The sequence below is a fragment of the Astyanax mexicanus genome, chromosome 24, assembly GCF_023375975.1.
Source record: "Astyanax mexicanus isolate ESR-SI-001 chromosome 24, AstMex3_surface, whole genome shotgun sequence".
NCBI lineage: Eukaryota > Metazoa > Chordata > Actinopteri > Characiformes > Acestrorhamphidae > Astyanax > Astyanax mexicanus.
This window is the reverse complement of record NC_064431.1, coordinates 8912870-10066302: the sequence shown is the minus strand read 5'-3', so window position 1 is coordinate 10066302 and position 1153433 is coordinate 8912870. Positions and strand designations below refer to the sequence as shown.

Here is a 1153433-nt window from a genome sequence, read left to right as displayed (position 1 = left end):
CGCTTGCAGAAGCTTTTTACCTTTAATTTTTCAATCTTTTATTTTCTGGCTGATGTTTTTGAATTGTGATGGACGAGTTTCAGCCTAATGTCCGGTCCTGAAAAATACTCTTATACTTAGTCTTGCTGTGAACACAACCTCTGACCTTTAGCCCCAGCTTCACATAAATCTTAGCTGTTTCAGCGACTTGGGCTGGAGATCAGCTCCATGCTGAGGGTCAGATTGTCACCCCTCTGTCATATAATACGATAAATGAATGGTAAATCTCACACGGACCAAGAAGTGCTGCTCTTCTAGTACATTAAAAGCTTTATTTTAAAACAATTTATGCTGGCGGTATCATGTTAGGGAGGGACAAATCCACCTATTTCTAAAATGGTGGATAAATTGTTTCTAAATTGGTTCCTACACCAATTAGCAATTTAGCACCTTTATGTAGAGCAACAATTTTATTTCTCACATCCTCAGCGTTTTTTGCCATGAGGTGCCATGTTAAATATCCAGTGGCCAGTATGAGATAACTGTCCCCAAAACACCAAGTTTAAAAGTTGCTGTACAACTGTACAAATAGTTGCTGTACTAGTGTATTAAATGTTCACCTTAATCTGAAAAAGGAGACAGCACAACACTGAAAGATTGGAGTGTTGGAAGCTTCATATAATTTATATTCACCATCTTTTACAGAAGAGGAGTTGCATCTGTTGTTGAAGGAGAAAGTAAAAAAAAACTTCCTTCTGAGATTCTTTTTGTTTAGCTATGAAAATTAAGAATAAATAAAATTAACTTATGACTAGATGTTAAGTCCTGCAACACCTAGTGCATGCTGGAGTCATATGCTGCTGATAGTGCAAGTTTTCTTTTAGTTAAAATCAGACGCACTCACACATCCATAACCATTTAGCAAACATTTAGCAGACTTTTTTTTGAAGAATATATTGTTGTGTAAAGACTGATGGATAATTTTATACATAAAAGACTACTCCACATAATTTAAACTGAATTTTAGGAGTGCACCCCTTTGTGATATTTTATGGCTCTGCACCTGTATCTGGGCTGGTACAGCGTGAGGTGAGTTGTCTCTGTGTAACTGTGGCAAATTATCCTGTATTTTTCTAACCCTGCACTGAACCCCCTCCTCCTGCACATATCCGCAGCTCTCCGTAACTCCATGACCTGCTGCCGACTCCACAAGCCTCTCCCAGCTTCTCCAAACCGGCAATGAAAAACAGTATCCAGCAGAGGCTCCTATTTCCCCGAGCCAAGCACATTCCCTCAGGGTTTTTCCCGTCTGCAGCATGTGGGTCAAATCCCGATCACAAGGCGATGTGCTGTCGTAATCGCTAAAGAAGGTGTTTGCGGTTTTCTACGATTCAGCTGAATATTTATGAGGCATGTCTGGCAGCCAGAGATGGGACATCTCATGTCTTCTGGTTTGATTTCGAGTTGTTTCGACTCGCACAGCAAGACACTTTCTTTAAACAAAAGCCAACTTAGTGCTCATGCTCTGAGTGCCTTCTGATTTACACACCAGGCATAACCCATGAGGAATGACAGCATGCAAAAAAGTCCCATCCATCCATGCACACAATATCAGACTTCCACTGATATTCAGTTCAGATTAATTATTTATATTTATTAAATCCAATTAGAATTATTCCAGTATTAAGAGTTTAGGGCCCTATCGTACACCATGCGCAAGGCGTGTAGCCTGGCACCTTGCCATCGAACACCCCGTCAACAGTCCATTTTTACGCCTTGCGCACACGTCCTTAAAATAGCAATGGATTTTTGGATTGGATTATCTTGGCGGCGGAAACGCGACGTTGCGCGATTGATCCTGTGAAAGGACGTCAGTCACGCACCCAAAACTGAATCAGATCACCCTGCGCCCTGCGCTCCAAAATACCCCATACAATCACTTCTTCACCACAGAACAATACACCTCACCCAGAGCCTTCAGCAATTAACTATAAAAATAAAATATATTTAAAAATCTGCACAGTAACTATAAATTATTATTAGTTATATTTATTTCTGTCAGTTATAAGGATTTATATTTATGTTTAGTACACAGACCAAATAACTGTAACTTAATATAGCAGACACGGGCATTCTGCTGTTTAAGAATTTCAACAGATGCTTATTCTCACTCAAATACTGGAGTTTTAGAAATGAAAAATTAAAAGAGAAAATAACTTTAAATTTTATTTAACTTTTATAATTTACTATTATTTAACTGAAATTCACTTTTATATCTGAAAAAATAAAGCACATTGTCACCCTGGTGTGTGAGCCTTCGTTTCTTATCATATATTAATTTATTAATTAAAATCTCGTCCAGCGCTTTAAAATGTCATCAGGCGCAAAGTAGAGCTTGGCGCAGCGTGCGCGGCAGTGCGCGCAGAATAACCTCTGTCTTCTAAAAAAAAAAAAACGTTTTAATAAATAAGGTCTGACAAGTGTAGTAAACAAATGTACTGATAATTACTCACAAGAAATCAGGCAAAATGCGCTGCGCCTATCTCTCTCTCCCTCACTCTCTCTCTCTCTCTCTCTCTCTCTCTCCCTCACTCTCTCTTTCGCAGGGAGGAGCTGAATTCAGCGCGAGGCTACAAATAATATAAAACTCAGTTCAGTTAAATAAAAATAAGTAAGGACCTGTAAGTTCATTAAATATTGTCAAATATAAAGTATAGGTTGAGGTTTTGGTGAGCTGTTTTCATGATTTGAAACTGAAACTAACTGAAACTGAAACTTTTATTATTCTGCAGAAAGCCTGTGATTGTTTTAAATTGTTTTAAAAGTTTTTTAATGAGTTTATATTTTATATTATTTATTTTTTTAAACATTTACATTTTTTATCCTTAATTAATATATATATATATATATATATATATATATATATATATATATATATATATATATATATATATATATATATATATATATATATATATTTTTTTTTTTCCCCCATGATTCCCATGTTCTTAGATTATGAATATGAATTGGATAATCTCTTATTCTTAATATTTCTTTTTTTACTTTCACTGCTATTATTATTATTATCTTCATAATGATATTTATGATATTTTTCAAATGTCCTATTTTTACCTTTTTACGTATATATTTTCTTCGTCTATAGTAAATGTCAGTTTTTATTTCTATTTTTTTTTATTCCCTTTTAAACTGTAAATTCTCAGCGGCATTGTAAATGAGAGTCTCCCTCCAGTGTAAATAATCGATTGCTTTAATATTCAGTGTTGCAAACCCAGTTTTACATAAACAATGTAAAACAGAATAAAGAATAAAATAACTTTACTCTTCACTTAAATAAGCTGCTGGTTTATCTTCACAGCATGACGCCGCAGTTTCCCATGCACTCTTGAAATAGGAATGAACAGAAGTCAGCGCGCAGCTGTGTCTTAAAGGGGATGGATACAGACACACTGATTGGTTTATTTCATTCGAATTAAAATATAAGAATTAAAACACGCCCTTTGCGCCGTTGGAGCTGCACAAGGCGTATTTTCCGCACCTTGTAGGTTATGATGTACCTTAGGGTCATGTTGGTTGATTTTCTAAGACAGAACACAGCAGGATTAGCCAGCAGATTTCATCTGTAAATCAGCTTTGCAACATCAGTTGTAAATTTGATTTGATTTGATCTGTACCTGCTGTCCAAGGTGAGTCAGCAGATGAGGGAGATGTAATTACTTTGAAATAATGCATTTTTGTATTTCTATAACAGTTAAGCATAGACTAGCCTGTTTGTGTTTTGCTATTCAGTACACAGTGTTGGGAGTTTTTTCAGTAAGGAGTAATCTAACTAATTGTGAGAGGGAAATAATTTGTATATTTAGTTCATTATAAGTCAGTGTTTATTTTAGAGTTTAAAAATAGTAGTTAAAATATTAAAGTTAAAATGTGAGGTTATACAATGTAAAACTGTAAAAAATAATTCCTGTAGCATAATATTACAACTGTGATGTTTAGTTCCTAAGGCCAGACTTTCCAGGGCGGACTAATTAAGGGACACACACACACACACACACACACACACACACACACACACACACACACACACACACACACACACACACACACCCTCAGAGCGAGACCTGCAGACACACACGGAGAGAAAGGGAGAAAAAGAGTGTTAGCTGGCTGTTGCTAATGTTACTGTCCAGAGCCGTACGGTGTGAAATAAACACAGTTCTTCTTCAACTTTGTAACCCGACCATTTTTCCACACCTCAGAAAAAGAGACTTGGAGTTATCAGGAATAACACACAAACTTTGAGGGTTACAGACTGGTGGCAGCGTTGTTTTTTTTTTCCCCTAACCGCTCGGAGTTTCTCGAATTTTTCACACAGCCGAGGCATTACTAAGACGGCAGATTGCCCTCAGCGTCACAGAGCTAATCAGTGAGTCAACTAGTGGGCTGGCAGCCGCGTGTATTCACTGCTACGACGATACTGGCAAGTTTCTGCTCTTTTGTCTAAGTTGGACAGTGCTAAGCTAAGCTAAGCTAGCTAGTGGATGAATATGTCGGATTCTGATGGAAGAGATGATTCTCCCGCTGATTCAGTTAATGAGGCTGGCGGGCATGATGCGTACCCAGCTGAACAAGCTACTACCACGAGGGTCATTCACTATAAAGTTGAACTTCCTCCCTGTTTTCATGGTGATGGTAAAGATAAAGAAAGGTTTTCTCTGTGGAAAGCCAGACTGGAACTTGCTGTTAAAGCCTGCACAAGTGCACAGACCCAGAATTTAGCCACAATTCTCCCCACACGACTCAGTGGCGATGCTTTGGCTTACTGGCTGTCCTTACCACCATCTGTACAACAGAACCATGAACAGAGCACTGCAAGGCTCAGTGATGTTTCTGAAAGAAAACAGTTTTTGCTCCATTTTCAAACTTCTGTGAATGCCCAAAGAGCCCTTAGAAGTTTATGCAGCTAAAATCACACGTCTTGTACTAGAAGCTTTTCCTAACTATGGGGAGCCTGCTATTGCCATGGAATGTTTTCAACGCTTTGTTGCTGGTCTAGACCCAGTTCTCCAAGTTCTCTAAGTGTCATGAACATGGTGCCACAACTATTGATGAAGCTCTTTCTATTGCATGCAAGCTGGAACGTGCAGATGAGGCCCTGAGATTAGCTGCCCCTTTCAGTGCTCAGACAGTATCTACTTTCAGATCCCCAGTAGAGACCACCACAGCAATGGTGTCTACAAAACAGGGTACAACCCCGGAATTAGTGCAGGTGGTCAAAGAACTGTCAACTGAGCTGAAGGCTCTCAGGCTTGAAGCAACAATGCGAACGTTCTGCCTGTCGCAGCCCTCCACCAACACATGTTCATGGAAACAGGCACTATTCACCTGATTGGTCTAAGCGGGGCAGAAGTTCAGACAAGCATCGCTACTCTCCCCATTCATCCCCAGAACGCTCTGGCTACTTTCATTATCAGGACCATGCACCACATGGGCCACAGCAACCACAACATTCACCAACCCCTCCATCCTCTCCTCTCCGCACCCACCACCCCTCTCGAGAGTATGGACATGCCCAGCGTTCCCCTACTGACATGGCGAAGCTTCAGCCCAGGTTCCACATACCCTGCCCGTCATGAATCTTCCTCCCCTGCCTACACTCCAAGCCGCAGTGCCACCTCTTGGGACAGACGTCGACCTCGCAGGGAGCATGATCATCATGTCAGTTTTAGAGATGAGGACACTTTCCATCAGGGAAACGGCTGGTAGTAGATACTGAGGGCCAAGTATCTGCTTCACTGGCACACAGTGGCCCACAACCTCCCTCCTTTAGTGCCACACATGGTAAACCTATGTCATATGTGTTTCCCATTCTTGAAGACACAGCTGTTAAAGTTTTTGTGGACACAGCCTCTGAGATTTCCATAAAAAGTGAAGCCTTGAAATTGTCAGTGCCTTCTCTTAGACAAAAACCCATACAAAAGTCTTTCATCCTGGCAAAGTCAGTAACAGGTGATTGTTTGGACACTCTAGGCACATTATCAGTCACCATTAGGATGGGGGAGGAGTGTTTTACTCATGATGTCCAGGTTGTAAGAAATGCAACACGGTCAGTAATCCTGGGCTGGGATTTTCTACAAAAGCATCATGCCGTAATTGATTTAAGAGAGCAACATCTTAAGCTTTGGAACGGGACAGTTCCCCTGTTATGCTGTTCACAGACTGCTCCACTTAAATGTAGTGCGGTCTCATTAGCACCAGTAACAGTGCCTGCCATGTCCCAAATGAATGCTTTTGCTAAAATTCAGTTAGCTACCGGTGATCCCGAGCACATGTCCACTTACACTGGTGTCTTAGAACCTGAACCTTTTAGTCTACCAGGTCTCTTAGTGGCACGTACATTGACACCTGTTAAAAGTGGTGTCATTAGTGTGCGCGTGATGAACCCCACGCATGACGACTGTCATGTACCCAGAGATACCAAAATAGGGGAATTTCATTCTTTACTGCAGCAAACCGGAGAAGAGTACTGCATAGCAGAGACCACAGTAGCAGAAATCCAAACTGAGACACTGTCACAGCCACTTCCCAAAGTTAACCTTGACAATTCAGCACTTGATCCTGAACAGCAGCAACATTTGGAGTCCTTGCTCCTTAAATACTCTGATGTTTTCAGTGCTCATGAGCATGCTTATGCTCAGCCCATAAAACAGAGAGCTTACCGGACTTCTCACAACATGCGAGCTGAACTAGACAAACAAGTCCAACAGCTCCTGGATGGAGACATCATTGAGGAAAGCTGAAGCCCATGGTCCTATCCTGTTGTGTTAGTCAAGAAAAAAGATGGGAGCTACAGATTCTGCATCGATTTTCGCAAACTCAATGCTGTCACTGTTAAAGATTCATATCCCTTGCCACGTCCTACAGATGCTTTGGACAGCTTGTCAGGTTCTTGTTGGTTTAGTACCATGGACCTAGCCAGCGGCTATTGGCAGTTTGAGCTAGAGCCACAGGACAGAGAGAAAACGCCATTACAAATGCCCCCCGCAACTTTTCAACGTTTGATGGAGTTGGTGCTGCGTGGCCTGCATTGGAAAGAATGCCTAATTTACCTTGATGATGTCTTATTCTTTAGCCGGACCTTCTCACAACACCTGTCCAGCCTTGAAGAGGTCTTGTGTCGTGTCCGTTCTGCGGGGCTTAAGCTGAAAGCCAGCAAATGTCATTTTGCATACAGCCAGGTCACATGGCTGGGACACACGGTTTCCAGCCAAGGGCTCCAACCAGATGCAAAGAACCTGGACAAAGTTTGTGATTGGCCCACACCCCAAACTACCACAGAGGTGAGAGCATTTGTGGGGTTGTGCTCCTATTATAGACGCTTTATCAGAAATTTCTCAGTTATTGCTGCACCCCTTCACGCTCTCACACAAAAGGGTGCTCTGTTTAGCTGGACTTTGGCTTGTGAGGATGCTTTCCAATCCCTAAAGCATGCTCTCACTAACCCTCCCATTACTGCCCACCCTGTCTTTTCTCAGCCATTTTTACTGTACACTGATGCTTCACAGCACTGCATAGGCTCAGTCCTTGCTCAAGTTCAAGAGCAGAAAGAGCGAGTTATAGCTTATGCGAGTCATACCCTGACACCCTCACAGGAAAAATGGTCCACGTATGATCGCGAGCTCTGGGCAATTGTTTGGTCTGTGAGACATTTTAAACACTCCTGGCGGGAACCACTTTCACAATTGTGACAGACCATAAGCCGCTGTTGAGTCTCCAGAAAGCAGCTGTGGAAAGTGATCCAACTGGTAGACGGGGTCGTTGGATACTGGAACTTGGTGTATGACTTCACAATCACTCACAAAGAAGGCAAGAAACATACCAACGCTGATGCCATGTCCAGGCGGCCCAGTTCTCAGATGGTAACTAAAGCGGTCCAGTGTGTTTTAACCACCCCTGCTGCTGGAGAAAGGTTGACACCTAGAGGTGACAAGGAGGTTGACAAGCCCATTCCTGACAGCTTCCCAACTTTGTCCATTGATCCAAATGAGATGCGTAAACGCCAGGAGGCAGATGATTCACTTGGCACGGTGAGAGCTTGGATGGAGGTAGGCCGACGCCGGCCACAGTTAGGCTCTTTAAAGGGTCTGTCTCCTGCTGTGAGGAAACATGAATTTCCCAAACTGTCTCTGCGGAATGGGATACTATGTAGAAAATACAAATCCTCACCACACACGTTGACTGTGTATCAGGTTGTCCTTCCTGAGGTGCTTATACATACTGCATTGAAAGCTCTGCATGGTAATGAGTTTAGTGGACATTTGGGAGCAGACCGTACCCTTCAGAGAGCAAGACGAATCTGCTATTGGCCATATATGTCCCATGACATTCACAAATTTTGCTTAGAATGTCTCCCCTGCCAATCACGCAGTTCTCCGACTCCACAAGAGCGAGCCCCTTTGCAGTCTATTAATGCCACTCGTCCCTTTCAAAGAATTGCTGCGGACATCACCAAGCTGCCCATTACATCAAGGGGGCATCGATATGTGTTAGTCATCATAGACTATTTCACTCGTTATGTCAATCACTTTCCCCTGAAAGACCAACGTGCCGTTACTGTGGCTCAATGTATTTTTGAGGAATACATCCACCAGCATGGCATTCCTGAAGCCATTCACACAGATCAGGGCAGACAATTTGACTCAGATTTGATGAAACAACTGTGCAGCATGCTAAGGATTGAAAAAACCCGCACCTCACCTTATCATGCACAGTCAGATGGCATGGTTGAGAGACTGAATAGGAAACTAAAGGACCAATTAGCTAAATACATGTCGCAGAGTGGGGGCGAATGGGCCTGTTTTTTGTCACAGTTTGAACTTGCTTACAACTCCAGTGTACATTCAAGCACAGGGTTTTCTCCCTTCTTCCTGGCCCATGGAAGAGAGCCACACCTCCCTGTTGACATTTTGCTACATTGTGACCCAGCACTGACATCTCCCACACCTGGTACCCCAGCTGCTTATGCAAAGGACCTCACTACTCGCTTGTCACAAGCCCTTGGAGCTGCTGCGCAGAACTCTGCTGCAGCCAAACAACATCAGAAACTCCAGTATGACAAAAAGACTGTGTTCCATCCTCACAAGGCTGGAGATCTTGTCTGGCTTGATGATCCAGCTCAGCGTCAGAACAAGCTAGCTCCTACATGGAAAGGACCATTTGTCATTCTAAAACGGATGGACAGAGATGGAAGCTTAGGTGTCACATATGAGATTACAGATTCCAAAGACAAGCATTCTAGACGGTGGGTGGTACACCACAATCATCTCAAAGCTCACAAAGGAACGCTTCAGAAAGAGCCAGTCCAAAGCCAAGAACCTGCAGTTTCAACAAAATGACGGAATGCAGCCTGGCCTACGACAATCCAACCTTACTGCTTTATCAGGAGCTCTTCCCTTTTGTCCTCCTGCCCGCATATTTGTGCCTCCTCGGCCAGAGGTGCACACTGTACCTGCCAGTGTGGGTAGCCCCACTTCTTCTGGTCCTGTCCTTAGGACTGAACCCCAACCTAGTACTTTCACAGAGCATGGGCCATCTTCCAGCCCTGCATCCCCCTTCCCAGCTACCCCTGCTCCCCAGAACACGCAGTGGCCGCATAGTGAGACCCCCTGCCAAATTCAAGAACTTTGTGTTGTGATTTACATGTTTAAGTTAACAGTGGACTTTGCCTTAACTACACTGATTTCTTGTTGTTTGTGTTGAGTATTATGTTGATCAGTGTTACTGTTAGTATATAATATGCTGACATTACATGTTGAAATGTGGACATTTCTTTTTGAAGAAGGGGACGTATGTGAGAGGGAAATAATTTATTAATAATTAAAAATAGTAGTTAAAATATTAAAGTTAAAATGTGAGGTTATACAATGTAAAACTGTTAAAATAATTCCTGTAGCATAATATTACAACTGTGATGTTTAGTTCCTAAGGCCAGACTTTCCAGGGGGGACTAATTAAGGGACACACCCCCACACACACACACACACACACACCCTCAGAGCGAGACCTGCAGACACACACGGAGGGAGAGGGAGAAAAAGAGTGTTAGCTGGCTGTTGCTAATGTTACTGTCCAGAGCCGTACGGTGTGAAATAAACACAGTTCTTCTTCAACTTTGTAACCCGACCATTTTTCCACCCCTCAGAAAAAGAGACTTGGAGTTATCAGGAATAACACACAAACTTTGAGGGTTACATTACCATTTCCGACACCCCGTTATTGCACGTTACTTTAGCAGCTGAATTAACTTTTTTTTAACTTCGCGCATACAGATAAAGGGCCCTATCGTACACCCCGCAAGGCATAGTGTGGTGCGTTGCCATCGTACACCCTGTCAACAGTCTATTTTTACGCCTTGCGCATGAATCCCTAAAAATAGCGTTGAACTTTTGGAATATATTAACGCCGATGGACGTGGTGGTCAGGTAAATTCAGGTAAATTTCTGGCGTGTTTCTATCTTGGCGGTGGAAAAAAGCTTTGCGCGATTGATCACCCTGCGCCCCAAAATACCCCATACCATCACAGAAAAATAAACCTCACCCAAAGCCTTCAGCAATCAAATATAAAAATAAAATATACTTAAAAATCTGCACATTAACTATAAATTATTATAAGTTATATTTATTTCTGTCAGTTATAAGGATTGATATTTGTTTAGTACACAGACTAAGTAACTGTAGCTTAATATAGTAGATTTTGCTGTTTAAGAATTTCAACAGATGCTTATTCTCACTCAAATGCTGGAGTTTTTGAAATAGAAAATTAAAAGAGAAAAGAACTTTGACTAAACATAAATTTATTTTATTTAACTTTGCTATTATTTAACTGAATTTCACTTTCATAAAAATAAAGCACATTGTCGGCATCTGGTGCTGTCCATCAATTATATAAAACTTAAAACATTTGAAATACACAGAAATATAAAGCTATAGGTTAGCATTCGTTTCTTATCACCAGGGCAATTTTATTAAAATATTAAATATATTAATTAATTAATTAAAATCTCGTCCAGCGCTCTAAAATGTCGCAGGCATGCAAAGTGCTTGGCGCAGGGTGCGCGCGGCATTGCGTGCAAAATAACATCTCTATTAAATAAATAAGGTAAGTGTAGTTAAATTCATGTTATTAAATTCACTAAAGCCAACAACTGATAATTAATCAAGAGAAATCAGACAAAATGTGCTGCGCCGGGCAGGTTGAGTTTTTGGTGAGCTGTTTTCATGATTTGAAACTGAAACTTTCATTATACTGCGCAGAAAGCCTGTGATTGTTTTAAATGAGTTTTTTAACGGATTGTTGTTTTTGTCCATTCTTTTGTTTTGTTTATATATACATTTTTCCTTTGAGTGTGGTTTGGTTTGTTTAATTTTTATTCCCAGACACGTATTTGGTTTTTCAGTCTTAGTAATTTTCTTTGGTCGTGTGGATTTTTTCGTTTCTTATTTTTTTTATAATAATAGTAATTAAATAATTTATTTTCTTTTGTTCATTTTTTAAGGGGAAAGTAACACAATAGTTAACTAGTAACTTTTTTGGAGAAGTAACTAGTAACTATAACTAATTACTTTTTCAAAGTAACATGCCCAACACTGTCATTACAAGATAACACTAACCTATGGTAGCTTTACAGAAATATGATTGCAGGATAGAAAACCAGACAAAATATTAAACATATAATACAGAACCTCCAGTGGAGCAGAGGCAAGTAAAACTCCCTCAGAGCTGAAAGAGGAGGAAGAAACCTTAGGGAGGAATCAAAACCAAGATGTTCCTTTATATTATCACATCCTCCTCTGATCAGAAAACTTAAAAATGAATGTTAAAGTCATTACACATCCACATGAGTCATATATATTTAGGTGAATATATCCAGCCACTCCAGCAGTGGAAGCAGTTATAAGCAGTTATATTCCTAGTTAGAGTTCATATAAACTTTGATGTAATCGGTAGTGGACTAGTCTCCGAAGCAAGTGGCAAAAACTGGTCTGAAGACCTGATCTGTGGTGGGTGACGGGGAGGACCGGTGTGCAGTCAGTAACATTGAGTCAGAAAGATGGAATTAATTTTGATCGTATTTATGTAGAACAGACAATATGCTAGATCAGAATCTATGGGAACACCAACATTTTAGCTGCTGAACCAGGGGTGACAGAGAAGTCGGCCAGATTTAACATCAAGTCTGATCATTTATTTCTAGCAGCTTTGGTTCCTAATAGGAGAACTTCTGTTTTATCACTATTTAATAGGAGAAAGTTGTGAGACATCCACAATTTCACATCTTTTACACAATCCTCGATTTTCTTAATTCTCAATCTGTCATCAGGTTTGGCTGATATGTTTTCTAATAACTCTGCCCAGTGGGAGCATATATAATGTAAATACTAACGGCCCTATGATAGAGCTATGTGGAATTCCATATCTTACGGTAGTATAAATGGAAGGCATATCATTTATACTTACAAACAGATAATGATGTGTTAAGTATGATTTTAACCATGATAAGGCAGTTCCAGTTACACCGACCAGATTCTCTAATCTTTCTAAATGGATAGTAGCAGATCATTTGTTATCTTAACAAAAGCTGTCTCAGTGATATGATGAATCCAGAGTGGAATTTTTCATAGATATGTTAATGAAAAATTCCACTCTGGATTCATCATATCACTGAGACAGCTTTTGTTAAGATAACAAATGATCTGCTACTATCCATTTAGAAAGATTAGAGAATCTGGTCGGTGCAAAAAATCCACACGACCAAAGAAAATAAGAGCAAAATTTCTAAAATCTTAGAAATAAACGGTAAGTTTGTAATAGGTCTGTAGTTAGACAGTACACTAGGATCAAGATTTGGTTTCTTGATTAGAGGTTTAATTACTGCTATTTTAAATGCTTTGGGAACATGCCCTATGTGGAGTTTACTATGATTAACAGAAGTCATATAAACAATAGACATTACTTGAGTAAAAAGAGATATAATATGAGCTTTTTAAGATATAATGTTGGTGGTTTCAGTATTTGGATGAGCACATTACATTCATTTATACATAAAAACTCCCTGCATCTTAGAATAATTTCTTATTTGCATTGTTCCAACATATGATAACATCTGATTCAGAGAGACTCTGGTGTAAATGCGTCTCCAGACTCTCACGACCTTCCTGCTGGACCTCGGCCCAAATTGCTGCTCTTACTCAGAACGTTCTAAGCCTCCAGACTCTTGATGAAAGAACTTTAAATACCTGGATTGGTTTATCCATTCAGCTGTTTAGTGTCATGACTCCATTTCTCCTAAATAATTCTTATTCATGTCTCAACTTGTCTGTCTTTTGCTTGGAATAGGTTTCTAGAATTAAAGTGTGCATCATCTTCCACTGAAACAGTTGAGTAGGGGTTTAGTATTTGAAAATAATCTTTCTGATTTAGATTTTAGATAATAGCAGTTACTTATTATTATTTTATTTGTCATTTCACATGCCTCAAGTGTGGGGGTTGGGTGCAAGAGAAACAACAAAAAAAATCCTTTAAAATACTACCCTTACTTTACCCATACCTTTAGATTAATATAAATGAACCTACAACGCTTATGACAGGAAATTTGTTTTTTATACTTTGTGCAATTATTACAAATCATACCATATATACCATCCAACCCCTACTCTTCTTAAAGAAAGGAACGAGGTCACATTTTGATATAATATTCATGGTTCACTAAATAGGTAACAGGATGTTCTGGTCCTGATGCAGCTCAGCAGCACCTGACCATTACAACGCCACTATCAATTTTCTAGTTTATTAAGATGATCTTAGTTTAAAGAACATTGTGAGGTTTTCCCCAGAGAAGCAATGGATTAAAAAAAACATAGATTCCTCTTTCTAGAACAAACTGTCCCAGAACATCTAGTATTTACTTTCTTCTTAGTTTCCGGATTTTTTGCTCCATATTTGTGTTTATCCCGTTCTTTTATGTTGTTTTTGAAACTAGCGAGCAACTAGTAAGCAAAAAAAAGGGAATCGTGTGCGCGCTGAAGAAAATGTTGCTCCCAAGATTAATTTTTCTCCTCTCGGGTGCTTTTTTCCTTGCGTGCTGTGTGAATTACCTGCAGCAACAGTTTGTGCTCGACTGAGTGTTTTGCGCTCGAGTTTTGAAAGGGGTTATTTTGACAGTTTGGGGGCAGAGCCGGGGTCACTTCCCTCAGCAAACACTGTTGGCTGATATCTCCAGGGTTCGTATATATATATATATATATAAATCATGTTACAAATATGGGATCATTTTTACTGAGCATACAGCTTATATAAACTAAAAATTATATTACTACTTTACTGGCTGTTTAGTTAGATAAGGAACCTAGTTAATTAATATGCTTATGACGTATATTTGTGCGTTCCCTTCTCCATTCCCACGTGCTTTGTGGGCGTGGATGCAGTGATGTCAGACCTGCTCTGTCTTCCCGGCTTCAGAGCTTAGAGCGACCGGAGCTGTTCGCCCAGAGAGCCAGACAGCAGACCGAGCAGGTCGCTCTGGGCACTAAACCCGGGCAGACAGAACCAGCGTGCGAGGAAAAAAAGCACCCGAGAGGAGAAAAATGAAGCTCGAGAGCAACATTCACTTCAGCATGCACACGATTCACTTTTTTTTTGCTGGCTAGTTTCACATTTGTTAATAAAGAATAAAATAACTTTACTTTTCTCACGTTAAACTTATTTAAGTAAAGAGTAAAGTTATTTTATTCTTTATTCTGTTCATTGTTTATGTAAAAACTGGGTTTGCAACACTGAATATTAAAGCAATCGATTATTTACACTGGATAGGGACGCTCATTTACAATGCCGCTGAGCATTTACAGTTTAAAAGGGATTAAAAATATGAAAAAAAAATAGAAATAAAAACTGACATTTACTATAGACGAATAAAATATATACGTAAAAAAGGAGAAATAGGACATTTTAAAAAGATCATAAAAATTGACATGAAAAGTAACAAATTTGTATCTTATGAAGAAAATAATAATAATAGCATTGAAAGTAAAGTAAAATGATAAGAATGATAAGAAATTATTAAATTTATATCAATAAACTAAGAACATGGGAATCATGAGAAATATATTTGATTAATACAGTTGATTATTAAAATAATTTAAATAATTAAAATGATTAAAAAAATAAATAATATAAAATATAAACTCATTAAAAACTCATTTAAAACAATCACAGGCTTTCTGCAGAATAATAAAAGTTTCAGTTTCAAATCATGAAAACAGCTCACCAGAACCTCAACCTATCCTTAATATTTGACAATATTTGATGAACTTACAAGGGCCTTACTTATTTTTATTTAACTGAACTGAGTTTTATATTATTTGTAGCCTGGCGCTGAATTCAGCTCCACCCTGCGAAAGAGAGAGAGAGAGAGAGAGAGAGAGAGGGAGAGAGAGAGAGAGAGAGAGAGAGAGGCGCAGCGCATTTTGCCTGATTTCTCGTGATTAATTATCAGTACATTTGTTGGCTTTAGTGAGTTTAACAACATGAATTTTACTACACTTGTCCGACTTTACTTATTAAAACGTTTTTTTTTTAGAAGACAGAGGTTATTCTGCGCCAAGCTCTGCTTTGCGTGTCTGATGATTTTAAAGCGCTGGACGAGATTTTAATTAATAAATTAATATATTGAATATTTTAATAAATTTGCCCTGGTGATAAGAAACTAATGCTAGCGTATAGCTTTATATTTCTGTGTATTTCAAATGTTTTAAGTTTTATATAATTGACGGGCAGCACCACTCGCCAGGGTGATAATGTCTCTTTATTTTTCAGATTTAAAAGTGAAATTCAGTTAAATAATAGCAAAGTTAAATAAAATAAATTTATGTTCAGTCAAAGTTATTTTCTCTTTTAATTTTTCATTTCTAAAACTCCAGTATTTGAGTGAGAATAAGCATCTGTTGAAATTCTTAAACAGCAGAATGCCCGTGTCTGCTATATTAAGTTACAGTTATTTAGTCTGTGTACTAAACATAAATATAAATCCTTATAACTGACAGAAATAAATATAACTAATAATAATGTAAAGTTAATGTGCAGATTTTGGAAAGTATATTTTATCTTTATAGTTAATTGCTGAAGGCTCTGGGTGAGGTTTATTTTACTGTGGTAAGGAAGTGATAGTATGGGGTATTTTGGAGCGCAGTGTGATCGTGATTCAGTTCTGGCTGCGCGGCTGACTGTTGATTTTAGACGTGGTTAGCCAAGATAGAAACATGCTAGAAATTTACCTGAACACACGTCTTTTCCAGACCACCACGCCCATCGGCGTTAATGTATTCCAAAAGTCCAACGCTATTTTAAGGACGCGTGCGCAAGTCGTAAAAATAGACTGTTGACAGGGTGTACGATGGCAACGCTACACGCCTTGCGCAGGGTGTACGATAGGGTCCTAAGTGTTTGTGACAGTGAAGTGAGGGCCAGTTGGGCGGGTCAGGCCCAGGCTGCAAATTTGCCTTATCCTCTATTCACTGGACTGTTCACTTCCCAGCAGGACTGCGCGCACACACACACACTTTTCTTAAGACAGTCGGTGGAACCCCATTGTACACACTGTATGCCCCATATCATAATATAGTAAGTATGTAAATGTAGTGATATGTGTAATATGTATTATACACGCATTATACACTAATCTCTAGAGAGTAGAATACCCACTTAAAGTGGGTTACAAAACGAATGGATTCAAACAGAGCAATTGAGCAAATTTTATAAACATCTGATCATTTTTATATTGAAATACTTTCCTTGTTTTCTTAATACAGAACAGTGTGAATGGTTTTAATACTGAAGACATAATTTTGTACGTTTTTTAAGCTCCAGTTAAAAACCTTTTAAACCTTTTACTCTGCCTGTGTCTCCAGCATCAGCAAACCAATCAGCACACAGCAGCAGTAATGCTAGCATCTTCACGGCATAGAATTGGTTTAGTATAAAAAAAAAATGGGGTTCTATCTATCTTGGCTTTAGTGAAATGCTATATTTGCATGTATAATAATAATTTATTAAATTATTAATTATTAAATTATTACTTGTGGCATTTATGTCTAGTTTGTGTTTTATTTATTTCTATTTGTGTTTGCAATGTGGAAAAATATGTTGTTAATTTAAAAATGAAACCAATTGGTCATTCATTATTTAAATTTTCTTATTTTATGAAATCTTTCATTTTATGTTTTCATATGTTTTCAGTAGAGTACTCGATTACTAAAATAATTGATAGCTGCAGCTGCAGACAAGCACATCCATATTTAATGCAGGAGACCCTGTACACATATTACTACAGTGTTCTTTAGCTTGTTAGTGGAAATGGCATAAAACAGGTAGAATATCATTGTAATGTTTAAAGATTTTTAGAAAATCACATTTTATGCAATTTATGCAGAAATACAGAAAGCTGCAGATGATGTGTGGAATGCAGCACTGTTTATCAGCATCTGTTAGTTCAGGTATTAGATTTGTCTATTAGCATTTTCCTTCAAGCATGTTTAGCATGTTTAGCATGTTTAGCTGTCCATTGATGTTGCTTCACAGTTGCTTTACATTGTCTGGCTTCAACCTCCACGCAGCCCATTTTAGTTCAATTAATACATTTGAAAAAGATACAAATATATATAGTTTCCCATATTTATTTCATTAATTTATTTCATTTTCTTATAAAGTCAAAAAAATGATAAAAATGTATAAAAAACCCACATAGACTTCGAGCTCATGTTTGGAACCAACTGCAGATCTGTCACTTTTGTTGAGAGACAACCACCCAATCTGGCAACACCGCAGCACAAAATGAATCAGGGACACCCACACCCTTTTAGTTTTACACACCCAAATCTATCAGAATATAAAAAATGTTCTTGAAACTGCATTTTTATCAAATGATCAATTTACAGTGACATTAGCTTTCTAATAAAACGGGCAGAGGAAGATACAGCGGCGTGAGACAGCTTTCTTAAGACCAGTCCATGCACACACACACTCACACACAGGTCAAAGCTGTCCCAAAGCCTGTCCTGCTGCAGTCCGAACTAAAGCAACATTTTCTGCACTTCATGTTCTTCACCATTTTCCAAATCCTTTTTTATGCTCCGTTCAGTGTCTTTACAGAAGGACAGTCGACTCGTCTGATTCAGGAACTGTCTGTTCTCACCAGTCAGGAGCGAAACACCGACGTGAAATCCCCCGTCTTCATTATCACAGAGAAACTCCTCCACCCCGGCTCGGCTCTTATGTTCGTCCCTTAAACGTGTTCATACATGTGTAGGTTCCCGAGAACCTGTGGATTTCTGCTAAAGCACTCTGCGGTAAGATGCTGTTTAAAAAGACAATCGTAGAAAAAAATTACAAATAGAAAAGAACACAATAAACTGGTGTTTGCTTGATTTCTATCAATTTGTTTTTATTAAAATATGAGAAAAAGTAAAGTTTGCAATTCTGTAGTTTTAAATGAGAAATATTGCAAGTATTGTTGCCAAAATAATTAATTATTGTTTATGAAAATAATATAATATAATAGAATTTAATAGAATTTGTATAAAAATGAAAGTAAATAAATGTACTACAGCAATTATTACAGTAATTGCTACACATGAACCTAATATTACCAAGCCTAAAGCTAAGTGTTGGTTTGTGAGTCACAATCTAAGAATCTAAGCATGGAAGGTGATTTATAACTGATCATCTAATATCAGTGTAAATAAATAGCGGGGTCAGCGAACGCTGAGGATCATAGTGCACAGATAGTTCAGATTAGCTCAAGAACAGCAGAGAGTGAAGAGACTTGTGGAACTCATGGGTTTTTTATGACTAAGCAGTAGAGCTGGGCGATTAATCGATTAATTCGAATTTACAGTTAAGGGCGATGTGTTTTTATGAAAATCGCCACCACCAATGCTCCTCTGTGGGCTCCCATACTTCAGAGTGATCTTAGCCCCTCCCCTCTCTCCCACGCGCACCCCTGCTCCTCCCTTTGTCCCTCCCGCGCGCACCCCCCCCCCTGCACTACAGTTTATGATTTGTTTCATATTGATGAGAAAAGATCCTCTAATTTTATAGAACACTGGCACTTATTTAAAAGCTTTGTTTTGCAAATTAAGCCCAATAAGGAAAGGTCTTTACTTAATAGCATATTAAATTGTACTTGTTTTCTATTTTGTAAGTTTTATCAAAAACGGCACCATTTTATGTCTTTCTATTTGTTTTTTGAGGGTGGGTTTATTTATTTATTTATTTAAGTATGAGGGTGCATTGTGTCAGTACCTAAACTATGTTGGAGAAAGCTTTCAAAAAGTTACTGTATGTTCTCACTGTTTACAATTGTTATTTTTTACTTGTTTCTGGTTGCACTTTAACCAGACAGGGGACATTTAAGTAAAAACTAAATAAATAAAACTAGTTTTTACCCATTTCTTTATCATCTTTAATTAGAGTTTTACAAGGGGAAAAAGTTTTTTTTTTTTAAATCGAAGATCTACTAAGCAGCTTAATTTAAGCCTCACAGCACCAAACACAGTGAAGGCCAGTGGATACTTTTAGAAATATAGTGTTTGTTATTTCTGGCATTTCCTGTATTCTAATGAAGTGCTTTCATACCTTTTGAGGAAAACCAGTGCATGCATGCTCCATGGAAGGTAGACGAAGGCTGTGTTGGTCCGAACTGCATCCACCGTTCTCTGTGCAACCACTTCTGGCCTGAGGGGTGGGAAGAGTTTGGGAAACCTGGGATACACCAAACAAATAATGGGTGTCAATGCTGCACTTTTGCTTATTACAGATTGTATTTTTCTGTTAAATATCTACAATACTGACATTATTTTAACGTATTACACTACAGTTAAACATTTTGGAATAATTTTTGTATCACAAAAAACATTTATTTTCAGCTTTTGGACCATTCTGATTGGTCCATTTATTGTAAAATGCTTACAGAATTGTCAGTATAGTTTGGTGTTGATGTGTAAACAACAGAAATACATGTTGTAAGCAGGGAGGCACTAAATATTTGCAGTTTGCTTGCATAACAGCGAAACCCAGTTGAGGCCTGCAGCATTATATACTTTAATCCGGCTGTTAGCATTACACCTCACACTACCAAGTTCTATCATGCAAAAGCATATATATTAGGGTTAAGCATTTTCCTTTCGTGTTGTCATCAATAGCGGAGGCTACAGTTACGCTCTCCCCACAGTTTATACTCCATCAGGATTAAACTGTTTAACTCCTGATAAGCTGAAAATCTAAATTTTACTAGCAAATTAATAAAATCAGAGAGAAACTAACCTGGTCAACTCATACACCACAGTTCAGTTTAAATTAAAATTAAAGGGTAATTAAACCCACAGATTTTAGCTGACTCCTCCCATTTAAATTTAAAAAGGGTAAAAAATGGGAGGGATACTGGGTGATGTATGGGTTTAGAGGCAGGACAGGAAGGAGGGCTGACTGGCTGAGCTGCAGCAGCAGTGTGGACATTACCGTGGGTGCTATTATTGGTTGATTGATTTGTATATGCATACCAGGAAAACATTAACCTCGTCTATAACACAGTTTAACCTGGTATGTTTTCATTACTTCAGAAGAACAAATTTCAGCAATTAAAATATGGTTTAGGGTTTAGTGCCTCTTTAAAACAGTGATTAAAATGTTTGGTGTTTAGTAATAAAATCAATACATTTGAGTTTGTAATTGCCTTTTTTTGAAAATCAAGATGAAAATGCAATTTATGTAAATTTATGCAATAAAGAAAAATGTGGCAAAATAAATGAACATCTGTGTAAAACCTTCAGTCAAATTTTTCTATTAATTTTGGTGCATCCCTAGTTGCAAGACATCCTACAGAGCAGGATATAGCATCTTACCTCACTCTCATGCCCTGGAACATCTCAGTGTTGGTGTGAAATGGGAGCACGGTGGTGCAGCCAACACCAGGGCAGTCCAGCAGGCCAAGGGTCAGGCTTTCCATAAAGGCCAGAGATGAAGCTTTTGAGGTGCAGTAGTCTATAGCACCAGGTATTGGTGACAGAGACAGGATGGAGTTCACGCAGACCATGTGACCCTTCTGTAGTTCCAGCATACGAGGTAAGAATGCTTTTGTAGTCTGGAGAAGAAAAGAGAAACACAGTGAACAGCGCATCTACTGCAGCCATCTGAAGAGCAGACGGGGGTAATCGTTCTGTGGAGAAATCGCTGCGACGCAGCCGCGGTTTTTATTTTTCACTCAGACGTCTCAGTTCTCAGAAAAGTCCAGATGCCACAGACTTTCAGCGCTTGCCATTCGTTGTGATGTTTCAAGTGCTTTAAAAGAAAGTCTGCAATTTGGAATTTCCCTAATATTTTTTCCCTGAAAATTACACCTAAGGGTTTGGTCCAGTGTCAGATTCATCAACCTGTTACTCCCTTCCCTCATCACCATTTCTCATCTGTTTCTCATCTGTACTCGGGGCAGCATCGCTGAAAAAGCGTGAAGCTGAAGCCCCAAAGAGTTGAATCAGAACGTTCGACCACAGCAAAAAGATTTAAGGGGAGGACAGACTGTGAAAGGCTTGGGAACTCCAAGTGATCGTGTAGTCCTTGAGCAAGCCAGAGGCTGAGCCGATGCGAGCTGGTGAGTTGCTGTGTATAAATTGGGGGCTAGTGTTGTTACATCTAGGATGGTAGGAACTGCCAGAACAACCACCGCATGAAGAGCGGAATTAGGTAAAGTGGAAAGGGGGTTGAGTGTTGCGGAAAGAAGGGAGGCACATGACCTGTGCAGAGTATGAATGCAGTTAGACACAAAATGAGAAGAGGTGCGGATTGAGAGCGTGAGGCTCTCTTTTAAGGTCTCTGGTGACCGGAGAATATGTGGTGGTTGAAAAGGGTGAGGAGATCTGAGTAGCAGTTGAGAGAGAAATAAGGCAGAGCGGTAAACTAGAGAAGGAAGAACGGGTAAGAAGTGCTGGAGAGATGAGGAAGGCAGTGTGGAGGTGTAAGGAAAGAAAGGTAGGGAATGAATTAAGTGAGGTGTTTTAAGGCACTGCCAGCCTATTCAGATATGGGAGTGTACTGGAATAACAGAGGGTGAGGTCCTTGGAGTCGGAAATCAGTTGAAGTGGAAAGATGGTGTTGAACGACTTAAATTGTGGGTTTACAGTGTAGGAATGGTAAATTGCATTAGCACTGTATCGTGTATTATTTAATTACACTTACTACTAAAAACAACATATTTTGACTATTGATTACAGAATATTTTTTGTGAATTTGTTTTATTTTGTATATATTTTTTATGAGCAGAAACACAGTGCAGTTTTCATTCTCCATTTTTTATGACTGTATGATATTGCATTATGGTATTTTAAGTGTTCGGTGGCCAAAAATTATAAAATGTAAAGCCTTTTTTTTGCACCTCCTAATAAGTGAACTATTACTGGGGCACTTGACTATATTGTCTATATTCCAGATGTATGTAAATAGTTTCTCCACTCACAATATTGCATTTAACACTAAATTAATACATGAATAAGTAAATTAATAAATACATTAAGAAATAGACAAACTAATGAATAAGTTTATGAAAATATTATAGTCATGCTAAAATAACCAACTAATAATTACATGAGATTTCACAGTGTACTCAGATGTAAATATGCATTCCTTTACCACTTACCCAAAACTGTCCCATTGTATTTACATGCTGAGATTTCAGGAGGGCATCATCTTCACTGTCCATCAAACTCTTCCCATGAACCACTGCTGCATTATTGACCAAGATGGTGACATCGCCAACCTGCCAAGATAAGGAAAATAAAGGACATCACTTAGACCTTTGTGTTTCATATTAGAGGGTTTCCAACCCACTTTTATGGTTGGAGCTCAATTTCAAAGGAGAGTCTGTCAGAGAGTCTGTACACTTTTATCTTTAGCTCTAGTGAAGAGTAATCTTCTTCCAAGCTGTGTGAGTTAAGATAGCAGGCAAGTTATGAGGAGTCACATATCACAGCAGTGATATGGAAATAACACTTTTCTTAAAGTTAATAGAGCTGAGAGGCTAATGAAGTTAACTAATAATGGAAGGGAATAATAAATAAAATAGCATCCCATAGCAAACTGTGCTGTGTTGTAAAGCAAATTTAAATGTACTAGTTTATCTAGCAAAATGCATGGGGGGCAATGTTGATTATAAAAATAGATAAAAGTATGTCATTTAGACCCCAGTTACTAGCTTTGATTATCAGGATTATACCTGAATAAGCCAATCTACATTAAAGTGAAATGAATGTGTAAATGTACCAAAGTACATTTTCAACAGATACATATCTAACCCACCTCAGGAGTGGTCTAAGATACAGTGGTGTGAAAAAGTGTTTATGTCTTAAATATTAATATGTCTAATTTTTTTGCATGTTTGACCCTCATAAATGTTTCATCAATATTAAATATTAGTCAAAGAAAACACAAGTAAACACAAAGTGCAGTTTTAAATGAAGATTTTGTTATTAGGGAACCCAATTGGCCCTGTGCGAAAAAAGGTTGGGCCGTCCTTATCAGCAACAACTGCAATGAAGCGTTTATGGTAAAGGAGCTTTGTTGCTCTTCTTTACAGAATTGATGTAATTCCACCATATTGGAGGGTAGAAGGCATGAAATGAAATGGGGTAATTTTAGTTCTCTCCTGGGATAATAGCTTTTTGTGAATTATAGCTCCCACTGTGGCTCGCTGGAGTCCCAAAACTTTAGAAATGGCTTTTTAACCTTTTTCAGACTGATTTTCTATGGTATGGCTGACTGTCTATTGTAAAATTATATTTTTTTAGTTGAATAAAGCTACATCAGAGTAAAATAAATGTAAATAAATCTAGGGTTGTAAGAGATATAATTGACATATGTTCATTACAGTAAGCTGCCATCAGTTCACTGCCTTGAAGCTGAGCAGGCGTCTCTGACTCTGCTCATATCTAAATTGATGAGATCCGAAAATGTTTTTTTTGTGTCAGATGATCCAATAATATTTAAAGACATACCTTTTCTCGTACCACCTTGGCTTGCTTGTACACTTCCTCTCTGTTGGCCACATCGCAAACAAAGTAGTGGCACTCAGTCCCCATGTGGTTTATCTCCTCACACGCCTCTTTCAGACACTTCTCAGTGCGTCCCCAGAGGATCAGCTGATTGGAAACAAAAACATACGTTTAAGGTCAAAATGAGTCAGAAACACAATAAGGTGTGTCTTAGTTAAAATAGCGTACTATCAATTGCAAAACTTACTATAAATGCAGGAAAGCTACTAGAGCAAAAATATATTCAGGATTAGCAAGATCATCAGGTATTTTGACCTACTAGTATTCAGGAGACAATCAGATTGCATCCAATTATTTAATACCTAAATTCTAAATGCTGTAGATTTTGAGTTAACTAAGAGAAGAAAATAGGATCTGTTTGGTTATAAACACTCTGCCAGTTAAAATAGTTCCATTGCTGCTCTGTTTGCAGTTGCTCTGTTTGGCTTGTAAGCTGCATCGTTGCTAGGTTAACTGTATGTGGGCGGAGTAATACATGAAGAGCTTCGGTTACAGTGCATTGCTGACAACTGTACTCATAGAACGCCTCTCAGCCAATCACATTTCAGGGTCAGAACTAACTCTGGTATAATATCTTGTAATTAGTCCCTCTGTTGCTATTTTTTTAAGATATATTGAAAAAAAATTACAAATTCTCTTTTTTTCTTGGTGACCTGAAATGTAGGTGCCTACTGATGGAAGAAAAGGCAATGAGGCCTTTTCTGCAGGTCACACAAACTTCAAGGAGGGATTAGGAGAGATGAGTGTGTGAGTGGGTTGGTCGGTACAGGAACACAGGGAGCAGTGATTGGGCAATTAGATCTGTCAGTCTGTGGGGTCAGGAAAAGGTAATGTAATAAGGGATGAAGATGCCGTGTATTCATCTCCTGTCTCTCTCTCTCTCACTCTCTTTCTATATCTCTCTCTCTCTCACACACACACACACACACACACACACACACATTCTTGGTGTTATTACACGGCCTGATGAGCATATGGGTCCAGCCATTTTCTGCTCCAGGACCCTGAAAGCACTATTTAAATGTGTGAGTCTGACAGAGAGAGATGAATAGACAGTCTTTACCACCAATCATCATATATTCATAAATATTTTAATTCCTACACTTAAAGTAACCACTAAACAGTACATAATTTAAATAATGTCAGCAAAATTAGGGTCTTTATGGGGAATGCCATGTCTCAGTCTTGTATTTATCAAATTATATACAAATTGTTAAAACTGTATGCTGATCAGTCCCTTCAATTATTATATTAACAAATCCTGATGAAAAGATTATAGTACGATATTATTGATAATATAATGGAAAATAACACCACCCATTTAAACAAAAAATATATATATATATAAACGAAGACTCTTAAGACCCTTAATCATAGTACTAATAATAAAGTAAAAGAGACATTTTTTCGGTATTTGTATTGGTATTGGCAGTTTTATATCAGTTTTATATTGGAATCGGGTCAGAGCTATCACTAGTCATGATTCACTGTCTGGCCTGGCAAGCATCATCTTCTGAACTAAATCTATAGGTGTCAAATCAAATTTCCAAATCTATATTTTACTTAACTAAAATCAAAAAGAAGACTAAATACAAAGATATTATATTACCTGACAATCAAATTAGATTTGTGCAAAACAATTAATGAAACACAAAAAAATCTATTAAACGAACATAAAATTTTGTCATAATAGCTCAATAATTTAAGTTATTAATTACCTTTACTCAAAAAATTGAGGCAACAAATTATTCAGCCTACACCTCTCTGACAACCTAAATGTTGGGCTGGTTTAAGCTTCTGAAGAGTGGGTTTTACACAGACTTTGGGCTGGATACTTTAACTAAACTTGGCAACCCAGAGGGTAAGAAAACATTCAGTCCTTTATCTCAGCCAATATGTTTCTAGTGTCCTAAGCTCTGAATGCTTGACTTAATATTTGCTATTTTAATTTTCTAAATCCATTCAGTGATTATCTTTTATTCCAGCACAGCAGGGCTGCAGCATAATGCCCTCCAGCGTTTGCTTTACAGATGAGACGCTGACAGGTGTGCGTCAGCTCCCTAAGATTGGATTGTCCTGGATAAATCTAACAGGTATATTTGCATGCTTGCTGCTTTATTTGCATGGCTATTGAGGCAATTACTGGAAAGGTCTAGATTGATCTTATAATGGGATTTCACAACAAACTTGATATTTTCTTTAGAGAGCAGACCTCACAAGGTGACTTACGACACAATACGCTCTGTGTGATTAATCGCAGGGCTTTATCACACATGTCTTTACAGTAAGTAACGGCTGACTGCACTGAATTAGCATACAGTAGGGCAATATAACAAGCAGTGGGCTACAATTAATCACATCATATAGGGACACTGCTATACCACTCTTAAGACTTATAAATAAAAAGAGTGTTAAATTAGTGGAGTTTGTAGTTTGTAGAGCATTTTCTTTCAACACTAAAACAACAATGAACTTGCTATAACTAATAACTGAATTACTGTTACCATAGTGACAATAAAATAATGTAATTTTTATTAATTGTTTTACACTTTCATAGCGCTCAAAACCAAACCACCAATCTCGCACCAGTGGCTAGTTTGCCTTTCAAGTGTCAAGAGTTTTTACTAAACTGGACAAATCTGCATTTACCTACAGAGCAGCAGCAAGCTGGACTTATTTAGAGTAATCAACTCTACAAAAACTTAATTTACAGGTGTCCCACAACTTTAAACTTTGTTTTACTGCTTACTAGATTCACTTTTATATGTTTCTCTGTAAAATGCTCAGTTGCATTTTACCCTGAGTACAAGTACAGGTTGATTAATTAATAAATAATTTAGCATTTGTATTTACACTACCTGGATTTAAGTAAGTAAATGATGTGGGGTTGATGCTGCAGTTGGTCTGCAGGTCTAGGTTCAGCAACAGTATGTGCTGAAAGAAAGAGGTCAGCTGTCTACCTGAATATACTGAATATAGACCAGGTTGTTCCATCAAAGGGTTTTTTCTTCCCTGATGGCACGGCCATATTCCAGGGGAAGCATGAGATTATAATTTTCACACATGCATTGGCCACCTGGACAGAAGGCTTTGTGCAGAGGTCAGACTCTACCATCATCAATGCTGCTGCAAGATCTTGGGGAAAAATTAATGCAACACTGGATTTAAATAAATCTTGTAACATTGCAGAATCTAACTGAAACAATGCCACAGTGAGTATGTGCCACAATTAAAGCTAAAGGCGGTCCGATCAAATATTAAGTGACCTTTTTTTTTGGCCAGGCAGTGCATAACACAGAATTTTAGTTATTTTAGCAAAAAAAAAGAAATCATTTACATCTCAGAACTGAATCAGCCATAAAGTAAAAACCTTAAAGTGTAGTTAGGTGAATGATGTTATACTTTCATAGCATCTTTCTAGACATTCAATGATACTTTACAATCACGTTTTACACACAACCACTTATACTATGCACTTATCCACACTCACTGGTGAGAAGTGGCAGCCAATCACACACGGGAGCCAATCACACATGGCAGCCAATCACACACTGAAAACAACCATCCATAGCTATTTTATTAAACGTGAGGAGACGAAACTCAGAGATGTGCATCCGGACGGAAATAATTCAGATAATAGATGAAGTAGATCATTCAGTCTGTTATTTTAATAGAGGACGTCTGAGAAAAACACATACATGATCGTTACGGACCGGAATAAAATCACAGAGGATAAAAACACAACATAAAAGAGAAAATTACCTCAGAACCCCCGAGATAGGGCTTTTCTGAAAACCCTGATTAGTCAATTAATCATTACATTAATTGGCTGATTACTTGACAAATAATGTATTTGATTAGGACAGCCTTAAATGACAGTTAACAGTAGGAGTTCAATGCTTTATGTATTGTGTGTGTGTGTGTGTGTGTGTGTGTGTGTGAGTGCAGGAGGCATTCGCCTGCCGCTGTCTAATTAGTGTGGAGACAGTGGGGTCAGCCAAAGGGCACCGCCCAGCTGGGAGCTGTATACACCCTGTGACCCTCCCCCTGCACTCTCACACACACACACACACACAAAGTAAAAGTGTAATTTACATAAGGCTCACTTCCTTAACACCTAACTACCAACTACAGCTTCGGCACCTCAAAGCCGTCATTCAGCCTGAGGGAAAGACCAGGGTCATATATTAACAGATTATTGTACCTTAGGTTTCATTTTCCACAATGTTTGATGATTTTTGCCTTTAATGGTATTTCCAATTGAATTTCTATTTTTTAGAAATTCACCAAATAAAAAAAATACTTGGTAAAACACCAAACACCAGTGTAACGGTTTCAAGGTTTATAAATGTAATTAGTTTTGCCACTTTTTCTCAATTTATTGAACCCTGAACATCTAAGCAGACATACCAACAAATACAACTTATTATTGAGAGAGTGCCATCTTGTTTTGTACATGATAAAATATCTACCTTGTATTTGTTTAGCTATTTACTGTATTTAATTTAACTGTAATAATTTGTTTTTTTTTATATTTATGCTGCACTTTATTTTTGTGGTATTTTTTTATTGTAATATTATTATTTTCCACAATAAGTTACTGGACTGCCTTTCAAATCACAAGAGTTGTCAGCTTGTAGCTACAGAGCACCAGCAAGCTGGAGTTTATTACTTTAATTAAAACTACAAAAGCTTCATGTGTCACAGAAACATTTTAAACTTAGTTTTTATTTTAATTTTACTAGTTTCACTTTTATGTGTTTTTTTATGTATAATGCTCAGCAGCATTGTTAATGAGGGCCACCCTAAATGTACAAATAAAGGTTTACTGACACCACATTAAAACAAGTGAAAAGAGTTGTTTCTAGAACTCAAAACCACTTTTGTCTTTGTTTGCATAAGACAGAATCTTTTATCATGATCTGAAACTGCTGAATATTTACTGCCAAAAAATGTAAACAGATCCTTTACACTTCAGATCTGAATTAGATGTAACATTACAACTTTAAAGTGGAGTAAGGCTAATAGATGAATTAAGCTACACTTATATAGCAGCTTTCTACACACTCAATGACACTTTATAATCATGTTTTATACACAACCACACTCTAGTACTCTTGGTAAAACTCTTGGTAACTTACTGTTTATGAAATAGACTGAATGTATAAGTCCTAAAAGTTGCTTTTTCTGCCCTTATAGGAAGAACTATTTATGCCTCCTTACTATTCTAATAATTCAGAATCGTTTTGTTCATAATGATGCTGTAAGGAAAAACAATACCCCTATTTTGCATTCATCAATATCAGATACTTTATAAAAAACTGTCAATTTGTATGGTAAATAATATACTAATCAGCCATAACATTAACACCGCCTGCCTAAATTTGACATTCCAGAAATAATTCACAGTTATTGGCTCAGATCCTTATATCTGCCAGTTTTTCAATTTAACTATGATATATCCAACACACCTGTAAAACATCTTCTTCAATCCTGACCATTTTCTTTTCCAAACCATTGTTATATACACAAAAAATATAAATTTTTAAGTCAAGTAAGAAAGGAAGTTAACTTGTTTCATTAAAATGTGTAAAAGTGTTATTTGAACTGGTGCATTAACAGAAAATAAAGGATTTTACCTTTTTTAAAAAAGTTTTTTTTTAACAGAAGACATTCACAATTTTTTTAACAACTTGCTCACAAATATTGAAATTAAACTTTAATTCGTACACATAAAAGGTTGGAATGGGTGCTTTGGAAAAAGATCTAAACAGCTGTCTATTAAAGTATTAATGAAGTCTTAACAACATGTTAAAAACAAGCTAAGTGTCCCCAAATTTATTATGAAGCCTGGGTTTTAAACTCTGCAGGATTTTGGTCAATTATGCTGTATTTAAATAAGTAATAAGCTCTATAAGTAAATGTTTGTTGACATTGACAACTTTTAATAGTCATAGTATTGTAAAAAATTACAGACCCAATATACTGTATCTTAATAACCAAAGGAAAATTAAAAACATAATCTCTATCTACTGTATCTTTTCAACAATTTTAACACATTACCCTGTACATATATATATATATATATATATATATATATATATATATATATATATATATATATATATATATATATATATATATATCAGCATATAAATTGACTGATGCCGTAATAATGCATGTAATTTGCTACAGATCGGTTGTGGTATTCTTTTATATTGAGCTACTGAGCATACAGACTCCACCTGGAACCATAGGGTGGTACTTCCAGGTCTTCTCTGCATTCTGTAGCACATTTATGGTTCATTTATGGTCAACCTCCTTAGAATTTCTTAAGAATGGGCTCATTGTGAAGCTAACAAATGCAGGTGTTGCTCCTAAAGCCTTCACACCTTGACAATGAACAGCAATGGGGTGCTGAGAGACACGCTGGCTTCCTTTGTCGAATTGCTGCAAAGAGTGAAGTCAATGTGTCTAAGGCTATGTTCACATTATAAGGCTGAAATGATTCAAATCTGATTTTTACTCAATGTGGCTTAGATCAGATTTTTCATGGCTGTATAAACTTGCCAAATCCGTTTTTTTCTAATCAGATCCGAGTCACTTTCATATGTGGTCCTAAATCAGATACATATCCAATCCATGGACATGCGACATGAATGTGAACGTTCAAATCTATGAGTCGTCTATATAATATGAGTTTTTTTGTTGTTGGTGAAGAAGAAGATGTTTATACAGGAATAAATGTGTGCATGTGAGGAGTTTCAGGGACAGATTCTTTCACATAACACACAGGTACAGATCACTTACATTTGTGAATGTGAACCAGCAAGACTCTGAGGGACTGTATATACTTTGTTTATATTTACAGTTAACCTTACTTAACTTCTGAACTTTAGGACTCCTGCCAGCATATAATGACTGAGTGCAATGATAAGATTCTACAGCAATGATTGAACCCTGCCATTCATTCTGTTGTTTGGGTGAGGATTCATTTATGACTACAACACTCTGATAACATCCAAAAGTTAGTTTGACTTTCAATCTGAGGCACTGTTGCCAGACGGCATTAATACAAAACGCTGTGAAATATTAATTCAGAGACTTTACGTACAAAGTAAATAAAGAATCTGAATATAGACTCTGTAAAAAATGTATTTTCTGAGATCTGTTTTTAGAAATGTCCTACTCGCATTGATGGGTATCATCATTAGGCCGATAACTGCAGAAAAAGCCGGGGGATGTTAGAGGGACAGACAAAATGAATAAATGTGTTCCAACTCTACAGCATCTCTAGTCTGAAGCACATGATGCTGTGAGCTCGGGGTGTGCCGTATTATATCCAGCAAAATGATACTGTCATAATATTTCATACAATAAAAAACAATATCATGATAACAGAGATATTCTGTCTTAAAGTTATTTTGTATTTGTTCTGCTACCATTTATTGTGAATTCACGCACATTACTTATAGTTTACATTGTTTATTTTGTTACGTTATTATAACAAAATCTGTGTCTGTATGTTACTGTCGTTACTAAGTAGACAAAATTTACACATTGGGTTTGTTTCTACTGTAATACTATATGAAACTAATATTTTTTGTTGCAGTAGTATGTTCATAAAATTAATATACAATATGTTTTAAATCGTCAAGAAATACTGTGATATTATTTTAGGGCCATATTGCCATCCTCTATAGTTAGCAGTTCCTTCCAATGGGGTAATAAATAGAGTGTTTAATATGCTCATCTTAAGTATATTGCTTCAATTTAAAACATCTTGATACTGATGACTTCAGTACCAAAAAGGAAGCCAAACATAATAACTTACAGCCACTAAGATGATAAAGCAGATGACAGCCAAAAAAACATTCATAAACTTTCGACCACATAATAACTAAATCTTCTATAGTGCATGATAAAGTAATACTCCTGTGTAAATGAACCTGATCTCTATCTGCAGTTTACCACTGACAATCATTTTCAAGTGCTGACGTCTTGGCTTCTATTATAAGTTTGTTTTGAGTCAATGTTCAAGAAAATTGCTTTTCATGGTAATTCTTCATGTTTCATACAGCAGATAGAGATTAGATAGAAATATGCTGAGATATTTCTTTAAGACAAACAATGCCATCTACACAAAACAAAATCTACACAAAACATGAAATCTGCAGTGTTTCTATTACAGTAAATAATCTGGCAGCAAACATCCGGTTTTATTTGTGTCCCCTATGCTTGAACCACCACAGTAATTAGAACTGGGGTTACATTGCAGTGTTGTAGTAATTTCTGTAGCCAGATTTGTTTGACAAAAATGTCATCTTATTTAAGATCTTCTGACTTCTTGATTTGTGCACAACCTCAGGTAGTTCCAAAAAGAGTACGAAGAAGATGGGAATTCAGCGGATCATACAGTCAAATTTAGAAATTGAAAGTGTAAAGGCTTCTGTTCAAAACATTCAGCTTATAGTTTAAAGCTGAAACTGTTTATATATGTATATGTATATATTTGTAATGAAGAACCTGTCTGTGGTTATGCAATATACTTAATGTAGCACAAAAAAACATCTTGTATCTTGTATTACCTATAATTTTCTGTCACTTTTCTGAAATGTGCAGACTCTCGTTTACAAATACACAATAGCAGGCTAGACAAAGTCCAACCATCAAAGATATCTATCAGAACTTCAACACTTACCTAAGCATTATATATGAACCTTAAAACCTTTATTTGCAAAAAATGAGAAAAATATGCTGAGCTTTCAGACCTCAAATAATGAAAAAAAAAGATAAAACAGTTTTAAGAGTTCAGAAATCAATATTTGGTGGAATAACCCTGGTTTTTAATCACAGTTTTAATGCATCTTGGCATGTTCTTCTGCACCAGTCTTACACACTGCTTTTGAATAACTTTCTGCCTTTATTTCTGGTGCAAAAATTCAAGCAGTTCAGCTTGGTTGGATGGCTTGTGGTCATCCATCTTACTCTTGATCATATTTCAAAGCTTTTGAATTTGGTAAAATCAAAGAAACTTATAATTTTAAAGTTTGAGTCTCATTTTTTTCTGTATGTTATGTATGCTGTATGCTAAATGCATGTGAATATTTGTGTCCTTTAACCTACAACCAGAAACGGTTTAAAATAAAACTTTTTGGTACCACTTTAAAATAAGACTACCTTTATAAAGGATTAATAAATGGTTAACAATTAGTGTATTAATGGTTACTAATTAGGTTGTGAATGCTTTAAAAGTCATTAATAATGTGGCTGTGTGTTCACTATTTGGCAAACAACAGGTCTACATACATTTCTGTGTATGTAATATAACAGATTATTAATGATTTTTAAGGCATTTATAACCTAATTAGTAACCATTAAACTAAATAAACTAAACCATTTATGAACCCTTTATAAAGGTAGTTTTATTTTAAAGTGGTACCAACTTTTTAAACCCTCTATAGATAAACAAGTAACCACCATATGCCTGCCAATACACTAGCGTAGTAACAATTTGAAGTCAGAAATATGTATGTGAACATTAGGGGGTGTAAAAAAATAACCTAGTTAGTTTTACAAGGTTATCCTGTCTTACCAGCTTATATCAACTTTTTATGCGATTTTAAGTAGCTTCCCAAGTGGTTTAAATGTCCTTAATTTCACAGCCAGAAACAGGTCAAAATAAAACCTTTTAAACCAATATTAGTAGGTAAGTTAGCTGTTAAAAGAAATAAATAGGTTATATGGGTTGACAGCCTTGTTTTTTTTTTTACCTTCTTAGCTCCAGACTGGGAAAACTCTTTAGCTAGGTGGCGACCGATGCCCCGTCCCCCCCCGGTGATCAGCACCACGTCGCCGCTCAGGTCTCTCCTCCTGCCGGGCAGCAGGAGCCGCACGCCCGCCCGCAGTGTGTGGTAAAGGAGCTGGAGGGGTAAGAGCAGGACGCAGCCCAGCGTCCTCAAATCCATTTTAGCCGCGGACAGAACTCTAATATCCGGCTCAGTTCACCCGGATTCACCGCGTTTCTCTGTTTTCTGAATAAATTAACCCGGAGCTCCAGCAGCAGCAGCGCTCTCTCTCATCGGGTCCCACGCGCTGATGTTTTCGCTCCCCCGCCGTTAGTAACCGGTAGAGGATCTTCAGGCATGTTTATGGCGCTTCTTCTTTATTTTTTTAAAAAAAGCTGGACTCTTAAAACCCGTGTCTGAGAGTCTCTGGGTGAAGTTAAAGATCCGCACGGCGAAAGAGCGAGAATCTGGAGCCTGTCATGCCAGCTGAGCGCGGGGAAACGCGGGGCTGACGGACCCGGACTCCGCTTCTGAGTGGAGCTTTAAAGTGCCCATAAATCCTGACTGACAGTTTCTCTCCACTCTGTGTTTAGTGAGGAGTTGTTTTCGACTGCCCTCTGTCCCCTCCCCGCGCGCGCGCGCACGCACACACAAACACACATACACACACACACACACACACACACACACACTCAAGTGTCAACGTGACTGAAGGCCAGCCATGGCTCACACAGATTCTGCAAACCGGTTTTGCAAGAAAAGCGTTTCTGTTTGTCTTGTTTCCACTATTTTCTGTTGTGATATTAGTTCAATATTACTGCAATGTTCCCAAAAACCTTCTGAAATAAGGTCAAAAAAGTGTTTGGCTGTATCCCAGTTGCAGACTACAGAGGCAGTGGTTCTCAAGCTGTGATACATGTACCACTCACTGGTGGTGAGTGAAGGGTGGCAGGGTGGTGCACCACCAAATAAAAGTTTTCATTTAAAATAAAATGTTTTTTAAAAATCTCTGGGTCTTTTAGTTTAGTTTCATTGAAGACAATGACATATTGTCACGATCAAGGCTAAGTTCACATTACCAACAATTCTTGAATGTAGGTCTTCTGAGAGCTCTTTTGTGTGAGACATGATTCACATCAAGCAATGCTCCTTCAGCAAACTCAAAACTGGTGTGTGTTTTTTTATAGGGCAGGGCAGCTTTAACTAACATATCCAATCTCATCACATTCTGGCTCCAATTAGCTCTTAGAAAAGTCATTAGCCTAGGGGTTCACATACTGTTTCTCCCCTCACTGTCAATGTTAACATGCTGTGTTAAAAAAAAACATGCGGGCGCCGAGTGGTCCAGCGGTCTAAAGCGCTGCCACTATGAGCAGGAGGTCACAGGGTCAAACCCTAGCTCATGCAGCTTTTCCATCAAGCTGCCAATGCTCAGAGGGAGCAAAATTGGCCCTGCTCTCTCCGAGTGGGTAGATGGCGCTCTCTCCCCATATCACTCCTAAGGTGATGTCTGCAGCACAGGGCATCTGTGAGCTGATGTACTGGAACTGAGACGCTGCGCTGTCCTTTAAGCACGCTGGCAGCAGCGCGAAAAGAAACGGTGGCTGACATGTATCGGAGGAAGTATGTGTTAGTCTTCACCCTCCTGGTGTGTTGGGGCATCACTAGTGATAGGGTGAATCCTAATGAGTGGGTTGGGTAATTGGCCGTGTAAATTGGGGAGAAAATGGAAATTATAAATTATAAAAATTTAAGTTGTGACTTAAATGAAGATCAGAACACCATTTAATGACCAATTTATGCAGAAATCCAAGCAATCCCAAGGGGTTTACATACTTTTTCTTGCAACTGTATAATATTATTACAGTATAATGCCCACAATAATAATGATATCACGATAATGTAATTCTGCGATACTTAAAACTGTATATTGCAAGACTATTTTCTAAAAATTTTCACAGCATCTGTTTTACAGAAAAGAATAAAATACCTATGAGCAAAAAAAAAAAAAAAAGACAATATATTGTCCCACCCTTAATTCAGACGTAATAGTGCTGTAAACAGAGACTTTTCCCCCAAAGCCTTTAGCCACTGTTATGTAAACTCCAAAAAAACAGGCCTGGGTGAAAGAACAATGTCCCCTGGCCACTGCAAGCCCAGAACACGAAGACCTTTGTAAACACCTCTTAAACCCCCACTGTAAATCCAGGAGTCAGCCATGGAGATTCCAGGCTGTGATTTTTGGCCCCAGCCTCAGATTTTACTGGGAAAAGCTGAATGGAGAACTGCTCAAACTGGAATGGGCCTAAAAGCAGCTTCACAATGCCTGCTTTGTGCAAGCTTGAGCTTCTTAGTAATGGCCCAGAACATCGCTGGGAAGGCTAAATGGTTGTCTAGCTTTGGAAAATGTGTTGCAGTGAAATGTGCTTTAACTGCTGAGCTGCTGCCGTAACCTCATTTGCAGAAAAGAAGCAAAGTGGAAAGTTAAAAGCCCCTATAGCTGTTTAAAAGATTGAAATACTGCATGGTACTAACAGATGCGATTATATTGAATTTTTTCTTGTACATTGTGTTTCTTACAGAATGCAGTATGACAAATTATCTTCATTAAAGCTGTTGTTTTTCATCAGTCAGGGTGTTACTGCCATCTAAAGATCAACAGTGAAAGTTCAGATGGTTCATTATAGGAAGTAAGGTCTAGCAAATACTCAGGAGCAAGCCTGTGTACAGCTTCATACCTTAACAGGATTTAAAAAAAATATTTCTGTCTTTCTCCCTTCTCTGGTCTCTACTGCGCAGACTCGGATTTCAGGATCACCAACATGGCAAAAGATTTAGATTTCTTTTTCACTGAATAAATGGGAACGGCGACAGGGCGTCCGACATCTTTTTTTACAGTCTCTGGTACGTTATATTACAATCTATAACTTTACATGTGTGCATATGTTATGTTTCTGGAAGGGATCATCAATGCTTATTTTTCCCACTAGGACAAGGTCATTTGGGGGAGTGTTCATACTGGTATTACGAAAAGGCACTAGATAACAAGATAACATTGTTCCTGCACTAAAAGGAGGAAGGGCATGTGAAAGTTGCTTAGTTCTTCACTCAGAGCTCCATAAAGACAGCATGGAGATTGGTACTGCGATTTTGATCATTGGTTTTGCTGCACTGGCCTTCATCTTGCTGTTAATTGGTTTGGTGTATTCTGAAGTAATGAACTCTGAGATTCCTCCTGGAATTGCTAATAGTGGAAAACTACACACTGTGCACGGATTTCTTGTAGGAATAGCAGTTTTGGTAAGTGTTTATATTACTTTTGTAAGCTGTAATTAATTTATGCATTACCAAAATGCCTAAATGTTGCTGTAGATTCCTATTGTATTATAGAAAAAGGAATGGAAATGTATGTGCATATTCATTATTTATGTGTAATATATATTATATGTCAGTAACACATTTAAATGGAAAATGTCTGTAGACCTATGATAAATATATAAATATAGGCTTAAAAATTATGTATTATGTATTAAACATTCATGCATTCATGTTTACCTGGCCTAGACTGTATTTTTGTATACTAAAGGGTAAGTTATCTAGTAACTTGTTGCCTGGTACAAAGTCCACGTAAACTGATGTGTGTTCTTACACAAACTGTTAAAGCACCTGAATAACCAACCTGTTTTCAGTATTTAATGCAATTTCCTAAAAGCACAGTGGCCTCCATAATCCTTAAATGGAAAAGTTTGGGACGATCATAACTCTTCCTAGACTTGGACGTCCAGCCAAACTGAGCAATGAACGCTTCCATACTCCTGCGATACTCCTAAATATATAAAACCTATGTAGAAGTATAAAGACTTTTTAAAATAAATTTAAACACCATTTGACCAGTGGTAGGATGGTCCCTCCTTATATGTGGGTCTTGGTCCTCCCAAGGTTTCTTCATTCTACAGCTCTGAGGGAGTTATTTTATTTGATTTGAATCGTGGGAGAAGAGCCTTGGTGAGGGAGCTAAAGAAGAGCTCAAAGATCACTGGGGCTGAGCTCCACAGATGCAGTAGGGAGAAGAGAGAAAGTTCCAAAAAGTCAACTATCACTGCAGCCCTCCACCAGTCCGGGCTTTATGGTGGATGAAAAAAAGATTCTTCTTGGTGTTAGTTCTAAGCGGTATGTGTGAAAAATTGCTCATCACCTGGCCATTACCTGCCCAATACAATCTTACCAGTGAAACACGATGGTGGCAGCATCATGCTATGGGAGGGGTTTTAGCTGCAGGCAGGGCCGGAGTGGGCCTCTTTTTTAGCCCGGGGGGTTTCATGCACGAATAAATGAAACAGCAGCTAGCTGTTACAGTGCCTTTTTATTGCATATAAGTTCAAGTATATGTTGGTAAGTTAACAGAACACTCTTCACTTACACATGTTTCATTCAGATTTAAATCAGATAAAGATGTAAAAAATGTAATTTTATGAATTAATATTACTTAGAAGCCTTTACAAAATGAATTGAAAACACTTAAAATAATTTAATTGAACATGTAATGGTCAAAATATAATGTTTTACGCGCTTTTCAGATTTTTTATTTTAATTTGTTTATTTTCAGATGCATAAAATTACCTCCAGCAGTCAGCTCCTCTCTCTCTGTGTTGGGTAACAAGCCCCTACCTCACCTCTCTGCCTGCAGAACTCGCCACCTGATTGGTCGACAGAGTCGGTCGACACAAATTTGATCAGATGAGACTTTAAGATTTCCGTCCATATAAATTATATACGGGTAGCTTAAATGGAAGTTGTGTTACAGCGGATTAAAATAGATATTCATTTTTTTATGACTCAGATTTCTTCAAGCACTGTTTGGATATAAATGTGGATTACTGGTTTGGTGGATCTGCTGGTTTGTGGAACGGTGTTTGAGGCAGGAGTGTGAGGTGAGCGCAGGGTGGGGGCTGAGAGCCTGTTTTTAAAGCTGCGCTAAAAAAGTATAAGCACTAATTCAGGAACCGTACATCCTACAGTAAAAAGGTTCCATAATCCGGAGGTTTAGGAGGTTTAAATGATGCATACCATGAAATGCAAATATGGAAATTATGAATAATTCAAATAAACATGGCATATTTTGCCCTAAATGTTTATTTTCTGAAAGGATATACAGCTAAATAGGCTAAATATTCTAAGATTCTTAGCTTTAAAATGGCATATTGGGTGTCTATAATTATTAATAAACACAGCCAGATATTAATTATGACATATTTCTGGGCGTGTTAATAGGTTAATGATGTGTATTGGGCTTTACAAAATAAACTACGCTAAGTCGTCATTGCAAACGTTGCGCAATAGCTGACAATTTAAGATTATTTCCATATCTCTGTTTACTGGCTGCAGCTGAAGTCTGTCCTGCTCACATTTGGCAGCTTCTTCTTCCACCTTCTTTCTTTTTTTTAATCTAGCCTTTTCGGCTCCACCTGGCCTCTTTTTACCCTCCATCACAGCTGACTGACGCTTCGTGCTATTCTGTTGCTATATTTAATTTTATCGCTCCAGAACAGACCACTCATGGGTGCAACCAACTCAAACATTTGGGAGAGGAGAATTCCCTCAGATGGTTGAACCCATCTAATCTACTGCAAAGTAGGGTCTGTGCTGTCAGATGAATAGAGAATACATACGTAGTTGAATGGAAATAAATGCAAGAATAAGAATAGATAATCGACAGATAAATGTCAAAATTATTTTTTCCATTCAACCGGCACAAACTGGAGATTGACATGAGCCAGCCCATCGGGAATCCTCCCGAATCTCCCGATTAGTCACTTGAGGCCTGTGAGACACCGCCACCACTATGGCAAAATCTGCGCACTGTATGATCTAACTGTAACACGAGCATTATTATCGTCAGGTTAGAAATGTAGATAACTGATTATCATCACTGCAACCCTGTAACAAGAGCGGAATGCTCCTTTCCCTCCAAGCTTCTTGTCCTAGTGCGCATAAAAATCGTTCGCTCGAATTACAGAAATCGCTGCTCAAATGCCAGAAATCATGAGCACTAATTAAAGAAATAGTGAGCACAAACTGCTATATCGTTCACTCAATGTATTATTTTTTTTATCAACGGCCCCTCCCGGGCTCCGTAAATCTGAGATATCCTTAAATGTTAAAACATTCTTGATATATTGCAGCTTCCAGTTATTTCACAATTGGATAGGGATCTTCTTCATGCCCTCATAGAATTGAATGAACTTCACAAAGCTATAAAGGACCTCCAGAAGGGTAAATCACCAGGTTTAGATGGGTTGCTGCCTGAATTATACCTTGATCTTTGGGATTTGGTAGGAACATTTATACTAAACTCCTTTAATTTTGCTATTGAGCCTGGAAGCTTTCACAGAGATCAGAAAACGGCACTAATATCCCTCTTGTTGAAAAAAGGAAAGGACCCATTACAGTGTTCAAGTTACAGGCCCATATCTCTCATTTAGTGATGTTAAATCATTTGCTATGGTTCTCTCTCTATGCTTAGAAACTGTAATACCTGTAATAACTGTAAAACTGTAATTAATAATAAACTTAATTAGCGAAGACCAAACTGTGTTTATAAAGGGACATCTAGCCTCAGACAATATCCAGAGATTATTTCCTTGAATTGAGCTATATGGGCTGCCCTTGAGCGCTTTGGTTTTGGTGCAGTGTTCATATCAATGCTCCAAACACTGTATAATTCGCCTATGGCATCTTTATTAACTAACAATATAATATCCTCTGCATTTCAGCTAGAGTGTGACTAGACAAAGAGTTTCCCCCTATCTATTCTGCCTGTTCTTTAGAACCTTTAGCACAAGCCATTCAACAGCCCTCAATATATGCTAGAAATATTTATGGTCACAGCAACTTTATTTCACTTCATGCCGATGACATTGTGTTATATTTAGATCATTTGGACACTTCTATTCAACTTGCAATGAAGATATTTGATACTTTCAATAGTATGTCAGGATATAAGATCAATTGGTCTAAATCAGTTTTAATGCCATTAAATAAATTATGCCAAAATGTTTCTATCCCCTCAATAAATCCGGTTAAGGAATCATTTACCTACCTTGGCATTGATATCTGTCCTGACATCTATAAATCAGCCAGGGAAAATTATGTAGGTATGCTAGGTATACCTACATAATTGCTAGGTACATACATGCTAGGTATAATCTAGAAAGGTGGAATGGTGTCAAAGTTTCCTTGCAAGGAAATAAATGCGACAATTAAGATGAATGTTTTGCCCCGGCTAAACTTCCTGTTCTTTATGCTACCACTCCCACCTTCTTTGCAGAGATCGACTCAATGGTTTTACACTTTTATGGAACAATAAACAACCTAGAATCAGGCTAGCAACATTATAGCTGCCCAAATCCTTGGGTGCTTTAGCTGGATGTGTTGCTAGGATGTATCATAGTTTAAGAAGCCTCTACAGCCCCCCTATCTATTACTACATTATGTGACAAGGAACTTGCCACCTAAGGTTATACACCAGAATGGCACACTATCTGGTCCAATCTTAGCTTAACATAAAAAAATGTAACACATCAGCTTATTTACTTTAAGCTTATTCATAGAGCCTACCTTACTCCTTACAGAAGGTTTAAAATGAAAATTCAAACTAATTATTACTGACACACGCACCTCAGCGAGTTCACACGCCACACATGGTATTTCTCACGCTTGCCAATCCATCGGCTGCATATTATAATGTACTCTCGTTCAGCCAATCTGAATATAGATCGCTCTGTTGTTAGGCAGACCTGTAAGGCGCAAAGAACTGTCCGATTCAAAAGTTCTGAAACACACGTCGGTGAACAACTGAAGGAGAACGGCGCGCACCCACCACCACCATTTGAACACATCTCCTATTTATCTCTATCTGTGAAGATGATTGCACCCATAGAGATGGTCATTTATGCTCCTTTTTTGCATTCACTCTTTATGCCTGTCTGCTGCTCTCCATCACCTTGTTGTTTAAATTTTGTATGAAAATGTAAATTCTTGATTTACAAAAAAACACACTCTTACAATCTTATCTCAACTGGAACATTATTTACCACTTAATGCTGGGAGAAGTCATTAGCACAGATGTTCACTTGCTTTTCTAGCCTGCACTGTAATTGTAGATATATACACACCTTCTCATTTAGTGTTCCCCACATTGTAAATGAATACTGAAGTCATCCAGACTATGAAGAAACACACAAGCAATTATGTATTGTATTTTGGATGCCCTGCTCTTCTAAAGTTTTTTTTTTTACTTAGTTGAGTTGTTTTTTTTTTCTTGATGTGGCCCAGATCTTTTTTTTTTTTTCAAATCAGATTTGAGTCACTTTCATATGCTGTCTTAAATCAGAAATGTATCAGATCCATGGACATGCAACATTAATGTAAACGGTCAAATCAGAGTTCATGTGTTCATGCTACGTGCTTCTCTCTCATACCCACACATCTCTTGGTGCAAAAGCAAGCCGCCTGTACTTTTTTCACCTCCTCGACCCGAGCTGTTCTCTCTCCACTCCAGCAAAAGATGCTCCACATATGAACTGCTAACGCATCCATTTCCCTTTATAAAGCTACAAGTCGTCTCTCAAATATGCATATGAAGTGTTTCAGGGACAGATTTGTTCACATTACACACAGATAAAGGTCACTTACATTTGTGAATGTGAACCGTCAAGATCCCACCTGAAAAATTTGATTTGAACGATGTGGCTTGAAGACTTCTAAACTTGAAGACTTCTTTCTAAGAAAATGCCAAGATGTGCAGATGTTGGTTTAACACTTACTAAATTCTCCTATATGTTCAGAAAACTTTAAATAATGAAATGTGTGTCAAAGCTTTTGACTGGTACTGTATCTCTAAGTAAAAGGAATTAATAATTACATGTAGTATTGGTATCTAAAACTTATTATTTTTAATGTAAACACTGTTGTGTATATTTCTACCTGGGATTAGGTTAATTAATTTAAATAATGAATGCTTTTTTGTCCATTTCCTATTATCAAACTTAATTGCTTTCATAATGTAGTGTTGGAATTATGATATATCCTGTACAGATATGGTTATATGTGATTTGAAAAGAAGCCTTTGTATTTTGAATAAACTTCTACGGCCTGGTAGGAATACTATAAACTCTAGATCACAGCTATAGTGGATACAGAAAAGTATATTCAGACCCCTTTAAAATTTCATTTTCACTCTTTGTTTCATTGCAGCCACTTGCTAAAATAAAAAACATTTTATTTATCATTAAAGTACACTCAGCACCCCATCTTGACAGAAAAAAAAGCTTTTTTTTGCAAATGAAATATCACATGGTCTTATTTAGACCCTTTAAATACTAGAGTACAAGCACATTTTTAAACTAGTACAGACATGAGCCTTCATGGGAATGATGCAACAAGTTTTTCACAAGATCCCTGACCTAAACCCAACTTAGCAAAGAGTTTTTTCTGAAGCCACTCCTTTGTTATTTTAGCTGAGTGCTTAGGGTCATTGTCTTGTGAACCTTCAGCCCAGTCTTTAGCAGATTAAATGTTTTTTTTAATATTTTCTATTACAATTACAATTACATTTTTCAGTAATGTTCCTTATCAAACATGAAAGCTTTTTATGTAATGACTAAATAGAAATCCTCGAGATTTAGTGGTGTAATGCTAGGCAAACAATTAGCAAAAATCCTGGCCTGTTAATCTACATAAAAGTATAAAATTGCAAAACTTTCAAAACATGAACTACATCTCACATCATCTTTTGTGCACATTAATTAGATCAGTTTGATAAAGGAGAGATCACTTGAAGTAGAGAAATGTCACGTCTGGTGCTGTAGGCGCTTCTGTTCCTTCCACACTGAGCTCCAACGGAGGTTTTCAGTCTAACAACTACACTACCCAAAACGCACCACCCGCTGACATCACACACACACCCACTCACGTGACACCTCACCTGCTTCCTCCAGGAGGCCTGGAGTATTGATTACCTACCCTATTTAAGGACACTGCGTGCACACACCTGTCACGTATTGCCTGGTTTCTACCACTTTACAAAGCGTTATTATTCTGTGATTGTTTCCCGTGAATGACCTTGCTTTTTGTTCTCGACTTCACTGTGGATTATCTCGTGTATTACCTCCCGACTCTGATATGGTCTTAGCCTACAGGTATCTGTTTGCTGGCGTTATATGCTTTCTGTTTTGACTAACCCTGGACCCTGTGGATTTTTAATAAAATCTCAAAACTGTTTCCGTGAGTGTCTGTATTCCGTCCCCATCATGACAAGAAAGCTCAATTAAGTAGAAACATCCACTAGATCAAGTTTTTAGTTTGGACAAATCTGAATCTGAAAAACTACAAATAAATGCTTTTTTATATATATAAAAAAAATACACTTAAGTCTAGTTTGCTTCTAAAAAGAAATGTTGAACAGGGCTGGACAATATGGCAAAATGTAGTTATTGTATTGTGGTGGATATGTTTTCGATAGCTGGTTAGAAAGGCAGGTCTCTGAATCAAAACACACAGATCAAACCCACACTGCAGCTTAAGTCAGTTAGCTTAATTTTGGAATTGGCTAGATAGGGAGTCCAGGTTTAAGAAAAAATAAACTATATATATATATATATATATATATATATATATATATATACACTGCTCAAAAAATAAAGGGAACACTCAAATAACACATCCTAGATCTGAATGAATGAAATATTCTCATTGAATACTTTGTTCTGTATGTTCGCTGTATGTAAGTTGAATGTGCTGACAACAAAATCACACAAAAATCATCAATGGAAATAAAATTTATTAACCAATGGAGGCCTGGATTTGGAGCCACACACAAAATTAAAGTGAAAAAACACACTACAGGCTGATCCAACTTTAATGTAATGTCCTTAAAACAAGTCAAAATGAGGCTCAGTATTGTGTGTGGCCTCCACGTGCCTGTATGACCTCCCTACAATACCTGGGCATGCTCCTGATGAGGTGGCGGATGGTCTCCTGAGGGATCTCCTCCCAGACCTGGACTAAAGCATCCGCCAACTTCTGGACAGTCTGTGGTGCAACGTGACGTTGGTGGATGGAGCGAGACATGATGTCCCAAATGTGCTCAATTGGATTCAGGTCTGGGGAACGGGCGGGCCAGTCCATAGCTTCAATGCCTTCATCTTGCAGGAACTGCTGACACACTCCAGCCACATGAGGTCTAGCATTGTCCTGCATTAGGAGGAACCCAGGGCCAACCGCACCAGCATATGGTCTCACAAGGGGTCTGAGGATCTCATCTCGGTACCTAATGGCAGTCAGGCTACCTCTGGTGAGCACATGGAGGGCTGTGCGGCCCTCCAAAGAAATGCTACCCCACACCATTACTGACCCACTGCCAAACCGGTCATGCTGAAGGATGTTGCAGGCAGCAGACCGCTCTCCACGGCGTCTCCAGACTCTGTCACGTCTGTCATGTGCTCAGTGTGAACCTGCTTTCATCTGTGAAGAGCACAAGGTGCCAGTGGCGAATTTGCCAATCCTGGTGTTCTCTGGCAAATGCCAAGCGTCCTGCACGGTGTTGGGCTGTGAGCACAACCCCCATCTGTGGACGTCGGGCCCTCATACCATCCTCATGGAGTCGGTTTCTAACCGTTCTAACCTGCTGCTCGGTTGTTGCCGTCCTACGGCCTCACGTCTCCTGGTGTACTGGCCTGTCTCCTGGTAGCGCCTCCAGCCTCTAGACACTATGCTGACAGACACAGCAAACCTTCTTGCCACAGCTCGCATTGATGTGCCATCCTGGATGAGCTGCACTACCTGAGCCACTTGTGTGGGTTGTAGAGTCCGTCTCATGCTACCACGAGTGTGAAAGAACCACCAACATTCAAAACTGACCAAAACATCAGCCAGACAGCATAGGTTCTGAGACGTGGTCTGTGGTCCCCACCTGCAGAACCACTCCTTTATTGAGTGTGTCTTGCTAATTGCCAATAATTTCCACCTGTTGTCTATTCTATTTGCACAACAGCAGGTGAAATTGATTGTCAATCAGTGTTGCTTCCTAAGTGGACAGTTTAATTACACAGAAGTTTGATTTACTTGGAGTTATATTGTGTTATTTGAGTGTTCCCTTTATTTTTTTGAGCAGTGTATATATATATATATATATATATATATATATATATATATATATATATATATATATATATATATATATATATATATATATATAATGTTCAACTTGCCCTGATGTGCCTGATCATTTAATTTTCAAATTGTGTTTATTAATTTGGGATTGCAGGACTGTGATCTATAATGAACGAAAATTAATTTAGCTAACTAGTTAGCTAGAAGCTGGATGTAGTGAATAGCCAGAATTTAGTACAACACTGTATGTTGGTAGTTTAAAGCAGTTTTTAAACCCTGGACACTGCCCTAAAATCCAACTGATTAGCTAAAAAAAAAACAGTCCTTTACTGAGTTTACCTGTTATCCCTTAGCCCCCTATGGAGCCTATCTTCATGTTTCTCCAGCAGTTTATTAGACACATCATACCACCACTTACTTTATTAAGTGCATTTATAGCAGAGAAAGCTCTAGAATATGCAGTATAATACAATGCTGTAATCTGACTTCTGTTCATTTGTAGTTCACAGAAAGACCACATGTCCTGACAAAAATCTCTATGAAACGAAAAGTTACTTTCTTTTACATAAAAGGACACCATTGTAAGAAGTGCACTTAGAAGTATTTTTTAAGAGTGAAGAAAATGTAAATATACAACATATATTGTTATATTATTTTAAATATTAGGTGATAATTGATCAATTTTAATAATATTAATATAAACATATTTTTTTCTATGTAAATGTAATGTGGAGTAACATAGAGTAACTTAGGTTGTTAAGTCACCTTTACTTGCATGTAACTAATAATAAACAGAATACAGAAAATAATGATTTTTTGTGATTAAAAGCCCGCTCCTATGCTCTTGTGTGTGTGTGTGTGTGTGTGCCAGCAATGAAGTAGCTAATTACATTCATTAGAATGAATGTCCACAAAATTAATATATAGCGAGTGTTTTATGTAAACATTATATATTTACAACAATTTTGGGGGGTTATATTACACCAGCCAACTAGTCCAGTGTTTTAATGTTTTGTGTGGGCTGATTAACTTACCTTTTTCCTCAGCTGCTCTGGCAGGCATCTTTTTCCTTGCTGGTCTTGGAGGGGCCATTTTATGATGCATTAGCAGCAGCAATCTAATGTAAACATGCAGGAACATTTACTCTTATTTCAGGGAGTGGGCTACACTTGAGCAAAATCAAACAAGTTCCAGACTCAAACACTGCAGCTTCTCTCCTCCACCGTCAGCGCGCGCACACACACACACACAAGCGTGCCCGCGCGCGGCTCTGCTCGCAAAAACCGAGGAAATAATGCGTTGCCTCAACAGCCAATCAAATCCGTCCGTGCTTATCTAATCAGTGGAAAGCACCGGGAAATTCAAAAAAAAAAAAAAAGTCCTCCACTAAAGGCCTCGGCATACTTCATGCGGAGACGACGTTCGCGTGGCTCTAGCGAACAATGTGACGTAATTGCAGAGAAAACGAACAGGCGCGGACGTCGCACAGGGGCTTCGTTCGCCGTGTCGTGCACATGGAAGCTGGGCGAACTCCACGGCCGAAGACACAACGCGACAAAGGCTGTGATTGGTCGTTAAAAAAGAGGTGTGCCAAGAAAACAAACATGGACGATTTTGAAGAAATCTTCTAGGGTATGTTTATACACCTTGTGTATTTCACATGTTGCCATACCGGAGCTTGTTTAGACAGAGCGCGATGGTTTTCCGGTAGTCATAAAACTAAGCGTTACTAACGTAACAGCACCACCTGCAGTTGTGGAGCATGCGAGACAGGCAAAGCGAAGCCACAGAAAGTATGCCAGCTCGAAAGCACGCGAAAGCTCGCTTGACTTTGTGCAATGCTCACGAAATTTGTTTCGCTGGAAGTATGCCGAGGCCTTAAGGCGCGCGGATCGTCAGAAAAAAGCGAAAATAACAGAGTTAACGCGGATAATGCTGATATACTTTAAAGTACAGCATACGATGGTTTGTTTAATTCACTGTTTTAAAAACGGTAAAGGAAACAGAAGATTAATTAATTGGTTGTGTAAGTAAGGACTGCTGTACAGAGATCCGCCCTGCTCCTGCTCCTGCTGTGGGAGGAAGATGAAGCTTCAGCACACTGCAGATCAGACGGGCTTAAACGGTAAGGTCTTTCATACACTATCACAATTACACATTACAGCATTCTACACAAAATACTGCTTTTAGAATTGCAAGATGTCTTCTTCTTTTTTTACTGGTTAAACTATGCTATAACATAGTTAATATATTGACTGAATGAAAGTGTATAAATTTAAAGTTACAAAGTTATAAAGGTACAGCGTATTATTATTATTATTATTATTATTATTATTATTATATTGTTTTATTATTACATTTTTATGGGAACAAAAAAAGGCAACAACAGTCACATTTTCCATGAACAATGCACTTTATTAAATGGCTCTAACTTTCTAACTACTAAAGATTTCCACCATAAAAGTAAATCTGCTAATGTCAAAATATAACGAATAAAATTATAAAATTGTCTATTTCCTGAACTTCATTTTAAAATCAACATTTTCCTGAATACAAATCAAACAGGTCATGTCCTCCAAACCTTTAGTTTTATTAGTTATATTTGTCTAGTTTTTTTGTCTATTTTTAAACCTGCAGAATTTGGGTTGATTCCTGTTACTGATTTGGAATTATTAAGTTGAGTAAAGAGAAAACAACATTTTCAGAATATTTTCAACATTTTCAGAATATAAATAACTTATTTTACTACAGAAATCACCTACACCTTTAGCCCATATACGGGACAAGACACTAAAGCCATGTTCTTGCATAAAGTTTAATGTCTAAAGCAAAATTCTCTTTCTCCAATAGAAAAACCTGACAGCAATCTGGACAAAAATATAAAATACAGAAAAGAGCGAATATTAATATAAATGAGAATGGGTGTGCAAACCTATATGTATATAGAGCTCTGGAATAAAATTAAAAATGAATTTAATAATAAAATAAATTTTCTGAATCAGTTTCAGAGTAAAATGAACATTGTTGTTTTATTGTTGTTTTATTCTATAAACTACAGACAACATTTCTCCCAAATTCCAAATAAAAATATTGTCATTTAGAGCATTTATTTACAGAAAATGAGAAATGGCTGAGATAAAAAAAAAAAGATGCAGAGTTTTCAGACCTCAAATAATGCAAAGAAAACAAGTTAATATTCATAAAGTTTTAAGAGTTCAGAAATCAATATTTGGTGGAATAACCCTTACTTTTAATTACAGTTTTTATACATCTTAGCATGTTCTCCTCCACCAGTCTTACACACTGCTTTTGGATAACTTTATGCCACTCCTGCTGCAAAAAATCAAGCAATTGATTATATTCCATAGGTTTTCATTTTCTTTCTCTTATTTATTTCCAGAGCTGTATATAGTACCAGTCAAACGTTTGGACACACATTCTCATTAATGTTTGTTCTTTATTTGAACGATTTACTGCGTTTTAGATTAATATCAAACACGTTTGCAGGTAGTTATTAGACAAAAAAGTGTTTGGTTTTCACAAATGCCTGATATAAAAACTCAACCCAAGTGGTTTGGTATTAATTGGAGCTTAGATTGTGTGAGTGAGTAGAACTAAATGAAAAAAATTACATTTTCAGGACTTTCAGAAAACAAAGCATGGTTCAGCATTATTTATTTGTAATATATATTTTTCAGGTGTATGTGGAAATGTATTATATGAAGCACTATCAACAAACGTGTATTTTCTGTTGTATGTTCATAAATAAGGCGCAACATATTTTAAGCGACAATAGTAAGAAACATGTAATTCAGCATGTATCGCTGCTGGGAGCGATTTTTTAAGAATTAAAAAAAGCATTTTCTTTTAAAGTCAAACGAGTGCTAGATGTTAATCTACACAGATTTCTCTCCTGAATTTTTTTTTTTAAACGTAGGTTCTAACATTTACTAGCACTAAGCGCTACTAACGACTGCTGAGTGTTTCAGTAGGCCGGGCCGATATTAGTTACCAGATCGTCTCATGTAGCCTGTTTTAAAACAGCAATGACGCACCTTTGCACAGCGAAAAAACTAGCGCTACAGTTAGCTAAAGCTAATACTTCTCCTTTATAAACTCCTTTGTAACGCTGTACACCACTTGAGTTTACTGATCCTTAATACCTGACAGGTAAAATTCATGAATAATTGTGCATTATTGTCCAAAAACAAAATTATTTTTTTGCATCATCTCTAACTTCTCTTTTACTTTGTGTTACAGGTGTTGGACAAGTGGGCGGTGTATTGTCTCCAATGATAAGATGGCCTCTTCAAGCAGGGATGCTGAATTTTTATTCATGCCTGATGAATTCATGAGCTTTTTTTAAGTTTTTGCTGTAGGGAAATAGAGGTTCATTGGAAATGTTTTATTTTATCATGATAATTTTATTGTTAAAACATTGGATAAACATTTCTAATGTGTTCTGTGTGTTTGTGATTGTGTACTTTCATAAAGTGATCTATTAGGTAGTGACTGTTAAATTACTATTTAGGATACTATAATCCAACGCAGATCTGTCAGAGTAAGTGTTGCACTTTAAAATGAGTGGACAGTTCCTGTGTAGTTATTGTGTAAGTACTGTGTAAGTACATTACTGTTACATATGATATATGTGTACCAAACCTAAATACATTTATTCGAAAATAAGTATTTTAAAGAATGCATAATAAAAACACAAATATGGCAGAAACAGTTCCTTCATATGGAACAGAAAAATAGAAAAAATGACAGTGATGCACCCATAATGATACAATTTGAAGTCTGCTGCTAGGGGGAGTAAAGAAACTATATACAACAAAAACACCGACCGCACAGACATGAACTCTATAGGTCTGTAAAAAACAAAAACAACTGTGGGGATATAAAAATATGACAATATAAGCAGAGGTTACAATAGGTGTTGCATTTAAATAATGGAGGTAGAATTACAGCATATTGGAAAAAAACGTGATTGAAAGTTGTCTGTTTTGCCATTGAAACCTATGGGGATGGGTGGGGTTACAAATCTTTCTGCAACTGAACAGCAGGGGGCGCACGACCTGTGGTGGCTTCACTTTTGAGAGACGATGCTCTCTCTAGCTATATACAGTCTATGGTTGCGGAAAAGAGAAGAAAAAGTTGTAGACCCATCGCAATCATTTTCTTCATGACCGGACTGAAGCTCTTTCTTTTTGCAGTTGTTGCTGGACTGAAATCAGGGAAAAACAGCAGCATATTTTGCGCATGCTTTATTGGATATACCTTTCGAGCTCCGTTTTCTGCAAACTCACATAAATGTTGCAAAACCCATGAGTCAGAACCGAGTCCATAGCCTCCCGAACCGCTGCAGCTACAGCAGAATCCAGTGTAGCTTGTTGCTCTTTAAGGGTTAGCCCCATAGACTGTGTCTAGCTGGACAGAGCATCGTTTCTCAAAAGTGAAGTCGGGTGCCCCCTGCTGTTCGGTTGCAGAAAGCTGTGTAACCCCACCCATCCCCATAGGTTTCAATGGCAAAACAGACAACTCTCAATCACGTTTTTTCCAATATACTGTAATTCTACCTCCATTATTTAAATGCAACAGCTAGTGTAACCTCTGCTTATATTGTCAATTTTTTATATTCCCACAGAATTAGTTGTTTAAAATGTTATTCAGCTCTATTCAAAAAGGTGTGGTTATTGTAAAAGGGCTGGGTTGCACCTAGCCGGGGTGGGACCAATGACTTTATAGGTGGCACCAATAACACACGTCAGCTCCGCTCTGTGGAGGCAGCCCACAGGGGTGGGTTTATTCAAATGAGTAGGCTGGTCTCAACTGCGCAGACTCGAGTTTCAGGTTCGCCAACATGGCGCAAGATTTTGGCTTTTGACATTTTCATTGAATGAATGGGAACAGCCTCTGGGCTAGTCTAATGCCGTTAGCAATGGAGGCGTCTAGCTCCTCTTTGGAGATAGAAGATTCTTTAATTTTTATTTTTATTGGCAAGTGTTCAACTTCTCTTTACCGAGCCTTCATGTGGTATGACATATTGTCAGGATGGATAAAAAAATAATGGGTTTGTGAGCAGAGCTAAAAACTTTGCATGCATCGCCGCCGAGAGGTCACATGGTCGGTAAGAGTGAGTTTTGTTGGCAGGCTTCAGGCTGATGATGCAGCTTAAGGCCCTTTTAACTGAAAATCTCTGCTTTTAAGGTGGAATAAAACATTCAAATTAGAATCCAGGTGTAGTTTAATGTGAACTAAAAGCTTTGTACTTTGGTGTCTGCAGTAGTGACTAATTAGTTGCTCAAATAAATAGTAATGCATATAAACTCAAATATGTATACAGCGAATGAACACAGTACAGGCCAAAAGTTTGGACACACCTTCTCATTCAATGCGTTTTCTTTATTTTCATGACTATTTACATTGTAGATTCTCACTGAAGACATCAAAACTATGAATGAACACGTGGAGTTTTGTACTTAACAAAAAAAGGTGAAATAACTGAAAATATATGTTATATTATAGTTCCTTCCAAAATAGCTTCCAAAATGATTACTGTTTTGTACACTCTTGGCATTCTCTTGAAGAGCTACAAGAGGTGGTCACCTCAGAAATCGCAAGTTAACAGCAGCTCAGATCAGAGACCAGTTGAATGCCATACAGAGTTCTAGCAGCAGACCCATCTCTAGAACAACTGCTAAGAGGAGACTGCACAAATCAGGCCTTCATGGTCAAATAGCTGCTTGGAAATCACTGCTAAGGAGAGGCAACAAGCAGACGAGATTTGTTTGGGACAAGAATCACAAGGAATGTGGAAATCTGAGCTTTGGTCTGATGAATCCAAATTTGAGATCTTTGGTTCCAACCGCCATGTCTTTGTGAGACACAGAAAAGATAAACAGATGGATTCCACATGCCTGGTTCCCACTGGAACGGAGGAGGAGCTGTGATGGTGTTTTGCTGGTGACACTGTTGGGGATTTATTCAAAATTGAAGGCACACTGAACCAGCATGGCTACCACAGCATCCTGCAGCGACATGCAATCCCATCTGGTTTGCATTTAGTTGGACAATTATTTATTTTTCAACAAGACAACGACCCCAAACACACCTCCAGGCTGTGTAAGGGCTACTTGACCAAGAAGGAGAGTGATGGAGTGCTGCGGCAGATGACCTGGCCTCCACAGTCACCGGACCTGAACCCAGTCGAGATGGTTTGGGGTGAACTGGACCACAGAGTGAAGGCATAGGGGCCAACAAGTGCTAAACACCTCTGGGAACTCCTTCAAGACTGTTGGAAATCCATTTCAGATGACCACCTCTTGAAGCTCATGTGTGCAAAGCAGTAATCAGAGCAAAGAGTGGCTATTTTGAAGATACTAGAATATAAAGTATGTTTTCAGTTATTTCACCTTTTTTTGTTAAGTACAAAACTCCACGTTTTCATTCATAGTTTTGATGCCTTCAGTGAGAATCTACAATGTAATTAGTCATGAAAATAAAGAAAACACATTAAATGAGAAATGTTTGGCCTGTACTGTGCATTGATGTATAACACTGAAATTTAAAAAAAATTCAAGTCTGGTGAAACATCAGTTCACTGTGAAGTCAAAGCATCTTTTATGCCCCCCCAATCTCAGGTAAGAAAACATCAAAGAAAAGAAGCTTAAATTCTAAAGTTAGACATCTAGTATTTTTTACCTTCTGTCAATATTGTTACTGTTAGCCCTAATGTTAACTATTTGTGCTTCCAGTGTGGAAAGATAGCGGCGCGCAGGCTTCTCACACTCCTAGCGAACACCCTGTTTTGAGCTGTTTTTATGTTGGTTCTGAATCCAACTTCACACCCCCACGTGCAAGTTATAGCAGAACCGAACTTTTTAGGATTAAGGACAGTTTGGACAATATCAGCAACCATGGACAACAATATCAGGCTTATGCATCTATAAAAAAATGGTTGTGCACAAACTGCGTGTTGGGCCACTGCTCCGAAGCAACAAAACAACTGACTGTCGCCAGTGTCGCCCTCATTATCTGCCTCATGAGTTTTCGGCGGTGTTCATGATTGCTGTTTATGACAACATCTGCTCGCTTCAGAACAAGCATCTAAAGAACTCCCTGCCCAGAACATACCAACACGAGGTAATAACATGCTGGACCGTGTTTACATTAACGTGAGGAATGTATACAGAGCCTTCCCCTGCCCCATCCTGCTGGTCCCTGCATACCACCCCCGCTGCGACGCTCCAAACCTACACAGAAGACCATTACTGTGTGGCCCAGAACCGGCGACACTGTGCTGCAGGACTGCTTCGGCTGCACTGACTGGCAGGTCTTCAGGGAGGCTGCTGAGTGTAAGGGGGAGCTGGATCTGGAGAAATACACATCTGCTGTTGTCGGGTACATTAGCAAGTGCGTGTAGGATGTCACTTCCACGAAGACTTACCAGAACCAGAAGCCCTGGCTGAATGCAGGTGCGTTCTCTGCTGAAAGCCAGGGATGTTGACTTCAGGTCCGGTGACTCAGATGAACTCAGGAGGGCTAAAAGAGAGCTGACTGCAGGAGTTAAGAGGGCAAAAGCTGCATATGCTCAGAAAATCCAGGGACACTTTTCCTCCTAGGATCCACAGAGCATGTGAAATGGCATCAAGTGCATCACGGTCTAAAAATCCAATGTTGCACAAAGCTCCAAAGACCCATCCCTGCCTGAGGCTCTCAACAAGTTCGACGCCCGCTTTAAGAATCCTGACCTCCCCCCCCCCAGCACCAGACTCCCACACTCACCAGGAGAGGAGCCCCTCAGTGTGACACCAGCAGAAGTAATTAGGACGCAGAGGAGGATTAACCCCCGGAAAGCTGCTGGCCCGGACAACATCCCCGGACGGGTGCTAAGAGACTGCGCTGACCAGCTAACACACTTTAAATACCAAAATGAAATCAGGCTATATACTTTAATTATCATCATTTTAATTGTATTGATTGCAGACCTTAGAAATAACTGTCAAATTAACTTAAAGTCAAAAAAGCAACAGTTTTTTTTATTTTGTTTTATTTTCACAAGCCAACCCTCACTTTTACTCCTCCCTCAACCAGTCACTGAGACAAACCAGCCTGCCTACATTCTCAGGGCGTAGTGTACAGTGTAATCTGCATTAGTACATTACACTGGTGTGCACTAGTGCATGTTTGTATGTTAGCATTGCTCTGTAGTTCACCTGTAAATGCAGGATTGCAGACACGGTTGCTGTTGTCTGTCGCGCAACACAGTCACTAGATTCTAAATATCTGTTTTGCTGTTTCTGTTTTTAGGGCCAAATCCTGGCGCGTCTGGGTCTCTGTAGTTCGGTAGGTTTTACTCGATGGTGTAGGGAACGTGCTGTCGGCAAACCTCAGCCGATCTCTCCTGGTCTTCGTATTAAAGACATGATGTTCGGCGGTGTGCCTGTGAGAGTGTATGAGCCCACAGCTCCCTCAGACCAGAAGAGGAGAGGAATGATGTATTTTCACGGAGGAGGATGGATGATGGGCAGTATAAGTAAGACCCAGAAACAGAAGCTTGTGTTGGTCTGAATTAAAAATTAAAGACTCTAAAAAGTTTTTAAGAGGAATAGTAATATGTGATTTAAAATTAAGATTTTTTTCTGATTTTAGATATGTATGATGACGTTTGCCAACACATTGCAAACGAGAGCAACATCACAGTCGTGTCTGTTGGGTAAGAATAAAACTAATTTTCACAGTATGAAAAAATGGTACTTTTTTACCATATCAATTAAAAATATAAATGAAATATAAATGAATTAAAGAAAATGAAAGAAAAGCAAGATATCCACATTGCTCTACACTTAATACAAAAAAAAATGTGTAAGAATTCAGACTATAAATGCACAGTATTGAAAAAAAAATGACATTGTGATGGTTTGTAGTTCTTTGATATATGTTTCTGTATTAAAACAGAATTTTCGCTAGTTTCACCCAAAATCAATCATCTTGAAAGTCATACTATTAATAATGCATTAATAAGTGGAGTAAAAATAATAGATGATAGATAGATAATAGATAATGCCTCTAAGCTCTGCTTTTGTTTTGTATCAAGCTGAGAAAAAGTTATTTATATATACAATTGCATATCCTACGGTTTGACTATAATGATGACAATGCTTAAATCATATGTTGTGTTGACCTAATTCAGACCCGTTGCTATGACATTTATGTTTAGCTCTGGAAGCATTTCTCAGGATCATCTTTGAAATGTTTCTACACAGTGATTGGAGACCACCTGTGGTAAATTTAGTTGATTGGACATGATATGAAAAGACAAGCCCCTGTCTAGAAAATAATTTTATTTTTATTATTTTTTAGCATTTTCCAGATCTGTGCCTCCACACAATCTGTGTCACATTCAGATTTAATTTAAATAATTTAGAAGCTCTAGTAATATTTACTTTATTTTACCTCCCCATGTAAAACTAATCCCATCTGAACAGGGTTTAACTCAACCACAGAGTTATAACATAAGTAAAAAAAGAGAAAAAAAATAGATTATCTCCAAATACTCCACTTACAGCACATGCAGGTCATGTCAAAATAAAAGTCGTACACACAAAAAAAGACAGTGTCAAAATAACACAAAATACTTAAAACTGAGAGCTAAATTGCTACTTCCTTTTTGCTTTTTGACTAATGACTAATCTAATATGTGACTCAAAAAATTGTTTGATGCACCAATTCCAAAATCTGGTTTTATATTTTATAGCTCCTTAAAAAGTATTATAGAAATGTGCATTAAACTGATTTATGTCATATTTCCTGACAGTTACAGACTTGCTCCTGAGCACAGGTTCCCTGCTCACCTGGACGACTGTGAGGCCGCCACCCTGCACTTCTTCTCAGTGGCAGAGGCTGAGTTTGGGGTGGATCCTCACAGGGTGGTGCTGGGTGGAGACAGCGCTGGGGGAAACCTGTCAGCAGCTCTCAGCCAGAGACTGGCGAAAAAACGGACTGGAGACGTGCCATCCCCTCTCGCTCTGGTCCTCATCTACCCCGCCCTGCAAATGGCAGATTTTACCCTGCCGTCCTACCTGCAGAACCAATCTGTGCCCCTGCTGTATCGGGACAAGGCTGCCTACTACTTCCTCCAGTATCTGAATGGAGACATGTCTGTGTGCCAGGAGGTTCTGGCAGGGAGGCACGTTCCAGCCGAGCTAAAGGCCCACTACAGCAAGTGGCTCGACCCGGCTAATCTACCTCCTGAATTCAGAGAGAGAAGCTACCAAAAACCTGAGGTGAGAACTAGCAAATTCAGTTCTTCAATTCTTTGGGTGGGGATGCTGATTTTTAAAGCCAGAGCTAATAATACTAGCTAAAATTGATGCATGAAGTAAATAAATAAAAATGTTGCATGTGTCTACAACAGAAAACGACACATTATAGGGTTTCCTACAGTGTATATTTATGAAATGAATCATTTATAAAATACATGCAGAAGGGTATCAGGATAAGTCTGTGTTAGGAAATATTAGCTGATTCTAAAAAGTTAGTATCTTGCTTAACAGCGATCTGCTATTACTACAAGTTAAACAACAAAAGGGTTACAAGCCAGTAGCACTGAGCAACAAATCACCACAGAGTAGCAAACTTACCATGTTACAGTTTAAAGTTTAAACTGGATGATTTTATATATCCTTGACATCTCTGAATGAATTTCTCCAAACAGTCTGCTGCTTTTATATGACTCAAAGAGCCAATCAGAAATAAGCAAAGAAATATCTTCATGTTGCACAGCAAAATATGTTTTCATGATTGGTTCAGAGATTGTTGTAAAGATATAAAGATATAAATTTAAAATATAGTCATTGCTCGCATTGCTTTTAGGGGCCAAAAAAAAATGTGGGGGCAAAGAAATATTTGGGGGTGGTTAAAAATGAACTGACCTAAACAATAAAGATTTAATATGATAAATGGGGTCCAACAACAGAACCTTGGGGACGTGTCCCCCATCCCTAACTTACCATCAGTGTATAGTATTTTCAAATAGGTTCCCATTCCCATTGTGCTAAGGCCACAAAGACACATCCACAAGACATCAAACATTTTTATTTTTAATTTGTGTTCTATTTAAATATACTTGAAACAAAGTTTTATATCCTCAATTTAGTTGAGTTATACTGACTTTAAAAAGTAAACTCTAAGTTGAAATTGTAAACTGCTGGCAACTTAAATGACAAAAGTAATATGTCTATTGGTTCCTAGCATCATTTATTTTCACCATAAGTGTGTAGTCTTGTTGACCAGGGCTAACGGGCTATTTTTTGCTAGGCTTTTTTTACCTTTACTTGACTGATTAAATCAATCTGTTAAAAGCAGGAGGACACAGCTCATGATGGTGAAGTATACCATGTCATCAAAGATGGACTACAGTCAGAATTCTCTCCTTTGTTGGCTGAGGATGATGTTCTTCGTCTCACCCCGTCCACCTTTATCCTGACCTGTGAGTACGACGTGCTGAGAGACGATGGGATCCTGTTCCACAAGAGGCTTAAGGACCTTGGCGTGGACGTCACCTGGCACCACGTCTCTGACGGCTTCCATGGCATAGTTAGCTTCTTCAACATGGGCTGGCTGACTTTTCCTGCTGGAAAGAGGGCAATGAATCAGATTGTGAGCTACATAAAGACACTCTGAACACAAGCACTACTGTGAATAATGAGTAAACTTAGGTGCAGTTCACTCAGGTGTGAACCAAAGCAACCACACCTGAGACCACATTTACTCAGTCCCAAATCAAATGGTTTTGTTCGTGGAGAACATGATCAGAACTTGATCTGACCCGACTGTCCAATATACTGCTCATGATTGAGTTAAACGGCTCTTCAGGTGCACTTGCTGCTCACACCAACACAATAATATTCACCGACACGACTGCATGGAGCCTCACACAAAAATCACCAAATAATCTCTGTCTGTTCTGTGCATCTCTTTAAAAACAAATTCTTTGAAAAGCAAAGCAGCTCATTTTATTCAGTGTCAAAACTGCTTTACACTGTACAAATATACTAGTGCATAGGTCGGCAATAGGCGGCCCGCGGGCCAGATGCGGCCCGCAAGCAAGAAACATCTGGCCCGTGAGGTTGAACTATAATGAAAAAAAAAATCGGACTGTCCGTCTCAAAAATGCTCTTTATTTAGAAACTTAATTTTCCAAAACAGAAAAATTTATTAAAGATTTTTTGATAGAGCCACGGGCTGTTAGATAACTGCTTGCTTCTTTATTCTGTTATTTTTTTATTTAACAAACAGGTATATCATTAATAGCGCCCCCAATGGTCAGTCCACAGATTTCACCCACATCAGCCCACTTGAATGTCTGCTTGTCATTTTAAGAGCACCCCCCCCCACCCCCCGCCAAGTGCTTGTGGCCCACCATGTAATGGCTTGGAAAAAATCTGGCCCGTGGCCAAACTTAATTGCCGACCCCTGTACTAGTGCATCTACAGTGATCTATTTTAAGCATTTAATTATTTTGTTGTTGATGATTACGTCTTACAGCCAATGAACACCCAAAATTAGTGTCTCAGACAATGTTTATATTTGGCAGTGTGGGCAGTGTGCCAAGTCCTGCTGGAAAATTAAATACCCATATTCTAAACATTTACTGATAGTCAGTGATGGTTTGGAGAGCAGTTCTAGAATACGTCATTTGGGATTTAACTTGGGATATGTTTTATAACCTAACCCTGCGGTAAACTTTTCCACAGCTGGCTGTCTGGTGAGTATCTTGGTGTTTACGATGCTGTTTCTTCACTAGTGTTCTCTACTAACCACTGAGGCCTTCACAGAATAGCTGTATTTATACTGAGACTAAATTACACACAGCTGGACTCTAAAGTGACTTCTGAAGGTGGTTGACTGCACTGGATTTTATTTAAGGAGTCTAAGAGTAAAGAGGACTGAATACTTTTGCATTTCATACTTTTTAAATTTATTTTATTACAATTTTGAAAAACATGTATCATTTTCATTCCCCTTCATAAATATGTGCTGGTCTGTTGGTGGTTGTAAGGTAACAAAAAGTGAAAAAGTTCAAGGGGTATGAATACTTTTGCAAGCCACAATATGTATTGGCTGCATGGACTATTCCCTTGTTAGTCCATTATCAATTAAGCAAGTAATTGATGCTGATTCCAAAATGGTATTTGCTACAAAATGAACACAGGTGAATGGAAAATTACTGGCGAACAAACGGGGAGACGAGAAACTCATGGAAAACAGGGCAAGGGCGTGACACCTAAGTGAAAAACACTCGCTAGAAAGTAGGTGTATCAGTATCTCATTCTACTATAAAGAGAAGATTCCATGAGAGCAAATACAGAGGATTCATTACAAGCTGCAGATCATTAATAGAAAAAACATCTAAAGAAGCAGCACAGTTCTGGAACAGCGATATTTGGACAGGTGGATATTTTGAACCTTCTAAAACAGTTTCATATTTTTTCACGACTTCAGGATTTGCCTTAGTTGTTTAACAAATGATAAGCTACTCCCTGCATTGCATAAGGCAGAGGTGTCCAAACTATTTGTGGCCCGTTTCCTTTTTTGGGGTGGTCTGCGGATTATTTTTGAAATAAAATGAAAGTTGTCCCACTATTATGCAGGTGTCTAAAAACGCTCCTTATCTCCTTTCCTTCCTTCGTTATGCCTACATTCAGAGTTGCCAAATTGGGCTTCTTTAAAAATCCAGATGCAGGTGAAAATTCAGGGGTGGCTGGGTGCATTTTTTGGGCTACTCTTAAAAATTACAGCGGCCGCCAAAAACAAAAAAAAAAGTCACAAAAAAAAAATGTCCAAATCACTAAAGGTTAAAAAAGAGGAAAAGTCAGTTTATTGATAATTGTGTTGCTAATAAATGTTCTTTGACTGGGATATAACATTTTTATAAAAAGAACTAATAAAACACTGATTTAGTGTTAAAACACTATATTTATAGAGTATAGTTTAGAATCACCATGTTAAATTTTAAACTGCTCACTTTCACTGGTTAGATATTATAGAGATTTAAACCTGAAATGGTACTTTCTTTCTCTAAAGGACTGGAAACTTAAAAAGAATAAAAAATACTTATTTTATAACTTATTTTGCAGTAAAGAAGGTGTTTTTGTATATTTGTGAGCCCTGCTGATCAAAGAGCCTGTTTTTAAAGCTGCGGTAAAAAGTATAAGCACTCTTTCAGCTCTAATTCAGGAACCGTACATGCTACAGTAAAAAGGTTCCGTAAAAAGGTTTAGGCGACTTGAATGATGTACAACATGTCCGCATTGGATCAAATATAATACGTACAAAAAACGCAACTATGGAAATTATGAATCATAATTCAAATAAACAAGGCATATTTCGCCCTAAATGTTTATTTTCTGTAAGGATATACAGCTAAATAGGCTAAATATTCTAAGATTCTAAGCTTTAAAATGGTCAGATGAATAGAGAATGCATACGTAGTTGAATGGAAATGAATGCAAGAATAAGAATAGATAAGGGACAGATAAGTGTCAAAATTATTTTTCCCGTCCAACCGGCCCAAACTGGAGATTGACATGAGCCAGCCCATCGGGAATCCTCCCGAATCTCCTGATTAGTCACTCGAGGCCTAACTCCAAAGAAAACAGAAAATGGACAGCAAATGCAGAAAATTTTAGAGGGAAGTGTGTGTAATACGTCAGGAATCAGTTGCTGTAATGAAGGAGTATAATATTAAGAGACATGAAATAAAACATAAATTTGAAAAATCTTAGTTTACACAACACTGTCAAAATAGATAAAGATAGTAACTCTGTGATAAATAAAAAAGTAGTAACTAAATGCTTGTAAAAAAAAAATATATATATATATATATTATAGTATGTAGTACATTTCATAATTTGTTTCATTACAGTGTTTTACAGCGTCTGTGACCTGTGACTGCTTATATATTTCTCCTTCTGGCCCCCAACAAGAAAAGTTTGGACACCCCTGGCTTAGAGTAAAACTAGATTAACTTGTTGCTTACTTATCCAATAGGAGGCTCTTATCTATTTACTTTAAATCCAGGTGGAGACTTTTATTGGCCAGGCAGTGTATTTGCACATTATATTACAATCTATAACTTTACATGTGTGCATATGTTATGTTTCTGGAAGGGATCATCAATGCTTATTTTTCCCACTAGGACAAGGTCATTTGGGGGAGTGTTCATACTGGTATTACGAAAAGGCACTAGATAACAAGATAACATTGTTCCTGCACTAAAAGGAGGAAGGGCATGTGAAAGTTGCTTAGTTCTTCACTCAGAGCTCCATAAAGACAGCATGGAGATTGGTACTGCGATTTTGATCATTGGTTTTGCTGCACTGGCTGCCGCCTTCATCTTGCTGTTAATTGGTTTGGTGTATTCTGAAGTAATGAACTCTGAGATTCCTCCTGGAATTGCTAATAGTGGAAAACTACACACTGTGCACGGATGTCTTGTAGGAATAGCAGTTTTGGTAAGTGTTTATATTACTTTTGTAAGCTGTATTAATTTATGCATTACCAAAATGCCTAAATGTTGCTGTAGATTCCTATTGTATTATAGAAAAAGGAATGGAAATGTATGTGCATTACATATTCATTATTTATGTGCAATATATATTATATGTCAGTAACGCATTTAAATGCACATTCTAAGTGCACAGAAAATGCCTTATGACAAATATATAAATATACGCTCAAAATAATTAACATTCATCAACATTTATGCATTAAAGTTTACCTGTCCTGGACTGTATTCTAAAGGGAAGTTATCTAGTTACTTATCTGGTAAGTTGCTTGGTACAAAGTCCAGGTAAACTGACGTCTGACCTTACACAAACCATTAATGCACCTGAATAACCAACCTGTATTCCGTATTTACTGCTATATTTTTTACACAATTGCTGAACACATTTAAGTTCTGATTGAAAGGTTGTAATATTTTGAAATATAGTATTTTGCTCTCTAAAGGACTCATCCATACAAACATCCTCTAACCTATTGTACTCTAAAAGCCCCCGGAGTCTAATGTAATGTAATGTAGTTAGATATGTATTTTAAATGTTTTTTTGGTTTACTACAGAGTGTTATAGCAGTACATTTTAAAAATCTCATTCATTATTCTCAGAGATACATTTAGCTGTGATCCAGAGTCCCTCATGGGCGGCAGAAAAAGAAACACTGTGTTTACAAGTTGAATAAATATTATGAAAAGTTGTATATATATATTAATACTACATTGTGTTTTATTTTGGAACATTTATCCTGTGTTATTGAGTATTTAATAGTGTACAGCTGTTGCATATATAAACATACCCCACAGAAGTGGATAAATGGACACACCTCATATTCTGTTTTTTTTTTTTTTTCATTTCAAAATGTTCTGCAATGGACATGGTCATCTAAACTAAAAAAAAAAAAAGTTTCAGAACAGCACAAGTTAACAGCTTCCTAGATAAGAGCCCAACTGAATTGGTTGGTTGGTTAAACACTTAAATTACATTACATTACATTACATTACATTTGGCAGACGAATTTTGTCCAAAGCGACTTACACTAGTGAAGTACAAAAATAATAGAAGGTAAAAACATCTTTAGATAGGGCCTTAAGGAGGTCAAAGGGAAATAATGGGATAGAGGAGTGAAGGAGTGGAAGAAGGAAATGCGGTTAGAAGTAGTTAGTGTGTTAGAGGTGTTAGGAGAGTAAGTGCTCTTTGAAGAGCTCTGTCTTCAGGAGTTTATTAAAGGTCACCTTCCGTCGTTTTTTCTTTCATTTTAAAATGTCTAGTTGTGGTCTCTAGTATGAATGAATGACATGTGAGCCGTTTTTGTAAAAAAAAAGTGCTCAGGTGTCTCTGTATAGCTCTTTTTTAATGGACTGTTTTAGGGGTGTGTCCAAAATGACCGGATTCCAGCTTTGCTCATGAATATTCATACATGCAAACAGCATGCAAATATCTCTCCTCTGATTGGCTAGGAGCACTGCGACGCCCCTCCACCGCTCTGCCGCTCACTGCCTCCCACCTCCTAACTGATGAGCGGTGATGTTGCGTCGCTTCAGCTCCGCCTCTGGGAGTTTCTCGAGCCAAGGTGGGCTGGTCTGTGAGTTTCTGCCTACGTAGGCAGAAAGATAATTCAAAATTCACCCGTTTTTCGGAGGGGGGGAGGGGGGATTTCTTTGCTTAGCTCCTGCAGACAATGGGGGCTGCAAAACAGTTTAATGTGCAGGTGTACACATTCAACTCGGAGAGACCTACTGTATTCCACAAAAAACAAGAAAAATCGGATTTTCGCGGAAGGTGAGCTTTAAAGATAGTGAGAGATTCTCCTGATCTGGTAGTGGAAGGTAGTTTGTTCCACCATTGGGGAACTCTGTATGAGAACAGTCTGGATTGCTTTGTGTGAATGTTTGTTTGGTAAAGCGAGGCGACGTTCATTGGAGGAGCGCAGCGGCCGGGAGGTAGCGTAAGCCTTCAGGAGTGATCAGTGCAGGTAGGAAGGAGCTGTTCTGTATCACCTTGTAGGCGATTGTAAGAGCTTTGAATTTGATACGAGCAGCAACTGGCAGCCAATGGAGCTCAATGAGCAGTAGGGTGACATGTGCCTGTTTTGGCTGGTTAAAGACCTGACGTGAATACTTACTTACTACACAATGTAGAAAAAAAAACACTCAATAAGAAGGTGTGTCTAAACTTCTGACTGGTACTGTTTATTGATATATATTGAAGTGAACTCTTTTGAATTACCTGGGATTCTACATTGATTGCTAATAAAATCTGGTTTTGTCACAATCATAGACAAACACAATCTAACAAAACAGTTATTCTATTTTTGAGCACATTAAGCACACAATTACAGTTCAGACTAGAAAAGCAAGTGAACCTCTGTGCTAATGACTCCTCTTAGCATTAACTGGTAAATAATGTTTCAGTTGAGATAAGATGAGATAAGTGACTAAGGTTTTTTGAACTGAATGTCTTTGGCTTTTAAGGTGGAACAGGTCATTCATATAAACATCCAAATTACATAAACGGAAATCTATAAAACTTATAAAGCACCTGCACTTCCACTACAGGCACAGTGTAATCTTTCAAACTGGAAGGGAAAACTGTGGCTGTAGTGTTGAGAAATTTGTATTCCATACAGTGTCTAGAAACAATATTGCCCCCTTACATACACATCTTTTGTGTGAGAGAAAGGTAATCTCAGTAAATACAATAGCATTTTTTAAATCATCATTTCATTTATTAAGGGGAAAAATCTATTCAAACCTGCCTGACCCTGTGTGAAAAAGGTATAAAGTAGAGACTGTAAAAATATGTCGGACGCTCTATCGCTGTTCCCATTCATTCAGTGAAAATGAAGCCAAAATCTTCCACCATTTTGGCGATCCTGAAACCCGAGTCTGCGCAGTAGAGACCAGAGGAGGGAGAAAGACTGTGGAGAGACAGCCTACTCATTTAAATAACCCCGCCCCTGAGGGCTGCCTCCATAGAGCTCACACAGTCTATGGTCCCGCCCATACAGTCATTGGTCCCACCCCGGCTAGGTGTAACCCAGCCCTTTTACAATAACCACACCTTTTTGAATAGAGCTGAATAACGTTTTAAAGAACAAATTCTGTGGGGATATAAAAAAAAAAATATTAGCAGAGGTTACACTAAATGTTGCATTTAAATAATGGAGGTAGAATTACAGTATATTAGAAAAAAAACGTGATCTTTGTCTGTTGTCTGGTTTGCCATTGAAACCTACGGGGATGGGTGGGGTTACACATTTCTGCAACCGAAAAGCAGGGGGGGGCTGTGGTGGCTTCACTTTTGAAAGGCGATGCTCTGTCCAGCATTACACAGTCTATGGTATAAATTAACCATGATTATCACGTTTTGGAAAGTTTGATTTCACTAGCTACATCCAGGCCTGGTTACTGCCAGACCTGTAGAATTAGAATCCATTTAAATTGACAACATGAAGCAGATAAAATAACTCAAATAACACATTATTATACCCTGATCTGAAGAAACTCAACGGATGAGTAATTTATCAGTCATCTGTCAGTCTGAAAAAAGTCCCTCCAGCAGACCACAGTGAGAGCTGATATTCACTAATGGAGGTAAACACTGGTGAACCTTCTCAGTAGTGACCCAGCACAACATTCAAAGGACTTTAGACCTCATTTGCAGTTAAGGCCAGTTTTAAGGATCAATAATAAGAAAGAGACTGGGTGAAAATGTTCTCTATAGGAGAGTTTTAATGTAAAAAAATATTATGTGCGTTGATGAGACAAAAGTGGAACTTTTTGGAACGTGTATGTCACGTTACATCTGGCATAAAAAAGCATTTCAGAAAAAGGACATCATAAGGTAATTAAAACATAGTGGTGGTAGTGTGATGGTCTGAGGCTGCTTTGCTGCTTCAGGGTCTGGACACTGGACACAAATGAAACCATAAATCCTTCATGCTCAAACACCATCTAATGTGTCGGAATTAAAACAACTCTGTAAAAGAGAGTGGAACGAAATTCCTCCACAGAGATGTGAAAGACTCATTGCCATTTATTACCAAAGCTTAATTACAGTTGTTGCTGCCAAGAGTGGCACAACCATTTATTAGATTTAACGGCAATTACTTTTTACACTATTTAAAAACTGCATTTTATATTTATTCAGGTTATGTTTGTTTAATATTAAAATGTCTTTATTAATCTGAAACGATCATACTTACACTAAAAAGTGTAAGTATGATAAAGCAAAAAGAAATCTGTAGGGGGCAAATACCTTTTTGAAGGTTCTGGCCTGCACTGAGTAAATGATATGCATTGTGCTCAATAAAAGACATATGCAGTACAACTGTGAGTATTATAAGTATTATACAGTTGTTCAGTAGCACAGGAATTTTTCACTATATAGTGCGTTAGCCAATGATAAATAGCGCATATCTTTGTGACAGGGAGTGATTTAGAACGCAGCTACAGACCCCCCTCAGCTGCAGAACAGCCACTCCCAAACAGAGGTTGCGATTTTCATTTGCTGTGAGTCTCTGTGTAATGACCAATGAGAAGTGCAGCCTCTGTTTAGGGAGGGCAGCGTTGCATTGGTTTCTCTGTCTGAAACTAATCACCGGGCTTAATAATTAACCTTAAAAAGATAAATATGGACTATAGATATAGACTACTTTTGCCCCCTAAAAAAGTGGACAATGATATGGTATGTTGTGATTCAAGGTTACATTCTTTATGAATGTTTTGCTACAAATCAGCCGGTTATATTGTAAGGTATGTTTCTGTATTGTGTAAATATAAATTTATGCTCCATGTGCCCCCTCCAAAGGTCTCTGCACGGCCCTGTCAAGTGATAAAAAAAAAAGCTAATTAACTACAAGTTATTTGATAAATTAATCTAAATTAATCACATTTATCACTTTTTACTTAGTTAAACTGCAGAATTTAAATGAATTTTAGCTGTTAAGTGAATGAATAAAAAAATAACTGAAATAGAGTTAAAATTCCACATCGCTTTATTTCAGCCGTTTACCATACCAGCATTATAACCTAAATGAAACAAAATACATGAACAGTCTTTTCCACTTCCAAACTACCTCTAACACACTTTAAATAAAACATACCGTCACTGTGGTTTCTGACACCTAAATACACTGGCTGTATTTGGAATGGCATACTACATACTAATCGCGTACTAAATCTGCCTAAAGCTAGTATGCAGTAAGCAATATGTGACCAAACTGAGGATCTGTAGTGCACTACAGGTACCCGGATGGTGTACTACTCTGCTCCGATTTCGCAGTGTGCATGGAGAGATATCTTCGCGGTGTACTGCATCCCAACATGCATTGCGACTGGCTTCTCCGGCTCGCTTCAGAAAAAACAAGATGGTGGCGAGTGCCAGAGATTTTTAAATTATGGAAATAAATATATTTTTTAATTAAGGGAATTATTTTGGAAAGTATTGGCTCACCGCTGTCGAGCCCCTCCGCTGCAGCGGCCAAGCGCTTTCCGCGGCCGGGGGTTCTCGGCAGCGGTGAGCCATTACTTTCCTTGATGTAGTAAATAATACCCTCAGTTTTAATAAATTATTCTATTATTTTAATAAATAATTCCCTCAGTGTTAATAAATGATTCTGTTACTTTAATAAATAATTCCCTCAGTGTTAATAAATTATTCTGTTATTTTAATTAATAATTCCCTCAGTGTTAATAAATTATTCTGTTACTTTAATAAATAATTCCCTCATTTTTAATAAATTATCCTGTTACTTTAATAAATAATTCCCTCATTTTTAATAAATTATCCTGTTACTTTAATTAATAATTACCTCAGTTTTAATAAATTATTCTGTTACTTTAATAAATAATTCCCTAATTTTAATAAATTATTCTGTTACTTTAATTAATAATTCCCTCAGTTTTAATAAATTATTCTGTTACTTTAATTAATAATTCCCTCAGTTTTAATAAATTATTCTGTTACTTTAATTAATAATTCCCTCAGTTTTAATAAATTATTCTGTTACTTTAATTAATAATTCCCTCAGTTTTAATAAATTATTCTGTTACTTTAATTAATAATTCCCTCAGTTTTAATAAATTGTTCTCTTTATTTAATAAATCATTCCAATAAATCGTTCTGTTATTTTAATTAATAATTCTCTCAGTTTTAATAAATTATTCTGTTACTTTAATAAATAATTCCATAATTTTTAATAAATTATTCTGTTACTTTAATTAATAATTCCCTCAGTTTTAATAAATTGTTCTCTTTATTTAATAAATCATTCCAATAAATCGTTCTGTTATTTTAATTAATAATTCTCTCAATTTTAATAAATTATTATGTTACTTTAATAAATAATTTCCTCAGTTTTAATAAATCGTTCTCTTTATTTAATAAATAATTCCAATAAATCGTTCTGTTAAATTAATAAATAGTTACCTTTGTGTAATAAATCGTTCTGTTGATTTAATAAATAATTCCCTGAGTTTTAATTATTTTTTTTAAAAAAGGGAATTATTTGAATACAAATTAATAAAATTGTTTCACTTGTATTGAGATTGTGTAAATATGAATGAGAGTTTGTTAAATGTTTTCTTCTTGTTGGTACTGAAAATAGTAATCTACTAAAATAAAATCTCTAAAATAAAAGCAGCAATTCTCATTAGTTTTAATAATGAAAAGCTAGGACATTTTTTATGTTCTTTCTGTTTACATCTCACTTTAAGGAATTCAGAGCACTACAGAGCACTGACTGGTGTGTCACAGCCCGTGTAGGGTACTACAATCAAAAGTGTTGCAGTACTGAATACTGCATACTGGGAGTGTGCAGTATGCAGTACATACTAGTGCAGTATGCAGTACGCAGTATAGTAGTATGCCATTCCGAATACAGCCACTGGCTGCGTCCAGAAACCCCAAAAGTGTCTCCTTTTTCCTACCGATCCTCCTCCTCTCCTCCGTGACCCGGAAACTGATTTCGTGACGCCATCTTGCCGCCTGTCCGAATACCGTAGGAGACGAAAGAAGCCGCTTAAAATTCTCCTGTAGTAGGCTTCCATTGAAGGATACATCAGTGTATCCTACTCCGGAAGACTTTTAAGGATTTTCCAATGACATCACTGCATCCACGCCCACAGAGCACGCGAAAAGCAGTGCGAGGAGCAGGCAACGCCCTAATATACGTCATAAACATAATATACGTTCCTTATCTAATTATACAGCCAGTAAAGCACTAATATATGTTTTTGTTTAGATAAGCTGTATGCTCAGTAAAACTTTATTAATGTTCCCATATTTGTAACATGATATATATATATATATATATATATATATATATATATATATATATATATATATATATATATATACCTATATATATATATATATATACCTATATATATACATATACCTATATATATATATATATATCTCACTGGCCAGAGATGCGGCCAAAATGCCTGGGAGTAAGCAGGATTTTATTGGAATATCTGAATATTTAGCTGTGTGACAGTAATGTTCCATTGATGCTGTTTCATCTAATATTTTTTCACTTCAACATGTATGCAAAATATAATATGTATTATTATATTTATTATTTATTAAGATTTGTTATTTGTTTTATTACATTCAATGAAATCATATTTTACTATTAAAATAATTTAATATTTACATATGCAACCTTCATCAATGGCTAATCAGGCTGCACTTTGAAGCTTGATCTCTAGAATTTGGAATTGTGTTTATTGATCTCTCGTTTTTATTTTTGTATGTGGAGCTTTATTCAGAAGCTGTGATTGGCTGGGCAGGATCCGGCATGTGCTAAAAGTGAGCGTTGTGATTGGCTCAGTTCATCGGTAGTCAACATCCTATCTAAAAGGGATCAGCTGTCCCATTTCCCCAATTACAGCTCCTTCCCTCCATTCCTCCTCCTCCTCTCCTCTCCTCGATTCCTCCACCTTCTTCCGGGGTAGGAGAGGAGGAGTAGGAAAGGAGGAGTAGGAGAGGAGGAGTAGCAAAAGTTTCTGGACGCAGCCACTGTCTCTAGCAACACCCAGGCCTGATTATTGCCACACCTGTTCTCAATCAAGACATCACTTAAATAAGACCTGCCTGACAAAGTAAAGTCCACCAAAAGATCCTTAAAAGCTACACAGCATGCAAGATTTATAGAAATTCAGAAACAATTGAGAAAGAAGGTAATTGAGATGTATCAGTCTGGAAAGGCTTATAAAGTCATAAAAGGCTGCCCAAAATTACAGTAAGAGAGCAGAAACAACTCATCCAAGAGGTCACAAAAGACCCCACAACAACATCCAAAGAACCTCAGTTATGGTCAGTGTTTATGCCTCCACCATTAGAAAGAGACTGGGCAAAAATGGCCTACATGGCCGAGTTCCTAGACAAAAATCACTGCTGAGCAAAAAGAACCCACCCAAGATGGCGGCGCGTTAACATGCAGCGGCCGCTCCGGGTCCGTTAAATGGTGCTTTTGTGTTACTATTTGTCGTTTTTTCAGTTTATTTCCTGCAAATATGTGCATCGGAACACCCGTGCACATGTTCTACCACCGCCAGACCCTGCTACAGTGGAGAAACCAGCCAGAAAACACGCTACCGGACGAGGTTCTGCAGACGCTGCTTGAGCTTAGCCTGCTAAGAGACCCAGGCCGCCAGCCCGCGGTGTTTCCTGACGCCGGAGCCCAGCGGAAGTGCCATCGCAAGCGGTGCGAGCGTAAGCGCGGAAAGAGAGCTGGGATCCGCGCGAGGCTAAAGGCTAGTCCTAGCCGGCCGGCTATACCATCGCTCTTTCTTGCAAACGTCTGTTCCCTTGACAATAAACTGGACTACATCCGACTCCAGCGAACTACCCAGCGTGAGTTCAGAGACTGCTGTGTTTTGGTTTTTGTGGAATCGTGGCTTAACGACAACATTCCGGACAGCGCCATTCAGCTAGCCGGGCTAACCGCGTTCAGAGCCGATAGAAGCGCGGCTCTATCCGGGAAGACACGCGATGGAGGCGTGTGTGTTTACATCAACACGGAATGGTGTAACAACGCTGTGACTGTCGCCAAACACTGCTCTCCGCTGGTGGAGTTCCTGATAGTCAAGTGCAGACCTTTTTATTTAGTACGGGAGTTCTCCACCGTGCTAATAGCTGCTGTCTACATCCCACCCAGTGCTAGCATTGGTGCTAATGCTAAAGAGGCTCTGTGTGAACTCTATCGGACTATCAGCGATCTGCAAAACAAACACCCAGACGGACTGTTTATTATCGCCGGAGATTTCAACCACGCAAATCTCAAGTCAGTGCTCCCTAAATTCACCAACATGTGAACTTTGCAACGAGAGGAGCGAGCGCGTTGGATCTTGTTTACACAAACATCCCCAGTGCGTACCGGGCGGAGCCCCGCCCCCACCTCGCTTTCTCGGATCACATGTGTGTTTTGCTGACACCAACATACACACCACTAATCAGACGCTCCAGACCAGTTCAGAAGCAGGTGAAAACCTGGCCGGCAGGCTCCATCTCTGCCCTTCAGGACTGTTTTGAGTGCACTGCATGGGACATGTTTAGGGAGGCTGCTACTGAAGGCGATTCTGTTGATTTGGAGGAGTATGCAGCATCAGTCACTGGCTACATCAGCAAGTGTATTGATGATGTCACTGTCTCCAAGACCATCACCACATGCCCAAACCAGAAGCCTTGGATGACTGCTGAGGTACGTGCGCTGCTGAGGACCCGCGACTCCGCCTTCAGAGTTGGTGACAAGGTGGCCCTGAGGAAAGCGAGAGCCGACCTGTCAAGAGCTATCAGAGTGGCAAAGCGCGCACACGCCCAGAGAATCCACAGCCACTTCAAGGACACGGGTGACGCGCGGCGCATGTGGCAGGGCATCCAGGCAATCACCAACTACAGGACAATGCCACCGTGCTGTGAACGTGATGCCTCCCTCCCTTATGCCCTAAACAACTTTTATGCACGGTTTGAGGCACAAAACAACACAATGGCGAGAAAGACCATGCCCAAGCCGGACGAGCAGGTGTTGTGCCTGACTGCAGTGGATGTGAGGAACACTCTGCGCAGAGTCAACCCACAAAAAGCTGCAGGATCAGACAACATCCCCGGCAGAGTGCTCAGGGAGTGCGCAGACCAGCTGGCAGATGTTCTCACGGACATCTTCAACATCTCCCTGTGCAGCGCCACTGTCCCAACGTGCCTCAAGTCCACCACCATCGTCCCTGTGCCGAAGAAGTCCACAGTGTCCTGCCTCAATGACTACCGTCCCGTTGCACTTACACCCATCATCATGAAGTGCTTCGAGAGGCTAGTCATGAGGAACATCAAGACACAACTGCCCTCTTCACTGGATCCCCTGCAGTTTGCGTATCGTCCCAATCGCTCCATGGACGATGCCATCACCACCACCCTTCATCTCTCCCTCACCCACCTGGAGAAGAAGGACACTTACGTCAGAATGCTGTTTATAGACTTCATTTCAGCATTCAACACCATCATCCCACAGAACCTCACCAGGAAGCTAAGCTCGCTCGGCCTCAACACCCCCCTCTGCAACTGGATCCTGGACTTTCTGACAGGGAGACCACAGTCAGTCCGGTTCGGGGGCAGCACCATCACACTGAACACGGGGGCCCCCCAGGACAGTGTCCTGAGTCCTCTGCTGTTCACCCTGCTGACTCATGACTGTGCTGCAAAACACAGTTCTAACAGCTTTATCAAGTTCGCCGATGATACAACCGTGCTGGGTCTCATCACCAAAGGCGACGAGTCAGCATACAGAGAGGAGGTGCAGCGGCTGACAGACTGGTGTACAGTCAACAACCTTCACCTGAATGTGGACAAGACAAAGGAAATGGTTGTTGACTTCAGGAGAGCACAACACACCCACTCTCCACTCAACATCGACGGGTCCGCTGTGGAGATTGTTAAGAGCACCAAGTTCCTTGGTGTCCACTTAGCAGATAACCTCACCTGGACCCTGAACACCAGCTCTACAGCCAAGAAAGCCCAGCAGCGTCTCTACTTCCTCCGGAAGCTGAGAAAGGCCCGTCTCCCTCCACCCATCCTCACACTCTTCTATAGAGGGACCATTGAGGGCATCCTAAGCAGCTGCATCACTGCCTGGTTTGGGACCTGCACCGTCTCTGACCGCAAGACCCTCCAGCGTATTGTGAGGACAGCTGAGAGGATCATCGGCGTCTCTCTCCCCTCCATCACGGACATTTACACCACCCGCAGCATCCGCAAAGCAACCAGCATTGTGAATGACCCCACTCATCCCTCACACGAACTGTTCTCCCTCCTGCCTTCGGGAAGAAGGTACCGCAGCATCCGGTCCAGCACGACCAGGTTCTGCAACAGCTTCTACCCCCAAGCCATCAGACTCCTTAACTGCAGAGACTGAACTGATGGTTTTTCTGTACATGCACACACACTCTTACCCCACTTACCCCAGAAAATGGAAAGCACTAAAAACCCTACTACCTCACTGGACTCTATTGCACACTGTGTAATAGAGTAATTACTACCTCACCTGGTCTTTTTTGCACACTGCAAAATTTGCACACTGTCTTGTTATTTATTATTCTTTGTCTGTATGGTGTTGTATTGTCTGTCTGCACTTTTGTACTGTTGCACTATTGTTCTGTCTACACTGTGTTTATGTGCACCATGGTCCTTGGAGGAACGTTGTTTCGTTTCACTGTGTACTCTGTATATAGCTGAAATGACAATAAAAACCACTTTGACTTTGACTTGACTTTGAAAAGAACATTAAAGCTAGTCTCAGTTTTTCCAGAAAACATCTTGATGATCCTCAAGACTTTTGGGAAAACATTCTGTGGACCAATTAGACAAAAGTTAAACTATTTGAAGGTGTGTGTCCCAGTACACCTAAAGAAACTGCATTCCTGAATTACAACAATTCTGTAAAGATGGGTGAGTCAAAATTCCTCCACAGACTCATTGCAAGTTACTGCAAATACTTGGTTGCAGTTGTAGCTGATAAGGGTGGCCCGTCCAGCTATTAGGTTTAGGGGGCAATCACTTTTTTACACAGGGCCCAGGTTTGGATTTTCTCCCTTAGCATTTTGTGTTCACCTGTGTTGTCTTTGACTAATATTTAAATTGGTTTGATGTTCCAAAACATTTAAGTGTGACAAACATACAAGAAATCAGGAAATCAGGAAGGGGGCAAACAATTTTTCACACCACTGTAAATTGAAACATGTTTACCTCACTTCTTACTCCTCCCTCCCAGTTACTGAGAAAAAACAGCGTGCCAAATGCAGTCACAGTTGCTGCTGCTGTCAGTGTCATGCAATGCATAGTCACATCTGTGATTAATAATACTACTTAATAATGCTTCCCTAGTAGTTAAAAAATCTGTTGTGCTGTTTCTGTTTTTAGGGCCAAATCCTGGCGCGTCTGGGTCTCTGTAGTGAGGTGGGATTTTCACGATGGTTTACGGAACTTGTTATCGGCAAGCCTCAGCTGATCTCTCCTGGTCTTCGTATTAAAGACATGACATTCGGCGGTGTGCCTGTGAGAGTGTATGAGCCCACAGCTCCCTCAGACCAGAAGAGGAGAGGAATGATGTATTTTCACGGTGGAGGATGGATATTGGGCAGTATAAGTAAGACCCAGAAACAGAAGCTTGTGTTGATCTGAATGAATAATAATAAGAATCTAAAAAGTGGTTAAGAGTAATAGTAATAAGTGATACTTTTTTTCTGAATTTAGATATGCATGATAATATTTGCCGGCAGATTGCAAAAGAGAGCAACACCACAGTTGCATCAGTTGGGTAAGAATAAAAGTTATGTTCATGGAATAATAAAATATTAAAAATACAGTATCTCACAAAACTGAATACATATCCTCCCATTTTTGTAAATATTTTATTAAATATTTTCATGGGACAACACAGAAGATATGACACTTTGATACAAGTTAAGTAGTCAGTTTACAGCTTGTACAACAGTGTAAATTAGCTGTGCTCACAAAATAACTGAACACACAACCAGTAATGTCTAAACTGCTGGCAACAAAAATTTTACCCTATTGGCCATTTTTCCTCTCTGGTGTCATGTGATTTGTTAATGTCACAAGGCTGTTAAATTGACTGTTTTGGGTACAATTATCTCATAGTGGCCACTGGATATTCAACAAGGCAACTTTTGGCAAAGAACTCTTTGAGGATGTGAGCAACAGCAGTCTTCTTTTGGCCTAGGCCATCTTTGTGGAGAGTAACAATTCTAAACACCCTGAAATACAGCAAGAACATACAGCAGTTTTCCAGGATGGGTTCCACTCAAAACAGGCCTCCCTCTCCGAGGTTGACTAAAGAAGTAAAGAGTCCACATGTTTAGGGTAATACCTAGAGGTTGGTGTAAAAACATACTGTGGTCTAACGAGACCAAGATAAACTTGTTTGGCTCAGATAGTGTCTAACATGTTTGGCTCCATTCTGGTGAGGATTACCAAGACTACTGCCCCTTGTCTATAGTCAAGCATGGTGGTGATAGCATCGTGGTCTGGGGCTGTATGAGTGTTTCTGGCAGTGGGGAGCTGAATTCCAAAATGTACTGACATTCTGAAGCAGAGCAGAATCCTCTCCCTTCAGAAACTCGGTCACATGGCTGTTTGCCAAATGTTGAACAAGAACATATATACACATGCAAAAATGGATTAATACACACACATAGTAACAAACGTGATTTTACGCTTACGAAGGAAACATCACTCTTGATTCCACACAAGGACAAGGAAGTCAGATGCCTATAGGTCTTTAAGTTCTTAAATCATTAGGTCAGAAACTGGTCTTCTTTCCCCACGATGTGACTGGAGCTCCAGCACTACATGCTGTCTTACTTCCTGACTTGATGTAATTCTATGTGGGACATCTGCTTTTCAGGCCTACCTCCTTATTTTCTTCTAAATATCTTATATAGATAAAGATAAGTACCAAAACTGCGAACTTTTCTCCCAACTCCTCACTTTTGTTGCCATTGGTTTAGACATTAATAACTGTGTTGAGTTATTTTGAGGGCACAGCAAATTTACACAAATAAAAGATGTACACTTCACAGCTGTTCCCCATCATTCTACACTTAATACTCCACAATAAAAAAAGTTAAAAACTAATTTTAGATATGTTTGCAAGTGTGTTAAATGGACTTTTTACATTGTGTTTTTACATCTTAATAGCTTCTAAGAGTGCATTCTAAAAATATGCATTAAACTGATATATGTCATATTTCCTGACAGTTACAGACTTGCTCCTGAGCACAGGTTCCCTGCTCACCTGGACGACTGCGAGGCCGCCACCCTGCACTTCTTCTCAGTGGCAGAGGCTGAGTTTGGGGTGGATCCTCACAGGGTGGTGCTGGGTGGAGACAGCGCTGGGGGAAACCTGTCAGCAGCTCTCAGCCAGAGACTGGCGAAAAAACGGACTGGAGACGTGCCATCCCCTCTCGCTCTGGTCCTCATCTACCCCGCCCTGCAAATGGCAGATTTTACCCTGCCATCCTACCTGCAGAACCAATCTGTGCCCCTGCTGTATCGGGCAAGGATGGTCTTCTACTATTTGCATTACCTTAATGGAGACGTGTCTGTGTGCCAGGACGTTCTGGCAGGGAGGCACATTCCAGCCGAGCTAAAGGCCCACTACAGCAAGTGGCTCGACCCGGCTAATCTACCTCCTGAATTCAGAGAGAGAAGCTACCAAAAACACGAGGTGAGAACTAGCAAATTCAGTTCTTACAGTAAAATATTCAATAAAAACGCAAAAGACTGTGTAAAGAAATGGGAAACAATCATATAACCAACAAGCTTCAAGAAACGAAAAGAAGAAGTAAAATATTGATAAATAAATAATAATAAAAGAAAAGTGAGTTCAGTCTATCATTTTGTTTACACAAGGAGTACATATTTCCTATTGCCTACAGTAGTTCCTCAATGGATAATAAAAGCCAAACTAAAAATCAATGCACTTTTGTATTGTCCCTGGGCGTAGTAATCCTGGGAGTAGTAAAAAAAAATTATAGGGTGAAAAATAAGAAAAAAATCCCCTTTACTTTCATACCTGGCCTCCTAAGCAGACAGCTGTTCTTTAGTGGTGGCTAGCGGTGCTGAAGCGTGAGAATCCTCCGGTTAGCCGCAATGCTAGGGTTAGAAGCAAGCACTTTCTAGACAAAGACGCTTCAACACCCGTCCCTTTCGCGTCACAGGTTCGCTGGTTCTAGACCACAAAGATTGTGGGGCCAGAACAGAACCGGCTTTTCTGGCAAAGAACCTGTGATTTTGCAGTGGAAACGCAAAGAAGCGTTTGGGCACCTACCACCAGCACCGGCACTAGAAAAAGCACCTTATGTGGAGGAGAGGGTTTTTGAGTATGGAGCATTAGTCGTTTGCCGGACAAATAAGATGAAGTCCAAGGCATTTTTCCTCCGTTTTAAAATTTCCTCTGACCAGCTGGGATTTATGGACCATTCCGACTGGGGGTACTATGAAAGCAGCAGCTGTGAGCCGCAGGTAACGAGCCAAAAGACGTGCCCACCCAGCAGAGCAGCGAGAGGTACCAAAAGTCTAGATAAGCTTACATTTAAAAGATTACATAGCTAGCATTCGCTACGTATCTAGCTATCTTACCATAGCTAGCATTAGCTATTTAGCTAGCTATCTTAACAAAGCTAGTGTTAGCTACTTAGCTAGCTAAGTTAGTTTGCTAAATAGCTAATGCTAGACATGTTAAGATAGCTAGCCAATGCTAACTAACCAGATGACGCTAACTAGATGAAGCCTAGCTACCCAACAAGCCTTCTAACTTCCAAACTGAAAGGTTAATCAACCAAACAGTGCATGGGTGTTTCAATATCCACTTAAATCATGTACGTTTCATTCAGTCTTAATGAACTCTGGACTTTACATGCTAAATAGCTAAATGTATTTAAGCAAGCTAGTTAACTGGATGGCAGTACCTGCTGTTGACAGGCTGCAGGGTTTTTGCATGGACCTCCCGTAGAGAGAGCAGGTACACCTCCAAAATGTCTCGCTCTTATAAAAGCATCTGAAAAGTTCTGCTCATGGTCCACGTTAGCCTCCTGACAGCAAATCCACTCAGTTGCAGTCAGCACGGCAGTGCAGTGACCGCTTCTGCACCAGGTAAAGTTGGTGTAACCGACCCTCTCCACCCTCAACTGCTGGTTGTTCATCTGTATAAATAGCCGTTTGTCTGTCTCGTCTCCTCACCTGCTCAAAAGGGTTAATAAGCCACTGTGTTTCTAGAAACCTGATCAAAACCAGTGTTGGGCACGTTACTTTGAAACAGTAGTTAGCTATAGTTACTCCTCCAAAAAAGTAACTGAGTTACTAACTGAGTTACTCCACTATAAAAGTAACTAGTTACCAGTAAAAGTAACTACTGCATTACTATTGCGTTACATTCATTGCATACGTTCAAAAAGTTCATTGAGTGGCTAAAGTAACGTGCAGTAATGGGGTATCGAAAACGCCATTACTTCCATCACTGATCAAATCCCTGTTCAGCTTCGTCTTCATCCATAATCCTGACAAACAACAAGCTTTTCTCCTTAACCGTGACCGCTAGCTATGTACCTGGGCTCTTCAACCAACCAACCTTGTGATGTCACCAGTGCTGGGTAGTAACAAACATAAATATATTTTAAATTAGTGTGTAAACATTTTATATAAAAAATCCCCCTCCAAATAAATTCCATTATATTTAATCCGTTAGATAACTTGTAAAAACTGAAATGTTTCATGTCTACTTTAATAAACTCCTGAAGATAGAGCTCTTCAAAGAGCACTTACTCTCCTAACACCTCTAACTAACTACCTTCCACTACCAGATCAGGAGCGTCTCTCACTATCTTTAATAAACTCCTGAAGACAGAGCTCTTCAAAGAGCACTTACTCCCCTAACACCTCTAACTACAGTGCCCTCCATAATTATTGGCACCCCTGGTTAAGATGTGTTCTTTAGCTTCTCATAAATTGAGTTTTGTTCAAAATAATATAGGACCACGATGGGAAAAAAGAGTAAAATACAACCTTTAACTCAAGTGAATTTATTCAGTAGGAAAAAAATCCCACATTAAGAAATAATTATTTAACATCAAATCATGTGTGCCACAATTATTAACACCCCTGATGTTAATATTTTGTACAACCCCCTTTTGCCAACAAAACAGCACCTAATCTTCTCCTGTAATGTTTCACAAGATGGGAGAATACAGAAAGAGGGATCTTTGACCATTCCTCTTTGCACATTCTCTCTAAATCATCCAACGACCTGGGTCCTCTCCTCTGCACTCTCCTCTTCAGCTCACCCCACAGATTTTCAATGGGGTTGAGGTCTGGGGACTGAGATGGCCATGGGAGGAGCTTGATTCTGTGTGCGGTGAACCATTTCTGTGTAGATTTGGCCACATGTTTAGGGTCATTATCTTGCTGAAAGACCCAGTGACGACCCATCTTCAGCTTTCGGGCAGAAGCCACCAGATTTTGTTTTAAAATGTCCTGGTATTTTAGAGCATTCATGATGCCATGCACCCTAACAAGGTTCCCAGGGCCTTTAGAAGAGAAACAGGCCCACAGCATCACTGATCCCCCCCCCCCCCCCCCCGTATTTCACAGTGGGCATGAGGTGCTTTTCTGCATACTCAGCTCTTGTGTTACGCCAGACCCACTTAGAGCATTTGTTGCCAAAAGCTCTATCTTTGTTTCATCTGACCAAAGCACACGGTCCCAGTTGAAGTCCCAGTACCGCTTAGCAAACTCCAAACGTTTGCGTTTATGATTGTGAGTGAGAAATGGTTTCTTCCGTGCATGCCTCCCAAACAGCTTGTTGGCATGTAGATAGCGCCTGATGGTTGTTTTGGAGACTTTGTGACCACAAGAAGCTACCATTTGTTGCAATTCTGTAACAGTGAGCTTTGGAGAACTTTTTATTTCTCTTATCATCCTCCTCACTGTGCGTGGTGGCAAAATAAACTTGCGTCCTCGTCCAGGCTTGTTTACCACTGTTCCAGTTGTTTTAAACTTCTTAATAATTCCTCTGACAGTAGATATGGACAGGTGTAGGCGAGTAGCGATTTTCTTGTAGCCATTGCCTGACTTGTGAAGGTCAACACACATCTGCCTCACTTGAATGGTATGTTCCTTTGTCTTTCCCATGTTGAAGATAAATGGCCTCTGTGTCACGTCATATTTATACCCCAGGGAAACAGGAAGTTGTGAATTACTAATTAAATGTTCCTACATACTCTGATCAACTTCGTAAACTACTGTAGAAGTGACAGAAATACTTTTATTAAATTTATTTCCTAAGAATTGTTAGGGGTGCCAATAATTGTGGAACAGGTGATTTTATGAAGAATAATTATTTCTTAGTCAGGGATTTTATTTCCCCCTTAAAATTTACTTGAGTTAAAGGATGGACTTTACTTTTTTTCCCATCGTGGTCCTATATTATTTTGAACAAAACTCAATTTATGAGAAGCTAAAGAACACATCTTAACCAGGGGTGCCAATAATTATGGAGGGCACTGTAACTACCTTCCACTACCAGATCAGGAGCGATCAGTAGTTTTAATAAACTACTGAAGACTCTTCAAAGACCACTTACTCTCTTAACTAACTACTTCTAACCTCATTTCCTTCTTCCCCTCCTTTTCTCCTCTATCCCACTATTTCCTTTTGATCTCATTTAGGCCCTGTCTAAAATTTTTTTTTTTTTTTTTTCCATGAAATTCTATTACTATGTACTTCATTATTGTAAGTCGCTTTGGACAAAAGCTTCTGCCAAATGTAATGTAATCATAATGGGTGTGTTGACAAAACTACAAATTGATGATGAGTTAGGTATGAACCTAAATCATCATCAATTTGTAGTTTTGTCAACTAGTACATTCCCATTGTGCTAAGACTAAAAAGATACGTCCAGAGGACATCAAAGATTGAAAGACATGCACACTTTTTATTTTAAAGTTGTGTACTACTTAAATGTACAAAATTTTATAAACTCTATTTAGTTTCATTATACTGACTTTAAGTAGCATAGAAAGCTTACTTATTTACAATGTTACCTTAATAATAACAACTTAATTAATGTTAACTATCGGTTCCTGGTGTCATTTGTTTGCATAATGGGTTTGTCTCCATCTCACCATTAGTGTGTAGATCTTGTCGACAAGGGCTTAGGTATTCGGCTATTACACGAAAAGGCAAGTGTATATATATTTTTTATACAAAATTACATGAGATAAATCATTAGGATATCATGAAATAAGTAATGTTCACCAATGTTATTTGAGGTAGTGATGTTACCAATTACAATTTCACCCCACATAATTTATGCTGCTGCTGCAAGAGTCATGAAAAAAAGCTCAAGAATCAAAGTAGTTACATCAGAGTTGGCATGTTCATATCTGTAAGTGAAAACATTCTGTTATTAAATTACCCTTGTCTCTGCATGTTTGTAGTAGGAAACAGGCCTTGCATGAAGTCTTTTCTGTGTTTAAATCATTTCACTTATTCAGTTTCTGAATATTCTGTACATCCCTACTTTACACTAGAATGAAAATATTGTTAGGCTACTTTTACCATTATTTGACTGATTAAATCAATCTGTTAAAAGCAGGAGGACACAGCTCATGATGGTGAAGTATACCATGTCATCAAAGACGGACTACAGTCAGAATTCTCTCCTTTGTTGGCTGAGGATGATGTTCTTCGTCTCACCCCGTCCACCTTCATCCTGACCTGTGAGTACGACGTGCTGAGAGACGATGGGATCCTGTTCCACAAGAGGCTTAAGGACCTTGGCGTGGACGTCACCTGGCACCACGTCTCTGACGGCTTTCATGGCATAGTTAGCTTCTTCAACATGGGCTGGCTGACTTTTCCTGCTGGAAAGAGGGCAATGGATCAGATTGTGAGCTACATAAAGACACTCTGAACACAAGCACTACTCCATCTCAGCTCTAATTCAGTTTTTATTAATAAGTTTTTGACAACTTTGTTTTTTTTTTGTCTGAACTTGTGTCTATTGGAGAGACACCACTTGTGTCAAATAAAGAGGGAATTGGGCTTCTGTCTATCCATTCATGCTCTGAACATGTTGTGTATGGGTACAGATGTGAGGAGGGTGCAGTTGAAGGGAGGCTCTTTGGATACATCTTGTTGCATGCCTACATTCATACCTAAACATTACCTAAGAGGACCATCCCTGAGGTAGAGATCATTCTTAGCTCAGGAAGCTGACAAAGGCACATTTTACAAGCTAGTGTCCAGAGGGTAAACGCATGCTTACACGTATACACGGAACCAAAATCAATATTAGAATCTAGGGTCTTACACTGCAAACACACACTCAGGGTTTTTTTTTAAACTCTAGTTCATTTGAGCAGGTGTGTAAATAGTAGGGATGCAACGAACGGTACAGTGTGGCCACGGTTTGTATCGCGGTTCTTGGGCCACAGTATCGGTTCGGTTTCGATATATATATTAATATTATCTAGCTCCAACATGCAGTACATTTTTAGCCCTTTCTATTTTAAAATCAACAAGGTGCTCCTACTCACACTTGCAGAGCCAATATTAAATAGAAAAAGGCACAGATTAATTTAAATCACAACATCTATTATAAAAAAGAAACACTTATTCTTACCATTAATCAAAAACAGGCAACTGATATCACACTGTGCTTTTTCTGCTGACTGTGTTTTTACCTTGTTAAATAAACTCCCAAACAGCGGATTTATAAGCTGAAGGCGCCTCTTAAAATTTCCTGTTCTCCGTTTTGCGTTCACTCTCATGATCACGCAGCTGAGACAGTTTTGTTTAATTATCCCTTAAATCCAGTGTTGCCAACTCTTCAGTTAGGAAAATAGCTATTGGCTGTCCTAAAAGTCGCTAGAAGTCGCTAAATGACGTAATCGCCTAATTTGCACAATACATGTTTTTGAAGCTGTAAAGGATTAGGGTTGTGGGAGAGAAAAAAGTGAGTAAAAAACACCATAAATGTGTTAGAAATGTTACAAATGAACAACTTCTGTTGCTTTTTAAATAGGAGGTCACTTTTTTTACAGTAACTTCATTTTTACGTGAATTACATAAATTTGTTTTTTTGCCATGTTCTTAAATGTTATTATAAGAGCAGCAGTTAGCCGGAACTGTTAGTCTACGTTTTTTTGTTTTGTTTTTTTTTTTGTTTAGTTTGTTTGTTTTATTTTATTTTTTCACGTTTTCTGAAGTTTTCTTTATTTTTAAACCTATCATAGACAAATTGTTCAATGGTTCAATAGATAATTAGCTTTGTTTTATTTATTTTTAGCTTTGTATTTAGCTTTTTTTATTTTACTTAATATTTTTTACGTTTTCTTAAGTTTTCTTTATTTTTAAACCTATGTGACCTCAACAACTTAAGTACCAATAAATATAGACTACGCCACTCTCTAATTATAAAGGGTGAGAGAGCCCTATTTAACTATTTATAGTAATTGCAATTTTCCCCACAAAGGTTTAATGTAAAATGATCACACAGCTGTTTGAATACAATAACAGTTTATTTAATAAATTATCAAAAGAGTATCAAGTGTACATTTGAACATTACCATTTTGATACAGACTCTATAGTAGGAGTCAAACAATAAAAACAGGTTTCATAGGTGGTAGCAATAGCCCCTAGCCCAATATACACAATATCACTGCAATCAATGTGCCATTTGACTTAAACCCAAACACCAGATATCTATTTTCCACTTCAAAATATCAAAAGTAAAAAAGGTTTTAAGTCACCCAAATACCACACACAAATGGGCCTAGAATTAAGCTAAGCCACCCACCCAAACAACCACAGTTTGAACTCGGCTGAATAGACTGAATAGAGGGGTCAATATAGAATAAAATATAAAGAAGTATTAAACATAGTTTACAAAATATTATGTAGAATTTATTATAAAATACAAAAGTAGAAAAATAATTTAAGGGAATAGCCCACCTAACAAACAGGCAATGCCCAAAAGTTATAAGTACCTTATATCAATAAAATATACTCCAAATATTAAAAGAGGTCTAAATAGATAGTTGTAAATATTAAACTGTACTCAACTAACTAAAAAGGATCATTAATAGCCCATTAGCATTACAAGGAGCAGAACCTTCTGGTATAAGACCAAGATACCCTTTAGAGTCTGAAATGTCAAAGAAAATAAAATAAAAGCATAAACAGATATGGGAAAAACAGTGGCTACACCATATGGTTGTCTCCAGACATTCCTCCTTGTAGTTTGCTCAGTAATTATGTCTGCAAATGCCTCTACACGCTCTTCCACTGGCCTCGGTCTCCTTAAATAACTGTAACTCAACTCCTCTCTCCAATATTACTGGCAGTATAGGCAGAACAAACTCCCAGCACTGCATCCAGCGTTTCTCCTGCGTGCACACAGTCGCACACACACACACACACCACGAACGAGGGAAAGTCGGCAAATCCAGACTACCTCAGCAGCTCCAGACTAACTTGGCGTCCTGAGCACGCTTCTCAAAAATGCCGGCCCACTACGGGTCTCGAGGGAGCTCAATATGTTCGCGTTGGTTTATTATTCTGCGCTGGTGCCACCAACTGGGTCCTAATGCCCCTCGTCTGCACTGGGATTGTCCTACAGCCTACATCCACCCCCACTTAAAAGGTCGCCGTCCCGGCGGCAAACTATTCTAATGCCATGGTCTAAAATAGGCTTGAATATTATCTATAGGCAGGTGAACTGTAGCCCCAACCTGTTCGTCTCCCTGAGCAGCAGAAGTCCTTGGTAGACGGTGAGGGTTAGAATGAAGTCCGGCCGTTGTTCGGCCCATGCGACGGAGGGAGCCGACAGTGGCTGGGGGAACACATGATGGGGTCCGATCCTCTCTTGGAGGGGAACTGTGGTTTTCTCTTGGTTCTCTGGGTTCTGGACATGATGCTGAGGGCTGTACAGTCACAGTTTCAGTTCTTGGCTCTGGATCACGAGTGGCCACTACCACTACTGGACCGCTCCATTCATCATCATCATCATCATCATCATAGTCATCCTGAGTGTGGGTCACGCTGCCGGGGGAAGGGGTCAGTTCCTTACCTTCACCTGGGATCACCTGGGACACTGGCCCTGGAGCCACTCGTAGTTCTGTCCGATGGAGATTGTGTCTCTTTCCGTCACCCTCGACAGGTGTAATGGTGTACACCCTACATCATCTAGGCACTTGACTATCACGTACTTTTTAGCATCCCAAACATCTTGTATTTTATGCCGGCCCAAGACATACATACATACATACATACATACAGAGAGAGACCACCTGAAACTATGGATTTCTTTGATTTTACCAAAATGAAAACCTCTGGAATGGATGACCACAAGCCATCAAACAAAGCTGAACTGCTTGAATTTTGTGCACAAGGAGTGGCATAAAGTTATCCAAAAGCAGTGTGTAAGACTGGTGGAGGAGGTCGTTATATTACCAGATTAAAGTAGTTATTTTACCAGAATAAAGTCGAACACCAGATTAAAGTCGTAATATTAAAGTCGTTATAAAATTAAAGTCTTAATATTAACAGGTTAAAGTCGTTATGTTACCAGATTGAACTCGTTATATCTGGCTACATTAGGTTTACTTAATAATTATAATAATAATAAGAAGAACACGAAGAAGAAGAAGAGAAAGAAGAAAAATGCATATATTTATTTATTTAATTGAATTATATATATTTTTAATCCTGAATCAATCCCTTCATCCAGTTTACAGGCCTAAATCCACATCCACTACACATGCTTGATCTGGCTGCAATCATTACTTATATCTTGATTAATGTATTCAGGACTGAAAACAACTCAAAGAAATGTCATCTTAAAACGAACTTCATAAGTATAACAGACCCACGATTGGCACTCAAGGAAAGCTGCATTGAAAAAATGAGGCAGTTTTTAAGTTAATATCCAATGCAAGAAACGGTAACGCTTTATAATACAGCCTGCGTTTTAGAGGGTAAGTAAATAAAGGTTTCATTCCAGTCATACCCAAGGGACTTATTATTCTAATATATTTTTTTAGTTTGAATAAGAAGATAATGCTGAGATTTCAAAGGAAATTTATTTGGTAATACACAGAAAACACAAGGTTTTATTTTAAGGATAATGGTGGATAGGTTTCCATCTTCAGTCCTTTTCTGCTCGACTCTTCTCACCGTTGTTGCCTTTGTCTTGCTCCTGGAGTCCTGGTGCACACCTTGTCCTGTAAAGCTGCTTTTTATAACCCCTGTTCTAAAAAGAACTTTAAACCCACACTTCATCCGAGTTCTACTGTTCTTACTCTGTAAGTATACAGTACTTACTCTGTAAATACTCAGAAACAACAGAGAGTGGCTGTATTATGTAGTGTGCAGTGTTCTACAGTACTTACTCTGTAAGTATACAGTACTTACTCAGAAACAACAGAGTGGCTGTATTATGTAGTGTGCAGTGTTCTACAGTTCTTATTCTGTAAGTACATACCACCAACAATACATAACATTAAACTTATTTATTTATTTAAATTATTGATTATACGTTTCTTTTAGGTAAAATGCTTTATTTTTTGTTCTTCTTGATCTTCTTCTTCTTGTCCTTTTCCTTTTTTTCTTCTATCAGAGAGTAGAATACGGAATCTTCTGCCCCTCTCCATCCTGCTTTTGTCCATAAGAAAAAAAAAATAAAATGAATAAGTTTACTTTTTAGATGCAATTACATGTATCATTAATTTCAAATCATGACACACAAGTTTTTAGCCTTTAGCAAATACTCATTGTGCATTTATATATATATATATATAAAATATTCCTGATGATTGAAAACTAGTAAAACTAATCCATCCCACCAATCTTTACTGCACAGAGTTACCATTTGTTACCTGTCAAATATCAAACAATTACAAAATGTAACAGAATACAGTAAATGACTGTCAGCCAGATTTATAAACATACAGTTGGAAGTTTACATACACTCATGGACACAAATGTCATGAAAATGTTAGATTTACACATGAGTGATCACAAAAAATTAGTTTTGTCACTGGATCAGAAATAGTTTAATTAATCACCTGGCCAATAGGAAAGTTATAATAGCATCATGCTGTTTGGCAGTTTTTTGGCAATAGATCAGATACATTGAAAAAGGTAAATGAAGAGAGTAGGAAAGTTTAGAATTCTGCGGCTGAACCTAAAACTATCAGCAACAGTACTGAAGACTTTACATAATTGGATGTTTCACAAAGACAATGAGTCAAAATGCACAGCAAAGGAAGCTGTGGAATAAACAAGGCAACTTTTTGAAAACACTCTGGCCTCAAACACACAGGAAACGTGTATTGTGCTTAAAAGTTGTATCTGTGCAAGGAAACCAACGAATTTACCGACATCTACTACTTCAGCCAAGAATGATCAAAACTGCAACCACGCAGACACACGCAGTAGGGCTGCCACGATTAGTCGACTAGTCACGATTATGTTGACTATTAAAATAGTCGACGACTAATTTAATAGTCGATTAGTCGTTTTTTTTTTCTTTGTTTTTCTCTCCAAACTGCTGCGACTGCCTTTCTGTCCTGGACGCACATGCGCAGTAGTGGAAACCGGGGTAGGTAGTGGACGACATCTCAGGACATTATACAGACAGGCTCTGGTTTCATGGCTACCCCACTACAGAACTCAAAAGTGTGGGATCACCAAGAAAATAAAAGTGAAACGCGTGCAATGCAATATCTGCAATGAAGAACTTGCCTTCCTCGGCAGCACAACCGCGATGCACGAGCACCTGAAAAGGAGGCATGTTGTGGCTGATTAAATGACGAAGAAGCTAAATTGCTATTTAGCTGCTAAAATTAGCGTAAACAGAGCGTTAACTTAACTTACTCATCTTGATAGCTTTAAAACAGAGGTCACTAATAGGCGGACCGCGATCCGGATCCGGACCCAGACGTTGTCACAAATGCCGTCCCAAACCGATAAACTACAGAGAAGGATTTCATTCTGACAGTGGCTTCTGTTTTCAGTGCTTTTCGGTGCAGTAAACTCACAGATCAGTCATGTGTGGTGTAAAATCACCAAACGCTCTCCTCTGCCAATCAGATCTGTGCAGACCGCTGCCCTGTGTACGGTAATGTACACAATATCTGGACAGAGAGGCATTTTTTATTAATATACTTTTTTTTCATAATAGTTCAAACAACCTCACGGTTGAGATGTTTCATAAATGCCAGTGCCTTATCCTTATTTTACACAGTTGTTTACACTTTATGCTAAACAGTAAAATAATTGTCTGTTGCAACAAGCTGCATATTTCATTAAAGGTTTAATGAACTATGATTTTAATTGTTTTTATTTTTAGTTAGCATATAGCTGAAATCTAATGTTGGTTGTATAATAGCAGCTGCATTCTATTGTGATAAACTGTGTTTTATATTCAATTAACGTATGATCCGATTAGTCGACTAATCATAAAAAATAATCGGTGATTAGTCGACTATAAAAATAATCGTTTGTGGCAGCCCTAACACGCAGAGGTATAAACTTATATATGTATATATTGCGTCTTGTCTCTTGAACCCAATATTGTGAGATAAGTGTCTTGTCACACCTTTTGTGAGCAGTGAACACTGCACATACACATTCAGTGTGAAACAGCTTAGCATGGAGCAGCAGCAAAGATGCATTAGTTAACAGCTGTAGTAAGTATATGGCTAATATATCAGATTAATCTGACCACAAACAAACTGCTCCAGACCACAGGGCACCTAAAGAGGACTTATATGACTTATGTGATTAGGAAGGTGTTGATAATGTTATGCTTGATATGTGTATTTCTGCAACTGAAAGTGAGAGAGAATTTAAATGATTCAAACAATCATTTACACATGCACACGGACACACACACCTGAAGGACCTGCAGCCATGTCAGGAACAGATGTTAATTTGTCCACATGTTCCTTCAAAAATGTGCATTCATCATGTAGGAATTTGATTTCCACCTTTAGCTTTGCCACACCCCTAATGTATGTATTAAATTTGCTTTAGTTTAATAAATAGTTTCATTTATAATTAAATATAAATTATACAGATGCAGTTAGTCACATTTAAGGGGGAGGGAGGATCACTGTTTCTAAAGTGCCTGGATGATGGTACAAAAATATATACAGTGCCTCAAATAGGGCTGTGCAACAAGATGATATATTTGTTAAGACAATAAAAAAATGTCTATTGTTTAGTATTAAGGTCTATCATCTATATTGTTGCAAAATACAACTTATTTTTTGTTGCTAATATGGCTAATATGTAAGCACACCACACTGGGTACTTGGAAAATTTGCAACATCAGCTCCACAAGTGCATAGGACTGATATAAAACTGATAAAAAAACTCATGATGTTGTCTCTTTTGGTGTTCATCTCTTTAAGTTGGGTGCTTAATTTCATTTCAGTTGAAAAGAGAAAGTGAAAAGCATGTTATTATTTTTGTTATTAAAATTTGATATTGAGTTTCTCAATAAAATAAAATATAAACACACTTTTACGTGTAATTAAATATGTAAAAAGAAATTGTAAAAAATGTAAAAAGTCTTGTGGTTAGTTTATAAGATGAAATGGCTGAATTTATAGACAATGTCTAATATTTTCTTATATATAGTTATCAACATATGAACTCGCCCTACATCAGGATAGAAATGTCTGATTAAATTGCAAGGCCCTACCTCCGAGTAGTATTCAACCCCCTACAGCACATGTGTCAAACACAAGGCCCGCGGGCCAAATGTGGCCCGCCACGTCTTTTTATGTGGCCCGCGAGAGCTTGTAAGATCTTAGTGTCTATAATAAATAAGTCAGAAGCGTTCTTTGACCAAAAAATACATTTCCCACAATGCTTGTCGATTGTATTACCCGCAAAGTTACGGCTTACTGCCACTACACGGCAGTGTAGTCATTGATGTGGAAACCCTGTCGGAGGGAAGGTGTAACTTCGCGGGTGGAATTGAGACATATAAATGTTTATCCCATAATGTCCAGAAAAAGAGAAGTTGATGCAGACGGACGGCTGTGCTTCAAGGCGAAAGACCGGTATGCCTTTTGTGTTACGAAGAGTGTTACTGACCAAAATAAACGCTTTTTAGGAGAGATATAAGTTCTGTGTAAACATTTATAAGACAATAGCTGACAAAATCTGTTTTAATGACGTTAATAAACATCACTGTGACAGCGCTAGTCGCAGTTTCACCGCAGCAAAGTACGAGGACGTGAATCACTTATCTAACCAGCCTTTACTGATTTCTGCCCTCAATAACCCTTTCAATAACCTCCAATAGCCTTTAATAGTCTTCAGTAGCCTTCAACAGTCTAACCTTGCAGCCGTGGTGTGTCCACTAAACTCCGTAGTTATAAACATCCTGAGGTTAGCAGCGCGATAACTGACCTGTTTATAATGTAATCCCAGCAGTGACTCATGCTCTAAACGGCTGCTGTTAGCTGATTGGGCTGAAAGATGAACTGTAGAGAGCTGTATTATTCGGTTACAAAAATCTTTATTTCATACACAGAAGAACTTAAAAATTTTAAAAACGCTCCAGACTGGCTGAGCTGAGCCCTGAAGCCCGTGGCTGGGCTGTAGCTCTGACTCAGTAAACACTGCGGACTTGTGGTGCTGCTGCTGCAGCTCCCACTAGTGGTTGGATGAGGAACTGCTAAATCTGAGGAAATGCTATGTTCTTAACAGCTCACAATTTTTGATTTTATATTTATTAAGCCTTATTTCAGTTAATAATTTCAAAGTTAATATAACTTGATGTCATTTCTATTCACTTGAATATTTTGGTTCTTGATTGATGGAGTTTTTGGATTTCATGACATGACAAATTAAAAGGATTTATGTTAATAGAGCAACAAGCAAACATTTTTTCCATGCAACTGTAATATTTGATTGAATAAATAATATATTGAGAGTTATTTAACATTAAGGAGTAATTACATTCATTTACATATTACATTTGGTTACATTTTATTACATTTATAAGTTACATCTGGCCCTCGGAGGACAGCCAATATGCCAATGTGGCCCTCGGCCAAAATGAGTTTGACACCCCTGCCCTACAGATTGCTGTGCTTGGATTAAATTTCAGCATTTGCCAACTCTTCTGACTATAAAAGCCCCTCCTTAAACAAAAAAACAGCACTCATGCATGGTAAGCATGGAAAACACTTGTCACAGATAAAACCTTGGAGGGTCACAAGGCTGGCAAGGGCTATAAAACCCTTTCAATGAGTTGGGCCTTCATGTCTTTACTGTCGGGAGCATCATCCAGAAGTGGAAGGATTTCGGAGTCCTTTAAAACTAAAAAATCTAAATGTTATCCAATACCACCAAGACAGTCTTAAAGAACACATTCCATATTATTAATGACATTAGTAACAAAGAATATTACTGTATCATTTTGGAGTAATTGGATAACAAACTTACAACAAAAATCTATTAGGTTGTGCGTAAACCACTTTTTGGAGCCTTTTAAAACCAGTAAATCAAATTGTTATCCAATGCCAACAAGACTGTCTTGAAGAACACATTCAATACTATTAATGACATGAGTAACAAAGGATATTACTGTATCATTTTGGAGTAATTGGATACCAAACACAGAAAAAATGTCTATTTGGTTGTGTATAAACCAGATTTTGGAGTCGTATAATACCGGTTATTTAAATTGTTATCCAATGCCACCAAGACAGCCTAACAGAACACACATTTTACAGTAATATCACTTGTTACTCATGTCATGGAATGTGTTCTTCAAGACTGTCCTGGCGCCATAGAATAACAATTTGATTTGCTGGTATTATAGGAAATGTGGTTTATGCAAAAGCGAAAAGACACTTTTTTTAACTTTGGTATCCAATTACTCCAAAATGATACAGTAATATCCTTTGTTACTCATGTCATTAATAGTATGGAATGTGTTCTTTAAGACTGTCTAAGTGTCATTGGAAAACAATTTGATTTGCTGGTTTTATAGGACTCCGAATTTGGGTTTATTCACAACCTAATAGACACTTTTCCTAAGTTTGGTATCCAATTACTCCAATATGATACAGTGATATTCTTTGTTACTCATATCATTATTAATATGGAATATGTTCTTCAAGATAGTCTTTGTGACATTGAATAACAATTTGATTTGCTGGTTTTATAGGACTCCGAAATCTGGTTTATGCACAACCGAATAGACATTTTTCCTAAGTTGGGTATCCAATTACTCCAAAATGATACAGTAATATCACTTGTTACTCATGTCATTAATAGTATGGAAGGAGTTCTTCAAGACAGTCTTAGTGTCATTGGATAACAATTTGATTTGCTGGTTTTATAGGACTCCAAAATGTGGTTTAAGTACAACCTAATAGACATTTTCCCTAAGGTTTGGTATCCAATTACTCCAAAATAATACAGTAATATCCTTTATTACTCATGTCATTATTAGTATGTAATATCTTCTTCAAGACTGTCTTGGTGCCATAGGATAACAATTTGATTTGCTGGTATTATAGGACTTTGAAATGTGGCTTATGCAAAAGGGATTAGACATTTTGACAAGTTTGGTATCAAATTACTCCAAAATGATACAGTAATATCACTTCAAACATATATCTGGGATATATGAGAAATATGAAGAATTTAATGCTGTGATATGATATTAATTTGATTTGCTTATTTAATAGCTCTTTTTCCAAAACGTTACACTGTTCTACAGATAAGCAGTGGTCTTTCTGGTGTATATTTGTGGATTAGACCTCGTTAAATCATGTTTATTTAGGTGTAAAACTAGTTTCTGTTCCATTTTAAGTCTCTGCACGAGAAGCGCCAGTCTCTGCTCCTCCGGGTGCGCTGTGCACGCGGCTACCGTAAAACCCGGTTTAGACGCGCATTCCAGTTTTCGGTGTAGATAGCGCGACCGAGCGTTTTCTAAGTGCAGATGGCGTGACCGCGGTATAATTTCAGTAAGTAACGCTTTACTGATCTCAATGATAGATAGTTAACCTAAACTGATTTTACCTTTTTCCTTTCCTGTCTCCTTTCTTCACGGCTGCTGGCTCCCTCGCTTTGTGCCACTCAGTTTTCCAAAGAACTCCTGCGGTCCTGACGTCATTTCCTGCTGCATTCACTGCAGTTAGGCATCAGAGATTTACTTTCGAAAATGTCAAATTGGCCATAATATATTTTCTTTTAATCTCTTAAGCTCCAAGCCTATTTTTACAATTTTCCGCCTGAAATTACATACTCACATTTGAAGGCTTATCACTCCAATATTAAATAATTCAGAGTCAATTCTATGAATTAATATTACTTAGAAGCCTTTACACAATTCATTTAAGACACTTTAATTATTCATTTGAACATGTAATGGCCAAAATATGGTAAAAAACAGAAAAATCTTTAGGCGCTTTTCAGATTTTCTATTTGATTTTTTTATTTTCAGACATAAAATAAACTATTTATATGGAAGAAGGGTTTTGACAGCTCCACATTTTGCTATAATGTGTTTACAATCATCATATAAAATAATAAACTGCTACCTTTTACTGGTTAAATATTATTGTGATTTGAACCAGTAATGGTCTTTTCTTTCTCCAAAGGACTGGAAACTTTATAATAACATGACCTGGTGTAACCCCGCAGGGAAAAACAAGCATATTTTAACACTGGACACCTGCTGTAAAGCCTCTTTTAGCTCTAATTCAGGAACGGAGCATAGTTTCGGAATCCAGAGAGGCAGACGGTTCGAATGGTGTATAACATGTCCGCATCAAATATGGACGTACGAAAAACGGAAATATGAAAATTATGATTTCATATTATCATAACCAAGGCATATTTCACCCTAAATGTTTATTTTCTGAAAGAAGATACAGCTAAATAGGCTAGATAACTGAAAAGCAGAGATTCTAAGCTTTAAATGGTATATTGGGTGTCTATATTGAACCTATAGCTATTCATAAACACAGCCAGATATTAAATATCATATCAATATCAATATCAATCCAAGCACGTCTGTTTTTTTTTTTTATCAGTTTTATATCAGTCCTATGCACTTGTGGAGCTGATGTTGCAAATTTTCCAAGTACCCAGTGTGGTGTGCTTACATATTAGCCTTGGTGCAGCCATGTTCCTGACATGGCTGCAGGTCCTTCAGGTGTGTGTGTCCGTGTGCATGTGTAAATGATTGTTTGAATCATTTAAATTCTCTCTCACTTTCAGTTTCAGCCGCAGAATTCTAAACTTTCCTACTCTCTTCATTTACCTTTTTCAATGTATCTGATCTATTGCCAAAAAAACTGCCAAACAACATGATGCTATTATAACTTTCCTATTGGCCAGGTGATTAATTAAACTATTTCTGATCCAGTGACAAAACTAATTTTTTGTGATCACTCGTGTAAATCTGTATTTGCAAACATTTTCATGACATTTGTGTCCATGAGTGTATGTAAACTTCCAACTGTATGTTTATAAATCTGGCTGAAAGTCATTTACTGTATTCTGTTACATTTTGTAATTGTTTGATATTTGACAGGTAACAAATGATAACTCTATGCAGTAAAGATTGGGGGGGATGGATTAGTTTTACTAGTTTTCAATCATCAGGAATATTTTATATATATATATATATATATATATATATATATATATATATATATATATATATATATATATATATATATATATATAAATGCACAATGATAATACCTCCACTCTCTGTTGTTTCTGAGTACTTACAGAGTAAGTACTGTATACTTACAGAATAAGAACTGTAGAACACTGCACACTACATAATACAGCCACTCTCTGTTGTTTCTGAGTACTTACTGAGTACTTACAGAGTAAGTACTGTAGAACACTGCACACTACATAATACAGCCACTCTCTGTTGTTTCTGAGTATTTACAGAGTAAGTACTGTATACTTACAGAGTAAGAACAGTAGAACTCGGATGAAGTGTGGGTTTAAAGTTCTTTTTAGAACAGGGGTTATAAAAAGCAGCTTTACAGGACAAGGTGTGCACCAGGACTCCAGGAGCAAGAGAAAGGCAACAACGGTGAGAAGAGTCGAGCAGAAAAGGACTGAAGATGGAAACCTATCCACCATTATCCTTAAAATAAAACCTTGTGTTTTCTGTGTATTACCAAATAAATTTCCTTTGAAATCTCAGCATTATCTTCTTATTCAAACTAAAAAAATATATTAGAATAATAAGTCCCTTGGGTATGACTGGAATGAAACCTTTATAACTATCATGAACAAAATGTTTAAATAACACACACACACACACACACACAAACACACACACACACACATATATATATATATATATATATATATATATATATATATATATATATATATATATATATATATATATATATTTGTACCTACATTTAAGTACGAGGAGAACCCCATAAGTATTTAGAATAAACTGATAAATACAGAAAAGTTATACCATATGTTTTGGTAAAGTACAAGGTAAGTGTCAGAAAGTTACCCAGTTGTTACTCTCTGGTTCTTTCTGTGTTCTTTAGTTATACTTACAGTTAAGTACCTGTAGGACCCGGTAAGTATGTTGAATGTTCCCTGGTTCATACAGAGAACTTACACCGTAAGTAAAGGGTACTTACCCTCTAAAACGCGGGCTGTATTATAAAGCATTACCCAAGAAACGAAAAAAGATATTACTGATAAATATCAAAGCGGAGGATAATGGACCGACAAACGCACGCACGCACACACACACACACACACACACACACACACCGATGGGAATATTTAAGCATCTACAATTCACCTGACGGCATGTGTTTGGACTGAAGTTTGGATTAACAGGCTCGGCCAGGTGGGGCTGGATTTTTTGGGACAGCTAATTCAGCGCTACATTACTCTTTTAATAAATACATAAGTAAATTGCAAGCACTAAATTTAATTAATTCAATTCCTATTAGGATTGCGGTTGGGAGCAGCAGAAATGTGTATGTGGCGGACAGCCACATTTTTTTTAAGAATAACCCAAAAACGCCATCATAGGTAAAAGGCTTGTAAAATAAGAATTATTTAAATTACAAACATAACACACATGCAAGTGTCAGGTATTTTTTTTATTATATTACATTTTGTGTTTATATTATTATTAATAATAATAATAAGAAGAAGAAGAAGAAGAAGAAGAAGAGAAAGAGAAAGAAGAAGAGAAAGAGAAAGAAGAAGAATGCATATATTTATTTATTTAATTGAATTGTATATATATATATATATATATATATATATATATATATATATATATATATATATATATATATATATATATATATATTAAATCCTGAATCAATCCCTTCATCCAGTTTACAGGCCTTAATCCACATCCACTACAATATTCTTGATCTGGCTGCAATCATTACTTATATCTTGATTAATGTATTCAGGACTGAGAACGACTCAAAGAACTTGTGATCATTCATCTTACTCTTGATTATATTCCAGAGGTTTTCAATTTAGCAAAATCAAAGAAACTCATAATTCATAAATCCAGGTGTATATATATATATGTGTGTGTGTGTGTGTATATATAAATAATTAATTTATAAGCTTATTAATACAATGCAGTTGAGGTTATTGCATTTTAAGTGCAATTCTGACACGAATTCAGCGTTTCTTTCTTTAAATACAAATCCACACACACTGTTTTTCTGTTTAGAGATTGGGTGATATTAAACTAGTGCACTGGAGCTATTGCTTTTCATTCTGGGACATTTTCCTCACATCCGTGTTTAAAAGCAATCTCGTGAGTATTACATTTAAAGGAGGCACTCATGTTTAAAGTACCTTATGGTGAAAAGCAATACAGCTGTGCCTTGATTACATTTTAAGGTGTATTTTATAAATTCTGGCACTAATTCAGCGTTTGGTTTTGAAAATGCAAATAAGTGTGTATTGTTTTTCAATAAAGAGATCAAGTGCAATGAAATGTAATGTAATAGTAGTTTTGCATTTAATTTTGGCACTTATTCTGCATGTTAGTGAGGAAAAGCAACGCATTTTGTTGATTGTTTTTACTTTTTTCCACCATAGTGTTTGCTTTTCAATTTGGCACTAATTCCTCTCCATAATTTCAGTCAATTTATCATATAGCAATACAAACACAGTGATATTTGAGAACTAAAATTAAGGATTTACCATATTTTTCGTACTATAAAAGGTGCACTTAAAATCCTTAAATTTTCCCAAAAATCTTAAATGCGTCTTATAATCCGGTGCTCCTTATCAGAGGCGGTTCTTTAATTAGGCAAACCTAGGCATTTGCCTAAGGCCTCGACCAAATCTGTCCTCCATAGGGGTCCCCAAATCTGACCATCCCAGTTAATTTGTTACTTATGTAAAGTAAAGTATAAACATATTTCTATTAAAAAAAAACAGAAATATCAGTAGAATACCAAATTAATGTCTAAATACTAATTGTCCAAACACACATACCCCCCCTCCGTTGCTTGCATTGAACTAGTCCATAATATGATGACGTAGCAATGTGCCACACGACCTGACTTCAAACCAAAACAGAACTCTACGCGACTAGAGTGACAGCTGTCACAGTGAAAATGAAGCAGAGTTATGAAAGTGGTTCTGCTAAACGAAAGAAATGGGCAGAAAGCAAAATAATCGCAGATGCTCTGCCAAAATTCACCTCCTATTTTACACCTTCTGGACCGATCAGTGTTTTTAAGGGCAGATTTCGATCGTCTTTCACCACGATCGGCCGATCGCCGATACCGATATTGGGCAGGGCCAAATGCCACATTAATGCCACACAGGTGCCAGGCAAACCTGGTACAGATTCCCCTAATTACATCCACGCCAAAGCAAACACTGGTAATTTACGCTGCTAGTAAATAAACACGAGTGTTACTGACCAAAATAAACGCTTTTTAGGAGAGATATAAGTTCTGTGTAAATATTTATAAGACAATACCTGACAAAATCTGTTTTAATGACATTAATAAACATCACTGTGACAGCGCTAGTCGCAGTTTCACCGCAGCAAAAGACGAGGACGTGAATCACTTATCTAACCACTTATCTAACCTTTACTGATTTCTGCCCCCAATAACTCTTTCAATAACCTCCAATAGCCTTTAATAGTCTTCAGTCTTGGGCTGTAGCTCTGTAAAGACAGCGGGGCTTGTGCTGCTGCAGCTCCGACTAGTGGTTGGATGAGGAACTGCAGCTTCCTGTAAGCAAGCAGTTTCACCGGTTTTACCAGTTTCATCCACACACAGCTCTGAAAAAATGCTTAACCCTAAACTCCTGAATCAGATCGGCTAAAATCAGAAGAATATCTGCCGATCGCCGTTACCGCATTTTGGCTGAAAATCGGCTGATACCGATACACTGCCGATCGATCGTTACATCTCTAGTTATTTGGTTTATGTGTGTGTTTCAAGAGTGAGGGCCCCTTGTTTATATTTTGCCTAGGGCCCCAAAATGGCTAGATCCTCCCCTGCTCCTTATGTATGCATTCTACCATTTAGGTATTAGCCAGTCAGGAAGGAGCAGTAAAGCCACTGCACTGAAGTACAGCGTTATACAGGATTTTCTGTGAAGTTTCTCCAGCACTGAGGCTGGAGCAGTATTAGCTTTAGTCGCTAATCGTGCTTGCTATTTCCCTGTTCAGTGTCATGGTGGGGCACAGAATACAGACACTCGCGGAACCAGTTAAGGATTTTATTAAAAACCCACAGGGTACAGAGAATGCGATTAGCAGTAGCAACAAAACACCAGTAAAGGTATACCTGGAAACGGAGAGCTTAACAGGATAGTGAGGCAGTCCAGTGGTCATACACGAAGCAAGCAGTATCAGAGGCAATCCAAAAACAGAAACGATAAACAATCCAATAGTCATACACGAGGCAGGCAGTATCAAAGGTGATCCGAAAAAACACAAACGATAAACAGTCCAAGGTGATACACGAAAAATCCACAGCGAAGGCAAAGGCAAAAATCGGTAGTCAGAAAACAAAAGCAAGGTCATACACAGAAAAATAATCACAGAAAATAACGCTTTGTAATGTCGGACGAACCTAGGCAATACGCGGCGCCGAAGGGCGTCTGAGCAGTGCTTATATACTGTGGCTAATACTCAGGGCTAACCGGCCGGGGCAGGTGAGGTGTCACGTGATCAGCAGTGTGTGTGTTGTCAGCGGGTGGTGCATTCTGGGTATTGTAGTTGTTGGGCTGACAACCTCCGTTGGAGACCAGTGTGGAAGGACAGGAAGTGCCTACAGCACCAGACGTGACATTCAGAGGGGACGTAAGTGCTTTACGCACCCAAATAAACAGTTTTCAGGAGAGTAATCTGTGTGGATTAACATCCAGCGCTCGTCTGACTTTCAAAGACAGTCTTTCCTTATAATAGTTTTGTTTATTTAGCTCAGCTTTACTTAACTTATAATCCGGTGCGCCTTATAGTGCGAAAAAATATGGTACAAAATGTGTGCAATAATTATTTAAACAAAGTTAGGCAGGTGCATAAATCATGATCTAGGGGAAGGACAGAAAAAGTTATCTCAAAGATTTCAGCTGAAGTTTCCACTGGAAGGAACATAATGAGGTAATAAAAGCAGAGGAAGGACACCCATTTGCTGCACATCTGCTTGCAGGGTAGGTTCTCTGAAATGTCCCTGATCTTCTTACCTCAAGCAGAACCCCTGGTTTCACTTGCAATTAGGCCTGTTGTGATATTTACATTATTGGCTTATTGTACGATAAATAAACATAGACAATAATGCTGTTGTATTTATTTATGAACAGGCACACTGTTCTCTGCTTTGAGAGCGCAAGAGGCCTACGCTTTGCACATGCACACAACACACGTGCGCGCGCACACACACACCCTTTGTGTTTTTTTGCATGTATTTGTTTTTAAGCAGGGAATTTTAAACAGATGCAGAGGGACAATGATCCCTCACTCACACAAACACTAAAAACTTAAAAACTTAATGACCTATAGGCATCTGACTTCTTCTGAATTATTCCCCATGAACGAGGAATTCCCAGTAAGTGCGGGTCATCAGTTTGCACTGATTAAGTCCCTGCCATTTGTACACACCGCCCGTCGCTACTACCGATTGGATGGTTATGTGAGGTCCTCGGGGCTCCTTCACGGGGCCTTGGTGCTGTGCTAAAAAGTCGATTGAACTTGATCATCTAGAGGAATTAAAAGTCGTAACAAAGTTGCCGTAGGTGAACCCGCAGAAGGATCATTACTGGGACTAAGGGTTGGTAGTGCCTCCCAGTAGGTACGACTACCTTTTCCACAAACTTTATTCAAGCCACGGCCCGACGTTGGGAACTACAGGGATTCCCTTGGGCCTTATTGACTTGATCAAACGGTGTCCTTAGAACAAAAATGTTGTGGCGTCTGTGTGTGTGTGTGTGTGTGTGCCAGCTTTTAGCGTGCCTGTGGGGGTGGGGTATGGTAATCCGGGGCCAGCGGGGCATTATGGGGGTATGTTTTGGGTGGGTTAAGGGGACCTACCATCTTTGTGTTGGATAGCTGGGTTGGTGGCCTCAGGGCTGTTTGAGCTGTGGTGGCAGTTGGGTTTCGCTTTCCTAGCCTTGTTAAAGGCTATAAGTGAGTGGCAAGCCTGTTAATAAAGAGCTGTTGAGTACTTGAAATGAGTCTCACGAGTCCTCCTTCCTCTTCCACGCCACATTTGGTGTCAGAAGCGGCCCTGCTGGATGATATAGAGCTGCTGGCAGGGGAAATCGAACGGCTAAAGAAGATAACGGTGGACCAGCGGACGAGGGGCAAGACTCACCAGCGGAGTGGACCCAGACCGGACGGCGCCAGCAGGCTGTCCGATGGTCGAGCCCGCGGAACGGATGGCGCGAGGACGGCGGCGCTGGATAATTTCCTGCGCGCCCTAGAGCCAGACGAGCTGCGCAAACACGTGAGACTGGCCGGCCCAAAGACCCTAGAGGCCGCGGTGGAGGTGGCTGAGCGGTCCGAACTCATCCTGTCCAGCCATCCGGAACCGTGGGGGGTGTCGCCCGGAGCCCATGATCCGCCGAGATGGAGGCGGAGCTGGCCTGAGGCGCAACTGGAGTGCTGGCATTGCGGGGGGCGTGGCCACAAGCGAGTGCAGTGCGGCCGGCCGGGAAACGGAGCCGGGACCACCAAGTGAGGGTTACGGTGGCCCCAGGGATTCTAGGCTTACCCTCGGAACCTGATCACGGAGCTGTCGGACCCGGCGGCTATTTTCTGAAGTGCACGCTGAATGGAGTGACGGTGGACGCGCTGGTGGACACGGGCTCGTCAGTCTCGCTGATAAAGCCTGAGCTCGCGAGGGGTGTGGCAGGCGAGTTTGTGGTGGACTACAGCTGGCGCATCGCGCTCTCCTCAGTCACCGGAGATCCTATCGCTCTCCTGGGATTAACGGAGCTGACAATTGATGTTGGCAAGGGCCCCTTTCAGCAGGAGTTCTGGGTTGGGCACATCAATGATCCGTGCATTCTGGGCAAGGACCTGCTCGCACGCGTTGGAGCCGTCATTGATTGTGCACGGGGCTCGGTTCTGGTGACTGGACTCCCCGTAGAGGAACATGACGAGTGCGGGGTAAGTGAGCCGTTGGGGGGGATGCGTGTGATTCGGTGCACGTTATGTTCGAGGGTCCGTTAGATGCGGGGTTAATTATCGATCCGATAGAAGAGATGCTGGAGCGCAGTTGTGTGGGCTTATCAGAGCACCAACAACTGCGCTTACGCGACCTGATTGACCGTTTTCGCGCTAGCTTCGCTGTGTCTGAGCGTGAGTGTACTAGAGCTAGCCTGGCGTTTCATTCTATAAACACTGGTGACGCCCAGCCCATCAGGCTGAGACCGCACCATCTGGCATTAGCGAAACGCGTAACGGCTGAGCAGTTAGTCCGTGATATGGCGAGTGCGGGCGTTATTGAGCCTTCGAGCAGCCCGTGGTCGGCCCCGGTGGTCCTTGCAAAAAAGAAGGACGGGAACTGCCGTTTTTGCGTTGATTATCGCCAACTTAACACCGTCACGAAGCTCGACTCTTATCCGCTTCCCAGGATCGACGATACGCTAGATCAGCTATCGGGCTCAGCCTGGTTCAGCTCGCTAGATTTGAGGAGCGGGTATTGGCAGGTGCCCCTAGCTGAAGGGGATAGGGAGAAAACCGCTTTCTCGCTCGGCTCGGCTCTATGGCATTTCACGGTGCTCCCGTTTGGGTTGTGTAACTTGCCGGCTACTTTCGAGCGTCTTATGGAGCGCGTGTTAAGCGGGATCCCGCGTTCGTGCTGCGTTGTTTACCTGGATGACGTCATGGCGCACGGGACCGACTTCGACTCCGCGCTCTCTCACCTCGAGGTGGTGCTCGGCGCGATTCAGGCGGATAACCTGAAGCTCAACCCGGCAAAGTGTAACCTGCTGAGGCAGCACGTGAATTTTCTGGGCCATGTAGTGAGCGGTGCTGGTGTGGAAACTGACCCTAAAAAGACGGAGGCTGTCCGTGACTGGCCTGTCCCACGTAACGCGAAAATGGTTCGTAGTTTCGTGGGGCTCGCATCATATTACAGGCGGTTTATCAGGGGGTTCGCGGACGTGGCGGCGCCGCTTCACAATTTAACTAGACCGGGTGTGACATTCCGCTGGTCTGACGAGGCAGAGCGAGCGTTCGAGGAGCTAAAAAGTCGTCTATGCAATGCTCCAGTTCTAGCGTATCCGAATATGTCGGAGAGTTTCATTGTGGATACTGATGCGAGCGACCGTGGCCTCGGAGCGGTCCTGTCACAGGTTCAGGATGGCTCAGAGCGCGTGATAGCGTACTATAGCCGTCGCCTGGACAAGGCGGAGCGTGACTATTGCGTAACGCGCCGGGAGCTACTCGCGGTGGTCGAGAGCCTTAAGCAATTCCGACCGTATGTGTATGGGGTCCCATTTCTGCTGCGCACCGACCACGCCTCGCTACAGTGGCTCATGCGTTTCCGCGAGCCCGAGGGCCAGCTTGCGCGCTGGATATCTAGACTCCAGGAGTTTAGCTTCGAGGTTGTGCACCGACCGGGCCGTAGCCATGGTAACACAGACGCTTTGTCTCGCCGGCCGTGTGCGGCCATTGACTGTAAGCATTGCGCTCGTGCGGAGGAGAAATCCGCTGAGACTGCTCGTTGCGCTGCAGTCTCAGCGGATGTGGCCAGCAGTGCAGCGGTGGCCCAGGTGTCCGTAGAACAGATCCGAGATGCGCAACGGGCGGATCGCGACTTAATGTGGGCATGTGCGCAAACACGTGAGACTGGCCGGCCCAAAGACCCTGGAGGCCGCGGTGGAGGTGGCTGAGCGGTCCGAACTCATCCTGTCCAGCCATCCGGAACCGTGGGGGGCGTCGCCCGGAGCCCATGATCCACCGAGATGGAGGCGGAGCTGGCCTGAGGCGCAACTGGAGTGCTGGCATTGCGGGGGGCGTGGCCACAAGTGAGCGCAGTGCGGCCGGCCGGGAAACGGAGCCGGGACCACCAAGTGAGGGTTACGGTGGCCCCAGGGATTCTAGGCTTACCCTCGGAACCTGATCAGGGAGCTGTCGGACCCGGCGGCTATATTCTGAAGTGCACGCTGAATGGAGTGACTGTGGACGCGCTGGTGGACACGGGCTCGTCAGTCTCGCTGATAAAGCCTGAGCTCGCGAGGGGTGTGGCAGGCGAGTTTGTGGTGGACTACAGCTGGCGCATCGCGCTCTCCTCAGTCACCAGAGATCCTATCGCTCTCCTGGGATTAACGGAGCTGACAATTGATGTTGGCAAGGGCCCCTTTCAGCAGGAGTTCTGGGTTGGGCACATCAATGATCCGTGCATTCTGGGCAAGGACCTGCTCGCACGCGTTGGAGCCGTCATTGATTGTGCACGGGGCTCGGTTCTGGTGACTGGACTCCCCGTAGAGGAACATGACGAGTGCGGGGTAAGTGAGCCGTTGGGGGGGGATGCGTGTGATTCGGTGCACGTTATGTTCGAGGGTCCGTTAGATGCGGGGTTAATTATCGATCCGATAGAAGAGATGCTGGAGCGCAGTTGTGTGGGCTTATCAGAGCACCAACAACTGCGCTTACGCGACCTGATTGACCGTTTTCGCGCTAGCTTTGCTGTGTCTGAGCGTGAGTGTACTAGGGCTAGCCTGGCGTTTCATTCTATAAACACTGGTGACGCCCAGCCCATCAGGCTGAGACCGCACCGTCTGGCATTAGCGAAACACGTAACGGCTGAGCAGTTAGTCCGTGATATGGCGAGTGCGGGCGTTATTGAGCCTTCGAGCAGCCCGTGGTCAGCCCCGGTGGTCCTTGCAAAAAAGAAGGACGGGAACTGGCGTTTTTGCGTTGATTATCGCCGACTTAACGCCGTCACGAAGCTCGACTCTTATCCGCTTCCCAGGATCGACGATACGCTAGATCAGCTATCGGGCTCAGCCTGGTTCAGCTCGCTAGATTTGAGGAGCGGGTATTGGCAGGTGCCCCTAGCTGAAGGGGATAGGGAGAAAACCGCTTTCTCGCTCGGCTCGGCTCTATGGCATTTCACGGTGCTCCCGTTTGGGTTGTGTAACTCGCCGGCTACTTTCGACCGTCTTATGGAGCGCGTGTTAAGCGGGATCCCGCGTTCGTGCTGCGTTGTTTACCTGGATGACGTCATGGCGCACGGGACCGACTTCGACTCCGCGCTCTCTCACCTCGAGGTGGTGCTCGGTGCGATTCAGGCGGCTAACCTGAAGCTCAACCCGTCAAAGTGTAACCTGCTGAGGCAGCACGTGAATTTTCTGGGCCATGTAGTGAGCGGTGCTGGTGTGGAAACCGACCCTAAAAAGACGGAGGCTGTCCGTGACTGGCCTGTCCCACGTAACGCGAAAATGGTTCGTAGTTTCGTGGGGCTCGCATCGTATTACAGGCGGTTTATCAGGGGGTTCGCGGACGTGGCGGCGCCGCTTCACAATTTAACTAGACCGGGTGTGACATTCCGCTGGTCTGACGAGGCAGAGCGAGCGTTCGAGGAGCTAAAAAGCCGTCTATGCAATGCTCCAGTTCTAGCGTATCCGAGAGTTTCATTGTGGATACTGATGCGAGCGACCGTGGCCTCGGAGCGGTCCTGTCACGGGTTCAGGATGGCTCAGAGCACGTGATAGCGTACTATAGCCGCCGCCTGGACAAGGCGGAGCGTGACTATTGCGTAACGCGCCGGGAGCTACTCGCGGTGGTCGAGAGCCTTAAGCATTTCCGACCGTATGTGTATGGGGTCCCATTTCTGCTGCGCACCGACCACGCCTCGCTACAGTGGCTCATGCGTTTCCGCGAGCCCGAGGGCCAGCTTGCGCGCTGGATATCTAGACTCCAGGAGTTTAGCTTCGAGGTTGTGCACCGACCGGGCCGTAGCCATGGTAACGCGGACGCTTTGTCTCGCCGGCCGTGTGCGGCCATTGACTGTAAGCATTGCGCTCGTGCAGAGGAGAAATCCGCTGAGACTGCTCGTTGCGCTGCAGTCTCAGCGGATGTGGCCGGCAGTGTAGCGGTGGCCCAGGTGTCCGTAGAACAGATCCGAGATGCGCAACGGGCGGATCGCGACTTAATGTGGGCAGTACAAGCGCTTGAGGCGAATGTCGCGCCGTTGTGGGAGGAGGTGGTGCCGTTGGGTCCGGTCGCTAAAGCGCTGCGCTCCAACTGGGCTAGCTTTAGCTTATCTGATGGCGTGCTGTGTCATACCTGGGAGGATCCGGCGAATGGGCGGCGCGTGTTTCAGGTGGTGATACCGCGGGCATTTAGGGATTCGGTCCTACGGGGAGTCCATGGGTTGCCTGGGGCTGGGCACTTTGGCGTTACCAAAACCCTGAAGCGCCTGAGACAACGCTTCTATTGGCCTGGGTGCAGGGCTGATGTGGAGCTCTTCGTGCACTGCTGTGACGTGTGCGCCGCCAAGAAAGGCCCCGCGAGGGCGGCCCGCGCCCCACTTCACCCCTATCAGTGCGGCGGCCCGATGGAGCGGGTGGCCGTGGATGTGTTGGGCCCCTTCCCGGTGACGGACTCTGGGAACTGCTATGTCTTAGTGGCGATGGACTATTTTACGAAGTGGCTGGAGGCCTACGCGGTGCCGGACCAAGGGGCGGTCACTACTGCGGATGTCCTGGTGCGGGAGTTCTTCTGCAGATTTGGGGTTCCGGAGGAGCTGCATAGCGACCAGGGGAGGAACTTCGAGTCGGAGGTCATGGCGGAGGTCTGCCGCATCTTGGGCATACATAAGACCAGGACGATGCCCCTTCATCCGCAGAGTGACGGGCTGGTGGAGCGGTTTAACTGCACGCTGGCAGCGCAGTTGGCCATGGTGTCGAGCAAAGGCCAGCGTGACTGGGACAAACATCTACCGCTTGTGCTGCTGGCCTGCCGCTCGGCCGTGCAGGAGACGACAGGGTTCACGCCGGCCCTGCTTATGTTTGGTCGCGAGCTGAGGACGCCGGTGGCTCTGGCTTTCGGGGCGCCTCCTGATGGGGGCGAGCACGCTACGGACGCGCCCTCTTTCGTTTCGCATCTTCTGTCCTCACTGGATTTAGCGAACGGGCTCGCGCGCTCGAACCAGTCTGCTGCCGGACGGAAGCAGAAATGCGCGTATGATACGCGCTGCTTTGGTGAGCCTTTATCTGTGGGGGCGAGGGTTTGGCTGTACAACCCTCAGCGTAAAAAGGGACTGTGCCCGAAGCTTCAGTCGACATGGGTGGGTCCGTGCTCGGTGCTGTCCAGGATGGGGGAGGTGGTGTACAGGATCCGGTGGGGCAGGCGCAGAATGATTGTGCACCGGGACAGGCTGGCCCCATATAGGCCGAAACTGCTGGACACTGGGGACGGCGGTGCAGAACCTGCCGGCCCTGCACCTGAGCCTGATCAGAACTCTAACTCTGTGGAACCACTGGCGGGTGGCGCTTTGCCCGGCCCCTCCAGGCTGCCGCGGGTGAGGAGGCCGCCCGCCCGTCTTCAGGACTTTGTGTGTGACTGATTGTAAAAAAAAAAAAAAAAAAAAAAGTTTTGTTGTTCAGGGGGTTCTTGTTGGGTTTGTGGGGTCGCCGGGACGGCTGACCCTTAAGGGGGGGGCTATGTGGTGTAGCGGCTCAGTGGTTTAATACCTGGTGCTAATTGAGATGTTGAAATATTTTTTTAATTGGGCGCCAGTTATTAAATTAATTTAATTAGATTAATTAATTAATTAATTAATTAATTAATTAATCAAATTAATTAATAACACAAGACATCTCAGGGTGTGGTTTCTACAGGTGACAGAAATTTTCATAACCAAGTTATCCAGAAAAACACACTGAAATGACAGGTTTTGTAAAATAAAAGTATTTATTAAATCACACAGATATGAGTAAATAATTCATTAAAAAGTCATAAATGTAGCCATTAGCTATCAAATCATAGTGTAGAATGATAAATGAGAAATAAAAGAACAAACACGTTATAATGCTGATATGAAAGGAATAAAGATTAATATAACTATTAAGTGAGTATTTCTAAATAAGGGTCTAAGGCATTTTGAGTCTACGAAACCAATTCTTATTTCCAACCAAGCCACTCAAAATGAGTCATCTATACTAAAGACGCTCTATTAAAGACCCGACCAAACCATGACCAACAGACACCATCTGCCGAAAGATTAAACCCAGCTCTGCCTTACTCTGAGTTGTTGAAATGGGCCTTGGTGACGTCCGCCTGGGTTGGTCGTCTGCTGCTTCACCCCGAAAAAGGATCACGTGAGCCTGTCTGCAGGGTGGGTGGACTTCCTGTGTCAGCACGGAGCCCCAGTAGAACCCACAGGGAAATCCCTTCGCTCTCAGGTGGCTTGCTGGTGGCCTCCGGACCGCAGGTTTCTGGGTTGGATCTGGCGGATCTCCTTTTCAGCTGTACTTTAGCTAAACTTAGATGGAATAATGCTTGGCTTCGTAGATTGTAAAATAACCTTAGATATTTTAACTAGGATAGCTAATATTAATATACTTGAAGATTAAATGCACTAGTCTAAGAAAACTAACTTAAGATGACTAAACTAACGGTCTATCCTTTCTCCATCTCTGGCTCCCTAACCTCTCTCCTCTAACTGTTTTCCTCAACTCATCTTCTCCAACTCCTTCTCTTCAACTCCAAACTGAACTGGCAACTCTAAACTGTGTCTGCCCAGTTTACTATTAGACTCTGTGGCCTGTTTGGCCCTTGAGCTCCGATTGGCTCTGTGGCCCAAGTGTCTGTGTTTTGATTGGTCTAGGAGCAATTTCAAACTTTGGTGGGGATTCACAAAGGGCCATAAAACCCCCCCTCGCTCACATGGTCAGCATGCTTCAGAATTTTTCTAATAGATCAAACCAAAAGAAAACTCAATTAAACAGTGGATCAAAATACATTTTTCAGCATATCAGTTTGTGATGATAAATTCAGGAAACACAATCTAACAATTGAATCACAATAAATGTAATATATATATATTGCCCACAAACAGTTTTGTAATACTCAAGATAATCTTAGAAATACAATGATGGATGGTACTCTGTCAGAAAGAGATCAAGAGTCATGTTATTATTTAAACCCAATTAAATCACTTAAAAGATAATACATGGTTAAACCACTGATAACCAAATAAAGCTAAATTATCAAATGCTAATTAAACCTTGTTGATTCAGACTTGAATGTGTAGGAGAATTCAATCAGGACACATCCAAACACATATACCATATACCAGACACATATACCATTATCTAGTAAACATTCTATAAAACACCTTTTTTATATAGTCAATATATATGTATTTTAAGCAAAATCTTCTCAGTGAGAAATTCCTCCCCTTTGCTGAGTGTTTAGATAAGCGGTTGGCGTCGGAATTTACGATGGTGGGGGAGTAAAGATCTTTCTGCACCCCACAGAATTTGAGCCTGCAATGTTGAAAATGGAATCCCAAGCTTAGACCATTTCTGTCAACTTATTTCTTAGTGCTTTGCAGAAATAACTAGGCACAAACCCCTAAATTGGTACAACATTTGGTGAATTAACAATTTCCAAGGCATTAATTAAGTTTTGACACTCTCTTAAGTCCGCAGTCCCGTCCTAGTGATGCAAATGTTGCAAATGTGTTGCAAATGTTCCAAATGTTTACATTAACTCCGAGGTTTATGACTTGGAGGAATGTAAACAGAATTTTACCCTAAACTCGCATTTAGGGCTCTCGGGCGAGGTTGAGTGAAGAAATAGTCAGTAAATGTCATTTTGAAATTTAAGGTTGTTTGAAAAAAAAGATTACTCCAAGGTTTTTTTAGAGTGTTCTGGGTTCGAAGTTTCCTTATAGGCCGTAAAGTGGGGGTAGTGTGTGTTTGTGTCCAAGCAATGAAGAAATCCTCTGGTTAATCCACTACATTCCCCCCCCATCGATCGATGGGCCACTGGACGTTGGGTCATCGGTCGATGTCAACGTGGATTTCTGTAGACAGAGCACGTTAGGGTACATCTTTCATGCAATTGGTGTCTTGTTGGTCATGCTTTCTTAAGACAATCTACTACAAGGTCGCTGACAGAGTTTTTGGTCTAATGGATATACAATTTCTCTTTTGAGGTATCTATCAGTTTGTTTGTTTTTTGTAGCTATTGGCTTTTGGTTCTGAATAAAATAGTTAATTTAATGTGATAGTGTGGCAACAAGCATAGGAAAGGGTCACAAATAGTTTGCTAGCTATTTGTTCCTTTATAACTTTATCAAGACAACCTACCCATAAGGTATGCTTCAATAATTAGCCACTACTTAGTCAACAATTGAGAACAATATAGCGGAGCAAACGTAGTCAGAAGGGAAACAAAATATGTTTTGGGCACCTGAAGAGAGGAGAAAGAAAAGAAAAAAAAAAAAAAAAATTGGCACCCCCCCTCTCCACGTATTTATTATACTGCTATGCTAATGGTTTGAAATGTTGATTCAAACACTAGGTTTAACAAAATATCCAATTTGTTGTGAGTTATGCTACTTGGATAGGTGAGTTCCAGACAGTGAATGTGTGGTACGTTCTCAATTTAACAATTGCGTCAGGCCAGAAAATGGTGGACAATGAACACTCAGTGTGTCTAAGTATTTGGCCCAGTATTATGATTTAACCTAGGGCATTATTGGTCCCGACTTGTCCCATGGGGCTTTTGCATAGTTTAATTGGGTTACAGTGAACTTGTTTGAGAATCAGTTTAATAAAACACTGACGATGCGGGATTTGGTTCCAGATGCGAGGCAGTTTGTCTGCCCCTGCATGAGGACCAAACCAATGAGACCTGAGCTCGCGAATTGTTTTGCCAGTGCTGTGCTGGGACCTCACCAGTAGCTTGTCAGCAGTGTAGCACAATGGTTGGTATCCAAGCGTGCTTTTTCCCAGTTTTGGGTGTTTCCGCAGTTCACCGCTAGAACGGTGAGATATACCAACACCTGAGAAAGTGTGGTTCAGCGAAAAAGTTGTGGCCTGAGCCATTTCAATAGGGTCTGGGGGACGTCCCCTCCATCTGGCAAATGCACCTGCCACAGTGATGAGATGTTTGTTCCTTCGAACAAATTTCATGAGTCTTTCGACCCAATCCATTTGTGGAATTGGCCATATACCCCACAGATCTTCTGAAGATTGGGGCTGAAAACACACTAGCCTTTTTCCAACAAGTGGCAGATATGTCAATTGTGGGAATGCTTGGTGTGTTTCCCCCATCATTTTGTGGTCCACCCATGGGTGATCGAGGGCCTGGGCTAGGCTCTCCCCCCCATGGCTCTGAGGCACCACGAATGAAGATGAAGCGTGTGTATCTGGGGCATAAACAAACAGGCCCTTGAGCATCCTGAAAGACGCACAGTAAGTGGCAAGTGGATCAAGGTGAAATGCCAGTGTTCTGAAAGAAGTGTTGTCACATGCATCAATTGTCATGTTAACTTTCCATTTGATTTGAGCATTCTGAAAAGCACATCCATCTGTGTAGATAGTGGGAATGTTTTTACATTCATAAGAATCCAAGGGACTGTGTTTGTCTGGAACCACTGGTGCAGGAACAAGAAGAGAACAATCCTTTTGGTGCACGAACAGAGGATCACAGTTAGTCCGTGGCAAGGAACCTGCAGGTGTTCTGTGAACAGCTGACTTGTCAGCCCATGGAACAAAGATTTCACCGTTGACCGTTGTGTTAAGAGTGAATGACTTTCCAGCTTTTGGGTTGTACTCATCTACAGCCGTAGAGGGAGTCAATGCCCATGAACAGGTGTTTTGTTTTAGAATCATGGTAGGGGATTCTGAGGATGGTGGTTTCAGAACCCTGACAGTGAGCTTCTCATTGATTCCCGTGGAATTTGAAGGTTCAATGAGCTTGTGTGGCTCAATGTTGCTAGCAACATGATAGCATTGAACTCTATCCTGTGCCTTAGGACAGGGCAGGGGTTCGCAAACCTGTGCCCAGATTCTACGATGCTGAAAGTCAATCAATGGTTTGAACCGGTCAAGGAGGTCTTTGCCAAAGAGCAATGGGACGTTCTCCAATGGAGAAATGTGAATTGGATGGGTGAGGCTCATTGGACCGATGGCAACGTGCACCAGGGCTGCAGAATGCAGAGTGATACCAGTGTGCGAATATGGTTGAAGGTGAAGAGCACACTTTTTCAGAGGTATCTCTTTGTTGTTTCGGCGGGCTGTCGCCCTCACCTGGTCAAAAAGTGAATTTGACATTAAAGAAATGTCTGACCCCGTGTCCAAAAGAGCATCATACCCGAACACATCTTCCAGCCAGGTGGCTAGGTAGAATTTTGGTGTTGAACCTTTCTTGGTTAAGAAACCCAAGAATTGTTTAGGTGGTGGATCCTCCAGGCTGAGGGAAGGAGCTTCCTCAGTGTGGTTGTCTTCAGCGTCTGGCTGTACAACCAAGGCTGCATTGGAGTGGATGGATTTCGCACCCCCCCAAGCAGGTTGATCTGGAGCATGGACAATTGGCAAGAATTCAGATTCAGCATTGTCCTGCTTGCGTATTTCGTTACGAAATTGTCTGAGCAGACTGCCGTCTTTAGTGCTCAGGTTAGTTGGATATGTCTCATGCTTGTGCCCTTTAGGTGGACACCAACGTTTGTGGTGCTTTGGGCTCCTTCTCCTGAGCGGAGATTGAAGTTTGCTGGAGCTCTGTGCTCGAGCATGGTGCTGTGAGTGTTTGCCATTCCAACTGCGTTTTATCCTACCTTTCTTTCGATAGGAGGGCTTTTGGTCACTTTGCTTGGCCCAATGTAGGGACGAGCGACGCCAAGAGTGGAACACTCTCTGGTTTTTGTGGTTTAACTGGGTCTTAGGTGGCATCGGAGCCTTGTGTGCCCCTTTTTGCTTGACGTGGGAGGACTGCTCATTAATTATCAGGATGTCATTTGACTCTGATTTTTTATTAATGTTTTGTTGGAACTTAGCAAATCCTCTGAGAGCCAAATCACGCAGCTGCCGGCTTGTTAGCGTACGAGGGCAGGCTGCGACTCCAAAAGAGCGACTGGTGGAGGGATGGAGGTTTCTCACGAACAATGTTTTGAAAACTTCCTCTTCCTCCATTCCAGGCTCATTTCTATAGCCGAAATAAGCTAGCCTGAGGCGGTGATAGTACTGTAGGGGTGTTTCCTGGCGACTCTGCTTAATTGCAAGAGCTGCAGCAAGGCCGGTTTGAACAAGGTGGTTGGAGAACTCATTCTCCAAAGCCTTGCAAAGAGCAGGATAATCTCTCTTAACCTGGGGTGGTTGGCGCTCAATGAAACGTCCAACTTCCCGACTAGAGGACACCTTAATGAGGTAGATTTTATCATTTACCGTGGCCTTGGGGAAACGGCGTAAGAAGAAGTCAATGTCGCGAAGATACTGGTGGACATCATTAGAACCGTCCGGTTCTGGTTCAAAGCGTGGGATGTTACGCGCAATTTTGTCCAAATCTCTATCAGAGGGTGCTTGAGGATGCACAGAGGTCCCATGTGGCTGGGAACGCTGAGTGAACCTTGGTTCTACTGGCGCTTCAGCACCTTTAAGGGAGACTAGAGGGATTGTATTTGTGGATGGTTGTTGCCTAGGATCCGGAACCCCAGGGGTTCCTGATTTACCAGCTGGATTGATGGGGGAGTCTCCCTCCATCATCAGCTCAAATGTTAACTCTGTTTGGTCTCGAGTTAATTTGACTGCATTGTTAGCATGTGCTAATTCAGTTTGTAGCTCAACCTGTCTTGCAATAGCATGTTTTAGTTTTTCCTGTGACTGAGCTGCAAGTTGGGTAGCTATGTTGGCTTCCTTTTGAAGCAGCTGCACTTCGGTTTTTAGGTCTCTTTGGTTCATTTCAGACTGTACAGTTTTGTTCTCTAGGTCTGCAACTCTATCATTTAAAGTCACAATCTCTGCTTGGAGATTTTGAATGGTTTTGGAGGAAGCAGCAAGTTGATCCTGTGACAACAGCAGTTGTTTCCACAGTATTAGGGAAATCGGATCCACTTGTTGCTTGCCCTCAAGGATTTTAGATACACACTCATTGAGGCTTTTGGCAATTAGTGCATGGAGACCCCCACTGTCCATTTGTTGGACTGGGATGGTAAGTCCTGGGGGTAGACCAGCTGTAAGCTCTAAAAGAGCTTTTTCGGTGGCACACATTTTGATTTACGTAAAGCACGTGGAATCAAACAATTTTGATGACAAACAAGTTTATTTTATGTTCGAATCAATTAGCATTGTGCCTTTTCTAAGAAGAAAATCTGTTAAAAGTGGGCGACCTAAGGTTACAATTAGTAGATTAATTTTAAAAGAATAGTTAGATTTGTTGTCAGTGATGCTAGTGAACAGTTTAATAACTGTAGGGCACTATACACAATGTCTAAATCTAAATATGGGTATAGTTATTAACTATGTACAGGATGGGAGAATTTAACTATGTATTAAGCACAGGTGTGCTGGGTATATGGTTGAGTAACTGATAACTGGATAGGTTTTTTTTTTTTTTTTTTTTTAATGGTTAATTAATTAATTAATTTCAATCAGTTATTAATAATTGATCTTAATCGATCAATAATTAAGCTTAATTTATTTGAAGATGGTTGAATTAAATTGAAAATAATTAATTAACAAAAATTTAATTAACTTTACTTAATCAAATTGATTAAAATGACCAGTTAATTATTTTATGTTGTGATTAGTTACTCAATGGAGATAGCTATTTAGCTTGGTTCAATGTAACATAAAGAGTAATGTTTGAGAGAGCAGACCTGAAACTTAAATTTAACTATTTAATATTAACCGATTAAATGAATGCAGTTATTTGTTTACTTATTTACAAACCATTTAACCCCACCACAATGCAAATTCCCTTTATTAACTTAACAAAAAGTTTGTTTGAAATTGGCACCCTCTGGCGACAGAAACTCTAAATGCGCTCTACAGGATGATAGCAATTACACAAGTACAACACCAGGTGGCGACACAGCTATATGGCTAAGTGGCTCCCTCTGGTGGTCAAACAAATGAAATGCACCTTTCTGCACTGTATGCAGTTAACCAAATCAAACACCAGATGGCGATGTGGCAGTGTACCCCCCCTAGTGGTGAGGGGTAGTAAAACACCCTTTGAGTTTGAGTGTAAATAGTCAGGCTGTCCACCAGATGGTGGCAGAGGCCGACTGGTGGGAGTGGTCACGCCCACTGATGATGCCACGTTAAGGACCGCCCCTTGGGTCTGGGACCTGGTCAGCAGATTTGACTGACTCAGTCGACTGTGAATAGCAGAGGAGAAGGGCACGGCTGTCCGAAAGTTTAACACAGCAGCAACACACTTCACAAGATGAGCAAAGAGGATTTACATCCTGGCGTGGTTAGTTTAATCACGCACACAATAAACTTCCTGCCACTCAGGGTGGTGTTACGTAAAAGTTAGCTACTCTTTTACGCACGTGGAAGTGTCCAGTACTGCAGGATTTTACGGATTTCGCGCAAAAACCGGCAGTTTTAACTGGAGCGCGGAGTCGATGAGCCGGAGATCCGCGACTCAGGGCTGCGCGAAGGCCTTAGATCAACACTGGCAAAATATGTCTATTTTACCGGAAACAGTTCGAACTTTATGTAAGTACACACGTATATACACGTATATACACCCGGGTTTAAGGTTGCCCACACACGGCGGTGTGTCAACCAAGCTTATTTTACAAATAAGAGTAATGTTTTCAAGAGCGCTCGCATACCACACACATAACTGTACACGTTATACAGACAAACAGGGCACACACAGCGGGGGACTGGTCAGTCCTGAATTGTAAACAAAAACACGTGTAGAACATGTGCGTGTGTTTCTAACACGCTGGGTTTATGCAGTTAACTCCAACTAGGCCAGCTAGCCAGCAGCTAACGCATTTAATAATAACAACAAAATACACTTTATTCTGCAACTTACAGCGCTATTTTCTGGAACTGGTTATGAAATGTGTATATATTCTGGTCTCGCGGCGGAGAACCAATAAGAATATAATCCTGCCCCACGTTGGCGAGCCAATTATGTAGCGGCTCAGTGGTTTAATACCTGGTGCTAATTGAGATGTTGAAATATTTTTTTAATTGGGCGCCAGTTATTAAATTAATTTAATTAGATTAATTAATTAATTAATTAATTAATTAATTAATTAATCAAATTAATTAATAACACAAGACATCTCAGGGTGTGGTTTCTACAGGTGACAGAAATTTTCATAACCAAGTTATCCAGAAAAACACACTGAAATGACAGGTTTTGTAAAATAAAAGTATTTATTAAATCACACAGATATGAGTAAATAATTCATTAAAAAGTCATAAATGTAGCCATTAGCTATCAAATCATAGTGTAGAATGATAAATGAGAAATAAAAGAACAAACACGTTATAATGCTGATATGAAAGGAATAAAGATTAATATAACTATTAAGTGAGTATTTCTAAATAAGGGTCTAAGGCATTTTGAGTCTACGAAACCAATTCTTATTTCCAACCAAGCCACTCAAAATGAGTCATCTATACTAAAGACGCTCTATTAAAGACCCGACCAAACCATGACCAACAGACACCATCTGCCGAAAGATTAAACCCAGCTCTGCCTTACTCTGAGTTGTTGAAATGGGCCTTGGTGACGTCCGCCTGGGTTGGTCGTCTGCTGCTTCACCCCGAAAAAGGATCACGTGAGCCTGTCTGCAGGGTGGGTGGACTTCCTGTGTCAGCACGGAGCCCCAGTAGAACCCACAGGGAAATCCCTTCGCTCTCAGGTGGCTTGCTGGTGGCCTCCGGACCGCAGGTTTCTGGGTTGGATCTGGCGGATCTCCTTTTCAGCTGTACTTTAGCTAAACTTAGATGGAATAATGCTTGGCTTCGTAGATTGTAAAATAACCTTAGATATTTTAACTAGGATAGCTAATATTAATATACTTGAAGATTAAATGCACTAGTCTAAGAAAACTAACTTAAGATGACTAAACTAACGGTCTATCCTTTCTCCATCTCTGGCTCCCTAACCTCTCTCCTCTAACTGTTTTCCTCAACTCATCTTCTCCAACTCCTTCTCTTCAACTCCAAACTGAACTGGCAACTCTAAACTGTGTCTGCCCAGTTTACTATTAGACTCTGTGGCCTGTTTGGCCCTTGAGCTCCGATTGGCTCTGTGGCCCAAGTGTCTGTGTTTTGATTGGTCTAGGAGCAATTTCAAACTTTGGTGGGGATTCACAAAGGGCCATAAAACCCCCCCTCGCTCACATGGTCAGCATGCTTCAGAATTTTTCTAATAGATCAAACCAAAAGAAAACTCAATTAAACAGTGGATCAAAATACATTTTTCAGCATATCAGTTTGTGATGATAAATTCAGGAAACACAATCTAACAATTGAATCACAATAAATGTAATATATATATATTGCCCACAAACAGTTTTGTAATACTCAAGATAATCTTAGAAATACAATGATGGATGGTACTCTGTCAGAAAGAGATCAAGAGTCATGTTATTATTTAAACCCAATTAAATCACTTAAAAGATAATACATGGTTAAACCACTGATAACCAAATAAAGCTAAATTATCAAATGCTAATTAAACCTTGTTGATTCAGACTTGAATGTGTAGGAGAATTCAATCAGGACACATCCAAACACATATACCATATACCAGACACATATACCATTATCTAGTAAACATTCTATAAAACACCTTTTTTATATAGTCAATATATATGTATTTTAAGCAAAATCTTCTCAGTGAGAAATTCCTCCCCTTTGCTGAGTGTTTAGATAAGCGGTTGGCGTCGGAATTTACGATGGTGGGGGAGTAAAGATCTTTCTGCACCCCACAGAATTTGAGCCTGCAATGTTGAAAATGGAATCCCAAGCTTAGACCATTTCTGTCAACTTATTTCTTAGTGCTTTGCAGAAATAACTAGGCACAAACCCCTAAATTGGTACAACATTTGGTGAATTAACAATTTCCAAGGCATTAATTAAGTTTTGACACTCTCTTAAGTCCGCAGTCCCGTCCTAGTGATGCAAATGTTGCAAATGTGTTGCAAATGTTCCAAATGTTTACATTAACTCCGAGGTTTATGACTTGGAGGAATGTAAACAGAATTTTACCCTAAACTCGCATTTAGGGCTCTCGGGCGAGGTTGAGTGAAGAAATAGTCAGTAAATGTCATTTTGAAATTTAAGGTTGTTTGAAAAAAAAGATTACTCCAAGGTTTTTTTAGAGTGTTCTGGGTTCGAAGTTTCCTTATAGGCCGTAAAGTGGGGGTAGTGTGTGTTTGTGTCCAAGCAATGAAGAAATCCTCTGGTTAATCCACTACAGTGGCGTCTGTGTGTGTGTGTGTGCCAGCTTTTAGCGTGCCTGTGGGGGCGGGGTATGGTAATCCGGGGCCAGCGGGGCATTATGGGGGTATGTTTTGGGTGGGTTAAGGGGACCTACCATCTTTGTGTTGGATAGCTGGGTTGGTGGCCTCAGGGCTGTTTGAGCTGTGGTTGCAGTTGGGTTTCGCTCTCCTAGCCTTGTTAAAGGCTATAAGTGAGTGGCAAGCCTGTTAATAAAGAGCTGTTGAGTACTTGCAATGAGTCTCACGAGTCCTCCTTCCTCTTCCACGCCACAATGTTTTACGGCCAAAGGGAGACGGGTACCTGGCCCCCGAGTCTGTCTCCGGGTTCTCCCGGAGGCGGCTCGGCGGCGCGGTTTGATGACCCCGAGTTCGCTTCGGCGTTCCGGGGCGCCCGTACCCGCGGCTGCAGTAAAACATTATGTCAACCATCACTTTGTCCGTGGGTTACATGGCTTTGAAACACAAAAACCATAAAAGAGTACAACTCTTAGCGGTTTATCACTTGGCTTGTGCGTCGATGAAGAAAGCAGCCAGCTGCGAGAACTAAAGTGAATTGCAGGACACATTGATCATCGACACTTTGAACACACATTGCGGCCCCGGGTCAATCCCGAGGCCACGCCTGTCTGAGGGTCGCTATTCCAATCTATCTGACCTTTTCATTCGTCACCCTCTTCCCTCCGGGGAAGAGTAAGAGAAGGGCGAGGGGACTGCGGCTGGAGGTTCGCAGGTGCCCACCCCGTGGCGCCTTCGTCCTCCTAAAAGCAGATTCGGTCAGGTTTCCGTCTCGTTCGGGATTAGATAAAAGCCGCTCGACGTTCTGATCACGGGGGGAAACTTTGTTCGCCCTCTCGCCTTCGTCTCCGTTGCCCAGCGATAGGTCTCAGAGGCTGTTCTGGCGAGGGAGCGGTGGTGGGGGTCCGTGGAGAGATGCCCTGGCGATGACAGCCCTTCGAGCACGACCTCAGATCAGACGGGACGACCCGCTGAATTTAAGCATATTACACGGCGCAATGAAGGTAAAGACCGACGCACGCCGCCGAGGTGGGATCCCCCCACGGGTCGCGGGGGCACACCACCGGCACGTCTCTCCCGCTCCGTTGGGGAGGTGGAGCTAGAGCGTACGCGATGGTACCCGAAAGATGGTGAACTATGTCTGGGCAGGGGAAGCCAGGGGAAACTCTGGTGGAGGCCCGCAGCGGTCCTGACGTGCAAGGTAGGACGGGGTACGGGCGGGCCACGGAGCAGCGGACACGACTCTGAAAGGGACGTTTGGGTGCTAACCCGGATTGTATCCAAAAAACAACGGCTGCCCAAATCACAGCAGAATTCAATGTGCAACTCAACTCTCCTGTTTACACCAGAACTGTCCGTCAGTAGAATTAATTATTGTGGTCTAAAACTAGGATTTTCGGTTTCATTGTCCAACCCCTGTACATGCACACACTATGGACTATGTATCCATATAACAAAACAGTTATCGTGACAGGCCTACTTGCAATAAACAACACCATTGAACAAAAGCAAATTCTTGGATATGAAAGGATCCTTTTTATCTATGGAGGTGTCTATAGAACAGAGAAAGGGTGTTCAGCTTTCAACAGAGGGCCAGAACACCAGTCCCATATGGCTCACGCTCAGGCAGGGCAAGCAAACAGCTTTACTACCAGAACTGCAGAAAGGAGAGAAGGTGGCTCCTTCCACTCTTTACCACCTTCTAGAGGAAAAGCTGCTGGATCCCATTCACTCCAAACAGTGGGGTCTGGTCAATGAGAGAGAAAAGGGTTAAAGGCATTTCAAGCTGCAAGAAAGGTTGTCAGTTCAGGAGTCTGGTCTGTGGCTGTCAGCTTTAGGGGTGCTGGATGCATCTCCAGATGATCTAGTGCGGTTCTCAGCTCAGCTGGAAATCAAGTGTCCCTACAGAGTGCGAGACATGACAATTGAAGAGGCTGTCAAAACCAAAGGTTTAATATTCAGAAGGACGGTGGAATCTGGCAGCTTCAACAAAACCATGCATACTGGCACCAAGTGCAAAAGCAGTTGCATCTAATACAGGGGGACGTGTTACTTTGTAGTATAGACAACAAAAGACACTGTAATAACTGAAGTACAATGCATTATTTAGGCCATTATGCTTCCAGAAGAATGTCAGAAGAAGCCATTTGCTTTTAAGAAGAAAGTCTTGTAAAATTGTAAATATCACAATCAGTTCAGTTGATCACCCTAGGGATTGATTCACTTTGTTCTCTACAAAAAAAAGCCTTACGTTTTTAAGCAGTTCTGTTGTCATTTTGTAGATAAATGTAGAGTTCTGTGTCTAAGCAGCATTTGTCTATGGGGAAAATTAAAAAATTATCACATTCTATGTTAAATAAATATGTTTATGACCCTACACGTTTTATTCTGTGTACAAATTATTACCTGAACATCACTGGATTCACTGAATTCTGAGTTTTTTTAAGAGTTTTAATAAGAATAATGCTATTTGTAAGTTATATGCTACAGCGCATTGACCTGACATCACAGCACAGCGGCTCAGAAAAAATAACACCAGTAAACTCGTATCACGTCTTAAATGATTATCCTTCTTCACAGATGAACATAAAACTGTTACAATAAATTAAAACCACTTTCAGTCTGGTCGTGTTGAGCAGTATATCCTGTGTTAGAGCTGGGCTTTGACGTCAGTTTAGTGCGTTGTAGCATTTAGCTTACAGATAGCATTTTTTTTATTACGACTCTTAAACAATCTCACAATTCAGAAAATCCAGTGATATTTAGGTGGAAAATGCACACAGAATAAAATGTTTAAGGTTCTTAACACTTTTTAACATTTCTTTACCATTTATTTAAATGTAATATTTCTTTAGATAAGTTTCTAACAAGCCCATTTAGAAATTCAGCTTAGACACAGAACTACAAGGACTACAGAATGACACACAACTGCAGTGGTCTATTGGTTAATATTTTAATAGGCTGGGTGCTAAAGGGCACGCCTCTCTCCTCCTCCTTTGACTTGGAGCTCAAAGGCACACCTTTCTCCAGAATAATATGAAGACTAGATATGTTGTTTGTAATTAAAATAGTGATGTGCTATCTTTAATGCATGCAACATTTGAATCTGTAGTTTAATCAAATTAAATACTATATTTTTTCTGCCTTTTAGGTGAACTAAAAAGGAAAACTGAGGATTATGCAATCCAGTCTGTGAAGTTGATGACCAGTGTTGGGCACATTACTTTGAAAAAGTAATTAGTTATAGTTACTAGTTACTTCTCCAAAAAAGTAACCGAGTTACTAACAGAGTTACTTCACTATAAAAGTAACTAGTTACCAGTAAAAGTAACTATTGCGTTGCTTGCCCCTTAAAAAATAAACAAAAGAAAATAAATTATGTAATTACTATTATTATTAGAAAAATAAGAAACAAAAACTCCACATGACCAAAGAAAATTACTAAGACTTGTAATACTGGAAAAAAACGGAAAAACCAAATACGCGTCTGGGGATAAAAATTAAACAAACCAAACCACACTCAAAGGAAAAATGTATATATAAACAAAACAAAAAAATGGACAAAAACAACAATCCGTTAAAAAACTCATTTAAAACAATCACAGGCTTTCTGCGCAGTATAATGAAAGTTTCAGTTTCAAATCATGAAAACAGCTCACCAAAAACTCAACCTATCCTTAATATTTGACAATATTTGATTAACTTACAGGTCCTTACTTATTTTTATTTAACTGAACTGAGTTTTATTTATAGGCTCGCGCTGAATTCAGCTCCGCGCTGCGAAAGAGAGAGAGAGAGAGAGGGAGAGAGAGAGAGAGGGAGAGGCGCAGCACATTTTGTCTGATTTCTCTTGATAAAGTATCAGTTGTAGGCTTTAGTGAATTTAATAACATGAATTTTATTATACTTGACCGACCTTATTAAATAAAACATTTTTTTTTTTAGAAGAGACATGTTATTCTGCGCCAAGCACCACTTTGCATGCCTGCAACATTTCAGAGCGCTGGACGAGATTGTAATTAATGAATTAATATATTTAATATGTTAAAAATTGCCCTGGTGATAAGAAACGAATGCTACCATATAGCTTTATATTTCTGTGTATTTCAAATGTTTTAAGTTTTATATAATTGACGGAGAGAACCAGATGCTGACAATGTGCTTTATTTTTATAAAAGTGAAATTAACATCATGTACTCGTCACGTCTGACGTCAGCCTTGACGGGTGAGAGCACGCTGGCATCCCTCTGTTTGACTGCCGCTTCTCCCCGCGTCTCTTGTCTTTGCCTGTTTTTTTTTTTTTTTTTTTTTCTGTTTCTGTTTCACCCTGAGCTCTCGGCTCTAGTGAGCGGCTGAGCGCGACTGTTTCACCCCGGACTCTCGGATCTACTCGCCGGCCCAGTGAGCAACTGAGCGCGGCTGTTTCACCCCGGACTCTCGGCTCTACACGCCGGCCCAGTGAGCGACTGAGCGCGGCTGTTTCACCCCAGACTCTCGGATCTACACGCCGGCCCAGTGAGCGACGGAGCGCGGCTGTTTCACCCTGGACTCTCGGATCTACTCGCCGGCCCAGTGAGTGACTGAGTGCGGCTGTTTCACCCCGGACTCTCGGCTCTACATGCCGGCCCAGTGAGTGACTGAGCTCGGCTGTTTCACCCCGGACTCTCGGATCTACTCGCCGGCCCAGTGAGTGACTGAGCGCGGCTGTTTCACCCCGGACTCTCGGCTCTACATGCCGGCCCAGTGAGCGACTGAGCGCGGCTGTTTCACCCCGGACTCTCGGATCTACTCGCCGGCCCAGTGAGTGACTGAGCGCGGCTGTTTCACCCCGGACTCTCGGCTCTACACGCCGGCCCAGTGAGCGACTGAGCGCGGCTGTTACTACACGCCGGCCCAGTGAGCGACTGAGCGCGGCTGTTTCATTCCGGACTCTCGGCTCTACACGCTGGCCCAGTGAGCGACTGAGCGCGGCTGTTTCACACCGGACTCTCGGCTCTACACGCCGGCCCAGTGAGCGACTGAGCGCGGCTGTTTTACCCTGGAATCTCGACCCTACACGCCGGCCCAATGAGCGACTGAGAGCGGCTGTTTTACCCCTGACTCTCGGCTCTGCGCGCCGGCCCATCACCCGGACTCTAGGCTCTACACGCCGGCCCAGTGAGCGACCGAGCGCGGCTGTCTTCACCTCGGACATTGCGCTGACCCAGTGTGTGACTGAGAGCGGCTGTTTTACCCCGGACTCTCGGCTCTTCACGTCGGCTCAGTGAAGCTACTGAGCGCGGCTGTTCTTACCCCGGTCTCACGCCCAGTCAGTAAGTGACCGTTCACTACATACCCAGCAATGTTGCCTTTATTTATGTGGGCTCTGCTATCTTGGGCTCCAGCTCTCCCTGGCCCTCTTTTCACTCAATGTTTCACTGAGACTTGCTATAGTCTGCAGTCCTTTTCCTATTCTCCCACTGATTTACGTAAATTTAATAACTCCTACCACTTATCAAAAGCTGTTTCTGTGACTGCCTGTAAAGCTGGCATACTACCTCACCGTCGATATGTCCATCGGGGCTCGAGACGGCATCGTAACAGAACTCTCCACTATTCTGCTGGGACTAACATTTGCTCATTCTGGACTACCTCTCGCCCAGTACAACAAGCTGTGTCTTGTGCTGCTAACCCGTTTAACTTAAGCACTTTACCTTCTGCTAACAATGGTACTGTTGTTGCACTGCTTAATGTTCGCTCCCTTTCTAACAAAGCACCTGTGCTCCAGGAGTCTATATTAGACAACTCTATCGATATACTTTTCATAACCGAAACCTGGCAACAAACTGGTGATTATTATTCTCTGAATCAGGCTACCCCCCCTAACTATAAGTACATCTGTAAACCTCGTTCCTCTGGTAGAGGCGGTGGTCTTGCAGTTATTTTTAACAACAAGATCACTGTTACTGAAGTAAGCATTACATCTGCTAATTCTTTTGAATGTCTCACTATTAAATTACCTGGCTCTGTCACTGCAATACTAGTCTATCGTCCACCCAAACCTAATCCATTATTCCTGCCCGAGCTGTCTGAACTGCTCACTCTTGCTGGCACAATTTCTGCCCGCTTGTTGCTGGTCGGTGACTTTAATATCCATGTTTCAACCCATGACTGCAAAGCTGCTTCTGATTTTCTGTCTGTCCTCGAGTGCTTCTCTTTTACACAACATGTACACTTTCCCACACATGACAAAGGTCTGTACCTCCTCGCTGCCTGTTCTCAACCCTCACTCTCTATTGTTTCCACTTTCTGATCATAAACTTATCCTGTTTACTGTCCCTTTGATCATCCCCCGCCGCTCCACCAAAAAATGTATCTCTTTCCGTAAGACTCAGTCTATTGATCCTTCTTTTCTTAATCAATCTATTTCTTCCATCTTTCCTGTTACCTCTGCCCCTCTCCTGAATCACATGCACTGCTGCTAAATTCTGCCCTTAATGAATCCCTGAATACACTAGCCCCCCTGAAAACGAAAATGGTGACCTTTCTACCTACTCCCCCTGGTATACTGCAGATCTACGTAGCATGAAACAGGTTGGTTGTCAGCTAGAACGTCTCTACAAAAAAACAAAACTTACTGTTCACGCGAATGTATATAAGCAACATCTGTCTGCATATAGAGATGCTGTTAGTGTTGCTAAGACAACCTACTTTTCTGACCTCATTAACAGTCAGCATAGAAGAATCTCTCGGCACCTTTTCTTAACAGTTGATAAGCTATTTAAAAGTCCAGACAGCACTCTTGTACCCTCTCCAGCCCTCTGTAACACTTTCCTACACTTCTTTGACTCCAAAATAGCAAATATTCATAGATCCCTGATCTCTGCTTCTTCTGGACCCCCCTCTCACTCCTCTCATACTACCAACCTCTCTCATTTTAACATTTCTTCCGCCTCTCTTGCTGCCTTTAACAGTATTGACTCTTCCTTTATCACTAACATTATAATGTCTTCTAAGACCACAACCTGTGCTCTAGATCCACTCCCCACCAACTTAACTAAAGCCTGCTTACCTGCCTTGCTCCCCCACCTCACTGTTCTCATCAATCAATCACTTCTCCTTGGCCAGGTTCCATCTGCTTACAAAATGGCTGCAGTCACTCCTATACTAAAGAAACCTGGTCTCGACCCTTCTGACCTCAACAACTATCGCCCTATTTCCAATCTCCCCTTCCTGTCTAAACTCCTTGAAAGAACTGTGGCCTGCCAATTGCAAAATTATCTTGAATCACAAAACTTATTTGAACCCTTTCAATCTGGTTTCCGACCCTTCCACAGTACCGAAACGGCATTGGTCAAGGTTATTAACGATTTACTGGTAGCTGCTGATGCTGGTGCTCTCAACATTATTTTGCTACTAGATTTAAGTGCTGCATTTGACACAATTAACCACTCTATCCTTCTATCTCGACTCTGTGAACTTGGCATTGTTGGCACTGCCCTGGACTGGTTCTCATCTTACCAAACTGACAGAAAACAATTTATTTCATTGGCTGGCTATTCCTCCTATACCTCTGTGATTAAACACGGAGTACCACAAGGATCAGTCCTTGGACCTCTCCTCTTCATCATCTATATTCTTCCTCTTGGGCCTCTGTTGCGTCACTTTAACCTAGACTTCCACTGTTATGCGGACGACACCCAAATTTATCTTAGCACTAGTTCTATCAATAACCCATCCACTACTCATTTAGAAAGCTGTCTCTCTGCGATCCAGAACTGGATGAAGGATAATTTTCTCATGCTAAACAGTAATAAGACCGAGCTCATCCTAATCAGCACTAAGGCAGTCCTCAATCAAACTCCTACTCTCTCTCTCAACTTTGGTGGTACAGTAATTTCTCCCTCTACCCAAGTGCGAAATTTGGGCGTTCTTCTAGATTCCACTCTCTCTTTTACAACTCACATCAACTCTGTGGTGAAAACTGCATTCTTTCATCTGCACAGAATAGCTAAAATTCGACGATCCCTTACTCAGTCCACTGCTGAAATCCTCCTTCATGCTTTCATTTCCAGCAGACTAGATTACTGTAACTCCTTGCTCGCTGGCATTAGTTCTTCCTCTATCCATAAACTCCAGATGGTACAAAACGCAGCTGCCCGTTTACTCACTCACACTCGCACCCATGAACACATTACACCTGTTCTCCAAAATTTTCACTGGCTCCCTGTTAAATACAGGATTCAATTCAAGATTCTCTTACTTTCCTATAAGGCATTAAATAATCTTGCACCTCCCTATCTGTCAAACCTCCTTCTTCCTTACAGACCATCTCGAACCCTTAGGTCTGCTACTGCTGGACTTCTTAAAGTCCCAGCCTCTAAACTCTGTGGCTTTGGTGATCGGGCTTTTTCCAGACTTGCTCCTCAACTATGGAATTCTCTCCCATCTGCGGTCAAACAATCCTCCTCTCTTTCCTTGTTCAAATCTACACTCAAGACCCACCTCTTTTCTCTTGCCTACGGCCTTCCCTCTGTTAAATGTACTATACCACTTATCCCTGCTGTCTGTTCTCATACTATGTTGATTGTCTGTCACCACTTGTTGTGTAATGTTTCTATTTGTTTTCACAAATGACTGTAAGCGCCTTTTTAGAAAAGCGCTATATAAAAATAAAGTATTATTATTATTATTATTATTAATAATAGCGAAGTTAAATAAAATAAATGTATGTTTAGTCAAAGTTCTTTTCTCTTTTAATTTTCCATTTCAAAAACTCCAGCATTTGAGTGAGAATAAGCATCTGTTGAAATTCTTAAACAGCAGAATGCCTGTCTGCTATATTAAGCTACACTTATTTAGTCTGTGTACTAAACATAAATATAAATCCTTATAACTGACAGAAATAAATACTAATAATTACTTTTATAATAATAATAATAATAATAATAATAATAATTTATAGTTAATGTGCAGATTTTTAAGTATATTTTATTTTTATATTTGATTGCTGAAGGCTTTGGGTGAGGTTTATTTTTCTGTGATGGTATGGGGTATTTTGGGGCGCAGGGTGATCAATCTCGCAAAGCTTTTTATCCACCGCCAAGATAGAAACACGCCAGAAATTTACCTGAACACACATAATTTCCAGACCACCACGTCCATCGGCGTTAATATATTCCAAAAGTCCAACGCTATTTTTAGGGACTCGTGCGCAAGGCGTAAAAATAGACTGTTGACACGATGGCAATGTGCCACGCTACACGCCTTGCGCGGGTGTACGATAGGGCCCTTTATCTGTATGCGCAAAGTTAAAAAAAAAGTTAATTCAGCTGCTAAAGTAAGGTGCAGTAATGGGGTGTCGGAAATAGTAACGGCGTTATAGTTACAGTCAGAGTAATTAGTTAGATTAGATTCTTACTGAAAAAAGTAACATTTCAACGCCGTTACTCCCAATACTGTTGATGACTGCAAATAGTTTATGATGCTGGCAAAACTAAGTGGAAAACCAGGAATAGAATATGAACCTTTCCACAGGGCTTTATTTGCACCTCCAGCACCAGCTGAATAAATGAGAATCCATTTTATTCCATGAAAGACAAGGGACTGTTTGGAAATGCATTCTGTGTCTTCAAGTAAAGGAATGTGTCTAGTATATCTATTATTCTATGAAGGTTATGGATATTCCTAAAGATATGTACATTTTGTCTGTGTACACTGGAAAAAAGGAAGTTTAGTGCTGCTTTGGTCAAACCAGAGTAAGTTTTGATAAGGTGACTGGCAATTATCTTTGCAAAGGCATTAAAAAAGCATGGTTGCCTCCACATCTATTTATCAATTGGTTGGTTGTATCTAGAGCATGGAAGTCTATTAAAAGAGGAAGGACAAAGTGGCAGTGATAAATCCAGTCTAAAAGATGGTGTGAAATGTGTAGATGACCAAGTTGACTTCAGAGTGGAACTCAGAAGTATTTGTACGATTAGAGAATCCACGCTGTTGAGGTCAGCGGCAAAACAAAACCCAACAGCATCTCTCTCTCTTTCTCTCTCTCTCTCTCTCTCTCTCTCTCTCTACTGCTCCACGCTTCCCTCCGGGTTCGCTCTTTTGTGTGTGTGTGTTAGGGTGTTAGTGTTATGCCCAGTTTATACTTCTGCGTCGAACCTATGCCGTAGCCTACGCAGAGTGTGCTACGCAGTGGAGCAAGTTTATACTTCAGCTTGCACGTATTAGCGGCTCTGCAGTTTAAACTGCAAACGTGTGAATGTGTGAAAGGGGACGTGAGGCCAGGCGGACCAATAACAGCTGCGGCTGTTTCCAAAGAGGTGTGTGTCAAGTTACGGCATAGGGTATGCAGCAATGCGTAGGCTACTGCGTAGGTTTGATGCCAAAGTATAAATTGGGCTTAATGTGTGTGTGTTAGGGTGTGTGTTAGTGTGTATGTGTGTTTGTTAGGGTGTGTGTGATAGGTTTACAAGAGGTGTGGTAGTGCTGTCTGCTCACTCTCCGCTTCCCTCCCAGTTACACAACTACCTTAGTTTATTTATCTTTCTGTTTAGTTTTGGGAGTCTCTTGTTGTCTCTCTCCCCGTGCACATAAGTAGGCCCAAAAGTAGTTTATTTGTTAGAAGGATAAAATGACAAATTTGAAATCAAACATGAATTATACATGTATAAACCCCATTGTTCTTTCTAAAGAAAACAAAAAGCAGAAAGAGATGCATGTAGAGTGTAGAGACTGTACGGGGGCTTGTGAGGGACAGAGATTCTCTGTGATATTATTTCCTCTGGAGCAGTAAGTATGTAATTCATTCATTATGCCAGTATTCCTTCACAATCTTTTATTCTAAAATAATATCTTTATAAAAGTTACAATATAATATGGGTCATATTCCATTTGGAGTGGGAAACCATGCCACAAAGGTTGGAGGGCTAAAAAAAAAAGTCAAAACTATTAGGGACAATTCCAGTCAGTACATACATTTTTACAGTTACCTAAGATTAAAATCACATTTTCCTTATGATTTAATTTTCCTTTTTTCAAAAAAAATTTCAAAGGTGCTTTACATATGTAAAATAGCTCGTCACATAAACCAAAGTTTAACTTTTGAGATTTCATAAAACCGATCCAGATTTACTATATGCATGATTAACATCATACTACATTAAAAAAATATGTATTTTATTTTTTAAATATTTTTGTCACAAAGATTTTGGTCACTGTTGTTATCAGGACTCTTATATTATATTTTATCATATATATTGTTAGCTTTGTTAAACTGCTTCCCAGGGTCACAGGTGATGAAAGAATAAGCATCTTAAGGCATGAAAAGGTCCATACATGCTTATTTTATTTGATTAATTTGACGATAATTATCTTTATCAGGTAGCACATAACTTCTGTGTGTCCCTGGTGTTATGTGCTTTAATTGTTAAAAAAAATATTTTCTATCAAATATATTGCCATATGTCTTTTATTGAATTGATTTTAAGTAGGTACACATGGTCTCTTGACTGCCAACGAGGCAGGCTTTTTAAATTATCAGGAAAAGACTGCAGATGGGTAACCCAGGTCCAGAAGGTAAAAATCCAACCCAGGGTTTTGTATCTGCAGCAGAGCTGCCAAGGCAGTTGGTACAAAACCCTGGGTTGGATTTTTACTTTCTGGACCTGGGTTACCCACCTCTAGGAAAAAACGCAAGAGTGGCACTATGCTAAAACTCGCACCTGCTGTTTTTGCACATTTTTTTTTTTGTTTATTCAAAGTTTTTTTATTTGCCCAGCACTGTTAAAAAGCTTTACCTCAAGAGTAAATGTTCTTTTTTTTTCATTAAAATGATTAAAAAGTTATTTGTCTCAGTTTCATTATTGACCCAATCAAGTTGGACAGCAAGCAAACTCTACAGACAGGTGATACATTTTGAATCATAAAACTTTTTATTTAATTTCTTCTTCTTCTGCAATTATCAAACACAATTCTGATTGTGTTCACATAAACATAATATCATCTTTTGCAGTGTAAAAAAAAAACAAATCAATAATTTTGAGATTATATATGTCAGCTCACCCCCAAATTTGACATATTACAGTAACTGCTAAATTAAATGAATAGGTTAACATGTGGTAAAGAACGTTTGTATTTTAATTGTGTGAAAATGACACCAATACATCCATAAAAAATAGTTTTGTGATATATTGAATGTCGCTGAATCGCAGTTTTGAGATATCACTGTTATCATTCATTTACAACAGCTGAAAGGTGCTGGACAATCTTAAAAATGGTCCTTGAAAAGTGCTTGAAAAGGTGTGTGAACCCTGAATCATTCATTCATATATCAGTAGTTAAATATTCATGTTTATTGGACAAAAATAATGATAATAATGATAATTTAAATATTTTTTAAATAATATAGAAAGATGCCTTTAAGTATAAAGAAAGCGCGCTTTATTTTTGTTATTTTCAGTGCTTGTGTATAAACATACTTTGGCAACATGTTAAGTTAAATGGAATTCCTTTATCACATTCGGCCACCTTGTAATTTCAATTAAAACTGATGACAAAATAAATTCTTCAAGATGGGGTAACAAATTGACCAAAACGTTGCATTGTATGTTAAAATATATTAACATCTATTTACAATTGATATTGAAATAAGTGGAGTTGTCAATAAACATTTTAAAGTTGTTTGTTTCTGGGACAAATTAAATTGATTTTTTTTAATGATCCACTCGAATTCCCACTCCAAATGGAGAATGACACATATGTTGTAAAATTTAAGAACTTATCTCACATTTAAGATTCAATAACATGCCAGTCATTTTATAATACTCTTTTCACTGCATCAGCTGTACATGTAACAGAATCAACATTTCTTTGTTAAAAAAGAAACTCCTTGTTGTCAGGATTTTTTCACAATCGTTACAGAATGTTAATGTTTATATTAATATTATTAATTATTTGATTTCTGGCATTAAAATACATTCTTTTCTTTTTTTGAGAGTTTATATATTGATATTTGTAATATATTATATTGTGTATATTAAGAGTTATTCACCAAAAAACAGCACCCTTTACATGCAGCCACAGCTCCTCCCAGTGGCCAGCAATCCCCAACACAAAAGAGCTATCATCTTCGGAGTTTTAGGCTGCGTCCAGAAACTTTTGCTACTCCTCCACTCCTACTCCTCCTTTCCTACTCCTCTCCTACCCGGAAGAAGGTGGAGGAATCGAGGAGAGGAGAGGAGGAGGAGGAATGGAGGGAAGGAGTTGTAATTGAGAAAATGGGACAGCTGATCCCTTTTAGATAAGATGTTGACTACCGATGAACTGAGCCAATCACAATGCTCACTTTCAGCACATGCCGGATACTGCCCAGCCAATCACAGCTTCTGGATAAAGCTCCACATACAAAAATAAAAACGAGAGATCAATAAACACAATTCCAAATTCTAGAGTTATCATGTTACAAATATGGGATCATTAATATAGTTTTACTGAGCATACAGCTTATCTAAACAAAAAATTATATTAGCGCTTTACTGGCTGTATAATTAGATAAGGAACCTAGTTAATTAATATGTTTATGACGTATATTTGGGCGTTGCCTGCTCCATTTTTGCGTGGTCTGTGGGCGTGGATGCAGTGATGTCATTGGAAAATCCTTAAAAGTCTTCCGGAGTAGGATGCACTGATGTACCCTCCGTTGGAAGCCTACTACAGGTGAATTTTAAGCGGCTTCTTTCGTCTCCTACGGTATTCGGACAGGCAGCAAGATGGGGAAATGGGAGAGCTGATCCCTTTTAGGGCGTTTTCACACCAGCACTGTTTGGTCCGGTTAAAACGAACTCTGGTCCGTTTGTAACTTTAGTGCGGTTCGATTGAGCAGGTGTGAAACCAGTAATCGCACTCGGGTGCGGATCAAAAGAACCGGACCGAGACCAGCTAGAGGAGGTGGTCTCGGTCCGGTACCAAACGAACTCTGGAGCGGTTCGCTTTGGTGAGAACGTGATCCGGTCTCGATCCGACCCAGCTATTAAATATAGTCCATTTATTTGAGCTAAACGGCTAATAAGACGCAGTCTAAACTGATATATTAGCCAGATAACGCTAATTACCACAGCTAAGAACAAACGCTGTGTCCATGCGCGCGCCGTCTGCGCTGCATTCACAGCTCACAGCCGCGTGACTCTGTTTACTATGTTTACATCTGCGCTGCACATATAAACGCTATGTTTAAAAGCGCAACGTTTCAGCGTTCAGTGTAAAAACATGTGCGCTGGAACACAGAATCTTCTCGCTATATTTACTTTTTTTGTATATGTATATTTACTTCCATGCCAGACCACTCTCTGACCAATCACAGGACACAGCCTCCTTGCGTGTTTATTGGTGCGCATTTTGGTGCGTTTACATTTATGCCTGTGTGAAACCAGACTAAACAGAGGGAGAAAACGCTCCAAGTTAACAAACTCATCAACTGATTCAGACCAGAGAAACGAACTACAGGTGTGAAAATGCCTTTAGATAGGATGTTGACTACCCATGAACTGAGCCAATCACAACGCTCACTTTCAGCACATGCCGGATACTGCTCAGCCAATCACAGCTTCTGGATAGAGCTCTGCATACAAAAATAAAAACGAGAGATCAAACACAATTCCAAATATTAGGCATCAAGTTTCAAAGTACAGCCTGATTAGCCATTGAAGAAGGCTGCATATGTAAATATTCAATTATTTTAATAGTAAAATATGATTTCATTGAATGTAATAAACATAACTATCACACAGCTAAATATTCAGATATTCCATTAAAATCCTGTTTACTCCCAGGCATTTTGGCCACATTTCTCTGGCCAGTATATATCTGGCCGACTTCTCCGTCACACCTGGTTCAACAGCTAAAAATCATGAAGTTATCATAGATTCAGATCTAGCATTCGATAAACACATATCTAATGTTACTAGAACAGCTTTTCTACACCGCCAGGCTAAGAAATGCCCTATCACTGCATGACGCAGAAAAAAATTGTCCATTGCCTTCATTACCTCAAGGCTAGATTATTGTAATGCGCTACTGTCAGGATGTTTCTGCGGTAACTTAAATAAACTTCAGCTAGTTCAAAATGCCAGGGTCCTTACTAAAAGTAGAAGATTTGACCATATTAGTCCAGTCCTATCAGCACTGCACTGGCTTCCAGTCAAATTCCGCATAGACTATAATATTCTCCTGTTTACGTATAAAGCCCTACACGGGCTCGCTCCTGAGTATTTACGAGACCTCATCTCCTATTATCAACCACCGCGATTACTTAGATCTCAGGGGGCTGGTTTCTTAGTAGTTCCTAAAATTCAGAGGAGCTCTGCAGGAGGAAGAGCTTTCTCTTATAAAGCGCCTCAACTCTGGAATAATCTCCCCAAATATGTTCGGGACACAGTCTCAATCTTTAAGTCTAGACCGAAAACGTACTTGTTTAGTTTAGCTTTTGGTAACTAATTTTTTTTTTTTCCTTTAGATAAGGCTGCAGATCCAGGGGTTCATGGACAGAGGGAATTGTGGTAAACTGAGATGCTGGTGCTGTTGTTCTCCCACTGCACGCGGTCTCTCAGGTTTGTGGACGGTGGACCATGTTTCCTGAACCATCTGTTGATTTAAGGATACATGAACAGCTTAGAGATACTGAGGATTGGTCTCTCTCATCTGTAGTTGTAGCTCAGAATCTCATACGGTCATATGGGGATATGTTGCAGGTTTACACTGACGGATCTAAATGTCCCTCACTGGAGGCTACTGCAGCTGCAGTGTTTATCCCGGAGTTTCAGGTGTCCTTTGGTAGAAGACTATCGGATGATCTATCAGTGTTTACGACTGAACTTATGGCAATTTTATTGGCACTGCAATGGGCTGAGGAGGTCTGCCCTATGCGTCTGGTAATTTGCTTAGATTCTTTGTCTGCTCTCCAGAGTATTCAAACCAGTAGGTCTTCTTGTAGACCTGATTTATTATTGGAATGGTTTCAGACACTGTTTCGGCTCCAAATGCAGCAAATCTGTGTGAATTTTCTGTGGGTCCCAGCTCATGGAGTGGAAGGGAACGACATAATGGATTTGGTGGCCAAGCAGTGTTTGAAGCAGCAAATGTATGATATTGACGTCCCTCTGAGTAAAACAGAGGTTAAAGCTTTAATTAAGACTGGGAGCAAAGTTTTAAGGGTAGACATCCAGTCTGGCATTGGAACAGAATCGGGTGGGGGGTTCGGCCGAAGGGCCGAAGTAGTGATTGCCCGAATGCGGATAGGCCACACTATGCTGAACTCTTCTTTACAACTTATTCAAAAGCATGACACAGGCATGTGCAGATACTGTGCACACAGGGAGACTCCTGAGCATGTGCTGTTGCATTGTTTTAAATATTCTGTGCAGAGAAAGCAGTTGTTTAAGGCACTTACATTGAAGGGGTACACTGATTTTCTTTGAAGGGTTTGCTTTGCTATGGGTTGGGCATGGGGTTGGTACATAAACAAGTTCTGTTGTTTTTGAAAGATATTCGGTTGTTTAATTTAATCTAAATCCTTTATTTATTTATTTTATTATTTATTTATAATTATTATTTTGATTTTTTTATTATTTATGTTTTCTTTTCCTGTTTTAATTGTTGTTCACTATGCCGAAGTCTCCCTTCACACTACAGCTCCGTAGGTGGTGGTAATGTGCCTGTGGTTGGTACGTCATCCGCCTTTATTACGAAAGAAGAAGAAGATCCACTTTAGGGGTGCATGAAAGCATATTACAATATTCTTACAAGAAAAGATACTGCATTGTTTTTGTAGTATTTAACATTATGTAAAAAGTATATTTCAATGTTTTGACACCCTCCCCCAACTATTGTTTTTAGATGGAACAAGTGACTAATAAAACCCACAATAATAATAATAATAATAATAATAATAATAATAATAATAATAATAATAATAATAATACCTTATTTTTATATAGCGCTTTTTAAAACCCAAAGACGCTTACAATTATTGGTACAAAGATACAGATATACAATACACAGACAATACAGGTACAACATTTACAGTGGAGCTCCAACTCAACAGTACTATAGTATGTGAAATCAAACATAATGTTAAGCAGAAGAGAGACCATAAGCAAGAGAGAATAGATGAGTTTTAAGATTTGATTTAAATATGGGAAGAGTGGGAGATAGCTTAACTGCAGTTGGAAGAGAATTCCATAGTCGGGGAGCGATCCTGGAGAAAGCCCGATCACCGAAACTATGACGATTGGATGACGGGACATTTAGAAGCCCAGCAGTAGAGGATCTGAGAGAGCGGGAAGGTTTGTAGGGATGAAGAAGGTCAGAGAGATAGGGAGGTGCCAGGTTATTTAAGGCTTTATAGGTAAGTAGGAGAATCTTAAAGTGAATTCGGTGTTTAACAGGAAGCCAGTGAAGATCTTGAAGAACAGGTGTGATGTGATCGTGAGTGCGAGTGTAGATGAGCAATCGAGCAGCAGAGTTTTTAATCATTTATGGACAGAAGAAGAGGTAATGCCAGCCAATAGGGCGTTGCAGTAGTCTACCCTGCTGGAGATGAATGCATGAATGAGGAGCTCAGCAGCTGATTGAGAGAGGGACCGTCTAATCTTAGCTATGTTACGCAGATGGAAGAAGGCTGTTTTTACAATAGTGCTTACATGTGCTGTGAATGAAAGAGTGGAGTCGAGGACGACACCCAAATTTCGAACCAGTGCAGATGGTGAGAGCTGTATGTCACCAATTTTGAGGGAGAGAGGGGGAGTGTGGTTAAGGACCGACTTAGTGCCAATTTTGAGACAAGTAATTTACTTTGCTACATTAAAAAACTCCCCGTTACTGAGTAAAAAGTAAAATGCTGGGAAAAAACAATTGTCTGAATAAAAAAAAAAAAAGTTGGATGCTCGCTCGTGGAATAACGAGGCAATAACGTCCTCATGCAATACAAAATGTGCCCCACCGGACAGAGCTGTCAGCTTTCAATACTTCCACAACAAACCTGTGAAAGCATTTGGTGGTAAGTTATATGTGGATTCTAAATTCACTGGTTAGCTGTGGATTTACTTTCAAAAGACCAGTAATCTTCGTTCATATGCAGCTACACAGATTATACTTATTTATCTTCTGTATTTAGTAAAATATACAGCACAATAATCCCTTTATTAAAAATTGTAAAACCTAAGCAAATTCTTTAACAGAAATCTGCCTTCAGGGTTTTCTGAAAAACAGTAAAGGTTAATGGAGACAAAAGATATTTGTTATCCTGTATGTTAATTAATCGACTAATGTGTATTAAAGCCTAAATTGATAGTATAGTAAATTCACTGAACGCTGTATGAAATGTGTCTGTCGGCGTGATGTTAACAGGCGATTGAGGCGAATATAATCTAAATACCTTAGCTAATGATCATGGATTACATAGATCCCTTAGACATTAAACAACGTTAAACTAAACTGGAGACATATCAAACTGCCTAGATTAGCTAACTAGATGCGCTACGAAAGGATCATAGAAACCTATGCCACTTGTTCTTGAAAATGTTTTATGGGGTGGTCTGAGCAAATACTGCCTTAAAGTAATTATTATGTGGAATCATTAAAAATGATTTAATTTATGATTGTTGTGCTTTTTTACATCAAATAATTAAAAGTAACTATGTAACTTTTACTCAAAGTACATTTTAAATTTAGTATATTTTTCTTTTACTCAAGTAGATTTGTATATGAGTACTTTTACTTTTACTTGAATAGAATTTTAGCAAAGTAAAGGTACTTACTTAATTACAATTTTTCAGTACTTTTTCCACCTCTGGAAATGAGTGAGTAAAAGTCATTTTTTTTGCAAATTATGTTACTATTAAATGTTCTTGACTGAAATATAAAACTGTTATTTGCTTCAAACACGTTTGCTTCAAACGTGTGACAGACATATATATTGGGCTGTTTAAGCTTCTGAATGGCGGGTTTTAGACTGACTTTGGGCGGTATATTTTTGTTGGACCTGGCAACCCTGATCTCTGCATCTGCTCTCCCCCAACTGTGCGAGCCTAGAGACGCCCTGATGACGACAGAGCTTAATCCCCATTGGTTAGAAGATCCGCGGACACCTATTACTTGTGACTCTTTTTTATTATAAAATATATATCTCCTCTAAAACACCTAAAAATCAAATTTTTACACTATCATATCTAGTAACAATGTTTATTTTCATGCAGTATTTAAAATATTTATTTGTTCATAATCAGCATTTTATAATATAATAACTCAACTGGTATACGTTTTTACCGTTTTCAAAAGCGTTCTGAACTGCTCTTATTAATTGTCTTTAAAAGCACTACATAACTATTACACTGAGATCTAATTTCCTGCCCTTCTATTATGTTCTTTTGTGGAATGCACTAAACAATTAAAGCAGTGTAAATGAGCATGATGCTGTATTTATTTTCAAGAAAAAAGAACAGAAAAGCTGGTCTGCAAATAATAAAACAATGTTCTAAAGCTGATTGTGTTATGTGTGATTCATCTTCAGTGTCTGAAAATGTACTTTTCTGAGCTGAAGAATAGACTTTTGAATAATTCACAATTTAATCCTATTATTCATTTAGTGCTACACAATACATCTCTAACATGCCAGTGTGTTTTGTGAATACTTATAACATTTTTTAAATCTAAATCTTATTTATTTATTTATTTTTATTCATTTATTTAATAACAATCATGTCATCTCTGTTTTCCTTATAAACTTTTTTTTCACACCAGAAGTAAACAAACAGCGCATTCATCGCGAGATCCGCCACTGTTCACGTGGGATGCAGGTGGAGACTGTCCCACCTGACTTCTCCGCTTCTCCACCCCCCCCAATCTGCACGCGCCTGCTCTCGTTGACCAGCAGGGCGAGGCGCAGCCGTATCTCGAACAAGCCTTATACCTCACTGTCTGAGACGAAAGCTGTGTGACCTGTTCAGTTCCTCTCTGAATCCGCCATGGAGATAGGAGCTGCTGGAACTCTGGCCGCTGGTTTCTCTGTATTTGCTGGGATCTTCGGCTTGCTGTATTTGGGTCTGGTGTATTTCGAGGCGAGAAGAGCGGAGATTCCTCCTGGAGTTTCAAATCGAAAGAAACTATGCGCTCTGCATTATTCTATCGTGGGAATGGAAGTTGGGGTAAGTGTGCGAGTTTCACTTGTAGATTTGTGTTCATGTATGTGTTTTTCATATGCTGTAGATCCCCTGCACTGAAAAATCAGCATGTGCTGTTTTATAAACGTACTGCCAATAATGGTACCTATCCAAAAACGTAGGCTTACAAAGTTTAAAGCTTGTAAAGGGAAAATTATATTTTAAACGGTTGCTCGATACAAAGTCCATGTATGCTGAAATTCCGTTTTTATTGTTGTGCAAATGTGAACCCATATGAAATATTTCGTTGTATAGAAGTCCCTTTAAAAGTATTGAAACTGAGTCAGATCGTTTTATTCCTGCTATAAACAGAAAACATTTGGGTATAGCATTAAAAAGAATAATATAATACAAAACATGATTAATATTTAAATTTTTATTTCCAGGTATTTGGGTCAATGAACTGACGCCTACATTTTGTGTTCAACTACTTATTTTTTTTTTTATTAAAAAAAAGGTTTAAAATCATAAGTTGTCATAGACATGTAGTTCCTCTCCCACATTTGTACTTACTTTAATTTATTAAAAATAATTAGTTTATCAGAAAGTTTTGGCTATTTAAAGTGTCAAAATATCATGTGCTACCGGACCGTCCCACCATGACTACTGTTTGAAAACTTCTTTTGAAATTACTCCTAACTATTTTTTTTTGCCATTTTTGGCATGCTTTTCAACATGTTTTTTTGTCCTGTACAATGCAAAGCATTTGTAATTTTATTTCCATTTTAATATACAAGCAAAGTGTGTCTTATAATCACTATTTTGTAGAATGTCATGTGGTGCAACCATCAAGAAACTAATACTTTGGGAACTTTATGTTAAAACCAACTTAAATATAGGAAGTTGCATCATTTACCAGTTTACCAAGGACCCATGGAAGTGGCAAGCAAGTTTGTAACTCTCTCTCAAAAAAAAAAAATTAACAGCTGGTATGTAGTTGCCACATTTGGATATCATGTGGTATGACCTCAAAAAAATTGTGATTAAGTTATTTCTACAAACTTATTTTTTTATTATAAATTTCATAGTGACATTGGTGGCTAATTCTCTGCCTGTAAATTCTGACTAAACTTAAAAATACGATGTGGTCCGAATGTCATATGATGCGACCATTGCAGAGTGTTTTCCATGATAGATATGGGCTAGATTGTCAGACTAAATTTTTGTGCTTTTATTTTCAGCTGATAACATGTATACATAAAGTACTATATTTAAGGTTTTTTTTTTTTTAATATTTTAATGCAATTTTTCTGATATTTAAAAAAATTACAGATGTTTAATCTTTGTAAGATATAATTATAAAAAAAAAAAAAACTTTTACGTATTTTTTTTTACAACTGTTAATCTATTTTACCAGATGCTGCTGTCAAGCAAAGTGAAAATTAAGCTCTAAATTCTAAACCTGCAGCAACTTGTATGAGATGCTGGCCAAAAAATCAGGTTCAACTATTTTTTGCCATTGAGAGCGTTCAGAAATATGACGTAATGATTTCAGGCAAATTAACAACTATTAGGGGCACCTTAAAATTCACCAGGTTTTGTCTTCAGAGGCAGCACAAATTAGTTATAGGAATGTTTCATGCTTCTTCAAGCATGCAGAAATAAAGACCATGCCTATGTTACAAGTAGGACTGCAATGATTAGTTGATATAATCAACAATTTCGATTATTTAAATTTGTCGACTACAAATTTCATTGTTGACTAATCGTTAATTTGCATTTATTGTAATGGAGGTGGGACGAATAAGTCAAGTTTCTGTAATGATCCATTTCTACTGCAGTACAGATTCATACTAACATTACTGGCTTTCAGTAGACTAGACTTACATTACTTAACAAGTGTATTTAAAACTCATCCAGTTCAAAAACAGCAATGTTTAGCTCCGTTCAAATACAGCTACACAGATAATATAATCTTCTGTATTTAGTAAAATATCCAGCATATAACAGACTCTCTATCTGTTAAAAACTGAAAACATAAAGTAATCGCTGTATACACAGTGTATAAAACAGAGGATACTTCTGCCCTCAGGGTTTTCTAACAGAAACAGTGAGGGTTGGGAAAAAAACGGAAAGTGCTGCTTTTCTGTGTGTTTATATACTAACCCCTCACTCGTGCTGAAGTTAACCTTAATTTACACAAAAGTGGATTAACACGGCTAACGTGCGTTACCCATTAGTTTATTAGAATGTTAAAAGCAGTGAATGCACCTTAGCTTAATGATGACAGATTGCACAGATCCCTTTTACACCGTAAACATCGCTAACTCTGAACCGGCGTGATATCAGACAAGCTAACCTAACTTGCAGCAAACAGAGCAGCGTTACCTGCCTTCAGAAATCTGAACAAGCTCACCTCTCTAAATATCTTGGGGACGAGACGCATGCCACATATTTAAAGGGATAGTTCGGTATTTTTGACATGAGTCTGTATGGCATCATCATAACCAGTGTCGTGCATCCACACTGACTTACCCCCCACAGCGTCCTGTGAGCCGAGTTCTTGTCCAGTTTAGGTCAAAGCGAAAGTAGTCCGGCATGTTTGCTGGGGTCAGGAAAATAACTCCTTTTTCTTCCCAAAGCAGTACGTGTTCAAAAGAGTGATTTATTTACATCACAAAAAACTAACCCTGCAAAAGTCACGCCTCGTAAATCACTTGGGTCCTACTTTCTCTCATTTCGTATCAGTGCGCGTCATTCTGACAGCGAGCTGCGCACGCGTCAACTTGTTCTGTGTTTTGGCAGTGCTTAGCAGCTGTGTTCAGACTAGCAACGCAAACGAGCTAACTTTAGGGAGAAGTCTATTGGCTTTTATAAGCTTTGTAAACACACATATATATATAGCTAGATGTGTGTGTGTGTGTGTTAAAATGGTGCGGACTTGTGACTATCCAGGCTGTAGCAACAAAGATGTGGCTGATTCTCCGCAGAGTTTTCATCGTTTTCCTGTGACTGATGTTGACGCGTGCGCAGCTCGCTGTCAGAATGACGCGCACTGATACGAAATGAGAGAAAGTAGGACCCAAGTGATTTACGAGGCGTGACTTTTGCAGGGTTAGTTTTTTGTGATGTAAATAAATCACTCTTTTGAACACGTACTGCTTTGGGAAGAAAAAGGAGTTATTTTCCTGACCCCAGCAAACATGCCGGACTACTTTCGCTTTGACCTAAACTGGACAAGAACTCGGCTCACAGGACGCTGTGGGGGGTAAGTCAGTGTGGATGCACGACACTGGTTATGATGATGCCATACAGACTCATGTCAAAAATACCGAACTATCCCTTTAAGAGGTGAGTTTTCCCTGGTAGCGCAGATAAACTTATCCTAGAAATGATGTTTATTCAGTAAATGGGAGAGAAGTAGCCACTGTATGGATCAGCTGTGTGAGGTTCAGAGTGAGGGGGTGGGGGTTGGGGGTTGTTCTGGGCTGAGCATGCAGTTCAGTGCGGACATTTTTTTTTAATACCTGGGGTTAGCACCACATGCCTCACTTTCCAGATACTTATCAGCAGTGAGAGTAAACTTTAATAAAATTACTTTAGAAGCATAAATACAGTGGTGTGAAAAAGTGTTTGCCCCCTTCCTGATTCCTTGCATGTTTGTCACACTTAAATGTTTCGGAACATCAAACCAATTTAAATATTAATCAAAGACAACACAGGTAAACACAAAATGCTATTTTTAAATGGTGTTTATTATTAAAGGAGAAAAAAATCCAAACCTACATGGCCCTGTGTGAAAAAGTGATTGCCTCCTAAACCTAATAGCTGGTTGGGCCACCCTTAGCAGCTACAACTGCAACCAAGCGTTTGCAGTAACTTGCAATGAGTCTTTACAGAATTGTTGTAATTCAGCCACATTGGGGATCATCAAGATGTGTTGAGACGAGCTTTAATGTTCTTTTTGCTCAGCAGTGTTTTTTGTCTAGGAACTCTGCTATGTAGGCCATTTTGCCCAGTCTCTTTCTAATGGTAGAGGCATGAACACTGACCATAACTGAGGCAAGTGAGGCCTGCAGTTCTTTGGATGTTGTTGTGGGGTCTTTTGTGACCTCTTGGATGAGTCGTCGCTGCGCTCTTGTGGTAATTTTGGGCGGCCGGCCACTCCTGGGAAGGTTCACCACTGTTCCATGTCGTCGCCATTTGTGGACAATGGCTCTCACTGTGGTTGTGTGATTCCCAAAGCTTTGGAAATGGCTTAAAAACCCTTTCCAGACTGATAGATCTCAATTACCTTCTTTCTCAATTGTTTCTGAATTTCTTTGGATCTCGCATGCTGTGTTGCTTTAAAGGATCTTTTGGTGTACTTCACTTTGTCAGGCAGGTCCTATTTAAGTGATCTGTTTATTGAGAACAGGTGTGGCAAAAATCAGGCCTGTCAGAAACCTCAGTGAGGGTTTGTTTTTACAAGCGGGCAATCACTTTTTCACACAGGATCATGTAGGTTTGGATTTTTTTCTCCCTTAACAATAAACACCATTTAAAAAATATCATTTTGTGTTTGTCTTTGACTGACTAATATTTAAGTTGGTTTGATGTTCAGAAATATTTAAGTGTGACAAACATGCAAAAAATCAGGAAGTGGTGTAAACACTTTTTCACACTACTGTAAATGATAATAAACAAAAAAAATACTATATAGTTCTATTCAAAATAACATTACATGTAAACATGGTTAAGAACATTTAATTCTAGAATTGAATAAACCAAGTCATAATATTTGCTGCACTGATATCACATCAACCCTTATGTACTACACATATTACATGGTGATAAAATTGCATTTACATTTGTGTTCATGACAAATCTTTTGACATTTTAATTGAATCTGGTTTAAATCAGGTCACCGAGTTGTCCAGCGGGTGCTGCCACTATAATCAGGCATTTGCCAGTTTGAATCCCAGTCATGTGTGTTAGACTTTATCCTCCGGCATCACTAGTGATAGGGGAAGTCTTAATGAGTTGGTTGGGTAACTGGCCGTGTAAATTGGGAAGAAGGGGGGGGGAAAAATAAATTCTGGTTTAATTCTCTTTTTATGGAATTTGTTTATTGGACTCTTTAAATAGTTTTTTAATGAGAAGATACTTCATGTCATTTGGAGCAACCACTTATGTGGTGCAACCAATAATAACAGTAACTGTATTAAATTGAAAAATAAAATATAAATTTTCTGTTGCTGAAATTTTAACTATTTATACTGTATGCTTAAGTTAATGATATTTTAGAAACATTTTAACAGTTTTAAAGGATTTACAGGAACAGGTACCTAATTAACTACATTAAAGACAGTGATTGTGACACTGTAGAACAAAATTTAGATAATAATTTACAAAAACTAAAAAATAATGCAAATACTTTATTTCTAGACACTTTATATTAGTGGGAATTTGTAAAATAAAAATAAAGTATATTAAGGAATTGTATTAATTTTAACATAAATCACAGTCGCACCACATGACATTTTGTAATTTGCAATTCTTCTAAATAAAAATACACTAAAATCGCTCAATCCAAAAATTTTATATTAGTTTGTGTTCACAACATTTTATATTTTTGAACAACTGCAACAGATATTTATAACAGAGATTTTTTAAATTGGCATGTTGAAAATCCTTATGTCATTGACCCTGATACACAGGTCAAAACTTACTCAAACATTTTGTATGTCAATTTAAATTTAAATTGTGCAACCAAACGTATCGAGATGGAGCAAGATAATGAACCAGGCTGCAGTAAAAGCCTGGAAGAGCATCACAAAAAAAGAATGCAAAAGTTTAGTGATGTCAGTGAGTCACAGATGTGATGCATTTATTGCAAGCAAATGATTTGCAACTACAAATTTGTATTCACTTAAATCTATTTTATGCTTATCTGTTTTAATATTTTTGCTCACAAGAAAAATATGTGGGTTCAGAAAAAGGTGGTATCTTATGAACTATCCCAGATCCAGATGTAAATACCTGGAAATAAAGCTGAAATGTTGATCTTTTGTCTCATATTCATTTTTTAAATAATGTGTTCATATGAATTAAATGAGTGTATTGAAGTAAAAAACACTATTTATGTGCAAATTGGTGTTATCATTTTAAGAAACAATATGTACTAAATAAGCAAGCATGTAAAATATCTGCCGCAATCCAATTTCAAAAGTAGTGTTTCCTACACCTTCAAAAGATAACCGTTGGACTAAGTCTCGGTTTCAGCAGTGAAGAGGAAAATATAGATCTAAGAGGTCTAAGAGGTGAATAACTGCAGTAATAAAGACTACTTATATATCAGTGGTGTGCAGTGAGGCCCTTCTAACCCTTCAGAGAAGGGGTGAAAATAAGTGCATGTAAATAATTACCTAATTTTATCAGGAATATATATATCAAAGCTATTGTAAGTGTAAGAATTTATTTTATAAATTAGCTAAAATAAAAAACAGCAACTAATTCAAAGCGTAAGTCTGTGTTTTTCAGTTGCTACAAGACTCTTATCTGACTGACAGCGGTTTTAACCAATCAAAGCTTTTTAAAATGGCTTCTGCCCCCACGTGACTGCCTGCCCCTTCTCCTGATTTTGAGAAGGGTTTAGTAATGAATCTATTAGCAAAGTCGAAGCAAGTCTAACCAATCAGATTCATGATTTTCACTCCGGGGGGGCGGGGCCATGGCTGTCTAACCCACTATATTCACTGCACGCCACTGTATATATATATATATATAACTGTATGTATGTATGTATATATATATATATATATATATATATATATATATATATATATATATATATATATAAAACTGTATATATATAACACCTCTATATATATAGAGGTGTTCTAAAACTTCTGACAGGCGTCTAAGAACTGATTTTTTTTTTTTTTTTTAGGTATTATTATTAAAGTTCTGTTAACTTTGTTTTCAAATCTGTTTCAGTGCCAAATATTGGAGCATCTTGGTGTGTGCAGTCAGTTGACGGTATTTCGCCTTCTGGCAAACTATATGAACCACAAAACACCAGTGGCCCCGCCTGGTCTTCGTATTAAAGACATGACGTTCGGCGGTGTGCCCGTGAGAGTGTATGAGCCTACAGCTCCCTCAGACCAGAAGAGGAGGGGAATGATGTATTTTCACGGAGGAGGATGGGTGCTGGGAAATATCAGTAAGACACTCAGAAACAGAAGTTTGTGTTGATATAAATAATAATAGTAGTCTAATGTGTAATTTACGAGTGATACTACTAATGCTGCATTTCTGTATTTAGCAATGTACGATGAAGTTTGCAAACACATTGCAAAAGAGAGTGACACCACAATCGTGTCTGTTGGGTAAGATTTTTATATATATTTCATAGGTTTATTATATTTGTATTGTGTAATGTACACATTTTTGGAATAAACAATTCCAGTTCATGTTACATTTCTTACAATAAATTATAGTATAACTACTTAACATAATTAGCGGTGGGCATCGCATGATACAATATTATCACAATATGTTTCCCCTGGAAGCAATGATATCAGGATACTGTGATTCTGCGATCTTAATATATTGCAAAAAAGTTCTCAAAAATGTTTATTTCTGTATATCGTCCTGCACATAAAAGCTTTTCGAATGACAGCAATGCAAAAGCACTTTAACAGATAAGTAAACCACTAAACGTGTGTGAGCTAGGAAACTCGCATACACAAAAGTGCATTCATGGATGTGTAGTAGTCGTGGGCGATATGTATCGTTTGCGAAATTATCGTGAATGTTGATTTGACGATGTGTAATTTTGTAATATCGAGTTTTTTTTGTTTTTTTTTAAATCGCCAAAAATTTATAAACTGCATCGTATTTTAAGGCTGTTATTTATATATTTATACATATACATAATGTAAGTAAAAACAACTGATTAACTAAACTCAGAGTGCGTTGTGTATAAAGTAGAGACCTGCACCTGCTGGACCCAATGCGTAGTAGTGCAGCGCAGGGCAAATTTTGAAAGCTCATTGCGGGCGGGTGAGGCAGACGGAAAGTCTCGGAAAGCTAACCTTAGCTGCTCTTCCTTTCGTTGTGCTGGTTCTGGTTAAGCTGGTGCTTTGCCAGTCGTTACATTGTTGTTTGTTTATTTCTTTGTTTCTGGGTGATTTATTGTATTTGGTGTCATCGTCCAGACGCAGTTTATTTACTTTATTATTTACTTATTTATTGTTTTCCTACTTTTGTGTGACGTTTTTATTTTTCATCTTTTGCAATTCGTTAGATTATAGTTTCGTTAGTATTTTGGGTTTAGTTTAGTTTGTTTGTTTTCTAATTTTATTTGTTTTTGCGATTTATTATTCATTTATTTTCCTTAAAGAGAGGGCCTTGGCCTGTGTCTTGTGTCTTGGCCTGCAGGCCCTGTTTGCTTTTAGTTGTGTTTGCTTTCAGTTGTGTTTGCTTTATTGTGGCGTTTATTTGTTTGGGTCTGTAGGTGGGTTTTGTTTAGTTACTTCTTTTTTTTAGTTCTAATTGTTTACTTTTTAGTTTGTTTTGTGTAAGAATTTATTTGTTATTTTGGTTAAATATTTCTGTTTATTTGAATATTTTGTCATTGCATCTAGCTTAGTGATGTGTTCAGCTAAGTACATCACTTTTAATTCCTCAAGCCAATGACAAGAACTGCCTTGAGCAGTAACGCGAATGTCGGAATCATGCGGGAATTGCGGGCGGGAGTGGGACTGAAAATCATATTTTTTTGCGGGAGCAGGACTGGAAATGCTGTCCCGCGCAGGTCTCTAGTATTAACACGCCCTGTCCCGCCGGCGGGCCAGAAAAATATCATAATTCATATCTGGCTGTGTTTGAGTAAGTATAGGCTCAATATAGACACCCAATATGCCATTTTAAAGCTAAGAATCTCTACTTTTCAGTCACATTTAGCTGTATTTCGTTTTAGAGCTGAAAGCGTGCGCTAGACGGTCCGGTTTGTGATAAAAACACGCTCTTTGATCCGCCCGGGGTACCTGCAGAACACCCCCCACACCCAAACAGAGCGAATCAGCACCTACCTGAGAGCACTGGCTTCAGAATCCACCCAACCATCAGAAAATCCATCAATCCAGTCCCCAATAATCCCCATTTATGTCTGAGAAGCGCTCTTATAAATCTGACGCAGATTAAAACTATTGGAAACTCCAGCGCTGTGTTCTGAGACTTTCCCTTTGTTCTGGAGCGATCAAACTGCGCATGCGTGTTTCCATGGTAGTTGGGCAGACTGAGAGCCCCCCTCTGCCCCCCTACATTCTGTCAGCCAATCAGGTGGCGAGTTATGTGGGACAGAGGTGAAGCCCGCTCTGAAACCGGACACTCTGAGAGCGCTCCCCCCTCCCTCTGGAAAATCTGCTCCAGCGGGTCTATTCTATAGGGAGAGAACAGGCTGAGAGACCTTCTTTATTGCGAAATAAGTTATAAAATTAATAGTTTTTATTCTTCTAAAGTTTCCAGTCCTTTTCAGAAAGAATGGACCATCCCAGGTTCAGATCTCTATCATATCTAGGGAGCAGTTTATAATTTTACATGGTGATTTTAAAACTTCTAATAGCAGAATATAGAGCTACTAAAACACTTCATCCACATCATTTTATGGATCTAAAAATAAAAAATAGAAATAGAAAATCTGAAAAGCGCCTAAAAATTTCCTGTTTTTTACCATATTTTGAACCTTACATGTTCAATTGAATACTTTTTTTAGAATAGTTTTGTATTTTTTGGAAAATATCGTCAAAATATCGTTATCGCAAAAATTCCAAAAAATATCGAGATATTTTTTTTTGCCCATATCGCCCACCCCTAATGTGTAGGTCTGTCACGATAATTACGTTGTCAACTTATTAACTATAAATATTACCCGCTGCATGAATTTGTGTGTATTTTAGTTCCAATGTTGCTTTTAGCCACTTGCACTGTACTTGCGAGCAGGCTCCACACACACACGCACGCACATTCATACATACTACAGTTTTACTGCTGCTGTAGTCTTTCACACTGTTTATGCAGGCATTACACAGGCATATGTTACTTCTGTTCCAACACCGGACAAGCTAAAACTTAAAATTTGGCATCAAAGCAAAAGCTGCTATTTTAAAGAATATAGAACATAGTATAAAGAACATCCACAGCCTCATCAGGAGCAGCCCAGGCATTGTAGGTAGGTCATACAGGCACGTGAAGCCACACCCACTACTGAGCCTCATTTTAACTTGTCTTGAGGAATTTCCACTGAAGTTGGATCAGCTTGTCATTTGATTTTTCACTTTGATTTTGAGTACGATCCAAATCCAGCTGGGTTGTATGTGTACATTTAACAAATCAGAAAAAAATTGCTTCAACCAAAATAGCCTAGCCTATCTGGCTACATCATAGCGCACTGACGTAGTCCGGCAACGGAGGCTGATTGTGTTCAGCTCTGCAGTGAAATGGCGGCAGTAAACACGCCTGATCCTGACATATTCTGTAAATAATACATATCAAAATGCCACAAAAATGATATCACTGTTATTGAAACATTTATCGCGATAAATTCCGATATCCAATAAAAAAAAAATGTTAAACTCCTAACTCTCACTTTATTTCCTGACAGTTACAGACTTGCTCCTGAGCACAGGTTCCCTGCTCACCTGGACGACTGTGAGGCCGCCACCCTGCACTTCTTTTCAGTGGCAGAGGCTGAGTTTGGGGTGGATCCTCACAGGGTGGTGCTGGGTGGAGACAGCGCTGGGGGAAACCTGTCAGCAGCTCTCAGCCAGAGACTGGCGAAAAAACGGACTGGAGACGTGCCATCCCCTCTCGCTCTGGTCCTCATCTACCCTGCCCTCCAAATGGCAGATTTTACCCTGCCGTCCTACCTGCAGAACCAATCTGTGCCCCTGCTGTATCGGGACAAGGCTGCCTACTATATCCTCCAGTATCTGAATGGAGACATGTCTGTGTGCCAGGAGGTTCTGGCAGGGAGGCACGTTCCAGCCGAGCTAAAGGCCCACTACAGCAAGTGGCTCGACCCGGCTAATCTACCTCCTGAATTCAGAGAGAGAAGCTACCAAAAACCTGAGGTAAGCTCTAAATAACTGATGAGTGAGTCTTAGATTTTTTTTTTCCCCCAGAATTTCGATTTAAATAGATTTTTCCCCCTATTAATAATCAAACTACAGATAATGAAATAGTTAAAAACAAGTTTTTAATTATTTTGATTTTTACTTAAATTTTCCCCTTGTGGCCACAACCAGAATATAAAAAAATTACAATATAAGCAGAGGTTACACTAGTTAAGCCAGAGACTGTAAAAAAAGATGGATGCCGTGTTGCCATTTCCATTCATTTAATGAAAATGAAGCCAAAATCTTCCGCCGCTGGAGGGAGGGGCTCAGCTCACTCAGAACTACGGGATTCCACAGGGGAGCGTAGGTGGTGGAAATTAAAACCCAGAGAAAAACGATTTTCATCAAAATACATCGTCCTTGACTGTAAAATTTGAATGTATCGATAAAATCGATTAATCGCCAAGCTCTAGTGAGTTGGGTAACTGGCTGTGCAAAATTGGGGAGAAAATAGGAAAAATAAAATTATATATATATATATATATATATATATAACACTGTCTAACTACATTTGATCACAGTGTAATTAATCTAGTTTAATTGAATGAAGTGCATCATCACATTTTGAATAAAATCTGTATTTTTAATAAAAAATAATATTTAACTAGTATTTACGAACCATTTGGCCTGCCCTACATTATTGTGATTGTAAGATGGTTTAAGGCTAGTGATACAAGAATAAAATAGCATGTTTTTGCAAAAACAATTTTCTGTTTATTATTTTAAACAAATTCCCACATTGTAACTGGAACAAAAGTATCCTAATTTTACAAAACAAATACAATTTAAATTTAAATTAGTTTTTTTTTTAATTAGATAAATTAATAAAAAAAAAATTTAGGTGGGCACTTAGGCCTGTCACGATAAAAAATATTCAGTACAATATATTGTCCCAGAAATTATTGCGATAAACGATAATATTGTCATTTTAAAGCGTCACTATAGAAAATGCTTTTTCCTGCCTCTAGGCACCCAAAGGTGCTTTAAGACAATGTGCCACACTAATATTATACTAGCATAATACTATTACACCATTTTACAGTTAAACTAACTTATATTATTAAGAGCTGACATTGGGCTCCCAATATAAAAATATTTTAATATTCTAAATAACTAAAACAACACCCACCCTCGGTTCTGAAAAACTGCACTAAATATTAAAACGGACCCTTTGTACTGTTCTGCCCCAACACCTTGCCAGGGTCAACAGCAAGTTAACTCCTCTTCAACAATCCACACCAGATGACAGTTTCTAATTAACTCTTCATGGTCGTTAAGGTAGGGTAAAACTAGGAAACAAATACAATCCATTCAGAATGTAACTTAACAGAGTGGTAGAAAAACTAGGTTAGTTTAGTCAGAGTGTAAAGTCTTGTACTAAACTTTATATCTATGTCATACATAAGCATCTAATAAAATATAACCCACCGACGATGCCTTCAAAGCAACCTTGATGCCCAGGAAGAAATAAACGAGTAACTTTAGCCTCAGCAAGCAAGAGTAGAGCACCCTGCACTATTTTCTTGTAGAACTAATGTCCACTTAATATGACATCAACATCAAACAATAAAACACTGCCAAAATTGATCAGTAGATGGTGGCAGAGGACTGCAAATAACTATACAACACTAAAAAACTGGAGCAACACAATAAACAGAACACTCCCTGCCTGAGTTTCACTTCCTTTTTTTTCTCTTTACCCTATCAAGGGCATACTTAGTTATCTGGGGAAATGAGCAAGACCAGTTCATTCACAGGCCTGCGAAGCAACTTAGTCCCGTCCCTTTTTGCAAGTCTCAGTTGGACTTTGCGTACCCATCTATCCTTGCTGGGGTACACTTCTGTGATGATGCCAAGAGGCCAGTCGCTCCTTGGCATTGATTGTGCTTGAGAAGAACAACACTTCCTTCTTTGAGATTCGGTTGGTCAGATGAACACTTCCTGCGAGGTTGTAGTGTAGCCAGATACTGCTTTCGCCACCTGTAACAAAATGTGTTAGACAGGCTTTGAACTCTGCGCCACTGCTGCTTGTATTAGTCCTTATGGCCAAATTCTTCAGACGGAAGTGGACAAGGTCCTACCTTTTGAGTTAGCAGTGAGGCAGGTGTGAGGATGAAGGGATCTGTAGGGTCGGTGGACACGGGCACAAGTGGCGATTATTGACAATGGCCGGGACCTTGGCTTAGAAGGTTTCCTTTGAGTTTGCGACAAATTATCCAATCAAAGATCACCCTGTTGACACATCTCTTGCCACCTAATAGCCAGTAACCAGCAGATCTCACGGCTCCCTCAGTAAAGTGGCGCCCTTGGTTGTGTTTTTTCATGAAAGTGGCGAACAAAGAGGGTGGCTACATGGTGACGTCCAGGCAAGATCAAAGGTGTCTTCTCATTGGGCTCTAAGTCAGCAGCTGCAAGACGTCCCCCGACTCTAAGCAGACCGCCTTGGTCAAGAAAAAGGATCCAAGGACCAGAGTGGACTGCTCTTTGGAATGCCTGTGTTAGACAAGAAGCCGTCTAGTTCTTTCTCAAAGGCTTTGTGCTGGACTGTTCTAATGATGACTGCTGCACTCTGATTAAGAACCAATGTAGCCCAAGGCTCCTTTGCACTGGTAAACTATCAGAAGCCAAGTCAAGGTCCTTTAGGTCAGTGGCACGATCTTCACTGGGAAAGGCCTTCATGACCTCTTTACTGTTCAAAGCCAACTTGTGCGGTTTGAGATTGGATGAGGCCAGCATGCTTTGAGTCCGTTTAAGCAGACATATCACTTGTTCTGCTGTGGGGAGGGATTTTAATTTGTCGTCCACATAAAAGTCTCTGCTGCGTGTCTTCTCCATACTCATTCTGGCCTTCCTGTGCTGCACGTCTAAGACCGTAGATAGCCACAGCCAGAGAGGGGCTATTTCCAAACAAAAGGACATTTCATGTGATATTCTGCAATCTCCTATTATCTCTGTCTCCTTCAATCTCTCTGCATTATCTCTAAACCAAAGGAACCTGAGAAAGTTGTGGTCCTCAGGTTTGACCTTGAAACAGTGGAACATTTGTTGTATATCGACCGAGAAGGCGATTTGTTCTTCTCGTTTTCGTTTTTCCGCCTGTTCTTGGGCTCCCTATCTCCTTATAAAGGCGGATTTTCATGGCTGTGTCCCAATTTAATAACTGGAGCAGTGGGACCGCAACCCTGACAACAACAATAAATCCTTCTCAGTTTGTCGGTTTGGGTCCCCTATTAGTGACCCCTGCTCTAAGGGCTTTTCCCTAAATCCTCTGCAGAACAGCTACTGAGCTCTGACCCTCTAACTTTAGCCATGGCCTGTTATGACTAGGCTGCTCATTGTTGAGTGCTGCCAGCGTAAAGCCAGGATAATTACGCATTCTCTCCTTTTGGCACACAAAATTCACGAAGAAGCTGAATGGGGGATAAGGAGCCATATATTGTTCCTTATAAAATTAACAAAAAAGTTGAAACCTTGCTGAGCCATTTTTCCTGAAGGTAGAATGGCAGTTTCTGCACAATAGGGTTAACTCCCCGGGGCGTATCTAGATAGCTAAGGCCAAACAGGTCCCCTTCAGCTTTAGCAGCTTGTATTTTTACATCAGTAAGTCCCCCAGTTCTCTTAGTTTACGCCTATCTTTGTTCTGTACCCTAGGGAAGCTGTCCAGCCTTTTAATCTCCTAACATGCCTTGGCCCGCCGGCAGGCCAGAAAAATGTAGTATTTAATATCTGGCTGTGTAGGTTCAATATAGACACCCAATATGCCATTTTAAAGCTTAGAATCTCTGCTTTTCGGTTATCTAGCCGATTTATCTGTATCTCCTTTCAGGAAATTAACATTTAGGGCGAAATATGCCTTGCTTATGATAATTATGAATCATAATTTTCATATTTGCGATTTTCGTACGTCCATATTTGATCAAATGTGGACATGTTATACACTATTCAAACCGCCTGCCCCTCCGGATTACGGAACTGCGGCCCTTTTTACTGTAGGATGTACGGTTCCTGAATTTGAGCCAAAAAAAAAACCTTGAGCGCTTAGCCCACACTTTTACCTTCACAATGCCTCCAAACTTAAGTAAATCCATCAATCCAGTCGCTAGGAATGCTCATTTTTATCCCACCAGTGCCTGAAATAATTTGAGGCAGGAAAAAAAAATTTACATTTTAACGCTTTATTAAAAGCGTATTATTGGCCGCTCCACCAAGTCCTGCCTATCTCCTGACAGAGCAAAGCCTATTGGACATAACAATATGTAAATGAGCTCTGTCAGCCAACCAGGTGCTGAGTTCTGCCAGCTGAAATGGAAGGTGGGGGCTGGTCGGCCACAGACTCTGACTGCCAGAGAGTTCCCACTGGGCAGGCAGAGCTCTATTCAAGAGACACCGCGATTTTCTGTTTCTATAGGAGGAAAACATACAAAAACACCCTCTTTACTGCAAAATGAGTTAGAAAAGTGGTAGTTTTTATTCTTATAAAGTTTCCAGTCCTTTGTAGAAAGAAAGGACCATACCAGGTTCAGAGCTCTACAGTATGAATCCAGGAAATGGGAGCAGTTTATAATTTTATATGATGATTGTAACTATAATTATAGCAAAATGTAGAGCTGCCTAAACAATTCTTCCATGTAAATAGTTCATTTTATATGTCTGAAAAATAAAAATAGAAAATCTGAAAAGCGCCTAAAAGATTTCCTGTTTTTTTTTTTTACCATATTTTGGCCATTACATGTTCAATTGAATAATTAAACTGTATTTAATGAATTGTGTAAAGGCTTCTAAGTAATATTAATTCATAAAATTGCCTGTGAATTATTAAATAATGGAGTGAAAGGCCTTCAAATGTGAGTATGTAATTTCAGGCAGAAATTGGTAAAAATAGGCTTGGAGCTTAAGATGTTAAACAAGGAGCTTTCGATGATCTCTCGTGCGCCATAGTACTCGTGAAGCCAATCCCATACTGCCCTGAGTCCATATTCTGGATGCTTTACATGAACAGTTCTTATGCGCCTAGCTTGTTCAGAGTCTTTGCCTAACCATTTCACAAGAAGGTCCAGCTGCTTGCTAGCCGATAAGTTAAGGTCTCTGATAGAGTTTGTGAAGGATGCTCTTCAAGCTCTAAAGCATTCGGGCGGTCATTAAACTGCACAAGCCCAGTTGAGATAAGCTCCCGACGGGCCATGAATCTGACAAAGTTTGACATTCAGATGCACTTTCTATGTGTGCGGATGGTGTACATTCTACTACTCGCTCAACATAGACTCTGGTGTGTACTTTCGAGTCGCCAGTAGGCACATCAATGTCACTGATATCCTGCTTAAATTCATGTTGCGCTGCTGCCTCTAAGACATCTGCTTTGGCTGCTGTAGCTGCTGCTCGTTTTTCAAGGCAAACTTTTTCAAGGTGAAGTCCAATTGCTTGTTTTAATTTCAGTTTGTTCTCTTTTGCAGCGAATGCTGCTTCAGTTTTTGCAGCCTCTGCTTCTGCCTGTGCTTGAGCAGCAGTTATTTTGCTAGCTGAGGAGCTTGAAGACCTCTTAGATGAACAAGACACCTTATGGATTCTGTGGTTGAAGCCTTTTCTGACATTTCTCAACATTGACTTTTGCTGTGCATACTTGAGAAGATAATCCTGTGCAGTGGTTCTGATGTCCTAATGTCCACTTAATATGACCTCATCAACTAGTTTCTTAAACAATAAAACACTACCAAAATTGGTCAGTAGATGACGGCAGAGGATTGCAAATAACTATACAACACTAAAAAACAGGAGCAATACATTAAACAGAACACCCCTATTCAAAAACTAAAGGAACAACAAATAGATTAAAGTAACATTTACATTAATTATTTTAATTAACTCTGAACACATGGGCACTTGCAGATTCCTTTTTCTGTTCATACATGTATATGCTGTAAAACACACATTAGCCATAGGCCAGAGCTCTTGCTATAAATGTATTTTTTAATGTAACTGTTAGACAAATTCTGAGCAAGAAACACCAGCATGTTTACCGTTTGGGGCTTAAGGCAGGATCTCTCTGGGGGAACAATTTTATTTTCAATATTCAGCTGGATGAATTGGGCTGGATGGTTCTGCTTTAAATAAGATCTCAGGTTAGTAGTATTGGCAGCTTTTGTTTCCACTGTTGTGAAACCTTGTAAACATACCGGCTGATTCGCATTGATGGAAAGCCAAAATGGATTGCGGTTTTAAAACTTACTCAAAGGTTATCTAAAGCTGTTTAGTTTTTTAGAAAGTCCAATTAGCCCTTGAATATGTTCGCTAGCTAACACACCTCCACACACATACTCCTTGCTGTGTGTGCGCGTGTGCATGTGAGTGTGTAGCGGCACCGTCACTGCTCAATCTCCCTGCTGCATGAACTCTGCATGCACTACAGTTTCTTACCAGTAGATGTCGCTGTCTGACAGATCCGGCGAGAGAGCAGCGGGACTCAGTGTTGCCAACTTAGCGACTTTGTCGCTATATTTAGCGACTTTTCAGACCCTCTAGCGACTTTTTTTGTAAAAAATCTAGCGAGTTTTTGTGGTGTTATTGGAGACATTTGGTGACTCTAAGATGAACACGTGCTCTTCAGTTACTGTCCTCCGCGCTGCAGCGGGCGCTGCCGTGAGCCCCGCCCCACACCACTCACAGTGCAGTCTGACTGTAAGAGCACACACACACCGCTCCACCAATACACTAAATGAATCGCGCGTGCCCACAGCCGCCGCTGACTGACCCCGCTCTGTATTTACAGATCAGAAGTATAAATATTAATGTGTCTTCAGTGTGACACGAACAGAAATTCCTTAATTTAACACACTGTCTCAGTCATTCACTCACCTCATTCACCACATAGCCTGTCACTCACCTCCTCCACAGTGTCTGCCTCTTTATAAAAAGCTAAATATCTATTGAACCATTGAACAATTTGTCTGATAGGTTTAAAAATAAAGAAAACTTAAGAAAACGTAAAAAATAAAAATAAAATAAAACAAAGCTTAATACAAAGCTAAATAAAATAAAACAAAGCTAAATATCTATTGAACCATTGAACAATTTGTCTACGATAGGTTAAAAAATAAAGAAAACTTAAGAAATACTTAAAAAATAAAAATAAAATAAAACAAAAAACGTAGACTAACAGTTCCGGCTAACTGCTGCTCTTATAATAACATTTAAGAACATGGCAAAAAACTTATTTATGTAATTCACGTAAAAATGAAGTTACTGTAAAAAAGTGACCTCCTATTTAAAAAACAAAAGTTGTTCATTTGTAACATTTCTAACACATTTATGGTGTTTTTTACTCACTTTTTTCTCTCCCACAACCCTAATCCTTTACAGCTTCAAAAACATGTATTATGCAAATTAGGCGATGACGTCATTTAGCGACTTCCAGCGACTTTTAGGAAAGCCAATAGCTATTTTCCTTACTGAGGAGTTGGCAACACTGGCGGGACTCGCTCTCTCATGTAAACAAATCCACACGGACACATGCGGCTGTTATCGACGTCGGCAAAATTATCGTACGATAATTCGATAACATTGTTATTGCGACAGGCCTATGGGCACTTTCTGCGAAGAATAATAATTTAAAAAATTGAGGTCAGCTAAATTTATTGAGGTCATGTACAGTACTGGTCAAAGGTTTTAGAAAATTGCAGTAAACTGTCAGAGCCTTTAATAAAAAACTAAACAATTGTAGGATTGTAAAAATAAACAAAACCTGAAAAAATGTTTAAAAAAACACAACAATTAATTGTTTAACAGCTTACAGCTGGTAAGTAGCAGCGGAAATAAATTAAGATTTGGAATTAGATTTTTAAAAGCCAATTTACAGTACATTTTTCTGTAGTAGACCAGTGCTGGAACAAACTAATGCACATTTCATCCATCTGATATGAAACTATTAAAATAGTTTAGTGTTCTGAACTCACTTTAATAGACCACTGAAGTCGTGCGTCATTCTGTAGTCCTTGTACGGCTTCCATGTCTAAGCGTTTTTTTCCCTATGAGAAAAATGAATGGGCTTTTCAAAAACCCGCCTCTATCACATTTTGTGGTAAATAAATCTGTTCAGACCCCCGTATTATTATGTGTGCATTTTACTCCTGAACATCAAAGGATCCCCTGAGTTACTAGATCATTTAAGAGTTGTAATGAGAAAAATTCTAACTTTAAGCTCTAATGCTACAGCGGAGTAAACTGACCTCCCAGCTTAGCTGCAGAGGTCAGCTGGAGACTCTTTTCGGAGCAACACCAGCAAACTCTGGCCGTAACTATACAGCGTATTAAACACAGCTGAGCCAACTAATGAACTAACTGCGCTTGCTGAGAAGAGCTGAGAGTGTAACAGCCTAAAATCACTAAAACAGGACAGTGATACTCCAGAATCAGCTATAACAAGCTTTAACATTTACCCTCTTTATTATGCAGTAAAATAAATTGGTGTTTCTGGTTTGCTGTCGCCTCAGTGAGGGCAGGTAGCTGGTTGATTAGTTAGTTGTTAGCAGTGATGGTATAGTTACTTTGAAAAAGTAATCCGATTACTCCTTTAAAAAGTAACTTAGTTACTTTATGGATTACTTGATTTTAAAAGTAACTAAGTTACTTTACAAGTTACTTTATTAGTTACTTTCAGCAGCTGCAGACACCACCTCCCGCCGCCTTAACATAAACATTATAACCAGTTTTGCCATTATTCCCTTTATTGGAAAATGCATTTTTAACAGCAACAATTTATCTCTAAGTTGAACGATTTCCTAAAAAAATACGTTTTTTTTATCAAAATAAAAAAATTAACATAAAATATGGTCTTTCTTGATTTTACTAAACATAAATACTTGTTTTTATAACAAATATATAAAATAAAGAAAGTCTTTCTTGACCTGACATATTTAACACTGTAAAACTGAACATTGAACTTGTTGTTCTCTGCAGGGCAGCAAGGAGTGGTTTTATAAAACAGAACTGTGTATATGGTCTAGACCAGGGATCACATATTTGCAGACTGGGGTCCGGGTCCGGACCCAGACGTTGTCCAATACGGACCCATACCGGACCCAACTACTGAGAAGGATTTAATTCTGACAGTGTTCATTTAAAGCACCGGAACTTTTCTTGTCTTTACGGTATACGCGCAGTGAACTTCCAATCACGTGTGGTGTAAAATCTTTAAATGCTCTCCTCTGCCAATCAAATTTGTGGCAGACCGCTGCCCTGGCTAGTGAATTGGGACTCGGCCGCAAAAAAAAACGCTTTAATAAAGAGAACTGGCGAAAAACGAAAACGGGCGGAAACTAAAGACACGCCGAGCGCGAGAGAGAGAGACTCGTGTGATTGGGGAAGAGCGGAGGGGGAATGGGTAAGGGAGCGGTGTGTGTGTGTGTGTGTGTGTGTGTTTGTGGAGGAGATGAGGTGGAGAGAGAGAGAGAGAGAGAGTAACGCACAGTGACTTAAATAAGTAACTTTAATCTGATTACTGGATTGGAAATAGTAACGCGTTAGATTACTCGTTACTGAAAAAAAGGGTCAGATTAGAGTAACACGTTACTAAGTAAGTTGTTAGTTGATTATTTGGATCCGGTGTTGTAATTAGTATAATCTAATGACCGTAATTAACTACTAAACCTGCAGGGAAGCGCTGCCGAACTGAGAACCATTTTCTCTTATTATCTGCCTTTTAAAGCTCTAACACAGACTACACTGCTCAACATCACACTGCTCAACATCACACTGCTCAACAAGAGTTTTCATCTGTTTAAATACTTTAATGATCATCTGTGAAGCAGAATAATAATCCAAAACATGATCTGACCGAAGTTCACTGTTATGCAGAATCCAGCCCGGGGTCATTTCCAGCCACTTTGCTGTGGTGTCAGTTAAGCATTAGCTTAAAGTTAGCATTTTTCTAATTACTACCCTTAAAAGATCTTGAAATTCAAAGGATCCAGTGATAATGAAATGTACACAGAATAAAACATACAGGGTTATGAACATATTTATTTACCACAGAATGTGATAGAGGGAAGTTTTTGGAAAGCCCTTTTAAATTCCCCATTCACTGGAAACGCTTAGAAACGGAACCACAAATATGGGCATAAACAACATGGCACAGACTACAAAATGAAGACACGACTTCAGTGGTCTATTCCAAAGTACACTTTAAAAAATGCCCAGTTTAAAAAAGGAAATGGAATCTCTTTTACAGTTAATTTAAACAAACACTGGCTAAAATACTGACAAAAAATGAGCAACAATAGTATCCTACCTCAGTCAGTGAGATTACAAAGTAATTATCATTAGCCAAACTAAGCTAAAGTAGCCAGTTTGTGCTAGCTAACATTAGCATTATCTAGCACAGAGCTGGCTGTGTGAGTAGCTGCGTTAGCATTAGCCAAACTGAGCTAAAGTAGCCGGTTAGCGTTAGCTAGCACAGAGCTGGCTGTGTGAGTAGCTGAGTTAGCATTAGCCAAACTAAGCTATAGTAGCCGGTTAGCGTTAGCTAGCACAGAGTTGACCGTGTGAGTAACTGAGTTAGCATTAGCCAAACTGAGCTGAAGTAGCCAGTTAACCATAGCTAGCACAGAGCTGGCTGTGTGAGTAGCTGAGTTAGCGTTAGCCAAACTGAGCTCAATTAGTTGGTTAGCATTATATAGCATAGAGCTGGCTTCGTGTGAGTAGCTGAGTTATATACCATATACCATATTTGCACTACTGTTATATACTACTTATACGGTCATTCCATCTCAATCACCATCAATATTGCACTATTGTCTTCTGTCTTACGTATGTTTATTTTGTCTTGTTGTATTGTACATATAGTGTCTCCCACTCTTTTATATTATATATCTATATCTTTTTTTACTTATATTTATATATCTATTTCTCCCCCACACTACTGCACCTTGTTTTTGTCTCATGTATGTCTATTGTGTCCCTGCTGTATTGTACCCATAGTGTATCCCATTCTCTTTTATTATATCTATTATCTGTACTTGCTATAAAATTGGGAAGGAGAGTAACGTAATTTAAATTCTCTGTATGTCCTGTACATATGCAGTATTGACAATAAAACTACTTGACTTGACTTGACTTGAGTTGACATTAGTCGAGCTGAGCTAAAGTAGACGTTTAGCGTTAGCTAGAATCGAGCTGGTTGTGTGACGAGCTGAGTTAACGTAAGTCAAACTAAGCTGAAGTAGCTGGTTATCATTAGCTAGCACTGAGCTAGCTGTGTGTGGTACAGATACACATGTAGACAAAATTGATGGTAACCCTCAGTTAATGAAAGAAATGGTCACAGAAATAACTTGAATCTGACAAAAGTAATAATAAATAAAAAATCTATGAAAATGAACAAATGAGAATCTGACATTGATTCTGAATCGAGTTTAACAGATTTATTTTAAAAAGTAAACTTATGACAGAAATGATGGTACCCCTGAAAATAATGTGACCAAACTAAATAGTTCATGCTAGCTGGCTGCTAGGAGTGGCCATGAGTAACATTTACCGTTACTCGTTTTGGACAAAACGAAACAAAAACTGATTGCAGTTCATGTTGGCATGTGTAGCATGACTGCATTAGCCAGCATAGCCCAGATCACTTGAGTTAACCTTGCTAGCTAGTTATCTCAGGTCGGTCTGTCTTCTTATCTCAGCTGCACACAGACCACTGATTTAAATGCAAACACTTGAGTTTTTAAATCAATTGAAATGCCCATCTCTGGTAAGCTAATCTGTGATAAAATACCTAAATACCTTTTTAAAGTAGCTTAGCTAGTTAACGTGTTCAGGAGAAAAGTAGCAGCTCAGCGTCTTTCTTACTGTTTTTTAGAACTGGATGTCTTCTTCATTTGACAAACTCCTTGTCAATATTTACTCTCATTTTATTCTGTCTTTGGTTGTTGAGCTTTTGATGAACGGCTTGACTTTTTAGGCTGTGTAGCAGCTAAGATTTGGTCTGAACCAGCCCACTTGCTAGCCTTTATGGCTGCTGCTCTGCTCTTGTGTTTTTAAACCTGGCTACCTCGGCGTGGAAACAGTGTTTGGGAATGAGCAGCTGGTATAGTCAGAGGCCAGACCCACACAGATTTCCATGACATACCACCCAGTTCTAAGAGGAAAATACTGGCTGATGCTCTTCCGACAAGAGATGACGATGCTTGGGCTTTGCATTTTTCCTAAATATCCAATGACACATCCTGATCATTTTATTATTTGCTACTGAAAATATAATCCTTATTGGTCCCTTTAAACATGTACATTTCAAATGAATTTTAGCTGAGGAGTGAATTAATTAATCAATGGCATAGAGTTAAAATTCCACGTATCTTTATTTCAGATGATTACCATACTAGCATCTTTAGAACAAAATTATAACCTGAATGGAACAAAATACATTGGGTGGATTAGAACAGCTGACTGACAATGCTAACTGTGTTGCAATGTAATTTTTTATTTAACCTTTAAATTAACCAGGCATTAATATATTCTTACATACAATAACAGCTTGACATTAATTATTTAGTATTAAATAATATACTAGAATGATGTTATTGTGACGCACCATTAGAGTAAGTTCTGTCCTTTGATTTTATATCTGTAGCGACTAATATGATTTATTTACTCCTGTTGTTTTTTTGCTAAAAGCAGGTAGTTACAACCCCCGACACAGAAGTATACCAAATCATCAAAGACGGACTACAGCCGGAATTCTCTCCTTTGTTGGCTGAGGATGAGGATCTCCGCCTCACGCCGTCCACCTTCATCCTGACCTGTGAGTACGACGTGCTGAGAGACGATGGGATCCTGTTCCAGAAGAGGCTTAAGGACCTTGGCGTGGATGTCACCTGGCACCACGTCTCTGACTGCTTTCATGGAGCACTCAGCTTTTTCAACAACAGCATATTGAACTTTTCAGCTGGTGATAAGGCAATGGGAAACATCGTAAACTACATTAAGAGTGTCTGAAGTGATTTTATTTTTTTTGTATTATACATGACATTGAGAAAACTATTATATACATCTGAAAAAATATTTCTAAATTAGTAATGAACATTTTTATGCATTTTATAATGCAAAATAACCTTACTGTATATCCTTCCTAAAAATCTGTACATTTATTTGTTTGTTTTTATCAATTTTCATTATGTGATGCGTCTGCATCTACTGACAGCATGGATTTATCCAGAGCGAAAGCTGCACCTAAAATGAATTTCCCGCCTGCAACTTAATTGAATACAGAGAATTCACAGACGAGTAAGGTCTGCATCTATCAGCCTGGTCAATATTTATAGTACATACTTTATATATTACTCAGCTCACATGTGCTGGCATTACTATCGTCATTTACATCTTCCAAAATCACCACCAGACCACCGCACTCGCAGCAATGGGCAAACATAGCCCACGCGTTTAGTAAACCACGACCATGCTGGAAGGGTTAAGCCGTACAGAAGAGACACCTTCGCTTTTCGTCTCTGCAGGGACTGCTTATTTACCACTCACTGCTTATTTTGCCAATAAAACGGATACTTACACTAAGATTATTAATAATAATTATAAGGATAATCAGCAGATTAATACAAAATAAAGCTTATCTGAAAACACAGATTAAAAAGGACTCCTCCACAAACCAACTACAGTACTAAAAACCTGCTTCTACAATTATAATAATAATCTTAAGATAAAATGTGAATATTTTATTTCTTATACTTTTGATGTGAAAAGATCTTTTCATGATTATGCTTACATAATTTTACTGAAAATTTTAAGTGCAGGTGCTTCACTTTAAATAGATTACTTTTACTTACAAACTCTATAGAGTTTATATGTCAATACCGCAGGAATGTGTCTCAACATCAGCTGCCTCACAGCCTGTTTTTCGGATCTCACTAACTGTTAATATATATATAATAATACAATATTTTAATAAGAACAACAGTAATCCAGCTAGAGCTTAGATTGGGCAAGAAATCCAGCCTGACTCTGCCCGCCCTCATAAACTGTAATTAAGATCGCAGATCTTATTTAAACTCCATATTTTTAGTAAGTAATGTTACAGCAATAAAACTGAGCTTTTACTTAAATTCACAAATAGTTGGAAAGAATGAAATCTGTATTAATGATGTTAATAAACAGTAAGCGCTTATCAGTTTCACCGCAGCGAGGGAGGAGGACGTGAATCACTTATCTACCCTGCCTGTACTGATTTCTTCCCCCAATAACACTTTCAATAACCTCCAATAGCCTTTAATAGTCTGCAGTAGCCTTTAACCTGGCGGCCGTGTCCACTAAACTCTGTAGTTATAAACGTAGTTATAAAGGTGAAAAACTGAAAAACGCTCCAGACTGGCTGAGCTTAGCCCTGTAGCCCGTGGCTGGGCTGTAGCACTGAGTGGTTAGAGAAGACAGCAGGGCTCATGCTGCTGCTGCAGCTCCGCCTAGTGGTTGGATGAGGAACTGCAGCTTTCTGTGATTGAGAAGTTTCACCGGTAATCCACACACAGCTCTGATAAACTGCTTAACCCTAAACTACTGAATCGGATCAGCTAAAATCAGTGGAATATCGTCTGATCGCAGATACCGTATTTTGGTTGAAAATCGGCCGATGCTGATACACTGCCGATCGATCGTCCTATCTCTAAATTATAGAATATTTGACTATAATATTTTAGCACTTTTGTTTGTTGTTATTGCTAAATGCAATTGCAGCAGTTTCAATGTATACGAAGTTGCCATTTGCTTCTTTTTTTGTTGTAAAACAAACCCGCATTGTGACGAAAAAAAAAAAAAAAAAAAAAAAAAAAGGTAAGAACCGACAACAGAAAAAGTGGCCAAAAAAATAAAACTGATTTCATAGGTGCCACATTAGCATCAGCATCAGATTTCTGAAGAAAGTTCTGCTCTGGTGTCTGCACTCTGTTGCAAAGCACCAATGTTTCCTGATTCTGAGATTGTTCAGCATATTCCAGGATAAGATTGGCTCATCAAATAGGATGCATTTTTTATTTGTACAAAACTACGAAAACCAAACAGCTGGACCTTCATGCTTCCTTATTGGAAATATAGCTGGGTTGCAGTTTAAGTAAGTAATAAGTGATCAAGTTCCTTAACTATCTTTTTTCAGCAGAGTTTGACTATGTGCTGTACAAGTATTTGTTGAATAGAGTTTTGGTTTAGTAGACTTGTAAATATTATGAAATATTAATGATTAGCTTTATATCAAACAAGATCCTCTTACATCTTACAGTCTATTTAACAAGATTTGTGATGAACAAACCACTTTATTTAAGCTAGGATTTTGAATTAATATGCCATATAAAGAAATGGGCAATTACTGGGTAAAGTCAGTCTAAAAATCTGAGTCTTCTTAAATTTCTCCCTGAGTGGTACTGAAAAAGTCTTACATTTAACTTCTTACTAATGATAAAATTACTCCAGAAATCCTCCCTTTAAACTTTAAAAAGACATCTTAAAAAATCTCATTGTAAGATGAATCTATAAAAAATTAATAAAGACCTTTAATAAATTCAGTCTGCTCCTCATGTTTGGCATTCCAAAACTTTGGATAAGCATTATGTGTCTTTTTGTAAAAAAAAAAAAAAAAAAACATTAAAACTTTTGAAGTGATGTTTATTTAATGAAGGTTTTGTTGGTCAACTAGGTTCTTGGGGGTCTTATTTACCCTGTATACTCTTAACTATTTATTTAACAACAGTTTTGGAAAGTCTTGTTTTTTCCCTTTTGAATTCCCCTGACATCATCATCAATAGAAGGAAGGGTCTGATTGCAGTGCTATTCAGAAAGAAGATCCCCTGCAGCTTCAATATCCTCACACAGGCCCTGCAGATTGTACAGTAGAGGTGGAGTTACGATTGTGTTCAACAGCAGCACATGTTTTTTAGTCAGGGATGGGTTTGGTGAAACTGTTGCCCATGGCATAGTATCTGGGTCTTCAAGCTTTTCAGACAACAGCAATATGAGGACGAGCACTGTCCTGTTGTAATAGTGCCACTCTGCTTTTGTCTTGGAGACGTCCAATTAATCAGTGTGCAGAGCACTGTGGTCGGTGCCTAGATAAACAGTTTGTTGTCACATGTCCAGAAGGCCTGAAATAGGTTTTAATTTTGTATGATTCCAGATCCCTATTGATCTTCATTCCACTCACTTTGACAAACCAAAGTTAGTTTATTAAAGTTCTGCAGCCTACTCTACCTTTTCTAAACACACACTGGTTCCTGAAGCACTGTTCCTACATCAAAAATGCTCATCCACACTGAGATGGACTGGGATCAAAAAATGGCCATGTACCTTTTCCCCAAATAGGCCAACCAACTCTCTTGGAGGGAAAGGAAGGGGGGCATAATGTTGATTTTATCTACAATATGTGATTTGAATATAGAAAAATCTTTCACATTGTGCACTGGCATATGCATTGTGTTAAAATGCAAACTTTTGGTAAAATTGGGTTTTCATTAAATTATTTTGTAACATGCTGTCTGTCATATCTAAAAATATTTCACCAAAATATGCTTGATTAGTTTTTTTTAGTGTGATTCTATTTGGAATTCTATTTTTAAAACCCAACTTTGCTTAATCACAGCATCTGATACAGACAAGAAGAAAGCAAACAGATTCGAAAAGAGCTTGAAATGGGGTTCCAAATGGTCAAATTTCTCCATGTGGGCTTTCCCCTAGATACAGGTGAGGCCTCATTAAAGTGCAAGTTGCTTTTTATTATGCTGCGTTAAGAGATCCTTCACTGTGTGTTTTCTGCATCCATGGCAACAGGACTCGTCCTCTTTCCCCAGTGGATGGGCCACAATGGCCATATCATTTTTCAACTCTTATCCCGCTGTGGGAGCTTTAACAACCAGTTGAATGTAGGACCACGGACGTCCTGTACGAGCGACAGCAGCGAGCAGCATGCAGAAGAAGGACGTGGGTTTTAACAAATGGACCCAGCCGGGCTGGAGGATAGAGCCCAGGTATTCCAACAGAGTTCTGATTGGCAACTGGGTGGAGGAGAAGCTGCAGGTATTATTATAAACATAAGCTTACACTGTTCTGGCCAACACATAATAAACCTCTATAATATAAATACTGATTACTGTTAATCTAAAGAAGTCTAGTTTGAATTTTGCTATACATACAAATCACAGTTTTAGTACTAGACTTGTGTTGGGTTAGGGTTCCTTCCAAAGCCTTGCATTCACAACTTAACCCTTCGATGTTCTGCTCAACTTTTTGGTAGAGCACATTTAAGTTAGTATAACTAATAGGTAAAGGGTGTTGAACTGAACTCAACCTGTTCGTACCATCTGTGACAATCAGCTATAATACAGTACCAGTCAAAAGTGTAGACGCACCTTCTCATTTATATATATATATTTTTTTTTTTTCCTGCACAATTTCCTAAATGAATACTAAGTTCATCCAGACTATGGAATCATGTAGTAAGTAAAAGTGTTAAACCAACTTCAGAATGTAAACAGTCTTAAGAATGTAGGTGGCTCTTATCTGGGGTGCTGTTTTTTACCTAGTTGAGTAGTTCTTGGTATAATATGGATTAGAATATTAATCAAATAGGCCTATTCGCTGTATACCAACTCTACCTCTTCAAAACTTTACACCTGATGCCCTGTTAATTGAAAACCATTCCAGGTGACACCTACTCCTAAAGACTGAGAAAATGTCTCTCTCTCTCTCTCTCTCTCTCATATATATATACAGGTGCTGGTCAACAAATTAGAATAATTTGAAATAGTGCAATAATGAAAATTCTTTGAATGCATTTTTTGTGCAGAAAGCAAATCAGGTGTTCACCGCACCTGTCCTACTCGTTAGACTAATCACAGAACTAAAAAAATTTGCTTTCCAAAAGGCCAATTTAGGCCATTTAACTGTGACACTGTTGTTTTATTGAATTAGAATAATGGAGAAACCGTTTCATTGAATTAGAATAATTTTTATTATAATTACAATCATCACTTTCTCAGTATTTTGTGGCTGCCCCCTTGGCTTGTATGACTGCCTGAAGTCTCCGCGGCATCGATTTGACCAGCTTGTCGCAAGTTTCCGCACTCACAGCTTCCCAGGCAGTGGCGATGTTCTGCTTCAGTTGGTCCAGCGTAGTAGGCTTTCTGTCGCGAATTTTCCGCTTGACGATGGCCCAAAGGTTTTCAATGACATTGAGGTCAGGCAAGTTGGCCGGCCATGCCAAAACTTCAAGCTGTTTTTTAGTGAACCAATCTTTGGTCGACTTTGCCGCATGAGCCGGTGCAAGATCCTGTTGAAATATTAAGTCTTCTTCGCCGAACTGTTCCTCAACGGTCGGAATCAGGAACGTTTCCAGAACATCTTGATATACGGCAGCATTGACAGTCTCCTTGAGGAAGCAGAGTTTCCCTACACCTCGAGCGGACATGCATCCCCAGACCATAACGCTCTGGGGAAACTTGACGGATCGTTTCACGCACTCGTGGTTGTAGGTTTCGCCACCACGACGCCAGACACGAGGACCTTGGTCACCGAAGGAGATGCAGAAGCGTGATTCGTCACTGAAGACCACTTTCTTCAGCCGTTTCTCCATTTGTTTCTTGTTCAGCATCGGTTTTACTGCTGGAACGCGAGATTTGAAGCCGAGTTCGCGCAGACGATGGTAAGTGGTTGATCTGGAGACGTCAGCGCCGGTCTGCTTGTTTCACAAGTCGGTGAGCTCGGAAGTGGACTTGAACCGGTTGCTGACTGCGATCTTTCTTAGCTGCTTGTTGTCGCGAGCAGAAGTTTTTCGGACGCCGGAACAGTTGGTGCGCTTGCTGCAGTTTTTCTTGAGAGCTTTGCACACGGAAGACTGGCTGATGCCGAGCTGCTCAGCAATTTTAGTTTGGGTCAAGCCTTGTTGGCGAAGGGCTTGAATTTGAGCCACTATTCCGGTTGAGAGGTCGCGCTGCTTACCCATGATTGATTTTGCAACTTAGAAATTCTACTCAACCCTGACTTTATACTGCACAGTGAACACTCTTCACAGAAAACAAAAATTCGAGCATTTATTCTAATTCAATGAAACGGTTTCTCCATTATTCTAATTCAATAAAACAACAGTGTCACAGTTAAATGGCCTAAATGGGCCTTTTGGAAAGCTCAGCTGAGCAAATTTTTTTTCCAGGTAACGAGTTCTGTGATTAGTCTAACGAGTAAGACAGGTGCGGTGAACACCTGATTTGCTTTCTGCACAAAAAATGCATTCAAAAATTTCATGATTGCACTATTTCAAATTATTCTAATTCGTTGACCAGCACCTGTATATACAGTGAGTCCAAGAAGTATTTGATCCCTTGCTGATTTTCTTCGTTGGCCCACTAATAAAGACATGATCATTCTATACTTTTAATGGTAGATGTATTCTTACATGGAGAGACAGAATATTAAAAAGAAAATCCAGAAAAGAAATCTAAGGAATATATATTAATTGATTTGTATTTCATGGAGTGAAATAAGTATTTGATCCCTTAGTATTCATTAGCAGTTCTGGCTTTTACAGACCAGTTAGACACTCCCAATCAACTTGTTACCTGACCTGAAGCCACCTGTTCTCACTAATCACTTGTGTGAAAAACACCTGTCCACAGAATCAGACAGATCACACAGATTTCAAGTCTCCAACATGGGTAAAACCAAAGAGCTGTCACAGGACCTCAGAGTCAGAATTGTTGACCTTCACAAAGCTGGAAAGGGCTACAAAAAGATTAGTAAGGTGTTGGATGTGAAAGTAACAACTATTGGTGCAATTATCAGAAAGTTTAAAGAGTATAACATGACAATCAACAGACCTCGACCCGGTGCTCCAAAGAAGATTTCGCCTCGTGGGGTGGCAATGATGCTGAGAACGGTCGGAAATTGTCCTGCAACCACTCGGCAGGAGTTAGCAAATGACCTGAAGGCAGCTGGGACCACAGTTTGCAAGGAAACAATTGGCAACACTTTGCGCAACAATGGATTCACATCCTGCAGTGCCCGAAAGGTACCCCTGCTGAAGAGAGCACATGTGGAGGCGCGCCTCAAGTATGCCAATGATCATTTGAAAGATGAACCAAGTTATTGGGAGAAGGTTTTGTGGTCAGACGAGACCAAAATTGAACTTTTTGGCCTCAACTCCACCCGCCATGTGTGGAGGAAGAAAAATGCTGCCTATGACCCCAAGAACACTGTGCCCACCGTCAAGCATGGAGGTGGAAGCATAATGTTTTGGGGGTGTTTCTCTGCCAAGGGTACAGGGCTACTTCACCGCATCACTGGGAAGATGGATGGAGCCATGTACCGCACAATCCTGAGGGACAACCTCCTCCCCTCTGCCAGGGATCTGAAAATGGGCCGTGGTTGGGTCTTCCAACATGATAACGACCCTAAACATACAGCAAAGGCAACAAAGGATTGGCTCAAGAAAAATCACATTAAGGTCATGGAGTGGCCCAGCCAGTCGCCAGACCTCAATCCGATCGAAAATCTATGGAGGGAGCTGAAGGTCAGAGTTGCCAAGCGACAGCCCACCAACCTTCATGATTTAGAGAGGATCTGCAAAGAAGAGTGGGCCAAAATTCCCCCTGGTGTGTGTGCTAAACTTGTGGTTAACTACAACAAACGTCTCACCGCTGTGCTTGCAAACAAAGGCTTTGCCACTAAGTATTGAGTGTGTTTGGCAAGAGGGATCAAATACTTATTTTCCTCATTGAAATACAAATTAATTAAAATATATTCTTTAAAATTATATTCTGGATTTTTGTCTTGATATTCTGTCTCTCCATGTTAGAATATATCTACTATTAAAAGTGCAGAAGGATAGTGTCTTTATTAGTGGGCCAACGAAGAAAATCAGCAAGGGATCAAATACTTCTTGGACTCACTGTATATAGGACCAAAGAATGATGCACTCGATCTTATCTGGCAGATCTTACAACTATCTCTGAAAATTAGTCTACACTTCCGTGTAAATATACGGACTAGCTTCTGAGCCTTACCTGCCTCTGCTCACCTGATCAAGCTACCTGAGTCCTCGATCACAATGTTAACCGGCATGACCCACATCTGGTCCGTGCTTCTGTGGCTTCTCCAGGCATTCGTTTACCAAGCCGCGACAGGCTTGTTTCAGTGCTCGCTGATGAACTCCTCCAGCGCCGGTTACTGCCCCGCCAGAGATACATCCACCGCGGATCTCGCCGCAACTTCCACGAGGACTCATCGAAAGCAATAAAATCCGTCTGGTCCACTTCTCGCCGTCCACCACGCAACTTCAGCCGGGCTGTTGACCAGTGTTCTAGCCTGCTTAACTTCGGTCTTCTCAACATTCGCTCACTCACAAGCAAGGGACATCTCATCCAGGATCTCCTCATCGACTGTAAGCTTGACTTTCTCTGTTTAACCGAGACCTGGCAACAACCCAATGACTTTGTACAACTTAATGAATGCACTCCTCTGGGGTTTGTTTACATCTGCCAGCCTCTGTTCCTACCTACTCCTCTTTTGAATCAACAGTGTGTAAATTGTCTGGACATATTCCCACCATCATTACAACCGTTTATCATTCCCCAAAACAAAGCAACCACTTTCTCAATGACTTTGCTGCTCTGCTTACTCATCTCTCCACCCTCTCACCAAATAATATAGTGCTGGGAGATTTCAATATTCATATGGACAATATCAATAATCCTCTTACCAAAGACTTTACATCTTGTGTTAACAGTTTTGGATTCCAGCAGCATACAGATGTCCCCACTCACGCTAAAGGTCATATTTTGGACTTGATTTGCTGCTCTGGTGTCTCACCTTCTGACCTGATCAGTCTCCCTCTCTCCAAAATCTATTTACCTCCTCACAAACACTCACAACTCAACTACCCTTGAAGAGCTTGTATCACACTACAATACTGGACTCCACCACATTCTCAACTCCAATGCGCCACTAAAAACCAGGTCTGAAAACCAAAGGACGGCAACTTGAGCGGCTCTGTAAATAAACTGGCCTAACTATTCACAAGGACATTTACAAAAACCATATGCTACACTATAAGGACTGCATCACTGTATCTAAATTCAACTACTACACTAGCATAATCTGTTCTAGCGAAGGTAACAAGTCAAGTCAAGAATATCACCCAAGCCTCGGACTCCTGCCATCTCAGCTCTGCTCAACTGCCTTCTGTAACTCCCTCATGTCATTTTTCAATAAAAAGATTCTGAACATCCATAAACATCTCACTTCACAACCTACACTTGGCATATCTCCTGAATTTTCCCCTCCTGTCCACTCTTTTTCTTCGTTTAAGCTTCCCTCAAATTCAGAAATTTCAGATCTCATCTGTAAATCTAAACCATCCACCTGTCAGCTGGACACTCTCCCTACAGTCCTGGTCAAAGCATGCCTTCCTTCCTGGCTCCCTCTAATCTCTGCCATTATCCATTCTTCTCTCTCCACTGGAACTGTTCCTGCATCATTTAAAACCGCTGCAATAACCCAAATTTTAAAAAAAATCTGGTGCTGACCCCACAAATTTTAATAACCTCTGGTCAATTTCTGATCTACCCTTTGTCTCAAAAATCCTTGAGAAGGATTTAGTAGCAGCTCAACTACATACTTATCTGTCTTGCAATAACCTGTATGAACAGTTCCAATCTGGATTTCGCCCTCTCCACAGTACAGAAACCGCACTCATAAAAATCACTAATGACCTCCTTATGGCAGCTGATTCTGGTTTACTCTCCATCCTCATCCTTCTTGACCTTAGTGCAGAATTTGACTTCAGGTGTGCCCCAGGGCTCTGTCATTTATCTCCTTCCCCTTGGTAATATCTTTCGAAAATAAAACATCCATTTCCACTGTTACACGGATGACACCCAGCTCTACCTTGCCACCAAACCCACCTCCAATCTTCCACCCTCCTACATTACTGACTGTTTGGCTAAAATAAAATTATGGTTTAATTCAAATCTACTAAAACTAAACAGTGATAAAATCAATTCTATCCAAAACCGACAGTTTGTATATTAACATTCACAATTGCTCCGTTTCCTCTCCCCACAGGTAAAGAGTCTGGGTGTCATCCTGGACAGTGCTCTTCCATTTTAATCACGCATCAACATCATCACTGGGTCTGCCTACTTCCACCTTCGCAATATAAACTGACTTTGCCTTTCTCTTACTCATGCTACTGCCATTCTTGTACACAGCCTTGTTACTTCTTGATTAGACTATTGCAACTCTCTTCTCTTTGGTCTCACCAATCTCTCCATAAGATTTAATTGGTCCAGAATTCAGCTGCCCGTATCATCAGTAGAACCCCCACCTTCCACCACATCACTCCTGTTCTCCAACAGCTTCACTGGCTCCTGGTCAGGTTCCGCATCAATTACAAAATCCTTCTGCTCACCTTTAAAGCCATTCACAATCTTTCTCCACCATATCTCTCTAATCTTCTTCAGGTTGTAACTCCATCTCGCTCCCTTCGATCATCTTCCTCCATCCACCTGACTGTCCCCATCGCTCGCCTCACCACCATGGGGAGCAGAGCCTTTAGCCGCTCTAGAACTCTTTACCACCTCATATAAGACCAATTAAATTAAAGCTTGCCTATTCCGTCTGATAATTTCTTGCATTTTCTCATTTTTAACCAGTTTTTAATATTGTGTACTTTGTATGTTTTATTTGCACTTTGTAAGGTGTCCTTGAGTGACAGAAAGGCGCCTAAAATAAAAAGTATTATTATTCGTATTATAAAAATCTACTTGAGTAAAAGTAAAAAGGTACTTAATTTAAAATGTACTTTGAGTAAAAGTTACATAGTTACTTTTTAAATATTTGATGTAAAAAAGTAAAACAAATCATAAATTAAATCATTTTTAATGAACTAATATTCCACATGATAACTTGGACCTTTCAGGCAGTATTTGTTCAGACCACCCCATAAAATATTTTCAAAAACAAGTGGTATAGGTTTCTATGTTTCTTTTTTTCTTTACTGTTAAAAAGTTATGGTCATATAGGTGACTTTAAACCGCATTTTTATAGTTTTACAGTTCATTATTATTTTTTAACGTCTTCTTTGCTTTAACTGATTTTTTTCATGTTTTTGAAACATTTAAGCAGATTGTTTAATGTTCCCAATAAAAACTTAAGAATTATCATTAAAAACATGAAATCATACAAAAAAAATATTTGGTTGGCGCATATCGATGGGCAGCATAACTCGACAGAACACCGGCTCCCCCGCACAGACCCCAGACTACACAGCTGATTCACACAGCATCTCTCTCACTAACCGTAATAAACACTGCTGAGAAAAGTTTAGCTGCACTGCCATGGAGAAGAAAACAGCACAAACTGTGTGATAAAATGAGCGGAACATAAACACAGGGAACATTTATGAGGCATTTCTCTCCCCACCAAGACTTTCAGAAAGGTAAACTCAGTTTGTGCACGCAGGTTAAGCACGTAATGTAGCACAGCTCCGTTAGCAAGATTAGCTAGCTAACTAACTTGTTAGCTGACCTAGGCAGTTTGATATGTCAGTTTAGTTTAGCGTTGTTTAATGTCTAATAGGATCTATGTAATCCATGATCATTAGCTAAGGTATTTAGGTTATATTCGCCTCAATCGTCTGTTAACATTGCGGCGACAGACGCATTTCAGTTAAGTTTTTGTGAATTTAATATACTATTAATTTAGGCATTAATACACATTAGTTAATTAATTAACATACAGGATAACAAACACCTTTCGTCTCCATTAACCTTCACTGTTTTCAGACAACATTTAAGGAAGAATTCTGTCAAAGAATTTGCTTAGGTTGTACAATTTTTAATAAAGGGATTATTGTGCTGAATATTTTACTAAATACAGAAGATATATAAGTATAATCTGTGTAGCTGCATATGAGCGGAGATTACTGGTCTTTTGAAAGTAAATCCACAGCTAACCAGTGAGTTTAAAATATACATATAACGTTTTTTTACTCAGGAACGGGGAGTTTTCCAATGTAGTGAAGTAAATTACTTGTGTCAAAATGAACTTGAGTAAAAGTAAAATTTAAAAAAACTACTTTAAAAATTACAAATTAATCACAAAATCTACTTAAATACAGTAACGTGAGTAAATGTAATTCGTTACTTTCCACTTTCCATATATATATATTCTAATTGTAACTTAAAACCTACCTACCTACCTAACCTACCTACCTACCTACCTACCTACCGACAAAACAATCAACAAACAGAACAAAGAAAATTAACTCTTAACCCTTTAGTTCAGTCTATTAAGTTTGATTGGCGTACTGTACAGGAGGAACAAGTTCAGTTTTTAGCTGTTAATGTAGAACCCCTGAAAAAGGGGGAGAGAAACATCAGCCCACACAGAGAAGTGGTTTCCTCACTCTTGTATTGAACTGAATGAATTACAACATTTACAAGTAATTAATTATTTTACAATTTACAATTAGAACCATTTCGGGTAATAATTACTCCATTTTATGCACACACATGAATTGAACACTTGCTTGCATTGACCACACTGTGTATTCCATGGGAGCTAATACAGTACAGCTAGCGATCTAGCTAGCTAGCTCCCAGCTAGTCTCCACCAGTGTTGGGAAGGTTACTTTTAAAATGTAATCCCTTACAGATTACTGATTACATCACTCAAAATGTAATTTGTAACGTAATCAGTTACGTTACTTCAAGTGAGTAACGTAATCTGATTACTTTGGATTACTTTAAATATTGTCATTTTTTTAAGCCTGAATGAATGTAGCAACCACATATTGCATATTATTATTTTATTTTTCTTTCCAGTTAACAATAGATAAACAAATAAAACAGCCTTTTCAATCACTCTATAAAAATACTTATGAAACCATTTCATCAAACAATTTTATGAAACACTTCTATAAACTGATGATAAAACCATTTAAAACCAAACAATGTAACAACAACTGTAAGCTATCTATTTGCAGGTTTGCCACCAGTGTTAATTTTGACAACAAATTTTGAGTCTTGTGACGAAAATAGTATTTAGTTTTAGTCACAATTTAGTCATCTGAAATGTTTTTAGTTTTAGTCGACTTAATGTCATAAGAATATAGTCTACTAAAATTACAGTAAATTTAGTCGACTAAAATGTAAAGGGTGTAAATGTAAATGATTTTTCATCAGTTTCCTTGAATTATTAACTCTACACGTATACAAAATGAAACGTTTAATAACCAATTGAGTAATATTGTTAATGTTTGAAAGTGAAATATATTTATATATGATTTAATGTATATTATTATTATTATTGTAGGTGTGTGACTATACATATGTTACATTTAAGATTTTGCTCTAGAAATCAGGTCATAAAACATCTGAATAGTTAAATTAAAGTTTAAACAGAGCTGTAGATGCAAAAACAACTTTTAAAGGATCTAGTTTTATCTCCAGCACATCTACTGGAGCTACAGTCTATAAATGAGATCAAAACAAACATTCACACACTGTCCTGTAGAGATGCTCTCAGGATGTACTGAGAGACGTCATGAGTTAAAGTGAGAAACTGATGAGAAAGTGCTGTAAGGAACTTTACACAGACTTTTGGGTTCATAGATTCACTTATTTTATTGTTTTATTTTCGTTATATTATTGAGTTTCTTTCTGACCTGCTGCTGCTTTAACACTAGCTATATCTTTCCCACTGTGAGACTAAACAGATGATCTGATCTTAATGAGTGAGTTCTGTATCAGTTCTGTGTTTTAGTGCACTGCCGAGTTAAACACCCCATCAGCTCATGAAATAACATCAGCATTATCATCACATTATCTTGTTTTTCGCGACGTCAAAGGAGAAATATATCGACTCTCCCCTCTCTCTCTTCCTGCTGAACACTGTCGAGTTAACTTCCAGTCGAGCTCCGTAACGACAGGTTAATTCCCGGGTTTGTAACTGAGCGCGCGGCGCCTCCGCTAAAGTAGCAGTGATTGGATCTCTTCCTAACTGGTCCCTACCTTTCACAGAACTAAATCAGTTATGATTGGATTTCGTCCCTGCCAAACATTTTCGTCTCATTTTTATTCGTTGACCAAAATGTCAGTTAATTTCGTCTCGTCGTGTGTGCGGAGCCGCTGTCTGCCCCTCCTCTCTCTGTGTGTGTGTGCAGCGAGACGGGAGGAGGGGCAGACAGTTCCCTGTCATATCAGAGCGATTTCACACCAAAATGTTATTTGCGTTTTGTCGGTGTTGGATTGGAAGAGCAAAAATAGGAAAGTACCGCAATGTAACCCTTTTATTTTAGCAGAGTAACTGTAATCTGATTACCACTTACTGAAGCAGTAACTGTAACGGATTACAGTTACTCATAATTTGTAATCTGATTACGTAACGCCGTTACATGTAATCCGTTACTTCCCAACACTGGTCTCCACTGATCAAAAAACACACTAAATAACCATAAAAACAATGTAAGAACAGCAAAACAATCAAATAAACTCATTAACTATACATTTTTGTTCTAAAAAACGTGTTTTTATCAGTTTTTTACCTGAAAAAGGGGGAGAGAAACATCAGCCCACACAGAGAAGTGGTTTCCTCACTCTTGTATTGAACTGAATGAGGGCTAACAATGCGGGTGCTCCCCCTACTGGACGGTTCTGACAATTGTTTACAGTTTGAGTTTAGATATTTAGAACTAATTCAGATTAACGTTTACAGAGCTTTTAGATTAAAACTAACCATAAATTACATTAATGAATACTGACAAAAATATATTATTTTTCAGTACATTAACAACAATGTATAACAACAACAACAAAAAAAATCTTTCACAATAAAAGTCTAAAAAAAAGAAATCAAATATTCAGATTACATGTCTCAAACAATTATTAAATTAACTTTTTCTACTTAATTATTTAAACTATTATTAAATGAATTTCTTCTTTTTAATTGTTTGTAGTATTTTCAACCTACTACACACTACCCTACAAAAATAGATGTCGTCCCGACATCTTCTTTTAAACTTAAAATACAAATCAAGGGGGGGATATTTATTTTTAAACAAACAAGATAAATCAAAACAAATAAAACACGGGTAACGCAAAACAACAAGACTTGGGATAACAAACTAAGAAACACAGACTAAGAAACTAGGAAACATACGGGCAGCAAGGATACATACAGACTAAGGATCTCGGATACAGGATACTAAATATACAGGATGCAAAATACAAAAGACTCGACACTGAACATTCAAACAGAGGGGCTTAAATACAGGAGGGGAGTGAGAAACACCTGGGCTGGGATGACGAGGGGGCGGGGTTACAAACAGGACACAGGTGAGAACACTAATAGCTAGGGCAGGGCTGGGGCGGAGCTATGGTGGAGACAAAAACAACAACACAAGCACATGGCTGGGAACACTTGACAGGAAAACAGAGGGGCAGGAGCACAAGAGACCAAACGAGGGAGAAACAGAAGACAGACACGGGCTAAACTGTAACATAACCCCCCTTCAACGGCGCCACTGCCAGGGGCGCCGAGAGAGAGAGGGAACAGAGGAAGGGAACATAGACGGGACTAACGACCGAACAGGGGCTGAGACTGGACATGAGACTGGACACGAAACGGGGACAGGACCTGGAATGGAGACGGGACAGGGGACGGAGACTGGGACTGGACAGGGGACAGGACACAGGGCTGGACAGTAGACGGAGACTGGACGAAAGACTGGACAGGGGGCTGAGACTGAACAAACGACCGAGCAGAGGGCTGAGACTGGACAGGGGACACAGACTGGACATGGGGCAAGGACTGGACAAACGACTGGACAGGGGACCGAACAGGAGACGGAGACTGGGCAGCAGACCGAACAGAAGACGGGGACTGGACAAAACTGGACAGGGGAACTGGGACAAATACATGGACAGGGACGGACAAGAACATGGTGATGGGGACAGGAACAGAAACAGAGACTGAGATGGGTACAGGGACACAAACTGAGACAGGGACCAAAACAGGGAGAGACACGGGAACAAACAAAACTTGGGGATGCCCAGGACTGGCTAAAGTCTGTGGGGTAGTTAGAGGGGCCAGCCTGGGCACAGTTCTTGGGCAGAGGTCCGGGGGCCTTGGGGCGGGCCTAGGAGCCCGTGACCTGGGAGCAGGCCTGGGGATATGCCTGGGGGCATACAAAGTTCTGGAAGTGGGCACAGGGTCAGAGGCGGCCGGAGCCGCGGGCACAGGGTCAGAGGCGGCCGGAGCCGCGGGCACAGGGTCAGAGGCGGCCGGAGCCGCGGGCACAGGGTCAGAGGCGGCCGGAGCCGCGGGCACAGGGTCAGAGGCGGCCGGAGCCGCGGGAGCTGCTGGAGCTGGAGCTGGAGCTGGAGCTGGAGCTGGGGCAGCAGGTGCTGGAGCTGGAGCTGGGGCAGCAGGTGCTGGAGCTGGAGCTGGGGCAGCAGGTGCTGGAGCTGGAGCTGGGGCAGCAGGTGCTGGAGCTGGAGCTGGGGCAGCAGGTGCTGGAGCTGGAGCTGAGGCAGCAGGTGCTGGAGCTGGAGCTGGGGCAGCAGGTGCTGGAGCTGGAGCTGGGGCAGCAGGTGCTGGAGCTGGAGCTGGGGCAGCAGGTGCTGGAGCTGGAGCTGAGGCAGCAGGTGCTGGAGCTGGAGCTGAGGCAGCAGGTGCTGGAGCTGGAGCTGAGGCAGCAGGTGCTGGAGCTGAGGCTGGAGCTGGAGCAGCAGAAGCTGCTGGTGCTTGAGCTGGAGCTGAGGCTGGAGCGGCGGGTGCTGCTGGTGCTTGAGCTGGAGCTGAGGCTGGAGCGGCGGGTGCTGCTGGTGCTTGAGCTGGAGCTGAGGCTGGAGCGGCGGGTGCAGCTTGAGCAGGCGCGGCGGGTGCAGCTTGAGCAGGCGCGGCGGGTGCAGCTTGAGCAGGCGCGGCGGGTGCAGCTTGAGCAGGTGCGGCGGGTGCAGCTTGAGCAGGCGCGGCGGGTGCAGCTTGAGCAGGCGCGGCGGGTGCAGCTTGAGCAGGCGCGGCGGGTGCAGCTTGAGCAGGCGCGGCGGGTGCAGCTTGAGCAGGCGCGGCGGGTGCAGCTTGAGCAGGCGCGGCGGGTCTAGGAGCTCGTGACCTGGGAGTAGGCACAGGAGCAGAGGCTGGACCCCCAGGCACAAGAACTGGGGTAACAGCGGGCACAGAGTCAGAGGCGGCCGGAGCCGCGGGAACTGGGTCAGAGGCGGCCGGGGCCGCGGGAACTGGGTCAGAGGCGGCCGGGGCCGCGGGAACTGGGTCAGAGGCGGCCGGGGCCGCGGGAACTGGGTCAGAGGCGGCCGGAGCCGCGGGCACAGAGTCAGAGGCGGCCGGAGCCGCGGGCAGCGCTGAAGCAGAGGCGGCCGGAGCCGCGGGCAGCGCTGATGCAGAGGCGGCCGGAGCCGCGGGCAGCGCTGAAGCAGAGGCGGCCGGAGCCGCGGGCAGCGCTGAAACAGAGGCGGTGGGTCCTGCTGGCGTGGGCGCGGCAGGCACCGCTGACGTGGAGGCGGCTGCCACCGCGGGCTTGGAGGCGGCTGGCACCGCTGGCGAAGAAGCCGCTTCAGCGGGAGCTGAGAGTGCGGCTGCCGCCAAGATCCGGACAGGAGCTGCAGATTCAGCAGTGGGCGTGGTTGTCAACACCGGACCGGAGCTTGCTTCCGGAGCCGGAGTCGAAGATCTGGAAGCCAGCCGGGCTGGTGAGCTGGAAGCCGGTCGGGCTAGAGTGCTGGAAGTCGGCCGCACTGGAGAGCTGGAAGCCGGCCGCGCTGGAGTGCTGGAAGTCGGCCGCGCTGCAGAGCTGGAAGCCGGCCGCGCTGGAGAGCTGGAAGCCGGCCGCGCTGGAGTGCTGGAAGTCGGCCGCGCTGGAGAGCTGGAAGCCGGCCGAGCTGGAGAGTGCGGTGGAGCTAACATGCTAGTTAGCTTAGCTGGAGCTGGGCCGACACTCTCCACCCCGCGGAGAGGCGCCGGGAGCGGTTCATCCCCCCGAATTAGCTCCGCGAGGAACCGGAGATACTCCAGGTCCGCCTTCCTCGTGGCATTCCACTTTGCTACGTCCATATCTAGGTCGAGTCTTATGTTACACGGGAGACGGAGGGATGGAGGAGGACGTAAGTGCAAAGATATTTATTTTTAAACAAACAAGATAAATCAAAACAAATAAAACACGGGTAACGCAAAACAACAAGACTTGGGATAACAAACTAAGAAACACAGACTAAGAAACTAGGAAACATACGGGCAGCAAGGATACATACAGACTAAGGATCTCGGATACAGGATACTAAATATACAGGATGCAAAATACAAAAGACTCGACACTGAACATTCAAACAGAGGGGCTTAAATACAGGAGGGGAGTGAGAAACACCTGGGCTGGGATGACGAGGGGGCGGGGTTACAAACAGGACACAGGTGAGAACACTAATAGCTAGGGCAGGGCTGGGGCGGAGCTATGGTGGAGACAAAAACAACAACACAAGCACATGGCTGGGAACACTTGACAGGAAAACAGAGGGGCAGGAGCACAAGAGACCAAATGAGGGAGAAACAGAAGACAGACACGGGCTAAACTGTAACAAAAACAGTCCATACTCAGAAAAATGTTTGTGTGCATGTGTGATGTAACACAGTTCTTGCTTAGAAAAATGCTTGATTGCAGATGAGCAATGTGAAACAGTCCAGGCTCAACCTGAAAATCAGTTTAGGTGTATAACCAAGAGTCCACCTTAATAGTCCATCAACATGCAACAATTATCAAGAGTCTATATTCACTGTTTATTGCCAACCACAGTCATTTAATGTGCTTATCATGAACTGTCTATATGCACACTGCTTTTAAGGCAATTTGAGAGTGGTGTTTTGCTGAGAGTTTGACTAATAAAATGTCCTTAGCTCTCTAAACAGTCCATGTGTCCCTTTCTGAGCAATCCCTTGCTGAGAACTGTCCTTAGGGGTTAGGCTTATCTGAAACTAGTTCCTTTAGTCCAATTCCTAAGCTGTTAATTCAAGGGGTACAGATTTGTGTGTATGTATACTGAGGGATACACATCCAGGGGGGGCTGACTTGTACACCACTGTAGCTCCTTGGGGTGTATTGGTAAGGTGAACAATTTGCAATCTTGACATGTTGACAAGCAGGAGTTCCTGGCACATCATGTGTGAAACGCCTTGGTGGTCTTCTGTCTCTTTTAGTCAGCTTTAAGCTCTCTCCATGTTGTGTGGTTTCACTGTTTAGGCCACTCGTTGCAGGAAGTGGGTCACAGACAGACAGTTCTGCTTCTTCATTTATTACTTTAAGGGTTGTGTTTGGATCACGACCCAGTAACTGCTGTCCATGGTATGATGATTCCTGCTCTGTTGTGGGTTGGTGCTGAGGCAACTCCAGCTGTGCTGTTTGATCAGCTATCACCTCTGGCTGAGGTTCAAGATCTTCAACCCCTTTCTGCTGTTCGACGAAGTGACTTATTGAACTGAGTATTGCACCTTTCAGTTTTCTGGTTTAGTTGCAAGGTTTCAGTGAATGGTAACGGGTAGTACTCATCCTCACTATCACTCTCTTCTATTGTCTCTGTTGAAGTCACCCTTTCCACATTCTTTTTCTTTGGTACAGATTTGTTTTTGGGAGTTAGGCTTGGTTTTGGGTCCTGTTCAAAAGGTAAGTGTTCACACGGCATAAGGAGGTTGCGATGAAGTACTCTGGATCTCCCCTTGCCTTGTTCAGGTTTTACTTCATAGATGGGCACATCCTCTCCACTCTGTTGAATGACAACATGAACCCCTTCTTCCCAGTAACTTCTGAGCTTGCCTGGGCCTCCGCGTGGAGTCAGGTTCTTTACTAGCACTCTGTCCCCCGGTTTCAGTTCTGTGCACCTTAATTTTGCATCATAATTTCTTTTGTTCCTCTTTTAACATTTTTTGATGTTTTCCTTTACAATTTCATATGCCTCTTGCATACCTTGTTTCCATTGCTCTGCATACTGGATCGAATTGTTGGCCCTGTTGTCAGTCATCAATCCAAAGAGTGCATCGACGGGGAGTCTTGGAGATCTTCCGAATAAAAGGAAAAAAGGAGAAAAACCCAGTGGTTTCACATTTGGTGCAGTTATATGCATAGATTAGTTTGTTGAGTGACTCCTTCCAGTTAGACTTCTGTGACTCAGTCAAAGTTCTCAACATTTGCAGCAGTGTACGATTTAGCCTCTCCACTTGGCCATTTCCTTCAGGGTGGTAAGGGCTTGATCTAGACCCTGCAGTGCCACTGTACTTTCTCAGTTGTGTGAAAAGCTGGTTCTCAAACTCTCCACCCTGATCATGGTGGATACGGGCAGGAAATCCAAACCTCATGGCAAAGTCATTAAAGAGGCGATCAGCCACAGTTTTTCCAGACTTGGATGTTGTCGCATAAGCTTGGGCAAATCTAGTAAAATTATTCACAATCAGGAGAATTTATTCATATCCACCCTTGCATTTTTCGAGGTGCAGAAAATCTATAGAGTTCAAAAGGTTTGGTTGTGATGATACTTTTGAGAGGGGCTCTTGTTTCTCTGCTGGTTTTTTTTGTTTGAGGCAAGTACATGTTCTGAGGACATAATGCTCAATATCCCTTTGCATATGAGGCCAGAAAAATCTGTCTCTCACCAAGCTTAATGTGCGGTCAAGTCCTTGATGTCCCATGTCATTGTGCAACATCTGAAGGGCCATATGTCTGAATTTTTCAGGTAATACCAGCTGTGTTCTCTGTCCAGTTTTACGGTAAAGAATGCCATCTTCATTTAATACAAGCTTATCCCAGTCCCTCACCAGACATTTAATTGAGGAGTTTACTGGGTGTCGTTGTTGGGGAAGAGGTTTTGTTCCTGAACGAATATACACAATGACTGGCCATATGTCAGTGTCTTCTGTCTGTGCTTGTTGGATCTCTGTCTTTGACAGGGGTGTGATGGAAGAAACACCAGGATTTTCCTCTGGTGTACTCTGAGGGGACACTGCCATAGACCATGGTATTTCAGGGCCGAGCTGTGCTTCAACAGCTTGCACTGTTGCATTCACTGAATCTGAAGATAATTCTTCAGTGCATTCTTGCATCACTGTTGCAATGTCAACTGGCATCCTGGAGAGGGAATCAGCATCAATGTTTTCTTTCCCTGGCCGATATCTAATTGTAAAATGAAAGTCTGCTAACTCAGCGACCCATCAGCTACCAGTGGCATTGAGCTTGGCTGATGACAGAACATAGGTAACAGGATTGTTGTCACTGAATACAGTAAATGTTGGGGCATAATAGAGGTAATCTCTAAATTTTTCAGTGACTGCCCACTTTAGAGCAAGAAATTCCAGTTTTCCACTATGCAAGTGGTAATTCTTCTCTGCTCCAGTCAACGTTCTTGAGCCATAGGCAATTACCCTTAGCTTACCATCCTGCTTCTGGTAGAGCACGGCTCCCAACCCTGCATTAGAAGCATCAGTGTGTAGAACAAAAGGTTGAGAGAAATCAGGGAAACCTAGGATGGGTGGCAGGACCAGGCAATCAATTAACTTCTCCAGTATATGTTGATGCTCATTGGTCCAAGTGATGGGCTGCTGAGAGGGCACACCTCGGTTGTTTAAGTTTCTTTTCTCTCTGTTGCCTCTCGGATTCTGGTTTAAGTCATTGTCTGGTGCCCTTTTCAACAAGTTATACAAAGGGTTAGCGATACGTGAAAAATCCTTAATACATTGGCGATAATCTTTCAGAGCTGTGACAGCCATGGTGTCTGCAGGATCCATGCGACTTCCTTCAGCTGATACAATTCTTCCTAGGTATCGCACCTCACCTTTAAATAACTCACATTTTTTGGGTTTAAGCTTTACTCAATTACTGCTTAAACGCTGAAGCACTTTTCGCATGGCATCCACATGTTCATCAAATGTTTTTGTGAAAATCAGGACATCATCGAGGTATGGCACACAAATCTCATCTGTAAGGCCCTCAAGACATGTTTCCATACAACGTTGGAATGCAGAAGGTCCGTTAGTGAGCCCAAAAGGGACCCGTACCCACTCATATAACCCCCACGGTGTAACAAACGCGGTGAGGTGCCTGCTGTCTTTTGCCATGAATCCCTGATGGTATGCTTTACCTTGATCCAGAAGGGAGAACCAAGCATTACCACCCAGCCCATCCAAAATATCTTGCACCCTTGGAATCGGCTGCCGATCAGGCACTGTCTTCCTGTTGAGATCTCGGTAATTAATACAAAGACGTATGGTTCCGTCTTTCTTTCTCACACACACAATTGGAGAAGCATAAGATGACCTAGATTTTTCTACCCAGCCCTGTGCGATCAAGTCATGCAGATAGTCTTTCATTTCTTGATATAGGGGTTTTGGAACTGAGATGTAAGTATGTGCCACCGGCTCTTGATCTGTAAGTGTTATGCTTAGCTGAAGGTTTCTGATACAGCCAATGTCATTATCAGATTGAGAGAATGAATGACACTCCTCCCGTAACATCTGCTTTACAATTTGCTGTTGGTTTGCATCCAAATGACTTACATCAACTGGGGGATCCCAGGTGTCACTTGTACATTCTCCATTCATGTCTCCAGCTTGAGGTTGGACTGCAGCAACATTGGCTGTGTTTTCTTGTACAGTAATAGGAAATACAGACTTTACCGACTGTACAGTGCCAAGAATGGTTTTACCGTCCAAAATGATGTCATGCTCAGTTCCATTTTGCACAACAACAGTAATGTATGAGCGGGAACCCCTGTGAAGTGTTAGTAAGGTCTCTGACATCTCAAGACCATCAGGCCACTGCAGAGTAACATCTGGTTCAAAGAGTAAAGTCACATCCTCTTTAACTGAGGGCATCCGTACGTGACATTCGATTTGTCGGATTGACTTCCTGGGTACTGTCACTTTTTCTTTTGTCGTCTTTACACAGTACATATTGGAATCTTCACTGTTGATCAAGTTGATAAAAGCATGCACTTTTGCAACTTGGGAATGCTGCTCGGACAGTGTCATACAATGGTTCTCTGTCCCTTCTCTTGGTTCTTTGTTGTTCATTGCTTAACAATCTGTTCAATAACATTGAACCCAATGATTGGATGAGATAAATGGCTACCTTGCATGATGAGGACAGGAATGTTAATTTCAGTTGCACTGGAACCATGTGAGGCTAATCTGAAAGTGATCTCAACCCATCCTACATATGGCAGATTTGAGCCATTAGCTGTTACCAACTTAAGTGCATCAGGTGCTTCTATTACCTCAGTCACATTTCTTAGAGCTACTTCTGGAATATACATTTCCTTCCAGTGTTCATCAATAATACATACTTGAGAGCCTGTGTCCCACAATGCCTCATTTTTATGTCCTTGTAAATAACATTCCACCAGACACTGTCTACCTACTAAGGAAGTCACAGAGGAATGCTGATTGACACGACACTGGGCCACTTGGACCTCGACAGTTGGATCAGGCTGGTAATAATAATAATAATACATTTTATTTGTAGTGCACTTTACATTTGGACACACATCTCAAAGTGCTACATAGTAAAAAGCAAAGTAAAAAAACACTATAAAACCACCAATTAATTAAGAATGGTAAGTTCTTCTAAAAAGAAAGGTTTTTAGTCCTTTGTTAAAGCTATCTATTGACTGAGGAGCTCTCAACTAGTCAGGTAGCGCATTCCACAAGCGAGGTGCGGCAGAGCAAAAAGCCCTATCCCCCATGGTACTGAGCTTAGTTCTGGGGAGGAGGAGACGGTTTGAATTTGCAGAGCGAAGGGATCGTGATGAGGTTTGCGGTGTGAGAAGTTCTTTCAGGTATGGAGGAGCATTGCCATGTATGCACTGGTAGGCAAGGAGGGAGACCTTGTATTCGATTCTGACAGAGACAGGAAGCCAGTGAAGTGATTGAAGAACAGGTGTAATATGTTCAGGTTTCCGTACTCTCTTCAGGATTCGAGCAGCACTGTTCTGAATATACTGTAGTCTCTGAAGGCTCTTGTTTGGGAGCCCAATAAAAAGTGCATTGCAGTAATCCAGTCTTGAAGAAACAAATGCGTGAACCAGCTTTTCAGCGTCTGACACAGTGAGGGTAGGGCGGAGTTTGGCAATGTTTCTAAGATGATAAAAAGAAATCTTACAGAGGTGTTTGATATGGGATTCAAAGTTTAGTTGTTGGTCTAATTTTATGCCAAGATTGGTAACTGTCGTGGTGAGTGGTGTGACCTGATACTGTAACACTGGCTATGGGAGATGACTGGATCTGATGTGGCGTGCCAATCAACATCACTTCCGTTTTTGCACCGTTCAGCTGAAGAAAGTTGCTTTCCATCCACGCTTTTATCTCATCCAAGCAGTCAGCAAGTATTGAAGTGGACGAAGATGGGAATGAAGCAGCAGTGCAGGAGGACGTTGTGTCAATTCGAATGTAGAGTTGAATATCGTCAGCATAGCAGTGAAATGGTATTCCATGTTGATTAATAATTTGACCAAGGGGAAGCATGTATAAAGTAAAGAGGATGGGCCCCAGTACTGACCCCTGGGGAACCCCATAGGTCACTGCATATGACTGAGACTTTGCCGATCCAATAGAAATGTACTCAGCTCTGCCAGTGAGATAGGACTGAAACCAAGCAAAAGCGGCATCTGTGAGTCCGATGTGTTTTAACCGGTCGAGAAGTATACCATGGTCAATTGTGTCAAAAGCCGCTGACAGATCGAGGAGAATGAGCAGGGAAGGAGAGCCAGAATCAGCTGTCATCAGAAGGTCGTTGGTGACTCTAACGAGAGCCATTACTGTACTGTGAGCCGGACGAAACCCAGACTGGAATTTTTCGAAGAGGTTATTGTATTTAAGGTGGTCCTGAAGATGAGTAGCAACAACTTTTTCCAATACCTTGGATAGAAAAGGAAGATTGGATATAGGCCTATAATTTGAAAGAACATCAGGATCCAGAGTTGTTTTTTTAAGAAGTGGTCTGATTATGGCAGTTTTTAATGAGACTGGTACATGGCCAGCTTGTAGAGACTGATTTATTACTTTTGTAATCATAGGACCTATGGCAGGGATGGGTGCTTTTACTAAGGCTGTTGGAAAAGGGTCCAGAGCACATGTGGAGGATCTCATCTTTCTGATGATGTCTTCAACCTTTTGTTGCGTGACTTCAGGGAAGCACTTTAGAGGCTTGGAGACCTTTAACTGTGTATTTGAAGTCTGCATGGGTGGATTTGTGTTGCCAGTTAGGTTAGTACGTATTAAGTCTGTTTTAGTCTTGAAAGTGGCCATGAAATCATTACAGCGCTCTTCATTAATTCCATTTAATGAAGGAACCCGTGGTTTGAGGAGATGATTTATAGTAGAGAAAAGCTGCTTAGAGTTTCCCATACTGTTGTTTATGATGCCTGAATAGAACTGTGAGCGAGCCTCTCTGATGGACCTCGAGTATGTCCTTTGGTGTTCCCGGTAAGCCACTCTATGGACAGTGAGGCCGGAAATCTTGCAGCGCCGTTCAAGGACACGCCCAGCTGTCTTCATTTTCCGTAGTGCTTGGGTAAACCAAGGAGCGGAACGGGAGAAAGTAACTGTTCTTATTTTCATAGGGGCATGAAGATCCAAGATGCTGCTCAATGATTTATTATAAAAGTCCACTGCATCACTGACTGATGCAAAACTTACAGGGCAGCCTAAACAAAGGAGATGCTGTAAGTCATCTGTCAAGGTAACTGAGTTGATGTTTTTCAGATTTCTAAAGCAGATTTCACGTTTGGGTCTGATGAGGGGTGATGCAGATGTCAGTTCCAGGGAGATGGCCTTATGATCAGACACACCCAAATCATAGGCAGACAAACTACTTACAGGGGCAGAGTCAGTAATCACCAGATCAAGGGTGTGCCCTTTGGTATGTGTCGGTACATCAGCTAATTGTGTGAGGTTAAAACAGTCCAGTACTTGCAGAAATTCAGATGCTAAGCGACAGGAGGGGGTATCAACATGAATGTTAAAATCCCCCAGCATTAAAATCTTTGTAGATGAAGTGCACAAGGTTGACAGAAGGCTGTACATATCCGAGATAAAGGACGATTTAAGTTTGGGTGGCCGATAGATGAGCGATATTGTCACAGAAGAAGGAAATTTGAGTCTAAAGGCCAATCCTTCGAAAGAAGACAGCTCAGGTAGGGGTAATGGAGATAGATCCAGATCGTTGTGATAGATCACAGCCGGACCGCCACCACGACCAGTATTGCGGGGTTTCTGAAAATAGCAGTAGCCTGAAGGACAGGTTTCATTTAAAACAGAAAAAACCTCAGGTTGATGCCAGGTTTCAGTAATACACATTAAATCCAGAGACTTGTCCAAGATATGGTCATGAATAAGGCAGGATTTGTTTGTTAATGATTGTGCATTAAGCAGCTCTACTTTAAGGTTTCATGGGGCTCTGGATCTCTGTATTGGTTGAAGAAGGTTAAAATCCACTCTGCGTTTTCTATCCTGCTCAGCAGGTAGCGTTGTCCGGTTAAAATCCACTCCGCGTTTTCTATCCTGCTCAGCAGATAGCGTTATCCGGTTAAAATCCACTCCGCGTTTTCTATCCTGCTCAGCAGATAGCGTTGTCATGGAGACTGTAATGGTTCTAGTCTGAGAAGCAGCAGTGCTCTGATGACGTACTTGCGATGCGACAGCTCGCGCAGCTGACCAGAAGGATGGAATAGCTTCTTCAGTCCGTGAGTAAACAAACTTTCTTTTAGATGCCCTGTGGATGTAGCGAGGCTGCCGAAGTAGTCCAAGTTCTTTAATAACTGGCATACACGCTGGAATAGTGCGATTGTTGAGTTTCATCAGCTGGTTGACAGAGTAATTCCGCATTGTGTCGCTACTAAGGAGCCTCGCCGTCAGCTGTGTATGTACAGTTGCGGAAATAAAATCCAGAATGTAAAATAATAATAAAAATGACGGTCACCAGAAGCGTGGTGTTATTAACCTCGCATTAATTAGATGAGTACAGCTCATCTAATTTAATTTAACTTGTACTAAGGTAAAACAATAAAACTAAATCCATAGGAAGTGTGGAGAAGCGGCGACCAGTACACGCCAGCGTCCTCTCCCTCTCCCTCTGATGTCTGTCTCCACAGTAATGTATGAGCGGGAACCCCTGTGAAGTGTTAGTAAGGTCTCTGACATCTCAAGACCATCAGGCCACTGCAGAGTAACATCTGGTTCAAAGAGTAAAGTCACATCCTCTTTAACTGAGGGCATCCGTACGTGACATTCGATTTGTCGGATTGACTTCCTGGGTACTGTCACTTTTTCTTTTGTCGTCTTTACACAGTACATATTGGAATCTTCACTGTTGATCAAGTTGATAAAAGCATGCACTTTGCTTTTCTTTAAACTTGGGAATGCTGCTCGGACAGTGTCATACAATGGTTCTCTGTCCCTTCTCTTGGTTCTTTGTTGTTCATTGCTTAACAATCTGTTCAATAACACTGAACCCAATGATTGGATGAGATAAATGGCTACCTTGCATGACGAGGACAGGAATGTTAATTTCAGTTGCACTGGAACCATGTGAGGCTAATCTGAAAGTGATCTCAACCCATCCTACATATGGCAGATTTGAGCCATTAGCTGTTACCAACTTAAGTGCATCAGGTGCTTCTATTACCTCAGTCACATTTCTTAAAGCTACTTCTGGAATATACATTTCCTTCCAGTGTTCATCAATAATACATACTTGAGAGCCTGTGTCCCACAATGCCTCATTTTTATGTCCTTGTAAATAACATTCCACCAGACACTGTCTACCTACTAAGGAAGTCACAGAGGAATGCTGATTGACACGACACTGGGCCACTTGGACCTCGACAGTTGGATCAGGCTGGTATGTCTCTTTACACCTTTTTCGGTGCTGGCTCCAATGATCTAGCTGACATTTCTTTGAACAGTAATAGACAGTTTTACATTTTGAACATCTGGCAGTTGTTTTCTCCATACCACAGCTACCACACTGGTGGGACCCTTCAACATCAGTTACTCCCTGTCCCGTGGCAGCAACCAGTTTTCGTTTAAAGGTGCCTCTCGCCGTGGTTTAGTACCTTTGGCTCTACAACCGGCCAGGAAATGCTCACTGCTTCCACAGTAATAACAATGAGAACATGCTCTTCTGCTTTTCTTTGCTGACAGTGGAAGCACTGTCTTGCCCGTACAGGGCGGGGGGGTCGAGGCAAGTTTGGAAAATGCCCCTGTACTACATAGGGTGTTGGTTGGACTGTGTACTGGGAGTGGGTTCCACAAGGCTGTGGTGATGCTGTGGGTTGTTGCTGAACCATAAATGGCTGCTGCTGAAATGCCGGAAACTGAGTACGGCTGTAATGCAGAACACTGGTGGCATTGCACTGCATAGGGTGGAGAAATTGGGTTCTGCCTCTGACTCTCAGGACAAAGAGATACACTGCTATCAGCAGTCTGACCTTGCTTCCACAAATATGGGTTTTGTTTGATGTTTGACCTTTGCTGCTGTTCATGTTTTGTTATACCTGAACGAGACTGATCATATCCTACAATGCCCCATTCTGGTGACTGCTGGTATATCTTGGGTGGACCCTGTGGAAACTGTGGCACGGTGGCTACTTCAATGTTTTTACTTGAGACTGCAAAACAATTCTGAGGTGCAGGCACAGGTAGCTGTATTGTCTCTCTAATTTGTGCAATGTCTTCACTTAGACTCTTCAGTTGAGACCAAATGTCTGATTTCTGTTTATCTTGTCTTTTATTTTCAGACGGATGTTCTTCTTGTTGTGCACTACTGACACTAGCTGTGCGATCACTGCCACATGATTTCCGTTTGATTTGTTTTTCTGTCTTGTTGGCACAAGCTATATTTAATCTTTCAAGAAGCACTTCCTCTGTGACATTAGGGTCTGAGAGATATGGCTGAAGATCATGCTGGACATGATCACTTTGTAACCCAGTGAGGACAGTATGAAGGAACATGCTTTGAACCAAGGCTGGATCGTATTTTAGTCCAGACTCTGCTTCTTGAGAGGCAAACAGAATTTTCTGCCTCAGGTCAAGTGTACGAATTAGGAAGCTTTGTGGCGACTCTTTACTGCGCTGAGCTTCTGCAGTGAGCTGCTTATATAACTCAGTTGCCCCTTTTTCTTGATAGTGAGATCGAAGAATTCGTCTTAGGGTGGGTAATGTCAAGTCTGTCTTTCCCTCCAAATAACTACGTAACTGTAGCCCTGGTGTTATTGCTCTGATGACCGCATCAATAATCTCTTGGTCTGAATAGCCCTTGTTGAGACCAGTTTCAATCTGACAAGCAAGGCTGGAGAATGACAATCTATCTTTCTGGCCAAGTTCACCGATTTGACCAGATATCTTAAAGTCTTTCTGCCACGTGGCCTGAAGGGGTCGCCTTTGTCCAAGAAATTGAGAGCTGACATAATTAATTTCAGCACTATTCATTGCATTCTGTGTTCTTGGGGTACTGTGGTTAAAGCTTGGAAGTGCAGCAGTTTCAATCTGTTCCTGATTTAATGACTGCTGGATTGGACTCTCTTTTTCAAAAGTTTCACTTTTTGCTGGCTCTCCTTCCACTACATTCATAAAAGAAGCAGCAACCAGTACATCCAACTTGTCCTTAATAATAAGGAATTCAGCCATGCCACCATCTTCTAGATGCTCTAGTTCCTCTCTTTCCAGATAATTACTGACCAGAGATATGAGAAAAAGACGTGTTTTGCTTGCTAAGTTTTCACTTGGAATTGAAAGAGAGCTAATGAGTTCCACAAGTTTTTCTTTGGACAGTGTGCACACTTTTTCAGCAATTTCCTCTTGAATCGCTACAACTGCATCCATATTTACAGTCCAGGTGAGCAGTATTATGGAGACTGGATTTTTTTTCAGAGCTGACAGGACTCTCTTGCCTCTAGCACACCATGTACCTCAAGGACATGTGACGCTCCGTCAGCTTCCTACTTTACCTCCACCTCAGTCAACTATTCACGCTGCTTGAATGAATATAAAATGGATATGTGGCTCAGAAGACCGCTGCCTGACATGGAATTGACCCTCCTGACACACATCCCAGCGCTGCCTCCAAAATGTAGAACCCCTGAAAAATGGGGAGAGAAACATCAGCCCACACAGAGAAGTGGTTTCCTCACTCTTGTATTGAACTGAATGAATTACAACATTTACAAGTAATTAATTAATTTACAATTTATAATTAGAACCATTTCGGGCAATAATTACTCCATTTTATGCACACACATGAATTGAACACTTGCTGCATTGACCACACTGTGTATTCCATGGGAGCTAGCTAGCTAGCTCCCAGCTAGTCTCCACTGATCAAAAACCACACTAAATAACCATAAAAACAATGTAAGAACAGCAAAACAAGCAAATAAACTCATTAACTATACATTTTTGTTCTAAAAAACGTGTTTTTATCATTTTTTTACCTGAAAAAGGGGGAGAGAAACATCAGCCCACACAGAGAAGTGGTTTCCTCACTAACAGTGCGGGTGCTCCCCCTACTGGACGGTTCTGACAATTATTTACAGTTTGAGTTTAGATATTTAGAACTAATTCAGATTAACGTTTACAGAGCTTTTAGATTAAAACTAACCATAAATTACATTAATGAATACTGACAAAAATATATTATTTTCCAGTACATTAACAACAATGTATAACAACAACAAAAAAATCTCTTTTCACAATAAAAGTCTTAAAAAAAAGAAATCAAATATTCAGATTACATGTCTTAAACAATTATTAAATGAACTTTTTCTACTTAATTATTTAAACTATTATTAAATGAATTTCTTCTTTTCAATTGTTTGTAGTATTTTCAACCTACTACATTAACAGGAAAAATATCCATGACTTGGCATGGCTTCATCTGGTGTACACTTACAAAGGCTCCAGTGTATGATGCACACACTGTTGTAACATGAAGAAAACTAATTAAAAAATTAAAAACCTGAGCTGTTTTACAGGTTGAGAAAGTACAAAATATGTAAGTTAATGTCCATTAATGTTTCATGAAATATTAGTAGTAATTCACAACTACAGAGCCATGTGCTCCACAACAATTACAAAATGAAAACAGGCTAATAGCTGTAGGCTAGCTCTGACCTAGGAACAGTCCATTTACAAAACTCCACACAGGTCACTTTTAAAGATCCCATACTGTATTTTTCACACTATAAGACACACTTAAAATCCTATAATTTTTTTTTTAATTGTGAGTGTAGTGGCACTCTGTTTCTTGTTACTCCTTTTGTACCACTTTTTGCTGTCAGTCTACCAACCAGTATTTAAAAAACGTGAGAGAGTCCGAATCTTCTTTTCAAAAGTTTACTCATAAAAAACAAAGACAAACATTAGACTGGACTCATATAGCTCGGTCAAAAACTGTGTTGCTTCCACCGTCTCTAACAGCAATACGGCTACTAACTACATGCAGTGGAAATGACGTGTACTGACGGAAGCCAATAAAATAGCAGAAACTTTCTTTAAAAATTTACATTACTGAATTATGCATTTTATAAAATACAATAATTATAAATGCCTAGTAAACAACTTTCAACATATTTTAACATTTTTAACTAAATTATTCTTTAAATAAAATAACTCTTATTTGGCTCTTACATTACCTGGCCCCTAATTGGTTAGGCTGAAGGACTAAGCAATTACCCACTTAAACATTAAGAGCCAAACAATTTAAACTTCAAGTGTCCATAAAGATCAACTTGTCTTCCTTTATCAGTCTTCTAATGTGGCTTCTTTCATCAGGCACAGTTTAGTCACAGGCCTTTCTAAAGTACTGGTCTTGGTTCTCTTTAGTTTTACTCTCCGCACTATTCCACTGGAGTCTGGCAAAGTTTCAACTATCTTCCCCATGATCCAGGAGTTACGAGGGGAAGAACTGTCCACTAATAGCACAACATCACCAATCATGAAGTTTCTTCTGGGTTTTAGCCATTTCTGTCGCTCCTGAAGTAGTGGAAGATAGTGTCCATCTAGACCAGAACAGATCTGCAAGATATTGGACTTGCTTCCATCTTCTTCTTGCGTATGTGTCCTCTTTACAGAAGATACCTGGAGGTATGATTGGCTGAGACTTCAGAAGCAATAAGTGATTGGGAGTTAAAGGCTCAATGTCGTTTGCATCATCTGAGACACTTGTGAGTGGCCTGCCATTGATGATACTTTCGATTTCACACATTATTGTATGAAGACAGTCATCGTTCACTGTTTGCTCCTTTACTAGGGAATTTAGGTTTCTTTGCACAGTGCGGATTTGTCTTTCCCAAACCCCACCTTGATGGGAGGCGGCTGGGCTGTTAAATACCCACTTTATTCCCTTTGGATGCAAGGCTCTTTCGATTTTTTTCACTATCCAACTGTTGGATAGCTTCCCTTAGCTCTCTTTCAGCTGCTACAAAATTTGTGCCATTGTCTGACCTCATGGTGGTGACTTGGCCTCTCCTACATATAAATCGGCGAATTGCGTTAATGCAGGAGTCTGTGTCTAAGCTGTCGGCAACTTCGATGTGCACGGCTCGAAGACACATCTTTTCACTACACTTCGTCCCTGTTTAACCTCAAACGGGCCAAAGTAATCAACGCCAGTGTTTGTGAAAGGTGGTTGGTCTGTTTGTGAAAGGTGGGCGATCTTCAGGTAGGTTTGCCATCTTTTGCTCACCAGTCCTTCCCGTAAACCTACGGCACACAGTGCATTTATTGATAATCTTTCTGATTGCAGAATTGGCTTGTGGAATCCAATATTTGCATCTCAGTTGTGCCAACATGTAACTGCGTCCACTGTGGCCTGTTCTTTGATGTATGTCTCTACAAATCAAAGTAGCAACTTTGCTGTGCTTGGAAAGAATTGCTGGATGTTTAGCATTTTCTGGCATAGCAGATTTGTTAAGCCTTCCACCAACCCTTAAAGTGCCATCTTGAATAATCGGATCCAGTTTAAACAGCACACTTTTGCGACTGAGGTGTGTGCCCTTTTGTAGGACTCTGATTTCCTCTCCAAAATGCTGTCTTTGACTGAACTGTATTATTTCTGATTCAGCAATGTCTATATCCTCCAATGTAAGTCGTTTCTGTCCTGTTGTAGCTTTATACTTCTTCATATGTTGTTCTAACTGTAATCTTTGCTTTCCAGGGTCTTGTTCCGCTTGTTTGATTGTTTTTAATGCCTCTTTACATTCTTCCTTCTGTTTCCACAAAGCATCCTTTACGTTTATAATCCAAGCTACTGACCGTTTAAGCTTATGCCAATTTGAGTAATAGCTGATCAGCTGGTTCATTGGTTCCATCTTTTCTTTAACTTCAATGGTATAAACAGCGGCTGAGTTCTTGACCTCTGGGTCGTTGTCAAGGCTTTCCTTCCATTGCTCAGGCTGTTCCGGCCAATCATTTTCATTTAGAAGAAAATCAGGTCCACTTATCCATGTTCCTCCTTGCACCAAGCTCTTGGCCTTCAGGCCTCTGGTAGCTTGATCTGCAGGACACTACAGTGTCACTGTTGATGTATCTGAGCACCGTAGTGCTGTCTGTCCAGAAGACAGATTGTTGCAGTGGAACTCTTGATGCAACATCTTGTCAACCCTCACTGCAACAACTGCTGCTGTCAATTCAAGTCTAAGGATAGTGACTCGTTTAAGTGGAGCCACTCTTGACTTCCCCATTAGGAAAGCACAGTGTTTTTTGCCTTGTTCATTCTCCAGCAGTAGAAATGACACAGTGCCATATGCAGTTTCAGAGGCATCTGAGAAATGATGTAACTGCGCTGCTGTAGTGCATCCAAACATGGGGGGTTTTAAACATCTGCTCACATGAAAGTTGGTGAGGTGAATAACATCTTCCATCCATCTCTTCCAATTTTCAGCATGCTTTCCATCAATGTTCTCATCCCATCCAAGTTGTTCTTTACAGAGATCCTTTAACAAAAGTTTGGCCCGCAAGATGACCGGAGCCAGAAAACCAAGAGGATCGTAGATGAAATTTACAATTGATAAAATGCCTCGTCTGGTCATTGGTTTGTCTTGCAGCTTCATACTGTAGGTGAAAGTATCAACTTCTGTGTCCCACTGTACACCAAGTGTTTTCTCAACCGTCAGAATATCATGTCGTAAATCCAGGTCTTTCACTTCAATGGCTCTGTGCTCTTCTGGGATTGACAGTAACACCTTTCTGCTATTACTCATCCACTTTGTTAAGGTGAACCCTCCACTGCTGCACAAAGCTTGAAGATCATTGACTAAGGTCACTGCATCATCGTCTGTAGCCGAACTTTTCAGAAAATCGTCTACATAAACATTGCGTAAGACTGTCTGAACAGCATCAGGAGATGCAACATCTCTGTAATCTTCTGCAGTTCTTCTCAGTGCATATGAAGCTACACTTGGTGAAGAAGTGGCTCCGAAGAGGTGCACTGTCATCCGGAACTCCTTAGTGGGCTCATCCAAATTGCCGTTGGGCCACCATAGAAAACGGAGTTGGTCTGCATCATGTTCTGGCACCTTTACTTGGTAGAACATTTGACTCGACGTCTGCCATTACTGCCACAGGCTCCTCACGAAATCTCAAAAGGACACCAACTAAGGTGTTGGTCAGGTCAGGCCCCTGTAGCAACTCACTATTCAGACTTCTATCCTGGAATGAGGATGTGCAGTCAAATACCACTCGCAACTTTTGTTTCTTTGGGTGATAGACGCCATGGTGTGGAATGTAAAACACCCTGTTGTCATCTCTGTTCAACTGATGTGTTGGAACCTGTACAGCATAGCCCTTGTCTATAATGGTTTCCATGAAACACTTGTAGTCTTCTTGAGCAATCATGCTGTACGCTGTTCCGCCACACAACGGTTATTAGGCATTTGCAGCTTCTCATTCCTAAGTGGCAATCCAATGCTATAATGTCCATTCTCAAAGGTTGTCGTCTTCTCCATGAACTGCATAAATTGTTTGTCTTCATGAGACATCTCGTCCTTATCATCAAAGTTGCGCTCTGAAAAATCAGTATTGTAGTGCTGGACCAACAACTTCTCAATCTCCATCAAAGAGATTCTATTGACTGAAAAATGTTGCATCTCATTCTCTGTGTCATTTAGCTCTTTCCTTACAGGTCCATTTACAACCCATCCAATAGCTGTCTTCATTGCATAAGGACCTCCAGCTTGCCCATTGATGATGCGCCAGGGCTCCATTGCTCTTAAACAGTTCACTCCAATAAGCAGTCCTATATCAGCTTCTATCTCTGGCAAGCTCACCTCACGAAGGTAATGCCACTTCTGGATATCTGACTGTTTGGGTATGTTCCCTGCATGAACAGGTATGCTGCTATGAGTGAACACCTTGGGTAACTCAATATACATGGTGTCTTCCAGCCCACACACTTCCAGGTCTGACATTCATTGGCTTTTGCTCTCCTGGTTTATCTTGGCCCATGGTGCTAAGAAATATCCTTGTGGGTTTTCCTTTCACGTTCAATTTCCTTTGCAGGTCTTCCGTGTAAAATGTTGCTGTACTTCCCGGGTCCAGAAAAGCATATGTTTCTATATGCTTGTCACTATTCTTTGACTTGATTTTTATTGGTACTATTGACAGCACACATTCAGCATCTCTGGCCCCCGTAAGGCCACAGGAATGGGAACTTCAGTACAGGACACTTCTTTACCTTGAGCACCATCTTTCTTTTTTTGGCAAGACAGAACATTCATCTTTTACTTTGTGCAGGATGTCAGGGTGCTTTAATGCACATTCTTTACATTCTAATTTTCTTTTGCAGAATTTGCTGAGATGACAAAGAATCAGGCATCTAAAACATAATCCCTTTGGCTTCAGAAATTCCACTCGTTCTTTATATGGTTGTTCTTTAATCTTGCTGCATGAAGCAAGAGTGTGAAACTGCTGGCAGTACAGACATGGTTTGTCAAAGGCATTCACAGTTTTACTCATGTTAGCAGGCTTGACCATTGTTTCTTGGGGTACTTTGCTTTCAGCAGCAACATTGGTTGCAAAACTGCTTCCACGAACCTCTTTCCTTGTTGGCTGTGGCTTTAACCTTTGGTCCATCTTTCCAGCTGTGGTTGGGCGGCTGTCAGTAATGTTACCAAAAAGGGGATCCATAGTCATCTTTGCTTGGCGGTCTATGAATTTCACCAAATCAGCAAACCTAGCTCTTCAACCTCTTTGCTCTTTAAGCTCGAAAGCTTCTGCGCGCCAACGTTCCCTCATTTTGTACGGCAGTTTGGATATCACTATTCGTAAATTGGTTGGATTATCCATCTCCTCCAAAAATTCTATGTCCTCCATGGAATTACGACATCCAATCAAAAACATAGCGTAAGCATTTAATGCTCTTCCATCGTCTGACTTCACTTGCGACCATTTGAGTGCTTTATCAATGTATGCGCTAGCAATACGAAGCTCATCCCCATAATGTTTGTGAAGTAGCCTCTTTGCCTCAGAATAGCCTTTGCCAGGTTCCATGTGAGCGCAGCTGCGAACTAGTTCTTGAGGCTCACTTTCTGTGTACTGCTCCAAAAAGTACAATTTATCTTGATCATTGTCTGTCCTCTGCTCAATAGCATGCTCGAATGACCTTATAAAGGATTTGTATTGGAGCGCATCACCTTTGAACACAGATATGTCCTTTGTTGGTAGCTGAGAAAGCTGCTGTTGCTTTACAAGTAGCTCAGTATTTACATTCTGCCTTTGCATGACTGTTAAAATGTCATCACCTCTTTCAGTCTGAGCTCTAGGACCTTGGTTGGAATTTTGCTGAAGTTGTTGTGGTCTTTGTGAGTGCTGAGCTTGTACTGGTACATGGAGATTCACATTAGCTTGCTGTGGTAGCATCATGCCAACTCTTTCCTTCTTCACTCTTTCACTTAGTGATTTCTGCACTGACGCATAACTACTCGAACCGTCTTCAGACTTCTCATACTGTTTAAGCACTTGTAGCTTTGCTTGGCTTTCGGCTAATGCAGTCTCCAGCTCTAACTCTTCCTTTTTAGCTTTAATTCTAGCTGCTTCACACTCAAGCTGCTGCTGAATCCTAGCTGCGTCATATTTTTTCTTAAATGCTGCTGCACGTTCCATTAGAGCTGCGTGTTCTGCTTGCCGTCTAACAAGTGTGGATGATACACGTGACGTGCCACTTACATGAGATCCACTTGGGTGATCCCTTGCTTTCCGGACCCCTATCTGTGAAACACTATCACTTGGTAGCACAGCCTCTTTTTGATCTTCTATCACCTTATGTCCTTCTAGCTGCACGGGTTCTTTCTTTGTGGCTCCATGCTCACCTGCCACCCATCTTTTGGTTGTTTTCATAAAGTCCTTGATTACTGCCATTTTTGGTTCAAACCAATTATCCTGGTCAAGGATTTTATCATCTTCAGACAACAGATTGCCAACTTCACTGTTGAGACTTTTGAACTTGTTTAGAGACTGTGCAAAATCACTTTCCATCATATATTTCACATTTGTTACATTTTGGGCTTCACACATCATTGCCTCTATCTCCTTCATTTGGCTTGTTAGAGTTCCAAAAGTTCGCCTTCTTAGTGCTATGAGCCTTTGCAATCTCTCCTCTAAACCCTTCTCAGTTAGCCTTCTCTGCTCTACTCTATCCTCGCCAAATCCATTTTCATCTTCATCAGCCATCTTACTAACCGTGGAGGTAATTCTCTCATTGTATGCACAAAGTTTAAAGCACTTACTTCAAAGTTGCCTGTCTTACTGAACCGAGCGCAAACATCTGTAAATTCGCAAACCTCCGCGTTGACCGAATCCAATTTTGCTATGCACGTGCGTTATCACAGCAGAGAGATTCAGCGCGCTGCCTCGGCCACGCGGTTAGCTTTTTACTTTCACTTTCGTCCGGACTCCAGGTTCTCTTCATGCATATAAAGCGCGTCTTTTCTCCACAAAGCTCAAAGATAAAGTTGGCTTTTTGTTACCTTTTCTTGGAGAATGTTTCAGAGAAGTACCCGTTTCCTTTTTAACTTCGTTTGGCGAGCTGCTCACCACTTGCCATCTAAGTCGCGTTAGCCAGGCAATCCAGCACAAGGCTCCGTTTTAGCGAGTTTTTTGACTAATGTAGTGGCACTCCGTTTCTTGTTACTCCTTTTGTACCACTTTTTGCTGTCAGTCTACCAACCAGTATTTGAAAAACCTGAGAGAGTCTGAATCTTTTTTTTTTAAAGTTTACTCATAAAAAACAAAGACAAACATTAGACTGGACTCATATAGCTCGGTCAAAAAACTGTGTTGCTTCCACCGTCTCTAACAGCAATCTGGCTACTAACTACATGCAGTGGAAATGACGTGTACTGACGGAAGCCAATAAAATAGCAGAAACGTTACTGAATTATGCATTTTATAAAATACAATAATTATAAATGCCTAGTAAACAACTTTCAACATATTTTAACATTTTTAACTAAATTATTCTTTAAATAAAATAACTCTTATTTGGCTCTTACAGTGAGTGTGACTAATCCGGTGTGCCTTGCTTATGCATTCTACCAGTCTGGTTGTTTATTTCTTTGGCAGTATTAGTATTAAGTGCAGTAAGCACTACCTCTTTCACCATTCAGAAGTGAGTATTATTGGCCTGTAGCCTGCTGCGTAACCCGGCTAGCACTGCTGAATTAGCTTTGGCTGCTAACCACACTAAGCGCTAGCTCTTTTACTGTTCAGAGGTAAGTACCACTACCTGTAGCCTGCTGCTAACCTCGACTAGCAATGGTGGAGCAGCATTAGCATTAACTGCTAACCGCACTAATTGTTAACTCTTTCGCCATTCAGAGGTGAGTGTATCACAGTGTAGACTGCTGCTAACCCCAGCTAACACTGTTGGAGCAGAATTCAGAGGCGAGTATAGCTTAGTTTTACAGGTTTCGCCACCTGAGATCTGCTGAATAAGAAGGAAAACATGGCGACACCCCTGTTTCTTTCTAGAGTCACTTAATGCGCCTTATAATCCATTGCCTTATGTATGAAAATAGACCAGAAAATAAACGTTTTAACAGCAATGTTATAACACAACAAAGGTTTTTACATTTATTTACCCATAGGTAACACTTTAAATGAATTCACTCACATGCACCTACAGTTAAATGCAGCTTTAATTCACCAAAACCAGCTTGTTTTAACAGGGCAATTGGCCAACCTCTCTGGGTACTGGACTGAATAACACTTGTAGTTATTGTAGTTAACACTTTCTACTAGATTTACACTTGGTTTACACTTTCTACTAGATTTTGGAGCATTGCTGTGAGGATTTGATTGAATTTAGTGACAAATGCATTCATGTCAGGATGTTGCATGATCACCAATCCACCCCATCCCCAACTTCCCAACTCAAAGACAAAGATCCAATATGTATTTTTTTTTTCAGTAGTAAATGATAAAATGATCAAGATTTATTATTAGATATTAAGGAAATATGCTTAGTTAAAGCACTGGAAGCTCTTGTCAGCAGGGATTCGATCAGTATGTTCCTATTTTAAGTGTGCAGTCCGTCCTGGGTATCTGTGTTTGGAGGTGGTGTCTCTTAGGCGGTGCAGAACCGGGCTGATGTGGGGTTCTTATTGCCGAGCCTGTCCGACATGGTGGTCGTTCATGCGTCGCGAGAGTTCTCTGCCTCTAAACTTTATGTAGATTCAGCCTATTGAATTTGGCAACCTGAGGTAGCATAGTATCTGGGAAGAGGTATACAATATGTAAATGACAACAAGCTTAAAATAAGTAAAAATGGGTACTGCCCCCTACTCCCAATGTTGTAGAAGGATGTTGTTAGCTAGCACTGGATCACATTACTTACCTTAAAAACTTGATTGTTTAATTATCTAGTGAGCCCTTTAACCCACTTTCCTACATGATATTACATGCCTATATATTGATTAATCAGTGGTCAGTCGTCAGTTAGAACACAGCCTCAGGAATGAGCTGCTTTATTTACACACGCTAACTCATTGGCTTCACGGCTGAATTTTACAACAGCTTGGAAAATTAATCTGGTGCAGGATTTATTCTATTGCATCACTGCTGCTTTACCTAGTACTCATGTAAACAGCAGTAAACATAATTCCTGCTTAATGATATATTGGTATTACAGAGAACATTTAAATATTGTTTTTTAGTTACAAATAAATGTATAAATAATTTGTATTAAGTATGTTTTTCACATGACCTATTCAAAATCAAAATAACTTTATTTGTACCCGGCGACTACTGGGGAAGTTATGATAAATGATAATCTTAGGCTGGCTAGGATGAAAATTAAACAGTGAATAATGCTTCAACAACGAACAAATAAACATTACATCCATTACAAATAACATAAAACCCCCAAATAACCACAACAAAAGAAAGAGGGTGGCTGTTGAGCATGCTGGGAGCAGCATTGTTTGTTTTACTTAGGGCAAAATAATTTTAAGGTATAACCCACAAACCCAAAACATTTTTTTACTAAAATGTTTAAAGCTGACATTACTTAATAAAAAGGTTGCAGAAATAATTAATTTTCCAAGCTGTTGTAAAATTCAGCCGTGAAGCCAATGAGTAAGCTTTTTTTTAAATTATAACCCACTACAAATAATAAGTCTGAGTTGTCAACCAGACCTGGTACATCAGACTAGCGGCTTTAGTGACGCCAGCTATTGGGCTTGGAGCTGACTCCCAGCGAGCTAGCTCAGACAAATGAGCCATTTGATCGTCTAAAACCGACAGTTACAGCTAGCTAGCTATTTGAGAAATTCAGCAACATTTATTGTATATCTCCTAACTAGTTAAATATACCTACCTGTAACATTAAATAGCCATTACAGAGCCATTACAGGAACTCAAGATCTATTTATTATTCCACCATGTAGAACCCTCGCTGGTACTATAATTTATTCACATGCACCCAGATCAAGACAATTATTTACAGGAAATCTATTGAATATCATGTAGCTGTTGGTATGTTTTTACTCTGAAAAGTAAAATTGAATTTTATCTGGTCACGGTGGGGATACATTGTAACAAGTGAGGGGTTAAGGTCTGGACTCTGTGGTGAACAATCCACAATTCCAGCCCCATGAATCCTGACACTGTCATCTTGGAATATGGCCGTATCATCAGGGAAGAAAAAATCCATTGATGGAATAACCTGGTCTATATTCAGTATATTCAGGTAGTCAGCTGACCTCATTCTTTCAGCACATACTGTTGCTGAATCTAGACCTGCAGACCAACTGCAGCATCAACCCCACTACATTTACTTACTTAAATCCAGGTGATAACTCTTTTTTTGGCCAGGCAGTGTAGATCCAGATACTCTATTTGGACACAAAATGCATGTTAATGCCTGGAGTGAACAGACCCTTTAAGCCAAGTCTGATGCCTTAAGTCTCAGGTATGGTAAATTTGTATGTTTATAATTTTAACAATGGCATCTGTTCAGTATTGGTTATCGACAGAAAAAAAGTTTGTGTATCATATCGGTTTTAGAACTGAAAAGACAGGTCAGTACATTCCTATTTTCTATATTCTTTTTAAAGATCTTATGAATATATTTAACAGTCTCTGTGTGTTTTTATTGTACTTTTATTCTGGAACAAGACATTTTACAGTGTTTCAGTTTGTATGTCAATTTGTATGCTTATTTACACTGGCTCAGCATTCTCTACTGAGGTGTAGCTGCTGCTGCAAATTTACTGTTATTTCCATCTCCAGGGTATGAGAGTTTTACATGGCTAGAGTCCAAATAGTGGGAGATTTCTTAAGGCTGAGCTCAGATCTGTGCAAAAGTCATTACAACCACCCAGTTCAGCCTGATTAGCAGAGTAACATTTGACTGGTACTACTGCCTGTTCCTTCAGCAGAGAGAATGAGAGAGAGAGATAGAGAGTGTGAGAGAAATAAAATAAGAGATAGCATGAGAGTGAGAAATAGAATGTTCTTTTTTTTCAGAGTGATGTTAATTTTTCACAATTCTCTTTTTCTGTTTGTGTGTTATAACTTACCTTTTATCTGTCACAATGTAAAAAAGAAGTCCCTTTCACTAGAAATGCCTGGCCAACAGCAGGGGCGGATCTAGCCATTTTGGGGCCCTAGGCAAAATATAATCAAGGGGCCCTCATTCTTAAAACACACACATAAACCAAATAACTAGAGATGGAACGATCGATCGGCAGTAGGGCTGCAGCTATCGATTATTTTTGTAATCGGGTACTCTACTGAAAAATCGATTCGATTAATCGAGTAATCTGATAAAACATTTTTTTGGTTAAAGAGCAATTAAAAAGGCATTTCACTTAATAATGAATGACCAATTGGTTTCCTTGTTTAGATAAGTTATATTTTTAAATTCACAACATACATTTCCAAATTGCAAATACAAATAAATAAAACACAATAAATAAATAAATACCACAAGTAAAAAATACATTTAATTGCATTACTTTCAAATTAGGAAATTTTTTGTGAATATCAAATATAGGGTATAAAGCTCTCAGTTTTTAAATTAAATAAACGATTACTCGAGGCACAGAAAATTAATCGATCAATTTTGTGAATCGATTTACTTGAGTAATCGTTTCACCCCTAATCGGCAGTGTATCGGTATCGGCCGATTTTGAGGCAAAATATGATATCGGCGATCGGCAGATATTCTTCTGATTTTAGTCGAACTGATTCAGGAGTTTAGGGTTAAGCATTTTTTCAGAGCTGTGTGTGGATGAAACTGGTGAAACCGGTGAAACTGCTCGCTTACAGGAAGCTGCAGTTCCTCATCCAACCACTAGTCGGTGCTGCAGCAGCACAAGCCCCACTGCCTTTACTCAGTCAGAGCTACAGCCCAGCCATGGGCTACAGGGATCAGCTGAGCCAGTCTGGAGCGTTTTTTACAGTTCGGCGTTTTCACACCAGCACTACTTGGTATGGTTAAAACAAACTCTGGTCCGTTTGTAACTTTAGTGCGGTTCGATTGAGCAGGTGTAAAAACGGTAATCGCACTCTGGTGCAGTACCAAACTAACTCTGGAGCGGTTCGCTTGTGGTGAGAACGTGATCCGGTCTCGATCGGATCCAGCTATTAAATATAAGACATATATTTGAGCTAAACTGCTGATAAAGCAAGCACAGTTTAAACTGATATATTAGCCAGAGAACACTAATTAGCACAGCTGTGAACAAACACTGTGTCCATGCACGCGCCGTCTGCGCTGCATTCACTGCTCACAGCCGCGTGACTGTTTATTATGTATAAATCTGCGCTGCACGTAGAAACACTGTGTTTGAAGGTGCAGCGTTTCAGCGTTCAGTGTTAAAGCACAGATATTTGCGCTGGAACACAAAATCTTCTCGCTGTATTTACTTTTTTCGTATATTTATATTTAACGTACTCCCGTGTCAGACAGCTCTGACCAATCAGAGGACACAGGTTGCTCGCGTGGTTTATTGATGCGCATTTTGGTGCTTTTACATTTATGCCTATGTGAAACCAGACCGAACAGAGCGAGAAAATGCTCCAAGTAAACAAACTCATTAACTGATTCGGAACAGAGAAACGAACTACAGGTGTGAAAACGCAAAGTTCATCTGTGTAGGAAATAAAGGTTTTAACCCCACACAGATAATACAGCTCTCTACACTTCATCTTTCAGCCCAAGCAGATAACAGCAGCAGTTTAGAGCAGCCGTCACGGAGTCACTGCTCGGATTACATTATAAACAGGTCAGTTAGCGCGCTGCTAACCTCATGATGTTTATAACTACGGAGTTTAGTGGACACAGCCACGGCTGCAAGGTTAGACTGTTGAAGGCTGCTGAAGACTATTAAAGGCTATTGGAGGTTATTGAAAGGGTTATTGGGGGCAGAAATCAGTAAAGGCTGGTTAGATAAGTGATTCACGTCCTAGTCCTTTGCTGTGGTGAAACTGCGACTAGCGTTGTCACAGTGATGTTTATTAACGTCATTAAAACAGATTTTGTCAGGTATTGTCTTATAAATATTTACACAACTTATTTCTCTTCTAAAAATCGTTTATTTTGGTCAATAACACATGTTTATTTACTAGCAGCGTAAAATACCAGTGTTTGCTTTGGAGTGGATGTAATTAGGGGATTGGCCCCGCCCAATATCGGCATCGGCGATCGGGGTGAAAGACAACCGGCAATCGGAATCGGCCCCAAAAACACTGATCGGTCCAGGAGATGTAAAAAAAGGAGGTCAGTGGTCAGTAGTCGCGTAGTCGCATAGAGTTCTGTTTTGGTTTGAAGTCACGTCGTGTGGCACATTGCTACATCATCATATTATGGACTAGTATTATGGACTAATGCAAGCAATGGAGGGGGGGTATGTGTGTTTGGGCAATTAGTATTTAGACATTAATTTGGTATTCTACTGATATTTCTGTTGTTTTTTCTTTACTTTACATAAGTAACAAATTAACATTGGTTTTGGTGTATTTACTGTAGCTGGGATGGTCAGATTTGGGGGCCCCTATGGAGGACAGATTTGGTCGAGGCTCTAGGCAAATGCCTAGGTTTGCCTAATTAAAGAACCGTCTCTGGCCAACAGTGTCCTGTGGGCCGAGTCCTGTGGGTGGTGTCCTTTGAGGACCTGTGAAGGACTAGAGGATGACCAACACAAACTGTGCAGCAACAGATTCAGAGCTTTTGTGTCTGACTTTACTGATCCACTCGTACCATCAGCACAACATACACTAACTCCTCATACACCACCACCATGCTAATCAGTGCTAATCACTGCAGTGCTGAGAATAACGACCCACCACACAAACACTAATAATACCTGTTTTGTGGGGGATTCTACTGTGGGGTTTTGAGCATTGAAGAACAGGGTAATTTGTTATTATTGAACAGTTTATAATTATCCAACTACAAAGTGTAAAATGGAGATACGATGATAATATAATACATTAATTTCTTGAGTATATAAGCTAGTTTTTTGTGTTTGTGTTTCAGTTCACACGGGAGTGTAATACAGCGACCAGCACCTATCGTCTGGACTTCAGGCCTCAGCTGGGACACAGGCCAGATGTGATCATGAGGCGGCATGCACTGCGCAGATCTGAGGTCTGGACTACATGACAAACTACCTCACCTCTCTTAACACCAGAGACGTAGTTTTAGTTTCAAAAATTGTCCATCAGAAGTATTTGATGTAAAATCACATAATTTCTGATCTGGCCATTCAGACAGAGGCACATTGCCGCATATCTCTGTGTTGTGGCGCTGCACAGTGATTCTGCATAATCAGCGGAAACAAGGCGGAGTCTGACTTCAGATGCATGTGACTTCACATGTGCTAGTCTACATCTTCCTAGTGTTGGGTAGTTGGGTACTAGTGACACAGGGAGTTTGTATGTATGGGGACTGGGTAATTGGCCTTTCATATGTGGGAAAGAATGGGGTACAATTAGAAATAAATTATATATATAAAAAAGTGGATGTCTGATTGACTGATAATGCAGCCTTTTCTCTTAAATGTATTTTGACATTAATTTGCCTTTATACCTTAAATGGTGTAGGGACATGGTTGTCTCCAGTCGCAACTTTCAGTGGAACTTCTCAGAGCATCATAATACATCATAAAGCAGACATTCATTCATTCACACTGGCAGGCAACAAGTATTTTATGTCGCCTCAGGTTTATCACGTTTTAATGTGTTCGTGGCCACTTACCAGCATTATTTTATACATGCATATATTCACTCTGTTGCCAAAAGTTTGCTTGTCTGCATGCACTCATATGAACTGAGTGACGAAAGAACAGGACCTCCGGTAATGGCGGCGAGCTAGAGAGACGCTGCTTTTTGGGCTCTTCACCAAGAATTATTTTACTCCCCTAAAAAGCCGTATAACGACAACAAATTGCTTACACAGGCACCTAAAAGCAAGATCAACTATGTTAGGCACAAGAAAGGGCAAAACTAAACCGGACAATCCATCTAACAAGCCTACAAAAACCTCGCCCAGTGGCAAACTCGATGCTAGCCCCGAACTAGCAGCTTCTTCAGCGGAGGATAGCGAGAGGATGGACGTAACAGACTATGGCCGAAGGGATAACCAAAACCAAGATGTGGTGCTAGAGGCCATTACTGGTCTTAAGACTGAAAGCTTGGCGCGTCACAGGGAAGTTATTGAAGGCATAGCACATATCAGAGCGGATTTGGATGTTATTAAAAGCAGAATGACCACAGCTGAACAACGCATAGGAGACACGGAGGACGTAACAGCACAGCTAACAGCAACGGTGTCTGAGCTGGAAGCTAAAGTAAAGCAACTTACTGAAAAGAATGTCGACCTTGAGAATCGCTCACGCCGTTCTAATCTTCGAATCATTGGGCTGGAGGAAAAGGCGGAGGGCGCTGACGCTGAATCCTTTCTGGAGAGCTGGCTCACCGAAGTCCTGGGTCCAGAGAACTTTCCCCACCCGTTGCGGATCGAGCGCGCTCACCGCATCGCGGTTGCTCCACCAGCTGGCTCTTCAGGTGAGCAGAGACGGAGACCAACCACTGAACGCCCTAGACCACTGATCGCGAAATTCCTGAACTTTAAAGATAAAGTTCGTGTGATGGACGTGGCACGAAAGAAGAAGGCGATTATGTACAACAACCGGCAGGTGAAGTTTTTCTCAGACTTTTCAGCCGACGTGCAGCGCCAACGGAACGCCTACTATGCAGTGAAACAGAAACTATTCTCCATGGGAATAAAGTATGGTCTTCAGTATCCTGCTAAGCTCCGGGTGACATATGCGGGCAAAGATGTTGTCTTCCAGACGCCCGGGGAAGTGGATAAGTTCCTTCACCGCATTAATGACGAATCTAATTTAGAGTCAGGGTGATTTATTGCTGTAGGTGTAGTTGTAAGCCGGCAAGAGAGAAGCAATAGAAAAGACTAATTTGCCATAAGTGGCAAATTTGATTTGAGAGGGGTTTATAAGTCAAAAGGTAAAGAAAAAGGGCTAATCTAGTTGAGCATAATGTTATTCTCCTGTCTCTTATGCTAAAGGGTGCCGCTAATTAAAATGGTAGGATTGCATTACGTAACCTATTTGTTTCTGGAAATGTTTAAAGATTAACCTTACATATGGTATAGGCTGTATTCTAATTTAAAATTGTTATTTGCTCCATTATAAAGGGGGGTATTATTAATTTATTTGAGTATACAGAGTCCAAAGGTGGTCAATTTAACTTTTGATTTACTTTTGCTCCTATTTAGGGGCTAGTGGAAGGCGGATTTACTTAGCTTAGACTGTAAAGTAGGCAGTCGGTAGGTGGATGTCACCGGTTCAACATTTTGCATGTTCTAGCAAAATGTTTTTGGTGAGGTTTTTTTTTGTGTGGGTTTTTAGTATTTCAACGGTATTGTCAATTTTTTTTATTTTTTTTTTCTCTCTTTTCTCTCTTTTCGTGTTTCCCTCTTCTCAGTCTCCCCTCATATTACCCAATTATACAATACAGTTCTTGCTCTTTATTAATGTTCCTCGTAGCACCCCCTAATGGCAGATAACCAGATATGCAAACTAACGTCATGGAACATAAGAGGCTTGGGTAGTTTGGTGAAAATAAAACAGGTAATGACTAGACTAAAGCACTTGGGCTCTAGAATTGTATTTCTACAGGAAACACACTTGGTCTCCACTGAAATCATCAGAATACGTAGAAGATGGCAGGGGCAAGTGTTTGCGGCTAACTTTTCCTCTCATGCTAGAGGAGTAGCTATCTTAATTCACAGATCTATTCCAATTCAGGTAATCTCAACTATTATGGACCCGGGGGGCAGATATATTATTTTACAGTGTAGTCTATTTGGAAATGATCTTAATCTAGTTAATGTATATGGGCCTAATAAGGATGATCCTGATTTTTACAAGAATATTTTTCTAACGATTTCAACCTTACGGGGGGAAGTTATAATGGGGGGTGATTTCAACTGTGTTCTGAGACCTAATATAGACCAAGAGGGCGGTCAGGACTCCTCTCATAGCCATACAAGAAAGGTAATTCATCACTTCATCGCAGAGTTGGGGCTGTGTGACGTATTTAGGAAACATAATCCAGATAAGAGAGAGTTCTCGTGCCATTCTACTACATATAATACCTATTCCAGACTAGATTATTTTCTCATTTCTAACTCCGCACTATTTAAAATCCAGAGATGTTACTATAATGGTATAATAATATCTGATCATGCTGCAGTATCTTTAGATTATAAGGTTTATAAAGAATACAGTGGTCCTCCCATATGTAGATTTGATAACAAATGGCTCCAAGATCCGGAATTTGTACAGTTCCTTAAGGTAAATATAGATTTGTTTTTCGAGCTTAATAAAAATGAAACATCATCGCTAACCAGATGGGATGCCTTTAAGGCATACATCAGAGGACAAATAATAAGCTATACCAAATTTAAATCTAAAGAATCTAAAAAGAAGCTGTTAGAAATCGAAAAAGAAATTAAAACACTAGAAGAGAAAATTGCAAATAATAAGACACCTACTGTAGAGCAAAGATTAACCACACTTAGAGCCCAGTATAATGAAATATCAGTAAATAAGGCCCTAAATAATCTAAATAAATTAAAACAACAATTCTATGACCAGGGGGAAAAGGCAGGCAAGTTACTTGCCTGGCGTATTAAAACTCTACAGAATGAGAGATCAATACATGAGATAGAACAATCAAATGGAACAATGACCTCAGACCCCAAAGAAATTAATGAAACATTTCAGAAATTTTATGAAACACTTTACAAATCTGATTTCTCAGCGGATACAACATCTTTAAATGGTTTTCTTGATGCCCTAAACTTCCCAATTCTTTCCCAAGAAGACATGGAAATTCTGGAGAGACCATTTGAGTTAGAGGAACTTCATAGTGCCCTTATGTTTATGCAAAGTGGGAAAGCCGCTGGCCCAGACGGGCTGCCAATTGAACTATATAAGATCTTTAAAGATATGCTGATACCCCACTTATTCAATATGCTTGAAGAAGCCTTCAGAATAGATTCTTTACCACCCTCTTTCTCTACAGCTCTTATCTCGACAATATTGAAACCGGGCAAGCCACCTACTAAGTGTGAATCCTACCGACCCATATCCCTCCTAAACTCGGATATGAAAATAGTTGCTAAAGTCATTGCACGGAGATTGGAGAAACTTCTACCTAGTCTGATTCACGAAGATCAAAATGGATTTGTAGTAGGTAGACAAGCTTTTCACAATCTTAGGAGAGTCTTGAATATTATTAATATAGAAGAGGGATGTCCTGATGCGGCCCTACTCTCCCTGGACTGTGAGAAGGCCTTTGATAGGCTGGAATGGCCATATCTATTTGATATACTTCCTAGATTTGGCTTGGGACAGAATATTATCAAATGGGTGAAATTATTATACAATAGACCCACTGCAGCAGTATTGACAAACTCTATAACGTCCAAGCCATTTATACTTACCAGAGGAACACGACAGGGATGTCCGTTGTCACCCCTTTTGTTTGTAATGTCCATAGAACCATTGGCCCTAACAATTAGATCACACCCTTTGATACGGGGAGTAACAATAGGAAGCTGTGAACACAGAATAAGCCTTTTCGCAGATGACATCATACTCTTTTTAAAAAATTTGACACAATCTCTTCCTGCCTTTTTCAACGTAATAGCCACCTTTGGGAAGATATCCGGTTATAAAGTCAACAAAACCAAGTCTAATATTATGTTCCTAAATGACAAAGAAAGAATAAACCCAACAGTGGGGCATGAATTTCATAACGCATCCAGGGGTTTTAAGTACCTGGGTATACAGGTTACTCCCAAAATACATGATATCGTCCCAGGAAATTATAATTTAATTCTATCTGCTACCAGTAACATGCTGAAGAGATGGTCAGATCTCCCCATATCTTTAATTGGCCGAGTTAACATAGTTAAAATGAATATTCTCCCAAAATTCTTGTATCTTTTTCAATCCATCCCACTTAGTCCCCCACCCACTTTATTTTCCAAATTGAAGGAACTAATAACTAATTTTATTTGGAATAACAGGCGCCCAAGGATTAGGATGTCCCTACTTTATCTGCCATATGATAGAGGGGGCTTACAAGTGCCAAATTTTCTATGGTACTATTGGGCAGCTCAGATCAAGGCAATTATGCACTGGTTCTCTAATGAACCTAAAAATTCATGGGTTGAGATAGAAAGTTGTACTACTTCCCCCTTGCCATTAAAATTATATTTATTCTCGGATTCATTTAAAAACCTGTGTAAAAAGACACACAACCCTTTTGTTAAAAACTCCATTAAAGTCTGGCACAAAGTGCAGACACATTTAGGCATTGACTCAGATTTATCAGGGTTTACCCCAATTTGGGGAAACCACCGATTTCCAGTAGGGGAAAAAGATCCAGGGTTTAAATTATGGGCAACGAAAGGTATCAGCAAAATTAGAGACATGTACAGTGAAAATAATGTGTTGTATAGCTTTGAGGAAATACAGGGTGCTTACAATATACCCAGGACTCATTTCTTTAAGTATTTACAAATTAGGAGTTATATTATGAAAAAATATAAACATCAGCTAAACAAACCACCATTATCCAGTCTTGAAGAGGTTATACTAAATCATATGCACAGTCGTGGTCAAGTTTCTGTTTCTTATAGCTTAATTCTGGAAAACTCCAATGAATCTTCAACTGACAAGAGAATGAAATGGTCCAGTGATATGGGCACAGAAATTTCTGAGGATGATTGGAAAATGCTGTGTCACACAGCACAGACTCAAACTATCAATACCAGATTTAAACTTATACAGTATAAATGGATCATGCGTACATATATGACCCCATCCCTTTTGCACCGCTTCAATAATAATAACCCTGACCTTTGCAATAAGTGTGGTTTAGAGGAGGGTACATTATATCACTGTTTGTGGACCTGCCCTAAAATTAGGGAATTTTGGGAAAAGGTAATTGACCGAGTCTCTGACATTAGCTCCACCAGATTGCCCCTTTGTCCTAAGTTGTTCATTCTTGGACTTGTCCCATCAGACTTAAGACTGTCTAATGCAGAAAAAAAAATGGTATATATGTGCTCATTACAAGCTAAATACTGTATTGCTACCTCGTGGAAAGCTATGGAGGCACCTTCTGTCAATGTGTGGTTCAAGAGCCTTTCCAACACTCTGGCCTTGGAAAAATTGACTTATGCTAAAAAGGGGAAGCTACGGAGTTTCTACAAAATATGGGAACAATTTATAGACTTTTTGGAAAGCCAGCAAGATGTACAAGATGCATAGGATGTATAATTTTTTAACTTTTTGATGGAACTATAAGAGGGAGGGAGGGGAGTTTGGATGGGTTTTTTTTTTTTTTCTCTTTAAGGATGTTTTGTTTTTGTTTTCTTTTTCTAATTAAAAATCTATTTTCCCTTGCATGTTGTTAACCATATGTATATATGATCTATGTTGTAAAAGATGGAAAATTTAATAAATAAAGTTCTATAAATAAATAAATATGAACTGAGTGACATTCCATTCTTAATCCATAGGGTTTAATATGATGTCGGCTCAACCTTTAAAGCTATAACAGCTTCAATCCTTCAACCCTGAAGTTTGGAGGTCTATAGTAATGGACTCTTTTACCCTAACAGAGTGAGCTGCTGTCATTCCCAGTCTCTTCCACTGTGTTATAATATCACTGACAGTTGACTGTGGAATATTTAGTAGAGGAAATTTCATAACTGGACTAGTTTGCATGCCTAGGTTCTTGGTTTTATAAACCTGTGGCCATTAAAAGGGGATTGAAACCTGAATTCAGTGGTTTTGGATGGGTAACCCAATAGCAATACAATGTGCATCATATTCAGTCCCCATCATCATCATCCCCATCACCTTCATGCTGTAGACTGAGAACATTTTGGTTTGACATTAAAAGCTGTATATGAGACAAATAAATCAACATTTATTTTTTATTTTCAGGTATTTACATCTGCATCTGCTACACAGTTCAGAAGATAGCACCTCCTGGCTGAACCCACCCATTTTTCTTGTGAGCAAATAAATAAATAAAATAAATAAATGAAAGTGAATAAGACTTAATGTTTAGTTGCAAAAATTTCGCTTGCAGTAACTGCAGCATGTCTGTGACCCACTAATAACACGAAACTTCTGCTCAGTTTTGTGTCATTATTGTGATGCATGATGAAAGATCTCCCAATTAGATTGGTTGAATAGAAACAATGGTAGACTTCTGTTCACTTTACATAAAACAACGATTAATGAGCCCGTCCCAGATTAAGCCATGCAAGCTTAAGCCATGACACTACCGCCACTGTGTTTTACAGATGAGCTGGTATGTTTGAGTTCAAGAGCGGATTATTACTTTAGCCCTTCCATTTCATTGTTAAAGGTTAATCTTTGTCTAATCAGTCCATATTCAGCCCATTGCTTTTGCTCTGTACTTTCTTTGTAAATCCCAGTCTGGCTTTTCTATTCTTCTTGTTAATAGTGGTTTTCATCTTCTGATGAAGCCTCCGTACTTGTGTTCATGAAGTCTTCAGTGAACAGTAGATTGTGATACCTTCACTCCTGCCCTCTGGAGGTTGTTGCTGATGTCACTAACAGTTTGTTCAGGATTTTTCTTTACAGCACTCACAATCTTTCTCTCATTAAATGCTGTAGTTTTCATTGGTCTACCTGTTCATCACCTGTTATTTAGTACTAGACTTTTTTTCTTCAGGACATTCCAAACTGTTGTTCTAGCTATGAACAATATTTGTGCAATGGCTCTGATTGATTTTCCATCTTCTCTCAGACATTAACATTAACTTCTTTATAATTTTTTTTTTTTTTTTTTTTTTTTTGCCCGCCACCACCCCCCCTCTTCGGAGGACCAATTTTACTTTATTGTTTATTAAAAGTTTATACAAAGTTTTAGGTAGTGTGAGCATTGTGACAAGAAGACAAGAAAAAAAGAAAAAAAATGGAATCAAAAATAAAAACTAAATTAAGAAAAAAGTGGGGAGTAGTGGGGAAAAAAAAGGGGGGGAGGATGAGGAAGAGAAAAAAAAATGTAGTAATAATAATAATAATAATAATAATAATAATAATAATAATTATTATTGAAGCAAACAAAACAATTTGTAAACCATAAGAGAAACAGGAGAGGGAAAGAGAGAGAAGAAAAAAAAATCTAAATATTTACAGAAAAGAAAGAATAGAGAAATAGATAATGAAGATATATACACATACATATATATATTTTTTTCCCTTGTTTGATGTTATGTGGGATTAGATAGAGAGAAGAGAAAATAGTTAGAGAGAGAGAGAGAGAGATAGTAGAGAGATAGTATCTGCCCTGTGTGTGTGATTGTGTGTGTGAGAGGGTACAGGAACATTCGGCTATAGGTTTTAGATTTACGGGATGGTTATTGTTCAAAATGGCTGTGTTAGTGGTGTATGAGTGATCTGTGTGTGTTAGTGGTGTATGAGTGATCTGTGTGTGAGAGCTGATGAAGTCACTGATGTAAAAGGTTGTTTAGTCCTGTCCATGTGTTCATGTGTTCTTGAGTTCTGTTTTTAGTAGATGCTGATATTTGTTCCATTTCTATATGTTCTTTGAGTGAGTTTTCCCAGTGATTGATTGTGATGTTTCCTCTTGATTTCCAGTTTGTTAGGATGTTTTTTTTGGCGATGGTTAGCGCCACCAAAAGTGCCCTGGTTTCCTCCTGGTTTAGATTTGTGTTTGAAGTGTCTCCTAGCAGACAGAGTGATGGGGATGGGGGGGTGGGCTGTTTCAATAGTGGCGTTAGGTGGTTTACAATCAATTGCCAGAAGTGTTTGACAGGTGGACAGTACCATAGAGAGTGCATGTAATTGTCTGCGGTGTTTAATGAACAGTGTGTACAGATTTCAGAGTCTACTAATCCCATTTTATGTAGTTTTTATCTAGTGTAGTGAACTCTGTGGATAATTTTATATTGTATAAGGTGGAGGTTAGTATTGTTAGTCATGCTAAATGTGTTTTTAAGAATGTTAGTCCAGAAATCAGCAGTGAGAGTAATTAGGAGATCTTCTTCCCATTTCGTTGTTGGTACAGAGATTGTTTGATCTAACTGAGATAAAAACCTGTAAATTTTAGATAGGGTTTTGTTTGATGGGGATATATTGAGAAATTCTGAGAATGGTGGAGATAATTCTAGCGTTACTTTATTCTTAATTCTTGAGTTTAGTACTGATCTAAGTTGTAGGTATTCTAGAAATTGATTGCTCTCAATGCCGTATTTCTGTTTTAGGTGTGCCATTGTTGCCAGGTTATTGTTCATAAGGATGTGATCTAAGTGTGTAATACCTTTTTCTTTCCATTTGTGTAATTTTGATGTTTTGTTAGTGGCAGGGAAGTCAGGGTTGTGCCATATGGGTGAGTATTTGGTGGGTGTGAGTGGGGTGTTAGTGCTCTTGTGCAGCTTCCACCAAGCTGTAAGAGTTGATGCTATCATTGGGTTTTTGAAACAGGGGTGGCGTTTGTGTTGTGCTGATAAATGGTAAGTCTGAGATTTGTATTTCATTACTCATTGCTTGTTCTATCTCTTTCCATGTTTCATCTGTATGATTTGGTTTTATCCATTTAATTATATACTGTAATTGATTTGCAGAGAAGTATTGTTGAAAATTAGGTGCTTCAAGTCCTCCCTGAGTTCTATGTTTTTGTAATGTTGTTAACTTAATTCTAGGTGATTTGTTTTTCCAGTAAAATTTGGAGATGATTGAGTCTAAAGTTCTGAACCAGGTAGGTGGGGGTTGGATGGGGATCATTGAGAAGAGGTAGTTTATTTTTGGTAAAACTGTCATTTTGATAGTGGATATTCTGCCAGAAAGGGATAGTGGGAGGTTCATCCAGCGTTGGAGGTCATTATTTACAGTTGTGAGTAGTGGACTGAAGTTAAGTGTGTGGAGCTCGGATAGCTTGGTGGAAACTTTGATGCCTAGGTATGTGATGTGTTGCGTGCACATAGGGATAGGTAGAGACTGAGTTACTGTATCTGATAGGTTCATATTAAATGGTAGAATGGTGGATTTGGTCCAGTTAATGGAGTAATCTGAAATTTTGGTGAATTTTTCAATTATTTGTATAGTTTGAGGAATTGAAGAGAGTGGGTTTTGTAGGAACAATAGAATATCGTCTGCATACAGGCTGATTTTGTGTTCTGTGGTGTTGGTCCGGATCCCTCTGATATTTGGGCTTTGTCGTAAAGCTGCTGCTAGTGGTTCTATGAAAATTGAGAATAGGAGGGGGGAGAGGGGGCATCCTTGCCTGGTACCTCTGTGCAAAGTGAAATTCTGTGATATTAGTCCATTAGTATTGACTGTGGCCTTGGGTGAAGTGTAAAGTGTTTTAATCCAGTCGATAAATGATTCTCCGAAACCTAATTTATGTAAAGTAGTGAAGAGGAATTTCCAATTGACTTTATCAAAGGCTTTCTCTGCGTCTAATGTAACTATTGCTGTCTCTAGCTGATGTAGTGTTGTGTGGTGTATCAGATTAAGTAGTCTGCGCATGTTGGTAGTGGAGTGTCTTCCTTTAATGAAGCCGGTCTGATCAGGATGTATAAGTGATGGGATAACTTTTTCCAATCTGGTGGCTAGGGCCTTACTTATGATCTTTGTGTCTGTGTTGATGAGTGATAGTGGGCGGTAACTGGAGGGTAAGGTGGGGTCTTTATTAGCTTTGAGATGAAGTGAAATTGTTGCCGTATTCATTTCTGTTGATAATCTCTTTTTGTGTTTTATTTCCGTGATCAATCTACTGAATATTGGAGAGAGTATTGTCCAGAAGTGTTTATAGAATTCAGTGGGAAAGCCATCTGGTCCAGGTGCTTTATTATTAGACATTTGACAGAGTGCATTATGGAGTTCTTTTGATGTTAACGGTTTTTCTAATATGCTTTTTTGTTCTTCAGTTAATTTTGGTAGCTTTATGTTATTGAGAAAATTGTGGATATCTGCAAGGTCTGTTTCATGGTCTGATGAGTATAGAGATTTATAGAAGTTTCTAAATATTTGATTTATTTCTTCTGGTGTTTGTCTAATTTTTCCGACCTCGTCTTTGATTGCTGGGATTTTTGTTTTTTCTTTATTGTGTTTTACTTGGTTAGCTAAGAATTTTCCAGACTTGTTATTGTGTTCAAAATGTTCATACCTGAGTTGTTGTATTAGAAACTGAGTCTTCTTGTTTATGAGTTCATTATATTGTGATTTACATTCACTCAGCTCCTTCTTATTTTTTTCTGTTGGGTTTTTTATTATTTCATTAGATAGTTCCTTAATTTTCCGTTGTAGGTTGGTCTCGTTTTTTGTATCTTTCTTTTTCTTGTAAGCGGAGTATGAGATGATTTTGCCTCGTAATACAGCTTTCCCAGTTTCCCATAGTAGAGTCGGGGGGGTTTCTGGAGAGTCATTTATTTTCAGGAAGGATGCCCACTCTTTTCTGATATAACTATCAAATTCTGTATCCGTTAGTAAAGATGTATTGAGTCGCCATCTGAAGGTTTTATATGTTGGGTTTATATTCCATGTAAGTGATATCGGGGCATGGTCGCTGATTATTATAGGGTGATATGTTATATCTGAGATGTTAGATACGATAGAATTGCTGGTTAGGAAGAAGTCAATGCGGGAGTGAGAGTGGTGAACTGGTGAGTGAAAAGAGAATTCTTTGGATGCTGGGTTTTTGAGGCGCCAACCATCACTGAGCCCTAGGTCTGCCATGTATTGTTTAATGGTGTCTGAGGATTGCCATTGACGTGTGTTGTGTGTACTGGTAAGTCTATCTAAGTCTGGGTTGATTACTGTATTGAAGTCACCTCCAATTATGATTGTGGAATCAGAGATGTTGGATATCTGGTTGAAGAGCTTATGGAAAAAAGATGGGTCATCAGTATTTGGTCCGTATATGCTTGCAATTGTTAAGGGGGTGTTACTGATGTTAATGTCTATTATAATATATCTTCCTTCTGGGTCTGATAGTGTGGTGTTATGTGTGTAGGGGATTTTTTTATGTATAAGAATGGATACGCCTCTTTGTTTAGAATTATAGTAGGCTGAGAATACATGATTATAGTGTAGTGATTTTAGTTTGTGATGATTTGTTTCAGATAGATGAGTTTCTTGTAGTAGACAGATATCTGCTTTCAGTGTAGTGAGATGGTGTAATACCTTTGTCTGTTTACTCTGTGTGCCTATACCACGAATGTTCCAGGTTACAAACTTGAGTGAAGACATGTTATGAAGCCTTGATTTTTAGTGTTTATCAATGGTATGGTTTGTTCGTGTAGTGTGTTGTGCTGTGTATATGGGCAGAGATACATCTGTGAGATCTGGGGTATATGATAGTAGCAAGAGAGAGGTTGATAATGAGAAAAAATACAGGAACGGTTAAATAGAGTTGAAGGCAGATAGAGGAGAGAGAGAAAAAAAAGAAGGGAAATAAAAACAGGAACATTGAAAGGAAAAATGTGGCTTGGTGAGATATACATGCTAAGAAAGGGAGACGTTTGGTGCATTGAATAATTCCTAATTATGTCCTATGTTTTTTAGTTTGGATTTTGTGTTTGTATGGATGGTTGTACTTGTGGGTGTGGGTGTATTAGAGAGAGAGAGAGAGAGAGAGAGAGAGAGATAGCAAGAGAGAGAGGGGATCGCAAGGAATGATCTATAGTAGAGATTAAATATGAGAGCGCGCATGACATAGATCGCGTGCCCAGAGGAGACGCGGGAGCGAGTAAGAGAGGTAAATGTGAGATGGTTTAGAAGCTCATACATTTTGTGGTGGAGGAGAAACTGAGATGAATATAATAATAAACATGGTACGTTACATACGATGGACACGCGCGCGAGAGAGATAGATAGAGAAAGAGAGAGAGGGGCATGCGCGTTTATAAACAGAGAGAGAGAGAGAGAGAGAGGGAGTCATGCGCGTTTATAAACACAAAGAGAGAGAGAGAGAGTACTAGCCCATTATAGCTCGTATATTCTAGAAAAGCCACGGAGTTATGTTTTCATCGCGGAACAACTGCCCATCAACATACAGCTTATCAACAGATATTACAGCTTTTTTCCGTCCTTTATAAGTTCTTTTCTGACGGAGAAAAGTTTCCTCCGCCTGTCCTGAATTTCGCGAGGGAACTGGTCATTAATCCCGAGGTCAGTTCCTCTGAGTTTATGGAGCTAAATTAGTGCCAAAACTACGCAAATAAAGAAAACGTATTCTGTAAATATGATACTACTTGCAAACAAACACAACGCGTTTTACACATACAAAACTCGACTCTCTATCACACACGGTGTGTTTTACAAACACAAAACCTGATGGTTGTAAATATATATGTAAACTTCAAATAAATACACAGCTGTTTTCTAATACATTGCTCTTTACAAACAAATATAACACGTTTTACAAATGCAAAAAGTAATAAATAAAACAAGTAAAACATTATTTTCAAACATTACCGTGTCATGACTCACGAACACGCACAGCCCATTTGTAAATCACGTGACTTTTGGCACAGTTTTAGCAGAGTCGCAAACTCCTGTTGAGATTTTCTCACAAATACACCCAACCCTCGTACAAATGCATCGCCCCAGAACAGCAGGTGGCGCTGTGGGACACTTTACGAGAGGTGGCTGCACAGCAAAGCAAGCTCTCCTATCCAGCGCTCCCCAGAGCATTAATTTACACTTATTAAGGTGTTTAATACACCTTTAATAATCACAACTCTACCATTTTATACCCGATTTACACACGGTTTGGTTTGTTACAAACAGCAGAGATGTAATTATGATATAGGACGCTGTTACACATCACAAATATGAGCTTTCATGCTGAAATACTTTGTATTATGCTCTTTAAAAAAGAAAGAAAAAAATATTAATTGATGTTTAAATTCTAATATAGATAGATAGATAGATAGATAGATAGATAGATAGATAGATAGATAGATAGATAGATAGATAGATAGATAGATAGATCTGGACAAAAGGAAAGACCACCTAAAAATGGTAAAAAAAAAAAACATTGATTTTACCAAATTGAAAACCTCTGAAAACTAATCTACAATTCTTTGCATTATTTGAGGTCCAATAGCTTTGCATCTTTTTTTTTATTGCAGCCATTTCTCATTTTCCTTAAATAAATGCTGCAAATTTACTGACAATATGCTGAAATACTTTGTATTATGCTCTATCTATCTATCTATCTATCTATCTATCTATCTATCTATCTATCTATCTATCTATCTATCTATCTATCTATCTATCTATCTATCTATCTATCTATCTATCTATCTATCTATCTATCTATCTATATAATTTAAACACCAATTAATATTTTTTTCTTTCTTTTTTAAAGAGCATAATACAAAGTATTTCAGCATGAAAGCTCATATTTGTGATGTGTAACAGCGTCCTATATCATAATTACATCTCTGCTGTTTGTAACAAACCAAACCGTGTGTAAATCGGGTATAAAATGGTAGAGTTGTGATTATTAAAGGTGTATTAAACACCTTAATAAGTGTAAATTAATGCTCTGGGGAGCGCTGGATAGGAGAGCTTGCTTTGCTGTGCAGCCACCTCTCGTAAAGTGTCCCACAGCGCCACCTGCTGTTCTGGGGCGATGCATTTGTACGAGGGTTGGGTGTATTTGTGAGAAAATCTCAACACGAGTTTGCGACTCTGCTAAAACTTTGCCAAAAGTCACGTGATTTACAAATGGGCTGTGCGTGTTCGTGAGTCATGACACGGTAATGTTTGAAAATAATGTTTTACTTGTTTTATTTATTACTTTTTGCATTTGTAAAACATGTTATATTTGTTTGTAAAGAGCAATGTATTAGAAAACAGCTGTGTATTTATTTGAAGTTTACATATATATTTACAACCATCAGGTTTTGTGTTTGTAAAACACACCGTGTGTGTTAGAGAGTCGAGTTTTGTATTTGTAAAACGCGTTGTGTTTGTTTGCAAGTAGTATCATATTTACAGAATACGTTTTCTTTATTTGCGTAGTTTTGGCACTAATTTAGCTCCATAGGAGTTCCCTTCCTCTGCTCATAATGAGCACTTTATGTTTATAATGTTCAACTTTAGCCACTATAGGTCGCGGACGTTTGTTGGGTGTTTTTTTTCCTAAGCGGTGTGCACGGTGGAATGAGATGGATGAGGCGAGGTCCGGGGTGATGTGAAGTTTGGTGATCATGAAATCCTTGAGGAGATCTTCGGGGTTTTCGTGTGACTGCTCGGGGATTCCAGAAAAAACAATATTGTCTCTCATGCTTCTTGCTTGTAAGTCCAGGATTGTTTCTTTCATGTGTTTGTTGTCGGTCAGAACAGATGATAGCTGGGTTGTGAGCTGAGTGACGGAGTGCTGCAGTGTTTTGTTTTCTTTAGTGAGTGTTATGATTTGTTCTTGGCTGAATTCCAGGCTTTCACGGAGTGATTGGAATTCTTTGTGAAGCAATTCTACTAGTGAGATTCTGGCGTCAAGTGCAGAGAGTTTGTTGTTGATAGAGAGAAGGATAGAACTGACCTCAGTGCAGCAGGGTGGTGTTGAAGGTGGGTCCTCGGTGTCTCCAGGTGAGCTGGGTGGTCGTGGTCGTTTGCCGGTGGGGTTTTGGAGCTGTTTACCTTTAGATTTGTCTTCTTTTTTGTCCTTGTTCATGATGACAACCTTATTGTAGTAGTGGTCGATGAAGTCTTCGAGTGATTCCAGGGCGCTGAATGGCGTTGAATGAGTAATTCCAGGTGAGAATATAGTTTGTTTGGTGGATGGTCTAGCAGCAGGCCGCCGCCATCTTAGTTCTTGCACCGCGTCTTGCGAGAGAGTGCGTCAGTGCGTCATGCGTCCTTTCTTTATAATTTAATAGCAGCAACACATTCCTGTTTGATGGGGAATTCTACCAGCTTAACTGGCTCTTCTTTTCCAGATTCGATTATTGGTGCCATAAATGTTTTCTATGGGTGAACGGATTGGACTGCAGGCAGGCCATTTCTATAAAATAATGGGTTTGTGACAAATGCAGTTTGCATATGTCAGCAAAATAATGCCAAACCACAAACATGAAATTGTAAAAGCTCTTCTAATTAACCTCTGATGTTGTGAATATGAACTTTTATGTAGATTTTCAAAATGTTTTAAAAAGGCCATATAGATATTGAAAACTTATCTAAAAAAATACCTTATTTCAATAATCATGGATATATTAATTTCCTTCTTAGTTGTATATGGGCTCCACCCATGAGGTCCATGCACTGCGCATAGGGCAACAACAAATCATAAATTAATTTTTATTAATTAATATATATAAATTATTATTCCTCATAAAACAAGTGGCATAGGTTTCTATGATCCATTTTTTTTTCTTTACAGTTAAAAAGTTATGGTCATATAGGTGACTATAAACTGTATTTTTATAGTTTTACAGTTCATTATTATTTTTTAACTTGCCATTGCTATGATTTAACTGCTATTTACATTACGTTTGTTTTAACATTCAAGTAGATTGTTTAATGTTTCAAATAAAAACGTAAAGAATTATTATTAAAAACATGAAACATAAAAAATACTGTTGGTCAGCCCCATTTTGTCGGCGCCGACACATTGCGTGCGTCGGATCCGAATTTCAGTGTCGCGAGAGACAAAGGTCTGAGTAGTGTGACACAATCAAAGAGCAGTAATTTGACGTGAGCAATGCTGTTGGAGCGTCCGACGGAAAGACTAGCATGTTAGATTTTTTTGTATTTTATTGCCTAGTTTGACATGCTCCGCGACGTGCTCCCTGACTCTGACCAATAGGAAGACAGAGCGTTCTGTGGCGCACAGATGTAAACATGAGAAAAGAAAGCAGGATGGTGCTCCTGAAGTTCGCTGGACCAGAGAAACAGAAGAATAATCTAATAATCGTCTAATAATTCATGCATGAGATATTCTGTTTACAGGCACTGAGACCTAAGTAGCTCTTTACCATACCTTAAGTTCTCTCTGGAGTACAAAAAGCATGCCATGTCCATTTGGGTCACATAGGAACCCAGGAATGAGCCCACAGTCGCTTCCCCCCCCTTTTTTAGTTTTTTTTCAGCACAAAAGCGCTTCCATCATGCAAAGGGCTTCTGAAGCCATGATTCTCAAACTCTGTGCTTCTCCCCCGCGGTGACCTACGAACTCACGCGAGGACGCGGACAGTCCCCCGAGAACGACGAAAAACACAGTGAACATTGTGAGGGATGTCGTGTAGTATGAGCTTGGCATAACAAAAGGCAGCTCCGTTAACTTGTTAGCTAATCTAGGCAATGTCTCCAGTTTAGTTTAACGTTGTTTAATGTTTAATGCCGGAATTAGACTACACGATTTTAGCTCGATTTTGACCCGATTTTGTCGGCACTGACAAATTGTGTGCGTCAAATCCGAATTTCAGGGTCAGCAAAAGACAAAGGTCCGTGTAGTGTGACACAGTCAAAGAGCAGTAATTTGACGTGAGAGTTGCCGTCGGAGCGTCCGACGGAAAGACTAGAATGTTAGAATTTTTTATTTTAACGCCTAGTTTGACACGCTGCTCCGCCACATTCTCCCTGACTCTGACCAAGGAATAGGAAGACAGAGCGTTCTGTGCTTCTTACCCACAATGACCTATGAACTCACTCGAGGACGCGGACAATGATGTACTTGAGTAAAAGTAAAATTACCTATTTTAAAAACTACTTTAAAAATGACAAAATACTCATAAAATCTACTCAATTACAGTAACGTGAGTAAATGTAATTCATTACTTTCCTCCTCTGAAGAGAAGCTGCTTGTGCTTTTTGTACAGAAACTGAAAATGGAACAGAAACAAGTTTACAGCTCAATAAACATAATCTAACCAGGTATAATCAACAAATATACACCACAAACAATCTATCTGTATAGCAGTTAAACATTTTAAAAATGCAGACCTTTCTCTTATTAAAAATAAAATACACCTGTTTTCAGGTTAAATCCACTATATTTTCAACGTTACCACTGTATAGACCACATTTTAAAGTTTTATTAAAAAATAAAATCAAAGTGTTATCAAATGAAACCAGCCTATTTGGTTATATATACACCTGAATTTATACTCATAAAAGATAAGAACATCAAAGGATTATAAGATGACACCACTGTAGTCTTAAAGAACACTTGTAATATTATTCATTATATATGTTTCATGTAATAATACTGTAAGAATTTGAATTAATGGGATGGCAAATGTAGGACAATTGCATATTTAGTTGTAAATAGACCCTATAAGTCCTATATAATATGAAAACCCATTCATCAATATCTCATTCTCATGTATTTAATATACAGTATATGTCATATTTCGATGATAATTGTTATATGATAATTGTTGATGCAGCTGTAGTAAGGAATACTGAAATAAATAAAATATATAAAAATATTTGATTTGAGTCCACTGTCAATATTATTTTTAATAAAAATATACCTGTCTCACAGCACTGGCGTCATTTCAACCAAAATGCCTGCTTTCACTTTAAACAGGTTCTGGTGAAAGATTGTTCAGGTTGTTTCCATGGAAATGTAAAGTGACATCAGAGCACATGTTGGACATGGAAGCCACTTAATTTTCCACTCACAACTGTTAAAAAAACGAGGTAAATATTGATTGATCAGCAAATATATTTCCAAACATGCTGTAGTTCCATTGTTGTTTTGAAAAAGATCACAAATTTAATATGAAAAGCATTATTTTTATCATCCATTTTTATAAAAAAAAGTAGAAATGTCATTTCCACCACAGTAATTTCCACTACACTTCCCTCTGTGGTGAAAATGACTGCATGTGGTGGAAATGACATTTCAGATTATAGATATGAGTGATATAGATTGTTTTAACTAAATAAATTCCTTTAATAGGCCCTATACTTTTACTGTATTCAATATATACGTTATACCTTTACAATGTACTTTAATAATTTTATTTTATCTGTTTTTTAAATTGGCACACACACACACACACACACACACAGTTGTCTATGACAATACAGTTACTATATAGTTCTTCGCATTTTCAAGTTTAGTGTTCATTAAAGAGAGACTCTCTATTGACTCTTAAAAAAGTTTTAGGGTTGTTTACCACAAGTACTGTTACAGTTCTGTGAGAGTTTGAAGATTTTGCCAAAAAGTCAGAATTTAGATGTTGGCTTATTGCAACACTAACGTAAACAGGTGTGGTTGGTTTTCATATGGTAAATTAAATTGAATAATTTGTTTTTTCTAATAATATATCTACATTTTCTCTATGTGTTTAGTCATTGTCATTTCAACAACACCTTGTCATTTCCATCAATGCACATATTTTTCACAAAATTTCCAAAAATTAGTCAGCTCATATTAAAATCATATTTACATTTATTGTCGACAAAACAATAACAAAAACAATATATTTATTATTTAAAAGCACATACCCAAAGTAATACTGCATTTCACACTTTGAAAAATGTACAGCATTTGATCCTTAGGACAGTTAATTTAGGTCATTCAGAAATGAAATATTGTTGTAAATATTAACTGGTACAAATAGTTAAGCTAATGGTTCTAGAAAATTCTAGGATGTTTAAATTATTGCACTGTTTATTTATATGTGTTAAATGAAATGTGGTGGAAATGACAGATAAAATGTAAAAACAATTAGTCTTGTAAATTTAGTTTGAAATCTAATGGATCTCAATACTACAATAGTTATTTAAACATATGAAGCTGTGTGAGTTGAATTTGTATAATGTTTTTTTTCACTCAACTTCACAAGGCCAAAGGTGCACATAATCTAAGAATCACCCTTATCCGTTGAATAAATGACCAGTATTAAAACGTGGATCTGGCACAGCTGTGGCCTTATTTAACACAACCTCAAATGCGATGTTCTGTTTAAACACTGGAAAGCATTGTAAAATGATTAACTTATTATTAGGTTACTTGTCTGTTAATGTGATAAAGTAAAAAGACTAGTTTTAAATTAAGTTTTTAAAATAAAACCAGTTCTTATTTAACTCTTTTCTGATTTTGACAACAGAAAGCTCTTTGGTTTGTTATGTTTGCAGGGTTTACCCCCTCACCAGCTTATGTACCATCACAGCACGCCCACCGCTCACTACCTGGTCTCTCTTTATGACGAGTCATATGGCCGCCAGCACACCTCCGACCTCCCCACCCTCCGCACCTGGCACTCCGACAAACTGGGCTGGATCCCAGAGAGATCTGATCATCCAGTACAGGGTAAGATGGGGCAGAGACATTATGTTACAGTTTGGAATTTGTAATGGTAGATGGGTGTTTCTCTACTGGTTTAAGGACGGTAGAGTAGAGTCCACTGTGAAACAGAAAGTCTCCCAGTCTCTGAATCTACTATCTTGTAAACCAATAGAAAAACAGGTAGAATCCACAGTTCTTGTTGAGAAACAGATAGAATCTGGCCGCTTCGCCTCTGGGAAGGGAGGTGAGCTTGTAGTGGGGCTCCAGTGTTTGGAAACTGGACTACTGTAGCACATTTGTTCTTATTTAGCAACTATTGTTTCTTTAAAGAAGAAATCCAGTCTGAAATAGACTTGGGTCTAATGAAACATGATAACGAGGAAACTTTTATTATGTAGCCCGCCTCCGTTTTCCCCCAGCCTTTCCAAATACAGTGCTTTTAGACGATTCTCCCATCAGGATTACTATGCTAGTGATAGGGAAATAGCATTGCCCATGCTAAGAATTTGTCTATTTCTACAACATTAACAAACTCCAACTTCTATTGGAAGAATTTAAAACAAGAAAACGTTGAAAGTGCAAATTTGCTAAATTAATTGAAATATTAATGCATGAATATTAAAGAGATATTTTCACAAATTAATGTGACACTCACTGTTCTTAACATTTAAGTTCGTGACACTTAATGTTCAACTTTCCTGTCTAATTATTCCCACTCATCAGTCAAATTATAATGACTTAATTTCAAGATGTCAACACCTGGAGAGCTACCTGATGGTATTGTATGTATAAAAAGTGTTTTTAATAAACTACCTGTTTACTTTCTAGTTCTTAGCCTCGTTGTAAATATCAGGGCTTTAAGAATTCTACCAATGAAGCGTGCAGCTACTTTCCGTTTCCGTGATTTGTTTGCTATCCAATCAAGTCAAAATTTGAATTACATAGCGCTTATTACAATTGACATCGCAAAGCAGCTTTACAGCTTTATGTGAACGCAGGACAGAAAATTAGACAAAACAAACAACACAGCACACCCAGTAAGCAACGGAGGCGAGAAAAAACTCTGGAGGAGAAAGAAATCTTGAAAGGACAAGGCTCACATGTGCACGATCTCTACCTAAAAGACTAGGCTTGCCCTCAAACTGTAGCCAGTTATCTAGGAAGCCCACATGATTTTCTGCACACCACTTAGTAGGGGCACGAGATCTCGCGAGATTAATTGTGACAATATTTCTCGTCAAGCTTTAACCTGTCTCGCGGGAAAAAAATAGTTTAGTGTGGACTTTTTAAGCGGTGAGAGATTCTGTCAACAACAAATTGTACTTTTATTAAGTTTTCTTAGGTTCTAAACTGTCTCACTCCTTAACCCCCCTTTTTCCCTATACACTCCTAACCTTTTGCCCCTCACCCTTATCTCTCACATCTCTCCTTTGTTTAACATAAGTTGATAGAGACACCCCCAATGATGACACCCCCCACATACTCCTCCATAAACCCTTACCCTTTCTCCCCCTGCTGTGTTCAAAGCAGTTTCTCCTGTATGTAAAGTCCTGCTAAAATTTCTTAGTAGCTCAGTCTAGTAGAGTCTCGCTCAGTTCAGTCAAACTCAGTCTAGTTCAGTCACAGACAGTAACAGACAGACAAGTCATATGGACTAGTCAGGCGGACACAGAGGGAGCAACGACCAACTAAGCTGTGCCCGTGTAGATTTTCTGTCTGCACGAGAATAAACTCAAGTCATCTCTCAAGCTGTCTCCTGATTCCTGATTCTGACTCCTGATTCCTGAAAGCCGAATTTCTAACAGCGGGATCTGGCAACACAGCAGGAGTGCAACTACTTTCTGTTTGTGGTGTATGCAAACGCAGTATCAGCGCCCCCGGGGGATGGGGTGGGGGGTTGTAGGAGATATGGTCTGTCATTACTAGCCCACCGCGCTGCATAGGCTGCATACCCACTTTTTAAGTTGTATGTCTGTTACCGTTTATTGTTTCCACTGGAGCCAAAATGCAGCCAGAGTGACCAACAAGACACAAACCATATGTAAATACTGTAAGTAAATCCTACACGTGACTGTTTCATAGGCAGTTGTACTAATCCCATAGCTCTGTACTGTATTTAAAAAAAATTCTGTCTCTGGTTGCACTTCAAGCATAGTCTTAATATGACTGGTTATGGTTATGAAAAGTTAAATTACAAGAGATTTAAGAGGAAAAAAACACAAACCATAGGGCTAATATGACTGGTTGTGGTTTGCACTTATTGTTTGCACAATATAAGACCAAGAAAGTTTTATTTTTATTTTTTATTCTTATTCTTATTTCTGTCAATATTGATAAAATCAATATTTGAGAGAAACCAGTCTGTTAAGTTTGCGTTATATCATTTTGTCAAACAAAACTGTAGTTTTCAAGCCATTTTAAATTTTTGAGGTTATCTTTAAATTTTTATTTTTAAATCTCGTCTCGTCTCGTTCTCGTGAAACCCAGTTTCGTGTCTCTTCTCGTCTCGTGATATTAGTGTCTCGTCACACCCCTACCACTTAGATATGTATTCTGTTGTCTATTACTTAATAAACTCCGATATGCAGCTCTAACTCTGAACTCTTAACTCCACCTCCTACACCAAGCTGCTAACAAGCTTACACTTTTACCACTGTGTTTATGAATACTGGACATGCCCCTTAGCTAGCATTGTAAGTCTGCTGGGAGCATCAGCTAAAAGCTTTGTACTTTGAATGCTGGGAGTGAACGGTGGGCTATTCAACAAAAGATCATACGTGTTATCACGTTTTACTAAACCCCTAGAATATTTCATACTGGATTTCTCCTTTCATATCCGATGACACATTCTGATGATTGTATGAGTTAGTACAGAAAATATAATACATATTGGTTCCTCAAGAATAAGCCTGCGGTTGAAGAAGTTGTTTCAAATACACAGTGGTATGAAAAGGTTTTGGCACCCCTAATTTTCATGATTTTCCTTTCATAAATCACTGGTTGTTCAGATCAGCTGAATAGTCATAGTCAACCCACAGACCAGCTCCAAAGATCTACAACATCATCTTGCTGCAGATGGAGTCACTGTGCATTGTTCAACAATTTGTTGCACTTTGCACAAGGAGAGGCTGTATTAGAGAGTAATGAAGAAGCCTTGAATCGCTAGAGGTTAGCTAAAGCAGATTTGGACAAGTCAGCTTCATTTTGGAATAAGGTTCTATGGAATGATGAATCTAAAATGGAGTTATTTGGAGAGTGGTATGCATGGCGGAAAAAGAACACCGCATTCCAAGATTTGCTACACTTGCTCCTGAAATTTGGTGGTGGTTCCATCATGCTGTGGGGCTGTGTGGCCAGTGTAGCCACTGGAAATCTTGTTAAAGTAGAGGGTCTCGTGGATTTCAGTCAATTTCAGCAGATTCTTATGAACAATGTTCAAGAATCAGTGAGAAAGTTGAGCCCGGGGCTGGATACTTCATGTTTTGTAAAGGAGAAAATATATTTAACAGATGCCAGACTCTCAGTAAAAGCTATAGGAATGTTGGGGTGCCCACATTTATGCACCTGCCTATTTTTGTTTAAAGAATTATTGCACACTTTCTGTAAATCCTATGAACTTCATTTCACTTCTCAAACATCACTGTGTTTGTCTGCTATATGATATATTTAACTGAAATTGCTAATCTGAACAACCAATGATTTATAAAGGAAAATCTGGAAAATTATCAGCGGTGCCCAAACTTTTTTAATACCACTGTATTATGTAGTATAACTTTGTTATTGTTATTTATCACATGAATATTAGATGTTTAGCTGTTGCAATATCAGTAGTGTATCACAAGTAGCAGTAGCTAAAAGTTAGTGGAGAGAATGTTCCAAATCTGTCAGTGGGGTAATTAATGAATGCAGTGCAAAACAGCTGAGTCCTTCTCTCTACACCTCTCTCTCTCTTTCTCTCTCACACACACAGGCCCTCCGACAAACTACGGTCTGCTGGAGTCATTGCAGGCACAAGGGCAGCAGCAGCAGGGTGTGCTGCCCATGCTGAGTGTGTATAAAGCTGCATATCCTCTGCACCCCACAAGCGCTTTCTGTCAGCCTCGCCATGCCAGAGCACCACGCCTCATCTCCAGCAACAAGAAAAACTTGGAGCTGAAGGACAAGCCTGCAAACACAGCCAGTCTGCTGCCACCACTGCAGTGTGTGTGACCCTGCTGCACAATACACAGGCCCTGTGAGGCTTTACAGAACCTCCACATCCAGCAAATGTTCTGTATAATGAGATAGAAAGTGAAAGAACTTGAAATGGTAAAGTTCTTTACCAATTAAAGGCTGAATATAAAAATTCCACATCATTTAAAGATTATTAAGAGCAATTTGACACCACTAAGTAAGACTTTTGCAAAATGTTGCTTTTTTGTGTTGCCAGAACATACATTTAGCTTTTTAGTATTCAATGCAATATATTGAGTTCGGGTTAGTCAGAAAAGTGTGTTCAGACAGCGCTTGTATTTTTTATGTCATCAAAACTTGATAAAACAACAAATAAAAAGTAAAAGAAGAAATACACAATCATATAAAAGATCTTACAACAGGGAATATATTTAAGTGTCAGCTACAGACCAGCAGATTTATTTTTAGATTTAATACCAATTCAAAGTTTGAGTTAAAAAAGCTACACATTATAAAAATATTTTATACCAGTTAAACATTAATGTTTGAAGAAGCGTCACAGAAGGACAATCTGGGAGTTGGTTTAGGTTGGTCTAAGCTGGTATATTTTGGTCAAGGTGGTTTAAAAGCTGGTCATCTATGCAAATACAGTACCAGTCAGAAGTTTGTAATTAAATGTTTCCCATTATTTCTTTCCTAACTTAAATGATTTTCTACATCATAGATTAGTATTAAAGACATGAATTATGTAGTTAACCAAAGATGTTTGTCCTCCACAATCCCCTGACCAAAACCCAACTGAGATGGTGATTTGAGGTGATTTGGGATGAGCTGGAGCTTCACGGCAGGAAGGAAAAGCAGCAACTATTGTTCAGCACCTCTTGAAACTCCTACAAGATGCTGAGAAAACTATTCCAGGTGACTCTCCCTCATGAAGAAACTGAGATTAAAATACCAAGAGTGTGCAGATCTGTCCTCAAAGAGAAATGAGATACTTAGGAGAATAAAATTTGTAAAACATATTCTGGTTTATTAAACACTTGTTTACAGAATAATTCTGTATAGCTTTAATGTTTTCAATATGAAATTTACAATTGAACAAGAACAGATGTTTTCTTTTTATTTTACTGGTACTGTACATATAGCCTATGCTAATAAATTAACTTGCGACCAAGATGATCGACAAGCGTGACCTGTCAAATCAATGTGAGCTTGTTTAAAGGTCACCTTCCGCGAAAATCCGATTTTTCTTGTTTTTTGTGGAATACAGTAGGTCTCTCCGAGTTGAATGTGTACATCTGCACATTAAACTGTTTTGCAGCCCCCATTGTCTGCAGGAGCTAAGCAAAGAAATCCCCCCTCCCCCCCTCCGAAAAACGGGTGAATTTTGAATTATCTTTCTGCCTACGTAGGCAGAAACTCACAGACCAGCCCACCTTGGCTCGAGAAACTCCCAGAGGCGGAGCTGAAGCGACGCAACATCACCGCTCATCAGTTAGGAGGTGGGAGGCAGTGAGCGGCAGAGCGGTGGAGGGGCGTCGCAGTGCTCCTAGCCAATCAGAGGAGAGATATTTGCATGCTGTTTGCATGTATGAATATTCATGAGCAAAGCTGGAATCCGGTCATTTTGGACACACCCCTAAAACAGTCCATTAAAAAAGAGCTATACAGAGACACCTGAGCACTTTTTTTTTACAAAAACGGCTCACATGTCATTCATTCATACTAGAGACCACAACTAGACATTTTAAAATGAAAGAAAAAACGACGGAAGGTGACCTTTAAAAACATAGTTGCAGGTGCAGTGTTTTTGGATATTTTACAGTGGTGCCCAAAAAGATTTTAAATGTTCTGTAAATGTCCTTTAAATTAGCTGACAAATAGAGGCAGGATATATATACATATATACAGCTGAGAGAAAGAACGAGAGAAAGAGTAAACAATAAACCTGAACTATTGGAACTATACATGAGCTTTGTACGAAATGGTTCACTCAGTAACTAATTCATTATTCACTAAAAATGACCAAACAACAGACTAATGTTTCTGCTGCTCTAAGAACACCACCACACTGAATTATGGTCATTAAATGTGTTCTGATAGACAAACACAGTCTGCTTAAACTAATACCACACAAAAGAATATATGTTTGCATGGTTATATTGAACACAACATGTTTCCATTCACAATGAACCCCTAGACTAATGACTTTTCTAAGAGCTAAGTGGAGCCAGGATGTGATGAGATTGGATGTGTTGGTTAAAGCTGCCCTGCCCTATAAAAAAACACACCTGGATGTTCCACAGCAGTACTGGCTAAATATACTGTGGACAGATGAAGCCAATATTGACTTGTTTGTAAGGAACAAAAAAGGCTATGTGTGGAGAAAACAGGCACAGCACACCATCATCAAAACCTCATCCCAACTGTGAAACATGGTGGAGAGGGCATCATAGTTTGGGGCTGCCTCAGGGCCTCGACGGATTGCGGTCATCAACGGAAAAATGAAGTCCCAAGTTTACCAACTGTTGCTGTGGCATGACCACAAGAGAGCGATTCACAACAGATATCTCAAGATTATTGCTGAACTGGAACAGTTTGGTGAAGAGGAATGATCCAAAATTCCTCCTGATCGTTGTGCAGTTCTGATCTGCAACTACAGGAAACGTTTGGTTGAGGTTACTGACCAATTTATGCAGAAATCCAAATAATCCCAAAGGGTTCACATACTTTTTCTTGCAACTGTGGATGTTTCAAAACCTGCACAACATTAAAAGGCTCTATGTCAAGTAAATGTTTTACAAATATTTATTTTACTTTTAATTTATTTAATTTTACTAATATTTATAATAATATATACTCAAGTATTTACCAGTAATTGCAATTACTGTTGGTCGGCGCATGCGCAGTGCCGTAAAGAAGCATCGATGGGTAGCATAACTCGACAGAACACCGGCTCCCCAGAGCACAGCTGATTCACACAGTGTCTCTCCCGCTAACCATAATAAACACTGTTGGGAAAAGTTCAGCTGTGCTGCCTGTGGCATTTCTCTCACCACCAAGACTTTCAGAAAGGTAAACTCAGTTTGTGGACGCAGGTTAAGCACGTAACGTAGCACAGCTCCGTTAACTTGTTAGCTAATCTAGGCAGTTTGATATGTCTCGAGTTTAGTTTAGCGTTGTTGCCTCAATCGCCTGTTAACATCATGCCGACAAACACAATTCATTCAGCTTTAGGTTAATTTAATATACTATTAATTTAGGCATTAATACACGTTATTCGATTAATTAACATACAGGATAACAAACACCTTTCGTCTCCATTACCCTTCACTGTTTTTCAGAAAACCCTGAAGGCATGATTCGGTTAAAGAATTTGCTTAGGTTGTACAATTTTTAATAAAGGGATTATTGTGCTGGATATTTCACTAAATACAGGAGATATATAAGTATAATCTGTGTAGCTGCATATGAGCGGAGATTACTGGTCTTTATAAAGTAAATCCACAGCTAACCAGTGAGTTTAGAATCCACATATAACTTACCACCAAATGCTTTTGCAGGTTTGATGTGGAAGTTTTGAAAGCTGACAGCTCTGTCCGGTGGGGCACATTTTGTATTGCATGAGGACGTTATTGCCTCGTGATTTCACTCGCGAGCATCCCTGCACCGGCGCATCCGTGCCAACTTTTTATTTATTTAGACAATTGTTTTTTCCCCAGCAATTTATTTTTTTACTCAGTAACGGGGAGTTTTCCAATGTAGCGAAGTAAATTACTTGTCAAAATGTACTTAAATAAAATTACCTATTTTAAAAACTACATTAAAAATTACAAATTACTCATAAAATCTACTCAATTTGTGAGTAAATGTAATTCGTTACTTTCCACCTCTGGCTTTGAGAATGTAAGCATAAACAAGGGTGATGCAGCTAAAGTCTCATACTCTTGCAGCTCTAAATAAAAAGGTAAAGGTAATTAATTGTATTAGTTGTATATGATGCTGGATAAGAGTGAAATAAATACAGGTAAATATCGTAATGGATTTATGTTTGTATTCATTCATTATGAATTGGAATTACTGTACTACCTTAAACCACTGGCATTTTGTTTAATGAATATTAAAACCTTAACACCATTAAGCTTTAGAATTTCTGCTTAACTAATAAATAACTTAACTAATAACTAATTAAGAGTTATGTACTCATATATGGAAGTAGATAAGTGTGATTCCACATCAACGTTCCATTTCTGCATTCTTTTCATTTTGTTATGCCCTGCAGTGTTCAACAATTATTTTCTTGTATTATCTGCTGTTTCATACAGGAGCACATTGTAGTTCTACTGTATAATCACAGACTGTAGTTCTGTATCTGTTTCTCTGTGTTATCCTCCTTTCACCCTGTTCTTCAATGATCAGGACCCCACAGGAGAGAAAACCACCACAGAGCAGCTATTATTATTTGGGCAGTGCACTGCACTGATTAGCATGGTGGTGGTATATAAGGTGTTTGTTGGGCTGGTACAAGCGGAGCAGATACTTAAATACTTTAAACCCTACTATCTATACTTCTACCTAAGAAATGAATGTGGGGTCCTGAGCATTAAAAAGGGAGAAAGGAGGATAATAATAAAGTATGTAGAGAAACAGATACAGAACTTCAACATATAGTGTTTGTTTATATATGTTTATACTTATTTGCATGCACATATAATACATACCGTTATATGTATATATATATTTGTGTGTGAAATAGAGATAGACAGGGGGAGAGAAATTGAATTGGCTCTATTTGCTGAGCCGTGCTTATCAATTTAGCCAATAACGACCTGCAAATTCTATTTCTCGCACACATTTGGCGTGGATATAATTTGCTTCATTACCATCCCAGAATAGCCTTGCCGAGGCATAAACTGTTCAATTTTAAAAACGTTGCGGAGGACTTACTCATTCATGGCAGTGCTGAGGGGGGTGGTGGGTTGGTGGGGGATTCTAAAGGGACCTGTCCAACTCCCATTCCATTATGTGTTTAATTACAGTGAATCAAAGTGTTTAATTACTAAAAATTAAGAATGCTTATTTTTGATGGTCAACCATCTGTGTCACAGTGATCCTGCAATGCAGCTACAGCCCTCGATCACTTAGTGTTTGTCAATCATACAGCAGAAACAACCGTGAGCATTTGTGTGTGTCATGGTCCCCCTGTTCATTTTTCAGTCCCTGTTATTGTCCACTTGATGGTGCTATAGCTACAGATCATAGATGTGGAATCAGGCTGTCACAGTGCAATGTCATTCACTATTATTTCATCTGTGCTCACTTTGATTGTTCTTGTGATGGCTTGATCACATGGATTCATTTGTAAGACACATTGTATTGCAGCCTTTATTGATTCATTAGAGCACTCTGTTGCGCTGATTTCATGCAGCCCTTAAAAAAAAAAGCCCGTAAAAGATCTGCTTTCACCAAATATAACTTTCATGTTTTCATCTAAAGAGGCAGTGTGAATGCACACATTTTCTTACAAGTACTGACTGATAAATACAGTCTTGCACAGTCTCAAACCACAAAATAGACAAGGCTTTTGCTTATACATTTATTGTATATACATACTACTATACTATTTTGTATTATTTACAATTAACTTACAGAACATGATCAATTAACTTATGAAATCCCAGCATATATGTGAAGTTATGACTTATATTAGATTTAGAGGTAAAACTATACAGTACAAACTTACAAACTCTTACATTATGGTGTGCTCATTTTACAGACAGTATTGGCTTTCAACAAAAGGACATGGGTGAAGATAATTTATTATCCAGAATTAATGGGTGCCAATTCCCAAACAAGAGTAAAATCAAGCATGCCATGCATATTTTTATCCAACCTTCATAAATTCTAGAAATGACAAGGATTTGAGTTATTCATTACAGCAACTCCAGTAATTGCAGCATTGCCCTGCTCTACATATCGATTGGCTGACGTTTTGCTTATAGAGTTCCAGGGCAGTATATTTGAGCAAAACACTTAAAGCCAGAACACTCAAGCATTAACTAGATTTAGGAGTTTACTTAGACTCAAGAGTGAACGGAAAACCCTAATAACAAGCAGCTCTCATTGGAGCCGCAAATTTATCGAGCAGAGAGTGCACAATGAATCTGATCTAGCTTTACAATTACTGGCTTTAATAGCCTTGATATTTCACTTCTACTGCCACTGATTAAGACGACTATGCATTCCAGCAACATATCAAAGGGCTTAATCTGGTCTTCAGCAATGAACATTGAGTGTTCTCTCTTACCACTCTCACCAGTCTTTCGCTCACGTGAGCTGACCTTGCTCATACACTGGTTTGAATAGTGCTTTTATCTGGCAGAGCGAGGACAAAAGGGAACAGAATGCCCTTGGCGGCCGAAAGAACCTTTAAATCTTCGGCCACGAAGCCTGGCGATATCTCGTCTGCTAAGAATCTCATGGTAAACTGTCGACTGACGCAGTAGATAACGTCGTCCATGGCGATGCACTGAAAGGCAGGGCAGTGAGGCATTCGCTTGGAGCAGCACTCGTACCAAAGCCTGGCCACAGCATGGTATCGATACACGCTGATGCCCATGGTGGGGCTCACGTCAAACCGGTAAAGAAAGTTCCGCACCGCCACCATTTCTGTAGTCCTCTCTTTGCTTCCCACTATCAAACTCTGCCTCCATACATCAGTCTTGGGGTTGTAGCGTAACAGCGTGTACTTCAACGTACCTCCCGAGACAAACAACTCCCCATTGCAAGCTGTGGCTCGATGGGCAACTGCAAAAGTCTCATTGGGCAGTGGTGCGACAAAGCTCCATCTGTTGCTCCTGGGGTCATATCGCTCAACTGTTGACAGACACTCCCCTCCAATGGCATAGACATGGTCCTGGAGAGTAACAAGCTTACAGTGAGGCCTGGCCTCGTTCATCGGACAGATTTCACTCCAAATGGATGTAATGGGATTATAACAAAAGACCTTCCTCGAAGGCACTGCTAGACTGTTTCCTTGAAAGCCTACAGCAACAAACAGGTAGTTGTCCATGGTGCACATGGCACAGCCTCTAGATAGGACTTCCTGAGGGATTTGGCACTGATAATGCCAGGTGTCTTTGTAGTCATCATAGTAATATAGTCCACTAGATGCTTTTTTGGCTTCGGACATTGTAGACTGGGATGGAAGTCTACTCCACTCTGGAGACTCCATGTCAGCCACCATCAAGCATCTTCTGCCTCTCATTCGCTGCCTCTGAATCTGATCTCGCTCACCTGCTTTGAGTCTACCATACAGGGCTGGATCTCGCAGGACCTGAAAGTAATTGTCGGACATTACTTTGAGAGCAGACTTCTGGAGAGTACTGTGTCCGTATTTCTTGGCCAGGATCAGAGCTTCTAGGCAGTTGCCCAAATCAAGCTTTCCTTTTAGACTCTCTAATTCTGAACATCCCACATTTTCCTGAGGAGGAAAGTTGAGAAACTTGGCCCCAGCAACTGTTTGTACTTGGGTGCCTGGTTCTTTAAAAGATGCTCTATTGATGTGTTGCATTTCTTTATTATTTGAGTCAGAATAGTTTTGCAACATTTCACTAGGAACTGTCGGTGAGTGACTGCAAGGTGTTGAAGTCACTGGAGGAGGAAATGGGATCTGCAGTTCAGAGTCTACTGCAGCAGCTAGGTAACTGTCCTTGCGAATTAGTCCTTGTCTAAGAAGTTTTATTGGCTCAGATTTCATTGGAGACAGAGGCTCCCCATCTGAATCGTGAGATAATTCCAGATCTCTGATTATTAAAGCAGAAGGGAGGGGGCTTGGACTTCGGGGTTTATCCATGATACCAGACAGTTCGGACAGCTTTGAATCAAACAAGTTGCCAGTTTCATATGGTCCAAAAGTTGGGCTTAGAGAGTGAGTGGGGCTCAAATCTGAAATAGAATGCGAGGATGTCTCGACATAATAATCGTAAATCTTTCCACGTACTCCAGTATTCTGGTTACCTGTTCCCTCCAGCACCAGGTCAGCATTCTCCATTTTGATCTCTGCCTTGGATTGGAAACTGGAGAAGTTGCCCAAATGACCCAAGTCCTGCCTGAGCTCTCTGCCAACCTCAATGCCACCATCCACTTTCCTTAGCAGGCATGGTGAACGACGCCCTGTTGAACTGTTGTTCACTGTTGTTGAGGATTTGCCAGCTTCGTCTGGTAGAAGTAAAGTTAATTCTGATTTGCAGTCTTTTGACTCACTTGTTTCTTTAACAGCATCCTGGCAAAAATCCTGGATGTCACTTCTTACAGATGTAGAATATTGCATGGTTTTAAATGCAAAGACTTCAGATTTAGACTCTTCATTTTCACAGGGATGTGCTGCATCACTTTCCTCGGGTTTAAAAATGTCTTTTACCAAATCCACAGAGGATTGCCTAGACTGGCTCTCTCCATTAGCCTCCTCTTTCGCAGTTTTCTTCTGGGGTTGTAACACCGTTTTGCAGTTGCTGCAGGTTTCAGCGCCTGTCTGAGTGCCCCTAGGCAGGGGGGTTCTGCCGATGGTCTGAGTTTGGCCTTGAGCCCTTGAGCTGTAGAATCTGTAAGCCCAGGAGATGAGCAGAATCGCAGCCACAGACAGAGTCAGCTTGCCCAGGAGCTGCATGTCAAAGCGCACTCCCAGCAAGTCCGCTATTGGCATTTCTGGTCTAGCAGGTTTGATGGTCAGCTGGCGATTGGGTGTTTACTCAGGGTGCTTTCTCTAGTACACCCCGGGCAGCGGAGTCGCTGATGAGGACAGCAGCAAAATGACAGCTCTCTTTCTCTTTTCACAAAGGGACTGAGAACCTGATACCTGCAGGAATTTGCATGCTGCACACCGTGAGGGCGGGACTTGGGTATTGTTCCACCTGGTACACACCATTGCTGTTGTAAAACCCACAGCTTATAGATTAGACTGAATTGTCTGTGTGTTTACTTTTCTAGCAGGAGGGAGAGAGAGTGTCTTGTAGTGAATAAATACATTCTTTTTTTACTTTTAGGAAATGGCATGAAAAATGCTACTAAAGACTACTAAAGTTAAGTGCAAATTAGCCTTCATTCCCCTCATAGTTTGCACACTACAGCATGTGATGTGAACCATAAGGAAAGTAGGACTGTGAAACAAAGAGGGTCATTGATATGGGTTATATTCCATTTGTAGATAGGTCTGTGATGAAATATTAAAGCAAATAACATGCCCTAGTTATTACAAGCATGTGGCTACATTGGAACATTAAGGGTGGGGATGGCTGATAATAAACATTAAGTACATACGAGAGCTGAAGGACCAGGATACAGCTGTTTGCACAGCCAAAACATGGCCAAGTTAATTTGCAGTACAAGAGATGAATCAGAAATTACGTAATGTACAGTGTTTACATGGTTCATTATCAGAATACTGTGCCTTTTAGTGTCACATAACTTGAGAAACCAAATGACTTGGTGTTTTACCATCTTCAGAATACACAGAACTCCATGTTCTCCAGCTCAACCCATCTGTATTTACAGTATGCATGTATAACAAAATGCATTATTTAGCTACTTTCAAGAATCTTTCAACTTTCCCCCTACATTAAAGAAAACTAAATAGCAAAGGTATTTATTTAAAATGATGGTGAACATACTATTTTGTGTGTAATAACATGTTCATTTAGAGTAAATGTTGTAAAATGTAGTGTTAGACAGTGTTTAAATGAAATGTAAGCAATTATACTGCAACATGAAAGGCACATTTCCATATTAATACTCACCCACAATCATTTAAACACTGTCTAACATGGTTGCTGCACTGTTCTTACACTCGGTCCAAAAGCAGCCAAATCTTAAAACCTTAAAGCGTTCAGCAGCATTGCAGACTCTCAGTGACCCTGCTGAACTCTGTCAGTGAGACAGTTGAACGTTGTCCCTTTTTTTGGACTAAGATACTCTTTAGCTACTTGATAGCTCTCCACAGTCACCTGAACCAGCAGGATTTGTTGTAAATAATTTACACTGGTTTTACACAGGACCGCTCCTTCAACCCTGCTCCTCTCATGTGTCCACTGGGCGTTTCGGCATCAAGCATCAGGTAAACAATAGGCTGGTTATTGTGTGCGCATGGCGGGCCCTGTAGTTTATATACACCATCAAAATATGATACCAACACTAGGTGATATTACATCATTATTAATCTTTAACACTTCTATCAAACACTTTACACAATTTAACATTTAGAGACATGCCAAAAGTCAAGGAAAAGTAAAAAGTTTCACATCTCATCCCGTGGGTGCCTAAGAATGCTTCTGCACAAGATCTGTTGCTTATACCAGTGAATTGTAATAATTATTTTTAAGTATTCTACTGTATATAAACAAGAGGGAAATCACTGCTTTTAACAGAAACTGATAAAATATTATAAAACTATATCATTAAATCACTAGATCTTCAACCCAGAGGGGTTTCTCCATTAACTCTATACTTTAATAAGGTTTCCAAAACAGTATTTCACAGTACTTTATGTAATAATATGTCACACGTTGTTGTTCAACACTTCTGCTTCGATTAATATGCTTTAAATATTATACACTTACCACAGGTAAATGGATCATACGGATCTACTACACCATTTACAGTACATGGACAAAAGTATTGAGACACCTGCTCATTAACTAACTGTTTTGTTGTCTCTAATCTGGTGCATTTGCATTAGCATTAAGTGACCAGAGCGATAGTGTGATTTCAGTAGAGCTGATTGTATCATTTTCCACAATATTTAAAATATGTAAAATCTTCACCTCACACAAACATCCAGTATTAGATTTTAGTTTGCATTCGAGTGTCCTACATTTATTTATTTACATATTAGCTTGCAAGTTATCAAAATTATAGGAACTTTAACGTTATAATATTCATCTGCAGATCTATTAGTATACATACTTTGGCCCACTCCCATTTCACCCTTTGGCCCTACCCTTCTGTCTACATTCCAAGGGGTAGGGTGTTCTGATTCTTGTTAAATTGGAGGGAGAGGGGGAAGTGTTTGGGCTACATGATCCTTTAAACCGAGGCACACTCCAAACAGAGGGCTATTATAATCACTGGCAAGATGGTGGCACAAGCAACCAAAGAAACCCACAAATTTGAGTATTGTTCTTGTTAAACACATGATTGAATGTGTAGTTTAAATGTTCATTTTCTTCATAACATGCATTGCTTGTGGCTCATCTTAGTAGCTAGCTAGGTTGTTGACTTTCCCATTCCATCTTAAATGGTGCGACATATGGCAGAGGCTGCAGCATTTAAGGTGGAATAGAAAAATAAAATAAAAGCCATTAAAAGTTAATTTCAGTTCCTCATTACAGAGGAATTAAAAATGGACCATAATAATTAATTGCTGCAAAACTGGCCCCCTTTCAGGAAGACATGCGATGCCCTAAAGTTAATTAGTTAACCAGCAGCTAGGTTACTAATCTTTAGCGCTCCACTGCTATAGCTACAGTATGTGAACCCTTTGAGATTACTTGGATTTCTGCATAAATCGGTTATTAAATGTGTTCTGATCTTCATCTAAGTCACAACAATAGACAAACACAATCTGCTTAAACTAATACCACACAAAAATATATGTTTGCATGGTTTTGTTGAACACAACATGTCAATATTCACAGTGCAGGGTGGGAAATTATGTGAACCCCTCGGCTAATGACTCTTCCAAGAACTAATTGGAGCCAGAATGTGATGAGATTGGATGTGTTGGTTAAAGCTACCCAGCCCTATAAAAACACACACCAATTTAGAGTTTCTGTTCTTAAGAAGCATTGGTTGATGTGAATCATGCCTCGCACAAAGGAGCTCTCAGAGGAACTACGCTCAAGAACTGTTGACTTGCATGAAGCTGGAAAGTGTTACAAAAGTATCTCTAAAAGCCTTGATGTTCATGTGTCCATGGTAAGACACACGCTCTGCCTAGGCGTGGTCGTCCTGTAAAGATGACTGCAAGAGCACAGCGCAGAATGATGAATGAGGTGATGAAGAATCCTAGAGTGTCAGATAAAGACTTACAGAAATCTCTGACACATGCTAACACTTTTGTTGACAAATCTACAATAAGAAAAACATTAAACAAGAATGGAGTTTATGAGAGGACACCACGGAGGAAGCCACTGCTGTCCACATTACTGCACATTTGAAGTTTGCAAATGAGCATCTAGATGTTCCACAGCACTGCTGGCTAAATGTACTGAGGACAAATGAAACCAAAAATGAGTTGTTTGGAAGGAAAACACAACACTATGTGTGGACAAAAAAGTCACAGCACACCATCATCAAAACCTCATCCCAACTGTAAAATATAGTGGTGGGGCATCATGGTTTGGGGCTGTTTTGCTGCCTCAGGGCCTGGACGGATCTCTGTCATCAACTGAAAAATGAATACCCAAGTTAACCAAGACATTTTGCAGGAAAACTTAAGACCAAGTGTCCGCCAACTGAAGCTAAACAGAGGATGGATGATGCAAGAGGAATGATCCAAAGTTCCTCTGCAACTACAGGAAACGTTTGGTTGATGTTTTTGCTGCCAAAGGTCAACCTGTTAATAAATCCAAAGGTTCACATAAAAGGTACTTTTTTCCCCCCTCACTGTGATTTTTTTACATGTTGTGTTCAATAAAACCTTGCAAACATATTTTTTGTGTGGTATTAGTTTAAGCAGACTGTGTTTATCTATTGTTGTGACTTAGATGAAGATCAGAACACATTTAATGACCAATTTATGCAGAAATCCAAGTAACCGCAAAGGGTTCACATACTTTTTCTTGCAACTCCATTGTATTGGGTGCTTGAAAGATTGTCCCAACCCTTAGCGGAAGGGTTTTACTTGAAAACAAGGGGATTGAGACTTTTTCTCTTTTTAAAATTAGTGCACTAAGTGAGAAGCAGCTCTAATGAACTAATAAATACTAATGAATTAATTGATTAGGATTCGGGTATTTCTTTTATAAACATATGTGGTTCAACTGTACTGTTGTACTGACATATTACTGGTACTGTATGAGGAAATCTGTATGATTATGAAATATGATACGCAAAAGTGTTCAGCTCTTTTACTCTGAGACCCCTAAATAAAATCCAGTGCATTAAATCGCCTACAGAAGTTTTGTAACTAGTTAATAGAGTCTGTGAATTAATAGAGTCTTAGAATTAATTCACCTGTTCTGTGAAGGCCTCAGTGGTTTGTTAGAGAACACTAGTGAACAAACAGCATCATGAAGACCAAGGAACTCACCAGGCAGAGACAAAGTTGTGGAGAAGTAAGAAAGAGAAGAAAAAGCACGTTCTAAAAACATATCCCCACTAGCACTGTTTAATTTATCATCGAAAAATAAAGAACGTGTTCTACAACTGAAAACCTACCAAGACATGGCCGTCCACCCAAACTGACAAAGAGCAAAGAGAGAACTGGTCAAAGAAGCAACAAAGAGGCCCATGGTCACTATGGAGGAGCTGCAAAAATCCACAGCTCAAGTGGGAAAATCTGTCCACAGGATAAATGTAAGTTGTGCACTCCACAAATCTGGCCCTTATGGAACAGTGGAAAGAAGAAAGCTTTGTTGAAAGAAAGACATAAGAAGTGCTGTTTACAGTTTACCACAAGCCATGTAGGGGACATAGCAATCATTTTTGTTCCATTTCACAAATATGTGCTATTTTGTGTTGGTCTATTACTTAAAATCTCAATAAAGTACATTAAGTCATTAATACATTATTAATGTAAAAAAGTTTAAGGGGAATGAATACTTGTGCAAGCAATTGTAAGGGCATCCCCAAACCATCTGCTAAGGTAACACTTTATGATCAATTTATATACTGCTATTTTTTTTCTAAATTGCAAGAGCCCAAGACCTCTTTAATTCACAATAAAGAATAACACCTTTCATAATGAAAAGAAACATAACAATAATTCTTCTTTAATAAACTGGTTACGAAGAAATCTATATGCAATAGATTTTTATTTATGTCTATCTGAATATGTTTTTGTTTTCGAATAAACACATTGCGGATCATTTATCCTCCTCTGCTGTGTATTGTACCTATTGTAATTGATGTAATTGGTGGCCTGATCCTCCTGAGGCTGTGGATGAAAACACATGAAAACATATTCCTTTTTTTGCTTCAATGTGATCATTCTGTTAACAAACTAATGGCGTGAATGTTATTCAGGCAGAATGATTAAGCCATTAAACCTCGATTTTGAGCACTTTTTGATGCTTTCGTTTCAAAGGTTGCTTCTGTGAATATTAATGGAGACGTGAAGAGACCTGAACATACAGCAGGGGCTCTTCAAACCAGCAAGTACACTATATTTCCAAACATATTCACTCTAACATTCAAATAATTAAATTCAGGTTCCAGTCACTTGGCCACAGGTGTAAAAAAGCAGCACCTAGTCATGCAGACTCTTCTACAAACGTTAGTGAAAGAATGGGTCACTTTCAGGAACTCCAGCATGGTACTGTGACAGGATGCAGCTCCTGTACAACACATCCAGTCCAGCCAACTGTCAGTGATATTATAACAGTGTAAGGAACTGGGAACGACAGCAACTTGCCCTGCCACTTGCTAATGCTGCTTTAGCAGTGGTAGCTGGGGTTAGCAGCAGGCCACAGGCCGATAATAAACTCTGAAAGCGAAACAGGTAGCAATCAGCGGTTAATGCATAGACTGTATATAGCTGGACAGAGCATCGTCTCTTAAAAGTGAAGCCACCACAGGTCGGGCGCCCCCTGCTGTTCGGCTGCAGAAAGCTGTGTAACTCCACCCATCCCCATAGGTTTCAATGGCAAAACAGACAACTTTCAATCACGTTTTTTTCTAATATACTGTAATTCTACCTCCATTATTTAAATGCAACAGCTAGTGTAACCTCTGTTTATATTGTTAAATTTTTATATCCCCACAGAATTCGGTTTTTAAAACTTTATTCGGCTCTATTCAAAAAAGGTGTGGTTATGGTAAAAGGGCTGCTTATGGGCGGGACCAATAACAGACCGTCAGCTCCGCCCCGCTCTGCAGTCTGTGACCGCGAGGCAGCCCTCAGGGGCGGGGTATTTAAATGAGTAGGCGTCTCTCCACAGCCTTTCTCCCTCCTCTGGTCTCTACTGCGCAGACTCTGGTCTCTGAATGGCTTCATTTTCATTGAATGAATGGGAACAGCGACACGGCGTCCATCTTTATATACAGTCTCGGTGCAAGAGAAGTAAACTGAAACTCCTGTATAACGCTGTACTTCAGCGAAGTGACTTTACTGCTCCTTACAAGCTGACTAGTTGAATTCATACGTAAGGTGCAAAAGATCGGCATACTGTCGATTTTTGGGAAAATTAAAGGATTTTTTGTGCACCTTATAGTGCAGAAATATGGTATTATTAATATAGTTTAGGACTAAATGGCTCTGATTTCTTTTTGCCAGAATAATTTCATTTCATGGGAAAAATATTTTAGTTTAGAGGTCTGTCATTTTGCAGTTCTTAGCCAGTAACAGTCATAATTTACAGTGAAGAAAATTGTAACTTACTCTTACGACTTACAACAATATGGCCAGACAAGCAACTATTATATAAAAAATAATTAATAACGAATATAATAAATAAAGGATAAAATAACCAAGGAAGATTGCCCTGGTGACTACACTCTGAATTTATATTAGTGAGAGAGACACGCTCACAATGCAAAAAAATACTAAGATGCAGTAAATAAAATAGTAAAATGTGAATCAGTATTTAAGTTAAATCATTTATTAAAAGACTTTGTATGGAAAGTAATTTTGCAATGTTCCTCTGCAAATGCTCAGTGAAGAACCTGTATTTGTATTGAATATGGTTATAGAAGAATTTCATGCAAAAAAATTCAGTGTTCAAAGTTCAAAGTTGAAGCGTACTGGGACAACAGCACCTCAGTCATAAAGTAGAAAACTAACAGAGCTGGGTCAGCGGATGCTGAGGAGAATAGTGCACAGAGCAACCAACATTACTACAGACTCAATACATCACTACACACCTCCAAACTTTATGTAGCTTCAGAGTTCATCACTACAAAACCTCCAAACTTCATGTAGCTTCAGAGTTCATCACTACACACCTCCAAACTTTATGTAGCTTCAGAGTTCATCACTACACACCTCCAAACTTTATGTAGCTTCAGAGGTCATCACTACACACCTCCAAACTTCATGTAGCTTCAGAGTTCATCACTACACACCTCCAAACTTCATGTAGCTTTATAGTTCATCACTACACACCTCCAAACTTCATGTAGCTTTATAGTTCATCACTACACACCTCCAAACTTCATGTAGCTTTATAGTTAATCACTACACACCTCCAAACTACATGTAGCTTCAGAGTCCATCACTACACACCTCTAAACGTTATGTAGCTTCAGAGTTCATCACTACACACCTCCAAACTTCATGTAGCTTCAGAGTTCATCACTACACACCTCCACACTTCATGTAGCTTCAGAGATCATCACTACACACCTCCAAACTTCATGTAGCTTCAGAGTTCATCACTACACACCTCCAAACTTCATGTAGATTTATACTGAATGTTTTCTGATTGTCAAACAAACTTTACAAAGAAAATCTGAGTAAATATAAAAAGCATTTTTTAAATGATAATTTTTTTTTATTAAAGAAAAAAACATATCCAAACCAATCTAGCCCTGTGTGAAAAGTGAGTCTTTTATATCTCTGTGGAGAAATTGTTTTAATTCAGACACATTGGTGGGTTTTCCAGCATAAACGTCCTGTTTAAGATCATTCACAGCAACTTAATCAGACTTTGACTAGGCCACTCTAAAACCTTCATTTTTTTTTTTTTTTTTTAAGCCAGTCAGAGGTGGGCTTGCTTGTGTGCTTTGGATCATTGTCCTGCAGCAGAACCCAAGTACTCGTGAGCTTGAGGTCACAAACAGATGGTCAGATATTTTCCTTCAGGATTGTTTGGTAAACAGCAGAATTCCTGGTTTCCAGACCCTGAAGCAGCAAAGCAGCTCCAGACCATCACACTACCCCCACCATGTTTTACGTTCAGTATGATGTGCTTTTTCTGAAAATATTTGTTAGGTTTACACCAGAAGTTCCACTTTTGTCACGTCAGTCCAAAGTATATTTCTCCAATTTTCTGTGGATCATCAAGATGTTTTTTTGGCAAATGTAAAATGGTGTGTTTTTGGTCAGCAGTGTTTTTTGCTTTGGAAGAAGACTTTGACTAGTCTCTTTCTTATTATTGAATTATTAACACTGACCTTAACTGAGGCAAGTGAGACCTGAAGATCTTTAAATTCTTCTCTGGGTTCTTGTGACCTCCTGGATGAGTTGTCCAGGGCCTTGGCCCCTGGCATGTTGTCAGACAGGTTCTATTAAAGGGATTTCTTGATTCTACAGGTCTGGCAGTAATCAGTCCTTGTTCTGGTTAGCAGTGAAATTGAATTTAGTTTTCCAAAAAGTGTGATTAATCGCAGTTAATTCATGGAATGGAAACACTTTTTCAAAAATGTCTAGATTGGTTTAGATAATAAATAAAAACATATTTTATATATATTTATATATTTACTGAGGTTATATTTGCCTGATATTAAAGTTTGTTAGATAGTCTGAAAAATGTAAGTATGACAAAAATGCAAAAACAAAAGAAATTTGTAAACTTGTATTTGGATGAAACAAACGCTACAGAGAAAGAAAGTAAAAAAATGAAAATAAAAATGACAAAATGATAACTAAAAAACCCTGTGTTGATAATGTTCTTAAAGCTACCTGAACTCATCAGCATGAGAGAAACGAAGGAAGGTGAAAACACAATCCAAATAGGATGGGGACTATCTTCCCTATTGTACTAAGCCCATAAAATCTCCTCTTCTACCTAGGCTTCAGTTCTAATCCTTTAATACACGGTGTGTCTGGAATAGCTTAAATTGCAATTCTCCAGAATGAGAAAAAAATAAATAACTAAACACAAGCGTGGGGATTAGTTTGCACAGGGGCAGTTTGGTAAACGGTCGAGTGGCAGAGGACAAACTCATGCAACAGCACAAAAGGGTTAAACAGGGCTGTCAACAGACGACACTTTCCTAATGACGTGTGAGCAGCAGGGTTTACAGAGTAAGGCCGAGCAGAAGAGGGTGTGAAGTCGGTCCAGCTCTCATCTTTTTGAACCTTTACTGTGGAATTATTGGAGAAGGCTGGCGCTCTGAAGCCTGACACCAAGGCTCACTTCAAATACCTGACCTGAGAGGGGATGGGCAAAACGTGCACCGTGCCAAACGCTGGATTTGTATGACAGACATCCCACCCTTTAAAAACTCATTTTAGTGAGGGAGCATTAAGGGTATTTGCAGGGTATCTGCAGGTGTGAGGAAATAAAATGTAATAAGTAAGATTCATTTAACTCAGATTCTAATTTAAATTTAAATTAAATGAGATGATTACAATGACTTCACCCAGTGATTACACATTACATTATATGGCTCATGTATACAAAATCATAGCTTAAACAATCTGGTTTGTTCCTCATCTTCAATCATTAATATTATATAATAAGGCTCTCATTCCTTCACTTACGGTGAACACAAAACAGTCATACCTTGCCAGGTTCACATTGGCTTCTTGCAAAACATGCTTTCTGCTGATTTGAATGAAGAGTTTTTGTGATGTAATGAGAGCCATGCTATTTACATAACCTCTTATTCAACCTAGAGCAGTTCAGCCCCACACACGAAGCCTGAAGACAATGACAGGATCTCTTATGCCAGGTTCACACTACACGATTTTAGCTCAGTTTTTTAGTCGCAGCTTTTCGTTGTTCGCTGACAAAAACTCTGCTCAAAGGGAAACTGGGGATCTCTCAGTACTCACTCAGTCGTGCAGTGTGAACTCCGAGCTGTTGCTGACGAGCCACAAACGCCTGGCAAATATTTGTCATGCTGAATATCTGACCCAGTCGGTGACTGGGAGTTAGCAGCTGTGGCTACCCAAAGCCAATGGGATCTCGCAGAAAGAGAACAACGGGTTCAAAACACATCTCCTGCTTTACCAGAGCTGTTTATGGAGCCTGAGCACTTTCTCTCTCTGTTATATCACTGTTAAACACTAGAGGGAGCCCTTAAGTGAGTCTTCTATAAATGGGGGTAAGAGTACATATTTCAGTATAAAAATGATCAGATCAACTCTAATTTTGCTCAGTTGCTACATATGAACCTATTCATGTTAGACTCATTGCAAGTGAGTACTCTCCTCTATAAAGATTCTCTGGCATGGCATCGCTAGTGCTGGTGTGTTTAGTTCTGGCATGTTCTCGTGATAAACGTGTTTCTGGTGAAGTGAGTCTGTGGTTTCCCACAGCGAGAAATAGTGTAATTTGTGACAGCGTGTTGTTGATCAGTCATGTAATGTGAAAGTCTCAACAACAAGGACTTGCGATTACAGCAAAACCAGTTGTGTAGAATAGACTCGAGTCTGCACTCACACTGGGCACATTTTTACAGTCCTTTTTACTCAAATATATTTGTTCATAAGTTTATAACATTTGATTTAATGTTTTTACATTAGAAACTTTAATTTATACATAATTTGGGAATACATTATCATATGTTTCACACTATAAGGTGCATTATCAATAAACGTCTATTGTTTGGTCCATTTTCATACACAAGACGCACTGGATTATTAGGCGCATTATGCGACTCTAGTAAGGAACAGAGGTGTTGCCATGTTTCCTTCTAATTAATCAGGTCTTGCCATTAAGTAAACAAAACTGCAATTCTTAAAAAAAAAACTTCTTTTATAGTCAAATGCTGGATGTCAATCTACTAAACCTGCATGCAGCAGCATTAGCATTAGCAGCTAACCGCTAGCAGTAGCAGTAGCTACTGTTGCCAGACAGTGCTACACTGAGGAACCCTGATTGTTCCGGTAAGCCAGGGTGATATTTTCTTGCGGTTCGTCCCATGTAACTTGTTTTAATACTGTAAACACGCAGACTACAGTCTGATATACTCCCCTCTGAACGGCTAAAGAGCTAGAGCTTAGCTCATTTAGCGGGTAATGCTAATACTGCTCCAGCAGTGCTAGCCGGAGTTAGCAGCAGGCTACAGGGTGAAGCATAGGCTGCATAACCTCTTTTTGCGCCACTGACAGAACAGACACCTGCTCAATAATCTGAATTTAATTCAGCTGTAATAACACCTTATACAGAACCAGTCAAAAGTATTTTATACACTGTCTGGCCAATAAAAAGTCTCCACCTGGATTTAAGTAAGTAAATGATGTGGGGTTTCTGCTGCAGTTGGTCTGCAGGTCTAGATTCAGCAACAGTATGTGCTGAAAGAATGAGGTCAGATGACTACCTGAATATACTGAATATAGACCAGGTTATTACATCAATGGATTTTTCTTCCCTGAAGACACGAGCATATTCCAAGATGACAATTAATTCATGGGGCTGGAATTGTGAAAGAGTGATTCAGGGAGCATGAGATCGTTTTTTTACACATGGATTGTTCACCACAGAGTTCAGAGCTGAACCTCATTGAGAATATTTGGTATGTGCTGGAGAAGACTTTGTGCAGCGGTCAGACTCTACCATCATTAATGCTGCAGTGTGGGGAGAGGGAGAGAGCAGCAGGAACATAGAATTGGCAAAATATCTCTCTCCAAGGCTGGCCTAGGAAGCCTTGAAGATATTGTCTTAGTCTTTGTAATAAATAATTGTATTACACTTAAGGCAATGTCTGCTGTGTCTTCTTCCTCAACTCCAAGCATCTTCACAGCAAAGATACAGCAATAAATGACAATGACAATAAAAAATATAGCCGCAAGCTATATTTGCCAAGGCTGAGCTTGATAGCTTGCATGGTTCTAGAGCAGGGGTGTCAAACTCATTTTGGCCGAGGGCCACATTGGCATATTGGCTGTCCTCCGAGGGCCAGATGTAACTTATAAATATAAGAAAATTTAACCAAATGTAATATATGTAAATGAATGTAATTACTCCTTAATGTTAAATAACTCTCAATATATTATTTATTCAATCAAATATTACAGTTGCATGGAAAAAATGTTTGCTTGTTGCTCTATTAACATAAATCCTGTTATGAAATCCAAAAACTCCATCAATCAAGAACCAAACTATACAAGTGAATAGAAATGACATAAAATACAAGTTATATTAACTTTGATCAAAACGTTTGATACTGAAAAGAGGCTTAATTAATATAAAATCAAAAATTGTGAGCTGTGACAGATTTAGCATTTCCTCATCCAACCACTAGTGGGAGCTGCAGCAGCACAAGCCCACAGTCTTTACTGAGTCAGAGCTACAGCCCAGCCACGGGCTACAGGACTCAGCTGAGCCAGTCTGGAGCGTTTTTAAAATTTTAAGTTCTTCTGTGTATGAAATAAAATAACCCCACTAACCGGATAATACAGCTCTCTACAGTTCATATTTCAGCCCAAGCAGCTAACAGCAGCAGTTTAGGGCAGCCATCCCGGAGTCACTGCTCGGATTACATTATAAACAGGTCAGTTAGCGCGCTGCTAACCTCAGGATGTTTATAACTACAGAGTTTAGAACACACCACGGCTGCAAGGTTAGACTGTTGAAGGCTACTGGAGACTATTAAAGGCTATTGGAGGTTATTGAAAGGGTTATTGGGGGCAGAAATCAGTAAAGGCTGGTTAGATAAGTGATTCACCTCCTCGTCCTTTGCTGAGGTGAAACTGCGACTAGCGATGTCACAGTGATGTTTATTAACCTCATTAAAACAGATTTTATCAGCTATTGTCTTATAAATATTTACACATAATTTATATCTCTTCTAAAAAGCGTTTATTTTGGTCAGTAACACAAAATGCATACCGGTCTTTCGCCTTGAAGCACAGCCGTCCGTCTGCATCAACTTGTCTTTTTCTGGATATTATGGGATAAACATGTCTTAATTCCACCCGCGAAGTTACACCTTCCCTCCGGCAGGGTTTCCACATCAATGACTACGTAACTTTGCGGGTAATACAATCGACAAGCATTGTGGGAAATGTATTTTTTGGTCAAAGAACGCTTCTGACCTATTTATTATAGACACTAAGATTTTACAAGCTCTCGCGGGCCACATAAAAAGACGTGGCGGGCCACATTTGGCCCGCGGGCCTTGTGTTTGACACATGTGTTCTAGAGAAACAGCTATGTAACATTGGCTCCGCCCCCTGTGGTGTATGTCTACTTAAACTGACGGGGTATCTGAGAATCATGTTAAGAACAAAGGACTGAAGTGGTATTAATCTCAGCTTAAGCATTCAAAAGTTGTAAGTGTTAGAAGACACTTTGCTGCACCATGGTAGAACTAATTTGCATATGGCGGCCATATTGTTTAATAAATTTCAAGATTTTTAAAATAATTATTGAGGGGTATGCTCTGAACAGTTTGACACCAAACATGTCATGATTGGTCAAGGAGCCAAGGACAAGTTCTCAAAAGTAGTTTTTGCATGTTATGCAAATTTGCAAAAAAACTTAAGTGGGTGGAACATAAACAAGAATGACCAAGGTGGCTGACCAGCATGACCAAGAAGGATAAATATGTTCAAACAGCAAGACAAGCAAGATTAAATAAAGTCAGCAGAGCTTTAATTTAGAATTATTAACCTGTAGCTGTTTCACCAAATGACCACCAGAGCGCAGCAAGAGACCACATATAACATGCTGGAAATCTATAAGTCTATCAGTAAGAGACAAATGTTACTATCAGTGAATTTCTATTTATTGCACAGAGAAAAAAATTGGCTCAAAATTGGTACTCAAGATCAAGTGGTCTGTATATATATGTATGTAAATTTGTGTGCTGATAGGGTCAAAGGTTCCTGTCTTCTGTCCATTTAGGTTTGAAAAAAACGATAATTCAGGCTTGCGGCCTGCAAAATCGCTGTAAATTTCCAGCCGTTGTAGAGGGAAAACATGTCCGATTTAGCTGAAAATTTGCAGTCAAGATCAGATTATCAGTCTATATATGTGTATAAATTTGCTTATTGATAGGGTCAAAGGTTCCTGTCTTCCATCCATTTAGGTTTGAAAATAGTGATAAATAGATTAAATTGAAAATAGTTAATTTGTCACTGTAGAGCCTACTGAAGACTTTGGCTCATTGTTAGCAGATGTGCTTAAAATGTCATTGTTAATTAGTGGGTTTATCAGTTTTGACATGTTTAAAACTTTAACAGAGTTTTGGCCAAATAACTCTGAAAAGGCTTTCACGTACATGTTTGATCAAGGTTTATGGGCCACAAATAGTTAAAGGTCAAGATTTTTTCGATAATTATTTACCTACAGGGTCTCAAGATTGCATCAAGACCAAATTTGTTTTGATTGGTTGAATATCCAGGGACTAGTTTGAAAAGTGCAATTTTTACTCTACTGGCCACTGATGCAAAACAATGCATTTTTAGTAAAGACATGTAATGACAAATTTGTAGATGCTACAGCAAAGTATACAAATCAAAAAGAATGACATGCCTAGGCCTCTTGTACCTTTAGATATAACTGATTTTCTGCTATAGCACCCCCAAGAGGAAAATCAATGCCATATTTTAATAGAAGGCCCTCATATACATGTAGGCTATAAGTATTGTCCTGATTGGTCATTATTTAGCCTGTCAAAAGCTTGCTGGAAACTGATTGGCTAGTAACGATCGCAAAAATTTACATATCAATTTTTCCTTCTGTGTAATATTAGGACATAGGCTACAGATGATACATGCCAAACGAGAGCTTGATACCTTGTACGGTTCCTGAGAAACAGATTTTTAGCTTTGACTCCGCCCCCTGGGGGCATATGTCTACACAGATTGACAGGCTACCTCAGAATCATGTTAGGATCAAAGATCTAAAGTGGCATTAGTGTCGTTTTAAGCGTTCAAAAGTTACTGCTGTTAGAGTAAATTTTGGTGTGCCACGGTAAGACTTATTTGCATATGGCGGCCATATTGTTCACAAATTTCAAGATTTTTTTGATAATTATTGAGGTTGGGACTCTGCTGAGTTGTTTGACACCAAAAATGTCAGGATTGGTCAAAAACCACAGACTAGTTCGCAAAAGTAGGTTTTGCATTTTATTCTAAATAGCAAAAAATCTAAGTAGGCGGAGCTTGATTTGCCATAAACCAAGGAATCATATAACGAAAGAATTTTTCGTCTAGCTATCAGGGCGTGGGAGACCTTTGCGCGTTGACCTTCGCCATAGCGCCCCCTTGAGGCCGATCAGGCTCATCTTTTGAATCTGAGTAGCGGTGAGAAGTACTACCATATGACCAAGTCTCAGCCCTGTAGGCCTTACGGTTTCTTCTGCCCAATTGCTTTTATGGCAGAAAAAGAATAAGAACTATAATCAGAACAACTACAATAGGGTTTCTAGCACTACGTGCTCGAACCCCGTATAACTCCTGTTAATGGCACTCATTCCTGTTACTGGAAATTAATTATGTTACTGGTACTCATTCCTGTTACTTTTTAGTTAGTTTTGAGTAACAGAAATGAAAGTAACAGAAATTAGTTTTTAGCATAAATTTAGCAGAAACTTGAAAAACAGATAAATGCTGGCTATGAGCACATTCTAGTCATTTTCCCAAAATATGTATTTTAAAAATAAACAAATAAGATCAAAGAATTAATTTAGATGGAATTTGGACTAACACAACAATGCAAAAAAAAAATACACCTTTAATAATTATATTTAATGGTAAAGTTTATAGTTTATAGTACAAATGCTATTTTTTCAGTGTTCTAAGTAGTTTTTATTAAACGTTTTTAATTACATATATTACTTATGCAATTAGGTGAATGTTCAAGACACTATGCTTCATAAAAATGTATTTTAAAGTTATTTTGTGTGCACATTTCTACATTTAATTTCCTGGGGGCAGAAAGGGAACCCATTCCGTGGAATATGCCAGGTACAAATGAAGAAATGAGTAACAGCTGAAGAGTATCTTTGACATTTACCATGTAATTTAATGACATTTCAAACCTTCTATAACTTTAGGCTCTATGGGTTTTCTTCTGACTCCTGTCTGACAGTTTTGAGCTGCTGCCGTGCTGAAAATGCAGGCCTGCATAAAGTCAGTTGTACACATAGTACTGTCCAACTTGTCCAATCTGTAGACATGATTCCAAGCTGTTTGAATAATCAAAATACCCTATAATTCTTTTGTGACCAACTAGTAACTGGTACCACTAATAATGATACCCCGGACAAAGGGCTGGATGATATGTCAAATATGTATATCATTATATATTTCTTAATTTCAGCTGATATGATACAATTCTAATACCGATCTGCACAGAGTTTCTGACACTCACCATCAGTGAGCAGTAATTACCACCAGGCTACCTTAGGTAAACTTTAAATAATATATTATGATTAACCCCCTGGTCTCTATATTGTAAACTGTAAGAAAAAACATAATTTTCTGAGCTGCAGTAAATCTTACTTTATTAAAATCAAAAAGAAGGGTAAATACAAATCTATTTCATGAACCTAAAATCAAAGTGGAATTATTGTGCAAAGCAAATTTATTATGAATTAGATTTATGACGGAAGGCCAAAAATGTTCTACTGTGCGGCGACATCTGCAATAATATACCTTTATTAAAGAGTCAATTTAACAGGATTATTAAAAAACTCTCTGTAATGAAATGTATAGTTGGGTCAGTATTCATTAAGCACTGATAATATCCTCGCCATCAGGGAGGAGACTGCGCAGTCTCCGGGCTAGGACCAGCACACTGAGAGACAGCTCCATCCATCAGGCTGTGAGGATGCTGAACTCTCTCAGCCTGCTCTACTCCCCCATCCTGAACTTTTAATCCTCTATATGTCCTATACATATGCAGTATTGACAATAAAAACTACTTGACTTGATATGCATAAACCACCTGGAAAATATTTTGATAAAACTTAGTGTTAAATCAGTTAACACAATATACACAGTATACACATATCTGGATGTTCAACCCTTAGAAAGCTGGACTCACTTTTTAGGTAGTGACACAATTGTGAATGATTTGGTGATGAGCTAGTTTAACATATCTTGCTAAACTAAATCCCAAAGGGTTTGATTTGTGGGCCTATGGCCCTGACGGTAACTACAATAGCATTGTCATAATGGGAAGCAAAGGTCAATTCCCCGTCGAGAGAACAGGACAAGAACCATAAATCCATATACCAGCATAAGCACACACAGCCATGTCGAGTTGATCATCTCCATTTTTTAATACAGGTGATATGAAACAAATGCAACAACCCTGTTTACACTCAGCTTCCTTTGAGGGAGGAAAGGAGGAAAAGGAGGAGGAGGAGGAGGAAAAGGGGGCAGGGAGTATGGTTGCTAACATGATCCTAGCAGTAACTGTTAGGAGAGAGTTACATACTGTACACAATGCAGGTCACTGAATATATTATGCGATGAGAAAAAGAAGGGTAGAAACAGGTGGGCGAGTGGTGAGGAGCAGCCGCCGAGCGGATGGAAGGAGAGAAATAATCGTCAAACGTCACATGCACCACGACCTCGAGAGAAAGGCAGACGTACACCATGGAGAGGGATGAGGTTTTGCTTTCTTGTCTTTCGTGTTCGAAAACCCGCTACACAGATGACACAAGTGCGGAACATATGAAATCAGAAATGGGGATCTGGTAATCTATCGTAGTATACCGATTTCACTGTTCTTCGAAAGCCTTGGTGAGGTTTCTTGTTGATGGTTACTGGGGATGACCAAATATAAGCAATAAAGCCATAAATGCTATCCAGCGTAACCCAGTATTTCCTTCCCTTAGACCCCCTATAACCCCGTTATATCTCTGAATTTGATTCTTTTTTATATACTTCTCATTATTTACAGGGATGTACACAAAAATACATTTAAAAAGAGGGCTTTTTTTCGTTACTCTTCAAAGATAATGTTCCACCAGTTCACACAACTTTTTTTCTTTTTTTTTCAGAATCAAGTGTTTTTTTTTCCAGTACATTCCAGTCTTGAGCCATTCAAGAAAAATAAAAACAAAATGAAAAAGAAATAACTGTGTGCTAAAACCACAAAAAAATGGTGTCAAAAAGAGGGGGGTGTCTTCAGTTTTGTGGTTTTGTGCTAGAGTACAGGGTTGTGGTGTTGGTTGTTGTTGAGTGGGCCAGCACTGGTAGAGCAGCACTTACTAGTTATTGTTTTTTCATTTTTCATTTGTCTTTCATGTGTCCATAACAATGTCCACTACAAAACTTGCAAGAGTTTGAGAAACTCAACAAAAGCGCAGGCTCCTTTCCGTTTGATTCGTCCTGATCACAGAACTATCCTCCACTGATGGGTAAGCGAGAGGTGAAGCGAGAAAACAAAGAAAAACTAAAACTAAAAGGACGACTCAATGCGTGAGGCGAGGGTACAGACGTAAGGTGGTGCTTCTTACGCTCATTCTTCTGATTCTTCGCTTATATTACGTGAGTTCTTTGCTTTCTGTCGTTCTTATCACTGATATTATTTTTATATTCATCATAATCACTTTCATCTTCCATAAAAAAAGAGAGGGAAAGAGTAAGAGAGAGAGGGAACGCAGTGCTCCCTCCCCTCAGGTGAGGATGCCGATGTCCGTTGAACGACGGACAACGAGTGGGTCTGTCCACAATCTGTCCGAGTGTGTGGGTCATGTGTGAAAAGTGTGTGTGCTTGGTCGTCTCTTTTTTTATTCCTCCCCCCCTTCGCGGATGCTCACGTCAGTTCGGCGGTCACTGTGAGGACGAGCGGCAGCAACGTCAGTCTGAGCGTGTGTAAACCCAGGGATCCACCTGCAAAAAAAACAAAACAAATAAACACACAATTAAAAAATGTATACAGTGGTATGCAATAGTTAGGAAACTGAAATCTATTACTGCTAATAATAAAGTGAGTAGAATTAATGTGTTCTGCATTTAAAGCAATGTAAGTGTATTACATTTGGATAACAGCACCAGGCAAAAGTTTCAGCACTCCAAGACATTTGAACTCTCGGAGCAACTATGCTGAGGTTTAGTTCTACACTGTAAATCCACAGTTAGTTTAAATTGAATCAACTTATTGAATAATGAAGTTTAGTCTGTTGCCATTGACTACTTCAATGGCTGCTTCTATTGGCTTTTGGCACAATGTATTTGCACACAAAGTTTTTGACACTCACCCTCAGTGTGTAGAGATTTCCCCCAGGCAAATTTAAGTAAACCTCAGGTAGATCATATAAAATAATTAACAGTTTCAATGTTTTAAGAGCAAGCATAATTTTCTGAGCAGCAGTAACTCTGGGATGGCTGTGTCGTGTATTGTTCACTCTAAAGAACATATCACGTAACAATCAGAGCTTTTCAGCTGGAGTTGAACAGTTTAAAATCCTGATGAAGTCCTGCTTAGTCTTGAACTTAATTATTTATGTATTTAGGAATGCGCAGTAGCCTGATTACAACACAATCTTAAACTTCTTAACCCTGCTATTTATGCTTCAGCATTAAAAGGTCTATAGTCTCGCTAGTTTGGAACATGCCATCAGCTTGTGACTATTAGGTAAGAGATTGATGAGAGAGAAGGGAACCTAATAAGAGTCATGAATGAGGAAAAACACAGTTAAAGAGAGGATACAGGGTGGTGCAAGGGTGTGAAGACTTGACACAGGACAGGTGGGGACGAGGCACATTCCACCTCACGTTCAGATGTTTATCTGTTATTCCATAACATAATTTATACTATGGCCTTTAGTTACACAGATGCCACCTGGAAAATACCCTCAGATCCAATTTTGCAGTGCATCCAAACATTCATCTCCCAGCACAGATCGTTCCCATGGCACTGCAGCGCCGAATAAGCTGCATCAATAAAGCTGAATAACCCCCTACCTTCAGATGCTTGGCCCCCCTATAAACAGAGTTCATCCCATAGTCTGAGAAAACAAAGGCAGTTTACTTAATTCCACAGAAAGAGCTCAGAGTAAATACGAGGACATGGAAAAGGCCTCTGTTTCTGCATGGCTGCTTCTCTGACACTCTAACAAGGAAGACAAGTAAGGCAATGACCAAGCAGCTTGGTAGATCTGCAGATACTGCACTATAATTGCCTAATGTGCTGTAAAGGGATTCTGAGTGAGCTGTACACTAACGCCAAGTGACCACAGGCACAACTCATACCATATTACACAATTCCAAATAAACACACAAAAGATGAGGCCTGCATTTATGTTTTGCAGCATTAAATCAAAAATCAGCAGAAAAAAATACTATAGCAACCAATCTAGCCCTGTGTGAAAAAGTGTTTCACACAGGGCTTTACCGGTAACTGACAACGAGTCTTTCACATTCAGATCCATTCTTCTTTACAGATTTTTTTTTATTCAGTAATTCATATTGGAGGATTTTTGAGCAATTACCTCCTGTTTAAGATAAGCCACAGCATCTCAATCAGACTTTGACTAGTCCACTCCGAAACTGTATTTTTTTTCTAAAGCCAGTTAGAGGTGAACTTGTTTGTGTGCTTTGCATCATTGTCCTGCTGCAGAACCCAAGTACGCCTGAGCTTGAGGTCACAAACAGATGGTCAGATATTCTTCTTCAGGATTGTTTGGTAAACAGCAGAATTTCTGGTTTCATCTATTACAGAAAGCTGTCCAGACCTTAAAGTAACAAAGCAGCCCCAGATCATCACACTACCCCCACACTACATTTAGTATGATTTCCTTTTTGCAGGCACACACAGCTTCCAAAAAGTTCCACTTTTGTCACATCAGTCCAAAGAATATTTGCCCAACGTTCTGTGGATCATCAAGATGTTTGTTGGTAAATGTGAGACGGACCTTTGTGTTCTTTTTGGTCAGCAGCGTTTTTTATCTTGGAACTCTCCCCTGGAGACCATTTTCAACCAGTCTCTATCTTATTATTGAATTATTAACACATTCTTCAAAAATACTGTAGTTGTAGTTACTGATCTCACTTTCCAGATGTGTAAGATAAAGATCAGGTTTATTTTTTTGGAGAAATTCTTTAAGAGGTTAAATCCGGTTAAAGCTCATGTGAGTAAATTGTGTTTCTTAGTCTGCAGGCCACACACAGACACACACGCACGCATGCACGCACGCACGCATACACACACACACACACACTCTCTCTCTATTTTCCTCTCACGATACTGACCTCCTGGGGCCTTGTTCTACAAGCCATTTGACTTGCATACGAGGGGACTGGAGACTGAACACTCAGGCTGACCTCATTCTGTCCCTGCATATGCACACCTGCTCACTGCTGCAATTTACATACCCAAATTTGCATCCGTAGGTATCAGAGAACAGAGGGAGGGGGTTAAAGAGAGCGAGAGAGAGAGAGAGAGGTTAACACAGAGGGGGTTTAAAACATTTCTGACAACCAGACAGGAAGAAAAAGAAGAAAAAAATAAAAACAACAGGGAAAAAAGAGAGAGAAAGAAAATTAAAAAAGGAAAGCGTTTCTTCCAAATCCCTGTCTAGCATTTCACAGTTCTTCATCTTTTTATCTGATTCTCTATGGCAACAGATAAACTTGCTGTTTGGCTTTGTGGTTACATAAACAACTGACTATATTTTAACTGTTCGTATACCTTCTCACGTGCTACTCATGCTACTACAGGCTTCCACTAGAGGCCTCCACTTGCCACAGTGGCTGTAAAACACATCATACGCATTTTTTTCTTAAGATGTGCACAACCAATAGAACACTGAAGCAATATTGTTATTTTGTAGTGTTGCCATGTTGTTTATGCCCATATTTGGTGTTCCGTGTCTAAACTGAATTTCTCAATAGGCAGAAAGAATAGGCTTAAATACATATGTTCAAGACCCTATAATTTTATTCTGTGTGTACATTTTTCTCCTGAACATCACTGGATTCACTGAATTATGAGATTTTTTTAGAGTCATAATAATAATGCTAAATATGAGCTAATGATACTGTGCACTGAATTGATGGCAACACAATCAGTAACTCTAGTAAGGCTATAGCGGCTGTATTATGGCGGCTATCATATTATTATGGATGTAAATCTGCCCAAATTTCTCTCCTGACAACATGTTTTTTTGGGTGAGCTTACTTACTGTTTATTTACAGTAAGCTTAGATTTCCAGATTTCCACTAAGGCCAGCCATAATCAGTGTTGGGAAGGTTACTTTTAAAATGTAATCCCTTACAGATTACTGATTACATCACTCAAAATGTAATTTGTAACGTAATCAGTTACATTACTTCAAGTGAGTAACGTAATCTGATTACTTTGGATTACTTTAAATATTGTCATTTTTTTAAGCCTGAATGAATGTAACAAATAGATAAACAAATAAAACCGCCTTTTTAATCACTCTATAAAAATACTTATGAAACCATTTCATCAAACAATTTTATAAAACACTTCTATAAATTGATGATAAAACCATTTAAAACCAAACAATGTAACAACAACTGTAAGCTATCTATTTGCAGGTTTGCCTCCAGTGTAATTTTGACAACAAATTGTGATTTAGTCTTAGTCATAGTCTTGTGACGAAAATAGTATTTAGTTTTAGTCACAATTTAGTCATCTGAAATGTTTTTAGTTTTAGTCGACTTAATGTCATAAGAATATAGTCTAAAATTACAGTAAATTTAGTCGACTAAAATGTAAAGGGTGTAAATGTAAATGCTTTTTCATCAGTTCCCTTGAATTATTAACTCTACATGTATACAAAATGAAACGTTTAATAACCAATTGAGTAATATTGTTAATGTTTGAAAGTGAAATATATTTATATATGATTTAATGTATATTATTATTATTATTACTATTATTATTGTAGGTGTGTGACTATACATATTTTACATTTAAAAATTTGCTCTAGAAATCAGGTCATAAAACATCTGAATAGTTAAATTATAGTTTGAACAGAGCTGTAGATGCAAAAACTTTTAAAGGATCTAGTTTTATCCAGCACTAACCCAGCACACCTACTGGAGCTACAGTCTATAAATGAACACACATTCACACACTGTCCTGTAGAGATGCTCTCAGGATGTACAGAGAGACTTCATGAGTTAAAGTGAGAAACTTATGAGAAAGTGCTGTAAGGAACTTTACACAGACTTTTGGGTTCATATATTCACTTATTTTATTGTTTTATTTTCGTTATATTATTGAGTTCCTTTCTGACCTGCTGCTGTTTTAACACTAGCTTTATCTTTCCCACTGTGAGACTAAACAGATGATCTGATCTTAATGAGTTAGGGTTCTGTATCAGTTCTGTGTTTTAGTGCACTGCTGAGTTAAACACATCAGCTCATGAAATAACATCAGTATTAAAACGCGGATCTCTGCATGGAGATCTGTGTTACTCTGGTCTGCAGAAGCTGAAAGATTAGTGGTGTTTTTACCGGAGATGGAGTCGCTCCACGCGGTTTACACGTTATCTTGTTTTTCGCGACGTCAAAAGAGAAATATATCGCCTCTCCCCTCTCTCTCTCTCTCTCTCCCTCTCTCTCTCTCTCTCTCTCTCTCTCCCTGCTGAACTCTGTCGAGTTAACTTCCAGTCGAGCTCCGTATCGACAGTTTAATTCCGCGCGGCGCTGCTGCAGGAGAGGCGGGTACTCCACCTTCGCTAAAGTAGCAGTGATTGGATCTCTTCCTAACTGGTCCCTACCTTTCACAGACCTAAATCAGTCTGATTGGATTTCGTCCCTGCCAAACATTTTCGTCTCGTTTTTATTCGTTGACCAAAATGTCAGTTAATTTCGTCTCGTTGTGTGAGCGTGGAGCCGCTGTGAGCCGCTGTCCCTCCTCCCTGTGTGTGTGTGCAGCGAGACGGGAGGAGGGGCAGACAGTTCCCTGTCATATCAGAGCGATTTCACCGCAAAATGTTATTTGCGTTTTGTCAGTGTTGGATTGGAAGAGCAAAAATAGGAAAGTACAGCAATGTAATCCATTTATTTTAGCAGAGTAACTGTAATCTGATTACCACTTACTGAAGCAGTAACTGTAACGGATTACAGTTACTTATAATTTGTAATCTGATTACGTAACGCCGTTACATGTAATCCGTTACTTCCCAACACTGGCCATAATGCAGCTAACCGCTAGCACTACTTAGCGCCTCCCGACAGTACTACACTAAGGAACCCTGAGTGTTCTGGTAAGCCATGGCGATATTAGTTAGCAGATTGCTAGCTAGCAGTCCCACATAGCTTGTTTTAACCCTGTAAACACGCAGGCTACAGGCCGATATACTCAACCGCTAGCGTGGTTAGCGATTCATGTTAATGCTGCTCCAGCAGTGCTAGCCACTGCTGTCATTATGCTTCTTCTTATGCTTTCTTTCTCTTCCTGTCTGTTGTTTCTTCTCTTTGTCCTCTCTGGCTGTTGTTTTGTGCTACCTCTCTGTTTAACACCTCCTTCTTTTCTCTGGTAACTATGGATGTTTTTGAAATTGAGTATTTGAGTATTACTTTTCGAGCTTATAAAAGGCAGATAATTAGGGAAAGTAAGGATTAGCTGCTCAGTGGTTTTCAGTCCTGGTTCCGGTGTAGCGCTTTCTCATGGGCTTTATTGTTTATACTAATTACAGCACACCTAATTAACTAACTGACCAGCCCTCGATGAGGGGAGCTGAGTGTGTACCAGCAGGAAAAAAATGAAACAAGCAGGACAGTGTTACATGTAGCAATACAACTCTTCTAAAAAAAAGTATTTACAAAGAATGTGATAGAGATTAAGAATTTTTGAAAAGCCCATTCATTCTGCCCATTGAGAAATTCTAATTCTGTTTAGAATAGAGTTTAGATCCAGAGCTGAGATTTAAGGTGGCGGGACTCTCCTCTGCCAACCAGATCTGTGCAGGTGTGTGTGCAGGTGTGTGTGCAGGTATGCAGTGAGAAGTTGCAGTCGGAGAATAAAGCGAGAAAGGCTAAATCAGATGGTGCGCAAGAGATTAAAATACCATATTTATAAAACATACTACAGTAATAACATTAAAGAAAATAAAACTGCTGTTTTTAAACAAAGCTGATATTCTGGCCAAGTTCAGCAAAATTTCATATATTGTACGATTTGTCATTTATATAATTATCATGACAGGCAGGCCTAAATCTAACATAAATAAAACCAAATAGAATAAATATAGCATTTTGAAACAAAGTTGACATACAGATTAATATTAATAGACTCGATAATGTAAATTATTCCATTAAATTAATTCCATTTATTGTATGATAAGTCAATAATGTAATTATTGTGACAGGCTTATTTAAAACAATAAATACTGTTGAAATAAACTCACAGTATTTGTAATTTGTTTTGTTTTTCAGTTGTTGATAAAACCCTGACATAACTACTATAGGCTTCTTCAGTATACAGGATACAGCACTGAATCATAAAACAAGTTATAAATGATGATGGTTTGGACCATGGCCTGATATAATTTTCACTAACTGAACCGTACTGAATTCTAATTAAATACCCCTGTACTACAGAATAACACATGGTTTGGTGGTCTGGGCACCAAGCGTTGTTCAATGAAAAACATGTATCTCCAAAACAGCAACTTTTCAGGCGACAGATAAATATTTTTAACTTTGAATGGAAGTGTAAATGCAGTTTATTTCAGGTCATTTCAGATTTTTTTTTATTGGTCCATTCATCAAGGAATTTTTAAAGAAACAGTTGTGTAGTAAACCAAAAATAAATGGAAATACTTGTTTTTTATTGGACAAACAACAATGTGCAAAACATAGACAATGTCAGATATACTGGTAACACTTTATTATACTGTTCCATAGTTAATAGGTAACTAAGCAGGAACTAAGCAGTAACTAACTAATAGTGCTGCATTAACACCTAAATCTCTTCTATTAACTACCAGGAAGTACTGAGTAAATACTCAGTAGATAGTACTGAACTAATGATTATAGTAGTACACTATTAACTCCATAATAATTACTGAGACTTACATATCACCTGGAGAACTACTTACTCATTTTAAAATAAATATTCATTAATTACTGCTCAAATCAACATTAACTGCTCAGCTGAAAACCTGTACATGCCACCTGGGAACTATGTACTTAAAAAAAAATTAAATTATTCGATGGTGATATTAAAGTCTTATTTAAATGAAGCAAGTGACAACATGTGTAGTAGTAGTAACCTTAATTACCTTATTATCATCATAATCTTCCAAATATTAGCAGCATTAGTACAATACTACAGTGTGTAGTAGTCTGCTTAACCCCTGTTTTTGGGAGAAAAAAATATGGCACTGCGTGTGACACAATCCCTGAGACCCGTCAGTGAGGGCAGCCCTGTTCTTAGTCAGAACGTAGACAGCGTGACTCTCAGTACGCAAGCAACATGCCGAAGCGCAAGTGTATGTTTACCAGCGATTTACAACATAGTTTTCCCGCTTTCAAATGGGAAGCCTTGTGCACAGTGTGCACAGTGTTCATGTGCCTCATTGTTAAGGGATTGCTGGCTGAAAATCACAGAGAAGGACTTGAAGAATTTCTTAATTTATTTTTTCCAATAGCTGATTGTTAATTAGTTAGTTTGTTAATTTATTTTTTTCCAATAGTCTACAGAACAGATAATATTTTGTTCATTACTGAGGCTAACTGAGTATCATATGTTCTTTGGAGTTGAGAGTTATTGTTATAACTTTTGTTGTTAAGTGAGGGATGTTTAGATACAATATTTCTTTCATTGTGCTATTCATTCATTACAGGAAATGTTAACTTAATCCTTTTGAATGAATGCATATTGAATAAAATTATCATTTGTTATTGGAATTTTTGTTGTTGACTTTTACTGAAAAGCATTTTTAATAAACCAACTGTAAATATCATGTTATTGTAGGATTACGTGGGCCTATGTTAAGTGAGTGCATGCCACAGTATATGTGTGCCCCCCAACATGTGTGTTAGCTAGGTTATATGTGTGTTAGTTAGCTAGGTTAAATATGTTTTAGTTAGCTAGGTTAAATGTGTGTTAGTTAGCTAGGTTAAATGTGTGTTAGTTAGCTAGGTCAAATGTGTGTTAGTTAGCTAGGTTATATGTGTGTTAGTTAGCTAGGTTAAATATGTTTTAGTTAGCTAGGTTAAATGTGTGTTAGTTAGCTAGGTTAAATGTGTGTTAGTTAGCTAGGTCAAATGTGTGTTAGTTAGCTAGGTTAAATATGTGTGTGTTAGCTAGGTCAAATGTGTGTTAGTTAGCTAGGTCAAATGTGTGTTAGTTAGCTAGGTTATATGGGTGTTAGTTAGCTAGGTTAAATGTGTGTTAGTTGACTAGGTCAAATGTGTGTTAGTTAGCTAGGTCAAATGTGTGTTAGTTAGCTAGGTCAAATGTGTGTTAGTTAGCTAGGTTATATGGGTGTGTGTTAGCTAGGTTATATGTGTGTTAGTTGACTAGGTCAAATGTGTGTTAGTTAGCTTGGTTATATGTGTGTGTGTTAGCTAGGTTATATGTGTGTTAGTTAGCTAGGTCAAATGTGTGTTAGTTAGCTAGGTCAAATGTGTGTTAGTTAGCTAGGTTAAATGTGTGTTAGTTAGCTAGGTCAAATGTGTGTTAGTTAGCTAGGTTAAATGTGTGTTAGTTAGCTAGGTCAAATGTGTGTTAGTTAGCTAGGTTAAATGTGTGTTAGTTAAATAGGTCAAATGTGTGTTAGTTAGCTAGGTCAAATGTGTGTTAGTTAGCTAGGTTATATGGGTGTGTGTTAGTTAGCTAGGTTTTATGGGTGTGTGTTGATTAGCTAGGTTAGATGTGTGTTAGTTAGCTAGGTGTTATGGGTGTGTGTGTGTTAGTTAGCTAGGTTATATATGTGTTAGTTAGCTTGGTTAAATATGTGTGTGTGAGTTAGATAGGTTAAAGGTGTGTTAGTTAGCTAGGTTAAATGTGTGTGTGTTAGTTAATAAGTTCACTAAAGGATGTACTGACTATCTTAGGGCTGAATCATAGACTGTGTATAGCTGGACAGAGCATCGTCTCTTAAAAGTGACACCACCACAGGTCGGGCGCCCCCTGCTGTTCGGCTGCAGAAAGCCGTGTAACTCCACCCATCCCCATAGGTTTCAATGGCAAAACAGACAACTTTCGAACACGTTTTTTTTCTAATATACTGTAATTCTACCTCCATTATTTAAATGCAGCAGCTATAGTGTAACCTCTGCTTATATTGTCAAATTTTTATATCCCCACAGAATTCGGTTTTTAAAACGTTATTCAGCTCTATTAAAAAAAGGTGTGGTTATGGTAAAAGGGCTGCTTATGGGCGGGACCAATAACAGACCGTCAGCTCCGCTCCGCCCCGCTCTGCAGCCTGTGACCGCGAGGCAGCCCTCAGGGGCGGGGTTATGTAAATAAGTAGGCTGCTCTCCACAGTCTTTCTCCCTCCTCTGGTCTCTACTGCGCAGAATCAGGTGGCAGGATCGCCAACATGGCGGAAGATTTTGGCTTCATTTTCATTGAATGAATGGGAACGGAGACACGGCGTCCATCTTTTTTACAGTCTCTGGGCTGAATATACAACACTACACAGTGCATTTGCCACTGTTAGCACTGTTAGTTAACTAGTGTAAAACCAACAATGACACTGTGAAGTTTTTAAAATTCAGTTTTAATCTAACACTAACACTGTTAATATAACACTGGCAAATGTGCTGTGCAGGTAAAACACATGAACTGCATGACTGTTCAAATGTCTTTTTGTTATTATTACTTACTCTTACAATAACTCTTTAGTAATTAGTATTTAGTTACCATGTTTCTCACTTTATAATACTGTGACATGATCTGCAGTAACTCCTCAGTAATTAGTAATTAGTTACCATGTTTCTCACTTTATAATACTGTGACATGATCTGCAGTAACTCATCAGTAATTAGTAATTAGTTACCATGTTTCTCACTTTATAATACTGTGACATGATCTGCAGTAATTCTTAAAGAAGAACAAAGTAACTCTTCAGTTATAAGTAATGGGTTATCATGTGGTACACACTGTAGTATGTTGCTAATATTTGGAAGACACAGAGAATAAAAATGTAACTAAGGTTGCTACTACTATTACAAATGGTGTCACTGGCTTCATTCAAATAGGACTTTAATATCACCACTGATCGAATAATTGTTTTTGTACTCTGATTTAGATCTATAGTTCCCCAGGTGGCATATAAGGGTTTTCAGCTGAGCACTTAATGTGGATTTGAGCAGTAATTGATGAATATTTGCTATAAAGGAGATATAATTAGTAAGTAGTTCTCCGCGAGTCTCAGTAATTATTGTGGAGTTAAGAGTGAACTACTATAATCATTAGTTCAGTACTATCTACTGAGTATTTACTCAGTACTTCCTGGTAATTAATATAAGAGATTTAGGTGTTAATGCAGCACTATTAGTTAGTTACTGCTTAGTTCCTGCTTAGTTACCTATTAACTATGGAACAGTATAATAAAGTGTTACTGATATATTTATACCTTAAGAAATTAATGAAGTATGCACAAACCAGCCATAATCCAACAGGGTTTCATTGAGGTTCCTGTGCTGCTTTGATAACAGATTTCAAAATTATATAAAATCATATGATGGGGAAGACATGCAACAGCTCATAGTTTTATCTGCGTACTTTGGTTCAGATCATTGGTTCAGTTCAGATTAATTGTGTGTTTGTTTGTTAGTAATGTAGTGGCTGGAAGGCTGTTCCCTCAATAAAAGTGGACTATTTAGTTTATTACGAAGCTCCAGAAACACGTGGATGAATAAATAAATTAAGACATTTGATCACCATCGGCCTGCACCAGTAGCATATACACAACATTATCCAACAAGGGTTTCCTGTTTGTAGCTTGTGGAAGTAAGGAGGCAGGGCAGCCATGGGCCATTACCCACAGCACCACGCCCACCACCCTGACGCCGCTCTGCGGGGATTGATTAGGCAGACGTGCCCAGGGAAGTGGGTGTGAGTCATTTAAAGGGGACATGAAACATATCAGTTTGTACAAGTTTTCTAAGGGATTAAATATAATGGAATTTATTTGGGGGGGAATTTTTATATAAAATGTTTACACACTAAATTATAATATATTTATGTTTGCAACGTTTGAGCTAGGGCGCCGCCATGTTGCCCGTGCAGCGCTGGTGACGTCACGAGGTTGGTTGGTTTAAGGCCCCAGGCATATAGCTAGAGGAAAAGAGCTTATTGTTTGTGGAGATTATGGATGAAGATGAAGCTGAACTAGGCTAACATGGAGCATTTACTCAGAGATCTTTCCTGCAGAAACCTGAGCAGAACTTTTCAGATGCTTTTCTGAGAGCAAGGGGTTTTGGGAGTGTTTATTCTCTCTCTACGTGGAGCCGTGCAGAACCCTGCAGCGCGACCACAGCAGGTACTGCCATCCCGTTAACTAGCTAGTTTATATACATTTAGCTATTTAACATGTAAAGTCCATTAAGACTGAATGAAATGAACTTGATTTAAGTGGATATTGAAACACCAAGGCGCTGTTTGGTTGATAAACCGTTCAGTTTAGAAGTTAGAAGGCTTACTGGGTACTTAGCTTCATATAGTTAGTGTTAGCTAGTTAGCTATAGTAAGATAGCTAGCTAAGTAGCTAACGCTAGCTATGTTCTCTTTAAATTGTCATTTTATCTAGACTTTCTGTAACGGTACCTCTCGCTGCTCTGCTGGGTGAGCGTGTTGTTTGGCTGGTTCCGTGCGGCTCACAGCTGCCGCTCTCATAGTAACGTTACCCTCAGTCGGACGGTCTGTACATCTCAGCTGATCAGAGGAAAAATAAAAAACGGAGGAAAAAAGCCTCGGACTGCAGCTTATTTATCCGGCGCTAATGCTCCTGACTCAAACCCCTCTCCTTCATATAGTCCTGGTCTAGAAAGTGCTCGCCACTAACCCCTAGCATTGCAGCTAACCGGAGGATTCTCACGCTTCAGCGCTGCGAGCCCCCGCTGAAGGTATGAAAGTGAAAGTAAATATTTCTCATTCCTCACCCTATTAAATTTCACTACTCCCAGTATTACTACACACAGGGACAATACAAAAGTCCCCCCCCCCCCCCCCCCCGCTCTGCATTGAGTTTTGGTTTGGATTTTATTATCTATTGAGGAGCTAAATTACGGTATTCTCATAGATTATAGTAGTGAGGCGTGCAAGAACCAACTTCGTGACGTCACTTTCAGCGCTGGGACAAGATGGCGCTGCCCTTACTTAAAAAAATGACATTTAGATTGCTTATAATTTTAATTCCGCTTCACTGACAACTGTTAAATTTATAAAATTTGTTAGAGTGAAAATACATCTTGTGAATTATACTAAATACTTAAAGTGTTTCATGTCCCCTTTAAGCCCTTTGTTGGTTTTATTTCCTGCTTGTTGACTGCCAGACAGTAGCCACGCCCCTTGGCCAGAAGGATGCATTACAAGCTATATACAAATGGGCCAATTTTGAGTGACAAGACTACAATTGTAATATGATTATGTAATAGGTGTATAGGTGTGGCAATCAAATAGACTCTAGAACCGAGTTAAATGATCTCTTCTGGGAGTTATCCCATCACAAGTAAGAGTTAATTTTAACATGATCTCCTTCACAGAGTTAACACAATTGAAACAACTTGGGAAAATGTATCCAGCACAGACCCACTGCATTGAGGTTCAGTTCTCAACCAGGATGAAGTCACACTTTGTACTAAAGAAAATGGTAACTTGCTCTTATGGTGTAAAACACTGTGGGAAGTCAGTCAACATTCATACAAACTATAACTGAATTTGTAGCCCTGGTGGGCAAGTGCAACGGGGACACACCCATTATGCAAATCAATTACTGTATTTTCTGCACTATAATGCGCACTAAAAATCCTTTATTTTCTCAAAAATTGTTAGTGTGCCCTATAATTTAGTGCCTTATGTATGAATTTTACCATTTAGGTACTAAGGAGCAGTAAAGACACTCTGCTGAAGTACAGCTTTATACAAGAGTTTCAGTGAAGTTCTCTAGCAGTATTAGTATGATCGGCTAACTGCGCTAAGCACTAGCTTTTTGGTCGTTCAGAGGTGAGTATTACTGGCCTGTAGCTTGCTGCTAACCCTGGCTAGCACTGCTGAAGCAGCATTAGCATTGGTCGCTAACCACAGTGATAGCTCTTTTGCTGTTTAAAGACAAGTATAATATATAAGACTGTAGCCTGTGTGTTTACTGTGTTAAAACAAGCTACGTAGAACAAACTGCTAGCTAATATTGCCCTGGGTTACCAGAACACTCAGGGTTCCTCAGTGTAGCTCTGTCGGTTGCCATAAGCCGCTAACCACAAGTGGTTAGCCGCTAACGTTAATGCTCCAGCTTTAGTGTATAAAAAATAAATGGAAGCACATTACTCATCCAAATAAATAGTTTTCAGCAGAGAAATCTGTGTAGGTTAACATCCAGGGCTCATTTGACTTGTCTGACGGATCTAAGAATTAATTACTTTACTTAACTTAGCTTAGCTTTACATGTCTCGCCACTGGGTGCACATTATGTATGAAAACAGACCAGAAAATAGAGGTTCATTGATAATGTGCCTAATAATCTGGTGTGCCTTATAGTGCGGAAAATATGATATGCCAGGAGCCAGACTTTTTGAAATTTAGAAAATTGAATTGTGAAATTCTAAGCTCTATTAAATCAGGCAAGAACTACAATCCTCAAAACCTTAAATCCACATTATCCAATTGCAGAAATGTACTTTAACATCTGTTAATTGCTCAAAGCATCAGCCAATGATAATACGGGAATAGATCCTGCAAAAATGATACCGTGCTGTTCTGCCCTGGAACAATATATGACCACATCAAGCCTCATTGTAATTGCAATCCATAACCCACCTGATGTTATTAACTTCAGACTTATAGAGTACTTTCCCATTGTGTATATAGCTGCATGCATGCGCAGCCCTGACCTAAAGAAACACTAGAAATAATACTGACAGTAAATCCAATTTAGAATTCATAAAATGTGCTGGGAGAAGCACATGCTACAGCGATGCTACAGTGATGAGACGCAGGTGGCTCTCTTGTCATTTCAAATGTGTCAAATATCCTCCTCAAACGGAGATTCTTCCCCTACCCACCATCCCCAAACCCCTTCTCAGTCAACAGTCTGGAGGTGTCCATACTTACTGTTTTGATTCTGTGTGTTTTTCATCATGCTTGGGTTTTCTGCAGGACAGAGAGAAGGAGAGAGAGGGGCAATGTGTTAGAGGCTAATAATACAGAGCTGTCATGAATTGGTAGGCTGTTACATAACAACGACACATTCTGTCACTAACAAATACATGGAGGAAGCTGGAAACTTTTCTTGAGCTATAGGCTAAAAAAGTTCACGTGTAGTTTTACTCATCATATAACCTCATTTACCTCACACAGGAAGTGTATGAACAGACTGTGAGCTGTGAATTTTGTATTTGCTGACAAAGAACGGAGGACAATTTTACTTTTTTACGGTTTGTCCAATGACAGTACAGTGACCTTCAATTTGAAAAAAGCTTTAAACAGTATATACAGTGGCAAGAAAAGCGGCAATAATTCAATCTTAGTGTCACCTGTCCACAAGACATTTTTCCAGCACCACTGTGGAGCATCAATATGCTCTTTTGCAAACTTTATGCATGCAGCAAAGTCTCTGTTGTGATCTTGGGGTCATTTTGACCACAGTCCCAAATCACCTTCACTTGTTCATTTTTGCCTTACTGTAGACTGGTGAATGTTTAATGTATTTGATAATCACTTTGTAAACCTTTCCAAGTTCATGTAAAGTTCACTAATTTGATCATAGATCTTCTGAAAGCGCTCCTTGACATGGCATAGCTCACTAACATGTATCCATCTGCAGGGCAAAAAAAATGTTTGAGTGTTTTTGAGTCTAATTAGCTCTAGTCTACACCTCCAAACTAGCATGACTCCATGTATGCTAACACTAACATTAACTCTAGCTTAGTACTAGCTTTTTTGAGGTTATTAACACATTTTTAGCACTATTATGTTTTTAAGCTTGTTCTCACTGAAGAAGAGAATGATGAATGATGAATTGTTTTTCTGTCATTAATGTAGACACCTTATATTAGTTAATACTTTTGATTTGAATGAAGAGCAGATCACATTTTAAGAATAATTATTGCAGAAAAATATGAAATTCAAAAGGATGATCTAGGTTACCATTATATATCAATTATAAATTATTCAATGAGAGGTTACTAAGGACGTCCTGCAATAACCCATGCCATGCAACTTGAATATTTTAACACAGTTCCAGCAGTTTTTATTGTAGGCATGGAGTGTTGACCACCTGAATCTGGCATGACACCATTGCAGTCTTTGGTAACACTGACGTGGTGTTAGAGGAGGTCATCGAAATGCTTTGTTGCATGCAGTCCAGTGTCATGCAGCCGCTCGCCAATAGTGGTGGAACTAACAGGATGACTCATGAAGGGAAATATTTCACTTGGATTCACTAGGATTGTACCAACACAACAGCACATGTTCAAATGGAAAGTATGTGCAATGGGACGTTAATAAACCCTGTATGAATGTAATCTCATAAACTGGCACTCAAATCAAACTTTCTTAGTGTGATAATTTTGTAGATTACTACTTCATTTGGTACAAGAATTTAAAATGTTATACAGTGAAATAAACAGAAACTCAAATTAGGCCATCCTACAGTCTGAATTTATTTAATATTTTATCTATACACTCTAAATGAAACTTTGCTGGCAAATATTTGAGAGAACTGTGCAGATTTTTTTGCAGAACTGCCCCTAATAAGCTGCACCTTTTGCCCTCTGAACACTATGCCTATGCCTGCTACGCTCACAACATTACCCGAGAGTCATCTTCCACATCATTACTCTCTCCACCTATTCTACAGTGGATGTCAATTACTGAGGCCTAAAGCTATGGGATCCTTCCTCTCTCACTCCTAATCTCTGTTCTGTATTAGAGCCGCTGATGTCTAATGAAGGGGCTGAGCGCAGAGGCTCGCTCTCAGTCATCCAGCTAAGCATCGTCACCGTTTCATTCCAGGGCCGGCGGAAAAGTCCAAAGCTTCTCCATCAGCTTCAGCCCCAGACACAGACTGATGGCCTACAACCTGCAGGGGGGCAGCGGGTGCCACGGGGCGCAGCGGGCCCTTAAATGGACATTAATGCTTCTTTTCTTTTCCGCCGAATCTGTCCCCTCAGACGGCACCTTCCTCAAAATGTCACTTCCAGCCAAATGGCTCCTCCCACAGCCCTCAACCTCTCCCCACCTTTCTTGGCCTTCCCGGAGATTTGTAAATTTTCCGGAGATCTTAATGAGGAGATGGCAGGGGGGCGATCAGTCAAGTGATGGACTGCCTGTCTGCTCTTCCATTACAGATCTGGAGCGGGTAGAGGAAGAGAATGAAGGCAGGTGTTTTTATTTTTTTTCCTGAATGAAGCTTTGGCGCCTGACTGGCGGTGCTGAGTATCTTTTTTACATTAGAAATCCACTTTGTGTGCCATATATAGAAACAGCGATGGTGTGGTGGTTGTTTGTGTGCCTGAAACAGATTGTTCAGAGAGGAAAGGAAGAGCAGAAATAGAGAATGTATACTCATCTTTAAAAAATAGATACAAAAATAGCTGCTCTCAGTAGGAAGTGTCAGATTGCAGTGCTATTAGTAAGAAAAATAAAGGTTACCAGGAACAATATATGACTAAACAATCTATATGTGAGCTGTCAACCACGCACCACACAGCCTGATTTAGGGCGTCAGTGTCTTTGCTATCACAGCGACGGGAAAAGACCAATCAGCGACCAATCTGGCGAATTACTGTTTTAATGGCACAGCTACTTTGAGGTGTCCAAAGCTTCTTAGTAGAGAAAACTGGCCTGCTCCTTCACACTGTGAAGATAGGGCCTCTAGACTGGTAGGGTCTTTTGGTTAACTTTTGTTATATTTATTGAGCTACACATAAAGAAGTAGCGTATAATGCATGTATAACAACACGCACCATACCAGACATTTCAGCATGGAGTTGTACAGGTTCCTAGTGGAGTCCTGTTATAATCAATAAAATGCAGTTTGATTGTGCGGTAGGGGTGGCTGGAGTGTTTACAGTGTGTCCAATAGCATCCCACAGTTTTTCAATCAGGGATATGCCTGGCGATGCAGCTGGCCATGGCATGGTATCTTTATAGTGTCTTTAATGCAAGTACTTGAGACGACCTAATACCATTCAAACTATTACAGTCTAGCATGACTACCCACAATGTGTCACTCCTGTCAGTTGATTTAAAGCAGACATATTATGCATAACTTTTTCACATGCTTTTGAATTTCCAGTTGGGTCTCAATTGCACCTATAATCACTCCAAGCGTGTCAGAAATCGCATGCTTCTTTGAGCCATTTAGATGAATCCCTTATTGTGACATCACAACAAGGAAACCTGCATAGAACCTCCTTGGCACCACTCTTCACCTGTCAACCCCCATTAGAGCCAAATCCGCTAGATTAGTTGAAAAAACGCCAATACTCTCTGCTGGTTGAGAATCTCAGACAGTACACAGCAGGATTAGCCAGCAGACTTTGTCTAAGGGAGGAATCTTTACCTACTGTTATTCGCAAGTCTGCAGGTGAGGGACATGAGTTTTGTGATTTCATTTGCAGTTAAGCATGAACTAGCTTGTTTGCGTTTTGCCATTTAGCACACACTAATGCGTGGTAAGCACTCAGCATATTGGCTACATGACGTGACCAGCAACAGCTAATTTGCGTAAAGGTTACATAGCTCTTAAACAGCTCACTCTGAAAGGGATGAAACTGGAAAGAATAGAGCCTGTGAGATCTCTTTATATGAAAGTGATTTGTGCAAAGAACCTGATGAACATGTTTTTTTCTAACTGTAAAAAGGGTAGAATATGTCTCCTACCACTATAGACATCCATATATTTTATAATACTCAAAGTTCAAAGAAGAATATTGCCCCAGGCAGAAAGATCTGCCAAAGCAACAGAGTTGGGGAATACATAAACAAATTGCAGAACATTTTTGCATAAACTGAAAACTTTCATATTTATCCATAAAAAAGTTTTGGAAATAGAAAGCTCCCCAGCACTCGGGAGCTCTGGAGAACTAACTGGACCATTCTTCTTTACAAAACATCTCCAGTTCAGTCAGGTTTGATGGTTTTTGTGAACTTGGACAGCCCACTTTAAGTGGATTTTCCTTAATATTCAGGGGGACTGAGATGATCATTCCAGAACGTTGTACTTGTTCCTCTGCATGAACGCTTTAGTAGATTTTGAGCAGAGTTTAGTGTTTAGGGTTGTTGTCTTGTTGAAGTATCCAACCTTGGCGCAACCTTGGCACAACCCCACAGCATAATGAAACCATCACCACATTTTACTGTGGGGAGCGGTAAAGTTTTTGTCTTAACATGCTTTTTTCGCCACGCATACCGTCCTCCAAATAAATAAAGTTTCTTCAGTCTACAGAACTTTGTCCCAAAACGGAGCTGGCTTGTTCAAATGTTCTTTAGAATACCTCAAGCGACTCTGTTTGTGACGTGTACACACAAAAGGCACTGAACCAGACATACAGTTACCCCATCTAAGATGATCAATCAATCAATAAATCAATCAATCAATCAATCAATCAATCAATCAATCAATCAATCAATCAATCAATCGACCTTTATTTTCATTCGGTAAACACATTGAGGGTAGCCCAAATTTTCAACGTAGCTGAGCTTACATAGAGTTAAAGGGATTGAAACTTAAATTTAATTGATAATAACAAGCAAACAATGTAACATTTAATTAAGAAAAATAAAATAATTTAAAATAAAAGGATATGCAAACAGGCTAAAATGTAGAGCAATACAACAAAGAGATAAATACGTAGAATAACAAAATAGAAACACAGTAAAAAAAACAAATTAAAGGACTAAAATAACCACAATTATAAAAATGTAAATGATGGAACTAAAATAATAATAATAATAATAATAATAATAATAATAATAATAATAATAATAATAATAATAATAATAATAATAATAATAATTATTATTATTATTATTATTATGTAGGTCTTTGGAGCTGGTCTGTGGGTTGACTATGACTTCTCTCACCATCCTTCTCCTCTGATTATCTTTTTCTTGTTCTGCCACTTCACGTGTTAACTAAAACTGTGCCTGTGGTCTTCCATTTCATCACTATGCTCCTCATAGTGGAAACTGACAGCTGAAATCCTTCCTCTAAACCATGATGGTGAACAGTCTTTGTTTTTTTAGGTTATTTGAGAGTTGTGTTTTGAGGCTCCCATGTTGTCACACTTCAGAGAAGATACAAAGAGGAAAAAAACTTGCAATTGGTCACCTTTACCCTTTCTTATAATTTGATTTACCTGTGATAGCAGTAACTGTAATACATTTTAAAAAATCCAATTTCTGTGGCTAATATATCAACTATTAATGTAATAGCATAAAGTATGCTTAAGTACAGTTAAGAAGGAGCCTGCGACATATACATGACATACATACACTACTGAGAACTAATTCACTTTGAGATAAATCATGACTACACCACATTACATTCTGTAATTTGTAAGAATGAATAGAAAACCTAAAATCTAAATTTTATAATATAATATATTTAATATTATGTCCAGAGACTTTGCCAGTCTCCAACATATATATTTTAAACAACCTTTAAACCAACCTGCAACATTCTGCATACAAACATATGTCATTCAGTTACAGTATAGGGCTAATATACTGTAATTGCATGGCAAGTTGTCAGAGACACTTTGACACAGTCACCTAACCAACATCCACAATTTGACTCTGTCCCATTTCCTAACAGAGCATTTTGAAAAGTCATCCACTTGTTGCACTTGTTGACTTGATTTCGTTTACAGAACAAACATTTTCATCCATTACTAGTCTGAGATTTGTTTAGCTGCGAGACCATATGGTATGCTGTTAACTTGTGTTTTTTTATTATCCTTATCCTGAATTTATCCTGTGCAACAGGGTATCATTTTGTCTTTCTTTTCTGGGCGGTCCTGATGAGTGCCTGTTTCATCATAACGGTTTTGATGGTTTTTGTGTGGCTGCACTGGATGATAAATTTCAAAACTCTAACATTTTCTTTGGATTGAGTAGTTGCCATAATATACTTGCCATAATATGAATTAGAATACTACTGAAATAGAGCTATTCACTGTTTACCAACTCTACCTCTTTACAACTTTACAAATGATGCTCTCAAACACATTAAGAGATAAACTCAGCACAGCACGAGTTCAGCACAGCTGTTAACTGAAAGCCATTCCAGGTGACTCTACCTCATAAAACTGACTGAGAAAATCTAGCTAAAGATGTGCAAAACTGTCATCTACTTTCAGGTGCTACTTTGAAGAATCTAAAATATAAAACATTTTCTGATTTGTTTAACACTTTGTTTTCTAAATAAATCCATCTTTTTCTTTCTTTATAGTTTGGATGACTTTAGTATTACTCGAGTATGAAGAACAATTAAAAAATAATGAAAAAAAAAAGAATTTAAGGTGTCCCAACTTTTGACTAGTACTGTATGTACTATATACTAATGGATATTTGAGTATACTCAATTTTACATTTTTAACCTTTAACCTATGCTACATATTTCATATTTACACCAGTAAGTATTAGTAACAAGTACACAATTAGAACAAACCCTGTCAGTGTGCCTGAATTGGCAGTGTCTAAGAACCAGACATGTATAAAGCACTAGAGACCCAGACTTGAGTAAAAGTACCAGTGCTTTATCAAAAAAGTGACTTGAGCAGAAGTTGAAGTGTTCTTTAAGCTCCACATTCCACAAGTGGAAGTACTAAAATATTTAAGATTTTTTGTACTTAAGTGTTGCAGTAGTTTATTGTAAAATGTAGTACTGAAGTACTGAAAGTAAAATTACAGTAATGTGTTCTGTAGTTATTATAGAAAGCAGTGGAATGTTTTTAGAGCAAAAAGCAGAATGGGAGCAGTGTGCTTCTACTTTGGTCCCTCAAAGGTTTCCATGGCCCTGGGAGTGGCACAGCGAATGTGTTTGGTGTTAAAGGAGACTGTCAGACATGTACATATTGAGGGATGAACTCACCAAAGACGATGAGGCGTGTGTGCGTGTCGGTGGAGCCCAGAGGATTCTGGGCCGTGCAGCGGTACATGGAACCGTTAAGGTCAGCCGGGACTCGCTCCAAAACCAGCTCCTTCCCTTCTCTCTCTGTACTGCCGTCCAGCAGCCTACCTCCCACTCGCGTCCAGGTGAAGAGGGGCTCAGGGAACACCTCATTCTGTAGGAAACAGTGTGTGTGTGTGTGTGTGTGTGTGTGTCAAAGAGAGACAAAGAGTCAGAAGAGTACAAGAGAGCCAGCTTCAGTCTGCAGCCAAACGCTTCCTGAATGCAGAAACACTTTAGAGATAAAAAGCGCCTTGAGGGATGGAGACGTCCCATATTATCAATAATACAAAGCTGTATTTTACCACACTTTGGTAACTTAACAGTATGAATAAATCAGTTGTTTAATGCTGTTTTTCTTCCCTGGGTATTTTCTCTAAAGATTAGACATACAGTCAGCACAGCATTTCCTCCACCCCCATCCCCAACCCCAACCCCCCACCCCAACACTTAACTGAACCTTTACCTAAGATTAAATCAATAATCCAGACATTCTCCTGTACAGAAAACAAGACAGAGTCTGCTTAGTGTAACACAGTGCCTTTGCTGAGTCCTCTGCCCCAAACACTTTCAACTAACATTTTTATATTTATGTTTAAATTCACACAAACGATTCAACTCAAATCAATTCAAATCAGGTCACTAGCAAACATGTAAAGAGAAAGTTTCCACTGATATGGCCTAAAATCAACTTTGATCTTTATTTAAAGTAAAAATGAATTATTAAGTGTTGTCTAGGCTGATATTGGTCTAAATGTTTGAATGATTTGGATGTAAACATTTATTTTATTCTGATCTTGCAAAAGAATAATAGCATCCAGAGACAGCAACAGTTAGGCTCTCCAAGATTTCCAATCTAGATTGCCCAAGATTGCCATCTCTCTGGAATTAAACAAAAAGTATATTTATCACAATAAAACCATTAAAAAAACACTTTAGATACACTATATTGCCAAAAGTATTTACAAGCATGTAAACGTGGGTCAATTTCCCTTCTTAACCCACAAGATTTTATTTCTAAAGTTGGGAGCATGAAATTGTCCGAAATCTCTTTGTGTGCTGAAGCTAGCTGAACTAAGAGTCCAAACCCAACTCCTGAAAAACAAGCACACACCATAATCTCCCCTAAAACAAACTTTACATTTGTCACAATGCAGTCAGACAGAATCATTCTCCTGGCAACCACCAAACTCAGAATAATCCATCTGACTGCATCTGACACTTTGCATTGCGTTTAGTGATGTAAGGTTTAAATGGAGCTGATCGACCATGGAAACACATCCCATGAGTCTCTACTCTCTGCTGTTCTTGATCTAATCTGAAGCTACATGACGTTTGGAGGTGTGTAGTGATTAACTCTGAAGGTACATGAAGTTTGGAGGTGTGTAGTGATGAACTCTAAAGCTACATGGAGTTTGGAGGTGTGTAGTGATGACCTCTGAAGCTACATGAAGTTTGGAGGTGTGTAGTGATGACCTCTGAAGCTACATGAAGTTTGGAGGTGTGTAGTGATGAACTCTAAAGCTACATGGAGTTTGGAGGTGTGTAGTGATGACCTCTGAAGCTACATGAAGTTTGGAGGTGTGTAGTGATGACCTCTGAAGCTACATGAAGTTTGGAGGTGTGTAGTGATGACCTCTGAAGCTACATGAAGTTTGGAGGTGTGTACTGATGATGAACTCTAAAGCTACATGAAGTTTGGAGGTGTGTAGTGATGAACTCTGAAGCTACATGAAGTTTGGAGGTGTGTAGTGATGATCTCTGAAGCTACATGAAGTTTGGAGGTGTGTAGTGATGAACTCTGAAGCTACATGAAGTTTGGAGGTGTGTAGTGATGAACTCTGAAGCTACATGAAGTTTGGAGGTGTGTAGTGATGTAGTGACTGCAGAAAGTTGCAGAAAACTCTGTGCACTACACTGTAAAAAATGATTTTTTGACTTTGTAAATTTCTTTGTAATTGTTTGTTGTCAAATACATTTGTAAATTTCAGTCTAAATGCCAAAGTAAAATGTACAAAGTTTTTGTAATTCTTTCTTTTTGTGAGAAGCAAAACTGAAAAACATATATTTGCATATTGGGTGTGGCCTCTCCCTTACTTACCATCTTTGTGTTGTCTGTTGCCCAAAGCTACCTTATCCTAGTCGTACAGTGATTGTAATATACGTGTTGATTGGCAGGGCTCAGTGCTGTAGAGCTGTAAGAGCACATTAACTTTATTCTGTGTTCCTAGTGATCACAGTATGCTGACTTTGAGCTACAGAGTTCACTCTTTACCGAGTTTACTCCTATACTGCTCCAGTATTATACTGTCAGCATTGGCAGTTAAATGATAATATACTAAATATGTTGAGAATACCTATGGTTAACTTAAAATGAAGTTATGTGAATAAATAAATAAATTATTTGACTAAACATTTTTAAAAGGACAAATTAAACACTTAAGTTGTTTTAGCTCAGTACTATTTAATACTATTTAGTAAACCATAAAAGGCATGGGAGAATGTGACGCTGCACTGTTGTAGTAAAATCTCCTAAGATACACTAAGTAAAATCTAATTAAATATTGAATTGTTACAAAGTAACATTTACTGAAAAAATTGTAGTTAAATACACTTAGAATTATGAGTGAATATAACTTGAATATATGCTCTTAAATTTACTTGCTGTTTTTACGTGTAAAAGGTTTCCTAACTTTTTTTAAGTAAATCATACTCCAATTTTTTTTCATTGTATGCTCCTCAACATCCACTGACCCCGCTCTGTTATTTTACACTGACGGAGCACAGAGTAGCTGTTGTTCCCAGTCTCTTCCACTGTGTTATAATATCACTGACAGTTGGCTGTGGAATATTTAGAAGTGAGTTGTGAAATTTCATGACTGGACTTGTTGTATCCTATCACTGTACCACACTGGAATTCACTCTGCAGTCTGCATGTCTAGGTGTTTGCTTTTATCCACCTGTGGCCATGGAAGTGTTTGGAACCTGAGTTGATTGGGATTGGAAGGAATATACTTTTGGTAATATAGTGTATACCTTTATATAAACTGCAAATTTACCAGTAAAACAGAGTACCTATTGAATTTTTTGTCCAGTTTTAAAATTGTTAAAAAATACTTCATGATTCATGTGCTGTAACATCCTTCTAAACTGTTGTTGTGAAGTCATTCTACTCAAATTAAACACTATAAAATATGTCTTATAGTGGATCAGAATAGTTGTATGCTAATATATGACCAAACATGTTTGAAAAAATATAATGTTCCAGCAACTTCAATGTGGTAAAATAAATTAAAGTCATTTTTTATCAAAAAGAAAGAGGATTTTTGCTTGTTTACACATCTAAAGAATGAGCTTAAAGTAAACTAGACTACAATAAAACCTCACAATTCATGTGGTTCTGCCCTGTGTTTTAGAGCATGTCATCTATTGTGTGCATGTAAACACAGTTATCAAAAACAACATAAGGGTTTTAGTGCCAAGCAAAGGGGTCCATGAAAGGGCTGAGGGTTATTCAATTACAGGAAAATCACAACAAAACACATGGGCAAAGAATATTCAGCTTTTATTATATGCATTTTACAGGGAAGGTTTGTAAAGCATTGCATGTGACTGGAAGCCGGATTATAAAACCAACATATGTGGACTGTACAACACTATACACTATTAATCTTTTATTTATAAGAAAGCACCTAATACCTTTACTATACCTTATATATTGAATTTATAGTGTTCTACCTAACACTATATAGGGGTATAGGTACAAATTCCAGTTTGGACACCCTTTTTTTGTCTGTCTTTCATTCCATGTAAAAAATAAAAAACTATATTAAATGTGGCCAGGGCAAACATGTGGGCTGTTTGTACTTTAGCTCTTCAGTGAGTATGCTGGTCATCAAGGTTTAAAACTTTTTCACCTTTTTTCAAATTTTTGTTATAAAGGACAGAGTTTCTGTGCATTAGTAGTTGATAAAGGATCAAAAACATCCACATACATCTGCTTTCATGTGTGCTGAGGGTCACAGTAATAAGTCATTTTTGCTCTTTCGCATGGACTGCATGACGCAACCAACCAACATTACATTAACAGTCCTCTTGCAGCCTTTAAATCATGAATTAATGAAAGGGTATATACACTACCGCTCAAAAGTTAGGGATCACTTGCAAATTTCCCTCTTTTCAGAGAAAAACACATTTTTATGCAATTTACAATCAACTTTGTATATTTTACAATTCATTTGAATGTAGCAGATGATTTTCAAATAATGAAAATGTTTGACTTAAAACTTATTTTTATATAGAGGCCTATTTTGCATATAGTTCTATTATCAGTAATTCTTAGTCCTTTACCTCATTCTTATAAATGTTATTAGGCTTATTGATGGTTAGTTAATTATGTTACATAGCTGATTTTACAGCCATGAGCATAAAGTCAGTCTATTGTAATTTTAGGAAAGAAATGATACTCAAAGCCAGATATTGCAAAAAACTGAAAAACTTAAAAAATCTTACTATGCTGTTACTAGGGATGCAACGATACAGTGTGGCCACGGTTCGGTTCGTATCGCGGTTCTTGGCCACCGGTATCGGTTCGGTTTCGATATATTATTATTATCTAATACACACTCCTAACTCACACTTGCAGAGCCAATATTAAAGAATAAAAAGATTAATACAAATCATAACATTTATTATAAAAAAGGAACACTTATTCTTACTATTAATCAAAAACAGGCAACTGATATCACTCTGTGCTTTATCTGCTGACTGTCTTTTTTCTTGTTTATCAAACTTAACACTGAGGCAAAAATGGTCCCAAACAGCTGATTTATAAGCTGACGGTGCCTCTTCAAATTTCATTGGTGTTGCGCTATTAAGGGAGACACTATGTAGTTCACTAAGTAGTGGTGAAACAGGAGTGAATTCGGACACTACCTCATCATTATCATGCACCAGCACCAGAGAGAGGGTTGAGCCGTGTTTAAAAAAACTCCACAAACACACGAGTCCTGAATTAAAGTCAGCAAAGCTCTAAGCTGATCATGGATTCATTAATCTCACTGATTGTTAAATTTACGTTGTTTAAAAGATAATCCAAAAATTCATGAACTAACTTACCTGGAGAAAACCTGAAATTAACAGCGCACATCGGCTCACAATGTTGCCAGATTGGGTGGTTTCATGTGAAATGTCGAGTTGTGTCTGAAATTGTCTGGAGGAAACCCTGTGCTTTGATGGGTGGAAGTGTTACCAAGTGTTAGAGTTTGGAAATTGAACATCTAAAAAGACAGAGCTTTCAGTCCTGCTGATAGAAATTTGAATAAGCTGTGTTTATGTTCATCATTATATGAGTTTTTTTCTTTCATTGCTTGCAAACTTTTATTTGGTTCAATGCACAAAACACATAATACAAACATGACGATAAATGCATTCACAGTTAAATATATATATATATATTTTTTGTAATTTGGTGATATTTAAGATATTTAAGGTATTTTATTTAAGATCATGTTGGAATAAACCCTGTAATGTTGTTGATATGATAAACATCAGCTGTTTGGGTGGTTTTCTCAGTATTTTGGCGGATTTAAAACACGTTTAACGCAGTGAATTGTTTTTTCTGAATCCCACTGTAACAATATGTCAACCCTGATGGCTCGCTGTCCGCTCCGTTTGTATGGCTGTCTGTTGCTTATTAGCGAGACACATTAAGCTTGCTTAGTAAGCAGCGATGTTTACTATAAATCATGATGGGAGTTTATAGTGCCCTCAAAATCCCGTTCGAATTCCCCCTTATGATTTGGAGAAAAATGGCCACAGTACTCAATAGTGCCCTAAATAGTAAATAGGGAGCCATTTCAGTCACAGCCCTGTACTCCGTTTTGCGTTCACTCACCATGATCACGCAGCTGAGAAAGTTTTATTTAACACTTAAATCTTCAGCATCTTCCTTCAGAGCCTGATTTGCTGCTGGGAAATTCAGAAAAAGTCTGATTGGTTCTTGCATGGTTGTGGAGAGACACGCCAAGATGTAATACATAAAAACCTATCAGCTATAAAATATAATATACTTAAAAATCTGCACAGTAACTATAAATTATTAGTAGTAATATTTATTTCTGACAGTTTGACAGGATTTATATTTATGGTCAGTACACAGACTTAATAAGTGTAGCTTAATATAGCAGATATAGACATTCTGCTGTTTGAGAATTTTAACAGATGCTTATTCTCACTTAAATGCTGGAGTTTTAGAAACAAACAATTAAAAGAAAAAAGAACTTTGACTGAACATAAATTTATTTTATTTAACTTTGCTATTATTTAACTGAAATTCACTTTTATTTATATCTGGAAAAGCAAGCATGGTGTCACCCTGGACTGGTGCTGCCCGTCAATTATATAAAACTTAAAACCTTTGATACACAGAAATATAAAGCTATATGTTAGCGTATGTTTCTTATCACCAGGGCAAATTTATTAAAATATAAAATATATTAATTTATTTATTAAAATTTCCTCCAGCATTCTAAAATGCCGCAGGCACGCTTAGCGGAGCTTGGCAGCATGCGGAATTGCGTGCGGAATTGCCTTTGTTATCTTAAAGAAAAATCGTTTTAATAAATAACGCCGGATCAAGTGGAGCTTAAACAACAAACCATGACATAAAACTCAATATAAACATCATTTAACCACGAGAGAACTCAGGCAAAATGCGCTGCGCCTCTCTCTCTCTCTCTCTCTCTCTCTCTTTTGTAGCGCGGAGCTGAATTCAGAGCGACGCTACAAATAATATAAAACTCAGTTCAGTTAAATAAAAATAAGATGAGTGCGGAAAAGTTAATTAAATATTATCAAATATAAATAATAGGTTGAGGTTTTGGTGAACTATTTTCATGTTTTGAAACTGAAACTAACTGAAACTTTTATTATTATCAGGCTTTTTATTCAGAAAGCCTGTGATCATTTTAAATTAGTTTTATTTAATGAGTTTATATTTTTTATTACTTAGGTTTTTATTCATTTTATTTATTTTTGTTATTTTATTTATCAAAAAAGTTTATATAAATAATTATATTATATGTTTTTTTTTCCCATGATTCCCATGTTCTTAGTTTATTCATTTAATAATTTCTTATTATTCTTATCATTTTTCTTTATTTTCACTACTATTATTTTTTCTTCATAAGATATAAATTCTTTACTTTTTATGTGACAATAAATGGAACCCTTCGAACACCAGTGTCAGCATTAACGGTGAAGACGTGACTTCAGGAACACAGTCATCCCAAACTGTGAGCGGTACTGTATATATTCCAATATATCTAAAGAGGAGTGTTCTCTTCACGTATGTTGGAGTAATTTTCACAGATTGAAAGGGAGAACTGACAGCAGCAGAAGCTTTGATAAGAACAAGCTGCTTGTGTTCTATAAGTGATAAGTGACTGGCTAGCGTCATCCATCTGGCTCAACAGACTCGTCTGGCCAGGCCGTATGACCTTAGATAATGACAGATAAAAGCACGGCTCAACTACACATCTACGGACTTCCACATTCACACCCTGACAGCGGTGAAATGAGTTTGTGCTTGCTGGTGGCATCAGGTCAGATAAAAAAAAGAGAAACTGAGTGGAAAGGCTTGATGGAAGCCTTTCTGTCACATATCCCCTTTGGCTCTCACACTGAATGAATTAGAAAATGAAGATAAGTGAAAAAAACTAATCTTTCAGAGATAGGTGGACTATCATACTGAAAACTGTCAGTACTATATTCAATCAGAAAAAGGTGACACAGTGTGAAGAGATGCACCACTATGGAATTTCTGCCGACACACAATTAGCAACAAATGTTGTTTGTTCTTACAACCAAGACCAGGCAGCTGGTGGGGGTAACTAAAGTAAGTAAAGCTAAGCTAAGTAAACAAAACCGTAATTCTTAAAAAAAAGTCAATTGAGCACTGAATGTTAATCTACACAGATTTCTCTCCTAAAAACTGTTTATTTGGGTGAGTAAAGCAGTTCCATTTAATTACAGTAAGCTTAGAATTGCGAATTTCTGCAGCACAAAGACTGGAGCATTAGCATTAGCAGCTAATCACTAGCAGTTAGTGGTCAATGCTGCCCGACAGCGCTACACTGAGGAACCCAAAGTGTTCCACTAACCAAGAGTGCCTGCAGCTAGCGGTTCTTACCACATAGCTTTTTTTAACACAGTAAACACGCAGGCTACAGTACGATATACTTACCTCTGAACGGTAAAAGAGCTAGTGGATAATGCTAATGCTGCTCCAGCGGTGCTAGCCAGGTTTAGCAGCAGGCTACAGGCCAATAATACTCCCCTCTAAATGGCAAAAGAGCTAGCGCTTAGCGCTGTTAGCGGTTAATGCTAATGTGCTCCAGCAGTGCTAGCCGGGGTTAGCAGCAGGCTACAGGCTGATAATACTCACCTCTAAACAGTGAAAAAGTGAGTGCATAGCCATTTAGCGGGTAATGCTAATCCACTCCAGCAGTGCTAGTCGGGGTTAGCAGCAGGCTACAGTCCGATATACTCACCTCTGAATGGCAAAAGAGCTAGAGCTTAGCTTGGGTAACGACTGAGGCTAATACTGCTCCAGTCTCAGTGCTGGAGAACTAAACTAAAACTCCTGTATAACGCTGTACTTCAGTGGAGTGACTTTACTGGTAAAATTCATACATAAGGAGTCCCAGATTATAAGGTGCAATTATACATTAAAGCATTTTAAGTGCGCCTTATAGTGCGAAAAATACGGTAACCTGTTTCTATTCCATTGGCGGTACTTTGATGCAAGGACTAGACAAGCTCTGTGTGCACTGGTTGGAGGTATCTGTCTTAAATCGTTGTTAATGCTCACTGTCTATTTATCACAAATGTGTATTTATCACTATTTATACATATATGCATTTGTTTTATCACTATTCACATAGAGACACTCTGTGTGAAATATCAAACATTGGCATCAACCCAGAATTCCAATAATGGTGCATCCCATATTTAGCAAAAATACATCTTCCTGTTCATATACTGTGCCAGTGTGGTGGTCTTTTAGAAGAAAAATAAATAAATTAACCAAAGGGGATACAGATTTTTTTTATCCAATTATGAAGTAGCAGGGAGATATAAACTGCATGTGTTATCAGTAATCTTATCTACATATGAAACCCAGGGCCGTGATCCAGTAAAGAATAAAGGAGGAATCTTTTCTTATGAATGTCTATTTATTTTGCTTAATGCAAATTCAGCTGTGTTCACTTTGTCTGGGTGTACCAATCAAGCCTGTTTATAGTGACCATTCTTACCATTATTTAAAGGAGCACTTCAAGCATACACATACACAGTCATCGTCTGATCAGATGAGCGGGATGCAAAACCATGAATCTGTCAGATCTACAAACCGAGCCCCCACCGGTCGTCTGCTGCCAAAGATCAGTGCTTCAGCTGTAATAATAGAGCAACAACAATAAGTAATCGTCTAATAAAACTGAATTGCCTGATCATTTCGCTGAATCATGGCCGTGTAAATCTATTTTAAAGGCGATGGTGCATCAGTCCCCTAAACTCCACCTGAATGGCCTCAGCTAGACGGGCCTCTGAGTCACTCTCATCACAAAGATGCGAGCAGGACCAAAGCCACTATTCTATTATTTTCTCTGGGGCTGGAGGAGTCAATTTTAGCAGAATAATCAGATTGACCATTTTGATAGAAGACTACAACAAGCTTGACAATCAGCCTAAACATATATTGGATATGATCGATACAGACTAGTTTAGATGCTATTATCTAGCAAATCTAGACACAAATTATCCAGGCAAGAAATTACTGATTAAAAATCCAAACAGTCTACTAAGGATGTCCTGCTGATTTAAATGCTGTATTATTATTTAGAATAAAAAAATATGTGGATGTCCAAATTTTTTAATGCACTTTTGCTTACAGTAAAACTATTTTGAAAGTTACTTCACTGTAGCCAGACATTCTTAACAAAGTAACATGAAGTTCTTCTTTCAAGTTAATGCTTCCCTGTTTTTGATGCTGTATCTTTTCTATTTATTGCTGGATCCATTCACAGATTTCCTGTTTGGAAAGTCAGGAGTGCTTGGCGAGAGAGATAGCGGCACTGCACACAGTAGTAAAGCAATGGTATTTTGCAGTTTATTATGACTTTTTTGTATTAATGTCTCATTAAATCAGTCCTACACACAGTACTCTCCACCTGTCCAATGTTTCATGATGTATGGGTAATGCTACCAGTAACCTGGAACACTGCTACATAAAAAAAGTATATATTTTGACTGGATTAATTAAAATGTTTTAAAATAGTATACACTGAATGGTACACTAACTATACTACTTCAAACTTGGGTGTGATGTAATTCTGAGCTCCGACATCCAAGGAAAATGGAATACTGTATTTATGTAGTCTGCCTCATCAGGCTGAAGGCCTCAGCATACTTCAAGTAGAGACAACGTTCACCTGGCTTTGACAAATAATATAACAGGAAAGAAATGCGGAGAAAACAAACATCTGCAGACATCGCACAGGGACTTTGCCTGCCACGTCGCACACAAGGAAGCCAAAGGCACTAAGCGACAATTCCTGGTCATAAGCCTAGATGACTGGCAGTTTTTATACTGAGGAAAGTTCACCAGCCGGTAAACTTGTAAAGGGACGTTTGACTATTAAAACTATTTATTTAGCATGAAGCATGCATGAAGAATGATTAGTGGACTTTTCTCAAAAATCTGACTTTATCAGCAAAGAAGATCATTATTCAGGGACGGCCCTGGTTGTTGAAGTTAAGGAGCTATAGGAGGTCTGACAGATCCACAGGGTAGGTACAGGTTTATTGCCCTTTCTGTAAGAATGGCCACTATAGAATCCACAGACTTAACTGCACACACAAGCTGCCAGCTCCTTATATTCAGAACTGAACGTGGGCCCGGTTTCGTAACCCCCATGCACTTACCCCTGGAGATCCTACCTGGAATCCTTGGACGGTGATGCGCACCGTGTCCCCTACCTTTGCCCGTGCTGGGGTCATCAGGAGCTTGGGGCCCTTTGGAGCCGCTGTAAACAAAACGAAAAAGAGAGAAAAAGAACAGATTATTATCTGTGCATCGACAGGCAATGTAAAACACATCCTAGCAAGCAAATTGTCTCATTTTAAAAGCAATACATCTTATTTTTTTCCTTTTTCATAATCATTTTTGTCTTAGTAAGCATTATAAGTATACAATTATTCTGATTATTTTAGGAACAACAACCTTAACAACCAGCCTTTACCTTATTTAAAAAAAATATAGCACAATATTAGCACAAAAATGTCACCAGTCAAGTTCTGATTCTGATTCTTGTGTCCAAATCTTATTTCAAAGATTTTGAAATTTGAGCTTATTTTAAAAAAAAATACTACAAAAAATTAGCCAACCCCATTTTACTTAATATAAGCGTATAGGTTGAAGTCAGCTAAAATAGGCAATTTTTTGTGAAGAACTTATAAGACCTTCCAATAAGCTGTGTATGAGATCTAATGATATTTACATGAATTTACATGGATCTCTTAAATACGTATTTGAATACAAATGTGAAAAAGTATATTTGTTTAGAAATTATGGGAGTTGAGTTAGAGTATCATTTGGTTGACACAATGTTCAGTTAAGTGGGCCAGTACCTAAAATCACTATTTCCCAAAAATCTTTAAATGAAAGTTCAAAATATTGTCAAGAAACATTTTATTGGTTGATACAGTTATCTATAATTGTTTTATCATTCTTACATGGAAAAAAAAACAAAATGACAAGTGAAATTTTCCTTTTCTTGTGATACGTTTTTATTTCTGACCAAGCATTGTAAATGTAAGATTATTTTGCAAAATATTCAGTCTTACTTAGGATTTTTACCTTATTACAAGAATTTTAAACTGGAAATAAGCAAAAAAAAATGCAGTTTTATTCTTAATATAAGCATAAACATCTCAATTTATATACTGTATATTTTGCCAATGTTTGCCAATACATTTTTTGTGCATTGTATTAGTGATAAGTGAAACTGTTGTCCTCACCTACTATAACCACAGACCAATCACAAGTTTGGTTACATGTAAAGTTGTGTTGTTACAACAATGCAAGAGCACTTATTATGACTGGCTGAAAAAAAATGTAAGAGCTATGATGCTATGATTTTATCTGGCCCATTTTAAATTACTTAACCCTACGCCTTAATGTTTAAATGTTTTGTGTAGTTTTTGTAAATTGATTTTTTTTGCAGTGAGCTCAAAGTTTGAAGGCCCAACAAGTATTATCAATTAAGGTCACGGTCGTGGACATCGAGGTCATTGCTCGAGACCCTGGGGATTCCTACTAGCTTTCATCTGAGGAGCTGAAGAGGATTTATTCCCCGAGAGAGACAAGGAACTAAATTGGGTAGATACTCATTACTGGAGGAGAAACAGAGCGTGTGAGGCAGAGTGTGGAGGTAGTGAGATAAGAGACACTCTGAGAACTAATTCCCTTGTCTTGTACGGACGGAAGCCCCCAGATGGGTTTAATTTGGTCCCTGAGAGAGGCTGGGTGTGGAGAGAGAGAAGAAATACACACACATTTACACTGACACACACACACACACACAGAAAACACAGAGTCATATCGTGACCTTCCGAGGCAGCGAGTGATTTCTCCTGCGTACACAGAGGGGAGATAAGTCTCAGGTTGTGCTTGGGTCATGAAAGCGAGAAGCTCCGCCGGCTCCGAGCGGAAAACTCCCACCGCTCGCAGGGTTTTATGGGGAAGGAGATTGAATGTTATTGAGGGGTTCCAATTGGCACTGCTTTAACTGGTTCTGCATCGTTTGCTATGATCACCAATTTCCAACTCGCCGCCACATCAAGTCTCACAAAAACAAGGTTTGTGGACCATATGCTAGCAGTACTACAACATTCCAAGCTGATAAGACTGGTAAGCAGGAATTGGCTTGAAGCTATTTAAAAAAATATCCTACTGTGGGTAGAATTCTAATATTGTTCCCTTAAAATGCCAATTATGGCTGATATAGCAGCTTTTTGACTGCTAGTCATATAATAGTGTTATGTCACTGCTAGTCACATAATAGCATATGCTTCCTCTGAATTACATGGAGCCAGTTACCTCTGATTTTTCAACTGCCACTAATGCAACATAATATAAAGTAATATAGCTGCTATTGGCTGCTGGTCACAGTGAAGATACCAACATCAGGTCTGGAACCTAATGTTTATTCTACCACACAATGTTGCCAGTGCTAAAAGAGTGAAGGTCTCTGAATTACAAGAACCTAGACATTTCTGAGTCTGGTTGTTTTGCACTTGATGCTCCGCAGCATCCTGCCTGAGGGGAGCAGGACAAAAAGTGTTATCTCAACTGTTATCTCTACTGAGTGTTTGAAGAGGGTAGGAAAAAAAATAACTCTTTCCATCATCAATCAAACAGAGTAAACAGCCAATATAGACTCCCCCACCTCTCAATTGTGTACGTCCTTTTCAATCCCCACCAAGTACCTGGGGTCTCCCTAGCACATAATGCTACCAGTGCTAAGAAGGCTAAGGCTAGCATGTGCTTCCTGTGAAACACATGAAGCCACCTACCACACCATCCACAGCATTACGCCCTCATTATGGCTTATATATCAGCATTTTAGCTGCTAGTCAGAGTGAAGCTAATTTAACTTGAGTGAGTTATATTAGATTCACACCCAGTACCTAAGTCTCCCCTAGCACACAATGCTAGCAGTGCTAAGAAGGTGAAGACCATCACAGGATTTGAACTGCCAATAATAATTGACAGACAGACAGATCACTATTAACCCCAGAGGGAAATCAGCAAGCAGCTGCAATCAGCTGCCACTAGTTCATTTTAGCCAGTTACCAGCACCTAGGACTCCCATACCAGCCATCACAGAATTTTAATTGCCAATAATGATAGATGGACAGACAGACTGACAGGGAAATTTGCAAGCTGCTGCAACCAGGTGTCAATTATACAATGCAAACTTTCCATTAGTATGACACCATAATGAAACACAATCTAAAATATTCTACTGTGGGTGTTCTTTTTCCTTTTTAAAATACTAACTATGGCAAATGCAACATAATTTTGGCTTCTGAATCATAAGAAACTAGCCATCACAACATTTGAATTGTCAATATTGATTAATACAGACAGACAGATAAATCACTTCATTAGTACTAGTACAATGCCATTATAATGAAGCAGTATTAAAATGATTTTACTGTGGGCCTTTTTTGAGTCTTGTTATGGCAAATATAGCTTTTTTGGTTGCTAGTCACAGTGGAGATAATCCAACTGAGTGGAAACAGTGACTAATCACTCTTTTCATCATTCATCAAATAGCGTACATTGCCAACGTCTTTAAAAACTAACTTTACATAAAGATCAAACACTTTGAATTGCCAATAATGATAGATGGACAGACAGACAGACACACAGGTAATTTTCAAGCTGCTGCAATTAGCTGCCACTACTACAGTGCAATCTTGAAACTAGTACTGCGTCATTCTAATATACTCTAAATATCTACTGCAGGCCTTTTTTTTCTTTTTCAAGTCCTCGTTAAGGTTAATCTAGCTTCTTTGGCTGCTAGTCACAGTGGAGATAATCCAACTGTTGAAGAATGCTGGAAACAACGCCTAATCACTCTTTCCTCCATCAATCAAGTGGCGTTCACGTCCGCCCAAGCTAATGAGGCATCTTCCGGTTTTAGTCAGTTTAACGATTACACCCCACTGGTGCCTAATGGATTATGATTTCCATCCTCACATCTGTAATGGCTCCTGAGAATGTGTCTTTCACACATAAATCAAGTCCCAGGCAAGACATCACCTCATCACATGAAAATACGTAGAAGCCACTTTAGAGCGTCCGTCCTTTTCTTTCTCATTACAGAAATGGGGTCCGTTATTAGTCGCGGACACACTCGGCGAGAGAGATTTTGAGAGACGATACACGAGAGAGATTAAGAGCTTGTCCAGACATGAATCATGAGTTGATGACTCCATCGATTTCCTCCTGTGAGAAAACTGTTGAGAAACACAGGCGGGGCGGTGATATGGCCAGCTGATCCTGATGAAAGGAACAGCCACTCAGAAACTAACCCTGGCCTTTTCCCCTCCAGTATCAAGTGTTCAAATTAAGGAGATCAATAATCTGAATCGCCTATCCTGAGCCCCGGCGCTGAAGGTGAAAGTGAGCCGGTAGCTTGTGATATTTACGCACTCTCTGCAGTAAAGCCCACAGCTCTGCCAGCCCAGGCCATCTGTGGCCATATATTCCATACTGGTGTTTCTGAGTGCTGCAGGTGGGGACGGAGAGCGACATGGAGGAACTGGCTGTAACAGATGAGGTGACGTGATGCTTGGGAATGGCCGGGCTGCTGTCCAGCAGGAACAGTTGGCAGCTCGCGTCATCACCTTTGATTACGACAACACATTCTGCCACAGATCTGCCAGGCAAGGGGAGGGGAGTGCCACAGCCCAGGGTTAATAATAGTTCATATACGTGGTGAGCAGATACAAAAATGTTTCTGATCTCTGAATTGACCCATATAATATCTATTTGAATTAACATGCAAACAAAAAGGCCAAATCGTATGTTTTCACTCAAGATTATGACAATTCTTCCTGAAGGTTTTTGGAGACCAAATTTAATGATAAATGATGGAAGGAGTGCCCCTATCACTAGCATTATAAGCCTGTTGGGAGCATAGGCTAAAATCGCTGTATTTCAGAATGCTGGGGCTGAAGAGAGGTGGGCTATTCAACAAAAGTTCTTGTTATCATGTTTCACTACAATTCACACCAGATTTCTCCTTTAAATCCTGTTTAGGGAATCAACCTATAGTGTGGATTTTGATGGTGTAGCTGTTTTAAATACGTTTTAAATATTACAAATGATTGCAAATGTTTGACCGGTAGAGCAGAAACGAGCAGGAAGCTTGACTGTAAGCCTCCCTGATGAACACAGCTGGCCAATCTCTCTGTCCTTATTTGATCCTGTTCACTCGACCAACTGTGCCCCGGCCTAATCCCCCTCACAGTACCTATCAGAACATACTGTCAGAGTGGATTACAGCGGCCCAATGTGAAAGGGATTGTCTAATTTATGTGAATGGTCGTGAGGATGAATATTTGTTAAAGAAAGAAAGGAAGCAGCTTAAACTTCTGGGTAACAAAAAAAATCATCCACAGGATTTTGGGCTTTTGCACAGAAACACATTCTCCTACTTCAATCAGCCTTAACATTAAAACCACCTGTGTAATAGTATGTATCAAGACCCTCCACAAGAAACAGCAAACGAGAGCATTTTTAGCATTTTTTATTACTAGAGCAACTCTTTTAAGGGACTCAATCAGATGAGCTAACCTTGGCCCCCCACATGCACTCTTACACTTTACACTCCTGCTTCCAACACATCAACTTCATGAACTGACAGATTACTTGTGCCTAACATGTACGACCACAGTAAATAAATGTAACTAAAAAAGAATGCAATAATTTATAAATCTTATAGAGTAACTTTTTGTGAAATGGGAAAACTTTATTTGAAGGGGATTCTTAATGCATTCATAAGCACTGACTAATGTATTAATAAGCAATATTTGAATATTTATTAACAGCATTAAGTGCCTCTGTATGAAATAAATTTGATTGTATTGATAACATTATTGAGTGTTGAATTTTTTTAAACTTTATATATGTTCAAAACAATAATTTCTTGTCTACTGAATTGTGCTTAATGAAGGTGTTATAAAACAACACTTCTCAAAATCATTCATATAGCTCATCTCATGTATCATGTAACAACCAAAGCTAGTCATAAGAAGGGGTGGGAATATATATCATATAGTTTTTATTTACGACACATTATTGACATGCAGCATCAATTTTTTAAAACTCCCTAACCCTCTAACTACAATGCGACTCACTGCTTCATTACTCCAAGTGGGTGCACTAATTAAATCTTGTTGGAATCCTGTTGGTGGAGAAGTTAGCTGGAGCGCTTAGCTATACTGGCTACTCTGGGAGCAAAGTACAGTACAGTGCCAGAGTTCACTACCAGAGCAACCAGCACCAACATGTACAATCCCCATACTGTTCTAAAACTGCAAAATAAGCAAAAACAAGCACAGAGAGGCAGTCTACCAGCAGAGCAAGTGCTTGAAGCTCTGCTGGTAGACTGCCTCTCTGTGCTCCACTGTGTTTTCTGAGCCTATGGAGGTGCAAGCGTGGAGTGAGAACACACTAAACTGATAGCTAACCATAATCCTTCTGTGTGTGTGTTAAAGAGACATGAGCAAGCTAAGCTACACACTTCGTTGTACATTGCTCTACACTGGGTATGAAATTCTGTGAAACTGACACCAATAAATCTATAATTTGTTTTAGCATATTTATTGGAATTTTATCCTCTTCAGTAACACAGATGCCATAAAGTATTGTAATTAGAATTGTCTTGTGAAACATTAAGTATCACAGAATCACAGTATAGTGATATCATCATTATCCTGGGCAACATATTGTAATATCATATCATGAGATGCCCTGTGATTTACACCCCTAGTTATGAATTCCCAAATATTCCTTTATAAATGCAGTATTCTATTTCATTAAAAAACAATAACTTATTTAAAACTTTATGCAGCAATGCACCTAAAAAACATCAAAAAGGCAACGAAATTAAGTGGTACTAATAAAAACTCGTTCAAAGGCAAAGATGGACAGAGGTGCACAACTATTTATAAAATTCATAAAATGTTCCTCAATATAACATTGTGAAAATGTTGCATTTCTCGCCATCTACAGCCCATAATATCACCAAAAAACTTTGAGAATCTGGATAAATCCCTGTGTTTAAGGGACAAGGTTATCGGTCAGTACTGGATGCTGGGGATCTTTGGTCCCTCGGGTGGAAAGGTTACGCTCAAAAACAAGGGATAGGGGTACAAAAAAAAAGAGAGGTGAAATTGTTCTGAACATTGTGATATAAAACATGTAGGTATTATGTTGTATAAAAGTGCTTTTAATGTTGAATTTATTAAGATATTAATAATCGAGAAAATGCCCTCTGATGCTCTGAGCACTGATGATATCCATGATATGCTTATTATTGTATACTGTCGATTAGGTAAGAAAATATATCACGATACAATCAAATATTGTCATATTAGCCAGCTCTAGTGTTCACACACGCGCACACTCCCTCACATGCACCGACACACTTCCGTCTTCGGCAGAACATCTGTGTCCTTATTATCAGTGTTGTGACGGAGGAGTGTGTGTAGGCAGAGATCATCGCTCTGTTCGGGCCGAGAGATTAGAACTGAGATTTTTTTCGCTGAATCAGAAACACCTTGCCTCCGTGCAAAATCCTCTCTGCTGAGCTGGGGTTTAATTATGGAAAGGCACCGGCTGGATGGGCTGCGTGTTTCGGATTTGACTGACAGCCAGCTAGTCCGGGGCTTAAAGTCAGTGGTGCGCCGAGGTGGAGGGGAAGCTCAGACCCAGCCGCCTCCATTTGAGGAGCTGAACAGGCCGTGGTGCTGAACGGGCCGCAGAGCGTGAACGTTTAGCACATGTTCTACAACACTAGACCAGTCTGGGTCTGACTGCAGCTCACGTGAAAATAAAAAAAAAAACATGCAGGATTTATTACTCATACGCATCGGTGTGACTCGCTGTTTCATTTTCTGAGCAAACACACACAAACCAATCACAAGTACTATTGTAAGTGCTGAGATAACAGCACGAGTGAAGAAGTAAGACGGAGTGAGAGAGTGAATACAGCAGTTTTCTCAGGCTCTGCAAACCATCACTGACCATCAGTAAATTTAGCATTTTATTTGTAAATCAAGGGAGCAGAGTCTGGATGAAGAGTGGAGACCCTACTGGAAAAAACAGCTCATACCAGCTGATTTTACTTTTTACAGCTAAATGTATACATGTTTGAATAAAATGGACATTGTTATTCTATAAACTACTGACAAAATTGATCCCTAATTCCAAATAGAAATATTGTCATTTACATAAGTTATTTACAGAACAATGTAGTTAAAAATGCATGAAAACTGTTATTAAATATCAGGGTTATTCCACCAAATACTGATTTCTTAACTTGTTGAGTTAAAACTTTAGTGTTGTTGTTTCTAAATAAATATGAACTTTCTGATTCTTCTGATCTGAAAGCTCTACATGTTTTTTTGGTATTTTGGTAATTTTTCATTTTTTTTAAACAAATACTGTACATGACAATATTTTTATTTGGAATTTGGGAGAAATTTTATCAGTAGTTTATAGAATAAAATAGCAATGTTCATTTTACTCAAACATATTCAAACGTATAGCTGTAAATAGTAAAATCAGAAAAACTGATCATTTTGACATAGCCTCTTTTTCCAGAGCTGTATATATATATATATATATATATATATATATATATATATATATATATATATATATATATATATATATATATTAGGGTTAGTAACAATAACAGTTCCTGAAAAAAAAACTAATATATATGTATATAAGGGTTTTTAAGGAACATTTATTATTACTTATTGTATTAAAATAAATAATTATTATTATGTGTAAGTATATGCAATTTTTTATGTGTCGCTTACAGAAAAACATTAGAGACATTAAACTTCTTCCAGCCACTGACCAGCTGCTCTAACTGGCCTACCATCTAACCTAGCTGGTCTTCCAGCCACTGACCAGCTGCTCTAACTGGCCTACCATCTAACCTAGCTGGTCTTCCAGCCTTGACCAGCTGCTCTAACTGGTCAACCAGCTGACCTTGCTGGTCTTTCAGCCTCAACCAGCTCCTCTAACTGGTCATCCAGCTGGCCTAACTGGTCATCCAGTTGACCTAGCTGGTCTTCCAGCCACTGACCAGCTGACCTAACTAGTCTACCATCTAACCTAGCTGGTCTTCCACCCACTGACCAGCTGCCCTAACTGGTCAACCAGCTGACCTTGCTGGTCTTTCATCCTCGACCAGCTCCTCTAACTGGTCATCCAGCTGGCCTAACTGGTCATCCAGTTGACCTATCTGGTCTTCCAGCCACTGACTAGCTGACCTAACTGGTCTACCATCTAACCTAGCTGGTCTTCCACCCACTGACCAGCTGACCTAACTGGTCTACCAACTGATCAATCTGGTCTTCCAGCCTCGACCAGCTGCTCTAACTGGTCTACCATCTAACCTAGCTGGTCTTCCACCCACTGACCAGCTGACCTAACTGGTCTACCCAGTGATCTAGCTGGTCTTCCAGCCTTGACCAGCTGCTCTAACTGGCCTACCAGCTAACCTAGCTGGTCTTCCAGCCTTGACCTGCTGCTCTAACTGGTCAACCAGCTGACCTAACTTGTCGTCCAATTGACCTAGCTGGTCTTCCAGCCACTGACCAGCTGACCTAACTGGTCTACCAACTAATCTAGCTGGTCTTCCAACCTGGACCAGCTGCTTTAACTGGTCTACCATCTAACCTAGCTGGTCCTCCAGCCTCGACCAGCTGCTTTAACTGGTCAACCAGCTGACCTAGCTGGTCTTCCAGCCACTGACCAGCTGACTTAACTGGTCTACCAACTAATCTAGCTGGTCTTAGAATAGAATTGCCTTTATTGTCACATGGTCAACCAGCAAAATTAGCCATCAACCCATCCATACAATAACATACAAGGGGGAAACAGGACAGGATAGGAAGACAGGGTAAGCCGCAGCGTGTGCACGCGCCGCCACGTCTTCCAGCCTCGACCAGCTGCTTTAACTGGTCTACCATCTAACCTAGCTGGTCTTCCAGCCACTGACCAGCTGACCTAACTGGTCTACCAGCTCTAACCAGCTTGTCCAAGATGGTCAACAAGCTAAACCAGCTACATACCAGCTTGACCATCTTAGAATCCAAGGTGGTATGAGCTGGGTTTTCCAGCAGGGGAGACACACAGTCCAAGCTGCTTGAGGTCTAGTGTGAAGTTTCGGTCAATCTGTGATGGTTTGGAGAGACATTGCATCTGCTGGTGTTGATCCACTGTGTTCCATCAAGTCCAAAGTCTGTTAGATTGGTTTAATCACATTTACATTACATCACATGCTACGTTTACATTACAAGTCACACAGTCAAATCAGATTTTTGCTCAGATCAGATTTGGCTATAATGACAGTTCACATTCACAAGTGTCAGTGACCTGTATTTGTGTGTAATGTGAAAGACTCTGTCGTAGCTTTATAAATGGACATGGATGAGTTAGCAGCTCATATGTGGAGCATCTTTAGCTGGAGTGGAGAGTAAACAGCTGGTCTGAAGTTAATGCTCAGGTCGAGGAGATAAAAAAAAAGGTCAGGTGGTTTGCTTTTGCTGTTTTTGCAGCTATAGCTGCACAGCTGCACCAAGAGATGTGTGGAGACGAGAGGGAAGCACGTAGCGCATGCGTAAAAGCAAAAAGATGAATGAATTCCGATTTAACTGTCGCTATGTACTATATGTATCTTATGGAAGCCCAACTAAGTCATAATTATGAGATAGAAAGTCATAATTATGAGTAATCATAATTATGAGAATTATCTTATAAATATCTCATAATTATGACTTACTATCTCATAATTATGACTTACTATCCCATAATTATGACTTTTCTATCTCATAATTATGACTTAGTTGAGGACGTTTTTTTTTCTTCAGGTGGCGGAAATGGGCTTCCATAGTATCTTATTTAGGACCACATATGAAAAAATCAGAACTGAGCCACAATGAACATAAAATCATACTTGAATCACGTCAGCCTGGTAATGTGAACGTAGCCTTTTTTACCTTCATAATCTTTCACATGATTTTTGATTTTTTACCATTCTTTTTGAGTTTTGCATTTACCATTCCACCTTAAATTCTCCAAATTTATCATTACACCTTAAATGCTCCTAATTCATCTTTAAACCTTAAACGATGTTAATTTACCATTACAGCACAAATGCTGTATTTCTTTAGGCACATTAAACTTCTTCAGCGTCTGATGGAACAGAACTTCTAAATAAGAATCCAGGTTTAGTTTTATGAAGACTGTTCGTAATTTTTGCACAACATAAACAGAAATGTATGAAACTTACAAAGCACTTAAACATCCACTACAGGCCCGAGTGTGTGCCCTTTTAAGGTGGCAGGAAAACATGAACATGAAGTTAACATCTTAGCAGTGAGGAATTTGCTCATACTGTATAAGTTGTTCTACAGTAAACTCAAATACTCATGCAGAGAGTATTTACACTGATGTATAACCTTAAAGTATCTTTTTGAAACACAACCATTCACAATTAATGAGGCATTATGTTATTTATTTTTACATTTTGTGTACAGGCTGTATTAACAGGTCAATCCTGACTGTTCCAGTTCAGTGCCATGCATAGACAAATCTGCAGCAAGAATTTTAAGGATAACTTTTTTTTCTTCACATATTTTTTTATTAAAATGTTTAATGACATTCTAATCATAACCAAATATTTCATCTTCTTCTTACAAAGCTGCACTTTCTACAAAATGTCTCTGCATGTTTCAATGTGCTACAAAAGTGAGAAGTGAAAGGAATTGACTACAACTGCAGCCAAACAATGGATTTTGTTCATCAATTGTTCTTAAGAATAAATCTCTTCTTAATGCCTCCTTTTACACAGTTTTCACAAAGATTCTGACTGACAATCACCATTTTTGTGGCTGGGATTTGTTCAATTTAGAAGAACAATGGAACCCATTGTTATAAGAGCAGGGCTTTCAGGAACACACGTAGAAATGTGGGAAAATTGTTAGATAATATTGTTGGACGAGACTCAAGATCATATTGCGGATATACAAATGAAAAGTGGAGAGATCTAACAAACAAACTATCAAATTGGATTGGGGCATTCTTGAAAAAAAGCCTTTAATCATTAACTTCCAAAATATGTACTGATACATAGCTCTGACAAACAATAAAAGATCACTTAAAAAAAAATATATATATTTTTTATTTTACCAAATTGAAAACCTCTGGAATATTATCAAGAGGAAGATGGATGATCACAAGATGTCACAGGAGTGGCATAAAGTTATCCAAAAGCAGTGTGTAAGACTGGTGGAGGAGAACATGCCAAGATGTATGGAAACTTTTTTTTTTTGCATTATTTGAGGTCTGAAGTTCTGCATATTTTTTGTTATTTCAGCCATTTCTCATTTTCTGCAAATAAATGCTCTGAATGACAATATTTTTATTTGGAATTTGGGAGAAATGTTGTCTGTAGTTTATAGAATAAAACTGATTCAGAAACTGAAGTGGTCTCTTAATTTTTTCCAGAGTTGTGTATTCAAAGCTGATATACTTTTGCGAGTTGTTACTATGCCGATAGGATGGTGGTACAAAAGAAGGCAGAGCTTGTAATTCATAGAGAGATTTGAGTTGCATTTAGGTAGCCTCTACTTGAGCCAATAGGCTGGTTGAAAATGAAAAATGACAGATTAGTAGACTGAGAGAGGGATGGGCTTCAAAAATGCTCCTTGTCCAAAAACACTGTTATTTAGAAATGAAGGTTAATTTAAATTTAAACCTGAAAGTTTGTCATGGATTTACTTCTACTTAAAAAGAGAGAAATAATAGGAATGTATCAAAGTGTTTGAAAATAATAAAAGTTTAATATGATGTCGGCCCACCCTGTGCAGCTATAACAGCCTAAACTCTTTTAGGAAGGTTTTTCACATGAATTTGAAGTGTGTTTACAGGATGTTTTGACTATTTTTACAGAAGTGCATTTGTAAGTTCGGACAAGAAGGCTTAGTTTGCAGTCTCCACTCTAAATCATCCCAAAGGTGTTCTATCAGGTTGAGGTCAGGACTCAAGCCAGTTAAGTTCTTCCAGACCAAAACATTCTAACACTAACACTTTTGGCAAAATAATTTTAATTGATGGATATTCAGTGTATCACTATGTCAACTGGGAACATTGTAGGTTTAAATATATATTTTCTGTAACTGAATGGAAGTGCAACTATTTTCAATATTACTTGGGGTAAAAAAATATATATATATGCAGTTTACAGTTCAAAAGACCAATTAATCATGTATTTTCCACCCCTGCAAATCACCTATTAACTTCCCTTCTTCCTTAATTTCCACTCCTCTGTTTACCATTGTTGGTCATCATACTGTATCTCTACTTCAGTATTAATAATTAGTAAAAATAGTTACATTGTTAAGGCCCTGTGGTATTTATACAGGCTTACAGTGTTATCCTGAGTCAATACAGATACTGCAGTCTACATGTAAATACAAAGGGTGAACTCATGACCAAAATGCAAATTAAATTCTCTCCTTCTTCCTCTCTCTCTCTCTCTCTCTCTCTCTCTCTTTCTCTCTCAGCATTTCACACTCTCTCACTCACTTATGTACACACACACACACACACAGCATGACACAACATTAGTGTCACTCCAGGATGTGTGTTAGTCAGGAAACGTTTCCAGATGCTTTGAATTTTAAGTGTGTTCCAATTAAAATCAACAAATGTGCATTTTCTGTTCTGTATTCTCCAGGTAATAACAGTGAAATGTCGAAGGCAGGGCGCTCCATCCATTTCTGTAAAGAACACGGCTACTGGTAAATTAGTATCTGACGGTTAGTGAGCCGCCGTTTCTAGGCCTACACTCCTGTGAGTTGATTTTTTTTTCCCTCTAGCAGACGCCGTGTAGGAGCACGCCTTTCACAGCAGCTCCTGATCTGCCGCTTTGCCCTCTCGGGGCAGACTCGAATCAGTGTGGCCTTGTTTCACTATGGGTGACATTTTCATGTGTTATTTTGCATTGCACTCGGCAGGAACTGTGGGAATTCGTCTGTTAGAGAGCAGTAGGAGGCCAATGCAACCCAAAATTCTGCATCTCTGAGAGAGGGGTTAACACAGAAGCAGCAGCTGATATGTCACTCAGCAGGGGACTCGACTGTGCCATTTTCCACCAGCTAAGCTCTTCTGGAGATACTTGAGGAAAATCCATGGTCTTATCCATTTACACTGTGCTTAACATCTCCATGCTTCTTGCTGAGTTTATAGTAAACATTACTCCATACCTTACCCAGCATTATACAGTAAAAAGACGTTGAAAATAGTCTTGAAAATTAGACCAGTTTAAAGAATTATTTTTAATACAGAAATTTTGGCCTGATGAAAAGTATGTACATTATCTGCACTCAATACTTGAGACTTCTTTTGCATAAATTACTGCATTAAAGCAGGGGGGCATGGAGGCAATCAGCCTGAGGATTTGCTGAAGTGTTATGGAAGCCCAGGTTGCTTCGACAGCAGCTTTCAGCTCATCTGCATTGTTGGCTCTGGTGTCTCATATCTTATTTCTTGACAATATCTTATAGATTCTCTATGGGGTTGGTGTTAAAAGCAGGCTTTGGTACTTTGGCAGTGTGGGCTGTGTAGCCAAGTCCTGCTGGAAAATGAAATCTGCATCTCCATAAAGCTCATCAGCAGAGGGAATCATGATCTGTAAAAAAATCCTGGTAGACACTGTGCTGCTGTGCTGACATTGGACTTGATATAACAAAGTGTACCAACACCAGCAGATCACATGGTTCCCAAAACTATCACCATCTTGGACCTCAAGCAGCCTGTACACTCTTGATTTACAAATGAAATGCAGAACTTACTACCATGTGAAAGCAGGACTTTGGAGCACTGAGCAGCAGTCCAGTCCTTTTTCTCCTTGGTGCTTCTGACTTTGTCTCTGGGTCATGAGTGGATTGACACAAAGAATGTCACAGTTGTAGCTCATGCCTAAACTAAACTTCAGCCATGTGATGTCTACAACGATCACACAGTCGAACATTTGTAGAAGAACAGGATAGCACTGTGAGGCTCTGTGAGAATCCATGTTCTTCTATTCTGCCTGACCAGGCATGAAATGCACAGACGGAGTGAGAGGATTTTTCAGGAAAGAATGGAAAGATCTGTGTCAGAGAGAGAGAGAGAGAGGGAGAGAGAGCACTGCAGGTTACCTGTATGGACCCCGGCTCCCTGCATCTTGCTCGCTCTCTGTCACTAAGTGAGAGGAACGTCTGTTTAGCGTGTCCTGCATCGTGTTGTCGGGGCTGATAGAGGGAGGGTTGATGGAGGGAGGGCTGATAGAGGGAGGGCTTGTTTGGCCTTTGAAGTGATAATGGTGTCTGCTGGAGGCCATCTTTGTTTTAGCATTAGCAAATGTCTCAGGCTCTGATCTCCCAAAAAAATAAGGCTTGTTGGTAACCTACTTCACTCAGTCACTCACTCACTCACTCAGTCACTCACTCACTCAGTCACTCACTCAGTCACTCAGTCAGTCACTCACTCACTCACTCACTCACTCACTCACTCAGTCACTCACTCACTCACTCAATCACTCACTCAGTCACTCACTCACTCACTCACTCACTCACTCACTCAGTCACTCACTCACTCACTCACTCAGTCAGTCACTCACTCAGTCACTCACTCACTCACTCAGTCAGTCACTCACTCAGTCAGTCAGTCACTCAGTCACTCACTCACTCAGTCAGTCACTCACTCACTCAGTCAGTCACTCACTCAGTCACTCACTCAGTCAGTCACTCACTCAGTCAGTCAGTCACTCAGTCACTCACTCACTCAGTCAGTCACTCACTCACTCAGTCAGTCACTCACTCAGTCACTCACTCACTCACTCAGTCACTCACTCACTCACTCACTCACTCACTCACTCACTCACTCACTCACTCACTCACTCAGTCACTCAGTCACTCAGTCACTCAGTCACTCACTCAGTCAGTCAGTCACTCAGTCACTCAGTCACTCACTCACTCACTCAATCACTCACTCAGTCACTCACTCACTCACTCACTCACTCACTCACTCAGTCAGTCACTCACTCAGTCACTCACTCACTCACTCAGTCAGTCACTCACTCAGTCAGTCAGTCACTCAGTCACTCACTCACTCAGTCAGTCACTCACTCACTCAGTCAGTCACTCACTCAGTCACTCACTCAGTCAGTCAGTCACTCAGTCACTCACTCACTCAGTCAGTCACTCACTCACTCAGTCAGTCACTCACTCACTCAGTCAGTCACTCACTCAGTCACTCACTCACTCACTCACTCAGTCACTCACTCACTCACTCAGTCACTCAGTCACTCACTCACTCAGTCACTCACTCAGTCAGTCAGTCACTCAGTCACTCAGTCACTCACTCACTCACTCACTCAATCACTCACTCAGTCACTCACTCACTCACTCACTCACTCAGTCACTCAGTCACTCACTCAGTCAGTCACTCAGTCACTCACTCAGTCACTCACTCACTCAGTCACTCACTCAGTCACTCACTCACTCAGTCAGTCACTCACTCACTGACATCAGAACAGTCATGTTTTTTGCTTACAAGAAATGCAAACATTTACAGAACAGTTTCACTAATTAGAACTGCAAAGCAAAATTCAATGCTAATATTTTATCCAATGTAGAGCATTAACATGGTACAGTGTCTATAAGGCTACGTTCAGACTGGAGGTGTGCCCTCTTTGTTGTATCATACACTATATAGCTTGACAGCAATATTGTAAATTAAAAAAGCAGTATTGAAAGCAGTCTGTTTTTACTGGCCAGTTTTAAGGGTATTTTTTGTATTGTTTTTCAAGTTTGCAGTTTATAAGCATGCACTGAATATTCTGCACTTGGACATTTTTACATTAAATTATTTTTTTATGTTACATTATTTATTTTGTTACATTATTATTTAATTAAAAAATTAGACTTGTGGTGCATTTTGGTCATTAAAAATAGTTAAAAACACAAAAACAATTAAAACATAACTTAACCCAATTCCTCTAGCAACACCCAGACCTCATTACTGCCACACCTGTTAAATAGAACCTGCCTGACAAAGTAAAGTATGAATAAGAAAGAAAGTAATTGAGAAGGTCTGGAAAAGGTTATAAAGCCATTTCTAAAGTTTTAGAACTCCAGCGAACCACAGTGAAAGCTATTATCCATAAAAAGCTATTTTCACAGGAAAGGCCGGCCAAACAAAATTACCCCAAGAGCACAGCGACAACTCATCCAAGAGTTCACAAAAGACCCCACAACAACATCCAAAGAACTGAAGGAGTGAAGGCTCATCTCAATTTTGCCAGAAAACATTTTGATAATCCCCAAGACTTTTGAGAAAATCCTGTTGAACTTTTTGGAAGGCGTGTGTCCTATTACATTTGGCGTAAAAATAACTTTGCATTTCAGAAAAAGAACAATATACCTACAGTAAAACATGGTAGTGTGATGGTCTGGAGCTGTTTTGCTGCTTTAGGAGCTGGAAGATTGCTTTAACGGAATAAAAACGGAATCATGAACTTCGCTGTCTACCAAAAAATCCTGAAGGAAAATATCCAGTCATCTGTTTGTGACCTCAAGCTGAAACGAACTTGGGTTCTGCGGCAGGACAATGATCCAAAACACACCAGCAAGTCCACCTCTGAATTGCTGCAGAAAACAAAATGAAGACTTTGGAGTGGCCTAGTCAAAGTCCTGACCTGAATCCTATTGAGATGCTGTGGCATGACCTTAAAAAGGCGGAATGTTGGAAAACCTTCCAATGTGGCGGAATTACAACAATTCTGCAAAGAAGAGTGCAACAAAATTCCCCCACAGCGCTGTGAAAGACTTATTGCAAGTTAGCGTCAGTGCTTGATTGCAGTTGTTGCTGCTAGGCGTGTTTACTTGTGTTGTCTTTGACTAATATTTAAATCAGTTTGATGATCTGAAACATGTGAGAGTGAAAAATAAGAAATCATGAAGCAACTTTTTGCCTAATTTAGAAAAAAGGACCCACCTGTGTCTAATGTGTGTCTAATTTCCATACATGCTAATCCGATCTCATCACTTACAAACAACAGTTCAGACAATCATCTCACCAGATCTAATTTGAGAAACAGATCTGAACTGCCTGCAGTCTGAACACAGTCTAGGTGAGTCAGTGCATCAGATTCACAGTTTCTTGGTAGAAACCACTTGACAACTTCAGTGTGGTTTACAACAAAGCTATTTCTAAGGCCATCGTGTGCTTCAGTTCTCACTCTAATTCAGGTTGACTTTTTCAATAATGGGTGTAAGTTAACTCAATCTAGCGCACAGACAGTGCAATGAATTGGCCTGTCAGTCACCAGAGAATTTCTGCATCCCGCGTTAGACCTCGCAATCTGCTCGCCTGTAACACAATTAAGCAACAAATGGAAATCAGAGCTGTTCTAAACGCAGCTGTCAGAGGGCGATGTAAAGAGCTGCAGAGATGATGGGAGGAAGGAGGTGGAGGACAGGCAGGAAAATAAAAGTAGCTCCAAGGATAAACCCTTCTCTCTGCTGTATCTAAAGCCTGATCAGGTAAAATAAATTAAAAACAGCGTTTAGAGTTAATATACTCAGATTGTATAGTAGGAGGCTTCGAGGAATTTGACAGGATACCATTTGGTGTATTATTTAGTACAAGCTCTTTAATTTAACACACACCAGTCTATTGCCAATTCACATTACTTGTGCCAAGTGGTTCCAAATGTATAAGATATTTTACATTACCATAGTTATAATAATACCATAATAATAGCTTTGCTGAGAATTCTGTTAGGAACGTGATGGGAAGGTATAACAGCAACAACAACAAAAGAAAACAGTATTTGGCATAATTAAAAAAATATTGTTAATATCTTAAAATGAGGATATCCTAAGGCAGGTGTATTGTAATAAATGAATCTAGATTTGATTTAGAGTTAATTAGGTAAGCTTAAACTCCAGTAGAGTTTATCTGAACTCCAGTAAAAATCCACAGGGGTGTGACCAGCCACAGTGACGTCATAAAAACATAATGACTTTTTCTCCCCTTTACACAATTGTTTTGAATTGTTTACATAAAATATGTCACAATGATGAAAGATGACAATAAACAAATGTATCTGTCACATCAAAGTGTAAAAGCACACCCTGTTCACTCCATCACTTCTGATTAAGATTATGGAAACACGCAGACTGTTGCCATATGCTGCACAAACTGGTTGTCAATCAAATTTCTAAATGCTGGTATATAATAAAAAATTGTATTGTGTATTATGTATTGTGGTGAATCAGGCAGACTACAGTCTGTAGCTCTATATTCCACATTCAGCAACCTGGAAAAAAGAAAACATGCATGCAGCTGAACACGCATGTGTGTGTGTGTGTGTGTGTGAAAGAGAGAGAGAGAGAAACAGAGAGAGAGACTAAATTTTTGCAAAAAAGTAATCTACCTTCTGAAGCAAGCAATGCTGTGATTTGTCAATAAATCCAACTGCTAATGCGTCTCTGTAAAAATTGTTTATGTGATTAATTTGGTTAAATTTAATTTTTCTAATTAGTAATAGCAATAATATATAGGAGAATTCTAAAAGGAAATATCAAGACATCTGTCAATTAACTGAATCTCAAAAGAAGGTTGGTGACCCCAAGCACACAAACGGTTTAAAAAGGAATAAAGTTAACGATTTGGAATATTGTCTGACCTTAATCCAATGGAAATGTTGTGGAAGAGTCTATGCGAGCAGTTAATGTGAGGAAACCCACCAACATCCCAAAGTTGAAGCTGTTCTGTTTGGAAGAATGGGCTAAAATTCGTCTAAGCCGGAGTGCAGGACTGATAAACAGGTACGGAAAATGTTTAGTTGCAGTTATTGCTGCAAAAAGGGGAAATAACGGGATAATGAAAGTATAGGGTTCACATACTTTTACCACTCACAAATATGTAATAATAGATAATTTTCCTCAATAAATAATTTGGTTCTCTTTAATTGGGTTCTCTTTATCTACTATTAGGAAAATCTGGTGATGTTTTAGGTCATATGTATGCCACTTTCAAGCACCACTGCATGTGTATAAAACATAATTTCAAAGAATCGCCTACTTACCCAAAGTAACCTCAGTCTGCATAGGCATGGAAAGGGCTGGGTGTTTGACCTCGCAGCTGAACAGGGCGTCATTGTCCAGCTGGGGGTTGAGGGTCCAGGTGAGCTTGGCCTGGACCAGGACGGAGCCGTCGCTCTGGGGAATGTGTGTGTTGCTGAAAAAGTAGAGCGGGTCGGTGCTCTGCACCCAACGCGGGAACTCTCGGCTCACCACTGTCTCTGGGATTGCCTCTGTGGCCGGGCTGGGCTCCAAGCGCGGCTGCCTGGCGGTGTAGCTCCTCTTCGGGCTCTCGGTGTATAGTCGGCCTGGCCGGCCATCCGGACCCAGCAGGGAGAGGGACTTCTGCAGCTTGGTGTCATCCAGGTCCCTGCTGATGAGGGGTCTGGCCCCACGAACACCGGCTGAACCCCCGCCCTCATCACCCACCGTGGGTGAAATGTAGGAGATCACTTCTATCAATTCCCCGTCCCGCTTAAAATACACCTGCAACAGATCAACACAGAGACAGAGAAGAGGGAGTTAGCACTGCAGCTACAGCTAAAGCATCCTACTGAGATTCCAGCCTTTCACATTACAGGGTTGCAGTGGCACACATCCAGTCTCTAAACATTTAACGTGCCATTTATTTAACAGTTAATGGAAAGGCCCATAAAGGGAAATAAGGGGAATTTAAAACGTAGGCCAACGCTAATGTTTATGACCACAGGAATGTGTTGGCAAAGGCTAATCATTATAGCTAATTTCCCTAGATGGACCATCGTGGTCTTCTTAAATTAAATGCTGTGGTCATGTTCTAAGTATGCCATTAATTCCCTGTAGTCGTCATCTACAATGACTAAACCCAGGCACAAATCAAGTGCAATGATTTTAAAGATTAGCAATGCAATTCTCTTATATGGGCTACATACCAAAGTCTATACTGTAGTTATGATAGCACTGGTTTTCTATGAAGGCTTATTACTCAGTAGCCTAGTCGCCACACATAAAACAAGAAAATTTGACCATTTCATACCAAATTTAGTAGAAAGCTCCCCAACTCTGGAATAACTTTCCCCAAAATATTTTGGACTCAAACTTGCTTGTTTAGTTGAGCTTTTGAAAATGAATGTTTCCTTTAGATACGACTGTAGATTCAGGGGTTCTTGGACATAGGGAATTGTGGTAAACTGAGACAATGGTGCTGTTATCCACTGTAACCCACAGCACGGTCACTCAGGTTTGTGGACGGTGGATTGTGTGGATGCCAATGTTTCTGGGTGCCTCCGTGTCTATGTTACCTTCTGACTCTGTCCCTTTTGTTAAGCTGTTATTGACGGGAGTTACTGACTGCCCACCTCTCTGGCCTGTCACTGCCGGATGTTCGACCCTCAACTCCTCATGTCACCTGCCCATATTCACAAGCACCAATGCTTTTTAAATAATGCAGACCGTTTAAACAATCCAGACTCTTGACTGGGTGTAAAATAGCACCAAGAGACACACTACCTAAAAATAGCCTCAGCCGAATAATTCACTTGATGCCTTTAGTGGCAAGACCCAGTGTCTAATCAGAACACACAAAAACATGTTCTGTCACAGTTCAGTTTTCATTATTTAGTATGGCAAAATGTCCATATACTTCATTGAAACCTTAAAATTACACATGGAGTTTTTAGTTTTCTTAGTAGATTTCTGTTGTGGAAAAACGCTTTGACTCCAAAACAAGGATATTTATATTTTTTATATTTATAATGACCTATTGATTCCCTGATTATTATTCCAGCCACTAAAGCTGGCTCATCAAGAATGTTAATAATGTTTTTAATCAAGTAATTGGCTTTAATTGAGTAATTTCGACAGCCCTAAAGCATATATTACTGTGGCCTCATCAAATATTGCAAATAGCTCATAAAATGTGCTGTGTATGCTGTGTAAACAGAGTACGCTGTGCCTCATTTCAGGCCACACTAATGACAGTAATGGGTTACTTATAAACATCGATGTGGAACAACAACAAGAAATGTATGCAAACAAAAGTCAGAATGAAGTATTAATACTAGTAGCTGCAGCAATCTATCTAAATTACATTCACTCTGACTGGAATATCTAAAGACAGAAATCTGGGCCACAGCTAGGCCTGATCTGTGCAGTGCTGTCATTAAGCCACAGCTGAGACATGTGCTGTGTGTTTTGTATTGTAGTGCTCTGCAGACAGAGCACATTAATATTACACAGGCTTTTACTGTGTTCTGTTTTTGTATTACATGTTCTGAGTGGTAAATAATTTGACAGAGAATTAATGCCCCACCTGCACGATTCTGTATATATATATAAAAAAAGGTTTATATTTGATTTTGTGTCCTGTGTACACAAAAACACTATTTCCAATCATGAAAAAACAGCCATGTATGTGTTATACAGCAGTGCCATTATTACAAGCTATAACATGAACCTTGAGTGTTTTTTACCACAATTCCGCTATCACTGTTTATTTAAATATTTTGAGTTAAAGTGGACGAGAAAAATACAATCTGTTTGGTTATAAACACTAAGCGAGTTAAAATAGTTCCATGTGATGGAGTAATACACGGAGAGCTTTGGTTACAGTGCATTACCAGCTGATAATGACACTCATAAAAAGCCTCTCAGCCATTCATATTGCATGGCCAGAACTAACTGTGGTATAATTAAATACGAATCAGTTTAAATATGGTTCTTTTATAAATACACTGCTGAAAAGTTTTAAAACACCCCTATATTTTGATGACTCATTCATGACCCGGACCTAAAAGCTGTTTTTGTTTTTTTATCTTATTAACAACTTTATTACTGCACTTCACCTGTCAGACATCTAAATATTCTCTTCACTGCTGAAACTCAGACTTAGTTCAATGTTAAGCTGAGCTAAAGCATAAAGCTGTTGCCATGTGGGTCAGCCAGACGTGACTCTTCCTGCACCAGTTTTCTCCAGTGTCCAAGAGTCATTTGAAGGTGTAGGAAACAGTATGATGAAAGTGTGAATGTAGTGTGTGTAAGTATAAGTGTAAATGCTCCAGTAGAGAGTGAAGCATTTCTCTTTTTTCAATGCTCAGTTTATTTCCATTTCTACAGATCAGCTGTAAGCCGCTGTAAGGTTTACTTTCAGGCCATTTCAGGTTATTCACTGGAGCTAAAGAGCTTAAATGGCAAAAATCAACATAAAAAAATGAATGTTCTAAAACTGTGCCTTTTCGTCCATATAAATATAAAAAAGACTCTAGATTTTCTAATTCTTTTGACTATGGTGACTGTGCTCTGTTTCAGTGGCACATTTAGATTTTCTAAAATTACTACAATGACCCTGATATTTTACCAGGACAGAGTGGACAGCTTAAGCTGTACCTCAGCTTAATATTGTGAACAATATGAGAAGTATGAAGTGAAATTAATATTACTAATTGCTGAACATGCAGCAGCAAGTCTCTTCAGTGCCTTTTAAAATAAAATAAAACATTGTGAAAGTTGTGATTTCACTCATGATAAAGATTACTTTTTAAAAGGGACAAGGTTATCCCATGATGAGTGGGTATGCAGGGATTTCTTGAACATGTAAAAGTAATGTTTACAGTATTTTCATTATGTTCTTCACTCTCACATAAAGAGATTTCACCAGATCCATTCTTGCCAGTTTTAGTCCCTTTCATCTGTTTAACACATTAGTGTTAACTTGTGCTAAATGGCAAAACACAAACAAGCTAGTTCATGCTTAACTGCAAATAAAATAAAAAAACTCATCTTCCTCATCTGCTGGCTAGCTCCGGACAGTAGATTAAGATCCCTCCCTCAGACGAGGTCTGCTTCCTATACTGCTGTGTACTGTCTGAGGTTCTTAATCAGCAGGATGTTTCTTCAACTGATCTAAGGGGTGGGGGTTGATGGGTGAGGGTTGGTGCCATAATGGTTTTATGCAGGTTTTTTTTTATTGTGATGTCACAATAAGGGTTTAAAAATTCTCAAACTTCTCTCAAAATTCTTAGACAATATCTACTCTGCTGATTCATTTTTTACTGTATAAATGTGGCCTCACACTGCAAAACTAAAGGAAAAATAACTTTTTCCTAGTCAATCTGTCTGTAGGTTTAGGGGCATATGGACATTCTAAATTCATTTTGCAAAAGATCAAAAGGTCATTACACAATACATCACATCTCCCCGGCACTGCGCCTCTTTCTTCAAAGAGCCGGATCGTTTGCAATCAACCAATCACTAATATGCATAAGAATATGCATATAAAAGGGCTTATGAATAAACATTTTGACTGTATTTTGACTTTTTATTGCTTTACCAACTATACAATAACTTTTCCTTGTTTATTCTTTGAACCAATCACAGCAGTGCAGGCTAGAACCCAGCTGTTCACTGCATGTTGCCATGATGGTGTCACTGACTGTAGACCTCTCCATGGAAATTCTCGAAAAACGTACATATAGCTTGGGTTAAATTTGTTAAACAGATAACTTTAGCACATCTGGTGCACAATACTGAAAACTTCTGCATAAATCAATGAGCACCAAGCTAACAAAAACTACAGCAACATGAAGCTTCAGGTCCTCTGGGGAGCCTCCACCATAAATAAATAAATAAACTTATAAATAATTTATAAAAATCCAAAGATGAGAGTGAGAATAAGTGTTTCACATTATAAAGCTGGAACCATACAGCAGGTCACTTACGCTCGTTCTCTATGGGTTATCTAGACATGCAGGAGCTGTTCCCAAACCATCTGTTTAGTAGAGCAGAACACCCTGCTGTAGGGCTGTCATGATTAATCCATTTCTTTACTACACAATTACTGAAAGGTAAAAACTAGCATAAAAAATAATAGATAAAAAAACAAAATTTTGGAAAAAATTACAAAAATTACAAAAAGTCGAAATGAAAAACATTTCTAAAGCCACGAAAGAGTTTGTCAAATTAACAATAAGAAATTGAGCTGTAAGTGCCTCCAGCGCATCTGGCAATACAGTAAGTTTACTCTTATTTTTGATAAACTAAATGTAACCTTTACACCTAACCTTTCCCACTATCCTATACTCAATGAGCCACAGGATAACCTGGGTCAATTTTTGAGGGCCAGACCAACATACTGATCTCTATTTGGTACAATCAGGCAATGACTAAACACTGATATCATTATTTAACCCTTTCACACCTTAATTATGTTCCAGTGATAAAAACTTTAAGAATGCTATTTTCTGTCTGCAATGCACATAAAAATGAGACTCTAATGTCCTAATATAAACTAAACAAAAATATTTCATTGTTTTTTTTTATGTCCATTGCACTGGAAGCCTGTGATTTTTTTTTTTTATTTGATGCAGACCTATTTATTTCAAAAAACATCCAAACAATAGCTCTTACTTTGCCTCAATGGCTCTAGTAATGTTTTTTTCAGTGCATTGGGTGGGACTAAGCAACTGTTTTTAAATTAAATTTAAAAAAGCCAACTTACTGTTCTTCTTAATCTTCTTATTCTTCTTACTCTATTTGCAAAAGTTAATCACTATCTTTTTCCACAGCTTTTGACGTAGAAACACACACTTTTGCAGAATCGTCGGCCCAATTAGGTTGCTTGTGCTTTTTGGAGCGATACAGTGCACGTTTTTCGCAGAGTGGACATTTTTATGCTTGGACATTTCTCCATAGGAATCCATTCAATTGTGAGCATAAACTTTTGTTAAGAATTTTATACGGCTCTACAATTCAGTTTTTAGCTAGAACCATTAAAATTGGTTTGCTCATATAACTTTTTTACAAAGTTTCAAATGGTATGCTGCTTCAACCAATCCGATTTACGTAAAATTATCATACAAATTTTCCCCATAGGAATAAATGGGTGGCCTAACATTCTATCCCACACACCAGCTCAGTCTGCACACGGAACCCCTTCTGTCTGTCGCTCCTCAGTGCTGTATCTGTATGGAGGAGCTGCTGGATAAAACAGCTATTGGGTAAAGGCTTTGAGCACCCCACACACACCGCACAACAGTGGCAACCACCACATATCACATTGCAACCATCTTAGCAACTGCCTAGAAACACCTTAGTAACCACTTTCAACAGCTCAGCCCAACCTTAACAAGCACATGGAATTCTGCAGCAACAACTTAACAACCACTTGGTAAACGATAGCAACAGCACAGCACCCACTTAGCAGCAACCAGGGATCCCATAGCAACCATGTATCCAAAGGTTACTGAACACTGCTCTATCAGTAATGGCATTCCACTATTTCAACAAAAGTTTTAGGAATTTAGCCTTTAAATAAAATTTTGGACAGTCCTCTACTAGCCAAAGTAATGACATTCCACCATTTAGCCAAAAGTTTTTAGGCTTTAGCGTTTAACCAAAATTGTTTGGACACTGCTCTATTAGCCAAAGTTTAGCCAAAAGTTTTTGGACACTGCTATATCATACAAAACTATTAACATTGCACTGTTGTAGACAAAACATTTTGGACTTTAGCATTTAGCCAAAAGTCCAAACAATAGCAACCAATCTTCACACTCTTCAGACAGAAAAAGCTTACCAACTATTTTAACTTTTCAACATTACAAGTGCTATTTTCCAAACTAACTTAAAAATTGCTCATGAATGTTCCCTTTGTAGTTGTATTATTAACTTTTTATTGGCTGATTCATTGTCTATTCGAAGGACCAATATGTCTCATTTTGAAAAATGTAATGTAATGTAATGGTCACAACGTCTGAAAGGGCTAATCAACATTCATATTCTTACTATTCACATTTAATACAGTGATAAGTATATAGCCATTGTCTAATTACCTCATTTGCTGTTTTCAATCCTTTTTTTTTTTGTTCAGTAAGAGAAATCTAGTCTGTTTTGAGCTTAAACCAGTGCAGTAAAGTCCAGTCCAGTTTCTGAGGTGGATAAGTAAAGAGCTGGTTATAGAAGACAAAGGATTGGATGTGGTCTGTGGGTCATATGATGCCCAGCTCAGGGGTATAGCTTGTATATAAAGCATATAGTTATTCTCTTATCAGTCAGGATAGTTGGAAACAACTGGCCCTTCGGATGGTAAGATCACAACACAACATTTAAAAAGTTGCTTTACACATTCTGAAATACTAAACCCAAAGCTCTGAAAAATAGCCATGCCCCACTCTATTAGAACTGTCTGGTGCATTTTCACTCCCAGATATGTAGTGGAAGTTGTTAGGGTGGTGAAGGGTTACATTTTTAAAGCTGAAATCTCGCAATTGCTTAACATTTTTTTTAAACATTTGAATTGAAACATAACTAATAAATAAACAATAAATATTTGATTGTGCAAGATATATTGGAAATATATATCTGTAAATTCTATTTTAAAAAAGAAATTTGAAATTGCTTATCTGAGTGATTTAGTTCAAGAAATTTACTGAGTTTCTTGTATCATTTTATCAGATTCCACATGTAACAATTATTATTATTATTAAGAATCTTTATGTAAATATCTAAAATCCCTGCCTTCAAGCTAATTATAGAATAAATATTATTAAACATACGTACTCAAAAGTTTGGACACTCTGGTCACACATTGTCATTTGATTTTGTTTTTAAATCCAAACTAAGTGGCACTACTTTCTAAATGAATCATAAAAGTGTGCGCTAAAAAAAAAGATTTTTGTTATAAGATATTTGTTGTTTGTCACGCTGCACAGTTAATCTATTTAAGATTTATCTAGAAATTATTTATGATAATTAAGTCAATAGACTTGAAAATCTTCACTATGTGCTTGTTTGATATGAAATAGTGAACTTCAGGGTATGTTTTGATTATTACATCAAATGTTATCATTATCCCATCATCTTTTTACATAACTTCACCATTTTAACAGATGGTTTGATTTTTGAACTGAGAATCTGTTTGCATAGGTAGTGGAATTCATTCTTCCCTACGCGTGTTCAATACTGCCGATGCTACTGGAAGAAACAACCTCACAGCAAGATACATCCACCCCCATGCTTCACAGACGGCATGATGTTCTTTTCATTAATGCAGCTCTTTTTTCTACAAGTGTTCTTTTCTAAGAGTGGCCAGATCAGTTCTATTTTGACTTCATCTTGATGATGTGTAGTATACTTCATGTTATGTTCTGTGGCAAGCTCATACTACTGGAATGATGCACTACCTTCTTGAATCAGCTAAATGTTCAGACAGGTTCTTGGCGGTCATGTAGAGGTTTAGATTTACCTGTCAATAGGTCTCTTTGAGTTTTCTCGGTCTTCCAGCTCTACTCTTGACCTCTTCTAAACAGGCATTTCTTAATAACAGTCAGCACGGTAAAAAGCTCAAGCTGAAAATAGCCTTCTGCTGCCTTGTGGGCATCGACTGCTTTCGTTTTCAGATCTTCTGACAGCTGCTAGGAGGAGTCGGTTAGTGAGTGTTTGTACGAGGTTTGAAGATTCAGAGAATGTTTTAGCTTTTCCAATATTTCAGATTCTGAAAATAAATAGGAATGCGCTCTAAGGTGAACAATTTCACATTTTATGTATAATAGAGTTGAGATAGAGGAGAGGTCTACTAAGTGAGGGTGAAATTCCAACTTCTGTACCACAAACTACACAGACAAAGCCTGTAAATTTAGCTCAATTTAAGTACCCATGTTGATAGAGCAGTACATTTACACTGCTGATAGAGAACGCTCTGTAATTGCAAACAGATTCAGCTGAACATCAGTACAGTGCTGTCTATTGATCAGGTCCCCGTTCCAAACACATCATCTTAAATGGTTGGAAGAGTGTTCAGTGTGATGCCTGAGTTACCATTCAATGTCAACCTACAGTATAAAAAAAAACATATATTAATAACCAATATGCCACCATGCAATATTCCTAACTAAACTAAGCCTTGTTATTTGTGTAATCAACCTTTAATCAATTAATAATTTGATTCACATCTTTAATTCAATAAACACATACACTATATTACTAAAAGTATCCGCTCACCTGCATTGTGTTTTGTGATTTAAGGCTTGAATGGATTTAAGCTGCTCTGCCATGTAAACCTATTCCATGAGTCTCTCTACACTCTACTGTTGTTGATCTAATCTGAAGCTACATGAAGTTTGGAGGTGTGTAGTGATGTAGTGACTGAGTTATAATACTGAGTTATAATATCACTAAGTCTGCATGACTTAGTGTTGATTTTATACACGTGGCTATGAAAATGACTGGAACCTGAGTTCAGTGATTTGGATGGATAAGTAAATACTTTTGTCAATATAGTGTTTTATAATGTCACCACGTCTTTAAAACACTGCTTGGCTTGAAAATTACTTATTCCTAAATGGCACAGAAAAAAATTGTACAAGGCTTTATTAAGGCAAAACTACTGCTAAGCACTACTGTCATATTGTTCCAGCAGTAACCAGAATAAACTTTACAATCCAGAATGATGCAGCCAGGGTCTTTAATATAACTAGAAAATTAATATTTGCATTGCATTGGCTTCCAATTAAATTCCATTTTGATTAAATAATTCCACACTGCAAAAACAGGTTTTAGCAGGTTAAATCCTCCTAAATCTAGTTTAAATATCAAATATCTACTTAAAGTGTCGTTCCATTGGCAGACAATTTTCTAAATAAAATTATGGTAACACTTTATTTTAAGGTACACAAATTAGGCACTTATTAATGTCTTTTTATTTGCTTAATAAAGCCTTAATTAGACATTTATAAATGATTTATTCACTACTTATTAGTCTTTATTCTGTGTAAGGGTTATTGGTGCTTAATTAGTGGTCTGTTATGTGGAAATGATTAATAATGGCTGTGTTAGTTCTTATAGTGCACTATAAACAGTTATGTTAGCACCCAGTTAAGCAGGTTATTAAGCATTAACTATTAGCCAAATCCTACATGTTATTAGTATATAATTGGTCGCAATTTGATCTATGTGAGTTTGGTAAGGTTATAGCTGTGCTGGAGTTTATTGAGTTAATCAGGGTTTAATAAGTCACTAATAGAGCAAGAAGTGTACCATATTCTAAAGTGAGGTTCTGTTCATCACTAATTACACCCTAAAAAGAACTGACTAAATATTTTATCAATCTATCCCCCTCACGATGTACTTAATAAGGGTTTAATAAGTCACTAATAGAGCAAGAAGTGTACCATATTCTAAAGTGAGGTTTTGTTCATCACTAATTAGACACTAAAAAGAACTGAATAAATATTTTATCAATCAATCCCCCTCACGATGTACTTAATAAGGGTTTAATAAGTCACTAATAGACCAAGAAGTGTACCATATTCTAAAGTAAGGTTCTGTTCATCCCCAATTACACACTAAAAAGCGCAAAATAAACATTTAATAAGTCAATCTCCATCACAATTTAGCTAACAAGTGCTTAATAAGTCACTTATACACCCAGAAGTGTACCATATTCTAAAGTGAGGTTCTGTTCATCACTAATTAGACACAACTGTGTGTTTGACTTCCCATTTACATAAGTTGAATGTCAAAAATGCAGTTGTCCTAATGAAATAACAGAAAACACATTTTAGCACATTTATTCTCTTTTGAATTCAAGCAGTTTTATTTTCTATTGGTTTAAGACTCTCAACTGTTAAATTTAAAATGTAGATTGACTGACTGACTGGTCGAATGTGCAGATACCAATATAGCTAAAATAATACCTGTAACAGCAATGGCAACATATGAACATGACTTATCAATTATTATGTACCACTTATTCTCACATATTTTGCAATGTACTATATATTGTACTTTATATTTTGAACAATACACTTCACTATGCATTCAAGAATATATTTTAATATATTACTATCAATAATACACATACCATCTATTACCACACATATCACAATTTATTTTATTATATATTTAACAATACACTTCACTATAAATTCAAGAATATATACTACGATATACTACTATATGTATAATACAAAAACAGATAAAGGTATGCTTAAAGTTCAGAAAAACATCAACATTAAAGAGTTCCATCAGTAGCACTCGTGCCGTCCCACTGGCTGTAGCTTGTGCTTTTGCAGTCTTCCAACAATGGGCTAAGACAGTGATGGTGCCTTCCTTCCCCAGTTTCACCTTATAACAAAGGAAGAAAATGATAAATAAACAAACAATGACCACCAGCAACACAATGCTACTTAGTTACAAGTGGGTCCAAATACTCTTAGATTAAAAACAAGTTTCAGTATTCGGAACCCACCCCTAACAAGCCTAATTTAAAGGTGAACTGTGATAGTTTAATAATGTACAGCTAAATCCTTAATACAAAATAAATTAGCATAGCTATTTCATGGGATAAAGTGAGATAGCTAGATTAGCTAATTAAAACATATCTCAAAGCTAATTTAGCTAGCTAACTAGTTAACTTAAAGCTAAGTTAGCTAGTTATAACTTATAAATTAAAGCTAGGTTAGCTAGTAATAAATCCAAAATTAAAGATAGACTAGATAGTGAAATTAAAGCTAGTTTAGCTAGTTAAATTAAAGTTAGGTTAGATAGTTAAATTAAAGCTTGGTTAGCTAGTTAAATTAAAGTTAGGTTAGCTAGTTAAATTAAAGCTTGGTTAGCTAGTTTAATTAAAGCTTGCTTAGCTAGTTAAATTAAAGCTAGGTTAGCTAGTTAAATTAAAGTTAGTTTAGCTAGTTAAAACAAAGCTAAGCTAGCTAGTTAACTTAAAGCTAGGTTAGCTGGTAGCTAGGTTGGCTGGTTAAACTAAAGATAAAGTAGCTAGTTAACTTAAAGCTAGGTTATCTAGTTAAACTAAAGCTAAGGTAGCTAACGTTAGTTATAACTCATAACTTAAATTGTGTAGACTAAGCAGTTTAGCAAGAAGGTACACCTCACTATAATTTTTAAACTGCTTAAAAAAAACTTAGCCTTATTATCAGCATGGCGATTCTTTAAACTGTGTTATGATGAGCTACTGTTTAAATTAAGGACTCACCTTGCCAGATAACTTTAGAAGGACTGCGGGGAGGTTTCTGTTGGGTCAGAGTCAGTTATCCAGCTGGTTGACACAGTGCTCACTGCATTGGTCCCTCCGTCCAAGCAACGAGCGCAAACCATAACCTGTATATTTCATTCGATTCATTCAATCTGAGAGACAATTTTAGCGTCTTTTCTCCGAACATCATCCAAAGCATAGTCCCGCCCTATCGCTGTAACTGCTGATACTTGTTTGTCTAAATCTTCTGCTCTTGCAGTCCAATCACAGAACGCTTTTCCCCAGAGTTGCCAGGTTCGCGGTTATCCTGCCAAATTTGGCTTGTCTGAAAACCACAGGTACAATCTTCAAACTGAAAATGTAACAATTATGATTTAAGGAGAGGGAGGGTATTTTCAGCAGGTTACAACTGAGACACAGCACATTTACAGGAACTGTTGTATGTGGTGATTCACTCACACTGACCATAGCTAATGCTTTTTTTTCTTGCAATTATTTAAAATGATTTTAAAAATGTAATACGTTATTAGCAATATAATAAAAATCAAATATAATATAATATAATATAATATAATATAATATAATATAATAATATTTGTGTGCCCTTATACACAAAATTAATGATAAAATCACAAAGTAAAATTAATAGACTGTATAAGTGTAATACACCTAAATATAAGATTTTGGGCTAGGTCTGTGTAATGTATGTAGCATTTGGGCAAAAAAAAAATGTAATAACTTATCAATCTTTGTTACATTAAAATGTTTAATATGCAAACAATATGACCGCTTTATTTAAGTAATTGTAGATGATGTAAATGTAAATGTATTTTGTTTATTGGGTCTGTAACTGTGGACCTTTACTGGCACATTCAGGATGTATTTTAAACCATGGTACGCTTTTGTCTCTTTTGTGAAATGCTTAACTAAGAAAGACACTAATAAATACAAAAAAAGCATTTGGTCTAAAAAAATATTGCAGTTTAGAGATTTTGTCTTTATTGTGGTATGTTTTTATATTTACCAATATATAGACATAAATGGTCCATGCATTAATTGTCATATATTAAACAATATATGTCCTTTTTTCCATATATGAAAACTTATTATTTAATATATTGCACTATATTTTCCAATATATTGCCATTTATTATGTTTCGTAAGGGATATTAGTTACATAGCACCAGAAAGTAAACAAATATACCAAATAATTCCTAAATATACTAAATTGTTCCAAATATAACAAATTATCCCAAATATTCTAAATTATTCCTAAATATATAGAATTATTAAGATATATCAAATTATTCCCAAGAATACAAGCCGTTTATTCTGAACTAATTAAGAACTAATACATGGCTTTGTTAAGCAAATAATAAGACATTAATAAGCACCTAATTTGTGTTCCGTAAAATAAAGTGTTACCAAAATTATATATATAGAATACAAGCAAGATGATTCATATATATACATGCACCAACTGAGTATCTGTGAGACCTCATCTCCTATTATGAACAAAGCTTCAATTCTGGAATAACCTTCCCACAAATGTTCGGGACTCACAGTCTAGACCTAAAACTTACTTGTTTAGTTTAGTTTTTAAATAAATGTTTGTTTGTTTCTCCTTAAAAAGGGTTTTTGTAGTAAACTGAGATGCTGGTACTGTCCTCCCTCACAATGCACACAATCAGTCAGGTTTGTGGACGGTGGAGTGGGTGGATGCCAGTGTTTTTGGGTTCCCTTATGTCTATGTTACCCTCTGGCTCTTTCCCTTTAGTTAGGCCGTTATAGTTAAATTTACCAGAGATGTTAGCTGTTTGAAATTCTTTGTTTTCCATAAATCCAATCACACTAATCCAAACAGTAATTTAATCTACAGTATTTACTGTAAATTTATTTAAGTAAAGACTGCCCATCTGCTCTGTGCACCGGCCTGACACTAATGAAAGTTCAAGGCTTTCGTTACCTGCCATAGACCAGCTGCCCACCATCCAGCTTATGCCAGGAGATCCAGGAGTCAATAGACAGAGGGTAGTTGTGGTAAACTGAGATGCTGATTGTCCAGCCAGCTGCATGTGATCACTCAGGTATGCTGATGGTGGAGTGGGTGTATGTCAGTGTTTTGTATGTGCCTTTTTGTCTATGTTACCTTCTGGCTACCACCTTACATCCAGCTGCTTTCACCTGCCTTGGACTAGCTGCCAACCATCCGCTACCAATTATATTAAAGTTTACATAGACAAGAAGTATTCATTTTAAAAACTACTGCTATTCATATTATTAGTACTGTATTATTCAGACTATAAGGCACACCAGAACTAATGCTGGGTTACTAGAACACTCAGGGTTCCTCAGCGCTTATTGTTACAACATTATTCTTACCACCGCTATTACGATTATATCAGTATCAAGTCTTATGTGATGTACAGTGATTTTTAACCAGTACTTTATAACTAGTAGTCTGACAGGAGTCAGAAGTCTTGGTTCCTGGTGTAAGAACCAACCAAGGAGATTTGGATGCAAACGCAGGCAGGCTTTATTAATCCAAAACGCAAGGCAAAAAAATTGTAATCCAAAAGTACAGGCAGTAGTTCAAAAGCAGGAATAAATCACTAGGCAAAATCGTAGTCAAAAAAACAGGCAAGGATCAAAAAAACAGATATAACAAACACAGACGTAAACGCTCGATAAGACACTAGAGTGGCAATATCTCGCAACTAGACTCAGTAAATGTCCCAGTATAAATAGTCTCAGTAATAAGCTGATGTCCCACAGGTGTGAGGGAGGGGCGGAGTCAGCTTATTAGTACTCCGGCGAGGCTGATCCTAAAGGTGCAGGTGTGACACCTGGCAAGTTTTCTTCCTTTACCTCTAAGAGTTTTTCTTGTGACTTTCATACTGGGTTGCTCAATTGCGGTCTTATATTTTAATGATTTTTTGTATTGTATTGGTTCTTATTCTTATTAGTCTTATTACTAGATGTTTGTAAAGCTGATTTGTGACGTCAGTTGCAAAATAAAAGTTGCTGTAAACATACATTTGATTGAATTTAATTTAATCATAGTCCTACAGCAGTGTCCAGTTACGCAGCACTGTTTGTGAAATTCGGCAGCATATGGGCTGAGGAATTGCTCAGCGCAGCGTGTGCCATTTTAACTATCGCTGCTCCATTATCACCGCCCAACAACTCAGCCTCTCGCTGAGCTAAACGCTAAACCAACTCCAGAGCTCCAGCCCAGCTCCAGCAATGACAGCCATCATAGTCAGACGCTGGGCACAGCGGGCATCGCCGCAGAAAAGTAACACCAGCCACTTATGGCATATGGACCGAAACGAGTTGTGAATACGGAGGATCCTTTTAAACTGACGTTAAGCCTGGGCTCTCGTCTCCGGGAGGAATCGGCGAGAACAGCGGCAACAATAAATAAATAGGAGCATTTTTATTTTTTATTTTTATATCTTTTTCATATCTTTTTTTATATCTGTTTCAGTGCATTTCTCTCTGAGCCGGCTGGATTTCACATCTTGCACCGAACGTTCTCAGCCAGCGTGTGGAGCTGTAGATCCTTCACTCCCAATGCTGCAGAGTCTAAACACAGCCATGGCCGTGCTGGTGCTGCAAACAATCCACAGAACGCCTATTCATAGTGATGCAAATCACACAGATTACTATCACTCGAGCAGCTTCCCTCCCTCTATCTTTCTAGATGCCACAGACGCGTACAGGAACCAACAGTTACCGACTCAAACATATAAATATATATTGCTTTCAAGGTTGCAGCACAAAAGTGTAGATGTTTTCACAGTGCTGTCTATTCTGAGCTCATTTTTACCTCCTCCCATTTATTACACCTCGTCCTCTTTGCAAGAAATCAAGCCGACGTCATACCTGTCAAGTTTTAGATTTAAAAATAAGGGATATTTTCCTCTGTACGCTTAAAGCCGTCCCACCAGCCCAACGAAGGTTCAGTATCCCTTACATTTTAAGACAGGTTTACAAAAAATCTAAAATAACCACATGTGAACCACTTACACACTACAATTAGATTATCAGAATCTGAACATGTTGTGGACATTCCTACATATGTCATTCTTTTAATACAGCCAAATAAAAAAATCCTTTTCTTTTTTTAAAAATTTCAAAAACTTTTTTGTAATAAATGCACTCTTTTATATGATATATTTTTTATTTATTTAATGGATTTAAAATTGAACAAATGTTGCACAAATTTTGCAAAATGACTGTTGGTGACCTAAACATAGTATCATGAGCTTTTACTAAAAGGACATGGACCAGATATGTTCCATCAGTAAAAATTAGTCCTAAGGGGCCAACACAATAATTTTTAATTAATACTTCTTTCTTTTGATCACTCCACCCCTGATCAGTTCAGTTAATTTCGGTCCTCTCCACATTTCTAGTTAAACTGAGTCACAAGCTGTAATTTTTTTATTTTAAAAGGTTTAATCTGTGTGTTTTATCTCAGAGACGAGTATTCTTATTATCAGAAAAATCTCATCACAGTTTACATGATTAGCCTACCCTTACCTTTCTTTAAGAAAAATCGCTGAATATCCATATATGTTTTAACATCAGCTGCTCCGACTAGCTGCCTGAACTCATAGCGACGGGGGGCTTCCCCACACTGACCCTCCTTTGCAAGCTGATTGGCTGTTTCTCCTAAAAGGCGGGACTTTCTCATTGAACCGGCTCCACGATTGGTTAAGAGAAACAGAGCGGTCAGTGCCCTGTCTCCTTAATAATATATATTTTTTTATTTTAATATAATACGGGAAATTTACGGGAAAATACTAATACGGGAGGACGGCGGGAAAGAGGAGTAAAATACGGTAGTTTCCCGGCCAAAACGGGAGACTTGACAGGTATGGCCGACGTTGAGATAGCAAAGGCTCCTTTTTTGTGTGTGTGTGCGTGTGTGTATGTGTGTATTTAAACACGTACTCTGAATAATGGCTTTTTTGGATACACATGTGAAGCACAAAATAATCCCTTTACATGGGGTGTAGAAAGATTATTTCTGTTTTCACATGCCCCAGTGTGCTTCATACATAAAGAACAATTACAAAATAATAAACAGAAAAACAAACAACAAATAATGTTAAACTAAACTATAATAGCAGTTATTGTACAACAGCCAAATCCTGCATTGAAATACTGTTAAAAACCAATATAAAAAAGTGCTTTAACCAACTATTTGGATAAGGTGCAACCAAAAATCTGAATACATCTAAATGACTTTAATTACAAACATGACATTTCAGCCTAAGCTTTAAGGCCTTTGCTAAATTTACCATACATTAAGCAGCACTCCACTAAAAGCTCGTCCAAATTAAGAGCAGGTGTGGTCCAATAATTGGGATGAGCGAAGAAGGGATGAAAAAAAACATATGAATGACATGCTCTGTGATTAATTCATCTAAATTAATCACATTCGACATTTTATTTTGCTAAGAAAGTATTTTAAACTGAACAATTTAAATGATTTTTAGTTGAGGAGTGAATGAATAAATTAATGAATTAATGAATGAAGAACTGGAATAGAGTTAAAATTCCACATCTCTTTATTTCAGATGTTTGCCATACCAGACCAAAAAACAAAATCGGGCTACATACGATAATTAGCCTCATTTCAATTCTACTGATCACAGACCATAGAAATAATCGTCAAATTCCCAGTTTTACAACTTTGTTTTATTTGCCACGAGGGAACCCATTTACCTCACTTCTTATGGTATAGATACACATGCTCTTAACTACACATTTGTGTACACATGATGGCTGCCTGGCGTATCCTTTGTCTCTATGGAGTGTTGGTTGGGTACATGTTTCAGAATTTAATATGATGCGAATAAGGTGCATTATACACAGAACCGCTAGGGTTTCAGTGCAGCACTCAGCAGCATCAAAGTGACGGACAGTGTTGAGGAGAAACTGTATGATGTATTTCATTTCAACAGCTGGTGAGAGATCAGCATTGTTTTGAACGTTGATGTGGAAACACGTTGCTGCCCTCTAGTGGAAACCTCCACCAACATGTCGAGCACAGAGGCAAGAATTTAAGCAACACAGCCGGTCATCTACTCGAACGTATGGCCAAACAGCAAGTGTATTTTCTAGCCTTAACCTGCCTGTGCACATTCTCAGGACAGAGTGTATGCTGTGGTCTAAAGCCAAGATATTTCATGTTTTATCTGCTCATTTAACACTTTATAATGTTGCCATTTCTTCAAACAACACTTACACAGTTTGGTGCTGGGAATACTTAGATATAAAGTGGTTATTGCATGTGGTATTTTGTCTCATTCTCCCTGCAAACACATCTTAAAGTATAGAACAGTACTGGAGTAAACTTTGTTTTTGTTTAACATCAGACAAATATAACCTTAAAAAAAAACACTTTTTAAACAATACATTTATTTATTAAAGAAAACATTTTTATTAAAAAATATGAACACCAATCTAGCCCTGTGTGAAAAAGTGTTTGCCCCTAAATCTAATAACTTGGTTGTGCCAACCTTAGCAGCAACAACTGAAATCAAGCTTTACTGATTACTGGCAAGTCTTTACAGGATTCTTTTAATTCAGCCACACTGGAGGATTTTCTCCAGCATGAACCTCCTGTTTAAGATCATCCACACCATCTCAATCAGACTTTGACTAGGACACTCCAAAACCTGAGAAGGTTCAGCAGTGTTCAATGTTGTCTTTATTTGGGAATAATAGCATTTAACTGGAGTCCCAAAGCCTATAAGTAATGACTTTTCTTGATTTCTTAAATCTACAGATCTGGTAGTAATCAGGGATCAGCAGTAATGTGGCTAGTAGTGAACTTTAACTCAGCATTTCAACAAGTGTGATTAATCCCTGTTTTTTTTTTTTTTTTTTACAAAGGGCTAGATTAATTTGGATAGTTTTTTCCCCTTTTTAATAAATAAAATCATCATTTAAAAAGTTTTTTTAATATATTTACTCAGGTTATATATGTCTGGTATTAAAGGTTGTTTGAAAATCTGAAAAATGTAAGTATGACAAAAATAGCATAATCAAAAGAAATCTGTAAAGGGGCAAATACTTTCTTATGCCACTGTATGCTTTTATACCAAATCATAATTATAATCACCTGTGTAAATCACAACACTATTTATGTTTTATGTTTTTGACTCATTACTAGCCCTAAATTGACTGCATCACAGCTTTGTTAAGAATGTGTAGCAGGTCTGAAATGCAGGAATGGATGTATATTAATAAATCAAATGAAGTTGAAACATAAAATACAAATATTGCTTGGGTTCATACTGTCTCACTGTTCCCATTTTTTAAGTAAACATAATCAATTAGCGCAACGTCAACACAGCTTCATATTAACTTTTAATGTTAATGTGCAACATTAACATTAATTGACAGATTTAATGTGTTTCGAGAATAACCGCTGCATTGCTTTTCCTGTTGCAGCCAGGCACAGTGAGACAAGTGTAATGAGCCTTCTTAGATCTTCTCAGCTATTATTGTAGAGGTTGAGCTGTCACCCCATGTGCCATTCACTCTATAGCAGTACTGAAGCGCTCACGCAGCAGCGACCTGCCCAAGGCTGATGTCTTAGTTAAGAGAGTGATTGCAACTAGGCAGCAGGGCCTACACATCAACCTGACTGAGACTGGAACAAATGCAAATATATACAGTACTAGTCAAACGTTTGAACATGGTTACATATACTCAAGGTTTTTCTTCATTTAATTTTAATTTTAAACATATTTAAGGACCAATATGTACTATATTTTGTGTACTAACTCACTAAATGATCAGGATATGTGACCAGATATTAAGCACTGGCATATCTTAACAGCATTGGCATGGAGCAGATATCTGTGTTGTAGTCTCTGATTCCACCCACTCCCCAGTTATTTCCACATACCGGACTGCCAGATTTGGAACACAATAGAAAGCAGAGTGAGAGTAAGAATACCAGAGATGGAGTTAAATGTGAGTGACTGATGGCAACAGTTTTGATAGATGGAGAAAACTCAGATCCCAGAAGGACTACAAGACTGATTCCGAGCTGGCTATTTTTCTCCTGAAGTTAGGCACTAAGCTTCAGATATGGTTAACTAACCTTAACGTTAACGTATTGCAACTAACCTTAACGTATTGAACTAGGCAGCAGAGCCTACACATCAACCTGACACTGAGAGACTGGAAAAAATGCAAACATATACAATAATAGTCACATGTTTACTTATACTTAATGTTTTTCCACATTTTAGACTAATATTAAACGTGTGAAAGAGCCAATATGTTCTATATTGTGTACAGTAGCTCATTAAATGATCAGGATATGTGACCAGATATTAAGTACTGGCATCTCTTGACAGCAGAGCTTCAGCCAGTAGGTTCTTCTCTGAATTGTCTATTACAGAGCAGAGATTTGTTTGTGTTATTGACTCTGATCCTGCCCACTTCCAATTCTCTAGTCCTATTTTCACACATGTAACGAGACCTCACTGATCCGCAGTCCAGTTTCATACTTTACCATGAACCCGCAGCAGCTTCAGCCTCAGTGAACAAATATTTAGCTGCTGCTTTGAATGAACAGTTGTTTGTTTGGAGATATTGTTTTGTAGAAATGCAGGATAGCGAGACAGTTACTAGTAATGTGAGTAAAGCCATGTGCTAAGGGCTAAAAGTACCGTATTTTTCGGACTATAAGGCGCACCGTATTATAAGACGCACTATCAAAGAACGCCTATTTTCTGCTATTTTTCCATACATAGGGCGCATCGCATTATAAGGCGCGTTAAGTGACACTAGAAAGGGTGCCTATATCAAAGTGAACAGGGGTGGCGCCATGTTTCCCTTCCCCCACCGGGGGTGGTCGCTTGCCAGTGGAGCGTCTCAGTATACAAATCTAGCTATTTCAAAGTCAAACGAGTGCTGGATATTAATCTACACAGATTCCTCTCCTGAAAACTGTTTATTTGGGTGAGTAACGTGCTTCAGTTTATTTACAGTAAGCTTAGATTTACAGATGTCCACTAAGGCTTGCTGCACCAGCGTTAGCATAGCTATCCGCTAGCACGCTAGCTAGTCACCTAAACTAGTAAAGTTAACCCAAACTTAAACGACAGCGTTACACTGAGTAATCCTGCGTGTTCTGGTAAGACAGTGAGATATTAGCTAGCGATTCGTCCCCCGTAGCTTGTTTTAACACGGTAAACAAGCAGATTACAGGCTGATAAAACTCACCTCTGAGAGAGTTAGCGCTTAGCATCTAGCTAATGCTAGCCAGGCAAAGCAGCACAGACTTACAGGCCGATAACTCACCTCTGAACGGTGAACGCTTAGCGATTAGCATCTAACTCTAATAATACTGCTCCAGCAGTATTAAAAGTGCTAAATTTAGAAAATACTGATCTCTGAACAGTGAAAAAGCTAGCTAGCTAAGCGGTTAGCATCTAGCTAATGCTATTGCTGCTCCAGCCTCGGAGCGGCACGGCTCTGCACAGAGTGTGTGTTTACTGCTCCTTACACCTGACGGGTAAAATTTAGATAATACTGATCTCTGAACAGTGAATAAGCTAGCTAATGCTATTTGCTGCTCCAGCCTCGGAGCTGCACGGCTCTGGACTCTGTGTAGCACTGAAACTCTGTATAACGCTGCACGGAGTGTGTGTTTACTGCTCCTTACAACCTGACGAGTAAAATTTAGATAATACTGATCTCAGTGAATAAGCTAGCTAGCTTAGCGGTTAGCATCTAGCTAATGCTATTGCTGCTCAGCCTCGGAGCTGCACGGCTCTGGACTCTGTATAGCACTGAAACTCTCTATAACGCTGCACGGAGTGTGTGTTTACTGCTCCTTACAACCTGACGAGTAAAATCCATACAAAAGGCGCACCGTATTATAAGACGCACTGTCAATTTTTGTGAAAATTAAAAGTTTTTAAGTGCGCCTTATAGTCCGAAAAATACGGTACTCTGTATTAGACAGTTTAACTAGCGCTTGCCAAGTATTTTTCACGTGAATGTGTTTATCCTAATGAAGCTCCATTTCCAACCAGTAACTGAGTAACCTGTTGAAATTGGCTTTTGTTTTGGATAAAATGTTGTTTGTTTGGAGATATTTTAGTCTGGAAATACTGAAAAGTAGCAAAGTAAACCAGTGCTCTGAAGAGATACAGATGGTATATAATAACCTAATTAAGCACTTATAGAGACATCACATGAAGGAAGCACTTGTTCATGCAGGTATTATAGTGAAGTAGCTCATGAAGGACATTACTGTCTTAGTGGAAAATGTTGGATTTCACAGCCAGTTGGAATTATTTTGAGCCCAGGGGTAATCTGTTATAAATAAATAGCTTTGGAATGCATTTAGATCCAGTGTATTTGTACTTTTGCTCATATAATAAGATGTATTGTGTGGTATAATTCAGTCTTGTGATCAGGGTTGCCAGGTCCAACAAAAATATTCAGTCAAAATCTGCCCTTTAGAAGATTAAACTAGCCCAAAATATATGTCTCACACAGCAAAACAAGTTTGAGTTTTATAAGGGATTTATTATCAGTATTGCTATTTACGGATTACGGACTGGATTTTTAAACAAGCCCAATTTGGTGGGAAAACTGCAAACCTGGAAACTCTGCGTGTGATTCAACCTTCAGCACAACACCTACAATAACAGTGAAAAAAACAACAACAAAAAAAAAATTAGCTTTTTTATCGGACTTTGTATCAGTATCATTTTATTAATATCAGATGGTAACAATTTGGATCAGCCCATCTATAGACTACAGTACATGACCAAAACCTTGATGGCTATGTCCCCTCTTTTGAGTGGTACTGTGGTGGCCCTGGTGGTATTTTGAAAGTATACCTAGCTGAAAAACTCCACACGACTTTCCATTAGGCCTTTACTGAAGCCTTTGTTTTTTATCAGAGCCCCCACCAGAACAATGAATGGCACATACAAAGCGATGTAGGGCCACAAACAAATGAAACGACACAATAGCAACGGAAAGCAGCATGTTTTGTGCGTGAATGGCCACTAATGAAAGCACCTGCATGTTGCGTGTTGCCAGCTGCCCAATTTTTCAAGCAGCTAGCTCATTTAGCCGTGCTAGCTCATTTAACCGCGCAACAATAGGCTCTGCTTATTTAGACCGCCATTCCCCTGCCCCTCCACCCCTTCCTCCCACCTTCCTACCCAACAGGAGCAGCACCGTCATTTCTATGGTGACGGCATAGGAGCCAGAGTTTTGAGAGCCCACGCTTCCTTAATCACAGCCGTTATTAGCCTTCATTATCTGACTTCCTCTTAATCAGTGCCAGCTTGTGCCGGGGACGACTTCAATGGCCCGACATGAGATCGACCGCTGGCTTTTCACAAGTACTTTCAGGGGACAGGAAGTGAAGGCTGCACGGTCAGTGCAGTGTACAGGTTTCTCTCAGTGCCGAGTGCAGCTAGATGTTGCTTAATTTGTAGAAGGGCTATAGTACATTTGTGTTGCGATGAATTCTGGAGCATTGTTTCTGATGAAGACACTAAAAAGTGGGTAAAGAAAAGCCCAAAAGAAGCTTTTACACAGATCTGAAAGCAGTTATTGGGCCCTATCGTACACCCCGCCTTGCGCAATAGCAATGGACTTTTGGAGTATATAAACGCTGATGGGTGATCTGGAAATTACGTGTGTTCAGGTAAATTTCTGCCGTGTTTCTATCTTGGCTGCGGAAAAAAGCATTGCGCGACTGATCCAGTGAAACCACGTCTAAAATCAGCAGTCAGCCGCGCAGCCAGAGCTGAATCATGATCACCACTAAAAATCACTTTTATTATTATTTTTTTATATCTGAAAAATAAAGCTGTTGTCACCCTGGCATCTGGTGCTGCCCGTCAATTATATAAAACTTAAAACATTTAAAATACACAGAAATGAAAATTTATTAAAATATTAAATATATTAATTCACTAACTAAAATCTCGTCCAGCGCTCTAAAATACCACAGGCACGCGTAGCGAAGCTTGGCAGCATGCGGCATTGCGTGCGGAATTACCTTAAAAAAACGTTTTAATAAATAAGGTCGGATCAAGTGTAGTAAAATTCATGTTATTAAACTTACTATAGCCACATATTTACTGATGTTTAATCAAAAGAAATCAGGCAAAATGCGCTGCGCTCCCCCCCACCCCTCTCTCTCTCCCTCTTTCTCACAGTGCAGAGCTGAATTCAGCACGAGGCTATAAATAATATAATACTCAGTTTAGTTAAAGAAAGATGATGGAGGACCTGTAAAGTTAATCAAATATTGTCAAATATAAAAAAATAGGTTGAGGTTTTGGTTAGCTGTTTCAATGATTTAAAACTGAAACTTTAATTATTAAAAAAGCCTGTGATTTTTTTAAATGAGTTTTTTAAATGAGTTTATATTTTATATTATATATTGTCTTATTTATTTAATTTATTTGCATTATTTTATTGATAAAATTAGTTTATATATATATATATATATATATATATATATATATATATATATATATATATATACGTATATTATAATATGTGCGAAAGTATATTTATATATACTTTCACTACTATTATTTTTTTCTTCATAAGATATATATTCTTTACTTTTTAGGTGTCAATTTTTATGATCTTTTTAAAATGTCGTATTTTTCCTTTTTTACGTATATATTTTATTCGTCTATAGTAAATGTCAGTTTTTATAAAAAAAAAAAAATATATATATATATATATATATATATATATATATTTGTAATCCCTTTTAAACTGTAAATGCTCAGCAGCATTGTAAATGAGGGTCCCTAGCCAGTGTAAATTATGGTTGATTGCTTAATTAATATTCAGTGTTGCAAACCCAGTTTTACATAAACAATGAACAGAATAAAGAATAAAATAAACTTTACTCTTCCCTTAAATGAGCTGCTGGTTTATCTTCACAGCATGATGGCACAGTTTCCTACGCACTCTTAAAATAGAAATGAACAGAAGTCAGAGCGCACTCTTAAAGGGAATGACTACTGATACACTGATTGGTCTATTTTAAGTTATGCTTAAAACACATCCTTGAATAATTAAGAGAACACGCCCTTTGTGCCGTTGGAGCTGCGCAAGGCGTATTTTTCGTGTTCTCACAATACCAAAGACAAAGGACACGCCCCTAAATCCAGTGGCGCAAAGCGCAATTAACTAGTGCGCCATAGATCGTTAAAATAGGGCCCATAGAGTGTTGAAAGTAACAAAGCTTTCTTAAAGTGGTGGGGGCTCAGTAGTTAGAGCACCAGGCTATAGATGACACAGTTGTGGGTTTAGCAAGCTACCACTGTTGGGCCCTTGAGCAAGGCTGCCCACCAATAGGGACACTTGTGCTAACTATACCACTGTGTGTGTATGTGTGTTGGCGTGTGACCATTAGCGTGAATTAGTGTGAATGTTTAGTGCATGGATGGGTTCATCTGTGTTCAGAACAAATAGTAAATATAGTAAATATATATAGTACTATATATACTATATATATATATATATATATATATATACATATATATATATATATATATATGTATATATATATATTATATATATATATATACATATATATATATATATATATGTATATATATATATATATATATATATATATATATATATATATATATATATAAATTTCTTGTTTATTCGGAGCCTAAACAATATTAAAACCTACTATAAATGTAATGTACCGAAAACTGTAAACTGACATGCCATGTCATGAACAGGAACTAGTAGCATGTCCCATGACTTTTTTTTTTTTTTCGCTTTTTCCCATGAAAGTTCCCTCTGTCCACTGTGAATGGTAATGATAACCTTCTACAACAAACTCCTGGTGCACTCGTGACATCAGAACTTTTTATGTGCTTTTGAATTTCCACTTGGGTCTCGACTGCTCCTATAAAGACTCCAAGCACGAAAACTAATCCATCTGTTTTCTGTGAATCAGCTGAAAGAGTTTAGTTTCAGGAATCATATGCTTATATATGCTATAAGCTGTTTATTGTGACATCACAAACAGAAAACCTGCATACCTGCCAACCTCCACCAGAGCCCCACCCACTAGTAGGCCTGTCACGATAACAACATTTTCAGGACGATCTATTGCCCCAGAAATTATTGCGATAAACGATAATATTGTCGTTTTAAAGGGGCACTATAGAAAAAGCTTTTTTTCTGCTTCTGTGCTACCAAAAGAGCTTTAATACACAGTAATAATATACTAACATAATAATACTTTTACACCATTTTATAGTTAAACTAACTTTGTATTATGAAGAGCAGATGTTGGGCTTCCAATATAAAAATATTTTAATACCCTAAATAAATAAAAAAAGTACAACCACCTTGGGACTAATAAAGTAACAACTAACAGATTAAAGTAACTTTTACATTAATTCAACTGTTTTTTAACTCTGGACATAACACAAAGGCACGTGCAGATCATTTTTTTATCATACATGTACAGGAGTTGGACAATGAAACTGAAACACCTGGTTTTAGACCACAATACTTTATTGTGGTGACAGACAGTTCTGGTGGAAACAGGAGAGTTGAGGTGCACACTGAATTCTGCCGTGATTTGGGCAGCCGTGGTTTTATGTTTTTTGGATACAATCCGGGCACCCGAACATCCCTTTCAGACAGATTCCTCTTACAGCGTCCACAGTTAATCCTGTTGGATGTGGTTGGTCCTTCTTGGTGGTATGCTGACATTACCCTGGATACTGTGGCTCTTGATACATCACAAAGACTTGCTGTCTTGGTCAAAGATGCACCAGCAAGACGTGCATCAACAATTTGTCCTCTTTTGAACAAATTGTACGTCACCCATAATGTTGTGTGCATTGCAATATTTTGAGCAAAACTGTGCTCTTACCCTGCTAATTGAACCTTCACACTCTGCTCTTACTGGTGCAATGTGCAATTATTGAAGATTGGCCACCAGGCTGCTCCAATTTAGCCATGAAACCTCCCACACTAAAATAACAGGTGTTTCAGTTTCATTGTCCAACCCCTGTATATGCTGTAAAACACAAATTAGCTCAAAAACACAAGTGTCCATATGGTCAAAGACACAGCAGGCCAGAGCTCTTGCTATAAATGTAACTGTGAGACAGATTCCAAGCAAGGAACACCAACATGTTCACCGTGTGGGGATGGAGGCAGGACTTCTCTGGGGGTACAATATTTATATTCAATATTCTGCTCAGAATTTGGGCTGGATGTTTGTGGTTTAAATGAGATCTCAGGTTAGTGGCTTTTGTTGCCACTGTTTCGAAACAAAGTCAACATTCGCGGCTCATGATGGTTCTCCTAGCTTATTTAGCTTAAAGCCAAAACACTCTGCATTAAAACAGACTACTGGACTACTCTAAACCTACTAAACCTTCTCTAAAGCTGTTTAGTTTTGAGAAAGCCCTATTAGCCTCGAATACGTTCACAAGCTAACACATCTCCACACACACACATTCTCTGCTGTGTGCGTGTGTGTGGAGGCACCGTCACTCGTGAAGCTCCGCCAGCACTACACTGATTTCATAACCGATAGATGGCGCTGTCTGACAGTTGCTTTGAGAGCCGGTGAGAGCAGCACAGCTCTGAAACTCGCGTGGATTTGTTCTCATGTAAACAAACCCATGCGTAAACACAATGGCTAATATCGACATTGGCAAAAATGATTTTAAAAATTATCGTATGATAAGTTGCGACAGGCTTACCCACTAGATCATATAAAGAACATGTCCCAAACACTATTGAAAATGATCAAACAGTTTTGATGATCAAACTATTGAACCCTATTGAGAATTAGCTACTGAACACTGTCGGAAGTTATATGTGCAGCACTGAAAAAGAAAGTACAATATTTTTGGAAAAACCCAGTTCTGACATTCCCTTTGTTTAAAATGTAAAGCAAGATAAAAAGAAAAGAATGATTTGCCTTCTGTCAGATAACACAACTTAACAGAAAGGGGCAGAAAGAGCAATCCTGTATTATAAATTGGGTGCAGTGCACTGTGTGTATATGATGTACTACTCTGAGCCCCAAGCTACACACAATGGCTGTCACAAATTGATTTCAAGAAGGTGGTGAAATTATAAAGCCATGGCATTGATTTTCTTTGAGCTGCTATTGAAAGACTCTCCAACAGAAAGACTGGGGAGGAAAAGTGTGAAAAAAGAGAAATGCAGCAGATAATTTAGAAATAAGCTGTAAGGCAACGACTCTGACAAAGCCTAAATAAGATACTTCAAAAAATGCATGGAGCAAATCATTTGAAGTTCAGGGTTATGGAATTCAGGGTGATACATTGCTCTTGGATCTTAGGTTTACTGTAGAAGAACAATGACATTCCTGAGAGAGATTCATTAAAAGTGTCCAAATAAAAGAAAGAATACAGACAGCATATGGGCTTCAGCACACTTACTGCAATCAGATCACACTATATACACTGTTTCTATGGACCGCTAAAGTTATCCTGCCCGAACACCAAAAGACTATTTTTAAATGTACCGAAGGCACTGCACATGGTGGAATATTTCACTGAGTTACTTTAATGTTACCACTTCAATTCTCCCCAGCTGCTGACTCGGGACCAGAGCTGCAGATCAGTCTGAAGATAAAAGAAACAGTGCGGCCCGGAGACCCTGGAGAACGCCGCAGTGGGTGATCCATCTCTGAACGTTCTCCAGATCTGTTTACTAGGTCTTGATTTAGTCATACAGTAGAGTACTAGACGACTTTGGCTGCATTCGTCAGAAAAGCCTCCACGGGGCTGTTACAAGTTCCGAGTCAACAAACTATTTCCAAAGATGCATTAATTTTAGAGCAGTGTTTTGTAGAGCTTGTAAGGCCATATTAGAGACTCGCAGACGAGGCTCGCAGGCAGAGTTTCAAATTAGATCTAATATAATTTGGACTGGACTCTTTCCCCCCATCTTTTTATATTGCTTTAGCAGAAGAAGAAAAAAGAAAGCAAAAAAAAAAAAACAAAAAGAAAAATATTTGTATAAACCCCTGCAAAGATGCACAATCAAGTCCTGAGCTTCAGTGGCTTTATTTTTACCTAACAGATGTAGAGTTTGGGGATATTGTCATGCGGACCAGACGTGACGGGTCATGCGGATACAACATACCAGAGTGAAAAAGGTAAACCGAGATCATACACGGGTAATCCAGAAAGTAAAAGAGCTAGGCAAAAAGAGAAATCTAAATACCGTATTTTTTACACTATGAGGTGCACCGCATTATAAGGCGCATTATCATTAAAACATGGTGTCGCCATGTTTTCCTTTAAAATTCAGCAGGCTAAGCTAAGTTGAGTAAACAAACTGTAATTAAAAGGAGATAGACAAGTCTGAGTGCTGCATATTAATCTACACAGATTTCTCTCCTGAAACCTGTTTATTTGGATGAGTAAAGCTTTTCTGTTTATTTACAGTAAGCTTAGATTTCCAGATTTTCCACTAAAGCTGGAGCAGCTAGTGATTAGCGGCTAATGGCACCCGAAAGAGCTGCACTGAGGAACCCTGAGTGTTCTGGGAAGACAGGGTGATATTAGCTAATGGTTTGTCCCATGTAGCTTGTTTTAACATTGTAAACGCACAAGCTACAGGCCGACATACTCACCTCTGAATAATAGTATTATAATAGTACTCACCTCTGATAATAGTCACCTTTGAATGGCCAAAGAGCTAGCGCTTAGTGCAGTTAGCGGCTAATGCTAATGCTGCTCCAGCAGTGCTAGCTGGGGTTAGCAGCAGGCTATGGGCCGATAATAATCCCCTTTGAATTGCCAAAGAGCTAGCGCTTCATTCAGTTAGCGACTAATGCTAATGCTGCTCCAGCAGTGCTAGCTGGGGTTAGCAGCAGGCTATAGGCCGATAATAATCACCTTTGAATTGCCAAAGAGCTAGCACTTTGTTCAGTTAGCGGCTAATGCTAATGCTGCTCCAGCAGTGCTAGCTGGGGTTAGCAGGAGGCTACAGGCTGATAACAATCACCTATGGATGGCCAAAAAGCTAGCGCTTAACGCAGTTAGAATCTAATGCTAATCCTGCTGAAGAATGAAACTGAAACTCCTGTGTAAAACTGTACTTTAGCGGAGTGGTTTTACTGCTTCTTACAACCTTTACCTGGTAAAATTCACACATAAGGAGCACACTGTCATTGTTTTGGAAAATTAAATGATTTTAAGTGCGCCTTACAGTGCGAAAAATACGGTACACAAAAGTCAGCAACGAATAAACAAAGGATACAGAGGGCAAGGTAAGAGAGTAGTCAAAAAACACAAAAACGGGTAAAAAAAAACATTAAAGAAGAGCTAGTATACTAGATTCAGTACTTGGCGAGGAGTTAATAAAACAATAGGGCATTTTTACAAACATAGAGAAGGTGAGGGCAATTAGAAGCTGGGAGAGCGTGAATGCTGTAGCGTCATGTGATCAGCAGAGTCCGGAAGGTCTGTTGTGAGTGCATGCTGGGAGTTGGAGTCTTTAATGTGTGAGTCATACAGTGCTGTGCAAATATTTTAGGCACCTGAACACAATATTTAAAAGCATTTCTCTCAGCAAAACACAGTTTAAATAGCTTTTGTCTAAACCCACCTACTTTATTGTGAGAAAAATAGTTTTTCTGCAGGGGGGTACTCCCTTCAGTCCCCTTCTTTGCAGGTATAATATAAGCTCTCTAGAGTTTAAGTTTGGAGATTGACTTGGCCTGTCTGAAACCTTCCACTTCATACTGATAAAAAACTCCTTTATAGTTTTGGCTGTGTGTTTTTTGGTCATTATCTTGCTGCGTGAAAAGGAAACTCCCAATCAATATGGTTGCATCTGTCTTTTCTTTTCATTCACAGAAAAACCACAGTGGTACCTTTACTCCTGCCCTCTGGAGGTTGTAGCTGATGTCACTAACTGTTGTTTTAGGGTCTTTCTTTACAGAACTCACAATGTTTGTCATCAACTGCAGTGGATTTTCTTGGTCTACCTGTTCAACATCTGTTACTTAGTACACCAGTGACGACTTTCTTCTTCAGGACATTTTAAATGGTTGAGTGTGGACATGCAGCACTATTTGTTGTTTAAATAGGCAGTGTATCAGAACACACCTGGGCAACAGCACACAACAGACAGTCCAATACTTGTTCCAATAACTTTTGCTCGCAAGAAAAAATGGTGAGATCAGACAGCAAGCGTTATCTTCTAAACCGTGTATCAGATCCAGGTGTAAATAAAAGCTGAAATGGTCATTTTTATCATATTTTAATTTCTAAGTGTCTTAACCCAAATGTTTTCAGTCTACAGCAGAAATAATAATTCCCTGTTTCACTACTTTTGGAGGAAAATGTGGGAGTGCAGGGTAAGGGCTAGAGATAATACTAGTTTCTTTTTAAAGTGTGTTACATTATATTATATTATATTATATTATATTATATTATATTATATTATATTATATTATATTATATTATATTATACCATGAAATATTGTGCCATATCACCACCCCTAATTATCACATCAGGGTACTGCTTTTTTGCTGTTTTTAGCTAAAGAAAAATTTACACTTTTCTCATTTCCCATTATATTTCTACTAGAAATAGATTATATCTGTCCAGTATCATTTATTTTACTTTAATCCTGGATATATGGAGATATTTGGAGTGCATTATTAGTATCATCACATTCTGGATAATTGACTTATGTAATGAATCTAATCAATTTTTTTTTTTTTAATATGTCAGTTAGGGGTGTGGCATATCATATTGTTTGCAGTAATAAAATACAATTTAAATTTTGTTGCAGTAGTGTATTCTTAAATATATATTGTTTTTAATTAAGTGTTTTGTCATATCGCCAAGAGTATCGTTATCTTGAAAATACCATGAAATATTGTGATATAATTTTAGGGTCATATCACCCACCCCTACTGTACATCACATTTTTACAGCATGGAAATGTACAGATTCCTGCATCAGATTTAAACCCTGGTGCTGTTGTTGTCCTACAAAGCTAAAAACCTACCATCTCCTTCCTACCAAATATGAACAGCCTTATCTCTGCATGCGTGACTGTTTTATCTAGGCATCAAATATTGTGTATTGTGTATCACTATTGACTCGAGTCTGGCAGAACTTACTGTAGCTCAAAGCTATCTTTTCATTAAAGATATTTTCTAGGGAAAAACAAAGCACTCTGGATGAAAGCATCTGCTGAAAACTATAAATGTAAATGTATGAGAGTCCAAAGCATGGCTACACTTTAAACAGTGTATGGCAGCAAGAACAGAAAGAATCATCATAATTCAGCTCTTATATTGTCACATAAAGTCATATGAAAAAGTTTGGGCACCCCTATTAATCTTCATAATTTTTAACTAAATATTTGGGTGTTTGCAGCAGCCATTTCAGTTTGATATATCTAATAACTGATGGACACAGTAATATTTCAGGATTGAAATGAGTGATGCGAAAGATGCCATTTCAGCAAGCACGCCACAAACAGAGTCGCCTGAGGTATGCAAAAGCAGAAATGCAGAAATGGCTTCTTTCGCATCACTCTCCCATACAGCTTCTCCTTGTGCAAAGTGTGCTGTATTGTTGACCGATGCACAGTGACACCATCTGCAGCAAGATGATGCTGCAGCTCTTTGGAGGTGGTCTGTGGATTGTCCTTGACTGTTCTCACCATTCTTCTTCTCTGCCTTTCTGATATTTTTCTTGTCCTGCCACTTCTGGGCTTAACAAGAACTGTACCTGTGGTCTTCTATTTCCTTACTATGTTCCTCACAGTGGAAACTGACAGGTTAAATCTCTGAGACAACTTTTTGTCTCCTTCCCCTGAACAACTATGTTGAACAATCTTTGTTTTTAGATCATTTGAGAGTTGTTTTGATGAGCCCATGATGCCACTCTTCAGAGAAGATTCAAATAGGAGTGCACTTGCAATTGGCCACCTTAAATACCTTTTCTCATGATTGGATACACCTGGCTATGAAGTTTAAAGCTCAATGAGGTTACCAAACCAATTTTGTGCTTCAGTAAAAAGTAGTTAGGAGTATTCAAATCAATAAAATGATAAGGGTGCCCATACTTTTGCACCGGTCAAATTTTGGTTTAATGCATATTGCACATTTTCTCCACAATAAACCTCATTTCAATCCTGAAATATTACTGTGTCCATCAGTTATTAGATATATCAAACTGAAATGGCTGTTGCAAACACCCAAATATTTAGAACTAAAAATGATTAAGATTAATAGGGGTGCCCAAACTTTTTTATATGACTGTATATATGTAATAAAATGAATGGAATTTGATATAGTCAAACTAATTTACCATAAGTTACAATTCTGTTTTCCAGTGTTTTGTTTTTAACAATATCGGGGCCATCTTTGTTTATTTGTGTTAAAATCACAGTGATATGAGTAATAGATGTATTGGATAAGTTGGGAGTAATTTCTCTGGGAGGTATTTTTAAAATAACATGCAGTACTGGTCTGTAACAAACGAGGAGCAGATGTGGAAGCAGAGGAGACGGGAGGCGGACTTATATGCGGGTAAGAACAAATGATTTAATAAATAACAAATAAACAAACAGGGGAATAACGAATATAAATATGTACATAAACAAACAAACAGGGAGTAACGTAAAACAGATAATAACGAAACAGGGCTAGGGATATATACAGGGAAAAATACGTGAATATGTACAAAACAAAGAAATAACGTGACTTAGAAATAAACGTAAATAATATACAAAATAAACAATGAAACAAACAGGAAACAAACGTGACTAGAAATAACGTGAATGACAATAAAGAGCGAGTAAATAAGAAACGTGAAGAAAGCAATAACACACTGGGAAAAGCAGAAACACAGGGGAACAGAGCGAGGCCGTGACATGGTCACAAGTTTTTTTGGAACACCGCTATTGTTTAGTAGTCCAGTAGCAGTCCTGTACGGCCCAGAGAAGCAGCTTTTCTATTTTACTAATAACTTTATTCTATCTTATCAATAACTTTATTAATGCACTTCACCTGCAGATCCCCAATTCTTCTTTTTTTACTGCTGAGACTTTAGGTGTACTCACACTAGACAATTTGTGCACAGTTACCTCCCAAAGCACTGCTAGATTGAGTATTGTGATCGTTCTGAACCACGGCACGGCACGCTAAACCTTCACTGGGACTCGAGCACGGTACAAATGCAGTGTGAAGGCGATCTGTGCCTGAGCACAGAACAATATGATGTCAGTGATGCGCCATTCCTGTGAACAAACATGGTGGTGTTGTGCCAAATTCTATGTATGTAACTTTTGGCGCGTGTTTCTAAATAAAGCTAATTAACTCCACTTTATCAAAAAGACGCACTCCCGAGAGAGGGTGCTTTACATGGCGGGAGTGTTGAATTCAGTGTAACACCAGCAAGCCCACTGAGCAGTGATGTAAGTGTGCTCAGGCACGGATTGTTTAAATGCATTGTCAGTGCAGGCCAGTGGGAGAGTGGGGAGGGGGGCAGAACTGTGTTCCAGCATGATTCAACCAAACCATGCTTAGTGTGAGTACATCCTTAGTTCAATGTTAAGCTGAGCTAAAGAGACTGCCATGTGGGTCAGCCAGACCTCTTTTAAACACTACTCACTGCTCTCTGGCTTCATCTGTATTTTCTAAAAAAATAAATAAATGTAATAGTTACAGAGTCTCTGTATTTCTGTGTCTTTTTCTAGTTATTATAATGAAAGTGTGAATGTGCTGTGTGTAATAGTGCAAATGCTGCAGTATGCTGTAAGCATACTCATAATGATGTTTATATGGCTATTTTATTGCCGATATGCTGTGATGATTAACTGAGAATATTAACTAATAAATTAACTAATAATATTAAGAATACACTATTCAAGAATACACTACTGCAACAAAATTTTAATTTGATTTTATAATTGCATACGATTTACATCACACCCCTAACTGAGATATTAAAAAATACAAGAATTTTATCAGATTTGTAACACAAGTCAATAATCCAGAAAGTCATGATACTAATAATAGTGCACTCCAAATATCTTCATATATCCAGGATTAAAATAACCAAACGATACTGGACAGATATAATCTGTCTCTAGTAGATATAAAATGGGAAATGAGGACAGTGTGAATTTTTCTTTTGCTAAAAACAGTAAAAAAGTAGAACCCTGATGTGATAATTAGGGATGGGTGATATGGCACCATATTTTTAGGGTATAATATCGTTGACGATATAAAAAAATGTTGGCGATATTATCGCAGACGATACGATATGGCACACCCCTACAGGGAACCAATGTAGAGCTCCCTTCATTTAGTCCTAGTCAGAACCCTAGCGCCGGAATTGTGGACCTACAGCCGAGCCATTTCCCTCTGAATAAGACATGTAAATAGCACATTACAATAATTAAAGCGCGACAATAAAATCATAAATAATCTTCTGGTGTTTTTCAGATTTTAGCAATATTCCTCAATTGAAATTAAGGCAGTACAAGCTATAGATGGATGGATGGATACTTTATTAATCCCAGAGGGAAATTCTGGAGATGCATTGAGAAATTTAGCTCAGGATCAAAAATTATACCAAGGTTTCTAGGAGTTTCTAGGAGTGTGCCAAGGACAGAGCCCTGTGAAATATTAAACTCTTCTGAGATATCGCTATAGTAACAAAAAACGTCCTTCTACTCAAATATATATATATAAAAACAACTATGGCAACTATACCAACTATGTGGACCTGCATTCCCTACAATCCAGTCCGCTTGGGTCCTTTGAGTTGGAGTATTGTTTGCACATTATATCTAACCATCCAAAATCAGTCCTAGACCTCAAACGCTCATCACAGTCATGTTCCAACATCACAAAAAATAGGAACTTGTTAAAGCAAAGAATGGTACAGGTTCCATATTGCTTTAGTAAGGAAGATGTGCTATCAATCATAATGTAATGAATCTATCAATAATTCAGCTTAATATTAATTTAAATTATATATTGCCATCAAAACTACCATACTTATAGCATATGTAACAGTTTCAGCAAGTTAGTTTCAAATGCAGGCTTCAATGCAGTGCACCATTTTTAGCTTCAGCAGAATAAAAAAATCTCCTCTGTTCTTCTACTTTTCTAAAATTCACCCTGTATAAAATACCCAAGCCAATATTAGTATGTTTAATGAAGCATTAAATTAAAGATCTGTTGAATGAAGCATTGCAAAAGTTGCAGTGAAAAAGCCTTGACCTCGTTATCACTATAAAAACACACCCAAATCACGACCAGCTCCTGTATTTAAATATCAGTGCAAGAACATATTACAAAAAGATGGAAAAAGATTTGGGTTCGAAGAACATGACTATGCATTCAACAATAACTACTTACAAACTGCAGCTTCATAGATTTTAAACAGAATAAGATTCCATTATTTTAATGTGTTTTAAACTATATATTGCTCTGTTCATTTTGTTAATTTATGAAAAAACTCCAACACCATAATAAAAAACATTACAAAATCATCATAAACAGTTGGGACAGTATGGGAAATGCAGAGTTTCTTATAATTTCTTTAAAATAAGATTTTATGTTTTGGTAATATACAGTACCAGTCAAAATCCTGATGAGAGCCAGTTTCATCCTAACATTTTTGATGGTTGTTGTGATTGTATTTGAGGATACTTTCAAAGTTCTTTAAATGTTTTGAATTGACTGGCCTTCATTTCTTTTAGTATTTTAGTTTCTTTATTAGTTGAGTATTTCTTCTCATAATATGTATTAGAATATTACTCAAATAGAACTATTCACTGTATACCTGTAACTCTACCTCTTCGCAACTTTACAACTGATGCTCTCAAACACATTAAGAGACAAACCATTTAAGTAATTAACTCTTGATGAGTTCAGCACAGCTGTTAACTGAAAGCCTGGATTCCAGGTGACCTCATAAAGGTGACTGAGAAAATGCAGCCAAGATGTGCAAAACTGTCATCTAAACAAGAGCTGCTATTTGGAAGAATCTGAAATATAAAACATATTTTGATTTGTTTAACACTTTTTCTTTGCTAAATAATTCATTTTTTTATAGTTTGGATAAATTTAGTATAATTTACATTACAGAACATTTTACAATGATAAAAAACACTGAATTTAAGGTTTTTAAACTTTTGAGTAGTAATGTTCATCCATTCCTGTATTTTAGTCCTGCTATACATTCCAAAAAAAAGTTGGTATGGTAAAGCATTTGCCAATTTGTAATGTATACACTCCTTCCAAGGACAAAAATTGTATATTTTAGATATTACAGACTTTCGTTTTCGTACTTGTCAATTTATGTATAAGCCTTATGGACTGATATGAAATTGATTTTTTCCACTCTAGCAGTTTAACATTACCTTGACATGCTAGACTCTCCGAGCAGATCCCTTGAAAGAGACATAACAGCTCTGCTATGTAGCATCGGGAAAAAGACCACCATATCACCAGCTGTGACCAAATAGCTGCTGATACTAGGGTTTAAAATACTTCTGGAGAAGTTGAAGTATCAACTCAAGCTTTTTACTCAAGTAAAAGTGTAAAAGTACTGGTTTCAAAACTATTTAAAGTATAAAAGTAAAAGTAATGAAAGAAGAAAAAAATAAAGCTATTAAGAACAAAAGCTTAGGCCACACCCACAGAGCCCTACAGTGCACTACACCCCCCCTCCCCAAAACACATTGTCTAAAAGCCATAATAACTGTTAATGTTGATAAATATAATTTGAGATGCACTAGACTGTTCCCACTACATACGTCTGCTATGTTCTTGCTGGAGTGTGACGTGTGCAGGTGTGATGGATCACAGTATAAACCAATAGGGTGTCGGAATGGTATATGTGTCCTTAATCTATTGGTTATTTTCACCAACAGTATTACACATACAGCTCTGGAAAAAATTAAGAGACCACTTCAGTTTCTGAATCAGTTTCTCTGATTTAGCTATTTATAGGTTTATGTTTGACTAAAATGAACATTGTTGCTTTATTTTATAAACGACTGACAACATTTCACCCAAATTCCAAATAAAAATATTGTCATTTAGAGCATTTATCTGCAGAAAATGAAACATGGCTGAAATAAGAAAAAAGAGGCAAAGCTTTCAGACCTCAAATAATTCAAAAGAAACAAGTTCATATTCATAAAGTTTTAAGTTCAGAAATCAATATTTGAATAATCCTGGTTTTTAATCACAGTTTTCATGCATCATAGCATGTTCTCAATTTGGTAAAATCAAAGAAAGTTATAATTTTTAAGTGGTCTTTTTTAAGTGATTTTTAGAAGCTGTATATGGCACTTTAGGTTTCTATCTTGTAGACTGTTTAATTAAATTAAAGATCTGTTGAATAAAGAGGCACTGAAAAAGCCATGATCTCGTTATCACTATAAAAACACCCAAATCATGAATGTCAACTTCTGTTTTTAAATATTTGTGCAAAGAAATCATGAAAAGCCCCAGATTCACCACTGCTTCTTCTTTCTGCTGGCCTGCCCCAGTAACGACGCTCTACCTGGGAGTTTGATGACGAGGGTAAAGTAGAGGATGATGAAGCTCAGAGCCGCGTCACGTCTGAATGAGCGAGCGGTGGTGGGGCGGCTGATAATGAGTGCAGAAATGTGGTGGCGTCTCCCCAGGCGCCGGCTCCGCACTCCCGGGACGAGGGCTAGCGCGAGTTAGCCTAGCGGCTGGCCGAGCGAGCCCGCAGGCAGGGTGGCGGAAATCATTTTCACCTCGTGCTCCTCTCGCGCTGGGCACTTAATTGCTGGAGATGGAAGCAGGATAGATCCGGAATATATTATCATGCACCCATGGAGCGTGATTAATGGCCTACTGGAGTTTAGCAACCGCGGCTAAATCTCAACTCCAGTGGTATTTTGTAGGGTTCATGGCTTCTGTTCTGAACCGTGCGGGCTACAAAAAACTCCAGAATTAAAGGAGAGGACATTGAGCAGCAGGGTCTCCAGGGAAGCAATCTTCATTAGTATCCTATGCTATTATATATGGCTAAAAATGGAACTGCAAGGTTGATCAAGGCTAGCATTAATGCTGTTTGTGGTGTGTGTGTGTGCTGACGCAAAAACAGTTGTTTTCTTTCATTTCTCTTGACTGACTAAGCCTATGATTTGGTGTGTGAATGTAGTTTAGGTCAGTAAGAGAAATCGCCTCTTCTAGTTCAGTTTGTAGGAACATGCATTCAGTGTTCAGACTTACCGACGGGGCAGGTTTGCCTCCTTTGGCAGTGCAGACTAGAGTGAAGTTCTGGGCCTGGTATCGGCTGAACGGCGCAGGCGTGTTCTCCGCTACCACAGAGATGTTGTTTGGTGGGGCTGAAAGAAAAGAAAATGGCAGTCATGAGCACACGGGGGGGAAGGGGATGGAGAGATAAGGCGCTGATGAGAAGCGCAGACTGTTGCACAGTTCAACACATATCAGCATGGGGGCCATTAATAATGCTTTTTTACAGGCTCCCTTCATACGGCCTGCGCCTCTGTCTGTCGATCAAGCGCTCACTCATCAGCCCGCGCCCTCACATGTTAGCTTTTCCCTCTCCCTCACTTTGGTCTGCGAAAACACTTGTTGAAATCCTGCATCTCTGATGCCGTTTCATGTGCAGGAGGCGCGAGGAGAATTCAGGCGGTTGAGAAATCCAGGACACGTCGGCAGCAGCTCTGTTCTGTCATACAGAGCCTGGTTTCACACGCATGAACAGAAAGAACCGGACTCAGAGACGGATATGGTTTCTGCAGAACATGAATACGTACACAACAATGACTTCTCAGCAGCTGCCACTAAGCATCTCCAAATACCATCTCCTCTTCTATTAACAGACAAAAACATGATGCTTTGTGATGTATAGATTTAAAGTGACAGTCTGTAAGTGTTGGAGATTTAGAGACCTCTCTGATGAGAATGTGAAATTCCAACAATTCCAACAAACAAAAAAATATATATTAAGCATTGCAGGGATGGTCGATCCAATGTTTTGTCCATTCCACACTCTACTACAACTCTACAACAATATGGGGAATTTTGGAGTTTAGAGACCTCTCTGGTGAAAACGTATAATTGCACAGAGCATGTGGAAGGGTAATTTTGTTTTAGGTAAATGTAAATAAATCCCTGTGTGACATTCTGTTTGTGATATTGTTTTGGTTATTTTGTTAATTTATTTTTGCATCTAACAAACCTATCAGATCACAGAGTTTTTAAAATTAATACACTAGATGGTTTAGTGATGGTCTGCTCAGTACATTGAGGCCATTCTTTAAAATGTGTTGTCCACTACCTAATTAAGACAGAGCGCTGCTTTAAATTAAAGATTTAAACCCCCTAATTATTGCTGACTTCACCTTCAGCTCAAATTTGAAAAAGATTAAAAAATAGGAGGGGTAGTTTTTGAACTGCTGCTGAGCATCACAGTGCGCTCGGAGGAAAGCGCAGTGACTTGGTTCTGATACATCAGCTCACAGATGCCCTGTGCTGATAAACATCACCCTTCAGAGTAATGTGGTGAGAGAGCGCCATCTACCCACCCAGAGAGAGCAAAGTCAATTGTGCTCTCTCAGGGCTCCAACAGCTGATGACAAGCTACATGAAGTGAAAGAGTATTTTAAAATTTTAATTTAAATAAATAGTTTTTTTATTTATATTGTTTTGATAATTCAGGGATGAAATACGAATACAGCCATCAAAATGTAGAAAGCAATTACATCCTGTTCTAGGGATGTTCATACCAGGAAAATACCATTAATTAATATACTTTGTCCTCTTCAAACTGAGGAATACTACTGGTTGCTGGCTGTTTTAAAGTGACAGTTTTGGGATTTGGGAATTTAGAGACCTCTCTGGTTAAATTTCTGTGTTTTTGAGAATTTATATTGTTTTGTTTGTTTAGTTTATACCTCAATTAGTGTCAAAATGTAGAGAGCAATAACATTTAACAAACCTACCAGACCATGTTTTAGTTTTAGTTTTTTAGAAAGAATACATTATAGGTCGCAGGGATAGCAGAACACTGATACCATTAATTAGAATATACTGTCTCCACCCAACTCAGAAATGCTACTGCTTTTAATTTAACAGAACACATTTAGGAACTGCTGCTTTAAAGGTCAGAATCCATGCCTTCCACACAGTTTCTCCTCTATAAGTTACGATGGGGTAATTAAGCAATACTGGACTGAAGTGTATAAGAAGATTAAGGGTAAGGGCAAGGTGTTTTAGATCATATACACCACAGGGGAGGCAGTAGAACAACAGTGAGCCGGTGTGGTCTACACCGAGTGTGACCTTTCACTATGCTTAGAGAAAAAGCAGCAACATAGTAAGACAACACGTCGCTCCCAGGAGTGCTGTTACCACTTTCTGCATTCTAATACGGTCCCGCACAGCTGTTTTAAATCATAAAATAGGGCCGGCCACCCTGGTGAGCGCGAGACGAAGCTTGTTAAAGATGAAGTGTGAAGGCTCGTGCATATAATATCCACAGCCCACAGCACAGCACAGCGCAGGGAAAAAAAAAGAAACATCCCATAACAGCTCTGAGAGAAATGCAGGAAGAGGAGAAGATGAATTCCCCAGCAACAGATACTTCACATGCGAGTGATGCAACACCCTAAAACAAGCGCACATCTGTTCATGGATCTATTCAAGTCCAATTTATTATCTTACTTACTTAAAGTACTTAAAGCATCAGTTTGGGGGAAAATTTAACATCTCACCACCATGATAATTTTCCAGTTATCCCAAATGCTGCTGATCTTCCAAAACTTGCTCTAGCATTCGAATTTCTGTAATCTCTATTTTTATTCCATAGGGTTTAATATGATGTCACCCCACCGTTTACAGCTATAAAAGCTTAAACTCTTCTGGGAAGGCTTTCCCCAATGTTAGAAGTGTGTTTATACATATAATTTTATTTTGAGCTGCTGCTGATTCAGTATTGACGAATAGCATCACAGCATGCTTGGAGGAAAGCGCAGCGATTCGGTTCTGATACATCAGCTCACAGACGCCTTGTGCTGATCAACATCACCCTTGATTGAGTGATGAGGAGAAAGAGCGCCATCTACCCTCCCAGACAGAGCAAGGTCAATTGTGCTCTTTCAGGGCTCCAGCAGCCGATGGCGAACTACATGAACAGGATTTGAAACAGCAATCAAGAGTGTGTTTATGGGAATTTTTGACCATCCTTCCAGAAGTGCATTTGTAAGGTCAGACACTGACATTGGACAAGAAGCTCTAGCTCACAGTCTCTACTCTAATTCATCTCAAAGGTGTTCAGGTTGAGGTCAGGCAGGACTCTGTGCAGACCAGTCAAGTTCTTCCACACTCCCGCAAAGTTGAGAACATAAAATTGTCCAAAATCTCATTAAGCGTTTCTTTTATTGGAAATAAGGGACCAAAGAGCCCAGCTCCTGAAAAACAACCCTATACCATAATCCACCCTCCACCAAACTTTACAGAGGGGAGACATTGTAAAAATAGTTAACAGAACACTGTTTTCTTCTTGTAATTATTTGATTAAAAACGAGCAGTGGTGGAGGAGAGGCGGGTGTTTGATGGTCTGAGAGCTTTTGTTTCCTCTGCACCTAATTTCATATTGATGGAGGACGTATGGAGGGAAATTAACATTAGAACGCACTATTAACTGTCTAAGAGAGAGAGCATCTGCTTACTTTAGAGATATAGTGTGATATGCCATCACAGGTGTCAGTGGTTATTTATAATTTGATTTTGTGCACATTGATCATGCAAAGTGGTGTAGTGGTCTAGTTAAGGTTGAAGAATATGGGTGTTATTTATTGCATTAAATATTTCCTAATTTCAGTCATAACTCTAATTGTTTATCAATACAAACAAAATAAAAGCAATAGAATGCCCAGAAATAATGCATGTACCTAAAAAAAAAACCCTGCACCATACATAACACACTTGGCACAATAAAATTATTTCCCTGGCAATCACCAAGACTCATCTAGATGGAGATGCATGATTGGTTACTCCAGAGAGCATGCTTTACTCCACTGCATCCAAAGTTTTGCATTGCTCTTGGTGATAACTTTAGGCAAAATACTTTATCAACATGAAACTAATTTTCCTGCAGACCTTTGCAACATATTCTAAATAATTAATACAACAATATAAGAAACTATGAATAATAAAACAGTGAATGTCAGGAGTGATGTATGAACCCATAAAAGAGGAAGTGGGAAAAGACTTTTCTATTTTCTATTTCTAGGGATGTTCTGATACGATCCACTGTTGCAGATGTTTCAGGAATTTTAGAACAGATCCGATTCATTTGTGCTCTCTGGCATCCTCTAGGTGATGTTAAAAGTGAGAAGCTTCTCACAAGTTTAAAGTCTGCAGTGTAGAAGTATTTTATACTAACAACTTAACCCAATACCAGTGTTTTTTGTGCTCTTTCTGTATTTAAACCACTTTTCTTAAAACGTTTGTCTAGTTTATGTACAGCCTCCAAAACCAAACAGTTTGATTGTACTCATGTAATGACTTAAATATGCTCTTCCATTACAGCCAGTATTTATTCTTAATGACTCTTAAATAACTTGTTAAATTTGTTTCATTTCTGAATTATTTAAAGCTTCAAGTTTAAATATGGACGACATTGTGTTTTGCCAACATTTAAAGACATTTTATTTATAAAAAGAGATTTAATTAAGTGTTAATAAAAATAAATGTGTTACTTGAGACATTCCAATAAATAACCAAACACAGATCATTTCTCTATTTTGGGAGAGATCAGAGTTGTTCTTTCTGGAATTTAACTATACATTAAAAAACCAAAATGGGATTTATTTAGACTTTTATTTTCATAAAGAACTGAGTCTTCAAAAAATGGTCAAAATGTTGAAATTTGGTCATTTGTTGGGCAACCTCAATTAATGCTTACTATTTAATTTATATAATAATAAAATAATTAAATTATAATGAAGATACCGAGCATCCCAGCCTCCACTACCAGACTCTGCAACAGCTTCTTCCACCAGACAGTCAGACTCCTCAACACACAGAGGCAGAGTTGAACCTCCACCACCACACACCCAACACACTCACACAGAACTGAACAAAGACTGTACTTCACACACACACACACACACACACACACACACTCACACTCAACACACAGAGACTTAAATGTCTCTATCCATATCAGTAATATTTGCTGATTGATTCTATAAGAACTATAAACTCTCTACCTCAGTGACTGCTGTGATCATGAATGTTCTATATGTTACAGTATGTTACACATCTCTGCACCTTATCCTCACTAAAACATTTTATTATACCATATCGGTACTGCACGGTTCTGTCTGTTAAATTGTCTAATCTTTTGTAGTTACTGTATTTATTGTACTGTTATAGTTTTATGTTGCATTATTGTTACACTTCTGCACATTATGTTTGTCTATTGAATTGCTTTTCCATGTTGCACCATCATTCTGGAGAAATGTAATTTTGTTACACTGTGTACCTGTACTCAGATGTAATGACAATAAAAGCCTCTTGTCATTACATATATACTTTGGCCTTGTAGCTCCAGTGCAAAATTATAGGATCAATCTTTAGGTACCAGATATTATTGGCTACATTAAGGGTCTGGTTGTTTAGAATAAAATAATGTGCACTTCTCCAAACTGTTACTTTAAGCTTAATTCCAATGGGAAAAGCAGCACAGAATCAGTCAGGGAATGAATCTTCAGAAATAATATGACGGCAAAACAGTGTGTGGTGAGTTCATTAGTTGCTTGCATTTTTTTTTGTGCTATCTCGTCTCATGGCGTTCGCGAGTTGATGCACCATCAAGGGTGGCCGGCGAATATTCCATCGATTGCATTATCACTTGAAAGACGTCCTGAGATTTCCCTTTCACACCCAGCTGAGTGAAATACAGCCGCCCGCTGCCTGGGCTGGCCCCGTTTCAGCTTCAGGAATGATGAAGGGATGAGAAACGGTGTGTGAAATCGAGGGATGGGGTTAAAAGCGAGCTGTGCAGAAGCAGTCTCCGTGAAATCTGATCGATAATGCTCACAGGAACTAGAGGGAAGAAAGCTACATTGTAAAAATAGTGAAGATATTCTTTTTATCATGTGTCGCAATTGCACGTGAAACTGTTTGGTGTTTTTAAACCAAAACGGCACAGCAATTATTTGATTAAAAATGAGCAGTGGTGGAGGAGGGGCGGGTGTTTGATGGTCTGAGAGCTTTTGTTTCCTCTGCACTTAATTGCATATTGATGGAGGACGTATGGAGGGAAATTAACATTAGAATGCACTATTAACTGTCTAAGAGAGAGAGCATCTGCTCAAATTAGAGATATAGTGTGATATGCCATCACAGATGTCAGTGGCTTGGTTTTGCAATGTGCTTTTGTGCTTAAAATCACTGTCAGAAACACATTCAGATGGCAGAGTGTTCTAGCTGCAGGATATGGCTGATGTTTATTACAATATATACTTTTTTTTAAATATTTCAATCATATTTCAAATTTAGATATCAATATGCTTAATATAAAAGCCACAGAATGCCCAGAACAATTGCCTTTACACACACTTCTGAATAAGAAACAGGCAGTGATTTCTGGAAGTGTTACCGAGCCCATGCAGTGATTTCCAGTCCAGACTATTTTTAATGCTCTGCCACCTGAGGGCCTGAAGATCACCAGCATCCAGTACTGACCATCAGCCTTTTCCCATAAACACAGAAATTTCTCCACATTCTCCTCACGGCAGCCAATCACACACAGAGTACTCTCAAACGAAAACAACCATCCACCTGGAAGACTGCATTGAGCACGACGTTAACCAAAAACAGAGGATTCACTATATACCAACTGTACCTATTCAAACTTTACAACTGATGCTATCAAACACTTTAAGAGGCTCTTTTTGAAGCTGCTTGTAGATCATTTGGTTAAATTATTATTTTGATTGGTTATCACCACCCTGTGTGTGTTCACTCGTTTTGTCACGGCTGGTGGAGGGAAAAATAAATACAGCAGTTGTGAAGTGCGGATTAAACAAGTAACCTGTGGTTATTTTCTAAGACTAGAGTGTTCCCTGCCTCATAAACTCAGAAGACCAAGTTTCTACACTGCTGTTTATAAGTATCACTTAATGTGTTGCTGATATCAAGTGCTAAATTAGCAATTCTCTTCATTAAATGATAAACGTTTCACTTTTAACATCTGATATGTATTGTATATCGACTATATATATTATTTATGTCCTATTGTAAATAAAATATGCATGTATCATCCATTACAATCACACACTGCACAAAAAGCAGCACTAGCTATTGGCAGTCCATTTAGTGTAATATGTGAGTTGAACTTTCTGCCCATTACACTGCCCTTAACCATCATTTCTGCCGCATTGCTAACCTCGTCACAGGTGGAGGGCTGGCGGTGCAGATGCGGTTTGTTGGCAGAACACACTCTGCAGTCTGAAAGCCCTGCAGTCTCACGTACTGCAGCTAAGCGTGACTACAGCGCCTACTATCAACAACAGTTCCACAGTTTCGTACTAGTGAAAGTGAGAGAGAGAGTGAGTGGTGAGAAGTTGGTTGATAGTGCTGCTTATTTTCTCTCTGGACAGAATATAAAAATACATGAATAAAAGAGATGCAGGTCTTGAACAATCTGTTGCTAATTACAATCGCATAATAGACACAATAATATTAAGCAAATTGCTTGATTGACCCAATTAATTCTTGCATTGACGACAAACACTTACTCAATTCTGAGGCTGACCTTTAAAAAAAACAAAAACAAACAAAAGAGAAAAGAGGGCGGGGGGCTGCAGCCTATCCCAGCCGGTATCAGGTGGAAGGCAGTATACACCCTTGACAAGCCGCCAATCCAGTAAAAGTGCTACAGTTATAGAGTTCATCATCAGCTATATCTATTTGCATGCCTTTAAATCAGTCCTACATACAGTAAAGTCTGACTTCTATCTGTGGACGTGATTCCATGATGTCTGGATGTGCAAAAAAAAAAAAAAAAACAAATAGCTCATTCTATTTACTGCTATCTCTAACAATGCTTACCCGCGACAACGCAAACAGTGATAACCTGGTAGATAGAAGTTGAGTAGACAATCCCTTTACATGCAGCAAAAAGTGATCCACTGCTAATAACTTTGATGTGACTTTGTTCTTGGCAGTGGTAAATGCCTGCTGTCCTGATATCACAGATATTAATTCCATTATGGGCTAAAAATTGATCTCTGAACACTCCCTTCCTTATGGAGTGCGTAAGGTGAGACTGCTAGGTTACAGTGATGACAAATTTAGTCTTATTAAGAATATAATACTCCTGAGCATTATGTTCTCTGGAAAGGAAAAGCCATGATTGCCGTTATCTTCTCGGTTAATTTCATCCGGCCCCACCGGAGCCGTAGCGTGTAGCTTAACGGACCTCTATCAGTTTTAGAAGTGTTTCACAGCTCAAATAAAAGAAGATTTCACTGAAGTCTTTCAAAGAGAATCTCCATGTCCTCGGTTTAAGTGAGAGATGGTTCATCTTTTGTGCCAAATAATATTTTATTTTAACTTGGGACATTTTCCTGTGTCTTGTACTTTACTGGTTTATACACACATTACCAGTCACAAGTTTGGACACACCTTCTCATTCAATGTTTTGACGAATTATTTATTTTCCTACATTATAAATCAATACTGAAGTCATCCAGACTGTGAAGGAACACATAATGAATCATGTAGAAACTTAAAAGTGTTAAACAATATACTCTGTGAAGCTTTTAGTTGCTCTTATCTGTTAACTCACGGTATCTGAGGCTGGTAACTCTGATCAACTTAACCTGTACAACAGAGGTAACTCTTGCTTTTCTTTCTGTGGAGAGAAAGTTTCATCATTTCGTTTTTGATGTTCTTTGTGACAGCATTTGAGGATAAGTTGTTAGTTGAGTAGTTGCTTCTCATAATATAGATTAGATCATTACTCAAATAGAGCTATTCACTGTATACCTGTAACTCTATCTCTTCACAACTTTACAACTGATGCTCTCAAACACATTAAGAGACAAGAAATTAATGTAATTAACTCTTGATAAGTTCAGCACAGCTGTTAACTGAAAGCCTGAATTCCAGGTGATTCTACCTCATAAAGTTGACTGACAAAATCCAGCCAAGATGTGCAAAACTGTCATCTAAGCAAGAAGTGCCTCTTTAAATAATCTTATAGACAAATAATAATCTGGTTTGTTTAGTAAATACTTTCAAATGTGTTTCTTCTAAGTCTAGATGACTTTAAAATTAATCTACAATGCAGAACATTTTAAAACAATGAGAAACCACTACATTTAAGGTGTCCAATGGGACACATTATAATAACACCATCCTTGTTTGTTTAGGCCCACTGATTATATAGTTCCTCATAGTTCTACAATTACAGGCTGTAGTTCTGTTTCCCTCCATACTTCATTATTATCCTCCATTCACCCTGTTCTTCAACGCTTATTCTGCTGGTATGAGCGGATCAGATTTTTCCCACCTTAACCAAACATGCTCCTAATGCAGCTTATTGGTGTTGCTTATTGATGTACTTTTGCCAGATTAAAATATTAAAATTAAAATGTTTTCATCATACAAGCCCTTTACAGCAGAATTTGCTTTGTTTAAGAGATGAAGTAGACATCAACAAGGACATGAAAAAGCCAAAGACATCAAAATAATCCTTGATAAGTTGAAATACTGAATTGTGAATTGATTAAAACCTAAAGCTTCCATGTCTGGAACACAAGAATACCTTGGTTAATCCTTTTAAGAATAAAGGCTGTAGCTAGATGTGACATCATTTAAGCCTTTCTTGCTGCTTTCTGTTTCACTCACAAGGTTAGTTGCACCTTTTATCAAAGTCTGAGCTCTGACATAGAAAGCACACCAAGCGAGACAGATGCACAGCCATGTCGTCAATTCACGGTTCAGGATCTTTCAGTGTAGCATCCTCCATTCTTTCTGTTCTTCCAGCATAGAAAATTGAATTACAGTGTGCCAATGACCTCAACCAAACCTCTGCAATAATGCAATGAGGGGTTTCTCACAGTTGCTACACTCTGGTTAAAGAATAACATGCTGCTGCAAATTAAAGGTAGCATTATAACAAACATTTCCGGACATTTTACTTGCATTTATTTTTTATTTAGAGATACAGTTGGGCATAGACACAAACTAGTTCTGTGTGGCATCCTGCAGAATATTTGCTTACAGATGTTGTAGCTAGGCCTATAAACCCTGCTGTTTATAGGAGTGTTACAACCTGGCAGAGACATTCCTGGGAAAGTCAGTCCTTGCTTTGTGTGTGTGTGAGCATTATCCTGCTGAAAAAATGACAGTTGGAAGTCCTGCAGTGAATGGCAAAATACATGTGGCCGCTGGATGTCCTGCATATATCTCTAAGCTTTAAGTGTGCCTCATATCACTGCTAGGGCTGACTGACTGTTGTATATAATGGCTTGCCAATCCTTTACAGCATCAGTTGTGTGAGGGGCAGTGGAAATCTAATAAAATATTGGAAATCTAAGCTAAGCCCAAATAAACAGATTTCAGGAGATAAATATGTTAAATATTAATATCCAGTGCTCATTCGACTTTTAAAAATGTATTTATTTATTTATGTTTTTTAAGAATTACAGTGTGGTTTACCTCCCCAGCGCTTGCCCCCAGCTTCCCCATTAGAAGGGAAACATGGTGACATCCTTGTTCCTTACTATTTCATTTTATAACTAATGTGTTTATTGTTGGTGGTTGTTGAAATTACCTTTCATGCTGGGGGAGGTGGCATAGTCATGATTGGCTAACAGTTGCGCACTGCAGGTAGTGTGGACCAATGCACAACTTAATATAAGAATACTTTAATAATGTTCTATTTTTAGCTCTTTCAGCTGCCCACACACAAAGCATCCCTCCGGGAATTGTCCCAGTACTCTTTATGACCAATCCATCCCTGGTTGTGCAGCACAACAGAGGGGCTGCTGTCTGTAAATGTGCTCCTATAGAGAGGACAGAGTGAATGGAGTGGATGTATTTGATGAAGGTGAAGAAGTAATTTCTAGCCCAGAATGAGGAACTACAACTCGTCTTTTATCTTCCTGTCATTTTACTCTTTTGCTGCTTCCCCTTTCCTGGTTTCCTTTAGATTTAAAGCCCTGCCTGCAGGAGTAAAAACTGACCAGAACCTTCCTGCCTGATAGAGGACATTTAAAACCAGATACAAAACCTCTAGCTCTTTATGCTACCTGTATGACTAGGCTTCATCCGCCATCCTTTAAGACATGTGTAGTGAGTCGCTTGCTTTCTTCAAAAGACCCATCTCTTTCAAGAGCACTCATGAGAAAAGTAATAAAATGTCTTCTCTCTGCATCATTTCTGTTGTATGTAGCCCTCTGGTATGGTTTATTTCTGTTTCTGGGTATCAGCTCTCACTTTTGCTTCTGGCAGTATCCTATTATAGCTCAGGGTTTATTTGGACTCTAGCATATTCACACTAGCTAAGAATATTGTATTAAATGAAAATAAACTATGTTTGTAAGTCACTTTGTAGAAATGTGTCTGCTAAGTGGAATTAATCTACATCTTAGTGTAGTTAGGTTAACTCTAAGCTCATGCGAGGTGCACTACATACTGCAAATCCTGTAGGGGGCAGTGTAGCGCTCATCATCACACTGATGGAAAGCTCTGAGGAGCAGCTATATAATGTGTCCTTGCCGCCACACAGCAACAAATATGCTAATCAGTGCAGCCAGCGAGAAATCAGTATAGTTTGAAAGGTGATGTGGAAATTACTAATCCCTGACCACAGACTGCTTTGAGAACCTCGGACAGTACTTAGCAGGATTAGGCAGCAGACTTCGTCTGAGGGAGGGATCTGTACCTACTGTCCGTGTCAAGTCTGCAGATGAGGGAGATGTAAAAACATTCAAATAATTTTGTTTGAGTTTTGTGCTTCTATCACCGTCAAGCAGGAACCGGTTTGTTTGTGTTTTGCCATTCAGCATAGGCTAACACTAACACGTGGAAAACGCTCAGTGTTAACATAACGTGGTCAGCAACAGCTTATTTGTGTAAAAGTGACAATGCCCTCAAATGGCTCATTCTAAAAGGGACTGAATCTGGTAAGAATAGAAGTGGTAACATGTCTTTATGTGAGAGAGATTTTGTGCAAAAAACTTCATGAACATGTTTTGTATAGCCCATAGACATTTTCTAACTTGTGTAAAGAGAGTATGTGAATATGTCACCTTTACGGCTTACAGTTACACAGCACAAAAAATAGCATTGTTGTACATTCCACTTATTTTGTAATATTTCCTATATTGGCATAATTATATTAGGTATAAACTACCCAACTTCCAATTACCTTGACTGTGCCAGCCCCCTGCAGCTTTTTCCATAATTTCTAATAAATTGGCCAGTATGTGTGCATGAATAGTATGTCAGCATTCTGATTTATTGTTGCCATTTATAGTAATGAGTAACCAATTATGCTGAAAAACATGGAAACATACTGAGCATTATCCAGCCTACTTTCATAGACACACACACACACGCACGCACACACACACAAAAGGAGAAAAAAAAATCTATTTCCATATTCCTTATCTCTCGCACACTTAGCTCATCCTCGCATTACTTCACAGACTACAGCACTTGCAAAGCAATCCAATAAAAGGTCTTTAGCCAGCTGGAGGGCTTTAACACAAAAAGGAAATTCCACTACAGCTCTCCTCCAGTGCTTGACCACATTATGCATAAAAAAGGAAAAGATGAAGAAAAATATTCATGTTAAGTGCTCGCACTAAATGTAGCACTACAGTCTATTTAAAGCAGCAGCTTGTAGAAGTTCAGGCCTGAACGAGCCGGTCCTGGAACCCCTCCGTCCAGTTCAAACGAGCCAGCCATTTATATCCTCCAGAGAGTCTGCAGAGCACAGCAGAGCAGCTCCTCCTAATACAGACAAAGCGTTTCAGGAAGCCACGCCCTTCACAGGGGAAAGCACTGCCCAGTTTAAATATAAGTGAACGGGAAATTGTTGCTCACTCTTTAAACAGCTTTAAAATATTCATAAACTGTGATTATGAATATTTCTATGCTGATGGGTGTGGTGGTATTGAAAAGAGGGGAGTTCAGGCAAATTTCTGGCGTATTGCTATCTTTGCAAAGGAAAACACAGGTACACCACTGACTGAATACAAACTAGACAGATGTCAACAGTCAGACATTTATTGCTATCCTGGCAGTGAATTATTAACACGGACGCTTCCCCAACATGTGTACATCCCTGCTTGTTAAACACACATGGACACTGCACCACTAAAATAGCAATGCGCCACAGTCAGAGCGCACATGGCTCTTAAAGAGAATGCCAAGTAACAAGTTGATTGATTTATTGAATGTTACGCCCAAAACACACCGTGATTAATTAAGAGAATTAGTAGCCACAGCAAGTGTGTCGTATACTAAAAGTTTGGAAAAGTATGGAAACTTTTTTATGTAGGCTTGTGGAATGTTGAAGATCTTGGTACATATATTATATTTAGCTGCACTGGATAAAAAAAGTTAATCCAACATAATAATGATAGTTTATTCGACTAAAACACTGTATAATAAAAAACAACCTAAAACAATTTTAGAGTATATACAAGCTGCTGCCTTCTTCCTCTTCCTTCCCTCTTTTTCCCCTGTGCCGTGGCCTGAAGCGACACCACCAGTATCTCTTAAAAAAACACCTGCAAATGGATTTCTACTCCTCCTCGCCTCCATAGAGAAACGGCCTTGTGTCCCCCTGAGGCGCATCTCCCTCGCTTTGTAATTAATGGGATTTAAATGACCCCCGGAGACACCATGGGACCCCTTCTCCTTTGCCAGGTCTGTAACTGAGCTCTCGAGGGCTCACTGGGAAAGCTGGAGGTCACAGGGGTCGACCCCGGCTGCCTTTCAACCAAAAGTAATTTACTGATAACTTTTTTTTTTATTTTAATGAAATATTCAAATCGCCCTAATTTTAATTAGAAGCTGGAGTCTTCTGAATCCTGAAACTAATCATTTCCAAATTTCTATGGGTCCTTTGACATTTAGCTCGTCCTGGCACCGAAAAAGCTGAAATGCTGTCTGTGAAAAGACTTCATCAGGCGATCGAGGTGTTTATCAACAGTTTTTAATAAGATGAAAATGAGAATAATGACAATCAGACAAAACCAGCGATGCGATCAAGCCAAAAATAACCTGCTTTAATTCGATTCATGCGCTCGCCATTAAGGCCAACTAAGCCCATCTCTATACCATATAAACTGACAAATAAGCTTCAGTGAAAGCTATATATTCTCCAGTGTAGAGTATACATGATGGTATAATCTGTGTTACACACACATTGGGCCCTATCGAAGCACGCCTCCTTAAAATAGCGTTGGACATTTGGAATATATTAACGCTGATGGGCGTGGTGGTCTGGTGTGTTCAGGTAAATTTCTGGCGTGTTTCTATCTCGGTGGCGGAAAAAAGCATTGAGCGACTGATCCGATGAAACCACGTCTAAAATCAACAGTCAGCCGCGCAGCCAGAACTGGATCATGATCACCACGAGCACTGCGCTCCCCATTCACTATACCACACACCATCACTTCTTTACCACCTTTACCTTTAGCAAAAAACACCTGGCCCACAGCCTTCAGCAATCAACTATACAAAATATACTTAAAAAATGCACAGTAACTATACATTATTATTAGCTATATTTATTTCTGACAGTAATAAAGATTTATGTTCATTACACAGACTAAATAACTGTAACTTAATATAGCAGATATAGACATTCTGCTGTTTGAGAATTTTAACAGATGCTTATTCTCACTCAAATGCTGGAGTTTTAGAAATAAAAATATTAAAAGAGAAAAGAACTTTGACTAAACATAAATTTATTTTACTTTACTTTGCTATTATTTAACTGAAATTCACATTTATTATAATTTTGGTAACACTTTATTTTGAGGAACACAAATTAGCCGCTTTTTAATGTCTTATTATTTGCTTAAGAAAAGCGTTAATTAGACATTTGTAACTGATTTATTCTCTACTTATTAGGCTTATATATAAGTGTTATTGGTGCTTAATTAGGGGTCTGTGACTGATTAAATGTTTATTCAGCTCTTTTTCTCAATTTTCCCAAAAATTGTTAGTGCATCTTATATGATATTTATCATTGATTTTTTAAATTTAATTAATTGGGTTAACTGAGTTAATTGCGCACAATATAAGGGCAAAATGTATTTGGATGTCAAGGGCCTATTTTAGTGGTGTATAGGCGAGACATTACCCATGCTCCGTGCAGCTTGATTTAGGGTGCGTCTGTGTGTCTTTGCTGTCGTAATGGCAGGAAAAGTACACCTTGTGTGGCTCAAAACACGTAAAAGGCATGTACTCGTTCTCTTAATTAATTAGGAGTGTATTTTGGGCATAACATTAAACAAACAAATCTTATGTAAAAAACAGTCAGGTATTAAGGAGCAGTAAAGACACTCTGCTGAAGAACAGCTTTATACAGCAGTTTCAGTAAAATTTCTTCAGCACCAAGGCTGGAGTAGCATTAGAATTAATTAATTGCAGTTAATTACAGAATAGTGTTGTGCTTAATCTTATTTATTTTATTTTAATTGATTAACACCACTAGGTATTATCTTATGTTATTGGTTATACTTTACATTAGTGGTCAAAATTGACAGTATTTATGACAATATTAAACATTTTTATTAATTAGTTGAGTAAATAGTTAAGTAAATGTCTCAACTAATTATTAACAAAAAAAAATAATTGGTCGGGGATAGGGCAGATTACAATGGAAGTTGGGATCAAACTTGTTGTCGTAATTAATTGCATTAAAAAAAACAGTAACGTTACTGATTTCAAAATAATCGCATGCTTTTATGTTGACAGCCCTAAAAAAATAGCGTAAGTCAGCTTTGGTTAAAATATACAGCTCAAAAAAGGCAATTACTGTATCTGCCAGAAATAAGAAATAAGACACTTTCAGTCAAAACTAATACAAATGGTAACACTTTATTTTAAGCAGCACAAATTAGGTGCCTATTAATGTCTTATTATTTGCTTAATAAAGCCTTAATTAGACATTTGTAAATGATTTATTCATTACTTATTAGGTTTTATTCTGTGTAAATGTTATTGGTGCTTAATTAGGGGTCTGTTATTGATTAAATATTTATTCAGTGCATTTTAGTGTGTAAATTAGTGATGAACAGAGCCTCACTTTAGAATATGGTACACTTTTTGTTCTATTAGTGACTTATTAAGCCTTTATTAACTCAATAAACTCCAGCACAGCCATCATCATAACCTTGCCAAACTCACGTAAATCAAACTGCTGCCAATTATATACTAATAACATGTAGAATTAGCTAATAGTTGATCTTAATAATCTGCTTAACAGGGTGCTGACACAACTGTTTATTGTGCACTATAAGAACTATTACAGCCATTATTAATCATTTCCACATAACAGACCACTAATTAAGCACCAATAACCCTTACACAGTAAAGCCTAGTAAGTAGTGAATAAGTAATTTACAAATGTCTAATTAAGGCTTTATTAAGCAAATAATAAGACATGAATAAGCGCCTAATTTGTGTTCCTTAAAATAAAGTGTTACCATATATATTTTTTTTATATCTGAAAAATATAGCACATTGTCACCCTGGCGTGTGGTGCTGCCCATCAATTATATAAAAATGAGAACATTTGAAATACACAGAAAAATAAAGCTATAGGTTAGCATTCATTTCTTATCACCAGGGCAAATTTATTAAAATATTGGTACCACTTTAAAATAAGACTACCTTTATAAAGGTTTTATAAATGTTATATACAATTAGTTTATTAATTGTTACTTATTAGGCTGTAAATGCCTTAAAAATCATTAATAATCAGTTATAACACATACGTAGAAATGTACATAGACCTGTTGTTTGCCAAATAGTGAACCCACAGCCATTAAAATGGTTGCCCTTTCTATGTATGTGTTATAACTGATTATTAATGATATTTAAGGCATTTACAACCTAATTAGTAACCATTAATAAACTAATTGTAAATCGTTTATAAACCCTTTATAAAGGTAGTCTTATTTTAAAGTGGTACCAAAATATTAAATATGAATTCAATAATTGAAATCTCGTCCAGCGCTCTAAAATGCCGCAGGCACGCGTAGCGAAGCTTGGCAGCATGCGGCATTGTGTGCGGAATTACCTCTGTCTTCTAAAAAAAAAAACGTTTTAATAAATAATGTCTTATCAAGTGTAGCAAAATCCATGGTATTAAACTTACTATAGCCACATATTTACTGATATTTAAAAACACTCTTCAATAATTAAGAGAACACGCCCTTTGCGCTGTTGGAGCTGCTATTTTTTGTGCTCTCACGATACCAAAGACACAGGACACGCCCCTAAATCCAGCTGCACAAAGCGCAATTACCTAGTGCGCTATAGATCGCTAAAATAGGGCCCATTATTTTTATATATACATAGAATTTCATTTCTTTAATGTAAAGCTGGCAGCCTTTTTCAAGCATCTTTTCCCATGGCAACTGACCAAGGTCAGTCCTTTAAGAAGCATCCAAGACAGTGGACTGTAGGTTTTGATTGGAGGTGTGCTGGTGGCCTTCCTGTCGGTGTCATTCGGAGTTCAATTCCAGCACAATATACTGGGGCTTGTTTTTCTCCACCACCAACCAAACAAAACTGTACCGACTGAAGAAGTGGCATCGATGTCTGCGCTGGTGGCATGAACAGGGCAAGAACACCACGGGTAAACAGACCTCTCTCTGTGGCATCTAGCCAAGTTACATTCATACACACAGTACACTATATTACTTATGTATTGGTTGTATTGTACTTAAAGTGAATGTAGCCTGAAGTGTACAAACTGTTTAGTATCTAGAATTTTCCACAGCTGTAGCTACAAGTCTTGCAAATTGCATGTGCTTCACAAAGACTATACATATATATATACCTTAGTGATCTTACATTTTATGGGAGCTCAGTTTTGCCCTAGGTGACATATTTTTGAGTGATCCGCAAATCATCAATTTTTGATTATAGATCCTCTGAAAGCTCTTTCTGGTGTGGCATGGCTTACATTCTTTTGCAGATCTAGTCCAAACCTCCAACCCTCTAATAAACAACAGGCACCCAACTCTTGGTACAAGCAGTGGTCATCTCACGCCTCGACTACTGCAATGCCCTGCTAACTGGCCTCCCGGCCTGTGTAGTAAAACCACTCCAGATGATCCAGAATGCAGCAGCACATCTGGTCTTCAACCAGCCAAAACCAACGGGCACATCACCCTACTGCTCATTGAGTTCTATTGGTTACCAGTTGCTGCTCGTATCAAATTCAAAGCTCTTACAATCGCCTACAAGGTGATACAGAACAGCTCCTTCCTACCTGCACTGATCACTCCTGAAGGCTTACGCTACCTCCCGGCCGCTGCGCTCCTCCAATGAACGTCGCCTCGCTTTACCAAACAAACATTCACACAAAGCAATCCAGACTGTTCTCATACAGAGTTCCCTAATGGTGGAACAAACTACCTTCCACTACCAGATCAGGAGAATCTCTCACTATCTTTAAGAAACTCCTGAAGACAGAGCTCTTTAAATAGCACTTACTCTCCTAACACCTCTAACACACTAACTACTCTAACCTTTCCTTCTTCCCCTCCTTCACTCCTCTATCCCATTATTTCCCTTTGACCTCCTTCAGGCCCTATCTAAAGATGTTTTTTCCTTCAACTTCTATTACTTTTATACTTCACCATTGTAAGTCGCTTTGGACAAAAGCGTCTGCTAAACGTAATGTAATGTAATGTAATCGGCATTTTTGAAATCAGTAACAAGGGTCCATATACTTTTTCCACTAGCACTCTGTTTTTAAGTTTTTATAGTTGACATGAATGATCATATACTGTATCGTTATTATTTTAAGCACATTCTATTTGTCAATAACCTTGATTAATAACTACATTAATAACACAGTACTGTACTTTTACTTTCAGTACTTCAGTAGTACAGTTTAGTGTAAACTACTGCAATACTTAAGTACAAAAAAAATGTTCAATATTTTAATACTTCCAGTTAAGTGTGGAGCTTAAATAACACTTCAAATTCTATTCAAAGTACTTTTTTGATTGAGCACTTATACTCAAGTCTGGATCCCTAGTACTTTATACATGTCTGGCTCTGAAACAACCCCACACCACACTGCACATTTTAAAAGTACATTTGCTGATGCTCAGTGCAATTACACATCCACACACCAAAAGTGTAGAAAATATATAAATATCGCAATATATTGTTTTGTTACGATAGTATCGTATGGTATTGACGTGTGAGGTCAAATATGATGTTTGGTATTAAAGTAGCTGCTCTAAACTCTTTGAAACTTGCACCCCCCCACCCCCCCCCAATTTAACTTTCTAAAGGTACTGCTTCATTGCTTCATTACTTCATTACACATGATGGCGCTATAATCAAATGAACAGAGTAAACCTGCAGTGAAAAATATTGGCTGTGAAATTCTGTGAAACTGACATGAATAAATCCATAATTGCTGATGTTTCCTTATTCAGAAGTATTTTATCCTCTTCAGTAACATAGATGTTGTGAAGTATCGTATTGTCTTGTGGTATACAGAGTATCGCAGAATCTGAGTATCATGATATCATCATCATCGTGGAAAAAGTATTGTCATATCATATTGTGAGGTGCCCTGTGATTCCCAACCTGACTGTCACTTTAGCTAACACTGTGTATTTTAGGAATAGGACAGTTTCCCCCCTCACACTTTAGTCTTCATAAGATTCATTTTCGAGACTTTAAATTCAACTTGTCTGTATCTCAGACGCTTAGGGCTTACTTGATGATTTTTAGCTTGTGCTTAAAACTTGCTTATACTTGCAAACTGATGACTTGTTGACACCTCTGGCACCCATTATGTGAGCATGATTTCCCAAAATATAAAATATAGAGTGCAGTTGCAGAGTGCAACTGCTGAAATGTGGAGCCTTGGTGTTTTTCCATCCTCGCTGCTGTACACTGTGAGAGTCCCTCGATACCACTTGTCAACATCTATTAGGGCCAAGTAACAGCTAAAGGACTCCCTTGTTAACAAAATATTTCTCCAGCTTATGCATGTAAGCAAGAAATTTGCACCTGAAAATGTATCTGAACCGCCCTCGGAGACTCTACATCCTCCACAACAGTCCCACAGGAGACGGGGTCCTAGCCAGAGAAGTGACACGGCAGCCAAGCTAAAAATCTATGCGGCTGTGGGAAGGTGCTGATTTGGACGAAGCGACGGAAACTCAGTCAGCGAAGCCCAATCAGAGACTTGGCCTCCTCTTCAGGGCGAGAAAAGAGAGCTGTTGAGATGAAGGATGGCAGAAGCCTGAGGGATCCGAATCGGGCCTTTGAAAGGGTCCTTCCAGGATGAGTGGCGCCACCAGATAAAAGCAGCCCCACTGCTTTTTAATCACTTTGCCCATTGTGTTTATACCATTAGCATTTGCCCCACGCCCCTTTCAGTTGCATTCATTATTACCGGGCTGTCAGCTCTTATCAGCGCTCGTCTCCACCCTTTTCTGTGGAAGAAGGAAGAAGAGAGAGCATGACACTCCATATATAAGACTACAAGTGTGTAGGTATGTGAGAGACAGACAATGGCTGGATTTCTCTTCAGAGACACAATGACTGCCAGGTGATGGGGGGACTGATGGAGTATGACAAAAAGCTGCCGTCATGCTCCACTTTTACACTCACAGAAGACATTAATCATACCAAAGCCCAAAGTTCAGCTGAGCAATGACCATGACCATTCCCATTTCTGATTTGGACCTCTACCTCTTGTTTTATGGGTGTCACTTATCCCCTTGGGACTGAGTTACAAGGTGAAGTGTTAAAATTCCCCTTAAAATTTGACAACCCTTTAAAAATCTGATACATCTTCAAAATAAATAATGAATACAAAACAACAGTGCCTCCTCACTGCTGGACTACAGTTCAATTTAGATCATCACACAGTATGTCTTCAAATTCCTGCAACTCTAATTCCTCAGAGATAGAGTGCTAAACTTCTTAATCTTGTTCAAGTTTTATACCATTCCACCTTAAATGGGACATATTCTACCATTCGTTACGCAAGTTAGAATAGGTCGATGGGCTATACAAAACATGTTCATAAAGTTATTTGCACAAAATCTCTCACAAAGAGATCTCACCAGCTCATTTACATCTTCCTCATCTGATGACTTGACAGATAGAAGGTACAGATTCCTTGCTCAGAGGAAGTCTGCTGCCTTCTCTTGCTGTGTACTCTCTAAAGTTCTCAAAAAAGATGACAGATCTTTATCTGATCTAGTGGGAGGGGTTTTGGTGGGTTTGACAGGTGAGTGGTGGAGCCAGGGTGGTTCTATGCAGGTTTCCTTATTGTGATTTAACTATAAGGGAGCATCCAAATGGCTCATAGAAGCATTTGATTCCTGACACCAAACTTTTTTAGCTGATTTAAAGAAAATGGATTGATGGCTTTTTTTGTAAATTGGGGTATTATAGGGGCAGAAGAGACCCGAGTGGAATTACAACATAATGCAAAAAGTAAGTTTTGCATAATATATTCCCTTTATTTATGCAGCAGCCTCAGTTATCGCTGCTGAACTGTTTATGGTTGAATACTGTTTAAGCAGAATTTAGCTTGCAAAATACTGAGGCGTACTACTAGCAATGTTTTATGTTTTTATCATTATAAAGGCCATAAAACTATGTTAAAATTAAGCTATGTTAAATTAAGACAATAGTGTAATTAAGACAAGTGCAATAATTAAAGTGGAGTCAGCTAAAATTGGCCAATTTTTGGTGAATGACTTATAAGACTGAAGAATTTAGAGAAATTTAGAAATTCCATTCTGAGCTACAACATAATGTTTAGCTAAAATGCAACAGTAACTAAAATGACTATTCTCCAAAAATTAACTTTTGAAATTCCAACCTTTTAATTTGAAAGATCGGGTCAGAACATTGTTTGGAAACATTTTTGTTAGCAGTTTGTTGGTAAGCTTACTTACAGGACAGCGAAATGTAAATTGTGTAAGTATGTTAGAGGTGCTAGGAGAGTAAGTGCTCTTTGAAGAGCTCTGTCTTCAGGAGTTTATTAAAGATAGTGAGGGACGCTCCTGATCTGGCAGTGGAAGGTAGTTAGTTAGAGGTGTTAAGAGAGTAAGAGCTCTTTGAAGAGCTCTGTCTTCAGGAGTTTATTAAAGATAGTGAGAGACGCTCCTGATCTGGTAGTGGAAGGTAGTTAGTTAGAGGTGTTAGGAGAGTAAGAACTCTTTGAAGAGCTCTGTCTTCAGTAGTTTATTAAAGATAGTGAGGGACACTCCTGATCTGGTAGTGGAAGGTAGTTAGTTAGAGGTGTTAGGAGAGTAAGTGCTCTTTATAGAGCTCAGTCTTCAGGAGTTTATTAAAGATAGTGAGAGATTCTCCTGATCTGGTAGTAGAAGGTAGTTAGTTAGAGGTGTTAGGAGAGTAAGTGCTCTTTGAAGAGCTCAGTCTTCAGGAGTTTAATAAATATAGTGAGGGATTCTCTTGATCTGGTAGTGGAAGGTAGTTTGTTCCACCATTAGGGAACTCTGTAAGAGAACAGTCTGGATTGCTTTGTGTGAATGTTCGGTAAAATGAGATTCAACGATTCCAGTCAAATTTTAAAGACGTTGGAGGCCTTTTGTAAATCACAGGGTTTGATCGCTGTATTCGCTTAATTAAAGGAATATAGAGAGAGCAAAAACAGCTTCAAAAAATGCAGAGCTCTCTTTGCTCATGGATTCACTGTTGCTTCACCCAGTGCTGGAAAGTTGTCAAACACATCCCACCTCAGATACACACTCTGTTCAGTGAGTAGCGCCTCATAGGGGTTGGACCTCTTCTAGAGATGTAAGACATCAAGGCTGGGAGCTATTGTTATTCAAATGCCACGTTAAACAGATAACTCTCGCAGCGGAGAGGCGAAATTTTTCCCTCCGACTTTCCTTTCATTCAGAAAGCGATAGAGAGGAAGCAGCCTCCTCCTCCTTCTCCTCTTCCTCCCATTCACCCGGGAATGCTTTTCTGAACTGAACTTAAGCTCAGCTGCTGGAAGAAATAAAAAATAAAATAAAGAAACCTCTCATGTCTCTGCTCCCATATGATATGCAATGAGATATGTCACGGCTGCATACAGCTTTAGCTTTAGCTGCCACTCTGCTTCCTCTGGAGCTCTCAGTGGAGTGGGAAAAAAGAGAGCGGCCTCGAGACTCTAATGAAGACGAGCAGGACATGAGAGGAGGATTTTCGGGGAAGAAGCGACAGAGCGAGACGGACAAAAGGAAAGGATTTTCGCAGAAGAAAAAAAAACACAAAAGGAAAGCCCAAGGAAAGAAGTGGCAGATGGGTGCCCAGTGTCCTGCGCAGCTTCTGTAATGCTACCCTGGCACCCACGGGCCATGAGAGTCGCCGCTTACCCAACAGGAAGCCCAAAACGCAATCTGCTCCGATTTCGCCTACCCCACCCTTCCTGGCGGGCAGTGCAGTAATTTACAGAAACCGAGCTTTCTGCCGCTTTTAGGGCTCCCGGGTGACTGAGGTGTCACAGACAAAGTGCTTGATCACTGTGGTTGTACAATCTGCTCTAGATGCTATTCTTTAATATATATATATATATATATATATATATATATATATTATATATAACATCTAATTTACTGACCGGAGGCTGTAAATGGAGCCATAAACTTATACGAGTCCGAGGAGAGCCGTCTGACCCACGGGGCATTCATCATTCAACCCCCAGCACCGCCACACGCTGCCACCTGAGCCATGCTAGCAATCCCCCCTGGCAACATTACAGAGAAGTCTACATCACACGCACCAGCTGACAGACGCCAGCGCCAAGCCCGAAAAGTCATCATGTATGCTCAGCCTCAGAAAGGCAGCCCAACTGAACTGCGCCATATTTCACAGCCCAGTGCCAAAAGGCTTGGTGTGGCCCACACATATTTCAGACAGATGGAGAGCGAGGGCTTCTCTGAAAGGCCTGAAAACTACCACAAAGTCTCATTTATCTACACAGGGTGACACAGCCAACTCAAACCAACAGGTAATGACAGTACAAAGACTATGAGAGCTAAATCCAGTCATCTGTACTACACAGAAAAACTGGCAGATGAATTCAACACTCTCCTGGATAAGATTAGGGATTTTAGAGTTAATTAAACACAGAACGGAGTCACATATTAACTCATCTGTGTTAACAAATTTTAAATCCACAGGCAGAAAAATTCTCTTTTTGCATGTTTTTGTATTTTCACTGTCCACTTCGACTGCCCCTATAAACACTCCAAGCGCAAAAAAAAAAAATCCATCTGTTTTCTGTGAATCAGCTGAAAGAGTTTGGTGTCAGGAATCATATGCTTTTAAGAGCTGTTTGTATGGAACCTGCATAAAACCACCCTGGCACCCCCTTCACACATCAACCCCCACCAGAGCCCCCCCCACTAGATAAGTTGAAGAAATGCCATTTCGGTCTGCTGGTTGAGAACCTCGACAGACTTCTTCTGAACGAAGTCTGCAGATTAGAGAGATGTACGTACTTTATACGTTTTTTGCTTCTATTGTAGTTAGGCACAAATTAGCTTGTTTGTGTTTTTTCATTTAGCACAAGCTAACACTTCCCAGTTGTAAACACTCAATATAAACATTGGGTGTGGACAGCAACAGTTTATTTGCATAAAAGTAACAAAACCTTTAATGGCTCATTCTGAAAGGGACTGAATCTGGCAAGAATCGAGCTGGTGAGATCTCTTTATGTGAGAGTGACTGAACAAGATCATGTTTTGTTATATAGCCCATAGACCTATTCTAACTGGTAAGAATATGTCCCCTTTAAAATAAGACTCATTGTTTTTAGAGTGTTAATGTTCTAATTATTTTATCTATATTTCATTCCTACAAACTACAAAACAGTAACAGAATAAGTTAAATCAAAAAGTAGGTACTGTATTTTTCACACTATAAGGTGCACTTAATGTATGAATTTAAACAGATTGTAAGGAGCAGTAAAGGCACTCCACTGAAGAGCAGTGTTACACAGGAGTTTCAGTTTAGTTCTCTAGTACTGAGATTAGCGTTAGCCTCTATCTGTGCTAGGTGCTAGCTTTTTTGTCATTTAGAGGTGAGTATTATTGGCCTGTAGCCTGCTGCTAACCCCTGCTTGCACTGCTGAAGCAGCATTAGCATTAGCCGCTAACCGTGCTAAGTTAGCTCTTTCGCCGTTCAGAGGTGAGTATATCGGACTGTAGTCTGTGTGTTTACCTTGTTAAAAGAAGCTACGTTGGACAAACCTCTAGCTAATATTGCTCTGGCTTACCGAAACACTCAGTGTTCCTCAGTGTAGCGCTGTTGGGTGGCATTTACTAGCTCTAACCATGGCTAGTGGTTAGCTGCTAATGCTAATGCTGCTGCATCCAGCCTAAGTGGATATCGGAAAATCTAAGCCCACTTTGAAAAAAGAGAAGCACTTTATTTACCCAAATATTTATTTTTTAAATTAGAGTTTTGTTTACTTAGCTTAGCTTTACATTAGTTACCCCACCACCCCAAAAGAAAAACATGGCAACACCCCTGTTCCTTACTAGTGTCGCATAATGCACCTTATAATCTGGTGCGCCTTATAGCACGAAAAATACGGCACAGTAAATTAGCATTAGACGTCATATATAAATATCCATGAATTACCTTATCCTTAAACATTAACATTAACATCTTCTTCTGTCCTTAAAGTTACAACTTTTGAATCTAGTGCGCTGCAGATAATAATCCACTCAGTGCTGGAAAACCATCATACATCATTGTAAAAACGGCCACGTATCTCCAAAATGTGTACAGCACAATTAGAGCCGTGGGCACGGTGCAGCCGTCAGGCGAGGCAACGTCTTCATGTTAATTACGTCTTTGAAAAATATCTTACCTTGCCCCTCTCCTCATTACTTGAGTGTATTTGAGGCAGACCTGGTTGTGAGCATGCCGACCTAGCGGGGGACTTAATTAGCATGGCTCTTGGAAGACAGGCATGGGGCGCGGTTTGTTCTGCTTTTTGTGCGAGGAGCGAGGCTTGGTGAAGTCTGAATAATGCCAGGGTGGGTGGTCAGCGTTCTGCTGCGTGCCAATCTGAAGGCTGCATCTCTGCAGGTACTTTTGGCAGCCGAGCTGAGAGGACGTGCCAAAGCAACCTCTGAGAGGCTGAACGCGTACCAGCAGCTCCATGCCCACTCGCTCCATTTACAACACGCCCAGTACACAGCCCATGCAATATTCAAGCGTTAATATAACACTGTTTAATTCATCATCAGCTTCCTCTGTAGCGCTTGACTTTGGATAACGGCGCCAGCATGTGTTATGCAGCGAGCTCCGCTCATAGCTCCACTTAATTCACCCACTGAAAATACAGTATTCTTCTGGAACTTTCAGACCGTTCTTCGGCTGCGGTTTGCCCTCTGATTATGCAGCTGGAGGAGCCGGAGCGTTCTGGGGGAAACCTGTGCGCCGTGTTGCGTTGCAAATGAGTTGTAAGCAAAATAAAAAAAGTGCAGAAAGGATTTTTTCTTTGGATAAAGTCAGGGCAACTTTTTTCATCTTCTGAGGTAACTTTCAGACTTTACTCTATTTAGTGTTAAAAGTTCTAAGCTCATTACAAGCTATTCTTAGTGAGTTTCTGCTCAGCGACCTCCTCCGCCTAGATTTGTTCGTTACTAATTCCTACCCTAAGGTTAGGATTCCCCATAGCATGACGTATCTCAGCTGAGGAAGGCCGGAGGGCTTAATACTCTCCCTCTACGAGTCCACTTACTATTTTCTACAGCTCATTTTGCTGTGTTCTATTTCTCAGTTCGCCACATGTAGGCATACAGTGCTGTAGAAAAAATAAAATATTTGGCTTTCTATTGCGATTAACAACCGCATTTTAATATCAGATAAAGAAAACCTGCATAAATATAAAAAAAAAAAAAACGTTTTTAAGAGACAATTTAATTTATTAAAGGAACAAAATCAATTCAAACTAACTGGACCCTATGTAAAAAGTATATGCACCCTTAAGCCAATAACTAAACCTAATAACCCTTAGTTGGCAACAAGGTAATGAGGAGAAATTTTGGCCCACATTTCTTTACAAAATCTTTTTAATTTGGCGACACTGGAGGATTTTCCAGCATGAACAGCCTGTTTAAGATCATGCCATTCTGAGGTTGACCTGGCGGTGTGCTTCAGATCATTGTCCTGCTGCAGAACCCAAGTAAACCTAAGCTTAAGGTCATGAACTAATAAACAAATATTCTCCTACAGTTTCTGGTAGAGAGTTGAATTCACGGTTCTGTAAATTACAGGAACTTGTCCAGCAAAGCAGCCCAAGACCATCACACTACCACCACCATGTTTCATGTTCAGTATGATTTTTTTATCTGAAATGATATGTTAGTTTCACTCCAGATGTAACGAGACACATACATTCCAAAAATCGAGGATCGAGGATTGTGTAGAAGATGTAAAATCATGGATGTCGCACAACTTCCTCCTATTAAATAGTGATAAAACAGAAGTTCTCCTATTAGGCCCCAAAGCTGCTAGAAATAAATTATCAGACTTAATGCTAAATCTGGCTGACTTCTCAGCCACCCCTGGTTCAGCAGCTAAAAACCTTGGAGTTATCATAGATTCAGATCTAGCATTCGATAAACACATATCTAATGTTACTAGAACAGCTTTTCTACACCTCCGTAATATTGCCAAGCTAAGAAATGCCCTATCACTGCATGACGCAGAAAAATTAGTACATGCCTTTATTACCTCAAGGCTAGATTATTGTAATGCGCTACTGTCTGGATGTTCCGGCAGTAACTTAAATAAACTTCAGCTAGTTCAAAATGCTGCAGCCAGGGTCCTTACTTAAACTAGAAAATTTGACCATATTAGTCCAGTACTATCAGCACTGCACTGGCTTCCAGTCAAATTCCGCATAGACTATAAAATTCTCCTGTTAACATATAAAGCCCTGCATGGGCTCGCTCCTGAGTATTTACAAGACCTCATTTCCTGTTATGAACCACCGCGATTACTCAGATCTCAGGGTGCTGGTTTATTAGTAGTTCCTAAAATTCAGAGGAGCTCTGCAGGAGGAAGAGCTTTCTCTTATAAAGCGCCTCAACTCTGGAATAATCTCCCCGAATATGTTCGGGACTCAGACACAGTCTCAATCTTTAAGTCTAGACTGAAAACTTACTTGTTTAGTTTAGCTTTTGGTAATTAATGTTTTTCCCTTTAGATAAGGCTGCAGATTCAGGGGTTCATGGACAGAGGAAATTGTGGTAAACTGAGATGCTGGTGCTGTTGTTCTCCCACTGCACACGGTCACTCAGGTTTGTGGACGGTGGAGTGGGTGGATGCCAGTGTTTCAGGGAGCCTCCATGTCTATGTTACCTTCTGGCTCTCTGCCTTTAGTTAGGCTGTTTTATTCAGTTCTGCCGGAGTCATTTGCCACACTCTGATAATGTTTTAATATTCTCAGTTTTGCATAAATCCAGTCAAAACTAATTCCATCTCTCTGCTTTCCTCCGAGTTACTGACTGCCCACCTGTCTGACCCGATACTGATGTTGGACCCTCAGGCTCTCGCGTCTCCTGTCCGGCCAGACTGATGGAAGTTTCTGAAGTCAGCTCTTCTCCACCACCACCACAGATCAGCTGCTCATCTTCCATCTCACTCTCCACTACAGATTACATCCAAGCCATTAGTGGCGCTATTATACTCCTGAATATATAAAACCTATATGGATGTATAAAAGACTTTTTAAATTTTAATTTAAAAGCCGTTTGACCAGTGGTAGGATGGTCCCCCCTTTAATGTGAGTCTTGGTCCTCCCAAGGTTTCTTCCTCCTCCTGCAGCTCTGAGGGAGTTTTTCCTTGCCTCCGCGCTCACTGGGGGTTCTGTATTCTGTATTTTCTATGTGTAATGTTTTGCCTGATTCTTTGTCCTGTAATCATGTTTCTGTAAAGCTGCTTTGTGCCAACACCTGTTGTAAAAAGCGCTATACAAATAAATTTGATTTGATTTGATTTGATATACCTTTCCCAGCCAACAGAATATTTTCTCAAAGTCCTGGGTAAAGATGTTTGTTGGCAAAAGTTGTTCTTTTTGGTGTGTTTTTACCTTGGAACTCTGATCTTTACAGATCTTAACTGAGAGTTTTTTAGATGTTGCTCTGGGTTCTTTTGGGACCTCTTGGATGAGTTGTCCATGCCTTTTTGGAATAATTTTGGTAGGCTGGTCACTCCTGGGAAGGTTCACCAGTGTTCCATGTTTTATATATTTGTGAATAATAGCTTTTGCGGTTCACTGGAGTCCCAAAGCTTCTATCTATCTATCAGTGGCAGATGCTGGTCTTTCAAGGAGGGGAAGCTCAATTTTGGCCTACATCTTAACATATGTAGTTTTATTTATACGTAAATTCTACTCTCCCTGAGATTTCTTTTTGGAAACAAAAGGCATTATTTTCAAGTTTTCACTACACAACAAAAAGGTACCCATTCTTTACATTGAACAATTACATAAAATAAAAGGCTATGACATGAATAAACATAAAATGATCAGTAAAAAAAAAACATTACGCAAAATCTTTAAAGTTGGTAAAGGAAAAATGCAGGTAAATTTATTTCCTTTTTGGACAGTTTTAATTTCCTTAAATAATCCCTTTATTCATTTAAATTATTTAAATTATTTTTAATAATAACACAATACTTACTACTGACCCCTGTTCATTTATGTCCTGAGATGGTTTCATCAAGAGGAATGGCCATCAGTACATTTTATTTGTTACAGCACTTCCAGTCAGCCAGCTCACTTTATCATACCATACAGCTGAGAATACCTGTTACTTTTCCACACCTTTTACACCAAATTAATCTGAGCAGTTGATCTGCCCTGCTGTTTAACTCTTAAGTTTTTCTTCGTAAGGAAGACTATCAAATGGATTTTTACACTAAAAGATCGCTGATTCGCTCATTTCGCTGTCAATCAAAAAGGGACTCCGTCTCAGACAGATCATCCAATCATCACGCAGAAGCTGAGCGTCCGCACCGAGGCCAGCCCACTGCCCCATAGACCCCCAGAGACGCTGAGCGTCCGATGGGAAGAAAAAGATCGGCATTTATCCAATGACTCGTCTCGTTTCGCCTCGCGCTTTGCTCCGCTATTGAAGTCTGTGCACTGTTTAAAGCAGCGCTGTGAAGCTGCGGGAATGAGTGAGAGGAAAGCCGCGGCGTTACCAGTGATCAGACGCTGATTCTGAACTAAGTTCAGCGCGTTGTAGCGCATATTTAATCAGGGACATATACACACAACAGTATATATTTAATCACTTATTTTTTTACATTTTAGGGGAAGCTGAGCTTCCCTTGCAGTCTTAGAGCAATCGTCACTTATATATATATATATATATATATATATATATATAGTACCTTCTACGAATGGAGAGCAGCTGGGTCTGTGGTTGAAGGGGCTAAAAACATCCACTCAAATGTAGTGGGAAGGGTTAGGTGTGCTAGTGAGTTTAACCCACAACACTCAAACCCCTGCTTCAGAGCTCGTAGATTAGCTATGAAGTAGCATCTTCACCAACAGCCACACAGCACCCATGGGTTCTGTTTCACCAGAGCTTCAAAACCACGTTTCCACATATGACCTAGGCTCAAGTAGTTTCAAACAATCATGCAGTTTGAGTTTGTCTTTGGTCTTGTTTTCAGGAGACAGGGGGTCATAGGTTAAAATCTCAGCAAATCCACACTGTGTTCCATGGTCAGGACTAGCCATGTAGGGGAACATATAATGAGGTCTTTAAATGCATATGGAAAAAAGAAAAGGAGTAAACATAAAATTAAAAAAGATATTTATATTAGCTATTTCAGTTTAGAGCCATTATAACAGATGTGTGTTGCAGATGCCTCTGATGGTTTGCTAGTGTTTTAGGGACATGCTGCATGTTGTGACAAGACAAATTAACAGACTTGAAGAACAGGTGGAATTAAAATTGATTAAAGCTAAATTCAGACTAACATGTTCCACTGTTACAAGCCCACCGTTAGGACCATACTGCCTAGGGATTAATCATACCACTTACAGTACACAGTGTTTCCTTCAAATTATCATGCAAAATAAGAACCATTCATTTGTCAGCATAAGGGTTCCATACTACATATTTTTAAACAGCTTAAATATGTAAATTAAATAATTGGGAATTTTTAGTGGGTTGAAGTTCTTTCCTGCCCTTGCAGAACTTTTCTGAGACAACTTTAAACAACATTTCCCCCAAAAAAGTAGTTTTTATTTAGCGTTGCTATTTATATTGTTTAAACATTTAAATTGCTCAAATCTATAAGTGAGGGAATTTGTCACTTTCAATTTACCACTAAACTATTTTCCATACAATGTGTTCTGCTTCCATCTAATCTGTAACTGTTGTCATGGGACACTTTGTCTAAAAGATGTAATTTATTGTTCAACTAGCACAGTCCACCATACAGTACAATTCTACACACACCTGAGGGTTTTTTTTATTATTATTATTTTAAAATGTTCTGCATTGTAAATTAATTCTAAGGTCATCCAAACTGTTATTTAGTATTCAAAAAAGTGTTAAACAAACCAGAATATGTTTTATATTTTATGACAGTTTTACACATCTTGGCTGGATTTTTTCACTCAGCTTTATGATGTAGAGTCACCTGGAATTCAGACTTTCAGTTAACAGCTGTGCTGACCTCAAGAGTTTCTTGAATTTCTTGTGTTTGAGAGCATCAGCTGTAAAGTAGGTAGAGTTGGTATACAGTGAATAGCTCTATTTGAGTAATGTTCTAATCCATATTATGGTAAGAACTAGGCAACTAAGCAAAGAAGAAATACTTTAAGAAATTAAAGTCAGCCAATCTGAAACATTTTAACTTTGAAAGTATCCTCAAGTGCAGTCACAAAGGCCATCAAAAACAGTATGACTAAACTGGCTCTCATTAGGGCCGCCACAGGAAAGAGTTACGTCTTTTGCACAGAATAAGTTCCCAGCCTCAGAAACCGCAAGTTAATAAGTGTTTACATCTAGCGTTTCCTCCTCGGTTTGGTTTGTTTTCACACAGGCAAAAACCTTAACGCACCAAAATATGTCATCAGCAACAAACCATGCCCGCACACTGTCTCCTTTGATTGGTTAGAGCTGTCTTGTACGGGAGCAAATAGTAAATACAGCAATACGTTTCTGTGTTTCAGACCAGCACATACAGTTGTGCACTGACGAGTTCTGAAGTACATGGTATATAAATTGCTCTGCTGTTAGTTTTGAATTGCCTCTGGAAAACTGGATACAGCACCAGCACAAGTACTGTTCACCAAGAGCTTCACGGGCTCCACAAGCAACGCCAAGTACCGGCTGGACCAGTACAAACCACACTGCTACTGGACTCAGAAACGTGCTTTTCTGGCAGAATGATAAATCACACCTCATCATCTGCCAGTGCCTGATCTCACTAATGCACTTGTATCTCAGTGGAAGTGAATCCCTGCAGCCATGTTGCAAAATCTTCACTACAAACTACAACTATTAACTGTGCCCTCCAAAGTTAAATATGACCCTGTGTGTGGACTCAAATCAACTTCAGAAAAATGAAAATTATATGACACTTTGTCACAGAAATTATAATAGTGATAGTGAAACAAAGGATGATAATTAATTTGGTGCCTTTTAAATACATTTATTTCTCCTTTTTATTCAATTTTCTCCCCAATTTACAAGGTCAATTGCCCAACCCACTCATTAGGACTCCCCCTATTACTAGTGATGCCCCAACACCAGGAGGGTAAAGACTAGCACATGCCTCCTCCGATACATGCAAAGCCAGACTCGGCCTCTTTTCCAACTGCTGCTAATGCAGCATTGAATAGCATCACAGCTCGATGAGGAAAGCGCAGCGACTTAGTTCTGATACATCAGCTCACAGACGCCTTGTGCTCATCTCCTTAGGACTGATGAGGGAAATAAGCACCAACTTCACTCCGAGAGAGAACAAGGCCAATTGTGCTCTCTTAGAGTTTGGTAGCTAAAGGCAAGCTAAATCAACGGGATTCGAATCAGCGATCTCCCGATAATAAACACATGTTCTGCTAAATAACAGGCAGACATTGGAATTGGATAGTAAAAATGTTTAAACATCATTAATAAAACATAAACAAACAAAAATATGGAAAATGGTTACAGGAACAACTAGGTTCCTGTTATAATATAATGCTTGATCACTGTATACACCTAATGTACAGTAAATGATTACAGGTGTGGTCTGATTAGACAGTGCTTTCTACACTGCCCAGTAAAAATGTGAAAAAAAGAAGATTGATAGACATGCCTTTAAAGTGAATCTGCCACAGGATGGTTGTTTTGTCAAACTGCCCATCATTTAGTCATTTAGTCAGTCACCTCTCTTCATTTGCAGTGGTCATTAACAAGAAACCTGGACTAGTAATTTTAGTCGTTAGCGCCAACCTTTTAGCAGCCACCTCATGGTGAGCTCTCCAATCCTGCTTGTGCTGTGTAGTGGTACACTGCCCCAGCTGTTGGTGTGATCACATTCGACAGTCCATCACCCCTAGTAGTGATACGAGGAACACTAACAGCTCAGTGATATAAGCAGGACATCTTACAGAGACATTCCTCTTGTTACACTTTCAGGTGGAATTTTTCAGCAGGATAATGCTCACCAACACACAGCATAGGTTTCCTAGGAATGTCTCCCAACAGATTGCAACAAGATACGTTCAGATTAGGGGTGAAACGATTACTTTGAGTAATTCGAGTTACTCGATTAAAAAAAAATTATAGATTAATTTTCTATGCCCTGAGGAATCGTTTAATTAATTGTAAAACACAGAGCACGGAATTTAGAGCAGACTTTTAATGTGAAACAGAGCACTTAGCGTTACGTCACACACGTACAGGAAGCAGGTGGAGGAGGTGGACTACTTTTGGAGCAAAGAAACCAGCTGAATTTTACTTATAACAAATCAATAAGATTAACAATAATGTACCTTAATAACAGAACGACAGCGCTGTGGATTGCTTATTATTATTAATACTGTCTAATGTGTGTGGTTAGTTTATTACAACAGAGACAAGTTCTAGACTTAATACAGTCTTTAGGTAATCAGTAAACTCAGCGCTGTGGAATTTATAAATAAACAGTGATGGGAGTAACGCCATTGGAATAAACAGCGTTACTAACGCCGTTACTTTTTTTCAGTAACGAGTAATCTAACTAAACACTCTGACTGTAACTATAACGCCGTTACCATTCCCACACCCCGTTACTGCACGTTACTTTAGCCACTCAATGAACTTTTTTTTTAACTTCGCGCATACAGACAAAGGCGCACGTGTGTGTGTGTGTGTCTGTGAGAGTCACAAGGGAGAGGAGGATGAGACCAGGGTTTCTCCAGGGGTCCGCAGGCTCATCATCATCAGCGATCTCAAACTCGCGGCCAGCAGAGCGATATTTCGTGGCCCGCGACTTGAAATTAAATTTTAGTGTTAGTGCGGAGCACCCGCAAGAAAGACGCACCCTCTCCCCGTCCACCAGCACAGCGCATCCTATTCATTTAAATAGAGAGAGCCGCTGCATGAGCGCAGCCCCGCCCTCCGACAAAAAAGTTCCGCTGTGTGTAAGAGACGAGCCTCAAAAACACACAGACCAGCTGCCTTTCAACCACGGAGGAGAAGCTGAAAACGAATTTATAGAACTATAGATCACATTGAGGTTGATAAAAAATCTTACGTTTGACTGCAACGCAGTAGTAACGCAATAGTTACTTTTACTGGTAACTAGTTACTTTTATAGTGGAGTAACTCCGTTAGTTTAGTCTTAGTTATGTCAATTAATTCGATCTGAGTAGTGTAAAACGTAAATAAACAACAAGAAATAACACATTTTAATACTTTTGTTGTCACAATTATTCCACAGGTCTTGAAGTATTTTGTAGAACATCTTTTGTCCAAGAAGAAGAATTCACTGTCTCGGTGGGAAAAGAATGCAGCATGTTTATCCAACACTGGCAGAACTGGCAATGTCTCTGCTTTTAAAAAGCTAAGATGCACAACATAAAGCCAATGTTTATGCCTTTATTATTGGTCAATGCCCTATATTTAATACTTACAAGAAATCCTAAATTAAAATAATTTAACCTAATTTATTAAATGATTAATTATTAAATTATTAGTTGCGGTATTTATGTCTAGTTTGTGTTTTATTTATTTCTATTTGTGTTTGCAATGTGGAAATGTATGTTGTGAATTTAAAAATTAAACCAATTGGTCATTCATTATTAAGTGAAATGTCTTGTTTTCTCTTGTGTATTTTTAATTACTTTTTAGGCAAGCAAATATGTTTTATTCGATTACTCGATTAGATTTTTTCAGTAGAGTGCTCGATTACTAAAATAATTGATAGCTGCAGCCCTAGTCCAGATTGGTCAGTAGCAGCTGGGATGGCAGCTTCAGCAACCTGCAATTGTAGAGCAGGATCTACAGGCCCAGCTGTGGTCAATATCTGTGGGTAAACGTGCTGCAGGATGCCATAAGGAACCTGTGCACCTCCATACCCAACCGTGTCTTAACCTTTTATTCATATCTTAGTCCTGTGACAGTCATCATACTGAATTTTATCAATACCACCCACTTACAATGGTGTTAAGTATTAGTACATTTTAGTAACAACCTTGAATATAAATATTAGTATTAATCTCAAATATTTGTAAAGTATTAGTAGCCACACTTACAATAAGACTTGGTTTTCTGAAGGAGTTAATAAACATTATTAATAAGGTTATGGACACTTTAAAATGATTAATAATCAGTCATAAATATTCAATAAAAACAGAAAGGGTAATAATGACCTGTTATTCACCAAATAGTGATCCTATATTCATTTATAGTGTCAAACCTCTATCTGGGTACTTTCTGGGTACTTACCTCATTTCTTTCATTCAGCATTTTTTACCTGGAATAATTATTAAATGAGGAATAAAAAAATGTTGTCCTTTCACATATATAATGACTAAACTGATATTCTAAATAATTTACTTTGAAATGTTCTGCATTTTAGTTGACATCTTTATGATTGTAGCAGGTAGTGATATAACAGTAATGTTTTAACTGGTTATTGACGATTTTTAAAGCATTTATAACCCATTTATTGACCATTAATTTAATAAATTCCTTTATAAACTATTTACAAACCCTTTATAATGATAGTCTTTGTCACGTTTTTGTCCTGTTCTGTGTCTTTCCTGGTCTATCTCTGTGTTTATTTGTAACTCCGCCCCCTAGTTACCCTGTCTCAGGTGTTTCCTGTTTCTTGTTTACTTCCGTATTTATAACTTCTTTGTTTCTGTGTTCCCCTGACGGTTCTTGTGCATTTTAGGTGTGTAAGGTCATAGGTCTTTCTTTGTTTTCAGTCTGAATGTATTTTGTGTTTATTCTAGTTTCCCTGTCTGTTTTTTTATCAAGTTTTGTGTTTATTTTGGTTAACTTCTGTTATTAAATTACTTTCATTTGTGTCCGCCTCCTCATATCCCTTGCTGCTTCTGACAGTTTATTATAACTTGGTACCTTATTAGTATTAATAAAAAACTGCATTTATTAAAACATGTTAAAACATACAAACCATGCAGTACAGCGGTTCATAACTTAAAGCCATGTACCACACATGATCAAACCAAACGTTAAAGTACCACCTACTGGGGCTACTGTAAGGAAAAAAAAGATTTGTGCGACTGATCCGGTGAAAGGACGTCTAAATTCAACAGACAGTCACGCAGCCAAGATCTCGATCACCATGCGCACTGCGCTCCCCATTCACTATACCACACACCATCACGTTTTTACAACCATTACCTTTAGCAAAAAACATCCAGAGGCCCAGAGCATTCAGCAATCAACTATAAAAATTAAATATACTTAAAAATCTGCACAGTAACTATAAATTATTATTAGTTATATTTATTTTTGTCAGTTATAAGGATTTATATTTATGTTTAGTACACAGACTAAATAACTATAGCTTAATATAGAAGATATAGACATTAGGCTGTTTGAGAAATTTAACAGATGCTTATTATTATACACTCTTAAGATAGTATTGAACAGAAGTGAACGCGCACCTGCGTCTTAAAGGGAATGAATACTGACACACTGATTGGTTTATTTCACGTTACACAGGACACGCCCCTAAATCCAGCTGTGCAAAGGGAAATTACCTAGTGCACTATAAATCGCTAAAATAGGATTGCAAAATCATGGAGTTCCACAGGGTTCGATTAAAGGGCCTATGAAACTGTAAAGAACTGAAGTGTAAGCTTACAATATTTTTGTGCATGCATTAAATATTCTGCATTTATCTGGTGTACCATCAGTACTACACATACCACAGTTTTAGAATCACCGCTGTAGTACATTAAAGTTTACTGTATATAAACAGGAAAAGAAAATGACTGAATGTGGGCTGTACATGTTGGGGAGTATGTCTGTGCTAAGCTAATTTGTTGGAATTCGCAGCTTTAAGCCCTTTGAGTTCACAGGGCGTCCCATGGTGTCTCTGTGATCAGTCATATGGAACTCACTGAGCACTGGGGAGTATCTGAGAGCAGCCCGGCAAAAAACATCATCATAAAGCAGTAGAGAAAGTATCCCTAACAGCACTGCCGCGCATCGTTAGCACAACACTTTCAGAATAAACTCAGGGTCACCGACGGGTTCAAATAATCACCACCACCCTGTCAGGATGCTGCCGTCTATACAACACTGCTTCTGAGCTCGCTCTGCGGGATCCACTGAAGCTGCTCTGCAGTAAATTTGTACAGAGCTCAGTAGAGTTAACGAAAAAACAACTCAAGTAAAAGTACTGTTACTTCAAAATAATACTTACTTAGTAATAATTATTTAAGTATCACATACAAGCACCGAATCAAACATTCTCAAAATACTGTTTCTCTAACTAATTATAATAAAATAATCAAATGTAAAGTAGCTTTTTAAAACACCAAATTAGGACTCATTTTTATGCTATAATAATAAATTAAAAGGTAAAGGTAATAAAGGTCCAGTTTTTAGGCTGATAGAGAACACATGATATAACTGCTGGTTTTAGCCTGGAGTGAAAACCTCCAACCTCAGCCTACACTTCTACCAGTCTAGTCCCACACCGTTACTACGTCTGAAACTAATGATTATTTTGGTAGTCGACTAACCTGGTGATTATTTTTTTCAGATTAGTCGATTAGTCAATGTTTTTTTCTGCTATGTTCTCCATCTTTGAAAATGACAGAAACAGCTGAACATGAGATTTAAAAGGCATTTGAATGTCTGGATGCTGTTTAAACATGGAAAATACTGATATTTAGTGAGTAAATATGTAATCTGTTGTGTTTGGGCACTTTTGGAGAAACAGACTAAGTTGCATGTAAACTATGTGAGTGAGCCATGTACCCATCTCCCATTACGCTTCTGTCCCCAGCACTTTGTATAAAGCGGTACTGTTATAAATGAACGATTAGCCCACTTTGGTGTTCAGCCCACTTTCCTTATTCTACATTGATACTGCGGCATTAGCATGCTAGGTACTGGCCTCTTTCCATGTTGCTACCTGTCTCATTCTACATTGAGCATTAGCGCGCTGGCTACCAGCCTCATCCAACAATGCTACTGGCCTCTATCCTACACTGCTACCTCTGTGTTAGCACTCTAGATATCAGCCTCATCCCACATTGCTATCGCCATGTTAGCATGCTGGCTACCAGGCTCAGCCCACAACGCAACTAGCCACATTCTACACCATCCTCTCTCCATGTTGCTATATGTCCTATTTTACATTGATACTGCTGGCTACCAGCCTTATCCAACAATGCTACTGGCCTCCATCCTACACTACTACCACTGTGTTAGCACTCTGGATACCAGCCTCATCCCACCTTGCTATCGTAGTGTTAGCACACTGGCTACCAGGCTCAGGCCACATTGCTACCAGCCTCATCGTAAATTGTTACTGTTTTGTTAGCACAATGGCTACCAGTCTATCCCACATTGCATTGCATTATTACATTAATCTAATTGCATTTAAAGTTAAACAGACTGCTGATAAAGTCCCTAAAAAAGGAGCTGTGGGTGAGCAGCAGATAATAAACTTGATGGGTTTTAATTAGGGCAACTACCTCATTACTGATCGGACAAGAGAAAGTCCAGCTGGACTCTGATACTCTTTAAAATGTAATTATTAATAATTCATTACTCATTATTCCATCAGTGGGTCAACATCCTTTCTGTTACGCTCCATTACCATAAACATTAAAAGAAAACTCACATTTATTTGCATATATTGAAAGGAAACAAGGAAAACTTATGCAAACATGAAAACCTCAAGTGACAGTCATAGTCAAAAATGGCTCCAACCTCAATTAAGTGTACAAAGCTATTCTAAGCTCGAGCAGCTAACATCTGACATCAGAGTGCTTATTTATGGCTGTACTTTCTGTACTGTTAGTGTTAATTATGCAAATAGATACATTATCTCTTGGGTACCGCTGAGCTATTCATAGAAAACACTTGCTAAGCGGCTAATAAATATGAAATGTACACTCGTCATGTGCTTTTATTAGAAACCTCTTTATGCAGAGAGACCGCTGATCTGTGATCTGCTGTGTTAGACACTCTAGCGCTTTATTAGTGGTAAATTTGTGTTAGCCATTTCCACCACAGAGACTGCCGGTGAGAACCTATTCTCTCCATAATAGGGAAATTAAAGGACCAATGTGTATTTTATTTTCTGTACTAAAAAGAGCAGAATGTGTCACCAGATAACAGGAAAACAAGTCAATTCAAGTCAAAGCACTGGCATCTCTTGACAGCAGAGCTTTAGCCAGTATGTTCTTCTCCTTTGAATTGTTTGTTACAAAGTGGAAATCTGTGTTTTAGCCTTTGATCCAACCCACTGCCAATTATCCTGTCCACTGACCATTTCCACTCCTTGTACTGTCAGGTATGGAACACAACAGCTGGCAAACATGGCAAGCTGCAGCCTCTGCATCCTTCTAAGAAGCACCGCAAACAGAGAAGGAGTAAAATACAAGTAAATATTGTCAATGAAAGATGTAGTCAAATAAGAGCCCAGAAGGACTACAAGATACATGCTGAGCTGCTTAGTTAATTTTATCCTGAAGAGGTTAGCACTGAGCTTAAGCTAAACCACAAGTAAAGATGTTATCTGTGATGGAATCTGTGATGTTGAAGCATACTAGAACATAGATAAAATCATGGAATTCAGGAATAAAAGGGGAATCCAGATAAAAAACATGGGATATGCACAGAAAAACAAATTAGAAATTATAATTAGAAAACATATAACCAAATCTACTTGTTTCTGTACAAAAGAGTAGCTTTGAGCAGCTAAAAGCAAACTAAATTAAAGATGTAGAGTTGCACTGATAAACATTTCACAATTCTAAAAACATCTCGGTTATTTTTAGATTTTAAAAGTTGATACAAATTAGTTGCACCCCTTGGAATTTGTTTTTAATTAAAGATCATTGGTATTGTTATATCCTTGCCTTGTCGTTTCCCATCTGTGCCCACGTTGCCCTTCGTGTTTGTTTAACTTTTCCCACATGGTCCTGTGTTTACCTCCGTGTCTCCTCCCCAGTCCCGTGTTCCTCCACATAGCTCCGCCCCCTCGTTACCTGTCCCCAGGTGTTTCCTGTTTGGTCTGTGTGTTAAAACAGTCCCTTTGTCCCAGTGTCGGTTCTTATACATGTTTACATCTGTTAGGTTGTTGGTTTTCTTTTCAGTGTATTCCTTGTTTCTAGGTTTTGGATTTTTTCTCTTTCTTTCTGGTTCAGAGAAACATATACAGATGGGTCTAGAAACAAAAAGGGGGTCATAATGTTATGCTCCATCAGTGTATATAAGGCTGGTGACTCTCACAAAGTGGCCAGTGATTGAAAGTACAAGGTGGTGGTGTATAATGATGAGTTTTACAGTAGTGGTCATCACTCAGGCGGCCGCATGGTTCAATAACAGATCCCAGCTAAAACGTTTTGAAGGCACATCCCTCTCTGTGAATATCACGCCAACCGTGTAACTAATTGTCGGAGGGTCTGGATGCGGCGCAGGTGCATCCTCCTCAGAGGTTTGGCAGGTGCTGAGTATCATTTAGCCCTGTTAAAAGTGTTGTGACAGTCTTGCACTAAGCACATTATACAAGTTGTCTGTTTATAGCCAAACACAGCTGAGGCAGGGTTGCCAGGGTGGCCGCGTTTACCCGTCGGCAACAAGCAGTTCAGAAACTAAGGCGTTCACTTTGGAAATTAAGAATGAAAATATTAGTGCAATGTAGAGCTTGACACTTCACACAAAATGCATATTATACAATTTTTGACAAGGCTAACTTCATAAAGCATTTATTAATGGTTGAAATTAGGTACCATTACAACCAGTTACTGTATTTTTCCACTATAAGGCGCACCGGATTATAAGGCGCATTTTAAGTGGCACTTGTTAGGAACAGGGGTGTCGCCATGTTTTTTCTTCTAATTCGGGCTTGTCTTGCCTCTTGGGGCAAGTGAGACCTGTAAGGCTAAGCTAAGTTAAGCTGGAACATTAGCAGCTAAACGCTAATGTGGCCAAAATCCACACGGCAGTATAACTCTGAGGAACCCTGAGTGTTCTGGCAAACCAGGGCGACATTAGCTAGTGGCTAGTGGATTGTTCCAAGTAGCTTGTTTTAACACAGTAAACATGCAGGTAACAGTCCAATAATACTCACCTATATCCAATAATACTCAGGTAAAGCTAATACTGCTGAAGAAATGAAACTGAAACTGCTGTATAATGTTGGATTCAGCAGAGTGTCTTTACTGCTCCTTACAACCTGACCAGTAAAATTCATAAATAAGGCGCACCAGATTAAAAACTGATGATTTTTGGGAAAATTCTAATAGTTCAAGTATGCATTTTAGTGTGAGAAATACGGTCATCATACAACCACAAAGTATATGTCTTTATATTTGGCATATCTGTATCTGATCCTCTTGTAACGGCATAACACACACTAACACCTCATACACCACCACCATGCTAATCAGTGTCACTTATATGCCAATAAAAGCCACTCTAAAAAACAGGGTGAAAGAAGGATGATAATAAAGTATATAATTATACACATAAAACACATTATTATACACAGAAAAACTGTGCCACAGTGGTGCTTCATTTCAGTGACACTGTGTGCTTTTGTTAAGAATATGAATTTTTTAACCAATGACTGAACATCCCTCCACATATGTTTGGGCAGCATGGCTTAGGGGTTAGTTGCTGGGTCATAAAAGCCCATTGCATGAGTCTCTCTACACTCTATTGTTCTTGAGCTAATCTACATGAAGTTTGGTGGTCTGCAGTGATGCACTCTGCAGAAAGTTGCTGACCTCTGTGTGCGCTTCGTATTAGTCACTCTAGCTCTTCATTAGTGGTCAGTTTACAGATGTCATTTTGATCACATGGGTGAAGTTGATCTTTTGGTGGTAAGCCTATTCTTACCTTATGAGGGACATTAAAAGACCTGTATGTATTGTATTTTCTCTACTAACTCATACAATGTGCCATGAGATCATGCTAAGTTTAAGGACTGGCATCTCTTGGCAGCAGAGCTTCAGTCAGTTCTTCTTTGAATTGTCTGTTACAAACTGGAAATCTGTTTGTGTACCCATTTTACAGATGCAGACAGATCGGAGGCCAGAAGGACTACAAGACAGATGTTGAGGTGGTTAGCTCATTTTCTCCTGAAGAGGTAAGCACTGGGCTTCAGGTAAACTTAGCTAATCCTAGCTAGGTCATTTGTCACAACCACTATTAGGGTTATTATTGAAATTTGTGAAGTAAAAGGAACTGCTGTGCCTGATTTACACAAACCAGCAGAACAAAATGCTTCCACTTTGTTATAATAGCACTGACAGTTGACAGTGGAATATTTAATATTGAAGACATTCCTGACTAGACTTGTTGCACTGGTGGACTCTCACAAAAATTGGACTGGCCAAGAATGTGTGTAGTGTGAAATTGTGAGGAAAACAAATGCAACTTTTATTCATTTACCCTTCTCTAGGCATAAACTTGACAAAAATGAGATAATCACATTATTATTTATCCTTAAATAACAATTCCCTTGAATAATATTTACACAGTGCCACTGTATGTAAACAGCAAACAATGCTGAAAAATATATAAAAAAAGTGATTTGTAACTGTGGTTTATCTGCTAAAACCTGACATATTTTTAATGATCATTAGTCGTTTTTTTATTTGCTGTTTAAACTGCAGTGTTTATTACCTCATTTGACTGCAGTGTAATTAGACTAGCTGTGTCCGGCTCAAAAATACACCCATCATTATCAGCGGAGGGTCTAGCTATCACGTGTCGAGTGTGAGGTGCAGAGTGAAGGTGTAGAAAACTAATGAACTGGGAGGCTGATTAATTGTGAGTGCGAATCATGACGTGTTATCGGGCGAAAGCGTGACATTTTTGATCTCGCCGTGAGCGACAAGCCATCGATTAAGAGTGGTGGAGGTGTAGCAGGAGAGCTTCTGTATTAGCTTTGATGGGTCAGAGAAAGCCATTAATCTACTGAGTAATTACCTGTCATGAACAGATAAGCTCTTTCTTAACAATAATTCATGAAGCGCTTTCTGAGCCTGGCTAAAAGGCAGAGCCGGGTCATTCAGCATTACTGCGGAGCCACTACCCTTTCCAGCCCTCAGCTTAAAAACATACTCATCAATTAACAGAGTGCTGACTCCAAAGAGGAGGGTTTCCTGCACTGTACGCAGGGCTGGGCGAGATGACTAAACAAACATATTGCGATAATTATAAAGGGAAATAGCCACAAAAAACATGTTATGATAAAAATTTAAACAAGAAACGTATAAAGTTCAGTATTGACTCATAATCCTATTGTAGTTATCTGTCGCTAGTAACTGAATAGTTTAGAGTGACAGTCCAGCATCATTAACAGCACCATGGTTGCTTAGGTAACTAGAAAACGGTCCAGGGATCTACCAGACCACTTTCTTTGAATATATGTGGCTTTGAAAGAATGGTTACTGAAGCACATTGATGACATTTATTATTGTATTTTCTCTTTTCCCTCTCACAAACACTATTACTTTTAACGTAACGTTTTTTTTTCCAATATAAGGTGCACCTAAAATCCTTTAATTTTCCCCAAAATCACCAGTGTACCTTGTAATCTGATGCGCCTTATGTATGAATTTTACCAGTCAGGCTGTAATGGCCAGTAAAGCCACTCTGCTGAAGTTATAAAGAAGTTTCAGTGAAGTTTCTCCAGTACCAAGGCTGGAGCAGCATTAGCATTAGCCGCTAACTGCATATCAGAGTATGTGGGACAAATCTGCAGGGCTCAGGGTTCCTCAGTGTAGTGCTGTCGGGTGGCATTAACTAGTTGTAAGTGCTGCTAACTGCGGCTAGCGCTGCTACTAACTGCACTGTTAAAATACTGGAATCCTAAGCTTACTGTAAATAAATGGAAGTGCTTTACTCACCCAAATAAACAAGTTTCAGGAGAGAAATCTGACTTTATCAAGAATTGCAGTTTTGTTTACTTAAGCAAAGACTTCAGAGTTACTTTTACTTTTGGTTTATACTAAAATATGGATTCAATCTATGGATTCAACTAACTCTCACTCTCTTACACTTTCTCCTCTCTGAGATATTCTCACTCTCTCACACACACACACGTCTGACATGATTTCTCTTCTATGTGCTTAATACACTCATTTATGTTACAATGTTACAATTATGTTACAACTACTATTTAAAAGTAGAATTCAGGTGGTACTTAAACCTGGGTTAATACAGGACGATCAGATTTTTCAGGACGAAAAGATCCATTCAAAAAATAAATCAATAAGTAAAATAGCATTGCGTTGATGATTTAATTTTACATTTAAATATTCATTATAAAGCATTTCTGTGTTAAAACAGAAAAATAAGATTTATCGCAATTAATCACAGTAAAATTGTGCAATTTTTTTATTGATATATTGGAAGCACTAACGATACACATACAAATTCACCCCTTCTTTATTGTAATGTAACATAACGAAGCGGACCCTGGACGTACAGTAGACGTCAGAAAGCGTGCGGAGAAGCCCACTATAGTGTTATTGTAATGTAACATAACGAAGCGGACCCTGGACGTACAGTAGACGTCAGAAAGCGTGCGGAGAAGCCCACTATAGTGACAGAAATAGCCTGGCTATTATTGTAAGGCAGGTAAAGTGTCTGATTGCATTTTCCAGCCGCTCCGTCACGGTGGTGTTCTCACTCGTGAGAGAGCGCATGCTCTCGGGCAAAGTCACATTCAACAGGCCCTGCCGAGCCACAGAGTCTTCATTATATTGAACAAGGTATCATTTATAGAGGCGAGTCATTCCGTCCAGAGCCAATCTGACAAACATATTGACTCTGACACACTGGAGGCTGCGGGTATTCTTTGGTGCGCCTGACTCCATTAGGTTTTAATTTAATTCCAGCGCTGCTGCAGCTCAGCAAACTTTACTCCACTGGCCGGGGAGAAGCTCGGACTGGGGGAGAAGCTGAGCTGCTGGCTGTGAAGCAGCCTGGAATCACTGGCTGTTATTTAACATTAGGGTGATGGAAAAGCAGGAGTTCCTTTGGGGCACTGGCTCCCGATTAGGGGCTTAATGTGAAACACGATAAATTAAGATCCAAAATTATTTCCAGAACTTGATTTGGCTGCACTAATTTTCTCCAGTATAAGAAGTAGTATAATATAAGCATTGACTCTGGACCTCTACCTCAATCTACACCATCTACTAGTCTACTAGTATCTACTAGTTCACTCTACCTCAGTCCTCTTCTTTGATCTACCTCACTTAACCTCACTCTATACTTCGCTCTAGTACGCTCTTCCCTCTCTTTATACATTACTCTACCATATTGTACTCCCCCTCACACCTCATTTTTACCTCATACTAGCTCACTCCACGCCACTGTACCTTTCTTTACCTCACTCAACTTCACGCCAACTTGCCCCATCTCGCTCTACATTGCTCCATCTCTCTCTACCTCACACTAAAACCTCGCTACACTATGCTCTACAGTGCTCTGCATAACTCTACCTCGCACTGCCCTCAGTTCACACCTCCCTCTACCTCTGTCTACTCTATTCTGCTTCCTCACTTTACCTCACTCTACTTCTCTCTACCTCCCTCTAGCTTGTGCTACCTCACTTTGCCTCACTCTACCTCATCTCTCTACATCAGCCTACCTCACACTAGCTCTACCACACTGTACCTCGCTCTACCTTACTGGACCTCACTCCACTTCAATTCAACGTGTTCCACTTCACGCTGTACCATCCTCCAACTCATACCATCACCCAGCCATGCGTCTCACACCATCACCCAGCCCTACCTCAGTCTACTTCACTCTGTACCATCCTCCATCTCACACCATCACCCAGCCCTACCTCAGTCCACTTCACTCTGTACCATCCTCCATCTCACACCATCACCCAGCCCTGCCTCAGTCCACTTCACTCTGTACCATCCTCCATCTCACACCATCACCCAGCCCTACCTCAGTCCACTTCACTCTGTACCATCCTCCATCTCACACCATCACCCAGCCCTGCCTCAGTCCAGCCCTACCTCAGTCCACTTCACTCTGTACCATCCTCCATCTCACACCATCACCCAGCCCTACCTCAGTCCACTTCACTCTGTACCATCCTCCATCTCACACCATCACCCAGCCCTACCTCAGTCCACTTCACTCTGTACCATCCTCCATCTCACACCATCACCCAGCCCTACCTCAGTCCACTTCACTCTGTACCATCCTCCATCTCACACCATCACCCAGCCCTGCCTCAGTCCACTTCACTCTGTACCATCCTCCAACTCACACCATCACCCAGCCCTGCCTCAGTCCACTTCACTCTTCCATGTTCTACCTAACTATACCTTGCAAAACCTCACAGTACCTCACAATGCCTGTGCTATAACTCTCTCTACCTTGAGCTACCTAAATTTGCCTTGCTCTCCCTCATTGATCTACCTCACATTAGCTCACTCAGCCCACTGTTCCTTACTGGACTTCGTTCCACTTCACACCAACTTGCTCTACCTCGTTCTAAACCATACTCCTCTTTACACCACCTGGCTCTACCTCACTGTACCTTGCACTGGCTCTAATCTACTGCATCCTACCTTGCTTCATCTTACCTTCGTCTACCTTGTTCTGCCTCCAGCCATGTGACTCTGTACAATCTCATGTAACCTATATAGCTCCCCTTGTTGCTGCATGTAGGTAATGCAGTTTGAATGTCCTATTATCCAAGGTGTTATCACAGCTCTTTCGATGTATTCGTGAAAATACAATAACAATAAATGTATGCTTTATCAAACAGCCCTACTAAGTATTAAGAAAGGGCATATAATTCAAGATCCAAATGATATGTGTAAGATAGAAAAAAACTGTGTGTGGATATGTACAAAAAATGAGATATTACTGGATATAATATACCAGATCTATACCACTCATGGCTGTGGAATCACAGAGGTTGAACTGGCAATCTCCCGATGGTAGAGCCAGTGCACCCTGCTAATTATTGACGTGCTTAATAATTACTCAGCTAATTAACTGGACCTCTCTGAGTGGAACTGGGTGTGCTATACCAGAAAAACTTAAATGGGAAGGCGGGGATACTTCAGGACACTGCTTTAGGGGATAATGAGATTTGTTTCCTCAGAGAAAGAAACATTGGCTGTCTGGATATAGCAGCATGCATATGCAGTGCTATCTATGGAGGGTTTTATTCATTCTGGCTTCTAATCTCCACCTACTTCATATGTAAGGGTGGGTCATTCTTTCTGCCTCATATGTCCCCATTCTTTCTCTTTGTTGCTTTTTTTTGTTGTTGCATTTTTGTAATGCACCAGTGAAAGCAACAAAGGGTTGGGCCACGTGGGAAAGCACGAGGCCCAATTCTGGCAAAGGAATTAGATGCTTCTAGTCCCTCAGGTGAGCTAGGTGACACGACTGGCAGCGATAAATAAAAACAAGTGGGTATATAATACGTTCTCGAGGGGGGCCATTACAATCCTGCCTCTCCCCACGGTGGCGCTGGTACATGGCTTTTCCATTTAGCTAATTAAAGAATGCCATTCTGGCAGACAAGAGCGCATTTCTCACCAGCTAACCTGATGGATTTGTGGGGTGGAGGGTTGCCAAATCCATTGTGAATTCCTCTTAAACGTAATTTTGGGAGAGCTGACAGAGTGAGAGAAATGCATTCGTCCCATACATACAGATGTCACTCAACCGGTCCTAAACCCCTCATACATTTGTTTTAATGTTGTCTGTCACTCCTTTTTACATTTTCAGGACAAATACTATATGTTTAGAATGTAAAAATGAAAAACGCAGAAAATCTACCTGTGAAGTGCAACAAAATGACTTTATTTTCATTAAAAAGGGCCATACTTATTTGGGTTAAGCTTAGTAAGAACAGGAATCACAGGGCATCTGGCTATGTAATAATACAATATGTTTTCCATGGTAACAATCGTATCACGTTTTCTGATTCTGCAATACAATTTCCTTTTAATACTTCACGGCAAAATACTCCAAAATAAGCAAATACCAGGAATTATAGGTGTTAGTTTCACAGACTTGATAAACTTATATTCTTCACTTGATTAGGGTGAGGAGCCTGAGGGAGATTACAGCACCTATATTACAATATGGATATATAGATATTTAATGCTATAAAGTGATAATATATTGCAAAGGAAAGTGATATGATAAGTTGTGAAAAGTTTGAAGAGTTAACATATGTAAAAAGCAATAATATTTTTTGAGAGGATAACAGTGCTTTAATATCATTTCCTTTCAAAACATGTACCTGCAAACCACCCAGGATCCAATCAAAACTTGAAACCTTGTTTATCAGTACTTTCTAAATTCAATAGTTCTTTTTGCATCTTTTAGAACACAGTGTTTGTTGGATCTGTAGGTTAATTTTTATTTTTTAAAACATCCACCCAAATCTTGTACACATATGCTCTCAACTCTGCCCTTGGGTGGTCTACTTTCCCACCAAATATTCTAACACGAACTAACCTATGCCCCCACACCCCCCACCCTGTTCTCACAGAAAATAGGCTGGAGCCAGGAACTACTGGTGGTTTCACAGATTTTAGGTGATGCTTTATTGAATCTTTCTAGGGTGAAGCTCAAGGTAAAAAACTTAATATTTTAGCTTTGATTGCAGCACACATTCACTGTGGCATTGTTTCAATAAGCTTCTGCAGTGTTGCATTAAGATCTTGCAGCATTGATGATGGTAGAGTATAAATTCTGCACAAAGTCTTCTCCAGCACATCCCAAAGATTCTCAATGAGGTTAAGGTCTGGACTCTGTGGTGAACTCTCTCAATCAATGTGTGAAAATGATGATCTCACGCTCCCTGAATCACTCTTTCACAATTTCAGCTCCATGAATCCTGGTATTGTTATCTTGGAAAATGGCCGTGTCATCAGGGAAGAAAAAATCCATTGATGGAATAACCTGGTCTATATTCAGTATATTCAGGTAGTCAGCTGACCTCATTCTTCCAGCACATACTGTTGCTGAACCTAGACCTGCAGACCAACTGCAGCAGCAACCCAAGATCTTTTACTTTTATTAGTTAAATGCAGGTGGTAAGGCAGTGTATAAGTATTTAAAAAGCAGCTATTTTTTTAGCTTAGCATTTTGTTAGTTTGCTGTTTTTACCAAGTCCCATTCATTAGCTACAATTTCTCTATCACAGAACACTATCACTGCTGGGAACATTAAAAGCTAGAGCTTAAGAATTTGTAACATTTGTAACAGCATCACACTGCACAAAATGCTATGGACAGAAAAACAGTGAAAGAGGCAAAGGGTTAATCTCAACTTGGTCTGTGTCTCCAAAAGTGCCCAAACACAACACACTGCCGACTGCTCGCTCTGGAACGTCTAAAGGATGGCGATCATACCATTAGAAACTGACATAGTAACTGAACTGGCAATCTCCTGATGATAGGCCCAATGCCTTATTTATTATATTTTTATTATATTATATGTTCATATCCTACTGATCTTGATTAAAAAACATTTTTTTTTTATTTCTCGAGTATGTGAACATGTACAAGTCAGAGCTCTAAATAAAATACATAAACAGTTCACCCACTGTGAATGCAACCGGCTACGAACCACCGTGTCCTTCACATCTCAATTTCAGAGCAGCCTTCGAAGGTTAGAGTGTGTCATGCATCATTTACCATCCGGACGAAGCTCTCTCTCTCTCTTTTTCTCCCTCAGACAAAAGCTTCGACCTTGCTTAGCCACGGCGCGAAATGAACTTTCAGAGAAGAAGCTGTTTGGCAAAGATTCAGCAGGATTTAATGTTTGCTTTGAGCTCGAACATGCAGGAGAGTCAACACAGGAGGCACCCAATAACACCAAGCGTGACGCCTGTAATAAAACACATTCAGGTTACAGGGCTTAGTGTTAACTCAAATATTTCCCTCAGACTTAACCTTTCTGACTTCAGGGTTTATATCTTCGCAGTTCAATGAAAAAAAATCTTGTTTTTTGTCAATTTTTGATTTACTACATCATTGGAACACACAAACTGCCCCCTTTTTGATGAATGAAACAATAGAAACTATCCAAAATGTACATTGACTGCCACTCAAAGTGAAAAAGGTTTCATCTTTCTCCTGTAAATGTGCTGTGCACTAAGGGACCCTGTGGTGCTGCCTAAGCTTTTGTCCTTAATGGTATTTTTCCCCTTACTTTACTTTTACTTTTATACTTTAAGTAGTTTTGAAACCAGTACTTGAATTGATACTTCAGCTTCTATAGAAGTATTTTAAACCCTAGTATCTATACATATTTTTCACACCTTCAGACAAAAGAGACAAAATCAGACAAGAATCAGACAAAACACTGAACATACAACACAAGAACCCCCAGTGAGCAACGGAGGCAAGGAAAAACTCCCTCAGAACTGGAGGAGGAAGAAACCCTAGGGGGAACTAAGACTCATATGTACAGTGGCAGTGGTACAGTTTTTACTTATTTTGTATCTAAATTGTGCATTTACACAAAATAGTCTAAGTCCATTGAGCTGGACTTCATGAAAGAGTGGACAGAAAAAAAATACAGACCAAAATAGGAAGGCTCATTTTGTGTTTGCCAAAAGGGATGTGGGAGACTTCCCAAATGTACGGAGGAAGGTGCTCTGGTCAGATGGGACCAAAATTAAACTTTATGGCCACCAAGAAAAACACTATGTCTGACACAAAACCAACACATCTCATCACCCCAAAAACACCATCAAGCTGTGGGGATGTTTTTCAGCAGCAAGGACTGTTAAACATGTTTGGGTCTATCAGTGATTTGAGACTGGGACAGAGATTTACCTTTTAAAAGGAAAATGACCCATAGCATACTGCTAAAGCAACACTTTAATGGTTTAAGGGGAGATGTGTACAGGGGAATGGCACTAGTCAAAGCCCAGACCTTAATCCAATTGGAAATCTGTGGTCAGACTTAAAGAATTCTGTATACATATATTGACTGATGATTGATGAAGATTGATGTGTATATAAGGAGCTGGAACAGTTTTTTTTTCTTGAGAAATGGGCAAAAGTCCCAGTGGAAAGATGTGGCAAGCTCACAGAGAATTATCCAAAGTGACTTGCAGCTGTAATGGCTGTAACATGTGTCTCTACAAAGTACTGATTTTAGGGGGATAAATGATTATGCACATTGAAGTTTTCTGTTATTGTGTCCTATTTGTTGTTCGCTTCACAACAGAAAATATCAAATGTTCAAAGTTGTAGGCATGGTCTGTAAAGGAAATGATGCAAACCCTGAAACAATCCACTTTAAGTCCAGATTGTGAGGCAACAAAACATGAAAAATGCCAAGGGGGGTGAAAACTTTTGCAAGCCACTGTATGCTTATTATATTAAGCAAAAAAATCTGCCAATGGGGAAAGCAATTCTTTCTTAAAATAAGCTAAAATCAAAACAGGTAAAAATCCCTGATTTTTTCACACAATATATAAAATAATCTTACACAATGTAACTTGGTAGGAGGAGGAGGACAAAAATATTTTTAGAGAGAGAAAAAAAAGATTTATTGTCGTAAAATTAGATGCGTTTCTCTTGTTGAGATTTTAGAGTATTTTTGGCAGTGCATTTATAAAAATTTAAAGGGCTGAAATAATGCCTGTGTTACATTGTTTAGAAACTCTGTAATATGAACGCAGCTTTATGTTTCCTGAACAGACTAGAGAAGAGAAGACTTGTATAAAGTTTAATGTGCATGTGTGCAGAACTCCAGTCAGGCAGACTCGTTGTTCTTATGGATTTTTTCCCGCTGACTTTCTGAAGTTGTGAGCGAGAGAAAGTCTGTATCAGGAGCTTCCAACATTTCCACTGATTTGCCTCATCACACAGAGAGCAAAGGAGAGGTGGGAATATGAGTTCGCTGAGCTACAATCACAGGCTCTCTGGGGAGGAGCTCCTCCTCTATCAGCACTTCAGGGCCCCGCGGAGAGAGGAACCCGGCCAATGATGAAGGCCCGTGGGGAAGAGGAGGAGGAACCGGGCCCAAACCCCACCGGGGGAACAGGGGCCCAGGCACACTGCCCAAGATAAAAGTGTGAACATTGGAAAGGAAGTCTGCGGAGTGCATTGTCATGAAAAGCCTCTTCCTCACACACACATACACACACACACACTGAGTTCCAAGGTTATATCTCAAGGTGAGTGCTTCTTTTAAGATCTTGCTGTTTGAAGACGGGGGACTTGCGAGATTATTAAAAGACGGTACTCATGAATAACTTGCAATTTGGTGAAGGTCGCAGCACTAAAGCATGTTTGTTCATGAGTGTGTGAAGTCCTGCATTAACACTGTCCTGCTCTGTCTTACTTTACTACAGAGACAGGCCTTTCAGTTGGAGTTTGTTTGGTAAAATACAGCAATGTTGACTGTAGAATAAAGTTTTATATAATGTCGTCATCTTTATCCTTCAATTAGTTTAAAAAAAAACAAACAAACAAAAAACTTTTTAAAGATGATGAATTTAACATGTTAAACATTAATATAGCAGCAAACAGTTAACTACTCTGTCTTTGGCTGCATATTAGTCCCACCTTATGGAAACATAGGGGCCCTCCCAAAGAGACACAAAAGATTGCATGATGAGATGACAAGATGAGAGAAGAATGAAACTTTATGGTGAAAGTTTCTGTCCAAATACTACTCGATTCCTAAATGCATTGCGATATGAATGAAACGATTTTCTAGCACCCGGACTGTTATCTGCTGTGCACATATAGAGGAGCTGAAAATCCAACCAGCACCCTACCTAATGGAGGAACTTTGGCTTCTATGAAATTGAAGAGAAAATGGACGTTGACAAGAGACATACAATATTCTGTAAGCTGTATAAAACTAAACTAAAATCACAGAAAGCTAAAGTCACAGAGTAACGGTCTTAGTTTCTTAGTGTTTAAAAATAAATAGGTCAGAAGCGTGGTTTGACCAAAAACTACCCACAATGCATGTCGATTGTGTTACGTGCGAAGTTACGGCTTACCACCATTACATGGCAGTGTAGTCACTGATGTGGAAATGCTATCGTAATTTTTGCAGCTTTGTCATCAAGCTGCCAGCGCTCAGAGGGCGATAAATTGGCCCTGCTTCCTCCCCACATCACTAAAGTGATGTATGCAGCACAGGGCGTCTGTGAGCTGATGTATTTGAACCGAGTCGCTGCGCTTTCCTCCAAGCGCGCTGGCTGCTTGCCAATGCTGCATCAGCTGCAGCTCGAAAAGAAGTGGTGGCTGACTTTACATGTATAGGAGGAAGCATGTGTTAGTCTTCACCTGTCATCACTGGGGCATCACTAGTGATAGGGGGAGTCCTAATGAGTGGGTTGGATAATTGGCTGTGCTAAATTGGGGAGAAAATGCAAATAATTTGAAATAAATGTTTATTGTAATCAAAGAATCTCATTTATTTGATGCAAGACTGTTGCAGTTAATTTTTTTTATGTGACACATGCTCTTAGCAGCTCACAATTTATGATTTTATACTAATTTAGCCTCTTTTCAGTATGTCAAAGATTTGATCAAAGTTAAAATGATAACTTGTGTTAAATGTTATTTTGTATTCACTTTAATAATCTTTGATTGCAGATGTTTGTGTATTTCATAACATGACAAATGAAAAGGATTTATGTTATAACCGAGCAACAAACAAACATATTTGTCCATGCACCTGTAATGTTTGTTATTGAATAAGTAATATATTCAGAGTTATTTAACATTAAGGAGTAGTTACAATCATTTTATATTAAATTTGGTTACATTTTGTTACATGTATAAGTTACATCTGGCCCTTTAAGGACAGCCATTATGCCGATGTGGCCCTCGATGAAAATGAGTTTGATACCCCTGGTTTAGAGGTAACAGATAGCCAAGTCAAATCAAATCAAATCAAATTTATTTGTATAGCGCTTTTTACAACAGGTGTTGGCACAAAGCAGCTTTACAGAAACATGATTACAGGACAAAGAATCAGGCAAAACATTAAACATAGAAAATACATAATACAGAACCCCCAGTGAGCGCGGAGGCAAGGAAAAACTCCCTCAGAGCTGCAGGAGGAGGAAGAAACCTTGGGAGGACCAAGACTCACATTAAAGGGGGGACCATCCTACCACTGGTCAAATGGCTTTTAAATTCATTTAAAAAAGTCTTTCATACTCACCCTGTAGAAATCCTGTATGGAAGAAAGAGATGCACCAAGATGCATTAATAATCTTTTATAATCGTATTAAATCAAAAGGTGCCTAAAGATTCACAGCCCTAATGTTGATAAAAACACAGGTCAGAAGTTTGACAATTTGGAGCAGAATACCTGCAATGCTCCTGATGCTAACAGGAACACAACCAGTATCTGCAGGTTTGTGACAATGCTAACAGGCAGGCTTAACATGGTCAGAGTGTTTTAGCTGCAATGCTAACAGGCAGGCTTTGCAGGGTTGGAGTGTGTTAACTGCAATGCTAACAGGTGGGCTTAGCAGGGTTGGAGTGTGTTAGCTGCAATGCTAACAGGCAGGCTTAACAGGGTTAAGTGCATTAGCTGCAATGCTAACAGATAGGCTTAGCAGAGTTGGAGTGTGTTAACTGCAACGCTATCAGGCAGGCTCTATTCTAACCAGTTTTAGTCTCTTTCAGAATGAGCCGTTAAGGGCCCTGTCACTTTTATGCAAATACGCTGTTGCTGACCACAATGCTTTTACAACATGTTAGTGTAGGACCACATATGAAAGTGACTCAAATCAGATTTGAAAAAATCATATTTGGCACGTTCACACAGCCATGAAAAAATCAGATCTGAAACACAATGAGCAAAAAAACAGATTTGTGTCACTTCAGCCTGTTAATGTGAACGTAGCCCATGTTATCTGCCACACTCTGACCACGCCCCCCCCCCCCCCCCCCCCCACAGCAGTCTCTCCCTCCCCCATAGAGATATTAACGAGGGGCCGGCGTTTCAGTAGTACCACTCCAATAAACAGTTCCAGATCTCATGCAGAGAGAATAATGGCGGATCCTCGACAGGCGCGGCACACTCAGTCCTAATCTGCTAAACAATCGCTCAGCATGGGAGAGGAAAAGCAGCGGGCCGATCCTCCGGACGCACTACATTTAAAGTGAGAAGTTAAGTGAACACTTTGCTCGCCAGGCACAAATGACTGAGTAGCCTGACGCTGCCAGCACAGCTCAGTGTTGTGCTAAGCCGTGCTGACTGGGCTGTGGACGGCGGGCCAAAAGGCCGGGGTGTTTGCTGTGCAATACGGACTTCTGGGATTTATCTTTTCTCCACTGCCAACTGGATCCAACACTGAAGTAACGAGACAGCTGAAGATTTCTGCTCACAGACTCTCTACCAACTCTTTCAGCTGCAAAAAGTCAAAACTAAAACACAGAGCTTTTCTCTTCACAAGAACAAAAGGCCAGATAAATCGGATCTGCCAATATGTCTTTATTAACTGAATCACTGAAAGAGAACGAATACTCAGTAGGTGTATTAATCAGAGCAGGTAAAGAATACAGATTACAGATAGGGATGCACTGATACCACTTCTTCCCTCCTAATGCCAATACTAATGCTGACAAACCTTCTCGATAGGTGCCTGTAAAATCTAAATAAATAAATATATCTGTAGATTTATCAATATAGATTATATATCTTTCTAGATACTTAGAGCATTCAAAATTGTATAGGTTTTATGTCTGCTAAAGGCAATCCACCTATTTCTTTTTTTTTTCTAATAATGCTGTATGGCCACCTGTGGTAAAACCTCAGACACCCTTAGTTTATCATATCATTTGATTCTATGCGATTCAGCCAATTTTAATAGGTTTCCAAGATGTAGCAACTTTTACTAATTTACACAATCAGTGGATGAAGAGATTTTTACTATAATATAAAGTTTACTTTTTATTAATAAAGGCTATAAGGCTATAAATATTGCATAGTTGTTTATTCTTTTTATTAAGTTTTATTGAGATTTATTGTCTGCATGTTTAGTCTGCATTTTAATCAAATCTCTCTCTAAAATTTAGTCTCAATATCAGTCTGTACAATTTGTGGCTGTTAAAATGTTAACTGTATTATTACTGTATTTTTGCACTTTTAGGCACACTGGATTATGAGGCACACTCTCAATAAATCTCTATTTTCTGGTCTATTTTCATACACAAGATGCACCGGATTATAAAACGCATTATTTTTAAATTCAAGCGGACGCTGGATGTTTATCTACACAGTTTTCTCTCCTGAAAGCTGTTATTAGGATGAGTGAAGCACTTCTGTTTATCTACAGTAAGCTTAGATTTCCAGATTTTCACTAAGGTTAGCTAGACAGCTGGTAACCCAGGGCGATATTAGCTAGCGGTTAGTCCCACATAGCTTGATTTAACACGGTAAACAAGCAGACTACAGTCTGATATACTCACCTCTGAACAGCAAAAGAGCTAACTAGCGCTTAGCATTGTTAGCGGGTAATGCTAATGCTGCTCCAGTAGTGCTTGCCAGGGTTGGCAGCAGGCTACAGTTTGACATACTCTCCTTTGAACGGCTTCAGCAGAGTGGCACACCTCCCAACTTCATGTAACTTCAGAGTTCATCACTACACACCTACAAACTTCGTGTAGCTTCAGAGTTCATCACTACACAACACTACACTTTAAGTTTTTAAAACAAACAACAGTGGAAACACAATGTATTGTGGTCAGTATAATATGTATTACAGACCATTTTGACAGAAATACAAGCTGTATTCACTGGACTAAAGACAAAAAACACCTTCCAGACTGTTCTCAGCTACAAGTCCAAAAGCTGTCAGGATTTCTCATTTGTACAGAGATGAAGTGCACTTTGTGATGTAGCATTAATGCAGTAAAGTACATTAAGATCTGAGAGCAACATATGCTGCCTTCAGGAGCTCCTCTTTTACATGGAAGCCATTAAGTTTTTCAACAAGACAATGCAAAACCACAAAAAAATTTTAGCTCTGGAAGAAGACAGTATGTGTTCTTTACAGCCGTCCTGTATAGAGTGGGAATCACAAGGCTCTATATATCACAAAACAATCCTTTATGATACTTCAGAGCATCAGAGCATTTCTGAAGGAGATAAAATACTCCTAAATAAGCAAATATCTGGAAATATGGATTTACTTCTGTCAGATTCATAAAAATTAACAATCTATACTCTTCACCACAGGTTTACCATATTCACTTGATTAGTGCCACCATGTGGAGTAATAAAGCAGTAACTTTAATAAGTCAGTCTTAGAGAGTTTAGAGGGCCTGTGTTTTAATAAAATACTAATATTTGATGCCATGTAATGATATATAATGATTTGATACAGCTGAAAAGATATGATATATCACAATATCAATATTTTGTCCCATCCTAGACGTTACTTTTCTACAATAGGGATTGTTAAACAAAATATAAATCACTATATAATCAAAGGTGTGAAAAGTACTTCATATTTCTTACTTAGGTAGAAGAATAGATACTAGGGTTTAAAATACTTTTGTAGAAGTTGAAGTATCAACTCAAGCTTTTTACTCAAGTAAAAGTATAAAAGTACTGGTTTCAAAACTACTTAAAGTATATAAAAGTAAAAGTAATGTGAGAGGGAAAAAAATGCCATTAAGTACAAAAGCTTAGTCCGAACCACATAGTGCACCCCCCCCCCAACCTCCCCAAAACACAGATTTTAAAAGCCATAAGGACTGTTATATTAATGTAATGTTAAAATGTTAATATTGTTAAATTTGGGATGCACTAGGCTCCCATTTTCAGTTGTATTGAACATGAATGTATTTTAGTAGAATGTAAATATATTAACGGTAGAGGTTAGTTAGACGTTTGTCTGGAGTTCTCTTGAGTCTCTGCACGGATCATCTTCATGCTAGGCTACATATGTCTGCTATGTTCTTGCTGGAGTGTGGGGGGCGTGACGTGTGCCGATGTGATGGATGATATAAACCAATTGTATACGTTTACACTTCTCATCCAACCACACTTAAAATCACTCTATCCCGATGGACAGAAAATTTCATTACTTGACAACTCTATATAATGCAGATTGAGAGTATATGTACTAAAATAACAGTACTAATACTTCACTTTCAAGAGTTAAAGAGGATTAATGGATGAGGTGCCAAACCGGCAATATGTTGCTAACTCCTCTTTCAGTCTGTGTTCGTGACCTTTGCTGGTTCAGGCTTGTTGAAAGGTGAACTGAGTTCACTGGGCATGAGGAAAGCAGAGTACTCAAACAACAGGCAGAATTCATGACTTACAGCTTTCACACCCAATTACCTTCAGGTCGGAGCTGCTAATTAAGAATTTAAAAAGCCTGCATGGAGAAGTGTAATGTGTTTTCCTTAGTGCAATGCGTTTTTTGCTCAGGGAGGCACGATACTGCAGTCAAAAGCACTCTTCCTCCTGTGAAATAAATAGACTTTATTTATTTATTCCTCCGATTCTGAACTTATTTTTTTAATTCTTCGTACCTTAAATTACTTCCTTGAGAAACGTGCTGTTTTTGAATGCATCTGGCACTGTTTTCTTCTCAAAATTAGGCTGACACTTTGTGACATGTTAAATAAAATCTGAAAGTTTATGGACCATTAAGGATTATACTTTCTGTAGTAACTCATAATATGATCAGGATGCGTCATTAGGAAACATGCTGAGTTAAAGAACTGTCAGCTTTTGTCAGCAGAGCTTGTGTTGGGGCTATGTGTGGGGTACCTCACAAATATCTGTACATGAACCTGCCCACCAACCAGACAACAGCAGGGAAACAGTGTGTTTCAGCTGTGGAAACAGGTGAGCTAGCTAATATTTTCCTGCTGAACAGGTAATCATTGAGCTTCAGTAAGGTTTGCTAATCATAGCTGGGTAATGTAGCACCACCACTAGCAGAGACAGGAATTTTGGACGCTGAAACACACACACACAAACACACAGACACACACGCACACACACACACACACACACACACACACACACACACACACACACACACACACACACACACACACACACACACACATATTTACTTCTCAGCTATAGAGTAAGACTCGTCTTAGTTTGCCACTGCGTATCCATCTGGCAATCCGCGTGAACTAAGCATCTGGGAAGGAAAGCCTATAGGGCAGAAAATTTTATCCAGTGTTTGGAAATTTGACTTCATTAGCCAATTCAAACACTCACTCGGATTTATTACTGATTGTTCCTTTTTTTATTTAAAATAAATATACACACTGATCAGGCATAACATTATGACCTTGTTTCTACACCTGTAACCCCACAGTTTGCGGCCTACAGGACACTGTTGTTGGGCTATGGTAATAAAGAAGTATTTAGAGAAACAGATACAGAACTACAGTCGGCAATTAAAGAACTACACAATTAAAGAACAAACTCCTATAAGTTTAAATTGATGTGTAAATAAAAAGGTGTTCACACTGTGAGGCTAAGGGCACAAACCTGCCTACGCTGTGTTCTGCATTTACTTTGTCTATGTTTAACCCATAGACGGCCTTTAAATTAAACATCATGAAGGTTTCTGTGCGAAACTGAACATATTAATCATGTTCTTTGACGTCGCTCTTGAAGTCCTGATGTGACCTGATGGTCTGGTGCGTTCTGCCGAGTTGATGAGCTCCTTCACTGACAGAAAGCAGGCCCAGGTGGCTTCAGTTTGGAGAGGGGTGACAGGTTCACGCCATCACGCAGTAATTGTATAAATTATGAAGAGCACTGTTTGACTATTTAAAGAGGTTTCAAATCAGCACATGCCAGGCAGTGGCACTTTAAAGCCCGTAATAAAAAAGAAAATAAAGAACTGGAGAGGAGAATAAAAGAAATAAGCATTTTTCCGCTTCTTAAACGAGACAGACGCTGGCAGTGAAGAGCTGGGGTGGAAATCCTTGAGGAAGTTGGTGGTTGTTTATTTCCCCTCAATAATCACCCCCGGGTTTCTTTCTCAGACAGCCATTTAATAATTCATTCCTCTTTCTTTTATCATGTTTCTATTTTGTCTCTTCTACGCAGCTTTTGACAAAACGCCTTAAGAGATGCTCTACAACAGTCTTCCTTTGTTTAAGACGAGACCATCAGCAGGAGGTCAAACCTTGGAAATATAAGGGAGGGTTTCGTGTCAACAAAAGATCTCTCGTGTTGCGATACTCCAGACAAAACTCTACATAAAACAGCATGTAGAGGTTGGATCTGAGTGATAGGTGAAACGAGGGACGCATCTATACATTTATACATTGTACGAATACATGCATTTTATACTCGCTGATACTGATAACAACACCTACTTAGAATGAAGTAATCAGGAGCGTTATGTAATAGTGTAGTTATTAGTGTAAAGTAATGCAATGCAAAAATGTGTTAATTTTGAGTTTTGTTGTGAGAGTATATCAAAATATTTTTCACTTTTCCAAACAAGCATATTTAAAGGAAATTAAGAAATCATGCTCATAAAAAAATAGAGATTAGTTTTATTCTAAGGACGTATGCTAACATTATCATCAGAGAACAAACAGGAAGTAAATATAAGGAGTGGGGTCTGAGTGAGCAGCTTTCTAAACAAGTTTTACTTTTTACCTGTGTTTTCCCAAAAGTTCTGGGGGTCATCAAGACATTTTCTGGCAAAATTGAGAAGAGCTTTAATGTTCTATTTGCTCAGTCTCTGTTGTATGGTGGAGTCATGAAGCTGACCTTAACTGAGAAAATTGAGGTCAGGAGTTCTTTGCATGTTGTTGTAAGGACTTTTCTGACCTCTTGGATGAATTATTGCTGCGCTCTTGGGGTAATTTTTTGGATAATGGCTTTCACTGTGGTTCCCTTAAGTTCCTAAACTTTGAAAAATGTTCTTATAATCTTTTCACTAAACACTTTCACACAGGGCCATGCAGGTTTGTTTGTTTTTCTCCATTAATAATGAAAACCTTCATTTAAAAACTGCATTTTGTGTTTACTTGTGTTGTCTTTCACTAATATTAACTTTTTTGTCTGACATGTAACAAACAAAAAAAATCAAACAATTTGAAAATAAACAAAAATGTTTATTTTCAAATTGAATTTTGTCATTTCTATTTAAAGGTTACTCTGTATAAACAGGGTACTATCGCTTTAAAGAATGAATTTAAGAAACTACATGACAAAAGCTGGGAGCTCACTATCAGTGATTTAGTGCACATGTGTCAGATGCTAAACCTGGCGGCTAAAAATCTTCCTTTCCAAGTGTTCCTCTCCATTTAACGCACCTGAGCTCATCAGCTCATTAGCAAAGCCTCTGTGATTTGACTACAGGTGGAAAGCACTAATCTCTGCAGCTTGAAGCCCATGCATTTTCATAATTAATCCTATATTTTCACATTGCACATTTTGAATGTGTAACTATGGAAAAATGAACAAAATATGCATGTGTGTGCACACAAAAAATGTTCGTGTGATGCCAAAAATGTGAGCCAGAAATGTCACGTGTTGAACCGGAGATTTCACATTTGGTTCAGAACCAACACAGCACCCCACTTTGGGACGTATTGGGACACTTTTTCATTCAAGGTAGCTTTGAGGGAATCACTACACACTGATGGTGAGCGAAAACTTGGGGACACACCATGTGTTTCTTTCACAATAGTCTGGAAAGCTGATCCGTTTGACCACAATCTAACCACAAAATCATCATTATCATGGGTGTCATGAGAGGGCCTCTGATATAATATTATAACAAACATAATATAACTTAAGCAAAATAATATAAAAAATCCATCAATATAACACACAAGCAGTGAATCAGTGAATGTGTTTACATACAAGAAAACCAGATACATTTATCAAATGATTTTTGACATCTTTCATAATGTTTTATTGATGAATATATTTGCTGTTTGGGTAAAATCATTAAACAATTTTGCTCACCTATGTCATATTAAAAATTGACTCTACAAGAGAAAATTTAGGACTGATGAGTTGAATATTGAGAAATCTCTAAATTTGTATTTTATTAATTTATGTATTGCTGGGATATTTCCATCATTTAAATACATTCTATAAAAGAAAACATCAATTCAAATTTTTGATACATTTTTAGATTATATCGTTTTACAACTAAAAATAACATAATCAAAGTTGTTAAGAGTATTCACATTTATTTCTCAAGTAGAAATATAGGTATTAGAGTTTAAATCCTGTAGAAGTTGAAGTATCAACTCAAGCTTTTTACTCCAGTATAAAGTATAAAAGTAAAAGTAATGTAAGGGATAAAAATGGCATTAATTACAAATGAACCACAGTGTTCTACACCCGCTCCCCCCTTAAAAGTTATCAAAGTTTCTAAAAGCCTTCTGAAAGAGTTCTCTTGAGTCTCTGCACGGATCATCTTCATACTAGGCTACATATGTCTGGTATGTTCTTGCTGGAGTGTGGGGGGGCAGGTGTGATGGATCACAGTATAAACCAATAAGGAGTCGGAATGGTATATGTTTCTACTTCTCTACATCCAATCACAATCAGATTCACTCTGATCACTCTGGATGGAGAGATTTATCGATAGGTTTTTTTTTTAATGATGGGAAAATGTAATTAAAATTCCATTTAAACCATGCATAAGCAGCTAAACCAATATGTGTATCCTTAATCAATGAATTAAATTAAATTACATCATCTGCAAACAGTTTTAAATATTTATATAATAGACAAGTCATTAATATAATTAAGAAATAATAATGTCCCAGAATAGAACCCTGTGGAACACCACTAAGCAATTTAGCTTTACTAGAACAGCACAATATTCTGTATTCATTGGCTTTACTATGTACAACTTTCCAATGGGGTAAAGTTATGAAGATTTCAAAATAAATTAGAATAGCTATTAGATAATAATATAATGCTAGCAGCACAATTACCCAATGGATCTGAATAATGAAAGCTCTGACAAAAGGAGCAGTGGAAGGAAAAGACTTGGTAATTATGGTTTGACAAGTGTGAAATGGTGCCGTGTGATGAGTGTGATGAGTGTGAGATGGCAGTAATATACTTCATGCTGTGTAGTGCCCATAGTATTGTCAGTCATAGACCTAGCGTTTACTACACAGGCCGAGGGGCTACGCGCTCCAGTGGTCTTCAGTGGAGATGAGGTGTGAAAAAACATGTGGATTCAGGATAATGAGATTCACGGCGAGGTGAGACCATGATAAAGGGGACGCTCTCAGGGTCCAGGGTAACCTTCAGCTACACATAACGCCCACTCAGGAGCGTACATGATGGATCTGGTGTATATATTGTCCTCAAGACCACCTTCCCAAGCTCCCGGTGCCAGTGACCGTGCCGGGACGACGCCTGTGCCCGGCCTCGAAAAACACACGCGCGCGTGCACGCGCGCACGCACACACTTCACAACCATCCATCAAGCCAGAGTTTCCCATACACTAGTTTATCGCCACACTCTAAGCATGGATAGGTTGATTTAACTTAAAAATTTGATGCAATTTTTTAATTAATTAGACTTCAAATTTTAAGTTATTAAGACTAAATTGTATGTTGTGTTATACTCCCCGAGCCCAGGGTCAGTGTAAACAAATTGAACACCTGTAAACAGGGTGAAAAGGATGAGACATGAGGAAACGTTCAGGTTTAGGTAAGGTATAGGTTTACATAGGATCTCTGGTGGATTTTGCATTTTACAGAGACTCTAAGACTAGGTCAGTGGCTGAACTGCACTTAGCAGGGCATTACACATGTTGTAAAGTAACATAGCAAAGACTGTTATAAGTTAAAAAATGTATTTATTTAAAAACTTTCTAACTGTTTTCCATCTTGCTGCCTCCTGGTGATGCAGTGCTGTTAGCCAATCAGAGGCGATATGTTTGCATGTATGAATATTTATGAGCGGAAGCCGAAATCCTATATATATATATAGTCAAGTACAAAAGTAATAGAAGTTAAAGGTAAAACATTTTTAGATAGGAGAGTAGGTGCTCTTTGAAGAGCTCTGTCTTTAGAAGTTTCTTAAAGACAGCGAGAGATTCTCCTGATCTGGTAGTGGGTAGTTTGTTCCACCATTGGGGAACTCTGTATATATAGTGTGTATATATATATGTTTTTTTAACCTTGTAAACATGCAGGATATAGTTATAGAAAGAGCTAGTGCTGCAGTTAGCTAATGCTAAGACTGCTCTAGCTTCAGTGCTGGAGAACTAAACTGAAACTCCTGTATTACTCTGTACTTCAGCAGAGTGACTTTACTGCTACTTACAACCTGACTGGTAGAATTTATACATAAGACTTCACCGGATCAAAAGGAGCACTGACTATTTTGGGGACTATTTTGGGGACTAATTATGGAGTAAGGGTGTGGGTGAGTTGGTGAATTGGGGTGAGATTTTAGGATTTTTTTTGATGCTATGCAGCTAAATAAACACACATCCCTTAATTAACTTAACTTGTGTCCTGTACTGTAAACACCTCTCCTTGCTTCTGTCCTTCAGTTTCCTCAGGAGCGTCTTCTCCATTACCTCATTGCTCTCTAGTGCAAAGGTTAAAACAAAGGATTTCCAGCTTTACGTGACGAGACACACAAACACGGCTCAGAACGTTCTTCACTGTGATAAACTACACGTCTCGCCGCCTGTTTTTTACAGCCTGGTGATAAAACATCGGAGGTCAGTGGGACAACACGCTCGAACATTTCCTAAAAAGGACGAAGCATTTAACAAAGTGGAGCTTCCTCTGAATACACAAGCACAAATGGAACAGACTGCGAAGAAGGCAAAGAAATGGAGCATATTATGAATATATGTGTGTATCTTTTTTCTTTTGTAATAATTTATTTCATTTTTCAGCATTCATAATTTCAATGGCACAATGACTTTACACAAGAAAATAATTATTTGGTGATGTTAAAAATTTCACTACAGGGGATTCACTATTGGTTCATTCACTTTTGTCTATGACTTTACTTTTATCTACAAGGAGGAGCAGCTAGATGTTTAAAAACTTCAGCAGCTCTGCTGTGTCTGATCCACATGTCCAGCACAACACAACACACACTAACACTTCATACACCACCATCAAAACAATCAGTGCTAATCACTGCAGTGCTGAGAATAAATGACCCACCACCTAAAGACTACCAATTACCAAACAGCTGAACTATACATGATCAGGTGTAATATCTTGTATCTTTTATGGAACAGATATGAATATATATATATCAATATTTATATAAAAACATTAGGGTTTCACATCATTTCGAAACTGAACATTAATAAACAAGAGCTTATAGGTTAAAAATAACATAAACCATTTAAAACATTTTTTACTGCTAACTTATTTGCATATTCGTAAGAGTCTTACTTAGAATGATCAGTCTCAGGAACTATGGTATTTTATACTTGAAATCTTAAAAAATTAAATACAAAATGTTATATGCAGCAGTTATTATGTAGCTAATAAGTAAACAAGCTCTGACCTAATTTACTTTTTACTGACTAACAAAATAATATATATTTTTTTATGCAGCACTTTATATAATGTTCTATTTAAGAACATCTTCATATTTAAAGCAGTGTTGTTTAATTAATGTGAATGTTAACTTAGAAACATCTAACTGACGTAGAATTCATATTTCACATGTTTAATACATTGTGTTTTAAGCACCTAACTCAGAAGAAGAATTTTACAGAATGAGTGTCCTCTAAATCCCGGCTTATTAAATGAAATCTGCAATTTAATACCTAATTGTGAAGAAAAGGGATGATGAATGTTTGTGATTCTGCAGAGGTTTTTTGGCTATTGGTTGTGATGTCAGACACTAAATACGCTTATATAATATGCAGTTATGAAACCGGGATGGAGTTATGTAATGTGTAAAGTTTGAGAGAAAGATAAACCCGTACTTTTGACTGCACGTCTTTGTGAGAGACCTTGTCCTGCACCCCGCGTTTACTTTATCTTCCCGTTCTTTTGTTCACTCACTGCTGTTTGCACATCCAGCTGAGCAGGCAGGTGGTGAGCTCGCCCATCACGCCTGAAACCGAATCCACCCAGGACTGAGAGCCGATGTGGCTCAGATATCTGTCCAAATCTTTATCTCACCGCTCCTGCGTTCAGCGTTCAGAGTCATAGAGAGTGATGGCCTGTGCTCCCAGTGCTAACTCTATAGGAAACACACTGACACCTGCTACAGAACTCTGTTTACTCATCTTAACTCTTATTAGTAATACGGGTCAATAGATACCATTTATTTCTAACTGAGTGAGAGTATTTGTGTGTTTGTATTGGCTCATAAGTACTGGAATAATCACTGGGACAGACACATGACACACCAGCAGCATCTCACCATCTCACTATATGGCACACAGTCTTGACTCAAGCCTAAACCATCACGTACAGAATGTAAATTAAATGTGCATGCAACCTATTACATAACTATGTACAATTATGTAAATATAATGCTGCAATCAGTATAACATATTGGATTAATCACGATTAATCACACTTCTCACTCTTAAAACTTACAGGTGCATCTTGTATCATTCAGTTCTAAATGTGAAACTCATATATTATATACATGTATAAAATGTATATCACAAAGTGATCTGTTTTAGGCGTTTATTTATTTTATTGTTGATGATTATGACAGCCAAGAAAAAACTAAAAATCAGTGCCTCAAATAATTAGATTATTATATAAGACCAAAAGGTACTTTTGAAAAAATTCTCAAAAATCTCAATAAAAGTTGTCAGCAGAGGGAAAGGTGTAGTGATTTCATTTTTTTTTCTGGAAAACACTGCACTGACTTGATAATAAAACACAGTGGATCAACACCAGCAGATGACATGTCTCTCCAAACCATCACTGATTGAGGAAACTTCACACTAGACCTCAAGCAGCTTGGACTGTGTGTCTCTCCACTCTTCCTCCAGACTCTGGTGCCTTTTTTTTGTGAATAAAATTTAAAATTTACTGATGATCAGTGATGGTTTGGAGAGACATGTCATCTGCATCTAGATTATAAAGAAACACATAAGGAATCATGTAGTAACATAAAGGTGTTAAATAAACCAAAATATTCTGTGAAGAAGCATTTAATTACTCTTATCTAGGGAGCTGTTAACATGTGTTTTCGAGGCTGGTAACTTGGATGAACTTATCCTGTACAACAGAGGGAACTTTTGCTCTTCCTTTCCTGGGGTGGTCCTGATGAGAGCAAGTTTCGTCATAATGTAATGATGTAATATAATTTTTCAGATTGACTGAACTTGTCTTAAAGTATTTTTCTTTATTTAGTTAAGCTGTTATTTAGCTGACTGAGAAAATCTACACAAGAGGTGCTACTTTGAAGAATCTAAAATATAAAACATATTCTGTTTTTTAACACTTTTCTGTTTACTAAATAATTCCATATGTTAATTTTACTTTTAGTTTGGATGACTTTAGTTTTAATCTACAATGCAGAAATTTAAAACAATAAAGCATCTGTCCAAACTTTTGCTGTATTGTGTGTGTGTGTTTTATATCACTAAATAATAATACTGCTAATACTGCACCAGACTTTGTAAACTTGGTCACATCATTGATTTGCGCAAAAAAACAGGTACATTTTTTTAAATTAATCTTATGCTTTAACAGCACACAGTAACTCTTGCCTCTTAAGGGCTAAATATGTGCTGCATGCAAAACTACCTTGCTGCATGTACTAATAATGTGTATTTAACTTCATCATCAACAGCAGTGCAGCAGACATTACATTACCATGCATCTAAGCAGCTTCTGCCCAAAGGGGTTAAATCACTCAAGCAAATGATTAGCCCCATTAATTGACCCGGCCTTGGATTTCCACTGCAAAGCTTTCTGGGCCGTCGCTGAAAAGTCCACATCAGTATGACTTCCACATCAGCCTGATTGAGAATAGATGAAACACAATCAGAACTCAACTCCATCTCCTTCTCATGATTTATAAAAAAAAATCAAAAATGAAAAATCAAGCAGCACTAGACGCCTCTGCTCTGGAAACGACTTGGGTTTTACTAGCTGGGAGTAAATTATGCCAGTTCCTCTTATCGTCTGCTGTGGGAATAAGTTAGCAATATGGTGCTAAGTACATCTCGAGAGCTTTTCACCCAGCTGCCCACTTCCACTTCTGTCCAGACTCAACCTCTGCATGTCTAGACGCTGTCTAATTTCGGCATTTAGCCTCATCTGCATACAGACTTTTTTTTGGATCATTTCATTTCGCTCACTCTCAGCTCCCCAAACACCAGCTGGGGTAACCTTTCATTCCAGTCAGATAGAGCAGGGTAGCCCTGCTGATTTCTACATGAGGGTTTCTTCGGTCATACTCAAGTCTAGTCTTTATTGCAGACTGGGTTTCTTTTTCCAGTCAATACATCATGTTTTATTTAAGCCTGGACAAAATGGAAGACATGATCCACCATCGAGTGCCAATTTTTAGTGCAAAACAATAGTTTTATTGATTCCAGTTTCAATTTTTTTCTGGTGATGAACAATCAATCACAAAGTAACATACACTCCTATCCAAAGGTATTGGAACACTGAGACCAATCCTTTAATTTCTGCTGGAGACTGAAAAGACTTAGGTTTAACATTTTAAAAGATGAACATTTTTAGCTTTTATTGCCAGGTATTTACATGTAGACCTGATACAGTTAATGACAAACTCAAATGTTTTTAGTCTACAGCAGAAATAAAAGCATTGGCCCCACTGTTCCAATACCTTTGGAGAGGACTATATGCCCTTTAGTTAGGTCAGCACAGTCAATTAAAGTTAACGCTATTTTTCTAATAACATATAATACAATAAGCTACATTTAAAAACACCCGGATAAAAAGGTTGAAATTTAAATTGGGCAGGCTTAATAAATCCTTATTCCCTACATAAGACACACCGGATTATAAGGCGCATTGTAATTGACAATAGTAAGGAACAAGGGTGTTGCCCTGTTTTCTTTCCAATGAGGAAGCTGGGGGGAGTGCCTAAGTAAATAAAACTGTAATTAAAAACATTTTAAATGAGTCAAACGAGTGCTGGATGTTAATATACACAGACTTCTCTCCTGAAAACTGTTTATTAGGGTGAGTAAAGCACTTCCATTTATCTACATTGACTTTGATTGACTTTGAAAGAAAACATTTTTTTTTTTAGGAACTACAGTTTTGTTAAATTAGGTGACCCCTCACAGCGGTGAGACCTGCTGAACTAGAAGGAAAACATGACAACAGCCTTTTCCACTTGTATGAAGTATGCATTCTTCCTATCGCCTTATATTCTGGTGCGCTTTACGTATGAAAATATACCAGAAGATATTCATTGGTTGCAGCCCGAGTGTTAGTATTGAACATTAAAGCCACAAATACAAAAGTTAAAAAACTCACTATTATGATAAAACAATAATTCTGTACCTCAGTTTACACTGTAGACATGCTAATGTGCTACACTAACGTATGAAGCATGAAGGGCTTCTTCCTGCAGACTATCAATGGGTGCAGGTCAGTTTCGCTGGCAGAACGTAGAATAAAAAGTGACACTTTAGAGACAATCTGCTTGAGGAGAAGTATGAACTCTACTATTGTTGAGAATACTCAGTTAAAATAAAGACAATTGTTAAAGTACTTCCAGGTTATATATTTTTTTGCTGGCTAAGGGTTTTATTGTGTAACCTTCTGACGGGATTACACTCACACTGACCATTTTATTACAAAAAATAGAAAATATCCTGAAGCTCCAGCTGGCTTGAGTACAGTGCGGCGCATCTGTTTGCTGTTCTCTAGCCCAGTTTCTGACCGTAGAGCCAACCCTGCCTAGATATTTTGGGTGGTAGACCACTGTCAATTTAACAGGGACAATGTCATATTTACCAAATGGCAGCAAAGCATTGGGCCTATACTGTGCTACTGTCAATAGCCTGTTTACAGCCTGTACTTATAAACGAATGCTGATAAAGAGGCAAGTGAGTGAATGTACAGTAAGCAGAAGTACCATATTTTCTACACTGTAAGGCACACCTAAAATTATTTATTTCCAAAAATTGTCAGTTTTCCTTATAAACCGGTGCTCCTTATGTATGAATTCTATCATTCAGCTATTAAGGAGCAGTAAAGCCACTCCGCTGAAGTACAGCGTTATACAGGAGTTTCAGTTTAGTTCTCCAGCACAGAGACTGGAGCAGTATTAGCATTAACCGCTAACCCAGCTATGTGCTAGCTGTTTTGCCGTTCAGAGGTGAGTTTTATCAGACTGCAGCCTGTTGCTAACCTAGGCTAACATTAGCATTAGCTGCTAACAGGGACAATATATTTGCCTCTCAGCCCTTTCAGTATTGAACAGTAGTCTGCTTGTTTGCCATGTTAAAACAAGCTGCGTTTTGTGAACAGCTAGCTATCTTCACCCTGACTTTCTGAAACACTCAGGGTTCCTCAGTGTAGCACTGTCGGGCGGCATTAGCCACTAACAACTAGCGCTAGTGCTTAGTGGCTAATGCTAATGCCCTAGTGCAGGAGAAATGTGGTAATCTAAGATTACTGTAAATAAACTCACCTCGTTAATAATTTTCCAGGAGAAAAATCTGTGTAGATTAACTGTCACCGGGGAAAGGACGCACACCAAATGACAAAAGAAACTTTTTCGGGTATTTTATTCTGATGTAAATTTTACTCAAAACAATAAAAATAAAATTAATACACTGGAAAAACCCTAACTAAGAACACAGTACAGTATTTGGTAGTGGCACTCGATTTACTCAGCTTTACTCAACAATATTTGAGCATTTCTTTAAGAGAACTTGGATAAACAGCTTCTCTTATTTCATTAGGATGGCTCTGGGTGGATCCTAAAATGGAGCACCACCATACACTGCAGCTTGAGCCTCCTTCTCTACCATGCTCTTAGCTCCTCCCTTTCCTCTCTCAGGGTGACAACACTTCTGATTGTGTTTCTTAAAGTTACAGACACACATTTTAAAGGTGTATTCTCAATTCACCACCTGGCTACATAACATTCAGTGCTCGTTTGAATTTTAAAGAAAATTACAGAAAATAGAGAATTACAATTTTTTTTTTTACTTAGCTTAGCTTTACTTAACTTAGGTAAGTTAAATAATGTATATGGTTAGGTTCAGGTTAAGAGCTTAATTGAGAAGTGAAGTGAACAGGAGCAGTAACTGTTAGAGCTAAAAATAATAACTAAATGAATGTATGCATGCATGCGAGTGCTGCTATATAAATACAGACATTCAAATAATGAAATAATTGCGTAAGTAAAGGAAAGAATCATTTACATACAGTAATGAGTGTACAGTAATCAGCGTGTTTGCAGTAGCAGTTGTGTGGGATGCTCGTGGGCATTGGGCTGAAACCGTGTGGGATGTGTATCCTGTGGGTAGAAGGGGGTTTTGAATTGGCTGGTTTGGGCTCTAATGTGCTGGATGCTTCTGCCAGACCCTGAAGGGGGAGTTTGTGGTGGTGTTGGGTTCTGAATTATTGCGTTAGGTTTTATTGAACTGAAGCTTGAGGTTAATCTAGTCAAGAGGATACAAACAGGTCTATGTTGTGGTGATACCATAGCAAACTGTGATATAAACCCCCTTTAGTGGAGCTATAATCAAATTTAACAATCGCAAAATAACCTGTCAGCCCATCTATATTCAATATACAGCAGAATAAAATAACATCCCTCCTGAGCCATCGTACAACACACAGGACACAAACACAGGGCCTCTGTTTACTGGACCACACAGGACACAAACACAGACTATACACAATGCTTTTAAACAACAAAACCACAACACAACAGTGTAGAATACCCATCCAATTCTGCCTTTTGAAATAATCAAAATAATGGGTGTGTCCCTCAAACCCTCACTCACCATCAGTGTGTAGTCTTGCCCACTTGGGTATTCAGTTAATATTTACAAAATTTATTTTTATGATGGTTAGTTTTCTAATATACATAATCTAATCATTTCTTATTCACAGAAGGTTAGCTTGTGTTTTGTGTTACAGGAAGTACAAAAGTAGTAGTACAGAAAGTACAGAAAGTAAAAGTAAAGTAAATGCTCTTATGGCCTACAATATTGTGACCAAGCAGTCAACCATTATATAAAATATAACTGAAGACACAAAGGAAAGAATCCCAGGTGGGCAAAACTACACACTAGGCTTAAAAATCAACAGCAAAAACAATACAATAAATTGTTACTTTCTCACAAAAACCTTGTATCTCCTTTTTCTGCATATCCATTTTTGAATGTTTGGTACAATTTGAATTTATCACCTGTCCATTACAGTGTGTCCAAATTTCATGATCAATATATCCATAAAAAGCACCCAATTGCTTGGAAGAAATTTTTACTTTGACTTTTATTAAAAATTAAGATTTTTACTCCTATTACAAAGCTCCCATTTTTAGTTTTTGCCCGATAGGAGCAAAATATGCCCGACAACATGAAAAATGCAGTGATCTAGTCATTTAAAGAGAGCAGTATGATACCTGCTATCTACAATAGGCTAATAACATTATCTAATAATAATACTATAATCATCTCACTTTGAAACCCTAATGGCCAATCAGCTCTGGCACTATGGGCCCCCAACCCATCAGCTCCAGTGCTGTAGGCCCCTGACCAATCAGCTCTGGTGCTGCTTGGCCATACACATGTAACACCAGAGCCGATTAGACATAGGTGCATGACACCAGAGGAAATTCATCAGGAACCTCAATTGTGGCAAACAAATTCTGGTGGTACAGAGCCCAGAGTAGAGAAACCAAAAAAACTGATCACCAAAGTTTTGGACTGTAGCAGGAAACCAGAAAGGGACTTGAACCCAACCTCCCATTGCTGATGCCACCCACCAAACCACTGTGCTGCCCCAAATAATAATCCGTAGTAGCAGTCATAGTAGGAGGAAGAGTGGTAGTAGCAGCAGTAGTAGTAGGGTTAGCAGTAGAAATAGTTGTAGTAATAGGTTTAGTAGTATGATTAATAGTAGTAGCAGCAGTTGTAGTAGTGGTAGTAGGATTAGTAGTAGTATTAGTGGTGAAAGTAGTAGTAAGTGTAGTATTAGTGGTGGCACTACGATTAGTATGAGCAGAAGTAGTATTAGTAGTAGTGGTGCTTGTAGGATAAGTATGAGAAGTAATAATAGAAGGAGTAGTAGTGGTGGTAGTAGGATTAGTGGTAGGAGTAGTAAAAGGATTAGTAGAGGTTGTAGTAGGATTAATAGTAGAAGTAGTAGTTGGAGTAGTAGTGGTAGTAGTAAGATTAGTGGTAGGGTTAGTAGGAGAAGTTGCAGTGGTGGGAGTAGGATTAGTGGTAGGGTTAGTAGGAGCATTAGAATTAGTAGTAGTAGGAGTAGTAGTAGTGGTAGTAGGATTAGTAGGAGGATTAGTAGGATTAGTGGTATGGTTAGTAGGAGTAGTAGTAGTGGCGTTAGTAGGACTAGTAGGAGTTGTAGTGGTAGTGATAGTAGTAGGATTAGTAGGACTAGTAGTAGTGGTGGTAGTAGGATTAGTGGTAGGGTTAGTAGGAGTAGTAGTAATGGTGATAGGATTAGTGGTAGGGTTATTAGGAGTAGTAGTGGTGGTGATAGGATTAGTGGTAGGGTTTGTAGAAGTAGTAGTAGTGGTGGTAGTATAAGTAGTAGTAGCAGTGGAAAGAGGACAATGAGTAGGAGTAGTAGTGATAGTAGTAGGATTAGTAGGACTAGTAGTAGCAGTAGTGGTGGTGGTAGGATTAGTGGTAGGGTTAGTAGGAGTAGTAGTAGTGGTGGTGGTAGGATTAGTGGTAGGGTTAGTAGGAGTAGTAGTAGTGGTGGTGATAGGATTAGTGGTAGGGTTAGTAGAAGTAATAGTAGCGGTGGTAGTATGAGTAGTAGTAGTGGAACGAGGAGTAGGAGTAGTGGTGATAGTAGTAGGATTAGTAGGACTAATAGTAGGAGTAGTGGTGGTAGTAGGATTAGTGGTAGGGTTAGTACAATTAGTATGAGCAGTAGGATTAGTAGGAGTAGTAGTGGTGGAAATAGGATTAGTGGTAGAGGTAGTAGGAATAGTATGAGTAGTAGTGGTGGTAGTAGTGGTGGTAGTAGGATTAGTGGTATGGGTAATAGGAACAGTATGAGTAGTAGTTGTAGGAGTACTAGTGGTGTTAGTAGCATATAGTAGTTGTATTATTTGTAGTAATTGCATTAGGAGTAGTAGTAGTAGCATTAGCAGTAGTAGTAAGAGGATTAGTATAGAAGGAGTAGTAGTAGTAGGATTAGTTGTAATACTAGTAAGTGTAGAATGGTTAGTAGGAGGAGGAGGAGGATTAGCAGGATTAGTAGTAGTAGTAGGCAGTACTAGTTGAACTAGCATTAGGATGATTCACAGGAGAAGTAGTAGAGAGGGTGGTATTAGTAATAGAATAGTAGAATAGTAGGATGAGCAGGAAAATAGCTTTAGTAGTAGTAATAAAATTAGAAGGAGTAGTAGTAGGATTATGGGGAGAAGAATGAGTAGTAGAAATAGTATTAGTGAAGTAGTATTAGGGGTAGGAGAATTATCAGGAGTAGTAGATATTGGATTAGATTGAGGAAGATTAGCAGGGTTAGTGGCAGGAGTAGTAGTAATAGGATTAGCAGTAGTAGTAGTGGTATTAGTAGTAGTAAAAGGATTAAGTGGAATAGTAGAAACAGGAGTAGAAGGGGTGGTTGCAGGAGTAGTAGTAGGAGCAGGAGTGGGAGAAGTAGGATTAGAGGAGAAGTAGTAAGAGGGTGATTAATAGACAGTAATAGTATTTGGCAGGAGTAGTAGTAGGAGTAGTTGGATTAGCAGGAGTAGCAGCAATAGTAGGATTAACATGAGTAGTAGAAGGATTAGCAGAAGTAATAGTAGAAGTAGGAGGAGGATAGTTAAGAGGAGAAGTAGTAGTAGCAGTAGTAGTAGTAGCATTAGTATTAGTAGTAGCAGTAGTAGTAGCATTAGTATTAGTATTAGTAGTAGTAGTAGTAGTGAAGGGATGTATAAAGGGTGTTAATTTATTGATTATTTATTTATTCACTGTGTATTATTTATTGTCAGGAGATCACAGGTAAATAACTGTCTTATTTTCTGCAATATTATTGCTGATATTGATAAACACGGGGTCATTATCAGAGAGTGTGATCATGTGGATGGTATATCAGTCTGGCCTGAGTCTGTGCACCATATGGGCACCAAATGGTGACATTTTAAGCCAGGCTACTTCACTTTGTCATCTGTGCCATCTCAGCCTGTTCTGCTTCTTAGCCAATACTGTTTTTGTTGTTGTGTTTTGCAACAGTTTGAAGCACACAGAGCACATAGAGAACACAGGTTTAAAAGAAGGAGACCCATTTCCTACCTTGTAAATAAACAAATGCACTATATTGCCAAAAGTATCTGCTGACCTGCATTGGGTTTCAATGATTCCATAAAGTTCTCTGTGCTCTACGGTTCTTAATCTTATCTTAAGTTATGTAAAGTTTGGAGGTCTGGGACGAATGTATACTCTGTTATTTTACACTGACGGAGCACAGAGTCGCTGTCGTTCCCAGTCTCTTCCACTGTGTTATAATATCACTGACAGTTGGCTGTGGAATATTTAGTAGTGAGGTGAGAAGTCACGGTACCACAGTGCTGGAGTTCACTGAGCTCCTGAGAGAGACGCATTCTTTCACTAGTGTTTGTAGAAGCGTCTGCATGACTATGTGCTTGGTTTTATACACCTCTGGCCATGAAAGTGATTAGAACATTAAACTGGAGTTAAATTATTTGGATGTGTGAGCAAAACATTTTGTCAATCTAGTTTAAATAATAAAAAACAGTCCACTTAGAAAGTTGGACTTCAATGCAATGCAAAAACAAAAGTTCACGACAGGGGTGAAGGAGAGTGGCAAGGGCTTCTCCAGCGAGAAATTGAAGTAATTCGGCCTTCAAAAAGTGAATAATTGGCAAGGATTGGCTTAAATGATAATTCTTATTTATGAAGGCCTTTAAAATTTAAAACATTCTTGGTACACGGCTTTCTATTAATTAACTTTTTCACTCATTTTCATTCTCTCGCCACCGAGCTTTCTCCTCCCCACACCACCTCCCCATTCTCCACCCGGTGAACTTGGCACACTAATAGGTTATGAATAATTCTGTTTCAGCTTAGATGGCAATTAGCCACTATGCTAGAGGCCATTCTTCATCCTCAGTGCGGGAATGGGGGATTTTAAGAGCCGACTGAGCGCAACCTCACACACACACACACACACACACACCCACACACATGAACCTCCTGAATGATTAGGGGGTAGATTGGGCAAACGCACGTCCATTGATAAAGTGCATTAGCATCAATGAAAAATACACTCCTGCTAGCAACATAATTCATTCATGTAGGGGTGGCCCATGTTCCTGGTGCAGCGTTCCCCTTCTGTTCATTCTCCCCCCAGAGTTTTACAAACTTAAACCTGGGACCAGACAGTAGGGCTGTGAATCTTTGGGAATCCCACAACTCAATTCAGAATCGATTCTTGGAGTCATGATTAGATTTTTTTCAGATTCTTTCAAATCAGTTGGAGTCAAAGATGACATGGTTTACTACTGCTGAGTTTAGAAGGTAGATTACTTTTTATTTATGCTGAAATTTGTTTTAAATTTCTCTCTTATGTGCATGTTCGTGCAAAGAATCATGTAGTAAACTAAAAGTGTTAAACAAACCAGAATACTCTGAAGCAATTAGGTGCTCTCATCTAGTGTGCTGTTAACTTATTCTAGTGGTTGATAAACTTATTGTGTGTAAGAGAGGGAACTCTTGCTTCTCCTTTCCAGGGGCGGCCCTAATGAGAGCCATAAAACTGTCTGAGAAAATTCAGGCAAGATGTGCAAAACTGTCATCTAAGCAAGAGGTGCTACTCTGAAGAATTTCAAATATAAAACCTATTCTGGTTTAACACTTTTTTGTTTACTAAATAATTTTGTATGTTTTTCTTTATCGTTTGGATGACTTAATATCAATCTACAATCCAGAAATAATAATAATAATAATAATAATAATAATAAAAATAAAAAAACATAATTTAAAGTGTGTCTAAACTGTGTGTACTGTTAATTTAATACAATAAAATGACTACTAGAAATATTCCAAAACATTTTTTATTTAAAAGTTAAGGCTTTTCCCGTCCTTGTTCTGTGGTGTTTCAGGACAGTGACATCATACTTTTAAAGGCTCGGCTTTTACAGGATAAAGAGAGTGAAAAATGGTTATGCAAAAATATATCTGATTCTTATTGGTACATAAACCCACACAAATGTTATAAGTGAACAAAAAACTTATATAAAAGGAAAATTAGGCCATATGAGCTTTAAAGTTTAAATGCAGAGTGAGTAGAAAACTCCTGGAAACTTTTAGCAGCGGAATCAGAAAGAAGATTAGTTTCCATTATTGATTTCTCAGTTCAGAAACAGCCAGATAAAAACAGAGGAATTTTTTTTCCGGGGCAGATCCTACATTTGTGAGTACGGGCTATGCAGCACTGGTGAAGAGGGAGCTGACGAGCTCAATAGGTAATACATATTTCACAACTAAAAGTCAAACCGTGTCTAGTTAACTGACACAGAGGCCTACAGATTCCTACTGTGAACGTATATGGTATAAGTTTGGTATATGTTTAAATAAAATAAACATTGTGGTTTTATTCTATAAACTATGGACACCATGTTTCCCAAAATGTCATTTACAGCATTTATTTGCAGAAAATGAGAAATGGCTGAAACAACAAAAAAAGAAGCAGAGCTTTTAGACCTCAAATAATGCAAAGAAAACACGTTTATATTCATAAAGAGTCCAGAAATTAATATTTGGTGGAATAATCCTGGTTTTTAATTACAATTTTCATGGATCTTGGCATGTTCTCCTCCACTAGTCTTACACACTGCTTTTAGATAACAAAAATTCAAGCAGTTCAGCTTGGTTTGATGGCTTGGGAAACTCATTATTTTAAGTGGTCAATATTCAATTCAATCACAACATATAATAAATACATTATAGTATAAAACCACACAATCATTTTTATAAAATCTAAGTTTCAAAACAATTAACTTTTTTATCAAATTAGAACTGTAGGATCTAATCACAGAGTACAACACTACTAACTAGTGGGTGGGGCTTAAACACAACACAAAATGAACCATTGTCTGACAATATCCAAACCATCACTGACCATTAGTAAATTTTACATTTCATTTGTAAACCAAGGGATCAGAGTCTGGATGAAGAGTGGAGAGACACACAGTCCAAGCTGCTCGAGGTCTAGTGTGAAGTTTCCACCAATCAGTGATGGTTTGGAGAGACATGTCATCTGCTGTTGTTGATCCACTGTGTTTTATTATCAAGTCTAAAGTCAGTGCAGTTTTGTTTTCCCCTAAACTCTTACAGCACTTCATGCTTCCCTCTGCTGACAACTTATATAGAGATGCTGATTTCATTTTCCAGCAGGACTTGGCACCCTGGGTTTTTCATTAGCTATGATCCATACATAAATTATCAACAATAAAAAAATAAATGCTTAAAAAAGATCACTCTGTGTGTAAAACATCTATATATGAATACATGGTTATACATGGTTATATCATACTGTGATGGATTTTATATCATATTGACAATGTGCTTTATTAATAATATCAAGGATGTCATCAGTGCTTAAAGAACTCTGACCCAACTGTACATTGTGTTTTTTACAGAGTGTAACAAATTCTGTTTAATTACTTGATGTGCTGCAAAAATGTGATAGAAATCACTATACTCTGCATGAATGTAGTTGAAAAGCAGAATATAAAAATCTGCCACTGCTGATGCATTTTGTCTGCGAGTCAAAACACAGTAAATACTGTGTATTGTGAAAAAAAGTCTTGTAAAATATTGTGATATATTATTTTTACCATATCACCCAGCTCTATCAGTGTGTGATTACTTGCACCAAGGGTGGTGGTTTTATATTGTTTATATTGATCAGATTATTGATCAGAATTATATCATATTCACCAAAATTAAGAACTATATTGTGATATAAATTTTGGCCACATCAAGCTATCTGTTCTATTACACCATTTTTCCACACTGATTTTGAGAGAGAAATGGGACACTAAAGAAACACAATCATATTTAGCATATGGATATACTAAACATTTTTACCATTGTATTACATTTGTTTAAAGACACAACTTCACAGCCACCGAACTGCACTTATGCCTTCAGGGCAGTTCCCCAAGCTCTAATCCACAGCCATACTGACCCAGTTCTATTCACTCTCATAGAGCTGTGTACCGGTATTTGTAATTTTCAGCCACAATACACAATGGCGATTGGTCAATAATTCTCAATTCTCAAACAGTTCATATTCGAGAGTGTAGGTTTAAGCAGTGTTGTGTGACTCACTGGCCACAGAAAACTGCAGTTCCTTGTTCAGCTGCTAGATGGAACTCCAGAGCTGTAGCATAGCTGCAGAAACTTAGCATTATTACGACTGAAGGTTCAGCTCAGCCCAGAGTAGTTGTTTTTTTTACAGTTTCTGCAGCTCATATTTGTAGAGTGTGTAAAACTTGTGGAGAAAAGAGAATAAAGGCTTTTAACCCCACTAAGCAGATACTATTGCTCTCAACAGCCCATACTGTGAGTAGCAGAACTAACAAACACCACTAACTACACAAACTGGATACTACGCTGGATAAGCAGCTCTTTTCAGGTGGGTTTCTACTTGAAGCTCCACAGTGTTGTATCTACAGGGTATTCACAGACTCATTTGGAGTTTCACAGTGTTTTAATGTGTTTAAGGTTAAAAAAAATTACATTTCATGTTAAGAGGCAATAATAGCATGTTAAACCCACAAGTCCCCTCATCTTATTTTTGCACTATTGGCACCCAAAGTTGCCAGGAAAGTTTAAAGTGACTCTGCCCTCGCTCAGTTTTTGCGATTGGTCATTCAACATTAAAGGATTTTTTCAGATCAGCAATCAGTTATCGCCCCCAAAACACACATCAGTCCATCTCTACTCACCACCACGTAGATGTAGAGTCAGGGACAGTGCTCAAAGAACACAGGTAGGTATGAGTGTCAAATAGAGTGAAAGGCGGTAAGTAAACACAGTGTTAAAAAACTCCAGCAGCACTGCTGTATCTGACCCACTCGTACAAACAGCACATAACACACTAACACCCCATAATACACACTAACACCCCATACCAACACAGTGATAATCAGTGTTACTGCAGTGCTAAAAACTGGAGTAATAGCGGCTCATATCTATCTGTTTCAGCCTTTTTAACAGTAACAGTAGAGTAATAACCACATTAATAATAATACTAATGCTGAGATGCTGAAAGCGCACCATGATTTTGAGTGTGTGTGTGTGTTTCTGTGAGTATATGTGTCTGTGGATGTACGTGTGTGTCTGTGTGTGTGTGTGATCAAGAGACCCCCCCACTCCCCAACTCCCTGCAGCACAACACAAACACTGGCATGAAAAGGAAGTAGAACCGAAGACACCAATACTCAACACACACACACACACACACACACACACACACACACACACACACACACACACACACACACACACACACCCCTGCTTGTTCAAAAGCCCTTATCACACTCAGGCAGCCCCCCTAATGGCGTTCTTACTGAGTAAATGTCATTATACACACACACACACACACTTGCTTGCTCCTTCATATTACTAATCACTGCCAGAAGATGAAGCACTTCCACCAGCAGTACGACAGAGAATGGTTGAAAGCTCATGACACACAGTGCTTACGCCCAAAAATACAGCGCCAGAAGTACCAGCTAGCACCATGAACCGCAGCTCATAACGATTTCATTACGTCCATAACAGGCCTCATTTCACCCCTCCGTCATTTCATCCCCCCCTCTCTCCTTTCAAAGAAAGAATAATAGACTGATCTCTTCTGCTGATGCAGGACATCCGAACCGCCGAGCTAATCAGCGCACACAGCTAATAGCCCAGAGTGAAAAACACAGAAATACAGAAAAAAAATCAATCAGTGCCTGAACTGCAGAACACATTTCTGATAGGTGGACCCAGACTTCAGGAGTTCACTGCACAGTTATAAAATTATTAAATTCAAATTAACCCAAAAAGTTCACTTTTACTGCACTGATTACGGCACATGTAGAGGCAGTGAGATAGAATGGTTAAGAATACAGTGACATGTGGCAAATGAGATGATGCCAAAAGTTCGGAGATAGTATATAAATTATAATCATGAAGTATAAGGCTCGGGAGTGCCCACAGTTAACGTAAACGGTCAGTTTCATGGGACATGAAACATGACATGCTACAAATACAGGCAAAGAATATAGAAGGGCTCCAGATTAACTTTTTTCTCTGTATATCCACTGTATATCCATAAACAGACTATATGCTAAGCCATAGGTCGGCAGTAGGCGGCCTGCAAGCGTGAAACATCTGGCCCGTGAGGTTGTTTGAACTGTAATAAACAATAATAAAAAATTAAATAAATAAAACGCTTCTCTGGTGAACTTTAGTTTACGCGCCTCCACTGTCTCTCTGTCGCGCTCGGCGTGACTTTAGCTTTCACCCGTTCTTGTTTTTTCACCCGTTTTCGGGCTCCCTCTCTCTTTATAAGACTACTAGCCAGGGCAGCAGTAGTGTATTGGACCGCAATCCTGATGACTAGGGTTCGGTCCCTGCGTGAGGAGCAGAGTGTTTATTTATTTATTTTTTTCTTTCTTCCTTGGTTACCTGCTTTATTTTCCAGAAACATATTTTTTTGTGTCCCGCCACGTAATGGCTTGGAAAATATCTGGCCAAAACTAATTGCCGACCCCTGTGCTGAGCATTAGTAAACTCCTAGTCTTCTTTCAAACAGCAGGTTGTCTCCACAACTTATCATAACCGTTTTTACTACACATAAATCCTCCAATATACCACCAATGCTAATGCTGCTGCACTCAGCCTTAGTGGAAATCTGGAAATCTAAGGTTACCATAAATAAACAGAAGTGCTTTACGCACCCAAATAAACAGTTTTCAGGAGAGAAAACTGTGTAGATAAACATTCAGTGCTCGTTTTTTATTTTTTTTTATTTTTATTATTACAGTTTTGTTAACTTATCTTAGCTTTACCTAATTTAGGTAACCTACCCCTCCACCATCACTCAGTGGCGAGACCTGCTGAATTAAAGGGAGAACTTGGCGACACCCCTGTTTTACTAGTGTTGCATAAAGTGTCTTATAATCTAGTGTGCCTTATGTATGAAAATAGACCAGAGCATAGACATTTTTGACAGTGTGCCTAATAATCTGGTGCACCTTAAAGTGCATAAAATATGGTACTTCACTGTATAGCCTTATTCACAAGATCTACAGGTGTGGGTGCTCCCAGGCTGTCCCCTGATGGGCTTCAGGATCAGTTTACATACTGCTATCCCATGACTTTTGCCATGTCAGCATGTGTGTAAGACAAATACAAGAGAAGTACATTTATCTTGTTAGGACTCATACTGTTACTAAACATAAGTTCAAATAAGAAAAAAACAAATCAAATAAATCTAGTAATTATGTATCTCCAATAAAACTGCCATAAGACACTTTCCTGCCAGGATAGAAATCATACATTAAGCCATCACTCATACATTTAACTTTCTAACTCCTTTATTTCTTTATTTTTTCAGTTTTTGTACATTTGGAAACAGCACTCATTCGATTGTGTCACACTCTGCCCTGGTGCCAAACCAGCCTGATCTACACTGTAAATACTGCACTAGACAGTATGATCAGATCAATATTTTTGATGCAGCAGCTACATTTTATTACAAGATTTCTCTTGATTGAATAATAATCAAATTACAGTGAAGGAATATTAAAGTGAAATATAAACAGGGCCCAAGTTACATTAAGCATCTCTCTGTTTTAATAAAAACACAAATCATTCCAATAATAGTCTATAGAGAATAGATTTAATAGGATTTAATACAGTGAAAGTTTTTGGTCGTTTTTGATCAGAAATGTATTCTGTAGTCCATAAATCATCAGCCAGCTGTAACTGTATACTCACACATGACCGTGAGAAAGACATTCCCTGATGCCAGCACCACCTTCTCCCGGGTGGCGCGGTCATAGATGCCCACGTGGCACTCGTAGGGCCCGTTATCTGAGATCCGCACCTCAGGGAGCCTGGAAAACACGAACAGAAACAAGAGATAAATAAAAGCACCTTTTATTCTTCGTAACTGCTGACATTGATCTTCCATTATCTGTTCTTAATTAGTCCCAGTCTGAGTATTGATCAGTCCGAGTCTGCAATTTCACTTCCACTGATACTGTACCTCAGGAGACTGCGCTGTACAGAAATGACTGTACATGACAGCTGTGTTCTTTACTCGCACCCTGACTACCTGAGTCAGGTGAAGATGAAAGCCTGCTTTTAATTGTTTGGGTCTAGTAAGAATGAATCGATTCTGTTTTATTAAGTTTTATTTTATTTGTAAGACACGTTGTACAGCAGACGGTCCCAAAGCAGCTCTTCAGAATGTACAGTATGAGCTTTGGTACTCATACTGTGTACATAGGCAGGTCAATAGTGTGTTTACACATAAACTCACCAGGATCTACAATACAGTTTCAAAAACTAGACCAAAAATATGAAAACAGATTTCTATGTTTTATATTAAGCAAAAAATCTGCCAAAGGGAAAGCTAAATCTCAAAATTCTCGAAGACTTCAAGTGAAAGTTCCTGGAAAAATCATTGTTCCTAGAATAAGCAAACTATTTTATTTATTTACAGAATACTTAGTAAGACAAATATTTATATTAGAAAAAAAATATATATATATATATATATATATATTGCATAAAATCAGATCATTTCACTTGCTAATATTTTATTGTAAAGGGATGTTCTGCTACTACTAGTACTACTACTACTACTACTACTACTACTACTTCTACTACTACCCTTACTGTATTATATATGGAAACCTTTGCGATCCCAAGTCAACTTTACAATGCACTGTAGCATTTTCCATTCCACCTTAAATGTGGCAGCAGTTACAATCAGAGTAAAATAAATTTTGCTGAGTGTTTTTGCAGAGTGTAAATGTTTACATTTTACCTATACTGTTCTTGTTTTATGGACATGAATAATAATAATAATAATAATAATAATAATAATAATAATAATAATAATAATAATAATAATAATAATAATAATTATTATTATTATTATTATTATTATTATTATTATTATTATTTTAACTGGAATATTGGGTTAATTCTTCATGACAACACTATTATGTTTAATAATACTATCTTTCACATCTGAACAAAACCTTTAATTAGAGCTGAAATATTTCTAAATAAATTAGAGTTGAATTGATTCTGTAAATCAGAGGTGATATCTGGCCCCATGAAGAACTTTTATAGGTGATAGAAAATAGAACATATTGATCTATGGTACATATAGAACACTGGGGCTGAAACAGAACACTGTGGACAGTTTTTACATGTTAGATATATAACTTATCGGATATAGGGTACTGTAAATACAGAACATAATGAAAACATGTTAATAGATACAGAACATGTTAATATATGTTAACATGTAAATATATACAGAATACAGAACACTGTAGCAGACCCTCACAGGACAGTAGGTACAGAACACGACGAGGTAAGAAATTCATAACGAGTGTAGGGCAGGAGAATCATTTCCAGAGACAGATTAAAGGAGGTCATACTGGGGTTGGCAGAGGCTCGTTACAAATAGTGACAGAAATTGGAGAAGGATGTGATGGCAGTTCATTTCATTAATTATGAAAACATCTGGGCACAACACAGACATCTCTGATGCCCCCTATCTGTATCTGTATCCACTGCTGTGAGAAAACTGCTCAGTTTTGGGTCTGGGCTTCTCCTAGATATTTTTTTGTCATTTACGTTTAAAACGTTTTGGTTTAATCTTTTTGAAATTCATTATTAAATCTTGAGGATTTGCGATTTAAAATGCATATGTTTATGTTTCTGACATTATTCCTTATGATTAAGAGACAGTGTTTATGACACTGTAAAGGTTTACACAGTGTACCAACAGTGAGCAATGAGTCCAATGTCCAGACAATTAATGTGAATGTTCATTTAGTGATCTAATGGCCTCAGGAGCAAAAGCCAGTCTCCTTCAGACAGTCTGACATCTTTAGCAATGGTACCGACAGCCATGAGGCAACAGTTAAAAAGCTAAATAAAGAGCATGTGAAGGATGGTAGAATGGTAGAAAATCCTTATTGTTTGTTTGTTCAAATCAAATACAATCAAATATCTGAGTGGACATTTTTTACATAAAAATGTAAAAAAAAAAAGTAAAACAAAAAATAAAACACCCTTCTTAATAAAAAAGTGGTTCAACAAGAATAAAATATTGCACATGTTCTGTGTCCCTCTTAAATGTTATTCTGCTATTTGACATATTTAACTAAAATTGCTAATCCGGAACATTCATTGATTTATGAAGGAAATCAGGGGTACCCAAACTTCATAACACTGTATACCCTGAAATATCATGATATGATAATGGCCAAACCATCCAAGCCTAGTACACCATGACCCTGACCTAGAATATGTATCTTAGAAGATTAATAGATTGATGAATGAATAGAAGGATGGATGAACTGTGCTATATACAGTATATACAGTACAAATAATAAAAACAAGTGATGGTGATCAATCTTTTGAAGTACCATCTTGTATATCTGCCAATACGTTCCCTTCATCCTTTTTTCCTCCTCTCTTTTCATCCCTTTCTCCTGTCCACAGTCTGCCAGTGACGACATAAGCGAGATACACTCGTCTGGCACGCTTTTCTCCGTTTTTCCTCAGCCCTGCCTCTTCTTCCTCTCCGTTTTGTTTCTCTCGTCAGAAAGCAGCCTGGCTCCGGTCTGATCTGACGGCGCTCGCTTTGCATTCGCTGCCGTCCGACAAAAGTCCTGCTGCTTTTAACCCTTTTAAACAAGCAGAAAACAGCTCGATTGACGAGACTCATTCATATTGAATGAGGCCGGTGCGCTCGTCTCTCTCTTTTTCTTTCACTCTCTCACAGCACTGCTTTCATGCTGAAAACCCCCTGTTGCTTTCTGTTCCGCAACAGACACACACACACACACACACACAGTCATCGGCGTGCATCTTTAGCTAACTCACTTTTGCCTGATGCTAAACGGCGCTGTCAGGCTTAATTGCGGTGTATTACGCCGCCGCGACAGTGGCAACAATGCGAGGAATAGAAATAGATCCACTGCGGGGTTTCACTTTGCAGATGCCTACAATTTCAGCCTCTGCTAATGATAGTTTGTTGTTTTTCTCTCTCTTTCGTTCACGGGGCTGTTTGACACGCGGCGATTATGATGGTTTGATGAGGGCCTTGGCACCAGCAGGCGGTTTCGCTGGCATTGCCCTCTCGCCGCTCTCAAAGAGCGCCTTGGCTCCTCTCTCGCTCTCTGGTTGAGTCGTTCTGCCTCGCCCATGTGAATCCCGTCCAGCATGCTTTCATCTCTCTCTCTTTCTCTCTTTTCCTTTCTCTACCTTATGTGGTATCCTCTCTGTCTGTCCGCAAATTTGTCAAGCTCTCTCATTTTCTCTTTATTTCATATGCACTGGGAAAATTTCCAATCGCTTCAATTTAAATTATGATTATTTTCTATAAATTAAGCTCCTGCTTTTATTTTGCCAAAAAAGACCAGCGTTCCTGCTGTTTCTGGCAAGGAGCAGCCTGAGTGCTGAATGCACTGTGTTTGGCTGGTACTTGTCTTTTTAGGTACACAGCAAATGGTAGTTTGACTGATTCTCATTGGCAAACATGCAGTTTACAAACTCCTTGGTAAAGGGGACGTATTCTATAGAAAACATGTTCATGAAGGTATTTGCATAAAATCATTTTCACATTAAGATATCTCACCAGCTCTAATCTTACCAGTCCCTTTCAGTCCCTTTCAGAATGAGCCATTCTGGACTCTGTTACTTTTTGGCAGTTTAGCTGTTGCTGGCCATGCCCTGTGTACATTGCGCCTTTATCACACAGTGTTAGTGCTAAATGGCAAAACATGAAAAAGCTAGTTCATGCTTAACTGTGATAAAAGCACAAAACAATTTATTTGTACTTACAAATAATCTAGTTATATAAGTACTTACGTCTCCCTCATCCGTTGACTTGCCAGGGACAGTAGGTACAGATCCCTTAGTCAAATAAAGTCTACTGGCTAATTCTGCTGTGTACTGTCTGAGGATCTCAACCAGCAGATGATTCTTCAACTGAACTAGTGAGTGGGGCTCTGCTGCTGGTTGATAGGTAAGTGATGGTGCCAGGGTGGTTCTATGCAGGCCTTCTTATCCAAACAAAGGGCTATAAACATTTTCTTCATAACAAGCATGGAAAACCACTAGTAGTATATCTTGCTAAGTAGATAGCTAGCTAAACTGCTCATTTCACCTTAAATAAAAACTAAATAAAGGCCTATAAAAGCTCATTTCAGCTCCCTATCACAGAGGAACAAAATAATAAACAACAAAAGTTAATTGCTGTTTTCTGAACTTTCTGAAATTGCTGAACTTTAGCCCCTCACTGCTATCACATCAGCCCACCAGGAACACATAAAGTTTCTTATAAGGTTGTAACTCTGTTACACTCATAAACAAGGGTAGGGGGTATAATTTAGAAACCGCATTGGATCTTTCTCCAAACTACAAACTCTAAACTATTAATGCAGTACCAATCACCTGTCAACAACCAGATAAGTGGTAAGTAATCCAGCTCTGAAAAACACCTATTCCACTTAAAGCCTGCCTGTTTCAGTTTCATTGTCCAACCCCTGTACATCAGAACAAGTGTTTTTATTGTTAAAATCAAAATTGAAATTATGTAGTACTGACCAGGATATGGAATTATATTGTGATATAAATTTTGGCTTCTCGTCCAGCCCTACTTTAGCATATGCTTGTTTTATTAATATGGAAAAATTGCTTTGGTTAAAAAGTTTGTAAAACATGTACATTGAAAGAAAGCCCATATCCATTGTACATTTTAATGGAAAAAAACTATGATACTACTGAGGAAAATCAATGCACTTGAAGCCCCCTGGAGCGTACACTCGCATGACTGAGCTATAGAAAGACTCTTTTATTATACTTTAATAAAGTCAAGTCACTTTCCTTCATTTTTTGCACTGTTTCTCTGTCTTTTTATTCTTCTCAGCTGCCCTTTCCTTGCTCTTTCTCTCTTCCTCCTCTTCCTTAGGCGTTGCTATGGTATTCCAAGTAGTTACTATGATGTTGCTAGTAGTTACTATGGTTGTGCTTTTGTTTTATAGTTGATAAGTGGCTGCCATGGTCTCCCAGATAATGCGATGGTGCTGCTAAACAGTTGCTATGGTATTTAAAGTGTTTGCTATGGTGTTGTTAAGTGGTTGCTATGATATCTCAGATATTGAAGTGATGTTGCTAAGTGTACATTAGATGGCTGCTAGGCACTTACTATAGTATCCTAGATGGTTATTGTGGTTTCTCCTGCGGTTGCTCAGTTGTTGCTGGGGTTCACTCTGTTGATGTTTGGGTGTTTCAAGTGTAATAAAAGTGATATACCTGTATATTTCTATAGTAAAAAAAGCTAAAATATGTTTCCACATGGAAACTCTGTAATAAGAGCTTGTACGGTTATTTTTAATGAAAACACAATCAAATCAAACAATCTGAAATTAGAATACAGTTGATAAGTTACACAGTGGAAATTTAAAAAAAGAACAAGAATGAAGAACACAAAGATAAAGCTTTAAAGGACTTCTTAAATTTCTGCCCAGGTGCTTGTAAATCGCTTGTAAAAATCAATGCTTGATTTTGTTTAAACTGACTTTAGAACCTCTGCTGCAATTAAGAGTAAACAGACAGTTAATTCAACAGTAATTAAGGAGCCATTAGCACTAAATCATACTGCAGTAAGGAAGGCTTGGCTAGCCACAACAACTGAATTTACAATGGAATGATGCACTATAACTGACCAGCTACATTTCCATTTCTATACAGTGTTTAATTAGCCTAACACTAAATGCTAAACCTTATCATGCCTAATGTTGGCTAATCTATAGTAGGAATATACTCTGCTAGATTAAAAAAAGGCTGTTTTTATTTATTTAAAGGTCTCCTTCTGCTAAAATCCACCTTGTTTGTTCTTTGTGAAATACTATAGGTATCTATGAGTTGTATATGGATGCTGCATATGACACTGTTTCTCAGTGTCAGCCTGCAGTAGCTAGTAAAAGAAAATCCTAAGAAATACGAGTTGATCAGAGAGACGTTAGGCGGTCTGCTTCAACCAGAAGTTCATGTCCTCGCCCACCTCGGCTCAGGGCCACCCACAGGCGGAGCTTACAGCTTTTGTTTATAGAGCTAGTTAGTGTTAGTGATCTTGTGTAAGTAACTGTAGGTTTAAATCAGATCTCTGGATGTTTTCACGTTTTACAGAGACCTTAAATATACACTATGGGAGAATAGTATATATCTAAACTCTAGCATGGCCCCCTCCTTATTGTCATGCAGAATAAGGTGGATATGTCACACAGAATTACTGGCTGGCAGGTATTCTGCATAGCAGTCAAAATGTGTCAGTTTCTATTAAATATAAAAATTTTGGCCACAGTGAGCGACAGAACCTTCCAGACTGAGTCAACATCGGCCTACTCATGAACCTGTGATCTGAGAAATACAGTAGAATGCTCATTGGAGCCCTTCATTATTTACACTGTTATATTCTCCACTCTGCTGCATTAGCAGGAAATTAAAAAGCAGCGCAGGGTGCTGTCGCATCTGGGTGCATGAAGATTGGTGATATGAACATTGAAAAACTTTCAAATCAATGTGATATTACATACATGCATGCATAAAATTATAGCACACTCACAGATACAAATATAATATAAATACAAAATTTCATTACCACAGAGGCCTAGTTCTAAGCTGAAAGGATGCAGCATGCATCATGTCTGACAGATACTGCTATAGCAAAGATAACAACCACCGGGATGCCTCAGTCTTGTTACAGTACATTATTAGAAAATGATATCTGGAGGATCATCAGATCATTTGGATCCCAATTGTGCTGAATGCCATCAGCAGCCAGACTCAGAGCGAGCACAATCAGCTATGCTCCTAGCGCTGGGTAGATGATTCAGTCTTATAGAGGTGGATTTAAACAGATCACTTTTTTGTTTCAAATTGCTCTTTATTTAAATGATTTGGTATCTGTTCATATATGTAAACCCAAGTTAAAGGTTAAAAATTGGCCAATATTTCCCATGTGTGAACATCATCCACCTGCAGAGCTGCAGAACAGCTGTAAATAAAGCCTACTGTAAATAAACGAAAGCACTGATCATGATAATAAAAAAACAATAAATACCTTGATTACTGAAGAATTAAATTAATTTTGTTTAAATATATTGAAATTGTAAAACACAACAGTCTAACTTTTCACTCATGATGCACATTAAAAGGTTTAAAACCACAATTTTAAAACCACATTATTAAACTATTTCAGAACTATTATTGATAGTAGAAATCAGGTCAGAAATAGGTGAATGGTTGGAACAGATCAGCAAAAGCGAAATGTCCACTTTTAAACAGAGCTAGTTTAATCTCCAGAACTAACCCAGCACTCCTATATTCTGTAAACAAGGTCAGATGAACAAACACAGATTCAGCACTGTCATGTAGTGATGCTCTCAGGATGTTCAGTAGGTTATATGTCAAATATGGACTTCATGAGTTAAAAAGTAAAGGACACAGTGCTGTAAGAAACTTTTCACAGCTTTTGGGTTAAGAATGTTTAAAATAAATGCTATTTTAAGTAATGTATCCTGCTTTTACCCACACACAGTCCCTCACTTTTCCCAGGAAGATCCAGAGTGTCAAACAAGACGCCATCACGCCACAAATTAAAATTCCGTGTCTCGACCGAGCCCACCTCCAAACCCCTGACCCTCCAGCGGGATGCTGCGTTGCTGAAGATGTTTGAAAAATTAATTTTGTGGGTTTGAATCTTTAATGAGAGTCATAATGTTAGCAATGCAACGCCTTTCTCGCTCGCTCTGCCGTCTCTCTCTCTCTGTCTCAGCTGATATGACAGCTAAGCTCTTTGTCTTAGCTGAGCTGCCGGTGCAGAAAAGGAGAGAGTTCATAGCTCGGGCTGTCACTCAAAAACAAAAGCGCATCTCCACAAGGTCCCTATCGCTCTGCTCCCGTCGCCATGGACACCTCATCTTCTTGCATGGTCCTAGGAGACACTTGAGATGCTTATGCTGAAACATTAGAGGCCCGCGAACCCACCGTGAACCGCCCACCCTCCCGGAGAATTCAGAACTTCAGTGAGAGCCGCCGGTATTCACATCCAGCCCATTTCAGTGCACGGCTCTCTGGAGGACCAACAACCAGGTTGAGAGTGATAAAATATGCTGTGTGTGGTGGCGCTGTGTGGTGACAGGGGGGGGGGGGGGTGGGGGGGGCATCAATAGTGAAGAACTATTTTATATTACAGAGTCTCTATTGAAGTCGTTGAATGACTTTGATGACAGATCTATCCATGCTCCGCCCACAGATGCGTTCATTCACTGTCACAATCTTTATAGAACACTGATGAGAAATGAGAAAATATGTACATCAATACTGTAATTCAGTTTAAATTATACACTGCCATGCAAAAAGTCAAAGACTGTTACCTCAGGGGACAGATTGGGGATGCACATAACTGTATAAGTTGAGAGGTATTATCTTGTGAGTGAGGCTGAACACTGGCAAAGCCAAGGCTTTAGCTTTAGCTCCCATGGGACATGGCAAAAGTTATGAGATGCAATTGTTGAATATATTCTTTGAAATAAATTGTAATATTGTATTATATTTACCAGTTTAAAGTGGTAGTCTGCATTATTTTGACTCTAAACTGATAGCAGAAGCATCTCTGAGTGAAGAAGGGGTAAAATATTGTGTTTAATGGGACCAGTGTTCTGAAATTACCATCCCTGCTAAGCATAACATATTCATTCTAAAAACTGGGCTGTCGGGTCGCTTTTCGTGAGAGTTCTTCTGGCCACGTCATGCGTCTTTACATACTTAGGTCACATGTACAGCCTTTAAAAGAGGATCCGGCTCAGTTTTACTGAATGAGAGCGGCTGGTGGAGCAATGGAGACTTCAGAAGGGGAAACTCATTCACTCATAGTAAAACCAAAGAAACGAAGGAGTGAAGTTTCTGACTAAGCACTCTCTCTCTCTCTCTCTCTCTCTCTCTCTCTCTCTCTCTCTCGGACAGAACATAAAAGGAGACTGCATCACACCCACCCATCCACATGCTCAGTGCAATTACCTATTCTCATCAGAGAAGGCCCTAAATTCCAAAACTTAAAGATTTAGAATTTTAGCATTAAGGATTTCTGTGTAAAGGCTTATTTCACATATTGTGTTCAGTAAAGCCATGAGGTGGTTGTGAAAAGCACCCACAGGATGATCCCAGACTCAAAGGTCATATGTTAAATTCCTTTAGACAGGAGAGCTGACCAGCTGGTCTAGGTCCTGTTCTGCAACTAATGATTATTGGTAAGTGATTATTATATATACTACCCCTTAGTGTAAATAATCTGTGCTGTCTGGAGTTAGAGGCAGATGGGCTATGCAAGCTGTGCCGTGGAGTTGGGCATTGGTACTGGGACTGGGTTGAAACTCAGAAAAGACCATGCAGTGATATATGGGTGTGTCTTGGGTAGGGGTGCCTGTCTGGCTACCTCAGTCCACAGAACACTTAAAAAACGTTTTAATAAAGCTGTATCTTCCTGCACTGAAGGTCTTATATACAGGTCTCATATAAGGTCTTATATACACACAGCATTTTCAGTTGAAGATAGGGCTGACAACACAATAGACGGCACAGTACTACTCACTTGTGAGAAATTCCAAATGTTGACATGTCTACTGGTCGCTGCAGCGATGTCTGATTGGCTGCTTTCTACCTTGCCCACTCCTTACTACACCCTGCCACTGCAAGCTTGTTATCGACCCTCTTACATGCACTTAGACTGTTTAAAACAGCCAATTTGGGAATCAACTCTATTAAACACCTTTGTAACTTAATGTGGGTGGAGCTAATACGATCGGGGGGGGGGGGGTGTTGGGGGGAGAATATTGATTTACAGGGGGATTCTTCCACAGTCTGTGAGTTGTCGGTGCTTGAGAAACCCACATGTGCACAAGTACTGAGAAACTTGTGAGGGCAGTATGTAATTTAATAATAAAGCGTTGAATTGAGGTGTTCACTTGTGAGTGAGGTTGAACACTCGCCAGCTATCTCACGGCAAGGTGATGTGAATCATGGGATTTGTAGTGGGGCCTGATTGTGGGTGCCAGATGGATGGGGCATTCCACTACTGAAGTGGTTGTGCATTTAACATTCCTCCATTATTGACTGAATCACATGTAAATTTGCAAAAGTTCATAAAAGGCACTGCCACCCATCAGCAATAGACTGGCCATAGGGAGTAGCGGGACAATTCCCGGTAGAGTAAGTGTAAGTGTGGACAACTAAAATAGATAAAAATAGAAACTGATTCAAGTATTCTTTAATTGAATTGTGCATTGGTCCACAGTACCCGAAGTGCATGAACATTAGCCAATCATGAAAATTGTGCCACCCCAACAAAAAACATAATCACAACAATCATAATCGTTAACAAAATATGTGAAAGGACACACAGATAACTACTGCAATAACTACAACAGGGCTGAAGATGTCTTAAAGCTTTCTGTTAGTCTTCCCAAACTGTAAATTGTCTACCTTAATTATTTTTATAACTTTTTCTTTTTTTATGGTTATTTCAGTTTTTTCTGCTGCAATAACGTCATCTTATTTTACTATATTGCAATTGTTAATACATATATCTGCTCCTTTATCCTGGTTTTAAATGAACTATTGGGAGTTTAAAGTGAGGCAAAAAGAGAGTAAAGTCTACAAGGCAACAAGACTAGGACCACCAATGCGATTAACAGGTTTATTTTTCTAATCATCGTTTTTAGCTTCTCGTGTATCTCATCTATTGGCAATGTATGCTGTGTGCCATATCGGCTGGTTAACAAGCTCAGTACCCACCATTAGCCAGCAGGTGGAGCAGTTTCACTTATTACTGTTGCCACTTTTTAAGTTCCACAGTTGACTGACATGGCCATCTACTAACCACAGTTTTTTACTTTAGGACCTTTTCCACACTAGCACCATGTTGACCTTCTTACAGTGTTTCCAGCAAGCTTCCTGGCTCCATGTTAAAAGTCTGGACTTTATTTGTAACTAGAAGCTGTGCTAAAAAAAAGCATGCACTTATTCTCTTAATCAATCATCTTGTGTTAATCGTGTGTTTTGGGCATAACATAAAATAAACCAAGCAGTGTGCCAGTTGTAGTAAAGGTGCAGCATCTCATTTCAGGGAACGGCAATGTTATTTGATTCTTTATTCTGTTTATTGTTGATGTAAACAGGGGTGTACGCGCGCTGAGCGTGAATGACGCTTCTACATGGCTAAAATAGCATGGGGTGGCTGAGTGTTGACTGTTGTCAGGGTTTTAATTAGTCAGTGGCACACCTGTGTTTCTCACGCCAAGATAGAAACACCCCAGATATTTACCTGAACACACTTCCAGATCACCACGCCCATCAGCATAGATTTATTCCTAAACTCTGACGCTATTGTAAAGATGCGGGCACAAGACTTGAACATAAACTGTTGAAGAGGTGAAAGATAGCAATTATGACGCATTACGATGCACCTTGCCAGTATATATGATAGGCCCTCTAGTTTTATTTAAACCAGCAAACAAACTCCTCAAAAACTACTAATAACTGATTTCAGGAGAAAGAGCTTAAATCTCATCCCGTGTGCAGAGCACCAGCGTAGCTTAAATACAGAAAATAATAGCTAGCTAAATTTGCCTGGTAGCTCTGTCTTCCACATGTTTACCTGTTTACACAAGTTTCAATGACTGAATTAATTAAAAGTAAGTAAGTAAAGTAATTAAAAGTGTTTGCTCTGTCTCAAAGTATGCATATTTCCTACTTAGTGCATTACTTTAAACTTACAAACATTTAAAAAAAAATAATGCTTTACTTTGGAGTTGCTGTGATTGTAGGGGGCTGGTCTAAAAAAAGTCCCAGTCCAGATCTGCCACCTACAGTGGACAGCCCAGTGAGTGGTAAGGATCGTGCCCAGTGGCATCTGGCTGGACCGGTCCGTGGAAACAGACTAGCTACTCTGGCAAAAATCACATCCTTTATGACCTAAAACATGAATTATGTCAGCGTAAGTGCAGTAAGGAGTTGGTAAATAAGTAGTGCAGATGTGGTGCATGGTATAGGCTATATAAAATAATAAATAATGTGTATGTGTTGTTTATATTACCATATATTCAGCAGAGGACATTACTACACACTCTTGTATATATCTAACCTTCAGTAGTGGGATGAATGCTGAATGAGAGGCCTTGGCCCTGTAGGAAGAATAGATTTCTCAAAGAGTGTGTGTGTGTGTGTGTGTGTGTGTGTGTGGCGTGAGACTGCCTCACTGCTTGACTCCTCTGTGCTGAGCATTGTGTGAGACGGAGAGGTCGGTACAGGGTCTCTCCTGCTGCTGCTTACGGTGCGGCTGTCAATTTACCTCCTGCTGGGGAGAAGTGTTTGTTCATGTGTGTGTGTGTGTGTGTGTGTGTGTGTGTGTGTATATGTGTGTGTGTCCCAGTTTTGCAGTTATAGTCTGTTCCAGTGTTAGAGATGTGAAAGAGCCTGCAGGAATGCCTCTGTGTGTCGTGGCTTGAGAGAGAGAGAGAGAGAGAGAGAGAGAGAGAGAGGATCAAACTGAGCTAATAATCAACTCTCTCTTCACTACCCATCTCTGAGACTCCACCACTCATTCTATTTCTCTCTCTCTCTCTCTGCTCGCCATTATCTCTCTTTTACTTCTGTTTTCTACCTCTCGCTTTCAGACACACTAACTGTCGTGCTCTCGCTCTCCATCACACTCAGCTTTCACTCCATGTATCTGTGTTCTTCTCTTTATCCTTTTCTAACTTCTCATTCATTTACACATTCATTCATTCTTTTTCTTTCTTTCTTTTGTTCTTTGTCTCATTTTTTTCTTTATTGATTTCATCTCTTTATCTTTCTTTCTTTCTCTGTTTCTGTCAGTAATGATATCACTGTATGGTCAAATAACTGTGAACACTGCTTCTAATTTATGCACTCGGCTACTTTAAGCTGCACCCATTGCTGAAACAGACGTGCAAATGTACGAACAGTTTATCTAGTCCCTGTATAGAAATACTGCTAATAGAATAGGACTCTCTGATGGACATGAACAAGATCTTATTGGCACCATGCCTAATGTGAGCTGTGGGGCAGTGGAACTGTGTTCTCTGTAATGATGGATCTGATGGTGCTGATCATCCAACATCCCTGAGCATCACCACTGATTTGCTAATTCAAATCTGATTCACAAGATCCCAAACAGATTTGATTTTAGATTCCTTTAGGAATATTTCAGTTATAAATACAGCTTTTGTTTAGATATATATGAGAGATGTTCAGAGATCTAAAGATGTAATTATACAAGAAAAACTCAACATACCATTATTATGGCCTAGCAACACCTTAGCAACCACTTAGCAACACCATAGCAACTACCACAGGTACCATAGCAACCACTTAGAACACCATAGCAACCACCATGGACACATTAGCTACCACTTTTAAAGTGCTGGATATTAATCTACACAGATTTCTCTCCTGAAAACTGTTTATTTGGGTGAGTAAAGCGCTTGTTTATTTACAGTAAGCTTAGATTTTTAATATTTAAGCACGGTTAACAGCAGCGCTAGCCATAAGTAGCATAACAGCGCTAACTGCAGTTAGCAGCAACACTTAGTGCTAGTAAATGCTGCCCGACAGCGCTACACTGTGTTCCAGTAAGCCAGGTCACTATCAGCTAGCGGTTCGTTCCACAATGCTTGTTTTAACATGCAAAAACACGCAGGATACAGTCCAATAATACTCATCTATAAACGGTAAAAGAGCTAGCGCTGCAGTCAGTGGCTAATGCTAATACTGCTCCAGCCTCGGTGCTGGAGAAACTAAACTGAAACTTCTGTATAAAACTGTACATCAGAGGAGTGGCTTTACTGCTCCTTACAACCTGACTGGTAGAATTCATACATGAGGCATGTTTACATGTAATGTAAATATGCAAAAAAAAATAATAATAATTTAATATAAAAATGTTCGGATTAATTTTCTTTAACGTGGAAAGGAAAAAAGCTAACTTGTTCACTAAATATGAGTGAGATATAAATTTACTAAAATGAGAAAGGTTGCCATCAAGCTGCTGGCGCTCAGAGGGAGCACAATTGGCCCTGCTCCCTCCGGGTGGGTAGATGGCGCTCTCTCCCCACATCACTCCTAGGGTGATGTCTGCAGCACAGGGCGTCTGTGAGCTGATGTATCAGAACCGAGTCGCTGTGCTGTCCTCCAAGCGCGCTGGCTGCTAGGCAATGCTGCATCAGCAGCAGCTCGAAAAGAAGCGGTGGCTGACTTCACATGTATCGGAGGAGGCATGTGCTAGTCTTCACCCTCCTGGTGTGTTGGGGCATTTCTAGTGATAGGGGGAGTCCTAATGAGTGGGTTGGGTAATTGGCCGTGTAAATTGGGGAGAAAATGGGAAAAGTTAATAAAATAAAATTAAATAAAATGAGAAAGGTGGAGGTGAAATGTCTGGGGTAACTTGTTTACTAAATGAGTGTGAAATTATAACTTTATTGACACACCTTGTTTAGCTAGTCTAGCAAGCTTTAGTAACTGAGTGATAATAAAACGTGTTGCTAAAGTTAGCGTAGTATCTCTAAACTGACTGACAACAGACGGACAATGTTGACACAGGAAAAATAAGCTAATTGTAAAGATCAATCTCAGGTTTATATTAAACTACATCAGATCATTTAAATGAAGAACAATTTGAATAAAAAAAAAATATATATATATAAATATATACCTCACCCCTGATGCTAGGTCACCTTTGGTCTTCATTACAGGCAATTTGACAGTACAGCATTACGTTAATAAGGTCCTGTAGTGTTACCTTTTCTGAACACACCCTATTTCAGCAGAACACATACTGCTGCCATCTTTCCGTTCCTTTTTCTCTTTGTGTTTATCAGTATATCTTTATCTACTGTCTCCATTCTCATCCCTCTGCATCTTTGACCCCCCTCTCCCTCTCTCTGTCTCTCTCTCAGTTTGGTTTCTTCTGATCAGCCTGCACCGGGTCTCCCGTCTCAGAGTGCTTCTCCAGGCTGTTATATGGAGAGGAGTATCAGGAGTGTGTTTGAGTGTGTGTGTGAGTTTCTGCTGCGCATCGCGGCCCCTAAAGCAGCGCCTCCGGTATAGCGAGGTAACCTGGGAAACATCACTGTGCTTCCAGCGTTACGTAAAACATACTAACACACACACATAAACACACACACACACACACAGAAATACCTCCCACAGCTGCATTCTTCATCATCCAGTCTAATTTAAATAACTAAACGTGAAAAAATAAAACTTCTCATAACTCAGTATAGATAACAATAATAATAATACACATACAGACAGTACTAGTCTAGCACCTCACCTTTAATATAAACACACAAACCGACCAACATCCCCACAGCTAGCCTTTCACACTCCAGTTTAACCAGTGTCTGGTTATAACACTGGTTATAACACTGTATCGTCCTCCTGGACCATACTCAAATTTTATTAGTGAATTTGCTGACTTTCTAGCAGCAGTAATTCTTCTTTCTGATAAGATCATAATTGTTGGAGACTTTAATATCCACTTTGAAAAGGACCAGGATCCACAAAAAATTGCATTTAAATCAGTTTTAGATGCTCTAGGCTTTAAACAAAATGTAATTGGCCCCACTCACCGATGTAGTCATACATTAGACTTAGTTTTGACACTGGGTATTGAGGCTGAGAATATAGTTACTCTTTCTCAACATGACTCAATATCCGATCATTATCTAATTATGTTTGAAATAGTTTTTAATCAAAATATCCTCCTCCCGCCCGCTATATCAGCAAGCGTAAAATAACAACCGCAATTGCTAATGAATTTGTAAATAAACTCCCCGACTTAACCATCTCCCTTCCGTCCTATGAGCATGATCTCGAGCACAAAACAGAAAATCTACAAACTGTGCTCCGCTCTAATCTTGACCGCGTAGCGCCGACAAAAATAAAACAAATCAGGGATAAAAAGCTAGCACCGTGGTATAATGACCACACACGTACATTAAAACAAACCGCTCGTAACTTTGAACGTAGATGGCGACACACAAAACTAGAATTTTTCCGGCTAGCACGGCAGCATAGTCTCACAGACTACAAAAAAGCCCTAATTAAAACAAAATCCCAGTATATTTCATCGCTTATTGAGAAAAATAGAGACAATCCTAGATTCCTTTTCACTACTGTGGCTAAACTCACCGGCAGTCAAAAACAAACTAGCTCCGTTATCCCTGTCGACATTAATAGTAATGATTTCATGAAGTTCTTTGATGATAAAATTAATAGCATTAGACAAAAAATTCAGTATCACCCCCAAAATTTACTTATAGATATCGATGAATGCTGCTCCAGCTCTGAGACACACCTAGAGTGTTTCAGCCCGGTTACAGAAAAAGATTTACTTAGTGTAATTAACTCATCAAAATCAACATCATGTATATTAGATCCAGTACCCACACAATTATTGAAACAGGCACTGCCAAAGGTGGGAAAATCATTACTAGAAATAGTAAATTCATCCCTTAGCATGGGCTACGTACCCAATTCTCTTAAATTGGCGGTCATTAAGCCCATTATCAAAAAGCCAAATCTGGACCCCCGCGAGCTTGCTAATTATAGACCAATTTCTAATCTTTCCTTTATAGCCAAAATCCTAGAAAAAATTGTGTTTAACCAGCTGCGCTTGTATCTACAAAGTAATAGTATGCATGAGGTTTTTCAATCTGGATTTAGACAAAACCATAGTACTGAAACAGCTCTACTTAGAGTAACTAATGATTTACTTTCAGCTCTTGATAGGGGCAGTAATGCCATCCTTGTACTGCTAGATCTAAGTGCTGCCTTTGACACCATAGATCACGCTATTCTACTTGATAGGTTAGAAAATCTTATAGGAATTAAAGGATCAGCCCTCACCTGGTTCAGATCTTATCTGAGAGATCGATTCCAGTGTGTTTCCTTAAATAACGAATGCTCTTATCAGTCTAGAGTAAAATATGGTGTCCCTCAAGGATCAATACTGGGTCCATTACTCTTTACTCTTTATATGCTACCACTGGGTAAAATTATCCGTAGGCATGGTATTAACTTTCACTGCTATGCTGATGACACGCAACTTTACATATCTGCTAAACCCAACGAGGAGCTCTGTATAAATCAAATAACAGACTGTATTAAAGACATTAAAAATTGGATGACACACAACTTTCTCTTACTTAATTCTGATAAAACTGAGGTCCTTCTATTAGGTCCTAATATTGATAAAAACATAAATGTTAATACTGTAGACATAGACGGTCACTTAATTATACCTGGTAAAACTGTGAGAAACCTTGGGGTCATCTTTGACCCAATTCTTTCGTTTGATGCTCACATATGTAGCATAGTCAAAATTGCATTCTTCCACTTAAGAAATATAGCTAAAATCCGCAGTATACAATGCAGCAGCAAGAGTGCTTACCAGAGCTAGAAAGTTCGATCACATTACACCTATTCTTTCATCCCTACATTGGCTACCTGTTAGATTTCGTATAGATTATAAAATACTTCTCCTGACGTATAAATCCCTCAATGGTCTGGCCCCGCATTATCTACAGGAACTCCTTACTCCTTACAATCCGCCGCGTTCACTCCGCTCCCAAGACGCTGGCCTGTTATTAGTCCCGCGTATTAGAAAAAACTATGCAGGAGGAAGAGCGTTCTTTTATAAAGCTCCCCAACTTTGGAATAGCCTCCCTATTAATATACGGGACTCAGACACACTCTCAATCTTTAAACCTAGACTCAAAACATTTCTATTTGCTCAAGCTTTTGAGTAATGTCTCATTACAATTTTCTTCCTCTTACAGCTTATCCAGCAAATATAAACCCTGTCCCAATCATCTGCTTTCTCTTTCTCTCCCCATGTCCTGAGCTGCTGCTACCAGTGCCCATCCCACTCCAGCAGAGTTTTATAAAACCATTCTAACCGCTTTTTCTTCCCTCCCCTCTCTGTTCTCTCTCTCTATCTTTCTCACATGTGCTGAGACGCCTGGCCGGCCGGTCTTCCTGGATGTGTCCGTCTGTGGTTCCAGCTTTCAGGAATCAGCCCTGTCCTTCTACTCATCAGAATTATTTCACAACCCTTCTAACTTCTGCTTTTTTTTCTCTTCCTTTCCTTTCTGTTTTCTCTATCTATCTCTTTTACATGTATGGAGATGCCCTGTTCCTGATGTTCCCAGCCTGGCTCTCCACTGCCCGCTGTGTTGTTCTCCGGCTCTGCAACCCTGCACTGATTACCATTAACACACTCAGTATCTGTTTCTGTATTAGCCATAGCTCTATAGTTTGTGCCCATCACATTCTTATATTCATAAATTAGTACCTGTTATATTAGCCATAGTTCACATTAATTCTCTGTACTGTTTTTGTTCTGTTATTTGTTTGTTGTTTGTTTGTACTGAGCGGGTCAACCTGAGTAGGATGAGTTCCTCGCACTGAGTCTTGGTTCCTTCCAAGGTTTCTTCCTCTTAAAGGGAGTTTTTCCTTGCCACTGTGTCACCATAAAATTGGCATCTCTGTGGTGCTGCTCATAAGAGGCGTGGACCTGTTTTTCCTGTGAAGCGGCTTTGTGACAACCTTTGTTGTAAAAAGCGCTATATAAATAAAATTGAATTGAATTGAATTGAATTGTCTGATCACTGACCTGCAGCATAAACAGTACTGTTTAATTGTGTATGTGTAGCCAGGTGTTGAATTGAATATACACCTTTAAAATGTGTGTCTGTAACTTTAAGAAACACAATCAGAAGTGTTGTCACCCTGAGAGAGGAAAGGGAGGAGCTAAGAGCATGGTAGAGAAGGAGGCTCAAGCTGCAGTGAATGGTGGTGCTCCATTTTAGGATCCATCCAGAGCCATCCTAATGAAATAAGAGGTAAAAATCAGGAAATACTGAACAATATAAGGTTTAGTTGGCCTATAACAGTAGTAGATGCCTATATTGCCTTTCTAAACATGTATTTTGAATGAATCACAACCAGATGCGGGCAGATGGCATTGTTTCTGTGGGGTAGTGTGCTCCTCGTGTTCAAGCCTTGTATTTTTCTGGGTTACAGAAGCTGTTTATCCAAGTTCTCTTAAAGAAATGCTCAAATCTTGTTGAGTAAAGCTGAGTAAATCGAGGTGAGCTTAAAAACAAATATAAAAAGAGCTCTGTTAATGGTATTAATGTGGTATTAATGTTATTTATCTATTTTCTGTAATTAGTGCCACTACCAAATACTGTGCTGTGTTCTAAGTTAGAGTTTTACAGTGTATTCATTTTTATTTTTATTGTTTTAAATAAAATCAGAATAAAATACCCGAAAAAGATCTTTTGTCATTTGGTGTGCGTCCTTTCCCCGGTGACAAAAATTGGTACCAGGAGTGGGGTATTCTGATAGTTTGGTTTCTTAGGTAATACATTAGAACACAGTACAGTTATTTGGTAGTGGTGAAGTGTCGCAGGTTCGAGAGGGAGAGAGTGGAACCAGGATCTGGTGGTGGTGATAGAGGACCTAGAGACCAGACGTCGGACTGCAGACGGAGTTGCAGAGACGGTGGAGTGGAGGACTCATCGCTGCTGGCTGCTGCTGTTCATCTTCCTGGACTGATCAAAAAAAAAAACTTATCCTTTATCTGGCAAAGACTATTTTTCCTAAAATGTCTGACCATTCAGAGGAGGAGAGGGACTCTGATGATGGGGTTGAGCCAGAAGAATCGGACATTCAGAAACAAATTGGTGAACTGAACAGAAAACATGATGTAGCAATGGCAACCATTGATTCCTTGAATAGGATGCCTGATAGAACATATGTCTATGTGCCACAAGAGCGTCACATTGCTCCATTCACTGGTGATTTTGAAAAAGATGGAAGACTAGTAGATGATTTCAGTCTCCTCCTGAGCAGTTGCGAGGGGCTGCATTAGAAGAGGTACGTTTACGAAGTGATAGTGAAGTAGACCAGGTTAGTGACCTGTTCACCTACCTTCGGGAAGCTTTTCGTGATAGGCATAGTGGGGCTCAGCTATTGCATGACTTTTACAGCCGCAAACAGAGAGAGAGTGAAGGCTTACTGGAATTTTCACATGCCTTATCACAAGCACTTAACAATGTATTGAGACAAACACCTGATGCAGTATCAAATATGAAGGTAGTATTGAGAGATCAGTTTGTCGAGGGAGTTCGGGACCCTGCACTTAAGAGAGAGCTTAGGAGGTGGATTAGAAACAAACCTGATTCTTCGTAGAAGTACGTGAGGAAGCTTACCTATGGAATATGGAAGAGCCTACTCTTAATTCAAAACCATCTAGAGCTAGAAGTAAGGTGTCTGATTCTGAGAAGGGTGCATACTGTGCTGTAGGAAGTGTTAGTGAACACAAATCATTGACTTTGGATGACGCCATGCAGGTTGTTACTGAGCAGGGAAAGCAGCTTAGTGAGCTAACGCAGGCAGTAACGGAGTTGACCACTCAGAAAACTCACACGTTCAAACCTGTCTCTAAGACAAGGGCTCCACTCAGATTTACAGATGATGGCAAACCTATCTGTCTGAAGTGTCAGAAGGAGGGACACATTGCCAGAAATTGTCCACAAAAACAGCATACTAAAAATCCAGCCTTTACTGATGCACAGGGAAACGAAAGGCTCCGATTGCTGTGAGTCGGGCAATTCAGGGGCAAACTACAGACTCACCTAAAGCCAAGTTTAGCCAAGATCAGGTGTTGGAGCGTGCGGTAGGAACTTGCCCTACAATAGATGTTAACATTGGGAATGTTCCTGTTTCATGTTTGCTGGATACAGGCAGCCAAGTAAGCACTATTACAGAAGAGTTCTTCCGCCAGCAGTTAGGGGGAGAAGAGGGGGATATGCTTTCAACCTCTGGCTGGCTTAAATTAACCGCCGCCAATGGATTAGATATTCCCTACCTGGGCTATTTGGAGTTAGAGATGGATACCATGGGTATTAAAATCCCTGATTGTGGATTTTTTGTCGTGAAAAACCCTGAAAGTTCTCAGTCATCCCTACCTGCTATCATAGGCATGAATATCATCAGTCGTTGTCGTCAGTTAGTTCAGGCTGAATTTGATAGAACTTTGGATGCAAAGCTAGACTCAGATTGGAGGACTGTTTTCCAACAGATGCATAAATGTGATGTTGACAAGACAAAGATGGCATGAATAGCAGGAAAAGATTTTGTACATGTCCCAGCTGAATCAGTAGTCACTGTCATGGTCAGAGGTTTCTCAGACAAGTCACCAAACCAAGGTTCATGGTTGTTGGAGCCTGGTAAACTACCATTACCAGGAGGTATTGTAGTCATGCCTTCTTTGGTTAAGGAACACCGACATCAGGTTCCAGTGCAAGTAGTTAATCTCTCTAGAGAGGATGTGTGGCTCAATCCAAGAACTCGCATAGGTGTCTTATCACCTGTACAGTACATTACCAATAATCAGCACTGTGAAGTAACTTTTCAGCGCATTTCAGCCAATACAGAGCAGGTGTCCGTGGATTTAAAAGAGTCTCAAGATCATCAGAAGGTGTCTGATATACTGAGTAAGCTGGATGTAGGTGGCACTGAAAAAGAACAAGCAGAGTTAAGGGCCTTACTTGGTAAATATTCAGATGTGTTCGCTGTTGGAGATGATGAGCTAGGCTACACAGAAAAGGTGAAACATGAGATTGTGTTAGTTGATGACACTCCAGTGAACCTTCCATACCGTCGTATCCCACCGACCCAGTACAAGGAGGTCAAAGATCACATTTCTCAGCTTCTAAGGAAAGGAGTGATTCAGGAGAGTACCAGCTCCTATGCTTCACCTGTGGTAGTAGTAAGGAAGTCTGATGGTAGTATACGACTCTGCGTCGACTATCGTAAGCTAAACTTAAAAACTAAGCGAGGCGCATTTCCTTTACCTCGTATAGACGAAAGTTTTGATGCTCTGAGAGGTGCAAAGTTCTTCTCATCTATAGACCTGGCTAGTGGATACCACCAGGTGGCAGTACATGAACGTGACCGGCACAAGACTGCATTCACAACCTCATATGGGTTATATGAACATTTACGCATGCCGATGGGGGTTGTAAATGGACCAGCTACATTTCAAAGGTTGATGCAGGCAACTATGACTGACCTAATTTTTCAAATAATTTTAGTATACTTGGATGACATTTTAGTCTTCTCTAGGACATTTTCAGAGCACGTTGAGAGATTAGAGACAGTACTGAGACGACTCCAGGAGACAGGTCTCAAAATCAAAATAGAGAAATGTCATTTCCTTCAGGAAAAGGTAAAATTCCTAGGACATCAGGTCTCCGCAGAAGGTATAGCGACCGACCCTGATAAGGTAGAAGCTGTGAAGCAGTGGCCAGTACCTACCACTCTGAAAGCTTTACGCTCATTCTTAGGGTTCTGTAGCTATTACCGAAGATTCGTGCAAGATTCGTCAAAGATAGCTGGTCCACTGCATGATCTGGTAAATAACTGTCTAATGGTTGGACCTCCCTCTAGAGTAAATGAGCGGTTGTTGAGCTTATGGAGTACTGAGTGTCAGACCTCTTTTGATGTTTTAAAGGAAAAGCTGGTTAGTGCTCCGGTGCTCGGGTTTGCAGACTTCACTTGCCCTTTCACTGCAGAGACAGATGCGAGTAGCCACGGTTTAGGAGCTGTCTTATGTCAGCAACAGGATGGTAAAAGGCGGGTGATAGCATACGCTAGCTGTAGGCTTAGAAAGGCTGAACAAAATGACAAGAACTACAGCAGTATGAAGTTGGAGCTTCTCGCCCTAAAATGGGCCATAACTGAGAAGTTTAGGGGATATCTGCTGGGTGCAAAATTTACCGCAATCACCGACAACAACCCATTATGCCATCTTAACACAGCCAGGCTGGGAGCTGTTGAGCAGAGATGGGTAGCGCAGTTAGCTGCCTTTGACTTTGACGTTCAGTATCGCCCCGGCCGGAGTAATAAGGCTGCGGATGCCCTCTCTAGGCACCCTTTAGCAGGGGAGCCGAACGTTGCCTCTGAAGATTTGGAGTATGATGGTTGTGTGGCTATTTGTAATTTGATCAACAAAGGAACCACACTAGGGCAGGAACTAGTAGATGTTGGGCTGGAGAGGTGCGAGGTTCGACAAATTCGAGCTAGTGAGGCAGGTCACCCTTTGGCTGGGTTAGATCAGGAAAATACACCTACTTTACCAGGCTATTCTAAAGATGAGTTGCGTTCTTTTCAGGAGCAAGATCCTGTCTTCAGCATCTTTAGGTCCTTTTGGGTCAGAGGGAAAAAGCCAAACAATAAGGAGAGGAGAGACTTGTCTAAATCTGTACTGTCACTTCTGAAGCACTGGGGTAGAATTAGAGAGCAGGATGGTCTACTGTACCGAGTAGTGGAAGATCTGAGACAAGGTGAATGCAATCAGTTACTGTTGCCAGCTTGTTTAAAAGTACAAGTTCTTGAGAGTGTACATAACTCTATGGGTCACCAGGGCATAGAGAGGACAATGCAACTGTTAAAGCCAAGATGTTTTTGGGTTGGGATGTATGAGGATGTTGAGCAGTGGGTAAAGAAATGCCAACGTTGTGTACTTACCAAAATGCCTCAGCCAAAGATACGTCCACCTATGCAGTCATTTTTGGCTACCAGACCATTAGAGGTAATTGCTGTAGATTTTACTCTGTTGGAACCAGCTACAGATGGTAGAGAAAATGTTCTGGTTATCACAGATGTGTTCACGAAATTTACACAGGCTTTCGCGACTCGAGACCAAAAAGCAGACACAACAGCAAAAATCCTTTTAAAGGAATGGTTTATGAAGTACGGTTTGCCCGAGCGTCTGCATTCAGACCAAGGCCGTAATTTTGAAAGTGAATTGATTGCTGAACTTTGTAAACTGTATGGTGTAAAGAAAAGCCGTACCACTCCTCATCACCCTACCGGAAACGCCCAGTGTGAGCGCTTTAATAGGACGCTACATGATCTTTTGCGCAGTCTCCCTCCAGACAAAAAGCGTTGTTGGCCTGAGCATTTATCTGAAGTTGTGTACGCATACAATGTGACCCCTCATGCCACAACGGGGTATTCCCCTTATTTACTGCTTTTTGGAATCGACCCGCATCTGCCAATTGATGCTTTGTTAGGACAGACTGCAGAGGTATCAGCAAAAGCTGACTGGTTAGCTGCTCACCAAAGGCGACTGAAAGAGGCACATGCTCGAGCTAAAGAATATTCTGAACAAAAAGCTGCCGAACGCATAGCTTTCCAGAATGACAAAACCTATTGTCCACCAGTTGGTGTTGGTCAAACTGTGTATCTCAGGAACAGACCACAGGGACGAAATAAAATACAGGATGCCTGGCAATCTATTCCTTACAGGGTAGTAGAAATCCAAGGGACCACTTACTTTTCATTGAGGGAGGCCCAATGAAAAGGGTTAATAGGGTTGACATTAGGCCCTTTGTATTTACTCCCATTCCTACTCCTAGAAAGAAAAGCAATCTTCCTAGATCTGAGACGACTGCTGTTAATGACACTGAGTTAGATCCAGAATGTATTGAGGAGGGTGTGGTTTTGGAAGAGATGTGTGCTCCAAGGTTGCAGATAGAAATGGACCGTCATGCTGTTCCCTCTTATGACAGGACAGAGTCAAATCCGACCAGTGTTGAGGTTGGTCCTGAAGCAGAGACAGTGGAATCAGATACTGGGTCCAATCTTGAGGTTCACTCATTACCTGTGCCTTCTCCTCGTAGGAGCAAAAGAACTAATGCAGGACATCATTCTAACCTGCATCATGAACACAGATCCATATTAGAGTCCGTCCCTCTTGATTCAGTGACAGTTTCACAAATTTTATCCAGCTTGGGTACAGCATTTTTCAGAGAAGCTGTGAAAGAGGTAAAGAAATCTTATGAGGTCACCGAGGACGTTGACTCCTGAGCAGGGGAGAATGTAGCCAGGTGGTGAATTGAGTATACACCTTTAAAATGTGTGTCTGTAACTTTAAGAAACACAATCAGAAGTGTTGTCACCCTGAGAGAGGAAAGGGAGGAGCTAAGAGCATGGTAGAGAAGGAGGCTCAAGCTGCAGTGAATGGTGGTGCTCCATTTTAGGATCCATCCAGAGCCATCCTAATGAAATAAGAGGTAAAAATCAGGAAATACTGAACAATATAAGGTTTAGTTGGCCTATAACAGTAGTAGATGCCTATTTTGCCTTTCTAAACATGTATTTTGAATGAATCACAACCAGATGCGGGCAGATGGCATTGCTTCTGTGGGGTAGTGTGCTCCTCGTGTTCAAGCCTTGTATTTTTCTGGGTTACAGAAGCTGTTTATCCAAGTTCTCTTGATGAAATGCTCAAATCTTGTTGAGTAAAGCTGAGTAAATCGAGGTGAGCTTAAAAACAAATATAAAAAGAGCTCTGTTAATGGTATTAATGTGGTATTAATGTTATTTATCTATTTTCTGTAATTAGTGCCACTACCAAATACTGTGCTGTGTTCTAAGTTAGGGTTTTACAGTGTATTCATTTTTATTTTTATTGTTTTAAATAAAATCAGAATAAAATACCCGAAAAAGATCTTTTGTCATTTGGTGTGCGTCCTTTCCCCGGTGACATATGTGTGTGGCCAGTGTGCAGCAGAGTGTAGAAAAGTGATTGTATATTTGCACTGTGAGGAAGCTGTATTTTCATTCTTAAAAGTTCTGTTCGTGATATCATTTCTTAGATCTTAACATTTTACTTATCAGAGACAAACTTTTGTTTAAAAAACATATAAACAGGACTAATTCTAGAATTATGGGGTCAGTTTCCATCCGGCGTTAATGGCGTTTTGTATCAGATAGTATCTGGATTAGAGCAAATAGATTGAGCCAAAAATAAATCCAGTCCGACCCAACACAACCCAAGCCTGAGAATTGTCTGTCCGAGCCCAACCTGGCTGTCCCCGGCCCACCCCATAAACTCTCATGAAACTCTCTATGACACAGACACTGGCAGTTCTAGGGGCGGGGCCACATGGGCATTATCCCCAGCTGAAATGTGATTGGCACCCTGAAGTGCCCCTGTACTGTCACTCATCTGTCCTTTGCCTGAGAGCGATGATTATAGGTGGTGCTATTGAGCCAAAAAATAATGTCCAGCATGATTACAATGAACAAGATCTTATTGGCACCATGCCTAATGCCAGGTGTGGGCTAGAGGGGATTAAGCTGTGGGGCAGTGGAACTGTGTTCTCTGTAATGATGGATCTGATGGTGCTGATCATCCAACATCCCTGAGCATCACCACTGATTTCCTAATTCATTAGATTAATTCAATGTATGTAAGAGAGATGTTTGATGTTTTGACTTGACAGTATTTTTGAAAAAGTAAAAAGGTTTTAAAAAGGTATAAAAGGCAGGATTTTATTAAATGCTGCGTTTGTTTGAGAGCATTTTCTCTGTGTTCAGTAAAAATGCATGTAAAATGGGTGGATATTTTTATGGAACTAATTTTGTGTCAAAACGTTTTAAACAAAACTATAAAATCTGCAAATAAAATCATTGATGCTCCATAAGCAAAGGATATCAACAGCACATCATGACAGAACAACTATGAAAGCTGTGCAATATTACAATCTATAATTTAAAGAACACTATTACACTTTTGATCAGGATACTGAGTGGTCCAGTCTGCTGGGCTAGTCTGTTTTCACTCTATAAAAATGAGCTTATTAGAGTACCCTCGCTCCAGTGTGGGTTTATTAGGCATTAGGAATTATTATACTGATGGAACGTGAAGTAATGTGATAAATGAAATCACCATTATACAAAATGTACCAATCACACAACCCCACATGCAGCAATGGGAGCAAATAGCTGTCCCAAATCTGATGTGATCTGCACCAGAATCTGCGTGTTTTTTACACCAATTTCAGGAAGACTCAGGATCAGTTCTTTGCTCAGGCTCACAAAACAGCTTTAGCACTCAACCAAGCATAGAAAGCGCACCCAGATCCAGAAACAAGGCTTGTGTAAAAACACTTTTAAAAACATACCAGCCTATTTCACAACCCAAACAAAGTTTTAAAAAAGTATTTAATGACACACAAATGCATCTTACCGCACTGTTGACTGATACACCAGGTCTTCTCGCCTGCGATAATCCTCCATGTGGGAGTAATTTGTATTAAACATGGCATCATATGTGAATATCTTCTGCTTAATGGTGCCCCCATCTGTGACCTGTCAACAACAAAAGAAAAGGGAATAAGGTTTAGTGTAATGTTGTATTAAGGGCTGTTCAAGATCTGATCCAGTAGAAGAATTGAATCAATACCGATCAATACTCTGCATTTAGATACTTGGAACAGACTTCAGTATCACCATTCATGTAAAACTCTCTGTAGCTGCACACAAGGTTTATTCTTAAGTTTTAATTACAACATCGACCCATTCAGATCTGTTAATGCTCTTCTTTTAAACAGCTAATGAGGAGTTCTGTTGAAATCGCTTTTGCAAGATCAGCTGAACATAGTGAAATCATCAGCGAGGCGCCAACTTTAAGTGAGAGTTTTCTCTTTACTGCAAGCGCACTTTTTTCCACGCCCAAGTAGCCTGCCTCCATCCAGTCATTACAGTGCTCTTTCATTAGAGTACAGACACCTGTCTCAAGTAAGGACATCAGGCCTATGTTTTTCTTATTATTTTCACAGAGTTCTCACTACAGTACCTAACATGCATTATGTAAGTATGCCAATTAATTATTGTAAAATTTATTAAAACCCATTTCTGCTACTTGAAATGAAAAAAGAGTCCTCCAGTAAGTCAGAATTCAAAGATTTTATAAACATGACTTACTGTTCAAACAATCCTGAATGCTAGCCTAGCCACTGAGCTACAAGCTAATAAAGCATATGAAGTCAAGTACACCTCCAGAATGCACCTCTAAATGAGTCTTTTTAAAAAAAGGAAAGTAATGTTTCCTATTCCTTTTTTTAGCTAAACAAAACCAGACACAAAAAATTTAAATCAAAACCTAATATTTAGTAGGGATAACTCGATCCAAACACATGACTTGGGATTGGGGCCAATTCAATCTAATTTTAATGGACTGGGTACTGGCTATTTTAATCCCAATCCCAAAGGTGTTTTGATTATTGTTCAGTGTTTGACAGCACTGAGGAGAATTCTCAGAAGGAAAGTGAAAGGTAAAACTTACTGCAATACATATTTTTGTACTGCTAGCCTTGCACACACTGCACCTAAACTACCTAAAATATTTGTACAGGCAATAAGCATATATATGAGTGTGATTAAGGTTTTATATTTGAGTTTCTAAGTTGTATTACCTGCATTACCTGTACCTGTGCAAATAACACTAAAGTTATATTCTTCTGCTCTGCATTAAGCATTAAAATAACCTGACCTGGACATCCCTAACAATTATATTAGGCTGTATGTGCAATAAATCCAGGGACATTTTTGTCTGAATCATGAAAACTTTTTTTTCCACACTCTCCCTTTTGGCCAGTCAGGCTTTAGCGCTGTAGCCCAGTGCTCTAATCATGACTGACGCTGGCGCTGGGTTTAGTCAGTGGCTAACGGCCCACGGCTCACAGTACCTAATGAAATGTGACAAGGCAGGACAGAGGAGAGCTGTATTCAAAGCGCTTCTCACTCAATTCATCTCTTTCTATCTTGACGAGCACCTTTCTGCACTAATGTCCAGCGGGGGAAGAAAAGTAACTTAGCATCTGAATAACTGAGCTGTTTTACTCGGAGAAACAGAGAGAGAGAGAGAGAGAGAGAGACAGCGAGAGAGAGAAAGAGAGAGAGAAAGAGAGTGACAGAGAAAGAGACAGAGAGAGAGAGAGAGACAGAGAGACAGAGAGAGAGAAAGAGAGAGAGAGTGACAGAGAAAGAGACAGAGAGAGAGAGAGAGAGAGAGAGAGAGAGAGAGACAGAGAGAGAGAGATAATGCAGGAAATGGGTGACAGTGACGAGTTTTTAATGGGATTGTTAATGCTCAATTTAAAAGCTGAGAAAGTGCTCATTCACTCTGAACAGAGAGATGATGATGTCTTTCTTTCTTTACTCCAATTCCCACTTTATTAGAAACTCCTACCTTAATGAGGTGCAGTCAGAGACAGTTGATGCCGAGGTTTAGAGACGGGCCAAAATATTTCTTTGACAAACGGCAAAAATTTTCATCCGAAGGCCAGATGACAAATAACGAGTTATCAGGCTTTACCTTAATTATAAGAAATGCACACTGATATCAGAACAATCAGTACTGGCAGATTGGCAGTTTTTTTTTCTTTTTGGCATCAGGCCGATATACAGCCTGTTTGAGAAGAGCCGGTTTGCTGATACCAAGAGTAAATAGTTATACTGGAGGATTATTTTATTTCATTTTAAGAGTGGAGCGTAAACTTAAACCTTCCGTTTACTTTTTTATTTTAAATAATCTCAATCTGGCCAATGCCTAGCTTTGGCCGAAATTTCAAAACAGTACTTGCTGCCGGTCAAATGTAAGGTATATAAATGTTTAATTTGTGTGTAAAGTTATACCGGGGTGTGTAGCCTCTCTGTCAGTTAGAAATATGTATATCACTATTGGCAGATGTGTATATGTAATATCAGATATCTGCATCGACCCAAAATTTCCACATTGGTGCATCCCTAGTAATTTTGCCACTTTTTTTACTTCTGTAAAAATACTAAGAACAAAGCACAATACATTAGTAAACAGCTATATTTTGAAGTGGTGTACCGCTAATGTGTAATATATATATATATATATATATATATATATATATATATATATATATATATATATATATATATATATATATATATATATATATATATAATATGTAATACTGTTCTGTAGATTTGTGCTATAATATAATCAAGGTGAAGATAAATGTTTTTTTTGTGTTTTTTCTTTTTTGTTTGAATCACAATTAAAAAAAAAAAATGTAACAGAAAATAAAAACAGTAAGCTCAAATTGTATAATGCACCCAAGGAAAACACAATTAACAAAGTTAAGCAGCACATATTGTTAGGAAGCTTTACAGATCATCAGCGCATAAACACAACACAACTTTTTTTTGCTTGCTGAACATGTGTTGCATCTCTCCTCAGTTTATGTTAGTCATTCTCTCACATCCAAGGATATGCTTTTAGACATTCTACTGTGGCACTGTCATGCCAGTTTCATTGCAGTGATGGCACTGAGAACAGTCCATCACTGAAATATTATCCGGTTAGTGAAGGTCCTGTTCTCAGAAACTGAGCAATGATGAATAGCACAGTGAGAGGCTAGCAAATTGTACATGACAGCTGATGGACCACAGGCAGTATTTGTCCCTACACAGTGGATCTATAAGGAACGAGGAGCTCATAAAGCGGTCAGGGACTGGATGTAAGTGGACGGGGAGGGTATAGAGTACCTGTGGTTCTTTTCTTCATGCCAAATATGGCACGCTAAATTGGTTTGATCTGCACAAACAGCTCATGCAAGCCCTGGCAATCAGAAGTGGGCTGGCTTTAGAAACCCACAATCCTCTGGGGAACGCAAGCTGAACGCCTACAGCCAGCACCAGCAAACTAGAGGCACATCAAATTCTAATTGCTCAAACTTCAATGCAGAGGGTAAACGATTCGAGGGCAAGGAGTAATATTTACTCAGCCGCGCAGACTTAAACCGGTTTAATTAACTTACCTGTTGCTACCATTCTTTCAAGTGTGAAATTAAATGCATTTGTGCCCCCTGTGAGTTTTTTTTCAGTCCACAAAGGTACAATTCTTGCTTTTAAAATATGCAAAGAAACTTTATTAAACACACTCATTGCTGCAAAACTCGACATGCAGTTTTGTCTATATGCAGCAATATATGTAAATGATTACAGTTGTGGTCTAATAAGACACTGGTTCTTACCATTAGAAGGCATAAAAGTGCTTCCACCACTTCCCTATAGATAGCGTCTCAGAGGCCATGTTTGGGTAGTGTACCTCTTCGTGAGAGACTGTTGCTAGACACACCCCTGCGATAAACTCAAAGACAGTTAGCCCAGTTGACAGACTTTGAGAAAAGGTTGGACACACCTCTTTTCATTTAATGTGTTTTCTTTCTTTTAGGATTTGACATTGTAAATGTAATATTGGAACTGGAACAGAAACACATGCTGAATTATTAAGATTATTAGAATTTGAATATGATTCATACTTTAGACTCTTCTAAGAAGCACATTTATCTTTGAGGACAGATCTGTACATCTGTACTGTTGATATTTTAATCTCAGTGTCTTTATGAGAGAGAGTCACCTGGAATAGTTTTCTCAGAATCTTAAAGGGGTTTCTGGAGGTGCTGAACAATAGTTGTTGTTTTTCTTTTTCCTTTTTTTGTACTGTTTGCTATGATATTCCATGTGTGTCCCTTAAAAGTTTATGTCTATAATATTAATGTAGAAAATAAATTAAATAAATAAATAAATAAAGAAAAACGTCTTTGTGTCCAAACAGTTGACTGGTAATGTATATAAAATAAACAAGCATTCATAGAAGTAAATATGTTTTGAAAAAGTGCCTAGGTGCCAGATTTATTGCTTATCCAGCATTTATGGTAGCAGCTGGAGTTCCAGCTTCAGCAACCTATGAGTATAGAGCAGGATCTACAGGCCCAGCTGTGACATATGTGGGTAAATGTGCTGTAGGATGCCATACAGTACCTGTAGAACCTCCATACTCCATCGTATCTCATCTTGTATCCAGACTAGAGGCTCCAACAGGGTAATAAAGCCTTTAGATTAGAGTACAGTTTTCACTCTAATACTGTAATCACTCTGTAATATATCATCATTATATTTAAATATATACAGTTTCCTTCTGAAAGTGTGTGCTGGATTGGAACACAGCTTTTTAGGAGAAGTAGAATCCTCTGTGTTTTAGAAACATTCTAATGCTGAACGCTGGCCTGACCGTGGGCTTTTAAGCAACATTGTATCATAGTTTGAGCAGCTCTATGTTGCAGCACTTTGCTTTTATGCAGCTGAAGTGTTTTTCTCATCATGCAAATACTGTCTCTCAAAAATAGTTTACTCTGCTTTTCAAACTGCTTTTTAAAGTGATGTGAGAAATCAGCCTGGGTTTTGTGTGGCTGTAGAGCCTGTTACATGAATAAACCCCTGCATTTGACTAAATAAATACATATATAATAATACACAATGCTATTTTATTTTTATATTGTTGAGATGAAAGCAAATGCAAATTTTGATTATGCCTCCCCACCACCCCCACTGATCATCTAAACAAAAGCCTCACTGCTATGCCATTTCATGACACACTATCTAAAATCAATCAAATGTAAATAACCCTCTTTAGATTCTGTGTCCTCATATGTGGACATTATATTTCTGCTTCTCGGCACCATGATACTTTTTTTTTTACTTTGGTCTGATATAGAGACACTGCCCATACCATATAATGTTTACATGACAACATTACACTCAATTTATGGCGAGAATCCCAGTCAAAAGTTTTTACAGCCAGTCTAATCCAGAAAAATGTACAAAGGTAAAAATCCTAATCCTATTGTAAAAAGCTGAAATGTAGTTTTTGGAATAATTGGGTCATTGTGATAAAATATAATTTTAAATGTTAAAATGCAAAAGGTTTTGTTTTTTATACTTGTTAGGTACTTGTTACTAATCCCAAATAGCTAGGATAAATTAAATATGCATACAATTCAAGTCTGAGTCTCTGGAGGTTCAAAAAAGTGCACTATGTTTCTCAACCATATAAAATTAATATTTATAATATTTATGGAAATTAAAAAATGCAGTACCAGTAAAAAGTATGGACACACCTTCTCATTCAATAGATTTATTTTTTTTTCCTACATTATAAATGAATACTAAAGTGATCCAGACTATTAAGGAGCACATAAGGAATCATATAGTAACTTAAAAGTGTTAAACAAACCAAAATACTCTGTGAAACATTTAGGTGCTCTTATCTGGGGAGCTGTTAACTTGCTGTTTCTGAGGCTGTGCAACAGAGGTTACTCTTGCTCTTCCTTTTCTCAGGTGGTCCTGATGAGAGCCAGTTTCATCATATTGTTTTTGATGGCCTTTGCAACTGCATTTTTTGGATTGACTGACCTTCATTTCTTAAAGTATTTTTTTTTTTTTTACTATAATGAAAATAGTAATTTAGTGTGTGTCCAGACTTTTGACTGGTACAGTACATAAGCAAACATACTAATAAATTGGTCGATCAACAGTACATCTAAAAGGTTTTTTACTGAAATCTACATACACCCTTCTATCAATTGGAAAAATCGGTATGGAAAAATAACCTGAACAACGATTTACAAAACATCTCTCCTGACCATATTTGGGGTTTAACATTCATATCCTCAAAAAATCCAAATCACCAAGTAGTCCATTGGAAATTTATACATAGAATATATTTAACTCCATTAAAACGATACCACATGCAACTGTCAAATTATCCCTTATGTGATGCATGTTGCCTAGGGGAATTAGGAACTTTTATGCATTATTTCTGGTCCTGTCCTACGTTATCAACGTTCTGGAGTCAATTGACATTGGATATATCCACTCTTATTGAGGAAGAACTACTTTTAACTCCAGACTTATTCGTTCTAAACAACTTCTCTAATCTTAATCTGTCATCATGGCAGAGGAATTTGCTGTTGGCAGCTTTTACAGCTGCAAAACTTCTATTGACAAAACGCTGGGATTCCACTTTTAAGATGTGCAGAAATATTTGGACTCAAACCTTACTGGACATTATATCTATGGAGCTATCAACAGCCCGGATACATGGTGCCAAGGCCAGGACATTGAGAAGGTGGCGGGACGCCTTTGAAAAGGTGAAGCTGCTTTTTGTACTAAAGTGTACTTTCAAAAGTGGACTGTTATGACTGATTGCTGGAGTTGTTATACATTTATTTTATTTTTTTATTATTATTTATTTATATTATTATTATTTTTTTTCTTCTTCTTCTCTTTAGAGGCGAAAGTATATTGATACGTCTGGGTGGGGCTGTCAGGAAGGGGGGAGGGAATTGTGGGTGGTTGTTTAAAAAAAAGAAAGAAAAACAATAAAAACAATTGTTAAAAAAAACAGTACATCTAAAAAGTAAACTCAAGAATTGTATAGAAAATTCAACTACATCATGTATTTTATTGTGTCCAATATTTTACTTTTTACTTTACAGCTGTAATAAACACTGGGGATGCATGATTATGTTGTAATTATATTTGTATTAGTTTAAATTGTAATTTGTAAGAAATTTGTAATTGTAAGAAATAGGTAGTTTGGAATAATGTATTTATTAATTGATTGTAATGTATTATTTCTACTGAATCTGCAATTCTACAGTCTCTATTCAGCAAGCATTTGCATCCAAGATTAAAACTCTTGAATTTAATTCGGTTATATTACTAGCTGTGATTTTTTAAGATATGTTAGTTTGACATGTAAATGTAACGTTGTGTCTGAGTCTTGCTTATTTAGCATTGCACAGGAGTTCATTTCTTGGTTAACTGCATGAGCGTACACTGAATCTCAGTGAGAGTAATTACTGTACTCTTTGGCAGATGACATGCTGGTTGTGTTTCTAGGGAACGAAAGCTCCTGAGGCAAAGGCAACAAGTTACAGCTAGCCCCAGGAACACACCGTGCCACCGGGCTTCATGCACAAACGGCTATTACGGCCATCTGCTCATCTCTTTAAGAGCTCGCCTCGGCCGCGCAGACACGCCGAGAGCGCCGCGCCGCCTCGCTGAGAGTTTACGGCGAGGTGACGGCACAAAGGTCAGCCACTAAAAGCAAACCTGTGTTTGAAAATTGTGTTTTCCATCAGCTTGATGCCGGCCACTATTATAGCTGTCTGTAATAAAGGCCTTAAAACTGTGGTAAAAAAAGGCAAGAGACAAGAATATGTCTGTCTGACATCAGTCTGAGGGGAGAAAGGCAAAGTGCTCATTGTGTCTGAATGCCAACTGCAGTGCAGACAGTGAAAAAACTAGAGATGCACCAAAATAAAAAAAAAACTCTGTCACAAAGCAAAACCAAACTAAAGCATTATAAATGTATATGAATCACTGAACATGTTTTTTTTTTTTTTGCATGTTTTCATTTTGACACTTTGAATAATTATGACTTATGTTAATTATTAATTACTATGAATGTTTTTGTATTGCTTTTTCAAACAAAAATAATATTCTGCAATATATTTATTGCACCTTAACTTCTTAACATTCCAAAAGACACATGTAGTGCTACTTGAGCTTCTTGAGATTACTTAAAACTTCATGAATTCATGAATTTACCTAAGCAGTGCTATTCCAGTCATAAATGTACCTCAGTAGTGCCCTTCAAGTTACATAAGAGTGAAACGTATAGATCCCTCCAAAAGTACTGGAACAGAGACGCCAATCACTTTATATCGGCTGTAAACTGAAACAATTTGGGTTTGACATTAAAATATAAATATGAATAGGTATTTACATCTGAATCTGATACACAGTTCAGAAGATAGCGTCTTCTGTCTAAACACACCCATTTTTCTTGTGAGCAAAAGTACTGGATATTAAAGTTAATACAACCTTATATTTAGTTGCAAATCCTTTTCTTGCAATTACTGCATCATGTCTGTGACCTACTGACATCACTAAACTGTTACATTGTTAGGTGTTTTGGGTCCTTATCTTGCATGTTTTTTTTTTTATTGAGAGGCAATATGTTTTATAGACTTCTGAGTTCACTTTACATTAATGAAAATTAAAGAGCCCATCACAGAAGAAGCCATGTAAGCCCAAATCATGACACTACCGCCACTGTGTTTCACAGATGAGCTTGTATGTCTGGAATCATGGACATATCCTATTTTACCCCAGTTTAAGACTTTCCATTTCATAGCTAAAGGTTAATCTTTCTCTAATCAGTCCATATTCAGTCCATATCTTTTGCTCTGTACTTTCTTTGTAAATCCCAGTCTGGCTTTTCTATTCTTCTTGTTAATAGTGGTTTTCATCTTCTGATGAAGCCTCCGTACTTGTGTTCATGAAGTCTTCAGTGAACAGTAGATTGTGATACCTTCACTCCTGCCCTCTGGAGGTTGGTGGTGATGTCACTAACAGTTTGTTTAGGTTTTTTTCTTTACAGCACTCACAATGTTTCTCTCATTAACTGCTGTGGTTCATCATCTGTTACTTAGTACACCAATGATGACTTTCTTATACAGGAATTTTCCAAACGATTGTCCTGATTATGTCCAGCATTGTGCAATAGCTCTGATTGATTTCCCATGATGTTCTCTTAGCTTCACTGTTGCTTGTTTTTCACCCATAAAAAGCTCTCTGGTTTTCATGTTGTTTACTCCTCTAACTATAAATTGCACAGTCTGCACACTATTTACTGTTTGAAAAATCAATATATCAGGACTCACCTGGGCAATAAAACACACATGACAGTCACATGTTCCAATACTTTTGCTTACAAGAAAAATGGGTGGGTTCAGACAGAAGGTGCTTATTATCTTATGAACTGTGTATCAGATCCAGATGAAAATACATGGAAATAAAGCCCAAATATTGATCTTTTTCTTGGTATTCATCTTTTAATGTCAAACCCAAATGTTTTCAGTCTACAACATAAATAAAGGGATTAGCCTCTCTGTTCCAATACGCTCAGAGGGTGCTGTACATGGAAAGACAGACAGTCTTTTAATAAAGAAATCAATGTTTAGGTAAGTTAGCTCAGCTAGTGTTACTATGCTAGCCCTGTACTCCTCATAGCTTTCAGCTGGGAAAGAGACAGTTCGTAAAGAGTTAGTGCACTGGTACCAAGTGTGATAAGTGATGCTGAACACTTCATTTGTGAAAGCAGGGCATACATCTCAGCTAGGATAAGATAAGACAATCTTTATTACTCCCATAGTGGGAAAATTAACAGCAGCAAGAGATAGCAAGGCACATAGAATGTTAAAAAAATATAGTATAGGGATAGAAACATTATACATAATATGTACAGTTGCACATGAAAAACATGTATTAAACATGTACTACTGTATATATTGCACGTTGTTATGATATATTGAAAACTAAACTGATCTTTAATAAGCCATTTGTGGGCTCACTGCTGGTTCTCCCCCTCACTCCCTGCTCTGAGCACTGCTGTGGCTGAGGGTGGAGTGTGGGCCTGTCTTTGTCACTTAAAGAACACCGTTAGAGGAAACACTGAAATATGATTTATTAAATCATTACCAAGATATTGTTCTGTTTACATCATTCTGTCCTTTCACTAGTTTGGTCACTAGTTTTTTTTTTTTTTTTTTTTTTTTTTCGGCCATTTCAAACAACTAATATTCAGTGAATACCCTATAATACACCAGAAAAAAAGAATAATAAATGCAGCCATTTGGTTCATGTACTGTTTAGTAACATCATACCAACAAGAGTCCTTAAACAAGACTCCTAAAAATACATTCTCCTTTTTACTGTATGAAACATGATTACATTGAGGATGTTTCTGGATTAAATAAAAATGTGCCAGATGTCACAAATATAAACATTAGAGTACATATATCAAAATCATCAATATTTTGAGTGCATCTGCCTGGCATGACTGCAGGCCATTCTCGGCCTAGGCACAGAAGGTCCAGTAATTCCTGAGAACTAAATACTGTCTGTCAAAGCCTATTAAAAATGAAATTTTAATCAGCTTATGCATATTAATTACCCACATTCAGCACCTGTTTGCAAGCAAACAAATTGAAATTTAAAATATGTATTGCAAAAATCCTCTAGGTGGTATTTTGGGGGTAATGGTGTTGAATCAATAATGGTGTAAGCAACTTTTAAACACTTCATTATTCATTTAGAATTTTGTAAAAAATAAAAATACAACAAAAATTTAATGAGGAGGTGTGTCCAGACTTTTGACAATTACTGTGTAATTGTTATTAATAATTTATTTATAATTTATTGTTACTGTGTATAAATGTATACATGCCTGTCTCTACTGTTTGCAATAACACTTCATTTGGATGGTACATTACCAATGCCTCATAAATGCTCAATGAACATTTAACTGAATGTCTGTTTAATACACCTTTAACTCCTAGTTAAATATAAATGATTCCGCATAGAACATTAATTTACATCTAACCCCAAACCTAACCCTGAACCTAACCTCAAACAAGAATCAACCCTAAAACCCAACTCTAACCCAAACCTAATACTTAACCTTAAATCTTGGCCTACATGTAATCCTAACCCTAAACCTAACCTCAAACAAGAACCAATACTAAAACTTTAACCCCAACCCAAACCTTATGCTTAACCTTAAATCTAAGCCTACATCTAACCCTAAGCCTAACCTCAAACATGAACCAACCCTAAACTATAACCCTAATCTAAACCTTATCCTTAATCTTAAATCTAAGCCTACATCTAACCCTAAGCCTAACCTCAAACATGAACCAACCCTAAACTATAACCCTAATCTAAACCTTATCCTTAATCTTAAATCTAAGCCTACATCTAAACCTAAGCCTAAGCCTAACCTCAAAAAAGAATCAACCCTTAAACTTAACCCTAACCAAAACCTTATACTTAACCTTAAATCTAAGCCTACATCTAACCATAACCCTAAGCCTAACATCAAACATGAACCAACCCTAAACCTTAACTCTAATCCAAACCTAATACTTAACCTTAAATCTAAGCCTACACCTAAAAACTAAGCCTAACCCCAAACAAGAATCAAACCTAAAACTCAACTCTAACCCAAACCTAATACTTAACCTTAAATCTAATCCTACACCTAAACCTAAGCCTAAGCCTAACATCAAACATGAACCAACCCTAAACTTTAACCCTAATCTAAACCTTATCCTTAATCTTAAATCTAAGCCTACATCTAAACCTAAGCCTAAGCCTAACCCCAAACAAGAATCAACCCTAAAACTCAACCCTAGACCAAACCTTATACTTAACCTTAAATCTAAGCCTACATCTAACCCTAACCCTAAGCCTAACCTCAAAAAAGAATCAACCCTTAAACTTAACCCTAACCAAAACCTTATCCTTAATCTTAAATCTAAGCCTACATCTAAGCCTAAGCCTAACCCCAAACAAGAATCAACCCTAAAACTCAACCCTAACCCAAACCTTATACTTAATCTTAAATCTAAGCCTACATCTAAACCTAAGCCTAAGCCTAACCCCAAACAAGAATCAACCCTAAAACTCAACCCTAACCCAAACCTTATACTTAACCTTAAATCTAAGCCTACATCTAACCCTAACCCTAAGCCTAACCTCAAACAAGAATCAACCCTTAAACTTAACCCTAACCAAAACCTTATACTTAACCTTAAATCTAAGCCTACATCTAACCCCAACCCTAAGCCTAACATCAAACATGAACCAACCCTAAACCTTAACTCTAATCCAAACCTAATACTTAACCTTAAATCTAAGCCTACACCTACACCTAAGCCTAACCCCAAACAAGAATCAAACCTAAAACTCAACCCTAACCCAAACCTTATACTTAACCTTAAATCTAAGCCTACATCTAACCCTAACCCTTAGCCTAACCTCAAACAAGAATCAACTCTAAAACTCAATCCTAACCCAAACCTTAACCTTAAATCTAGCCCTACTCCGAAGCATAAATTGTAAATATTAGAGTTCAGGTTAGTACATGCAGTTGAATGTTAGGTGATCACCTATGAGTCATCAATAATGGAGCATCCAAATAAAGTAACACCCCCATTTGCAACTAATTTAAAGCATTTTAGCCTTTCAGTTAGATCTAAAATAGTGGCTGGCCCTGTAGCTGGAATAAAAATAATAAAATTAGTTTTAAAAGGACTCTTTTCTTGAGATGTTGTCACACTGTGGCAGACTAAAGCAGAGCTCAGAGTGAGGGATAACTGTGCAGCAGCATGAGGTGAGGACACATCCCAATCTGTCTGAGTTTCAGAATGAGAATGTGTTTGTGTTTGTGCATATGAAAATATTCAATAAGCCGTGGGAGCTGGTGAAAAAATCAGCAATCACACTGAGAGCAGCGACGGGAGCAGAGCAAAGGTTATTACACTCGCCCGGATGAACAGAAGAGAGTGGACGGAGAGAAACCGCCACCACTGTCACTGCGCTGGAGAGGAGCGTGATAAGGAGATTGTAGAAAACAAAATAAGCCTTGTTGACCTGCGTATATACAAAGCAAGGCAAACAAGTACAAAACACACAGTGGATTTTTCACACTGTTGGAGTGCTATTGAGCTCAGAGGTCAGCTACTGCTAGCACTACTGTTAACACAATGTATGGTTTTGGATCACCACTGAACAGGTAAAAGGGTGTAATTGCAGAAACGCAGTTTTCTTCAAATTATTGCTGCAAAAAATCTGCATACAAATGTTAAAAATGGCTTCTGATTGCTTCTGATGATGCTTTTCACACCACAAAATCCACAACAGACTAAAAAAGGACTTAAATTGCTTTTCCATGTTCAACATGAGCTACTTACCTGATCCATGTTGTGAGTAAAGTAAAGGCAGAGACAGAAGCTCTAAATCTGTTGCTGCTCAGTTTGTATATTTAAAAACACATTTTTGGTTTAAATGCAAAGTGTTATGTTTGAGACAAAGGAAAGCAGTGCATTACACCATAAGAACCTTATCCCACCTGTTAAACGTGATGGTGGTAGTATTGTTGTAGTATCATGGTCCACAGCCACACAATGTATTTGCAAACACATTTTAATCTAATTTACACTAATTATTTACTTAGCAACCACCTGGCAAAACCATAGCAACCACCTAGCAACCACTACGTATACCATAGCAACAGAGTAGCAAGCACCTAGCCACACATTAATAACCACCTAGTAATCAGTTTACAACACCTGAGCAACCACTATGAACACCACAGCAACAGAATAGCAGCCGCCTAGCAACAACATAGCAACCACATTGCAACCACTTCAGACATGGTTAGATCTCTTACCTATAACATTTTTATATATATTTTTATAATTAGTTGTGTTTAATTGCTGGATTTTATATTTGCATTGCCTGTTTTACTTTCTATTTTAAGTCTGCACTGTAAAGCACTTTGAGCTGCATGTCTAATGTGTGAACCAGCCATCTAAAGCTACTCAGTTTGTATATTTAAAAACAAATTTTTGGTTTAAATGCAAGGCGTTATGTTTGAGACAAAGGAAAAGAATGCATTATACCTTATGCCACCTGTGAAACATGATGGTGGTAGTATTGTTGTCGTATCATGGTTTGGGCCTGTTTTGCTGAATCTAAGCCAAGATTCCATCACTGATAAAACAACTATTTCTGAGTAGTACATCTGTCCATAAGCTGAATCTCAAGAGATTGTGGGTCATGCATCAAGACAATGACCTTAAACACACACGTCTTTCTACTAAAGAAAAGATGGTCACACCAGATACTGAAAGCAAAGCACATTTCCACCCACATATGTTATTTTTTGATCATTTACTTCCATAATTAAATTATCAAGACTAATATTTTAGTCTTATTTGTTTGGTTCTCCTTATCCACATTTAGGACTTTGTGCATAAATATAACCTAAATTTTCCACACTAATATAGAAAAATATAAAGGGTTCACAAAGTTTTAAGCACCACTGTATACGCCTATTGCAAAAAAAAAACAAAAAAAAAACTTTTTTTGCATCACAAACTGGTAAGATGTAAGATTTGACAATCTTATATTAAATTATATAATCTGGAATACAACATGTCAACTTAAGAAACATGGCACATAATTCACTCAACATTTTACTGGCATCATACACACACTGTGACATGCAGGGTATTTAAATAGCTCTGTTATTACTCTGTTACTAGTGTGTATCAGGCTAATTGCTGGTGAGTTTATACTGAAGGGGCCGCCTTCATTTCATTCGTTTCGCCTTAATGAATTCCCACCACTTAATTAAGATGAACCTGGATCCTTGACTGAAACAGCACACATCCCTACAGACCCAATCTCCTTGACTACAGGGTCCAACACCTGAGCTGAAGGAGTGATGCGCTGGGACGTGAATAAATGCGCTTTGATTTGAAGAAAAGGAGGGTCTCGGGGGGGCAGTGGGCATTTCGCTCAAGTTAGATTTGCTGAATCTGGGCCATGCAAGTGAAAGGCTGGCTCGTGTGTTTGGTCCAGACCTGCGAGACAATATCTGTAGAGAACCTGAGGTAACTGTAGACTTGGTACAAGAGTTCTAACAGGATCTGGCCTGATTTTTTACTTTATTTAGACCAATGAAATCCTTTTTTAGTTTTTATTTTTTGTTTAATTTTAGAATATTACATATACATGCTTATTACATATTACAGAACAGCCGGCCTTTATTATATGAATTTTACTGATTTAACTGAAGTTATTGAGTTAAAATGACCAATTTGACCAATACATTGTAGAGGACACATGTCCCTTCATTAACGCTCAATTCCTCTACTGATAGCCTCCTAAAGTCCAAAACTACCCCAAAATAAATCTGTGTAATCAGGCTTTTCCAGGCTTCCATTACAGCTTCTTTCAGTCTGTGTTTTTTTGGGGGGGTTAATCTCTTCAGTCTCTTCTTTAGCAGCAAAAATGCATGTTTTGTCTCATATTCATTACTAATGTAAAACACAATTTTTGGTACCACTTTAAAATAAGACTTCCTTTATAAAGGGTTTATAAATGGTTTAGTTTATTAATGGTTACTAATTAGGTTATAAATGCCTTAAAAATCATTAATAATCAGTTATAACACATACATAGAAATGTACGTAGACCTGTTGTTTGCCAAATAGTGAACCCACAGCCACATAATTAATTATTCATGATTTTTAAGGCATTTACAACCTAATTAGTAACCATTAAGAAACTAATTGTAAACCATTTATAAACCCTTTATTAAGGTAGTCTTATTTTAAAGTGGTACCCAATTTTTTTTACCGTCTACAGAAGAAGCAATAATTTTGGAGGTGGCTGTATTTGCAACATAAACGTTCAATCCATAGAATTTTTGTGTTTGTGATTAAGTTCTGATGTCTTGTTGTGCATTCATTGCCTAAAATGTAAGCCTTCAATTATTATATAATCATGTTATATTTAAACAGTGTAGCAAAACAATAACCGTTCTAAGACTTCTAAAGGTTAAGCTCACCATCTGGCTTTTATTTTATTTTATTCTGTTTTCCACTTTTTTATGATTCACGTAAGAGATGGGCTTTTGACGAGCTGCTTTAAATTCTTAGAAGGAAAGAAAAAAAAAACACTTGTCAGCAAATCCAGTGAAAACAATTTCAGCCCTGCTTGTAACAACAGCTGAAAACTAAGACAAAAAGCTGATATAAAAAGCTATTAAAAAGAAGAGATGGGGAGCTTCTATCAAATCCACAGACGGCTCAGGGGCGGCTGAAGGAGGGAGTGAGAAGAAGGGATGAAGGAGGGAGGAAGGGAGAAGACGAGGGGTGGAGTACGATGTGATCTACACTAACCTCAGCACATTCCCTGGGTTATACAGAGGCAGGGTTATTTATAGAGCTGCGTACGCTCAGCTGCCGCGGGACACACACACACACACACACACACACACAATGTCTCAGGGCCAGTGACTTAATCTGAACATGACCTGAGATCACTTTCATTGCCAAACAGATTATGTAGCTCCAGGAGGAAGCCTGACCTTTCCCTGCAGAAACTTATTTATTTACTTATTTTCCATTTATGTAAACAAAGAATGCGGGCAGCATGTAAGCAACTCCCCAGTGGCAGTCTGTTTATTAGACTTATTAGGTACAATATGCTGCGAAAAATTATCCACCCAATTTTTGGAGTTACTCATACACTGCCTGGCCAAAAAAAGTTGCCACCAATAAAAAAAAAAAAGGTCACACACTATATTTCATTGGAACACCTTGATTGGGTCACGCATTCACTGTATCATTGTTTCAATAAGCATTGTTGATTTATTTCAATCCAGTGTTGCATTAATGTTTCAACAAGGTCATTCAGCATTAATGATGGTAGAGTCTGACCAACCGCTGCACAAAATCATCTCCAGCACATCCCAATGATTCTCAATGAGGTTAAGGTCTGAACTCTGTTGTGAACTCTCTCTCAATCCATGTGTGAAAATGATGATCTCATGCTCCCTGAACCCTAAACTCTTTCACATTTTCAGCCCCATGAATCCTGACACTGTCATCTTGGAATATGCTTGTGTCATCAGGGAAGAAAAAATCCATTGATGGAATAACCTGGTCTATATTCAGTATATTCAGGTAGTCAGCTGACCTCATTCTTTCAGCACATACTGTTGCTGAACCTAGACCTGCAGACCAACTGCAGCATCAACCCCACATCATTTATTTACTTAAATCCAGGTGGAGACTTTTTTTGGGCCAGACAGTGTATTTAATTATATTACAGATATTTCTGACACTGCAATGTGATTGGCTAAAAGGCGCTCTATGCGTGGCATTATTAAATGATAATGCCCTGTAACTGATAATGCTCTTGGTGTATTAATCTACCATATATGCACATGTGTATGTGTCATAATTTGAAATGAGGGATGAAGACACAACAGCTGACCTCTTCTATGCTGGAGTGGTTTAACAATGATTGCTTGCAGCTGGGCTATCAAACAACACTATCAATGCTATTGGTTAAAGTGGTTTAGCTAACTGTTTTTCTGAGCTGGATTACTCTCTGAGTTTATGACAAAATTAAGTTCTAGCTGAGTCTTTGTACTATAGTGAGTTCTCCTACTTCCTTTTTTTAGCCTTCAGTTTTGTTTCTTGGAATTCAGTAAAGCGCCACTGCTGCTGAAAGAAATTCTACAGGAAACCATGCAATGATTATTTGGTCTCTTCACACTTCACGCTTGAATAATTGAAAGTGATTTTCTTTCACCATTTTAATCCAATAATTGTGGTCACCATATATTCTGTGCATCTCTACTTAAAATTCTGCTCTTTGACAAAACAAATCTATAAATGAGATATGATTTTCCTAAAGTACAAAGCATTGCTATGAAATAATAATAATATTAGTGGACAATAAAAAATCCCAAAATTCATCATCTTAATTGAACAACCTATAAATCTGATCTGTACCTTGTGTACATGCCTATAAGAAGTCTTTGCAACCCTCCATCACACTTTCACTCTTGTTGATGGTGTTTTCTCTTAGAGGATTTTTTAAGATTTATTATTATATTTGTTTCATTTTAATGCAGCAAATAGCAAGTGCATGTTGCAATCTGAGCAGAGGATGAGTGCAGGTACTAAACGTTCAATACCTGTCGTACTGTATTCATAAAGAGAAGTGAAGGATAAGATTGTTTGTGATGTGATAGTAAATCTGCCCTGCATGTAGTTTTATTTATTGACTGGTTTGTTTATATATTTTTCCTCAGCTCTTTATTTAAACAACCTTTAAATAATTACTGAGAAATGGTACGAACCGGTCGGGGCCGCTCTCTATACGCTGTACTTGTGTAAGGCGGGTGTGTCTTGTATCCAAACAAACTCACAAACTAACTATTACCAGAGCTTATGAACACTGTACTGTGCTGTGCATGCAATTTACTTTTTCTTCCTTTTCTTTTCCAAATGTTCATGGAAAATGAATGGTGCTGTTAAGCTCTGTCCTGAGAGTATACGAAGCGGGCCAGAACCGCTCGGTCTAGCTGCGGTGCGTCAAAGAGCTTTCGGTAAACAACCTTTGTTTGCCATTGACCTGGTTTCGTCTTTGCGAGTTGGTGACTAGACTGCATAACACGGAGGCTAAAGTCGAGGCACGACGCCAGGCTGCGGAAATGAAATGAAAATGATGTCTCTACGCGGGCTGCCGGTGGTGGGGGGTGCGTTTCGTCTCTACACACTCCGGCTCATCTCTACACACACGGAACAAAGCCACATTATTGGTTTAATAAGATTTATTGCCAGTCTTTGAGTGATTCTCGCAAATTATTGAAAGCACCCCCCTTTTGCAAAAAAAATTAAAAAGAAGAGATGATCAGAGCATTGTGCCCGTCCTCATATTGTAACAATAGCTCGTCTGCATGCTAATTTGCGTAATATTGTACTCTCACAATAGGAACAATCACATTTCCTGAGGGAGCGGCCGGTTTTGTTCGGTGATATATCCACTTCTGTGGCCCAGCCGTATGAAGTGTAAGCAGAAGGCCGAGCGAGGGGTATTGTGTGTGCACGTCTCTATTTAAAGTAGCACAGCAGTATCTGCATGTAAAAGAACCACCGAGTCTAACCGCGCTATTTCTGACTCCACAGGGTCCAGCATTAAACAGAGCCTCCTGTTCACCTTAAAGTGCTTCGGTCTGTGATGGTGAATCACGGTTTGCTTTAGGCTCAGAGACACACAGTAAGAAAAGAGAAATCAATAGCACTTTAGTATAGGAGGACAGTGGGGCAGCGAAGATAGCTGTGTCCCAAAAACATGCCTGTTTAAAACCACACGCCCTGTAGGTCTCTCTCCCTATAGCCCCCCTATAACTATATTCTCCAGTTTCTTCGGTTTAAATGCAGAATGTGTTGGTTAGTGAATTTTTAAAAAACACTTTTGATTTAATGGTTATATAATTTCAGATTCTATATATAAATACATATTCGCCCTATATTCCACACTATACGCCTTATGATCAGGTGTGCCTTATGTAAGAATTTACAATCAGTCAGGTTGTAAGAAGCAGTAAAGTCTTAACCAAAGAATTAACCACTAACCGCGCTAAGCTCCAGCACTTTCTCTGTTCAGAGGTGAGTATATCAGACTGTAGCCTGCATGTTCAACATTAAAAAAAACCCTAAGTGGGACAAACCGCTAGCTTAGTTTTGAGGAGAGAAATCGGTGTAGATTAACACCAGCACTAGCACAGTTTTGGCTCACCCAGCGGCATGTAAACATGGCGACACCCCTGTTCTTAACTAGTGTTGCATAATGCACCTTATAATCCAGTGCGCCTTATGTATGAAAATAGATCATAAAATAGACGTTTATTAATAGTGAATAATCAAACGTTTTTTTTTTGTTTAGCTTAAATATTTATAAGCATTGCTCCATTCGAAAAGCACACAGAGTTAAAACATTCCTGAAAGCTATAATATGAATGGGCGGGGTCACCCTAGGCTAAATAGGTGGAGATCTGCAATTTTTTTTAATATATATATATATATTTCTTTCAAAACAGGTTGATTATAAAGCTTTGTTTCTATATGTGTGACTGTGTGAACTGTAGAATAAATCACACATTTTATTGACAATATTTAATAATATAAAGCAATAAATAAGCTCAGCATTTATATTTAATACCCTGTTTAAATGAAACAAGCTGCTGGTGAAACCTGAACCTGAAAAATACATACAAACATAACTCCAAACAGCACCAGTTCTGCCAGGAGACTCTAATGCCACCTCACCATCAGCTTCTACCTGTATTTAAAAGACGTTTAACCACACCTTTCCTACTTCTTTCAAAAACAGCTAATTCACATTTTCTCTTCATCCTCCCCACCACCACTGGGGGTCTGGCTCCTCCCCTGCTTCTATACAGTGCAGGATCTGCAAGGGTCCAGATATGAAGGGATACATTTTTCTTTTTTTCTCAAAATGACTTGAATTAAGTAGAAAATCCCTGATTAAAATAATGTGGGCACATAAATTGAATAACTTGACTGATTACTTTTTGTGTTTATTTTGAGTTTGAGGCTGATTAGGATCGTTGTTCCTAAGATAAGCAAAATAACTGTACACATACAGAATATAATTCTTATCAGAGAAAAATTAAGATTTATTGCCTTGAAATTAGCAAGTGAAATTAATTCAAATTAAATCTAAGATATTTTTTTGTGCTCTCACACACACACACACACACACACATAAATTGTCAGTGTCTGTGCAGATGGCATGGGGATGTTTGCACTAACACACACACTTTCACGCACACCTGCACACGCCCACACTCATCACCTCCGCCCCGTCACCGTCACTGTAGAGAGAGGACTGAGACCGCCGTCACACACACACTTTCTGTACCGACACGCCGGTGTCAAACCCTGAAGACAAATGTTTGTAGGCGTATTTATATAATGGTGTGGTAATGAGGCCCATAAGCACAGCAAAACATTTATTCCTCATATTTATATCCAGATCATGCGCCGCCTCATTCCCACTGTCCAAAAGTGATGTGAGAGCGGCGGCACCTGTCACCCACATGAAAACACGCGCAGTAATGAGGCCCTGCTGTGCGCACACTGGCAACACGCAAGATGGCTATCGGGGTGGAGGCTGCGGTGTGTGTGTGTGTTCGCTCCCTGCAAAGTGTCAGTCTCATCCATTCCAGAAGAGAACTGAGCTCTGATTGGCTGATGCAGCGCGGCCAATGGATTAAAACCTTAAATCAACAATAGCCACTACTTAATGAAAGAGAGAGACAGACAAATGGACAGATTGCCAATGAGAGAGAGAGAGAGAGAGAGAGAGAGACAAAGGCAAACAGAAAGACAGACAGAAAGAAAGAGACAGACAGAGGGAGTAACAAAGACAGAAAAAGGCGAGAGAGACAGAAAGAGGAAAGGGAGAGAGAGATAGACAGAAAAAGAAACAGAAAAGAGACAGACAGACAGAAACAGAAAGGATAGAGAGAGACAGAAAAAGGAGAGGGCGGCAAAGATAGAATATAAAAGGAGAGTGAGAGAGAGGGACAGAAAGAGGCAGAGGGAGAGACAAAAAAAAGAAAGGGGAAAGGAAATTAAATATAGAAAGAGAAAGAAAAGAGAGAGACAAGAAGAGGAGAGAGAGACAGAGGCAAAGAGAGAGGGAATAAGAGAAAAACTGAAAGAAAGACAGACAGAAAGAGACAGAAAGGGGAGAGAGAGAGAAAGAAAGAAAGAAAGAAAGCAACAGAAAGAGGAGAGATAGACAGAGACAGAGAGAAAGAGACATAAATATGAAAGACAGACAGAAAGGGACAGAAAGTGGAGAGATACAGACAAAGAGTGCAAGAGAGAGAAAGAAAAAGGAGGAGATGAAATTAGAGATAGGAGAGAAAGACAGACAGATAGAAAGGCCAAAAGAGGCAAGAGAGAAAAAAGAGACAAATGCAGAAAGAGAAGAGAGACAGAAAGTGCAGAGAGAGACAGAAAGAGGAGAGCGAGACAGAGAAACGGGAGAGAGAGACAGAGAAGAGTCAGAGAGAGACAGAGAAGAAGGAGAGAGGGGGGGGGGGGGTTGGGGAATAGTTTACAGGGAAGATTAAACAGGGGAACTGGATTCAAACCCAGAACGATCCAGAACACTGATCTACCAACCTGCACTGCTGCGGTCAGCTGGGGCAAGTTTTATGAAAGGTATCAAATCGGATTTTAGCATCCGGATTGGATTAACGCCCACTACCGAGCTGTGACCTCAATCTCCCTGTCTCTACATCACAAACAGAACATCAGAATTCAGACAAGGGTGACCATTTCAAATACACATAATGGCTTGTTCAATCAGAAGACTGAATATTGATATAGATTACACAAGCAGGACGGATCATCATTCTTCTTAAAGCCTCTGAGAATCTAAATCTTTCTTCCCAGTAAAACTGATCTGGCTCCTCAGGGCCTCCAGTGTAAATGTAGAAATGTTATCTACCCAAAGACTCTCTCCCCTCATGGCTGCACACTAGATAAGGCTGTGTTTATTCTTGTAGTTTGGTTTCTTATGGTTTGGTCCAAGCAGGAAAATGGTACATTGAACCAAAATAAGGAGAAGCAATTAGAGACAGAAAGACATAGAGAGAGAAGAGAGAGAAAAAAAACAAATACAGAAAGAGAAGGAGACAAAAATAGAAGAGATTATTTCTGAGATTATTTTAAAAATATGTTTTATAATAAATCATTTATAAATACATTTTAATTTATTTTATTTTTAATAGATTATTATCTTTTCCACTTTGTCATTGTATAAATGAGAAAACATGTCCAATAAACTGCCCTTTATTGGTGCTGGGGGGGGGGGGGGGTGCTGGGGGTGCTGGGGGTGCTATACACCCCCCCCAGCACTGAGCTATAAAGCAATAGTGGAACTGTATTCTCTTTATTCATTGTGCTTTGTCCACAGAGGTGTCAAGTAACTAAGTACAATTTGCTATCTTACTTAAGAATAAATGGTGGTTTTCTATACTCTACTCCATACATTTTCGTTACTCCTCTTTATATTTCAGCTTGTTTTTATTCCGATATGTCATCTTAAAAAAAAAAAAAAACCTTATCCAGATAAATCTCTCCATCTAGATAGAGTGAACCTGATTGTGATTGGATGTAGAGAAGTATAAACATATACCATTCCAACTCCCTATTGGTTTATACTGAGATCCATCACACCTGCACACACACCCCTCCACACACACACACTTCAGCAAGAACATAGCAGACGTATGTGGCCTAGTATGAAGATGATTCAAGTAAGCTTCTTTAATATATTTACATGGTATTATAAAATGCATTCATACACTTTTACTTGAGTAAAAAGCTTGAGTTGATTCTTCAACTTCTACAGAAGTATTTTAAACCCTTGTATCTATACTTCTACCTGAGTAATGAATGATGAGTTGGGTAGTTAGGTATGTGGTTGGGTGGAAAACATTCAACATACTGTACCTCACTAACCCTCTTGTCCACTAACACTGAATGCAATCAAATTCTCACAGCAATGCTCCAAAATTTAGTGAAATGTAGATGTAGAGTAGAGATTCAGTTATTTCAAAAAAACAGGATAAACTATGTTTAACATGATTCATTTCATTGGAAGCTTATTATAAACATATTTTTCGCCCATATGAAATTAGGTTAAAAACATTTTTTACACATTTAAGTTGCAGTATTTATACAAGTTAAAGTCTATTAATTTAAAATTACTTCTTGATCTATTACTTTTACAGCATTTTCTCTGCTGTTGATTTTGTGCTTCCATTACAGACAATATCTTCATAGAATCAGCAGAAAGAAACAAAAAGAAATGTTGGAGTAAAGTTGGAGTTAAAATTTGATTACTGGCCTAAATGTCATGTTAAGGCTGAAGAACAGATACTGGCAATGCCACTGGCTATTTCAACAATTTCAGCTGAATTATCCAATCCAAGGAGCGAACTCTCATGGCATAATGGCGAAAACGAGCCCACGGCAAACTGAGACAAGTGAAGAGTGTCTGGCTGCCTCGGCTTCCCAGTGGCTGAGCAGATAAATCAAGGCAGACTGACTTCACTGACTTCATCAAGGGGGCTGCTGTGAATTTGCACTGCTTACCAATGCCTAGCCTGTGCTGTCTGGGACATACATTAACCTACTGCTTAAGGACATCCAGTCAGGGACGGGGGAGACGCAGTCTATCTGACTCTGACAGCAGCTGATCATCCAGCCTGAGGCTTTAGCTCCCTGCAGACAGTGGCCAGACACCTCCTCTATCCCTCCATCCCTCCCTCCCTCCATCCACTGTGCTAAATGCAAGTGTGAACTCTCACTGTCTTGTCACTGCCTGTCAAATTAAGTGAGGCTTTGCGAGGCTTAGGAACATCACAGCACAATGACGTAGGGTTCACAGTCACACAAACAAACACACACACACATACACACACACACACACACTCAAATGGGGGGAAAAAGGAAACTCTGAAGTGTTACATAAGCCTTAAGTCAACGAGGAGACAAAATCATACATTACATAATCCGCAGACTGCAGAAGCTAAAAATAAAGCTCAGTTTGGAGGACAAGGCCAGAACAAGGTGGAGGGACTGAGACGAGACTTAATCGAGATGATCTATTAGTGGAAAGCAGTCAGTGGTCCTGCCACCTTTTTCTTTTTGTAATGTTAAAAAAGCCCACGAATGTCAAGCTGGATTTTCCTGGGCACAGGAAAATCCAGGAGTTAGCTACATTAAACTGACATCCTGTACCATGAACCTCTAACACTGTTGTGTCCTCCTTCAAATATAAACCCAATATAACAGTACAGAAACAGGCATAACCTCAAGAGAGAGAGAAAGAGAGTGCATTTAGGCCACGCCCACTCAGTGAGGGAAAACATTCCTCTCAGTCTGACTAGCAATGAATGAGAAATTGCAGCTCTTTAAACAGTGTCTTTAAACAGCGTTAACATAAACTATTAACACCAGCCGGTCCTGAAACCTTTCAGTCTGCAGAAAAAAAAGAATAATAATAAATGATAATAAATTATAATAAAATTACAGTTTCATAAGTTTGTACACACCTTACATTCAGTGTTTTTTTCCTTATTTTAAAATGTTCTGAATTTGTAATACTGAAGTCATCCAAACTTTGAAGAAAAACATACAGAATGATTTAGTAAGTAGAACTTTCAAAGTATCATCAACTGCAACCGCAAAGGAAAGTCGCCCCAGGAAAGGAAGAGCAATGGTTACCTTTTGTTACACAGGATAAGTTCATCTTTATCTGTGCAAGTTTCAAGTCACACATAATCTTCTGTAGCTTCCTGTGACCTTCATATGGCTTTAACGTAATGCAGCAATGTCAAATTAAAGCTTAAAACCTCAAACATTAGCAGTTTAGCTAATGTAACAAAGAAAGTTATTAGCAGCCGAGATAAAATCCACTTAAATTCTTCACAGAGTATTTTGGTTTTTAACACTTTTAAGTTGCTACATGATTCCTTACATGTTAAAACACAGAATGTGAAGTTATGTCCAAATTTTTCACTGGTATTGTATATTGACAAATAAAATGATGTTGACTAAAGAAAATTTCTGATTCTCCTGATTTGGGGTTATAATTTGTGTAGTAGAGGTATTTTTAGGGTTTTTTTTCTACATCTCAATGGTCCGCTATACAAAAACATCCAGCAGAAGACCACTGATGAAGAGCTCGAGGACGGCTAACACAAACTGTGCATCAACAGATGGGCTTCAATCTCTAACTGTCCATAAGAAGGAGGGGCTACATGGAAGATGCTTCTAATAAAGTGATCTTCTCATGCTTCCAGCTGGCACATGAGGAAATCTGCATCAGTAATGAGGAGGAAAGTCATTTTCAGACTGGAATTGAATCCTATGAGCTTAAAACGAACACATTTCCGGTTGAGAACGCACTAAAGAATAGTGAGAACTTCAGACTGTACACCTTGAGGATTAAAAGGAAAAGAGCCCAGAGAATGTAAGTATGCAACACAGACCAATCATTAGTGTTCCTCCACATGAAAATGTAACTTCTTGGCTCTCCAGCTGCGACAGGGAGAGGTGGACCAGGGCTCTGGATGACAGATGGCCCAGAAGCCATTATAGGCCACGGAGGAGCTGGCGTGGCTGCATATGTTTGGAGTGTTCCAGAAGAGACATCCTCCTCCTGCCCCACCAGACAGCAGCTCACGCCATCTGGATCTGCCGGTGTCTGAGCTAAAAGAGACTGACGCCGTGTATTATGCAGAAGCCATGCTGATGATTCGCCTTGGTGGTTTTAAAAAGTTGCAAGTGAAAAGGCCAGTCCCGTGAGTTGGCTTGGGTAGAACTAACGCTTTACTGTAATTCTGACAAAGTCACACTTCAGAATTATTACAATGACTTCAAACTGCACATTTCTGGAGTACAATATGTGAAGTCAGGGAAAGTTGTGTGAAATTGTTAGACTGCTGAGTTTATTCTCAAAATTAGACTAAAATTTTAACTAAGATGTACTCTTAAATAATGATTACTGTTACTTTAATTAAAAGGAGATGATCAGTGTGATTTAACTCTACTGCTGTTGATTCATCTTTACTGTTTTGTTGCAATCAAAATCAATGATTACTGTTAACCCTCATATTTTGAATAAATATTACCTACCATAAACAACTGAGATGCACTTAAAATGAATGTAAAGCCTTGCTAACATTTCCTAGTACATCATACACCTATCAGTGTATTGTTTTTTGTCCACCAGTGCTTCCTCTCTTTGGGTATTCTGAAATATGTGTTAAATAATAATTAAAAAACTTGAACGGAGAGTTACAAATTGCTCTAGATGGGATGTGTTTTAATCCCCACAAGAGTGTAGTTTTAACTCCTGAACATGAAACCTGCTTGTGCAAACTGCTACACAGACACAACTTCTTGTGGAAGTAACAGGAATATGTGCACGTATTTATGTGTGTGTCAAGTCAAAGTGGTTTTTATTGTCATTTCAGCTATATACAGAGTACACAGTGAAACGAAACAACGTTCCTCCAGGGACCATGGTGCACATAAACACAGTGTAGACAGAACAAAAGTGCAACAGTACAAAAGTGCAGACAGACAATACAACACAATACAGACAAAGAATAATAAATAACAAGACAGTGTGCAAATTATGCAGTGTGCAAAAAAGACCAGTGAGGTAGTAATTACTCTATTACACAGTGTGCAATAGGGGGGGGGGGGGGGGGGTGTAAGTATGTTTGTATGTCTGAAACTTGGTGGTTATTTTTATAACCAATTTTCCAAAAAATGAAAGCGTGGCTGATGTGTTTAAGAGCGGACAGCAGCAATTTCCAATTCCACCGACTTCATCAGCGCCGGCCTGGTTTTGGCTTTCACGTATTACTAAAGCAGTCAGCGTGGTCTCGGCTAGCTTATCGGTAATCCAGTGAAGGGATTTCTCCTTTATTTTGTGCTGATGAGGTGTCAGGCAGGTTCACGTGGATTAACATGCAGATGTAAACCAGTTCCCTATTGCTATCCCACCCCACCACCCCCAAAAAAATCCTGCAACAAAAGCCTAAAATACCAGCAAATCACCAAATCCACAGCGCCGAAATACAAACTCTTTTAAAACTAGTCCACAAGTATGCGCACATCCTGAGGTTTAGGAAAAAAGTCATTGCTCTTTATCTTGTTTCTGTACAATTTTTAACAGAACTATTATTTTGGAGATGCGAGGTTTTGTTCCAACAGTGACAATATGCTCACCTACTTAAGCCAGCGCTACGTAAAAGTCACGTATCGTATCTAATCAAAACCTGTAATTGTAACTGAAATATTCCTAAATTAATCAATTTTGAATTGAACCATGTGAATCAGAATCGAAAAATTCAGGCAATCAGTGGTAATTCCCAGCCCTATTCAAACTCAGATTTTGTGCATTTGCATATTCTGTTCAACTTTTGTAGGATTTTATTCTGACTTATTTAAGGTTCATACTACAGGACTTTTTGAATCGTCAGTCATTGCGCTGTTCATACTACAGGACTTTTTGAATCGTCAGTCATTGCGCTGTTCATACTACATGACTGGTTTTGCTGTTAACACTAAGTCCTTCAGTTGTTGAGACTTTCACATTACATGACTGATCAACAACACGGGGACACAAATTACACTATTTCTCGCTGTGGGAAACTCACTTCACAGCACTCCAGAAACACATTTATCACGAGAACATGCCAGAACTAAACACACCAGCACTAGCAATGCCATGCCATATAGAGGAGAGTACTCACTTGCAATGAGTCTAACAAGAATAGGTTCATATGTAGCAACTGAGTTTATAAGTGTTTGATCAATTTTATACTGAAATATGTATCTATGTTCTCAAACACAGAACTAAATCAAATGTTTCAGTACCGGAGACATCATGTTTTGTTTCCAGTTATATACCGTTTAAACTCAGTGTAACTCCAGTAACTGTAACTCCTGTAACTCCAGCATTAGCTCGCCAACCAATCAGCTCACAGTAGCAGTAAAGCTAGTGTCTTTAATGTGAAAAATTATTTACTGTATTTTTAATTAAAATGTTTAACTTTTATCTCTATTCACACTAATTTATAGAGGACTCATTTGAGGGCTCCATGTAGTATTAAACAGTGATTATAACAGTGAGAGAGAAAGTGCTGAGACTCTCCATAAATAATTATAGTAAAGCAGGAGATCTCTTTCTACATGATCCCATTGGCTGTGGGTAGCTGCTGCTCCTGACTCCCAGTCGCCGACTGGGTCAGATATTTAGCATGACAAATATTTGCAAGTCAGTGTTCACTCTGCAATGGCTCTGCAAGCGTCTTTTAGTAGTTCACACTACAAAGCATGTGGACTCCAAGCAGAGTCTATCAACAAAAACTGGCAGCAACTGACAAACTGGGCTAAATGGTGGTTGTAATGGATTTTAGTTTCTCTGTGTCTTTAAATGTGTTTTTAAGCTTATTTTTCTTTTACCTGGTACTGGAGTGAGTTAATGTTCCTCGTCAGCTGTTTTGACTAGAAATTAAGCAAATAATTAATAACTGGTGATATTTGACTGTATACTGTATGTAGATATACAGTCTGCATACAGTATGCATGTTTTGCTTTTTTCTTATGGAGTGCAGTTGTGTTTGTTGGCATAAAGAAGAGTTTAGTGAATAAAATCAGCTGAAAACTGATTAAGGTTCAGCTGTATGTACAGTACATGAATGTCTGTAGATGTTAATGCAATGCTGAGGATTCAGCTGAACACAACATGCTCACCACCAGCACTCATTTCCAGCTAACAGTAAATACTCTATCCAATGTGGCACCAGGTTCCCAATTTTGCTGAATTTTTAATAAGACACGCTGAAGTTAAGCGGCAGAAGCAGACGGAGGCACGCATTATTTACCACTAAGCATAGTTCTGCAGGCCTGACTCTGTGTTTACGTGCTGAACTCCTCCCGTCGTGCTTCATTACGGAACAAAAATCCTCGTTCAATATTAAACGCCTCTGCAGAGAGATTTTAATCAGATTTTCCTTTCCATTCTCTCCACCCCCCACACTCTGCGCTGATTTGTTTGTCACACTGTATTGACGCCTCGTCACCAACTGGATCATAATCTCTTGTGGCAGCTGAAGGAAGCCTTCAAAGAGGACTTCTGAGCAGGAGGGCAAGGAGGCTTTCAAAGATAAACTGAAAGATGTCACACGTATTTAAAGCCCAGGAGGTGAATGTTCATGGCCGAACGCTCCCTTACGCACTGCGTCACTTTGGATTTTAGTCAAGAACATGTTGCTGTGTTTTGATCTGAAATTCTGGATGGTTTATACAGGTGTGGGGAATAGATCTTAGTTCAGGTGCACAAAATCCAGACAGACTCTAGTGAGTCCGTGCATGTTCTGTCTGAATCTGACCCGGCCCGTCCCGTAAACCGTCATTAGTCTGATTTAAACCCAACATTGTTTTAGTTGAGCATTAAAACAGCGCTTAACTACAATTCTGTGGTTTGAAAGAGTGAAATCTGTTTTAAAACTTGAAAACTGTTTATTAAAAATTCAACTTTAGAGGAACTGCAGACGAGTGGAGAAACAAATGGTCTATGATGTAAACCTACATTAAAATACAATACTGACCCATAGATGCAATTAGAAGACACAAAGAGGGTTGGCAATACTTTGCAAAGCAACAGACAAACTTAATGGGTATTTATACCCCTTTAAACAGGTAAAACAATCCGGTTAGACTGATCTAATACTAAATAATAAAAAATAATAATTTAAATGGTCCAGTGTGTCATGATATTAATAATATTTCCAGTGAATCCAAGACAGTAGTAAAATAAATGAAATTGGACAGATCTAATTTATAACATGTCATAGAAAATTAGATACTGTGTATGATTCAGCTTGGCTTTGACATTTGATCATGTGCAAATAATGATGACAATGCTGAAAATGCTGATCTACTGGGCAGCTCTATTCTCAACCCATGTAATTTGCTCCAGACTGCAGAGAACAGTTTGATAGTGTGGGTAACAACACGAATATGACCTACTTGGCCACAGGACAATACACAGTATTTATACAGTATTTTTGCTATAACAATATTAATGGTGATACTAAATCAGATTTATTTTGTAGAAATATAAAAGTTTCATGCACTCAGTACAAAAAACAAAAACTACACGGTTTTATGGGGGGGTCTGTGCCTTTTATGGGGGATTTTACGCCTGTCCTGAATGACCATGTATGTGTTTTTCTCAGATGTCCTCTGAGAAAATTACAGGCTGAATTATCTACTGTTTTTCACTGAACTCTTTTGTGGTCCTCTGGTAATTTTAGTCCCATCGGGACACACATCTCTGAGTTTGTCTCTTCGGGTTTAATAAAATAGCTATTTGTCCACTGCCACACACCATAATTATACTTTCGGACTGCATTTCTACAGAAATACATGTAAACACAACTGCCAGTGGAAATGGAGGAGCTACTGAACATGATGTCATGTGATCTAGAAAGCCTAGAAACTCACTGGTTTTCCGTTTTTTTCAATTGCAGTCCAGATGCAGGAGTTTTACCACTAAGAAGAATTGTGAATTATTTTTCAAAGAAATCCCAATGAGAAACTAATCCTGTCCATATAGGGCTAAAGATGAAGTGATTTAAACCAAAACTGAGCATATTCAATGCAAAAAAAAATATTAAAAGTAAATATTATACGATTTAGAAGACCCCTAGACCCTAACATTAAAGGTTGTGAGTTCAATTCCCATTGGTGCCACAGTCATGGGTTCAATCAAACAGCAGTGCAGTTTAAAATGCAGACTGGAAAACTATCAATACAACTTATAAATAACAAACTGGGAATTATTATAAAATGCAATGTAAAGTTATATAATTATTTTATGTGCTTAGGTAATTTAAACTTTTAACAGAGCAGCAAAACACCAATAATAGCCAGACTAACTCCAGACTGAAAGCAGAATCCATTGCTTTATAAAGCAGCAGTATCTCTCATGTCTTCTTCTACAGGGACTTAAAAATTAGTCTCTCCTAAAGTTGCTTTGATGAGTTTGGATTAGCAGAACAACATTAGTTTACAGATCCAATTTTAACAGCAAAGAGTGGGGGAAATAAAACAAATAAAATAAATAAATAAATAAATAAATAAAGAAAGAAAGAAATCCCAGAATAAGTGGCCCACCAATTATGGACCATGTGTAGGCAGACACTCATCTATTTAATTAAAGGACTGTTGCACAGTCTATCACAGCAGCAGACATCCACTCAGCACTGCAACAACAAACAAACAAACAGCACCTACAGGGTCAATACCTCTCAACCGTGTTCCACTCCTCTTCTCCCTCTTCTCCCTAATTCACCTCTTTCATTTTATTCTTCCCCCTTATAGAAAGCAGGATGTTACCCCTCCAGAAAAGTGACTGTTACTGTGCTGCACTCATCATATTTAATGACATAATTACACAGTTACACAATTACGCATTATGTTTACATCACATTTCATTTTGTACAGATACGTTTGAGTCATTTTCGAGTTTGAACATGTTTTATGGCAACGATGCAATGGATGTTTCCTGTTTCTATTCAATATAGTCAGTATAAAGTCAAAATGAAACACACTATACTTTCAAAATTATTCATATAGCTGTTGTAGTTTGCAAATGTTAACACTTTATAATAAAGGTTATGGATTACAGTCCTTACAACAGTAATAATCATTAAGTAATGTTCCAATTAATTAATAATTGCCACTAGTGAAGCAGTATTAAACATTTCTAAATTTGAATGCTTAAAAATGCTGTAAATAATAATGAATTAAGGCATATGTTTTAAAAGTAAATAATAAACATTAATAATATCATATGCAATTACAGTCTCAAAGCAATGTCCCAAAATGTATGTTAAAGCAGAAAAAGAAGAATAAGCTCTAAGAGACACATTTAGGCCACGCCCACACTGTGAAGAAGTTGTCCATACACTTACAATACTGACAATATTAACATGGCAACATGGTGTGTGGTGGAATACATAAAAAATGTATTTCATGATTCATAAACTCAAAAAGAAGCAAAAATGACACAAAAAAAATCCTTAAATGATTTTAAAAGAAGCATAGGACAAGAAGGTAGCTACAATTGTTTGGACATATAGTAAAGCACTGATGGTCTCTCTAGTAACTCCATGCCCTAAAGCGCCCTCTAGAGTGTCAATAACAGAGACAAAGTGTCTCTAGGGTTCTTATTCTTGCAAAAAATAAAACATAAATAAATAAATAAATGTGCCACTAGATCATGAATACATTGATAATAATAGATGATGTGTCTTAAGAAGCACCCATCTATTGCTAACGTTCTTCTCTTTATTTTTTTTTTAAATGATGCCATTAAATGTCTTTTATGCCAGCCCTACTGAACAGTGTCCCAAAGAGTGCCCTCTCCAGTAGAGATAATGAATGGGATACAGTGCTGATTAGAGTTCTCCAACAGGTGAAAAAACATGATGAAGTGCTGGTTAGGTGCCCCTCTAATGGAGAAGTGCCCCTCCTGATGTGGTGCCTGTAAGGGCCCTCACAATGGGATAAACTGTATTTGATGTTAAAAGACAAAGTAAATTGCTAATGAACTTGCTATCGCTCTTCCTTTCCTGGGCTGGTCCTGATGCGTGCCAGTTTCATCATAATGTTTTGTGTTTTGATGGTCTTTGCGACTGCACTTAGTCCTTCAAAGTCCTTGAAATGTTTCAGATTGACTGACCTTCATCTCTTAAAGTCATTTTTTCTTTACTTGAATAATTCTTTTCATAATCTGGATTAGATGATTACTCAAACAGAGCTATTCGCTGTATACCTGTAACTCTAAATCTTCACTACTTTACAACTGATGCTCTCAAACACATTAAGAGACAAGAAATTCAAGTAATTAACTCTTGATGAGTTCAGCACAGCTGTTAACTGAAAGCCATTTAATGTGACTCTACCTCATAAAGCCCCCCTCCCCCCCAGAATGTACAGACCACTGTAGTACAGAGGAATGCTTGGAATGTCCTTATTCGAAGCAGAGGTATTTTGATTGCTCCTGCAGTAGTGAACAGTAGTGGAGTTAAGTGTTTGTGGCGTTGGTGCGTGTATGAATGAGCTTTGGCAGGTTGAGGATATTAAACAGAACAGCTGTAAGCTACTATTAGCTGGAGGAAGTTGGGCGTTTTGCTGAGCGCCAGTAATTAGCATGGGTCAGCAGAACTAGCGGTGATTACTGGTCAAATGCAGTTTGGATTGGACGACTCTACACTGTGTGTGTTTGTGCATGTGTGTGTGTGTGTGTGTGTGTAACATCCTGTTAGTAATTCTGATACATTACCTGAGTAAATGTCTTTTCTAGAGTGGGACAATGAGTAAATGTTTGTGTGTGTGTGTGTGTGTGAGAGAGAGAGGGAGAGAGAGAGATGAGAGTCTGATGTTCTGTTACTGGCTTCTGCTAGAGTGTTCATGTGTGTGTGTATGATATGTATAGAGAAGACTGTATATATGGGATGTATAAAGTATTTTCTGTACCTGCACTATATTTTTGTGTTTGTGTGTCCATGTATATATGTGAGACCATCCTTCATTTATTTAATTTCCAGTAAAAATAAAGATTAAATATTGTCTGTGCATCAGTTTTAGTACAACCTCAATTCTAATGAAGTTGGGACGTTGTGTAAAACATGAATAAAAACAAATTAAACGATTGCTGGTTTGGATCCTGGTCATGCAGCTTGCCAACAGCTGCCGGAGCCTTGAGAAAGCAGAATTGGCCTTGTTTTCTCTGGGTGGGTAGATGGATCAGCAGTTCACATGTGGTGAAAAAGGCATGTGCTAGTCTTTAATCCTCTTGTGTTGAAGCATCACTAGTGATGAAATTCAGCTGACTAGCAGCTGAATGGGTGGTATATTGTGGTTCATAACGCACCACACAGTTTTAGTGTTAGACGGGTCTGGACTGCAGGCAGTCTAGAAGCCACACTGTTGTAACATGGCTTGACATAGTCTTGCTGAAATAAGCAGCATTAATGGTGGATTCACAAATGTGCAAGTTACCCATGCCATTGGCACTAACACCCCCACACCATCATGGATGCTGGCTTCTTCTTTTCCTCTTTGGCCTGGAGCACACAATGTCCATGAATTCCAAAAAAAATGAAATATGCACTCGTCAGACCACAGGACACTTTTCCATTTTGCGTCAGTCCATCTCAGATGAGCTGGAGCCTTCTGGGTGTTGTTGATATATGGCTTTTGTTTTGCATGACAGAGTTTTAACTTGCACTTGTAGAGGTTCACTTACTGAATGACGTGGATTTTATAATGCAGTGCTGCCTGAGGGATCGAAGGTCGAGGGTATGTTGCATGTTACTTGCACAGATTTCTTCTGATTCTCTAAATCTTTTGATGAAATTATGAACAATAGACGATGAAATCCTAAATTCCTTGTAATTGCAGGTTGAGATGTTTTTTCTTAAACTGTAAGAATATTTGCTGAGGCAGTTGTTCACAAAGTGGTGAACCTCGCCCCATGCTTTTAATTGACAGGGAGGTTCCTGTCTGTTCTCATGTCTCTGTACGTTTTCCCCCATGTGACCCGTGCTCCTCTGTGTCTCTTCCCCAGTATTTTTCCACCTGTGTCATTTTGTAGCTCCGCCCCCTAGCCCCAGGTGTTTTCACTTCCCTTGTGTGTATATATAGTTCCCCTGTGACACTTTGTCTTCGTCAGTCTTTGCACCTTCACCTGTCGTTTGTCTCTCAGCGTTTGTCTGTTTTTCATAGCTGTAGCCTTAATCTTTTTTTCTTTGTATATCATCTTGTTTATCTTTTGTTATTTTCTAGTTCCCTGTTTATTTCCTTGTATATTTCCCTGCTCTGTTTAGTTTATAGTCTTGTATCAGTTATTAGTTTGTTTCCCTCTGTTAGCCTCCCTGTTTGTTTATTTATTATCTCTTGTTTGTTTAGGTTTATGTTCTCTTGTTTCTGTAGGTTCTCTCTCTCTCTCTTGTTTCTTTGTTTTTTGTTTACTCATTTATTTGTTATTTATTTAATAAATTATATTTCTTTACCTGCGATTACGTCCGCCTCCATGTCTTCCTGCCTGGCCAATCTGACAGATGTGGCCAGCAACAGCTTATTTGCATAAAAGTGACAGAGCCCTTAAACGGCTCATTCTGAAAGGGACTGAATCTGGCAAGAATAGAGCTGGTGAGATCTCTTTATGCGTGAGAGATTTGTGCAAAGAACTACATAAACATGTCTTGTTTTTTTTTGTTTTGTATAACCCACATATCTATTGTGATGTAGTGTATCCAAGGCTTACTGTAACATAAGGGTGGCCATATCCAGTAGGTAAACTGTTCCCCTGGAACACACTGCACTAACCTTCGATCAGACGCAGTCATCACAGTAACGACAGAACAGTGTGGGCTTATTCACTTTTGACTGAGTGTGCATGTATTTTGATTGTGTGTGTGTGTACACTACAGCACGCTGTTCTATCTGCATTATGAGCTTTTGGCTGTGTACTAAGAGTCTCTGTGGACCCGTAAATCCGGCGTCACACGCGCCGTCGCTGCAGCAGTCAATATCCAGCAGTGTTACCATGCGGGATGTTTCCGAAAGGCACTCTGCACACATCACTGATCATTTAAACCCTTCACACCTCCACAACACACAACACACTGTGTGTAAGTAAACAAGAAAGCGGAAAGTGAGAGAAACCCCCTGCAGCAGAGAGAGAGAGAGAGAGAGAGAGAGAGAGGGGAGAGAGAGAGAAAGAGAGAGAGCGAGAGAGGAAGTGAGAGGGAGAGAGAGAAAGAGAGAGAGGGAAGAGAAAGAGAGAGAGGGAAGAGAAAGAAAGAGAGAGAGAGAGAGAGAGAGAGAGAGAGAGAGAGAGAGAGAGAGAGAGAGAGAGAGAGCTCTCACACTGAAGGAGCTCATGGAGATTCAGGGCAGGGTCCTGGGTTAAAGCTGGGCACATACAGGCATATTTGAAAGTTCCTCCAAAGTAGAGCTGCACAATATATCATTCCAGCATCACCATTGCAGTGTATGCATGCTCAATGATCATATTACAGGATGTGCAATATCATGTAAGCCTAATTTTATTAAATATTACTTTTTTGTGTTTAATACAAAAGGAAAAAGGAAAATTTACACTGTTCGTATTTAACGTGACATACCTACCAGAAACAGAAAATATCTGCCGAGTTGGCAATGATGATAATATTCTACCGTATAATGATACATTTTCTTATTGATCAACAATCAAAACTCCTGTTTGACTAAATGACGTGGAGCAAACATTTCATGAAAATCACTTTACTATACACTTTACTATACATATATTTGAATAGCACTTTATAAGAATCTGCCTCTGCTGACGTATTTTGTCCCAGTGTTTCATACTTATAATAATGTGTAGTGAAAAAGCCTACAAATATAGCAATATATTATTTTTACAATATCACCTAGTAGCACCATATCAGGTTTTAATACTTTTTTCATATCGACATCAAGCTATAACATATTGTACAAAATTAAGAAATATATTGTAATATACATTTTGGGAATATCATTCAGCCCTACCACAGAGTGCATCACTAATAGTATGACTTGTTGAATCATTGACTTTTGGTGACTTCTAGTGAATATGTTTTGTGTGTGTGTGTGTGTGTGTGTGTGTGTGTGTGTGTGTTTTAATATTGTAATATATATCATCTATATATACATCAGTTTTTTTTTCAGTATTGTGCAGCCATACCCCAAAGACCCCAAAGATGGAATATTTGATACATATGTTGAATTTGGCTAAATCTGGCAAAAAGGCATACATAATATTAAAATAATCTAAAGTGATACAACAATAGACAGATCCATGGTGTGATAAAATGCCATTATTAACCCTCTGTAGTCTAAACTCACAAGCAGCCTCAATGATTTTATTAATAGCTTCACAATAATACTAAATATGATATAATGATATAAATATGGTTTAACATTTTCTGAGCTTCTGCATTATATCATAAGATCATGTAACTCGCAATCAGATCTTCATGTTTGGGTTAAATACTGATGATTGGACCATAAACGGCCACAGTAAACTAGCTGTTAGCCGCCATATCTTCACGTTTGGGTTAAATGTCGCTGATGGATTCATAAAAAGCCAAAGTAACCGAGCTGTTAGGTGGAGGAGGTCAGTAGTGTTGTGTAGTTAATAGTGAGTCGGAGAGTAGAGTATTTTGGAAGGGAATGAGTCCTATGTGTAACACCGGATGTTGGGTGCAGGATTAATTAAATTAATTCTGTGTTTTTTTGAGTACATTGTCACAAGCTCCTCCCCATCAGTATGTTTCTCATTGCCAATTACAGTTACAGCATTTGAAATGGCCGCATTAATTTTCACGCATAAGGGAAGTATAGGGTATATATAATATGTACAGACTCCCAGAGTTGAACTTTGCTTCATACTTGCTGGATGGCATGCCAGGCGTATTGTGTACTGTGCTGAAAGATCAGAGTAAAGAGGAGATTCAGCAGTGGACGCATGCACAAACACATTAAACCCCACGGCCCTGCTGCGTTCACTTTTTACCTCATCATACTGAGCAGCACATGTTAACAACCTCATGGAAAATGCAGCAGAAGACAATGCCTTGATGTCAACAACTAGAGCATTACATAAACACACGCGTGAGAAAGAGAGTGAGAAACTTTCATGCTTCAATGTACTAGAAACAGTCGTGCAAACATTTGAAATACCAAATCAGCCACCCAGAAACTGTACTCTAGAGCCTTATGATTACTGTGATGCTCATAATACAGACATAATCACAAAATCATGGCTTATAACTGATTTTAGGTATAAAATATAGCTGACAAAAATGGAAAAAAAAAATACTGTACTGAATAGCACAGCAACCACCAGCAAGAAATTGGCATGTATCAGACCTAGCAAAGCAACTGCTTAAGAAAAAAATTGCAACTATGTGAAATACTATAGCAGCCCCTGAGCAACCATGTTGAATGGCAAAATAACCACCTGACAACAACCTAGCAACCAGCACATCTGAACTGCTCTGACACTCACTCTGATGTGGAACCGGCATTGTTCTGGTTTGCGAAGCTAATTTTGAACTGTTCGCTGCGTTTCCACCAAAAAAAGTAGGTTCCGGAACCAGGAATGTTCATTTGCAGCGAGATCTAAAGATACTAGGTCCTTCAGCGCGGAATAGAGCTTAGATTCTCTGCCCGAACCCGACCTGACCTGAGGCCTGACCCAAACTCGGGCCGGGTCAGGCCGAGATTTCCCACCACTTTCCTCGGGTCAGGCTCAAGAAAATAATCGAAGACGTAGGCATCTGTTTTAAATAATATTTTTTTTAAAGTTATGGTGTGATAATCACAATACAGCAAAAAACAAATTAAACTGTGCAGTGCAGTGCATAGCCTTATTACTATTACTATTACTAACCCTATTGTGTTTGTTTATTTTATATTCTTAAACCATGTAAAATTAAATTAAATTACAGGAAAGTCATTCAGACTTCATTTTTGTAGCCTAATTTACTGAAATTTAGGCCTGTAAATCACATTGTTCATGTTTTAATCTTTTAGAGATCTGTTCTTAATTAAAAAAAAAACATAAATACAGTAATACTTCTTCTTCAGTGTTGCAGTGTTAACATCATTCTGAACAGATCTCGCTCATTCACTTACTAAAAAAATGTTGGGATTAATTCGAGCTCAGGCTTAAAATGACAGCATATGGGGCGGAGAGGGGTGGGGTGGGCTCGGGTTGAATGTGTACAGACTTAGTCCGGGTCGGGCTGGATCCCAAGCTCTAGCTCGTTCGGGGCTATACACTTGTAAACTATATAACTTTTTGTGAAGTAAATATTGAACTGAATACAGACAGAGAGCGAGAGAGCAAGCAAGTGAGAGAGAGAGAGAGAGAGAGAGAGAGAGAGAGAGAGACAGAGAGAGAGAGAAAATCAGACAGAGGGTGGGGAGGTGGAGAGAGAGCAAAAGATAGAACTAGTGTGAGACAGAGGGAGGGGAGAGAGAGAGACACACATTGCACCATTATTATTAATCTGAGAACAAAGAGAGAAGGTGTGTGTGTGTGTGTGTGTGTGTGTGTGTGTGTGTGCTGTGGTCTCTGGAACGGGGGATTTCAAGGTCTGTGATCAAGCAGCTCGGCCTAATGAAGTGTAGTGGTCTCATGACCACATGAAGGAGTGAACAGGCCACAGAGCAAACAAAAGGATAAGAACACTCTCTCACTGTCTCCCATCCCTCGCTTTCTCTTCTCCTTCCTATTTCCTTCCCCTACACTTTCTCTCTTTATCCGTCTTTCCTATCCTTGAATTCCCTCTTTCTCCCTTGATGTCTTTTGTTTCTCTTACATTCCACTACTCCACTTACTCTCCCTTTCTCTCTCTTTCTTTCTTCATATCTTTCTTTCTCTTTGTCTTTCTCTCTTTCCTGGCTCTTTTTATTGCTCCATTTCTCTATCTTTTGCTCCGTTTTAGTTCCAATGCTCTCTCTCTCTCTCTCTCTCTCTCTCTCTCTCTCATTCTTCCACTACCTCAAATCATGGCTCATTATTCTGTGGCTCTGTGTAGCGCACATCGCTGCGAGAGCGAAGGGGGGCTGTCAGACGAAAAGAAACGAAGAAAGCTATTGTTTCCGTACCGAGGGAATAGAAAGCAGACTCCGCTAAAACCCCCAGCATGAAAGAGCCAAAATCCACAGAAAGAAGGGACGAGGGAGACGAGAAAAGGAGAGCGTGCCTTCAGACGAGGGGCATTATTCTTTAACTGTTACACGCTGTCAAGCTCCTGCTGGCCTAAATTTAGCAAACACAGCCGCTGCTGTTCCACACAGGAAGTGTGTGTGTGACTGTGTATATTTGAGAGAGAGTTTGTGTGGTAGGATAAGGGGGCGGAGACCGGCATCACGGGTTGCCTTCACATTACAGTGCTGAAGTGACACAAGTGGCATCTCCAAATTTGTGTAAAAAAAATCTGTTTTCACTTTTTGTTCACATTAAAACATTTGTTAAATTCAGATTCAGTATTCCATAACATTTAAATGAGTGTGCATATCTATATGCCCAGATATGGAATGGCACTCTTGGATCTTGGGAGAAGCCCTTGTGCTTTAGGTGGACGGGTGTTTCTGGTTAAGAATACGCAAAGCACAGTTGGACGCCACTTGTTACTGGTATGTGCTTGTGTTAATGGTGGATATGGATCATGCAGTGTTTTTGGGGCCGCTAACAGATCGATCAGCTAATCGTCAACATTGATCCGCTAGAAGACAGATGAATAGCACATTGATGATAAGCAAACTTGGTACAAATCCGCTTCATTTTGGGCACCTCTAAGCAAATATTGGACATTAAATTTGACTTTAAATAAACAGAAATGATTTAAACACCAAAATTAACAGTTTCAAAGATATACATATATATAAGCCAAACAGGGTGGGGGGCTTATCCTAACATGTACTGGCTCACTGATTTTCTGGAGTCATACCTCTGCTTAAAATGGCCTCTTATTTCTAGCTTAAAATGGCTGATACTGATACACAGCTGATCAATGCTTCCACCTCTAGTTAAATGTAAAGCATTCTTGTGTGTTAGAAAGAGGCTGTATAATATTTAGATTATTTTGTGGCCTTCCCTTAACCAGTAAGAATTTAGAATGAGGTAGAAATAAAAATCCTGGGAAAAATCAGCAGAAATTAATTGAGTATGGACCAGAATGTTAAAGGAATGTTTCCAGCATCTTACAGAATCCAGGCTGCAAAGATTTGAGGCTGTTTTAAATCTAAATCTGGGTTAACGCTGGCAGACAATAAGTTGCTAAAACTGAAAATTTCAGATTTAACCTGGGTCACAAACAACCTAAAACACTGGACATTGGACATAAGAAGAGGCAAATACAAAAATTTAATTAAATAAATAACCCAGCCAGAGCTTGTATATGGTCACTTGGGTTTGTGAACGGTGGTGATTCCAGTGTTTTAAGTTGAGCTTGTGTCTATGTTACTTCCTGGCACTTTTCCATTAGTTAAGCAGTAATAATGGTCAGATCTGCCAGAGTGGTCATTCACAATCATCTTTTGATCATCTTTTCATTTTCTCTGTTCTACATACATCCAATTAAAGCAAATTCAATATCTTTATCTTTACTTTTATTGTTTTTACATTTTAATGACTAACCTCTGTCTGGTCTGACGCTGTGTGTCGGTCATAATGTCATAAAGGTGAACTGCCAAGTCAGAAAGATTAGACCAGACTAGATCAGTAAGTACGTTTTTTTTTGTGTTCACACAGCTGTAAAACATCCTATCTGTGTCACATTTAGGCGGAAATAATGCTCTCAACATGTACTGAGCCATTGTGACATTTTTACGTCCGTGATATCAGAACGAGGGCCTCTGTGTGCCCGAAACATGAGCTGGCACTGTTCCAGGATTTAGCGAAGCTACGACAGTGAGCAGAACTAAGGCACCAAGAACATTCCCCTGGAGGAATCGAACTAACGAACTGTCCCTCGCCAGGCTCGCAGCGATAATGAAAAGGCAGCCGGAGCGTCCCTCACAGACACTAAATAAATCACTCTCACTATTACAGCAAAGCACTCTGCCACCCCACAGAGAGCCGGGCCATGCATTATTTACCAACAGAAACTGCAATATCAACCCTTTTTATTCTGGCCTGGACGCTTTTCAGCCACTCTGTGCTGCGAGGGACCGACTACAGTCACACACAGTCTGTGAGACGAAGAGAGAGAGAGAGAGAGAGAGAGAGAGAGAGAGAGAGAGAGAGAGAAAGAGAGAGAGAGAGAGAGAGAGAAGAATGAGCAAGGGAAAACAGGGAAAAGATAACCAATAAAGAAATGCCCAATTAAATGACTAAAACTAAGAGATCAACAACGAAAGAAGCACATTACCCGGGGTGCAAACAAATAACAAAAAAAAATAGTCAGAGCAAACCATGCGATCCCTCAGGTTTGTGGTCGGTGGTGCAGAAGGATTCCATTGTTTCAGGTTGGGCTTGTGTCTATGTTACATCCTGGCTCTCTTCAGACCTGTTCATAGTCTAACTATTGCCATTAGTGCCATGCATTGATGTGAAAATGTGTACTGTGTACTGTTAAGATTCCTCAGCACACCACAATGTGCCATGTGGCATTTTGACAATAGTTATTTAAATAAAGTCATATCGTGATCCCAGAAAGCCAGAAAGCCTGAATGCTAAGTTACCTAACGTAAAGGTATTATCCTAGTCCTGTACAGCCTGTATTTTTCAGCTGGCAAACAGCCAGCTTGTGAAAAGGTAGTAAACTGCAACCAAGCATGATAAGTTATTATGATAGCTACATTTTATTAGATTTATTTATGTAGTGAAAAAAATAGCTGTTTTTTGCACAGTCAGGAGTGTTAATAGCAGAGATACTGTGGGCTTGCGGCTGCTCTTACAAAAAAAAAATCTTTAGGTAACACTGGTTTACTGAAAATTAAAAATCTTTCTTAATTTAAATGAATCCATATCGAATCAATTTGAATCAATCTGATTCTGTAAACCAGTGGTGACATTCAGCCCTACTGAAAAGACAAGATATAAAGGCTTTGCAGAATAAAAAAAAAATAGAAACAGAGAAAGAGAAGTTCTCTGGAACAAGAGACTGTGAAACAGAGAAAAAAAGTGATGAATACAATAAGAGAAAATCTGCTCCAAAAGAAAGCAAGACTGCTCTGCATTTCAGTGCTGAGTGCAGAATCATCTCCACATAGAGGCACTGAAGCACTTCAGACCCAAACCCGGCACACCCTCTCCGCAATTTCACAACCATGAGCCATTATTCTGGGCTTTTCCCCCAAACTGTTGATCATTACAGGCAAAGAAACACCTCACTACCCTGCTCTTTCATCCTCTGAGTGCCGTGAACAGTCTCTCACTCCTCTATTATCTCTAAAACTCCCCTCTCGCTTGTGCTTCCTCCTCTCGCCCTCCCGCGGCGCAACTGTCCACTGCTCTCCTCGTGTTTTGTAGTGTTGCTGCTGCAAAGGTCACTGTGATCAATCGCCAGGCGCCGCATTTCAATAGAGCCTCCGTGTTAAAAGTCACTTAACAGCTCATGAAGCACCTGAAGCAGTGCTTATATTCCTCGTTCATGCCTACAGAGATCCCACCATTCACCTCAGCACCACGGACAGGGCCATCCAGGCTACAGTCAATCTTACAGAACCGGTGATACGAGAGTAAAGAAGCAGTAACATCAGTAACATAAAGCACATCTTCATGTATTTATACGCTCACTTAGTGCTCATTCACTGCTTATACAGTATACAGTATTCTAAACCAGTCTGCACAAATATATTAAATCAAATCAGATTCATTGTCACATCACAAAGTACAGGTGAACAGGTGAGAGAACAACTTGGGGGCAGGGTAGAATAAGTAAAAATAAAATAGAAAATACATTATAACTTAAATAATATACACAATAACTTAAACTATACACATATGGTATTGCACTGTCGCTATATAGTAAAATATATAACTGAATATCGTTTCAGCATCATTACCGCAATGTCTCACAAGACACATTTAATACAATGCTGCAACCATTTTGCCTAAAACAAAAAGAGAAATTCGCACTGTTCTTATTTTTCTATAAATATCAGAAAAAAGCAGATAACTAAAACTGCCTAATGTCATTTCTTTTAGGGGCACACAATATTTGGCAACTATTTTATTTTATTTTTTTCTTCTGAAACGGGCAAAAAATGGGTTGCAAAGGAGACTTGGAGGTGGATGCAATTGTGAGTATTTATTAACAACGATAAAAAACAATCAAACAATAAACCAAAAACTTAAACAACAAGGAAACACAGAGTATACTAAGACTGAAAAATAAATAAATAAATAAATAAATAAACGCACAAAAACCGACAAGGGACACTGAAAAAAAGGGACTAAATAAACAAAAAGAAGGGCAGGAAAAACACAGAGACAGACAAGAGAGACACAGAACAGGACAAAAACGTAAAAACCTAACAATGCAGCTTTTGATGACACTATCAAATCACAGCCAGCTGGAATGTAAAGAATGTTTACAGCTCAATAAATAGTTTAGTTTTATCTTTTATTATGAACCAAGACAAAAATACATTCTATTGAGGCTATTTATTTTAATATCTGTAATATCTGTAATATCTATAATCTGTATAGCTGTTTTCATTTTTAAGTTTTAAACTTTTATGTGTCCCTAATTGATCTTACTCTAAATTATAAATAAATATAATGTTAATAACTAACGTCTATAAAAAAAAAAAAAAAATATATATATATATATATATATATATATATATATATATATATATATGAATATCACAAAAAAAACAACAAAAAAAACATACTGAAATGTAAATTTTTCTCTAATATTGTACAGCCCGAGAGAGAGAAAAAAAAAAAAAAAAGAAGAAATCCAACCGGAGCTTGGATGCAATCACTCAGACTGCAGTGTAGATTATGCCAGTGAAACACAGGTTGAGCTCATGTCTATGTTACCTTCTGGCTCTTTCCTTTTGTTAGATATTCCAATAATTTAATTTAAGAGTTATGATTGAGGTATATATAGTTACAATTTTGGGACTTGAAACTATTTAGTCTGATATTACCCGCCTCAGACCATTTATCTGCTTGCTGTCCATCCACTGCTACCTGTTACCTCAGAGTAATTGCCATCCTTCATTTAAACTACATTTACATGGACACTCTGGGCTCCCTACTACACAGATCTTTGGCAACCCAAGCATGTTAGCCCCTTGGATTAATATATTCCTCTCCTTTTGAACAACACTTATTTTGTTAGTTTAGAGCATGTTCAGCACAGATCCGGTGAGAGGAGACCGTATGGAGACTGTTAGTGGGAGGGAACTAGAGAAATTTGGCTGGAGTTCAGGTGGATTCTGCTTATAGCCTGAAACCCAGACCCACAGCTGACGGGTCAAGGTGGTGGGGGTGTTAAACTCCCATATGAAAAAGAATGCAGTGAAGAAAATTTATAGAAATGTGAGACTGGGAGATGAAAGAGCTCCAGACACGTTCATCCAACCAAAAACGGAGGCATTTCATAACTCCAATAAATACTGCACAACCTTTATGTAGACATTAAAACATTTGGTTTCCAGCCTCATGCATGGACACAACTCATCTTATTCAATGTGTTTTTTTTTTTCCTTTTTTATTATTTTTTACATTGTAAATGTAATATTGAAGACTATATTAAAGCTATACAGTACACAAAAAACTGTTAAACAAACAAAATACTCTTTCTGAAGATGGGAACTCTGATGAACTTATCCTGTGCAATAGTGATAACTCTTGCTCTTTTTTTCCTGAGGTGTTCCTGATGAGAGCCAGTTTCATCATAATGTTTTTGATGGTCTTGATGGTCTATTTCAAGAATTTTGAAAGTATCCTCAACTGCAGTCAGTTACTTTCAAAATTCTTGAAATATTTCAGATTGACTGACCTTCATTTCTTCAAGTATTTTTTTCTTTATTTAGTTGAATTATTCTTTTCATAATATGGATTAGACCATTACTCATTTAGAGCTATTCACTGCATACCAACTCTACCTCTTTACAACTTTACAACTGATGCTCTCAAACACATTAAGAACTTCAGACAAGAAATTCAAGTAAAAAACTCTTAATGAGTTCAGCACAGCTGTTAACTGAAAGTCTGAATTCCAGGTGATTCTACCTCATAAAGCTGACTGAGAAAATCCAGCCAAGATGTGCAAAACTGTCATCTAAGCAAGAGGTGCTACTTTGGCACTTGCTAGTTTAACACTACTTTGTTTACAAAATAATTCCATATGTTTTTATTCATAGTTTGGATAAATTTAGTATTAATCTAAAATGCAGAACATTTTAATATAACAGAATAAAAACCTGAATTTAAGGTGTGTCCAAATGTTTGGCTGGTAATTTAGGTATATTGTAGAAGTAATGGAGAAACTGTTTTCAGTTTGGAGAATCTAAATGGAGGCTAACTGGTGCACAGCTCAATAAAAAGGCCACACATGTAAAGGAACTGAAGAGAGAGAGACAATAACAGCTCAATACACACTGTGTTTATGGATGGGTGTGAGGGGAAAAACTGTTTCTCAGAAAGCATGCAGTACATCACACACTTTTCCGGCTGACTGGGTGTAATGTGGTGTCGTAAGAGCCAATCGCGGTGCTCCGGACGTGGAATGCGGATTGGTAAGAGAGAAGGGAGGAAATAGATGGCAGAAGTCACGCTTTGTTTGCTGTGCATGAGATGTACAGCTGTAGTCAAGGACAGAAAACACTTTGTCTCGCAGCAGAAACACACAGAGAATCATCCTGACCCACAGGCCGCAGACTGCTCCAGCTTTTACAGATGAATTCAGAGCTTTTCCCCTAAAACCATATTGGATTTTACTTTTTATAAGAGATTGTCAATATATTTTATTAATGTTTTTTAGCTACAGGCCCCTACTGGAATGTGTTATTTTCTGCATAAGATGTTATTAATAAAGAGATACATCACAAACTGAAATATGATTGGGAGTTCCTAACCCTCAAACTAGCGTCCGTTTAGTGATAAAGTCCCACCCATCAACAAGAAAGCCAATCAGCCAGTTAGTGGAGAATCCCCACCCCACCACAATGTGGAGATCTGTGCAGGTGCAGTAGCTAGAATAAGATTGAAAATCATGTTTAGAGTGATCTTAGAGTAGCTTATGCTAACCAGTGTTGGGAGTAACGGCGTTAAAACTAACAGCGTTACTAACGCCGTTACTTTTTTTCAGTAACGAGTAATCTAACTAATTACAATGACTGTAACTATAACGCCGTTACCATTTCCGACACCTCGTTACTGCATGTACTTTAGCCGCTCTATGAACTTTTTTTTTAACTTCGCTTTGCCCTGGTTAACCCCTCCTCTGTCCGGTGAACTTGAGCTTCAGCTGTGCCTGTGGTTTGGCGCGGTGAAGTGAGGCACAATTGTGACGATTTGCGTGCTCTAATTAATTCAGTGATTGCCGTGGACAGGCCAAGTTCCGATTTAAGGACGTTAAGCTCTTTTTAGCTGCTCCGGTTTTTGTGGTGCTGCTGCTTTCACTTTTAGAGCTTAGATTCTCTGCCCGAACCCGACCTAACCCGAGGACCGACCCGAAATCGGGCTCCTACTTTTATTTTATATAAAGCTCTGGTGTGATAATCACAATGTTGCTAAGTAACCAATTATTATTGTTCACTAAAGCGAACGAAATAGCGAAAACTGAAAGTGAAAAAACATTTGTGTTAACTGAATCTAATAAAAACCGTAATCAAAAGGAAAAAAAACATAACTCGAATCTCAAACTTTATTTTGTGTTTATAAAACTAACTAAAACGAACTGAAATTACTGATAGAATACCCTCATTTTCGTGTTTAATTTATTTATAAGCGCTGTTGTACAGCGGAGTTGTACAGCGGGAGGTGTTGTGCCGAGACTGAGAAACTGCAGAACTATGTATGGGATTACAATATGCGTGCGAGGCAGATGAAAGAGAAACAGGAGATACAGTGTGTGAGAACACTTACCTGTGAGTAGCTCATACCAGAACAGGCAAATCTCTCTCTCTCTCTCTCTCTCTTTCTCTCTCACGTTTATTAGATTGACCTCGCTGATGAGATGTGTGAAAACTAATAAAAACTAGCAAGCCCACCCTAAAAACTTACTGAACAGAAAAAATAAATAAATAAATTAAATTAAACTATAATAAAATGAAAAATGTAATCACGTAGCTCTGGGCGCACGTGAACGCCTCCGTGTTTGACTTGCAGCACTGTGTGTAGCTGTTCCTAAAAATCATTTAAATTAAATAATAGTTCTATGCTTTTATGTTACGTTGTTAATTAACATAATTCTGATTATATTTCGCTCATTCAATCAGCCCGAAAACAGACAGTTTATGGGGCGCATCGGGTCGGGCTCATAATGACAGTTCATGGTTCGGGCTTGGGCAGAACGTGCACGGGCTCCGGCTGGGTCGGGTCGGATTTTTTGGGCACGATCTAAGCTCTATTCTCTTTTGGTGAAGCTGTTATATTAATACCATTTTAACGGTCATTAGATTGTTGTTTTTGTCCATTATTTTGTTTTGTTTATATATATACATATTTCCTTTGAGTGTGGCTTGGTTTGTTTAATTTCATCCCCAGGCGCGTTTTTCCGTTTTTTCCACTTTTTTCAGTATTACAAGTTTTAGTAATTTTCTTTGTTTGTGTGGAGAATTTCGTTTAGTTTTTTTTTTAATTCGTTAGATTATATTTTTGTCAACATTTTGGGTTCATTTTTGTTTGTTATTTTTCTAATAATAATAGTAAATACATAATTGATTTCCTTTTTTTTGACAGGCGAATAATAAAAAGTAACACATAGTTACTTTTACTGGTAACTAGTTACTTTTATAGTGGAGTAACTCCGTTAGTAACTCAGTTACTTTTTTGGAGAAGTAACGAGTAACTATAACTAATTACTTTTTCAAAGTAACGTGCCCAACACTGATGCTAACCGTACATTAGACAACTTCGAAAAGACTAAAAAAAAAAAAAGGGAATCTTGCCGAATCACTCTTTGCAAGACCGCAACTAGATTCATTATTTTTGATTATTTTTATAAATGTAAAGACACATCAAAGAGACACTCTTGCTCATTTCACAGCTGTACCAGTTTTTCCTCTTTTATACACTCCAGGAGAAGCGTGGTTTCCGAGCCTTCACCAGATTCTCATCCATGGCCAGAGATGATGTGACTGCAACTCAACTCTAGCAAGACTCTCATGGTTTTATCCCGGCACTAGAAATTTATCTGCAACAGTGAAATCACTTAAAAATTGTTTGTTGTAAGGTCGGAATTAGAAAGCTTAGATTACTTTGGTCTCCTTCCATCAAAACAGATGACTTGCCACACATTTGCACCGTATGTGATGCACAGATGATGCTTGACTGAAGTCAATGGCATGTCTGCAGCATGTGTTACTGCACCTCTGGTAGTTATTCAACAAATAAAGCTTTCAAGATTATTGCATCTACTATCAAATACATAACACTGGCTTTACCACAAAAAAAAAAAAAAAAAACTATAAATATAGTAGATATAACAGTGTTTGTATCAATATTGGTATTTTGTTTTGGCAGATACTTGAGTCTTGCATCATCATAACTTTTCACATCAGTAGTAGGGGTGGGACACTATATTAATATGATTATATATGGAATTATTTCGATTGTATCATATTGAATTAATATGTGGCATTAAATATGGATATATTTATTAAAGCACACGCAGTCAGGAGTTAGCTGGTTCAAATCCCGGTCATGCTGCTTGCCCCTCATTACTCCTAAGGTGATGTCGCTGTTAGCACAAAGGTGCCTGTGGGCTATTGTATCGGAGCCGGGTTTCTTCCAAGAGCACCAGCTACTCCATAATGCTACATCAGGCACAGTCCAACTTCATATGTATCGAAGGAGGCATGTGCTAGTCCTTACTCTCCTGGTGTCGGGGCATTACTAGTGATAGGGGGAGTGCAGCTGAGTGGGTGGGATAAATGGACATAGGTGCATAGGTACTTAAACGTCCCAGAGACTTACCCACAATAATATATTCAGCAGCGAAGAATATTGATTGTTAAATTCTGTGAAACTGACACCAATAAATTAATAATTTCTGGTATTTACCTTTTTAGGAGTATTTTATTCTCTTCAGAAACACAGTAAAATGCCGAGAACTATCATAGAGAATTGTCTTGTGATATATTGAGTATCACATAATCACAGTATTGTTGTATCATAATTGTGGAAAACGTATTATGGGAATTTGTCAAAGATGTCCAGCGATTCCCACCCCTCATCATCACAGTGTGAAAATGCACCACCTGCTAAGCTGGCACTCTCAGGTGACCTCTCGCGTCCTTGTGTGGACGGACGCCTTCCCAGAAACACTGTGATACATGTGGATAATGTCTGGGTCAAGTGGAAACGTTCTTAAGGCACTTTCATTAAGCACACCAAAGGGCTTTGGCTTCGCGATAAATTTCCGCAATCTTGCACACAGGTCAGTTTCATCACAGCTTCTCAATAACAGTTTGGAGTGAAATGAGGCGAAGGTTTTTTTTTTCTTTAATCACGCTGCTTCCTCTCCACGGAGGCTCTTGCGCACAGATCAAAAGGTGAGAACAAAAAATGTTGAAAAATAAGGCATCACAAAGACATGAAAGAGAGGAGAAATAGCCTTAAAATCCCCCACTGGTAGCAAGAAAGAGGAAGAAGTTTCTCCTTGTGAGAAGTCAAACCCACACTGGAAATGACTTAGGTAGAGTGCACCTTTGAAGATCAGGCCGAGCGTGCTTGTTTGCAGTATATCCGAGAACCTCAAGGGCACTGCCTCCATTAACACGACTGGCAGGGAAATTTGAACCAACAGATGGTACGGAGGATGCACCTGGATGTTCAAATGAAAGCCTCAGTTTTGTTTGTGTTCAAGGATCATCATTTAGTGGGAAAAAAAAGCTTGAGAGCTGAACAGATACTAAAGTCTATACACACACTGAGTATGAAGACTATAAAAGAATTGAAATAGAAATTGTAGTTAAAAAAGGAAACAGAACGAAATGAAACATTTTGGCTAAAGCCAAAGGTCGAATACTAAATACCAATATATTTACCTCACCGGTGCTAATATAATCATACATTTATCTCAGCAGTGTTACTAAAATCACTAAATTTACCTCAGCAGTGCAATTTTACACATACCCTAGCTATCTAGCTACCCCAGCAATGCCATTCCAATTACAAATAATATAACATATCATAAATAATTATACATACAATATCTCAGCAGGACAATTTCTCTCTTACATTGTTCTCAGCAGTGCTTCCTTAATTAAACATTTACTTCAGCAATGCCTCCTTAATCCAATATTTACTTCAACAGTCTTATTCTCACCACAGTTGTCACAGCCCTGTACAGGTTGTATCTTTCAACTGGAAAACAGTCAGTTTGTAAAGAGGTGCTATTCTAATGCAGTGCAACAATACTCATGCATTTACCTCAGCAATGCTACCATAATCATGAATTTGCCCTAGCAGTACTACTATAATCATGAATTTACCTCAGCAGTGTTACTACAAGAATGAATTTACCACAGCAGTGCTACTATAATCACAAAGATACCTCAGCAGTGCTTCTATAATCATGAATTTACCTAAGCAGTGCTACTATAATCATACATTTACAAAAGCAGTGCTATTCTAATCATGCATTTACCACAGCAGTACTACTATTATCATAAATTTACCTCAGCAGTGCTAAAACAATCATCACTTTACATTAGAAGTGCTATTCTAATTAAGAATTTACCACAGCAGTGCTGTTCTTATCATACGTTTACCACAGCAGTGCTACTGTAATCATGAATTACCACAGCAGTGCTACTATAACCATATATTTACCTTAGCAAAGGTATTCTAATCATTAATTTACCTCAGCAGTGCTACTATGGTAATGAATTCACATTGGCAGTGTTACTATAATCATGAATTTACCTCAGCAGTGTTACTATTTTTATGAATTTACCTCAGCAGTACTATTCTAATCCTAAATTTACCACAGCAAAGCTGTTATAATCATGAATTTACTACAGCAGTGCAATTTAGCTCAGCAGTGCATCCTTAAACATACATTTACTTCAGCTATTTTAGCCACAGCAGTGGTACTCAGCTACATTACTATCCTAGTTCTGTACATCTAGTATCTTTTGGCTGGAAAACAGCCAATTTGTGCAGAGGTAGAAAACTGAGTTATATGATAACAAGCATGCTTTATTTTAATATTGTGGCGGCTCTGGGTTGTGTGTGTGGCTGCCTGCAGGCATTTTTCTGTTCTCCTGTGTGCGAGGATGACAGGGGTGGGGCATCTCCCTTGGGAGGGGTTATGCAGAGAGGGTGGGCACCACTCTGGATCTGCCATCTGGGAGACACACAGCTGGGTTGGTGGCCTTTGGGCTATTTAGCTCTGTGGGAATGGTTTTTAGCTCTCCTAGTCTTGTTAAAGACTGTAAGTGAGTGGCAAGCCTGTTCAATAAAGGAGCTGTTGAGCATTCAGCAAGAGTCTCACGGGTCTTCCTTCCTCTTCCACGCCACAATATTTTCATTTATTTAATTGATGCGAGTAAAGGGTAAAAATAAACATGAACCTGTTGTTTCTCTCTCTGCAGCAGCAAACAATGCAATATGACGTATTAATAACTGCATTATAATATGCAATATGACAAATATTTAATTTGTCCTTTTACCTATTCTGCTAAACATTTTTTTTTATATTTACATGACTGGTAAGAGGATTTTAAAAACATCTTTTACAGGAAAACAACAGTGATCAATGTAAATCAACCATTTACAGCTTTAGTATATATTATCAACACAGTCCAGCTCTGTCCACCACATGCCTAAGGGTCCTGGTGTATTGGGGTATCTTAAGCAGCCTACATACATGATAGACTGGTCATCACACTGTGACTGGCTGTATGTCAGGTTGTTGGGATGTTGGGATCAGTATTTATCTGTCATGTGATGGAAATGGAAAGGGTTAGTAGTTGATTTGAACACACAGTGTAGGAGGCACTCCCAGCGGTTGGGAAAATGCTTTCAGAATACAGAATGTGAAGATTCAGCACAGCGAGGTGGTATTTGATGAAATTATTGTTTATTTAAAACAATAGGTCTTTTGTTACGCTGCAGTGTTGTTTGAGTGACAGGCTGGAGTTCTCTGTAACAGTCCGTGTAGATAGCTTGTTATTAGTTTGTACAACATGAGGGTGAAACTGGCTTCTAATCAAACAGCTTCTCATTTAATTTCCCTGTTCCATACTCAATACTGTTCATTTAGCTAAATTTAAACAATAAATGTTGCTCTATTTAAAACACTATGATAACATTCCCAAATGATACCTGCATTTAAAAATGATGGTGTGTCGAATGTTAAACAATTAAAGGACACATATGTTATTACCTAGTAAACACTATAAAAGTGTTAGTCCTCCACAATCCCATAACCTAAACCCAGCTAAGCACAGTGTGAAGGAAAAGCAGCAGCTATTGTTCAGCACCTCCAGAAACCTCCAGAATTTTTAAATATATTGAAACATATAACTATGTAAAAAATATAAAAAAGAAAGAAAAAAGAAGAGGTGTGTGCAAACTTTACTTTGCTACTGTATGTTAAATAAAATGTATCAGCTTTTTAAACAAAGCTGACAATTTGGCCATCTGTATTAATGTACTCTTCTCACTACGAAAAAAAGAAATAAAAAAAGAATAGGCGACAATAAGGTAAAAAAAAAACGGCATACTCCTCTGTATATTGTACAAGTTTCACCCCTACTTCCTCCGTAATCTGCCCCGCCCCCGACCAACACACTGATCTGAACATCCAGCCTAGAGCCGGTCAGATATTCTCTCTCTCTCTCTCTCTCTCTCTCTCTCTTACTCTCTCGCTCACACACACACACGTACACACACACACACACACACACACATGCATGCTTTCCTGCCCTGCTCCTCATCCCTGAAATTTTTATTCTCATCAATTTCAGAAATCCTCACAACCAGGATGAGACATTTACTACCCAATTTATCATGTATTATTTATTCCAGCACCCTACGTTGATATTATCTCCCCTCAAACATACAAGTATATACTACTATTTTAATTGACACCGCTAATATACATATAATTGCATTTTACATTTCTTACATTCATTCATATGTATATATATATATATATATATATATATATATATATATATATATATATATATATATATATATATATATATATATATATACAAGGGCGTAGGAGCGGATTTGATATTGGGGGGGACACATCTGCTTATATGAATCAAAGCCCACCTTATAGTCTCTTAGAACAACATTTGTGGAGTTACCTTTAATTACAAATAAACCTTTCTTTTCTGTACTTCTGTTTATTATTAGTTACATCCAAGTACAGGTGACTTTACAACCTAAATATGTTACATTTACTGTTGTTAGAAAAAAATATGCGTGCATATTTGAAAATAATAATAATAAAATAATAGATGTTATTATTATTATTATTATTATTATTATTATTATTATTATTATTATTATTATTATGTATTGGCGTGTCAGTTCTGTTGTATATTTGTATATTTACATTTACGCCACCTTTTGTCGACTAAAAGTACTTATGATGGTGGTCTTTTACGTAAAAGAATGTAACCTTATGTTTCATAGAGATTTTTGGCAGATGTTAATATAAACGTTAGATGACCCAAACCTTCTGTTAGTTTCATGAGCTTTTACTAAAGGACCAGATATATTCAATTAGTAAATCTAAGGGATTTTAACAGGTAAACTCAATAAATGAGTGTTTATTAGCTGATGAGCTGGATCCGGTGAAAACACAAAATTTCAGTGCAGTGATCAGGGAGAAGAAACTGCTTTAAACTACCATCATAAAGTATTGTACTGAAATATGGCTACTACACCTAGCTTCTAGCAAACTAGTTAAGCTAGCTAAAATATTTTTTAATTTTCCTTAATTTACAGTAATCCTGCAGTCATAGTCTACAAGTAACAATGACTATCACAAGCTCACAGTGGGTTTGATCTGTGGGTTTTGATTCGTTTATTTTTAACCAGCTATCAGAAATAGGCTCCGTTACCTTCTTTTAACGTCAGCTCGCTGTGCCCCGCTGCTAAATCTAAAAAAGAAAACTTTACAAATCCTTTACAGCGAGGGAGGGCTTCCCCACTCTCCTCTGTTTCGCAGCAGTTATTCATTTGTAATCATCACAGTAATGGTTTATTTTATGGATCTAAAGATGTACACAGTGTTGACTTTAACCCTCTTTTTCCGCTAAGATTTATTTCAGCAGCAGTGCCAGGCCTATAGTCCCCCAATCGCCAGCCCACTACTCCTTACACTATAGCTAATAAATGACAGGCTTAAGTTAATTTTTATACAGTGCTGGCATAAATTAAATGAATGAAGCATTCAGAATCACTTATGATTGGTGTTAGTTTACTCAACTACCTCTTCACAAACTGACTCTTTTCCAGCTGAAAGAAACAAGCTGTACAGGACTAGGATAGTAACATTTCTGTTGCTAACTTTGTCCTAGCATTTAGTTTGTTTGTCAAAAGATTGTCTGCCTTTCTTTGGGTAAATATCAAACTTAAACTTATCTAACATGGCTTTCTCTACTCTTGATTGAGATTAAAAGTTGATGCTGTCCAAGCAGTGTAGCAGTCCCACAAAATAAGCTTGCATCTCTAAAATGGCAACGTCACAACAGAAAAACAAATACATAAATATATAAGCCAGAAGGTAGAGGGTTTTAATACAGTGTGCAGTATTAAGTGTAGATAGATAGTAAGTCATGTTCTGCTTCGATCTCTTGTATTTGTTACAACAAATTGAACAAAGGTTATTGGTATTCTGTATCAGTGCTTCGTACATCGTTTTCCAGCAGTGTGCAATCAAGTTTATGGCCCAGGGAGTAAAACAAAAAACAAAGCAGGCTGACAGTCAGCACCATTGTAATATAAGCAATCATCGTGAAGCCCCCAAAAGCATATTAAACCCACTCTCTTCACTCTGACGTGAACGTATGCCTGACAGGGCCAGGTTGTTGTTTAGCCATGATAATCTCGAGACTCTAAGGGTTTTGTTTTGGGCCAAACAATCTTCTTTTGTTTTCTTCTGCCTGGATAGAGGGACATTTATAAAAACAAAGAAATCACTTTCGTAACTTTTAACTAAATAGTATCAGGCAAGAACTTGGTGATACAACATATACCTACATTTTTATCATTGTTTCACTAAACCCCAAGTCCATTTCACACCAGAATTCTCCTTCTAAGGAAATTTTAGGAAAGATTTCATAATATAAAAACACTATCATATTTGCAAAATCTGAATAAATGAAAAGTTTACTTTTGATCCAATCAGAACAGTGGGATTTGATGACATGAAGAGTCTTTAGTACACTGATATCTAGGGGGTGGGGTTTAACACAACACTAAATAAACCACTGTCATCAACATGTCATCTTTACATGTAAATGTATGATTAACAAATTATATATTTTTTTAGAGTTATAAAGGCAATTCTATTACAGTTTTTAACCAAGTGTAAATAGTCTATGATACCTAGGGGTGGGTTTACACAGTCGATCAATATCGATTCATATAAACTCAAGATCGATCTTTAAAATTAGCCTATTTTTCCCCTTGTATCAACTTCATACATCTGCAGAGCTGGAGACCAGCTGCAGCTATAGACCAGTAGTTTAAGACCAGCAGCTCCAAAATGTGTTGTAGTTTTAGAGAAGCTAAGCTAACGCTAGCTACCAATTTTATTTTTCATCTCATTTAAAGTTACTAAAGCTTGCTAGAGCAGCTAAGCAAGATCAGTCAGTAAATTTATAAACTTATTAACAATATTAACAATTAACAATTAGCAGTAGCATTTTCAGTTCCATCATAAGCTAACGTAAGGAACAAATTTTATTTTTAGTCACACTCAATATTACTAAAGCCTGCAAGAGAACCATTTTTTTTTAGACTATATGGTGCACCAGATTATAAGGTGCATTAAGTGGAAATAGTAAGAATGCATATTTGATGTGAACAAGGGTTTCGCCATGTTTCCCATTAACAGTTTTCAGGAAATATCTCTGCAGAAAACAGCCGCAGTTAGCGGCACTAGCCAGCTGCAGTTAGCAGTGCTAGCCAGCTTTGGTTAGTGCTAGTAAATACTGCCCGATAGCGGTAGACTGATGAGTGTTCTGGAAAGCCAGAGCGCTCTCAGCTAGCGTTTCGTTCCATGCAGCTTGTTTTAACATGGTAAACGCACAGACTACAGTCTGATATACTCACCTCTGAACAGTGAAAGAGCTAGTGCTGTGGTTAGTGGCTAATGCTAATGCTGCTTACTGCTGGAGAAACTTTATATACTTAAAATAAAATAATAAACTAAAATACTGCACTTCAGTAGAGTGGCTTTACTCCTCCTTACAACCTGACTGGTAAAATTTATACATAAGGCTCACCAGATTAAAAGGCACACTAATGATTTTTGGGAAACTTAAAGGAATTTGCGTGCCCCTTATAGTCCAAAAAATACGCCGTTAAACATCTATAATAAATTCAAGGCCTTTTTAGTTTTTTTTTTTCTGACAGTAAAGTTTGTGTGGAAGTGTGGACAAATCACAGCAGAGTGTATGTTTACATTACAAATACACTGTTGTTGTGTTACGGGCATGTTAAATATTAATAATAAAATATTAATGTAATCTTAATTAGGTAAATTATTAATGTAAACAGTAGTATAATTACAATTAAAGCATTACTAATAATATTATTATATTAATATTTCTTTGAAAATCTCTTTCATATCTGATCAAAACTGGTAATTATAACTTAAATATCCCTTAGTTAATCAAATTAAATGTGGAAATCGAATTGGGATTTGTGATTTGGTATCTAAACGATTGTGTAAATCAGTGGTGATTTATCAAACCTAGCCCTAATGACCCCTTTATTTTCAGGTATGCCTGAATGTGACAATTCCACCAGTCCCATTCTCCTCCTTGTCTTTGAGCTTCAGTCTCTATTGATCAGGCATATTCTCTTCACAGTGGTGATAATAGTGGAGGGGAAAATGCCTCAGATCGGAGCTTCTTTACCAGCCTTTAAAAGAGGTGTAAAAAAGACCGTTTGACAGATTTATCCGATACTATGAATTTCCGCTGATGTTTATGTACCTCTGTCTTTTATGGGAGGACGTGAATGGGGTAATTGAATCCACAAACTGAGAGAGCCTGGGAGCTTGAGTTTTTTGCACCGGGGGGCAAAGACGCTTCCCCGGTGCACCTGGGGACAAGGGCTGGAGGGGCTCTAAATCAACACCATGCACTAAACCATTCCGGATTGAGGCGATATATTAAGGCACTTTGCGAATAAAAGGCAGCATAAAGTATGTAGAACAGAAATAAACAGTTTGAAGGAATGAAAAAGTGCAGCAGAATAAGGAAAATTTACAGTTGATGCTTCCAGGACCGTGAACAGACTCCCCCCGCCTCAGCCTATCCCCTCATGACAGCAGAGTATCTTTAGAATATCTTTAGCAAAACAACTTTGATGACACCAGCTGCATGAAAGTGCCAACATCCCTTTAAACATTCACCCAGTCCTCAGTTTCTCTGATGAAGGATGGTGAAGTTATCCAGTTGACTGTTCACATGTGAAACAGATCATATCATCAGCAGGATCATGCTGATATGGGATCTGAAAGCTCATTCCTACTGAAGCTTCATGTCCACAGCTGGTGGCTTGCTAATCTACTGCTCACGTAGTCGAGACTGAGACTCACAACTTTCTCCTTTCTACACCAACAACAACCAAAAAATGTAATTTTGAAACACTGAAGGTGTGTGTAGACATAAGGAAAATCCAGTATGCTCCACCATCATCCTGGCTCTCTCCGGAGGGTCGTTTAAGCTGTACAGCGCTGGGATATTTATGTTTGCTTAACAAGCTTAGCCTCAACGATTCTTTGTTTATTTAAAGACTTGGCAACATTCACTGTGTAAATTTCTCAAAACTCTTTTGGTTTGGACCAATTTTGCAAATTTTACAACCTGCAATTTTGATTTCAACCAAACTGTCAGAAGGTCCAGACCCTAAAAAATGTAGGTGTAAAAGCATCCCGACATGACATGATTTAAAACATGTCAGCATAGTTTCTCAAGATAGTGGAGTTCAAGGTGTAGTTCTAATGATTTCATGAAGTTGAAATTTCAGTAATATACTCTGCCCTTGATATGCCTTTAATTTAATGTGGCACTATTGCTGTGTGGAATATTGTAATATCGCATACTGCAGTATACAACTAAGCATGGGATTTGATATAGATGCCGTGTCTGATGTGCCAAATTTTTATAGATAGAGGAACTCACTACATTTGATGTGTCATTTTAAAGGCAAAGCAACTAAACCTTGAGCTAGGAGGCTGCATGGTGTGCCTCTAAACACTCCTGAGATCATTCAGTTGACTGTGTGCACAGGTCTGGAGCTTTATCTTCTAAAAGTGTGTGATCTGAGTCTCATTTAGCTGCAACTCAGTTGCACAGATCTAGTTAAAACTTCTGTCTGTAAGACAGTTTTTTATCATCAGTACTCCGGTTAGTCAGAAACAGCTGTACTGAGCTGTCTGATACCCTGTGTATCTGTAGTAAAGGCTAGCTTAACAAGTGAGCTTCAGAACCAACACCACAGAAACAAACGTTTCTTTTCTGCGTTCTGTCTGTCCAGTAGCTCTATCATTCACCTCTAAGCATTTATAAGGGGAGGTTGGAGTGTGTTCTCTGGTGAACAGAATGTTAGCTATGATGCTAGCTAAGTGAAGTTTTCAGATTAGATGTGCTAAACATATTTTAATGGTGGTTTAACATTTACTGTGCGTGTAAAATGTTACTGTTACTCTGTAAACATACTGCTGTTAGTCTATAAACAAAACACTCTGTGTTTGATCATTTTCAGTTCTAAAATAACCCATAATGTGATGTTATTGTAGCCACATGAACACACGACTTGCGAATCTTCTGTATCAAATCCCTGTCACCTATAATGCCGTATACTGTCGCAATGTTTTGACACGGTATAAAAATATTAGCAGAGGTGATTGGAGATAAAAAGCTCAGTGAAGCTTCATGTCCACCACTGGTAGCTTGTTAAGCTACTGCTCATGTAACTGAATCTGGAGCACACACCAACAAAAGTAAATTTTGGGCTATGATAATGTTAGCTAAGCTAACATAGCTTTAGCATTTGTTTCTTTACCAAAGACTGACTACCTATCTCTGTGTAAATTTCACCCTCATGTAGCTCTCCCTTATGCACCCTAGTCTAGCTTTCTGTGGTGCCAATTAGGAGTGGGAATCACCAGGCATCTCATGATATTACAATACATTGCCTACGATAATGATGAGGTCACTATACTGTATTTCTGCAATACTAATATACTTTACAGCATCTGTGTTACTAAAGATGATAAAATACTCTGAAATGAGTAAATACCAGGAATTAAGAATTTGTTGGTGTCAGTTTCACAGAATTTCACAACCAATATTCTTCACCGCAAGATTACTCTATTTATTTGATTATAGCGCCACCATGTAGAGTAATGAAGCAGAAACTTTAGAAAATAAAATTAGGGGGCGAGTCTTAGGGAGTGTTCTTAGGGAGTGTTTCAATGAAAAAAATTGTTTTCATATTTGAGGCCACATACAGATACAATATATGATTGAAACTATAAAATATATTGTGGTACCGATATATTGTTTCACCCCTAGTCTCAGTACGGCTTTATTTTCATGTAGTACTATGGGAAGGCTGAGTGGCATGGAATCGCCTGCAGGTGTTGTTGTGGCGGCGCTGGTATTTGCTGTTACACTTTAAGTCCTCTGCAAAGTTCTGTAACTCCAATTCTTGAAGTGTGAAATATTGAAGCTCTCCGTGGACGAAGGGTTACTCCAGTCTCGTCTGCGGTCAGCCTGGCCCTCCCCGAAGGGCCACTCACTCAATCTGATGTGATCAAAAGCTACACGGACGGCCCAATCTAATGAAATCTGATGAAACATAGAGCCGTTTTCCATTTCCACACCATTTGCTCAAACTCTGCTAGGCTGCTAAGAGGCTGAAGTGGGTGTCAGGTTTTTTGAAGCATGTTAAAAATGTGTTATAATGAGGAACATTACTGTAGAAAAGCTGGAGTATGCAGTTCATCATTTTTAAATACAAAATTCCTTTTTCCTGACAGCTTTAAAAGCAACCTGAGTCACAGACTTTCGAGCAACAGCAGAATTTACTCAACATAATTAAAGTTTCATTTACTAAGAGTGTAGCTTATCAGTCATAATGAAGGTTTAAAGCTGGACAATAATTATTTTCTAATACTAAAGTCATCCAGAATATGAAGAAACATAAGAAATCAAGTAGTAACTTAAAAAAAGTGTTAAACAAACTAAAATACTCTGTGAAGCATTTAGATGCTCTTATCTGGGGAGCTGTTAACTTTACCAGGTTTCTGAGGCTGGTAACTCTATAAGCTGATAAACTCTTCCTTTCCTGGGCAGTCCTGATGAGAGCCAGTTCCATCATAATGTTTTTGTTGGTCTTTGCGACTACACTTAAAGATACATTCAAATTTCTTGATTTTTTTTTGGATTAACTGACATTTATTTTAAACTTCCACAGGGGCCTTAAACTTGCACAGTGCTATAGTTTGAAATACTATAAAATACAGGACTTCTCCAGAAGTCAATGTTCAGCACACATTTATAAAATAAAACATAGAATAAAAGTATAGAATAAAATAAAAAATAGAAAAATACGATAAATTAGTGAAACAAATGATATTGTGCAGAAAATGCACAAAAATGTAGCATGATGTGTATGATTACATTTGCCTTACATTTGACAATTGTGCATGTGCCTATTACAATTAAAATTTGAAAAATATATTTCGTGTAGTCCTAGTACTAATCCAGACTGAGACCATCTCTTTTGGTTTGGAGAAATTGTCCAGTCTGTTTCTGTGTAATGAATAAAGAAACATAAACTGCAATAAATTGAAAAGTGCTTACACATGTAATTGGAGTAACGAAGATGAATATAATGTAGTGAAAGTACATTTTTTGACATCCCAAATATTTTACTATTTTTTAAAGCATCTCTTAAAAAGGTACTTAAGTAAATGTAACAGAGTAACTGTAGCATGTTAATATCCTCCTCTGTTGAGGAATGATCACAGTGTTTCTTGAACCTGGCTCTGGAGGAATCGTATTTCGGCTTTAACACATCCACCGACACTCTCTGGAAGAGCTTGTTATGGAGCTAATTAGATGAATCAGGTGTGTTAAGAGCAGAGAACAGCAGTAAAATGCAGTGTAGTGCAGGGTGCAGGGTACAGCCTGAAAGACCAGGGTTGGATCAGAAAAACTGCCCTTTATTTGTTTGGTCTCAAACACACAGAATTTGAATGAAGCATGTGCTCATCTTTCACATATTGCCTATTTCATATTTCATTAAATCACAACACAAATTGTCCAAAATCACCTGGCAACAGCACTGTTACTAGCTAATTCTGAGCCAGTGAACCGGCTGATGCTGAGGATGAAGAACTGTTGTATAATTTGTGCGTGAAAAGAAAACATCAAAGGCATTTTCAAACTTTTGGGGGGGGGGGGGTTTGTGTAATTGCAGACGTCTCCTAACCTCGGAGATATGAGGGAGCTCTTCATATCAAGAGGTGAAAGACGAGCAGCTTGTTAGAGGGGCAAAGCAGAGGGCGGCTCGGTGTCTAAGAAGGGGCAAAAAACGCTTTTTAATGTAAGTCGGATTTTGTGCGAGAAAGCCTCGGCCCCGGTGCCAGAAAATAAGCGTTCTTCTTTCTGATGGGTTTGTTCCCGTGGATTTAATTACATCGCCTCTTAATCTGGCTGGGTGAATGAGCGAGCCGAGGCCTTACGAAGCCCTTAAAGTTGCCAGGCATTGTGGCGAGGCGGCGCGCACTGATTCCCAGTCTATTTTTAGCAGGTCTTCTGAAGTCAACGAGAGTGGGAGGAAACCTCTGGATCCGGCCCACTGTTACCATGTTAGCTAAATAAGCGTGAAAATGTATCTGGTGTAAAAAAGAGGGAGATGGTTCGAAAGAGAGAGAGAGAGAAAGCGAAAGATTAATGTGAAAAAATGACAGTCATTTGCTTAAGGAACAATATATAACACAGCAGGATATGGGACAGGCCTCTGAGGATGTTGGGTAATTCGGCTTGTGCAGCACACAGTAAGCACTCTTGTCAACAATTAAGGCTGTGACTTTAAAAGGAACCAAATGAAATAAATAAAGCTCAGAGAATTAATCATCTGGATTGATGATTAATAATCTGGTGTTGGAATAACAAAAGTCAAATTTTCGACTTACATTTTATCACTTTTTTTTAACAAGGCATTTTTAATACAGTGAATTCTCATTTGAAGATACTGTCATCAACTGCCATTGCAAATTTCCTCACTGTGGGATTAATAAAAAATTATATTATCTCATAAAATGCTATGCTATGCTATGCTATAAAAACAGTATTGTAAATAAGTAAAACAAGACAAAAATATCAAAAAAACAAATATCTACATTTAATACAATTATTTAGACAAAATTAAGATTAAATTATAAAAGGTTCATTCTAATTGTTGTGCTTCATAACCTCTACACACATGAAAGGATCAATAGCTTCAGGTGAATGGAAAATAGAGATTTTATAGTGTTGGGATAGTTTCTAGCCAAACTAAATTCAAACTGACATCACAGCCACTAAATGTTATCACATTCTTGTCCTGTTCCATGTCTTTCCTGGTCTATCTCTGTGTTTCTATCTTTTCCCGTGCCTGTCTGTTTTCCTAGCCATGTGCTTTCTTGCATGTGGCTCTGTGTTCTCCTTGTCTCCACCTCTGTCTTCAGTGATCTCATCTGTGTTCATTTGACAGTAAATGAAACGTAAAATGCACAGAAACCGACAACTGAACACATAGATACAGAACAGGGCAGATGTTTATAGGATAAAAATAAAAAAAGCCAGGAATAATAATCTGGATTGGTCTGGTGAAGAGGAGGATGGATTTAATTTTCTCAGATGCCACTTGGCTCCTGCTAGCTCAGTCATTAGCCGGTTGAGGAAAATGGTTTAACCAGACCACAGACACTGTAAATCATCCAGCATGCAGACCCACACCAGTCAGTCTGGAGTTACAGCCCCAGCCTTGTGATTATGACGCTGCCGCGGATGAAAGGCACTATTTTGGACATTTGGGGAAATTCGGGGAGAGGGCTACCTTTGAAAACTAAAAAGCAAGTGGAAGATGAAAGTGTCCTGCTTGCTCTCATTAGAGCTGAATGACAGCATAATTCTTCACCTCCACACAGATTGAAGTGCTTTCAGGAGCAGCTTTGTTTGAGGGGGAATTTGACTCTCGACTCGAGTGCCTAAAACAAGATGCTTAACTCTGATGATCTGATCTATATGCTTTTCGATTGCCTCCCTATTCAATCAAATATTGGCAAGTTTGACTTCAGGCAATGCAGGGCGCTTTAGATTTGAGACTGATCCAATATCGTGTGGATTATGGGCTGTGATTTAACTATTCTTTGGAAGAATTTTACTCTGCATAAACTAATCCTTTATTCATCTAATAAATTTACCACCATCAGACCAGTCCACAGAGATTCCCTCAGTCTAGACATTAGATTTAACACCCCCTACTTCCTCTGGCTATTTCTGCACTCAGTGCTACATGGAATCTATTTTAGACCTCTCATTGCTGATTCATTATTTCTGAAAATGACAAATTCTACTGTTGGATCGGAGTTGAAAATGCTCTGTTTGTTACTGTAATAGGAACCAGTAGCAGCAGATGTGGAACCAGAAGCAGGAACAGGAAGTAGCAAATGCATGGCTGTTGCAAAGCAATTGCTGTGGTATTCCAAGGAGTTGCAAAAATATTCTATAGATGTTTCTAGGAGGTTGCTACACTCTAAAAAACAGAGGTACGATATGAGTACTTTTTTGTACTCGAAGGTACACTCTTTATAATTGTACCCTCAAAGGTACAATACTGGTCTTTACAGGGTCAGATTTGTTCCCTCTGAAGTACAAAGTCATTTCTAACAGCAATAAGTACAAATTTGTACCATTTAACCAGCCAAAGGGTACATTCAGTATTCTGTATCACTGTACTAATGAACAATATATATTTAAATTGCACATTTTTTTTTTGAAAGCCAGACAATTTTGTATCATCAAGTTTTTGAGCCATATTTAGTTGATGATAATGTTTATAATCTTTATGATCTTTACTGCCACAAAAACCATGGGTAGAAAAAAGGACTTTCACTGAAAGGTACTTTTTTGTGCCTCAATATAAGGTACAGCCCCAGCGACAAGCTTTGTACTCTTTTAAGTACAAATCTGTACTTATATTTCTTAGAGTGTATGGTGTTGCTTGCTAGTTGTCATGGGGCTGCAAGTGGTTGCATAAGAGTGGCAATGTGACCATGGCAACTTGCACACACTAACAAAGCAGTGAAGTTGAAATATTTAAAAAAAACGTACTAGAATTGCGATGCTTACACCCTGCCAACAGTCTATTTTCATTGTAATTTAAAAGCAATGGTGTAATGTAAATAGCAAAGGTGCTTGTGAATATATCTTCACCGACGGATATGGTGGTCTGGAAATTAGGTGTGATCAGGTCAATTTCCGCCATATTACTATCTTGGCAACAGAAAACACAGGTGCACCACTGACTGAAAACAACCTAGACAGATATCAACACTCAGGCCTTTATTGCTACCTTGTCAACACAGGCGCACCACGTGGGCCCAACACTCATACACCCCCACCTGTTATGCACACAAAGACACAAGCAGTGAACGAGCAGGTCAGATTCATCTGCTGAGCGGCGTAGAAGTGCTGTGCCATTAAAATAGCAATTTGTGCACCTGGCTTTTAGAGCGAATCACAAGTAATATACTTCACGTTACACCAGAAACACACCCATTAATTACTTGAGAGAATTAGTACATGTCTTTTGTGTGTTTTGAGCCATGCAAGGCATGTTTTTCCCATTTCTACGATATAAAAGACACACTGACATGCTCTAAACCATGCTGTCCAGGGCTCGGTTAACGGTACTGATCGCTAATATAGGGCCTACGTCTAAAACCTAGCATAGTCAAACAGCTAAAATGTCTTTAACTACCTAACTACACACACCATATAGGACAACCATATATGAAATTAGGTTTAATATCTAAAGCATAATCATATATATATTTTTATTTATAATTTAATTATTTATTTTTTTAGTTTTAAGCTATGCTAGGGTAGATGAATGGTAATAAAATAATGTAAGTTACATTTTAGCATCTTGTTGGAGCTCTGACTGGCTCAGTGGACTAAGGCGCTGCTACTATAACTGGGAGATCACTGGTTCAAATCCCATTCATGTAGCTTGCCATCGGCTGCCGGAGCCCTGAGAGACCACAATGGGCCTTGCTCTCTCTGAGTGGGTAGATGGCAAACCAAGTCACTGCGTTTTCCTCCGAGTGCGCTGTGATGCTACTCTGCAATGCTGCATCAGCAGCAGTTTGAAAAGAGGTGGTCGCTGACTTCACATGTATCAGAGGAGGCATGTGCTAGTCTTCACCCTCCTGGTGTTGGGCCATTACTGGTGATAGGTGGAGTTGGGGAGAAAATGGGATAAAACATTTGAAATAAAAAATAAAAAATATAACATCTTGCAGAGTGTTTTTTCATACACATTTTCTTTATGTTCTTTCCTTCATTGGCTAAACTAGCAGCTTGTGCAGGTCACTTTATCACCTGTTTTCAACAAGACATCATTAATCAATGAACTTCTACAGCGCCCCCACCTTGTGACCCTTCTAAACGCTGGCTGCTCAGGTAATGATGCATCATCAGAAGCTCGAAAAAAGGGGTGATTGACTTCACACGTGTCGGAGGAAGCGTGTGCTCATCTGCACTAGGGTCCTAGGGTCGCAGGCACCACTGATGATGGGAACACACAAAGGGGTGGGACAATTGGATAGCCAAATTGGGAGAAAAAGGGAAAAAAATCTAAAAAGAAATGACTACATTTCAATAATTAACTTAGAAAAAAGATTTGTTATAATTGTTGTGCTCCATAATCTCTAAACCTCTAAACCTCTACAATCATAACAGCATCAATGGCTCCATTCGCCAAGCAGGAGAAAGGAAATGGATGACAGCAGTGAGGGATATGTTAAAGAAACTAAAAAACAAGTGGGCATGGCCAAATAACGTGCTGATTAACCTTAATAAAGTAAGCACATTAAACACACTCTTGGTATTGAGCCTAGCTGTCACTGGCCCCTGGAACTTTTTGATAGCGGACACCTGTGATGCTGGAGGAAATGAAACTGAAACTTCACAGGAAGCGCTGCTCTTTTGTGCATGCAATTCAGTTTAGCAGCATCAACTGTTCAGTTAAATATCGGAAATACTTAACATTCAACAGATACAGTGAACAGCCTAGAAGATTTGGTAAGAACATCAGATTCGGGCCACTTTATTTGATGTCTGAACATTGTGCCAACGTGCCTGCAAAGCAGCAGTGAAAAGCTGCCGGCAAAATAAAAGACTCTCAGAGAAACCTTCTGAATCTTAATCCTTATTTACTACCATAAACAGCATGAAGCTAGCATGGGGGAGCACCTTGCCTCAAGGGAGATGGAATATCTTTGTAATTTTAGTAAATCATTAACTCACTGAGCAATTAGCGCCTTGTATAAAACAGGCCTGGGATTAAAAAAAAAAAAAAAACGTGCTTCTGGAGAGAGAGAATCAAACAAAATCAAGGCTTAAAGACGGCTTTCATCTAAACTGGGACACTTTTCAATTGTTTCATTTTTATTTATATATTTCTGGGATCTGTCTTAATTAACTAAATGTTAGCAGCAGGAAACTTGGTGGAAATTCATCTTCGTTTGTGAATACCTTTATCAGCCCTTTATTACCCCCTCCCTGCCAGACAACAAAGGCAATCAACACAGATCATTAAGAATATGCTTCCATTAAAAGCACTTATTTAAGAGCCTCGTTTCATTTCTCAAAAGGAGGATCTTGCATGTTTAATATCAGACGCTCAGAGCTCACTGAGCACATGAAAAAAGCTTGAAAGGGGTCAGTAGAGGTCACGTAACCTGTCCTGGAGCCGTGGATCAACTTCTGACCCTGTTCTAATCTACACTGCAAAGATCACACATCAGAACGAGAACGGCAATGAAAGGTCAATTCAAAAGGGCTTCATGAGAAAGACCACTGAGAGTTTCTATAAATTCATCTCTGTCTGTCTGTCTTTTCTCTGCCTCTACTTATCCATCCATCCTTCTATCCATCCATATTAGACTATTCAGACATCCAATTGTTGAATAGGTACTCCTTTGTGTTTCAGCCACTTCAACCCCATCAGCGCATTCTCAAGTCTGACCAAACCATCAACAAGACAGAAACAACTCAATACTCCTTAACAAATACCAGGAATTATGGGTTTATTGGTTTCAATTTCACAGAATATAACAACTAAATAATATTATTCACCACAGGTTAACCCTATTCATTTGATCAATGCCACCATGTGAAGTAATAAAATCAGATTGGTAGGTGGGTCCAATGTTTCAATAAAAACATCCACATTTCACACAACATATTATTAGGATACTATAGCAATGATACAATATATCAATATATTGTCCCAGACATAATATCTATCCATCATCTGTCTATCAGTCTCTCTATCAATACACACAATGTGTCAAAATGTAAGGAAGTTATTTATTCTGAAACTGAGGGCATACATCTATATAAAGGATATATCTGGTATGAAATTAACTTGGTTTGTAGTGAAAAATGATAACCTGTACATGTAACTTTTGTCGAATAGCCCACCTCTGTTCACCACCAGCATTCCGAAATACATTGCTTTTGGCCGAAGCTCCCAAAAGGATTACAATGCTAGTGACAGGGGCATAGCCCATGCAAATAAATCACGATAAGTCGAGATACTCTGAACTTCTTTACATGGACAACGATATTCCCCCTATTGCTAGCATTGTAAGCTTGTCGAAATCATCGTCTGGAGGTGGGCTAATCGACAAAAGTTTGAATTATTTATTATGTTCCACTAAACTCCAAGTCAACTTTCAACCTTTTGTCCTCGCCTATACCTATTTAGGATTCAGCAATCAGAGGCATTATGTAATAGTGTAGTTGTTAGTGTAAAGTCCCATGCTGTGGATCTGGGACTGAGTATATATAATTCTTGAATGATGAAGTTGCTGATTGGATAGCACAGTAATGTGTACTGGGTATGGGGGCCTCGTTGGCAAGTACGAGTACATTAGGCATGGTATCAGGCCCGAAACCCATACCAGTATCAGTATTCAAGCATTCATACTTGAATGCTTGAAAGCGAATTTCAGTAAAGACTGTTTGTTTGTTTTTTCATCATTTAAAAGTGAAAAGGCAGCTGCATTTATAATGTCACTAATGTACTCTAATGTGTGTTGTGATAAATGTGAGCAAGAGTCTCTCAATGTCAAACATTAAACTAAATTAGCCCCAGACCCTCACTCAGAGCTGCCATCAGCTATTCCTCTCTGATGTGTGTTGGGGGGTTAGTTGACCACAGGGTCAGCTACTCTACAACAGAATGAATCCATACACAGACTTTCTCCTAGAGATCTCCTAAAGACTCTTAAGGTAAAGTGTTTTCCTACACAATGTGGTCAGCAGAACCACTCTGGACGTTTGTTGAATCTGCTTGGTTGAAGTAAAGGCCATAGTGACCTAATCCAACACACTCACACACATTATTTTAGCCAATTGGCACTTTTTGTTACGTCATCTCTTGCCTCCAACTGGATCATTTAGGTTGAAGAATCATTGACTCCAGCGCTGCAGGCGTTCTGATGGGCCACGTCACCAGTTAAACTCTCCAAGTGACACACTGACAGCAACAGCGCGTTTCATCATCAGCCTGCAGCACCGCCTCCGGGCTCTCATCACCTTGTCGCTACAGACAACCATCCTCTACTCAACAAACTCCATCTTCAACCAGCACATGACCACTCTCTCTCTCTCTCTCTCTCTCTCTCTCTCTCTCTCTCTCTCGGCCTCATTTCATTCTAGACATTCCTACATGTCAGCTGAGACTGGACAGGCCATCCTGGGTGGGTGTGATCCTTCACATTCAGGCATCTACAATTCCTTCAGATCCGTGAGCAGAGAGTAATCTGATGCAATTGGCCTATAATTGTTTCTCATTTGCAGCTGGAAGGAAATGTGTGTTAAATCCTCTGGCCACAAATCGCAGACATGGCCTGCCCCTGTTTTCGCTCACGCTGCTCATTCCGAGCTAACGTCCATCACTGGGACTATTTACGGCCCACTTATGAAACCCGCAAGCTGAAATATTCAGCAGAAGATGCTAATGCAGCCGAAAGCAGCGCTCGGACACGGACGCTGCGAAGCTAAAGGCTGTCGATATCTCCCAGCTGTGGTAATGGGAGCGCTAACACAACACTTTGTCTCTGCAGCTGATCGATTTGTAAGGGAGCTAATATAAGCAGCTTCAGCAGACGAGAGAAGGCAGAGCGAACCTAAATTAGGTGCATCTTTCTTGTAGAGATGGGACGCTAATGTAGTAAATTACGTGCATCACTAACAGTGCTGGGCATAAGGGCTAGGCTACATGGGTAAAAGGAAATGGCTAAACAAGTGTAGCTATGTTTAGCAGAGGAAAGTGGAGCATTATGCTAGCTTTGTTGCACCAAAGATGCAAGAATACAGAATATTGCAAAGTACAAAAATACAGTCAATCTCAGTTTTTTTTTTTTTTTTAGAATTACAGTTTTGTTTATTTAGGTGCCTTCCAGCAGCGAGACCTACTGAGTTAGACATGGTGACACCCTTGTTCCTTACTATTGTTGCATTAAATGTGCCTAATAACCCATGTACTTTATAATATGGTGCACCTTATAGTCCGTAAACTACAGTTACATCCCCAATGGGCTCTGAAACATACATATTTAACAGACTGAAAGCTGATGTTAGGAGCTACTTTCAAGTGCTAACATTCACAAACACTTTTGGTTATACTGTACTTTTTTACTCAGATTATAGTTATCCGTTTATATTCCTTGTTCGATATGTTTCATACAGAGTATATTACTTTTGTACATACATTTTCAAATATATTGCATCAGATATAATAAAAAAAAGAATTAATTACAATTTTGCACCTTTGTCAACTTATAGAAGATAAAGTTAGCAATGCATATAATTAAAACAGTTCAATCAAATTTTGGTGCCTACTAATAAGTACTTGACTTATAATGTTTATTTAATGGTAAATATAGCGCATGACTCAAGTCTGCTATGAAACTTTTTAAAATGGAAATGTTAGACTTTACATTTTTTTTATTTAAAATTAAAAGTCATTACAATTACAGGTCTGTAATTTTAATATCAGTATACTGGTGTTGACGGTACACTGACCAGCACTGCATGATGACCTCTCAGCAAAACTGCAGCAGTCCACCTTCTCTAACCTCTCAAATTCCCCAGCCTCAGCCTCTCGGCTTTCAGTGTTGAGATATAGTAGAACTGTGTTCAGTGTTTTATAATATAAACAGTCAGAACCAGACATCCTGGAAGTAGAAAATAACCTCGCCATTAGCAAGCAGCACAGTATACAATGACTCAAACATACAGGAAAGACTGAAAATGCACCTTATTAGAGGTGAGCAGTGAGTCATTCCTGCGTTAAATTCGGGAAACATCACTAAAATACACTGCCACCATCATCAGATCCTCAATTCCACTTCTGTCCTCTTCAATCCCACTCCCTCGCTCTTTACTTTCCCTTCCGCTTTCCCCCACGACTCACTGTTCTGTTCGTGCACTTGAAGTTTCAGAGCTAAGTCAAGCAGGTAACAAAATCACAGACTATCTGTTATTATACATGTTATTGTTGTTTTGGCTGGCCATTTTAATAATAATAATAATAATAATAATAATAATAATAATAGGAACAATTAGGGGAAATTTTGGGAGAAGATTTGCTAAACCAAATAATAAAAAAAGTCATGACTGAAGAGTTGTTTTAGGTGGTCTGTTCAGGAGTGTGTATATATGTAATATTGTGTATACACTATAAAAAAAATATTTTTTGACTTTTGTAAATTTAATTGAATATATTTAAGTACTATCTACAAGAATAATCTAGTACAGTCATTTTATATACAATTATGCACTACTGGGTGTTTCTTTGTAATTGTTTGTTGTCAAATACATTTGTAAATTTCAGTCTAAATGCCAAAGTAAAATGTACAACGTTTTTGTAATTCTTTCTTTTTGTGAGAAGCAAAACTGAAAACTGCAAGTAAAAAGTCTCTTACAGTCTCTTATGTGCAGTGAATCCTGTACAAAACTGCAAAGCATTTGTAATTTTATTTCCATCGTAACATACAAGCAAACTTTGTCAGACGCTCTCTTTATTCTATAGAATATCATGTGGTGCGACCATCAAGAAACTACTACTTTGGTTATTTTGTGTTGAAATTTTATTCAACTTACGTTTTTAAGTTATTGGTTAAAAAAAGGAAAGTGGGAAGATTTGTAAATGCAGAGAGGTAGAGTGAGAGCAAGTTGCCGATGAAAAAATGTGATTTTAACCAACTTTTAGTCACTACACGTGTCAATGCTCTTTCTACAGTGTTGGTTCAAGCAGCTTTCCTATAGGCTCCTGGTATCATATATTTGCATATTGGGTGTGGCCTCTCCCTTACTTACCATCTTTGTGTTGTCTGTTGCGCAAAGCTACCTTATCCTGGGCGTGCATTATTATAATGTGTGTGTTGGTTGCCAGGTCTCAGTGTTGTAGGCTGTAACAGCACATTAACCTGTGTTCCTAGTGATCACAGTATGCTTGCTTATGCTTACTGAGTTTACTCCTATACTGCTCCAGTATTATACTTTTAAATGGACAAATTAAACACTTTAGTTGTTTTAACTCTATTTAGTACTGTTTAGTAAACCATAAAAGCCATGGGAGAATGTGGTGCTGCATTGTTGTGGTAAAATCTAATTGAATATTGAATTGTTGCAAAATAACATTTACTGATAAATTTGTAGTTACATACACTGAAAATTATGAGTAAATATTACTTGAATATATGCTCTGTTAAATTTACTTGCTGTTTTTACGTGGAAAAACTTTCCTAACTTTTTGAAGTAAATTATACTTCAATTTTTTTTCAGTGTAGTTTGTGTGTATGCATGTGTGTATGTGTGTGAGAAAGCATCAGTATAATATACCTCCATAAACATACACAGACAAACAGACCAACACAAAGACTGACAGCTATACAGACAAATAGATACACATAAACAACTGGATAAGATAGAATAAGAAAGAATTAGAAGTAGAGTGTATATTTTTATGTAACTGATTGTTGTGGATCTATAACCTGGTCATTTTACAAAGAGGGGATTAATCTGTGAACAGTCTACGTAAAAACAGTATTACGTTTCTAACAGTTCTATGAATGCATTATAATGCATAGCAATTATAAAGTATTATGAATTGTGATCATAATGCAACATCAGCTGTGTGTACCCATGAATACACTGCATGTGCAAAAAAAAAATGCCACCAAAAAAAGGTCACACTCTAATATTTCGATGGACCGTCTTTAGCTTTGATTGCAGCACGGTGCATTCAATGCGGCATTGTTTCAATAAGCTTCTGCAGTGTCACAAGATTTATTTCAATCCAGTGTTGCATTAATTTTTCACCAGTATCTTGGTGTATCTCATATCTCATGCTCCCTCAATCACTCTTTTACAATTTCAGCCCCATGAATCCTGACATTGTCATCTTGGAATATGCCCGTGTCATCAGGGAAGAAAAAATCCATTGATGGAATAACCTGGTCTATATTCAGTATATTCAGGTAGTCAGCTGACCTCATTCTTCAGCACATACTGTTGCTGAACCTAAACCTGCAGACCAACTGCAGCATCAACCCCACATCATTTACTTACTTAAATCCAGGTGGAGACTTTTTTTGGCCAGGCAGTATATTATGCTTTATCAATGCATTATAATGCATTGATAAAGCATAATGTGTTACCCAACACACATATTGCATTAATTTCCTTATTTTTTATGTACATGTTTCCACCTCCTCCTTTTTAGTCCAATCCAGCTTCCTCGTTCTTTATTTTTCCCCATGGCTTACTGCACTCTGTGAGCCTTGGAAGTCTCAGTGCAATGTCTGGCCCATAAAAAAAAGCTCAGCTCCAGTCCAGTAGAGCTTTGCTATCTGCACCCACAGCAGATACCCCAGTGTTAGCTAAAGTCTAACAATGGATCAATTTGACCCTTGCAATATTGCTTTTGTCTGGGCTGGTCCACAGCACAGAAGGGAGATCCTTATCTCCTCCTATTTGTCACGCCAAAATACACTTGGAAACCAAGGCCTCGATAAAGCTGGAGGATTTCGCTTTCGGCCCGTGGAGAAATTGTTCTAATCGCCATGTCATTTGTCACCACGTTTCTCATGTCTCCTCGCTCCTTTCAGAAAGAGGGCCGTCCGGCAGCTCTCTAATGCAGACAGTGATTCATGTCTTGGAGAGGGAGAGAGGGAGAAAGGGAGAGAGGGAGAGAGAGAGAGCCTCTCAGGCTGGTGGACGGAGTAGTGGAGTCATCAAGCTAAATGTCTGCAAGCCTGCCAAGATCTGTCCGTTCTGAGGGTTGTCACGATTCCATGATTAAACTTGATTTCTCAGCTTAAAAAATGTCGATTGCACTGTAGAGCCAAACGATTAGGTTCTAAACACTGTTCTCAAACACTTCTGAAAAGGAGACAGTGTTCACTTCAGCTTCAGCGTTCATGTCACAATATACTGGGGCACAATTTTGACTGTAACATTAAAAACATTGTGTGACAGCAGGAAAAAGTGACTGTAGCATTGAATTAACTTATATTAGTGTGAGTTGTGCTGGTATGAGTAGATCAGACAGTGTAGCGGTGCTGCTTCTGGTGTTTTTAAACACCTCAGTGTCACTGCAGGACTAGAATTAGTCCTCTAGGGGCAGTGACCTGTGGCCACCCATGAAGGTCTAGAGGATGACCAACTACCATATTTTTGCACTGTAAGGTGCATTTAAAAATCCTTTAATGTTTAGCATTAGTCACTAAACACACTAAGCACTAGTTATTTCGTCGTTCAGAGTTGAGTATTATCAGCCTATAGCCTGCTGCAACCCCAGCTAGCACTGCTGGAGAAGCTTTAGCATTAAACGCTAACCACCCTAAGCGCTAGATCTTTCACCGTTCATAGACGAATATATAAGCCATTGGCTAGTGTGTTTACTGTGCTAACACAAGCTATGTGGGACGAACCGCTAGAAAATATGTCTTAATGTAGCACTGTCGGGCATCCTTTACTAGCGGCTAACTGCTGCACAAAGCCTTAGTGAAAATCTGGAAATCTAAGCTTCCTGAAAAAAAACGGAAGAACTTTACTCACCAAAATAAACAGTTTTCAGGAGAGAAATCTGTGTGGATTAATATTCAGTGCTCATGTGACTTTAAAAGAAAATGTTTTTTTTTTGTTTTTTTTTTTAAGAATTTCAGTTTTTGTTTACTTAGATTAGCTTTACTTAACTTAGTTTACCCCCCACCAACACCACTCTGCACGAGACCTGCTGAACTAAAAGGAAAACATGACAACATCCCTGTTCCCTACTAGTGTTGCATAATGCACCTTATAATCCAGTGCATCTTATGTATGAAAATATACCAGAAAATAGACGTTTAATGACAGTGCGCCTTATAGTCCTCATTCCTAGTCCTGCTCTTTTTTCTATTCCAGTGTATCTTTGTAGAGTCTTTTGCATTTATATGATTATCATGTGTTACAGCTTCTTCTTTTCTATTTTGATATGTGTAGTCTATATTGGTATATCCATATTCTTTCATCTGTTTTAAAATAAAGTCTGCACACTAACATCCTGCCTCCGCCTCTTATATCACACTGCTCTCATGCATATTTCCCAGCGCATGCTTTATATCTCTCTCACTCTCTTTAGTTTATTCTATAGATGCGCTCAGTAGCGAGAGGAACTGAGTTATCTGCAGCACTGACTTCTCTCCCGTTATCTTCAACTACGTATTCCTGCAGCGCTCCTTCATGTCTCTCAGTAGAAATAATCAATACATTCTAAAAATACGGTGCTGTGCCCTTCCCAATTTCCTCTCTTTTGCATGCCACATTTAAATATGTCATATATAATATGACATATATAATATTTAAATGATCATTCCATTTATTAAAGATCAGCATTAATTCAAAACTTTAGAGATTCAGGTTGATATCAGAATTATATATCATATCAGCTGATAATAGTTTTCCTTTTTTTTTTAAAGAATTATCGCATAGAGCTAGATATCGAATGTATAGATAAGCGACACTGCGACACTACACTACTACAATTGGTCAACACTGGCTGTGCTACTTTACAATTCTTTCATTTAAGCTAGTTTTTATTTATTTGTGTTACTAGTAGATATTTAGATATAGATATTTTGTTTCATGTACCTGCTAATTTAAAACAGCAGCTGGAGCTGTGAGCAGTCTGTGTAAGATAAGAGCTTTATTGGTTGTATTTATTGGTTGTATAGAACCAAAAAATGGGGTAGAGAAAAGCCAAGGTGTGTGAAAGAGGCAGAGAGGGCAAAGGAAAAAAGCTAAAAAGAGAAGGAGAGAAAAAATGCAAGGAGACAATAAAGAGTGAGGAAGAAGGGAGGCAGAATAAGAGAGAAACAATGAGAAACAAAAGGCAGAGAGAGTGAGAGAATGGAGAGCAAATTAGAGAGAGAGAAAGATACAAAAAAGAGAAAGCACAAGAGAAGAGAAAGACAGAAAGGTTCATGATGATTTTCTAAAAATAAAGGCTGATTATTCATATACAAAATAGTTCAATTCATTACTCAGGTAGAAGTATAGATACTAGGCTTACAAATACTTCTGTTAAATTGTGTGAAAATGTAAGAAGTAGAGGTAAAAGGTCTTCTAAAGAATAATTACTCTAGTAAAGATAACCAAAATTTCTACTTAAGTAAGGTACTTGTGTAATTTGTACCTGCTTGACACCTCTGTTCAGGAATTTGTATTTTATACATATAAAGGACTGTTGCCCTATACAGAACCAGCACAATTTACACCAGCGCTATTTGGTCTGGTAAACACTGGGAAACACTCCAAATAACCAAACTTGTTTATTCCGGACGGGATTAGTTTCTCAGGGGGACGTCTGTGAAAAATATTTCACACTTCTACTCAGTTATAAAACTCCTGCATCCAGACTGCAACTGAAAAAACAGGAGAACCAGAGTTTTTTGGCTTTCTCGGTCACATGACATCGCGTTCAGTAGCTCCTCCATTTCCACTCGCTGTTGTGTTAAGTGGATCTCCATAATTACGGTAGGAGATAGCTATTTTATTAAACGCGAGGTAACGAAACTCAGAGAAGTGGGTTCGGCTGGGTCCGCGAAAAACAATAGATAATTCAGCCTATAATTTTCTCAGAGGAAAGAAAAACACATACATGGTTGAAAGGGAAAGAAAAATAACAGAGGATAAAAAATTACCCCAGAACCCCCTGAGAAACTAATCCCATCCGAATAAGGCTTTAGGTTACAAACGAGTTTGAGTACTATTTTTTTACTTGAAAGGCTTTTTGGGAAAGCTAGTAATTTTAAGAAAGTTTTTGAGTACAAGGTTATGAAGTGCTTAGGCTTACTCATGCAGAATGGTTGGCCACACACACACACACACACAAACAAACTACTGCACATCAATGTTACCTGTGTTAGCTACTAACCTATAAATCTACACAGATTCTGTTCCAAAACCTGAAACACTGGCAAATTCTTTGGATGTACACAAATTAAGAAAAAAATCTTGTTTTTCTAGATGGCGTGATCACTGTTGAAATGTCAAAGTGATGGAAAAGGCAAAGAAATAAAAGCTTTTAACACAGTCTGATAAAAAACACACACACACACACACACACACACACCATGTAAAACGTCATTCAAGGTCACTCCTGTCTTGTGTCTCTCCATGTGTTCCTGCATACTTTTCTGGTTATTGAGTCATTTTCACTTATCTTCCCTCAGTGAGGCCATTGACAGTGTGCATCCAGATCAGCACACAAAGGCCCTTTGTATACGAACCGATCGGCTTTGACTTCAGCTTAACTAAATGATTTTAATTAAAAATATATACGCTGCATTCAGCTTTCTTCATGCAATCAGAACATCAGAGCCTTCTTTTCTGTGAACATCAAAAGCTGAAGCATCGCATGAAAGATTACTTCACTTCCATTCAATGAATCAGGATGACAATAATGGAAAGATGACAAAGCAGTATGAAACGTAAAAGAATCCCATTATTAGAAAAAGCCAATTAGCATGTTAATGGAAAGTAAAATAGTATTCGTAGTATTGGATTGAATGAGAATTTCTTTTATTGCAATCTAGGAAATAAATCCAGTACTATGAATAAGCACCTGATGGTTTTACAAGTCACTGGTTTATTCTTTAGTGTTACACTAAAACAGACTATACTAAAAAAATATATAGAAAATACTATAGTTAAACATCAGTAAGGACTGGTCAGAACTGTGCATCTGCTGATACCTTCTGAGTCCCGATCCGATACTTTGCCATTGAAGAACACAAGAAGTTTTTTTTTTTTTTAATAAACATTTTTAATTCCATTTTTATTACAAAATAAACAATTTGTTGTCACAAAACAACAGTTCTGTAATGAATCATTATTAAGATCATGATTTTTATTGTATGCTGGTATTTCCCTGTATTGTTGGGAGGGAATAATAGTGTATTGTGGTTTAGACCTGGAAGACTAGATTTAGACTAGAATTCTTTACTGTAATAAAATATCTATTTATGGTTTTGAAGCTTTTTCATTGATGCATTTTATTGGAGGAAATAAACTCTAGTGTTTGTTGATAGAGCAGATCGTGTGGCATTCCACAGGGTTTTACACTCGGACCGATGAAACTGGTGTTAGTAATAAGAAGGGGAAGGCCTGAAGTGTAGCTTACATACAGGTTCTAATGGGTAAAGCACTGAACACTAACTAATGTAATGATAGGAAAATTACAGATGGAAACTTTATAAAATTTGGTCCTTAATATTTTAATGCAAGCAGATTTTTTTTCTGAAGTCATCTAGTGCACCAGCTTGGGGCCACAGTTTAAGAAACTAATGAGGATTAATGAGTTACTCCAAATCTATCATTTATAACAGTATCTTTTCTGTGATAATTCAAATATGATCACATTACACTTACAATCAAAGTAATATCAATCATTCTAATACACCAAATCAAGACATCACAGAATAATAATTAGTGTGATGTATTTTAGTACAGCCTGGCAAATATATGACCCACCCCAGTAGAAGTGCTGTTCAGAAATGAAGCCTTCAGGTTTACACTGTGTAGATGTGAAACTCAGCTCAGGTGTGAAAACTTCACGTTATTGTAGTGCACCTTCATTTCTGCCCTTGAGTAAGACCCTTAACCTCCATCTGCTGCCAGTATGCTGGGAAATAACTGCCCTTGGTTCTGACCCCATACTGTAACTATGTGCTAGCAACGTGAAGCATGCAACAACCAAATAATGACAAATTACACTTTACCAACTGAACATACGGTCGGAATGACCTTTCACATACAGGAACGTACTGACTGCTACAGGCATGCAAACTCCACAAAAGCAATCCACCTAGACATGCAGTACCCGTCAAAAGTTTGGACACTTTCTCATTCAGTGTCATTATTTTTTTTCCCTACATTGTAAATAAATACTGAAGTGATTAGACTATTAAGGAGTCATGGAGTAAGTTAAAAGTGTTAAACAAACCAAAACACTACTCTGTGAAGAATCATTTAGGAGCTCTTATCTCGGGAGTGTTACTTTGTGGTTTCTGAGGCTGGTAACTCTGATGAACTTATCCTGTACAACAGAGGTAACACTTGCTCTTCCTTTTCTGGGGCGGTCCTGATGAAAGCCAGTTTCATCATAATGTTTTTGATGGTCTTTGCGACTGCACTTAAAGATGCAGTCAAAGTTCTAAGTACTTTTTACGGATTAAATTACCTTCATTCCTTTTTATTTTCCTTTTTTCTTTACTTTGAGTGCTTAAATGAGTAGTTCTCGCCATAATGTGAATTAGAATATTACTTTAATAGAGCTATTCACTGTTTACATAAACTCTACCTCTTTACAACTTTACAACTGCTGTTCTCAAACACATTAAGAGGCAAGAAATTCAATTAACTCTTGTAAAGTTCAGCACAGCTGTTAACTGAAAGCCTGAATTCCAGGTGACTCTACATCATAAACATGTGCAAAACTGTCATCTAATCAAGAGGTGCTACATTGAAGAATCTAAAATATAAAACATATTCTGCTTTATTTAACACTTTTTTGTTTACTGAATAATTTCATAATTCCAATGTTTTTCTTCATAGTTTGGATGATCTTAGTACTAATCTACAATGCAGAACATTTCAAAACAATGAAACAACCTTGAAACAACCAGAACAACACTGATGCACTTTCAGCTGTACACCATCCAGCCCTTCTGTTCACTAGCAGCACTTCAGTATAAACAGTACAAATCTGAGATACACTGCTGTAAACAAGCATTAAAGACTACAGGAGCTGAAGGTGACTCCAAGGTGATCTGAATGTATATATTCATATTTACACTGATTTACATCAAATATAGTGTGAGATCAAACACCTGGAATCAGAATATTTTCCAGAATATTCCTTCACATGGCAAACCTGAAGAGACTGTATATGAGAAGGACAGAGAAGGAATTAATCTGCCAGGAGAATAAAACCGAATACTGAGCTGACAGGATTATTTAACTGATCGCAGTATCAGCTTAGACTGGGTAAGAGTGAGGTACAGTGACAGACTGTGATCAACTGAACTGACTGAAATAATCAAGATTAAAGATGTTTCAAACTGTAAAGGCTTTACATAGATGTGTAAGAAAGAGAGATTGGGCTCTAGGGCTACAGTGGTATCTGGTTTCATCAGTGGAGTGCAGTAAGGCCATTCTAACCCTTCAGAGAAGAGGTGACAATAAATGCATGTAAATAATTACCTAATTTTTAATCAGGAAATATATATTATAGCTATTGTAAGTGTAAGAATTTATTTTATGAATTAACTAAAATAAAAAACAGCAACTAATTCAAAGCATTAGTCTGTGTTTTTTAGTTGCTACAAGACTCTTATCTGACGAACAGCGGTTTTAACCAATCAAAGCTTTCTAAAATGGCTTCTGCCCCCACGTGACTGAGTGCCCCTTCTCCTGATTTTGAATGAATCTATTAGCAAAGTCGAAGGACAGTCTAATCAATCAGATTCATGATTTTCACTCCGGGTAGCGGGGCCATGGCTGCCTAACCCATTCTTAGCACTGTGTTGAAGGTGTTATACGCTGATTAGTGTAAAACGGAGCTCATGCTGGATTAGTTCAATAGTTAGCTGACTATCATGGAATTGCAATGGTAAATGAGACAGATATTGTTTCATATCACATTAAAAAGACTTTTTTATAGCTGTCCTTCAATGTGGAACTAATTCACAATAATAGGCAGCCTGACTGGTGAGTTTTTGTGTGTACTTAATGTTTTGGCTGCCCTGGTGTACTGTAGACATACAAATGAGTGATCTTTGTTGAACGGTTGTACTTGTAGGCAAATTAAGCATTGATTGTTGGATATATTGTATACTATTCATATTGTATATTGTTCATGTGTATTAAGTTAAAATAACTAAGTCAAGACAGAGAATATGTAGTTATTGTAATATTTATCTGTGTGTGTGTGTCGGTCGGCCGGCGGAAGGGTGAGATAACGATTTCCTTATAAGGAAATTGTGTTTTATGCAGTTATACATACCACTTGAACAGATTAAAATATGTCATTTCATGATTAAAGGGGAATCCAGTGTGAAATGTTCACAGGGAATAGTGAAACATGATAACATTTATAAACTTTTGTTAAAGAGCCCACTTCTATTCACCCCCAGCATTCTGAAATACAGAGCTTTTAGCTGATTCTCCAAACAGGGTTACAATGCCAGTGATAGGGGCATGGCATAGCCTATGCAAATAAATTGCTATTTTTACACCATTAACAAGCTCAAAGTAGCTCCACACTTCATTGGTAGATTTCTGAAGGCCCTGACATCTAAAACGAGGCTCTGAAAGCTTTGAAAGTGCACAGGTAGTTTATTAAAAACACTTATTATATAAACAGTACGCTCAGGTAGTTTTATGTGTGACGCCACACTGAAATAAAGTCATGACACGTGTTGAATGATGAGAAGAACAAATAGGAAGGATCAAATAGGTAACACATAGTGCAAAATTAATTCTATGGAAATGCATGAATTCCAGATGTTGTGGAAAATATCTGTATAATATTCATGCATGTCCTTGGAATTGCATGAGCAATGCTTGCCCCTATCACTGGCATTGTAAGCCTGTTGGGAGCATCGGCTAAAAACGCTGTATTTCAGAACACTGGGGGTGAACGGAGGTGGGCTCTTTAACAAAAGTTTGTATTTGTCATCATGTTTCACTACATTCACTACAAGCCTATTCCAAACCGAATTTCTCCTTTAAAATACAGATGGCTTTACATGTTACAAACAACCTATTAAATCCTTAATTTTGTCATATTTTTCTATAGAAATGGAATAAAACAGTCCAATTTCACTGTTCTAGGTGGACGATACCTCTGTTTTGCTGCGCATATTTGTTGCCTATTTTTATACCTAATAGCATATCAAACCGTGTCAAAAACCACACAAACAAGTCTATAAGGGTTTATTTACCGACTTAGCACAGTCTGAGTAAGTCTAAGCGTGACGATTCAGGCATGTAATGCGTGTGGATTTAAGCTTCATAAACGTTAGCTACATTAGTCCTTAAAAGAAGTTGTGTTTAGGCGGCAAACATGTTTTGGTTGATAAGGATGAAGTTCTGCACGTTTGATTCTCAGCTGGACTATCGCTTTGGATTGGACTTTGAGTCTCGAGTGAGTTTGAGCTTCAGTAGCCAGATTTTGACGGCATTATAGTCTGAAATCATAAATCCACACAGCGGTGGGTGCGGGCAGAATGATTCACCTTCTGGGTACTTGAGGATAATAAAGCAGAATGAACACAGTCCGAGGCTTTTGTTACTGTCCACTGCTTCCCTCGCCGCGCCGTAATCGCTTGGACGCAAGAAGCGTTTGCTTTTGAGAACGGTGGGGCATGACTAACATAACGCCGAGCGAGGTGTCGAATTAATATCCCTTCAGCTCCGCAGGGAGAAAACCGGCCGCTTCGTCTGCAGATACTTCAGCATCGCCTGTACTCGGAGGTCAGCGTCTCATTTTACACCGACAAAAATCTATTACAAAGCCCATTTTTCTCCAGCGTGCGCTATACCCAGCGGAGGAGAGGCAGCCTCCTTTAATTGTTTCTCCGCCGCCACATCTCTGACCCACATAGCCGGGGTTCAGGTCGACAGGCTAAAGTCTGAGAGGTAGGCTACGCCTATCGATCTGACTCAATACTCCGGAGGATTGGAGGGAGGAGAGCGGGAGGGAGGCAGACAGGCTCCAGTGAAAGATGATTCATTTTGCATGTAATGACCAAGTGACGGCCGATTCACAGCTGCCAAAACACGCTGAAAGGTATGCTTTGTGTCATCAGTCAAAAAAGCGTCGTCCCCGTATAACCCCCGAGCGTCTTATCTGGCCTGAAACTTTTCTTTATACTATACAGGCTGTTTGTTGTGTTACCTACAGGCTAAGATTAACACTTTATTTGAAGGATAGGCCTACGTACTCATCGTACACACAAAAAAAATCCCAGAAAGTGTTGGGTCACAGTGCTATTCGAAAGGAAGATGATAAAACTCACCAGATCATATAAATTATGTTCGACTTTAAGTTCAAACAAACAAATTCTGTTTTACATCAAATTAGATATAGATATTTCCAAACATTACCGAGCTTTTTTTTGTTGATCATTCATGGCAACAATCAAATATTTTTTAGTTGAATCCACTCATAATAACTTATAATAACTTATTTTCTGTTGGCTTCTGGACGAATCTATTTGCATACTGGGTGTCCCCCCCAATTTATGACACTCACAATCAGTGTGCAGCATGCGTCCCCCCAGGCTAACTTAGACTGTATGTCATAGGCTGTAAAAGCCAAGCTGAGCTTAAACTCTGTGTTGGCTGTGTGCTACATTATTGACTTTTTTCACTCTTTTCTTTTACTAAAATGAAATAAACAAGAAGAGTAAACAGTAAATAGATTACTTTATTTCACCTAGTGCTGGGAGGTATGACTAAAAATGTATATCATGGTATTTTTTTAAGATTTTGATGGTTTCACTGTATATCACAGTATTTTTTGCTTTAAATTAAGGCTTTAATAGATGAATATATATATGAATATATGAAGAAATCAGACTTCAAAATGTGAACAATAGACCTTAAAGAGAAACCAACAACTTTAACACGGCTTACTTTACAAAACTAAATATTTTAAATAGTTTCATAAACACTATAAATTGACCTAGAATACTCAATGTTTTAGTATTTAAAATAGATATTTCTCAAAATATCTATTAAACAAGTAAGACACAAGTTTTAAATTTACAATATGTTATTCCTGAAGCCATGTTAAGCCAGTATTAAAATCAGCCACAATTCTCTTCTAGTATTTTTTGCCACATATCCAGTGTTCTGGGAGTTTTATCGCTTTCTTCTGAGCTGTGGATTGATTGCGTGATTCCATGTGAATAATTGCTGTTTGCTACTCAAACAGTGAGGAACAGCAGCAGGAGCTCCTCAGATAAAGTACTGTTCTCATTTTTCACCAGGCAGGACAGCGCAACATGACCGCTCGACTCCACAGATCTGAGTTTCCAGTGTGTTAGCTTGTTATGCTAACTGGTTGGCATAAGCTAGGGAGCGGTATCTGCTTCTTTGGCGGTGCCATTCTACATTGCGCTCTGCAGCGCCTCTAGAGGTATGGCAGTATGTGAAGAAATGCATACTGGTTTTAATTTCCCCTTCGGTATACCGGATAAACTGGTATAACACCCAGCACTAATATTACATGATCATAACCAAATAAATTACCTTACAATTTAAGCATAACAACTTAAAGTTTCAAGTTCAAATATATGCTATATTTATTATTATCGATTCACACAAGAGTTTCATAACTGAGTGCTGTTCAAATGCTTAGTGCACAGTAATGTCACACAGCAATTTGACAGTTCTACATATAATTAAAGTCATTAGAAGACACAAAAAGCCACAGTAGATCATGTGAATAAAATGTACACAGAATAAAGCAGCCAGATGTTTAAGCTACCTAGGTTAAATTTCCATGTGTTCAGGAGGTCGTAAACTAAATAAACTTTTTTAAGCATGATAAGTGATGCTGAACACTTTATTTTATAAACTTTTTTTGATTAGAGTGTAAAAATGAACTAAGCCCTGTAGTTTGTTGGCTCTCTCTGCTTGGGACTGGATACAGCCGTGCCTTGGTATGCTATATGCTACGCTATGATGTTGATCTTTCGCCACTGCTGAAAAACATGTATAAAATTAAAACCAAATATGAATACATTAATATGAATAAACAGATGATCACAGATATGAATAAACAGATGCGACACTTTGCAACTTTGTCTTACACCCACACCACGCCAAACACAGCCAATACTCACTCTGCTTACCTAATAAACTCAGATCACATGTGCATTTAAATCTGCGTCAGTCAGATACAGACTAACTCACATGTCTGCACGTGTCCTTTGATTCTGTCAGATAATCACTGAATAAAATTATTTAATTTAAGTTCTATACATTCATTTCTTTATTTTTCTATAGTTTCTGTCACTTGACTAAGCGCATGCAGCTCCCACGCAGACCAGGTGCTGAGCACAGCGGCACATCCACGCTGACCTTTACAACAGATAAATAAATAAATAAATAAATAAATATCTAAATAAAGAAGTAAATAAATAAATAATTGCTCCTTATTAGTCATACAGTCGTATAGAGTCCCACTTAAAAAGCCATTAAATGTAAAATATATTTCTAGTCTTTGGTCTTAGTTTGAATACATGTACCAATACAGGGAAAAAAAATTAAAAAAAGAGTTCATAATTTATAAAGATATATAGTAAATCAATACCTTTAGATTTGGTTCATAAAACTAAAAAAAATCATTTTGAGATTACTAAACTAAATAAAATAAGAATTATTAACTTATTTTTAACCTTCTTGTACCTGTTTTAGGTGATATATTGTACTACACAACAAAACACAAATCTTAATAAGTAAAATGATCTAATTTCAAGGCAAGACATTTTATTTTTTTATCTGATAAAATATCTTTGTATTACCAAACATTATAAATGTAACATTGGTGCTTATTTTAGAAATAATGATCTTAATCAGTCCCAGTTAGAATGTTCACCTTAGTTTAAATAAATAAACACAAAAAGACAATTAAAGACAGATAATTGTGTCCTAATTTAAGCCAAAAAACTGTTCCTTGTTTAACATCTAGATGGAACAGAGCATTGTCAGAGCTGAAGGGTCAGCTCAACTTGGTCAGTACAGAGTAGTTGTTTTTGCATTTCTGTGGAGTGTGTAAAACCCATGAAGAAAAGAGTATAAAGGCTTCTAACCCCACTAACCAGATAATCTCACTTTCAACAGTCCATCATTTAGCCCGCACTGTGAGCTAACAAACACCGCTAACCACACAAACAACACAGCATAAGTTTTAGTTCTGGATAAACAGCTCTTTTTAAATGTGGTTCTACTTTAAGTTCCACAGTGTTGTATCTACAGGGGATTCACAGACTCTCAGTTGAAGATTCACAGTGTTTATAAATGTGTTTGATTGTAACGAATAAAGTCAATTTCATGTTGAGAGGAGAGGAGATGCACAGGACCTTGCTCTTTGGTTGCCCGTTAGTTAATGTGATATCCTGCCCTGCACTTAATTGGTTTCGCTTATAGGCTGATCGAGTTAAAAGACAATCAACGATTTACTTAAAAACACTGATTGGCCCATCTCTAGTTATCTTGTGGCACATTTGGATGCATAGTTCTAGTGGTGGTCCAGGAGATGGGTTCAATAAAGTGGTCAGTCCTTGTAAACATATATATCTACATAACAGATCAAAATATGCCTTTTACGCATCATTGCCATATATTTATTTTTGTTATTTATCATTTTTTATATTTTTCGAATCTGACAGTTCAGCACATTTGGTAAAAATTCACATTGAATCGTCTAATAGAAAAAAGCCAATTTATTTTGAGTTCCAATTATTATAAAGAAGATTTCATCTTCTATCATGTCGCCATATTGGAGATACAAGGTTTTTGTAAAACAGTGACAATTTACTGGGTAATAAGCTGAGTAGATGTTAATACATCAAGGCAGCAGGAACAAGAAAATAAAATGACATCTATTTCCCCTTCTTACTGGGAAATTTACCATCAGGTTCATCAAGGTGTTGTTTGTTTCCTATTAGTAATGAATCACTAACAGATGCACACAAGCAAGGCAAAAGCACGAATGGTAAAATATGCAGGAAATCCTTGATTAAAAATAATAAAATGCATTACTGCAATGCTTTCTGCTCTAACAGTAAATCTGAGAGCGTATTTTATAAATTTATGAAAATGACCCTGAATATCTTCCAGTCATCTCTCAGTATAGACTTTTGTAGACACTTGTTTTATACCAGATGCATAAACAATAGAAAAGGATTTGATTGTATTCAACCACAAGGACATTACTGATCCACAGATGTTGAATAATTAGGTCTCAATCACAAATTCAAGTGCCACTCCAACTCATCCCAAGTCATTTATCAACATCTAGGTGACTGCTGAGGTGTGATTCTGCCTTGTTTCAGTCTAAAGTTAGTCATACAGCATGTCAGATGTCAGACTTGGGAATCATGTCATACTCAACTACCAAGTGGATGAGAGAAAAAAAAGAGAGAAAGAGAGAGAGAGAGAGAGAGAGAGAGAGAGAGAGAGAGAAAGAGAGAGAATGAGAAAGAGAGAGCGCAATAATGCTAGGTCCACACTACATGATTTTGAAAGTTTCCGTCCAGTCTGGAAAATTTTTGACATGCTAAATATCTGACCCAGTCAGCAACTGGGAATCAGGAGCAGCAGCTACCTCCAGCCAATTAGATCACAGAAACAGAGAACCATGGGTCTAAAATCTTCTGCTAGCCAGAGCTGTTTATGGAGAGTCTGACCACTTTCTCTATAAATGGGGTAAAGGTTAGCTAAAACCTAAAAAAATGTATTAAATTCAGTTCTGAGTATTACTTAAATTTTAGAAAGCAGAATAAAAGAAAGCAAAGGAAACGCGTCTGTTAACTTCCATTTTTCTAGAACAAATGGTGTTCAAGTCAGTAAAGACGCTAGCATAACTGCTATGAACTGATTGATTGTTGAGCTAGAGCACTGAGTTTAAAAGGCTTAGAATTGGAGTTTAAAACCTTAAAAAATTGTCTTTGGTGCTGAAACATTTGATATAGTTCTGTGTTGAGGACATAAGTACATATTTCAGTATAAAATGATCAGACATCTATAAAAATGCTTCATATGAACCCAATTCGTTTTGGACTTACTGCAGGTGCATATTCTCCTCAAGAGATTATCTTGCCACTAGTTCTCGTGCGTGTTTAGCTCTGGTGTGTTGTGTCTCTGTGTTGCCTGTTGTGTAGTGTGAACAGAACAACTGACGACTGAAGTCGTGTAGTGTAAACCTGGCATTAGGCAAGTGACTTTGGTCTCAACCCAGCAGCTCAGTAAACACATCAAAATTCATGAATCACTCCTTCCACCAATAAACACAAGTTTATTCTGATAACTGTCTTCATTTAAACTGGTCCATGATGTTTAGTGGTTCTGGGCTAACATTGTCCTGCTTGTTTTAGTGTTTTCCTGCTGTAACACACACAGCTCTCCTTATCAAACATGCCAGGTTTATTCCACGAAATATTGGTTTCTGAACACTTAAAACTTTTTTTTTTCATTTCAGCCATTTCTCATTTTCTGCAATTAAATGCTCTAAATGAGAATATTTTTATTTGGAATTTGGGATAAGTGTTGTCTGTAGTTTATAGAATAAAACAACCATGTTCATTGTACTCAAACATAAACCTATAAAAAGTAAAATCATAGAAACTGATTATTTTATTTTTTTACAGCTGTATAGACAATAAAACCCACAGGGAAGCTGAGAACCACTGAGCAGCTAATGCTTAATTTCCCATCGTATCTCTCTTTTACAAGCTCTAAAGATAACACAAGTTAAACTGCTCAACATCACCAGACTGAAATTGATTTTCACATCTTTAAATACTTTAATGATCATCTGTGAGGGATAATAATCCAAATTCTAATATGACTGGAGCTTAAAAGCCTGTTTAATCTCACTGCTAGCCTGCTAGCACACTGTGAGCACGTCAATGCAAAGTAACATTAGCTTATATTTAGCGCTATTTCTATTATGAATCTTAAACAATCTCGTAATTCACAGGATCCAGTCATGTGCAAAATGTACATAGAATAAAATTGTATAGAGTTCTGATTTTTTTAAAAAAGCTTATTTGTTCTGCCCATTAAAAAAAAAATGCAGCTTAGAAACGGAACACAGAATTACACACAGATTCAGTGGTTCATAAACAATATTCAAATATACTGCAGAACCATGTCACTTAGCTGGATGAAGAATCATGCTCATGCTGTTTTAATGGCACAGTAAACATGCTGATCCCTGCTGGCATCTGTTGGGAAAAATGTGTTTTACAGCACAGCGAGGGTTCCATGTAAACCCGGGGTGCACTTCTCTGCTACAATCCGGCCTGTACGAGCTGCTGCCACTTTAGAAATGGCAAAAGGGCACATTTCTAAAGCCTTTCAGAACCTTACATCTATTCCAGCCTGCATGCCCGCCGCTCTTATAACAGAGAAAAACGACTCTCTCTCTTGGAAGTAAAACATGCCCCGGCTACAGATTCACAACAGATTAACGTCAGACTTCTCACAACGAGAACGAGCATGTGGTGCAGTCTGGCCTCTATTCTGTACACTCAAAATCACTGTTTAGGACAAAGCATATAAATAAATAAGATAATATTATGCATTCTGTGCCAAATGTGTTTTGGTCACCAGTTAGCATGACATCCAACCTCAATAAAACAGCAGAGACTTGCATTTTTAATCAGAATGCCATATTTTCCCCCTGTGTGTCTGGGTGCATCTTTTCTGCATTTGAATAAAAGCTATGACAGGTAAACCAAACGGGTAGGAATTAAATGCAATGACAAACTGTGTGAGAGGTTGTTTAAATTCTGTGACGGTGAATTCAGGAAAGTACAACACTATTATCAGAATTCCATAATAGGGTGCCTCCCACTAGTTGCTGACAGTCAGATGTTCATTTCTATCTTGGCAGTAAATTATCAACACAGGTGCACAGACCAATAACATGTGCCTGTTGGCAGCTATGCAAACTTTTACATCAACTATAAACAGAGTACAAAATAAAACAACATTATTCTGCGTCAACACAAAGTATAGGTCATTGTCATAATATGCAAATCACCTGCTCATGCAACTTAATAGCATTAACGAGGTCAGTTTCCTCAGCTGAGAACCCATGGACACGTCCAGGCAGCTGGGCTATTAAAATAGGGAAATGGCAAGTTACATGCAGAATGGTTTATTTCCTGTTACGCTAAAACACACCCGTAATTAATTTGGCGAATTAGTACATGCCTTTTGTTCCTAACCCTACTGCAAATGTCAAATTATGCATCTGATCCACTCCTAATCGCCAAGTTAATCACTGTCGCTCTGAGATAGCAATGTGGATTTAAAAAGATCTGCTCTGCACCACTGCTTTATGACTTACTAATGCCCTCCTCTTACGGAAATATATAAGAATATGAGAATATGTAAGGGTAAGAATAAAAATTGCTTGATTCTTTAAACAGTTTTGAAGAGCACTCCTTAAGCTTCCCAAGTCAGCTGTATTGAAGAGTCACTAAGCAAAGAGAGGGCATATTTGCATTTTGGCATTTTGCTTTGGATTAGAACTTCTGTTAATGCAGATCCATTGATATACAGTACCAGTTTAAAGTTTAGACACATCAAACACAATCAATGTTTTCCTTTAATTCTTTATTTAATTTATTTTCTCCGTTGTAGATCAATATTAAAGACATTAAAACATTTAAGAGACACAAATCAAATTATGTAGTAAACAGTAAAACAAAATTTGTCCTCCACATCATTAATCCCCTGATCTAAACCTGATGAACTGAGATGGTGATTTGAGGTGATTTAATTGGGATGAGCTGGAGATTCACAGCATGAAGGAAAATCAGCTACTATTGTTCAGCACCTCCAGGAACTCCTTACTTCAAGACGCTGAGAAAACTATTCGAGGTGACTCTCCTTCATGAAGACACTGAGATTAAAATCTCACCAAGAGTGTGCAGATCTGTCCTCAAAGAGTAATAATGTGCTACTTAGAAGAATCTAAAGTATAAAACATATTCTGGTTTGTTTAACAGATGGTGTAAATAGCTGAGATTAATATTCAGAAAATATAATCATATTAACTTTGTTAGCAATGTAACACCCAGCAGTATACACACATAAGTTAACTGGAGGACAAATATAAGTTGAATGCATCGTTTCTTATATAATCCTTGGTTATGAACTCCCATGCTGTAATAAGAGCATTAATTCTGTCAGGTAAGGATTACACCGGTCCCTCGAGATAGATTTCCTGTCCATATTAGTTCACTCGTCCATGAAGTGTGCACACATTTCAGCTAGAGTTTGTGAATGCATATTTTTACCTTACAGCTGCTGTTTCAGGCTGAGCGTGTGGTGATTGGGATTGTGGTGTGGTGATTATGTTGGTCAGTTTTGTATAAAAAAGGTTAGTTATTTTCTTATTTATTTATTTTATAATATATAAAATTGGTATGCATAATGCTGCTTAGGTTAAGTACTCTCCTAGTTTGCTCTAATATTTTGAATCTATTTTCAACAGTTTGGCATGTTATGTTTTTGTTTCTTTAAATGTTGATGATTATGGGTTACAGTTAAACAAATCCAAAAATCAGTATCTTAGAAAAACATACTGCTGGCAGTGTGGGCGGTGTGTCAAGTCCTCCTGGAAAATGAAATCTGCATCTCTATAAAGCTTATCAGCAGAGTGAATCATGAAGTGCTGCAAAATGTCCTGGTAGACCCTGCGCTGACAATGAACTTAAATGGATATAACACAGTGGATCAACACCAGCAGATCACATGGCTCCCCAAAACATCACTGATTGGAGGAAGAGTGGAAACCTTGTTTGAGGTCTAGTCTGAGTTTTCTCCAGACTCCGGGACCTTGAACTCCTAATAAAATGCATAATTAACTGATGGTCAGTGATGGTCTACTGCAGTGGTTCCCAACCTATGGGTCGCGACCCAACCTATGGGTCGCCAAAGATCCACGATGGGTCGCGAAGCCCTCTTGATTTTAAGGGGTTTAATTTTAATACTATGTAGTCTAGGGTAAGCAAAATTCGCCGCGCTGCGCTGCGCTCTCTCTGTCTCTCTCTCTCTCTCTCAATTATACACTTACATCTTTTACATTTGGGGGGGGGGGGGGGGGGGGGGTTATGTTGGGTCACCAAAGCTTACAATGGTAAAAATATGGGTCCCTGAAGAAAAAGGTTGGGAACCACTGGTCTACTGTATATTCTTTATATTCTGGAGTTTAACTGTATAAGTTATAATATGCACTGAATGCAGTCCTCCAATAATAAATAAATAAAATCTCTAGCTACTTACCCTTACAAATGTTTAAATACGCAGAATACAGAGCAGTTTGTAGAAGTAATATCTCTTAAAGTGGTCCCTAATTAGGAAATCAGCTCAGTTCCCGCACATTTTAAACTCAGAGAAACTCTGGCTGGTTCTTTTTCATTTTGTTCCTTCTTTTTTATGTCCTTACCTCCTATGCTTTAGTGAGAAATCATTGCACATGAAATGGATTGTGGAAGAAAGGGGTTCTTGAAAAAGACTAATTAAGAAATCCCGGAAGAATATTAGCATTCCATTTTTCCCTCCATTTCAAACACAGATAACGGCAGTCCTGTGTCTATCGCGGCTGGTAATGATTTTTCCAAGTCGCACAATTCAATCTTTTAACAAAACTGGAGCTCATTAGCCACAACGCTACATTTACAGGGCCATTAGCATGTGGGGTGTGGGTGGGGTGCGGATGGGGGGCTGCATCTGATGATCCTCTGTAGATATAAAGAGAAGAGCAATGCAAAGAAACGGCACACTTAGGCATATCAATGAGGACAGTGACCTCATTACAGACATGACAGTATGGTGCTGCGTCTCTGTAAATTTGATGTATGCCTCCCGCAAGTTCAGTAAAGCATAAATACAAGGGGATATCAAACAATTACTTGGATCATTAAATACAAGTCCTCTTATTATTGCACTCTGCGTGACCCCTATGAAAATGCTTATATAACAAACGGCTGATTTGGAGTATCCAGTGCCTTTAAATACGGTAAGGGACAAAGACTGGAGGGTGGGGGAGGCAGCAGGGTAAGATGTTTCATTTTGTAAGCAAGGGTCCGGTGATGGCCGATTCAATGCTGCCAAATATGCCGAAGGGTAGCAGGGCTGCCATCAACAGTGATGAAGGCTTTATCCTATAAGCCCTGAGCTTATAGCAGTTTTGTTGGTTCATTTATAAAGTATATAGGTATAGAGAAAACTGAAACAGGCTCTAGATAAAAACACCACACAGATGAGTGGGTGATAATGATTAATATTACATATTTCAGGTACACATGTGACACTGCCCATTGATGAATGTCTCATTCATCTGACACCCATCATTAGAATTTGCTCAAACTCTCATAATTTATATCAACTCGCCAAGAGCATTTACAATATGATCAATCTACTTCCATTATAGGTTAGACACAGTGGTTTAGAAGATAAATTGCATAATCACAAGTTTTTCTCTTAAGATGCCAGTTTTTGTAGTAGATATTTAAATGTAAATAAAAGAATGAATGTAAGAAATGTAAAATGCAATTATATTTATATTAGTGGTGTCAGTTAAAATACTACTATATACTGGTATGTTTGAGGGAAGATAAAACCAACGTGGGGCGCTGAAATAAAAAATGTATGATTAATTGGATGGAGGAAACTTTTTTTACTTTAATATAAACATCTCATCTTAAATGTAAGGATTTTTAATTAGAAATTAATTAGCTGATTATAAGAGGGCGTTTTCACACCTGTAGTTGGTTTCTATTGTCCGGATCAGTTGATGAGTTTGTTTGGTTTGGTTTCAGACAGGGATAAACCTAAATGCACCAGAATGACTTTTATGCAAAAGAGATGAAAAAATTACCGTATGGAGAAAAGAAAATGAGTGGCAGAAATATGAGGTAACGGAATTCTAAAATATTTGGACAGTTATCTCTGTTTTAATAATAATAATAAAAGGTATGTGCTGCAGCCTTGCGTTATTTGTAATAAATTGGCCAAATCTCATCTACAGAATCAAATGAAAAAAATATATATAAAAAATAAATAAATAAAAACTTCAGCTGCAGCCTAAACTTATTGTAGCTCCTGAGATTCTGGATAAAATTAAAGCATCATGTGAATCCATGATCTGTTGTGCATGCACATCACTTCAGACAAGGTTCAGACAAGATATAAGATATGGGTCACATTCAAAATATTGTGTAAAAAACCTTTTAAAAAATCAGATTTAGTCAGAAAATCAGATTTAGGCTGATTCAGCTCCAAATAAAATGATACGGGGCAGGCGGGTGGTGGTGGACGGTGGTGGGGGTTTGATGGTGGTGTGGATGGAGATGTAGGGGAGGTCTGCAGCAGTAAGAAGCCCAGCACTCCGGATCCCTACAGGAGTGTGCTGTGTGTACACAAAGCGAGAGAGTGCTGCCAAGACTGCACCTACACTCCCGTTGCCACGGCAACCGAGTGCCACGAGCCCTCAAAAAGCACGGGATCTGAATGCCGCACCCGCGCCACCTCTCAACTCCAGAAACCGGATTACCGACACTTCAGAACGAAACAAAAAGCGAGGTCAGGGGAACGCCCTCCGTCGCCGTGTCGCCGGTGACGACAGATACACGTTAAATATCCCTAACCACCCACCAGCCGACTGCTGCTAACGTCAGGATCCTTCAGCATGGGCGTCCGTTTTTTTTTTTCCTTCACAAAAAATTAAATAAATAAATAGAAGACAGCAACTGCAGCAATCCGAACACTCCCTTCCTGTCTGAAAAAAGAGGCACGTTATCTTGCCAAGAGCAACTCGATTTGCATAGTGCGATGGCGTGCTTCAGTGTCAATAGCGGTAATGGGATTTCGCGAAGACGTGGGCTACGAGCTCAGCCTGGGAAACAAGGGAGAGTCCAGATTTAGAGTGCAGTGGCAGCCAACAAACTGCGTACTCCAGGAAGTCACTTTCAAAAACACTGGACAAGATTAACCCTTTAAAACTCTAATTGATCTATATTTGGCAGAGGTGTAAAGTAATGAAGTACAAATACTTTGTTACCGTAGAAATACTGTTTATCTATACTTCTATACTTGTTCTACTCCTCACATTTTCACACAATTATCTGAATTTTCTACTTCTTACATTTTAAAAATAGCCTCGTTACTCCTATAATCCCCTTCTCATCATTCAATAAAACCCCTATCCAGACAAATCTCTCCATCCAGATAGAGTAAATCTGATTGTGGTTGGATAAAAAGTATAAATATTCACCATTCCGACTCCTTATTGGTTCATACTGTGATCCATCACACCTGCACATTTCTCTGGTCTGAGTTTGTGTACTTGGAGTGTTTTTTTTTTTTTTTTCGTTTGTTTGGTTTGGTTTGGTTTGGTTTGGTTTGGTTTGCAAGTGCAACAAAACGCATCACAATAAAACAACTTGAACATGTTGAACATCCTCTCTCGTCTTATTGGTCAGAGCTGTCTAAGGAGGAGCTAAGGAGAAAGTAAACATAGGAAGGTCTTGTGTTTAGGATCAGCATGTAAACTGTATTTTTTGCACTTAAAATCCTTAAATTTTCCCAAAAATGCGTGTTTTATAATCTGGTGCGCCTTATGTATGAATTGTATCAGTCAGGTATTAAGGAGCAGTAAAGCCACTCCGCTGAAGAGCAGTGTTATACAGGAGTTTCAGTTTAGTTCTTCAGCATCGGGGCTGAAGTAGCATTAGCATTAGCCGCTAACCGCTATGTCCCAGGTCAGAGGTGAATATTATCGACCTGTAGCCTGCTGCTAACCTGGCTAGCAATGCTTGAGCAGCATTAGCTTAACCACGCTAAATGCTAGCTCTTTAGCCGTTCAGAGATGAGTATTATCAGCCTGTCACCTACTGCTAACCCTGGCTAGCGCTGCTGGAGCAGCATTAACATTGTTTAACATGTTAAAACAAGCTACATGAGCTAGGGATGAACCGCTAGCTAATATCGCCCTGTCTTAACTCGCCCAAATAAACAGTTTTCAGGAGAGAAATCTGTGTAGATTTACCTCCAGCATTCATTTGACTTTAAAATAAAGTATGTTTTATTACAGTTTTGTTGATTTAGCTTAGCTTTACCTAACAGATTAGCATGGAGCAGCATCAGAGATGAATTAGTTAATAGCTGTAGTAATTATTTTAGTAATAAATCAAGTTATACTGCACCTGAACAGCCGTTAAGTTTAGGAGTATATTTGATAGTGGGTCAGAACAAATAGAACCACTCCGGAGCTAATTTGGGACCGGGGTGGGATCACCTCCTCTTACAGCTTTTTAGAACTGCAGAAATTAACTGCACTGAGAGGGCAAACAAACCAGAGTTACTTTTAACTGGACCAAATAGTTCTGGTGTGAAAACGCCTTTAGTCTGCTGCTCCACTTGGAGCCCAAAATACAGCTTTTAAATGGTTCACTAGTTCCAGTGAAGCTTTTTTTAATAAACACAGTTATTTCCAGCTGCTGCCATGCTGTGAATCTGTTTATGATTACAGTACATCAAGTATGAAGCAGGTGCCAGTCGAAAAGCAGAGCTGGCGTTGGAGCCCGAGGGTACGGCAGCTGCACTGAATTAAAAGAAAAAGCCAAAAAAAATGCTTTAGAAACTAAAGCTTCCCTTAGAGTCAGAGAGAGGACCACAAATTCAAACTAAGAGATAAGATACAGTGGCCTTTATTTAAATTTGAGCATTTATTTGTTTTTTTTTTGGTTGAAGGCTGTTTATTTAGCTGAATTATACTAATAAACTCAAAATAATCCTGTAGACACATCTAAAAAACACTGTCAAACAGCATGCTGAAATACTGCTATCTAATGTCATCAATTCAGTAGACAGAAGCATTAGCTTACATGTAGCAATATCCAAATAATGAATCTTAAATAACCCCATAATTCAAAGAATCTAGTAATGTGCAGAAGAGCAATTTACAGAAAAAAAAATTATAGGGTTCTGAACATATTTAATCACTACAGTAAAAAAAAAAAAAAAAAAACGTAAATAAAAATAAACATTCATTTATGCAATTAAAAACAAAGGTCAGACCCAGAGAGCTAAACAGATTTAAATTTTGACTAAAAGTCGGCCATTTAAGACTAACTAAAATAAATAAAGGCTAACTGAATCATCAGTCATTCTAAATTTTACATTAAGTGAAATATGAAAATATCGTATTGCTATTGTGCATATCATTCATTCATTACAAATAATAATAACATTATTCAGCCTAAAATTTTAAAAAGTCTGAGAAATGTTAAAAAAGTTCATTGCTATTTTTTTGAAAATATATTTAAAAAGTGTGGTAAATAATAAAAACATGCAAACCTGCAAAACATGTTTGTTTGGTTTCTTTTTCAAGCAAAAACGTTTAAATTTAGTTCATTTATACTAATTACTCATGTTTATTCAGACAGAGTGCATATTAAATCATATAAATGAAAATTATAGTATGTATGGTATGGTAGGGTATGGTAAGTATGTTCGAGTATGTGAATAGTTGTGAGTGAAGAGTGTGTATTGTGCATTGCAATATATATTGTGTATTGTAAAAATACTTAATCAACTTTAAGATGCTAATCAGTGTTAATGCAAGCAATTAATATGGAAATGCATTCATTTTATTTTACACATTAATCTTTTTACCAATTTTGGTCCCAACTTCCCCCATAATTCACAAAAAATGCAAAAAATAAAAAATAAATAATAATACATCACCAGGCTAGGTAAAAATAATGTTTTTTAGTGATAGTTGGCATTGCTAATTTCATGTTCAGAAGGTACAAAATGTTTTGGTTATTTTGAAATAAGGATTAAATCTCATAACTAACTCACACTTCTCTCTCTCTCTCTCTCTCTCTCTCTCTCTCTCTTTCTCTCTCACTCTCTTTGCATTGATGTAACTCAATTGGTACTTGAACATACTTTACAAAGAACAATCTGTGTTTCAAGTTAATTGTTTCAATTCAGCTCTGGATAAAATTAAGTGACCACTTCAGTTTCTTAATCAGTTTCTCTGATTTTGCTATTTATATTAAAATGAACATTGTTGTTTTATTCTATAAACTACTGACAACATTCCTCCAAAATTTCAAATTAAAATATTGTCATTTAGAGCATTTATTTGCAGAAAATAAAAAATGGCTGAAATAACAAAAAAGATGCAGAGCTTTCAAACCTTAAATAATGCAAAGAAAACAAGCTCATATTCATAAATTCATTTTAGAGTTCAGAAATCAATATTTGGTGAAATAACCCTGTTTTTTAATCACAGTTTTCATGCATTATGTCATGTTCTCCTCCACCAGTCTTACACACTGCTTTTGGATAACTTTATGCCACTCCTGGTGCAAAAAATCAAGCAGTTAAGCTTGGTTTGATGGTTTGTTATCATCCATCTTCTCCTTGATTTTATTCCAAAGGTTTTCAATTTGGTAAAATCAAAGAAACTTTTCCAGAGCTGTATATGATTATGAACAAAATCCCAGTGTGATTATCTTACAGTGATTCTTTTATTTTACCTTTAAATATTCATTATTAAACATGTCAGTGTTAGGAAATATCATAATTAATCACAGCAGTTGAGAGCCCTGGTAAAAACTTCTTTACAATTGTGATATACTATTTCTATCATATCGCCCCCCCCCCCCCCCCCCCCCCCCCCTACAGTAATGCTTATCCACACACACACAGAATCTGAGTAAGAATAGAGAAGTATACGGCGTTAAAGCTCCTTCTGTAACACACAGCTGGATCATTCCCCCGAATGCTCCCTTATCTAAATACCCTCTGAGACGACGGTTGTTAGTACACAAAGGTTTAATGTCTGAACATATTTATCACAAAGATTTCTGATAAGGCTGCTGCAGTTACTGAGGTGTAGGAGAGAGCACAGGCGAGCTCTGCAGGTGCTCCATCTCCACCTCTTCTTTTTCTTTTTTCTGTATGGAAAGCTGGTGCTACACTCTCAGCTTTATTCACAGAGCAGTGGAGCAGACGCTCTGCTGCAGATTCTCAATGAGAAAAGCAGAGTACTGTATCAGTGCTACTGTAACAGGAATTATAGCGCCATCTGATTTCCTCCATGCGGAGAACACAGACATAATCACAGAACTGAGGAAGAAAAGTGGAATTCAGATATAAATATGGAATATGCACAGAAATATACACAATCAGAAAGTCTAAAAATAAAATCTGTTATCTAAAAATGTTTTAAATTGTTCTTTTACCATCTGTACTTACCAGATGCAAATTTGATGACTTGCAACTTGACTCAATAAACCCAAAAAAGACTTGTAAATCGACTGGTGTGTATTTAATCCCTTAAGATTTGACCCAAATAATACAAAGAATCAGTGTTTAGCTAGATTTTAACTATAAAAGTCAGAAAAGGATTATAATATATATTATATAGGTGTTGTCATGTTTTCCTTCTAATTGGTGGCTAATTGGTGGTGGTGGAGGGGTAGGTTAAGTTAAGTTAAGCTAAGCTAAGTAAACAAAACTGTAATTCTTAAAAAAAAAATAGTGCTAGCCGCAGTTAGCACTAGTAAATGCCGCACAACAGCGCTACACTGAGGTGTGGCTTATAGTGTACATGTTTTCAGAGATTATGTTTTTTACAGTTAAACTTATTTCCTCTGATATAAATTTCTAGGTTATTTTTTTTAAGACATTTTAGAATGGACTTGACTCTGTGTGTGGATTTTCTCTACTTCTTTATTTTAAATGGCAAACACTAGGGGTGGGCAATATTATATTGTATACAATATATAGTGACACAGAAAAATTATGATATTAAAAATCCATATTGTGATAATAGAGATGTTCTGTCTTAAAAGTAGTCTATTATTTACTGTCAAGCTTTAGGTGTATTTATTGTATAATTGTTTTAGTTTGCAGTTTATATGCATGCACTAACTATTCTGCAATATTTTTTGCTGCAATATATTATTTTATGCTATATTATTTATTTTGCCACATTATGATTATGCTGTTATACTCTTATACTATATTCCTGAAATGAATGAATTATTTTAGTTTTCCTATATCGCCAAGTATATCGTTATCGCAAAAATACCCTGAAATATCGTGATATTATTTTAGAGCCATATCGCCCACCCATAGTAAACACTAAAGCTAACAGTGCTTGTGGAGAAACTATTCAACTAAACTACATATGTACTGTTGCCTTAATATACATTTTTGTTATACAATTCTAAAAACATCTAGAACATCTAACACTTTTCTATTTTAAAAGTTAATGAAAATGTGTTACATCCATATTAATATATTTGTTTTTACTTGATTTCAACAGGTACTGAAAGCCAATATGATTTTCTTGAAAAAAAAAAGAAAAAAAAAAAAAAAGCAGAAAAAAGCATTTGACTGTGCCCTAGGGCAGGATATAAAATTGTATGAAACAAATGAGACTGTATTAATTTAACATTTATGAGTGTTGAATATTATATAACATAATATTACATGTTTAAGGTATGAAATAACATTTCCAACACACATGTCCACTGAAGAGTGCTTAGTGAAGGTGTTACACTTTACAGGTATAAAAATGTGTTAAACTTTAGTTTGCATGTATCATTCAAATAAAGAGTAACCAGACTTTCTACTATGTTTTGGAGATTTCTGGGTTTATCTGCTCCAGACAGTCCTATTATATTGGCAATACTTTTGAGATTCTGCATATGAGTAAAGACAGATTCATGAGGACAGGCTGTGATCTCAGTCTCAGAACACCTGCTACATCTGATATTTACAAGCACAACATGGCGTTAAATATTTACTGCTCACACAAGGACAACAGGACAATGTCTGTGTAACTGTTGTAGCGTGTATAAAATTATTATTATATTCTGTATAAGCTGAATGCCATATGAAGTGCTGGCACAGAGGACACAACTGTTGCAACTGAGAAAAGACAACAGTGTTTTCACCTACTAGAACGCTGTTAAAGGTACAGCTTTACTGCTGTTTAACACGTTTGTGTTCTTTCCATTTTAACTTACATACTTTTACTCTAACTTTTGTTTTAAGTAAGTTTTCTGTTGTTTTGTCTAGATTTTTGTTCGTTTGTTTTTCAGTTGTGGTATAGCGAATTGTAGAATTTTTAGTGGTATTTTTACCAACTACCAAAATTCACTTAAGCTGCTCACAATGCCACTGTAACGCCTGGCGCTAAAAGCACTCCTATCTCTCCCACACTATCTCTGCATTCTGCAGCCTCCGGACTACATTACCCAGGATGCACCACACACTGATATCACACCCAATTCTGATCACAACACAGCACATGACACTTCCAGGAAGCAGGTCACCTGAGTACTAGCCACATGGTTTAGCCCTATAAAAGGGGCTCATTTCTTAGTGTTTGCTGAGTATTGATGGTTTATCCTTGTACATTGCCTGTGTTACTCTCTCATTTTTGATTTTTGATTTTTGCCCGCCTTTTTTTTTTATTTTATACCAACTCTACCTACTTTACAACTGATGCTCTCAAACACAATAAATTCAAGTAAATAACTCTTGAGAAGTTTAGCACAGCTGTTAACTGAAAGCCATTCCAGGTGCTACTTTGAAGAATCAAAAATATAAAACATATTCTGTTTTCTACAGTTTAAAAACTCAATGTTTTTATTTATAGTTTGATTTAGTGTACGCTTGACTGCATCATAATTATTTTGCATAGAGTTGAAATCAGACCAGTAGAGGTGCTCCAGTAAAAATTTTGTATTCGGAACTAAGAATGGAACGCAGTGCAAATATAGAGTATGGTATTTTTCTCAGAATGGTCCTCAGAGACCCTCAAATGGTCCACGTTTGTGTTCCAAACCAGTTCCACACAGTACACTGGGACAGAGCAGAAATCTGGATCATCAAAAGGCCCCTGGGGGCCTCTTTAAAAACACTGCTTTGTACAACTCTTGTCGAGACTGTAGCGAATCCTCAGAAGCCTCAGCGTGTGGGAGGAGACGAGTGGATCTTTTCAAGCCCAGCAGTGGTTCAGTCCAGCGCTGACCCCTCCCCTCTCGCCGGTCAGGAACAGAGTGCCGAGCCGCGGGAGGTTAACCCTGCCACAGTCCAGGTAATGCGGCGTGGCACTCAACAGGCAGCCAGGCGGAACCCCCCCAGCCTTCAGCGCTGAGGGGTCCGCCGGGGCCGGCCCGGATTTCTCTTCATTAGAATGACATAATCAGAACAAGCCCAGCATGAGGAGAACTGCAGGCAGTTTCACTGAGGAACAGAAAGAGTCTGTGAGCTTTTCCCAAGATTCAGTACACTTCCCACCACCCCCCATCTACCCCACCCACACACACACACACACAGACAAAAACACAGACAGACAGACACACAGACAATGTATCAATGGTTTTGAAGTGATAATGTGCCATTTATAGCTCTGTGCCACAGTGATCACTGCATTTCAACTTTAATATGTGCATCATACATTAACTATTCACTGGCTTTAAGGGTTAACAATATTGGAAAAAAGGACACTGCAATATTTTGTTGTTCTGCAATATTTTCTTTTGCAATATTGCAAATAATTTTCACCATATTTTTCTATTTGCAGCTTTTAAATAAGTAAATAATATTCATACATTCAACTGGTCCTAAAATAATATCAGACTATTTCAAAGCATTTTTGCAATAAAATTGTTAGCCTAATGACAAAATACGACAAAATGTTTAGTATAAATAGGTTTATACATTTTACACAAAAAAAAAAAAAAATCTCTGTTGCAAAAACAGAGACAAGATTTGACAAGACCCTGATTTTGTATAAAATAATAAAAGTGTAGCAAACAAAAACAATGTAAAAAAATAAAATTTAAGTGCAGCAGATTTAGTGCATGTTTATAGACATGCAAACAAACTATTAAAAGTAAATATAGTAAATAGCAAAACAAAAATAAAATTAAGGCGTCTTTCAAGAACATTGCTATTATTTTTTATGATTTTAATTTTTCTGCATGTCCTTGTCTGAATTACTGAAGCTACAGTGGTCAAATCTGTGGTCACATGACTTAAGTGAATCTCAACTTTTATTGGATTTGTGCACCATATATTAACTATACATTGTACATAAGCAATATTCATAAAATATGATGAATATTCAAACAAAACTATCATGGCAAAGTTCGTTTATTTACTTTTTAATGGGGCACATGTTTCAAGCTACAAACACCAGACTCAGCACAACTGTAGAAATAATAGCATAGGTTTATGCTTTATACTTTATGAACTGATCAACTTTACAGTTTTTGTAAAAAAAAAAAACACATCATATCAGTATTTTGAAATATAGCCGCTTTAAACATTCCAAGACTCATCCACCAATTTGCTTAGTACTAAAGTTACTACGTCAGTACTCCATGTGGTGGTGCTATAATCAAATGAACAGGGTATATCTGTGGTGAAGAATATTGGTTGTGAAATTGTGTAAAACTGACACCAATAAATTCATAATTCCTGGTGTTTTTTTTTTTTATTTAGGAGTATTTTATTCTCTTCAGTAACACAGATGTCATGAAATATTGTAGAGAATTGTCTTGTGATATATATTGAGTATCACAGGAAAACGGTATTGTGATAACTTTATCGTGGGCAATGTATCGTGAGATTCCCTGTGATCCCCACCCCTAACACACACACACACACACACACACACACACAGCATTGATGGTTTTGAAGTGATAATGCGCCATTTATAGTGCTGGCAAAAAAGGAAAAAAGATAAGCAAGCCCACACTGCATTTGCATTTCCATGTCGGAATTACCGGAGCCGCAGCGGTCTAATCCGCGGTCCGTCTGGAAATAAAACTGCGGCTGTGACGAGAGTGCCGGGGTGTAATATCACACACTCTTAAGACGCATTTACGCTTCCGCCCTGCTGGTATTAGTGTTAGCGCTAATACTTCTGCCTCTAAATGGATGGTAGTAGTGCTTACAAAGTGAGTGGGTTTCTCCTGCAGCGTTTTACATGCATGCTAAAGGGCATGATAATGCGAGGGCATCGCTCAAAATGCACGTTAAAACCATTCTCTTTTCATTTCACTTTAATAATGCAACCGAAACACCAATGAAAATTTAAGGATCTAAGCGAGGAGCTTCTTCAATATTTATGATGTATCAGTAAAAATCAGGCAGCAGCTTGCTCTCACTCGGTGAAACAGTGCAGGCTCACCGGCTCTTTCTTCAGATTACCTTTTAATCTTGTTCTAAATGTTTAGAGTGTGTATTTCAGGTGCAAGGGAACAAACAGCTCCGGCGTTTCCTGGGCGAGACGTCTTCCCTGTGTATTATTAATGAGACTACTCCAGCAAAAAGTTACCACGATTTACAGCAAACTTATGCAAACACCATAAATCACACTGGGAAGAATATAACTCATACAGGATGTCGTCCTTAATCATTTGGAAACACTGAGAACAACAGAATCTCACAAAATCTGCAGTTTTAGCTCATGTGAAAGAGGCACAGGGCCACTGTATTCTTATTCTAGTCATTGTTTATCAGTCCTAGTGCACGTATGCATTAGCTCACTATTTGCTATTTTCATACATTCTTTACATTGGACAGTAATTGATTAGTAATTCATTAGAAATGTCTTTTTTTACATGCCTTTACATTGTTTCAACTTGATTTGTGCATTATATTTATTACACACCCACTTGTATAGAGCTTTTGCATAAGTGCAATAGTATTTGTATAGTTGTACAATATTATGGAGGGAACAATAAAATAATATTGCGATATATTGAACCAATTCAATCGCACTGGCATCAAATTCCAATATTTGTATATAAACAGACACTTTAAACTCCATGTGGGGGTACTAATTCTGTTCCAAATTTTGGGAAACAGACACCAATAAATCCATAATTTCCACTTTCTGCTGATTTATGAGTATTTCATCCTCTTTAGTAATATAAACTCTGTTCAGTATCGTAGAGAATGCATCATGATATCATATCATGAGATGCCCCATGATTTACACCCCTAGTAAACATCCAAACAAACCTATCATGGCCCAAACTATCCCATAGGAATGCATTGTCCATATACTTTTAACCAAAAATGCTAACTTCTCCACAGATCATGAGATTCTTAGAAACAGCATAATTCTATGCTTTTTGGACTGATACATTTTCATAAGAAGAAAATTCATGATTTAATCTTCCATTAAATATCTGCCAGATATAAATTATATCAGCCCAATATATCATTACTGTATTTTTCGGAGTATAAGGCTCACTTAAAATCCTTTATTTCCCCCCAAAATCATCAGTGCGCCTTATAATTCGGTGCTTCTTATGTATGAATTGTACCAGTCAGCTATTAAGAAGCAGTAAAGCCACTCTGCTGAAGTACAGCTTTATAGAGTCATAGAGTTTCAGTTTAGTTCTCCAGCACAGAGACTGGAGCAGTATTAGGATTAGCTGCTAATCATGCTTAGCACTAACTCTTTCACAGTTCAGAGGTGAGTATATCGGACTGTAGTCTGTGCGTTTACCATGTTAAAACAAGCTGCATAGAATGAACCACTAGCTAATAGCTCCCTGGGTTACCTCAGTGTAGCTCTGTCGGGCGGCATCTACTAGCACTAAGTGTTGCTAACTGTGGCTAGTGCTGTTGCTAAGAGCACAAAAATATTGGAAATTTAAGCTTACTGTAAATAAACACAAATAAACAACAAAAAAGTGCTTTACTCACCCAAATAAACCATTTTCAGGAGAGAAATCTGTGTAGATTAACATCCAAGGCTCGTTTGACTATGAATTATATTTTTAAACAGTTTAAACAGCTTTGTTTACATAGCCCACACTCCCCAATAGCGAGACCTGCTAGATTAGACATGGCGACACCCTTGTTCCATATTATTGTCACTTAAAATGTGCCTTATAATCTGGTGAAAATAGATGTGCACCTTATAATCCGTAAAAAACGGTTCATATCACTTTGGTCTAATCTTCTTTTTTTAACACAATAGAGTTTACAGAAAACAAAAGATCACAATATCAGTTTAATAATATCGTGCAGTCCTATTGATAATGTTCATTCCTCTCACACACTATCTGTGGTACTGTCTGTGCACATGTACATTCTGCCAAACATCTGTAGACACAGCTCTAGTCTCCAGCCGTATTTTTCATTCCACCTCCCCAGACGACTGATTTCATAAGGGCTGAAAATCAGAGTTGGGGATGAGGTGGGGTGGAAATCATCCAACATCCCGGCCTCACTCATGCTCTTTTGATGCTGAGTGCAATCAAATCCGTACAGCAACCCTCCAAAATCTGCAGACACTGTTACACACCAAAAACACCAACATTGACAGAAACACACACACACACACACACACACTTTTACATCACTGGAGCCGATGCATGCTTATTTTTGTTTAGATGTGTTTTGTATAATATTTGCAACAGCCTATACATATTCCGCACATTTGCATTCTGTAAATATGAATATTCCTAGCTGTTATATATACATACAAAATTCTTGTTTAAACAACCACTGCCTTGTATCATGTCTGTAAGTGCTGTTTCTCAGGGTTTTATATATTTATAGGTCTAATTTACTAAGCTGCATGCACATAGATTATATTTCATATTTAATCACACAGCATTTATCATGTTTTTTAAACACAGATAAAAAAAAAGCAACAGCAGTGTCAGATTCATAAAACCTGCTATTCAAATGCTCTCTCAGGCGTAGTACAGTGATTTAATTATTTATTTTATTTTTTTTGCTGCAAATCATGCAATTCAATAGGATTTTTTACAGTCTTTTTAAGAAAAAAGTTTTCTTTAATCACTGATGATAAACTTGACCTGCTTATTAAAGTATAATATTGATACGATAGAAAAAATTATCATGATATGACAAAATGTATTGCCCAGTTCTATATCATCTATTAAAAACAATAATCGAGACAGGTCTTTACTCTGTAGGATGACAAATAAATGTATTCATAATACCTGTGATTACAAAATGAAACAATGAAAGGGTATGAATGAGCAGCTCAGGGTGACGAAGACCTTCACATTAACATAAAAAAGTTTTTCACCACATTGCAGCATTTTTTCAAGTTGAGAAGCTAAAATAGAATGTGTATTTTACTATATTGATTATTTTTTTCATATTTTTTTTTTAAATAGAATTTTATTATCATTTGAATCTGATATGATCCAGAATAATTCTCATTACCGTTACAGTAAATGACGAAGCTAGATCAACGGTTCAAAACTTTTTTTGATGATTAATTTCATATTTCTTCAACAAATTCCATCAACTTAACAGCACAGTCCTTGACAATTACTTTGATCTTTTTTATTTATTTATTTATAGTTAAGCAACTCTCATTACCGATACAACATTTGTAAAATATCTTTTAATTTTTTTTATTAATGGAAATTATTTTAGAATATGTTTGATCAAAAACTCATGTGGACAACAGGTGAGGGATATACTATAATAAAATGAAGGAAAGTTATGATAAGATGTGAAACATTTAAAAAAAATTAACATTTTAGATCCATAACGGTAATGAGAACACAATTAAACGGTAATGAGAATAAATGTAACGGTAATGAAACTTAGTTAACCCTTGTGTGGTGTTCGGGTCTGTGGGACCCGTTTTCATTTTTCATCAAATGAAACTGAAAGAAAATATTTTTTCTAACTCAAGCTCATTGGCATTGGCTCATTTTTTTTGTGAAAAACATACATAAAAACACATTTTTGATAAACACACACTGTACACACATTTACATTTGTAAATTTAAAACTAAACAAATGTTCTACTCATATCTTGAGTTAAATTCATTTTCTTTTACATTTTATTAAAAAAATTATAAAAAAAAGAGTAGCACTTTTTGAAAGAAATGTAACATAAAAAGGGTAAAGGGCAAATATTAACCATGTAAGCTGTTTATATTGCTTGCAATTTAGGTGAAGCAAGCATGTGTAAAGCATTTTAATGTAAAATTGCTTAATTTTGCTGAATTAAATACAACTAACAAAGTAAACGAGTAGCAAAAATATGAACACCACACAAGGGTTAAGGCAATTGTATAACAAACAATGGAACCAGAAAAACAAGCAAATCTCAAGAAACTCTAGCCTTGGCTGCTGCCTTCTTGCATTCAATCTCTGTCAGTCTTCAAAAAATGAATATAATCATTAGACTAATCAAAAGAGTATAAACATCAATGACATTGTTATATATATATATATATATATATATATATATATATATATATATATATATATATATATATATATATATATATATTTTTTTTTTTTTTTTTTTTTTATTGTAAATAGTAGACTGTTATGTACTACATAAATAGTGGAAAATCCACCTGCATGTAAGCTACTTTTTCCATCAGAAAGTAAATATAATTAAAGTATATAATAATTATAATTACAACCATCATCTATATATATATATTTATAATTACCAAAAATGATATATATATATATATATATATATATATATATATATATATATATATATATATATATATATATATATATATATATATAATGAATTACCATAAATGATCAAATAAACTCTGTTAAATGACTCTTTTAGCAGTCTTACATAAGAATCTCCTTACCAGCTCAATGGTTCTTATTACAGTTATGGCCCTCACAATGCATGGTAATGAGAATATTGAGTAATGTTAATGAGATGCTCTTGGCTAATTTCACAAATAACTTAAAATGCTAATATGCTAACAACCTATAACTTTGCCAGATGTCAAAGCCTTATATTGTGATAATATTCATGAAATAATTTATTTTTATATTTTTTAAAGTAATGAGTATTAAACCATAACGGTAATGATAATAGACAGTGTAACTGAGGACAGTTTTAGCAATATTAACACAGATTTCTCAAAGGGAGAGAAGAGTGACCAACTGACCTTATCTCCATTTTGAAGCTTGTCTCTGAAGTGATGCATCATGGGATAGCTGATCAATTTAAAGGCACAGTGTAATTTTTATAGGGGGGTAAAATCATGAAACGGTAATGAGAGAAAAATTGTTCGGACACAGATATTTTGTTTAAAATCAAGTACATTTTTTTGTTCAACACAAAAAATGTTTATGTCATGTATAAATATAGATATTTTAAATGACTTTACCCTATTTTATTGATTCGATATGCTTAGTACTTTTAATATGGTTTAACTTAAAATTAGAAAGAAGGGATACGGACACATAACGGTAATGAGAATTTCCATATATTTTTTTATTTAATTTATATAAAAATAATTTTATATGATGATGAAAACAATTGATCCATACAGTACTCCCTATTCACTTTACATACATTATCAGAGTTTTTATGAATTAAGTATTGATTTAAAAAAAATGGTCATGGACATGTTCCCTGCACCTTCATGAGAATCACCCCCCAATACTTTTGATCATCCTATAGCTTAAATGAACAGTCAGCTGCTGATCCTGGCTGGGTATTGTTGGGTAGTGACCAATAATAAACCAGATACACTAGACACACTAAGAGTGCCAGTACCACACACTGCACTGTCAGACCCACTGCTGTGCAGAGCATAATCAACCATCCAATATCATCCATATCCAGTCCCTAACAGTGTCCTGTGGTCAGAAACTGACCAGTGATGAATGGGGTAGAGGGGGGGCTGACAGATTGTGTAGCAGATTGTGCAGCAGATGAGACACAATGTAATTGTAGACTCGTACAGTCTGAGGATATTAACTGCAACTGTCAGTAATTTTACATATACACAGTGGAATTTAAGAACAGGAGATAAAAGACCATGTAACTGTAATTGTCTGTAACTGTGCTTTTGCACAGACACTTTTATATACACACATATACACATATACACAAGAACATGTATATATATAACTCATCAAATACTTTAACACTGATTGCCTGTATTTGTACACACATACAGTATAGTGGAAATATAAATTTTAAATATATTGTAATGATGATGTACCCATGTATGTCCATTTACTTACAGTAGCAGTCAAAAATATTTTTTTGTCTACAATGAACACTAAAGTCATCTAGACCATAAAGGAAAATTAAGGCGGCTCTTATCTGGGGTGCTGTTAATGGTGCTGTTGAGGTTTCTGAGGCTAGTAACTCTGATCAAATTATCCTGTGCAACAAAGGTAATTCTTGCTCTCCTTCTCCTGGGGCAGTCCTGATGAGTGCCAGTTTCATCATCATGTTTTAAAACTTAAATAAGTTTTAAAACTTCTCTAAAACTAAAGCAAATTTAAGGTGGAATTTAAAGTGAAGAATGGAAAGCTTGATTTTTTTAAACCCACCCCTACAATGTAGGGATCAGACAAATCCAGCATATCAAATTATTTGTGCAAAAATGGAAAACAAAATAAAAATAAATAAATGTAATTAAAATAATTTAATTAATAAATTACAAACACTTTTGGTGTTTGGCTGAAAAAGTAAAATGTCTGAATGATTTAACTCCTTACAGGCCGGGTTTCTGTCAGTTTTCTGCCTGATATTATATTCCAAATCTTGATTATTTCTATTCAAGCATTACATAAAGTAAATTCATGTTTAATAAGAAACGTTAAAATCCTAAAATCCTAATTGTAATAAGACACATTTAAAAATATTGAAGTAATTCTGAAACTGAAAAAATCATTACATTTTATTTTAGATTTATCTTAAAATCAATATTTTAGTGGATACAAATCAAATATTTGTTTTATTGCAGTTGTCTAGATTTTATGTCTATTTATGACATACAGAATTTGGGTTAATTCCTGTTACTGATCTAAAATTATATTATTGGAATCCAAGTTTGTTTTTGTATAAATCTCCAAAGCCCTCAAAGTTTTTAGAATGTAAATAACTTATTTTACTGCGGAGAAGAATCACCTACACTTGTAGCCCTTAAACAGGCTAAGGCCTTTTAAATAAAGTGGCAGTTTGTATTATTTTGTTTCTAAAGTTACAGCAGAAGCATTTCTGAGTGGAGAAGGGATAAAATACTGTGTTTAATGGTACCAGTATGCTGGAACGACCCTCCCTGCTAAGCCTAATATATTCATTTTAAAATTGGGGTGTTTTGGTTGCTTTTTACAGGAGTTCTTCTGGCCACGTCACACGTCTTTATATACTTACGTCACACATACAGCATCTGAGAGAGGATCCAGCTCAGGCCAAAAAGGAATGTGATAGAGTCCGTGCTAAAATCAGGATTAAAATTGGATGATTAGCTTTTAAATGGTGGAGAGAGCTCCGTGACCGAGCTAACCTGCAATCAGTTTCATCTGCTCTGAAAGGAGACCGCATCACACCCGCCCAGTTTAACATGATTTCTCCGCATGCTCCATGCAATTACCCATTCTCACCAGAGAGGGCCCTTAATCCCTCAAATTCCCAAATTTACGAACATCATCTTTAAACCAAACAAAGACATTTCTCTAAAAAGAAAGACAGAAATTAATATAGTCTATTTGTTTTATTTATAAATGAAAATATGGCAAAAATATATGATAATGTATGTGTTTAGTATTTAGTATCTGACCTTCAGCCAAATGTTCAATTTTGGCGCACCCATGTTACAACGTAAATGATTGTAATAAACTGGTCAGTGAGTGTGAGTGTATCCACTTATGTTGGAGCGTCTTGCTCTGGTGTAACTGGTGTGGAGCGCTCATCAATAGAACTCCTGAGTGCTGCTGATGTAGAGGGGCTGAGTGTGGTCCAGGTGTTCTCAGAGAGTGTGTAGGTTCTGAAGCAGCAGGTTGTGGGCTGTGTGCTGGTGTGCATTACAAAATCCTCAAACAGAGGCAGTGAAGATAAGGGCAGAGCCGCTAATGAAGAACCCACTGCTGAGATCTTTAATTCAAACAACCGCCGCTGCTTCATCAGAGCGTCTCTTCGATTAGATACTGCGATTCCCGGAGGTAGAAATCAACCTCGGGAAGGTCTGGGGGAGGTTAAGGAATGAGGAGTCGACAGTTTAGTCAAATAGCGGGAAGAGAAATGTTGACTGCGAGCATGGATAATTGATTTATAAAGTGTAGCGCTGGAGTGGAGCGGGAAGTCACCGGGGACGCGGAGTTGGTTCTTATTACCAGCTCTCGCTTTTTTGATCGGCAGTCGATAGTTGATGTTGACGGCTTTGTCTGCAGCAGCTCCATCAAACCTGCGTTTCGACAGTGAAAAAATGCTTGTGAGATGCTGAGGCATTCATTAGCTCCAATATCTCTGCTCAATTTACGGTCTAAAGCAGAAAACAGTGCGAATGATGATCAATGCAAGTCACTTTAACCCTTTACTAAGCCCTGGTTCATAGATGATACAAACAAAACTCTTCTTCTCTGCAATAAAATAAGTTATTTACATCCTGAACCTTAGGGCTTTGGGGATTCATACAGGACACTTGGAGAAACTATTCATACTCTACTCCACTCAATAATTTCAGATCAGTAGCGGGAATCAACCCAAATTCTCCATGTTTAAATATAAACTAGACAATGTAACAAATTTAAAGGTTTGGAGGCCATGAAATGTTTGATTTGTATTCCAGAAAATATTCCTTTTAAAATAAAGATGACTTCAATATTTTTAAATATGTTCTATTAAAATTACAATTAGGATTTTCAGGAACGTTTTTTTATTAAACATGAAACCTTTTTTCGAAATACATGCATGTTAAGGGGTTAAAAGAAGGGCTGTGTTTAAAAACACAGTTTGTGATAGAAGTTGATCTTCATTTAAATGATCCAATATCTAAACAAAGAATTGAGATCAATCTTTAAAATTAAAGGTCTTTTACTTTTCCAGTGTGTGCGCAAATCTTTAACACCCATTTCCCCATTACTGGAAAACTATTCCACCTACCTCATGAAGACACTGAGATTAAAATACCAAGAGTGTGCGGATCTATCCTCAAAGATAAATATGGCTACTTACTTAGTGCACCGGATTATAAGGCGCACTATGAATAAACAGTTATTTTCTGGTCTATTTTCATACATAAGACGCAGCGGATTATATTTATATTTATAGGGAGATATCAGCTAGCGGTTCTTCCCACGTAGCTTGTTTTAACACAGAAAACGCGCAGACTACAGTCTAATATACTCACCTCTCAATGGCAAAAGGGCTAGCGCTTAGCATGATTAGCTGCTAATGCTGCTCCAGCAGGGCTAGCCGGGGTTAGCAGCAGGCTACTCACCTCTGAATGGTGAAAGAGCTAGCACTCTTAATACTACTCCGTACTCTCAGTGCTGGAGAATTAAACTGAAACTCCTGTATAACGCTGTACTTCAGTGGAGTGGCTTTACTGCTTCTTACAACCTGACTGGTAAAATTCATACATAAGGTGAACCGGATTATAGGGCGGGAAAATTAGGGGGGGAAATTAAAGGATTTTAAATGTGCCTTATAGTGCATACGGTAGAAGTATCTAAAGCAGGGGAGTCCAAACTTTTTTTGTTGGGGGCCAGAAGGAGAAATATATTTGAAGTCACGGGCCACAGACTCTGTAATAAAACAAATAATGAAATAAACCACTTTAATTAATACTTTTTTCCTGATTATTTAATTTACACACCATTTTACTTGACTAACTATCTTTATCTTTGACAGTGTTGTGTAAACTAAGATTTTTCAAATTGATGTTTAATTTCATGATGTCTCTTAATATAAAACTCCTTAATTACGGCAACTTTTCCATTCCTTCTGCGCCAGAAATGTGCACTCACTCCGCTTTTAAACTCTTTGCCCCATTTTTCTGCGCTAGAAATGCACACCCTCTCCACTTTTAGACTCTTTGCCCCGTTTTTCTGCGCTAGAAATGTGCACCCTCTCCACTTTTAGGATCTTTGGCTCGTTTTTCTGCGCTAGAAATGTGCACCCTCTCCACTTTTAGGATCTTTGGCCCGTTTTTCTGCGCTAGAAATGCGCACCCTCTCCGACTCTTTGGCCCGATATTGACAACTAGCATTCAAACTTTGAATCTCACATTATAAAAACCTGCTTAACAGCGGGCAAAATTTTGTTTGCTAAATAACTCAGCATGTGTTCCTGTATAGCTTTAATATCTTTAATATTACATTTACAATGTAAAAATCATAAAAAGAAAGGAAACACTGAATGAGAGCTGTGTCCAAACTTTGTATTGGTACTGTATAAATACTAAAACTAAAAATTAAGCAAGTGTGTTTTATAAAGAAGTTTCTTCTTAAGAACAGTTGGTTAATAAGCCCTGAGGCTGTGGCTATACATCCTGACCAGTCTTTAATATAATCCATATAATCTTATACTCCTCCAGTCTTCCACACTACTGATCCACCAAATGCATTTTAATATATTCCCAAAAAAACACAATATGACATTATTTGCCCCAGAGAATGTCCACTATATACTGTACACATCATTCAGATATCTTTATTTGGAACTCCCAAAGGACAAAATCTCTGATCATATCAAGCCTCCATTCGTTATCTTTGCCATTTTCTTCTTCCAAATTATGCAACGCTCCAGAGTTAACCTTCATTTAAGCCCCACACAGTCAATCTTCTGAGGAAGAGACCTCACAAAGCAACCACAAACAAATGCCCCTGTATCCCATTCTGATTCAACGGTACTGTCGAAGTGTGCGGCATGATGTATGAGACTGTGGCTAATATGTAAAGTGCTATTAATCTCTTTTTGTCCTGTCTGGGAAAAGGTCAGAATTTGCAAATATGAGTCTCGTGTTGTCGAGGTGGCGAATTCAAGGTTAAGTGAAAGGCAGCGGTTTACAGTGGAACATGGAGATGTGCACTGTTTCCCTGCTAATGATATATACAAATCTCCGAACCAGTTAATTAACTGTTCAGCAAGCAAAACATGCAGCATATGGCAATAAAATCCCGCAATATTGCTTTTAGGAAACTCTGATGGTGAATATTCAGCTCCTGAATTAGTCATGATTTGCTACTGCTGCTCCAACTACTAATAATGATAACAATAAAAAATGGGTGGTAATTTGTTTGTGGATAATATTATATTCTATTTTTTCCAGCTCGTACTGCTGTGTTCACTTAATGTGCAAGCTTGTGTTTCTTCAGGCTTGTTCCAGTCCGCTGGGTACATACTGTCTGGTGATTATGGGCCCCTTAATAACTCAATTGGAATATTACACTGCATTTTTTGAGGATCTATTTTCCACATTTTTAGTCAGTGAAAGCTCAGAATGTGGAACGTATGGTATGGAGGTATGGAGCTTTTTTTTTTAGCTATTTTTTACCAACCAGCATATTTATATTAACATATACTGACCTACCAAACATTATGAGTCAAAAATTATCATCATATCCCATGACTTTTGTCATGCCCCATGAAAGCCACTGCATTGACTGTGGATATGATCTTTGGTAAAGTTGCTAGTTGATGCACAGATAATTCTAGCAAGATGCTGCAGGTTACAGTAATAACCACATACTGCACTGTCCACTGTGAGTGGTAATGCCTTCTACAGATGTGACTCTAAGATCGAAGAATTTCAAGGTAATGAAACATCCCACCTATCTACAGACCTCATTCCATCTCCCATGATTTACATCTCCATAACATGAGCACACTGATCAGTGTCCAATCAACCTCACTCACAAGATAACACCTTACAACACGTTGTGGGCATTCTTGATTTTTTACATTAAAAGGAGCACTTAAAATCCTTTAATTTTCCCAAAACTCACCAGTGTGCCTTATCATCCACCTTATGTATGAATTTTACCAGTCAGGTTATAAGGTGCATTAAAGCCACTCTGCTGAAGTACAGTGTTACACAGGAGTTTCAGTTTAGTGTCTCCAGCACTGAGACTGGAGCCGTATTAGCATTAGCTGCTAACTATGCTAAGTGCTAGCTATTTTGCCATTCAGAGGTGAGTATTATCGGCCTGTATGTAGCCTGTTGTTAACCCCGGTTAGCACTGCTGGAGCAGCATTAGCATTAGCTGCTGACCGCCAAATGTTTTTTTTTTTTTAAGAATTGCAGTTTTTTTTTACTTAACTTAGCTTAGCTTTACAGGTCTCACCACCCAGCGGCAAGACCTGCTGAATGAAAAGGAAAACAAGGCGACACCCATGTTCCTTACTAGTGTCGCACAATGCTCTTTATAATCTGGTGTGCTTTATAGTGCGAAAAATACATTAATTTTAATTTGGCTTTAAAAAGCACACTAATAACAGTTAAACAAGATTATAAACTGCTGGAAAGCTGTAAATGTAAAACTATATGACATAAAATTCAGTGTTACTTTAAATCCATTGCTATCTTAATTTAACTGCCACCTTAAATTCTTAAATAGCAGAAAGGGTGTTTAAATAATCCTGTTGGAGTCCAAAAACATTTGGCTAAAATGGTTAAACTCAAGAATATTTGGCTTAATAGTGAAATGCAGATTTATCAGCTAAAAGAGCAGTGTCCAAAAACATGTGGCTGAATTGAGTCACTTTAGAGTGCTTAGTTGTAACACTAATTTAAAACTAACCCTCCTGTGTGGAGGCTGGGCAAAAAAAAAATCTGTATTCAATGTTACATGTTCAATAGCAAAAAAAATGTATGTAAGCTGTAAAAAATCTAAATTATTAGAATAAAAAAGGTAATGGCCAGTTGCTGAGTAACACAGACTCTGCCACACATAATTAACTCATTAACATGTTTTGACAGGTCATATGTTGTCATGACAGACTGTCATGTACAGTAACATGACAGTGTTGTGCCACCATTACTGCTATATGTTATATATATAATATGTATAACTCTTGTATCTGTAATGATACAGTATTTGGATGTTATAGTTATGAAGCAAGCAGAGTTACACCTAAAAAAAAAGTGTTAAACAAACCAGAATGTTTGTTTAACCTCTAGCTTAGATTATAAGTTTCACACATGTCTGCTGAATTTTCTCAGTCAGCTTTATGAGGTTGAGTCACCTGGAATTCAGGCTTTCAGTTAACAGCTGTGCTGAACTCTTCAAGAGTTAATTACTTGAATTTCTTGTCTCGTCATGTGTTTGAGAGCATCAGTTGTAAAGTTGTGAAGAGGTAGAGTTGGTATGCAGTAAATAGCTCTATTTGAGTATTATTCTCATCCATATTATAACAAGAACTACTCAACTAAGTTAAGAAAAAAATTCAAGAACTTTGAATGTGTCCTCAAGTGCAGTCGCAAAAAGACCACCAGAGTTACCAGCCTCATAAACCATCAGCTAACAGTACCACAAAGTATTTGTTCCTTCATAGTCTGGATGACTTCAGTATTCATTTACCATGTAGGAAAAAAACATTGAGAAAGTGTTTCGAAACACTTGGTTCTGTATAGTTAATTCATGTAATAATCCATTTAAAAAAATATCATATCGTCCTATTGCCCAGCTCTAAAGAAGCTTTTATCCAAACACACGTGATCTGAATGAGTATCAGCTAGTGGTTCCTGGTCTCCCAGCTCCTTTCAGCAGCAGCAGCCTTCTCTGAATGCTCCCTTATCTGCATACCCTCCAAGGCGACGGTTGTTAGTACACCAGTGTTTAGTGTCTAGTCATATTCATCACAAGGCTTCCTGATAAGCCTACTGCTGTCATAACTATGCAAAGTACAAATTAGGTTCGTAGTGTTTACTGAATAATTTATAGTAGTTAGTGAATAATAAGTCTTAAGATTAATAATTGAATAATACGCCTGCAGTTTAACATAATTACCATAATTCATCATCACTTGAGAGTACTGTGCGTGTGAGACGAGGCTGTGCTAAGCAGGGTTGGGCTTTCTCAGGTGGGAGAAGAGGTATCCAGGAATGTAAAGAGCCCCTCCAGCTAGGCCCTGGGCGCTGTGTATCGAGTTAGGCCGGTGGTGCCTAGCCATTTTCAACAAGCAAACCAAATATAATCTGAGTGCTAGGCCACAAGGGCCACAGGTTAACAAGAAAATCAACAAGGTGTGCAGTTTGTTCACTACAACAAATCTCATGTTATAATAAAAGTCAATGTCAGCTGCTGAGACAAACAAAAAGGTTCTGCACCCCAAATTTGGCCCGTGGGTCCCATTTTTCCTCACCCTCAGGCCGTACCGTGGGACGCTATTGATTCTATGATTTGGCAGTTGCCTTGATGCCTGTTGAAGAGTCTCCATGTGAACCACTGGATAAAAACTCTCATTTCCCAGGACAAACTTCAAGCACTGAAGAGCCAGCCGTCCGTCCTCCAAACCTTCACAAGCAGCAGTTTGACTTTCGTTAATCAAAACACATGCCAGAGTGATAAGAAACAGCGCGGTCAAAAGACAAAGGAACTCTGTGTTTTAAAATACATAATTGGGTCTAGTGTTCACACTGTGAAATACACCAACCGGGGGCCTAATAAGTATAAGTGTCCAGCTGTGATCTATTAAAACGTGGCACTGAGCGGCTGAATGTCGCATCAGGGTCCCCAGCTGGGACGCGTCGTGTCATCCTGCTACAGCTAGATCGCCTTTCACAACTAATCCATCAGCATTAAGGATGTAGGGATATATTTCGTGGCTCAAGGCAGCCAGTAAGTATGATGGTAATTCATTCAGTCATGTGAATTACTCATTATAACTTATACTACTATAAAACTATGGCTAGACAATAGTTCAGCATCACTCAGAAGCCCCCTGCTACATTCCAGTGCTCTGAGACCACTGAGCTAACGTACAAATATGATTCATGATATGATTCAATTTCATATCAAACAGCAAAACTTACCCCAGCAATCTGTCAAACTATCAGCAAGTAATCTAGCTCAGAACAACGGCACGCACTGCAGCTGAGGCTCTCCACACCTGCTGTGGCTGGCTGTTAGCATCACGGCTAAACCGCTCTAATGTTGCTAAGCCTGGCTGCTTTGTGTTTTTAGCATCATGTCTTTTAGCACCTGCAGCTAACCCAGTGTTCTGAGATTCATAACTAAGGACCAGAGTAATGTACAGACATGATACACATACAGTATTATGACAAACACCTACTGAAAGACTAACTGTATCTAATCAGTTGTTAGCATAGTGGCTAAACCCCCTCCAATTTTACAAGCTCCAAGCTGTGTTCAGAATGGCTCTCTAAATAACGTATTCACTATATAACATTTTCTGTATAATTAACTGACTAGCAAATGATCAAACAAATGTATGTGCTGCTACACTATAATACCCAAATGTTTCATACCAAAATGTTCAGAACAAGCTCAGTTCTCTGAATACTGAGGTCTCATAGATAAAGATAGCCTAAAAAATATGTGATGCAAACAGTCAAAATAAGTCAAAATAAACCAGAATCTTAAAGGATTATTTCCAACATCTTTTACAATCAAACCCAGCTTTTATACAGTGTTCCTAATAAAATGCTTGGTTGGTACATATTTTAATTTTAGAATACTGTACAGCCTTACAACTGCTGTACAACTACAGTTTCTGAATCAGTTTCTCTAATTTAACTATTTATAGGTATATGTTTGTGTAAAATGAACATTGTTGTGTATTCGATAAACTACAGACAACATTTCTCCCAAATTCCAAATAAAAAATATTGTCATTTAGAGCATTTATTTACAAAAACAAAAGATGTAGAGCGATCAAACCTCAAATAATGCAAAGAAAACAAGTTCATAATCATAATGTTTCAAGAGTTCAGAAATCAATATTTGGTGGAATAACCCAGTTTTTTAATCACAGTTTTCATGTTCTCCTCCACCAGTCTTACACTGCTTTTGGATAACTTTATGCCACTTCTGGTGCAAAAATTCAAGCAGTTCACAGTTTGGTTTGATGGCTTGTGATCGTCCATCTTGTTCTTGATTATATTTTAGAGTTTTTTTAATTTGGTAAAATAGGAGAAACTCATCATGTTTAACTGGTCTCTTATTTTTTTCTAGAGCTGTTTATTAACTCAGTCTGATCTTTGTTTTCATTACATTTTGTGCTTAACTTGGAAAGCAACATTTCCTAGCTCAGACCAGGCAAGCAGAAAGCAATTGAAGCTGAAGCTTAAATGAAGCAGCTTGCGTGAAAACGGAAACAGTTTTTCGTACCATGTGGCTTTTACGCTCCGAGGCTGAATGTGTTCAGTTTTTTTTGTTGTTTGTGGATCACTGCAGGAATCAGCACAATTACGCTGCTTGGATCTCGACTGCAGTACAGCGCTGTACATAAAAAGTGAAATAAAAAAGAACAATCCTCCAGTCAACTCACCCTGTACCACACAATCTCCCGCAATCTGCCATCGGTCTTGAAGTTGCACTTCAGCGTCACCGTCTCTCCAACAACAACAGGTGGTAGAGGCTCTATTGTCACTGTCAAATACCCTGCAGGGTAAAGAAAGAGAGAAAGAAAGAAAAAGACAATTACATCAGCGTCCATTTATATACACACACACACACAGCGACCAGCGGGGGCTATCCTGACTAAATGTTTAATGAATTTAACAGAATTAGCGCAAACTCAGTGAGGGGAAAAAAGCCTGGCATAACTGTGATCACTTAGCAGAGGACAAACTGTGATCCTAATCATCGCCCATGAAATTAAGAGCCGGTTTTCTCCACACACAGCGAGTCAAGTGCTGGACTAAATTATCATTCCACAGAGGAGGCGGGATGAAGATGGGCATTGTTTAATACTTTGTTAGCTTAGTGCTCCACTTAACTCTGTCCCAATGACATATTATTTAAAATACAATACGAGGTTTTGACTTTTTCTATGTACTCTTTACAATCTCATTAAAATCTGTCCCTGAATAGCTGAGTCTAGTGCATTACAGTAAAATAGATACACAGTAAAAATAGATCACCACTTCTGTTGCACTACTAATGAAGAAACTGACATAAAATAAAGAAAGCAGGCACATTAAAATCATGTAAAAAAAAAAAAACATCAATGACGTCAAAGAAATAATATTAAATAACCATAGTGTGCAATGTGAGAGATCATGAATGAGCATCCATAAACACAGTTGGATCACAAGTGATTATGAATGCACAGTGTGTGGGTATTTATCTCTTACTATGTGCAATAAACTGTTTACTTATACTGCTTTACTATGTCCCATAGCTGAACACACCATGTAAAGGGCCATTTCACAGAATGGGTGTCATTTGTTGTTATTCCTCTTCCAAATTAACCTTTTCTTTTTTCAACTCTGAATCTAATAACACACATATTTAACTATTTTAAACATGTACTGGCCAATCTCAGGCAGCTGTACTTAATGTGTTACAAGTTTCTAAGCAGAAGATGGTTACAAAACCCATGTGACATTCAAAAAGCAAGTCCACAAATTCCTTTGATTTCTTTATTGTAAAGAAAGGGTTAACTGCATGTTCAAATAGTTGATATTTATCATAAAAATTCACTCATGTTCCTGTATTTTTTATGTTTTGAGTAACAGGAATGAAAGTAACAGGACTTTTAAAATAGATAAATGGTGGCTATGCTAATAGCATGAGGACACTGAGCACATTCTAGTGATTTTTCCACTATTTTTTTTTTATATTATTATTTAAAAAAATAATTTAGGTAACAGGAACAAGTGTTGAGACTGATTTTAATATTAATATTTCACGATAAAGCATATAATTAGAGAGTGAGGACAGGTAACAACATCTATTTCTCAGTAGTTTTGTATTAATGTTTTTAATTATTTTGCAATTATGTCAATGCACAAGACACTATGCTTAATAATAAAATGTATTTTAAGGTTATTTTGTGTACATTTATACATGTAATTTCCTGGGGACAGAAATGGCACCGATTTGGCGGAATATGCCTGTAGCATAATCTGTTTACCAATAATGTGTGCAATCACAATCACAACTTATTTACTATTTATTTGATATTTATTTACTGTCAGTCTATGTGCAACAGCATTTGTCACTTCTCTGTACATAGATCTTTTTAAATATTGTTATGTACAGTATGTATGTATTTTTTATAAATACATATGTTATATCATTTGTAGATTTCCTAACACTTCTGTTCTGTCCTCTGCACTGCTGTAATATTGCAAATCTCCCACTGTTAGTAAAGGCTCATTTAGGCTCATACCTCTACATATATATATATATATATATATATATATATATATATATATATATATATATATATATATATATATATATATATATATCAGCTGCCAGAGCCCTGAGAGAGCACAATTGGCCTTGCTTCCTCTGAGTGGGTAGATGGCGCTCTTTCCCTTCATCACTTCAAAGGGTGAAACTGCATCAGCGGCAGTTTGAAAAGAGGTGTTGATTGACTTCACACCTGTTGGAGGAGGCATGTGCTAGTTTTAACCTTCCCTGTGTTGAGGCATCATTAGTGATGGGGGATATACAGCTGACCAACAGCTAATTGGGTGGGACAATTGGCTTAGCTAAATTAGGAGAACAACTAAAAAAAACTGTAAATTTATACCTCCACATTTATACCCTGAAATTTATAAGTGTGCTCAGAATATGCACACACTGAAGCTGGCACTGCCAATCTCACTTCAGAAATAATCATTGCACTAATTGGGGTTTTGGAGCTTGCACTGTACACCAGGTTTCCAGTCCTTGCATCAACTTTTATTTGCTAACAAAAGAAAGTAAAGCTGAGAATATTCAGACGGAGAAATCCATACTGAGCGTTGTATCAGTGTGTGAATAAAGTGGTTTGGATTTGCAGGGATGAATCTTACTGTAATTGCTGTCAGTACTCGACTCACGCAGAAACCTAGCAGCCCATTCAACATGAACATGATTTGGCTTCATGCCAGAATTTTTTGTTCATGTTAGAGCGTGTGTGTGTGTGTGTGTGTGTGTGTGTGTGTGTGTGTGTGACAACACACTAAAACAATACCCTCTCAGTGAGATTATATTAGGGTATATTGTGTTAGAGCATGGAGACTGTCTGTTTCGCCCTTGGGCACAACTTATGTAATATGATTAAGAAGTGCTCACTTGCTCTTTAGCATCACCAGCTGGACAAAAATTAATTAATTAATTAATTAATTAATTAGTAAGTAAGTCAACAAATAAATAAAAACTGTGGATCGGCATATTATTCTTATTTTTTTTTTACATTTTATTTCATACACTAAAAAAGAAATGGCTTTCCATCTGTTTTTGTATATTTTTGAGTTTTTTTTCCCCTTCTGCCCCTTATATTGTCAAGGAAAAAATAATTGTATAAATATTTAGTTAACTGATGTTGCAATGGGCAGAATTAAAAAACACAAAAATCTGGTGCCAATTTTGAAATAAGAGAATTGGTCATAAACAAATTTTAATAATTTCTTTCTCCATTTGATATAGTTAAAAAGAAAGGAGGGGTTATTTGTTTTCCAAATTCGTAATTTTTTTAAATTTTAATATTTTCAAATTTAGCTAAAAAAAATCAGAAAACTGAAGTGCTAAACGTTACACTGACCAGTGTGTCCGCTAGTATTATCAAAGCCTGCAAATGTATTTCTGTTTACATTTTTCTGTGGTTTAGTCCTCGGGAATGCCTCTGGGCAGGGTATGATTGATGCCGTTTGGAAGGTGGTAAATCGGCGGGAGAAAAATAACGTCTGTCTGTTTTTTGATTGAACATTCTGCTGATTTATTTCAGGTTTTGTCAATGTCAATGCCTTTCAGTTGGGAACAAAAACTAATCTCTGAATGCAAATCTGAATGCAAATGCAAATGCACGTGGCTCGGCGATCGTCACTGTGGAACATTCCTCATATGTACAGTAATGAGTTCTCGGTCGGAAGGATCTTTGAAATCATTTTCTCTGTGTACTAACTTCTAGATATACAGCTCTTCCTATAAAAGCAGAAGAAGGAGAAAGTAGGAAGATGTGTGGATTGCTTCATTAATTACAGTAAGCGTCGGCCAGTTTGCCATCTGTTTCATTACCCCTCTGAGTCGGCCGGTCCGCGGCGTTCCTGTCCCCACCCTCTGAATAAAACCACGCTCCAGCCCACAGTGAACAATTAGGCACAACAGTACATCATCCACATATCCTATGACCCATATTTGCTCTCTGGCATACAGCATGCTTTATGAAGTGTTTTCCTTCAATCTGTCTCCTCCAGTTTGGGTTTAACGATGATCCATGATAATCACACTTTGCCGTTGTTCGACGTAATTAATCATTTCTATATTACGATACAGATACAAAGAGTAAATGTCATTAACTACACCCAGTCACACTCCTAAACAAATAACATGTTTCTGGATCAGCCTAAATGACTAATTTGAGCGTGTTGAACTTTGGCGGCTTGTTGTTTAGGAAAAGACCACTTCTATCGGTTTCTTACAGAGTTAATGACTGTAATTACAAAAGCGTGTTCCAATTTCTCGCCATGGCACATTTGTCAAAATGTTGAGACGTGGGGAAAGGCTGAACAAATAAAAGTGATCAGGCGTATTAGGGATAAAAGGAGGGACGTCCTGTAGTGCTGAGCAACACACTGTCTACACTGTTTACATTGTTTACATCAGTATTTCCAGTCGGGTCAAAATTTCTAGAGGCAATTTGAAGGATGCATTTTGCGTGCTCTTGTATACAGAGCTCTAGATTAACCCTATAAACACTCCAAACACAAAGAAATCCATCCAGTTTCTGTGAAAAGAAAGAGTTTGGTGTCAGGAATCATATACTTCTATGGGCCATTGGGATGCTTCCTTATTGTAATATCACAATAAGAAAACCTGCATAGAACCACCCTGGCACCATCCTTCACCCATCAACCCCCACCAGAGCCCCACCTACTAGATCAACTGAAGAAAAAGAACCTCCGTTTCAGTCTGCTGGTTGAGAACCTCAGACAGTACACAGCAGAATTAGCCAGCAGACTTCATCTGAGAGAGGCATCTGTATCTACTGTCTGTGACAAATCAGATAAAGAAAAGGTAAGGACTTTCAAATAATGAGTTTTGTGTTTCTATCACAGTTCAATTTAGCTCAAGCTAATACTAACATTAAACCAGCAACATCTTATTAGCGTAAAAATGACAGAAACCTTAAATGGCTCATTCTGAGAGAGTATCTGTAAAGAATAGAGCTGGAGAAATCCCTTTATGTGAGAGTGATTTTGTATAAAGAACTGCATGAACATGTTTTGTAAAGCCCATAGATCTATCTTAAAGAAAAGTTGGAGGCAGCACAGCCATGTCACCTGGGGAGGTGGGGTTTACCCACAGCAACAAACAAGAGTACCTAGCTAAGTCAGGGATTTAAAGCAGCAGCCCATAAGTTATTTTTAGTATTATTGAAAGCAGTTATATTTCCAAGCTGTAAGGAAAAACAATGCTCACATTAACAGGATCAGCATCCTGGCATAGCCATCCCTGCAACTTCTAATATATTAATTCTAAAAACAAAATGTTCTTAAAATTTTTGGATGTAATTTCGTTCTACATTATGACAGCATGTCGAATTAACAAAATAGAACTAAACAGTATATACAGCAATACTCAATTTATTTAAATTACCCTGCTTTAAAAAAAAAAAAATCTTCCACATGGTTTGTGAAATTACACATTCTCACCAAATCCCAAAATCACCCAAACTTACAGATTGTCATTTTAACATAAATTTCAGAATCTCTTTGACACTAAAGATCTGATCAGATCTAAGTGATCCACAGGTTATCAAGAAAAATACAATGACATATAAGTAGAAAGGTGTTAACTGGGTCACAAATTGGCTTAAAATGTCATTTCAAATACTTAACAAGACAGAATCTTGCTTGATTTTGATTTACGTGTTTCTTTTTTCAGAAAGTAAAAATATTAAGTTGCTTTTAAATAAAATAGTTGTATATTTTTCTCAAATTAATTTTAAATCATTTTTTTTGCTTATTTCCAAGTTGTAATAACTGAATCCCATTTGGCGACATTGTTAAAATATTAAATAAAATAGTGTTTCGCGAATAATGAATTAAAGAATCATTATTTCAGTAAAGGGCGGACACAGCAATTTTGTATGGTATGGGTTTTTAAGTTACTCACGCGGCCTAGGGTTAATTTTTTCTCCATGCTGTTTTTAACTCTTCACATTTTTAACGTGCAGATATTATTATTTATTTATTTTTTTGCATTTTCGATTCATTGTCCACCTGGATTAAAAATGTTTAAACATGTTTAAAGATTTTTTTTTTTTTTATAGATTTTCACTTATTTCTTATATAAAGTACCATATAAATAGTAAAAAATTATTACCCTAAATGCTACTGTTTACCTTTTGGATTATGACGTATTGTCTTGCAATGCATAATATACAAAGATTGTATTATTAATGCCAGCTGAAATGTCACCTGATATTGCAATATATAAGAAGTAATGTGATAGTGAATTTTGACCAATGCCTTGGAGCATTATTACCCTCCCTCTACCTCACACCGGCGGGCAGGACTGCACGCATCCCGCACGGTCCATCCATCTCCGGAGCCATTATCCCTCTCACAGCAGACAGCGCGGAGAGAGAGATGGCCATAAGTGCTTCTGAACATCAAACAGGGTGAAAGTGTAATGTGATTATCTCCCAGCTCATCTCATTTCATTTACAGTAATGTCTAATTTCACTGCATCTCTGCATTTACATTTAAAAGTTTGGAGCTTTTACGTTACTGAAGGTATCTGTGAAAATCTAATAATAAACATCTCCTCTGGCCATATGCGCAACACATTTATAGATTCTTATTAAAGAACATAAACCCATTTTTCAAGGCATATTTTAACTTTGGTATTTAAATAAATAAACTATTACAATATAGAACTTTGATCTCTAGTCTGGGCTTATTTTAGAACTCTATTATTACGCCACATTTTAAATTTAGGAGTAAATAGAGCACACACACACAGGCGCACACATGCACAGTCCGAAATAATATTAGTAAAATGGTGGTAGGTAATTTCCAAATAGTCTTTTCCATTCCCAGACAATCTGTTCGTTAGCCTGAAGGGATGAGCGAATTTAATTGCCATCTACCAACTCTGCAAAACTCAAGCAGCTGTACAGAAAATTTGATGAAAGTATTAACCAGAACGGGGATTTCCACAATTAATGTGCATCTAAAGTCAGAACTTTGCAGCTTAAATCCCTCTGAGTGCATTATTATTACCATGCTTAATATGCGTAGCTCAACAGGAACCCACAAATGGAGTGTTGTGGAATTAACTTATTGATTAAAGCATTAGCATTAACATTGCTTTTTAAGTCAAACCAAAGCAACAAATTTGAATTTGTTTAAGCTGGAGAGACATGTACAATAATTCTACACAGATCCACTTAAAATGTGATTCAGGGCATGGACAGCAACAGAATGGGCCCTATTTCAGCAGCTTGATTTAGGGAGTGTCAGTGTGTCTTTGCTATTGTAACAATGGGAAAAGTACGCCTTGCACAGTTTAAAATGCCCAAAAGGCGGGGCTAATTGCTGCCTCTATGATTAGGAGATTGCCGCTCATGTAGCTTGCCATGGGCTACTGGAGCCCTGAGAGAGCACAATTGGCTTTGCTCTGTCTGGGTGGGTAGATGGCACTCTCTCCCCTCATCACTCCTAGGGTGATGTTGATCAGCACGAGGCGTCTGTGAGCTGATGTATCAGAACCGAGTTGCTGTACTTTCCTCCGAGTGTGCTGTGAAGCTACTCAGCAATGCTGCATCAGCAGCAGTTTAAAAAGAGGCAGAGTCTGACTTTACATGTATTGGAGAAGCCATGTGCTAGTCTTCACCCTCCTTGTGTGTTGAGGCATCACTAGTGATAGGGAGAGTTTTAATAAGTGGGTTGGGTAATTGGCCTTGTAAATTAGGGAGAAAATGAAAAAAAAAAATAATTGCCCAAGTAGTAATCATGGGTGTGTTTTGGGCATAACGTAAAATAAACCAGGGTGTCACATGCCATTCCCTTTAAGAGCCTGCTTGTTCAAGCTTGTTCATTCTCTTTAAATTTGAATTATTGTTGATGTAAAAGTTTGCATAGCTGCGGACAGGCATGCACTATGGGTTTGTACACTGCTGTGTGTCCATGTGTGCATAACAAGCAGAGGTGTACAAGCAATGGGAAACAGTCCGTGTTGACAATTAACAGCCAAGGTAGAAATAAACGTCTGAAGATTGACATCTGTTTAGCTTTTTTTCAGTTAGTGGCGCACCTGTGTTTTCTGGGTGCAAGATAGCAATACACCGAGAATAAAAAGAGGTAGTGGTGTCATAAAAAAAAAACTAGCAAGATACACTGGCCAAAAAAAAAGGGTCACATATTGCTAATATTATATATACTAATAATTCAAGATCTTGGGGAAAAAGATTTTGGCCAGGCAGTGTACATTAATTATTAAGGTTAAACAGACATAAAATGTGGATTATAAAATAGCTTTAATATTATTAATATTAAAAACAAAATAACATACACTATCAAACGAAGTAAACAACATGTACAACAATTCTGTCTAAATAGTACAGAAGTGTGTCTAGTTGTACTGTTTTAGTCCACTCTGGCCTTCTCCTGACTGACGATACAAGGCTTTGACATAATTGTATAAAGTTTTCCCCAAATTGTCAACATCAGGGTTGAGGAACTCTGGTACTGAAGTGCTGGATTCCTCTACAGTTCGTACTTTTCCTGTTTGAGCATGTCTGATTAGACCCAGTGTTAATTGGCTGTATTAGTGGGTGTGTTAGAGCAGAGAAATCAACAAACTCTGCTGAACTCAACTCACCACCAGGGTCTAAATAAACTGCCTTCTACACTACTGTCTACTGAACTCTATAGTTCTCTGTAGTGTTGGATATTTCTTTCTCATTTTTCCCCTATCTGGTAGGCGTGGCATACAGGCCTATCAGAATAATTATGTTCCCAACGTATCAGATGATAAATAAACGTGACGTCAATAAGTTTTTCCACCATCAATGTTGCTTGCTGCATTTGGTTATTTACTTATTTATGTATTTAAGCAGAAACAGTGACATTTTTTGCAGTGTTCTCCTCTGTTCTCCACACACACACAAACACACACGGCCACACACACAGACACTAGTTTTACTGCTGCTGTAGTCTTTTTCACTTTTTAAATAGGTGAAATCAAAACATCTGTAACTTTTGTTCCTATGTGAAACTGACTGAATATGCACAACGGGTGACTGCTCAATCTTTATATGGTAAATTAATAATCAGATTTGTAACTTAAAATCCAGAATTCTTTCTAAACACTGAGTTTGAGAGGAAATCTCATTAATGTGGTTGAGCTGATATGTCAACTTTACTTAAAAACAGTGTTTTTATTTCATTTTTCAAACATTTTTATGTTTCAAATATTTTTTTTATATTTTGCTACCATATTATAAGCTGAAAGAAGATAACATTTTAATATATTATTGATAATATTGCCATTTTAAGATCAGGCCACTGATATGAATAAAATATATTATCATAAGGCATTTTTATACAATGAACTTCTCATTATAAGAAATATAATAATATCTTAAATAGAGCTGGAGAATATACTGAAAGTTTATTGTATAGTGATATATTTTATTATCATATCGACAATAAGCATATTAAGGATATTATCAAAAATAAAATAAAATAGTAAAATACACCAGGGGCATATACAGCTATATAGTTCATATCAATATCAGAAATGTATCATATCAATCGAAATTGAGAAAAATGCTGTGATATAGATTTTTGCCATATCTTCCTGCCTTAATTCTAAATAATATATAATCTAAAAAATGGAACAGTTGAAATGAAACTACTGTTTTTAAAGAAAGTTAACATACTATAACATACTGTACTCTTCTTTAAGTGAATAGTCTCTTCTTACTAACTAAACCCAATGGGCAATATTGAGCTCAGGTACGTAAGTTTATAACACTATAAGGCGCACTTAAAATTCTTTAATTTTCCCAAAAAGCCACAGTGTGCCTTATAATCCGGAGTGTTTTATGTATTAATTCTACTACACAGGTATTAAGGAGCAGTAAAGCCACTCTGCTGAAGTACAGCTTTATACAGGAGTTTCAGTGAAGTTTCTACATTGCTGAGGCTGAGTGCAGCAGGATTAGCATTAGCTGCTAACCGCAGCACTAGCTTTTTCGCAGTTCAGAGGTGAGTATATTGGACTGTAGTCTGCATGTTTACAGCTGTGTGGGACAAATCGCTAGCTGATAGCACCCTGGCTTACCGGAACACTCTGGGTTCCTCAGTGTACCGCTATCAGGCGGCGTTTACTAGCACTGAATGCAGCTGGCTAGCGCTGCTAATTGTAGCGGGCTAGCGTTGCTAACCACAGCTAGTGCTCACCTATGGACAAAATACTGGAAATCTAAACTTACTGTAAATAAACAGAAGCACTTTACTCCCCAAATAAACAGTTTTCAAGAGAGAAATCTGTGTAGATTAACATTCAGTGCTCATTGGACTTTGAAAGAAAATTATTTTTTAAGAATTACAGTTTTGTTTACGTAGGGGCCCCTCAGTGGCGAGACCTGCTGAACTAAAAGGGAAACATGGCAACACGATTGTTCACTTAAAGTAGGCATTCTTACTAGTGTCACTTATAATCCGCCTTATAATCCGATGCGCCTTATACTGCAAAAAATATGGTACAACAGAACCTAGAACAGTAGCATATTGTTACTGTCTGTATGTTGGTGTGATGGTCAGGAATTTAGTGAAAGCTGTTCAGCCCCTCAGCACAGACACAGTCGTGATCAGAATCTGCATATCAGAGAGAAGATCTAACCAGCCAGCCAGCTCCTGCAGCTGTGACTCCTGCTGCCTGTCTATCTGACAAAAACACAATAAACATGACTTTTCCAATTCTGATTTGGACCACTTTCATATGTGGTATTGAAATCCAATACATATCCAACTGGTGGCAGTGTGGCTCAGTCTAAACAGCAAGATTAAAAAATTCAGGTCTTTTAAGTCAAAGAGAAGAAAAAAGGGTGAAAGGAATGAGACAGGAAATATCACAATATATTGTTTTAACAGTGTGGACAGATATGCAGTGTCATAATATAATTATATAATATTTTTACTATCAATATCAATATTATTAACATGACATTTGAATCATTGACTTGCCAGTTTTTTTTTATAGTTATGCATTAAAATATATATTTCTGGTCTGAGTCAAATAGCTAAATATTGAACATGTTTTCTTGCAGGTTTGCATTAATTTTGCAATTTATTTCACCATTGATTAAATTATACACTTTATTAAACAGCCAACAGATGCACCAACAAAGCACAACATAATTTAAACCTAAACTTTTTAACGGGGTAATTATCGGTGCTCCACACTGACAGCTCTGACATTGTGCTCACATTGTTTGTTGTGATCATTTTGTTGCATAACCACACGCCAAAGACAATTTTAAACCAGAGAAACCAACTGCAGGTGTAAAAACATGGATGCTCTGATGAAACTGAAACTTCATGTGAAGCGATGCTCTTGTTTAGTACATGCATGTATGTCAGTTTAGGAGTGTGACCAGTTCAGACAAATGCAGGATATGGGTCACTATAAAAAGTCTGATGAACTGTAGAGAGCTGTATTATCCGGTTAGTGGGGTTAAAACCTTTATTTCCTACATAAATTAATTTAAGAAAAGCTGAGCTCTGTAGCCCGTGGCTGGGCTGTAGCTCTGACTGAGTGAAGACATAGGGCTTGTGCTGCTGCTGCTGCAGCTCCGGCTAGTGGTTGGATGAGGAACTGCAGCTTCCTGTAAGTGAGCAGTTTCACCGGCCATCCACACACAGCTCTGATTACCTGCTTAACCCTAAACTCCTGAATCAGATCAGCTAAAATCAGAAGAATATCTGCCGATCGCCGATACCTTATTTTGTCTGAAAATCGGCTGATACTGATACACTGCCGATCGATCGTTCCATCTCTAGTTATTTGGTTTATGTGTGTTTTTAAAGAATGAGGGCCCTTGTTTATATTTTGCCTAGGGCCCCAAAATGGCTAGATCCGCCCCTGGAGGTGACTGATGGATTTTCGTTCTCTTTTTTTCCACAAAAGACGAGCCAGCGCTGCGGGCGAGCGTGCTTCGGCTAGGTGCTAGCCTGTGCTAAGCTAATGCTGCAGCTGCTGGTGGAGAAGGCAATGATACAAAAATGTCTTGTGTGTATATGCCGTTACTCTGCAACGTGTCCGCTGAGTGATACAGATTTACCGTATTAGATGTTATCCTGATGCAAAATTTTTGTCATCTGACATCATGACCAACATTTAACCTTAAATTCACGTCTATTGATGTTGTTGGCCAGCTGGGTTCTTGTTTCTGTATATGCAGCACTTTGTTATGTTTGCCTCTCTTGCCGATTTTCTAGCATATAGATTCTGCTGTTTTGTTTATGCTGTTACCTTGTATTTTCTTTTGGTTGGTTTTGGATTTGGCTCTTTTGGCCAGTTCTCTTTTGACTGGAGTTTACTGTTACATCTGTTCCTCTCAGCAGCAAGACATGATTAATCCGTCCACTATTACACTGCTATTAGACTGAACCATAAACAGTACAGTACATCATTCTCACCCTGAAAGAAAAAAAGGCACAACAAACCACATTCTACTAAATAAATCAGCATATAATAAATACTACACCACACTGTGAAGTGTATTCATTCGTGTGGGATGTAAAGTATAGGAGTGTGTGGTTTATGGTGCAGGGATGGGCTACAGGGATGATGAGCGGTCAGATGAGTACATATCTCTGTAGTCTATCAAATATAAATGTACTGTGGGTTTGTGTGGTTTTTGCTTTGTGTTTGCTGGGAATAAAAATCTTGTGATGAAGTTACTTTTTAATAAAAATGAAAAAAGAACAATGTCCATGATAGCCATAATAATCCAGCAGAAAATCTTAGTTTGTGAATAAATTGTATTAAAACTGGATATAATTTAGCCTTTACTAGTCTGTGTGGACAGGACAAGGCCAAAATAGTGTAATTAATATTCTGAAATCTGGCATTAGGGTGAATTAAACAGCAGCCACATGTGGATCTTTGTCACAAACTTCATTAATAAAACATATTTGCGGCAATTTTAATAATTATATCAAGTAGTCAACAATCTAAAACAGTTAAAGACTACGCTGTATTACTTTGAGTAATCAAGTAGCATAATTAAATATAAATCTTAATGATACAGTTAATTAAATTGTGCTTTAATAAAAATGCATCTAGAGGTGGGAGTGGGCAGAATATTGTTTAGATTGTTAACTTTCATAATATACTGTAGGCATATATGGCAATAGTGATTAAGAAATGATACACTGTAGAGCCTGAATGCATTAAAAGTATTGGACAAATATTGGTATAGAGATTGGCTTCAGAGATTTCTCTCCTTTTTATAGATTTTGCCTCCAGATATACTGTAGATTATTACAGAATCATACATAAGTAACCAGCCTACAGTAATACACGCAATATCATTCCCAATAGCAGAACACGACAAAATGTACGTTCAGCCGTGTTCAGTCTGTTACAATCTCTATCAAAGCCTTGTCAAGTAAATCAGCCCATCACTGTCCAGGGCAATGTTCCTGAAGCCTTATCAGTGCCTCAGACTGCCTCAGACCGACTCGGCCATTCTGTACATTTATCTTAAAGGAGGACAGATGAGGTTCACTCTGACACTCAGGGGAAATCTGACCGGCTGGATAAGAACAAATTCCTCCAGATTTGCAACTTATCTTTATGTGAGAATTCACTTTTTGTTCTGTCACACAGCCCGAGCCCTGAAATCACTTTTTAAAGACTTTGATTGGCCTTTGCCCTTAAAGAAACACAGATAACTCAATATTTAAAGCTGTTTGACAGCAGTTCTCAAACTGTGGTACACTGAGCACTGGTGATAAATTGAGGTGAAACTAAATAGAGTCCATGAAGTTGTTATCTGTAACTTACATAAAATTCCAACAATAACCTCATTATGTGCTACTGAGCTATCTGATCTGGTTCAGAAGGTAACCTGCATGAACAATAAAAATACGCCTATGCTATTTTGTGAACTGCAAGAGCAGGTAAGCCCCACACAACTGCGGAAGAACCACAAAGAAGGCACCATAGAAAGAAGGTTTTAGGGTGAATGTAAGAAGGGCTGAAAAATAAATCATATTTTGTTTTGATTGAAATTTAAAAAGCTGACCTGTAGAGCTGTAGAGTAAGGTAGAGGTTGGGTAGAGTGATTTAAAGTGAGGTAGGGTGTGGGTAGAGTGGGGTAGAGTTATGTAGAGTGTGGTTAGAGTATAGGAAAGTGTGGTAGAGTGTAGTAGAGTGATGTAGAGTGTGGTAGAGTGATGTAGAATGTGGTAGTGTGTAGTAGAGTGATGTAGTGTAGTAGAGTGTATAGAGTAAGGTAGAGGTTTGGTAGAGTGATTTAAAATGAGGTAGAGGTTGGGTAGAGTGAGATAGAGGTTGGGTAGAGTGAGATAGAGGTTGGGTAGAGTGAAGTAGAGGTTGGGTATAGTGTGGTAGAGTGAGGTAGAGGTTGGGTAGAGTGTGGTAGAGAGAAGTAGAGGTTGGATAGAGTGAGATAGAGGTTGGGTAGAGTGAGATAGAGGTTGGGTAGAGTGAAGTAGAGGTTGGGTATAGTGTGGTAGAGTGAGGTAGAGGTTGGGTAGAGTGTGGTAGAGTGAAGTAGAGGTTGGGTAGAGTGTGGTAGAGTGATGTAGAGTGTAGTAGAGTGATGTAGAATGTGGTAGTGTGTAGTAGAGTGATGTAGTGTAGTAGAGTGTATAGAGTAAGGTAGAGGTTTGGTAGAGTGATTTAAAATGAGGTAGAGGTTGGGTAGAGTGAGATAGAGGTTGGGTAGAGTGAGATAGAGGTTGGGTAGAGTGAAGTAGAATTTGGGTATAGTGTAGTAGAGTGAGGTAGAGGTTGAGTAGAGTGTAGTAGAGTGAGGTAGAGGTTGGGTAGAGTGTGGTAGAGAGAAGTAGAGGTTGGGTAGAGTGAGGTAAAGTGTGGTAGAGAGAAGTAGAGGTTGTGTAGAGTGCGGTAGAGTGATTTTAAGTGAGGTAGAGTGTGGTAGAGTGATGTATAGAGTGTGGGTAGAGTGTGGTAGAGTGATGTACAGTAAGGTAGAGGTTGGGTAGAGTGATTTAAAGTGAGGTAGAGTGTAGAAGAGTGTAGTAGAGTGATGTAGAGTGTGGTAGAGTGTAGTAGAGCAAAGTAGAGTTTGGGTAGAGTGATTTAAAGTGAGGTAGAGTGTGGGTAGTGTGCAGTATAGTGATGTATAGAGTGTGGGTAGAGTGCTGTTAAGTGCTGGTAAGAAAGGCTTCCCTAAAGAGTAGAGGCAGTTACTCCACCAAAACAGAATAAACTCCTTAATACCCTTGATTTCAGAGGAAACAAAAGATTGAGCAGACCATAGTGTACAATCTGCACGAATTGAGTCAAATGTTGTGAAACTGATAAGGATGGCACTGGATCTTAACCCACCTGGTCAGGCTTTACACTTACTGAAGATGCAGCATTACTGAGACAGAAAGAACCACTCACAGACTGAAGACGGCAGCAGTAAAGGCCTGGCAAAGCATCTCAGCATGAGCATTTGGCACAGTCTGTGTTTTTCTGATTTCAGACAGTCACTGATTGCACATGAATTCATTTCCAAGTGTTATAAATGCTGTTTAAATGTATCACATTAATAGTTTGTCTAATTACTTTTGACCCTATGTGATTTAGAGGGAGCATGTAAGAAATTGCTTGTAACTCCTAAAAGGTTAATGCAATATATTTTTAAGTGAAGCTGAAAGTCTACATCTTGGTCACATCAATATCTTATTGCTTTATTAGAGATCCACTGAGAAGGTGTACAAAGCCAGAATCTACACAGGTTTTGTCACTGTGCATAAATTTATTAGCTCATGAAGAGTGCATTATAATACAACCTTAAATCAGAAAAGGCTGGGATAGCATGGAAAATGCAAATTAAACATGTTAATGGCATTAATTCCTCTGGGTTTAGAGAAATCTAGGCTGGACTATTATTTTGTGATCAGAAGAAAAAGTATTCTAATCAGTTCTTTTTTGGAAGAAATAAATGCCCAACCAAGGTAGAAAAGGACAAACAAAGGAGACAGTCATTCATTGTGTTTGGTGTTGCACTTCTGCTATGGCGGCTTTAATGCAGAAAAGCTTAAGTGTCACTAGCCCTTTTTTACAGGTTTAAATATTAGAAATTACCGTATCAGTCAAACGTTTACATTGTAAATGAATACTGAAGTGATCCAGACTATGAAGGAACACATAAAGGATCATGTAGTAACTACATGAAAAGTAAAAGTGTTAAACAAACCAAAATACTCTGTGAAGCATTTAGTTACTCTTATCTGGGGAGCTGTTAACATGCAGTTTCTAGGGCTGGGAACTCTAATGAACTTATCCTGTACATCAGAGGGAACTCTTGCTTTTCCTTTCCTGGGGCGGTCCTAATGAGTGCCAGTTTCATCATAATGTTCTTGATGGTCTGTTTGACTGCACTTGAGGATTAATAAAAAAATCTTGAAATGTTTTGGATTGACTGATCTTCATTTCTTAAATTATTTTTTTCTTACATATTTCAGTAGTTCTTGCCATAATAAATGAGAAAATAACTCAAATAGGGCTATTCACTGTATACCAACTCTACCTCTGGACAACTTTACAATCTTTTAAACACATTTAGAGACAACACATTCAAGTACTTACCTCTGGAGAAGTTCAGAACAGCTGTTAACTGAAAGACATTCAGGTGACTCTACCTCATAAAGCTGACTAAGAAAATCCAGCCAAGATGTACACAATTGTCATCTAAGCAAAAGGTGCTACTGAAAAATCTAAATAATATAACATTTTTTGTTTACTTAATAATTTCATACGTTTTTCTTTATAGTTTGGAATCTACAGATGCAGAACATTTTAAAATAATGAAAATCCACCAAATTTAGGGTGTCCAAACGTTTGACATGTAGCGCATTAACTAATGCTTATTTTGGTAGTTGATCCCATGCTAGTTTTTACTGTAGCATTATTCTAATTCTGTTACAAATCTTGGCCTAGCTTTTGAATGCAGACTCTGCGGTGGTCTGATGTTGTGGATCATGAATGGGATCCACTTCAAGAGGCTCAGTGCACCTCGACATGCTTGTTAAAAGAATCTTAATTTAATCATCGCACTCCAGGGATCTCCACGCTGGAGGAGATTTGAATGGATAAGCCTCAGCAAGGGCTGCGGGTCATTAACACGAGTCAGAGCTTTTACAACAAATCCCTCCACTTAGCACCCATGCCTTCCTCTTAGCCATGGACAGAACCTTTAACTGCTATTTTAGCATCAAAGGAGGCAGAGCAACGGTGGGGGATCCATAGGAGACAGGCTGAGGAGATTGCATGGGTAGCTTGAAAGGATCTCTTCGACTTAAATGTCAAATGAGTAAGTAAAGTAAAGCCATTTACCAAAAGAGCTGAACCAATATCTGTTCAAAATGGCACGGCCAAAACTATACTGCAGATTTTGAAGTGGACTGAGCTTCTATTCTCAGCATCCAGAGCATAACTTTAGTGCTTCTCCACATAAACAAGGCCTATTTCTGCATAGCATTGCTTAAAACCTTATATACTCACTGCACAACTGAATAAAACTGCTTCTAATATTTAAAGACATTTGTTAGAGGTAAAAAATACAGGAAAGGGTATTTTTATGTAGAACACTGCTATGCAAAATTAATATTTAATTTGTGTAAACTTGACAGATTATTATTGTAATTTAGCAGTGATTTCAATCACTGTAAATTAATTTACATTTTTTTTCAGTAGAGTTATTTACTTATCGTCTGTAATTTTAACAGGAAAACTCTGGTAACCACAGCTGCCAGCGTTTTCCTGTAAAAACTACAGTTTTTTTTTACAGTGTTCATACTAGGGGTGGGAATCACAGGGCATCTCAAGATAATGATGATATATATATATATATATATATATATATATATATATATATATATATATATCACAAGACAATTATATACAATACTTCACAGCATCTGTGTTACTGAAGAGGATTATTGATTTATTGGTGTCAGTGTTACAGAATTTTACTTGTTCGCACCCTCCTAGGGTCTCAGGCGCCACTGATGATGGGGATGCAAAAAGGGCTAGGAAAATTGTATAGCCAAAGTGGGAGAAAATGGGAAAAATCTGCAATAAATCAATAAACTTCAATTTTCTCTTTTATATTCATACATAATGGGATGGGTAAAGCGTTCTCGTTTATTTACAGTAAGTTTAGATTTCCAATATTATCAACAGCAAGGTTAGCAGCAGTGCTAGCCACGGTTAGCAGCAGTGTTTACGCTAGTAAATGCCGCCCAACAGCGATATACTAAGGAGCCCTGAGTGATCCGGTAAGCCAAGCCACTATCAGAAAGAGGGTCATTCCACATAGCTTGTTTTAACACAGTAAACACGCAGAATACAGTCCGGTATACTCGCCTCTGAATGGTGAACGAGCTAGCGTTGTGTGTGTGGCTAATGGTAATACTGCTCCAGTCTCGGTGCTGGAGAAACTTCACTGAAACTCCTGTATAAAACTGTATTTCAGTGCAGAGCTCCTTACAACCTGACTAAAAATGAAGAATTAAGGGATAATTAAGGGAATTTAAATGTGCTTTACAGTGTGAAAAATACTTTATTACATATTAAACAGTGTGACTGTAATGTTTATATAAATGTAAATATTAAATTGGATAGGTTCTATGTTTATAGCTCTTTATGCTCTTTTTTTTAAGTTTGTCTTAAAGTGAGTCTTGGTTGCTCTCAGTATTGCTTTCTTCATGCTCTTTGGGAGCTTTTCCTTTTAAGTCCTTTGAGCTCCCTCATAGTGTTTCTTCTTTCTGCTCTTTTTGAGTTTGTCTCATGAGTCTTGGTTCTACTCAGCATTTCTTCCTCGTGTTCTAAAGGGAGCTTTTCCTCGCCAGTGTCTGCCCTTGACCCGTTTTTCTATAAAGCGGCTTTGCGAGAGAATTTAATTGCATTTGAACACGGAACATCACAGCGCAGAATGTATTGCAGTGTTAATATTTAATATTTCAGTGTTAAAATTTAAACGCAGCACGGTCTGATCAGCGACGCATCGACTCGTGCTCGGCAGCGTGGTCGCACGCTGGATGTGGGTGAGAGGCGCTGTGAGCGGGCCAGTGTAATATTGCGTGACTTACTGATAGTGAAAGAGCCGTGAGCAGAGGGATTTTAAAAGAGCTCATTACATGGGCCGCGCACTCATACTTCAGCTGAGCTTCAGATTTCATACGATTTCCCCCACTGATGTCCGAGCCAGAGCGACTACTAAAAGGCCCAATTACCACACGCCTCAGCAGCAAAACGGCAGCACACAACACACACTTTTTAATGATGGGGAAAAGTGCTGCGGTCGCTCAGTCTTCCAACACGACTTCTCTTCCTTTCGGAAATCTCGGCTTGAAAGCTTCCATTGGTTCACCAATTAACATGTCCACAGCAGACGGACTTCACTCACCCCACCTATTAAAACTCCAAGCCCACATGAAAGCACTCACTTTTAGAGAGATCCATCCAATTACATGCTGCACAGATAAGATATCAAGGGCTTTACTCTCGTATTAATGTTGCCGCAAACTGGTATTCGGTTTGATTTCTGCTCCGCCCACCCTCAGTTACATCATGCACGGATCTCTGTGACTGGATGGTAATAAAATCACCCTAAAATAGCATCTCACAACACATCACAGAGAGCATCAGTGACTGCACCACCACTCTCAGTTCTCTCAGTCTGGAACTGAAGAGAAAAATAACAAACACAGCAAACGGTCTAAAGGTCTAAAGGTCAGCAATCTAATCAACATGGTTCAGCAGGAGATTAATTAATTACTTTGCAATGCACAACTATACTGTTATCTGTTTTAATATTATTATTAGGGTTGTCAACATTAATGTGTTAACGCATGCAGTTAATCCAGAAACGTTAACATGTCATTTTGTTTTAAAAAAAAATTAATTGCGTGACAAAACTGGCAGAGCCTGGTGACACACTAGCAGTTTTATATAGGAATGTACCACAGCAACACTTACTGTTGAATTCAGAAGATAAATTACTTTTTATTTATGTTGAACGTTATGCTCTCTTTCTCTGTCTCCTATTGCACAAACAAAACACACACAGCTAATGGCACAAGTCCTCTTTTCAAGCTGTTGAGTGTGGAATATGGTGTAAATCACACTAAACCATTATTTCTGTCCCTTTCCCAAAAACACAGTTAAGCACCAGCATTTAAAACATGTAATCATAATTTTATTTTTGTTGTGATTAATAGTTATTTTAAGGGATTGCTAGCAATAATTAGTTTAATTAGTCTAACACTGATTATTTTTATTCACATTTAAATACCCGTTATTAGAAACTTATCAATCATGATTAATCACAGAATTCTATTGTGATTAATTTGCTAAAAACCTTAAATGGACTATTTATTATTATTGTGGTTGTTTTGACCTGCACTTGTTTACTTATTGTTTTATTTCCATTCCTCATTCTTTCCATTGACTCTCATTCATTTATACCCATACCAAAGCCCAGTCCTCCTTTGGCCCGACAGCCACCAAACTGAGTTCACTCCTTCATGGCAGACCCTTAAGCTATGATCTTCAGCAATACTGATCCAGACTCGTTTATTATTATTATTATTTTTTTTTTATCCCTAGTTTATCCTATTCAGTCCCATGCAGTTTCGCAAATGTTTAAGCCATAGAACAGGGGTCGGCAATAGGCGGCCCGCGAGGCAGATGGGGCCCGCAAGCATGAAACATCTGGCCCGTGAGGTTGTTATGAAATATTAGTACACCTGAGGATATCAGCAGACTTATGTAAAGGTAAAGTGATTATTTTTTACTCAGAATTTGAAGTTGACCAACGAAAGGATGGGTCCCATCTGGTGGTGATTCCTGGTTTCTTGTGAGGTTTCTTCCTTCAGCTCTAAGGAAGATCTTCTGTTTTCTTACCTGGGGTTTTATGATTTATTATTATTTTTTTTGTTATACTACTGATTTCTGTAATGCTGCACTGTTGTAAAAAGGTCTATACAAATAAATGTTACAAAAAAATTATTTAAGATTAAGTTACTCCTCAACTGCATAGCTGTTATTCAGTGTAATGTAACTGCTGCTGAACAGTATGACTTATGAATGGGAAATGATGAAATAGGCAATTATGCACACAGTTTAAGAACAGGAATTAAATGAGCAGTCTGATTGTTTATTGTCTCAATGTTAAAATCATGTACTGTGCAGTTTCTTTGTGAATACAGGAGAAAAACAATAGCCTTTTTCCTTCAAACATGATTCATTATATCACACACATTACCTGTAAGCTTCTCCTTTCATTTTCTTACTGTACAAATTATACTGAATAACACAAACTGCTCCCACTCTTTTACTGCAATGGATTCTATATGTATTGTGGGCAAGAGTGGCACAAATGTTTAAGTGATGGAAAACTATAAGAATGCTGTTTTTGTCTGTATTGCACACAAAAGACTATTCTAATATAATATAAAAACCTAATTCGAAATTAGAAAAAATTATTATAAAACCTACACCGTTAAAAAATAAAGTGTAAAAAAAAATACATTTTCCAGCAGCAGGGTGCGCCAAAAAATGTCTGTAAAAAAAAAAAAACAGAAAAATACTGCCACATTTAAAACAGACATGAACTGTAAATTTACTATCATTAACAACTATTACTGTAATGTTACAAGAACTTGTCCTATAATTACATTATATCTTTCCCTCTCAACAGATTTTAATTCTTAAAAAGTATCATATATTCCTTATAAAACAGAATAATTATTAATTTTACAAGAAACTGTGCTATAATTACATGAAATCATGTCAAAGTATGATGAATTACATTAGAAGTCTGTTATCTGAAGGTTGACATAATTTAGATAACGGTGTAATTAGGTTACTTAATAGAATTATTGAAACAATGTACAGCATGTAAATGTGTAAAAATGGGTAAAATCACTAAAACCTTGTTTAGGAGCGCTACATTAACATCTAATTAACATAGCCACGCCCCACAGACAGCTGCATTACATCCCATTCAGACCTGTGACTTCACACGCATACGAGCCTCACACCCACACACACAAAAAAAACACATAAACCCTAATGTCTGAGTTACTGTTGTTTCCAGTACAGTGGGCGGGGCTAAGCTACTGCTTGTGAACTGGTTCATTCACTGGTTCATGGTCTATTCTGATGAACAACAGCTCTCGATTAGTATAATGTGCAATAAAACATTAAAAATAAAAGAAAATACATGGTGTCGATTGTAATGGATGCGGGGTCTAAAGGGGTTAATTGTCTGTGAGCAAGCTCACTAGTGTGAAAAGGTTAATGTAGCATCCAGTCCAGTCATTGATTGCTGCTGTGCTGAAAAGCAATCAGCGATATCAGCCCCTCAAACAGCAATTAATGACTAGATCTATAAGATGGGCAATATGATAAAAACGTCAATCAGAATATTTTAAGATATTTTCACAATGCACAATATTAATCAAGATATTTTAATAAGCAGAAACAATGCAATGGTACTGACACATTCTTAACTATTGAAATACATACAGCTCTGGACAAAAGCTCTAGGATTTTGGCTCTTGTCCATGAATATTCGTACATGCAAATAGATTGACTCTGATTGGCTAATCAGAGTCAATCACCAGCGAGACGAACAACAGTTAGAATTTTTTTCAAATAAATATATTTTTTTACACGCAATATCATATGTTACATTTACAACATGTGTAATGCCCTGCTAAGTGCAGTTCAGCCACTAACCTAGTCTTAGAGTCTCTGTAAAATGCAAAATCCACCGGAGATCCTATGTAAACCTATGTAAACACACAGAGGTGGGTAATGCAGGTCCAGGAAGTAAAAATCCCCCCGGGCTTGGCTGAGCCAAGGCAGGCAGTTAGAACAAAACCCCAGGGTGGAGTTTTACTTTTAACTAGTGTAAACTGTTCTAAAAAATACACCCACCTCTTAATTGTACTTCTCTGGTGGTGTTCCATAGACAAATTCTAACCATTTGTTCCTTAGCTCTGAGTTACGGGGTAAAGCATATAACACTGATGTGTTATTTACACAAATAACACAAAAACGAACTGTCATGTTATTCCTAACTCTATTAGTTAGCTTCTATTTGTTGAGACTTGTCAGCTTCAGCTCTGTCTGTGGAAGGTCAAGAGTCAAAGTGGGCGAAGCCATGAATTCAACATAGAGTCAACATAGAGATGGGTGCTTTTCCTGATCGACTCTTGTTTTTGAATATTTTCTTTTACTAGTTACTGCAGACAATGGAGTTGAGGAACAGTTTTATGTGCAGAATGCATTTACAACTCAGAGACCTATTGAATTTTACGAAGAACAAGAAAAAATGGATTTTAGCGGAAGGAAACCTTTAAGCAAATTAGAGGTGTAACAGAGCTTGCCAACAAGCAGCAGCAACTGCAGTGAAATATTCTCATCTCATCCTGTGCTGTGTCTTTCCTGTTCTATCTATCTCCATGTTTCTCTTTTTTCCCATGCCTGTCTGTTTTCTTAGCCATGTGCTCTCCTGCATGTGGCTCTGTGTTTTCCTTGTCTCCGCCCCTGTCTTCATCGCTTCAGTGCTCCCTCCTGTGTTCATTTGTAACCCCGCCCCCTTGTTACCTGTCCCAGAGTGTTTCCTGTTTCCTGTCTACTTCCGTGTATATATAGGCCCTTTGTTTCTTTTTCATGTTAATAATCAGTGAGGTTGCATATTTCTTTGTTTCCTCAGTCTATAGTGTACTCCATGTTTCCATTGTTGTTTTGGTTTCGGTTTATTGTTTTTTTTTTTTTTTTTTTTGTTAAACTAAATTCAATTAAATTATTCACACTTACATCCGCCTCCTCGGCTCCCTGCTGCAATCTTGACAATTCTTCTAACAATCCTTCCCAAACCAAACCACCTAAACTCACAATGTATTATCATTAAAATGAGCGAAATCTGCTCTGTAAAAGACTAAAAACTAAAACCCATAAACACAGTGCTGGAAAACGGACTGCATCATGTGATCCAGAGCAGCAGTCATACCCAGATGGCAGCACATGGATCACACACTTCATAATTAGTTTTGGAGCAGTGTAACTTTATTATAGGGACGCTCTGGCTATGGGCTAGGGTGCTCTGCATAAATTTTCAGCTTCAAGTTAACAGTAGCCAGCATGTATTAGCAGAAATGACACACTGCCTGGTCACAGAACTGTGTTTCCCCCCAGTGCAGCATTTTCTCTTCTGCATGAAGTCTGCTTCCGCTAATGCTTTCATGCTTGGTAAGCAAAAGTGATGGCACAGCTTTATGTGACTCTGTGTGTGTGAGTTAATCTGGAAGTCATGGTGGGACCAGATATCGCAGAAGAGTGCAATATGCTAACAAGCTTCAGACCTATCGCTGAATGTTTTTTCCTGAGCTGTGAGCATCCTGATCAATCACACAATTCACTGGGAGCTGGGAACAGTAGATCAGCATTCTGTTTTATATACAGTTCCAGTCAAAAGTTTGGAAATAAATTTTATTTATGTTCTTCATCGCAGTTTAATATTAAACACATCAAAACAACAAAGGGACACATATGGAATTATGTAGTAAACGGTAAAAAAATTCTTAGTCCTCCACATTAATCTCCTGATCTAAACCTGATGAACTGTGATGGTGATTTGGGATGAGCTGGAGCTTCACAGCATGAAGGAAAAGCAGCAACTATTGTTCAGCACCTCCAGGAACTCCTTCAAGACACTGAGAAAACTATTCCAGGTGACTCTCCCTCATGAAAACACTGAGATTAAAATACTCGGGGCCCTATTAAATCAATCTAAAGGTGAGCCATCAACCGTGCACCATGCAGCTCGATTTAGAGTGTTTTAGTGTGTCTCTGCTATCATAACGATGGAAACAGTATGTCTTTGTCATTTACAGGAACAGCAATGTTATTTTATTCTTAATTTTCTTAATGAATAACTTGAGTTCGTGCACTGCTGCATGTCCATGTGTGTGTGTGTGTGTAGAGAGTGGGGGTGTAGCTATCTTGTGATGCCATGATAGCAATGAACATCTGACTGTTGACTGTTGTCAGGGTTCTAATCAGTAAGTAGTGCACCTGTGTTTTTCATTGACCTGATAGCAATACACCAGAAATCTACACGCCCATCAGTGTAGCACTGTTGCTATTTTAACATACGCAGGCGGAAGACATGAAAATGACTGTTGGTGGGGTGTAAGATAGCAATAAGCATCGCAGCGTGCCTTGCTCAAAGTGCAAGATAGGACCCAAAGAGTGTGCAAATCTGTCCTCAAAGCTAAAGGTGCTACTAAGAAGAATTTAACGTATAACACATTCTGGTTTGTTTAACACTTATTGTTTTCAAAATCTGTATAACTTCAATGTCTTCAATATTAAATTTATAATGTAAAAAATAAAGAAAGTAAATTAAATAAAATGTAAAAAAAAAGAATACAATTGACTGAGAAGAGCTGTGTCCAATCTTTTGACTGGTAAGAAGTGTGGAGCTACTTTGTGTTTGTTAATGGTGTAAAAATAGCCATTGGCAACCCTACACACCTATCACTAGCATTGTAACCCTTTTGGAAGCATGGCGTAAAACATATTTTGGAATGCTGGGGGTAAATGGATTGAACATTATTATGGACATTATCATGTTTCACTACTAATCAAATACATTTTAATCCAGATTTCTTCTTTAAGCATCTAAAAACTGTAAATATGATTACAGAGTATGATTACACTATTCTGTAATATATACCAGAATTTAAAAAAATATATATCTATACCATAAAACAACTGACTGGTTTTCTGAGCAACTACTAGCAAATCAGGGTGCTTTACTTTACTACACTGAAAATAGCATATCAAGTAATAAATCCACTTCAGGGCAGTTCACAGTTAACAGTTTTGGAAATAAACATGCAACATTGTAATAATATAAAGGCAGTGATTAATGACTGTAAACACTGTAAACATAGTGCACTCAGTGCCTGTATTTAATGCTGAGCATATACAGTATGGGCCTTTATTATAAACATTATTTAAAATTATAACACTTTAAAGTATATTTAGGTGTTTGAGTTATTTTCTGTTGTTCCTCAGTTGTAATATGTACTGCAGTTGTAGCTTTGCCAGTATCGTTATGACCTATTAGTGAGATTTTCCTACCTCCCTCAGCTCGGCTCATTTGGGGGCTGAACCTGCATTGGGGAAAGCTGCTCTGGAATAAATGCTTTACAAATTGACCTGAATTGAATTGTGCAGTCTGCAGCGTGTGGGCCCCTGAAATGTCTTCTATTGCAAAGTGCATTTTTCTAAGAAGCAGGTAGTTTTGTTCTGTCCTTGATGCGTTGTCTACACCGTGCCCTGAGCCTGAGCACCCATAAAAGCTCAGCTACAGCTCCATTTCCCAGACCTCAATAAGAGTAGCTATCTATGAGTTAAAGCTCTGGTTTCAATCTAACAAAACTGCTGTTGTCTGAGAGGTTGTCTGGGGAAATGAATCCAGAGCAAACTCATACATACACTCCAAAAGATGAACACAGCAAGAGGGATAGGGCTATATGACAAGATTGTCATGGTTATTGTATATGATAGTTTGTGGCTGTTATAAAGTATGCCACGGATACTTGGATGCACTATATTTTTTATGTGCCCAAGTTGTTTTGTGTATTTCAGGTGTTCTTGAAGGTCTCAAAAATGAAATATTGTGATATATACACAGTTGTTATAACAATTCTCCTTTTCAGTGTAAGCTACATTTGAAGTTAAAGAAAATCTTACATTTTCTAACTAGGCTTTTGTCCTTTAATTGAGCACTCAAAGGCAGTGTAATTGTGTAGAAACACCACTGTAAACATTTCAATATTCAACAATTAATAAACCAGCAACCTGTACCTACAGCCTACAACACACAGAGAAGATACCCTGAGAGAACCAACTTTACAATGATGGTGAGGGAGGTCACGCTCTTTACATGTCATAGTGGTGACAGGAACCAATGGAAAGAGGTGAGACTGTTTTAATAGGGAATGTTTTTGCTTTCAGGCAAACTGAGAAAAACATGTTTGAACAAGAAATCATAATTTTTCATTAGACCAACATAAAAAAAAAAAAAAAAAAAAAAAAAAATATATATATATATATATATATATATATATATATATATATATATATATATATATATATATATATATATATATATATATCAGATTAAAAACTACTTGGGTTGAATACTATTTTGATTGATTTTAAATCAAAATTTTAGTTTAAAAAATTAGAGTATTTTTTCTAGGTTGGTCCAAAGTTGTTGTTTTTTTCAGTGTAGTTGTAATCTTATGCTTGATCAGTGCATGTTAGCTGTTCTCTTGGGAACACATATTTTTTTAAAGTGCTCTAAAATGGAACAAAAATAAAAATGGAATCAATGGAAAAACATGGGGAAATGTAGGTCCACAGAAATTTGCAATTTACAAATTAACAATATTATTACTGTGTAAATATTACCTAAGTTAACCATTTTTTACTCTCTGTGTAATATTTTATTCTATTATTAGCCACTGAGTATTACTAACTTTTATTCACTTAAATCAGCTCAATTATGTTTTTTTCTAACCAGATAAGATTACCCTTGTGCCCAGCAGATTGCCCATTTCACAGAAAAGTTAATTCAAGAAAATTTGACTTTTTGTGTCATGTACTAAAGAAATGATAAGTAAACTTTACCTTATTTTTCTATTGCCATAAGGAGTCCAAGGGCAATTCCCAGTGGGCCACTTTTTGTGTGTGGGCTGCTGTAAAAGCTTGAAATTATTTAAGTATTCTAATATTAAATTATGCATTGGTCCACACTATCTAAAATACATGGCCATTAGCCAATTAAACCAGACCAATGGGAAATGTTGACTCTGTGCCATATCCAGCTGCAGTGGTTAAATTATAAAAAACAAAAAATAAAAGGTAAAAAATAGAGATACATTTTTCTTCGGACAGTGATGCGTTTCCATAACGCAAACTGCCAACTAATTACTGCTGATTCACTGAGAAAGTTCAATCATTTTATTTTTCAATCAAATAATTAAGCTGAACTGATTAATCGCGACAGCTCCGCAGCCAAGTAGATCATAACTGTCCAATCACTGCGCGCCGTTCCTGCGCCGACTGATCTCAGCAGGGCTGCAGATTGCCTGGGTCTGCTCTGTGCCAGCCTGTCAAGGGCCAACTGCATCCCATCACACACATGCCCAGATGCATTGTGGGTCCCCACGCACCTGAGAGTGCGCCGGGCCCTCCGGTGTCAGCATGCTGTTCGCGCCGCACATCAATGAGGCCTCCTAACCGTCTGCTGCCAATCAGGGCCGCCGCTCCCATGGGTGGCACGCTTCTGCTGTCATGGCTGGCAGCACTGTAACCGGTGCAGGTGGAAGACAGATGCAATATCTGACAACAAAACGGCCCTGACTAAAGCTGTTCCCGAATCAACGGGTAAACCTGGGATTTCTCATGATGTGACGAGTGCTGCAGCGCATCTGTACCAGAGGAAATACTATAATAATCAGCTATCATTATTATAATGACCAGTGTCTCCAACAGAACCTAATGAAACTCTATCAGGCTGGATAAGATGAATTTACTTCTATATTTAGATTTTATATCTTTTTTTTTTTTATTAATTCTATAAATGGATGGCCTGTGAGTCAGTTTTTATGCTCCAGTTTTAGAATGGTTTAGTTTGGTGGAAGAGTGGGCAGGGAAGATAGACAGGATTTTGAGAGAGTACTGTCTGCATTTAGTATAATACTATTTAACTGCCAGTACAATATAGGAGCAATATAGGAGTAAACTCCATAAAAAGTGAACTCTGTAACTTAAAACCAGCATACTGTGATCACTAAGAACACAGAACAAAGTTAATGTGTTTCCATAACCTACAAACACTAAGACCCAGCAATGAACACACACACACACACATTTTTATAATGCATGACTAGCATAAGGTAGCTTTGGGTAACAGACAACACAAAGATGGTAAGGAAGGGAGAGGCCACACCCAATATGCAAATATATGGTACCAGGAGCCGTATGGGAAAGCTGTATGATCCAACACTGTAGAAAGAGCATTGACGTGTAGTAACTAAAAGTTGCTTGAAATCACATTTTTTCATTGGCTCAACAAACATTTTTAAGTTTTCAGGTTGAAGTTCTCTGAACTCATTTTATTGAGTTGTTCTGGCCGATAAGTTCATTCGACTTGATAATATTAGTTCTCGTGACTAAAACACAGAATTACTTTTTAGAGTGTATGTAGCTTAACTGAGTCTAAGTGAAATGATGACTTGACTGAATTAAGTTGAGCCAATTTATGTATTTTTATATAAGTTTACATAAGCTAGCTGGGGGAATCGCTACACACTGATGTTAAGTTTTAGAAACTGGGGGACACATCCAGTATGCATGCAAAAAGATTGTGCCAAAATACTCACGATGCAATATTATCATGCTACGTTGTCAACAATAATTATGATATCATAATACTGTTATTCTGCGAAATTCAATATATTGCAAGGCAATTCTCGACGATACTTTACGACATCTGTGTTAATAAAAAGGATAAAATACTCCTAGATAATTAAATACCAGAAACTTTTATTAACTATTTATTGTGTCAGTTTAACTGAATTTCACAACCAATATTCTTCACCGCAGGTTTACCCTAATCATTTGATTAGTGTCACCATGTGGAGTAATACAGCAGTAACTTTAGTATATCTAAATGGGGAATGAGTCTTCTATAAACTACGCACAACATTTATCCCAAATTTCAAATTAAAATATTATCATTCAGAGCATTTATTTGCAGAAAATGAGAAATGGCTGAAAGAAAAAAAGATGCAGAGCTTTCAAACCTCAAATAATGCAGAGAAAACAAGTTCATATTCATAAAGTAAGTTCTAAGAGTTCAGAAATCAATATTTGGTGGAATAACCCTGTTTTTTAATCACAGTTTTCATGCATCTTGGCATGCTCTCCTCCACCAGTCTTACACACCGCTTTACACAAGCATCAGCTGCCATAAATATGAATAAGGTATAAACCTGAAATAAGGTAAAGTAATGAGTTGTTTGATGAAAAAAGTGTTTAAATGAAGGAAGACACTTATACTTCTATCTGTGATCTGCACACACACCAACTCCACCTGTATAAACCTGTACAGAACTACAAAACTAGCAGTACTTCACTGTGTCACAAACAACAGGCCAGAATCTTCCTTTAGCCAGTATGCCGTGTCCGCCGTCGTGCAGGCTTTAGCTGAGCTTTTATCCGCCGGGAAGGCTTACACCACATTCTGTTTCTCACGCTTGTTGCTACCTGGTAATAGCAAAAGCTGGTCAAGACCCTTACAAAGCCCAGGACTCTCCATCTGCTCGCCTTCACCCACTACAGGGATCAGGACCCACCTCAGAAATCAGACGCTCCATCAGCACCCAAACTCCTGCTGAACATCACTTATCACACCTGATCATTACCTGCCTATAACCTGCCAGTGCTGTTCTGCTCATACACTGGACAACTTCAGCATTTTGAATAAGTTAATTACTACCTTCATTACACAGACACAGAAGGACTCTACTTCCTAGTTTATACTGTACATTGCTATCTGTCTACATTTCCTATAAAAAGTGTTTGTGTTTTAGTCAGAAGAACTAATATTATCAACTTCAACCTGAAAACTTAAAAATGTTTGTTGAGCCATTAAAAAATTGTGATTTGAACCAACTTTTATTTATTACACGTGTCAATGCTCTTTCTACAGTGTTGCTCCTGGCACCATATATTTGCATATTGGGTGCGGCCTCTCCTTTACTTACCATCTTTGTGTTATCTGTTGCCCAAAGCTACCTTATCCCAGACATGTAATAGTGTAATGTGTGTGTTGATTGCCAGCCCTAAGTGTTTGTAGGCTGTTGGAGTTAGAGAGTTCACTCGAGTGCTACTGTACAACTTTTTTATATATTTATATATATATATATATATATATATATATATATATATATATATATATATATGTGTGTGTGTGTGTGTATATGTATATATATGTATCCATAGTTAGCTAGGTTTATGCACTGCTAGATGCATTAGCATAAGCCAGGCCTGTTGTACTGGAAAAATCCCACTAAGGTTTTTTGAGACATGCTGAGACTGTGAAGCAGATAAGGTTTCAGATGAACCAGCCCGCTTGTTAGCTTCCATGCTGCATCACCGCTCGCTCACTGTAGTGTATATACTGGCCACCTTGGGGGTGGAGTTAGTGTTGGGAAACGAGCAGCAGGCAGAGTCAGAGGACAAATCAAACACAGATACTCGGGATGGACTGCAAAGTTTAAATAGGAAGGTACTGCTGAAGCCCTGCTGACAAGAGCTGTGAGTGCTTTAACTCAGCATGTTACGCAAAAATAGAATAATAAAAAAAAGAACTGTTTTTATGTCTTTATTAGCTTGTTAATATGACTAACTACTGCTTTTTAGATGATGGGTTTATTCATCCAGCTTAAAGCACTTTTATTGGAGGTGTAAGGCAGCAAAAAAAAAAAAAACACACCACAATAAGTAAGCAAAGAACAAGTTGTTTTTAACATCTAAAACACTGCAATTAGGCAGTCAACTATTGCATAAAACAAACCTGAATAACCAAGGTAAGACAGCCCTGATGAGCAAGACAAATAAATGAGGCCAGGAACCAATAGGGAACAAACATGAGATAATATGGTGCTGCATTATTTAAGTAAAGTTTAAGCATTTTGTTTTATATTTAATTAGCAAACAGCACTAACGATTCTATGCTGGAATGTGATAAAAAGATGGAAGGAGACATGCTGTTGGTGTAATGCTACATATCCACATATAAAGCACTTTATCTGCAATAACCTCTAACAGACCATCACAGAATAAAGAGAAAATCTGAGAGTGTGGTGAAATGAGCGCGCCTGGTGTTGAAATCGCTTTGAAATGGACCGAAAAAAAAAGAAACTGATGATCACGGCTAAAAACACACACATACACATATATATATATATATATATATATATATATATATATATATGTGTAATGCGCGGGATGCCAAGGCCTGTGGAGTGCAGTGCTGTAATTGACTCGTATTAGCTGGTCATAGAAGCACGAGAACGCCTCTGGTGCATCTTAATCCATCAGGGTCTCCATTAAAACAACATCTAATGAGGGTTTGCGAAAGCAGCTTTTCTTCCATTAATAATGCAGATCTGCCAAAACACACAACAAGAAAACAAAATGCGGCATGTGATGGACTGAGCCAGATTGGCCTTTGTGTAATTTTCGCAGCGTGATTAATGGTAACGACCTCCCCGGGCTGCGTTCCGCTGGTGGGACTGCCTGCCGGAAGAGAAGAATGGCGGACTTTGTCTCCGACAAGAGTAGCTCTTACTGTATGATTAGGAGCGTAAACAGGGAGCTGATTTGTGTTGCCAGGAACATGTTTTAGCACTTTCACGCTAGCTATCAAAGCTCTCGGAAAGAAAACAGGGTGGAACAAAGCAGGCTTATTGTTCCTCGGGGGAACAGGGAGGAAAAGGAGGTGTTTTTTTGTGCTGAGAAAGCATCTACAGAACAAAGACTCATGAAAACGTCAAGACGCAAGGCCAACTGGCCTATGGAAAGCAGCCATATTGTTCTAGCAGTGATTTACAACTATAACCATTCAGATTCCTGACTGAAATGTAATTAATTTTCAGCTCACATTGATGTTTTAGTTGCTTTATTTAGTTCCACTGAATGAATATTGGACAGTGTTGTAAAGTGGCATGATTAAAGTAACTCATTATGTTCTATTAACTGAGACAAGACACCATAAACAGCAGATAATCCCTAAAATTAAGCAAATATAACTGTTATCAAATAATTTTTACTCGTCTACTAATGTCTAATAGTTTTAGTGTACTTAAACCGCCTTTTTATTCACTCAATTTAGTTAAATTCTACTGACGTCAAATAGCATAGTAACTCTAAAATACGAAGTGTTGGCAACTGAACATATAACTAAAACAACTTTTGATTCCTGTTATTATGTATTTGCAATCAGGTAATTCACACCAAAAACAATAAATATTGGCCAATATACTGTTTTCTCATTATATTTGAAAACTAACCTAATTTAGCGATATTTTTTACAGCTTTTAGGCAACATGGAGTCTTGTTCTTATAATCCATAGCACTGCGAAAGTCAACAGTTATATAAGGATAAATGTATGCCCAAGAGAAAGTAGCCCTGGTGGGCAAGACTACACACTGATGGTGGGTTAGTGGTGAAGGACATGCCCAATAGGCAAAAAAATGATGCCACGAACCAACAGGAAGGATGCATGGGTTAATATGATGCTACATTATTTAGATAAAATCTACTAAGATACAGAAACTAAAATACACTTTAATAAGCAAAATATCAGTTAAGCTGAATAATTTACTAAAACCGTCAGAAGTTTCTAAATTTGAAAAGAAAGTTCTCCTGCAGCATCTTCCTAGATTTTGCTGTGCTATAGGCATGGATGATGTGTCTGTGTACTTTATATGTCTCACCGCTATCAGAGGCCCAAAGCTGTTGATGCAGCTCAGCCAATCAACTCTCCCTGCTGCCCTGCCTCTAAACCCATACATCACCTAGTGCCTCTCCCAAACTACTCCTCCCATTTTAGCCTTTTTCAAATTTAAGCCAGTAAAATAAGGGTGTTTTAGTGCCTCTTTTTACAACTTTACTAAAATAACATGAGATAAATTCTTAGGAGATAAAAAATTAAGCAAAGTTGTCTGGAAATTGATGCCATTTATTACTACATGTTGTCCCCTTCCCACTCAGGAATAAAACTGTTATATAAAAAAAAACCTAAGCAAAAAAAGGACTGCTGCTTTATAAAAATATACTGTATTTTTAGCTGTAACAAAGTGACTGTGCTAAATTAAGTTAAATCTGGACACTTTGTCCTAATACATTACTGCATATGAACAGGTTAACTGAATCAACCCTTAAATTTACAGAAGAAAGTCATTTTCCATCAGAGAAAGCCTTGTTACTGCTGTCCATCATGATTTTACCTGCTTTACTGATAGACAGAGGCAATCAAGTTCATTTTGCTCAGCGCTGGAGTTAAATTATTCCATACTAAAATTATTCCAACTAATTATTGAATTATGATTAAATTATTCCAACTAAAGACAGGATGAAGCAATCACGGCTGATCAAAAATATCAATGTTAAATTGTCTCCCACACAATCGCAGAGCAGGAACACATTTAGCTCTCGCCGATTTCATTTACATGCAACTTTAAAAGCAGATATACAAACCAAGAGTAAACAATGTGCAAGTTTACCAGCCAAATCCACTGAAACATGTAAATTGGGGCATTTTAAACTGAATGTCCTTCAGCTTCCAGCCATCGCTCAAGAATAGGAGATAATTTTACTGACTGTCAGCAATTAAAACTCTTCAGAGGAGGAGCTGATACTGTAAATATGTCCTGATTGCCTCTTGTTCCGGCACTATTTTGGCAAACAGGAGAGTGAGATTAAAAGTAAACTCGCTCCTACTCCAAAACCACTCATCCTCCAGCGGCGGCGAGGGACGCAGCATACAGATGAGATGTTAATTACTTTAAGAGTAACTTCAGCTGAAAAGTTTCAAAATTCAAGCTCTTTCTTACAGGTTCAGCAGAAACAAACGATGTTCCTGAAATGTTATGTTGTGTCTCTAAACAATGACCCAGTGCAATCACACTTCTAATTTCATAGTGCAAATCTTTGTTCTGTTTAAATGTTTACTAATGATTTTCATTATTTTACATTAAATACCACATCATGTCTTACTTGTGCAGATTTAGGGAAATTCTCACACCTTTTTCATTCCAGACCAAGCAACAGTTTAGTAAGCAAATTAAGAATATATGTGTATGTTTATGTATTCTGCATCTAGTGTGCTATATTTGACACTGATGCATTGTATATATATTTTTAAAACTGATACGTTGATTTAATGAATGAAGTTTGTTTTACATAAAAGTGGATGTTTCTAAACACTACTCAAATATTTTGAGTTATATTACATTTACATTCAAACAGAGATTTTTGCGTTGAACCAACTTGTAATTACTAAGTTCTGTCTGTTGCCATTGGCAGCTTATTTTTTATTGGCTTCTGGTACAATCTATTTGCATACTGGGTGTGTCACTCAGTTTCTGAAGCTCACCATTAGTGTGTAGTGTTTCCCACCGGACCACCTAAGGTAAACTTTTTTTTTTCTTTCCATATCATAGCTTGTATGTGGGAATCAATTATTTGTTCTCTGTGTTGTAGGCTGTAAGAACAAGCATTACTTTTTGAGCTGCAGTAACTCTGTGTTGGTTGTGCTGTCCATGCTCCTTTGTCTGTAGTGTTTTATTTCTTCATTGTGTTCTGAGTTGATACTCACATTCAAAGTATAAAAATACTTTCACACAAATAGTAAAGTCAGCTATTGCATTACTGATGCTCCTTTAATTAAGAGTTGGTGGCAAAAAAGAATACAACTAAAATATGCAGATATTGAGTAAAAACTATTTATGTAATTATTGCAATAAACGTAAATAAGTAAAATAGAGCGGTTGTGCAATAGTTACAAGCTTGTGTTAGCACTTTTCTCAAAAACATTAATTCATATAAATAAGCTACAGAGGGAAGAGTATTGAGAGCACAGCCAAAGGGAGTTACTGCAGCCCAGAAAATAATGCTTTCTCTTACAGCCTACAACATACAGTCCAGACAGCTAATTCTTATATGTGAGCTACATGTTTACCTAAGGTGGCCTGGAGGGAATCACTACACACTGATGGTGAGTGTTAGTCAGAAAATGGTGGACACACCCAGTATGCAAATAGATTGTGCCAGAAGCCAATGGAAAAGAAACTGCCTTCATTTTAGAGGCCATCACTATTCCCATTGGTTCCAGTCAGCACTATTACACGTAAAGGGCGTGACCTCCCTCACCATCATTGTGAAGTTGTTCACCTCAGGGTATCTTTTCTTAGCTACTAAGTACACTTTGCATAATAAAAGAATGCTTATTTGTAGTGTTGTAGAATGAAAGAATAAAATATAAAACTCTATATGTCGGTATTCTTGTCTAAATAAAAAAAAGTATATAAAAAATGGGGGTTTATTATAAATCATGTTTTTTTATTTAAAGAGTTTATTTTTGTTACTTGGGTTAAATAATATATTGATTGATTTTAAATAAAAAATGTTAATTTCCAACAAAAGCATACTTTAAAGAAAACAATGAATTAATCTGACAAAATGTACAAATTGGAGTTGAACTCTAGTTGAGGCCAAGACAACTACTCTGCTCTACTGCACATGCTCAGTTTTACTCTTACTCCTTAAATGGGGTCTAAAGAGGAACTCTGCAGGAGTTTTAAACTGATGTTGGTCACGCTATTTGCATATTGGGCATATCCTCCCATCTCTCACTTACCATCAGTATGTAGTCATTCTCCACAGGCTGCTTCTCTTGGGATTTATATATGTCTTGTATGATAGTAAACTGTCTGGTTATGGTGTTAAAGGTTGTAAGAGCAAGTTGTTATATTATGTTTTGTGTTGAGTATGACTGTGTACTTGTTGTTTTCAGTGAGCCACGTTTGACTTTTGGTCATTAATGGTCATAAATTCTTGGTTCCCAGCTACTAACTTAAATTAGCAAAGGGTATAGTGTATGGCCATCTAAATGAATGTGTTTAATGTTAAATGTGTTGAAGACACAACATGCTTTTTTTTTTTGATTCTGAAGGAAATTTAACAGAACTTACAATACACATCTCATAACTAAACCTAAAAAATGAAAAACATAAAATGATTTTTTAAATTTGGGAATATCTAAGATTTGAAGGCTTTATACACATGAAAAATGAATTTTCTGAACTAAAGATTCCTAGTTGGCACAATGTAGTGCAGTAAGTTTCCTTGAAATTTTGAATTTTCTCAATTTTTTCATTTTTACAGTGAAATTGTTGAAATTTTTGGACAGTTTTAAGTAGTCTAGTAATTTTTACAAGATATGAAGAAATATTTTGTACATTCCAATGGAACATTACTAAGATTTAAGCACACAGGAAATGTGGGATATTAATTTAGTTTCATCTTAATTCTGGATCAGCTCTGAGCTGAAGTTCAGGCTGTGTTTTTATAGTTCTCCAGTACAGCTCGGTGAACCGGACCACATAAGACACAGCTGTCATTTTTACAAACTCAGTTGAAGGATTTGATTATTTAATTCTGCTGAACTAAAACTGAAGATTAGCTCCATGTGACCTTTTCACAGGATGTTCATCACATATCACTTTCTGGGGGAAAACAGCTTCAGAACAGAACAAACTGCTCTATCTGTGCTGCTCCAACATTAATTAAGAAAATTAGCTTGTTTTTAATCGTGCACATTATTACTCCAGTAATGAGAACAACATTATTAGGGAGACTTTCCATGAAACAGATGAAACACATGAAACCAAAGCAAAGGTTTTCTTATTTCACTGGGGGCTACATCTAAAAAAAAGAAAGAAAGAGACATAGTAAAAGAGAAAGAGAGTTAGAAAGTAGGAACAGCAAAGGAGAGAATGAAAATAGCAAAAGAGAGACACAGATAGAAGAAAATAAAGAAATCAAGAAAAAGAGAGAGATAGGGGGTCTAAGAATAGTGAACGAGAAAGAGAGAGAGAGAAAGTGGAGGAGAGAGGGGGATAGAAAGAGAGAAAGCAAGAAAAATGCGGAAGAGGGAGAGAGACAGAGGACAAGAGGTAGATAGATAGATTCATATTCATAAAGTTTTAAGAGTTCAGAAATCAGTATTTGGTGAAATAACCCTGGTTTTTAATCACAGTTTTCATGTATCTTGGCATGTTCTCCTCCACCAATCTTACACACTGCTTTTGAGTCACTTTATTCCACTCCTGGTGCAGAAATTCAAGCAGTTCAGCTTGGTTTGATGGCTTCTGATCATCTGTCTTCCTCTTGATTATATTCCAGAGGTTTTTAATTTGGTAAAATCAAAGAAACTAGATAGATAGATAGATAGATAGATAGATAGATAGATAGATAGATAGATAGATAGATAGATAGATAGATAGATAGATAGATAGATAGATAGATAGATAGATAGATAGATAGATAGAAAAAGAGAGAGAGAGGATGAGTAGGGAGATAGGGGAGGAAGGGAGAGAGAAAGTAAAAAAAGATAAAAACAGAGAGAGGTTTCATAACGATCTGTGCCTGTGTCGCCCACACAGTCCGCAACTATTATTGCACTTCAGTTTGAACAGTCCTGTTGACAGCCAATTAGAACAAGATCAGAAATAAGCAATCAATGCAATCATGGCAAGCATCACTTCAGGCCTAGCTACACAACAACTCCGTTCTCCACTGTGATCAAAAGCTTGATGGAAAAAGGCTGGTTTATGAATAAATCTAGGGTTGCTCATATTATTTGCCAACAAAATAAGCTCAAAAAAGAAACACTAGTATCATATTTAACGCTGTAATCTGTGTATAAGAGGCTACAATCTCATCATCATGTGGACACAGCTCGTTTAAACCCAACCCTGCGACCCGCTGAAATCCTAACCTGTTGAAACTGAGGCTTAGCGCATCTCAAATCACACAGAAAATCAGCATCTGGAGCGTATTTGCACATGATGAACCTGAAGATTCTCTTATTCGCTAAAGAAGACAATGCTAGAGGATAGCTGTGGATTTCTGCAGCTTAAGAACACAATCTGCCTCCCAGAGCTGCTCTTCCTTCGTCAACAGAATGTTGTGAGGCGTTCAATCAGCGTGATTCGCTTCTTTAATAATGACATGCTTCAGCCTGGAGAGCGTGAAGCTTAGTGCAGGGGGTGCCCGTCTTTAATCTACCTCCCCCCAACGCGGCGCAGAGCGGATGGCAATCAGGAGGCGGCCTCCATCCGCTAACAGACTGAAGAGCTTTTAATTGATGAGCGCTGGAGACGCCATCTCTCCAGGAAAGTAGTGTTGTACTGGGATTGGGGTGTGAATGGGAAATCATTCCCATAGTTCTTGGTTGACTAAAGCTCAAACTAGAGATTGACGGACCAATCCAATCCAGTATTAGTAAATTCAAGAGATGTCAAGTAATGAAGTACAAAGTAGAAATGTTGGTTATTTATACTTTACTGAAGTAATCTTTTTACAGATGAGTTTTTTTACCTCTATTTCTTACATTTTCAAACAATTATCTGAACTTTCTACTCCTTACCTTTTAAAAACAGCCTCATTACTCATTACATTTCATTCCAGCTTCAAATTATTAAAAAACGATATACACATAAATCTCTAGAGTGAATCTGATTGGTTGGAGGAGAAGTATAAACATATATTATTCCAAATCCCTATTGGTTTATACGATCTGTCATGGTGTTTTTCCCCTTACATTCCTTTAACTTTTTTCTTCTCTACTTTTTTAAAACCCGTATTTTTACACTTTTACTTGAGTAAAAAGTTGATACTTCAACATCTACAGAAGTATTTTAAAACCATATTATTGATACTTTTACCTACAGAGTAATGAATGTCAATTCTTTTAACACTTTTAATATTTTCCTATATTATATATTTTCGTCTTTCACTAAACAGATATTGAATATACATGAATATATTTATAAAGTCTTCACTGTTTTTATGTCACCTGCATTAAAAATGTCCTGGCAGTTTTTCTAGGAGTCACAAGTTGGGTAAATGATCAACAGATGCTTCTATAAAACACATAATGTAAACTTTTTTTTTCACATTTAGCTTACTAGAAAAATATTCCAATCAACTAAATTATCAATCAAGAGGAATCCATTGTGTATGTAGATATCAATCATATTCACAATTAAGAATTTTTGCTTTTATTTATGCTGGAAGTTACTAATAACCACCTATCCTATTGGCTCATTGCACCCTCTTTTTGCATAATGGGCATGTCCTCCTGTCACTGTCTCTCACTGTCAGTGTGCAGTCATTTCCCTCAAGCTACCTTCTGTTAGGTTTAGGTATATAACATATGAAATGTTTGATTGGTTGAATGCAGTGTTTTAGGTAGTGGGAGCAAGTGAAATGGTTCCTGCCAGGCCAGGTGCATATTAAAGATCTGTGCTATTCTTAAGATACAGTTGGTCTTGTCACTGGAGCAGTGCTTTATGTCATTTTTGTTCCTGTGACTGTTTTGTGGAAAAGGTACAACTTTTCTAGAATACAAAATCTTTCCCATAAAATACAAACAGTCAGGGTGCACATTTTTCCCTCCAAGTAAAATCTGTAGCCTGAAGGGGTTGTGCTACAGTGACAAGCGACTGTACCGTTCTAGATATAGAACGGTACCATTCTTCTCAGAGTGCATGGTCAATCCATTTATTGATCCAGATCATAAGCCTGCCTTGATGATGGTGATTAGCTTATGTTTTGTTTTAGTCTGAAAATGCAGAAAAAAGCAGGTTGGCTCTTTATAATGTGTGTAATGCTGGAGTGCAGAAGGGCGGAGGTTGTATTGTATCATTTAACCAGTTTAATCAAGCACCTGCAGAGCGTTCACATGAGGGTACCAGTTACTAAATTACCTTGTTGGGGCGTTTAATGTAAATAAATCCTTTGATATGCAATCAAGTTCAGTATGATCTGTTTCAGCCTTGTGATGTAACTCGTCTCTGAACTGAAAATATGTAAAATAGACTGTCACTAGTTTACACTACATGGATTTAAGCCCATGAATTTTTGTATCACGATAACGATATATATCATGATATACCACATTTAATCATGTTTTCAGTTATTCTTCGAAAAATATGACAAAATAATATCATTGCTTACTTTTTTTCAACTTTATTTTAAGGTGACATTAAACCAAACTTTCACAAATGAGAATTACTACCTTTTACTGCAGCAATATATATGTATCAAATGAAAACAGATGAGGTAGATGCAGTAGCTAATTTTTTTCAAAAGAACAATGAGTTTAATAACATAAAGCATGTCGCAAACCGGCGTGTCCGCCAAATAACCTTAAGCAGCGTCATGTCGCAAAACCACATTATGAAGTTTTTTTTGGGAAGATTACTTTATTATCACTTATATAAACTGAGTTTATGCAAAGTGACCACGCCAATACATTTCATCGTAGCCTACTTTATATATTTGCATGAATAATTAATGAAATTACTGTAGAAACGATAGGGACGATAGATGGTAAGTAGCACGACAGACACTTTTTTTTTATCGTCCCCACGATATTTATCATTATTTCGCACAGCACTAGCTCTAGCATTTGCCGCAGTAATACATTATTATTATTATTATTATTATTATTTATTTATTTATTTATTTTTTTTGGCTTTCTAGATCTCCACAGCAAAGGTGGAGTCTTCTTCACTAGCCTGACCCTTCTCCAAGTTCCTGCAGGGAAGAGATTGTGTAATACGTGACCCTGTGATGTGGCATGCTAACCACAACCACCAATGTGGAACCAGCACCTTCTCATTTGCAAACCTAATTTTGAGTCGGTTTGCCGCTTTTACACCAAGAAAGGTAGGTTTCAGAATCAGAAATGTTCGTTCACAGCAGCAACCGAAGAATACTACGTTCTTCAGCGCAAACTATGACAACATCTGTGGGCGTGTCTGTTTGTACAGGAGCACTGCTGCTGTGCAGCGCCCTCTGTTGATGATATATGATGTGATGTTTTGATGATTCCACTGAAACTGGTGGAAACGAGGGGCTGGTTCTCTGAAAAGCACCACTTTTTTAAGAAGTTTAAGAAGCAGAATTCTTTTGTTGGAAAAGCGCTTTGAAAGTTTTTGTCTCAACAAAATCTTTTTGAAATATGCTAAAGAATATCTTCTGATGCTCTTCATCGATGAATCTGCAATTACAGAACATAAAGTTGCAGTTCTTGGCCTCAAGTCATTATAAAGTATTTTAAATAAGCACATATTACTGCACCTCAGTTACAAAGTGTATTAGTAGGCTACATCTTTGTTGCTTTAATATAAAGCAGTAATACAACAGGGCATGCGGTGTAATGATTTCACCTTGCTTGCTATAAAGGGAAAACCACGAAAGCCCAAAGCCCCACATGGCATACTTACAGCCCACAAGCTTAGTTAAATCAGAGTGCAGCACGGTTCACAGTGTTCAGTGGATATTAGTTTTTTGTTGCTTAATGTACATCAGAAATTATAACCTAAGCCACATATATAAATACTGTACATACTAAGATTGTTTCATTTCTTTAATTGCATACCTTTATCTAAAGTGGGCTCTTCATTCACCAGGTTTTTGGTGAAAATAAGCATAAAAAAAACCCTAATGGAAAAAGCCTAAAAAAAAAAGTTACACACTCTTAGACCCGATCCCATTTCTAATTTGTATCTCTAACCCTTGTTTTCGTGTGTTACCCTTTTCTTTGTAACAGGGTTAAAACTGGAAGGGGTGAAATCTACCCCCTTAGAATTGGGACAACCCTTCAAATACCGATACAGATAAAGCTAAAGCACTAAAGTTCAGTAACCTAACTGCTGATCCACAGAGCTGGTGTTTTTATTCAAAGTTAAAATTTAACTGTGACTAACATGGGCTCCGCCTCTTAATTCTGCTTCAGTCTTAAGATGCTCTGTAGTCACCATTAATCTTTCTTTTTGGTTATTGTCTCTTTCTTTTTCTCTCTCTATTTCTGTCTGTTTTATATGTGTTTGTAGGTAAATGGGATTAGGTTGTGTTTTTTTTTTCCTGATGTTATTCACCCTCTTGGTGTTGGGTTGGAAGGTGGATAAGGGTCTCCACCCAAGAGTTATTGTGTAATGGGGAACTACTGCTTTTTTTTTTTTTTTTTTTTTGGTTATTTTGGTGGTCTCTCTTGCTGTAAATAAAGCTTAAATAAGAAGTAAATTATTCTGTGGTACAGCTCCCTTTTTGTATTGTTTTATAGATATTTCCGTATACAGTTTTGGGTGAAGTTCAGAATATATACAAAAATACATTCAAACAAAATGAATTAACAAGTTTGAGAGTACTTTGTAAGGTAAAATGTGTTAACACCAATGAGAGTTAGATAGAATTAATATATGACTCCATACAGTTTTGAATTAACTCTTGTGGTAGAGTTACTTTAATCCTTTAGTGAATTGGACCATATGTAAACTCAACACTGTTAATTTAGCTGTGAAATAGGGTGAAATGGGATTGGCCCTAATGGTCTTTTAATTGTGATTGTCTTACCACTGCAAAATATAAACGTCCTCATGCCTCAACCTGCTCCAGAATTTGAGGGGTATTGTTTTTGACATTTCGTATTTTATTGCTGGCACAATAAAAAAAACGTCACTGTTGGGGTCCTCCATTAAAAATTACAAGAGAAATGACGTCAAACACGTCCAAAACAGTTAAGCTAAGCACCGACATCTGGCATTCCTACATCTGAACTCGTCTATCCAGGCCTGCCAGTGTAACGTAAGCCCCTGTTTGGGATCACCATTGCTGACCCATTTCTCACTAGGGCGCTCAAATGAACTGATGAAATGGCATCCAGCGCCCTGCCCAAAGGCAACATGACATGACGGACAATCCGAGGGGGGGGGGGGTTGAGGGTTAGGCGTGTGTGATCAGATGCCCCAGTGTTGATGAATCTGAAACTGGGGCAGAGCAACCCTGAATCAGTCTTTCATTCACTGCCACGCTCACAGGCTCGCGGTCAAACTTTCACTATTTGCAGCTCCAATTTAACGAGCTACATAGGTCACTGCGTCTCCTCCACCATCTCTCTTTCTCTCTCTCTCTTTCACATTCCCCCACTCTCTCACATCCTCTCCACAGGGCATCAAAGTTGAAACTTCAATCCCCAAGCCAATCTCTCTTTCTCAGTTCTGGAGAGAGAGAGACAGATTGGCTATAGTGTGGGACGTAAAAGGCGGAACATGCTGGGACCAGTGTGAAAAAAAAAAACAGCATGCTACATTAATGCTCCACTTCCAGCACACTGGACCAAAATATGCTGAGCAACATCAACTTCAACAAAAACGAGCAGTCAGCGTATATGTACACTCTTAATTTACTCCCAGTCTGGAGCTCTAAAGAAATCAAAGAGAAAAGGTCTTATAAAATCTTCATGAAGGACTTTGTGTTTTTCAGTGAAAGGTGCTGGCTATAGTGTGGATACAAATAATACTGTACCTCTGAACAATTACGGAATCGTAAAAAGTGATTTTACCAAACTGAAAACCTCTGGAATATAATCAAGAGGAAGATGGATGATCACAAGCCATCAAACCAAACTGAACTGCGTATTTTTTTGCACCAGGAGTGACAAAGTTATCCAAAAGCAGTGTGTAAGACTGGTGGAGGGGAACATGCCAAGATGCATGAAAACTGTGATTAAAAACCAGGGTTATTCCACCAAATATTGATTTCTGAACTCTTAAAACTTAATGAATATGAACTCTCTATATTTGGATATGAGGTGTGTTCAGGTAAATTTCTGGTATATTGAAATCTTTGCAATGGAAAACACAGGTGCACCACTGACTCAATACCACCTAGACAGATGACAACAGTCAGACATTCATTACTATCTTGGCACACATGAACATGCAGCAGTGCACAAACCTAACTTTTACATATAAACACACATACAATAAAAACACAAATACAAACATAATGTCAGGTACACAAGCAGTTAATCCTCCTGGCAGTGGGTTAAATGTTGCTTTACCTCAATCAGATTGTGTTTATATAGTTTTTTTTTTCTTAACATGAGTTTAGCGAGATCCTACATGTTTTATTACACTCAGTGACGCACATTCATGCACTGTATTTATTGTAGCTGTTATCCGGAATGCAAATGCACCGCACTTTAAAAGTTACAGTTTGAATGACCTGCTGCTGCTGCCGCCGCTGCACACGCACAAATATCTAACAAACGGTTGTTAATATACTTTCTGCTGCTGCTGCACAGTCGTAAAAAATAAATATGCGCCGCATTTACAATGGACCCAATCCTAACGGTTAAATTGGGGAACAGCTGTTCCACGCTCTAGAAAATGGGAAACAAAGTGAACACGCTTTATTCAGCAGGGCACCATGCAGGTTTAGTGTTAAACTCACCCACCAGACAAGACCGGGTATTTTTAGCAAGCCCTCTAATTGCGAGGATGCTCAGACAAATGCGCTGGCGTACAAAGACGAGGCGCGTTTCCATCCGGCATAAGAGGAGGTGTTTATTATTGTGAGGTTCATACAGTGGACTGGAAGCTATAGAGCTCTTTCACTGTATAACATGTCAGATCCTCCATATGGGAGTGTACTGTAAATATTTTGATAATAATTTAACATTGAAAAATAAATGTGCACATTTATAATAGTCACATCTCAGGACATGAAATGTAAGTTAAGTAAATGTATCCAGTAAATAACTGTTTAACAATAATGCATTGTTGAAAGCAAGGTTACATCTGAGACAAAAACAGCTAGTTATTTTTACAATAAACAAACATGCAAACATGAGAAGGACAATGCAAAACCAATTAAACCAGACTAAGGAAACTCTGAATAAAATAATAGAATTAGGAAAAAAAGACTAAGAAAACCTGACAAGGTTATCTAGATTTACAAAACAAGAAACAACCAAGAACAGGCAAGGACAATATACAAACTCACAAAATAATGAATAGATAGATTCATGACATCACTGCATCCCCGCCCACAGAAAAGGGAGAAGGCAACACACAAATGTACGTCATTAGCGTATACATTAACTAGGTTTCTTATCTAATTAAAAAGCCAGTAAAGCTGTAATATATATTTTTTGGTTTAGATGAGCTGTATGTTCAGTAAACTATATTAATGACCCTATTTGTAACATGTTGTTACAAAAATGCCAGGGAGTAAGCATGATTTTATTGGAATATCTGAATATTTAGCTGTGTGTGAGAGTAATGTTCCATTGATGCTGTTTAATCTAATATTTTTTCACTTCAACATGTATGCAAAATATAATATTTATTATTATATTTATTATTTATAAATATTTGTTATTTGTTTTATTACACTCAATGAAATCATATTTCACTATTAAAATAATTTAATATTTACGTATGCAACCTTCATTAATGACTAATCAGGCTGCACTTTGAAGCTTGATATGCTTGTAAAAGTTATGATCTCTAGAATTTGGAAATGTGTTTATTGATTTCTTGTTTTTATTTTTTTATATGTGGAGCTCTATCCAGAAGCTGTGATTGGCTGGGAAGTATCTGGCATGTGCTGAAAGTGAGCGTTGTGATTGGCTCAGTTCATCGGTAGTCAATATCCTATCTAAAAGGGATCAGCTGTCCCATTTTCCCAATTACAGCTCCTTTCCTCAACTCCTCCTCCTCTTCTGCTCTCCTAGATTCCTCCACCTTCCTCCGGGTAGGAGAGGAGGAGTAGGAAAGGAGGAGGAAGAGAGGAGGAGTAGCAAAACACAGAAGAAGACAGGTGACCAGACTAAAGACTGTAAATGAGTAAAAAAATTAGACAAAGAACAAAGGGTTGAAACATGGACTAAACATGGGATAGGGACTCGCAGAAGCTTCGTAAAATTTACCCAATAATTACTCGTACTCTACTTTGTTTAAATAGAGTTTACTCTATATTTTGAGTAAATATTACATGAACAACTAAGACCCTCTAAAAAAATCGAACTTTTCTTAGTATGTTTTACAAAATGTACATTCCTATTGGCCCCAGAAATCCTTTATTTGCATAATAGTTGTGCCCACACCTCACACTGCTAACTAACCATCAGTGTGGACTTGTGTCTGCCAGGGCTACCTTCTCTGGGATATTCAGTTCTTTGTTGTATAGTTGTTGATTGCGTAAGGGTAAGTTGCTTTGTGGTGGCTGAAAATGATAATGAAGGATTTCTTTGCTAAATTAAACTTTCCTGTGTAATAAGGACAACAGTCTGGCATAAGGAAAGTGTATTAAAAATAAAATATGTTTGATAATGTCTGGTTATTTTTAGATATCACACATATTATACAGTGAGAGAACATTCTGAACCATAATTCAAAAATAACCCAAAATGGTCCATTTCTGTTGTACCTTTCCACCTACACCTGTCTTTCCGGCAAACACAAGGCCTCCCTGCATCGCCTGAGTCACTGCAATAGAGTCATGATCTGCAATTCTTCACGTTCACTCTTTCCAGGCCAAACCAACAGGCATAAATCCTCATCAAACAGCTCCGCAAACAGAGCTGATAAAGATTAAATGCCACAGAAGCTGGAAAATAGATCACTGGGAAGGGTTTTAATAAGGTAAACACGGCCCTCACTTCCAGTTAATTCTACATTTCTGGGTAGGGTGCGAAGGTTTGCATCAAACCAAGGTCAGTGTCAGATGTTATCCAAGACAGAATGAGAAAAAAATCCATTAAACTCAACTCTCTCGAGCATGCAACCAATATCACACTGTAAAATGTAACATCACTTTTTTCTCAGACACATAAGTGAACTTCAGGGTTCAGACTAACCTATTGATTTAACTTGTGTAATTTTAGTAAAGTTATTATTTAATGTGAAAGACTTCTATAATTAAATACACTTGAGTAAACTACACTCCATCTACACATTAAAGTCTTTTGGTAAATTATTCAACTTAATGCTAATTTACACTTTGTAAATCACACTCACTAAAGTATATTTTAGTTGCTGTATCTTAGTATATTTAACCATATTAACCATGCATCTTCCACATATTTACTCACTATCAGTGTGTAGTCTTGCCCACCAGGGATACATTTCCTTGGGTACTCTGTTCTATTTTATCAAGTGGTTGATTATCTGGCAACATTGTTGTAGATTTTAAAAGCAAGCTACCGTTTTAATTACAGCAATGTGTGGTTTCTTGCTGCCCAAAAACTGTGATAAAGGATCTCTGTGGTGAAAGATTCTTTTCTACATATAATAGAAAGGAGTCTGGGAGAAAGAATGTGTATTATCTACATACCCAAGGGAATCTAGCCATGCTTGACAAAACTACACACTTTTAATGTTAAAAAAGGCAATTTAGTGTTACTATGCTATTTGAAGTCAGTACAACTCATAAATAAAAATAAATTGTGTTTTAGGTACACTTAAATAGTAGATATTACATCAAATTAACTTAAAAGGTAAAGTATATTTACTTAACATTCTCAAGGCAATCTGTTTTCCAAATTCCAATCAAATTCCAAGTAAAATCAATGTATCAAATGTTACAGTGCAGAATCCCTCTAAACTGAATCATGTGAGGCATGAAAATTCCATTTCATTGTTTTTCCCCCATTTGTCTGTCACTAAATGCGGCACTGAAATAATGAATACCTCGATAATGAAGAATGTGATGATTAGCCACAGCTGTAATAAACCATTACCCCCCTCCAACAAAATGAACTTGCATGAACATACACAAGTGTGTCACCATTAATCTGGTGTATAATGATCAGTGTAAAGTAATGGGGAAAAAAAAGACCCAGAACTGTAATCAGCAAGTGAACAGCAGCAGTCTTTCTTTTCACATTATAAAATTGCAAAGAAATAATATCCTGGAGAAATTGTAAAAATAGGTTTGTTTATTATTAAAGAGAAACTGAAAAAAAAAACAATATTGATGGGAATGAAAGTCTTGTGTTTGTTATTAAACCCAACCAGAGCTCAGTATGCATATTTTCCTGTATAATTTTCTTGACTGTATTTTGATTTTAAATTTATTAGCGCTTTTCCACCGATGTGGAACCGGCATGCTCTGGTTCGCTGCGTTTCCACCAAAAAAAAAAAAAAAGGTTCTGGAATCAGGAACGTTCGTTTGCAGGGGAAACTGAAGAAAAAAAGGTTCTTTAGCGTGATTCGTGACAACATATCTGTGGACGTGTATGTTTGTACAGGAGCACCGCCGCAGTGTAGCGCCCTCTGCTGATGACGTATGATGTAATGTTTTGAAGGATTAGGTCTAAAACTGTGTGTGGGCTGGTTAACTGAAAAGCACCATGGATCTTATAAGCCCAATTGGAACTGGTTTAAATGGTATATTTAACCTATTAATTCCCTGCATTTATTACAATGGACATAATTTATTTTCTTTAATATAAAATATTTTGTTGCACATAACATTGTTTAGCAGATCTGTTGTCAACCAATAAAACAGTAACTTGGCCCTGCCCACTGCAATGAAAAAAAAAAAAAAAAAAAAAAACGGCAGTGCTGGAGCCATTGAGGCAAAATAACAGCTATTTTTTACTAATTTAATGTGATTTCTTTGTTTTTTTTTTTTTACTAAAAGGGTCTATATGAAATATAAAAGTAGTATATGTAGGCTTCCAATCCAATGAAAATATAAATAAAAACACTTTTAAATACTTTAGTTAATTATGTATATATATATATATATATATATATATATATATATATATATATATATATATATATATATATATATATATATATATATGTTTATGTAGAATATTAGAGCCTTCTGTGCATTAGAGACAGAACACAACATTATTACATTTTTTCCCATCTCTGGACGTAATTTAGGTCTGAAAGGGTTAATGTGGTCAAATAGGCCAAAAAAAGGGAGTCAGTCTTAAAAAAAATTCATTCTCGTTTCCCAGTGCAGCCACTGACATTAGACATTTATCAGTAAAAGGAATTGTACATTAAGAGTAATAACATGGAAATCTATTTGTGCTCCTCAAATAATGGATGAAGTTGGAAGCCATCTGCAGTACTGCTTTAGTCTTATAGATAGAAGATGAATGCATTTCCTTTTTTTTTTTTTTTTTTTAGGTTTACAGCCGTAAACCTAGATATACATTTTCTGTATATAATTAAAGCAACTGTACAGCATATACCAGGGCTGCAACAAATGACTTATAGTTATAGTTCATGTGCATCCCAAACCATTCCTACACAAAATGTGCACAAAACACAAATGTGCACAAAGGCAAATTAACACTGATCAGACTGTTTTTTCTACAAAGCTCAGCTAAAGGCCATCTTTTGCTGGTAGCTGGTTTGAGATGGTTGGAGATGGTCTTTGGTACTTTAATGTTAAAAGTTAATGTACAGTGGCTTGCAAAAGTGTACATACCCCTTGACCTTTTTTTATTTTGTCACTTCAGAACTACAGCTGAGCACCATATACCAAAAAGTTTCTCATGCATTACTACTAATCAATGCACAGATCACTGGAAGTTTTAGGGGTGGGGCCACAGGGCATTGGCACCAGTTGATGTCTGATTGGCCCCTTGAAGTACCACTGTCCTGTCACTGATAGGTGGATGCAATTCCATGGGTCTGGCCATCATTTATTCGCATGATGGGTGTGTCCCTGCACCACTCTCTCACCATCAGTGTGTAGTCTTGCCATTTGATTATAAGCTTTTGCTCTGGTGTAATGCAGGCAGGTCAGGGTGTACGCCTCAGTGATGAATTTGTACAGTAGTTTTCTTTCTGTTTTGACTGTAATGGGAAACCCAGAGTGCTGGAAGCTGTGGGGCAGAGCAGAGCTGTTCTCTTTGGGACGCTGTTTTAGGATGTTGCTGATGTTTGTGGAAGCCAGCACTACTGCAGGGGGCATCATCACGCACACACACAATCCCTGACTGAGCTCCATCAGCAAAGCATAACAGCCTGTTTGATCTCTTAATTGAGTCCTATCTGACTACGACGCGTTTATTTACCGTTAGCATTACCGCTATCTGAAACGCGGCCGATCGCAGGGAGACCGAGCAGAAAGTGGCTTACATGCCTGTTGAGCCCCCGGCCCCCCCGCTCGCCTCCCGGGTCTCTACGGGGTGATAAGTGGGCCGTTTTATTTCGAGGGAGAGCTTGGCACAATGAAGAGGCTGTGAATGGAAAGAGAGATTGCGAGCAGTCACTCGAGGGGTTCGCTCCATAAGGCCCGGCTCTGAGAGCGCCGTGTCCGACTTTGATAGATGGACTCCAGTGCTCTCGTGCTCGGGGGCTGCGCTCTCTCTACAATGGTCACAGCGCGACAACAAAGTGGCTGTTTCTTCCACACTGCCGCTCCTCCCCGTCCATAGCGCTCGTCACCTCCAGCGACAGCATGATGTAGAGATGCACTGATATGGGAATTAGAATGTGTAGTAACTGAGAGAACACATCTACACTGTTAAAGGTAACACCCCTACTTTAAAAATAACATTATTTCGTCCAAAACTTCGTAAATTGGTTTCAATTTACATTTCAATTCAGCTCAAATTTTGAAAAGGCTCAAAAATGGAAGGAGTAGTTTGGGAGGGGCAAAGGCAGGGCAGGAGGGAGAGCTGATTGGCTGAGCTGTAGCAGCAGCAGTTGCCTCTGATAGCAGTGAGATAATACACAATTATTCAATAAAATGCACAAAAACACAAAAAATGAAAGATCTAAAAAAAAAAAATCTAAATGTAAAATATTTGAAACCACCGCAAAGTATAATAAAGTAAACAATTTATATTTAATTAATTTAATTAATTTTATTTAATTTATATTAAGTTAACTCAACTCTCAAATATTGTGGACTTTGGGAAGTTAGTTTATTTAAAAAACATATATTTCCTACATATTTACAAAGAATTTCCAGTAGCTTCAAATCAACATACTGTGAGCAAAAGGAACACTCTTACAGTCTACAACACTGAGGTCTGGCATTCAACACATATATTATAACTATCATAATGCATGTCTAGGATAACGTAGCTTTGGGCAACAGATAACACAAAGATGGTAAGTAAAGGAGAGGTCACACCCAATATGCAAATATATGGTGCCAGGAGCCTATGGGAAAGCTGTATGAACCAACACTGTAGAAAGAGCATTGACACGTGTAATAACTAAAAGTTGGTTTGAATCACATTTTTTTTATTGGCTCAACAAACATTTTTAAGTTTTCAGGTTGGAGTTTTCTGAACTCAGTTTATTGAGTTGCCAGTAAGTTCACTCAACTTGATAATATTAGTTCTCCTGACTAAAACACAAAATCACTTTTTAGAGTACTAGTGTTTGAACATGGTGTGACTGGTGACGTAATACTGGGCCCTTCAATGTATATTGTGGCCCTTTAAAGGCACCTTGTTCAGTAAAATCCTAGATCCACCACTGGCACAGATGTTTTCTGCCACTACAGATTGAAACTCAAAAGATTGTTTGTATACTCAGGTCTATGAGACACGTGTGGGTGGATCCTGGTTAGCAGGTGTTAGCGGCAGTGCTAAACACTGGGAGTTTTCATGACTCAGTACAGACTACACAAAAACAGTGTTTTCTCTGTTTCTCAGGATGTTATTGTGCTGAAACTCTCTGTTTTATTTTTTTAAATCTACAACACTTCTGTCTGCATTTGTTTCTCAGACAGCACTGCCTGATACAGCTATTAGACTTATTTCCAGTGTACCTGTAACATGCTAAAGGTCTTCTTCATCTTATTATATCTATTTGGGAAAATGTACTTGTGCTATGTCCTTAATCCTGTTCTTGCTCCAGGAGGTCTAGCCTAACGCACATACATTACCAAAAAAATAATAATATATTGACAACAACACTAAACAATTGTTATGTGCCATCAGTAGTCGACCAAAAAACAATACCTGGGAGAGGAATAATCAGGAATATCAATTTCTAAGATATTTTAGGTGCTAGAGTAAGCTGTACAGTGAAAGCAATTAACAAGAAGCAAGAGGAGACCAATAAAGCTGTGTTTTGGCAAGAACTAGGCATTAAAAATACACACTATTGATTGGCTGATACCCAGCCCTCAATTCCTCCATTCACTCCCACTTATTTTAACACATGCCCAAGCAATTGACTTTCTATGTCTTATGGCCACCAAACTGCATGCATTCCTTCAGTTCAGTTCCAATGATCTCATTCACAGCATTTATGATCTGTACTTTTTCTATCTATTCTTTCATTTTTTCTTTCAGTTTTAATTATATTTCAAATATGTTTTACACATAAACTGTTTCCCATTGCTATATGAAACACAATTGGTCCTATCTTATACCCTTTTCAAGGCATGTTGCGATGCTTACTGCTATCCGGCTACCCTGCCAACAGTCTATTTTTACTTAAATAGCAATAGTGCTTGTGAATATATCTACATTGATGGGCGTGGTGGTCTGGAAATAAGGTCTGTTTAGGTGAATTTCTGGCGTATTGCAATCTTGGCAACAGAAAACACAGTTGTGCCACTGTCTAAAAAAACAACCTAGACAGATGTCAACAGCCTGGCGTTCATTACTATCTTGGCAGTAAATTGTCAACAAAGGACCATCCCAAACACATGTACAACCTGCACGTTACACACACATGGATAAACAGCAGTGCACAAACCCATAGCGTGTGCCTGTTGGCAGCTATACAAACTGTTACATCAACAATAAACAGAATGAATGAGAGTAAACGAGCAGTTCAGTTTCCTCTGCTGAGAGGTAATAGACACCTCTAGGTAGCTGCATCATTAAAATAGCAATCCACCAAAGTTAGAGCACACAAGGTTCCTAAAAGGAATGGTAAATTGCATGTCGCCTAAAAAAAATGATTAATTAAGAGAATGCATGCGCTTTGTGCGCTTCGAGCCTTGCAAGGCATACCATAACCGTCATTATGATAGCAAAGACATACTGCCACGCCCTAAATCAAGCTGCACGGTGCACAGCTGACAGCTCGCCTAAAGACCATTAAAATAGGTACCTACACTATGTGCTATTCAAATAAACACAGCTTGCCGTGCCGTACCGCTATACACACTGTAAACGTGTCACACATGTCTCAGTGCTGCTGCTCTTTGCTATCTGATATGATGTCACCTCACAGATTCCCGATATTTTACTTGCTTTTGTCGGATAAATCTGCCCCTGCATGCTTCTGCCAGCACTAAGCACACCATACTCTACTGCTCCACCATGACAGAATACATATATCTGCAGATTACTGCTGATCACTGCTGAAGACAAAAGATCAACTGGCACAGCAACCAGAGCATGGCCTAATGTAGCTTCTGATAAGAGCGTCACGCTGTAATACCCAGCCTGACTGCAGCACCCAGCTGTTGTTCCCAGAATACTTTTTAAAAGCAAAAGAGGAATTAACAAAAGAAACGGTTTACAAAAAATGATAAAGCAGAACTGACTGGTCATATATACAATACATAAACACAGCAGTGTTAATTTTGACAACAAATTTTTATTTAGTTTTAGTTATAGTCTTGTGACAAAAATAGCATTTAGTTTTAGTCATAATTTAGTCATCTAAAATGTTTTTAGTTTTAGTCTAATTTTAGTCGACTAAATATCATAAGAATATAGTCGACTAAAATTACAGTCAATTTAGGGTGTAAATGTAAATTGAATTATTAACTACACACTTATAAAAGTTAAACATTTATTAACCAGTTGTGTAATACTCTTAATGTTTGAATGTGAAATATATTTATATATGATTTAATGTATATTATTATTGTAGGTATGTGACTATAAATATTTTACATTTAAATTTTGTTCTAGAAATCAGGTCATAAAACATTTGAATAGATATATTACAGTTTGAACAGAGCTGTAGACGCAAAAACAGCTTTTAAAGGAGCTAGTTTTATCTCCAGCACTAATCCAGCACACCTACTGTAGCTACAGTCTATAAATGAGATCAAAAACACACAATTACACACTGTCCTGTAGAGATGCTCTCAGGATGTACTGAGAGGCTTCATGAGTTAAAGAAAGAAACTTATGAGAAAGTGCTGTAAGGAACTTTACACAGACTTTTGGGTTCATAGATTCACTTATTTTATTGTTATATATTTTTTTCTATTGAGTTTATTTCTGACCTTTTCTTGATCTCAATAAGTGAGTTAATCTGTATCAGTTCTGTGTTTTAGTACACAGTCAAGTTTAACACACCATCAGCTCATGAAATAACATTAGCATTAAAACACTGATCTCTGCATGGAGATCTTTGTGACTCTTGTCTGCAGAGGCTGAAAGATGGAGTGTTTTTACCGGAGATGGAGTCGCTCCACACGATTTACACGTTATCTTGTTTTTTCGTGAGGTCAAAAGAGAAATATATCGCATCTCCTTTCTCTCCCTGCTGCTGACACTGTCGAGTTAACTTCCAGTCGAGCCCCGTAAATAATGGCAAGTTAATTCCCGGGTTTTGTATCTAACCGCGCTACTGCAGGAGAGACCGGTACTGATTGGATGAGTACCCCGCTTGTCTCGCCCCTTCACCTCTGCTAAATTAGTAGTGATTGGATCTCTTCCTAACTGGTCCCTACCTTTCACAAAACTAAATCAGCTCTGATTGGATGTCGTCCCTGCCAAACATTTTCGTCTTGTTTTTATTCGTTGACGAAAATGTCAGTTAATGTCGTCTCGTTTTTATTTTTTTTAAACTGTTTATTTTTAGTTATCGCCTCGTTTTCGTCTTGAAAAAAAGCTTTGTTGACGAAGACTATGACGAAAATTATTCGTCAACGAAATTAACACTGAAACACAGCCAGAATAACCTTTCAAATGATTCTAAGAAGCATCACTGACGCAAACAGGCCACTGTCACCCAAACTAGCAAGTACAAGCAAGGCCCAGATGCTCACCCTAACGTCCGGGCTGCCATAAATAAATCAGTAAACACTCTGCTTTTACAGAACAGCATTGTTGACTGGACAGCATTGTGTCTGGTCTTTTAGCAGCTAGTCGCTAAGCTCCACTGGGACGGTGCATGCATTAGAATGTCTGTATCACTTCCTTTCATCGAGTCAGAGGATTTTAGCAGTTTCTTTGTGAACAATGAACAATTTTATTAATACATTCTCATTACATGTATTGATCATGTGTATATTTTATCAAAATCGATCAAAATTATGTCATGGACTCGAGCATCGAAGTCAAAAAGATGATCGATGATCCCTCCCTCTAAGCTACGCAAGCACGCGCACGCAAATAGCGCAGAGCGCTACGCAAATACGCAGCACACGCCGCGGACATTGTGACTGCTCAAAGAGCAGCCCTTTCTCCAGAGAATGTGGACATTCTCATCTTCTTAAAGAAAAACTTGAAAATATAAAAATAACAGTTGTTTTGTCTAGCCTCAAATATGTTAATAGTTTTGGTACCTTAAGGAGCATCTTTCTCTCAGATAAAGTTAATAATATATCTTTATTAAATAAAAAACTTGTCATTCTCAGGGACAGAGTCTTATTTTTTATGTTTAACTGTTATAGTAGGACAGAGTTCAGTTTGTTAAGGCTCTAACTGTTCTATTATTTTGTACATGACTGTTCCTGTATTTTTTTATTATTTATTTTGCTATGTTGACATTGCTGTTTTAATAGTGCACACTGCTGCTACCAAAAAAGGCCACTAGATGGCCTTACAAATATATCTTAATTAAATTATCTAAATTTGACTATTAGTGTCTAATGTGGTGTATTACTTGTATCACTTTGCATTACTTATATAAAGCCCACCTTTTGAAATAAGATATTGTAAATTTGATGAATCAAACCAATGACTGACCATAGACTAATCTAAAACTGGTATAGGCCTCTCTGCTGTAAAAAAAAAGAAAAAAGAAATTCAAGAATCGAATCGAATTGTGACCCTAAAATCGGAAATAAAATCAAATCGAGGATTTAGAGAATCATGATACCCCTAGTACGCAGTTACTGGAAACACCAATGACTGTAAAAGCAAGAATGCCATGGTTTCATTCCCTTCCGTTTTAAAGAATGAATATATATGAAGTAAAAGTGTCTGCTCTGTTGTTAAACTCGCAACCAGAGCTAAAGCAGTACAGACATGAGTATAGTATAGTATACAGTACATGCCCAGTAATGCAGATGATCTGTTCCAGCCAAGACTGTCAATTACTTAATTCCTAGGTGTAACTCAGCCTTAATAAAAGCATGCCAACCTTAGCACTGATGGAATTAGACAAAGAACAGTTTAGAGGAGAAAAATTAAACGAAAATGTGATTGTTTACTAAAATTATATTAATTCACTGTGGAGAAAGATTACAGCATATTACTTTATAACGCAAGTAGTAATTTACTGTAGATTAATTTCAAATTGTTTGAGGTCTTTAGTTGCCAATGACGTAAAGAATTTCACTGAAAATGAACAAATACTGGCAGAAAAGACTCTGCAAAGTTATAGTATATATAGAATTAAATGGATACTTGCTCTTACAGCCTACAACACTGTAGCCAGGCAGTCAATAGTTATATAAAATGCCTTTTTAGTACTCAAGAGAAATAACCCTGGAGATATATAAACCCTAAAAGCAAGTTTCCAAATGTCCAGAACCTCTTAACTGAATTTGAGCTATTTCTGCAGAACTCTAAGTCTAGCTTGGGCAGAACTGGACTGTTCACAGCAGCAGGCCGGGGAAGGTCCAGGCTTTAGCTGTGTCTGAGTCAGGTACCAATGGGCTTGTCTACTAGAGACAATCTGTGTCCTGCTGTCCAAGGGTTGGAAGACCCATAGAGACACAGTCAGAGTTAGTGAAAGTTCAAGTCTCAGGTAGTCTTCAGCTGTGCCAGGCGCTTAGCTCTGGTCAGTGCCACCGCACAGCATCCGCTGCGTTTCCAGAATAGCTCTGCCCACATTACGCCATTACCTGAGCCACGGGGTCTTCCTGCGCGCCCCAGAAATCTCTGTGTACCCGTGCCCACGTGCCCCAGGATGATGGCCACCTCTTGGTCCTGGTGGTCTTGTCAGGAATCTCTTGCCCAATCTGCCAGCCAGCTGGGGTTCTAATCCCTGGGCTTTGGATCAAAGGGGCTGACAGCCGACCCGGGGCTGCTCATTACTCAAGGGCCGGGCGACTGGTGCAGGGGATAAAAATGAATCTCGCATGCCGATTTATCAGCACGGCGGCGCGGATTAAAAAGGCTGCCAGACGTCCCGTTCGCGCTGCCAACCTTCTGCCTGCTTGCTTTGTTTCAGTGCCTTTTAAACCCCCTCTGTCTCTCAAGATGCGCTCCATCATTTCCTGAGAACGATGCCTTTTGTTGCAACCGCAGAGGGAGAAGAAGAATCAGGATGATGGAGAACGGAGGGCCGGCCCACGTGGACGCCGATCACCTCAATCAAGGTGCACACGGGCACGGGGAGAGCGAAGCCCAAAGCGGAGCGAATGTTTTTATAGCTCAACCTTCGCTATCACATGAAGGAGAAACGGGCACACCCCAAACTCAATTACTGGATTTTTGTTTTGATTCGACAGTGAGCCCACATGCATACTGATGAAACGAGTCTAGGCGAGTCTTCTCTTCTAGCTCTTGTTGTCTCACCGAGGGAGAATAAGGATTTGAAAAACTTGGCATAAGTAGAGCCAGCCTGTGATTCTTGTGATAGAAGTCCATTGAATAAATAAAAAAAACTATATAAATATATAAAACACCTCTGACTGGTAAAGAATAAGTGTTCCATCCGAGCCAGAATTATTCATCAGTGCGGAAGCTCCAGGCAGCGGCGGCGGCGAGAGAACCTGTATTAAACAGAGCCGGAAGAGAAGACAGCTGTCCCTGCCTACGTTCTTTGCAGAGCTCTGCTCAGGGAGAGGGCTGCTATTTCCAAAAGCCTGATCGGAAAACAAATTAAAGCAGATTACAGGCCCCCACCACGGCTCTCCTCCACACAGCTCAGCCCCCTGCCTTTCGACCACTGTGTCAGGTTTTTATGTTGACTTGCTGACTAAGAACGAGTAGATATGTGGCCTAGAGTCATGTAAACAGGCTTAGAAGAATGTCAAGGTGCTTTTTGGGAGTTACCCTGCAAAAAGCAGGATAAAAGATGTCGGGTAAAATGTGGCATGCTGTAATTTTGTTGTTGATGGTTGTTGCTGATTTAGAGTGCTTTTGAAATCAATCCATTCCATTGAGATTCATTCAAATCTGCTCAATTCAAATTCAGTGTGGAACCCCGAGATGCGGCATGTCAGAAACATCTCCAGCACATCAATCTGTCCTTTGTTTCTGTCTTTTGACTAAAATAAGTTGCTGAGATTTACGCAGAATGGGCGAACGCATGTCTGCAGCACAAAACAAATTGGGTTACGGGGAGCGCCGCACATTTGTCACTGATACGCTGTGACAAAGCGGGCCCAGCAAAAACAATACTTTCCAATTGCAATTTTTCACTGGAGCACGTTTGCGCCAGCGCGTCTGCGTTTTCATTAACGGGACGGACCCCGACGTTTATCCATTACTGTCACGGGCGAGATGATGGAAGTACATCCTTGAGAGGAGACAATTTTGGGGGACAACATTTTTCACGCAATTAATTATGGCGCATCTCGCGGCGACGGCACTGTAACGGAAGTGGAATGACAATTTGCTCTGACCTCCACCTACAGTCTCCCGGAATAGACTCGCCGTACTGTTTCCCAGCGTTTGCTCAGTGGGAGTCATTATATGTAGAGACGAGACCCGGAGACACCGACGATACCGGCACATACTTTCAGTCAGAGTAAATAGCAGGATAAATCTGCCCATTAACTGCAGAGACCATTCGCTTGGAAGCTGTGAGGTGATTATGACATTTCTGTGACTTTCACTCTTTCCGCACTGGGGGTGACACTGTCTGCAATCGGACGTCAGCGACTCCACCTCATCTTACAGCTGTCCACACACACACACACACAGATCCACAGTGGAGCAAGGGCGTCCGCTGCGATTAGACGCAACTGTGGGACAATCATCTCCCTGCAAATTTCACAGTATCGCCACGCTGACATCCTCACATTAATCTGCCTTTATTATCTTCCGTGTCTCCGCAGCGGTGAGGCTGTCAGAGGGCCGATTTATCCTCCAGTTCCAGCCTCGTTCCTGTAGGTGTGAAAGGAGCTAAGCTCCACTGCCCTCCCCTCCTCCCTTCCTCCCGAGTGTCATTTCCCTAAAGCTATTACATCTCTAGCAGACGGCCGAGGAGTCCAGCCGCTCCACTGGGAAAAGCGAAGGACTTGGAAAAGAGAATACGGGGGACCAGAGTGCACCAGATTCTATTGAGAAGAAAAGAGATTTCTATCACTCTCTTCATCGTCTTTATGTTATCTTTAGTGTATTTCATTAAGATACAGAGGCAAACTAAGATAGAGAGGTCTATTTATCGTTCACAATGACAGCAGTAGGAGCAGTAATGCAGGAGTTTAGGCACTGTTCCCTGTGTCTCCTATATTTCAAAATATAAGGCTAATATTTCTATTTCACTACTATTCTTGTGCTTGTGGAGGATTCAATAATGAAGTAAAATACTTTATTTACTTACTTAAGTAGAAATGTTGGTTATTTGTACTTTACATAAGTAATTAGGTATTTAGGTAATTATTAGGTGACTTTTTACTTTGTACTCCTTACATTTTAAAAATTAATTTCTAAACATATAAACATATTAAATTATTATATATTACAGAATATAAACATATTACATTCAGACACTCTATTGGTTTATATTTGATCCATCACACCTGCACACGTCACGACCCCCCCCCCCCCCCCCATAGTATATGTACAGTATATCTACTGTATCTAATGTGCACAGTGTTTCCCCTTTCCCTTATTCAGACTATCAATCAAAACTGTACTGTATTTCTTTCTATAGGTTTGCCCTGGAGTGACAATGCTAATGTAACAAGTAATGGAACTTGTTCCCCACCAATCATGCACTTTGTCAGGGGCTTGTCTTTATTAATTCTAAAGCATCATTAGGCACTTGTCTTTATTAAGTGGTTAAAAAAATCTCAAAACATTCTTGCTTCCAATTCTGTATTAAATACTAAAATCAGCCAAAACGTCCCCTAACACTGAAATGCAATCATAATGTTAGGTCCTCACTAACATATATATTGTTTTTTTTATACTATAAGGCATACCGCATTTTAAGGTGCAGTATCAATGAAGGTCTATATTCTGATATAGTTTCATATGTAAGGCACACCGGATTATAAGTAAATAACTGGTGGTGATGGTGCTGGCTGTTTGGGGGGTAATGAAGTTAAGTAATGCTAAGTTAAATAAACGAAACTGTAATTCTACAATTAACAAAAAAATATTTTAAAGTCAAACAAGCGCTGGATTTTAATCTACACAGATTTGTTTCCTTAAAAAAATGTTTTTCTTGGGTGAGTAAAGCATCTCCGTTTATTTACAGTAAGCTTAGACTTCCAGATTTTCACTAAGGCTGGATGCATTACCATTAGCATTAGCTGCAGTTACCGCTAGTAAATACTGCCCAACAGCACTACAATGAGGAATCCTGAGTGTTCTGGTAACCTAGGGCAATATTAGATAGCAATATTAGATCCCACATTGCTTGTCCAATATATTGTGAAGATCATCACGGGGTGTTTGTGTGTGGGCTTGTGGTGTGTCTGTGGGGGTGGGGTTATGTTAATCGGGGGCCAGCAGGGCATTGTGGGGGTGTGTTTTGGGTGGTTTAGGGGGACCTACCATGGCTGTGTAGTTTAGCCAGGTTAGCCACCTGAGGGCTTTTTGGCAGTGTTGTTAGAAAGGGTTTCACTATCCTGTAAATGAGTAGTACCCTGTGAAATAAATAGTTTATTAAAAAGAGCATGCTTCCTGTTTCTTCATCTCCCAGCTGGTCGTTACAAAATTCAACTCTGAACAGCAAAAGAGCTAGTGCGTAGCGGGATTAGCTAATGCTAGTAGTGCTCCAGTCTCCTGTATAACTCCTGTAAATACGGTACACATACTCCTACATTGATAACATACTGTATCTTCTCATCACATTTTCTTCGCTGTTTCTGTAATTATTTTACTGCCATCCACAATTATCCTCTCTCCTCAGTCACACCTCTCAGTGTTCTCTCATGTTTCTTGGCTGGCACCTCCTGACTCTTCCTGTGAACTTGTTTTTTATACATTTGTATTCACAGAGCATTGCTTTACAGGCGTCTACAGACCAGACACACATAGCTAAAATCCTGCTCTAACAGTTGGGAGGCGCAGGCATCTGCGCTAATTGGAATAAACCAAATTAAGGAAGCTGGGGGAAAATTACAGTGAGGATCTAAGCAGCAAATATATTGCACCTGTCAGGTTTATGGAACCAAATAAAGCATATAATCCACATATATTACATGTTTTAATCGTGATACAGTGATTACAGTACATCAACGATTTGGACACACCTTCTCATTCAATGTTTTTATTATTTTTTTTTTTATTTCTAATGCCATTATTAAAATAACAATAGTGATGTTTCACATATAGTACCAGTCAAAAATTTGAACACACTTTTTTTTATATAATTTTCAAATGTTCTTAATTGTAAATTAATAAAAAAGTAATCCATGAAGAAAAACATATGGAATTATTTAGTAAACAAAAACTGTCACCTGGAATTCAGGCTTTCAGTTTCAGCTGTGTTGAACTTGTCAAGAGTTAATTACTTAAATTTCTTGTCTATTAATGTGTTTAAGAGCATCAGTTGTAAAGTAGTGAAGATGTAGAGTTGGTATACAGTGAATAGTATATAGTAATATAATAATATAATCCATATTATGGCAAGAACTACTCAACTACATATAGAACAAATATACTTATTTAAAATACTAGAAACGACAGTCAGTTAATCCGAAAAATGTAATCTAAATTTATCTTATGTATCTGTAAATGTATCTAAATTTTTGACTGTTCCTGTTCTGTTCTGCTCCTCTGAATCCAGCATTTTGTAGGTCTATATGGTCTATCAGCACTGTGCTGAAACCTGCTGCTTTGCTGCTGTTCTATTTTACTACAGCTATAAAACAGGAGAGCACTGGGCTAAATTATGATGTTTGATATTAGAGTGCGGTGTCTCAGAGTGTGCTGTAGGCTTTCTGGTGTGATTATATTAGCTCAGGTTTCACTGTTGTTGGTAGGTGTTGAGGTAAAGTCATTACCTGATGCATTATCACCTATATTTTACTCTGATGATTAATATTGGTCAATATTATCAGTCAAGCATTATATTGACCAGGCTGTAGAATGTACATAAAAACATATCAGACCTGATAACTGCACTGCTAAACTTTGACAATAGTTCTCATTCCTAATATAAACCTAATGCAAACATAGAGGGCTAGGTTGTATTTTTCAAACATTATTTAAAGCACTGCATGCACACTACTCATGTCCTCAGTAATAGGGCTGTTCTTTATTAATACATACATACATAAAAATATGTACGTATACAGTGTGACAATTTGTTACTTTTGAACATTTGTGTTTGTGAACAGATGAGCTGTGGATAAAAGAGTAACAAAAATGTTTCAGGTTTCTAAATTAGGTAAAGCTAAGTTAAAGCTCCACTAGGTAGGATTGAGATTTTGTGCTCGTGGGCTCCCCCTACAGTTGTAGAGTGTAATAAATGTTTCAGGCGGATTAGTTTCTCTTTCTCTTTTTCTGGATTTCACAGACATATTCGGTCTTATTCCAGCTTCTGCCACATTGTCTGTATGTTAGTTTGTAAAAAATTAACCAGTAGTCCTTGTAGAACTGTTAGAACTAAAGGCCGGAAAGCAGGTCGCAGTTCTCGCGAGCGTTGGTCGTTGAGTCTGGTCTGAGTTCTGGTTACACCTCAATGCAGCGCTGCAGTGAGTTTCAAGCTGTAATTTTACTTCTTTAAAAATATCAAAAATCAAGGAAATCCTACCTAGTGCTGCTTTAAGTAAACAAAACTGTAATTCTTTAAAGAAATCAACCAAGCACTGGATGTTAATCTACACAGATGTCTCTTCTGTAACCTGTTATTTGGGTGCGTAAAGTACTAGCGAAAACTAATGCTAATACTGCTCCAGTATTGGTGCTGAAGAAATAAACTGAAACTCCAGTATAAAGCTGTACTTCAGCAGAGTAGGTTTACTGCTCCTTAATACCTGACTGATATAATTTATACATAAGGTACACCAAATTATTAGGCACACTGATGATTTTTAGAAAAATTAAAGGATTTTAACTAGGGCTGGCCCGAATAGCGTTTTTTGAGCTCCGGATATTCGGCACTGATTCGAAGCGAATATTCGAATATTCGTTTTTAAAAAAAAAAAAAAAAAAGCAAATCACGGCCCCTTTAATCCACTGAAAAATGTTCAATTTGCTCTGACCGACGAGACATATTCACCCCGGGTTTTTGGTGTTTTTATCCCGGATTTTTGTGTTTTCACCCCATATTTTTTCTGTGTTTTTAGCCCAGATTTCTTTGTGTTTTCATCCCGGAATTTCTGCTGCCCCACACGCGGCTTATCCGCTGCGTAAGCAGGCTAGGAGGCTGCTGCTGCACGGTTTCTCCGCTGCGCAAGCCAGCCCAGTAAATTGCTGTTTGTGTTTTCACACTTAGGTTATTTGCTTAAAAAAAACAAACAAAAAAAAAACGTTTGTTCAGGAAGTATTTTATATTCTTAAACATTGTTGATTATATTAGAGGACAGTCATTGTAAACTGTACTTGGTCTATTTCGGTTAAAGGATTGTGCAGGGCATATTACTGATTTTGTATTTTTGCACTTGGGCTATAAGCTCAATATTAAATATTTCGTTTGTTTAGAAATTATTTTATATTTTTAAACCATGTTAAATTATATTAGAGTAGAGGAAAGTCATTGTTAATGACGTTATTGTACTTGGTCTATTTCGGTTTAAGCATTGTGCAGGGCATAGCTGTATTACTGATTTTGTATTTTTGCACTTGGGCTATAAGCTCAATATTAAATATTTCGTTTGCTTAGAAATTATTTTATATTTTTAAACCATTTTAAATTATATTAGATAAGAGGAAATTCGTTCAGACATCATTTTTGTAGGCCAGGCTTTTGTAACCGATTTAGCCCCTACTGTTGCCACATTACCCCTTACGTTTTATTATATAAATCAGTTTCGAAGAGCCTGCATTTTTTTTATCATGTATAATAGAGGTCTGCGCGAGACTGATTTTTAAACCCACTCTTCCACGCTCCCGCGTTTCTGTCTCGTTACCGCGCCGCAAAAAAATAGCTTCTTTTAATCCCGCGCCCGCCCGCCACATACACATTTCTGCCGCTCCCGCCCCACGTTCCTAATATAAATTAAATAAACTACATTTAATGCTTCAAATTTACTTATATATTTTTTAAAACAGCAGCGCTGAATAGTGCGGTCCCGTTCCTTACCCCAGTCCAAACACCATCGGTGTGTGCGTGTGTGTGTCGGTCCATCCTGCGCGTTGAGAGTTTTCTTTAGGTTTTTTTTTTTACAATTATTACAGTTTTCTTAACTATTTATTAATTTGCTCCCGCATCGTCTGGATTAAACTCCCGCTCCAGCCAATAACAGTTCAGTTCTGTCCCGCGCGCAAGATATTCTGACGGGACCCGCGAGAACAGAAGTGGTTAGAGTGAGGTGGAACTCTGGAAAGGAGAAAAAAAACGAATATCCGAATACCAAAATTAAAAACCGAATACCTACTCAACGAACGAATATCCGAATACCCGAATATTCGGGTCCAGCCCTAATTTTAACTGCACCTTATAGTGTGAAAAATACTGTACTTTAATGCATAGAGCATAATTAGAGCATAATTATTAAATAGAAAATAATTAAATAATGTGGTATAATTACCATGTAGATCATATGCACTGGTATGTGCCCTGTGGATGGTGATGATGATGTGGCCTTACATTAAAACTTGATTACAACCTCTCCCCTCTTATACATCTCAGTATAAACCCCCCAAAGCAAATTTCCTGAAACCACACAGGATGCATTAAACAACTCCAGCGATCTTCACAGAACGACCAGCGAGATCTACATAAGCTTACAGATACACGCTCCACACATCCACACGCCCAGACTTCACACGACTTACTCATATCTACAAGATAAGCATATTAAATTTCACTTAGTCCCTTTCGCTCCTAGTTTTGCAGGCCCAATCAAGCCTTTAATTATCATTGTAATTATGATTATAATTAAGTAATCTGTGGTCACCTAAAGAGCAATTGTCTGCAGGAGTACAGGTTTGGGCTAATTGAATTAATTAATCAGGATATGTGGATTTAAATAGATTAACTCGTTAAATTAATGTCAATTTCTCAAGGGGACGTGAAACTGAGGGGTCCCGCTGGGATCCTGCTCCCCAAAGCTATAAGAAAAACGTAGAACATGATTTAAAAGGGGGTTTTGCGGTTGAGTTATTGGGGGGTTCAGCTGCTATAATTTTATATTAGCATAAACATCAATAGAGGAATAGAAAGCATATGTGCTGACTTCAAACAAACAAAAACAAGTTAAAAAAAAAAGGTTTTTAATGGTTTGGATGGAGAAAATGGGGGAAAAAAGAAAATGCCACTCATTTTTTACGGTTTAGAGAATCCCCATTTGTTGATGTTTCACAGGTTATTGCTTTTTAATGAAAATACAACTGATTGTGTTTTTGTACACACCTTCCCATCTCCCCAATCTTTTTCTTTTATTTCCTTCATTGTTAATGAACACTGAATACTTCATTTGAATAAATCAGATTAAACTGTACCTGAACAGCCGTTCAGCTCAAACACAAGGAGTATTTTTGACAGTTGGGTCGGACCGAGGTTGAATCACATTCTCACCAAACACAGATACATAGGTCATCTTCAGCAACACAAAAGCAGAACAGCAGGAGAACATCTTCAGTGATGAGTCCCACTTTACATTTTTATGCAGTCAAACAGCAGGACCTGAAGACAACAATCTTATCTAGATTGATGTTTAAACTTAACAATAAATGATGCAGTGTCTGCCACAAATCCTTGCTTCTATTAAAACAATCAATATTGTCTTTAAAAAAAATAATACAGTATTGCAAAACATAATATTGTCATACTTTTATATGCAGTTTACATATACAGCACTGGAAAAAATTAAGAGACAACTTCAGTTTCTGAATCAGTTTCTCAGATTCTGCTATTTATAGGTATATATTTGAGTAAAACAACATTTCTCCCAAATTCCAAATATAAATATTGTCATGTAGAGCATTTATTTGCAGAAAATGAGAATTGGCTGAAATAACAAAAAAGATGCAGAGCTTTCAAACCTCAAAAAATGCAAAGAAAAGAAAAACAAATCATATTTATAAAGTTTTAAGAGTTCAGATATCAATATTTGGTGGAATAATCCTGTGGTTTAATCACAGTTGTCATGCACCTTGGCATGTTCTCCTCTATCAGTCTTACACAATGCTTTTGGATAACTTTATGTTACTACTGGTGCAAAAATTTAAGTAGTTCAGTTTGGTTTGATGGCTTGTGATCATCCATCTTCCTCTTGATAAATATATATTCCAGAGGTTTTAAATTTGATAAAATCAAAGAAACTCATCTTTTTTCAGTCTTATTTTTTTCAGAGCTGTATATTTTAACAAACCGACACACCATGCTTTATACATTTAAACTCACTAGAAAACATATGCACGATTCAACTGCATTCTGTGTGGATACACATGAAATAATAAAATGCATAATAAAAGAATCTCCTTCATGTAGCAAATCTGACATTTCTTTCAAACCAATTTTCCAGAAAACTGTCCCAGTAATAATTAGATGTCACATGTTTGCTTGTATATCGTTATCTACATGTGTGTCCCTCTACACGATCACATAAAAAATGCATGTGACTTTTATGTAAAGGCACTTATCGCAATTTTTTGCGCATAAAATCGACAAAGTAAGGGTAATAATGTACAGCAATTTAAACTAAAAAAGGAAAAACAAGAACAGGACAGAAGGACACAGAAAAAAAGCATGAATTACGTTCACATGATGGAACATAAAGAGGCCACCGCGGCTCTTTTAAGACAGCATTGCCATTTTCAGCTCGGCTAAACCGACTGGGAGGCAGTAATTGCTTGATAGCTGGATAAAAACACAAAGCGGCCACGCTGCGCAGAAACGCTGCAGTTAAAACTGTCCTATACTTCAGTAAGCTGGTCAATAAAAACAGCTTAAAAGTTTTCTGTACGGGGACAACAAAACAATATGACTCCTGACAGCTCTTTTCACGCCTGTGAGAAGGCAATAATTGCGAGGAGCGAGAGCAATGAAGGGATTTCAGCGGGGAAGGACAGGTACATGTGTCACCTAGATAGAAGCTGCTAAACGCTCCGCTACTTGTTGCAGCCCCATTTGCTTAACTTACTGTATGTCTGCCCTTGTGTGTGTCTAGAAATAATTGAATTTCTCTCCAACAGCCCCACGTCTCCCGGTGAACATGTTCTTGCTAAATAACCCCAGCCTCTGTGGAGAAACAGTGGCAGGCACATTTTATAAAACATTTTAATCTCAGACTCAGCCCTGACTGTCAGCTGTCTGCTTCACGACACACAACTCAAAGCAGAAAAGGCTCTTGGTTTCGCTTTTATGGTTCCAAGAAAAAGGTCTACACACAGTCAACAATTTAATTCAGTTCAAAACAATTCGTTTCATGATGCTCACGTTCATGTTTTGACCTTCTTGTATGATTCTTGTATGACAAGAGTTTTTCTCAGCATCGTTTCTGAGGCTTTGGCCCAACCCCATTTCACCCCTTGGCCCTACCAATTAGCCTTACCTCAATGTTTTGCGTGTGCATGCCTGTAGGGCTACATGACCCTTCAAACTGAGTATTTTCAGTGGCAGACTCCAAACAAAGGGCTATAAAAATCATTGGCAAGAAGCGACCAAAAAAATCCACAAATTTGACCATTTTCCTTCCTAAATATTGTGTGTTTTCAATGTTTTATGGCCACTAGCAGTTTGCCTCTGTCCTGTTCCTCCTTAAATAAGACAACAAATTGAAGACTGCATTCGTTTATGGTGGAATAGAAAAATTATATAAAATAAAACTTAATTTCAGCTGGCTATCAACAGAAATCAGGGGTTGTCTCGTGTCTCTGTGTGTTTTCCCCACGTGACCTGTGCACCTCTGTGTCTCCTGTCTCAGTAGTTTTCCACCACGTGTCTCATTTGTAGCTCCGCCCCTTCCCCAGGTGTTTCCAATTCTAGTGTGTTTCCTGTTTGTTTAAATAGGTCCCCTGTGCCACTTGTCCCTCGTCGGTCTTTGCACTAACCCATGTTGTTTGTCTCTCTGTGTCTCTTTGTTATTACAGCTTTAGCCCTAGCTCCTTGTTTATATCTTCCTGTTTATTTTCCCTTTAGTTCCCTGTTTTGTGTTTATCTGTTTATTTCTAGTTCCCTGTTATTTTCCTTTGTTTTCTCCTTGCCCGGTTTAGTTTATTCATTCTTGTCTAGTTTAGTTATTCCCTGTCTAGTTTAGATTCTTGTTGTTTTCCTTGTATATATCCCTGCCCTGTTTAGTTTTGTATTTTTTTAGTCCCTGTTAGTTTCTTTGTTTATTTACTCCCTGTTTGTTTATATCATTAGTACTTCTTGTTTGTTTAGTTTATGTTCTCTAGTTTCTCTCGTTTGTTTTGGTTTACTTTATTATTCCGTGTTCTTTGTTATTTGTTTATCGTTGTTATATATATATATATATATATATATATATATATATATATATATATATATATATATATATACTTCCGTCTCCTCGTCTCCCTGCCTGGGTTATCCTGACAGTTGGACAATAATATTGTATGCTGCCATACCATATAGTGGTCATATCAACAGCATTTTACACAATTAATTTTAATGATGGCGGGACAGTCAGAAGTTTCAACAATCAGTCTAGAAAGAAACATGGGCCAGGTAAAAATTCTTATCCAGTTTTATGTTTAAAAAAAGTTTGGTAGCTTAATGTGGAAAGCTAAAAAAAAAAATTCTGACTAATTGAGTCCTTTTGATCCCAAATGGGATAGATCTTTTTTAAACGTTAAAATAAACTACTGTCCCCATATGAGAGGAAAAAACATTCTTTTTGTACAAAGACAAAATTTAGCTTTTATTCTTGTTAAGTACGTTTAATCCCAAATAGCTAGGCAAAATTTAAAATGCACACCAAGCTTAATTTTTTTCCAGGACAATCTACAAAACCAAAGTGCTAAAGGAACCCATGCTCCTCCAGGTCACAACTCTACTTTCAGGCTACAAGTAGAGCAGCAAAGAGTAAACAGACTCACTCAGAGCTTAAACGAGCTGGCAGGTGAACCAATGCGCAGTGTTAAACAGTCACACAGAGAAGTGTTTAAAAAGTCCATTGTGGAGAGATGTTTAGTATGAAGTTTAATATGAGAGTGAGGCAATTTTACACTATGACTTCCAGAAACAGGTTAGCAGCTCATGCACAGTTTGGCAGTCATGAAGGTAATTATGGCAGGGCAGCTACTGTAGTGTACACCTCAGCTGAAAGTGCTGCAATAAACCCAACTCTGGTGAAATACACAGTACAAAAAAAATATAAAAAAACGTCAGCTGTTCTAAAAGTGAGGCTGCGACAGGGACCTTTAACAGGAGACAGGAACGAAGAGCACAAAGAGCAGTCAGTGATAGGAACATAAAAGAAGGGCCTTTTTTGCCTTCCATCTGGTGAAAACAAGTTTTTTTTCTTCTTTCGCTGCCCTCTATATACAGTGTGTGTGTGTGTGTGTGTGGTGTGTGATGAGGAAAATCACGCGCCGCCCCGTGACCCGAGAGCACACACGCAAAAGGATGCTCATTTGTCTCCGGCTGGCTATGACAAACGCTGCCTAAATAAGGGAACACGGCGCCTGTGTGACTCTCCGCAAGGTCACCCATCCCACGGGGCCCTGGGCTACTGTCAGGAAGTCTGGAGCAATCAGGTGCAAACATCTGCTGGGGAAAAGAGAGAGAGAGAGACAGAGAGAGAGAGAGAGAGAGAGAGAGAGAGAGAGATAGATAGATAGATACAGAGAGAGAGATAGAGAGAGAGAGTCCTGGGGGAGCAAGTGGGGAGATACACACAGTCCTCCTAAGCGAGGATAAGGATCTGGCTGAAAACCACTCTCTACACTTTATTTCGATGGTCGACTATAGATGCTCTGTAGATGTTTACCTCATTTTCCACTTGTATTCAACCAATTATCTGCTTTTCAGGTCAGCGCTCTCGCAGCTACGTAGCATACACACTCAGTGTGGTGTGCTTTAGCATTATGTTAGCGTCCTACATTCGTTTTTTTTGTGGATTTTAAAGCTCAAAAATTGAAAAGGGTGGGTTCATGCATAGTACTAATGAAATAAAACATGATTAAATTAAAATCCCATGATATTCCTTACCAACTAAATTCATGAAATGCTGTTTGTGTTGTTAGGCCTCTCACAATGACAATTGTTTGTGGACAATATATATTGTCCCAGAAACGATTGTGATAAACAATACTGTTGTCAGTTTAAGACCATTAATGCAAATATACTCAGAATTATATCCTTTTTTTACTGCGTGACTGGCTAAAATACCATTCACTGTTATATATGTGAACAAATATACATATAAACACAATGATCCATATCACCATTATCAAATATTATTGAGGACATGTCCATTTACTGTACGATAAGTCAGTAATGTAATTATCATCACAGGCCTAGTTGCTGTGAATTAATTGATGTAATATATATATATATATATATATATATATATATATATATATATATATATATATATTACATCAATTGTAATATATATATTGTAATATATATATAGTGACATAAGTCACTGCCAAAAAAAAACCCCTCAGATTGCTGCAAAACTCAAGGTTTAACATTAGTTCTGTCTCTGGCAGATATATACAGTAAATGATTATGTGTGGGTTCTGATTACACACTGGGTTTTGTCATAAGTGGGTGTAAAAGTACCTCCCCTACTTCGCTATAAATATGCTCTAGCAGCTACTTTTTACTCTAAAAAACAGAGGTAGGATATATGTACTTTTTTGTACTCAAAGGTACACTCTTCAAAATTTTCCCCTTAATGGTACAGCATTTGTCTTTACAGGGTCAGATTTGTTCCCCATGAGGTACAAAGTCTTTCCTAACAGCAATAAGTACAGATTTGTACCATTAAACCAGCAGCCAAAAGGTATATTCAGTATTCTGTATCACTGTACTAATAAACAATATATATTTTAATTGCACATTTTTTATTTGAAATCCAGACAATTTTGGATCATCAAGTTTTTGAGCTATATTCCGTTGATGATATGTAGAATCTTTATAATCTTTACTGGCACAAAAAACATGGGTACAAAAAAGACTTTCACTGAAAGGTACCTCAATATAGGTTACAGCCCCAGCAACAAGCTTTGTACTCTTTTAAGTACAAATCTAAATTTTCTTAGTGTGTTGGGTAGTGTACCTCATGGTGAAAGATAATTGAACACATTATGCCCAGGTGATAGATAATAAGAGGCTGTGCATAAATAAGGATGGGTGAAAAACACTTGCAACATTTTATTTTGATAGTCCACTGAGGATGCTCCTATTACGCCTGGAGCTGAACGCACTCATGTCTTTCCCACCCTCAGCTCTGCCTGCAATCTGCAGCCTCCGGACTACATTGCCCAGGATGCTCCACACACCGACTTTACGCTCAATCCTGGTCACATGACACAGCACATGACTCTTCCAGAAAGCAGATCACCTGAGTACTAGCCACAGTATCTGGGCTTCCCAGAGAAGTAACCTGAAGAGGTAACTGTCTAGTTTTTATTGGACTGAAATACCATGAAATAAAATCTGTGAAATGTGTGATTGTGTGAAATAGGCTACTAATAGCCTACTGAATTAAAAGGGTTGTTGCTGATAGGCCTGTCACAATGACAATGATTTCCAGAGTTTAGAAGACTGAGCTCAGCTAGCTTGCAGCTGTTATGTGACTCTCTCACACCATACTCACTGTCCTTTGTTCTGTTTATTTTAAATGCAATTTAGAACTTTAAAATGCTCTAATCCATAATTCTTTCTCCATTTGTCACTCAGGGATGCATAAAAACTAAATGTGTTAAACATAAAATGTTTGGGTGCTGTTCTTTTCTATAATAAGAGATTGATTCTGCCATACACAAAAGTGATTTAGCACCATAATGCTTTAAAAATAAAAAGCCTCTCAATGTGTGAAAAAATTCAGTATATTAATGATTAAATAATGTGCCTACAATTAAAAGTAGGACAGTTTGTTCCCTGGTAATCATGATCAAAATGCTGGCGTCTGTATTACAGAGATGAGTGTGTCAGTGGTCTTGAATTCACTGATCAAAAAAAAGTTAAAAATGAGACCAATATTTAACCAATATTTGTATTTAGGCAAATCAAGGTGGTAATGATCAAAATATGACTTTACTTTGCTCTATTAAAACAGGAATAAACCTTTCTGCATTGTCGAATAGTAGAGACCACCTTCTATGTCCATGAATTTGAGCTTTTATTCTATTTCTATAATATATAATCATGATATGATGCATTATAGGCACAACAGAACAGAGCAGAAGGGCAGGGCAAAAATGTAGTCAAAATACCAAAAGAGGGGTCATACACGGTAAACACAGACAGAAAGAAAACGCTTGATATTTCGCTCCACAACATACGTGATAAACAGGTTTATATACATAAGATAATAAATAAGAGCTGAAAACAGTTTAGAATGCCAAAGATAATGAGCGTGAGAGTGAGATGGTATTGGTTGAGTCTGGACATGTGACACTGGCAGATGCATGCTGGGGATTGTAGTCCTTAACTGGGGACAGGAAGGTTTGAGTTCTGAACTACAGAGTTTGTGGCAGGCGTGGCAGGCATGCCAAAATTCATGGAATAGCAGTACATGAATTTGTAGTGGATTAACCAGAGGATTTCTTCATTGCTTGGACACAAACACACACTACCCCCACTTTACGGCCTATAAGGAAACTTCGAACCCAGAACACTCAAAAAAAACCTTGGAGTAATCTTTTTTTCAAACAACCTTAAATTTCAAAATGACATTTACTGACTATTTCTTCACTCAGCCTCGCTCAAGAGCCCTAAATGCGAGTTTAGGGTAAAATTCTGTTTACATTCCTCCAAGTCATAAACCTCGGAGTTAATGTAAACATTTGGAACATTTGCAACACCATCACTAGGACGGGACTGCGGACTTAAGAGAGTGTCAAAACTTAATTAATGCCTTGGAAATTGTTAATTCACCAAATGTTGTACCAATTTAGGGGTTTGTGCCTAGTTATTTCTGCAATCACTTAGAAATAAGATTAATGAAATTAAGAGAAATGTTCTAAGCTTGGGATTCCATTTTCAACATTGCAGGCTCAAATTCTGTGGGGTGCAGAAAGAACTCCTTCCCCCACCGTCGTAAATTCAGACAGGCAAGGACCAGCCGCTTATCTAAACACAGCAGAGGGGGGAGAAATTTCTCACTAAGAAGATTTTGCTGAAAATACATATAAATTGACTATATAAAAAGGTGTTTTATAGAATGTTTACTAAATAATGGTATATGTGTCTGGTATATGGTATATGTGTCTGGATGTGTCCTGATTTAAATTTTCCTACACATTCAAGTCTGAATCAACAAGGTTTAACTAGCATTTGATAATTTAGCTTTATTTGGTTATCAGTGGTTTAACCATGTATTTTCTTTTAAGTGATTTAATTGAGTTTAAATAATAACATGACTCTTGATCTCTTTCTGACAGAGTACCATCCATCATTGTATTTCTAAGATTATCTTGAGTATTACAAAACTGTTTGTGGGCAATATATATATATTACATTTATTGTGATTCAATTGTAAGATTGTGTTTCCTGAATTTATCATCACAAACTGATATGCTGAAAAATGTATTTTGATCCACTGTTTAGTTGAGTTTTCTTTTGGTTGGGTCTATTAGGAAAATAGACCACTAGCTGATGCATGCTGACCATGTGAGGGGGGGTTTATGGCCCTTTGTGAATCCCCACCAAAGTTTGAAATTGCTCCTAGACCAATCAAAACACAGACACTTGGGCCACAGAGCCAATCATAGCTCAGGGGCCAAACAGGCCACAGAGACTAATAGTTAAACTGGGCAGACACAGTTCAGTGTTTCCAGTTTAGAGTTGCCAGTTGAGTTTTGGTAGTTCAGGTCAGAGCAGTTGGAGGAGAAGCAGTTAGAGAAGCAGTGGGAGAAGGAGTTGGAGAAGATGAGTTGAGGAAAACAGTTAGAGGAGAGAGGTTAGGGAGCCCAGAGATGGAGAAAGGATAGACTGTTAGTTTAGTCATCTTAAGTTAGTTTTCTTAGACTAGTGCATTTAATCTTCAAGTATATTAATCTTAGCTATCCTAGTTAAAATATCTAAGGTTATTTTACAATCTACGAAGCCAAGCATTATTCCATCTAAGTTTAGCTAAAGTACAGCTGAAAAGGAGATCGGCCAGATCCAACCCAGAAACCTGCGGTCCGGAGGCCACCAGCAAGCCAGCTGAGAGTGGGGATTTACCCTGTGGGTTCTAATGGGGCTCCGTGCTGACACAGGAAGTCAAACCACCCTTCAGACAGGCTCACGTGATCCTTTTTCGGGGTGAAGCATCAGACGACCAACCCAGGCGGACGTCACCAAGGCCCACTTCAACAACTCAGAGTAAGGCAGAGCTGGGTTCAATCTTTCGGCAGATGGTGTCTGTTGGTCATGGTTTGGTCGGGTCTTTAATAGAGCGTCTTTAGTATAGATGACTCATTTTGAGTTGCTTGGTTGGAAATAAGAACTGGTTTCGTAGACTTAAAATGCCTTAGACCCTTATTTAGAAATATTCACTTAATAGTTCTATTAATCTTTATTCCTTTCATATCAGCATTATAACGTGTTTGTTCTTTTATTTCTCATTTATTATTCTACACTATGATTTGATATCTAATGGCTACATTATGACTTTTTAATGAATTATTTACTCATATCTGTGTGATTTAATAAAATATTTTTATTTTACAAAACCTGTCATTTCAGTGTGTTTTTCTGGATAACTTGGTTATGAAAATTTCTGTCACCTGTAGAAACCACACCCTGAGATGTCTTGTGTTATTAATTAATTTGATTAATTAATTAATTAATTAATTAATCTAATTAAATTAATTTAATAACTGGCGCCCAATTAAAAAAATATTTCAACATCTCAATTAGCACCAGGTATTAAACCACTGAGCCGCTACAAATTTATCATCAAGTGTTACCTAAAGGGACAGCTTGAGAATGCCCACATCTGTGTAATTAGTGGGGTGCTATCTTGTTAGAGAGGGTGAGAACACTCTCTCATGGCAAGGCAAAGTAAATTATAAGAGTTTACGCTATGATAGTCTGATAGTGATTACCAGATGGCTGGGCGTAAACAAGTATTTAACATTCCTCGATCCACAGTGCCACACAGAGGGAATTACAACCCACAGTGAACAGTGCAGTGGGTGGTCACGATTGTACAGTGCTCTTTGACTTTTTAAAGGAACGTGACGGGACACAATATTAATAATTACTGACATCACACGACTTTGGGTATATCATATCTATCTGTATAAATATAAAAATTTTTGTTAAATAAAGAAGTAAAATAACAAGTTTAACTGAGTTTTTGAAGACTGAAGAGAGAATTGAATATTACATAAATAACATCAGACCCATGAACCTGGTTTTAAGGCCGATGTGTTGAAGGTTATTGGATGGGGTGCTATAAAAATGGTGATAAAGTAGGACTGGGACTTTAAAAGAAAGGTATCCACAGGCGCCAGAGCTATTGTGCCTGGGCCGACACTAACAGGTTTTTCTCAACACACACACACACACACACACACGCACACATGCACAGTCATAAAGTGAACTGATAAATCAATACATTATTTTGTTTCTTCATTCCAGCACCTCATGAGGCCAGAGCAAATGGAGAAATTCCTTTATGGCTGGATGGGAAAACTATCACACTGCCAACAACTGAGTCACTCTGAGGTGTCATTTTGCTCAACTGCAGCCCGTCAAGTCCTCAAGTGTAAAAGTAGAGACATGGACGTGACCATGCAATAATTTGGTCCCTTTTCTCAGTAAGGTTTAAAGAAATAGTCTGAGATAAAATCCCAAATCCATATATTTAGCCAATGGAAGCCCCTGGCAGGGGCTCAACAAGAAACAGAATACGAAATAAAACACCATTATTCTACATCAACACAAAATACTGGTCATTTTCACATTATTCTTTTTTTTGTTTTCTAGTTCATGTCCAGCTAGCTGTTCTCCTGAAATAGCAATCTGCCAAAGTCCGAGCACATCTGGCTCTTAAAGGGAATGGTAGGTGACCACAATGATTGGTTTATTTCATGTTACACCCAAAACACACTCATGGTTAATTAAGAGAATTAGTACATGTCTTTTACACCTTTCGAGCCGCGCAAGGTGTACTTTTCCTGCTGTTACGATAGCAAAGACACTGATGGCTCACCTAAAGATCGCTAAAATAATGTAGAATAGAGCAACGTCCTGAATCCAGAGTGAGTGTCTTTTCTTTCTTTGTTTCTTTGATAAAAATATGCAAAAGACAAATGCAGCTAAACTAAAAAAAGCACCGTTCAGATACTTAACGTGTCCTGGTTGATCGACTGCATCTTGGGTAAGTGATAAATCATTTTAATTTGATTTATGACCAAACTATTCATTATGCATCCCGCTTCTGCCTTCACCAGAGTAGAACCTCGCATTACACCGTGGCAGATTTAAATCTAGCCTCATCTAACTGATCCCCTATTATTTTGCTCTTATAATGCTGAACTGATGTTCCTTGACCTCTCAGTGGTAAAACCTGCGCATTGTTGTGAATATCGTCTGTAATCTTGTTTCTGTAAACAGCGGCTCGCGGCTGCTGATGGATTATTCAGCGAGCTGTCAGACACCAACTTTGTAATAACCCAACAATGCCTCATTGCCTTTTAATGGGATGCAATTTGGGCCAAAACTCTGCGTTTAGAGGCGCGTGGTAATCAAAGGGAAAGGAGAGGCATCCTGGTTCCTCTTCCCACTGTCAGAAAATGCTCACTTGAGGCCTTTGAAATGTGCAACAGAAAGAGGCAATAAAGAATAAAATAAAATATAATACATGCATTTATACATAAATAAAGTGATTCAGTGTTCTGAAGAAGTAGGACGGTCTGTTCGGGACTATAACAAAAGAGGGTCTTCTGCAAACAGGGAACGTCAGGATTGCTCACGTGTCAGTAAGAGAGGTATAATAAATGTTAGCTTTGAGAAGTGTACACTTAGGCCCAGTCCCATTTCTCCCATTGGCCCTACCACTTAAGGCCCTTAAATGCACTTAATACAAATATCCTGCGAGAGTGCAGTACACAGCGTAGCGCATTTATACTTCTGTGTCTGTGTATCAGCGGCTCTGTATTGCTCTGCAGTTTAAACTGTGAAGGTTGGAATGCAATGCCTGGGGAACCAATCACAGCTGCGGCTGTAGTTACATTTTCAGAGATGTGGGCATCAAGCTACGGCTTAGGCTATGGCATAGGGTACGCAGCGGAACACAGGCTACAGCATAGATTCTACGCAGAAGTATAAATTGGCTTTAGCTCTTTGCCTTTGTTTTGTGTGTGCATGTCTTGGGGTAAGGTGTCCTGATTCTTGTTAAGCTGGAGGGGAAGGTTACAGGAAGTGTTGGGGCTACATGGCCCTTTAAACTGAGATTTTTCAGAGGCACACTCCAAACAGAGAGCTATGAGAATCACTGCCGGCAAGATGGCGGCACAAGAAACAAAAGAATCCCACAAAAGTCAGTATTTTCCTTGTTAAATATTATGACAAACACTATACCACCGTAGGTTAATGTGCAGTTTTATTTACATGTTTTACGGACATCGCTAGTGGTCTATCTCGGGAGATAGCTAAATTTGTCCACATCAAAAAAATTTTGTTGTTGTTGCCATTTTCAGATGAATAATATTAGTTTTAGACATTCATCTCTACTTATCAATGAACACAAAAACACAAAAAAATGACAATAAAAGAAGTCAGTGAGCAGATGCTGCAGCTTAAGTTCTTTTTTAGTTATTTTTCAAGACAAGAAATGACTGTTTGTGGCAATCGACTGCACGCTACAGATAAAATCTGGCTGAAACACAACAAAGACAAGCAATTAGTAAAAGAACAGAACATCCATTGACTCAAATGGCCAAACCGCTTCCGTGAGATTCCAGTTAAACATTTTTCATTTTTTTCCTAAGTGCAGAAAAAGGCTTAGAAATCCCTGTCCGTGCCAATCGTTCGTCTGTATGCTACAGATGTGGCAGATAAGCATCAGCTTGGAAAATAATGGAGCATTACTTTAAAGGTCGCCTTTCGCCTTCAATCACAGCTTCTCAAAGCCGGTAAACGCTGGATTGAAATGCATGACCTGCAGGTGAACCGCAGGAGGTTTCTGCCTGGTTGAAGGGGAAAATGACAGAGGGATTGTTGTTGGGAGCATGCGAGGAAGGGACAGAAAAGCACGCAGACAGGTTTGACATTGCCTCTCTTGACATTCATAATGGATAAAGGACGCGGCGAGGTTTCGGGGACCCTCCCCTGTCGCGCTTTCTGACAGGCTCCGAGACTGAGCAATCTGCCGGCGCTCAAGCACTGTCACTCCACTCATTATCTCCACAAGCCCATCACGCTCGACCTCTGCGACTGATGCCCATTATTCATGAGAGACCACACTCCAACAACTTCTGATTGGCCCTTTTAAAATTATAAAAAAAAAAAATAAAAAAAAAAACATTTGAACTGTCCTGTGTGTAAATCCTTTATCCTTCATATAGAGTCTTATATACTGTGATTAACTGCTTAAACTGACTTATTATTCAACCTTATGACTTTTCAACAATTGATATATAATATATAATACAAAGGTTTGGACACACCCTATCATTCATTTTTTTAAATATGTCTTTCTACATTGTAAATTAATACTGAAGTCATCCATGCTTGTGTAAAAAGTGTGTAAAAAAATACTGCTGGTAACTCTGATTAACTTATTCTGTGTAACACAAATAACTCTTGCTTTTCCTTTCCTGGGGCAGTCCTGATTTAGAGAATCTAAAATATAAAACATATCCTGGTTTGTTTAACATTTTTTTTTGTTTACTAAATAATTTCATATGTTTGGATGACTTTAGTATTAATCTACAATGCAGAACATTTTAAAATAATGAAAAAAAAAAAAAAAAACACAGACCTTAAGGTGTGTCCAAACTTTTAAGTGGTCTTGTTTCACGTGAACAGAAAAAAACTTTTTTATTTAGATTTCTATTTTTATAGGGCTCAATCACACTACTATGAAACCTATATGTATCAAGTGGAATTATGATTCATATTGTCATAAACAGCAGCCCCGCCCACTGCACTGGAAAAATAAAAATATGTGCACTAAAGTAAAGCATGGTAGCATCCCAGCTAATGAGGCAGAGTAAATACTTTATTACTTTATGAGTTATATAAAAATTACATAAAAAAAAAATGTGTTAAACAGATGATTCCACTGCAATAAACAAAAAAATATATAATTAATATATTTGATTGTAATTTATTTATCTTGTTTTTGAGTGCATTACAGACAGAACACGGCATTCAAATATATATATATTTTTTCATTACTAAAACATAAATCAGGTCTGAAAGCGTTAATTCTAATATTTATATAAAATGTAAAGTCCTTTTAAAGTGGCATAATTTTTTGATGTGATGAGAGAAAGCTAGAAGCTAGTTCTAGTCAGAAAAGAACGAAACCCTGATAACCCTGGTAAATATAAATTGTTATACAACCACGTAAATGATTTAGCAAAAAATTAATTTTATATTAGATATTATTATATAATGTAAATAAAAAAATCTATTCAAACAAACAATGATAACGACTGAGAAAGACTCTTTAGAGAGAGAGGAATTAACCCAGCGTTAAGAGTGTCGAGAGCCGTATCATACAGCCTGGTGCAATGACACACAACTCAATCACCTTGAAGTCTAAGTGGAGTGACCGCTGGGTGTCTGGACACTCCATCCGCAGAGCCTCCTGTTCCCTCATTAGGCCATTAAGTACGTCTCTAATGAGTGGGAAAAAAGCCACTGTTACTCGGGTTTCATGCAAGACGAATGGATCTGAAGCTTAGCTCCATCCGCTTTCTGTCTGCTGCCAGATTCCATCGCACTCAAGTGGGATCCTTGATGCGAGCTCCCGAGGGCCAGCGAGGCCCCCGAGCCTGTAATTACATGATTAAACTAATTATTCGCATAACCATTACCACAGAAACCCATTCAGCACCTGCCTCTGTTGGGTCAAGAGCAGGTAATGATTCAGATGCAGATGGGCGATACGGACTCACAGGGGAGGAAGCTTTAGAGATAAGAAGGTCCAGTTCACTGCAGGTGAAGATATATATATATATATATATATATATATATATATATATATATATATATATATATATAAATATACACTACCAGTCAAATTTTTTAGAACACCTCAATTTTTGCCCTTAATTGGTAATTGGCAAATAACTGGTAAGTTATCCTACAGTTTTTATTTAAAAAAATATCAATTTGTAAAGTCGTTGTGTTTAGTAAAGCAGTGCTGTAACAGATTATGTAACTGAACTGTTTACAGCAGCACGTTCACACTTTCATCCTAATAATAACTAGAAAAAGGCACAGAGAACTCTGTGAGCAGTGAGTACTGTTTCCTACATCTTCAAAAGACTCTCAGAAACTGGAAAAAATAGTAACGAAAGACGTCTGAGCTGAATCTCAGTTTGACCAAGATTTTGGTAAAAAAAAAGAATAATAATAAAACAAAAATAAAAATTGCAAACATAAATAACCAAACAAAAAAACAAATACTGCTTTCAACACATTTTTTATTATTTTTTGTCACTGTCACAAAAAATATCCCATATCTTATCTCAATTTTGCTGTTTTTTTTTTTTTTCACCTCATTTCAGATTGATAGTTGTTCTTTACATTGCCTAATGGGCAATAGAGAAGATCTAAAATGACTGTTTAAGGTGTGTTCTACTGTTTCATTAGAACAGACATAAGTCTTGACATGAGTCTATAGTTGCCATTGCAACATGATGACAAGAGCTGTGCCATGGAGAGTCAGATAAGCTTTTATGATACTAAAACAAGAATAAAGGTTCGTGCAAGTGTGGACTGCCCATGATGCAAAGCACATCACATAATCTGTGAAACATGGTGGCGGGGGTGCCATGTCTTGGGCATGTATGTCTGCTGCAGGTACTGGTGCTCATATCTAGCAGTGCTTCGTCCTACAGGCTGAAGGCACATGTTTTTTAAAGTAAAAAATACAATATTATTGCCAGTCCCTGGATTTATATTCAGTTGAAGATGTGCTTCTATTTGCTGAAAATAAAATTTACAGAAACAAGGCCCCAAAACAAGTAAGAGATGATTATAGCTGCATTATAGTCTTGGCAAAGCATCACCAAAAAATATACTCAGCACCTGGTGATGATCTATGAATTTCAGACTTCAGGCATTTATTACAAACAAGAGATATTCAACACTACACACAGGAGATAATCTGAAGCTACATGAAGTTTGGAGGTATTTAGTGATGAAAGTTGGTTCCTCTGTGCACTATGCTCCTCACTATGGCTGTGGAATATTTAGTAGTGAGGAAATGTCACGACTGGACTTGAATTCAATGATTAGGATTAGTGAATACTTTTGGCAGTATAGTGTTAATGGATAGATTGATAGACAGACAGACAATAGCAACAACACTAAGATGAATACACTCAGAGAGCACACAGATGAATAACTATCTATACAAAGGGTATTAAAGGGTAGATGATGCTAACTGCCGATATATAGTCTACAGAGCACAACAGAGCACAATGCAAATGCCATTGATTATAAAGTAAAGTTAACTGGTGTGCTTACACATGTAGCTATGTGTATATGCATAGGTGAAGCTCGCCATTTTTAGGGGGGCTCAGGCCCCCTGAGTCCCAGCACCCTAAATGTTAAAGAAAAATGTTGTGTCTCTTATAAGCTGAAAAAAGTAAACATTTTAAAGTAATATTAATCAATTAATTAAACAGAAATTAAGAACGAAAAAAATACTATCAGTTTCCCCTCAACACACGAATAGTACGATCCACTTTCTCTGCACTGCGCCCAAACACAATAAACAAGTTATTTATCAAGTATTTCGACCAGAAAATGGAGAAAGCAGCTCTGGGAGAGATGTTTGATAAACATGTACATAATAGTACATAATACAGTACATAACAGTTTGTGTGACTATTAAAGTGGCAGCACCACTCAGCACACTTACAACTCTGATCCTAGAATTGCCCCTGTGTATAACGTTGCTGTCCAATAAAAAAAAGTATTTCCAAAACAGCAACTTTACAGGAGAGAGAAAAAAACGTTCTAAAGTTCCAGTGGAAGTCAATGTAAAAAGAGTTTAATTCAGATCATTTTAAAGTATTTATTTTATTCCGTTCATCAAGAAATGTTGACATAGTGTAAGGGACAGTTTGTTTGTTCAAATTATATAATAAACTAAAAATCAACACAAATGGAGATACTTTTTTTCATTGGACAGCAATGATATAAATAAATGTAATATATGTAATGTAAATGTGTGCATACCCATCCTGGAGTAAATGTCAGTGTAGTGACTGCTTTAACTGCATTTCTGTGTCCCAAACAGAGCAGAGGGGCATATCAAGTAAAAATGTATAATTGTTCCGAGTTATAACAGTATATTAATTATTGCAATATGAGGACAAGAGTTGCCAAAGAATGTCTAGCAAGATAAGTTATTATGAAGCTGAAAAAGAGGACGAAAAGCAATTGAAACATCTGATACTGAGTAAGAAGCTTATGAATCACATAAGAACTGGTAGAAAAGGGAAGTACAGAGAGATATTGTAAAACTTCTTTATTAAAACACTGCAGTAAACGGTGCTAACAGCTGATAAATATCTACAAAGCAAATATCAAAAGTGCAAAAAAAGAGGCGAATAAGAATGCCCTGATGTACTAAACATTACTGCTTTAATTGCACTGCTATGTCCCAAATATGATGGTACGCTCAGGTGAAGCGGGCTGTGGAGCATAGGGGCGTGTCAAGGAAAAATTATTCTTTGTCCCACGTTTTAATACAAGTATTAATGATTTTTTCATGATTATTTATTGACGTCCTTCTGCAACTTGCGGACACGCCCCCTCCTCTGCAGTTTTCTGGTTATGCTCCAGTGACTTGAGAGGTCCCTGGCTGCCTGAGCTTTTGGCGTGATTCAAAGTGACACCCCCGGTGGTTTGAAATGTTCCTTTTTAAAGAGAGCTCGTGGGTTGGTGGGATGACAAGACTAATTTGTTGGAGCTGACCTTTTAGCCAGTACAGCTAAACCACAGAAACTGAGTGAGTCTCTGTAGAGCAGGACATTAATTATGAATATGTCTCCTGGATTTGCAATGTTAGATTGGACTCCGCCTGCGGATCACATGCACCTCACTGCACCCCACTGCTAGACATTAAAACGTGAATGGAAAACACGCTGCGCTCGGCGATGGCAACAAAAATACACATGTCTAAACAGTTTCGCAAATAAAACTTTCATTAGCTGTGAGAGTATGATGGACAGAATGTTTACAGATTTTATATGGGTAAATAACAACGAACAAAATAAAAATAATATACAATTATACAACATTAAAAAGTAACTTGTAATTCTTCTCTTATCATATATTAATAGACTTTGTTTTATGTGTATATTGTGCTAAATGTGTGGTGGTTGGGTGGGAAGGAATAGTAATGGGTAAGGTGAACTGGATGTAGTGGGTTAGATGTGGGTGGGGTGGGATTGATGTGGGTGGGGTGGGATGGATGTGGATGGGATGTGACTTAAAAGAGATAAGAAAACATTGTCAGTTTTGTGTTACACTCTGTTTGTTACATCTGCTAGCTATACAACTTTCAATAAAAACTTAATTACAAAAAAAAAAAAAAAAGTTCCAAGGCAGAAGTTAAAATAGCACAATCAACTGTACGCAGAAAACATCATGGGCAAAAAAAAACAAAGAGCTTTACAAGATACAAACCACTAAGTAATTATCAAGAAGAATAGAAGGACCAGGTTGGAAATTGCCAAGAAGAACAAATATAATCTTATGGATTGACTGTAGACTGATGAGACAAAGATTTACCTTTACCAATGAGATTTTAAACCCACAGTTTGGATAAAGAGTGGATGCTTTTATATTAGCCTAGTAAATCTCCAGACTTAAACTATATAGAGCTGCTAAAGAGGAGACTGAAGGGAGTAACCCCCCCAAAACAAACACCAACTGAAATATCACAATGTCATTTTTTCCCATGTTTTAAATAGCAACACCGCTTAAACATATATCTACGCAGATGGTCTTAATATGAGGTGTGTTCATGTATATTCCTGGTGTATTGCTATCTTGGCAATTTAAAACAGAGGTGCACCCCTGATTGAATTCAACCTAGACAGATGTCAACAGTCAGACGTTCATTGCTACCTTGGCAGTGAACTGTCAACACAGGCACATCCCCAACCGGTGGACATATACCGCTGCTTGTAATGAACACATACACATACAGCAGTGCACAAACCCATAGCACAGGCCTATTAGCAGCTATGCAAACATTTACATCAACAATGAAAAAGAACATTATTTTACTTGAATACAGAATACATTTCATTGTCATATTACTTTTCACTAATTCACTAATTGACCAATTGCACGTGGACATTGACCTTCACAGTGTGAAGGACCAGGTCAGTTTCCTTTGCTGAAAGGTGCTGGACACACCCAGGTTGCTGCGCTGTTAAAATAGCAATCCACCTGGCTCTTAATAGGAATGGCAAGTGACATGCTGACTGGTTTATTTACATGTTACGCCCAAAACACACCCACGTTTAATTAAGAGAATAAGTACATGTTTTTGTGTGATTACTTTTCCCGTCGCTATGGTAGCAAAGACACACTCACATGCATTAAAAGTGGTTTGAGTGATAAAATTTGTATATAAAAGTGTTTAGGGTGAGTTTACACATCTTGTCTATCCAGATATAATCCTAATTCTGAATTCGGATGGAATGCGCAAGTGTAAACAGGGTTAGCATCATTAAAATTTGCTAAATTTGCTACATTAAGCTGATTTAAAGAAAGTCAAGGTGAAATCAGGCAGCAAACAGTAGTTTGGTCAATTTCCATTTACTGAATCTCTGAAGTGAGTCACGTCTCCGTTTCTGACTGCAAACAAATCCTCAATTTTGTAAGATATTGTGGTACAAGTGTTTCATTAATATGGCCAAGGACTCTGCAGGCTTACACAGCCAAAGCAGTGCACATCATTTGTGCCAAATTCAAGCTCTTGTTTGCATGTGTACAGACATCCTGGCTTACACACACTGAGTGACCAGTGGGTCGGGTTTGGCTTCCTGCAGACTGACCCCTGCCTCTGTGCCGCCTCTTTCTTCTCCCTCCACGTCCTTTGTGCAGCCGGCAGTAGATTATATAAGAGTAATTTCACAGTCGCGCGTGTTCGCTGATGTGAGGAATAATGTGCAGTTTAAGCTTTTGTTATGGTGCTATTTAGAATTCTTATTGGACCTTTTTCATTGGAGTTCACCAGTGACCTGCCAATTCCTTTCTCCAGGAGAGAACACACACACACACACACACACAAAAAAGTAATCATCAGGATGTGGGCAAAGCATTTGGGAGAGATGAGAGCCGGTGGCGTAATTAGAGCCACATTCAGGAGCCGGGCCATTTCAACCAATCACAATGGTCTGGGCCGTTTACTAATTACAGAGGCATCTCAGATACGGTATTCATGACCTTACCGAGTAAAACCATTTAGTCTTCATGCTGGGTGTTATTGCTAAATGTTACGAGTGTCTGTCTCTCGCTCTGTTGAGAAAACTCTTTATTTACCACTCTGGACTCCTGATTAAACGACTATGCAATCTGCCATTCTGTTCAGCCCAGACAATGGCCAAAATTGCTCCAATGCAACAAACATTTTTTAGGAACACTATAAAATAAATAAAGCTCAATCTAAACCTTAACCCTATCTTGGTCGACTGGATATTAAATACAGCTCTGGACATAAATAAGAGACCACTTAAAAATGATAAGTTTCTTTAAATTTTACCAAATTGAAAACCTCTGGAATATAATCAAGAGGCTTACATCTTTGCACCAGGAGTAAAGGCATAAAGTTATCCAAAAGCAGTGTGTAAGACTGGTGGAGGAGAACATGATGCCAAGATGTATGAAAACTGTGATTAAAAACAGGGTTATTTCACCAAATACTGATTTCTGAACTCTTAAAACTTTATGAATATGAATTTGTTTTCTTTGCATAATTGGAGGTCTGAAAGCTCTGCATGTTTTTTTGTTATTTCAGCCATTTCTCATTTTCTGTAAATAAATGCTCTAAATGACAATATTTTTATTTGGAATTTGGGAGAAATGTTTTCCATATTTTATAAAATAAAACAACAATGTTCATTTCACTCAAACATAAACCTATAAATAGCAAAATCAGAGAAATATGATGCAGCAACTTTAGTAAGTCAAATTGGGGGGTGAGTCTTATGGAGTTTTAGAGCAAATATGTTCAAAACTAAATATTCATATTTGACACCACATATAGAAATGATATAATATATTATGATATGGATAAAATGCCCCCACTCTAATCAGTACAGGTCAAGTTTCAGCATTAAGTGACCCAAATCAGTGGAACAAACACTGGATTTGGACATTCCTAGTAATGCTGAGCGTAACTATATTGCAAAAGGAAATAGAAGCGTGATCTCTAACCTGTTTGGGTGTTTGGTAAACAGACAGTAAGAAATGTTTTAGCATGCTGTTATTTGCTACTCAGAATTCATAGAAAACCCCTATTACGACTTACAGGCTTAGATGAATAGAAAAGAAAACTACTGCAATCACACAGACCCATCACGCACAAACATTCCGGATCTCGACTAGCTCAGACTATACAATGCAAAACAGATTTAAGCCCGTGACTGTAGATAACCGTGCTTTGAAAGTAAAACCAGCGCGCTATCGCTGCGGATCTGCACGCAGCACGCACGTCGAGGTGCAGAAAAAGATAAGTAATGAAAAGCAGCGGGGGAAGCCATGATGAAATGTCTTTTATAAGGCCTCAATTTGGCGCGGGAATCGATTAGCATCCTCATTCCACTCGCAAAAGCGCAACCGCCCCAAGCCCGGAGGCGTTCGGAAAAAGCTGCGCTTGGCTAACGCCATTAGCTACATGTTGTTTAGACGTCAAAAGGCATTTGGAGGGAGCGTTTTAATGTTAGCCTGCCACTCACTCCGCTCCATCCACCGGCGGAGAAACAAAGAGCAAAGCCGGAGTTACGGGTCGAACGCGGCTCCTGACAACCCCAGACAAGACTGACAGCCATGAGCCACGGCGCGCTCACTCAGAGCGGCCCAACCGCCACTCAGCATCGCCTGTTTTCTGTTTTTTTACCCTCCTACTCTTCACACCTCAAAATGTGTGACATTGTGAGTGTAGACAGAGCAGATCATCTCTCCAAACCTCCTCACACACACACACACACCTGCTGCACTCAGACAGCCGCACCTCCTCACACACACACACCTACGTGGCTCTGACAGCTGTGCTGCTCCACTGATTTAATGAGGGGACTCGGGTGAGAACTGGACGCCATTAACGTATGGCATGAGGCGTAAGAGAGGCAGTCTGAGCACCTGTGCAACAATAAAAGGAGAGAGGTCACGATATGAAGTGGTGGACAGAGGAGAGACAGCACCAGCAGAAAACACACAAACACACACATATATAGTGCATCTATTAATCCGGTGCTCCTATGTATTTACCAGTCAGGTTGTAAGGAGCAGTAAAGCCACTTCAACACTGCAGCAGTATTAACATTATTTGATAACTAGCTCTTCTGCTGTTCAGAGGTGAGTATATCAGACTATAGTCTGCGTGTTTACCATGTTAAAACAATCTACGTGGGATGAACCGCTAGCTGATAGCGACTTGGCTTACCTGAACACTCAGGGTTCCTCAGTGAGCGCTGTCAGGCAACATTAGGTTTGGTTAGCTGCTAATGCTAATGCTGCTGCACCAAGCCTTTGTGCCAATCTGGAAATGTAAGCTTACTGAGGGTAGCGTCAGGGAGGGACAACTCTGTTGTGACAAACTTTTCCAGAAATGCCTCCATATTGTCTCCCTCCGCTCCCTCCACAATCCCATGTATGCATATGTTATTTCTGCGTGAACGCGCCTCTAGGTCTGTTAGTTGAGCTTGAATGCTCTCCTGGAGCTCCAAAGTGTGGGAGAGCACCTGCTTAGCTTCGGTGCTCCACTCCTCCATTTCGGCTACTCGCTGCTCCGTCTCCGCGACTCTACCAGTTATTTCTTTCAGGTCAGATCCGATAGACTTCAGATTCTGATTGACTTCTTCTCTAAAGTCCACCAGTTCCTTTTTCAACATAAGCACGTTTCCCAGAGTTCTTTTTTCACGTCCGAACGGATCTCCTTTATCTCAGTAATGATGTTAGCTTGGATAGCTTCCATAGCTTGATACTCGGTGAGGTTGCTAGCGTTGTCGCTGGCGTTTTCACTTACATTCGAAGGTTTGTCGTCCGTTTTGGGGTTTTGATCCAAATTTCCTCTTGTCTTTCTCATGTGCCCCCCTTTCATACTTAAATCTTCAGTATTTGTTGAAGGGGGAGTAAGACCGTCTGAGAGCCTGAAACTTAAGCTGCTGCTAGTGTCGGCGCCATACCGGAAGTCCCTGGAAATGTAAACTTACTGAAAATAAATGGAAGCACTTTACTCACTTAAACAGTTTTCAGGAGAGTAATCTGTGTGGATTAATCCAGCACTCGTCTGACTTTACAGTTTTGTTTACTTAACTTAGTTTAGCTTTACAGGTCTCACCACCCAGGAGAACATGGCAACACCCCTGTTCCTTACTAGTGTCACATAAAACTAGACCAGAAAATAGACATTTATTGATAGTGCGCCTTATAAACCAGTGCGCCTTATAGTGTGAAAAATATATGATATGTAGATGTAGATATCAAAATAATTTGTTTCTCTGATTTTGCTATTTATAGGTATATGTTTGAGTAATATAAACATTGGGGTTTTATTCTATAAACTGCTGACAGCGTTTCATCCAAATTCCAAATAATAAAATGATTGCCATTTAGAGCATTTATTTGCAGAAAATGAGAAATAGCCAAAATAAGGAAAAAGATGCTCTGAGTTTTCAGACGTCAAATAATGCTAAGAAAACAAGTTCATATTCATTTAGAAACAACAACAATATGTCAGCTATAACAATAATAATAATAATAACAATAATAATAATAATAATAATAATAATGTTTTTTTCTAGTTCCGCTAATTAACTGCTAGTTATTTGTAGATTGAATGATTAAGGTTAAGTAAGTAAGGTTTAACCTAGATTATTTAGAAAACTGCAGTTCCATTGAGGAACTGGGAAGGTAGGCATGGATAGGTTAGCTGAACAAGCTCGACACAACAACAGAGATCTTTTGTGAGATACATATAACAACACAGATATTTGTGAAAAAAAAATGGTATTATAAAATAATTATGTGGACCTCTTATGTAGAGAGAAAACTGCAATGCAAATAAAAAATAAAGTTTGGAAATATAGTGGATATAATAGAGATAATAAGGCAAATCAAGGTCCACACAATTATTTTATGCATTTATCTGAAAAAAAAGGTATTTGTTTCATTAAAAAAAACTAAATTCCAAACCTCTCTCTCTCTCTCTCTCTGTCTCTCTCTCTCTATATATATATACACATGTATATATATATATATATATATATATATATATATATATATATATATATATATATATATATACTGTATATAAGCTTTTACCAATTATCAAGCCTATCTAACAAGATAACACCTCACAACATACAGGCATTGGTATCCCCTGAGGTAAATTGATACGCTACATGATCAACTTTCATACTAATATGCCATGACTTTTAGCATGTCAGTATTTTTTATTGTTTTAGCATATTCTGGATTTTATATTAATATTAAAGTCATCCAAAGAAACAAAAAAAAAACACCAAATCATTTAGTAAACAAAAACGTGTTCAACAAACCAGAATATGTTTTATATTTTAGATTCTTCAGAGTAGCTCCTCTTGCTTAGATGATAGTCAGATTTATGAGGTATAGCTCAAGCAATTTAGCAGCTGTGAAGTTGTAAAGTTGTGAAGAGGTAGACTTGGTATACAGTAAATAGCTCTATTTGAGTAATGATCTAATTCATATTATGGCAAGAATGACTCAACTAAATAAAGAAAAAAATAAATGAAAAAGTGACTGAATGACCTAGTATTGACACACAATTATTTTATGCATTTATCTTCCAAAAAAATGGTATTTGTTTCATTAAAAACCTAAATTCCAAACCTCTCTCTCTCTCTCTCTCTCTCTCTCTCTCTCTCTATATATATATATATATATATATATATATATATACTGTATATAAGCTTATTATATTCAACTCCAGTCTCTACCTCCCTCTCTGTTACTTTAGAGGTCACGCTCTTTCCTCCTGCACAGTCTCTCTCCTTCCTTTCATATGGATGTAAATCACTGCATTAGAAACACAGCGCTAGTTTCTGAGAGATCCTGCGCTGCGCCCGGGCGCCAGTCTCCCCCGCTGGCTGCTTGGCATGCGTCTCCATACCTTCAGGGCCAAGTTCATATTGCATTGTGTGAAATTTATTGATCAGGTGGCTTCAGTCGGAAATTTGATTTTTGGAAGGGGAACATTTGCCATGCACGAAATTAATACATCGGATCCAACAGAACACACACACACTAAAAAAATCAATCTCCACATCGTTTTTCACTACGAGGAGAGAGGAAAAGCCAAGGAGGTGTTCTTTCTGACAAAACGCGCTTCTAATGCGAATCCTTAACTCTTGATTACGATTGATGAAGGACGGGACCACCTCCAGTGAATGTGCTGGTGGTACGGCTGCACGATATTGGAGAAAAACTGACATTGCAATGTTTTTTTACATCTGCAATATATGTATATTACAAAATAAATAAAAAGGAAATTTGTAGGGAATTTTGGGCCAATGCTGATATCCAATATTACACATGTATGTATCTGCAGATGCTGATATAAATATTTATGACTTACAGAAAGACTAGGCACTCCGGTAAAACTTTAAACACAAATATATCATGCATATACTTTACATTTTAGTTTTCAACCAACTGTATACAAACAATAAAATGCAACGTTTTTCCTGTGAAATTTGTTCTTACATAAACTAGTCACAGCTTTAACCCCTCTTTTTTAAACTATCAGGTTAAAGAAAAAACAAAAGATCTAGTAAAACTAATACAAAAAAAAAAATCAATGGTCTTTAATCAATGGATTTACAATAAGAGGGTTTGGCCAGTTTCTTAGTTAGTTGTAGTAGTGTGGCCAGTTTCACTTGGTCTTTTTTCTGATAAAGTCAGCAAGTATTGTTCGAAATATCTCCAAAATGCATAATTAAAAAATCAATTATCATTTGATACCGATTTAATTCTGATGTCTGATATCTATCAGTTAAAGATACAATTCCAATATCACTACATTAGGATTTGGTATCAGGAATAATATGCTTCTATGGTCCATTAGGATGTTCCCTTATCATGACTTTACAGAAACTTACATAGAACCACTCTGGCACCACCCCTCACCAGTCAACCTTCTCCAGAGCCCCTCCCACTAGTTCAGTTGAAGAAACGCCATTTTGGTCATTTTGGTTGGGAAGCTCAGACAGTACACAGCAGGATTAGCCAGCAGACTTTGTCTGAGTGAGGGATCTGTACCTACTGTCTGTGGCAAGTCAGCAGATGAGTGAGATGTAAGTACTTTCAAATAATGAGTTTCAATCACACTTAAGCAAGAACTAGCTACAGCTTTTTTGCTTAAAAGTGAAAGAGCCCTTAAACAGCTTATTCTGAAAGGGACTGAAACTAGTAAGATTAGAGAGAGTGATATCTCTATGTTAAAGTGGTTTTGTGCAAAAAACTTTATGAATATGTTTTGTATAGCCCATAGACCTATTCTATCTTAAAATAAGGTCAAATAAGTTAGAGTTTATCCCTTTTAAGATAATTAAATTCTGAAAAAATACAGGGAAAATTCATGTACTTTTTAAATTGCAATATACATTGCAGAATATCATGCAGCCCCACTGTGATGTGACTTTTGCACCAGCTCACACTGTGGTGATGATTCTAAAATGATATATAGTGTAACCCAGGTTGCCAGATTATTCTGAATGGCTGCAGTGGGGTGGGGTCAAGGTTGACAAATCAACAGCAGTGTAAAGAAGCATATAGAGCTATAGACTTGTGTGAATATTGTATTAATTTACTCATAATTCCAGAAGTATGAGAAAATTATTAAAGGCCTGACCCTTATTCTTTGCTCTCATTGGAGCATAGTAGGATTCTCGTATGTCCTTGACTGGATAGGACATTGCCATGACAACAGTACAACATCATATCATTCAAAAGAAGAGTTTCATCTAGAAATTAAATGGACTTTTAAGGATTAAAAGACTGCAGCTCTAATAGCTCCACATGCAGACGAGCCTCTCGGGTAATTTCAGGGTGAGTCAGGAGGATTAATCCTTTATTGATAATGGCAGGTTTTTGAAGTAATGCAGCTCGTCAGGCAAATAGATTTCAGAGTGACATCACTAGGCCACGGCCTTGACGTCCAAGCCTTCCTAATGGCATATCATTATTCCAACTCAGAAGGTTGAAGCAAATAATTCATAAATCATGATGGAAATTCGAATTAAAATGTTTAAACAAACATAAAAGCAAGATTATGTAGCATTTTAATATTAAAATCACAGTTTTCAAGTTTGGCGTGCTGATAACTGCACTGTGCATCTTCAGTCAAGTTAACAGGACAACACATTTTAGAACTCCAAATGGGGCTCTGTTGTGCTGTTCGGCTGTGCTGAACTCATCAAGAGTTAATCACATGCAGTTGTAAAGTTGTGAAGAGGTATAGTATAGAGTTGGTATACAGTGAATAGCTCTATTTGAGGAATAATCTAATCCATATTATGGCAAAAACTCCTCAACTAAGTAAAGAAAAAAAAGAAAAAGTGACTGAATTACCTAGTATTGACCAAGTATTCAGTTACAATGAAGGTAAAAAATAAAAATGTAATAAACATTGAACAAGCAGGTGTCTAAACTTTTGACTGGTACTGTATATTACATTCCTTTTATAAGTACATTTTATTACACTATTTATTTATGTAATATTATTTATTAATGTATAATTGTATTTCTATACAAAAGTATTTATTTGTGCAACTACTCTAGTTATTCTTTGGGGAATAATACATTTAAAACTTCTCTTATTTTACCTTATCTTATGTTGTCTTTATGTTACTTTTTCATGATACTAATTTCAGCTCATATTGCCCACCGCTTCCAGCACACATACGCTGCTGGACCTAAACCTAAACTGAACTGTTTGAAGGCTTCAAGTTAACTGAACATGACAGGTGCCACCAAATGCTCGTGATTTCCCATAAATTACTCACTGTCAATTTAAGACAGCCAAGCAGAGCCAATGATTATTAATTATAGTAAATAAATGAAATGACTGTTAAGCAAATGCATGACACATTAGCTCATTGGCTTATAGCAATTAGGGCTTAGAAAATTAATTAATACGTTGCATCTCAATTGAGACAACACAGGAAGACGGTCGTCGGAGCACTTACGTCTATATTTAAATGGCAGATTAAGATAATTTAATTTCAAGTTTGGTTTAGCACTGTTTTAAGGAGGCGATCTGCTGTGAAAAGGCACTCGCATATATAGCCTTTGGCAATTAACGTCCCTTTACCAGTGGACTAATTCCTGAATTAAGTGAGTGCTGCACACCTCTCCTCAGATGAATCAATGTTAGTAATGATTCAGAAACCCGAGGAATGCAAATTGATCTGCTTTTAACACAATTAATGTTAATGTTTAAAAACGTAGCTGCCTCTCAGACATTTTTTGTGTATTAAACATTGATGTACATTGTCATGAAGTCAGGTGTATTAGGATTATTAGCTCGGAGACACTAATTAAAATATATTACTTTGTGGAATGATGGTTTAGACACTGGGATTGAGTCAGGCCTTCGGGCTCCAGTAACTTGACCCAAATGCGTTTGCATAGCCACCGGAGAAATGTGTTTAATTTGACAGATGGACGTGTAATCCGCATTGGAAAGGAAGCGCGACCTCGAGTGAACCACTAACCTCAAGATTAATTCCCAGTGGGGGATGGGAGGGGGGGTGTCAGAAAGCAGAGCGCTGATTTGATACTTAAACCGTGAAACGTTGTGCACTGTTCGTGACCTTTCCCGCACTGTTGCTTGATTTTGAACACTGTGCGGCAGGGTGAAAAAAAAAAAAAATCAGCACTCTCTCGAGAGAATGCATTTGCTCAGCATGACAGTGAGTGGCATGACTCTTTGACAGAGCTGGAAGTGCTCCTAATGCACCATCAAGAAGAAGCTTTGGCTCCAAATGGGGCTCTGTTGACAGCACCCAAAGAGCCACAGAGGTAACAATTGTATCGCAATCAGCCTAAAGACCTTTTTCCTTTTATTTCGTTGGGTGTTTTTTTTAATATTTAAGAATGTAAAGGGTTTGTAGAGGCAATAGAATGGAACATGAAATCAAATTAAATCTAAGAAAATTGACACAAATCAAACAAATGGCTAGTGAATCCATTTCCACCTGGGTCTCGATTCCCCCTATAAACACTCCAATCATCAAAAAAAAAAAAGTCCATCCGTTTGGTGTCAGGAATCCTATACTTCTACGAGCCGTTTGGATGCTCCCTTATTGTGACATCACAATACAAAAACCTGTGTAGAACCACCCTGGAACCACCACTCACCCGTCAACCCCCACCAGAACCCCACTCACCCATTAGATTAGTTAAAGAAACGTAATTTTGTTCTGCTGCTTAAGAACCTCAGACAGTACACATCAGGATTAGCCAGAAGACTTTGTCTGAAGGAGGGATCTGTACCTACCTACTGGCAAAACAGCAGATGAGGGAGATGTAAGTACTTTTAAATAATGAGTTTCTATCACAGTTAAGCGTGAACTATGCTATCCGTGTTTTACCATTTAGCACAAGCTAATAAAAACATGTGTTAAATACTCAGCAAATACATGGCATGGCCAGCAACAGCTAATTTGCATAAAAGTTACAGGAGGCATGCTGTAAGTGAGAGGCACAGCTGTCTCTCTCTCTTTTTTCATTTAAAACGTGCAGTAATATTTGTATGGTGTGAATTATATTTGTATATTTCAGTTTTTTATTCTTGCATATACAGTGTGTACAGTGTGTTGTTTAAAACTAAGGGAGAGTATGCATGTTTTTTTTTTACTCACCTGTAAATCTGTGTTATTGTGATGTGACAAAAAAATATAATTTGCATTTTAACTTTATTGTGTTATTTTTTAATTTTAATGCATTAATAATTATGTACATATTGCTGTTTTTTTAAACTATGCATTTAGTTGGGTTTTCATTGGGTTATTCCTGTACATTATGTTAGAAATGGTGCCGTTTTAAGCAGGCTTTAGTTGCTTTAATCTGAAAAGTGTACAACACTGGTTAAGACAACTGTTCAGAAATGTCTTGTAGTCACTGCAGCTTCACTGACCTCGGCTTTCATCTGGTTGGAACATCTGTTTTTTTTTTTTTTTATGAAGCTTTAAGTGCTATGGTTATTTGTAAGTTGTAGAGAAAATGTTGCGTTTTTTTTTTTTTTTTGGTATTAATAACCAAAAAAAAAAAAAAAAACGCAACATTTTCTGTACAACTTACAAATAACCATAGCACTTAAAGCTTCATAAAAAAACAGATGTTCCAACCAGATGATTCTTGTATGGAAGCAGCACTGATCGCACTTACTACAATACATACAGTGATTTACTATCTTATCTACAGTGGAATCAGGTTATAGTTAATATCTTTGGGGATAGGGTTGGCTTTTATTCATAACAGCAAATGTTCCATCCCCCCAATGTAAAACCCGCTACACCCTTAATCACCACTACAAACGCTGCCAGGACAGCTTCACACCAAATTTCTGCTCTTTATACAGTTTTAATGACCAGCGTCGATCCTGATGGATCACTAAATGCATTATTGATCTAAAAATAACAAGGCCAGAGAGTCAGCACGCGTCATTAAAGGATAGCTCAGCTTTTATGGACATGCCCATTAGGACTCCTAATCAGGATAAAATGTCCATCTCATCTTTTTTTTTTTTTTTTTTTTTTTTTTTTTTACAACGGCTGACTGCAATAATGATTCATTAAGCTTTGTGTTTAAGCGAAATTTGTCTCAATCATTCGCAGAGGGAAAAAAGCGCGAGGCGACGGCTCTGTGACGGCCTCTTCTTCTTCCGTCACCAGAATGGAACAAAAAATGCAATCTAAAACACGTTTTCTGCAAAGAAAATTGACCCAGAATGATAGATCAAACAAATGCCTGGTGAGTCCCATCAGAGGAAAGCCATTAAGTCCTATTTGCTTGTCATAATATTGCGCTTTAGCGGCGACTACGGATGGCTAACACTGTACCGCTGTTCTGTTTCACAGGAATGATCGTAAAAGTGGACTTTTTTCTAAGGCTTTCCTGAAAAATACAGAGGAAACAAAATCAAACCTAGTCAAACACTAGGGGTGTATTGATTCACTCTGCTCATGATTAGATTCGATTCACGATTCAATTATTTTCTCACAATATTTGGAACAAAAATGGAAGCCCATTTCCGCCACCTGAAGAAAAAAAAACGTCCTCAACTAAGTCATAATTATGAGATAGAAAAGTCATAATTATGGGATAGTAAGTCATAATTATGAGATAGTAAGTCATAATTATGAGATACTAAGTCATAATTATGAGATAGTAAGTCATAATTATGAGATAAAAAGTCATAATTATGAGATAGTAAGTCATATTTATGAGATAAAAAGTCATAATTATGAGATAGTAAGTCATATTTATGAGATAAAAAGTCATAATTATGAGATACTAAGTCATAATTATGCGATAGAAAGTCATAATTATGAGATACTAAGTCATAATTATGAGATAGAAAGTCATAATTATGAGATAGAAAGTCATAATTATGAGATGACTTTTTATCTCATAAATATGACTTACTATCTCATAATTATGACTTTTTTATCTCATAATTATGACTTACTATCTCATAATTATGACATACTATCTCATAATTATGACTTACTATCCCATAATTATGACTTTTCTATCTCATAATTATGACTTAGTTGAGGACCTTTTTTTTTCTTCAGGTGGCGGAAATGGGCTTCCATAAATTTGGCTGACAAAAGTAAGGAGACTTTTTCTTATTTTTATATTTAAAGTGTATACACAAGAAAAAATGCACCTGTCCTAAACATAATTATTTCTCTATTAATCACTTCTTTATTTAGGCAATTTACAGGGAAAATATCATTGTCTAAGCAGACAGTTTATTAACCCTTGTGTGGTGTTCATATTTTAGTTACTTGTATTTAATTCAGCAAAATTAAGCAATTTTACATTAAAATGCTTTACACATGCTTGCTTCACCTAAATTGCAAGCAATATAAACAGCTTACATGGTTAATATTTGCCCTTTACCTTTCTTATGTTACATTTCTTTCAAAAAGTGCTACTCTTTTTTTATTAGTTTTTTTATAAAATGTAAAAGAAAATGAATTAAACTCAAGATATGAGTAGAAAATGTGTTTAGTTTCAAATTTACAAATGAAGCAATGTTTATTAGCCCTTGGCCAAACATACTGTATGTAATATAAATGTGTGTGTGTGGGGGGGGTGTACAGTGTGGGTTTATCGAAAATGTGTTTTGATATGTGTTTTTCACAAAAAATGAGCCAATGCCAATGAGTTTGAGTTAGAAAATATATTTTTTTTGTATCATTTGATGAAAAATGAAAACGGGTCCCACAGACCCGAACACCACACAAGGGTTAAATAGGGTTTTGGGTATCTTCTCTAAAGTATTTCTGTTTTTGTGGTGAGTTTTTCTTTTACAAACATCTTATTTTTCAATCCAATACATTACTGGTAATCTGTCATTCCTTTAGGCATGTGGGCTGGGTGGAGGACCTGTCATCTCTCCCGGCCCACGAGAGTCAAAGACTGAAGAGCCAAAACTTGTGTCAAAACAGGGACACCAGTGAGCAACCGCTCCACACAGCAAAAAAAGAAAGTGCTTGTGTAATCGACTTCAGTCAAAAATGACTGACGCATCCTCTGCCCTTTGCTTACGCCCACTGGTTCTTTGACAACTGCATAATATTTCGTCAGAAACAGAACATGGACTCGTATGTCCCTCTGATGCACATCTTCAGGTTTTTCCATCAGGATGCATCATGCGAGTATGCATCAAACACAGTCCATTCTCCATCCTACAGCTGTGTATAAACATGCCTTCCAACAGCAGGGCACACTGCACACTGCCAACCTTAATACGAACCTCAAGGACTCGATTCTGCCCCGCAGTTAACAGCGGCCGCGCAGCAGTTTACCACATGCGTGCTTATTCAGATAACGAAGAAGATTAACTCATAGTAAAAGACCGCGCCTCATGAATATTCATGTCCTGCCTCTGTACAACTTCAATACATTTCTCATGGGGGAAGAAAGAGAGAGAGATGTAAGTGATGAATGAGGAAGAATGGAGGAAGGAAAGATTTGCGCTGAAGACTTTGGAGTCATTGGAGTGACTCTGCCGAGTAACTCGAGTAACTTCCATGAGAGTCTGATTTAATTGCTCGCTTTGCAGGAAAAAAGCAGACTTTCAAATTGAAAAATGACCCATTGAAGTTTCCACAGACGGCCTAGGAAGCGAGTGACACTCCTTTGTTCGGTGAAAAGGCTCTTTAGCAAATTAAAGCTTATCGCTTTGTCGATATTGTGTATTAGCACGACAGTAATGGCACTTAATTGGTTCCTCCAAGAAAGCAGTCCACGCAATATGAGATTTCAAAATGTATGCAGCATGTGTCAATACTCATTAAAGCCAAGAAACACTGCTAAGTGAGGGGAAACGGAGAATATTGGCATGATGTCATCACAGATACCCAGAAAATTACGACCAATCTATTAATATTCACATTAGTTCCTGGAACTGTATGTCTTTATTTCAGCCCACACTTGCTTCCTGCATTGTAAAGATTGTGTAATGGTTATTTTGAGATGATATTATAGAACAACAGTGTCCAATCTTCAAAATTATCTACCAATCTATGAGATTATGTGCAGCAAGGCCTACCGTGATTATTTATTTTTTTGTTTGAATGACATACTGTCCCAGAAATAACTGTAATAACGATATGATTATTATTTTAATACTACACTAAAGCCTTGGATAGACTGCACGACTTTTAAAGTGAGCAGAATATGAACAGACTGGACTCAATAACACTACACAACAGTTTTTTGCCAATTATTATATTTTATATTTATATATACTTAATAAAAACTTCTGAGTACTTGACGATGTAATGCTGATGCAATGCAGTTCTGATAAAAAAAAAAAAAAAATGTATCTGTTTGAACTTTAATTATGACTAATAATTGCAAGAATAAAACAGTATTTTGTTTTCAACCATTAGTTGCATTTGTTCTAATCAATCTACTATTATTGTAGATCACTTAGGAATTCCTTCTAACCATCAAAACAAAGACACATTTTAAAAACTGATTAAACATTTTGCTTAATTAGACTTAAATTTAGTATTCCACTTGAACAGCCTCTCACTGCCCCAGCCCTATTTGATTACATTTGAACCATTTTAATGATGAATGGACTGATTAATATACTGCAGCAGCTTTAGCTCCAATAGACTCTTCAACATGCAAAGCAACTTTGGTCACGACCCAGATTAACTGTGTTTTTATATGTGTATTTGGTTTCCTTGGTCCAAACCACACAATACGATCATACACTGTTACAGTTTATACTGACATGATTACAATCAAACTAAAATAACAGGAAACCCCACCAAAGCACCACCCACTAGATCAGTTAAAGATCTGCCATTTCAATCTGCTGGTTGAGAACAGTATGCAGCAGAATTAGCCAGCAGACTTTGTCTGAGGAAGGGATCTGTACCTACTGTTTGTCGTCTGTACTGAGTTCATGCTTCAAATGAACTGCACCTGAGTTTATTTAAAACTGGACTGAGATTGAAACAAAACTAGAACGTATAACCCACCCAAAAAGTGTGTGTTCCCAATTAATAACATTGTTCCTGCTGTTCCTGAATAATAACACTCTTTGAAGTGTGGCGATTTTGCTGATTAAAGCGTTGTAGCGTGTCCAAATGTACTTAAAACAATGTGATTTTACTTTGGTTTGTCACCTCGATTTTAAAGCTGTATTATTTACAGATTGAATCAGATCTGCATCTGTTGATAATTAGCTTTGAGGTACTCGTATCAGCGTATCTCTAAAAGGCAACCATTTGTTGTCTTTTAGAATTAGAAGCAAATCTCAGGGAGTTTAGAGAATTTATGTTTTGATTAAAAAAAATCCATATTTGACGTCACATATCGATGATACAATACGATACGATTAAAATGATACAATACAGTATATCGCAATATCAATTTACTTGTTGATATTTATTTGTCTCACCCCTACCAATAATTCAATGTTATTGAATATATATTAAACTGTGTATATTAACCAGTCTTACCCCATACCTGATAGGATTGCAGCTGTTATTAAGACCACATTGGTGCCTTACCAAGAACTGGAACGCAGATGAAAGAAATGATGCATGATGATTTATAATGTTTTGTCCAGGGAGGCTAAAATACCATTATAAACACATAATGTCACAGAATTTATTATCATTATTGCTCAATTCTGCTTTAAATGCCACATTGTGCATTTGCGTCAAGTGTGAATTACTTTAACAGGCCTAAAGTGCTCAAATTCTTGGAAAAGCTTAATAAAGTATAGAAGGTAAATGGACTGCATTATGTTTTTGAATGCGCTTTGTTAAAACATTACCTGGGTGGATTTTCTTCAGACAGAAAGTGTTTAATGATTATGCTCCTAGTGGAACTAAAGAAATATGCCTGAAGTCTCACCGGAGCTCATTTTTAGCACAGCGCTGGCCAACATCCAACTGTGTACCGGGGATTTTCACCCACTTCCACTTTTCCTCTGCTGAACTTTACCCATAATTCTGCTCTATCATCGGGTTGTTGCACAGAAATGAGCGTAAAAAGCACTGTGATCTACAGTAGTGCCTCTTGACAAATAATACTCGAGCTTTGTGCCAAACTCAGCTGAATACGGCCTAATATATCCAAATCACTACTTCACGCTGCGTAGCCAAGTCCATGTTTTGTATTATTTTGAACACCTTCAGGCTCTAAACATGCTACATGAAATCACACTGCGGAGCAAATATGTAATAAGAGCAGAGTTAATGAGATTTTCGTCTCCAACGCAAATGAAAGCCGAGGTCTCTGAAGGATAATCACAGCCCTGCCTGTCAGAAAGCTGATGGGACAAAAAACAACAGGCAGATGGTTATATGCTGGATTTTTTTCTAGGGTGCATGTACAACATACTATATTAAAGATACACTACCAGCCAAGAGTTTGGACACATATTAATGTGTCATTCAGTGTTTTTAAATGTTTTTCCTACATTGTAAATGAATACTGAAGTCATCCAGACTATGAAGAAACACATAAAAAATCATGTAGTAACTTAAAAGTTTGAAATCCAGGCTGGTAATTCTGATTAACTTATCCTGTGTAACAAAGGTAATTCTTGGTCTTTCTTTCATAACGTTTCTGATGGTTCAGCACAGCTGTTAACTGAAAGCCTGAATTCCAGGTGACATAAAGCTGACTGAGAAAATCCAGCCAAGATATGCAAAACTGTCAACCAATGCTTAATTCAGTGATAGCTAAGCTAATACCCCAGTAGTAACTGGCACTGTAGTAATGTGAACATCACAACAATGATGGCAACCAATGGCTACCCAGCTATGCAGCAGAATATACAGTGGCATATACAGCTAACAAGCTAACGTTAAGGGTGAATCATGATTTCACGGGCAATTCTTACTATTACAAAGCCTCCTGAAGACAAAACTGTTGTTTAGGTGTTCAGGAGCACTTTTATGTATTTACTCCTATGGGCCCATTTCTTGAGGACCTTTGAGACACTAAATATATGGATATATGCCCCAGCAGTACAAAGTACAAAAAGCATCTGAATGATATGTTTGAATCTGTTCACCATCTGAAAATAGTTCCCTCTCAAAATGGACTGAAGTGAAAGAGCCTCATCATTACAGCACTTATGCAGATGCAGACTCCTTTCAGACTCTTTCATGGAAAGAAGAAGAAGAAGCGACAAAGCACAAAGCATCTCTGAAGCACACGGAGCTCACTTCCTCAACCCGTCTAAGAGGGTTTAAGGTGTAGATAATGAGATAAACGAGCACCATGTGGATGAGGCTCATAGCTTTCCTTAATGAGAGGATTTCCTGTTGGTTTAAGCAGTCCCGCAGAGACTCAGCTTTTGCAGGGCCTTTAAATAAAATGACTAAAGACTCTAGAAGAAAGTGTAATGATCACTGTTCCCCACACAAAACAGCCCTGTGACTGCAGAACCTCCTTCGTTTCAGCCACCAAGTCCAAAGCGGCCGTCAGAACGTACAGACGGCTTCAGATATAAGGCCGTAATTTGGGAGAATAATAAAGAATAAATGCGGGAAAAAAGCAAGACAACTGTTCAAGCTCACGCTGAGCTGAGAGTTCTCTATTAAATTAAGTGTACTCCAGTTTGTATATCATTATACACAGGTTTCAGGGAACACTGTGCCTGCATTATTACTGATAGAACATTTCCAGAGTAAAAAGACACTAAGCTTAAAGAAACACAGCAAACAAAGGGCCATAAAAGTGCCTAATAGCCTCATCCTCCAGAGCTTATGACCTTATTCTATCATTGAAGAGATTTCATTAAAAAGAAAACAACGTGTCCCTCTGTGTGTGTGGATATTTAAGATTAAGCTTGATGGGCACCAGGGCAGAATGACAGAGGCAAGATAGCATATTGCAGAAATTCTGCTGTAGGACTGTCACAATCCATCAGTGTTTCTGAAGCTTTAGAAAAGCCTGTATTGTGTTGTGTTGTACTGCATTGTACTGCACAGTGTGCATCGTCATTTCACGATAATCATCAGCCACAGATTAAATCAGTTCTATATGTGACTTGCTCTTGTGTTTTCTCTTTCTCCTACACCTACACAAATAGCCTGCATTCTCAGGAAATAATGTAAGTATCAGGCGTGTGTACAGTGCTGTAAAAAGGTATTTGACCCCCTAAAGATTTCTTTTGTTTTTTCCCGTTTTTGTCATACTTACATTTTTCGTATTAACAAACCCATTTTAATATCAGACAAAGATATCCTGGGGGAATACAAAACACAGGTTTTAAATTATAATTTCATTTATAAAGGGAAAAAAAATCTATTCACACCAATTAAGCCCTATAGGAAAAAAGTGTTTGCTCTTAAAACTAATAACTTGCTTGTGCGACCCTTAGCGGAAACAACTGCAATCAAGCTTTACTGATAACCTGCAGTGAGTCTTTCTCATCTCTGAGGAGAAATTCTGTTCCACTCTTCTTTACAGAAGTGTTTTAATTCAGCCATATTGGAGGATTTTCGAGCATAAACATCATGCCACAGCATCTCAATCACACTTTGACTAGGCCACTCCAAAACATTTGTTTTGTTTTTTAAGCCATACAGAGGTGGACATGCTGGTGTGCTTCAGATCATTGTCCTGCTGCAGAATCCAAATATATTACTGCAAATTATCCCGGTCCTGAAGCAGCAAAGCATCCCCATACCATCGCACTACCACCACCATGTTTTATTTTCTAAAATTAATAATTTATAATAATTAATAAAATGTTAATTTTATGCCAGATATAACAGTATTCAGTGCCTTACCATCACTTTAATACTTTTTTCAGACTGATAGATGATTAATGACTTTTTGTTTTCTCATTTGTTCTTGAATTTCTTCAGATCAGGGCTTTTTTCACATAGGGCCATAAGGTTGGTTTGGATAGAATTTTTCTTGTAATAAATGTAATCATCATGTCAAACTGCTTTTTTGTATTGAATCAGGTTATGTTTGTCTGATATTGCCTGATTTGTCTTCTTGTGTCTCAATGCAATAAAATTCTCACAACAATCTAGCATATAAAAACATATAAACATGCTAACAATGCTATAATAAAATATACGTTAAACTCTTTAAATTTCCAAATATTCTGTGCATCCCTAATTATATGGATGGCATAAAATGGCCCTAAAATGACAGTAATATAATTAATCATATTTTTTTCTGGGATAATACACATACAATACACAAAAATTGTGTCTTTTTGATCTAAATGTGAATCAAATATCGGGATTGTATCTCCGAGAGCCAAGCACAATAACTTTCACTGCTTTTGCTGAACATATGCAATAACCACAAATCCACACCAGAGAACTCATATAGATTTCACAGAATGAAGAATTCAGCATTTTATATTTAATACAAGCTAAATAACTCCTCACACACTTGGTCTTCCTTAGCCTGGAGATACGAGGTGATATAAGAGTGTGAGCAGATTAGTGACCATATCTGAGGCTCGAAATTAAATAAGTGATTATTGTTGCAAATCTGCCTTTACTAAAGAACCCTCTTACACACACACACACAGAGAGAGAGAACCATTACTGATATTACTTATATTACCAACATCAGCAGTTTTTTTCTTGTAGATGATGCATCAGCCATAAGTGCAGGGCACCAACATGGCAATAGCTGGAAATAACTAGTTTTATCAGTGTAAATGTCCTATAAGCTTTATTCAAGTTGTTCTTCCATTCTTTGAAGCCTATAGCTGCTCTTTACATTATTAACAGACCAATAGAAATGATCTAAAATAGTTGTAATAAACACTTTACATTATCTTCCATTTATGTTTTTCATGTCATTTCCTATACATATTGTCAGTCCTGACCCTGTCAGTCTGCCTACTCTGGACTCTGGACTACTCAAAGACTCCATTTCCCACCATGCACTCACACCGGACTTCCCTGGCTGTGCTGATCACGTAACAGAATGGCGTTCCGGCTCCCCCAGGTACTGATTGTTTCCACCTGGCCTGTCTAGTATAAATACCCCTCAGATTGCTCTGTTCCCTGCTGAATATTGAATCTAGTTATCTAGCTCTTTTACAACGCATTTCCTTTGTTTATTGACTTTTATCACCGACTTGTTTTCATTTCCAACTCTCAATTTTTGTCTTGCCCACTCTACTGTTTTTTTCACTGCAGACCGTTTTTGTGTATTTTGACAACTCTTTTACCTTAGCACTCTCTTTGCTGGATTTAGAGTGTTTGACCCTGTTATGTGTCTTGCCATTATAATATCACCAAGAATAAAATATTGTGATATTGTTTCAGGGCTGTATCGTCCAACCCTACCAATTAGCAAACTATATATTATGCACCTTAAATTGGGCACTAATAAAAAGCTGGCCAGTAAACACAGGCATTATTCAGTTCTGCCTTTTTTAGTTAACATTTGGAGACAATTGCATCAGCCTGACCTCTAAAAGTGACTGGGGCTCTTAAAACGAGAGCTCGAGACACAAAAAGCTGGCGAACACTCGAGCCAGGGCCGTACTCTAATCTAAATTATATGGATATGATGCAATCGCATCACTCATGCCCAATTTGGTGTAATGAATGGAGTGTGTTTTATTGAGGTCTGTCTGTCTTGGTGGAGAATTTGCAATAATTAGAGCACTCTTACTTAAGTAGCCCATAAATCCCAAGACCCAAGCAGCAATATTTTATTACTCTTTCTGGCACGGACAACTGACTCCAGACAGCGTCATTTAAATTATACATCATGTGAGGCACAGTGCTGTCTGTCTGGATTCTTTCACCATCCAGTGCAATTCATAGCATGTTTAAATCTGGATTTAATTGCAAGTTAATATGAGAGAGGGTTCAGAGTGTCACCGCAGGGAAAACCGCACAGTGTAAGTTTTTCCACGGCGAGCGTTCAGAGACACTTAGTAATAGCTTAAGACTAGTGACTCGTGAAAAGTGCAGATGGGGATGAGGGGAGGTCTGCAATGAAGGTACAATGGAGTAAACGTGTACACACTGCCAGTTAAACGTCTGAATATACCACAGGTTTGGAATTTGAAATCTGTCTCAAACGTTCACTAGTTCAGTGTTGAAATGTTGTAATCAATCAGCACTAAAGGAGAATGAGAGTGTGAACTGACTACAGCAGCCCAATTTTTAGCAGTGGTCAGAGCTGGACTCGAATGTAACTACTGAATTTTTCACACTACAAGGCGCACCAAATTATAAGGCGCATTATGTGACTCTAGAAAGGAACAGGGGTGTCGCCATGTTTTCCTTCTAATTCAGCAGGTCTCACCGCTGCATGGCTTGTTTCAACATGCTGAACGCAGAGGCTACAGGCAAATAATACACACCTCTGAACAGCAAAAAAACTAGTGCTTAGCGGCTAATGCTAATGCTGTTCCAGCAGTGCTAGGCGGGGTTAGCAGCAGGCTACAGGCCGATAATACCCACTTCTAAACGATGAAAGAGCTTGTGCTTAGTGCGGTTAGTGGCTAATGTTAATGCTGCTCCAGGAGTGCTAGGCAGGGTTAGCAGCAGGCTACAGGCCTGTTTATCTCTGATTGGCGAAAGAGCTAGACCTTAGCGTGGTTAACGGGTAATGCTAATGCTTCTCCAGCAGTGCTAGCAGGGATAACAGCAGGCTACAGGTCGATAATACTCACCTCTAAACGGCAAAATATGTGTGTCCTCTATGTTGTAGGCTGTAAGAGCAAGCATCAGTTTCTGAGCTGCTATCTCTGTGTTGGCTGTTGGAGTTGGAGTTATAATGTTCATTCTGTAACATTTTATTTTCCATCTAATTGTCTATGAGTAGTTTAAATCTATATTTTACTTAAATTCAGATTATCCAGATTTACAGTGTGTTCTTTTCCGTTTTTGCGAAGAAACACTATTTAGAAAATATATTTATATTCACTATATTCACTATTTTCCAAACTCCGAACAGAATAAAATAGGCATTTGTGCTAAAAACTTTTCAAAAAGTGTCATTTTAACAAGCAGTATCAATCTGTAAATAAACAAAAATGTTACTTAGTAACATAAACACCTTTCAAACAGACGCAATGCAGCGTATGATTGACTCAGAGACTCGATCCCCAGTCCTGACTCACACTTCATCACCACTGTCCCTTACAGCCACCATCTGCTCTAAATAACATGGTCTGAAAACAATCTTGTGGTTGACAGGGCCCGCGTGTCGTGTGATGTATGCTATGGAGCGCGTGTATTGGCTGTTCTGTCACGGCCCCGTGTCGTGGCGGGAGCGCCTGGCGGGAGCAGATGCTGTACAGCTGTGGGTTCGTCCTCGTCCGTTCATGGATCACTCGCGGTGATGAGATCCAGCGGCTCATCGTTCAGTCCATGGAGAAATGGGTCAGCGGCCACTCCGGTCCATACGAGTTCCCATATCACCTGCTGACACGGACAGGTGAGCCCGCAGGTATAAACGTGTGGCAGGAGAGCCGGGTGTCTGCAGTGCCGGGTGGCAGGAGCGCATGTTAAATCTCCCAGCGTACGCTGAGTAATGCAGCAATTTCAGGCATGCGGTGAAGCAGATGAGGCGAATAAATGGCTGCGGTACGCTGGGATTTAAACTTACGCTTGTGGCTACTGGCCTTGGAATATATATATACTATATATACTATACATTAGTGGTGGGTCAATTTATCAATACTGTGACATTGTATTGTATCATAGTATCATTACAATCTCATTGACACATGGCGTCAAATACGGATATATTTATTGAAACATACAGTAGGTGCTCTAAACTCTCTAGAACTAGGCCCCCGATTGCTAAAGTTTGCTAAAGTTACTACTTCATTACTCATAATTAAATGAATAGTGTAAACCTGCCATGAAGAATATTGGTTGTCAAATTCTGCAAAACTGACACCAATAAGTTAAAAATTCTTAATATTTGATTATTTAGGAGCAGTGGTAGAGTAAGGATCCACAATATGCAAAGTGGGGCCGAGTATATGTCCAACATCTGTGCTTCAATCACCAATTTTTGGTAAGATGTACACATGTCCCCATGTTTTATACAAAAAATTAAATCTGCAATACAAATAAAAAAATATTAAAAGGAAAAAATGTACGTTGCAAACTCAAAACAGAAACAAAAATATATAAAATATATATATATATTGTTATTGTGATAATATCGTATTGTGATAGTACTGTATTGTAAGAGGCACTGTAATTTACACCCCTAATGTACAGGTCAAGCTGAGAAAAGAACAAATGCTTTCATATCACACTAGTGAGAATATCATATCACGATGTGAGAATCAGACTCATTGACACAATTCCATTTGCTGACGTCTTTTCTATAGACCTAAATGCAGAGATCAGTTTTTGCACTGTTCCTGTTAACTCTGACCTGACAGACCACTACTATTAATGTCTCACTAGGCCAGTTCAGAATTTTCACATACAGTACCATTAGCAAAAAGTTTAATATAGTACAGTGAAATTTAACGATTCTTAATACCAGATTCAATACAACAAAAAGGAGAAAATTCAAAATGAATACTTATTTGAAAAAGTGTTGCAACAACTAATAGATTGAATCAATTAAAATCGATTATTAGAATATTAAAATAATTGGCAACTTATTGAATAATCGATTAGTTGGGTCTACATTATTACACACAAAATACAGTTGCTACCCCTTAATGTGGGGCAATAAGCCACGGGTAAAGGAGATTTACAGTAAGTTAATAAGTTAATTCTATTTACTACAATTCGTAGCAATTGAATTATATGAAGTTTGTAGTAAGTAAATTCTATTTTGTAACTCACTTAGTGTTCCAAGACCCTGTTAGAGTAGTTAGGGAAAGATATTTCTCATTCTTTGTAAATTTATCTTACTCAAGTTTTTTTTTTATAATATATTTACATTATATACACCGTAAGTGTGTTATTAAATAATGATAATATTAAAATTAACTATTTAAACTAACTGGAATAATTCTTCATTTAAACACTAATATATTTAATAATGGTAGGTTGTGTGTTCCTTATATAATTACAACATACGCTCTTTAAAATATTTTATATCTGAACAATACCTATTCAAATATATTAATAGCATTTTCCTTTCATTCTCAGCACATGGCAGCATCACCCACTGTCTGTTTATTTAATTTAATTTTGCTTTGTCTGCAATTTAGATCAGTAGTTATTTACATAAAAAGCTGTTCATACTACACTTTCTGTCTCACCTCAGAAAAAATCAGCCCAACATTGGTGACTATTTTTTGAGGAAGATCTTTTAAAAAAGTAGAATTTAGTTATTTGTGTCTAATATCTTCTACACATCTTCTAAAGTGATACAAATTGTGTTATTTATTTAACACAAAAACTTTTTTTTATATAACTTTTATTAAAAACATTGCTACTTGATATTGCTGGCCAAAAAAAAGCCTCACTGGGGTTTCTGCAGTTGTTCAGGTTTAGATTCAGCAACAGTATGTGCTGGAAGAATGAGGTCAGCTGACTACCTGAATATACTGAATATAGACCAGGTTATTCCATCAATGGATTTTTTCTTCCCTGATGGCACGGCCATATTCCAAGATGACAGTGTCAGGATTCATGGTGCTGGAATTGTGAAAAAGTGATTCAGGGAGCGTGAGATCACACATGGATTGAGAGAGTTCACCACAGAGTCCAGATCTTAACCTCATTGAGAATCTTTGGGATGTGCTGGATGGAGAAGCGCTGCTTTGTGCAGTGGTCAGACTCTACCATCATCAATGCTGCTGCAAGATCTTGGTGAAAAATTAATGCAACACTGGATTGAAATAAAATCTTGTGACAGTGAAAGCTTAGTGAAACAATGCCACAGTGAATGTGACCCAATCAAAGCTAAAGGTGCTCCAACTGAATATTAGAGTGTGTGACCTTTTTTTTTTTGGTGGCAACTTTTTTTTGGCCAGGCGGTGTATATCGCAATATTGATATTTTGTTCCACCCTAAGGAGTTGAAATTTGAGTTGGTGCAGCACTGCTGCCCAGTAATTGACCCCACTAATGCTGGGTTGTTACAGTACGGATAATATTGTCAATATCAGACAACTACTGAACTACTGCTACCAGGCAAAGACTTTGAAGTAAATCCAGTGAACAAATCCTGCAATCTTTAAAATCTTATAAAGGAAGGAAGACAGTGGTAAGGTCAGAGTGTCCCAGCGCAGACATTCTTCAAACATAAGCTGCCGTTGAGTTCTGGTACAACAGCGCTTATCATTTATGTAAGGCTGACACGAAGCAAAATATCACAAAAGTGAAGAAAGATTACGTCTGAAAATGGTGTTTTACTGTAACCTGAAAACCCGTACAGCAAACTGTTGAACAAAACAAACATCCCTGTCCAGTTCTAAAGGCTGCAGTCCTCTCCGGCATGCACTTTTCATCCATTATGTTTGTTCCCTTGAGTGCTGAAGGGTGTGTGTGTGTTGTGTTGTTTTGGACGTGTGTGTGTGTGTGTGTGTGTTTGTGAGGATACACAGGGTGCTGTAGTGGACTAGCTAATAGTCTACAGTGCAAGATTATTTGCATATGCCTTTGAATTAGGCCGTCAGCATGCTCAGTCTAGCGTTTAATCGAGCGTTTAATCAATTAATCCGGTACAGCTGTGGAGTCTGCTGTTTGGGTCTGTCTCATCCCTGCCTTCTTTATAGCTCTGATCCAGATGCTGTTCTACTCAATACCTGCTTCATCATGCTGTTGCCAGTTTATAAGGAATGAGTTGCTGCTCACTGGCCATATTATCAGAAACACTGACTGTGTAGGTTTTACAGTGACTGACTGCATCTGCTGCTGCACAATTCATCAGTCAGTTCTACCTATACTTATACCTATACTTTCAACCTATAAACTAAAGGGGGGTTCCATTATTATCTGGGTGGTGGACCAATCTCAGCACAGCAGTTATGTTCATGTCGCAGTGCTTTGATTGAATCAGGCCCTGTAGAGTTGTTGGGGTAAAAGCTATATTTGAACCTTTTTTTTTGGTTCTATGGGGCTGCAACTAATGAATATTTTGGTAGTCGACTACTCTAATTATTATTTTTTTTTTATTAGTCGATTAATTAACAATTATTTCTGTCATGCCCTTCAACTCTTTAAAATGATAGAAACAGCTGAATGTGGGACTTAAATGCCCCAAAGAATGCAATTAAGTTTAAATGGATTGTTCTTATATTTAGTAAGTACAAGGCTGACGGTCTAATCTGCACTTTTGGAGACGCTGATGGGCGTTGTGGTTTTGAAATGAGGTCTGATAAGGTACATTTCTGGGTATTGCTAAACTGGCAACAGAAAATCGAGGCAGACATCAACAGTCAGGTGCTCATTGCTATCTCGGCATGTCCCAACATGCGTACACCCCTGCTTGTTATGCACGCATGATCACTTAGCAGTGGACAAACCCAACTTTTACGTCAACATAAACAGAATACTGTGACTACAAGTGACACGCTTATTGGTGTATTTTATGTTACGCCCAAAAACACACCTATTGTTAATTAAGAGACTTAAGAGAAAATTTGAGTCAAGAAAGGTGCACTTTTCCTGTCATTATGATAGCAAAGACACGCCTTAAATCAAGCTGCACAGGGCTCGCCTATAGAATTGCTAAAATAGGGCCCACACACCAAGTTGAGTTCAACCTGTATTAGCAACACCATTACCCCTCTCCCAAGCATTATGTGTATTGCTGTTAACATACATTTTTAATAATCAATATTATTGATTATAAATATCGACTAATCTTTGCAGGCCAATGTAGAATCATTAGGAATTCACAAGCTCTCTCAGGTGGTTCTTGTTGTACATCAGTGTTTTGATTTCAAAAAGTACAGTACAATATATAATTTGATTGAATAGTGCAGAACATTACAGAAACTGTATACAATGATGCATTACTTTACATTACAAATTCAGTGTTTTTTCATTATTTCAAATGCTGTGCATTGTATAATAATACTAAAGTCTAATACTATAAATAATCCAAACTATGAAGAAAAAGATGGAATTATTTAGTAAACTAAAATATGTTTTATATTTTTTGACTCTATAAAGTTTAGATTCTCTTGCTTAGATGACAGCTTTGCACAGCTTGCCATTTTCTCGGTCAGCTGTGTTGAACTTGTCAAGAGTTAATTACTTCAATTGCTTTCCTCTTAGTGTGTTTAAGAGCATCAGTTGTGAGGAGAAAATGTTGAGAGAGTATTTCAAGAACTTTGAAAGTATCCTTAAGTGCAGTCGCAAAGACCATCAAAAATGGCATGATGAAAGTGGCTCTCATCAGGACTGGCCCATGAATGGTAGAGCAATTAAAAAATAAAAACACTGAATGAGAAGGTGTGTCCAAACATTTGACTGGTACTGTGTGAATATAAAACAGACAATGCACTAATCATTTGATTTCAAAGATTTCTGATAAGATGTAAGATGTTTAGTTTGTGAATTGATCTTGATCAAATTGATTTGTATAATAATAAATGGAAGTACAGATCTTTTTTTTATTTGTGATTTACTGTAAATGTAACAGTGGAAACAGCGTATAATTTTATAGCTTATTTTAGAGGATAGGGTTTGGGAGGGCTTTGACTCATAGTAGCAAATGTGTCTCCCACAATGTTGAACCTGCTCTTAAGCCCTTGGTTTAACAAACTGAGATATTTTCATCCCAGAACAGAGTGCACCTTAACGTTAATTGGAGCTCCTGAAACAGCCTGTTTTCTGAGGTAAACGCATGTCAGATTCAGATTCCTCACAGCCACAACGCTGAGGAGAAAAAAGGCACTCAAACCTGATTGAATTTCCATAAAAGAAGCTATTTTGTGGCAGAAATGATGGCATGTGAACCTGCGCGCTCAAGGCATGTGGGAAGTGCTGACAATCTCAGTAAAGGTGCGAGGGGAGTGAAAACGCATATAAAATCCATTTATGGCTGTTTGCTTGAGCTCAGAAGATCAGATCAGTGCGATGGCTTCAGGCCAAATGCTGAGAAATCTGGAGAGGAGCAAGACGAAGAGGAGGAGGAGGAAGAGGAGGAGGAAGGGTGGAAAGCAGGCGAATGATTGTGCGAGGTGTTATTGGGCTGCGCTCTGGAAAAACTCCCGGCTCACACTTTTCGAGTGCTTTTGACCCCGCTTTCAGAGGAGTGACCTTGTAAACCAAATCAGTCTCACCTGCAGTGCTGCTGCTGCTACACACACAGACACACACATGCTACCACAGGACAGAGACGTTAGGCTCACACACTCAGCTGCCCTCTAAACACTCAGCTCGGGGGCACACAGCTAGTCGCAATGTTCAAAACGTTCGTAATGTTCTTACGCTTTCTTTACAGCTTAATGTACTCAGTTGTAGGGCTGTGAACTGGCAAGAACTTTCTGATACTATACCATCATCATATATCATGATACAGAGACTACAAATTCAATCTAAAATATTGTAATACATTAAATAACATAACAATTGACCACCTTCATGTTTCTACAAGCATTATCTATAGCAAATCCATGTGCACAAGACATGTATTACATTCTCTACATTAATCATGTGTGTGTTTTGGGCGTTAAGTGGAAAAAAAAAACTATTAGCATGTCACTTGCCATTCCCTGTAAGATCCAGGTACACTCTGACTTTGGCAGATTGCTATTTTAAGGGCGCAGCTGCCTGGACATTCCCAATGCTTCTCAGCAGAGGAAATTGACCTGCTCATTCACGTTGTGAAGGTGTGCAAGCACGCAACAGAGGTAACTCTTGCTCCTCCTTTCCTGGGGCGGTCCTGATGAGAGCCAGTTTCATCATAATGTTTTTGATAGTCTTTACAATTCAATGCTTCGTTGCTTAAAGTATGTGTTTCTTTACTTAGTTGAGTAGTTCCTGTGATAATAAGTATTAAAATATTACTCAAATAGGTCTATTCACTGTATACCAACTCTATCAACTCTAAACACAATAACCCTTTCAATTATGTACACAGTAATGTTCCAGTGATGGAAAAATATAAAAATGCTTTCTTCTACCTGTAATGCACACAAAATAAGAAACTAATATTGTAATATAAAATCCAGTTCAATCCAAATTAAATGTCCATTGTATTGAAAGCCTGTGTTAACCCTTTTTTATTTGATATGGACCTTTTTATGTCACAAACCATTCCTACACAGTAAATTAAACATGAACAAAGTGTCTAAATCACATACAATTCATAAAAATTAGCTCTTTTAGAGCCTCATTACCTTTAGGGTGCAGCCATGCTCTAATGCCTGAGCTGCCATTTTTTCTCCAGTGAAGTGTGTTGGGTTTCATTAGCTTGTAAACTTGTTCATTGGCTAGTTCACGTTCTATTCTGATGGACAAAGTGAGTCTCAATTATCGTTATGTGCAACACAATATTAAAAAAATTTAATATAGGATGTCTATTGTAATGGACGCAGGGTTTAAAAGAATTAACAGGGAAATAAATTCAAGTAATTAACTCTTGATGAGTTCAGCACAGCTGTTAACTGAAAGCCTGAATTCCAGTTGACTCTACCTTATAAAGCTGAGAAAAAGCCAAAATGTGCAAAACTGTCATTTAAGCAAGAGGTGATAATTTGAAGAATCTAAAATATAAAACATATTCTGTTTTGTTTAACTTTTTTTGATTACTTAATAATTCCATGTTTTTCTTAATAGTTTTGATGATTGTAGTATTAATCTACAATGCGGAACATTTAATTTAATTTACTGTCTTCTAACTAAAAAGTCCCTATTTAATTTGTGTATACTGAAAGTAAGAGGCAAGCACCAGTGAGAAAAAAGAAAAACGATAGTAAGTTGTGTCTTAATTTGAAGAGCAGTGTGCTGTAGAGATGCAGGAAGTCCAAACTCGCCATCAGCTGCCATCAGGCGCCATCAGCGGCCTTCGTTAAAAAGTACTGCAGAGCCGAAACTTTTTCTGTAGGTTGTTATTGATTGAGCGGCCTCTACACTGTCCACCGAGCTGGCAGGAGGCTGATTTGGTCCGAGTGCTTCGACAGTGGAAAGGCATTTGCGGAGAGTCAGAGTGACTGGACCCATCTGAGCCGGGCTGACATTTTAAACCAATAAGGACTATAAACACGCGGCGGGGGGCGCCTTGGCAATCCCCCATCGTTCCAGTGCCATTCCGTCCTCTTCCCACACGCGTCCAAAAACAAGCTCTGAGGCCTGAGAGACACGTCCACAAAGAGATGCCCATCTTTCCATGCGCTCCTTCCCAGCTGGCTCGGCGGGGAGCCGCAGAGGAGGAATAAACACGGCTGCTTTATGGGCACAACTTCAGCTGGGTTTTTAAGGACAGCAGGCAAAATCGTCTTCCGCTCAGCATCCAAAAATAAGTACTTTACAACTTCTCCTGGCACAGCTCGAGACGAGGAGCAGTGGGATTAAGATGCAGTGAGAAAAGATAGCATTGGACTAAGTAGCTAAAAACTTATTTTTTTTCCTGCTTTCTGTCAGCATATTAAACCTTGCCAAAAGCGCAGTATGAATTACAGGAGTACTGCACTGTTCCTCAATCTTTTCTGCATTTGTCACATTAGTGTAGTAACCCTACTCATCATAGACAGTAATTACGATGCACAGAAGCCAACGGGCATTCATTAAGATTCAGTGAATAAAGATCTAAAATACAAAATACATCTCTATAAACTGAAATTACATTTCAATGGTGCAAAATGCAAAAGTAGTTGTACCTAGTAGGAAGCGTAGGGTTGCAATTCTATTCTAAACAAGAACAATAAAATGTTATTTGGGGTCAATCGTGCACCGTGCAGCATTTATGGCATTATAGTCAGTGTGTCTTTGCTATCGTAACAACGGGAAAAGTACTGTACAGGTAGCACAGCTTGAAACACACAAAAGGCATGTACTAATTCTCTAATTCACTAAGTATTCATGGGTTGGTTTGGGCGTAACTTAAAATAAACTAATCAGCGTGTCATATCATGCCAATATAAAGGTTCCTTATGGAGTTCTGGTGTAAGGGGTTAAACTGGCCAACAGTCTCTTCAAGGTTGGTTAATAAAATTAAGGAAATGACAAAAGCATTTAGTCCAACTGTTCTTACTGCAAAAACCAACACAGAAAAGTTCTTCACTCCTCCCTATAGTGCACTCCCCCTCTACACTTGCCCATGCCTCTTCTGAATAAGTTAACCCTTTACTTACTGAATGTAAACAACACATATGTAAACATCTGTACAGTACAACTCTTACGCTAGTGTCACAGTGTCAACAGTGTCCTGATGTCACAGTATCATCATTAATTCAAGTTCTTGAGATGGCAGCAGCATGTGGACGAGCATTGTCCTGTTGGAATAGCGCACTGAAGTGCATGTTAAGAAAAGGTAGAGTCACTGGCTGCAGGACCTCATTTACATAACATGGGTTTGTCAAAGTGTCTGTAATGAAGACCAAATGAGATCTGGCATTGAATGAAATTAAACCCCACACCATGACACCAGGCCTTCCTGGCACTATTCGCAGGTCCACACTGATGTTTATTATTATTATTATTATTATTATTATTATTATTATTATTGTTTAAAACATTTTTGCTTCTTAAAACAAATGGAAAATTAACACTACACTAATTTTCCATGGCATATCCAGCATAATATAATGTATTTTACTCCACCTTTGGCTACTCAGAGTGCATAATTATTATTATCACGTCATATTAAGTCATTGGCTATTAATAAACTTTCCTGTATGTGCTAATATAGCAATTTATCATAGAGAAAAAACATATAACAACATATTTTTTTCCCAATATATTCCAGCTCTAGTTTTACCAAATTTACTGAAGCACTGCAGAGAATAAGCCATTCGCCAGGTGTGGCCTGTTAAAACTTTGTTCATACCACTACAGCGGTGGCTGGGCTCAGTGGTTGGAGCATTGGGTTATTAATTACAGGGTTGTGGGTTTGAAACCCTGGGTCAGCTAAGCTGCTACTGTTGGGGGTTTGAGCTGGGCAGTTAACCCTCTCTGCTCCAGGGCTGCTGCAGCATGCTGACCCTGTGCTCTGAGACCAGAGAATTTGGTTCTAGTATTTAATTACAGTTTAATGATAATAAGCTACAAAAAGCAGCAGTGCCAATGATTTTTATTTTAAGTTGAAAGCAGTAGTATTCCTGAGTTGGCATGGGAGAAAATATATTATTGGTATCAGTAGGCAAGTTACAATAACTGTTTTTTACTGAACAATATGAACTTCTCACAGAAGTAATTGTTATTAACAATATTATTATTAGCAGCTAATATAATTACAACATAATAGCATAATAATGCATTTAAATATATATATATATATATATATATATATATATATATATATATATATATATATATATATATATATATATATGTTCTTATTATTTGGTCCCTTATTGTGATGTCACAATGAGAAGGCCTGCATAGAACCACCCTGACACCACCCCTCGCCTATCAACCCCCACCAGAGCCCCGCCCACTAAATCAATTGAAGAATGCCATTTCAGTCTGTCGGTTGAGAACCTCAGGACACTACACAGCAGGATTAGCCAGCAGACTTTTTCTGAGGGAGGGGTCTGTACCTACAGTCCGTGGCAAGTCAGCAGATGAGGGAGATTACTTTTAAATAATATTAAAAGTGTCTTTCCCACACATTAAGCAATTACACATTCTCACCAGAGAGGTCTCTAAATCCCAAATCCACAAAACTTTTACATAATTTTAAATGAACTCTGGTAATGAGTTCTAAACAGATTTTCTATTTTAAATAATAATACAGTATACAGTACTAGATGTGGGACAATATATTGATATCACAATGTATCATATCATTTTGATTGGATCATATTGTTTCGATACATGGCGTCAAATATGGTCATTTTTAATATGGTCATTTTTAATGAAACACAGATGCTCTAAAATTCCTAAAACCCGCCTCCAATTAGAGTTACTAAAGTTACTAAAAAAAATGTCTTGTGATATATATATTGAGTATCACAGAACCACAGTTTCATAGTATCACAGTTATCATGAGTTGCCCTGTGATTTCCACCCCATATACACTACACATACAATGTGGATTACCAGTTTCCCAGTCTGTTAATGGTGAATATCATCTCATCTCAATTTGATCTTTCTGTGGCAGCTTGTTTGCACTGTAGTCCCTGTAGTTACTGAATAATAAAACCTTAGGATGTACTGAGGTTGGATTTTAAAAGGTTTAATATGCCTCTGGATCCCCCCAATCCATTATCCTGTCACAATAATTAAGTTATCAACTTATCAAACAATATATAGACATAACCTCAATCATTTCTACCTGACCTTACTATTGCTCACTCTGTTTAGTTAGTGAGAAGAGCACATTAACGTGAACAGAAGATGGACTGCAGTACAAAGTTACAGCTCTGCTCCAGAAGTACTGTGTCCTACTCTCTCCACACCACATGGGGTAGTTGATATGTCACAGATTGGAGTTACTGACTGGCAATCATAGGGGTTGCAGACTCTGAGGTCGGTCAGCGTGCACTGACCCTGACCCCTATTCCCTTTAGCACGCCAATTATCTGCTGGCTGCACCAGGAGAGCAACCCCTATCAGTGAGTTCTCCACTCTCCAGGGCTCGTCTAAAAAAAATGGACAGGCACTCCAGACAGAACAGAGCATCCTTCCTCCTTCGTGTTCCATTTCTTGCCAAAGTTGAGTCTGAATGGCACAAAAACAGCTCTGGAAAAAAATAAGAGACCACTTAAAAATCATGAGTTTCTTTTATTTTACCAAATTAAAAACCTCTGGAATATAATCAAGAGGAAGATGGATGATCACATGCCATTAAACCAAACTGAAGCGCTTGCATTTTTGCACCAGGAGTGGCATAAAGTTATGCAAAAGCAGTGTGTAAGACTGGTGGAGGAGAACATGATGCCAAGATGCATGAAAACTGTGATTAAAAACCAGGGTTATTCCACCAAATATTGATTTCTGAACTCTCAAAACTTTATGAATATGAACTTGTTTTCTTTACATCATTTGAGGTCTGAAATAGGGGTGTGCCATATCGTATTGTACGCGATAATATCGCCAACTTTTTGAATATCGTGAACAATATTATATCCTGAAATATCATGCCATATCACCCACCACTTATTATCACATCAGCACTTTTTTACTGTTTTTAGCTAAAAGAATAATCACACTGTTCTCATTTCCCATTATATATTTACTAGAGACAGAATATATCTGTCCAGTATCATTTATTTTACTTCAGTTCTGGATATATGGAGATATTTGGATTGTAATATTAGTATCATGACATTCTGGATCACTGACTTCTGTTACAATCTGATAAAATTCTTGTATTTTTTTTACATTTCAGTTAGAGGTGTGCCATATCATATCGTATGCAATATTAACATTTCATTTAGTTTTTGCTGCAGTAGTGTATTTATGTTTTAATTGAATGTTTTGTCATATCGTCAAGAATATCGTTATCGCAAAAATACCATGAAATATCGTGCTATTATTTTAGGGCCATATCTCCCACCTCTAGTCTGAAAGCATTCTCTGAGGCTCCTGAGTGGCAAACCGTCTAAGTGCTGTCTGATTTGCTACAGGATTTCACAAGGTTAATTCCCAGTGAGGCTACATCTATTCATGGCTGGAGGTCACAAATTATACATAAAAATTTTGAGTTCAAAAGCATTTCCAATTATGCTATATACAGCAGATTATACCTGGACACCTAATAGTGAAATCCACTATGTCCACTAAAACAGTAACTATTCATTTAGTGTGATATAAAATGTGAGATACTTCTCTTTAATCCCCTTAGCCTTTGTGTCATCTGCTATAGTTTAGTAATTTTCTAGACAGCATGAACAAATGTTTCTCTCAGATGAAGTTTAAAAAGGTTAATTATATGACAGCCATATTTCCACCCCGATATTTTAGTTTCCAGACTACTAAAATATCTCCAAACAAACGTCATTTTACTTAAAATAACCGCTAATATCACTAGCTTACTCACAGACCTGAGCAGCTGCAACTTCATTAGCATCAACTGATAAAACTGGCTAAATTGTAGTTTGAGACTTATCTCCAGCCCTTAGCACGCTGCCTTAACTCACATTACAACTAACTGTCCTGCACTTTCTACTTTCTACAGTTTTTACAGTAAAAGAGATATCCAAGTAAGTCAGTAAGTGGATCAGCCCTGTTTATTTGATATAGGATCAGTCCCACCTCTACTTGAGAATACCAAAACTCACCAGTATCTTCAAGTGAACTTTAAGAGGTGTGAAATAAGATGCCTCATAATTGGAAATTAATCAGATTTTTTTCATGTAGCAGGAACATAAGTGCATCCTTTCTGCATTTTCATTTGAAAGCAGATACTTAGTACTTTATGACCTTCTATGCTTTGCCCAGCTCATATTCCTCCCCATCAGCTGTTTGGAGAGGATAGATGACTTACTGTTCTTTCCATTCACATGAAAAAAGAAAAAGAAAACAGTAGAGAAAAGATGCAACAGAAAAAATGCCTGTGTTTAATGGAGTAAAAAGAAACTGGGTTGATGACCTGTCTACACAAAGTTACAGATGTAGTAAAATGAATACAGTGCAGGCATTTTACTGCAGTACAGTACATCCTATATCAAATCTACACATCTGTCTGATGGAAAGGTGGTTCTTTATGATGGTTCATTTAATCTGCCATAAATAAATGTCATAAATAAACCATTACAAATGGTTTTATTTTCTGACCTCAATATTGTCCATTGTGTTTGTCCAGTGTATGTTTGTTTACATATTCCTGTAACCTAAATTCATTCTTAGATGTTAGGGGTTGGACAATGAAACTGAAACACCTGGTTTTAGACCACAATCATTTGTACGAACAAAAAAAAGTTCTAGTGGAAACAGGAGAGTTGAGGTGCACATTGAATTCTGCCGTGATTTGGGCAGCCGTGGTTTTATGTTTTTTGGATACAATCCAGGTTAGCACCCGAAAATCCCTTTCAGACAGCTTCCTCTTACAGCGTCCACAGTTAATCCTGTTGGATGTGGTTTGTCCTCCTTGGTGGTATGCTGACATTACCCTGGATACCGTGGCTCTTGATATGTCACAAAGACTTGCTGTCTTGGTCACAGATGCAACAGCAAGACGTGCACCAACAATTTGTCCTCTTTTGAACTCTGGTATGTCACCAATAATGTTGTGTGCATTGCAATATTTAGAGCAGAACTGTGCTCTTACCCTGCTAATTGAACCTTCACACTCTGCTCTTACTGGTGCAATGTGCAATTAATGAAGATTGGCCACCAGGCTGCTCCAATTTAGCCATGAAACCTCCCTACACACTAAAATGTAACAGGTGTTTCAGTATCATTGTCCAAACTTTGTATTTGTTTGTTTTTAACATACACTTTGTGGGAAAAGCATTAGAATGTGCTCAGCATCCTCATGCTATTAGCATAGCTGACATTTAGCTACTTTTCATGTTTTTGCGGTAACACTTTATAATACTGTTCCATAGTTAATAGGTAACTAAGCAGTAACTAATTAATAGTGCTCCATTAACACCTAAATATTTTCTATTAACTACCAGGGAGTACTGAATAATTACTCAGTAGATAGTACTGAACTAATGATTATAGTAGTTCACTAATAACTCCACAATAATTACTGAGACTTACATATCTCCCAGAGAACTACTTACTAACTATGTCTCCTTTATAATAACTATTCATTAATTACTGCTCAAATCAACATTAATTACTGAAAACCCTTACATCCCACCTGGGGAACTATAGATCTAAATCAGTCTACACAAACAATTCATATCAGTGGTGATATTAAAGGCATATTTGAGTGACACCATTTGTAGTAGTAGTAACCTTAATTACCTTATTATCATCATTATCTTCCAAATAATAGCAACATATAGTAAAATACTACAGTGTGTCGTAATCTGCTTAAACCCCATTTTTGAAAGAAAACAAAAACTTAATAACGTAATATTATTACATAGTAGTTAGACATTATTTATGTTCTCCAGAAGACTCTAAGACTGACTGTACTCAATTTTGTTTTAATGGTCACTGCTTTAATTTTCAGCACCAACCTTATAAACGTTCATCTTTAGCCTTGCAGTCTCACAGACTTTCGTGCCCATTATTAGGGTAATTACGGTAATTCCACAGCGCCGGACCGCTAGCCTCTATCAGTGTGTTTGTCTGCTGCTGCAGGTTATTCTATCAGTGGTGATATTAAAGTCAGTGACACCACTTATCATATATTAACCTTACTTACCTTAGTATGCTCAATATCTTCCAAATGTTAGACACACTGAAATGTGCAGTAGTCTGCTTAACCCCCATTTTTTGTAATGTTCTGTCAGTGTGTTACAGGTGTTTATTCTAAACCTGTGCTCTTCTTCAGTCCTCCTGGAGATGTGCTCAGTAGAAGTGATGGCTCACATACAGCTTTACTCTAGGCTGTGTCCTACATCCTTATTCTGGGGGAAATCATGTTTAAATGAATAAATATTTGTGTTAGATAACGAACTAGGCATCCCTGTGTTCAATTAATAAGGGGTCCCTGTCTTCTTTTTTCGGGAGTTAACAGCAGCACATGGTAACCCATTACTAATTACTGAGGAGTTACTGTGTTCTTCTTTAGGAGTTACTGTAGATCATGTCACAGTATTATAAAGTGAGAAACATGGTAACTAATTACTAAATACTGAGGAGTTACTGTGTTCTTCTTTAGGAGTTACTGCAAATCATACCACAGTATTATAAAGTGAGAAACATGGTAACTAATTACTAATTACTGAGGAGTTACTGTGTTCTTCTTTAGGAGTTACTGCAGATCATGTCACAGTATTATAAAGGGAAATATACATTAATAATAATAATAATAATAATAATAATAATAATAATAATAACACACATTTAACCTAGCTAACTAACACACACACATTTCCCCTAGCTAAATTAGCTAACTAACACACACACATTTAACCTAGTTAACTAACACACACATTTAAACTAGCTAACACAATTAACCTAGCTAACACACACACATTTCCCCTAGCTAACTTAGCTTGCTAACTAACACACATTTGACCTAGCTAACTAACACACATTTAAACTAGCTAACTAACACACACATAACCTAGTTAACTTAGCCAGTTAACTAACACACACATAACCTAGCTAACTTAGCCAGTTAACTAACACACACACAACTTAGCTAACTTAGCTAGCTAACACACATCCTAAAGCTGGTTAACAACCCACAAAGAGTCCTCCTTTGATCCGGGGGTAAAATAAGCTGGAAAAGATCTCAATATCTTGATTACTAGTTTATTTTCAATCAAATACAGAAATATGAAAGCAGCAGAGTCTCTCTAAATCCTCCTCCGGCAGCAGCAGCAGCACAGCAGAGAATTTACACGAAGGACCTAGAGAGCTGCGTCCGCTGTGAAATTACCGTAATTGCCCTAATAGTGCGCAGTAAAAAAAAATCTCTGTGAGACTGCAAACGCTGAAGATACACTTTTATAAGGCTGATACCTAATATTAAAGCAATGATTGTTACATTATTACAGTCTTACAGTCATTCTTAGAGTCTTAGATGCCTTCTGGAGAACTTTCATCAATGTCTTCTATGCAATAATAATTACGTTATAATGTTGTTTTTTTCTTCCAAAAATTGATGGTTAAGCAGAGTAATACACACTGTAGTATTTTACTATATGTTGCTAATATTTGGAAGGAACTGAGGAGAATAAGGTAATTAAGGTTACCACTACTACAAATGGTGTCACTTGCTTAATTCAAATATGCCTTCAATTAATATGCATTTAACTCAAATATGCCTGATTTAGATCTATAGTTCCCCAGGTGGGATGTAAGGGTTTTCAGTAATTAATGTTGATTTGAGCAGTAATTAATGAATAGTTATTATAAAGGAGACATAATTAGTAAGTAGTTCTCTGGGAGATATGTAAGTCTCAGTAATTATTGTGGAGTTATTAGTGAACTACTATAATCATTAGTTCAGTACTATCTACTGAGTAATTATTCAGTACTCCCTGGTAGTTAATAGAAAATATTTAGGTGTTAATGCAGCAATATTAATTAGTTGCTGCTTAGTTCCTGCTTAGTTACCTATTAACTATGGAACAGTATTATAAAGTGTTACCGTTTTTGCTAATACTAAATTGCTAAAAACTCATTCCTGTTACTTTCAGTCCTTTACAGTCCTATTACTTTTGCTACTCAAAACATAAAAAGTAACAGGAGTGATTTTTTTTGAACATGCAGTCAACCATTTCTTTAAAATAAAGACTTTTTTGAGAGAAAATCAAATGAAGTTGCTTTTAAACATGCTTTTTAAATGTCACATGAGTTTACACAGTACATGTTTTGAATAGTTAAGTAAAAGTGTTATTAGATACAGAATGGAAAAAAAAAAACATATTACAACAAGCAAATTGCACCTATACGTTGGAATGGCCATATATATTCTCTTGGGAAAAGAATTAGTGTCTATTCAGTCCACACTTGTAATCGTTTACATATCTGCCTAAGACATAACAGCTGTAGTCTGGGATCATTTTCTGATGATTTTGTCAATTAATGGATATTGGGCATCTTTAAAGCAATTTTCGAAACTTATAATATTCTAACCAATCAAGTTATTAACTGGGTTAATGTGCCAGAAGTTCTATTATTGACTTTTGGGTTATTATTTTGGGTTAACAATAATAAAAAGTTGCACTGAAAAACACAAAAAAAAACAACCGGGTTGGGTTTAAGATGAAAAGGACATATTAATCTAATTATTAAATAACAATCTAATGTAACAACATAGTAAGCACAAACAGACCTACTCTAAATTATAACAAACTGTAATGATGCACATTTCAGCAGAAAGGTAAAATGGAATAATTTTGGAGTATCAGGTAGATATATGGGATAATTAGGCATTTTGAGTGCATGACAAAAGCACTAGCAAAAAAGGTGCTTGCTGTCTCATTAAAGCAGCTGGTCATGAGGATGTGACATTTCACGCGGCTCTGTTTTCCCTGATTCTGATCACACACTGTATGAACAAACACTCCACTCTAATTTTAATTCTGGCATTTGCTACTGTAACTGCTTAAGCTCAGCTCTTCATCTGGTGCTATGAGATGGACAGTCAAATGTTTGTGACAATGTGAAAATCACATAGTCTTTAACGGGCCTCATTATTTGAGTGGTCCAGCAGTCTAAAGTGTTGCCACCATTATCAGGAGATAGCTGGTTCGAATCCTGGTCATGTAGCTTGCCATCAGATGCCAGAGTCCTGAGAGTGCACAATTGGAAAAGTGAAATAAATGCATTAGAACATGAAAGGAGACAAGAAGCTGATAGTATACAAGTTGATAATAAAAAAGACAATATCTTACTATATTGTAAAGTTGTGAATTATCATCCTCTAGGTAAGCTTTGGGGTTTCAGTTTTAATTTTTCATGATTTCTGCATAGAGAAATTATTTTGAGGTATTCAAAATTAGCTAGAATCAGACTAAAAAAAAAACTAGATTTTTTTTAACTTGCTTTTTATTTATACAGTACCAGTCAAAAGACACCCCTTCTTATTCAAAGTTTTTTTTTTCTTTTTATGTCTTTATTAAATGTATTTTCTACATTCTAGAGAAAACCATTACAAAATGACAAAATTATATAAATAAATAAAATAGGGAAGTAAAACTTAAATCAAGTAAAAATCACTGAATTCCTAAAACATTATTCTAAAATAAGCTATTTTTAGTGACAAAAATAAGATGAATTGTCTTAATATGAGAATCATATAATAACTTAAAAGTGTTAAACAAACAAAATACAAAATGTGAAGCATTTAGGTGCTCTTATATGGGGTTAAATTGTGGTTTCTGAGGCTGGTAACTCTGATGAACTTGAGAGGAATCTCTTGCTATTCCTTTCCTGGGTGGACCTGATGAGAGCCAGTTTCATCATAATGTTTTTGATAGTCTTCGCAACTGCACTTACGGATACTTTCAAAGTTCTGAAATTGTTTGAATTGACTAACTTTCATTTTTTCTTAAAAAAATTTCTTTACTTAGTTTTTTCTTTCATAATATGTATTAGATCATTACTCAAATAGAACTATTCACTGTATACCAACTCTACCTCTTCACAACTTTACAACTGATGCTCTCAAACACATTAAGAGACAAGAAATTCAAGTAATTAACTCTTGATGAGTTCAGCACAGCTGTTAACTGAAAGCCTGAATTCCAGGTGCCTCTACCTCATAAAACTGACTGAGAAAATACAGCTTAGTTGTGCAAAACTGATCATCTAAACAAGAGGAGCTACTCTGAAAAATCAAAAATATAAAACATATCCTGGTTTGTTTAACAGTTTTTTTTGTAAGAAATAATTTTAATTTTAATGTTTTTCTTCATAGTTAACATGACTTATTAATTAATGCAAAAAAATATATTAGCAGCTACAATTTGCTGTTCTTTTTAATTTTCTCCACACTATAAACCCTCAGCTATACAGCGAGCGTACAGTGGTCAGATATCACAGCCTCTCAGGAGAGAAGCTTCTGTTGTGATGAAGAAGGGAGCGGCCCAGCACAGAAGGATGGCTATAGTGCTTGTTTTGTATCATTAGCTAATTGTCCTGCTGTACTTTCTCTTTCTCTCCTCATGCAGTCTGAGTCCAGGGTGAGGCCAGTGTCAGAGACTAATTATAGTGAATGTGCATCCTGAGAGTTAATGATCAGAGACGCTCTGCCAGCAGCACTCGCTCATCTGCAGGACACTTTCTGCACATGCAAACAGCCAGAGCAGTTAGAGCACACTAGAGCGTTTCTCATCCCTCATCAATCTGTCCTCGGGGATGAGTGTCAGCGAGTGTGTGTGTGTGTGTTAGTTTTCAATCACTTTCAGGACAAACAGGTCCTGACAATGTAGAAGTTAGAAAAGTGATGGGCTAGTTCTGACTGTGTACCAACTGCTACGTCTGACAAATATGCAGTGCCCAATCTTACACCCTGCAAACTGTCTACTGTATTTTTTGCACTATAAGGCACATTTAAAGTCCTTAAATGTTCCCAAAATCATCAGTGCGTTTTATAATCCGGTGCGCCTTACATATCAATTCTACCAGTCAGGTTTAAAGAGCAGTAAAGCAACTCCACTTAAGTGCAGCACTTCAGTTTTCTAGCATTGAGACTAGACCAGTATAAGAATTAGCCACTAACCGCGCTAAGTGCTAGCTGTTTCACCATTCAGTGGTGAGTATATCAAACTGTAGTCTGCACGTTTACCATGTTAAAACAAGCTACGTGAAAAAAGCTAACCAAAATAGCTCTTTCGGCCTTCAGAGGGGAGTGTATCAGACTGTAGCCTTCCCGTGTTTATTGTGTTAAAATAAGTTACGTATTATAAACCGCTAGCTAATATCACCCTGGCTTACCAGAACACTCAGGTTCCTTAGTGCAGTGCTGTCGGGCAGCATTTACCAGCGTTAACTGCAATGCTAATGCTAATGCTGCTGCACCCACAGTGTAAGCCCAGGTAAGTTGAATTTACTTTAAAACATTGCAAACCGGTAAAACTGGAGACGTATCAGACAAGCTAACCTAACCTAGCAGATGAGCTAACGGAGCAGCGTACCTCTCTAAATATCTTGGTGAGGAGACTCCATGCCACATATTTAGGACTGAGTTTTCCATGGTAGCTCAGCTGAACTTATCCTATAATGATGTTTATCCAGTAAATGGGAGAGAAGAAGCCACTGTGTGGATCAGCTGTGTGAGGTTCAGAGTGAGGGACTCGGGGGTGGGGGGAAGGGGGAGGTTTTTTTTTCCCAAATACTCTACTTAGTAAGTCAATGTAAAAAGAATTTTATTTTAAGTAATTTTGGAGAATTTCTATTGGTCCATTGATCAAGGCATTTTAACACAGTGTAATGGACAGTTTATGTGTTTAAATTACGTAGTAAACCAAAAATTAGGATACTTCTTTTCATTGGACAGCGACGATATGTGGTGTGTTTAATATTGTAAAAGCATAACCGACACAAAGCAGCTGCAGCACAGAGCACAAGATAACAACTCACAACTCACCCAAGCCGTCCCCTGAGGTAACACTTCATGATTAATTTGCATACTGCTATTCCATGAGTTTTGGTATGTCAGTGCTAAAGAGCAACTGTTGGATTCACACGTAAAAAAAATGATGATACCATGTTTTTTTGTGTGACAGTGATGATACACAGGTTACTATTACATATATTAAGGTACTCCAGTTCCTGACGCGGTGAAAAAATCTGTAGCGTATGTAAGTGAGTGTGTGTGTGTGTATTTGTGTAAGTGTGTGTGTGTAACCTGCTTACCCTAGAATAAAAAAGCAGCATGCCTTTCTTTAGCAGGCACTGAACTCTTCACTCTTTTCTGCATCCTGACACAGCGGCACTGATCTGGCAGACAGCAGCTGATTGGCGGAGATCATCAAACTGGCTGTGTGACATCTGACTGGTTATATATACCAAGTCTGGCGCGTATTTTTAGTCCTGGCGCATGCGCCCTGTCGCCCTCACGCAGATTAAAGTGACAGCACGTAGGAGCTGGATGGAAACGAACTGCGCTTTATACACAACTGCAAAAATGGCAACCGAACCCGCATTACTCCAGAGCTGCAGGCAGGCCTGTTCTACAGTAGCAGACCAGAAATAAAGCCAGCAATCAGACGTTCCAGCCAAATTCATATCTACTACTCGCATTACATTAGAGTATCCCACTGCAACTGTAATTTTGAGAACTACGCCACGCTGACCTATTTTCATATCCCAGAATTCAAGGACGCCAGTGATCACCCGTTGCATCACATTTCACCAGGCTGAATAAAAGCCACAGATATGTCCATCATGGAAAATATGAAAGCATACCAGCTACAGATTTACTCTCCATCCACCATAACTGGACATCAGTCCCCTAACATCTGTGCATGCAGATTATCTCAGTGATATCATGCCACATAATGTGGAAATCAGTGTCAGTGATGCTCTAATGCAAAAACAGTGGATAAACAATGCATTCGCTCCACATTTCATTTCTTACTCGTCAAGTGTTTGCATTTTAATTTAAGTCAAAACTGAGTCAGAATTGCATATATATATATATATATATATATATACACACACATTTTGGACACACCTCTTCTCATTCAACGTGTTTCTTTCTTTTTATTAAAAACTATATTAAAGCTGTACAGGAACACATGCATAGTTATTTTGTAAACAAAAAGTGTTAAACCAGAATGTTTTATACTTTGTTTTATACTTTAGATTCTTCTAAGTATCACATTTATCTTTGAGGAGAGATCCGTACACACTCAGCGTCTTGAAGGAAGGAGTTCCTGGAGGTGCTGAACAATATAGTTGCTGCTTTTCCTTCACGCTCTGATGCTCCAGCTCATCCCAAATCACCTCAAAACACCAAATCTCAGTTCATCAGATTTAGATCAGCGAGGACAAGCACTTTTTTCACAATTGTTTTCATGTTCTTAATATTAATCTACAATGTAGAAAATAAACTAAATACAGATGTTAAAAAAGGTTAAATGAAGATGAAAAACTTGTTTTGCAGGTTTTTTTATTTATTTTGTCAAGAGAAAAAACATGCATAAGGAGAACTACAGTTTTAAACATATTTTTGAACATTATTAAAATTTCTTTTTCACTGTTTCACTTTTTCAAGTGTTTTTTTGTTTTAATTGCCAAATATTTGGTGCATCCCTAAACTTACATGTGCAGGAGGAATCCAGTCCTCAACATCACACCTCTTAGGCACTGGATTGAAGACCCAAGATATCACATCTATATATGTGAGCCTCAATAAAATGTAACTCTTGACATATTAATTAATTAAATATTGTTATAAGTGATATAATGTGGGTTTTCACTTTTGTAAAAGGCTCCAAAACTCATAGAGAATGTTTTTTTTAAGAAACAAAACTGCATCTGTAAATATATTTATCAATCAGTCTTAACTTTTTTTTAATTAATATTTTACAATTAATGATTATTTATGTTTATATCAAACACATTTATGTCCAGTGTGTTAGATAAAGGTAATTCCTCTCTGACTTGTTGTTTTCAGAGGTATTCACCTGGCTAGCCTGAGCTTTTAGCCCAGCAGTGTTACCCACTCCCCAGGTTTTCAGGTCACTGTGAATTTTTTATTAAGGTAAATAAAGTTTTTCACTGCAAAAATTTTATTTTGCACGTATGTTTAAAAATATATATTTGCTATACATTTTTACTCTTTTAATTTTTGCAACATACAGTTTTTCCTTTTGTGTAAAACTTTTGGTAAAAAAATCACACCATACATTGTTTATTTTAAATTTTAACCGCATATCCTATCACTATCCAAATCCGAAGCCATTATCTTTTCTGTGAGATCAGTTTCAGGTGATACAAACTGAATTATGGAGAATGATGCAAGCGCATAAGTGCATTTAAAACATATTCCTAAAAAAAATTCTAGCCTGGAACGCTATTAATAAAACATTTTCAAGCACTGTGGAAAAGCACGTTTCCTGTTAAGACAGAAAATAAAGTAGGATGACTACAGAATAGCAGGAAGTGGGAATGCAGCCTGTGATTCTGGTGTGATAATTGCAGTAATGAGCAGAAGCGTAGACATAATTGACCAACAACAGTTTCATTAATGAAGTTGATTCAATGACTTTGGCTTTTGATAGCTAGAGTAAGGTATACTTGCTGTGTTTCACAGTTTGCATATATTAAAGTGCTTAATTTTGCAATGAATTGGTTAATTATTGCATTTGCAATACTGTCTAAATAATTAGGATGTTTATGCATAGTGTAATTTGATTTAGAGTTCATATCAACAAGTTTCATTTTTTGTTTATATATATATTAATAACAGACCTGATTTTTTCCTTTCTAAATGTTCTTTACTCCACAAAGTGAACCTGTATTATCAGACTAATGGTAGTTGTTTTTAAAATATAATAACACTTTGATGCTGTAAGACCTGGGAGAGGCTTGTATGTATGACAAAGCATTCATACATACATGTGTTACACTTCTGTATATGTAGCTACAATTCTGTATATGTATTTTTACATAATATAATACACAACTGCAGCATGCTTTTCTTATGAACAGAATTAAGATTGTAATTGTGAGGATTGGTGTATTTACAGGTGTATTTGGCAGGAAAACTACAAAACATCCTGTTCTTTAGGCAAAATGCACACTTCCTAGCAGCATTTCAAGCCAGGAAGATGACTAACTTTAATCCATTTTAATTGTTCTTTAAAAACAATAGACTTTTTATTTTTATTTTAGTGACGGTCTAACAAGCAAAGATCCATATAAACATACAGATGGTTCATGGACATGGCTTTATATGTACAGTACTAGTCAAAGGTTTGGACACACCTTCTTGTTTGCTTTGTCTTTATTTATTGGTTTAATTTATTTTCTACATTGTAGATGAATTTTAAAGGCATGAAAAGGGACACTTAAGGAATTCTATAGCAAACAGTGTTTAAAAAAAGTGTTTTTCCTTCACATTAATCCCCTGATCTAAACTTGATGAACTGAGATGGTGATTTGAGGTGATTTAATCGGGATGAGCTGGAGCTTCACAGCGTGAAGAAGGAAAAGCAGCAGCTATTGTTCAGCACCTCCAGGAACTCCTTCCTTCAAGACGCTGAGAAAACTATTCCAGGTGACTCTCCCTCATGAAGACATTGAGATTAAAATACCAAGAGAGTTCAGATCTGTCCTCATAGATAAAAGTATAAAACATATTCTGGTTTGTTTAACACTTTTTCTTTACTGAATAATTCTGCATGTGTTCCAGCTTTAATATAGTCTTCAATATTACATTTACGGTAACCCTTTCTTTTACAGTTAAGTTCTAGGTATTAACCAGGTGATTGTGAGGTACAAACTCTGATGTAGTAAGTAATTATTTTGGGTAACAGGATGGTAAGAACAAGAATAGTTCAAACTTACATATAATATAGATTAAAGAAAAAATAAAATAAAAATACTGCACCCAGAAGCAAAGCCATAGCAAAGCGTCTCTGCCTTCAAGGTAAGCTCTCGAGATGGCAGCAGTATGAGGACAAGCATTGTTCTGTTGGAACACTGCACCAGGTGTGGGTTTAAAAAAAATGTACAGATGAGCTATACACTGATTCTGTTTGTGTAGCTTAATCATTTAAATTTTTTCATTCTTTTTTTTCTTAAAATAATATAAAACAAAACTGAAACATGCCTTTGTTATAAACAACTGTAATTATAATTTAGAAGATGTATTTACCTTTCAGGGACACTACAAAACACCCTGAAACACAAAGCTCTGAATGCTCTTTTTTTAATGTTCTTTTCAATGTTCTTTTCTCAAAATCCGCACAATTCCTGACAACATTTCATACCAGGACGATGACTAACTTTAATCAAGGACGTTTTCAGGAAGGAAAGTATTTGATAAATGTTAAAAGCCTGAGCGATCCAGGTGTCAGGCGAGGGGACGCGTTCTATTATTGAGACTTTGCATTGGCAGAAACAAAAAGCAGTGTAGAGATGCTGCAGTGCACGAGTTGCACTCGCCATTCTTTCCTTAATTAGCCCCATATATTGTTTCATACGCTCCTTCCACCGTCTTAACAACCGGTAGGTATGTGATCTAATCAGCCTCCTTTGTGCTCCCTATTCAGTTCTTTTCCTCGCTTGTCCCACAGCCCTCCTGCATTCACTGCGTAGTGAGTTTATCTCCTGCTGCATCCTTTTTTACGGAATGACATCGTTCTGTTTTGAAGCTTCTTTGATGGAGACTGCCAATAAGTAATGAACTATTCATTTGCAGCTGAGAGACAGTCTACTTACAAATCCTATGAATAAGGTCTTTTATATGATTTTTTTTCCATGAGGTTAATAACATAGGTAACCTTGAAAGGCATTTGATGAGATAATTGGACGAGGCAGAATGAATCAGGATGTGGAACTTTAACTTAAGCTTTTCTAGTGGCGTAATCGCCAGATGAAACATGAAACTTATGCAGAGGATTCGACGCAGTTAAACACCTTCAATTTCGATGCGCAGCATAAGATAAAAGACTCGACTAGAGCTGAAACAAAGATACGATTGAGATTATCACGTTATGATAACCGGATCAGGAGATATCATGCTTATCGTGGTATCACAATACTGCTCTACACTGTAAAATGTCTCCTGTAAATGTTACAGTAAGGTAACAGCAAAACGTTGTCAATGAAGGATTGTAAAATTTGATATTTTAACTTTGATATTGCCCTGCCCTGCACTGTTTATATACTCTGGTATGATATCTCTTTGTTTCTGCTGTTTCCCATTATTGACCCTTTTCTGTTTGACCATCCCTTTGCCTGATACTTTTATTAATAAAGTACATTTTTATCTGCACACGCACGCGCCTGAGTTCTGCCCAGCCATAACAGACAGTTGGTTGTTTTGCAATATATTTCGTGATACTAAATATTCTGCATGCATAATTACCTCTCTAAAAATGCAAAAAAGAATAAAGGTTGGTGTCTGCTGGGACATAAAAAAAGGTTAAGCATTCAATAAATACTTTAAAATTGTGGGCTTTGGTATTTAATCAGTGTTGAAAAAATGGCAAAATTAAAGAAAACCTGAAAAAAAATCTGGCATTTGGATTTAGCCTTCCGCCAAATGTCTCATTTTGTTTAGTATTGGTTTCAGACATAAAATTAATTTCGATGCATCCTGAAACTGTTTTACAGAGTCAGAAATTCAACATGTCATGATATTAATATTGATGTTTTAGTCGTGTATCGACATTTTGAATAAATAATTGATACTGGGTGGATTATATGTCATAGAAAAGGAGAATAGTGCAAAATGTTCTTTTATATTCAAGCATGTTGTAGAATTAAGGGCCTACTTTAGCGATCTATGCAGTTCGAAACGCTCAAAAGGCATGTTCTAATTCGCTTAATTAATCATGGGTGTGTTTTTTGTGTAACATGCAATAAACCAATCAGCGTCATGCAATAAACCAATCAACCCTTGCCATTCCCTTTAAGAGTCAGGTGTTCTCAGGCACTTCTTAGCTTCTTGTTCACGCTGAGTAGGTCATTTACGGCAATTGCAACGCTATTTTATATTGTTTTGTATTCTATTTATTGTTGATGTAAAAGTTGTGTGCGTGTCCATGTTTGTAAAAAGTGCGGGTGTTCAAGTGGGGCACCTGCATTACCAAGATAGCAATGAACATCTGACTGTGGACGTCTGTTTAGTTTCAAATCAAACAGTAGAGCACCTGTGTTTTCTGCTGCTAAGATAGAAATACACCAGAAATGTGTTTGAACACAGCTTACGTATAGACAACCACGCCCATTTGCGTAGACATATTCATATGCTCTGTTGCGATTTACACAATGCAGACTGAAGGTGTGAAAATAGACTGTTGGTGGGGTATAAGATAGCAATGAGCATCACAATATGCCTTGCGCAGTGTGTAAGATAAGGCACTACGGGTTGGATTTACTGTGTCTTGTGACTACTGCACATTGAGACGACGATGCTAAAACGACATATTGTGTAGCCCAAGCGACTCTGCAACTTTAACTCGCCTTATTTTACTTCACTGAGGAAAAAAGGAAAAGAAACCTACTAAGGTAATAAAATTCACAAAACTTCTTCTGAAGATCCACAGAAACCTCTCAGAAGAGAGAAATCATGACCTTAATGCTGGTTTAAAGAGCCTCCTCCATTAGAAGAACCGAACTTATGACCTTGTTCTAATTAGAGAAGAAGTCATTGTTCTTCCTCAGAAACTAGAAGTAAGTAGTTGAAGCTGAAAGTAAAAAAGTGAAAAAGAGAATATTTCAAATGAACGGGAAAATGTTTGACATTGCCGTATCGTCAAAGCAACGTCTCCAACCACCTTCTCTCTGATGGCTCCTCATTCAACAGCACAGCTTTGCTCATCTTTTCTCAGCGGGCCTCGTATTAGCCCACTGAGAGCCCAGTTAGCTTCTGATTTTGGCTCCCACTGATGACAGATGTCTACCTCTGCCCTCGGCCGGCTGTTCAATAACTTTAAATTTCAAAAAAGGCATCTCCACTTAAACCACCGACTGGGTAGGAGTCATTTGGCCCCGGTCCAGCCTGGAATAATCTCTGTGTGGGATTTTTCGATGTGCTCTTGGTCTCAGCTGTGTGCTGGAGGATGGTGGGAAGGGCCGCAGTGTGAAAGATGTTGTCTGTCAGATGCGAGCTGCAGATATCTCATTTAAGAACATCTTCTGTAGGCGTCTTTATTTCACAGAAAACTGAGCTGATAAAATGTTCTGAGTGGTCCCGGAGGAGTGAGTTATTACTGCTGCTGTAGTGTTTCTAAACAATTACATAATTAGTATTGATTTTACAGTAGAGGTTCTTAAAATATTATTCTTATGGGTATATCAATGTTCACAAAAAGACCCCAAAGCAGGTTTTAACACCTAAAGGTGCCCTCTGTCTTTTTGTTGCAGTTTTTTTTTTTGTTGTTGGATTGCCCCCCATACACTTTCTACACACTGTATTTTATTTAAAGGGGACATAAGTAAAGATTAGTAAAATTCACTTTTTTGCATGCTTTTGTATTTCCACTTGGGTCTTGACTGCCCCTATAAACACTCCAAAGTCCTATTTAAATGGCTCCCTTATTATGACGTCACAATAACCCACAACCCACACCAGAGCCCCCCCACTGGATCAGTTCCATTTGGTTAAGAGCCTCGCAGCAGGATTCGCAAGCAGACTTCGGCTGATGGAGGGATCTGTACCTAATGTCCATGGCAAGTCAGCAGATGCGGGAGATGTAAGTAATTTTTAATAATGAGTTTTGTGTTTCTATCACAGTTAAGCATTAGCACAAGTTAACCCTAACAACCACTTTGTATCTTCCAAGGTATATTTAAACTGGATTTTGAGTGATAGGATTATGTAATCATAGACAGATAGACACAAAAGCATTAAATGGAAAATTCACTATATTGTATGAAATCCTAATTAATATTTGGATTATTTAAAATAGTTTAATTTGCATTGTATACTATGCATCTACAAGTTTGTATGAATTTATGTATTGAAAGTTCAGTTTGCACAGTTGCAACAGAAAGTCCAAAATAATATTAAACTACACCATGTTTGTTATCAGCAGTATTGGTAAACTGTGGAAACCCCTTGGTGCCAGGATTATTCTTCAAATCATTAATGCCATGTCTGAAACCTTTTTAAACAATAAAGTGCTGACCCCGTTTCACAAGCTACAAAATAATCTGGCAGTAAATTCACAGACAGAGCCCTGGATGACAGATCCAATAGTCAGAAAGTAGAAAAAGCTTGTTCAGGGGCTCATCTATTCTGATCTCTTGAGACGTCTAAAAGGAAAGTGCTGTCTTCCCGAATAAATGCAAATACAGCACAAAGCTCAACCAAACAAAACGCTTTTACAAACGAATGTGGCTTAAATGGGCTGTCATCTTCACTGCAAATGTTAAAAGCCTTAATTAAATTATAATCTCCCTGATTGCAAAGACCTGACTTGACTGTAATTAACCAAAGTCGGCTGTGAGAGAAGTAAACCCTAAACAATACTCTACATGGAGTGAAAAGACAGAAAATCTCATTGTCGCTACTTAATCCCAATTCAGACCACAACGTGACTGGCGGTAGTTTAGCTATGGCAATATAAACAACCCCATGGCAGCACAAAATACAATATATTGTGGGACTTTAGGGACTCAGTGGTTAAAGTATTGAGTTAACATCTGAAAGAAGCTCCTTCAGATGGTATAACATTCTAGAGTGGCCAGCAATCTATCTGTGCATCCATCCGGCCATCTGTCCATCCATCCACCCATCCATCCATCCATCCATCCATTGATGACAGCTGTGGGTAGGCCTGTCACAAGAACCCTGAGTACAATATCTTTCAAAAGTGAGAACACCCCTCACATTTCTGTAAATATTGAAATACCAAGAAATAAAGAAATACCAAGAGCATAGATCTCTACTCTAACTGTGTCCTGTAGTCCTGTTGAGGAGTACAAAGACAACTGTCCCTTGCCTACAGTCAAACATGGTGGTCTTCTTTCTTTAGAAACTGGGCCTCGTGGTTGTTTTTCTAACACAACAATGCATCCAATCACTCCTCCAAGATAACGACTGCCATGCTGAGGAAGCTGAAGGAAGATGTGATGCATTGGCCAAGTATGTATTCAGACCTAATCCTTAGCATGAGCTGCTAACCGCTATTTCCCCTTTGAGAGGTGAGTATAATTGGCCTGTAGTCTGCTGCTAACCCTGGCTGGCACTGCTGGAGCAGCATTAGCATTATTTGCTAACCACAGTAAGAGGTAGCTCTTTAGCCATTCAGAGGTGAGTATTATTGGCCTGTAGCCTGCTGCTAACCCCGGCTAGCTCTCCTGGAGCAGCATTAGCATTAGCAGCTAACCAAAATAGCTCTTTCGGCCTTCAGAGGGGAGTGTATCAGACTGTAGCCTTCCCGTGTTTACTGTGTTAAAATAAGCTAGTAGGATAAACCGCTAGCTAATATTGCCCTGGCTTACCGGAACACTCAGGGTTCCTCAGTGTAGCGCTGTTGGGCGGCATTAGCCGTTAACCGCTTTCAGGAGAGAAATCTGGGTAGATTTACATCAAGTGTTTTTAGCTTAGCTTTACTTAACTTAATTAGCTACCCCCCACCACTACCCAGTGGTGAGACCTGCTTACATTTGAATAGGGTGCGGATTTTGTATGAAAATACACAAGAAAACAGACGTACATTGATAGTACGTCTTATAATATGTTTCGCCTTATAGTGAAAAAAATACAGTAATGGTGGTCACAATTTGGACATGTTCACTATAAAGGAACTCCGTTGTGTTGCAGCTATTCAGACATTAATAGGAAAGAACAGAAAATCTACACCGCTATACAAGCTTTACACAGACTGTTCTTACTGTGAGTTATACACAATGTTTATTTATATAGTGCTGTCCCAAGAAAATATGTAATTAAATATATTTTTCCGAAATGTGAGGGGTGTACTCACTGCCGGGAGATACTGTAAAAGCATAAACAGATAAACAACCCCAGTTGCTTTTTCCACTGAGCTTTTCGGAAGCACACTACCGGCTCTCAGACTGAACGCTGGTTAAATTCAGAACAGTATAGGTTAATCATAGCCATTGTACCATATGTGCAGTAACTAGGCCAATGACCTGTGTTCTGTTCTCTATACCCAGCGTTCCAGTACATACAGTTAAGCCTCTGAGTCACTCCTCTCAACAAACCCACATGTGGGGTGGAGAAAGTACTCCAGCCACCGCTTATTAGCATAGCACGGGCAGCGGAGTCGTAATTACTGTGATTCTGACTGCATTTGTTCTTGTGGGTTTCGAATAGAATGGATTAAAACCCAACATCACTCAACTTGTAGAGGAGCTGATCAAAGTCACGTGGACATGCACTGGTCCATACATTATTTATTAGCTATCAGAGAGGAACGTGAGCATGTATATTCATGGGGCTGGTCTGAAGCATCGGCTTCATATAATAAACCACGGCAAATATGTGGAATCTGGTTGCACGGCTGTATAAGGTTTTTTTTTTTAGGGTTGAAGTGGCGAGGTTGTTTGTGAAAATGCTGCACGTCTTCAGTATTAGCTTTGAAAAAAAACATTTACAGATCTTGTGGTTGGTTTGCTTGGCAGATGGTAAGGTCATAGCAAGCCAATAGATGTGAGAATGAAATGAGAATATGGTGGAATGGCATGATGGTAGAAGATACAGTAATAGAAAGAAATGGAAATGATTATTTCTGAGCAGTTGTGCTTTGTGGTCATGGATAATGCTCTAGCAAGTCCCAGTAATAGCAGCTACATTGAAGCAGCTACATTGGATAAAATTAAATGCTGGCGATTTATGAGAGTATTGGGTGGAGCAAATAATGCTTTAGTAATCTTTTTATTTTCCCATGACGATCTGTAGAACAACTGGCCATTTTTGGAGATTCGACAGATTTTCCCTATGAAAGTACAGTATTTCTTGGTGGAGATAACCAACAAATCTGTCACACATTACATGTCCAGAAGGACCGTTGTCATGGCGTGGGGTGAAATTTTATAGGATGCCAGATCACCTTTGGAGCCCAATCTTACATGCTGCGTAAAGTGTGTGGTGATGCTCATTGCTATCTTACTCCTCACAGTTTGTAATCAGTTTCTTTGATTTTGCTATTTATAGGTATATGTTTGAGTAAAATGAAGATTGTTGTTTTATTCTATAAACTACAGACAACATTTCTCCCAAATTCCAAATGCAATTATTGTCATTTAGAGCATTTATTTGCAGTAAATGAGAAATGGCTGAAATAACAAAAAAAGATGCAGAGCTTTCAGACCTCAAAAAAAGAGTTCAGAAATCGATATCTGGTAAAATAACTCTGGTTTTTACTCACAGTTTTCATGCATCTTGGCATGTTCTCCTCCACCAGTCTTACACACTGCTTTTGGATAACTTTACTCCTGGTGCACAAATTCAAGCAGTTCCGCTTGGTTTGATGGCTTGTGATCATCCATTTTACTCTTGATTATATTCCAGAGGTTTTCAGTTTGGTAAAATCAAAGAAACTCATTGTCACGTCTGGTGTTTTAGGCGCTCCCTGTCCTTCCTCACTTAGCTCCAACGGAGGTTCTCAGTCTATCAACTACAACACCCAGAATGCACCACACACTGACATCACACACTCTGCCGATCACGTGACACCTCACCTGCCCCGGCCAGGAAGTCCTGAATACTGATTACCTGTGCTATTTCAGGTCTGCTCACACACACACACACACGCCTCGTATTGCCTGGTTTCGCCCACATTACAAAGCGTTTTTCTCTGTTATAGTTTTCTAGTGTATGACCTTGCTTTTGTTTTCTCGACTCTGATTTTTGCCTTGCCTACTCTGTGGATTATTGTGTATTACCTGGACTGCTTATCGTTTACGTTTTTTGGATCACCTCTGATACTGCCTGCTTCGTGTACGAACTCTGGACTGTGTATTGTCTCTGATTTTGGATCTTCTCTGATACTGCCTGCCTCGTGTATGACCATTGGACTGCCTCTCTATCCGGTAATGGTCTCTCCCTCCTGGTTTCTGCTTAACAGTGTTCACTACCTGCTGCTACTGTTTTGTTTTATACCCTGTGGGTTTTTAACAAAATCATTAACTGGTTCCGCGAGTGTCTGTATTCTGTACCCCATCATGACACTCATTATTTTTATGTGATCCCTTATTTATTAATTTATTTTTCAGAGCTGTATCTACATTGATGGGTTTGTTGGTCTGGAAATGAGATGCGCTTAGGATTTTTTTTGCTGTATTATTATCTTGGCAACAGAAAACACAGGTGCACCACTGACTGAAAACAACCTTGACAGTGAGACATCTATTGTGATCTTGGCAGTCAAGAGTTTGCTTGAAGATGCAGATGCTATGCCATTATTAGCTGCATCACCACTCCATATACACTTCTTGGGCAGATTGCCCAGTATAATTTTGTTTCCATAAAGGTGTAAATGCTTATCTGAATCAATCAACATGGACATGTACTAAACAAACATGTTCACCTTGACTTTCCAGATTTTTTGCAACCATTATTACTAGCCCTGAAATCTGTTACAGTTAACCCCGCCTATGGGGGTAAGTTGAAACACCTGCACCTGCACACTGCTCTCAGTTCAAATTTGCTGAGTAGGGCAGGTGCTGAAAACAATGGTTTTATTTTAATGTGTAGTACAGATGTCCAGGTGTCTTAAAATACTATTAATCTTGCTCAAACATTTTTAAATAATTTATCAAAAATCTAAATATGTTAAGATGTCTCTCTTAACAATGAGGGCCTGCTTGATTTATCATTTAACAAAAAAATAACAGATATTAGGATTGCACATATTTTGTTTTAGAATTGGCCAAACATGCAGTCAAATACAATAAATGTATTAATGGCGTGTCCAGTATTATAATAGGTCAAACTTTAATATAAGGAAATAGACCACATTTATTAAAAAAAAACACTGTTTAAATAAATATATTAAGTTAAACAAAAAAAAATATTATCAGTATCAATTAATTACAAAAGAAACAGAAAAAAACAGAACACTTAGGAGAAAAGAAGCTGCTTTATAAAAGGAATACCTTGCCACTTGTGAAGCTGATTTTTTATTATTAGTTTTTATGATAAAGATTTTTATCAGACAGTGGTTCATTCTGTGTTGTGTTTAAACCCACCCACTAAATAGCAGTGCTGTTTCATACCGTGACAGTTTTATTCAAATGTAATTAGCCTTGATTACAGTATCAGAATATATTGAATTGTAACTCGTATTGTATTGCCAGGTTCTTGATAATACACAGCCATTCTGTAAAGCATGGGGGTGGATGCATCATGATTTGAAGATGTGTTGCTGCCATTGGCAATGGCAATATTGCACAGGTGCAAAAGGCTGGGTTATATAACTTGCAGCCAATTTTGTAATTAAACTACAAGCTATTTTTTAGAAAGCTGTAAAACTCTTTACTTGGATTACTTCTGCCAAACATAACATGCTCCAATGTTTCTGATGATTTTATTCGCTAAGAAAGACAGACTGACTGAGCATTATCATTAACTATATAATATATTGTGTTTAAATGAGACATATTATGCTAAACTCACTTTCTGCATGCTTTCGTATTTCCACTTGGACCTTAACTTCCCCTATAAACACTCAAACAGTGCAAAAAACAATCCATGCATCTGTTTTCTGTGAATCATATGCTTCTATGAGTCATTGGATGTTACCTTAAACATCACAATAAATAAAACCTGCATAAAACCACCTTGGCACCACCTCTCACCAGAGCCCCACCTACTAGATCAGTTGAAGAGTGGGCATTTCGGTCCTTTTGGTTGCGAGCTTTAGAGCATGATTAGCCAGCAGACTTTATCTGAGGCAGGGATCTGTAACTTCTGTCTGTGGCAAGTCAGCAGATGGGTAATATGTAATTATGTAAATAACTGTACGTTTTGTGCCTTTGTCTCAGATAAGGATTAACTAGCTTGTACGTGTTTTGCCATTTAGCACAAGCTAATGCAAACATGTTAAGAACTCTTTATGTGAGAGTGATTTTTTTTTGTGCAAAGAACTTCATGAACAAGAAAAATGGGTGGGTTCAGACAGAAGGTGCTAACTTCTGAACTGTTTATCAGATCTAGATGTAAATACCTGGAAATAAAAGATTAAATATGGATATTTTGTGTCATATTTTCCTTTTAATTTCAAATTCAAAAATTGTTTTCAGTCTACAACAGAAAGGAATTTGCCTCACTGTTCAAATATGAAGAAATCATGCTTATAATGTCTAACTCCCCATTTTTTGCACATAATGTTTTCCCTCTCCTGGTTAACGCTCTGCCTGAAGAGCATGACCTCGGGGGAATCAGGCAACTCTCTGCCTCCGGGGAACGGAAGCGAACAAGGCTGACGGGAAATAATCTGTTTGTCGGAAGATGGGCGGCCCACACAATCCCTCCCTCCTCCTCTGATCTGGCCTGTCCGCCCGGACGTCAGCGTATGGATTAGGATTTTTCTCCCTCTGTTTTTTTCCACTCTTTCATTCCCTCCCTCGCCTGCTCTAATCTCCAAGCTGCTCATCAGCCCTGCTTTTGCTGAAGGCAATATTAGTTTGGACGGTCACAGACGTCTACTTAAGTGTTCAAAAAACACCATTAGATCAGCCTACGCAGAGGATTCAAACAGAGCTATTGGTTAGAGAACTGAAGAGGAACAGAAATTCAAATTGTCCATCTTATATGCATTTTTCACATGAATTGAATGAGATTTATGATGACTGATTACGTGGATAACATATGGAGGTCCACTGTGTTATATCAATAGGTATCTCATATTTATAGGTATATGTAAAATGGACATTGTTGGGTATTCTGTAAACTACTGACAACTTTTCTCCCAAATTCAAAAAAAAAAAAAAAATTAAATCATTCAATTATTAGAAACCTCTGGAAAGTAATCAAGAGGATTTATACTCAAATAAAGCTGAACTGTGGCATAACGTCACCCAAAAGCAGCATTTAAGACTGGTGGAGAGCATACCAAGACACATGAAAGTACTAAATAAAAACTTTCTTCCAAATATTGATTTTTGAACTCTTAAAACATTACAATTGTTTTTTCTAAATGGATTTAAACTTGTTTTCTTTGTAAAACAAAAGCTAAGCTAAGCTAAGTTACTTCAGCTTATGTTACTATCATAGCCCTGTACAGCTTGTATATCTTTCAGCTGGAAAACTGCCAGTTTTTCAGCCGATAGTAAACTAATGCCACTGGAACTTGTAGTGAACTTGTGTAGTAGGAGTGTATACATGTTATAGTCTAGTAACTAGGCAATTATAGTGCGATTGAATGAGTAATCTGAGGGTTTAAAAAGACCAATCAATACAATTAATAATAACACTTTTAGCTATAATGCACAAAAATGGGCGTCTCAGTCAGGCCCAATATGATCATTTTTAACATGTCATATTATTAACATCTTAATAGAGGCTCTTAATAAAAAACTGTCTCACTATTAGTAACAAGGGTATAAGCGAGGTCCTGTTAGCAGTTTCTTGAAACAGTCACGATGCAACACAACTTTGTCATTTTCACTGGCATTACGCGACTCACATAATCCGCATTAAGACGTGAGACGAGGAAAGAGTGGGAAGAGATGTAAGCGGAAATCGCTTATAAAGCCTGTCAAGTGATGACTGATTGTGGCCCTCGATTATCCCCCGAGAACTGAAGCAATGTGCAGTTATCAGCTGACTGAGATTGCGGCTGTGCAGAACAGCTGTAGCTAGTGTAGCTACATGTTTCTGGGTGGGGATTACAACAGTCATTTTGGGCCACCAAACCCATAATTTATACCCAGAAAATGAGGAACCGTGGGCTTCCTAACCTGAAGCAAATCCTCACCTGTTTGGTGAATGTATTCTCTGTACACTGTGTCTGAATATTATGAGCTAAACCACTTTCTGAAGCACTTTGTGAGACATTTTTTCTCAGCTTCAAAAAAGTTCTCCAGATATTCCGTCTAACAGCACATTAAATACCATTTAGAGGATTTGATGAAATTCCATTTTCCTTTTATGGCACATCAAGCTTATGGTAAAATGAGATGTTCAATGATTCATAACCTTGCTTGAGTGTACCGCACTGCACTGAAGTTCCAGAAAGAAAAAAAACTAAATAACAAAAAAAAAAAAAAAACCAGTATTTTCTGGAAATCTTCTCACTGCCCAAATTACAATTCACTAAATAACACTCATACTCCACAACAGGGCTGGGTGTCACCACTGATTTACAGAATCAATTCAATTCCAGTTCATTTAGGAACATTTTAGCTACAATTACAGCTTTTGTTCAGATATGAAAGAGATTTTTAGAGAACTAATGTTGTAATTGCACATGAAGGTCTACTAACTTTATTAACATAAGTTTTTACATGAAGCATTAACCCAAGATTACAGTTACATCAGTGTTTATTATTATTATTATTATTATTATTATTATTACACACACAGGCTTTGGATTTATTAAGAAAATGCTAACTTTTTCCACTAAACGTGAGTGAGATATAAATGGACTAAAAATGGCTTGTAACACTGAGTAAGTGAAAAAATCTAACTTATTGCTAATGTTAGCTTTTTTAAAACTACAGCATATTTTGGAAGTGCTGGTCTAGTGCATTTAATGTTAATGGTGGAATTTAAGGTGGAATGGTAAAAAGGTGGAACTGATTGCTAAACGCAAGTGAGATAGCATATTGTTATATCACAGACACATCTAGCAGGCTCTAGTAACACTGAGTGAGATGTTCAACAAAACTTGCGGCTAACGCAAAATGTTTTAGAGCTGATTGTTAGCCACAAGTTTTCAAGAGTTTCTTCTGCATCTGTGTTAGAAAATCTGTTCATATTAAAGAGTTTTGGCTTACTGTATTTCGAGTATGTGCACTCTGAAGTAGCTACTGCTGTGGACACCGGTCATAAAATAGCTAACTATGCTAGCTCAGCATTCCAACATACTATTTAACCTTATTTACAGCTATTCACAGCACAACTAACCAGTTTTCACACGCAACACACACAAAGATAGGAGTGCTGTGTGGAGCTAGATTAGCTCACAAACTAGCTAACTGATATTTACTGCCTTCCAGAGAAGAGGTGCCTCATCTGTGGCTGATGGAGCTAAATGGAGCTGATAGAGCTAAACATATCCACCAAATGTTTGTACATTTGCTCATACCCTCGATTCTGTGGAGGGAATGGCAATTCGAATCTGAAACCCTGGCCAGTGAAGTGGGCGGGTCAGTGCTGTGAGTCTGTGGGAGAAGATGTTAGCTTTAGAGTGTAGCGGGTAAAACTCACAGCTCACCTGCTTTACCCGAGCTTCAGAACCGAGCACCGTTTCTCTGTGTTAGGATGTGCCGATATTGGTTTATCCTCTATTAAATGGTAAGAGAAGATTTTGGTAGGGCGTTTGGTTGAATTAAGTGTTAAATTTAGCCTTGTCCTCTACTGTGGAAGGTGGTGGATACAAGTTAAATGGAACTCCACAAAACGCTTTAATAAGTGTGACACCCTCTAACTAGCTGAGTATATTATACTAATTATTCTGGACGTTTATTATCACTGTGGGTGTAATCTACACCAATGGTTGGATATTTCAATACAAACAGGGTTCGTGCGGTCGTGAAAAACCTGGAAAAGTCATAGAATATGAAAATAGCAATTTCCAGGCCTGGATAAAGTTTTGAAAAAAAATAATAAATAAATACCCAGAAAGCTTTAAAACGGTCATGGAAATTTACAATTTACAAATGTGTTTCCATTTATCAAGTGAAAAAAGCTATTTTGAGCAAACAAATACATTAGCTCAGAGTTATTTCAGTAATATAGTACACAGACATCCCAAGTTGCAAAAGTTTATTTCAGGAAGGTTTCACCCAACCCCCCCAAAAAAACAAAAAACAAAAACCTTGCACACACACCAAAGGATAAAGAAACTTCACTTTTATATTACTTAAGTTTTATCTTTTTTTCTTTTTGGAAGGCCCTGCCTCTGCTTTCCCTTTTTTTTTTTTTTTTTGAAAAAAAGCCTTTATTTGACAAAAATTGAGAGTTATAATATCACAAAAAAATTGCACAACATCAAAAATATTTCATATCATATTACAATAATTATTAATATTGCCTCCGCCATGATCTGCTTTCTCTCACTCACTGAACAAATCCCGTCCGGGAGGGGGGAAAAACACTGCCCGCCGACACTAAAAACTGATTGGCTGTTGCAGAGAACAGGCCAATCAGAACCCTCTCTGTTCTCTCTTTCTCCTTCCCACACGCGATTAGAGAAAAAAAGTCTGTGGCCTGTGTGCGCGTTTGGGGCACTCGTTCTGAATTCTGGGAGATTATATGTGACTCGCGGGCATCAGGGAGCCACTACCGAAATGCGGGAGACTACCGCAGCTTCAGGGAGACTTGGTTTGTCTGTAGTACAACAAAATGGAGCTCTCAGGATCTGACACACATTTTATTATTATTGAAGATTGGGTCAACATTGTCATATAGTTTTAGTTTTATGATTTTTTTACACCCACTCTTACTGCATAATACATAAAACTTACAAAAACCTTCACAAAACAAAGTATTTCTGCTGCCAACAGCAGTGAAATAAGCAGTAAAGCTAAACGCAGTGAGACAAGGAAGACACAGAACATTAAGAACTGTCTTCTTAAGCACTCGTCTGCAACTCCTGTCCAACTTCCAGAGGCCATCGGAAGTTCATCCAGCCCGAGAGTGAATTCTCCAGATTCTCTCTCTCGGTCCGTCACTGTGAATAAGGCAAACAGAGAGGCAGCGGGAGAGCAGGCATTTGGCATAATGGCCAGAAATCCACTGCATTATTTGTAGTGAGGGAGCTTTAAACCCTCCGGGCTTCCCTCGGGACCTCAAACAGCCGAGCAAAAACTCATCTCCAATGTGTGGCTATTCTGACGTCTGCCGCTTAATAAAATATGGTAATGTGCTTTTTATTTTTCCTCATTTTATAAAGGTTTTTCAATAATCAAGAGAGCTCTAAAAATACAGCACATCTGAGCCAAGCAATAGTTCCAAATCTAAAGAATATGCATGAACCATATGCACCTGTTTAGCAGCGCATGATAAAGTATATCCTACATCGCCTCAGGAAAGGAAAAAAGTGTGGTTTTTTTAGTCAGGTAAGCAGAATGTGAGCTGATAAGGAAAGCAGCAACCGTGCAGGTAGAACCACAGCTTGCTGAGAGTTTCTGTGCATTTAGTTAAAGCGACAGTCTGTAAGATTTTGGGATTTGCGTATTTAGTGACCTCTCTGGTGAGAATGTGTAATTGCACAGAGCATGTGGAAGACTACTTTTTTTGTTAATGCAGATTAATGTAAATACATTTTAATTATATAAATTTTTTGTGAGCAGTTACACATCCAACAAACCTACCCGACCACTCTGATATCCTTTAAAATGAATATATTAGACATTGCATGGGTGGTTGTGCCATGACACTTATTAATTAGAATTAGCGGTGATTTAATTGTACATATCAAAATTAGTGTGGTGTAGATTGCTTAAAAATTGATTGTGTTAATCATAACAATATTCTGTGATTAATCGTGATTAAAATAATGATTATACATCCCTGTATTTCTGGAATGGAGAAAAAAAACAATTGAGAGTCAAAATAGAAGAAATGAACTCTAGCTCCATATTCCACATTCAACAACTTGGAAAGGAAATGTGTCAGTAGTTTTGTGTGTTTAAACCAGTATAAATAAAAAGTAATCTACACTTCTGAGCTCAACAAGTGAGTGAACTGTACATTGCAGACTAAAAACATGATTTATTTGTGTTTAATTGCATGCATTAGTGCAGTAATGTTTACTGTTTCAACTGAAAAGAAAAAGTGCTGCTTTAAGTTTCAGTGAAGGTTGTGTGTGAGAAAACATGGCACATGCTGTAAGTCAGTCTGAAGGTGTTTTTTGTCACTAACACTCATATTATATGTGCATATTAATGTACTACTATATATATATATATATATATATATATATATATATATATATATATATATATATATATAGTTCTGGAATGTTGGCCCAAACCTTAAAACACATTTAGCTTGAGTCAAAATGAACATTCTGTGATACATTTACTGATACTTTAGTAACATAAGTTTGCACTGTATTATAGGGGCATTACAAATGATATATGTAAGTATTGTGAGGATTGTTTCCTTTATTCATGACTGGAATTTACTGTATTTGTGTTCCTTTAGTTACAATAAGCTCCAGGAAGGACTGCACGTGCTCTCCCCACACAGTAACGATAGCGATGCCACCACTACAGCAAAATCTGGACAGTGTTTAATCTAACTTTAACACTAGAGCTTAAATAAGCAGCAGGTTATAAATGTAGAAAACTGATTATAATAATGAAGCCCAGTAACAGATCAAGAGCAGAAAATGCCCCTTTCCTTTCTTGTTGTAGTGTGCATAAAAATCCTTTGCTCGAATTAAAGAAATCGTGCATGAACTGCAGTACCATTCACTCAATTTAAATATTTAATCCCCCTCCGGGATTTTCAAAAACACAATATATATTTTATATATTAGTTTACATGTAAGGATTGGTGTCAGAGATGGTTCATTTGGAGTTTAAAATAGTGTTTCCCTGTTACTGGTACAATATGTGCAGTTAATCAGCCAAAGAATTATGTTATGCTAAGCTTATTATACAGTATCTTCACTTTCTACAATGTAAAGTAGTCAGTGTACAGCTCGTATAACAGTATAAGTTTGCTGCACCCTCAAAATAACTCAACACAAGTGAGTACACACCTAAAGTAAAATAGCCAGTATTTAGTGTTGTCACCATTATTATCCAGCACTGCCTCTGTTTCTTTCTTGTATATGGAATTTACCAGAGCTGCTCTGTTTGCTACAGGAATCCTCTTCCACTTCTCCATGACAACATCAAGAGGCTGGGGGATGTTAGACACCTTGTCATACTTCTCCTTTCACTTGAGGATGCCCCACAGGTGCTCAAATAGAGCATCGGTATCAGTATCGTCAATTACTTGAAAATGTGATATCAGTATAAGTATTGGAAGGGAAAAACAATATTGGTAAATCCCTAGTTTAAATCCTGACCACTAAAAAGAATGTATTGTAATCTGTAGTTAGACCCCCTCTGCTCTGATCGGAAAAAGTAATCATCTCCTTTACTCAGATTTGATAAATATGATATATTTTTTTTGAGTTAAACAACAGCAATACATCACCTTGCTTACAATAAGTCTTAAAAGACATAAAACTGGGTTAACTGCTAGTAGCCTGTCCTGCTACTAAGGCTCAATAAATTAGTACAATCGCCTTGAATGAAAACTTTTTAATGTAATAAGACTGCAATTTGGTCACTAGGCAATACTGATAAAATCTCTCAAAAATATAATCATTCACTAAAAAAACTTCCTCAAAAAAGATGTAACTTTACAGGATGGTTTGAGAGTAGACAAAGCTATTAGTTAGATATTACATTTTTGTTCATGAACATCAATAGATATGTGTCTCATCTTCTTTCATCTTATCAAGAATAATTTGTTTACTTTTTTCTTTGGATTTGACAAAATGTTATGTCAGAATTCAGCCAAAGACTCATAATGCAACCAATATTTAAAGCTTCACACTACACAGAAGCTGCCATATTGCAGGAGGGCTTAAAGATCAAGCTTTTCCATCACTGTTCAAAGGCTCCAGTGCCTTTCTAAAGGAACATGCTTCACGTATTCTTCAGATTAAAATGACCATGCAGAAATTGCCTTCCTCGCCTTGCCTTCCTTTCTTTGAACACACAATACTCAAAATCAACAGCCAGACAGATTTTATTCTTCTCTAATGGTCGCATCATTTGCAGTCCATTGCTCTAGATGTATAGCTAAGAGAGGCTGAAAATCCTCACTAAAAGTCTTGTAGCTGCTTTATTTTTGTCTTACAATATTGGTTTCTAGAAAATTACAGTAGTTCACTTTTTAAAATAAAGATTGCTAAATGGTTCTCACCTTGAACAGACAGTTCCAGGAAAAGTATTTTATATCTGTAGAGGCTTACGAAGTTTAATTGTTTTACTTCAATTATTTATTTCTGTACTTTAAAAGGTCCTTCAGACACACACTCACATTTTACAACTGCAAAAATGATTCTATACAGAACTATCCATTAACAGATTTCAGAGAAGAATAAGAGGCTCTTCTCTGAAATCACATAATAATATAATAATATTTATGCAACCATTTTGTTTGAGTTTGTGAGTGCAATATGTCCTGCAAACATTGAAATCACCAACGCAACTATGAAAAAGTGCGTGTATGTGTAAACCATGTGGTCTTTCAGTAGCAGACGGCTCAGTAGGGCCACGCCGATAAATGTCCATGCGCAACAGTACAAGCAGCCATAAACACACTCACATCAGGCCAACTAGCTGTAACATGAGGAACTTGACTCCTGCCAGGATGAACACAGGGTTGGATGATGCTAACACACTAAAGCATGACCTTGTGAACACATACAGTGGCGTGAAAAAGTATTTGCCCCTTACAGATTTCTTTTTATTTTGCATTTTTGTCATACTTACATTTTTCAGATTATCAAACCAACCAATATCATACAAATATTTCCTGAGTAAATATAAAAATCACTTTTTACATAATGATTTTATTTATTAAGGACAAATAACTATCCAAACCAGTCTGGCCCTATGTGAAAAAGATGTTTGCCCCCCACAAATTAACTGTGATTAATTACACTTTTTGAAAAGCTTAGTTTAATTTAAATACTAACCACAACCAGGCCTGATTACTGCCAGACCTGTAGAATCAAGACATCACTTAAACAGAACCTGTCAGACAAAATGAAGCAGTTAAAAGATCTCAAAAACCAACACATAATGCCCATCTCACATTTACCAGCAAACATCTTGATGATCTCCAGAACTTTGGGTCTTGGTACTGATGAGCCAAACTTGAAGCTTTTTGAAAGGTGTGTGTCCAATTACATCTGTTGTAAAACTATCACATAATTTCAGAAAAAGCACATCATACTGAGCGTAAAACATGGTGGGGGTAGTGTGATGGTCTGGAGCTGCTTTGCGGCTTCAGGATCTTGTCAGCTTAATGTAATAGATGAAACCAGGAATTCTGCTGTTTACCAAACAATCCTGAAGGAAAATATCTGACCATCTGTTTGTGACCTCAAGCTCACGAGTACTTGGGTTCTGCAGCAGGACAATGATCCAAAGCACACAAGCAAGCCCACCTCTGACTGGCTTAAAACAACAAAACAAAATGAAGGTATCCTAGTCAAAGTCTGCTTGAGACGCTGTGAATGAACTTAAACCTCCTGAAAATAGGAGGTTCATGCTGGAAAACTCTCCAATATGGCTGAATTAAAACACTTCTGTAAAGAAGAGTGAAACAAAATTTATCCACAGAGATGTGAAGGACTTGCTGCCAGTTATCAGTAAAGCTTGATTGCAGTTGTTGCCGCTAAGCGTGACAAAACCAAGTTATTAGTTTTAGGGGGTTTTATTTGTCTGATATTAAAGTTTGTTTGACATTCAGAAAAATATCTGTATCACAAGAAAGCAAAAAACAAAAGAAATATGGAGGGTGGTAAATACCTTTTCATACCACTGTAGATAAAAGGTGTTTTTATTGTTGTTTTTTCCAAGGTTGGAATGAACATCAGTCAGTAACAGATACTGTAAAAACTGTATATCTCTAACAACACTAGACCAATTTATTATACCTATATTATATATAGGTTATTTACCTAAACATTACAAAACCATAGGCTACTTTTAGGGAATTCTAGACAATTTAAATAAAGAGTATTAAAGATTAACTACACTCTAACACAGCAATTAGACTATTATCATAAACGATTTACGGTATATCGCAGTGTTTTTCAATCTTAAGTGGGTTGCAGATGTACTGCAAGAATATTTTTTTTTCCTATTTTGCAAAGTAAAAATGATTTTAAATATATAGATAGTTCAACAAATAGAATTTAAGATGTTAATACGTTAATTATTAGATAGTAAGAAGTTCATTTATTTGCAAAAAAAACATTTAACCTTTATTTTGCACTTGTTGATTGGTTTGGAGTAGTACAGTCAGAGTGAGCTAGTAGATTAACAAGTGAGTTGCATTATTAAAGAGTTTGAGTGAAGCTGTCCATTTGTATTGTCTTTGACCATAAAAGACCCTGAAGCTGCACCATCTACAAGTGAAGCAGCAACAAGTGAAGCAGGCATAAATCCGAATGAAGAAAATTTAGCAGTGAGTATCTAGCACTAGGCTTTATGTGCTCAAAAACAGAAAACAGTTGATTTGTTTTTGCTGTATTTGGTATTAAATTGCAAAGAAAACAAGGACAATTTTGTGGTGGGTTAATTCGCACAGCCCTACCATGAAACACAATGTAAAACCGAGTAAAAAGCATTATGATTATGACCCATTTTGTACATAAACGTAACATAAACATGACTACAGTGGAGGAGTATGGCTTTATCCCTAATGATTGTCTTTTTTCTTTCCTGATCATTTTATGTAACTGTGTTAAATGGGGCATCTCGCCATAGGCCAGTGATTGGCAGAGGAAAAGCCAGACACATCCCTGGTCCCCACCAATAACTCGTCTCACTCGCTGTGAGTCAGACCCAGCTGTCGCAGGCAGACGGGGACGGGAATGAGAGAAAAGCCTGAGATCAGCTCTCAGAGCACAGCTCTAAACTCGGGTCAGCGCCGCCCTGCTGCAGGACCGGGGCAATCCGGGGCACATCCACCCAGCAATGAGGCATCAAACGGCATCAGAGGAAATCCTCCGTCGCTTAGCAGACTGCAAAGAAGAGCACGTCTACACGGCTGGAGCTCCACGATTACACAGAGAAAGTCCATTACTCTACAGAACAGGACAGAAATTTAACATTCTCCATCAGCGTAGAATTCAATTTACAAGATGATGCATGATTAAAGTTCTATATTAGTAACTGGTTCTATTTTAAGGTCTATGAAAGCAAAGCAATAATTGAAATGAACACAGTTATGAATGTGAAACCTGGCAGTGTGTCATATCTTATTGTATACAATAAAAGCCTTCAGGCTTGTCCACATTATATTTAGCAAACTGCAGACGAGCGGCAATGTTCTTTTCCGAGAGTGGTGGCTTTTTTCTTGCAACTTTACCATGCACACATTGTTTTTCAATGTTCTCTAGATGGTGCACTCATTAACAATAACATTAGCCAATGTGAGAGAGGCCTTCAGTTGCTTAGAAGTTACCCTTGGATCCTTCAAAGACTATTATATGTCTTGCTATTGGAGTGAACTTTGTAGGTCAACCACTCCTTTGGAGGGTAAGAATGGTCTTGAATTTCCTCTATTTGTACAAAATACCTACCTGCACTGATCACTCCTGAAGGCTTACGCTATCTCCCGGCCGCTGCGCTCCTTTAATGAACATCGCCTCGCTTTACTAAATAAACATTCACACAAAGCAATCCAGACTGTTCTCATACAAAGTTCCCCAATGGTGAAACAAATTACCTTCCACTACCAGATCAGGAGAATCTCTCACTATCTTTAATAAACTCCTGAAGACAGAGCTCTTTAAATAGCACTTACTCTCTTAACACCTCTAACTAACTACCTTCTACTACCAGATCAGGAGAATCTCTCACTATCTTTAATAAACTCCTGAAGACAGAGCTCTTTAAATAGCACTTACTCTCCTAACACCTCTAACACACTAACTACTTCTAACCTCATTTCCTTCTTCCCCTCCTTCACTCCTTTATCCCATTATTTCCCTTCGACCTCCTTTAGGCCCTATCTAAAGATGTTTTTGCCTTTAACTTCCATTACTATTGTACTTCACTATTGTGAACAAAAGCGTCTGCAAAAATGTAATGTAATGTAATGTAACGTAACGTAATGTAATGTAAAATCAGTGGACTGGTGGAGTCCAAACTTTTTTCAGCCTGATGAGCATCAACAACTCTTTTTTTGAGGTTCTCATTAATCTCCTTTGTTCATGTCATGATACACTTCCACAAACATGTGTAGTGAAGAGATAGCAATAGTTCCCTGTTTGTTATATAAAACAAGCTCTGCTCATTTCCACCTGATTGTTATCCCTTTAATAGAAAACACCTCTTAATTTCTCAAAAATGACTGAGACAATAAATTTCTTGATAAATGCGATTCTCAAAAGTTTCAAATCTATTTTGTTTTTATTTTGCTATTTACTTTATTTACTATTGTTTGTGTTTGAAGTTTATATCGAAAAACAAGCATCTCCATTTTTGTTGATTTTTAGTTTATTACATAATTTGAACACACTAATTGTCTCTCAGACTGTGCCAAAATTTCTCGATGAATGGACAAATAGAAATACTTCAAAATAACCTGAAATTAGCTCTTTTTACCCCGACTTCTATTGAAAGTTTAGAAGGTTTTTTCTTTCTCCTGTAAAATTGCTGTTTTGTAGATACTCATTTTTCATTGGACAGCAATGATATGCACACACTGTGGTAGTTTTTATTGTTTCATGACTTTATATTTGTTTGATTTTTTTTTTCTTTTGCATTATTATTTTTTTTTACAAAAGCAGGGTCTTCTTAAGTTACTGTTTACAGAAAAGACAAATGTTTATTGTTTTTTTTTGTTTGTGTTTAATATTATACTAATTAAAACTGTAGTATTTATTTTGTTGCAGTAATATGTTTCTGAAATTATTTAAATAATCTTTGTTTTTTTATATCATCAAGAATATTATCGCAAAAATCCCCTGAAATATGTGAAAATAATTTTGGGCTATATCGTCCACCCCTGGTGTAAGCCTAGGTTTAGGGAAGAGATACCAAATATTTAGCACTGAAAATGATTTAGCCAAAAATGGCTCAAAAGCTCTTTCGGTATGTAAATTGAACAAAGAAAAATTAATTTAAATAAAAAATCATTTTTAAGTCTTTCTGGTGGGATTTGGTTGAGCAGCTGTGGTACTAACACTAGCTGAGGTAAGATGATCTCAGCATTTGTTTGTTTATCAAAAGCCCAGCTGTCTGTCTCTGTGTAAATTGTAAGTCGTATGTGATCTGCTGTGTCCCATATGGCTTTGATTTGATGTAGTCCTGTCAGAATGTTACGTGGCGTGTTGTGGCACACTGAGGAAGCTAAACAGCACCCGGAGTATATCCGTCAGCAGGCAGTGCTGGATCCAGCATCTTTAACACTGTATTATCTCCTGCGTTCTGCTTCTGGTTTCAAATTTGAAAACGCCTCTGCAAAGTTTCCGGGAAAACTGGGAAGCAGCAGTGTCAATACATATTTTTGGTGTAAACAAAAAATAAATAGGCTAGGGACATATATGTCCTAATGCAAGACCAGCCTCCTATCTGTTTGAATGGGAAGAGACCAAAATACTGCAAACCAAAAGTCTAAATACTTAACATCACTGATGAAATCATGACAGAAATCTCATGAACAGTTTGTAACTTTGGTTCAAAATATGACTACTGCGCCTGCGCAGATCTCTACAGCAAGGGAGAGCTTTTCTTCCGCTGTTCGCACAATCATCAATCTGATTGGCTCTTTTTGTTAAAGAGCGGGACTTTATCTGAAAACAGGTGCCATAATTGGCGTTATGAGAAATGAAATTCATACCCTGATTAGTGGAATATCTAGTGATTAATAAGGTCTCCCACATGGCTGTGCTAAACAAATGAATAGGGCAAACCTGCGGTGAAGAATATTGGTTGTGAAATTCTGCGAAATTAACACCAATAAATACATAATTTCTAGTATTTACTTATTTATGTCAGTAACACTGATGGTGTGATGTATCGTAGAGAATTGTCTTGTGATATATTGAGTATCGCATTATCAGAAAATCGTGATATCATCGTTGAGATGTCCTGTGACCCCCCCCCCCCAAATATCCATACATTTAAATATATGTCCCAATACTACACATGACTTTGTGTACATGCATCCCTTTTATTATCAGAACAGTGTTACAGTACATCCATATCATGATATAACACGGAGCTCACATTGCTCCCCTGACTCATTACCGTCAGCCACGCCGGGTTCTGAGCTGTGCAGCTAATGACATCAAGAGAAAACGATCATTCTAATAGTGAAGGCTCTTATCCTTCCTCCTGCTCTTGCTATGCAGTTAAAAGGGGTTGTCCATCGATCTCCCAAGGGTATTTAGTATTGATTTTAATCTCTTATTGCATTCAGGGTTAATTCAGGGAGGTCACAGTGCAGAGCTGCACTATTTAATGAACCCCCAATAATCTGGCGTCTACTCATTGTGCTTCAAACTCTCTTCTGCCCTAGATTTGTCCATGGGGCAGCTCGATGTCCGCACAGATGTTCTTAATGTGCTCGGCTGAGTACATTACTGTTTGTGCCTTTTGGCCAGCTCAGAATGACATTGCGTTTCATCCATGTACACAGAGATGTCAAAGGTTCAAATGGGAATATGCTAGAATATGCTTTTATTGTGGGAGAAGATATTGTAACTCAAGAGAGAAGATGTATTGTAACATTTCTTGCTCATTAGCATTGGTATTAAATTTTGTTATATTTCTTTACATTTATTAAAATCTAACGTGGGGGCTCCGAGTGCTCCAGCAGACTAATGCACAGCTTCGTTGTTCAGGAGATTGCTGGATTGAATCCCGTTTATGTAGCTGGTTTATGTGCCGTAGCCCTGAGAAAGCACAATTGGCCTTGTTCTATCTGTGTGGGTATATAGCGATCTTTCCTATCATCACTACAAAGGGTGATGTCGGTTGATCAGCACAGGGCGTCTGTGAGCTGATGTATCAGAACCGAGTCGCTGCCCTTTCCTCCGAGTGCACTGTGATGCTACTCGGAAAAGCTGCATCAGCAGCAGTTTGAAAAAGAGCTGGTGGCTGATTTCACATGTATCGGAGGAGGCATGTACTAGTCTTTTTACTAGAACTACTAGTGATAGGGTGAGTCCTAATGAGTGAGTTGAGTAATTGACCCTGTAAATTAAGAAGAAAATGGATTAAATATGGAATATGGATTAAATGATGAGTTAAACGAGAACACATCACTGTAAGTATACCTAAAACCTGCTCTGCTGTTGATAGAAGTATAACAAAATAAAGTGAAATTGGTGATGTCTAGCTAAGGTCAAGTCATTCCGCTTGACAGCTGGGGACTTAAATACAAAATAAAGGTGTGCCATAAGAGTAGTGTAATAATTTGTTTAATATATTAATCTATTATATAAGGCTATATTTAAACAAAGCTTAAGCCAAATTCACCCGAAAAAGAGGGAAATAGCATTGGTAGTAGGTTGTGATAACCGACCTTCTGCATAGTCTCAAAATTCAGTAACTTCTGTATTACACTCTAGTGTATGTTTATGAAAGGTCACAGGGAATGAGTAGTTGTAGGCAGGTCTTCCAGTTCCTGTGTGTCATTTCTACTCCCCATTCTGAGCCTATACACTAAGAGACACATTTAGAATGGTAGGCTAAAGCCCAATCCCATTCCATCCCTTGGCCCTACCATTTACCTCTACCCGTCCATTTTGCACATGCATGCCAAGGGGTAGGGGTGTTTTGATTCTTGTTAGGCTGGAGGGGTAGAAGAGATAGGAAGAGATAGGGCTTGTTAGCCCTCCATACAGAGATTTTTCAGAGGAACACTTCAAACTGAGGGGTATGAGAATCACTGGTAAGATGGTGGAACAAACAACCAAAGAAACTCACAAATGTAAGTATTTTTCCTAGTTAAAAGTGACGGTTAGCACCGTATTACCATATATTAATGTGTAGTTTTAATAATTTATGGCAGAATTCTTTATAACAAACATAAAAAGATAGCTAGTAGTTTGGTGTAACCGTGGACTGTGTCTAGCTGGACAGAGCATCGTCTCTCAAAAGTGAAGCCACCACAGGTCAGGCGCCCCCTGCTGTTCGGTTAAAGAAAGCTGTGTAACCCCACCCATCCCCACAGGTTTTAATGGCAAAACAGACAACTTTCAATCACGTTTTTTTTCCAATATACTGCAATTGTTCCTCCATAATTTAACCTCTGCTTATATTGTCACATTTTTATATCGCCACAAAATTAGTTTTTGAAAACGTTATTCAGCTCTATTCAAAAAGGTATGCTTATTGTAAAAGGGCTGGGTTACACCTAGCCGGGGTGGGACCAATGACTGTATGGGTGGGACTATACACTGTGTGAGCTCTGTGGAGGCAGGTCTCAGGGGCGGGGTTATTTAAATTAGTAGGCTGTCTCTCCACAGTCTTTCTCCCTCCTCTGGTCTCTACTGAGCTGACTCGGGTTTCAGGATCGCCAACATGGAGGAAGATTTTGGCTTCATTTTCATTGAATATATGGAAACGGCAACACGGTGTCCATCTTTTTTACAGTCTCTGGGTGAAACAGACTGCAGGATTTAAAGTGGAACAGAAAAAAAATGAAATAAAAAAAAGCTAATCAAAGCTATTTTCACAACCCTATCACAGAGGAATTACAGAATGCACAATCATTATACATTTCTGCCCCCTTTCTGAAGACATACAATGCCCTAAAGTTAACTAGTTAACTGGCAGCAGCTAGGTTACTGAACTTCAGCGCTCCTGATGATGTATCGGGTGCTTAAAAGATTGTCCCAATTCATAGGGTGGAGGATTTCACCCCTTCCCCTTGTAATTCTGTTTCAATTAAAAGGGTTACACTCGAAAAGAAGGGGTAAGTTTAAGTGGTAGGGCCAAGAGGTAAAATGGGATTGAGCCTTACAGAGCTGCAGTTTGCTAATAGGAATAATGTATATATAAAGTTTCCAGATGAAACACCATGGTGAACTTGTAGTTCTGCATTATGTTAATTGGTTTTGCATGTATACTGTAATTGTATAAACCAAACCATGACCCCCCGTTCACTGGTGGTTTATAAAGAATACATGTACCATTACACCCCTTGTGGAAAGCAGTTCTTAAAGCGGGTGGGCGTCTCTGTGAAGCAGTGAGGGTTGAGGGCCTTGCTCAAGGACCCAATAACAGTAGCTTCACAAACCTGGGTATCAAACCCACAACCCTGTCATCAATAACCCAGAGCTCTAATCACTGAGCCACCACTACCCAACTGATGGAATACCACAGCATCTTTAGTCCCTGTTTAGTCCCTTTTAGTTTCCTGTTTCCTGTTAAGGATTTGTTCACTTGTTCTCACATCAGCAACAAAACATGGCCCAGTTTCCCAAAAGCTTCTTAGTGTTGACATCATAACTATTAGAGAGACTGTTCATTGTGATGCTCACTCAACACTAAATTAAATTTAATCATCTTTAAGCTCAGATGCTTTTGGAAAATTCAGTGTCTGGGTGCCCTATTGTGTCATACTGTATTAAATGTATGTGTAAGTGATGCAGTAAAACTAATCAAATGCAGAAACATTTTTCCAGATGTTTTTGTATGATAAACATAAGTACATACAGTACATACAGTACATACAGTATATATTCTTGAAATTATAAAACATTATAATAACATTAAAATGTACAAAACCAGTCTTTATAATATCAAACACTGTAGGAATAGATCATCATAAATATTTCTGTAGGTTCACGTCCGTTATCATGAAAGGCTTATGTAGAGGTTTAGATTAGTCTCACAGATTCAGCCGGACTGAAAGGTGATAATGCTGAGTTTACTGCAGTACTCTGCCTGTTGGATGGGTTTTATGAGCTGATTCGTCCTCCCTCGTCTTGCTCAACAGATAAAGTTATATCTGTTCTGATATACAGCACAATGAAGGAGGGGTAAAATATACCATCACAAAGTAATAATCTGCGCCAGATGCGACTTGGCTACAGTGTTTTGCCAGTTTAGTTTAGATTTCAGTCCCTTTATAACATCTAAAATGTGTTTATTTGGGTTTACAATAATTATATTCACTTTTTCAAATGTATCATATTTTTTGCACTATAAGGCGCATTGAGTTATAGGGTGCACTATCAATATACTGGTCTATTTTCATACATAAGGCAAACCGGATTATAAACCACATTATGCGACACTAGTAAGGAACAGGGGTGTTGTCTTCTAATTCAGAAGGACATTCTAATTCTTTAAAAAACATTTTCTTTTAAAATCAAACAAGAGCTGGTTGTTAATCTACACAGATTTATCTTTAGAAAACTGTTTATTTGGGTGAGTTACATGCCTCCATTTATTTACAGTAAGCTCATATTTCCAGATTTTCACTAAGGCTGGGTGCAGCAGCATTAGCATTAGCTGCTAACTGCAGTGCTAGTGAGATATAAATGCCACCCGACAGTGCTCTACTGAGAAACCCTGAGTGTTCCGGTAGACCAGGAACGAGCAGACTATAGTCTGATATACTCACCGATTAGTCATTAGCACGATTAGCAGCTAATGCTACAGTCTAAACTTCTGTATAACGCTGCACTTCAGTGAACTGGCTTTACTGCTCCTTACAACCTGACTGGTAAAATCCTTAAATTACATTCACACATAAGGAGCACCGGATTATAAGGTGCACTAATGATTTTAGGGAAAATTAAAGGTTTTTAAGTGCGCCTTATAGTGTGAAAAAAATGGTATTTTGAAATATTAACTAACACCATATATATTGCAATTTTAGGAAAACCCATAATGGCAAAACACACCATCATACACAAAGTCTGAGTAAAAAATAGGCTTTATATCCAACCAGAACATTAGCAAAACTTATTTAGCAGAACATGTTTGGCAATCAGGGTTTAATCAGGGTTAAACAATGCACCATTGTCTGGCACCAGTCTTTACGTATATTTATTAATATGTAAACTATTAATAAAATTAATACAATTTGTTACTGTAAAAATTGTTACTGTATTTTAGCAAAGACCTCAAAAATGTTACGATGAAACTGGATCTCATGAGGACCTCCCCAGGAAAGGATAAGACCACCTAAATGCTTCACAGAGTATTTTGGTTTATTTAACACTTTTACTACATAATTGATGTGTGTTCCTTCATAGTCTGAAAGACTCCAGTATTCATTTACAATGTAGGACAGTAAATAAAAAAAAAAACTCTGAATGAGAAGGTGTGCCCAAACTTTTGATTATTACTGTATAAAATGTGAAATAAAACAATGTAATGTAGTGAAGTGAAGAATCTGTAGTGCAATTACACAGACAATACACTTGAAGCTACACAGTAAAATACAATATATTGCTATTTTGACAGTATGTTAACCTTATCTTTCAGATCTTCACAGTTTTATTCCCAATTTTTGACTGTGACTGTCCCTCAGGTAGTAATATGTGAAGCTCACGGTTTGAACCACAGTTCAAAGTAAGACTTTACCACTGTTTTATCAGATTTCTATAAAACAGTTAGACTGCTAGACATAAAAGGAGCAAAACATTTCAAATTCTCCATCAGAGCGATAAGAAATACATATTTTCAATCCCAGAGAAGCTTCCGAAGTTCAGTGTGTGAAAAATCCCCCTTAAACTTCAAAAACTCTCCCAAGTAACACCCAACCCCACAACGGTCTGTGTTACAGTCTTTACATGTTCTGCCAGAGAGGAAAGAGCAGCAGCAGCAGCACCCTGAACAGCAGCGTGATACCAGCCCTGTATTTCTAATAGCAGGCATTTGACTGCGGGTTACATCACTGCGAGTCTAATTTACAAATAGAAAGCTTAGCAAAAGCCACAGGACACGCCGATATCCTCCTCTTTCTATCATCAGTCATTCTGTTCTAAAACTGAGCAGGCCCCCCGTTAATGCACTTAATCTGACTCTAATGAGTATAAATACTGTATGACAGTCACAGTCACATGGATTAACACAAAAATAAACAAAATACATTTAAAACCTGTTAGCTAACAACTACTGATAGTGGTTTTACTGGTGGATTAACTGGTAGGAAAGTGCACATCATACCTAAATGATGAGACTGAATTATACATCACTATCTTTTATTATAAATATCTATAAAAGAGTTAACAAAAAGACCACAGATATATGAAAGAGGGCGGACAGCAGACATCCCAAGTTGCAAAAGTTGATTTCAGTGGGGGTTACCCCCCCTCCCCCGGGGCCAAAAAAAAAAGAACAAAAAAAACTTGCACACACACCAAAGGATAACGAAACTTTACTTTTATTTTAATTAATTATTATTTTTTAAATTTAGAGTACTCAGAGGTGAAATGAGTTTTTTTTTTTTTTTTTTTTTTTGGAAGGCCCTGCCTCCGCCATGATCTGCTTTCTCTCACTCACTGAAAAAATCCCGTCCAGGAGAGGGGAAAAACACTGCCCGCCCACACTAAAAACTGATTGGCTGTCTCACAGACTCTTTGCAGAGAACAATCAGAACCCTCTCTGTTTTCTCTCTCTCCTTCCCACACGCGATTAGAAAAAAAAGTCTGTCGCCTGTGTGCGCGTTTGTGTGCAGTGCACTCGTTCTGAATTCCGGGAGATTATATGTGACTTGCGGGCATCAGGGAGCCACTGCCGAAATGCGGGAGACTCCCGCAGCTTCAGGGAGACTTGGTTTGTCTGGGACAGTAAACCACAGAAAGCTCCAAAACAAAAGATTATCAACTGTGCAACATCTGACCATCCAGAAAAAAACAAATCATAAGGATTCCACAACACTGTACCTCACCACTCTACAAACTCAATCAACACACAGACTCTGGAACTGTCTCGATTCCTATCAGCAATATCTGCTGCTAACTATATATACCACTAAGTACTATATATTCTCTACCTCAGGTAATGCTGTCGTCTCCTGTCTGCTGTATTTACTGTATTAACTGTAGTGCCACAGTTCTAGTTTGCACATCCGTGGCACGTTTGCACTTTGTTGTCTATTGTATTGTTTTAACACGCTGCACCATGGATCTGGAGGAGTGTAATTTTATTGCACTGTGTACTTGCACCTGTACTCAGATGTAATGACAACAAAAGCCTCCTGACTCAAATTGAATTGATCAAAATGTACCATTTTTAATCTGCAGATATGGAGAAAATACATTTTAGACATTTTAAGATTCTTTAATATTCTTTTTCTGGCTACCTGATCAGCTTAAATGCTGTTAATGGCACTAATACAAGAGCTGCTGTGAACATGGAGAGGAGAGGAGATGTCAGCACAGCAAACTCACTTCTTCATCTGCTCATCTACACATCATTACACCCAACATACACAGAGTTAGAACTAAGATCCATGACTGAACCACAATGCATGTTTAAAAAGTGCCTGTTTGCATGCCTGTTGCAACTAAATATTCTCACCAAAAACTTAGTGCAACAGAACAATATTGTATCATATTTTGATAAATTTGTTATTGTGATAAATTAGCAATTCCATTGCAGAAAGTGTAATACGTCCTGTTTAACTGAATGAAGCACATCACATTTTTTCATTTTAAATGTAGGGCAAAAAGATGAACTTAAACCTGCCGTTTGGGGTCTCTCTCTCTCTCTGTTGACTCCTTGCTCCAGGCTGAGGCCGGGGGAGAACGAGGTGGTGGAGTGTAGGCCTGTGCCACTGCTGAAAATAAACCCTAACATTAACACAAACACTGAAATATGACTTACAGCAAATTAAACCTTGTTCTGTATCAATTACTTAGCCTTTTCACTTATCATGTTTTTTTTGCAGTATCGAACAAATTTATAATTCACTTTCATCAACGCCTCTCATTTATGACTATGAGTTAATTATATTTAAACCATTAAAAATCCTTCCAAACACGTTTGAATATCACTTTTTACAGTCTATTCTGCTGTATGTAATGGTAGTGCTACTGTGAAGTATATCTAAAGTGTGTCTAGTAGGGCTAGAACTACTCAAAACGTTCCTCTTGGACGTCAACGACTTCTCAGCACTGACAATTTATTACACAAACAGTCCTGTCAAGACTCTTCTGCTAAATTAGAGTCGGAGAAGGGCCTCTAAGTCACGGGCACTTAGGAGATAAGTATCAATCTGAGCAAACAAACAAATGCGTGTCACGCAGACGCTGAAGGCAGAGTGATGCGCGGGTCAGCGTGCCTGCGGCTGCAGGTGAAATTTAGCGGAGAGAACAGACGTCTGCGTGGGGACGCCATCGACAGCTAGCACATGGGATCTGATGCTGCATCGAGGTTTGAGATGACACACTGAATTTTGCACACTGAACTTGTTTTCTTCAGCAGGTGAGCGAACAAGACGTGTGTTGCGTGTTGTTTGTTGTTGCGTGACATTGGTGGACTGATTCTTCTGTTTTCCTCTTCCACAGCTGACTACTTCTGACTGAACACATCTCTTCATACACTAGGAGTGCTAGAACAAAATATTAATATTGTGATACATCACATCGTTTTTAATTATGATACATTATCGATAAATGGCGTCAGTTATGGGTAATTGTATTAAAAACATAGGTGCTCTAAACTCCCTTAAACTCACCCCAATTAGACTTACTAAAGCTACTGCTTCATTATTCCACATGGTGGAGCTAATCAAATGAAAAAGGTAAACCTGAGGGGGAATATTAGTTTTTAAATTCTGTAAAACTAACACAAATAAAACCTTATTAAGAGTATTTTATACTCTGCTGTAACACAGATGCAGTGAAGTATTATAGAGAAACATCCTGCAATATATCAAGTATCTCAATGATCCAGAATATGTCAAGATACTAATAATTCACTCCAAATATCTCCATATATCCAGGATTAAAGTATAATAAATGATACTGGACAGATATAATCTGTTTCTAGTAAAAATATAATAGAAAATGAGAACATTGTGATTTTTTTTGCTTAAAAACAGCAAAAATATTGTACCCTGATGTGATAATTAGGGGTGGGAGATATGGCACAATATTTTAGGGTATAATATCGTTCACGATATTCAAAACTGTTGGCGATATTATTGAGTACGATATGATATGGCACATCCCTACTCAGAATCACATACAATATAAACTCCAAATTAACTTGGACTAAAACAAATTAAGTCATTCAATTTTTAAATTACTCAACTACTTTGAGTTACGTGAACATTTGTGGTCCCTTTGTACTATTTATATTTGCATTATGAGTATGTCCACCAGTCACTGACACACAACCCTTAATGTGTAGTCATTCCCCCCCGGCTACCTTAGGTGAAGGTGTAGGTCATACAGTATATAATAGTTAACTGCCTGGCCTCTGTGCTATAGGCTGTAAAAGCAAGTTATCTTGTATTATTTGCTATAGTGTTCACTATACATTATGCAATTGGCATATAGCAAGTAATAAAGAATAAAATAAATTTCCTTCAGAGAAATTAAGTTTCAGGGTTATGATTCATTTTGTCTTCACTTGTGAACTTTAATAAAACACATGAAAAAAAAAACTGTTCTATCTAATTCTCTATGAAAACTTCAACACAAATCATTTGAACTTACCTGAATGTAAAATGTGAAATATAATCATTTCACAAAGCAAATGATTTTAATACATTTTTAAAGGCAAAAGGTTTCCTCAAATTATTATTATTATTAAAGTGAATTGAACATATCCAGGCTTACAGTTGACTGCTTTTATATAAAGATAACTCATGCATCAGCATGGAAAATTATTCAGATCACGCAGTGCACATGTAAACATCTTGTTCTGAAATACACAACACGGTTCCATTAATGCCTCACTGAAGGAAATCTGATCACGTTCTCGATGTACACGTCTATACGCTGTATACTCACTACACCACGTTACTGCATGCATTCAGACGCAGTGCACGTTTCAGTGCCGTGTCTAGATATGGCCAATATAACAATATCCACAGACACTCATCCACATATTGATAGTGCTGTATTTCCACAAGGACATGTTCATGCTTCTTTCAGATCTTCTGTTTTGGATAAGAGTCCTGTTTCCTTGGATACAATAACACAGGATGACCGAAGTCGTGCTGATTCATGTTCCTCGCAGTCTGTTTCTGACTTCAGAAACTTGTAAAGGTATGTGTTGTCCGCCAAACACGAGCTTCTATCGCAGAATTGTTCTTTTGACCAAAATTAGAGTGATTACTGCGCAAGCGGCGCGCATGCAAATGCGGTCAATGGTACAGCTCTTCAGGGATGATTCCGCTGAGGAAATCAGAGCTCTATGCATCAGAAGGCCGATAATGAGCTGAGAGGAAAAGGCTGAAGTGCCTGCATCGCTCCGGTCTCCACAAATTGCTGTTCAGAAGATCCAGACACCCTTCCCACTCAGCTCTCCAGCGCAGGGTAAAAGAGGCCGGCGGCCGCCCTTATAACCTGCCGCCGGCCCGGCAGCCTGGGCTATTGACTGAAATATAAAACACTTCATGATGGAAGGGTGCTGGAGGGCTGTCATTCTGCGAAGAGATTCTAGGGAGTTTGATTTTTTTGAAAATCCTCTGAATTTGGCTATTCCAGACAAGTTCAAGTTTAAGATCACTTTACAGTTCCACAGTGTAATCTCACAATATTGACCTTTTTTACCTCATTAGATTATAGGTCCTATCTTACACCCTGCAAAAGGTGTGTTGTGATGCTCATTGCAATCTTACACCGCACCAACAGCCTATTTTCAGGCCTTCTGCCTGCATCGTTTAAAGCCCCACTCGGTAGGATTGAGATTTTGTGCTCGTGGGCTCCCCCTAAAGTTGCAGAGTGTAATAATGTATACAGCAGTCGTAAAACCTCCCCCCTCCGTCTCCCACCACTTTTTATCTATAATACCAACAGAAAATTGTTTACAAAGTTATGATCGTTGTGAATGTAAATGCATAATAGATGAAGACCTGTTTTTAAGCATATACATATATTTTTTACATATATACAGTAAATTGTTACTACTAAAATATACTACATAAATAGTAGAAAATCCACCTGAAACTAAGCTATTTTTTCCATCAGAAAGTAAAAAGCACACGAACAGAATTACAGCCTGTACAACCAATCTGAACTGCATCATCACTTTGTCTCTTTTAGCATGAGATGTTTACTTTATTGTAAAAACGACTGAAACAAGACATTTCTTCTGTGTCTACAACTGATAAAACAGCGTGTTTACAGAGTAGCACTGTTAACAACATAAAATTATAGTAAAACAAAAACACAGTATCTGTAAAAGCTTTTACAAGCCCCATACTAAAATTTATATTTCAGTTTGAAGCAATATACTGCAAGCTAAGCTTACAAAATCTGGATCAGATACAATATATATAAATACTACCTTACTATAACCATCGTATTTATATCCACAAACAACAAAACCGTAAAATAACAAAACCCGGACTACAACAAGTAACATTATGAATAAGAAGCTAGCTAGGCCATCTCAGAAAAACGCCAGAGCAACTAAATAAGACATTACTTACTTGTCCAACAAGAAGCTGGACAGCTCAGCGTCTGTTTTTTGCTGTTTAGCGTCTCTTAACTCATGCCAACGAGTAAAAGAGATTCTGAAAGAGAAGCGAGCGTTTCTCGCGGCCATTCTCGGAAAACTTACACAGTCCGGTTTGAGCTCAGAGGAGCTCCGGCACAGACACGAGAGCACTGCAGTAAGTTTTAAGTTGTAATTTTACTTCTTTAAAAAGATGAAGAATCAAGGAAATCCAACCTAGACTCTGGTATGTTATTTAAATGTACTTACATTTATTTAAATACTATTACTGGCCTTGCCTGTCCCAGACTACTTCTAGGTCTGTCACGATAAGATTTTTTTTGTAGACGATATATTGTCCCAGAAATGATTGAAATACACACATTTTTTCTAATTTTAAGACTATTAAATGTCACTGACATAATAATAACTGAATAGCATAAAAAAGCAATTATACCCTTTTTGAAGACAACAAAGTTTGAATTAATAATTTATTATAATTAGTTTGGGAATTATATACTTATTTCTTCACCTACTTTAGTCCACACTGTGTGTTTGGAGGTTAAAATACTGTTCACTGTTATATATGTGAACAAACATACAAATAAACACAATAGACGATATCACAATTATCAAAAATTATTGAGATCATGCTCATTTACTGTACGATAAATCGATATTGCAATTATTGTGACAGGCCTAAGTACTCCTGTAAGCCTAGCTCCTTTGTTAATAAAAGGGACAGGGCAAAAGAGTAGTCAGAAATACAAAAATAGGTCGGCAATGGAATAAACAATAAAATGGGCAAGGCAAGACTCGATAGTAGAAAACAAAAACAGGTCAGTAACAAAGGCAAAAACAAAAGAAATGTGTTGTAGAATAGCTAGATAACTAGATTAAATACTCAGCGAGGAACTAAGGAAGCTGAGGGGTATTTATACAAAACTGACCAGGTGCAAACAATCATTAGCTGGGGGAGCAGGAACGACATAGCGCCCAGTGATCAGCAGTGACCAGTCAGGTATGTCGGGTGTTAGTGCATGCTGGGAATTAGAGTCTTTGTTGAGTAGTTCAGAGTCCAAAGCATACATGACAGCATCATGGCTGACACATGTTTCATTTTGTCCAGTTTTTGAGGAAAAAAAGATTAGAGTGCATTCCTTATTGAGATAAATATTGTAAAACCTGGTGGCAATAAAAAAATAATCATTCACATTGCCCACATTTATCTAACACAGAGCAAAAACACCAGTCATCACCACCATCATTCCCCGCTGTGCATACAGACTCAAAGATCTATGATCCCTAACTCCTTATACAAAACCCTCCTCCTCCACATCCTGCTCTAAACTCCTGTACTACAAGGATTCATCTCCTCCCCCATCGCAGGTGCCAGAAGTGTTGCAGGAGGTGATTAGTTCTCCACAGTTGACTGTAGACACAATCCAATCAAACACAGATGGATAAAATTACGGTGCACACATAATTATTTCCCAGTGCAATATATCGTTTCGGTCTGAAGCGCATTCGGATTCACGTGAATCGAGTTTCATGTAGTCAAAAAAGAACAACTGCTAAACATAATTTGCTAAAGATCACATGGAAAAACCAGAAAGCTATTGGAGGAATATTTTGTGGAGGGACGAGAATAAAATAATGTTTTGGTTTAAATGAAAATCATATGCATTCCAGCATAAGAGCCTTATACCATCAGTGAAACATGGTGGTGGTAGTATCATAGTTTGGGCCTGTTTTGCTGTATCTGGACCAGGATGGCTTGAATTCTTAATTCTATCTAATTCTAAAGAAAAATGTCAGGACAACTAGAAAATAAAATCTAAAGAGTTTTCAATCTCCTAATATGTTCTGTTTTTTTATAGTAAAATATATACAGAATAATATAACAAAAATCTAGATTTTTATTGCAGTGTATGCTGTGTCTATATATTACACATATATTTAATTACAGGAGCATTTGCGCTGGCAAAATATTTGCTTGCGAGTGTTTTTTGCTGAACATCATCTACTCAACTCAACTCTCCAGGTAGATAAATTACCACCCACACTCTTCTGTTTATAACTGTATGATCATCTTCAGTCACTTCAGGCTTGGAAAAAAATAGCTTGTTTTGCCTCAGAGAATACACAGAGAACACTGTTGTTCTTAACAACACGCTTATATGAAAGCCATAAAGAATGAGAATGTCAAATCTTTCATTGAGGTGAAGCAATTTTCATTTATCTTGTTTAAACCTTCAGTGTTAGCACCATACACTGCTGCTTCTTTCAATATACATCCTGATATATGCCGTATCACTGCTGCTGGTGACATCCTGCGATGATGCAAAACAAAGGCAGAATGAATTGCATCTGTTGACCACTTTACTCAATATGCTCAAGCTGTCCTTGACCATATGCTATGCCTTGGCATCATTGGATGTGCTCGCAGATAATACTCTAATGTTATCATTCCCCTTGGACGGCAATAAAAAAGGACAGGACAATAATGCAAAGCCTCGTAATGTCCCATCCCGCAGTCCACACCACCAGTCCATTGTCCACCTCGGCAACAACCTTACGAGACACAAGCACAGCTCCCTCCAACATATTACACATAAAGGCCACTTTTATAGCCATTCGATACTAACTGCTTTTCCCAGCTGCATGCCTTAAAGGTTGCCAGCCAGGATACGGGTCTCTTTAGACCAGTGACTGATGCTATCCAATGGTGCTGGCCAGAAACAGCCTTCTTTCCCACCTTTGACAAGGCATGAGGGAATATATATACAGGGCAGATAGTGGGGAATGTCAACGTTTCGGTCTGATTGCATCCGTCCTCATTTGTGACACTGAGAGGACGGAGTTTCTGACTGTGAATCTAAAGCTCTGAAACCTTGAGCTGTGTCACCTTCCCACTGCCAAGTCCCTGGAGCTTCATTTACAGCTGAGGCCAGAAAATCAGAGGATTTAAAAGAGCTTTAAGAAACAGGCGGCGGTGGCCGGGCGGTGGGGGGTGTGGAGGTCGGATCAGCACGGTTTACAATTCCTTTACAATATCAGCTCGAGTGGATGTGTAGTATGACTCGTTAACCTTTATGAAGAAGGCTAATTCAGATGTATGCTGAAGATAGGAACGGTGGGAGATTACAGGTGCAGGAATGGCATTGCTGCACTGTAAAGTGTAACATCAATTCTTTTTCAGATAACATTAGCTTTAACATTTTTTGGCACTATAAGGCGCACTTAAAATACTTTAATTTTCCCTAAAATTAACAGTGCACCTTTTAATCCAGTGAGCAGTAAAGCCACATCGCTAAAGTCCAGCATATACAAGAGTTTCAGTAAAGTTTCTCCAGCATCGAGGCTGGAGCAGTATTAGCATTAGCCACTAACCACAGCACTAACTCTTTAGCCATTCAGAGGTGAGTATATCAGCCTGTAGCCTGCCTTTACCTTATTAAAGCAAGCTACGTGGAACGAACCACTGGCTGATAGTGCCCCGGGTTACTGGAACACTCAGGATTCCTTAATGTAGGGCTGTCGGGTAGCACATTTACTAGCAGTTCTGCTAACAGCGGCTAGCACTGCCGCTGACCACGATAAAATACTGAAAAGTAAGTAAACGGAAGCAATTTACTCACAATAAATTAGAAGACAAATTTGAGTAGACTAAAATCCAGCGCTCATTTGACTTTGAAATATATTTTTTTAAGAACTACACTTTTGTGGTGAGACCTGCTGAATTAGAAGGCAAACACAGCGACACTCTTGTTCCTCCCTATTGTCGCTTAAAATGTGCCTTATTATCTGGTGTGCCTTTTATATGAAAATAGACCAGACAATAGATGTTCTTTGATAGTGCGCCTTATAATCCAGTGTGCCTTATGGTGCGAAAAATAGGGTAAATTTTATAATATCCGAACGATATAACTTGTGTAATTTTAGTTGAAAAACAACGTATAAATAAGTACACTTGCCTAACCTACGGTACCTTCACTTGTATTCAGTTATATTTTACATAAAGGTTGATTGGCTGGCTGCAGTGTTGTAGGCCAATTACCCAAAACTACACACTAATGGTGAGATAATGGTAGGGTCACAGTATTTATATTAACATTTAATGTTAATGTTATTATGCTATGTTAACTGTGTTTTAGTCACACTTCATCAACTTTTTATACAATGTGATAGTGTGGGTATTGGTATGATACCAAAAATAGATACGTGTTTCTTCTAGTATGATAACTGACTAAATAAATTAGAACACTTTTATGTTTACACACTCTAAAGTCAGTTTTACGTAAAATTGGATATTTCAAAGAGTTAGGTGAAGAAATCTGGCCACAAATATATAAACAGAGATGTTTGGGTTAAGTCAACTTTAAACTCATTTATTATGTCTTCTCTGCTGCTGCTTTTGTATTGGTTTATGACACAATCTATTTGCATACTGGGTGTGCCCCACAGTTCTGATCTTCACTATCAGTGTATAATGATTCCCCCCAGGACACTTTTACCCCCAGGTAAACTTGCAGATCATATATTATAGTTCTGTGTAATATATCTGTAATACATCTGTGTTGTAGGTTTTAAGAGCAAGCATCATTAGCTGAGCTGCTAGTGAGAGACCTAGTCAGATTTCCCAGATATCTATCTAAACAAATCTTGTTTGGTTCTGGGTTAGGGTAGAAGAACCAGATCTGCAGGACAGTAGTCCTTCAGGAGCAGGGATGGTGACCACTGGGTTATTTGCATATTGCAGCCTTCTACAAGTCATATCTCATAGTACACAGGACATAACCGAAAATTATTAAGAATTGATATATTGTGCAGGCCTGACTTGCATCAAGGACCAACAAAAAGAGCATCCTCTGAGGTATTCCAGATCGTCCCCTTTCATATTTCACTGTCACTGTTGATGACTTTCAAAATTCTGAGCCCCCAAACGAGGAACTGCTGTAACAGCATGTAAAACAAGCCCTGTCTGTCAAAGCTAAAACCACTGACAAAACTGCTACACCTACGCCAGCTCTGCAGCGCTCGATCCTCCGCAGTAAGACAATAACAAATCTGCATGGAAGATTCAGTGTGACAGGCTCAGAGAGAACGCTGTACGTTTGATTCTTTTTTCATTATTATTATTATTCCTGTGACAAATCCCCAGCAAGGTCACCTCTAGTTTCTGTGAGATATGACTCAGGAGGCAGGGCTGAGGTCAGTGAGTGATTATCGAGAGACTACAGCTGGGATTGCCAACACCTGTCTGTGGAGCAGCTAGCACCCTGATCATGATGGATCTGCCGGGGAGGAACTCTCTTTAGAGTGGGAAATGGGGGAATCCACAGGGGGCAGAGCGACTCGCTCGCAGGCAGCTTGCTTCCCTCGAAGCTGTGAGGCACCTGGCGATCGCACGGCGGGTCAATATAGGAAAGTAATGCAAACGAGCTCATTAAAAACGGTGATGCGCAGGTTTGGAGGGAGGCTTTCTGAGCTCCACAGAAAGGCTGGGTAAAAAGGTAAAAAAATATGATGTTTATATAAATATTTTTAAATTAGGGCTGCAGGACATATCGCTTAAGCATCATCATCATCATCATCATCATCATCATCATCTCATACATACATGCTCCATAGTCACATCACAGGACAAGCGATGATTGATGCACTGTCAAATTACATTTTTTAAAGCTGCTACATTAAATTTTGCTGCTTAATACAAAGACAAACTCACACTGTTTATATTTTACATATTAATAGCTACCAAATTACAGATGGTATCTACACAATTGCTTTTATATTAATCCAGTCATTGACGTCCTGCTAAATTTGGTGTTAATTACTTTTTGTAATATTGCAATATACAGTATCAGTCAAAAGTTTGGACACACCTCTTTACATTCAATGTGTTTTCTAAAAAAATTAAGCTATAAAGGACTGAAGGAGAATGTGATTCTTCTAAGTATTACATTTTTTTTTGAGGACACAATCGATATTTTAATCTCAGTTTCTTCATGAGCGAGAGACATCTGGAATAGTTTTCTCAGCATCTTGAAGGAGTTTCTGGAGGTGCTGAACAATAGTTACTGCTTTTCCTTTTACACTGTGAAGCTCCAGCTCATCCCAAATCACCTCAAATCACCATCTCAGTTTAAGGTATAGGGTTTGAATCCGGATATTGTGGCAGACAAACACTTTTTTAACTGTTTACTACGTAATTCCACATGTGCCCTTAATTGTTTTATGTCTTTATCATTAAGCTACAGTGTAGAAATAAATTAAATAATGAAATAAAGAAAAACAAAACATTAAAACTTTTGATTGGCACTGTATATAGCAGAACAACAAATGTGAATCACAATATGATGTTTTCTAATATCATGCAGCCCTAATTTAAATATATATTTTTATGATACATGATGCAAATCACCACATCAATTTTTTATTTTGTGTTGGAAAATTTATAAGTACAATGTTTCTTGTACATTTGCAGTAACACGCTACACAGGAGTAAAACAAGTATAATAGAGTAATTAAAAGAGATAATAATGAGCCTCTACAGCACTGTGTGAAGGTTTTAGGCACCGACAAACTGTGTTTAGCTCTGTAAGGCTGTGAATTAGGGCTGGAGAGCTGCCTTGAGGAAACACTTGGTGGCTGTTGAGCAAAACAATCTATAGACCTTGATCATGGATGAAAATGAATGGGAATAATTGTGAGGAATGAGGGATAAAAAAAACAACAAATAGATGAGTGCAGGTCAGTATGGCTGTGGAACAGAACTTGTGGACCTGCCCAAAAACCTGGTGGTTTCCTGCAGTTTGGTGGCTGTAGGGCAAAGGGTTAATTGGGATAAAAAAAATATATATATATATAAATAAAGGCTCTGCTTGCTGTGCAGATCTGACTGCATTCAGCAACAAGAGATTTAGTGGGGTTCATCATCCCCAACTCAACAACTCATCCCACACCTGGCATTAGGCATTGTGCCAATAGGTTCTTGTTTTATGCTGCAGATAATCCTAGTTTATGATCAACACTACTCTACAGGTACTAGACATACTGCATATGTGTGTATGTGTGTGTGTGTGTGTGTGTGTATTTGCACATCTGTGTCAGCAATGTGTGCAACTTAAAGTAGCTGAATGCATTCATTAAAATAGCTGTCAACAAACATTTGGATATTTACAGTAGTGTAACTGGATTTCCGGGCTGCCTGAAGTTTCCTGCTAAACTTTAAGTGATGAGCTGAATAATGATGAGTCCCACGCAGTGCACTGGTTCCTGGTAAACACACTGTGACACACCCCCTGAGCTGTACAGCGAGCTATAAGAGCAATCACTGCTTTACTCTATGCAGTGTCTATCACTGCTGCCAGGCTAATGCATGCAGGACACTTTCGGTAAAGAACTGGGGGCTACTGATTACCCTGTTGTGTACAAACGACCTCACAGAGCAATAAAGCATTAAAAGCACGATCTCTGCAAAAAACCTCTTGTCTGCATCCATGAGGATCATGATTAGGGACAACTCGATGTGGAAACTCTGGCCCGATGGTGATATTCCATTTTACACATGTATATATCTACTGATGCTGATACCGATATACAGCTCTAGAAAAAATGAAGAGACCACTTTAGTTTCTGAATTGTTGTTTTATTCTATAAACTACGGACAACATTTCTCCCAAATTCCAAATAAAAATATTGTAATTAAGAGCATTTATTTGCAGAAAATGAGAAATGGCTGAAATAACAAAAAAACATGCAGAACTTCAGACCTCAAATAATGCAAAGAAAACAAGTTCATATTCATAAAGTTTTAAGAGTTCAGAAATCAATATTTGGTGGATTAACCCTGGTTTTTAATCAGTTTTCATGCATCATGGCATGTTCTCCTCCACCAGTCTTACACACTTCTTTTGAGTCACTTTATGCCACTCCTGTTGCAAAATTTCAAGCAGTTCAGCTTGGTTTGATGACTTGTTTTTGGTTTGATCATCCATCTTCCTCTTGATTATATTCCAGAGGTTTTTAATTTGGTAAAATCTTGGTAAAAACCTTTTTATTTTCAGTGGTCCCATCTTTCCAGAACTGTACATATTTATAACTTACACAGAGACTACACACCCCGATGTACCTTTAGAAACAAATGTAACATTTACTTGCCTTACATTTCAGCTCTCAACTAATTGTACACAAGCAATTAAATGGAAGGCGTTTCCTCAGAACCACTTATTTTGCTAACTTGTTCCTTTTTTGGAGAATTCTTTCATTCAACTACCTGTTTATATTCTTCTTCTACAAAAGTTCAATTAATTTTATGTTTAAATAAATAGGTTAATAAATAAGTACTGTGGTCGGTGTCGGTCAATTGTAGTAGTGCAGCCAGTGTCACCTTGTCCTCATCCAACATACGATAAATACTTAAGCAAGTATTGGTCTGAAATATGGGATTGTAGGCATTGCTAAGGACTTTTAGGAATTGCCAAAAGTCTCTAAAAAAATGTATTGGTTGATTATCGGTCGACACCTATTTAATTTCCATATAATTTTGCATCACTAGTCATTACAGTGGGGTACAATGCACACTAGGGGTGGGATAATAAATTGATATCATGATATATTGTTTCATACTGATCATATTAACTCTATGTGGCATGAAATATTGATATTTATATTCAAATTATTTAAAACTGACGCCAATAAATCCATTATTCCTGGTATTTGCTTATTTAGGAGTATTTTATCCTGTTCAGTAACACAGATGCCATGAAGTATCGCAGAGAATTGTCTTGTGATATATATCGAGACAATACTGGTGCCCTGTGATCCCAACCCCTATTGCTCACATAGTCTTATACATACATACAAATAGACTATACGCATGCAGATGTCAGATCCAGTCACATGCATGGCTTCCCAAAACCTGTCTGCAAGACGTGATAGCAGGAAGTGTTGCTGGAGGAACATATGGAGGGAGATGAGATTCACACGAGTGATCGACGCTGGACTTAAACGCCACAAGATTTCCTAACACACCCTTCAATCCTGCGGTCTGTGTGGGAGCAAAGCTGTGTTCTTTAAGCTGTGATGTGTCTTCTAGTCACTAACATTACACACACACACACACACACACACACACACACACACACACACACACACAGCCCGAGCTTTTCCACTTGTAATGTGCCAGGGTACGTTCTGCACCATTGAGCCACTGAGGATAATAATGACTCGATGGGCAACAGCTGATTCCTCCTTTCATATCTCATTCTTTTGGCATCTCTGATGTTTTTGGAGTTTTCTGTATAATATATATTAGCTGCAAACCTCATCACTTAGCGATTTAATACAAGGATAGGCTCCTGGAAGTACATTTTTGTAAACACATTTGTAAACCGACCATTTATGTACAAACATGACAAAAAATATATATTTCTAAACATTACTCAGCTATTTTGTGTTAGTTGATCATGTGTGGCCACATAAACGTTAAAACAGAGATATTTGGGCTCCGAGTGGTCCAACTGGCTAAGTGTTGCCACTATAATCAGGAGATCGCTGGATCAAATCCTGTTCATGTAGTTTGCCATTGGCTACCGGAGCCCTGAGAGAGCACAATTGGCCGTGCTTTCTCTGGGTGGGTAGATGGCGCTCTTTCCCCACATTAATACAAATGGGTGATGTCCACAGCACAAGGCGTCTGTGAGCTGATGTATCAGAACCGAGTCACTGCGCTTTTCTCAGAGTGAGCTGTGATGCTACTTATGCTACTAATGCTGCATCAGCAGCAGTTCAAAAAGAGGCGGAGTCTGACTTCACATGTCTCGGAGGAGGCATATGCTAGTCCTCACACTCCTGGGGTTGAGGTCAGTTATGATAGGGGGTGTCCTAATGAGTGGGTTTGGTAATTGGCCGTGTAAATTGGGGAGAAAAGTTGAATACTTCTTTTCTATTGGCATACTAGGTGTGTCTTCCTGCTTCTGACTCTCACCATCAGTGTGTAGTGACTCCCCCCAGGCTACCTTAGGTAAATTTGCAGAAAATATATTATGATTAACAGCCTGGTTGCTAAGTTGTAAGCTGTAAGAGCAAGCATAATTCTTTAAGTTGTTAACTCTGGACACTAGCTATACTATGCTAAACTATGTATGAATAGGCTATAATACTTGAGCCCTCTATGAGACAGTACTAAAACTATAGGCCTACGGATATCACTAGTTTAGCTAATACAGAAGAAGACAATTTCTCTCAGGATTTCTCTGAATGGAATCTGAAAGTGGTACAATAGATAGCAAGTCCTCAACAAACTCCAGTGACCTTTCATTTCCCTTTCATTTCTCTTTTCTGCCCTAAAGACTTCAGACTGGTTAGAGGTAGAAATACGTAAATAGCTAATGGTGTATAAGACCTAACTAGCTATATAAATTTCCACAGGATATAATAGCCAGAAATAGGTTCCTAACCTATAATACAGTAATCGCTCAAGCCTACAGATGTAATGATAGGGATATGAGATACAGAAGTAGACAATTTCTCTCATTTTCTGCCCTTAAAAGAGTTAGATTCTAGAAATAAATGGCTAGTGGTGACATCCGTGGGGTGTCATCCCTTAGCCTATTAAAGAGGAAAAAAATAGCTATAGGAGTTTATACAGGACATAGGTTAACAGCCCAATCATCTTACTATTGCCTGTTCAGGACTGAAGGATACAAAATGCTACATGCTATATATAAGCAGGCTTATACGTATATTGAAGGTTAGCCTTCTGTGAGCCAGCAGTCTAAATTTACTACAGAATTAGAGTACTTATCTCAAGAGTACTTATCTCAAGATTTCTAACTGAAAGATCTGCATGTGGTACAATAAATAGAAAGTCTTCATCAAACTTCATGCCCTACAAGGTCCCTTCTTTTCTGCTCTCAACAAAACATCAAATATGTTTGAGGCATAGCCTTGAAGTATCTAAATGGCTCCAAATAAATGGCTAGTGGTGGATTTCATGTTCAAATGCACAAGTCTCATGCCTTATAAATGATCCATTTAATACTATCTAACTATCTAAGAGTTTCTACAAGATGCAAGAGTGTAATAATCACACTATTGGCAGTTTAGTCTGGTTTTGTACATTACATGTCATATGTTAGATATATTTTATAGGCTATAGTAAGTTATAATAGGTTAGCCGTCTGTAAGACATTAGGCTACTACAGAAGTAGACAACAATTTATCTCAGTATTTTTCATTAATAGCCCTGTAGCATGTGATAGCTGCAACATCACGCCCTCAAAAAACTTCAACCCCTCCTGCCACACATGCTTGCTAAAGTGGCATGCACGAGTGACTTTCTTTATATAAGCTTTATATAGGAATTTCTACAGGACATAACAGCCTGATAATCGTACGATTGCCTGTTTAACCTACTGTTATATATTGTATGATATGCTATGAATATATAAATAGGCTATAATAGGTAAGCCCCCTGTAAGACAGTATCAGATATATGACTACAGACTACAGTTTTATAAGATTATTGGGTACAAAAGTAGACAATATCTTACAGGATTTCTCATTCATTGATAGCTCTACATGTAGTAGCTGCAACATCAAGCCCTCAACAAACTTAAATGGAGTACATTACTACACTACAGGAGTTTCAACAGGATTTAAAAGCATAATATAGACAATTTAGACAGTTTCTCTCTATGTCTGATAGATGGGTCTGTAGAATGTGGCAGCTGCAACATGAAGCCCCAACAAACTTCAACCCCACCTTCCACGTTTTTTACCTTGCTATCTAAAGTGGCATCATCTGCAGAGAAGATGATGGTTCTGGGTTTCCCTCCTTAAGCATTAAAACTGGTTAGAGTTAAAGCTAGCCTTGAAATAAATGGCTAATACTGCATGTCATGTCCAAATGCACGAGTGTCGTCCTTTATATAAGCTATAGGAGTTTCTACAGGATATAACATCTGATTAATCTGATTATTGCCGGTTTAGCCTACTGTATAAAGCAGACATTTTCTCATTTATAGCTCTACATGTGGTAACTGCAACATCAAGACAAGCCCTCAAAAACTTCAATGGCACCTTCCACACTTCTGTGATAAAGTGGCATCATCTGCAGAGAAGCTTCTGAGTGGATTGGATTTCATGTCTAATGCATGACTGTCGTCCATTATGAGATAGGTATTAACTACTATATACAATAACTAAAGTATAATCTCAACATGATACAATACCACAATATAGACAATTTTAACCATTTCTCTCAGTATTTCTCATTGATAGCCCTGTAGAATGTTGTAGCTACAACATGAAGCCCTCAACAAACTTCAACCCCACCTTCCACGTTTTTTTTCTTGCTATTTAAAGTGGCATCATCTGCAGATAAGCTTCTTTTTGGGTTTCCCTCCTTTTTTGCCCTTAAGCATTCAAACTGGTTAGAGTTAAAGCAAGCCTAAAAAAATGGCTAATGCTGCATTTCATGTCCAAATGCATGAGTGTCGTCCTTTATATAAGCTATAGGAGTTTTTCAATCTTACTATTGCTTGTTTAGCCTACTGTAGGACATTGTATAAGATATGCTACTGTATATATAACTAGGCTAGAATAGGTTAGCCCTCTAAAATAATACAGATATTATAGGCATATTAGATACAGAAGTAGACATTTTCTCACTGATAGCTCTACATGTGTTAGCCGCAACATCAAGACAAGCCCTCAACAAACTTTAATGGCACCTTCCACACTTGCTTAATGAAGCGGCATCATCTGCAGAGAAGCTTCTGGGTGGATCTCATGTACTATGCACGACTGTCGTCCACTGTTATTTACAGTGGCTATAGTTTCAACAGGATATAATAGCATAATATAGACAATTTAGACCATTTGTTTTCAGTATTTCTCATTGATAGTTTTGTAGAATGTTGTAGCTGCAACATGAAGCCCTCAACAAAACTTCAACCCCACCTTCCACGTTTTTTTTTTTTTCACGTTTTTCTTTTTTTGCTTGCTATTTAAAGTGGCATCATCTGCAGAGAAGCTTCTTTCTGGGTTTCCCTCCTTTTTGCCCTTAAGCATTCAAATTGGTTAGAGTTAAAGCTAGCCTAGAAATAAATGGATAATAATGGATAATAAAGTGTCGTCCTTTATATAAGCTATAGGACTTACTATTGCTTGTTTAGCCTACTGTAGGAAATTGTATATATAACTAGGCTATAATAGGTTAGCCCTCCAAAAGAATACAGATATTATAGGGTTATTAGAAACAGAAGTAGACATTTTCTCACTCATAGCTCTACATGTGGTAGCTGCAACATCAAGACAAGCCCTCAACAAACTTCAATGGCACCTTCCACACTTGCTTGATAAAGTGGCATCATCTGCAGAGAAGCTTCTGGGTGGATTTCATGTACAATGCATGTCCAATGCACGACTGTCGTCCACTGTTATATACAGTAGCTATATGAGTTTTAACAGGATATAATAGGGTAATATAGACATTGGCTATCTGATTGATAGCCCTGTAGAATGCTGTAGCTGCAACATAAAGCCCTCAACAAACTTCAACCCCACCTTCCGCGTTTTTTTCTTGCTATTTAAAGTGGCATCATTTGCAGAGAAGCTTCTTTCTGGGTTTCCCTCCTTTTTGCCCTCAGGATTAGTGCTGTTGAGAATGTTAGTGCTTTTCTAATGCCTCCCATGCAGCAGACGCTCCACAGTGTCAGCAGCGTCAGGAATGCTGTGTGCAATGCTTTAAAACGCGAAATGCACCATTTTCACCATTTTTGTCACCATCTGAATGGGTTAAAACATTGATCCGAGTTTGCTACTCCTACCCTTACCCCTCTCCTAAACCACCTCGCAGTCGTGCCATCGTGCCACCGTGCAGAGATACTGACTGCTTCCCAGCCCAAACTGGGCAAGCAGCTCCATACACAGCTATATAGAACTGAACAGGGCAAAGTTTATTTTGAGGCGTTATCATTCTGCAGCGCAGAAACGCGCGCAATCCATGTTCCATTGGAGCACTGGAACATGCAACAACGTTAAAGATACGTATACAATGTTGCATGCACGCAGCTATAAAACGCACGCGCACACACACACTTAGGCGTCGTTGGAGCGTCACTTACCGAAGGCTAAATCCAGCAGATCCGCGAGCAGGAGAAAGCACAAAGACAAGGCGCTCATCTTCCCCATGTTTTGCAGTAAATCCCAAACTCCATTTGGCGTTCACATGCTCCCGCGCGCCCCTGCCCCGCGTAATCCGCGCCGTGCCAACCGGGAACGATGTGCAAGCGCCCACCGACTGACCATTCTTCACTCCGGCTCCAGCAGCTTCAGCAGCAGCAGCGGTGTTGGTGGTGGTTGTGGTGGGAGCGATGGAGCAGCAGAAGAATACAAATATTAAAGAGAAGAAGTGTAGAAATGAAGGGAGAGAGAGGGAGGGTGGAGGTGGGGGGTTGTGTCTGATGAAGAGTGTCAGATGAGGGCTCGCGGCGCAGCAGCAGCAGCAGGATTAAAACCCGGGATTTACATCAGGATGGAGATCTATGGGCTTTCAGTGAGAGCTGCGCGCGCGCTCTGTCGCTCTGACTCTCTCTCGCTCTCCCTCGCGCTCACTCTCTCTCGCGCGCGGTCTCTCTCTCTCTCTCTGTCTCTCTCCTCCCCTCTCTCTCTCTCTCTCTCTCTGCTCCACTTTCCTGTGCCCCCCCCTCTCTGAGCATGTTTCTTACGTTCCTGTCATTCTCTAGGTCTCTCTCTCTCTCTCTCTCACACTGTCTTTATGCATGTTTCACATGACTCTCTAGCATCCTTCTCTCTTTCTTTCTTTATCTATCTCTCTCATCATGTACCTTTCTCATTTTACTAATGTGTTTCTTTTTACAATCTCACTCCTTATGTATGTCCAATTTATCTGTCTTGTTGTCTTTATGTATGTTTCTCATGTATCTTCTTCTTTCTCCACTCCTCACTTTCTCTTACTCATGACTCTATCTCCCATCTCTCACTCTGTCTTTATGTATGCTTCTCATGACTCTCTTCCATCTTTTCCTCTCTTCCTTTTTATATCTCTCTTATTATCTAGCTTTCTCATTGTACTGTTTCTTTACAATTTCTCTCCTTATATATGTCTAATATGTCTGTCTCACTGTCTTTATGTATGTTTCTCATGTGTCTCTCCTATTGCTCTCTCTCTCTCTTCCTCCCTCAGTTGTCTTTATGTGTTTTTCTCATGTCTCTCTTATCTTCTTTTTTCCACTGTTCTCTTTCTCTTACTCATGACTCTCTCTCCCATCTCTCTCTCTGTTTCTCATGACTCTGTCTTTCTTATCTATCTCTCTCATTATGTACCTCTCTCATTTTACTTTGTTTCTTTACAATCTCTCTCTCCTTATGCATGACTAATATATATCTTACTGTCTTTATGTATGTTTCCAATGTGTCTCTCCCATTGCTCTCTCTCTCCCCCTCCCTAGTTGTCTTTGTGTGTGTTTCTCATGTGTTTCTCCCATCTTCTTCTTTCTCCTCTGTTCTCTTTCTCTTACTCATGACTCTCTCCCATCTTTATATGTTCCTTTAACTGTTTCTCTCATATCTACCTTTCTCATGTTATTATATCTCCTTATGTATGTTTTTCATGACTCTCTTCCATCCCATCTCTCTCTTTCAATATAGCTTTATTAGCATGACTGTGAGTTACAGTGTTGCCAACAATTATATGAACATACATAACAGCCATAATAACATTTATAACAAAAAAGACGATCTATCTCTCTCATTATGTACCTTTCTCATTTTACCAATGTTTCTACAATTTATCTTGCCTTACATATGTCTAATATGTCTGTCACTGTCATTACATATGTTTCCAATGTGTCTCTTCCATATGCTCTCTCTTTTTCTCCCTCTCTCCCTCCCCAGTTGTCTTTATGTATGTGTCTCATGACTCTCTCCCATCTCTCTCTCTCTGTCTATCCCTATTTTTCTTTATCTATCTCTCTTATTATATACCTTTCTTATTTTACTAATATGTTTCTTTACAATCTCTCTCTCTTCATATATGTCTAATATATCTGTCTCGTCTGTATGTTTCCAATGTGTTTCTCCCATATGCGCTCTCCCTCTCTCCGTCCCCCAGTTATGTATGTTTCTCATGTGTCTCCCCATCTCCTTTTTCCACTGTTCTCTTTCTCTTACTCATTGCTCTCTTTCCCATTTTCTTTCTTTCTTTATCTCTCTTTCATAATCTACCTTTCTCATGTTACTGTATCTCCTTATGTATGTTTCTCATGACTCTCTTCCATCTTACTCTCTTTTTTTGTCTATCTCTTTCAATATGTACCCTTTCTCCTGTTTTTCATTCTCTCTCTCTTTTCTCTCTCTCGCTCTCTATCTTAATTAGTTTTTATTACGTCTCTTCCGTTTGGTTTCTCCCATTCTTTCTCTCTCTGTTGGTCTTTGTATATGTTTCTCAAGTGTTTAATGCCTCTGTCTTCCATCTCTTTCTCTATCCCTCTTTCTCTCATACTGTACTCTCATTTCCCCTCTCTTTCATGCTCTCTCTTTATTTCCTATGTTCCGGTTCCTCTCTCAGTGGCAGGAAAAAAATAATGCACCAAGAAGGATTTCTTGTAATGGAATGAAACTGTATATTTGTAAATGTAATGCTGATATATTAGAGTGAAAATATAAATCTAAAGGCTCTAGTACCCTGTTGGGGGCTCTAGCCTGGATACAGGATGAGATAAAGTTGTGCATGGAGGTGTACAGTTTCCATATGGCATCCTGCAGCTGGGCCTGTAGATCCTGCTCTACACTCATAGGTTGCTGAAGCTGGTGACCAGACAGACAAATTTACTTTTGCAATGTGTCAAAGACATTCCTGTGAAACCATGGCTTTGTGGGTAGAGGGCAGTTGGAAGCCCTGTCATGGGAGGCAACACGTGTCCCTCTGGGGGTGTTCGACAGCAGTTGCTCCACAGCAAAGGCATGATTGAAGCACTCAAACCGACCAGTCCATGCTTCTGTTCACAACACCACTGCTTCTCTCAGTCCAGTGATGTGCCTTCTCAAATCCTTCAAGTCTTTTAAATGGGAGGTGTGTCTACCAGTCAATGATCTCTCACCAAGAGGTGCACTACCCAAAAGTTGCCCCTGAGAACCTTTTTATATACCTTTTACAGTGGGGGGGGAAGCCTTTTGCACCCTCTTTTGGCAAGACCCAGTGTCTAATTAGACCACACCTGTAATCATTTACATATCTGCCTTAGACATAACTGCATGCTGAGTTTTGCAGCAATCTTGGGTACATTTTTATCAGTCATTGACATTGTATTTCTCTTTTCTTTCTCTCCTTTCTTTATCAGTCTGTAGTATATTTTTTGCACCTATCTGATTCTCTTTCTATCTCTCTCTCTTTTACTCTCTCTCTATCACTGTGATTTAGTCTTCTGACTTTGTCTTCTATTACTATCCTATTTTGTTCTTTTTCTTCCTGCCTTTCCTGTTTCTCTCTCTTCATTAATAGCTCTCTATCTCTTTTATTTCAAGATCTCTTTCTCTTTCACAGTCTTCCCATCGTTCTCATTTCTGTGTTCCCATGTCTCTCTCTCTCTCTCTCTCTCTCTCACCCTCCAGACACAGACACACACACACTTGCACGGCCAGTCACTCCTGATCACTCGCTCTTTATTTCACACAATTTTCCTTAATCCCAGCCTGGCTCCAAACCCTTCCCCTCTAATTCTGTCCACTAAGCCGATTTATTTCTGCAGGATTTCACCCCCCCCTCACACACACACACACACACACACACACACACTGAAAAGGTTTTTAAAGATCATTATAACCATATACATGCTGCTCCTCACTCTACATTAACCACAAAGAGAGTGGGGGGAAGAAACCAAGCCGTTTGATCACGAAGAGGACCGGCGGAATCCAGCAGTGTCATCTTACTGCAAGTGTGCCACTTACGTTTTGCCCAGAATGCTGTGTAGCAGCACCGAGACATGTGCATGTGTGTGTGGGCAAGAGAGGGAAGCAGTGAGTGAATAATAGTGAGTGAACGAGGGGGCGAAATAAGGACAGTAAAATGCACTTTCATATGAGCCAAAGAAAAATGATGTGTAGTTCATGCAGGAAAATACAAATGTGATCTATACTTAGCCACTTACAGACTCCTCTTCTCAGCCTGTAATATGTTGGTAATTTGTCTGGGACTGAAATCTCTTGTTTTGAGATGAAAAAACAAGCCAGCATCAATATATCAGGCATTGTACAGCACAAACCTGATGCTTTCAGACAGAAGAAACACCACCAGCTTTTACCACCAACAGCACTGTATTATTTCTACTATTACATTGTAAAAGAAACATCACTTCTTTCTCAAATGACATTAGTCATAATATCCTAATGATTTAACTAATTTTAATTTTAATAAAGTTCTAATTCTGTATGTCAAAATCTTATTTAAATAATGCCGCACCATAGTAGCCCATGCCTGTTCCCTATTGGTACCTGGCATTATTTATTTGCATAATGGATGTGTTACCCACCACTAACTCACCATCAGTGTGGAGTCTTGCCCACTTGGACTACCTTCCCTTGGGAAAGCTTGATCAGTGTTGTTAGCTACCATTTTTTTTACAGTAAAAAAAGAGATTCTGATGGAACTCTAAGCTGGATTATTTTACCCTTCTGATGGCAATGTAGTCTAAACCCATACATCACCCACTGCCCCTCCCAAACTACCTGTTCCACTTATAGTTAGCAAAAATCTGGGGGTTTAGTGTTCCATTAAGACACAAGAACACAAACTAACCTTCCTGAATAAGCAAAAGTTAGCGTCATACAAAGTAGCATTCACTGAAGAAATTGTAAACAAATTCACCAGAAGCTGTGTGTAAACTGTAAAGTAAATTATGCTAAACATTTTTTTCCTAGCTCTCATTGGGGAATATAATATAGTGTACCTTTCTCATTAAGTCAACCTACAAAACTATATTTTATCATATATATATATAAGCAAATACTTTTTCACACCACTGTACGTGTATCCTTCCTAAGCAGAGCAAACCTAAATGGTTTGAGTGTTTTTTATTAATCAAATTAGCTCTAGTCCACAACTCCAGAATAGCAAGACTCAACTCACCTTACACAGTAAAATCCACAGTGTTAAACTCAGTGTAAACCCGTTTTAACTCTCTGTGAGGTTTTCTAACAACCCTTAATGATAAACAATCCACAGAGTTTGTGTTATTATTCAGTGTTAAAATTTAGCTTAGTTGTGGTGGTTCCCCTGATGGAGCTTTATTCACCCTCTTGGTGGTGTTGGGTTGGATGGTGGATGTTATGGGAGAATCACTGTTTTTTTTTTGGTGGTTTTTGATGGTCTCTCTTGTTCTAAATAAAGCTTAGATAGTATAAAAAGGTGATTTATTTTGTATAGCTAACATTTTATAATGTTTTATAGATACTGTGGTATATAGTTTTTTGGGTGAAAGTCAGAAAATACACAAAAATAAATTCAAACCAACTTAAAAAAATGTAATAAACAATTGTTGTTGTACCCTGTTTTATAACCCTACAGTGTTGAATTAACTCTAAAATATTAACACTGATGAGAGTTACATAGGAATAATATATGATTCCATAAGGTGTTGAATTAACTCTTGTAGTATAGTTATTTTAACACTATAGTGAGTGGGACCATATGTTATCTAGGACAGTGTTAAATTAAACTCTTACAGACTTTTTTTGACACTGTCAATTTTGCTGTGTAACACTTAACACTAATAAGCATTTTTGAGGTCATTAACACATACCTTTTTTTGCTAGCACTATTATGTTTTTATGGTTGTTCTTAAAGAAGACATGAATGATCATATTATTTTGTGTTTTATTATTTTAGGAACATTACGTTTGTAAATACTTAGACTCAATCGACTGTAAGAGGATAGCCAGAGGCAAGAACATAGAAAATGGGAAAGAGAAACTCAGTTATTCTGACCAGGGTTAGTACAGCTCACCTCACAGCTCTCTGGGCTGGACTTTTAAGCTGATGTCCTGTGTGGTTTGGTGGCTCCTCCCCCGAGCCACATGGCAGAGTTTTTGTTCCACAACATGGCAAAGAACCAACAGGACCAGTGTTCAGGACCCTGGAGAGCACCATCTGACTAGGAGGGCTCAGAATCTTTTTTTTTTTTTGTCACCAGATCCCAAGCAGAATCTGAATTTAACAGTACAGTTCCAGTTTATATGAATTCATTTATTTTGTAATGACATCACTGCAAACAAAGGTGATATCTGCTGGCTGATAGATGGCCTTGATGAAAGGCAATTAGTTAAAACAACCACCAAAATGTCTTTGACTGTGTTTTGTAGAGACATGTCTAGCAGTGAACCTTCTCTCACCTAGAGGTATACTACACAAAGGTAGCCTCTGAGTGCCTTGGCACTGTGGCAGCCGTAGCCTGCTGCTGAAGGAGCTGCTTAGAGAGCTCACTGTATCATAGAGAGGGTGAGATGTGTTGTTCAAAATGGATCTCAGTTTAGCCAACATCCTCCTCTCTCCCACCTTAGCAACAGAGTCCAGACTGCAGGACACTACTGAACTGGCCCTCCTGACCAACCTTTCCAGTTTACTCCTGTCTCGAGCTGTGCAGCCGCTCTCCCAGCAGACCACAGCGTAAAACACTGCAGAGGCATATAAGTTATTATTAGTTATATTTGTTTCTGACATTTATAAGGATTTATATTTATGTTCAGGACACAGATTTTATAATTGTAGCTTAATATAGCAGTTATAGGCATTCTGCTCTTTGAGATTTTTAACAGATGCTCATTCTCACTCAAATCCTACAGTTTAGGAAATAAAAAATAAAAGCACTTCGACTGAACATAAATTTATTTTATTTTACTTTGCTATTATTTAACTAAAATTCACTTTTATTTTTTTTATATTTGAAAAACAGTATTGCACATTGCCACCACACTATCTCATCTACTTATTCAAAACTTTAAAAAATGTGAAATCTATAAAGCTAAATGTTAGCGTTCGTTTCTTATCACCAAGTCACATTTATTAAAACATAAAGTATATCAATTCATTAATTAAAGTCTTGTCCATCGCTCTAAAATGTCAGTGGCTGTTGAAGATAAAAGCAGATAAAAAAAGTTCATATATTGTTAATTATAAAGGATAGGCTGAGTTTTTGGTGTGCTGTTTCCATGATTTGCAAACTCAGCTTTTACATCAACAATAAACAGAATAAAGAATAAAATAACATTGCTGACCCCTTAAATAATGCGCCAGAGTCAGAGCGTGTCTGGTTCTTAAAGGGAATGAATACTGGCACACTGATTGGTTTATTTCATGTAATTCTTGCACCCTCAGAATACCAAAGAACACAAAAAATGCCACAGAATTAATCTGCACAAAGCGCTAATGACCACTAATGACCACTATTGCTAGAGAAATGTTGGTTATGTATCCCTATATCACTAACTGATGCAATTCTCTATCAGATGACTGCTGAGTTTTCCAACAGACTAGGGTCTGCCCTTTTTAAATGCTAACACTTCTACTAATACTATTACTACTAACTCATAATTATACAAGGAAAAAGTGAATAACAAAAATGGCTTGAGAGAAAAAGGTACAGCAGTGTTAGCAGTTTCCATGAAATAGCTCCAGCCTAAGCAGTGCAATTGATTCTGCTATCTCAGGGGTTCCCAAACCTTTTCTTTCCAAGGATCTCTTTTATTGACCACATTGTGCCTGAGGACCCCTGTCCACCAAAAAAAAAGAATGAAAAAAGAATAGGAGGGAACATTCACATTAAAAATCATTTCAGTGCTATTCTACTGCATAAACCCACCCTGCATTCTCAGAATCTGCACTATGGTGTGAGAGTATTGCAAAGAAAGGACCTGCTCTCCCCCTCATGCAGCACAGCAGCTATATCCTGTACTATATCTGATATGCGCCTATGCATGGTATTATTGGACAATGGAACCCTAGTGCTTTTTTGTTGATTTTTTTCCTGCCCAGCGAAAGATTCTTGAATGCTATGCTTTTTTGAGAGTAATATAAAGTCCGTTCTGGCTGTGAGTGCACAGCTTCTTTGCAGTGGCAATGTGATACTACTGAGAGGAAATTTACCAGACTAATATGTTGTTAGCTTCATTTGACTGAAAGTGCTTCATATTTTTTTCATTTTGGTGCATTTTCTTAAGTTTGTGGGAAGAAAACCCTTAACGCAGAACACATTTAGAGTAACCTCTACTTTTATTTTTTTTGCACAGATGCAGATACAAATTCAATACAGTATATCAAAATAATGCTTTATTTTTCCATTTTCCAAATCAGCAAATGTAATCCTTCCTGGTTCTTTTCTCAGGATTGTGCTTGTGTTTCAGAAACCTATCCAACATGCAGAGAATCAGTATATTCAACATGGCCTCAAAATTAAAAGCTTTGGGTTGTATCTTACACCCTGTGCAAGGTGTATTGCAATGCTCATTGCTATCATACACCCCACCAACCGTCTATTTTGATGCCTTCCAGCTGCATTAGTCAAATATCACCGGTTAATACGAAAATATCTACACTTATGTGGGTGGTGGTCTGGAACTGAGGTGTGTTCAGGTATATTTCTGTGGTATTGCTATCTTGGCAACGGAAAACACAGGTGCACTGAAAAGAGGTGCACTGAAAACAACTTAGACAGACACCAACACTCTGTTGTTTGTTGCTATCTTGGCATGCAGACATGCAGCAGTGCACAAACCCAACTTCAACTACATTATCAATAAACAGAGTACAAAAAAATAACATTGCTTTGCCATAAATTACCTGCTTGTGCACCTTCACAGCATGAACAAGCAGGTCACTTTACTCTGCTGAGGAGCTTTGGACATGGTGTCCATGTAGCTGCCCCATTAAAATAGCAATCCACCAAAGGGAATGGCAAGTGTCATGCTGATTGGTTTACTGCACATAATGCCCTAAATAACACCCATGATTAATTACAAAAATTAGTACATGCCTTTTGCAAGTTTTAACATGTACAAGGTATACTTTTCCTGTTGTTATGATAGCAAAGACACACTGACACGCCCTCTATCAAGCTGCATGTTGCACAGTTGGCAGCACACCTACAGATTGCTAACATAGGGACCTTTATCTTAGATATGTGCAGATCAGCAATTACAAAAAACAACATTTCAACTATTTTGTCTGCACGTGCGAATTATATACATGTTTAGTGTATCGTATGATAGGACATGCAATCCTATGCAATCAGAAATATAACTACTGTGACAGCAACGCTGGGGATTGCGACATGGACACCATAACCTGTAGTTCAGAAGCACAGAAAAAGACACAACAGATAGAGGTAGTGAATTAACTTAAAAACTTACCTTTATTTGAGTTCAAATAATCATATTGATGGCCCAAAGGGGGCTCTGGTTGCTTTAGTTTAGTCTTTAGGTCGGGTTTGCCTTAGCCTCACACTCACCTATAGGGTCTCTGCTCAGTGAATCAGTCCAATGTGGGCCAGCTGGGACAGACCGGGGCCGTGCATCATAACATTGGAACAAACCCACAATTCCCCCATCTCTAAAAAAATCACACTGCATAAAAAACGTAAGCGATAAAAGACGTAACTACTCAAACATCATAATACCATCACTGATCATTCAGCAGTTATGTCTCTGCCAGGTTATCTACAGTATCTACAACGTTGATGAGTCAAATTTCACCAACAACTTTGGGTTTCAAGTCTTAGAACTTTTTCAAGTCTTAGAGCTAGTTTTAGTCTAATGTAACAGTGCTCAGTTTGTGTATGGAGATATAAACACAGTTCAGCCATTCAGGCATGTGTTTAAGTGACAGGAGTGGGTGCATGTTAATGATGAGGTAGTGTAATAATTTACTTGTGTTTTCACCACTACGTAGTAAACTAAATAAATCATGACTTATATTAAACATTTCTGCATACTACATAACTACTAACTAACTAACTGAATAATGAGGGAGTATGGAGCCATTTCAGTCACAGTCAGAATCAATATTGAACGGTACATCATTATGTATTTTTAAAAGTGCAGATATTATTTTAACCTTATTTAAGCTGTAATTTATGCTCAACTAACTTGATATAAAACAATGTATTCTTTTTCTAGCCATGGTCTTCTCTACTATTTTACCGTGTTTTTCCTGGAACCCCTCTGTCCTCCATATTTCATGTTGCTCCGACATCCAAGCACTTGAACGTGACACGCTCATAATTCTGACTTCACACAGGGTAGTAGGATCTACTGACTAGCATATGAATGCAGCATTAGTGAATTACTACCATTTGCACTCATAACAAGCTAAAAGGCTAAAAAAAAACAGGAGCTGTGACTGAAATAGCTCCCTACTCCCTCATTAGTATTGTGCTATATATGGAAAAAACGTGTTGTTTACTATTTAGAGTAGCTATAAAAGGGTGTACTGAGTGGATTTAGACACTACCTCACCATTAACTAACGTCCCCATATGAGTCTGAGGGATCTCAAGAGGTTATAACTAGATAGGGAAAGTAATGGCAATCAGTGATTCACAATGTTGGCAAAATTTGGGTGGTTTTGTGGGGTTTTGTCTAGTAGAAATGTGCTTTGATTGGTGGACTAAAAAGCCAAATCTACCTTTGCTGTGTCCAAAACTGTAGAAAGTCCACCTCAGTTTATACTTAGCAAAATATCTACTTAAGTGGTTTTCAGAGGTAATAAGTACTTTTTACTTTTTCTTCTTACATTATACACAATTATCTGAACTTTCTACTCTTTACAGTTCAAAAGTATGGCTCCGAGTGGTCCAGCTGGCTAAGAGCTGCCACTATGATCAGGAGATTGCCAGTTCGAATCCTGTTCATGTAGCTTGCCATCAGCTACCGGAACCCTGAGAGAGCACAGTTGACCTTGCTCTCTCAGGGTGGGTAAACGGCGCACTTTCCCCTCATCACTCCAAAGGGTGATGTCCGCAGCACAAGGCTTCTGTGAGCTGATGCATGTGCTAGTCTTCACCCTCCTGGTGTGTTGGGGCATTACTAGTGATAGGGGGAGTCCTAATGAATGGGTTGGGTATTTGTCTGTGTAAATTGGAAAATTGAGAAAATGGGGAAAAAAAAGAAATAAAATCATATAAAATTTCTTAATCCAGATCAGATTGAGAGTGAATCTGATTGTGGTTGGATGATAAGTACAAACATATATCAATCCGACTCCCTATAAGAACATAGCAGACATATGTAGTCTAGTATGAAGATGATCCGTGCAGAGTATCAAGAGAACTCCAGAACTTTATACTTTATTCTACTAAAATACATTCATTTACAATCAACATATATGCAGCTGAAACAGGAAACAGCCTAGTGCATTAACATTTTAATAGAACATTACAGATATTAAGCCTTTAATACAATGTGTTTTAGGGAGGGGGGGGGGGGGTAGTGCACTATAGGATTCTTTTGTTTTTAATGATATTGTTCCACTTACATGACTTTTCCTTTTATACTTTAAGTAGTTTAAAAGCAGTACTTTTACACTTTAACTTGAGTTAAAAGCTTAAGTTGATACTTTAACTTCTACAGTTGAAGTATTTTAAAACCTACAGCAAACATCCAAACAAACAGAGTAGCATGTACTTTTCTGATTTTACTAAATTTCTGATGAGAGTAAACCATTAATAAATAGACTGTATATTCTGGTAAATCAGTGTTTTTGTTGACATGTCCCAATTCAGAAAATCCACAGGTAAATACGAGTTTGTGGTGCTGTGCACTCATCTCATAAATACAACATCTCCGACATGACTTCAAGGCAGACATGGAGCTAATACTGGATAAAATACAAGAGTAAACATTGACGAGAAAACCAAATATCAGCATAATAAGAGCACAGGGGTGGTGCAGTGTTGTGTGGAGAGTTATTGAGAAAGATACAGTATATTGTATTCTTTAATAAGAGCACTGAACAATGTGGAGCAGGATATACTTAAAGAAATGGAAGGTTTACACACAGTTTCTGCAGGATTTGTTTAGAATTTCAGTAAGTTCAGTAAAAGTTTGTATCATGGTATCTAGAGTACAACCGAAGGTTAGCTTGTGTTTTTATTTCTTAATAGAGAATGAAACAGCCCTGCATGCTTTCTGCCAAACTAATTTCTCATGTAGGGTAAAGGAAATGATAACTTGCTCTTATGGCCTACAACACTGTGACCTGGCAGTCAACCACCATATAAAATGCAATGACCCAAGTACCCAAGGGAAGCTAGCCCCTGTGGGTAAACACTGATGGTAAGGTATTGGTTACTGATGCCAGGAACCAATAGGTACAAGACAAAGTAAATTGCCAAAAATGGCAGAAATAAAATAAAAAAATCCACCAACTGTCAAATCAGTGCATTGTAGCATGTGGCTTACATGTAGCATTATTAGTACTGCCACTCTCAAATGACCTTGTAGTTCAGAGGAAGAATCCAGTGATGTACAGGATTAATATGTACACAGGACAAAATGTGCAGAGCTCTACAGAATACCAGATATAAAATGATTTGAACTCTAAAGCAATAAATAAATAAAATAATTCAAAAAAATGTGTTAAAATAGCTAATTGAAAGCATTAAAACAACACATGCATGTGTAAGTGATGTGCAATAATATAGGTTTACCCCATTTATTTGATTAGCACCACCATGTGGAATAATGAAACAGTAAATGAAAGCGCAGCGTAAGTTCTATTAAAGACTCCAATGCTACGTCACCTAATTATCTATCCAATCAGCTGTTCCCTTCTGCCTTTAAATAAGATCACACATTCAGTACCTTTGCTGCCTTTCAGACGCTGATGGTCATTCTTACCCTCCTCCTTCCCCACCGCCTCCAGGTTGGTCCCGTTTGGTTGCCCGGGGGGTTGGCTCCGCCCCTGTCTCCAATGTACGACAGGATCTGCAGAGCCCAGATGTATTATGTCCTGGGCCGATGATGGGGCCTACGCCTGAGACTGTTTCTATATAACCTCTTTAAATATGTTTCTTTGTTTTGCTAAATATGTTAAACCATTAAATAGTTAAACTTACAACATTCCTTTTGGAGTCGTAATAGTAGAACTTTAGTAAGTCTAATTGGGGGTGTGTCTGTAGTACATGTAGCTGCAGCCCGGAGAACCAATGCGTGTGGCAGATGGGCATGGATACTGTCAATTATTTTGTGCATTGGCCAATCAAAAGTGTGAAGTACCTGTCTGTCAGTTTATGTATCAGCCAATGGTTTAAAGAATTTGAAAAAGAGGGTGTTTAAGTGGTTGAGGTTTGGCATCAAACAATTAAATTCTTGCTTTTAGCCATCAATCACATTTTGCATTGACCAATTGCAGAGTAGAATGACCTGTCCATCATTTTATTTCCTCAGCCAATCTAGATGTTGTTAGGTTATTTTAATGTCCAAATTTATTCCCAGTTCTTTTACCTGTTGGAACTTGAGGTGCAAGTTGCAGTGTGAATTCATGATAGTACCTAATACCATGTAATTTTCATTATTCTTATTTTTAATTGAATGCTGTGACCTGAAATAAAGACAAGGCGACATTTAAGGCACTTCTGCATACATGAGATTGCCCTTTGATTGACCAATGCAAGAAATGATTGACAGTTAATCTCTGTTAAACGATTGGCTGATGCACAAAATTAAGCAGGCTGCATTTACACATACTACACGAAGAACACGACTACCGGGTAAAAGAACTGGGATCAATTCTGGGCGTTAAATAACCAAACAACATCTGGATTGGCTGATGCAAAAAATAATGGATAGGTTGTTTTTCTCTGCAGTTGGTCAATGCAAACTATGATTGACTGCTAAAAGCAAGAATTTAGTTTGTTGATGCAAGACATGATTGACAGGCTCTTGTCTCGAGTCCTCACCCATTTAGGTCTCTGGTCTGCAACAGTACCCTTCTCGTGAGTCTTGCGGCTGAATTTAGAGAGTTTTAATTAAAAAAATATCAATATTTTATTCCACATATCGATAAAGTATTATAAACTAAAGTGATACGATATATGACAGCATCAATATTTTGTCCCACATCTATTATTTATAGTATATTATGGTATAAATATTAGTTTATAGTTACTGTGCTCCAAATGTGCTTTTAACACAGCCTTTAGGTCAGATTCAGGCTTCTGATTAGTCTCAAATTGATTTATACATATTTAATCCAACTAATTTAAAATGTTGTTTTCTACATTTTTTTGTGTTTTGTGTTAGTTTATTATTTGTTTTTTTAAGATTTTAATGTTGAGGGTTTTTAGCAGTCACATTGATTTGGATGGTGAGAAAAATGGATGGGTCTTGGCGCACTGGGCCCAATTATGGTGCCACCACTGACTAAAGCTGGATGTGGGTAGTGCTGGGAATATAGAAGTCTTGGGTCAGGTGATTATTGTTGTTAGTGGCTCTGTGTGATTAAAGAGTTCTGGAAAGTTGTATGGCATCATATAGAAAAGGTATTTCAGATGTATTATACACTGTAAAAAATGATTCATGGGGTTAGTAAATATAACATTTAAGTTAATTGTGTAACATTTACCCCAAATAATTGAGTAAGCAACTAAAATGGTAATTTTGAGTAAAATGTATGTGTTATCTTATTTTTGGTGTAAAACAGACTACAGGAAAGCCATTAAATATTGCTGTGAACCTTAATTTGGGTAAATATTACCTGCACTAACCAGCTGGGACAAACTAAAATGTGAGGTCATATTTATTCAACATTTCCTATTACATTACTCCAAATGTACATATTTCCTATTGGCTTCTGACATATTTTTGCATAATTGGTGTGTGTGTCCCACCACTAATTCACCATCAGTGTCTTGCCCCCTAGAACAGCTATAGTCACACACACTTTTAAGGTGCGATATATATATATATATATATATTAGTGGTGTCGATTAAAAAAAATTAATTAGATTAATCACAGCAAAATTCTGTGATTAACTGTGATTAATCACATTTGTTTTTCTTCAGAAGCAAATTTTTATAGTGTTGTTTTTATTTAAATGTAAAAAAAAGAATGAATGTAGGAAATGTAAAACGCAATTAGGATTATACAGGTAGCTGTTAAGCCTGCTAGGCATTACTGCCTGTCGCACCTCCTCCGGTGCCCATGAGTCAGCTGCAGGGTCATCAGCCAGAAACCACCATTCACCAACGTTTCGCTCCTTTAATTCTGATACGTCTCCTGGTGGCGGAGCAGTGACAGGGACGTCTCCCTGTCACCCCCTGCAGCTGGTAGGTGTCTTCCCCTGCGGCTGTTGACTGGGGTTAGATGTTCTTCCCCCAAGCCTTATCCTTCCTCCTGAGCCAGAGCCAAAAGCTCCCTTTTTCAGCCTCCTCTGCCAGGCCCTTTGTTGCCTTCCTGAGCCTTCCTCCAGTGAGCCCAACCTCCCTTAGGAGGCGCGTGGTTGACAAACCCATGAAGCCTCGGCACCCGACCTCCACTGGGTAGATGGTGGTCTTCCAGCCGGCCTCCCGGCACTCAGCAGCCAGCTCTGAGTACTTGGCCCTCTTGCGTTCAAAGGCGGCCTCAATCCCCTCCTCCATGGGCACTGTGAGCTCGATGAAGATCGTCGCTCTTGCCTTGGTCGACCACGCAACTATATCTGGCCGGAGAGATGTGTTGGTGATCTCCGTGGGGAACTGAAGCTTCCTGTCAAGGTCAACCCTCATTTTCCACTCCTGGTCGGGGCAGAAGAGCCTTGATGTTTCTTTTGGCCTGATACTTCTCCTGACCCCTCCTTCCGCAACAAAGGTGGTGAGGTCCTCTGCAGCTGGTGCTTTACTTCCCTGTCGGCACTCCTCCAGCACCTCGGCTAATTTCCTCAGGACTTGGTCATGGCGCCATCTATAGCGGCCCTGGGAAAGCGCGATCTTACAGCCTGCCAAAATGTGCTGGAGGCTTACGTTGGGAGCATTGCAGAGAGTGCAACATTCCTCACTCCTGAACCACTGGTGGAGGTTCCGAGGGCAGGGAAGTGTGTCATATGTTGAGCGGATGAGGAAGCTGAGTCTTGCCTGTGGAATCTTCCACACATCTGACCAACTGACGTTCCTGTTTGTAACTCCCTCCCAGGTTGTCCAGCTTCCTTGTCGGCCCTGTGACACAGCTTTTATCTTATAGCGGTCTTCCTCCATCCTTGTCACCTCCGCCACCACCATCTCTTTCCTTTCCTTGCGGTTGGCCTTGGACCAGAAGCGTGGTGCATCTCCCCATCCCAGGCCTGCTCTTCCCACCTGGACTCTGCCCACGATCTCCTGATGTTGCAAGCGACTGATAGCTTGGTCAACCTTGGTCTGGGCATTCCACTTGCGGCCAGTCAGAACCTTAATGTTGGCATTCCTCACTGACCTGTCTGTGGACTCCCCAAGCTCAAGGACCAGTCTGGCCTTCTCTTGCATGTAGCCCAGCTGTAGAGACTTCAGAGGTAGTTGCAACATGTTTCTTCCAAAGAGGCCAACTTCAGATAAACATCGTGGCAACCCCAACCACTTTCGAATGAATGAGTTGGCTTTCCCATCCATCTTACTCACGGTTGATGAGGGGATCTCACTCATTTTCAGGGGCCACATTACCCTCTGGTAGAGTGTAAATTGGTAGCACCAAACCTTATACTTCCCAGGGAGTTGGCTTTGGTCGATCCTTGCCAGGCTGTCACAGAGCTGTTTCATGACGGTTTTCCCCATCTGCCTGTCAGAAAGCTCTGCTGAGTACTGCCTCCCCAGGCTTCTGATGGATTGCTCGGCAAGGAGTGGTATCTTCTCCCCTCCGACAACAAAGGTGGTGTGGTCATGCCTGACTCCTCTCCTGATTGACAGGCTGCGCGACTTGGAGGGCTTGATCTTCATTCTTGCCCATGACATCAGCTCGTCCATCCTCTTCAGCAGTCTTGATGTACATGCTGCTGTCTGAAGGAGGGTGGTGACATCATCCATGTAGCTCCTTAGTGGGGGAAGCCTCTGACCGTTTGGCAGTTTGATCCCTCCTACCATTTGTCTTGCACCAATGAGAATGATCTCAAATGCTGCTACAAATAGTATGGGAGAAATAGCACATCCCATTGCAATTCCGACTTCAAGCCGTTGCCACCCGGTAGTAAAGTCTTGCGCGGAGAAGCACATCTGCAGGTTGTTAAAGTATTTTGCTACCAAGGTCTTGACACAGATAGGCATGTGGAAGAAATCCATGGCATAACTGATCAGTTGGTGTGGAACTGATCCATATGCATTGGCGAGGTCAAGCCAGATGACGTGCAGGTCGGTCTTCTCCCTCTTTGCCTTCTGGATCTGGTCCCAGATCATTGTAGAATGCTCAACGCATCCAGGGAATCCTGGCACCCCTGCTTTTTGGCAGTTGGTGTCGATGTAGTCATTCTCAAGCAGATAACTGGTCATCCTTCTGGCTAGTACTGAGAAGAAGATTTTCCCTTCCACGTTCAGTAGGGCGATGTTACGGAACTGGCTAATGTCCTTAGAGTTTGTTTCCTTAGGAATGAAAACTGCTACCGCTCTTTGCCACTCCGATGGAACGAGTTGCTTTTTCCAGGCAGTTCTCATTAGGTACCATAGCAGCTCTAGCACCTTTGGGCAGTTTTTATAGAGCTTGTAGGGGACTCCATTGGGGCCTGGTGCAGAAGAGGACCTTGCCTTCTCCACGACATACCTGACCTCACTGAGCTTGGGAGGCATGGTGTTAAACTCAGCTGTTGGCTCTGCAGGCTGGGGTACGTATCCTGGTGTTCCTAGGGGGACACTCCTTTGCGGATCGCTGTACTGTTCCCTGACATGCTGCTCCAACTGCTCCCTGGTGGTTTCAAGCTTGCCAGTCTTCTTTTCCTCCAGCAGCTGTCTGGCGTGCTTGAAGGGATCCTTGAAAAAACTGGCTCGCTCTTTTTCCTTTCGCCTGTTACGTTTCCGAATGCGTTCAGCTCTGCGAAGTCCAGCTAGTCTCTTCCTGACCTCCTCCCACAAAGCTTTGAGCCCCTCTTTTTCGGCTTGGGTTGCCTTTCTCCAGTTCTTGCGGAGTTGTCGCCGCCTTTGCACCAATTGGAGGATTTCCTTCTCTCTTCTTCCCCTCTTTCTTAGGGTGGTCTTCTGTCTGGGGACAACCTCGCCAAACCTGTCCTTGCAGGTCTGGTATATGATGTCCCCAATCAGATTAAGCTTGGCCTCCCCCCCTCCGTGCAGCGATTCCTCTAGGATCTTGATCAGGTCTGCGTCTAGTGCTCGCCATACCTCTGCTTCGCTTGACTTTGGCCACTTGATCTTACTTCTTCTGGCTGGCTTCTTGGTCTCTGCGTTTGGCACTGCTCGGTCTAAAGTGGTGAGGACTGGGTCATCATGCTCATGTGAGAGCTCGTTCTCCACCAGTGGGCCTCCTTCTGTCGTTCCCATGCCTCCAGCAACGTTGGGTCCATTGGCTCTGTGGTTTTTGCCCTGGCTTTTGGTCCCTCTTGTCTCACCTGCTGTCGCAGTGCAAGGTTGCAGTTGGCCACTCTGACCACACTTTGCTTTCCCCTGGTGGATTCGGATGCCTCTGAACGTGGTCACTTTCTCCCATCCACATGCACACTTTCGGAGGATCTTCTCCTCATTTCCTGGAGTTCTGGTGTTCTCGAAATCCGTTTCCGTTGCCGTCGTCACCGTGTAATCCGTCCTGTTGGGCCCATCTTCCATCCCACCTCTCGGAGGGCCCACGGGCTGTTGCTTCTTGTCATTCTTTGTAGTTAATGTTGGGTGACACTCTAATGAGTGACCAGTGGGTTGGGTAACTAGCCGCCCACGCCCAATGCGGTCTTTCCCTGCTGTCAACCAGTCTCTCCTGGACGTCCTCCAGTCTTCCCTGGACTCCAACTGCCCTATTCACAGTAGTCACTGGGTTTACCAGAACTTCAGGATTATACAGGTAGCTGTTAAGCCTGCTAGGCATTACTGCCTGTCGCACCTCCTCCGGTGCCCATGAGTCAGCTGCAGGGTCATCAGCCAGAAACCACCATTCACCAACGTTTCGCTCCTTTAATTCTGATACGTCTCCTGGTGGCGGAGCAGTGACAGGGACGTCTCCCTGTCACCCCCTGCAGCTGGTAGGTGTCTTCCCCTGCGGCTGTTGACTGGGGTTAGATGTTCTTCCCCCAAGCCTTATCCTTCCTCCTGAGCCAGAGCCAAAAGCTCCCTTTTTCAGCCTCCTCTGCCAGGCCCTTTGTTGCCTTCCTGAGCCTTCCTCCAGTGAGCCCAACCTCCCTTAGGAGGCGCGTGGTTGACAAACCCATGAAGCCTCGGCACCCGACCTCCACTGGGTAGATGGTGGTCTTCCAGCCGGCCTCCCGGCACTCAGCAGCCAGCTCTGAGTACTTGGCCCTCTTGCGTTCAAAGGCGGCCTCAATCCCCTCCTCCATGGGCACTGTGAGCTCGATGAAGATCGTCGCTCTTGCCTTGGTCGACCACGCAACTATATCTGGCCGGAGAGATGTGTTGGTGATCTCCGTGGGGAACTGAAGCTTCCTGTCAAGGTCAACCCTCATTTTCCACTCCTGGTCGGGGCAGAAGAGCCTTGATGTTTCTTTTGGCCTGATACTTCTCCTGACCCCTCCTTCCGCAACAAAGGTGGTGAGGTCCTCTGCAGCTGGTGCTTTACTTCCCTGTCGGCACTCCTCCAGCACCTCGGCTAATTTCCTCAGGACTTGGTCATGGCGCCATCTATAGCGGCCCTGGGAAAGCGCAATCTTACAGCCTGCCAAAATGTGCTGGAGGCTTACGTTGGGAGCATTGCAGAGAGTGCAACATTCCTCACTCCTGAACCACTGGTGGAGGTTCCGAGGGCAGGGAAGTGTGTCATATGTTGAGCGGATGAGGAAGCTGAGTCTTGCCTGTGGAATCTTCCACACATCTGACCAACTGACGTTCCTGTTTGTAACTCCCTCCCAGGTTGTCCAGCTTCCTTGTCGGCCCTGTGACACAGCTTTTATCTTATAGCGGTCTTCCTCCATCCTTGTCACCTCCGCCACCACCATCTCTTTCCTTTCCTTGCGGTTGGCCTCGGACCAGAAGCGTGGTGCATCTCCCCATCCCAGGCCTGCTCTTCCCACCTGGACTCTGCCCACGATCTCCTGATGTTGCAAGCGACTGATAGCTTGGTCAACCTTGGTCTGGGCATTCCACTTGCGGCCAGTCAGAACCTTAATGTTGGCATTCCTCACTGACCTGTCTGTGGACTCCCCAAGCTCAAGGACCAGTCTGGCCTTCTCTTGCATGTAGCCCAGCTGTAGAGACTTCAGAGGTAGTTGCAACATGTTTCTTCCAAAGAGGCCAACTTCAGATAAACATCGTGGCAACCCCAACCACTTTCGAATGAATGAGTTGGCTTTCCCATCCATCTTACTCACGGTTGATGAGGGGATCTCACTCATTTTCAGGGGCCACATTACCCTCTGGTAGAGTGTAAATTGGTAGCACCAAACCTTATACTTCCCAGGGAGTTGGCTTTGGTCGATCCTTGCCAGGCTGTCACAGAGCTGTTTCATGACGGTTTTCCCCATCTGCCTGTCAGAAAGCTCTGCTGAGTACTGCCTCCCCAGGCTTCTGATGGATTGCTCGGCAAGGAGTGGTATCTTCTCCCCTCCGACAACAAAGGTGGTGTGGTCATGCCTGACTCCTCTCCTGATTGACAGGCTGCGCGACTTGGAGGGCTTGATCTTCATTCTTGCCCATGACATCAGCTCATCCATCCTCTTCAGCAGTCTTGATGTACATGCTGCTGTCTGAAGGAGGGTGGTGACATCATCCATGTAGCTCCTTAGTGGGGGAAGCCTCTGACCGTTTGGCAGTTTGATCCCTCCTACCATTTGTCTTGCACCAATGAGAATGATCTCAAATGCTGCTACAAATAGTATGGGAGAAATAGCACATCCCATTGCAATTCCGACTTCAAGCCGTTGCCACCCGGTAGTAAAGTCTTGCGCGGAGAAGCACATCTGCAGGTTGTTAAAGTATTTTGCTACCAAGGTCTTGACACAGATAGGCATGTGGAAGAAATCCATGGCATAACTGATCAGTTGGTGTGGAACTGATCCATATGCATTGGCGAGGTCAAGCCAGATGACGTGCAGGTCGGTCTTCTCCCTCTTTGCCTTCTGGATCTGGTCCCAGATCATTGTAGAATGCTCAACGCATCCAGGGAATCCTGGCACCCCTGCTTTTTGGCAGTTGGTGTCGATGTAGTCATTCTCAAGCAGATAACTGGTCATCCTTCTGGCTAGTACTGAGAAGAAGATTTTCCCTTCCACGTTCAGTAGGGCGATGTTACGGAACTGGCTAATGTCCTTAGAGTTTGTTTCCTTAGGAATGAAAACTGCTACCGCTCTTTGCCACTCCGATGGAACGAGTTGCTTTTTCCAGGCAGTTCTCATTAGGTACCATAGCAGCTCTAGCACCTTTGGGCAGTTTTTATAGAGCTTGTAGGGGACTCCATTGGGGCCTGGTGCAGAAGAGGACCTTGCCTTCTCCACGACATACCTGACCTCACTGAGCTTGGGAGGCATGGTGTTAAACTCAGCTGTTGGCTCTGCAGGCTGGGGTACGTATCCTGGTGTTCCTAGGGGGACACTCCTTTGCGGATCGCTGTACTGTTCCCTGACATGCTGCTCCAACTGCTCCCTGGTGGTTTCAAGCTTGCCAGTCTTCTTTTCCTCCAGCAGCTGTCTGGCGTGCTTGAAGGGATCCTTGAAAAAACTGGCTCGCTCTTTTTCCTTTCGCCTGTTACGTTTCCGAATGCGTTCAGCTCTGCGAAGTCCAGCTAGTCTCTTCCTGACCTCCTCCCACAAAGCTTTGAGCCCCTCTTTTTCGGCTTGGGTTGCCTTTCTCCAGTTCTTGCGGAGTTGTCGCCGCCTTTGCACCAATTGGAGGATTTCCTTCTCTCTTCTTCCCCTCTTTCTTAGGGTGGTCTTCTGTCTGGGGACAACCTCGCCAAACCTGTCCTTGCAGGTCTGGTATATGATGTCCCCAATCAGATTAAGCTTGGCCTCCCCCCCTCCGTGCAGCGATTCCTCTAGGATCTTGATCAGGTCTGCGTCTAGTGCTCGCCATACCTCTGCTTCGCTTGACTTTGGCCACTTGATCTTACTTCTTCTGGCTGGCTTCTTGGTCTCTGCGTTTGGCACTGCTCGGTCTAAAGTGGTGAGGACTGGGTCATCATGCTCATGTGAGAGCTCGTTCTCCACCAGTGGGCCTCCTTCTGTCGTTCCCATGCCTCCAGCAACGTTGGGTCCATTGGCTCTGTGGTTTTTGCCCTGGCTTTTGGTCCCTCTTGTCTCACCTGCTGTCGCAGTGCAAGGTTGCAGTTGGCCACTCTGACCACACTTTGCTTTCCCCTGGTGGATTCGGATGCCTCTGAACGTGGTCACTTTCTCCCATCCACATGCACACTTTCGGAGGATCTTCTCCTCATTTCCTGGAGTTCTGGTGTTCTCGAAATCCGTTTCCGTTGCCGTCGTCACCGTGTAATCCGTCCTGTTGGGCCCATCTTCCATCCCACCTCTCGGAGGGCCCACGGGCTGTTGCTTCTTGTCATTCTTTGTAGTTAATGTTGGGTGACACTCTAATGAGTGACCAGTGGGTTGGGTAACTAGCCGCCCACGCCCAATGCGGTCTTTCCCTGCTGTCAACCAGTCTCTCCTGGACGTCCTCCAGTCTTCCCTGGACTCCAACTGCCCTATTCACAGTAGTCACTGGGTTTACCAGAACTTCAGGATTATACAGGTAGCTGTTAAGCCTGCTAGGCATTACTGCCTGTCGCACCTCCTCCGGTGCCCATGAGTCAGCTGCAGGGTCATCAGCCAGAAACCACCATTCACCAACGTTTCGCTCCTTTAATTCTGATACGTCTCCTGGTGGCGGAGCAGTGACAGGGACGTCTCCCTGTCACCCCCTGCAGCTGGTAGGTGTCTTCCCCTGCGGCTGTTGACTGGGGTTAGATGTTCTTCCCCCAAGCCTTATCCTTCCTCCTGAGCCAGAGCCAAAAGCTCCCTTTTTCAGCCTCCTCTGCCAGGCCCTTTGTTGCCTTCCTGAGCCTTCCTCCAGTGAGCCCAACCTCCCTTAGGAGGCGCGTGGTTGACAAACCCATGAAGCCTCGGCACCCGACCTCCACTGGGTAGATGGTGGTCTTCCAGCCGGCCTCCCGGCACTCAGCAGCCAGCTCTGAGTACTTGGCCCTCTTGCGTTCAAAGGCGGCCTCAATCCCCTCCTCCATGGGCACTGTGAGCTCGATGAAGATCGTCGCTCTTGCCTTGGTCGACCACGCAACTATATCTGGCCGGAGAGATGTGTTGGTGATCTCCGTGGGGAACTGAAGCTTCCTGTCAAGGTCAACCCTCATTTTCCACTCCTGGTCGGGGCAGAAGAGCCTTGATGTTTCTTTTGGCCTGATACTTCTCCTGACCCCTCCTTCCGCAACAAAGGTGGTGAGGTCCTCTGCAGCTGGTGCTTTACTTCCCTGTCGGCACTCCTCCAGCACCTCGGCTAATTTCCTCAGGACTTGGTCATGGCGCCATCTATAGCGGCCCTGGGAAAGCGCAATCTTACAGCCTGCCAAAATGTGCTGGAGGCTTACGTTGGGAGCATTGCAGAGAGTGCAACATTCCTCACTCCTGAACCACTGGTGGAGGTTCCGAGGGCAGGGAAGTGTGTCATATGTTGAGCGGATGAGGAAGCTGAGTCTTGCCTGTGGAATCTTCCACACATCTGACCAACTGACGTTCCTGTTTGTAACTCCCTCCCAGGTTGTCCAGCTTCCTTGTCGGCCCTGTGACACAGCTTTTATCTTATAGCGGTCTTCCTCCATCCTTGTCACCTCCGCCACCACCATCTCTTTCCTTTCCTTGCGGTTGGCCTTGGACCAGAAGCGTGGTGCATCTCCCCATCCCAGGCCTGCTCTTCCCACCTGGACTCTGCCCACGATCTCCTGATGTTGCAAGCGACTGATAGCTTGGTCAACCTTGGTCTGGGCATTCCACTTGCGGCCAGTCAGAACCTTAATGTTGGCATTCCTCACTGACCTGTCTGTGGACTCCCCAAGCTCAAGGACCAGTCTGGCCTTCTCTTGCATGTAGCCCAGCTGTAGAGACTTCAGAGGTAGTTGCAACATGTTTCTTCCAAAGAGGCCAACTTCAGATAAACATCGTGGCAACCCCAACCACTTTCGAATGAATGAGTTGGCTTTCCCATCCATCTTACTCACGGTTGATGAGGGGATCTCACTCATTTTCAGGGGCCACATTACCCTCTGGTAGAGTGTAAATTGGTAGCACCAAACCTTATACTTCCCAGGGAGTTGGCTTTGGTCGATCCTTGCCAGGCCGTCACAGAGCTGTTTCATGACGGTTTTCCCCATCTGCCTGTCAGAAAGCTCTGCTGAGTACTGCCTCCCCAGGCTTCTGATGGATTGCTCGGCAAGGAGTGGTATCTTCTCCCCTCCGACAACAAAGGTGGTGTGGTCATGCCTGACTCCTCTCCTGATTGACAGGCTGCGCGACTTGGAGGGCTTGATCTTCATTCTTGCCCATGACATCAGCTCGTCCATCCTCTTCAGCAGTCTTGATGTACATGCTGCTGTCTGAAGGAGGGTGGTGACATCATCCATGTAGCTCCTTAGTGGGGGAAGCCTCTGACCGTTTGGCAGTTTGATCCCTCCTACCATTTGTCTTGCACCAATGAGAATGATCTCAAATGCTGCTACAAATAGTATGGGAGAAATAGCACATCCCATTGCAATTCCGACTTCAAGCCGTTGCCACCCGGTAGTAAAGTCTTGCGCGGAGAAGCACATCTGCAGGTTGTTAAAGTATTTTGCTACCAAGGTCTTGACACAGATAGGCATGTGGAAGAAATCCATGGCATAACTGATCAGTTGGTGTGGAACTGATCCATATGCATTGGCGAGGTCAAGCCAGATGACGTGCAGGTCGGTCTTCTCCCTCTTTGCCTTCTGGATCTGGTCCCAGATCATTGTAGAATGCTCAACGCATCCAGGGAATCCTGGCACCCCTGCTTTTTGGCAGTTGGTGTCGATGTAGTCATTCTCAAGCAGATAACTGGTCATCCTTCTGGCTAGTACTGAGAAGAAGATTTTCCCTTCCACGTTCAGTAGGGCGATGTTACGGAACTGGCTAATGTCCTTAGAGTTTGTTTCCTTAGGAATGAAAACTGCTACCGCTCTTTGCCACTCCGATGGAACGAGTTGCTTTTTCCAGGCAGTTCTCATTAGGTACCATAGCAGCTCTAGCACCTTTGGGCAGTTTTTATAGAGCTTGTAGGGGACTCCATTGGGGCCTGGTGCAGAAGAGGACCTTGCCTTCTCCACGACATACCTGACCTCACTGAGCTTGGGAGGCATGGTGTTAAACTCAGCTGTTGGCTCTGCAGGCTGGGGTACGTATCCTGGTGTTCCTAGGGGGACACTCCTTTGCGGATCGCTGTACTGTTCCCTGACATGCTGCTCCAACTGCTCCCTGGTGGTTTCAAGCTTGCCAGTCTTCTTTTCCTCCAGCAGCTGTCTGGCGTGCTTGAAGGGATCCTTGAAAAAACTGGCTCGCTCTTTTTCCTTTCGCCTGTTACGTTTCCGAATGCGTTCAGCTCTGCGAAGTCCAGCTAGTCTCTTCCTGACCTCCTCCCACAAAGCTTTGAGCCCCTCTTTTTCGGCTTGGGTTGCCTTTCTCCAGTTCTTGCGGAGTTGTCGCCGCCTTTGCACCAATTGGAGGATTTCCTTCTCTCTTCTTCCCCTCTTTCTTAGGGTGGTCTTCTGTCTGGGGACAACCTCGCCAAACCTGTCCTTGCAGGTCTGGTATATGATGTCCCCAATCAGATTAAGCTTGGCCTCCCCCCCTCCGTGCAGCGATTCCTCTAGGATCTTGATCAGGTCTGCGTCTAGTGCTCGCCATACCTCTGCTTCGCTTGACTTTGGCCACTTGATCTTACTTCTTCTGGCTGGCTTCTTGGTCTCTGCGTTTGGCACTGCTCGGTCTAAAGTGGTGAGGACTGGGTCATCATGCTCATGTGAGAGCTCGTTCTCCACCAGTGGGCCTCCTTCTGTCGTTCCCATGCCTCCAGCAACGTTGGGTCCATTGGCTCTGTGGTTTTTGCCCTGGCTTTTGGTCCCTCTTGTCTCACCTGCTGTCGCAGTGCAAGGTTGCAGTTGGCCACTCTGACCACACTTTGCTTTCCCCTGGTGGATTCGGATGCCTCTGAACGTGGTCACTTTCTCCCATCCACATGCACACTTTCGGAGGATCTTCTCCTCATTTCCTGGAGTTCTGGTGTTCTCGAAATCCGTTTCCGTTGCCGTCGTCACCGTGTAATCCGTCCTGTTGGGCCCATCTTCCATCCCACCTCTCGGAGGGCCCACGGGCTGTTGCTTCTTGTCATTCTTTGTAGTTAATGTTGGGTGACACTCTAATGAGTGACCAGTGGGTTGGGTAACTAGCCGCCCACGCCCAATGCGGTCTTTCCCTGCTGTCAACCAGTCTCTCCTGGACGTCCTCCAGTCTTCCCTGGACTCCAACTGCCCTATTCACAGTAGTCACTGGGTTTACCAGAACTTCAGGATTATACAGGTAGCTGTTAAGCCTGCTAGGCATTACTGCCTGTCGCACCTCCTCCGGTGCCCATGAGTCAGCTGCAGGGTCATCAGCCAGAAACCACCATTCACCAACGTTTCGCTCCTTTAATTCTGATACGTCTCCTGGTGGCGGAGCAGTGACAGGGACGTCTCCCTGTCACCCCCTGCAGCTGGTAGGTGTCTTCCCCTGCGGCTGTTGACTGGGGTTAGATGTTCTTCCCCCAAGCCTTATCCTTCCTCCTGAGCCAGAGCCAAAAGCTCCCTTTTTCAGCCTCCTCTGCCAGGCCCTTTGTTGCCTTCCTGAGCCTTCCTCCAGTGAGCCCAACCTCCCTTAGGAGGCGCGTGGTTGACAAACCCATGAAGCCTCGGCACCCGACCTCCACTGGGTAGATGGTGGTCTTCCAGCCGGCCTCCCGGCACTCAGCAGCCAGCTCTGAGTACTTGGCCCTCTTGCGTTCAAAGGCGGCCTCAATCCCCTCCTCCATGGGCACTGTGAGCTCGATGAAGATCGTCGCTCTTGCCTTGGTCGACCACGCAACTATATCTGGCCGGAGAGATGTGTTGGTGATCTCCGTGGGGAACTGAAGCTTCCTGTCAAGGTCAACCCTCATTTTCCACTCCTGGTCGGGGCAGAAGAGCCTTGATGTTTCTTTTGGCCTGATACTTCTCCTGACCCCTCCTTCCGCAACAAAGGTGGTGAGGTCCTCTGCAGCTGGTGCTTTACTTCCCTGTCGGCACTCCTCCAGCACCTCGGCTAATTTCCTCAGGACTTGGTCATGGCGCCATCTATAGCGGCCCTGGGAAAGCGCAATCTTACAGCCTGCCAAAATGTGCTGGAGGCTTACGTTGGGAGCATTGCAGAGAGTGCAACATTCCTCACTCCTGAACCACTGGTGGAGGTTCCGAGGGCAGGGAAGTGTGTCATATGTTGAGCGGATGAGGAAGCTGAGTCTTGCCTGTGGAATCTTCCACACATCTGACCAACTGACGTTCCTGTTTGTAACTCCCTCCCAGGTTGTCCAGCTTCCTTGTCGGCCCTGTGACACAGCTTTTATCTTATAGCGGTCTTCCTCCATCCTTGTCACCTCCGCCACCACCATCTCTTTCCTTTCCTTGCGGTTGGCCTTGGACCAGAAGCGTGGTGCATCTCCCCATCCCAGGCCTGCTCTTCCCACCTGGACTCTGCCCACGATCTCCTGATGTTGCAAGCGACTGATAGCTTGGTCAACCTTGGTCTGGGCATTCCACTTGCGGCCAGTCAGAACCTTAATGTTGGCATTCCTCACTGACCTGTCTGTGGACTCCCCAAGCTCAAGGACCAGTCTGGCCTTCTCTTGCATGTAGCCCAGCTGTAGAGACTTCAGAGGTAGTTGCAACATGTTTCTTCCAAAGAGGCCAACTTCAGATAAACATCGTGGCAACCCCAACCACTTTCGAATGAATGAGTTGGCTTTCCCATCCATCTTACTCACGGTTGATGAGGGGATCTCACTCATTTTCAGGGGCCACATTACCCTCTGGTAGAGTGTAAATTGGTAGCACCAAACCTTATACTTCCCAGGGAGTTGGCTTTGGTCGATCCTTGCCAGGCCGTCACAGAGCTGTTTCATGACGGTTTTCCCCATCTGCCTGTCAGAAAGCTCTGCTGAGTACTGCCTCCCCAGGCTTCTGATGGATTGCTCGGCAAGGAGTGGTATCTTCTCCCCTCCGACAACAAAGGTGGTGTGGTCATGCCTGACTCCTCTCCTGATTGACAGGCTGCGCGACTTGGAGGGCTTGATCTTCATTCTTGCCCATGACATCAGCTCGTCCATCCTCTTCAGCAGTCTTGATGTACATGCTGCTGTCTGAAGGAGGGTGGTGACATCATCCATGTAGCTCCTTAGTGGGGGAAGCCTCTGACCGTTTGGCAGTTTGATCCCTCCTACCATTTGTCTTGCACCAATGAGAATGATCTCAAATGCTGCTACAAATAGTATGGGAGAAATAGCACATCCCATTGCAATTCCGACTTCAAGCCGTTGCCACCCGGTAGTAAAGTCTTGCGCGGAGAAGCACATCTGCAGGTTGTTAAAGTATTTTGCTACCAAGGTCTTGACACAGATAGGCATGTGGAAGAAATCCATGGCATAACTGATCAGTTGGTGTGGAACTGATCCATATGCATTGGCGAGGTCAAGCCAGATGACGTGCAGGTCGGTCTTCTCCCTCTTTGCCTTCTGGATCTGGTCCCAGATCATTGTAGAATGCTCAACGCATCCAGGGAATCCTGGCACCCCTGCTTTTTGGCAGTTGGTGTCGATGTAGTCATTCTCAAGCAGATAACTGGTCATCCTTCTGGCTAGTACTGAGAAGAAGATTTTCCCTTCCACGTTCAGTAGGGCGATGTTACGGAACTGGCTAATGTCCTTAGAGTTTGTTTCCTTAGGAATGAAAACTGCTACCGCTCTTTGCCACTCCGATGGAACGAGTTGCTTTTTCCAGGCAGTTCTCATTAGGTACCATAGCAGCTCTAGCACCTTTGGGCAGTTTTTATAGAGCTTGTAGGGGACTCCATTGGGGCCTGGTGCAGAAGAGGACCTTGCCTTCTCCACGACATACCTGACCTCACTGAGCTTGGGAGGCATGGTGTTAAACTCAGCTGTTGGCTCTGCAGGCTGGGGTACGTATCCTGGTGTTCCTAGGGGGACACTCCTTTGCGGATCGCTGTACTGTTCCCTGACATGCTGCTCCAACTGCTCCCTGGTGGTTTCAAGCTTGCCAGTCTTCTTTTCCTCCAGCAGCTGTCTGGCGTGCTTGAAGGGATCCTTGAAAAAACTGGCTCGCTCTTTTTCCTTTCGCCTGTTACGTTTCCGAATGCGTTCAGCTCTGCGAAGTCCAGCTAGTCTCTTCCTGACCTCCTCCCACAAAGCTTTGAGCCCCTCTTTTTCGGCTTGGGTTGCCTTTCTCCAGTTCTTGTGGAGTTGTCGCCGCCTTTGCACCAATTGGAGGATTTCCTTCTCTCTTCTTCCCCTCTTTCTTAGGGTGGTCTTCTGTCTGGGGACAACCTCGCCAAACCTGTCCTTGCAGGTCTGGTATATGATGTCCCCAATCAGATTAAGCTTGGCCTCCCCCCCTCCGTGCAGCGATTCCTCTAGGATCTTGATCAGGTCTGCGTCTAGTGCTCGCCATACCTCTGCTTCGCTTGACTTTGGCCACTTGATCTTACTTCTTCTGGCTGGCTTCTTGGTCTCTGCGTTTGGCACTGCTCGGTATATGTTTATTAGTGGTAATGACTGTACATACAGTATTCCTTGTTTTGAATGTTGTTGTTAAGTATTTAAAGACATTTTTACACTAATAACAATGTCACATTTTACTTTTGCAACATGTAATGCCACTGACCTAGTTTTAGAGTCTCTGTAAAATGCAAAATCCACCGGAGATCCTATGTAAACCTATAGTTACAGAGGTGGGTAGTCCAGGTCCAGAAAGTGAAAATCCACCACAGGGCAGTTGGAACAAAACCCCAGGGTGGATTATGATTTTTTAACTAGTGTAAACAGAACTGTTCTAAAAATACACCAATCTATCTCAATTGTACTTCCCTGATGGTGTTCCATAGACAAGTTCTAACCATTTATTAGCTCTGAATTACTGGGCAAAGCACAAATAACACAGGAACGAACTGCCATGCTGTTCCTAGTGCTGTTAGCTTCTATCTGATGAGATGTGTTGCTGCCCAGCTCGCTGTCTGGCTTCAGCTCTGCCTGTGCGCGGTTGCGAGCCAAGGTGGGCGAGACAATGAATACTAATTCACGAGTTGACGTAGATACGGTGCTTTTCCAGATCGACTCGTTTTTCTGAATGTTTTCTTTTACTAGCTACTGCAGACAATGAAGGTTGAGGAACAGTTTCATGTGCAGCACCATATACAACTTACAGAGACCTGTTGTATTTCACAAAGAACAAGAAAAAGTGGATTTTAACTGAAGGACACCTTTACATTTCATCATATCTGTAGTAGCCACAGACACAGATGTTCAGTAAATTAATAGTTCAGTTTAAATGTCTGTAATGTTGATCACGGTCAATGTAACTCAATTTCCTATCCTGTAGCTGGATAATGAAGTTTCTTGAAGAGAAGAGGTGGCTGATAAGGTCAGTCAGGTGAAAGGATAATTATTATTTAAACTGATTAATCTCAAGTCTCAAGTTCATGTAAATCTGAGTATAATAAAATATGATGTGTCACTTATCACAGGCAAGAGGATGTAGAGAAAGAACACAGTGGCTGAAGGAGCCAGTCTTATCAGGTACCTGTCTATAGACTGTATATCTGAAAAATCTTACAGGAGCTGCAGGGAAGACAGAATAAGCTCTGCAGTGTTTTTGGATGATACAGTACTGTATATATCTGTTGGACGATAATGGAAAGCATTCGAAAATTGAATTCCAAGTCATTTTGTAGGATTTATACAGGTCCATTTATCATGAAATTTGGACACAATGTAAAGAACAACTGCCAGATTTAAATTATGTCAAATATGAAAAATGAAAAAGAAAATAGATGGAGAATCAAGCTTCTGCCAGAAAGTCTGCAGGGGCTTTATTTTAATATTTACAATAATTTAACAATTAGATAGATAACAAGAATTGCAAGTTCTTTGGCCCATATCCAGGTCTTGTAGCAACTGAACCCTCACAGATCCTGCTGTACACCACCTAGGAAACTGGGAATCTCATCATTTGAAAGCAGCAAATCAAGCGCGCGCTGGTGATTGGTTGGGGTATTAGGGGATGCAGCATTAGAGTCTCCTGGTAGAACTTTTGCTGAAGCTTACAGTATCTCCCAGTATCTCACATTTCTGCAAATATTTTATTATATCTTTTAATGGGACAACACTACAGACACATTGCACCCCTCCGCCTTCTACTTAAGGGGGGCCCCACAGGGGCTCGATTGGGTTTAGTTGTGGAGACACAGTTGGCCAGTTCATCACCTTTATCTTCAACTTCCTCAGCAAGGCAGTTTCATCTTGGAGTTTGTGTGTTTGGGGTTGTTATAATGTTGGAAAACAGCCATGTGGCCCAGCTTCCGAAGGGAAGGATCATACAATACATACTGGATTTCTGCTCCCCAATGCTATGATGCCAAGACCAGGCTACCACCAGGCAAGACCAGGCTTTTACTGTAGGCAAGGGACAATTGTCTTGGTACTCACCAGAATGACCCACACATGCTTGACACCATCTGAGCCAGATGACACCATTTTAGCGGCCTAAAGCGCTGCGGTTAATTACGCATTGTCAGCGAGGTGGTGTGTGTTTGGTATCGTCAGTGTGCAAAAAATACGCCTTGCACAGCTTAAAACGTACAAAAGGCATGTACTAATTCTCTTAATTAATTATGGGTGTGATTTGGGCATCAAATGAAGGGAACAGTGTTCCAGTTGCCATTCCCTTTAAAAGACAGGTGCACTCTGACATTGGCGAGTTGGTATCTTAAAACCCAGTGCTTTTGTGCATTCATGTTGTGAAGATACGCCAGCAGCTCATTTAAGGGAACAGCAATGTTATTTTATTCTTTACTTTGTTTATTGTAGAGTTGGGTTTGCGCGTATTTGTGTTTAACGAGTAGGGGTGTACACACGCTGAGGGTGCACAGTACATACAGTGCACACAGCGCTCCAGCACTGCTGAGACAGGATTGTGCTGACTGTTGACTGTTGTCAGGGTTTTAATTAGTAAGTGGTGCAGCTGTATTTTCTGCTGCCAAGATAGAAACACGCCAGATATTTACCTGAACACACTTCCAGATCACCACCCCAATCAACATAGATTTATTCCTAAACAAGGATGGCGTGAAAATAGAGTGTTGACAGGGTGTAAGATAGCTTCAAGCATCATGTAAAATGTACACTGTGTAACAAAGACTAAAATATTTGTCCATGAATTAAGTTAAACTTTTATCTCGCTTTTCTAGAAACCCAAGAACACTCAATACTCATCCACACACTAGTTAGATGCGGCAGCCAATCACGCACAGCGTTCTCTAAACCGAAAACCACCATCCACCTGGAGGACAGCAGGACAAAGTGTCAATTCATATCTGGACTCACAGTCAAGCATACTTACAACCACACACATACAAAGCAGGATAATTTAGGGTATTATGTTTTCTGATCAGGAGTATCCAATTTACCTGATCCAGAGTCCCTGGAGTAAGCCCACACACACACACACACACACACACACACAAAGAGACCATATAAACTCCACCCAGACAGGGACATAAACACAAGAGTCTCTCAACAATAGCGCACCTTCAAGTTTACAGCATCTATCAAATCAAATCAAATTTATTTGTATAGCGCTTTTTACAACAGATGTCACAAAGCAGCTTTACAGAAACATGATTACAGGACAAAGAATCAGGCAAAACATTAAACATAGAAAATACAGAATACAGAACCCCCATTGAGCGCGGAGGCAAGGAAAAACTCCCTCAGAGCTGCAGGAGGAGGAAGAAACCTTGGGAGGACCAAGACTCACATATGAGGGGGGACCATCCTACCACTGGTCAAGACTCACTGTTATGCTGGGAGGCAAACATGCTAACCACTAAGCCACCGGGCTGCCCAGACCTTAGTCCAGACTTTCACTTGTGAAAACATTCTAAATTTCCTTTGTGTTCCTCTTTAGCTCATCCCTGAGGCAGTGGCATTCTAAGCTTTCATCTGATTGCTGCTGAACTAAAGCTGGAGAGACTCTGGAGTCAGCGGGAGTTACTGTCCCAAATTCAGTATCATTTTTTTAATCATCTTTTATTGGAGCATAAACATCCCAACCCATCCTTGTTTATTAATTCTGTAACAGCATGTTCCAGGGCTGCTTAAATAATCTCCAGTAACTGCAGCACCTAAAGCACTCCGTGTAGTATTTTCCATGTAATATTTCTGTGCTGTTTAAATTGCTGCTTTAAGGTGCAGTGGAGGTTATTTAAAAGCTGCGGTAGCTGAATGTGCGAGGTGGGAAATGCCGTAGTGTGAATATTATGACTGTAAGTTTCAGGAAATTCAATGATGCACACCAATTAGAAATTGAATACCTGACCTCTCCAACAGAGGTCACTTTAAGAACTAATTAATTAGAGGGATGCAGAAGTGTACGAGGTTTGAATAGTGAAAATCTGCTGCAGGCCATCTCAAGGTCTGCCTAAACACTGAGAACTGTTTAGTTTCAGAAAATCATACTGAATAAACCTCTTAGCCAACCCATGCAGGTGAGCACTGGAGGATTTTGTGTTTATTTGTATATTTTGTTTATTTGGTTAGAATGAACTGACTAGAGGCATTTAACATCTTTTTAGGTGTAAATGTTAATTAAAAACCCAAGATTTAACTTTTAAATAAGGAGCCGGTTTGTATTTGTTCAGAACTAACCGGTGCTTTAAGGTGCTTGCATTCTCACATATATATATATATATATATATATATATATACACTGCCTGACCAATAAAAAAGTCTCCACCTGGATGTAAGTAAGTAAATGATGTGAGGTTGATGCTGCAGTTGGTCTGCAGGTTTAGGTTCAGCAACAGTATGTGCTGAAGAATGAGGTCAGCTGACTACCTGAATATACTGAATATAGACCAGGTTATTCCATCAGTGGATTTTTTCTTCCCTAATGACACGGCCATATTCCAAGATAACAATATCAGGATTCATGGTGCTGGAATTGTGAAAGAGTGATTCAGGGAGCGTGAGATCATCATTTTCACACATGGATTGAGAGAGAGTTCACCACAGAGTCCAGACCTTAACATCATTGAGAATCTTTAGGATATGCTGGAGAAGGCTGGCTTTACAGACTGTACTGTCATCAATGCAAGATCTTAGTGTTACACTAGGGTTTAACCCACACGAGCCCAGACCAGGTGCTGAATAATGAACAAAATCTGAAATTAAATCTGTTAAATTTATTTTAAAAGCTCATTCAAGTTTTTTACCTTTTTGTAATAAAGAGGGTACCTCACCGTTAATATTTTAGGGTTTAATACCAAGATGTAATATAAATGGAACAACAACAATTTTTATGACTTGTATTCTAAAAAGTTGGAACAGAGCTTTAAAAGCAAAAAAAAAAAAAAAAACACTGTTAAATGGAGCAAGTTTTCTCCAGTTTTTCTCCAAGTTTTTTTTTTTCCAGCACTAACACAACACTCCTACATTCTGTAAAAAAGGTCTGTGATGCAAATGTCACCATGGGTTCTTTTGGGTTAAAGAAAAAGAATAAATAAAATATGAGCAATTTGTATAATTATTTCATATTTCATGCATATTTTGTGCAATTTTAAATATATATATATATACTTTCTGCAGAGTCAATTGCTACAGACCCCAAACTTGATGTGGTCTTCAGATTAGCTAAAGAACAGTGGAATGGGTTTCAGTGGCCGAGCAACTCCAACTAAGCCTTACATCACCAAACACAATACAAAGCGTCAGATTCAGTGGTGTAAAGCACGCCATCACTTGACTTTGGAGTAAAAAATCCCACTTTTCCATCTGGTAATCTGGCAAAATGGACGTGTGTGGGATTGGCGGTTCCCATTAGAATGGTACTTGTCTAGTTTTCAGGAGCTTGGCTTGGCCTCATTGTTTCAGTGAAAGGAACTCTTAATGCTTCAGCATACCAAGAGATTTTGGACAATTTCACACTTCCAACTTTGTGGGAACAGTCTGGGGACGGCCCCTTAATGTTCAAATATGACTGATCACCAGCGCACACAGCAAGGTCCAAAAAGAGACACGGATGAGCTGCTGTGTTTATTGTGTAAAAACTTGACTTGTCCTGACCTCAACTTGATAGAACACCTGAGGGATGATTTAGAGCGGAGACTAAGAGCCAAACCTTCTCGTCCAACATCAGTGTCTGACTTCACAAGTATGTGCTTCTGGAAAAATTGTCAAAAATGCCCATAAACACACTCCTAAACCTTGAGGAAAGCATTCCCAGCGGTGTTGAAGCTATAAAGGGTGGGCTAACAGACATAAAAAAAAACTCTATGGATTTATAATGGGATGTACTCAAGTCCATATGTGTCAGAAGGCAGATTAATGAGTGCATTTGGCAATATAGTGTATTACTATGCAGGAGTTATCATTCTTAAACTTATTCTGACTTTTAGATTGAAGTATGTTGTTTACATAACTATTGAATTAATCAGTAATAACAGTGGCAGGGTAGCACTTATTGAATTTAATTTCTATATATAGAACTTTTTTAGGAATTTTTAATAAACATCATTATTGATATATATGATTAACTAATAGTAAAAGATGATTTTGAAAAAAAAGTATACGGTTGATCTAAATCAATAATGGAAGACAGAGTTCACACCATTCATGAATTTTAGTATTTGTTCAAGGTCCTCTAGCAATCCCTATAAGACTTGTGGAATTCTCAAAGAGGCTGAATCAATATGAGACAATGTACAGCAGAAAGATCCCCGCCCACACATATACATGCACACTCACAGTCTGCCCTGTTACATATTTAATATGTGCAGTGACTAGACAGCTCTGTCAGTCATGGGCACTGGGCCATGTTGAGCTGTTGTCTCTGAACACACACATTGCCCACTCATGATGAGGCCCTTAGTGAACCTCGCGGATGATTTATGAGCAGGCTGAGGCGTGACGTAATAACGGGCCGAGAAAAAAAGAGAAGAACTGGGAAATAAAGAACTTGAGCTTTCCGTAAATGGCCGTGGACAGGCTCAGTTCCTCGGGCATGTAATTGCGCTGTACGAGACAGACCGGCTGTCCCGCTCTTCTACTCCAACTGACTCTTCGCGAGACCATGGGCCGAAAACCCCGCAGAACTAATGCGCAATCACACATCTCTAGAGGGCAGTGTCAACAACAATTTATCGAGGCAACAGAGCCCGACATGTTCCTGTCCATATGGCACCTGCCCCGCCAACAAAGAGCAGTCTGCTGCCTCTCCAGAGGAAAAGCTCATCCGATGCGTTTGTCAGGGGTGGTCTGGCTCCCGTCTCTTTAGTCTGAGTAGACGTTAGGCAGCAAAGAACACCCTTGGGAGCACTTTCGGTCCAGTAAACCTTAAACGATATTTACACTCCTGTTTTCCCTGGACTGACAGACGACTAGGGAGGGAATGTCCAGGGGAAGAAGGACAGATAGATAGTGAAGATGCACCTACTTGCACCACTTACCTTCACTTTTCCTTTCCGATACTGATACCGAAACCAGATTTACAAGTATCTGCTGTTACAGAGTACAAATAACGATACAGACTCTCATTACTCAATAGGTACACTGAAGAAAATCACATTAGTAATTTCACTAATGTAGAAAATTATTGTAATAATTCCAGTACTGTAGAAAATCTCAGTAATAATTCCACTACTGTAGAAAATCACAGTAATAATTCCACTACTGTAGAAAATCACAGTAATAATTCCAGTACTGTAGGAATCTCAGTAATAATTTCACTGCTGTAAAAATAATATAATTAATTCCACTAATGTAGAAAATTATTGTAATAATTCCAGTACTGTAGAAATCTCAGTAATAATTCCACTGCTGTAAAAATAACAGTAATAATGTCACTATTGTAGAAATAACAGTAATAATTTAACTACTGTAGAAATCACCACTACTGTAGAAATAACAGTAATAATTCCAATACTGTAGAAATTACAATAATAATTGCTTTACTGTGGACTTCAGATATAAACCCATGCATCATTCCCTTCATAAAATAGTTCACAAAACAACTAGATTAAAATTCTTATGCTATGACTTAATGAAGGATAAATAGTTAAGAGTATTGTTTGCCACATCTGAATTTTTTGAAGATATGTACATGACCTTTTTTATAAGTCCTATTTAACAGTGATTCAATCCTTAATACATAATGACTGCAAAACAAAGCAGTATGTTTTTATTCTGTAGTGAAGACACTGGTAAAGTAAAATGACTTTTTCCCAAATAGCATAATATTCTAATGATTTAACTAGTGTCATTTTACTAAAGTTTTAATTTAGTGATTTAGTAACTAAATACACCAGAGTAACTTTAGTCCTTCAGTGAGCATGTGCAGAGGAGCACATTGAATATTGAGCTTTTGGTAAATTGATATATTATTTAACTAATGCACATTCTGTAATTTAGCGTCATAGATTCATATTAACTCATGCATCTTCTGTATTGCCACCTTTTACTTAATGACAGTGTCCCCCACCATTAACTCACTATCAGTGTGTAGGTTTGCTCACAGGGTATATTTTATGTGATTGTTAAGAGCCTGGCCAGAGTGTTGTAGGCTATAAGAGCAAGGTACTGGTTTCTTTCCTGTGAAGTGTGACATCATGCTGGCTAAGAACTGCAATGAAGGAATCTAAGCTGGTTTGCTGCTCAATACTTTTATAGTAAAAAATACAGACGTTTTGTTACATTTTCACTGGTTAATTTGCTGTTTAGTTACTGCCAGTTAATTACTGTGATTTATTATGTTTTTACTGTAAATTACTGTTAATTTGCTGCCAGTTAATTACTGGGATTTTCGTTGTTTTTGCAGTAATTTACTGTTTAATTAGACACACATTGCATATACTCATGAATTTAAAAGATATTTTTTTTGCCACAATGAGAAAAGGTATGTTTTGACAGAGAAGGGTACAGGCTGACATAGAAAGAACTCCTCTGCAACTCTTGTGCATGAGGGTGGATGGGTCATGACCAGAGCTTGTGCGGTGAAAAATAGATTCAATTAAATACCTGCAAATTCTAGAAGCAAGGATTGCATCATCTGAAAAAAAGAGAACATTTTAGGTAGACGGCTATTTTTTTTCATAATTTTATTTCTAATTTTTCAGATTTTCTCCCCAATTTACACGGCCAATTACCCAACCCACTCATTAGGACTCCCCCTATCACTGGTGATGCCCCAACACACCAGGAGGGTAAAGCGCAGCGGCTTGGCTCCGGTTCATCAGCTCACAGACACCCTGTGCTGCAGATATCACGCAGGAGTGATGTGGGGAGAGAGCGCCATCTACCCACCCGGAGGGAGCAGGGCCAATTTTGCTCCCTCTGAGCGCCAGCAGCTTGATGGCAAAGCTGCATGAATGGGGGTTCGAACCTGCGACCTCCCGCTCATAGTGGCAGTGCTTTAGACCGCTGGATCACTCAGCGCCCCCTACAGCATGATTTTTGCAAGGAAGAACTGTCTTTTTGTCTCTTATATGGCTAAATGGTCAATTGGCTATACTAAACTGTTTACAATTTAGAATAAATAAAATGTTTTTGTTATAAAAATGCATAAATGTATTGATAGTGGGTTGACATACGTTGTTCTATATTTTGAATTTCAGCGGAAACAAATAAAATATGCATAATATTATAGTCTTATTTGTCAGATATGAGCCATTACACAGTCCAGTCAGAATATATTTTATCTTCTTGTTTCTGCATTCACTGTCTATTTGTTTGGCTTCTCTGATCACATTGAACACTTTGTAGTTCTGTATAGTTACAGCCTGTAGATTTAGTAATGTTCTAATCCATGTTATGGCAAGAACTACTCAACTAAGTAAAGAAAAAAAACTTTAAGAAATTAAGGTCAGTCAATCTGAAAAATATCAAGAACTTTGAAAATATCTTGCAATGCAGTCACAAAGACCATCTAAAACATTATGATGAAACTGGCACTCATCAGTACCTCCCCAGAAAAGAAAGAGCAAGAGTTACCTCTGTTGCACAGGATAAGTTCATCAGAGTTACCAGACACAAGTTAACAGCTCCCCAGATTAGAGCACCTAAATGCTTTACAGAGTTTTCGGGTTTGTAAAACCAACTTTGTTGTTTTGTTGTTAAAATTTCAGTGATAAGATTCAGTGATGCATTTGTATTTATCAGCCTGTTATTTATATAGAACTGGCAAATAAACCACCAGTTGGAGGATGTGGCAACCCTACTTGTTTTGGATCTTTAGAAATGGATGTGTTCCAAATAAGTTCTGTCAACTTTCTTGTTTTTTTTTGTGTTTTGTTTATAAAAAGAAACCTGTATGTATCCACATTAAAGTACACAAACACGAATGAAAGTGGATGAAATCCAAGATTTTCCATTGGCTCATGCAGTGGATACACATCTGAGGTGTATCGTGAATTAATGTGCAGAAGCTTTCTGTAGACACATCAAAAAGTTCCTCCTGCTCTTTTATCACTGGAGAATCTGCGTGGGAAATAGTGTGATGAAACTTAGCTGAGACGCTGAGAATTCTGTGCACCTGTACAGGTGTGCACACAGAGAGCACTTCTTCTTGGTGCCTAAAGCTGAGATCTCACCCAGGAAATGCAGGAGGATGTTGGATTGGTGGGAAACCGCTGCTTGTGTATTCCTCCCAGGTTCACAGAAGGTGTGTGTTTGACTCGCTTTGGCTGCCAGCAAGGGCTTTCAAAACATCCATCAAGAGGAGTGGGCCTAGCACGGGTCTCACAAACAAACACACAATCTAATGTGCAAATGAGGCCCCTGCAACACCCCCTGGCCTTCCTGCAGCTTTCAATAAAGTGAATTCTCCCAGAGCGGACTGGATAAATCGCCACGGAAAAAGCATCAGCAAGAATCAGTGATCATCTCTCAAGTGCTCGCACCAAACTCACCACTGCACCAGTTCCAGCAGTACTGTATTGGAGTTACCTACAGCCAGAGAAGTCAAGTAATGAAGTACAAACATTTATCCTATCCTGTCTATAAATGTATAAATGTTGGTTATCTATACTTTACTGGAGTCATTATTTTTCAGACAACCTCTATTTACCTCTATTCTTTACATTTTAAAAATAGCCTCATTACTCCTATTAATTTCAACTTATTTTCATTCCAGCTTCTCATCGTTCAATAACAACCCCTATCCAGATAAATCTCTCCATCTAGATAGAGTGAATCTGATTGTGATTGGATGTAGAGAAGTAGAAACATATACCATTCCGACTCCCTATTGGTTTATACTGTGATCCATCACACCTGCACACATCACACCCCCCCCAACCCCAACCCCAACCCCAACCCCAACCCCACCACCCACCCACCCACACTCCAGCAAGAACATAGCAGACGTATGTAGTCTAGTATGAAGATGATCCGTGTAGAGACTCAAGAGAACTCCAGACAAACTTCAGTCCAACTAATCTTTAACTTTAATATATTTACATTCTACTAAAATAAATTCATTTTCAAAGGGCATATATGTGGCTGAAACAGGGAACAGCCTAGTGCATCCCAAATTATATTTATCAACATTAGCATTTTAATATAACATTATAATCATTATAGCTTTTAGAAAAATCTTTTGTCCTTAATGGCATTTTTTCCTCCTACATAACTTTTAAAGGATGCAATAGTGAAGTACCATTTTTTGGTCCATAACAAACACAAATTGCTTCTAAAAATGCTCTGCAAATAAATTTACATCTAATCTTTGATGGTTTTAAATGGCAGAATTGTTCATAGCTTGGCTTTTATAATGATGAATCCAAGATCCTTGTAAATTAAACAAATTAAAAAAAAAATCTTAACAGCAGTAATAAGACCCAGTGTTTGGAGAGTTAACACTAAATTAAAGTTGAATGAACTGAGCAGACTAATGAGGTCTAGCAAAACTGTGCTTGATTGATCTCTGCTGTCACTTTCGGATGTGTAGATGTTTTATCCTTGGAAAAAATGAGTGTATCTTTTACATTTCTGCTTATATTTTCCTTATATTGCAAACTAAACCACACAGTATATTTTGTAGAAGGATGGATTTTACAGAAAGGCTGTCTAGACAGTGACAGCACAATATCTTAGGAATAAAACAGAAGCCCAAACCTGACCCGTACCTGTTCCAACCACACCAAATTGGTGCTGAAACATTTAAAAGCCAGACCTGACTTGAACCCACTTGCATGCACTCAAGTCTATCTCAGACTATCTCAGTTCATTTGAGTAGACTGAAGACAAAGGGCACTAGCGCACACCCTGTATATATGTTAAAATATTTACACTAGTGATTTACACCTTTTTAACACTAAGTCTGAGTTCATTTAACTTTATATAGTCAAAAGTCAACACTACTACATGGTGCCTGTAGTTTAATGTACTCTACCCTGGTGTACAAATGGTGATAAAAAATAACTCTGGTAGGGCAAAACATTAACTTTTACACAGTAAAATTAACTGTTAAATTAACTCTTGCAGCAATTGATTTTTATTTCAGCACCATAGAGAGTCATATTTTAACTCTATGTAATACTCATTAGTGTTTGTTTTCAGTCTGCTAAAAGACAACTCTAGAGTGTTAATTTCAGTTTATATTCTGTTTAGTTTCCCCACACTTAAAAAAGTGATTGTGTTTTAGTCAGGAGAAATAATATTATCAAGTTGAGTGAACTTACCGGCCAGAACAGCTCAATAAAATGAGTTCAGAAAACTTCAACCTGAAAACTTAAAAATGCTTGTCAAGTCAATGAAACAAATTGATTTCAACCAACATTTAGTCACGCATCAATGCTCTTTCTACACTGTAAGCACAGATAAGTTGAATTTACTTTAAAAACCGGTTGCCTTAAAAATGTTAAGCAATGGGTAACGAAAATTAAGTTAAAACATCAAGTTATTACAACTAAGGAGGAAGTTGATTGAACTGTTTTATCTTTGTTATACTGTAAGACCGGATAAGATGAGTTTACTTAACATTTTAAAGGCAGCCGGTTTATTCAATTTATTTAAATAATAGGAAATAAAATCCTGAGTTAACATGAATTAAAACCTCAAGTTATTATAACTAAAGAGGGAGGTTGATTTATTTCTGAACTAGCCCAGGGGAAACACTACACACTGATGGTGAGTGTTAGTCAGAAACTGTTGGACACACCCAGTATGCAAATAGATTGTGACAGAAGCCAATGGAAAAGAAGCTGCCAATGGCAACAGTTTAAAAAGAGTTATTATAAGTTGGTTCAACTCAAAGATCTCAGTTTGAATGTTTATGTGCCCACAAATGTTCAACTAACTCAAAATAGTTGAGTATTGTTTAGAAATATCCAATTTTATGTAAAACAGACTTAATTTATTTGATTTCACACAACAATGGTTTTACAGTGTACAGTATTGGTTCATACAGCTTTATAGGCTCCTGGCACCATATATTTGCATATTGGGTGTGGCCTCTCCCTTACTTACAATCTTTGTGTATTCAAAGCTACCTTATCCTAGGCGTGCTTTAGTGTTATTAATATTAATTAATATATGTGGTGATTATCAGGCCTCAGGGTTATCGATTGTGAAACAAGTCACCTTTATTCTGTGTTTCTAGTGATCACAATATGTTGGCCTACAGACAACATATATATATATATATATATATATATATATATATATATATATATATATATATATATATATATATATTTTAGATAAGTCTTTAAGCCCCCAATACTTGAAAAAACTCTTGAGTTAAATTAAAATTAAACTATTGTTGTGTAAACAAAACTCATTTAAGTTGAATAAATTTAACTGTTTTAAGTTATCATCTAGCTTTGACTCAGTTAAGTTAAATAAACTTAAATATATTTATATATGTAAATATATTTACAACTTTACTTAGTCAAAGCAAAATAATGACTGCGTTAAGTTGAGCCAAATAATTTTTTTTTTTCATTGCAAGAATCTAAACAAGATTACAAAAACTATATATTTATACATAAGTATAAATAAACAAGTCAAATAAGTATTCTTAGCACAGAAGAGAACAGAGACTGGACTTACTGATTCGTTCATAACACACCTAAACACAGCTAAATCTCATTTATCTTAACAAGCATATAAACACATAACAAGCCACAAAAAAAACACAAAACCCCATCATAACCTCATAAGCTGGCTGCAGAGCATGATGGGAGTGAAGTGAAATTAAGAAGCGGAGCCCCTGAGAGTGAGAGTACACTGTGGGGAGTTGAGTCTTCACTCTGTGGGAAGTTGAATGTTTAACACCATCTCTGAGAATGGTTCAACACTGTGGGTTGTTGGGATAAAGCCCAGGGAGTCAAAGACTGTTAACACTGTGATTCTAACACTGGATTTTACTGTGTAGGAGTCCTCCCAAAGCATACTTGCACTGGATAAGCCCGGAAAAGTTCAATTTACTTAAAAGAATACCAGTTGCCACAAACCAGTTGCCATAAAAAAGTTAAGTAATGGGTAATGAAAACATTGGTTAGCATGACTTAAAACATAATGTTAATAGGAAACATACCCATTCAAAAAAACATATAAATATAAAATGTAACTAATTAAGTTCATTTCAAAATATTCACAAAAAAAAATTACTCACGTTTCTTTTAAGCAATAACATGTTACAACATCCCAACAAACACCAGAAATTCATAACTTTTCTATGACTTATAAGTTTACCTAAGGTGGCCTGGGGGGAATCACTACACACTGATGGTGAGTGTTAGTCAGAAACTGTTGGACACACCCAGTATGCAAATATAATGTACCAGAAGCCAATGGAAAAGATGCTGCCAATGGCAACAGACCAAACTCAGTTATTTAAATTATTGGTTTAAATAAAAGATCTCTGTTTGAATGTATGTAGGACCACAAATAACTCCAAATAGTTGGTAATATATAAAAATATCCAATTTTATGACCTAATTCATTTCAGTTCAAACAACTTATGGGTTTACAGTGTACATAGGATCATTCCTGGTAAATTATTATTTACTTCTTTAACTGAAATTTTGCTCCATTCCTCCCAAAAACATGTCTTAAGGAGTACAACAATGTAGACTGAAACTGCTGTAGACTGAAAACGTTTGTGTTTGACAAGAACAATGGGTGGGATTAGATAAAAGGTCAATACCTGGAAATAAAAGCTGAAATGCTGATATTTTGTGTCATATTCATAACTTCATTTCAAATGTTTTTAGTCTACAGCAGAAATAAAGGATTTACCTCACTGTTCCAATACTTTTGGAGGGCACTGTATGTTGCTTGATGGACTTTTCTTTAAACAAATTAAAGATTACTAGACAAACCTTGACTTTTAGCTCATATTGTTTTTAATTCAATAAAGGTTGAAATTAATGCAATTATTTTATTTGGGATTACTAAGAAGTGAAATAACATAAATTATAATTATATATTAATATGAACTCTATTATTAAAATAAATATTTCTAATCTAACTGAATGCTATAACCTTGGACCCAATCCCGTTTTACCACTTGACCCTACCATTTACCACTACCCCTCTGTTAAGCGTGTGCACTCCAAGGGTAGAGGTGTTCCAATTCTTGTTAGGCTGGAGGGGGAGGGGCTTGTTTTCCCTAACTAAAAAAAAAAAAAAAAAACATTTTTTTTACAGAAAATAACTGTAGAAATAAAACGTTTTTTTCTGTCTTTTATCTAAAAAAAATTAATACCTGAAAATCACAGTAAAAACATTTTCAATAAATCTTATGTAAAAGCACAGCAGAAATCTGTACATTTAAATGACAAAAATCCCCTGTTTAAAAAAAAAATTGAGCTCCACTGGCTACCAGTTGATGCTCGCATCAAATTCAAAACTCTTACAATCGCCTACAAGGTGATACAGAACAGCTCCTTCCTACCTGCACTGATCACTCCTGAAAGCTTACGTTACCTCCCGGCCGCTGCGCTCCTCCAGTGAACGCCGCCTCGCTTTACCAAACAAACACTCACACAAAGCAATCCAGACTGTTCTCATACAGAGTTCCCCAATGGTGGAACAAACTACCTTCCACTACCAGATCAGGAGAATCTCTCACTATCTTTAATAAACTCCTGAAGACAGAGCTCTTCAAAGAGCACTTACTCTCTTAACACCTCTAACACACTAACTACTTCTAACCTTTCCTTCTTCCCCTCCTTCACTCCTCTATCCCTTTATTTCCCTTCAACCTCTTTTAGCCCTATCTAAAAATGGTTTATCTTAATTCTTATTACTATTGTTCTTCACTATTGTAAGTCGCTTTGGACAAAAGCATCTGCCAAATGTAATGTAATGTAATGTAATTGAATTAAGAAATGGACAATAATTATTAATTTCTGCATCATCTCCTCCTTTCTGAGAACATACAATACCCTAAAGTTGACTAGTTAACCAGCAGCAGCTAGGATACTGAACTTTAGCACTCCACTGCTGATCACATCAGCAGGGCAGGGTATCTATCGAAAAGAAGGGGTAGGGGTAAGCGATAGGGTGAAAGGGTGAAATGGGATTGAGCCTTAGAATGTCAATGTGACATTATGTAAAATTGAAACAACAGTAATAATATCAGTATTATAAATATCTCCAAATATCTTAGAATTTGACTCAAAGAAGAAAAGAGGATGGTTCTAAGTGCTTAAACTGTCCAAGAGACAGTGATGTAGTGGTTTTGAGAGTCTGAGCTGTTCCACTTGGATAAGGCAGGTTATTTCTAGGTGATTTTTGCATAATTTGAGATATTGGGAAATGAATGCCCTTCAGGAGAGGTCAAGACTGTTCCTCACCGTACTTCATGATTGAGGGTTGTTAAGGGCCTCACAATTGAGACCAGTTTAGACCAGTTCCATTTGAACTGAAAAAGGCCACTGCCATCAGGGAATTCATTGCTATGAATGGGTTTTATAACCAGGGTCTGTAATGATGTTTAGGTTGGTAGTAATTGACTCTCACATGGATGCCTGAAACCAAGATTTCCAGCAAAACATTACTCAGAGCATCGCTCTCACTCTAACGACCTTTCTTTTACCCATGGTGCATCCTGGTGTCATTACTTCAGGTACATGGAGTGCATGTACCCAGTTCTCCATGTGATCTTTAATACAACAAGACCCGTCACACCAGATGGCCTTCTATGGTTCCATAACTCCACTTACACATGCACACTGTAACCATTCTACCTAGTCTGGGCACTTTTTAGCTACATAACAAGATCCAATACTCTGAGTGTTCAGACACATTCCTCTTATAACCATCTTGTAGTCAGTAAACATTAAAAGACTTGTGCCACACTAGCTTTTGGTCAAGACTGAATTGCCTCGGTTCCCCTTGGGTATCCAACACCCTGTCACACTTGACCCTCCTCTGATTGCTGTAATTTAATATACCACCTTCTACCTCCCACACTGTAAACCCACAATTAGTTTGAACTAAATTACATCAGTTTTACATAAAATTGGATATTTCTAAACATTACTCAATTTTGAGTTAGGTGACCAAATATACAATTAAATTGAGAAAATTAACTTACAATTTAAACAGAATTGCTAAAGTTTTAATTCACAACACAAGATTTACAAGTTTACCTAAGGTAGCCCAGGGTGAATCACTACACACTGATGGTGAGTGTTAGTCAGAAACTGTTCGACACACCCAGTATGTAAATAGATTGTGACAGAAGCCAATGAAAAAGAAGCTGTTAATGGCAACAGACTAAACTCAGTTTTTATAAGTTGATTCAACTCAAAGATCTCTATTTGAATGTATCTGTGCCCACAAATGTTCAACTAACTCAAAATAGTTGAGTATTGTTTAGAAATCTCCAATTTTATGTAAAACAGACTAAATTTATTTGAGTTTAAACAACTTCTGGGTTTACAGTGTAGGTGAAGACTAACTCATCTCCTCTGATACAGGTAAAGTCAGCCACCTACCCACCCAGACTGAGCCTGTTGGCCCGTTGTGCTCTCTCAGAATCTGGCTTCTGATGACAAATAATTGTTGGATCATAGCCTCAACGACTTATTCTGGTGGACCATTCAGTCCCCAAAGGGACTTCACTTACAAATGCAATTTAAATATTCCAAACTGACCCAGATGCTTAACCTCATAGTTTTTGGTGCTTTCACATCTTTGGTCCAGACCTTCAGATTTTTTAGGTTAGGCCAAAGCAAAACAGCAAGGGTGAAAGGTGCCAAAAACTACAATCTGGACCAAAATAGTCCTTGGTGAGAAAACTATTTTAACTCCCAGACCAGTTTCACTTTGATTGACTGTCATCATCTATTAAACAACAGAAGAAAAAACAGATATGCTCAATATACTGAATGTAGTTGCATGTAGTCTTTGTACTTCAAATTCAATTATTTCAGTTGATAAACAGTACCAGTCAAAAGTTTGGACACCTTAAATTCAGTGGTTTTCTGCATTGTAGATTAATGCTAAAGTCATCCAAACGTTGAATAAAATGGAAGAGGGAATTATTTAATAAACAAAAAACTTAAACAAACCAGAAAATGTTTTATTTTTTAGATTCTCCAAAGTACAGTAGGCAGTTCTAGGCTTTGCACATTTTGGCATTTTCTCAGTCAGCTTTATGTGGTAGAGCCACCTGGAACGGCTTTCAGTAAACAGCTGTTATTTACTTACATTTCTTGCCTCTTAATGTATTTGGGAGCATCAGTTGTGTTATGAAGTGGTAAAGTAAGAATACACAGCAAATTCTGCATCGTCTCCTCCTGTTTTTTTGGAATAAACTCCCTGAGAGTTAATATCAACTCATTTTAAGTGTATATGCGTGACCATCAAATACGCTCTATGATAGAGTTAAAGTAACTTTTTTTCTGGGAGTTTTTGGCCTTTTAACTCACTGTCCAGGAGTTAAATCCAAACTGTTGTGGGAGTTAAAATATTTATCCCATCTAGAGTTCTGGAGTTCATTTTACCATAACAATAAAAACAATTTCATGCTCAACAAGTGTATGTCAGTGTACTGTTTTGTTGCATTTCAACTTCATTCCTGCATTGCAGTTCTCAGTGCACTGGCAGCACTTTGTCACACTTCACAGTGTAAAAGATGGTAACTTGCTCCTATAGCCAACAACACATCAACTAGGCAAACAACCACTACAAAAAAAATATATAATGAAACACCCCATGGAAGGAGCCCTGGTGGGCAAGACTTCACACTGATGGTAAGCTGGGATTGGGGGACATGCCCATTAGAGAGTTCAGTCACGCTCCTCAACACCTTGGAATGAACTATAAAAAAAAACGTAATCCAAAGAGTTCCCCTCAACTCAACTTGTAGTTTAAACTCACACAATTTAAGACTTTCTCACGTTTTTGTTTAACTCCAGATTTTTAAACTCCATGAATTTGCTGTGTGCAGTAAATAGTCTTATTTTAGTAATGTTATCTATGAAATTAAAGAAAAGAAATACCTAGGAAATGAAGGTCAGTCAATCTGAAATATATATTATGAAACTGGTTCTCATTTGGACCACCATAGGAAAGGAAGAGCAAGAGTTACCTCTGTTTTACAGGATAAGTTCATCAGAAACCACAAGTTAACAGCTCCCCAGATAAGGGCACCTAAATTATTCACAGAGTATTTTGGTTTGTTTAACACTTTTAAGTTACTACATGATTCCTTATGTTTTTCTTCATAGTCTGGATGACTTCAGCATTCAGTTTAAAATAAAACATTGAATAAGAAGGTGTGTAAACTTTTAACTGGTACAAGAGTTGAAATTTCTTAAACTTCTTAAACAGCTGAAAGTTGATTTTCACTCTCAAAGTGTAATTTTAACTCATTCAGATTTAAACAGTGTTCAGTGTTGGAGTTATTTGACAGAGTTGAATATTTCAGTGTTAATCCCACTAAACCCAATAAATACTGGACAACTCTACAGAGATTTAATTAAACTCCGCCCAGTTAAACAAGTTATTTGCATAATGGGTGTGTCCCCCAGATCCTAACTTACCATCAGTGTGAAATCTTGCCCACCAGGGCTACCTTCCATTGGGTAGTGTGTAACGTATTGTTTAGTGATCGATTGTTTAGCCAAATTATTGTCTTTTGTACAGTAAATTGTGATAAAGTGTTGGTAATGTGCTAAAAAATACAATGGAAGGCTACATGCTAACCTGTTCTGAATAATAATTAAATAATAAAGTTATATCAGTTGACTAATCTTCTTCTCATTTTAAATTTTTCAGTGTTAGTGTAACAATTTAGGAAGTTAAAGAAATACAAATGTGATTTAAAAAGGAACTCTGGCAAGGTGTTAAATGTTTAACTATTTTGAAAGTGTTAATTTAACACTTGCCTTTTTGCTATATATACTATACTACGTGATTTAGTGAAGTTGTATCAATGTTTCTTTTGGTCAGGTCACAGGTTTTACTGATATATATCCATAGTAGACCCTCTGGCAATACATCAGAAACCCAGCCGTTATGCATGTTTTGTACATTTTTGTGACTATCAAGGATTAAACTGGGATGTTTACCCTGAATATTTCAAAAATCCTAATTAAACCTGACTCTGGACCTGCTGTGGGGAAAGTAAGCATATTCCAGATGTAGCTGAGCCACCTGCCCACTAACAACCCCTTGGTGTTTTCAAGGAATGCTCACCTGAGAAGCTACAGGAGAAGCTACAAGCTGTAAGCATCCGCTGTTGCATAATTACAGATTTTCAGGAAGATTACAGCAGATAACCATCGGGGAAAAAGTGCAAGGATTTTACACACAAGGGGGTGGTGGTGGGAAGATGTCTCGGAATGGTGCCAGCAGGCAACACATTCCCGAGTGGCCACGCTATCACTGTAGATTAGGAACGACTTCATAAAGTGGAGCGTATCCATTCTGCAGGGCTCAACCTGGTTACACCAGCTGTAGATCAAAGCTGCAGGAATCTGTTATTCACTATTATACACAATGAATTACTGACACAATGGGTAATTATTAGGGCTGTCAGTGTTAATGTACACTTCCTACCCCAATAAAAAGTCTCCACCTGGATTTAAGTAAGTAAATGATGTGGGGTTGATGCTGCAGTTGGTCTGCAGGTCTAGGTTCATCAACAGTATGTGCTAAAAGTATGAGGTCAGCTGATTACTTGAATATACTCAACATAGACCAGGTTATTCCATCAATGGATTTTTTCTTCCCTGATGGCACGGCCATATTCCAAGATGACAATGTCAGGATTCATGGGGCTAAAATGGTGAAAGAGTGATTCAGGGAGCATGAGATCATCATTTTCACACATGGATTGAGTTCACCACAGAGTCCAGATCTTAACCTCATTAAGAATCTTTGGGATGTGCTGGATGGAGAAGCGCTGCTTTGTGCAGTGGTCAGACTCTACCATCATCAATGCTGCTGCAAGATCTTGGTGAAAAATTAATGCAACACTGGATTTAAATAAATCTTGTGACATTGCAGAAGCTTATTAAAACAATGACACAGTGAATGCATGGATAAAATCTCCGTAAATTAGTTAACTCCACTTTCATTTAGTACCAGTCAAAAGTTTGGACACTTCTTCTCATATATATTTTTTCTCTTTATTTTACTTTCTAGATTAATATTAAAGACATGAAAACAATAAAGGGACACATATGGAATTACGTAGTAAAGAGAGAAAAAGAAGTGTTAGTCCTTTACCATCCCCTGATCTTAGCCTGATGATGGTTATTTGGGATGAGCTGGAGCTTCACAGCATGAACGAAAGGCAGTAACTATTGTTCAGCACCTCCGGGAACTCCTTCAAGACAGTGAGAAAACTATTCCAGGTGTCTCTCCCTCATAAAGATACTGAGATTAAAATAGCAAGAGTGTGCAGATCTGTCATCAAGGATAAATGTTGTACTTAGAAGAACATATTCTTGTTTACAGATTACAAATTTTGCATGTTATTTCTGTATAGCTTTAACATATTAAATTTACAATGTAAAAAAAAAATCATAAAAAGGAAGAAAAGTGTGTTCAAACATTTTGCTGGTACTGATAGTTTAATCAATGTAGATTTAGTTTAATCAATCTAACATTAATTATTTTATTTTACATTTAAATAGCTGTTCCTGCCTTTACTGTGGAGTGAAACACTGGCCCAACTGCTGCTTTGATAAGGAGCAATCCAATCATGTTCTTCAGTAGGAAGGAGCTCACAGGACCACCAGAGAACAGGTATTATTTGGGTGGTGGGTCATTCTCAGCACTGGATCAGATACAGCAGTGCTGCTGGAGTTTTTAAACACTGTGTTTAATCACTCACTATCCTCCACTCTATTAGACACTCCTACCTACAGCTTCTCCACCTTGTAGATGAAGTAAAATCAGAGACAGAAGATCTGAATCTGTTGCTGCACAGTTCGTGATGGTCATCCTTTAGTCCTTTATCAGTTCCCAAAGGATGATTGGTTAGATATTTCTGGTCTGACTGACTGTACTCACTCCAGCAGTGACACTGAGGTGTTTAAACACTCCAGCAGCACTGCTGTATCTGATCCACTCGTACCAGCACAACACACACTAAAGCCTCATACACCACCACCATGCTAATTTGTAACATTTATTTTTCTCCTTAATGTGATTTTTAATTCAGCTTAATTGCACCATAAAATATGTTAATTGCCTCAACCAACATTATTAACATTATTTATAATTCTTGTTAAATGTTGGTGTGACTAAATAATCTCTGTTGGCAAAATGTATAAACATTTTCCCAGTTCCTAATGATGTGCCCACTACATGAGTTTAATTAATGTAAAACATATAATTGATACTGACAAGTTCATAATTTCATAAAACTTAAAATAGACCAATTAAGAACATAAAGGGATTTTTTAAGTTTAAGAATTAATATTTCAAGTTTTTCTACATATGAAAAATGAATCATCTGAACTGAAGATTTTCAACAGTAGCTCCTCTGTGGTGGTGTCTCCTGTGGGGTCATGAGACTTAAATAACAGGGTAAAAGGAGGATAATAATAAAGATTACAGAGAAACAGATACAAGACTTATAGGAAAGTAACTATTTTAGATCTACATATGATCAGAGGATCTGAGAAATGGATACAATGCTTGATTGGCGAATGTTTATTTCAACATTTGTAAAGAAAATCAAATCAGAAAAGTAATTGTCATGACTATAACTATAACATATCTATACCATATATGTTCAGCCTTTATTATCCAGGTTTGTTATTCTCATTTGAGAGCACAACAACAACCCGAGCTATCACACAGTGCTGGTGATGCAGCACAAAAGACTCTAAAAATAATATTAGTTCCATTTCTGCCTCCTTTTTGTTGTCATCAGGCCCAGTTTTAGGCTGGAAGACAGGGATGAATCACGCCGGCTTAAAGCCCTGAATCAGTGTGTGCCTCACAATGGGAGCTGCCCACTGCGCTGGCCTCAAAACTGCCTTGCGAGAGGCGTCTTAAAGGGAAAATGGGTTCCATCCTGCTCGCCACGGCAAGGAGAATGACTCCCAGTTCATGGCGCTGTGACTGGACTGCTAATCGTGGAGTTAGCAGCCACAGCAGGTGGACATGGGAGACGGCCGCATCGCAGAGATTGGTGAGGGAGAAGGGAGGCGCGAGGGGGTGGACAACACACCAGCTGGTCAGTTTTTAGAATAAGTGGGAAAATGATTTCTTTTGGCCGGGATATTGAAAGCGGGGTGTTAACGGCGTAATCGGCCATTTTTCGGAAGTAAATCAAGTCTCGTCTGGCTCCAGAAGTGAAACTTGGAGATGAACATATTGCGATGGCAAGCACACCAGCGATTACTCTTGATGAACTTGCTTTTTTCATTGTAATTACAGCTGCTGACAAGATGAAAATTATATTTCTTGAGCCAACTCTAAAAGACTTTGTGCATTTTAACTCTGATTAAAATCAAAAATCGATAGCTGTTACTTTTGTTGTTTTGCTACGCTGTTCAAATGCTACTCTGTAATTAGATATATATATATATTGACATGACGTTTGAATTAAGCACATGTACGTTTACATTATGTATCAACATATTTTAACCTGTATTGTGAATATTTTCTATTTGCTTTACAATATTGTATGTACAGTATTTTGTACATGTTCTGAGTAGGACATTTTAATTGCATAATTTGTTTTAGTTGCACATTAATCAGATTTTATACAGTCCAGTTTAACTCAGATGTAGTGAAATTTGGTGTAAGGTAAATGGAATTTAAAAGCGAGCATTAGTGAACTAATAATCCAAAATAAGTACCTGATCTAACTAATGCATGGATTTTTTTGCTAAACTCAATCTAATCCTCACAGTAATGTTCCAACATATACAATAAAACCCCACAATTTAACTTAAACTCAAATAAATTCTCAAGTATAAAGTTTTTTATATGTAAAATGGGATATTTCCAAACATTCTCAAGTAAAATTTGTGACTACAATGTTCACATTTTCTTTTTCTATTTAATTTTATATGAATATAAAAAAACTATATTTCAAATCTGTATTTTGCTTCAATTAAATAAAAAAGAAGACTTATTACTAATCTATTTTATTCTCCTGAATTCAATGTGGTATTCATGTGCAAATATATTGATATTCATAAAGAAAAACTCGTAACTTATGTCTAAATTGTTGTTGAATTAACTGTTCAGTAACTTTTCAGTAAACATTACTTGGATGGATTCAAATGATCCAGGCTTAAAGTGTAGTGCAAAGCCCTTTTCCAGAAAAGTAGAGGCTGTTACTGCAGCAAACTCTACATGAATAGCTCTGATTTCAGAGGAAATGCTGAATAAGCAGGGCTCCACACACTTCTGGACACAGTGTGCCTCTGAATGTTAACAGCCAGTATTCTTGTGCTACTGTGGTCATTAACCCTTGATCAAACAGCTCATGTTGTAGTTAACATCATTTAATAGCTGTCATGCTCAATTAGCGCACTTGCACTGGCAGGGTGGACTGTTTATTCCATGTGGGCCGCTCTGAAGATTATCTGGGATAATAACAGCACAGGCTAAAAAATATAAGCTAAAACAGCTTTGTAAAATATGCCTAATGTGGAATGAACCAGTTTAATTTAAGCCTTGGATACACTGCACCACTTTTAAAGTGGGAACAGATTATAAACAGACTACACTACCGATTTTTTTTTAGACCTGAACCCCAATATACATGATATAGTCATGATCCACTACACCATCATTTTCCTAACCACACACACCACCATGTGTGGCAACCAACATGACCTGCATTACATAAAAGATTCAGATGTCCACATGGAGGTGCACGAGCTTGCTGCAGCCGTTGTTTTTAGTGCAATTTGAGCAGAAGCAAATAAAAAAAACCCTGCAAAAATGATGTTGGGTAAAGTGGTGGGTTGGGAGGTGTAGTCAGCATGGTCTTGGTGCTGGGCGATAAAACGATAACGATAATTATCGAGGAAATTATATATCGCGATAAATATGATAAGCCGGAGGATAGGATTCAATAAACTTTATTTTCTATTACCCGTTTAAGTAGCGCTGCGAACAGGCGCAGCACGCGATCAGGCAGCGCACTGAACTGCATGCTCAGCCAAGTACCACACGCCCCCTCCCCCCATCTCCCCATTTTATTTATAGTTTATATATTTGTCCCTTTGTACTTATTTTAAGGGCCAAACATGTGGGGGGTTCCAGACCTGTGTGGATGTATAATTACTTTTTTTTATTAATTTAAAAGCTGTCTAAGCACATTTTACCCACCAGAACTCCCTTATTCTGTCACTTATGAGTAAAAAAAAAGCTTTAAGTGTAACAGAAAGTGATTTGATTTATATCTTGATACATATCGATATCGGCTGATATGGAAAACTATACCGTGATAAGATTTTCTCTACACATTTCATAAAGAGCTGAAGATGAAAAACACTCAGCAGTAGCGACTCCAGCTTCTGCAATAGAGCTAGTGTTATATAATGGATCAGAAAATTTGAATAAAATTAGAAAAATATTCCTGTAATTAATTTTTATCTACCCAACTGTGTTGTTCTTGTTATAGATATCAACAGTTACTTCAGTAATATGCGTCTAGTCATCGCTAATATCAGTCTTTCATTGGCTGCTGATAGAATGGGTTCAGACTGGTGTTGGTGAAGAGTTTACACTATACCAGACTCCACCCGAAATCAAGTTGAAAAAAATTAAACGTTCGATTTTCAGTGACTGAAGTCGTATTTGATTTAGAAGCTTAAAATCGAGTCTTAGATCATCATACACTACACGACTTTTACTCCGACTGTCAGCTCCCACTAGCACAGACTCTCAACAACTGGAAATCAGGGTTAAAATCAGGCTAAAAGTCGTGTAGTAGAACTCCAGCCCTAAAGGGGGAAGGGATTTCTTCACAGCATCTTCACCAGTTTTCGCAGGCCTTTTCATACAACATTATATTCTTTTTGTAGTATTTTAAGACCTGTGAGAGTTGAGCAGCCTTGACCCTAACTAATATTTTCTTTTTCTTTTCAGAACACCAAGCATTTCAGCGAGCGAAAAATGATGCAATTTCTCTTACTGACTTCGCTTAGTGACTAACCAACTTTGTTGAAACACACGTGCTTAAGGACAGGCCTTTCCCAGTAAGCTTTAGTGATGAAAGATAACTTTAACACAACCATCCTAACCATTTTTCTTTCCTTTCATTCTGTCCCTCTCTGTAAGGGACCCTATAAAATCTTTAAAAACAATTTCTTTTGGTAATTTGCATTTTTTGTCAGATTTTTTGGATTTTAGTAGTGAAATCAGGTGAAAAAATCTAATTATTGTCTCGGTCTGTGATTAATTAATCTAACTTAACCACATTTAATCATATTCATCATCAAAGTATTTGAAACTGTACATTTAAACATTTAGACTTTTGCTGAACATCAGTCAGTAACAGATGACTTAAATACTGTATATCTCTTACTAAACTATATCAATTTATTATAGACGCACCTTTATTCCCATAAAAATGATAAAACTATAATAGAAGATGCTCACCCATGCCAGAGGTTCTTTTCAGGTAATTTTAGACTATCCAAATATGTTTTAAAGAGTAACTTCACTCTAATACATTTATACATCAATAGCTGAAATATGTTGCTGTATGTGTATTGTGACGAGCGTGAAGAAGCCATTGTCAAACAAACAGAGTATCAGAAACACAGCTCTTTATTTGGGGAAACAGAACTCTCACTTATAGCGCTTACAAGCACATGGAGGTATCTATCCCAACTGCCCACAAACATTAAACTGAGCCAGCCCTATCTACGGAGTGGGGTTCACCCTAACGGTGACCATCCAATATTTCCCCAACACAATCCCCACAGTAAATACAACACATAACAACCTGAAACAGGCACTTCTACTATTAATAACGACTACATTTCAGTAAATAAGAGCAGAGTATAAGGGGGAAGAGGGGGGGCGGTGCCTCGTAGAAACACACACACACGCAGCCCCTCCCTCCCTGCACTCTGCTGCACACACAAAAGTCAGTGGTTTACTTACAGCTTTTTGGCGGTCGCCACATAGCCCCCTTCTCAAGGGTCAGACGTCCCGGCGACCCAACAGCAACAAGAAAATAACAAACCAAACAAATTACTCCAACACATAGTCTCTCAAATGCCCAGGCACCCTCCGAGCTCTTCCCACAGTCCTTAACGATACGGGACACGGTTGTCCCTCACTCACAGTCACATTTTCCTCCGGTGCGAGGAGCACCGTCTTTTTGGGCTGGTACAGTGCCAGCCGGTCCCGATGAACTACCACAGTCTTCCGCCCATTCTGCACCCGATACACTACCTCAGACAGCTTGTCCATTATCTTGCACGGACCTTCCCAGTCCGCCTGTAGCTTCGGACAGCGTCCTTTTTTTCGCCGCGGGTTAAAGAGCCACACCTCCGCTCCCGGTGTCAGCGGTTCGCCCTGGCATCGCGTGTCGTAAGCACGCTTTTGTCGTCCGGAAGCCTCTCCTTGTTGTCGCCGGGCCACCTGCTGCACACGATGTACACGCTCGCGAAGCTCCCGTACATACTCCGACCCCTTCGCCGGTTCCTCAGTCTCCGGTGGCCGGCCAAAGATCAAATCGGTCGGCGTGCGCAGTTCCCGAGCCAACATCATCTGCGTGGGGGTGAATCCCGTGGACTCCTGAACCGTGGTCCGACACGACCACAGGACCAGGGGCAAATGGCGGTCCCAGTCTCGTTGATGTCTATCAGTGAGGATGGCTAGTTGAGTGGCGAGCGTCCGGTTAAACCGCTCCACTAGCCCATCACTCTGTGGGTGGAGGGGCGTGGTCCGCGTCTTCCGGATCCCCAGTCGCCGACAGACCTCCGCCAGCACCTGAGACTCGAAGTTTCGCCCCTGATCACTGTGCAGCTCCTCTGGCAGCCCAAACCGGCAGAAGAACTCTTCAGTAAGTCGCTCTGCCGTGGTAATGGCGCTCTGATCGGGAACCGCGTATGCCTCAGGCCACTTTGTAAAGTAATCCATTGCCACGAGCACATAGCGATTCCCAGTGTCCGTGAGCGGAAACGGCCCCAAAACGTCCACAGCAACCCTCTCCATAGGCGCACCTGACTGGAGCGACTGAAGTGGAGCACGCGACCGCTTTCCCGGCCCCTTTTTCGCCGTGCATGCATCACAACAGTGCACGAATAGCTCAACGTCCATACGGCAGTTCGGCCAGTAGAACCGCTGACGAAGCTGCCGCAAAGTCTTAGTCACCCCAAAGTGCCCAACCCCCGGTGGTCCGTGAACGGCCTGCAGCACCCGGTTGCGGAGATCGTGCGGCACTAGCAGCTGCCGCACAACTTTTCCTGGTACGGCGTCCTCCCAACGCCGGTACAGCAACCCCTCCCGTACCTCCAGGTTGGACCACGCTGACCGATACGCCTTCATCGCTGTTCCGTATGGTGTCACCTCACGCCAGTCTGGCAGCCGCCCCTCGCGCTTCCACCGAAACACGTGCCGTAGCACCGGGTCCGCCTCTTGAGCCTCACCAAACTCCTCTCGACTGCAGGACTCAATCAGCCCGCTCTCTGCCACCTCTGCAACGGCGACCCGTTCCTCAGCCAGCTGTTCCCTCTCTTCCAGGCGCGTGCAGTATCGGCACTCCGCTTCGCAGCACGGGCGGCGCGAAAGCGCGTCAGCGTTGCCATGCGCCTTTCCAGCTCGGTGGTGGATCTCGAACTGGTATTCCTGGAGCGCCGTGATCCACCGCGCGATCTGGCCCTCTGGCTCTTTAAAGTTCATGAGCCAGGTCAACGCGGCGTGATCCGTCCGTAGCAGAAACGGGGTGGCATAGAGATAATGCCGAAAATGTCTCAGTCCCGCCACCACAGCAAGCAATTCACGCCGCGTGACACAGTAGTTGCGTTCAGGCTTGCTGAGTGCACGGCTGTAGTAGGCGATCACTCTCTCCTTGCCCTCCTGAACTTGTGACAACACCGCTCCAACGCCCCAATTACTCGCGTCGGTGTCCACCACGAACTGGTCCCCAGCCTGAGGGAGCGCCAACACCGGGGCCTGGCACAGCGCGCCGCGGAGGAGCTGGAATGCTCGATCCGCACGCTCTGTCCACTCAAACGACACACCTTTCGCCGTCAGCTGATGGAGGGGCGCGGCAATGTCTGCGAAGCCCTGGACAAACCTCCTGTAGTATGAGGCTAAGCCCAGGAAGCTCCGCAGCTCACTCACGTTTCTCGGCGCTGGCCACTGCTGCACTGCGTGCACCTTGTCTGGATCCGTGGCCACTCCGTCGCTGTTGATCACGTGACCCAGAAATCGGACCTCGCGTTGCAGGAGCCGGCATTTCTTTGGGTGCAGACGTAGATTGGCAGCCTTGATCGCCGCCATCACCTGCTCCAAGCAGGCCAACGCATCCTCAAAGGTTGGCGCATGCGCGAGAACATCGTCAAGGTACATGATGCAGCGCTCCTTAGGAATGCCCGCCAGCACCCGCTCCATAGCTCCGGCGCCGACGCGAGTGGCTGCCTGTTCCAGTAGCTCCGTTACAGAGCTCACTCTCATCTGGACAAGGGGGGAGGTGCTGTGAGGGTCATGTTCTTCGACTTCTCCAGTGCCTTCAACACCATCCAGCCCCTACTACTGAGAGACAAGCTGATGGAGATGGAGGTGGATATGCACCTGGTCACCTGGATCACTGACTACCTTACTGGGAGACCACAACATGTCAGGATCAGGGACTGCTCCTCTGACACAGTGATCAGCAGCACAGGAGCACCACAGGGGACTGTTCTCTCTCCAGTCCTGTTCACACTGTACACATCAGACTTCAAATACCACTCGGAGTCATGCCACATGCAGAAGTTCTCTGACGACACTGCAATCGTGGGGTGTGTGCGTAATGGTGATGAGAGGGAGTACAGAACCCTGGTTGAGGATTTTGTGGTGTGGTGCAAGATGAACCATCTGCAGCTGAACATCTCCAAAACCAAGGAGATGTGCATAGACTTCAGGAGGTCCAGGCCCTCTGCTCAGCAGCCAATCTCCATCGAGGGGGTCGACGTGGAGGTGGTCAAATCCTACAAATACCTTGGTGTGCACCTGGACGACAGGCTGGACTGGTCAGTGAACACTGACTCCCTCTACAGGAAGGCTCAGAGCAGACTGTACTTCCTCAGAAGGCTCAGGGCTTTCAACATCTGCCAGAAACTCCTCCTGATGTTCTACCAGTCTGTGGTAGCCAGCGTCCTCTTTTACACTGTTGTGTGTTGGGGAGGCAGCATCAGCAAGAGGGATGCTGGACGACTGGACAGGCTGGTGAGGAAAGCTGGTTCTGTGCTGGGATTAGAGCTGGAGTCCTTAACACCACTGGCAGAGAGGAGAGCCCTCAGTAAGCTGCTGAACATCATGGACAATGTTCACCACCCTCTGCACAGCACCATCACCAGGCAGAGGAGCTCATTCAGCGGCAGACTGCTGTCCCAGTCCTGCTCCACAGACAGACTCCAAAAGTCTTTTGTTCCTCAGGCCATAAGACTGTTCAACTCCTCTCAGCACAGCAAACTAAAGACTCTGTGAAACATTTTCATTCCGGCCACTCTGGCCACACCATGGACACACCCCCAGCTATGGACACACTCTCAGACTTGCTGATGCCTAGAACACTTTTTATAGTTCTACCATATTTTGCACTAGTAGTTCATTCACTAGTTAATTCATCTACTGTTTACGTATCTTTTGCACTGTTTACGTATCTTTTGCACTGCTTAATTTAATTTAAATTATTATATAACTGTATTTGCACTTTCTGTTTGGCTGACATCAGTTATCCTCACATTATGCACATCAACTGGTGTTCACTGTCTATTGTGTTCAACTGCACTACCTCCATTCTCCATCTCCATTACACACACACACACGAAGACTGTACATTTACACTGTATATTCTATTTCTTATTTGATTGTATTTATATGTATCTTTATATTTTATATTTTGTCTTTTTTAACTTTGTGTATTGTGTAACCTGCTGCTGGATGCCAAGAATTTCCCCCCGGGGATCAATAAAGTATCTATCTATCTATCTATCTATCTATCTATCAACCGCTCGAACGTGGCAGGTGCGTTCCGTAATCCGAAGGGCATAGATCGGAACTGCCATAGGCCAGCCCCCAGCGTGAACGCAGTCTTTTCTCTCGCGTCGGGCGTCAACTCCACCTGCCAATAGCCACTGCGCAGGTCCAACGAGCTGAACCAAGATGAGCCAGCCACTTTGTCCAGCGCATCGTCGATCCGTGGGAGCGGGTAGTAGTCGGCCTTCGTCACCGCGTTCAGACGGCGGTAATCCACACAGAAGCGCCAATCACCGTCCTTTTTCCGCACCAAGACCACAGGCGCCGCCCACGGACTGTTTGAAGGCTCGATCACCCCTGCCTTTTCCATCTCTTGCAGCTTGTTTTCAGCCGCCTGACGCTTGGCTACGGGCAACCGGTGTGGGCGGAGGCGGATGGGCGGAGCTGTCCCCGTATCAATCTGGTGCTGTACCAAGTCAGTGTGCGTGCAGTCCTCTTCGCGTGCAGCAAATACATCCATATTCGCCTCTAGTAAAGCCCACAACTGCCGGCTCTCATCCTCACTCAAGCCCTCGCTGCTACGCAGCCACAACTCTCGCACAGCCTCTCTCGTGACGTCAGCGGCAAGTTCAGTGGAATGCGGGGCAAGGGGAACCCCTCCCAAGTTTAACAGTCCGGTATTCCCTTGCTCCCCGCCGGACGTGCCTGCAGCTGCAACCAGGCCCTCAGACTCGCCCATTGATGCACTCTGGTCCTGCCTCGCCAAGGGGACGCGCGTCCCGCCCACACACAACACCGCTTTGGTGACATCAAGCACCGCCCCAAGTGCTCTCAAAAAGTCCAGACCCAAAATGCAGGCGTCCTTAATGGGGGCCAGCCAAAACTCGTGCTCCTGCACCAGTTTTCCCACAGTCACACTCAACAGTTTTTTTCCCGCCATGGTTATCTGATTGCCAGTCACCGACCTAAGTTTCGCGTCGGTCTGCTCCCACCCCTCCACGGATGTGCCGCTCACCCCCCGCAGTACTCCTGGTCTGATAAGCGTCACTGTAGAGCCGGTGTCCACCAACGCCGTGACTGGCACCCCTTCGACGACACAACGAAGCCATAATCCGCTCCTATTCCCAAGTCGGCCCACGACGAGCTGCGTGCTGAGGGTCTCGGCTTGCGGGGGCCCCCCGCCCCTCACTGGGGGGTCCCGTCGTCGTTTCCCGCTGGTTCGGCTGCGCGGCACACACTCGCCTTATGTCCTTTTCGTCGACACCGCCAGCAGCGCAGATTGTCCAGCGTAGTTTTCGCTGGAGTCCTCGCTGCGTCGACTCTGCATGCTACGGCCTCTTCCTCCTCCATCGCCACCTCCGCCTGGAAGCAGCGGGGCGGCCAGTGCTCGCTCAAAATAAGCTCCGCCCGTTCTGCCTCTCTCGTCGCTTGATCGAGTGAAGCCGCCATGCTCAGCCGCACGTGACGCTGCAGACTTTCTGGCGTGATGGCATTTAAAAATGCCTCCAGCGCCAGCTCTTCTCGCACTTGCGCTGGAAACTCGGGGTATGCCTGCCTCACCATTGTGCGCAGCTCGGCAGCCAATACCCCGATCTTCTCTCCTTTCTTTCGTCGCCGCTCTCGTAGCCTCTGTCTCACCACAGTCACTGCCGGCGCTTGTCCAAACCGCTGCCGCAGTGCAGCCTTGAGCGCGTCTAGCTCGCCGTGGAGCTCCTCCGGCACATCAACGAGCGCTTGCAGTGCCCGGCCCTCCAACGCGAGGCACAGCCGAGTGGCAATCATCCTCGGTGTCCAACCAAAGTGTCGCGCCACCACTCCCAGCTGCGCTTCGTAGGGTTCCCAAGCCGCCTCTCCATCGTAACGCGGCAGCTTAATTCCCTCTACTCTCGCTGCGTGGGCACGATCGTCGACACGATGGCGCCACTGCTCGCCGTCTTCCCGCCCTCGGCCGCCGTCGTCCAACCGGGCTCCTGCCTCTTCTTTAGCCGGCCTGTGGCGTGGCCGGCTAGCCCCGTCAGGAAGGTATGGGTAGGCGTGGCGCTCGGTACCCATCCTACCCCGGCTGAGGCTGCACTCCCGGGCTGCCGCCTCCTTTTCAGCCGGCCGATGGCATGGCCGGCTAGCCCTGTCAGGTGGGAATGGGCAGGCGTAACGCTCGGTACCCATCCTCCCCGGGCTGAGGCTGTGCTCTTGTCGCGGTCCTCCTATCTGGAGCTCCCGAACCTTCTTCTCCAGCTCGTCAATCTCTGAAGCAACATCCCACTTCTGACACCAGTGTGACGAGCGTGAAGAAGCCATTGTCAAACAAACAGAGTATCAGAAACACAGCTCTTTATTTGGGGAAACAGAACTCTCACTTATAGCGCTTACAAGCACATGGAGGTATCTATCCCAACTGCCCACAAACATTAAACTGAGCCAGCCCTATCTACGGAGTGGGGTTCACCCTAACGGTGACCATCCAATATTTCCCCAACACAATCCCCACAGTAAATACAACACATAACAACCTGAAACAGGCACTTCTACTATTAATAACGACTACATTTCAGTAAATAAGAGCAAAGTATAAGGGGGAAGAGGGGGGGGCGGTGCCTCGTAGAAACACACACACACGCAGCCCCTCCCTCCCTGGTTGGTTTACTTACAGCTTTTTGGCGGTCGCCACAGTATGTTGCTTTGTTGTTATAATAATACAATATACCAGCCTTGCTTAAAATGCTTAAAAGGATTACTTAAAAAGTCATAAAATACAATAGCCAAAATAAAATAAAATATTGGTTGTTCTTTATTGTTTTAATACATTTTAATCTGATTTGCTGTGGGACATTTAATATAAAGGCCAACATTGTACATTTTCCATTATGGCTAACGACTAACTGGCGATGCTAACTGTTTCCCAGCTGAATTAATCACTGTAATGTTTGATAACAGATTGATGGCACTCTGCTGGTTAGATTAGTAGGTTCTGGAGTTTGATGTGATATTCAGATTATGGCTGTAGTGCACTGCCAAGATAGCATTGAACATCTGACTGTTGACATCTGTCTAGGTTGTATTCAGTCAGTAGCACACCTCTGTAGAAAATGTACACCTCATTTTGAGACTACCACACCTATCAGCATAGATATATGCACAAGCACTGTTGCTATTTACTCGATGCAGGGGGAAAGCATGAAAAGAGACTGAAAAGAGAAGGGTGTAAGATATCAATGAGCATCACAATCTGCCTTGCACAGGTTGTAAGATAGAATCTGGTAAATTCCTAAATCCTTTACCAGGCAGGGTCACATTAATTGGTACATGAAACATTATAGACATCATATTTATGGCAGAGCACATTGTTTAAAGTTAAGAGCATTAGGGGCCTCATGTACTAAAGGTGCGTTTGCACAAAAACATAGCGTACACCATATTTCACGCTCACGGTCAGATGTACTAAATTTGACTTGAACGTGAGAAAGTGCGTTCCCCCACGGCACTTTCGTTTCGGGCGTACGCCTTTTTTGTGCGTACATATTGTGTTTTTGTCATTTGGCGACACTTAGAGGTGATGCATTGAAATTACAACTTTTAAGATATCCTTTATGCACACATTGTAGTAAGCATTATTGGGTAAAATAAAGTCAATTAATCAGACAATTTCATTGGCTTATAGAAATAATCGTGTTTCCAATTAGCCTAGATGATATAAACATGCATAAAAGTTTGCGCTGGAGTTGTTGGAGATGGCAACGTTGGCATTATTGGAAAATATTGCTAATGGACAAATTCACTGAGAGCGCATTTTCCGTGATCATTATGTTTTTTTGGCCCATGATGATGACTGGCTTATAAGCCGTTTTTAGATTTCCAAGAGCAAAAGAGGATAAGAAAACAAGGTGAGTGCGTGACATGTAGCTTCTTGGTAAGCAACTCATTTAAAGCACTTAAATGAAAGCATTTATTATCCATCTTAGAATAATACAATTTAAAACATGGGTAATTATACACTATGCGTATATAATAATAATAATAATAATAATAATAATAATAATAATAATAATAATAATAATAATAATAATAATAATAATAATAATAAATATAATAATAATAATAATAATAATAATTATTATTATTATACTCTGCATAATTGAGGGAGGAGACAGGTGTGATGTTTTTGTGCATTTGTGCTTGATTTCAAGTTGATTACGATGTACTAAGAGAAAGTACAGGGAATTCTGTTTGATAAATCGGGATTTTTTTTGTGCGTACTGAGCTTTTCAGGTCTCAGCATATGGAACATTTTAGTAGGAAGTCCACGCAAGTCTTAGTACATGAGGCCCCTGGTTTGTAGAAATGCCACTGACAGTTCACTGCACTCAGTGGTGGCAGCACTAGGCTTGCCTGTTTGCTCTTGTTTCTTTTAGATGTTTAGTGTGCTGAGCTCAGTGTTTTATATATTGTTTAGCTTCTTGTTTTGACTCAGTTCTGTTCCAGACAAAACACCAGTTTCCCTGTATAAATAATTGCTAAATGACTAAACTAATAAACTTTTTGATCTGTGAAGTAGTTGAAAATATATAAAAAAAAAACAGTTGAGCATTCAGGAGAGGGCCATCTGAGAATGAGTACAATAGCAGAGCTCAGCCCATGCCTGAAGCATTGTTTTTTAATATGTGTTACGACCCTTCAGGGCAGGTACACATCCATTTTTCAGACTTGTTTCTGGCAGTCTGGCCAAAGCAGAGCACAGTGTCTCCACTTACTGAATCCAAAAGATACCAGCTCTGAATTTACAAAAAGACTTTCCATCCGAATCTACTGTGCACTGAGGTACCACAGCATTTCACCTACTGAACACTGCGTCCAGAAAAGCAGGGAACAAAGTCTGGATTGATTAAAGTACCTATTGTGATTCTGAACTAATCAACAGTACAAACTACAATACTTCACTTATGACCTCATACTACTGATACTGTTGTGCAATCAATCCTTTACAGCAATATTCAAGGGAAGCAAAATTCATTATTATATTATTTGACAAAAAAAATACACTACGTAGATGGAATGGAATTAAACCTTTTTTGTGGATGGAATGATGATACCTCCAGTCAACAGTTTTAGAACACCCCTATAGTTTATAAGTCCAGAACCTTAGCTTTATTTTCTCATCTTATCAATCACTTTATACCTGTCAGACCTCCAATTCTTCTCTTCACTGCTGAAACTGAGACGTTGTCCAATGTTGAGCTGAGCTAAAGACTAAAGCTGTTGCTATGTGGATCAGCCAGACATCTTCCTGTACCAGTTTTCTCCAGTTTTCAGAAGTCTTTTGAAGGTGTAGGAGACAGTGCTCACTGCTCTGGCTTCATCTGTAATTTCTCTGAAGAAATGATTTATGCTTTTGATGCTTTTATGATGTGTGAATGTGCTTTAATGCCATTGTTACTTTAACCCCCTAACGCCTTAAATCACACAGTTAATATAATTTAGTGACTTTTCCTAATTTAATCGGGACAGCTCGGTAAACATAAAATTAATTTGATAGTATGTTTTTTTAGTTTCCTGTAGACATTTTGTATACATCGGTGTTGTTTGGGGTCAGTTTAACCCCAGGCTGTTTTAGCTGTATAAAACATATAAAACATATCAGAATTTTATATGCATTTGTGTTGAATGATGTGAAGGCCACTATGACATGCATTATTATTTTTAAGGCTATTTAAGTAGTCAGTAAACAAATATATGTGACATTGGGTGAACAATTTAATTTTTATATAATCATTTTCTGGAGTTTAAAATTGCTGGGGTCAAATTGACCCCATATGTAATACATGTTACTATTAATATTACTATTATTATTTTTCATTCTAAATGTTTTAGATTACAAAAAGGTTACTTAGAAATAATATAAAGACATTAAAGTACCAATAAGATCTCTATTTTCAATTTTAAGTAAATCAGTGAGATTTATGGTGATGTGCATATTTCTCTATAGTCGAATAACATGTATTCTGGTTGTAAAAGGGGGGTGGGTGGAAAGGGAGAAAGGGGAAAGGGGTTTGTTGACTTAAGTAGTCAACAAACAAATCTAGCATGTTACATAAACTTGGGTAAAAAAAATATTATCATATAATCATTTTCTGTAGTTTAAAATTGCTGGGGTCAAATTGACCCCAAACACAAAAGATGTTAGTAAATTTAAAAGTAACAGGAAGGTTAAAAAGTAATCTAAATACTGATTACTCCTACTCCTACTGATTAAAAGTATTACTTGATTTTAAAAGTAACTACGCTTCTTTCAGCACACCCTATACACACCCACACACGTCACATCAATATAACAGTTTTGCCAAAACTCACTTTATTGGAAGCTTTGCTCCACCTTTGGGACTTGTTCTGTGAGTGTGCTGCTGCGATTTTAAACATTTCTTTAGATCTGAAGTTGTGCTTTTAAAACTAGGTAACACTTTGTCTCCAGCACAACAGCCAACCTTGCTATTGATCATCTTAAAACTGATACAAACTCAGTGAGTGTGTGTGTGTGTGCGTTTGTGTATTCAGCCTGAGTGCTAGTTTTAGGCTGTTAGCTTGATAGCTCACTAGCCTGTTGTTATTTTGGTGTGGAAGCAGCCGATAGCAACCATTGTAAGTTCCAGCAATAAAGCGACGACTGTGGTTCTTTATTCTGATTACTGCCTCTCGACCGTGGTCGCGATGCTCAGGGGAGTTAGTTTCAGCTGCAGCTCTGTGGCCAGAACAAGCTAAACTTTCCCTTTCACCCATTCTGGGGTAATACCCAAACTTTGGTTCTAAGGAAAATGACATAAAAGTAACTCACAGTGACTTGGACAAGTAACTTTTATCTGATTACTGGATTTGAAACAGTAACGTGTTCAATTACTCGTTACTGAAAAAATGGTCAGATTAGGTAACGTATAGCGCACTACTGACATCTCTGGCTGTGTGTTGGGTAAAAGCTGCAGTACAATGTAAAGCCCAATAAGTTGACTAACATTTTTGTTGTAACCGATTACCCAATACATTTTAAGTTCATGTTATATAATTTTAAGTACAGTGAACAAATACATATACATCTATACAGTACAGGCCAAATGTTTGGACACACCTTCTCTTTTTCATGACTATTTACATTGTAGATTCTCACTGAAGGCATCAAGACTATGAATCAACACATTTGGAGTTATGTACTTAATGAAAACACATTGAATGAAAAGGTGTGTCCAAACTTTTGGCCTGTACTGTATTTAAAATGAAGATTTTCCTGAACGTATATATATCATTTACTCAAGTATTGTAAACTACATTGGTTTTAGTAAGAATTGCATAATTCATATAATTTCCACCAACTTAACCAGAACACAAAACATATGATAGTATATTATTTTTAAATTATTTATGCATTGCATAATAATTCTACTTCATATGTGATGGTCAGGTAAATAAAATTTGTAAATTTGTATTTAGTCTCCTTTTTTATTTCATTCAACTATTTTTTTAATGCTCATAGATAAGAAGATAAAAAAAGAGAACAGTAAAGTATTAACCGTACTGAAAGCACAGCCAACACAGAGTTACTCAAAAACAGATGCTTGCTCTTACAGCTAACAACACAGAGACCAAGCAACGAATCATAATATATGATTTACAAGTTTATCTAAGGTAGCCCGGGTGAATCACTACACACTGATGGGGAGTGTCAGAAAATAAAGGACACACCCAGTATGTAAATAGATTGTGCCAGAAGCCAAAGGAAAAGAAGCTGTTAATGACAACAGACTAAACTCAGTTATTATAAATTGGTTCAACTCAAAGAACTGGGATTTGCATCAGTTACGGGTGCATTATTATTTTGTCAATAAGTGTATTTGAATATATTGGAGGAGTAGGTGCCTGCATACATTAAAATATCAAATTAATCATGGGAATTGACACATTAAGTGCAGTTTTATGCTGGAATGACCTTTTAGGTTGCACACATTGCTGACATAGGCATCCAGTTGCACACACAGATTGTAAAATCTGTAAAACTCCATAGGAAAGCACTGCCACTTAATGGGATGCTGCGAAATAGATGCGAGACCCGTGTGGGGAGAGTGCATGCAGTTTGTGGAGCTTATTGACCAACAATATACACAAATACAGTCTATTCCAGTCATGAATAAAGGAAATAAACATTTTACTGATGCAGGATGACTATATATATGTTATAAAAACCATATCAAATCAAAGTTATGATGCAAAGTTTAAAATAAAATATTAAACACTCAATGATGTTTGAGAAATAATTATTTATAAGTACATTATTTAATGCTTACGAATGTGTTACAAAGCCTCTATGTAGGCATATTTCATATAAAGTGTTACCCCAAACCTTTTCTAAATGCATTACAAGAAAAAAACACATGATAATGATGCAGACTTAACTTTCTACTGAAAGAGTGAAATCTATTAAGTAGCTTCATCAAATTCTCTTGATCTGAATGGCACATACTTATAATTGATTGCAGGAAAGGGTACCTTATTTGGCCCTTTATCACCTTTTTCAACACAAGAAGGGCAATCAAAATGTCATTTTGTCTTTATGGCCATTCTAGCAAATGCTTTAGAGAAGCTTTTTCAGCTATGGGGGGACTGGAGGAGGTGGTACCCCCCCTGTCACCCCTTTGAATCCACCAGTGGGTCTTGAAGGCCATGCCTGCACCTGGAAAGGGAGATAACACAAGCCCATATTATCCATGCATCATAACATAAACCCATGAGACATAAATACTTTAGACAAGAAACTTAAAAAAAAGAAAAACATTGTCTTATCTCTGCACTCTGTACTGTGTGTATCAGGGTATCTTAGGGATTTGTTTATCTTTGCATCCAGGTATCAGTACTCTGTCTCTTGTGTCTGGTCGTATCCAAGCTCAGTGATATCTTTAGACTCGTTCTAAAGGCATTCTCTGGCTAAATGTATTTTCCTAAATAAACAACAAAACACATTTACAAGACTCTCTGGATAAGAACATGTGCTAAATGTGTTTTTATCATTGTATATATATTTCACATATGTCACAGATAAGTGGATGTGGAATTCTATGTAGGCTTACATGTTCTTAGCACTGTTTGATCTGTTGTTGGAGGTTTTTAATTGAAGGCTCAGTCAATATCGAAAATGTCAGACCAGGGCTAAAGGACATGGCATATCGTGCTTTTAGAAACATACTGTATAAGAAACACACCACATAAATCACCATTTCACACTGAATGACAGCCCACTTGACTGATGCGATATAGAAACTGGGTCATTCCATTTTAACCCCTGTGCTAAGCCTACAATACAGAGCAAAATTTCAGCCTACACTCAATAAAATAAAGCTTTAAATAATTTAAATATACAGTGGCAAGAAAAGGTATGCAAACCCTTTGGAATTGCATAGTTTTCTGTGTAAATGTGTCATAAAATGTAATCTGATTTTCATCCAAATCAAGGGTATTGACAAATGTAATGTTCCTAAAATAATTACACTAATTACACCTGTTAAAACATCTATAAAAACATCAGTACTAGTACTAGTTTTAAGGTGTGAACTAGAACTAATTTGACTGAAACTGAACTGAAAAAATATTTAAACTTTTGAGCTTGCTATGCACAAGAAGGATATCTATACGTGAGCAATGACGCACCATAAAAGAGTTTTCAGACAATCTATGATAAAAAATGACTGATTTACATAAATCTGGCAAGTGTTACAAAGCGATTTCAAAGACTTTAAAGATTACCATTCATTTATACCAGTTCATTCATGCAGAAAACCATGAAATACAAAATAATATATTGTACCTCTTTCGAGACCAAAGAAAATTATTTTACTTGTTTAACCAACTAAACTGATATAGACTTATTAGCTTAATATAATATTCTTTAAATATAAACTTACATTTTAACAATTTCCATCTTCACAAACAATAATAACCTCATCCGATATTAGTGCAGGGGTGCAATGAGCCAACAGCCACATTCAATAACAGAGTAACTAAAAACTTAATCGTACAGCCTACAACACTATAGTCAAACAAGCACAGTGGGTCAACCACTGTCCATGGTTAAAAACATCAACACTAATGAACCTTGGATATAGATTTACAACACTCTGTCTGAGTATAATCCTAAAAAGAAGCCTCTTCTGAAGCTGCCATACAAGAAAGCCTGTAAGCAGTTTACTGAGGACAAGCAGTGCAATGGCATTTATTACTGAAACCATGTCCTGTGGTTTGATGAGACTAATGTAGCCAGGTGGTGAATTGAGAATACACCTTTAAAATGTGTGTCTGTAACTTTAAGAAACACAATCAGAAGTGTTGTCACCCTGAGAGAGGAAGGGGAGGAGCTAAGAGCATGGTAGAGAAGGAGGCTCAAGCTGCAGTGTATGGTGGTGCTCCATTTTAGGATTCATCCAGAGCCATCCTAATGAAATAAGAGGTAAAAATCAGGAAATACTGAACAATATAAGGTTTAGTTGGCCTATAACAGTAGTAGATGCCTATATTGCCTTTCTAAACATGTATTTTGGATGAATCATAACCAGATGCGGGCAGATGGCATTGTTTCTGTGGGGTAGTGTGCTCCTCGTGTTCAAGCCTTGTATTTTTCTGGGTTACAGAAGCTGTTTGTCCAAGTTCTCTTGATGAAATGCTCAAGTCTTGTTGAGTAAAGCTGAGTAAATCGAGGTGAGCTTAAAAACAAATATAAAAAGAGCTCTGTTAATGGTATTAATGTGGTATTAATGTTATTTATCTATTTTCTGTAATTAGTGCCACTACCAAATACTGTGCTGTGTTCTAAGTTAGGGTTTTACAGTGTATTAATTTTATTTTTATTGTTTTAAATACAACTAAATCAGAATAAAATACCCGGAAAAAAAAGTTATTTTGTCATTTGGTGTGCGTCCTTTCCCCGGTGACACTAAGATGAACTTGTTCAGATGTTTTAGATGGCATGTGATCCAGCATGTGTGGTGGCACCCTGGTGAGGAGTTCCAAGTCAACTGTCCCTTGATTACAGTAAAGCATGGTGGTGGTAGCGTCATGACTTGGGGAAAAGCTGATGGACTGGCAAAGTATGTCTCCAGACTTAAACCCATTTGAGCACCTGTGAGGTATCCTCATCTTCAGTAGCAACCTGTGCAGCTCTGGTGAATTCCATGCCCAAGGAGATTAAGATGCTAGATAATAATGATGGTCCCACAAAATATTGACTCTATGGGCACAATTTGGACATTGGTGGCTGTGTGTTGAGTTCTTTTTTTTTTTTAGATCTTCAGAACATCTATACTGCTATACAAGCTGTACACTGACTACTCTAAATTATACACAAGGTTGATTTCTGTTGATTTCAAAGAACAAAACACTATGGAATAATATAACAAAAAGGTAACTAAAACAAAACACTATGAACCAGAAGATAAACTAAAAGACTGAAACAAACAAGCCAAAATAACAAATAAAGAAAGAAACTACATAAAGCAAACCTCGAAAACTGAAGACAAAAAACACAGCAGGTCTGAGGCTAAACAAAACATGTAAACCCGATCTGGACAGAGTAACAGGACACGGTCCAACAAAAGAACAGAGGACAGGAGCAGGAAGGAACCAAAAAAAGGAAAGACACTGGACAGACACAGGCTAAGGTGTGACAAACATACTGTATATAGTAATTTTAGATGAAAATGTTTTTAGACATACTGTCACAATGAACATAGCAATGATTCACAGATAAATTGATGTACCTTTGGCTCCTACTGTTCCTAAATCCTGTACATTGCATTATTAAACTATACAGTTTGAAAACTCTGAATCAGCCTGTCAGCAAATGCTGTAAATATTAAAGTACAGTGTTCCCAAGAGCTGAGTGAATAGAGTGAATTTGTACATGTGTAATACAAGCCCGTCATCATTTCCCCTTTATCAGTGTTCCATTTATTGTGTTGTAATGGCATTGCGCAGTATGGTCCCTCTTTTAATGTGAAAATAAGCTTTAGGCCTATTATATATGGCTTACCATTATCTCAATTTGTCAGTACTGGAAAATTAAAGAAGCATACAGAATTTGCAGAGCGCTTTTGTTTGGATTAATGGTGTCGCAGTCCACTGCACACATTCATATGCAGTTATTGCTTACTATCAATACAGAATGGAGAGGCAGAGGGTGACGGGGTCTGCTCCCTGCAGTGCGGTTAGTCTGATGGAATACAGTAGAGAAATGACAGGCCCTGCTGATACAGGGAGAGAGAGAGAGAGAGCGCGAGAGAGAGAGAGAGAGAGAGAGGAAGAGAGAGAGGAAGAGAGAGAGCGAGAGGAAGATCAAAGTCAGCCAAGATTTGTGACTCAAGTGAGCAAGTGAAGCGAAGGAGAAAAGCCATGTGATTCTGCTTAGTCCCTAATAATGAATGAACTGAATGAATCGTGCTCTATTCTACTGTGTGCTGTTCACACGCTCAGAATAAATATTTAATCCTGACTGCGTTTAAAGGCACACTGTGTTACCTTTGTTCCGTGTGAAAGAATGCTATATAGGAACTTATGCAGCTGATCAATTATACATTTGCACAAACACACAGCAAAAAGGATTCATGGGGTTAGTTAATTGTGTAACGTTTACACAAAATAATTGAGTAAGAAACTGAAAGAGGAATTTTGAGTAAAACCAATGTTTTACTTAATGTTCCGCTGTAAAACTTACTTTAGAAAAGCCATTACATAATCACAATAATTGTATAGTATTGTGTAAATACTCACACCTTCTGTTGTAAATACAAATAAGTAAAACACACTCACTTTATTTGGGTAGATGTTCTACACATACAGCACTGAAAAAAAAAATAAGATACCACTTCAGTTTTTCTATTTATAGGTATATGTTTAAATAAAATTAACATTCTTGTTTTATTTTATAAACTGCAGACAACATTTCTCCCAAATATTATTATTATTATTATTTTTAGAGCATTTATTTGCAGAAAACGAGAAATGGCTGAAATAACAAAAAATGTGCCGAGCTTCCAGACCTCAAATAATGAAAACTTTTCATATTTTATATATATTTCATATATATAGAAATCACTATTTGGTGGAATAACCCTGGTTTGTAATCACAGTTTTCATGCATCTTGGCATGTTCTCCTCCACCAGTCTTACACACTGCTTTTGGAAAACTTTATGCCACTCCTGGTGCAAAAATTCAAGCAGTTCAGCCTTTGGGTTTGATGGCTTGTGATCATCCTTCTTCATCTTGATTATATTCCAGAGGTTTTCAATTTGGTAAAATAAAAGAACCTCATCATTTTTAAGTGGTCTCTTAATTTTTTTTTCCAGAGCTGCATATTTGAGTAAATATTACCTGCACTAAACAGCTGAAACATACCAAAAAATAGGATAAAATGTACTTAACCTGTCTTAGTACATTATAAAAAAATTACATTTATCCTATCGGTTCCTGCATCATTTATTTGCGTAATGGGTGTGTCCATGCAACCCTCAATTCCCATAAAACCATTAGGATATTATGAAATAAGTAGTGGTCTCAATTAATTACAAAAATCTAATACAATTAATCACAACAATATTCTATAATTTTTTATAGTGGACATTTAAAACAATGAATGAATGTAAGAAATGTAAAAGGCAATAATGTTTATATTAGTGGTGTCAATTAATATACTATTATATACTTGTATGTTTAAGTGGAGATAAAGCCAACGTGGGGTGCTGGAATAAAAAAGCTTGATTGTAAAGATTTCTGAATTAGAATAAAGAGTATAAAAAGAGCATTTTCACATCTGTAGTTGTTTTTTATGGTCCGGATCAGTTTCATGAGTTTATTTGGAGCGTTTCTCCCTCTGTTTGGTTTGGTTTCACACAGTACAAACCTAAACGCTTCAAAATGTGCACCAATAAACCATGCAGGCACATCGTCTCCTCTGATTGGTCAGAGCTGTGTGACGCGGGAGCAAGAAAGTAAATATAGTGAGAAGATTCTGTGTTCCAGCGTGTATATCTGTGTGGTGTGAATCTGCTTTAACACAGAATGCTGAAAACTTGCTGCTGCACTTTCAAATAGTATTTTCAATGGGATGTGGAGACCAGGTGTATTAAACAGAGTCACGGCTGCGAGCAGTGAACGCTTCACATACTGCACTCTTAATGTGTAAACAGCATGGAGCAGCAGAGACAGCATTTGTTTATAGCAGTAAATTAGCTGGCTAATATATCAGATTAAACTGTGCCTTATCAGCAGTTTAGCTTAATTAAAAGCATATATTTGATAGCTGGGTTGGATCGAGACCAGATCCCATTCTCACCACAAGCGAACTGTTCCAGAAAACAAGGGGCAGGGCAAATTATGGTTAGAACTGAAAGGTTTTCATATTACATTAATAATCAACATGATACAGAATTTACAGTGGAATCAACCAAACACAATCTGATTTACATTATATTAAGTGAAAACAACCTCGCAGGAAAAATCATCACCCTGAGATTTCTGTCTTAAAAACCTCACTTTCTGTAAATATGTATTTACAGATGTATTATCCAGTTCCAGTTAATTATTATAGAACAATGAAAGCAAGTCATTGCTGGGAAACTTTGTTGAAAGATTTAAGGATTCAAGGATTCAAGGAGATTTTATTGTCATTCGCATCTTATGTGGTACATGAGGTGGAACGAAATTGTGATCTCACGATCCAGTTTACACCCAGGAGCTGTTATTAAATAGATATATAGATAAAAGTACAATAAAGGAATTTAGTGTTAAGCTGAAGCATACAAGGTAAAATACACAGTATGTTAATGTCTACTGCAAGATGCAAATATACTCTCTGAGGTCTACAAACATCCCAGCAAGTCAAATCTGATGTATCTGGAAGTTTTTATTAATAACTTTGTGATTAAACAGGTATTAATATGATTAAAACATTTCCTAAAGCCGTAGAGTCAGTCAGCTTGTGTCTGAGGCTATAAGACCACATAGACTGGCTGGGTGTTTTAATGTTTCGGTGTGGTTGGCTGTACACTCTAATGATTTTGTATTTTAATCAGGAGAACTAATATTATGAAGTTGCTTGTTGAGCCAATGAAAAATGTGATTTAAACCAACTAAGTAAACTACTCGTTTCAATGCTCTTTCTTGTAAACCCAGAAATAGTTTGAACTCAAATTATTCAAGTCTGTTTTACATACAATTGGAGATTTCGAAACAATACTCAACTATTTTGAGTTAGTTGAACATTTGTGGGCACAGATACATTCAAATAGAGATCTTTGAGTTGAGCCAACTTATAATAACTGAGTTTACTTTGTGGTCATTGGCAGCTTCTTTTCCATTGGCTTCTGTCACAATCTATTTGCATACTGCGTTCCCCTAAGTTAATTTCCTATTACTTAAAATGTTTGAGCAAACCAACTGTGTTAAAAAAGTAAGTTAAACTCAACTTCCAGAATAAAAAAACATACAAAAGTTAAATCAACTTCCCCTTTATTTGTAATAACTTGATGTTCTAAGTTATGCTAACTTAAGTTTTCTTTACCCATTACTTAACTTTTTTAGGGCAACCAGTTTCTTTAATTCTTTAAAATAAATTCAACTTATCCGGGCTTACAGTGCACAGTGTTGAATCATACAGCTTTCCCATAGGCTCCTGGCACCATATATTTGCATATTGGGTGTGGCCTCTTCCTTACTTACCATCTTTGTGTTGTCTGTTGCCCAAAGCTACCTTATCCTAGTCTTGCAGTAGCATGAAACATGTGTTTGTTTGCAGGACTCAGTGTTGTAGGCTGTAAGAGCAAGTTATCTTTGTTCTCTGTTTCTGGTGCACACAGAATGTTGGCTTGAAACTGTAGAGTGTGCTCTTGTGTTGCTTCAGTGTTGTGCTATCAGTATTAGCAGTTTTATACAAATATGTTGAGTGTAGCTATTTATGTTAAATCCAATAAATTAAGTTCATAATACTTGCCAAAAACAAAAACTGTTGAATTAATTAAACTATTGTTTTGTGAACAAATCTCAGTTAAGCTGAAATAGGTAAGTTAAGCCAAAAATTTCTTTTTTTTCGAGTTTACAGAAATTAATACTACAACAAATAAAATATTTGGCACATAAGCATTACTAAAGAATTATTTAATTACTACTACTACTACTATTAAGGAAATAATAAAAGCCATATGAGAATGTGACGCTACATTGTTGTAGTAAAATCTAATTGAGTAAACGTGCTGAAAAGTAACATTTACTGAAAATTGTAATTAAATACACTTCAAATTTTTGTGGGCTTACTTTTTTATTTCTTTGTTTTGTACACAGCTACCACCATGTGTGAACTGCAAAAGTACAGAAAGGTGAGTTTATTCTCAAACAAACAAAAAAATACTCTTAAAAATACACACAAATGTTTATCAAGTGTTTATTTCTATATGTCTAGATATATTGCTTTAACGCAATGAATAGGATAAGGTAGCTTTGGGCAACAGACAACACAAAGATGGTAAGTAAAGGACAGGCCACACCCAATATGCAAATATATGGTGCCAGGAGCCTATAGGAAAAGCTGTATGATCCAACACTGTAGAAAGAGCATTGAAACGTGTAGTAACTAAAAGTTGGTTGAAATCACATTTTTTCATTGGCTCAAAAAGCATTATTAAGTTTTTAGGTTGACGTTCTCTAAACTCATTTTATTGAGTTGTACTGACCAGTAAGTTCACTCAACTCGATAATATTAGTTCCCCTGACTAAAACACAAAATCACTTTTTAGAGTGTACCATACATTGCTGCTAGGGCAGTCATAACCAAATTATCAGTTCATTTAAATGTACTTCCTTAAGGTACAGTTTTTTTCCATCACCTTAAGACATCAAAGAGATTTATATCAACTAGAAGGGGAATAAATCACAGAACAGTTACTTTTTCTTCTCATAATTTCTTTTAATAGCTGACCTATGGACTAAAAGACGTACTGAGAAAACGTAGCCTCTACTCTCCACTGGTTTCTTATGATGAACAAAACATAGTTGATTACACAGAGTGTAGCTTTTTGCAGTTCTTTGCATTGTTGAGAGCTAATGCTGCACACTGGGAGTGATAGGTGCAGCAATTTACTTGTGAATCATTGCCATGTTCCTTGAAATACATCATTTCTTTTTTCACCTAAAATTAAAATATCCACTTTAAAGAACAGACGGGCAATGAAGACGGGCAATGGACCGACATGGAAGGAAAATTACAACAAATGGCACTCTTCAAGGCTGAAGTACTTCATGGATCCATTTCATACAGACAATTGTTAGAAAATGAAAAACCTCATCGACCATATATATGTTCACAAAGCCAGTAAAGAGGTAGAGACTGTCTTTACATCTACTAGATACCTACTCTGAGAATCTTGTGTTTTTACCTTCATGTTGTAGAGATCACAATTCACAATCTCTAATATGCAATGGCTATAAATAAAATAAAAAAATGCTTTGTCTGAAGCTAATTTAGAAATTTTAAAACATTTAACGTTAAATGAGGACCAATTCAACCGTATCTGATTCTGTGCGCCACAGCTTCAAAATGTGTCTCAGCCAATCAGATTCTAGACCTGGGCCCCAACTAGTATTGACTGAAGTCTGGCTTAACATAATGAATATAGTAGCAGTCAAAATGTCCTGCATTGCAGATTAGTGCTAAAGTCACCCATACTATGAAGAAAAATATATGGCGGTTTCTTCGTTGGGGGATCGGGTGATGCCCACTGCAGGTTTAAACTAGCTATGACTGTTCTGTACAGCCAGTCCTGCCTCTGAGTAGCTAAAGCCAATCAGAGTTGAGTTTCATTCCCCACAGTACTGCTTCTTTTTGAAAAATTCTAGAGGGTCTGGAAGATCCTCCAGATCACCCCATGTTAATCAGCTTTTTTCAAAGTTTCAGGCTCTGCAATGTAATCTCAGTGGGTGTCAGGGGGGGTTGTACTTGTGTGCTTGTGTCATACATAACCTAGGCAGGGATTGCAGAGCCAACTGGGTTTCAAATAGACTGTATGCGTGGATGCTAAGGTTACTAGGTACTAGGGATGCAACGGTTTTCTGTATTTTATCAAACCATTCGGTTCAACCTGTTCAGTATGATACACCCGGATGGGCCGCGGTATTTCGTTGCGCACACTAACAGAGCTAACGAACGCTTTGGTACTGAATGGTGAGGGGGAGGGGCTGCTGAGCGCCTGCTGTTGTGGGGCGGCGGTTGGTAGTAAGTGCTCCTCCTTCTCCTATCCTGATTTCACAGTTAGTTTGTTAGCATTACATGGCTAATCTGGCTACCAGCCTGACCCTTGACCCTACAGCAGCATGAACACTCCAGCTACCAGCCACTGCAATGACTGACCCCTGACTTTAAAAAACAAATTTATTTAAATTTTTCCCCCATGTTCTCCCTTAATTACACGGCCAACTACCCACCCACTCATTAGGACTCCAGTTATTACTAGTGATGCCCCAACACCAGGAGGGTAGTCATGTTGGTGTTTCTGCAAACTCGCATGGTATTAAGACATAGAAAGTACTCATAAATACTAAATTGCATAAACTATACTTTTGTGCTCTTTGTGAGAGTTTAAATGTGAAACATGTAGTGGACTCTTTTTAAAAAACACAGTTTATTTTGCAGTCATTGTAGAACCAAAACTTATTTTTTCCAGAAGGTTTTTACCCTGAGCTTCGGGATATCAGTAAACAAATACTTTACAGTATGTAACTTAAAAGTAATATATTGATTTGTAGTGCTTGCTGGAAATGCTGCATGAGGCCATAACCAGACCAAAACATTTTTTTTTAATGCAAGATGACAATATCAAGTTAGCCAGCTAATTGATTTTCACAATGCAAATAGACTATTGTCTAGTTAGAATGCTGTCAATGTTGAACAGGTCACCATGAAATAATATCATAATATTTGCTCCCCCTGAAAAAAACTTTCAGGAGCCGCCATAGAAAGTCTTGGAATTTAAAAGGGGCCCTACACCCCCTGATTTTTGCTGACTCCACCCTTAGCTTAAATTTGAAAAGGCTAATAAATGGGAGGGGTAGTTTGGGAGGGGCACTGGATGATGTATGGGTTTAGAGGCAGGGCAGGAGGGAGAGCTGATTGGCTGAGCTGCAGCAGCAGCAGCATGGCTCTGATAGTGGTGAGATGCAGATGGTTGGACGGTATGATTGTGTGACTGATCTGCATGTTTTGATGCGTCTGCGTTCCAAAGTACACAGACACACCATTCACACATATAGCACAGTTAAACCTGAGAGGGCGCTGCAGAGGCAGACATTACCACAAAAGTGTTTTTTAAGATTAGAAAATGTTTATAAAATGTTTTAAGCATGACACTTGTGTTTTATTACTCCAAAGGAACACATTTCAGCTATTAAATATGGTTTAGGGTTTAGTGGCTCTTAATAACAAATTTTATATACTCTACCTGTACAAGTTTGATGAAACTGCACTTACAGCTCACTCTATATCTGCTAGTGAGGCACCATATATTAATACCTTCTTCTGTTCACACACTTTAGTTGCATCTCCCTATATGTTCATTACACACATCGCTTTATTATAAAATTTAATATTTAAATCTAAAATATACAACTAAAAGTATGTCTTTAGACTTTCATAATAATAAATGATCACTTAATTAATTATGCTGCCCTACAAATAATAATAGTAATACACAACCAATAATAAACTGAAATGTATTAATTGTAAAGAGGTTTATATTTATAACTTATTACCTATAGTAGAACATACAGTACATGGAAGTGTGAATACATTACTAAATGAAATATCTAAAAAAAGATATCTTTTCCCAGCTCGTGTTCTTCCTCCTGAACCGCCGCTCCCTATAGGAATAAATGCTGAATAGTATATTTGACTAGTTTTTGATTTAATGCCAGTAGAGTGTGCAGAGTGTGTAGTGTGTTCTTTAAAGTGTGTGTGAGGAATAAGTGAATTGTATCAAGGAATGGGGAAATGGAAATCCCAGAGTTAAAGCCCAGATAATACAGAACACCTCACTCGAGAAGTGGAAGTTTCTGCCACTCCACTTCTCTCCACTTTATTTAAATGTAAAATAATCCGATCCAGAGAAACTCACTGAGGCAGATTTGTTCAGAGTGGTGGTGATATAAATCAGACAGCTGAAGAGTGTAATGCTTGTGAAAGCTGTCATAGAAAGTTTTACACAGAATGTAGATTCACTGCTTGATGCTTAAAACATTATTATACTACAGAAGTTTTTGGACAAATATTTACACTGTAAAAATGATTCATGGGGTAAGTAAATATAACACGATAATTTTTTAACATTTACACAAAAGAGTAAGCAAGTGAAAGAAACATTTAGAGTAAAATTAATGTGTTATCTAATTTAAGCATTAAATATTACACTGTAAACCCATAAGTTGTTTGATGAATTAAATGAATTAAGTCTGTTTTACATAAAAATTGAGATAAATATTACTCAACTATTATGAGTTAGCTGAACACTTGTGGGCACAGATACATTTAAATGAAGATCTTTGAGTTGAGAACCTTAATAACTTATAATAACTGAGTTTAGTCTGTTGTCATTGGCAGCCTCTTTTCCATTGGCTTCTGTCACAAACTATTTGCATGCTGGGTGTGTCCAACTGTTTCAGACTCTCACCATCAGGGTGTAGTGATTCCCCCTGGACTACATTAGGTAAACTTGTAGATCATATATTACAATTAACAATCTGGTCTCTATGTTGTAGGCTGTAAGAACAAGCATTATTTTCTGAACTACAGTAACTCTGTGTTGGTTGTGCTCTCTAAACTGTTTACTTTATAAATATTTTATGTTAATTAAACATTACAATAAACTTAAACAAGTAAGATAGACTGGTTGTGCAATAATTACTTTAACTTAAAAAAGTTAAATTTTAGGTACAGCACATTTTGAGTGTCAAGTTTGGTTTGAACTTAAGGATGAAACTTTGTTTAACTCCATACAGTATTATAAATTACTTAAAAAAATAGTCCAATTAAGGCAAAATATTACCTTAAATAGTTTTAGCAGACTTACCTTTTATAGGGTTTACTCACTCACTTTATTTAAGCACCACATATATTTGAGTAAATATTAACTGCACTAAACAGCTGAGACACAAAAAATAAAGTACAGTTTAGTAAACATTTCTTATTACATTACACAAAAAGTATTTTTTTTTCTGTTGTTTCCTGGCATCACTTATTTGCATAATGGGCGTGTCCCCCCAACCTTCCCAGTCACCATCAGCATGAAGTTTTGCCCAACAGGGATACCTTTACTTGTTTAGTCAGATGTGTTTAAATAATGGTTGACTGCTTGTCCATCAGATTGTAGGACATAAGAGAAAGTTACAGTTTTATTTACTGCAAAGTATGAGTTTGTGCTAGATCATACAAAATATATATAAAAATAAAATTCAGTTGTACTATTTACATTGCCTTTTCTGAAAGTTATTAATTTATTTTAGTATTTAAATAGTTTATTAATTAATTTAAAAGTACAAGTTTGTTTCCTTGTTAGTGACAAGTTATGATTGTGCTGTTGTTGTTGGATTGTTGTGTCTGTTACTGAGATAACCAAAAAGTAATAACATTAGTCCGATAAAGGAGCCCAAGGGCAATTGCAGATTGTTATTTACCAAATAACATTCTGCTGGGTTTAATTAGATGAGAAGAAATTAAAAATCTGAATTTAATAAAACAAATATTAATGCTATATTTAGAAATCAGGCTTTCTGGGAGCCCAAACATTAGGCTAAATTATTCTGAACAAAACACAAAGGTTAAAGAAATACACTAGATTCATATTTTGAGGGGCTTTGTATATTACATCTTTTTATTCCCAGGGTTTCTTGGAGATGCTAATGTGGCTAAACACAGAGCAACTACAGGCTAATCCTCAGTGTTTACTAATGAGCAGGATACACTGAAAAAAATAGATTTGGGCAGCTGTTGGTTTTACATAAAGTAAATAATCTGGGTACGACAGGTCAATAACGATTTGCTTTTAAACTTTGATGCATTGTGTTTTATTACCTCAAATAAATTGACGTTTATCATTACTTAAATACAGTATTTCATGCAGACACAATTTTCACATAAAATATATAATCTGATGTGGCCACACCCACAATTAATTTAATTGGCCACTGACAGTTTGGGGTTTGAGAGTGTCTTAGGCTAAGTTCACATTAGCAGGCTGAAGTGACTTTTGCTCAATGTGGCTTAAATCAGATTTTTTTCATGGCTGTGTGAATGTGCCTTATCCGATTTTTTTCTAATCAAATTTCATTTGTGGTCTTAAATTGGATACATATTCAATCCATAGACATGCAATATGTAAAGAATGTAAATGATCAAATCGGAATTCATTCATCTTTTTGCTTTTACGCATGCGCTACGTGTTTCTCTCTCGTCTCCACGCATCTCTTGATGCAGCTGTGCAGCTATAGCTGCAAAAACAGCAAAAGCAAACCGCCTGACCTTTTTTCATCTTCTCGACCTGAGCATGAGCTTCAGAGCAGCTGTTTACTCTCCACTCCAGCTAAAGATGCTCCACATATGAGCTGCTAACTCATACATTTCCCTTTATTAAGCTACGAGTCGTCTCTCAAATATGAGTTTTTTTGTTGTTGGTAAAGAAGGTGACGTTTATTCACGTATCAATGTGTGCATGTGAGGTGTTTTAGGGACAGATGTCAAGAACCGCCAAATCAGATTTGAGCAAAAAAACGCATTTGAGCAATGTGGATTGTAATGTAAACATAGTCAATTGTTGACAAGTGATGATGAATTTACATGCATAATGTTTGGGCAGTGCAATTGACATGAGACTCCTGGCACCATGTTTTTGCATATTGGGCTCCACCCATCCACTTACCATTACTGTGTAGTCTTTACCCCTGGTTACTTTTACCTATCAAGATGATGAAAAATGAAAATGTGCAATAAATTGTGTTTGTTTGATCTCACTATTGAAATCTGTAGCAGCAAGTTAACACTCTCTCTGCTGGTGTGAGTGGCTTAGTAAAGAGGTATACCACTGTCATTAGAAAAGATGGTGGAGGTTAAAGGCTACTATAAAAAGTATTTCAGTAAATTAAATGTAATTTGTATTCTCAGTATTATAAACATTACTATGATGTAATTTCGTAGGTTTAAGAGGTAGACATGGTTCAGATTTTGAGCTGGATTGGCTAAACTTAGTTTTGTTTTGTGCACTAAATAAAAGTTTGCTATCTACGCAAGGAAGGTAGGCCTGCTGGGCAAGACTGCACACTGAGAGTGAGTTGGGGGACATGCCCATTATGCACATTAATGTACATTATATGTCCCTTAGAAACATCATGACTCAAAGGGTCTGTGCGGAAACCTTGTTAATGAGGAGACAGGGCACTGGCTGCTGTATGAATGGATTTTCTTGTAACGCTAATCATGAGGCCTGTTTAAGTATAAAGACATGCCCTTTAACAATAAGAGCCAATCAGCTTGCTTCTTCTTAATTTAACTCATACTGAAAAATGTGTAATATGATTTACTTAAAGGCTATCTAAACTCCCTGATTTGAGCTGACTCCACACTTATCTCAAATTTGAAAAAGGCTCAACAAAATGGGAGGAGTAGTTTAAGAGAGACACTGGGTGATGTATGGGTTTAGAGGCGGGGCAGGAGGGAGAGCTGATTGGCTGAGGTGCAGCAGCAGCAGTGTGCCTCTGATAGAAGTGAGATAATGTGATGTGTCTGCGTACCAAATACATGGACACATCATCCTCATCTATAACACAGAGGCGGGAATGACAGCAATAGAACTGTTTTTTTAAAGTTTATAACATTTTTAAACGGGACTGCTATGTTTCATTGTTTTATAGGAACACATTTTAGCTATTAGTAAAATTTAACAGACCATGAATATGTTAGTAAATGTTACTCCCAGTCTTTGTGGGTTCATTTAGCTTTTTTGTGAGTAAAGCTTGTTCTGTAACTCATGCTCACTGAAGTTTATTTTAGTTTCTGTACCTTAGTAGATTTTTCTTAAATAATGTAGCACCATATTAACCCATGAAATCATTCTTATTGGTTCCTAGCATCAATTATTTGCATAGTGTGTGAGTGTCTGTTACCACTAACTCACCATCATTGTGTAATCTTGCCCACCAGGCCGGCCTTCCCTATATAATTGCACTTTATATAAGAATTTGCCTTCTACAGCAATGTTGAAAGTCATAAAAGCAAGTTATTGTCTTTTTTAACTTTGAATAAGGACTGTAAAAAAGTGGAAAAACACTTTGAGCTGGAACATTTTTTAAATATGATGGAAGAATAATCTGTCAGTTAGTATGTAGGGCTGATGCAGCTTCTGTAAAGGAACACAAACACAAAATTATCTTGCCCTGCCTATTTTTTTGTATTGATTATATACAAAAAGAAGAACAATGGTAGCCCTACTTGATAAGACTACACACTGGTGGTGAGTTAGGGTTGGAGAGAAACATTCATGCAAAAATATGATGCCAGGAACCATTTGGGAAGATGCATGGAAAATATGGTGCTACATTATTAAAGTAAAATCTACTAAGATACAACAACTAAAATATAGTTCAGTGAGCGTGAGTTACAAAGAAACTTTTACAAAAGTAATTCTAAATAAATAAATAAAGTTTATTTTTTTTAATCCTACCCAACATTTTATACAGTGCAGGGGTGTTTGTGGGTTAAATTAGTTCAAATCATATTTTAATTATATGTATTTTATAATCACAAAAAATGTTGCCTCTCCTGATCCACATCGTACATCTGCCTGTCCATGGCCCAGTCCTGGTGCACATGCCATAATTCACACACATGACATTTCCTTAGATAAGCATGGCTGTCAGTCCTCCCCCCTCAGCCCCATCAAAAATATTCTCCCGAGGAGATGAAGATAACAAACCTAATCTTCATTTCTCATTTCACAGCATTACATTCTGCTGGCAAGCAAAAGGGAGGGAGGGAAAAAGGCTTCTGACATGACAGTAATGGCTACAAACATTCTGCTGCAGTGAACGCTTTTTCCTCAGATGGAAATGAACTGACATGTAGGTAGCCGAGTCCTGGAGGATTCCTTTCCTCTTATAGGTTCCATGTTTTCACATTACCTTTGTACCTTTGGGTGTCTCACACTGTCAGAATGGCTTCACATTACATGTCAAGAGAGACACAGAGGGAAGGCTATAGTATCAAAATAAATAGTAAATCACGAGGAGCATTCACCAACACGGGAGTTCTGGACAGATAGCCGATATTTTCATGTACATGGTATCAGCTCAGAACAAGAAACACAGAGTAAATGTAATAGAAAGATTGTTGTAAGTAGATATTGTTAAAAAGGACATATTATGCAAAACTGACTTTTTCTCAACTGCCCCTATAAACAATCCAAACAAGAAAAAAAATCTATCCATCCATTTTCTGTGAATCTGCTGAAAGAGTTTGGTGTGAGGAATCATATCAGCTTCTATGAGCCGGTTGGATGCTCCCTGATTGTGACGTCATAAAAAAGAAAACCAGCACTGAACCACCCTGCCAAAACCCCTCACCCATTAATTCCCACCAGAGCCCCACCCACTAGATCTTTTGAAGAAACGCTGTTTCATTCTGCGGGTTGAGAACCTCAGACAGCACACAGCAGGATTAGCTAACAGACTTCGTTTGAAGGAGGGATCTGCACTTACTGTCTGTGGCAGCTTCTTTGGGTTTGCCGTTTAGCATAGACCTTATTTTATACCTCTAAAAAGAGGCATAATATGTTTCCTTCACATTATGGTTGTCCATTTGCTTTAGTAGATACACTGCTTGATGCAAAAAAACATAATTTTACAATTTTACATGGGAGGTACTTAGAGACTGCTGTAAAATAAATACAAGGGAACGATTGAAAAAAATCTCATCGACCCACATTTTATTCACATTAAGACTTAGAACATACTTATCAGATGTTGAAATGAGCCATTTTACCATTCCATGAAAAACATTATATAATTAGAAAATTAGGGCAGCAACACTTCTCCAAAGAATGGAAAACAAAAGACATATATATTTATATATTACATGTACTGACCCCATTAAACATATGTAAGTGTAATTATTAATCCATTAATCACCAAACAGACTTCCACTGTTGTTATGAGCCTACATACACCTTTTTTGGTGTTCACTGCTAGGTTATTATTCAAACTGAAGAAAATATGTGACATTGACCATAAAAGGCCTTTGTACAAAAAGGTCACATGTGCTTTTTCAGTCTGTTTTAATTGAAGCTTGTGTTGAAATGACTCTCAGGTGGATCTGATCTGCTCATTAGAGGCTTTTATACACTCGTGGAGTGGAGAAGCTCGTGCACACACTGTCATTAAAGCAAAACGGGACCAAACAGCAAATACTGATGTTTAAAATATTTGTACTTTTTTACCTGAGTTGTACTATGCAGTTTATAACAGAATGATTTAATTTGGCAGGAATGCAACATTTGAGTATTTATTACTGCTCACGTGTAAAACACGACATGCCAGGTGTCTCAGTGTGAAGTTGAAGACAGTCTGACTTGTGTCCTGCTGTGATTTAATTTTTCTGCAGAATTTTCAGTATGGTGGAGTGCATTCCACACATTTGGAATAGGTCTGGTGATGCAGCTGGTCTTGGCATAGCATTTGTTTCTTCAAAGCAAGTTCTTAAAATAGCAGCAGTATGTGGACGAGCATTGTCCTGTAAAAAAAAAAAAAACAGCAGGGTGTGCATTCAGAAACGGTAAGACCAATGGTTGCAGGACCTCATTAACGTGGGCTTTTAAAGTGCCTGCATTAAAGACCAAAGGTGGTCTGGCATTGTATTAAATTGCACTCAACACAATGACACCAGGCCTTCAGAGCATGTGATGCATCAACTCAAGCTGTTGATCATGCCACTGATATGGACTTTTTCATAAAGATAAAAGCACAATGGCAGTGAGTTGCTTACCTTCAGTGGTGAGTTCCAGTTTTTTTTACGATAGATTTTGATTTTCTAAGATTATTTACACTTTATATACTGTTTCATAGTTAATAGGTACACTAAATAAAATAGTGTGCTTGATCTACTTTAAAAAATCATGTCAACTTTTTGCATCAGATAATTAGGTAGATCAAGCAAGAGTAGTCATTGTATTTACTACTTAATTTTCTCCAGTAGTGCTAACATACTTCTTCAAATAGTTACAACTTAATTTTCTCAAGTAGTGCTAACATACTTTTTCAGGTAGTGTCACCCTAAAAGAGTCCATTGACACTACATGGGAAATTTAACTATTGTCAACTTAATTTTCTCTTGTACACTGCTGACTTAAAAAGCTGAGTTACCTCAACTTAAGTGTTTAATTTGTCCTTTTTAAAAAATGATCTGTTTAGTCAAAAAACTAACAATTCATTTTTATTTTAACTCACACTTTCAAATTAATAAAACTTTAGTAATATTCACATAACTTATCATTTTAAGTTAACCATGGGTATTCTCAACATATATAGTATATCATTATTTTACTGCCAAAACCGACAGTATAATACTGGAGCAATACAGGAGTAAACTCAGTAAAGAGTGAACTCTGTAGCTCAAAGCCAGCATACTGTGATCACTAGAAACACAGAATAAAGTTAATGTGCTCTCACAACCTACAACACTGAGGCCTGGCAATCAGCATGTATAACACAAATTACTGCACGCCCAGGATAAGGTAGCTTTGAGCAAGACAACACAAAAATGGTGAGTAAGGGAGAGGCCACACCCAATATGCAAATATATGGTACCAGGAGCCTATAGGAAAGCTGCATGAACCAACACTGTAGAAAGAGCATTGACACAGGTAGTGACTAAAACCCTAGTAAATATAACAAGACTTTTGTTTGTTGTGCAGATTTGTTGTGTAAATAAAAAGATTTGTTGGGATTACATAAATAAATTATATTAAGGAAAAAATACACAATGTCTTGTATTTTGAACAAATGTGGAGTAATTAAAAACTAGATATATTCATGTAAAGGTAGAAACATATTTTTTTTGTTGTTAATAACACAGATTTAATTATGTTACATTTACTAACACTCAGATTTATTTTTTTCAGTGTAGCTAGATTAATTAATGGAGCTTATATACCTAGATTTGTCCAGCCAATCTCACCAAACCATCCAGCAAATCTTGTCAAAACATCTAGCCAACCTCACCAAAACATCAAGCTAACCTCACCAAAACACAATTAGCCAACCTCACCAAAACATCTAGCTAACCTCACCAAAAAACATCCAGCTAACCTTACCAAAACACATCCATCTAACCTTACCAAAACACATCCAGCTAACCTCACCAAAACATCTAGCTAACCTCATCAAAACACATCCAGCTAACCTTACCAAAACACATTCAGCTAACCTCACCAAAACATCTAGCCAACCTCACCAAAACATCAAGCTAACCTCACCAAAACATCTAGCTAACCTCACCAAAACACATCCAGCTAACCTTACCAAAATACATCCAGCTAACCTCACCAAAACATCTAGCCAACCTCACCAAAACACATCCAGCTAACCTTACCAAAATACATCCAGCTAACCTCACCAAAACATCTAGCCAACCTCACCAAAACATCAAGCTAACCTCACCAAAACACAATTAGCCAACCTCACCAAAACATCTAGCTAACCTCACCAAAAACATCCAGCTAACCTTACCAAAACACATCCAGCTAACCTTACCAAAATACATCAAGCTAACCTCACCAAAACATCTAGCCAACCTCACCAAAACATCAAGCTAACCTCACCAAAACACAATTAGCCAACCTCACCAAAACATCTAGCTAACCTCACCAAAACATCAAGCTAACCTCACCAAAACACAATTAGCCAACCTCACCAAAACATCTAGCTAACCTCACCAAAAACATCCAGCTAACCTTACCAAAACACATCCAGCTAACCTTACCAAAACACATTGATCTAACCTTACCAAAACACATCCAGCTAACCTCACCAAAACATCTAGCTAACCTCACCAAAACACATCCAGCTAGCCTTACCAAAACACATCCAGCTAACCTCACCAAAACATCTAACTAACCTCACCAAAACACATCCAGCTATCCTCACCAAAACATCCAGCCAACCTCACCAAAACATCTGGCCAACCTTACCAAAACATCCAGCCAACCTTACCAAAACATCCAGCCAACCTTACCAAAACACACTGAGCTAACCTCACTAAAACATAATTAGCCAACCCAACCAAAATATCCAGCCAACCTCACCAAAACATCCAGTGAATCTCACCAAAACATCTAGCCAACCTTACCAAAACATCCAGCCAACCTTACCAAAACACATTAAGCTAACCTTACTAAATATCTAGCTAACCTCACCAAAACACATCCAGCCAACCTCACCAAAACATCTAGCTAACCTCACCAAAACATCCAGCCAACCTTACCAAAACATCCAGCCAACCTTGAACAACTCTCAGCTTTGTGAGCCATTATGATGGTGTCTGTTTAAAACTACCAAACCCATCCAGCCAACCTCACCAAAACAGCAAATCTCGTCAAAAAGTCCAACCAATCTCATCAAACCATCCAGCAAATATTGTCAAAACATCTAGCTAACCTCACCAGAACACATCCAGCTAACCTTACCAGAACACATCCAGCTAACCTTACCAAAACACATCCAGCTAACCTTACCAAAACACATCCAGCTAACCTTACCAAAACACATCCAGCTAACCTTACCAAAACACATCCACGTAAACTCACCAAAACATCTAGCTAACCTCACTAAAACATCCAGCCAGCCTCACCAAAACATATAGCCAACCTTACCAAAACATCCAGCCAACCTTACCAAAACACATTGAGCTAACCTCACTAAAACATAATTAGCCAACCCAACCAAAATATACAGCCAACCTCACCAAAACATCCAGTGAATCTCACCAAAACATGTAGCCAACCTTACCAAAACATCCAGCCAACCTTACCAAAACACATCGAGCTAACCTTACTAAAACATCTAGCTAACCTCACCAAAACACATCCAGCCAACCTCACCAAAACACATCCAGTAAATCTCACCAAAATATCTAGCTAACCTCCCCAAAACATCCAGTAAATCTCACCAAAAGATCTAGCTAACCTTACCAAAACTTCTAAGCCAACCTCACCAAAACACAATTAGCCAACCCAACCAAAATATTCAGCCAACCTCACCAAACATCCAGCCAACCTCACCAAAACACAATTAGCCAACCCAACCTAAATACAGCCAGCCCACCTCACCAAAATATCCAGCTAACCTCACCAAAATATTCAGTAAAGCTTACCAAAACATCCAGCTAACCTTACAAACATCTAATCCATCCCAACCAAAACATCCAACCAACCTTACCAAAACACATCCAGCTAACCTCACCAAAACATCCAGCTAACCTCACCAAAATGTTTAGTAAAGCTTACTAAAACATCCAGCTAACCTCACCAAAATGTTTAGTAAAGCTTACTAAAACATCCAGCTAACCTTACAAGCATCTAAACCAATCTCACCAAAACATCCAGCCAACCCCACCTGAACATCTAAGCCAACTTCACCAAAACATCAAGCTAACCTCACCAAAACATCCAGTTAACCCCACAAAATATCTAAGCCAACCCAACCAAAATATCTCTTACAACATAAAAAACACAAAATGACAATATTAATTAAACCACTACTAAACTCCTTTTCTTCTAGCTAAATATATAAATCTTTACTTTTATTTAAAAAAACAGTAAAATGCATATTTTTGCAGTTAAAACGTGTATTTTAACAGTAATATATATCCAAAACAACAGACATTTTTGGTACAGTTAAACCAAATTGTTTTTTTTTTTTTTTTATAAAGAAACCATTTTATTTCACTGTTACTGTCCCTAAGATACACATATCATAGACAGGTAATTCCTGAATATGACACATGACACATTTTAAACTTTAAACATTTTAAAGCTTAATTCACTCACTATTGAAGTGTCTTGATGCTTTTGCTCATGTAGTGAAGTTGTCTGTACCCTAAGATCCAGTGCTTATGAACATTAACCAAGGTAATATAATAGGATAAGACAAGATTCTTTAATTCTGGTGTTTTACATAAACAGTCTGTGTGTATTCCGGTGTGTTCTGTCTGAGGACACTAAGAGACACTCAGACAGGCTATTTTAAATTCTGCACTCCGGGATTCGCTCAAAGTGTTTGATCACAAACATCCATGAGATTTTAGACTTTGATCTCTGTATACTGCACCTCCCAGGAATACGAAATGGGGCAGTGACTGCTGCAGAGGGCACAGAGCCGCTCGCATCACGCTTCCTGACCTCTACTCGTGTGTCGAATGGGACGTTTGACAAGAGTTCGGCATTAGCAGACCTGTAGCTTCAGGGTCCTGATTGGATGGGAGTTGCATGATCAATAGTGCACTCAGGACAGGGAACATGTCCAGGAACGGTCCAACAAATAAACCTAAAGCTTTGATTTTTAAAACTACAATGTGATGCATTAGGATGCATCAGTTTAAAGAAGTAGAACAGTTTAAAGAAATGTTTTGGGTACTGTTCTCTAATACTAACCACTGGATATATAACATGGCACCTCATGGCAAAGAACTCCCTGTGAATCAAATTGTTGCTCTCTACAAAGATGACCTAGGCTATAAGAAGATTGCTGAGATACAGCATGATGGCCACGTTGGCAGTTTTCTGGTAGATTTTGGATCAGGTTCAGGTTAGGCCTAGGAATAGGATTAAGGTAAAGGTTTAGAAAATTACGAGGGTTAAGGTTAGGTTTTGGGTTGAGGTTAAGGCTAGGTTTAGGATCAGGATTACGGGTACAGTTTAAACAGTGCCCTATTCACTATATAGTGCACTGCTTTGGGCTTAACAGTGTTATTCAAAAATGTAATGCAACATTTTTAATGCACTGAAGCCAACCCACAATGCACCAATTTTATACATCATACAGAGACTCTGCGAGGTTTAAATCTAAATTAGAAAAATGTGTGGAAGCATTTAAATCAGTCTGTCATTTTCTCACACACACTTAGCTCTGCCCGCTATGTCCGGACTACAATTCCCAGAATGCACCACACACTGACATCACTCCTGTTCATGATCATATGACACTGCACACGGCATGACCCAGAAGCCAATCACCTGAATATTAATTACACCTGTGTATACCCATACATATATAACCTCACTACATACACTCCTTGCTGAGTGATGATGTTTTATCCTTACACAGCGCATTTTTCTTTCGGATTTACTGACCTCAATTCTTGCCTGCCCTCTAATATTGCCTTGCCTGTATAGGACCCCTGGACTGGTTCTCATGTATGGTCTGTCTACTCCCTCTTGCTGTTGTTTACCGGTGTTGACCTTGCCTGTTTGGACTACTCTTTGGTTTAATACTTTATTTAACAAAGTATATGTTGATTTAATCCATATACAGTATCTTCTTATCTGCTTCCTCCTGGTCAGGGTGGTGGCATAGGTTCATAGCTTACCCAAAATGACTGGACATAAGGTAGAAATACCCCCTGCATGGGTTGCCAGTCCATCACAGGGAACCACACACAAGCAGTCATTTACACTCACACCTAGGGGTGATTTAGCATAGCCAATTAACCTACTGTGTGTATTTTTTGGAGGTGGAAGGAAATCAGTGCACCAGCAGGAAATCCACACTGAGACAGGAGAACACACTGAACTCCACACAGTCAAATCAGCAGCCAGTCAGCTAGCCACTGAAATTACGTTCAGGTTGGACAGTTATATTTCTGGGAGGTAGCCAGTAGCCAGAGCATTATAGCACAGAGTTGCCTAAAAATTGCAATCAAATCAAACCATTCTGAGGTCAGATATGTACACTCCAACCACCAGAAAGTCAAATTCTGCTAGATTTGTGTGCGCTGTTGTCTTCAGTTGAAAGGCAAGCTTAGATGATGCTGACGGTTAAAATCCCGGCTTCGTTCTCCATGGCTACAGTGCTTGAGAATGTCCTAACTTGAGTCTAAGTGAACTTCAAATTGAAAGCTGGACACAGCATCCACTAAGGAAGATGGATTGTGCCTTCCTTTGGAACTAATTAGGTAACGTCTTTCAGGGGTCAAGTCGAAAATACCGACTGCACGCTACGCTAGCAGCAGTTGCTGGAGAGATGGACGTGAATGTGAGTGGGCTGGTGTGAATTTATAGAGGAGATACAGAGCCTTAAAGTGCACAACGAATAAAAAAAAACTCTATCATGAACAGTATGTAGACTCTTAAGGATGGAGCAGAGAAAATTGCACAGTGTTTTCAAAACATTTCCCAATGCTAATGTCAAACATGGAGTCTAGACTATAAAAAACACATGAAATGCTTACACTTTATTGCATAAATACACTAGCTACCATATAGATTTGCTTAAAAATAAACCACCATAAGACCACCACTAAGAACTGTGTCTAACTGATTGCAAGGTGTGTCTAAAAAGATAGGTAGAGTGTGAACAGGGTTATACACTTATAATAATGTCTATTTCTGGGTAGGGTACCTCTTGGTGAGAGATCATTGACTGATAGACATGTCGCTAAGATTCATTCATTGGACTTCTGCCTTCGTTTGAAGCTCAGTCTCAGTGCATGAGAAAGGTGAACTCCTACACAGTAGAACGCAACATTTGAGAATGTTTCATTGATTATTTTATAACATTCTAACTGTTCTGATTTCATGTGAAAGAGGTATATGACTGAATACACTTGATTAAAATAAACTCCACCCTTTCAAGGTCTTACTTAAATAATGTAGCACCTCATTAACCCATGCATCTTCCCTATTGATTAATAGTTAGTTATTTGTAAATGTTATAAAAATGTTCTTAAGTTTAAACCAGTGTCTGAGGATAGATCTCTGAGTCACTCAGTGAGTCGACTCTACACACAACCCATCATGTAAATTCCTTAAAATGTCCAAACAACACACAGATCACATGATAATGTACAAAGTACCAGCAGATTTTTAAGTTTAAATGTCTTCAGCTTTTTAATGCCTTATTGCTCTGTTTTTCAGTGATCAAGTGGATACATACACTGAAAAATAACTTGGTTCTTTTCTTGAAATTTAAATACCAATGGGTGCGTGAGTGGGGGTGGTGCTGAAAATTTTAAAACCTTTCTATTTTTTTCTATGTTCTTGTTAGAAGGGGTTCCACTCTCAACTATTTTTAGTTCCATGCTTGATCTTCTATTATTCCATTAATTTTTGATGTTTTAGGTTTTTGCTGAGGTGTCATTTCAGTATTGGCATTAAGATATTGTCATGGCTGGACAGGACTCAGACATGCGCAGATACAAATAAGTATCTGCATAAATTAAAAAAGTATGAATAAAGAGAGTGGTCAAAACGAGCAGGGTAAACACCGATAAACAGCAGTAAGAGTGAGCAAACATACTATAAACCATCAGTCCAAAGGTCATACACAGGCAAGGTTGGAATTGAGATTGCTTGAGTTAACACAAGAAATGGAAAAAACACTTCATAGAGTGGCAAAACAAACAATACTCTGCAATGAGTGAGTGAAGTGAGGGTGTGCATATGGTGGATGGAACAGGTGAAATCAATAATCCGGTGATTGACCTCCTGGTGGTGTCATGTGTAGTGTCGAGTGATGGCTTGAATGAAAATTGCATGAGGTGCATTCTGGGTATGTGGTGCTCTAGAGGCTGGAGATCGCAGGTAGAGCTAAGAGTGGGAGAGATATTGCCACAGATATTTAGGCAGGTATCATATTGAAAGTCATAATTTTGGTATTGTGACAACACTAGTATCTTTATATCTAATTTTCTTTAGAATCATAATCTGACCAGTGGTATTTAATTTAATTAAAAATTTAATTAAAACCTGAGTTAATATGCTTATGCCAAGCAAAACACAGCACAGATGAATCTTAATAAAATGGCTATACCACATGCCATACAATGTTCATACAGAGAGCTCAAAGGCAGTCTGCAATGAATGTGTACGAATGTGCTGTATACTATACTCTCGATTGATTACATTCTATCAGCACTGAATACAGTGTGTTGTGTAACCCTGTATTGACTGCTGTGGGTCTATTTATTTTTATTACACTGTCTTGGTTGTATTTTAGAGCTGGATGGTGCTGCAGGTCAACATGAATACATTTTTATTGATGAGTTGAGCTTCAACCTAGCTAAAACACGGTTGCGGCTCAAGAATGTCCTTGCCATTGTGGTTATTCCTTAACATTGTTGGAGGAAATGTCACAATGCATGCAGCTCTTTACCTCATCTTTCATCCCTGTGGGCCAACAAGTACCTACAACAACACCACTCACATCAATGCATTCTTGGATCCAGTATACAGCAGCATCATCTCCCATTTTCTTTCCTTTAAGTCATGGTTATTTCTACTAAGGCTCTGCTTTTGTGTTGTGTTGTAATTTCTAGAGTACGATATGTACCATGCTGTATTTACCCAGGTGTTTGATGTAATACTATACTTAATGACAGAAAAATACACAAACGCTAGTTTATGCTTAACTGCAATAAAAGCACAAAACTCATTATTTGAAAGTACTTATAGTAGGTACAGATTCCACAGACAAAGTCTGCTGGCTAACCCTGCTGGGTACTCTCTGAGGTTCTCAACCAGCAGAACGAAATGGCAGATCTTCAACTGAACTAGTGGGTTGGGCTTTGGTGGAGGTTGACAGGTGAGGGGTGGTGCCACAGTGGTTCTATGCAGGTTTCCTTATTTTGACAACACAAAAAGGGAGCATCCAAATGGCTCATAGAAGGCATAGACGCATATGATTTCTGACACCAAACCGTTTCAGCTGATTCCCAGAAAACAAGTGTTTATAGAGGCAGTCAAGACCAAAGTGGAAATACAAAAGCACGCAAAAAGTGAGTTTACATAATATGTGCCATTTAAATAACCTCTTAACTAATTATTAATTGACACTACAAGACACTGTCTAGCACCTTTTATATGCCATGGCAAATTTAAAGTGCTTTACATAAAAAGGGATAAAATACAAAGATATAAAAACATAGTAAAAGCAAAAAAGGATTTCAATATTATTAAGAATAAAATTAAATCAAAATAAGATCAATGGTTGACAGTCGTTACTAAAAGAATTTCAGACAGTACAGACTACCAGAACTGGTATATAAGACAGTAGTTAAGACATTATTAAACATTGCTAAACTGTAATGCTTAAGAATGTAATAAATAATAAGGAATTAAGACATTAACGTTTAAACAACGTTAATGTCGTTGCTAATATGCTGCTAATGCTGCATTTACACTGCTCTGTAACGTTAATGCACAGATTTATCACAATTATTTTCATTTTAAGTCCAGGGAATGTGATGTCATGAAAAATTGAGACTAGGTAAACTTTATGCAAATGAATCCGTCCAACGCAATGCGTCTGTCCAATCAGAGAGCAGGTGTTTGTCAGATACATGTTCTCAGCGCAGTGTATGAAAACATTTTAGTTTGGCTTGCAAGCGTTCCAGAGAAGCATGAAAGAAAAGCTAATCATTGCTTTTTCAGGCTTCCCTGTCCTTTATGGTCATTTTCTGCTGAATAACAGCGACTCTGATCAGCGTAATACAGTGTGGAGGAAGGCTGCTGAGACTGCTGGGGTCTCTGGTGGGTTTTGAAAATATTAATATAGAATTTAATTGGAAAAATTAGCTTTTCTTAGCCTATATGCTGCTCACTAGACCATGTTATGAAGCTCAATCTAGCATTTATATTTATAAATATACATTTATATTTATTAGTTAATAGGAAATAAAGTATAAATAAAGTATAAAACCATTTCCCATTTATTAAAATGATTTAACTGGACGACACAGGAAACGCCTTTGTAACACCCATATACAACCAGTTGGAGGGGGCAGTGTGTTCATGTGTGCTGACGTGACGGAGTAGTGTAAATGAGGCGTAAGTGATTGCAGGATTGGTGCTAAAATGTTGCTGTGGTATACAAGGTGGTGGTTTTGTGGTTGCTAGGTGGTTGCTAAGGTGTTTGCTAAGGTGATGCTAAAAAGAAATTTGCTCTGGTATGCTTTGCAATGCGCAACCATAATTAGTTGAGAATTTGTCAATTCAACTGTTAATTATTGTGCTCTTATTGTAAAAAATGTTATTTTTAATTTAAATTAAATTAAATTAAATTAATAAATACTTTTTGGATGAAATGCAGTTTTGGGGGGTTCATAAAGATAAGGAAAAGTTCTTTACATCCATCTGTAGTTTGATAAATGCTCATGCATTAAAACATGCTCAAATACTAGAGACTCCAGCTTCAGCTAAGCTCGACACACTGTACTAACATTAACACACTGAGAGCAGTCATTCTGAACAGGGCTGTGTTCTGCAGGGTGTGAAGTGTGCTGTGGTGCTTGATAACGATTTTTTCACGAAACATGTCACAGACATTTCATTAAGACCCCTGAGAACTGTGTAAACTGAAAGGGAGGTGTAATATGCCACCTGTGAAGTCATACTGAAATCCTGTAATCTGCCATCAGAAACACTTTCCTAGATCTGAGGCGTAGCAATATTGTTTTTACTTGGAAATGCATCACATAAGAACATCAGTAATGCTTTCCAACACACTGTCTGATTTTACAACCACCGCTGCACTACAGGCACTGATTTTATCTAGTGAAAGCAGAAGTGTCTTTTTGTGTAAACAAACTAATTTAACTGCAGTATGTCTCGAAAGTCTTCCAAACTGTTCCTGTTGATAAAAACTCAAAACTTAATCATATTTTTTATGTGTTTGAGAGCATTAGTTGGAAAGTTGAGAAGAGGTGGAGTTGGTATACAGTGAATAGCTCTATTTAAGTAATGTTCTAATTAATAATATTATAAGAATTATGATAAGAATAAGTAAAGAATAATAAGAATAAGTAAAAAAAAACATACTTTAAGAAATAAAGGTCAATCAAAATGTTATGATGAAACTGGCTCTCATCAGGGCCGTCCCAGGAAAGGAAGAGCAAGAGTTCTTTAGAGTTACCAGCCTCAGAAACCTCAAGTTTACCTATATTTTGGATTGTTTAACACTTTTAAGTTACTACATGATTTTTGTTGTGTTCCTTCATAGTCTGGATGACTCATTTTTAATGTAGGAAAAATGAAGAGGAAGTAGAGGAAGCTAAAGGTAAAAGTGATGTGCTGACCAAACAAGTCTCCAGACCTAAACCACAATTGAGCACCTTTGGGGCATTCTCAAGCAGAAGGTGGAGGAGGAAAGGTTTCTATCATCCCCCAACTCTGTGATCTCAACATGGAGGAGAGCAAACCTGTGCAGCTCTGGTGAACTCCAGTGCAAGACAGTACTAGATAATAATGGTGGTCAAACAACAATATTTTGGGCACTTTGGGCACAATTTGGACATGTTCACTGTGAGGTGCACTGACTGTGTTGCATCTATTTAGATAATAATGGCTGTGTTTTGAGTTGTTTTTATAGGAGAGTAAATCTAAACTACTATACAAGCTGTACACCGACTACTATAAGTTATACACAAGTTTACTGCCTACCAGTCATGAAAACAGAAATTGATATCTACTGACATTTAGGAAATTAAGTCCGGTCCTGTTGGGATTGGACAACTCATAAAAGCTCTGCTTTCTACTGGACTGCAGAGAAAACACGGCGTATTTACAGTATATTCACAGTAAAAGTAGAAAAAAAGAAAAGAAGGAAAACACTTACTGCAGGGAAAAAAACAAATGCTGTATTGCTTAGAGTTGCATCACCATATGAAATGAGATGAGACAGTCAATTACTGTACAACACAAAAGAACAGCATGGGCAGTTATTTACTGTAACTCCAGATGTGGCAGTTTGGACAGCTGGGGACAGGTTGATATTTTTGGAAGGTGTTCACATTAATTAGTTTTGAACTGCAGCAAATCATGACAGCGCACTATTACTACACACACAGCAAGTGTGTCAAACTGTTTTCCCGGACTGATCCGCCAGGCACCGGGTTTTTTTTTCTTCATTGTTTTTTTTTTTGCATAACAATGAGGCATTAATGTTCTGGATGACCTTTTTCTTATTATGATATGAAATGCGATTACATCCATCATCCACTTTAAACCTCCAATAAACAAAGCGAGTAACACCCCCTGAAACGCTACTGTCCTTGATTCATGGGCCTGTTATAAGTTACTTATTTAAAACATTAAGTTTAAGTACAGTCACTGTTCACTTTATTAGGAACACAGGAATTACTTTCTTTTAGTACTTTTATTCACTGTCTTCTTTATGAGGTCCTGTTTTATTAGACTACTACACCAATTACGCATAACATTATGACCACCTCTTTGTTTATACACCCATTATCCAGTTATTTCAGCTTAATTGAACATATAGGACATTTTGTAGTTCTATGTATATTTACAGACTGTAGTCCTGCATCTGTTTCTCTTCATACTTTATTATATTATCCTCCCTCTTTGTGGTGGTTAATCCTGTGGAGTCCTGACCATTGAAGAACATGGTGAAAGGAGGATAATAATAAAGTATGCAGACAAACAGAAAGACTACTTAAAAATGTATCTAGGAGGTAGTCATGATGTTTTGCTTGATCTGTGCACACTGTAGGTGAAGAACTAATGACTGTAGCAAACCTCAGCTCTATTAATCATTGGATTTTCTAACTGTAGAGCTATGTTCACATTAGCAGGCTGAAGTGACTTAAATCTGATTTTTTGCTCAATGTGGCTCAGATCAGATTTTTTCATGGCTGTGTGAACGTGCCAAATCTGTTTTTTTTTTTTCAAATAAGATTTTAGTCACTTTCATATGTGACTCTAAATCAGATACATATCTGATCCATGGATATGCGACATGAAAGTGAACGGTCAAATCAGATTTCATACATCATTTTGCTTTTACGCATGCGCTACATACGCTTCTCTCTCATACCCATCTCTTGGTGCAGCTGTGCAGCTATAGCTGCAAAAACAGCAAAAGCAAACCGCCTGACCTTTTTTCACCTCCTCGACCTGAGCATGAACTTCAGACCAGCTGTTTACTCTCCAAAAAAGATGCTCCACATATGAACTGCTAACTAACTCATACATCTCCCTTTATAAAGCTACGAGTTGTCTCTCTAATATGAGTTTTTTTGTTGTTGGAGAAGAAGCCGATGTTTATACACGTATCAATGTGTGCATTGTGTGAGGCGATTATGGGACAGATTTGTTCACATGTTCATATTTGTACACACAGATACAGATCACTTACGTTTGTAAATGTGAACCGTCAAGATAGACAAATCTGATATGATCAAAAAATTTGGCTTATAATGTGAACGTAGCCTCAGACTGCTGTTGGGTCTATCTTAACATAGCACGTACAGTGGAATTGAAACATTGCAATTGGAACTGGACCATGAAAGGTTTACACTAGTAGTGTCTCTAAATAAATCACTATAATCACAACAATATTCTGTGATTAACCACAATTAATCACAAGTTAAATGCTTGTACTTCCTTATATTTTTGGGTGGCAGAAAATGTGTGGAGAGATAGTTCCCATATTGTGACATCACAATAAGAAAACTGCATAGAACCACCTTGGCACAACCCCTTACCCGACAACCTCCACCACAGTCCCACCCACTAGATCAGTTAAAGATCCTCCATTTCGGTCTGCTGGTTCAAAACCTCAGTCAGCACTTTATGCACTCGTTCACTTTACCAGCCTTAAGCTTCTATACCTCTAAATTTACACTACTGTTTATACGGGTTATTTTTATAGTGGTACTGTCATTCCCTCTTTTTTCCTAACCCTATTGCTGTTGCACTATCATCTTGTGCCTCTTGTCTCATGTAGGTCTATATCTGTGACCTTGTTGTATTGTACATTTCTCTCATTCTTTTATTGTTCATAATTTTATTTTGTTGTATTTCAGTCAACTAATGCTTTTTGGTTTTTTTTCTGTTACTTTAGGAAGGAAAGTAATGCAATTTCAATTTTCTGTATGTCCTGTACATATGCAGTATTTAAAATAAAACTCCTTAACATGACATGACTTCTAACTTCCACGCCAGACAACGTGCTTAAGTGGTTTATTGATGCATTTTGGTGCGTGTAGGTTTGCGCCTGTGTGAAACCAAACCAAACAAAGGGAGAAACACTCCAATTAAACAAACTCATCAATTGATTCGGACCAGAGAAACCAACTACAGGGGTATTAAAAAAAACACTCTCCTGATCGTAGTGGCAGCTCCTGAGTCCACTGGACCACACAGAGCCCCGTTACATTCATTACATTATCGTCTGTGCTCTTCTGTGCTAGTATTATATGGACAGTTTGCTGCAGCTTCAAGTGTTCTTTGCCCCAAAACACCTGATTCAGCTCATAAATTGAAAATGACCTGGTGAGCTGAATATGGTGAGCTGAGGTGGAAAATGTACTTGGCAGGGGGTCTACACAACTGGAGTGGGATCCAATGCCTGTACACTTAAATTAAAGTAATAAAATACTGAAGACTGCAATATTCAAAATTCCCCATTCACAAATTACCCTGAACGCTTGTTTGTAGGGCTTTGATTCATTTGCTTTAATTTGTTTATCTCCAAACATGTTAGAAATGAGAAGAAATTATTACGGGTCAAATGTTAACTTGGAAAGTAAGTATTTGCTCCAAAAGCAAGGATGTCAACAGCCATGCTGTGAAAATCTGGATTTTGTTTATCACCATAAAAGCTATCTTTTGTTACACTTTGGTTCAGCTCCTTCGGCATTAATTGCAAGTCCGAATGCAGGAACATACCCACTAAGACCATAAAACCACTAAAGAGACATCATTTGAAGCACATGATCAAAATTAGAGCATGCGTATCTAGCTAATCCTAGCTGCATGCTAATCGGCTACCGTCATCAGGCATGAATATCAATTAGCGATGTAGCCGCGAGGAAATGAGCAACACACTTGCTGGATAGGTTTTACATGCACAAATCCTAATGAGAAAGATTTAACCTTTGTTCAATTACTAATTAAAATGCTTTTGCACAAAACTCACATGATGCTGGAGAACCACTGTGTTTCTAGTAGCCCACTAAAGCTTTTCCACTGGGCCACCGCTAAGGGTTCTTGTTCCTGCCACTTTGAACCCATTGAGTTGGTTCATCCTTGGCATTGTCAATTTATCCAGAGATCAGCTTAATGGAGGCGCCTTTCATCTCCACCTCTACTTAATATCCATAATTTTGGAATGGTAAGAGCAACAAGTTCACTTACTGTAGGAATGGTGGTTAACCATGCTTTTGGGATCCCACTTTTCACAGAAGATATGGGAGTCTCCCACATTTTAATAAGAGATCCCTGATCCCTGAAATTTATTTATTTTTTTTTTTTTTTAGAGCAAGCATGAGTTCCACTTAGTGGACCTATGAAGCTTTTGTGTGCATGGGCTTTGCAGTTTGGTTTGATCCAGTATGAAAAGAGAGTGGGAGAAAAGAAGACCCACACAGTGCAGTGCTGCGGCAGACTGTCCATTAAAGAGAAGATATAAAAACATTTCACCCAAACTACACTACAGCCAGTTCCTGCTGCTGGATAGGAGTAAAATAATCACTGTGTTTCTCGCTGCAATAGTGACAATAGTGATTTATGAATTACTCACAGTGGGTAAAATTACTGCAGAAAGTTTGAAGAGCTGAGTTTAAGATGAGTGTGTGTTAGCATAGCAAATTTTAACTCGCTAAGCCTGGCTGTTAGCATTAAGACAAACCCACCATTCTAGGCATTAGAATGAATCATAGCTTACATATTGTGTGAGGGATAATAAGCATATCAAAGTAAACAGCAAGACTAGAATTCAGTTACTTATAGCAGCCATCCAGTGCATGTGCATTTTTTTGGAGGTAAACAGCCATAGTGTTTCGAAATGTGGATTGTCACGGTGACACACGACAGACACACAGGTACAAACCACACATTTTATTAACAAAGGGGATAGTCATACAAGAGCAGTTAGGGGTAGGCAGGGGCAGTAACAAAATGGCAGTAAATATAAACAATATACTAGAGCGCAGTCAGGCAAAAACAGGCTCATACACGTTAATCCAGCAGAGAAAGGGCTAAAGCAAAAGAGCAGTCAAAAATACAAAAATGGTCTGCAACAGAATAAATAATAAAGAGGGCAAGGCAAAAATCAGTGATGTAATGTGTTGAGCTAGATAACTAGATTAAATACTCGGCAGGTAACAGAGCAAATTGAGGTGTATTTATACTAGAAAGGACAAGTGGAACAAATCAGTAACTGGGGGAGCAGGAACGCCATAGCGTCATGTGATGAGCTGAGTCAGGGAAGTCCGGTGTGAGTGCATGCTGGGAGGTGGAGTCTTTGTTGAGTAGTTTAAAATCCAGAGCAGACAAGACTTACAGCCTCAGGACTGACAGGTTTGTCACTTCCTGTTATATTTGTTTTATACATTTTAGAAATATTAGGCAAATGTCTTTTAGATTGTTTGTATAATTGTATATAACTGTAGATTGTATGAATTTATACAATATATACTAGAATAATATATAATATATACAATATAAAAGCATAATCAAAGTTTCTATCAAATGTATGTATAAATGTCTAAGGTGGGAACATGTATTTTCCAAAGGTTCCAAAGGTAATCAACTAAAAGATGAAGATTTTTTAAGTAGTCTGCATGCGTAGGTGCTTGGTTTTATACACTTGTGGTCATGGAAGAGATTTAAATGAGTTAGAAGGGTGAGTGAATATTTTTGGCAATATAGTGAATCTATTTTATCATAAATGTTGCTCATATTGTTAAGATGTAACAGTATGTGTGTGTGTGTGTGTTTGTTCAGTGAAGTAACTTACTATTTAACAAGTCTTTTCATTACATCACTTTTTCCTCTACTGCACTGAACTGGCTGCTTAATTTTACTTGAATAATGAATACCTGGATTATAATTACTCTAAAGTGTCAAAACCTGTATGTGAGAGTAGTTATGTCTGCCCTACTCTGGTGTTAATCTGTTACTTTTAGAAGAGTTATCCCATCTTAGCCCCGCCCACTATTCTGTTCTACTTGTGGGTCATGGATTTTATTAGAAAATTTTACTTTTTTGCTCTGGCATGTAAAAAAGCTGTGAGTATTTTAAACCACATTCCCAAATTAAATATAATAATGATTAAATAAAGGTACATAAATAAATTAATTCAGGATTCCATTCAAGTGAGTTCGTATTGATGCTTTAATGTTTATTGACATATACCTTTCTCCTAAACTACTGCATGTACAGCAAAGCATGTCGGAGTCAGCAGACTTGAAAGCATTAAATCTTCACTGTGCATGCATTACAATAAAATAGAACCCCACAAATGTAAGGCATTTGTTTGACATGCCTATAAAAAAGCAAAAGCACCTGATAAATAATACATGCCAATATGATTCATCTCTACTCGTTTCCTGTCTACCGGTTGGCCCTGAAAAAGACCATAGTAAACTCTGGCTGATTCACTTAAGCATCTCTGCTAAGTTTCAGGAGTATTGTGTATACAGTACTGTGAAACAGTATTCACCCCTCTACATATTTTAATACATTTAAATATCAGACAAATATAAAAAGTAGTTTTTAAACAATACTTTTATTTATTAAGGGAAAACATTGATTCAAACCAGTCTAGTCCTGTGTGAAATAATGTTTGCCCCTAAAACTAATAACTTGGTTGTGTCACCTCTGTCTGCAACACCTGCAATCAGCTGTTTACTGATAACTGGCAACGAGTCTTTCACATTTCTGTGGAGTAATTTTGTTTCACTCTTTTTTACAGAATAGTTTTAATTCAGACACATTGAAGGATTTTCTAGAATAAACATCCTGTTTAAGATCAGCCACAGTATCTCAATCAGACTTCGACTAGGGCACTCCAAAAAACCTTCATTTTATTGTTTTTAAGCCATACAGAGGTGACTTGATTGGGTGCTTTGGATCATTGTCCTGCTGCAGAACCCAAGTACATCTGAGCATAAAGTCATTAACTGCTGGACGGATATTCTCCTTCAGAATTTTCTGTTTTCTGAGTTCATGGTTCTACCAATTACAGCAATGTATTTTTTTTGGATTGTATTGTTTTGAAATCACAATTTAAAAACTGTTTTTTGTATTTACTCAGGTTATCATTGTGTGATGTTAAAATGTGTTTGATAATCTGGGTCAGGATGCAGCAGCAGTGAGGAGGAGGAAGCGGACATAAACGCAGCTAATTGTTTAAACAGTAAACTAAACATAACTTAACAACAGGATATACGGAATATAATAGGACATATGGACAAAGCGTAGCAACCAGACAGATGTAGAGACGCACAAGACCAGACAACCACATGCTGAACAAAGGGGATATATAAACACAGAGAATAGGAAACACATGAGGTCACTAATGAGGGGGCATAGTTACAAATGGGCAAACATAGTAGCACTAAGGACAGAGGAGGAGAAAAGGAGAACACAAAGAAAAACAAACAGGAGACAGGAAAAACATGGAGACTGACAAGGGATGTAATTATGACCAAAAAGCAAAAACAAAAGCAAAAAGGCATATTTTAATTTTTTTTGATAGCCCAATAAGTTTAGGTGATACTGTATTGAAATATTGAGTTTTTTTTTAACTAGACTGTAGACGACAATGGGCAGAAGCATCTATGACACGGAGACAGCGGGGTAACTAATCTAAATAATTTAACTAGCTTTATGGTATATATATATATCAGTGGCGATTGCTCTAAGACTGCAAGGGAAGCTCAGCTTCCCCTAAAATGTAAAAAAATAAGTGATTAAATATATACTGTTGTGTGTACGTGTCACTGATTAAATATGCACTACAACGCGCTGAACTTAGTTCAGAATCAGCTTCTGATCACTGGTAACGCCGCGGCTTTCCTCTCACTCATTCCCGCAGCTTCACAGCGCTGCTTTAAACATTGCACAGACTTCAATAGCGGAGCAAAGCGCGCGGCGAAACGAGACGAGTCATTGGATAAATGCTGGGCTTTGTCCCGCCCATCGGACGCTCAGCGTCTCTGGGGGTCTATGGGGCAGTGGGCTCGCCTCGGCCAGCCCGGACGCTCAGCTTCTGCATGATGATTGGATGATCTGTCTGAGGCGGAGTCCCTTTTTGATTGACAGCGAAATGAGCGAATCAGCGTCCTTTTAGTGTAAAAAATGGTGATGGGAGCATTTTCATTCTGTTCTGAGTTGAACCTGAGACTTTCCTAATCCTTATAGCGGCATTTTCTTTGATAAAAACGACTAATATTGTGTTATCATTAAAAATAATTTAAATAATTTTAATTAATAAAGGGATTATTCAAGGAAATTAAAACTGTCCAAAAAGGAACTAAATTTACCTGCATTTTTTCCTTTACCAACTTTAAAGATTTTGCGTAATGTTTTTTTTTTTACTGATCATTTTATGTTTATTCATGTCATAGCCTCTTTTTTTATGTAATTGTTCAATGGGTACCTTTTTGTTGTTGAAAATAATGCCTTTTGTTTGCAAAAAAAAAAAAAACATCTCAGGGAGAGTAGAATTTTTGTATAAATAAAACTACATATGTTAAGATGTAGGCCGAAATTAAGCTTCCCCTCCTTGAAAGACCAGCGTCCGCCACTGATATATATATATATACATAATAATTATAATACATAATAATACATATATACATAATAATTCTATTTTGAATGTGATGATCAGGTGAAACAATTTGTTAAATTATCCTTAATTTCATTCATTTTTAAATACTCATAGAAAAGTAGATAAAGAAAGAAAAAGCTATAGAGTGAACAGTAAGGAGAGCACAGCCAACACAGAGTTACTGCAGCTCAGAAAATGCTTGTTTTACAGCCTACAACACAGAGACCACACAGTTAATCACTCTGTTTGAATGTATATGTGCTCACAAAGCACTCAAAGTAGAACTCAAAGTAGTTGAGTAATGCTTGGAAATATTACATTTTTACATAAAACTTAATTTATTTGAGTAAAGACAAATAGTGGGTTCACAGTGTAGCATGAAAATTTAAACTAAAATATTCAAAAGGAAAATACATGTTTTAGCAGCTTGTATTTCCCTATATAGACTATATGGATTTGGACCTGTGCTTTAACAGTGTAAACCTGTCACAACTGCTTTATTTTTTAAGAAAATGAGGAGAATTGAGTTTCTCATGAAATGGGCCCTTTAAGGCCTGAACACCAGCAAGCAGAAGGTCTATAAAACATTACGGGATCTCATCTATTCTATGGTCAGCAGCCCAGATGTTGGCCATTTCTGTTTAAAATGATGGATCTCAATCCAGCTCCCATCCTATTTCTCCACTCTCGCTTAACAAGCAGTTATAGCGCTTAATACATCGAGTGCATGGTGGAGTTATGCCTTGCATTATTAATAACACCCTCTTTGAAATATTAATTGTCAAGACCTCGAGCACACACTATCAATCAACGCTCGCTGAATTCTAACAATGGCCTCTTGAGCCTGCCAAGTGGTTTGTAATGCTGTTGTAGTAAGCACTTAAGTCTTACAGGATCCAACATGTGGTAGGTGTAGCATTGAGCCTGTTGCTGTCTTGCTGACTTGGAGCACATACTGTGTGGGAGTTTAGTCAATATGCCTTTATCCCAAGATCTGGAGCCTCTTCAAGACCTCGTAGAGCGATAGAGGAAATATATATGTGTTAGCGATACTTTGTGTCAGCGTATCAGCCAAGCTTACCCACTCACTTGGCATTGTAAATGTGAATGATGAAGGTTTCATTAGTGTTTAGTGTTTGGCTTTGTTAGAATGGAATCGTTTTCTGTGTTATGTGCTGCGCATGCACTCAGACACTGTGACTCCTTTTTAAAAATGGCAATAATCTGGTTAGCATATTGCTACACCACATAATTAGTGCTATTCTAGCGTTAGCCTTTCTTTTAATGCAGTGCAGTGCACAAAAATGACAGTAAATAATGTAGACATATATGAGTTTTTAATGATAGCAGTAAATGATTATGAATGAAATGGAAAAGTGATGCACTATTTCATTTATTAATATCGATCCATCATTTCCTCTTGAAATAAATACGTGGGTAGCACTTTATTTGATGAATAACTGTATAGGAACTTAACAGCAGAGGCAAGACATTTATAAAGCAGTACTTTAAGAATGACTGAGGTTGTAGCTTGCAGTTTACATGCACTTATAATGGCAATGTTGTGCTTTATTGATTCCTTTAAACTGTTTTCAGCATTGCATGTTTGTAGGCATGTTGTTAGAAACTAGTGTTGTGTCCCATGACTATTGTCATGGCCCATGCAAGCTAAAGTATACTGTACTGAATTTAAAGTGATCATAGATGATTGTGATCATAGTGATTCAGTGAGTCACTTGTTTGTATTCACAGTTAACTATAGCCAGTTGCAGCCGTTCACAATCATCATATGGCATGTAATGCCTTCTATGACATATTAGTGATGTACATGCCCATTCTGTCCCATTCATCTTGCCACCTACTGCACTGTAAACTCACATTTGTGGTCACATATATGTTAAAACACAGATCTTTAAATTGAATCAACTTATAATAACTGAGTTTAGTCTGTTTCCATTGACCACATCTTTTTTTTTAATGGTTTTTGACACAATACTGTGCATACGTCCCCCCCCCACCCCCAATTTTCTATAACTTACCATCAGTGTGTAGTGATTCCCCCCATGCTAACTTAGGTAAAACTGTAGTTTATATAATGTTTTACTGCTTGGACTCTTTGTTATAGGCTGTAAGAACAAGCACCCTTTTCTGAGCTGCTGCTTACTCTGTTTGCTGTTCAGGCTATGGCATTTTCTTTTTCCATCTACTGTATTTGTGCGCACTAAAAGTTGTACTTAAAATCAGTGAGTGCATCTTATAATCTGGTGCTCCTTATGTATGAATTTTACCAGTCAGGTATTAAGTAGCAGTAAAGCCACTCTGCTGAAGTACAACGTTATAAAGGAGTTTCAGTTTGGTTCTCCAGTACAGAGACTAGAGCAGTATTAACATTAGCAGCTAACTGTGCTAAGCACTAGCTCTTTTGGCTTGTATTATGTGTGTTTACTGTGTTAAAACAAGCAACGTGGAATTAACCACCAGCTAATATCACTCTACAGCTTAGCTTTACAGGACTCAAACACCCACTGCTGAATTAGAAGGAAAACATAGTGACATCCCTGTTCCTTACTAGTGTTGTATAATGCGCCTTATAATCCAGTGCGCCTTGTGTATTAAAATAGACCAGAAAATAGACACTTATTGATAGTGTGTTTTATAATCCCGTGCACCTACTAGTGTGAAAAATATGGTTTATAATTTTCTATCACTTAAACAAATATCACATTAAATAAAAAAGAAGACCAAATGCAAATTGTATTCACCTGAATTCAAAGTATAGATATTAATACTAAAAAACATCAATTCAATTAACTTACAATTTAGGCATAATGGCTACATGTTTTAAGCCTAGTGCTGCATTCACATTGCAGGTAAAAATCTAATTTTCTGAAAAAAACTCATGTTTAGTTTAGGCTGTTCACATTAACGTTACAGTCTTTTAATGTGACCCATGTCTGATATCTGCCTGAACTGTTTATGCTTTGTAAGTGACACACATGCGTGACCAGAAAAATGCTTTACGTTAAGTTGTACTTTAATCTCAGCCAGAATCTCAAGAGTTATGAATAAGTTTAGACTGCTGCTGATCTTATTACCAAAAATTCACTGGAGACTCACTGAAAAAAGTTTTTTGTCCATGTCAGGTTTTAATTTTTTTAATGTGATGCCGCAGCCTCAATCTGTTTTCGCGTTTCTTCATTACACCATAAAAATTCATAATTCACATAAAATTCATAATTCAAACACAGTGGAGCTGCTACACAGGTCATCTAATATTATTGAAACATAAATATTAGTCCAAATATTTGTCAGCCCTGTTACCTCGTTTTTTCCATCATTGAAGCCCTCACTCACTACTGTTGTCCATTTTATCATTTACTTACAGCAACGTTCTGCTATACTCACACTCTTCTATCCTTCACTTTGCTGTTAAAGTCTGATCTAGCTGTTCAGACAGCGGCATATTGCTGTGAATCAGATATGTATTGGATTTCAATACCACATATTCACTGTAAAAAATGATTTTTTGACTTTGTACATTTAATTAAATATATTTAAGTACTATCTACAAGAATAATCTAGTACAGTCTAGTTACTTAAGAATTTCATATATAATTATATGCACTAAAGGGTTTTTCTTTGTAATTGTTTGTCGTCAAATACATTTGTAAATTTCAGTCTAAATGCCAAAGTAAAATGTACAATGTTTTTGTAATTCTTTCTTTTTGTGAGAAGCAAAACTGAAAAACATATATTTGCATATTGGGTGTGGCCTCTCCCTTACTTACCATCTTTGTGTTGTCTGTTGCCCAAAGCTACCTTATCCTAGTCGTACAGTGATTGTAATATACATGTTGATTGGCAGGGCTCAGTGTTGTAGAGCTGTAAGAGCACATTAACTTTATTCTGTGTTCCTAGTGATCACAGTATGCTGACTTTGAGCTACAGAGTTCACTCCTTACCGAGTTCACTCTTATACTGCTCCAATATTGTAATGTCAGCATTGGCAGTTAAATGATAATATACTAAATATGTTGAGAATACCTATGGTTAACTTAAAATGAAGTTATGTGAATTTTATTTAGTAAACCATAAAAGGCATGGGAGAATGTGACGCTGCACTGTTGTAGTAAAATCTCCTAAGATACACTAAGTAAAATCTAATTAAATATTGAATTGTTGCAAAGTAACAATTGCTGAAAAATTGTAGTTAAATACACTTAGAATTATGAGTGAATATAACTTGAATATATGCTGTTAAATTTACTTGCTGTTTTTTACGTGAAAAAGGTTTCCTAACTTTTTTAAGTAAATCATACTCCAATTTTTTTCAGTGTTGAAGTGGCCCAGATCAGAATTATAAATATCAGATTAAGTGTGTTTTTTACTGCTTACACAACCACACAAACTACAAACCTGCATCACATATGAAATAAAAGATTGGATTTAGGCCACTATTTTAAAATTTTAGTTAATTTGTTCAATTTATCCAGGCTTACAATGTAAAAATATACTTGAGTCTAGTGCACTGTAAACCCATACATTGTTTGAACTCAAATGATTTAAGTCTGTTTTACGTAAAATTGGATATTTCTAAACAATACTCATTACATTACATTACATTACATTACATTTGGCAGACGCTTTTGTCCAAAGCGACTTACAATAGTCAAGTACAATGTAAAATAAGTTTAAAGGAAAAACATCTTTAGATAGGGCCTGAAGGAGGTCAAAGGGAAATAATGGGATAGAGGAGTGAAGGAGAGGAAGAAGGAAATGAGGTTAGAAGTAGTTAGTGTGTTAGAGGTGTTAAGAGAGTAAGTGCTCTTTGAAGAGCTCTGTCTTCAGGAGTTTATTATTAAAGATAGTGAGAGATTCTCCTGATCTGGTAGTAGAAGGTAGTTAGTTAGAGGTGTTCGGAGAGTAAGTGCTCTTTGAAGAGCTCTGTCTTCAGGAGTTTATTAAAGATAGTGAGAGATTCTCCTGATCTGGTAGTGGAAGGTAGTTTGTTCCACCATTGGGGAACTCTGTATGAGAACAGTCTGGATTGCTTTATGTGAATGTTTGGCAAAGCGAGGCGACGTTCACTGGAGGAGCGCAGCGGACGGGAGGTAGCGTAAGCCTTCAGGAGTGAGTGCAGTTTTGAGTTAGTTAAACATTCGTGGGCACAGATTTAAACTGAGATCTTTGAGTTTAACCTACTTATAATAAATGAGTTTAGACTGTTGCCATTAACAGCTTCTTTTCCATTGGCTTCTGTCACAATCTATTTGCATACTGGGTGTGTCCAACAGTTTCTGACGAACACCATCATGTGTAGTGATTCCCCCTGGGCTACCTTAGAAATAAATCAAGTTCTCCTTTAGTTGTAATAACTTTCTGTTTTCATTCCCCATTATTTAAAAATTTGAGCAAACCGGCTGCCTTAAAAAAGTTTAGTAAACTCAACATATCTGGTCTTACAGTATAACAAAAATTAAAAAGTTAAATCAACTTCCCCTTTAATTATAATAACTTGATGTTCTAAGTTATGCTAACTTATGTTTTCATTACCCATTACTTAACTTTTTAAGGCAACCGGTTTCCTTAAATTGTTTAAAGAAAATTTAACTTATCCAGGCTTACAGTGTAGATTCAGCATTTTTGCCTTGTATATGATTTTACTAGCATTCACTTAACAGCCTAGCGTTCATGACGGATACACTAAACATTTGACCAGGCAGTGACCCGGGCCAGGGGACAGAAAAACCTCCCAGTCAGGAAACATCAAGTTCAGTTATTAATCTGTTGCAAATTCAGGAGGCCAAAAGTTAAGTTTCAGCAGAGCACTACTTCAGTTGAGTTAATTACAAGCCTCATTAATTCAAGCAACAAAAAGTCAGTCGGAGTCCGAGGTGTTTTCGCAGCTGCGACTGAAAAAGGCTCCTTTGTGTTTTCTAAAGGAGATGACTAACACAAACTCAGGTAATGGCCTCAGACTGCTGTTTCTGTGCCTTCTCTCATGCTGCTGCTGCCGTGGTGGAGGCTGTTCTTGAATAAAGTGCACGGGCCCATAAATGGTGCTTGAGGGTGAGCTTCGGTATCATGGTAATGGAGGGAAAATGGCTGGCTTTCACAGGACATGCATTAGCTACGTGTCTGACAATGCACTGCGACCTGTAAAAAAAAAGATTTTAGCCATGAAACAAAACCTTATGTTTTTATTAAGTTCTACACATGCTTTTTGTCCGTTTTTGTTGTTCTTGTTTTTCTTGTTTAATATTAGACAACATTATGTGCTTGTAGTTCTATAATTGCAGACTGTATTCCTGCTGTTTCTCTGCATTCTTCATTATTATCCTCCTTTTTCCCTGTTCTTTAATAGTCAGCTCCTTAAAGGATGTTCATCACATACAGCAGTGCTGCTGGAGTTTTTAAACACTGTGTTTAATCACTCACTGTTCTCCACTATATTAGACACTAATTAGAGATCTACATCTGCTCTATTTTATAGACAAAGGCAAGTCAGAGACAGAAGCTCTGAATCTGTTGCTGCACAGTTTGTGTTAATCATCCTCTAGTCCTTCATCAGTGCCCACAGGACGCTATTGGTGGACTATTCCTAATCCAGTAGAGACACTGTCTGTGGTATTTTTAAACTCTTGTGTCTGATCCACTTGTACCAGCACAACACACACTATGGGGCCTATTTTAGCAATCTATAGGCCGTCAACCATGCAGCTCGATTTAAGGCATGTCAGTGAGTCTTTACTATCATAACGACAGGAAAAGTGTACACCTTGCGCAACTTAAAACGCGCAAATGTATTAAACTAATTCTCTTAATTAATCATGGGTCTGTTTTGGGTTTAAAGTGCAATAAACCAATGCAATCAGTGTGTCATTTGCCATTCCCTTTAAGAGCCAGGTGTGCTCTATTTTTTTTTAAGATTGCTAATTAAGGGCGCAGCTATTTATTTTATTTTGAATTCTGTTGATTGCTGATGTAAAAGTTTGCATAGCACCCGCTATGGGTTTGTGCACTCCTGTATATAAAAGCATTAGAGAGGCACCTGTGTGGACAATTCACTGCCAAGACAGCAATGCATGTCTGACAGTTGACTGTTGTCTAAATTGTTTTCAGTCAGTGGAGCACCTGTGTTTTCTGTTGCCAAGACACCAGAAATGTACCTAAACACACCTCACTTCCGGTCCACCATGTCAATCGGCTTATATATAATTACAAGCACTGTTGCTATTTAAACAACACAGGTGGAAGCCCCTAACACCCCATACACCACCACCCTGGTGTCACTGTAGTGCTGAGAATAGAATAGAATGACCCACCACCCAAATAATAATAGCTGCTCTTTGTAGTCTATACTGTGGGGTCCTAAACATTAAAGAACAGGGTGAAAAGAGGAGAATAATGATGTATACAGAGAAACAAATACAGGACTACAGACTTCAGTGGAACTGGTAAAATGGACAACCATTGTTTAGAAACAAGAAGTGGCCATAATATTCTGACTGGACTATGTATTTTTCATATAAATTGCATGTTGTCTCTTTTCTCGAAGCAACTGCAAAACAGTAATCAGCTGCAAATACTAATCACTATTGCAGAGTGTATTGCATATTGTATATATCAAAACTAAACTGTTGTAACGTGAAGGTTTACTCTACTTGCCTGTCTTACTCCATTTAGCTGAATTCAGTCATGAGCTACAGAAAATGTAATGCTCACTGTGACTGGGTGTGTAGTCAGATGGAACATCAAATGGAGTTTATTTTCTGTTATAGCGCTGTTCCATCAAGCCGTTCTCCTCAGTGGCAGAGGATTTAGCTGTAAAGACACAGTAAATGGCTCAGTGTGCAAATGCCCAAAAGAGAATGGGCGAGCATTATGTGAAATCATGAGTTTAATGACTGTTTATGCCAGTAAAGCTGTATTTTAGAATACAATAAGACTGATGTATCCATTGCAACATCCTTTAAAACTGATCTTTTCTTGCTCCGCCCATTAATGCATCCTTTTTATTGTATTGTCAGATTGGAAAACCATTACAGAATCATTTTTTTATGTATATACAGTACAATGTACAGGGAATGTAATGATGATATAAAGTACCAATCACAAGTTTGGACACACCTTCTAATGTATTTTTTTTTTCTGCATTGTAAATGAATACGGTCATCCATGAAGGAACACATAAGGAATCATGTAGTAATTCAACACTGTTGAACAAACCCAAATACTCTGTGAAGCATTAAAGGTGGATCTTATCAGGGGAGCTGTTAACTTGCTGCTTCTTAGGCTGGTAAGTCTGATGAACTTATCCTGTACGACAGAGGTCACTCTGAGATGAGTCCTGATGAGAGCCAGTTTCATCATAACGTTTTTGATGGTCTTTTTTTGCGACTGCACTTGAGGATACTTTTATAGTTTATGAAATTTGATGTTGACTGACCTTAATTTCTTAATTTTTTCCTTTACTTAGTTGAGTAGTTCTTGCCATAATATGTATTAGATCATTACTCAAATAAGGCTATTCACTGTATATCAACTCTACCTCTTCACTACTTTATAACTGATGCTCTCAAACACATTAAGAGACAAGAAATTCAAATAATTAACTCTTGATAAGTTCAGCACAGCTGTTAACTGAAAGTCTGAATTTCAAGTATATAATATACAACATATTCTGGTTTATTTAAGACTTTTGGTTCACTAAATAATTCCATATGTTTATAATAAAAAACACTGAATTTAAGGAGTTTCTAAATTTTTGACTGATATGGTATACAAATACAGCTCTGGAAAGACCACTTAAAAATGATGAGTTTCTTTGATGTTACCAAACTGAAAACCTCTGGAATATAATCAAGAGGAAGATGGATGATCACAAGCCATCAACCCAAACTGAACTGCTTACATTTTTGCAGCAGGAGTGAAATAAAGTCTAAAAGCAGTGTGCAAGACTGGTGGAGGAGAACATGCCAAGTTGCATGAAAACTGTGATTAAAAACCAGGTTTATTCCACCAAATATTGATTTCTGAACTCTTAAAACTTTATGAATATGAACTTGTTTTCTTTCCATTATTTGAGGTCTGAAAGCTCTGCATCTTTTTTGTTATTTTAGCCATTTCTCATTTTCTGCAAATAAATGATCTAAATGACAATATTTTTATTTGGAATTTGGGAGAAATGTTGTCCGTAGTTTATAGAATAAAACAATAATGTTAATTTTACACTTTTACCTATTTTACCTATAAATAGCAAAATCAGAGAAACTAAATTATTTCTAGGGATGTATGTATATATAAACACATTACAGTATTAGAACAAAATAAGAAATTCTTGGGAAACCCTAGCTGTGTGTGGGTGAGCATTATCCTGCTAAAAAAGCCAGTTGGTTCAAGTCTGTAGTCCAAGGTTAATGTGTATAAAAACCAAGCACATGAGATATAAGATATAAAATGAGTTAAATTTGTTGCTCATCTTGCATCTCTGTTGTGGGTCTGGGGCGCAGATTCATTCATTTTGGTTGAGAACCTCAGACAGTACACAAAAGGATATAGGAGCAAGTAGACCTCATCTAAGGGAGGGATGTGTACCTACTGTCAGTGTCAAGTCAGCAGATGAGGGAGATATAAGTACTTTTTTATAATGAGTTTTGTGCTTCTATCGCAGTTAAGCAGGAACTAGCTTGTTTGTTTTTTGCCATTTAGCACAAGCTAAAAATAACATGTAGTAAAGGCTTAGCATACACATGGTGTTGCCAACAACAGCTTATTTGCATAAACGTGACTGAAAGGGATTAAAACTGGCAAGAATAGAGCTGGTGAGATTTCTTTATGTGAGAGTGAACATGTTTTATGTTTCTTTGTGTAGCCCATAGACCTATTCTAACTTATCTATAAAAGGTATAGTGTCTCCTTTAAATATACATTGTTTAAAAATTAATCCTTTTAGAAGAAAAGGTGTCATTAATCAGATTTGTTTTTTAGTGAAAGGAAAGAAGGGATGGGACTGACTGGGCTTTTTTTTTTGCTAATGCTCTTTAAAGCTTGTTTAGTCTCACCACACTTCCTATTGCAACACACTTGTGGGTTGAGCATGAATGCGTCTTTGATTTTGCGTTTTTGAACACTGTATGTGCGTGCATGTGCACACATTCGTACATGTGTACATGTGTATGTGTGGTGTGGGAGGTCATCAGTATGCATAGGATGCGGCCAGTCCATGGATGAGCTCATCATGGTGGAGAGTGCATCAGTGGCATGAATCATACTGTGTGTATGCAGGCGAGTGGATGGAATTTGGATTAGCTGAAGTCAATTCCATATAAGCCTTCAAATTGGATTAATCCAAAGTGGGCACAGGGAGATGCCAAATTAACACTGGGATGTGAATCCTCCCACCTAATATCACTTTCTGTTTCCCCAGCAGCCACTCCTCCCCTCCCCCGGTACCCTCCCCACGCCCAGGAATCAAAAACAACAATCAGGCCAATAATAGCGAGGCTGTCTCCCCTCCTTTGCTGCAGTAACAGCCTCTACTGCTCTGGGAGAGCTCCACATGCCGGACGCTCAACAATGCTGTCAGGAACTGATTGAAGCTGCATTTACACACAAGACTATTACAGTATACCGTATCTCCATTTTGATGATTTTTTGTTTGATACATAATTTAATTACACAAACTGTGCCTTACACTGTGTGAAAGTTTCTTGATGAATGGACCAATAGAAATTCTCCAAAACAGCATCAAGTAAAGTTGAACTTTTTACAATGACTTCTAATGAACGTTAAAGGAGAAATTCAGTGTGAAATGTACTTGGGGTGTATTGAAACATGATAACGATAGATATCATTATATCATGATTGGGGTGTATTGAAACATGATAACTTTTATAGAATAGCTCAGCTCCATTAACCCTCAGCATTCCAAAATACAGCAGGTGATGCTGCTAACAGGCTTAAAATGCTAGTGATTGGGGCATAGCAGTTCCCCTTAATCCACTGAATTTAGTATATCACTCTTTACAAAGTTGTACAGGTGAACAGAAAACATACTGGCTTATTTTTATTTATAAAACACTATCTAGTTATGTGCAAGTTTATATTACTTTAATTGCCCATGTAAATAATGATATTTATCAGACTTGCTCCAGCAGTTAGATCAACTGCCAGTCACCACAAAATCAATTCAAAGTTAATCAAAATGAAAAAGTTTTACTTAGTTTTTATTATTTATCAATTATTATACCACAGTTAAATTCAACCCCGTAATGTGATTGGATGAGAGGTGTTCTATAAGTGCTGTTATCAGCCGGTAATGCACTGTAACCGAAGCTCTCCATGTATTACTCTGCCACACACAGGTAACCTAGCAATGATGCAGCACTTACAAGCCAAACAGTACAGCTACAAACAGAGCAGCAATGGAACTATTTAAAAATGCATGTATTTTCTTGTCCTCTTTAACTCAAAATCTTTCAATCAACAGCAATATTGGAATAGTGGTAAAATCGAGATTTGTGCTATAAAGTGTAATATTGGCACTGCTGTGCTGATCTACGACCGCAGAACAGCAGTGCCAATATTACATGTTATAGCACAAACTTCAAGTGTATTATTGCTAATTTGTTATTTTTGTTATTCTGTTTTATGTATTTGTTTGTTAATAATCATATTATTATTATTATTATTATTATTATTATTATTATTATTATTATTATTGTTTTAATTTTCACTTTCTTTTATTACTTATATCACTAATCACACTGTTTGCCATGAGAACCAGATTGTTTTCACACTAGCACTATTTGGTCCTGTTAAATTGGACTCTGGTTCATTTGCGCAGTAATTGAACCTGGGTGCGACCCAAAACAACCTTATAGAGATTCATGGTGTAATGCAGTCTAGATCCAATCCGACTTTCAAATATGCTCCTCATGTTTGAGCTAAACGGCTGTTCAGGTGCAGTTTAAACTGATTTATTACCCACATAATTACAGAGCTATATGCCTAAAAAAATCTGTGTCTGCACCGACACATACTAAATGCAATACAAATACTAAAAGATTACATGTTTAAGATTACATTTCTACTCAACAAAGGTTGGTGTATAAGTCCAGTGTTCCAAAATAATAATAAAAAAAAAAAAGATTTTTCAACTATTATTATGCATTTTTTTCAGTTTCGACAAATTATTGATGTACTAATAATTAACATCATTCAGAGGATCTTTTAATGCATGCATCTCTTAAAATACAGGATTTATATTGCTGGAAATTCTTATTCTGAACTCAGTAAAAGTAGCACATTTATTTCGAGCATATCCTTCTGGAAGATGTCAGTCACACATCTCAGTCTGGCCTTTCGTGTTCTGTGCTGAAATATTGAAGAGTGGGAAGTGGGAGCAGATGTGCCGCTGGGAACGGTTCCTTCAAGGCCTCTTCACCTGCAGGTTATACAGAGCAACCTGAACAGGGTCACTGCTTCTGAATGCACCTCAAGCCTCCTCAATTGATGAGTTTAAAAACCATCATGCTACTATTGTGACACAGCAACGGTGCAACTGCTCATACGGAAATGCAATATAAGACATATACAGAGAAGGAAATAATTATTTGATCTCCTGCTGATTTTGAAAGTTTTCCCACTGACACAGACATGAACATTTACATGAACATTTAAAGGGAGGGGGGTCATTTTAACAGTGAGACAATATAAAAAATAATATATGTATAAATAATTTAAATTTATTTGTACTTTGCTTAGAGAAATAAGTATTTGATCCCAACAATTAAGAGTTCAGGCTCCTACAGACCAGTAAGACGCTTCTAATCAACTTGTTACCTGCATTAATGACTGCTGCCTTAAATTGTCACCTGTATATAAGACTCCTTTCCACAGACTCAGACTCTAACCTCTACAACTTGGGCAAGACCAAAGAGTTTTCTAAAGATGTCAGGGACAAGGTCATAGACCTGCACAAGGCTGGAATGGGCTACAAGACCATAAGTGAGACACTTGGTGAGCTAGAGAAAACTGTTCATCCAATAGTAAGAAAATGGGTTATCCTTGATCATAAGGAAGGTAAGAGATCAGCCTAAAACTACACAGGGGAAACATGTTCATGATCTCAAGGCAGCTGGGACCACAGTCACCAAGAAAACCATTGGTAACACATTACGTAATGCGTAATGGATTAAAGGTCCCCCTGCTTAAGAAGGCACATGTGCAGACCCCTCTAAAGCTTGCCAATAAACACCTGAATGATTCTGAAAGTAATTGGGAGAAGGTGCTGTGATCAGATGAAACAAAAATTAAGCTGTTTGTCATAAACTCAACTTGCTTGTTTGGAGGAAGAGAAATGCTGACTATGACCCAAAGAACACCATCCCCACTTTCAAGCATGGAGGTGGGAACATTATGTTTTGGGGGACTTTCTCTGCTAAGGGCACAGGATTACTTTATCACATCTATGGGAGAATGGATGGAGCCATACTGTACCGCAAAGTCCTGAGTGACACCTTCTTCCCTCTGCCAGGACATAAAAAATGGGTTGTGGCTGGGTCTTCCAGCATGACAATGACCCAAATCATACAGCCCAAGGCAACAAAGGAGTGGCTCAAAAAGAAGCACATTAAGGTCATGGAGGGGACTAGCCAGTCTCCAGACATTAATCCCATAAAAAAAAAAAAAAACTTATAGTGGGAGCTGAAGCTCTGTGATGCCAAGCAACAGGGTTTGGTCACCAAATATTAAGTCTTGTTTGCCAAAGGGATCAAATAATTGTTTCTCTCTGCAAATGCAAATAAATATATATAGTTTATACCATGTGATTTTCTGGATTTTATTTTTGATATTCTATCTATTAACCTATCTTTAAAATGATAAACTCTTGGCAAACTTACAAAATCAGCAAGGAATCAAACAATTATTTTCTTCACTGCATATGACATATATAAAGAGTGGTCACCTACAGTATATGTTACCGATAAGGTGATATTTTATTATTACATTTATACTTAATATTAAGCTACAATGTAGAAAATAAATTAAATATATAAAAAAAAAACATTAAATGAGAAGGTGTGTCCAAACTTTTGGTACTATATGTACAATATTTTCTTTTACTTTATATGGACATATATTTCATTTCTTAAATGGCAATCTCATATATGTATGTATGTATATTTATTACATTTTTAGAAGGGTGGTTTGTTAAAGAGGTAGTTTGTCAAAAAAATGTATTTACCCAATTTGACTTACTCAAAATTCACTCAGTCAAAGAATACATGTTTGCTTCTTTAGTTATGCACTGGAGTAATGTAGCCAAAACCAATAGATGGTCTTAGACACTGCGTTAACATTGTGTATGCAGTACTGTATACAATACATACTAGGGTTGTCATCATACCAGAATTTTCAAGGATTCAAGGATATTTTATTGTCATTCGCATCACATGTGGTACATTAGGTGGAACGAAATTGTGATCTCACGATCCAGTTTACACCCAAGAGCTGTTATTAAAATAGATATATAGATAAAATAGATAACAAAACAAAAGAATACAATAAACATAGAATACAACAAAATAGATAAAGATTAATACACAAAAAATAATAATGGAATTAGAGCAGTAAAGATAAAGTGTCTCAGTGCGGTTTAAAGTGACAGTGTTTGTTAACTTCACTACAAATACCAACTGTAGTATCACGATTCTCGATAATGATACTTAGAAGAAGAAAAAAACACAATAAAATTGCCTAAACATGAAGTTATTTCTGACAGGCATGTCATACTTTTTGTCTAACTGCTGTATTTGATTTCTGAACCCTGATTTCTCAATTATACAGGCACTTGGTCCATGCAGTTGTATTGAGCTACTACCACTCTCCCTCTGCTGGCTTGCGTGTGCATGTGTTGCTCAACCTAGTCAAATGAATATTCGCAAACTGATTTATTTGTTCCGAACTCTAGGTTTACCTTAACCCTGCCACACCGGTCGTGGTGTGAATCAGTTTTTTTATTAAGTAAATCAAATCGTGCTAGTTTGCCTCCTTTAAAGCAAGTAACTGGGCTTTATACAGTTTTAAAAGCATAGAATGCTAAAGAACCGAATCGGTGGATTTGTTTGCCTACTGCACGGACTGGTTAAAAGCGAAGGCTTATTTCTATTTAATGGTTAATAAAGTATTGTCAGACATTAAACATTGTCAGATCCAAAGACTGTAAAAAAGATAAAAGCAGTGTTGCCGTTCCCATTCATTCAATAAAAATAAAGCCAAAATCTTCCGCCATGTTGGCGATCCTAAAACCCGAGTCAGCTCAGGAGAGACCAAAGGAGGGAGAAAGACTGTGGAGAGACAGCCTACTTATTTAAATAACCCCGCCCCTGAGGGCTGCCTCCACAGAGCTCTCACAGAGTCTATAGATAAAAAAAATTACAATATCAGCAGAGGTTACACTAGCTGCTGTATTTAAATAATGGAGGTAGAATTACAGTATATTGGAAAAAAACGTGATTGAAAGTTGTCTTTTCTGCCATTGAAACCTATGGGGATGGGTGGGGTTACAAAGCTTTCTGCAACCGAACAGCAGGGGGCGCCCGACCTGTGGTGGGTTCACTTTTGAGAGACGATGCTCTGTCCAGCTATACACAGTCTATGGTCAGATCCCAATGATGCAATGCTCAAGACCCCACAAGACCACCACATAGCAGCTATTATTTTTTGTGTGGTGGGTCGTTATTCTCATCACTGCAGTAATTAGCACTTAGCAATTAGCATGGTGGTGGTGTATGAGGTGTTACTGTGTGTTGTGCTGTTTGTACGAGTGGATCAGATGCAGCAGTGCTGCTGGAGTTTTTGAACACTGAGAATAGACCTGAAAGGTGGAGCTGATATATGTAGGAGTGTCTAATAGAGTGGAGGACAGTGAGTGGACACAGTGTTTAAAAACTCCAGCAGCACTGTTATATCTGATCCACTCATAGACAAGACACGACAGTACACTCATATGTACTTTATGGTGTTGGTGATCACTTCATCGCTCTCATGTATTAATTCAGGCTTGTTGATGTAGAACTACAGAGGCACTGATGTCTCAGGGAACCTCATGCCTGTGTTTCCATCTGGTGCTCTCTTTTTTAAGCTAGGTTTTTATTATAACGAGGCCTCCTGGAGTCACTGTCTGCACTCTGCCTGCAATCTGTTTTATCTTACATATTGAGTTCAGTCACCTCAGACAGGATTTATCTGTCTGTGTTTTTATTTTGCTGAGCTGAAACACCCTCATGTCTGGTATGGTGCTGGTGTAAGATCAGTGCTGACTGGGTGACCCTGCTGCCTGCCCTCCAGACCATCCCCACCACGGTATTCCAGCTGCCTGCATGTACCCTTCACCCTCCGGCCAAGCCAGAAGTCCTCACCAGCATGCTCAACTCATTCCCCTGATAAGACTGATCCCTGCATAGACCCATTACTACTAACACAACTCATCATACTGAATTTATTACATATCCATTTTAACATGCCAGTTATAGATTGTATCTACATTTCCCCTGGTAAGGCTAAAACTAATCACTAGTTTTACCAAATTGAAGATGGATGATCTTAACCCATCAAACCAAACTGAACTGCTTGAATTTTTGCACCAGGAGTGGCATAAAGTTATCCGAAAGCAGTATGTACGACTGGTGGAGGAGAACATGCCAAGATGCATAAAAACTGTGATTAAAAACCAGGGTTATTCCACCAAATATTGATTTCTGAACTCTTAAAACTTTATAATTATGAAATTGTTTTCTTTCAATAATTTGAGGCCTGAAAGCTCTGCATCTTTTTTGTTATTTCAGCCATTTCTTTTTTTTTTTTTTTTGCAAATAAATGCTCTAAATGACAATATTTTTATTTGGAATTTTTCAGGAAATGTTGTCTGCAGTTTATAGAATAAAACTAATTCAGTTTAAAATGTGAAACTCATATATTATATACATATGCTCTATTTTACGTGTTTATTTCTTTTATTGTTGATGATTATGGCTTACAGCCAATGAAAACCCAAAAATCTGTGTCTCAGAAAATAAGAATATTATACAGTATATGACTAATGCTATTTTGGCAGTGTGTCCAGCTGGGAAATTAAATCTGCATCCCCATTAAAGTTGTCAGCAGAAGGAAGCATGACATTTGTTGGGGGAAAAAACACTGCCTTGACTTTGGACCTGATATAACACAGTGGACCAACACTAGCAGATGACATGGTTGGTGTTTTTTGAGATTTTATGAGACGCTTTAGTATACATAAATACCCATATGAACTTGAGAGACATCACATTGTTAATCAATAGGGTTTAATATGAGATCAGTCCATACTTTACAGCTATAACAGCTTAAATTCTTCTGAGAAGGATTTCCACAAGGTTTATGGAAATTCTTGTCCAAGTTCATTTGTAAGGTCAGACATTGATGTTGAACAAAGGTGTCCTGTCAGGTTGAGGTCAGGACTCTATGCAGGCCAGTCAAGTTCCTACACACCAAACCCACTTATCCATGTCTCTTTATTGAGGTTGCTTTGTGCACTAACCCCACACCATAATTCCCCCTCCACCAAACTTTACATTTGGTGCAGTGTAGTCAGACTACTATCACCACCCAGCAGACCTATGTTCACCATGTCCAGAAGCTCCACCCACTTCTCTCAGTATTACAGAACATTTTTGAGAGACATGATGCAACAAGTTCAAAAGCCAGGGTTTGTCATGGTTTGGGGATCGTATAAGTAGACTATGTTCATGCAATTTTTAACAAAACAATGCAAAATTGCATGCTGTACATAGATATAATTATTCTGATCAGAGAATGTGTGGAGAATTTCATGGCGCTCTTTCCCCTTAACCCTGTGTAATGCTGGCTGGAACAGGCCCCTGTTGAGTGTAAAAGCAGATTGTCTTTAAATAACCCATTTTTCTAATTTTACAAGAACCAACTAATTCATATGTCTATATCTATTCAGCCTACCACAGTCGAGCCCTGCCAATTCTTTTTACAGTTTTTAACTATGCATGCTTTTTGAAGGGGTGTTTGGTGGGTTTGGGAGTAATATTTTATACATTTTTTACATTAAATGACAGATATACAGCAACATCAGAATAAAAATCCACCATAGACAAATCCTTCAGCAATTCTACATGAATGCGTCTGCTCTGAATGATGTCTTTGTCAGGTTGAGTTGCTGTGGATGGAGTTTTATTGTGGAGCAGAACGTTCCGGAGCAGAAACGGGCAGAAAGCGGGGGGTTGGCTGAGGCGGGCCTGTGTTTTGTCATCTCCTTCAGCTAATACATTTCACATTGCCCAAAATGAAATGACACAGGAATGCAGATAAGCCATAAATCTGCACTTGTGAGGTAAATTGCAAACAGTCAGAATGAATCCATGCTGTTTCATTCTCCCTCTTTTGCTTTTTTTCATTTTATTTTTCAATACAAGGCAAATACCTGAATGCCTCTTCAGCTGTTTTCATAAATTCATATAAATTTGATTTTAGCGAAAGCTGCTTGCTGAATTTGGATGGCCGTGGCCTATGCTGAAAACACATTTCTTCTGGCGCGTGTCTGAGGGCGTATTACTCGTTTGTTCTTCCAGAAACTTTGGAAATTATATCACAGGCTGGACTGCCACATTATTATTCTATTAATTTATAAAGGCTTGAATATAGGAGCATACCTCAAATCTTTGCCCTCAAACCAGTTAGTATGTAATACATAGTGGCTATTAATTAATTTAAGTATATATCAAATAACTGATAGTGGTTATTAAATAGTTCATAGTGGATGCCTAATGATTCAAAGTACATACTTAAATTGATAGCGGTTAAGTATAGTGGATAGTGGGTACTGATTGACTGAATAGTTATACTGGATGGTTACAGACTAATTCAAAGTGAAAACTCAATATATTCTGTATTATTCATACTCATAGTAATTCATAGTATGTACTAAATAATTCATGGTGTGTCTAGAATAATTCATAGTGGACACTGGGAAATATATAATAGTGGTTACTAAATAATTAGTTCACTCTGAAAAATGTATAGTGGATACTGGAATAATTAATTGTCGATACTAAATAAATCATAACCTTTTCTAAATAATTCATAGTAGTTACTGAATAATTCAATAGTGGATGTTCAGTAATTCAAAGAAGGAACTAAATAATTAATAGTGTAAACTTGAAGCTCATATTTAGTATTGATGTCCACTGTTGTTATTGAATAATTTATACTATACCTTAAATAATTAATTGTATGTACTGAATAATTAACAATTGTTACTGAATAATTAATAGTCAGTGTTGGGCACGTTACTTTGAAAAAGTAATTAGTTATAGTTACTAGTTACTTCTCCAAAAAAGAAGTTACTAATGGAGTTACTCCACTATAAAAGTAACTAGTTACCAGTAAAAGTAACTATTGTGTTACTTGCCATGAAAAAAAATGAACTAAACTTAATATATTTAATATTTGAATAAATTTGCCCTGGTGATAAGAAAAGAATTCTAACGTATAGCTTTATATTTCTGTGTATTTCAAATGTTTTAAGTTTTATATAATTGACGGGCAGCACCTGACGCCGACAATGTACTTTATTTTTCAGATATAAAAGTGAAATTCAGTTAAATAATAGCAAAGTTAAATAAAATAAATTTATGTTTAGTCAAAGTTCTTTTCTCTTTTAATTTTCCATATCAAAAATTCCAGAGTGAGAATAAGCATCTGTTGAAATTCTTAAACAGCAGAATGCCTGCTACAGTTATAGTTACAGTTATTTAGTCTGTGTACTAAACATAAATATAAATCCTTATAACTGACAGAAATAAATATAACTAATAATAATTTATAGTTACTGTGCAGATTTTTAAGTATATTTTATGTTTGTAGTTCTGGGTGAGCTTTATTTTTCTGTGGTAAAGAAGGGGGATCAATCGCGCAAAGCTTTTTTCCGCCGCCAAGATAGAAACACGCCAGAAATTTACCTGAGCACACATAATTTCCAGACCACCACGTCCATCGGCGTTAATATATTCCAAAAGTCTAACACTATTTTAAGGACGCGTGCAAGGCGTAAAAATAGACTGTTGACGGGTGGCAACGCCCCACGCTACACGCCTTGCGCGGGGTGTATCATAGGGCCCTTTGTCTGTATGTGCCAAGTTAAAAAAAAAGTTAATTCAGCTGCTAAAGTAAGGTGCAGTCGGAACGGGGTGTCGGAAATAGAAACAGTGTTATTGTTACAGTCAGAGTAATTAGTTAGATTACTCCTTACTGAAAAAAGTAACGGCGTTAGTAACGCCTTTTATTATAACGCCGTTACTCCCAACACTGTTAATAGTACATATTTAATAACCTAGTGTTTTCTCTAGTGTTACTGAATCATTCAAAGAAGGTGCTAAAGAATTCATAGTAGGTACTGAATAATTCATAGTGAATGCTAAATAATTTATAGTATGTACTGAATAATTCATAGTGGATGCTAAATAATTCATAGTACGTACTGAATAATTCATAGTGTAAACTGAATTGTTCATGTTTAGTTACTGAATAATTTATACTACACCTTGAGTAACTAATAGTAGGTACTGAATACTCATAGTGGATAGTACTCATAGTACTCATAGTGGATAGTAGTGGATGCTAAAATTAATGATAAGTAATGAAATTTACAGCAGTTACTGAAAAATTAATAGCTATATTTTAAATATTGAATATTATATATTTAATAGTGAATACCAAATAATACATAGTGGATGTTGAATAATTTATAATAAATAGATAAGGAATAATTGTTAGTATGTTTTGAATAATTAACAGTGGTTTGTGAATAATAGGTCATAAAATTAAACTTAAAAAGTACAGGGATCAAAAAGTTAAAGCAGAGTTTAATGTCTGTAACAATGTCTGTATAAATATGACATAAATGACATGGTTGATGACATCTATGTGAAATAAAACAATGGCACAGGCGTGATTTGTGTGTATTTTTGTGTGTGATGTATACTGCATTCTGCGGCCCCTCGCCTTTATCAGTATTCACGCTGCTTTCAGTCATTAAATATGTATACTCGGCTTTGAGGGCGATAAGAGTGCGTCTGCGTTCTTGTTGATTCACATCACACGCCGGTGTGTGAGGATGCTCTGCGCTGCAGTCGAGGGTTACAGATTGTGGACGAGCGGCCTCACGCTGCAGCGAGGTTCTGAAGTGTGCACTGTCTCTTTGATAAAACCGAGGATGCTGCATCCCTGACCGCTTTCAAAGCAAACAGATTCGCACTAAAGTAACAACTCTTTTAACAATGCAGCGGTATTAGTAAATATCTGGTCAACATTGTGTGTTCGTGTGTGTGTAATATTTGATTCAGACTACAGAATTGTTTTAATCTTACCTGATGTTGAAAACTTAAGCATCTCCTCACATATTTGTCTCTTTGTCTTTGTCTCTTTGTCTCTGTCATTGTTAGATATCAGCCTCCCCACACTACACTACATTATCTGCTCTTAATACAACTCCACCCACACACCCAAAAACAAAACCACACACTGCATTTCTCAAAACCTTACTGTAAGAAAAACAATCAGCGGATAACAGTGAAAATATTGCTGTGCTAGTTGTTTCCTTCTGCTCGAAAAGTCAAGAAAAAGAACAATAATAGAATTAATGGATGAAAGCATGCAGAAAAGAAGGGTTATACTGAGCTCATATGCACTGCAAAGCCAACTGGAGGTGAATACACATATAAGCACCAGTTAAATATTTGGACACAGCTTAAATCCAGTGTTTTTTATTTTATTTAAAAATGTTCTGCATTGTAAATTAATAATAACAACACCCAAACTACAAAGAAAAACATATGGAATTATTTATATAACAAAAAGTGCTAAACCAGAATATGATTTATATTTTAGATTCTTTAAAGTAGCACCTTATTCCTACATGTTAGTTTTACACATCTTTTCTTTATGAGGGAGAGTCACCTAAAATGGCGTTCAGTTAATAGCTGTGCTGAACGTCAAGAGTTAATTATGTGAATTTCTTGTCTCTTAATGTGTTTGAGAGCATCAGTTATAAAGTAGTGAAGAGGTAGAGTTGGTATACAGTGAATAGCTCTGTTAGAGTAATCTTCTAATCCATATTAGGGCAAGAACAACTCAACTAATAAAAAAATAAACTTAAAGGAATGAAGATCATTCTATCTGAAAAAATGTCAAAGTATCCTCAAGTGCAGTCAACCATCAAAAATGTTATGATGAAACATAACATGGCTTTCATCAGGACTGCCCAGGAAAGGAAGAACAAGAGTTTCCTCTGTTGCACAGGACAAGTTCATCAGAGTTACCAGCCTCAGAAGTTTGTGTTACAGTGATGTAGTTACTCTGCAGAAAGTTGTTTTCTCTGTACACTATGCTCCTCAGCATCCACTAACCCTGCTTTGTAATTTTGCTTTAACTGTGTTATAATATCACTGACAGTTGGCTGTGGAATATTTAGTGGTGAGTAGTGAAATTTCACGACTGGACTTGTTGTACAGGTGCTGCATCAGAGACCCATTCTTTCACTAAAGTTTGTAGAAGCAGTCTGCATGCCTATGCGCTGCTTTTATACACCTACCTGTGACCATTTAAGTTTTGATTAGAGGAGTGAGGACTGAATAGTATGGCAATTTAGTGTATAATGTTCACATAAAAAAACCACTGGTTTTAAATACCCTTTATTAAGCTTAGACAATTCAAATCCACCTTATATAGACCCTGTATAGCCAATTCAGCTCAGCTCTCATTGGTTGTCAGTCTTTCAGTCATGAGGTCAAAGTCTTTTTTCCTACCAGAGAATCAGCCCCGCCTCCTTCACACTACTGGGTGCATAATAAACATGTTTCATATTTATGATTCATGACCGGGGCAGAGCGACGGCTCTGGGAGAAGATGGGAGGACTAAAGATTAGATTATGGACTCCTCCCACTACAGGATAGATGATCTGGAAAGATCAGTGTTTGCCATCACTCTGAAATCACCCGGGAGTCTTTTTAGCGAATGAGAAAGAGCAAATCAGGAAAATCGCCCGATGATGCTGCAGTGTGAACCCGGTATCAGTGTGCGTTGAGGGGCTGGGCACGTGCCAGATGATTTGATTTGATTGAATACGTCGACTCTAAGCTCGTCCCTGGCGGCCCACTTTGTTAATGGTAGTGACAAGCAGGTGAAATAAAAAAGACACATGCCAAGACTCTGAGAAGCATGTGCCCGAATGTCTGTAACCCTCATTTACCTGCGCGATAAGAGCCGTGATCGATGGCCGGCTGCAGCACGCGGAACGACTGATTACGCTGCAGTGGTAGATGGAGGATCTCTGAACTAGCTGAGCAGTTTTGCTTGATGATAGGTGACGGTGCTGAATCATTATTGGTCAATGTTAGTTTATCCTACCTGCTGCTGCACAGCGACATAAAATATTTTCATTTAAGTTTAATTCGAGATTAAATACAGTAGGAACACAGTCAGTGGGTCGATGCTAAGGCACACTGTCATTGCCTTCCTTTTGGAATGAGTCAGTATAATATATTTTTACTCAACAGAATAAACTGTACTGCCAGAAGTCTTCTTACTCTTTATTATAGCCTTACTTTCACATTTTCACATAAAGCAATCCAGACTGTTCTTATACATAGTATATCTCCAATGGTGGAACAAACTACCTTCCACTACCAGATCAGGAGAATCTCTCACTATCTTTAATAAACTCCTGAATTCAAAGCTCTTCAAAGAGCCCTTACTCTCCTAACACCTCTAGCTATTTACCTTCTACTACCAGATCAGGAGCGTCCCTCACTATCTTTAATAAACTCCTGAAGACAGAGCTCTTCAACGAGCACTTACTCTCCTAACACCTCTAACTAACTATCTTCTACTACCAGATCAGGAGAATCTCTCACTATCTTTAATAAACTCCTGAAGACAGAGCTCTTCAAAGAGCACTTACTCTCCTAACACCTCTAACTAACTACCTTCTACTACCAGATCAGGAGAATCTCTCACTATATTTAAAAAACTCCTGAAGACAGAGCTCTTCAAACAGCACTTACTCTCCTAACACCTCTAACCAACTACCTTCTACTACCAGATCAGGAGAATCTCTCACTATCTTTAATAAACTCCTGAAGACAGAACTCTTCAAAGAGCACTTACTCTCCTAACACCTCTAACCAACTACCTTCTACTACCAGATCAGGAGAATCTCTCACTATCTTTAATAAACTCCTGAAGACAGAGCTCTTCAAAGAGCACTTACTCTCCTAACACCTCTAACCAACTACCTTCTACTTCCAGATCAGGAGAATCTCTCACTATCTTTAATAAACTCCTGAAGACAGAGCTCTTCAAAGAGCACTTACTCTCCTAACACCTCTAACCAACTACCTTCTACTTCCAGATCAGGAGAATCTCTCACTATCTTTAATAAACTCCTGAACTCAGAGCTCTTCAAAGAGCACTTAGTCTCCTAACACCTCTAACAAACTAACTACTACTCTCTTTTCCTCCTCTATCCTAATATTCTCCCTTGGCCTCCTTTAGTCACCTCCTTAGTCACCTTGGATGAAAGCATCCACTAAATGTAATGTATTTATATGTAAATTTATAAATGCCATTTATTTTCTATTTAAGAAACTTTAGATTTTCTCTATTTATAATATTAATATATTTTAAATGTGTTTTTTTATTTATTTCCTAAATAGATGACCAGGGAGGTTGAACCCTTGGTTCAATTCTTGGTTGAACCCTAGTCGAGGCACTTTAGTTATATGGGGTTTACTGAGCAGCTCTCTATTCACTGTAAATTAATTAAGTTTTAGCATAAATAAATGCATAATACTGTACTTTACAACAATAATTTATTTTTAAATCTAACCATCTGTTTTTCTATTAAATGGTACTGACATGTTTTTAAAGGTTAGAAAAGGTTTATAAAAATTTTAAGCAAGACTGGTCTGTTTCATTACGTCAAAGGAACACGTTTCAGTTATTAATGGGAAAAAATATGGTTTAGGGTTTAGTGGCTCTTTAAGCTTAATAATACTTTTAGATGGTAAAATAACACATTAGAAAAGTTTAAAAGATTATAATTTAGGCATTTCAGTAATACAATTAGCTAATTTCATAAACTATAAAGGTTTTTAAATGTGTGTTCTAGAATTTCCTGTCTATCCTGTTAACTTAGGATGACTCCGCCCCTTTAAGAAAGTAACCTTTTCTTTTCAAAGGATTGAAAGACATCGGGTGAATTTTCAGAAATAAATAATATTTCTCGTATTCTCACCATATTTAGCTGATTTAAAGCCTAAGATCTCCACCCTGTTGTGGTAAAATATCAATGATTACCATGATTTTATCAAATACCGATTTTCACTAAAATTGTCCACCCTCTTGTGCAGCTTGTCATGACAGGAAATAAAAAGTGAACATAAAAAGATTTTTAACTGGAACATATAATTTTGGTGTAGTCTGATATAAATATAATAAACCTGCAAATAATAAAAAATCTGAAGTCTTTTTTTTAGAAAGTTATAAGACTCCAAAAGGGACAGTGTTCTGATGATAACCCTGTAACTCTGGAATAACGTTTCTGCTTCAGTTTGAGCTTCAGACACATTGTTATCCTCTTAACATGCCCTGGCCCGCCGGCGGGCCAGAAAAATATGATATTTAATATCTGTGCTCCGTTTTAATGTAGGATGTACGGTCCCTGAATTAGAGCTGAAAGAGCGCGTTGCAGCGCGTGTTCAGAGTTGAAAAATGCACAGGTTTGGTCCTGTATTTACCTACAGTCACTCCCCCCACCCCCCCAACACCCATCAGCGCGTCCCCCACTCTCTTACCTTCAAAACGAGTCCAGACTCAAGAAAATCCATCAATCCAGTCTCCTATAATCCACAGTTATATCCACCCCGCGCGAGGAATAATGTGAGACGGAATCTTAACTTTAATTCCGAATTAAAAGCATTTTATTCGACGCTGCTCCGGTTCTGGCCCACAGCCAGACAGGGCGGAGCCTACTGGACATGACGGTATGAGAATGAGGTCTCTCAGCCAATCAGGTGGCGAGCTCGGCCAGCTGAAAGGCTAAGGAAGAGAGATGCTTGGCCATAGAAACTTTCTCTAATAGACTTTCCACTCTGCAGAACAACCGCTCTTAAAGAGACAGTGCGGATTTCTGTTTGTATATGAGTAGACCACACAAAAACCCAGAGTTTACAGCAAAATGAGTTATAAAAGTGGTAGTTTTTATTCTTATAAAGTTTCCAGTCCTTTGGAGAAAGAAAATACCATTACTGGTTCAAATCACTATAACTTCTAACCAGTAATAGGTAGCAGTTTAAAATTTTATATGATGATTGTAAACACATTATAGTAAAATATAGAGCTGTTCCATATAAATAGTTCATTTTATGTGTCTGAAAATAAAATAAAAAAATAATAGAAAATCTGAAAAGCGCCTAAAAATTTTCCTGATTTTTACCATATTTTGGCCATTACATGTTCAATTGAATAATTAAAATGGCTTAAATGAATTGTGTAAAGGCTTCTAAGTAATATTAATTCATAGAATTGACTCTAAATAATTTAATATTGGAGTGATAAGCCTTCAAATGTGAGTATGTAATTTCAGGCGGAAAATGGTAAAAATAGGCTTGGAGCTTAAGAGGTTAATTCTTAAATCTAGGCCTTCTGCATCTTCAGAGAAATCCTCCTGATTCTGAAAATCAATAAGAACATGTCCTCACTCAGCCTCATCAGGGTTTTACAGTGTTTTTACACTCTTATAAAGAGTATATGGGTGCAGACGAGGACATGGACAACAAGGAGAGAGACAACCATCCTCACCAAACCAGTCAGAGATTTCTTTATTGTGATCCTGATGAAGTACTAGGAGCGGTAATCTCTAGTCACCTTACGCTCCGATTCAATTACTATTCAGAGATCTGTGATATAATTATAAAAAAAAACAAATATTGAATTATCTTGATGCTTCTTTTTCTTCTGTACAGAATTTCTTTTTCCTCATTGCATGACAACTTGTAAAAGTACTTTTAAAGTAATTGTTGATCCATAATGAATCTGCTGTTTAATAGGCTATTTGACACTATTTCTGTTGATTTTAAAAAGTATTGTTATAATTAATACATCAAATAATCAAACCATGTGAAAATCGGGTAAAAATGTGTAGAGTTGTGATTATTATAGGTATTTTATTCACCTTCCTCAGTACTAATAAATGCACTGGGGCCGTATGGTTGCCTCCTCCAATATGGCGATATAACAGTGTATCTGAGCAGAACACTCTAATAGCACCCAAACTCATCAGGCAGAAACACTAGGCGTGCTCTGAACCAAGTCTCATCTTTTATCTCTGTTGTGAGTCCGGGGCACAAATCCTTATTTTATAATTTGTGAATCGATTAAGAATCGTCCATGTCTGAATTAAGATACACCTATAAATCTAAAATTTCCCCTACCCCTGATGAGAACATATATGTGCAAAATATATGAACGCTCTCTAAAAGGCGTTCCTTATGGCATCCTGCAGCACATTTACCCACAGATATTAACCACAGCTGGGCCTGTAGATCCTGCTGAAACTGGTACCCCAACTGGTCCCAAAAACTGGTACTGATTGTCTATAAATCTGGTAAATGGGTGGACAAGGAATTGTTGTAACCTGGCAGAGACATCACTGAGAAGAGACAAATCCTTGCAGCGTGTGGGCGAGCATTATCCTGCTGAATAAATGAGAATCAGAAAGCCCTGCCATCAGACGCAACACTGGTTGTTCCTTCGTGGACCTTTTTCAGCAGATACCTACCACTGCATACAAGTAACACTCAACAAGATGTGCCTGTGGTTTTAGAGGTGTATGTTCTGACCCATTCATCTAGTCTTCAGACAATCAGGCCCTTGTCCGAGTGTCTCGGGTCCTCGCTCTTTTCCATTTTCCCTGCTTTTATCACATCACCTTCAAAAACGGACCGTTCACATGCTCTCTTCTATATTCCACCTTGTGGCAGATGTCACTGTAAGGAGATAATCAATGCTATTACTTTACCTGTCAGTGGTTTTAATGTTAATGCTGATTGGTGTATTTCAGCCAGACAGATACCATTTGTGGTAACAGGTGTTTAACCGTAATTTCCTTCGTCAGCTTCCATCCTGCTGCTTTTCAGCTGCCTCTCATTTTGTTTTCAATGTCTGTCCTCACCGGCATGGTCATTTTCTCATCTATCTCACATCTTACTCCCCTAATCTCTCTCTCTCCCCCTCTCTCTTTCTCTATCTTTTTTTCTGTCTCTCTGCCCCTTTTATGGCCTACCTCCTAGTTATTTTTATAAGTCTTACATTACATTTGTAAGACTACATTTGTACATCATATTTGTGGACCAACTCAAAGAGCATGGCCTAGGTTATCTGGATATCTGTAAAGTGGTAGTTATCACAGAAAGTAAACATGTTCAATGAACACAGTAACTTTAATTCAATTGAGAATCAATTGAACGTAACTGTAAGGAAAGGAAACTTAACATCAAATTAAATGATGATGAATTAATTGTAAGTTGTAATATTGTGGTGCTAACTGGCCTTTGGATGGTGAGTGAAGATATAGGCGACACCCAGTATGCAAATACATGGTCACAGAAGCCAATGGGAAAGGTGTTTTTTATTTGTTAATGTTGCACAACACAAACATAACACACACCATTAAGGTTACCATATTTTATTACTGCAGTCATTATAACTTAAATTAACCAATCCACCTTAACGCATATTATGCCATAGAGTTGAGTGTACCTCTCAGCTGTTCAATAGTAAGTATGATCTAATCAGGTTAAGTGATCCCAATGATGATAACTTAATTGATTCCAGTAGTAGAGCAGTTAGATTTTACATTGATTTTAAAAATATTACATTACTTTAACTACTACTCAATTACACTTTTTAGTGTGGGCAAAATTCTGGCAAGAAAAGACTAATTAAATATGGGAGCATTTAGCATGTCAATATCTAATACATGTTTAACATGCTAGTTTCATTATGTACGTGTATGTACATAAACAACATATACAATTATTATTCAGTAGATCCAATAAACGGATTGCATATACAGCCCTTCATACCAAATCCTCTTACAATTTATCTGAGATAAGCTTTGCTGTGGATATGGAGCAATCATAAACTCCAAAAAACTCTAAAAAAGGCTTTCTTTAATCATCTATCTCATCCCATTCTGTTCAGCTTCTTTAAGGTGAACCCACCTATAGTTCATTTAATTCCACACTGTAAAATTTGATAAGTTTAATTTATTCATAGCAATTTTAAATTATTATTATTATTATTATTATTATTATTATTATTATTATTATTATTATTAGTGTTCACAACTTACATTACCAAAGTTAATATAACTATTGGTTCCTGGAATCATTATTTGCATAATGGGTCTTCTTTCATGTGCGTTGCAAACAAAAAACAGCATACTTACAGAAGTTCTGGAACTTTGCTATTAAACTATTTTCCCATTACATGAAAATGAGTCAAGCTTAGTTCATTGCCAACATAAAGTCTCCATACTCAACAAAGACATTAGCAAATTGCTTTTGTATTCTACAACACTACAACCAAAGAGAGTGAGCGTGAGTTACAAAGTCTAAATATAATTTAACTCAAATAAATTACTAAAAGACTCTGGCAATAGAACGGCCTCAGATTGTAACCCTTCAACTACTGTTTAGGCTGGGGAGCAAAAACAAACAAACAAAAAAAACAGTTTGATTTATAGTGAGGGAGCTTCAATACTACTGGAGTTTTATATCCAGAGCTAGTTATAAAACAAAAGTCCCTCACTTTACCAGTGGTCTTGAGGCTGAGCCAATAAAGGATAACTAGACACCCTGATTTTAGCTGACTTCACCCTCAGCTCAAATTTGAAAAAGGCTAAGAATGGGAGGGGTAGTTTGGGAGGGGCACTGGCTGATGTATGGGTTTAGAGGCGGGGCAGGTGGGAGAGGCGATTGGCTAAGCTGTAGCAGTAGCAGTGTGCCTCTGATAGCAGTGAGACGCAGATGGTTGGACGTCAGCAAGTGAGCGGTATTATTGATTGACTGATTTGCATATCAGACCTGATATCATCCTCGCCTATAGCACAGTTGAACCTGAGAGGGCGATACAGCGGCAGAAATAACCACAAAAAAGTGTTTTTAAAAGTTAGAAAATGTTTATAAAAATATTAAGCAGGACTGGTATGTTTTATTACTTCAGAGAAACACATTTCAGCTTTTAATTAAAAATATATGGTTTAGTGGCGCTTCAAATCCTCATAGCTATGTTTCAACATAAATATAAAGCCCTTCCAGTAGAGTTTTTTTGTTTTTAATTTAACAGAGAGTATATTTTTTTTATTTATTATGATAAGAAATATTTTCTGGTGTGTTTAAATTGTAAAGCCGCTGTAAAGCAGGGAGGAGGTGAGCTATACCTAGAGAGAACGCCTCATGAAACTGATAGGCTAAGTCTCTTAGCGTCCCTACAGGGCTGTGGGGGTGCTAAGCTTGAAGGCATGAGGGTCCTTTGACACTCGCACAAAGCCGAGGTCCTGGTAAGCTGGTTATCTCTTGGACCAGTGACAGCTCTAAAGGTGTGGTCAGGAGGGATGGAGGAGGCGTGAGAGTGGAATCCGGCCTTTAGCTTGCTGTTGGGGAGAATGGAGGATTTGATTTAGACGCTTTAGAGGAAGCCTTTAGAAAAGCTCCAGTGGAATGACCCCTCTTTAGGAGCCAAAAGCAGTGGAATGCAGTCTGTGGCTGCAAAAAACGTCTTAATTTCATGTAATACTTCGCAGATATGAGGCTACCTTTATATTACACATCTTAATGCTCATCTTTTTGGTAACACTTTTTATAAAGCCTGTGTTTATAATTCATTGTCGTTAAATGTGATTATAACTCACTACAGCTCGTTAGTAATGCATTATAAGTATTGGTGGCAATGAGGCCTTCATCTGACAAACACTGTAAACAAGGTTTCTAGTAAAGCTGCAATAAGGGATTGTAAAATTATAGTAATTTACTTTGGAAAACAAGTAATTTACTGTAAATAAATTACAGAGTATTAGAGCTTTTTTTTTTTACTTAAGATAAGATAAGATTATCCATTAATGCCATGGCAGGAAAAATTGCAATGTTGAAGCAGTGCAGAGGACAGAACAAATGTATTACGAAATACACAACAATATTGTAGGATAAGAAACATCGACATATACCAAAAAATCCAAGAAAACCTATCTAGATCTAAACTATTCAAAACACAGATTTAGAAAAACATTTTTATTAGAGAAAAGATTAGAGGAAGCATGTCATGTGAGACCTGACATATATATAGTATAAATATAGTATGACATTACACAAGTGAAGGTAGCCCTGGTAGCGAATTTCACACTGATGGTGACAGTGAGCTGTGTGGACACACCCATTATGCAAATAAATGATACCAGGAACCAATAGGAAAGATGTACTTTCTGTGTAATGTAAAAAACCTTTACATTTTTTGTGTGTGTCTCAGTTCTTTAGTGCAGGTAATATTTACTTAAATATATTTGGTGATCTCTACCCACATAAAGTGAGTGCATTTTATTTATTTATGTTTAGAACACAAGGTGCACAGCTTTTCTGGAGTATTTTTTTTTTTGCTGAAAATTAGGTAACACCTGGATTTTACCCACAATTCTTGTTTCAGTTGCTTATATTTTTTTTTTGTGTAAATGTTACACAATTAGTTTTTATATTTACAGTATAAGACATTGTGCTCCACAAGAGGCACTAAACCATAAGCATATTTTTTTCATCAATTGCTGAAATGTGTTTTTTGAAGTAATGAAACTTACCAGTCTTGATTAAATTTATATAAACATTTCCTAACCTTTAAAAAAATATTGCTTTCATTTTCACCTCTGCAGCAATCTCTCAGGTTCAACTGTGCTATAGGCGAGGATGATGTATTCATGTTCTTTGGTATGTAGACACATCACAGTATGCAGATCAACCAATCAATAATATCGCCCCCTGCTGACGTCCAACCATCTGCTCCTCTCCGCTATCAGAGGAACACTGCTGTTGCTGCAGCTCAGCCAATCAGCTCCATCTCCTGCCCTGCATCTAAACCCATACATCACCCAGTGCCCCTCCCAAACTACCCCTCCCATTTTTTTTTAGCTTTTTCAAAGTCAAGCTGAGGGTGGTGTCAGCAAAAAATCAGGGGGTTTAGTGCCCGTTTAACATTTCGAATGAAATGTAATCAGACAGTAAATCAAGCATTAAAGGTATATGCAAACATTTTAGTTTCACCATGTACAATTAACTACATTTTTCTTTAGCATGATAAAGTGCACGAGGTATGCTGTTAGACAGGCTGTAAAAAAGGCTCCATCGACAGCTACTGCTCAGTACTCATTTCGACCCTTTTCCAGTGAGACAGAAATATATTTGCAAGTCATGGCTTCAAGCAATGCAGTACCCTGAATATAAAGATACTGAAGAGCACTTATTGCCAAAATATACTGTACTGAGAAGAAGTTGGAATAAAATAAACGTTATATGTTTTAATGTAATGATGGTACATGTATGTTGCAAATGGATGAGTTTGTTGTGTAAACATATACAATAGAATGGAGGCTTTAGTACCCTGTTAGAGCCTTTAGATTAAATAGAGATGGCATAGAGGTATACAGGTTCAGTATAGCAATCTGCAGGGGTGCCGAGTGGTCGCTCAGAGGGAGCAAAATTGCAAAAGTGGCTGACTTCACATGTATCGGAGGAAGCATGTGTTAGTGTCTTCACCCTCCTGATGTGTTGGGGCATTACTAGTGATAGGGGGAGTCTTAATGAGTGGGTTGGGTAATTGGCCATGTAAGTTGGGGAGAAAATGAGACAAATTTGAAATAAAATTATAAAAAAAAAGTATAGCAACCTGCAGCATGAAAGGAATATTACTGGTGAAAGCCGTGCTGAAAAATGCCAGTTGGAAGTCCTGCCATGAGAGGCAACACATTTGGCTGCAGGATGTCCTGCACATATCTCTGAGCTGTTAATATCCCTCAGATATCTACTAGGGGTGACTGACTGTCTTATGTGAAGCTCCCCAGACCATCACACCGACAGCGTTTCCCTTCATAGCAAAGGTAGGAATTAAGTACTCAACTCAAGGCTTCCATATTCAAACCGTCAGATCCCAAAGAGAGGATGCATTTGTTTCCTGTTCATAACACAACTGCAAATTATGTCTCATAAATTTATGTCTGATTTACGTAAAATTGGATATTTCTAAACAAAACTCAACTATTGTGAGTTAGTCGAACATTTTTTTGTGGGCACATATATATTTAAACTGAGATTTTTGAGTTGAACCAACTTATAATAACTGAGTTTAGTCTGTTGTCATTGGCAGCTTCCTTTCCATTGGTTTCTGTCACTAAAACTTACCATCAGTGTTTAGTGATTCCCCCTGGGCTACCTTTAGAAATAAATCAAGTTCCTCTTTAGTTGTAATATTGTGATGGTGGTGAATTGAGAATACACCTTTAAAATGTGTGTCTGTAACTTTAAGAAACACAATCAGAAGTGTTGTCACCCTGAGAGAGGAAAGGGAGGAGCTAAGAGCATGGTAGAGAAGGAGGCTCAAGCTGCAGTGTATGGTGGTGCTCCATTTTAGGATCCATCCAGAGCCATCCTAATGAAATAAGAGAAGCTGTTTGTCCAAGTTCTCTTAAAGAAATGTCTTGTTGAGTAAAGCTGAGTAAATCGAGTGCCGCTACCAAATACTGTGCTGTGTTCTAAGCTAGGGTTTTACAGTGTATTCATTTTTATTTTTATTGTTTTAAATACAAAAATCAGAATAAAATACCCCCCCAAAAAAAGTTCTTTTGTCATTTGGTGTGCGTCCTTTCCCCGGTGACATTTTAATTTATGCTAACTCAGTGTTTCATCCCCCACTTCTTAAAATATTTGTACAAACCAGCTGCCTTAAAAAGTTAAGTAAACTCAACTTACAGCATAACAAAATAAAAAAGTTAAATCAACTTAATTCCCCATTACTTAAAACATTTGAGCAAACTAGCTGCCTTAAAAAAGTAAACTCAGCTTACAGTACAACAAAAAATAAAAGTCGCTGTAATAACTTGATGTTCTAAGTTATGTTAACTTAGTAAACTCAGCTTACAGTACAACAAAAAATAAAAGTCGTTGTAATAACTTGATGTTCTAAGTTATGTTAACTTAAGTTTTCATTTCCCATTACTTAACTTTTTTAAGGCAACCGGTTTGTATATTCTATTTTTATTGTATTCCTTTATTGTACTTTTATCTATATATCTATTTAATAACAGCTCCTGGGTGTAAACTGGATCGTGAGATCACAATTTCGTTCCACCTCATGTACCACATAAGATGCGAATGACAATAAAATCTCCTTGAATCCTTGAATCCTTCCTTAAATTTTGTTATTCAACTTATCCGGGCTTACAGTGTGGCTGAAGGACAGCCCACATGGTGGACAACTAGTTGAAATAAGCATACTGCTTCTCTAAATCTAATGATGTACCCTTTTTAAAGTCTGTTTACTAGGTAAGATTTCTTTGAGTGCATTGTATGTAAAGGCCGGTGTAGAGATCAATAATCTCTTACCAAGCGGTACACTACCCAAAATCAGCCTCTGAGAGCCTTTTTTTATAGAGGAGAGGTCAGACCACACCTGCAATCATTTATATAGTACCTGCTTTAGAATTAACGCTATGCAGCGATCCAAGTTGCATTGCTGTTTTTAGCTAATACGTGTATTTTTCTCATAAGCAATGTTTAGAGTCTATTTAGCTTAGTTCAGCACTTTCAGCCTTTGCTCCTGCATTCTGTTCTTGTGTTTTGTTCTGATCCAGATTGCTGAATTAGCACAACATGGCTTCAAATATGTACAGCATGCAAAAATATCCTGTAGTATTAAGACTGTTTAAAATGAATTAAAGGAAGGAAGGAAGGAATCAACCAACAACCAGGTGTGGGGTAAAATTTTGTATGATGCCAAGTCACATTGGGTCTTTATTACAAGCAATTTCGCAGCCCAATATTAAAATAATTAAGTACTGCAACCAGTGGGCCTATCTTTTCTGAACGTACACTCTAGTGCATTATTCTAATAGTCCACACACTACTGCTGCCTTAAGACATTTCCTTGAAGAAACAGATGCTATACCATGGCTAGCTGCATTACCAAACCCTTATTAAAAATGTGTGGAATGCTATAAGATTCACTATCAACACTATCACAGTATTAGCTTGAACTGTGTGGTGCATTCTTCTGTATGTGTAGCTCAGTAAATATAACCAGGAGTTGTGCAGATCAGTCTAAATGTTTAATCATTGATTGTACCTAGTAACCTTTATTTCCCTTCTGAATAGCATTGCAATCTGATACTTCCTTTTGGATGCAACTGTTTTGCAAACATGTATTTTATGGATGTGAAATAAGTGAAGAGAATGATGGATCAGTTGAATTACAAACACATTGAGCAACCAATTAAAAGCTGTCAGAGTCTGATCACTGCAAGATTTAATAAAATGATTTTACTTATTAGAATTTCAAAAACTAATTGCCTTAAACATTTACATGAACAAAACTGCTATTTTCAAGCTATGATTACTTAATGTGCTCTATTTAAGTGGCTTTTTGCAATTTCTTTAACACAATTTAATTAAGTTAAATGGTATAGTTACTCAAAAACAGAATTAGTTAGGTGAACATAATCATTTGCTCCTAAAACACTGGGAAAGGTAATCCAGCTCAAGCCACAATCAGACTAACCATTTCACAAAGCGGATATACCCATAGGAAGGTAGCCCTAGTGGGAAAGGCTACACACTGATGGTACGTTTGTGGTGAGGGAAACGCACATTATGCAAATAAGTGATACCAGGAACTAATAGAGATCATGCTTGGGTTAATATGCTGCTACATTATGTATGTCTATTCTTTAAAGTAATCTTTCATACAGAATTACAACTGTACTAAAATTACACTAGTTAAATAATTAGGATAATATAGAATAAATAATGTTCCCTGCTGTTATTTGAGGAAGAAGTGATGTTACCTTCTACAGTGTAGAAAAAAAACAAACAAATAGATATGTCTAAAAGCTCCAGTGTGAGGTAGACTTTTCTACTGCATTCAGTATATGTCTTGTACTGTGCGGTACAGTAAATATAGGCCCTGTGTTGTTGTGTGCTGTGCCTAGGCCCTGGAGGGCTGTTGTTTTGTTATGTTGTATACTGTATGTGTGAGGCATACAACACAGTTCTCCTTGATATAAATCTTGACCTTGAGTTAAGTGGAATGTTTGGAAGGCTGCTGGAGGAAAGTTCCCTCAGTCTCTTAAAGCACCGCTTCATGATGGCGGTGGGGATTCCCTGGAGAGTGTGGGGGTTTGAGGGGGGACTAGCTATTATTTATCATGCCTTTATTATTACATAACTCGAGGTATTTTATGGTAAACTGCCTTATAATTACATTTACTGAGCTGTGAGTAATCATACATTTGGTGTTTTATTGTGTGGTATTACCAAATGAATATCCAGTGTGCCACGCTATTAATAATGATACTTACTAGTGCATCTGAAAAAATTAAATATTATTTTATTACTTTACTTTATTTAAAGTAATAATTCAGTTCAAAATGTGAAACTAATATTATATAGGTGTATTACACACAGAGTAATCTAAGCCAATGACAACCCAAAAATCAGTAAAAAAAAATAGAATATTATAAAAGACCAATTGTTACTTTTGGCAGTGTGGTCATTGTGCCAAGTCCTGCTGAAAAATGAAATCCATAAAAGCATCTCTATAAAAGTTGTCAGCAGAGGGAAGCATCAAGTGCTGTAAGATTTTGTGGGAAAACAAAACTGCACTGACTTTAGACTTGATAATAAAACACAGTGGATCAACACCAGCAGATGACATGTCTCCCCAAACCATCACTGATCATCAGTAAATTTTACATTTCATTTGAAATAAAGAGATCAGAGTCTGGAGGAAGAGTGGAGAGACACACAGTCCAAACTGCTCGAGGTCTAGTGTGACGTTTCTACAATCAGTGATGGTTTGGTGCTAAGTGTAGTGTTGTTGTGCGGCATTTAATAGCGCTAAGCGCTGCTAACCATGCTAAAATATTTGAAATCTAACCTTTTTAAATAAATAGGAGTGCTTTACTCACCCAAATAAACAGTTAATAGGAAAGAAATCTGTGCATATTTACCTCCAGCATTCATTTAACTTTGAAAGAAAACTTTCTTTCTTTTTTTTTTTGAAATACAGTTTTGTTACTTAGCCCCTTTCACAACACCAAAATCAGTGTTATGAATTGAATTAGAAAAAAAAAAATGGCGAAAACATGTATGAAGATAGACCAGAAAAAAGACTTTCATTAAGAGTTTTCCTTATTATATGGTGCATCTTAAAGTCTGTAAAATATGGTAATAATGTTTTACACACGACCATTTACACCCAGCACTGTGTAGTCTTATCAGCCAGGACTACCTTCCCTTTGGGTGGGTTTCAATGAAAACATAATAGAGGAATTTAAAATATGGAATCAAACTTAATTGCACGATTAATTTTTTACAGTGAAGGAATTTAAACCCAAGAGCCTGACGCTGAGAAATGAACATACGAACCACTAAGCTACTGTGCTGCTAAGATTTAACAGATTTTACATGTTTCAACTTTAAAATTCTTAAATTTTCAAAACACTGGAAAATAATTCAGATTCAAACCCAGACCAGGCCAGGGTTAAATGACATTGCAATATGTAACACAAGCCATTCATAATTTTTACTCATTCACAAAAACGTAAAAGCTCTGAAGCCTCTTTTTTGGAAACTCTCACAAATCTTTCTGTGTTCACACCTCTTTGTTAAAATCAGATTTTTGCCACTTTTGGACAGAATGTCAGATTTGTACCCTCTAATCTGAAGGTAGCCTAGGGTTCTTTTCTGATAAAAGAGTAGAGGAAATGACACAGATGTCCTCTTCCCACCTCGCCATCAAATAACCCTCCTGGACAAGCTATTGAAACAGCACAGATAAAACACATTTCAGCTTCATCTCCACAAGCGTCCGAGACTTTTATCCTTCCCCTAAACGTGGCGAAAGTGGCCACTCTTCCTCCTATTGATGTTATTTTCCTGTCGTGCCGTCCACACTTAAGGATCCATATTGTCTGCTGAGTGCTGCATCTGTCAGATGGCGAGGCGGTGAGTAATTGAGGCGCGGTAATTTTTCCACTGTTTAAAAAGTTCTTGACGTCGCCTTTGAAGTTTGCTGTTAAGGCGAAAGAGTGGCCCACGTTCGCTTTATTAAAAGCACGCTCTCTTGCACAGCATCGGCCGCCACACTCCGTCTTTATTATAGAAATCTGTCACGGTACATCAAACAGCTCCTGGCTTCTGAATTATAAAGATAATTAATGGAATGTGTTTGTGAGAGTGGAGCGCACCTCCGGGCTTCTTGTTTTGGAAAATGCGACGCCGCCACCAGGACCCCGCAGAGGGTGATAAACATTTATCCCTCAACACTTTTAATCAGCTGCCTGACAGGAGCCTTATGTAAAGCCTGCTTGGCCTACGGGGTCACAGTACTTACTGAAGATAAAGCGAGGAGACAAGCTGTGGCTCAGATCAAGGAAGAACAATTATGGCAAATTTGTTGAGAGCTGGGGAGCAAATTTATCAGGATGATGGGCTTAAATGATCCTGCTTTGATGAGTGGCAGCCTTTCTTTTTACCATATTTAACCATACAGAACCATAGTAACTGTGGTAACATTAGTACAACCGTCTTTTGATGAGTTCACAGTTATTATTGTTTAATATTTGGCTGTTTGGTTTCTCATTATTTTAAAATCTTCTGCATTGTAGCTTAATAATAAAGTCATAAAGTCATCCAAACTAGAAGTAACCCATATGGAATTATTTAGTAAAGAAAAAAGAATAGGTTTATATTTTAGATTCTTCAAAGTAGCATCTCTTGCCTACAGATCACAGTTTTGCACATCTCTGCTGGATTTTCTCAGTCAGCTTTATGAGGTAGAGTCATCTGGAATGCAGGCTTTCAGTTAACAGCTGTGCTGAACTCATCAAGAGTTAAGTACTTGAATTTCTTGTCTCTTAATGTGTTTGAGAGCATCAGTTGTAAAGTTGTGAAGAGGTAGAGTTACAGGTATACAGTGAATATTTGAATAATGTTCTAATACATATTATGAGAAGCAACCCACTAAACATTAGACGTCTTGTAGACGTGCAGATCATGTCTATATTGCGTCCGTCGGTCCAATACCAATTCTGCACTAGGTCCACTATTTGGACGTCTAACTATGACCCTAATTGGACGTTAATATGCAGTTAAACATTTGAACGTCGGACCAGGTAACTTTTTGGACGTCAACCTTGTTGTTATCAATATCATTGATCAATTTGAATATATATTATTTATTATTAAGCATTGTTTATTACTAATCACATTATATTTTTGTATCTTTCTATTTAATTTATTAACAAATTAAGGTATTATTTATGTTTTTTTTTTTTTTTTTTTTGAAATGCAATTTGTGTGGAACATTTTTAGGTTGATTTCAACCCCAGACAGCGCCACTCTGATTTGCTGAGACCGCAGGTCATCATAACCCAAACTCCATTCTGATCCTGGCAACATATATTTGCATATTGGGTGTGGCCTCTACCTTACTTACCATCTTTGTGTTGTCTGTTGCCCAAAGCTACCTTATCCTGGGTGTGCAGTAATATGTTATGTAGAAAAGGAATATTCTATGTAAAAAAGAGGTCTGCTGTGACCTAAATTGACACCAAATGTCATCTGGTGTCACAGTCTGCATCTTTAGGACACCAAAATTGGACGTGCAAAAATTACCTAGAAAAGATGTAATTTCAACATCTCTTTGTTTAGTGGCAAGAACTACTTAGTTAGGTAAAATAATAAAAACACTTCAAGAAATAAAGGTCAGAGAGTCCAAAACATTTCAGGATCTTTGAAAGCATCCTCAAATGCAGTCCATAAGACCATCAAAAATGTTATGATGGAACTGGTACTCATCAGGACCACCCCAGAGTTACCAGCCTCAGAAACCGTGAGTTAACAGCACACAAGATAAGAGCACCTAAATGCTTCACAGAGTGTTTTTTTTTTGGTTTGTTTAAAACTACATTTAAGTTACTACATGATTCCTTATGCGTTCCTTCATAGTCTGGATGACTACAGCAATTAATTACAACATAGAACACTTAATGGGAAGGTGTGTCCAACTTTTGACTGGTACTGTATATTTATTTGAGGTGCATAATTATTTATATTTAGATTCTATTTAGATTCTTTTTTGTTCAAGGCCTTAGTGTATATTTGCAAATAAGTGTATGTATATACAACACAGGTACACAGGTAATTGTTTTTATTGTAAGAGGAGTGTTGGTAAGAAAGAAATGAGGCTCCCAAACCTCTAAATCCCTGTTTGTATATAATAACAGACAGTTGTATATACAGTCATATCCAAAAATGACAGAAATATTGCCATCCCTGCACTTATTTTTAGGATAAATTTAGTTCACTTGCTTTGGGATTTACCCTGCTTTGCATTGAAAAAAAAAAACAGCAAAAAAAAAAAAAACAAATCTAAACAAAAACCTGACGGCAAAAAAAATCATTCCATATAGAATGTAAGAAATGGACAAGGCACAATTACTGGCGCTTATTCAAAACTGTAAGAAATAATTGGATTTCAATTATGTGATGCTTTCATTTATATTATTGGCACAGAAAAGGTGCTAACAATATATAATTCAGCCAGCCTAAATGAAGAGGAGCCACCTCAGTTTTTGTGTCTGTTTACCACTAATAGTAGAGAAAAGAAAGAAGAGTTAATTATCCACAATTATCCACAGACGTGTTAGACAACAATATAGGGAAGTCTTATGGATAGTCTTAAAGGTGTCCTTCCGCTAAAATCCACCTTTTTTTGTTCTGTGTGAAATACAATAGGTCTCTCTGAGTTGTATCTGCATGCACATGAAACTGCAGTAACTCTGTGTTGGCTGTGCTCTCAATACTGTTCACTTTATAGCTAATTTATGTGCATTATTGATTTTGAAAAAAAGACACTTAAGCTGTCCATACACTACACGACTTTGAAAAGACTCTAAAAAGTCATTTAACAGACTGAAGTCTGACACCCTCTCACATCTAAAGACTCGTCACAGACTTTTTACTCACAGTATACTCACAGGCTAAGATTTTATAAAGACTGGGGATCACTAACTGCAAGACTGCAACTAGATTCTTTCTGAGATTATTTCCAATCATGCCTCTGATGGAGTTTAAATACAATACATATTACATATTAAATTACACATAATTAAATACAGTCAATACTGTGATTTATCAGAGACTCACAACATTGGTCCTCATCAACAGTTAATTTTTTCTGCCACACTCATAGTTCTTGATATTTTTAATAGAATACATGTTGTGTTCAGCTCTGATTATTTCCCCCCTTTTTTGCTACAACCTTGTATAGCAAAGAATCACAGCTTCACTGCTGTACATTTGCCTTTGTTTTAGATAAAATTAATGCAATAAAGAACATCATTCTTGCAAAATGTGTATTTAATAAACATGTTTATTAAAATAACAATAACTGCATAATAAGACAAAGTAGTGCAAAATAAAATAACTTTAAAAAAAATGAAAGTGCTACCTGTGTTTAAATACTGTACATATTAAAGTGTTCTTTTTTTAATCAGTCACGTGAAATATATTCTTGCCTCTTCCCGTAGCTCTTCTCCTATTGGTTGTTGACATCGTTCTTGTCACTATTTGCGTGAGCCAAGTCTCTAGACTTGCAATAATATTAAACACGGTCGATTTTATCGGAGCACCAGGACGCAAACCCGACTGACTAAAACTTTCAATCCAAATCACCTTATGATTTTATCCTGACTGGAAATTTGTCTGCCACAGAGAAGTCATTTGAAAATTGTTAGGTGTAAGGTCAGCATTAACATAAGCTTGTTTAGTCTATGGCTTCCTATTAAACATCTACATTAATTGCAAATACTTATACAAGTAAAATAAACCAGTGTGTTCAAATCATTTGAGATAATTTGTTGCCAGGTTGTCACCAGCAACACAATCACTGCAGAACATAAAATGATGCTTATTCTTACAGCCTACAACAAAGGGAACAAACAATTAATCGTAACGTATGTTACAATTTTACCCAAGGCAGCCTGAGGGGAAACACTACACACTGATGGTGAATGTCAGAAAATTGGGGCCACACCCAGTATGCAGATAGATTGTGCCAGAAGCCAATAGAAAAGAATCTGCTAATCTTGACTACTGCAGCTCTATTTTAGCTGCTCTTCCTTTGCGAGCGATCAGATTCCTGCAACCATATAACTATTATGCTGTGTTCCCTCCACTGGACTTTCTGTAGCTGTTCCAGTTTCAGGTTTAGAACACTGATGCTGACCTACAAAGCCAACAATGGACCAACTCCTTTGTAATGGCAATAGTCAAACCTAATCTGTACTAATCTCCTTCCAGCTTTTATTATGGTTTGGCTTCACTCACCATTTTTCAAAACCCATGTAGCACAGTCATCCAGTAAACTGGCTGAACCAATTTCCACTGAGTGTCTGTACATCAGTGATACTTTCTAAACTTAAAACCTGTCTATAAAGATTTAATAAATTAGTGTTTTTCTACTACAGTGTAAGCCCATTTGTTGTTGGAACTCAAATGATTTAAGTCTGTTTTATATAAAATTGGATGTTTCTAAACAATACTCAACTATTTTGAGTTAGTTGAACATTTGTGGGCACATATTTATTCAAACTGAGCTCTTTGAGTTGAACTAACTTATAATAACTGAGTTTAGTCTGTTGCCATTGACAGCTTCTTTTTCATTGGCTTCTGTCACAATCTATTTGCATACTGGGTGTGTCCAACAGTTTTTGACATTCACCATCAGTGTGTAGTGATTCCTCCTGAGCTACCTTAGACATAAATCAAATCCCCTTTTAGTTGTAATAACTTGGTGTTTTAATTTATGTTGGGTCAAGTTTTCTTTCATTTAAGCAAACTGACTGTCTTAAGAAAGTTAAGTAAACTCAACATATTTGGTCTTATAGTTTAACAAAAATAAAAAAGTTAAATCAACTGCTGTTTTAGTTGTATTAACTTGATGTTCTAAATTATGTTAACTTAAGTTTTCATTATCATTACTTATTTTTTTTGGTTTTTAAGTAAGTTCAACTTATCAGGGCTTATAGTGTAGGTATCTACACAGAATTTCTCAGTTAATGTTAAATAACTTTAATTATAATAACTTTCTTATATTATAATATCTTAATGATTTAACTCATTATGTTTTAGACTTTAATAACTAAATAGACTTCAGTAAACTACACTCCACCCTTCCAAAAGTCTTTTAGTAAGCAATTCAACTCAACTCAATTCACGCACACTGTAACTCACACTCACTGAAGTATATTTTAGTTTCTGTGTCTTAGTAGATTTTACTTAAATAATGTAGCATCATATTAACCAATGCATCTTCATTATTGGTTCCTGGCATTCATTTGCATAATGGCATACAAATCAAGTCACCATCAATGTGTAGTCTTGTCCACCAGGGCTACCTCTCTTGAGGTATGTGGTTGTGTGGTCCATAGTGATTAACTACTTGGTAGTAGGGTTAAAGGCTATTGGAGCAAAGTGTAGCTTTATGTGGATAGGAACTGCAATTCTAACTCTGACTGGAATAGTGTTCTAATGTAGTGGGTAAATAGTCTGAGACAATGGCTGCAACCAATTTCATCCTTTATTAAAAAAACCAAAAAAACTAAAGCTAACCATTGCTAGTTTATTATAATTAATAGTAAGACAAATTCATTTTTCTTGCTTGTTTTTTCTTGTAATATACAGTATAAACACCTTTGTTGACTATGCACTGATGGTGATGGTGGGGGGGGGCATCCATTAAAGGAGCTCTAAACCTCTAAACTCCACCCTCAGCTCAGATTTAAAAAGGCAAAAAATGGGAGGGGTAGTTTGGGAGGAGCACTGGGTGATGTATGGGTTTAGAGGCAGGGTAGGAGGGAGAGCTGATTGGCTGAGCTGCAGCAGCAGCAGTGTGCCTCTGATAGCGGTGAGACACAGATGGTTGGCCGTCAGAAGGGGGACGGTATTATTGATTATTGACTGATCTGCATATTGTTATGTGTCTGTGTACCACTGAACATTAACACATCATCTACGCCCGTAGCACAGTTGAACCTGCGAGGGTGCTGCAGGATTGATATTTTTCTTTACTTCAAGAGAACACATTGCAGCTATTAATGGAAAAAATATGTTTTAGGGATAGTGGCTCTTCAAGCTAATATATTATGTCAGTAACCTTCAGTTATATTAACTTTGGTAATATTAATGCTACCAACACTTTTTTAGGATTAAGATTTAGGGTTACCATGCTTTTCCAATTTAATCAAACACTTAAACAGCAGACATTAAGTAAATATGATTTGAAAATATGCATTATATTTATCTAACCTTTTCAAGACAATCAGTTTCCACAATTTTAACCAATTTTTCAAGTTTTACAGTGTAGTTTGATTTATTGTTTGACTGTATTCTGTACAAACTAAGTATATTTTCCTAAGTAAACAACCAAACACTTTTGTAAGACTACAAAAAGGCTACATTTGATTGTGAATGTAAATGTACAATAAGTTCAGGGGTGCTAATATTTACTGGCATAATAATAAATGGTGTATTGAGATGTATAGGCCACGAGACATGAAGGGTTAAACAGCACTTCACACATCTTTTAGCTCATTCAGTCTGCGCATGTTCTCACGTCATCGTCTGGTAAAGTACACTGATGTCCTGTGGTCACTGAGTCTTTGCCCTTTAGCTGGAATTACGCTGCAGTTGGCCTGATCAGACGGGTAATCTCGGTGGGGTTCTGGCCGCAGTAGAGTGCGCTGGGTGTGAGGGGTGTGAGGGGGCTCTGTGCTGGAGCGTGCTGGGGGATTCCCACTGTGCCACTCGACAGAGCAGAAGATAATGTCAGCACTGTCACGATTAATCTGGCTCCTGCAAGGCCAGAGATTAAGCCACTCCATGAAAGTAGGGCAAACGTGCCATCAGCATCCAGTCATATAGGTCACATCTCCCGCTATCTCACACAGCGCGGTCTAGTGGATGCTGAAAACATCAACTGCTAGATAGCTGCCTTCGTAATCTGTTACACAATCGTAGAAAGCATAATGTGCGCTTCAAGAATACATCTGAAGAGTCAAGTATCTTGAAGAAGAATCACATATACACAAATGGTAAATGCTTTTTACTTTTCTAGAAATGTATACCTTTTCATGTGACACTGTAAAAAACAACTACAAATACAAAGAATTTGAGGATCTGCAATCAGTTTACATGAGTAAAATTCACTCCATATTTTGAGCACATATTGCCTTAAATGAATTAAGTTTTCCAAACTGATTTTTTTAAACAAACCACAAGTACTTGACATTTAAAATGTGGTGAACCTGAAACTTTACTTTTTTTTAGTTAAAGTAACTGTTATCAATCTTATTAGTTTAGGTTTATTGTAATAATTACATTAAATAGTTTTCACTATATATACAATATATACATATTGTAGTAGTTTTTGTAGCCAAAAAATCTAAATTATTTGGGTAACACTAAAAAATAAATAAATAAATAAAATACCAATAATAAAATAAATATAAAATATCAAAGATTAAGGTCAAGATAAATTAACATATACTCTTAACAGGATAAACAAAACAAGCTTACGTTAAGTCATTTCTTAAAATCATTAATTCGTACAAATAAGCTACAGAGGGAACAGTATTAAGAGCACATTCAAAACAGAGTTACTGCAGCTCAGAAAATGACACAAAAATCATGCAGTTAACAACAATATATAACCCTCAAGTTTACTTAAGGTAGTCTGGGGGGAATCACTACACACTGATGGTATGTGTCACAACATGGAGAGCACCCAGTATGCAAATAGATTGTGCCAGAAGCCAGTGGAAAAGAAGCTGCCAGCAACAGCTTATGGGTTTACAGTGTAAGCATGATGAACAATAACATTAAGTTTACTTACCATTTTTTAGTATATCACACAAAAATACATCTTCCCTACTGGTTGCTGGTATTGTTTAATTACATATTGGGTAATTTACTACCACTTACTTACCATCAATGTGCAGTCTTGTTACTATATGTGTTTTTAATACATATAGGATTTCTTTTGTAATTGTATTGGGTGTTGAATTCATACGCTTTATATCAGGGGTGTCCAAACTATGGCCCGTTTCATTTTTTGGAGCGAAGTATTTTAGAAATATAATGAAAGTTTGCCCGCTGTTAAGCAGGTTTTTATAATGTGAGATTCAAAGTTTGAACGCTAGGTGTCAGAAACGGGCCAAAGAGTCTAAAAGCGGCGAGGTTGCGCATTTCTAACGCAGAAAAACGGGCCAAAGAGTCTAAAAGCGGAGAGAGTGTGCATTTCTAGTGCAGAAAAATGGGCCAAAGAGTGTAAAAGTGGAGAGAGTGTACAGTTTTAGCGCAGGAAACGGGCCAAACAGTCTAAAAGTGGAGCGAGTGCGCATTTCTAGCAAAAAAAAGGTGCAAAGAGTCTAAAAGCGGAGAGAGTGCGCAGTTTTAGCGCAGAAAAAGGGCAAATAAATCTAAAAGTTGCCGTAATTAAGGAGTTTAATATTAAGAGACATCATGAAATGAAACATCAATTTGAAAAATTTTAGTTTACACAACACTGTCAAAGATAAAGATAGTAAGTTAAGTAAAATGGTGTGTAAATGAAAGTAATCAGGAAAATGTATTATTTAAAGTGGTATATTTCATTATTTGTTTTATTACAGAGTGTGTCCCGTGACTTCAAATATATTTCTCCTTCCGGCCCCCAACAAAAAATGTTTGGACACCCCTGCTTTATATATTTACAGTAATATATATATATATATATATACATATATATATATATATATATACGTATATATATATATATATATATATATATACGTATATATATATATATATATATATATATATATATATATATATATATATATATACGTATATATATATATATATATATATATATATATATATATATATGAGCGTTTATTGAAACAGCATATATGCAGCAGTGTGTGGAATCCTAAACCCACAATGCATTGTGGTCTCTTTTTAAAGCTTTCAGCTGCAGTTATTGCTGTATTCACAAGTGTTGTTTAGTTAAGACTCTTATTAACTGTTAATTAAGGTTTGATGTGTGTATTTGATAAACTGATGAATTTGCAATTTTTCTTACCCACAAAGAATGGAGAAGTCTGTACTTCTTATCGTAGGTACACTTCAGCTGTGAGAGACAGAATCTTAAATAAAAAAACAGAAAATCATATTTTATGGTTTTTAAATAATTAATTTACTTTGTATTGCATGAAATAAGCATTTGATAAAATAGAAAAACAGAACCTAATGTTTGGTATATAAACCTTTGTCTGAGGTCAGTAGTTCTTGACCAAGTTTTTACACAGTGTTGCAGGGATTTTAGACCACTCCTCCATACAGATCTTCTCCAGATCTTTCAGGCTTTGGGGCTTCCTCCAAAGGTTTTCTATGTTGGCCCAAATCTTGCCATACATGACCCCACCCATCTTCTGTTAAATACATCCAGTTCCCTTTATAGAAAAGCACGCCCAAAAAACATTCTTAAGGTTGTACTCAACCTTCTTCTTTTCTCAAGTGGAGCTAATATCGAAAAGCTCTGTTTTGCTCTCATTTGACCACATCACCATCCGTGCCATACAGGATCTTAATCCATGGCAGTGTAGGATATTACTTATGGTAATAATAGTCTTGTAGCCATTACAGCTCCTTTGATCTTGTCCATGGTGGGGAGGTTGGAGTGTGATTGGTTGAGTGTGTGGACAGATGTCTTTTATACAGGCAACATGTTAAACAGGTGCAATTAATACAGGTAATGAGTGCAGTATTGAAGGCTTCTTAAAGAAAAACTGTGTTTGAGAACCAGAATTCTTGCTGGTTGGTAGGTGATCAAATACTTACTTCATGCAATAAAATGCAAATGTATTATTTAAAAATATCATACAATGTGATTTTCTGAACTGTTTTAGGAACTGTCTATCACAGTTGAAGTGTACCTACATTAAATATTACACACCTCTCTTCTTTGTAGGTGGGAAAACTTTGTAGTGTATTAAATACTTATTTTCCCCACTGTAGTTACATATGTATTACATTAACAGAAAAGTGTAATTCTCATATATTTTTAAATGAGATATGTGCTCTGTGTCTCTATAGGGTCTCCTCATGTGCACAGTAAGCTAATACCCTGCATGAGTGTTCACTTATGAGCTTTGAGTTTATTTAGAAAATTATATATAGTAAATAATGAAGCAGTTAATGAGTGAATCATTCAGAACACAGATCAGGATTATGTTCTGTTGCAATATATACTGTTGCAATTTTCATTATTTTGACTTTCAATCCCATTTGCTTGGTAGATATTGCTTAATGTAACATTCCAATAGTTTAATATTGACTTAATTTTCATATTCATAACGTGATGCATTTGGTGTGTGTATGTGTATTAATGTGGGTGTGTGTTCATTAGAAAGTTAACTAATACTTGGGGAAACTTAAATGATAGATAACATGGCCCGCTTGGCTAATTTAGGGATTTAAAATGCTGTCAGTGCCCCTGAATGAAGAGTCATTTGGGAACTGAAAGAACTGGCTCTTATTAGTGAGCTGAAAAGATTGATCTGACTGGCTAAAAGAGCTCCAGTTCCCGAATATTCCTAACTGTGTGCGTGTGCAGCTTTCATTTACTGTAAAACAGCCCTGATGCTGTGATCCTTACAGCACGCCTACGAACGCTATAAAACACATTTCACACTTCGCTATAAAACTAAATGCTCAATTTCAGAGATTTTTCTGTTAGCTATTTAGATGCTGGCTGATTTTGTTTAGCCCGTTTAGATGTCAGCATGCAGAATGTTCTGGGCTTTAATTTGATGGGGCCACGCTGATAATATGGTGCAAACAAGAAGCTGAGCTCAGTTTCCTTGCCCACAATTTTTTTAGAGAGAGTTTAAACTAGGAGATTTACATTCACTGCTATGAAACGACTGGAACACCAAAACGTGTTAATCTTTAACTATCAGTGCTGGAAGAAGCATTATGTGAGAATTGGTATTTCTTGCTCCTGGGATCCCTCTACAGTTGAGAATTGTATTTTGAGATTTGAGCCAATACATACGCTTTTCTGGACAAGCTGAGAGAACACTCAAATGGATGTTCAACTGCTTTTCAGGGGTGTTTCTGTCAAGTACTGAGGTGGACGATGTAAATGTAGGTATTAAATAATTTAATAAAACAAACAGCATGAACAAAAGCAAAACAGAAAACAAACAAACAAGACTAAGATGATCAAAAACAGACAAACCTAACAAGGGGCACACCAGGCAAACAAAAATACGAAGGATACAAAAAATACAAGAAATTTCCAAAAGTTTCACAAATGAACACGGAACAAATGGAGCCTAAATATACACAAGGAGAGTGAGGAACAACTGGGACATGAAACGAGAGGGCGGGGTTACAAATAAGACATGAGATGACAACACTAATGGCTTGGGCGGGGCTAGGGCGGAGACAGGACAATAACACATGGCCATGTGCATTAGAGAAGAAAACAAAACAGGCTGAAAGGCAGGACAGGAACAGAAGGAACGAAAAAGGACACACAAAACATACAAAAGCTAAAAGTGTGACAGATTCTTTGCAATACCTGAACATAGCAACATACAAGCTGCGTTATAAGTACTCCTCTACCTGTTACCTGGTCATTGGGACATTCAGATTATCTTGAAGCTAAAAATGCTACATCTGCCTGAAACCACTCTTTTTACTCTTGCGAGCAAAAGTATTGGAACAAATGAACTTAAAATAGGTGAAAGTGAATAAAACTTAATAAAGTTGCAGAACATGTGTTTGCAGTAACTGCATCAACCCTGTGACCCACTGATGTCACTAAACTTTTGCATTCTTCTTTTATGATGCTTCACAAGGCTTTCTCCGCAGCCCTTTTCATGTTGGTGTTTGTTTTGAGGGGTTACTCCCTTCAGTCTCCTCTTTAGCAGATGATCTTTATGGTTTACGTCTGGAGATTGATTAGGTCAGTCTAAAACCTTCCACTTCTTCCAAAAGGGATTAGCCTTACTATTCCAATACTTTCCGAGAGTAGTGTAGTAATAGGCAGTAAACAACCAAGCTTCCAACACAGTAGAAAGCTGACGGCAATCAATCCAGACATGGACAAAGCAGAGGCAAAACCATTATGTCAAAACCTGGATAGGAATACAAACAGGGTGACCAAACAGAACAAACAACAAATAGAGTTCATGCACATGCAGGCTAAACAGATAGGAAATACTCAGTATTCAATTACGTTGAGTTGGCAGTCATTTTGTTCTTTTTGTCCAGCAATGGCTGCTTCAGGGCGTTCATTTGCCCCAGCAGATAACATCGCTTTTTACATCGTTATCCAGGCTCAAAGTTGCTTTGCACCTCATCGGTAGAATCTGGAGAGCTCTGACATTTAAAACAAGGCCTTAAGAACTTTAAAGGTGCAGAAGAACCTTATTAAAACACTGTTTACAACCTGCCCGGAGATTGGGCTACGCTGGACAAGAGTGCTTTGGCAAAAAGCACAAAATTACTGGATCTTGGAACGCTGTGGGAGAACAGAGGTGGGCTATTCAATAAAGGAAGGTACTCTTTATCATGTTTCACTACACCAAAAGAACATTTTACACCAGAGTTCTCCATTAAGTAACTGGACACTATTATCTTTCAAGAAAACTCATGGTAGGTTAAAAAAAAATACACACACACTTTCTAATTGCTGTCATATAAAGACAGTTCTGATTATTGTCTTCTGTCCTGCTGACCTACAGGCCTATACTACAACTCATAGATCTTATTTTTTTTCTGTACTGCTGACAACATTATTCCCTGATTTTTGGCTTTCAAACCCAAAAAGATGTCCACTGATTTGGCACCAAAAATAACTTTGTATGACCTTCAACCATAACTTCTTTTTGACAGGAGGAGCGTTTGATTTTAGCTTTGCTGATTAGCTTACACTGTGCTCGTTCGAACTCCAGCTCATGTAGCTTTGCCATCAAGCTGCGGGCGCTCAAAGGGAGCACAATTGGCCCTGCTCCCTCCGGGTGGGTAGATGGCGCTCTCTCCCCACATCACTCCTAGGGAGATGTTTGCAGCACAGAGCGTCTGTGAGCTGATGTATCAGAACCGAGTCGCTGTGATGCTACTCGGCAATGCTGCATCAGCAGCAGCTCGAAAAGAGGCGGAGTCTGACTTCACATGTATCAGAGGAAGCATGTGTTAGTCTTCACCCTCCTGGTTTGTTGGGTCATTACTAGTAATAGGGGAGTCCTAATGAGTGGGTTGGGTAATTATTATAAAAAAAAATTATAAAAGAAGCTTACACTTTGCTCAGAAAACATATACCGTAATTGTTCCGAAAAGAAGATTCCTTTATACACAGCTGACAAACTCAGCTGACGTTTAAAGTGATATCAAAATGCAGCTGGTGTATCCCCATTTGAGGCCCAGTTACCCACAATTCACTGCACTTCTCAGCACCACAAAAACAGCAGAGACTGTTTAAAAATGTGTTAAAATTATTTATAAATTATTTCTACGAAGAAAGGACATTTTCTATTCAAAGGACAGCAGCCTAGACATTGGTGGGCAGCCATTGTTGCTGTACCCGGGGGGGGTACAGGGGCCTTGCCCTTTCATCAATAACCCAGCGCTCTAATCTCAGCACTTTTTTAAAGCAAAGGCATCAAAAGTGAAAAAGTTAAAGCATAGATACTAGAGTTTAAAATACGCTGCAGAAGTTGAAGTATCAAATCAAGCTTTTTCAAAACTACTTAAAATATAAAAGTAAAAGTATGTAAGGGGAAACACATTTATCTCAAAGCCATAAAGACTATAATGTTATATTAAAATGTTAATGCTGATAAATGTTGTTGATAAAGGCTGTTCCCTGTTTCAGCTGCATATATGCCCATTGAAAATAAACGTATTTTAGTAGAATGTAAATATATTAAAGAAGCTTAATTGGACATTTATCTCAAGTTCTCTTGAGTCTCTGCCACGGATCATCTTCATACTAGGTGTCACGCCTGGTGCTGAAAGCGCTTTTATCTCTCCCACACTCAGCCCTTCCTGTGATCTGTAGCCTCTGGACTACATAGTAGATCACCTGAGTACTACCCATATGGTTTAGGCCTATATAAGGGGCTCATTTGCCCTCAGTCAGGGCTGAGTATCGGCAGTTTTTCCACATACAATGCATTTTTCCATTGCCTGTGTATCTTTCTCTTTTTGACCTTGCCCACCTTGATTTTTGCCTGCCCCTTTTATATTGTCTTGCTGTGTTTGACCTCTGGACTGTTTATGTACCCTGGTATGTTGTCTCCTTGTTACTGCTGTTTACCGGTATTGATCTTGTTTTGTCTGACCATCACTTAATTTTAGACTTTATTTCGTAAAGTATATTTTGATTGGTATCTGTGCATGTTTAAGACCAGATCAATCATGACACTAGGCTACATACGTTTGGTATGTTCTTGCCGGAGTGTGTGGGGGGGGGGGGGGGGGGGGCGTGACGTGTGCCGGTGTAATAGATTGTGTATGAACCTATAGGGTGTCAGAATTGTATCTGTTTATACTTTTCATCCAATCACAATCAGATTCATTCTATCTGGATGGAGAGACTCATCTGGATAAGGTTTTTTAATGATAAGAAGCCAAAAAAAAAAAAAAACTGAAATGTAAATAGGAGTAATGAGGCTATTTTTAAAAAGTAAGCAACATTTCTACTAAATAAAGTAACAGAGTGTTTCATTTCTTGACACCTCTGCTTTTAAAGTTTTTTTCTTATTTCTACTTAAACATTTTACCAGTTTATTTATCCTGAGAATATAATTGCTATGCTTTGTAACGTGAGCTCTGTGTAGATTATCAGGCTTCATTGTTTGTTAGCACCTTAATAACTGATTCTGCCTGTTATTATCAGTGTTAAACCAAACCCAGTGTCACTGTAACTTTTGGAAACTGTAGTTAATCATCTCTACATTTACATTTACAAGTAAGGCTTATAGCAGATACCCTTATACAGAGCGACTTACAAAAAAGCTTTGTTCCACTCATCAGTCACTGGGTATTTTTTGTTAGAGTATGGTAATATGGCGCTGACCTTGGGTTTAGTGTATGTATATTGTAGCTCAAGTCATTTCAACCTCTTAATTTATTCAGGCACAGAGAGAATTTCTTTCACAAAATCAGTTTTATTCACATGAATGGGTTACAAACCATTAAAATGATTATTCTGGGGCAAATTACTCTGTAGTAATTATTTCTGAAGTGGTTTCTCTTAGCAACCACTGTGCATTAAAGAGTGTAGAGTATGACATGTGCTTTTTCATGCTTCTATTACCGTTCCTCCATTAATTCACTTTGTTCTTCTTGTTTGTGTCTGTGATAAAGATAGAAGTGACATTGAACTGCTTTATGCTCCAACACACACTGCATTAAATACACAGCGACTGTGTGTGAGAGGATAAGTTCTACTCAGCGCTGGATCTTAGCAACAGATGCAGTTTCTCAGAAGTTTCTGAGAATGCTTTATATTGCTGAAAATTAAAATTAATCATGCAAAACATTTAGATGAGTGAGATAAGCAAAAATGTAATACATGAAATATATTAAATGTATACTTTGTTAGAATACTGCAGACTTCTGTGTATTTTGTAAATGCACTGTGATTGGTGTGTTCAATGTCTGTGTTAGAAACTATACATTAGTTGCACAGTGGTTACAAGCTGAAATCTCAGCATTTAGATATGTAACATTAAGCAATAATTGCTATAATATTATATTCAGTCATATGAAATGTCCATAATTTGGGCACCCCCGTTCAAATGACATTTGGTCTCAATTAAACCTGGTACCACTGTAAAATAAGGCTCCTTTATAAAGGGTTTATAAATAGTCTATACGGGAGTTTATTGTGGTTACTTTGTAAACCATGAATAAGGCAGATTCAAGCAGGTTATCCAAAAGCAGTGTGTAAGATTGGTGGAGGAGAACATGCCAAGATGCGCGAAAACTGTGATTAAAAACCAGGGTTATTCCACCAAATATTGATTTCTGAACTTTTAAAACTTTAATATTATAATCTTGTGATCTTTTCATTATTTGAGGTCTGAAATCTCTGCATCTTTTTTGTTATTTCAGACAGCAGTAACGAGACTAGGAGTAGAAAGTATAGATAATTGTGTAAAAAATTAAGATATAAAAGTCAACTGAATAATAATTACTTCAGTAAAGTATAGATAACCAACTTTTTTTACTAAATAAAGTAACAGAGTGTTTGTACTTCATTTCTTGACACCTCTGCCTTTAAAGTTACATTTATAAAGGGTTTATAAACAGTCTGTATGGGAGTTTATTAATGGTTACTTTATAAACCAAGAATAAAGCAGACTCAAGCAAGTTATCTAAAAGCAGTGTGTAAGACTGGTGGAGGAGAACATGCCAAGATGCATGAAAACTGTGATTAAAAGCCAGGGTTATTCCACCAAATATTGATTTCTGAACTTTTAAAACTTTATTATAATGAACTTGTGATATTTTCATTATGGAAATATCACAAGAAATATATATGGAATGTGGACAAAAAAAAACAACAACAATGTGTTGTTGTTTTTTTTTGTCCACATTCCATACATTTTTTTGTGCACGTTTTTACTGGTCATATCTATTTGTTGTGATTGTATTTTTTTTTGTTTTATTAATTTATTTTACACTGTCACGCCCTTGCTCTGTTTCCCAGTGTGTTTCCCCAGTGATTTTCCATCACGTGTGTGTAATTTGTAGCTCCGCCCCTCGTTACCTGTTTCCCCAGGTGTGTGTATAAATAGTCCCCTTTTGTCAGTGTTTATTTGTCAATCTTTGCACCTTCCTCCGTTGTTTGTCTTTCCACGTTTGCTCTTGTTATATCCGCGTTCCTTAGTTCTTTGTTAAGTATATTTCTCTGTTTATCCTTGTTTATTTTCCTAGTCCTGTTTAGTTTATTATCTGTCTAGTTTAGTTCCTTGTTGTTTTTATAGTTTGTTTATGTCTGCTTATTTTCACATTTACTCCCTGTTTGTTTGTTTGCTTATTTGTTATTAAATTATTAAAGTCTGTCTTACCCGCTTTTACATCCGCCTCCCGTCTGCTCACCCGTTACATACACACATTACAGTCACTACATGATTGTGCATAGTTCAGCACCCCTAATACTCCAGCCAGGAGCAGCAGTGTGGTCAGCAACTGACAACGGTTGAATGATTCGAGAATGGCTGGAGGATCTCAAACTGCACATTAGCAAGGTGAAGCAACATGGGAGCAGTTTCTAAGAAACTGGCTGATAATAATATCTCCGCCTGCTGCTCATCAGAGTTCATTTGCAACCTGGAATCTTGTGACTTGATCTGTAGTGTTTAATCTGATTACAGGTTCGGAGCTGCTGTTAACACTGAGGAGGCAGGATGTCATTTTGCCTTCCAACCTTGTAGATCATTTTGTTTATTAATAGAATGAACTAAACCCGGCCCCCCCTAACCCCACCCGCTCCCCACGTTCCTCACACCACGGCCCGCAAATAGCAACTGCAGTGTCACCATAATGATGGTTGGAAGTACCTGAGATTTCAGCCGCATGCTTAATTACATAGCAAGTCTGGGCTAAATTGGTAGTGACTGACATTAATGGAGCAAAGCATAGTGTCGGCAACACTGCAAGTGACACCTTTATTAGCTCCCACTAACAAACCCCAATCAGGCCTGCCTTCCAGCATTTCTCAAACTCTTCACTAGCCATAACGCTATCGGTGTAATTGGACGTCGCTGCCAGCGACTCTCCATAGCGGCCTCTTTTTGATAATCAACACAGAAATCCGATGTAAACAGCAGGTGTTCTGTAAAAATCTCGCAAGCTACTTGATAATCAAATCATTTAAGCAACTGCCTGGAGGAAACTTACAAGCTACAAAATATAACTATATAGCATGCTCCAGTAAAAACAGCGTAAACCCATGAATACTGAGGTCATCCAGACTATAAAAGAACACATAAGGAATCATGTACTAACTTAAACTGACACTTGTGGTTTCTGAGGCTGGTAACTCTGATGAACTTATCCTGTGCAACAGAAGTAACTCTTGCTCTTCTTTTCCTGGTGCATTCCTGATGAGAGCCAGTTTCAACGTTTTTAATGGTCTTTGCGACTGCACTTGTATTTTGGAATCACTGACCTTCATTACTCAAATAGAGCTATTCACTGTTTACCTGTAACTCTACCTCTTCACAATTTTACAACTGATGCTCTCAAACACATTAAGAATCAAGAAATGTAAGTAATTATCTCTTGATAAGTTCAGCACAGCTGTTAACTGAAAGACTAAATTCCAGGTGACTCTACCTCATAAAGATGACTGAAAAAATCCAGCCAAGGTGTGCAAAACTGTCATCTAAGCAAGAGGTGCTAGTTTAAAGAATCTAAAATATAAAACATATTCTGGCTTGTTTAACATGTTTTCTTTACTAAATAATTACCTATAGGTTTCTTTATAGTTTAGATGACTTTAGTATTAATCTATAATGCATTTTTTTAACAAGTTAAATTAAAACCTTCTGTAATATGTAAAGCGGAATTTTACCATACCCAAACATCACTCAATTACTTTGAGTAAGGTGAACATTTGTGGTGGCTGTATACATTAAAATGGGATCTTTGTGTTAAATCAAGTCCTAAAGAGTTAAAGAGTTTAGTCTATTACCATTAACAAATTAGTTGTCTATTGGAGGATGGCAGTGTTTACATGCATACTGGGTGTGTCTTCTAGTTACTGACACCCCCAGGCTATCTTAGTTAATGTTGTGGATAATAGATTTTGATGAACTATCTGGTGTATCTCGATATTGTAGGCTGTAAGAATAAGTTAAGCTGTATTGGCTGTGTCCTACACTGTTCACTCTTCAGCATTTTCTTTCTCAATCTATTTTACTTATAAGCTTAAGCACGTCAAAAATAGACTAAATAAAATTTTACAATAAAATTCAAAGTAGAATTTTAGTGCAAAGCTATTGATATAACAATTAATTTAGTTTACAGGTATAATGATATATAATAACAGGTATACTAGCTAAAAAGTTGTAACTGTTTCAGTAAATATCACTCAAATTAATGTCAACAATTTGCCCAAAATTATTTATGTTAACTGAGTTCAGTTTATTTCAACGGCCAGTTTATGTTTTGTTGGCTGATGGCAGCATCTGTTTGCGTACTGTACAAACTGTGTCCTTAAGTCATTGATACTCATCGTCAGTATGTAGTCATTCCCGCCAGAATATCTTAGGTAAACTTGTAGGTATATATAAATGACTGACCTTCACCTCCAAGTAAGTTATTATTTTCTAAGATTCTAACTGGTGTGTGTTGGCTGTGTGCTATAGAGAGTGTTCACTCTTTAGCATTTTCTGTATTGCTTCAGAATTGTCCTGTCAGTAATTGCCATATAGCAAATATTGTTCTGTTAAAGATTAAAACTAGATTAAAAAGAAGTTATTGTTCATTCAGTGTTCATTCATTTATTGCTTCTGAACTATAATAAAACCAAAAAGAAATGCTGTAATTAATTTTGTGATAATGTTTTAAAAAGTATTTTAGTTAGGTGAAATCAAAAGTGAAGTAAATACATAACAATTTTATTAAATTTGATTCACCTTTACACATAAATTTTGAGGTTTATTATGCAAAACATTTTTTTATATATTTTTTTTTATTTTCAGGAAACAGTTACAGCCAAAGATATCTTGTTTTTAAAATGTGAAGAGAAGTGAGGAGACCAGGATTAGCCTTTAAAATCAGTGATGTTCATTTGAAAACTCACAAAAACATCCTAAATGTGGGGTCAGAGAAGGTAATACAAAACATTCCTCGAGGAATAACTACAAAAACTAAAAGCACATGGAGTGGTGCTGGTGGTAGCAGCAGGGGAAGCAGAAGCACACATGGTAGGTCCCTCTTCCTGTGTAAGCTCTGGTTGCCATCTTGGTGGTGTCAGCAGGATTTATAGCCCATTGCTGCTCCCATGATGGTCAGGTGGATACAACCCTGCACTGTAAAAAATAAAACCGTTAAAAAACGGTCAAATTACTGGCAGCAGCGGCTGCCAAACAAAAACCCTAAAATTAAAGTAAAATACTTTCATTCATATGAAGTGCAAAACCAGTAGATTCACATGCATTTTCATTAAAGGTTTCACATACATACACCAGTATTTTACAGTTTTTCAGAGCATATTTACAATTCAATTTCTTCAATAAAGCGATTTCAATCAATGTTCTGCAGGGAAAAACTGTTATTCTACCTTTTTTTAACTAACTTTATTGTCTTTCAAGTTGTGAGCTTTGTGATTCACAAAATAATGTGTATTTGACTCATGCAGTGACATACTGTATGATCTTTTCAGAATTTCTTTATTAACAGGCTCTTTGCTCATTTAAAGCAATAAAGAGTGCTCAGAGAGTGAAACCACTTATGTTAGCACAGTATAAAACCCAGCCAGGTGGATAAAACTGCTATGAAACTACATCATGGTGAGCCCTCTAAACTGAACATCTAATTAACATAGCCACGCCCCACAGACAGTTTTTTTTTTTTTAGGTATATTTTCTTTTACATAAAAGAAAGAAAAAAACGTTTTATTTCTATGGTTATTTTCTGTATTTTTTTTTTAACAATGAATAAAAAATAAATAAATAAACCTTACTATTATGAAGAAAAACACTGAGATTTTGGGAAAGAAATAAACCTTTAAATAATAACACACACATATAATTACATATAATAATAAGTAATTTTACATACATATCTATATAACTTAAGAACATGGAAAAATACCATAGAAATAACAGCTACAGTGTGTAAGTGCTTTGTGTAAAAATGGATTTGTGTGAAAATACAGCAGTTGAGCTACTTTCTGTTAATTACAGTAGCTTAGTAAAAGCTACGTGCTATAGTTCAGTTTAAATTCTGTGTTTACTTTACCAGTTTTCAAAGAGTCTTGCACAGTGGCTAAATAAATCCCAGTTGTGAAAAGAAAAGCTCAGGCTGCATTTTTTTTGTGCTCTGTACCCAACCCAGTCCATGAAGAACCTTGTAATTAGCTGCATTTTTATTAAAGATATAAAAAGTACAAAAATGTGTGGAATGTTCCAGTGCTGGAGTTTGGACTCGTCTTGCTACACAAGATGAGGTCCACGTCCAATCACTGTCATCATCATTAGGCAAGATAATAATTCAGTAATCAGGGCTATTCATATGTCAATAGTTTCTTGGTAATTCACAAATGAAACTGTAGGAGTCTGTACCTGTACCTTAATCTAGAGGATTTACTACAGCTTAAACAACTGGTTAAGCAGAGAATGAAATGCTTGATGCCTCAGTTTTACTTTTTAAATTAAGTATTGTAGCTCTAATGCTAACTTTGCTAAAAACATCCCAAATCCCACCCTTCAAAAACATATTTCAGGGAAGTAGCACCACAGCACACAACCCCTCCTCCCTCCCCCAACACCAACTGATCTCTACTGCTGTTATAAATATATTTCGATTTATATATTCATTTATCAGAGTTTCTTCTAGATTGAATTTGTTGTTGTCACTATAAGAGTTAAAAGCATGTAGTATTGTCATATTCAGACAGGGCTCAGACACACGTAGATGTATCACAGATGTTTTATTAAAGGCATCAAAAAACAAGAGAGTAGTCAAAATGTGCAGGGTCAGTAACTGTAAACAGCAGCTATATAGAAAACACATACCATAAACAATAAACAACCCAGGGGTCATACATAGCAGGGCAGTATCAGAGAAAAGACAAAATTCAGAGTCGGTGAGTAAACAATACAAGGTCATACACGAGAGAAAAAACAGGGGAAAAGAAATAAAGCTTTGTATAGCAGGTAAACCAAACAATTACTCTGGTAGAGTGTGTGTGCTGAAGTCCTATTCACAGACGTCCCAAGTCTGCCAGAAGTCGCATATTAATAACGGCTCCCTGATGCCCGCAAGTCAGATAAAATCTTCCGGAAATCTAGAACGAGTGGCCCAATAGTGAACACAGACATGTGTCACTGACTTTTTCGCCAACCGCGTGTGAAAAAGAGAAGGAGAGGGAGAGAAAGGCGCTTGTCTCGTGTGCATATTCATGAAGGACATGCAAAACAGAAAGAGTTCTGATTGGCCTGTTCTCTGCAAAGAGTCTGTTAGTCAGCCAATCAGTTTTTAGTGTGGTAGGGCAGTTTTTTTTTTCTCCCTCCTGGATGGAAGGCGTTCAGTAAGAAAAAGAAAGGAACATTATGAATCCCATCAAAACTCATTTCACCTCAGACTACTCTAAAGTATATCCATGTCTGGTAAAATTTGAAACAATGAAAGTCTTGCCTGTAGTCTTTACAGTTTGTAATAGCGATTTTATAAAGTTGTTGTGTTGAGGTGTTGAGAATTTAATTGATTTGCTTCCTGCAGAGTCATGTGATCGCGTGATGTAATGGTAAGGTGTGTTCTGGTTAATGTAGTCAGGGGTGACGGGTATATCATTTCATTATTTTTATAATGTTACACTATTGGTTATTTTGTCTAATCTGTAAAGCAAGTTGACAAATGTGACATGTACATATGTATTATATTTAATAACTAATGTTATCATTTTATTCTATTCTATTCTAAGAAAACTGTAATACTCTGTAATTAAAAGTAAATTGCTGTTCTTATTAAGCATTAATAAGAATTTCCCCCCGGGGATCAATAAAGTATCTATCTATCTATCTATCTATCTATGCAGTAATCTTTCTCCACATTTAATAAATGTAATTTTACAATTCCTTATTGTCATTTGGTTACATTAACTTACTGTGAAACTTACAGTACAGTTCCTATCTCTTCTAGTTTTATACATTGCATATGCCTGCGTACACACGCACACACACACACACACACAAACACACACCTATATATATATATATATATATATATATATATACATTCACTTTCGCTCAGCTCTATTCTCCATCACCTTCTTTCTCTTCCCTCCACCTTTTGCCTGGCAAGAAGAGATAGGGAATCAATGGAGCTGAATTTATCGGTCCGTTTCCATAGACACGTGCGTTTCCTCCTGACTTTGAGTCCGGATCCCGTCTCTGAGCTGAACTTTGGCTAAGTAAACAAATGGCTCGTTGTTATGCAAAGGAAAGAGAAACACCAATTATCTGCTTTCTATTGAAGATAACACTGTGCATTAGCGACTTCATTATAGGGGCTCTGTAGTTTTTTTCTTTTTCTTCTTCCTGCATGCACTTTTATCCTGATCTGCCCAGTGTTCTTAAATATTAGGTGCCACCAGGACATTCAACAAGGTAAGTAATTATCGCAGGGGGAGTTAATATGTATGCTAATACAATAATACATTCTGAAGTCCAGCTAAAACACTGTAGTCAGATAGCTCCCTTGATATAAATGAGCTTTTCTGTGAGGCTTTGTTATACTGCAGATAGAATACCTGTTCTGAAGTTCTGTGTTCTGTGTGGTAATTCATCTTAGAGCTCATAGTAAAGCAATGACAGGCCTTAGTGAAACTTTTAGGGAAACTTTCTGGCAGGAAAAGTTTTATCTTTCAGCACCACAACTTTTAAAATGCTAACAAAGTTAAAGAAGAACTCCGGTGTGAAATGGACTTGGGATGTAGTGAAACATGATAACAAATACAAATTTTACCCCCCACCTCCTACATGTATATAAACCTGTGAATCTGTGCAATTTCATAGCTCTCAGTGCCTCGTTTTAAAAGTTCTGGGCCTCAGAGTTGTGTAGCTACTTTGAGTTTTTTAATTCTGTAAAATAATGATTTCTTTGCATGGGTAACACTAATCCCCTATCCCTAGCATTACAATCCTGTTGGGAGTGTCAGCTAAAAGTGCTGTATTTCAGAATATAATATAGACTAATATGATGCTGAAGTCCACAACATGATTAAAATCATTTTTAAATGAAATTCCACCAAATCCTGATACATGCAGTATTTTAGATAATTTAGTGTCTAACCGTGCACTGTCTCTTTAAGAGGTAGCTAAAAGCATGAATGTTTCCTATGAGTCCTTCAGTCCACAGTTTGCAAAATGAGAGGTGATTCTAATACAGTGTTGTGTTAAAAAAGTGAATAAATCTATACTGGGCAAATATTACCTTAGTGAAAGTAAAATTATCTGGAGGAAAGTGTTATTTTCTGAATTTATATCAGACGTGTGTTTTCATGTCAATACCCTCTTATAATAATAATAAAAAATGTGTATATATTCTGCATATATACATAGTATCAGTCATATATCATATATATACAGTATATCTATATCAAGAGGGGGTGTTTTGGACCTTCCTGAAAAAGTGAAGTAGACCAAAAGATACTCAAAAGCTAGACCTCATTCTTATATCTAAAGAAATCCAGAAATAGATTAGTAAGAAAGTAAATGAGATCTATCAGTCTTGATAAAGGTTATAAAATAATTCTGAAGACTCCAGCGAACTACAGTGAAACAAATCCACAGAGGTGAACCTTAAAAGAGGTGACAGAGGTGAAGATTTCCCAGAGTGCAGCGGAGACTCATCCAAGAGATCACAAAAGACCCCATAATAACAAAGAAAAAAAGAAATTTTGATAGACAACATCTTGATGATCCCCAAGACTTTTGGAAAAATACTCTCTGGACTGACACGACAAAAGTTGAACTCTTTGGAAGGTGTTTGTCCTATCCACTGTAAAAGTAACACTTCATTTCAGAAAAAGAACATCATATTTGCAGTAAAACATGGTGGTGGTAGTGTGATGGTCTGGAGCTGTTTTGCTGCTTCAGGACCTGGAAGATTTGCTGTGATAAATGGAACCATGAATTCTGCTGTCTACCAAAAGATCCTGAAGGAGAATGTCCGGTCAACTGTTCGTGACCTCAAGCTGAAACGATTTTGGGTTCTGCAGCAGGATAATGATCCAAAACACACCAGCAAGTCCACCTCTGAATGACTGAAGAAAACTTGGAGTGGCCTAGTCAAAGTCCTGACCTGAATCCTATTGAGATGCTGTGGCATGAACTTAAAAAGGGGGTTCATGCTCGAAAACCCTCCAATGTGGCTGAATTACAACAATTCTGCAAAGAAGAATGGATCAAACTTCCTAGACAGTGTTGTGAAAAACAACCAGTTATTAGGTTTAGAGGTCAAACCCTTTTTCACACAGGATTTAATTTTTTCTCCTTTACTAATAAAAACCTTAATTTAAAAACTGCATTTTGTGTTTCCTTGTGTTGTCATTGACTAATATTTAAATTAGTTTGATGAGTCGAGACATAAACATACGCAGATGCTTGAAATAAAAAACTAGAAAATAAACAGACAATACAGGCAAAAAAAAGTCGTCAGAATACAAAAACAGGTCGGTAACAAAGTAGCAAAACCACAAAAAAATGCAGGATAGAAGAGCTAGGGATTTAGGTTTAATAATCGGCGATGAAGAACAGAAACATTTTTTTTAATCAAAGGAAGACAGAAAATGCCAATCTCAAAAGCAAGGTGAGCCTGAACACAGAAGCAGCGCGTTATCCGGCATGTCCAGAAGTTTAGAAGCAGGTGCATCCTGGGAAAAGGAGTTTTCCAAGCTAGAACTAGAGCCTGTGGCAGGCAGACAGTCAGCGACAGGACAGACACTAACAAAACACTAAAACACTAAAACACTAACAAAATTATGAAGGGGCAAACACTCTTTTTACACCACTGTATTATAAATACTTATAATTTAATACTTATAGGTATTTAATACGATATTTATTTTGATATGGTATTATATGTAGAAATTATATATGTTAGGACCACAGTTTTTTTTTTTTTTGTTCCTTGATATTGTACTGACCGTGTTATAAAATGAGGGATAACGTTTCAACTTTCCCTGTATTCTATGAATTTAGTCTGATTTGTCAGTATTCTCCTCCTCCTAGACATTCATAAATACTGAGGGCACTGGAAAAGATTAAATATGCAGTGTGAATGTTTCAGGCTGTAGGCGTTGGTGTTAACGTTTAATTCCTGCCTTGGCGTGTCCGTCTCCACCGTGCTGCCTGGCGGAAATCACAGATTCAGATCACTGCTTTCCATTCAGCCTCCTTCAGCAGGGCTGCATATTACTGTTTTACTGTAAAATCCCACAGTGTGAGTGCGTGAGCACACGGCATTCAATGACCAGGTGTGCAGCAAAATCACCAGTAATAAATTCCATCCTGCAGAGTTGGTCCAGTCCGTTTAAACTCCACAGGAATAATAATAATAATAATAACTGTTAACGCTGCTGAATTCACTGGGGGGTTTATGGGAAATAAATCAATGATTATCTGCAGCAGGCTTATTTCACTGGTGTTTCACTTCACTGGCGAGACTAAAGCATCTCGCTAGTCTGCAGTAGATTTAATGTTGCATATGCCAACAGATGCTCTTCAGTCAACATCAAAGGCCCTTTTTAGCTAAAATATGTCTGCTAGTTGTGTCCCATTGCACGATTCCATCACAGTCAGGTAGCTTTGGTGGTGTTGTCCTGTGGCACAAGTAATTACGACTTCAATAGTGCTGCTTTTTACATTTTAGCAAGATTAGAGAACATCACAACATGTCTATTCTACAGTTTGTTCTGTGATACTGGATATAGACATGATATTTTGCAGCATTTCTGCATGTACAGTGTGTACAGTGTGCATTACAGGACATATAAACGTGCTACGACATAAAAGGGTCGAAATCACTAATGACATATACAAATACTGGGTAACAAAATATTTTCAGTATAGAATACATTCTATACAGTCTGCTTTCATTATTCATAAATTAATATATATATATATATATATATATATATATATATATATATATATATATATATATATATATATATATATATATATATATATATGCATGTGATCGACTAAAGATTTTGGCATTTAAGTTGTGAATTGTGTTATTTTAATACAAAAATATATAGCTATTTTAAAGGACCACTATGTAACTAATTTTCAGCAGTAAATGATCAGGATGTGTCCTCAGATATTAAGGAAACATGTTGAGTGAAAGCACTGGCAGCTCTTGTCAGCAGGGCTTCAGCAGTACGTTCCTATTTTAAATGTGCAGGCCGTCCCGGGGTTTTGTGTTGGCTTTATTCTCTGACTCCTCCTGCTGCTCGTTCCCCAACACTAACGCCAAGGCCAGAGGTTGCACCCACACTAAATTACAGCGATCGGCGCTGCAGCAAAGGAGCTAGCAGAGCTGGTTCAGTTAAACCTCAGCTGCTACACAGCTTAAAAAGCCTCAGCATTTCTCAAAAAAGCTCAGTGACCAAAGCAGGAATATAACAAGAGTGAATATTGGCAGTGAGTTCGAACGGTGGAGACTTAGAGCTCAAATAAACTACAAGACTGACCCAGAGCTGCTACTTTTCTCCTGAACAGGTAAGCTAAGTGGCTATAGCTAATTTAGTCCGGTAATTTATCACCACCACTAGATGTGCTTACTAGGGACGAGCTGTCTCTAACGCGAGGCATAGCCCCGCCGGGTGATTGAAGAGTTTAGAATTGCTGTATTTCTCCTCTCGCTCGTAATCTACGTTTTCTGCCTCTCCTACTAGTCTAAACTTTGTGTAGATTGTGTAGATTCAGCCTGCTGAATTTGGCCACCCGAGTAACCTTCGTGACTGGGGAGGGATGGGCGGGGCAGACTAGTCTCTGTGGTGTTTTGAAATTGGACCGCTCTAGCTATTTTACACGCTTGCTCTCAGTTCCTACAGAATGTACCTTTAAGGTACCTAAAAATTCAGTTTTTAAGGTACTGAAGACACATGCTTTTCAGCACTACATATTTATTTTGCTTTCTTTCTCATTTTGTCTTCAAAGAGAAATCTCATATATTACATATATATATATATATATATATATATATATATATATATATATATATATATATATATATATATAAAATGTAAAACTGTAAAACTATATATAGTTTTACATTTAAAAACTGGGGGCATTCTTTTAAACTATACATAGTTTTACTTTTTTTCAGGGTCAAAAGGCACAGTAATTTGACAATTCTGACTATTTTCAATCAGAAATGGGGAAAAAAATCCAAAAGCACTATATAAATAGATTTTATTTTCCAGCATTACATGTGTGACTTTACCAGTTTTGCTCCAGTTATGCACAACTGAATAAATATAGGGATTAGGTTTTAGAGTGCATTGCATTGTAGTCTACACTGTAAAAAAGTTTCTTGTAAATTGTACAGTTCATTAACAGTTAAAAGGTTGCCCATAAACAGTAATTAAATGAGAAGAAAGTAGGAGAAAATAATTAAAAACATTACAATAGTATGGTTAGTTTTTACAAAAGTGTCACTGTTAATGCACAGTAAAACACTAGCAGTACAACAAAAAAACACTGCACTGCAGTTCTCCGTCAGTAGAAAGTTATGCTTTGCAGGACAAAAAAAAGACAGCTTGCTTTTATGGCCTATAACATTCTGACCAAGCAGTCAACCACTCCATATAATAAAAATTAATGCCCAAGAGCAAGTAGCCCTTTCAGGTAAGAATTCACATTGATGGTGAGTTAAGGGCTTGGGGACACTCCCTTTATGCAAATACAGGGTGTCAGTGGCCAATGGGAAAAAAAAACAAAAAAAAAAACTTTTGTGTAACATACTGAGAAATGTTAATTTCCTTAGCTGTTTAATTTAGGTAATATTTACTATCAATACGGAATAAGCTCGACTTAAACAAAGTGAGAACAAATTGTTGCTTTAAATATATAGAGTAGATTCTATATGTAAATTCATTGGAAACATCTTCAATATAAATATGACTTATTTTCCTCGAATGTAACTGTGAAATATATAGTGTATTTTTTACATTATAAGGCACATTTAGAATTCTTTAATTTTCCCAAAAAAGGTCAGTGTGCCTTTTAATCCAGTGCATCTTATGTATGAATTTTACCAGTCAGGTATTAAGGCGCAGTAAAGCAAACTATGCTGAAGTACAGAGTTATACAGGAGTTTTAGTTTAGCTGGAGCAGTATTAGCATTAACTGCTAAGTGTGCTAGCTTATTTGCCGTTCAGTGTTGAGTATTATCGGCCTGCAGCCTGTTGCTTACCCCGGCTAGCACTGCTAGCCTTAGCATAAGCTTTACTCCCCCACATAAACAGTTTTCAGGAGAAAACCAGCCAGTGTCGAGACCTGCGGCCACCCGGTGGTGAGACCTGCTGAATAAGAAGGAAAACATGGCGACACCCCTGTTCCTTACTAGTGTCGCATAATGTGCCTTATAATCCAGTGCACCTTATGTAAGAAAATAGACACTTATTGATTAAGTGTGCCCTATAGTGTGAAAAATATGTTAGATAGCAGCTGATTTCATAGGGCATGGCAAGATGCATTGTGTTCTACAGTTTTACAACAGAAGATCAATAAACAGTTTACCGTAGTGAAGCAAGATAATTTCTTTTCTTATCCTCTTTTTTAGTAAATAAGCTATTAGCAAAAATTACAAAGCACATCACCAAAAAGTAAACCAGGAAAAGTGTGAAAAATGTGAATAGAATGCAGAGTCCACTAAAGCTAAACAGCAGTCTTTACAGTAATGCAGCTCTCCTGCAGCTCACAGCGCTGTCAGGTTTACTACAGCTTTAAATAATGAGCCTTTCATTACAGAAAAAAACACTCTGCTGAACAAAACAAAGCACAACAGGCAGCAAATGCAGAGTAAAAAAGAGGACAAACAACTCAGCTGTTGTTGTTTACTTTGGAAAGTTAGTGTGCCATTTAATAAGACAACCATATTCACCATAATTGCTTTAGACACAGACACAATCTGACCACTATCTCATACATTCACACTATTAAAAAACACACACACCGACGTTTTTACACCCACAATCCAAATCAGTGCTTAAACCAGGTTCACGCTTTTGGTACTCTGTGTTTATTTTTATTTGGTCTGGTTAGATTTGGGTTTACCCTGCAGTTTACTAAGTGGACCAAAATAATTTTGGCTTGTTATTTGTTATTTGATAATTGTGTTATCAAATAAATATTGTCAACAGATTCTTCCACCTGAGCTGTGGATTTCTGCAGCTCCTCCAGAGTGACCAATGGCCTTTTGGCTGCTTCTCTGATCAGTGCTCTCCCTGCTCGTTCTGTCAGTTTGGGTAAATGGCCATGTCTTGGTAGGTTTGCAGTTTCCATTTTTGGATGATGGATTGAACAGTGTTTTTTGAGATATGTTTTTATAACCTAATCCTTCTTTTAAACTTCTCTACAACTTTATATGTAACCTGTCTGGTAAGTTCATTGGTCTTCGTGATGCTGTTTGTTTACTAGTGTTCTCTAACGAACCACTGAGGCCTTCACAGAACAGGTTTCCATTGCCATTCTGAAGGCAATGGACTGCACTGGATTTTATTTAGGGGGTTCAGAGTAAAGGGGGGTTAATTTTTTTTGTTGCACACTTATTAGATTTTTATTTTAGAAACATTTTGAAAACAATGTTTAATTTTCACTTCACTTCACAATTACAGTATGTGCTACTTTGTGTTGGCTTATCACTTAAAATCTCTATGAAGTACACTTAAGTTTGTGGTTATAAGGTGACAAAATAAAAATAAAAATTATTTTGCAAGCCACTGTATATTGCCAAAAGTATTGCATTGTATTTGGTGATGTGAGGCTTGGCTGGAGCTGCTCGGCCATGGAAACGCATTACATGAAGTTCTCTACACTCTGCTGTTCTTAAGCTTAAATAATGAGCCTTTCATTACAGGAAAAAAACAGTCTGGTGAACAAAACAAAGCACAACAGGCAGCAAATGCAGAGTAAAAAAGAGGACAAACAACTCAGCTGTTATTTACTTTGGAAAGTTAGCGTGCTATCTAATAAGGCAACCATATTCACCATAATTGCTTTAGACACAGACACAATCTGACCACATACACACACACTATTGAACAAACACACACATTTGCATTCACACTGACATATTAGATATTTGAAACAAGATTCATGCTTTTGTCACATTGTGTTTAATTGGTCCGGTTAGTTTTGGTTTCACACTGCAGTTTACTAAGCTAAATCATGTTCTTACATCCTGCCGTCACAGACTTCCCTGGTCTCCCGAAAGTCACGTGAGCCTATCTCATATCAATAACGGCTCCTGATGCCCACAAGTCAGATAAAATCTCCCGCAATCTAGAACGAGTGGCCCAAGAGTGAACACAAACGGGCACGCAGGCGGCACAGACTATTCTCCTCCAATCACGTGTGAAATAGAGGGAGAGGAAGAGAAAGGCACATCTCTCGTGGGCATATTCATGATTCATGATTAATTTTTAGTGTGGGGAGGGCAGTGGTTTTTCCCGGGATACATTTAGGAAGAGAAGGAGCATCATGGCCCCAATCAAAACTCCTCTCTAAAATATATCCACGTCTGATAAAATAAAAAAAAAGAAAGTCTTGTCCCGATCAACAGTTTGTAATAGTGATTTTAGCATTGCCCACGGAGGACTTAATAATAGCAAAAGGCATGTTAAGTTGAGTTAATGTGCCTATGTACTGTACTGTACAGCTTGAAACTCACTGCAGCGCTGCACTGAGGTGTAATAGGAGGAATAGCGGTGCTCTCGTGTCTGTGCCGGAGCTCCTCTGAGCTCAAAGCAGACTCTTTCTGAGGCGGCCGCGACCAACGCTCGCGAGAACTGCGACCTGCTTTCCGACCTTTAGTTCTAACAGTTCTACAAGGACTACTGGTTCATTCTTTACAAACTAACCTACAGACACTCTGGCTGGAAAGAGAGCGAATATGTCTTTGAAAGCCAAAAAACGAGAAAGAGAAACATTTATTACACTCTACAACTGTAGGGGGAGCCCACGAGCACAAAATCTCAATCCTGCCTAATGGAGCTTTAAGTCTGTTTTACATAAAATTGGATATTTCTAAACAATACTCAACTATTTTGAGTTACTTGAACATTTGTGGGCACATATAAACATTCAAACTGAGATCTTTGAGTTGAACCAACTTATAATAACTGAGTTTAGTCTGTTCTTTTTCATTGGCTTCTGTCACAATATATTTGCATACTGGGTGTGTCCAACAGTTTCTGACACTCACCATCAGTGTGTAGTGATTCCCCCTGGGCTACCTTAGAAATAAATCAAGTGCTCCTTTAGTTGTAACAACTTGATGTTTTAATTTATGTTACCTCAAGTTTTTATTCCCCGTTACTTAAAATAAAGTTCAAACCGGCAGCTTAAAAACAGTTAAATAAACTCAACTTGTTCGGTCTTACAGTATAACAAAAATAAAAAAGTTCAATCCTCTTTCACTTTAGTTGTAATAAGTTGATGTTCTAAGTTATGCTAGCTTAAGTTTTCATTACCCATTACTTAACTTTTTTAAGGCGACCGGTTTCCTTAAGTTTTATAAGTAAATTAAACTTATCCAGGCTTACAGTGCAGGTTAATTTCAGGGTTACCTCCCTAAAATTATTTTTGCAACTTGGGGTGTCTGTCATCATCAGTTATATATGTGGAGTCTCTCTATACTTACATGAATTGTTTTTTTAGAATGCTTTTATTTCAGCGATTTGCTTTTCCAGGTGTTGTGCTGAATTCTACCTCTCTGTCAGCATTTGACTACCTTTTATGGGCATGTGCCAAACGCTTTAGAACGCATGTAAAATATACAACTGGATATGCTATTGTGATAGGTTGCTGATTAGCACCGGCTATCCAATTATTTCAAGTTGTTTTGTTTCTTATTTTAACACTGTTTGGAGACTGCATGCAGATATTAATTTCTGTCTGTTTTTATGTAATGAATGGCTTGTTATTTAAACCTGACACATGTTTAGTAGGAGTTTTCTTATGTACAGTGATTTGTTTTGCTTATAATGAGGCTACTCTAAAATTAAAGACTCAACATGGACTCCAGAGACCTGAAATTAACTAATCAGTCTCAAACAGTGGAGATCAGCTTGACTTGTTCTAAATAAAATAAGGGGCTTTGGTGGTATTGCACAAAATGCACTATATCGCCGAATGTATCCGCTGGCCTGCAGTGTGTTTGGTGATGTGAGGCTCGGATGAAGCTGCTCAGCCATGGAAACACATTACATGAAGGTCTCTACACTTGAGCTAATCTGCAGCTACACGAAGTTTGAAGGTCTGGGACGTCTGTGATTTTTTGTTTTAGTTGAGTGAATTTACCGGTCAGTACTGCTCAATAAAATGAGTTTAGAGAACTTTAACCCGAAAACTTAAAAAAGCTTATTGAGCCAATAAAAAAAAATGTGATTTCAACAAACCTTTAGTTACTACACGTGTCAGTGCTCCTTCTACAGTGTTGGTTCATACAGCTTTCCTATAGGCTCTTTTTATTTGCATATTGGGTGTGGCTTCTACCATCTTTGTGCTTTCTGTTTCCCAAAGCTACCTTATCCTAGGCATAGGTTGTGATCCTATGTTTCATAGTTTGTTGGCTTGGTTTTTACTCTGGTGCTGCCTCAGTATTGTGCTGTTACTTTTGGCAGTTCTGTAAAAATGAACTAAATATATTGAAAAAAAACTGTGGAACAATTGGAACAGTGACCAAAACTCAGTTATGTTGGATAAACTTAACCGATTCACATTATCGTCAAGCTTTGCCTCCGTTAAGTTGAATGTACTTAAAATGTTGTATGTTTACAACTTAACTCATTTAAAGCAAAATGATTGTTGAGGCAATGAATAATTTATTTTATCAGTGCTGGAATTCACTGAGCTCCTGAGAGCGACACATTCTTTCACTAATGTTTGTAGAAGCAGTTTGCATGACTAGGTGTTTGATTTTATACACCTGTGGCCATAAAAGAGTTTGGAACACATACATTTGATGATTTGGATGAGTAAATAAATACTTTTGGCATTATAGTAAATATTGACAGCCACTGAACTAATCTGTGGAAGTGATTGGTCAATAAACTCACAGTACACAATAAACATGATTTTAATTTTGAGGCAGATTATAAAATTTGATTATGTCTGCCTTCTAAAGAATCAGTATTGCCAAACCAATATGAAAAAAAAAAGATTAATATTTTATATATCGTGCATCCCTCATGGTGCATGCATTTCCAGTGAAGTGTTTTAAAGTAGTTCAGGTGAATTCCTCACGGGGTGGTGCTGTGAAACGGAGAAACGCTGACATGTGCTTAAACAAAGGCCTAACCATCATGGGCTTTCTCCCTTTTTGTTCATTTCAAAGGTTTTGGAGTCAAAGTGCTGCACTGTGAAGGCTGCTGTAGTCTGGTCTCCTGAGACGGCTGAAAGCACTGAAATGTTTACAGCGTTTACGCTTGGGTTTGTTTAACTTCCAAATGGAGGTCTCAGAGGGTTCGTCACTCTGAGCGAGTGGCCAGTGGCTAATGCTGAATTAACCCTGTGATTTTCTGGGGGATGTACTATGTTATGATGCCATTTTGTACCCTGCAGATGTGAAACACATTCATTATTTACTCTACCAAGAGATTATGTACAGTATTTACCCAAGATTTATAATAAAACTGAATAGAATGTTTTTAGTGCAGGAAATCACATTAAGCGTAGAAACACAATGACATTATAGTTGTGGTCTGTTAAAAATGTGAAAACCTCTATGGTGAGAATGTATAATGAGTACTTTTAAAAGTTTTTTGTGTTGTGATGAAGCACCTACCCTGAGAAAAGTGTATAAAATGTGCATGAACTTAATGCAAGCAAAAAGTGATGGTTAACATCCCTCTATAGTTTTAATAATGTGTGCATTTTGAGTAAATCATGAAAAATGTTTTGTTACATGGGTCCTTTTTTTAGCGAACTGTAAGCCAGTTTAAGTCAACTTTGCACGATGCAGCTTGTTTTAGGGTGTGTCAATGTGTCTGCTATCGTAACCACAGGAAAAGTACACCTTGTGCATCTTAAATAATCTTATTTCATCATGGGCATATTTTGGGAATAACATGCAATCAAACCAATTAGCATTTCGCCTGCCATTCCCTTTAAGAGCCAGATCATGTCAAACCCTTCTCAGCAGAGGAAAAATACCTGCTCATTCACGCTCGTTCATTCTGTTTTTTGTTGGGTTTGTGCACTGCTTCGTGTCCAGGTGTGCATAACAAGCGGGGGTGTAACATAGGGTCCACAGTGTTTATGAAATGTAAACAAATCATGCTGCACAAATGCACAAATTGATACTGACCCCTATTTCAGTACCTGACCTCACTTGACTGGTGTTTTCCCACTAAACATTAGGCGTCTTATAGACGTGCAGATCATGTCTATATTGCGTCCGTCGGTCCAATACCAATACTGCACTTCTACACGCCGTGCAAACTAGATCAGCTATTTGGACGTCTAAATATGACCATAATTGGACGTCAATGTGCAGTTAAACATTTGAACGTCAGACCAGGTAACTTTTCGGGACGTCCTAGTTTTATATTAGTTTATCAACCTTGTTGTTATCAATATCATTGATCAATATGAATATATATATTATTTATTATTAGGCATTGTTTATTACTAATTACACAATATTTTTGTATCTATTTAATTAATTAATGAATTTAGGTATTATTTATTTATTTTATTTATTTTATTTTTTTGGAAATGCAATTTGTGTGGAACATTTTTAGGTTGATTTCAACCAGACAGCGCCACTCTGATTTGCTGAGACCACAGGTCATCATAACCCAAACTCCACTCTGATCCTGTTACCATATCCTGTTACCATACCATAACCCGTCTTTGTTTAGTGGGTTTGTATACTGAATTCAGTCTCAGCACATATTGTTACTGAAGTGTTCCAACATTTGGTGGGAAGCCTAACTATAAGAATAATAGGTTGTTGTTGTTGAGGGATCTCTCTGTTAACAACCTTGCCCTTGATTTGATTTTGCCATTATGAATAAAGTAAATCCCTCAGCATCTTTACCCTTCAGTACATCAATAGCTTTACAGTAGCTTCCATCAAAGTGAAGATGTGCCTTTAAACTGTCCCTGTCTGATAAAGAGAGCTCAGTCAGATTCCTCTGATCTGATAGAGTCATTGCAGGAGCAGCATGGGCGAGGGCTTATGTAACAGCTCTGTTAAAAATATCTTGATTTCTAAAAGATGGGACGCTCATGAGGTCATTTCCCCTTTGCTGTCCAAGAGCATATGGCACAGTCCAGCGCCTGGCACGCCTGCCCTCTCCTCCCCTCATGGCCTGCAGTAGAGCCCACCTGATCCTGCTGGCACTAGATCACACACTTCAAAGGGAAGAGAGCACACTCAATTAACATGACTCAGTGAACAAATGATGTCGTTGCAGCTACATGTGAATGCATGCTGGGCTATAGTTAGCGTCCACTTCACTGAAAACCCTTAGTTCCCTCGTACATCCTTTCTTTTTACTTTCACAACATTTTAGAGATTCATTATGTCGGTGTGGATTTAAAAGCATTAGCCCGTCTGTTGATGCTATTGAGTCTGGTACCCCTCTACTCCTCGTCTTTTCATTGGTCAATTTTTTGAACACTGGATAACACTGGTTTGTTCTTTATATGTTGGACTCCAATATGGTACTATGATGCTTCCCACACTGCAGTTATTCTATTAGCAAAAAATATATACAAAATATACAATATTTTACAATATACAACAACGTGTGCAGGTGTGATGAATTTCCTTACTTGACACCTCTGGTGACACAGTGATTAGTTTATTTAAAATGATTCAAAACACACCCATAATTAATTAAGAGTTTAATTAGTACATGCTTTTTGCATGTTTCAAACCTCACAAAGTTTACTTATGGTAGCAAAGACACACTGCCACCCCCTAAATCAATGAAGGGTGCGCAGCTGAACATTGCAAAATCGGGCCCTAACTGTCAAATTACATTTTAAATTGTTAATTAACTTTTATTAACTTTTATTAACTGTTTACCTCAATAATGCACAGATGCATGTTTTAGCTTTGCCCAGTATTATTACCCTTCCTGCCCTCACGGTGTAACCAGCTGGCTGATTGACTATTTTTGTTGAAGGGGACGTTTATCTGTAAACAGGGTGAACAGTAACCATGTTGCATTAATGTCACTCTTTATGATGTTTTTATCAGTCAAATGACCTTTTTTAAAACAGTAATTCAACCTTCAGTTTTAAGTATTTTGATCTCTTCCCAATTAAATACTTTTCTATATAGACTTTACTGCCACACAGCTGTACATAAGGATGTTTAAACTTCCTGGACTTTAACATTAACACTGAGCATGTGCTCATCACCTACTCATACTCATAACTCAAAACCTATCAATAGCTCTCCATTATTGCTCTGTATCTTTCTGTATATGTTGTTACCTGTTTGTGCTGTTCAGGTCGACCAGTGGGGGATGGATTCCTCTCAATGAGTCTTGGTTCTTCCTAAGGTTTATTCCTCTTAAACCTTTATTTCTTACTACTGTTGCCACTACCACCATGAAGTTACTAATAAGAGGTTTGGACTTGTATGTATGTAAAGCTGCTTTGTGACAACATTTGTTGTAAAAATTGCTTTACGAATCTACAGGGGTTGGACAGTGAAACTGAAACACCTGGTTTTAGAGCACAATAATTGATTGTCCCTACAGACAGTTCTGGTGGAAACAGGAGAGTTGAGGTGCACATTAAATTCTGCCGTGATTTGATCAGCCGTGGTTTTATTTTTTTTTTTACACAATCCGGGTTAGCACCCGAACATCCCTTTCAGACAGCTTCCTCTTACAGTGTCCACAGTTAATCCTGTTGGATGTGGTTCGTCCTACTTGGTGGTATGCTGACATTACCCTGGATACCGTGGCTCTTGATGCATCACAAAGACTTGCTGTCTTAGTCACAGATGCTCCAGCAAGACGTGCACCAACAATTTGTCCTCTTTTGAACTCTGGTATGTCACCCATAATGTTGTGTGCATTGCAATATTTTGAGCAGAACTGTGCTCTTACCCTGCTAATTGAACCCTAACACTCTGCGCTTACTGGTGCAATGTGCAGTTAATGAAGATTGGCCACCAGGCTGCACCAATTTCCAACCTTCCACACTAAAATGACAGGTGTTTCAGTTTCATTGACAAACCCCTGTAATTAGATTAAAATTTTGGACCAGCCCACTTTAAGCACTAAAATTGAGTTAGTAAAAAGCTTTTTCTTTTAAAATCAACAGTACAGACATGGAACTGCTCAGATAAAAAAAAAAAAAAAAAAAAAAAAAAAAAAATATATATATATATATATATATATATATATATATATATATATATATATATATATATATATATATATATATATATATATATATTTGTTTTAATCTTTCTTATTTGATATTTATTAAATGAGTAAGTACCGTAATTATACAAAGTACACTGCTGTGTTCCACTGATGCCAAAAGAGCTGCAACCTCCTTGTGTCCTTGTGAAAGGACAAATAAAGTAGAGTTTATTTTGGGTTACAGGGACAGCGCAGGTGTTCAGCTGGGTCTTGAGGCTCCAGGCGTGGATTGTATCCCCTGTCAGCCCACAGTGTAAAGCTGTCACAGGCTGAGCTGTGCAGTGAGGGCAGTGGAGGAAGGACCTCAGGGGACTGAGTTCTCTAACCTATACACACAAGTTAGTAATCAAAGACTTAAGATGGAAAGGTTTCTTTCACGGTAGCAAAACAATGTAATGGACAGTTAAGTATATACAATGCCAGTCAATACTTTCTCATTTCAATGTTTAATTTATTTTCTACATTCTAGATAGATAGATAGATAGATAGATAGATAGATAGATAGATAGATAGATAGATAGATAGATAGATGAGAATGTTGCAAATTCTGTTCATTAATGATGAATTCAGACTTTAGTTGAACATTTTGCGATGATGAATAATATCTAAATCAGTGTCATGTAATAATTACTTAATTAAAACACCCTTATTGTAAAGTGTTGCCATAAAATGCTCTGTTACACCTGCCATCAGGCTATATCCCTGTCTTATCTACATCATTTAAGTAGGTATATTTAATTTAATCAATTCAACTTTTAGTAAATATCTTTTCTTATATAGATATTTAATAGGTTTTCTATTTTATTGTTATTTATTTTTATTGTTACTGTTAATGTACTGATATTCCTCCTTCCAACTTACTTAAAAAAATTAGAAAGACATTTGCCTTAAAAAAGTTAAGTAATGGGTAAAGAAGATTTAAGATTTTTTTTATTATATTAAGCAATGGGATATAAAAAATTGAATTAGCATAAATTAAAATATTAACTTGATTTATTTCTAAGGTAGCCCAGGGTGAATCACTACACACTGATGGTGAGTGTTAGTCAGAAACTGTTGGACACACCCAGTATGTAAATAGATTGTGACAGAAGCCAATGGAAAAGAAGCTGTTAATGGCAACAGTCTAAACTCATTTATTATAAGTTGGTTCAACTCAAAGATCTCAGTTTGAATGTATATTTGTGCCCACAAATGTTCAACTAACTTAAAATAGTTGAGTATTGTTTAGAAATATCCAATTTTATGTGAAACAGACTTAAATCATTTGAGTTCAAACAACTTATAGGTTTACAGTGCACCCCTCCCCCACCTGACAGGCACCAGAGGGACACTATCAATATGTGTAAGAATCACGGAAGTCACAAGAGAAGTGAGATATCTGCTTACAGACTGTTTTTACTACATTTGTCACGTTGATCCATATCCACACTACCTGTTGTGCCACCCTCCCATGTCCTGACTGATCTGCAATCGGTTTATTTATATTTAAAAGTACATAAACTGACTAAACTCAAATTAATTAAAATAATCTTTTTATGTATTTTTCATAAATTCAGAATATATCTTCTTTTTGTGATGCCGTTTAACTAACATAAGTAAATGAAGCAGCACAAGGTAAAGGGTTTAAATTAGATTTAGATAATTTCGTTATCTTGTAACTGTAAAGCGCAGCTGTCAGAGAAACACTCTAAGCAGCAGGGAGCATAATAACCCACTCTTACAGGACATGCATAGAGGAAAGGCAATTAATCAAAGAATAGAGAGAAACACATACACAAGGGAAGATAGGCAGAAGAAGAACACACACACACATACACACACAGAGACACACACACACAATGTGTAGGTAGATGTGCTATAGAATGCAGTTATTGAGTATTTCAAGCTCTGCTGTACAGTACCAGTCAAAAGTTCTGACACATCTCTACTTTCTTTTCTACGATTTTCCACCTGGAATAGTTTTCTCAGCTTCTTGAAGGAGTTTCTGGAGGTGCTGCACAATAGTTGCTGCTTTTCCTTTCTGGTTTAGATTATAGACTTTTTTACTCTTTACTACCTAATTCCATATGTGTCCCTTAATCGTTTTCATCTCTTTAATATTAATCTACAATGTAGAAAATAAATTGAATAAAGAAATAAAGATATACTGTATAATGTGACTTTTGTGTGTACAAACACTGTGAAGCAATACAGTTTCAACATATAGAAGTATGTTAATCTTCAGTTTAAAGAAGGTTTAAAACATTTAATATATATTATAGAGTTTCTTTGATGTGTGAGGTGGGTTTGTATGCCATGACCACAGAGATACCTGGTTAAGTTGAATAGTTAATCAATTATTTATTTATTTCAATTATACATTTAGTTTATTAAGTTACAGAAGAATTTCATACAAAATTGCAACTGTACTAAAATTACATAAATCATTATAAATGCATTGTAAACCCACAATATGTTTGATTTACTTCCAATCATAACTATTTTGAGGTATGCCTCAGACATGTTCAAACAGAGATCTTTGAGGTTAATCAATTTATAATAACTGAGTTTTTCTATTTGCATAATGGGTGTGTCCTCTAACACAACATCAGTGTTCGCACCATCAGGGGATTCCTCCCAGACTATCTTAAATAAACTTGTAAATTATATATTGTAATTAATTGTCTGGTCTCTGTGTTGTAGGCTGTAAATGAAAGCGTTATTCTCTGAGCTGCTGATTCTAATATTGTTTTATTTTTGTGTTATACTCTTCACTCTAAAGCTCTTTCTTTCTAATCTAATTTCAGATAATTATCAATACGTATTTTAAGTCTTATGAAGACAAGTTTTCTTTGAACTTTACTTTAAAAATGAACATCAATTCAACTTATTCAGACTCACAGGTGTATGATGAATATGTGTGAATATTACATCTGATATTCTCATTAATGGTTGCATGGACAAAAAAAGCAAAAATAGTTTTTGTTTAAAGCTTAAAGCGCTGATTTCCATTTAGAAAAGAAATAATACCGAGCTGAGCAGAAACATCCAAAATACGATTAAATCTCAATCACTTTTTCATTTTAGATTTCATTTGTCATCAAGCTGCTGTGACTGACATGGCAGATGACAGATGGCTGTGATGTGTTTTGTGTATATGAGTTGATCCAGTGACGAGAGCAGTATGTATGACTTTTACTGTGTTTGACAGACGTGTCACTAAAACAAACACATGGGACTGAGCCTGGGGGACTAGAGGGAGTTGTGTGTGTGTGTGTGTGTGTGTGTGTGTGTGTGTGTGTGTGTGTGTGTGTTTGTAGGGGGAGCATAACTTCACTGAACCATTGATTTCTTTTTTCTCCTTTTAACCAGTGCACAGTGTCTGTAGCTGAAGCTGCTTGGGATGTGCACTGAATTTGTGAACTGAAGTCAAAACTTTGATGTTTGCTTGCGAGACCCTCTATACAGTCCACTCCAAAAGTATTGGGTTAATGCAAACATTTGTGTTTAATATTACAAGATACATGAGAAAAAAGATTAACATTTCAGCTTTTATTTCCATCTGGATCTGATACACAGTTCAGAATATAGCACTTTCTCTCTGAACCCACTTGTTTTTCTTGTGAGGAAAAGTATTGGAACATGTGAATTTCATGTGTGTTTTGTTTCCCAGGTAGGTTCTGATACTTTAATTATTCAAACTATACGCAGCTCTGAATATCTATAATCAGTTTCAGATTTGGGTTTAATCTGTGCAGACTGTGCAATTTATAGTTAGAGGAGTAACCAGCATGAAAACCAGAGAGCTGCTGTCTATGGGTGAAAAACAAGCAACTGTGAAGCTGAGAGAAGATGAAAAATCAATCAGAGCCATTGCCAAAATATTGAACAGAACCAGTACAACCATTTGGAACGTCCTCAAGAAGAAAGTCATCACTGGTGTACTAAATAACAGATGTCAAACAAGTAGATAGAAGAAGTCATGGCCCCATCAATTACAGCAAGTTCCTAAAGCAATTGTAGTAATGTTAGTAAGGAGAGTCACTCCTGGGAAGGTTCACCAGTGTTCCATGTTTTCTCCATTTGTGAATAATAGCTCAGACTGTGGTCCGCTGTGAGTCCCAAAGCTTTAGAAATGACTTTGTAATCTTTTCCAGACTCACAGATGATCAATGACTTTTTAGTTTTTTACATTTTTTTTTATTTGGCCATAATGCATTGCTTTTTAAGATCTTTTATCTGCTTCACGTTGTCAGACAGGTTGTATTTAAATTACTTCTTGAATATACATGCCTGGTAGGAATCAGGCCTGATTGTGGCTTGAGAATTGGGGTGTCCAGCTTTCCAAAACATGTGGTAAATCAGAGTTAATTACTGCGGGGGCAAATACCTTTTCACACAGGACTATAGGGTTGGTTTAGTTTGCTTTTTTCCTTTTTTAATACATTAAATGATCATTTAAAAGCTGTTTTTTGCTTTTTGTATTTTCTCAGGGTATCTTTGTCTAATATTATATAAACTAATAATTAATATTAGTTTAGGTATGTAAGTATGAAAAGTAACAACAAAAGAAATCTATATAGGTTTTAGTACATTTTACATAGCATTGTATGTTCATATATTATGGTTGTCCCCCTACTCACTTCTGGCCACCCACTGCGCGCTTACATAATCACAATGCAGCTTTTTGTATTGAAGGAAAATGTTGCTACCAACAAAATCAGTGACAGGTCATAGGTGCTCTGAAAAAAAATGGCTCATCTTAACTTAAGTCAAGTAATCATTTTGCTTTGACTCAGTTAAGTTGTAAATATATAACATTTAAAATGTATTCATCATCAACTTGAATCCTACCTGGGATTTATTCACAGAACCATAATTGAATTAACTTAACTCAGTTGTATATAATTACTGTAAGCTTAAATAAGTTTATTTAATATTTCTGGTGTTCTCAACATATTTAGCATGTCTTTATAGAACTGCCAACACTGACAGCATAATAGTAGAGCAGCATATGCAAACTCTGCAGCTCCAAACGCACATACTATAACAACTAAGTAAACAAAATAAAGGTAATTTGTTTTTAAAGCCTACAACACTGAGACCTGGCAATCAGCTTTGGGCAACAGACAACACAAAGATGGTAAGTAAGGGAGAGCCCACACCCAATATGAAAATATATGGGAAAGCTAAACCATAGAAAGAGCATTGACATGTGTAGTAACTAAAAGTTGGTTGAAATCACATTTTAATTGGCTCAACAAGTAATTTTATTTTCAGGTTGAAGTTCTCTGAACTCATTTTTATTGAATTATTCTGGCCAGTAAGTTTATTCAACTTCATAATATTGTTCTCCTGACTAAAAACCCAAGATCACTTTTTAGAGTCTGGGTCATGTGATACCTTGTCTAGTGAGAGAGGTAAATTTAGTTGTAATGGATTGTAGAATGATACACCTGTAACTGGCTGTTCAGCAGTCTGATGGCCTTTGGAAAGAAGCTGTCTCGGAACCTGCTACTCATGGACTTCATGCTTCAGTACCTCCATGCAGGCAGTGACCTTTAAAATCCTCCTGGAATCAACCTGACCAAGCTAGACAACAAGTGTGACCAAGGCAACTGACATAACACCTTATTAATACCTTATAAGCTCCTTATTAATACTTTTGATCCTTGACTCTTGATACCCTCAGAAAATCAGGTGTCTACAAACTGTAGGCCTGACTGGATCGGTTTCCCAAACAGGGATTAAGGCTAGTCTCGAACTCTGTAAGGAGGCTGTAGCCTAGGACCAGGTCTAACCATCTCCAAGGAATTCACCCATAGTGTAGGAGTGGGCATAAACACTATAACCCAGCCTTAACTCTGTGTTTGAAGCTTTTTTGTTTGCTGAAGACGGAAAATACCAAAGTCTCAATGCAGATTATTGCATTGTAGCAACAACAAAGTAAATTCCCCAGCACACACACACACACACACACTCACACACTCACACACACAGACTGCTGCCTGCCTCAGCCAAAAGGACTAACAGTTATCCTATGGAGACAAAGCCCGTAGTCGCAATAAAGAAGAGAAAGATCAATAGCTGTGCTGAATAAACACTGCATGAGTATAGAACCAGCTAACAACATGCGATCAAGCTCTGGTCTGATATTTCCTTCTGCAAACTTTCCTATTATAGTCTGGACATGCTTTGACCTTGGAAAGACACATAAATTCAAGTATAAAACTAACAATGTCTATTTTTAATGTGACATGTCCTGTTATCTGGACGCTCTGAGACAAATAAGTCATCCAAGGCCCTGGATGACTTTTACTTAATTCCAATTTTGTGATCACTGTGCAATTATATTTGCTTCCTCTTTATCTGGGTGGATGTAAACTGGTCTCGGAGGGGAACTGGCAGCCTCAGCTGAGACGTAATGCTTTTATCAAAAAATCCTGTACGCCACCTGCACTTTTACACGTTTACCCACCTAACTGGTGATTACATTTCGCTCGCGTGTTATAATGGCATCTTGTTGATTTCCTCGGGAGGTGGTTAATGTATGTTTATGTATGAAAACCTCCAGTGGGTCAATCAATCTTGTCTATCAAACCTCCAGATGGCTGGCATTTCTGGCTTTTCCAATCATTCATGTGCTAATTTTGGGACCTCCTGAAGGTGGTCTCCCCGAACAAGTCGAACGTTAATGAAATGAGCAAATCCATCTGGATCCGCGTAGATTGTGCTGGATGGCGGCAGAAATTCTATTAAATCTTGGCAGAGGAGACTGATACCTTGAGCCTGGGCCAAAGACAAGTGGCATGGCTGTGAAACGTGTCACAGGAGGGACGGGAAAAAAAAGGAGGAAAAAAAAAAACACCCATCACAATATCACAACTTCACCCGGCTTCAGCAAAGACTTGTGATGTCTTCTCTTCTGCAGGAATGTATATTCTGAGATATAAGCCATAAGCTGAATATAGAATAAGGCTGGGGCGATGTCGGTGGCTCGCGTTTTCTTCCCTTTCTTTCCAGATGTTTTTCCATTATTGTTTGTGAAAGCTCGGCGTCCCTTGTTAAGTTTTCGTTGATGCACTGTAGTGACATATCATTGTCTTTTTGATTGAAAGTGTCCCCCAGTGCCTTTGTGTTTGGCATTCAGCGGTCCTCTTGGCAGTCCTGCAGAATACCAACAACGTCTCGCCCAGAACTGAAGACTTAAAAATATTATTGTATAACAAAAGAGCTTTCAGGCGGAATTGCCTTTGAGGATTGTGACAGCGTAGGCTAGCGGTGACTGTTAGTTACCCCAGCTTCGTTTTCACTCAGCGGCCATAATAGCCTTGAATTGCTGATGTCATTTTTTGTATGAATCTTTAGTATGCAGCCTGTCAGAGAGATACAGGAAAGTAATGGCATTTGCTGCATTATATAGTTATATTGTACTGGGCTTTGCTTTGAGCTGTGCCTGAGATGAGCGCAGGAGACCATATGTGAGTAAAAAAAGGGCATTCAGCATCAGCATGTCCTTTTCTCTGAGCATGTCAGTGTCGTACTGTCTCTATTAGATGCCTATTATAATCTCAAACTTTTTATGATACGTTAAACCTATCATACTAATAGAATTATCAAATCAAAAGGTATTATTTGTCTTATTAATCTGAATGCATCTCTATATCTGTGCACTATAATGGGGACTTTGATTGCATAATTAAATATATATATCGTCCATGAAAGAAGCTTTCATGAACTCCTGTGATCTGTATTGTCTTAAATTGTGTCTGTAACAACTGTCAGACATTGTTTTAAATGATTGAAAGCCATTAGAGACAGTTGTACACTGTAAAAAGTATATTTTGAATGAGAACAGGGTAAAATCTGCTCTACTACTTGAATGAATCAAGTTATTGTAACTTAAATACCACAGCAGTTTGGGATAACTTAACTTGATAAGATAAAATTGACTCAAAAATATGCATTTGCATATTAAGTGTCCCCCCCATCTTTATTCACCATCCATGAACAGCTATTCCCCTTAGGCTACCTTCCCTTGTGTGTACTTTATTATACAAGGTGGTTTACCTGCCTGGAATCAGTGGTGAAAGCTCTAAGATCCATTTAATATTTTCTGTGCTACTGAGAAAAATGCAAAGTTATGATACCAATATCTGATAAAGGTAAGTTAAAATTTTATGTCAGTTAGCTGCACTGAAAAAAATAATCTGAGTGTTAGTAAATGTAGCATAATTAAATCTGTGTTATTAACAACAAAAAAAATGTTTCTACCTTTACATGAATATATCTAGTTTTTAATTACTCCACATTTGTTCAAAATACAATAAATTGTGTATTTTTTCCTTAATATAATTTATTTATGTAATCCCAACAAATCTTTTTATGTACACAACAAATCTGCACAACAAACAAAACTCTTGTTATATTTGCTACGGTTTTAGTCACTACCTGTGTCAATGCTCTTTCTACAGTGCTGGTTCATGCAGCTTTCCTATAGGCTCCTGGTACCATATATTTGCATATTGGGTGTGGCCTCTCCCTTACTTACCATCTTTGAGTTGTCTGTTGCCCAAAGCTACGTTATCCTGGGCGTGCAGTAATTATAATATACATGTTGATTGGCAGGACTCAGTGTTGTAGAGCTGAAAGAGCACATTAACTTTATTCTGTGTTTTTAGTGATCACAGTATGCTGACTTTGAGCTACAGAGTTCACTCTTTACTGAGTTTGCTCCTGTATTGCTCCATTATTATACTGTCAGTATTGGCAGTTAAATAATATACTAAATATGTTGAGAATACCCATGGTTAACTTAAAATGATAAGTTATGTGAATGTTACCTAAATAATTGTATTAACTTGCAAGTGTGTGTTTAAATAAAGATGAATTGTTAGTTTGTTTGACTAAACAGATCATTTTTTAAACGAACAAATTAAACACTTAAGTTGAGTTAACTGAACTTTTTAAGTCAGCAGTGTACAAGAGAAAATTAAGTTAACAATACTTAAATGTAGTGTCAATGGACTCTTTTAGGTTGACACTACCTGAAAAAGTATGTTAGCACTACTTGAGAAAATTAAGTTGTAACTATTTGAAAAAGTATGTTAGCACTACTGGAGAAAATTAAGTAGTAAATACAATGACTACTCTTGATCAATGATCTACCTAATTAGTATCTGATGCAAAAAGTTGACATGATTTTTTAAAGTAGATCAAGCACACTATTTTTTTTCAGTGTGTTTTACAGTTCTGTTAATGTTTAAAAAAACATTGTTTTTTTATTGTTGAGTGTTGCAGTGGTCACTGCTGAGTTACTGCACAGTTATATGGCTTCTGTTTGGTCACTTTAGAAATTAAAGCCTGATAAGAGCTTCTTCAGTCTCAAGTGTTTTTTTAATATTAGTATATAAGTCATTTTGATTCTAACCTAGTTTAATAGGTTTTATCCTTTAAAGTACAGACAATATATGAATATAAATGCATTTTGGCTAAAAAGGAAATTATGGACAGTTTATAAAATTAACTGACATAATAAAAAAATATTGGTTAGCTTATTTAAATGTAAAACTATACATGGCTGGTATAGAAAATAATATTTCTTTTCCAGATAAAAAAGAGTATTTACTATCCTCTTTTTTGTTTTGAAGAACTTTTTCGTACTTGGGTTAAATAATACTGATTGATCTTAAATCAAAATGTTAGATTCTAAGTAAAATGTGAATATAAGTTGAAACAAATAATAAAAATTAATTCAGTGTACTCAAATATGCTTATATTTACCAGAGAAAAAACAGAACAATCGATATCCTCATGCATTATTTATTTTTTTGTTGTGTCATTAAGATGTGAAACCAACCAATGTCACTTTAGCTAATCATGATTTTAGAACCACCTGCTTAGTGCCTTCTTCTGATTGGACTTGGACTAAATAGTAAAATTCTAGAAGTTCATTTCTGTAGTTTACAGCACATCATATTGTGGCTGTAACCACTCTGGCTAGTCTGTGAAACAAAAAAGGCAAATAGTCAAGTTTCATCTTCTCTTTAAATCTCTATATTATTACTTTAGATTTTACATTGGGCAGAACTGGGTAATGTTGTGAGCCATATTAGTGTATCACATAAGCTCATATACTTCTTTCACTTTAAGTAATGATTCTGTACTTTAAATTATCCTCAAGTACAGTATCAAAGATCATCAAAAACATTATGATGAAACTGGCTCTCATCAGGACCAGCCCAGAAAAGGAAGAGCCAGAGGTACCAGCCACAAAAACTGGAAGTTAACAGAGTCCCAGTTAAGAACACCTAATGCTTCACAGAGTATTTTGGTTTGTTTAACACTTTTACAACTCAAGTTACAACATATTTTCTTGAGTTCCTTCATAGTGTGGATGGCTTTAGTATGCATTTACAAGATATGGGGAAAATTAAAACATGAGAAGAACATTATATGAGGAGGTTATTTAACTTTTGAACTGTCTTGTATTATAATTTGTCGTTGTACACTCCAAATAAAATGACATATATATAATATTTTAACCTTTATTAATGCACTACAAAGTAATATGAATTCATTCATAGCAGTGTACTCTGTTTCCACCTGACATCTGACACAAAAAGTGTCACACAATAAGCTTTGTTAATCCAAATGCTTGACATGCAAGCAAGAGAGCGCTCTAGAGTAGATTTGGGTGCAGTCATTTAGGTGTCTCTGGACATGTGATTACGGAGGAGAGCATCCAGGTAGCACTGGAAAGAGAAGTTAAGAGGCAGGCTGTAATGATGATTGAAAATGAAGTGTTTTTGGGCCCACAATTAAAGTACTGAGAGGCTTGGAATAGAGAGCGCTAGCTCTCATTAGAGTGCGGGCCAGTGGCACTCTTTATTAATGAACCAGCCACCATGTCTCCAGAGGCTTCTCTGCAGAAATATTCCAGTTCTCTCTCCAAACCAGCCTGCCTCCCTGAAAGAACAACAGCTTTTGGCAGCCGCCCGATAGCTTAGCAATCTGTAGGTGCTGGCAATCGATGAGCACGCTAAGCAGATGTTTCTGATACATTAGGAAACTACACGGATTCGTACAGCCTGTTGAGCTGCTCGCCGTTGCTAAATAAATCACAGGGATAAGGCCTGCTGCCTCATGCATCCACGTCATTGGCTGAAACAGCTCATTAGCATGGTAGCCTGGCGAGCAAAGAAGCAATCAGCAATCATTGATTTGATCAGGTGGAAAATTCAGCCTTTTCTGGGATTTACTCAGCAGACATTTTACACAGATATCTTGCCCACATTCTGCATATATGGATAACCCAACTGGAGGTCACAAGATTTTCTTTATGGGTTCCGTGTTGTCTCTAAAATGGATGTCAGTGATGGGCCCCACCAAGGTCAGTAAAGGAACCAGGAGGGGAAAACAGGTCATATACTGTAATAATGGGTTATAGACAGTACAATTTGTTTAAACTCAAACACTCAAACATAACTCAACTATTTTGAAGTCGATGAACATTTGTGGCAACTTATATTTTTATCATCAACTTATAGTAACTGAGTTTACACTAGGCGTGTCCCCAAATTTCTGACACTTACCATCAGTGTGTAGTGAGTCCCCCTCAAGGTTACCCTAGGTTAACGTGTAGGTGTTACAGTGGTATGGAAAAGTTTTAGCACTGCTAATAACTTTCATGATTTTTCTTTTTCATATTCATTGGTTGTTCAGATCAGCAAGTTCAGAGATGTTTGAGAAGTGAAATGAAGTTTTACAGAAATAGGATTTACAGAAAGTGTGCAATAATTCTTTAAACAAAATTAGGCAGGTGCATAAATTTGAGCACCTTTCTCGTTATTTTTATTATATTAATTAATAATTAATACCTTCAGCACTAATTAACTCCCGAATGACCTGAAAACAAAGATTATTCAACACCATGGTTTAAGGGAAGAATACACAAAGCTATCTCAGAGATAGTAGTCACTCAGGCTAAACTATGTCATCAGTACCTCTTAAATGGTAGATTTCTTTCCTGTCTCAAGATGTGCTCCCACAGGCCATGTTTTAAACAGTTAATGTGTTTGATTGGCCAGTTATCATAACATCTACTAAATACCATAAAATCCGGTCTAAGAATCCATGATTTAAGGCCTAGATGTAAAGAGAGTTGTTTGAGAAATGTCAACATAAACTTTATTCACTTAATTAGTCTCTTCTTAGTTAATTTAGTTATTTAAGGTTAAATACTTTAAGGTATTAACAGTTAAATGGTTTAAGTTGACTTGCCTTAAATTTATATCCCAATAATCCCAATTGTTAATTTAAAAACAGATAATTAGGTTGAGCTGATTTAAAGTAACTGTGTTGATTTAGCTCGTTAGCTTGATTTAGAAAAACTTAATTTAAAAACACGTTACACATTGAAGTAATTTTTTATGTTGGTGCATTACTTTTCATTTTATGTTATATTTACTGTATATATATATATATATATATATATATATATATATATATATTTATATATATATATACATATATATGTAATTAACAGTTGTAGTTATTGTGGTTACATTTACGTAGTGTAGCAAAATGATGAAAATAACATTTTTAAACCTCTAGACCAGTAAGCTCTCACAATTCTGCCTGGGTAATCTTGTTTACATTTGCCAATTGGAATTCAATCCTCCCATTGACTTTTTCGCCTCGATTATAGGCACTGGCCTGGGCGAGCTCGGCTGTGTAGAATGTAAATATATACTTGTGGGTCTACAGCCGTAGTGGTGAAGCAGAGATCACACTTGTGGTAGAAAGCCCAGAGGATGGCCAGGTTTGAAGGATGAGGAAGTAATGGAAAGCTGGGTTAGCTTGGATCCATTAGAACATTTTAAACCTGCATCAGACGGCAATGAAGGTAAGGAATGCACTATGAGATAATGGCTTTCAAGACAGTTATAGTTACCAGCAAATTGTGCAGCTAATTGTCCCTGCTGGACAGTTTATAACATATTAATGTGAAGGCAGTGAAGGTGACCAGGCATAGAAATTTCAATGTCCGGCATTAAAGGCTAAAATGCACTAATTTAACATCTTTAAACTCACAATATAGCAATTTATTAGATGTTACACTCATGAAAGTCATTAAAATACATGAAGCATACTTCAGATCATAGCTTGTTTAAATATATAAATATAAAGAGCTCTTATTCAGAAGACCAGGCCATGTCATTCTCCTCATTTACCTCAGCAGGACTCTGACAGTGTCCTATCTGTTTACACAATCAGGTAAAACAAAAGCTGATAAGACTCTGTCCTCTTTCCCCACAGAGTCAAGGTTTTAATCAATTCTCTTCACGCAGGGAAGCATGGAGGGTTCATAGAGGGTCTGCTGTGGTATGGAACCTGACTGTCACCATGTCATTTCCAATTAGCCTCAGCTGGAGCCTGCAGATCTTATGATACTAGCTTTAGGCGTATCATTTTCTCAGTTGACCATCAAAAACAAGAGGGAATCCACAGTTGTGGATTAAGTTTATATGTCACAAAAAACAGAGGTCTACTTTACCTGAATATTGAATACTTTAATCATTTTTAATAATTTTCTACAAGTACTTAAATGACTATCAAACAATCTAATGATCTTTTATTTAGTTAAAACTAGATTAGTCTTGCATTTGGTTTAAAAGATTATGATTAGTCTTAAAGTGATTATTAGATCTTGATAGGTCTAGATAAATAGTTATAGTAAGCATAATGTAGGAGTTAGATTATAGGTTAAGGGTAATGTTTGGGTTAAATTATAGGTTAAGGGGAAAGTAGGGGTTAGATTGTAGGTTAAGGGTAACGTTATGGTTAAATTATAGGTTAAGGGGAATATAGGAGTTAGATGATAGATTAAGGGGAATGTAGGGGTTAGACTATATGTTGAGGGGAATATAGGGGTTAGATTATACATTAAAGATAATGTAGGGGTTAGATTATAGGTTAAGGGTAATATAGGGATCAGATTTTGTGTTAAGGGTAATGTAGGGGTTAGATTATAGGTTAAAGGGGAATGTAGGTTTTAGATTATACATAAAAGGTAATGTAGGGGTTAGATTATAGGTTAAGGGGAATGTAGGGGTTAGATCATACATAAAAGGTAATGTAGGGGTTAGATTATTGGTTAAGGCGGTGTAGGGATTATATTATAGGTTAAGGAGAATGTAAGGGTTAGATTATACAGTAAAGGTAATGTAGGGGTTATATTATATGTTAAGGGTAATGTAGGGGTTAGATTATAGGTTAATGATAATTTAGGGGTTAGATTATAGGTTAAAGGTAATGTACAGGTCAGATTACAGGTTAAGGGATAGTGTAAGGGTTGAATTTTAGCCTTTGGTTTTGAGTTAAGCTTAATGTTACAGTTATATTTCAGATGTAGTGTAATGTTAGGTTTAAGATTAAGAATTTGTTGAGATCAAGGTTAAATTTTCGGTGGATGATTGGGTTGAGTTGTGGTTTTGGCTAGGGGTTTGGACTGAGGTTTTGGGTTAGGTTGAAGTTTTGGTTAGGGTTTTTGGGTTGGGTTGAGGTTTGGGTTAGGGGTTTTGGGTTGGGTTGAGGTTTGGGCTAGGGATTTTGGGTTGGGTTGAGGTTTGGGCTAGGGGTTTTGGGTTGGGTTGAGGTTTGGGCTAGGGGTTTGGGGTAGAGGTTTTGGGTTGGGTTGAAGTTTTGGTTAGGGATTTTGGGTTGGGTTGAGGTTTGGGCTAGGGATTTTGGGTTGGGATGAGGTTTGGGCTAGGGGTTTGGGGTAGAGGTTTTGGGTTGGGTTGAAGTTTTGGTTAGGGATTTTGGGTTGGGTTGAGGTTTGGGCTAGGGGTTTTGGGTTGGGTTGAGGTTTGGGCTAGGGGTTTTGGGTTGGGTTGAGGTTTGGGCTAGGGATTTTGGGTTGGGATGAGGTTTGGGCTAGGGGTTTGGGGTAGAGGTTTTGGGTTGGGTTGAAGTTTTGGTTAGGGTTTTGGCTTGAGGTTCGGGCTTTTTGGGTTGAGGTTTTGGGTTGGGTTAAGATTTTAGGTTGAGTTGAGGTTTTGGGTTGGATTGACGTTTGGGTTAGGGATTTTGGGTTGAGGTTTGTGTTGTGGTTTTATGTTGGGTTTAGGTTTTGGGTTGACATAAAGGTTGGTTAAGGTTTTAGTTGAGGTTATGTTTTTACCTTTTTGAGACTTTGTTTATGGCTGATTATACTTTTTTTTAACTTGCCCTCAGAGGATCACTAAATAAAATATGCAAGGTGATATTTATGAGTGAGCATACACTCATCTTCCAAAAGGTTTGATGTGTTCTTCTTTTTATATTTTTGGAATGTTTGACTTTATAAAAACAACACTAGAATTGGTCTAGAATTTTGATTTGTGGAAGAGACTATTAAAATGACAGAACCATACGCAGCACAGTGGAACACCTCTTTAATAAGCCTAATAGCTGCTTTGATTTAGACATGTTTACCAATATGTCTCACGCAAGCCTCACGGCATTGGAACAGATGGTGAAGAAAGGTATGGCAACATCTTTTATTCTTCAGCTGAAGCTATGATAGGTTCATGTTCTCCAGCACACATGTAGCTTAGAGTGGACTGTCATAACAGTAACATCACAGATGATAATGCACTGCAAATAACTGTCCTCCTACTATTTTGAGTTATTGCATGTAGAGTATGTTGTAGAGTATGCACTGCATGTTATTAAACACTCCAGTGAGAATATCAGGACCACCTCCTTGTTTCTACACAGTGTCGATTTCTCAGCTCCACTGATCATAGGACAATTTGTAGTTCTAAAATTACAGACTGTAGTTCTGTATCTGTTTCTCTGCATACTTTATTATTATCCCTCTTTCACCCTGTTCATGCTCAGGAACCCACAGGAGAACCAACCACTGACACTGATATGATGATGGTGTGCTATATTAAAGTGGGCCCTATATTAAATCCTGCACAAGGCGTGTCATGATGCTAATTGCTATCTTACACCACACCAACAGTCTATTTCCATGCCTTCTGCCTGCATCATTTAAATAGCAACAGGGCTTGTGAATATATCTACTCTGACAAGCATGGTGGTCTGGAAATGAGGTGTGTTCAGGTAAATTTCTGGTGTATTGCTATCTTGGCAACAGATACAGTTGCAAGAAAAGTATATGAACCCTTTGGGATTACTTGGATTTCTGCATAAATTGGTTGTTAAATGTGTTCTGATCTTCATTTAAGTCACAACAATAGACAAACACAGTCTGCATAAACTATGTTTTTTTTTTTTAACACAACATGTTAAAATTCACAGTGCAGGGAGCAAAACGTATGTGAACCTTCGGATTAATAACTGGTTGATCCTCCTTTGGCAGCAAAAACCTCAATCAAACGTTTCCTGTAGTTGCAGATCAGACCTGCACAACAGTCAGGAGGAATTTTAGAGCATTCCTCTTCACAAAACTGTTTCAGTTCAGCAATATTCTTGGAATATCTGGTATGAATCGCTCCCTTGAAGTCATGATGCCACAGCATCTCCATTGGGTTGAGGTCAGGACTCTCCAGAAGGTGTATTTTCTTCTGTTGAAGCTGTTCGGTTGTTGATTTACTTCTATGTTTTGGGTCGTTGTCCTGTTGCATCATCCTCTGTTGAGCTTCAGTTGGCGGACAGATGGTCTTAAGTTTTCCTGTAAAATGTCTTGGTTAACTTGGGAATTCATTTTTCCATTGTTGTTGGCAATCCATCCAGACCCTGAAGCAGCAAAGCAGCCCCAAACCATGATGCTCCCTCCACCATGTTTCACAGTTGGGATGAGGTTTTGATGATGGTGTGCTGTGACTTATTTCTCCACACATAGTGTTGTGTGTTCCTTCCAAACAACTCAATTTTGGTTTCATCTGTCCACAGTATATTTAGCCAGTAGTGCTGTAAAACATCAGTAGACCATCTGTCTTACCATGGACACATGAACATCAAGGCTTTTAGAGATACTTTTGTAACCCTCTCCAGCTTAATGCAAGTCAACAATTTTTGAACGTAGTTCCTCTGAGAGCTCTTTTGTGCGTGGCATGATTCACATCAAGCATTGCTTCTTAAGAACAGCAAACTCAAAACTGGTGTGTGTTTTTATAGGACAAGGCAGCTTTAACCAACACATCCAATCTCATCACATTCTGGCTCCAATTAGCTCTTAGAAAAGTCATTAGCCTAGGGGATCACATACTTTTTCCACCCTGAATATTGACATGTTGTGTTTAATAAAACCATGCAAACATATAATGTTTTGTGTGGTATTGGTTTAAGCAGACTGTGTTTGTCTATTGTTGTGACTTAGATGAAGATCAGAACACATTTAATGACCAATTTATGCAGAAATACAAGTAACCCCAAAGGGTTTACATACTTTTTCCTTGCCACTGTAACACATATGCGCTACTGACTGGATACATCCCACAGACGTCATCAGTCAGGTGTTCATTGCTATTCTGGCAACACAGGTTGCATGTACACCCCTGTTCGTTTTTCATCAACAATAAACTAAAAACGAATTAAAATAACATTGCTGCTCGTACACCTTCACAGTGTGAATGAAGAGCTCAGTTTCATCTACTGAGAAGCATTGGACATGTCCAGGTAGCTCCACCATTAAAGGACCAATCCAGCTGTGCTGCTGGAGTTTTTAAACACCTCATTGTCACTGCTGGACTGAGAATAGTTTACCAACCAGTAACATTCAGCATTGTAACATTCAACCACTGATGAAGGTCTAGAGCAGGGGTCTGCAATTATTTTTGGCTGTGGGCCAGATATTTTCCAAGCCATTACGTGGCAGGCCACAAAAAAAATCTGTTTTTGGAAAATTAAGCAGGTAAAGGAAAAAATAAATAAATAAACACACTGCTCCTGACGCGGGAATCGAACACGAGATGTTAGGATTTGCGATCCTTTAAACTACCACTGCCCCGGCTAGTACATTGACATACAACTGGGGAATAACACCTTATAATGACATAGAGAACCCGAAAACGGGCGAAAAAACAAGAACGGGCCTAAACTAAAGTCACGCTGAGTGCTACAGAGATGCAGTGGAGGCGTGTAAACTAAAGTTTGCCAGATATTTATTTTTTTTAAAAATCATGATCGTTCATTATAGTTCAAACAGCCTCCCGGGCCAGATATTTCACGCTTGCGGGAAGCTATAGATAGAAGTGTCTAATAGAGTGGAGTGTTTAAAAACTCCAGCAGCACTGCTGTTTCTAATCCACTCATACCACCTGCACAACACACACTGACACCTCATACACCACCACCATGCTAATTATCACACCTGTAGGCTGTGTCTGTCTTCTGCTCCTGTCCTCAGTTCTCTTGTTTTGTTTACACTCCTTGAGCACATGGCTTTATTGTGTTATTGGTCCTGTCTCCACCCTAGCCCCGCCCTAGCCCTTAGTGTTGTCACCGTGTGTCTTTTTTGTAACCCCACCCCCTCGATTCCTTCTCCAGGTGGTTCTCACCCTCTCTGTGTAAATATAGCCTGTGGTTTGAGGTTTTCCTTGTCGTGTTTTACAGAATCTTTGTGTTTCATGTATCTAGCTCTGTTGTTTTGTGTGCTTAGTTTGAGTTGTGTTTAAAAGATTCCATATATGCTTCTCACGTTTGTTTAGTATTAAATCTCAGTGTTGTTCCTGTTATAGTTTCTTGTTTTCTTAGCTTAGCTTAGTCTTACAGTAGTTTGTGTCTTAGTACATTTATTATCCTAGTCTAGTTTCTTAGTTTTTGCGTGACCCGTGTTTGCTTTAAGTTTTGCTTTTATATATCTTGTCTGTTTAAATAAATCTTATATCTGTGCTTATGTCCGTTCTGCTCATACGTAACACTAATCAGTGACACTGCAGTGCTGAGAAGAAATAACCCAGCATCCAAATAATAATAGCTGTGGTGGTCCTGTGGGGTCAGTAAACTTTGAAAAATTAGGTAGTGCATAACTGACTCCCAGCCTACTGAACATTTACAGAACATCCATACAAATAAATGTACATTTATATACAATATAATTATTATTATTAATTATTATTGCATGTTGATGCAGGTTTTTGTCCGTATCAGCATCATCTGTAATTTGTTTTCCAATGTTTGCCCCAGTTTAGTCATTGCCAATTCTCACCCATTAATTAAGACTCCCCGTTTCAGACGACACTTCCTCTGAGACATATGCTTCCTCACAGACACGTGAAGACAGCCAAATTAATCTGGTCGAACATCCCCTAATGCAGTGTTAAACTTGGTGGAAAATGCTAACTGCCAATTCTGATGCATCAGCTAACAGATGGCTAGAATCATCCTGAGTGATGGAAGACAGGGCAACTACACTGTACAGTTTTACTGGGAAACCACTTCTCTTGAAATGGTTGAATAAACGGAATTATTATTTTTTGAAGTCTTCTATTTAACTGTACTGTACATAAACTCAAGTGTTTGCAACATACAGTATATTATCAAAGTTAATATAATCAACATTAATGTGTAGAATGGCATTTTAGGGCACCTAAATAAAAAATAAAAACAGTTCTCTTTGAGATTTAAGTCATAATATTATGTTATTCTTGTAATATTACAACATTATGAGATTAAAATCACAACATTATGATAATAACATAATATTACAATTTTAATCTTGTAATATTTTGACATTATTCTTATAATATTACAACTTTAATCTGGTAAAATTACAGCTTTAATCTTGCAATATTATGACTTTAATCCCGCAATATTACAACTTTAATCTCGCAATATTACGACTTTAATCCCGCAATATTACAACTTTCATCTCGTAATATTACACCCTTTATTCTCATAATATTACAACTTTAATCTTGTCATATCAAGACTTTAATCTTGTAACATTACAGAACATTAAGTGAACTGTTTTATTTTTTTTAGAGTGGCCCTAAAACACCATTATTAAAATTAAAGTTGTTAATAATATAACTACTATAATCTCTTAATATTACAACTTTAATTTCAAAATATTACACCTTTAATCTTGAAATATTATGTCATAATATTACAAGATATTATGACTACAGGAAAACCAATATTATGACTATTGGTTCCCAACATCATTTATTTCCATAATAGATGTCCCATAATTGTGGGGACCTTTGCTTTATTTTTTTGCTTTAAATTGTCACACTTTGCTTCTGAAACTTAATTTGTACTTTTTTACTTTTTGTTTTTTTTTACTTTTTTTTACTTCCAGTCTCAAAGTAAAGACCCAAAGTAGTGGTCAGACTCTTCATTTCTTCATTTTAGGTCAGTGCAGACCTCAACCGCAGATGAAAATAATAGAAAATGTAGCCTTAAGACATAATTTTCAAATATTAAGTTGGTTTTGAAGGGGCTTAATTATCGTGAGCAATAAATACGATTCACAAGGACAAGACGTGCCCAGTGAACACCGCAGTTTAATTATTTAATTCTACTTCTTTCTGGACGTTAATGGGTCGGTGATTTACACACAGTTAATGAGGCCGTTCTGGGCGGTACTACCCGGCCGAGCGAGAGGGGCTGGATTTCATCTTTATTGTCTGAGATTCAGAAACCCTGGCCTGAGCTCTGGTGGAGAATTTCATTTATGAATTGTAAGGTTATAAATGGTTTCGGAGTCCTCTCTAAAATGGTCATAAAAAAAGATTATCGCGAGGTTATGAAGCCTGAAAGGGGCAGAGCATTTTATCAAGGCGGGTCATTTGGAGGGAAACGCTGAGGGGGTGTAAGTGGTCTTCTCTATAACATTAAATTCCAATAGTTGAATCAGTTCTCTCTAAGGCAAGAAGGCAAATGAATATTGATACTGGCACGATATCTGGAGCCATATTCAACCAGAGCTGATGATGAAGAATACAATTACAGCAAGGTCAGCAACGTCTCTCCTTTAGAAGGGACAACATTATTCCTATACTGATATAAGAGCGATGATGTGGGCAGGGTTAGTAATGGGGATGAATGGGGTTATGGATATACATTAGATACATTCCCCATTCTCTCGTTCTCCTGTATTTCTATGCTATCTAGGAGAAACAGTATAAGTAGCAGTTCTTTTGTGATAGAACATTGTACACAGTAGCAGCCAGTGAAGCTATTTCTCCAGTTCTATATTGATATCATCTCTTATCTGTTAGCACGTAGCCTGGAGAATCAGAGCTGTTTTTTTTTTTTGTACTTTTTTTATAGAAGTACAGCATATATTTGATGTAATGTAGCATCATGACCATAAAACAACATTTCTAGTGATCCGTTGCACCTATTTTTTTAGTTGGTCTAATTGAAGTTCTGTGAGATGCATATTTAAATTCTGCTGACAATCCTAGAATTTTGGTCCAATTAAACAAAATAAGTTTGATCAATTAAATATTACCTGTGAACCAAATACATCTAAGTTGGTCAAGCTACATATTTTGCATTGTGTGTCAGTTACAATTGTTTAGTTCAGTTAATTATTAAGCAGTATCAAAGTTGACCAAAATGACAATTTTATGCTGCATCAAGTAAATGTAAAATATACTGAATGGAATTAAAGGAAACCCTAAAAATTAAACATACCTTTTAATAAATGCATTTTTATTTGTGTTGTTAGTTGGCCTCATTTAGGTTCTATGAAGTGTATTGTGTATTTTAGGTTCTGATGACTATCCTGTAAGATCAACTAAAACAACCTAAAATGTGTCAGTCACATGTTACATACATTTAACTCATATAATGAGCATATGAACACTACATTTGTCTGTTATTTTAAGTTAGCCTCTGAGAATGTACGACTGTTACATATATGTTTTATAGTCAGTTACATAAGCAATGCAAGTGTGACCAGCTGGACCCAGTCAGCATATAGTTACACTGATCTGCCCAAAACACAGTAACTTACTATAATAACCTTCAACATAGAGGCAAGACATCTAACTATTATAAACATACATAAACCCCAAGACAAGGCAGCCTGTAGAGAATGACTACACACTGATGGTGAGTGAGAGGTGGGAGGACACACCCAATATGCAAATAGTGTGACCAACATCAGGTTAAAACCCCTGCATAATAACTCAGTAGACCCTGTTTAACTAAGGAGTCAAACTGAGCATGTGCAGTAGTGCAGAGTAGTTGGCCAGGCCTCAATTAGAGTTTAACTATGGTTTGTCAACACAGATTTATTAGTTAGGCCAACTTTTAACTTATTAACCTTAGTTAAGGCAATTTATTTGCAGAGCAATTTAATATGTTACACCAAGCTTATATGAGAACAGGACAGCCATGTGGTAATCATAAATTCCAAGTTGCTAACTTAAATGAAAAAATAAAATACATAGTGTTGCAGCGGCTGCATGAATTTGATTAATATAAACTGTGTCGTTTAACACAACTTTTTTGCTTATTGTTATAATTTGTCCTAGACTTTTTTTTTTTCAAATGTATATTTTGATTAGACATGGTTGCGGATTATTTTCATAGAGAAATGTGCCAACAAGAAGAGCCTTAAAGAGAGTGTTTAAATATCTCTCAACTATTTTGATTATACATATACATACATACACCTATAGAGTAACTGAGATCATAAATTAAATCAGTTTTTAATCAAAATTGAGGTTAGCCTGTTGCCATTGACCATTTCTTTTCTATTGGCTTTGGCAGAAGATGTTTGCATACTGGGTGTGTTCCCCAGTTTATGACACTCACCATCAGTGTAAAGTGATTCCCCCAGCCCCTAGCTAACAAAAAGGTCATAACAATAGTTGGCAAGGTTTTTATTTTATTTTAATTATTATTATTATTATTATTATTATTATTATTATTATTATTATTATTATTATCATTATTATTAATATTATTATTATTCTTGTTGTTGTTGTTGTTGTTGTTATATAAGGTTCCAGAAAGGTTGTATTTTAACATTGCAGATATAAATTTAGGAGTTTATTATTATAATGCATCATATGCTGTGATTATAATGTTATTTGACAATATTTAGAAACCCACCTTATTATTGTACATAATGACTAACAAAGCTGCCTACCTTTAAACACACCTAGACAGGCAGTTATACACTAGGTTTCTCATAGGCTGCTTAATATTCAGTGCTATTAACAGTTAGTAGTCATAGAAAATTAGAGAATTGACGACTAAATGCAAGAATAAACCCATACATTACCCAGGGCCCCTCCCCTCCCCTCCCCTCCCCTCCCCTTCCCTCCCACACTACTCTTGCCATTTCTTAGCCTTTTTCCTGTTTGAGCTGAGGGTGGAGTCAGCAAAAATCAGGCAGTTTAGGGTCACTTTAAGTGATAGACCAACACAAAATAGCATATAATTGTAAATTGGAACATGGTTACATGTAATACATGGTGACACATGGTTTTCAAAAAACGTTTATCAAATAAAAACCTGAAAACCTCCTTTACTCTAAAATTCACTTCAATCAGTTGCCTTTTGTGTGTAATTTAGTCTCAGTATAAATAAACCTGTTCTGTGAAGAACTCAGTGGTTTGTTAGAGAACACTAGTGAACAAAAAGCATCATGAAGACCAATAAACTGACCAGACAAGTTGTGTAGAAGTTTAAATCAGGGTTAGGTTAATAAAGTATTATACTATATGTTGAAATCATAAGTCATAAGTCATACATATACATTTACATATACATTTATTAAAACAGCATATATATATACAGCAGTGGGTGGAGTTCTGCTGCAGTTATTTTTGTATTTATTGTTAGAGTTATGGCTCTTAGTTACTGTTGATTGAGGTTTACTGTGTGTGAAGAGTTTGCTGTTGTTAAAGCACCATCACATAGTTCACCATGCAGTAGCTCACCATCACTCTTCTCCACTCTCTTCCACCTTAACATTAATATTGTTCATTGTTTTTTTCTTTTCTTTTCATCATGTCATTCTTTTAAGCTGTGTAAATGAAAGCAATGCTAATATAAGAAGTGTTTTTGGTAAAAGCATTTTATGTTAGAAGTTTTGTTTATATGGCACTGAGCAATGCAAATACCTATATATGATTTATATATATATATATATATATATATATATATATATATATATATATATATGATTTATATATATATATATATATATATATATATATATATATATATATATATATATATGATTTATATATATATATATATATATATATATATATATATATATATATATATATATATATATATATATATTATACATGCTTTATGAGTGCATATACTTTTAACCTGATATGGCTATGAATAGTAGTTAATTAATGACAATCTCATATATGTATATATATTGCATTTCCAGAAGGGAAAAATAACTTTCAGTTTCATATAGAACTATTTTTAAAACTATTTTGAAAGGAGAAGTGATTATAAATAAGCTTTTCCACCCTAAATCTACAGTACTAGTCAACAGTTTGGACACCCATCTCATGTAATGTTTAATTTAATTACTTTTTATTATTATTATTATTATTATTATTATTATTATTATTATTATTATTATTATTATGTACATTGTAGATTAATACTGAAGACAATAAAATATGATGGAACTCACATGCAATTATGAACAAAACAAAAAAGTGTAAAACAAGCCAGAATATGGTTTATTCTTTATAACCCTCAAAGCAGCACCTTTTATTTTGAAGAACACAATCCAGGAGAAGATTAAAGATTTTGTCATCTGCCCTGATTTTGCCTGAAAAATCACTATCTACAGAAAAGCTAAGAGTATCTTGCTCTTACAGCCTTCAACACAGAGACCAGACAGTTATACTACCATGTATATTGAAATAAAACACATAAGGGAATGTAGCCTGGGGGGAATAGCTGCTCATGGATGGTGAGTAAAGGTGGGGGTGACACTCAGTATGCAAATAGATGGTTGCAGCAGCCAATAGGAAAACAAGTTTTTAACTCAAAATATGCCATAGTGTTGACCTTACACAAATTTACTGAGTTTGTATCTCAACTATTCATGTTTAAATATATTAATATTGCTGTAGTATTTAAGTTATAACTTATTTGTCTCAACAAATAGAGTTGTATTTTACATTGTTCTCATTCTAAATATTACATTATTTCAACTACTACACAAATACCCTTTTTACAGTGCATAGGTGGTTGATGTCATATTGTTGTGCTGGGAATAAATAAAAAAAAGCCTTATTCAATATATTCATGTGTATATATACTGTTTCTCTTTTTTATGGTTAAAAGTGGGTGCTTGAAGGAGGATTGTTGGGAAAACAGTTGCTATATGGAAGGACAATTTGTAGTACATTTATTTTTAAGAGCAAATGGCAATAAACAGCATATTACATACTATAGAGTATAATCTTATTAAAATTGCAGTAGACTGTATTTTTTTCCTGTAGGACTATTACATAAGTAGCCATGCTCTAAATGGTGATTTACTGAAATGTGCTCATTTTACATGCTATATACTTTTTAAAAGCAATTTATAGTAATGCACCATTTACCTCCATTCCCTGCACAGACATTCCTTCCCTCCTACCAGCCTCAGCATCCCATGGTAGCTTTGACATTATCGTCAATTACATGCTAATCTCAGACGGAGCATGTTATTGCCGGATGGTTTGAGTCAGTAATTACATGCCAAGCGTCATAAAGATGGCCCCTAGCATGCATAACAAGAATCCCTGAACCTTGCATACACTTTATCATACCTAGGTACAGAGACTGTTGGCGTGTTCTTTCCAAGGCAGTGCTAACTGCGTTTCATATCATTTGATTGCACAGAAGCACAAGCCCTGGAAGTACAATCAGTAGTAAGCAAATAATGCATCAATATAAAGTTATTAGAACTGAATGAAACTTTACAATCATTGTCAACACTGATAAACTTAATTTTCTAATTTTTGCTAATTTGATTTAAACCTCTTAATTTTCACGCATACAGTTGACGCATTGCTTTGCACAATATTTTATAATACAAAACATCTTCAATTAGTATTTTAAACACTTTAGCGTATCACCAACACAAAGCAAACAATTCAGTTAACAATGTTTGCTCATACTGCCTACAACAAAAAGGTGAAACAGTTTAGCTTTACCTATTGTAACCCAGGTCTTAAATGGGTCACAAAGACATCAGTTAGATAACTGCAGAAAGTAAATAAATATATATATATTTATTTATTATAATTTTTTTTTATTCTGAAACAGTATAAATTAATTAATAGAAAAAGAAACTCCCAAGAAGTGTTTTAAAATGAAAAGGAAATCGTTTTTATTTATTTTAGATAATAAATAAAATAAAAACTTTTAGGCGCTAAACAGCAGCCAATCAGTTCTTCAGATGATCCAAGGTGCAAAACAGCAGCCAATCATAATAATCCTTTAAGGGACAGAGGCGGAGCCTGTTGGTTAGTGGACGTCAATCCCTGGCTGTTTCAACCCAGAAAGTTCTGCGGGAGAAGAGAGACAGGTCATGTAAGAAGTTCTCAGTTCAAAGTATTATAAAAATACTAGAAAACGCTAGAATTCAGTGCTGTAGATAGTGAGTAAATCACTACCAAGCTGACCGCTGTTAGATTTGAGGCTGCAGAGTGGAGGAAGGGAGAGAGGCTCACTCATTGTGCCTCGTGAAACTTTGCCAGTTACACGCTCCGGTAATCTCCAGGTGGAGGTAGAACCTGGTGTCCATGTGCCCTGGGGTGGTGTGTGAAACCCCTGGATAGGATTCGGTGAGTTTAGAATATGTTTATAAATGTTTTCTGACCAGAATTGTCGAATAAATAGAGAAATAAAATAGCGCTAATTAGCCTAGCGGCTAACGTGTTTTGTTATGCTAAGCTAGCGCATTAAATCTAACCTGTGCTAAACTAATACTAAGCTAATTTAGCCTGCGCTAAGCTAACGCTAAGGTAATTTAGCCTATGCTAAGCTAATGTGTTGAATTGAGCCTATTATCTATGCTAAGATAATGCTAAGCTAACATATTGAATTTAGCTTATTAAGCCTATGCTAAGCTAACCCTCTTGTATATATTACAAGCCTGAGGCTATGCTAACGCTGCTGGTTGAGTTGTGAGATGAGTTTATCCACTTAAATGTAATTTTATGGAAAGGTGGAGATTTATTAAGCTGTATTTTGGATGTTTAAGCCCTGTTTGAATGTAATACTGTTAAAAGTAATGTTTATTTTGCTGAGTTCGGTTATGTAAGTGTACTTAAAGTTATGTGAATACTCAGACACTGTTTTATGTAAACAGGCCAGTTTTTTTGTTGGGTGGAATGGATTGGATGATCTTCCCGAACACTCCTCGTGTCGTTCAGCTGCACACGACCGGTGCAGTGCCCGGTGCTAGGATGGCGAGCCAAGCTCGAGGACCCAAGTGACTTCATTACACTTCATTCACATTTTTCAAACACTTGATAGTGAACATTAAAGAAAATTCGTGGATTGTTTTTTTTTTTTGAAAGAAAAGGACACTCTTGAATACAAAGATACTGAAAAGGGTTAAACTTTAATTGGTTGGATTACTGTTATTTAATTTTTATAATTTCTAAGTGGTTTTGATATTCATTTATTGTTTCTGCTACAGAGAATTGTTATTTTTTATTTTTTGTTGATTGTTAAAGGGTATACTATTGGTGTAAAATAACCTAGAGGTTTAATTGGATAACACTAATTATAACAATACTTACCTTTAATTAATAATTCATCAGACATAGAAGGAAGAAATAATTAATTAGTTATAAAATACCTATAAATAGATTAAAATAATAAAATAATACTTACCTTAACTGCATAAATACATCTAAAATAAAGAACACCGGTGATTAGTGTGGAGAAATAATAGTAATTAATATAATATTAAATATACAGAGTGAAATACAAAGGGAATACTTACCATTTTTTTTGTATTGGTGACCAAGGTTATTGAAGGTTGTTTGAATTTCTTTTGGAAAACCAGTAACTGTGAATTGTTTGTTTATTTATTTACAGAATTTATTTTTGTTAGTGTTTTATTTACCTACTAATACATGTTATTGCTGCACAAATTCTGGTCTCATTTCTTCCATGTGTATTGCTCCTAGAGCGAACCTAACTGGTCCTAGAGTTATCCTATTTATTTTATCAAGTAACACTCATTGTAGTGGTTGTGTAATTGGGTCTATATATCTGTGGTGCTACACTATGATCTACTAAATCACAAGTTACCCTGGAGGAAATGACTACACACTGATGGTGAGTGCCAGAAACTGGGGAACACACCCCATATGCAGGTATACAACAGAGTGTGCCAAAGGCCAATAGAAAATAAGCAACAGTAACAGACTAAACTCAGTTATTATCCATTCATATACCATTTTTTTTTCCACAATAAGCATACTTTAAATCCTTCAATTTTTCCAAATATCGTCAGTGCATCTTATAATCCGGTGCATCTTGTGTATGAATTTTACCAGTAAGGTTGTAAGGAGCAGTAAAGACACTCTACTGAAGAACAGCGTTATACAGGAGTTTCACTGAAGTTTCTGTAGTACAGAGACTTGAGTAGTATTATCATTAGTACACTGTAAACCCAGAAGTTGTTTGAACTCAAATAAATTAAGTCTGTTTTACATAAAATTGGAAAATTCTAAACAATACTCAACTATTTTGAGTTAGTTGAACATTTATGGGCACAGATACATTCAAACTGAGATCTTTGAGTTGAACCAACTTATAATAACTGAGCTTAGTCTGATGCCATTGGCAGCCTCTTTTCCATTGGCTTCTGTCACAATAGATTTGCATACTGGGTGTGTCCCCCTGCTTTGAGACAACAGTTATCATAAAAATGTTTGTTTAAAATTATTATTAATTGAATTTAGTTTTGAAACACCTTTTTCATATGTTAGATAACTATGATACACAATGATACACAAGACAGAAGTACACTCTAAATCAGTGCTCTGAATTATATGTTTCCTTCCTAGGAGCTATAATCTCATGGAAGCTGGAACCCTTCTTGGCTGTATTATTTATTCTGCTGTACTTCTCTATTAATAGAAAAATACAAACACTGAATTTAAACAATAGAGAGTAGCAGCAGGAATCGATACTTGAAGTGATGTTATTTGTTCAACATACCAGCCCAAAAACAGATAAGCTTCACAATCCCACTAACTTACACTGAAAAGTAAAGCTAAAAAGTGAAGCAAATCAGTGCCGCGCGCAAGAAAATGTACTGTAGTACGCACAAGAACCGCCCGATAGGTAGTCTACCTGTACTTGTAAAGTCCCAATGCAGCTTCAGATAACCACCTGGATTTAGCTAAGTAAATGCTGCACTGTAAACCCAGAAGTTGTTTGAACTCAAATAAATTAAGTCTGTTTTACATCAAAATGGACATTTCTAAACAATACTCAACTATTTTGAGTTAGTTGAACATTTATGGGCACATATATATTCAAACTGAGATCTTTGAGTTAAATCAACTTATAATAACTGAGTTTAATCTGTTGTCATTGGCAGCCTCTTTTCCATTGGCTTCTGTCACAATCGATTTGCATACTGGGTGTGTCCAACAGTTTCTGACTAACACTCACCATCAGTGTGTAGTGTTTCCTCCCAGGCTAGGTTAGGTAAACTTGTAGCTCATGTAATATAATTAAATGCTTGGTCTTTGTGTTGTTGGCTGTAGAACAAGCATCGGTTACTGAGCTCCAGTAACTCTGTGTTCTCACTGTGCTCTCAGTACTTTTAATTCTTTACTGTTTTCTTTCATCTACTTTTCTATGAGAAAGAAAACTAAAAAGAAGTTCAGGAAAATATTCATTTTAAATATATATGTATATGTATTTGTTAAGTTCACTGTACCTAAAAATTATATTACATGAACTTAAAATGTATTAGGTAATCGGTTACAACAAAAGTTTTGAATATAGTCAACTTATCGGGTTTTACACACTTAAAAAAAAACAACTTGCATTTACAGGCTATTTAAAGTAGAAACAGCTCAAGTAAACTGTGTAGATTTAACTATGATTTGAGTACGCTTAAATAGCAAGCATAAAGTGAACTTAACTTAAAAATAACAGTTATAATTGCTTAACTTTTTCAAGACAACCGGTTTCCTCATTTTTTTAAAGTAAGATCAACTTATCACATTTTACAGTGTATGTTGTTCAGGTGTAGTTTCAGCAAGAACCTAGTACAGAATGTGCTGAAAGATTGAGGTCAGCTGACTACACAGTAAAATCCACAGTGTTAAAATCTCATAAAGCATGTTTATGCTTTAACTCTTTGGGAGTCTTCTAACAACCTTAGTGATAAACCATTGACAGATTTGGTGTTATTATTCAGAGTTAAAATTCAACTCTAACAGGCTCCGCCTCTTGATTCTGCTGTGTATGTGTGTGGTTTAGCTTAGTTGTGGTGGTTCCCCTGATGGAGGGTTATTCACCCTCTTGGTGTTGTTGGGTTGGATGGTGGATAAGGGTTTCCATCCAAGAGCTATTGTGTTATTATGGGACAACCACTGCTTTTTATTTGGTGTTTTTTGATGGTCTTTCTTGTTCTAAATGAAGCTTAGATAGTATAAAAAGGTGATTTATTTTGTGGTATAGCTCACATTTTATAATGTTTTATAGATACTCTGGTATATAACTTTTGGGTGAAAGTCAGAAAGTACACTAAAATAAATTCAATCCAACAAAATAATAATAATAAACAATTGTTGTACCCTGTTTTATAACCCTACAGTGTTGAATTAACTCTAAATATTAACACTAATGAGAGTTACATAGGGTTAATATATGATTCCACACGGTGTTGAATTAACTCTAAAATCTTAACTCTTGTGGTAGAGTTATTTTAACACTATAGTGAGTGGGACCATATTTTATCTAGGACAGTGTTAAATTAATTTGACACTGTCAATTTTGCTGTGTACCTGAATATAATAAATATAGACCAGGTTACTCCATCAATGGATTTTTTCTTCCCTAATGGCACAGAGCATATATGTCAGGATTCATGGGACTGGAGTTGTGAAAGAGTGATTCAGGGAGCATGAGATCATCATTTTCACACATGGATTGAGAGAGTTCACCACAGAGTCCAGATCTTAACCTCATTGAGAATCTTTGGGATGTGCTGGATGGAGAAGCGCTGCTTTGTGCAGTGGTCAGACTCTACCATCATCAATGCTGCTGCAAGATCTTGGTGAAAGGTTAACTTGACAATAACTTTGGATAAAAAAAAAATCTTGTGACATTGCAGAAGCTTATTGTAACAATGCCACAGCAAAGGTGTGCTGTAATCCAAGCTAAGGCGGCCAAATGAAATATTAGCGTGTGACATTTTTTCTTTTTGGCGGTGACTTTTATTTTTTGGGCCAGGCAGTGTATGAACAAGGCGAGCAGCTAGGCTGGAGTGTCTAATAGAGAATAACCCACTGCATGTGATACAACCAGCTGCATGTCATCACTCAGGTTTGTGGATGGTGGAGTGTGTGGATGCCAGTGTTTTTCGGCGCCTCCGTGTCTATGTTAACTTCTGTCTCTCTCCCTTTAGTTAGGCTGTTATATTCAGATATGTCAAGAGTCATTAGCCACTGTTCTCTATAAATCCAGCTCTTGACATCCCATCTGTCTGGACTGATGCCAATAAATATTTGTCTGATATAGGTTCTCCTGTCACCTGTCTGACAAGACTGATTCCATTAAAATTGCAGGTAACACTTTACTTGGATGGTCCATTTTATGGCCTTGTAGATGCTCAACTAACATTCAACAAACACTGAATTGAATGTCCATTAAATTGAACTTAACCCTATGTTGAATGTAAATGATTCAAAATATAACCTAACCGAACACCTAACCCTAACCTTAACCCTTAATCAACCATAAAATCAAACCCTACACCTAACCCTAACCTTAACCCTTAATCAACCCTAAAATCAAACCTTACACCTAACCTTTACCCTAACCTTAACCTAAACTTAAAATCTAACCCTAAACCCAATCCTAAAATATTAAGATAAGCGTTTGGATTAGAGTTAAATGTTGGGTTGTATTCAATAGAGAATCAATTACTTTCACCTTTTAGTTCATTTGCATTTAATAAACATGTAGTTGAATGTTAGTTGAATGTCAGTTGAGCATCAAAGAGGCCATCAAATGGACCATCCAAGTAAAGTGTTACCAAATTTTTAATCTGTTAACAGACCAGTGGTGGGACAAAGCAATTTATAAGGTACGTTAAAGTACACCCTGCGCAAGGCTCCAGCTGATATTATTCAAAGGTTTATACAGAGTTCACCGCTCAAAATATAATTTATCAAAAAAATTTCCAAGTATTTACAACTCTTGCAAGTTTCCTGCATTAAGTTTTGGTCCGATTATTTCATTACAATTTCAAAAAAAATTTATTCAGACATTGCCGTTTGCCCACTCATAGCTATTTTTGGCATTTCTAACATGCCTTTCAGTTACATGGAAACCCAGTCAGAAATTCTAGCATTTACTTTTTTGCTGGCTAGACGCCGTATTCTGCTAGTCTCCCAAACCACCTACTGTTTCACAATGGCTGAAGGATGTTATTTATTTTCTTCAATTGGAAAAAATCAGATGCACAATCAAAGGTAATGGGTCAGCATTTTACCGCAAATGGGACTTTTTTTGTCATATTTTAATTCTCTTCAAACATTGCCTGTTGACTGATTGTTTTTCTTTCTTTTTCTCCTTTCATCTGTGTTTTTATAATGTGGGTTTATAACAACAGGGATCTGGTATTCTTAGTAAATATACTTTTTTACTGCTTGTTAACCTATACCATCATTTTTTTGTATTATTCATTTGCTGTATTGCCAGTTCCTCAATAAAACATCTTATACAAAAAAAAAAAAATTGCAATCTGCCAGACTTGCTCTTAAAAGAAACCGGTTGGGTTATTGCATGCTACACCCAAACCACACACATGAATAATTAAAGGAATTAGCACATGACTTTTGCATGTTTCGAGATGCACAAGGCATACATTTCCTGTCGTTACAATAGCAAAGACACACTGACGCTCTAAATCAAGCTGCACCTTGTGGCTAATGGCTCACCTATATATGACTAAAACAGGGCCCAAGACGTTAGAAATTCTGAACCCATAGCTAGTGATAAAAAAAAATAGCCTTCAAATATATTTACGTCATAATGTTGTCAGTGGACAGTGGATACAGCCCAAGAAAAAAATGCATCCCATGAAAGAGTCTTGTCTGGGTAGGAGCAAGGTCCTAAGTGGTACCGCTGTCCAGGGATGGGTTTTATGTTTGTTGAGTGGTCAGACTGTCTGTATCGATACTTTTCAGATGCTTTTAGTCTAATCCTTTGATGATGGGAAATCTGTGCCCTGCAGGAGAGGTAAAGATCACTTCTCACCTTGTTCCATTACTGGATTAGAGTTGTTTTGGGCCTCAGTCACTCCTGTTATCACAGCTTAGACCAATTAGGGCCCTGACGCTTCATTCAAACAATCAGAAGTCTTAAAATAGTCTTAAAATAAAAAAAATTAAAATAACATATGCAAGATTTAAGATAGTATTGTGTCCCATGCAGGATATGTGTGTGGGGCCTCCTGCATTAAATGTTGATGTGATTTGTGTTAGAGTCTCTTGTCACACTTGTTTGCTTGTACAGTTCTAGCCAGATGCTGCCGGTTACTGCCATTAATACCAATGGCACTGCATTGTAAACCTGGATAAGTTGAATTTACTTAAAAAAAATTGAGGAAAGAGATTGCCTCAAAAAAGTTAAGTAATGGATAACGAAAACTTAAGTCAGCATAACTTAAACCATCAAGCTATTACAACTAAAAGGGGAAACTGATTTTTTATTTTTTTTGCTATACGGTAAGACCAACTAAGCTAAGTATACTTCACTTTTTTTTGCTCAAATTTTTCAAGCAATGGGGGAAAAAAAAAACTTGAGCTAGCAAAAAATAAAACATTCAGTTATTACAACTGAAGAGAAACTTTTATTTATTTCTAAGGTACCTCAGGGGGAATCACTACACACTGATGGTGAGTGTTAGTCAGAAACTGTTGGACACACCCAGTATGCAAATAGATTGTGACAGAAGCCAATGAAAAGAAGCTGTTAATGGCAACAGACTAAACTCAATTATAAGTTGGTTAAACTCAAAGATCTCATATATATGTGCCCACAAAAACTCAAAATAGTTGAGTATTGTTTAGAAATATCCAATTTTTGTAAAACAGACTTAAATTAATTGAGTTCAAACAACGTACGGGTTTACAGTGTGTCCACTGTGGGTGTTTATGCCTTCCATGATGTAGAGTATCAGTCAAAAGCACTGAAACACTGCAAATAAACTGCGTTGCAGTTTTAAACCAGCGTATAGTCACACTTTGTTGTAAAGGAAATGGTAACTGGCTTTTACCTCCTGCAACACTGTGAGCAGGCGATCGGCTATTATGTTAAATATAGCTGAATACCCATAAGAAAGTGGCCCAATTACACTGTAAACCCTAATAAATTAAATCTATACAAATCATTTGAGGTAATATAATGTCTCATAATTAGGTTTTCTAAACTTTTTAGTAGTTTTTAATACTGTATATTGTTGAAACAAATCTTTAAGTTCAATAGACAAACCCACAAGTACTTTACACTCAAAATGTGCTGTACCTGAAACTTAAAAGGTTAAGTTAAAGTAATTATCACACAACCGGTCTAACCTACTGGTTTAGATTTTACAGCAATGATAACATTAAGTTGTTTTCACTCAACACATGCATATTGTAGTTATTTTTAACCAATGGAAAAGAAGCTGCTAATGCCAACAGACTAAACTCAAATATTTCTGTTTGAATGTATATGTTCTCAACATATACACAAAATTGAACTTCAAGCCAGCATACTGTGACAAACAGAAACACAGAAGAAAGGTAACTTGCTCTTACAGCCTACAAACACTGAGGCCCAGCATTCAATACATATATCACACTGCCGCATTAATAGGATAAGGTATATTTGGGTAACAGATAACACAAAGATGGTAAGTAAGGGAGAGGCTAGAACCAATATGCAAATATATGGTGGCAGGAGCCTATAGGAAAGCTCCATGAACCAACAATGTAGAAACAGCATTGACATGTATAGTAACTAAAAGTTGGTTCAAATCATATTTTTTTATTGGCTCTGTAAGAATATGGTGGAGTTTTGCCTTACTATGTTTATTGTTCATTGATTAAAGGGTTAATCTGTGTGTTACTAAATCAGCATTTCACTTAATCAGTATGTTATTCAAGCATTTAGCATGATTCATGATGTTTTACGTTGTGACTTAGAATGTATGTATGTTGTGTCCTTGTGCTTACACCACAAGGCCAGTTTTCTTGCAAGATAGCATGATTGATTCCACAGGTGAGTTTCTGTACATGTAATCTATAGAATGGTTAACTATGTCTGATCACACACGATTGGACTAAGGCCAGGCGAATGCCTGTATAATTGGTCTCACTGTCTAGGTAGAGGAGTAGAGTTGGGCGGGGGTGAGCTTCTCCCCGCATGGACTACAGAGCGACAGGTCCTGTTCACACAGCCGAGAACTCTGGAAACCCCAACTTTTCTCACCTTTGGGGTTTTTCTCTTATTTTCACCTTTTTATTTCAATTAATTTTTAAATCATCTTTTACTCAATTTTTGATGTATCCAAAAACTGTGTTTTAGTATGTTTATAGAGTCTAATAAAGCGGTTGTAAACTGCGTGCCTTAAAAAAAAGTTAAGTTATGGGCAATGGGAACTTAAGTTAGCATGACTTAAAACATCAAGTTATTACAACTAAAAGGGAAGTTGAATTTACTTTTTATTTTTGTTATACCAATTAATTTGCCCCACAATTCTACTTAGTATTTTGAGTTACTTAAATATTTAAATATTCATGAACAAATACGCCAACAGTATCATTATTTGTGTTTTACTTGTAACATATTGGAGGTACAGTCTATAATGTATTACATTTTATGTTACTATAAATATGTATAACCATGTCTATAACACCATATGAATACATGATAATGTATAATGTGTATATATGTACAGTCCAATAGACATTCCATTCATAAAAAGTGTTTCCAAGAGATTCATTCTCTGTGTGTAAGAAAAGATTAGAAGCAGAGGAGAAAGAAATGTACTTAGGTAATAAATTAAGAGTTTCCAAAAATGTCCAATAACAGAAATTACCATCAAAACTGTCTTAAACGATTAACAGCACTGGTTTATTTAAAAATAAGGAGAAACCTAAGCAACACTTCTGCTTTAGAACGGAGAAAGAATGGGAGCTACAAAATAAAAATCTTCAAACTGTGGATTTATTGAAAAAAGCTCCACTCTCGCTTCAGATCTGAAAACATCCACAGGTGTGTCTGTCCATCCCTCCACTGTGAAAAAAAACTCAGCACTGTGGGTCTGAAAGGATGTGGAGATGATCAAGAAGCTCTTACTGAGAAAAAGAAACAGCAAATAAAACTGCTGACGCTGCTGGTGTTCTCCGAACAGTGGACTGAGCGCATCACTGAGAGTGTTTGGAATGACTTGGTGAGAGAGAGAAGAGGCTCAAACTTCTAAAGCTGAACTTTGGAGGTGTGGAAAAGTCTCCTAGCAGTTTTACACTTTCTGATATTCTTGGATGTGGGTCTCCAAAAAAAGAGATGTAATAAGATGAAGTGCAGATATAGCAAACACTGAAATACCCAGCTAACAGAGAGCGTTATAAGAGCCTTTTAATAAGGTTCCTGGAGGGTTAATATGTAACATTACAGAAATAAGGGTGTGATATTATTAGAACATTTCTTACATAACGTTTGCAGCTAGACAAATACTAACATTACGGAAAAGTTAAAAGTAACATTCCAAAAACTAAAAATTAAAGCATTGATAAAAGCGTTGTTGCATCAATGATATCAGAGCATTTTTTAAAGTTTAATAAGAACCAGAAAACTGGACAGATTAAACGTTCTAAGACCTTTAACGTACCATTCAGAAATTTTTCTACCAACCAAGAATTGTTAGCTCAGTGTCTGGTATTACATATGTTTTTAGAAATGTCAATTTTTATGTATGATTTCTGCTTTTCTTTCTCCTTTCATTGACAAAAAAAAATAAAATAAAATAGTGCACCAAGAAGCATTGTAAATAAATAATAGTCATCAAGATTATTAAGGAACACATAAGGAATCATGTAGTAACTTAAAAAAGTAATAAACAAACCAAAATACTCTCTGAAGCATTTAGGTGCTCTTATCTAGGGAGATGTTAATGAGGCTGGTCTCTCTGAAGAACTTATCCTGTGCAACAGAGGAAAAGACCTGCTCTACCTTTCCAGGGGCAGTCCTGATGAGAGCCAGTTTCATCACAATGTTTTAATGGTCTGCACATGTTTCTGTAAGGTTTGGTTTGCTGGAAATATCAAAAAAGTTAAAAAAAAAAACTTTAGTAATCTCACATGTACCTCCTCTTATGTTTTAGTATAGATCTCAGTGAAGTCTCACATTGTGCCCAGATTTACCACAATAATAAAACAATCAATTCTAAAGACAGGAATTTCAATACAAACTCAAATATTTTTCATTAAAAAACTAAAAGCCATTTTAGTTTTTTACGCTGCATACTATATTGTGTTCATTCTTAATCTGGATGACTCCAGTATTCATTTACAATGTGGGAAAAAGAATAAAATAAAAAATTAAATTAAATGGTACTGTATGTTGGGCCTGAAATCCTAACTCCATAACAATCTCTATTTAAATCATCAATGCCACAACCAGCACGGAACACTAGAGTTCCTCAGGGCTGTGTGCTCAGTCCTCTGCGTTTTACACTGTCTCAGCTGACCACAGCTCCTAACCCTGGTCAGCACTTCTGGAGCGGTTAGCCGATAAAGCTAATGCTCCAGCCTTAGTGCTGGAGAAATTCTGTGATCTAAGCTTACTGTGAATAAACAGAAGCCCTTTACTCACCCAAATAAACAGTTTTTATGCCTTTTTTAGCTTAGCTTTAATTAACTTAGTTAGCTTCCCCCCACCACCACCCAGCGGCGAGACCTGCTGAACTAGAAGTTCCTTATAGTGTCTCTTAAATTGTGCTTTATAATCCAGTGCACCTTATGTATGTAAATATACCAAAAATAGACATTCATTGACAGTGCATCTTATAATCCAGTGCAAAATAATAAATATATAATAATAAACAATAACTGTATGTTAATATAGTGCAAAAAATATGGTATTCATTCAGATATGCAGCTTAACTTACAAAAGCTCTGAATGAAGTATTTATGAATTCTACACAAATCATTAATTTGTAGACACAATTGCAGATGCGTTTTAGAGACTGCCCATTGTCTCCTCTCAGTTTGTAGTTAATAGTCTGTGTTATTTTACTATTATCTGTAGTAATTGACCGTATGCTGCAGATGTGACAAACAGTGATTAGGTTGAAAAACACTGGTGTATTCTTTCAAGCTCTGGGTTCACTAACTAGCCTCATTAGCAAGGTATGTGCTCGGCTGTCTATTACCAACAGGAACTAAATAATGAACATGGTTCATCCAGTGCAGCACTAAGCCCCTGAGCTCAGATGGGACGTATATATCACTCCTCTCGTTTTGCCCAAATAGGCACAGCGTGAGCTCTCCAGCTCTCTTTTTTACGCAGACTCTGGTAGTTTCCCTTATGTTCACTCATTTGTTCTCTCTTTTATGTTACAAACGCCTTGAAACACTCTGAGTATTTTAATATTGTACCACCTGGTGGGCAATTACATAACTATTTCCAGACTTCAATAAGTACTTCAGCACTAATGATGGAATTAATGTAATAGCTGAAATGGGAAGAAAATTCACTTCATTTTAATGTGTCTATCAGGACTTCAGACACGGCCTCAGCGTATAGTTTTTTATACTTTGTTCTCAAATGGTTTTGAAGTGATAAATCAAACACTAAATGATGTGACAGAATTAATAATAGGAATGCAAACTGCCATATGTTCTCACTGCCACCTGAACCTTATTGGACAACTTTGATGTAAACACTTGCTTAAAGCTGTATAAAGAAATATATTATCGCAATTGTCTCCATTTTTTTTTTACTTCATTTTAAAATGCCAGCTGTGCCTTATATTATGAGAGCAGTGCATGATGAATGGAACAGTAGACATGGCCCAGCATTACTTGTTATAATAAGAAAAATAATGTAGATGAACCTACAGTAGCAGTCAAAAGATTGAACACACTTTAAATTGAGTGTTTTTTTTTTTCATTTTCATAAAGTGTTCTGATTAATACTAAAATACATAAAATTATTTAGTAAACAAAAAGTGTTAAACAAACCAGAATATGTTTTATATTATAGATTATTCAAAGTAGCCCCTCTTGCTTAGATGACAATTTTGCACATCTTGAATGGATTTTTTCAGTCAGATTTATGAGGTAGAGTCACCTGGAATTCAGGCTTTCAGTTAACAGCTGTGCTGAACTCATCAAGAGTTAATTACTTGAATTTCGTGTTTGAGAGCATCAGTTGTAAAGTAGTGAAGAGGTAGAGTTGGTATACAGTGAACAGCCTTATTTGAGTAATGTTTAAAAAAAATTCAGGAACTTTGAAAGCATTTTTAACCGTAGTTGCATTGCCCATCAAAAACGATATTGATGAAACTGGCTCTCATCAGGACTGACCCAGGAAAGGAAGAGCAAGAGTTACCTCTGTTGATCAGGATAAGTTCATCAGAAACCGCAGGTTAACAGCTTCCCATATAAGATCACCTAAATGCTTCACAGCCTTTTGGTTGTTCAAAACTTTTTTAAGTTACGACATGATTCCTTATGTGTCCCTTCTTAGTACGGATAACTCCAGTATTCATTTACAATGTGAAAAAACAAATAAATAATAAAAATCCAAACTTTTGACTGGTACTGTATGTTGGGCCTGAAATCCTAACTAAATATAACAACCTCTATTTAAATCATCAATGCCACAACCAGCACTGAACACTGGAGTTCCTCAGGGCTTTGTGCTCAGTCCCCTGCGTTTGACACTGTCTCAGCTGACTCCTGACTGTGCTGCACAGCTCAGTTTCACATCATCAAGTTTGCTGATGATATCATTGTGATAGGGCTCATTAACATCACATGAAGAAAGATGTGAAGCAGCTTAAAGTCCCATGCAGAAACAAACAAACAAAAAAAATGTTCTTAAGGCTTTTTCACCATTGAGATTTTTATAGACCTGGGAGTGTTTGCTCTTGTGAGTTTTTGAGCTCCTTAAATAAAAAGTCTGTGGTTCACTTCTAGCTACTGCTGCAGGTGGGTAAGCTAACTGCTCCCAGTGCCATGTGTGCGGTAGCGTAATTGAACTTCCATCAGTATTTGCTAATAAAAAAAACACTCTTATATGACTGGAACTAGGTTGCTTGCACATCTAGCACATATTGTGCTGGTCTGCATGGATTAAAAAATCTTCAATAACACCTGACTGTAGGCCAGTATTAATGAGGCTACGTGGCACCTACATAACTGCTTCATGACAACAGACTGTACCAGTCAAAAGATTTTACACACCTTTTCTCATTCAGTATGTTTTCTTTCTTTTTTACATTGCAAATTTATTATATAACATATCATTTTAAGTTAGCCATGGGTATTCTCAACATATTTAGTATATTATTATTTAACTGCCAATACTGACAGTATAATAATGGAGCAATACAGGAGTAAACTCAGTAAAGAGTGGACTCTGTAAACTCTGCCTGACAATCAACATGTATATATATATATAATATAAAAATATATAAAGTATATAAATTATATTAAGGAAAAAATACACAATTTCTTGTATTTTGAACAAATGTGGAGTAATTGAAAACTATATATATTCATGTAAAGGTAGAAAATATTTTTTTGTTGTTTATAACACAGATTTCATTATGTTACATTTACTACTTTTTCAGTGTATCCATTATTTTTTAAATCAGCCAATCAGGGGTTGGACAATAAAACTGAAACACCTGGTTTTAGAGCACAATAATTTATTGTGGTGACGGACAGTTCTGGTGGAAACAGGAGAGTTGAGATGCACATTGAATTCTGCCGTGATTTGATCAGCCGTGGTTTTATGTTTTTTTGATACAATCCGGGTTAGCACCCCAACATCACTTTCAGACAGATTCCTGTTACAGCGTCCACAGTTAATCCAGTTGGATGTGGTTGGTCCTTCTTGGTGGTATGCTGACATTACCCTGGATACCGTGCCCTTTTGATACATCACAAAGACTTGCTTTCTTGGTCACAGATGTGCCAGAAAGACGTGCACCAACAATTTGTCCTCTTTTGAACTCTGGTATGTCTCGCATAATGTTGTGTGCATTGCAATATTTTGAGCAAAACTGTGCTCTTACCCTGCTAATTGAACCTTCACACTCTTACTGCTCTTACTGGTGCAATGTGCAATTAATGAAGATTGGCCACCAGGCTGCTCCAATTTAGCCATGAAACCTCCCACACTAAAATGACAGGTGTTTCAGTTTCGTTGTCCAAATCCTATAGATGTTGTTAGATTATTTAACTCTAAAGTTAAACAACTTTAGGAAACCACAGGAAAGGTGTATTACTTATCAAGGTTACAAGGCACACCAAAATATAAGGCACACTCTAAGGGAACCATATGTCATTGAAGCAAGATGTGTATCACTACTATTAATTTTAAGTCAGTTTGACTTTTAATCACCTTAAGTGATTTCAAATTGTTGTATTATTAAAGTTATGATACCTTAAGTAATCTAAATAATAGGACAGTTAGTGGAGTAAAATGTTTAAAGTGTAAGAAAAAACTGAAAAACGGTAAAACACTTATTGATTTTTTACCCACATCTGTCAGTATCTACTTAAAAAATTGCTTAAGTGAGACACAATGAGCTTTTCCAGGAACCATTTAAAGGATTCACTGGCTAATGGGGCATAACAAATTGGAATCAATGATGACGTAGACATGTTTTATGACGTAGACATGTGACTATTGTTCTTCATTCACTGCATGGTGCCTTAATGGTTTAATTGTTTGAAAAAAAGGCCTGATCAGTATAAAGTGTTATGTCTGACTCAATAAAATGGAAACATTTCATAACTCAGAAATAACAGACAATATAATCAAGAAAATTTCTTAACTTATTATAAAAGAATGTAAAAACATAAATAAATAAAGATATTAAAACCATTAAACCATTATTTGAGTTTATCTTTCTATTTTCTTTGCCATACAGTGCATATCAGTAAATACAAAAAATAAAAAAAAATAAATTGTATTTGGTTTATGATTTGGTGCTGTGTTGTGTGCTAACCAATGGGCTGTACTAGTCTACGAACAGAAATAAATAAGCCCATTTGTGGATAGTTTCATTTTAATCTACAATACAAGCTTTAGTGGCAAGAAATTCAGCTGCTTGGTCTTTACTATTTTTAATTATCATTCAGAAAATCTGCAAAATCAGTAAAATTACAGTTATGGAATTTAATAAAAATGCTCAAGTACAAATCTTGCATAATATTATGTAAAAATAACACATCGTAAGTACAGTAAAGAGAAACAATAACTTTCACCATGGTGTCACCAAAAAAAGTCTTCTAACTCTTCTTAGCGGCTCAGATTTTTATCAACATCATCCACATTATGTTTCCCATTGAGGATTTAAAAACATGTTTTTTTTATTGGCATTCAGCCAACAACAAAGGCAAACTTGGCAGACATAGTATATATATATATATATATATATATATATATATATATATATATATATATATATATATATATATATATACTATGTATATACTGTAAGAGACTGTAAGAAAAGATGGACGCTGTGTCGCCGTTCCCATTCATTCATTGAAAATTGAAAATCTTCCACCATGTTGGCGATCCTGAAACCTGAGTCTGCGCAGTAGAGACCAGAGGAGGGAGAAAGACTGTGGAGAGACAGCCTACTCATTTAAATAACTCAGCCCCTGAGGGCTGCCTCGGGGTCACAGGCTGCGGAGCGGAGCTGACGGTCTGTTATTGGTCCCGCCCATAACCAGCCCTTTTACAATAACCACACCTTTTTAAATAGAGCTGAATAACATTAAAAAAAAATGAATTCTGTGGGGATATAAAAAATAACAATATAAGCAGAGGTTACACTAGCTGTTGCATTTAAATAATGAAGGTAGAATTACAGTATATTAGAAAAAAAACATGATTGAATGTTGTCTGTTTTGCCATTAAAACCTATGGGGATGGGTGGGGTTACACGCTCAGTACACACACAGATGATCCCAAGAGGCAATGGATCAGAAAGGTGTATTACTCAGTAATATTGCACTGCACAAACACAGGGCACACCCTGAAGGCCACCATATTCCTTTGAAATGAAAAATATGGCAAAAAAAAGAACTCACAAATTCCCGTTGTGCTTTTCCTAAATGATCAGAGAGATACCAGATACCAGACATCTGAAATTTAACTGGATTATATTAAATTATTTAAATACTGGACAAAAAAAAAAAAAAACTTGGTGCAAGGCAATCACACGCTAAAGCTTTTTTATTTTTTTAATTAGCTCTTTTATAAGCTGGACTTGTGTCGGTACAGTAGTTTCCGCTCTAACTGCAGAAGAGAAAAAGGGACAGTAAAGCAGAATGAATCAGCAGGTGCACTGCGCTTCCTCAGACCTGCTTCATTTCTGCAGAGCTCCAAACTCAGATACACAGTTTTATAAATGAATACAGAATATGGAATGTAAACAGCACAACAAATGACAACCTTCAGAAACAGATGGCTGTTATATTTCCACCCTCATCTTTTTGTTCTCTGGCTTCAAACACAATGCCGTCCTGGCAGCTGCCCAGGACAATGGATCGCTGTTTATTTAGACCGGGCTCTTATTCTTAGCATCATGAAGCAGGCATTAAGGGGCCTGCATTAATATCGGGAGCCCTGGCAACTGCAGGTTGCTATGTTCTTTTGAAACTTTCGTGTGGAGGTCAAAGATTACTCATTGAATATTTATTTGAATTAATATTTAAAAGGCAGAAATTGAGATGCTTTTCATTGCGCCTGGAGAGGACTGGCGAGCTTTGTTTTAAAAGCCAAGGACTCTTGCCATTCGAATGTGTCATCCTCAGCCCTACTAATTAAATTACACTTGGCAAATTAGTGGATTATTCATAAGAAGCGCAATGGGAAGGATCTTTTAAATGTAAATTCTGCGTCGTCCAGGGCCTTTAGACCACACGGTGCACTCGAGTCACAGCTCATACTACAGCAATCCATCAGCTGCTTGAACCATAGACCTCATTGAAGACAATAAAACTTTACTTTTTCCAAGACGTGCATTGAAACTGTCATATTAAAACCCTAAGGTGTCAGAAGTATCCACATTCATTACTCAGGTAGAAGTATAGATACCAGGGTTTAAAACTAGGGTTCTGTAGAAGTTGTAGAAGTAGCAACTCAAGCTTTTTACTATTTAAGTAAAGTACTCTTTAAAGTACTGGATTCAAAAGTACTTAAAGCATAAAAGTAAAAGTAATGTAAAGTGAAAAAAATAAAGCCATTAAGAACAAAAGCAGAGTCCTATAGTGCACTACCCCAAAACACATATTTCTAAAAGCCATAATGACTATTATATTAAAATGTGTTAAAATGTTAATGTTAATAATATAATTTAGGATGCACTAGGCTGCTCCCTGTTTTAGCTGCATATATGCCCATTGAAAAATGAATGTATTTTAGTATTATGTAAATATATTAATGAATCTAATAATAAATAATCTTCTCTTAAATCTCTGCATGGATCACCTTCATACTAGGCTACATACATCTGCTATGTTCTTGCTGGAGTGTGGGCGGGTGCGTGACATGTGCAGGTGTGATGGATCACAGTATAAACCAATAGGGTGTCAGAATGGTATATGTTTATACTTCTCTACATCCAATCACAATCAGATTCACTCTATCTGGATGGAGAGATTTATCTGGAAAGGGTTTTTTTCCGGAAGGAAAACAAGCTGAAATGTAAATAGGAGAAACAAGGCTTTTTTTTTAAATGTAGGGAGAAGAAAGTTTGTAAAACTGTGTGAAATTGTAAGGAGTCGAAGTAATAAGTATTAATACTTCGATTAGTAATAAATCGAAGTAATAATACTTCGAAGTAATAATACTTCGATTAATATTTATTCCAGTAAAGTATAGATAACCAATACTTTTACTAACGTAAGGTAATGAAGAATTTGTACTTTCTGACAATGGCAACATTTACATAGAGTCTGTATTTAATAGTGAACTGACCAATAGAAAATATCTAATAAAATAGGCCAGGTATACTAAAACACTGTAGAGTTTTTATTATTATATAACAAATAATGTAACTGCTTTAGATATATAGGAGCATTTTGTAGCTCTAAGAGATGTTGAGGCCAATTTATACTCCCGCGTGGAACCTACACTGGATCCTACATTTGTATTTAATACTAAAAGATGAATAGATTATCAACATTTCAGCTTTTATTTCCAGGTATTAACATCTGGATCTGATACACAGTTCGGAAGATAGCACATTTCATCTTAACCCACCCATTTTCCTCGTGTACAAATGTATTGGAACATGTAAGTATCAGATGTGTTTTGTGGCCCAGGTGTGTCCTGATACATCAAGTGTCCCACATGCAGACTGTAGATGAGATGTAATTCACTATACTGTAGGAATCTAGTGTGTGAATACAGTGTTTAAAACTCCAGCAGCACTGCTGTATCAAGGCAAGGCAAGTTTATTTCTATAGCACCTTTCATACACGACCGTCATTCAAAGTGCTTTACAAACTAGAAAATACAAAGAGAAGTAAAATAAAAAAAAAACATGTAAAAGAATAACAGTAAAAATTAAAAACTAAAATAAGAATAAAGCATGATTGATTCAAACATGAATAAAATAAAGTGAGGTAAAATTAAAAACATGTAAAAGAACAACAAATAATTGGAAATAAATATAAAATAAGAATAAAGCATGAATAAAACATGATACAAAAGTGCCGTTACAGAATACAAGTGGGCGGAGCTGCAGTGTTTTAAGCTGAGCTGTAGGCCTGATCAAACGTATAGGTTATCAAAGGGTAAACAGGCACATATGTTACATTTTGCCTGTGGTATTAAGTGCTTAATGTGTTTCATACGTTTATTTCATTTATGCATACATGTTGTGCACACTGACAAACAGTTTACATAAGTCTAAACCTGGATTCTTATATAAATGTACTGTTCCATTAAAAGCTGAAAAGGTAGCGTTTGTATTGCTCAAAACATGCACATCAGCAATCGCCACAGCAGCATTTAAAGCTCCACTAGGTAGGATTGAGATTTTGTGCTTGTGGGCTCCCCCTACAGTTGTAGAGTGTAATAAATGTTTCAGGAGGATTAGTTTCTCTTTCTCGTTTTCTGGCTTTCACAGACATATTCGCTCTCTTTCCAGCTTCTGCCAGAGTGTCAGTATGTTAGTTTGTAAAGAATGAACCAGTAGTCCTTGTAGAACTGTTAGAACTAAAGGACGGAAAGCAGGTCGCAGTTCTCGCGAGCGTTGGTCGCGGCCGCCTAGGAAAACTGGTTTGAGCTCAGAGGAGCTCTGGCACAGACACGAGAGCACCGCTATTCCTCCTATTACACCTCAATGCAGCGCTGCAGTGAGTTTCAAGCTGTAATTTTACTTCTTTAAAAAGATCAAGGAAATCTTACCTGGAATGGTAAATTACCAGCATTTAAGATGTAATGAAAAATTAGCAGCATTTACAGGGGTAATGGTAAATTCAAACAATATAACATCTTCATGTGAATGATTTACTGAAAATAATAAAATATATTTAAGACAGCTAGATAGCAATTGTTTACAGATGTGCCGTGGCTTGTGCAGGTGCTCCCTTAATGAATATGGTTCAGTTGTGAATAATAATATGTAACAATACATAGGAACCATTACGGGGGGGTGAAATCGTATTACCAGATTTTTGCTGGCTTGGATACTGTAACTGTATTCTAATATTTAACATTATAGGTAAGAATGATATATAAATGTTATGACCCCACCCCCCAACAAACTATTGTTTTTCTCCCTTCTGAGGGGGGTCAGATACACCGAATCCTCCCTGTAATCTAACAATTAAAGAACTGAATAAAAATAGGATGATGCAGTGTTAAAATGAAGTAGTAAAAAAGTATGCATTTAACTGTTTAACTCAATTTTAATAGGCTCAAAATCAGCTGATTAAGCTAAAGTTATGACACATTTATAATTTTCATCTGGATGCAAATCCTTTGTGCTGACGTCCCCTGTGCCTGAAACTCACTGACATCACCAAATGCTGAGTTTCCTCCCTTTAAATGCTTTTCCAGGCCTTCCTGCACCTCTTTGCTTATAGTAACTGCTTATTTTGGGTCTTTCTGTTTCAGTTTTCTCCTCAGTAAGTGAAAAGCTGCTCAGCTGGGTTAGGGTCAGGTCACTGACTGACCATTTAAGAACATTTCATTCCTTTGCCTTAGGAAGTTCTTTGGTTGCTTTTGCAGTGTGTGGCCTATTAGTTCTATCAGTTTTGCAGCTTTTGACTGAATCTGAGCAAAAAGAACAACTTGGCATGACCCTCGGTTGTAATATCATCTTTTTCTTTGCCTGTTGCTTTTGAGTGTGCGCTTCTTCTGTATTTTTTTTTTTTTGGTTTAGCAGGGTGCATTACCTTAATTATCATCTGAGCTCACTATAAAAGGGCCTGGAAAAGCTTGATCTGATACCATTGAGATCTTTAGGGTTCCTCCTCTTTAATGACCTGGGAAAACATCCCAGGTAAGTTGCTGTTTGCTTGGTGCTGGCTTGATCGCTATATCTAAATTGCTGAAAGACACAACCCAATCTTGCTGGGAGATCACCAATACCTTGTTTGCAAACATTAAAGGGTTAATATCAATGTAATGTGTCTTTTGTAGCTTAAATTACATACAAAAACTGTCTAACAATCCATTTTTCAGGTGTTACTCTAAATAAACCCTTATTTGCTCCTCATAATAGGAATGTTACACTTCATATTAAATAGCTTTTTGTACATTTTATACAATGTTCTTTGATCTGGGTTTTTCTGGAGTAAACATGTTCATACCATCTCCAGAACTCTTAGCCCAGTCTTAACTACACTGTAAAATGATTCATGGCGTTAGTAAATATAACATAAGTTAATTGTGTAAAATTTACACACAATAATTGAGTAAGCAACTAAAATGGGAAATGTACAGCAGTAAAACATACTTTAGGTAAGACATTAAATAGTACTAATCATTGTGTGTAGTCTTGTCCACCAGGGCTACCTTCACTTTTTTTCATAGCTTTTAATAATTTAAAGACTGATTAATTGCTTAGAAACAGTGTTTTAGGATATAAGAGCAAGTAACTGTCTTTATTGCTGTGCAGTGTGTTTTTGTGCTGGATTCATTTCATTTACTTATTTTTTTTTTTTATTCCAATTTTCATTCCGATGGCAAGCTACATGAACAGGATTCGAACCGGCAATCTCCTGATCATAGTGGCAGTGCCTTGTCCAGTGTCTGCTGGACCCCTTGAATCATCTGTAAGGGGGAAATTTAATTGCACAAAGGAGGCAGGGTGATTTTATCCAGTATTAAGAAACAGAAGGTAACCCTGGTTGGCAAGACTACACACTAGTTATGCCACACAAAATGCCAGGAACACAAGAAAAATGTACTTCTTGTCTAATGGTTTAGGAAATGTTACGTAAACTTTACCTAATTTTTGAGTTTTAACCGTTCCATTTACGTAATATTTACTCAGAATGTGAAGCTCAAATAAATAAAGTGCATCTTAATTATTTATTTGTGGAACAAAAGGTGCACAATAATTAGTAATATTTAATGGCTTTAGTGAAGTATGTTTTACTGCTGAAAATTAGGTAACATGGATTTTACTAATTATTTTGTGTAAATGTTACACACTTCATTTGTTTTATATTTACTAACCCCATGAATGTTTTATTTATTTCTTTATTTACTTATTTTTAACAGTGGCTAAGATTTGTAACTAGCATAAACTTAACATAAAACAAAGGGTAGCAATTTTAAAAGAAAATAATAATAATAATAAAACCAAAAAAAAATAATCCCAGGAGAAGAAGTTTTATTAAGAGACATTGTCAACATCATGACTAATGGCAGTCTGCCTTATAAATGAGCAGTCCTGTGAAAACAGCATAAATGGCGCACTAAACAGAAATGCACTAAACAAGCGTAAATGGCAGAAAAGAAATACTGAATCACTGTGATTCATGCATTTCTTAAAAGGTTGTTGCTGATGACTCAGAATTGGAGATCACATAGTGTCATCCATTCTGTTTCCTGAGATGAGCGTCTAAGCGTCATTACATAAACATCATTACTTTTCAGATAAAATATCATTTCATTTTTCAAGCCATTGGCACCTGTCAGGCTGGTGTATCTGCAGAGTGATGGGTGTACAGGGTAATCCGCCTCGCCCTTCGCTGTAACCGTGTATCTGAAGGACAGATAAGTGTCATGCGGAGTGTAGACTCTCAGCTGAGGATTTACGTGCTTTCTGCTGCCTCCAACAATAAACTGCTTTGCATTGTATTGGCCAGTGGTGCAGTTAAAAAACACAAACTGTCTGGTGGAGAAGTTAATGAAACGGTTTGATTGACATGTCTTCTGGCTATGGACCTGTCCACTGCGGATCGTGATGCCAATTCGCCTAGTGGTTTCTAAGGTGTTGATAATTGGTTGCTAGGCAGTTGCTATCATACCTAAAGTGATTGCTAAGGTGTTGCTAGAAAGTCACTTAGATATTCCAAGTGATTGCTGAGGTGTTGTTAAGTGGTTGCTAGGTGGTTACTATCATATCTGTGGTGGTTGCTAAGGCATTGCTATGTAGTTGCTAGGAAGTCTTTAAGCTATCAATTTCAAGTTAGTTTATATACTTCTGAAAAAGGTCTATGTAGCATTCTTGAACCCGATTTCAGCTTACACACCAACTACACACCACAAAACAAAAATGATACAGGCAATAATACACTAAATACATCAGAAAACATGACTGTTTTTTTTCAAACAAGCTTTACTGGTAACAGAAATATGAATATGGAAACGCTACCAGTCAAACACTGATTTACCTACAATTCAACAACTCCCCAGTGGAGACCCTTATCCAACCTGCAACCCAACACAAAGAGGATGAATAATACTAGATTGTATTGAGTCAGTGGTGCACCTGTGTTTTCTGTTGCCAAGATAGCAATACAGGAAATGTACCTGAAGAGACCTAATTTAAATACCACACCCATTAGCGTAGATATATTCACAAGCACCGTTGCTATATAAGCAGGCAGAAGGCATGATAATAGACTCTTTTCAACGCACCTTGTTCAGGGTGAAATATAGGGCCAATGGACACATAAAAAGGGGATGAGTTTGTGAGAGACCAAACACAGCAAACAGAGCAAAAAATAAAAATCATGTCTGGATGAAGGAGAGGGATAATTAGTTAATGTTTTTTTGGCTAGAATAGACAGGATTACCTTATAGGCCTATGATTGCAACAGAAAAAGTAAAGTACGAGAGGCAGCGAGATCCTTCAGTGCATATATCTTCGCTGCATCACGAAAGCGAAATAAGTGTGAAAAAACATCTCATAGAGTCTGCCTTCAAATGAAGACGAATGTGCAGCAATAACTATTCGTTCTGCTGGATGCAGATTTTTTGTCTAACTGATGTGCAAACTGTGCTGCAATTATTTTTCATCATGTTCAGTTCTAACGCAAGGAACGGTTGCACCCACTTTTCACCATCTGTTTCTGAACAGAACAGTCTAGCCTAAATTAGTGGGTAACTCTGACTAGCGTCTAGCAAGACTAGCCTAGCAAGACTAGGGTTGCCACCTTTGAGAATTTAAAATAAGGCACGCCCACCACGGCTCCTCAGGGCCATGTCCACCACATTTAATATATATGTACAGGGGTCGGACAATGAAACTGAAACACCTGGTTTTAGACCACAATAATGTATTGTAGTGATGGACAGTTCTGGTGGAAACAGGAGAGTTGAGGTGCACATTGTATTGTGCTGTGATTTGTTCAGCCGTGGTTTTATGTTTTTTGGATACAATCCGGGTTAGCACCCGAACATCCCTTTCAGACAGATTCCTCTTACAGCGTCCACAGTTAATCCTGTTGGATGTGGTTTGTCCATCTTGGTGGTTTGCTGACATTACCCTGGATACTGTGGCTCTTGATGCATCACAAAGACTTGCTGTCTTGGTCACAGATGCACCAGCAAGACGTGCACCAAAAATTTGTCCTCTTTTGAACTCTGGTATGTCACCCATAATGTTGTGTGCATTGCAATATTTTGAGCAGAACTGTGCTCTTACCCTGCTAATTGAACCTTCACACTCTGCTCTTACTGGTGCAATAATGTGCAATTAATGAAGATTAGCCACCAGGCTGCTCCAATTTAGCCATGAAACCTCCCATGCTAAAATGACAGGTGTCCTCATGTGGTCCACCCATCACCAACTCATCATCAGTGTGTAGTCTTGTTGACAAGGGCTACTTTCCATTACATACTTAACAAACACCCCAAAAACAGAAAAAAGGTAAAAGCCATTATATATTTTATTTTGCTTTTATTTTGTAGGTTGTTTTGTCCTCCTTATTTTCAACAGCAGACATGATAGCCCTAATTCTGTGCTATTTTCCAGTACAAAATAAAGTTAATCCAGGTGAGACTTCCAACATTGCAGTTTCCAGCCAACATGAAGACAAACTTCGTAATAAAGACAATGGCAACCTGTTAGATAAACAATACAAACTGTTTAAATTAATACATAAGGAAAGGTAGCCCTAGTTGGCAAGACTAATCAGTTAATAGTGGGGTTAATAGAGTTAATAGTGGGGTACATGCCCATTATGCACATATATGATTTAAGCAACCAACAGGTGGATTGTAGTTTACTCAAGTCTTAGTTATAAAAGTCTTTCATACAAAATTACAACTTTACTTAAATGACATTAAGTTAAATCCATAAGATATTATGAAATAAATATATTAGAATAAGTTCAATAATGTAATTTGCATCTCTCAGACTTAAGCCACCACAGGTCTAGTGCCTCTGCTGGCTAATTGCAGTCTGACATATAACACCGTAATATCCATATGTTTTCATGACAAAACAGCTCCTCCCTTTTTTCCTCCTCTTAACTTCCTTAGTCTTTTCATCTCCAGTGTCATTTTTTACATTCTGACAGTTTCAATGTGCTAATACTGGCTCCCTAACAGAAATCCCCAGGTTTTAAAACATTAAAAACATTTTACAGAAGAAGGACTAAAGTGATTGGCAGCCTTGACTGGAAAAGACCTTCAGCATTACATGGAGGTATTATTGATTGTCTGATCTGCATACTGTGATGTGTTTGCGTACCAAAGTACACGAACACATCTTCCACACCTATAGCACAGTTGAACCTGAGAGGGCGCTGCAGAGGCAGAAATGACCACAAAAGAAGCAATTTTTAAAGTTTTGAAAATGCTTATAATTTTTTTAAGCAGAGCTGGTGTGTTTTGTTGCTTCAAAGAAACACATTATAGCTATTAATGGAAAAAAAAACATATATGGTCTGGGTTTAGTGGTTCTTGAAAGGTTAAATATCCAACTACAGGTTTGACTCCAAATTACATAAATGACTAGAGCAAAGTCAAGAAGTGTTGTTTTTTTCTGTGCTTGTAAATAAAATTCTTAAATTACAGAGATTTAAACAATAAGCAAATTGATGTGGATTCTGTTTAAGTTATCCAAATTAGAAAGATATAAACTAATAAGAAAACCAAAGTCCTCCCCAAGACAAAAAAATAACAGAAATGCCAAAACGTGGAGGAAGAAAAGTTTCACCCAATGATCCAAAACATGCAATCTGATTGGTTAAGCAAGTCATGTCTTGGCCTTGCATGGCTGCTTCTGAAATAGACTCACTTATCTCTATTGAACATTTTGTGTGCCAACTTACTGTGAAATTCATCCAATCTAATGCAGAGGAACTCCATCATTTAGGTAGACAAGGAGGAAAAAATCACTCTCTTCATAACAACGGACGTCATCAGGGGCAAAAGTGGAAGATTTCAGACTGGCCAAGTCAATCACCTGAGCTTAACTCAATTGGGCACGCACTTCACCTTATGAAGAGCAGACTGATGGGAGTAACACCTCAAAACAAACTGCCGCCAAAACAAGCATGATGCAAAAGCCTGGAAAATAATTGTTTGAAAAGAGTGCAACAGCTGGGAAATGCAGTTGTAGTAAAAGCATTCAGTGTACAGCTTGTATAAAAGTGCCCTCAAAATAACTCAACACACAGCCTCACACTCTCTCATACTGGTCACTGGACCAAGCATGTCACCAGACCTAAAGCCTGTTGAGCACCTGTGGGGCATCCTCAAGCAGAAGGTGGAGGAGCACAAGTCCTCCAACCTCCACCATCAGCTCTGTGATGTGGTCATTGAGGAGTGGAAGAGGTTTCCAGTTGCAACCTATAAAGCTCTTTTTTAATGCCCAATACCCAGAGTGTCTAATACCGAGCATGGTGGCCATGATAAGTATTGACATCTTAGGCAGAGTGCTGAAAAGATCCATGAGTCCCATGAAAAGATCTAATTAACTTTAAACAAAATGTAAAGTGTACTTGCTTTTGTGAAATACCATTTCAATACATTCATAACTGTACATTCACATTACAAGTCTATTTAGCTAAGCCTGGTTATGTACAATCACATGCCAAAAGTCATGGGATAACAGTAACCAAATGATCATGAAGTGTTACCTCAGGTAATGGCTTGGAAATGCCCACACCAGTTGTAGCAAACATATGTTGTGAGGTGTTACCTTGTAAGTGAGACTAAACCCTGGCTAGTGTGCTCATGGTTAAGGCCAAGGCCAGGTGAAACGCTTTTCCAACGATATGGAACCGACAATATTCTGGTTTGGGAACCTAATTTTGAACCAGTTCACTACGTTTCCACCAACAAAAGTAGGTTCTGGAACCAGGAATGTTCTTTCACAGCAGGAACCGAGGAATACAAGGGTCTTCAGCGACAGTGACAACATCTGTGGGCGTGTCTGTTTGCACTGTCACTCTGTTGATGACGTATGATGTGACTTTTGAAGATTCTACCAAATCTTGTGGAAACGCAGGCTGGTTCGCTGAGAAAGCACCATGGTTCTTTAAGCCTCAACGGAACTGGTTCAAGAACCAGTGTTCTTTTGGTGTGAAAGCGCTAACAGATCAGTGCAGCGTTCTTTAGCTTCCATGGGACATGGCAAAAGTCCTGGAACACAATATTAGTTCCTGTGTTCCTGTTCCTATGACTTTTTTCAATTCATTGTATTTGCAAATATTACTCAGTACTTAAGTAGATTTTTGACCTCCTGCTTAAATGTATTTATTTTTCATTTCTACTCAAACTTTTCTCTTTGAAAAATACATTTATTCCTGTCATTGTTTCAATGAAGTAAAATTTTGCATTTCTTAATTTAATTAAACACATTCAGAATTAATATTTTCTTGTGTCTTGACTTTTAGAAAGGCACAATTTTGCAGCGTATCAAACTGAATAAAGAAAACAAAAGAAAGCTTCCAGTGAGACAAACAGTTTTTCATTCCTGCAGTTCTAGCAATTGACTTCATTTCAGCTTATCCAGGGCCTTACTCACACATCAGATCATGTTGATTTTACCCGTTCCCTGTTAAATCACAGTCATTTCAAGCTACTGACTCATTTAGATATGGCTTGCACATTATAATTAGTGTCAGTGTTGATGTGTGCTTGTCTCCTGATGGTGCACTGCAGTGGATAAACTAGATTGACATTATATTTGAATGAGCTAAATAGGGATCCACTTATATAATGATTAATAACTGTACAGTTATGCAGGGCTGTAATTGACATGCAACATCAGTGACCATAGTTCACCACTGAATTGACCAGGTAATGCATGCAGTGGAGAACCTGAGTGCACAAAGTTATCCTATGCAATATATTTTATTGTTTTATTCATTTGTTTATTTTTTACAAGAGATCACATGTCTCAGCCCCACCTGGAGAGAATAAGAAGGGTGTGTGCTGAACTGAGAGAAACAGAAAGAAAGTGAACACATTGTTGGATTTAATTGAATTTTTAGGTGTGAATGTAAGGATTAGATATTTAAGTGATTACAATAATTCACTGTAATAATTGATTTGATTAGTTGTTTTTATTTTCAAGATATCTGGTACTATTTAAATGTATCTAAAACGATTTTAATTTCTCAATTTATCTTAGATGTTTTGACTTTAAATAAAAGGTTAATATAAATTTTCCTTCCTTGCATTATTTACATGCATAATTAGTGTGTACCCCCACCATCTCACTATCACTGTGTATTCTGTCCCAAAATGCCACCTTCTCTTGGGTATTTAGCTAATTGGTGGGCAAGACTACACACTGATGGGGAGACAGTGGTAAAGAACATGCCCAATATGTAAATATGTAAAAAACTATTTCAGGAACCAGTATTGAAGATGAATGGGTTAAAAATGAAAAAGCCAATAAATGGCAGGGTAGTTTGGGAGGGGCTCTGGGTGATGTATGGGTTTAGAGGCAGGGCAGAAGGAGGGAGAGCTGATTGGCTGAGCTGCAGCAGCAGCAGTGTGCCTCTGAGAGCGGTGAGACGCAGATTGTTGATCTGTATATGGTGATGTGTTTGCGTACCAAATTACACAAACACATCATTCACACATATAGCACAGTTAAAAGTTAAACAAAGTTTACTAATGCTATTTGAGAAAGAATTATTATTGTGAAATGATACGTTAATAACATACATTTGCACAAATTTCTTACAGAATATTTAGTTATGTGTTATTTTCTCCACAATTTAAATATATTTGTGTAAGCTGTCCAACTGAACATTAAAACATATTAAAAGTGTGATTAAAGAATATATTTAACATCACATTATTTTTAAGAAATGTACATAAACTGTAAAAAAAAGTAAGATATCTTATCTCATTGGCTGTTAAAGTTCTCTTTCTTACAAATAACTAAAGTATAACTAATTTTTCCCATTTTCTCCCCAATTTACACGGCCAATTACTCAACCCACTCATTAGGACTCCCCCTATCACTAGTGATGCCCCAACACACCAGGAGGGTGAAGACGATACATGTGAGGCCAGCCACCGCTTATTTTTGAGCTGTTGCTGATGCAGCATTACCGAGCAGCCAGCACGCTTGGAGGAAAGCGCAGCGGCTCAATTCTGGTACATCAGCTCACAGACGCCCTGTGCTGCAGACATCACCATAGGAGTGATGTGGGGAGAGAGCAGGGCCAATTTAATGTTGGGCCTCTAATGCTGACAGCTTTGATGGCAAAGCTGCATGAGCAGGGGGTGGCTGGACCACTCGGCGCCCTCTAAAGTACACTTTTTAAGGAAAGTTTTAACACATAAAAGGTTCATCAGCACAGTAACACATAGCAATTTCACTAAAGTACAGTTTTATTGAAGTACAGTTTTATTTCAAAGTATACATTTTAAGTATACCACCAGTACAAAATTAGCACAGCCAAATAAAGTATACTTTTTTCAAAGTATACTGAAATACTGATTGAGTAGCTACAAATGTAAGTATAAGGGGAAAAAAAGCATACTTTAATTATTCCACATATAGTTCAAGTACACTATTATTATATTGAAATATATGACTCTTTTCAAAAGGAATATCTACAGTAGAAGTAAACCAAATTCAACTTTGATATGTAGAATGTGTTATTTGTTATAATATGTTCAGTCCTTCATGCTTTAATATGAATTTGAATTGATTTCACACAGACAGTTCCTCATGAGAAAGAGTTAAAGGATGAGTTTCTCATAAATCAGTTAACTGGAGAGTAACAAATGACCAAAATGAGTACATCAAAGGAACGGTTGTCTTTTTATTTTGCAATAAATGAGGTCTTTGGCGGCAGATGAACTATGTTTTGAGGCAACACTTCAGTCAATCGCTGTAACTTGCTGTGACAGTTCCTCTTATCACTCTCCAGAAATGATTAGATTTCTCAGCTTATCAGGATGCGGGAATGAGGCCGTGCCAAGCTTGTTTCCAGGCATACTTTTGAAGTCTAATCATTTCAAAAGCAACAAATGATCCTCACATATAATTGCAAAAAAAGAGCATAATATTTATTTATTTATTTATTTATATATTCATTCATGTCTGCCTGCATGTACAGGGAACTGGAACACTTACTGGTCGCTCAATGCAACTGGGGAATTTACTCGATATTAGAAACCATGTTTCACTCTTTTTATTGATTTCACAAAGATCTTTTCTTCTGTTCTCTACAATTTTCACTCAGATGTTTTGTAAACACAGTGTTCTGTGTCTGAGTGTTCTGATGTCTGATTCTGAACTCTGTTAAATGTTATGAAAGTCTATTGTTTAGGTGTTTATACTGTACATAATGAGCGGTGTGCCCCAGGGATCCATCTTCACGCCCATACCATACAATAATGTATAGTTTATTTAATGTTACTTACATCTCTCAGTCATCATTTAGTTTGATAGAATTTGTAGTGAAGTATTGCACAACCCCAAACCCCCCCAAAATGAAAAAAAAATATATATATGTGTAAGAAGAAAGATGTGTTTCTCACATTTTCTTGCACTTTTATTTGATTGCAGACAGTGTGAACCACTGATATTTCATGTTTAATCTGCTCAGCTTCATTTCATGTGTTAATATACAGTACAAATCAAAAAATTGGACAGATCTGTTCTCATTCAATGAGTTTTCTTTCTTTTTATGATATTTAATATTAAAGATTATATTAAAGCAAAACACATGGACCACATGAGGAATTATTCTGTAAACAAAAAGTGTTAAACAAACCAGAATATGTTTTATACTTTAGATTCTTCATCACATTTATCTTTGAGGACAGATCTGCACACTCTTGGTATTTTAATCTCAGTGTCTTCAGGAGGGAGATTCACCTGGAATAGTTGTCCCAGCATTGTGAAGGAAGGAGTTCCTGGAGGTGCTGAATAATAGTTGCTGCTTTTTCTTCAGGCTGTGAAGCTCCAGCTCATCTCAAATCACCATCTCAGTTCATCAGGTTTAGATCAGGGGATAAATGTGGAGGACAAACACTATTTTTTTTACCGTTTACTATGTAATTCAACATGCGTGCAATAATTCTTTTCATGACTTGAATATTTATCTGCAATGTAGAGATAAGAGATAAAAAAACATTGAATGAGAAGGTGTGTCTAAACGATTGACTGGTACTATACATCCATTATTGCATTTTAAGCCTGTAACACATTGCAAAAAAGTTAAGTAATTAGGTAAAGATGGGTCTTTAAGAGGTAAAGATGTGCAGCGGATTTCCGGTTTGTAACAGATGCATAAGAAAATAATTAAAATGTCTAAAAACTTACATTTTTAGACATTTTATAAACTGTTTTATAAACAGTAGAAATATAAATATAAATATACTGTTTTATAAACAGTAGAAATATTATAAACAGTGTTCCTCATCTTTCTTCAGTTTACCAAATCTTTAAAAAAAAGAAAAAAAGGATAAATGTCACTACTGTATAAAATTGAGAATTGGGGAGGGCAATATGGATCTAAAATAATATCACAGCATTTTTGCCCTAATAAATACTGTAACAAAAATAATGCAATGTAGCAAAAAAATTAAGTAAGTATTTAAAAAGTATTTAAGTAAGCCAGGTTTATTTGTATTGCACCTTTAATACACAGTGGCAAATTCAAAATGCTTTATATAAGAGGGATAAAATACAGAGCCATATTTTAGCCGTCAACCAAGCACCATGCAGCTTGTGCATAAAAACGGGGGTGTACACTTGTTGGGGATGGGACTGTATTGACAATTCACTGACAAGATAGCAATGAACATCTGACTGTTGACATCTGTCTAGGTTGTATTCAGTCAGTGGTGCACCTGTGTTTCCCATTACCAAGATAGCAATACGCCAAAAATGTACCTGACCACACCTTATTTCCAGACCACCTCACCCATCAGTGTGAATATATTCACAATATAAGCACTGTTGCTATTTAAAAGGGGCAGGTGCCATGCCAGAAAATGGTGGGGTGTAAAATAGCAATGAGCATCGTGATGGCCTTGCACAGAGTGTAAGATAGGGACCGAAGACATAAATACAAGCATAATTAAACATACAGCCTATTCTAATATAAACAATATAATCAAATAAAATAGTATATAAACAATGATCTTAAAGCTTTAAAGTAAATAAAAAAAAGTTTGCTTTCTAGACAAAATACCATTACTATCACAATATATATATTTTTTGTCATTTCAAAAATATTAACAATACAATCATGTCTGATACAATATAACTGTAATACATTCAATGTAGGTTACAAATCATATTTTCTGACTGAAAGCCACATCAAAACATACTTTTCACCAGCTAAGAGTTTCATCTCTGGCATTCCGATCTGCTTTCACTTTCTCTTTTTTTTTCAATAAAAATGATTTGATTGCAGACGGCAGGGTTGTGTTTTCAAATCATGGTAATTGATTTATGTAGAGCAGAGCCAGTGTCTGCTTTCTCCTCAAATCCTCATCGCTTATGTTGCCAATGTTCTCTGAGCTTAGGAGCCGCGGCTCATCATGAATATGTAAGTGATGACTCCCTTGAAGACAAGTCTCATAAGTTGTCCTGCTGATCAAAGTAAATTGCTGTGTTTAGCGGTGATCCCCTAGGCATACAACCGCCGGCGCGTTTCCCCGCTCTCTGCGATGGATGAGTTGTTTGCTCATTGGCCTTCTTCCTTTTCGCTTCCCAAAAGATTAGACCTCCACATCATTAACACTTTGCGCAGTGAAGCAGAGTGCACTGAGTACAAGTGATGGATTGAATTCAGTTGATTGAAATTGACACATCATTTCCATAAAAATAATATAGAAAATATATTACATACAGTGCTGGGCAAAAGCCTCAATCAACTAAAAAAAATAACATTGCGTGAAAAAAAAACCCCGATTTATTCAAGTAAATAAAACCCTAATAAAATCCAAATAATATTTGAATAAATTTGAATAACATTTATACAGAACGTACAGAAAGTACTGTTTTAATGCTCGTGAGAAAACTGATGATTCAGCATATTTTGTTAAGCCCAGAATTACTTTTAGTAATTTACATACAAGCTACTATTCAGAAATCCTGATCTACATGTTTTGCACTATTCCTGCTCTGTAGGAAGCCTGGATATGTTTAATTAAAAGCATTTAAGGTAATTTTACTGAAAACTTGAGTTAATTAGACCTAAAAATGTAGTTATTACGCATAAATCACCCATTTATTTAATAGACATTTAAGTTATCTCTATTGCTTTGCACAAGAACTTTTTGAATTTGAATTTGAATCACTCATTGAAAACTAAAAACAGAAAGCACTACAAAATACAGTAAACACAGAGATACAAAGTAGCATCTTGGAAAATGATGCTTGTTCTTACAGCATCCAACACAACAACCAAACATAGTATAAATTTATACAGTCCGTAGGTTTGTCTAACGTAGCCTGGGTGGAATCACTACACACTGATGGTGAGTGTCAGAAACTGGGGAACACACTCAGTATGCAAATAGACTGAGCTAAAAACGAATAGAAAAGAAGAGAATGTATGAGGCTAGAACTTTCCCCACTGCTATATACAGTATATGTTATTGTTGTCGTTTTTTGTCACTTTTAGTAATTCACATCCAAGCTAGTGTTATATACAACAGTCATTTTCAATCAGAAAGCCTTATCTACATTTCTTGGACTATCCCTTCCCTGTAAGCCTGTATATGTTTAATTTTAAGTAATTTAGTGGAAACTTGAGTTAATTAAACTTACTTTTTTTAGCTTATAAACCATGAATCACAGATTTATGTAGTTGATATTTTTGTTATCTCTATTGCTTTGTACAAAAAAAAATCTAAATAAAATGCAGATTAGAGTCTCTCATGGAAAACTAAAGAAAGATAGAAAACCCTATAACATATAGCCAACATAGAGACATAATAGTTAAAAAAAGAATGCTTGCTCTTACAGCCTTCAACACAACAACCAAGCAACAGATCAGAAAACACAAACCATAAGTATACCTAACATAGTCTGGGGGAATCATTACACACTGAGGGTAAGTGTCAGAAATGGTATGCAAATAGATTGTGACAGAAGCCAATGGAAAAGAAGCTGCCAACTCTGTTTGAACTCTTAGCCAACTCTTGAAATCTTAGTTTGAATGTATATGTGCCCACAAATGTTCGTTTGGAAAGTTTTACGTAAAACAGAATTAATGAGTTCAGATAAATGCATAATAAAAGGCTTTGGGCCAAAAAAAAAAAAAAAACACGATAGTTTGCAATAAACTTTCTGTGTTGTGTCAACTTACATTGATCTAAAAAAGTATTTTAAGTATGCAGAATTAGTTTTGCAGTTATAGTGGAAAGCATTTTAAATACTAAAAATACCTGTTGACAGTGAAAGTTGGCTGTAATAATTGCTCAGTAGACCCTAAAGAGTAAAACTGTGCATGATCAGTAGTGCAGAGTGGTTTGTTTGGCCTCAACTAGAGTTTAATTTGTAAATGTTGCAAACTCAAATGATTCAGTTGCACCAACTTTTAACAAGAAACTTCTTAAAGTATTGTTAGTTGAGGCAACTAGTTTGCTGTAGTTTATGATGCAATTCAATATTTCTTTTTTAGCTGACTTAAAATCACCTAAAGGAGAACAAATTTAGTTGTTTAGTGTAGCCAATTATTACTAAAAATGATTTATTAATCTTGTTTATTTGCTCATATAATATATGTTCTCAATCTTCTCTATTGCCCCTATAATGTCAGTTTTGCTGAAGTTGTCTTAATAAAGTCAAATAATGTCAATATTCAACAGTATGATGCACTTTATTCAATACTTTGGTCACACACACACACACACACACACACACACAAAAACAAAAAAGATACTTTGGACCAACCTAAAAAAAAATACTCTGATTTGTTACACCTAAATATATTAGTTTTTATTAAATTATATTTATGATTAAGTAAGAATGTACATTTTTTTTATTTTAAATCATTCAATATATTATTTGACCCAAGTACCAAAAAGTTATTTAAAACAAAGAAAAAATATGATTTATGATAAATGCCTTTTTTTAAATCTGAAAAACCTATTATTTCCTATTACAGCCATGTATAGTTTTACCTTTGAATAAAAAAAATAGTTCTGTTCATTTTTTGTAAAACATTTTGTAATTTCATTTTCATCCAAAATGCATTATTTATTTATATACTTTCTGTAATCATAATTATGAAACCTACAACCTCCCTACCTATAACCTCTTACAGCCTACAAGCCATTATATACATACAGCCTTTAAATAAAACTTTCCTCAGTAGCCAGGAGAAGATACCCTGAGGTATGGGGGGAGGTCACACCCTTTACGTGTAATAGTGGTTACAGTAGCCGATGGGAAGAGGTGAGACTGACTGACAGGAAAACTCCAGGAGGAGTGATCTGATATGATTTTATAACCTCTGGCATGAAATTTAATTATTTGTGTTAATTATTTTTTTTCAGTTGCTTTAATAGGGAATGTATTTGCTTTTGTACAAACTGAGAAAAACACGTTTGAACCAGAAATCATAATATTTCATTAGATCAACATTAAAAATGCACTTTAAATCAATGACATGGTTGTTACACTTTTTTCAGTGCAGCTCGTCCCTCACATACTTAAAACTGGTGCCTCTGGCGCCTCTACTTCTCCAGAGTGACCTCCAACATGTCCAAGTGGGCGGGAGAATACAGATGGATGGGAAAATGAAGTTGTCCAATACAGATAATTAAATTGCCAGAAAATGGCTTTTGTATTTTAGTGTTTAATGGAATATATTTAGTCAGGAAAGTGTGTTGAAACAATAAATGAAAATAAAAATTCATAAATTCATATAACTTTTTATTTTTAGCTTATTTTAGCTAAAGGCCATATAAATTACTTGTGGAGGATGAAAATGAGGTCTGCAGCACACAGGCAGCAGGAACACCCAGTCAGCACTGACCTTACACCAGCATAAACCCAGACTGGAAGGTGGTTTACCCTGGCTAAAAAGGAAAATAATATCACAGAGACGGTGAGGTTACTGACTGGGCACAATATATAAGATAAAACAGACTGCAGACAGAGCGCAGATAGCAGTCTTAGACTCCAGCAGGACTCGTTATAACAGCCTAGCGAAGAAACCAGTGAGCCAGGAGGGATCATACATGTGAGGTTTCTCTGAGACATCAGAACCAAAAACCATGTTCTACTGCTTTTATGTTTTTGGTGAGCTTTTCACTTATTATTTATTTCAGGGCGATTTTTTCAGCTCTTTTTAACGTTTGTGAAGAAGTTTAAAGTCGCACTCATGAGCACTTCATGAGGAACATACTGGGTCGAGCCTCCCTTTGCTCTCAAAGCAGCTTGAATTCTTCATGCCATGGAGTCCACAAGATGTTGGAAACATTCCTTTAATAATCTGCTCCATGTGGAATTGAGGGCATCACACACTGTAAAAAAAGAATTCACAGGGCTCCGAGCGGTCCAGGAGGCTAAGCGCTGCCAGTAGGATCAGTACATCGCTGGTTCGATTGCTCGTTCATGTAGCTTGCCATCAGCTACCGGAGCCCTGAGAGAGAGCACAATTGACCTTGCTCTCTCTGGGTGAGTAGATGGCACTCTTTTCTCACATTAATCCAAAGGGTGATGTGGATCAACACGGTGTCTGTGAGCTGATGTATCAGAACTGAGGGCGTTGTGATGCTACTCAGTAATGCTGCATCAGCAGCAGTTTGAAAAGAGGCATGTGCTAGTCTTTACACTCCTGGTGTGTTGGGGCATTACTAGTGATAGAAAGAGTGGGTTGGGTAATTGGCTGTGTATATTGGGGAGACAATTGGAAAAAAAAAAGTTAAAACAAGATGCATGTGGTTATTTAATAGAACACCAGTTAACTTTAGCCAAAATAATTGAAAAGCCACTGGAAAAGGTGGATGGGGGAGATATGTTTTTAAAGCTCCCTTTTTACACCACTGACTGTGAGCACTAGGAACTCTGAATGAAGGTGATTTGCTCTTACAGCCTACAACACTGAGGACTTGCAATCATCACATATAACATAACACTGCACGACCAGGACAAGGTAACTTTGGGCAACAGAAAACACAAAGAAGGTAAGTAAGGGAGAGGCCACACCCAATATGCAAATATATGGTGCCAGTAGCCTATGGGAAAGCTGTATGAACCAACACTGTGGAAAGAACACACAAGTTATCATGTCCATGTGGAGCCTGTTTAAGAAGCCCTGAGAATATTTTCACATTGTGTCTGGCTGAAATATGCTGAGTTTCTCATCTATCTAGGTGCATTATATATTTTTTTAATTTACTTTTTTTGTCAATGAGTGTACTAATTGATGTTTTAACATATTGTATTATTATTATTATTATTATTATTATTATTATTATTATTATTATTAGTAGTAGTAGTAGTAGTATTAATAATAATAACATTATTAAAACGTTATTCACTATTGCACTATCAATCAGTTTGCCTACTTTTCTTTCACTTTTTGTTGATATACTATATTTTATTCATGGGAAAATGATAAACATATTGAAGTCAAGCACATGTTTAATTCATCACTATTCATCTCTTCCTTTTTTTTCAGTAACTGCAGAACCCCCATGGTTCTTGGAGCTTATTTTCTTGACCCACATTTGACCATGGAAGAACTAATTTAAGGTCATTTTCTAGCAATTTCCCTTGCAGAAATCAATGGCTTCTATACGGAACAGTGCCTTATCCTATAATAGCTGGACTGGATCAAAGAGTGATTAGAAAGTTCTGAATTCATGCCCACACCCACACACACTGTGCTGAGTAATCATAATGACCTGTGTGATAACCTAGGTTAAGTGCTTTTGATGAAGCCTGACCACTCCAGAGTTTACAGTTTGAGTTTGAGTTTTTTTCTGCGCTTTCAGTAGAACTCTGGCTACGGTCCTTTAAGGTCAGTCAGGGGACGGGGTCGTCGAGCACGGCCCATGCATTATGATGAAAGGCGAGAAGGAAAAGAGCAAAAGAGCTCATGGCCCCCTACACCCACTCCGCTCCGACCCTAACTGCAGCCCATTGTAAATTCTCTCTGAATTCTTTCTCCCTGTTTTTGTTCATTCGGTGCCAAGAAAGATTTGGCTGCGTGTGAACGGGGTGCGGTTGAGGTCTGGAGGGAGCGTTCATGTGAAAGATAGAACAGTGGTAGCTCGATAATGATCATAATGATGATAATGATGATGCTGATGATGATTTATGAGATGTGAGGAAAATCACCATTTGACTGGAAAATGCCAGGAGTGCATTTTATGCCGTTCATATTTATGGATTTGTTCTAGCAGAAGCCATTAGATATTCACTGCCAAATGAAATAACAGAACTGCTGTGTTTATATACTGGCATTGAAAAAGAACATCGTTCTGTGCCACACAGCAGATCTGGTGTGATCAGTGATGGTGCATAAATGACCAACAGTGGCATGCACTCACATAAACAGTGCCATGGTAATAGATTTATTGCTGGAACAGCGGATTTACTGCCCGTCTGTAGGGAATTGTTTGTTGCCACTATTGTATCTGAAAAATCGTGTGAAGGTTCTATGCTTCCTAGATTACTGTCTCCAAAACTTGACTCACCTACAGTATATTTTACATCTACCAAAGTCACAGTAAACTTTTGCGCACATCCCCTCATGCTGCAGTCACACAGCATGCTCTAACCAATTCCTTTATTTTTTACAGTAAAATCATAGTCTGTAACTATGTAAAACAAAGTCTTTTGTACAACTGTAGAACGCAATGCATCTTGGGATATCCTATAAAACAGCCAGTCACCTGTACAGAATATACAACTGTAACATTTGTAGGAAAAACAGGTGTTTATATTGAAAACATTTCGCAGGAATTTACTGCTTTGTTGTGAGACGAGAAACAGGCTACAAACATCCTTAGTTTGCATTTGCATAATGGGTCTGTTGTCTTACCACGCTTAACTCACCATCAGTGTGGACTCTTGCCTACCAGGGCTACCTTCCTGTTGGGTGTTCAGTTGCATTTTGTATAGTGGTTGTTTGTCTGGACATAGTGTTCTAGGTCTTAAGAGCAAGCTGCTGTTTACTTTATTGCTTCGTTTTATGCTTTGTCAGTTACGTTACAGTCAAAGTTTTTATAGCGTGGTTAACCATTATTTTACAGTATTGTGTCAATAGTAATTTTGCAGCACTTTGTCGGCAACTGAACATTCAAAGTACCATATTTATAATATTTTAATGTATTATTTATGCCAAAACCTACTTTAAAAACCATGTAATACTCTGTAATCCATTTACAGTACACTACTGTTCTTAGTATTCAGTAATTTGCTGTAATCTTTCTCCACAGTGAATTACTGTAATGTTACAATCATTTACTGGCAACTTTATTTGCCGTTATCTTACTGTAAAATTTACACAATACTTTTAACAGTGCAGTAAAAGTGTGGCCCATATCTGATTTCCTCACCATATCCAATGTTTATATTTACACTAGCTTTTTAATATATATCCTGAATAAGTCTGAACTGTATGTGCTGTGTAACTGAAACACAGTGCAGAGCAGTGCTTCCCATGAAGTTTTGGTTTCATCTCAGCCAGAACCACAGGAGCTATCAAGGAGTTCCTGAGGTTGACAGAGCTGTGCTCATCACTGACGATACATTTCACCTTTTTACTAGATCACTGTAAAAAGGTCCTCTAGCAGGCGCTATAGATCCTTGCGCACATTCATCAGTTACCAGCCTCAGAAACCACAAGTTAACAGCTCCACAGATAAGAGCACCTAAATGCTTCACAGAGTATTTTGGTTTGTTTAACACTTTTAAGTTACTACATGATTCCTTATGTGTTCCTTCATAGTCTGGATGATTTCAGTATTAATTTACATAAAAAAATAATAATAACAACGAATGAGAAGGTGTGGCCAAACTTTTGACTGGTACTATATATTTGGCAACTGAAATGATTGAACCTAAAAGGACCTAAAAAATAAAAAACAAGTGACAAGGCCAAATAAGACTTAATAATTTTTACTGAACAATACTGTGCTTTGTTGGAATATGAGCTGTAATGTTAAAAATGTCATTCACCATCAGTGTGTAGTCATTCCCCACAGGCTGCTTCTCTTGGGACTCGTATACGTGTTATGTAGTAAGTGCTTGTTCTCAGGGTTGAATGTTATAAGAGCAAGTTACTGTGTTTTGAGTTGCTGAGTGTATAAAGACTATATGCTGTTTGGATCCAGCTGATCATGTCTGCATTACTGAAATACTTATATGACTGGCAGTACTGACAGATAAGTAATAGTCATGAATTCTCATGACAACACAAAATGTAGTGTTGTGCTCATTATATGTGTATGACTTACTTAAACAGATTTTTCTATGCATTTTTTGTGTGTTAATGTAAACATAACTGTTGATGGTGACAGTTATTAAGTTCATGCTATTAAAAAATGCTTTCTGCTATAACTGAAAAACTAATTCATAATACTTGGATCAATGTATTTCTACAAGAAGTTGACACAACTCAGATTTTTTTTTTTAGGGTTTATATTTTAGAGTGCAGCATGCATTCACCAGTGTTGTGTCCAGACTCAACCAATCCCATCTCGTTTCTATGCTCGTCATCCTTGGAATTCTAAATTGTTTTCAGCTGCTGTTCATTATTAGATGTATATAATCCGGTTTGTTCCGTGTGTTAAAGCGATATTCTGAGCGTTTGCAGTCTGTTTGGATTTTCCACATTTTTTTCATAGCTAGACTGTTTTTTTGCCTTCTGCTCTGTTTATAGCGTTTTTTTCTGGCTTGTTGAACTCTTGCTTTTTGGCTCGTGATTTGGCTCTCATGTTTTGTCTTGTTATCTCTCTGGTTTTGACCCACGCTTATGTTACGACTACGCTCTCTGTTCATTCAGAGAGTCTGATTCACTCTGTAGCATTATATCGTTTTGGAAATGCTTTGTCTTTGATTATATGCAATTTGGTGAAAAATAAAACATCACAATTAGTGAAGACTTGTGAAAAACTGTTCAGTATTCTGTAATTGATTTGAATAGAAGTCTTTGGTTTATCCCTGCTGTCAATCCAGGTCCTAGAGTTTCTGAACCATCGCAGATCCTGTCATGTGCAGCCGGACGAAATCAACCAGTTGACAGTGGAGAGGCTGGAGGTAAAATTTGAGAAAAGGTGCAAGCTGGTGATTGGTCAAGGTGAAGGTGACACAAAAAAAATATATAAAAAACATTAATAAGCATTGAAGTACATGCTGGCCTGTTTGACATCCCCAGTGGGTTAATATTTTGTAGGTTTTCTTCCTTCTGCCAAACCTGGTCTGACCTTTTAAAGCCAGGCGGACACTGTGCGATTTTAGCCCGATTTTAAGCCCGATCTGGTCGGATGCGACTGAATTTCATGATCGGGCCGAATTTTAGCTTGATCGTGCGTCGTTTGTCGTGCAGTGTGAGAGGGGAAGCGATGTCCGATTAATTGCCCATACGAGCTGCGAATGAGCAGTCAAACGCGACCAGGGATTTCTGACATGCCAGAAATTTTGGTCGCTTGTCTCACAGTGTGAGCTGTTTTGGGCCACGACCTGTTTTCCCAAAAATCTGCACAGTAACTATAAATTATTATTAGTCATATTTATTTCTGTCAGTTATAAGGATTTATATTTATGTTCGGTACACAGACTTATAGCTTAATATAGCAGACACAGGCATTCAGAAAATAACTTTGACAAACATAAATTTATTTTATTTCACTTTGCTATTACATCTGAAAAATTAAGCACATTGTCAGCGTCTGGTGCTGCCCGTCAATTATATAAAACTTAAAACATGCACAGAAATATAAAGCTATATTTTATAATTCGTTCCTTTTTGCCAGGGCAAATTTATTAAAATTATAAATATAATAATTTATTAATTAAAATCTCGTCCAGTGCTCCAGAATATTAGCCACGCAAAGCCAGCTTAGCGCAGCGCGTGGCATTGCGCGCGGCATTGCGCGCAGAATAACCTCTTTCTTCTAAAATAAACGTTTTAATAAATAAGGTCGGAGAAGTGTAGTAAAATTAGTGCTATTAAACTTACTAAAGCTAATAAATGTACTGATAATTAATGAAGATAAATCGGACAAAATGCGCTGCGCCTCTCTCTCGTTCTCTTTCGCAGCGTGGAGCTGAATTCAGCGCGAGGCTACAGATAATATAAAACTCAGTTCAGTTGAATAAAAATAAGTAAGGGCCTGTAAGTACAAGCAAAGGACTTGTAAATATTGACTTGTAATATTGTAAATATTGTCAAATATAAAGAAGAGTTTGAGGTTTTGGTGAGCTGCTTTCATGATTTGAAACTGAAACTAACTGAAACTTTGATTATTCTGCAGAAAGCCTGGGTTATTTTAAACGAATTTTTAATGAGTTTATATTTTATATTTTTTATTTATTCATTTTAATTATTTTTCTTCTTTTATTAATCAAATCATTAAATATATATCTTCATAAGATATAAATTTTTTACCTTTTGTCAATTTTTATGATCTTTTTAAAAGGTCCTATTTTTCCTTTTTTACGTACATATTTTATTCGTCTATAATAAATGTCAGTTTTTATTTCTATGTTTTATAGTTTTTTTAATCCCTTTTAAACTGTTAATGCTCAGCGGCACTGTAAATGAGGGTCCCTATCCAGTGTGAATAATCGATTGCTTGTTTAATATTCAGTGTTGCAAAACCAGTTTTTACATAAACAATAAACAGAATAAAAAATAAAATTATTTTATTTTATTTAAGCTGCTGGTGTTTCTTTCGCAGTCTGACGCGCAGTCATTTTTCTATGCGCTCTCGTTCTGTAAAACGGACAACCCGTAGAGTCCACGTCGCCTCAGCCACCTGCGAGTCCATGTACGTCTCTTCCGTGGACTTTCAGCGCACAACAGGGCACAAATAAGCAAAGCTAAGCGCTTTCTTTTGCAAGGCGACATGTTGTGTTGAAGCGAGAGTTTGTACGCAAAGAAAGCTCCGCCTACGGGCTGCGTTTAGACGTGCAGTGTAAGCTCCCCCGTCGCAGCAGGTCAGTCGGACCGTACAGTGTGTGCAGATGAATCGCAGGCGTTGTTCATACACTACAAACGATTCAAACGTGCAGTGTGAGCTCTCCAGAACGCATCCGATTACAAAAATCGCACAGTGTCCGCCTGGCTTAAGGCATGAATTAGGATTGGTTCTTGTCAGTCAAATGTTTGTCCATTTTTTCATGCCTTCAACACATCATATTCCAGAGCTAACTGTTCACTTGCTGCTTTATATCTATACTCCACCCATCACCCCTCCCCCACCAGTACAATAGAAACAAGATAATTAGTTTTATTCACATCACATGTCAGTGATTTTGCTGATAAAGGTTAAATATACTGTACCATATGCAAATTGAGAAATGTGTTAGTTAAAACAACAATTTTTGATTAAAAAAAAAAAAAAAACTCAATATACAGGTAAAAATAAAATCATTTTTGTGTTCCCTATGATAAATAAGATTCTATCATCACTGGGCAAATTAGTTGTCTCTTGTTTCGTCTCCTAGTTAATTCATCTTTTTGCGAAATTGTGAAATTGGTATCTAAAATCATTTCCCTTCTGAAACAACCCGCACTTCCATCATGGGCTGCTAAAAAAGAATAATACTATAATTCACAAAACACACCAAAAAGCCTTTATTATAGTAGCTCAAATTGTACAAATCATTCTAATGTTCCTGTTTCCAGTGAAGTCCTCATAAATAGTGTAAACACAGGCTGTGTAACACTGCGAGACATTTCTGTAAGCCTGAAATATATATTTATTCCACCTTCTTTTTGTTTGCTGAAGCTTTATTTCGACTGATATTTCATATTTCTCACTAAAATACGAAGCCCAAGGGCAGAGTGGGTTTCATTTTGTTTAGGTTTCTCTGTGTTTAAACTTCAATTTTACTAAAATTCTCTTTTTTCTTGTGTACATTTCAAGATATTGGTATACTTTTCTCTCATCCCCGAGTTGCTGCTTTCACAAGCTTCAGTTATCATTGTGGAGCCTTCAGCCCAATGACAATTTCACACTCATTTCACCTTAATTGAAGGAATGCAAGGACAAATATTGGACATCAGAAACTCGGGGCAATTTAGCGACAAATTTTTGAAAGGCTGTCAGTTTTAGTTTAGGAGCTGCAGTCTGCATTCTTATTCCTCTCTAGAATGTTTTGTGCTTGTTGAATAGGCAGCTAGCTGTGTAGCTCTAAAGAATTTTTAGACTGTTAAAAGAAAAAATGCACAGTGTTCGCTGTTAACAGCAATATTACAACTTTCTCAACTAACATTAGTGAACTTTACTTACTGTATATCATAATATCATATTAATTTAACTTGTGTAATTTTAATAAAGTTGTATGAAATTAGTACGAAAGATTTCTAAACTCGAAACTACAGAAACTACACCTTTTCAAGTTCTTCAGTGAGCATGTGCAGAGTCGCACTTCAAATTCAGGTAAATAATTTAGTAAATAATTTAACTTAAATATAAATTCACACTCTGTAACTCACACTCAAGCCAAGTATATTTTAGTCACTGCATTTTAGTAGATTTTACTTAAATAATGTAGCACCATATTATTACCCCAAAAATCTTCCCTGTTGCTTCCTGGCATAATTTATTTGCATAATTTGTGTGGCCCCTACATTTAACTCACCATCAGTGTGTAGTCTTTCCCACCAGGCCTACCTTACCCTTGGTAGTCAAAGACTATATTTTATGTTTTCTCTTTGGCCATAATCTTGTAGACCTGCTTACATTTTTTGTAAGCATTTCCTTACCTTTAAAAACACTTTTATTGTAGTAATTTCTTCTTTTGTACTTTGGTATGCAGACACAGTTCTATAATATGTATATCGTTAATCATGCAATTCGCCATGTTGTCCATATGAGTATGTTTGCAGCCGCTCGCGCTATTGCATTGTTGTATTTTGCACGAATGCTAATCCAGCAAGCTACCTCTCGAGCCATCCGCTATCCATCTCAGTTGCTTTCAGTCTCTCTCTCTCTCACACACACACACACACACACATACACAGCCACATTATTAATTAATTGATAGTCATTTTATAATCACATCATAGACCTCTGAACTGTATTTAAATTGAATCAGAAGGTGCCTAGGGATACCATCCCCTCATTTAAACTATATTAAAATAAGATAAAGCCACATGACATACATTTACATGAGATCTTTGAGTTGAACCAGTTTATAATAAATGAGTTTAGTCTGTTGCCATTGGAAGCGTCTTTCCATTGGGTACTGGCACAACAATTTGCATACTGGCTGTGCCAATGGGTTTCTGACACTGACCTTCAGTGTGTAGTCATTCCCACCAGGCTACCTGGCATTAATGTGTAGCTCATTTATTCGGTTTAACTATCTGCGTTAGATGTGAAAGGTTGTTAATATTTTATTGGCTGTGTGCTTTATGGATCATTTTATAGCAAGTTTCTACAGGGGTTGGACAATAGAAGTGAAACACCTGGTTTTAGACCACAATAATTTATTCTCTTGTCGAACAGGAGAGTTGAGATGCACATTGAATTCTGACGTGATTTGGGCAGACGTGGTTTTATGTTTTTTGGATACAATCCAGGTTAGCACCCGAACATCCCTTTCAGACAGATTCCTCTTACAGCGTCCACAGTTAATCCTGTTGGATGTGGTTGGTCCTTCTTGGTGGTATGCTGACATTACCCTGGATACCGTGGCTCTTGATGCATCACAAAGACTTGCTGTCTTGGTCACAGATGTGCCAGCAAGACGTGCACCAAAATTTTGTCCTCTTTTGAACTCTGGTATGTCACCCATAACGTTGTGTTCATTGCAATATTTAGAGCAGAACTGTGCTCTTACCCTGATAATTGAACCTTCACACTCTGCTCTTACTGGTGCAATGTGCAATTAATGAAGATTGTTCACCAGGCTGCTCCAATTTAGCCATGAAACCTCCCACACTAAAATAACAGGTGTTTCAGTTTCATTGTCCAACCGTTGTATTTTGTATAATAGTTAGATATAACACCAAAAAAAAAAAAAAAAAATACATACATACATACATACATAAATAATTAAATAATAATAAAATATATATAAGGGTACAGTTTAGACAACTTAAAGTTACTTAAAAATATTAAGGCAACTCAATTCCTAAAATTATTGAAGTAAATTCAATTTATCCAAGCTTACACTGAAGTTGGATTAAGGAGTTACCTCACATTACCTCAAAAGATGAGGTAAGCCACAACATCACTATGCTCATCCTCACTCTGTCAACTAAAATCAGCTAAATTTCCATTGTAATGCTGACTACATCAGCATTATACAGCATGTTTTAAAAGAAGAGTAATAGCATACCAAAATATAACCTGTCTCAAAGCTCCAGCAAATGAAGTAATGGATTTTGTTATAAAACACCTTGAATATTTCAGCAAAAGAAAAAAGCAAGATATTCAGACATGAGAATAAAGGGTACAATCTTCAGAAATGTATGAATAGTGTGTCTGGACACTGATAGTAGCTCAGCAGTGCAATAAAAGCTAAAAGCTGCACATCACTAAAGAAGAGCTCATACTGCCATCAGATATCTCACATCTCATTTACAAAAATGTTTCTCTAAAGAGCCATCAGCTGCACCATTTTCTTAAGGCAGTGGTTTTCAGACCAATTCACACAGCTCCCCAGACACTCCATGTTTTTACTGTGTGTGGTAAAATCTGGGCTAATAACTGGACTGTCTGAAGTTAAATGAGGATTGGTTTGAGAACCATCATTTTAAGGGAACTAGGAGTATTTTGGGAACACTTTCAGTGAATGTCATGTCTGTGTTGTGCTTGTATAAGTGAATCAGATGCAGCAGTGCTGCTGGAGTTTTTAAACAGTGTCACTTCTGCACTGAGAATACACCGCCAGCAGCATCCTGTGGGCTGCGTCCTGTGGGCAATAATGAATGATTAGAAAATGACCAACACAACAGATTCAGTTGGTTCTTCTGAAGACCATGGGAAGACCAAAAGCAAGTTCCCTTATTAAGGTCAGTCTCAATGTTCTGTCCTTTTAACTAAATACATTCTTAGATGTTATTTTTATTTTTTTTTAAATGCACATTTGGGGAAAATCACTAGAATTTGCTTAGTGTCCTCATAAAAATCCGAATAGCGCAATTTAGCTATTTTTCCTGTTTTTGCTAATTCTTTGCTAAAAACTCAGTCTTGATATTGTCAGTCCTATTACTCATAACATAAAAAGTAACAGGACTGAGTTCCAGTAACAGGAGTAAGTGCCAGTAACAGGAGTGAGTTCCAGTAACAGGAGTAAGTGCCAGTAACAGGAGTAAGTGCCAGTAACAGGAGTGAGTTCCAGTAACAGGAGTAAGTGCCAGCAACAGGAGTGAGTTCCAGTAACAGGAGTGAGTATTGTCCCCTGGTTAATTGATTTATTAATGTGAATATTAGTTAATGTAAACCACTTTTTTCCAATTCTGTTTGTTTCATCATTTATCCATTTGTTTAATAAAGTGCATGATAATAATTTTGATCAATTTCGTGTTTGGTTAATCTTCTTGATAAGATTAAAATAACTTTGCATTTAAAAAAAATATACAGTGTGCATGCATACATAGTGATTGTCATAAATATCAATTATTTGAACATGCAGTCAACCATTCTATTTAAATAAAAACTTTCTTGAGAGAAAATCAAAGGAATTAGTGGACTTGCTTTTAAACATGCTTTTTAAATGTCACATATGTTTTGGTATCAGGACTGAGAAAAATGTAAACATCTTCTTACAAGCTTAAGACTCTATTTCTTATTTCCACCTGTTTACATATTAATATTTGGACTATTATGAAATGCAGCGATTTTTGAAACAAACATTAAAGTTCCATTTTAAACTTTTGAGAACCCCAAGTATGAGTTGAAAGGTGGTGGATGTTCTTTGTGTATGACTCGTTGGACTGAGAGAGAGAGAGAGAGAGAGAGAGAGAGAGACAGAGAGAGACAGAGAGAGACAGATAGAGAAAGAAAGTTAGTAAGTGAAAGAAAGATAGAGAGAGAGTGGAGACCCCTCACCCAGCCGGAATTGAGATTTTGTGCGTGAAGGCAGATGAAAGCACACAAACGTGAAGATTCTTGTAATGACAGGAGAGGATAATTTTGCCACACAATAAAAGCCCTGAACCAAAGAATATGAAAAGCCTCTCCAGTGGGGGACTTGGTGACAGCTTGTCTCCTCCTGTTGTAATTGGCAGCATTATTATACAGACAAGAGGCCTGGAAATAGAAATAACCCCAGTAAACAGATAGAACCTTAAGGATTCAAGGAGATTTTATTGTCATTCGCATCTTATGTGGTACATGAGGTGGAACGAAATTGTGATCTCACGATCCAGTTTACACCCAGGAGCTGTTATTAAATAGATATATAGATAAAAGTACAATAAAGGAATACAATAAAAATAGAATATACAAAATAGTTAAAGATAAATACCCCAAATGAAATAAATAGAAAGAGTAGACAGGTTGCAGCAACAAGTCCAGAGTGCGAATGTGCTATAGCAGCATGAAATGAATTAGAGCAGTAGAAAATAAAGTGTCTCAGTGCGGGTAAAGTGACCGTGTTTGTACAGTAATTGTCCTTGTGTGTCAGTGCAGTGTGTTGTTAAGTGGAGTTTAAGAGTCTTACAGCTTCCGGAATGAAGCTGTTTCTCAGTCTGGTTGTTTTGCACTTGATGCTCCGCAGCCTCCGTCCTGAGGGAAGCAGGACAAAAAGTGCATGTGCTGGGTGGGTGGGATCCTTCCTGATGCAGGTGGCCCTCTTCCTGCATCTGGAGGTGTAGATGTCCATGGTGCTGGGGAAGCTGACTCCAACAATCCTCTGTGCAGCCTTCACCACCCTCTGCAGAGCTTTCCTGTCTGCAGCAGAGCAGCTTCCATGCCACACGTTGATGCTGGAGCACACGACGCTCTCCACCACACATCTGTAGAAGGAGGTGAGGACTGCGCTCCCTAGTCCAGCTCGTCTCAGCCTCCTGAGGAAGTAGAGCCGCTGATGTGCCTTCCTGACCAGAGTGGAAGTGTTGTTGCTCCAGGTGAGGTTGCTGCTCAGGTGCACCCCTAAGTACCTGTAGCTGTCGACCACTTCCACCGCAGATCCTCCAATGTGCAGGGGGAGGTGGGCATGCTGGCCTCTTCTGAAGTCCACAATCATCTCCTTCGTCTTCTTTACGTTGATGCAGAGGTTGTTCTCTCTGCGCCAACCCTCCAGGTGTTCCACCTCCTGCCTGTAGCTGGACTCATCTCTGTTTGTGATGCATCCAACCACTGCTGTGTCGTCTGCAAACTTCACAATATGACAGCCTGGATGGAGAGGTGAGCAGTCATATGTGAGCAGTGTGAACAGGAGGGGGCTCAGCACACAGCCCTGAGGGGAGCCAGTGCTGAGGATTATAGTAGGGGAGGAGATGTTGTGAATTCTCACAGACTGCGGCCTGTTGGTCAGGAAGTCTAGGACCCAGTTGCACAGCGAAGAGCTCAGTCCTAGTGAGGAGAGTTTATTTATCAGGGTCTGTGGAATCATGGTGTTGAAAGCGGATGTGAAGTCCACAAAGAGCATACGGACGTAGGAATCCTTCTGCTCCAGGTGGGTGAGGGCAGTGTGGACCACGGAGGAGATGGCATCCTCTGTGGATCGGTTCTTCCTGTATGCATACTGGTGTGGATCCACAGTGACGTTGATGGTGGCTTTGATGTGGGTCTGAACCAGTCTTTCAAAGCACTTTGTGACTATCGGAGTGAGGGCCACTGGCCGGTAGTCATTCAGACCTTACTGCTGCTATTAACCCTGACATCCTCACAAGATGCTGAAAATTGACCCGCCTTGAACTGTGGGAATACTTGACATGTCTCATTTGATGACAAAGCAAAATCAGGTTTGAATGGTGCTTTGTAGATTTATATGGGTGTAATTTTTGATGGTTCAGTCTGAGGGTGGCAGTGCAATTTAGATTCATTGATTGTGAAATGTTCTAATCAATAGAAAGAGTCCAATGGATGAAAGAGCAGTCAATAAGGAATACAGAATAAAGAATGTTTGTGTGTTTGGGCAGCGGTAGCTCAGGAGTACAGAGGACACAGTTATGCAGGTTGCCACTGTAGGGCCTGGTGCTTACTGTACTGAAAGTCACTAAGTGTGTGTGTGTGTGTTTACTAGTGTGTATTTGTGTGTTAACTACACATATGAGTAAAAAACTGAGGCCATCTATTCATCTATCCATCATACTTCATCCATAGTACAGTATCTTGTCTTAATAATGCCAATCTATTAATGTATTATATTATTATAAAAGTTGTAAAGTACTTTTAAAACGTGCATTGTGGTGCAGTCTTCCTTTACCGTGGATGAAGCTGGTGATATCTGCAATTTTATCTTTTATCTTTTCGGGCCTTCATTTTTAATTATGTGTTTCTTTGATTTAAAGGCACACTGTACCATAATTCATTTAAATAATGTGTTTCTTACTGTTTAAGGTGATTAAATGAGTCATTACATGGCGAACAAAGGTTCTCTTGGCCACCATTGTGGTCTGTAAGGAAAAACACATTTACCAGTTTTACATTTACAAGTCTTGGACATTGCAGTCAGTCTTGTTTAATGGCAAATTGCTAAACATTCAGCAGAAAGTTACTTCAGTTCTAAAATATCCTCTATATTTCCAAAAATGTATGAATTTAGGAAAATTAATGATCTTGAAAATGCATTGTTACAGTAACTAATTTTGCTAATTAATAAAAGAACAAATAACGCACTGTAGACTGGTGCTAGAGTTCTGATCTTCCAAAATGAAGACCAGAGTAAAGACATGTACAGACATCAAAAGCAAAACTTACCATACCTAATCAGCACAGTAACATCATTTATATATCAAACTTCAGCTATCAGTTCATCTCAGAAATAAGATGATAGCTAGCAATGAGCCACTAGCTGCATCCAGGTGTTCTGAGGTCAACAACTAAAGACTGGATTGAACTAAAGCCAGAATCCACATATAGTTTTAAACCCCAGAACCTACTACTCCATACATCTGTTATCAAACCCCAGAACCTACTAATCTAACCAGCACAGCACCATCCATCTGTTATCAAACTCCAGAACCTACTAATCTAACCAGCACAGCTCCATACATCTGTTATCAAACCCCAGAACATACTAATCTAACCAGCACAGCACCATCCATCTGTTATCAAACCCCAGAACCTCCTAATCTAACCAGCACAGCACCATCCATCTGTTATCAAACCCCAGAACCTACTAATCTAACCAGCACAGCACCATCCATCTATTATTAAACCCCAGAACCTACTAATCTAACCAGCACAGCACCATCCATCTGTTATCAAACCCCAGAACCTCCTAATCTAACTAGCACAGCACCATCCATTTGTTATCAAACCCCAGAACCTACTAATCTAACCAGCACAGCACCATCCATCTGTTATCAAACCCCAGAACCTACTAATCTAACTAGCACAGCACCATCCATCTGTTATCAAACCCCAGAACCTACTAATCTAACCAGCACAGCACCATCCATCTGTTATCAAACCCCAGAACCTCCTAATCTAACCAGCACAGCACCATCCATCTGTTATGAAACCCCAGAATTTACTAATCTAACCAGCACAGCACCATCCATCTGTTATCAAACCCCAGAATTTACTAATCTAACCAGCACAGCTCCATCCATCTGTTATCAAACCCCAGAATTTACTAATCTAACCAGCACAGCAACATCCATCTGTTATCAAACCCCAAAACCTACTAATCTAACCAGCACAACTCCATCCATCTGTTATCAAACCCCAGAACCTACTAATCTAACCAGCACAGCTCCATCCATCTGTTATCAAACACATGGAATTTCCTGTAAAATCTGCATTTATTATGTTTTTATCTGCCTGAGCGGAGCTTCTGTTAACGTTTTTATGCAGAGTGCCATATTTTACAGAGCTATAAATATGAAAATCAATAAAAAGCACACGTGGGAGCAATTAGCAATTGGAGCAGATGTCATCTTTTTTTTTTTTTGCTTAATTTGGGAGATTTTTTGTGACAAATGTCAAATAATATTGGAGCAGAAGTTTAAAACACAATTGTGTGAGATTGCACTTATGTAAATGTGGATGCTTATGAGTCATTCCACCATACCATGTTTTGTTTTGTGCAGCTCTTTAAACACTCAAAATAAAATAAAAATGTAAATTATGTTTTAATAAGAAAATATAAAAAATATATATATATTAATTTAACTGGTGTGTCAATAAAAATAAAACGTGTTTTGTGTCTACAGCATGTATGTTTAAATTTCAAACACAAACACTGGGTTACAATTAATGCTCACTCAGTCGAAAAAAAATCAAATTACTTCGAACACTCTATGATTGAATTAAATCAGATTTGATTTTATTTGATTTGATAAAGATGCAGCTATATTAAATTGGTCTCGTTTTGTAAGATATATACAGTATTTACACCATTTTTTCCTGACTGATGATCTTTACAGGGAGCTTTTAAATCTATGACAGCTATTAATTCATTTATTCATTTTAGCTCCTCAGCTAAAGTTTATTGGTATTGTACAGTTTCACATACCTTGATGATGAATGCGTTTTTTGTGATTCATTTAGATTAACTAATCATAGAGCATATAGTTAATTAGATAAAATTCTAACAATTATGCTGCAGACAGAAAGGCATAAGAATATTTTGATCAAATTTTAGAAGTGCCAAATATACAATTGCTCTGAGATCAGAGATTTACACTACTGCAGTTATAAGACCAGAGATTTACATATATATATATATATATATATATATATATATATATATATATATATATATATATATATATATATATATATATATATAATTTTATTTGTACTTTTTTATTTATTATTATTATTTTTTAAAAGAGCTAGAAAAAATTGGGAAAAACATGGTATGGTTTGATGGCTCATAAACAGAAAATTTCAGTGCAATCTCACACGATTGTTTTAAACCCCTACACTTTAGTGGGCTAAGCTGCTCCACTATTTTATGGCATTTGTCACAAAAGCAAAATGAAAAAAGATGACATCTGCTCCATAATTGCCAATTGTTCCCAAATGTGCTTTTTAATTGATTTTCATATTTATAGCTCTGTAAAATATGGCACTCAGCATAAAAAACGTTAACAGAAGCTCCGCTCAGGCAGATAAAAACTCAAATAAATGCAGATTTTACAGGAGAGCCCCCAGTTCCATCCCTAAACACTGCCTTTTACTTCAGTGTGTCAGGAGCAGGATCACAAAGCTCTTTCAGGAATCTTGAAGAATCTTCCTGTACACAAACCTATAAGCCCTCTGCTGTAGCTTCTCCAGGCTGATTCACAGCACCTGGCAGCAGGGACTGTAGCTTCTTCCTCGCCAGTTTGGAGCACTCGTCAACCTGTCCTTTATTCCCAAATGGTTCACTCTGATTCTAATGTGTCAGGAAAGGGCTCAAGTGGCTTTAAATCTACAGTTCTCTTCCTGTATCTTAAGCAATGAGCTCACTGCTAACCTCCCCCAAAGCTTGCCCAAAGCACCTAACAGCAGGAAGCTCCAGCTCAGCCACACACACACAAAAATAATGGAACTATAAAGTGAGCAATCCTGTATTAGAACCACTTTTGAGTTCATTAAGGCCAAAAATATGGTTTCAAAAACATTGTAGGAAATGTTTTCTTTTCCTTCATTTCCTTCTTCCCCTCCTTCATTCCTCTATCCCATTATTTCCCTTTGACCTCCTTTAGGCCCTATCTAAAGGTGTTTTTACCTTCTATTATCTTTGTACTTCACTATTGTAAGTCTCTTTGGACAAAAGCGTCTAATGTAATGTAATGTAATGTAAAAGGTCGGTGAGTGTGAGTAACCTTGTTCACTTTTACATTGGTAAAGATGAATGTTCCATCAATGGTTTTCCAATACAGACCTTGAATTACATATTTTTGGAACAAAATGCTCGTGCACTATTGCATACCTACACTGTAAAGTGTAACGTCATTACTTTCTCAAAACATATTAATAAACTTTACTTATTTCATAAAATCCTAATGATTTAACTAAGTGTAATTTTATTAAAGTTATATATGTTTTATGAAGGATTTTTGTTAATAAATAAATACACTTGAGTAAACTGCATAGTGCAGGGGAGCAGTGTAGGAGCACCCTTCACACATTGTATTCAGCACTTGAACTTGAAATAGTATATTTATTATATTTAGTATATTAGAATATTTAAATTATTTAACTTAAATGCTTATTCACACTTCGTTACTCACACTCAATTACATATATATATATATATATATATATATATATATATATATATATATATATATATATATATATATATATATATATATATATATATATATATATATATGTTTATGTAAATAATGTAGCACTATTTTAATCCATACATCTTCCCTATTGGCATCATGGGCGTGGTAGTGGGGGGAAAAGTGGACCTGACTACCCAGGGCCCGAGTAGGGAGAGGGGCCCATGAAAATCCTGATTTTTTTTTCGCTCACTTTCCTTTGTTTACTGGCATGGATAGGGGCCCATTAACATAGAGGGTGTACAGGGCCCAGAATTTGCTGCTACGCCCCTGATTGGCATCATTTATTTACATAATGGGTGTGTACCCCGCCACTAACTCACCATCAGTGTGTGGTCTTGCCCACCAGGGCTACCTCCCCTGGAGGGTTAGCTGTATGGTATGTAATGGTTTATTGTCTGGTTGCAGTGTTGTTGGTTATAAATGCAAGTTATCATGTTGTTTAAAATCAGTATAGCTTATCTAAGTTAATTAAGTAAAGAAAGAAAAAAAATGTTTTTAAGAATGTTTAAATAGTACTCTTAGCGAAATACCCATAACACTGGCTTAGCCTGGTCAGTGTAACCTAACAATGCTGTAGTTAAGTGGACCTTAAATGTCTTGGAAAATGTGTATATCTCTACATCTCTACACCCAATGTACTGTATGTCTCAAACTGCAAGCTCTCTATCAGTAATTCTAAGCCTGAATGGTAATTCTAAGCCTCACCTATGTGCAGATAACAGCTGCCAACCCGTGTAGAGCAGCTGTCATCCTGTACAGAGTAACTACATGCCAGTTTTGACAAGCCTTATAAATACCTAAAATCAATTCATTAAAGCATCCGAGCAGCCAGTGGCTCCATTCTCTCCCAAGCCCTGAAACCAGTCTGCCCAGGGTTAAAAACCTGCAGAGCTACAGTTACCAGCTACAGTTCTGATTCAGTGGCTTTACCCGCCCATGGGATGTCCACAGATAGGAAAACTGGCCTGGCACAAGTTCTCTGCTCAAGCATTCAGCTCACCATATGCCTATGTTTAGTCTGCAAGTTCCCAAGACAACTATGAACGCTGTTCTGCTGGGGCTGGAATAAAAACTAGCACATGGCCAGAAAAGAAGCTGGAATAGATTTAAACATGACCTTAAAGATGAATATATTACAAAAATGTGTTAAAAATAGATCATCTACGCCTGTATCCATGAAACGTCTCCTAGAAGGCGGAGAGTCGAGTGCTGATCTTGGACCAGTTTCCTCTCTTATTTATGATGACCTTATTGGCCAACACGGCTGTGAGAAGCTTTATGTGCTTAAATATGCTGCTTCAGCCTGTTATGTAGGACATGCTTGCTCTGGCAATTTTGTTGTGAAACTTGAGGTCAACTAAACTAAGGTAAGTAGTAAATTATAAAAGATATTCATTGCTATCTCGTTTGCAAGCCAAGAGGACATGACGTAAATAACTTTATCATTTTAAAGCACAAATCTATTGGGACATCATTTACATCTGCTGGTTTATAGGTTAGAGATTTTTAGTGCTGTCACATCTAAATTAATCATATTTGCCACTTTTTGCTTAAAAAGTATTTTAAACTCGACAGTGTTTAAAATACTAGCATGTTAGCAGGGGAGTGAATGAATTCACAAATAAATGAATAACTGGCATAGATTTAAAATTCCACATTTTTTTTTATTTCAGATGTTTATCATACCAGCATCTACAGTATCTCAAAAAAGTGAATTGGCTCCTCACAATTGTTTATATATTATATTATATATTTTTATGGTACAACATTAAAGTGAAAAAAGGGCCAAATTGTGCCCAAAGTGTCAGTATTTTGTGTGGCTGTCATTATTTTCGTAACCCTCTTAGGTAAGGAGTTCACAAGAGATTCACAGGATGCCACTGGAATCTTTTTCCACTCATCCATGACGTCATCACAGATCTGGGGGATGTTAGAGACCTTGGGCTCCTCCCACTTCTGTTTGAGGATGCCCTAGAGGTGCTCAGATTGGGTTTGGGTCTGGAATCTTAGTCTTGGAATCAACTCACACACCCCATACCTGCACTACTGCTTATACCTGCACTGCCACACACACTTTAACTCCCCCTACAACTGTGTCATTTAAAGAACTCTAAGCCTTAAGCCTTGATACCACTATATTGCACTAAGGTTTATACAGTTTCTGTTTATACTGGTGCTGTCATTCCCTCTTTAATCTCCCCATCACTATTGCACTATTGTCTTGTGTCTCTTGTCTCACGTATGTCTACATCTGTGACCTTGTTGTATTATACATTTAGTGTCTCTAATTCTTTTATATTTATAATCTTATTTTTCTGTACTTGCTGTAATTTCAGGAAGGAGAATAATTTTAAACCTCTATATGTCCTGTACATACCCCCCCTAAACCCATACATCACCCAGTGCCCCTCTCCCAAACTACCCCTCCCATTTTTAGCCTTTTTCAAATTCGAGGGGAGGGTGGAGACAACAAAAAGTCAAATCAAATCAAATTTATTTGTATAGCGCTTTTTACAACTGGTGTTGGCACAAAGTAGCTTTACGGAAACATGATCACAGGATAAAGAATCAGGCAAAACATTAAACATAGAAAATACAGAATACAGAACCCCCAGTGAGCGCGGAGGCAAGGAAAAACTCCCTCAGAGCTGGAGGAGGAGGAAGAAACCTTGGGAGGACCAAGACATTTAAGGGGGGACCATCCTACCACTGGTCAAACGGCTTTTAAATTAAAATTTAAAAAGCCTTTTATACATTCACATAGGTTTTATATATTCAGGAGTGTAATAGCACCACTAATGGCTTGGATGTAATCTGTAGTGGAGATTAAAATGGATGATGAGCAGCTGATCTGTGGTAGGAGATGGAAAAGGATGACTTCAGAAACTTCCATCAGTCTGGCCGGACAGGAGACGCGAGAGCCTTAGGGTCCAACATCCATCGGTATCGGGTCAGACAGGTGGGCAGTCAGTAACTCGGAGGAAAGCAGAGAGATGGAATTAGTTTTGACTGGATTTATGTAAAATGGAGAACATAAAACATTACCAGAGTGTGGCTAATGACTCCGGCAGAACTGAATAAAACAGCCTAACTAAAGGGAGAGAGCCAGAAGGTAACATAGACACTGGGGCTCCCTGAAAAACCAGGGTGTTTAGTGCCCCTTTATTTTAATAGAAATTAATACATTATTTTAACAGCCTTAAATCATTAAATTATTTTTTGATGGGAAGATTATCCACTTCCACGTTTGCACACTGGAGCATTCCCCATTATTCAAACAGAACAGAAATAATGGTCAGCAAAACAAAAGCATCAGTGTGGAGATGACGTTGACTGGTGTCCAAAGCTGGATTAGTAGAATACAGCCTGGGGAAGCCACGAGAGACTGGCCACTGCTAACTGCTGTCATGTCAAGTTAAATGTGTCATGGTTGCGCTGCAGTGATGGATGGAGCGCATCACCACGGTCGGGCCAGTTCCCCAGCTCCAGCCTCCCGTGATTCCCTGCCCTGCAGCAGAGGGTGTCACTGCTGCAATTAAAGCCTCAGTGCTTTCTCAGCCAGTTGCCTCTCCTGTGTTTGCCAGTGCTCCGGTGCTGCTTCCCAGACTGCTTATGCTTTCCTTTCTCCTAGCTTTATTTCTGTACCCATCATCTTCTGTTCTGGACATTGGGTTGGTCACCAATCCAGGGTCCTGGTGCCAAAGACAAAATCTCTGCATGGCTGGAAAGGTGTTAGGTAAGTTTGGTTGCAGGCTCTTTTAAGTCTTTTTTTTGTCTTAAAAATATTTAAATTAAACTCTAAAAGGTTTAACAATGCAACTGAAATACAATCCTGGTTTTATTGCACTGAAACAAATTATACAAGTTAACTCAATCAAATTATCATTTTGCTTTGACTCAGTTAAGTTGTAAATACATACAATTGTAAGTTCATTCAACCTAACTCAGTCAAGCTATCATTTAAATTTGATTCAGTTAGGTTGTAAATACATAAATTTTTTATAAATACAAGTTTTGTTTAATCAGCTCAACAGTTTTCTGAGATTAAAGAATATATTTTATTCAACGTATTTAGCATAATTTTATAGAACTGCTAATACTGGTTACGTCGAGTGGTCCAGCGGTCTAATGCGCTGCCACTATGAGCGGGAGGTCGCAGGTTCGAACCCCCGCTCATGCAGCTTTGCCATCAGCTGCCGGTGCTTAGAGGGAGCAAAATTGGCTCTGCTCCCTCCGGGTGGGTAGATGGCGCTCTCTCCCCATCACACTTAAGGTGGCGCTGGGTGGCACGAGGTGTCTGTGAGCGGAGCAGCTCAAAAAAATGGGTGATTGACTTCACACGTGTCGGAGGAGGCGTGTGCTCATCCACATTCTCCAAGGGTCACGGGCGTCACCGGTGATGGGGACGCACAAAGGGGTGGGACAATTGGATATCCAAAATTGGGAGAAAATGGGGAAAAATCAGAAATAAAATTTATATATATAAAAAAAAAACCTGCTAATACTGACAGCATAAAACTGGGGCAATATAAAAGTGAACTCTGCAGCTCCTAGTGCCAGGAGCCTATGGGAAAGCTGTATAAACAACCTGTAGAAAAAGAATTGATATGTGTGGTATAATAAAAGCTGGTTGAAATCCAATTTTTTCATTGGCTCAACAGATGTTTTTAGGTTCTCTGACCTCATTTTATTGAGTTGTACTGACCGGTAAGTTCATTTAACTTCATAATATTAGTTCTTCTGACTAAAACACAAAATCACTTTTTAGAGTGTGGGTAAAATTTCATAGAATAAATGCTCTATTTTGCTAGTGATAGACTTCCACACTTACAGATACAACTATAATAACATAGAGTTGTACCATAGAATGCTGGCAGGGAACCAATAAACGGCAAGTTTAAGTTCATTAATACTCTCTACTCTAATAAACTATTAAAAAGCTTTCAGCAGCATTTTTCATGCTCTGTATCAGTTTCTTGGTCTTCACAGACATACTGATTTGTTTCATGTTTAGAAGGTACAAGCGGATGTTAGCAAGCTAAGGTAACCAACCATTAGCATTCGTCTGCTAAGCTAAAAGACTAGCTGCCTTTCTCTGTATATTTTAGGTACATGTCATCTAACCTGCTGTAACTTTCTACCAGCTAACATTTTTTTGGTTAGTAATATATATTAGAAGATTATGGCTGCATGTTAATAATGCAGTAGTAGCCGAGTTGGAAATATTGGAAAATAAACCGTGAGCAAACTCAGATTTTTGTTAAAGAAATATCTACAGTAGCTTGCTGTATACAGGCTCTAAACTAAAAAAAATGCTTTATTGTACAGAAGTAATGCTTTGAAAATGGCAGAAATATGTTCTAGTGTAGAGCATAGATTCCTCCAAACTTTTGGATATATAGCGTGCCAAGGTTAGGTGATCTGATTATACATAAAATAAAGCCAAGGTTCCTCTCCTGTCAGTCACGACATGACCCACTTGCTAAAGGTGCTAAACAATGATCTGCGGCAGCGAGTTCACATCATTTCAAAAAGCTTTATGTAGATCTGAGTGGGTGTACAGTATACAGCCTTCACCCTCGCAGGCTGCTGCTGTCACGCAATAGACCACAGACATACTGCGCTAGGAATCAGACCTGATTAAATTGGAGAAAAATGTGAAAAAAGAATATTGTTTCTTAAAAAAATGTACGTAAATTAGTCGCATTCATCATTTTTTGTTAAAACAGGACTCTGAACTGCATACATTCTGGTTGTGTTATGTAGCTAGTATTATGTAGCAGAGCTGTGCAACAAGTTATGGCAGGGAGACAAGAAACAGCAAGTTTAAGTTCATTAATAAACTCTAATAAACTATTGGAAACAATGCCTCCAATAAACTTTTCATGCTTGTATCAGTATCAGTTTCTTGATTTTCACAGAGAGACTGACTGTTTTACGCTAGAAAGATACGTTGAAAGCAGACGTTAGCATGCTAAGGTAACCGGCCACTAGAATACACCTGTTTAGCTAAAATACTGGTTGCCTTTCTCTGTACATTTCAGCTACAGACCATTTAACCTGCAAAGCTGTAGCATTCTGAGTGTGTATACAGTTACGAAAGAGATTACTTTTAGCTAAGAAGCAAATAAATGAATGAATAACTTGCATAGAGGTTTCAGACGTTCACCATACAAGCATCTTTAAAATCTGAATGGAACAAAATACATTAACAGTCCTTTCCACTTTTAAACTACTTCTGAAACACAGTACGTACTGAAACAAAATCAGGCTATATACTGTAATTAGCATAATTTAAACTTTATTGACCATCAAAAAAAAATCATCAAATTCACCTGAAATCAAATCTCAGTTTTAATTTTATTTACCACAAGTGAACCCATTTACTTCACTTTTTACACCTCTCTCATCCTGGCCCTGTTTCCTGTCTGTCCTCGTGCCTGTGTTTGCCCTATGTGACCTGTGCCCCTGTGTTCTGTCTCAGTACTTTTCCACCTGTGTCAATTTGTAGCTCCGACCCCTTGCCCCAGGTGTTTCCACTTCCCATGTGTGGTAAATAGTCCTCCTGTGTGAGTGTTTGCTGTCGGTCTTTGCACTAACCCGTGTTGTTTGTCTTTCCCGCGTTTGCTTTCTCGTTTTCGGAGCCATTGCCTTTGTTTATTCCTTGTTTATTTATGTGTTTATCCCTCCTTGTTTATTCTTTTGTTTATCCTTGTTATTTTCTAGTTTCCTGTGTATTTCCTTTTATATATATATATATATATATATATATATATATATATATATATATATATCCTTGCCCTGTTTAGATTTGTTTTTCTAGTAATAGTTATTAGTTTCCTTCTTTTGCCTCCTTGTTTGTTTATGTTCCTAGCCCTGTTAGTTAATTCTGTCGTGTTTCTCGTTTATTAGCCTCCCTGTTTGTTTATTATTATTATCTCTTGTTTGTTTAGTTTATGTTCTCTTGTTTCACTTGTTTGTTTTGGTTATTGGTTTATTCGTTTATTTGTTTCTCTGTTATTTATTTATTTAATACATTTCTTTTACCTGCGTTTACGTCTGCCTCCCCGTCTACCTGCTTGGCATTCCTGACATACTGAGACAAACCAGTCTGTCTACATTCTCAAGGCTGAATTATACTACTTCTGTTCTAGTTGCCACAACCCACAAGTAAATCAATGAAATTTGTTTTATGTAAAATTAAATATTTCCAAACATTAAACAACTATTTTGATTTGCCACATATACATTCGAACAGAGATTTTTGAGTGGATTTAACTTACAATAATTCAGTTTAGTTTGCATACTGGGTGTTTCCCCTAGTTCCTGACAGTCACCATCAGTGTGCAGTCATTCCCCCTAGGTTACTTTAGATAACTGTGAAGATCATATATCATGATTAATGTCCTGCTCGGTGTGTTGTAGGCTGAAAGAGCAAGTCTGAATTTCTAAACTGCTGTTGTTTTTTGTTGGCTGTGTGCTTTTCATCATTCACTCATTATTACATTAAATCTATATTTATTTTACTTTATTTTACTTTGAGTTGAAGGAGAGTTCTCAGTAAGCAACATATTGCCTTAAATTAAAGTAAGTTCATTTTACCCGTGCTTACAGTATACAGCATAAACTAGAGCACATAGAGCACATGTAGGCTACGGCCTAAATTCAGTGCAAAAACTTAAATAAGGCTTTAAAATTCAATGCAGCCTCCTCTTTTAGACTATGTTAGCTGCAAGTCAGAAAATGTGGATACCATAGCAACAACTTAGCAACCCCCTAGCAACCACTTAGCAACATTAAACTTGACCTGTGATACCATAGGGGCAGAGCAGAGCCCTTTTGTAAATATTTGCATTCCACCATAAAGCAACACATTAGCAGTGACCTAGCAACCACATAGCAACCATGTAGCAACACTACAGCAACCACTATGGATACCACAGCAACAACTTAGCAGCCACCTAGCAACCAATTAGCAACACCTAAGCAACCATTTAGATAGATAGATAGATAGATAGATAGATAGATAGATAGATAGATAGATAGATAGATAGATAGATAGATAGATAGATAGATAGATAGATAGATAGATAGATACTTTATTTATCCCGAAGGAAATTTAGGCATCCAGCAGCAACAACACAATACAATAAGAAACATACTCAGACAAATCAAAACACAGAAGAATAGAAAATATATAAGGCTATAAAAAAAAAAAACCTAACTATACAAGGTAAGGATCTATCTGTAAACGGAGCAGTGCAGTAGATGTTGCTAATGGTCATAAATAATTAAATAATTAACAGAGTAAAGTGCAATGACATCGATTACGAAAGTGACTGATGTGACATAGAAATATAATATAATATAAGTATACATACGTTACAAGACAGTTCTAAAAAGAGAATGTGAAAATGTGAATACCCAATCATGAGTAAGGTATACTTTAATGTAAGCGAGGTTGGGGAAGTGTTAATATAAATAATTAAGTTGTTGAATAATGTCCAAGTGGTGTGCCTGGATTAAACTCAGTCGTCAGCAGCATCCCGTCCCCGATGGGAGGAGTTAAAGAGTCTGATGGCTCTCGGAATGAAGGATTTTCTGAGTCTGTCTGTTGTGCAGCTCTGTGACAGCAGTCCGCCACTGAACACACTCCTCTGCTTCATGATGGTGGTGTGAAGTGGGTGACTATCATTGTTCATGATAGAAAGCAGTTTATCCAAAGTCCTTCTCTCAGCTATTGTAACCAGAGAGTCCAGCTCCATTCCAACCACTGCCCCGGCCCTCCTGACCAGCTTGTCCAGCCGTGATGCATCTCTCCTCTTCATGTTGCCTCCCCAGCACACCACAGCGTAGAAGAGAATGCTGGCCACGATTGATTGGTAGAACATCTGCAGAAGCTTCTTACAGATGTTAAAGGACCGCAGTCTCCTCAAGAAATAGAGCCGGCTCTGTCCCTTCCTGTACAGGGTATCTGTATTTGTTGACCAATCCAGTTTGTTGTCCAGCTGCAGACCAAGGTACTTGTAGGTCTTTACTGTCTCCACATCACACCACATTACACCATCTGTTGTTAATGAGGATAGCAAGCCCACCGCCCTTAGATTTGCCACTCCGCGCGCTGTCTCTGTCCGCTCTCACAGTGACGAAGCTGCTGGAAGGCTGCCGCTCTCGTCAGCGCCGGAAACTCGACTGGAACATTAGCAACATTAGCATTTAGCAACATTAACCATGACCTGAGATGCCACAGGGGCCAAGCAGAGCCCTTTTGTAAATATTTGCATTCCACCATAAAGCAACACATTAGCAGTGACCTAGCAACACCTTAGCAACCGTCATAAACACTAAAGCAAGCACCTAGCAACCCATTAGCATCGCCATAGCAACTTCTATGGATACCATAGTGATACCTTAAATAACCACCATGTATACCATATCAACACCTTAGAAACCACCTTGCAACCATTTAGCATTATTAACCATGACCTGGGGTGCCATAGTGACCAGTGTGAGCCATTTTAACTGCGCTACCATCTGTTTGTTTCCTTCAGAAAATTAACTTTTCTTTTTTTTTTTGTTATTTATCCATTAATCAAAATTAACAGGTTAATTTGACAGCCCTATTGTTTATAAATGAAAATGAAAAAAAGGCCAAACCACGAAAGGTCTATTAACTCCCGTTATCTGTGAAATTGCGAGGGAAAGCTGTGAGAGTAAATAAGGCTGACTGGCTTTGACATTGAGGCATGTTGCTGTGCAGGGTGGGGTGGAGCCTGTAGTCAGTGTTTTTCTGCTTCTCTCACACAAACATCTTGATGAGCTTCTCCGATCAATACGTGCGGACAGTCTGATAAGCAGAAGAGGATGAGCTGGCAATGGCCTTTAACTGTATTTGGGCTTCCTAGTCCCACAGAAAGAGCTGCATTCCTTCAGAGGGGTCCTTCAGTTCACAATGCATTTCTCCAAATCTTTTTTGTTACGGGTCCAGACCTATCTACACAGATGCTTCTTTATCCATGCACACATATTTTTATTTAGGAATGCACGTATATGTACAGATTTTAAATAATTGTTTTGGCTATTTTTTCATTTAATGGTGAAAAAAGTTGTGAATTAATGAAAAGCTGTGAGAACTGTGTCTGGTATTGGATATTTGGCCTTTTCATTTTGTCTAAAAACATTTATTTGGGTGCATTGTTAATGTTTAAATAGCAGGACTTTATTTATGAAGAGCCATTATCAGTAATCACAAGATGAAATTAAATGGTTTAAGTAATGGACATGTGTCAATTATGACACTGCATTTAGCTAATTCTCATGAATCCTCCATACAATTCTACATACTTTCATCAACAAAGAAATAGGTGCAAAAATAGTTGAATAATTAAATAATAATTTCATAGCAATTGTTAATATTCTTTACTAGATAAATATAGTATTAATAGTATACATTTAATAGTATGAATCTAATAGTATTTTCTCATAATTATTATATGGGATATTACTATTTCACATCTCTTTATTTCAGACGTTCACCATACAAGCATCTTTAAAATCTGAATGGAACAAAATACATTAACAGTCCTTTCCACTTTTAAACTACTTCTGAAACACAGTACGTACTGAAATAAAAACAGGCTATATATATTTAATTTTATTTACCACAAGTGAACCCAGTTATTCTTATTTATAAAAATATATAACAAAACAACAACTATTATTACTATTATTACCATTATGGTAATAATTACATTATTTAAAATGTATTAAATTGTTTATTTAATATTGTTTTTAATAAAAATAACAAAAAGAAATGATAATATAATCCTGCGCTATATAATATACACTGTAAATCCACAATTAGTTTGAACTCAAATAAATTAAGACTGTGTTATCTTAAAGTGGATATTTGTGGCCACATATACATTCAATCAGCGATTTTTGAGTTGAATCTAAAATAATTGAGTTTTTCTTTTTCCATTGACCACTTTTTGTTCTATTGGCTTTTGGCACTATTTAATCTCATACTGGTTACTCCCTAACTCTGTGTTGCGATTCCCCCCGGGTTACCTTGGGTAATATTGCAGCTCATACAGTATAGTATGACCTGGTCTCTGTGTTGTAGCTATACTGTTTTTCACCTCTTTGATTCTTTGATTTAATCAGCTTAAGTGATCCAACATTTCTGTAGCATTTAAGGTGTTAATTAATCCAGTTAGTTAGTTATATTTTACTGTGTTAAAAAAAATAAAGATGATGCGTTTCTTTAATATTTAAAACAAGATTACTTTTTACTTTTATGTCCATCTGTGATGGATTTTAAAAAATCTCTAAAAAGTAGGCGGTTTAGGTAACCTGCATGTTCAGTATTTTTTTTTCTTATTGAAAAGTTTTGCAACTTACCTCTGAGTTCTTATTTGCAGGATGCCAATTTTTCCAAGGGCTTCTACTTAAGTAAGACTCTTGGACTGTCCTCTCTGCACTGCTCTGTTCAGGTATTTGTAAAGATTTTCAATGATGTTTAGGTCAGAGCTTTGTGAAGGCTGTGGAGAAACCTTCTGCTTGTATCTCTGAGGTCGACTATTGTATATTTTGAGTTGGGCTAAGGGTCATTATCCTGTGGTAAAAGCTCTACTCTCTAATCTTTTTTTTTATTTTTCTCTCAAACTTGGCTTTGCTTATTGGAGGCATATTTCATCAATTTATAGGTCGTATTTCCTAAATGACATGCTTGTTCAGAGGACTGTTTGAATGCGTCTGATGCTGAACTTTGTGATGGGCTTACATGGACAGTTATAATTGTGTTGATGTCCTCAGGTTTTCAAAATGTTTTCAATAATCTTTGGCAGGTTTTACAGTTTAGTTGGAGTTAAGCTACTCTCTTCAGCTATTTAGATATATTAGCAGAAAGTTTGACCAGGGGTGCATCTTTCGCATGCATGCCACTGAATTCAGTGCATTACACATAGGAACACAAATATACACTGTAATCCTGGATAAGTTAAATTCCTTTAATAAGGAGAATATTTTTTTTTAAGTAATGTTTACTGGCAACTTGATTTAAGTAGCTTTCTAGCCCCACCAGCTCTTCCCCAGATGCGACGCTCACACGGGTTGCCAGACACACAGTTTCTTACTCTTACTCTGTACCTGATCAGTGAAATTGTATGATTGCAAATGTCCAAAATACCTCTATCTACTATGCAGTGGTGGTGATAAACTACCCAGCTATAGTTAGCAACCTAACTGAAGCACACTGTTTGCGTGCTGCTGTATGTGCTCTCTTTTGTCTATGTGGGAATGGGACTGGGAGAATGTTGGGGGCAGATTCGGAGGCTAAAATCCACACAGAATACTGTGATGTACCTCACATACAGTTCAAATAAGAAAATACTGTCTGAAGCTCTGCTCAAACCACCTGTCGGTGCTTTACTTAGCATGTTTAAATAATATCTGCGGATATACTAAGATTGTGTTATGAGTTATGACAGAAAATATAGTCCTTAATGTTTCTTTAATGTTATGGAATTGTATTCCATTTTATTTTGGTTAATGTACAGTATATTGGTTTATTCAACAATTGATTACATATTTTTTTATAGTGTATCAGGCATCTGGTGTGACTATAGGTTTATTATAATATACATATTATAATACGTATGATGATACAATACATCACATACAGAGTACATACACTGTCCTACAGATTTTGAGCATTGTGATTCGGTTGTTTGAGGACACAAAGCAATTCTCCAACCAATTTTTTTATGAAAAGGGTGGATGTTTATTTAATCTGAAGAAGTGATTTTCTCACACCTTTGTGTTTGAACACTCAGTTATACCCCAAAGTCACACACACATTTCATGATTCAGAAGTCTAAGCAAAGAGGGAAGAAAGAAAAGCAGAAAGATAGAGGAGATCAAATACGTCAAACTGCTGTGAGGACAGAGGTGCAACTTTCTGCTTTAGGGATTCATGTTTTAAAGAGCTTTAGCAGCCAACTGCAGGAGGTCACTGAGACGGCTCTGCGTGCGCTCAACAACAAATACACTTCAAAAAGAGGCTGAAACAACACAACATTACAAAAATTAGGTAATTTACATACACTAGTATCCACTCGCCTGCATTGTGCTTGGTGATGTGAGGCTTGGATGGAGCTGCTTAGCCATGGAAACCCCTTCCACTCTACTGTTGTTGATCTAACTTGAAGCTACATGAAGTTTGGTGAACTCTGTGCACTATGCTTCTCAGCATCCGCTGACCCCGCTCTGTTATTTTACACTGACAGAGCACAGAGTCGCTGTCGTTCTCAGTCTCTTCCACTGTGTTATGATATCACTGACAGTTGGCTGTGGAATATTTAGTAGTGAGGAAATTTTACAACTGAAATTTTACAAGTTGTACAGGTGCTGCATCCTGTCACTGTATCACAGTGCTGGAATTCACTGAGCTCCTGAGAGGGACTCATTCTTTCACTAATGTTTGTAGAAGCAGCCTGAATAAATAGGTGCTTGGTTTTATACATCTGTGACCTTTTGTACATCTTAGATTTGGAAGTTGGCTGTAATTAATAATATAATGATTTCTGTTTAGCGTGTTTCTAATTAAGGACCAGTCCTGTTTCACCCCTTGGCTCTACCACTTAGCCCTACCCCTCTGTTTTATGTGTGCACATCTATGAGTAGGGTGTCCTGATTCTGTCTGGGGGGTAGGGAGGGGAGTGGAGAGAGAGTATTGGGGGAGTGGGGGGTGGAGAGAGTATTAGGGCTACATGATTCTTTCAACAGAGATTTTTCAGAGGCACATTCAAAACAGAGTGCTAAGAATCACTGCAAGATGGCAGCACAAGCATTCAAAGAATTCCACATTTGAGTAATTTCCTTATTAAAATTATGCTAAACATTATATTACAATATTTTAATGTGTAGTTTTGTAGTATCTTTTAAAGAAGCATACAAAACCCTAGTAGTTTGTTTCAGTCGCTAGCTAGCTCAAATGGTATAACAAACAGCATAGGTTGCAAAATTTAAGGTAGAATGAAAAAGAAAAAAGAGCTAATAAATCTAATTTTAGCTCCCCATCACAGAGGTATTAAGGACTGGATAATAATAAGTAACTGCTACACCACCTGCCCCCTTTTCGAAGACCTGTGATGCCCTAAATTTAATTAGTTAACCAGCAGCTAGGTTACTGAACTGTAGCACTCCACTGCTATATCTATATCTGTATCAGGTGACTGAAGGGTTGTCCCAGGTTTCACATACAAAAGAGAAATGGGATTGGGCCTAAGAATGACAAAATATTCCAATGGAATAAATCACACATTTCCTACAATTTTGAATGTTAATTGTATGCAAAATCCATCATAAGATAATGTCGCCTTGAAGTTTATCTAGGAATCTTTCACTTACAATGTTGGATTTTGTATAATCGCACGTAAATTGCACATTCTTCTTTGCATTTTTGAGAGAGAGAAAATAAAAATGAATAAATGTCAAGATTTGTTCATTTCATTAGAATTTCTTAGTGCAGTGTCAATAATTTATTTTAAGTAAAATCTCTAGAAACGAATCAGCATTATAGAGAGACAGGCAGTGGCATCTCCTGCCAACTCTGTACAATAGTCAAATTGTACTGCCCAAACTAATCAGCTGACTTGACATTGTCACCTTGCATTGCACAATTATTTTTTTTTGGTGACCTCAGGTAGCACTACTTTTACTAGTAACTTGAGTAACTTTAAAAAATGGATATCCCACCATCTACAAAGTATAATATCATCATAATATTCAGAGAATCCTTGTGTTCGAGGGACTTGGCCTCCAGTAATAGATGCTGGTGATCTTCGGGTCCTCAGTCATATATTGTAAGTGTATACTGAAGTCTTCCAGACTATGTAGGAACACATAAAAAAATCATGTAGTAACTTAAAAATGTTAAACAAACCAAAATACTCTGTGAAGCATTTTGGTGGATCATATTGAGAGTGCTGTTAACTTGTGGTTGCTGATAACTCTGATGAAGTTATCCTGTGAAACAGGAGTAACTCTTGTTCTTCTTTTTCTGGGGCGATCCTGATGAGAGCCAAAAAAAAAAAAAAACTTTTATCCAAACCTTTGGCTGGTACTGTAAAACTGCTAATACGTCACCAGGCTCTGTAAAAAGATATCTCTAAAAACACAAGATTAGCCTGCTAACCTCTAAACCTTGCATATCAGACATTCTCTCTGCCATCTGGGAGTCGAGCGAGAAGATAAGTAACTGCTCTGCAGACCACACAGACTGTTCTAATTAAACATGGCGGTGGAATAACTGATATTACCTAGCCAAAAGCAAGCACGATAACTGGCTGGTGAAATTAGAGCAAGTCTGGAAGCAGCTGGAAGCAGAGAACAAGACGCTCTACAATAAGCTTTTTGATCTGGAGGGACGTTACAGGTGGCAGAATAGTGAAATCCACCTGAAACATGGAGAGAGAGCAGCCGGCTCTCTCACAGAGTTCCCTGCCAGATTCATTCCTGACCTGCTGGGTGTTGAGCATGTTGTTAAGCCATTGGAGATCGATGATGCTCACTGGCTTTGGCGGGGGGCTTGGGGGTCAGTCATCCTTGTGCTCAGTCTGCCTTCACGTGATGATTGCACGGATCCTTTACTGTCGTAGGAAGGACACTGCAAAAAACTAAATCTTAACAAGAGAAATTTTCTAAATTTAAGGCAATAAATCTTATTTTCTTCTCTGATAAGACGTTTTGTCTTACTAAGCATTATACGTGTTAGATTATTTTGCTTATTTTAGGGATAATTATCTTAATCATTCTTACTTAGAATTTGTACCTTACTTTAAGTAATTTGAACTCAAAATAAGCACAATCAAGCAGCAGTCAGCAGTCAGATTCTTGTGTCCAAAAACTAAATCTTAGCGAAATCTAAGTGAAATGGTCTTTAAATGAAGAACTTTTGAAAATAAATCTATGTTTTTCCTCTGATAAGAATTATAGTTACTAAGCATGAAAAATGCTTAGTAACTATTATACATTAGCATATTATACATAATTTTTGTCTGTTATCAAATTCTATTCTGCAAAAAACGAAATCTTAGCAAAATGAAGTGAAATGATCTCATTTTAAGACAACGAATCTCATTTTAAGACAAAAAATGTTTGTCTTATTTAGCATTGTGTAAGTGTAATTGTATTATAGAATTTTCACCTTATTTTAAATAATATAAACTCAAAGTAAGCACAACAAGTCCCCAGTCAAATGAATTCTGAAATTGTGTCCAAATTTAAGATAGACAAACTTACTAAGGAAAATAGGTTGATGTGTTTGCTAAATATAAGCAAATACATCTAGAATATAAATATTTTTTGTCTATGTTAGAGAGTTCTATACATCTTATTTTTCTCTGATAAGAATTTTTGTAAAAAAAAAAAAAAAATCAGCAATAAATCCATTTGAAGAAATAGACCCATATGCGTATACTAAGCAAACCAGTGGGTAAGCAATTTTTTCTTAGTAAGATTTCTTAAAATAAGGATTAGATAACTGATATTAGACAATTAGATAATTGAGCTTGTAAGATTTTTTTTGTTGCAGTGTAAATCTTGTTTTTTCTTAGATTTTTCTGTCAGTAATTTTTGCTTGATTTAAGTCTTACTTTACTTATTTTGACACATTTCAGGTGCTTATTTTAAAGAATCTTAAAAATTAGCTTTTGCAGTTGTTGCTGCATATGTAAAATGGCTCTGTATTTCTTGAATTGGTTTTATAAAATTGACAAAAACAGCAGGTACCACTCACATTTTTAACCAAATCCATTCATTTTGATGTGATCTACAGTCAAGTCCAAAAGTTTTGGCAACCCTGAAATAGTTTCAGAAAATGAAGTATTTCTCAGGAAATTATTGCAATTACATGTTTTGTTCTACACATGTTCATTTCCTTGGTGTGTATTGGAACAACACAAGCAACAGAAAAAAATTTTAACATTTCAAGCAAAACTTCAAAAACGGGCTGGACAAAACTATTGCCACCCTCAGTTTATTTTTTGGTTGCACACCCTTTGGAAAAAATAACTGAAATGAATCGCTTCCTATAACCATCACCAAGCTTCTTACACCTCTCAAGTGAAATTTTGAACCTCTCTTCTTCTGCAAACTGCTTCAGGTCTCTCATATTTGAGGGGTACCTTCTCCCAATAGCAACTTTAAGATCTCTCCACAGGTGTTCAGTGTGGATGGAAGCCAAAACGCAGACAAAAAAAACTTTTGCTTATTTTAGGAACAACATTAATCTGTCTTAAATAAGCACATTAGATTTTGAGATTGATCTTATTTTGAGGAATCTTACTAATACAAACTAGCTTACCCCATTGGAAGATGAAAGATTTTTGCAGTTAATATTAGCATATTATACATACTTTTTGTGTTATCAAATTCTATACTGCAAAACGAAATCTTAGCAAGTGAAATGAAGTGGAATTATCTCATTTTAAGACAACAAATCGTATTTTTCTCTGATAAGATTTTTTTTTCTTACTTAGCATTGTGTAAGTGTAAGATAGAATTTTCATCTTATTTTAAATAATTTAAACTCAAAATAAGCACAACAAGTCCCCAGTCAAGTGAATTCTGATTCTTGTGTCCAAATCTAAGATAGAAAATCAGGGATTTTTACTTGGTTCAAGTCTTATTAAGGATTTTGAGGAATCTTACTAAGGAAAATAGGTTGACGTGTTTGTCTAGAATATAAATATTTTTTGTCCGCGTTAGAACGCTCCATTTTATAGTGCGCAAAGTATTTCCTTGATTTGAATAAACCTAGTTCACTCACATTTTACAGATCTATTCTCACATTTACATTTGTATAGTGTATCATTTGTAATCACCCAAACCTGCTAATTACATATTTTTTAATTCCTGGAAGCTAATGATGTTGGCAGTCTGTACGAAGGTGTGAAAAAAGTTTAAAGAAGTAAATTCTCTTTAATAATAAAAAAGCACAAAGCAATGGATCCTCTTTATTCTTTCTGATATGGAAACGGAAGATTCCTGTGATCTTCAGTTTGAAGTCTGAGGCCGGAAACATCATAAAACAGTCTGAAAACAGAAAATCAGCTAAAGATGTCTGACTTTAACTGTGTTTGACATCAATTAAATTATATTCTTAAGATGTAATATTGCTTTACTTTCAGTAGGAGACATAAATGGGTTGCAAACATCAAATGAGTGACTCAAGCTTTTTTCCAGCGCACTGTTCTTTTTTGACTTTCAAAGAATATGCAAATGTTGTGGCACTCTACTTCACTTTGAGTGGCTCTTGTGGCATCAGATCATCCAACAGTTTAGTTGTTTGATTGCAGAGCTGTGAGCCGTTTCTCCTCGGCTCACATGTTGAATAATAATAACAATATTATAATAGACTAGCTGACCAAAAGAGTCATCACCTGGTTTTAAGTAAGTAAATGATATGGGGTTGATGCTGCAGTTGGTCTGCAGGTTTAGGTTCAGCAACAGTATGTGCTGAAAGAATGAGGTCAGCTGACTACCTGAATATACTGAATATAGACCAGGTTATTCCATCAATGGATTTTTGACACAAGCATATTCCAAGATGACAATATCAGGATTTATCAAGCTAGAATTGTAAAAGAGTGATTCAGGGAGCAATGATGTGTTAAAAAAGATGTGGTGTGATGTTTATTGATCAGTTGCAAAGCATCATTCTGATTAATGAACTCAGATGTTCTGTAATTAATGAATGAAGTGTGTTTAAATGCACACAGTATTTCAATTTAACGTTTAAACTCAAATAACTCAAATACGTTTATAATATTAACTTAATATGGCAACATCTGTTGGCTGCTGGCACAATCTATTTGCATACTGGATGTGTCCTCATGTAGCTGACCCTCGCCATCAGTGTATAGACATTCTCCCAGGTAACCTTGGGTTTATTTATTTATTTATTCTTTCAGAGCTGCTAACTCTATTTTGTGCTACTCTTGTGATATAGGGTTTACTTTACACTGTAAACTCACAATTTGTTTAAACTCAAATAAATTAAGCCTGTTTTATGTAAAATTGAATGAATTGAATATTACTCCACTATTTTAAGTTAGGTAAACATTTGCAGCCACATATATTATAAATTACTTTATAATAACTTTAGTAAGTTTAGTAATAAGTTTAGTCTGTGGCTTCTGGTACAAACTACACTGCTAAAAAAAATAAAATAAAATTAAAAAAAAGGGAACGCTTCAACAACACAATGATGTGTTCAGGTAGTGCAGCTCATCCAGGATCCAGGCACATCAATGCGAGCTGTGGCATGAAGGTTTGCTGTGTCTGTCAGCACAGTGTCCAGAGCATGGAGTAGATACCAGGAGACAAGCCAGTACACCAGGAGACATGGAGGGGGCCGTAGGAGGGCACCGACCCAGCAGCAGGACCACTACCTTCTTCTTTGTGAAAGGAGGAACAGGAGGAGCAGTGCAAGAGCCCTGCAAAATGACCTCCAGCAGGCCTTCTTTTGTCCATGTTTCTGCTCAGAAACAGACTCCATGAGGGTGGCATGAGGGCCTGACGTCCACAAGTGGGGCTTTTGCTTACAGCCCAACACTGTGCAGGGTGATTGGCATTTGCCAGAGAACACCAAGATTGGCAGATTCGCCATTGGTGCCCTGTGCTCTTCACAGATGAGAGCAGGTTTACACTGAGCACATGTGACAGACGTCTGGAGTCTGGAGACGCAGTGGAGAACATTCTGCTGCTGCAACATCCTCCAACATGACCGGTTTGGCAGTGGGTCAGTAATGGTGTGAGGAGGCATTTCTTTAGAGGGCTGCACAGACCTCCATGTGCTCGCCAGAGGTACCCTGACTGACATTAGCTACTAGTATGAGATCCTCAGACCTATTGTGAGACCATATGCTGGAGCAGTGGGTTCTATGTTCTTTCTGATGCAGGATACTACTAGAACTCATGTGGCTGAAGTGTGTCAGCAGTTCCTGCATGATAAAGGCATTGATGCTATGGACTGCCCCGCCCGTTCCCCAGAGCTGAATCCAATCCAGCACATCTAAGACCTCAGGTCTCGTTCCATCCACCAATGCCACGCTGCACCACAGACTGTCCAGGAGTTGACTGATGCTTAAATCCGGGTTTAGGAGGAGATTCCTCAGGAGAACATCCACCTCCTCACCAGGAGCGGCCCAGGTGTTGTAGGGAGGTCATACAGGCACGTGGAGCCACACCCACTACCGAGCATCATTTTTACTTCTTTTGAGGAATTTCCAACGAAGTTGGATCAGCCTGTCATTTGATTTTCCACTTTGATTTTGAGTATTATTCTAAATCCACACCTCCATGAAATAATAATGATTTACATTAATATTTTTTATGTTATTTTGTTCTTAACGCATTCCACTATGTAATAAATAAAGATTTTCAAATGGAATATTTTTGTAATTACAATTTAACATGTTATTTTAGTGTTTCCTTTTTTTTTTTTTGAGCAGTATATTTGCATACTGGGCGTTTCTGACTCTCGCCATTAATGTGTAGTTGAATTATTCAGGCTTACAGTGCACAGCATTTTCTGTACTGCAACAAAGAGTAATGCTGTCAGTATTTGTCATATGCTGTAGAAAATATGATTCTGTTAAAGCTCACCTTCCGCGAAAATCCAATTTTTCTTGTTTTTTGTGGAATACAGTAGGTCTCTCCGAGTTGAATGTGTACACCTGCACATTAAACTGTTTTGCAGCCCCCATTGTCTGCAGGAGCTAAGCAAAGAAATCCCCCCTCCCCCCCTCCGAAAAACGGGTGAATTTTGAATTATCTTTCTGCCTACGTAGGCAGAAACTCACAGACCAGCCCACCTTGGCTCGAGAAACTCCCAGAGGCGGAGCTGAAGCGACGCAACATCACCGCTCATCAGTTAGGAGGTGGGAGGCAGTGAGCGGCAGAGCGGTGGAGGGGTGTCGCAGTGCTCCTAGCCAATCAGAGGAGAGATATTTGCATGCTGTTTGCATGTATGAATATTCATGAGCAAAGCTGGAATCCGGTCATTTTGGACACACCCCTAAAACAGTCCATTAAAAAAGAGCTATACAGAGACACCTGAGCACTTTTTTTTTTACAAAAATGGCTCACATGTCATTCATTCATACTAGAGACCACAACTAGACATTTTAAAATGAAAGAAAAAACGACGGAAGGTGAGCTTTAAAAAAAAAAGTTTATTTAGGGACATTTAAATATACGTTTTGTGTTTGCTTCTGAACTGTAATATGACAAAACATTTTTATTAATATTTTAAATTAGAAAACTAAATTCAAACAATTTTTTTTCAACTCACTGTAAAAGTTAAAGTAGAATTATTGTGCAACATTATTTTAAAAACTGCAACATTTTAAGGCAACTAATTTCCTAAAAATATTTAAGTAAAAATTGAACTGATCCATGCTTACGGTGGCCTATTTCATTTCCTACACTCTGAATGTTTAATTAAGCCAGTGCAATTCTTTTTTTTTTTACGTTACCTTTAGCACTATTTAAGCGTTTACTTGAAAATTAAGACAAAGCTGAAGGAATATAGGCAGAAAATGTCTGGGGAGATATTTGGTCACTGATCTCCAGCTGTCAGAAAGTGGGGAGGAAAGAGTGTACCATGTACCATGATGTATGAATGACTTGAACAGAAAATCAATAAGCTTTCCACAGTGCTCTCTATTGACTTACCAGCACATGTGGGACACCTCGGAGGGCTTTTTAAAACAGATTGTGCTTGTGGTGTGTCACAGGCATGCCCCCTCGATATGATCTCCAGAACCAGTATCTGGCCCTGCCACGCTCTCAGATTTGCCGGACTGCGCTGCTGCGCCCTCGAATTGGATTTAAATTTGGGCAGCTGCACTCACGGTCACACTCCCTGAGCAACATCCATCATCCATGTCAACTTCGATAAAGGTGCGAGAAGTGGCAATCACTTTTGAATTTTTAAAGTTTCACCGCACCACTCTCATTTTCTTCTCCCGATTCATCTCAGCTGCATTCTTATTTACCATCTGCATCACACAGTGCTGTATACAGGACTGCTGCTCTCAATGCAATGCTAATGTTGCTAATAAATGTAGGGATTAGCTTAATATAAATGACTGAATGTAGATTAATATTTTTGATTAGTAGAATATTTTTTGAAAGTTGCACAATCTGTTCAAAGTTCAAAGTTTTCTGCATGTTCTTAGAACTTTTTATTAAACATGTTTAAATGCTCAGTTTTGGCAATGTTACTTTAACTTGTGTGGTGTTCATATTTTTGCTACTCGTTTACTTTGTTACTTGTATTTAATTCAGCAAAATTAAGCGATTTTACATTAAAATGCTTTACACATGCTTGCTTCACCTAAATTGCAAGCAATATAAACAGCTTACAGGGTTAATATTTGCCCTTTACCTTTCTTATGTTACATTTCTTTCAAAAAGTGCTACTCTTTTTTTATTAGTGTTTTAATAAAATGTAAAAGAAAATGAATTAAACTCAAGATATGAGTAGAAAATTTGTTTAGTTTCAAATTTACAAATAAAGCAATGTTTATTAGCCCTTGGCCAAACATACTGTTTATTCATCTAAAAAGTGTGAAACGATTCATAAAAGATGTTCCTCAACATAAATTTGTAAAGATATCTCACCATCTACAGCCCATAATTTCATTAAAGAATTTAGAAAATCTGAAGAAATCCATAAAAACAAGAATACTGAATGTTGGTGATCTTTGGGGCCCTCAGGTAGCACTGTATTAAAACAGACTGTATGGATTCTGTAATGGAAATTATTGCATGGGCTCAGGAGGACTTCTAGACATCCCTGTCTGTGAACACAGCTCACAGTGTAATCCTCAAAAACTGTATAATACAAAGAAGAAAACAAGCATCAGTACCATTCAGATGTTTTCTCTGAGAGACAATGCTCATTTAAAATTTTACATTTGATATCATGACATTTTAAATGAGTTTTCTCTTGCACATGCTAACATTTTTTCAGATGGGCCTTGTGTGTCTCTTTTTAAGATATTTTACCTGCTTCACATTATCAGACAGGTTCTATTTAGGTGATTCTGTTGATTCTACAGGTCTGGCAGTAATCAGGCCTGGTTGTGTCTAAAGAATTTAAACTCAGCTTTCCAAAGAATGTAGTTAATCACAGTTAATTCATAGGGGGCAGTTGCTTTTTCACATAGGGCCAGTTTTTGCCCCCCTTCATAATTTAAAAACATTTTTTTATATTAACTTAGGTTACCTTTTTTTGATATTAAAGTTTGTTTGATAATCTAAGAATTTAAGTATGACAAAAAAGCAAAAACATGAGATGCTTGTCTGTTCAGACAGTCAGTTCTAGCCATCATTACTTTCTATATCTTGTAATTCCTTCTACTATGTGTTTTTAGAACATTAAACAAATTGAGGGGAAGGAACTCTTTACACACAGTGTTTTAATCAGTTTAATCAGTTGATTTATTAATGTTTTTGAGGCTCACTGCATGGTTGAACATGGCTGAACCCCTGCTTCTTAATCAAACATCCTACAAAATACAACCCCTACCTCACTCAAACTGTCATAATGAGCCCTTACCTCTGTTATCTCTCCTTCCTGACTCCTCACTTATCAGAGATGGTGGGCGAGCTTCCTACAAAAAGTAGAATCTGCCTGAAGTGTGAAACTGAGAAGCAGATGAAATTACCTGGAAAAATGCTCTGAAATCAGTTACTTTATCATTTCAGGTTGACTATTTTATTTTTTACAAAGTAAAAAAGAGAAGTTCTTGTTGATGTTGTATATACCGCTATAGCTGCTTCTTGCTGATGAAGTTTCTGCAGTTATTCTTACATTGTTCCCTGACCTCAGGGCATTTATATCTTGTTTCCACCTACACAGATCATACTGTACATAATGTTCTACACAAACCTGGGTGGATTGCTTGTTACTGGTCTCAAGCAACAAGATTCAGTATGTAATCAGTAATATTTTCAGAGAACTTTATTTATGAATTAATAATGCAACTATACACAAATAAGACTTTCATCATCACTGTTTTCATGGTATTATTAGCTGTCTTTTACATTAGATAAAAAAAACCATCCATAATGTTTTCTAACTGCACACAAATGAGAGTTTTATTAGCTATTTGTAAGTTCCAGTTACTTGTGGGTAAATATGGTGATTTTTAGGGTGTCCCTTTTATATGGGCAGTGCGACCTTAGTAAAAGTAAGTAGAGTAAAAGTCACATATTTCCCATTGGTTGCTGGCACCATCTATTTGCATACTTGTTGTGTCCTCCTGTCACTGAAACTCATAGCTGTTCCCCTGGGTATGTAGTATGGCTATATCTTATGTAAAGGTTAACGACCTTGTCTCAGTGTTGTAGGCTGCAAGAGCAAGTTACTGTGAGACTGGTGCTGCTCTGACTTTATGTTTGCAAAATGAGTCATAGTTTTTTACTTATTTTTTTTTTTTTTACGTCTGAGAGATTAACTAACCTAGAGTTACAGTAATAAAAAAACAGCTATTCTTATTGTAAACTATGTCAACTTTCACTCAATATATATATTTCCACTCACAGTAAACAAGTTAATTCAACTTTATTAAAGAGCATTTTTTTTAAATATTAGAATTTTATTATTATTTGTTCTCCCATACAATTTTACAGCATACATGTTTCACTCCATAAAAGACCTGGACTCTCAGTGGACTGAAGGAACAAGGTAAGGGGAAGGACATACTTTATTCCTTCCAATTTATAGCCAAGATCAATTTTCCTTTGTTCTTTTATTAACGCCATCCTCATTGTCCAATATAAAATGATCAAAGGGAGCTCCGTCATAGAACAATACCCCACTAGACCTGCCCAAGGCCACTGCAGATCATTAACTACTACTGAAGTGCACAGGGGTCTAGTAAGCGAAGTCGTTATTGGAACGTCCAAACTGATTGGAGATTATAAACGATTCACTATGTGATACTCAGTGATACTGCGTGGTATTGTCTCGCTTCACACTACTCCATACTGCTTCAGTGTATTTCTATAGAAGTTACATATAGTTACATAGAAATAGGTTAAATAGACCTCAATTCAGTTCTTCTCATTATGAGCTGCTTATTAGCAGTGCCCTTGCAATAGAACAGAGGGGAATTAATGTTTAATGCTTGGAAGTCAAGAGTTATGTTGATTCATTTCGCTGTACTATTATGTTATAACACATTTAATTACATGGGGATTACTCATAATTAAACAATGTTGCTCAATGAATTACATTTGCATTTAATTTATGTCATAGTTTTCTGCGTACATTTGTCATAAAATGTGATCTCATCAGAAGTATGATTATTCATGCCTTCATTATGAACCGGGGGGGATGGGTGGGACATTTCCCACCCAATATCAGAAACAGGTGGATTTGTCACCCCCAAAAATTATACCGCAGAAAAGGGCCGTCGCCAGGACCAAATCGTTTCTCTCAGCTCAGCTGTATTATTAATGAGTAGACAGAATTCTGTGTAAATGGAAATCTTTTAGCACCAATCACTGAGCCGGTTCAGGGAGAAAGTTCCGCCTCTCAAGATAAACAGCCAATCAGCTCACTGGTTTTGCGGAGCGTGGAGGAGATTGGGGAACCCCACCCCTCGCTGACGTTAAAACATATCTGGATATGCGGCGATTTTTCTAAAAGAAAGGTAACGGAGCTTATTTCTGATAGCTGGTAAAAATACACTAATCAAATACACAGATCAAACCCACTGTGAGCTTAATAAAATACAGTTTGTGATAGTCATTGTGACTTGTAGACTAGGATTGCAGGATTGAACTATAATGACCTTTACTTGGATGTAACTAATAATAAACAGAAGTACAGAAAAATGGTTTATTTGTGATTAAAAGTAATTGCACAAATGTTGTTCTAAGACACTATAAGGTGGGCTTTGATTTAGATTAGCAAATGTGCCCCCCCCCAATATCAAATCCGCTCCTACGCCCTTGATTATGAATAACCACAAAACCACCACAACAACACCAATTAACTGAATGGAAGTACATTGAGGGCAATAATCACTATTACTGACTAGATGCCTCAGTGGTTTTAATAATTTGGCTGATGTGTGTATATTGGCTGAAATATGGCCTGGGATTTTTTCTTCTTGCGTAAGATTGTGGTTCTACCCCTGAGCACGTTCCTATCCTGATGTAAATCAGTATCTGCATATGAAAGTCCGGTTCCGGCAGGTGCATGTCCCTGCAGCTGTTGCTGTTTCATGTTTGGGGGAAGCTTCTAGCATGTAGGAACTTTTGATTGGACAGTGGCAGGCATACTCTGATTGGTGAGGGTAAAATTGAACAAATCCTGAATATTACATGGAGAAAGAATTTGTCCCTGCAGAGATGGGAAATATTGCATAGAGAGTGACAGCGGCACTCTGAGAGATACCTGGAGAAATCTTACATTCAGGTGGTGTCCTCCATGCTGTATACCTGTTATTTACTGTAGCCTTTGAATAAGCTCATCACTTATTCATGCAGTGCATTTTCCAGGATAGTCTTGTATTTGTGCTTTGTTTGAGGTGTCCCGGCTTATTCCCAAAAATGATTTATTCACACCATATTTCAGCTGAAAACTCTTTTTACTTTGTTGTGCTGAATATGCACTGTAAACAGTGATGCACACTATAGCTGCATATACAGCACATGCATATATACTATAGGATTACATTGTAGTGTTATAGAGGGCAGAGTAATGAAGCCAGGCCATAGTACCATTAAGCAAACAGTGGGCAACCGGTGGAGACTCTTATTCATACTTTAACACAACACTAGTGGCACTTAATTAGCAATCTATAGGTGAGCTGTCAACCATGCACCGTGCTGTTTGAATTAGGGAGTGTCAGTGTGTTTTTGCTATCATAATGACGGGAAAAGTACACCTAAACAACAAATTCTCTTAACTAATCATCGAAAAACTGAAAAAATTATTTTAGTATTGCAAAAAAACTGAAAAAATAATATATTGTTTTAGAAAAGAAAGGGTGAATTTTAGCAGACAGTAAATTGAAGTTTTGTAACGGATTTAAAAAAAAAATGTATTTGAAGTAAAGCAGTGCTGGGACATCATCATAATAACTAGAAAAATACACAGAAACACTATTAAAAGAATAAAAAAGTATTTTCTTTAGAGAAAGTACAGATGAAGCCAGAGAGCAGGGATTTACACCATAAATATTATACATTTATATCTACATATATCCAGAGGATGTGTGTATGTGATAAAAAATATAATTATTCATATAATCCACTGTGGAGGATAAAAAACAAAAAGTAATTCTTATACAAAGTAAATCATCAACTCTTCAACCCACTGACCTCTTCATCTTCCTGCTGTCTTCCTTCTGGACTCATTGCAAATCTTTTCTGACATCAGTCTTCTTTTCAGGAAGATTGCCTGCGAGTTGCGAGATGGGTTTTGACAGTTTTAAATTCTCGCTTTTTTGTTTTTAATGATCTCCTTGGTTGTTTGGGCCCAGCGCTTTAAGTCATTGCCTTGCTGCATAGTTCAGAAGAAAAAATAGAGATATTTTCTTTACATTAGTTACATCATTGCTGAAAATGAGCAGTCCAGCTATAGAGGTTGCTATGGTAGCCTAATGTAAGCCTAATGTAACACACATAGCATCACTTTAGTCTTAGAAACCGCATCTTTAATTGATTCATCCAGAAAAAAACAACACTATTTATAATTATAATTAAAATCTGAATCACAGTTCCAACCAAGGTTGAGTTTTTGTTATGTACTGTACATTTAGTCTGGTTTGTTTTGGCGTCTCACTGCAGTTTAGTGACTGAGTGCACAGCAGAATCCCTGTTATAAAAACCTTAAATAATGTATGATTACTGCAAGTTTGGAAAATACATAAAAAAACATATATCACACACATGCCTTAAATATGCTAATTTTAAATTATATATAATAACGTACCAATGTGTATTTTATTTTCTGTATGAATTCAAAAAAATTATCAGGATGTCTCATCAAATATTAAAGGGAACATGTTCATGAAGTTCTTTGCACAAAATCACTCTCAAATAATAAAGAGAACTCACCAGCTCCATTCTTGCCAGTTTCATTCCCTTTCAGAATGAACCATTTAAAGGTCACTTTTATGCAAAAGTGCTAGTTCTTGCTTAACTGTGATAGAAGCACAAAACTCATTACTGGAAAGTACTGACTTGTACAGATCCTTCCCTCCGACGAAGTCTGCTGGCTAATCCTGCTGTGTACTATCTGAGGACCTCAACCAGCAGACTGAAATGCTGTTTCTTCAACTGATCTAGTGGGTTGGTCTCTGGTGGTGGTTGACAGGTGAGTGGTGGAGGCAGGATGGTTCTATTCATGTTTCCTTATTGTACGGTAATAATAGGGGATCATCTAAACGGCTCATATAAGCATATGATTCCTGACACTAAACTCTTTCACCTGATTCACAGTAAACAAATGGATGGCTAGACTTTTTTAGCTTTTTAGTTTGGACACACCTTAAGCTCAGTGTTTTTGATTATTAAAAATCTTATGCATTATAGATTAAAGTAAATCAAACGATGAAGAAAAACATATGGACTTATTTAGTAAATAGTTAAACAAACCAGAATATATTTTATATTTTAGATTCTTCAAAGTAGCACCTCTTGATTAGATGACAGCTTAGCACATCTTGGCTGGATTTTCTCAGTCAGTTTTATGAGGTAGAGTCAACTGGAATTCAGGCTTTCAGTTAACAGCTGTGCTGAACTCGTCAAGAGTTAATTACTTGAATTTCTTCTCTCTTAATGTGATTGAGAGCATCAGTTGTAAAGTTGTGAAGAGGTAGAGTTACAGGTGAACAGTGAATAGCTCTATTTAAGTAATGTTCTAATTCATATTATGGCAAGAAATACTCAACTAAACAAAGTAAAAAACCTTAAGAAATTAAGGTTGGTCAATTCAATGAGTTAACAGCAACCCAGATAAGAGCCACCTAAATGCTTTTAGGTTCACTACATGATTCCCTTTGTAGCAGATTGACTTACAAAGTATTAGTTATTGTTTTTTATTACACAAACACTTAAACTTATTTTGCTCTCAGGCATTTAGGTTCAGTGTCCTCAACCTGGCAACCCTAAGAAGATGGGGGGAGGGTAGTCAAATCTTTAGAGTGTTTTGACAGCAGTGACATTGCTCCTTTAAACAGTTTTGAAATGTGGATAAGCTGAGGTTTCCACACCCCCCTCACACTTACTGCTTGTATTTTCTTGGAATACTTAAGCCCTTTGTCGGAAGCGTTTCTCAGCTTTCTGAAATCTGTCTACTCTGGTTTATGTCTTTGCCCTCATTAAGCCTGAAGGGCCAGCTGCCCAGCCAAAGATTAAGCTTAATCTTAGTGTAAATTAAATTGTCAATGGAAATTCTGTTTTGCAAACGCTTGATGGGCTGGAGAGAAGTTTACTTGGTATCTGAGAATCTGACCACAATTTCACAAAAGGATCACATGAATTCTTCTGCTCTTAAAAAAATCTAGATTAGGAAAAATGAAGAAAAGAGTTAATAGAATGAACTTTGGGGCTGTTCAATCAGAGGATACATTTGCAATGCCTGTACATTGATGATCTACAGCAGGGGTCACTAATAGGCGGACCGGGGTCAGGGTCCAATGCGACCCCAAACCGATAAACTACTTAGAAGGATTTCATTCTGACAGCGTTCATTTAAGACGGCAGAGCTTTTCTTGTCTTTACGGTTTACGTGTTTGCGGCGCAGTAAACTCACAGACCAATCAAGTGTGCTGTAAGATCCAAACGCTCTCCTCTGCCAATCAGATCTGTGCAGATCGCTGCCCCGGCTAGTGAATTGGGGCGTGGCCGGGAAAAAATGCATTTATAAATAGATAGGGAGCCCGAGAACTGGCGGAAAAACGAGAACAGGCGGAAACTAAAGACACACCAAGCGTGAGAGAGAGACAGAGGAGGAATGTACAAAAAATCTGTCCAGAGATGCATTTTATTAGTATTATATATTTTTTTCATCATAGTTCAAACAACCTCACGGGTCAGATGTTTCATATATATATATATATATATATATATAGCACTGGATAGCACTGAATCATTAAATACTCCTGATCTACAGTATGTGAGATGTACGCCATTAATCTGGGCTATTAATCTTTTTTAAAAAGGTAACAAAAATACTCACAGTATTTACAGTATTTACAGTATTTCCCTGTAAAATTGCTCTATTGAAGATCACATTAACCCAAAAGAGCCCATGGTGCTGTGTGTGTCACAGACCATTTAAAATATGTGTAAAGTTCCATACATCACTATCTCAGTCATTGTAACTCATGAAGTTCCAAAGTAACACATGCTGAACATCCTGAGAGCATGATTACAGGACAGTTTGTGAATATATGTTCATGTGTTCGCCTCACCTTATTTACAGAATGTAGGAGTACTGGGTTAGTTCTGCAGTGTCACGCCTGGCAATGAAAGTGCACCTGTCTCCCCTGCACTCAGCTCTACCTGCGGTCTTCACTTTCAGGACTACGTTACCCAGAAAGCACTTCACCATGACCTCAGCACATACTTACACGATCACATGACTCTGTCCATGCTGGCTCCAGGAAACCAATCACCGGAATACTGAACACCAGGTGATTTAGACCGTTCAGAACTCTTAACTCTCTGATGAGTATTGTTTTGGTAATTCCAGTGATGTCAGTAACGCATTACTTAGTAACGAGAAATCTAACGCGTTACTATTTTCAATCCAGTAATCAGATTAAAGTTACTTATCCAAGTCACTGTGCGTTACTCTCTCTCTCTCCACCTCACACACACACACACACACACACACCCACACACACCGCTCCCTTCCACATCCCCCCTCCCCTCTCACGTTTCTCACTTCTGTTAATGAGGTACAACCATTGGTTTGCTCACCACACTCCACTTTTAACCTTACATTCCTCCCCTGTCTCTCTCTCACGCTCGGCGTGTCTTTAGTTTCCGCCCGTTCTTGTTTTTCCGCCAGTTCTCGGGCTCCCTATCTCTTTATAAAGGCGTTTTTTCCCAGCCGTGTCCCAATTCACTAGCCAGGGCTGCGGTCTGCACAGATCTGATTGGCCGATAAGAGTGTTTGAAGATTTTACATCACACGTGATTGGTCTGCAGGTTTACTGTGCCGCAGAGCGCGTATACCGCAAAGACAAAAAAAGTTCCGGTTCTTTAAATGAACGCTGTCAGAATTAAATCCTTCTCAGTAGTTTATTGGTTTGGGTTCGCAATGGACAACGTCTGGGTCCGGACCCGGACCGCAGTCTACATACATGTGATCCCTGGCCTAGACCATATACACGGTTCTGTTTTATAAAACCACTCCCTGCTGCCCTGCAGAGAACAACAGGTTCAATGTTCAGGTTTACGGTGTTAAATATGTCAGGTCAAGAAAGATTTTCTTTATTTTATATATTTTTATAAAAACAAGTATTTATGTTAAGTGAAATCAAGAAAGACCATATTTTATTTTTTATAAAAAATATATATTTATTTTAAGTTAATTCAAGAGAAATGGTCTTTTATTTGTATATAAAAAATTTTTTTTTTCAGGAAATAGTTCAACTTTAAATGTCTAAAGATACATTGTTGCTGTTAATCACATTTGGTATGTTATTTCCTGTTGGCTCCTGTTTACCGGGATTGACCCTGCATATCCTGACTTGTCTTTGTACTGCTTCTTTTTATAATAAAGTTTCTACATGTGTCTAAGATCTGCCTGACTAAGACATGGAGATACAACTGAACTATAGCTCCTTTTAAAGGTGTTTAAAAATATACAAAACTTTCAGCTGAAGATTACAATATACAACACTAGGTGGTATTCAGTCAGTGGAGCACCTACGTTGTCCAAATGCACATGAATTCACTTTCTTTTGAGACCACCAGATATATTCACAAGCACTATTCTATTTAAACAATACATGCGGAAGCAAAAAAATATATAGACTGTAGGCGCTGTCTAAGATAGCAATGAGCATCATGATGCTAGCAAAGAGCGTAACATAGGAACCATACAATGACATTTATTCAGACAAAATTGGTCCTTCCCACTGGAAATTCAGAGTGGAACTGGTTGATTCCTCTGCTAGTTTCTAGTTGTGCTGGTGCGTTAATGTAATGTTGCACTTTCACTTCTACTGAAGTTCCAATCAAAAAGTAAAAAAAAAAATATAAAAAGTTATTAATCAGTCATATTTATGAGATGGCCGTTTAGCGTTTTGCTAATGTAACCCTTCTTCTTCCAAAGAAACTTACTGTAAAATATAATTAAAGTAAGTATAGTAGCAGCTGCACATTAAAAAGACAAGCATCATTCTGTTGAACTCCTACAAATCATTAAGGCAGCCTAGAAGACCCTCGGGGTTCCCCACTGGTGGTCTGCCCCAAGTATTTGCAAAGTGTTTTCAGACATAATGGTTCACTTTTATTAAAGAAAATATATGAATTATATTTTAAATCACTATTTTAAAAATGTTCTTTGACATTTGACAGCTTTATATATGTATAACCACTGCCTTTCCTAGAAACCCTCAAAACTCAAAAAGCCTTTTATGAGCCTGCCTAACGTTTACAATCTAGGAAATCTTAGAGTGCCACAACTCCCTTAACACTGCAATTTCCAGTATTACTGATGGCGTGTTCCCGTTCTCATTTCTAGACCATTTCCTATCATTTAAGCCCATATTTCACAAATTTTCATTGTAAAATCTTGTCTTACACCATGTTTCCCATCTTTTTCATTTTATTTTCTACTGTTCTCATTTCCCAACACTAAACACTGATTTAGTCCAAACCCAAGAAACATTCATCCAAACAGCAATAACACTTTTGTATTATTCCATGTCCAATTGCACATGAATGATGAGTTTTTTACACCCGTAGTCTTCTCTGAATCCTCTAGTCCAAAACAGTTAATGAGTTTGTTAGTTTGGTTTCCTCTTGGTTTGGCTTCACACAAGCAAAATCAGAAGTGAAACAAAATACGTCACAACAAACCACATGAGCACATTCTCTCTGTTTATTGATCTGTGGGTGTCTGGGGCGTGGCTAATAAAGTAAATACAGGAAGAAAACAAAATAATTTGTAAATAAAAATTAATTAATACATGGTTATTCATTGGGGGAAGGAAAAAGTGTTTCTAGAAAATGAAAATAAACACATTTTAGAACATTTTGTAGTGAGGTTAAACAAAAGTATTTTGCATTGACCTGCCTTGATTTCCAGTTGTGAAGAGTCTGTGCTAGTTGGCTCTAGTCTGCAGACTCTTGTACAGTCGGAGCTGACAGTCGTAGTGAAAGCTGTGTAGTGAACATTGACTTTACAAGATTGTGAAAGACTACAAGATTTCACAATGAACATTTGTGAAATATGGGCTTAAATGATAGGAAATGTCAGAAATTATCTAGAACTGAGAACTGGAACACGCCAGCAGTAATACTGGAAATTGCAGTGTTAAGGGAGTTGTGGCACTCTAAGATTTCCTAGATTATAAATATTAGGCAGGCTCATAAAAGGCTTTTTGAGTTTTGAGCGTTTCTAGGAAAGGCAGTGGTTATACATATATAAAGCTGTCAAATGTCAAAGAACATTTTTAAAGTAGTGATTTAAAATATAATTCATATATTTTCTTTAATAAAAGTGAACCATTATGTCTGAAAACACTTTGCAAATACTTGGGGCAGACCGCCAGTGGGGATCCCTGAGGGTCTTCTAGGCTGCCTTAATGATTTGTAGGAGTTCAACAGAATGATGCTTGTCTTTTAAATGCGCAGCTGCTACTATACTTATATTAATTCTATTTTACAGTAAGTTTCTTTGGAAGAAGGAGGGTTACATTAGCAAAACGCTAAATAGGAAATTGATTAATATGACTGATCAATAACTTTTTTGGTTTTACTTTTTGATTGGAACTTCAGTAGAAGTGAAAGTGCAACATTACATTAACACACCAGCACAACTAGAAACTAGCAGAGGAATCAATCAGTTCCACTCTGAGTGGTCTGGGTGTATAGTTTTTTGCATTGTTGGAAAAACCTTTATAAAAGTTTTTAAAAGGTTTCCACTATTGTTCTGATGACATGTGCATGACACCATTATCAACACAACATGCTATACTGTGTAGCTGTTTTGCATAGATTGTATTTAAAAAAGTAAGAATAATTTCTGATAGTGTAGCCTAAATCAATGAATGTGATATACATCCAATCAGCCATTAGATTAGTACCGCCTGCTTAATATTGAACATTTAGGTCCCTCTTGTTTCAATACCAAAGATGTGTCTATTTAAAGCACAATCTCAAGTATGGTCACAAGACCTCTGAAGGTGGCCTGTGATATCTGGCGTGAAGGCATTATCCGCTAAAGTAATTTTTGGACCAATTTTGTCGACTGTACACCAGAAAAAAACACCCACAATGGTTTGATGGTCAAACCACCACAATTTGGCCTTTGTCAAAGTGGCTTAGCCTATTTTTTCAGCTTTTAACACTTTTATCACCTTCAAGAACTGACTGTTCCCTTGCTGCATAACACGCCCCACACCTCGACAGATGCCACTGTAGATGGAGATAATCAATGCTTTTCACTTCACCTGTCAGTGGTGCTAACGTTTTGGATGACCAGTATATATAAAAAGGCCAGTGAATGTTTTTCAGTAGTGCTATTTGGAATATTGAATGATTTTCTTCAGCAAGTTAGCAATTGTCTGATTCTGAACCAGCATCAGTGTCTTCTTTTTGTTATATTGTTGGTATAACTTTGCTTTTCCCTGCAGTGTGATTATGACCACCACCTTTTTACTACAGTCCTTATCCATCTTATCAGCTCCACTGATCATACAGTAGAACTTTGTAGTTCTACTGTAAGTATATACTGTCCACTGTTTACATCTTTACAAATTTGCACTGCTAAATTATAATATAACTGTGTTCTTGCACTTTCCGTTTGGCTGACATCAGTTATCCTCTCAATATGCACAGCAACTGTTTTTTATTGTTGTTTTACTGTGTTTAACTGCATTACCTCCACACACACTAAATACTCTACTTTAATACTTTACAGTCATATGAAAAAGTTTGGGCACCCCTATTAATCTTAATCATTTTTAGTTCTAAATATTTGGGTGTTTGCAACAGCCATTTCAGTTTGATATATCTAATAACTGATGTTATTGTACTAACAGAAAATTTGCAATATGCATTAAACCAAAATTTAACCGGTGCAAAAGTATGAGCACCCTTATCATTTTATTGCTTTGAATACTCCTAACTATTTTTACTGACTTACTGAAGCACAAAATTGGTTTGGTAACCTCATTGAGCTTTGAACTTCATAGCCAGGTGTATCCAATCATGAGAAAAGGTTTTTAAGGTGGCCAATTGCAAGTTGTTCTCCTATTTGAATCTCCTCTGAAGAGTGGCATCATGGGCTCATCAAAACAACTCTCAAATGATCTAAAAACAAAGATTGTTCAACATAGTTGTTCAGGGGAAGGATACAAAAAGTTGTCTGTGTCCATCAGTTATTAGATATATAAAACTGAAATGGCTGTTGCAAACACCCAAATATTTAGAACTAAAAATGATTAAGATTAATAGGGGTGTCCAAACTTTTTCATATGACTGTATTATATTTTTATACGTATCATTATATCTTATAATTCTTTTGTAATGTCTTTGTACTATGTATACCTGCTGCTGGATGTCCAGAATTTCCTTTTGGGATCAATAAATTATCTGTCTGTCTGTTTGTCTGCCTGCCTGTGATTATATTCAAGATGCTTTCCAGGAATTAACTGCATTGTTGTGGGGCTTAACACCAGATAAAAAGACATAAATCTACCAGGAGACCTACGTTCAAGAATTGTTGACTTGCATGAAGCTGGAAAGGTTTACAAAATTATCTCTAAAAGTCTTAATGTTCGTGTGTCCACGGTAAGACAGATGATCTACTAATGGAGAAAGTTCAGTACTGTTGCTACTCTCCCTAGGCGTCCCTACAGAAGCCTCCCTACAGAAATCTCTGGCACAGGCTAACATTTTTGTTGACAAATCTACAATAAGGAAAAGTTGAGGTTTGGTTAAGGTTTTTGCTGCCAAAGGAGAATCAACCAGTTATTAAATCCAAAGCTTTATATACTTTTTCCCCCCTCACTGTAAATTTTAGCATGTTGTGTTCAATAAAACCATACAAACATATATTTTTTGGTGTGGTATTAGTTTAAGCAGACTGTGTTTGTCTATTGTTTGACTTAGATAAAGATCAGAACACATTTAATAACCAAATTATCCAGAAATCCAAGTAATCCCAAAGGGTTCACTTACTCTTTCTTGCAACTGTAAAATCTACTACATTTGAACCAACAAATTGCACCCATTTTGTTTGGGTAGGGTTTATATCTACATTTAGTGTAAATATAACATAACTGAAGCATCAAACATGTATAAGATATACAAGTTATATCTTTCATATTTCCTATAACTCACCATCAGTGTGGACTCCACCACCACCATGCTAATCACTGGCCCTGCAGTGCTGAGAATAATGACCCACCACCCAAATAAAAATAATATCTGCTCTGTGGTGGTTTTCTCTCCTGTAGGGTCCTGATCACTGAAGAACAGGGTAAAAGGAGGATAATTATAAACTACGCAGAGAAACAGATACAGGACCACAGTCTGTAATTATAAAAAAGTTCAAATGATCCGTGGTTCTGATAAAGGTTGACAGTGAATAAATTACAAAAGGTGGTCGTAATATTGTGACCTGACTGCATCCAGATGTTCCTACATACAGTAATTGCAACACCTGTGACTCTCTTATCTTAGTATTAACTGGTTGGAAGGGAAACCATTTAGAGGTTTTATTCAACCTTTATTCTATTTCATCCCGTTTCATTTGTTCCAGTACTGCACATCTAAAAAGGAAGGTCTGAAGATGAAACAAGCAGACAATTATACCAGATTATTACAGCACACTCCAGTTTCATTTCTCCACCCTTCTACATTAAATTATCTACAAGAAAACATTGGAAAGAAAAGAAAATGACGCAGCCCCACTTAAGACCACCGAGGTGTAGCACTAATAGCCTCTATTTCAGCTCAGATTTTGGCTTCCTAGATGAATTTCTAACATTATGAGCTTTTATTTGAGCCGTAATTGACTGGGTCACCACTGATGGCCTAATATGGGCAGGAACTTAATTGTTCTTGCCGGATTCAGAGCTAGAGCTATCTCAGACACTCAGATTGTTTCAAGACTGCTGATTTTATCAGGGGGCATTTGCAGCTCTGCTCACGCAGTCTGAAATGGTTAAAAGCTAATTTTGCAAACAAAAAAGCTGTCAATATCCAATCTGCTCAACACAGTGTGGAAGCACAGCCGATTTCCCATCGAGTGCAAGGACAAAACAGAGGCATGGGAATGAAGTCTATGTGGAGGAAAAAACAAACATTTTTGGCAAGTACTTTATTAAACCAGAGGTAATAGAAATAATGTGGCATTTTCAGCTACTCTTCTGAATATACTCATCATCAAAAACATAATTGTACTTGCACCCATAAGAAAGTGTTGTTTTTTAATGCTTTTCGAAGCATTAAAGATAATGGTTACTAGGGATGATCCATGATAAACATTTTAGACTGATATGGGCAATGTTTATTGATCAACACATACAGAAGTACTGTGTGATGCATGTGTGTGACACTGCAACAAGCCAAACGTAGAGGTTCTAAATGGTGTACAGCAGTAATCCACCCCATGCAGCTCCAATATTCTCACACAGTTCCTGCAGATTGTGTGATTGGGATGTAGGAGTGTTGATAGAGTGTCCAATAGCATCCCAAACATTTTCAATCAGGGATAGGTCTGGCGATGCACCTGGCCATAGTATAGCATGGGTAGGCCATGGGTAGCTAACTAAGTAAAATTAAACAAAACTGTAATAAAAACTGTAATTCTTGGTACAACATGGTAAACAAGCAGACTACAGTTTAATGTACTCCCCTCTGAACGATGAAGGAGCTAGCACAGTTAGCAGCTAATGCTACTCCAGCAGTGCTAGCCAGGGTTAGCAGCTAATGCTACTTCAGCAGTGCTAGCCGGGAATAGCAGCTAATGCTACTTCAGCAGTGCTAGTCGGGGTTGGCAGCAGGCTACAGACTGATAATACTCACCTCTAAATAGGGAAATAGCAGTTAGAGGCTAATGCTAATACTGCCGTAGTCTTAGTGCTGGAGAACTAAACTGAAACTCCTGTATAACTCTGTACTTCAGTGGAGTGGCTTTACTGCTCCTTAATACCTGACTGGTAAAATTCATTCATATGGTTCACTGGATTAAAAGGCGCACAGGCGTTGTTTGATGATCTGGTGGAGATACAGTACCAGTCAAAGGTTTAGACACACCTTCTAATTCAATATTTTCTTTATTTGTTTATTTAACTTATTTTCTAGTATTAAACTGGGTGATGTATGGGTTTAGAGGCAGGGCAGGAGGGAGAGCTGATTGGCTGAGCTGCAGCAGCAGTGTGCCTCTGATAGCAGTGAGACGCAGATGGTTGGACATTAGCAGCATGGCGATATTATTGATTGAATATAGCACAGTTAAACCTGAGAGGGCACTGCAGACTGCAATAAAAGCATTTTTTAAAGGTTAGAAAAGGTTTATGCAATTTTAAGCACACATTTCAGCTATTAATGGAAAAAATGGTTTATGGATTAGGGTTTAGTGCCTCTTTAAAGACATGAAAATAATTAAGGGACACATTTGGAATTAAGTAGTAAACAGTAAAAAAAAGTGTTTGTGCTCCACATTCCCCTGATCTAAACCTGATGAACTGAGACGGTGATTTGAGGTGATTTGGGATGAGCTGGAAAAGCAGCAACTATTGTTCAGCACCTCCAGGAACTCCTTCAAGATGCTGAGAAAACTATTCCAGAAGACACTGAGATTAAAATACCATTTAGAAATAGTCTAAAACTAATTTTGGTTTGTTTAAATACAATGTAAACAAAGTTCATCAAAAGAAAGAAAACTCTTGAATGATAAGAGGTGTATCCAAACGTTTGACTGGTGCTGTATGTAAGTGATCCTAATACTAGAGAAAATTATACTTTATTGGTAAAAGATGTAGAATCTAAGGGGGCTCTGGTACCCGGTTGGAAGATAAATCTAGGGACCAGGCAGATATTGTCCTTTTGCCTTTAAAATTAAAAAGTTAACTTTTCTTAAAACATGTTTCATTTCTGTTGGTCAAGAATCCTCTTGTGACATCACCTTCAATATAAAATACGAGATCAGCAGGACACTTACACTCAAACTGTCAAGCCTTGTGATGTATGATCCCTTGTCTGAGCCCTATCACCTGGTGTGAACTCCGCAGGGATGGAGGAAAAAATCTCCAAGAAAGTTGCCGGTGTAGCGCAGGAGTTTTGAAGTCATGTGGCGCTCACAGGGTTTAATAAGACCACTTCCATGTCAGTCCGGTTAAGTTTGACCCCAAATTCTTACGCCGACGTCCAGACAATCTGTCAGCTCCTGAATTACTCATCTGCCAATGACCTCTAATACGACCCCAAGCGGCTGAGATCAGATGTCCATCAGGCTGCCCAGGAGAAAATCGATATTTGCAGGATACTACTCTGACTGTCAGACGGTCAGCAGAAACTGTTAAAGACTGTGATTTTTGACCGACTGTTTCTCAGCTTGCCTAAAGCTGTCCACTCTGGGTTGTGTCTTTGCCCTTGTTAAGCCCTGAGGGCTGGTTGTCCGGTCAAAGATTAAACTTAATCTCGCTGTAAATTAACTTGTCAGTGGAGAGGGTGTGTTGCAAATGCTTCCTGTGCTAAAGGAAAATTCGGGAGTTTAACAAACTCACAAAGAGAACCCACAAGTGTCTCTGCCTTTTATCTTGTCTTTTAAAAAAAAAGGATGACCTTCAGAGTGTGGGGGGGAGAGACAACAGAGCAATGCCTTGTCCTTCGTTCTATATGGTGCTTTAAGTGAGATATAGATAAGTTAATAATAAAAAAACAATCTGACTTCAGTTTATAAAATTCTAACTAGGTGGAGGTTAACAGTTCCCCATTATCAGTAACACACCTCCTAAGACTTAGGCTCTGCCTAACAGAACCAGGTCTGGTTAAATAGTTCAGTGATAGGAGATATAGGCATAAAAGCTATCCAACAAAAATACATAATATGTTGAAACAGTCCGGCGCCTGACTTGAGATGTTCAGCGGTCTAGAACGTATTCTACATTAGCAGTTGCAGATCATAACATTTTCAGGACATTTTCTCTTTCTATCAGTGGTTAAAAGTGTGGTATAGTGGCCAATGAAACTCACCATAAACAGTGGAATGGAAAATTATTCAAAAGTCCCATGGTCACTCTGGAAGAGCTGCAGAAATCCACAGCTCAGGTGGGAGAGTCTTGTTGTGCACTCCATAAATCTGGCCTTTATGGAAGTGTGGCAAGAAGAAAAACACTGTTGAAAGAAAGACATAAGATGTGCCGTCTGCAGTTGCCATACGCCATGTAGACACACCGCAAACATGTGGAAGAAGAAGTTGAACTTTTTGGCCTAAATGCAAAGTGCTATTTGTGGTGGTGGCAGCATCATGCTTTTCTTCAGCAAGGATAAGGAAGCTGTCAGTTTGTCGATTTGAAGATAAATGGAGCTAAACAAAGGGCAATCCTGGAAGAAAACCTGTTGGAGGCTGCAAAAGACTTGAGACTGGGAAGGAGATTCACCTTCCAGCAAGACAATGACCCTAAACATACTGCCAAAGCTACACACAAAATGTTTAAGTAAAAAAAATTCATGTTAGAAAGGGCCAGTCGTGACCTAAATCTCAATGAGCTTCTGTGGCAAGACATGAAAATTGCTGTTCATCCAACCTGGATGAGCTGGAGCTAGCTACGCTCTTAGGCCTATTAGAAAAGAGTTTTCAGCAAGGCAATTACTACAGATCAACAGTTTATTATCAACAAAATTGTTATACAATCAATAAGACAATATTTCTAAGGTAATTCTAGGAATAATCAAATAGTCAATAGATAAATCAAACAAGATAACTGTCAAAATATTGCATAGTGTAACTGAAGTTGATGTAGCTACATGCAGAGCATTGGAGCTCTGAATACAAATAAAACAGATAAAAACTTGACTATGAGACTGTGCCCTTGTGTATTCCTTTAGTATACAACCAGCGTATTGATGTTAACTTGAGTTTTTTTAACTAGTGGATTCTAATTTAACAATATAAATGTTTTTAGGTGTCTACTACAAGGATTTGTCAGCAGTTATTATTATACATAACATTCTACCAAGCGTAATTGCTGTTTTATTATAGAAAATAGCTGTTAAGTGCTGGATCATGATCATGATGATTGGGTCAAATGTTGCTGATGATAAACACCCACAGCACATTAGCTGTTAGCTGATGGTTACTATTGTCATGTAATTAGAGGTAAGTGAGTGGGAGTGTAGAGTATAGGGAAAGGGAATGGGCCCTGTGTATAACCCCAGTTATTTATTTTAAAGAGCAAACAGAAATTAAGTTGCACTATTGAAAATATTTAATGGCTTTTATAGCTAAATAGTTCAACATCCGTATCCGTTTGCGTATCGTCCCAATCGCTCCACGGACGATGCCATCACCACCACCCTTCATCTCTCCCTCACCCACCTGGAGAAGAAGGACACTTACGTCAGAATGCTGTTTATAGACTTCAGTTCAGCATTCAACACCATCATCCCACAGAACCTCACCAGGAAGCTAAGCTCGCTCGGCCTCAACAACCCCCTCTGCAACTGGATCCTGGACTTTCTGACGAGGAGACCCCAGTCAGTCCGGTTCGGGGGCAGCACCTCCAGCACCATCACACTGAACACTGGGGCCCCCCAGGGCAGTGTCCTGAGTCCTCTGCTGTTCACCCTGCTGACTCATGACTGTGCTGCAAAACACAGTTCTAACAGCTTTATCAAGTTCGCCGATGATACAACCGTGCTGGGTCTCATCACCAAAGGCGACGAGTCAGCATACAGAGAGGAGGTGCAGCGGCTGACAGACTGGTGTACAGTCAACAACCTTCACCTGAATGTGGACAAGACAAAGGAAATGGTTGTTGACTTCAGGAGAGCACAACACACCGGGTCCTCTGTGGAGATTGTTAAGAGCACCAAGTTCCTTGGTGTCCACTTAGCAGATAACCTCACCTGGACCCTGAACACCAGCTCTACAGCCAAGAAAGCCCAGCAGCGTCTCTACTTCCTCCGGAAGCTGAGAAAGGCCCGTCTCCCTCCACCCATCCTCACACTCTTCTATAGAGGGACCATTGAGAGCATCTTGAGCAGCTGCATCACTGCCTGGTTTGGGACCTGCACCGTCTCTGACCGCAAGACCCTCCAGCGTATTGTGAGGACAGCTGAGAGGATCATCGGCGTCTCTCTCCCCTCCATCACGGACATTTACACCACCCGCAGCATCCGCAAAGCAACCAGCATTGTGAATGACCCCACTCATCCCCAGTGTTGGGAGTAACGGCGTTAAAACTAACGGCGTTACTAACGCCGTTACTTTTTTTCAGTAACGAGTAATCTAACTAATTACTATGACTGTAACTATAACGCCGTTACCATTTCCGACACCCCGTTACTGCACGTTACTTTAGCAGCTCTATGAACTTTTTTTTTTTATTTCGCTTTGCCCTGGTTAACCCCTCCTCTGTCCGGTGAACTTGAGCTTCTGGCCGCTGTGCCTGTGGTTTGGCGTGGTGAAGTGAGGCACAATTGTGACGATTTGCGTGCTCTAATCAATTCAGTGATTGCCGTGGACAACCCAAGTTCCGAATTAAGGACGTTAAGCTCTTTTTAGCTGCTCCGGTTTTTGTGGTGCTGCTGCTTTCTATTTTAGAGCTTAGATTCTCTGCCCGAATCCCACCTGACCTGAGGACCGACCCGAAATCAGGCTCCTATTTTTATTTTATATAAAGCTCTGGTGTGATAATCACAATGTTGCTAAGTAACCAATTATTATTGTTCACTAAAGCGAACGAAATAGCGAAAATTGAAAGTGAAAAACATTTGTGTTAACTGAATCTAATAAAAACGGTAATTAAAAGGAAAAACATAACTATCTCGAACTGTATTTTGTGTTTATAAAACTAACTAAAACGAACTGAAATTACTGATAGAATACCCTCATTTTTGTGTTTAATTTATTTATAAGCGCTGTTGTACAGCGGAGTTGTACAGCGGGAGTTGTTGTGCCGAGCGCGCGGCACTCGTGGTCCGTTAGTTCTTGTGTAAAGCGCTCGCGCTAGCAAGCCCACCCTAAAATGAACAGAAAAAATAAAAACAAAATAAAATTTAACTATAATAAAAATGAAAACTGTAATCACGTAGCTCTGGGCGCACGTGAACGCCTCCGCATTTGACTTGCAGCATTGTGTGTAGCTGTTCTTAAAAATCATTTAAATTAAATAATAGTTCTATGCTTCTATGTTACAGTGTTAATTAACATAATTCTGATTATATTCAGAATTCAATCAGCCCGAAAACAGACAGTTTATGGGGCGGATCGGGTCAGGCTCATAATGACAGTTTATGGTTCGGGCTTGGGCAGAATGTGCACGGGCTCCGGCTGGGTCGGATTTTTTGGGCAGGATCTAAGCTCTATTCTCTTTTGGTGAAGCTGTTATATTAATACCATTTTAACGGGCATTAAATTGTTGTTTTTGTCCATTATTTTGTTTTATATATACATATTTCTTTTGAGTGTGGCTTGGTTTGTTAAATTTCATCCCCAGACGCGTTTTTCCGCTTTTTTCAGTATTACAAGTTTTAGTAATTTTCTTTGAATGTGTGGAGAATTTCGTTTTATTTTTTTGAAATTCGTTAGATTATATTTTTGTCAACATTTTGGGTTTATTTTCGTTTGTTATTTTTTGTTATTTTTCTAATAATAATAGTAAATGCATAATTGATTTCCTTTTTTTGACGGGCGAATAATAAAAAGTAACGCGATAGTTACTTTTACTGGTAACTAATTACTTTTATAGTGGAGTAACTCCGTTAGTAACTCAGTTACTTTTTTGGAGAAGTAACGAGTAACTATAACTAATTACTTTTTCAAAGTAACGTGCCCAACACTGCTCATCCCTCACACGAACTATTCTCCCTCCTGCCTTCGGGAAGAAGGTACCGCAGCATCCGGTCCAGCACGACCAGATTCTGCAACAGCTTCTACCCCCAAGCCATCAGACTCCTTAACTGCAGAGACTGAACTGATGGTTTTTCTGTACATGCACACACACTCTTACCCCACTTACCCCAGAAAATGGAAAGCACTAAAAACCCTACTACCTCACTGGACTCTATTGCACACTGTGTAATAGAGTAATTACTACCTCACCTGGTCTTTTTTGCACACTGCAAAATTTGCACACTGTCTTGTTATTTATTATTTATTCTTTGTCTGTATTGTGTTGTATTGTCTGTCTGCACTTTTGTACTGTTGCACTATTGTTCTGTCTACACTGTGTTTATGTGCACCATGGTCCTTGGAGGAACGTTGTTTCGTTTCACTGTGTACTCTGTATATAGCTGAAATGACAATAAAAACCACTTTGACTTTGACTTTTGACTTTGACATCCTAATCTAGCCAATGCTATGGTCTTGTCATCCAACATGTCAGCAGATAAGGGACCCTATCTTACCCTATCTGTGCAAGGGTGCATAAACCCTTGTATTACTGTTAATTACTGTATAACTTATATAGTAACTATAAACAGAATGAATGAGCGTGAACGAGCAGGTCAGTTTCCTCTGCTTGAGAAGTGTTGGACACGTTCAGGTAGTTGTGCCCCTGAAATAGCAATTCGCCAAAGTCAGAGTGCACCTGGCTCACGAAGAAAATGACAAGTGACACACAGATTAATTAAGAAAATGAGTACAAGAAAATTAGTACATGCCTTTTGTGCTTATCAAGCCGCACAAAGCATACTTTTCCCATCGTTACGATAGCAAAGACACAGTGTCATGCTCTAAATCAAGCTACACAGTGTGAGGTTGATGGTTTGCAGAAATCGGTAACAGTCTGACAAGACACAATGGAGACTGCTCAGTATGCAACTATGGACGGTTGGCAAGACTTCGCAAAGTAACAAACAACCTAAAGGGGTTTTAATACTCAGAGGATAACAAGCATGTTCACTGTTTTTTATGATTGGCTGATGACCGGCATGTGACACATTCCTCTGTAAGAGGAGGATTTTGTGAGATGTAGTCATTAAATCAGTGAAAACATGAGGGAGTGTGATAGTGTGAGGATTTTTTTAAATTAAAATTGGACTTTTAACTCTGGAAAATACATGAAGCCTATTTAAATACATGAGCACCTACAATTATATAATTTTAGCTGAATGCACTTACACATTTACATATATAACTGATACACCAAACATAGCCACACAACATAATTTATCTCTGAGACAAATTCTCTGATACGCTCTACAACACTGACTGACTCACGCCTCATAAAATGAATCTGATTGAACACAGTAATTAAACAGTCACAGAAAGCCTATGATCCCTTCAGAAATCAAACAAACTGTATCATAGGCGACAAGATTTTTCCACAATCATAATACATTAAAACAGTTGCGAAATGCAGTAATGCATTAATAATAATACTTTAGCATGAATAATTATAGAATTAAGTGAGGACTGTGCAAAAGCAATGGTACAATTATGTGTCTCTCATAAAGATGTTTGTCTTGCAAGGAATTGTTTAAGTGTAAAATTATTTGGCTTATTTCAGGAATAATGGTCTTAATCAGTCTCACTTTTAATTTGTACCCTATTTTAAGTAATTTAAAAAGTAAGCAGTCAAGTTCACATAGATTTTTGCTTGATTGAACCTTACTTTAATCATTTAGATATTTTGAGCTTGCTAATTTTAAAAAAAGAAAGAAAAATAAAAATCTGCTTACCCCTTGCAGATTGTATTTGTCTAGTTTTCACCAATGTTTTTTTTTTTTTTTTTACAGCGCAGGTTGATTAGGATTCTCCCCGTCCCCAGTTAGAATATTGGTTATATTACATGTTTCTATTTTGAGACTGATTGTGTAATCTTCTGTGATGCAGTCCTGTAACACATGCATGCTACAATGTAACTAGTGCGTGCGGGCGCGGCCCATGTGAACAGGATCCATGCTGGTCACAGGCTTCTTCTGCTCGCCGCTGCCCTCAAAGGGCATCACATTGACCAGCTGCACAGTGCAGCTCACAGAGAACAGGCGAGGTCGTCCGCACACCCTCACGCCTGGAGCACTACCAGCAGCAGCAGGTAGTCCCTGACGCAGCACAGACGATTCATGAGCACCAGGATGACCAGCAGCACAGAGGCAGGGCAGATTACAGAGGAAGTTGGGGTCAAACTTGGTGCGGTAATTAATTGGAAAATTACAAAAAAATAATTGCGTGCGTTAACACTTTAATGTTGACAGCCCTAATAAAAATGTGTTTCCAGAGAATTTAACCCTTTGAACCCTAGGCTGTTTGGGTGTCTTTTTTCCTTCGTTTTTTCAGTTCCTCTTTCAGGTCTTATAACACAGTAATTATAATTTGATTATTTTTCGTGCTTGGATTGTAGGGTCAGTCAGCAATCATTTATTGAGGCAGCACACAAAACGTGAGTTTTGCCTAATATGTCCCCTTTTTTCATGTTCTGGCCCTGTCTCATGTCTCTGTGTGTTGTCCCCACGTGACCTGTGCTCCTCTGTGTCTCCTGTCTCAGTAGTTTTCCACCACGTGTGTCTTATTTGTAACTCCGCCCCTTGTTACCTGTCTCTCCAGGTGTTCATTGTTTCCTGTTCTTATAAATAGTCTTCCTGTGGCACTTTGTCTTCGTCGGTCTTTGCACTAACCTCTGTTGTTTGTCTCTCTCCGCGTTTCATTGTTTCATAGCCCTAGTCCTTTGTTCTTGTATATATATATATATGTTCTTGTTTTTTCTTAGTTTATATTTTCTTGTTTCTTTCTTGTTCTGTTTTGTTTATCTAGTTTCAGATATTAGTTTATTTTATTGTATATATTCCCTGTTTATTTATTATTGTTATCTCTAGTTGGTTTAGTTTATGTTCTCTGGTCTCTCTGGTTTGTTTTGGTTACTGGTTATTTGTGTATCTTTGTTTCGTGTTATTTGTTTATTTGTTTATTTGTTATTTATTTATTAAATTCTGTCTTACCTGCACTTACGTCCGCCTCCACATCTTCCCTGCACCACACCATGACACCTTTAATAAATAGATTTAAAAAATGTTTAAACACTTTAATATGTGTCAAATTTATAAACATGCAGCTATTTAAGGAAAGCATTAAACAAAGAAATCAATAGAAATCGTTTATTCGCTAAATTGTGAAAGTGTACAGTGCATTAAAATGTAAAGTGTGTCTTAAGAAACAAGTACATCCACGCATACACAACTAGAAGGGTAATTATGCATTATGATGAGAACCCTGGAGAAATATGAGCAGTGTACTTAATCTGACTATTGAATAATGTCATTTTTCTGTGGCTAGGCTTGATGGAATGTTTAAAATGAGTCAGATATAGTGCTTACAACAGCTTGGCCACAGAGCAGCATGACAGCTGCCTTCTCATTTCCTGCTTGTACGCAGGCCTACAAGGACCTGTTGGTTGTCAATCAAAAGTGAATTCTGTTCCAGAAAACATACACATTACCAGCGAGAGGGAACGTGTGTGGTGTTATAAGCACCGTACTAAGCCACCACAGCGAGGGGATCAGTTCTCTCAAATCAGCCGAGGCCCAGACTCCAAATACACCGTAAATCCTTCCACAAGTCCCCGGGACCAGAAGTGGTGAATCTGTTGTATATATTCCTGACTTTAATTTAACATTTAAAAGCATGAATTCAGAGAAGCACCTCTAAATAAAATCCTCTAAACGAGGGATGTGCAGAGTTATTGGGTTTATATCAGAATGCACTCATTTTATATCAAATACCAAAAGTTTAGTTGGTGCACCTACCCGGACATGTCCAAACTTCCATAACAAGAGGGGGTGTACCAGTGTTGGGGACACATCTGTGTTGACTGTTCACTTCCAAGATAGCAATAAACATCTACCAATTTACCAGAACGCACCTCATTTCGAGACCACCTTGCACGGCATAGATCTATTCACAAGCACTGTTGTTCTTTGGTCCCTATTATTATATAAACAAGGAATTTTCTAACTGCTTCCATTGCTAGTGGGGCTCCTCACCTAAATATATATATATTAGAATTGATATTACGTAATATATGATGGTAATATGTGATAGAACATGTGATAATATAAGGTACATTTGAGCCCTGGGTGTTGAGAATGTGACCCGACCTCGATCCAACATGACTATCCAATATACTCCTCACTTTTGAGCTAAACAGCTGTTCAGGCGCAGTTTAAACTGATTTATTACCCAGATTGTTACTGCAGCTATTAACTAATGCACCTCTGCTGCTGTTTCATGAAAAGTTTTTTTTTTATGTTTTCACACTGAACATAGTATAAACATCGCTTGCCACTAACACCTGCACAGCTCTGTTTACCAATGCTGTTCAGCCATTCACTCTGCACATCCCATTGAAGTGTTTAAATTTGCTGCAACAATTTGCCTGTGTCCAGTGTTAAAGCTGGTTCACATCACACATCACAACATACAATTGCTACCTGTTCTTGAACACAGAATCTTCTTGCTGTATTTACTTTTTTAGCTCCATCCCAAACAGCTCTGACCAATCAGAAGAGACAACATGCTCACATGGTTTGTTGTAAAACATTTTATTGCATTTTTCTTGTGTAAAACCAAACCAAACCAACCCAAGGGGGAAAACTCTCCAAGGTAACAAACTCGTCAACTAATTCGGATCAGAAGAACCAACTGCAAGTGTAAAAACGCCCTTAAAGACAACCGAGTTACTTACAGTAACTCTTATAGCGAGACCCTTGATCTCCTTCAAAACCTCCTACATTATTTCTCAGCCACGCAAACAAGCTGCTGTGAACTGATCAAGTGTCCTCGGAAAACTGCACTTGGTTACAGCAAATATTATTAGCTGCAATTTACAGACCCTCAGGTACTTTTATACTCATACCCTGAGGGTCCCTCCTCCCAGCAACCAATAATACAGGTAAAGACAGAGCAAAAACGCACGATTTATGTGAAATACAGTGTACAGAATGTGTACTATGCAGTAAAATAAAAATCAGTTACTTGCAAATAAATATAAATTCTACATAATAATTTCTAATTATTCATCAGAAATTTAAATATTAAGTAAACAATATACAGTGCTGGAAAAAATACGAGAACACTTAAAATGATGAATTTCTTTGATTTTACCAAATTGAAAACCTCTGGAATATAATCAAGGTTATAATGGATGATCACAATCCATTAAACCAAACTGTACTGCTTGAATTTTTGCACCAGGAGTAAAGGTATAAAGTTATCCAAAAGCAGTGTGTAAGACTGGTGCAAGAGAACCTGCAAAGATGCATGAAAACTTTTATTAAAAACTAGTGTTATTCCACCAAATATTGATTTCTGAACTCTTAAAACTTTATGAATATGAACTTGTTTTCGTTGCATTATTTAAGGTCTGAAAGCTCTGCATCTTTTTTGTTATTTCAGCCATTTGACAAATATTTTTATTTGGAATTTAGGAGAAATGTTGTCCGTAGTTTATAGAGAAGTTTTTTGAGAATCCTGACACCCCCCCCAGCACCAGACTCCCACACTCACCAGGAGAGGAGCCCCTCAGCGTGACACCAGCAGAAGTAAGGAGAACGCTGAGAAGGATCAACCCCCGAAAAGCTGCTGGCCCGGACAACATCCCCGGACGGGTGCTAAGAGACTGCGCAGACCAGCTCTCGGACGTCCTGGCCGACATTTTCAACGCGTCCCTCATCCAGGCAGCTGTCCCCACTTGCCTGAAGACCGCCACCATCATCCCAGTCCCCAAGAGCTCCGCAGTGACAGGTCTGAATGACTACCGGCCAGTGGCCCTCACTCCGATAGTCACAAAGTGCTTTGAAAGACTGGTTCAGACCCACATCAAAGCCACCATCAACGTCACTGTGGATCCACACCAGTATGCATACAGGAAGAACCGATCCACAGAGGATGCCATCTCCTCCGTGGTCCACACTGCCCTCACCCACCTGGAGCAGAAGGATTCCTACGTCCGTATGCTCTTTGTGGACTTCACATCCGCTTTCAACACCATGATTCCACAGACCCTTATAAATAAACTCTCCTCACTAGGACTGAGCTCTTCCCTGCGCAACTGGGTCCTAGACTTCCTGACCAACAGGCCGCAGTCTGTGAGAATTCACAACATCTCCTCCCCCACTATAATCCTCAGCACTGGCTCCCCTCAGGGCTGTGTGCTGAGCCCCCTCCTGTTCACACTGCTCACATATGACTGCTCACCTCTCCATCCAGGCTGTCATATTGTGAAGTTTGCAGACGACACAGCAGTGGTTGGATGCATCACAAACAGAGATGAGTCCAGCTACAGGCAGGAGGTGGAACACCTGGAGGGTTGGTGCAGAGAGAACAACCTCTGCATCAACGTAAAGAAGACGAAGGAGATGATTGTGGACTTCAGAAGAGGCCAGCATGCCCACCTCCCCCTGCACATTGGAGGATCTGCGGTGGAAGTGGTCGACAGCTACAGGTACTTAGGGGTGCACCTGAGCAGCAACCTCACCTGGAGCAACAACACCTCCACTCTGGTCAGGAAGGCACATCAGCGGCTCTACTTCCTCAGGAGGCTGAGACGAGCTGGACTCGGGAGCGCAGTCCTCACCTCCTTCTACAGATGTGTGGTGGAGAGCGTTGTGTGCTCCAGCATCAACGTGTGGCATGGAAGCTGCTCTGCTGCAGACAGGAAAGCTCTGCAGAGGGTGGTGAAGGCTGCACAGAGGATTGTTGGAGTCAGCTTCCCCAGCACCATGGACATCTACACCTCCAGATGCAGGAAGAGGGCCACCTGCATCAGGAAGGATCCCACCCACCCAGCACATGCACTTTTTGTCCCGCTTCCCTCAGGACGGAGGCTGCGGAGCATCAAGTGCAAAACAACCAGACTGAGAAACAGCTTCATTCCGGAAGCTGTAAGACTCTTAAACTCCACTTAACAACACCTCACTGACACACAAGGACAATTACTGCACAAACACGGTCACTTTACCCGCACTGAGACACTTTATTTTCTACTGCTCTAATTCATTTCATGCTGCTATAGCACATTTGCACTCTGGACTTGTTGTTGCAACCTGTCTACTCTTTCTATTTATTTCATTTGGGGTACTTATCTTTAACTATTTTGTATATTCTATTTTTATTGTATTCCTTTATTGTACTTTTATCTATATATCTATTTAATAACAGCTCCTGGGTGTAAACTGGATCGTGAGATCACAATTTCGTTCCACCTCATGTACCACATAAGATGCGAATGACAATAAAATCTCCTTGAATCCTAGAATAAAGCAACAATGTTCATTTTACTCAAAAATATACCTATAAATATAAAAATCAGAGAAACTGATTCAGAAACTGAAGTGGTCTCTTAATTTTTTTTCAGAGCTGTATTTTGGTGTCTTAATAATAATTTCATTTTGCCATGCATACTTCTGTATACATTATTGTTTAATTTAAAATAAATACATGATAGTTAGGAACTGGTTGTCAAACACTATCAAATACTTCAACCTCTAAATATCATGCTGAACACGTAGACTCTTCTGAGTGGAACTCATTCTGGACAACCATTTCATGTCCTGGGCCTCTGTGCTGTAATTCAGTTTTAGGGACAGTAGACTTCTTAGTCCAGGCCTCTTTGAGGAGAGCAACTATACTGTTTCTCACATTCTCAGAGAGTTCTTTGTCATGAGGTGCCATGCTGAAAATTTAGTGGTCAGTAGGGATGCAACGGTTCTCAGTATTTTATCGAACCATTATTGTAGTTATTGATTGGTTTAGTATTTTCTTAAAGTATGTGACTGGCTGACAATTTCATGACATTTCTTGGTTGAGTTTTTGATTAATGGTAAGAATAAGTGTTCCTTTTTTTATAATATATGTTGTGATTTTAATTCATCTGTTTCTTTTTTCTGTTTAATATTGGGCTCTGCATGTGTGAGTAGGAGCACCTTGTTGATTTGAAATAGAAAGGGCTAAAAACGTGCTGCATGTTGGAGCTAGATAATATTAATATATATCGAAACCGAACTGAAACTGTGGCCCAAGAACCACGGTACAAACCGAACCGTGGCCAGAATCCCCAGTTGTCAGTATGAGAGAACTGAACCCAAAACACCAAATTTACCAGCCCTGATCCCCCATTCACACTTGGAACCTAGTAACTCACTGGAACCAAGTCACATGACAGTCACCAGGACGGGACAGTCACACAGCTGGGAACAATTGTGACATGTTCACTGTGAGGTGTACTCACTTGTGTTGCAGATAGTAAGTCTAAAATGTACACTGACTACTTATATAGGTTATATGCAGGTTTCATTTCTATAGTGTTGTCCCATTAAATTTAAAAAAATTAAATATTTAAAAATTATACTTTTATTGGATACTGTATAATATATCATCTTCTTTTACTGGACTATTTCTTTTCTTTGATAAATGATTTAATTTTTGTGTTTAATTAATTCAGAAGCTACAGGATAGTCATCTTTTATCTCTCCATACATTTGAACAGATCCACTGGACTGAGTTCATGAACTGACATTGTGACATTTCAGTGAAATTGAGCTTTTTCATTGATTCTTAGAAATGCCTTTGTTTCTTTTGTCCATTTTAATTAAACATTTTATGAGCAATTTCCTTCTATTGTGTTTCAAATGTTACCTACCCGGGGGTAGTGAGAGTAGGAGGTGTTCTGAGTTAATATATACACTAGATTCATTAAAGCTATCAGCTTGTGTCACTAGATTAACCCTTAAAGTTCAAAAAGGTGGATATTGACTTTTTCTCTGACTTTAAATACTTAAGTTTCGATTTCGTGGAATTGAGGCAATTTGGTTCGCCTCCAAATGAAATAGCTCAATTAAAGGGCTTTAAAATTAAATGCTCAAGCAAGTGTCCTGGGGTGTAAAAAACGGCAGCACAGGGAGTTGGGCCAGAAACAGATAGTTTGCCCTTTTGACTGAGTTGCCCTCTATCACCTGTTTCTTTGGGCTGTAATTTTTCCTTTCACCGTCTGGTCCCTTCACTCCAGCTGTAATTGATTGCTTGTCCTGAAGCAGTCTGTGGACTCCTGATTGAAATTCTTCACTCTGCTTAGGGACAGTGACCACGAGTAGAGTCCAGTCTAAACTGGGTCATTTATCAGGATCCTCTCATGATATTGAATAGCATTTTAATTACTTTCATTTCAGGATTTTTGTTTTCCTCAGGTTTTGGAAATATAAGATTATGGTGCAGTATGAAACACTATTAAAAAACAACAAATACACAATTCACTCTCTAGTGTACTACAAAAAGATGTGAACTATCCTGCAAAACAGATTGGCTTTAATGAGTTGTTTTTTTCTGATGTAATAAAATAGTTTAAAATACAGTACATTAATGAAAAGAGCTATTAGAAATGTTCCATCTTGCCAGAGAAGCGTTGAAAACTGCCAGAGCTGCAGGTCAGTCCTCAGTGCTCATTCTGCTGGACCTCTCGGCCGCATTTGACACAGTCAACCATGACTTCCTCCTAACTATACTCTCAAACATGGGGATCGCAGATAATGTGCTGTCATGGTTCAGATCATACCTCACTGGGCGCTCGTTCAAGGTGTCGTGGCAAGGACAGCTGTCCTCAGCCCGCTCCTTATCCACTGGGGTTCCCCAAGGTTCGGTACTGGGACCCCTTCTCTTCTCCATATACACCACCTCTCTTGGTCAGGTTATCCGCTCACACGGATTTTCCTACCATTGCTTTGCTGATGACACCCAGCTATACCTGTCGTTCTCACCTGAAGATCACTCAATCTCTGCACGGATATCGCAGTGTCTCTCTGACATATCCTCATGGATGAAGGAGCATCACCTTCAATTAAATCTCTCAAAGACTGAACTTCTGGTTATACCAGCAAAACCATCTTTTCAACACAAATTCTCTATAAGTATCGACTCTCTCTCTCTCTCACCGACAAAGGTTGCTAGGAACCTGGGTGTTATGGTTGATGACCAACTCTCCTTCATGCACCATGTGGCCTCAGTTGCTCGGTCCTGTGCTCTATAACATCCAAAAAATTAGACCGTTCCTGACGCAACAGGCCACCCAACTCCTGGTGCAAGCGGTCGTCATCTCACGCCTCGACTACTGCAATGCCCTGCTAACTGGCCTCCCGGCCTGTGTAGTAAAACCACTCCAGATGATCCAGAACGCAGCAGCACGTCTGGTCTTCAACCAGCCAAAACGGGCACATGTCACCCCGCTGCTCATTGAGCTCCATTGGCTACCAGTTGATGCTCGCATCAAATTCAAAACTCTTACAATCGCCTACAAGGTGATGTCAGAACAGGCTCCTTCCTACCTGCACTCGCTCCTGAAGGCTTACGCTACCTCCCGGCCGCTGCGCTCCTCCAGTGAACGTCGCCTCGCTTTGCCAAACATTCACACAAAGCAATCCAGACTGTTCTCATACAGAGTTCCCCAATGGTGGAACAAACTACCTTCCACTACCAGATCAGGAGAATCTCTCGCTATCTTTAATAAACTCCTGAAGACAGAGCTCTTCAAAGAGCACTTACTCTCTTAACACCTCTAACACACTAACTACTTCTAACCTCATTTCCTTCTTCCTCTCCTTCACTCCTCTATCCTATTATTCCCCTTTGTCCTCCTTTTATCCCTATCCAAAGATGTTTTTCCTTTAAACTTATTTTACATTGTACTTGACTATTGTAAGTCGCTTTGGACAAAAGCGTCTGCCAAATGTAATGTAATGTAAATGTAATGTAATCTTCATATGGGGACATGACATTTCTAAATTTCTGCACCATGATATTTCATTTTTTAAGACATTGATCCATTGGTCTCATACAGCAACACATCCCATACCATCTACATGCAGTGGTAGATTAAGGTGATCGGGGTCCCTAGGCTACATTTTGAATTGGCCCCTCATCTCAAACACTTCTACACACACACTCAAGAAAAATCCTATTTAAATTGATGATGTCAATCACTTAAAAATACTTGTTTAAAATTGTAATAATAACAACAATATTGTGTTTTAATCATAAGAAAAATCAAAAAGATTTATTTTTGGCATATCTTAGGGTAGATGTACTGTATTATAATATTGCAGGGTAGACTTACTGTATTATAATATCTCAGGTAAATTTGCTGTAATTTAATATCTCAGGGTAGATTTCTATTTTAAACTGCGTATGTAGCTGCATATTTTACTTTCAACAACCTGGAAACCATTAGCTGTGTGTGTGTAAGTGAGTGTGTGTGAGAAAGCGTGAGAGCGTCTGAGAGTCTTCAGCACAGTGACGTAGCTTCATAGGTAGCTTACTGAATTTGCGTTATTGTTAACCAGGCTTGTGCATTAATCTGCCCCGGTCACATGATATCATTACACTCAACTGATTGAAAATAAGATGGAAATCCCAGTCAAAAGTTTCTACAGCATATCTACATCTCTATATTTATATGGCATACATTTTCTTTTTCATTTTTAAAATAATCATAGAAATAATAGTAGCAATAATATGATGCTACAACATCCGTAAAGATGGAGAAAATTTATCAGATGATGAATTCTGCTGTGGAAGAATGCATTCCATGTAATGTACTAGTTTCTGATCTCAGGCCTGTGGAACAACAACCTGATGATTCACCAGAATCTGATTCTAATGAAGTTTATGCACCACCTGATGAAGCATATGAAGATTAAGAACCCTAATGACATGTGTATAAATGTGGGCACTGCTGAATCTGATCCATCTGATCGTACCAGCACAACACACACTAACACCTCACACGCCACCACTATGCTAATCAATGTCACTGCTGAGAATGAAGACCCACTACCCAAATAATAACAGCTTGTATGTGGTGGTTTATCCTGTGGGGTCCTGAGTATTAAAATGAGGATAATAATAGTATACAGAGAAACAGATAAAGGACTACAGTCTGTAATTATAGAACTACAAAATGCTCTTATATGCTTAGTAGAGCTGAAAAATGGATAATGTGTGTAGAAACAAGTGGGGGGGATGGGTGTTCATAATGTTATGCCTGTTTGATGTACAGCTCTGGAAAAAATGAAGAGACCACTTCATTTTGTCATTAGAGCATTTATTTGCAGAAAATGAGAAATGGTTGAAATAACAAAAAAGATGCAGAGCTTTCAGACCTCAAATAATGCAAAGAAAACAAGTTCATATTCATAAAGTATTAAGAGTTCAGAAATCAATATTTGGCGAAATAACCCTGGTTTTTAATCACAGTTTTCATGTTCTCCTCCACCAGTCTTACACACTGCTTTTGGATAACTTTATGCTGCTTTACTCCTGGTGCAAAAATTCAAGAAGTTCAGCTTGATTTAATTGCTTGTGATCATCCATCTTCCACTTGACTATATTCCAGAGGTTTTCTATGTGGTAAAATCAAAGAAACTCATCATTAAGTAGTATTTAATTTTTTTCAGGAGCTGTCGAATATATTTAAGCAGAAATACTCTTAGTCATTTTGTGTTTTCTTTATGAAGCTCGGGTTTTTAAAAAATGTCTGCTAAATACTAAACTATTCAATGCATTTATTTAACAGTTTCCCAGTGGGGTTGCCTGATTTGTGATTTTCCAACCAATGTGGGGTAGCTTAAACATGCTTTCCCTCTAAACAATTGTATTGATTTACTGTGGCATTTCAATTAGCTTCAACGACTAAATGTTTGCTGAGGTTAAAGGTTAAAGGCTGAAGTCATACACTGGCAGTGTAAGACAAAAATAAACAGCAAAATAAAACCCTTTTTTATTTATACTTAAAAAAACTCTTATTATCAGAGAATGTTGCTGGAAGTGCTGAATAATTGGCAACTTGAGACTGGTAAGAGTAGAGGGGTAGGAAGGAGGTGGCAGGTTTGATTGCATGGTGCTGATTGCCAGATTAAAGCCAAGGCCTGACCATCCTAATGAATATAAACAGTCTCAAAAGGCTTTTTTATGTAATATAAGCTGATATAATACTTATCAATATGTATGTTTTAGAGAAACTCACTCTAAACGAAATTTGGCAAGACATTTTGGGCAAGTTTCAGCTTTTGGGCCGTTTCTGTCCATTTGCCAGAAACACCAGTGCAGCGTGAAGTTGAGATTAATTTAATTATACCATTTTTGTGTTTTAAATAAAAAATATAAATAGATAATTAGTTTTAATTCATGATTGTCCTTGAATTAAAGATTAAATGTAACCCATTATTCATGTCAACTGTTAACTGTTATTTTAATTGTTTCAGGTGTTGTACAGATTACAGAAACCGTGTTAGTGTTGAAGACCTATGGACCGGACTGTGTATAAACTGTATGATTGCCATGATTGCCTAGTCACATGACTATGAGTGCACATAGAAAATATAACATCCAAAAAACTTGATGGATGAAACGTTCTAAGAACGCTAACAGTAACAGGTAAGCTTATTAAACAGTATTTCACAATTTCAAACAATACAGTACAATAATGTTAAATCCACAGTTAATTTACAGCAGCTCATTAATCTGTAAACTGAATTAAAAAAAATCTATGCTCTTGACAAGTTTTGACAAGCTAGTTTTTGACAATTAGCTGACTTTTCATAAATTGCTTTTCAAAGCATAAATATGTGAAATGTATAGGTACTAGTTACCTGTTATCAAGGATAGAACAAAATATTGTTAATATTGTCATTATTTTGATTTCATTGTGATACCTTATCACCATGTAGTGACAATCAAATAAATAGGGTAAACCTACGATGAAGAATACTGGCAATGTGCTTTGATTATTTTTTTTTTTGTATAAAAAATATGGTGAATTTCAGTTAAATAATAGCGAAAAAGTGAAAAAAAAATGAATGTATTTATTCTTTTAAAGTTTTTATTTCCAAAACGGCAGGATGTGAGAGAGAATGGGTGAGACTGCGCATCTGTTAAATTTCTCAAACAGCAGAATGCCTATATCTGCTATATTAATCTACAGTTATTAAGTCTGTGCGTGTACTGAACATAAATATAAATCCTAATATAACTAATAATAACGTATAATTACTGTGCAGATTTTTAAGTGTATTTTATTTTTTATAGTTGATTTCTAAAGGCTCTGGGCGAGGTGTTTGTTGCTGTGGTAAAGAAGTGATGGTGTGTGGTATAGTGAGTGGGGAGCACAGTGCTGACTGTGATCGGTGATCCAGTCATGGTTGCGCAGGTGACTGTTGACTTTTGTCAGGGTTTAACTGGATCAGTTGCGCACCTGTATTTCTGGACACCAAGATAGAAACGTGCCAGAAATTTACCTGAACACACGTCACTTTCAGACCACCACGCCCATCAGCCTTAATATATTCCTATACTCCAATGCTATTTTAAGGATGCGTGCGCAAGGCGTGAAAATAGACTGTTGATGGGGTGTACGATAGCAACGCGCATCGCCACACACCTTTTGCAGGGTGTATGATAGGGCCTCTTTATGTTTTTTGTGTAAATATTTTAGGCACATTATGTTTGTCAATGCCCTTGATTTAAATGAATATCAGATCACTTTATCATTTTATGCCAAATTCATGCAGAAAACCATAAAACATACTGACATACTTTTTCTTGCCACTCTACATGTTTAGAATTATTTTAGCTTAAGTATCCAATACATTTTCATCATAGGTCAATTATTACTATTTTAATATAAATTTATATACATGTGACATTACATTACTTTTTCATTAAACCAGGGTTCAGTGTTCAAAGAAAAGTTGATGAGTTTCCATTCTGGCGAGATAAAGATAAATGACACTGTCATAAACAACCTGTGCATGAAATATAATAATCCGTCATGCGGTCCACATGTGAAAGTGACGCTGACTGACAGGCTGGCTGTCACTATCAGCAGGAATCTCGCTAATTAGCTTTCAAATGAGAAAATTAAGGATGCGTAAAGTGTGAGCGAATCTGAATGTATCTTAATAGATTAAAGCAAAATTAGTGTGGATGAGATCGATAATAAAACACTGCACTGATTACCATATATTTTTTTTTTTCGAGGTGTGTGGCGATGTTTTAATGTTTATGTCACACTCTGTGTCACTGTTTGACAGTAATTAGAAGCTACATCCAGAGGCCATGCTGAGAATTAATGAAAATCAGATACAGTGGTTTATTTAACTCAGGATGTTTGGGCATGTTTGTATGGCGTGAGATGGAGAATGCGGCAGAAATCAGAAATCAGAAGTGGTGCTGATGGGGTAATGATGGCGTGGGAGGTGATTTAAGGTGTTTAAGGGATCAATGAAACACTGAACTCAAGAGACGTAAATCATTCTTAGTGCAAAACCCCAGATAAACTACACTTAGTCACATAGCAGTTCAACATAGCGCTGGGCAATATATCATGAATATTGATATATTAGCTGTGTTCCATTCTGAAGGCAACTGCCTAGTTAGTCATTGCCTTCAAAGGCAGCTCTCTCATTCCGCAGCATTTAAACCGATAATTCAAGTTCACTACTTACCTCAGGATTAATCTCAAATCAGCTGCAGCTATTTCTCTTTTCTTTACACTTTTTTAAAACTTATATTAATGTAGCACTATATTAACTCATACATCTTCCCTATTGGTTCATTGCATCATTTATTTGCATATTGAGCATTTGGATATATATGAATATTATCTAGCTCCAACATGCAGCACGTTTTAAGTCCTTTCTATTTCAAATCAACAAGGTGCTCCTACTCACACTTGCAGAGCCAATATTAAACAGAAAAAAGGAACAGATTATTTAAAATCACAACATTTATTCTAAAAAAGGAACACTTATTCTTACCATTAATCAAAAACAGGCAAATTTAAAGTGCAGTAATATGAAATGTAAACATGAATATTATTCAATTAACTCAACCAACAAATTTTGTCAGCCAGTCACATACTTTAAGAAAATACTAAACTGATATCACACTGTGCTTTATCGGCTGACTGTGTTTTTACCTTGTTATCAATCTCAACCCTGAACCCAATTTGGGTTCAACCCCGCCGACCGCGGAGCTCCCTCGTGTAACATACAGTCAATATAACGCTAAATACGGGTGATAGAAGAGTTACCAATTGCTATATGTCTCCTCTCTCCTCTCGCTCGTACTCTAAGTTCTCTGCCTCTCCTACTAGTCTAGACTTTGTGTGTCCCCCCGGTCCTAAGCAGTCCTGACTCCCAGTCTCCCAGTATACTGAATACACAGAATGTATCCAATCAATAACCACAAATAAAACATTAAACTTTTTATTTTCTTAACAGGGAATTAGCAAACTCAAATTAAAGAGTATTTTCTTCTGTAAAAAGTAAAAAACAGCGGTTGGGCGGGGGTGGGGTTTTGGGGTGGAGATAGGCAGGGGAAGGAGAAAAACATGTGTCCTCAACATGCTTCATCAGCAGCAGCGCTCAGCAGCCCCTCCCCCGGCCATGTGGCCGAGTCTGCTATCCTACAATGCTGCTTTACTGCGGGGCTGTGCATTACGTAGAGCATTCGTTCGCACTGTTAGTGCGCGCACCGGAATATTGCGGTTCTTCCGGGTGTATCAAACCGAACAGGCCGAAGAGAACGGTTTGATAAAATACAGAGAATCGTTGCATGCCTAGTATTCAGTATGGTTGCTTGTCTGCCCATAGTGTTGTAAACCATAAGAGCAAGGTCTTATTTTCTTTACTGTGAAACAAAATAAGCAAAAACACAACCTTTCCTGAACAAGCAATAGCTAATCATATTAAGGGCTAATAAAAAATATGCTGCCACCCATCTTACTCTTTCTTTTGTGAATTCGACTTTATATTGAGTCAATTTAGCTACAAGAGACCGTGTCATCAATCTGGCAACCCTTATAAGTTTTTTTATTTTTTTGTGTAGGGATGAGGTCTTGGTGCAGACAGTAATTGGATGGTGCTGATGCAGTAACAGCTAAAATATGATATACAGTTAATATCATAAAACTACTCACTAAGTCTGTTAAGTATGTGAACACTGAAGAATAAGATTAATTATGCAACTACCTGATTACTTGATCTTGACATTAAAAATCAATACCACTTCCATTTTTTTTCAGCAAAAAAACAAAGGAATAAATAAATAAGGTCATAACACAATCTGTCAGTTAAAAACATAATTAGTTTGTAGCATTTGGATCCATAATTCACAAAAAAAAAAAAATTCTACTTGGTTTGTCTGCTGCATTTGCGCAGATCTCTTTATCGAGGGAGGCTTCCCCCCAAGCACACTGACTCTCCTCCCCTCACAGCATAGGTGTTTAACAGTGTCAAAAAAAAGGGTTAACAGCACCTAAAATGTGATATTCAGTTAATATTATAAAACTAATCAGTAGATCTGTTAAGAAAGTGAAGACTAAAGAATAAGATTTAATATGCACTAAGCAATTACCAGATTACTTGTTCTTGGCATTGGAAAACAATACCACTTTCAGGTTTTCCAGTTAAAAATAAATAAATAAAAAAATAAAATAAAAAAATAAGCAGTTTACAAGATCATAAAGCAATTTGTCAGTCACCTGATAACAAACAAATCAAATAAACAAATCAAACATGCTGAATAGGTCGCCAGCTAATCCTTCAGAGTGGTATTGTTCTCCAGTGCCAATGTTGTCGTAAGTAATTGCTTAAAACCGCATTGCTTAATAAATCTGAGCGAAGGGAAAACATGCGCTGGCTGATGAAGTGAAGCCGTGTCAGCTGGTTATTCGTTTTTCGGGCCGCGGATAAGGCAAAGGCGATGAAGCATGACCTGCTCGCATGACTTGGCATTTGTCACTCGCAGATTTCCTCGGCTGCTGAATCAGGAGCCCCGGGATTGAGTGGGCTTCATTTTCAATCTGGGAAATAAAGTAATCTGAGCAGAGGGAGAATTGTGGGGCCACTCTCCAGAGATTACCTTTTCTGCGCTCCAGTGAGCGCACATCATTGAGAGGAAACAGCATTCCCTTAACCTCCACACCAACCACCCCCTCACAACTGCAGCGTCCATGTTTTCATTCACACTGGGTGGGGTGTGCTGAAACTGAGCTGTGGGGAGGGGTCACCCGTGTCCTTTCTTTACCAAGTTAAACCACTCAGTCTTATTAATCCCTAGTGGTTTAATGGCCAGTTCTGTACAAGTCTGTGCTGACACCTTATTTTATATATAGAAAAGTTCAAATTGAACTAAAATTGACAAAAAAAAACTTACTGTACCAAAAAGGAGTTGGCCAGAATTTTGAATCACTTAAGTCAATTAAATAAAAAATACGCAAGCTGAACAGTTAACATACACACTCAGGTCGTCTGTACACTGTAAACCCATAAGTGGTTTGAACTTAAATGATTTAAGGGTACCACTTTAAAATAAGACTACCTTTATAAAGGGTTTATAAATGGTTTACAATTAGTTTATTAATGGTTACTAATTAGGTTGTAAATGCCTTAAAAATCATTAATAATCAGTTATAACACATACGTAGAAATGGCAACAATGACCTTATTTGCCAAATAGTGAACCCACAGCCATCTGTACTGTTGCCCTTTCTACGAATGTGTTATAATCAGAATCAGAATCGATTTATTGTCATTGTTTAAAGAAACAGTGAAATATCATTTAGCAGCTCTCGCTTGAAAGCAACAATTAAACAGACAGAGATCTATATAAATATCAGTATCAATATGAAGTGCAATGTGCAATATGCAAGTACAGCTTACACCATGGACCTACATAATGAAGATGGGGGAAATACTTTTAACTGCCTGTGGGAAAAAAACTGTAACTTATACTTGACTATTAATGATTTTTAAGGCATTTACAACATAATTAGTAAACATTAATAAACTATTTGTAAACCATTTATAAACCCTTTATAAAGGTAGTCTTATTTAAAAAGTGGTACCGATTTAAGTCTGTTTTACACAAAATTGGATATTTCTACACAATACTCAAATATTTTGAGTTAGCTGAGCATTTGTGGGCACATATACATTCAAACTGAGATCTTTGAGTTGAACCAACTTATAATAACTAAGTTTAGTCTGTTGTCATTAACAGCTTCTTTTCCATTGGCTTCTGGCACAATCTATTTGCATACTGGGTGTGTCCAACAGTTTCTGACTAACACTCACCATCAGTGTGTAGTGATTCCCCCCAGGCTACCATAGGTAAACTTGTACATCATATATTATATATATATATATATATATATATATATATATATATATATATATATATATATATATATATATATATATATATATATTATTAACTGCTTGATTTCTGTTTGTTGGCTGTAAGAACAAGTATAATTTTCTGAGCTGCAGTAACTCTGTTATGTTGCTGTGTTCTCCAAACTGTTTACTCTTTAGCTAATTTATATGAACTCGTGATTTTGAGTAAACATCTTGACTACTACTGTTAATTCAAATTAATTTCATGTCACTGTTTATTTAGGTGTTTTTTTTTTTGTGGTGCCTCTTTAATTCTGAATGTTTAGCTATAAAACATCTACAATATGCATATGTTGAGTGAAAACAACTTAATGTCATTATTGCAATAAACTTAAATAAGTAAGATTAAACCTGTTTTACAATTGTTACTTTAACTAAAATATTTAAGTTTCAGGTGCACAACATTTTGAGTGTAAAGTGCTTGTGGTTTCAACGTTGAACTTAATGATGAACATTTGTTTAACTCCATACAGTATTAAAAATTACTAAAAAAGTAAGCTTTAAAAACTTAAATTCATGTGATGCAACTAATTACCTTAAATCATTTGAGCAGAGTTAACTTATTAGGGTTTAGAGTGTAAAAGATAAACTTTTTTGCCATATTTTAAGTAATGTTAACATAAAGTACACTTAATTCATCAAATTACTTTGTATTTAGTTCAGTGTGTTATCATTTAAGTTATTAACACTTCAATCATTTAAGTTGACTTGCCTTACATTTAAGTTCCATTAAATGCAAACTGTTAACTGGAAAACAGATAATAAGATTGAACTGACTTAAATAACTTGATAACTTAATTGGAAAAAAAATAATAATTCAATTACTTGTTACTATGTCCAGCAATTATCTTTATTGTAATACTGTGGAATCCTTTTTTGTTTTATATTTTGTTTATTAACTCCATTACACATTTTTACAGTGTATCTCAGGGTTTGTAACAATTTACAGAACCCTAACAAATCTAAAGCTCAAATTTAGCAGCCAAATAAGAGTTTAACTCAGTCTAACAGTCTTTTGGCCCACACTTCAGTTCTTCCCCCTTATAACTGCAGAACTCTCATAATTATCACCAGTTTTATAGATCATAAAACAGAACTCTGTGGGGCCGTTCCCAAACTGTTCCTGCATAGTTAGGATATAGAATGAAATTGTTCAAAATCTTTTGATCTGCTGAAGAATTAGGAGTAAAAGGTTACTGGAATCGAGCCCAACTCCTGAAAAACAACCCGCACCATGATCCCCCCTCCACCAAACTTTACACTCAGCATATTACAGTCAGTTAATTACTGTTTTCCTGTCAACTGCCAAAATGAGGGGAAACGTTTGGCTATGCAGTGTTTGTAGAACCTCTTTAACATCTACAGATCATCTACATCATTTAAAAGTTCTGTACAATAAAACAGACTTATCAAGCACTTTGCTGATTAGAAGCTCAGCTGGACTGTAGTGTACACTTCCATTATGTAGGAGTTATACAGTATTTCTATAATTACACTGTTGTGCAACGTGCATTACTGAAATAGAAATAAAGTACATGGAGGAAGGCACACTTTAAAAGGTGTATTTGAGTAATAGTTGAAGTACTGTAATATTTAGAATGAGAACAATGTAAAATCTAATTGCTCTGCTACTTTGATCAGTTAACTTATTGTAACTTAACTACCACAGCAATTTGAGATCACTTAATCTGATAAGATCAAACTAACTCAAAAATAATTAAGATACACACTCAGATCATTTGTATAATATCAACTTTGGGGCATAAGTTGGATTGATTTAGTTGCGTTATACTGAGAAAAATACACAGAAAACTGTGTGTAAAAACCATGTCATTAATTTAAAGTGCATTTTTATGTTAGCCTAGAAAAAAAAAAAAAAGATTTCTGGTTTAAACCTGTTTTTCTCAGTTTGCCTTAAAGCAAATCGTCGCTGTCCAATGAAAAACACTTATCTCCAAAACAGCAACTTTACAGGAGAGGGAAAAAACCTTGTAAACTTTCAATGGAAGTCAATGTAAAAACAGTTTATTTCAGGTAATTTTGAAGAGTTTCTATTGGTCCGTTCATCAAGAAATTTTGACACAGTGTAAAAGACAGTTTGTCTGTTCAAATTATGTACTAAACTGAAAATCGACAAAAATGGAGATAAGTGTTTTTCATAGGACAGCGACGAAATTCATTCCCTATTAAAACAACCTAAAATAAATAATTTAACTCAAATAATATGTTTTTCTTTATTTCAGATGTTATGAAATCATATCAGATAATTTCTCCTGGAGTTTTTCTGTCAGTCAGTCTCACACTCTTCCAATTGGTTCCCATCAGCACTATTACATGTAAAGGGCGTTTTATATAATGGCTAAATGTTTGTATGCAGTGTTGTAGGCTGTAATAGTAAGTTGTTGTTTTATTTATGTTGTTTTATTTATTGTTGAGTGTTGCAGTGATCACAGTTGTTTCTGCACAGTTATACAGCCTTTGTTTGGTTAATTCAGGAATGAAAGCCCGATCAGAGTGTTTAAAAGTTTCTTCAGCTTCAGTTGTTACTTAATTATAAAATAGTCATTTTGACTTGTTTGATATATTTAACATAATTTAATAGGTTTTATGCTTTTGACCATAGAAAATGTATAAATAACTAAATGCATTTTGGCTGAAAAAGAAATTTTGGAAAGTGTATTAAATTAAGTAACAGAATTAAATTTATTTAATTTGTTTATTTAAAGGTAAAACTATGCATGGCTGTAATAGAAAAAAAAATCATATAAAAAATAGTATAAAAGAATATTTCTTACAAATCATCCTTTTTCTTTGTTTTAAAGAACGTTTGCTACTTGGTTAAATAATATATAGATTGATTTTAAATCATAAATGTAAGTTGATAGAAAATATATTTTTAGGTGTAACAAATTAGAGTGTGTCTTAGGTGTGTCTTATGTTTGTGTAGTGGAGCATTAATGAGCTAATTTGTAAAATATAATAAAACACCCAAATATAGATTAATTAAGTAAATTAAGCTACCTGTACTTAATTCATGTTAACATTACACAAACAATGCTCTTTACATCTGGACCTTGAATTCAGAATTCAGGACAGGATTTTAAAACCTCACCAGAACTGAGGACACAGTTTACTGAATGAGACTTTAATCTATTATGTAAGAGGAATTGATGTCATAACTTTGTGATCACAAACCACAGCAAAGAACAGAGTAACTTACTCTTACAGCCTTCAACACTGAGATCAGGCAGCTGCACCACCTTTTATACTACAAAAGAAAAACATAAACATATAACATATAACCCAGTATGCAAATAGATGGTCAAATAGGAGCCAATGGGCCCTTTTCACATTTCCGGGTTTGGAATGCGGAAGTAAAAAATAGCAGGGTAAACAACGCGTGTAGAACGTATAGACGAAATGGAGCAGCATAGGAAATGCTACTGCAGCGAGCCTTTCTGCTCAAACAGCAAACGCAAACAACCAAACCTGAGTTTCCACGACTTTCCAAATGTCACACGTTTACGCGGTAAATAGATAAGAGCAATTAGGAGAGAGGAAAACGCCACATTTACGGTTCTGCGCGGCAGTACATATGTGTGTAGCCAGCACTTCAGGCCGGATGAGCTATATGTCAAAGCGGGAGGGAACAGAGCCAGGAATCAGTTTCACCACGATTCGCCTGGAATAATTTTGGGAGTCGATATGAAAACCGCCTGACACCCTACGAGAGGGCAAGTACTCGCCTCGGTTTGAACACTGAAGCTGCCATGGGACAGAGAGACGAGGAGGACCTGAAGCTATGCTAACCGAGCCAAGCACGATTACTGCCGTCCACCGTCTCCTGGTGAGTAATTTTACAACTCTTATATCCATTTACACAATAAATACACAAGCCAGCTACCTAAATATCCATTTGAATAATTAATAATTACCTGAGTAATAGTCTCAAGACAGGATACCTACCAAAATAACATTGGAGATACAATAGCTGCGGTCCAATCTGAAGGGAGCTGCCTAGGTAGTCATTGCCTTCAAAGGCAGCTCCCTCGTTCGGCAGCATTTTCACCCATAAGGGATCTTATAAGGCAGCGCGTTCGGGACACGCTCTGGAGTCAGCATACGTCATCACGTCTAGCGCGCTGTGCCCGTGAGCTGTTTATAAATAACTAAAGTTAATGATCATTTACCTCGGGATAAATCAGTGGCAAAATGCAGCGGCAGCTATTTCTCTTTTACTCATCCAAATATTACATATATTTAAATATTCATGATTTACTTTAATTCTACACTTTTCCTCACTTAATTCTCAGAGTATGGTCAGTTTTATTTATGTATTTAATTTATTTTTGATTAGATGCTTCATAGAAATGCATGAGTAATGAAACCATAATATAATAAATATTTTGTATGAGCCATCAGAGCTAAATTATCAAACTAAGCTACGTTTCACACAATAGTACATTCATACACAGTCAGCTAATTTATCTTTACCTTTTAGTTGCATAAAACACATGATTACCCACTAGTTGAGATGTGATACTACAATAAGCATAGTGACTATAAAACACAGCAAGCAAAAATAATAATGTTAAGAGAGAAAACTTTATTACATGCAAAGAAAAATATATATATTCATAAAGGGAGCTAACGCTGCCTCCAGCCGGTCTGACCAGCGTTCACCTTCCCCGGCCCACGTTCATCCCTGTGGAAAAAATAAATCTGAATTAGTAACAGTGGTTTATGGAGAACACGCTCATAATTCCACTATTTACACAATTAATCACTCAGTTACAGGTAAATCTAGTTATTCCCTCTAACAATTAAACTGTTTACGCATTAAATCACTAAATTACAGGTTATTCTACACGTTTACACTATTTACACAGTAAATCACTTAGTTATACGTAACAGTGACTTAAAACAGTTAAAACTTTTTATACTGGACGGCCAGGGTATCTTTGTTTCCTAGCGGGGGTTTCCTCAGCGCTGCAGCCGCGTTTGGTACTCTGTAAGTCGGCTAGATGCGTGTTAGCTTACCCGGTAAATTAGCGCGATAAGCTAACGGTAGCTTCCGCCGGTCAGGTCTTACATTAAATGAAGTACAGGCGAAAACAACGATGGAAAACAACTTAAAACAGTCTAAAATATGCTAGTTTGATAAACCCACGCAGCGGTGAGTGGAAATACAGGCGGGAATTACTTACATTTGTTCAGAAACTCAGTGGCAGGCCGGCTCCGTCCGCCATGTTTTTAAATCTGAGCGCTGGAACTCTGAGCTGGTGAAATGCATCATGGGATTGCCTTCGCCGTGAAGGATACATCTCACGCTGCCTTCAGAATTGGGGTAAAATAAGGCAGCTGCCCAGGTAGGCAGCACATGCTACCTTCCGAATGGGACAGTCCTTTTCTCGGGAGCGCGCCTATGCTGCCTGCAAATGCTGCCTAGTTGGGCAGCTCCCTTCAGATTGGACCGCAGCTAATATATACTGAATAACCGTATAAACTTACAATTCATAACTGAATAAAGTCTTAATATGATATAATTATTTGGATAAAGTCTTAATATGCAATATTTACTTGAATAAAGTTTAAACTTACAATTAATACCTGAATAAAGTCTAAATATGCTATACTTATTTAAATAAAGTCTTAATATGCAATACTTACCTGAATAAAGTCTACACCTACAATTCGTACCTGAATAAAGTTTAAAATTGAAATACTTATTTGAAGTCTAACTTGCCTAAATAAAGGCTAAATATTCAATATTTACCTAAATAAAGGGTCAATTTGGCATGTTTACCTGAATTACTGACTTGTGTCCGAGATATCATTTGTTGTTTAAAAACTTTCCAAGCAAAAGTATGGTTTATGTATTATACCAAAGAATACCAGTATTTGTTAGCTAAACATAGCACAGTAAAATATACCAGTTTACCTAATTAATAATTGGTGTACAATATAGGTCAATTCAGAGTTTGACTTAAATTTTGTCAGATTATCTGTCAATATAAAACTAAGCTAATGTCTTTTTTCCCCCCTTTTGTCGCAGGCAAAGTGGACGCTGCAGCTGCACGAATAAGGGAGCTGGAGGAAAAAGTGATTGAGCTGGAGAATTAACTAAAACAGCTTGCAGACCAACCTAGGCTTAACCATTTCTGCTCAACTAAAGAAGAGTTCCACTTTTTCCACACAATTTCCCTTGACTCAGTACAAAATTCTGTCTAAATATTTTAGCTTTAACTTACCATGTGAGCTTCATTTGTTTTTTGTATTTTTAGATTTTTTTAATTTGAGTGTTTTATAAATATAATAAATGAAATACATTTTAATCCTCTTGTCCCAGGTGCTTTGTATTTGTTTTATCTGTAGACAAAGTCATAGATGATTTGGTTACGACTGTATTCACTAGGCATACCATTGCAGGAAATACAATATTCTAAATATACAGTTTAAACAATATAGCTAGTTGTCAGAAATTATGCATTTTTTGAAGCACAACCAAAATGTTATGTTTACCCAAAATATCCTGATTTTTTAAAGTTAATTAAAATGTAAAATAGTTCCATGACACCCAATACAAATAGATTGATTCAGTAAACAAAATGTCAATGAACTGAAATGTTTTCTTGCTTGTTGCTGGCTCTGCGCTACATAAAAAGACAATTCAAGCAAAGAATACAAGTTTATTTAGAAAATTCCATATTTCCACAAAAAACAAACTATAACAGAACATGCTGCTGGGAGAGAGACTGTTTTAAAGCCCATGGTGCTTTAATGGGCAATCTGATAAAGCAGAGCAATAGTATGATTGGAAAAGGCCTTCCCCGCAACACTTGCACGATGTCTTTATTACCTCCACAGGATCTGGGTGGTATGAAGTCACCTGTAATGCAAAGCACAGACATACTGTCAGCTCTGAGAAACATTTTTTAAACGGTACAAAAAGCACCAAATGTTCATATCTATATTTAAGCCATTCACAATTACTACTACATTTTTAACCTCTTGGCTGACCCTAAACAATCTACCTGAATAAGTTAACCTCCTAAAAAACAAGCAAAAATTTAATATGATGGACAAATTAACACTTGACCTTCACATTCTACAAGTGGTTGGTATATCTGCTTCACTACAGACGACTAACTTTGGCCACTGGCTTAACCTACCTAGTGGGAAGCTAGCAACACATAGAATCATCTTAGGCTTACCTGAACTGTTTCACCTACGTACAAGATAACTAGGGTTAAATGTGGTTTAATATTTTTTTTTTCTCCCTGTCGATTAACTTTCCTAAACCACCTGCACTGTGTTTGAAACTGTATATACAAGGGTAAAACAGTTCTGTCTTCTATCCAACTCAAAGCCTTAAATAAGCACATCAGATCCTGGGCAGTAGCTACAGTAATTGTTAAAACAGAAAAGAAAACATTAACTAAACAGCTACTTAGCATTACTTGACGTACTGTTGTCTATCTAAGTTAGCAAGCTCGCTAGTTAGCGGTAGCTAACCTAACTGAATTGGAAGCCTCGCTAACTTGTATAAAAATAACTACTTACCCTCAAAATTAAAGATGTATTCCTCGACAAAAAGCTTGTAATCCTTTTCAACCTTCGATATTTTCGCTACTGATACCTCATCTATAATCAGTGAGATGTCGGAGAAAGAAATCAATAGAAGTTTGTGCAGAGACAGCAGTGAACTCCATTCTAGCGCCGCTGTTTACCCTGCTAAACCAAACCGGAAACACGTCATCAAGCTCTGTGAAAAGGGCCCATGGCAAAAGTGTTTTACTCATTAAAGTTGCACAACACAAACATAAAACACACCCTAACAATTATCATGTTTCATTGTATTAAACCACAGCAGTCAGTATAACTTAACTGAATCAATTCACCTTTAAGGGGAACTAAACCCTCTGAATTTAGCTGACTCCACTCTCAGCTTAAATTTGAATAAGACAAAAAGGCTAAAAAAAATGGGAGGGGTAGTTTAGGAGAGGGCACTGGGTGATGTATGGGTTTAGAGGCCCGGCAGGAGGGAGAGCTGATTGGCAGCAGTCTTCCTCTGACAGCGGTGAGGCGCAGATGGTTGGATGTCAGCAGGGAGGGGGGAAAGATCATCCACACCTATAGCGCAGTTCAAACTAAGAGGACGCTGCAGAGGCGGAAATGACCACAATAAAAAGGTTAGGAAATGTTTATTAAAATGTTAAGCAGTACTGGTATACTTTTATTACTTCAAAGGGAGACATTTAGCTATTAATTGAAAAATATATAGTTTTTATAGTTAGCGTTTAGTGGCTCTTTAATCCAAAATATGTCCAAAAGTTGATCTCATACAAATGAACTGAGTGTGTATCTCAACTATTTTTTTTGTATTGGTTGGATCTACTGTTAGTTAGTTCTGTAGTATTTAGGTCATAATAACTTAATTGATTAAAGTAGTAAAGAAGTTAGAGTTTACATTTTTCTCATGAAAAAAATATTGCATTACTTCAACTACTACACTAATACAGTTTTTACAGTGTAGGAATAAGCACTATTATACCATTATACCATCCATAAAATGCTGCCTGCAGGACGAGCGCATGGCTGAATACCTTTTTTTCCACTCCGCTGGAATATTTGCAGAACGTTCCATTGCAATATTTGCATATTATCACCAGTAATAGGTCAAGCATGACCAGTTAATCTCTCTGTTATCACTGTTACATTGTATTTCAATTAAAAGCCACAAGCCAGTCAATCACGTATGAGTTATGAGATAGGAAGTGGCGAATGCATTCCATCCCATTTTAGGGCGTAACCTATTCGATCCCATTTTAGGAGGAAATTTCAGGCTGAGGAAATTATTATTCATACGGTTTCCCCTCCTGTATCTGACTGGCTCACAGTAGTCAGATACTGGATGGGAAACTTTTAGCGCCTTTGTCACAGTTCATTAGGTTTGGTGCCCAGGTTGCGGTGCCATATGCCATATGAATATTAATGTGGTATTTCTGTGCAAATATCCCCTCGGTGTTAATAGTGCCATCAGAAATGCAGTGCTGCTAATCATCTGGCGTAGGATATCTCGCACTATGGGTTGATTTCTAGAATTGCTGTCCTTAAGGTTTTAACCCGGTGGTTTCAGGCACAGGTTCTAAAGGGCTGAGAGCCTGCAGAGATGAGTGTTTTCCATTTTCTAACTCTGAGGTGATTGAATTCAGTTGAATCAGGTGTGCTAATCCCTAGAAGTTGAGAGTCATTATTTTTGTTTTGTTGTACCCGAGGCATCCCTGGAGATTAATGGATTTACTTGAGGAGTCTGAGGCAGGCTTCTCTCAGAATGAATAAAAAGCCACTAAAATACCTGTACATCATGATTGTTTAGAGAAGCAATAGATGTCAAATCAATCACAAGTATGGACATGCACTCAAAAATGTAAAAAAAAAAAAACAGTTGCAACCAGAAGGAATCAACTAACAGGAATGAAACCTGGTGGGTGGTCATGTCAAGAAAAATCAAGTCAGAAATAGGGGTGGGGGATATGGTCATCATGTTTTAATATCATTATATTTCACAGTAGGTTTGTGATAACAACATTCTTGGTGATATGACAAAATATACACGGTCAAATTAATATTTAAGAGTAAATTCATTACCATATGGCTATTAACTCTATGTAAGACTCAAACGTGTTTAACACAGTTTTAAGCCACAAATACAACAGCTCAACAAGAGTGTTGTTTATTTTTTTTTTTTTTTATTAAATTATATATAATAAATTATAATAATATAAATATAATAATATAAAATAAATCTTATTGTTTCATTTTTTCCTTGTCTTATTATTTTGGTGTTTGTTGTATGTTATATAATTATCTATGTACAGCACTTTGTTTCAGCTGTTGTTGTTTTTAAAGTGCTTTATTAATAAATTTGAGTTGAGTTGAGTTAATTGAATCACTGTTTAATCACTGTTAACTTAAACTCTGTTAAGTAGAAACCATGACAGAGTACCAACGAACCAAAGAGTCCCAAACAAAACTCCAACCCCAAAGTGGAGACCCTTATTCAACTTGCAACCCAACACAAAGAGAGTGAAAAATAATCTACCAGTGGAAACACAACTAAATGTAACTTATATAAACAAGCATATAAACACTAACATCTAAACCCCAACAACCAACCACCTAAACTGAGCACACTGCGGTGAGTTGAATTTTTATTTCTGAGAAATAACACCAACTCTGGGCAGAGAGTCAAACAACACTATAATTAGATATTATGGAAACATGCTAAGTTTAATGATAACTAAATTAAACTAAACTAAACTAAAATATGGGAGGGGTTGTAGGTGCACTGGGTGATGTATGGGTTTAGAGACAGGGCAGAAGGGAGAGCTGATTGGCTGAGCTGCAGCAGCAGCAGTGTGCCTCTGATAGCAGTGAGAGCCAGACAGTTGGCAGAGGTCTGATCTGCATATTATGATATGTCTGCCTACCAAAGTACACGGACACATCATCCACCCCTATATCACAGTTGAACCTGAGAGGCAAACATTATCATAAAAATGCTTTTAAATAAAATACAATTTTAAGCAGGATTGGTATGTTTTATTACTTCAAAGGAACACATTTCAGCTATCAATAGAAAAAAAATATATATTGTTTAGGGTTTAATGGCTCTTTAAGCACTAGTAACACTTAGCTTCAGCCCGTATGTTCTTATTTGATGTGTGTGGTATATTTCCTTAATAAAAATAGGAGGTTTTTGAGGAAAAGGGACTTCACCTTGGCTAAAGCAGCCCAGGTGCATCAAGCTACACATGAGCTGGTTTATAACATGCAAACAACAAAACTATTGATCAGTGCACAGAGTAAGACTCATCATCGCTTTCCACTGTGTGTCAACATGGCAACCTGTGTGAGCTTCATGTGGGGCAGGGCATTATGGGCTTGTGTAGTGTTGCCCACCAGGCCTACCTTCACTTGGGTATTCTGTTGCGTCAGCAATGCGCTGAAAACTGCAATACAGTAACACTGTGCTGGATTAAATTTCCCATGCAGGTGGAAAAGAGTCTGTCAGAAAAGATGCAGAGATGTTTTAACCTTTTCTAAACAAGCTATTGTTAGTCCTATTGATTGGTTATTTTTTCCAATAATTTTTAACCCTTTTCTTTGTTAGCTTGATAGTTTAGGTAGTTTAGCTAATGTGATTGTAAGTTAAAAAGGAGCTCCCAGGGTGTTAGATATGCTATTTTGAAAATATTGATTTAACACATTAGAGTGTGGATCTGTTTATCCATTGGAAAAGTGTCTTAATCAAATCTATAGGAGATAATTCAGCACTTTTTGCCGTCTTTTTCTGTGTATTTGTGTATTTATGATGCATGTTTGTGTGTGTGTGTAATTTGGTACGCAGACACATCACAATATGCAGATCAGCCAATCAGTTGTCCCTCCTGCTCCGCCCCTAAACCCATACATCACCCAGTGATCCTCTCAAACTACTCCTCCCATTTTTTAGCCTTTTTTTTATATTTGAGCTCAGGGTGGAGTCAGAAAAAACAGGGGGTTTAGATACCGTTTAACCTGCAAATCTTCCACATGCTTTATGCAATTATACATTCTTACCAGAAAGGTCTTAAAATCTGCAAATCCACAAAACATACAGACTGTCGCTTTAAATAAATTAAAATGTGAAATAAATTGGTTTTAAAAATCTGGACAACATGCTTCTCTGATATTCAATGTATTCATTTTTTCCACTAGCTCTGGCATGAATAATAAAGGAGAAAAACAGTGCAATAAACAAAAATAAATTTTAATAAAAATGAGAAATGATGAAACATTTCCAATTACTCATATCACAAATTATTTAACAGCCACGTTCAATTCTATTTTGCTCGTTAATCACCACTTATCCAGCTCCTGGAGGAATAACCATCCCTCAAGGGCCCAGAACACTCTCCATTATGCATTCCCTCACAAAGGATTTGATTTTGTGTAATATTGTTAACAATGTTTCTTGAAGCGTCTCTACTCTGTAATTGTTCTTCTCATCCTCTTCAATCAGAGAAAATAGGATGTAGAGAAAATAATTAATGAACTGAAACCTTGGCAAGGGCACAAAATTTCTGATAAAACCTGCTCTTCCTTTCAGCCCTTGTAGGGAGTGACCCAGTGGCCACCACTGCATTTCCTTTAATCAAGCCCCACAGATCTGTCTTCAGAGCGTTCTTGTCATTACCTGTGTACAAAAGAACTGTAGTCATTATAGTTATCTTTCACAGACAATCAACTTACAGTTTACTTCACTCTCATCATTCTTCATTTTTAATTATTTTAAACCATTTAAAATCCCCAATTATCCATATATATATATATATATATATATATATATATATATATATATATATATATATATATATATATATATATATATATATATATATCAAAAGAAATGCATTTTTTAAATCAGAAATATCAGTAAAAATCCTTGAAAAGTTATCCTTCAAGAGAGCTTGAAGCAAGAACTCATTCAAGATGCTGAAAAAACTATTCCAGGTGACTCTCCCTCATAAATACACTGAGATTAAAATACTAAGAGTGTGCAGATCTGTCCTCAAAGATAAATGTGCTACTTCTGGTTTGTTTAACAGTTTTTGTTAACAAAATAATTCAGCATGTTTTCCTGTGAAAATGTAATATTAAATTTACAATGTAAAAAATCATAAAAAGAAAGAAATCATATTGAATGAGAAGAGGTGCGTCAAAACTTTGAACTATATGCATTATAAATATTCAGAGACAACCTGTTTTCATGAAGAAGACAAGGCAAGAACTAAATAAAAAGTAACATTTGACAATGAGAACTACGATAAAAACCAACAAATAAAAAGTAAACAAAAATGTCAAACACTGAAAAATTTTTTTGTGATTATAGTTTTTATTATTTATTAAGAGAACAAAATATACAGCATATATTATATAACAAAATGGAGAGGGGGATAGAGGAGAGAAGGGAGAGATACAGAATAAAATTAAAGGGAAGAACAAAAGAGAGGGAAAAAAAAAAAAAAAAAAAAAAAAAAAAAGCAGCAAAAGTCATGAATCATTAAAAAAAAAAAAAAAAAAAAAAAATACTGAAATAAAACTTTCAATGCTTGGATTACCTCAGTCCATGAGTCAATAGTAGATTTTTTAGCTTTGTTGATCTTTGCAGTACTACATTCTAGACAGGCTATGTTGTAAAAAGAAATAATCCAAAATAGATTCATATTAATATCAGGTGAAAACCACCCTTGAACTATAGTTTTCTTTGCAGCTGTGAGGCCTGCCATCAACAATCTTTTCTGAGTAGAAGAAAACTGATAATGAGAGTCATCATTTAACAGCAATAAACAAGGGTCCATGCACAGAGTAATATTTGCAAAAAAACTTAATTTAGAAACCACAACTTTCCAAAAGGATGAAATTATAGGACAATCCCAGAACATATGAAGAAAGGTGCCTTTAGCATTGCTCTTGCATAATTTACAACATGGGTCTGAATGACGTTTCATTAGATACCTCTTGTAAGGTGTACAGTACATTCTATGAATAGTTTTGAAGTGAATAAGTACATGAGCAAGATTTTTAGAGGAAATACACAAATTGGACCATACTGTTTCCCAGTTAGGGCGGAATCCCAACCATGTTAACTCCCTTTCCCACACGGTTAAAATTTTAATTGGCTTGTATGAACTTTCAAGAATTTTTTTATAGATGCGAGAAACGACCCCTTGGGAGCTTGTAGTACATTGTATCAGATTTAACATTGGGTGAGAGACCAGGGGATGGTTCCAGGGTACGCCATAGGTTTTCATTGCCGCCCTCAGCTTCAAGTATAGGAAAAAGGAAGAGCCCGGAAGGGAGAACTCTTTTTGAATAGCCTGGAATGTGCGCAAGCCATTACTGTCGAAAATGTCAGCAAATGTGTTAACACCTTTTGTGGACCAGGATGGACAGGAGAAGGGTTGCTTACCTGTTAATAGTTGAGGATTATGCCATAGAGGGGACTGTAAAGATATTGTTTTCGAATGACCCATTCTTTTACTAGCATTCTGCCACGCCAATAAAGTACATGAAATTATAGATCCAAGCTTATGTCGAAATTTTCGACTTGTTGCTCCCATAAAGGGAAGATCTTGAAGTCTATTAGGATATGCCAATAGAACTTCAATGTCTCTCCATGGGACTTTGGATTGAGTATCTATCCATATTCTCATAGCTCTAATTTGAAAAGCCAAAAAATAAAATTCAAGATTAGGGAGACCAAGCCCACCCTGCGGTTTGGCGTGCTGAAGTACTGAACTGCTAATCCTAGCTCGTTTACCACTCCATATAAAACTGGATATTAATGAATTAGCCTCTTTAAAGAATTTAGGAGGAGGAGTACAGGGTAACATTAAGAATAAAAAATTAAATCGTGGAAGTATTGACATTTTAACAATATTAATCTTGGCTTGGAGTGAAATCTGTAAAATATTCCAGCGTTGTAGATCAAGTTTAACTTTTTGCATAATTTCGTTGAAAGAAGATTGAACAGTTTTGATAACAGAGTCTGTGATCTTGACGCCTAAATACGTAAATGAAGTAGTGAAGGTAAGACCAGAAGGAGGAGTGCCCGCCTTGGTGAGATTATTAAGCGGCATTAAAGAAGACTTGTCCCAATTTATTTTGTACCCAGACAAGTTTCCAAACGTATTAAATAACTGCAATACGTGTGGAATGGAGTGATCTAGATTAGAAAGAAAGAGAATAATATCGTCCGCATACAATGAAATGTGATGCAGAGAGTTTTGTATTGTTATAGGAGCTATTGTTTGGCTTTGTCTCAAAGCCTGAGCTAAAGGTTCTAAAGAAAGCGTGAAAAGTAAAGCTGACAGAGGACAACCTTGACGGCAGCCTCGGTGTAATGAAAAAGGTTGAGACTGAAATGTGCCGGTTAGGATCATGGCAGTTGGAGAATTATATAAGGTTTGGATAAAATGAATGAAATTGGGACCAAACCCGAAGCGCTCAAGAACCGCCCACAGATATTTCCATTCAAGTCTATCAAATGCTTTAAGAGCATCCAGTGAAAACACAGCGCAGGTATCGGAATGGGAGGTAGATAAATCCATTATATGCAAAAGGCGCCGAATATTGTCCGCCGCAAGGCGACCCTTTAAAAAGCCGGTTTGATCAAAATGAATCAAACTGTCAATGTGAGGTTCGATTCTGGAAACTAATGCTTTAGCAAAGATTTTAGCATCACTCGAAATCAAAGAAATTGGACGATAACTAGAACAATTTAAGGGATCCTTATTTTTTTTCAATAACAAGGTAATAAGGGCTACGTTTTGATCTCTATGGAGTTTACCACAAGAAACTGCATAATTTATAGAATTTAGTATTAAGGGTCCTAAGATATTCCAGAGAGCTAAATATAGTTCAGGTGGGATTCCATCTGGGCCAGGAGATTTCCCTTTATTAAGAGATTTGGTTGCATTGTATAGCTCATTTAGTGTTATAGGCTCTTCGAGAAGATCACTAATTGAAGAAGGGATAGTAGGAAGGGTCAAGTTATTAAGAAAGGTAAAGCAAGCATCTCTCTCAAAGTTCACCTCCGAGGAATACAGCTTAGAGTAAAATAACTTAAATACGTCATTTACGGCTCTGGGGTCACTGACCGTTTCTCCTTCATTGGTTGTGATTGCGTCAATAGAGGCCTTTGATTCGGATTCCTTCAATTTCATTGCAAGTAGGCGAGTAGGTCTATCTGAATGAAAATAGTAGTTTTGCTTAGTTCTATGAATAGTAAATTCAGCTTTGGAAATAGAAATAAAGTTGTATTCACCTTTCAGAGCCAGTAATTTTAAATTCAATTCTTCAGAAAAGGAAATGCTCTGCTGCCTTTCTAATTTTTTTATCATATGCTCAAGATCGTAAAGGCGTTTATTATTTTGTTTTTTGAGCCTAGAAGAGTAGGCAATGCAGTTTCCCCGAATAAAACATTTAGTCGTTTCCCATAAAATTTGTGGATTGGAGCAATTACTATTAATTTCTAAGAATTCAGTTAGACCTTGTTTTAACTGATGTAAAAATGCATTATCATATAATAAAGAGTCGTTAAAGCGCCATCTATTGATTTTGGGAGTGGTTATGTCTAAGTTAATAATACATTTGACGGGCGAGTGATCCGAGATCAAAATAGGGAGAATATCGATTGAACGAATACAATGTAATAGTGAAGCGCTAGTCAGAATATAATCAATCCTTGAGAATGTTTTATGGCGAGCAGAGTAAAAAGTGTAGGACCTTGTTGTGCTATTTTGAATACGCCATGGATCTACTAAATTTAGGTCTTTAATAATTTTTTTGAGAGCGACTGAAGACGGGGGGTAAGGGGAGTCGGGATCGTTAAATGAGCGATCTAGAGGGGGGTGAACAGAGGCATTAAAGTCGGCGCCAAGAACCATACGGTAATCATTAAATTGTAATAACGTTTTAAAAATATTATCTAAAAAATGTTGATCGAATTCGTTAGGGGCATATATAGAAATTAGAAGTAGTTTTATATTATTTATCTTAACAGCTGCATAGACAAAACGCCCGGTGTCATCTCCTCCTAATAAATCTACAGATAACTTAACGGATCTTTTTATTAAAATCAATACGCCTTTGGATTTATTAAGGGCAGAGGAGTTTGTCAGTATTTTATAATTTTTATTTTGAAAACGAAGAATGTCTTCGCGTTTTAGATGGGTCTCCTGAAGAAGGGCTATTGACACTGAATTACGATGTAGAAATTCGAGGCAGCGGGTTCGTTTAATAGGTGCGTTCAGACCGCGCACATTCCAGCTCAAGATATTGAGACTGACCATGGCTTCAGAAAAAGAAAAGCAGTTAGTAAAAGGGGCAATAAAATGGAATTAGATGAGAAACAGTATGGTCGTAGATAAACATGGATAATGATTTCGCAAACCAAGCTTAAAAAAGCGTGAGAAAAAATATAAAATGCTGCTGTCAATGAAAAAAAAGAACAAGAACGAGAACGCATAACTATATACATAAAATTAGTGAGCCGCAAGAGAAAGATTATCTCCCTTAGGCTCAGCTAGCAAAAAATTATAAAGTGCTAGAAACGCGGCGCCTTTAAGCGGAGCAGAGACATTACTGATCCGCTCGCTAAACAATAAGAAGAAAAAAACAGTGAAAGCAGAGGTTATTTGAAAAAAGAAAAAAAACAAAAGATGTGCCGTTTAAAGAGCGCAAATAGACACGAGTGAACGATAACAAACACTGCATTAACACGCAGGTTTTGCCCTTAAACAGAACAAATGTAGAAGCTGAATGGTGCATAAGCTTACCTTGCAGTTAAATACGGCACGCGAAAAAATAATAATAATAATAACAATACAAAACACTAGTCAGTACTACAAACCAAGCCCTTTGAGCTTCCCACAGCCAAATCAGGGTGAATTAACTTAACATATTCCAAGTTAAGCTGTCCTTTATGATGAATCCATGTCGGTGTTCAGAGCTTGGTACGGATTCGCTGCTTGGTCCTCAGCCGAGGTGCCGGTGGGAGGCTGGATGGACAGAAGAAACTTTTCCGCTTCGTCAGGTGAACGGAGTAAGATCTGCCTTCCTCCGTAGGTGATCTTCAGCGTAGCTGGAAATAACAGAAATGACTGAATGCCGAGGTTATCCAACTTTTTCCGCACGTCTGCAAATGCCTTCCTTTTCCTGGTGGTCTCATGACTGTAGTCGGGAAAAAACAGCAAAGAGGAACCGCCGTGTTTAACAGGTGATGCAGCTCGGGCGCCTTTCAGGATAGCTTGTCTGTCCGTATAGTCCAGAAGCTTGAAAACCACGGTGCGGGGGTGAGTAGTATTTTTACCCGAGTAAATGCGATGTGCCCTCTCAATTTTAATTTCACGGCCAGCAAGCGAAGGAATCCACTTTGACAGATTCGCCCTTAAAAAGGCGATACAGTTGTCACCCTCTTCTGATTCTTTCAGGCCGACCAAACGGACGTTAGATCTTCTGTTTCTGTCCTCAATGTCAGTCATTTTGGCGGCTAGGTTGTCGAATTTCAGCTGCAGGGCGGTGAGCTGGTCCCGGTCGCTCCGTGCAGCTGCCTGGGTAAGGTCGCATTTAGACTGGATGCGCTCGACAGTCTTTTCTAGATTTTCCGTTCGGCTGGTTATAGTTGTGACAGCGACGACGGTGTGCTTGAGCTCAGAGCTTAAGCTTGCTAGCTGAGGAACAAGCATGTCGTCAATAGCCGTTTTAACAGCCGTGGTGACGATTTTGTCCAGATCACTTCGTTGCTCCGCCATAGCCATTTTGACCGCCGCAGCAATGGCGCCGTCAAGCTCGCTCTTGGAGATGCTGCAGGATTCTTTAAATTTCTTCTTAAGTGGAGAACGCTCGACTTCTTTAGTGTGACAAATGTCACCAGAAGTCGATAATCTTGAGGTTTTGACGTAGTTTAGCATGATTTGCTTTCAAAGGATCAGGAAAAGACGAGAAGCGAGCGGAGCTTACTTACTAGGACTGCACCGCCATGAAGGGCGTCACGTGACTCCAAACACTGAAAAATTGAGAAATTATTTGTAAAATATATATTTTTTGCTTTAATCCAATTCTTTATTTTTCAAGTGTGCCAAATTTTTTTCCAATAATGATATGAACCAAAGAACCTTATTTATATTTGAAATAAATGTTTGATAACCAATTCTTTTGAGTGGTTCTTTGTAAAAGTTTAATAAAGTAGAATATCAGTAACACCTGAACATCAAATCTACAGTAGTACACTGAGGTAATCATCACAAAGATGACCTTCTAATGCATTACTGACATTTAGTAAATATACTGCTGATATGTTTGATGAAATACACTTAATATGCTCCATACGTTTACCTGAAGCATAACCTTAACCTTAACCTCAGTCCAAATCCTAACCCTAACCATCACCCTAAATCTTAATCTAACTTTCCATGACCTACATTTGGACACTAATCCAGTTAAGATCCAGTTACAGACTGGTGTCAGTAGCAGGTCTGTAACATGTTAAAATCTACAGATATGAGTTTGGTAACTCTAAATAAAGTGAAAAATAACTGAATTCAGTAGATGTCTTCAGAAAAAAAAAATGTTAATGATCTTCTGAATATTCAGATGTTGCTTCATCACTGATGTGTTGATGATAAGTTACTGAGAGTCTTATTTAAAAAGGATCACTCCAGTCAAAGTGTAACCAAATTTGGCCAAGAGTGAAATCTAAAAAGTGGGATCGTTTGGAAGAGTGAGCAAAAAATGCTGGAAAAAAAACACTTTCACCATGTTTTCTCTGAACTCTCAGCGGCAGCATTTGAATACCATTAGATCTTTTATTCAGAAAGTGTTCTGCCAGGAGGACAGCCTCCTCCAGCAACTGAAAAGCCCGTTCCTCCTGCACAGTAATTGCTGTATCAGAGGGATTTCTGCAGATCGATGACACAGCTGTGTTTTAAGCCGTGGAGAAAAGAAACCACAACTAGTCCTGACACTTTGGGAAACTAAAGAAAAAGTGTTAGCATTAGCGCATGTGGCACGTGGAGATGGATTCCTCCCATTCTGGCCGTCAGGTTAAGGTGCAGGGGAAGTGGGTGGGGACATGTGCTCTCTCACAGCTAGTCCATCACTGCTGGTAATTAGGTGAGTGGGACAGCGGCGCAGTGCCGAGCTCAACACTTTTTATTATCTCCTCACTCCATCTTACGGAGAGCTCATGGGCTGTGACAGCCCAGGAATTGAAATATGTTTCAAATCACACAAATTTTGATTGGATATCTCAACGGTCAGTGGCTCTGTGCTAACACTGTGCTTAATCATAATATCATCTCATTACTCCTCCTGGCATATACTCATCATAGATGTCAGTATATTATATTTTATTATTTTTTTGGTTGCATATTTTATATCCCTGCAACTTCTCAACTACAGTGGTGGTCTTACCAAACACCATTTTCTGTGCTTTTATTTGGCAGAGGCCTTTTCTATTCTAGCAAATGATCTCTGCAATATCAAAGAGGCATCCAGGACAGTAACAGTAAAACAGGCACACCGGAGATAGATACTGTAAATGCAGGGGCACAGGTTGATTATAGTGGTGAAATAATAGAACTTATATTGGGACACTTCCTGTAAAATAAACTATCAAAAACTAAAATATCTACAAAATGCATGGAACAATATTATTTGATTTATGTAATTAATCTCAATAAATCAATGTTTTCTCTTAATTCACATACAAAGCCCATTAAATCCGGAGAAATCCCATGTGAAACTGACTTGGGGAGTAGTGAAACTGAGTAAAAAGAGTGAAATCTATTCCACCCACATTCTGAAATACAGCACTTTTAGTGGATACAATGCTACTGATAGGGGCTTAGCATGAATGCATAAATTCAAGCAGTTGCTAAACACATCTCTATAATATTCATGCATTTCCATGGAATGCAATTTGTTCCCCTTTTCTACCTAATTGTTCATGCTTATCAAAAATTGCAATTTCTTTGCATGGGCAAAGCTTTGCTTATTGGGAGCATGGCTAAAAGCATTATATTTTATTAATTTAGTGTAAATTTGAGCTGTGGTAGAAGTGTATAATTTTTGTGTATAATCTTTATAACTCCTTTGCTTTAAATCATTTTAATGTCAGCATCATTTAAATGTAACAAAGACTGTTTTAATAAAAGTTAGCAATATGTTACAATAATAAAACAAATCCAATCCAATATAAAAATAATAAAAATACTTAATCTAAGTTAACCTAAATATTTTAGAATTTCAATTGACTAAAACTAGAATAAAATGTTTCTTTATTATTGTTTTCCTCAAGAAACTAATAATAAACAAATTACTAAAAAGTGACTAAAACTACTATAGAATGCCGAGTTTCTTGTTTATGATGACAGAGCAGACAATTCGTCAAAAAGACAAACCTGCTTCTGTAAGTCTAATGATGCACCTCTTTTAAAGAGGCACTAAACCCTATAGCTAATGTGCTCATCTGAAATAACAAAACATAGTAGTCCTGCTTAATCTTTTTATAAACATTTCCTAACATTTTTAATCTTTAAAAAACGCTTTTATGGTGGTAATTTCCTCTGCAGCGGCCTCTCAGATTCAACTGTGCTAATGATTATGTGTCCATGTACTTTGGAATGCAGATGCTCACATTATGCAAATCAATCAATTAATAATACTGCCCCCCTGCTAACGTCCAATTATCTGCATCTCACCACTATCAGAGGAACACTGCTGCGACACCTATAAACCCATACATCACCCAGTGCCCCTACCAAACTACTTCTCCCATTTTTATCTGAGGGTGGAAAGTTTAGTGCCCCTTCAAAGTCTGATAAATAAGCAAAATGTCTGAATGTACTGTAGTGGTGTATCTAGCAGTCAACGATCTCTCACCAAGAGGTGTACTACCCAAAAGTTGCCTCTGAGAGCCTTTTTATAGGGCAGTGAAGGAAGCACTTTTACACCTACCGAGTGTCCAATCAGAGCACACCTGGATTTTTTTTTTTGTATCTGCGCAAGGCATACAGTAAGTGCATGTAATCTTAGTTTTCAGTCTTGCTGGTGTGTATGCATGGGGCTCAATGGGTTCCAGCTGGCATAGAACTAAATCCACAGCGTGTCTGTTTATGTTTTGTGAACACCACAATGACACACTGCAGTTATAAGTCTTTTAAAACCTATTACCGAGTGGCCCGCAGCCAGCGTTTTCATTCATGGCCGCTCTGTTGTGCCGATGCCCTGGCCACAAAATAAGTGGATGCAACTGTCAGATGATTTTTTTTATTGTAACAAAGGGATTTATTTTAATCAAGCCATTTAGAGGCCTCTTAAGTGGCTTCTACAGTGATTTCATAGTGGAATTGTGTGTCGTTCTGGCACTGTGTATCCAGAAACTGATTCTGTTGGCCCTCGCAAATGTTATTTAACCTCTCTGGCCTCTTGACTGTCATCCAGCATTTTGTAATTCAGTTTTAGTAGAAAAAGATTCACTCCTCATTTCCTTGCGATGCGAAAATTGGGTTCCCTTTGTGTCCAAGTTAAATGTCACAATTTAAAAGACACATTGTCATTGTTTTTATTTGTTATTATTCAAGATTTCTTTTTTTTTTTGCAAGTTTGTCACTATTATTTTTCTTTCAGATCATCAAACAAATTGTAATACTAGTCAAAGACAACACAAGTGAACACAAAATGCAGTTTTTTTTATATAAAACTACCACCACCATGTTTCATAGATGGGATATGTCACGTAGGGTGCAGGAAGGAGACATGGAGAGCAGATGCAAATGCGAGTATTTATTAAATTGAATATATTATATAAACAAAAAACAAAACTGAGGCAAAATAACAACAAAAAGAAACACAGAGTATATTGAGGTAGTACTAACAAGGAAACACAAGACCTGACTGACGTTAGATGTACAGCGTACAAGAACCGACAAAGGAAACAGGAAACACAGGGCTATAAATACACACACAAGACGCGAAAGGAAACAGGAAACATCTGGGGAAAGGTAACAAGGAGGCGGAGCTAGAGATGAAACACAGGTGTAGACACTAGACGGGGGCAGAGACATGGAGGTACACACAGGACCACGTGGGGAAATGTGAACAAACACAGAAAGAAACACGGGCATAGAAGGGAAATGACAGGAAACAAGGCAAGGATATGACAGGATGAGGTTCTTATGCGGGAATTAAGTGTTTTCCTTTCTCCAAACATAAAACAAAAAGTTCTATTTTGTGTCCATATCCATCCACAAAAAAAAAAAATCCAATAGACGTCTGGCTTGTCCACCTGATCTTCAGCAAACTGCAGACAACCTGCAATATTCTTTTTGGAGAGGAGAGGCTTTCTTCTTGCAACACCGCCAAGCACACCATTGTTGTTCAGTGTTCTCCTGATTGTGGACTTATGAACATTAACATTGGCCAGTGTGGGAGAGGCCTTCAGTTGCTTAGAAGTTGGTGTCTGGTGTCCTTGCTGACCTTGCACTTTGTTTCAAGCATTTCTGGGAAGGGTAACAATGGTCTTGAATTTCCTCCATTTGCACACAATCTGACTGGCTGTGGATTGGTGAAGTCCAAACTCTTTAGAAATGGTTTTGTAAACTTTTCCAGCCTGATGAGCATCAACAACTCTATTTATGAAGTTTTCAGGAATCTCTATTGTTCGTGCCAGGATACACTTCCACAAATGTGTTGTAAAGGGCCGACTTTGATAAATACCTGTTGTTTAAATAAAACAGGCTCCACCCACTCTGACCTGATTGTCATCTCAATGATTGAAAACTAATGACTCTAATTTCACCTTTAAATTAACTGCTAATCCTAGAGGTTCACATATGTTTACCACTTACAAATAAAAGACCACTTAAAAATGATGAGTTTCTTTAATTTGACCAAATTGAAAACCCCTGGAATATAATGAAGAGGAAGATGGATGATCAAAAGCCATCAAATCAAGCTGAACTGCTTGGATTATTGCACCAGGAGTGGCATAAAGTTATCCAAAAGCAGTGTGTAAAACTGGTGGAGGAGAACATGCCAAACTGCATGAAAACTGTGATTAAAAACAAGGATTATTCCACCAAATATTGATTTCTGAACTCTTACATTATGAATATGAACTTGTGTTATTTGCATCTTTTTTGTTATTTCACCAATTTCTCATTTTTTGCAAATATTTTTTTTTGTACATAGTTTTTAGAATAAAACAATGTTAATTTTACTCAAACATATACCTATAAATAGCAAAATCAGATGAACTGATCCAGAAACTAAAGTGGTTTCTTAATTTTTTGTCAGAGCTGTATGTAATATTAGATCATTTTCCCTAAATAATAAATGACCAGGTACAATATTTAAGTCTCATTTGTTTAACTGGGCTTTTTTTATCTACTTTTAGAAATAGTGTGAAAGTCAGATGATTATGATTTTTTTAGGTCATAATTATGCAGAAATAAATACCATTCTAAGTGGTTCACAAACTTTCAAGCACCACTGTATGAGCTTGAAGAGCCTTAGTAAAGTTTAAAGAACTTTTAAAGAACACAGCAGATAGACAGAGAAAACAATCTGTATAATATAACCAAGAAACCTTTAGTTATCTTCATATTTTGGACAGCTCGTCCACACTACGCTGAAAATATTCCATGTATCAGTGAGCTGCAGTTAAATCAGTCTTAGTTCCCTCTCTTCCTGTGTGACTGGTAATAGCACAGACTGTGTGGACCAGGGGGCTTTACTATTTTTCCAGTTGGAGCAGATTGATGGAGGGTCTACTCTGGCCACAGGGATTTGCTTTGTGTTGGAGCTACTGTAACTCGCTGATAGAGCGTTCATGTAGCTTCCTGATATTCTGGGTTATCTGTGCCTAGAGACAGAGCTGTCTGGTGGTCCAGGGGTTGAAAGGTGAAGTGGGAGCTTGGAGACAGGAGAGGACAAACGATGGTCAAAGTGGATATTTATGGGGTTCACTTTCAGTGGAAGCAGAGAGTTTTTTCTGTTTGTACTTTTTAACAAATGTGCTGTTTAAAAAAAGACCCTCTGAAAGCTTAACTTTCAAAGTCATTTTCTCTTTTAAAACAAGTACAATGTTCCTATTATACTGAAATATTTGAAATCATAGCAATTTGTGTATAACTGAGTGGTGTTTCATCAGAAAAGATATGACAGTTTTCTTTTAGTTTTTTTTAGTTTTTTTAAGTTTAATAGCATTCTGTTTGATTTAATTTATTTAAATAACATTATTGATATACTTTTATTTTGTTTTAATTGCTGTAAAATGTTATACTTGATCTCTGAACTGTTACTGTGTGCTACACTTTAGGAGCTTTGTGATGTAAAAACATTATAAAATACATACTTGCCCAAATAAAAAATAATTAAATATAAATGCAGTATTTGTAATGTTTACTATGATTTTAATTTGCAATATATTTGTTATATCTTATAACCATCAATTTCTGCATTTCAGGCCTGAAACACATTCCGAAAAACGTTGGGACAGGGCAACAAAAGGCTGGAAAAGTATATTTCCAGTTACTAATAAAGCAATTTACAAAAAAAGCATTTCAGACAGATATTTCTATCTCTATTTCAGATATATTTATGCGATGGTTCATATGCACACTGTGCAGCTAGATTTAGGGCATGTCAGCATGTCTTTGCTATCGTAACACCGGGAAAAGTACACCTTGCATGGCACGAAACGCACAAAAGGCTTGTACTAGTTCTTAATCCCCATGCCATTTCTGCCAACAGGTATGTGCTATGGGTTTGTGCAGTGCTGTGAGTCCATGTGTGTGTAACATTCGGGGGTGAACGTGTGTTCGGGATGGGCCCGTGTTGAAAATTCACTGCCAAGATAGCAATAAACATCTGATGGTTGACATCTGTCTAGGTTGTATTCAGTCCACAGAGCACCTGTGTTTTCTGTTGCTAAGATAGCAATACACCAGAAGAGCATCTGAACACACCTCATTTCCAGACCACCACACTCATCAATGTAGACTGTTGGTGGGGTGTATGATAGCTATGAGAATTGAAAGGCGTCTTGCACAGGATGATAGAGCACACGGTCTCTCAGAAGCAGGATGGCAGAGAAAGTAAGAAAGATTAATTTACAAAACACTTTTTAAACAACTGTACGTGAAAGATAAGAAGAAATAAAACAAATAACACCTGGGAAACATAAATTAATCTACACATGAGAAAAAAGCTAAAAAATAAATAATCTCAAAAGAAAACATACAATTAAAAAAATCTAATATTACCACAGTAACTTGGTATATGAATAGCAGTTTGAATAAATAAGATTTTAGACCCGATTTAAAGTGACTTGTGAATATTGGGCGGGAGACTGTTTCACAGTCTCTAAACATAAACCACAAACAAATGATCAGCTTTATGTTTGATATGAGCCAGAGGAAAATCTGGGATGATGATCTCAGAGAACACTGTGAGGCTGAGAGTAGAGAATAGACCATTTAGTGCTTTAAAACTTGGCTACTTGACTAGTAGCCAATGAAGAGAAGCAAGAACTGGTGTAATTTGATCTCTTTTCTATCTGCACAAGAGACTGGTTAATCCCAATGTAAAACAAATTACAGTAGTTAATTCTTGAAGAAATTAATGCATGAATGACTTTTTCCAGGTCAGAAAAAAAAACAGAAAAAAGGCTTAAGCTTTGCAATGTTTCTGAGCTTGTAGAAGCTACTTTTTACCAGGGCACTTTGAGTCATTTCTCACAGAATGCTTGACCCACAAAGAGTTTCATCAATCTGCTAAAAAAACTGATTTCTCTCCATTTTTATGAACTGTGGTTATTTAGTGATGTTAAATTTGTGTCCCCTTTATGTAAGCTATTGCTCTGTTCCTGTCATATGGTTAGGATAGTGACTTCTTGGACCCACTGGGGATTGTATTGTTAATAATATTACTATGATTAATAAAGTTTTTTTTTTTTTTTTACATATATATATATATATATATATATATATATATATATATATATATATATATATATATATATATATATTTGTTTTTGCTTTGATAATCATGTGACTATAGATGTGTGACAGTGACTTCACCCACTTGATACTTAAGGGTGCCATTTTATGTTTTGCATCCATTTTGTTTAATGCCCTGAAGAAGGCCAAAAATGGCCCCAACACGTCGGCCTCAATGTTTTTAAATTTATTTGCCATGACACATTAGACTTTTTAATCATTTTTCCACAACAGTCTGCCTTTGACTTTTTCATACTGCAAAAAAAAAAACTATCTGAAACTTGTGGATAAAATGTTTCTCACCACCTATAGGTCAAAATATAATCAAAAGATTCTATAGAAATGTAGAGAAATCTCCATGTGTAAGAAACGAGGATAACGGTCAGTACTGGATGCTGGTGATCTTCAGGTCCTCAGGCAGCACTGCATTAAAAGCAAGCTGTGCTGAATCTGTACTGTTAATCACTGTATGGCTTCAGAAACACTTCCAGAAATCATTACAGTCTGTGAATACAGTTCACCGTGCTTTACTGTTCACCACTAATTCAGCAGCGACGAGACCTGTAAAGCTAAGCTAAGTTAAGTAAACAAAACTGTAATTCTTAAAAGAAAATGGCAAACAAGTGCTGGATGTAAATCTACACAGATTTCTCTCCTGAAAACCGTTCATTTGGGTGAGTAAAGCACTTCTGTTTATATACAGCAAGCTTAGATTTACAGATTTCCACTAAAGCTGGAGCATTAGCATTAGCGGATAACCGCTAGCAATTAGTGGCTAATGCCACCTGATGCACAACACTGTGCTGCATTACTCGCCCCTGAACAGCAAAAGAGCTAGCGCTGTCATTTGTGGCTAATGCTAATGCTACTCCAGCAGTGCTATATGGGGTTAGCAACAGCCTACAGACCAATAACACTCACCTCTGAATGGCCAAAAAGCTAGCGCTGCGGTTAGCAGCTAATGCTAACACTACTGAAGAACTAAACTGCAACTCCTGTATAACGCTGCACTTTAGCAGAGTGGCTTTACTGCTCCTTACAACTTAACTGGTAGAATTCATACATAAATTGCACCAGATTATAAGGTGCACTGCTGATTTTTAGGGGAAATTAAAGGATTTTAAGTGCGCCTCTTAGTGCAAAAAGTACGGTACTTCATGAATGTTTATTTAAACATGAACATGGAATGAATGGTTAATCCCAGCTTTTCATATACAGCAAAGTGTCACTAAAAAATTAATCTTCTTATTTTTCTTCTAGGTTTTTTTAAATAATGAGACCATTTCCTTACATTAGCATATGTTTCACAGAGATTACAACCAATTTCCATATCGCTTCTATATTTATTAGCCATGCAGCCGTGTTTATTCCATTAAACCCTAATGCAGTCTGGTTTCCATATTTAGCCGGCTGAAATAAAATGTGTGGTGAGATAGTAAATGGAAGTGGGAGTAAATGGAAATGTTTCCACACAGGTTAACTAAGAGGAGAAAATGTTAGCATGACGGCCGTGAATGGCGCGATGGACCACACCAGAGAGCCGAGCCTGGTGCAGCTCAGTTAAACATCCTATTTAAATGCATTGAGACTGCTAGATAAAGGAGGAAATGCTGCAGTTTGAGGAATTTGTTGAGGTTGGGATGGACTTTGTGAAACACCAGTATTTTATCCTCCTCTTATAAAAGCAGGGCCAGCTTTGGGACTTTTGTTTATGAGAAAAATGCATTGTTGTTTGTGTGCTTTGTGGCAGAGATCTTATTTACTGAGGTGTTTCTGGAACGGTTTAAAAGAGGACATTACTTGGCATACAAAAGATACGTAGCAACTTTTCACTATACAAACAGCTTAAGATGATGGTTATCAGTGCACTGAAAAGCAGAGCACATTGAGTTTGTATTGAGTTAAACTGATTCAAATGTATACATTCATTTCCATAAATTAAATGAATAAAATTAAAAATGCATCACAGAATCAGTCCCCTAAGTTGCTTGTATCTGACTGAATTATGTGTAATATATTTTATTAATGTGGAAATCACAGTATGTGAACATTTGAAAGAGGCCAATTTAACACATATTCTTCTCATTTATTAAAGAACCAAATATTTTGACAGATTCTTTAAGAAATCTTAAAATCTTAAAATTAAAGATAACACTTTGAATTTAGTTAAATATTTTGAAGAACATCATTGCATTCATTTATTAATCAATGTTTACTGAAAAGCAAAGGTAATTATTCTTTAATTGTATAGTTACTATAATTAAGTTGTAAGTTCATTTGATTGTCTTTGTTCGGTTGTATCAATTGAATTTTGACTTAATTTAAATAAAATATAAATTTGAAATATTTACAAATTTAATGAAGAAATATTATAACAGCCAGTGCAGATGTAGCTGTTTAGAGAATGATGGTTGTTCTTACAATCATCAAACATATAATCATCAAATTTACCTAAGGTTACCTGGGGAGGAAATGACTACACAATGATGGTGAGTGTCAGAAACTGGGGAGCACACCCAATATGCAAATAGATTGTGCCTAAAGCCAATAAAAAAAAAAGAACTGATCAATGGCAACAGACTAAACTCAGTTATTATACATTGATTCATGAATGTCTGATTGTGCCCACAAATATTTAAAATAGTTTGGAAATATCTGATTTACGTAAAAAAGACTTAATGTACTTGAGTTCTAACTAATTGTGGGTTTACAGTCTATGACTCCTATATTCACATGCATTATATGGCAGGTATAAGTTATATATGAGATATGAGTTCAGTATAATGTGTTATGCATGCCATATAATAAACTATGAATACAAGATTCTCAGAAAGTGTTATGAAACTTTTGACTGCCTAAAGCAATACCATACTTGTACTGTAAATATAAGGGGTTGTTATGAAGAACATTTACCAGTTAAAAGGTATTAAAATAACTTTAGAACTGTATAGATACGTTTCTCCATAAATAGAATCACCTGCATCAGCACAGATCTGTCTCTCAGGTTTCTTGTATTTGATTAGATTATGTGTAATATCTTTTATTGATGTGGAAATTACAGTACGTGCACATTTGTATCAGGCAAGTTCAATACGTTACATATTTTTTTACAGCAGCAGGAGCCCACAACAGGTCTGGGTTTTTCTTCTATTGAAGGTTCAACGACAGAAAATTGCAAGACGCTATAACTGAACAGCCAACACCAAACATATTATCAGCCAAAAATAGTCATAAACAGATTTTGGCATCTGAGCAGTAATTATCCCATTGAGCAGCGCAGTGGAGAGGCTATAATTATTCAACAGGTGTTTGAGACGCCGAGCAACAACTGTACAATCTGAAGGAGCGGCTGCATTTACCTCCTCACAGGCCCGATCCTGGTAGAGCAGCGTGGAGAGCCACTCCGCCGCCGTGCCGCTGTGCTCCTCTCCATGATTGAAGAGCTAACTTTAGCTCCTCTCCATCAGCAAAGCTGGACTAGGACCATAACATCTTAGCCTGTATGCAGAGCTCAGAACTATTAATCATAATAATCCACATCCTAATATTTTCCCTTTAGGCATAAGTGGTAAAAACGTTTTCTATTTCTATTTTTTATTAACATGCAAGCAGTCAGTTCAAGTTAGTGCAGTTCATATCCTGTAAAGATACAGACTACAAACTTTACTGCAGTAAAGCAAATTGCCAGGGGGGTTAAAAGTACCCTAAAACTGAAATACTGTACGTTTTTGCAAAAAAAAAAAAAAAAAAAGCTAAGCAACTACAAACCACAGCACGCAGTTATGTCTCAGGCAGATACAGAACCAGTCAAAAGTTTGGACACACCTCAAATTCAGTGTTTTGTAGATTATTGTAGATTAATACTACAGTGATCCAAACTATGAATAAAAACTTTCCTGGGGCGACCCTGATGAGAGCCAGTTCAATCATAACATTTTCGAATGCACTTGAGGAGATTTTAAAATTTCTTGTATTTTTCGGCTTGACTGACCTTCATTTCTTAAAGTAGTTAATTTCTTTACTTATTTGAGTAGTTCTTGCTTTTCATCATATAGATTAGAATATTACTCAAATAGAGCTATTCACAAAAAGTATGTATTACTTTTTTTTTCTATTCTATATTTCTGTTGTTATTTTTTATTTACTGCTAAGGTTAATTAAAATAAAAGCCTTTAAGTTTTGTTGCATTTAAATAATGCTAACATTAAAATGTTTTAAAGCAACTGACCTGTGAAGATGGTGGGACAAACACAGACAAGTTTCTGAAATGATCCATTTCTACTGCAGTACAGGTTTATACTAACATTACTGGCTTTCAGTACATTAGACTTACATTACTTAACAAGTGTATCTGAAACTCGTCAAGTTCAGTAACGGCAGAGTTCAGCTCCGTTCAAATGCAGTTACACACACACACACACACACACATATACATTACCCTTTAGTTTAATAGAATGTAAAATGCAGTGAAGGCTGTATGAATTGTGTCTCGTAACTCGAGGAAGTGGGATGTTTGTGTCTAATAAAACTGAAACACTAATGATGATGAAACATGTCTAACTCTAAACCAGAGGCACTAACAAAAATTAGCTAACCTAGCTAACGGAGCCACAGAGCTGCGTTATACCTGTCTTCAGAAATCTGAACCAGCTTACCTTTCTAAATATCTTGGTGATGAGACACATGCCACATATTTTGAGTTGATATTTTTAGTTTTTCATGGTAGCACAACGGAAATTATCCTATAAACAATGTTTATTCAGTAAGTGGGAGAGGAGCCGCTGTGTGGATCAGCTGTGTGGGGTTCATAGTGAGGTTCTTGGGAGGGGGGAACCGGTGTTGTGCTGAATTCAGCATCCCCGCCAGGAAAAGAGGAGAATAGGGGGTGCTAAATTTGGCACAACTCCGGTCATAAGATCGCTGTGTGGAGCGTCTGTGTTCCGGTCACTGCTCAACAATATCATGTATTACAAGTAATCCTCCCATTCACTGCCCAATAATATCATTTCGTCAGTCTTTGACATTTTAGTTTAGTTTTTATCATTTGACAAAAAGTGTAATCAATTTCGTCATAGTTTTCATTTTCAAGTATTTATTTTTATTTAGTTTTCGTCTCATTTAAAGGTTTAAATAATTAAGAAATTAACACATTTAAGGTGTGTCTAAACTTTTGACTGGTCCTGTATGTATGGAGTAAAAAAAAAAAACAACATTGCAAAAAAATTTATACTAATGATACTAATGTTCTTGTATCTGAGTTTATGCATATTTATGTATGCTTTCTTCAGCAGACACCATCACAAAGCAGCTTTACAGAGATCCAGAACTCAAATGAGCAATACATAATATAATACAGAGTGCAGCCAGTGACTTTCACAGGCCTCAATATAAACGATCATTTATGCTCAACTTTAAATACAGGTTTGAATATGATGGAGCATTCTAGATCTGTTCGTATTAATTTCATCTGTATTTGTGCACATTCTCTGAAAGCTTATATCCTCAACACCAATGTAATGCACAGATAAAGTTCCATAATTAAAAATATATATATTAGCCCTTACTTAGTTAGCCTAACTACAAGGGAGAGCCACCCTGTACAATTTGTAGTGTTGATTTTATTTGAGAGAATTTGGGAAAACTCTTATATACTTGTATTAAGATATGTTTTCTTAATTGTACTTTGAAAATATTAATTTACTGACTGTAAATAGCATAGTAACTTTTAATATTAAATGTTAATATAACTATTGGTCCCTAGAATCATGTATAAATCACCGTCAGTGTGTAGTCTTTCCAAAAAGTGCTTCCCTCCCTTTGGTATTTTAGTAAATATGCCTGTCCAATGCTTATGCTTGTGTTTTTGTTTACTAAACACTACACTACGCACCATCTGCATCCTTTATGCTGGTGTATTTTCACATCACATGGGAAAATTAATCCAGCTTCTTCATTGTAGTTTTAAGCCAGCTTGAAGCCACACTTCACAGAAAAGAAAAGAGTAACTTGCTCTTATGGCCTACAACTCTACAGCCAGGCAGTCAAACATTACATAAACCATAGATTGTGTATAGCTGGACAGAGCATCGTCTCTCAAAAATGAAGCACCACAGGTCGGGCGCCGTCTGCTGTTCGGTTTCAGAAAGCTGTGTAACCCCACCCATCCCCATAGGTTTTAATGGCAAAACAGACAACTTTCAATCACGTTTTTTCCCAATATACTGTAATTCTACCTCCTTTATTTAAATGCAGCAGCTAGTGTAACCTCTGTTTATATCGTCAATTTTTTATATCCCCACAGAATTCGTTTTTTAAACGTTATTCAGCTCTATTGAAAAAAGGTGTGGTTATTGTAAAAGGGCTGGTTATGGGCGAGACCAATAACAGACCGTCAGCTCTGCTCCGCTCCGCCCTGCAGCCTGTGACCGCGAGGCAGCTCTCAGGGGCGGGGTTATTTAAATGAGTAGGCGGTCTCTCCACAGTCTTTCTCCCTCCTCTGGTCTCTACTGCGCAGAATCGGGTATCAGGATTGCCAACATGGCGGAAGATTTTGGCTTCATTTTCATTTAATGAATGGGAACGGCGACACAGCATCTTTTTTAACAGTCTCTGACATAAACTATAACCATATAACAATGGGAAGGTAGCGCTGGTGGGCAAAACTGCACACTGCTGGTGAGTTAGTGTTGGGGGACACGCATGTAAAAATGTAAACATTTATGCCAGGAACCAATAGGGAAGATGTGCAGATTAGTATGGTTCTACATTATTTAAGTAAAATCTTAAAAAGGTAAAGTTTAGTATACTTAAGAATATTTAGCTATTTTTGTGTACAAACCTAATACCTTAAGGATATTATGAAATAAGTAAAGTTCACTAATGTTAATGTACATGGCTATTAGTGCAACATAAAGGAGCCAATTTTACATTACAACAATTAATTGCCATTAGTTATCTATACTTTATGGCTTTATAAGTAGCTGCATATGAGTTTCCTGCCAGCTCATCTTCCTGAAATGTCTCACATGGTTGTCTTAAAAATGTAGTTTCAACCCAATGAGCCGTGGAGATTATAGTATAAACGCAGTCAAATTAACCCAGTTTTCTTGCTTGTAAAATATTTTATTTCCTCTCATTTAATATTTACTTCATTCATTTATTCATTCATGAGATGCTTCTAAAATAAGAAAACCATTTAAGGCTGTGCTGCACATAAAGAGCTCTCTTTTACAGTCATAAATATGGGCACCATTAGAAGGATGTTGGTTTTGAGCATTTAATAATGACTTGGTAATATCAGCGTCAAAAACTCATCCTTTTAAACAAGACCTCTCAGCAGGATCGGTTCATTAGTGGACCATTGTAACGGCGGTAATCTTCCAGAGAATTCGCTTTAGGTAAACGGGTGAGAGAAATGAATGCAGATCAGCTGAATGCATTGTGGCGACGATTTCGTGAGGCAAAGCATGTTCTACGCCCATTGATAATCTCTCTAATGTCATTTCCTCTGGCATTTCAAGCAATGAGAACTAATTAGCGTCTTAATTTTCCTGCAAGGAGCAAATAGGACCCATGTGGTAAAACACAACAAACACCAGGAGCTCATCGACTCATTAATGTGCGAGAAACTCAAAAGCTGGCATTTGTGAATATACACGCATCTGCAGCCACCTTGTTCATATGTATATTCGTTTATTTATTTAACAGAGTACCTTTTTGTATATCACAAGATAATCCTACAGTTGCCGTATGTGTGCTTCGCTTACAAATGTATTCTTTTGTACCTGGATAAGCTTGACAGAGTATTAGCAAAAGTTATATTTAACCTGATGAGAAAACCTGGCATACAATTGTTTCCATAATAAAATGTCAATTATTCACAATAAACTGCTATAGTACTAGTTCCTTTAAACTTCCAGTATGAATTGCTATTCCAATGGCAATTAATAAGTCACCATGATAACATTAGCTTGATCACACAATAAATAAAAACCTACTGTACACTCAAACTAAATACTCTAATAATGCTGCATTTCCATTGCTCCAGCAAGGCAATACACCACAGTGAATTAAAAGTCAAATATGTATGAGTTATATATATAGTACAAGTCATATGACTGATCAGGGCAGGGCTGGGTTGTATGCCTCTGATCACTGATCCTACACTATAAACCCTAATACAGTGGGTGGGGAAAGTATTCAGAGCCCTTTAAATGTTTCACTCTTTGTTTTATTGCAGCCATTCGCTAAAATTAAATAAAAAAAGTTCATTTTATTTCTCATTAATGTACACTCAGCACCCCATCTTGACCAAAAAAAAACCCAGAAGTGTAGAAATATTTCCAAATTTATTAAAAAGAAAAAACTAAAATATCACATGGTCATTCTGATGGAAGCCTCTCCTCAGTGCAAGACATATGAAAGGACACATGAAGGATTTGCAGACTATGAGAAATAAGATTCTCTGATCTGATGAGAAAACATTGAACTTTTTGGCATTAATTATAAGTGCTATTTGTGGAAAAAAAGGCACTGCTCATCACCTGCCCAATACAATCCCAACAGTGGAACATGGTGGTGGCAGCATCATGCTTCGTTTTTTTTTTTTTTTCAGCTGCAGGGACAAGATGACTGGTTTCAATTGAAGGAAAGATGCATTCAACCAAACATAGATATCCTGGAGGGAAACCTTTTCCAGAGTGCTCTGAACTTCAGACTGAGCTGAAGGTTCACCTTCCAACAAGACAATGACCCTAAGCTCACAGCTAAAATAACAAAGGAGTGGATTCAGAACAACTCTGTGACCATTCTTGACTGGACCAGCCACAGCCCTGACCTAAACCCAACTTAGTATCTTTGAAGAGACCTGAAAATAGCCGTCCACCAACATTCAACACCAACCTGACGAAACTGTAGAGGATCTGCAAGAAAAATGGCAGAAGATCCACAAATCCAGATGTGAAAACTTGCTGTATCATTCCAAAAGAAGACTCATGGCTGTACTGCTCTAAAGGTTCTTCTACTTATGACCATGTGATATTTCAGTTATTCTTTTTTAATAAATTTGCAAAATATTTCTCAAGATGAGGTGCTGATTGTACATTAATGAGCAGTAAAATGAACTTTTTTGATTTTAGCAAAAGAGTGAAAAATTAAAAGGGGTCTGAATACTTTCCCTACCCTCTGTACAGTGGATACAACTATTCCTTCCACTGAATTCCGTGTGTTCCGGCAACATCCCTTAAAGGCCTAGCACCCAGCTGTCACGTGCAGCGATAAATCCTTTGGCTCTATTAAAACAAACAGAATGCATTTCAGTAGCTCAGTATCAGTATTTAAATTTATGAGCCCTGTCCCTTGGATAATTCATGAAGCAGCAAAACATCTTTCTAAATAGATTCACTACATGCTGGCAAATGCCATTGGAACCAGCCATTTGTCAAATTGTGTGTGCTCAAATTGTTACGTCTCAATTCAAGGACGGCGGCACAGAACAGCCACTCAAGTCGTCTGAAATAGTTATCTATGGAGCCGCCGAGACGTCGGTGATGGAAGTTCTCAGATGAGTCATCCAGCGCGCACCTGTTATTCTACTTTAAAGGACAGTTTCAGTGAATAGCAGAAAAGTGTGTTCACGCCGGGGGGGTGCTGGGGGGGGATGAGCAGGTCATATTCGCATAGCGTGACCCGGGGGACGAATGTGTGTCCGTGATTCATGCCCCTCCCCTCGCGAGAGCGGCGCCATCAGGCGCGGGCTGACACAAAAGCAGATGCTTGCCATTTGTTTAGCCGGATGTGTCTGCAGGAGAAGGTCACCAGGGTGAAGGAACCCATCCTGCTGAACGCAGGCGCACCCTATTAAATTCTCCTGGTTGGAGACTAATCACTACCCGGCTGGACTGCGTCTAGAACATCTCCATTTGTCCCTAGACATATCAACAGCCCACCTGTCTTGTACTGGACACTGCAGACGAGACTCAGTTACTATGTACTTGCACAGAGTATAATTATGGTTAGCAACAGAAAATAAATATCTTTAGTACCATATTTTACGGGCGCAATGTATTATAAAGTGAAATAGTCATGAACATCTATTTTCTGCTCTATTTTCATACATTATGCGCACTGGATTAAAAACAAATGCCACTGGATGTTAATCTACACAGATATTTCTTCCATTTTCTTCCATTTATTTACAGTATGCTTAGATTTCTAATATTTTCAACAGTGCATTTAGTTAGCAGCAGCACTAGCCGCGGTTAGCAGCCCTTAGTGCTAGTAAATGCCACTATCAGCTAGAGGTTTATCTCATGTAGCTTGTTTTAACATGGCAGTCCGATATACTCACCTCTGAACGGCGAAAGAGCTAGTGCTGTGGTTAGCGACTGATGCTAATACTGCGCCAGAATTGGTGCTAAAAAGAAACTTCACTGAACTGCTTTGCTGTGGAGTGGCTCTACTTCTTCTTACAACCTGACTGGTAAAATTCATACATAAGGCACTACGGATTATAAATTGCACTGTCGATTTTTGGGAAAATTAAAGGATTTTAAGTGCTCCTTATAGTGCAAGAAATATGCTAATAATTTCATCAAATGTATTTTTTTATACAATACACTATATTGTATAAGTCTTGGCTCATCTTCCTTCTCACATATATGAACTTGAGTGACATCACATTCTTAATCCATAGGGTTAATATGAGGTCAGGTTATGCTTTGCAGCTATAACAGCTTCAACTCTTCTGGGAAGGCTTTCAGAAGCGTATTTGTGAGGTCAGACACTGATGTTGGATGAGAAAATCTGGCTTACATTCTCCACTCTAATTCATACCAATGGTGTTCTTTCAGGTGGAGGTCAGAACTCAAGTATGCAGACAAGTCAGGTTCTTCCACACCAAACTCACCAGGTCATCCATGTCTCTTTATGGCCCTTGTTTGTGCACTAGTGTGTAATCATGTTGGAACTGGGAGGGCCCATCCATAACCTGTTTCTGCAAAGTTAGGAACATGAAATCTCTTGGTATCCTGAAGCATTAAGAGTTCCTTTCACTGGAACTAAGGGGCCAAACTTAGAAAACTCCCACGCCATAATCCCTCGTCCACTTAACTTTACACTTCACAATTCAGTCAGACAAGTACTGTTATCCTAGCAACAATAACACCCAGACTAGTACATCATATTGCCAGACGAAGAAACGTGTTATTTTATATTGACAGAGTGAGTTACTTTAGTTCCCAGTCTCTTCCACTGTATTATAATATCACTGACAGTTGGCTGTGGAATATTTAGTAGTGAGGAAATTTCACAACTGGACTTGTTGCACAGGTGCTGCATGCTATCTCTGTACCACGCTGGAATTCATTGAGCTCCTGAGAGAGAGACCCATTCTGTCTTTAGATCCTTCTTCATTATATAAAACAGGCTCTGTCCACTCACACATAATTGTCACTTCATTGCTTGAAAACATCTCTAATTTCACGTTTAAATGAACTGCTGGTCTTAGTGGTTTACATATTTTTGTCACAAATATTTAATATGAGATCATTCTCCTCAATACATAAATCACCAAGTGTAATGCTTTGGTCTTATTTGTTTAACTGGGTTTATCTACTTGTGACTTGTGTTTAAGTCATATTCATGTAGAAACATGCAACATGCTTAAGGGTTCACAAACCATCTAGGAGTAAACCGTGCGTTTATTAAATGATATGCTCTGCTATAGTTGTGTGAAGCACACATGCTGGCTAGCATGGAACTGTTTTTAAATTGCAGGTCTGCAAAACTAGATAACTCTAAATCTGATCCATCAACTTTTTTATCCCCAATGCTTTTAATCTGAGTGTTTTGAGATGTTCGATTGGATCTAAGACCAATACAGATCTTGTGCACCAGAAAGCTCAAAAGATTTAAGACTGATAACACAGTAACAACTGTCAGAGATCAGAGAAGATCACACATTAAAAAATAAATTCCAGAACATGGGTTTGGACAGGTTTTGGATATCTTTGGAGTAGATTTAGAGTTAAGTGCCACTGCAATTCTGCTGCCCTTCTCTATGACATATTAGTGTGAACTGAGCTTCTCAATCCTTTTTCAAACTTCAAACTTGCATCAAGAACAAGTAGAGGGAACAACTTAAGGTTGCAGACCAGGAACTCCATGTCTGCCTCTCTTCCATTCCTACCAGAATAGACCGGTTTTGTTCATAATCTCAAGTTTAGGTTTCCTACTGATCGTAAGTCACGTTTACATGTAAGTTGAGACAGCATATACATCATTACAGACTATGTTGCATTCCAATTAGCTCCTAAAGTTCACCTTTCCCTTCACTAAACAGCCCCAGATGTTACCCTAAGGGCATTTTCTCACCTGTAGTTCATTTCTTTGGTCCGGTTCAGTTGATGAGTTTGTTTATTTGAAGAGTTTCTCCCTCTGTTTGGTTTGGTTTAAACCTTTAAACCTTTATTTAAAGAGTTTGTTGTTTATACCCTGCTTAAAATTCCATCTTAAGGAATTATAGGGTATGTTTGTTCTGGATGACCAGCTGGTCTTAAGCTGGATTTTAGGCAGGGTAATTAATTAGTGTAATTTAAATTGCATTTCAGTTTTTTATGACATAAAATGCTGCTAGAGCGGGGTGCCGAGTGGTCCAGTGGTTTAAAGCGCTGCCACTGTGAGCAGGTTCAAACACCTTCGCTCATGCGAGCTGCCGACACTTGGCCCAATTGGCCCTGCTCCCTCCGGGTGAGTAGATGGCGCTCTCCCCGAGTCTCTGCGCTTTCCTCCGAGTGCACTGTGATGCTATTCGACAATGCTGCATCAGCAGCAGCTCAAAAATAAGCGGTGGCTGACTTCACATGTATCGGAGGAAGCATGTGCTCCCTCCTGGTGTGTTGGGGCATCACTAGTGATAGTGGGAGTCCTAATAAGTGGGTTGAGTAATTGGCTATGCAAATGGGGAGAGTGGCTGTGTAAAATCTGGAACATGCAGCTTTGTCTTGGAGTTATTACATTATAGGATAAAAATATAGAGATATACAGCTCTTCTTTGATGTTACCCAATTCAAAACCTCTGGAATATAATCAAGAGGAAGATGGATGATCACAAGCCATCAAACCAAGCTGAACTGCTTGAAGTTTTGCACCAGGAGTGGCATAAAATCATCCAAAAGCAGTGTGTACGACTGGTGGAGGAGAATGTGCCAAGATGCACGAAAAATGTGATTAAAAACCAGGATAATTCCACCAAATATTGATTTTGAACTCACTTAAAAAAATCAGAGAAACTGCTTCTAAAACTGAAGTAGTCTCTTCATTTTTTCCAGAGCTGTATATTATATATATCACAATTCAGGGGGAAAGTATTGAGATAGCCCTGTTTAATAGTGCTCTTTGTTTCTTTTTTGCAACTACAGAGGGCATTTTAGAGCATAGAGGCACAAGGGCAGAGGCATTTGCCCCCCCCCGCCCCACAACCGACAACCCAGTTGGCCCTTAGAGTCTTCAGTTTACTGTAGCTGGTGTTTCTAATGACTTGGCCAGTAAGTGCGCAGGTAGAATGCAGGTGGGCTTAATAAGCTTTCAGATCGGTGTATATATATTACACTGCAGTCATGACAGAGCAAAAGGCTGACTTCATCCAGACTCGGGACTTAATGAGTTTCTCCACCGCCCCCCAAAGGGAAAGGAAGGCTTATCAACAGGGTCTTAATGAATGTTTTAATTGAGGAAGTCTTGTACCAGAGACTAATGAGACGCTGAAGTAGGTGTTATTGTGTCTGACTAGCATGTTGATGCTAACATCACAAGGGCACCGAGCGTGCGAGTAAGACTAGCATAAACTAGCATAATAAAGCTTACCTGCTCACGGTGAAGCTTTTTGTTTGGGAGACAGGAGGTTTTGACTGTGATTTAATGTTATGGCTCGCACATTCGTCAGGGGGGGGCGCTGGCCGACGAGCAGCAGAGAGGAGAAGAAGAATGACGCATCAGAATCACCCCTGCTAATTAAAGTTCGCACCATGTACTATTCTATGGCAAGGTTTTGGTTAAATTAACTGTTGTTGCGATACTTTTCTCCAGAATAACAGCTTTCCACTGCAGTTATTTAATTAGGGTAGGTACGACTAACTAAAGAGGCTCATTAAAATTTTCATTTAGTTTATTTTAACCCTTTAAAGAACGTCCTCACAAGAAAAAAAAGCGATGGAATATTTTTCCTTTTGTATTTTTATTAGTTAAGGGCTAAATTCTAAATTCTAATCTGATCTCAATCAAACATGTTTAAAAATATTAAAACAAACCACAAATACAAATAACTAATTATAAATAAACTGTATGTCATTAACATAACATTTACAGAATATATAACTCAAAAGCCATATGAGGACTACAGAATGACGCTCGACTTCAGTAGTCTAAGTGTGCCTTGCTCAGTTCGAAACATGCAGAAGACATGTACTAATTCTCTTAGTTAATCATTGGAGTGCTTAATAAAAAAAATAAGCCCATCAGCATGTCACTTGCCATTCCTTTGTAATTTTATTTTGTATTCTGTTTATTGTTGATGTAAAAGTTGAGTTTGTGCTGTTACATGTACATGTGTACATTGGGTGCGGGCCAAGCTAGCAATGAACATCTGACTGTATTCAGTCTGTCGTGCACTTGTGTTTTCTGTTGCCAAGATAGCAATAGACAAAAAAATTACCTGAATACAATTCCAGACCACCACGCCCATTATTGTAGATATATTCACAAGCACCGTTGCTATTTATACGACCTCTTTACCTGCTGAAAGGAAATGAACGAAGAGTACTAACCAGCCAGGGTTTGTTTTAATTGGAACATTTAATGCTGGTGTGAAATGATCTTAAAATATTAGATATGGTTTAACAGCTTCTCCACCACCAGCACCAACCAACCAGGCCTAGACATCTACTACACTACTACATTCCTCCAGTACAGAATCAGTGTGTGAAGGGCTGCCGTGCAGCGCTGTGAGGAAACGCACTATGCTTGAGGCACAATGTGCTCGACACAGTGATGAAACCAAAAGCCGTCAGACACCCAGTTCAGAGGAACACTGCCACATTTCCTTCTGGCCTGAATGTGCGGGTCATTCTCCGGGCAAAAATGACTCAAAACACAGTAGTCCAATAGTAGACCAAGCTAAAAATACTCAGGAATCAACAGTAATCTTACAATATGTCCCAAAAATACTCAACAATGAACTGTAGTCAAAGCAAAAAATATGAAAAATACTCAAAAATCAAAACAAAAAAATTAGCTCACCAAGTTCCTTGAGGTATCTCCACAGATTAAAGAACAATGGAATCTCTAAGGATAAGGATGAGTAAAACAGTGGAGAAAAGGTTTGTTAAGGCTTGACTGGTTGTTATTCACCAGGCCTGTCTTCCCCCAATTTTGAGGTTCAATGGCTGCGTCCAGATAAACAAAAAGTTACTGATTTTTCCTACCGATCTTCCTCTTCTCCTGCCTGACCCAAAAAAAAGCTGTTTAAAATCCTCCTCAAAGTATCTTCCGATGGAAGATACACCATAGTACCACACCCAGGAAGTCTTTTAGAGGTTTTAATGAGTGACATTACTGTGCACATGAGAGTTGATGAATGACTGAGTGATTTATTTATTAAAATATTTTAACTTTATAAAAATACAAATGTGAGTGTAGTGTTCTCTGCAATAAGCAGGAGTTTAAACATCGACAATGAGTTTGACAAAAGTGTCTGTGCCCACTGTTTGCAGCAGCTGTGATTGGCTGGGCAGTGTTAGGTGATTGGCTGTGATTGGCTCATTTCATCAGTGGTCGACATCATGTCTAAAAGAGATCAGCTGTCGCATTTACCCAATTACTGCTCATGTGGATAGGAGGAGTAGCAAAATTTCTGGACACAGCCAATGAAAATTTCTGCCACCCTCCCCCTCTTCCTCCTAACAAGCGGGGCGTTTTATTCAAAATAAGAGTCCCCAATTGGATTAAACATAAATAAAAATAGAAAATAGGTGAGAAGTCATAAAGGAAAATGGGACCTTAAACAACACTACCTGAAATATATGTTAGTATTAATCAAATACTTATCAGACATAGTAAGTTGAAGTTCCTTGTTCAACCCATAGGTGGAACTGCGGGGCTGGGGCACAGCTACAGACACTCATAAACAGTGTCATTTATTTGTAGAATTAGTCAAATGAATGTGTTTGTCTAATGTAAAAAAGGTAAAAAAGAGAATCTAGTCTTTTAACACCACTAACCAGAATCCCCTCTTGAGAGTGCATCTTTCAGCCAATAGAGTGCTATTACCACAGCTACACAGCAGAGCCACTATCCACACTAAAAAGCTAACAGTGCAGATCATATTTAACCATAATCAAATATACCACAGCTTTAAATTATTACAAATGGTTCCTTAATGGATCTTAATGGGTTTCCCAGACAGGGTTGAAGCCTAGTCATAGACTAAAATGTTCTTTCCTTAAAGATTTATTTCAAATTTAGCTAGGCTGATTGTCCCACCCACCTATTTAGCTGCTAGTCAGGAGGGTGAAGACTAGAACATGCCTCCTCCGATACATGTAAAGTCAGCCACCACCTCTTTTTGAACTGCTGCTGATGTAGGATTGCTGAGCAGCATCAAAGCGCAATCGGAGGAAAGCGCAGCAACTTGGTTCCCATACATCAGCTCACAGACGCCGGGTGCTGATCCACATCACCCTACGAGTGATCAGGGGAAAGAGCGCCATCTACCTACTCAGAGATAGCAAGGCCATTTGTGCTCTCTCAGGTCTTCAGCAGTTGATGGCAAGCAAGCAGCATGACTGGGATTCAAACCAACAACACACAGAATACTGAAGTGAAGTACAAAACTAGGCCCTGTTCCTAAGTGTGTTTTAAATAGCTCTACTTTACTGGAACTACAGTATACATTAAATTGGCCTGTTGTCTGTGAAAACAGACTCCTTGCTGTGTATATTTATTCACAGCAACCAAATACACAAATCCATTAGCGTGGCATTAAAATGAAATTCACTAATTATGACAGTAATGATCAAATAGCATATGTTTTATCATCAGTGGCACAGGAACACCATCTGCTTCTCTGGGTAAATTAGAATATAATGTGGCATAAGGATCAAATCTCGTGTCTCAAAGTTGTGTATATGAAATGTAAAAAACTGCAATATGTCATAAAGTACTTTTAAACACTCCACTGAACCAACTTAATATGGACTGCGTACAAGGTCATGCTGTATACCGCAACGGCGGAATATGCAGATATGAGAAAAGATAGCAGTGCTGGCAAATACGGAGCTCAGCCTGATATCAAACCCCTTCTTCACTTTCCTGTCAGTGGGCTCTGTGTAAACAGGCTCCATTGAAATCAGTCTTTAAGCGTTGTAGTGTTTGAACTGCTAGATTGAATTCCAACCCCTCTGTTTGCTTATGGATACACGGGGGGCTGGGGAAGAGGGGCGGTGCAAAAATGAAATAGTCGTAGCGCAAACAGAAGGCCGGAGAGGCGTGACACGGTCCCCCCGACATGAGCAGCTTTTAATCCGCCGCATTAGATTAAACCTGACACCGAGATGAGGGGCTCCAACCTAATCTAAAGTAAGACATGGAGATCCCAGCTGCGTAAATTAAGAATTCACCTAATCCTACTACATCGGAGGTGGTGTTGTACGCATAATCTGGGTCTATATTCCTGCTGTCCTCAGCAGATATATCCAGACATTGCTTTAAGAGGACCGCTGTATTTTATTTATTTTTTTATTTACTTGTTAAATGTGCCCTTGAAGACGAAAACTCAATGTAGGGATCACGCAAAATATTAGATCAGACCATTTTGATGTCTTTCAGATGTACTGCAGATATTAATGCAGTAAAATGCTGTCAAACGTAATTTTTGAATTCTGACGTATCGCAGTTTTCACAAAAATTACAGTATTTCAACGTTTTATGTCATATTAAAAACATCAAGAACACTCAACACAAACAGGATACCCCAGCAACAATAGGAACCACCCAAGATGCCATAGCAACCATCCAGATATCATAGCAACCACTTACATACTTCCTGGGAATTGACATTTCAACACCATAGTAACCACCTACTAAAACCCTATCAACCACAAGAATATAAAAAAAAAAACAATATACTAGAATCCATCTAGCTTCAGCACAACATCCACCTGAAATACCCTAGTAATTTTCTACCAACATCATTACAACTACCTAGGAACATCATAACAACCACCAAGCAAGACCAAGACAACTACCTTAATTACCAAAATAACCATCAGTATAGAACCCATATTTCCATCCAGGAAAACAGAGCAATCACCACCAACAGACCTCAAAGCAACCACACAGGATACCCCAGCAACCCTATAAAACACCTCAGATGCCATAGCAACCATCTAGATATCGTAGCAACAACTAGGATACCTCATGGCAACTAACAATACAATAGAAACCACATAGCAACCACCTACAAAAATCCTAATAACCACAAAGAATCTATATACTTGCATCAATTGAGAAACAGCAATGCAATAATCTTCAACTAACATCATAACAACCACCTGATGACACCATAGTAATCACTTTAGAACCACCCAGGAACACCATAACAACCACTAAGCAAAACCATATAACACCTTGAATATCACAATAACCATCAGTATAGGATCCATATATCAATTATTCAGTATTAAACAAGGAAACAGGGCAACAACCACCCAGAGACTTAATAGCAACCACTGAGCAACCACTCAAATCCACAAGCAACAATACCTTAACAACCACTAGACAACACCATACAACCACCTGAAATACAACAATAACCATCTTACAACTGTATATCAGCCATATACGAATTACTTGCAACCACCTGGGATGCAATAGCAACTGCCTAGCAACCACCTATTAAAACCATAGTAACCACTAATCAGCACAGCACAGAAACCACCTATCATTACATAGTAACACCATAGTAACACCGAAGTAATTACTCAACAACCACTTAGCAACTACTGAGCAGATAAATGTACATCTCATCAGGTATGTGATAACTGTAGGAGAAGTGTCAATCACTGGAAGTCTTATCTAACTGAACTATTGGGGCCTGTTTAATTTTTTACCACACTATTAATTTTAGCTTATTAAAATCAGTATTGTCATCGTCAAAACGCTGTCAAATCAATCAGGCTCCAGTTCAAAGACTAAACGTCGTCAAACAAATGCCCTTATCGCTAAATGTGCGTCTGCTGTGATGTAGGCAACGCGTCTGCGCACATCAAAGTTAAAGCGGGGCTTTTTGAAAAGCAAAGACAAAGATGATATCAAACAATAACCGCTATAATGTGACCTACGCCAATTACAGCAGCAGCTCCTCGGCTGCTCCGACAATGCGGCAGTCTCGGCTCCGACGCCGAACCCCCGGAATTTAAAGCAGGGGAGCGAGAAAAGCGAGCAGATGAAAGAGAGGAAGACGGAGGGGAGGGAAGCGCAAAAGTTAGAGGAGTGTTAGGGGAAAGCAGAGGCTGCTGTCTGCGTGCATATGCAGGAATATGATTTACAAAGCCATCATTGCACGGCGGCTACTCCTGGGTGACAGCTGCATGCGTGTGAGACAGACACAGAGACTGCCTAAGCAAGCAAAACATCAACAGGAGGCAGAGCGAAACCGAACGTTGACGTACGGCTACACTTCTGATGGAGGCATTTTTCAGGGCGCCATCTCCGCGCGGGCATCAATCAGACTGGAACGGATAAAAACTCGCAAAGAAAAGGCATTCTGACATGCGGCGGCCATAAAAATGAAAGCAGGGAAATTGATAAATGACTTCAATAATCACGGCGGATCAAAAGAAAAGAAGATTCTTTAGGCAAACCTCAAATAGTTGTGGTGTTCAAGAACTGGAAATGAAATATCTCTCAGGTTGTGCCTACGTGTAGCTGTATGTAAAGATTTTAGGCACCACTGGCCAATTTACACAAATTATCAAAGAAATGTATGACATTTGAAAGAAAAAAATAGTAAATGAAAGTTATCAGGAACAATAAATGATTAAAAAATTAACCGTGATGCAGACAACTCACCCAGACGTCTCGGCATGGAGTTGTAGAGGTTCTTAATGGTGTTCTGCAATAATCTATCCCAGTGAATCTTAAATATTTGCAGGGCATCTGATGATAGTGACGGTAGCATGATACTGTGACTCTGCAATACTCGATATATCACAAGACAATTCTCTAAGATACTACATGGATTCTGTTTAAATGAAGAGGATAAAATATTGTTAAATAACTAAACGTCAAGAATATTGGATTTACTGGTGTCACTTTCAAAGAATTTAACAACCAATAATGCCTTCTCTGACACATGTGAAGTAAGCCACCAACCTCTTTTTGAACTGTTGCTGATGCAGCATTACCTAGTAGCATCACAGCGCATTTGGAGCAAAGCGCAGCGACTCGGTTCCGATACATCAGCTCACAGACGAATTGTGCTGATCAACATCACCCTAGGAGTGATGAGGGGAAAACGTGCCATCTACCCACTCAGAGAGAGCCAGGCCAATTGTGCTCTCTCATGGCTCCAGCAACTGTAGAAAGCTACATGACCAGGATTCGAATCAGCAGTCTCCTGATCCTAGTGGCAGAGATTTAGACCGCAGGACCACTGTTTTTTTTATTATAAAACATATTATAAAAAAACACCCACTGCGCATTTCCTAAGCCTATTTCCATGCCTCAGTTTGCCATGTATGGAACACAATGGCAGACACCCAAAATTCAGACCTGGCAGCCTTTTAAAAAGCTTCATGATAAGAGACCATGTCATATAAGTAAATTTTGTCAGTGCATTTAAAAGAGGCGACAGCTAAGAGCCCAGAAGGACTACAAGACAGATGCCGATCTGGCTAATTTTCTCTACAACAGGTAAGTACTGACTGTTAGCTACGATTAGCCAAACAGAGCTTGGTAAATTTTCAGTAGGAATGGGTGTCATTTTAGTCATTTTAACATATGAGCGCACATATTCATTCACACACCCTGTAGTCAGGGTTTTCACGCCATAAAGCGCATGCTTTATTTCCCCTTCTCCAGATACACTGTTGATCCATGGACCCAAAAAGCTCCACCTTTTTCACTGCTCTGCAGAATAGAATCCCAAAACTTATGTAATGCAATCTGGAGGAACAAGGCATACACACCCTGTGTACAGTGAAGCATGTCAGTAGGTAAGTAATGCTATGGGGCTGATTTACCTGCTCTGGCACTGGAAACCTTTAGCATATGGAGGACAAGATAGATTCAATAAACTCATCAATAAGGAAGTCCTATACAGTGCCAGACAAACAGTTGGATACACTTTCTCATTCAATGTTTTTTCTTTATTTATTTCTTCATTTAATTTATTTTCTACATTGTAGATTAATATTAAAGACATGAAAACATGATATGGTGGTTTGGGATGAGCTGGAGCTTCGCCGTGTTTTCAGCACCTCCAAAAACTCCTTCAAGACGCTGAGAAATCTATTCCAGGTGACTCTACCTCATGAAGACACTGAGATTAAAATACCAAGTGTGCAGATCTGTCCTTAAAGAAAGATAAATGTGCTACTTAGAGAAATCTAAAGAATAAAACATATTCTGGTTTGTTTTACTTTTTTTTTTTACTAAATTATTCTGCATGTGTTCCTGTATAGCTTTAATATAGTCTTTAATGTTAAATTTACAATGTAAAAAAAATCATAAAACAAACAAAAAAAAAACACTAAACACTAAATGAGAAGAGGAGTGTCCAGATTTTTGACTGGGACTGCACATGATGCATTTTGTTCTCAGTTTTGACTCCTTTAACCTTATAAGTATCTCATGTCTGTTGTTTTTCCTGAGCAATTTTAGGAGAAACATCTGTGACAAAGTTGATCTTTAAATGAATCCTAAGTGGGAATCACAAATGCGAAATAGATCAACAATTGAGCAATAAAAATGTCCTCTACGACTGCAGCTGCACTGATTAATATACATAGGTGAGCTTGGTTAGAAGTGGGTCTTGAAATATTTTAAATATTTAAAAAATGGGTTGCACAGTATAAAAGGACCTCTGCTTTATGCTCTGCTGATCTACAGTATGCAGGTTTTTTCTACAACCAGTCCCATATACCACACTACATATCCCATCTACATTCGGGCTCATTATGCTCAATTCGTGCACTACATCTTTAGCCCCTTCCATGAACACATGCATATCATTTTGAGGAATTATTATGTGCCAGTCAGGACCTCATCCCCTTTTGTTGACATTAAACGCTAGTCAAACAGCCTGTATGGAATGTTCTGGAATCCAGAAGTCATTATAAATGTGACTCGTTTCCCAAAAGGTTTCCTTTATCTGTCCGTCCTTTGGGATATGGGGCTAAGCAGATTAATGGATGAGGATCAGTTTAACTTAAATATGACAAGGGACTGACAGTTCATTTAGATGGTGCAAATGGATGCTGGGATTTCTGCAGGAGTGCCACCCGGATGAGATAATGCAGTCTGAGATAATGGCTGACGGGACGCCTTTCGGGATCAGGACGTCGGGGTCAGCGTATACAGTATGTTCAGAAATGAGGAGCGCGGGGCTCGGTGACATGCCTATTCGCTGTTTCGCAGAGCGATGCACTTACTGAGGCGCTTGTAAAATGTAAACTTGGCTTTTTCAGCTCCCCATAGCTTTTGGATAAGCACTTAGTGCTCTCTCCGGTCCTGAAAACACTCTGAATTTATAATAAAAAGTGTCTCTGTTCAGGTTAAAGTTAGCTCAACATTAGTCTGAAATGTGGATGCAGGCAGATCTAACACAGTTCATCCAAAATACTTCACAGCAAAATCGACAGTGTTAAATTAACTCTTTAAGAGATGATATATGACATATGGTTCCACTCACTATACACTGTAAACCCAGATAAGTTTAGTTTACTTAAAAAATTTGAGGAAACCGGTTGCCTTAAAAAAGTTAATTAATAGGTAATGAAAATTTAGTTAGTATAACTTAGAACATCAAGTTATTACAACTAAAAGGGAACTTGATTTAACTTTTTTATTTTTGTTATACTGTAAGACCAAATAAGTTGCGTTTGCTTAACTTTTTAAAGGCAACCAGTTTGCAAAATTTTTTTAAGCCATGGGGAATGAAAACTTGAGTTAGCATAAATTAAAATATTTAGTTATTACAACTAAAGGGGAACTTGATTTATTTGTAAGGTAGCCCAGGGGGAATCACTACACACTCATGGTGAGTGTCATAAACTGTTGGACACACCCAGTATGCAAATAGATTGTGACAGAAGCCAATGAAAAAGACTAAACTCAGTTATTATAAGTTATTATAACTCAAAGATCTCAGTTTAAGTGTATATGTGCCCACACATGTTCAGCTAACTCAAAATAGTTGAGAAATATCCAATTTTATGTAAAACAGACTTAAATCATTTGAGTTCAAACAAAGTATGGGTTTACAGTGTAGTGTTAAAATAACTTCCTTATAAGGGAACTGAAACTCTCATAAGGCTGAGGTCAGACAGGGCTGCCAGCTTCACTGGCTGAAGAAATGTGGCCAAAAATGCCTGAGAGTAAGCATGATTTTATTGGAATATCTGAATATTTAGCTGTGTGAGAGTAATGTTCCATTGAAGCTGTTTAAACTAATATTTTTTTCACTTGAACATGTATGCAAAATATAATATTTATTATTATTTTATTTATTTATTATTTATTAATATTTGTTATTTGTTTGATTTCACTCAATGAAATCATATTTCACTATTAAAATAATGTAATATTTACATATGCAACCTTCATCAATGGCTAATCAGGCTGTACTTTGAAGCTTGATATGCTTGTAAAAGTTATGATCTCTAGAATTTGGAATTGTGTTGATTTGTGATTGATTTCTTGTTTTTATTTTTTATATGTGGAGCTCTATCCAGAAGCTGTGATTGGCTGGGCAGTATCCGGCATGTGCTGAAAGTGAGCGTTGTGTTTGGCTCAGTTCATCGGTAGTCAACATCCTATCTAAAAGGGATCAGCTGTCCCAGTTCCCCAATTACAGCTCCTTTCCTCAATTCCTCCTCCTCTTCTGCTCTCCTAGATTCCTCCACCTTCCTCCGGGGTAGGAGAGGAGGGCAAAAGTTTCTGAACGCAGCCCAAGAGATCTTCCAATGGGCGGGATGAGAAAGAAAACACCGCACAATTATCTTTCTATCAGGAGTAGGGAATACAGACACACCTTCTTTACTGCAAAATAAGTTATAAAATTAGTAGTGTTCATTCTTATTCTGAAACTAGAGGAATCTTTTTCATTTTAGACCACACACCAATAAACTATACATATGCCTAATACTGCCTAGGTTCTCTTTGCCTCATCAAAACTCTGAAGCTCTGACCAATTAAGTCATAGACTCCACAAGATGTCCTGTGACATCTGACACCAAGCTACCAAAGTTTGCAGCAGGTCCTTTAAGTCAAGTCAATCCATGAGACTTGAGCGTATATGACCTTATCTGTCTCCAGTTGACCAGTTCTCCTATTTTGGACAACTTTTCATAGATACTGAACACTGCATATGGAGAACCCATTACTAAAACTACCAGATATGTAGACATGCTAACCCAGATGTCTAGCCAGATGTCTAGCCATCATTCACAAATTGATTGTCTTGCTTTTCAGATCCCATACCAAACTTTAGACTTTTTACCTAATTCTGTTCAAATAAAGTGGTCAATGTACAATTAAAAAAAAAAAAAAAGACAACCATTTAAAGGTGTCAAAGGTATTCCCTTTCATTACTCAGGTAGAAGTGTAAATACTAGAGTTTAAAATAATTCTGTATAAGTTAAAGTATCAACTCAAGCTTTTTACTCAAATAAAAGTGTAAAAGTACTGATTTCAAAACTATTTAAAATATAAAATGAACATCAAGCTGCCGGTGCTCAGAGGGAGCAAAATTGGCCCTGCTCCCTCCGGGTGGGTAGATGGCACTCTCTCTCCACATCACTCCTAGGATGATGTCCACAACACAGGGCGTCTGTGAGCTGATGTATCAGAACCGAGCCGCTGCACTTTCCTCCGAGCGCGCTGTGATGCTACTCAACAATGCTGTATCAGCAGCAGCTCGAAAAGACGCGGTGGTTGACTTCACATGTATCAGAGGAAGCATCAGAGGGCATCACTAGTGATAGGGGGAATCCTAATGAGTCAGTTGGGTAAATTGGCCGTGTAAATTGGGTTGAAAATGGTGTGACGTGTGCAGCTGTGCTGGATCACATAAAAACCAATAGGGTGTTTGAAGGGTATATATTTTGTACTTCTAAATCAACCACACTCAGATTCACTCTATCTGGATGGAGAGATTTATCTGAAAAGGGTTATTTTTGAACAAAGAGAAGCTGGAATGAAAAAAAGCTGAAATGAAATAGGAGTATCAAGGATATTTTTAAAGTGTAGAGTTAGAAGTAAAAAGTTGTTTGAAAAATTATTACTCCAATAAAGTAAAGATAACCAATATTTCTTCTGATGTAGGGTAACAATGTGTTTGGACTTCCTTACTTGGCACCTCTGCAACACCTCTCATCTAAAAAGTATTGATTTACCTCTACAGTGTTAAAGTGCTTATTAGTACTACCTAAATAAAATGTTGATGGTCATCATACTAGTCATGTTGGCTAGATGGGTCTGAAGGCCACCAGCACAACTATGTGCATTCTTTGTTGTAAATAAGCTGTGGGTTGAGTGAAAGCATTGAACTAATCATCCAACATCAGTTGTCTCCTGACCTCACTAATGATCTTGTGGCTGAATGCAATCAGTGTGTAGAGTCTTCCCTGAACGGTACGATGTGTTACTCCAGCAATATGCAAAAAAAACTAACGTTCAGTCCCCTCTAAAAGTATTGGAACAGTGAGGCATGGAGTGGAGAATGAGGAGCACTTACTGCAACCACCAACCGCCACCCCCCAACAGCACGCGCTCAGCAGCCCCTCCCCCTCGCCATTTAGTACCAAAGCATTTGTTCGCTCTGTTAGTGCGCGCACCGAAATACCGCGGTCCATTCGGGTGTATCGAACCGGACAGGCCGGACCGAACAGTTCGAGACAGAGACTGAGAACAGTTGCATACCTAGTGTTATTTATATTAGATCTGCTATTAATCTTAATATTATGGCATACGGCTGCACAATATATCGTGTTCATATCTTGCATGATAATATCTACCAGATTATTGATAATATCTACCAAATACCATTTATTTTACTCCAATCGATGATTCCCAGACTGCACAATTAATTATTATTGTGATATTTTGGATCAATGACCTCTGGCAAAATCTAGTAGTAACTAAAATATTGAATATACTTATCATTTAAACATTAAACACTGTCCATATATTTTGTTGCTAGCCTACTTGCTTCTAAATTACACCATGTGTACAATAAACGTAGGCATTATTTATCCAAAGTAAATTAGGCCAGCTAGGGGCCATAGCCAATTGATTGGTTTGCATGCCTCGTTGCCTGTGTAAAATTCCTGTATTTCTTTATTGTTGCAGACAATAAAAAATAAAATATCACAATGTAATTTTTTTTCCAGTATTGTGTAGACTTATCATGGTTGTTTTGGTGTTTTATTTTTAATTTCTTAAGCTTCCTTTCAGTTCCAGCGTCAGTCTCAGTATCTAACTCTAATATCAAGGTTGTGTGTTTTTTGGTTCCTGCTACTTCCTTTCCCACACCCTTTATTTCGTGATGAAAGGGCCATTTATTATTTGGCCACATGCTGCACAAACGGGGTATTTAGACTCCCATTGTTTGACTGTGAGGAGTGAAGTCTTACAGTGTGTGAAATGCCCTCCCTCAGGGTGAATTAATCAGAGGAGAAAAAGGTCAAGAAGAACTCATACTTTCTTTTTATTGATGGCTTCAAGTTTGCTCTTTGGATCCGATAGGGCATTTATCTGATAGCAATTACAGGCCCTCAGCGAGCAGCTACTGGATAATAATCTCGGGTAAGCACGTCTGCAGGGTGGAAGAATATCTTCTGTTGTTTCTCTGGATGAGCCGGGCCTGGCTGGAGTTATGAGGTTACACGTGGCTAATAATTCAACCTTTAATTCACCTCATCTTTGCTGCGATGCCTTTTCAGTGAGAACCCGGCCTGATGGAGGAGCCTCAGAGTTATTTAATTCAGAATTCATAGCCTTACAAAGTCACCGCGCCAGACCAAGTGCTTCATGAAAAATGGATCAGTGTTAGAACACAGAGTTTCTTGTAGATTTGTTGCGAAATCATGCGTTGGCCCAGCCTCAGTGTGGTTCAAATCCATATGTACAGATAAAGGCGGGAGGCGCCATGTATTGTGCTGTTGTCTCGCTCTAATTGGCCACGGAGAGCCTGCCAAGCCGATCATTACTGAAAACCAGTGCAAGAACAGCCTTAGGCGGCTTTACTTTTCAAACTATATTCTATTTTAATTGCAATTTGATTTTGTTTCTGACCTCTGCTCCTCTCTGCTTTTCTTTTTTTTTAATTCCCTTATTTGTAATTAGAATAATTTGTCTGACCTAGGAATGTTGGATTAGTGCGTGATGGTTTAGTCTGTATCTCTAGCAGTGTAAGGAATACATTATACTCCTCTCCTCACTCCTTGGCCTGGCTGAACGCCTGCTCTTGCAGATATTAGTTCTTTCACAACCACCGTTCGCTTCGCCCAGGCTGATAAAATTACGGCGGAAATTGGATGTGGTCACTGAGGGACAAGCATACTGAGAAATCTGAATTAGGCCTCATTTGTGTGTAATTTAAATTCTTCCCATCGGCCTTTGAAAGGGCCAGTTTTTCGGGCCCAATAAGAAGATTAAAAGCAAATATAGTTGTGTCAGAACCAGGAGTTTGGATGATGGCCATTCATTAGCATGTCAACTTTAAGTCTAGGAAGCCAGGACTTGGGCTCTAGCTTAGCGTCAGGATTTAAGTCACTTTTTGCCACATCTTGTGGCGGTCCCCTACAAAATCACTTTAAATCTGGCATACAGCGCTGAAAATAGCAGAAAATACATCCTAACAGTGCACAGAGCGTTAGACTCTCATGGACACATACAGACACATGAAGAACCTTAGATTTCTTACTTTATTTTTTCATTTGGTCATTTTAAGACATTAGACATTTCATCTTACTGATTATGGCAACGATAACCAGATGGATAATTTGTCTATAGTAGTAA

The 1153433-nt window shown here is 38.2% G+C and overlaps 7 protein-coding genes, 5 long non-coding RNA genes and 1 other non-coding gene across 17 annotated transcripts; 7 read left to right on the top strand and 6 right to left on the bottom strand.

Annotated features, from left to right (window-relative positions):
• Nucleotides 1-16681: 16681 nt before the first annotated feature.
• Nucleotides 16682-34545, bottom strand: dhrs3b (dehydrogenase/reductase (SDR family) member 3b). The gene is made up of 6 exons (XM_007243192.4): nt 33921-34545; nt 24091-24234; nt 22737-22856; nt 20950-21188; nt 19685-19810; nt 16682-18404 (listed from the first exon to the last, which is right to left on the bottom strand). The coding sequence occupies exons 1-6, from the start codon at nt 34113-34115 to the stop codon at nt 18320-18322; spliced, it is 909 nt and encodes a 302-aa protein (XP_007243254.2). The 5' UTR covers nt 34116-34545; the 3' UTR covers nt 16682-18319.
• Nucleotides 34546-36873: 2328 nt separating this feature from the next.
• On the top strand, nt 36874-59763 carry aadacl4 (arylacetamide deacetylase-like 4). 2 transcript variants are annotated; one of them, XM_022682360.2, is made up of 5 exons: nt 36874-37235; nt 55419-55644; nt 55761-55824; nt 56926-57394; nt 58476-59763. In XM_022682360.2, exons 1-5 carry the CDS (start codon nt 37065-37067, stop codon nt 58791-58793), a joined length of 1248 nt encoding a protein of 415 aa, XP_022538081.2. In that variant the 5' UTR covers nt 36874-37064; the 3' UTR covers nt 58794-59763. The 2 variants fall into 2 exon arrangements, with proteins under 2 accessions (XP_022538081.2, XP_022538080.2); XM_022682359.2 differs by having other exon boundaries at nt 58473-59763.
• A 2429-nt stretch (nt 59764-62192) lies between these two features.
• Nucleotides 62193-82792, top strand: LOC103046340 (arylacetamide deacetylase-like 4). Of its 2 annotated transcripts, none has more exons than XM_022682358.2 (5): nt 62193-62626; nt 75089-75314; nt 75422-75485; nt 76949-77417; nt 82344-82792. In XM_022682358.2, the coding sequence occupies exons 1-5, from the start codon at nt 62450-62452 to the stop codon at nt 82659-82661; spliced, it is 1254 nt and encodes a 417-aa protein (XP_022538079.1). In that variant the 5' UTR covers nt 62193-62449; the 3' UTR covers nt 82662-82792. The 2 variants fall into 2 exon arrangements, with proteins under 2 accessions (XP_022538079.1, XP_022538078.1); XM_022682357.2 differs by having other exon boundaries at nt 62199-62626; nt 82341-82792.
• Nucleotides 82793-119166: 36374 nt separating this feature from the next.
• On the top strand, nt 119167-119320 carry LOC125787591 (5.8S ribosomal RNA). Its single transcript, XR_007429441.1, has one exon. It is a non-coding gene; the product is annotated as a 5.8S ribosomal RNA (ribosomal RNA).
• A 19277-nt stretch (nt 119321-138597) lies between these two features.
• Nucleotides 138598-165541, top strand: LOC103033950 (arylacetamide deacetylase-like 4). 2 transcript variants are annotated; one of them, XM_007230596.4, is made up of 5 exons: nt 138598-138876; nt 145810-146035; nt 146138-146201; nt 149480-149948; nt 162660-165541. In XM_007230596.4, exons 1-5 carry the CDS (start codon nt 138697-138699, stop codon nt 162975-162977), a joined length of 1257 nt encoding a protein of 418 aa, XP_007230658.3. In that variant the 5' UTR covers nt 138598-138696; the 3' UTR covers nt 162978-165541. The 2 variants fall into 2 exon arrangements, with proteins under 2 accessions (XP_007230658.3, XP_007230657.3); XM_007230595.4 differs by having other exon boundaries at nt 138600-138876; nt 162657-165541.
• A 1123-nt stretch (nt 165542-166664) lies between these two features.
• cfap107 (cilia and flagella associated protein 107) lies at nt 166665-233717 on the top strand. Its single transcript, XM_007230593.3, has 4 exons — nt 166665-167045; nt 208048-208158; nt 228215-228389; nt 232336-233717. Exons 1-4 carry the CDS (start codon nt 166935-166937, stop codon nt 232572-232574), a joined length of 636 nt encoding a protein of 211 aa, XP_007230655.2. The 5' UTR covers nt 166665-166934; the 3' UTR covers nt 232575-233717.
• Nucleotides 233718-238142: 4425 nt separating this feature from the next.
• klhdc7a (kelch domain containing 7A) lies at nt 238143-241357 on the bottom strand. Its single transcript, XM_007230592.4, has one exon. It carries the CDS (start codon nt 241240-241242, stop codon nt 238885-238887), a length of 2358 nt encoding a protein of 785 aa, XP_007230654.2. The 5' UTR covers nt 241243-241357; the 3' UTR covers nt 238143-238884.
• A 17494-nt stretch (nt 241358-258851) lies between these two features.
• On the bottom strand, nt 258852-768509 carry igsf21a (immunoglobin superfamily, member 21a). 2 transcript variants are annotated; one of them, XM_007230591.4, is made up of 10 exons: nt 768318-768509; nt 585079-585191; nt 463487-463608; nt 436036-436154; nt 352179-352294; nt 312902-313382; nt 292866-292966; nt 281802-281994; nt 274814-274852; nt 258852-260436 (listed from the first exon to the last, which is right to left on the bottom strand). In XM_007230591.4, exons 1-10 carry the CDS (start codon nt 768382-768384, stop codon nt 260360-260362), a joined length of 1428 nt encoding a protein of 475 aa, XP_007230653.1. In that variant the 5' UTR covers nt 768385-768509; the 3' UTR covers nt 258852-260359. The 2 variants fall into 2 exon arrangements, with proteins under 2 accessions (XP_007230653.1, XP_015463004.1); XM_015607518.3 differs by having other exon boundaries at nt 292881-292966.
• Nucleotides 283141-283494, top strand: LOC125787448 (uncharacterized). The gene is made up of 3 exons (XR_007429338.1): nt 283141-283220; nt 283301-283380; nt 283421-283494. It is a non-coding gene; the product is annotated as an uncharacterized LOC125787448 (long non-coding RNA).
• Nucleotides 323687-325375, bottom strand: LOC111195368 (uncharacterized). Its single transcript, XR_002651600.2, has 2 exons — nt 324862-325375; nt 323687-323993 (listed from the first exon to the last, which is right to left on the bottom strand). It is a non-coding gene; the product is annotated as an uncharacterized LOC111195368 (long non-coding RNA).
• A 210608-nt stretch (nt 768510-979117) lies between the features above and the next one.
• Nucleotides 979118-980526, top strand: LOC125787449 (uncharacterized). Its single transcript, XR_007429339.1, has 2 exons — nt 979118-979740; nt 980268-980526. It is a non-coding gene; the product is annotated as an uncharacterized LOC125787449 (long non-coding RNA).
• Nucleotides 980527-1031509: 50983 nt separating this feature from the next.
• Nucleotides 1031510-1032235, bottom strand: LOC125787450 (uncharacterized). Its single transcript, XR_007429340.1, has 4 exons — nt 1031991-1032235; nt 1031889-1031939; nt 1031787-1031837; nt 1031510-1031684 (listed from the first exon to the last, which is right to left on the bottom strand). It is a non-coding gene; the product is annotated as an uncharacterized LOC125787450 (long non-coding RNA).
• A 72965-nt stretch (nt 1032236-1105200) lies between these two features.
• On the bottom strand, nt 1105201-1106306 carry LOC125787569 (uncharacterized). The gene is made up of 2 exons (XR_007429435.1): nt 1106089-1106306; nt 1105201-1105414 (listed from the first exon to the last, which is right to left on the bottom strand). It is a non-coding gene; the product is annotated as an uncharacterized LOC125787569 (long non-coding RNA).
• Between the last annotated feature and the right edge of the window lie 47127 nt (nt 1106307-1153433).

What these genes read in the sequence shown, in the direction of transcription:
- dhrs3b (XM_007243192.4), bottom strand. Translation starts at nt 34,115, where the DNA reads ATGGATTTGAGGACGCTGGGCTGCGTCCTGCTCTTACCCCTCCAGCTC. An exon ending in CCAAGGTGGTACGAGAAAAG is followed by an intron (nt 22,857 to 24,090) that starts GTATGTCTTTAA and finishes TTATCTTGGCAG; the next exon opens with GTTGGCGATGTCACCATCTT. An exon ending in TTCCAGGGCATGAGAGTGAG is followed by an intron (nt 19,811 to 20,949) that starts GTAAGATGCTAT and finishes GGTGTATCCCAG; the next exon opens with GTTTCCCAAACTCTTCCCAC.
- aadacl4 (XM_022682359.2), top strand. Translation starts at nt 37,065, where the DNA reads ATGGAGATTGGTACTGCGATTTTGATCATTGGTTTTGCTGCACTGGCC. An exon ending in ATGGATGATGGGCAGTATAA is followed by an intron (nt 55,645 to 55,760) that starts GTAAGACCCAGA and finishes TTCTGATTTTAG; the next exon opens with ATATGTATGATGACGTTTGC. An exon ending in ATCACAGTCGTGTCTGTTGG is followed by an intron (nt 55,825 to 56,925) that starts GTAAGAATAAAA and finishes ATTTCCTGACAG; the next exon opens with TTACAGACTTGCTCCTGAGC.
- LOC103046340 (XM_022682357.2), top strand. Translation starts at nt 62,450, where the DNA reads ATGGAGATTGGTACTGCGATTTTGATCATTGGTTTTGCTGCACTGGCT. An exon ending in TTGTAGGAATAGCAGTTTTG is followed by an intron (nt 62,627 to 75,088) that starts GTAAGTGTTTAT and finishes TTCTGTTTTTAG; the next exon opens with GGCCAAATCCTGGCGCGTCT. An exon ending in GAAGCTACCAAAAACACGAG is followed by an intron (nt 77,418 to 82,340) that starts GTGAGAACTAGC and finishes ATCTGTTAAAAG; the next exon opens with CAGGAGGACACAGCTCATGA.
- LOC103033950 (XM_007230595.4), top strand. Translation starts at nt 138,697, where the DNA reads ATGGAGATAGGAGCTGCTGGAACTCTGGCCGCTGGTTTCTCTGTATTT. An exon ending in ATGGGTGCTGGGAAATATCA is followed by an intron (nt 146,036 to 146,137) that starts GTAAGACACTCA and finishes TTCTGTATTTAG; the next exon opens with CAATGTACGATGAAGTTTGC. An exon ending in ACCACAATCGTGTCTGTTGG is followed by an intron (nt 146,202 to 149,479) that starts GTAAGATTTTTA and finishes ATTTCCTGACAG; the next exon opens with TTACAGACTTGCTCCTGAGC.
- cfap107 (XM_007230593.3), top strand. Translation starts at nt 166,935, where the DNA reads ATGCAGAAGAAGGACGTGGGTTTTAACAAATGGACCCAGCCGGGCTGG. An exon ending in GGGTGGAGGAGAAGCTGCAG is followed by an intron (nt 167,046 to 208,047) that starts GTATTATTATAA and finishes TTTGTGTTTCAG; the next exon opens with TTCACACGGGAGTGTAATAC. An exon ending in ATGCACTGCGCAGATCTGAG is followed by an intron (nt 208,159 to 228,214) that starts GTCTGGACTACA and finishes TTATGTTTGCAG; the next exon opens with GGTTTACCCCCTCACCAGCT.
- klhdc7a (XM_007230592.4), bottom strand. Translation starts at nt 241,242, where the DNA reads ATGCCAATAGCGGACTTGCTGGGAGTGCGCTTTGACATGCAGCTCCTG.
- igsf21a (XM_007230591.4), bottom strand. Translation starts at nt 768,384, where the DNA reads ATGGGGAAGATGAGCGCCTTGTCTTTGTGCTTTCTCCTGCTCGCGGAT. An exon ending in TCTGCTGGATTTAGCCTTCG is followed by an intron (nt 585,192 to 768,317) that starts GTAAGTGACGCT and finishes TTTACCCTGCAG; the next exon opens with GGTATTTGACAGTGACAATA. An exon ending in TCCAGGTAGGATCTCCAGGG is followed by an intron (nt 281,995 to 292,865) that starts GTAAGTGCATGG and finishes TGTTTCCTACAG; the next exon opens with AATGAGGTGTTCCCTGAGCC.